Genomic DNA, 1,040,173 nt, shown 5'->3' with positions numbered 1-1,040,173 from the left:
CAGGAGGTGCCCAACTGCTATTGACTGGATGGGTAAATAAATAAAGATGAAGCTGGTGCAAAAATATCCCTAATAAGAAGATGCAAAGATTCATGAGTGTCTAGAAATCTGCCAGTAGTCCCCAGTGAGAAAGGAAGTGGAGGCCCATGAAGGGAAATAACCTGCCCTGTGTGACGCACTACACTAGTTGTTTTTATATACGGTTCCTCAGAGTCCTTGGACACCTTAGAGCTCCACCTCGCTCTTACTCCTTCCCCCTCCTTTTATTGAACACTTAGGTGCTTTCTGAATGCTTTACAGAAATTATCTTAATCCTCGCCACCGACATATTTTACAGACGTACAAACTGAGTCTTAAAGCAGAGAGTAAGTGGCCTGATGTAATGAATAGGAGAAGACCAATTCCAATCAATCTGGAATTGATTCTAGGCCAGAACTGTCCAATAGAACTTCCTGCAATGAGGAAAATATTCTATATCTGTGCTGTACATTATCACAGTCGTTAGCCCTATGTGGCTATTGAATATTTGAAATATGGCTGGTGTGACTGAGAAAATCAATTTTTAATTTCTTTTCATTTTATTTAATTTATACTTAAGTTTGAATAGCCACACATGGCTAATGGCTACCATACTGGTCAACACGGGCTATCTAATTCTGATGTACAATCTCTGCATCATCATTCCATTTTCTAAAGTGGGTTTCTCACATAGCAGTCGTTAAAACAACAATTTGGATACAAAGAGATTATTTAAGAGGTGATCCTAGACAGCAGGAGAAGGATTGAGGAAGTGAGATGGAGAAGGTGAAAACTAATAAAAGACTACATTGATAGGGTGTAGGCACTTGAGGTTTTTTTGTTTGTTTGTTTGTCTTTTGGAAACCTTCGAGAGACTTATGGAAAATGCTATACAATTGTTTCATTGAGGAGCACTGTACTGATCATGTTTATTCACCAATTCTCATGCCTTATTGATTGAAGGATGCTCTTAGGGGCATTCACACCTGCTCTGAACTCCTTCTTCGTCTCCAGCCTGCCTCCCCTATGGGCCCTTTCATGCACCTATACCTAGATAAAGCCTTAGGGCCAAGAGATTCAGGTGCTCGAGGCTGGGTCTATCTTCCTGAGCTGCAAATAACTTCCAGGGTGGATCAAGGGGGATGTGGGGTCAAGGTAGACTATATTGCCTCTCATTTACAACGAACCATATTAGATCATTTTAGTGTTTTATTTGGAATAGGAAGAGAGGCATTTGAGTCTGTTAGAAAAAAAGATTCTGTATTTTGAAAAAAAGTTTTGGAACTGTAGCCCTAAACTATATTCCTACCTGTTTTCCTGACCACCTCAATTACTAACTTGTGTCCTGTTCCATATCATTTCTAGCACAGCATGGATTCTCTAAACATTCCTGCAGTCTGGGCCCTGCAATGTAGCTGTAAAAATGCTGCCCTGGGATTTTCTCAGTGCAGACTTAAGGAGACTCAAGCATTCTAGAAAGTGTTTGTTTGGTTGACTTTTATTGATGTGTATACAAAGATTAGAGACAGCAAGAGAAGAAAATCTGAGAGAACCTATACTTGGTTAAAAAAAAAAAAAGATTTTACAGCAGAAGTAGATAGAAGTGGTGCAAATAATCATTTCTCCTCTTCTGATATCAAGCTTTGTTAAGTTCCTGGAAAAGCAAACGTGATTATGACAGAAGTAAATTGACTGAAAGCCAAGTCAAAGAGGCAGATCAGCTTCTGAAGGAGGTCTGCTCACTTCAGCAAAGAAAGCAGGGCAAAGAATCCTAGCCTTTTCACCTAGTTAGGCCCCTAGTTCCTACAACCATGGGCTGAAATAATGTGGAGAACTCTTGATATTGTGGGCAAAATGAATGTTAGCAGAGTTTCATCAGAGATAATGGCTGGCCATGAGCTAAAGAGAGTTTAGCCACCACAAAGAAGAACCTGCCTGAAGAGATATCTCTAAGCTAAAAGCCTCTGCAAGTTTCTTTTCAAAATTCTACCTTAAAAATTTGAAATAACCTCAGATCAGTTAGCCAAAGAGTTTCCAGAAGAGTGAAGTTCATAATGCCACAAGGAAAAAAACTAGAGGGAGACTAAAGTAAAATTTCATTTTAAAATTTTAATTCATCTAGCTGAGGTTGGAAAGAGTAAAATTTTTACATGAAAATATTAAGTATCTGGAAACTCGTATAAAAAGAAAAATTAAAAAGCACAATGATAGACAAAAAGGATGAGAATAAAAAATTCAGAAAAAAAGATAGAAGTAACCTATAAACAAGAAAAAAATGGCCAACTTCCCTGACTGCATTGAAGAAATGCAAAATAAAATATAATACTGCCTATTAAAGTTGTACATTTTTAAATAAACTAAAATGCCCAATGTGGATACAATTGTGGAGGCAGTGAGCACTCTTCTTCTTGTTGGTAGAAGTGGAAATTGAATTGTTACATCCTTCTGAAGGATAATTTGGCAATCTATTAATATATTCAGATCCTAGAATAGTTTAAAGCCTCTAGTTCAATAATTTATTCTATCTATATATTGTCTGTTTGTATATTTTCTCTTTATATATCTATAATCTGTATCTACATATATATCTAGCCTACTGCCTGTCTTTGTAAAGAAAGTTTTATTGGAACTCAGCCATACCTGTTGGTGCATGTATTGTCTGTGGCTGCTTTCCACCTGCAATGGTAGAATTCAGTAGTCACCCTGGAGACCATACAACTAAAAATATGTAATATGCAGCCCTTTGCAGAAAAAGTTTGCTAAGCCCTGCACCAGAATATAAACTCATTGACATGTAAGCTCAATGAGTGCAAATAATTTGTCTGCTTTGCTTGCTGTTGCATTCCCAATGGCTAGAACAGTGCCTGGCACACAGTAGATGCTCAATAAATATTAGTGAAATCATCAGTTGTTCCTGTTAAAGTATATTCATATTGTTTTTACATTTAGTGGATTTTGGGTTTTACAAATAATGTTGCAGTGAACACAGATCTTTGCTTACTTTTGCAATTGTATCAGACAAAATATTTTTAAAAAATAGTTAACAACTTTAACAACTTGGAAAAATACTGTTGGTATCTCAAATTTTTTAAATAGACTAAAACTTTTACAGATGACTCTAAATTTTGTTTTTAAAACTGTGTGTGTGTGTGTGTGTGTATGTATGTGTGGTAACTATAAATAATTTGAAGGCTAGGAGGTGGGTGGGGTGATTTTCATTTCCTTTCTTTTCTTTTTTTTTGAGACGGAGTCTCGCTCTGTTGCCCAGGCTGGAGTGCAGTGGTGCGATCTCAGCTCACTGCTACATCTGCCTCCCAGGTTCAAACTATTCTCCTGCCTCAGCCTCCTGAGTAGCTGGGATTACAGGTGTATGCCACCACACCCAGCTAAATTTTGTATTTTTAGTAGAGACCAGGTTTCACCATGTTGGTCAGGCTGTTCTTGAACTCCTGACCTTATGATCCACCCGCCTCAACTTCCCAAAGTGCTGGGATTACAGGCGTAAGCCACCACGCCTGGCCCATTCCCTTTACTTTCTAACCTTTCTACAATGAACACAAATTGATAGGAAAAAAAGAAAATCTATTTCTCTAAAATAATTAAAAGATCCTTTTTCTTTTGTGACTTCCATGTCCTTTTTTTTTTTTTTTTTTTAACTGTAATGCTTTTCGTTACTACAAATGAAATCCAAATTCTTCCACTTAATGATTCATTCTATAGAGCCTCTGGTTTAAATACATATTTCTGACTGTCTCTGCAATGACTCTCCTGCACTGATGGTTTATTTACCCAGACTGTGATACTCTTTGTCCTCAGAAAAGGCCATATACATTCTACTTTGGCACAGGTATTCACAGCTTTTGACCTGTCCAGAATGCTGCCCTTTCCACCACCTTCCTGAGCCCACTGCTGCAGTGCTTAGCTCTTTCCAGTAGCCTTCCTCAGTCCTTCTCACAGTCAGATCCTCCGCCTCTAACCTCCTGCAGCATCTAAACCCAGTTGCCTTCAGGAGACAAAGCAATGAAACCTAAATGAATAAAGTAAGCCAAACAAAGGAATAAGGAGTCATGGGAGCCTTGGTAACATGTATGTGTCCTATCTAAAAGCAGTCAAATAAAATAAAAACAGTTTTTTAAAAAGAAGACCAAACAAAGGCAAGGATGTTGACAAAATTTGCCCTGTAGACCATGACGTTATACTGCCTGATCTTATAACCTACTTGAAACTTTGCTTTAAAGCCCGTGGAGTTCAGGAATGCAGAGAGAGCTGGGGGAAAGTAAGAATTAACTGCAGTTCATCATAGCATGGTTCACAATAGCAAAGACATGGAATTAACCTAGGTGTCCATCAATGGTTGATTGGATAAAGAAAATATGGTACAGGTACACTATGGAATACTATGCAGCCATAAAAAAGTATCATTTCCTTTGCAGCAACATGAATACAGCTGGAGACCATTATCCTAAGCAAATTAACACAGGAAAGCCAAATAGCACATGTTCTCGCTTGTAAGTTGGAGTTAAGTATTGAGTACACATGGACATAAAGATGGAAACAAGAGACACTGGGGACTGTCAGAGGGGGGAGAGAGGAAAAGGGACAAGGGCTGAAAAACTGCCTATTGGGTACTATGCTCACTACCTAGGTGATGGGCTCCTTCATACCCCAAACCTCAGCATCACACAATATAACCACAGAACAGACACCTCTGAATGCACTTGCACCCCCTGAATCTAAGATAAGTTCAAGTTATTAAAAAAAAAAAGATGAAGATGGAGATAGGTCGATAATGAGAGAAGAACAAGAGATTCTGGGATTAAAGAGAAAGGTGAGGCTAGGGCTTAAGAATGGAGTAAGGATGTCTGTGGTAGAAGATATACAGTAATTTTTAAAATGAAATTCTAATATTTTATTTTTTAAGATACAATAAAATATCTCTAGTATTACTATGAGTTAATCAAAACAGTCCAATGAAAAGATTGCTTCTTATTTATTTATTTATTTATTTATTTATTTATTTTGAGACAAAGTCTCACTCTGTTGCCCAGGTTGGAGTGCAGTGGCATCAACTCTGCTCACTGTGACCTCCACCTCCCAGTTTCAAGTGATTCTTCTGCCTCAGCCTCCCAAGTAGCTGCAACTACAGGTACTTACCAACACAGCCAGCTAATTTTTGTATTTTTAGTAGAGACAGGGTTTCACCATGTTGGCCAGGCTACTCTCGAACTCCTGACCTCAAGTGATCCACGCACCTCAGCCTCCCAAAGTGCTAGGATTACAGGTGTGAGCCACCAAGCCCAGTCTCTTGCTTTATCTTCTATATCTGCCCCAAACTTCTGCCTGTTATAACAAAAACAATAAATGGCTAAACTGTGTTGGATCTATGTTATGTTCAGGCACTGTGCTAAGCAGTTTTACTAGAAGTGTCTACCTCATTTCGTTCTCCGAATAGCTTTATGAGGTAATGAGGTAAATGCTATTGCACTGTTACAAAATTAGAAGGAAAACGTACAGAGAAGCAAAGTAGTTTACCTTAGATGATATGGCTAAGAGGTTTCAGGACTGACATTTTAACCTAGATTCCAGTCTAGAGTAGTTCCTTTTGTTTTTCCGGGGTACAGCTCTGAGGTAAAAGAAAGGGAAGATTTGGTAGCAAGGGTGTCAATGAGAATTTAATTCCCTCTGCACTATTGTCCTTTTGGGCTGGACCATTCTTTGTTGTGGGGGGCTGTCCTATGCATAGCAGGATATTTAACATCATCCCTGGCCTCTACCGTTATATGCAGTAGCAAATGCCCCCTCCTTTACACTTGTGACAATTCAAAATCTTTCTGGATACTGTAATGCCAATTATCCCCAGGAAGCAGGTGATATGGTTTGGCTGTGTCTTTACCCAAATCTCATCTTGAATTGTAGCTCCCATAATCCCCACTTGTTGTGGGTAGTTACTGAATCATGGGGATGGGTTTTTTCCCATGCTGTTCTCATGATAGTAAGTCTCAGGAGATCTTACAAAGATGGCTTTATAAAGGGCAGTTCCCCTGCACATACTCTTGCCTGCCGCCATGTAAGACATGCCTTTTGCCTTCTGTCATGATTGTGAGGCCTCCACAGCCATGTGGAACTGTGAGACCATTCAACCTTTCTTTATAAATTACCCAGTCTCGGGTATTTCTTCATAGCAGTATGAAAAGGGACTAATACACGAGGGTGGGGAGGAAGAGTAAAATCTCCCCTGGTTGAGGACCAGTATTATAAATATTTGTTCTTAGAGCAGAAATACTGTAACACTTAATGTTACCAATCTCACCTTTTTGACCTTTAATAATCCAAGATATATCTCCTCCCTCCACTAAAAAACCCTAGAAACAACAGAGATTATTGCATGAAATGTTTTATTTTCATATGTCTCATCTTTTAGAGTGGATTAATTTTTTAAAAATATAACAAGAGAGAAGCAAAAAGTTTTAACTCATCAAGCAATCATTAAATGAATTAAAATAGTAATTCCAATGTCATTAGTTTCATTTTAGCCAAGCTGAGGAAGCACTATTCTAATATTCTGCACAAAATAGCAAATTTCAATTTGAAAATTCTCCAAGCCATTAATGGTCCTGCTATCCATCTGATTTAGTAAGGGTTCAGAGGATTTGTGAGCTAAACTTTCTTAGGAAGTCATTTTTATGCTATCAGCATTAGCCTGTGCCATTAAGATTAGCTTTTCCTTGATACAAGGGGTTTTTATGTTATTGTCTGTGTCTTGTGGAAAATAATAATTTTTAATGAAAGAAACCTAAGATTAGCTCCAAATTCCCCCAGTGTGATTTCATCTCATCAGACTGTGCAAGGGGAGAGTTTGGTGTTCCAAAGAAAATCAATTCAAACTACTAAAAACAACTGAAAAGTATGAAAAACATTTTTAAATATTTGAGTATGACTCAAAATACATGCTTTATTTATTGGTCAGTGTGAACAACCCCAGAAGGAAAAAGAGTGCTGTTGTTAAAAGTATCTGGCATCATGGACCCAACCATCACCAGGAGTTTCTCACTTCATCTCTGGTGAGTTTCTCTGTTTAACATTCCTCTTTCGAAGCAGTGTTTTTCTCAAGATGAGGAATCTAGGAGCTCCAGTGTCACATCCATTCTTCCCTTTGACCAAAGAGGAAAGACAGACCCAGCTCAAGTCTCAAAATATCTAAAAGACCCTCATGAGGTCAGCTGGGGTCCTAGATGTATTGCTGGAAATCTCAGTGGCCAAAGAGATGGCTGCTATGCCGTTTGAAGTCAGATTCAGGTACAAGAGGTTTTATTAAGGAAAATTTCTCAGTAGAAAATGGTAAGGGAATAGGAAGGCAGGATAAGGAAGAGAAAATTACTGGTCAAAGCTACAATTTCAGATGAAGCACCAGCCTTGGCCCACAGAGCGCTTAGAGCATTAATTGCATGTCAAAGTTTGTCCCCTCTCACAGCAAGGGAGCTGGGCAAAACATCACTGTGCCTGTCATTGGTTACAGTTTGCCTTGGTCAGCAGGATGTAAACCCTGGTTCTCTATAGGCAAGGCATCCCTGTTAGCTCAAAGGCAATCCTCTGAAGAAGGTTGCAGGTGCAAACTTTGCAGCAAAATGAAGAAGTAGTTGGGGACTGGGCACACAGCATTTGGTAGAGGGGATCTGAAAGGGCCACATGGTGTTCCCTGCACATGCCAGTTCCTAAGTGTCCAAAGTGTTGGGTCTGTATGATTGGCAACCCCAATAAGCACCATGCTTTTGAGCCAGGGAGGAGAGGTTTACCAAAAGAGGGACAATGCTGTTGCTCTTTTGGAGAAGAAAGAAGTGATGGGCAGACAAAATCTGTATAGCTTCAGCTGATTTGGACTTACCAAATTTGACCCCAAGCAAGTTGCATTAAGGTCCAATAAACACACACTTAGAAAAGGACAGTTGCATTTACTGAGCATCTAATACTGTTTTGTCAACAGCTTTATTGTAGTAAAATTTGCATACAATAAATAGCATGCATTTAAAGTGCACAATGTGATCAATTTTGACATATGTATACATCCATGAAGCCGGCACCACAATCAAGATAATGAACATCTCGTTTACCCCAGAAGTTTCCTGTGCCATCTCACTCCTCAGTATTCCTCCATCCTCAGGTAATCTCTCATATGCTTTCTGTCACTATAGATTATTATATATTTTCTAAAATGTTATATAAATAGAATCCTAGAGAATATACTCTCTTTTGTCTGTTGTATTTATTTTGAGATTAATTCATGTTGGTTTCTGCATCAGTCATTCATTCCTTTTTATTGCTGAGTAGCATTCTGTTGTAAAGATGTACCACAATTTGTTTATCTGTTCAGCTGTTGATGGCCTCTAACACTTTTATATATCATGTTACATTTATATGTCATATTCTTTTCACACAACTGTGATGTGAGTCTTATTATGCCCATTTTAGGGAAGATGCATTTAGACTTCAGAGAGGGAAACTAAGTTACCTAATTGCTCAGCTAATAAGAAGCAGAGCTTAGATCTCTGTTTTTTTAACTCAATAGAGCCTATTTTTTTCTTATCTCACCATCTTTCTAAGCACAGATCTGCACACAAAGTTAGACACTCATTAGTTGATTTTTATCTACTCTAATTAGCACAACTTACATATTCAGAAAAGCTTCTCCAATTTTATGCACTTACTTTCAGCTTTGATGCTGTATTTATACCACAGTTGGGAAATAACCTATTTTCTTCTCTCTTTTCTCTTCAAAATAATAAACCAGAAGAATTCAGTATCCAAAATTTGGTCATTTTTACTCTACTATACTGAACGATTAGCCCATTTTACTATCATGCCAAACGGCTCACAATTTAACAAATCAACACTAAGTGTGCTCTATTCAGATGCCTTGAAATTTCAAAGTAAGATGGCAAATGATACTAGGTGAAAAACATTAAGAATTTCAGCAGATTTTGCAGTGATGAAACTTTGTCTTACCTCTTAGAAAATGCCATTGCAACGGTGAAACCCCATCTCTACTGGAAAAAAAAAAAAAATACAAAAAATCAGCCTGGTGTGGTGGCGGGTGCCTGTAGTCCTAGCTACTCAGGAGGCTGAGGCAGGAGAATGGCGTGAACCCGGGAGGCGGAGCTTACAGTGAGCCGAGATTGCGCCACCGCATTCCAGCCTGGGCGACAGAGCAAGACTCTGTCTCAAAAAAAAAAAGAAAGCCATTGCACTGACTTTAGTGCCTTAAACTTCTAAATTGCATTTCGCTTACATGTTTTCACTTGTGTATGTACAGTCTCCCCAATTCAATTGTGAACTCTTTGAGAGCATCTAGCAAGCCAACTCTGTATAAAATCTAGATGTCCAAGTTCAAAGCTCTAATTCCACTCAACTCAGATGGTATACTTTCTAATCCTGTTGGTCTAATGTTTCCAAATGGAAAGAATACAATTAGAAAGATTTTACCTGAGTTATAGAAGCCTCATAAAGCAGTGAGAGCCTAGAAGCTAAGGAGTCATGGGGAAGTTAAATAAAGTCTTAGTCATGAAAATCCTGTTTAAGCTCTGTCTATATCCCCTAAGTGCTTGCCTCTGTAGTCAGCTTACTGAAAACCCTTTAATTCTCTCCACCTAAGGTCATTTCTCTGTCTTTGGAAGCAAGCTTGGCCAGTATGCAGGGCAGGCTAGAAGTGCAGAAAGGTTAATGCTCCAGGAATCAATTCTAAACCAATAACAGAGAGTTGGTAGATAAGTACCCTAGCACCTTTGCTTCTGGGGAGGGGTAATTCTAAAGCTGTTCTACTTTGTTTTGAGCTCCCCCAGTGAGTTGGGTTCTGTTACCCACAGCAGTTACCTGCTCAAGACATCACCCTTTATTATCTTCCTTCTCTGTCTCATGTCTCAGCTTTTCGCCCTCTGTGTCTTGGAATCACTTCTCAAATAAGCTTCTAGCACCAAAATCCCTGTCTCAGAGGCTAATACTGGGGAAAGCCAAAGACAGACGTTAACCACCATGGCACGTCTATAGCATATTGGGTTAAATATTTTATATACATTTATCCATTCAATCCCCATAATGAAGATAAGAGGTGGGTATTTTTATTCTCATTTGATGAATGAAAGAATCGAAGTCTGAAAAATTTACCCATGTTTACACCTTACGTGGCAAAGTCGGGTGCCCCGCACCCCCAAATGAGTGAATCCCAACCCAATGTTTTGTATTTTTGTTTTTTTGGTTTTTTTGAGACAGAGTCTTGCTCTGTCACCCAGGCTGGAGTGCAGTGGTGTGATCTTGGCTAACTACAACCTCTGTCTCCTGGGTTTAAGAGACTCTCATGCCTCAGCCTCCCAAGCAGCTGGGATTACAGGCACCCACCACCACACCCGGCTAATTTTTGTAATTTTAGTAGAGACAGGGTTTCACCATGTTGGCCAGGCTGGTCTCCAACTCCTGACCTCAGGTGATCTGCCCGCCTTGGCCTCCCAAAGTACTGGGTTTACAAGCATGAGTGACCATGCCCTGCCTCAACCCTATGTTTTATACACTATAAAAACTCTCAAGCTAGCTCCCTTGGAATTGTGGAGTACAAAATTAACACAATTTCACCTGTTAGCACTGGAAAATGTCAACATCTTTTTCTTATATTTATGGCAGTGCCCAGGAAAGGACTGGATACATTACAGCTCCCAGTAAAAGCTGGTTAAACTGCAAGGATTTTTTCTTTATTTGTTGTGACTCTTATGAAACCTTGACAAGCAGTTTAGAATGAACATTGGCTCTGCTAGCTGTGTTTGCAGAAGTAATATCAAAATGATATCCTATTCATGTTTCTGCAAGAGTAATGTCTACCATTCATTCTGGCCTCACTGATGGTGTGCTGATAAAATTACTGTAAGTGAACATTCTCATTCTGTGCCTCTCATTATTGAGGAAGGAAACTCAAGGAGTTCCAAATATATTTTATTTTTTTAATATGATAACATGTACACACAATTTTCCTCATTCTTGAATATATGCAATTTATCTATCAGAGTAGGTTTCATTTTTTATGCACTTGCTTTTATTCCTTTCTCATCCATATGTCAGAGAGAAGGGATTTTAATCACTGAAGGAGCATTTGTATAATAAAAGTGATCTCTGCAATTCCTTCAGAGAAGAGCATGAATAAATAATCTGTACATTCTTAATGCATTGCTCCAAATATGAGTTTCAATTTGCACAGAAGTTTCAATAAATTGTTTTGTGTCCCTAAAGGCCTACAGATGCCTCATGGGATACATTGTAAAGGATTCCATTTAGAAAGAATTTTGCTTATAAGTAATATATTCTCTATACTTTTCTTCCCTCTGTTAATGCCTAATGACATTGAATAATATAATCATTCTTTTTTTCTTTTTCTTTTAATAAGTGATAGGTACAACATGAACTTCAGTCTAAAGTTTCTAAATTGTTCAGAATTCATCAACAACTTTTCATTCAAGGATTTCAAAGCACAGCATACAACAAAAATTGAGGTCAAATTGTGATGTGGTTTGGCTCTGTGTTGTCACCCAAATCTCATGTTGAATTGGGATTTTGAGCATTGGAGTTAGGGCCTGGTCAGAGGTGATTGGACCATGGAGGTGGTTACTAATGGCTATGCACCATCCCCCAAGTGCTGTCTTGTGATAGAGTTCTCACATGATCCGGTTGTTTGAAAGTGTGTAGCATCTTCTCCTTCTCTCTCTATCTGTCTCTCTCTCTCTCTCTCTGTCTCCTGCCATCCATAAGAAGACATGCTTGCTTCCCCTTCACCTCTGCAATGATTGTAAATTTCCTTAGGCCTCCCCAGCCATGCCTCCTGTACAGCCTGAGAAACTGTGAGTCAATTAAATCTCTTTTCTTCGTAAATGACCCAGTCTCAGGTAGTTCTTTATAGCAGGGTGAGAATGGACTAACACAAATTGTAACTTGAATTTGTATAATAATTAACTTTGCATTTAACAAGTTATGCACACTACACTAAGTTTTATGTATTTTATCTTTACAATATTCCTATGATGTGGGTACTATACTCATTTTATTGATAAGCAAACTGAGACTGAGAAACGATGCTTTGCAGGAGGTCACACAATTATTACAATGTTTAAATATTAATCACAAATTTTGTCATTTTATACTTTTTAATCAGTACTATATAGACATTCCCCTGCAGGTTAGCCTAAATGTCAAATAATTTCTCTCTAATAGTTGGTACTTGTTCTGAAGGCATTAAATAGCTTGTGATTTACATTATGTTGTTGAAGGCTTTACATAATACTTTGGTTAAATTATTATAAAAGGAATGGCAGTTAACATTGTTGTTACATCTCAATCAATGTTAACCAATTCAACTTAGACAATAACATCAAATTTTTCATGTTTTTGTTGCTTTGGTGGTTTAGAAGATTTCAGAAACTCTTTACATATATATGGCAATGATTCATTTCTGGATTCCTTGTGCTGGTAGTATGGGTGAAACACTGTTTAAAACACAAATTAATTACAATGGGCAGAATAAATAAAGATTCTACCTCTTAAATTTATTTATTTATTTTATTATGATGATGATTTTTTTGAGACTGAGTCTTGCTCTGTTGCCCAGACTGGAGTGCAATGGCGTGATCTCGGCTCACTGCAACTGCCACCTCCTGGGTTCAAGTGATTTTCTGCCTCAGCCTTCTGAGTAGCTGGGACTACAGGTGTGCATCACTACTCCCAGCTGATTTTTTTGTATGTTTAATAGAGACAGGGTTTTGCCGTGTTGGCCAGACTGGTCTCGAACCCCTGACCTCAGGTGATCCACCTGTCTCAGCCTTCCAAAGTGATGGGATTATAGGTATGAGCCACCACACCCAAACTATCTCTTAAATTTAAATAATTGTTTTAGCTTAAGGATGTTATGAAGCTTCAAGTCTGTTATCTAGGAAGCTTGTAACACTCTAACATTAATAGAGTATCATTTTTGTAGTTGTTTATAAAATTTCATGTGAAAAATGGGAGAAGGGAGCCAGCATGTTTTAAAAAATATTTTTGGACCTCTAACCTCTGCCAGGCATATTTGAAGGTGTTAATTACTTTCATTGCATTGTGGTAACAGTTTGAGAAGCAGAGTGCTGATAGTCCACATCCATTTTATCAAGGTTATGCGAGGTCAAGAAATTTGCTCAAGCTGAAGTCACTTGAAAGTGTCAGGGTGGGGATTTTTCTTTTTCCTTTAAATTTTTTTTAAAATTTTTTTCTTTACAATTTTTTTATGTGTGGATATTTTTAGTAGAGATGGGGTTTTGCTATGTTGCCCAGGCTGCTTTTGAACTCCTGAGCTCAAGCAATCCGCCGCAACCTCCCAAAGTGCTAGGATTACAGTTATGAGCTACTGGACCTGGTCCAATGTGGGAATTTTAATCATGGACCATCTAACTTCACAGTGCAGGCCTTTTCTGTTTCAGCATATCCCAAAACATGGATGACACAAACCAGTAATTACAAAGATGATAATCAGTGCTATGTGAAAATTACGTTTTTATATGGGCCAAATGAATTTGGTTAACAATAGGTGGAACAAAGTCAATCATATTTCTTTACTATAGGATTTCTCAGAGCCCATAATATGCTAATTCACAAACTAAATCTGAGTTATGGCAGGCTCCTAAGATTCCAACCCCCCAGCCTACCTGTCCTATCTGATCTTCCTCTGAGTGAGGGTGGGATTTGTGAAACTGATGGGATAGCACTCCTGTGACTAGGCTATATGATGTAGCAAAAGTGAAGGATCACAAATCAGTTGACTTTGCATTAGTCAAAAAAGAGAATCTCCTGTGTGGACCTGACTTAATAAAAGGGACTGGGCTCTTCATGCTGACCTTGAAGAACAGACAGCTAAATGTGACAGCTTATGGAGAGAGTCCACCTCTCTCTGCTGAGGGCCTCAGTTTGACCTCTACCAGGAGCTGAATTCTACCATGTGAGCTTGGAGGAGGACCCCAAATTCCAGAAAAGAACACAGCTAACACCATGATTTCTCACCTGTTAGACTCTGAGCAGAGGACCCAGCCAAGCCAAGCTTGGACTCCTGACCTTGATAAAAAATGGTCGCTGTTTTAAGCTGCTAAGTTTGTGGTGATGTGTTATGCAGCATGGAAAATTCATACAGAGATATAACATTTTGTTTTCAAGAAATCTTTCTTTTTTTCCCCAGAATATCTTATGGGACTGGTTTTCCATAGAATCAACTTTGGGAAATGCTGTGTTTTTTATGGCATTCTTTTCTCCTTCAGAGAAAGACTGATGGTTAGGCACAGCCTCTGTAACCAGGAATGGCTGGAGCTTGTGATTAAGAGGAGAAGGGATGCACGCCCCTTTGGTGAACCTGGCCTCCATGTGGGATGAAGGTTGAAGCTGATGAGTTAGTGAGATGAGGTTGACTTGATGGTTGGTGGTGAGGTGAGGTGAGGTTGAGTGGGATGGTAGTAAAGGTTGAGTTGATGAGTTAGCAATGTTCAGTGAGAATGATGGTTAATTTTATGTGTCCACTTGACTGGGCTATGAGGTGCCCAGATATTTGGTGAAATATTATTTCTTGGTGTATCTGTGAGGGTGTTTCTAGATGAGATTGACATTTGAATTGGTGGACTGAGTAAAGCAAATTGCCTTCATTAGTGTGGGCAGGCTTCACCCAATCTGTTGAGAAGGCCTAATAAAATAAAAAGCTGTGGCAGAAAAAATTCTCTTTCTCTGTCTATTTTCAAACTGGAACATCAGTCTCCTCTTGCTTTGGGTCTTGGGTCTCCAACTTGCCTACTGCAGATCTTTGACTAATCAGTCTCCATAATCATGCAATCCAATTCCTTATAGTAAATCTATATCTATAGTTATATCTCTTATTGGTTCTATTTCTCTGGAGAACCTAGACTAATACAGCTGGGTTCACAGTGACAGAGAGTGGTAGGGACCTGGAGTCATGAGTGGACTACTCAGACAGGTCCTCACATTATGATATTTATCCTGGGGAATTATTACAGCTCCAGGCACTTCCCTTCTCATCCTTACTGATTATAAAATTCACACTATCAATGTCCCAGAATTGATGAACGATTCCTTCCAAAAACACTAAGAGAAAGAAATCAAAGTGCCTACAACTTACAATGATGAACACACGAGTTGGATACACCATCTTTTGAGTGGGTCTTATTGGGCCATCTTCCTCTTAGAAAACATCATATTTGTGATGTTTTAGACATGGGTAGTAAAAGAGAAGGGCATATCCTAGACAACCTCTAGGTTTCTGACATGGTAATAGAATGAATGATTGACAGTGGCCATTCCTGAGAAAGGATCTCAGTTAAGTGGAGAAAGATCATTAGTTAAGTCATGTTGAACTTGAGATGCTTTTGAAACATCCAAAAAAAAAAAAAGGAGCTGTTGAGATCTGCCTGGGCAACAAAGTGAGACCCTGTCTCTACAAAAAATAAAAAAGTTAGCTGAGCCTGCACACCTGTCATCCTAGCTACACTGGAGGCTGAGGCAGAAGGATTAATTGAGCCTAGCAGTTTGAGGATGCAGTGAGCTGTGTTCACACCATGGCACTTTAGCCTGTGTGACAGAACAAGACCCTGTCTCAAAACAACCACCACCACCAAAAAGGAACTGTTAAAATTAAATATGTGGTCTCTCCCAGGCTGAGCATATATATATGTGCTCCATCTGCATAAAGATCGTAATTGAGTCTATGATCATGAATGAGATTATCCAAGGAGGGGGATCGAAAGAGAGGCCCTAAGATTCCTGAGGAATACCTATGGCTAATGGGCTGGTAAAGGAGGATGAGCCTGAAAAGATGACAAGAACCTTTTGTAAAAGCATTAGAAGATAGAATTTGAGTTCCTACTTGAAGGATAATTAAGTTTCTGACTATAGATATCAGTAGGAAGGACATTCAGGGATAGAGGAAAGATAATGAGCTAATCATTCAGGGCAAAGTGAGCAGGGCAGATGAAGGCAAGGGCAAGTTACATAGTTTGATTGTTGAGGCTGAGAGAGAGAGAATTTAAAGGAGATAATTGCCTTATGACAAGCAGTCTGAAATGCCATTGTACAGATTTGTGTTCATGTAGCAAACTTGTGGTTTTGAAACTCAAGAGGTCAGGTGTTAGTGCTCTGCACCTCCTGCCCGCACATCACTGTGGCACCTTTGCTGCTATCTTTTCACGTGTGGCTAACATAGTATTTTGAGACATGAATTTGTTATCTATAGAGTCACAGATATGAATCTATATTATGTTTCCTCTGTGTATTTCCTTCAACTCAAATAGGAATATGCTGTATATACTCATGTCCTGTTTTGTTTTTCCACAGTAAAGGCTGCAGTTTGGAAACTCAAATTACCTGGAAGGATGAGGCAGGAAACATATGTAAACAGGTCAAGTGGACTGGGTGCAAGAGAACCAGGAGATGATGAGGTCTGTAGTGAACTGAAGAGTCACTTTTCTCCTTTAAAGGATTTAAATCTAACTTAAGCAAGAAAACAAAACACTGTGCAAGCCATACAATGCCTGTCTGTGCACTGTAGTCAGCCCCAGGCCACCGGTTTATGACCCCTTGACTAAATTTTGGAGGAATTGGGTGAAGAAGATAATAGAAAAGCAAAAAATCTAAAACTTACAGGTATACATACCGAAATGTGCTAAAGAAGTAAAGGGGAGCCTATGATTTCCTCTCTCCATCCCCTAAGATTAGAAATATCGCTCCAGATTGGGGAGGGGCTGGAGAGACCAAAGGGAAGTTTGGAATCCTGCCCTCAGGGCTGCCTGAGGTAGTAAAGCCTCAGGACAGTGGCTGTCCATGAACAGACACAGCATGGAAGCAGCAGAGACCCTGTGCACTGGAAGAGCCAGGTGGACAGGAAGAGTGTAGGGGTAATCAATGCTAATTCCTTGGTCCCACACATCACTGAGAACCAGGAAAACCCCTCTATTGTTGAGACTTTTGTCTCAACTGAGGATCCCAGCACTATGGCTCAACCCTGGAAATGTGGGAGAAGTCACGAGTTAGACTGAGATTTTCTTCCCCCCCCCCAAAAAAAAAAAAAAAGGAATAATCAGAAATTAAGCTATTATTTTAAAAATACAAATACAGATATATGACAAATTTTACCTACCTGGGTCTAAGGCCCAAGATTCATATTTGTTATGTACATTCTGGAGTTCTACAGAAAAATTATCTGGAAGTAAACTGAATTCACTGCTGTGGGTGACCGATTACCCTGATTTGCCAGGGCTCTCTCAGTCTTTCAAAGCTAAAATGCTAAAGCTGGGGAAATCCCAAGCAAAGCAAGACAAACTGATTCCTCTATCACTGCCAATGAAGCACTAGCACATTCCTGCCCGGAACAAGTGTAGGTTTTTGAAGAGGAGAGTGTTATGATGAGAGCTGTGTTTTGAGATCAATCTACTTGCTGTGTGTATAATGAGTGGGAAGAGAAAAGAGGCCCTGAGACCAGTTCCAGTTGGGCAGTGGCTCTGATGAGAGAGAGACAGGAGTCTGGATTAGGAAAGAGGGTGTCAGAACATAGAGTAGAGGCAAGATTCAGATGATGCTGTAGTGATAAGTGATTATATCACCAAACTGGGGGATGTGGAGTCAGGTTTTGGTGACTAAATAAAACCTTAGCCATGCTAGCTGATTTTCAGGCAGTACCTCCATCAGGCTATGCCAGTAGTTCTCAACCAAGGAGAGACATTTGGCAATGACTAGATGTTGTTGGTTGTCTCAACTGGTGAATGCCACTGGAATCTCATAGGCAGAGGCCAGAGATGTGTATAAACATTGTACAACACACAGGACAGCCCCCACAAGCAAGAATTACCCATCCCTAAGCGTCAACCATGCTAAAGTTGAGAAACTAAGCTATGTGAATCAGTATGAGAAACACATTACTATTATCATATATAACATATATTCTAGGTCTATGTAATGATGCATGCTCTTACAGAAAATATTTGTTACCTTAGACAATAAACTTTTTCAAGTCAGGTGTTTTTGTCTCTGATTTTCCAGAACCTAGTACATAATAGATGCTGAAAAATTGTTCAATGACTCAAGAACAATAGCCATCACTTTTTTGCGCTGTTACCATGTGTCGGGCACTTCTTTATAATAGAACTCAGTGTTCACAACAACCCTCAGTGTTAGGGTTATGATCGCCTCATTTTATGGATACAAGTCTGATGATCAGAGAGGTAAGTCACTTTCTATTAGGTTGACACAAAAGTAATTGCGGTTTTTGCCATTACTTTTGCATCAACCTTATAGTAACAAAAGGAGCCAGTACTGAAACCCTTGCATTTCTGACTCTGATGTTTATTTTGCTAACTACAACACTGAACCAACTCTCTTTTAACCTGGACCCAAATTGTGTTGGCCGTAATCAAATTTCCAATTACCCGAATGCTCTAATAAGGCCTTTATAAGCTTCATAAACTATCCTCTCCTCTTTATTTTTTTGTTTATTGCTACTCTCTAAACTTGCTATTGCCATAGGCACATTGAATTTATAAATGTACCATATTAGTCAGGAACATTCTTTTTTTTATAGCAAAAACATATCTAGATGTAATCCTGGGATTTATGTGTTAATATTACCAGTTGGATAGCATATTTGATATTATTTTAGTAGATAAGAAATCCTTGATGATAACAGTGAGCAAAAATTGCCACTCCTCTTCCCACTAAAAAAAAAAAAAATCTCATTCTATTATTTTGGGGTGAAATGTAACCTAGTGCATTTTCATTTTATTCACTGCTTATATTGTTCTCTCAGTAAATTTATTCAGGAAAAAAAAAGAAAGTTAACTGAGATGGGGAAACTTCAACAGCAATGTACAGTGAGCTCTAAAGAATGTATACTGTTGTTTACTGCTGTTAGGCTGTCTGATGGTTGATTGCTTTCTGAAAGCTCTAAAAACAGGAGATCAATATGCTGCAAAAGTCTGTTTTAGCATTGCAGGAATTTTCACCACACTGTAGTGCTATCAGTAGGTGGCTAGAATAGACCAGTCCTGCAAATAATTCATAAAATCCCCTCCACATTTTTTACCATCTGGTCCCAACTTAACTTTTCCATCTCATCTACTGTCCCCATCTACACTCTTGTCTCATAAGATCAAATATCATTGACTGAATGTGCCCTAAATATCCACCTACCTGGATGATCAGATCTTTTGGTCTAAAGAATTCTACTCTCCTAGGTAAAGACCAGTTAGTTCTTCAAAGCCAAATTCAAATACCACACCAAATATGAGGCCTTTCCTCACCTGGTTCTCCCTAACCAGCAATCATTAACTCACTCACTCAACACATTTTTATTGAGCCCTGTGTTAGGTACCATTGGGAAAGTGACAAATAAAACAGATATGGTTGCAACCGTTCTTGAGCTTATGGCCAACAGCAGCCCAGACACATTAACTACTGCCTTTCCTGGATTCCCACACTGTTGCTTTTTGTCTCTGTTTATGTTCTATTACATCTTTATTATTTTTTATCTTGGGCCTACCCCTGAGCATCATAAACAATTCAGTGTCTTATTAATCTTTGCATTTTCTCAGTCCCATCCAGTGCCTCTCACATGGTAGACACTCAGCAGACTTCTGTGCAGTAGGATTAGATTTTCTATGTGATACCTGAAATAATCCAATAAATCACTTATGTAATTCTATGGTTCAATTTTAATTAATTAATTTATTTTTCTTTTTTTTGAGACATGGTCTTACTCTGTCACTGAGGCTGGAGTTCAGTGGCATAAACCTGGCTCACTGCAGCCTTGACCTCCTGGACTCAAGCAATCCTCTCACCTCAGCCTTCTAAGTGGCTGGGACTACAGGCATGTGCCACCACACCTGACTAATTCTTAAAATTTTGTAGGGAAGAAGTCTCCCTATGTTACCAGGCTTGTCTTGAACTCCTAGGCTCAAGTGATCCTCCCACTTCTGTCTCCAAAAGCACTGGGATTATAGGCGGGAGCCACCATGCCTGGCCAACTTTTATTTTTCTAATACTGGTCTCTCTTTTCTCTTTAACTGTTGCCCTGGATTTAAGTGGAAAACTAAGCAAATAGTTTTGTCTATTCAAGGTCCCTTGGTTTCTTCTGATTTTAAATGCCCCAAAATTTAAACTTGATTTATTTTAGATCTATGCTACTCAATACACGTGGCTATTGAGCACCTGAAATGTGATTAGTCTGAATTGATCTTTGCTATGAATGAAATCCAATGAAATATACACTGGATTTTAAGGATGTAAAATATCTGATTAATACTTTTGTGTTGATTATATATTAAAATGATAGAACTTTGATTATATTGGGTTAAATAAACTATATTATTAAGATTTTTACCTGTTTAATTTTGCATTCTCAAATGTGGTTACCAGAAAGGTTTTAATTGCATGCATGGCTTGCATGATGTTTCTATTGGACAGAGCTACTCTAGACTCTTGTCCTTCCCCTTCTCTGGCTCTTCTTCCCAGAGCAGTTGCCATAAGGGGGCTCCTGTCTTATTCTGGTATTTGGGGTGACAGTTCTTAATGTTGGCTTTGCCTGTAGCTAGCTTGTTTCACCTCTGAGTCCAAAGGTCGTATCTGCTAGGCACATAGGAAGACATAAGGGTCTAGATTCTTGGCTTTGTTTGTTTGTTTTTTGGTCTCCCTCAAGACTATACCTATTAGCAGGGCTTCCCAGTTTCCTTCCTGGAAATATCTGGTTGTGTATCATTTCTGTCTCCATCTATAAAGCAATTGGTCTCAGCTTCTTAGCCCAATCTTCATGGCAGAAGAGCTGCAAATGGGGAAACCAACTTCGTCCCAAGAAGCAAAATACAGTTTGATATTTCAAACTGTCGTTTCCTTCATATATATTGATTGCTTGAGTGAAAAACTTGAAACATTGAGCCATAACTTGAGTTCATCTCATGGGAAATAAAACTTAATTTCTGTCACTGTCTCACTCACTTTCAAGGCCAGAGGAGTTTTCAAAGAGGATGCTGCAATAAGCCTCACAAGAACATAGGCTTTCTTGTAAATCACTCAATGGGTAAATGTTAGTTTTGCAGACCCAGAGTAAGTCCCCAGGTAAACCCAGCCATTTATAATTTCTCCAGGATTTAAAACCTCAAGCTGTGAGAATTCTCAGTTTTCACTTGTGACCGGACAGAATGGAAAGATTCCCTCTATGACTACTTGGTCTATACATTTCATACCAATCTGGGCTCCAGTTTACATCCTAATTTAACGATTCAGTGTGCAAAATTTCCTCTTTTAATACCCCATCCATCACTAGGTTGTAGCTTCAAATAGACCATCGTTATCAAAGCTTCTTGGTGAATCCCTTTGAAAATATTGCTAAGCAAAATCGCCATTCTGTTTTACAACATGTCAAATGATTGTCCATGGATGCTTACTCTGCCCTTTCAATGACTAATCTGTATAATCTGTAGTCCTATTGATGAGCTGTTTTCCTCCTCCCGGGCCCTGCTGTTGTTCGTCCCATTTCCCTCCCTGGTAAATGTGACAGTTGTAGCTGTTGTTATTTTTCTCAAATGAGTTTAAATTGTGAATTACATCAGTTCATCACAGCCAAAGCAAACCTCTTTTTAATTGCAGATCTCAAATGTCCCCCCTCTAAATTAAAACAAAATGCACACAATGCTGCCAACTGTTTTCCCAACTCTTCCAAAATGGAGTATATCCAAAATGCTACTGATGCATTGAGCCACATTAAGACATATAAACATTTAAAATCACTTACAACTTTTTTACTGTTTGGGGAAAATGTCAACATTTTAGTTGTGGGGGTTGCCTGTGAGGATGAATGTGAGTCTGTTGATTTCCATTTGTGCCCCTTTGAAGTAAAAAAGAGTTTTGCCAATTTTCAATAATCCACCAAGGAGATTTCTATGGGTTTGCAGTCAGATATAAGTGGCTGCATTGCTCTGAGAAAGGACTTTGGGGATGTCCATTTTAATAGCTGTGTAACCTTGGGCTTGTCCTTTAACTTCTGTGAACTTTATCATCCTCATTCGTAGACTTTGAATGGCAATATATGCCTTGCAGAATTTGGGGAATAATTACAAATAATGAACGTAAAATGCTTGACTTGAATAGGCGCTCAGCAATGAAGCTGTCATAGAGATCCACAAAGCGACAGCCATCCAAATGTCACACGATAAGCAGGCCCCTGAGTCTTTTGGGTTTCATGAACCCAAATAATTTCACATATTTTTATTTTTAAAATATATTTAGTTTTTAATATTTTTATGGATTCAAAGGGTACTCAAGCAGTTTCCTTTACGTGGGTATATTTGTGCAGTGGCGTAGTCTGGGCTCTTAGTGTACCCATCACCCACATAGTGAACATTGTACCCAATTTCAATTTTTTTAATGGAACTGATATAAAATGGACAAAATTTACTTTTATTTTCTTAAAGCAACAAAGAAGAAAGCAAAGCCAACTAAACTCTCATCATTCTTGCAAAAGAAAGAAATTTAGCAACAACAACACAAAAGGAAGGACAAAATCTAAGAAAATAATATGACTCTTTAAATTAAATAAATGTAGATTCATGACAAAAGTTTTTAATTTTTCATTTCATCATGAATGAAAAAAATTCATCCAAAGCAGGCATTGTTGAGCTGCTGAATACCCAGGAAAGGCTGGAACCCCTTTCTTTGTTCATGTGTTTGTCCAAAGCCTGTGTTTCTCTCCTTTGACTCTTGTTTTCTGAATGACCAACATATTAGAGCCATATCTAATAAGGGAAATGGATGATGGTGAGCTTCTTTTTCCCATGGAGGCTGAATTTAAATTCTTTTCTTTCAGATGCATGCTGCCAGGCTGTGTTGCTTTCTGATCTATTTTCAGTGACTCTTCATCTGACCTGAAAACATGCATGGGTGCTTGTTCACTGATGTTCCCATCTGTACAGATCTGCTCATATTCTCAGATTTAACAAGCCTTATTTTATCACTTTCATTTTCACTTCCTATTCGCAGAATATCACAAGTGAACTCCCTGAAAATTCTATCGTCTTTGGTTTTGTTTACAATTTCTTTAGAAATAATGGTGGCCCCAGATATTTATTTCTCCTCTATGACTTGCAATGATTCATTTCTTAATTTTTAAGGATGTAAATCCTACAAAGTTGGACATTTGGTTCAACATATATATATCAAGAGCCAAAGTATGCATTCTGTAACCATATGCGATTGTGTACCATAAGAGAGGAAGACTTTGAGGAAGAATGTTATATGGTTATAGAATTAGATTTGGAATTTAAAGATAGCCTTATAAACAACAGACCAAGACCTTCCATTTTAGACTGGAAAATTGTCTAAGGAGGAAAAAGACCTGCCAACAGTCATGTAGATATTAGACCCAGGATAGATGATGATGTGGTTTGGCTGTGTCCCTACCCAAACCCATCTTGATTTGTAGTACCCATAATCCCCACATGTCATGGGAGGGACCAGGTGGTGGTAATTGTGTCATGGGGGCTGTTTTCCCCATCCTGTTCTTGTGATAGTGAGTTAGTTAGTGAGTTAGTTCTCATGAGATCTGATGGTTTTATAAGAGGGTTTTCCCCTTTGCTTGGCACTTCTCCTTGCTGCTGCCACATGAAGAAGGACATGTTTGCTTCCCCTTGATTGTAACATATTGTAAGTTTCCTGAGGCTTCCCCAATCATGCTGAACTGTGAGCCAATTAAACCTCTTTCCTTTATAAATTACCCAGTCTGGGCTGTCTTTACTAGGAGCATGAGAATGGACTAACACAGATGACTATAGAACTATATTGTGAAGGATATTGTATTAGTGATTGAGCTGTTACAGAATGTTTCCTATTCTGTAATTACTTAACTAGTAATGTGCTTAGGGTTTTGGGTTATGACTTATCTATGATGTACATGTCATTGTCATGAAATTTAAAGATATGAAATGCTTTTAAACTGAAATAATAATTATAAGATACAGTCAAGAAGAGAAATAGCCACTGAGGCATGAATATTCCATTTGTACCCTGAACCCAATTTCTGGTTAGATTTTAAGCATATTCACTGCATGGGGAGACAGTACCAAGAAATAACTGCTTTAGTGCCAAAAATACTGGAGTTTGAACCCTGGCTCAAAAAAATGACTTTTTGTATGAACTTCAACAATTGCTTAATCTCTTTAAGTTTTAGTTTCTAATTTCTAAAACAGCAATGGTGACCTCAGAATTTTTTTTTTTTACAGAAGCTAGTATTGTGATAATAAACAAGTAGAATGTATTCACTCATTGAAACAAGATTATATCTTGAAGGTTACTGCTCTGAATAATGTTTTCATTAACAAGATATTAACTGAGCTTTTGAAGGTCAAAGTTAGGTGATCATATATGACAAAATTACAGGGAAAATTATGTCAAAAGTTTGAACAAAATGAAATATGTGGTGAAGCCATACAGCATGGTTCATGGCATCATGTATAATGATATATGGTAATAATGGTATGTGACAGGGATCAGCAAACTACGACACAAGGGCCCATTACCAGTTTGTGTAAATAAAGTTTTATCGGAACACTGCTATGCCCATTTATTTACATATTGTCTATAAATATGCTGCTTTTGTGCTACAACACTAGAGTTGAATAGTTGTGACAGAGATTATATGGCCTACAAAGTCTAAAGTACTTACAATCTGAACTTTTACAGAAAATGTTTGACAATGTATGGTATATAATGATGCTGATACTGTGGGTTCTTTTTCTCTCTCACTGAGAAGGCGGCACATAACCAAGCATCCTTTATATTTCCTTAGCATTGACTGCAGTGCCTTGCTCTGCATTCTGCACATGTTAAGCAATCTACACATTCTATGGTGTGCTTTTACTGTCAATTTCCTATAACTTTAATAAAAATAAATTATTACATAGGATAGTGCTATCATTTGAATAATATATTTGTCTCCTCCAAAACTCATGTTGAAATTTAATCCCCAATGTGGTGTCATTGAGAAGTCAGGACTTTAAGAAGGGATTGGGTCATGAAGGTGTTGCCCTAATGAATGGATTTATGCATTCACGAATTCATAGATTCATGTGTTAATGGGTTAGTGTATTATTAAGTGAGTGGGAGTGGTGGCTTTATAAGATGAGGAAGACAGATTTGAGGTAGCACACTCAGCTGCCTCACCATGTGATGCCCTACATTGCCTTGGGACTCTGCAGAGAGCCCCAGCTAGCAAGAAGATACTCATCAGATGCTGTCCCTTGACCCCAGACTTCTCAGCCTCCATATCTGTAAGAAATAAATTCCTTTTCTTTATAAATTTCCTAGGTTTAGGTATACTGTTATAAGTAATAAAAAATGGAGTAAGACAAATAGTTAAGGTGGACAAAGTATCTTCCAACATGGGTGTTGTGAAGAGCTACTTACATTCCTAAAATCTGGTTCATAAAACATTTATCCTAGCACAGACTTTTTGGGTTTAGTTCAGTGATTCTCAAACTTGAACATACATCAGCATTTCCTGCTGGTATGGTAAAAACACATAGTTGGCTCCACTCCTAGATATATGATTCAATAGAGGCAGTGTAGGGCCTGAGAATTTCCATTTGTAACAATTTCCCACTGATGCTGATGCTGGTGGTTCATGAATCACCTTTGGGGACTTCCACATCTGGACTGCATGGATTGATAGAATTGTAACCTCCACAAGAGGTAGACATATGTAATTTATACATTTAAGTATATCCAGCTTCTATCACAGAGCCTGGCCCATGTTCACCCAACTCAATATGTATCTGTCAAATGGATGAATAAAAAGCCACTGCTGGTTGTCTGCCAACCTGGTAGGTGAGAGACTTGGTTTGAAAGCTCTGCCTTTGGTTGTGCCAATGACTGTGAAAAATTATCTAGAAACTTAAGAAAATCTACATGGAACTCCTTGTGGTATGCCCTGAAATACAGACTATAGAGGAAATATTTTAGTGACTCTGCAGGCTACATGGTCTCTGTTGCACCTACTGAATTCTGCCACCATAGCAGGAGAGCCACCATAGACAATATGTAATGAATAGGCATGGTTGTGCTCAAAGCAGGCATTGAGTAAGATTGTTTGCTGCCTTCTCTCTTAAACCATGAATTTTAAATGATTGCATAGTATAGATGGTACATGTATGGACACATGTGCCATCATTGCCCTTTAATAAATTTTATTGTATTATAATATACATGTAGATAATTGTATTTATTGTCTGTCACAGTTTGATGAATTTTGTCAACTGGATATACCTGTGTGACCTGTACCCAGGGTGTAATTGCCTTTTGGTAGATCTGAATTGTTTCTAATTTGGGACTTTTACTAATGATGCTATTAAGAGCATAGTCCCTGATGTACTTTATTTTATTACTACATTTGAACATTGGTTGTATTAGTTTTCTGTTCCTTCTATAATAAATTACCACATACTTGGTGGCTTCAATAAATACAAATTTATTATCTTATAGTTTTGCAAGTCTGAAACCTGGTTTAAATCCAAGGTGTTGGCAGGGCTGTGGTCTTTTCTGGAGGCTCTCAGGGAAAATCTGTTTCCATGCCTTTTCCAGCTTCCAGAGGACAACAACATTCCATGGCTTATGGCTCTTTTTTCCAACTTCAAAGCCAATAACCTTTTATTTCTCTGATCATCCTTCCATAGTCACATCTCTCTGAACCACAGGAAAAATTCCTTGATTTTAAGGACTCATGAGATTGAATTGGACCTATTGGAGAATCCAAGATTTTCTACCTTTGTCAAGATTCTTAATATAATCACATTTGCCTTTTGTCTCGTAATGTATTTACAGGTTCTGAGGACTAAGGTGTGAATATTTGATGGGGAGTTGGATATTAGTCAGCCTAGCACATTGGTTATATGAATTAATCAACAAAGACTACTCTAGTTTGTAGTAAAGCAGAGTTCCAAGATTTTTGCCAAATTTGTTTTTCAAATTTTTAGAACAATAAAAAAATACACAATAGCATAATCAGTTAGCTAACATAGATCATCTGAATAATAGATACTCCTGTAATGAAAATATATATTAAGGTACCATTTACTCTTTCATTATAATGAAACAAAACCCAGCCTACTCAGGTAGAACGTAAGCTGTATGCTATGTAGAGCTCTAACGGAAGACATTCTTTAGATTGCTATCTGTCTGTTGACCAACACATGCTCTGACAATAGCTCCTTTATGTCCTCTCCTTTCACTTGACAAGCTCTTTTGCACTCTTTGCCTTCTCATCACACATCATTTTTCATGTGATTGTTTGTTGAAGACTCATACACAGATGCTCTGTCTGGTCTCTAATGGGGCAAAAACACACAGGACAGAAACACACAGACTGGGTGTGTTTTCTACTCTGAGATCACAAGCCTGAACATTACCATTTTTGAACATCTTCCCAAGGGATAGTACAAAGGGAAAAAGGGCAGAGTTTCTCATGTGTAAGAACTAATTTCAAAAAGTTCCGCAAGGGTCTTTAGAGAGCTGTTCTTTAGAGACTCACTCTCCAACCAAGATCACTCTAAATGGAAAGAGAATGAATGGAAGTGCATTCAGAGAGCGCAGCCTGACCTTCTTGGGTAGTAAGGAGCCTTGTAGGAGGGATGGCTATAGAAGGTTTAGCTGTTCAGTCTAAGACAAAGAAAACCCAAAGTCGGTGAGAGGAAGGGGTTAGAAGAGCTGTCTTTAAACATCTAATGAAGTATAACATAAAAGAGGGCTTATACTGGTTTTGGAGAATGCTAAAGTAGCAATTTTCAAACTTCAGTTGTTCATTTGCATCACTTGGGAAATTTCTGAATGCAGATTCCTAGTCTCCATTTACTGAAGGTTCTGAAAGGGGGTGGGACATAAAGCCAAATTTTGAACAAAGCACCAGAGTTGATACTGATAGAGGTATTTCAAAGATTTTATATATATAAAATATATATATAAATATATATACTCATCAGATATTTATTGAGCATTTTCAATATGACAGGCACTGTTATAAGAGTGAGGATATAGAACTGAATAAGACATACTAGCTTCCTATCCTCAAGTGGCTAATATTCTAGAGGGGGAAGGTGGACAATGAACAAATCCATTAAGAAAATGTATAGTATGTCAGACAGCAATAAGTGATAAAGAAAAAAAAAAGCCAGAAAAGGAGCTAGGAAATACTGGAAAGAGGAGTGAAGTTGATTTTTAAATAGGTGAACTTACATAATTTTTTTTCTTGAGACACTATCACTTTGTCACCCAAGCTGAAGTGCAGTGGTGTGATCTCAGATCATTGCAGCATTGACCTCCTGGGCTCAAGTGGTCCTCCCACCTCAGCCCCCCAAGTAGCTGGGAACAGACGTGTACTACCACGCCAGGCTAAGTTTTGTAGTTTTTGTAGAGACGGGTTCTCACTCTGTTGCCCAGGCTGGTCTTGAACCTGAGCTCAAGTGATCTGCCTGTCTCAACTTCCCAAAGTGCCAGGATTACAGACATGAGCCACCACACACAGTCAATTTTTTTTTTGTTTATTTATTTATTTATTTTAGACAAAATCTTGCTTTGTCACTCTGGCTGGAGTGCAACAGCATGATCATAGCTCTTTGTGGCCTCAAACTCCTGGGCGCAAGGGATTCCCCTGTCTCAGACTCCTGAGAAACTGAGAGTATAGGCACACAGCGCCATGCTGAGCTAATTTTTAATTTTTTGTAGAAACAAGGTCTCACTATGTTGCCCAGGCTGGTCTTGAACTCCTGAACTCAAGCAATGTTCTCACCTCAGCCTCCCAAAGCACTCGGATTATAGTCATAAGCCACTGCACCCAGCTGAGTAATTTAAATTAAGGAACAGAATGAAGGAAGGGAGAGAATAAGATATGTGGTTTCTGGAGGAAGAGTGTTCTATGCAGAGGGAGCAGCAAGTGCAAAACAATTTCAGGAGATGTGTGCATAAGAAGTAGTAAGATACCAGTGTGACCTTGCAAATTGAGCAGGGAGGAGTTAGCTGAGACTATCTGTGAGGTGAGACACTCTGTTTATTCAACAGGGACATGAGAGAGGGCAGACTCCTTTGGAAAAGCAATTGGTACATTTATTCTAAGAAGAAAGAACTTCAAGCCATCTTGGGAAGTCTGCATTCAAGTGCATTGGTACGTCTGTTGTAGGGAGAATTCAAATATCTGGTTGGTTGTTGAACCAAGTCACTGGTTTTCAAACCTAGCTGTGCCTCATAATCCCCTGGGAAGGTAGAGGTGGCCATTTGCTCTAACAGCACTTCGTGTGTGTGTGTGTGTGTGTGTGTGTGTGTGTTTGGCTAATTATCTCTCCATGATTTGAAGTTTTGATGGGACTGATAATTGAAATACCTCTCTTTCCACAGTCAAGAAATAGAGATATAACCCAAGTCAAGTTAGTCACATCCTTTCTATTGGAATTTAATCAATTTAATCTTGACTATAGTGACACATGCATGAATAACAGTAGGGGTCAATTCTTTTTTACTATGACCTGTGGAGAAGCCATCCTTTAAGTTTTGTTTCCCAGACCCTCAGTTCTTATTCTTTCCAAGGTCTGAATTTTCAGCATTTTCTTTCATTCTCTGAGCCACACTATAAACTTCAAAAATATTTATTTTCCCCTTAAAGAGGCTAGAGTTGTTTTTTATTGCTTGCACAACAACAAAAAGACAGCTCTGATACAGAGATTCACAAAAATACATATTTCCAGGTATGACTCTGATTCCATTGAATAAGATATTCAGGGATAAAATTCTAGGATTCAGTATTTTGAAATGCTCTTTAGGTAATGCTGATTCAGTTCTGGTCCTGCAAAATACAGGCTGGAAATCCTGGAGTCCATGCTTCAGACATATCCTTGCCATGAACTGCTGCGCCTCCTGACTGATTTGGAGAAAGACCGTCCAATTCTGATGCTAATTATATTTCTCTCCTTCCCTCCAGTAGTCATTCTCCTCTCAACCAGGTTCATTAACTAGTGAAAACTCAAGCCAAGTGAAAAAATTGTCTGGACCTCTATGTTAAGAGCCATGTGTAGACAAGAGTCAAAGGAAGGAATGTTTGCAGGAGTCCCTGCTTTGCCAGGGTCTGGCTTTGGGAGGTTGGGTAACAAATTCCCGTAACTTCATGTACTTGTAGAGAGCACACTTTCCAATTATGCTTCAGGAAACCCTATGTTTTCTAAGAAAGATACAAGGGGGCTATTATGATATATATGTATATGCTTATTTACTTATTTATTTTCAGTTTGTTCTATGTATTCTGCCTCCCAATGTGAGTCCCACAAAGGCAGTGTTTTAGTCTGTTTCCTTTTGCTTTAACAGAATACCACAGACTGGGTAAATTATAAACAATGGAGGTTTAATTTGGTTCAAGGTTCTTGAGGCTGGGAAGTCCAAAAGCATGGTTCTGGCATCTGATAAGAGTCATCCCATGGTGAAAGGTGGAGTGAGCACACAAAACAGAGAGAGGCACCAGGGGCTGAACTTACTTTAAGAGGTAGGGCCCAAACTCTTATTAAGCCCCACCTCTTATCATTGTTGCATTGGAGATTAGGCTCCTAGAATGTGAATTCTGGGGAGTCACGTTCAAACCGTAGCAGTCAGGGACCTATTCAATTTTGTTTCCCTCTGTGTGCTCAGCTTCTAGAATAGTTTCTAGCTCTTAGGAAGCTTTCATTAAGTAGTTTTAGAGTGAATTAATTTTTAAAACATCAGACCTTTACAGAGATTTTACCAACAGTTCTGTTATTAAATATTATTTTGAAAGCCTCTCAACTATATCAGTATTGTTCAAACTCAATGCTACAGACAAGCTACGTCAGAATTACCCAAGGAACTTAAGATGTAGTTTCCTGAGATGTTCCTGAAGGAGCTGTTACAGTGAGCCAGGGGATTCATATGGTATGTTTATGATTATTACCATTATGATTGATGCTATTGCTGTAGTGATGGCTGCTTTGAATTTGCGAGGTTTAAATGCACTTGACTAGATGATTGCTAAAGTCCCTCCCTGCACTGACATCCTGACAGGATGGTTCTGATGAGAAAAATAAGCTGAGACTTCACCTAAGTGACCCTGAGATTCCTTCCTTTCAAAATTTGGCTGTCTTCACAAGGAATTGCTATATTGCCTCAGAGGATTTTGCTTCCTTGCTTTAGGGATAGGGAAAAGAAATCCCCTGAAATAATTTCAGGGCTTTGGGATTAAAAAAAAAAAAAAGACAAGCAGAAGGGGGCGATTTCACATTCCTCTTGGGACTCTGGGATTTCCCCAGGATAGTAGAAGTTCTCCAGGATAGTAGAAGAATTAATAAATAAGACATTTATTAAAATGTCTTAGGTATGCTTCTCCTTTGTGGCAAGCACTATAGATTAGGCAGCAAAGAAGGTAGACAGATTTTCTGCTCCACAGAGCTTACAGTCTGGTGGAGGAAACAGATATTAGATAAACAATGGCATAAATAGGGATTTAAATTTGTATCAAGACCAATTCCTTATTTGGGAATATAGCAGTTGAACCACTTTATTCTTAGTGGTTCTTGTATGAACTATATTTTAGAATAACCAAAAAGCCCCAGGTGATCAAGGAAAGTTTATTTTTGTATGTGAAAAAATTCTTACCAATAAAGGAGAAAGGAGTGATAGAATCCACAAATCACTATTTTATTTCCCTCAAATAAATAGTGAATGCAGGCTACACTCATCAATGAATGGAGCCATTAAAAGGAAAGTTTGTGGGGAAATTGGCAATGAAGGAATTAGGCTGTTACATTCCTACTGTTACCTAGCATTAATTGTCTCGGTATTCTGGAGGCTAGAAGTCCAGTATCTGGCAGCACTGTGCTCCCTCCAGGGATTTTAGGGGCAAATTCGTTTCTTGCCTCTTCTAGATTCTTGGTTTCTGCCCCAGTGTTTCTTGGCTTGTGGTACATCACTACAATCTCTATCTTCATCTTCATAAGACCTCTGTGTTTCTCTTTCAAACTCCCTCTGTCTCTCTTCTATGAGAATATATATGATTGCACATACAGTCCACCAAGATATCTAGGGGAAATTCCTCTTCTTAAGATGCTTCAGTGAATCACATCTTTTGCCATATAAGGTAATATGCATAGATCTGAGGATTGGGATGTGGACGTATCTTTTTTAGGGCCTCCATTCACTCCACCACGTGTGTCTTCCGGTGGGATGCATTGTGAAGCACATAGCCTCACTTGCCACCTTTCCTTGACAGAAAAGCTTTTCTGTGTTTAACCAAACCCTTGGAGCTTATAATCATTTACAGAAAATATTGGAGATAGAGAAATAAATGAAATAATCCAGGCATAGTGGCTAGCTCCTGTAATCCTAGGGCTCTAGGAGGCCAAAGCAGGAGGATCACTTGAGGCCAGCCTGGGCAAACTAGCAAGACCCAATCTCTAAAAAAATTTAAATTTAAATTTATGAAAGAGTAATAAGTGAAATGACTTTCTAATCAGGTAAACACAAAATGTGGAATGTTCTACAGGACAATGGACTTTTTTTTTTTTTTTTTTTGGTACGAATCAATGGCATGGAACAAGGTAGAAAATGGGTTGTTCTAGATTATAAGATTTAAAGACACAGCAACCAAGTTTTGTTTTGGATCCTATATGAATACTAATTAGAACAAACTAGCTCTAAAAAAGACATCTTTGAATTGATGGAGTAATTTGATTTAGAACTGGGTGTGAGTTGGTACCTAGGAATTGGAATGAATATGATTAGCAGTGACAATAGCATTGTAGTTGTGTCACGTACTTCTTGTGTCCTGTGTCACATCCACTCAGTCCACCTTTTCATCCCACCTGTTGCGACTACCCCTAGTGTTGCATAGGTAAAACCCTGTAGCACCTCCCCTAAACCTCACCACATACCTCTCTTTCTGCTCTGGGTGCCTCTGTTCCCCTGTGGGACACCTGTGGAGACTGTTCTAGGTATTCTGTCTCTTTCTGAAGCATTCCATTGCAAATCTGGGTGTGTAAGAGTTAATGCCCCATTGGGTGATTCCTGACCAATGGGTAGGAGAACCAGTGGATAAATACTTCCCATTGTGTTCACTCAATATGTGATCTAAATTGCATTCTATAGCTCCTCTGAGAGTCCTCAGCAGAACCCAGCCCCATGTGCCCATGAAATTGGTTCTCTGAGAATGTGCCCTTGGGTAGGCTTTACCTCCTTCCCTGTTTCACTCTTCTCAGCCCCACACTCCTTGGGATCACTTCCCAAAATAACAACTTACATGCAAACCCTTGTTTCAGGCTCTACTTTTAGGGGGAACCCAGGCTGAAATAGTGTTTTTTTTTTTTTTTAAAAAAAACATAAAACAAAAAACAACAACAAAAAAACTATCAGGCTGGGTGTGGTGGCTCACTCCTGTAATCCCAGCACTTTGGGAGGCTGAGGCGGGTGGATCACCTGAGGTCAGGAGTTCGAGAAAAGACTGGCCAACATGGTGAAAACTTATCTCTACTAAAAATACAAAAATTAGCCGGGAGTAGTGGCACATGCCTGTAGTCCCAGCTGTTCGGGAGACTGAGACAGGAGAATCTCTTGAACCCAGGAGGTGGAGGTTACAGTGAGCCAGGATTGCACCACTGCACTCCAGCCTGAGTCCAGCCTGGGTGACAGAGTGAGACTCTCAAAAAAATAATAATAATTTTAAAAAATAGCTGATTTTTTTTTTTTTTTTAAATGGAGTCTCACTCTTATTTGCCCAGGCTGGAGTGCAATGGCATGATCTTGGCTCAACACAACCTCTGCCTCCCGGGTTCAAGGGATTCTCCTGCCTCAGCCTCCTGAGTAACTGGGATTACAGACATGCGTCACCATGCCTGGCTAATTTTTGTATTTTTAGTAGAGATGGGGTTTCTCCATGTTGGTCAGGCTGGTCTCAAACTCCTGACGTCAGGTGATTCGCCCGCCTCGGCCTCTCAAAGTGCTGTGTTTACAGGTGTGAGCCACTGTGCCCGGCCAGCTGATTATGTTTAAGGCATGCATATTGAAGTAATTAGACATGAAATGGCATGATGCCTGGGTTAACTTTAAGTATTTCACTAATATCAAAGAAGAAAGAGAAGAAAGAGCTAGATGAAACAAATGTAAATTTATGACGACTGTTGAATCTGAGTGTTGAGTACATGGGAGAATATTGTTGAGTACTTTACGATTTGTTATAACAAAACATTAAAAAGGTTAAAAGTATTACAAGGTCTGTGAAACAGAGGAACACACTACTCTGAAAGTACATGCTAGAGGACCTAGTCTAGGTGGGAGATCAAAAAAGACTTGTCTGATGAAATGGCTTTTAAGCTGTGACTGAAAGGATGAAATGGATTTTTCAGACTCTTTCTCCTAAGGCACTTAAGTTACCTTTGTGAATCCAGCCATAGTTTTAGAATTACTTCTGCACTCTTGCTTAGAACACAGGATCCTAAGCCTGCCACCCAGGACCTTCCAGGGCTGGCTCTCATTTTAGCACTTACTGCTTTTAAATGGCTCATTTCCTCTGTATTGAGTGTCTGCTCCGGGTGGCAAATCATTTTGTGTGAAATATATTCATTCACCTGTATACACCTTACCGTATCTCCAAGTGACTCTTTGAAACCTGACTATTTCTTTTCTTTGTTGTGAACGATAGAGAGGAAATAGGAGGGCTATTTTAGGGTGGTCCAAAGTTGAATGAACTGCCTGGTAAACGTGACTGAATAACTACCTTCCTTGCTATTTGCGACATTGGAATGTTTAGATCTATTTGATGCCAGCAGATTTCAGTGAGGTCGTCCGTGCTGTCATTTTTGTACCGTAAATGAAGCTGTGGGGAGAAACATTTCCCCTATTAGAGCACATTCATCCTCTATGCCCAACAGATGAAAGAGGATTTCATAACTGTATAGCTGATTGGGTTAGGAAAATGCATTTTGCCTATAATTTCAGTAAATAACCTGTCAAGTCAGTCTTTTTAATTTGATTTGCTTTGTAATGCCTTATTTACAGCAGTTTTCTCCACTGATATTGACATTTAATTCCCAATGCTTATTGATACTTACCCTTACTATCATGCAGTATTACCTTGCATGTTTAACTTGCTTTGTGTATCACAAAGAGCTTTCCATATCTCATTTAGCCCTCATAGCAACCTTGTGATGTTTTTTCTTTCTTTCCTTCTCTTTCTTTTCCTCTACTTTTTTCTTTCCTCCCTTCCTCCCATCCATCCTCCTCGCCTCCCACTCGTTCCTCACTGCCTTGCCTTCTCTCCTTTTCCATTCCCTTTTCTTTCTTTCCTTTCATTCCATCATTCATTATTCTTTCTCTGCCTGTCTCCTTCCTTTGCCCCCTCCCTTCCTACCTTTCTTAATTGTAGCAAATATTTTTTAAACGTTAGTTTGCAAGTTTGATAGCTTGATTTCAAATCCCAGTTGTGTCATTCCCTATCTGTATGACCTTAGGTAAGTTACTTGAGCTTTAAGCTTGAATTCACCCATTCATAAAATGAGCATAATAATAATGCACTTTCACAATGCAGTTTAAGTGCTTATTTGTTTACTGGGCTCAGTCTCTGGCAGATGGAAAGCAATCAAAACTGTTTTCTATTGTTGTTATTCCCATTACTTATTACACTGTTCAGATACAGCAATGACGTGACCAATGTAATTAACATGCCCCTGGAGTTTACAATAGGCCTATCAAGATAACTGAGGCATGCAGCCAGTTAGTGGCAGAACAAGGGTTTCAATTTGGACCATGTTGTTTTCAAGGTAAGAGCCTTCTTTGCTACTCTGCTTAATGCTTTAAACAAAAGATTATCAAGAACTCAGGGTTCTTTGTTTTTGTTTTTAGGAAGTAGTCTCAGGATTTGTTGTAATTCTGTGTTATTATTGTACCTATATGTATGTTTATCTAAAAAGAATTCCCTAATTACCAGATATGCAGAACTTGTTACTACACAGGTCAAATTCTTGCCCTTCAGGAGTTTGATACCTAAGAAAGAATTATTGAGTCAGTTATATTTTTGTAATTGAATATAATTTAAACCTGTCTTAGCTATCTGCCTATTGTCTGAACAAAATTTGATTCAAAATAATGTTTTTCCAAGTGTTGCCTATTTAAGATAAGGCCATATTGGAAAAAATCCATAATTTCATGTGATGGCTACTTGCCTGAGTGATAGATGACTGCCTCATGCCTTCAACAGGAAAAGTGGATGAGACTATTTAGAATTAGAGATTAGAGCTGGGCGCGGTGGCTCACGCCTGTAATCCCAGCACTTTGGGAGGCTGAGGCGGGTGGATCACGAGGTCAGGAGATCGAGACCATCCTGGCTAACACATGTGAAACCCCGTCTCTACTAAAAATGCAAAAGATTAGCCTGGCTTGGTGGCGGGCACCTGTAGTCCCAGGTACTCGGGAGGCTGAGGCAGGAGAATGGCCTGAACCCAGGAGGCGGAGCTTGCAGTGAGCTGAAATCGCACCACTGCACTCCAGCTTGGGTGACAGAGCAAGACTCCGTCTCAAAAAAAAAAAAAAAAAAAAAAGAAATAGAATTAGAGAATAACCTGATGATTTCATAAATTATGGCAACCACGTAGCATGATTCTAACCTAAACCTCTTGTTCAGTAGCAGTGCTTCCACTGGCAGCGTCTCATAACCTGTGGGTTGTGGGGTGTGCGTCCCATTGCCATGTTGGCACTGTGGTCACACTGTACAAATGAATATTTATTCATGCCAATCACTATTTGCTTAAAATTTTTATGCACTCACCACATATAACACAGCAGTTAAGAATGGGTAACCTATGACTGCCAAAATCTCTGCTTTACCCTTTGCTAGTTACATGAATTTTCTGAGCCTCAGTTTCTCATCTGTAAAATTAGCCATGGGTAATGGACTTCATGGTGTTATTGCAAAGAATTAATGAGAAGTACACATAAAACATTTTATATAGAGTTTGGTATACAGGAAAAAGTTATTTTTATTCATCTATTTATTAAACATTTTTTGAATACCTCCTCTATACTGAACAAAGGCCAAGTGCTGAAGATGCAAAGGTGGATAATACCCTGTTTAGTTTACCTTCAGAGATCACAAAAGATGGCATAAAAAATATTTTCAGATAGCAAGTCAGGATTATGGAAAAAAAAATGATCAGTGCTCAAAGTTTCCTAATTCACACAGTTGGAGCAATATATGTCAATTACATAGTCTGACAAGGCATTTAATTTTGCCGTATGTATTTCAGTAACTGACTTCAGATCTGACAGTTTCCTTTAAGGTGCGGTGTCTCATGCTTCCATTTATTTCAAAGAATTGTCTTTCAAACAATACTCTGCAAAAGTTGTATATTAGAACATTATCAATTAACCTAATGCAATTAGAGCTCAACGTTGCTGATGTGATCAATGTAAAACCTCTAGCCTTTGAATATAACAGAATAATTTATAGTTAAACTCCACTGGATTTTTCAAATTAGATTCCATGTTATTTTAGCTGAGTAGGAACTTTACAGAGCCTCAAGGCACTCAGAAAATATAAGCAACTGAAAAAAGAAAACAGAGACTGACAGCCTTACCAAAAACCAATCAAATTTGAAATTTAACAGAAACTTGGCAGTCACATATTGTTATGATAGCACTTACTATCAAATCGGTACTGGCCATAAACTGGGTTTGTTAATTATTACAGCCTCTTACTCCTGTGTGGAGGTCAAATGGGGAAGAAAAAAAAGATAGTCATAAACCAAAGACTCAGAAGGGCATATGCCAGCTTCGCTGGAAAATATTTGCTGGCTTCAGGGCATAGCAATGCACATCCTCACAATTAATAGCATCTTTCCCTCATCAGCAATGCCAGTAGAAGAAGCCACGTGTTCTAGTTTCTTTGTTTGCAAATTAGAGAATATTGGAAAATTATCCCGTACTTTAAAGATCAAAACCAAAATGGCCTGACCAATCTGGATTGATGTTTCAGTTTCTTTTTATTTTTCCTTTTCCTTTCTCTAAAAGAAAGGAAAAGGGTCTCACTGTGTCACCCAGGCTGGAGTGCACTGGTGTGTTAATAGCTCACTGCAGCCTCCAACTCCTGGGCACAAATGATCCCCGACTTCAGCCTCTTGAGTAGCTTGGACTACAGGCACATGGTTGACTATTTTTATTTTTTATTTTCTTTGCAGAGATAGGGGTCTTGCTTTGTTGCCAGGCTGGTCTCCAACTCCTGGCCTCCAGCATTTTGGCCTCTCAAAGTGCTGGGATTACAGGTATGGCCTCCATGCCAGGCTTCAGTTTCTTCTAAATGAAAGAAAACATAGTTTAAGTGAACTACAACATGAGAAATTTGAAGTCAATTCATCTGATAAGCCAAGTAATTTACAGAAATGATCCATGAAGACAATGTGCAACAAAAAACAGATGCCAAATTACACTGGATATTTTCTGTTTTCAGGGACAATCGGTGGATCTTTTCCCTAGTGCTGGTTTGCTTGTCGCCTTGCTTCCTAACATCACCTTCGTTGCCCGAATCCTTTCCTCCACCTTAAATTATCCATTTTTATCTTTTATCCAGCTAATCTGAGCAGTGTAGCACCAAGGTACATTTCCAGACTAATTTTCCAGCTATTCCCATTCCACTCATTCTGCTTTCCGGCTTTGTGGGACTTTTACTTCCCCTGATGACCTTTTACTGTGACCATACTTTGACATTGACTATCACTCTCTGCTTTGCTTATTTTTGCTGTGTAATAAAGTCCCACTCATTCTCCTCCGAGACCCATTTCTAACATCCCCTCCTCTATGAGGCCTTGGCTACTGTCTACAGGTTACTTGTCCCTTCACTATTCACATTATCCTACATTTGTTCATATGGTTTTCGTCTGCCCAAGTGGGCTGTGAACTCCATGAGGGACAGAACCTAATCCCATTCACTTTTGTATTTCTGGGACCCAGCAGAGGCCTGGCACAAAGTAGGCAGTTTACAGATATTTGCTGGATGCTGAGCTGCTGTGTATGGTGGTTAGCATCCTACCCAAAGACATCTAGCCAAGGAAAAGGGCACTAAAATCCAGCTTGTGACTGTATGTATCTTGGTCTAGGCCTGTTTCAGCCATAAGGAGGGGCACCTGTTTTGTAATTCCTTTACCCAGGAGGGCCCCTTTTTGCAATTTCTGTAGGGACATAGTATGTGCTAGTAACTGACCTTGTTGAATGGACGTATAAAGAAACAAGTGAATGAAGTTTCCCATAATCCTCTACAGCTATTAATATTACAAAACAAATGAACAAAAAGATGCAAAAGAAGCTTTTTCACAAGACTAAAATGATGTAGTCCAGTTATCAAAACTGATCAAATTTGGCAGGTAACTGCTCACCTTATATGCTATTCAACTTCTGTTTGACTAATTCTGTGAAAAATAAATCCTCACATTTGCATCTTAGGTTAGATAATTCTGTTGTCAGTGGCATCTGAATAGTATTATTTTGAATGCAAGCATTTTTTATGACTATGATTTTTTATATTGGGACTGTCCATCTCTTTCTGTCCTACACATTAGTGGTACCCTTTGGACATTCTGTAGCATTATGTAAGCATCTTTGTGCTCAGTTGTAAAAAAGGATGATCCGAAGGTCTTAATTATATGAGTCATTACAATTTTAAGAAATCAAAATTTCTAGGTGGAAGTCAGGCTGTTTAGTTGATTTAAAAATATTTCTGCTAGAGTAGATTTCTTCTAGCATGTTGAAAATGCTAAATCCCATGTTGTAATACCTCACCAGAAATTATCAGTAGACCAGAAGGTAATGTGGAATATGATCTCATTCATTCATCCATTCATTCACTCATTCATTTACTAAAAGATTACTTACATTTCTCCAGTAATGTAATGCTTAACATATGGTAGACAATGAATATGTGTTGACTTGAATTTATTCATATATGCATTCTTTCATTCTTTTATCAATATTTATTGGGCTGCTACCTAAGGCCAGACATTATGTGATCGATGCAGATACAGTTTCTTGGTCTGTAAAAGCATCACACCAATCTCTGTCTTCATGTCCACATGTTGTTCACCCTGAGTGTGTCTCTGGATCCAAACTGTATCTGAGGTTTCTGTATCTGCATTGATCACCAATATATTTCTAGGACTCAGCATAATGCTTAAAATAATGGATATATTTTATAGTTTCCTCTCTGATTGACAGCAGGCCTTATGAGGCATTTAATGAGTGATTCTCAGTCCTGGCTACACTTTAGAACCACCTAAGATGCCTCTTAAAAATACCCGTACCTGGGCCTTAACCCTAGACCAATTAAATCAACATCAGTGAAGGTGAGACCCAGGCATAGCTACTTTTTAAAGCTCCCCAGCATATTGTGAGCTGCGCCCAACATTGAGAATTACTGAGTGATTCTGTGCACTTTTTCTTATGTCACTGGTACATCACTGCTCTGGGTTGAATTCTGTCCCTCCAAGATTTACAGGGTGAAGTCCGAACCCCCAGCACCTCAGAACGTGATTACCTTGTAGAGGTAATCAAGTTAAAATAGGACATTAGAAGGAGTTCTAATCTAATATGACCTATGCCCTTACAAAAAAGAAGTTCGGATCCAGAGACACACACAGGATGAATGCCATGTGGACACAAAGACAGAGATTGGGGTGATGCTTCCACAGGCCAAGGAATACCAAGGCAAACCCCCAGAAGCCAGGAGAGAGGGATGGAACAGAGTCCTCCTTCGAAGTCTTCAGAAGGAATCAACCCTTGCAGTACATGTGTATTTTGGACTTGTAGCCTGCAGAATGATCAGAAAATAAATTTCCTTATTTCACTTTATTTTTTTGTAGAGACAGGGTTTTAACATGTTGCCTAGGTGGGTCTTGAACTCTTGAGCTCAAACGACCTGCCCGCCTCAGCCTCCCAAAGTACTGGGATAACACTGCACTTGGCCAACTTCTGTTTTTTAGGCGTTCTCCACCTCCGACCATGTGGTACTTTGTAACAGCAGCCCTAGTGAACAGTACAATAAATGCATTTTTTAAAGAGCTAACTTTAAAATGTTCTGCTTCCTTCAGTCCCCATTGCCTTCTCTGGGCCATCTCCCGTCTCTGAGACCAAGCCAGATGCTGTCTCTCTGCTTCTTCCAAGGTAGCCTTATCTTTACTAAGAGTCGGTGTTGAAACACATGACCAGCCCACCTGGAGCTAGAGACTTACAGGCTGACTCTGTGATGAATAATCAATGTGCCATAATTCCACTTGCCAAGCAAAGCTCGGCGTCGACAGTGGCTGCTTCTAGCAGATCGATAAAGTACTTGAAGACACTTGTTTCAGTGGCTCTTTAAATTCTGCATCATCATTTGATTTGCTCCGATAACATTCAAGTCTTGCCTCTTTAAGTTATTGTTTTAGCAAATTCAATTTACAATTACTTTCAATATGAAAAGCTTAAGAGATTCGGTTTAATGCCTTATTAGCTGTAAAATCAACTGCTGTTTCAACTAGGCGGTGTGAGGAGCGGTAAAAAGGCTTCGGTTCTTGGTGAAGCTTTCCCTCTGAGCTTCTGACCAGGGGCAGCTTCTTCAGTTGTGGAGCTATCTTCACAATACTTGCTTTCTAAGCTCCTGGTCATTGGACCCAAATTCAAATTACATTTCCCTCCCGTGTCAGGGATTTCTGGGGTAAAAATAAGTTACTTTGAAGACAGGTTGCTCTCAGCAGTGATGTTTTGCTCATCAAATGTGATCCAGGCAACAGGCACCTTTGAAAGCTCACCATGATGCAGATTTTATTTTTAAATGGAGGGACTAAATGGCCATTACAGAAAGTCAACCTGATTGGAGTGTGGGTTGGGGGGAGAGAGAGTTTGTTACTGTGTTGTTTGAATCATTTATTATAATGTACTTTTGTGTCTCTGGATAACTACATATTAGGAGTGAAGAAAATCCTCACTATATGAAATATAAAAGACCTTCTTACTATGGCATGCAAAGTCCTGTAAGCTCTTTCCAGCACCTGCTGCTTGGACCTCTTCTTCAGTCACGCACCCCTAGTTCATTGTCCTCCTGCTCAAGTCTTTGCTGCCCCCGTGAGAAGAAGCTGATGCCACATCATGGCCTTTGTATCTATCGACAGAATGCTGTTCCCTCACATTTTTCCTGGCTGTCATATCTTCTTCTGATTAAATGTCTCCAAACCAGTAAAGCCTTCTTTAATCATCTTCTCCCTCCCTGCCTCAGTCACCCTCTGTTCCTTTATCTTGTTTTGTTTTTATCACAGCATTCACCTCTTTGTGTATGAAATTATTATTTATTTGTCTATTTTCTAATTGTCAGTCTTGCCCTCTCTGCCCTCAGAAGTGAGAATGGAAACTTTGTGGGAGAAGGGACCTTTGTCAATGTTCACCTCTGTTTTTCCAGTGCCAATTGATGGGCACAAAGTTGACATTGAAAGAATAGTTGTGGGTGAATAAATGACAGAAACAGTGCTTTACTTAGTGCTGCATAACACACTACCTGCAAAGTAATTAGCTAAAAACAAAAACTATACATTTCTGGATTTCCTGGGTGGCAGGCAGTTCTGCTTTCTGACCTGGGTGGGCTCAGCTGGGACAATTAGGGTGCCTGGCTTCTCTAGCTACACATTGTTTCATGCTAGGCTTCTTCAGGCATGGTGGTCTCAGGATTTAAGAACATGAGAGTTGGCTGGATGCGGTGGCTCACGCCTGTAATCCTGGAACTTTGGGAGGCCAAGGCAGGTGGATCACCTGAGGTCAGGAGTTTAAGACCAGCCTACCAACATGGAGTCTTGCCTTTTTAAGTTATTATTTTAGCAAATTCAATTTACAATTACTTTCAACATGAAAAGCTTAAGAGATTCGGTTTAATGCCTTATTAGCTGTAAAATCAACTGCTGTTTCAACTACACAGTCTCTACTAAAAATACAAAATTAGCTGGGCGTGGTGGCACATGCCTGTAATCCCAGCTACTTGGGAGGCTGAGGCAGGAGAATCACTGGAACCCAGGAGGCGGAGGGTGCGGTGAGCCAAGATCATGACATTGCACTCCAGCCTGGGCAACAAGAGAGCAGAAGTTGCCAGCATCTTAAGAAGGCCTAGGTTTTAGGACATACACAAAGTAACTTCTTCTAGATTCTGTTGGTCAAAGGAAGCCATAAGGCCAGACCAAATTCAAGTGAGTAGAGAAATACATTTGGCCTCTTGAGAGTGGCGGCAATGCAGCATGGGACCAAGAACAGGATTCATTAGGGGTTATTATTATTATTATTATGTAGTGATCTGCCCCAAGCCCCAAGTGATATAGTTTTTGTGGGAAAGCTCATTCTGACCTATATATGAATGTCAGGTTTTGGAACATAGGATTCATATCTTATATATTCATATCCCAGACATTTGCATTTGTGCCACCTGTCATAATACCCTGCACACTATAAACAATAAATGCCTCCTTGGTTTTGCTGTTGCTACTGTACTTATATTGCTATATTTAGGATGCATTTTTATGTTTACACACACATCAGTGGATGTGCAGGGATTTTCCAAAGGCCTTAGAAATTTCAAGAAAATGGGAGTGAATCTGTAATAAATTATATTGATTTTATTTCAGACATTTAAATTTGTTTCATCTATTGCTTTTGCTATTGAAGAGTTGATTTCAACAAGGCAGACAGAGAAAAAATAAATTGGTTTTATTGAATTCACAGTGACCTGATTAAAAAAATAGTCATTACAAGAAAAATAATCTTACATCCTATTTTATTACAGATTTTTTCCTTCAAAAATTTATTGGTTTAATATAGTAAGAGAAGAAGACGATGAATTTTATTTAGCATTGTGCAGAATGGTTTGGGGGCAGTTAGAAAACACATTTCTTGAACTATTGCTTATTCAGATGATTGTAAAGATTATTTTGATCAGGAAGGTACCTCTAGCTCTTTGATGCTTTTATACTGAATGAACAACAGTCCAAAGGTCTGTAAGACAAATCACACTGGTACAGATTTAGATCATTATTTCCTGAAAAGAAATGTTGAAATGTTAGTTGCTACTCAAATTCTTTTCTTAAAACAAAATGAAACATTCGAGTTTGACTTAGAAAATTACTAGACTGCAGATGGGAATAGAGGAGAAAGTAAAAATCACCTGATGTCTTTAAACTTCATCTTGAGTGTTTACATTTTGGAAATAGCATTCAATGTTCAATTAAAATTTGAATGTCTCTATTTGTACTCAGGAGATGAGTAGATTTGGATCTGATAACTCCTTCACTATCCGAACTGCTGCTACTACTTACTATCTGAAATCAGCAAACATAGATTTGGGATAACACAGACTCCCTTGTTATCTGAACTTGCTGTGCAAAATCCCAATAACTGAGAACTGATTTGGATAGCGAGAGGTACTTGGATATAGGTTATCTATACTCTTTAATGGCATTGGTAACCCTCTGATCCCATTGTCTATACTGTTCGTAAGTTACTCTTTTCACTTAAAAATATACTGTGAAAGGAAGATTGCAGCTGGGGAGCATAGTTTGTCAATCTCTCTAAATCCGCACATAAAAATAGAGCAACCAGACAGCAAACCCCTCACACAATGTTTAGCACAAAACCACGTCACAAGATCTCTTCACAAACTCCATATCCACTCCATGGGGTGAAATGTGTGTAAACAAATAATAAACATGATGTGATAAATGCTCTGTTCTGAGCTCCCTTGAGATGAGATCAGAGTACAGGGAGTTCCTTAAAGACTTCATGGAGCTTCAAAGAATATTTACAAAGAAAAATGGCATAATAGCAACTTAGGGGGCAACTTTCACACGTAGAGTTCTTCATTTAGTATTCCCCTCATGCTTCTTATATTTAGTTTACTCATTCAAACATTTTTTCCCTTGTCAAACTTGGTTTGCATGGTCAGTATAATACTAGTTGTACATGTCTGGTATAAAGTTTTAAGAGTTGCTTTTTACTTTTGTAAGATCAATTATGAATCTTTCAGGAGAATATGTGATAGTGTAGATATATCAAGGTGGATAGTAAAAACTACTGAATCTAATCCTTTGTTAAAGGTGGATTCATTCTTTGTCTATTCAATGCTGACTTTGCTTTTAAACAATGTTTTTCAACCAAGGGCACCATACCCACAAATAATTGCAAGTTTTAAATATTATTCAATGTTTAGATGCAAAAGGAGACAATGGTTAAACCCATTACTGTTATCCTTTGGCCCTTGATATATTTCATATTATGTTAGATAGAGTTTAAGAGACTACTAACTAGTTACAAAAGCTTGTATTGTTTCTTTATAATACAAGTAAGTCATGTTAATTTCAGAAAAAAAAAATAGAATACATATTAAGAATGGGATAAAAGATGATCCAGGATTCCAGTTTGTTGTTGTTGTTGTTTAGAAACCGCATCTTGCTCTGTTGCCTAGGCAAGAGTGCAGTGGCATCTTCTTAGCTTCCTGCAACCTCGATCTCCTGGGCTCAAGTGAGCCTCTTGCCTCAGTCTCCCAGAGTGTTGGGATTACATGCCTGGCCTCATTTTCCACTTTTTGACAGTGATTGCTATTAATGTTTTAGTATTTATATTCTTCCAGAGTTTTTAATGCAAATACATTGTTTTACCAAAATGAGATGATAATTTATATTGTTTTTTAACCTTTGTCTTTTAAAAATTTCAATAAATAATGCTCTGCAGCTTTGTTTTTCAATGGGTTCATAGTATTTTATTGTATGGATGTACCATAAATAAATTCACTTATTATCTATTATTGTTAAATGCTTTGATTGTTTCCAAAATATCAAAGTTTTTTACTTTCAAGGTTTTAGTGAGCTGAGATTGCACCATTGCTTTGCAGCCTAGATGACAAGAGCAAGAATCTGTCTCACACACACAAAAAAAGTCGTAATAAAAAGCTACACATTTATTTTGGCTAATTTGTCCAATTGCTTAGCTAAGAGTAACTAATAGACATGGAATTTATGGAAAAAAATGTACATTTTAATGTTTTCAATCAGATTACCAAAGTCCCTTCGAAGTGTGCCATTTTATCTCTAACTGGTAGTATATTATGGTGCCCTTTTATTCACACCTTTACAAGTAATGGGCTTTTTCTCGTTGTTATTTTAATTTTCGTTTGTTTAACTATTAGTAAGGTTGAACATTTTTGTGAGTTTATATTTATTACATACTAGTAAACCAAAGGAGGAGTTAATAGTAAATGTGAAGAGCTCAATTAAATTAGGCCATGGAGAGCTTATTGACTGGTCCCTTGCTCAGTGATGTAGCATATAAATAGAAGACTTTTAAAATAAACTTTGGTTTACCTTTGTTGAAATAATATGCTGCTTTGAAAAAGAATTCAGTAGCCCCCATGTACTGAAAAACAAAAAATATATGAGACACGTTGTCAAGTGTCTTAATACTTAACATAAAAAAGTCACAAGGTATGACTTCAAAAGTGCTTTCAAAATTAAATTTGTTTATGTACTTGAAAAGTTAATTTATTATATATTTTATTTTCTTATTGAAGTGAAAAATGTGCAAAAGGTTATCTGTGATGACTCCCTCTCACCTCTACCCCAGTCATTTCGTTCTTTTCCCTGGAGGGTATCAGGTTTTGAGGTTTTAAAAAACATTCTTGTAGTGATACTTCATGCAATTTTTATAAAAATGGATTCATATAATATACAGTGTTCTGGGCCTTGCTTTTTTTTTTCATTTGACAGTATAACTTTCAGACCTTGCCATATCTATACATAAGATTTCCTGACTTGTCTCTTATGGCCCCAGAAAATTCTTTTATATGGATGCAACATTTACTAGTCTCCTGGTAATGGGTATTACAATTTTCTCTGATCTTTTGCTAGTACTAAAAAAGAATGCTGCAATTAACATATATATATATATATATATATATATGCATACATATAAAATTTGAAAATGGATTTTTTTAAATGTCTAAAACCTTTAACAATAAACAAAGAGTACCTCCATGGGAAAGGGGAACTGGGTGTGCCAGGTAAGATTTTACTGTTTATTTCATGCACTGTTTTGATTGTCTAAATTTTTTTTCTTGAGGTTTTAATACTTTGAATTTTTTGAAAATGATTTTTTTTTCTTGAGTTTGAATCTTGCTTTTTTGCCCCGGCTAGAGTGCAGTGGCATGATCCTGGCTCACTGCAACCTCTGCCTCCAGGGTTCAAGCGATTCTCCTGCCTCAGCCTCCTGAGTAACTGGGACTACAGGCATGCACCACCACACCTGGCTAATTTTTGTATTTTTAGTAAAGACGGGGTTCCACCATGTTGACCAGGCTGGTCTCAAACTCCTGACTTTAGGTGATCCATCCGCATCGGCCTCCCAAAGTGCTGGGATTATAGGTGTTAGCCACCACATTCAACCTGAATTTTGAAATTATAAATTAGTACAGCCATTATGGAAAAACAGTATGGAGGTTCCACAAAGAATTAAAAATAGATCTACCATATGATCCAGCAATCTCACTACTTGGTATATATCCAACGGAAATGAAATCAGTCTGTCGAAGAGATATCTGTACTCACATGTTCACTGCAGCACTATTCACAATCACTGAGATATGGAATCACCCAAGTGTTCATCAACAGATGAATGGATAAAGAAAACACATACAAAATGGAACACTATTCAGCCTTAAAAAAGAGGGAAATTCTGTCACTGGTGACAACATGGATGAACCTGGAGGACATCATGTTAGGCAAAATAAGCCAAGCACAGAGAGACAAATACTGCATAATCTCACTCATGTGTGGAATCCAAACAGTTGACCTCACAGAAGGAGAGAGTAAAATAGTAGTTACCAGGGGTCAGGGGGTTGGATGGTGAGATGTTTGTCAAAGGCCACAAAATTTCAATCACAGGAGGAGTGAATTTGAATGATCTATTGTACTGGCTAAAAGAATAGATTTTAAGTGTTCTCACCACAAAGAATGATAAGTATGTGAGGTAATGCACATGTTAATTAGCTCAATTTAGCCATTCCAGAATGTATACATATTTCAAACATCATATTGTACACAAATATATGCAATTTTTGTCAAATAAAAAATTTTTAAAAATCAATAGATTGAAAAATTAGTATTTTAGATTCAGAATTATGATGTGGACAGATAAATACCTTTGGGAAATTGGCACTGGAAAGAATTTTGATGGAATGTTGCCCACTGCTAAAACAAATTTTCCCTCCTCTGGGTGGTGGTGGTGCTGGTGGTGATGCAGATAAGTACAGTAGGTCATTGAGAAAAGAGGAGTTTTTGTCCTTTAGATTCTGAGTCCTAAAAGGAATAAAGCTGAGAACTTGATTCTGTTCTTTTGACTGTCAAATTCCTCAGCTGAAAGCCAAGGTGACTGAAAACTGGCGGGCAAGGGGTTCTGTAGCTGAAGGAATTATTTACATGTAGACATTTAATATCTCTCTAACACACTGTATTGAGGCATATTTGTAAGTCCACAAGTAATCATTTCCTGAGAAACTAAAGATTAATATGTTTAAAATAATTTATCTCATTACATGTTGACATCAGACTTTTTACTGGCTCTTAATATTTCACATTGTAATGCTTGATCAGGTTGAATATTGAACATTAGCAAGTGTAGAAACATTTATGAAAAATGACATAATTTATTTCGTGAAACCAATTCCAAATACATGAAAACATGGGGTTAGAATTAATTCATCAAGAATATCAATAAGCTGATAAAGCAGAGACATTTTCATTTCAATCATAATCTTTAAGCTATATTCACAGAAAAATTACTTATTAAAGCAGCCATATGTGTGATTAATGGGTTGGTAGTGGTACTAATTACTCATTAGAATGCGAGGACTAAAATACCCTAGGACTTGAAAAAATATAATGATTTTTTATTCAAAGGGTTGGCTGGGTCCCAAAGTCTCAATGGATTTGTATTTTGAGCTATAAGAACATGGTTTTGATCTAAAATGAAAGAGAAATTATTTTAGGAAGGTCTTACTTGGTACTAACATAGTGCAACCCTTCTTTTTCATATGCTTATTTAATCAGAAGTTCCCCCTTTGAGATCAATAACCAGGTTGCCATTTGCCCACCTGCGTTTTCAAAGTTAAAACGTTGGAATATGTATGTTTTTCTTTTCTTTTTCTTTTTTTGAGACAGGGTCTCACTTGGTTACCGAGGCTGGAGTGCAGTGGTATGATCATAGCTCATTGCAGCCTCTAACTCCTGGGATCCAGCTATTCTCCTACCTTTGCCTCTGGAGTAGCTAGGACTACAGGTGCCTGCCACCATGCCCCTGTTTTTTCTTCTGAATGCTTGATCATCTACGGACAAACATTTCTCCATTTCCCATGAGTGATTGTATGGGTGCTATTTTACAATGGTGGCCTATGTGACTGTTTAAATAATAACCAAATTTAATAATTCATAAGTTCAATTGAGCATCAAATTAGCAGCATTAATCATTATTAGAATATAAGTAGTGCATGTAAGTATTTCTTACATATTAAAAATATTTTCTCCATCATTACCACTGAACACTGCAGCTTGGAGTGAGGATAGAGATTAGGCAGAAGAAAACCTGCTATTAAGTAAAGATGCATCTTCTGAAACAAATCTTAACAATAAGAAACAATTCAAAGGAAGTTAGATTATTTTATGATTTGGATATTACAATCATGTTAAAATTCCAAGTATCAACTATAATTTTCACATGAATAACACCATTAATTTTTATAAGCTAAAATGACAAAAAAAAAAATCCCCACCCCACAAAATACTTTCATTTTAATTAAGCACCATAGAGATTTGCTGTGAATCACAGTGGTGTTTGCTTTTGACACTGGAGACAGAAAAGAGAGCTCAATGCTTTATTTTTCATAAAAAAGTAAAAAAGTCAAGAAGGATTCTAAATATATCAAAGAATAGCTTACATACATTGAAACACCAAGGTAACATTGTGAGATATGAAAGAGTATTATCTTGTGAGTGGTGAATTTAGAAAAGGTTTTGTCTGTGTAGGAAAAAGAGGGTTTAGCAACTCTGCAACTTCCTTGTTTCATGGGGATAGTAGGGAAGTGTGGCAAAGGCGCCATCACGAACAAGCAAGTAAGAAATAGCAGAATGATATGAAGCAACTATAGGCATTAACTTGCATGCTTTGCTGCCCATAAATCTCATTAAATGTATACTTTTAAATAAGATTATTTAATGTAACAGTTGAATGTGTAGCAAGCCACAGTTCATTCTCTCAAATAGGTTCCTTATAATTTTATTTATCTATTTTATTTTACTTGCCTATTGGAGCAGTTGGACTAAAATAATGTATCATTCTATAGGGACAGTGGGTCAAGATTTCACTAGTAATGGAAAACTGAAACAATCCTTCTTACACAAGATGGTCAACCCAAAAGCCCCACTGAAAAGTCTATTGGTTATACAAAACTAAATTTGTTAAACCTACTGCAGTAACAGAGAACACACCTTACCAAAATCTTGGTAGCATATGAAAATAAGAAATTAGGTGAGGACATGTATAGGTGTTTAGAGTGTGGGCTGTGCAGTTTTAAGGTGAATCTTGCCAAAGAGGACACTGGATGTGTTGGGGCAGAGTCCATGACAGAGGACGTCTGGGCTGGTGGGCGCCGTGAGATGAAAAGTGGGAAAGCAGCCACAGTGAGCAAGATATCAGTCTTGCTAAGTAAACAGTCTTCGTTTATGCTCTTTTCTTCCAGGAGCAAGCCTCTAAGTTATTTTTTTTTCTTAGTATTGTTTAATGTAGGGAAAGTATGTCCCACCCCAGAATTGTTTACCTTGGGGTCAGGAAAGGATGTTGGTCTCAGTGTTCTTTAACACGATGAGAAGGAATTATGTTGATGCCAGTCTGCCTGTAAGGTGCCCCCCAGAGAACTCTGCCTGTTAGTATTCATGTCCTTATGTAATCATCTCCCTTTGAGTGTCGGCTGGGTTTACTGGCTTCTCATGAATAGAATAGGACCAAAAAAAAAAAAAAAAAAAAAAATAGGCTGTAACTTCTGAGATTAGGTTACAAAAAACCATGACTTCGGCTGGGTGCGATGGCTCACTCCTGTAATCCCAGGACTTTGGGAGGCTGAGGTGGGCAGATCACGAGGTCAGGAGACTGAGACCATCCCGGCCAACACGGTGAAACATCATCTTTACTAAAAATACAAAAATTAGCTGGGTGTGGTGGTGGGTGCCTGTAATACCAGCTACTCGGGAGGCTGAGGCAGGAGAATCCCTTGAACCCGGGAGTCGGAGGTTGCAGTGAGCAGAGATCACCCCACTGCACTCCAGCCTGGCAACAAGAGAGACTGTCTGAAAAAAAAAAAAAAGAGCATGACTTCTGCTTTTCTGCTTTTCTGCTTTCTCCCTCTCCCTCATGTTGCTTTTGCTCTGGGGGAAAGAGGCTGTGAGTAGCTCCATGGAGAGGTCCATGTGTCAAGAAACTGTCTCCAGCCAACAGATACCAAGAACAGGAGGTCTGCCAACAACCATGTGAGAGAGCTTGGTCACAGATCTTCTCCAGTCAAGGGATGAGATGATTGAAGCCAGGCAAGAGACTCAGAGAGAGAGACTCAGGTGAACTGTGCCTGAATTCTTGAGCCTTAGAAACTGTGCAATGTCAATCAAGAAAAATGATAAGACAGGTCTCATTCATTTTAGGAGGTTTATTTGCCAAAGTTAAGGACGCACATCCAAGAGACAGGTCTATGCCTTTCTCTGAAGATGATTTTAAGGGCTCAAAATTTAAAGGGGAAAGGGCGGGATATTTCATGTAAGAGAGGGATAAGAAAAAATATGCATTCATGCCTTTGTCTGGCTCAGTGAATCTGCATTTTTTACATAAGATGACATAGACAAATAGGGCAGAGAGGAAATGCAGGGAATCTGCATTTTTACGTAAGATAACATGGACAAAATGGGACAGGGGAACAATCAGATATGCATTTGTGTCAGGTGGACAGGGGAATGACTGCACTTGTAAAGATCAGCTGTCAATTTACACTGGGTGAAATGTGAAATTCACCCACTAGGAAATGTGAAATGCCATGGTGAAATTTTCACAGAAACACTTTGGGGTAAAGATCTTGGAGCTCATGAGGAATTTCCTTGTGGACAAAATCTGGGGGAATTGTGTAACTTTTTTCATCTTGTAGCCATCTTATTTAGGAACCAAAAAATAGTGGGAGACAGGTTTGCATGACCCGGTTCCCAGCTTAACTTTTCCCTTTGGCTTCATGAGTTTCGGGTCCCAAGATTTAATTTCCTTTCACAGCAATGATAGTGTTTGTTATTTTAATTTACTATGTTTCTGGATAATTTGTTATGCAGCAATAGATAACTAATGCATGTCGATGTCATGTTTTCAGGATGCATAAACTTTCTACTGAAATTTTTACTTATTTCAGAATATGCAGATTTATTGTCCAAAATGTTGGTTAATTTACTAATTTTGCATCAAAACTTGAGAGATATGCTTCACATGTTTATTATGAACATTTCTTCATACTGCTGTGTAGAAACTGGCCATATTTGAAGCAGATAGTGACTACTCTATGGAGAGACAGCTGAAGGGTATGATGTGGAATTAATGCTTTCCTGAGGAACACACTGGATTAGGACCTTGGAAAGAGCTACTCTCTAACCTAAGGAGTATTTCTCTGCAGCGTTGTCTCTTTGGCACATGGTAGGCCTGAAGTCTACTTGAGAAGAACAGATATAAACCCAATATCTGTGCCAGATGCAGTTTCCCAGCCTTGGCCTCAAAGGAGGATTTCTGGACTCTCTGTTACAGTGAGTCCTGAATCTCCCTACTGCCTGTAGTTGCTCTTCCTATCACCCAGTATCTTCTGCTTAAGGGAGCAGTTTTCTTCTCCCATCACCAACCCAGGGAAATTCAGTTCTTGGGAGGCAAACACAATTTCAAGACTTTATCATTGTTTAAATTTGAAAGAAAAACATATCAAAGGTGTTCTGATACATTTTAAAAGGGATGTATGGTCACTAATTGGGGCTAGCAAAACTGGAGGGCAAACTCAGAGAAATACAGCTTCCATGCTTGTACAGGCAATTGTGAATGGACGATTGACAACATTGTCCTGGAAAATTTCAAGATATCAAGTTTCTCTGTGCCACTGTCAACAAGCTAATAAATTCAACTGTTTATGGTGGGGATGAGAAAGACACAAGAACAGCCAAAATACTTTTGGGTTCTGCATATTTCCCAGTTGGCTTTGGCCTTAGATTTGGTTTTGCATAGAGCAGAAACTTAATTCTATTTCTTCCATATTCTTCCATATATTCAACTTATTGTGGGCAATACACCTCTACTTTGATTGTCTGCTTTTTGGTCACTGAATTTTATAAGCTCTCCTCCATCACTAGTTTTCTTTTCTGGTCTACCAACTTTTGTGCCCATTAGTTACTCATCTGCTCTTCCCCGCCGCCGCCCCCCGCCCCAGTTTTGCAACATCTCTGAAATTGTTGAACAGGGATAAAGAAATTGGTTGACTATCTATAGATAAATATGCATAGAGCAGGTGCTGTGCAAATAACTTTGCTATGCATTAACTCATCTGCCCTCACCCTAGCCACATCCTTCAGGATAGACTCATCTCACCGTCACCCCTGACAAGCTGTGCGCCTTGGTTTTTCTATTCTCTGAGCCTTGTTTCCCTTATCTGCAGTTTCTTCTGCCAACTTGAAAGCTTAACAAACCCACAATTCACACTGAGAGTCTTTCCAAGTCATTGCTAAAGTCTTTATTTATCAAAGCCAATAGTTTTCCCACCCTGTTTATATTTTCTAACTTTTAATAGTCTTTACTCACAAATGGGTCTCACATCTATTCATGTAGGCTGTTACTAAGTCTGCTGCAAAATTGGCTTCAGAAAACCTTCAAGGGCCCCAAATATCTCCATTCCCATATTGTTCTGTTTGTAGCTGAAGCATCAAAGGCCTCTGTCTGAATCATTAGAAGGCAAAGATAGTGAGCCTTTACTAGCCTACAGCCTGGTGTAGATGACTCTCCCGGGTAATCCAGAAAATCTGTCCAATTTTCTGGGAAGCCGGATTCAAGATGAGGGGATTCAAGGGGGCAGAGTGTACTTAGAACCTTGGATGTGGAATAGGCATAGCATTGTGAATGAAGGTTGGACCCAGGTAAGTCAGAGTTTTAATCAAAAGGCCACACAAGAGTGCAATGGTTCCCAAATGAACTGTACTTTGAAATCACCTGGGAATCTTTTAAACAATACTGAAATTTGCTTCTATTCCAGACATTCTGATTTAATTTTTTGGAGTGTGACCTGGCATAATGATTTTAAAAAATTCATCGGTTCTAATGTGCAGCAAAATTTAAGAACCACTGGAGTAATGGTTAAAGGCTTGCACTTTGAATCTAGACAGATCTTAGTTTCAATCCCAGCTTTACCACTAGACCATATGACTTTGGGCAAGTTATTTGACCACTCTGAGCTCCAGGTCTTTTTGCAAATTAGAGACAATAATAGTACCTGGCACTTAGGGTTACTATTAGTAATACTAAATATATGCTTAGCACAGTGTCTAGCACAGGAAGTACTCAGAAGACACTAGCCAATATTATTTAATACTACTACCACAGTTTCAATGCTAGAAGAAGGCTTGGCAGTGGTTAAAGGGGAGATATACTTAGTAACCAAGACACCATGGAGTGGAGAAAAACATAGCTTCTCACTAGCCCTGCCTCCAGCAATCAGGCAGTGGGAATAATAGAGAAACCTTCTGCGTGTGTGTGTGTGTGTGTGTGTGTGTGTGTGTGTGTGTGTGAGAGACTCCCCTGGGATTCTGCCTTGCAGGATCTCATCAATCAACCCATTTGACTTATTACCATTATGTATAATTTTGAGGTTTGTGTCAAAGGAACAGGTTTGTCGTGGTTGCTCTAATTATGGGGAAATCATGTGTAATACGTATCACACATGAATTTTTATGGCAGGTCTTTTACGAAACAGGCTTAGTTTCTAACAATTTAACAAAGGAAGATGGGGGTGGTCTAAAGCTTAATTGGAACAATTTTAAATGCATGTTGGACTGAAGACTTATGGATTCAGATGTTTCAAATCTGTGTTGAAAACTGCTGAGAATATACTCAGAATCTTCAGGATTTAATTCACACATAGATACATATGTTTTAGATTCACATTATCCTTTATTTTATTTTTAACTAGAGTTAAGCGTAATTTTGCAGATATTCGTATTGTTAGCAGATGGCTGCATTCACACTAATAAACAGCATTTTTCAATTTAATTTTTATTTTGAGATAATTATAATTATCTCAATTATCAAAGATTCATATGCAGTTGGAAGAAATACCATATGCCCTTTACCTAACATATTTCAAAACTATATAGTACAATATCACAACCAGAATGTGGATATTGATACAGTCAAAGACAACATTTCTGTCACTTCAGTGTTCTTCATGTTGGCCTTTTATAGCCATGCCAACCTCCCTTCCACCCCCTCCTTAGCCCTTGGCAAACATTAAATTTTTTGTTTTCCATTTATCTAATTTTGTCATTTTCAGAATATTCTATAATAGTAACTAACCTTTTGTGATTGACTTTTATCATTAAGCATAATTTGGTATCCAGGTAATACTAGCTTCATAAAATGAATTGGGATATATTCTCGCCTCTTCTATTTTCTGGAAGAGATTTTGTGTAAACTAATTGTAAATTCTTCTTTAAACATATGCTAGAATTTTCCAGTGTAATGATCTAGGCCTGGAGATTTCTTTTTCTTGGAGTTTTAAAATTACAATTAAATTTTCATAATAGCTTTATGGCTATTCAAATGATCTACTTCATATTGGATATTGGGTGAATTGTGGAAGTTTATGTTTTTTTAAGGAACTTGTCCATTTTATGTAAACTGTCAAATTTATGTGTGTAGAGTTGTTCATAGAGTTTTCTTATTATGCTTTTGATGTCTGCAGGATCTGTAGTGATATCTCCTATTTTATTCCTGATAATGATAATTGGTGTCTTTTTTCTCTCTCTCTCTCTTTTTGGCCAGTCTTATTAAGGTTTGTCAATCATATCGATCCTTTCAAAGAACCAGCTTTTTGTTTCACTGATTTTCTCCACTGTTGGCCTGTTTTCAATTTCATTAATTGCTGCTTTCATCTTTCTTACTTCTTTCCTCCTGTTTGCTTTGTATTTATTTTGCTCTTTCTTGGTTGTTGAGGTAGGAGCTTAGATTCAGGATTTGAACATTTCCTCTTTCTAATGCTTGCATTTAATGCTTTAAACTTCCCACTCAGTATATCTTTAACTGTGTCCCCACACATTCTGATATGTTGTATTTTCATTTTCATTTAGTTCAATGTAGTTTTTAAATTTCCCTGAGACTTCCTCTTTACACATGGATTATTTAGAAGTATGTTGTTTAGCTTCCAACTGCTTAGGGATTTTCCTGTTATCTTTCTCTTATCAACTTCTAGTTTGATTTCATTGTGGTTGGGAAACATTCTGTATGCTTTCAATTTTTTAAATTTGTTGAAGTTTGTTTATTGACTGAGGATATGGTCCATTTTTGTATATGTTTTATAGACACTTGAAAAGATTATGTATTCTGCTCTTGTTGAGTGGAGTGTTCTGTAAATATTGATTAGATTCTGTTTGTTGATGGTGGTGTTGAGTTCTATATCCTGGCTGATTTTTTACCTATTTGTCCTATCTAACTGTTGAAGAAGAGTATTAAACTTTCTAACAGTAATTGTGGATTTGTCTGTTTGCCCTTTCATTCCTATTAGTTTTTGCATCTCATATTTTGCAATTTTGTTTGGTATATACCTATTTAGGATTGCTATCATTTGGCAGATTGACACTTTTGTCATTATATAATGTCCTTCTCTGTCTTTGGTAATATTTTTTGTGTGCTGATGTCTATGTTATATGATATAATGCAGTGACTTCTGCATTCTTTAAACATTTGAGATATAATTCATATATCATAAAATTCCTTTTTTAAAAGTATGCAGTTCAATAGTTTTAATATATTTACTAAGTTATGCAACAATGACCACTCTCTAATTCCATGATGTTTTCATCACTTCTCTTCAAAATGTCATGTCCACTATTAGTCATTTCCCATTTACCCATTTCTCTAGCCCCTGGCAGCCACTAATTTGTTTTTTTCCTCTGTGGTTTGCTTATTATAGATATTTCATGTAGATGGAATTATACAACAGTATCCTTCTGTGTCTGGTTTCTTTCACTTAGTACAATGTTTTCAAGACTCGTTTATGTAATTTGCATAAATTAATACTTTCTTCCTTGTTATGATTGAATAATATTCCATTGTATGAATACAGCACCTTTTGCTTGTTAATTCACCAGTTGATGAACATTTAGATTGGTTCTACTTTTTAGCTCTTTTTAATAATGTTGTTATGAACATTTGGGTATAGAGATAGGTTTTTAATTCTTTTGGATATATACCCAGGTGTGGAATTGCTGGGTATCTGTTTAATTGCTTGAGAAAGTGTTAAACTTCTTCTTCTTTTTTTTTTTTTTTTTTCAGACAGAGTCTTGCTCTGTCACCCAGACTGGAATGCAGTGGCACAATCTCAGCTCACTTGCACCTCTGCCTCCTGGGTCTTCTGGGTTCAAGCCATTCTCCTGCCTCAGCCTCCCCAGTAGCTGGGATTACAGGCACCCACCACCACGCCCAGCTAATTTTTGTATTTTTCTAATAGGAATGGGGTTTCACCACATTGGTCAGCCTGGTCTCAAACTCCTGACCTTGTGATCCGCCCACCTCAGCCTCCCAAAGTGCTGGGATTATAGGTGTGAGTCACCACGCCTGGCCTAAACTTTTTTTTTAAGTGGTCACACCATTTTACCTTTCAAAGTATTAGGATTCCAATTTCTTCACATCCTGCCAATACTTTTTATTGTCAGTCCTTTTGATTCATGCTTTCCTAGTGGGTATGAAGTGGTACCTTATTGTGGCTTTGATTTTCATTTCTCGAACATCTTTTCATGTACATATTGGCTATTTGTATAAATTTCTATTTAGCGCTTTTTCCCATTTTTAAATTAGTGATGTCTTTATATTATTAATTTATGAGTTGTTTATATACTCTGGATATTAGACCTTTATCAGATGTATGATTTGCAAATATTTTCTTCCATTCTGTGGGTTGTCTTTTCACTTTCTTGGTACTGTCCTTTGGAGTACAATAATTTCCAATTTTTATGTATTCAAACTTACCTAATTTTTTGTTTCATTGCTATCATATCTAAATGTTAAATATTGCCTAATTTAAGGTCATGAAGATTTTCACCTATGTTTTCTTTTAAGAGTTTTATAGTTTTAGCTCTCATGTTTACATCTTGATCCATTTAGAGTTTTCTTTTTTTAATATAAGGTGGAGTTAGTGTCCAACTTCATTTTTGTGAATACATTTCTTTTGATTAATGCTTCCATGATATATCTTTTTCCATATTTTTACTTTAACCTACTTATATTGATATATTTAATGCAAATGTTTTGTAGATAGTATGAATTCTATTCTTTTATTTGCTGTATTTAGGCCGTTTACATTTAATGAAATTGTTGATGTGTTAGGGCTTAAGCCTGCCATTTTATTTTCTGTTTTCCATTTATTCTGTCTGATTTTGCTGTTTTCATTTTGTTTCTCTGGTTTGTTTTTCTTTCTGTCATCCTGTGGGCTGCTTGAACATTTTCTAGATTTCATTTTCTAGAATTTGGTTTAGCTATAGTGTATCTTTTTATTTTTTGAGTCCGAGTCTCACTCTGTCACTCAGGCTGGAGTGGAGTGGCACAACTCAGCTCACCGCAACCTCTGCCTCCTGGGTTCAAGTGATTCTTGAGCCTCAGCCTCCTGAGTAGCTGGGATTACAGGCATGCACCACCACACCCAGCTAATTTTTTTGTATTTTCTGTAGAGACGGGGTTTCACCATGTTGACCAGGCTGGTCTTGAACTCCTGACCTCAAGTGATCCACCCACCTTGGCCTCCCAAAGTGCTGAGATTACAGGCATGAGCCACTGCGCCTGGCCTATCTATAGTGTTTTTGAAGGTATCACTTTGTGTAGTGTTTTATAGCCTACTGATGTCATTTTAGCAGGTTGAATAAATTATAGAAAATTTGTCTTTCTTTATTTTTTATTTCTATTTTTTTAGAGACAGAGTCTTCCTATGTTGCCTAGGCTGATCTCAAACTCCTAGGCTCAAGTGATCCTCCCACGCTGGGCTCCCAAAAGTATTGGGATTAAGGCTTGAGCCACTGCTCCCAGCCAAGTTTCTTTACCCTTTCTTTTTTATAATTGTTTTAAATATTTTCTGTGCACACATTTACTATCACATCAGATAATGTTTTCATTTTTGTTGCACTCATCAAATGTAAATGAGAAAATTGGAGAGGAGAAGGAAAGTCTATTTATTTATCTGTGTTTTTGTTTGCCATACTCTTTCTTCCCGCTTGATATTTTATAGTTCCTGCTTTTGTCATTTCCTTTCTGTTTAGAGGATATCCTTTAATCTTTTTTCCAGGGTAGGAGCGCTAGAGGCAAATTCTTTTAGTTTTCTTTTATCTGAGAAATGTCTTAATTTCTCCTTTATTTATGGAGGACATTTTCTCTGGATATAAAGTCCTGGTTTGGCACTTCTTTTTTTCAACACTTAAAAGATATTGTGAGAATTCCTTTTGGCCTCCATTGTTGCTGATGAGAATGCCACTGTCATTTGGATTGTTTTTGTCTTATAGGTGTCATTTTTTCTTTTTTTTTTTTTTTTTTTTTTTTGCCGCTTTCAAGGTATTTTCTTTGTCTTTTAGTTTTCAGAAGTATGACTATGAAGTTTCTTGGTATTTTAGACTGAATTATTTCCACTACCGCTGCTCCTCCCCATCAAATCCATATATTGAAGCCCAAACCCCCCAATGTGATTGAATTTGGAGATAGGACCTTTAAGGGAGATAATTAAGGCTGCTAAATGAGCTCATAAGAGTGGGGCCCCAATACTGTAGAACCAGTGTCCTTTCAAGAAGGGGAAGAAACACCAGATCGTTCTCCCTTTTTCTCTCTCTGTGGATGTAGAGGAAAGGCCATGTGAGGACACAGTGAGAAGGTAGCCATCTGCAAACCAGGAAGAAAGGCCTCACCAGGAACCTACCCTGCCAGCTCATTGATCGCGGACTTGTGAACCCTGAAAATACGAGACAGCTCTCAGTGAATTTAGAAAATTCATTTTGCCAAGGTCGAGGATGCACACTGGTGACACAGCTCAGGAGGTCCTGGTGACATGTGCCACAGAGGTCAGAGCACCATCTGTTTTTATACATTCTAGGGAGACCTATGACATCAATCAACACAAACAAGATGAGCACTGGGTCAGTCTGGAAAGGCAGGACATCTCGAAGCAAAGGTGGGAAGACTAGAAGTGGGGAGGGGGCTTCCAGGCCATAGGTAGATAAGAGACAAATGGTTGCATTATTTTGAGTTTCTTATTCGCCTCTCCAAAGGAGGCAATTAGATATGCATTTATCTCAGTGAACAGTGGGGTGACTTAGAATAGAAGGGGAGGCAGGTTTGCCCTAAGCAGTTCCCAGCTTGACTTTTCCCTTTGGCTTAGTGATTTTAGGGCCCCAAGATTTATTTTCCTTTCCTTTAGCATCCGGACTGTAAGAAAGTAAGTTTCTGTTGGTTAAGCCATCTAGTCCATGATATTCTGTAATGGCAGCCTGAGTAGACTAATATACTTGGTGTAAATTTTTCTGAGTTTACCTTGTTTGTGGTTTGATGCTCACCTTGATTCTGTAGGTTTACATCTTTTGCCTAATTAGGAAGTTTTTGGTCATTATTTCTTCAGATGCTTTTTCAGCTCTGCCCTCTTTCTCCTCTCCTCTTGGGATGCCAATGACATGAAGGTTGACTCTTTGGTTATAGTCCCATGGCCTCCTGAAGCTCTATTTATTTATTTTTAAAATCTATTTTATTTTATTTAGATTGGGTGATTACTATTGCTTTATCTTCCAGTTGACTGTTCTTTCATCTATCCTACCCATTCTAATTTTGAGCCCATGCATTGAGGTTTTTAAATTTTGGTTAATATATTTTTCAAATCTATAATTTACATATTGTTGTTCTTTGTATTTTCTATTTCTTTGGAGATACCTTCTATTTCTTTGCGGAAATGATGTTTTTTCATTTGTTTTAAGAGTGTTCTTAATTGCTTGTTAAAGCATTTTTGTGGAGGCTGCTTTAAAAGTTTTTGTCAGTTAATTCTAACATCTATGTCAAGTTTCGTGTTGGCAGCTATTCATTTTTTAAATTTGATTTGAGATATTTCACCAGTTCTTCATATGATGTGTGCTTTTTTATTGAAATACGGGCATTTGGGGTTTTATGTTATGAAGACTCTGGATGTTACGTAAACTTTCTGTTTTAGCTGGCTTCCTCTGATGCTAGTGGGCAAAGCGAGAGTTCTAGCTCCCCAGTGGCCTTATAGTATGAAAGGGTGAGGGCCTTTACTGCCCTGTGGGATACAAGTCTTGCCCTCTAGCTCTTCCTTCCTCCACAGCAGAGTGCTTTGTTGTGTTTTGTTAAACAGCCTCTCAGGAGAGAAGCCTGGGCTCCTCAGTCAGCCTTGGTTGCTATGACTCAGGAAGGGGCCACAGTTATTTCTGTGGTATGTGGCTGGAGTAGACCAGTTATTTCCTAAAAGCTTTCCCCTTGCTGGGCAGCCCATTTGCTAGCCTTTAGCTGAAGAGCAGAATTTGTGGGGATACTTTTGTCTGTGCCTATTAGCATTTCTGGATTTCTGGCTTCTTCAGTGGCAAGTTTGAAATATGTGAAGTGAAAAAGCAAAGACCAAAAACCCCAAACCAAACAAACCATGGGAACTTTCCACTATGTTGTTATTTGGGGGTTAAGTTACCTAGCTCATCTGTCTTCTCTCTACCTTTCAGAGTCTCCTAATGTTTGTTTTCTATATAATGCTCAGGGTTTGTAGTTCTACTTAGCAGGTGGAATAGGAAAAAGTATGTCTACATCTTCCCTGATGTGGAAGTCCCCTGAATTCTATCATTTAACTGCTCATGATTTTAAATTTATTCCAATGCGGATTTTGGCTTTTCTAGATTGGACACAAACAGTTTTTTCTTTTTGCATGCACATCACCTGAGCCAAGAGAGCACTCTAGGCCACGTGTCAAATACCCTGTGGCAATAGGTTAACATTGTCAAGTCTCCCTAATGAAGCATGTTGACAAATATGTTATACATACAATTCAGTGCTGACTTTATATTTCTGCATTTATATCTATGCATATTATATAGTTTTATATACTGAGTAGCTTGTTAACATACTACCAGCAACCCATTCCATTTGGAATTAAAACTTTTCTGGGGTTTTTAAAAAACTGTAGAAAAAGCAGAAATTAGCACTCTAAAATTGGTTTATTTTATAGGCAAATGTCAACTAATTACTCCAATAGGTTGAAAATTCTTGCTCATTTTAACTAGGGTTATGTTCATTTTCAGAGGAAAAAATCCCCTTCTGTCAAAACATGTACCCCCTCCCCAACAACCTCCTTGTTATAAAAAATTAAGTGTTGCCTCATCTGGATTTTCCTATCATAGTCTTACAAATGACCAGATTATTAAGCATAGCCTTCCTGGGTATGTTCATGAAAATGAAGATTACAGTTTTAAGTCAATGGGCACCTCCTTTGGAATCTGTCATTGTTTGATGTACAAGCCCCTGCCTGGGGCTGATGATACAGTGGGCAGGCTCTGACAGAGAGTCATCTGACTCAGCATCTCCTTCCAACCACCGCCTTTTCCATTCACTGATATTGCGTCCAGGGCATGCTCAGTTTTCCTGTCTTTCACTGTTCTCAGTTCAGTTACATCTTAGGGAATCCCTTTCTTTTTTTTTTTTTGAGACGGAGTCTCGCTCTGTCGCCCAGGCTGGAGTGCAGTGGCCGGACCTCAGCTCACTGCAAGCTCCGCCTCCCGGGTTCACACCATTCTCCTGCCTCAGCCTCCCGAGTAGCTGGGACTACAGGCGCCCGCCACCTCACCCAGCTAGTTTTTTGTATTTTTTAGTAGAGACGGGGTTTCACCGGGTTAGCCAGGATGGTCTCGATCTCCTGACCTCGTGATCCGCCCGTCTCGGCCTCCCAAAGTGCTGGGATTACAGGCTTGAGCCACAGTGCCTGGCCGGGAATCCCTTTCTTTTTGGGGCTGGTGCCTTTAATTTAATCCCGGTCCGCAACTCTTTCTCTTCCAAATGCTTCAAAAATCTGAGAATCATAGTTACTTCTTATACAAGTATGAGGCAAAGACCTGGAGAAAATCAAAAGTGATTTTGCTAAAATACGTGTATTAATAGTGGAAAGAGAGAATAAGATCTCTGGTTCTCTAACACAAAAAAAAATTATTCCTGTCTTTGTTACATTTCTGTAACTCTCTCTTTCTCTCTTTGTTATATTTCTATAATCTCCCTGGGGGCAAGGAAGGGAAAAATAAAACACCACTAACAATGGGTGATTAATGGCAGGAATAAACCCAAATCAAGACAAAAAAAGCCATACACAGACAAGTGAAGTTTGGTAAATAGCCAGTGTCCTCTAATGTGAATCCTTTTTGACGTTTCTGGAATACAACCCATCTGGTGAATTCACCTGAGAAGAGGAGTTGAGTAGGTTCTCCTTGGTATTCTCATAGAAAAAGGTGAAAACATATACTATTAGTTGATATTCGTTGTAAAACAAATGAAGTCTTTTATTTTGGTTGAAAGTGATGGAAAGACAATAAAAAATCCTGAAATATAAAGGGAAAATTTTTGGCTCATGTATTTACGAAACAAGCTTAAGGCACAGATGGATCCAGGTGTTAAAAAGTTGAAGTCAGGAATTCATTTTTTACGTTGCTTGACTTTGTCATCCTGTGTTGGTTTAATTTCCAAGTAGGCTTGTCTTTAAAAAAATGTAAGCAGCACGAGGTTTGCATCTTACAAAATTAGAGACCCTTGGGGAATTAAGATATTTTTCCCAATAGTTTCACTAAAAGTCATGCACATTGACTGTGACTGGAACTGCTAGTGTTATATGCTCATCTCTTGACCAATCAATGAGGCCAAGAGCTGGAATCCTCTAAATTTCTGACTTCTTGACCTCTGTTATGGAGTCAGTTCTATTTAAATATAAACTGAAAGTAAGAAAGGCATTCCTCTCCTCCCCTGCCCACCAAAATTGAAATGCTATCAGCAGAAGAAGGAGCAAAGGATGCCAGGAGGTTAAATCAACATATATCTACTACCTACAGAGAAGATTGTAATGTGGATACATAACGAAGTCAGGGAGAATTAATCCCATGAACACCAAGGCTATCATTGCTATTGTTGGTTTAGGCATCTCTTCTGAACTAGGGATAGGATTCTCAAGGTTCCAGTTATTCTTAAAATCTGTTTTAGAATCTTTCTAAAAGTATTTATCTATCTTGTCCTTTTCAATTAAAAAGCATGAGTTTTCAAGATGCATTTTAAAAAGAAACTCTTATTCAATATTGTTTCTTCTACTTTGTTTAACCTGTAGCATCAAGGAAATATGAACTCTATTTGTGAATATGCTTTATTCTAGCAAAGTTACAGGCTACACAAGTTTGGGGACTAGACTGGAAACTTAACCACATTTTAAAACTATTTTTTTAATGGAAAAGATTCATGTTCTGCGCAACTTATTTACAAATGAACCATTGGAATACAATTGATTTGCAAGCATATAATTCTAAGAAATCTAGAAGATGTATCAGTGAACTTCAATTTCATGGAATTGTTTTGATTAACTTAGTCTTCCTTCTCTATTCAAGTAACCAGACATCTTCCCAGGGCAAAGTCATAGTTGATATGATTAGATATACAGGGATTGGATCAACCATGTTTATTTCTATAAAAGGATCTAGAGATGAGTGTACCTTAAACAGATCCCATTTCCTTTCCTAGGTGTGCAGAAAAGCAGTGTTTATATTGGTCATTCTTGTCTGCTGCCTTTGGTTTTGTGACTTTCAAGACTGATAGTAGTGTTGTTATAACACAGCTTAATCTTTTGGTAAGAATTCATCCATTTATGTATCCATCCATTTATTCACTGAGCAGACACAGGCACAGGACTCTAAAAGGTGAAGCCAACCGGGTCATTGGGCTTCAAGCCTCAATCTCAAAAGAACCTTGAAGTGTTACATGCAACAATGTTCATGGAAGTAGCAGGAGGCCTCATCGCAAATGTTGAACTTGCCTAGAATTCAAGGGCTGCGAATATAACTACATCAGAGAGTGAAAGAATATCCTCAACCTGAATCTGAAAGCTGCATGATTCCGAGGCAGAGCTCAGAGAGCTTTCTAGGCTTTCGGTGGATGAATATAGAAACAAGGAAAGATCTCAGAATTTCACAATCTAGTGGGGAAGTTGATGTGTAAAAATGTATTATAAAACAAGGCAGAGAGAAACATTTGCTATGCTGGAAGTATAAGCTCTGGACCAAGAAAGGACCTATGAGACACATAACCCTGCATTCTTGACCTTGTCTGTAAGTATGGCAGCATTTGGTTCCTACCACCTCTGCCTTCATCTCTCTGGTGAGTATCTTACTCTTTATAATTGCAAACAAGGAGACTCCCTGGGCCCAGAGATTCAAAAACTTTCTTGGCTCCTAGTACCTGTAGGACAAAAGAAATGCCTAATGATTTTGTTTGTTAAATAGTTAGATCCAAATGGTTTAAAACATATCATGCATTTATGTCCTAACAAGTTGGTAGCTGTTTGAAAAAATACACAAAACTTGAACAACAAAATACACAAAAATTGAACATTTTGTTTATCTAATTCTTAAACATCTATAGTATTTACTGATGATGTGTGTGTCCATTGGATACCACACAACTTCTGAAAGCTTGGCATCATATTAGACATTGCCACCCTTATTTCCCATTCCACATTGATTTTTGTATGGTACTGGCTTTTTATCACAGCATTGGCTGAAAAGCCAGCTTTGCAAATGTATGATGTTATCAGAAGGAGCTGGTGCTCATCTTTAAGCTGTGAACTACCTCCTAGTAATTCACACAATGTCGAAAGATCTTGAGTACTGCTGTACTCTTACAAATTTAAAATACCCTGTCGTACCCCTCTGTTTGCCGTAGCAGCCCAGTGCACTCTGAGAACTCCAGCTTTAGTAATCTTTTCTTTATTCACTTGGGTATGAGAGCCCAACTTCTAGTACTATCGGTAGCCTCAATCCCCAAATTTGAATTAAGATTTGACCAGGGACTGGAGCAATCTGCTGAGTCGAAAACATGAACTTGAAGAGTGACCAATAACTAAATCAGCATTAGTTTTGTTGAACTACATTCATGGGGATGAACTATCAGATCTGAAGAGAATAATATAATACACTCATTCCTTAAATCTACAGTCAACATAGCTCACTGTATTTTTATTCTTAATGATTCAGAAGCCCGACTGAGTTTTGGGGTCCTTCACTGTGAGCATTTTTTAAGACAGGTCTAATGAATTCAGTGAGACCCAGTGTATAGATCTGTCATCAGAATGTTGGTTTTATATTAGCTGTACTACACAATATATTATTTCTTTAATTTGAGTACTGTTGCATTAGTCCAGGGCTACAGACGACTTGGGAATAATTACTTTTTCTGACAGTGGTGAAAGAGAATGAGGCATAGATTTGTGGAAACAGAAAATCCTGGTGAAAACGGAAACACAATAGACTTGCCAAAGTTTTTTTGTTTGTTTGCTTATTTAGTTATTTATTTATTTTTAAGGAGAGGATGTGTATAAAGGAGTTAATGTATTTTAAATATAAAAAAGATATATATTTTTTGAGATACAGTTTCAATCTTTTTTGTCCAGACTGGAGTGCAATGATGCAATCTTGGCTCACTGCAACCTCTGCCTCCCGGGTTCAAGCAATTCTGCCTCAGCCCCACAAGTAGCTGGGATTACAGGTACATTACAGATGGGATTTCATCATGTTGGTCAGGCTGGTCTTGAGCTCCTGATCTCAGGTGATCCACCCACCTCAGCCTCCCAAAGTGTTGGCATTACAGGCGTGAGCCACCGCACCTGGCCTACTTTTCATTTAAGGAAATCTTGTTGCTCTGTGATTCCTCACCCATGAGATCCATAGCATTCATCGATTAGGAATGGACAAATATCATCTAGAAGAAAGAGATCATTGTTGATTGAGTGTTGGGTCTGGGGTGGGGCCCAAGAATTTGCATTCTAACATGTTTTTCGAACATGCTGATTTTTAGAGTACTTTGAAAACAACCTAGAGAGATAATAGTATTGAAAGTCAAGTTTACTGAGATAGAATAAAGATTTATAAATTTTAGAGTTTCCATTCCCATATCAATACCAGAACCTGGAGTTCTAAAACTGGTTTTACCATAAATCGATGTAAGTAGGCATTGCCAGACAGGACAAAAAATCCTGCTGCTATTGGACAGAGGTGGGGAAGGAGACAAAATGACTAAGAAGAGATAGAATGTTCTTACTCTTGGCCAGGCGTGGTGGCTCATGCCTGTAATCCCAGCACTTTGGGTGGCCGAGACAGGCTGATCACTTGAAGCCAGGAGTTTGAGACCAGCCTGGCCAACATGGTGAAACCCTGTCTCTACTAAAAATACAAAAATTAACCAGGCTTGGTGGCATGTGCCTGCAGTCCCAGCTACTGAGGGGACTGAGGCTGGAGAATTGCTTGAACCAGGAGGCGGAGGTTGCAGTGAGCTGAGATTGTGCTATGGCACTCTAGCCTGGGCCACAGAGCGAGACTGTCTAAAAAAAAACCCAAAAACCAAAAAAACCAAAAAAACAAAAAAACAAAGAATGTTCTTACTCCCTTTCCCCTAACACAATCTTAGAGTCTAGTGTAAATCATTGGAAGTAGCAATTAGTGGTTAATTTGGAGAAATCAAGGCCTAGCCAAAGATGGGGCCCATATTCTTGCCTCGGTTGCTTTAGGCCTCTCAGGAAGCTCTGTGCCATCATGAAGTGAGTGCAGAACTCGCCATGGTGGATGGCATCCAGGGGCAAAAAGGGGGTCTGAGACACGACTCTTCTTTTTCTGTATGGCTTGTGCACGATGTTGAATAAATCTAGAAGTTCCTATGAGACTCTGGTGGCTGGGTGAGGGGATGCAAAAGGTAGCCAAGAATAAAGAGTTGGAGAGCACTCCAGGGAGTGGACACAGCACAGTGCACAGATCTGTAGAGCCAGGCAGAATTTGCCACTTTGTAGACACGCAGAGGGTCAGCAGCTCTCAGAAGGAAAGAAGGAAGACTGTCCATAGGGAAGAAGCTGAATTCCCCAGGAGTGGGCTTCGTGTTGCCCACATGGAGAAAACAGACCAACCGCACACACTTGAGCACAGAATCCAGTGCATGAAGGCTGGGAGAGAGGAGCAATAGCACACTGGGAGAGTGCTGGGAGCTTGCAGAGAATGTCAACACCAGAAGCAGACAGCTCTTCCATTCCCTGGGCTCAGAGCCATTCAGGAAAAATGAGGGTAAAACTGGCAGGACTGAGCACCTAATCCCAAAGCTCTTGGTTTACCTGCATGTGACTATTCTAAACTGGGCAAGCAGAAGTGTATCTTTTCACAACAACTTGTCAGTATGGGAGCGCCAAAGAAAAAGGAGGGCAGATAAAGAAAATAACAGTATTCTAGGAGAAGGGGCGGCAGTGCTAGGGATTACATTTTAATCCTATCATGTTATTTCCAGGACAGATACAATTCAGAGGTACCTCAAGATGCTATAAATAATGTGATTTCAAATGTTTGTTTGAAATGTTACACTCTTGTCATCTTCACCTTTTATTTAGTTCCAAAATTTCAATGAATGACCCTGAAGAGCTCTCTATTGATACTTTGGGCCAAGATCTTGATAGACACTGGAATCTTAGGTGGCTTCCACCATGGCTGGGATCTAAGCTGGGGCCTAGGCACTGCTGACCATTAGGTCTTGGGCATTTCTGGAGAATTTCTGGTGAACTGGTGAGGGGGGCTAAGGGAAATCTGCCTGAGGGGTCTAAGGAGCCTCCTGAGGGGGGTTTCATCATACAGAAGGAAAGCAGGCACTCTGCAAATGTTCCTTTCACAAAGCTGTGGTTGTTGAGGGAGCAGAAGGGATGGTGTAGTGAATGATATTCTAATTTATTCCTAGTCTGGCTCTTGGATGTATCTCTTTATTTTCAGGTACAGTCTCAAAAAACTCTTTAAATGCCTTTGTACATTGGGGCCCAAGAGCACTGCTTGCAGACCTTTGTTCTGAGCAGAGGGACAGGTGCTCTTCTTGCTTTGCCACTGAATACCAACAGCTTTGCATTCTTGATGGGTGGGGTGGCCATGGAGAGCATTCAGAGGAGAAATTAGATAGAGTCTGATATCCCAGTTGGCAGGGCAGCATAGCTACAGAGCCTGGTAGATCACAGTTATTTGGGAGCCTATTTGAAATACCCCATAAGGACTTCTAAGGACTTCCAATAAATATGACAGGCCTTCTGTGAAGTACAAATGGCCCTAAATGAATAGGTGAGGGGAAAATGAAAATTTAGTCACCACCCTGAGAATCACTAATTCAAATATTTTATTTAGAAAAATCTTGTTATTTTTTTTTTTTTAATTTTTTATTTTTAAAGGATTTTAACAGTTTAAAGGCTGGAAAACTGCCTTTTTATCAAGGCTAGACTTGCAAGGCTCAGTGCAAAATGAAAACACAGGGTCCATGTTCAGAAACCAAGACTTCCAAGGCAGCAACGGCAGAGCATTAAAGCAAGTGCAGTGTGCTTCTGTGCGCAGGGCCCTGTGTGACTGTGCAGGTTGCACAGTCATGAAGCTGGCCCTAGGATCACTTACCAGCCAGAACAAACAGACAAAAATAAAATATTCTTTATCCATCTCTCACTTTTTCTCCATCTTGCACCTCAAGTTCTAGCCAAATTAACTTTAGATCCTTTGAAAGTGTCTGAAGTTGGGTTCCCTGAAAGGTGTATTTACTTGCAGGTGATTTTTTTGAGGAAGTGCTCCAGGGAGGCCGGTGAGAGCCTGGAAGAAGCAGGACAGGCAGAGGGGGAAGCTGAGCAAATGTGTGGTCTTTCTTTTCTCTCTCTCTCTTTTTTTGTACAATTTAAAAATTTATTTTATTTTGCTATGTTTCCATCTTTCTATGTTTCCCAGACTAGTCTTAAACTCCTGAGCTCAAGCGATCCTCCTGTCTCAGCCTCCCGAGTAGCCCAGCCAACTGTGCTATCTTGATCCCAGGAGAAGTCCCATAAAGGGAAACCTTCAGCTTGAGTCCCCAAGGGAATTTGAGTGTAATTTCATCTCAGAGTTATCCCAAGCTAAAGTAAGGAAGATGGACATTCACATCCAGGGCACTGACTAGTATTGGTTAATAGCTGCCTAGTGCCTCTGGGCAAACCTGCTGGGCTCCTGACTAGCAGCAGGTTCTGGCCATTGAAAGGCAGGAAGTGGTAACTCCCATTTGTCTTTCAGGTCACCCCTTAGTCCCTGCATCTCTGAGAAGCCTTTCTTCCTTGATTCCCAGATGTCCCCAGATGATGCAAGCTTCTTGAAAAAAATGACCTTGTCTTGTTCATTTTTGTGTTTCTAAAACCTAGGAGGCACCTAATGAGTATTTGTGGAATGGATGAAGAAATGAAGGTACCTCATCTAATGAGAGAGCATCAGCCCAACAACTTTTATTCTCTTCTAAAACATCTTGGGCTTGTTAGGGAGACATAGTCTTAAACTTCTCTTTCAGGGTGCTTCAGTGCCCCACGCTATTACTATTAGATTTGTTTCCAATATATTAAAAAGCTGATAAAAATTAATACCTTCAAAACTCAAAGTATAGCCACATAAACAGTTCCATATACATGAGCCGTGAATTCACCAGTGACTTAAAATATCACCATACCGCCAGTGAATCAGCGTTTTATAAGCCATTAAATATCTCTTTTTTATGTGAACAGAAGGTGCATCCAGGACTTTTAATTGTTAAGAATTTTTCTTTTGATTCCCAGTGAGGACAAACGCTATATTCTTTTTGAAATGGGTACAACCCTGTAATGGCATGCTTTCCTATTTGGATATGACAGATATCCTCTCAGGAACTAAACTCATTTCTGCACGACATACTTGAGACTTGGAGAAGTAAACTACAATTTATCTCTTCTAAATCGCACTCCCCAGTTCAGAGCAGGAGGCAGATAACCTCAATGTGAACTTTGCCTATGGATGTTTATCTACAGGCTCCAAGTAATATGGATTTATACTGGTAATATACAGACCATTTGGCAGATAACGTTGAGAGCAAACATTTTATTGCTGATTTCTTGTGAATTATACATGGCTGTGTTTTAATGGATTCTCCTTCCAAACCGCAGACTCACAACATGAGTAGTTATACAGATTTTTATTATGATCTTGAATATTGACTTTTAATTATGCACTGGTTAACAAAACAAATAAGGCTGTCACTTCCATCAAGGGAGCATTAAGGATGGAGGGTATCTTTTGACATCTCTTCTACTTTTCTATCCCAGTGCTACTTGCTTTAACATCACCCATGCCAGGCGTAAAAAGGGAAAAATTTCACATTATTTTCAGAAGACCCTAGAGCAGTTTCTAATTACGTTTATTGCAAAATATACAGGGCTTACAGTAATGATAGCTGAAGGACACCTTAACAACCGTATTCAAGAGTAAGAAGGGATGTTCAAAGAGACATGTGAGACATTATTTCCATCTCAGTAGAAGACGGACTGGAGGCAAAATACATTTATATTGAACCCAAAGAAGGTAGACAATTGAATGAAATTCCTGACCACAAGAATATCAGGGGAAAGAAGTCATTAAAAAGAGCTAAATTCCAAGAGCGAAATTCCGCTGTTTTTGATACCTTTCGGTTCTTAACATGGCCTCATAGAAGACTCAGTAACTCAGTATCTGACAGCAATGGCCCAAGAGTTTTGCAGATCTGAGGTCAGCATCCAGAAACGGTGACCCCTCTAACACCCCTCCCATTCTAAGACTCAGTGATCTCATCCTTGGAGATAATAAGAGGTGATGAGAAACTTCTATGTGAACTGTATATTTTTAGATTCTATTTCTAAGTATGAGGAGGGTTAAAGGCTTTTGAATTTCTTTTCTGACAATTCAGGCAAGAAAATAGGTCAAGAGCTCAGTAAGACCAAGAAGATCAGTGATTTATTTCTGTACGGCAGTTGGTGTTCTTTTTAACCCTTTCTCACAAGAATATCCTGAAATATATCCTGTGAAGAAATGTTAATGTTGAAGATAAACGCAGGATATTGAGGTCTTGGTGAATGTTGGTTGTGTAATAAATCTTAGTAGAAGGTATGAATGGGATCCAGTGACTCTTTGACAATAGTATAGTTGGGATGAAATCAGGTTAATGTATTTTGTTTAGACCTATAGAAAATTTGAGCTGGAAAGGACCTCAGAAATCAAATCTAATTATATTATTATTCATTTAGTTTTCATTGGTGGAGCAACTGAATATTTGCCGTCTGGATAACTGCACAGGTGCTGCAAATTCAATCCAGTATGATGGTGTTTCCATTCCATTACACTCTTCTAGGATGCCAGTTCTCTCTGTAACTTACCTTATAGAAAAAGCTAGAATTTTGTAGTTGTTTATTTCTTATCCCTATAGCAAAAAATGTAGAAAGATGGTTTTTTTTTATCTCAATCTGTGAAAAATGGCAACTACTTTAATGTCTTATACCAGGTTAAAAATTTTCCATCAATTCGGTGCCACCATGGCAGCTTTCTAAACGAAAGAGCAATAAAAGGGTGGTGCTCATTATTCTTAAAAATCATCATTACGGAAAACAATAACTTGGTCAGTACTATGAAACAATATCTTTACAAACTCTAGCCAAGCAACATCATCTATATGAAGATCCACTGGGCTCCTTCCTATTTCATCAATTGACTTCCCTGATTTGTTGGTTGAAATGGAATTAAATCCTGACTATATTGATGAAAATTGGGAAGTTCTTGGAAAATGGTTACTTTGAATGGAGAATGTATGTATTTTGGAATCCAACGTTCAAGTGAGGGTATTCTCCTAACACAGAAGAACTTTAAGGTTGCCTCCACACTTTCAAAGAAATAAATGCCTTCCTAGTAGAATTTCAGCCACCCTAGCCAATTATCAGTAATTATTTCTACCTTGACAACAAAATCAACCTTCAATAAGGAAAAAAATCATGACCACACTGCAATTCGAGGAATCCGTGTGTATTTCAGAGTCTCCAGGAACAATGTGTTGTTAAACAAAATATAAAATGTGCAATAAACTTTAGGTATAAAGGACTTTGTTGGCTATAAAATTTTATTTTACTGCTATCCTCCTATGGCTAAACATGTTGGAGATCAGTAAAGTATTAAAATATTTAAGATGACAATATGAAACCTAATTCTAGAAATACAGCAGTGAGAAGGAATGACAAGGGGCACACACAGAATGCCCATTCTATCAGCTGCATACTTTCCATCGTTTCAGTGTGTACTTAATTTTAGAAGATACAGAGGGTAGAGTGAGCATCCATGGTTGATCATCACCATTACACTCTACACAGAGACACCAGTTGAAACTGACAGTGATACCTTTATGTCAGAATCACAGTGTTGGAGCAAGTCCCACGTGGTCACTTCTTTCTTGTTTAAACACAGTCAGGATGTTGGAGAATTTTCCTGAGGCTCAACTTACTGCTTTCATGAGTCTATGGGAGCTTATAAAAATACACACTGTTTAAATTTTCCTAAATGTGCATGGAGGCAAAGATTTTTATTTTGAAATGGAAAACCTCTTGTTTTCCATTGTTAAGGAGAGCCTTTGTTACAGAAATAAGTCTCCCTGTGGAAATTATAGTTTTCAGGTGAGCTATCCCTACTAATCAGACTCAAGGTTGATTGGGACATTACAAAATTGTATGATTTTTCCTTTGGGATAAAAATTCCTGAATGAGAGAAGCAAAATCCTAAAAATGAGAAGATGATGGTGTTTTCTACTGAACCATTTGCAAAGTAGAATTAGAAAATTCTTTGAATATTCTGCCAGACTTATATGCATGATTAATTAGGATGGCACCACCAAAACCAGCCAGATTCCTTGCTTTTAGAGTATCTGTATTAAATTTGAACCTGATTTTTCAACCTCTAATTTTCCGTTATGTACACATGGTTTATTGTGGTTTTGTTGCTTTTGTTGTTGCTCTGTGTGTAGACACGTGTGTGTGGATATGTGTGTGTGGAGGATGGGTGTCTCCTTATTGTACTCTTAGTTTGTAGCATACTTCCTAGCACATAGTGGGATATTAACTGATATATCTTAAAGAAAGACACTTGAGAACATTTGCTTTTGTCCTGTATTTATGAAAGTAATACTCATTTTAGAAAAATATAAAAGAGGATAGAAAAATAGACAAGGAAACTAAGTTTACCCACAATCTTACCAATCAGAAATAATGTTATTAGTCTTTTGTGTGACTCCAATAATCTATGTGTGTGTGTGTATATATATATACACACACACACACACACAGAGGTATTTCTAGAAACACACACACACACACACACACACACACACACACACACACACCAGATACTCACAATTGGTATCTGTATTAGTTCATTTTCACATTGCTATAATGAACTAACTGAGACTGAGCAATTTATAAAGAAAGGAGGTTTAATTGATTCACAGTTCCACACGGCTGGGGAGGCCTCAGGAAACTTACAATCATGGTGGAAGGCAGAAGGGAAGCAAGGCATATCTTCCATGGCAGCAGAAGAGAGAGTGAGTGAGGGGGGAACTGCCAAACACTTTTAAACCATCAGATCTCATGGGAACTCACTCACTATCATGAGAAAAGCTTGGGGGAAACTGCCTCCATGATCCAACCACTTCCCATTAGGTCCTTTCCTCCACATGTGGGGATTACAATTCAAAATGAGATTTGGGTGGGGACCCAGAGCCAAACTATATTAGTATCAGACCAAATATTCAGCTATGTACTCTTTTTGTCAGTTTTACCTTAATGAGTTGAAAAATATTCTATCAAATGAAAAATTTTTTATAAAGTTTACCATGCCCACTTACGAAAAAACTTTAAAACCACGAGCTTCAAAAACTAGAGTTGAAGAAAGCTCCCCTGTATTTCCTTTACTGGCCAGTAGTGACATTTATTGAACACTCACAAAGTCATAGAAACTCTTCTAAGCACTTACTCATAAAGTCCAGGTTTAATCTCTACAACTTTTGAAGTAGATGCCATTAGGATCTTCCTTTTATGAACTAGAGAGTGTGACAAATTTGCTCAAATTCACATAATGGCAGGTTAGAGAGCTGAATTTTGAACCCAGGTTTGCTGAATCTAGACTCTCAGGTCCAGGTTTGCTGAATCTAGACTTATGAACCTCTGGGCATATTACTGCCTTCCATGGCTATGGTATACATCTGGACAAGTCTTTGGCCCTTTCACCCTTTGATCATTTGGTCCTATTTATCCTATTGGTAAAATATCTCCTGTTCTCCAATCTCCCATCAGTACCTTAACTCACTGGTTCTTAACCAGGGCCAGTTTGCCCTCCTGGGGACATTTGGTGATGCCTAGAGACATTTTTGTTTGTCACAACTTGAAGGCAGATGTTACTAGTATCTACTGGATAGGGACCAAGGATATTGCTAAGTACCCTACAATGTACAGGACAGCCTCTGCAGCAAAGAATTATGCAGCCCAAAATGTCAGTAGCATCAATGTTGAGAACGCTGCCTTAGCTCATTTCCTCAACCTCTTCTGTCTGAACATAAATAGCCTTCTAATCAGTTTCTTTACCTTTCGTTTTATCCTTATCCACACTGCTGCTATGACTAGCTCTTTAAACACAGATAAATCATGCTGTTCTCTTGCTCTGTTTAGCTCTGTCACTCTGGAGGGCTACCTGCGTTCAAATTATGATTCAAACAGTTCTGGATTATATGACTTTGGGCAAGTGATTCACATCACCTGGCTCAATAAAGTTCTTGTGAGGATTTTAACACTTTGTAGCTAGCATAAATTAAGTCTTCAATAAATGTTGTCCACCATTTAAAAAAATCTTCGAAGGCTTTCTACTGCCTACAGAAGGAAGCCTATCTTTGTCAACATGACATTCCTTCACCGTGTTATATCACTCAGAGCCTCTTCTCTGGGATACTGCCCTGGTTGCCCTGTGTCCAGTCCCGCAGGACTACCTGTCACCCTTTAGATTAATGGAGACTTGGGTGTCAGGTGTCTTTGCTCAGACTCGACTGCCAGGTTGAGAAGTCCATCTCCAGCTCCTCTGCTTGGACACACTGTCCTATCCAAGACTTAGGTCAAATGTAACCTTTTCTATTTAGCCTTATCCAATAGCTAGTCAGATTTACTTACTCCTTCCCCTACATTTTCACAACATTTTGGTTATATCATCTCTCTTTCCATCCATCTATTTATCCATCCTTTGATCCTTTCATCCATCCACCCACCCATTCATTGGCTGTAATACATAGTAATTAAGAGGGCAAGCTCTGGAACCAGATTTTCTTAGTTCAAAAATCAGATTCCAAAACAAAACTGAGTAACCTTTATCAAGTTATTTGGCTTTATGAAGCCTTAATTTCCTTGCATCTAAAATAAGTAAATAATATTATACGATTAATAAATCAATTGTGAGGGTTGAACATATGTAAATCATTTACCATATTGTCTGTTATGTACAAACCCTAAATAAATGTTAGCTCTCACCCACCTGTATTTGTTAAATTTCTACTCTGTGATGGGTCCTCTTTACATTATGCCTTGCATTATAATAAGTTGTGCGTGTGCCCAACTCTCTCATTAGGTGATGAGCTTGCAGAGTAAAGGCCCCCTCCCTGCCCCTTAAAAATAATCTCCTCTCCACTTGAACACTTGAAATATAAGTGAAAAAATCATTTCCATCAACATCTAGCTTGTGTTTCATAATGTCCTTGCTGGCCAGTATTTTGCTCTTAAGATGCTATGCATCTACTAACGTGAGAAGTATGGCCAGTCAAAAGGAGACTGCTATTCTCCTGGATTGGTTGCTTCCCACTCCCACCCCTCTCCTCAGCATTTCCAACCCACATTTCAGCTGCCTCTCTGGGAATCATACAATCACAATGAATCTCTTCCTGATTATAACAATGGCCTTCAGCTTCCTCCATTATGCTGGAGCTGAAGAGATGATGTCAGTGACATATTCCTGTAGGAACAGACTGCTTAATTTTCCATGTAGATTTTGAATGCTTTGCGTTTTGTTAAAATCCAGATTACAATCTTCCACTAAGCAAGTGATCCAATTTGATTAATATAATACATTCTCCTTTGTTGCCAAACATTGCCAAGGGCAAGGTATTACTTAGGGAACCACCCCCTCCTCCCAACATACACACATATAAATGAAAAATAAGTAGATCTGCACAATCATTATTGAGCTAAAATAGCACTTAGAAATGTATTTTTATTGTGAAAAATGACCAAATAAGGGTTGCTGACTGTTTGTAGCCCTGTAATGTAAGTCAGATAAATTGGTGCCCAGAAGTCTGACATTTCAAAAGCCTGAGAGTATGTTGCATTTTTTCTGATATGCCATTTTTGTAATTCTCCCAGCTATTTTCCTTTAGCAAGAAGCAATTCTTCTGTGCCCAAGCAGCTCAATTAGAGCATTGTAAAAGTTGTCATAATGACTTTTAACATAAGTGCCCCTGAGCAATAGGGATAATTTTGGAGGGGAGCAAGTTCGGCGGTTACCTTCCTGGTATGGAAAATGGGGATAGCTTGCTTGGAGAAGAAATGCACCTCCGTAACTGAACTCAGTTAACCTGCTCAGAGAACTAAAAACACACTATCTCACCTAGAGTGGTTTTCCTGTTTTGGTCTTTTCAACATCTTTGCACCTTCTGTAGCCAACAGCACTTTCCTTTTCCTCACGGTGCACATATATTAGGTGACTCCACCTCTGTGGTGGTTTATAACAGTACTCCCTAGCCTTTTGGGCACTAGGGACCGGTTCCATGGAAAGCAATATTTCCATAGATGGGCTGGGGGTGGGGGATGGTTTTGGGATGAAACTGTTCCACCTTAGATCATCAAGTATTAGATTATCATAAGAAATGTGCAACCCAGATCCCTTGCATGTGCAGTTCACAATAGGGTTCATGGTTCTATGAAAATCTAATGCGCTGCTGATCTGACAGGAGGTAGAGCTCAGGCGGTAACGCTCACTTGCCTCCTGCTGTGTGGCCCAGTTCCTAATAGGCCACAGATTGGTACTGGTCCATGGCCTGGGGGTTAGGGACCCCTGGTTTAGAATATACCCACAAATTATCCCCTCAGATATGAACTTGCCTTCGTGATTTACTTCTAATAAATAGAATGCAGCAGAAATGACACTGTCTGACATTTGAGCCTAGGTCAGAGGTCAGTGCATTTTTTTCTGCAAAGGCCCACGTTGTAAATATTTTCAGCTTCACAGGCCACACCCACATGGCCTCTGTCACAACTACATAGCTCTGCTATTATAGCATGTAGCAGCCATAGATAATATACAACCTTGGCTATTTTCTGAGGAAAATTTATTTCACCCTGAAGCCACCATGCTAGAGAAGTTATGAGGAAAGAATACATAGAGATGGAAAGAGATGCCCATGAAGCCCCAGCATCCAAGCCATCTTCCCTTGCAGGTATGTGAGGAGGAAGCCTTCAAGATGAGTCCAGCTTAGCCACCATCTGGATGCAACTACACTGTGAGACCCCCAGTGAGAACAGCTTAGCTGGTGCCGTCAACCCCCAGAACTGTGACAGATGATGATGATGACAATAATGATATAATGGCTTTGGGATGGGCACAAGATCTAGACCTCACCTGTCAGTACATTTTAACTCCCTGCCAATACTACTTTGTACAGGAAGGGACATGTGCCTCAGTTTGATCCAATGAGATGCAGTTCCTTGATCTTGAGGAAGAGTGGAGGAACTCTCCTTTTGCTATATTTCTAACCAGACAGCTGAGGCTGCTTGTGGACATTTTGATACCACATGGGAAGAGCCTGTCCAAGAGAATAACCAACAAAGAAGAAAGCAGGGCAGATAAGCAGAGAGCTAGAGAGATAGATTCTGAAGGCATCATTTGGGTATCATGATAGGGTTGTTCCTGAACACTAACCCTGAATATTTCAGTGATAGGAGCCAATTGTTTAAACTTTTCATTATAGTAATATATATATATTCATAAATCATGAGTGTATAGGTTGATGATTTTAACAAGTTGAACACAGCCATGTAGCCAGGACCCAGGTTAAGGGACCAAAGTTTGTCACTCTTCCAACTGCCTATCTCTTGCCTCTTTTCAGCTTTTCTCCAAATATAACAACTAGCTTTGACAGCTTATATTAGTTGTTTTACTTTTTGTGCTTTTTACCAACGTAATCATACAGTATGCACCCTTTTGCATCTGACTTCTTTTTCTCACTTTTATTTTTAGTTGACACATAATAATTGTACATATTTATGGGATACAGAGTAGTATTTTAATACATGTATACAATGTGTAATGATCAAATCAGAGTAATTAGCATATCCATCACCTCAAATGTTTATCATTTTTTTTGTATTGTGAACATTCAAAATCCTCTCTTCTAGCTTTGTGAAAATATATGATAAATTATTGTTAACTGTATTTGCCCTACAGTGCCATGGAACATGAGAACTTATTCCTCCTATTTAGCTGTAATTTTGTATCTTGAGCCAAACTCTCCCTATCCTGCCCTGCCTCCTAGTCACCCCAGCCTCTATAAGCACAATTTTCCTCTCCGTTCAGTTCTTTAACTCCCACATATGTGTGAGAACACATAGTATTTATTTTTTCTGTGATGACTTATTTCACTTAACACAATACCTTCCAGGCTTTTTCATGTTGCCACAAATGACAGGATTTTATTCTTTTTAATGGTTGGATAGATACTATTGTGTATACATACCACTTTTTCTTTATTCATTTGGTGATGAACATTTAGGTTGATCTCATAGCTTGGCTATTGTGAATAGTGTTGCAATAAACATGGGGGTGCACATATATCTTTGTATAAGAATTGCCTTTTCTGTGCATCCTCTTCTGCATTTGCTATTTTTTTTTTTGTTTTTTTGATAATAGCCATTCTGATGGGAGGGAGATAATATCCCATTGTAGCTTTGATTTATACTTTCCTGATAATTGGTGATATTGGGCTTTTTTTTCCATATACTTCTTGGCCATTTGTATATCTTCTTTTGAGAAGTGTTCTTTCAGATCCTTTGCCCACTTTTAAATCAGATCTTCTTTTGTGTGAATTGTTTGGTTACTTGTATATTCTGGATATTAGTTCCTTATCAGATTAATAGTTTGCAAATATTTTTTCTCATTCAACACATCGTCTCTCTATCATGTTGATTGTTTCCTTTGGTGTACAGAAGCTTTTTAGTTTGATATAGTGCCATTTGTCTTTTTTTGTTTCTGTTGCTCGTGCTTTTGAAGTCTTAGCCATAAAATTTTTCCATAGACCAATGTCCTGAAGTGTTTCCCCCATGTTTTCTTTTAGTTGTTTTATAGTTTCAGGTCTTATATTTAAGTATTCAGTTCATTTTGAGTTTTTTTTTTTTTTGTATATGGTGACAGACAGGGGTTGTTTCATTCTTCTACATATGGATATCCAGTTTTTCTACAATCTCTTTTTGAAGAGGTTGTGCTTTCCTTAATATGTGTTCTTGGTGCCTTTGTCAAAAATTAGTTGGCTGTAAACACATGGACTTAATTCTAGATTCTCTGTTATGTTCCACTGGTCTATGTGTCTGTTTTTATACCAATAGTATGCTATTTTGTTTGCTGTAGCTTTGTAGTATATTTTGAAGTCAGGTGGTATGGTACTTTCAGCTTCGTTCTTTTTGCTCAGCATAGCCTTGGCTACTTAAGGTCTTTTGTGGTTTCATACAAATTTTGGAACAGTTTTTAAAAGTTCCTATAAAGAATGCCATTGATATTTTGATATGAATTGCATTGAATCTGTAGATTGCTTTGGGTGTATAATCATTTTAACAATGTTAATTTTTTCGTTCTATGAGCCTGATATGTCTTTCTATTTGTTGTTGTTGTTGTGTTGTCTCTTCAATTTCTTTTATCAGCATTTTGTGGTTTTCACTATAGAGAGCTTTCACCTTCTTGGTTAAATTTATTTCTTGGTATTTTACATATTTTTTGTAGCTATGGAATTGCAGTTTGATTTCTTTTTCAGCTAGTTTATTATTGATGTATAGAAACACTACCGATTTTGTATATGTTGATGTTGTATTCTGCAACTTTACTAGATTTATTTGTCAGTGCTAAGAGTATTTATCTTTAGGTTTTTCCATACACAAGATCATGTACTCTGTGAAGAGGGACAATTTTACTTTCTATTTTCTAATTCGAATGCCCTTTAATTCTTCTCTTGCTAATTACTCTAGCTAGGACTTCCAATACTGTGTTGAGTAGAAGTGGTGAAAGAGGGGATCTTTATCTTTCTCTACCTTTTAGAGCAAAAGCTTTCAGCTTTGCCCCATTCAGTACAATGTTAGTTGTGGGTTTGTCATATATATGGCTGTTTTTGTTTTGAGGTATGTTCCTTCTATATTTAGTTTGTTTAAAGTTTTTTTTTAAAATCATTTTATAAAATTTTTTTTCTGTATTTATTAAGATGATCGTATGATTTTGGGGTTTTATTCTATCGATGTGATGTATTACATTCATTGATTTGCAAATGTTGAAGCAACCTTGCATCCCTGGGATAAATCCCAGTTTAGCATGATGTATTTTGTTTTTTCAATGTATTGTTTGATTCAGTTTGCTAGTATTTTGTTGAGAATTTTTACAGCTTTCTTCTTCAGGGATATTGGTCTGCAGTTTTCTTTTTCTGTTGTGTCTTTGTCTGGTTTTGGTATCAGGGTAATGCTGATCTCATAGAATGTGTTAGGAAGAATTTCCTTCTCTTCAGTTTTTGAAATGGTTTGAGATTTAGTGTGACTTCTTTAGAAGTTTGGAATTTAGCAGCAAAGCTATTCAGACTAGGTTTTCCTTTTTGGGAGACTTTTTATTAACAAGCAATCACATTAATTATTATTGGTCTCTTCAGTTTTTCCTGTGTCTTCCTGATTCAGTCTTGGTAGGTTATATATGTCTGGGAATTTATACATTTCTTGTAGATTTTCCAATTTGTTGGTGTATAGTTGCTCATAATAGTTTCTAATAGTCCTTTGTATTTCTGTGGTATCAGTTGTAATGTCTCTCTCTTTTTTTTTTATTTTATTTATTTGGGTCTCTTCCTTTTCTTAAGTTAGCTAATGGTATGTTGATTTTGTTTATCTTTTCAAAAAAACCCACTTTTTCTTTGTTGGCCTTTTGTATTTTTTTTTTTTTTTTGTCTCAATTTCTTTTAGTTGTGCTATAATCTTTATTAGTTTTTCCTTCTATCAGTTTTGGGTTTGGTTTGTACTTGCTTCTATAGTTCCTTGAAGTGCATAATTAGGTTGTTTATTTGAAATCCTTGTACGTTTTTGATGTAGTCATTTATTGTTAAAAATTTCCCTCTTGGTACTGCTTTTGTTGTATCTCATACGTTTTGGTATGTTTCTATTTTCATTTGTTTCAATAATTTTTTTTATTTCTTTCTTAATTTCTTCATTGACTGAATAATCATTCAGAAACATGTTGTTTAATTTCCATTTACAGTTCTGTAAATGTCGATTAGGTCCATTTTGTCTATAGTGCAGTTTAAGTCCAGTGTTCCTTGTTGAGTTTCTGTCTAGGTGATTTATGCAATACTGAAAGTGAGGTTTTGAAGTTCCCAGCTCTTACTATATTATTAGAGCTAACTTGTTACATACCTGGGTGCTTCTTTGTTGGGTACATATATAATTGTTTTATCTTCTTGCTGAATTTGTCCCTTTATCATTATATAATGAGTTTATTTCTTTTTATGGTTTTTTTTTCACTTAAAGTCTGTTTTGTCTGATATAAGTATAGCTATTTCTGCATGCTTTTGATTTCCATTTGTGTGGAATACCCTTTTATATTCCTTCACTCTAAGTCTATGTGTGTGTTTATGGGTGAAGTACCTTCTCATAGGCAACGTATGGTTAAGTTTTTAAAAACATCCATTCAGTCAGTCTTTATCTTTTAACTGGGAATTCAAATTTTACAATCAAGGTTTTTATTGATGGATGAGAACTTACTCTTGTCATTTTGTTCATTGTTAACTAATTGTTTTATATATCTTTTGTTCCTTTATTTATGTCTTGTGATTTATCTTTGTGATTTAGTGGTTTTCTGTAGTAAAGACATTCTGCAGGTGTGAAGATGGTATTTTACTTTGGGACCTCAATTTTCTGATGGGTCCAAGAAAAGCCATTGACTTTCAATTTGGTTAGCTTTTTATTGTTGTTTTAAGGATGGAAATGATTGGAATGTGACTACCACTTTACATATCAGAACTGAGATGGGAAGCTCATACATTAAATTTTTAGAGGACTCACTTTTTATTCTTTTTAGAATCATTTTTGTGTTTTCCTGATATTAATTTACAAAGTTCTCATTTTTTAGTAAGGACTAGTGACCCTGGAATGATAGTCAAGTCTCTTTTAACTCCATTGTTCTAAATTTCTTTTAAAAATATGTTTTGAAACAGGTTCCTGCTCCATCACCCAGCCTGGAGTGCAGTAACACAATCATAGCTCACTAAGCATTGAACTCTTGGGCTCAACTGATTCTCTTGCCTCAGCCTCCTGAATAGCTGGGACAACAGGCAGGTGCTACCACACCCGGCTAATATTTTTTACTTTTTGTGGAAGTGGAGTCTCACTATGTTACCCACGCTGGCTTCAAACTCCTGAGTTCAAGTGATACTCCTGTCTTAGTCTCTCAAAATACTGGGATTATAGACATGAGCCACCATGACTGGCCCTTTATTCTAAATTCCAATCATTCACGAGTCTGTGAACCTAGTGTACTTTCTGTTATCTTGTTAGGAAAAAATTATAAATCTACATAATTCAATAGCATATACATTATTTGCTTTCCTTTGTAGATTCCAGGGAGCCTACCAACTTACAACACATTAAAAAATCATTTAAAGGCATTAGAAAGGTACTTTTTGGTAGAGCAAAAGTGTAAATGTATGAACAGTTTAAAATACCTTTTTTGGTTGTTGAATGATCTTCACTTTGAATACTGAAAGAGTCTGATTTCATTCTATTGGTTTTTCAATGACAGGTATGTCCTTAAAATTCAACTATTTATTTATTTAGGCTGTCACTAAAGAAAATTGCTGACATGGTAAGAGCCCATGGTATAAGTGCCCAGCCTGAAAATATGTGGAGTATTTAGAGAGAATATCAAAAGAAGATATGTAAGAGAATGTGAATTAAGCCAGCAATTGTGTCTTTGAAAGGAGAGTGTTGATTTGGGGCTTCTGATCTTATGTTACTCCATTTCACTACTGATAGTAAAGATGTTCAAAGGCACCTAAAAGTCTGAACTATTAAGAAGCTATACTACAAAATCAATGTTAGTTTTGTCTCTCTTCCCTTCACAGACAGGCTTTTTTTTTTTTTTTTTTAAATCAATTCCTGTTTGGGGCTAATTGTTTAAAAGCCATGACTTCATTTTCAGGTTACATACATGTCTGTTCCATTCTGAGAATTATATAAAAAAAAAAAAAAAGAAAAGAAAACCAGTCTTTGAATACTATGTTCAATGTACTAAAAGTATCTAGAATACTAAAGTATTTCCAAAGTCAAATCTTTGGTGTGACAGATGTAAAATAACATCTACAAGCTGAAGGGTCTTAGAAAAGCATTCTGCAGCTGCTTCAACAAGAGTACTGGGTGTCATTTATAATTCATGCAAGTATATTGAAGCTTTCTGCTGTCATCCAAGAAAGATGGTTTTCAAAGCTACAGAGTGCAATAATCCAATATTCCTTGTAGAGAGTCCCATATATCTCATATAGATTTTACACTGGAGATCATTTCCATGCTGATGACCTCAAAAATACAATGTGATATTTTCAGAAAACATAGATTTATGCCATGTGCTATTTCTGTGGGCTTGGGGGACAACCATTAGATCATTAAGTTGAAGGTATATTTCTAGTCAACCTTCATCCACATTGCAGTGGTCACTAAAAAGAATGGGTATCTAAATGCTTCAAGAACTTCAGTTTTTGTGTTCAATATATTTTGCAGTGGAAAATAAGTTTGATGATCAGAGTGTATTCCTATAGAAGGCAAAATGACCATGAGAATAATTCAATCATTTCTTCTAAAGTACGGGACTTTGAATATGAGATCAGCTTATATTCAAAATTAAATATTTAAATTTGATTTAAATATTAAATTATTTGCAGGCCAAAAAAGTGAGCTTCCTAAAGTGACACCCAATACTCCTGTTAAAGCTGCTACAGAACACTTTCCTAAGAAAGTCCCTTCAGCTTATAGGTGTTATTTTATATCTGTCACACAAAAGATTTGTCTTTGGAAATACTTTAGTATTCTAAATACTTTTAGTAAATTGAACGTAGTACTCAAAGACTGACTTTCGTTGCCACTATCAGAACAGGTTAATGTCACAGGTCAACCAATAACAGGTAGTTATTACAAGCTCTGATTAACACTGCAGTGCATTTGAAGACTACGTAGTCAAAAAATAATCAAATACATTTTCAATAGACCAATCTGTGCAATATAATCTATCATCAAAATCCAGTTACGAGAAATCCTCCATCCATAGTAATCTTTTGAGTAGCACCTGCCCTTCAATATTGCCCTCCTTTCTTTTCAGCATTTCACCAAATGGTCTGCCGCACTGTGCTGGAATTTCGAACTCCCCAGCATAGTAAACAACATCTTCTCAAGGGTATACAAGCCATTAGATAGAGAAAACACCCATTATAGAGCTGTGAAGCCTTTATGATATAGTGCTATGCTGCAACGAAGTAGACACAAGAGTATTTGTTGAATAATAAAAGGTATCAATGAATGAACAAATAAACTAATGAGCTGATGTGTTGATTAAATGCATTTATTTCTTTCAGATTTACTTTTCCAAACTAAAAAAAATTGTTTTAAACTTTGTTCCAAAATTATATAGTTCTTAAAAAAATAAACTTTTTTAAATTTTTGAATTGCTTTATATTTACAGAAAAGTTGCAAAGATAGGGAAAGTTGTTTCTCCCTATAATTAGCTTCTGACATTAGTATGGTATGTTTGTCACAATTAATGAACCAGTATTGATGATATGTTATTATTAACTAAATTCTATATTTTATTCAGATTTCCTCAGTTTTTACCTAATGCCCTTTCTCTGTTCTAGGATCCCATCCCAGAAACAACATTTCATATTGTTATCATGCTTCCTAAGGTTCCTCTTTGTAGGGACAGTTTCAGGGCCAAAATTTTAAGGGCCTTGAGTGTTTTGAGTGGTACTGGACAGGTGTTTTTTAGGATGTCCCTCTACTAAGCTTTGACTGATGAATTGCTCATGATTGAATTGGGACTATGGATCTTCAGAAGAAAGATCATGGATGTAAAGAGCTCTTTTTATCACATCACATGAAAGATACCATGCCATCAACATGACTTATTACTGATGATGTTGACATTGACCACTTGACTGAGATAGCATTTGTCAGATTTCTCCACTGTAAAGTTACTTTCCCCCACTTTCCATACTATACTCTTTTGTAGGAGGTCACTATGTACAGGCCGTACTTAAAGAGAGCTCCATCTCCTTGAGGGCAGAGTAACTACATTAAATATTTGAAATCTTTCTGCCCAGGAGATTTGTCTATTTTTCCAATTTATTTATTCAATCTATTATTATTATTTTAGATTTGAGACCTTGCTATGTTGCCTAGATGGGTCTCAAACTCCTGGCCTCAAGTAATCCTCCTGTCTCAGCCTTCTGAGCAGGTGGGACTACAGGCGTGCACCACTGCACCTGACAATCATTTATTTATGGCAGTATGAATTCATGGACATTTGTTTTATCCTTAAGTTATAACCCAATATTATATTATTCTGTTGCTAAATTATTTCAGTTTTAGTCATTGAAGGTCTTTTGTCTGACCCCTGTATTGTTTTGATGTACCTCTATCATTGTGGGATTTCTTTTTCCTTTTTTGCAGATATTTCTTTAGTTTCTGGCACTACAAGAGGCTCTAGTTTCATCATATATCCTGCCCCAGCCCAAGATTCAACCATTTCTTCAAGTAGCCCTTGCTCTTTTTTATTGTAGTGTGTAATTAATAATCAAGTTCTTGGCACTAAGTTCTTTAGGAATTTTTTTTAGTTTATATGTTTGTTGATAAGATATTGATAACGATTCCTTTAGTGATTACCAGATATAACTTTTGGCAAATTATCTGAAACATGGAAATAATAGTTTCTACTTCATAGGACTGTTGTACATTTTAAATGGATTCACTAGAATAGTGCATGGAGTAAAAGGAAACAGATAGTAACTCTAAATGGTATTATAACAAATTCATTGGAAATAAATAAACATTATTTTGTTTCCAAAAGTCAATCTGAATTCTCTGGAGGTTTTATTTTTGCTTTGACATGTTTTCATTGCTATATACATAGACTAAGAAGTTAGAGACTCTGATTCTAGACCTAGCTCGGTTGTTAAAAAGAATTCACTCCAATCATCTAATGCCTCCTTTTCTAAAATGGGTATAATACTATTTGCTGATTGTAACCCCACAGGGTTAGTCTACTGGTATAATTGATATAAAATGAAGTTTATACAAATGTGTAGGTGGTGATATTACCTCCATTTTTGTCAGTATCATAGACCTCTGATTCATTCATTGCTCTTTGCAGCTCCACCTTTTTCCCCCTTTTCTTAAAAAGTGTTGACCATACTATCTTGAATCTATCAATTTATTATAAACTTTAATTATGTCAGGTTTTGAAAAACTAGTATTCAAGTTTAGACAATACAATTGCTTTCAAACGCTATTACAACAAATCCACATTGTGCAACTATTTTAGAGACTTAAAATTTAGTTAACATTTTTCTAATTAGTTCAGACAGTAGTAAGCTGGTGAGCCCTCCTGGCTCTTGGTCTTGAGAAATTTTGATTAAACTAAGCATAACTAAGCCTACTGAGTTACCAAGTCATAAAGAAAGTAGAAAGATAGATGTTTGGGATAGTAAGGGATAGCAGGAGAGCATGGCATTTAAAAAATGCCCTAGTATCAAATTATTGTAGCATAGCAGTTGGCTACTGTCCTTAAAAGTAAGGGACATCAACGGTCTAGACAAGATCAAATATCAAAGTCGATGGGCTTTGCAGTCTGACCATCTCGTTTTCCTCTTACCAAGGTAAAGCAAGGTGCTTTGACACACCTGATAGATTACAGACAGTATCAGTATCACTATTTGAGTAATGTTAATCTCCATAGGATGTATCAACCTCCAAAAACATTTAAAAGGTTTATGTAATTGTTTACTATCTGGTTGTTGGGCAGTATGGATAAGAAAAAGGTGAATATTTAGTATTTAACTCTAAATCCTTTGAGCCTCACTTCCTTCAAAATACCTGGTCAGATCATTTGCAAAAATTTACTCAGTTGATTTTAAGACTTAATGACAACATGTTGAGAAGGAGAATTGAACTGGGTTCCCATGCTAAATATGTTTAAAGTCACTTCTCTGATTTATTTTCTTTCTTTCATGGACAGCAAATTCAAACTTAACTATTTGTATGTATCAATGAATACCTTTTGTTATGGGTGTAAGATTTATTTGCAAATCGGCAAAATGGTTAATCAAATATTTTGTGTGCATTATATGATCTCAACCTTTCTGTGTATCTGATTCATAAACAACCAAATATATTAATACTTCTTTTTTTCTTTTTTGAGACAGAGTCTCACTCTATTGCCCAGGCTGGAGTGCACTGGCATGATCTTGGATCACTGCAACCTCTGTCTCCTGAGTTCAAGTGATTCTCGTGCCTCAGCCTCCTGACTAGCTGGGATTACAGGTGTGCACCACCGTACATGGCTAATTTTTGTATTTTTAGTAAAGACGGGGTTTCACCATGTTGGACAGGCAGGTCTTGTGCTCCTGAACTCAGGTGATCCACTTGCCTTGGCCTCAGAGAGTGCTAGGATTACAAGTGTGAGCCCCCGTGGCCAGCCAATAATTCTCAGCAATCCTTAGATGAATGTGGTCTTAACTTTTTTTTTTTTTGAAATATTCGAGATTTATTATGAAGACAGAGCTGATATGCCAGTCGAAGTATTAAAGGTATATATGTAATCCCAGCACTTTGGGAGGCCCAGGTGGGTGGATAACAAGAGATCAGAAGTTTGAGACCAGCCTGACCAACATGGAGAAACCCTATCTCTATTAAAAATACAAAATTAGCCGGGCATGGTGGTGCACACCTGTAATCCCAGCTACTGGGGAGGCTGAGGCAGGAGAATTGCTTGATCCCTAGAGGCAGAGGTTGCAGTGAGCCGAGATCACGCCATTGCACTCCAGCCTGGTAGAGACAAGAGCTAAACTCCTTCTCAAAAAAAAAAAAAAAAAAAAAAAAAAAGTATACAGTGCTGGAGAGACAGCAATCTAGGATGACACAGACTTGCTGCCGAGTCAACTAGACAGGCAGTAGTGCCATTCACTGAAAAGCAGAAGCCAAAGGGAAACTGGAGCCTAATCAAGTATTTTAAACACATCAAGTTTGAAATGCCTATGAAACACCCAAGTGGAAATGCTGAGTAGGCAGCTGGGCTCCAGGTATCAATCTAGTCTGGAAACTGAGTTTGGAAGACCCCAGCAAACATCAAGCTACAATGAGGCTTAGGTCACCTGAAGATTCCCAATTCCATGCAACAGAGGGCCTGAGACTGACATGGCCAACATTTAGACAAGAAGTCTGCCCAGGCTCAATCCAGGTCTCAGGCCAGAACTGTTAGGGCAAGAAGCTCCTGCCACCTAAGAACAGAGCCCAGTCTGGTGGTTGCCATGCTGATTCCCTGAGGAGGCTGCTCAGGAATGAAGGCAACATGGACAAAGGACCCCAGTGAGGGACTGGACCCAGGGATACCAGACTCCTGAATCTTCTGTACTTCCTCTAACACAGGTGGTCAGCACATTCTCTCACTTGTTATCCAATTTTATCAAAAATAGAGATTAGGGCAATGTGACATAACAGCATTAAGCACTAAACTGTTTGACAGGGAGGGATTCCTTTCAAAAGTGAAAACCAGTGTACGAGTATATAGCTTCTCCACTACTCTTTGTTACCAACAGCTACTTAATCTAATCCTAAAGGCTGAGTACAATATTCTTTCTACAATACCTTGAACACTCCAATTTATTGTATATTTTCTAAACATATCTCTCTTTCTCTCTTCTGAAAGAGAGAACACTTCATCAGAAAACAAGTGGGGTCTTGTGCCTATCTGATGGTCTCACACCTTCACAACAGCTCCAAATCCTTGGACCAGACAGGGACAGACCAACCCCAGGGTTCTCCGCTAACAGAAGTCCTGGAAAGGCTCTGCACTCAAAACAAACCCCTACACCACCCCGAGGGAGAGGGATTGTTCCAGGTTGGGGGAGAAGCTAAAAGAAACTGAACCTAAACTCTTCATCATGAGTGTCCAGAGTGGCTTTGGCTCTCCATAAAGGGCGAGGCCTGCAGACCCTTCGGCTGTTGTTTCTGGTGGCTCCATCTACAGGCTACACCTGGGCTGAATAAGCAGCAGCTCTGTGAGCCCACAGGGCCTCACGCCATTCGGCTTCCATGTGAGCCCTGTAGTCTCCAAACAAGGAGGGCATCAGCTGCCTCTTCTGGGGCAGGGACGTTCTTTTGCTGCGCAGGGTTTGGATTTCTCCAATAACCTGCTCTTTCTGTGTCGGGGTAGGTTTTTGCCTCTTGTGGCCCAGTTCCAGTGGCTCCACACATCAAGCCAATTCCTGGGCCAACTGCTGCACCTGGGCCTCAGCACTTAGGGGAACTTCCTCTGGGGCAGGTTTCTCTGAGGCCTTCTCGCCTCCGTTTGCCACAGAGACCGTGTTCCGGGTTTTCTTCTTATTCTTTTGTATTTTTGAGCTGCGCTGCCTTCATCGTCTAACATCTGGAGTAAGTGTTACTGCACGTGGGTTGCCCTGGGCAGAGACAGGCAGTGGGAGGATTCTGGGTGCTGGAAACCGGGCCGGGAAGCTGGTGTCTGCGGGACTCACGGGGAGTACTCAGGCCTGGGAAGGCCGCCGCCTCCCTGGCAAGATGTCCTAGGGCCACCATGTGCCGCAGTGGCCACCAGAACTATGACGGTCTTAGTTGTTAATGCATGTTTATTTTAGATTTGCCATTTCAACTGATTTATTAGTTTCTTTTTTCTCCCAGTCTCCTAGCTACCTTTACAAAATTGAAAATGGAATCCCCTACCAGCATAAATATTAAGGGCGAATTAACTTCAAGACTGTGTAGAGACAGGAAGACTCAGATCCATGTGTACATGTTTTACCTGGGAATGGGGGTGGGTTTCAGAAGAATGGAAAATATAATTTTTTCCCCACTGATTACACTTTCTGTGCTTCATTTTTCAGCTTTCTAATAATAACATAGGGGAAAGGAAGAATTTGAGAGTTTCTCAGAAGGTTAGGCAATTCTTTGAAGAATCTGAGAACATAGAAGTTCCCCTGGCTGCTTTCCATGATTGAAATCAGTGATGCATTGATTTCTTTGTGTGGGCTTTTGAAAGATCATTAGAAACCAACCTGAGGATCATGAGATTCTGGTGGACTCAGGAGCAATGCGTGGCAATACAGTGCATTCTAATGCAACCTACTTTAAAAGGTAAATAGATAAGAGAAAAATAAAGAAGACTGAAAATGCAGAAAATTCAACCATGCAGTCCTTTTCAAATTAAATATCTCTTCTCGTGTAATTCCTCTGTTCTAGCATGCCACTCCATGCTCGTGCTTAACAAAATTATGTTAGGTTGGTGCAAAAGTAATTGCAGTTTTTGCCATTTAAAAATAATTGCAATATTATCTCCTAGAATTTTTATAGTTTCAGGTCTTAGGTTTAAGTCCTTAATCCATCTTGAGCTGATTTTTTGTATAGGGCTGGACGTTGGCTTAGGCAAGGATTTCATGACCAAGAACCTGAAAACAAATGCAATAAAAACTAAGATAAATAGCTGAGACCTAGTTAAACTAAAGAGCTTTGGCATGCCAAAAGGAACAGTCAGCAGAGTAAAGAGACAACCAACAGAGTGGGAGAAAATCTTCCTAATCTATACATCTGACAAAGTACTAATATCTAGAATATACAATGAACTCAAACAAATCAGTAAGAAAAAAAAAATCCCATCAAAAAGTGGCTAAGGATATGAATAGGCAGTTCTCAAAAGAAGATATACGAATGGCCAACAAACATAAGAAAAAATGCTCAATATCACGAATGATCAGGGAAATACAAATCAAAACTACAATGTGATACCACCTCACTCCTGCAAGAATGGCCATAATTTAAAAAAATCAAAGAATGGTAGATGTTAGCATGGATGCGGTGAACAGGGAACACTTCTACACTGCTGGTGGGAATGTAAATTAGTACAGCCACTATAGAAGACAGTGTGGAGATTCCTTAAAGAATTAAAAGTAGAACTACCATTTGCTCCATCAATCCCACTACTGGGTATCTACCCAGAGGAAAAGAAGTCATTATTCAAAAAAGATACTTGCACACACATGTTTATAGTGGCACAATTCAAAATAGCAAAATCGTGGTACCAACCCAAATGCCCATTAGTCAACGAGTGGATAAAGAAACTGTGGTATGTATATATGATGGAATACTATGCAGCCATAAAAAGGAATGAATTAACAGCATTTGCAGTGACCTGAATGAGATTGGAGACTATTATTCTAAGTAAAGTAACTCAGGAATGGAAAACCAAACATCATATGTTCTCACAGATATGTGGGAGCTAAGCTATGAGGACGCAAAGGCATAAGAATGATACAATGGACTTTGGGGACTTGGGGGAAGGGTGGGAGGTGGGCGAGATATAAAAGACTACAAATATGCTGCAGTGTATACTGATCAGGTGATGGGTGCACCAAAATCTCACAAATCATCCCTAAATAACGTACTCATGTAACCAAATACCACCTATACCTCAATAACTTATGGGGAAAAAAAGTAATTGCAAAAACCACAATTATATTTGCATGAACCTAATAGTTAATATTAATAACAAAGGCCTAGTTTGGAGAGTCAGAGGAATTCTTTACCATAATTCAACCAAGACATACAGTATGTGCCTTCTCTTTTGTGGAACAGTGAATATACAGGCTACTGGCCTCTACTGAGTGTTTTGGCCAAACAACATTCTTTTGAAAGTCACAGTTTTAAATGACAGTATGCCAATGAAAATACAAATTAAAAAATATGTTGACATATCTATATTCCCTCCCAAAAGAATACACATTTGGAATAGATAAAGAGCTCTTAAAGTCAATGAGAAAAAGAGCAATAGCCCGGTAGAAAAGTGGGAAGAAGATTTGGACACTTCAGAAAAGAGAATATATTAAAATGGTTAATAAACAGAAATAAAAGGTGCTCAACTTTATAAATCATCTGGGGTATGCAGATTAAAACCACGATGCAATATTACACCACCCCTACCAGAAAAACTAAAATGACTAAGTTGGAAAATACTCAGTGCTGATGAGAAAGTGGGGTAGTTGGAACTCTTATACATCATTCGAGGAACATCCACTTAGGAAAACAACTTGGAAGTGTCTAATAAAGCCCAGTATATGCATCCCCTATAACCCAGAATTTTTACTCTCATGTGTATATCCAACAGAAATGTGGGTGTGTGTTCACCAGAAATCATGTTCAAGAATGTTCATGGTATCACTAGTCGTGAGACAGAAACACTGGAAATGTTCATCAACAATGAGTGGGATAAATAAGTTGTGTTAATATTCACACAATTGAAAATTATACAGCAGAAAGAATAAATAATCTAAATCTACACACAACAGAATGGAGAAATCTCATGAATGGAATGTTAGATCATAGCCTAGATAAACTTACCTGGAGCAGGTGCCACTGAAGCCATAAACTGGTAGGATGAATTGTTGGAGGCTCACTATGGACTAGCTTGAGAGTAAAAATTTTGGGAGGCCCAGTCTGAAGGAGGCCCCTCACACTTTCTTGGATTTTATCTTCAGGAAGCCCACCAGATTTTCATAGTGATGATCTTAGAAAACATCTCTCATATCTTGGTCAATTGGGGGAAAGTACCATTTTGAAATAATCCTAGAGCATTCTCCATAGCCAAGGTTTACTCCTCAAGGGAAACAACTTTATCAGCATCTTATTTGACCATGGAGAAGGGCAGTTAGCCCCCTACATCCCTCTCTAGCCTTCCTGTATTACCTAATGGAAGGAAAAAAAAAAAAAACACTAAGAAACACTTGTGAAGTCCAACTCAGGGACTTGAGCCCACTAAAAGACTGAGATACGCTGACCTCCTCCAAACCTTACCACCACATCAACACAGCTCCAGAATAATCACAATGGGTTAGAATGGAAAGAGCTACAAAACACAGACTCTATTTAAGAAGGAATTCTTAGGGAAATCCAGTGTGGAGAAAACAAGGGCACTGAGGAAACTAAAGTCTCTGCCATCTACAGCTATGGAAAACATGAAGCACAACCCATCAGCTGGACGGATTGACATAAAACCTCATACTAAAGACCTATTTTCCTCAGTTCTCATTATCTGATACATCATGTTTGACTTTTAACAAAAAATCATAAGGCTATACAAAAAGAAAAGGAAAAACACAGTCAGAAGAGACAAAGTATACATCTGAACTACACTTTGATATGAAACATGTTTGCAATAATCAAATAAATAATTAAAAATAACTATGATTAGTTATGTTAAGGACTGTAATAGAAAAAGTATAAGTATGCAAGAGCAGATGAATAATGTAAGCAGAATACTAAAAACTCTAAGAAAGAATCACAAGAAAATGACAGCAAGTAAAAACACTGCAATAGAAATGAAGAACGCTTTTCATAAGCTCATTACTAGACTGAACATAAACAAGAAAAATACAACAATGAATTTAAAGATATATCAAAGGAGACATTGCAAATTGAATTACAAAGACGAAAAGGACTACAACCTCCATTCCAATATCCAAGAACAATTACAAAAATATAACATGTAAAATTGAAGTACTAGAAGAAGAGAGAAAGGAGCAGAGAACTGCAGAGGAAGTATAGTGGTTCCCTCTTATCCATGGGGGATACATTCAAAGACCTCCAGGGGATGCCTGAAAATGCAGATAGTACCAAACCCTACATATACATACTATGTTTTTTCCTACATGCACATATCTATGATAAAGTTTAACTCATAAATTAGACATAAGAAGAGATTAACAATATAATAAAATAGAAAAATTATGACAATACTCAGAACCAAGCACAATAGAAAACTTATGAATTGTTTATTCCTGGAATTTTTCATTAAGTACTTTCAGAACACAGTGACTCATGGGTAAGTGAAAGTGTGGAAAGCAAAACCATGGATAAGGAGGAACTATTGTACTTGAAGTAATCATAGCCAAGAAGTTCCCAAAATTAATGATAGACACCAAACTGCAAACCCAGGAATCTTAGAGAACACCAGCAGGAATAAAAAGCAAAAATCTACACCTAAGCATATCATGGGAGAAAACCCAAGACAAATAATTTTGAAAGAAGCCATGGTGGCAAGGGAGTGAATAAGTGTAGAGGGGCAAGACTAAGAACTATTTTAAACTTTTTTGTCAGAAACCATGCAAGCAAGTAGAGAATGAAGTAAATATTTAAAGAAATAAAAGAAAAACATCCCACTAACCTAGTATTCTATATCCATTGAAATTATCATTTAAAGTGAAAGAGAGGCTGGCCATGGTGGCTCATGCCTGTAATCCCAGCACTTTGCAAAGCCAAGGCAGATGGATTGCTTGAGCTCAGGAGTTTAAGACCAGTCTGGGAAACATGGTGAAACCTCATCGCTTCAAAAAATATAAAAAATTATCTAGGTATGGCACATACCCATAGTTCCAGCTACTCGTGGTGGTGGGAGGGTGTATGGTAGGGGGAAGTGTGGGGTGGAAGGGAACTGAAATGGAATAATCACTTAAGCCCAGAAAGTCAAGGTTGTACTGAGCCTTGATTGTGCCACTGCACTCCAGCCTGGGAGACAGAATGAGACCCTGTCTCAAAAAAAAAAAAAAAAAAAAAAAAGGAAAATTATTAAGGATAAAGATGGGCATTAAATAATGAGAAAGGGGCAATTACTCAAAAAAATAATAATTCTTAACAAGTTTTTCAGGTAACAACACAGCATCTAAATACATGAGACAAAAATTTATAAAATTGCAAGAAGAAATAATAAAATTTAATATTTAATATTATGTTTGGAGATCTCAACATCCCTATATTAATAACAGCTAATTTCAACCAGCAAAAATCAGGAAAATGTTCAACTGAATAGCACTAACAATGAACAGAATCTAACCGTTCAAGTAACAGCAGAATAGTTAATCAAGTAACAGCAGAATACATATTCCTCTCAAGTTTATATGGGACTTTATCCAAAATAGACCACATCCTGGGCTGAAAAACATACCCTCACAAATTTAAAAGAATAGAAGTCTTACTGCATGTATTCTTAGACTATAATGAAATTTAACTAGAAATCAGTACCAGAAAAAAACTCGAAAATCCCCAAATAGTTTGAGATTAAATAACATACTTTTATATAACACATAGGTCAAAGAAGAAGTCTCAAGGGAAATTTAAAAATATTTTGAACTAAACAAAATGAAATGTACATCAAAATTTATGGGATGCTCAAGAAGAATAACTAGTGGATGCTTGGCTTCATACCTAGGTGATGGGTTGATCTGTGCAGCAAACCATCATGGCACACGTTTACCTATGTAACAAATCTGCATATCCTGCACCTGTACCCTTGAACTTAAAATAAAAGGTGATTAAAAAAAAGAGAAAAGATAATTCTTTTCACCCACAGTTTCTTGTCTCCTAATAGTCCTTCTGTTGTATCTTTAAATAAATGTCTCAAACCTTAAGATATTCTTAAAATCTGAGATTGCAGATGTATTTTGCATTACAAGTCCTATTTTTATTTTTTTATATTTTAATGCATGGAATGCTGTAAAAGCAGTGCTTAGAGGTAAATTTATAGCAGCAAATGCATATATTAGAAAAGAAGAAAGATCTAAAATCAATAATAGAAATGTGCCTTAGGAAAGTAAAGAGAGAAGAGCAATTTAAACCTCAAGTAAGCACAAGAAAAGACATAAAACTTTGAGCAGAAATCAGTAAAGTTGAAAACACAAAGTCAACAGAGAAAGTCAATAAACCCAAAAGGCAATGCCTTTAAAACATCAATAAAATTGATAAATCCATAGCCAGGCTAACCAAGTGAAAAAGGGAGAAGACACAAATTACAAATATTGATTCCATAAACATTAAAAAGATAATAAAAATATCACAAACAAATGTATACTGACACATTTGGTAATTTAGATGAAATGGATCAATTCATTGAAAGATATAAACCATCAAAAGTTAGGGAAAAGAAATACGTTACCTAAATAGATCTATATTTACTTAAATAATTGATAAATCATTATTAATCTTTCAAAAAAGAAAGCATCTGACCCAGATTCTTTCACTGATGAATTCCACCAAGCATTTAAGGAAGAAATAATATCAGTTCTCTATAATCACTTTTAGAAAATAGAAGTAAGAGGTATACCTCCTAACTCATTCAAGGAGGCAGGCATTATCTTAATATCAAGACTGGGAAAATATGCTAAAAGAAATGAAAACTACAGCTCAATATATTTTATGAATATAGATGCAAAAATTTTCGATAAAATATTAGCTAATTGAATCCAAAATGCATAAAAATAGTTATACATCACAGTAAGTGGAATTTATTTTAGGCATGCCAGACTGATCTGACATTTAAAAATCAAAATCAATTAATGTGATACACTATATTAACTGGCTAAAGAACTATTTTATTAGTCTGTCAATTGATGCAGAAAAAGCATTTGACAAAATCCAACATCTCCAACATCTATTTATGAGAAAAAGTCTTAGAAAACTAGGAATAAAAAAATCCTCAACTTAATCTGGAACATCTAAAAAATAGGCCTTCATGATATTTTATGGTGAGAAATGGTATACTTTTCTTCTATTATTGGGAACAAGACAAGGTTGTTTCTTTCGTCACTCTTATTCACCATCCTACCTGATGTACTAGTTAGTGCAACAAGGCAAGAAAAAATATATATACAGATTAGAAAGAAAAAAAGAAAACTACCTTTGTTCACAGATGACATAATTATCTATTTAGTAAAACTGAAAGAATTCCTGGAACCAATATGTGATTATAGCAAGGTTGCAGGATGTAAGGTTAATAGAAGTCAATTGTCTTTTCATGTACCACCACTGAACAAGTGAAAATTGAAGTTGAAAACAAAATACAATTTTCACTCCTTCCCCCAGCAAAAATGAAATATCAATAACAAAATATGTGTAGGACATACACCATGTATATGGAAAATGTTAAGTCTGATGAAATAAATAAAAGAAGATCTAAATAAATGGAGATGTACCACTTTCATGGATAGGTGGACTCAATAATGTTGAGATATAAATTCTTCATGAATTGATGTATATATTTAATGCAATTCTAATAAATTCTCAGCAAGTTATTTTGTGGTTATTGACAACTTTATTCTATTTTTTAGCTTCATCTCAAAGGATGATTTTAAAATTTATATGGAAATGCAAGAGACCCAGAATAGTCTACATAATACTGACAAAGAAGGACTAAGTTGGAGAACTGACACTACTCAATTTCAAGTAGTACTATAAAGCTACAGTAATTAAGACAGTGAGGTATTCGTAAAAGAATAGACAAGTGGATTAGTAGAAAAGAGGAGAGAACCCAGACATGGACACTCCCAAATACAGTCAACTGATCCTTGACAGAGCAAAATAAATTCAATTGAGAAAAGACAGTCTTTTCAACAAATAATCATCAAAAAATTGTACACATACATGCAAAAATGAATCCGGACATATACCTTATGCTTTTCACAAAAATTAATTTAAAATGGACCTTATTTCTAAATGTAAAACAAAAACTAGAAAACTTCCATAAGATAACATAGGATAAAATCTAGGTGACATTGGGTTTGATCAAATCATGATCCATCAAAGAAAAAAACTTAAAAAATTGAACTTACTTAAATTTAAAAACTGTTATGTGAAAGATATTGCTAAGTAAATGAGAAGATAAGCCACAGAATGAGAGAAAATATTTTAAACACATATCCAGTAAAGGAGCTAAATCCAAATGACACCAAGGCATTTAAATAATTCTATGTAATGAGCAAAAGATCTGAACATTCAACTCACCAAATAAGATATACAAATGGCATATAAGCATATGAAAAGATGCTCAACATCTTATGTTATTAGAGAATAGTAAATTAAAACAACAATGAGAAACAACTACACCATTAGAATGGCCAAAATCCAAATTACTGACAACAACCAATGCTGTTGAGAATGCAATGCAAGAGAAACTCTCATTCATTCAATTTTCAAATGTGACTCTAAAACGGTGCAGCCACTTTAGAAGATATTTTGTCTGTTTCTTACAAAGCTAAGCATAGCCTTGCATTATAATCTGCAATTGTGTCCCTCTGTATATACCCAATTACACTGAAAAATTATGTCTACAAAAAAATCCTGAACACAAATGTTTATAGCAGGTTTATTGTTACTTGGTAGTTACCAAAATGGAAAACAACCAAGATGTCTTTCAATAGATGAATGAATAAACTACAAGATACCTGTAAAATGGAATATTATTCAGCAGTAAAAAGAAATGAGCTTTCAAATCATGAAAAGACATGGAGGAAACTCAAATGCATACTGTTACATGAAAGCAGCCAGTGTGAAAAGGCTACATGCTGTATGGTTTCAATTAGATGACATTTTGGAAAGAAGCAAAACTATAAAGAAGAAGATCAGTTTTTGCCTGGTGTTCAGGGAAAGGGAAGATTAGGTTAAGCACAGGGCATCTGGGGAGCTGTGAAATGATTCTGTGGAATATCGTAATGGTGGACATTTTGGCAACATTATGCATTTGCCAAAAGTAATAGAAGTTTTTTGACACAAAGAATTACCATAATGCAGGCAAATTTTAGAAAATAATTTAAAAGGTCAAGGGATTCCAGGAGCAATATAGACTTTACAGAAGAAATTCACTGCATTACAAAGTATGAGATAACCTTAGTAAGGTGGAGAGAGAAAAAGGTCTTAACATAAATATCTTTGAAAAGGAATGGAATCTGTCAGACTAAAGGCAAAATGAGCTGCACAAAAGCACTGTACTCTAGCTGATAAAAATTATTTCTCATTGGATTCTGGTTAACAGGTCTTATACTGCGATACATATATACGGGAATTGAACAATTAAGCCTATAAATGGCAAACATGGGGAGTTATATTTCTCACAGTTGGTGTGGAAATCTACAGATCAACTAGGGGAAGAGTCTTGAATAATCCATGTGGTAATCATTATAGTTGTAGACATCAGGGAGAACTCATGTTTAACTTAATATAGATACAGGTGGTTATATATAGAAATATTCAAGGATGTTTATGTAAATACACAAAAGCACAACCATGACACACCCAAAATAAATAACACCCTGGTAACTATGGGCACACTTAATACTCAAATGCTGGAGTGCAATGGCGCGATCTTGGCTCACTGCAACCTCCGCCCCCTGGGTTTAAGCAATTCTCCTGCCTCAGCCACTGGAGTAGCAGTGATTACAGGCACTCACACTTTTTGTATTTTTAGTAGAGATGGGGTTTCACCATGTTGGCCAGGCTTATCTTGAACGCCTGACCTTGCGATCTGCCTGCCTTGGCCTCCCGAGGTGCTGGGATTACAGGTATGAGTCACCAGCCCGGTCCTGTTGATTTTCTTTTCTTTGTAATTATACTTTAAGTTCTGGGATACATGTGCAGAATATGCAGGTTTGTAACGTAGGTGTATACGTGCCATGGTGGTTTGCTGCACCCATCAACCGGTCATCTATATTAGGTATTTCTCCTAATGTTATCTCTCCCCTAGTTCCCTACCTGCCAATGGGCCCTGCCTGTGTCCATGTGTTCTCTTTTTTCAACTCCCATTTATGAGTGAGAACATGCAGTATCTGGATTTCTGTTCCTGTGTTAGTTTGCTGAGAATGATGGTTTCCAGCTTCATCCATGTCCCTGCAAAGGACATGAACTCATCCTTTCTTATGGCTGCATAGTATTCCAAGGTGTATATGTGCCACATTTTCTTTATCCAGTCTATCATTGATGGGCATTTGGGTTGATTCCGAGTCTTTGTTACTGTGAACTGTGCTGCAATAAATATACATGGACGTGTGTCTTTATAGTAGAATGATTTATAATCCTTTGTGTATATACCTAGTGATGGGATTGCTGGGTCAAATGGTATTTCTGGTTCTAGATCCTTGAGGAATTGCCACACTGTCTTCCACAATGGTTGAACTAATTTACACTCCCACCAACAGTGTAAAAGCCTTCCTATTTCTCCACACCCTCTCCAGCATCTGTTGTTTCCTGACTTTTTAATGATTTCCATTTTAATTGGCACGAGATAGTATCTCACTGTGGTTTTGATTTGCATTTCTCTAATGACCAGTGATGATGAACTTTTTTTCATATGTTTGTTGGCCACATAAATGTCTTCTTTTGAGAAGTGTCTGTTTATATCCTTTGCCCACTTTTTGATGGGGTTTTTTTCTTGTAAATTTGTTTAGGTTCTTTTTAGAATCCGGATATTAGCCCTTTGGCAGATGGATACAAAAATTCTCTCCCATTCTGTAGGTTATCTGCTCCCTCTGATGATAGTTTCTTTTGCTGTACAGAAACTCTTTTAGTTTAATTATATCCCATTGGTCAATTTTGACTTTTGTTGCATTGCTTTTGGTGTTTTAGTCATGAAGTCTTTGCCCATGCCTATGTCCTGAATGGTATTGCCTAGGTTTTCTTCTAGGGTTTTTATAGTTTTAGGTCTTACATTTAAGTCTTTAATCAATCTTGAGTTAGTTTTTGCATAAGATCTAAGGAAGGGGTTCAGTATCAGTTTTCTGCATGTAGCTAGCCAGTTTTCCCAACACCATTTATTAAATAGGGAACACTTTCCCCATTGCTTTTATTTGTCAGGTTTGTCAAAGATCAGATGGTTGTAGATGTGTGGTATTATTTCTGAGGCCTCCATTCTGTTCCATTGGTCTATATATCTGTTTTGGTACCAGTACCATGTTGTTATGGTTACTGTAACCTTGTAGAACAGTTTGAAGTCAGGTGGCGTGATGCCTCCAGCTTTGTTCTTTTTGCTTAGGATTGTCTTGGCTATGCAGGCTCGTTTTTGGTTCCACATGAAATTTAAAGTGTTTTTTTTTCTAATTCTGTGAAGAAAGTCAGTGGTAGCTTGATGGGGATAGCATTGAATCTATAAATTATTTTGGGCAGTATGGCCGTTTTGATGATATTGAGTCTTCCTATCTGTGAGCATGAAATATTTTTCCATTTGTTTGTGTCCTCTCTTATTTCCTTGAGCAGTGGTTTGTAGTTCTCCTTGAAGAGGTCCTTCACATCCCTTGTAAGTTGTATTCCCAGTTTTTTATTCTCTTTGAAGCAATTGTGAATGGGAGTTCACTCATGATTTGGCTCTCTGTTTGTCTATTATTGGTGCATAAAAATGCTTGTGATTTTTGCACATTGATTTTGTATCCTGAGACTGTGCTGAAGTTGCTTATGAACTTAGGGAGATTATGGGCAGAGACGATGGGGTTTTCTAAATATACAATCATGTCACCTGCAAACAGAGACAATTTAACTTCCTCTCTTCCTATTTGAAAATCTTTGTTTCTTTCTCTTGCCGGATTACCCTGGATATGGTGAATAGGAGAGGTGAGAAAGGGTGAATAGGAGAGGTGAGAAAGGGCACTCTTTTCCTGTGCCGGTTTTCAAATGAATGCTTCCAGTTCTTGCGCATTCAGTATGATATCGGCTGTGGGTTTGTTATAAATAACTCTTATTATTTTGAGATATGTTCCATCAATACCTAGTTTACTGATAGTTTTTAGCATGAAGGGGTGTTGAATTTTATGAAAGGCCCTTTCTGCATCTATTGAGATAATCATGTGGTTTTTGTCATCAGTTTTGTTTATGTGATGGATTACGTTTATTGATTTGCATATGTTGAACTAGCCTTGCATCCCAGGGGTGAAGCTGACTTGATAGTGGAGTATAAGCTTTCTGATGTGCTGCTGGATTTGGTTTGCCAGTATTTTATTGAGATTTCGCACCGACGTTCAACAGGAATATTGGCCTGAAATTTTCCTTTTTGTTGTGTCTCTTCCAGGTTTTGATATCAGAATGATGCTGGCCTCATAAAATAAGTTAAGGAGGAGTCCCTTTTTTTCTGTTGTTTGGATAGTTTCAGGAGGAATGGTACCAGCTCCTCTTTTTACCTCTGGGAGCATTTGACTGTGAATCCATCTGGTCCTGGGCTTTTTTTGGCTGTTAGGCTATTAATTACTGCCTCAATATCAGAACTTGTTATTGGTCTATTCAGGGGTTTGACTTCTTCCTAGTTTAGTCTTGGAGGGTGTATGTGTCTAGGAATTTATCAATTTCTTCTAGATTTTCTAGTTTATTTGTATAGAGGTATTTATAGTGTTCTCTGATGGGATCAGTGGTCATCTTCCCTTTATCATTATTTTATTGTGTCTATTTGACTCTTCTCTCTTTTCTTCTTTATTAGTCTGGCTAACAGTTTATCTATTTTGTTAATCTTTTAAAAAAACCAGCTCCTGGATGCATCGATTTTTTTGAAGGGTATTTCATGTCCCCATCTCCTTCACTTCTACTCTGATCTTAGTTATTTCTTATCTTCTGCTAGCTATTGAATTTGTTTGCTCTTGCTTCTCTAGTTCTTTTAATTTTGATGTTAGGGTGTCAATTTTAGATCTTTCCTGCTTTCTACTGTGGGCATTTCATGCTATAAATTTCCCCCTAAAAACTGCTTTAGCTATGTCCCAGAGATTCTGCTACATTGTGTCTTTGTTCTCATTGGTTTCAAAGAACTAATTTATTTCTGTCTTAATTTTGTTATTTACCCAGGAGTCATTCAGGAGAAAGTTTTTTCAGTTTCCATGTAGTTGTGCTGTTTTGAGGGAGTTTCTTAATCGTGAATTCTAATTTGATTGCCCTGTGGTTTGAGAGACTGTTATTTCTGTTCTTTTGGATTTTCTGAGGAGTGTTTTATTTCTAATTGTGTGGTCAATTTTAGAATAAGTGAAATGTGGTACTGAGAAGAATGTATATTCTGCTGATTTGGGGTGGAGAGTTCTATAGATGTCTATTAGGTCTCCTTGGTCCAGAACTGAGTTCAAGTCCTGAATATCCTTGTTAATTTTCTGTCTCATTGATCTGTCTAATATTGACATTGGGGTGTTAAAGTCTCCCACTGTTATTGTGTGAGATTCTAAGTCTCTCTGTTGGTCTCTAAGAATTTGCTTTATGAATCTGGGTGCTCTTGTATTGGGTGCATATCCAGCTTTGATCCGTTGCTGGTGATGAGCTGCGTTCCTTTGGAGGGGGAGATGCACTCTGATTTTTTGAATTTTTTGAATTTCCAGATTTTCTGCCCTGCTTTTTCCCCATCTTTGTGGTTTTATCTGACTTTGGTCTTTGATGCTGGTGGTGACATACTGATGGGGTTTTGGTGTGGGTGTCCTTTCTGTTTGTTAGCTTTCCTTCTAACAGTCAGGACCCTCAGCTGTGGGTCTGTTGAAGATTGCTTGAGGTCCACTCCAGATCCTGTTTGCCTGGGTATCAGCAGCGGAGGCTGCAGAAGATAGAATATTGCTGTACAGCGAATGCTGCTGTCTGATTCTTGCTCTGGAAGCTTCGTCTCAGGGGTGTACCCCACCATGTGAGGTGTGAGGTGCCGGTCTGCACCTAGTGGGGGATGTCCCCCAGTTAGGCTACTCAGGGGTCAGGGACCCACTTGAGCAGGCAAACTGTCCGTTCTCAGATCTCAACCTCTGTGCTGGGAGATCCACTGCTCTCTTCAAAGCTGTCAGACAGGGTCATTAACATCTGCAGAAGTGTCTGCTGCTTTTTTTTTTTTTTTTTTTTTTTTTTTTTTTGGCTATGCCCTGTCCCCAGAGGTGGAGTCTACAGAGAAGGGCAGGCCTCCTTGAGCTGCAGTGGGCTCCACCCAGTTTGAGCTTCCTGGAGGCTTTGTTTACCTACTTAAGTCTCAGCAATGGCGGGCGCCCCTCCCCCAGCCTCGCTGCTGCCTTGCAGTTAGATCTCGGACTGCTGCACTAGCAATGAGGGAGGCTCCATGGGCATGGGACCCTCCCGGCCAGGTGTGGGATATAATCTCCTGGTGTGCCATTTGCTAAGACCCTTGGTAAAGCACAGTGTTAGGGTGGGAGTTACCCGATTTTCCAGGTGTTGTGTGTCTCAGTTTCTAAAGGGATTCCCTTCCCCCTTGTGCTTCCCAGGTGAGGCAGTGCCTCACCCTGCTTCAGCTCTCGCTGGTCAGGCTGCACCAGCTGACCAGTACCGATTGCCTGGCACTCCCCAGTGAGCTGAACCCGGTACCTTAGTTGAAAATGCAGAAATCACACATCTTCTGTGTCGCTCGTGCTGGGAGCTGGAGGCTGGAGCTGTTCCTATTCGGCCATCTTGCTCACACCCAAAGTGAGTATTCTTAATCACCTACTTTAAAGATAAGAAAAACAGATAGAAATTAAGCAATGTACATAATTCACTTTTAATGCATTAACAGGTCAGGATTTAAGTTTATAACACCACTTTAAAAACTAATAATTTATTTTATAACAGATTCAGTGTACATGTAATTGTCACTGATTATTATAACCTACAAGGATGGAGAGATGTATAAACTTTGAATAAATTGAGTCCTCTAAACGTCATATATACAAAAAATCCATAGCTGGATTCTCTTGAAAAATTCTACGTCAATCATTTCCAGTCAGGAACGTCTCAATTGGTCCCACAGTTATAACACTGTAGAATTATATAATTGCAAAAAAAATTTGTAAATAAAATCACATTGTGGATGTGCTAACCAGGGCAGTTTATCTTTAAAGGAGCCCTAAAATTAATGATTTTATAAAATAACAACCAAAACCTAATTATACTTCTAAGCTATACCATAATTAATGCTTTTATGTATCAAATTTTCTCAATGATAATACATTACATTTTGTATTAACAAACTTTTATTTTTAAAAGCAATTTTAGATTTATAGGAAAATTGAGCAGCTGGTACTAAAAGTTTTAATAATATCCTCTCTACCCAGTCTTTGCACACTGTTACCCTGATTATTCGTCTTTCACTAGTATGGTACATTTGTCATAATTAATAAAGCAATACTGATACATTGTTATTAACTGATTTCATTCTTTATTCAGATTTCCTGAGTTGTTACCTAATATCCTTTTTTCTGTTCCAGGATTTCATCCAGTATATCATACTAAATTTAGTTGGCCTCTCTATTTAGACTCCTCTTGGAGAGAACATTGTCTTTCTTGCTGTACTTGTTCCAGCTTCAGCTTTTGGGAGCTCTTTCAGTAGACTTCTTTATTCCTTTGACATATTGTTACCAATGTGACTTATTTTTAATGCACTTGTTTACTTTCTGGCCCTACAAGATGCTCCAGGATTATCTTGTATATTTTCTACTCCTGGCTTAGAATCAGCTGTTTCTCCAGGGAGTCTTTGTTCCTTTTATTATAAAATGGTATTTAAAAATCAACATTTGGCTGGGTGCAGTGGCTCATGCTTGTAATCTCAACACTTTGGGAGGCCAAGGCAGGTGGATTACCTGAGGTCAGGAGTTTGAGACCAGCCTAGCCAACATGGTGAAACTCAGTCTCTACTAAAAATACAAAACTTAGCTGGGTGTGGTGGTGGGTGCCTATAATCCCAGCTACTTGGGAAGCTTAGGCAGCAGAATCACTTGAATCTGGGAGGCGGAGGTTGCAGTGAGCCAAGATCATGCCATTGCACTCCAGACATGAGTGAAACCCTGTCTCCAAAAAAAAAAAAAAAAAAAAAGGCCAAGTAGGTGCAGATCTGGTCTATAGCTCCCAGTGAGATCAATGTAGAAGATGGGTGATTTCTACATTTCCAACTGAGGTACCTGTCTCATCTCATCGGGACTGGTTAGACAGTGGGCACAGCCCACAGAGGGCGAGCCAAAGCAGGGTGGGGGGTCACTTCACCCAGGAAGTGCAAGGGGTCAGGGAACTCCCTCCCCTAGCCAAGGGAAGCCATGAGGGAAATGTGCCTTGAGGAACTGTTCACTCCGGCCCAGACACTATGCTTTTCCCACCGTCTTCACAACTCTCAGACCAGGAGATTCCTTCAGGTGCCTACGCCACCAGGGCCCTGGGTTTCAAGCACAAAGCTGGGCGACAGTTTGGGAAGACACCAAGCTAGCTGCAGGAGTTGTTTTTTTTCATACCCCAGTGGTGCCAGGGATACCACTGGGACAGAACTGTTCACTCCCCTGGAAAGGAGGATGAAGCCAGGGAGCCAAGTGGTCTAGCTCAGTGGATCCCACCCTGACAGAATCCAGCAAGCTAAGATTCACTGGCTTGAATTCTCACTGCCAGCACAACAGCCTGAAGTTGCCCTGGGACACTTGAGCTTGGTGGTGGTGGGGGGTTGGGGTATCTGCCATTACTAACGTTTGAGTAATGGAGCTGACAAAAATTTTGAACTGACCAGAGCCCACCACAGCTCGGCAAAGCTGCTGTAGCCAGACTGCCTCTCTAAGTTCCTCCTCTCTGGGCAAAGCCTCCAAGAAATATGAGACTATGTGAAAAGACCAAACCTACATTGGATTGGTGCACCTGAAAGTGATGGGGAGAATGGAACCAAGTTGGAAATCACTCTTCAGGATATCATCCAGGAGAACTTCCCCAACCTAGTAAGGCAGGCCGACATTCAAATTCAGGAAATACAAAGAATGCCACAAAGACACTCCTTGAGAAGAGCAACCCCAAGACACATAATCATCAGATTCACCAAAGTTGAAATGCAGGAAAAAATGATAAGGGCAGCCAGAGAGAAAGGTCGGGTTACCCACAAAGGGACACCCATCAGACTAACAGCAGATCTCTCAGCAGAAACTCTACAAGCCAGAAGAGAGTGGGGGCCAATATTCAACATTCTTAAAGAAAAGAATTTTCAACACAGAATTTCATATCCAGCCAAACTAAGCTTCATCATCGAAGGAGAAATAAAATCCTTTATAGACAAGCAAATGCTTAGAGATTTTGTCACCACCAGGCCTGCCCTACAAGAGATCCGAAAGAAGCACTAAACATGGAAAGGAACAACCAGTACCAGCCATTGCAAAAACATGCCAAAATGTAAAGACCATCAATGCTAGGAAGAAACTGCATCAACTAACAAGCAAAATAACCAGATAATATCACAATGACAGGATCAAGTTCACACATAACGATATTAACCTTAAATGTAAATGGACTAAATGGTCAATTAAAAGACACAGACTGGCAAATTGGATAAAGAGTCAAGACCCATCAGTTTGCTGTATTCAGGAGACCCATCTCACATGCAGAGATACACATAGACTCAAAATAAAGGGATGGAGGAAGATCTACCAAGCAAATGGAGAACAAAAAAAGCAGGGGTTGCAATACTAGTCTCTGATAAAACAGGCTTTAAACCATCAAAGACCAAAAGAGACAAAGAAGGCCATTACATAATGGTAAAGGGATCAATTCAATGGGAAGAGCTAACTATCCTAAATATATATGCACCCAATACAGGAGCACCCAGATTCATAAAGCAAGCCCTTAGAGACTTACAAAGAGACTTAGACTTCCATACAATAATAATGGGAGTCTTCAACACCCCACTGTCAACATTAGACAGATCAATGAGACAGAAAGTTAACAAAGATATCCAGGAATTGAACTCAACTCTGCACCAAGTGGACCTAATAGACATCTACAGAACTCTCCACCACAAATCAACAGAATATACATTTTTCTCAGCACCACGTCACACATTCAAAAATTGACCACATAGTTGGAAGTAAAGCACTCCTCAGCAAATGTAAAAGAACAGACCACAATGCAATCAAACTAGAACTCAGGACTAAGAAACTCAATCAAAACTGCTCAACTACATGGAGAGTGAACAACCTGCTTCTGAATGACTACTGGGTACATAACGAAATGAAGGCAGAAAAAGATGTTCTTTGAAACCAATGAGAACAAAGATACAACATACTAGAATCTCTGGGACACATTTAAAGCAGTGCGTAGAGGGAAATTTATAGCACTAAATGCCCACAAGAGAAAGAAGGAAAGATCTAAAATTGACACTCTAACATCACAAGTAAAAGAACTAGAGAAGCAAGAGCAAACACATTCAAAAGCTAGCAGAAAGCAAGAAATAACTAAGATTAGAGCAGAACTGAAGGAGATAGAGACACAAAAAACCCTCCAAAAAATCAATGAATCCAGGAGTTGGTTTTTTGAAAAGATCAACAAAATTGATAGACCACTAGCAACACTAATAAAGAAGAAAAGAGAGAAGAATCAAATAGATGCAATAAAAAATGATAAAGGGGATATCACCACTGACTCCACAGAAATACAAACTACCATCAGAGAATACTATAAACACCTCTACGCAAATAAACTAGAAAACCTAGAAGAAATGGATAATTTCCTAGACACTTACACTCTCCCAAGACTAAAGCAGGAAGAAGTTGAATCCCTGAATAGACCAATAGTAGGCTCTGAAATTGAGACAATAATTAACAGCCTACTAACCAAAAAAAGTCCAGGACCAGATGGATTCACAGCCAAATTCTACCGGAGGTACAAGGAGGAGCTGGTACCATTCCTTCTGAAATTTTCCAATCAATAGAAAAAAAAGGAATCCTCCCTAACTCATTGTGTGAGGCCAACATCATCCTGATACCAAAGCCTGGCAGAGACAACAAAAAAAGAGAATTTTAATCCAATATCCCTGATGAACATCAATGTGAAAATCCTCAATAAAATACTGGCAAACCGAATCCAGCAGCACATCAAAAAGCTTATCCATCATGATCAAGTGGGCTTCATCCCTGGGATGCAAGGCTGGTTCAACATACACAAATCATTAAACATAATCCAGCATATACACAGAACCAAAGACAAAAACCACATGATTATCTCAATAGATGTAGAAAAGGCCTTTGACAAAATTCAACAACCCTTCCTGCTAAAAACGCTCAATAATTCGATATTGATGGAACGTATCTCAAAATAATAAGAGCTATTTATGACAAACCCACAGCCAATATCATACTGAATGGGCAAAAACTGGAAAAATTCCCTTTGAAAACTGGCACAAGACAGGGATGCCCTTTCTCACCACTCCTATTCAACATAGTGTTGGAAGTTCTAGCTAGGACAATCAGGCAAGAGAAAGAAATCAAGGGTATTTAGTTAGGAAAAGAAGAAGTCAAATTGTCCCTGTTTACAGATGATATGATTGTATATTTAGAAAACCCCATCATCTCAGTCCAAAATCTCCTTAAGCTGACAAGCAACTTCAGCAAAGTCTCAGGATACAAAGTCAATGTGCAAAAACCACAAGCATTTTTATACACCAGTAACAAACAAACAGAGCCAAATCATGAATGAACTTCCATTCACAATTGCTTCAAAGAGAATAAAATACCTAGGAATCCAACTTACAAGGAATGTAAAGGACCTCTTCAAGGAGAACTACAAACCACTGCTCAATGAAATAAAAGAGGACACAAACAAATGGAAGAACATTCCATGCTCATAGATAGGAAGAATCAATATCATGAAAGTGGCCATACTGCCCAAGGTAATCTATAGATTCAATGCCATCCCCATCAAGCTACCAATGACTTTCTTCACACAATTGGAAAAAACTGCTTATATGGAACCCAAAATGACCCCGCATTGCCAAGACGATCCTAAGTCAAAAGAACAAAGCTGGAGGCATCACGCTACCTGACTTCAAACTATACTACAAGGCTACAGTAACCAAAACGCATGGTACTGGTACCAAAACAGACATATAGACCAATGGAACAGAACAGAGTCCTCAGAAATAATACCACACATCTACAGCCATCTGATCTTTGATAAACCTGAAAGAAACAATAAATGGGGAAAGGATTCCCTATTTAATAAATGGTGCTGGGAAAACTGGCTAGCCATAAGTAGAAAGCTGAAACTGGATCCTTTCCTTACTCCTTATACGAAAATTAATTCAAGATGGATTAGAGACTTGAATGTTAGACCTAAAACCATAAAACCCTAGAAGAAAACCTAGGGAATACCATTCAGGACATAGGCATGGGCAAGGACTTCATGTCTAAAACACCAAAAGCAACGGCAACAAAAGCCAAAATTGACAAATGGGATCTAATTAAACTAAAGAGCTTCTGCACAGCAAAAGAAACTACCATCAGAGTGAACAAGCAACCTACAGAATGGGAGAAAAATTTTTGCAATGTACTCATCTGACAAAGGGCTAATATCCAGAACCTACAAAGAACTCAATCAAATTTACAAGAAAAAAACAACCCCATCAAAAACTGGGCAAAGGATATGAATAGACATTTCTCAAAAGAAGACATTCATACAGCCAACAGACACATGAAAAATGCTTATCATCACTGGCCATCAGAGAAATGCAAATCAAAACCACAATGAGATACCATCTCACACCAGTTAGAATGGCAATCATTAAAATGTCAGGAAACAACAGGTGCTGGAGAGGATGTGGAGAAATAGGAACACTTTTACACTGTTGGTGGGATTGTAAACTGGTTCAACCATTGTGGAAAACAGTGTGGTGATTCCTCAAGGATCTAGAACTAGAAATACCATATGACCCAGCCACCCCATTACTGGGTATATTATACCCAAAGGATTACAAATCATGCAGCTATAAAGACACATGCACATATATGTTTATTGCGGCCCTATTCACAATAGCAAAGACTTGGAATCAACCCAAATGTCCATCAGTGACAGACTGGATTAAGAAAATGTGGCACATACACATCATGGAATGCTATGCAGCCATGAAAAAGGATGAGTTCGTGTCCTTTGTGGGGACGTGGATGCAGCTGGAAACCATCATTGTCAGCAAACTATCCCAAGAACAGAAAACCAAACACCGCATGTTCTCACTCATAGGTGGGAACTGAACAATGAGATCACTTGGACTCGGGAAGGGGAACATCACACACCAGGGCCTATTACGGGGAGGGGGGAGGGGGGAGGGATGGCTTTGGGAGTTATACCTGATGTAAATGACGAATTGATGGGTACTGACGAGTTGGATGGGTGCAGCACACCAACATGGCACAAGTATACATATGTAACAAACGTGCACGTTGTGCACATGTACCCTAGAACTTAAAGTATAACATTTAAAAAAAAAAAGTTTAAGGAAAAAAATAAGGTGTAAAAAAATTAGTAAAATGCATTGCTAGCACTCTGTCCTTGTAATAAATATTTAATAAAATAATTTCACTTAAATGAAAAAAAAAGAATACTCATTCTGCTTTTCTTTTAGAGTAAATTAAGACAATCAGTGTAAAACTCTTAGCACCAAGCTTAGCATATTTTAATATTAGCTGTTGAAATTATTATTATCTTGCAATGCCTGAAATTAATGATTTTATAAAATAACAACCAAAACATAAATTAAATCTGTAGGTTGCTTCGGGTGGTATGGCCATTTTAACAACATTATGCCTTCCAATCCATGAACACAGGCTGTTTCCATTTATCTGTGTCTGCTTTAATTTATGTCATCAATGTTTGGTAATTTTCAGGGTACAAGTCCTCGTTAGTTAAGTTTATTCCTAAGGATTTTATCCTTTTTGATGATATTATAAATGAAATTATTTTCTTAATTTCCTTTTGGGATAGTTTATTGTTTGTGTATAGAAATGCAAGATTTTTGTATGTTAATTTTGTATCCTGCAACTTTATTGTTTAATAGTTTATTAGTTCTAATTTTTTTTTTTTTTGGTGGAGACTTTCTATATATAAGATCATGCCATCTGCAAAGAGAAATCATTTACCTCTTTTTTCTGATCCTTTTTCTTTCTTTCATTTTTTCCCCCCCACCTAATTGCTCTAGCTTGGCAAACAAATGGCCAACAGGCATATGAAAAGATTTTCAGCATAACTAATCATCAGTGAAATGCAAATCAAAGCCTCAATGTGATGTTAGGAAGTGTCAAAAACAAACAAACAATAAAACCCAAACCTGAAAGATCACAAGTGTTGGTAAAGATGTAGTGAAATTCGAACCTGTTGGTGGGACTATAAAACTGTGAAGCTGTTATGAAAAACATTATGAAGATTTCTTAAAAAATTAAAAATAGAACTACCATATGATCCCACAATCTCACTTCTGGATGTATATCCAAAGGAAATGGAAACAGTATGTCAAAGAGGTATGTGCACTCCCATGCCTAGTGCAGCATTATTCATAATAGTCAAGGCATGGAAACAACTTAAATGTCCATCAACAGGTAAATGGAAAAGGAAAATATGGTATATATGAAACTTCCCAATGGGTTCACCTTGCCTGCTGCCTAGACAGAGTCAATTTATCAAGACAGGGGAATTGCAATAGAGAAAAAGTAATTCACAAAGAGCTGGCTGTGTGGGAGACTAGAGTTTTATTATTATGCAAATCAGTTTCCAGCATTAGGGGATCACAGTTTTTAAGGACAACTTGGTGGGTGGGGGAAGCCAGTGAACCATCAGTGCTGATTAGTTGATTGATCAGGTCAGAGATGAAATCACAGGGAGTGGAAGCTGTCTTCTTGCACTGAGTCAGTTCTGGAGTGGGGGCCACAAGATCAGATGTGCCAGCTTATCAGTCTGGGTGGTGCCAGCTGATCCATCCAGTGCAGGGTCTGTAAAATATCTCAAGCACTGGTCTTAGGCTTTACACTAGTGATTTTATCCCCAGGAACAATTTCGGGAGGGTCAGAATCTTACAACCTCCAGCTGCATGACTCCTAAACTATACTTTCTAATCCTGTGGCTAATTTGTTAGTCCTACTAAAGCAGTCTAGTTCCCCGGCAAGAAGGAAGTTTGTTTTGGGAAAGGGCCACTATTGCCTTTTTTTTTTTCTTCTTTTTTTTAGATGGACTCTTACTCTTGTTGCCCAGGCTGGAGTGCAATGGCATGATCTTGGCTCACTGCAACCTCTTCCTCCCAGGCTCAAGCGATTCTCCTGCCTCAGCCTCCCGAGTAGCTAGGATTACAGGCGCACACCAACACACCCAGCTAATTTTTGTAGAGACAGGGGTTTCACCATTTTGGCCAGGCTGGTCTTGAACTCCTGACCTCAGGTGATCCACCCGCCTCGGACTCCCAAAGTGCTGGGATTACAGGTGTGAGCCACTGCACCCAACATCACCTTTGTTTTAAACTATAAGTTTCTCCCTAAGTTAGTTCAGCCTATGCCCAGGAACGAACAAGGACAGCTTAGAGGTTAGAAGTAAGATGGAGTTTTTTTGCTTTCTGTTTTGTTTTTTTTTTTTTTTTTAAGATGGAGTCTTGCTCTGTTACCCTGGCTGGAGTGCAGTGGCACAATCTCCGCTCACTGCAAGCACCACCTCCCAGGTTCACGCCATTCTCCTGCCTCAGCCTCCCAAGTAGCTGGGACTACTGGTGCCCGCCACCACACCCAGCTAAGTTTTTTGTATTTTTAGTAGAGACTGGTTAAGTAGAGACTGGGTTTTAGTAGAGACTGGGTTTCACTGATGGTCTCGATCTCCTGACCTTGTGATCCACCTGCCTTGGCCTCCAAAGTGCTGGGATTACAGGCATGAGCCACCGCACCTGGCCCAAGATGGAGTTTGTTAAGTCAGATCTCTTTCACTGTCTCAGTCATAATTTTGCAATGACAGTTAAGACAGTGTGCTAAATGAGATAGGCTAGTCACAGAGGGAAAAATATGGCTTGATTCTACTTATATGAAATTTCTAAAATAGTCAAATGCATAGCAGTGGGGAGTAGAATAGTGGTTGCCAGGGGCTGGGGGAAGGAGAAAATGGGGAGATGCTATTCAACAGGTATAAAGTTTCAGTTATGTAAGATGAATGAGTTCTAGAGATCTGGTGTATGATCCTGTAACTGCAGTTAACAGTATTGTATTGTGTTACAATTTAGTTAAGAAGGTAGACCTTATGTTACGTGTTCTTAGAACAACAATAATAATGATGATGATAATAACCATACTAAGAAATTGGGCACCGGAGGCATAAGCTTCCCATCTGGTTTGAATGAGCCTCCAACTTAAATAGTAACGTGTAATAGATTTAAGAAAAATGGTAATATAAATTAGAATGGTTATTTCCAATGATTTGTGAAGCCCTGTAGAGGAGGTCGTTATTATTATCACTGCCATTATTATGCTGCTAATAAGTATCCTAGTCTTTAACTACTCCATGACCTTGGGCAATTTACTTCATGTTTTGGGAAGAAGTTTTTACCTGTATGATATGATGAGGCTGAAAGAAAAGAGTTTCAGGGTTTTCCCTCCAACACTTATTGTATTTTATTATCTTTTGCAAAAACGTGTGTTTTTTTTTTTTTTTTCCTGTCTGCCCCTTTTTATATCGGTAGAGTCTCCTTTATGAATTTTCATTCCCTATAGTTTTTCTTACTGCCTTAGTCCTTTTCTTCAAACTCAGTGCTATACAAACCAAATTTGCAATAAAGTTATCTCTAAGGACTCTACATAAAACAATATTCAAGAGCTTTAAACTCAGAGTGACATTTAAGGATAGAAACAGCCAGATAAAAAGATAAGTTTCTGATTTACTCTAAAATGAATTCTCTGAATCTGCATTTCTGAAGTCTAGCAGAAATGGTTGCTTCAGTCATTACGCACAGCAAGGTAAAAGCTCCAACGCCAGGAGAATTTAATCCAAGCTTTTCCTTGATTCTGTGAGCTACAGAATTGTGTCTCCTTTCCTGACGATGAACTTTCCTGTGAATTCTCTTTCTTTGTGACTTACATATTCATGGCGACAGCCCTTACCTTCCAGGTTAACTAATGGCAAGAACGTGGTGACAGATTCTACTGCTGGGGAATGTTAGTGGGTTGGGTGGTAAAAGGTCATATTCGATCAATTCAGCAGAGGATCTTGAGCAGCCAGAGTGCTGTTGACACTCAATTACGTTAGAAAAAGAGACATGATCAACATGAGATTAAAATACATTATAAGAAATATATCAAAATGAGAACAATAAAGGGGGAGTCATGAAATCAACAAACAGAAATGATAAGTATCGGTAGTGCTTTAACAGAAATGATGGAGGATTTAAAAAGGCTAGAATATGGCTCTTACTCTTGAGCTTCAGATTTAGCTGAGAAGACAAGCCATCCAAAAAATAATTAAAACAAACAAACAAACAAAAATAAGTAATGTGTGATATGGAGGAGTTTGTAAACTTGGTGAAGAAGTTGTACATTGTGGAAACTGTGGAACTATACATCATGGAAAGTGTGGAATTGTTCATTATGGAAAGAAACTTGGACTTTAAGAAAAATAATTTCATCAAAATTTCTAACTAATATTTCTCATTATTAAACTGCTTTATCCATTCATTCTGATTACTTATTCATTTAGTTTTTTTCAATTGTTACAGAGTACCTTCTATGTGTTAGGCAGTGTTCTTGGTGCTGATGAACAAAATACAAATTTAATGGTGAGACTAAAAAATGAGATAAATAATATGTGGATAATGTGAAGTTCTACAGAAAAAAAAAAATGAGCAGGGAAAGGAACAGGGAGCTTGTGGGAAAGCGACATTCAAGCAAACGGCTAGAGGTGGTGTGGAAGTTAGTCATGTGCATCTCTTAGGGAAAGACAGTCAAGGTAGAGGAAAAAGCCAGTTCAAAGGCACTGAGGCAGGCATCTGGCTGGCATATTCCAACAATACCAAAGAGATCAATGAGGCTGAAGCTGAAGGATAAAGAGAAGGGATAGTAGAAGACACAAGGTTGAAGGTGGAGGACAGTCAGATCATTAAGGACTTGGGAAATGCTGGCAAGAATTTTTACTTCTTTTTTTTTTTTTGAGACGAAATCTTGCTCTGTCGCCCAGGCTGGAGCACAGTGGCTCCATCTCAGCTCACTGCAAGCTCCGCCTCCCAGGTTCATGGCATTCTCCTGCCTCAGCCTCCCAAGTAGCTGGGACTACAGGGGCCTGCCTTGACGCCTGGCTAATTTTTTTTTGTTGTTGTTGTATTTTTAGTAGAGACAGAGTTTCACCGTGTTAGCCAGGATGGTCTCAATCTCCTGACCTCGTCGTGATCCACCCGCCTCGGCCTCCCAAACTGCTGGGATTACAGGCATGAGCCACCGCGCCCAGCCAAGAATTTTTACTTCTATCATGATTGTGTTTATGCTTGGAAGTCATTGAAGGGTTCTTAGGAGAATGTTATGGTCTGACTTATGCTTTAAAGGATCACTGTGGCCCCCTTGTTGAAAATAACACTGTACAGGAGCAGGCAGACTGTAGAAACCATTCGTGAGAATATTAGAATAATCCTGCTAAGAGATTGTGGTAGCAGTGAAATTAATGAAAAAGTGGCTAGATTCTGGGTATATTTTGAAGGCAGAGACAAAATAATTTACTGACAGATTACAAATGTGGTGTCAAAGAAAGAAAAAAAGGATACCAAGGTTTTTGTCGTGTTTGGACATTATTTTGGAGAGCCGAAGTATGAAGACAGTGTAATCAATAAGTATATGTACTTGTCTAAACATTCAGATCTGGAGTTCATATATTAAGTTTTCTTTGGTATGCAGTTTGGAGCCAAGACACACACGACTTCAGGTTATTTACGAACATTCAGTAGTGATCCACGTAGACTTGGTTGGAGTATGGGTGTTCTTCGTTTGCTTTGTTTTGTTTTTACAAGTACTCAAACTTTTATGACAGCTTAGTTGAGGCAGGCTATGCCATTCTGTCTCTCTCTCTCTCATTTTAATTAAACTGCTTTGTTTTAGATAAATGTAGATTTACATGTAGTTTTAAGAAGTAATACAGAGATATCCTGTGTACCTCTTACTCAGTTTCTCTCAATGGTAACATCTTGCAGACTTATAGTATAATATTGCAACCAGAATATTGACATTGATACAATCAAGCTACAAAACAATTCCATAACCACAATGACCTCTAGTTTTAGGTGTCCTTTTATACCTGCATTGGATGCTGGATTTTCTCAACCCCTTTGTTGGACTTGCGACAGGGGTGCCCCTTTACTGGGCTCACCACTCTCAATCCCTTTTAGGAGGGAGCACGTGAGTGAGCAAGTGCAGGATCCAGCCAGCTGCCACTCCAGGCACTGGGAGGAGCAGGCTCTGTTTACTCAGAGCGAGCAAAGCCAGCCACTCTGTACTCTAGCAGAAGCAAATTCCATGTGGGGCCCACAGTGGTGCCCAGGTAGGGGTGCCTGCAACCCCAAAGTCACAGAAGGTGTATTACAATGCTCTTAGCTCTGCTGTCTGCAGATGGTGGTGTGTTATCAGCTCCGTTGACCCCTTGCCTCATCACGTGGGGCAGCTGCCCTCCAGTGGTGAGGGCAAAGGGCCAGTATGACAGTCTTTTTTGACTACCCACATTTAGTGGGTCCTGAGCTCTTGTCCAGCATCCAAGAAGAATGAGATTGTGTGGACACTTGAAGGATGGCGAAGGTGGAGAATTTTGTTTAGCATTGGAAATGGCTCTCAGTGGAGAGGGGAGGTGGAGAGGGGGTGGGATAGTCAGGTAGTCTTCTCCCGAAGTCCAGCCATCTCTTCCCTGAAGTCCGGCTGGTTCTCCTCTGAAGTCCAGCTGTCTCCCAGAAGCCAAGTTGCCTCTCTCCAGTCAAGCCACCTCTATCCTCTTTTGACTGAGTCTGAGGTCTTTATAGGCACAGAATAGAGGGGGAGGTGGGCCGTAGGTAGTTTAGGAAAAGGCAACATTGGATTGGCAAAAAGGCATTATTCAGAAAGAACCAATTGGGAGAGAGTGGGCAAGCAGGAATAGTTCTCACTTTAGGCTGGGGGTTTCAGGCTGTTTGCCTTCAAGGTGGGGTTTCAGTGGGGACTTGCCCCAGTCTACTTAATGACTGTATCACATCTACTTCCCTTTCCCCACTCCCTGTCCTTAACCCTTGACAACTGTAGCCTCTTTTTTTTAAAAAAATTATTATTATAATTTAAGTTCTGGGTTACATGGGCAGACGTGTAGGTTTGTTACATAGGTATACACGTGCCATGGTGGTTTGCTGCACCCATCAACATGTCACCTACATTAGGTATTTCTCCTAATGCTACTGCTCCCCTAGCCCCCCATTTCCCAACAGGCCCTTGTGTGTAATGTTCCCCTCCCTGTGTCCATGTGTTCTCATTTTGCGACTCCCACTTATGAGTGAGAACATGTGGTGTTTGGTTTTCTGTTCTTGTGATAGTTTGCTGAGAATGATGGTTTTCAGCATAATCCATGTCCCTGTAAAGGACATGAACTCATCCGTTTTTATGGCTGCATAGTATTCTATGATGTATATGTGTCACATTTTCTTTATCCAGTCTATCATGGATGGACATTTGGGTTGGTTCCAAGTCTTTGCTGTTGTGAATAGTGCCACAATATGTGTGCATGTGTCTTTATAGTAGAATGATTTATAGTCCTTTGGGTATATATCCAGTAATGGGATTGCTGGGTCAAATGGTATTTCTAGTTGTAGATCCTTGAGGAATTGCCACAGTGTCTTCCACAATGGCTGAACTAATTCCACCAACAGTGTAAAAGCCTTCCTATTTCTCCACATCCTCTCCAGCATCTATTGTTTCCCGACTTCTTAATGATCACTATTCTAACTGGCATGAGATGGTGTCTCATTGTGGTTTTGATTTGCATTTCTCTAATGACTAGTGATGATGAGCTTTTTTCTTCATGTGTTTGTTGGCTGCATAAATGTCTTCTTTTAAGAAGTGTCTGTTTATATTCTTTGCCCACTTTTTGATGGGGTTGTTTGTTTTATTCTTGTAAATTTGTTTAAGTTCCTTGTAGATTCTGGATATTAGCCCTTTGTCAGGTGAATAGATTGCAAAAGTTTTCTCCCATTCTGTAGGTTACCTGTTCACTCTGATAATAGTTTCTTTTGCTATGCAGAAACTCTTTAGTTTAATTAGATCCCATTTGTCAATTTTGGCTTTTGTTGCCATTGCTTTTGGTGTTTTAGACATGAAGTTTTTGCCCATGTCTATGTCCTGAATGGTATTGCCCAGGTTTTCTTCTAGGGTTTTTATGGTTTTATGTCTTATGGTTAAGTCTTTAATCCATCTTCTGTTAATTTTTACATAAGGTGTAAGGAAGGGGTCCAGTTTCAGTTTTCTGCATATGGCTAGCCAGTTTTCCCAACACCATTTATTTATTTATTTATTTAGTTAGTTAGTTAGCTAGTTAGTTAGTTTTTTGAGACGGAGTCTGGCTCTGTTACCCAGGCTAGAGTGCAGTGGCAGGATCTTGGCTCACTGTAAGCTCTGCCTTCTGGGTTTATGCCATTCTCCTGCCTCAGCCTCCTGAGTACCTGGGACTATGAGTAGCTGGGACTACAAGTGCCTGCCACCACGCCTGGCTAATTTTTTGTATTTTTTGGTAGAGGCAGGGTTTCACCGTGTTGACCGGGATGGTCTCGATCTCCTGACCTTGTGATTTGCCTGCCTCAGCCCCCCAAAGTGCTGGGTTTACAGGTGTGAGCCACCATGCCTGGCCCAATACCATTTATTAAATAAGGAATCTTTTTCCCATTGCTTGTTTGTGTCAGGTTTGTCAAAAATCAGATGGTTGTAGATGGGTAGTGTTATTTCAGAGGCCTCTGTTCTGTTTTATTTGTCTATATATATGTTTTGGTACCAGTACCATGCTGTTTTGGTTACTGTAGTCTTGTAGTATAGTTTGAAGTCAGGTAGCATGATGCCTCCAGCTTTGTTTTTTTTGCTTAGGATTGTCTTGGCTATGTGAACTCATTTTTGGTTCCATATAAAGTTCAAAGTGGTTTTTTCTAGTTCTGTAAAGAAAGTTAGTGGTAGCTTAATGGGGATAGCATTGAATCTATAAATTACTTTGGGCAGTATGGCCATTTTGACAATATTGATTCTTTCTATCCATGAGCATGGAATATTTTTCCATTTGTTTGTGTTTTCTCTTATTTCCTTGAGCAGTGGTTTGTAGTTCTCCTTAAAGAGGTCCTTCACATCCCTTGTATATTATATTCCTAGGTATTTTATTCTCTTTGTAGTAATTGTGAATGGGAGTTCACTTATGATTTGGCTCTCTGTCTGCTATTGGTGTATAAAAATGCTTGTGATTTTTGCACACTACTTTTGTATCCTGAGACTTTGCTGGAGTCACTTATCAGCTTAAGGAGATTTTGGGCTGAGATAAAGGGGTTTTCTAAATATACAGTCATGTCATCTGCAAACAAAGACAACTTGACTCCCTCTCTTCCTATTTGAACACCTTTTATGTCTTTCTGTTGACTGATTGCCCTGGCCAGAACTTCCAATACTGTGGTGAATATGAGTGGTGAGAGGGGGCATACTTGTTTTGTGTCTGTTTTCAAAGGGAATGCTTCTAGCTTTTGCCCATTCAGTATGATATTGGCTGTGGATTTGTCCTAAATAGCTCTTATTATTTTGAGATATGTTCCATCGATATCTAGTTTATTGAGAGTTTTTAGCATGAAGGGGTGTTGAATTTTGTCAAAGGCCTTTTTGGCATCTATTGAGATAATCACCTGGTTTTTGTCATCAGTTTTGTTTATGCAATGGATTATGTTTATTGATTTGCATATGTTGAACCAGACTTGTATTCCAGGTATGAAACTGACTTGATTGTGCTGGAAAAGGTTTTTGATGTGCTGCTGGATTCAGTTTGCCAGTATTTTTTGAGGATTTTCGCATGAATGTTCATCAGGGATATTGGCCTGAAATTTTCCTTTTTGTTGTGTCTCTTCCAGGTTTTGGTAACAGAATGATGCTGACCTCATAAAATGCGTTAAGGAGGAGTCCCTCTTTTTCTATTGTTTGGAATAGTTTCAGAAGGAATGGTACCAGCTCCTTTTTGTACCTCTGGTAGAATTCAGCTGTGAATCCATCTGGTCCTGGACTTTTTTTGGTTGGTAGGCTATTAATTACTGCCTCAATTTAAGAACTTTTATTGGTCTATTCAGGGATTCGGCTTCTTCCTGGTTTACTCTTGGGAGGGTGTATGTGTCCAGGAATTTATCCATTTCTTTCAGGTTTTCTAGTTTATTTGTGTAGAGGCATTTTTAGTATACTTTGATGGTAGCTTGTATTTCTGTGAGATTAGTGGTTATATCCCCTTTATCATTTTTTATTGCATCTATTTGATTATTCCCTCTTTTATTCTTTATTATTCTGACTAGCAGTTAATCTATTTTGTTGATGTTTTCAAAAAAACAGCTCTTGGTTTTATTGATTTTTTTGAAGGGAATTTTGTGTCTCTATCGCCTTCAGTTCTGCTCTGATCTTAGTTGTTTCTTGTCTTCTGCTAGCTTTTGAATTTGTTTGCTTTTACTTCTCAAGTTCTTTTATTTTTGATGTTAGGGTGTCAGTTTTAGATCTTTCCTGCTTTCTCTTGTGGGCATTTAGTGCTATAAATTTCCCTCTACACACTGCTTTAAATGTGACCCAGAGATTCCTGTTGTGTCTTCATTCTCGTTGCTTTCAAAGAACAGCTTTATTTCTGCCTTCATTTTGTTATTTACCCAGTCGTTATTCAAGAGCAGGTTGTTCAGTTTTCATGTAGTTGTGCATTTTGAATGAGTTTCTTAATCCTCAATTCTAATTTGATAGCACTTTGGTCTGAGAGCCTATTTGTTATGATTTCCATTCTTTTGCATTTGCTGAGTAGTGTTTTACTTCCAATTATGTGGTCAATTTTAAAATAAGTGTGATGCAATGCTGAAAAGAATGTATATTCTGTTGATTTGGGGTGGAGAGTTCTGTAGCTGTTTATTAGGTCTGCCTGGTCCAGAGCTGAGTTCAAGTCCTGAATGTACTTGTTAATTTTCTTCTTGTTGATCTGTCTAATACTGACAGAGGAGTGTTAAAGTCTCCCACTATTATTGTGTGGGAGTCTAAGTCCCTTTGTTAATCTCTAAAAACTTGGTTTATGAATCTGAGTGCTTCTGTATTGGGTGCGTATATATTTAGGATAGTTAGCTCTTCGCGCTGCATTGATCTCTTTACCATTATGTAATGCCTTTCTTTGTCTCTTTTGATCTTTGTTGATTTAAAGTCTGTTTTACCAGAGATTAGGATTGGAACTCCTGCTGTTTTTTTGCTTTTCTTTTGCTTGATAAATATTTTCCATCCCTTTACTCTGGGCCTATATGTGTGTTTGCTCATGATATGGGTCTCCTGAATACAGCACACTGATGGGTCTTGACTCTATCCAATTTGCTAGTTTGTGTCTTTAAGTTGGGGCATTTAGCCCATTCACATTTAAGGTTAATATTGTTATGCTTGAATTTTATCCTGTCATTATGATCCTAGCTGGCTGTTTTGCCCATTAGTTGATGTAGTTTCTTCATATTTTTGATGTTCTTTAAAATTTGGTATTTTTTTGCAGTGACTGGTACTGATTGTTCCTTTCCATGTTTAGTGCTTCCTTCAGGAGTTCTTGTAAGGCAGGCCTGGTGGTAACAAAATCTCTAAGCATTTGCTTCTCTGTAAAGGGTTTTATTTTTCCTTCACTTATGAAGCTTAGTTTGGGGATATGAAAATCTGGGTTGAAAATTCTTTTCTTTAAGAATGTTGAATATTGGCCCTCACTCTTTTCTGGCTTGTAGAGTTTCTGCCAAGAGATCAGCTGTTAGTCTGATGGGCTTCCCTTTGTGGGTAGCTTGACCTTTCTCTCTGGCTGCCCTTAACAATTTTTCCTTCATTTCAACCTTGGTAAATCTGTCGATTATGTGTCTTGGGGTTGCTCTTCTCAAGGAGTATCTTTGTGGTGTTCTCTATATTTCCTGAATTTGAATGGTGGCCTGTCTTGCTAGGTTGGGGAAGTTCTCCTGGATAATATCCTGAAGAGTGTTTTTGAACTTGGTTCCATTCTTCCCATCACTTTCAGGTACACCAGTCAAATGCAGGTTTGGTCTTTTCACATAGTCCCATATTTCTTGGAGGCTTTGTTCATTCCTTTTTATTCTTCTTTCTCTAATCTTGTCTTCTCACTTTATTTCATGAAGTTGATCTTCAATCACTGATATCCTTTCTTCCACTTGATCAATTCAGCTATTGATACTTGTGTATATTTCACGAAGTTCTCGTGCTGTGTTTTTCAGCTCCTTCAGGTCATTTATGTTCTTCTCTAAACTGATTATTCTAGTTAGCAATTCATCTAACCCTTTTTCAAGGTTCTTAGCCTCTTTGCACTGGGTTAGAACATGCTCCTTTAGTTCATAGGAGTTTGTTATTACCCTCCTTCTTAAGCCTACTTCTGTCAATTCATCAAACTTACTCTGTCCAGTTTTGTTCCCTTGCTGGTGAGGAGTTGTGATCCTTTGGAGGAGAAGAGGCATTCTGGTTTTTGGAATTTTCAGCCTTTTTGTGCTGGTTTCTCCCCATCTTTGTGGATTTATCTACATTTGGTCTTTGATGTTGGTAACCTTCGGATGAGGTTTTTGAGTGGACATGCTATTCCTTTTTGTTTCTTAGTTTTCCTTCTAACAGGCCTCTCTGCTGCAGGTCTACTGGAGTTTGCTGGAGGTCCACTACCAGCCCTGTTTGCCTGGGTATCACCAGCAGATGCTCCAGAACAGCAAAGATTGCTGCCTGTTTTTTCCTCTGTAAACTTTGTCCCAGAGGGTCACCTGCCAGATGCCAGCCAGAGCTCTCCTTTATGAGATGTCTGTCGGCCCCTACTAGGAGGTGTCTCCCAGTCAGGATACATGGGGGGATCCACTTGAGGAGGTAGTCTCACCCTTAGCAGAGCTCGAACACTGTGCTGGGAGGTCTGCTGCTCTCTTCAGAACTATCAGGCAGGGATGTTTAAGTTTGCTGAAGCTGTGCCCACAGCTACCCCTTCCCCACGTGCCCTGTCCCCTACACACTCTATCCCAGGGAGATGGGGATTTTATCTATAAATCCCTGACTGGTACTGCTACCTTTTTTTGTGAGATGCCCTGCCCAGAGAAGAGAAATCTGGCAGTCTGGCCACAGGGGCGTTGCTGAGCTGCAATTGGCTCTGCCCAGTTTGAACTTCCTGGTGGCTTTATTTACACTGTGAGTATAAAACTGCCTGCCCAAGCCTCAGAAATGGTGGACGCTCCTCCCCCAACCAAGCGTGAGGGTCGCAGGTTGAACTCAGACTGCTGCTGTCCTGGTAGCAAGAATTTCAAGCCAGTGGATCTTAGTTTGCTGGGCTCCACGGGTGTGGGACCCACCGAGCCAGACCACTTGGCTCCCTGGCTTCAACACTCCTTTCCGGGGAAGTGAACGGTTGTGTCTCACTGGTGTTCCAGGTGCCACTGGGGTATGGAAAACAAAACAAAACAAAACAAAACAAAACAAAACAAAACAAAAGCTCCCGCAGCTAGCCCGGTGTCTGCTCAAATGGCCGCCCGAGCTCAAATGGCTTGAAACCCAGGGTCCTGGTGGGGTAGGCACCACAGGGAATCTCCTGGTCTGCGAGTTGTGAAGACCCTGAGACAAGAGCAGTATCTGGGCCCAAGTGTGCACAGTTCCTCAGGCTCAGTCCCTCACAGTTTCCCTTGGGCAGGGGAGAAAATTCCCTGACCCCTTGCACTTCTTGGGTGAGGCGACGCCCCATCCTCCTTTGGTTCACCCTCTGTGGGCTGCACCCACTGTCTAGCCAGTCCCAAAGAGATGAACTGGGTACCTCAGTTGGAAATGCAGAAATCACCCACCTTCTGTTTCGATCTCGCTGGGAGCTGCTGACCAGAACTGTTCCTATTCAGCCATCTTGCCTGCAATCCTGCCTCTCTGTTGTTTATATCACACTTAGAACACTATAATTACTTTAAGAAAAAAAATTGGTGACATTGAAATGTGTTTAGAGAAGAATTGTTTAGAATCAGGGAGGAGCACAAAAGCATGACCTATGAAGAAAAATAACCAAGAATACAGTATTTATCACAATAAAAATCAAGCTCAGGGTAAAATATATAGCTCTCTGATTTTGAAGGGCTCCCATGTGTCTGAGGACTTAGAGTTGTTCTGTAAGACCAATAGATATAGTGTTTTTTTTAAAAAAGGGGTTCCATTTCAATTTTAGGAAGAATTTTTCAAATTTAGGAAATATTAATACTTTCAGGAGGTTTTTTTTTTTTGTTTTTTTTTTTGGAGTCTCACTCTGTTGCCCAGCTCACTGCAACCTCTGCCTCCCAGGTTCAAGTGAGTCTCCTGCCTCAGCCTCCTGAGTAGCTGGGATTATGGGATTATGGGGTCACCACACCCAGCCAATAGTTGTATTTTTAGTAGAGACGGGGTTTCACAGTGTTGGCCAGGTTGGTCTCAAACTCCTGACCTCAAGTGATCTACCTGCCTCAAACTCCCAAAGTGCTGTGATTACAGGTGCGAAACACTATGCCTGGCCTTTCTTTCAGAAGGTAAGTTCTCTCTTTGTTGAACTGAAGAGAGTTTAAGCAATCACTATGTAATAATTCAATACTTTTCTAGAGGTTTGAACTTTATAGTTTTTTTCAGTGATAACATAGAAAGTATTTTTTCCTTTTGCTTCTTTCAGTGGTTTTATTGAGTTTATTTTTTAATTGAAAATGAAACTGTGTGATACTGTAGATAAGATGCAGCTATAACAAATAATACAGAAAGCTCCTAGGTACATTTTGCCCAGTTTCTCCGAATGGTGACACTTGTCAAAATTATAAGAACTAGGATATTGACCATGATAAAATTCAGCAATCTTATTCAGATTTTCCAAGTTTTATTTATACTCACATGTATGTATATTTGTATGTATTAAATTTTATACCATTTTATTACATGCAGGTTCTTGTATCCACTGCCACAGTAAAGATACTAACAGTTCCAACACCACAAGGATCCCCTTGTTGCTTTTTTATATCCACACTTACCTCTTGCTTTCCACCCTCCTTCTCCAACCCCTGCTCCTGATCCCCTAACTCCTGCCAACTACTCATCTACTTCCATCTAAATTATTTTTCATATTTCAAAATGTTACATAAATGAAATTAACAGTGCTATGTAGCCTTTTGGGATTAGCTTTTTTCACTCAACATAGTTTTCTGAAATTCATCTAAGTTCTTGCTTGTATCAATAGTTTGTTTCTTTTATTGCTGAGTAGTATTCCATGGAATGTACTTGTCACAGTTTGTTTAATCATTCACGTGTTGAAGAACATCTGGGCTGATTCCAGCTTTTAGTTATTGCAAATAAAACTGCTGTGAATATTTGTGTATGGGTTTTTCATTTTGGCAAACATAAATTTTAATTTCTCTGGGAAGTTTCTCCAGGAGTGCAACTGCTGAGTGTTATTGTGGTTGCATGTTTAGTTTTAGTTTTGTTTTGTTTTTGTTTAAGAAATTGCCAAGCTCTTTTCAGGAATGGCCAGACCAGTTTACATTCCCCGTCTGTCTTTTTAAACATCGTAGTTTATCTTCTGTTTGTGGAATCCTAGCTGGGCTAAGTGAATCCCAGTGTGGGAAGGATTTTAGAAACCTTGCTGAGACACAAAAAATAAAGTATGTTCTTTACTAATTTGAAGAAGAGAAAATCTTGTTTAACTAAACCTGTCTATGTAATAAGGTCATAAAAGAGGCTACACAATAACACAGAGAGGATCGTTCTTTTGGATTTTCAGAGAAGCCTTTGTTAAAATTCCACATGACCCAATGCTACTTAAAACCAAAGTCATGGGAATTGAAGGGGAAATATAAAGAATCAAAAATCTAATTCACAGTGAGTTAAACAGTCTGCTTTGTGCCTGGATTCTTGTGTACTTACAGCTGTCTACAGCATATTCCATCTAGAGTTGCTAGATGCTCTCCTGGAAGGTATTAGCTTTCCCGGACCTGCTTTGATGTCCTAGCAGTACCAACATGGACAGAGTGTCATGGGCTGCAAGGAGATGGGAGAATGCTGACACCTTCTTTACTTCCTGTCAGGACTGTTTGAAATTAAAGATACATTTTAGTTATTGTTTTCATTTTGAGAACAATAAGCTCATATAATTAATTATGATATTTACAGTTGTAGCCACCATTTTGAGTTTCTACTATGTGCCAGGATCTGTGCTAAATTATATACATTATATACAATATACAAGGCTAATTCTCAAAATAAGCCTTCAAAGAAAGTATTTTTTTAAATCTCCAATTTATAAATGAGGGAGCTTAGGTCATCAAGATTAACTACATATATTCATTAGACTACTATGAAACAAATTCAAAAGACTTTATTAATTTCCATGCTAAGGAACTCCAAATGCCCAGCTTCAACTATGACTTCTCTATCTACTGTGATTCATTACTGACTGCTGGGGGCAGGGGAAGAATTAGAAGGATGGGTAGTAGAGGTAGAGTGGCTTAGGGTACACAAATATATGATAATCATACTTATAATCATATTTTGATTATGCCATCATTTATTGAGTTCCTGGTATGTGCTGGGTTTTCTGCTAGTTTTGATATATAAGGTCTTGATTTCAAACAAGAATATTCGTGTGTAAAACGTTCATGTAAATACATGAGGAAATGGGCTTGGAAAGGTGAAATGATTTTTCATAAAGTCACACACCTGGAGAGAAATGATTCTAAGATTCAATCAGTGATCTACCTGACTCTAAAATTCTTGCTCTATCTGTCTGTTTGCCTATCTCTGTTTATGTATATCAATGGGAAACACACACCCACACCCACACCCACACCCATACTTACTCATGCACACACAAATTTGTTATTAGAGAAATTAAGATTCTTGGTGATATGGTTTGGCTCTGTGTTCCCACCCAAATCTCATCTTGCAGCTCCCATAATTCCCACCTGTTGTCAGATGAACCTGGTGGGAGATAATTGAATCATGGAGGCAGGTCTTTTCCGTGTTGTTCTCATGATAGTGAATAAGTCTCACAAGATCTGATGGTTTAAAAATGGTAGTTTCCCTGCACAAGCTCTCTTTGCCTGCTGCCATCCATGTAAGATGTGACTTGCTTCTCCTTGTCTTCCACCATGATTGTGAGGCCATTGCAGCCATGTGGTAATGTAAGTCCATTAAACTGCTTTTTCTTCCCAGTTTTGGGTATGTCTTTATCAGCAGCATGAAAACAAACTAATATCGTAAATTGGTACTAGTAGAGTGGGGTGCTGCTGAAAAGATACCTGAAAATGTGGAAGACATTTTCCCCATTATCTTGGGGATTAACATTGGGCTCCTTATAAATTATGCAAATTTCAGCAGTCAGCTTGAATGTCTCCTTAGAAAATAGGATTTTCTTTTCTATTGCATGGTCATGCTGCAAACTTTCCAAACTCTTACACTCTGCTTCCCTTACATAATTGGATGCCTTTAACAGCACCCAAGTCACCTTTTGAATGCTTTGCTCCTTAGAAATTTCTTCTGCCAGGTACCCTAAATCATCTCTCTCAAGTTCAATGTTCCACGAATCTCTAGGGCAGGGGCAAAATGCCACTAGTCTGTTTGCTAAAACATAACAAGAGTCATCTTTGTTCCATTTCCCCAAAAGTTCCTCACCTCCATCTGAGGCCACCTCAGCCTGGATTTCATTGTCCATATCATTATCAACATTTTGGTCAAAATCATTCAACAAGTTCATAAGGAGTTCCAAAGTTTCTCACATTTTTCTGTCTTCTTTTGAGTCCTCCAAACTGTTCTAACCTCTGCCTGTTACCCAGTTTTTGTGGTTGGTAAGTCTGATGGAAAACTTTGTGTAATTGTCTTCAACAGCTAACAGAATATAGAAGAATAGGACTAGTGCAGTATTATGCTCATTGACCTGGTTTTTTCATATTTATCAATCCCTCCTCAGTCTCAACCATTCCCCTTTCTACTTATTTACTACAAAATTTCTTTGTGACTGGTGGATAAACACTCATTTACTTGTAGCTGGTGGTACATAATTCCCACTATCTATTATATAGGAGCTCCATAGTGTCTCTCATTTTATCTTTTCTTTATAATAGACCCTTATTAAATATTTGAATGATGATGAATGAAATATTAGATTTTTCCCTTCCACACTATTTACCTTCTTGGTATCAATTGCTCTTTAATGTTTTTGCTGTCTCCAATAGCAACTTTCAAGAATATCTGATTTAAAAGGTAATTCCCTGTGCTTAAAATTGAGCATTCTATTTAGTTCAGTTTAACAACGTGGTAATTTAGCCTTTAAGTGGGGAACCTTGATAGGTGCTCAGGGTGAGGAGACGACTAACACATCACCTGATTTTTAAGAAGCTCCCTATTTGCTAGAGGATGCAAATGAGTTACTGATAAGGACAGTTAGAGAAACCTGCACAAGAAATGAAGGAAATTCATCATATCAGATCATCAGAAGAGATGGACAAAGATGGCTTTCCACAGGGGATGATACCTAACCTGGGTTTTGAAAGATGAATAAGAGTTTTCCTTTTAGATAAATTAGCAAGGACTGTCTTAAATAGAAAACATTTTTGTTCACTGAGTTAGCTCTGGAAATTGCAGGAAATGTTATGTGGATTTTGAAGATCTAGGCTCAGAATCAGAACCTGGGTTTTCATGTATTAGAATTGGGAGTTTCACCTCTATAGCATGCCAGGTAGAGAAGTGGTTGGTACAAGTAACAAATTTATAAACAATGGCTGCTTCACCTTTTATTCTAGTTCCTGGATGAACCTGGACAAAAAAATGAACAGAATAGAGATCTTTGTGGAACACATAAATAAAGCTATATTTTAAAATGGTTTGAAATTATGAGTTCAAATCCAAATTTTCTCAACTCAAGGCATTAAGGTGTTTCATCATCTTATTATTATTGCTTCACTGTGGGTAGGATGCATATTAAAAGTGCACAACGTTAAGAAGTTGAAGGACTTAATTTGTCAAAAAGTGTAAAAAGCCCCTCCATCAACTCTAAGGATTATTATATCCTTAGTAGAAGTAATTGCGCATGCCCACACTGATAGTGGAATGCATTTCCTGGAGTGCTGTGTTGAGAAAGATTCTGAGGCAATATCAACATTCAGTAGGGAAAAACCCCATGTTCAATTATTCACATGTGTATATATGTGCATGTGTGTGTGTTGCTGGGGGCAGAGGGGAGTGTGAACCATGTGCTGCATTTCTGCCATCCCTCAATCAGGAAAATAATGAATGGGTGCCCAGAATAATTTGGGAAGCCTGATCACCTTATTTTTAATAATTATACCCCATCCGTACCCACATCGTATTTTCAGCAAATTAACAAAAGATGATTTTGCAGTGTACTTCCTTGTCATAGTATTAACATTCTCACAAGCACAACCATAAAATCAGTTGACATTTACTCTTAATTTACACAGAATAATGGTGTTGGTTAGAGAGTGATTACATATGAAGTTTAATACACAGTTACTTTTTACCTGGCTTTCTATTATCTATCTTTTATATCAGGAAAACAATTTAATTTGGTGAGATATCCATGCAGATAACCACTGTAGCTTGAACTTATACATTGATAACGCCCTACGGGGACGTCTATACAAAGGAGAAGGCACTCAATAAATACACATGAAATGAAAGAATAATTCTGAGTCATATGACAGGGGGAATGCGAAGGAGGCTAAAAATGGGAAAGAATTAAGATAAGATTCTTGAGTTGAATTTATGTGGCATAAACGAAATATGGGATGGTGAAGGGTACTCTACTCTTTTATTGTCACTTCTTGGAGAGGGCCTGTGTAATTCATTTAATGCTTCCCTTCTTGTGACTTATGTCATCCCAGATTCACAGTAATGTAAGTTTACAGCATTCCATATCAACATATACTCTCTCTCCACTGTGTTTGCAACCTTCTCTACTCCTGCTGCTTTCCTAGGGCAGAGGGTTAATTCCCAAAAGGCACCACATAGGGAGATGTTATAAGAGGAATTGTTCCAGATAAACAATGTCGGTCATGCAATCATTCCAATGTGCATTGCTCAGTGAATTTGTGCAAGTCGAACCTCCTCATGGGCATGATACTGGTGGTATCCAGGAAACTAGGGTTTGGCTAAGACTGGAACAGCATAGGTTGAACTTTGCAAAATTAACTGTGTTCATTTTCATTAAAGTGTCTTCCTTATATCCTATTCTAATCAGGAAAATAAATATTTTATTGATTATAGATAAAATTTAGTGAGTGCTCACTCTATTGTCAGATACTATGTAACTTGATCCCATTTAATGCTTCCTAAACCCTGTCAGTTAGTGATATGGCTTGGCTTTTTGTTCCTGCCCAAATCTCATCTCAAATTGTAATCCCCAAGTGTTGAGGAAGGGGCCGGTGGAGGTGATTGGATTATAGGGGCAGTTTCCCTCCTGCTGTTCTCCTGATAGTGTGTAAGTTCTCTTGAGATCTGATGCTTTAAAAGTGTTTGACAGTTACCCGCTTTGTTCTCTCTCTCTCTCTCTCTCTCTCTCTCTCTCTCTCTCTCTCTCTCTCGCCGCATTGTGAAGAAGGTACTTGCTTCTCCTTCACCTTCTGCATGGTTGTAAGTTTCCTTGGGCCTCCCCCGCCATGTGAAACCGCGAGTCAATTAAACCTCTTTTGTTTATAAATTGCCCAGTCTCAGGTACTATCTTTGTAGCAATGTGAAAACAGATAAATACAGTTAACTAACATTATTTTCTCCAGTTTGCATTTTGGAAAATTGAGACTTAGGGGGCATAAGTAGTTAGTCTAAGATTGCATAGCTGAGTGTCATGGCTTAGTTTAAATCAAAGGTTGCCTAATAACCGATGTTTTTATCATGCTAATCACCATACAGCATAGCCTTCTGTGCAGAAACTGTGGTTGACATCTTCCCATTTACCTGACTGATTTAATAGTCCTTCCTAACAGCCAGCTGCCTGGGGAGTTGTGTCAACCCTATAGAGCAAACATTGGGAATTCAGTTTATAACTTGAACAAAATATCTACATGTCAGGGAGAGTCCCAGAGAAATAAGACACTGGTTTATTCCCCTTATCCTCCTTTTTCCAATCTTTTATTCTGGTCTTAAAATTGGTTGGTTGTAACTAATAAATGTTACCAGGTGAATAAATGTTCACCCAAAATACTGTTTTTGACATAAATAATGTAATGTCCAAACGATGCAGAAACTGCCTTAAATAAAACATGTGAATGCTGGGTCTTTCTTGTAATAATTTGAAAAATATCAATAATGTTGTCAGTTTAACAACAAAACATGCTATCTGCCCTTTTCATCTTCCTGGCTATATTAGAAAAAGAAAAATGTGCCCCTTCATCACATAAAAAGTATACTTCTCGCCACAATTGTCTTAAGAGTTGTTCTAGAAGCCCCACATTTAATTTTAAAGTGAGCAAATGCAAACGCATACATTAGTAACAAGAATGTTTACTGGCTTTAGAATTAAATTACATGAACTTGAATCTCAGCTGGGAAACTTTGGGCAACACACTTACTTTTTTTGAACCTCTGTTTTTTCATATGAAGTGGAGATAATTATACGTACTACAAAACGTTGCTGTGAGGATTAAAGGAGATAATGAATGGGTATCAATTTGTTAACCAATGTAAATTTCATAGTGGTGCAAGCAGGAAAGAGCTTTATTTTGTTTTTCCCCCCAATATGATCTTTAATTTCTCGCTCCTTAAGGCTATCTAATTGGAGCCCATGGCTGTTAGGAGCCTTCAGTGATAACAATAATTTCATTCAGATAGTTGTCTTAATTTGGATTTCCCCAGAAATTATCTTGAGAGGAGAATATGGGTGCAGTTAGTCTATCTGGGAAGTGGGTGCAGGTAGTACAAGTGAAGAAAAGAGGAAAACAGGGAAAAATAAAAACCAACAAAAGCTTTAGAGCAGGTCATTACTATGAGTAACTGGGGCTCCATCTCTCTGAAATACCACGTGGAAGATACCTTGGAACATTTTCTCTGGAAGAAGGGGATGTAGGAGTGCCATTGGTTCCCCAAATGGATCCTCTTGTCTGCTCTAGTGCACACATCCCCTCTTACTCCGAGCATTGAATGGCTCACTGCTGCCCCCTGCTCCTTCTCCTGAGAATTGTTTTTAGTTTAACCCACCCTCTCACTCCAGTTGACAAGAGCGGATGAATGACAGAGACACTCAAGGCCAGCCCTTTGCCTCAACAGGGGACGATTCCGATGGGTAATGTAAGCTACAGAGCCCTTTTCTACCCATGAATCTGGCTAGATGGACCTGTGATCTCACACTAGCTTGGCTCTTTTTTCTTCCCTCTTCTGTTTTATTCCCTCCTTTTACAGGTTTCTCCTGAGGCATCTCTATCACTAAAACTCACGCATCTGAATTTCTGTCTCAATCTGTGCTTCTAGGGAACTTGACATAAGTCAGGGTAATTATTTAACTATGCTCATCTCCCACTGCTTGAGGGTTTGGAGGCACTGACCAGCCGCTGCCTTCCTGGCCCACACCATAACTTATTTCTGATGGGGGCTTGTTGTTTCCTTCATGGAGTGATATTGAGTGTGGCCCCATCAGGTTGGTCTGAGACAGGTGAAGATTCTTGGTACACGGGAGACTTGTCATGCTTGCCGTGTAGACGGTTTCCACTGTTGCCGTCTCCTCTCCCTGTTATTGGGGTTAGGTGAAGACTTGGTACATGGGAGACTTGTCATGCTTGCTGTGTAGATGGTCTCCACTGTTGCCCTCTCCTCTCCTCTCCCTGTTATTGGGGTTGGCTGCAACCAGTTTACCATCTTCAGAAGATCCCAGACAGGAAGTAAATAGCAGCTTCTTGTTTTGCATATGCTCCCATAGTTAAGAAATACATGTAAAACTCCTTCGAGAATTTTATCACCGAGTTCTGTGTTGGGGAATGGGGATAGGTTGGGGAGCACTAATATATTTTTCTGTCCACCTGCAAGCAATCTGCCAGGGAATGAAACCTTAATCTGCCCATCTGATAATCAGCCTTCATTCACTTCATGGAAATGCCCTAACTTGGTTTGTGCAATAGCTACTCAGCCAACAATTTCCTGATTCAACAATCTCTCTTAGCTCTAGTCTTCTGCCTACATGAGCTGGATGAGATGATGGGGGTGTGGGTAAAATGACCAATTTGGCCTCCTTCTTTTTTAAATATGAGGTTTTCTATAGGCTTTTGGGACTTTGGGACTTTAGTTGATTTCCAGAACCGACAGAAAGCATTTTAATATTATTTTATAGATGTAAATTAAAACTTAGACACTCACCAAGTTGTAGCTCATAGTTTAATTACATCACTCTCTGGAATGTTTGAAAAGTCATTGTTTCTTAGTGTTTTCTTTAATAAGGTGACTTAGCATATTTAATAAAAAGACCACAGGTGTGAGAAGGAGACCTGGGTCATCATGTTCCTAGCCCTTCCAACAGCCAATACATAGGATAATAAAAGCTGTTCAACATATCCCACAGGTTGTTATAAGTCTGAAATGAAGGAAAACATGCAAAGCATATTTGAAAGCAAAAGATAATGAAATGTCAGTTAATCATTAATAAAGTAACTCAATTTTAAGGGAGCCTATCAAAAGGCAATTTCTCCTTTCCTTCAGAGATGCTCACACTGATTCAACAAGCTGCTGTGACTGAGACCTGACTCATTTTTGGCAAACAGATGCCATGCTAAATGATGACAAAGTGATAAACATATGTAAATATTTCATATGGAAGCAAAGTCAATATGGACAAATGCAAAAGACACAATTCCAATACTGGAATGCCAGGCTATGCATAGTCACACCAAAAAACATCATGGATATTGCTGTTATTTAAAAGCTTACCAGAAACCCCTAAAAGGCATGGGCCAGGCATAATTTTGCCATTCTTCTCTATCTTCACCATGTCATATGCTGTCAACTGGGTGAGGCACAGTATAGAAAAAAGTGCCCTGTGTTCTAATTCCTGCTCCTCCTGACCTTGGATTTGATATTTCCTTCTCCTTGTTCTTTGATGGTCAAGGTGGCATGGTAATGTATGTTTCTGTTCACAGAATAGTTACAGATGATATGAGATAGTATATGTGAAAGTGTTTTGGAAAACATAGTAATTCTGTAGAGGTATAAGGTAATATTAAACAAGTGATAAAAAAGAAAGTTCTAGAACAGAGTGAGAAAATAGCCTGGAGGAAAGAAAGCCAGAAAGTGTCCTATTATATCACACTGTCATAGACTGCCCAAAAGGAGCAAATGTCTCTGTGTGTGTGTGTGTGTGTGTGAGAGAGAGAGAGAGAGAGAGAGAGGAGAGATTGCTGTGCAAGCTAAAGCTTTGAAGATTTTTTTTTTTTTTTTTTAAAGACAGGGTCCCACCCTGTTATCCAGGCTGGAGTGCAGTGGAGCAATCATAGCTCACTACAGCCTTGACCTCCTGAGCTCAAGTGATCCTTCCATTTCAGCCTCCCAAGTAGCTGAGACTACAGGCACCCACCACCATGCCTGGCTAATTTTTATATACTTTTTTCTAAAGATGGGGTCTCACCATGTTGCCAGGCTGGTCTCAAATTCCTGGGCTCAATTGATCCACCTGCCTCAGCCTCCCAAATTGCTGGGATTACAGGTGTGAGCCACTGCGCCCGGGCCCTGAGGACAAATTTTGTATGGCGTGGGCATTCATCTGCCCAGTGCCACCAAGTTTGACAACATCTCACATGTGGAGGAGCCCTTCCAAATAGCCCATGGTCAATACATGAAATCAGTCATTTAAATGTAAACCAATGACAAGTCAAACCATTTCTGAAAAACAAAAATTTATTTATTATGGAAAATTCCAAATGTATACCAAAGAGATAGAAAAGTGACTTCTATACACCCATCACTCAGCTTCAATATTATTACCATTCTAGAAAGACTATTCCTTTAGAAATATATTTTTTGATTTAAAAATTTTTATTTGGAAATAATGTCAAATAAGAGTAGTAAAGATCATTCCTTTAAAAATATATTTTTGATTTTAAAACTTTTATTTGGAAAGAATGTCAAATAAGAGTAGCTTAGATGGAATAATACAGAAAACTGTAACATAAATAGAATAATTTCAAGTAAGAACAAGAATAGCATAAAGAACACCCATAAACCCTTTATCCAGTCACCTATTGTTAATTTCTTATTTTGTTACTATTCCTTTATCATTGGCACATACTTCCCCGCCGTTCCCCCTCCGCCTCATTCTCTGTACATTTCTTTTTCTGAATTTAGGATGATTTGTACCTCTCATAGGCATTTTCTTTTCTTTTTCTTCAGGTTCCATATCTATTCTTTTTTTTTTTTTTCAGGTTACAGATTTATTCTTTTTTTTTTTTTTTTTTTTTTTTTTGAGATGGAGTTTCGCTCTTGTTGCCCAGGCTGGAGTACAATGGTGCAATCTCGGCTCACTGCAACCTCTGCCTCCTGGGTTCAAGCTATTCTTCTACCTATGCCTCTTGAGTAGCTGAGATTACAGGCACCTGCCACTATGCTAGGCTAATTTTTGTATTTTTAGTAGAGACAGGGTTTCACCATGTTGTCCAGGCTGGTCTCGAACTCCTGACCTCAGGAGATCTGCTCACCTCAGCCTCCCAAAGCGCTGGGATTACAGGCTTGAGCCACCATGCCCATCCTGTTTTTGAAAATTTTATTGTATTTTAAGTTCTGAGATATATGTGCAGTACATGCAGGTTTGTTAAATAGGCAAACGTGTGCCATGGTGGTTTGCTGCACCTATTAACCCATCACCTAGGTATCAAGCCCCGTGTGTATTAGCTAGTTGTCTTGATTGAAATAATTTACATTCTCACTAACAGTGTAAAAGCATTCCTACTTCTCCACAGCCTTGTTGTTTCTTGAATTTTTGATAATTGCCATTCTGACTGGTGTGAGATGATATCTCATTGTGGTTTTGATTTGCATTCTCTAATGAAAAGAGATGTTGAGCTTTTTTTCATATATTTCTTGGCCACATAAATGTCTTCTTTTGGTAAGTGTTCATTTTCTTTGCCTACTTTTTAATAGGGTCGTTTGTTTTTTTCTTGTAAATTTGTTTAAGTTTCTTGCAGATTCTGGATATTAGACCTTTGTCAGATGGATAGATTGCAAAATGTTTCTCCCATTCTATAGGTTGTCTTTTCACTTTGATGATAGTTTCTTTCGCTGTGCAGAAGCTCTTTAGTTTAATTAGATTCCATTTGTCAATTTTTGCTTTTGTTGCAATTACTTTTGATGTTTTTGTCATGAAATCTTTTCCTATGCCTATGTCCTGAATGGTGTTACCTACATTTTCTTCTGGGATTTTTATAGTTTTGGATTTTACATCTAAGTTTTTTTTTTTTTTTTTTTTTTTTTTTTTTTTTTTTGAGATGGAGTCTCACTCTGTTGCCCAGGCTGGAGTGCAGTGGTCGGATCTCAGCTCACTGCAAGCTCCGCCTCCCAGGTTCACACCATTCTCCTGCCTCAGCCTCCCGAGTAGCTGGGACTACAGGTGCCCGCCACCTCGCCCGGCTAGTTTTTTGTATTTTTTTAGCAGAGACAGGGTTTCACTGTGCTAGCCAGGATGGTCTCGATCTCCTGACCTCGTGATCCGCCTGTCTCAGCCTCCCAAAGTGCTGGGATTACAGTACATCTAAGTTTTAAATCCATCTTGAATTAATTTTTGTACAAGGTGTAAGGAAGGGGTCAAGTTTCAATTTTCTGCATATGACTAGCCAGTTTTCCCAGCCCTATTTATTAAATAAGGTATGCTTTCCCCATTGCTTGTTTTTGTCAGATTTGTCAAAGATCAGATGGTTGTAGATGTGTGGTCTTATTTCTGAGTTTCTGTTCCATTGGTCTATGTGTCTGTTTTTGCACCAGTACCATGCTGTTTTGGTTACTGTAGCCTTGTAGTATAGTTTAAAGTCAGGTAGTGAGATGTGTCCAGCTTTGTTCTTTTTGCTTAGGATTGTCTTGGCTATATGGGGTTTTCTTTGTATGGTGTGGGCATTTATCTGCCCAGTGCCCTACAAGGAAATTCCATATGAAATTTATAATAGTTTTTTTCCAATTCTGTGAAGAATGTCAATGGTAGTTTGATGGGAATAGCATTAAATCTATAAATTACTTCTGGCAGTATGGCCATTTTCACAATATCAATTTTTCCTATCTATTAGGATGGAATGTTTTTCCATTTGTTTGTGCCCTCTCTTATTTCCTTGGGCAGTGGTTTGTAGTTCTCCTTGAAGAGGTCCTTCACATCCCTTGTTAACTGTATTCCTAGGTATTTTACTCTCTGAGTGATTGTGAATGGGAGTTCATTTATGATTTGGCTCTCTTTGTTGTTGTTGGAAAGGAATGTTGTTGGTGGAAAGGAATGCTTGTGGTTTTCACACGTTGATTTTGTATCCTGAGGCTTTGCTGAAGTTGCTTATCAGTGTAAGGAGTTTCTGGGCTGAGATGATGGGGTTTTCTAAATATAAAATTGTGTTATCTGCAAATAGAGACAATTTGACTTCCTCTCCTCCTATTTGAATACCCTTATCGTTTATTTCTTTCTCTTGTCATGGCCATTTTTAATTTTTCACTGTGTATTTCCTAAGAATAAGGATATGCTCTTACATGACTACAGTACAGTTATCAACATCATAACTTTATATTGGTACAATTTTATTATATGCCAGTTTTATCAGTTGACCCAAAGATTTTTTAAATAGTACTTTTCCTTCTCTATTACAGGATGCAGTCTAGAGTCAGGTATTGCTTTTGGCTGTCATGTCTCTTTACCTCCTTTAATGCAAAATATCCTTTCTTTGTTTCTGTACAACAATGATACTTAAAAATATACTCCTCAATACCCATATGTGTTAATGGAATGATCTTCATTTGGGCTTCATCTAATGTTTCTTCCTGATTAGATTTAGGTTATGCATTCTTGGCCAGAATATTGCATAGGTGATGGCGTGTCCCTCTCGGGGTGCCACATCTGGAGGCAGGACTCCCATCTACTCCTAATTGGTGTTAATTTTGACCATTCGGTTAAGGTGTTGTCTGATTTCTCTACTGTGTAATTAATATTTTTTCCCTTGCAATATTTAATCTGTGGAGAGACACATTAGAGCATGCACATATTTTTCTCCACATCAAATTTTCTCCCTACATTTTTGTATTCATTCATAATTCTTGGCTTATCTAATCTTTATAAACAATGGCTGCAAGTTGCTGATTTTCTATCCCAGTATTCCTTCCACATTTATTAGCCAGCACATGGTATTCTGCCATAAATAAGAGTCCTCTCATCTTCTCTTTTTATTTATTGTTCTATATATTTATTATCAATATGGAATAATACATTTCTTTATTCCCCAATTGGTTTTTAATAGATCAGTTAATTATTGCGGAGTTGAAATTATCCCATATTTGGCTAGTGGGAGCACCTTTAAGCTGGCTTCTGCATCCTTGGGCATTCACCCATCAGTTCTTTGAGCACTTACTTGATAGCATACCAAGATGCTCCAGGCTCATCTTACACCTATTTACCCAAGCCCTGGAATCAGCCACTTCTTCAAGGAGTCCTGGTTCCTTTTAGTGGGGAATGATATTAGATAGCAAGCTCTAGGTACTAGGTGTGCTCATTGTTACTAGGTGTGGCATTTTGACCCTTTCAATGTACAGAACTAGGAAATACATGCTATATACAGAGACATATTTATATATACACACTTGCATATGCATACATATATACTTAAATATGTACACATATTCATGCACATGTACATATATTTACATATCTTTGAAATTTTGAATTCACACCAATACTCACAATTTTCAAACCATCCCTACGTGGCTCTTTCTTGTCTTTCGCCATTTCATATTTCTATGTACCTTCTTTCTCATTGAGAACCCTGGCTCCTAAATTGATTCATTTGCTCAAGCCTCTAATACATCTAAAATAATTTCACAACTTTTCCCACACCATTACCAAAAAAAGCTTATCCAAAGGAGTTCAGGGTTTGTTTACAATTCTTGTTATCACCCTACTCTACTCTGCTGCAAATTGAGGGTGTATGGTTAATTACTTGGATTTTTTTTCCTTTCTTCCTTTATTTCTTTATCTTTTTTCTCTCCCTCCCTTTTTTCCTCCCTCCCTTCCTTCATCTCTTCCTTTCTTTTTATTTTTTATTCCCTTGTTCTTTCTCTCTCTCTTTTCCTCCCTCCATCTCTTCCTCTCTCCTTTCTTTCTGTTCCATTTAAGAGCAATTATAGCATTCCTTTGAAATACGATTGAATTCATGTGGTTCTCTTTACTTTCAGTTTTAGTCCCCTCCTCCTTCCACCCTTATTGATTTAGTTATTTGTATTATATAGAAGATTAAAGGCTTCAGAAAGTCAAAACTATATACAAAAAGGAATATTGTAGGATGTCAGTTCCTTCCTCGTCCCCTCCACTCCTTTGCCGGCCCAACATAAGAATATATATGAATGAAAATGTTGACATTAAACACAGTGATATGGTTGCCTACAGGGGAAGGAGAAGAGAATGAAGTTAAAGGGGAACTTATTGATCAATCAATTGATCAAAATAGGGTTTTACCCCAGGGATCATTGATGGTTATATACAATGAACCAGGGGATATGACTAACTGCACTCTCAAATACTTAAGTATAATTTCCCCCCACCCTGCTCAAAGCCATTAAGACAGACGGCAGAATTACACAATGTATGTTCTGCTGAACATTGGTCCCATGAGCTAAGTGCAGGGAAAAAGCTGTTTCTGGTTAAATAAGTATGGATAACATTATATGTTTGATCTCTTCTTGGAAGTCTTTTTGTCAAGAAACTATGGTTTCCTGACATGGAATTCTTTTTTATTTGTATAAATTTCAAGGGTAACAGTGTAGTTTTGTTATATGTACATGGATATTTTGTGTAGTGGTGAAATTTGAGATTTTAGTGTAACCGTCACCCAAATAACACACATTGTACCCATTAAGTAATTTCTTATGCCTCACTCCCTTCCCACCCACCCACCTACCCTTCCAAGTCTCCAATGTGTGTACACACACCACATATATATATATATATATAAAATTTTTTTTTTTTTTGAGATGCAGTCTCACTCTGTTGCCCAGGTTAGAGTGCAGTGGCACAGTCTGGACTCACTGCAACTTCTGCCTCCTGGGTTCAAGTGATTGTCTTGCCTCAGCCTCCCCAGTAGCTGGGATTACAGGCACCTACCGCCATGCCTGGCTGATCTTTTATTTTTAGCAGAGATGGGCTTTTGCCATGTTGGCCAGGCTGGTATTGAATTCCTGACCTCAGGTGATCTGCCTGCCTCAGCCTCCCAAAGTGCTGGGATTACAGGCATGTGCTACTGTGCCTGGCCACCAGTGTATATTATTCTATTCAATGTCCAAGTGTAGAAATTATTTAGCTCCCCCTTAGAAGTGAGAACATGCAGTATTTGACTTTCTGTTTCTGAGTTTTTTCACTTAAGGCTCCAATTCCATCCATGTTGCTGCAAAAGACATAATTTCATTCTTATTGTGACTGAATAGTATTTCATTGTGTGTCTGTGTATGTGTGTGTATATATATCTAATCATCTGTTGATGGAGCTTAGGTTGATTTCATATCTTTGCTGTTATAAATAGTACCGTGATAAATGTTTGAGTTCAGATATCTTTTTGATGTAATGATTTCTTTTCCTTTGGGCAGAAATCCAGTGGTAGGATTGCTGGACCAAATGGTTGTTCTATTTTTAGTTATTTGAGGAATCTCCATGCTGTTTTTTATAGATTATACTAATTTACATTCCCGCTAACAGTGCATAAGCATTCTACTTGCTCCACATCCTTGCCAACATGTGTCATTTTTGAATTTTTAAATAATAGTTATTCTGACTGGTGTAAGATGATATCTCATTGTAGTTTTAATTAGCATTTTCCTGATGATTAGTGATATTAAGCATTTTTTTCATATGCTCGTTGGCCATTTGTATGTCTACTTTTGGAAAACGTCTGTTCATGTTCTTTGCCTACTTTTTAATGGGGTTATTTGCGGATTTGTTGTTAAGTTGTTTGACTTCCTTGTATATTCTGGATATTAGTCCCCTGTCAGATGCATTGTTTGGAAACATTTTCTCCCATTCTACAAGTTGTCTTTCACTCTGTTGATCATTTATTTTGCTGTGCAGAAGATTTTTAGTTTAATGAAGTCTCATTTGTCCATTTTTGTTTTTGTTGCTTGTGCTTTTGAGGTCATAGTCATTCATTCTTTGCCTATAACAATGTTCATAGAGTTTTTCCTAGATTTTCTTTTAGTACTTTTATAGTTTCAGGCCTCACATATATGTATTTAATCCTTCTAGAGCTGATTTTTGTATGTAGTGAAAAATAGGGGCCCAGTTTTATTCTTCTGCATATGGCAATTCAATTTCCCCAGCACAAGTATTGAAAAGGGCGTCCTTTATCCAGTGTATATTTTTGTCAACTTTATCAAAGATCAGATTACTATAGATATGTGGCATTATTTCTGCACATTTTATTCTGTTCCATTGATCTATGTGTTTGTGTTTACTACAGTACCATGCTGTTTTGTTTGCCATAGCCTTGTTATGCAATTTCAGGTGAATTAATGTGAGGCTTCTAGCTTTGTCCTTTTTACTTAGGAATACTTTTGTTATTCAGGCTATTTTCTTGGTTCCATAATAATTTTAAGATTTTTTTTTTTCTAATTCTGTGAAAAATAACCCTGGTATTTTAATAGGGATCACATCATATCTGTAGAATGCTTTGAATAGCATGGTTATTTTAATAATATTGATTCTCCTAATTCATGAGCATGAGATGTTTTTCCATTTGTTTTTGCAACATCTATAATTTCTTTCATCAGTGTTTTATAGTTTTCCTTGCAAAGACCTTTCAGCTCCTTGGTTAAACATTTTACTAGATATTTTATTTTTTGTAGCTATTATAAATATGATTGACTTCTTGATTCAATCCTCAGATTGATTATTATTGTTGTACAGAAATGCTACTGACTTTGTATATTGATTTTGTATCCTAAAACCTCACTTAATTAACTTAGCAAATCTCAGAGGTTTCTGGAGATGTCCTTAGAATTTCTAGGTACAAGCTCATATTGTCAGTGAACAGAGATAATTTGACTTGCTTTTTTTCAATTTTGATGTCTTTTATTTATTTCTCTTGCCTGTTTTCTCTGACTAGGACACCCAGTACTGTATTAAATTGGAGTGGTAAAAGTGGGTATTCTTGTCTGTTCAACTTTTTAGGGGCATTTTTTTCAACTTTTCCCCATTTAGTATGATATTGGCTATGGGTTTGTCATATATGACTTTTATTATATTGAGGTATGTTTCTTCAATGCCTATGTTGTTGAATAATTTTATCATGAAGCGGTTCTTAATTTTATCAGAAGCTTTTTCTGCAGTTATTGAAATGGTCATATGGTCATTGTCCTTAATTCTGTTTATATGATGAATCACATGTATCGATTTGCATATGTTGAACCATCCTTGCATCCTCGGAATAAAACTCCCTTGATGTTGGTGTATTATCTTCTTCATGTGCTGTTGTATTCAGTTTGCTAGTATTTTGTTGAAGATTTTTGCATTTATGTTTATCAGGGATATTGGTCTCTAGTTGTGTGTTTATGTGTGTGTGTCATTGTCTGGCTTTGGTATCAGGGTAATATTGGCTTGGTAGAATGAGTTAGGGAGGGTTTCTTCCTCCTTGATTTTTTGGAACAGTTTTGAGACGACTGGCATTATTACTGTCTACCTCTTTCCTTAGGTCTAGTAATCTTTGTTTTATAAGTCTGGGTGCGCTACTGTTCTTTGTACATTTGGTAGAATTTGACTATGAATTCATTTGTTCCTGGGATTTTTGTTGTCATTGGGAGATTTTTTTTTTACATTACTGATTCAATCTAATTACTCATTATTGGTCCATTCAGGATTTCTGTTTCTTTCTGCTTTAATCTTGGGAGGTTGTATATTTCCAGGAATTTATTAATTTCCTCTAGGTTATCCAGTTTGTGAGCATATAGTACTTCATCGTAGTTTCTGATGATCTTTTGTATTTCTGTGATGTCATTTGTAATGTCTCCTTATTCATTTTTGACTTTATTCATGTGGATCGCCTTTTGTTAGTCTAGCTAGTAGCTTATCAATTTTATCTTTTCAAATAATTTTTTTTAAATTTTGTTAATCTTTGTATCTTTTTTTGGTCTCAATTTCATTTAGTTCTGTTCTGATCTTTGTTATTTCTTTCTTCGGCCAGCTTTAAGTTTGCTTTGTTCTGTTTTCCTAGTTCTTTGAGGTGCAACATTAGGTTGTTAATTTGTGATTATTTTTATTTGATGTAGGCATTTAACACTATAAACTTCCCTCTTATCACTGCTTTTGCTGTATCCCAGAGGTTTTGGTATTTTGTATTTCCATTTTCACTCATTTCAAAACATGTTTTAATTTTTGTCTTAATTTCATTGTTTACCCAAACATTGTTCAGGAGTTGTTTAATTTTCGTAGTTTACAGAGTTCCACTTGGTATTAATTTCTAGTTTTATTCTGCTGTAGTCTGACAAGATACATGATATAATTTTGATTTAAGAAATGTGTTAAAACTTGACCTGTGGCCTAATGTATGGTCTATCTTGGAAAATGTTCCATGTGCTGATGAAAAGAATATATGTCTTGTAGTGGTTGGGGAGAGTGTTCCGTATTAACTGTTAGGTTTATTTGGTCTACAGCCCAATTTAAGTCTAGTGTTTCTTTCTTGATTTTCTGTCTAAATGATTTGTCTAATACTGTGAGTGAGGTGTTGAAGTCCCTCACTATTAGTATTACTGTCTATCTCTTTCTTCAGGTCTAGTAATCTTTGTTTTATAAGTCTGGGTGCTCTCATGTTGGGTGTATATATATTTAGGATTGTTATATATTCTTGTTTAATTGATTGCTTTATAATGACCTTCTTTATCTTTTCTTTACATTGTTAATTTAATGTTTATATTGTCAGATATGAATATAGCTACTCCTGCTCATTTTAGGACTTTAGGTTTTCATTTATTTGGAATATCTTTTTCCACTCCTTCACCTTCAGTCTATAAATATATTTAGCTATAAGGTGAGTTTCTTGAAAGCAGAATATAGTTCATTCATTAAAAAAAAGTTATTCTGCCAATCCATATCTTTTAAGTGAAGGATTTAATCCATTTACTTTCAAGGTTAATATTGATATGTGAGGTTTTGTTCCTGTCATAATGTTAATTGTTATCTCGTTGTTCTATAAATTCTTTTTTTTTTTTTTTTTTCCTGTTTGTCTTTGTGATTACGTGGAGTGGTGTTGTATTGCCACTTGATTTCTTTCTCTTTCTCCTTTGTGTAATTATTTAATAAGACTTTTAGGCTGCGCGCAGTGGCTCATGCCTGTAATCCCAGCACTTTGGGAGGTCAAGGTGGGTGGATCACATGAGGTCAGGAGTTTGAGACTAGCCTGGCCAACATGGTGAAGCCCTGTCTCTACTAAAAACACACACACATACACACACACACACACATTAGCTGGGTGTGGTGGCAGGTGCCTGTAATCCCAGCTACTCTGGAGGCTGAGGCAGGAGAATCACTTGAACCCGGGAGGCAGAGGTTGCAGTAAGCTGAGATTGCACCATTGCACTCTAGCCTGGGCAACAAGAGTGAAACTCTGTCTCAAAAACAACAACAAAAAAGTATTGATAATTTTATACTTTCCTGTGCTTTTATGATGGCAAATACTGACCTTTTGTTTCCATGTTTTGTACTCCATTGAGCATTTTTTGTAAGACTGGTCTCATGGTAACAAATTTCCTCAACATTTGCTTCTTTGGGAAATATGTTATTTCTCCCTCATTTATGAAGCTTCTTTTTGCAAGACATAAAATTCATGGTTTGAAATTTTTGTTTTTCTTTGAGCACTTTGAAAATAGGGTCCCAATCTCTTCTGGATTGAAAGGTTTTTTTGGGGGGGACGAAGCATCACTCTGTCACTTAGGCTGAATGCAGTGGTATGATCTCGGCTCACTGCAACCTCCGCCTCCTGGGTTCCAGCAATTCTTCTGCCTCAGCCTCCCAAATAGCGGTGCCCGCCACCATGCCTGGTTATTTTTTTTTTCAGTAGAGACAGAGTTTCACCATGTTGGCCAGGTTGGTTTTGAACTTCTGACCTCAAGTGATCCACCTGCCTTGGCCTCCCAAAGTGCTAGGATTACAGGCATGGGCCACCGTTCCTGGACTTTTGAAAGGTTTTTGATGAGAAGTCCACTGTTAGTCTTATGGGGCTTCTTTTATAGCCGACTAGAAAATGTTCTCTTGGTGAATTTAGGATTTTTTCCTTCACGTGAACTTTAGAAAGTGTGATGACTTTTCTAGTGAAGTACATCTTGTAATGTATTTTTCTGGTGTTCTTTGAGCCTTTCATACTAGAATGTCTAAATCTCATGATAGACTAGGGATATTTTTGGCTATTGTATTTTAAAATATGTTTTCTAAACTTTGAACTTTTTCTTCTTCCTTAGGAATACCGGTGATTCATAAGTTTGGTCATTTCATATAGTCCCATGCTTCTTGAAGGCTTTGTTCATTCTTTTTTAAACTCTGTTTTATTTATTCTTGTCTGATTGGATTAATTCAAAAGACGTGTTTCAGATTCTAATATTCTCTCTTACGCTTGGTCTATTCTACTATTGAAGCTTTCAACTGTATTTTGCAGTTCCTTCAGTGATTTTATTTTATTTTTTCCAGAAGTTTTGCTTTTTTAAAAAAGGTATCTATCTCCTTGGTAAATTTCTCATTCATATCCTGAATTGATTTTCTGATTCCTTTGTATTAGTTTTCAGATTTCTCTTGTATCTCATTAAGCATATTTAAAGTGAATATTTTGAATTCATTCTCTGGCATTTTAGAAGTTTCCTTTTAGTTAGGATCCATTGCTAGAGAATGGCTATGTTCCTTTGGGAGTGTCATAACACCTAGGGTTTTCATACTTTCAGAATTATTATGCTGATTTCTTCACATCTGGAGAAACAGTCTCTCCTTATTTTTGAATTTAGCTTTCACTGGGGCAGGACTTTCTTTCCTTGAGGATATGATTATGAGGTATTTTGAGTAGGGCTGTTGACTTTGCTTATGGGTGCATTTGGTAGTGAAGACTATATGATTTCCTTGGTTATGAATTGCCTTAGTGTGGTGGCTTTCTCAAATGCCAGTTGTAGGAGCAGTGTACTGAGTGTGTGAGTGGATTCATGGCATCCTGGGTAGCTGGAGTGGCATAGGCAATGGTGGTAGTAGAGGTCCTAAGAGGCTTGTCTCATTCCTGAGCACTGTGCAGTTGTGTCAGCAGATGTTGTAATGGACTGTGTGGGTTGACCTCTAGGCCAGTAGTTGGCACTTGCTGGTAAAACCCAGCTGTGGTGGTAGCAGTAGGTTTGTGCTTGATCTTTGTAAACTGAGAGAAGTATTCTGTTGTCCCAATTGGTGGATTAGGCCCTAGAGGACTCAAGGCCTAGGTCCTGCCCCTCTGTCTAGGAGTGGGTGGCAAAGGTGGGCAAAGCCAACCAGGAAAGACTTGAGGTCCCTCAAGGTAAGTACCAGCCCTGACAGGGGTGGCAAAGGAGTCTTAGACCAAATATTTGAGTTATGAGTGATCACTGCTGCACTGAAGTCTCTGTACTGGGAGTGAGGGACAGTATCAGTGCCTCTTCCTTAGCAGTCAGGAATGAGGTCTTCTTCCCTTTTATACCCCTGCCCCAGTGTTCAGAATAGTCAGTTAGGTTCGACACTGCAGTTTGCTTTTAGGCTGCAATGTAGCCCAGGACCACAGGAGATGCCACTCCAGCGACTCAACACTAAATCTCTGTGGCAACTGGCAGTGCATGCAGTGTGGAGTCTCCACCCACAGTCCCAAACACTCGGCTTTCAGGCTGTGTTACTCTCTAGGGCAGCAATGTTGCATTTCTTTGCAGAAGGAGGGAAAGACACCACCCTTTGTGCAATCCTGGGCTGAGGCCATCCTGTCAGTGGGGTCATAGTTGTCCCTCAGAGTCCCAGATAGAACACACTCTAGTTCATCCACACCAGCCTCCTTGAGCAGCAGCAGTGGTTGTTCCTGCAGAAGTGTGTGGAGCACATTTACTCTCTTATTGTCTACTCATGAGGCAGAGTGAGCAGAGACTGTCTGGCCAGTGGTGGGGGACTTCACTCTTTATCTGCAAAGCCTGGCATAGAGTTTGTATGACTGTTGAAGGCAGAGTCACTTTTTACTGCCCCAAACAGGGAGCTGTTAGGCTCTCCTGCTCTTTGTGGTGGCAGCACTAGAGGACCTCCTAGTGGGCTACCTAGTTGGGGCAGGGGGCCTTTCCTTTCCTTTAAGTCCAGGCTAAAAGGCTATTCCACCAGTGGAGTGGCAGTCATCACTCACAGACTGAGAGAGGCAGCACTCTGGCTAGTTTGTGCCAACTTACTGTGGTTGTAGCAGTGACTATGCTTGGAGTGTTGTGTGGAGGAGAAACAGGAGTCTCCTTCTCTATGCCTGGGCTGTAGCACAGAGGCTGCTCAGCTGGTCGGAGGGAATTTCACTCTTTGAGAACTGAGCACAGAATTTGTGCTCCTGCTGGAAATGGACTCACTTTCACAGCCCCATGCAGGGAGCTCTTGGGCTCTAGAAAGTCCTTTCGTTTTCTTTATCCCAGGGGCTGCCCTTTTGGTGTGCTGTACTCATCTTTCCCCCCAAGAAGTAGCACTACCTGAGGGCTACACTGCTGGGAATCCTGCAACTCCTTTAGGTCCAGCTAGCAGTGTTGCTAGAGCCCTCCTACTGGGCACTGGGTAATGTCAGAGGGAGCTCCTGGGATATGTAGATACCAGAGTTGAGGTTCCTAGGGCAGGATACAGTACCTGACAGCTGTGCTGTCACAGTGGCATCCTGCTGCAGCCAGTGAGTCTGGGTGTTGGGTGAGTGACCCAGTGTGAGTTTACAGTCTGTTGCAATGCTCTCAAGTATTCTCCAAACTACCACCCATACTAGTGCAGTCATGAGGACAGAGGAGCTCTCCCATAGTTCCAATCCTAGAAGTCTGCAGTAGGGATGAGGGCTACTGAAACACTCGCACTTACCTTTACATACTGAGTCCCTCCAAGCTTCTAGCTGATTATGACTAAGTTGGCTTTTCTCTTCTTCTTTTTCTGTGCTTCAGGTTTTTCCTGTGAGCCCTCCACTGGGTTCTAGTGTTCTCTCTTTGATATTCTATTTGAGGTACGATTATTCATTATTTTTGTTCTTTCTAGGGAGAACTGATGTCCAGCATCTCTAGTCAGTTATCTTAAACCCTCTGACATGGAATTTTTTGAATGAATATTTACTATAAACATCATTTAGAACTAGTTTTCAGGGGGACAAATGTTGGAAATTTTGAGTCCGTTCATGACTCAACCATCATTTATTGAGCACTTACTCTGTTCTGCATGCTGTTTGTGGTGTTGTGCATGGACAGTCAATGACACAAATATGAAGTACTTGTCCTTGTGGAGCACTGAGGTTGGGAAGATGGCGATAAGATAGGCAGAAATATAACAGTTGGGGACATGATGTCCATTATTGCATCCATTCTGGAAAGACGTAAAAAGCCTGATAATCACCTTTCTTCCTTGGGAAGACTGCAAAATGCTGACCCAAAAGGAAAGAAAATGAGGGAATAAATGCTCCAACCAACCTGGGGATTAAGCATCCGGTTGAGAGGGAATACAATGAGGGACTTCAACCTTCTACATCATCTGTATACATTTGAGCATGAGCCAAAAATTAGGGGGTATAAAATTAAAAAGTAAGGGAAAAATTCTTGAGTTTTTAATAACATCCCCATGTTGATAAAATATTTATGAGTTCTCCTTCAATTAATTAGAATAAACTATGTAACACTGCAAGAAACAAATTGAAAATTTAATAAAGTAAGTTCACTTCCAATTTCTTTTGAAGAAAGAAGCTAATTATATTTAGTTCTGTAATTATAACTTTAATTAAAATATAATGCAAAATATTCCATAAAGTGAAAACAGTGCTGAGTAATATAATGGAGCCTTTAAGACAATTTGTTCTTTAGATGAAAATTTATAATTTAAAACAAAGCCTTTAGTGTACCCTTTCCTCCAAATTTCATCCTTTTGGTATGAATTGAATTTAACAACCTTCTTATAAAGACTAATTAATGTTTATTTACCGTTTTAAACCTATTTCCTCCTGTTTGTTGTGTGCTAAAATCTCCTTTTCATTTGTTATAGCTATCTGCCTTTTCGAGTTTGTTTAAAGAGATACTCCTGTTTCTCCTTTGCATATCATAATTTATAGCACATCCCTTTTGAGTTAGAACATGGCTTGAAACTTTCAATGACTTAAAACTTGAAAGCTCAGATGCTCTTAGAAGTGTGTTCGCATATCAGTCCCCTTCACCTGGCTGGCACAGAGATGATTTGATTGCTCCAGGCAAACATCCCGGTGGAAGGAAATTTAGATCTTCTAAAATGAAATTAGGAAGGTCATAAAATGGCCTTCTGGTGATGTTTTTAATAATCATTTGCTCTCAAACACTTCTCAGAGGAATAGAGTTGACTAATAGTTTGCCCAGATGTTAGACTTAAATTCCAAAGTCTACTAGAATGTGGGGCCATTTGCTGTGATGAAAGTCATATCCATTTCTAAAGGCCTTTTAAATTGCTCTTTACTTTTAAAGCTACTCTGCTTTTACCCAAATCACAGAGGTTTATAGAAGGAAAATGCCTAGCTTGACAACTCAGAGTTTTTCTACTCAGCATCTCTTTATACTTTACCATTCGAGGAAAGATTCACTGGCTTTTCATCTGAATCAATTCAAAGTGACTAAAAAATATTTACTGAATGCATACTGTATAGAAGATATTATACTTTCTGTGCAAAAATATCTCCCTGAGTAGTTGTTAAAAATCAGACTTCTACACCATCACTGCCTCCCACTCACATATTCAGATTCAGTTCATCTTGTGTGAGTCCCAGGTGATTTTTATTCAATTAGTTTGAGAGACATTGTACTACTGGGTGTCTACAAGCTTCCAGAGTTGAGTAATATTAATACAAAGAACTTACAACCCTAGTGCCTGATGTTGTTAATTCAATGAGGGAACATACATATTTACAACTCCTTTTGCTTTCTATTGGGGTGGACCTAATCCTGTTCTTTCTGGAGTGAAGAAGATGGTTGGAGTAAGTGAGGAGAGGAAATTGTCTGCTCTTTGGATGTGGAGAATGGAAGTCCTGTTGCCTATGATTTGGGTCTCAGTAAATGTCATGGTGAGGTACAAAGTAATCAAGAAAGGCATTGATTGGGGGTGGCTAGTATGCAAGGAAATGATGTACCCAGAATTAGTGTCTTGCTTGACGCTTTACTTTAGGACCATAACCTTGGGTGCCTATTCCTGAAATACCTAACCACTCAGATTTTCAAACCTCCTGAGTTTTGCAGAAAGGATTGGTGGCTTTTGAAGGGACTTTATGTGCTTCATTTTGATCTATTTTACTGTGTCTAGCTTAGGGTCTGCACATACTGGATGCGCTAATGTTTACTGAATGTTTAATTATCATGGATAAAAATATTTGAAAAAGTAAAATTTGCTCATTCTAATAAGTTAAACCACAGCAGAAACACAAAAAAACTCATCGTCTTTTGTACTGCCCATATCCTTGAGGTAACAAATGTGAACAGGTTGGTATGAATACTTTCATATTTTTGCTGTAGGTAGGTTTTAATATATTTTAAACCAAATGATATCATACTAAACACAATAATCTGCATTTTTTTTTTTTTTTTTTGGTGGTTTTGTGAAAGCATATGCCTCCCTGCAGGAACTGTTTACTGCTAGAGAGCACAGAAACCTAAGGTAGGGTGTTTCACGGGAGGCTAGATCTGTGGCCCTTACAATTCTAGATGCCTAGCGAGAAGATTACAACTCAGTGATTCTCATGGAGGCAGAGCTGGGGGCTATTTTGCCACCCTGCTCCCCAGGGAACATTTGGCAGCACCAGAGGCACTTTGTTGTCACCCGTGGGGGATGCTCCTAGTATTTTGTGGGTAAAGCCCAGGGATTCTGCTCACCCTTCTACCATCTACAAGGGAGCCACTGCCCCTACCCCCACCCCTGCCAACTCCCCACACAGCAAAGAATGAACTAGCTCAAAATGTTAATGGTGCCAGATTGAGAAATGTTAGAATAGAGAACATTGAAGACTCTGTCCCTGAAAAGACAGGGATTTATTTTCACTCTTGTGGGAAATTCTACCAGAAAAGGATACAGAGCTAAATATCTCCCATCAGTACAGAGCTTTTCAGTTTCTTCTTGCATAATCCCTATTTGGTGCTCATAAATTGTGTGACTGAGGGCAAGTATCTCTATAAGCCTCTGTCTCCTCATCAACTAAATGAGCCTCATAATATCTATTATTTACAGGGCAATTCAATAAGAAGATGCACTATCCCTGGCCCATGGGCAGTATTCAATATGTATACGTTGTTACCATTATTTATGATTTGGGTTTCATCAAATACGCAGAAGCCACTCAATGTGTTCCAAGTATAAAGACTTTTAATTTAGAGAAATAGAGACTTAGGCAATTTTGGGGAGGATGTGGTAGCAAAGGTCAATGGTCAGGAGAGATATTTCTAATCATCTCAGTCAGCAGCCTTGAACTCACCGGGTCTAGACACCCATTGAAAGCTGCTGTAACTCTCAAGAGCTCCAGGATGCTGCAGGAATCCCTACTGCGCTGTTCAACCTGCCTTCTAGGGGAGAAAGTCTCCAGCAGACACCTCCCACCACTGCAGGTGTCCACAGCACTGAAGCGGGGGATGCACACAGGTGTCCCTAGAAGCCACTGCCAACCTTTCCTGTGCTGCGATGCCTCTTTATGATAATGGCCTAATTCTCCTTTCTGCTTTCCAAATCTTGTACAAGTACTTCTCTCTGGCAGAATCCAACCTGGAGACGTTCCATGAAGGAAATTCTGGAAATTATGGTTCTGACTTCTTTGCAATGTAGAGGACACCACGGAAGGGGAAGACAAGGATGTTGAGGTGACAACAGACAGTTTGGCATACTTACTGCAATTGCTCTTATTTCTGCAGTTCTCTGAAATAGGCATTATCTTCACTTTTTAGGTGAGGAAATGGTCACTCAGAGAGGTGATTATATTGTTGTGAAGTATAATTTGTGACAGACCTGGATTCTGAATTTAATATTTTCTCCGCTACACCATCATTCTGTAGATGTGGTACAAAAAATTAGCCATGACTTTGGAGTCATTAAAATAATTAAAGGCTTTATTTCTCCAAACATTTTTCTTCTGTAAGTCTAAATTTCTTTATTGTTCATTTTGGTTAAAATATTAAACTCCTCTTTTGAAGTCATAGTAAAGTAATAGGGGTGGCCATAAAAACATTACTGATGATTAACGTCTTAGTCCAAATATCTTCAAATATCCAATATCATCAAATTAGAATATTAAGTCAAAGGAATCCTATTGTCCTCCTGGCTGGTTTCCCTATAAAGCAATGCAATGGAAAGAGAGTGGACTTAGAGTTGGACTTGGGTTTTGTGATTTGCTCTCTGAGTGACTTTGGGCAAGATAGTAGCTTTGCTGAGCTCTGGTATTCTCATAAATAGAAGGGAGATGACATCATTGCCCTCAAAGTTTCAATATGAAGATTTAATAAGATAGTATCAAGAGAGCATGGAGAAGCATCTTATTTCTTTACACACTTGTACTAAAGAATATTTGAAATGCACAACTGTGTTAGGTGCTATGCTAAGCACTAGGAGGATAGATGAGGTCTTAGCCCCTATGGGGCATATAACCTAGTGTCTTTGGGAAGGAGACAATATGAATAAATAAATAAAACTCTAAAGAAGATAGCACATAACCTCACAATTGCAATACAGAAATAAACATGGTGATAGGCTATAGAGTGGGGATGTGGAAGGGTGTTTTGGATGGGTTGATCCATGCTAAGGTGGTAGATATTTGATCTGAGACCTGAAATATTACATTAACTCTTTCTACAAATATTTATTTAAAAATCTATTATGTGCCAGGCACTATTCTAGGCACTGGAGATAAAGCAGGGAACAAGACAGTCTGTGCTTGTAATTTTAGTGAGGAGATACAGATAAACAAATGTATAAGTAAATATAGAGGGTGATCTATTTTATGGAGAAAAGTGAAGCAGGGCATATGGCACTGCTGGGAAAACATTTGGGCTGACATTGAAGGGAGTCACAGACAAGCCATGAAACTATCTAGGGGAAAAGCACTCTAGGCAGTTGGAAAGGCAAATGTAAAGGCCCTGAGGCAGCAGCATGCCTGTTTGAGGAAAGCTAGGATGCCAATGTGAGTGGAGAGAAGGGAATGAGGGAGAGGGTAATGGAAGAGAAGCTCAGAGAGGTAAAAGGGTCTAGGCTATGTAGTCTTTTGTGGTTGATGGTGAAAACATTGGCGTTTTGTTTGAGTAAGATGGATGACAATGCCTGGTGGTAAAAAATAGACTGTAGGGAGCAATGTGGGATCAGGAATGCACATTAAGATGCTAGAGCAATTATACACATGAGACAGGATGGTGCCTTGGACCAGAATGGTAGTAGTGGTGATAGTGGTAACTATTTGGATTCTAGATATGTTTTATTTTATTTTATTTTATTTTATTTTGCTTTGTTTTATTTTTGAGACAGAATCCCACGCTGTCACCCAGTGCCATGGTGTGATCTTAGCTCAATGCAACATCTGGCTTCTGGGTTCAAGCAATTCTCATGCCTCAGCCTCCTGAATATCTGGGATTACAGATGTCTGCTACCACTCCTGGCTAATTTTTGTATTTTTTTAAGTAGAGATGGGGTTTCACCATGTTGGCCAGGCTGGTCTCAAAGTCCTGACCTCAGGTGATCCACCTGCCTCAACCCCTCAAAGTGCTGGGATTACAGGCGTGAGCCACTGTGCCTGGCCTAAATTCTGGATATATTTTAAAAGCAATGTCAAAGGGAGGATATAATCAAAGATTAGATTTTGGGTAAAAAAAAATAAGGAGTCAAGGATGACTCCAAGATTTGGAGCAAGAGTTGTTCAGAAAAGGTAGAGCTGTCATTTATTGAGATGGGGAAGCAGGTTGCAGGGAGGGAATCAGAAGTTCTATTATGGTCTTGTTAAGTTTAAGATGCCAGTTAAACATCCACATGACAAGTGGGAATATGAAGTTTTGGGAAAAATCAGTGGTGGAGATCTAAGTTTGGGGGTTGAAAGCATATAGATGCTTTCTAAACCCATGAAACTAAATGTAATCACTGACTGTAGGTAGAGTAGCTGAAAGGCCCAAGGTCTAATCTCTGGGGTGTGGCAATGTTTACAGGTGGAGAAGAGAAAAGTAGTTAACAGAATGGATACTTTAGGAAAGAAAGAGAAAGCCAAGGAAGGAAGTGATTAAAGAAGGAATGTAGGTCAATTTGTTCAAATGCTGTGAATAACTCAAGTAAAACGAAGACTGAAATCTTGTGGATTTAGCAATGTGAGGTCAATGGTGACTTTGGCCTGAGTGGTTTTGATGTAGTAACATAGATGTAAACTTAATTGGAGAAGGATTAAGAGAGATTATAAGAAAATAAATTAGACTCTTTGAGAATTTTGTTGTAAAGAAGAACAAAGAAATGGGCAATTAAGGGGAGTGTGGGAAAGAGGCGTGCGGTCAAAAGAAGGTAGAATACAAATGGTAGACTCACAAGAACTTCAAAGTACAATGATATATCAGACTTACCTAGAGAGTTTGCTCAAATGAGATTGTTAGGTTCTACTCAAACTTCAAGAGCTCATCACAGTCACCCGTGTATGGGGGGAGGTGTTGCATGTTAAAACCAGACAGCTGGGCCCCCCTCTAGAGTTTCCAGTTCAGTAGGTCACGGGTAGGACTCTAGAATATGCATTTCCATCATGATCTCAGGTGATGCAGATGCTACTGGTACAGGGAACACACTTCGAGTATTACTGCTCACTACACAAATTCCTTTGCTGACCCTTCTATCCAAAGTAACATCCTATCCTCCCATCCTTTTCTTCCACTCTCTCACTATGTGAATCTGCCTTATTTGTTTTTCATTATTTAAATCCCTGTTGGCATAGTTTCTCTAGGAAAGGAGACCTATCTGTCTTGTTTGTTCCCCATGTGTAGCATCATAGTTAGCATACAATGGAAACAAATTTTTAAAAAATGAATTAAATAGAGAAATGAGAAGTTCCAACAATAATAAGCATTGCTTTATACAATCTTTGAGATGCCTAATATTTCCTTGGAACTCTTTATAAAGATAAACAAAAAGCCATGTTTTGCCAAATGGCAAACTAAGAGTTAAATTTCAGCCTATGAGACACCCAGAGGTATCTGAGCTGGTTATTTACATTTCAAAATTCATTGTAACCAGCCTAGTGATCCCTAATGTGGCTGTTATGTGGTGTTTCAAATATGATCACATAACTTTCAAAGAAAATTCTGCTTGGAAAGCCATGAGTTGTTTTGTCATTAATTATTTACGTCTAGGTTCACAACTGTCACCATTTCAGGGACTTCCCTAGTTGAAGAAATAACATTAGAGGCATGCTTTGATCTTCAATGCACTAATTAGCCTATAAGCCAACTCATTTGTAGGTGGCTCAGTCTAACTCATCCAGGTTTTACATGGGGGATATTTAAGGCCCATTTATTTGGAAAAATTTACCTGCCAATCCAAGTCTCTTAAAAATACAGCACAAAACACAACAGGGTTGCCAGGTTTCTGTTACAGTTTTTTCATGAGTGTTAAGTGAAAACATCTCTGTTTGATAGTCATCATTTGGCAATGACCATTTCTTCACTAAGACAACATGAATAAAATATGTTACATTTTGTCATTAGCAGCTCATTCAGGGAAAAGAGAAAAATTGGACACTTAAGAACATTTTACTTTCTGTCATTTCAGACTAAATGACGCTCTTAAATGATGGCTAGTCAAACCTACAGAATCTCTTAGTAACATGAAAATAAGTGTGAAGGGATGCCAAAACCCAAAGGAATCTTAAACTTGCCTTCATCAAGCTTGTCACATCATTGCTACTGGTAGTAAAAGCATTTTTGTTTTACGTTGTAATGTCTAAAGAGAATAATATATTTTTTTTTGCCAGAGTAAAAAGTGATAATGCAACATTCATCATATTTTTTTGATATAAAATGGTCTACAAAGGTTGAAAACTGACATTCGTTATTTTAGAGCTAATTTAAAAGCCTTGTGCATTTACAGAAGTTTTTCTGGTTGCGTTTTATAAAGTTCCAGTGTTCAATAGTCATTCGATTTTCAGAAGCATTTTTTTACATGGATTTCATGGATTTTGTTGGGTCCTTAGAATAAATGCTCAGGTTTTAATGATGGTGGTAGTACCTGACCAATTGATTGGTATATTTATTTTCTTATAGTCACTCAGCTGCTGCTCCTGTTGCATTGCAATGACCAAAGAAACAAATACTTGTCATTTTTCCAGTTCTGTAAGATTTAATCACAGCCCAAACTTTCACTCCTTTCTCTTTTTTTCCCCTCAAGGTCTCCAAAGCACTGATCTAATGAAAGAAAACTCAATCTAGGAGGTGAAAGAGAAACCAAGACTCCAAGACACAGTTGAAATGGATTGCCACATTTATATATATATCGATTTTTACATGACTACATTCAGAAACAAAATACCATCCTCTGTGATTAATTTATACAGTTTCCCTCTCAGTTAAATTAAAAACAAAGTGAATCCACAGCAGCAGATCCCCTTTTAGTTATAGATCTAACCTCTCTCAAGAAGCAAACATGGATTTATATCCCTCATTTGATGGTCAGCTTAGGACAACAACTGAATTCTTGGACACTATTGGGAATCTGCACAGTGAAATACATGTGATTTCTACTGAAAATTCCTATATAAGTCAAACTGCTACATTGGAGAGGTAAGAGATTCTAATTCTGCCATTTAATCATCTTCTGAATATTAGGCTGGGAAAGAGGAAGTATAATATGACTTAAGTTTTTGAGGGGACTGGGGATCTATGTACCTCTCTCCATGATTGTGACTGTGACTTAGCTAGTGCAGTCATGCAGCATGGCACACATATTAGCTGGTAAAATACAAGATAATTAAATAAAGTACATGAAACAATGTACTTTTTTTTTTTTTTTCTGAGATGGAGTCTGGCTCTGTCACCCAGGCTGGAGTGCGGTGGTGTGATCTCGGCTCACTGCAACCTCTGCCTCGGGGCTTCATGCCATTCTCCTGCCTCAGCCTCCCGAGTAGCTGGAACTACAGGTGCGCACCACCACGCCTGGCTAATTTTGTTTTTGTATTTTTAGTAGAGACGGGGTTTCACCGTGTTAGCCAGGATGGTCTCGATCTCCTGACCTCATGATCTGCCCGCCTCAGCCTCCTAAAGTGCGGGAATTACAGGCGTGAGTCACTGTGCCCAGTCGAAACAATGTACTTTATTTAGTGGCTACAGATTCATTTTTATATGTATTAAAATATTGCTAGAACCACAACTCTTTAGTTTCATGCATAAAATTCTCAGGACATTGTGAAAAAAAAAGGGCCTTAATCTGAAACAAAGTTAAAGACAATTTTAGAGAAAATACTACAGTGGGGTATGCAAGATATGCATGAAGAAAGTGAAGGACTGAAGTATGGGAACTACCGCTAGGGTAGAGTTATTTTTCTTCCTTTTAAGACGTTTTGGTGAGCCTTGTCTGTCTTTTCTGAAGTGTTTGGAGAAAAGGCCGGGAGGATAGAGTGGGAGGAAGAGAGAAAATGGACCTGGCCTCTTAGAGAACTATAGTTATTCGAAGTTCACCAAGTAGAAAAAGAGAAAAATTCAAAACTACATTTTGAAAAAACAAATACAAACATTTAGAGAACAATGTCATGAACACCAATATAGCTATCACCCAGATTCAACAATGGATTTTGTTGGGTTCTCAGATCAAGTCATGACCAATCTTGTTTCAATTGCATCCCACCCATTTCTTTTCATCCTCCTAGATTATTTTGAAGCAAATCCCAGGCATCATATCTCATCTATATGTATCTCAGCAGTCATCTTAGAAAGATAAGAACTTTTTTAAAAAACAGAGATTTCCAGTTGCTTATCTGGCAGGTAAGAAACATAGAAGTTGCCACTCTGTCCTAACAAGTACAAAGAAATGAGGTCATCAGACCCATCAGAGAAACGAGGTCACAGGGAAGACTACTGTCCCCAAAATTGGTGAGATTGGGAGCTACAATCCAAGATGAGATTTGGGTGGGAATACAACCAAACCATATCACCATGCTAACATCAATCAAAATAAGTGGAAGTAGCTATACTAATTTCAGACACAGCAGACCTCAGAGCAAGGAAAATTATCAGAAATACAGAGGAGGTGTTACATAATGATAAAAGTGTCAATGCTCCAAGAAGACATAACAGTCTTTAAGGTGTGTATGCCTAATGACAGAGTGTCAAAATACTTGAAACAGAAACTGATAGAATTGCAAGGAGAAACAGGAGAGTCCACCCTTATAATTGGAGACTCCAACACTCCTCTGTTAGATGGGGACAGATCCAAAAGGTGGAGGACATGGTTGAACTCAACAGCACCATCAGTCAACTCGTATTGCGCATATTAGAAAAGAAAAATCTCAAATCAATAATTTAAGCCTTCACCTTAGGAAGATAGAAAAGGAAGACCAAATTAAATCCAAAGTAAGCAGAAGAAAAGAAATAATAAAAGCTAGAATGCACATCAATAAAATTGAAAAACAGAAAGTCAATAAAGAAAATAAATGAAATGAATAACTGATTCTTTGAAAAGATCAATAAAAACTCTAGCTGGGCTAAGAGAGAGAGATGACACAAATTGCTAGTATCATACATTAAAGAGGGGACATTACTACGGAACCCATTGATGTTAAAATGTTGATAAAAGGTTATTATGAACAGTTCTATGCTCACAACTTGATAATCTAGATGAAATGGACCCAATATCTTGAAGAATACAACTTGTCAAATTTTGCACAAAAAGAAAGAGGCTATCATAAGCCAATATCTATTAAAGACATTGAATCAATAACTAATAACCTTTCAAAATAAAAAGCAGCAGACCCAGATGGGTTCACTGCTAAATTATACCAAACATTTAAGGAAAAAAATCATGCCAATTCTCTACAATCTCTTCCAGATGATTAAAACAGTGGGAATAGTTTCTAACTCAGTCTAAGAGGCCAACACTGCTTCAATACAAAAATCAGACAAAGATATTACATGGAAAAACCATATACAGTAATACCTCACACATACATAGGTAGCAAAATATTAGCAAATTCAATCCAACAATGTATAAAAATAATTACGCACCATGATCAAGTGTGGATATCTACAAACTGATTTTAAAGTTTCTACGGAGAGGCAAAATACCCAGAATAGCCAACTCGATATCGAAAGAGAAAAACAAAACTGGAGGTGGTAAAAAAGTGTTGTGGTTGACAGGGGTTAGGTGAGAGGAAAAGACGAATAGACAGAGAGCATAGAGAATGTTTAGGGCAGTTAAATTATTCTGCATGATACTTTAATGTGAATACATGTCACTATACATTTGTCCAAACACACAGAATGTCCAACACTAAGTGATCCCTAATGTAAACTATGGACTTTGGGTGAAAATTGTGTGTCAGAGTAGGTTTGTTGGTTGCATTAAACATATACTCTAACGTGGGATGTAGAGAGCAGGGTATGTTGTGTGTGGGGGGGTGGGATGGGGTGGGTGGGGAGCAGGAAGTAGATAGGAACTCACTGCACTTTCTGCTCAGTCTCACTGTGAACCTAAAACTGCTCAAAAAATAAAATGTATTAACAATAAAAAAGCCAAAGTAGCAGTGTCACTGTTACAACATCAAATATATGAGTAATTCCCAAATACCATAAATATTCACTCAATCTTTAAATTTCCCTGAGTACCTCATGAATTATTTTAGATTTTTACAGTTTGCTTGTATTAAGTTCCAATAAAGGTCCATACATTGCTATTAGTTGATTTGTATTGAGTTGTATTATACCAATATATCCTTGGTGCTTAGTTTTATTTTCTATTTTAGTGAAGATAAAAGGCAATTTTTAATCTATTGGAACCATTTACATTGCAAACTACATTTCTTAATTTATTAAGCTTCAAGCACTCGAATGTCCTCAAGAGTCTGCCAGGTAACATACATACTGGAGAAGTCGGCTAGATGAAGACTGTGACCAACAGGAGGGCTCAGGTTCTTTCTTTAGGTGGCAGCACTTTCTCAGCCCTGGCCACTACTACCCTGTAGAAATTTGTGTAGTAGGGGAGGGAATATGACTAGATTTTTGAGAGAAGCTGGCAATCTCAATTTTCATATCATGTCTCCTGAGTTTTAAAGGTTGTCAAATAATGCAAAATTTTGAAACACCAGTATGCAGGGCAAACAAAACACATCTGCAAATGTATCCAGCTTATGACCTACCAGCACATTATTTTTGCTACAGATAATTAAATGGACTGCTGTCATTTCTATTGCCTTCTATCTTTTCATTCTGGAAGTTGAAGGGAAACATACTCCCCTCCTTATGCCCTTGTCTCCCTCTCAATTCCAGACTGTGACTCATATTTTAGGAAGAGCCGATCTGGCCCAAATGCTTCACTTTACTCATGGGATACTGGGGCTCAGAGAAGACAAGTATGTTGCAAAAAATCAACTGGCCTTGTGGATTGTCTAAATCTTTAATCTAGTTCTGATGCCAGTGCAGGGTACTGTGCACCATAGCCGCTTATTAGTAAAGCAATAGTGCAGCACCATCATGCCACTAAACACGTTTCTGCTCTAGGAGCATAAACTTTCCCACGCCTCGGCATCCCATGACTTGTTTGGTTACTTGGAAGCAGAGAAGGAAGAAGGGAACTAACATTGACCAAGAAACTAGAAAGCTCTGGACCCTGCCCTAGGTGCATTTTGTTATCTTAATAATTAACCATCACACAAAGTCACCAAGATGTGGATACTATTACCTTTTTGAATACATGAAAAAAAGTGAGGTTCAAAGATTTAAGTCACTTTTTCTAGGCCACACAGATATTAAGTAACAGACCCAGGTTTGTGTAACTCTCAATCCTGGGTTCTTTCCATAACTCCATTAACTTCATACTGCCTGTCATTTCCAAGCTCCCAATGACACCCAATGTCATTTTCTTAATTTCTGCAACACTGTAACCTAAGACAGATGGCTTAGGGAGTAGTGCTGCTTTCCTAGAGGACAGCCAAGGACCATAGCAGCATGTTGTCTTGGAGGTTTCTCTCCCATCATCGCTACTATTCTCTTTCCTCCACTTTAAGTCACCTTTCTGGAACTGACTTACCAATCAGGACCAATTTACTTTCTAGGTTAGTGTCCCAGCAGGAAACAGATAAAATATTCAAATGAGATAATTGAGTTAAGTTTTATGAAGGGGACATTACATAGGTATGGGTAGTGTTAAGAGAAACTCACAAACAATGGTGTAGGACTCCATGGCTAGTGACAGCAGGGAACATTTCCTGCTACCAAACAGCAGCCGTAGTCTTGGAAAAAGGCAGCCACTGCAGCCTGACAGCCTGGTCGGGGAGTAACTAGGGATGAAAACTGTGATGCCCCTCCCATATATGAAAGGAAGAAAGAAAAAAAGAAGGTAAGAAAGAAGGAAGGAAGGAAGGAAAGAAATAAAAAAAGAAAAGAAGGAAGGAAAGAAAGAAAGAGAGAAAGGAAAGAAGGAAGGAAGAAAGAGAAAGAAAGAAAGACACGGAGGGAGGGAGGAAGGAAGGAAGGAAGGAAAGAAGGAAAAGACAAAGTAGAAAATGGAACTGGAGGTGCAAACAAATAATATTCTGATTATTTCCTTCACTTTTCTACAAGCTGCTGTCACCTAAGCAGACATGAGCCTTGTTCTGAAGGGCACCTCTGTTAGAAAAGATCAGATGCTTCCCTCTCATTCTGAGCTTCACTGCTGTTTCCCTGGCTGGAATCCCAGCCAGCTTGCATCCAGACACACCTTCGTCTCTGCACTGACATACGTGAGACGCTCTACCATCTGGGTCAGGCAACCAATATTTTCAAGCTCATGCTATAGGATCCTGAGAAGAAAAGCCGCCTTCTTTCCCAAGCACATCTGCACGGTTAACATCTGCATATTTCTGCTCTTTCTAGAGACTTGACCTGTGTTTTTACTTCACTTTCTTGCTTTCTTTGGCCCTGCTCTTTTACTTGAATTCCTAACAATATTACTCTCCCTCTCTACCTCTCTGCATCCAGGACCAGAGTGCCAGCAAATCAAGTTATTTTCATTTTATGAATATGCATATACAAAACCCAAGATATTTTCTGAGAGAAACTTCAAATTTGATCTGCAGGAAATATGCTGTTATTTCTGCCAATGGATAGAAGTATTGCTGAATTAAACCAAAAGCCAGCCGGTTTTGTGCTCTTGGAAAGTGTTTTGCCATTTTTCAGGGAAGAACTTTTTCAGTGTGCTGTTGTTGCTTTTACAAACTATTCTTCGTTTTATCAAACAAATAGAGAAAGTTGGGGTTTTGCCCTCCTTCAAAATACTTAGAGAAGACAATGCACAATCGATTTCACATGATGTAAACCTTAAGTCCCTTGCTTCAGAAGTCTGTTTCCTTCCCAACTACACCAGAATCAGCACTTTCCTTCTCATGTTAGGTCCTCTTTGTGCAATCAGCAAAAATGTAACAATTTAATTTTTTTTTTAGCTCCTCATAGCACTTTTCCCACTTATACTTGCTTGACAACAGCACGTAAAGGGTTGGTTTCCCCCCATTGGCAACACAAAACGTGATACAGACATGAATGATTAAAAAAGACAGAGCAAGAGCAAAGGGCTCATATCTTAGCAATGGTATCATTACAGAAGTTTAATGCTTATACCAGTTGAACTTTCTGGCAAGTTAGACTAACGTTAGAGTAACATTAAGTTAGTCATTAAATACTGTGTATGCTACTTATAAATGCTGATTGGATCCTATTGGTTGATGATGTTGTTGAGTTCTTCTTTACACTTGCTAATTTTTTATCCAATTGTTCTCTCAGTTGTTGAGAGAGGGGTGTTGAAATCACCAACTGTAAATGTGTATATGTCTGTTTTTCTTTTCAACTATGTTGCATTTGGTAGCTTTGTTGTTTGATGCATACACATTTAGGATTGCTATGTCTTCTTGTTTGATTGACCTTTTTAATCATTATATATTTAACTTTTTATTGTATATATTTTATCATTATATACTATATATCTTTTTATCAATAAATATATCATTATAATTATATATTATATATCATTGTATGTCATAATGTATTATTATTATATATTTTATCACTATGTCTTTCTATGTTTCTGGTAATTTTCTCTGCAGTCTACTCTGTTATTAATATTAAGATAGCCACTTTAACTTTGATTTTGCTAATGTTTTGAGGATATAGCTTTTTCTACTGTGTCATTATTTCATCAATTGAAGTGATATATAAAATCCCAGGCTCCTTTTATACCCGTTTAAACTCTTATATTTATTATATATAGTCATGAGCCATATAACAATGTTTTGATCAATGATAGTCCTCATATATGATGATCCCATAAGATTATAATGGAACTTAAAATTTTCTGTCACCTAGTGAGTTTGTAACTGTCATAATGTTGTAGCACAATGTGTTTGTTACTCATATTTTTGTAACGATGCTGGTATAAGCAAACCTATTGTGTTGCCAGTCATATAAAGGTATAGCACATAAAATTGTGTAGTGTATAATGATAGTGGTAATAAGTGTGTACAGTGTTTTTTAAGGTGTACAGTAGCATATGGTAATGTCCTAGGACTTCACATTCACTCACGACTCACTCATTAACTCATCCAGAGCAACCTCCAATCCTTCAAGCTCCATTCATAGTAAATGCCCTATCCAGTGTACCTTTTTTTTTTTTTTTTTTTTTCTTTTTTATGGTTGTTCACACTTGGGTATTTGATGGACTTTTTTTTTTTTTTTTAATTTATTTATTATTATTATACTTTAAGTTGTAGGGTACATGTGCACAACGTGCAGGTTACATATGTATACTTGTGCCATGTTGGTGTGCTGCACCCATCAACTCGTCATTTACATCAGGTATAACTCCCAATGCAATCCCTCCCCCCTCCCCCCTCCCCATGATAGGCCCCGGTGTGTGATGTTCCCCTTCCCGAGTCCAAGTGATCTCATTGTTCAGTTCCCACCTATGAGTGAGAACATGCGGTGTTTGGTTTTCTGTTCTTGTGATAGTTTGCTAAGAATGATGGTTTCCAGCTGCATCCATGTCCCTACAAAGGACACAAACTCATCCTTTTTTATGGCTGCATAGTATTCCATGGTGTATATGTGCCACATTTTCTTAATTCAATCTGTCACTGATGGACATTTGGGTTGATTCCAAGTCTTTGCTATTGTGAATAGTGCTGCAATAAACATACGTGTGCATGTGTCTTTATAGCAGCATAATTTATAATCCTTTGGGTATATACCCAGTAATGGGATGGCTGGGTCATATGGTACATCTAGTTCTAGATCCTTGAGGAATCGCCATACTGTTTTCCATAATGGTTGAACTAGTTTACAATCCCACCAACAGTGTAAAAGTGTTCCTATTTCTCCACATCCTCTCCAGCACCTGTTGTTTCCTGACTTTTTAATGATCGCCATTCTAACTGGTGTGAGATGGTATCTCATTGTGGTTTTGATTTGCATTTCTCTGATGGCCAGTGATGATGAGCATTTTTTCATGTGTCTGTTGGCTGCATGAATGTCTTCTTTTGAGAAATGTCTGTTCATATCCTTTGCCCACTTTTGGATGGGGTTGTTTGTTTTTTTCTTGTAAATTTGTTGGAGTTCTTTGTAGGTTCTGGATATTAGCCCTTTGTCAGATGAGTAGATTGCACAAATTTTCTCCCATTCTGTAGGTTGCCTGCTCACTCTGATGGTAGTTTCTTTTGCTGTGCAGAAGCTCTTTAGTTGAATGAGATCCCATTTGTCAATTTTGGCTTTTGCTGCCATTGCTTTTGGTGTTTTAGACATGAAGTCTTTGCCCATGCCTATGTCCTGAATGGTACTACCTAGGTTTTCCTCTAGGATTTTTATGGTATTAGGTCTAACATTTAAGTCTCTAATCCACCTTGAATTAATTTTCGTATAAGGAGTAAGGAAAGGATCCAGTTTCAGCTTTCTACTTATGGCTAGCCAATTTTCCCAGCACCAGTTATTAAATAGGGAATCCTTTCCCCATTTCTTGTTTCTCTCAGGTTTGTCAAAGATCAGATGGCTGTAGATGTGTGGTATTATTTCTGAGGACTCTGTTCTGTTCCATTGGTCTATATCTCTGTTTTGGTACCAGTACCATGCTGTTTTGGTTACTGTAGCCTTGTAGTATAGTTTGAAGTCAGGTAGCATGATGCCTCCAGCTTTGTTCTTTTGACTTGGAGATGCAGGCTCTTTTTTGGTTCCATATGAACTTTAAAGCAGTTTTTTCCAATTCTGTGAAGAAGCTCATTGGTAGCTTGATGGGGATGGCATTGAATCTATAAATTACCTTGGGCAGTATGGCCATTTTCACAATATTGATTCTTCCTATCCATGAGCATGGTATGTTCTTCCATTTGTTTGTGTCCTCTTTGATTTCACTGAGCAGTGGTTTGTAGTTCTCCTTGAAGAGGTCCTTTACATCCCTTGTAAGTTGGATTCCTAGGTATTTTATTCTCTTTGAAGCAATTGTGAATGGAAGTTCATTCCTGATTTGGCTCTCTGTTTGACTGTCACTGGTGTATAAGAATGCTTGTGATTTTTGCACATTAATTTTGTATCCTGAGACTTTGCTGAAGTTGCTTATCAGCTTAAGGAGATTTTGGGCTGAGACAATGGGGTTTTCTAAATATACAATCATGTCGTCTGCAAACAGGGACAATTTGACTTCTTCTTTTCCTAACTGAATCCCCTTGATTTCTTTCTCTTGCCTGATTGCCCTAGCCAGAACTTCCAACACTATGTTGAATAGGAGTGGTGAGAGAGGGCATCCCTGTCTTGTGCCAGTTTTCAAAGGGAATTTTTCCAGTTTTTGCCCATTCAGTATGATATTGGCTGTGGGTTTGTCATAAATAGCTCTTATGATTTTGAGGTACGTTCCATCAATACCGAATTTATTGAGCGTTTTTAGCATGAAGGGCTGTTGAATTTTGTCAAAAGCCTTTTCTGCATCTATTGAGATAATGATGTGGTTCTTGTCTTTGGTTCTGTTTATATGCTGGATTATGTTTATTGATTTGCGAATGTTGAACCAGCCTTGCATCCCAGGGATGAAGCCCACTTGATCATGGTGGATAAGCTTTTTGATGTGCTGCTGAATCCGGTTTGCCAGTATTTTATTGAGGATTTTTGCATCGATGTTCATCAGGGATATTGGTCTAAAATTCTCTTTTTTTGTTGTGTCTCTGCCAGGCTTTGGTATCAGGATGATGTTGGCCTCATAAAATGAGTTAGGGAGGATTCCCTCTTTTTCTATTGATTGGAATAGTTTCAGAAGGAATGGTACCAACTCCTCCTTGTACCTCTGGTAGAATTCAGCTGTGAATCCATCTGGTCCTGGACTTTTTTTGGTTGGTAGGCTATTAATTATTGCCTCAATTTCAGAGCCTGCTATTGGTCTATTCAGGGATTCAACTTCTTCCTGGTTTAGTCTTGGAAGAGTGTAAGTGTCCAGGAAATTATCCATTTCTTCTAGATTTTCCAGTTTATTTGCATAGAGGTGTTTATAGTATTCTCTGATGGTAGTTTGTATTTCTGTGGGGTCGGTGGTGATATCCCCTTTATCATTTTTAATTGCGTTGATTTGATTCTTCTCTCTTTTCTTCTTTATTAGTCTTGCTAGTGGTCTGTCAATTTTGTTGATCTTTTCAAAAAACCAACTCCTGGATTCATTGATTTTTTGGAGGGTTTTTTTTTTCTCTATCTCCTTCAGTTCTGCTCTGATCTTAGTTATTTCTTGCCTTCTGCTAGCTTTCGAATGTGTTTGCTCTTGCTTCTCTAGTTCTTTTAATTGCAATGTTAGAGTGTCAATTTTAGATCTTTCCTGCTTTCTCTTGTGGGCATTTAGTGCTATAAATTTCCCTCTACACACTGCTTTAAATGTGTCCCAGAGATTCTAGTATGTTGTATCTTTGTTCTCATTGGTTTCAAAGAACATCTTTATTTCTGCCTTCATTTCGTTATGTACCCAGTAGTCATTCAGGAGCAGGTTGTTCAGTTTCCATGTAGTTGAGCGGTTTTGATTGAGTTTCTTAGTCCTGAGTTCTAGTTTGATTGCACTGTGGTCTGAGAGACAGTTTGTTATAATTTCTGTTCTTGTACATTTGCTGAGGAGTGCTTTACTTCCAATTACGTGGTCAATTTTGTAGTAAGTACGATGTGGTGCTGAGAAGAATGTATATTCTGTTGATTTGGGGTGGAGAGTTCTATAGATGTCTATTAGGTCTGCTTGCTGCAGAGATGAGTTCAATTCCTGGATATCCTTGTTAACTTTCTGTCTCGTTGATCTGTCTAATGTTGACAGTGGGGTGTTGAAGTCTCCCATTATTATTGTATGGGAGTCTAAGTCTCTTTGTAAGTCTCTAAGGACTTGCTTTATGAATCTGGGTGCTCCTGTATTGGGTGCATATATATTTAGGATAGTTATCTCTTCCTGTTGAATTGATCCCTTTACCATTATGTAATGGCCTTCTTTGTCTCTTTTGATCTTTGATGGTTTAAAGTCTGTTTTATCAGAGACTAGTATTGCAACCCCCGCTTTTTTTGGTTCTCCATTTGCTTGGTAAATCTTCCTCCATCCCTTTATTTTGAGCCTATGTATGTCTCTGCGTATGAGATGGGTCTCCTGAATACAGCAGACTGATGGGTCTTGACTCTTTATCCAGTTTGCCAGTCTGTGTCTTTTAATTGGAGCATTTAGTCCATTTACATTTAAGGTTAAGATTGTTATGTGTGAACTTGATCCTGCCATTATGATATTAACTGGTTATTTTGCTCGTTAGTTGATGCAGTTTCTTCCTAGCCTTGATGGTCTTTACATTTTGGCATGTTTTTGCAATGGCTGGTACTGGTTGTTCCTTTCCATGTTTAGTGCTTCCTTCAGGGTCTCTTGTAAGGCAGGCCTAGTGGTGACAAAATCTCTAAGCATTTGCTTATCTGTAAAGGATTTTATTTCTCCTTCACTTATGAAACTTAGTTTGGCTGGATATAAAATTCTGGGTTTAAAATTCTTTTCTTTAAGAATGTTGAATATTGGCCCCCACTCTCTTCTGGCTTGAAGAGTTTCTGCCGAGAGATCTGCTGTTAGTCTGATGGGCTTCCCTTTGTGGGTAACCCGACCTTTCTCTCTGGCTGCCCTTAAGATTTTTTCCTTCATTTCAACTTTGGTGAATCTGGCAATTATGTGTCTTGGAGTTGCTCTTCTCAAGGAGTATCTTTGTGGCGTTCTCTGTATTTCCTGGATTTGAATGTTGGCCTGCCCTACTAGGTTGGGGAAGTTCTCCTGGATGATATCCTGAAGAGTGTTTTCCAACTTGGTTCCATTTTCCCCCTCACTTTCAGGCACCCCAATCAGACGTAAATTTGGTCTTTTTACATAATCCCATACTTCTTGCAGGCTTTGTTCATTTCTTTTTCTTCTTTTTTCTTTTGGTTTCTCTTCTCGCTTCATTTCATTCATTTGATCCTCAATCGCTGACATTCTTTCTTCCAGTTGATTGAGTCGGTTACTGAAGCTTGTGCATTTGTCACGTATTTCTCGTGTCATGGTTTTCGTCTCTTTCATTTCGTTTATGAGCTTCTCTGCATTAATTACTCTAGCCATCAATTCTTCCACTTTTTTTTCAAGATTTTTAGTTTCTTTGCGCTGGGTACGTAATTCCTCCTTTAGCTCTGAGAAATTTGATGGACTGAAGCCTTCTTCTCTCATCTCGTCGAAGTCATTCTCCGTCCAGCTTTGATCCGTTGCTGGCGATGAGCTGCGCTCCTTTGCCGGGGGAGATGCGCTCTTATTTTTTGAATTTCCAGCTTTTCTGCCCTGCTTTTTCCCCATCTTTGTGGTTTTATCTGCCTCTGGTCTTTGATGATGGTGATGTACTGATGGGGTTTTGGTGTAGGTGTCCTTCCTGTTTGATAGTTTTCCTTCTAACAGTCAGGACCCTCAGCTGTAGGTCTGTTGGAGATTGCTTGAGGTCCACTCCAGACCCTGTTTGCCTGGGTATCAGCAGCAGAGGCTGCAGAAGATAGAATATTTCTGAACAGCGAGTGTACCTGTCTGATTCTTGCTTTGGAAGCTTCCTCTCAGGGGTGTACTTCACCCTGTGAGGTGTGGGGTGTCAGACTGCCCCTAGTGGGGGATGTCTCCCAGTTAGGCTACTCAGGGGTCAGGGACCCACTTGAGCAGGGAGTCTGTCCCTTCTCAGATCTCAACCTCCGTGTTGGGAGATCCACTGCTCTCTTCAAAGCTCTCAGACAGAGTCGTTTGCGTCTGCAGAGCTTTCTGCTGCATTTGTTATTGTTTACTGTGCCCTGTCCCCAGAGGTGGAGTCTACAGAGACAGGCAGGTTTCCTTGAGCTGCTGTGAGCTCCACCCAGTTCGAGCTTCCCAGCAGCTTTGTTTACCTACTTAAGCCTCAGCAATGGCGGGCGCCCCTCCCCCAGCCTCGCTGCTGCCTTGCCGGTAGATCACAGACTGCTGTGCTAGCAATGAGGGAGGCTCCGTGGGTGTGGGACCCTCCCGGCCAGGTGTGGCATATGATCTCCTGGTGTGCCTGTTTGCTTGAAGCGCAGTATTGGGGTGGGAGTTACCCGATTTTCCAGGTGTTGTGTGTCTCAGTTCCCCTGGCTAGGAAAAGGGATTCCCTTCCCCCTTGTGCTTCCTAGGTGAGACAATGCCTCGCCCTGCTTCAGCTCTCGCTGGTCGGGCTGCAGCAGCTGACCAGCACCAATAGTCCGGCACTCCCCAGTGAGATGAACCCAGTACCTCAGTTGAAAATGCAGAAATCACCAGTCTTCTGTGTCGCTCATGCTGGGAGTTGGAGACTGGAGCTGTTCCTATTCGGCCATCTTGCTCTGCCCCCCTGTATATCTTTAGTTAAATTGATTTGTTGGTACTATTTAAAATGTTATTTTTAAAAAACTTACATATTTAAACTGCTTATCATATGGAAATTCAGTTGGTTTTTCAGTATATTGTTGGTCTTTTCTTTGTAATTTTTAGATTTTTTTTTTCCTGACTTCCACTCAATAACAAGGTATAGAAACCTAATTTTATTTTTTACTCCTAGGTGGTGTAGTTTTATTTCTAGTTTGTCTGCTGAGGGTGTAAATTTTTTAGCCCCAGGTATACGTGTAGTGTCTCCTATTAGATATACTACCCTGAAAGTTTTTTCTCTTGTCTTCATTCCTCATGAGGCCATGAAAAATGAAGCCCAAAGTCATTTGGGCTTAGAAGACGCCCTCAGGGTAAAGGTGAGCTTTGATCCTTCTTTACCTGGGCTCTTGCTCTTCCTTAAGTCCTCTGGAAAATCCTTATATTCTTGCCAGTTTATCAATGCATTAAAATAGATGTTTATTTTTATTTGTATTTGGTTTTAGTCAAGAGGATCAATCAATTAGTTTATATAGTCTACTATGCTGCCAGAAACTGAAATTGTATCTCTCTGTGTGTGTATGTGTATATATATAAAGTATATATGTATGTGTATATATATGCATGTATGTGTATAATACATGTGTGCATACATATGCACACATAAATGCATATATACACACATATACATACATATATACACACACACAGTTTTAAACCCCTTAAAACCCAATATTTATAATAATTCCAAAAAATATAATTTTTTTAAAGGCTGAATTTAAATGACTTGTTTCCATTGAATTATAAATCTCAGCAGCGTTATTGTTGTTATTCAACCTTCTTTACTCATTCATTTTTTCCTTCTCCATTTTTCTTTCTTATTTGGCTATTAAGTCAATAAAGTACTTTAAGACCTATGGTCAACAGAGTTGGCTTATCCTTCTTATTTGGTGGATTGACATTTTAAAACAATCTACCCAGTCTCCTAACACCACGGCCTTTATATTGCACATTCTGTGACAGTGAGAGTTAATGCTAACCTTGCTAGATCTTGCAGAGTCAAGTTGTCTCTGATAAAAACTTTCCTCCCATTTCTGCCAATTAATCAACAAGTGGCTTTTGAGTTTCTACCAAAAATCTGTTACTGTGATAATGGCAAACTTGTTCTGTTAGCCAAGGGGTGTTAAGCCAGATTTTCTCAAGGGTGAGAATCTGACTAAACTGATTTTGTGTGATTACCCTAATTCTGCCCTTTCTTTCACAGATTCCCTGTAGGAATTTCCCAGGGAGACCAAAGGGTATAGTTAATTGCTTTTGGAATATTTTCCTCTGTGGATGGTAAAGCAATACATAGAACATTGAGATAAAAATTTAAGCCCATAAGCAAGTTGTGCCTATTGAGTTCAGGAAAATTCAAAATTAGTAGTTCACTTGGTGTTTTATCATTATAATAAATATGAAAATACTTAAAGCAATATCCCAATTTATAAACTCCTTCTTTATTGATACATAGAACATTGGCCCACAAAATATCACCCGTGCTATATAATCTCACCATTAAAGAACTGTCCTAAATATTTTTCTGTAATTACAAAAAATACAACAAATATCTTTCATGAAATTAATATTTGCCCAAATTGCTACAATACTTCTCTTTTAGTGGTCAATAAAGTTAATTGATATATTTTTCTGTCATCACTGAAAAATATTTATGTTTTTACACAATTGATCCTTATTTGCTGTTGAAAAAAATTGAAATAGAGATAAGGAGACAGACAAAACTCATTCCAATACTCAGAAATAATCACTCAACATTTTTAAAAATGTTTTATTGTAAAATAACTTCATAGTTATAGGAAGGCTGTAAGAATAATACAGAGAACTCCCATATTCCCCTCAATGATTCCATATGTATATATTCAATATTCTACCTGTATATCTATTTACTATTTTTACTTATGTCACCATTTTTATATATTTATTTTATTTTTTATATATACATACAAACTTTTATATACATACATATCATATATATTTATATACACATAAATGATTCAGAAAAATATGTATATACATACACACACACATATATACATTTTTTTCTAAATTATTAATCATTTGAGTGACAGTTGCATCTATCATAATCCTTCACTCTGAAGTGACTCTGAAGTGCTTCAGGGTGTATCTCCTAAGAACAAAGTCATTCCCTTACATAACCACAATTCAATTATCAAATTTGAGAAACTAAACCTTCTTATCATACTCTCATTTAAAATACAGCCGAAATTCAAATATTATCAATTGTTTCAACAACGTTCTTTATAATAATTTTCCATGATCCTGAGTTCAATCACCAATCATATATAAAATGTAGCTGTCATGTTTTGTAGCTTTTTTTCAATCCTCAGCCTTTCTTTATCTTTCATGACATTGACAATTTTGTGGAGAACAAACCAGTTGATTTCTAGAATGCCTTTCAATTGGTTTGATATTTCTTAATTTTGAAGTGGTTTTAAAAAGGTTATATGAACTCACTTTCAGTCCTGCTTTCCTATTCTCTTGAGATGCTAATTTATTCTGACTTTTGGTCCCTATCATTCTTCCAAGATTGCTTTTATTTAGGTCACTAGTGACCTTCATGTCACAAAATTCAATGATCAATTCTCAGTCTTTCATTCAACCTCTTAGCAGAATTTGATAGAGTTTATCTCTTCTGCTTACTTGAGAGTACCATACTGCATATGCATTCCTAGTTCCACCACACCAATTAGTTGCAAAATCATGGAGATTCTATCTACTGTGAACCTCTATCCATTCTCTCTCATCTGTTGCTACTATAACTTCCTGATATGGTTTTTGTGTGTCCCCACCCAAATCTCATCTTGAATTGTAACTCCCACAATTCCTACCAGTGGGAGGTGATTGACTGGCTCCTCTAGTGGGAGGTGATTGAATTATGGGGATGGGTATTTCCTAAGCAGTGTTTGTGACAGTGAATGAACCTCACAAGGTCTGATGGTTTTAGAAACAGGAATTTCCCTACACAAGCTCTCTTTTGTCTGCTGCCATCCATGTGAGATGTGACTTGCTCTGCCTTACCTTCCACCATGATTGTGAGGCCTCCCCAGCCATGTGGAACTGTAAGTCCATTAAACCTCTTTCTTTTGTAAATTGCTCAGTCTTGGGTATGTCTTTATCAGCAGTGTTAAAAATGGACTAATACAGTAAATTGGTACCAGTAAGGTGGGGCATTGCTGAAAAGATGCCCAAAAATGTAAAAGTGACTTTGGAACTTGGTAACAGGCAGAGACTGGAACAGTTTGGAGGGCTCAGAAGAAGACAGGAAAATGTTGGAAAGTTTGGAACTTCCTAGAGACTTGTTGAAAGGATTTGATAAAAATGCTGATAGTAACATGAACAATAAGGTCCAGGTTGAGGTGGTCTCAGATGGGCATAAGAAACTTGTTGGGAACTGGAGCAAAAATGACTCTTGTTATGTTTTAGCAAAGGAACTGGTGGCATTTTGCCGCTGCCCTAAAGATTTGTGGAAATTTGAACTTGAGAGAGATGATTTAGGGTATCTGGCAGAAGAAATTTCTAAGCAGCATAGCATTCAAAATGTGACCTGGGTGCTGTTAAAAGCATTCAGTTTTATAAGGGAAGCAGAGCATATGAGTTTGGAAAATTTGCAGCCTGTCAATGTGACAGAAAAGAAAATCCCATTTTCTGAGGAGAAATTCAAGGGCTGTAGAAATGTGCGTAAGTAACAAGGAGCTAAATGCTAATCCCCAAGACAATGGGTGAAATGTCTCCAGGGCACATCAGAGGTCTTCCTGGCAGCCCCTCCTATCACAGACCCAGAGGCCTAGGAAGAGAACATGGTTTCATGGGCCAGGCCCAGTGCTCCTCTGCTCTGTGCAATCCAGAGACTTGGTGCTTAGTGTCCCAGCAACTCCAGCCATGGCTGAAAGGGGACAAGGTACAGCTTGATCCATGGCTTCACAGGGTGCAAGCCCAAAGCCTTGGCAGCTTCCACATGGTGTTGAGCCTACAGGTACACAGAAGTCAAGAATTGAGGTTTGGGAGCCTCTGCCTAGATTTCAGAGGATGTATGGTAAGCCTGGATGCCCAGGCAGAAGTTTGCTGCAGGGGTGAAGCTGTCGTGGAGAACCTCTGTGGAAGGGAGATGTGGGGTTGGAGCCCCCCCCAGAGTCTCTACTGGGGCACCATGTAGTGGAACTGCAAGAAGAGGGCCACTGTCCTCCAGAACCCAGAATGGTAGATCCACTGACATCTTGCACCTTTTGTCTGGAAAAGCTGCTGGCACTCAACACCAGCCTATGAAAGCAGCCAGGAGGGAGACTGTACCCTGCAAAGCTACAGGGGCAGAGCTTACCAAGACTATGGGAACCCACCTCTTGCATCAGTGTGACCTGGATGCAAGACATGGATTCAAAGGAAATCATTTTGAAGCTTTAAGATTTGACTTCCCTGCTGGATTTTGGACTTGCATGAGTCCTGTAGCCCCTTAGTTTTGGCCAATTTCTCCCATTTGAAACAGCGGTATTTACCCAATGCCTGTACCCCTATTGTATCTAGGATGTAACTCACTTGCTTTTGATTTTACAGGCTCATAGGCAGAAGGGACTTGCCTTATCTCAGATCAGATGTTGGACTGTGGACTTTTTAGTTAATGCTAAAATGAGTTAAAGCTTTGGGGGACTGTTGGGAAAACATGATTGGTTTTGAAATGTGAAGACATGAGATTTTGGAGGGGCCAAGGGAGGAATGATATCGTTTAGCTCTGTCCCCACCCATATCTCATCTTGAATTATAACTTCCACAATTCCCACATGTCTTGGGAGGAACCCAGTGGGAGGTGATTGAATTATGGAGGTGGGTCTTTCCTGAACTGTTCTTGTGATAGTGAGTCTCATGAGACCTGTTGTTTTTAAGAACTGGAGTTTCCCTGCACAAACTCTCTCTTTGCCTGCTGCCTTCCATGTGAGATGTGACTTGCTCCTCCTTGCCTTCTGCCATGATTGTGAGACCTCCAAAGCTACGTAGAACTGTAAGTCCATTAAACCTCTTCCTTTCGTAAATTACCCGGTCTCAGTTATGTCTTTATCAGCAGTGTGAAAATGGACTAATACACCTCCCTAATTTTACATGTGAGTGAATCCTGTTTATATTTTTACCATCTAGCCTTCGGGTCTCTAGAAATCAATTTTTTCTTTGTAATTCAGCTTACAGTCTTCTGTTGAAGTTACCTTTCTGAAACTTGATTGCAAGCAATATAATGAAGTTGTTAGGAGTGTGGGTTCTGGCATAGAAAGACTCGAGTTGGAGTCTTGGCTCTGTAGACCAAAAGACAATGAGTGGGAATGATGATCTACATCCAGGGTTGGCAAATCTGGCTTGCTGCCTGCTGTGTAATAAACTCTGTTGGAATGTAACCACACCCATTTATTTGTGTATTATACATGATTGCTTCCTCCTACAACTGCAGAATTAAGTACAGTCATCTATCACTTAATGGGGGATACCTTCTGAGAAATGCATTGTTAGGCAATTTCATTAATTGTTTGAACATCATAGAGTTTACTTATGTAAACTTAGATGGGATAGCCTACTACATACCTAGACTAGATGGTATCACTTATTGCTCCTAGGCTACAAACCTGTACAACATGTTACTGCCCTGAATACTTTAGGCAATTGTAACACAATGGGAAGTATTTGTGTATCTCAACATAGAAAAAGTACAGTAGAAATATGGTATAAAGGATAATAAATGGTATATTTGCATAAGGCACTTACCATGAATGGAGCTTGCAGGACTGGAAATTGTCACTAAGGAATAGAAGTTTTCCAGGTGATATGAATTTTTCAGCTCCATTATAATATCTGAGACCACCTTTGTGGTCTGTCATTGGCCTAAATGTCATTATGTGGTGCGTGGCTATAGTTGTAACAGGGATGATAGGACCCACAAAGCCTAAATTATTTGCTATCTGGTCCTTACAAAGGAAGTTTGCAAATCTCTGATCTTTATCACAGAAGTGCCAGAATAATTAAATATAATAATACATGAAAAGAAAATACCAATGTACCCGACATTGTAAATGCTTAGTAATTGTGAGTGATTGTCATTATCATCATGAGTTTATAATCTCTACTCACTGACCTCTCTGTTGTCAATTCACCCAATTAATCAGTGATCTTCATTCCTATTATTCAACATAAAGACTCATGCTCATGGTGTAGTGCAAATATGGAGTTGGCATTTCAGTTTTACCTATTTTGTCTTCTACCACAACCCCAGTTGTCTTATAGATAGTTCTTCCTTAATGTCCATTCCTCAAATATCATAGGCCCTGTGATGGTTAATACTGAGTGTCAACTTGATTGGATTGAAGGATACAAAATATTAATCCTGGGTGTGTCTGTGTGGGTGTTGCCAAAAGAGATTAACATTTGAGTCAGTGGGCTGGGGAAGGCAGATCCATCCTTAATCTGGTGGGCACAACCTAATCAACTTCCAGTGAATATAAAGCAAGCAGGAAAGCGTGACAGGAGAGACTGGCCTAGCCTCCCAGCTTAATCTTTCTCCTGTGCTGGATGCTTCCTGCCCTAAACTTCAGACTCCAGGTTCTTCAGTTTTGGAACTCAGACTGGCTCTCGTTGCTCCTCGGCTTACAGGCAGCCTACTGTGGGACCTTGTGATTGTGTAAGTTAATACTTAATAAACTCCCCTTTATATGTATCATATTAGCTCTGTCTCTCTAGAGAAGCTTGACTAATACAGATTTTGGTACCAGAAGTGGGTTTTTTGCATGCCTGGCTCCACGCCAGTGAGCCAGGCTTCTTACACATTTAAAGTTTGAGAATAGGTTGAGATTGATTTGGCCCCAAGACCTCTAATCATTTGCTTTACTGAGTAAAATTGCATGGGGTGAGGGCTATTATGATGGGAAATGCCAAATGGAAGCCATTGGAGCTGTCTTTACCTAGAAAAATAGTAAATCAAAAACAATATCACACCCCTGGAGGGACTGCGGACATTAGTGCCATCATCAAGGACTTGAAAGACTTAGGGGTGGAGATTTCCACCACATTTCCATTCAACTCTCCCATTTGGTCTGTGCAGAGGACAGATGGATCTTGGAGAATGGCAGTGGATTACCATAAGCTTAACCAAGTGGTGACTCCAATTGCAGCTGCTGTACCAGATGTGATTTTTATTGCTTGAGCAAATTAACACACCTCCTGATACCTGGTATGCAGCCATTGACTTGGCAAATGCCTTTTTCTCCATTTCTCTCCATAAGGCCCACCAGAAGCAATTTGTCTTCAGCTGAGAAGGCCAGCAATATACCTTTACTGTCCTACCTCAGGGCTATATCAACTCTCCAGCTTTGTGTCACAATCTTATTCAGAAGGACCTTGATCATTTTTCGCCTCCACAAGATATCACACTGGTCCATTACACTGAGGACATTATACTGACTGGATCCAGTGAGCAGTCTTGGAAACACACTGGACTTATTGGTAAGACATTTGCATGCCAGAGGATGGAGAATAAATCTGACTAAAATTCAGAGAACTTCTATTTCAGTGAAATTTCTAGGGCTCCAGTAGTGTGGGGCCTGTTAAGATATTCCTTCTAAGATGAAGGATAAATTGCCGCCTTTGGCCCCTCCTACAACCAAGAAAGGCACAATGCCTAGTGGGCCTATTTGGATTTTGGAGGCAACACATTCCTCATTTGGGTTTGTTACTCTGGCCCATTTACCAAGTGACCTGAACAGCTGCCAGTTTTGAGTGGGGTCCAGAATAGGAGAGGCTCTGCAACAGGTCCAGGCTGCTGTGTAAGCTGCTCTGCCACTTGGGCCATATGACCCAGTAGATCCAGTGGAGCTTGGGGTGTCAGTGGCAGGTAGGGATGCTGTTTGGAGCCTTTGGCAGGCCCAATAGGTGAATCACAGTGGAGACCTCTAGGATTTTGGAGCAAGGCCCTGCTATCTTCTTCAGATAACTACCATCCTTTCAAGAGACAGCTCTTGGCCTGTTATGGCGCTTTGGTGGAAATTGAACATTTGACCATGGGTCATCAAGTCACCATGTGACTTGAACTGCCTGTCATGAACTGGGTGCTTTCTGACCCATCTAGCCATAAAGTGTCATGGCACAGCAGCAGCATTGCATCATGAAATGGAAGTGGTGTGTGTGTGATCGGGCTCAAGCAGGTCCTGAAGGCACAAGTAAGGTAAGTGAGGAAGTGGCTCAAATGCCCATGGTCTCCACTCCTGCCACCCTGTCTTCTCAACCCCAGCCTGCAGTGATGATGGCCTCATGGAGAGCTCCCTGTGATCAGTTGACAGAGGAAGAGAAGACTAGGGCCTGGCTTACAGATTGTTCTGCATGATATGCAGGCACCACCAGAAACTGGACAGCTACAGCACTCTAGCCCCTTTCTAGGACATCCCTGAAAAACAGCAGTAGAGGGAAATCTTCCCAGTGGGCAGAACTTTGAGAAGTGCACCTTGTTATGCACTTTGCATGGAAGGAGAAATGGCCAGATGTGTGATTATATGCTGATACATGGGCTGTAGCCAATGGTTTGGTTTGATGGTCAGGGACCTGGAAGAAGCATGATTGGAAAACTGGTGACAAATTTGGGGAAAACGTATGTGGATGGACCTCTCTGAGTGGTCAAAAACTGAAGATATTTATATCACATGTGAGTGCTCAGCAATGGGTGACCTTAGCAGAGGAGGAGTTTAATAATCAAGTGGATAGAATGACCCGTTCTGTGGACACCACTCAGCCTCTTTCACCAGCCACTCTTGTCATCGCTCAGTGGGCCTATGAACAAAGTAGCCATGTTGGCAGGGATGAAGGTTACGCATGGGCTCAGCAACATGGACTTCCACTCACCAAGGCTGACCTGGCTACAGCCACTGCTGAGTGCCCAGTTTGCCAGCAGCAGAGACCAACGCTGAGCCCTTGATATGTCACCATTCCTCAGGGTGATCAGACAGCTGTCTGGTAGCAGATTCACTAAACTGAACCTCTTCCATCATGGAAAGGGCTGAAGTTTGTCCTCACTGGAATAGACACTTACTCTGATATGGGTTTGCCTATACTGCACATAATGCTTCTGCCAAGACTACCATCCATGGACTCACAGAATGCCTTATTCACCATCATGGTATTCCATACAGCATTGCCTCTGACCAAGGCACTCACTTTATGGCTAAAGAAGTGCAGCAGTGGGCTCATGCTCATGGAATTCACTGGTCTTACCATGTTCCCCAACATCCTGAAGCAGCTGGATTAATAGAATGGTGGAATGGCCTTTTGAAGTCACAATTACAATGCCAACTAGGTGACAACACTTTGCAAGGATGGGGCAGAGTTCTCCAGAAGGCCATGTATGCTCTGAATCAGTGTCCCACATATGGTACTGTTTCTCTCATAGCCAGGATTCACAAGTCCAGGACTCAAGGGGCGGAAGTAGAAGTGGCACCAGTCACCATCACCCCTAGTGATGCACTAGCAAAATTGTTCTTCCTGTTCCCAAGACATTACGTTCTGCCAGCCTAGAGGTCTTAGTTCCAGAGGGAGGAATGCTGCCACCAGGAGACACAATAACAATTCCATTAAACTGGAAGTTAAGGTTGCCACCTGGACACTTTGGGCTCCTCCTGCCTTTAAGTCAACAGGCTAAGAAGGGAGTTACAGTGTTGGCTGAGGTGATTGACCTGGACTATCAAGATGAAATCAGTTTACTCCACAACGCCGGTAAGGAAGCATAGGCGTGGAATACAGGAGCTACAATAGGGCATCTCTTAGTATTCCCATGCCATGTGATTAAGGTCAACGGGAAACTCCAACAGTCCAATCCAGGCAGGACTACAAATGGCCCAGATCCCTCAGGAATGAAGGTTTGGGTCACTCCACCAGGAAAAAAACAAAACAAAACAAAACAAAAAACAAACAAACAAAAAAACCCCACGACTTACTGAGATGCTTGCTGAAGGCAAAGGAAATACAGAATGGGAAGTAGAAGAAGTCACCAATACCAGCTATGACCATGTGACCAGCTGCAGAAACAAGGACTGTAATTGTCATGAGGATTTCCTCCTTTTGCGAAAAACGTGTTTGTGCATGCATACACTTCTACTAAGAAAGTATCTTCATTTTATTTCCTTTTCCTTTATCATGTGACATAAGATGTACTGACTTCATATCAGCTTTTAAGTATTGTTAACTTTATGTAATAGTATTTGCGTTGGAGATTGTTGCATTTCCCGTTGTTCTAAGGATAGTTGTATTATGCTAGGCATAATTATGTCCTTATTATTGTCTTTATTTGAAGATTATTTATGATCTCAGGAGATGTGTATGGGTTCAAGTTGACAAGGAGTGGACTTGTGATGGTTAATACTGAGTGTCAACTTGATTGGATTGAAGGATACAAAGTACTAATCCTGGGTGTGTCTGTGTGGGTGTTGCCAAAAGAGATTAACATTTGAGTCAGTGGGCTGGGGAAGGTGGATCCACTCTTGATCTGGTGGGCACAATCTAATCAGCTTCCAGTGAATATAAAGCAGGCAGAAAAACGTGAAGAGGAGAGACTGGCCTAGACTCCCAGCCTACATCTTTCTCCTGTGCTGGATGCTTCCTGCCCTCGAGCATTGGACCCCAGGTTCTTCTGTTTCAGGACTCAGACTGGCTCTCCTTTCTCCTCAGCTTGCAGACAGCCTATTGTGGGACGTTGTGATTGTGTAAGCTAATAGTAAACTCCCCTTTCCATATATATCTATATATGGATATATATCTTACATATATTATATATGTTTATATATACACACATATAAATATGTATATGTGTGTATATATATATAAATATATATATATATATCCATCTTAGTTCTGTCCCTCTAGAGAACTCTGACTAATACAGGCCCCAAATTCTTTTTTAAAAACTTTTTCAATTTTGTAACTGATATATAATAGACGTGCATTCTTTTACCTTCTCTTTGAAATGGGCTTTTCCTCCTCAATTGCAAATTTCTGTGAAATTCAGTACTATTGATGCAGTCTTGAAGTGAAGCTTAAAGATGTAGAGAACTTTGTGACTTACAAAACATTAGAAGTATGGGCTTTTTAAGCCAAAAGAGAATCATAAAGTTGAGCTGTCTTGTTTCTTATAAGTCAGGAATTTTCTTTCCTTCATTCAGTGCATCAGTTTGTAGTGAAATTATATTTATTCTTCTTTTTAAGTGTTTATTTGTCACATCCATTTATTCTCATTTCTACTGAACCCTTTCATGCAAACATTCATTTCTTTATCCACTGACTCCATCATTCATTCATTCCACTGATGTTTATCAAGCATCATTAAATGGTATATATTGAGCAAGATACTGAGGATATGGCAGTAAATAAGATTCAGCACCTGCCCTGCAAAGTTATGATAAATATTTATGGAAATCTATGTTCATTAGTAATAACAAAAACTAAATTCTGACTTCAGTGGTCAAGCTTATTGCTTATTCACTTTTTCTCCTCTCTGGCTCTAGAATTAAGCTTTTTGGGGTTGCAGATGCTTTGTGTTAGGATATATTCATCTGTCTCTATTTATATGTGGTCTGTGGGGAAACATCTCTTCTACTTATACCATGATCTTCTCATAGTTCATCTCAGAAATTGGCACTGGGGGTTTGGTTTTAATCTGATGATTTTCAAAAAGCACCTTGCAAATTTCCTGGCATTCTATACAGTTTCTTTGACTAACACTGCAGGATAGAAAAGGAATGGGAGCAAGAAGGTAGGCTAATTCCTTCAACTAGAACAATGTCATATTTATCATGATACATTAATCACTTACAAGACCTTCAAGGACCGAGTTCAGAGGTTTTGAAAAAAGTTTTAAAAAATTAATATCCTATTTATAATAAATATTCACTTTTAATTTTGAATTTCTTCAGATAATTATAGTTCAATATGAAAAATAATAATAAAGATCTTTTATGAACATTTACTATGTGATTTTTAATTCTCCCAACAACAGGAGGTACCGTAATTTTGCCTGCCTGTTCAGGTGAATAAGTTTGGGGTCAGAGAGATTTGAAGTGACTTTTCCTATATCCCCTGGTTTATAGGGCAGAGCTAAGAAACAAAGCCTGACGTGTTTGACTCAGTGCTTTGCCTGTAACCACTCTACTCTTCTGCTTTATGTACTTTGTAGACTGCTCTCCCCCTTTCACCACCCTGCATTATTTCACTCTTTCTTTTGATTTTTTTTTCCAAGTCACATGTGCAATAGTCCCTTGCTTCTTGTTTGCCTTTTTTTGTCTGTGTGTTTGGTTTCTGTTTTCTTAAAAAAACACATTTGCATGCCTCTGATTCCTTCTCCCACCAATCTGTCCCCCACACTTATCAAATTAATCTACCCCAATACCATTCTCTTCATTTCTTTGTCTCATTTAGAATCTTCTAATTATCCCTATTTCCTACAGTGACATTTCCCAAAGCATGTTCTTCAAGATGTTAATATTCTATTTAAATGAAAGAAAAAGGAAGAAAGAAAAAGAAAGGAAGAAAAGAAGAAGGAAGAAAAAGAAGGGAGGGAGAAGAAAGGAAAGAAAAAGAAAAGATAAACTCGTAAGTTTGGAAAGCAGTTTCATTACAGAAAGATTTATCAGACTATTATGTTAATATCCATGTGACACTAAGAAAGAAATCATCTGTTGGAGATAAATATAGAATAGCTTTCTCTAAATCAGAGTGTCTGGGTTTAAGTGACCTTTCCCAATGTTCTATGTTCTTTGTCAAATGACTTCGTCTCTCTGATTTTAGTTCCCTGATCTGCAAAACTAGATAATGATTATGACCTCTGAAATGGCCTGCAACTATCCTCTCACACTGTGTTCACACAGTGTCTCTTCCCCCATGAGAAAGGACTGACTTGTGTAGCCCATAGGATGTTGCAGAGTTGTATTCATAGCTGAGTCATGAAAGACACTGTATCTCCTCCTTGCTCTGTCTTGGATAACTTGCTCTGGAGGAAGCCAACTGCCATGTCATGAGGACCCTCTAAGAGCCCATTAGAATGCCCATGTAGAGAAAAAACCTTCAACCAATAACCAGCACTGACATGACAGCCATGTGAGCAAGCCAACTGGGAAGTGCATCCTAAGGACATAATCAAGCCCTCAGAGGACTTCAGCTAAGGCTGATGACTTGACTGCAACTGAATGAGAGGCATTGAGTCTGAACTCCCAGGCAAGATGCTACCAAACTCTTGACCCATAGAAAAGGTGAGAGAATAAATGTTCATGGTTGTTTTAAGCCAGTTTTAGGGTAATTTGTTACACAACAATAAATAATAAATACAATGATGATGATGTTGGTGATGATAGTATCTACCTACCAAAAATGACAAATGATAATGCAAATAGTAAACTTAGCCATGGTTCAGAGCAAGAGTGAGCATTAAACCAAAGTTCTACATTAATAATAGAGGTAAAAGTCATATGAAGCATATCTTAAATACATGATTTCCTCTTCTTATGGAGCAGTAAGGAAATTGTGCTTTCTGAAATACACTTTGAAGAACCTTCTCTAGAGTCTAAATATTCTAGGTGTTTATATGAGGCATCCCTATCTGGGTCTCATCCATTTCCCCAAATTGTTCTCTAACTCTGCCAAAATAGACCTTGTATTTTGCACATTCTACCTGTAAACTTATTACCCCATTCAGCATCATAAGGCTTGCTCTTCATGTTCCCTTCTTTCCTGTAAGACATGTTTTAAATCCCACCCTCATGAAATTCCACACATAGATGATTTCTGTAGGGCCAAGACTATGTGTGAGGTTCTCAAAGGTGGAATAAAGTATTAATTATTCAAATCATCTTGGTTTGAATAATTAGACGGTGTTACACAATGGCAGGAAGTAGAGAAGTGCAGGAATATACCTCATATAGCCAAACAAAAACAACAAACTTTTAAACTAAAAACAGTGCAAAACCAGCCAGCGCAAACCTTAGATAGTAAATACTGCAAATAATGAAAAATTACCAGTGTAAATAAGTCATGTGTAGATATGAAGAAGGAGTTAAATAAGTACAATAAAAGGAAAAATATGGACTGTGTGGTAGTAGGAAAAAAATCCAAGACACTAAGTGTTAAGCCTCGTGCCAGTTTCTTCTTTTTTGGTAATCTGAAATCTACTTGGTAATTTAGTTGCTTTTCCTCAGAGGAGAAAGAAAGAAGAGAAGAATTTAAATATTAAATACCATTCAATTACACTGAGAAATTGTTTTGAGAAAATGCGTTTTGGAAAAAAGGTTGTATTTTTTTTTTTTTTTTTTTCCTGAATCAACCAGATATCTTTTCTCTCATGGCTGAAGTTTCGTGAAAAACACATCCAGAATCAATGAACTGAAAAGTTATTAAATTTGTTATTTCACATGCATGAGTAATGAAGAAGCCTAAAATGTTGCATAATTAGAGGTAGATAACAATGTAAACATTTATTTCCAATGTAATAATTTGGTATCAAAGAGATAGCCGACTCTTTCACTATTATCAAAGTTAGAGTTGTAGCCAGTCTGTAGTGTAGGAAAAAGGTAAGAGAAAATCATGGAAAGAGGGAGCTGACTGTTGAAAATAGTTTTCTCAAAAGGGCAATGGTGGTAACCATGAAAAAACTTTCAAATGGTATTAATTTGGGACTATTTGCTGAAAATGGTGGAACCACAATTTGGAAGGGCCAGAACCCACCTCCCACACAAACACCTTATACTGAAGTGAGTGAACAAATAACAATTGAGATTTTAAGGTTGCTTCTTATAGCAGCTAACATTTCTTACCCTGACAGAAACTGAGGCCCTGAAAGGTGACTGCATGCGCATGGCTCTTTAGTGAAGAAAAGGATCCAGAGACTTCAACCTTTTCTTCCCCTTATTTTTGAAATCCAATTTGTAAAGGTCTCTGTTTGCAAGTAATCACTTGTTCCTTCTTGTAGCTTACCTCAGGTGAACATAAAAACTTCATCAAATGACCAAGAAATTAAACCAAATCATTATATCATAAAATTAAAGTGGCAACTATTCAGAAACATTTAGAGCAGCTTCATAATACAGCACATCTATTTACCTAAATGAAGTCACATTGCTTTAACTTTCTACTTTTACCGAGTAATTGGTGAGGTCAACCTGACATGATACAAAGGGTTTCACAGTCTCACCAGTAAGAATTCATGTACTTCAGACAATCCTGTCTCTCCTCCCCCACACAATTTGCTCTGCTTGAAATTTAATTTTATGGGAATTTCTTACTTTAACAATCTCACAATGTAGGACATAGTGTCTATAAACACAGTCCTAAATAGAAACCCTAATAAATCACCGTGTTTTGGACAAGAGCCATGTCTACAGTATAAATTGGAATGGAAGATAAATGATTCTGCAGAGGGACATTCACCTAAATAGGTTTATCCTCAGTAAAAATGACAATTCCCTACCTGGGTTGTAGGAATATAATGGAATCTCCAGGGAAGTTGGAAAGTCAAGATGTCAGTAAAGTGAAATCAAGTACTTTCTATTCAATAGCCAAGCCTGGGTTAATTCTGACCAAGCGTCAAGGATACCAACAGCAAAATGACTAAGCAATGGAGATGTTTCTAGCCACATTTTCTTCAGGTGAGGCTAAGATGAGGATAGAAACAGAAATTTGTATCTGGGGAGGGAAAAGTCAAGAGCAAAAGACAAGCAAAAGACAAGAGCAAGGTCATGCTGTCCCATTTAGGAGGGACAAGGGAAGGTGTAGACTCAGCCCAAAAGAGTAACTATGTCAGAGGAGAGAAGAGATGTCTAGAACAGAAGAAGGAGAACATGGGATGTAAAATTTTTTAAACCTGGATTTAAAGTCTAATTCTGCTATGATAGAATAACTCTTAGGAAGTCACCTTTTCTCTCTAAGCCTATTTCTTTATTTGTATTATGGTAATATAGAATTGCATCTGATGGGAGTTTATCTTAGGCAAATTCAAATACAAGCACTCTGTAAGAGGAAAAGAAGTAATTTAATTAGTGCAAGAGTTCTGCTAGCCATAAATGGCAATAGCATGTGTGCCAAAGGTCTGGACTATTGTTCCTGCATCACATGTGCTTCTCACAGTGTATGCTAGACTGTAAGCCTGCTGAGACCAAGAATATAGTCCCTGTGTTTAACGACAGTATATACAACACTTATGATAATGCCTGATATGTAAGAGAGGTCATAAATACTTATGAAAAGAGGTAGGGAAGAAGAACGCTAAGGAAAAAAATGAAGAAATAGCATGCATCTTGCTATACTGAACATGTCTCTATTTTCTTGAACAGCATGAGCCCAAAGAGAAGCCATCCACTTTACCAGGCATGAGTGGAAGAAGCAGCAATAAATTCTAATACTTGCAGGAAAACTGAGTGTGTTGGAGTTTTTGAGAGAAAAAATTCTCACGGGTAATTTTGGCTATATACAAGTTTCTCTTTATGTACTTTAGAACCCCACTGCCAAGTAAGATGCAATTCTACTGTAATAATAATTATAACAATATCTGCATAACCTAACTCACTAGGCTCATATAAAAACCCAATAAGATTAAAATCTAGAATGGCATGCTGCATAATCGTGTTGTAACATGCAAATGCCAGATGTAAATGATTTGTATAATTATCTGACCCCACCTACTAGCATACTGTCCTACTGACTTCTGTTAAAAAACACAATGACAGTGTATAGTTTCTTTAGTTACCTGACAAAAGGAATGTCTGTGGTTGAACTACTGGAGATGGTGATACCCAAAGGTTAGGAAAATTAGCCAAGGGAGGAAATATCTGCTACTCATTCCATCAACTGGATAGCCTTATAGCACTATTGACATCCTCATCTGGGCTCTTTGGGGTTTATCAATAGAGATGTTCATAAACAAAAGCTATTGCTGCCATCATTAAGCTTGTAAGCATCCATTCATTACTAATGTACTTTCTTCATTAAGTTCCTTTAACGTGGCTCTCTCCTTTATCCTCCTTTCTCAGACCTCCCCTTGTAAGTAATGCTTGTTCAGCTTCTTTAATCTTCCAGACCCCTAAATGATGGAATGCCATGAAGCTCAGTTCTCAAACCTGTGAACAAAAACGTATCTGAGACAGGTCTCAATCAATTTTGAAAGTTTACTTTGCCAAGGTTAAGGCCATGCTGCTCATGACAGAGCCTCAGGAGGTCCTGATGACATGCGCCCAAGGTAGTTGGGGTGCAGCTTGATTTTATACATTTCAGGAAGACACGAGACATCAATCAATACATGTAAGATGTACACTGGTTTGGTCTAGAAAGGTGGGACAACTCGAAGTGGGGACTTCTGGATCATAGGGAGATTTAAAGATTTTCTGATTGGTAAATGGTTGAAAGAGTTATTATACAAAGAAAAGAATGTCTGGGTTATGATAAGGAGCTGTGGAGACCAAGATTTAATTATGCAGATGAAGCCTCCAGATAGCAGGCTTTAGAGAGAACAGATTGTAAATGTTTCTTATCAGACTTAGAGTCTGTTCTATCAGTCTTAAGGTTTCTGTTAATGTTCATGGTAATGAAGTATATCTGACCACCTTCTCCGCCACTTCCCATTATAGCCTGAAGTAGTTTTTCAGGTTAACTTTGAAAGCCCTCGACTGAGAGGAGGGGTCCATTCAGATAGTTGGAAGGGCTTAAAATTTTATTTTTTGTTTACAGATCCCTTTGCTTTCTGCATTTATTTTCAAAGTAGTCTTGTCAACCTAGAAAATGGATTTAAATACCATTGTATATGTCATCCCAAATCTATAACACAGCTTACACATGCCTCCTGAATGGTAGATAAAGTATCAAACTACCTCCCGTTTGGAGGTCTAACAGATCACTTGAACTTACCAAGTTCATTACCAAACATATTATTATTCTTCTAATGCCTGCCCAGCCTCTCTCTCAACTCAGAATAAGACTCAAAGTCCCCTATAGGGCATTACATAATGTGATGTCACAGTTATTTCCTGATCTCATTTCATATTGCATTTCCTTTTACTTCGTGTCTCTCACCACAGCCAGTACAATTGTACCTCAGGACCTCTCCACTTGAGTTCTCTCTACCTGGAATCCTCTTCCTCCAAATAACGATGTGGTTTCTTCTTTCACTTCATTCAGGTTTCTGGGAAAAATAATCCCTAATTGAAGAGTTGTATTCTGACCACTTTATTTAATATAGAAATGTTCTCCATGTTAGTTTTGTCACTCTTTATCCAATTTTTCTGCTTTATTTTTCTTTGTTGCACTCATTATTTTCTTGCATATAATTTTTCTTTACCTCCCATACTGGACTATTTAAACTCCGTGTTCATAGAGATTCTGCTTAGTAAAATCTTATACATGCAGTTCTTAGCATAATTTCTGACTCATAGTAGGAGTTCAGGAAATATTTGTGAGGTGAATGAATAAATATTGTTTTAGATTTTCTTTACACATAAAAGTGTCTATTCAAAATTTTTTTCAGATAATGATGTCTTTGTGGTTCTGGCAATCACTCTCTTACTTAGTAATATGCCCTGAACATCTTTCTATAATATATCATCAAATATAGAGCTAAATCATTTTTACTAGTCTCAGAGTATTTCATTGTATGGAGGTGCTGCAATTGATTTATTCAAACTCAACTGATGGACAGTTGGATTGTTTTCCTTTTTTTTTTTTTTTTTTTTTTTTTTTGCTATTTCAAACAATGCTTTAATAAATAAGCTTATACTGAAATCTTTTGTAATGCAATTCATCAAGCAATTATTGAGTATCTGCTATACACAATTCACTGGCCTAGACAATGGGATGGTAAAGTAGAGACAAATGTGATATGGTTCCTGCATTCAGGGAGCTCATGACCTACGCAAGAAGACAGATGATGAAAAATAAGAATGACATATTTTAGGGAATTATAGAGTACAGAATTATAGAGTATGTCAAGGGCAGTAGAGAATATACTAGGGGGATTCAGGGATGGAAACTATCAGGAGATACAAGATTCAGAAAAGCTTTTTGGAAGGTCTGTATGTTTGGACTGGGCTTTGGCAAAGGTTTCAACCAGCGGAGGGTCTGAGGTAAAGAGAGTGTGTTACACATTTAGAGGATTGCCAGAACTATTCTTGGATACTTTAGCTCTTCAGTTTGACTGCAACAGAAGGTGGGTGAGCAACAAGGTCAAAAATGTAGGCTGGGGCAAGAGCACCTACCAGGTCCCAATCATTGTCAAGCCAAAAGATACAGGGATAAAGAATAATGTGGGAATCGATCCACATGATTTACCCATCAGACTTTTCCTTTTTCAGAAGAAAGTTTGGGCACTCCTGGTCTGTGGGTATACAGGCTCATTATTTCCAAATGTTCTGGTATTTGAAGAAAAGCTAGAAATCTGTTTTTTTATTTTTATTTTTATTTTTTATTTTTGAGATAGAGCCTCACTCTGTTGCCCAGGCTGGAGTGCAGTGGCGCGCTCTTGGCTCACTGCAACCTCTGCCTCCCAGGTTCAAGCAATTCTCCTATCTCAGCCTCCCGAGTAGCTGGGACTACAGGCGCCTGCCACTACACCCAGCTAATTTTGGTATTTTCAGTGGAGACGGGGTTTCACCTTGTTGGTCAGGCTGGTCTTGAACGCCTGACCTCAGGTGATCCACCCGCCTCGGACTCCCAGAGTGCTGGAATTACAGGCATGAGCCATCGTACCCAGCTAAAATCTGTGTTTTTAAAATATGAAACCTCCTGGCTTTTAACTGCTAACCACTTACTCTTATTTTTTCAAAACCTCATTTTGTGAACCATAAAACAACAACAATAAAATTTCCAATCGACCCACTGCTAATGGGCTATATGTATCCTGTGAACCATCAATTTGTAAATTCTGCCCTAAGGACCCTGAGGAGACTCTGTCCCCTAATAATGGTGAATTTCATTCTTTTTGGACCTTGAATACGATAGCAGAATTCCATTTCATCATAAACTAAGATGCACATATATAAGCATATATAAATGAAACAAAACTTTTAGGAAACAGTACTTAATCCTAACAATTTACTTAACTAAAAGAAAATCACTATGATTTAGACTAGTTCAGTTTATTCTCTTCTGTTCTTCAAAAAAGAAATCTTTCTTTTAACCTACACAGCGAACTTCAGGACTCACCATGATTGCAAAATTCATTGAAAACATTGTCCTGACTATAATGCTTCTTTTGCCATCTAAACTTATGTTATTTTGTAATACCTTTTAGGAGTTTCTTTCTCAGGTGTTTAGGAATTGGGAATCCAACTAGAACATAAATAGCTTTCAGGCAGGATTTCCTCCTTTCTCTTAGACTCAGAATCACAGCAAATGTAGCAATTATTCAACAACTGGATGTTGGAATTTGGGCCTCTGAGATTCTCCCCAAGTAGATTTTATGGTCTGAGTTTCAGAGACCTTGGGTTTGTAAACTGACTCCTTGACCTAGCTGGAAGAGATGGTCATTGACTTTTACTTAGCAAGCCATTTGTCACTAGTTCATCCAGCTTCCCTCCAAAAATGTGTCCCTGAACCTCAGCTTGAAATTGAAATCCTCTTGATCTTGAGGTCAAATTGGCTCCACTCCTACAGCTCTTATCTCAACCCCAGGCCACGTCCTGGTTGTTGGACTGATTGTGAAGGACGAGTCATAAAGTCCTTCCTATTTTAAGCTTTATATAATCTGAACCCTTTCTGGTTACAAAGAAACACAAATGATTTTAGTTACTGTGGAATTAAATGTAGTCTAGAACGTTCAATATTTGTCAGGTCATGTTGCAAATGAGCTACTGTATTCATAATGGATGTGTCACCATCATAAATATGACAAAAGGACATTTTCAAAAGATGATTATCCATACTGATGGGAGAGAAATATGAGCTCAAGAAATTAACATTCTCATCACTGCCTTGCTTCTCTGCTTTGCATTATTTAAGGATCTCTGGTGACTTGACTGAAGTCCTCCCTGTCCCCTAATGCCCCCTGTGTGCCAAGCTTTTGGAATACAGCCCACCTTGATATCAAAAGAAAGATCCCTGTTAGAGAAGTTGACATTTCCCCCTCTCATCTCGAGGTTAATGGGGAGACCTGTATTCAAAGGCACCTTCGTCTCAGTGGGAACACCTTAAGACATCTTCGGTTTTGATTTACATTGCTTTCAGGTACACGTTGGATAAAAGCAGATGGGAGTGAGAGAAAGAAGCCAGATGCAGAGTAGATCCAAGGGAAGAACTGAAATGCAGAACATGTTACTTCTTTGTTTAGCTACACTGTGTATTAACTAGCCAACACTGTATTGAATACTTGCCATGCACAAGACTAGTTTTGTCCTCTACTCTCTTGATCACTCAGATCTCCTCGAGAGCTTTTTAAAACTACCAATATTCTGGCCTCACCCATAAACACTCTGATCCAATTGGTTGTGAGTGGGGACCCAGCAACATGGAAGTTTTAAACAGCTCTCCAAGAGGTTTCAATTTGCAGCCATGGTTGAGAACCACTGCATTAGATGCTATTCATAAACTTTATATTATTAGCTCATTTAATCCACAGGTCTATAAGGTTACTATTATCATTATCCTCAATTTTCAGGATTTTTACACTACGCAGTAAAATAAAGGTAAAGAGAAGTTAAGTAATATGCCCATGTCATACAGGTTGGTAAGGGGTGGAATGCAAACGTGAATCTAGGTAGTTGGATTTCAGAGTTCTAAGTAAATTTAACGCAAAGATCAAAGGAAGGAGGAACACTTACAGTCAGGCATTTGGGACAAAAGTAGCAAAAGGCTGACTACATAGGTGGATAAGTTATAGCAACGGAATCTCCATTGTATATACCTCCGCCCTAAAGGTATACGGGAAGGAGGGTGCTTAAAGTATCAGCAGGACGGGCTTTAGAGTGTGCAACCTGTGCATGAGCTTAAAAGGGTCCCATACCTTGTTTAACGCTCTGCTGTTCCTGTCTTGAAATTCTTAATAGGTTTGAAATAAGAAGCTCCACATTTTCATTTTGCACTGGACCCCACAAATTATTAATATGTGGGCATTGATACTCAGGCCAGTCCTGAGTGTCAGACTCATGGAAATGAAATTGCAGCCATTTTCTCTAGTTTGAATGCTGTGTGTGATGAGGGAGGTGATTGTCTCCCTGCAGGAGTTTCAGTGGAACAGCAATCCCTGCCATCCCTTCTTTGTGAATACGTAGTTCCTAGAGCTGGAAAAGCAAACATCAAAGTCTCTGACAAAGGGAGAACAGAGCTGTGAATTGCATAGATTTAAATATAGAGTGGGGAGAACCCAAAGAAAAACCAGCAGTGTCCTAAAAGGCCCTCCATGCATTGCTGCACTGAATCTTTACAATTCTAGGAGAAGAGAATGAGTATTTTACACCCTTTTATCGATGACGGAAATGAGATACAGAGAAGGTAAGTAATTTGTTCAAGGTCACAGAGTTGTGGAGGAAAAATTGAGGCTTTCACCTGACCAGTGTGCTTTCCTCCACACTGTGCTAACTCTGAGAACGTAATGGATTTGTTTCTTAGGGGTGCACCTGAGCTTCAGGATATTACATTCCCTAGAGATGCTTTTTACCAAACTTCTCTCTCTTAATTCTTTACATGGAGGGAGTTGAGTATCGTAGGAAACATTAAAAAGAGATCAGGAATTAGAATACCTGGGTTCTTTTCTAATTTCTTTTTTTTTTTTTTTTTTTTTTTTTTTGAGACGGAGTCTGGCTCTGTCACCCAGGCTGGAGTGCAGTGGCCAGATCTCTGCTCACCGCAAGCTCCTCCTCCCGGGTTTACGCCATTCTCCTGCCTCAGCCTCCGGAGTTTCATCCTTGCTGTTTACCAGTCAAACACCAAAAGCAAGTCATTTTATTAACTATTTTATTTTTGTTCCATCATCACCCATTCAACAGTTATTCATGTGGCACCTTCAATACCTTAGGTACTGTTCTTTCTTCAATTTAAAAAGGGTGAGGATTCAGTGAGATGATGTTGTATAAATATGACCTGTTATTACTTGAAGTCTTCTTCTGCCCCTATTTGGCTGTTCCCTAAGTTCCCAAGTGTGACTTGTGATTACATGGTCAGCTATCTCTTATTTATTTATTTATTTTTACCTTTCAGCTTCATACACTTCCTTTAAAACTGAGATCAAATTTATAAACCTGACTCATTATGAGGATGGTGATTCTAAGGGTAGCTGATGTTTTTGGAGCATGTAATATGTGCCAGATGCAGTGACAACAATTATTTGCATCAGTTTATTTAATTTAACCCTTAAGATAGTCCAATGAGATAGGTACAGAAGAGTAAAGCTAGGGAAGGATTAACAAGTTTCTCAATATCACTCAGATGCCAATGTTAGGGCAAGAATTCAAACCATATGTTCCATGGCATTAAGGACCAGGTTCTTAAATCCTATAGTACTGAAACAGTTCTTCAATATTTCTATTTTTATATAGATTATATATACATATTAATATTACATATACATATTAGCATTTCACTTATTATTCAATATTGTTTCGAGTGTTGTTATTGTACACTAATATTGTATGTATGTTTTGTGTTAGCTTCCAAGTGCCTAGAAGAAGCTATATTTTTACACTTAACGTCTCATGTAGCATTTGTAATTGTGTCTTTCATGGTGCAGATATTAAAGCATATTGATTGACTAAAATTCTACCAGAAAATATATAATACCTAATCATTGGGCAAGTAAAAAAATCTATAAAATAGTTTATATAATTTTTTTTATTAGACACCAATTTTTCTTTGCCTGAATTTCTAGAATTTTATTTAGAAAAATGGGTCAGTTAGTAATTTTAACATTCCAAAAAGAGCAGTTAATATTATTTAAGCATTTTTCCATATCACAGTTATTATCCAAGTGCTCTACCTGTCTTAAGCCATTTAATCTTCACTAACGTGGTGGATGTAGTTTGTAATTCACTCGTTCCTTCCCGACTTACTCTGGGCATTTAGATTTCCCCCTTGTGGCAACTGTATTAGCCTGTTTTCACACTGCTGATACAGACATACCTGAGACTGGATAATTTATAAAGGAAAGAGGTTTAATGAACTCACAGTTCTACATGGCCAGGGAGGCCTCACAATCATGGCGGAAAGCGAAAGGTAGGCAAGAGAGAATGAGAACCAAATGAAAGGGGTTTCACCTTATAAAACCATCAGATCTCATGAGACTTATTCACTACCACAATAACAGTATGGGGGAAATAGCTCCCATGATTCAGTTATCTCCCACTGGGTGCCTCCCACAACAAGTGGGAATTGTGGGAGCTACAATTCAAAATGAGATTTGGGTGGGGACACAGCCAAACCATATCAGCAACAAATGCTTCAGAGGAGGGAAGCCTGTCCCCAGCTTCAGGATGGGTCTGATTTGTTTCCTGTCTCCTTGACAGTAACTGGTATAGGAATCGAGGACAACCAACCATTGCTGTACGGAAGAATTGACTCAGGAAAGAGTGTGCATCTCAGTCCAGGAGAAGGAGACAAGACACAATGTTTACAGGGAGCATTTGGAAAAATGAAAGCCACTGGAAAACATGGCTTCTCTCCACCAAGGACATCACCATGGTAGAACTATGGCAGCTTTCTTACTACCAGCTCAAGAATGAAGCTAAGAGAGAAGAGAGACAGCCAAGAGAATCACAAAGAAACTGAGTTCAGGTCTTGATTAGTCTTGCCTATCTCTAGAATTTTCAGATATGTAAGGCAGTAAAAATTTCCTTATTGTTTAAGTTGGTTTGAGATGGGTTTTCTGTTCCTTGCCTCCAAAGCCATCAAACTCTCACATAGATATTGAATATTATGTTATATATTAGAATTAGATATAAATTGAAATATGACAATTACAGAAGTGCTAACATATGACATTTGTACAGTGCTGTACAAGAGTTGCCAAAGCATTATGTGTAACCAGCTCCTGATATCTCAGTTGTAAGCTATGGCTACTAAAAAAGAGAAAACGTTGCCAACCAACATGGACCAGCCCTGCCATTGCCAATAAACAGCCGATTCTCCCCAAACATGAAGGAGATTCATGGGATATGACCGTGAGTGCAAATCTCCTGAACAAATTCCCTGTCCTGCCAGAGTCTCAATGTTGTGTCAAGTACGTAGTCATCTTCCCTACTTGAGCTGGTCTTGACCTTGTGCTTACTTAGGTACATACTTGGATAACTGCTAGATGCAGTTCCCTAGAGGAGTTCCCTGTAAATCTATAACACACCATGTCACTCACAGGAGCACTCTTGTAGCTACAGATTGCTCACAGGGCCAAAGGCAACTTTTGCACGTTTTCAGATTAGTGCTATGCTTTAAATGGCCATGTTGCCCTCGTCTGAGAGATGGCATTCAGTCTGTAAATGGCTAAATGCCCAATCTTTTCCTGATTCCCTCTTTGGAAATGAATCCTTCCTTTCCCCAGTATCCTGTTTTTTGTACTTCCATTGCAGCATTAGCCAGAGTTCATCTTAAATCAGAATTATTTATGCAAATGATCGTCTTCTTAACTAGATTGTGGTCTAGTTGAGAGCTAAAGACAGTGTCTCAATTTCCCTTCTAGTCTTTGGATTATCAAAGAGTGGACCTGCTGGTTGAATGTAACATCAGATAAGAAAGCCCCAGAAGTCTCATGGGGAGCTCAGGGACGATGAGGGCTCATAAACAGATTTTGAGAACCATGCAGTAGAGACAGAGATGATGTTTGAATTTTTACAACATATTTACATGCCAGAGAAATACAAAGCTAGGTGTGCTTCCTTCTCTTGATAAAAGAAATATTGAGTAGCAGATATTTATAATTTTTATTGTATGTATCTAAAAATATTTTGATATTTGAAGAACATAGAAAATAAAGATCCCACAGAGACAGAGCTTATGTAATTACTGTCACTATAGAAGCTGAAAATGCCAGGCACTCACTTATCCTGGCAAGGGCTGTTGTACAGTCAGGACAAGGGCTAATGATAGGCTTGGCAAGTCAGGCACATCCATCCCAGACTTTGGTGACTTAGTTAGGATCTCCCGCTAGCAAACCTTGAAATAAGGTCTTTGGCTCATGTGTTTGTTTTGGAAGTCAACCAGGAAGCTCAAGTGAAGGAATGGGGAAGGTGAAGGAGGGGAGAGAGCAAAGCCTGTTAAAAGGAATGTTAATGAGTGGGTTACTGCTGTAGACAGGTGGGTCTTGATCTTCCTGAGAATCATCAAAAATCTTCTGGAAAGCATGGTAGAAGTGCTGCAGTGAGAAGCGGGGCTATTTATTCACCAACTTCCATTCATCATTGGTTGAGATTTTTCCCAGCACACAGGCTAGTGGAGCTCTTGGGTACATAAAGAAAGTCTTCAGGTGGCAAAGTAGAAAGACAGAGAGGGAAGATGATGGCATGTTGATGGCAGGTCAGCTCAGATCTGTGCTGAGAAGATATGAGGTGGGCGGGGTATTGACAGCAGCTGCCTCATTCTGGGAGCCAGATGCAGAAGAATAAAACTGGGGGAATCTCCTGTGGTGGTGAAACCCTGGTTGAAGCACTCAAGGTCTTGAATCAGCATTGGCTCCCGGGATAGAGTGCTAAAGTGGTGATGATGCACTCCAAGGTTATTTTGTGTAATCTTCACATCTCCACCATATTGGGTGAGGAAAAAAGAGATCCTTAGGGATGAAAAATTAACTTGTGTAAGGTCTAGAACTACTACTGTAGTAAAGATAATCTTTCAAAGAGTGCAAACAGATAACCAACAATGATAATGATTCTTAATATTTAGAGGTAATTAAGACTATAATAATAATAATAATAATAATAATAATAATAATATCATTATGATAGTTCTTTGCCTGTGTAGAGTTTATATCAATGTGCTTTTCCAAACACCTCATTTATTTTGCTTCATTCATGGGGAGACATTTCTATTCTCTTGTATAGATGGGAATACTGAGCTTCCAACATGCAATAACTTGCCAGGAAGCCATGGAATTAACTGCAGTCTAAGCACAATTCTCTTCCCAGAGTGCTTACCTTCCTTCCTCCCTGTAGGCAGCAGAAGACAAATGTACTATGCAAATAGTACAATTCATTTCTTTTGTAGGTGTATGTCTCTCTGTATTCAATTCCCATGAAACCTTTCATGAGGTTAAAGTACCTGTTTGCAGAAGTTTTGGAAAGCCCCACGGTTGCAAAAATAAACACACAAGCTTCATACATATTCTAGTCTCTTTAGTATAGCAAACCGTTGATGTAACCACCTGCTATTCTCTGGGGGAAAAGAAAGATTTAGAGGGAATGTGAAATCTGGAGAAATGGTTCCATTGAGAATTAGCTCTCTTTTAAGAGAAGTCTCAGGCTGTTACAACTGGATATGCATGAGTTTTTATTCAGGGCTTAAAATAGAACAAAATTAGATCTTATGAAAGATTTATGCAGCAGCAATTTGCTCATCTATACATTTGGATTTTGTGTGTATTCTCTCATTTTGGAAAGTGCAGTGGTAAAAGTGAAGGGCAATGACAAAACTTAGATATTTTGACTGTGCACAGTGGTCCCCATCACCTACAGAAATGTGTGGTTCTACCAAGGCAGGCTATGTAAGGCTGGAGGATTGGAAGTGTCACTGTGCAGTCAGTATCTTTTTATCATCAGACTCCAAATGCACTGGGGTGCATGCAGTTTTAAATACACATGAAACCATCTGGTCAATTAAGTCATCACCTTTGTACTTTTGACCAGTTGGCTTTTTTTCCTGATTTTTTAATGATAAAAAATGAACATGAGAAGTAATGAAATGTTAGGTCTAGATCATTAGACTGTCACAGTCAAGATCAAGAAAGAGAATTTCCCTTGGCCTTCTTCCTTGATATAAAAATCAAAAAGTTGTGAACAGAATAGTAAAAAAAATTGTTATTAGTAACTGGTATCAAATAACATATGCATAATTGTTTATTTGGAATCGATATGTATTACAAAGCACCAAGAAATCACTGTGGGCTGGTTAGGGCTGTATCAAGATGAACTTTTATGCACAGTGCCTATAGTAAACAGCACTGGGCTATTCTTTAAGTTAGCTATTCTGGTTATCTGTTGCTACTTCATGAATGAAGCCACACTGGACTAGGGGGCTTAAGAAAATAAGCATTTTATTTATTTCGTCCCAAACTGCATCAGCTGGGGCAGCTTGATGAAGGCTGGAGAATCTGCTTCCAAGATAGCCTCAGCCACATGGCAGGGAAATCAGAGCTGCCTGTTGGCTGGGGTATTGACTGGAGCTCCTGATCTGGGACTTAGTTCACGCAATTAGGTTGGACTTAGCACAGCCTGGCAGTTTTAGGATATTCAGATCTTACATGGTAGCTGGCCTTCCCCAGAGTGCAAAAGCAGAGGCTGCTATACATTCTTAAGACAGGCACATCATCATTTCTGTTACATTCTGTTGGTGATTTGATTTAAGTATGGAGAATAAATCCTCTATTTCTCTGGAAGAATTGTTAAACTTGGGTAAAATTTCTGACATACTATTATCATTTAGCACACACACAGAATCCTTTCTTCTGAGCGGGGAACAAATGCAACCTAGGAATGGAGGAAAATCTCTTTCATTAGAATTCAGACTAAGTATTTCTGGATACACCTCCATCAAACATAGTTATCTTCACCAGCATCATTAAAATTTGATAATTTGTTACAGTACTTAACTCTCTGGAAATATATCAAAGTTCATGTCCCTACCCTTGCTAACAGGACTTTTAAAGGAAACCTTGTGAGTTCATGCCCTAAAATAATATTCCCTGTTGATCAAAGTATCAGGCCTTGCAAATTTCATGATCATTCCCATAATTAAGATTTCTGCCTGATGTTAATTTCCCTAGGGACTGCCCAACTTCTTGGGAGGGATATTTCCTAATTTATGATACCTTGTTAATGAGGGCTTCTGTAGCATCAGGCAAGGTTTCTAAGCCTATAGCCTAAGTCATGACAAAATCGGAGGGTAGCTAACAATTATTGAGCACTTTCTATCTGCTGCATGCTGTGTAAAATGATCATAAACCTGATTTTTTTTCAAAAGAAATTGTAATACAAAATAATGAATCGTATGCATTATCAATGGTCATTTAGCTAGGAAGTGGCAGAGCAGGATTCAAACCTGGGCAGCTTTCATTGCAGAGTCTGTGTACTGACCTCCGGCAGGGCCATCTGCAATGGCGACTCACTGTAGATGGGTGGTTCTCAAAGCATGTTCAGGGACCACCAGCAGCAGCATGGCCTGGGGACTTGTGAGAAATGCAGACTCTTAGCCACTTCTCAGAGTGAGTGAATCAGAAACCTCGGGGACGGGATTTAGCAATGTGTGTTTTCTCCATCGTGGCGATTCTGATACATTCTCAAATTTGAGACTCATGTTTTAAAAATTGTCACTTCAAGAAAATGCTCTATTAATCATAGGACTGACTGATTAAAGCTATCATGCCATGGTCTTCTCAAGGCACCTCAACAAAGGCCAAAGTACTTCACAGAAATGATCCACATTCAACAAATATTCTAGCTGTAGCTTGACTTAATGATCATGTCTTTCGTATTTGGCTTGGAATACAAATTCGCTCTATTTCCCAACTCTCCAGTTGGTTCTATGCTTCAGTTTCCTCATATTAAAATATAGATAATGATGCTTGTTCTCTTCTCTCACAGAAATAGTCTAAGAATTAATGAGCTATATTAAATTCTTTCAGTTCCTGGAAGAAAGGCAGTATATAAACACTATATTAATATTTTAAGCAGGTTAACTTTTTCTAGGTGAATAAAAGCCTTTATTCTTTTGGTCATCAAACATGTTGCTTTTTCTCAAAAGAATTTTTTGATTTTTAAAAAGGTTTTTTCTAAAGATACCAACCAGATTTCTTTCCAAGTACCAAAGGGAAGAGTATCAGGATGAGAAAACATTTTTATGAGAAGAGCTGGAGTTTTAAAATTCCTGGTTTTACTAGTGATAAGAGGCAGCTTGGTGTTGTAGCAAGAACACTGAGTTAAGAATCCAGTAATGTCAAGTTTAAGTTCTCCATGCTACTTTTGTGGTGTGCAAACTAGGGTATCCTCTTCCACTTTTTAGGTCTCAGTTTACTGAACTATAAAAAGTGGCAGTATATCAAAGACTTGGAGTCTAGGCACTGGCGTCAAAAACCTGGGTGTGAATCGTGGCTTGGCCATTCACTAGCTGTGTGACCTAAGATTACTTACTTTCTTTCCTGGATCGCCTGTCTCCTCATATGAATAAGAAGGAGAACAACATAATTCAATAAGGAAATGAAACTAAAGAGCTCAGCTCAGTGCCTGGCACTCAGTAATAAGCCCTGGCTATTATTATCATTAATAAAAAATTTAGGTATAGACTAGATTATCCCCAGAAGGCCTGGCTGCTTTGGAATTTTAGGATCTTCTCTGAAGTTTCTCCCAGAATCTCCAGTTGCTTTCTTCCCTAAGGATTCAACTTTCTTCATTCAACATTCTTCATGTATTTATTGAGTACTTACTATGCACCAGGACCATTAGAAGCAGTATCTCTAGTCAACATAGAGAAAAATACCTGCCCTTGGGGAACTTACATGCAAGGGGGAGCAGGCCTTTCATAAACATACTATTCTAGGTACACAAATACTCAATACATATGGGGCCAATTGAATGGAATTTCTTTTTGTGTTGAAAAATCTTCAACCTAGATATAAAACTATTTTTCTTAGCCTTCATCTATTCAGAGATAAAAACAGAGATAAAAACTTCCCTTTGATGAGTACTTGAGAGCTCTGCTCATATATATATATATATTTCTATTTTTAAAGTGAAGGCTTCCCTCTCAGTGAATGAGTAAAGGAAGGAGGTGGGTGGAGGAGGTGGGCAGGAAGTGGGTGTCCCTTGCTTCATCTTGCCTGAATTGAGGGAAGACTTGACAAATTAGGGTAGATTGGGAGTATGACAGCTTGCTTAACAGGAAGCAGAACATATTTTGAAATCTATCTGTTTAGTTGCCAATCCCTGTTTGTAGGTTAAGAAGAAAGAGGTTTTGACATTTGGGTACCAGTTTGTGCAAGGGAGTCCTCATCTATCCACAAGCTTTAGGAAATCTGAAATGATGTTGTCCCAATTTGTTTGGAGGAGGATGCTGCTAAACCTTTCTGGATTCAGAAAGAAAATCTTCCTCCTAATGCTCTCTCTTCATGATACAGGAAAAGCAGTGCCAGGTCTCGGATGACGTAAACATTTTAAGCAGGAAGGAGTGCACTTCTTTTATTTCCTAACAACATAAATTAAATATCACAGTAGACAACAGGCTGGAAAAAGTTACAGGAACCCAAGGTTCTTTCAGCAGTTTATTAATGCAGTCTGGCCAGAAGGTTCAGAGGGGCAGTGAGATCACCAGCTGGTATGGAGCCCTGAGTGATCCACAGACAGTTGGCTGGGACTCAAAAGACTAATTGTTCTGGTTCTGAATGCTGTCTTTTGTCCAGCCCACTTAGGTCTAGAGATGGTACTTGGAAATACAGGCACAGAGGCAGGACCAAGGAACCTTATCAGCCACTTGCAGCAGCACTGAGCCGTGGTCAGGGCAAGCTGGGAAGCATCAAGATCAGAGGTCAGACCAGGCTGGTGAGAGAAGTGGCCAACATGGTACCAAGGCTAGAATAGAGGCTGTGCCAAACTGCTTGTCCACATGGAAAAATGGCATACAGTTTATAATGAGGCTTGATGGCAGAATAAGCTCAAATCCAGATTGCCAGACTGAGTTGGAGACCAGTTTGGTGTCCAAGGAGACATCAGGGTGTAGCAGATGTATTAGTTTCTGAGAGCTGCTGTAACAAAACTAGGCTTATAACAGAAATGTAATCTCTCATAGTTGTAGAGGCCAGAAGTCCAAAATGAAGGTGTTGGCAGGGTTGCTTCCTTCTGGAGGCTCTGAGAAGAAATCAGTTCATGTATCTCTCCTAGCTTTTGGTGGCTACATTACAGTCCTTCATGTTTCTTGACTTGCAGATGCATTACTCCAGTCTCTGCCTCCCTCTTTACATGGTCATCTCGTCTTGAGTCTCTATGCCTTTTTTCTTCTTACAGGGAAATCTCCTCTGGATTTAGGGACCATGCTAAATTCAGAATGATTTCATCTTAAAATCCTTAATTACATCTGCAAAGACCCTTTTACCAAATAAGGCCACTTTCACAGGTTATGAGGTTTAGGAGTTGGACATATCTTTTGAGGATGCCACTTATCAACCCACTAAGTGGATATACAGATAGAAGTCAGAAAACTTGGGTTTTAATTATAATAATATGACAATAGCTATCCTTCAAGAAAATTTTAAATCAGTTGTCAAGCACTCATTTATGATCAACAAATATTTATTGAATATCTTCTATATACCAGGCAGTATTCTAGGTTCTCAGACTTAAGTAACAAACGCAACTGGCAGAAATTTAAAGGCCACTCTCTATTGGATATAGGTGGAGACAGACAGATAAATAAGTTGAAGCATATGGAATGTCTGATGATGATGAGCACTAGAGAGAAAGTAAATTAGGGAGGAGGATGGGAGTGCCGGGGTACTGGAAGGTGGCAATTTAAAATAAGATGGTCCTGGAAAGCCTTAGTAAGAGCTACCATTTGAATAAAGTATCCAAAGAAGGGATGGATGAGCCCAGTAGATGCCTGGAGAAAAAGTCTCCTGGGTGCAGGGAAGAGCAACTGCAAAGGACCTGAGGCTGGAACAGGCCTGGTTCTTTCGAGAAGTAAAGAGGCCAGCAACGCAGAAGGGAAGCGAGCAAGGGGAAAAAGTGGAAGAAGATGAGGTGGAAGAGATAACAGGGGGCAGATTATGCACACAGGCCTGGCTGTTTCCTGTTGGGACTTTTTGCTCTGAGTGGAATAAGGAGGCAAGTGGTTCTTCATGTATGCTGCAGCTGGAGCAGCTAGAATATGCTGAATGGGAAGCCATAGGCATGACACAACCCAATTCCATGATTGCTGAGTCACTTCTGCAGCTGTATGGAAAATAGACTCATGTGGAGGCCAGGGTAGAGTAGGAAGACCCTAGGGACAATTGCCCTAATGAAGGCGAGGGATGATAGGGGCTTGGACCAGTGGAGATTGGGAGAAGTCATGGGGTTCTTCATGTATGCTGAAGCTGGAGCTACTAGAATATGCTGAGGGTTTAATATGAGGGATGAGAAAAAGGAGTCAAGACTCCCTCCAAGGTATTGGGCCCCCAAACCAGAAACATTTATTGAGATAAGGTGGTGCTAATGACTTCACATGCATTAGACAACCCATTGCTCAGCCCTGTAAGATTGGTAATACTATTATACCCATTTTACAGATAAAGAAACAGTCTTTCAAAATATAAGTAAACTGTCTAAGAGCATGTAGCTATTAAGAGTAAGTACGTGAAATAGGATTTAGGCCCAGTTCTCTCATATTTATAATCTCAGATTCCTAACTCTCAGAGCTCTAGCTTTTTCCTCTGTGTAAAGAATCTTCTTATCTACATTCACAAGATTGTAAGAGTTATGAGAATGAAAGTAAAAATGCTTTATAAATTACAATGTACTATCCAACTACATATCAGTTATCTATTTCAGTGTAACAAAATACTCTAAACTTAGTGATGTAAAATAACAATATATTATTATCTGTTATGGTTCTGGAGGTGGACGGGGCTCCACTTGGTGCTTCTTGATCAAATCTTTCTTGTAGTTTCACTCTCATACTGCTTAGGCTAGAGTCATCTCAAGGTCTCGCTCATGTATCTGGTGGTTGGTGATGGCTTTTGGTTAGGACCTCAGCTGGGATTGTTGGCTGGAACACCTATACATGGCTTCTCCATGTGGTCTGGACTTTCTTAAAGCATGGTGGCCAAGTTCCAAGAGCAAGCATCCCTGAAAAGAAATAATTAGGTAGAAACTCTGCTATCTTTTATGATCTAGCCTTGGAAATCATATAGGATCACTTCTGCCATACATACTACTGATAGAGGCAGTCACAAATTTCCACTGGGTTCATGGGGAAGGGATATAGACAACATATCTTTATACAGGAGTGGCGAAGTCATATATTCACAGCATGTGGGATGGGAGATATTGTTATCACCATCTTTGGAAAATACAATCTACAACAAAGTAGAAGATATTATTGCAAGGGAAGTTTATCAAGGCAAGAAGGCTCGACAAAATGAGACAGATTGCATTCTCAGTGTAAGCCAGGCACAAGCAAACACATAGAGAAATTTAGAGCAGGTAACTAGAAACAGTCTCCCAGGGTAGTAGCAGAGTAAGCAGACAGCATTACACAGCCAGATGATGATGGATATCTGGGCCCAGATCCAGAAAATTCTGCTCATTGTTGCATTTTTTCCCATCTTTTTTTATGATTTGTTCCTGAAACTATGAAAAGAGCTCCAGGTAATACATCTTATAGAAAAAAGGAAAAGCTACAGGGACGCATAACAAAAAGCAATTCCCCATCATTCCACCACACAATCAGAATCCATATTAATGTGCTGGTGTTGGGTATGTTGTCTTCCTGGGTGGAGATCAGTGCAGTGAGTAAGGGCTTTGAGCTTGAAAAATCCCACAAACCTGGTTGAAATCCCAGTTCTGTCTCTTTTAGCTGTATGAGCTCTTGGGCAAATTATATAACCACTCTGTGCCTCAACTTCCCAGTCTGGAAAATTGTGATGATATTAAAATAATCCTATAATGTGGCACAGGGGCTGGAAAATATTAAGTTCTCAATGCACATTAGCTTGTAAAATCACTATTAAATAAATATATATGATTCTTTTCACAAAATGGGATCATTTGCAAAACAGCATGCATGCTGGTATGTACCTGCTTTTTCACGTAACACATTTATCTTGAATACCTTCCTCTATGACTCTGGAAACAAACACTTGTATCATTGTGTTTGGGAGATGCACACCTTTCATTGTGTACATGAACTACAATTTGCCTATTTGTTTAACAGCTTCTAATTGTTGGATATTCAGCTTTTCTTTAAAAAAGTTTTGCCTATTATGTGTAGCCCTGCAATACTCAACTTAAATACTTGTCTACATATTTTCTTATTGCTTGGAATATTTTTTCAATAAACAAATGAATATTGACAAGTTTCTAAAAGTGGATTTACTGGCCCCAAATGTCCAATTCAGTTATTTTAAATTTACTTTTCATTATAAAAATTTCAAGCCCACAGCAATTTAGAAAGGACAGTATAATGAACACAAACATATAGTTAGCAAGTATATTCAGCCTGATTACATTCTGCCATACTTGCTTGGTATATGTTTTTCTTAAGTATTTAAAAATAAAACATATCCATCATGACATTTCACCCACTACTGGAAATATATGTCTTATAAAAATGAGAACTTTTCCTATATAATTATTGTACTTAACAAAATTAAGTGCAATTCCCTAATATCTAATATAGGGTCCATTAAAAAATTTCCAGTTGTCCAAAATGCCGTTTTCAGCTTTTATTTCTTAACATTGAACACCAACTTTTAATTTTTATTTTATTTCTTTTTTTAGTTTTTTTTTATTATTATACTTTAAGTTCTGGGATACATGTGCAGAATGTGCAGGTTTGTTACATAGGCATACATGTGCCATGGTGGCTTGCTGCACCCGTCAACCCATCATCTACGTTAGGTATTTCTCCTAATGCCATCCTTTCCCTAGCCCCCCGCCCCCTGATAAGCCCTGGTGTGTGATATTCCCCTCCCTGTGTCCATGTGTTCTGATTGTTCAACTCCCACTTATGAGTGAGAACATTTTTCAAATTAGGATCCAACCAAGGACCAGTTATTACGTTTGATTGTTGCATCTCTTAAGTGTCTTTCCATCAAGAGCAATCCCCTCCACCTTTGTTCTCCTCTTTAACATTGACTTGTTGAAGAGACCAAGCTGTTGATCGTCTCCTCTTCTCAACATTAAAAACTCCTGTTTCTCAAAGAAAATTCTCAGGTTGCAGGCTTCTTCTGGGATATGTGAGCCCTTCGCCTGCAGGTGTGGGCTGCTCCAAAGTGAGGCTCTCCTCAGCAGATAGATGCCCTTCATTGTCAAGGCTGGCTCTAGCAGGGCACTTGGGAGGCCCCACCCTTTCCACAGGGATGTTGGGGTCCACTGTTCAGTACAGGGTCTCTTCAGAGAAGAAGTAGTTTTGGAAGACTTCATTCTCCTCTATCATCAGATGCAGGTAAAGTCTCTTCTGGGTAGATTTGTGCTCCTGCTGGTGGGGTAGGTGAGAGCAGATCTTTACAGTCAGAGATACGCATTGAAATCCTGGTTCTGCCTGTTACTAGGGTAACTTGTTACCTTGGAAAAACCACTTAAGCTTCCACTGTATTTAGCCCTCTAGTGGAATGCACTGAGTCCTTTGTCATGCACCTGTCTGTTTCATACACTACTGGGTAGCAAATATACTGCCACTGAGAAGTGGGCAGGCCTTCTAACCTCCATAACAGGCCCCTCAAACTTTCATGTACTTCAGGATCACTTTTGGGGTGAGGGATACTTGTAATAACCAGAGATCTCTGAGATTCTGATTCAGTGGACGAGACCCAGGAATCTACTTTTTAAATTTGTTTTAATTTTTTTAAATAAATTTAGAGGGTCCAAGTGTCTTTTCGTTACCTGGATATATTGTATAGTGGTGATGTCTGTACTCATTAATGAATTTCTCCTCTCTCATCCTCCCCACCCTTCGGAGTCTCCAATGTCTATCATTCCACACTCTATGTTCACGTATATACATTATTTATCTCCCACTTACACATAAGAATATGCAGCGTTTGACTTTGTTTCTGATGGTCTCCAGTTCCATTCATCTTGCTGCAAAGGAAAACATGATTTCATTCATTTTTATGGCCCAGTACTATTCCATTGTATATATTTCTTAAGAGGCACCCTAAGGGATTCTGACTTAGGGACCCTAAGGGATTCAGGGTCTATGCTTGAAAAAAGTCTTATCTGGGAACTTCCACTTCCTTGTTAGCAATAGGTAACACTTTATAGCAATTACAATTGTACCAGGCACTCTTCTGACCACACACATTAACTCACTCAACCCTCACAACTACTCTGTGTACTAGATACTCTTTGTACCCATATTTTATACATGAGGAAATCAAGGCTCAGAGAGTTTAAGTTACTTGCCAACGTTGACACTGATAGTGGGTAGCTGAGCCAAGTGCTAGCATTCTGTGATTTTTTTTCTTTTAGAAGTAACAAAATAAATGACCTGGTATTTTAACGTTGAGAGAGATGGCACTATCACAAAAAATAACCATGTGATATTTCTGAGAATGTTTGGGTGATAAGGAGCTCTGAATTCAGGGCTGCCTTCCAGAAAACAAGCTGTCAGCTTTAAGGGTGAGAATTGATAGAGATGCTTCCAGTGAGAAATTTCAGTACCTGAAGATTAGACAATATCATCAGGTTTTGCTATTTTGTTTAACTAATGGAAATGTCAGTCCTTCCCAGTGTTGTTACATTATTCAATTTGGAATAAGAAACACACGATACTGAAGGATGCTTTTAGAAACTAGAGTTGAGTCTTCGGCTATCTTGTTCTGACATCATTCTGGTGAACCAATCCAGTTTCCTTCTATGCTCTGAAAGAGGATGTTGTGGTAGGGTTGCCTGTTAAAATACAGGACGCCCAGATAAATTTGAATTTCAGATAAACAATGAATATTTTAGTATAAATGTGTATACTTATAGATGTATGTATGAATATGTCTCAAATATTGCAAATATTTGTTTGCTAAATATGACAACCCTAGATTGTGGTGCATGGCAATGCTTCTCAAACTTTACTCTGCATGTAAGTCAGCTGCGAATTTTGTTAAAATGCAGACTCTGAGTCAGTCGTTGTTATGTTGAAGCTGCTGTTCTAAAGACCACATCTGAAAGGCAAGCGTGAGCAGGGCTATTTCTTGAGCTTGGCTGGAATAGAAGAACCACCTGTGGTGCCTATTGAAAATACGGATACTTTGCCATAACAAAGTACTGCAGTTTGAATGGCTTAAATAATGGGAATGTATATTCTAACAGTTTTGGAGGCTGGAAGCCCAAGATCAAGGTATCAGCAGGTTGGTTTTCCTGTCAGATTTCCCTCTCTGAGCAGCAGACAGCTGCCCTCTCGCCACCTCTTCACGGGGTTATGTCTCTGTGTCTGTGTGCCCCTGGTGTGTCTATGTGTCCTAATCACCTCTTTTAATAAGAACATCAGTTGTATTGAATTAAAGTATACGCTACTGGTCCCATTTTAAGTTAATTACCTCTCTAAAGTTCCTATCTCCAAATGCGGTCATTTGGTTAGGATTACAATATATGAATTTTGGGGACACACAATTCAGTCTGTAACACCATCTGAGAATCACTGAGACCAGACTTTCTGTGGGAGGGACTTTCAGAGGCTACCAATTTGATCAGCTAGAAGCCCTGGTCGAAGAAGAACATCCCAGGTGAGTTTTATCAGGTCAGGTAAATTTAATAAATCTGGTATAGAATAGTAATTCTTCAACTTGAGTATCAATTGGAATCACCTGAAGAACTTGTTCAACGCCCCGAGATTCTGACTGAAGAGGTTAAGGTGGAGCTCAGATTCGGCTTCTTAAGAAGACACGCTTAAGGACACCACCTTAGACAAATTTTTCAACCTGTCTCACAAGCGGGGGTGGAAGGAACATGTTCATCATGTGGCTGTGGTGTGGATTTCCTGAGATTAGGAGGCAAAAGCTCTTGGGAACTTCAGGGCCCTATATTGATGAAGGTGAGTCATGGTGTTGAATTTTCCACCAGTTATAAAGCATGGGAACCAAAGTCAATATATTTTCATGAGTAGCAAACAGTGTGTACTTTTTTTTTTAATCTTTAACTTTTTTTTTTTGTTTGTTTTTTGAGACAGAGTCTCACTCTGTCGCCCAGGCTGGAGTGCAGTGGCACGGTCTCGGCTCACTGCAAGCTCCGCCTCCCGGGTTCATGCCATTCTCCTGTCTCAGCCTCCCAAGTAGCTGGGACAAAAGGTGCCTGCCACCATGCCCAGCTAATGTTTTGTATTTTTAGTAGAGACGGGGTTTCACCGTGTTAGCCAGGGTGGTCTTGATCTCCTGACCTTGTGATCCACCCGCCTCAGCCTCTCAAAGTGCTGGGATCACAGGCGTGAGTCATCACACCTAGCCTTAATCTTTAACTGTTATTTTTAAGTTCAGGGGTACATGTGCAGGATATGCACGTTTGTTACTTAGGTAAACATGTGCCATGGTGGTTTGCTACACAGATCATTCCATCACCTGGATATTAAGCCCAGCATCCACTAGCTTGTCTTCCTCATCCTCTGCCTCCTCCCACCATCCCCTGACAGGCACCAGTGTGTGTTGTTCCACCCCCCACCCCCCACACCATGTGTCCATGTGTTCCCATTGTTCAGCTCCCACTTATAAGTGAGAACATGTGGCGTTTGATTTTGTGTTCCTCCATTAGTTTGCTGAGGATAACGGCTTCCAGCTCCATCCACATTCTTGCAGAGGACTTGATCTCTTTCCTTTTTATGGCTGCAAGGTATTCCATGGTGTGTATGTACCACATTTTCTTTATTTAGTCTATCATTGATGGGCATTTGGATTGATTCCATGTCTTTGCTAATGTGAATAGTGCTGCAATGAACATACATATGCATGCATCTTTGTAATAGAATGATTTATATTCCTTGCGGTATATACCCAGTGAGATTGCTGGGTCAAATGGTATCTCTGCCTCTAGGTCTTTGAGGAATTGCCACACTGTCTTCCACAATGATTGAACTAATTTATACTCCCAGCAACAGTGTAAAAGTGTTACTTTTTCTCCATAACCTCACCAGCATCTGTTGTTTCTTGACTTTTTAATAATTGCCTTTCTGACTGGCATGAGATGGTATCTCATTGTGGCTTTGGTTTTTAGAACTTTCTTCTTATTCTATTCATGGATGAGTCAGCAAAGTGTCCTTCATTTTTGCCACCATAGTGGTCTTTATTAAAGAACACATTACTAGACCCCATGAGGCCAGTTTTCTAAATGTGATGTGAGTTGAAGATAAAATCCACCTAGTTTGGGAATGGAACAGAGTTGAATGGCCTCCAAATCGTGTGACTAAACTTGCAGTCTCCTGAGAAACTGCTTTCTTGTAACAACTATGCTTCCTGAGACACAAGTTATTTTGATGTTGATCATGTTAATAAACTTGTAAATAAAGTCTTGCAGAAGAAGAAATCAATAGCTTTGCTTACAGGCCTCTAAAGCACTTATGACAGTGACCCTCTCTGGTGAATTAACATTCCAGAACTTCACCAATCCTGGTAAATACAGAGGTCTGAAGAAAATGTGCCTTTCTCTATACTGTAGTTTTATGAGTTTCTTACTAAAAACCAGTACTCTGCCATTTTCTTTCTTTTCTAAAATTGGATGTTAATGACTAGCTGGTAAGCATTTTTAAAGGTCATATTTATAATAATGGGGCTATAAGTTGAGCTTAGTCTTCAGTACAGTGGGTTTAAGAATATCACCGATTGGAGCAAGATGGCCGAATAGGAACAGCTCCAGTCTCCAACTCCCGGCGCAAGCGACACAGAAGACAGGTGATTTCTGCATTTTCAACTGGGTTTATCTCACTAGGGAGTGCCTGACAATCAGTGCTGGTCAGCTGCTGCAGCCCAACCAGCAGAGCTGAAGCAGGCTGAGGCATCACCTCACCTGGGAAGCAAGGGGGAAGGGAATCCCTTTTCCTAGCCAGGGGAACTGAGACACACAACACCTGGAAAATCGGGTAACTCCCACCCCAATACTGCGCCCTACCAAGGATCTTAGCAAAGGGGCACACCAGGAGACTATATCCCACACCTGGCCGGGAAGGTCCCACGCCCACGGAGCCTCCCTCATTGCTAGCACAGCAGTCTGCGATCTCGCAGCAAGGCAGCAGCGAGGCTGGGGAAGGGGCGCCCGCCATTGCTGAGGCTTAAGTAGATAAAGCAGCTGGGAAGCTCGAACTGGGTGGAGCTCACAGCAGCTCAAGGAGTCTTGCCTGTCTCTGTAGACTCCACCTCTGGGGACAGGGCACAGCTAAACAAAAACAACAACAACAACAACAACAACAACAAAAAGCTGCTGAAACCTCTGCAGACGCAAATGACTCTGTCTGACAGATTTGAAGTGAGCAGTGGATCTCCCAAAATGGAGGTTGAGATCTGAGAATGGACGGACTACCTGCTCAAGTGGGTCCCTGACCCCTGAGTAGCCTAACTGGGAGACATCCCCAACTAGGGGCAGACCGACACCCCACACCTCACACGGTGGAGTACACCCCGAGAAGAAGCTTCCATAGCAAGAATCAGACAGGTACACTCGCTGTTCAGCAAGTCTATCTTCTACAGCCTCTGCTGCTGATACCCAGGCAAACAGGGTCTAGAGTGGACCTCAAGCAATCTCCAACAGACCTACAGCTGAGGGTCCTGACTGTTAGAAGGAAAACTAACAAACAGGAAGGACACCCACACCAAAACCCCGTCAGTACGTCACCATCATCAAAGATCAGAGGCAGATAAAACCACAAAGATGGGGAAAAAGCAGGGCAGAAAAGCTGGAAATTCAAAAAGTAAGAGCACATCGCCCCCTGCAAAGGAACACAGCTCATCGCCAGCAACGGATCAAAGCTGGACGGAGAAAGATTTGACGAGATGAGAGAAGAAGGCTCCAGTCCATCAAACTTCTCAGAACTAAAGGAGTAATTACGTACCCAGCGCAAAGAAACTAAAAATCTTGAAAAAAAAGTGGAAGAATTGATAACTAGAATAATTAAGGCAGAGAAGGCCATAAACGAATGGACAGAGATGAAAACCATGACACGAGAAATACGTGACAAATGCAGAAGCTTCAGTAACCGACTCGATCAACTGGAAGACAGAGTATCAGCGACTGAGGATCAAATGAATGAAATGAAGTGAGAAGAGAAACTTAAAGAAAAAAGAAGAAAAAGAAATGAACAAAGCCTGCAAGAAGTATGGAATTATGTAAAAAGACCAAATCTATGTCTGATTGGGGTGCCTGAAAGTGAGGGGGAAAATGGAACCAAGTTGGAAAACACTCTTCAGGATATCATCCAGGAGAACTTCCCCAACCTAGTAGGACAGGCCAACATTCAAATTCAGGAAATACAGAGAACACCACAAAGATACTCCTCGAGCAGAGCAACTCCAAGACACATAATTGCCAGATTCACCAAAGTTGAAATGAAGGAAAAAATCTTAAGGGCAGCCAGAGAGAAAGGTCGGGTTACCCACAAAGGGAAGCCCATCAGACTAACAGCAGATCTCTCGGCAGAAACTCTTCAAGCCAGAAGAGAGTGGGGGCCAATATTCAACATTCTTAAAGGAAAGAATTTTAAACCCAGAATTTCATATCCAGCCAAACTAAGTTTCATCAGTGAAGGAGAAAATCCTTTACAGATAAGCAAATGCTTAGAGATTTTGTCACCACTAGGCCTGCCTTACAAGAGACCCTGAAGGAAGCACTAAACATGGAAAGGAACAACTGGTACCAGCCATTGCAAAAACATGCCAAAATGTAAAGACCATCGAGGCTAGGAAGAAACTGCATCAACTAATGAGAAAAATAACCAGTTAATATCATAATGGCAGGATCAAGTTCACACATAACAATATTAACCTTAAATGTAAATGGACTAAATGCTCCAATTAAAAGACACAGACTGGCAAACTGGATAAAGAGTCAAGACCTATCAGTTTTCTGTATTCAGGAGACCCATCTCACATGCAGAGACATACATAGACTCAAAATAAAGGGATGGAGGAAGATTTACCAAGCAAATGGAGAACAAAAAAAAGCAGGGGTTGCAATACTAGTCTCTGATAAAACAGACTTTAAACCATCAAAGATCAAAAGAGACAAAGAAGGCCATTACATAAGGGTAAAGGGATCAATTCAACAGGAAGAGCTAACTATCCTAAATATATATGCACCCAGTACAGGAACACCCAGATTCATAAAGCAAGTCCTTAAAGACTTACAAAGAGACTTAGACTCCCATACAATAATAATGGGAGACTTCAACACCCCACTGTCAACATTAGACAGATCAACGAGACAGAAAGTTAACAAAGATATCCAGGAATTGAACTCATCTCTGCAGCAAGCAGACCTGATAGACATCTACAGAACTCTCCACCCCAAATCAACAGAATATACATTCTACTCATCATCACATCACACTTATTCCAAAATTGACCACATAATTGGAAGTAAAGCACTCCTTAGCAAATGTACAAGAACAGAAATTATAACAAACTGTCTCTCAGACCACAGTACAATCAAACTAGAACTCAGTACTAAGAAACTCAATCAAAACCGCTCAACTACATAGAAACTGAATAACTTGCTCCTGAATGACTACTGGGTACATAACGAAATGAAGGCAGAAATAAAGATGTTCTTTGAAACCAATGAGAACAAAGATACAATATACCAGAATCTCTGGGACACATTTAAAGCAGTGTGTAGAGGGAAATTTATAGCACTAAATGCACACAAGAGAAAGCTGGAAAGATCTAAAATTGACACTCTAACATCACAATTAAAAGAACTAGAGAAGCAAGAACAAACACATTCAAAAGCTAGCAGAAGGCAAGAAGTAACTAAGATCAGAGCAGAACTGAAGGAGATAGAGACACAAGAAACCCTCCAAAAAATCAATGAATCCAGGAGTTGGTTTTTTGAAAAGATTAACAAAATTGATAGACTGCTAGCAAGACTAATAAAGAAGAAAAGAGAGAAGAATCAAATAGACACAATAAAAAATGATAAAGGGGATATCACCACTGACCCCACAGAAATACAAACTACCATCAGAGAATACTATAAACACCTCTATGCAAATAAACTAGAAAATCTAGAAGAAATGGATAATTTCCTGGACACTTGCACTCTCCCAAGACTAAACCAGGAAGAAGCTGAATTCCTGAATAGACCAATGGCAGGCTCTGAAATTGAGGCAATAATTAATAGCCTACCAACCAAAAAAAGTCCAGGACCCGATGGATTCACAGCTGAATACTACCAGAGGTACAAGGAGGAGCTGGTACCATTCCTTCTGAAACTATTCCAATCAATAGAAAAAAAGGGAATCCTCCCTAACTCATTTTATGAGGCCAACATCATCCTGATACCAAAGCCTGGCAGAGACACCACAAAAAAAGAGAATTTTAGACCAATATCCCTGATGAACATCGATGCAAAAATCCTCAATAAAATACTGGCAAACCGGATCCAGCAGCACATCAAAAAGCTTATCCACCATGATCAAGTGGGCTTCATCCCTGGGATGCAAGGCTGGTTCAACATACGCAAGTCAATAAACGTAATCCAGCATATAAACAGAACCAAAGACAAAAACCACATGATTATCTCAATAGATGCAGAAAAGGCCTTTGACAAAATTCAACAACCCTTCCTGCTAAAAACGCTCAATAAATTTGGTATTGATGGAATGTATCTCAAAATAATAAGAGCTATTTATGACAAACACACAGCCAATATCATACTGAATGGGCAAAAACTGGAAAAATTCCTTTGAAAACTGGCACAAGACAGGGATGCCCTCTCTCACCACTCCTGTTCAACATAGTTTTGGAAGTTCTGGCTAGGGCAATCAGGCAAGAGAAAGAAATCAAGGGTATTCAGTTAGGATAAGAAGAAGTCAAACTGTCCCTGTTTGCAGATGACATGATTGTATATTTAGAAAACCCCATTGTCTCAGCCCAAAATCTCCTTAAGCTGATAAGCAACTTCAGCAAAGTCTCAGGATACAAAATTAATGTGCAAAAATCACAAGCATTCTTATATACCAGTAACAGAGAGCCAAATCATGAATGAACTTCCATTCACAATTGCTTCAAAGAGAATGAAATACCTAGGAATCCAACTTACTAGGGATGTAAAGGACCTCTTCAAGGAGAACTACAAACCACTGCTCAGCGAAATAAAAGAGGACACAAACAAATGCAAGAACATACCATGCTCATGGATAGGAAGAATGAATATCATGAAAATGACCATACTGCCCAAGGTAATTTATAGATTCAATGCCATCCCCATTAAGCTACCAATGACTTTCTTCACACAATTGGAAAAAACTGCTTTAAAGTTCATATGGAACCAAAAAAGAGCCCACATTGCCAAGACAATCCTAAGTCAAAAGAACAAAGCTGGAGGCATCACGCTACCTGACTTCAAACTATACTACAAGGCTACAGTAACCAAAACAGCATGGTACTGGTACCAAAACAGAGATATAGACCAATGGAACACAACAGAGTCCTCAGAAATAATACGACACATCTACAGCCATCTGATCTTTGATAAACCTGGAAGAAACAAGAAATGGGGAAAGGATTCACTATTTAATAAATGGTGCTGGGAAAACTGGCTAGCCATAAGTAGAAAGCTGAAACTGGATCCTTTCCTTACTCCTTATACGAAAATTAATTCAAGATGGATTAGAGACTTGAATGTTAGACCTAAAACCATAAAAACCCTAGAAGAAAACCTAGGGAATACCATTCAGGACATAGGCATGGGCAAGGACTTCATGTCTAAAACACCAAAAGCAACGGCAACTAAAGCCAAAATTGACAAATAGGATCTCATTAAACTAAAGAGCTTCTGCACAGCAAAAGAAACTACCATCAGAGTGAACAGGCAACCTACAGAATGAGAGAAAATTTTTGCAATCTACTCATCTGACAAAGGGCTTATATCCAGAACGTACAAAGAACTCAATCAAATTTACAAGAAAAAAACAACCCCATCGAAAAGTAGGCAAAGGATATGAACAGACAGTTCTCAAAAGAAAACATTCATACAGCCAACAGACACATGAAAAAATGCTCATCATCACTGGCCATCAGAGAAATGCAAATCAAAACCACAATGAGATACCATCTCACACCAGTTAGAATGGCAATCATTAAAAAGTCAGGAAACAACAGGTGCTGGAGAGGATGTGGAGAAATAGGAACACTTTTACACTGTTGGTGGGATTGTAAACTAGTTCAACCATTATGGAAAACAGTATGGTGATTCCTCAAGGATCTAGAACTGGAAGTACCATATGACCCAGTCATCCCATTACTGGGTATATACCCAAAGGATTGTAAATCATGCTGCTATAAAGACACATGCACTCGTATGTTTATTGCGGCACTATTCACCATAGCAAAGTCTTGGAATCAACCCAAATGTCCATCAGTGACAGACTGGATTAAGAAAATGTGGCACATATACACCATGGAATACTATGCAGCCATAAAAAAGGAGGAGTTTGTGTCCTTTGTAGGGACATGGATACAGCTGGAAACCATCATTCTCAGCAAACTATCGCAAGAACAGAAAACCAAACACCGCATGTTCTCACTCATAGGTGGGAACTGAACAATGAGATCACTTGGACTTGGGAAGAGGAACATCACACACCGGGGCCTATCACAGGGAGAGGGGAGGGGGGAGGGATTGCATTGGGAGTTATACCTGATGTAAATGACGAGTTGATGGGTGCTGATGAGTTGATGGGTGTAACACGCCAACATGGCACAAGTATACATGTGTAACAAACCTGCACGTTATCAACATGTACCCTAGAACTTAAAGTATAATAAACAATAAATAAATAAATAAATAAATAAATAAATAAAGGAATATCACCTTTTAATTCAGTGAGAATTAAATGTGTGCCAAGCTGCTACTATATACTTGGTGAAGTATAATAGCTCCATAAATGACATTTTATTTGTATGGTTATATACATGCAAATATGTTGTCTTTTTCTGCATATTTAAACTTCAATGCTGTCTTTTTTTTTCTTTTTCTTCCTTTCTTTGCTCTTCCTAGCCAATTAATCAAATAATGATGTTGATCTTAAAATAGGGTATTTTGACCAGAAACATTATGAGGTGGGCTTTTTTTGTTGTTGTTCAATCTCTGAGTGATAAGGAAACTGAGGCCCAGAGATTAAATAGCTTGATCAAGGTTAATCAACTTAAGACAGAGCTGACTTTGAACACAGGATTCTGATCCCAGCAGAATTGGAGGCCTTCTGTTTTCTCCTCCAGATGTACTCTCACATTTTATTTTTTCCGCCACACTCTATTCTCAGAAGACTGAACACTTGGGTTGCCCTGGAGAACTCCCTTGCTTTCTGGCTTCCTGTTAGGATCAGCCAATGGGGAGCACTGGCAGGACATGGGGCAGGGCTTGGGGGTAGGAAAGGGAGACTGGGGTATTTTATTCCCTTGGGTTCCTTCTCAAGGGATCACTTTGGACTGGCTGTCACCTTAAACAGAAACCACAGCTCCTAAGGCGGCAGCTCTCTCTGTAAGTCTTTCTTTCCAGGTTCTGATACCAGTTCCCTCCCATTGTCCCCTTCCAGCTAAGAAGTGGGAACAGCTCTGTGGGTACTAACATCAGGGTACTGTTACCGCTTTTATAGTTTTCTTGCACCCTCTGTCAACAATTCCCTCATGAAACTCTCCTTATTATTCTATTTGACTGTGCCATTTGTTTCCCACTGGAGCCCTACCTCATGGACTCCACCTTATTCACTTCCTTAACACTTCACTGGACTTGGAGGATATTAAAGGGACTGCCTATGACCAACATTCTGATTCCATCCATAGCTCAGATAAGCATAGACTTCCTTTGTTCACAGAGGGAATTCTTCCATGGCTGCTCTCTCCAAGGCACTAAAGGAGAGATGGAAAACCAGCTGGAGTTCTAACATTTACCTTCTAACAGCTACCTTCTTCATGTGAAATCTTTGAAGAAAGGCTGGCCCAACCCAGATGGCAAAGAGCAGATAAATCGAGGATGATCCTGGGGACTAAAAACTTAAGTGAACTTTGTAATTTTTATCTAAACGATACAATATGATTAAAATATAAAGGAGTTTGCTCCCAAGGAGAAACAAAGGGGCCTTAACTAGGTCCCTGCTTGGCAGCAGAATTTTATGCCTCTCAGTATTTGCATGGTCAATTAATCCCTTAAAGTGATGACTAGTAGGCAATTTATTTGGATGGTACAAGGGGCTAATTGGTAATATTGTTACACAAAATCTTGTGGGCGAAAATTATGCCTGTCTTTTAAAAAATATGCCCTTGGTATTTGAAGGCAGAGCTCTAGTGCCTTGGGCCTCGGAGGAATTCAGACTGCTGATGTCAGAATTAATGAAGAATATGGAAACTTAAGTGTAGGATGGATGGAGTGAAAAATGCTTTAAAGATTAATGACATAGACTAGTGGGAGAGCCATATTTTCTGGTGATCAAAGACTCTGAGGCTTTCATCTGCAAGTGCCTGGGAGAATGTTGAACATCTTGGAATTTGTCATATCGCCTTTGGTTAAATTCAGCCTGCTATTCAGCAAAGTGCTCCAAGAAAAATCCCCCATCCTTCAGGGTCTGATCTGTTCATTCATTCAAGAAATATTTTTTGAGTGCCTACTCTGTGGCAAATATTGATTAAGAAAAAAACACTGAGGTCAGTGATGAACCAAAACACATACATTCCCTTTTCTCATGGAGATTCCAATGTTGTGAAATAGACAAGTTTTCTTAAATAATAGAATATGCATTTGCATTCTTAGGTAATTATAGTTTTTCATAATATTATGTACTAGGATAACAAGAAGTCCTCTAGTTTCAAAATATGTCAAACATTGGAAAAAATATAATAATAAATATTTTATAGCCAGGAGCAATGGTGGGAGCCTGTAGTCCCAGCTACTTGAGAGGCTGAGGTGGGAGGATTGCTGGAGCCCGAAAGGTCAAGGTTGCAGTGAACTATGATCACATCACTGCACTCTAGCCGGGGTGACAGAGCAAGACCCTGTCTCAAAACAAACACGAAACATTTCAAAAGTAGAACTAAATGCCTCCAAAGTCAGAGAAGTCCTCAGTGACCAGAAAAAAAAGGAAAAACAAAAAGAAACCCCTGAAAACCAGAGAGAGGAGTGTGGGCTAAAGTTCAGGTTTCCTTGTCTGTGGAGCGAGAGAGAAAAATCCTCACAGGTTATACATAACAGGGAACAGGTCACTGTGTGTGAGAGTCAACCAACATAGCGGACAGTGTATTTAAACCCTCAAACTAAGGTAATGTTCCAAAAGAAAGCAAAATTGTGTTCTGAGGGCATCAAGCCAGATAATGTGGCCTAAGGTGGGCCATGCCGCTGCTATGGAAGCTTCCCAGAAGACACTATACCTGGAGTGACTGTGAAGACTAGGCCTGGTGCAGTGGCTCATGCCTGTAATCCCAACAGTTTGGGAGGCCAAGTTGGGCAGATCACTTGAGGTCAGGAGTGTGAGACCAGCCTGGCCAATGTGGTGAAACCCTGTCTCTACTAAAAATACAAAAATTAGCCTGGTGTGGTGGTGTTTGCCTGTAATCCCAGCTGCTTGGGAGGCGGAGGCAGGAGAATCGCTTGACCCCAGGAGGCAGAGGTTGCAGTGAGCTGAGATCGCATCACTGCACTCCAGCCTGAGTGAAACAGTGAGACTCTGTCTCAAAAATAAAAAATAAAAATAAAAATAAATAATAAATAAAATAAATTGGATGAGTGTAGTGGCAACCAGGGGTGGGCAGTCTTAGTGGAAGGCTGGTTGTGTGAGTCAGGTCTGGCTTGGAGGGGCCAGGGAGTGTTGAAAGGACTCAAAGGATGCTATGGCTGGAAAGAGAGAGAGAGAAAGGAAAGTGCGCACTATGAGACTGGAAAGCTAAGCTAATAAAGACTCAATCTTAATGGGGGCAGGAATTTCACCTGTATCTGAAAAGCAATGGGCAATTATTAAGCATTGTAAGCAGTGTGGCAACATCAGAATTACTATTTTATAGTCATCCGCTTGCTACTTTTTATTGTAGGGACTACAGCAGGGTATGAATAGAAGATGATCCAGGAGAGAGAACGCCATCATGGAAGGCAGTGGGGGAGATAGCTCCTACAGAAGGATGCAAAACTTTGCTCAGTACTTCAGTTATATTTCTGGTGCTAAAAAGGAGTAGATAGAATACTCCAACATTGGCAAAAAATGTGCACTGTATGTGTGGTTTCTGACTGAAGCATTGAAAAATACAAGATCCTGTAGGAGCTGGATTTAAAAAATAAGATATGAAATCCAGAATACCTAAACAAACCACTATCACCACTACCAAAAATTTGTTTCTAAAAATGAAGAAGAAAAAGTCAGTTGCATTAGATTCTAGAGCAGAAGTGGGTATATAATGTAGCTGGAAATCTACTTCAGGGTTAACACATAGCAAACTTTTTTTCAGATCCTCTATCCTGTCCTATTCTCTCACCATTGCACCTCCATAAGCCATTTTTCCTCTGGTTCAATTTCTTCCCCTAATGCAGGTTCTGCCCCCTCTTTCTTCCATGTCTTCATTTGTCTATTTTTCTTTCTTCCAAATGTTTACATTAATAACAAAAACTGACATCACTTGCTAACAAAACTAACATAAAAGTAAAACCTCATGGCTATGCTAAATAACTCTATTGGTTAGTTCTTACAACAACTTTGTGAGATAGGTACTTAATATCTCATTTGCAGATAGGAGGAGTGGGTTTCAGGTAAGCCAGATGACTTGGTCAAAGGTCACACAGTTAGTGATGACAGAGCCAGGATTTAAACCCAGGCAGCCCATTAAAAAAAAATCAGAATTAGGTCTTGATATGAGCACCCATAGACCGTCATACTTGTGCTTAAACTTTACATTGAATATAAATCACCTACAAAACTTGTTAAAATGCAGATTTTGATTTTGTGGCCCTGGAATGGCACCCAAGTTTTGCATTTTCTACACGCTCTCATGTTGAAATTGTTGGTTCATGGATCCCACTCTGTGTAGCATTAGTGTATGACAGCATTCAGTAAATATTTATTGAATGAAGTAATTCAAATAAAGAAATGCTAGGATGTATATGTCAGTGATTTCTTTCTTTGGATATCTTCTTGTTGCCTTGCACTTATGGCTGTCTGAATAGTAATTATTCGGTTAAATATTGAATGATCACTTACTATGGATGGGGAAGACCCAGTGCGAAAGATGCAGAGATGAATGGATATGACCTCTTTTCTGGGTTGGAAGCCTGAGGTGCCATTTTCAGGTAGGCAAAGACTCTGGCCCAGCACAGGCTCGTGGACAAGTTGCCACGCAGCCTGCTTTCCCTACCACTCGTCTTCATGACATGATCTACCAGGGCCAGTCTCTGTGCTAAGAGTTTTATTAATACACGTATCACTTCATTAGTACATGTATTTATAGTACATGTATTTTATTAATACATGTATCACTTCATTCCATTCAACATCCCTGCACTGTAGGTACTACTGTTTTTCCTCATTTACATATGAGGACACTGTGGCAGAGAGCAGTTAACTAGCTTGCCCAGATACACAAAAAGGCTGACATCTGAATCAAAGAGTTTCTCATTATAGGGCCCAATTTCTTATTTATTTATATACTTGTTTGTTAGTTTATTTGAAAAAATATTTTAATTTTTACAGATTCAGGGGGTACTTGTGCAGGTTATTTTTTTTAAATGGATATGTTGTATAATGGTGAGGTTTGGGCTTCTAGTATTCCCATAACCTGAATGGTGAACATTGTACCCAATAGGTCATTTTTAAGCTGATACTCCCACACACCCTCCCACCATTTGAAGCCTCCATTGTCTATTATTTCCATCTGTATGTCTATGTGTACTCATTGTGAAGCTTTCACTTATAAGTGAGAACATGCAGTATTTGATTTTCTAAATTATTTCACTTAGAAATAACTTAGTTATTTCACTTGAAGGATAATGGCCTTCAGCTTCATCCATGTTGCTGAAAAAGACATGATTTTATTCTTTGGTATGTGGAGTACCATTTCTTAATCATAATGCTCTTCTGCCAATCTGGAATGATGAGATGGAGAATGATGCACAGGTAGAAATAGAAAGTAGTAAGCATACAGAAAGTTGTCTTGTTTGGTCTTTTAAATCTTGAGAAATACAAAAAATGGAAAATATAGAAAAGTATATAACAAATGGTGGGATATTCACATTGATAAAGGCTTTTTGTCAGTCTATTTCATATTTTTTTAATGTAAAATAAACAAAACCTAACAGATAATGTTCACATTCCCTTTATGCCTCCCAATTCATAGTTTCTCTCCTACCCTTCTCAGAGCTGTGCTTGTTTCCTTCCAGGTCATGTTTTTCTATTTCTAGAAAATATTTTTCTGTATTCTTGAAAGTGTTTTTCTATAATATTATATATATGCAACACAACATATATATTGTATTGTTTGAGTGTTAAAAATATCCAGAAGTTATAATATACTATATGTAACAATCTACAACATACATTTTTCACTTGGCCTTATGTTTTCAAAGTCTGTGTTGAATCATATAGGTATAGCTTTTCAATCTTAAATTCTACTACATTCCATCTTATCTCTTCTACTGTCAATGGATATTTAGCTTGATTATAATACAATTTCATGAATGCTGATCTAAACATTCTTGAGCAGTCTTCTGAGACATAAGTGCAAGAGTTTCTAGAGAATCTATAGGTAGAAATGGAATTGTTGAATTTTAAGTTCTTTTAAAAATTATCGATATAGTGACAACTATTTTCAGAATTGATTGCGGCAACTTAATTCCTTCCAGAAATGTATACTGTTATCAACACTTTGTGAAGTCTGATATTTTTCTCCCTATTTGAAGAGTAGAAATTGGTATCCAAATGTTAATTTAACTTGCAGTAGTTTAGTTGCTGATTCAAGTTATGTTTGTTTTTGTTTGTTGGTTTGTTTGTTGGCTGTTGGGTTTCTATTTTGCCTCTTCACATCTTTGGCTCATTTTTTCTACCTAGTTTGTAACAGTCCTTATCTGTTCTTAATACTGTACTTAATACTTAATCCTATTTGCAGTGCATTACAATAGCTATTTATATTCTCTTTGTTATTTGCTTTATACTATCTGTAAGTCAATACTTAACATTTGGAAAAATTATGTTTTTTCTTTTGTGAATTGTACTTGTCACTTATGAAGGGCTTCTTTGGGGAGAGGAAGCATAAAAGAATGGTTAGGAACTTTGTCTCTGTAGCGAGGCTGCCTGAGATAGAAGCTGAGCTGTCTGCTATGCTATCCTATCCTATCCTATCCTATCCTATCCTATCCTATCCTATCCAATCCATCTTATCACATTGCATTGATCTGACCTTCAGTACAATGTTGAACAGTAGAGGTGTTTGGAGGAGGTAGGGTTAGCAGAATTCCTTGTGAAGTAGCAGCATGGTCTTGATTGGGAATTACAGATTTTTTTTTAGGCCTGCCCTGTGTAGCAGACATGAAGATAAGAATAGCTTTTGTTGCTGGTGCTTCATCCTTGCAGGGATTTTAGTCAAATTATCATTTGGAGAGGGTGGTCATACTGTATGTGAGGATAGCAGGCTTAGGTTAGAAATGCTGAAAACTATTTTGGGTCCATCCACCACAAATTTTCTGTTTAACTTCATACGCATTTTAGTTATCATTTTATTTATTGCTATCCCTCACTAGGCTCATGAGGATAATGTCCATGTCAATATTATTGGTTGATAGAGTTCCAAAATTCTAAAATGGTATCTGGCATATTTTAGGTAGATATTTATCGAATGATTGAATTAATGATCTCACTTTGCCTCTTGGTTCAATTATATCTAAAATGAGGTCAGTGGAATTTGCTCCACTCCTCTGAAAGAGTTGACAAGGTTAAATCAGATTATGTGTTTTGAAAAACCACCCAATTTATGATGATCACAGGTCATGTTGGACAGCAGTAATCAAGGAAGCACAAGTAGGTGGCACATTTGTCTGTCTCCTCCACCAGAATGGGGAATCCATGAGAACAGAGATTTTCTATGACTTACTTGTTCCTGTGACCCATGTGTCTGAAATAGTGCCCAGAATTTGGATACTTGTGGATAAATGGAATAGAGTAGAATTTAATCAATATCTTTATTTGACACAGAAAAAATAAAGGCCGAAGTGAAGTTGAATTCAAGAATCTGTTGTAAAAGCATATATATGAGTGAGAGTGTATAGGAGAAGAGTGGAAAAGAAGAAAGCAGAAGAAAAAAATGGATCAGAAAACCATAAGCGAGAGTGAAGGAGACAGTGTCTAGGATTTTAAAAAAACACTAGACTGAAAAGGTCAATTTGATGTTTGGGGTTGTCTTTGAAACTGAATAAGATCGATCCAATGACCAATATGATTGCATAAAACTGGTCATTAAGATGGTAAGGGAACCACAATTTAACTGTAAATGCCTGATTTAGGATTTGTAAGTCAATGAAGAGAGATGAGAGACAAGAGTCTGCAGACCTCTGACCTTATGCATTCTGTGGAAGTGCTTTAAGACTTGGACAGTTGCCTGAGCTCTGAAAACAATAATAATGTATCCTGAAGAACTTTGAATTTATACTTGGGTTTTGTCCATCCTAACATTCTCTGTATTCTCATAAAAGTAGTTTTAGTAGGCATCTGTTGTTTTTTTCTTGTCCTGCATTTATTTTCTTTGTTTTTTGTTTTTTTTTCCTTGCTAACAGCTTCCCAGTTTGTTTTGAGGAATAACTTCCCAGTTTTATTCCTTTGACTTGTGTGATGGTTTACTGCTCTTCCATCTCCAGGAGTGGCCATAGGACCCAGGCCAGAGCAATGAACATAGATCTTGGGCACAATGTTTTGTTCAGTAATGTTCACAAGGCCCAGTATAGGCAAATACATTCAATCTTTGGACTTCTGGTCTAACTGTTGTAAAACAGGAGTCATCTTTCAACTAGGATTACTGCATTGACTGTTAACCAAAGAACAGAACCTGCCCAAGAAAAGTCAACCAAAAAAAAAAAAAAAAAAAAAAAAAAAAAAAAAAAAAGGCTAATAGGGAGTAGGGAGAAGCTAAGTCGTGATGATAATGTTTAGGCACATCTGAATCCATTCTTGCCTAAAGTTCTTCTGCCCAAGCCATTGCAATTGTATCGGCCAGTAAATTCTCTAGTACATTTGATTTGAATGGAGATTCACTTGCAGTCAAAAAGCACATTGATTACTACACTTTGATTTTTTAAAACTTTTCAGTGGAATTGATTCTTGAGAGCACAGCCCTTATACCTAGACTGAAGAAAGTCAGAAGTATATGTCATGCACCAAGTAAAAAATTACTTCTAGATTTTTTTTTTTTTTAATTGAAAACACACTTTTGGAAGCTTCAACTCTTGTCAGTGTTTGCACATCTATAGCAAGGTATGGTTGAATTAGATTACGTACAGGTCAGAAGTGTAAAATTTTAAGATAGCTTTTCTTGCAATGATCCCATGATATTGCCTGGTATTTTCTGGCAATTCTTGATGAGGAGATTAACTCTTGCCAAGTTTGAGAGTACACCCTGCCATTTATCCCACTTTCTTATTTCTTTTCATGTTCATGTTTCTTAATGCCCCAATAACATTAAAAGACACTGCAGCTGTGATAATGATGAAAATAGCTATTATTTTGAATTCTTACAATATTAAGTTCTTGACATGTCGTTTCAGTTAATCTTCCCAAGAACACAGTGAGGCAGGAATTAATATGCAATATATAATCATGGTTTCAGCATGAGGGTCTTGGGATTATTTAGTTTAACCTCACCTCACCTACCCCTCACATATAGATAGGAATCCTCTCCACTCACCCTAATTAGTGTCGAGAGTTTCATTATCATTTTAGGGGCCTGCCCTGAAAGGTTGTGTATTAGTGAGGTGTCACTTGGGCTAATCAGGTGACATCTACCAAGTTGTTTTCCATAAATAGGCATCACTCTTGCAGGGTGTTTGCAGGTGATATACTGCTCTTTTGGCTTTCCAATGAAAATAATTTGGAAGGTTCTTCCTTTTGTGATGGCTAAGCAGGTAGTGATGAGAGTGATCATTTTATATTCCACCTGACCCTTTAGTAGGTGTGAACAGTGCCACTCCAAGTGATCCTTCCAGGAGTTTGCAAGCTGGTTATGCGGGGTAGGATAATCTTTTACCTTTCAAGGCAATTGTCTCTAGGATCAGATTCTACATCTCAGAGCTTTTTTTTTTTTTTTTTTTTTTTTTCTTAAAGTAATTCTTCCACTTTACTTTGGTCTCTATGCTGCCCCTCCCTCACCTCCTTCTCTTTCTTTTTGCAATTATTTTTTCTCTTGTTCTTTCACAGTTGACAGGAAGGATTCATTAAACTCATAATTCAAATTATTAGCAACCAAACATTTTTTTAAATTGCCTTTTTTAAAATTTTGACTTCAGAATCAAAAACCTAAACTTTAAATCATGCCAGGAAGTAAAGGGAAATTCTTAAAATTAATCTTCAGAATTCATAAAGAAAAAAGAAAAAGGAGTTAATCTTCCTTTATAAAACATTGTGAATGTTCATATTCTAAAACCATTTCAATCCTCGTTTTACAGATCAGGAAACCAAGGCTCAGAGAATGAGTAATTAGTAATTAGTAATGAGTCAAAGGTCACAGAGTTAAGAAGCTGTATGTAGAACTTGGAATCAAGCCTAGATGTGACTGAATATAAACCCTTGCTACTATCCATTTAGCCCAAATGTTGTGGGCAAGATCTGGTCCATGATGCACCGTTAGGAAAATGATTTGAGAAAAATGTCGTTAATAATGGCTTTTAGGAAAAAAAAAGGATAAGCCACGATTTGTCAGTTCTTTTCTACAGGTTGTTGTAGGAATGAGCCAACAAACCATTTAGAAGTCCATGTGGATTTCTAAACATATAACCTATAATAGTCCCTGACAGTGAACATTCTTCTGTGAAATTCATAGTTTGTAGACAAACTTCTGGACATTTGTTTTGCTCTGTGTTTAAAAATAACTTTGATATGTTCTATATGTAATTTTACTGATTAAATGTTTACAACTGTACATATTTATAAGCCATTCATAGATTTATTTCTCAATATCTGGTGAGTTATGGTTACATATTTTAAATAATTTTTAACCTTACAAAATGGAAACTGTTCTTTCAGTATAAACAGTTATTAGCTGTTTACATTTCTTTCACATGAACATTTTTGATGTATGAAAAGCGTCTTTTCATCAGTTCTTGATAAAGCCTCCTGCTTCATTTCTTGTGTCAGAATACAGGAAACAAAGAGGTATGTATTTAATATCATGAAAGGATCTGGTCACATCCAAAGTAGAACAATTAATTCTACAAGTTTCAACATGCACAGGATTAACTCATAAACCTGATAATGAAATGCATTTTTCATTGGCAGTTTCCAGTTTCAGTTACTGAACATTGCTTTGCACAAAGTTAGAATCTCAAAATTCAGGGAATGCCTGAAGTCAACTTGTTGCCATATAACTGCACATTTTTCAATCTGTAGTAAATTTTAACTTATAATTTCCTAGTATTTTCTGTGGAAAATTTTCTTTCATGGCTTGAGAATTAAAGTACTAGAGGTATGGATATACAAATGTTTCATACTGAAAGGTGATGTAGACAGCATGTCAGTTACTGCATATCGGACAGAGTCGGACATGTATTTCATTTGCTGGACTCTAGATAATGTTGGAAATGCTTCTTCATGTTCTTTATAGTGACAATGAAGTCATTTTGTTTGTTTGGCTTCAGTTTGCTTTTTTTTTTTTTTTTTTGGCTTTTTTTTTTTTTTTTTTTTTTGGCTTAAAGATTATCGTGAAAGACTCCTTACAATACAATGGTGATATCAAAGTTGGAAGGGAAAGCTAATGTGAAAAATGTCAAAATCCAAATGAAAATCCAACAGGGTGAGCTCAAATGGAGGAGAGAATTCCATTAAGTGTAGTTGTGATAACAATACAAGTTCAGAAGCATAAAGATTCCTAGAATATCAGGTTAATCTGGTTTAAAATCTGCTCAATAAGGGGAAAATAGAGGTCCTAGATGACAAGTGCTGCCTATAGAACATAGCTGCTTAAACAGATGATGTGACCACAGGTGCACGCCTTGAGTCACTACACACAATATTATCAGGTTATATCTAGAACATGGACTCCTTTCTTAAGGACATTAGTGACAGGTGAGAAAAGTCAAAAATTCTGGGATGGCTTTGTCTAAGGAGGATCCGGAGAGACTGTTCAGATGTGGAGTTCGTGTTTTCTCCTCCTGTGGCCTGTTGACACTTCCTCATAAATAGAATAAAATAAATAAATGGAATCCAATGTAATTCTCTCTCCTATTTGTTTTTTGTTATTATTCTCTATATTGATAAAGAGAAGCACCACTGATGGGATTAAAAGAGATGATGTGCCACTTAGCTATGAGTTTGGTCCATAATAAGCTCCCAATATATGGCTTACAGTTATAATGATTACCATATATCTCTTCATTTAATCCTTCTAAGAACTTTACGAGGTAAGTACTACTCTTATCTGCATATTTAGATGAGAAAACTGAGCGTCACAGGAGTTACGTTGTTGAATCAGGGCAACCTTGTGTAAGCTTCAGAGTAGGAGGCAAACTGAGGTCTGTCTGACCTCAGAGAAAGCTTATGCTATTAATCAGTAATCAATAATCCCCACTGCCTCTCAAGAATGAAGTGGGAAGAGGAGGTTATAACCTCCACATCCCTTTTAACTCATTCTAAAAGACTTGCCACTTTACTTTGGGTCTTTAAAGCTTCCAGTACCATTCCTTTGTACTTTGAATGTCTTCTCAACTGCAGAGAAAGAGAGAGAGAGAGAGAGAGAGAGAGAGAGAGAGAGAGAGAGAGAGAAAACTATGTTAGCTATTAAATTGGATACATGGCCATATACTATTTTCTAACCGAACTTTTTAATACTTCAAAGACTTGAAGTACAGTTTAATGGTGTTTTAGCTGTCACTGGAATTAAAAGTCTAGTGCCATTGTGTGCTGAATTTGGTCCCCCCCTTCAGCTGATATTTAGAGAAGTAATTATTCTACTTGAGGCTTGTGGGATGTGTGTACTATGAAACAAACAATAAAGATAGACCTCTTGAGGTCTGCCGTGGATTATTTATTTCCCCCTCATATTCCTCACTGAGAACAATTCGCAGCCTACATTTTTGATCCACTATAACTTTTTCCTTAATAGAAAGGTAAAAACACTTTAGAGCTAACTCTCCCAAATTTATATCATCACTAAATCACATAGTAAACAACAACAAAATCTGGTCCTTAAGGTTGCCAGCACCAGGGAGCAAAAGGAGAGGTGGCTCTTGCCAAGCCTTGATTAAACACACTCAAAGTGGTTGTTCTTCAAAGAGGCTCGTACTATGGACTGAGCAGAATTACAGTTGGCCAGTAAGGAATTCATATATTTCCACGTCCCCTCCTCTGACCATACGAAGCTTAGACAATCTCCCTCTGCTTAAATTTCTCAAGTACTTATTGCTTGTATTTCATCAGTTGAGGTTTGCTGGTTGTTGACTCCATCTTTCAGTTAGGGTAGCATGTTTATTTGTTTTCTCCCTTTCCTCGTGGGTTGCATGGTCATTACATGCTGGGTTGTGTGCAGCAGAATGGGGATGAATAAGACAGACACAGCTCCTTGGCCTTCAGATGTGGACTGGCAAGTTTTCTGTCTTTTTCTTTTTTTAAGAGACAGAGTCTCACTTTCTCACCCAGGATGGAAGGCACTGGCATGATAATAGCTCACTGCAACCTCAAACTCCTGGGCTTAAGTGATCCTCCTGCTTCAGTCTTCTGAGTATCTGGGACTATAGGTGTGCATCACCATGTCTGGCTAATTAAAATTTGTTTTTATAGAGATACAGTCTTGCTATGTTGCTCAGGCTTGTCTTGAACTCCTGGTGTCAAGCAATCCTCTTGCCTTGACCTCCAAAGCACTGGGATTACAGTGTGAGCTACTGCACCTGCCGAGTTTTCTGTTTTCTATATGATTCAACATAGCTTCTGATTCGAGGCACTCAGGAGATGATTAATAAATACTTATTAAGTTAAAATGCCTAAGAATGAGCCAAGAAGGTGATGAAGTCCTGATTTCATCCCACCAAAAACCATGGAAAGCTTTCTGAATCAACCCCACTTGTGGCATGTGGAACATGAATAGCAGCAGTTGTAACCTATTGTAGGTCAGAAATATTTGCTGTGTTCTAGGAGCCCTGGGACAGAAAGGTAAGAAATGGGTGAAGTGAACAGAGTTACAAAAAAGGAAAGAGCTGTGGGACTTACGGGTACTGGAAAGACCATGCTGCATCAAAAAGCGTCCAAGTTCAAATCTCTGGAAATAATCAAATAGAAGCATAAGGAAAGCTCCACAAATCTGTTGCCTGCTAGTTAATGGGCTCTGATATAGAGAAACTGAGGCAAATTCAGAGCATCAGGGATGTCAGGGGTTCAATGATATTTTATGAGATAGTGCTGGATACTTTATCCTATGAAAGAAAGAACTCAAATTAGAAGGTAACATTTTCTTCGGTAATCTAAAAAGACTGACCAGAGAAGAATAAGAACTAGTGTTCGAAGTCAGTATTTGGAATTCACAGGGAGATATATTTTGCTTGAGTTCATTTGCTTGAGAGATTTTGAATGAATTCTGATGAATAATAAGTTCCTCTCACTCAAGGTGTTTAGGCTTAGTTTCGGAAAAATAGAGCCAGCATATCGAAGAGGGATTGGATTTAAGGATGTTCATGGTCTTTTTCCAGTTTTGTTATTTCACAATTACTTGAAGACCCAGGTACAGAGAGATATTATAGATACATGGATGTGTACAATCATCATTTACCAAACAGTTCCTTGCAGATGGAGTAGTAATCAGCCATAGATGGATATTTAGAACAATAAATGTGTCTTCTATTACTAAATAATCACTTTATAATCTAGAGGTTAGAGAAAAAATTGAGGTAATCTGTCTAGTGAATTGGTTATCTATCTTTTGCATAACAAATTACCCAAAATATAGGGGCTGGTATAGTTTGAATATATGTCCCTGCCAAATGTCACATGAATTGTAATCCCCACTGTTGGAGCTGGGGCCTAGTGGGAGATGTTTGGGTTATGAGAGAGGACCCTCATGGCTTGGTGCTGTCCTTGTGATAGTGATTGAGTTCTCACAAGCTGTGGTCAATTAAAAGCGTGGCACCTTCTACCTCCCCTTGCTTCTGCTTTTGGTTTGTGAGGTACCTGCTCCCAATTCACCATCTACTTTGAGTAAAAGCTCCCTGAGGCCTCTCCAGAAGCGGAACAGATGCTGGCACCATGCTTGTACAACCTGCAGAACCATGAGCCAATTAAACCTTTTTTCTTTATATATTATTCAGCTTCAGGTATTTCCTTATAGCAATGTAAGAACAGCCTTATACAGGGACTTAAAACAACAATGTTCATTTATTATCTCATGGCTTTTGTGAGTCGAATCCTAGAGTGGCTTAGCTGGGTAGTTCTGGTGCAGGGTGTTTCAGAAGGTCATGACTAAGATGTCAGCCAGGGCTGCGCTGTTGGTAGGCCTGACTGAGACTGGAGGATCTGCTTCCAATGTGGCTCACCCACATGATGGACAAGTTGGTACTGGCTGCGGATGAGAAGCCTCAGTTCCTCCCAGCATGGTCTTTTATAGAGGGTTGCTTGGGTGTCCTTGTAGTATGGCAGTTGGCTTTCCCCAGAGTGTCTGATTCAAAAGAAAGAAGCCACAACACCTTTTTATTTGACTTCAGAAGTCACACTTCATTTTTGCAATACTCAGTTGGTTTCACAGACCAGCCCTATTCACTATGGGAAGGGAATACACAAGAGAATAAATATGAGGAAGCAAGAATCTCTGAGGACTGCCTTGGACATCGGCCGCCACATCTGATCAGTCCTACCCTTGTAGATTTATTTCTCACATATTCTTCCAAATTTGAAATATCTTGATCAAAGAGAGCTTCAGCATAGTTTTACAGTTCAGTGCATGTTTTTTTTCTCTTGTGCTTTTTAATTTGAACTCATTCTTTATACAGGTATTTTGAAGAACAGCTTGATAACGTTCCATCCTGGATCTCTTAGTGTGCAATTACTCAGAAAACCTTTTATACCTAATTATCAAAGGGCACATGGATTGGGAAGAAAAACTCTCAGACCAGATATTAAGCATTCTAATATTATTGGTCCTTTGAAATTTCTAGCTAAGGGTTAAATGTTCAGTTCTTCCAACTTCTGCCATGTAATTAATATGTGTATAATGCATGGAAATTCATGTTGTCCTTCCTGAGTTGCTGATATTTAATCTACTGCTCAAGCGTTCACCAACTCTACTATTTTCTCAGGAAAAGGGACACAAAAAAGGTTTTATTGAGTCCATTTTATCAGCTTTTTGACGGGTTTACTAAACCCAACAGAGGATTGCTGTGTCAGCGTGTATCACTTTTAAAAAAATGGGCATTTGGATGAGGTATTTTTGTTTTCCTGGTTATATTTTGCAGCACTGTCAGTTGCTGATTTTTTTCCCTTCTACCACAGATTGTTATAGTATTTAACGTTTATGTGTTCTCTCTCAGTACCAACTGGGGCCATGGCCAAAATTCTGATTGGAAGTGGGTGGTAGGGTTGGAAACTATATATATGATGGCTGAACAGCTGAGATAATTTATGTTTTTGAGGCAATAATCATGAATAATGCAAATCTAGCTATTAAAATAGAATGAAGGGATGACATCTTACTGGGTGGGAATTTTAAGGTAAAGCTGTAGTTTTAGAGTTATAATAATGGTACCTATGGCTAGGCGTCAACATTGTTACTCACTGCGCACTCAATTTGAGGCCGAAAATGTAATATCTTTAATTTGACCCCAAGGAACATTTGGCAGGGAATTCATCTAGTGGGGTTTCCTCGGAGAAGTCTCCCCCTCCCTGGCTCCCCTACATTGGATCAGGTGGTCCTCTGAGTGCTCCCACAGCCCTCTGTATGTCTCCATCATTAGCAGTTATTATGACTCATTGACATCTTAACCTATTTCACAAGAATGTTAACTTGATGAGGCAGAGACTACATTTACTTTAGTTACTGTTGAATTCCTAGTACTGTGCATGCTGTAGGTATGTTAGTAGGCTTTCAGCAGCAGCTTTCAGCATTTCAGTAGGGAAATCCAACTGAAACAGGCTTAACCGTGAAAGATAACTAATTGCTCAATATCTGGAAAGTCCCTTTGTACATGGTTTCAGGCAGGACTGGATCTAAATACCCAAAGGTGTATGTTATCTCTGTCTCTTGAAGCTTTTTTCCTTAGTGCTGGTGTTAATTTCAGGGAACTTCTTCCTTTTGGGCCTCAACATGGCCACCAGCAAGCCCCTTTTTGAACCACCAAAAAGGTTGTATAATAACCATTCTCTGGAAAGGAATCTTTGCTTTGCCGAAGCTCCAACCACATTCTGCCAGTGGCCCTTCCAGTGGCTACTACGTTGCTGGTTTTTGCTATGATTGTGGCCTGTTAGTTTTCCTTTTTTTTTTTTTTTGTTTTCCTCTTCTTCAAGTGGTTTCAGTGCAAATCCTAGGCACTCAAGCACTTTACTTCAGTGAGACTATTTGGGGTCACACATTCTCCTGAGCCATTCACTGTCTTTGGAGGACTAGAAATATACTGATTGACATGAGCTGTCTACAAGGGATCTGCCAAAGACGTGGAAACTGAAAGGTTTTGACTAATGACCAGGCTTAGGTAAGAAGAGAGCAGGGGAAGGCATTCTGGCCAGGTAAGCCAAAGGAACAAAGACAAAGAACCATGGCATATGGAGAAGCTGAAGAGGCAAGTAATTGGTGGAAATAGTATTTGAACTCCAGCTTTCCGAATGAGAATCACACTTAACCTGCCATAGTACCACATTGCTCTCTTATAAATGCTATCTTGTGAATGCTATTTTATGCTATTCTTTATACTTTTATATGCTTAAAGCAACTTCAAGCACTGGATAGGGTTAGATATCTCTAAACCGTCTGGAGAAAGCAGAAGGAGTTGATGTTTTTAGCACTCCACATATTGGTTGAGCAGATTTTACCCACCTGGGTGATAAAGTGAGGTATAACCCTAAAGTGGCTAAAGCAACAAAAGAAAGATGCCAAGTGAAGCAGTGTGATTTCTGAAATAGAAGGAAGATATATTAATCTACAAAGACAGCGATTTTCCTGAAATAAGTCTTAAAGCAGAAATTAACTAAGGGTCCTTACACAAAGGATACTGAAACAAAGTAGTATGTTATTGTTTAACCCATAGACATTCAAAGATTTGAATGTTATTGGATCATTGGCTATACATAGTGTCCACAAAGGAGGTAAGTGTCAGACAATTCACATTACACTTTCATTAATTGTGTTTCTTGAAACCTCTCACATCCATATTGCTGATATTCTATCTCTCCTCCCAAAATCACACCCACATAACATTCTTTCATGTTCAAAAGCCAAACATCTGACCCCTCAGACATATGAAACATTACATGATGCCCAATGAGTTTACAAAGAGCACTTTGTCTTGTGTCTTTCCACGTCATCTTCTCTGTTGGAATGTTAAATGCATGCAAAATATACACTAAGTAGTTCAGAACATGATTTATTATTCATTGCCACTAAGACTTACAAAAAGCCTTACTATGTGTCAGGCTGCAATGCCAAGCACTTTTCAAGTGTAATCTAATTTAATTGACCAGTATTTGTATAGATTAATAATGGTGTGCATAGAGTAGAGGTGATTTATTTAGCTCCCTCCTTGGAATTCACATTAAGAGCAAGGTTATTATTTCCTTATCTCCCTCATGAATTAAAATAAGTGTCCAGGACATTGTTGTGTGTGTTCCCTTCCCCAGACCCATATCATTCATGATCTGTCTGTAAACAGTGAACAAAGTGGCTGTGAGTTTCTGTCCCAGCCAGATGTTTCAGGCCATACTCAGAGGCAGACAAATGTGTCCAGTGGAACAGTCACCATTTGTACTAGTGACCTTGTCTCTGGCAGATCAAAGTAGCCTCACTGAGCAGTTAGGAAATGCCTAAACTGTTCTTCAGTTGGGGAAGAGGAAAGGGGTTCTTTCTCAACATAATGATTTAAGAAACCAACCAACAAATTCTGTTCACATTTTAGTTCCAAGATGTGAAAACAAATACTCAAAGTCTCTAAACCAAAATATTTAGGAAATAAAATGGCAAACAAATTCCCTAATGTGACCAAAACCTGGCCAAACTTGGAACACTGAGTTTCCATTTAGTGAATAATTTCTTATACTGAAACACAGGCTCCCATTTCCCAACTGCCTATGAGACCTCAGGACCATAACCATTCCTAAATTGTGTCTTGTTTTCGTGAGTTCATTGCTGTAAGGTGCTATGGCATGAGTTTTGTCTTAATGTTGTCATTGTAGCCTTAGCTGAAATAATTTCCATCATTCTATTTGGTCAGACGTATTTCTGGTTATGCTCTGTAAATGTTAGACCTTTGAGTATAGAGGCATGCTTGGTAATGTTCATCAAACAAAAGAAGTTAAATAAAGCCCAAAGAATTACCAATCTGGGATTCTTACCTAGAAACATAATGATCCACTTCTATGACTGGCGTGCTCCACAGGAAGGGAAAATCACAGAAAATCACTTCTGGCCAGCTGTTGCTTCTGCAGCATCTTGGCTGTCTCTGGCAGGAGGAAATGCTTTTCCTTCCCTCAGGCAGAAAATAATTTGGAATTTGGGGAAGCATTGAAGAAAAGGTCAAGTCTGACTGGAAAGGGCATAGAAAATAACTGGTGATGCTACTTTTGCTCTTAGGTATTACTGGCTTTTTTATTCTAGAAAGCAACTATAAAAAATCTCCAAAGTTTGCACAGAAGCCTTGGTCCTTATTATTCAAAAGCTCACAGTTTAAGCTATGTGCTGGTAGCCTCAAAGGTCTGCAACAGGTAACAGCATTCAAATTTCTCGGGTAAGGTGAAAGAATGTCATAAGTCACTTTGCTAGTGAGTAAACCAAGATAACTGCCCAGCATCAAGATCTCAGTGAGGCTTTGATATCTTTGACTGTTTCCTATATTTAGCAACATCTGTGAATTTATTAAAACAACAACAGCAACTTTGCTTTTTAAAGAAACTGACTACCAAATAAAGGTACATGTGGGTCAAACTTGAAAGTTGGGTTATCGGCGGGGGGGGGGGGGGGAAGACCATATAAGAGAAAATATGTATTTCTTGATGTAATTAAAAAGGAGGAAGTCAACCTATATTCATCAGCTTCAGAATTTGTGATGGTTTCACTCTGTATCTCCTTCTCAATGTCAGGACAAAAATGTCATTTACTGTGTGTGCTTTGGTAGGTGATGGTCTCATTATGTATTTCCTTCTCAGTGTCAGGACACAAATGCCATTTAATGTGTGTGCTTTGGTAGATAGTTTTATTGTAGTGTAAATATCAACATAGTTAATTAAATAATCACCATTTAGAGGGAACAAAATAAATTTAAAAATGACTTACCCTTCAATTATTCTCATCTTCTGAACACTGACCAAACTGGACACTTGCATTTTTACCCAGCCCTGACACATAGTATACATAGTATTTTCTGGGAATAAATTAAGGGAGAGGAAAAAAAACCCAGGGGAGAAAAAGGGAAGAGAAAAAGGGTGGTTCCTGGTAAGACCTCACTTGCAAAGCGGTCTTTATTTGACCCGACTTCCATCTCACCAAATGAAGAAATCTGTTTTCTTAAGGACATTTGTCAAAAACATTTAGAGCCAAATGTTTAACTTTGTGGCTGCCTGATGCAATAGACAACAGTTGGGTCAAATAATAGGCTAAACCAAAAAACTTAAAAGAAAAAGCTGGAGAATGATAGTCTATAAAGGCTTTGGAAAACTCCAACATGTTAGGAATTTAGAAGGCCATGCACATGTATAAAGCTGCACACAGGTCCAGGGCTAGGGCTGTGTGGATACTCCGGAAAGACCTGTGAATGTCCTAATTTCTCACCTTTGGGTGACCTTGAGGTTCTGTGCTAGCAAGAAGTAAAGACTGAGGTGAAATTGTTAACTGACTGGCTGCATGTTCAAGGTATGCCTCAACATACATGCAGAGCCACTCAGCAAAGACTGGAAGAGCTATCGGTTTCATGTGTTTAGGAACACATCTGTTCAATTATTAGCAACCACTAAGCTAATGAGCAACATTTCACTGACCAAGCGAAATGAAGACTACTGCTCTTACAGAATTAGTTCAGAAAAGTTACTACATGAGAACACAAGAACAATCAGCAATAATAAACACTGAGGAAGAGAAATTCTGGCTTTCAGAGTTTCCACATTATATTATGTAAAATGTCCAGCTTCCAACAAAAGTTATGAGAAATGCAAATAAGTAAGTATGGCCTGACCAAGAATAAGCAAATTGATAGAAACTGTCCCTGAGGAAGCCCAAATGTTGGAATAAATAGTCAAAGACTTTAAATTGACTATTTTAAGTATGTCTTAAACATCTAAAAGAAATATGTTTACAGAACTTAAGTGTCAGTGTTGGTGGGACTGTAAACTAGTTCAACCATTGTGGAAGACAATGTGGTGATTCCTCAGGAATCTAGAACTAGAAATACCATTTGACCCAGGCATCCCATTACTGGGGATATACCCAAAGGATTATAAATAATGCTGCTGTAAAGACACATGCACACGTATGTTTATTGCGGCACTATTCACAATAGCAAAGACTTGGAATCAGCCCAAATGTCCAACAATGATAGACTGGATTGAGAAAATGTGACACATATACACCATGGAATACTATGCAGCCATAAAAAAGGATGAGTTTATGTCCTTTGTAGGGTCATGGATGAAGCTGGAAACCATCATTCTGAGCAAACTATCACAAGGACAAAAAACCAAACCCTGCATGTTCTCACTCATAGGTGGGAATTGAACAATGAGAACACCTGGACACAGGAAGGGGAACATCACACACCGGGGCCTGTTGTGGGGTGGGGGGAGGGGGAGGGATAGCATTAGGAGATATACCTAATGTAAATGACGAGTTAATGGGTGCAGCACACCAACATGGCACAAATATACCTATGTAACAAACCTGCACGTTGTGCACATATACCCTAGAACTTAAAGTATAATAAAATAAATAAATAAAAAAAGAAAAAAGATACAGAAACATAGTCTATACAAAATAAGTACTCATTTTTTCTACTTCAAAAATACGAATTCTTTGTAGTTAAATTTGAATGGTATATATAGACATTGATTCATATCTTTTGCAATCCATTCAATAAATTGAGTTATTTCTGTTAAAAAAATAAAACTTAAGTGTCAGAACAATTTTGTACCAGATAGGGACTACCAAGAAAGATATGAAAATTATTTTTTAAAGACTAAATAGAAATTCTGGAGCTGAAAGTATAATAACTGGAATAAAAAATTCACTAGAAGGGCTAAACAGCAAATTTGAACAGTTGAAAGAAAGAATCATTGAACTTGAGGATAAGTAAATGGAGATTATCCAGTCTAAGACACAGAAGGAACAAGGAAGGAAGAAAAATGAACAGAGCTTTAGAGACTTCTGTGGTACACAAGTGTATCATCCTACACATAATGGGAATCCTAGAGGGAGAGAAGAGAGCAAAAGATAGAATATTTAAAGAAATAATGGCTGAAATTTTCAAAATCTGATGAAAAAAATTTCTCTGTATATTTAAGAAGCTCAATGAACTCCATGTAGAATACACTCAAAGAGATTCATACCTAGACAAATCATAAACAAATTGAACAAAGAAATCATCTTGAAAGTAGGAAGAGTGAAGTGACTCATCACTTACGAGGGATCCACAAGTATATTAACTGATTTTTCATCAGAAACCATGAAGGTCAGAGACAATAGGATGATATAGCCAATGTATTCAAAGAAAAAGACTGTAAGCCAATAAATCTATCAAAACTGTTTGCAAAAATAAAAGAGAAATAAAGACATTCCAAGATAAGCAAAAATTGAGAGAATACCATATACAAAAATTAACACAAAGTGGATTAAAGACCCAAATGTAAGAGCTAAAACTATAAAATACTTAGAAGGAAGTACAACAAAGAAAAAAATAGATCAAAGGACACCATCAAGAAAGTAAAAAGATAAGCCCCCAAGTGGAAGAAATAACTTGCAGTAATAGATACACACACACACGTGTCAAATGTATACCCTTGTCAGATATTAATGAGTTATTTTTTTATGTCGTGTGAGGGGGAGTTGAATTTTATTCTTTAGCATGTGGCTATTCAATTGTCCCAGCACCATTTGTTGAAAAGATGTTGATTTGAGGGAAACGATCATTAGTTTAGCAGGTCACTGACATGGAAACATAGTCTTCATGCTTGATATAGTTTGGATATATGTCTCCATCCAAATCTTATATTGAATTGTAATCACCAGTGATGGAGGTGGAGCCTGGTGGGAGATATAGGAATCAAGGGAGTAAATCCCTCAAGAATGGCTTGGGCCACCTCCTTGGTAATAAGTGAGTTCTTGCTCTGAGTTCACATGAGATCTGATCCGTTAAAAGTGTACAGCACCTCCTGCCACCACTGTCTTTTTCTCGTGCTCCTATTTTTGCCATGTGAAGTGCCTGCCCCCGGTTTGCCTTCCACCATAATTGTAAGCTTCCTGAGGCCTCTTTAGAAGCCAAGCAGATGCCAGCACCATGCTTCATATAAAGCTTGCAGAACCGAGAGCCAATTAAACCTCTTTACTTATAAATTACCCTATCTTAGGTGTTTCTTTGTAGCAACGCCAGAATGGCCTAATACAATGCTCAATGCTCCAACTGGGGAATTTCCCAAGCTGCATTTTGCAAATTGGATTCATGTTAAACATATAGCCATGTTTGTTTGACAGGATGAACAGAGAAATAACACGTAGGAATATGGTATTTCTGAAAACTTGCTTTACTCAAGTATCACTGCAGCATTTTTTTCTATAGCCACTTACCAACTCTTCCCTCAACTTTTTCTATTAATTTATCTACAATACATAGCTATTTAGAAATTTTTAAACTCTATTAAACACATCATAAGTGTTATTGGTAAAATCACGAGTTTATTGTGTTTGTAATAGTTCCTCCAACAAATATTGGAATAAATACTCATTAAAGATAAAGATTATCCACTTAATTCTCCCCAATTTTTTTAGGAGCATTAAGGCCTATGAATAACCTATTTGGGGACACACTAGTGTTTGGAAAGAGCCTTCCTTCTGTGGAAAGTTATTTGACCAGAGTTTTAGTTTCCAATATATTGGGTTTGTGATCTTTGGTGAGCAAGGCAGATCTATGGCCTTATATGTAAACAGTGAGCAAGATATATTACCTGCATTACCTATCATTACTAAGTGCCTTCTGGAAGCCAGGATCTTCCTATCAGACATTACCTGGTCAGGTTGTTCATTACCTCCTGTTGTGGGTGGAATTGTGTCTCCTTCAAAATATATTTTAAAATACTGACCCCTGGTATCTGTAAACGTGACCTTATTTGGAAGTAGTCTTCTCAGATGTAGTCAATTTAAGATGACACTGGATTACGGTGTGCCCTAAATCCAACCACTAGTGTCCTTATAAGATGAGGAAGATTTGGACACACAGACGCCCTGGGAGAGTGCCACATGACAATGGAGGAATAGTTTGAGTGAGGTGTCTATAAACCAATGAATACTCAGGATTGCTAGCAACCACCTGAAGCTAGGAGAGGCAATGAAGGATCCTTCCCCAGAGACTTTAGAGGGAATGTGGCCCTGTTGACACATTGATTTCAGACTTTTAGCCACCAGAAGATAAATCTCTGTTGTTTTAAGCCACCCAGTTAGTAGTAATTGGTTGCAGAGCCTAGGGAATGAATACACCTACCTTTTCTCGTCTATGTCAGCTAGATGAGGGCAGGGATCTCTCATTTATTTTGTTCACTGCTGATCCTCAGATCCTAGAACAGTTTCTCACACACTGTAAATGCTTAATTCATATTTTCTGAGTGAATGCATTATTAAGGTCTCTTAACAGTTCTGAGAGTTATACACTTATTGTATTCTGAAGAAACCAAGCCTGGGAGAGTTTGTAAAACATGTTCAAGGTTATACAGAATCCTAGATACATCTAATTTCAAAATCTCTGCTCCTTTCACTGTACTATGCCCACTGCAAAATAAAGAACTGGAACAAAATGATTTCTTGCCCCTTGCAACTGAAAGCAATGGTTCTTTGATAACATACATGCTTTTTTGAGATAGCATATTGAGCCATCACTTCCAGAAGTATTTGTTGAGGTTGTAGCAAGACTGGGACACCCAATAGATCAAAGTAATGATAACTAGTTTTTAGTTTTTATTCAATAAATATTGAGTGAGCACTTACTATGTACCAGGTCCCTTAAGTACTTTAGTCGATGAATCATTTTATATGCCTTTCACAGTAGTCTTACCAAGTGGAAATTATTATTTCCATTTTACACATGAGGAAACTGATGCAAAGAGAAGTTATACAGCCTGCTGAATGTCACAGCTAGGAAGGAGCCAAACCCACATTCAGTCCAGACATTGAAACTACAAATCTCAATTACCTGAAATGCTTGTACCCTCCCTTACATGTTCCATCCTGTCTTTGGGTCCTGGTTCAGCATCTTCCACCCTGGGGAGCCCTCCTTTCGTACAATACACCTTGTGGTATATTCCTCAAGAATTCCATACTCCTGCCCTTCTTTCCAGCTTGCTAGATATCTGATCCACCGCCTGAACTACATTCCTAGCTTCCAAAGCTTACACACAACAGGTATGACATGCCTTAAGTTGGTAATATAAATGGTGCCAAACAAGTTGCTTCATGGATGCCTGAGACAAATTTTCCAGGATGATCGCATTCTGAACTAGTTGAAACGACAATCATGTTGCCATCAATCTTCTTGAAGTTTTTAATCACTTGCACAAGAATCTCTTGGTGACACTTGCTAAAAATATACTTTCCTGGGTTTCACTTGAAACTTACAGATTCAGAACACATCAACGTAGGATCTTCCCAACATCAGCATATATGGTGTTTCCAGGGTTTGCAGTGTCAACTACCCGTTTAATGACTTCACTGGAAACATTTCCCATTGTGTTTCAGGTTTTACCTATATGTCTCAGCCTCTAAGAATATTTCTTTTCACCCGAGACTACAGACCCTCGCCTGTAGTAAGCAAGTGCTCCTCCGTGTTCCCATTGAACACTTTGGTATTTAGCTCCATTATAGTAATTTGCATACTCTAATATACTTGCATCTTTGCTTATAAGTCTCCCTTTCACTTGCCTGTGAGCTCCTTGGGGTCAGAATCTTTCCCAGTCATATCCCATGTGCTTATCATAGTCCCTGACAGGTAGCAGGTGGTCAATAGTAAAATACAGGAATACACACATAAAAAAAGATAGTGGAATTAATGAGCAATTAGGAGCACTTAGTTTCTACTCAAATATCTACCAAGAGCACACAGGGACAGAATGCATCCATTTTATTTAGCGTTAGCATGGAGTTCACATCTTTCCCCCACACCTGGCCATTTTCTCCATTGCAGGATCCGAGTTAGAATGAACAGTTACAGAAAAGCAGAAGGAAATCTTGAGTGCTGATGGGATTGTTGGTCCTACTCATCTAGTTTGAGAAGGATGCAAATGCAGAAAATTTAGATGTTTATGGGACAACAGCCCCAGCCTTCTAAACGTTTCCTGGATACGTTTGGCATGGCTTCTGTTGGAATGCATGAGGAAACCAGGAATGACAACCGCATAATTTTGCAAATCACAGTATTTCAAACAAAGCACACCCTTTTGGCAATCTAGGATAACTACGAATTAAGGGAACCAGTATCTCTCTTGTTTTAAAATCTAGGATGGGGCCAGGAGCGGTGGCTCATGCCTGTAACCCCAGCACTTTGGGAGGCTGAGGAGGGCAGATAACCTGAGGTCGGGAGTTCAAGACAAGCCTGGTCAAAATAGTGAAATCCCATCTCTACTAAAAATACACAAATTAGCCAGGCGTGGTGCTGGGCACCTGTAATCCCAGCTACTCAGGAGACAGAGGCAGAGAATTGCTTGAACCCGGGAGGCGGAGGTTGCAGTGAGCTGAGATCACCACACTCCACTCTAGCCTGGGTGACAGAGTGAAACTCTGTCTCAATAAATAAATAAATAAATAAATAAATAAATAAATAAATAAAATCTAGGATGTTTTGATTTCCTGATAGCATCTAGTAGGTGCTACATTTGTTATGTAGGCACTTAATAAATACTTACGAATTGGACTTAACTAGCTAGCAACCTTCCTACCAATGCAAGCGGTAAAAGGAAAAAATGCCTTTGAAATTTCTTTCCTTTGTGGTCCACATGTTTATGCAAACCTGCCATGTTTATGCAAACAATGTACTGGTGGCTTGTAGAAAGATTTTTAGATTAGGATAGAAAATAGTCTTAGGCTTTGGTCTTGGGTTTGTCCCTAACTAGCCCAGTGGCCTCAGATAAGACACTTCATTTATCCCCTTTTTTAATGTCCTTATTTGCCAGAGGAAGATCATTTTAACCCCCTTGTTAGCTTATATGTTTGATAGAGGGCGTTAAGACAACGTGCTAGTGAGAATTGATCTTGTATGAAATACACAGTCACTTAGTAAATATCAAGAATAAAAAAAATAAGTAAATGCAACAATGAGTATGAAGGAGCTTTAGTGATACAGAACTACACAGGAATATGAAGCCTCCCAAAAGCCCAGAAACTTTCAAAGAAAATTATTTTAGAAGGATTTAGACTTCTTCACATCTAGGCAAGAATCAGTTAATCTGATCATTTGAGGACTGGTCTATGTCAAAATACGTCCTGTTGGAAAATGTCCACAGGCTGGATACATTTTGATAGGAGGAAAAACAGTAAGGACTTGCTATAGGAAGGAATGATTGGATATAGGTCCATGGGTTACCCCAGCTTGGGATCTGAGGCAGCTTAACAATACATGGTGATAGGGAGGGAGAGTAGAGGAAACTAAGCTGAAAATTCAGCCCTTTCTGCTACTGATGAGGTTTTCCTAATTCTATTTTTCCTGTGTGTGTGTGTGTGTGTGTGTGTGTGTGTGTGTGTGTGTGTATAGTTCTTTGTATTTGGCATTGGGGGTAGAAGCAATGGTGTGCTAGTTCATGTTTAACAATCAATTCTTTAGGAAAAACAAAGACAACCTTGATTTGCATCATTAGCTGATTTTTATGATATAAATACACTGCCATGGCTGATTTGAAGCTGTCAGTGCTTTAACAACAGGCTGATAACATTTCTGAAAGTTTGACAGTCATTTTTTTGAGCCAGTGTGAGCCAACTCCAGCAAAACACTGAATGAGTTACCTATGGAGTAATACAAACTGATTATGGGAGGCTTCAAAGAGTAGAGAGAACTGTCTAACAGATCCCCATGTTCCCATTACCTAGCTTCAATAATTATCAAACCAAGTAAAATTCCTTTCTCTGTACCCCTACCTGCTCCTTCCATCCCCAGCCGGATTATTTTGAAGCCTGTATCTCAATATGTGTCTCTAAAAGATAAGGACTCTTTAAAAATATAATACAATTACGGTATCAAAAATATTAACAATTCCTGAAAACCGTAAGTATCTAGTCAGTGTTCAAATTTCTCTGAATACATATATATGTATTATATTTATTTATTTATTCCTTTGAGGAATGCACAGTTGGTTTATTCAAATCAGGAGCCAAGCAAAGTCAATACACTGCCTTTAATTGATATATCTCTTAATTCTCTTTAAATCTGTAAGTTTCTTCTTCCCTTCCCCATCCTTTTATTTTCTTTGCAATTTGTTTGTTGGGAAAATCAGGTCACTCATCTTGTAGTTTTCCCTGAAATTTGCTGATGGCACTTCCGTGGTGTTAATGTGTTCTCCTGTCCCCTGATTTTTTCTATAAAGGGGTAACTAGATCTAAAGGCCTGATCCAATTTAGGTTCTCTCTCTCTGTCTCTCTCGTGTGTGTGTGTGTGTGTGTGTGTGTGTGTGTGTGTGAACAAGGGTCCTTCATAGAGAAGTGTAAAACTTTCTTATTGCCTCATATTAGACACATTGTGCCTGGTTGTTCATCTTTTAGTGATATTAAGATCAATCAGTGGGTTCAGCTTGAAACAGACAACACTCACATTGCCCCCCCCAAAAAAGAAAGAAAAACACCCAAAATCTGAGATAAATATTTTCTTTCTCAGTCTCGAAGATGCCTTTTAACCACAAACACATAAATCAATATATGTGTATAAACAATTACTAAATCAACCCATCTATTTTATTCATGATCACTTCACATTTGAAAGCTCTTCCTGTATTTATTTATTTTTTGAACTGAATTTGGGGCTTTGACTAGGAAGCCATAAATCCAGTTTTTGATGAAATACGACTTCACCACAATGCCAGATTGGAAAGAGTTCCCTGCTAATTTTTCTTCTTCGCATTGCTTTGGTAAGTGGTGAGTATTCAGATTCACTCCGTTCGGGGCTAACGCACCGCTGATTTAGCTTGGACCTTCTCAAAAGTTTTTTCTTTAACGTTTAATTTTTGATGGACAATGTATTACCAGGGACGTTCACATCTGCCAAGTTGTGCAGGCAGGATTTGAAGCGTGCCTAAGGTGTGGGCAGATGAACAAGTTCTATCACCCGGAGTGTGGTGGTTTCCCTAACTCTCCCTAGCCACTAGTTAGGCCTTAATGTACTTAGAAGGTTACTCGTCTAATTTGAACCGTGTGAGACTTTGGCTGGAGGGTAGTTCTGTGTCCCAGTGATAAAAGAACACATAAAACAACCCAGTGCCTGATCATTCTCCCCGGCTGTCAGTGAATCATGTCTAATGGCATCTCCATGCAGTTTGCGCCAATTTGCTTGCAATGGCATCCTTTTCCGTGGGCTTGCTGCTCAGCAGGCCCTGAAGCAATCTATGAATAACTTCCCAACAGATGCTGTTTATGAATTGAAGCAAATGGCTTCCCTGTTTCTCTTTTTTCTCACTTCAATAATTTTCAGTTACATTACGATGAATATTTATAGTCCTGTAGCAGTGCATAAAAATGGAGAACAAGCAGACCTGGGCATTGTTTCATACGTGAGTGCTGTTCTAATGGGTTTTGGCTGACTGGTTTTAATAATGTTCAGTTGATGGACTGGAAGAGGATGCAAATTGTAGATCAGTCATTTTCATTCACTGTTTTAGCAGGATGGGTATTGACGGAGCGCTGGTTGTATTGGTCACATGCCTGTGACACCTTAACTCTCTAAGTCAACTCGTTTCTACGTGTCTGCCTCCTCTTTCTACTTCTTTTGAGTAATTTCAACTAGTTGACTTCCACAGCGACTCTGACACCAATGTAAGAGCTCATTAGGTTTACTTTACCACTCTCTACAGGTATTACCATTTGTGATTCCAACGACCAAATGCAATAGAAGCTGCGGCCCAACCAACATAACATGCTCTGAAATGAAAATGTAAAATCATAAGGGATATGTTGCTTTTGATTTGCCAGCTTATTTTATAGAAAGGTCTTGAGTCCCATTTTACTGTAAATGGCTTTTTCAAATGTTTCATATTTCCATGTTCTCTTAAATATTGCAAAAACGAGAAGACTTACATCTAAACATCGCTCCTAAATTTGATTCCAAGAGAGCTACTCTAACTTCAGTGGCTTATGTTTCAAATAGCTGATATACCTTACTTGCATTTTCTATTTTACAATAATGAGTTAGTTAACTAGCCTATATTTTCCAAACCATTGACTGTGTCATATGGGCCCACATAGAAATAATGGTCTGTTTGGCTATTTGCTTATAAATAAGAGTGTTGAAAATTGTATGTAAATATGTATATGCATGCACAGTGAATATATATATTGAAGCCTCTCAAAATATTCAAATTGCCCCATTTTCCACTCTTGCATTATGAAGTACTCACCAGCTACTCAAATGGAACCATATTTATTATGCAGGCAAACTCACAATATCTTTACCACCTATCATTTGTATGCTGAACACAGAAGGTTGTGCTGTAACACAACAGTAAAAAATAAAAAAGACAATTTGGAGAGAAGGATGTTTCTTGCTCTAACTGCACCAGATGCAAAGAGTGGTTTCCTTTGAAAAGGGGAAGTATAACACAATCCTGAAATATTTGAAGCATTAACAAAAAGTTTAAGAATTTAATATTTGATGTGGAAATATTATTTTTAAAGAAACTAATATGCAGCATAATGTCTCAGAATACTTCAAAATCATGCCCCAAAAATACTAAACTAAGAAACTCTGGGAAGATTTTCAGGCCTGGAACAAAAGGTCTAAAAATAGACCAGGATTTGTACTTTTGCAGAACAATTCACCATAGTACTTTTCTATTTGTCTTAAATAATAGTAAAATATTGTAAAAGTTACAAATGTAATAAGCAGTATGGGAATAAACAGTATGGAAAGTTAATTGTTCCCCTCACTAGGAAAACTACCATTAGCAATGATTTGTATATAATTTGAGATAGTAATATGCATATGGAACATTCATTCACACAGGAATATTTTTTTTCATGTGTCATATTTTCTCTTCCATAAAGGAAAGTGTCTGGATCTTGTGTTCTTTTTGCACTTTTTTTTTTTTTTTTGAGACAGAGTTTCGCTCTTGTCACACAGGCTAGAGTGCAATGGCGCAATCTTGGCTCACTGCAACTCTGCCTCCCAGGTTCAAGCGATTCTCCTGCCTGAGCCTCCCGAGTAGCTGGGATTACAGGTGCCCCCCACTACACCTGGTTACTTTTTGTATTTTTGGTAGAGACGTGGTTTCAACATGTTGGCCAGGCTGGCCTTGAAGTCCTGACCTTAAGACCTCAAGGGAGCTACTCACCTTGTTCTCCTAAAGTTCTGGGATTACAGGTGTGAGCCACCATGACCAGCCGTCTTTCTGTACCTTGTTCTTGATCAATACCTTTCCTGATTTCTAGGTAGACAAGCTTTTTATTGTTTTGTTTTCTTATATATTATTCCTTCACCCTAGAGTTATTTTGAGTTTCATTTTAAGTATCATTTTTAAAGAGCAATGGGGAAAATTGTCACTTGCTGATGGGTTTTTCTGTAGGGGCCACAGTATCAGGGAATGAGTCCACTTCTTAATACAAGGGTGGTGCAAAAACATTATTTAGGTATGCAGAGTTGTGTGTGAGATTTAGGCATCAGGAAGTAATTGTGTTATAAGAAATAGGTGGATAAATAAGAGGATGAGGAAGTACTAGATACAAACATAAGCTTAAGTTGGGGGCTAAGATACTGCCCAGTAGAAAACTGTCAGGAATACTACATCAGAACCGTGCTTCAAGACACGGGGTTTAGGTCACAGAGAAGATGTAGTTTGGCCTGTTGTTTGTTTACTTTGGAGCTAAAACTACCTGAAAAATAAAGGAAGATAAATTGAGACTAGTTCAAAAATCAAGACAATTATCTCAAATAAATTTCTTAAAAGCCCCTTTGTTAATTTCATTTCACAAATCAGGAAACAGACCTATAGTGTTCCAAGGTGACACTATTCTGCTAGGCTTTGAACCTAGGTCCATGTGACACAAAAGGCCATACTCTTGACTGGCATGCTTCATCAGCCTGTCACATGAACCCCCTCGATGCTAAAGGTGGGAAGAGGCTACTGATAAAACATGCCATAGGTAGCATGCACCAGATTAATGAGATGTTCCTGATTCACCTAATCACATCAACTAATTCTCCCCTTTCCCCAACTAAAAGGGCTGGAAGTCACCCCAAATCAGGCAGAAATTGGGGCAGCAAGGATTGTGAAAGTCATTTGCATAGTGCTTATATCTATGGGTGTCCAAAAAATCTAGAAACGGGCAAATATATCACTATTATTATTATAATATCATCAAATAAATCTTTACAGAAAATAAATTATTATCTGCGTTTCCAGACATTGTGGACATCCTGTAGAGACACATTGAAGAAATGGATTTCTTTTATCTTTAAAAGAGTGCTTTGATATATTGAGGTATTAAATATATTATCCTTTGATTCCTTTATCTAAGGCAATTAAATTACACTGTTATGTTTTTCACATGTATTCTTTATTATATTTACTCACCTGTCCTCTGTCATATTTTCCCCAGCCATTCATTTACCCATCCATCTCTTAATGTATTTGAGAAATAATATTTGTCAAGCAATTACTGGCAGGCAGTATAGTAAGGATGAGTCTATACCGGTTCCCCAGTAAAGAAGACGGAGCATGACTGCACCTAAGGGAATACTACTTCTGATGAGGTTTCTAGAAAAGCACAAAGCTTATTATGACACTGTGAGAAACATGCTAGAATGAGCAAGGGTAGTAATAGTAAATGTGTCTGGGTAGGTTGGTTGAGGGAGGTACGGAGGGTTTTAAGTAAACAGAGAGCTACGTGATATGTAAGAATTGGCAGATGCATGCCGAGCATGGTAGCATGCTCCTGTAGCTCTACCTACTTAGGGGGCTGAGACAGGAGAATTGCTTGAGCACAGAAGTTCCAGGCTGCAATACACCTGTAAATAGCCATTGCATTCCAGCTTGGGCAACATAGTGAGACCCCCATCTCTAATACAAAACCAAAAAAAAAAAAAAAATGGAGATGAATTGGCAGATGAAATGCCTGTGAATGATACAAAAATGTTTCTTGCAGGGGTCCAGGATATGTAAAGTCCAAATAGGGGAAAAGATCATGGCCTTGGGAATAAAATGAAAGAAGTTGTATGTCTGTGTTACTAGAGGGCAATGGGTGAGTGGGAAGCATAGGTAGAGGCAGAGACAGAGGAAGGACATCATCAGAGGTGGAGAATGGAGAGGTAAGGAGGGACATTCATGCTTGATTTTATATGGTGGTGAAAGTCATGATATGCATGTTGGATTCCCTTATTCTAAGGGTAATAGGACATCAAAATATATTTCAAGCAGAGTAATGACCCGAGATTTTCATTTTGGAATGAGCACTGTGAATACAGCATGGTAGATACACTGGGAAAACAAGACTGAAGGAGAGAGCCCACTCACAATGCTCCTGTGGCCCAGTTTGGAGGCAGCCTGAGTTGTGGGCATAGAGAGACGTACAGACTAGTGTTCCTAGTCAGAAACCACGCTACTGCTCCCCAACATTTTCCCCAGCCTGATAATTCTGGATGCTTCCCTATATGGAGCTTGTCCCATCAGTTGTACCTTAAGTCCCAAAGCAAACCTAACCTTTCTGTTTTTCCAGTCTTTGCACGCTGTTCTCATCTCTCTTTTTTCTCTTACATATATTCTATGCCAATCTTTCACACACTCAATTTGTGTAAATTTATAAATTTCATGTGAATTTGGGATAATCTCGAAGCACTTGGTTAAGTGTATAGGCTGTGGTATTGTATTCATGTGGGTTTAAGTCCTGGACCTGCTGTTAAATAATCTAAGTAAATTCTGGCAAGTTTCTTAAGTCTTAGTTTCCTTACTTTTAAGATGGGAATAACAACAACAACAACAACAACAACAACAAACAACAATTATACTATGTAACTTCCAGCATTAAAACCAACCACTATCTTACTATAATAATGTTCACGTGGTTTCATTCATGAGAACTTGAGAGGGGCCTAAGATTTATAATAAGCACCTCCAGGAGATTCTAAACCATATGTGGAGAAAAGACATGTTAGTCCATGTTACTTTTTTATTTGGTATAAATATAAATTCAAATATTTTGAGACAATATAAACTAAAAATTCTATTATTGGAAGAATCAGTTAGACTTTGTAAAACATTCATGCAAATTGGCAACTATAGATCCTCAATTATTTTAGGTTACATGTAAACCTTATATTATTTTACTCCCACAACCCAACAACTGAGGTTAGATGTAGTTAAAAATGATCGTTGCTCCCATCATCATAACAGCATGCATTGTTAAAAAGTATATTTTAAACAGCATAGAAACTACTGATAATTTCTCATGGAAATTACTTTTTTGTCCCTGGACAAAGAGTTCAGAGCTAATCAAAAACCAATCTATATAAACTCTAATGTAAACCACAATTAAGGATGACAAATAGGTTCTTGAATGATGTTAAGCAATGCATTTATAATGATAACAATCCAAAGTAAAAACTTAAAAACTAAACCACTAAAGTCTAGAGGATCCATGCTGGTGACTTTTTTTTGTCACTCACTCCAAATCTTTATGTAACCATAAAGTTACCAGCAACTGAGTATAAATGCCTTAAGAGCTGCCAATTCATAGTGTGAGTCCTGTGATATTTTAAAAGGTATTTTAGGTTTTCATGTACCGATGATTCATTTTAGCCAACTCTTGATACTCAGTTGCTGTGTTTGATAAGGTCGCTTGGTTCTGAGATTCCCCTGTGGGATGGGTAGGGAGACCCCTGATGTGCATGACTCTTAGAACTTGGAAGACTGGTAGATGTCTCTAATTCCTTATCAAAAGGGCTGAAGTCAGTACCTGTAAGAACTCAAGGAAAGCAAGAATGTAGATGCTGTCCATTTCAGTGCAAGCATTTATAGGAAAAAACCCAGCCAATAGAGTCTTGAAATAATTTTGGAAAACATATTTAAAACGAGAGCATCATTTGAGAAGCAAATGGGGCTGTCATGCTGTACACCTTTAGGGGGCACCAATTCCATTGTGCACCAACAAACATCACACTGAAAGTAATTATTCTCATAGTATACTATATAGAAAATGAAGGTAAAACACCGGTCTATTCTCATTTTATAGAGCTGTCATGAAGGTCAATTTGTTCATAAAGAAGCTGAGCATTTGGGAGAAATGCATACATTTATTACACATTTGTATTAGGTAGTTTATATTTAAATAGGAACCATGTACTAGAAGTAAAACAACCCCACTTTGGTATTTCTGATTATTGTTTAATATTTTATACTTTTAATGTGCTGTCTGATTAATAAAGTATGGACAAAAGGCACTGCACAAAGTTATAGCTGATATTATTAAATAACACAAACTTAAGCTGACGACTAGAGTTTGCACTACTTACATTTCTATTTCGAGTCACCGGCTGTTTATTTTGTATTTTCCTGTTTGAAGGTGATTTTCAAAGGGATCTCCATGTTGAATGGAGGCACACACACAGAGACAATTGTCTTTAAAATTCAGTCCATATCATATCTGCATATCTGACTTGGACTTTGTCCATATAAATGGCTTTTGGGCTGTGGGCTCTTTGTTTTCAGTAGATGTATAGGGAGATTGAAGACATTTGTGAGTCAGACATCCTAAACACAAGGCATGACTGTGCCAAAACGATAACCACCTGTCAAAATTCACCTTGTTGGGAATGAGGCTAAAAGTACCTATTTCTCTCCACTGCCTAGAGAGTTAAGTTAGAGGATCACTTGATGTGTCTAGTTTTTTGCAGTCTATCCTAAGGTTAAGATTATCTGTTCTTTGCATTACTTAGATTGGCAAAAAGGTCTGGTTAAAACTTGTGATTTAAATTGTGGACTGCCTTGGGTATACTGGTATGCTTTTCATGGACTTAGTAGGAAGGTGTGGAAAAACTTGACGAAATGTACCACCATCTACGATTCTTTGGCTTTCGTTTTTTCTTTTACTGTATATGCAGAAATAATTTGATGTAGTGAACTTGCTAACTAAATTCCATTTTTTTTTTCAGCTATAATCAAGCAGATACTAAGAACCACTTACTAAGGATCTCTGATGAGGAGAGAGTTGTGCCCTAGCAGTTTAAACATATTATCTCATTTATATTATGCAAGAACTTTATAAGACAAGACTAATGTTTTTCCTCTTTTAGAGATAGATAAACTGAGGCTCAGTATGATTAATTTATTCATGGCCAAAAATCTAATATTTAATCCAAGTATGTTGGACCTTTTTATAACCTATGACTCCTTCCTGCCATGCGATTTCATGAATATGGGTACATTTTTACCATCTGTGAAATAAGAGAGTAAGAGTAAATTACTTCCAATGTTTCTTGCAACATTTTATTAATACTATCTTGATATCATTAATCCAATATTTTGTATAGAATATGATTCAGTGTAATAAGCATCTTTTTTGTTTTATCTTTATCCAAGATATGCACTTAATAAATTACTAAGCCCATATTAGAATCTATTATGGAAGAGTTTTTGCCTATCAGTTAAGCTTTCTCATGGTAAAAACCTGAAAACCAGCATTATCGAATGTTTTTATATACGACCTTCCTTTCAGATGTCAAACAAAACAGTCCTTTTGAATATGCAAACAGTATAGGCAGATGCAACTATTATAAGGCTGTGAGTGCTTATATTTTATTCTAGGAATTATCAGGACAGGATTTTATTTTCAAGGTGGTGGCAGTGCATGATTTGTGGTGAACTTTCAGAATCAGCTACAAATTTGTTTTTAAATGACACCTGTTGCATCTTTAGGGCCTACCCTGGGAACACACACACACACACACACACACACCAGAGCCCTTTCTTAACTCAATTAAGAACACCACAAGTGATAACTCCATTTTCCTGTGTTTTCTCCCAGCATGAGATGACTCAGTCAGAAATAGCATGATAATATCGCAGATGTTCCTTTGCTCGGATTGCTGGTTATTGCTTATCTCAATGATATTTTAATACAAACACACAACTGTTCCCCCTGTTTTATGGCTGTCAGAATTTTGCTTCATATTTAACAAATGGAAGTTTATGAGCAGATGTATCATTGACTCAGATTTACTTTTCCCCTCATTAAGTTGCATGGAAAGGCTAAATGCTGAATTGAAGAGGGCATTAGACACATCTGCACTAGTAGACTATTGGAGTCAGATCGTTTATCTGGACTGTCATTGCCCACCAGCTTGATAGACCTGTGAGCTTCATCCTCTGTCGTTAAGACCAAAAGACCAACATTTCATTCTAGGATCCCAGGCAAATATTTCCTCTATTTTTGCCAGTGACATATGTTTAATATCACTACTTTCCCCTGGAAATAACCGAACAGTTTCCTGAACTATCATCATCTTCAAATGATTTTTTTTCTGACCTAGCTCAGTGTACTGAGCAAGGCTGAAGAACCAGGTGCACGTGGCATTGAGTTTTGACTCCCTCTGGATTTAGCTATATAACCTTGGTGGATTCATGTATATTTTGATCTGGTCCCTTTCTGCTCTCCAGCCTCATCTTGAGCTACCATTTAACCTCATCTCAGTAACACTGATCTTTCAGTTTCTTTCTTGAAACAAGTTGCAGGATTTGCCTTTGAGTGGGTGAAACCTCAGAACACTAGAGGGTTGATATACCTGGGCCATTCACCTTGAGTGGCACTCAGCAGTGTGCCAGGGTTGCCTTCCACCTGGTAGAAAGTCAGACTCCAAAACCTTTGAGATGAGGCAGAAGGTTATTTAAAAATGGCTGAGACTAGCAAAGTCTCTTTCTAATGACCTGCTGCAATTCTTACTCCAATAACAGTATGATCAGCAGCTAGGAAACTTTGTGGGAGTAGATTAGCCACCCGAAATTTATAGCTCTGATTGAATGTTCAGGAGTCTGGTTCCAAGCCTAAAATTTAACATGCAAGCTTTCATATCCAGCCATAGGCAATCACATACAAGGTTTTGCCTGAACGTCCTCATGAGGAAGCTGCTCAACCTACACCATACTTGGTGTACAGGCAGTGCACTGAAGTTTTCTGGAGGGAATTACAGTCAAGGGCTCAAGCCCACTGGGCCAGCCATGCTCTTTGGCACAGCTGCTTTCCTTGCCCAGGCAACCTGGCTGATACCTTTTTATCAGGGGCTATGGCTGAGGCACTTTTCTCCACTTTGATTTTGTACCTTTTCTCCTCTCTTACACCTTTTTCCCTCTCTTGTCCCCCTACCCTGCCCCTTACATGAGCTCATAAACAGACGGGTGCTCCTTGGCAATGTGCTGATTCCCCCATCTGCGGTGCATCCACTTGACCCTCGCCCAGCACTGTTCTATGGGGGAAAGTGACACACTGTGGGGCTGGCACCTCTTATGCACTGCTTAATTGCACTGTCAGGGTGAGTGAATAATGGCATGATTGTTCCTGTCAGTTTGGTTCATTGTTCTAATTGACCACTTTGACAACTGATTGCTCCAAAGCTATGCCACTGTGCTTCCTTTTCAGTGTGCTTTTGTAATAATAGTAAGGAAAGCAAAAACTTACTGAACACTGTGTCCTAGGCACTGTTTTAATATTTTGTAAAAATTGACTCAAAAAATTCTAAGATAAGTACGCCATTCTATTCCCATTTTGTAGTTGAGATAACTGAGGCAATGAGAGTTTGTTTAACTTGCTTGATATCACACAGATAATAAGTGGGAAAATGAGGATTGGAACCCTTGCCCACTAGGGTATAGAACTTCTGTTTTACTTCCCTTAAAACACCTTGTTTCCTCTGCTGTGACTTCTGACATATTCTCATCAGCCATTTGACTGTGTCAATATAAAATCAGCACAGTATCATTTTTCTTCTCAGGTCTTTTGCGCATAAAATCCACTCACGCATTTATTTGTCCTGCTACCTTCTATTCATCAGTAAGATTTCAGGTGAAAGGTCATTTTCTCAGAGAAACTTTCCTTAACTTCTCTCTGCATTTATTCTTATGACATCCTATACCTCTTCTTTGAGCGCTTAATCCTGATTGTGATCAAATAATTATCTGTTAAACAGTCTCTCCTACTAATATTCCAGGCAGGTAAAGATGCTGGTTATGTGTCTCCAGTGAAGTGAAATACTCATCACTGAGCTTAATGCAAGAATTGTAGGTGAATAAATCACACTTTTTGGTGTCTAAGTTTCCTCATTCATAGAGAAGGAACAAAAACATGTACCTTACAGAAATTTTGTAAAGATGAGCTATAATAATTCTAATAGCATGTAGCACAAAGCTTAGCATATAGTAATTGTTCAATAAATAATAGTTATTGCTAGATATGGTAGAAACAGTATTATTCTTCACAATATTTTCATCTCCTCCCCTCCCATTTCTCCCTCCATGGGATGATCATACATTTCTGACCCTTTGATGTTAGGCTACATCATGTGACTTGATTTGGCAGGTGAAAAACAAGTAGAAGTGATATGTGTTGTTTTTAAGTAGAAACCTTAAAAGTCATTGAGTCATTGAGTGATTAGTCAGTGCTCCCTTTTCCCTCTACCATGAGACTTTCCCTAGGCCAGCAAATCTCCAGACATGAGCTGCTCTTTCACAGATGAGGCACACATGAGGTGATGTATAGCCCACCTTCAGTTGATGACACGGATGTGAAGTGTGATCCAGAAATAAAACTTAATTGTAGCAAGTCAGTGAGATTTTGAGGCTGTTTTTACCCAATAGTAAAAATGAAACTAAGCTTACTGATATATTAGCCCAATAGGTTAATGTGTATGCAGCAATTCTTTTGGAAGAGTTTTTTTTATTTTATTTTATTTTATTTTTTTTTTTGAGACGGAGTCTCGCTCTGTCGCCCAGGCTGGAGTGCAGTGGCCGGATCTCAGCTCACTGCAAGCTCCACCTCCCAGGTTCATGCCATTCTCCTGCCTCAGCCTCCCCAGCAGCTGGGACCGCAGGCATGTGCCACCACGCCTGGCTAATTTTTTGTATTTTTGGTAGAGACAGGGTTTCACCGTGTTAGCCAGGATGGTCTCTATCTCCTGACCTCATGATCCACCCGCCTCAGCCTCCCAAAGCACTGGGATTATAGGTGTGAGCCACTGCACCTGGTCTTGGAAGAGTAATTTCTATTTTATTTTATTGTGGCAAAAATATGGAATTCATTTTTTAAGGACATTTTCTTTCAGTATCAAGTGTTTTCTTAAACATTTGAGACACACACCTAAATATATATACAAAATAAAAATAATAGCCAGCAATTATCAAGCATTTACTATACATTAAGGATGTTTACAAGTGCTTTGCAAATGGTAAAGTATTTAATCCTCGAAAACCTTGTGAGGTTGGTTCTGCTATGATATCCTTTTCACAAATGTGGAAAATGAGACACAGAGCAACTAAATAAATTTTTCCAAGGCCAGACAAGTAGTAAGTGATAGAACCTGCATTTGAGCCCGGGTATTGAGTTCAGAGCCTGTAATTAACCTGCAATTAACTGCCATGCTTCATTATGTCATATGTAAAATGCTTCATTATGTCATATGTACAAATGTACAGACACAGGTAGAAACACAAATATGCATAAAGTGCTAAGAAGAATATATATTTAAGTACAGTTGGCCCCTGAACAACACAAGTTTGAGCTTCTTGGATCTACTGATGTGCTTTTTTTTTTTAGTACATATCTTAGGAAATGTTTTGGAGCCTTGCAACAATTTGAAAAATCTTGCAGCTGCACCCCATACACTAGAAGGAATAAAAATTAGAAAAAAGTTAAGTGTGACATAAGAGTATAAACTATGTGTAGATACTAGTCTATTTTATTCTTTACTTTCATAAAATATACACAAATCTACTACAAAGAGTTAAAATGTATCAGAACTTACCTACACAAACACAGACTGAACATAGAGCCATTTGCAGTCAAGAGAAATGTAAACAAAGGTAAAGACCTGTGTTAAAGCCTAACTGCAAAAATTAACTGTAGTACATACTGTTCTACTGTAATAATTTCATAGCCACCTCCTGTTGCTATTATAGTGAGCTCAAGTGTTGCGAGTATCCACTTAAAACGCTGTGTGATACTGATCGTCTCTATGTGGGCAGTTCACCTCTCCAGTAAATTGCATATTGCAGTAAAACGTGATCTCTCATAGTTCTCATGTATTTTTCATGGTGTTTAGTGCAATACCATAAGCCTCAAATAACACTATAGAACCCATTCTAGTGATGTTGGAAGTGCTCCCAAAAACAGAAAAAAAAGTCATGACATTACAAGGAAACGTTGAATTGCTTGATATGTACCTGATTGAGGTCTGCAGCTTTGTTTGCCCACCATTTTAGACAGACAATTGACTTTGCAAACAGAAAACATAAACTTATGGTATCAGTAAATACAGTAGAGTGCTGTAAATGTGTTTTCTCATCCTCATAATTTTCTTAATAACTTTTTCTTTTCTCTAGCTTACTTTAAGAATACAGTATAAAATACATATACAAAATATGTATTAATTGACTGTTTACATTATCAGTAAGACTTTTGGTCAACAGTAGGTTATTAGCAGTTAAGTTTTTGGGTAGTCAAAAGTTACACTCAAATTTTCAACTGTGCAAGGAGTCAGCACCCTTAAACCCCATGTTGTTTAAGGATCAACTGTACGTGTTTAGTATCACCATATAGAAAAGGAAAGGATGGGCTGTATTGAGATTCTTCCCAGATCTCAAGTTCTGTCATTTAACTTTATTTTTCTTTTCCCATGAGTATGACTCAGTCAGGAAAAAAATTAGTCCTGCTCATTGAAATCTCCCAATTGCTGCCATATAAGAGAAGGTGGGACCATGGTTCAAATTCACAGGTCCTTGAAAAGCATACCTTTGTGGGTGTTTGCTTTTAAAGGGATTATTCAGCACTCCCCTTCATTTACTGATTTAACAAGGATTCTACAGTATCATAGTAAATGTCTGAACAATCATTCCCAAGTTGGATAGATGGTCCAATCTTAAAGGTTGACCCCCTACTGAAATTTCTGAGTTCTTCATAATAACATAGAAAATGTGTGCTTTTGTTTTGATGAAATTGTCGAAAATAAATATAAACACAGTTTGAATTAATTAGGAGGTGAGTGGAAATTTGATAAAAGCCAAAATGTTCGTGTTGTTGGAAGCAATTAGTTTTGAGTCAGCTAGACCTGGTTTCAAATTCTAGCTCTGCCTCTGTGTGAATGGGAACCATGTTGTTTGTGCTCCCTAAGTTTCAGATTCCTTATCTATAAATTGAAGATAATAAATTCCTAAATCACTGGGTTGCTGTGAAAACTGAATTTAATGTTATCTTCAACTAGCATATAATAAATGCCCTATAAATTAATAAAGTAGCTATTCTTTATAATTAATTATTGATTATAATTAATTACTAATTAAGGAACAAATTCCTTAAAAGAATCATTTTACATTGTAATATACTGGATAGGAACTTATTTACCCAGATATCTCTCAAAGGACTTCCTCATGGATTGATAATAACATGAATGTTACCGCACAAAAACTGGCTCCCTTTTAAAGGTGTTACGTTTGGCAAACTGGAAAAGCTCGGCTTACCCAAACTATGATTCCACACTGTTTCCAAGCAGGGCATAGGTAAATGGATATTTCGAGGAAGAAACTGTTTTAGCACAACAACAAAAACAGGTAAAGCAGAGGCAATAAAATAGAGCAAAACAAATAGATTTTATAAATATAAAGTGAAAACCAAACAACTGTGGCAATTTCAGCTTTCATATGATTTATGTCTTTAATTTGTCTAAATCAGTGACCCATGCAGTATTGGCATAAAAATTTCAAATTCAGCAAAAACCTAAATCACTATAAAGAAACACTGAATTTTTATTAGTTATCCTTCTTTCATTGACTTCTCCCAAACAAAATGAATTCTTCCCTGAGTGAGGCAAAATGAAGTATTATATTTTACTAAGGTATTATTGATCTGCAATTCTTAGGATCCAATGTGTCACAGAAACATAGCAACAGAACTTACCCGTGAAATTGACAGTACAGAATCACTGCCCAAAGGCCTTTTGCCCCTTGCTTCTGTTTAACACTAACACTAGGTATCAGTTAAGATTATTTAGTAGAAACTAACAGAAATGGACTCTGGCTAACTCGGGTAAAAACAAACAGAAAAAACATTCAAAAAGCTTCTTGGGAAGATAAGATATAGCTCAAAGAGTCAAGAGACTAGATAAACATCCAGGATTCAGAAAGGACAGAAATCAGGGCCATCTCCATGTAAAGAAAAGATGTATGGTTTCACACAGGCAGTGATGCCAGGGATGTAGAAGGTATAAATAAACGACCAGTCATTTCAAGTTCTTGCAGATGCAATGAAATAGCTCCGGTGGATTCCAACCTTAAATTACTGCCCTCAAAATTCAAATACTGGGGGAAAATGGTTTGACTGCCCTTCATTGGCCAGAAGAGGGAAAGGCACCTTGATACACAGTGTAACGATGAGGACAGGGTGTTCCCCACATTGAGGAACCCCACCAGTCTCCAGAAATGATCAAAGCCCTGTCAATTAAAATGTTACTTTCAGCCCTGTGATACTCATGTTGGGCTAAACTACAGAGTTGTACGGTAAGAAATCTGTGTTGTTTTAAGCCTGGTAATGTGTTACAGCAACAACAGAACATTAATACGACTACTTTTTAAAGTATAAACATGTCTCAATTATTGCATGTGACATATGATATTTTAAAATATGATAGATGCTATGTACCCTCTTATCCTAAAGTGAGAAACTAAGTCACCAAAGCAGTACATGCTAAGAGATGGCAAAGCTGGTTAGCCAGGTTATGATAATACCCACCTCTGGCAATTAAGGTGGGAGGAAGATATGAGGAAATGCATGGTGTGGTACATCCCTTTGTTTTCACACCTTCCCTTATGGAGGAGGGGAGAGCTGTGTGTGCAACCTAAGCCCAACTTTAAGTGATGCAAGGAAAACACTAGTGGAGATAGATGCCTGTTCATTCTGGTTTAGGCCTATGGTGGTAAAACAAAGAGGACGACGCTATACAGACAGAATATTTTTTCTTTCTTCTCTCTCTCTTCCTCTCCTCATCTTCCTCCCATCCTTTTTCCCTTCTCCCCTCCTTTTCCTCCTTCTCCCACTTATCTTCCTCCTTCTTCTCCTTCTCTTCTTCTTCTTGATGGAGTCTTGTTCTTTTTGCCCGGACTGGAGAGAAGTGATGCAGTCAGCCTCAAATTCCTGGACTTAGGTGATCCTCACACCTCAGCCTCCCAAGTAGCTAGAACTAAAGGCACATGCCACCTCACCTTGCTAAGTTTTAATTTTTTTTTCGTAGAAATGCAGTCTCAGAATTTTGCCCAGGCTGGTCTTAAACTCCTAAGCTCAAGCAATCCCCCACTACCTTGGCCTTCCAAAGTGCTGGGATTATAGGCGTGGGCCACAATGCCTGGCCTCAGGTGCTTCTTGGCTTTACATCCAAATAAGCCCTTTGTAAGTTGAAACTATTCTAAGTTGAAAATGCATTTAATATTCCTAACCTACCAAACATCATAGCTGAGCCTAGACTAAAATGTTCTCAGATCACTTACATTAGCCTATGGTTGAACAAAATCATATAGCACAAAGCCTATTTTATAATAATGTTGATTGCTTCATATAACTTAATGAATATTGTACTCCAAATGAAAATAGAATGGTTTTGTGTGTACTTAAAGTACAGTTACACCATTATAAAGTTGAAAAAACATAGCCAAACCATAGTGAGTTGGAACCATCTGTGCTTATCTCCATATTAAGGAAAGATGTATGGTTTCACAGAGGCAGTGTGAAAGAGTTTCTACCCAGAGAACTTCCACGGGGGGCCACGTGACCCAGGAGAGTGTTGTAGAGTAGGAATTCCAGGGATAAGATTAGACTAGGAAGCATACCAAAGTTATTGCTAGAGTCATAGGAGCTGTGATCGGAACTCCCCCATGGGAGGGTGTCCTAGGAAGCACCATAGAGCCCCCACATGTAGGAATATGCATTTGTATTCCTGCCACCCTCCAGGAGGCTCAACTCCTAAGCCATGACTTCCTCCTGGATTACAGTCTTCAGGCCTCAGAAATGGAGCTGGTAAAGAAGCTGTGTGTATTAATCAGAGTTCTCTAGAGGGACAGGACTAATAGGATAGATGTATATATGAAAGGGAGTTTATTAGGAGAATTGACTCACACAAGCACAAGGTGAAGTCCCACAATAGGCCGTCTACAAGCTGAGGAGCAAGTAAGTCGGTCCAAGTCCCAAAACCACAAAAGTAGGGAAGCCAACAGTGCAGCCTTCAGTCTGTGGCCGAAGGCCCGAGAGCCTCTGGCAAGCCACTGATGTAGGTCCAAAAGTACAAAAGCTGAAGAACTTGGAGTTCGATATTCAAGGACAGGAAGCATCCAATACAGGAGAAAGATGGGAGGCCAGAAGACTCAGCCAGTCTAGCCCTTCTATGCTCCTCGGCCTCTTTTTATCCTAGCCATGCTGGCTACTGATTAGATGGTGCCCACCCACATTGAGGGAGGGTCTGCCTCTCCCAGTCCACTGACTCAAATGTTAATCTCCTTTGGCAACACCCTTACAGACATTCGCAGGAACAATACTTTGCATCTTTCAATCCAATCAAGTTGACACTCATTATTAACCATCACAGTGTGGAAGGATGGGACAGTGGGAAAAGAGAAGCAACCACACCTCCTGCACTCACTAAAAACTTCCCCTCCTGAGGTGAATTTGAACTAGGGAAGGAGAACAATTTAAAATTTGGAGGCATAATATACTTTAAAGTGGACTTTGTAATTACTGAAATGAGATTGTTCTTGTGACTTGAAAGGGACCAGAGAAGCTTTGGGTCTTATCTCACTTTTCACGTAAGAACAGAAAAGAATAACACAAAGTACAGGTTGGAAGAGACGGGGAGGAAGCATACCAACTTTTTTCATGATGTATCTTGTTGAGTCCAGCATTTCTCATGTATTAGCTATAAAAACAACAGAGTGATTTGTAGACTCAAGGAAACAGATCAATAAGTAGAAATATCAAGTAAGAGAATCAACATTGAAAATTTAATTATTGACATAGAAGGGAGACTATACATAATTACAGTGAATCCAGATGAGATTAAAACAGTAAGAATGCTAATAGATAAATAAGACTAAAACAAGCAGCATAAAAATAAGTGGTGTCTCTAAGGTGGATATTACTCCCAAAGCAAAAAATAAAAATAAAAAAGGGTATTCAATGATATAACACAAAATAATTTCCCCAGAATGAAGAGAAAATCACATCTGCAGATCCACGAGCACACATTGATTCAGCACGTCCCATCCTTCAGGTTTCCAGGCAGAAAAAGCAAATTATGTACCTGGGAGAAGAAATCCGGCTGGCCTCAGACTTTTCCATGTTGACATCCAAGGCCAGAAGACAGAAAGCACTGTCTGCAGTGCTTGAGGGAGAGAGATCACCACCCAGTGAGAGATTACCCACAAATGTTGCTTTCATTTCTAATGGTTGCAGAGCAATATTGTCAAACATGAAAGAAATCAGGAAATGTAGAGCCTGTGAGCTCTTGCTGGGGGAAAACTCTCCTGAAAACCAAAGCCAGCCAATGGAGAGACCAATTAGAGAAAGAATTCAGGAATGACAAATCCAGGAACGAGAAACAGTCTGGTGGGGAGCACTGACTGTGTTTAAATATAAATATGATATTTTGGCAGGTGTAGGAAAGTAACTTAGTCAACAGCCATCCTACCCTCCATTTATAGTGCAAGGTTGTGAAAGCAAAACTTCCATTTCCCAGCATCTCTTAATTTAGATTGTGCCAACCAGATGCTCTGTAGACAAAGGTTTTGAATGCGGAAATAAAGTGTAGGCACGCTGTCTTGACTTCTGCGTTTTCTGCTGCAGGCACCCGAGGGGAAGCCTTGAGTTTTCTGTTGCTGTTCTCCAATCATGAATTGTGGTATCAAGTTAGTTATCTTTCCTGCCAAGGTGGATCTAAGAAGCAGGGTGTAGCTCTGAAACCCATAGTTGGATGGCAATGGTTTTCTGATACCTGTGTTAGTCCCTAGAGTTGACCATTCCATTGTCGTTTGCCAAGATGTGGACCTTCTTAATGGTGACAGTGGTAATAAGTCTCATTTTGGACCCATTCTTTCATATTCAAAATGGAGTTTCTCAACCTAAGTATTGTTGACATTTTGGGTCAAATAATTATGTTGTGAGGGCTATCCTGTGCAAAGTAGAATGTGGATCATCTACATGTCAGATGTCTATAGCACCCACCCTCCTCCGGAGTTGTGATAATCAAAAATGTCTTCAGACATTACTCAATGTCCTCTAGGGACCAAATGCCTCCTGTTGAGAACCTCTTCTCTGTAATCATTGAGCTTGCTTCTACAACTCTTCCAATCTTCTTGTTAGGTTTTGTGTTGTGTAAGAAGAGAGGTTTAAAAGAGTTCCACAGAGCAAGAATTTGGAACAAGGATCACAGAGTGGCTTTCTGTCCCTGGACCAGTAGAGTTTTGTTTAAGGAGACTGAGTCTGTATCTGGGTATGTAGCATGAGTAGTGGCTGGACTTCCTGGTGCCCCAAATCTTCACCCTGTGATTCTTTGAGGAATCTCTTCCATCCCCACTGATATTGTGGTATAGGACTTGAACTACTAGAAAACCATCTGGCAGAAGTATATTCTAGGGAGAATTACTCTACCTCACCCAATGTCCTGTACATTATTTGATGATGATGATGATAATGATGATGATGATGACAAGGATTATGAGTGGTAGTACAGTAGTCTACACTTATCCTTGGGGAATTTGTCCCAAGACTCCCAGTGGATGCCTATCACAGATGGTACTGAATCCTAAATATAATCTATTTCTTTTTCCCCTGTACAGACATACTCATGATAAAATTTAATTTACAATAAGATATTAAGAACAATAATAAGAAAATAGAACAATTATAACAATATGCTGTAATAAAAGTTATGTGAATGTAGTCTCTTTCTCTCAAACTTTTCTTTTATTGTACCGTACTTGCCTATTTTTGGACCACGGATGACCCCAGGTAACTGAACCACAGAAAGCAAAAGCTCAGATGAAGAAGGTCCACTGTAGGAGTAGTAGGCACAGTCTTTATCCTATCTTCTAATAAATTATAAAATGACTTTCTTCTTCCACATCCCTCTCTTCTTTTCTCTATTGAATTTTGGGTGGACTCTTTATAGCATCACTTTTTGAATTATAAATTATATGTTCATCTAGAAAAAATCTGAAAAATATAAAGAATACAACAAAAATTACCTGTAATCCCACTGGCCACGGATACCAATTGTTTACATTTTGCTGCATTTCCTTGAAATGTTTTCCTTTATGTTTCTCTATATATATGCATGTCAATGTTTGTAATTATATACTTTTTTAAAAACAAAACTGCCGGGAGGCCGAGACAGGCGGATCACAAGGTCAGGAGATGGAGACCATCCTGGCTAACATGGTGAAACCCCGTCTCTACTAAAAAATCCAAAAAACTAGCCGGGCGAGGTGGCAGGCGCCTGTAGTCCCAGCTACTCGGGAGGCTGAGGCAGGAGAGTAGCCTAAACCCGGGAGGCAGAGCTTGCAGTGAGCTGAGATCCGGCCACTGTACCCCAGCCTGGGCGACAGAGCGAGACTCCGTCTCAAAAACAAAAAAAACAAAAAACAAAAACTGCCATGATAAATATACACATAATTTACATCCTGCTTATTCACATAAAGGTATTTCATGTGATATTCCACATAACATTGTGATGGAAAAATACGAATTTTCTTTCCACTATTCCCTATGTTTTTGCTTTTTAGAGTCAATCTTCTTCCCCTTGTCTTGTGCCATTCATTTATTTAACAGATATTTGTTGAGTCTTTCCAACAGGGCAAATTCTGGCTTAGACACTGAGGATACAAAGCTCAGAAAGAAATATTTTCTGCCCTTGAGGAGCCCTTTCAATTGGAGACATATGAGGAAACAAATCACTTCAATGCCATTTTCTTTGCTGCCACTACCATCCGCTGCTTCCTTGCCATTATTTAAAAATAGGAATTAAGCTCCTGATTTCAGAAAGGACTGATTCAGACAGGAAGTTAGAAATCTCAGGCAGATATGCTGATACAGAGGCACATCTCTAAGTCAGTGAGCTGTTCACATCCATTGGAGGTTAAGGACAAGTGCATCTTAGCAGAAGAAAGCAAGGGTCGGTATCTAATTGGGAGGATAACTGGAAAAGTGATTATAAACACAGCACAATCAGTTATTTGCCCAGCCAGACCCTAGAGAGGATTGGAAGCAAAAAAGTTGTAAGAGAGGACTGGCTAGTGGCACCAGCTGGTGAAACATATTTTCTGCAGAATGATACCTGTTGCTTTAGATTTCAATATCTGCAACATTTCTTAAAAATAGCATCATAGCCAAAGTCATTTGCATCAATCCTCTGCTTCCAAGCAGCCATATCTCTCTTTCAGTCATCATGAACAGAAATGCTTGACTTGTAGTCATCAGATTTGGGAAAGATTTCTGAGAGTCAAAAACCCTGAAGGTCAAGCATGTTGAAATCTTACTGCAGTTCTCTCTATCCAGGGCTTAAATTGGCTAAACAATAGTGCAACGGGCTTTTGCTGCCATATAAGTAATGACATGTTTTTGTTCAGAGATACTTTACAAAGTGTCCTTGACCCATCTTCTATCCATGAGGAAGAACCATATATATGTATATGTGTGTGTATTTGTTTGTAAATGTGTATATATACACACACATTTATATTACATATATACATTTATACTACATATATGTGTGTATATATACATTTATACACACATACATATACATGTGTATGTGCATATATTTGTATGTATATATACACACATATATATGTAGTATAAATTTAGGCAGTACAAGTGCAGTTTTGTTACATGGATATATTGCATAGTAGTGAAGTCTGGGCTTTTATTGTAACCATCACACAGATAGTGTACATTGTACTAATTAAGTGATTTCTCATCCCCTATCCCTCTCCCACCCTCCCACTTTCAGAGTCTCCAGTGATTATTATTCCACACTCTTGATGTATATACTTTAGCTCCCACTTATAAGTCAGAACATGTAGTATTTGACTTTCTGATTCTGAGTTGTTTCACTTAAGATAATGGCCTTCAGTTCCACCTACGTTGTTGCAAGAACCACATATTCTTTAGATGGGTCCGTCACAAGGGGAGAGGTACTAGATCCAGGTTATGTGCCACCTCATGCCTGCTCAATCTGCCTGCACCCTATCACTTGGGGCCTCAACTACCTGCCCAGCATCCTATTGGAATGGCCCAGGGAAGGCTCCTGTTCTCATGTTTCCAAAGTTCCTGTGGACATTCCCTTCCCTAGGGACAAAAGCCTAGGCTTGATTGTACTCACTGTGGCATGGTCCATAGCAGTTCCAGCCCTGGATCTGGACCTACAAGGCTCTGGCTTTCCCAGAACTGCCTAGAAGGACCTTGTACCACGATATGAAAGTGGAGGGAAGATAATAGCCCATGGGGAGAACTTTAATCAGTAAGTGATAGGAGAGGGGAAAGGAGCCACAGATAGTATTACTACCATTCCCCTTGATGGACCGTTCTTCAACATGGCCATTCCACGTGGCTTCTGAGTGACTGAGTGATGGTGTTGTGTTCTACTGGGAAGCCAAGGTCAGCTTGCCGATGCACCACCCTGCTTTGGTTTCCCTTCCTTCCCTAATTCACCTCCTCATTTCTGTTACTCTTCCTACCCCAGGATTAAACTCCCTTAATAAAGTGTGAACACAGTTTTTTCAAAGTGTGTCCAAAGTGTGTGAATCAGGGTTGAATAGTTATAGCTAACTCTTATTTTGAGTTGTAATTAATTTCAAAAACAAATAAGAACTTTGTAGGCTGTTGTGGTCAGTTTAGGCTGTTAAAACAAATTACCATATACTGGGTATGGCTTATAAATGGGAGTGACCTATTTCTCACAGTTATAGAGGCTGAAAGTCCAAGATCAGGGTGCCAGCATGGTCAGGTTCTGGTGAGGGCTTTCCTCTTAATTGTGTCCTCACCCAGCCTTCCTTGATGTATGCATGCAGAGAAGAGAGCAAGAGAGATCTTGTGCCTCTTCCTTTCCTTAAAAGGATAATCCCATCATGGGGCTTCACCCTCAGGATTTTGTCTAAACCTAAATGCTTCTGGAAGATCTACCTCCTAATACCATTACATTGAGGAACAGGGCTTCAATATAGGAATTTGGGAAGTGGGGTGTTACACAAATATTCAGTCCATAGCACAGGCCATCTCCATTAACATTTTTGCAAAAGCAATAAATTTCATCTTACAGTGTAACTCCTAGAACAGTTAATGACTGCAATTTGCCTACAAGGTCATAGTGCCAGTGGGGTGGGAAGGACTGGAATTGAAGACCATCTATCTATCGTTGGAGTCTCTTAGAAAAGTGTGATACAGGGTGCTAGCTTTACGTCAGTGGGTGTAGTTTTTTGGGGGGAAACATAAAAGTTTATGATGAGAGAGCTCAATTCACCGAAACATAAATTCTCTGATGGAAGTGAACTTTGTGTATTCTCAGTCCTTAACATATGTCCCCGCCAAATACATCACTGAAAAAAAATGAAAAGACCAATACATCATCCTGGGCATACCAACCTTCCAAACTGTCGACTGGGTATTTCTATCAAGGTACAACATGTACCTATTCAACAAAATGTTCTGAAATGGAAATGGCACCAAGAGGGGAAAGCCCTCAGGCACAAATTCATCACATATGCTCAATACTCAATGGGATGTTTTCCAATTAAAATAAGACCCCTAAAGCAGAAACTAACATTTTACTAGAGGAAGTAAATTGAGGATATTGGCTGCTGAGAAATTTTGGCAGGGCTTTCTGAGGTATGTGATATCAGTATAACCATATTGCCACATTTTCATTTCTGTTGAAAAACTTAAAATGCCTTTCAGATACAGTAAGTTAAATCTTTAATTCTCATCCCCTGTGGCCACAGGAGCAAACCAGACCTTTTATAGCCAGTCTGCTGCTCTATCTGTTGGGGGCAGAATTTTCAACACTAATAAAATATTTTCTTATTCTCTGATTCAGTCCCAGCCCCAGGATTACTTGCTGTAACTTTTCTTTGGCAGCTCATTTCCTTTGAGGAGTTGTTTGTTATAAAAACCAATGGGAAATGAATAATATATAAATTTTTAAGACTGTCCCTTTTCAGCTCCCTCATTATGGTCCACTGTGTTTTTGGGAGCATATGTATTAGTGGAGTGTTTGCAGTATTCATGACTTGAACTTCTAATTTATGAGCTCTTAAAGGTACACTAATCATCAGCATACTAATTATTAATATTGTGCTCTGAGGACTTTTTTTCTCTAGCTCTTATTGCAGGCAAAAAGAATGCTCTTAAAAGTAATATTTGGCAACTTACAGACAAGCATGGCTAGGTCAGGCTGGAACATGGACCTCTGGCATTGATGTGTGGATAGTAATATCATAAGAAATTATTTATTACATGAAATGCCAACCTTGCCAATTTTTAAATGTTAATGGCCTTATGGTGAAGAAAAAAGGTTTATACTCTCCACCTAGAGATTTCAGAATTTTCTAATCGTGGCATGGGAATGGTTTCATTATCTTATAAGTCATTTTTAGTTCTCTTTTAATTATAGGTGTTTATGAACTTTTATAAATTAAAAATCACAACTTTCTGGAATGTTGTCTATAATAATTGAGTCAAAATGACTGAATTTGATATGCTGGATTTACTGATTTTTGGACAGCAAGGATTTCCCTGTTGGTTCTTGGGGAAAACAAAGAACCAAAATAAATTTTAAGTAGATTATATGGATTTGTCTAAGATAATCTGGAATGTTCAGCTGCATTCATAGGAAATCCTAATTTACTCAATAACTTGAAAATATCATCTTTAGCAAATTAGAACGAATTGCTCAGGGCCTAGCTTTTCCTAAGAGATTTTGCCTAAATGTCCATAAAGGTTTTAGTTCATTGCTTAATTTTTATTTATTGTATGTGAATTGTTTTTAAATGTTCAACTAAAAATATATCTCATATTTGGATAATATTCCTTAAGGGTAGTTTCCATTAATTTATTGCATACTAATTTAATTATTTTAGAGGGCTAGCCTTAAAGTTCTCATTTTAGAATACTGTTAAAACTTGCTCAAATTATTCATAGGATGTTACTATAGTTAACAGGTTATGTGCATGTAATTTGTATGGATGATACCACTAAATCTAGTAGTAATCATTACCTAAACATGTGCTTAATATGAAAAAGCTACATGCTTTTCTTATCTGAAGTTACTTGTGATTTCAGGAGATTTAAGGTAATGTACTGCCTTATTAAAGTTGAGTACAGAGAATAAATAGAAATTCTTGTGACTGTGCATAATGTTCAAGTTAGAATTTTCATTAACCTCTTTGAGAAACACATTTTCAGCAATGATTAAGTTGTAACCTAATAAAAATGCTAAACACAGTTTAGTAATCATAGAAGCTGACTTTCTAACTTCCCACTAGTACAAATAAATGGAACATAGATTTAAAAATCACTCATATTACTATTATCAAAGATAATTTTATCTTTTGTTTATTTATTTCTATTCCGTTATCTACACATAGCCTGTTTGTGTTTTTAATAGTGCAACATTAAAATATATGATGAAATTCTATTTTACATGATACTTATGCTGTAAATTTTTTGTATGTAATTTCAAGTCCTTATTTACATAATAAAATGGCTCTAGAGCGTTACACCATGGACATACAGTAATGGTGATGTAAAGATGCCAGGCAAGTCCTTCTTCAGAAAACAGTGTCAAAAGACCCATATTTGGAATTTGCCACCTGTATGTCTTCTCCAGTGAAACATTTCTTCATATCTTTTGCCCATTTTCTAATTGTTTGTTAAGATTGTTTTGAGAGTCCCTTATATATACTAGCTATGAGTCCTTCAGGGAAATTCAAATTAAAACCACAATCAGATATCACTACACATCTATCAGAGTGGCTAAAGTAAAGAATAATAGCAATGCCAAATGCTGGTGAGAATGTGGAGACAACAATCACTTATGCTAGTGACAGTGAGAAATGATAGTCATTATGGGAAATAGTTTGATAGTTTCTTTCAAAACTAAACATGCAGTTACCATATAACCAAGCAATTGCACTCTTAGGCATTTATGCAGAGAAATGAGAACCCATGTTCACAAAAAATCCTGTACACAAATGTTCATAGCAGCTATTCATAACAGCTTAAAACTGGAAACATCCCAGATAACTTTTAACAGGTGAATGGCAAACTGTAGTGTATTTATTCCATGGAATGCAACTCAATAATAAGAAGAAAATAACGATTGATTTATGTCATAACTTGGATGAATCTCCGAAAAAGTATGCTACGTGAAAAAGGTCAATGTCAGAAGGTTATGTAATATAGAGTTCCATTTATACAACATTTTGAAATGACAAAATTGGTGAAATGGAATACAGATTAGTGGTTTCTAGGGGCTAAGAGAGATGGAGGTGAAGGGAAGTGAATTTGGTCATGAAAGGGATCCTTGGGGTTAAGGAAGTGTTGAGTAGCTTGATTGTGGTGGTAAATATGTGAATCTACCTACACGATAAAATTTTATAGAACTGCATACACAAACACACACACACATGAATACATGTAAATCAGGGAAATAGAAATAAGATCAGTGGATTATATCAGTCAGTGTTAGTATCCTGGTTGTGATATTGTACTGTAGTTTTTCAAAATGTTACAGTTGCAATAAACTAAATAAAGTATAGGTACGATCTCTATTGTCCCTTACAAATTCATAATCATTTAAATTATATTAATAACAAATATTTTAAAAATTGGACTACTATATGTGGCATGACTGGCAAAAATTATACATTTATGGCTTTTGTTCATGATTTCCCCAGTGAACTACCCCAACCAGTCATACCAGTTTGAAGTAGATTATAAAACCAAGAGGACAGAAATATTTGACCTTTGAAAAGGAATTCTGGAAGTGAGAAAGATGCAAAAGTATTGAAGTTCAAAATCTGAGTATAAACTTTCCCCAAGTCTCTGACTGACCCCAGAACTATAAACACCTGCTACTGTATGTATTAGGGGAAACTATTTTCATAGTTTGAATCTAGACCAATCAAATTGCCTACTCAAATGAAAATAATAAAACAAACAAATCAATAATCCTCAGATGTCTCAGAGTCACTACAAGGTATAATCTACAACGTTTAATTTAAAACAAGAAGTTACTAGATATACAAAGAAACATGATGGTGCTTCTTTGCCTGAGTTTGCATGATAGTCAGTGGAAACTGACACTGAATGGGCCTTGATGATATATTGAGCAGGTAAAGATTTCAAAGAGGCAATTTTAAATTCATTCAGATAATTAAAGGATACTATAATATTTATAAATAAACAGATAGGAAATTGTGACAGAGAAATGTAAGCAATAAGAAAAAAAAAAGGGGAAATTCTAGAACTATAAAGTACAATACTAGAAATGAAAAATTCACTATATGGGCTCAAAAACAGACCTTAAATGACAGAATAAAGAATCAGTGAAATTGGCCAGCACAGTAGTTTACATCTGTAATCCTATCACTTTGGGAGGCTGAGGCAGGAAGATTGCTTGAGCCCAAGAGTTTGAGTCCAGCCTGGGCAACAGAGGGAGACCCTGTCTTTACAAAAAACAAAAAATTAGCTGGGCATGGTGGCACGCACTTCTGGCACCAGCTTCTTGGGAGGCTGAGGAGGGAGGATCATTTGAGTCTAAGAGGTCAAGGATACTGTGAGCCATGATTGTGCCACTGCACTGTAGCCTGGGTGACAAAAGGACACCCTGTCTTTAAAAAGAAGAAGAAGAAATTAAAGTTAGATCAGTAGAAATTATCAAATTTGAAAAACATGGAAAAAAACATTTAGCAAAAATGAACAAACCACCAGAAAACTGTGGAACAACATCAAACAGTTCAAAATGTGTGTGAATGGGGTCCCAGAAGGTGAAGAAGGAGAGAAAGAGACAAAAAAAATTTGAGGAAAGAATGGCCCATATCCTCTTAAATTTGCTAAAGAAAGCCCACTAACTTAGTGATTCAAGAAGTTCAATGAAACCCAAATAATATAAAGGCACACACACACACACACACACCGCCAACAATCCAATCTCAGTACACTACAGCAAGACACCTAAAAAGAAAACACAAAAACCTCAGAAAATCTTAAAAGTGGCAAGAGAAAAACAACACATTACATGCAAAAAGTAGAAAGAGAAAAACAACAATATGATCAATTGCTCATTTATCACCAGAAATAATGCACACCAGAAGACGTTGGACTTACATATTCAACATACTAGGTAATTAAAACAAACAAACAAACAAACAAAACACTGGCAGCCAAGAATTCTGTAACTAGTGAGACTATTCTACAAATGTAAAATTGAAATAGAAATTTTTAGGCAAAAACCTAGAAAATCTATAGCTAGCAGACTAGCAGTACCAGAAACACCAAAGGAACTTTGAGTGCAAGGAAAATGACGCCAGATGGTAATGTGAATTTGCAGAAAGAAATAAGAAGCATTGAAAAAACGTGGTGAAATATAAAAGATTATACAAATATTTTATCCTCTCTTTTAAATATTTTTGAAAAGATATTATAGAGTTTATAAAGTACATTGGTATAATATATGTGACAACAATAGCATGGAAGATGGAGGGTAAATGGAACTGTACTGTTTTAAGATTCTACTATTTTAATAAAAAAAAGAACTCAAGGCCACATGTGGTGGCTGACACGTATAATCCTAGCACTTTGGGAGGCCAAGGCAGGCTGACTGCTTGAGCCCAGGAGTTCAAGACCAGTCTGGGCAACATAGCAAGACCCTGTGTCAACGAAAAATAAAAAAAATTAGATGGATGTGGTGATGTGTACCTGTAGTCCCAGGTTTTCAGGAGGCTGAGGTGGGGAGATTATTTGAGCCTAGAGAAATGGGGCTGCAGTGAGGAGTGATTGTGCCACTGTACTCCAGCCTGGGTGACAGAGTGAGACCCTGTCTCAATAATAATAATAATAATAATAATAATAATAATAATAATTCAATATTAAATCTAAGAAAATTATCATGAATTAACAATGCATGTTGTTACCCTTAAGCAAGCACTAAAAACATGCAAAGAAATATAGTTAAAATCTAACAGAGGGTAAAATGACATACTAAATTATTTGTGGAAAACCAAAGAAAAGCTAGGAAAAGAGGAAGAGAGAAATAAAAAAGGATGAGACAAAATAATAGCACAATGGCAGTCTAAAATCCTGTTATATAATAATCACATTAAATATATGGATTAAATATTTTAAATGAAAGAAAAATAATATTGGATTGGATTTTTAAAAACCAAGATCTGTCTATAAAAGTTGTACTTTACAGACACAAATAAACTCTAAGTAAAAGGATAGAAAATGATACACACTATTCAAATAGTAAGTTTAAGAAGAGGGACTGGACGGAAGGACATGGTGACAGAACAATTTGAAGAGCACAGAAGTATGGAAATGTCTTCTGCCCAAAAGGCATGGTCTGAAGGTGGAACTAACTACGCCTGGCAGTCTTTAACCTCAGGATCCTACTGGGGTATCCCTGAGTTCTACTGATACTTCTCTTTTCATGCTTTGAGGGTCAAGAAAACTCTTACACCATCAACAGCATCCTCATGAAGATCCTGCCAAACTTGGTGCAAACAGAGCGGAAACTGACCTTGCAGTGTGTCATAGATGCCAGCACCACCTTGTACATGAAGCCTCAGCACCTGGTGCTCTTTTAGAAGGATGGCTCAACCTTTTTACTTCTCCCTAGCGAACATAAAAGTGTTTTTCATTTCTCAGGAGTGGGTCTATGACTCAGGGAAATAGAAGTACATTGTGGTTCAGAACAACAAGGAGAAAACCACACCAGAGTACCAGATGTTAGTGAAAGGAGTGGTCAGTCCCAGAGCAATGCAAGACAAGAAGGAGATGATAGAAGGCAAAGTCTTGATGGTGAATTGTTCTGTTCCAGAGGTAAAGGCCCAACATACTTCACAACTGAAAAACTTGAACTAGAAACAAAAAGAGTCAAGCAAAAAAGAGAGAAGACTTCTCAGAACCAGAATTTTGTATGCTAGAATTCCCCAGTTGAGAATTAAAGCAAGACCATGCTTTAATATTCCAATGTTAAGCTATGATCATTGCTGGGATCTGGGTGGAGACCGTGTAATCCACCAGAAGTCACCTGGCCACCACGAGAGGTCAGAGTCCTGCTCTCCTTTTCACCATTTTTTCTTTTTTTTTGGCGGTTTTCTGGTTTGGTAGGAAGAGAAAGAGCCCAAAATTGGAAAGGGGCTGGGACTTTCTGGATGGATTTCCAGAAGTTCATACGTATATATATATCCCAAACAAAAGTTTTTATAAGCAATACTTGCCTTTAATGCACATAACACATTTTGATATTTTCTATTCTGTTCTATTGTAGTTTTTTAAAACACTGGCCATGACAGTAAATTGATTCATTGTGTGACTGGCAGTTTGGAAACCCAGTGAGGGTCAGACACCAAGAAGCAGGGTCTGGAGGAGATTGTGAGGGAAGGCAGTCCAGGTCCTCAGCCTTTGCATTTGATGAGAAGCTCTCCACTTTTCTACCTCCACCAGCCCCCATCAACCAAGACATTGGACAAACAGGAAACGAATGAGGTGGCCTGAGAAATGCTCTCAGGAGAGAAAGAGGCTACAAGAGAGGGAAGCCTGAGTGAGTATCCAGGACAGACAGGTACCCAGAAGCTCTCAGTGATCTGTAGGGGTGGGCTAGGACTGGTGAAGCTGAAAGGTTAGGGGAAGGCACACTCTGCCATAAACAACTGCAAACATTCTCAAAGTAGAAAACCTAATTTGTCATAAATGACCCCCTTATTTTGACACCTCTCTTCATCCCTGCCCATTGTTTATGTATATAAAATATACATCCTATTTTAGTGATTATAATTCATGTTTTTGGTAAAATTTTCAGAAAATATGCTACAATATAAAGTATAAAGTGACAATCACTCATGGTACCACTATTGAGAGAAAACATGGTATGGACTTTTTTTAACCTATGCATTCACACCCACACACACACACACACACACACACACACACAGAGTTTTTGTTTTTCTTTATTTTTACAAAAATACTATTATTTTATAACTTTTAAAGACACTTAATATATTATAGACTTTTGTCTAGATTAAGAAATATGGATGTACCTCCTTTTAGTGGCAACTTGGAATTATATTGTAGGGATGTGCCATAATTTATTTACTTGATTTTTAAAAATGAATATTTAAGTATTTTCCCAATTTTTTGCTATTAAAACCATCCTCCAATTCACATGTCTATATTTATATCTTGTACACTTTTGCAAGTATTTTATTATTATTATTATTTATGGAGTTAATTCTTAGCACTCAACTTGTTGATGCAAATGCTTTGTGCATTTTTAATATTGATAGATATTGCCAAATATCTTCTCCAAATAGTTGAATACTGCCATGAAAAGTGATGAATTTATTTTCCCAAATCTTTACCAATATATACTATTATCAATGTTTTATTATTTTTCCCAATCTAATTAAGGCACAATGATATAGCATTAGTATTGTGATTTGTATTTATTTTAGGTTTTAGTGAGGTTAAGTATGTTTCTTACATTTATTGGTCTATGCTATTTTCCCCTATAAACTGCCTGTTCATAAACACTGCCCATTCTTACTATTTTGACTGATTTGCTTGAGCCCTTTGTGAATTAAAGAAATTAACTCTTTGTCAGAGATACATTGAAAAAAAGAAAATATAAACTGGTATATGAATATCACATAAATTATACTTTAAGACAAAGAGTGTTGGTTGAAAGATCTAATGTATAACATGAAGATTATAGTTAATAATAATGCGTTGTGTTCAGGATCTTTGCTAAATAAGAAAATTATAGCTGCTCTTGCTATAGAAAGGAAAAATGGGTAACTATGTGACATGATAGATATGTTCATTTGTTTCTCTATAGTAACTGTTTAACTCTATATATGTATTTTGTAAAATCAGGTTGTATATTTTAAATATGTACAATGACACTTATTTAAAAAGAAAACAAGATTTTTTCAATCTATGAAAACAAGATAAAGTAGTATTAGTAGACAAAGAGGGGTATTTGATTAAAAAAAGGATCAGTACAACAGGAACAATGGTTCTATAAAACCGTTATAGAAGTCTGTGTACACAGTAACAGAGCTCCACGATGCATGAAGCAAAAACTATCAGAATTGAAAATATAATAGACAATTTAACAATTATTAGCAAGTACAGTTAGAAATTTCAAAACTCCTTTCTCAGTAATTAAAACAAATAGGTAAAAAATCAGTAACGATATTAAAAAGAATTTGCATAGGTTGGGTGCAGTGGCTCACACCAGTATTCCCAGCATTTTGGGAGGCCGAGGCAGATGGATCACCTGAGGTCAAGAGTTGGAGACCAGCCTGGCCAACGTGGTGAAACCCCATCTCTACTAAAAATACAAAAATTAGCTGAGCGTGGTGGTGTATGCCTGTAATCCCAGGTACTCGGGAGACTGAGGCAGGAGAATTCCTTGAACCCACGAGGCAGAGGTTGCCGTCAACCGAGATTGTGCCACTGCCCTCCAGCCTAGGTGAAAAAGTGAGACTCCATCTCAAAAAAAAAAAAAAAAAAAAAAAAAAAAAGAAGTTTGAACAATATAAACAAACATGAAGAAACTGGCATTTGTAAAATAGTTTATGCCTAAACGGAATAATATACGTTCTTTTCACAAACACGTGGAGCATTCACTAAGATATAAGATATACCAAATGCAGGGTCATAAAACAAATGTCAACAAATACAAAAATATTTAAATCATACAATGTTTTCCCTATAATAGAATTAAATGATGAACTTATAACTGAAAATTATCTGGAAAATCACCAAAATATTTGGGCGATAAAAAATACAGTTATAAATAACCCATGTTCAAAAAGAAGTTACAAATTTTACTTCTGGGTATATATCCAAAAAAATTGAAAACGGTGACATAAAGAGATGTTTTAATACTCACATTTACAGCAGCATTATTCACAATAGCTAAAAGGTGGTATTAATCTAAATGTCGCTTGATGGATAAATGGATAAACAACATGTGGTACATATGTACAATTAAATATTATTCAGCCTTAAAATTAAGGAATTTCGGACACATGCTGCAACGTGGATACACTGTGAAAACATGATGCTGAGTGTAATAAGCCAGACTGAAAAGGACAAATATTGTATGATTTCATTTATGTGAAATACCTAGAACTGTCAAATTTGTAGAGATAGAAAGTAGAAAGGTAGTTTCCAGGGGTTGAGGAGAAGGAATGAGGAGTTATTGTTTAATGGATAAAGTTTCCGTTTGGGAAGATGACGAAGTTGTTCTAGAGATGGATGGTGGTGACTGCTACACAACAGTGTGAATGTACTTAGTGCTACTAAACTGTACACTTAAAGGGTTAAAATGCTAAATTTTATGTATTCTTTATCATCATATAAATTATTTAAAAACCAGAAAACATTTTAACGGCAAAAATGAAAGGAAAGCATATTAAGTTTTGTGGATTGTGGCTAATCAGCGTTCAGCAGCACTTTTATAGATTTAAATGCTTGTGTTTAAAAGATGAAACATCTCAAATCAAGATCTAAACTTGCACCATAGGAAGCTAGCAAAATCCAGCAAACTAAGTAGAAGAAATGAATTAATACAAATAAGAGCATAAATCAATAAAAGGAAACTTTATGAACAATTTTATGCCAATAAATTTGACACTGTAGATGAAATGGACAAATATCTTGAAAAACAACTCACCAAAATAGCCTTGAGAATAAATGGAGCACTTAGATAACCCTATATTCATTGAAAACATTAAATTTGTAATTTAAAAATGTTCTGAGAAAGAAAATGATAGGATATGGTGTCTTCATTAGTGAAGTCTATCAAATATTTAATGAAGAAAGTATAACAATCTTACAAAAACTGCTTCAGAAAATAGAAGAGGGTTCACTTCCCAACACATTTTATGAGGCCAGTATTACACTGATACCAAAACCAGATTAAGATATTCCCAAAACTGAAAACTACAGACCAATAGCTCTCATGAATATAGATGCAAACATTCTTAATATTAGCAAATCAAATTCAACATTATATAAAAAGAATAGCTCATCATGTACAAGAGGCTTTAATCTCAAGAATTGAAGATTTGCTTAATATTCAAATGTCACTCAATGCAATTAATCATATTAATTGTATAAAGAAGAAAAATTATTTGGCCATCTTGATAGCAGTAGAAAAAATTGTTAAAAATTAACACTTATTCATGATAAAAATTTCAGGAAACTAGCATTTAAAAACACTTTCTCAGCTTGATAAAGGCTTCTATAAAAATTCACAGTAAACATAATACTTAGTAAAAGACTAAATTTGTTATACCAAAAATATGGAATAATGAAGAATGTCTGCTTTCACCATTTCAATTTAGTATTGTTCTGCAGGTCCAAATCAGTCCAATAAGGGAAGAAAAAAGATAAGATTGTACAAAAAGGACAAAAACTATCTTTATTTGCAGATGACATTGTCATATATGTAGAAAATCCTAACGAATATATTTAAAAAGCTATTAGTGCCTTCACAAGGTCTGAGGTCAATATACAAAAAAGGACTGCATTTCTAAGACCAGTAATGAACAACTGGAAAAAGAAATTAAAAGTACAATTGCATTGACAATGGAACCTGCAATAAGTATAGCCCTTAGAAACAAATTTAACAAAGATGTGTGAGACCTGTATACTAATTATTACAAAACAGTGCTGAGATAAAGAAGACCTAAATAAATGGAGACAGATACTATGTTCGCAATCCGAAGACTCCATATTGTTAACATGTCCATTCTCTAATCAACATATAGACCCAATACAATTCCTACAAAAAATCCACATATGGAAATACAAAAGATCTGGAATTGCCAAAATAATTGTGAGAAGGAACAAAGTTGAAGGGCTTAGACTAACTGATTTCAAGACTGACCTAAGTCTACAGTGAACAAAGCAATGTGGTTTTGTTTAAAACAGCAGTCCCCAACATTTTTGGCACCAGGAACCAGTTTCGTCGAAGACAATTTTTCCACAGATGGGTTGAGATGGGATGGGACTTAAGCATATTGCATTTATTGTACATTTTATTTCTATTATTATTACATACTCATCATAATGTAGAATCAGTGGGAGCCCTGAGCTTGTGTTCCTGCAACTGGATGGTCCCATCTAGCAGTGATGGGAGGCAGTGAGAGATCATCAGGCATTAGATTCTCATAAAGAGCATGCAATCTAGATCCCTCTCATGCACAGTTCACAATAGGGTTCATGCTCCCATGAGAATCTAATGCCACCACCCATCTGACAGGACGCAGAGCTCAGCTTTGCTCACTCACCTGTCACTCACCTCCTGCTGAGTGGCCTGATTCCTAACAGGCCACAGACCAGAACTAGTCCATAGGTCAGGGATTGGAGACCCCCAGTTTAAAAGATAGAGAAAGAAATCAGAGGAATAGAATAGATTCCAGAAATAGATCCATACATGGTCAATTGATTTTCAACCAAGACACCACATTAGTTCAATGGGAAAAGGAGTCTTCGTAACACACAGCCCTGATACAGCTGATGCAATAGACAAAATAATGCCTCCACCCCCACCCCAAAGATGTCCAGATTCTAATCCTCAGAACCTGTGAATGTGTTTGGTTACATAGCAAAGAGGAATTAAGTTTGCAAATCAAATTGTTAACTTTAAAATAGGAAGATAAACTGGGTTATCCAGGTGGACTCACTGTAATCACAAGTGTTCTTGAGAGGAGAGAGGCAGAAAGAACCAGAGAGATGGTAGAAGAGAAAAACTAGATCCAATGTTGCAGGCTTTAAAGATGGAGAAAGAGGCCATGAATTACAGAATGTGGGCTGCCTCGGGAAGCTAGAAAGGGCAAATATATGAATTCCCCCCCAGGTCTCCCAGAAAGAGATGTAGCCTTGCTGACAACTTGGACTTCTAACCTATAGAATTGCACAATAATTTATTTGTGTTGTTTTAAAACAGTAAAGTTTGTGTTGATTTTCTATAGCTGCCATAGAAAAGTAATATAATTAAGTATCTGAGGTGAAATACAGAAGCATCTCAACCCTTATTTGTATACAATTTACAAATTAAATGGAAATAAATTGTAAACCTAAATGTAAAACCTAAAACCATAAAACATGTGTATAAAACCAAGAAAAAGAAACATTGTGTTCTTGGTTTAAACAAGGATTTCTTAAGTATTATACAAAAAATATTAACCAGAAAAGAAAACAATTGATAAACTGAACTTTATCAAAGTTAAAAACCATTTGTTTTTGAAAGACTCTTAAGAAAAGGTAATTGACAGATCAGTAAAAAATATTTGTAAAACCATATATCTGTTAAGAACTCGTATCCAGAACTTGTGAAAGACTTTTACAACTCAATAAGAAAACATGTAAAAATTGAGAATGTACAAAAATTTGAACAGACACTTCACCAAGGAAAATATATGATGGCAAATAAGCATATTGTATGTGTTCCATACTCTGGTCATCAGGAAAATGAAAATTAAATTCACAAACAAGCACTGGATATCCACTAAAATGCCTGACATTAAAAAGACTCACCATACTAAGTGTTGGCAAGTATGTAAAGCCAATGGAACTCTCATTCATTGCTGGTGGAAATGAGAAAATGTTACAGTCAGATTGGCAGTTTTTTATAAAGTTTTTGTACTTGTTTTTATGACTCGTCAGTTCCTCTTCTGGCTTATTATCTACCCAAGGAAAATGAACATGCATGGGATTAACTGCGGGGGATTAACTGCTCAACAGTTACTGTCCACCCTAGATTTGTCATGCTGCAGTGAATATTCAAAGCAGCATTATTTGTGAAATCTAAAAACTAGAGTCAGCCAAAATTTTCATCACCTGGTGAATGGATAAAGAAAATGTGGTATATCCAAACAATAAAACACTATTAAACAGCAAAAACAAACAAACCACTTATAAATGCACCAACATAGATGACTCTCAATAGATACTTCATTTTTATACTGAACAATAGAACAGAAATCCAAAAGATTGTGTATTATATGGTTCCATTCATATGAAATTCTAGAAAAGGCAAAACTATAGTGGCAGTAAGCATATTGGTGGTTGGCCAGAGAGAGACGAGAGAATTTACTGCAAAGGGGCAAGAGAAAACTGAGATGAGAGAAATGTCTGTATTATGTGGTGGTAGTTACAAGGCTATATACTTTGGGCAAAACACATCAAGCTGTGCACTTTAAATAGAATTTGCATTTTATTCTATGAAAATTACACTTTAATGAATATCTTAAACCATTAAAATATAATGCCGCTATAACATTTGTCATGTTTACGCTAACAGTAATTAGCATTAATAATGAATAAAATTTACTGAGTTCCTACTAGTGGATGTGTACTTACTGAATTTACATTTTTAAATTATGAAACCCTGTGAGTCTCAGTGTGGAAATAAATAGGAATGCCTGGTCTGGTGGCTCATACCTGTAATCCCAACACTTTAGGACATTGAGGTGAGGGGATTGCTTGAGCCCAGGAGTTCAAGACCAGCCTGGGCAACATAGAGAATCCTCATCTCTACAAAATTTTTTAAAAAAATCAGCAAGGTGTGGAGGCACATTCCTGTAGTCCCAGCTACTTGGGAGGTTGAAGTGGGAGGATGACTTGAACCCAGGAGCTTCAGGCTGCAGTGAGCTATGATCACACCACTGCACTCCAGACTGAGCAATGGAGTGAGACCCTGTCTCAAAAAGAAACAAAAGAAAAAGCAGAATTGGTTATTTGAAATATATCAACTAGTATGGCACAGGAACCAATTAACTGAAAGGGGCATTGGCCAATTAGAAAGGTCTTGGTATAAATAGCTGGTGTAGGTGAATTGGTACACAATTTCACATCACTCCTAGAAATAATAACAATCATGTCTACCTCAATATTGCCATAGAATTAAATGAAAGGAGGCACGTGAAATGCTTAGCACAGTGCTTGACACATAATTATCCCTGAATACAAGGAAGTTGTTACCCTGCATGAAATCTGAGCTTTTTCCATGGGGAAATCATGATAGTAGTAGTCAAATGTTGTTTCTACCTGTCCAACATATCTTCCCCTTTCTTCATGTAAGAAAACATTGTATTTTTCCTTTGGGTAACTTCCATGGTGTCCTGTTAAGCAGTGAATCCCATGCAGGCACTCAGGGAGAGCCCCACAGGTTCTTTGATTTTGTTACTATAATTCATGACTAATTTTATATTTTGTCTCTGATATTCCTATATTAAATAATTAGGTGTCTAAATCTGATTGTTTGCTTGCCTTTGCTGACTCTCATCCATGGTGGTTTGTGGACTTCTACTGGTTGACCTTAATGCTTTGGAAACATAGGGGGTTACACTGGCAATACTTTCCACCATGGGGGATTGCTTTTGCATTTGCTAAGAGCCAGGGGATGTTATTAGCCTGGGACAACTTTAAACCCTTTGGGGGCCACAGGATAAATCTAGGAATCCCAGGTTCTGCTCATCTAGTCATCCTTGACAGTCATGCTCTCCTGAATTCTAGAGACAAACAATATTCAACTGTATGCATACATAACCTCTGACAGTGTATCAGATGTCTCTTATACGGCATTTTATATAACCTCTTTGTGCCGTCTGTTACTCTAGTCACTGATGCAATGATGGCCTCTTCCAAGTTTTGACCAGCTTTGTGCTGGTACAACCTTATGGGTTCTTTGACCTCTAGGCTGCAGTGATTAGGTCAAGAAAGGGGCCTCAATCCAAGTCAGGCCAATTAGAATTTTATCTGAGATTTAGTAGCTCATCAATAAAGGTGCACATTTGAGGTTACTTGTTGCTATCTTTTGAGCCTTCTGGAAACATGGGCCTGAGAATGAAGCCCACATACCATGAGAAGAAGAATTAAAAGCTAAGTAAGGCAGACTCCTGGGGACATTGTTTATGCTTCTGAGTCAGCTGAACTTGTGACCTTCTAGTTTTATGAGTGAGTAAAATATCTCCTCCCACCCCTTTTACCTAAACTAGTTTGATCTGGGTTTTCACCATTTGTAACCAAAAGAATTCACTCTTTCAGACATTGCTTTCACCAAGAATCTTTCTTCATGCACACAATTGTATTAATCTCTTATGGCTTATATTTTCTTATGCATTTGAAATGTTAGTTCTCATGATTCATTAATAATAGTAAATTTTGAATATTGTGTGATAAACCAGATTGAAAAGAAAATGTTCTTAGGCTATTATATACAAGGCTATCCAATATTTCTGGCATTTTGACCCTTTGAGGCAGTTTGCATTTGAACAGGTGATAGGCAATGCATGTATCTTTGGCCAGTCCTTTGAAACAAATCCTAACAACTTTTGGAGAGTTTTAAATATCTACTCAGACTTAGCCACAGCATGTTGATAGTTCTTTATTGGAAGATAAAATAAAAACTTTTGTTTTTCTTATTGTTTTTAAAAATTTTATTTATTTTGGATTCAGGGGGTACATGTGCAGGTTTGTTACATGTATATATTGCTTAATGGTGGGGTTTGGACTTCTAGTGTACCCATCACCCCAAAAGTGATGATTATACTCAATAGATAGATCAAAATATAGCATAGCTGGCATTCATGATATTTACAACATTTCTTTTGTGGATTGTTTTAAAATCCGTATCTGTGAATATCCTGATAATCCTCCCTCTCCCTCTAGAAAACTTTGGCTTTTGAATCTTGGTTCTGCTACTTCTGCTGTAAGACCCTGAGCAACTTTCCAAATAACTCTGGGTGGGTTCCTTGCCTCAAAAATAAGGGTGATGATTGTACCTATTATGCAAAAGATTGTAAGGATTAAGTGAATAAATGAAGTAATGTGTTCAAAGGGCTTAGAACAGTGTCTGAAACCTAGCTAATTCTAGAGAAGCCTTTGCTATTGTTATTATTAAAATCCATTTTTCTTCTTGAAGCTGTGTTTTGATAGGCTGAGGAAGGGTTTGTAAGATATAGGTACAAAAATTTTCTAGTGGCCATTGTCATTAATGACTAGATGAATTAATTAAATGTTAGACCTAAAACCATTAAAAACCCTAGAAGAAAACCTAGGTAATACCATTCAGTACATAAGCATGGGCAAGGACTTCGTGTCTAAAACACCAAAAGCAATGGCAGTGAAAGCCAAAATTGACAAATGGGATCTAATTAAACTAAAGAGCTTCTGAACAGTAAAGGAAACTACCATCAGAGTGAACAGGCAACCTACAGAATGGGAGAAAATTTTTGCAATCTACTCATCTGACAAAGGGCTAATATCCAGAACCTACAAAGAACTCAAACAAATTTACAAGATTAAAACAAACAACCCCATCAAAAAGTGGGCAAAGGATACGAACAGACACTTCTCAAAAGAAGACATTTATACAGCCAACAGACACATGAAAAAATGCTCATCATCACTTGCCATCAGAGAAATTCAAATCAAAACCACAATGAGATACCATCTCATACCAGTTAGAATGGCAAACATTAAAAAGTCAGGAAACAACAGGTGCTAGAGAGGATGTGGAGAAATAGGAACACTTTTACACTGTTGGTGGGATTGTAAACTAGTTCAACCATTGTGGAAAACAGTATGGTGATTCCTCAAGGATCTAGAACTAGAAATACCATTTGACCCCGCCATTCCATTACTGGGTATATACCCAAAGGATTAGAAATCATGCTGCTATAAAGACACATGCACACGTATGTTTATTGCGGCACTATTCACAATAGCAAAGACTTGGAATCAACCCAAATGTCCATCAGTGACAGACTGGATTAAGAAAATGTGTCACATATACACCATGGAATACTATGCAGCCATAAAAAAGGATGAGTTTGTGTCCTTTGTAGGGACATGGATGCAGCTGGAAACCATCATTCTCAGCAAACTATCGCAAGAACAGAAAACCAAACGTCGCATGTTCTTACTCATAGGTGGGAATTGAACAATGAGATCACTTGGACACAGGAAGGGGAACATGACACATTGCACACTGGGGCCTATTGTGGGGAGGGGGTAGGGGAGAAGGATAGCATTAGAAGATATACCTAATGTAAATGATGAGTTAATGGGTTTAGCACACCAACATGGCACATGTGTACATGTGTAACAAACCTGCATGTTGTGCACATGTACCCTAGAACTTAAAGTATAATAATAATAAAAAGGAAAAAAGTAAATAAATTAATTAAATGAAATAGATTAGAAATTTTACTTACATGTATAACAAAGTTATTCATTTCAATGCATTTCCATGCCAAGTGTTTTGCCTAGAGTAGGGACTCAGTATTGGTCAAATGAAATTGATTCCCAGTAGTTTATAATCAAAGCATACACAGTAACTTTGTTTCCTTTATGACAGTGGCAAGTTCACATTGTCACAGGTGACTTGCTTAGCTAACTGTAGTTATGTCATCTGTGGGGAAAACCTTAACAATAACAATAAAAAAACATTTTAGCCATAAAATGAAAGCCTTTCTACAATGGATTGTGGCTTTCTCTGCCATCTTAAGTTGCAGTTTGAACAGAATTTCACGTTCTGTACAAGATGCCTAGGGGTTATCTCTTTCACTATTGTCGAACCATGTGGAAAACAGAGGTATCTTGAGGTGCCTTTGCTGATTCAAGAGGAGTATGCTTTTTGAATACTCGCATACAATGCTGTTATTTTCTGTACTTTGCCTCAATATTAGACAGCACTTCTTGCAGAAAGTGTGCCTTAAGAGCTTTCTTTCTATTTATAATTTATTTGTTAATAATATGTACAGGAAAATGAAATAGCTAACATTGTTAAAAGTAAAAGTAAATAAGTCATCAGTGAGTATACTTTCTTAAGAATAAAATACCTTAGTTGGTGACCTTTATACATTTCGGTGCCTCAGGATTCTGTTGAGGGTCTTATTTAACCCAATCTCTCATCTCAGTTGAATGCCACATATGAGTTTGCTTGAAAAAGTTCCCCATGTGCGTGAATGATCATTACAAAGTGCTCTGATAATTCCATGAGCTCAACTGGTGGTCTTTATTTAATGTTAGTTTTTCTAATGGGTGATTTAGGTAGTATAACTTTTCTTTGATTATGTAACATATTAGTAGGAAAACATTAGGATTTAAGGGTAAAACTTCCTAAATAATATTCTCAATATACCACTTGCATAAGTAGTGGATTTTTCAATATTATAAACATTAAATTTTTGATCAAAATTGTCTAAGTGTTATGGTCTTTGCTAAATATCTGATAGATGCCTAAATTTGCATTTACATCTTGTTAAATGTGTGGAATAGTACATATATAGTGACTTAAAGCCAAATCAGGATTTGGCATAAAAGCCTTACTAGGCCCTTCTGTAAGGGGTAATAAGAGACATTGAGAAAAAAAAAAAATGAATACATCGCTTGTGGTCAACTGTACACTCAGAAATTGAATCTCCCTTACAATGAAGTACAGTAAGTCATTATTTAAAATAACGAATGAGGAAGTTCAGTGTCACTAACAACATAAAGACTTGATACAGAGTTTCCTAATTTCTTTCTCAATATTTGGGTTCTAGACAACAGCTGTGGGGGTTATAGTGGCATTTCCCTAAATGCTAATATGATTTCGGAAGAGACCTCTGCAATACGGAGAAGTCACAACTTTCATCATTAGTTTAAGCTAAGGCATCTTATCTCACTTCCTCTAAGTCACATAATTCTCATTTTATGTTAATAGAAGTTAAACCTAATTATCAAGGGGAGAGTAGATTTCTAAGTTATAGTCTCTTCTTGAAGAGTTGTGAGTGTAACCTCCATTAACACTAGGCCATGTTAAAAAGGCAACTCTTTGAATGTTGGGATAAAAATACATCCCTCTAGTGGAGGGTTATATTTTATCTGTAACTGAGTAATTTGGACTCAAGTGACCTATATTGAGAAATAGATTTAATAGTGAAAACACTGTGGATTGATGGATCCCTGCCAGGCAGGAACTGAAAGTTCAGAGCATTAGCAGTAGCTGGCAGAATATAGGACATGATGTTATTCCCAAAATTATCAGGAAGAGAAAATATAATAGAGAGGAAAAAATAGTGTGAAACGATTTCTACTCCCACCTCCCCGGATGTTCAAGCTAATGTTTCCTTAGATGAAGTTTTTGCATCAGATTTCGCTTTTCAAAAAGTTCAGCCTTTTACAGACTCTCTCTCAGTAAGAAATAAACCGAAAGCTTTTGTTTATTTTTGTAGTGATCACTGTGTCCTCACTATACAATTCTCTGAAGCCCACTTGTTGGTATTCTAAGAAAATTTGCTGCCTCATATGAGATAAAACTAGCATACACGGTAATCTTCCAATATAAAGTTAAGAATGTCTCCTAGTCATCTTGCAAGCTAAGTGTCTCTAATAGCATTGCTTCTCCATGGAAACACTACTTTTGGGAGTAGACTATCTTGGTTCTCTTCCTCTCTCCCTCCCTCCTCCTCCCCCCGCCCTGCCTTTCCCCCCCTCTTCTTCCTCCTTTTCTTCCTTTTCTTCCTCCTTTTCTTCCACCTCCCCCTCCCCTTCTTCCTCCCACATTAGTTCCTGTAACATTGCTGAAAAAAAATCTGTCCCAGATTTTAAGCACTTGGAAATTCTGATGATAGGAAATGTATCCTGAATTTAATCTGATTATTAAAAAAGAACTTTAGGTGTAATTTATTAAAATAACTTGCTACTATGTTATTGACTTTATATCTTCAGAATGTGGCTCAAGTCGTCTACAGTAGGTGGTAAAAATGAAAAGAAAAAAAACCAAAACCAAAACCAAACCAAACCAAACCCAGGCCATATCTCTTCAAAACATAATGCAGACTAGAAACTGTTTCAGAAATTTAGAAACTATATCACTGATTTGTTTTTCTGTACTAGATGCTAAAAAGAATTTAGATGTGTTTGTGGTGCATTATTCTATTTTTAAAGGTGATTTCGTGATGGGCAATCATCTAGCCACAAATGTTCCTCTGAAAGATGCAGAATCCTGAGTTGGATAAACTTGGCTTCTGAGTAAGTGTGGTGGTGTTCTTTCAACACAGTACTTGCAACTGTAAGATCACCGCCTGCATGATCTAATTATTTCTGGGCTTGGGGTCTGTAAACCAGACATTCTGACACTTGGTTGCTACTTTTCTCAGCATCTGATTTTCTTTTAAGGATGTAAATTGATCCCCCACATAAGACAGTCTTAGTCAATACATGACTTCTTATTAAGTGATGACTAATATCATTAAGTCAATAAAATATTTCCATAAAAAAATAATTAAACCCTTATAAGAGCTAGGTCCAAATTGAAGTCCTATTCTCTCAGCCCTTTCAAGTTTTGGGACTGATTTTTTATTTAAATCAGTGATGACTGCAGGCTTAAGCATGTAGGATGGCTTCATTAGATGTTGGTTCAAAGAGAGAGGAAAAAAATGGCATCTAATGATCCCCAATGTCTGGCAATCACACCCTGTCAGTGAAAGGAATACAAAAAATATTGAAAGGTGAATAGAAAAATGTGAAGCTTTTAACAGTCTTCTAGATACTGGAGGACTGGCCATTACTGTCACTCAACAGCACTAACACTCGTATGCCTTGGCCTGGGCTCATCTCATTTCAAGTCTCTCTGCCTTAAAATCTATGCATACCGATAATGAGTTCCAAGACAAATTGTAAAATGCAAAACATCAAGAAGGGGAGCAGGTAAACATACATGCAAATACACATGCATATACAATATATATACAAAACAAATGGAGTGTCCCTGGAAGCACACATAACACACTGGCAATGATGACACTGCCTTTAAAATGAAACAGTGAAAGAAGAGAAACTTAATTTTTCTTTATATATATATTTTTTTGTTTTTTGAAATGGTGTCTTGCTCTGTCACTCGGTCTGGAGTGCAGTGCCACCATCTTGGCTCACTGCAACCTGTGCTTCCCGGGTTCAAGTGATTCTTCTGCCTCAGCCTCCCGAGTAGCTGGGACTACAGGCACGTGCCACCATGCCTGGCTAATTTTTTTGTATTTTTAGTAGAGATGGGGTTTCACCATATTGGCCAGGCTGGTCTCATACTCCTGACCTCATGATCCACCCATCTTCGCTTCCCAAAGTGCTGGGATTACAGGCATGAGCCACTGTGACCAGCCTATATGTTCGTTTTTACCTATTTAAATTTTAAAAAGATTGAAAGTACCTACCCCTGTGTAACTATTAATGATTCTAAGCTGGTATTTAAAGTTGATCTTCTCAGTTAGGTATTTCCTAATTGTGCATCAAGTTTGAAAGAAGATGCATGCCCAACTACATTGGCCAGAATCTCTGATACACATGTTAGTTAAATAATTTATTTATAATGTGACAGTTAGAAAATGACCAGACTATGCTGGTGATTAAGGTCTAAGTCTTTGTTATTGTAGGTCCATGGATACTCTATTATGAAAGAGGTGAATCAGTGGGACACATTTTTTTATACCCAACCCCTAGGTTAGTGCATATATGTGTCTTTGTGGAATATTATGGAATGTCTGAACATATTACATAATGTGTAGGAATACTACAATGTGTCTGAACCACATATTGCAATTAATGCTCTAGGGTTAAATAAAAATTTTGAATGGATTAGAAAATATACAGTCTCTATCAGATAGGTACGGTTGAGTAAAAATTCACCCAAAATATGTTGACTTAAAATAGCAATTGTGTATTTGGCTCATGATTCTGCTGGGCAGTACTAGTGTGTCTTCTCATGTGTCTGTGGTCAGCTGTGAGTGACCACAGTGGAGCTGTAGCCTGGCTTTGGTGGCTTTGCTGATCAATGTGGGTCTGGCAGGTATCTGGGACCTCAACTGGCATAAGTAGGCTAACTGGCCTCTGACCCACGTTGTCTCTCTTCCTCATGCAGTCTAGCCCAAGGTTATGCTCATGACTGAGGCAAAGTCCCCAGAGACAAAGTGAGAATCCACATTGCTTCTGGAGACCCAAATCTGGAACAGGCACTCAGCCCCTTTTGCTGATTTCAGTTGGCCAAACATTCCATAATCAGCCATCATCCAGTGGACTGAGAAAAGCACTTTACCTCTTGATGGAGCGCCATCAAAGCCATATTGCCAGGGGAATGGAAAGGGAGCCATGGTGGCCACATGATCTTGAGTTTTGGGAAAAGGATGCTGAGTGAGGTAAATCATACATATTTTTAAAATTTTTAAAATTTTTCCACACAGTTTGAAAAAGGGTAATTAATTTTAAACTTTGTTTTGGGACTGTGTCATAATTTGATACCTTTTATTTATTTTCACATTCTTCTACCACAATAATAATAACTGTTATTTACTGAGCACTCACGACATGCTGGATACTATGCTGCCCAGGAGGCATTTTAGATACATTTACTTTTTGCCATTACAATGTAAGGTAGATATTCTGATTTTTCAGAAGGGTAAACTAAAAGTTTTATGAATTCAATTATAAGTACACTACATTGGGGTCAGGGATGGGAGAAAGCAAAAGGGAAATTAATTTAAATAATAAGGGCAGTCCAACCAGCCACTCTACCCAGTGAGTGTATGACCTACAGGAACTCTGAGTTGGACTCTGTGACTTTGCTGTTGCCTCAGTTAATTACAGCTCCCAGGTGCTTCTGAGGCTCATGGGATTCTGATATTTTTGTTTCCTCTTATTAATATGGTTGTAAATAAATACCAGCTAGTTCCTTTATCTCATCTTCAATCAGAGAAAAAGTGATCAAATTAGTGTTAAAGCAAAAACCATCTATCTCGTATAGACTGAGTTGTCGTTCAATCTCTGGTATACCACATCACTGGGGAATTTTCAAGAGTAATTTTGGCGCTATGTATTTTTCCTTGAAGAGCTAAGGAAACTTCAGTAGGATACAAATTCAGTTAACTAGGTTGTATTTTCTGGAAGGGGATTTTAATGTTTGTGTAATAAAATGCCTTTCTAAAGTAGGGTATAAAATATTTATTCTGCAATCTTCAGATGTACTAATTTGGTTAAACACATCAGAAAAATAAGTGACATTACTATGATGATGTCTACAGCAATGCCATTTTGTGGCAGAACTAGACTCTGCATTGTGTTTTATGAATGAATCACTAGTTAATTAAAAAATATTCTGCAGGGAAGATGATAGTTTTGTTATTAAGAAATCTTTGCTGTTGATTATTATAAAGTTAATGTGGAAAACAGTATATAAATTGAAGTGAGCAAACCACATTATCTTAAAAGCATTCTGCTTTTATTTTTTACTGTTTAAATTTTATTAAAATATAATTTACATGGAGAAATGTGCACATGAAATTGGCCATTCAACATGTTTTCACAAACTGAAAACAACTGTGTGACTAGCACTCACAAACAAACATCTTAGAAGCCCGCTCATGCTCCCTTCTAGACACAAATCTCCCTACTCCCCAGAGTAACCACTATTTGGGCTTTTTAATTGTATAGATTAATTTTGCCTGTATTGTATTTCATAGAATAGAATCCTATATAGTATGTACTTCCTGTGTGTGTCTGAGGTCTTTCATTTACCATTAAGTTTGAAAGATTGGTCCACCAGACTACATGTCATTGCAGATGGTTCATTTGCATTGCTGATGAGTGAATATACCACCATTAATCCACTAAACTGGGATGAGCATTTGAGTAGTTCCTAGTTTGGGGCTGTATTGCGCCATTTTTGCATTGCTATAAACAGATACCTAAGACTGGGTAATTTATAAAGAAAAGAGGCTTAATTGACTTGTGGTTCTGCAGGCTTTACAAGAGGCATGGTGTTGGCATCTGCCTGGCTTCTGGGGAGGCCTCAGGAAGCTTACAATCATGGTGGAAGACAAAGGGGGAGCAGGCAATCTCACATAGCAGAGCAGGAGCAAGGGAAAAAGAGAGCGTGTGTGTGGAGGGGTGCCACACACTTTTAAATGACCAGATCTCCTGTGAACTCAGAGCAAGAACTCATTTATCACCAAGGGAATAGTCCAAGCCATTCATGAGGGATTTGCCCTCATGATCCAAATGCCTCCCACTACGCCCCACCTCCAACACTGGGGATTATGTTTCATAAATACTTTAATATATCTTTTTATGAACATCTGTCATATTTCTGTTATGAATATATCTAAGAATGGACGTTTGGGTTATGGAGTATGCATGTTTACATCTTTGGTAAGAAACATCACTTCTCAAAAGTGGTTGCCGATTCACTGCCATCGGAAGTATATGAGAGCTCCTAGTACTTGGTATTTTTCTTCTTTTTTATCTTAGCTAGTATGGTTTCCTCTTACTTAAAACACTGTAATGATTAAAGTTTCCTGTACTAAATATATATAATCTCAATGTTTCAGGTTAAAAATTCTGAGAAGATAATTATTAAAAGATACCTCTGATGATTCAAGGGAAGGTATTACTCTTAAAAGGATCACACTAAACTCACCTTCATGAAAACATGACACAGAATCATTAAAATTTAATTTAAAAGTGATGGTAGCTGGTTTGTGTATATCTTTTGGTTTTCTTTATCTCTTCAAACCATTAGTAGTGACTAATCTATACTGTATACTCATTTAAAAACACTCAATGCAAAAGAATCTTTTTCTTTTCCTCTTTGTGTCCAGTGACTTTGGTTTTCTTTCCTACCTATGACCGAGGTCTCAAGTTAGAAAACAGTATTTTCAAAGCAGTCTTGTGCATTACAATCCTGTGACACAATTCTATGCAGAAGAAATGCCTGTGGTTTTATTATCTTAGCATATGCCTCAAAGAAGATGCCCATCTGTACATGCAAGATTCCCTTTTGCATCTGAAAAGATAAAATGTCTCTCAAAATAGTAACTCTCTCAAGGGCATGTAATTTTTGGAGAATTGAAGGTTTCATCAGTATTTTGTTTGGAAGCTATGACTTATAAAGTCAGTAATAGAATTCTTGTGAATTGCTTAACTAAATTAGGAATTTAAAAGTTAAAATTACAGAAACTATAGGGAGGCACTCTTCAAAGTCAATAGTGGTATGACTTTAAAGTCATTATTTCTCAGTTGTAAGTATTGTGCTGCAATACAAAAGGCTTTATCAATCAAGGATATAGTCATTTTCAGATAATGTCAATTATTTTGACTTAACATTAGTGCACAGATTAGCTATTAATTATTTTAGTTATTCATTTAAAATAAACCTTATGAAAAGAGACTTTATATGTAGGTCATGACGGTTCTGAGGTGTATTATTTATTTATTTAGAGACAGAGTCTTGCTCTGACCAGGCTGAAGTGCAGTGGCATGATCTCGGCTCACTGCAACCTCCGCCTCCCAGGTTCAAGTGATTTCCCTGCCTCATCCTCCTGAGTAGCTGGGACTACAGGTGTGTGCCACCACGCCCAACTGATTTTTTTTTTTTTTTTTTTTTTTTGTATTTTAGTGGAGACAGGGTTTCACCATGTTGGCCAGGATGGTCTCAATCTCCTGACCTCGTGATCCACCCACCTTGGCCTCCCAAAGTGCTGGGATTACAGGTGTGAGCCACTGCACCTGGCCATGTATTCTAATCTTATGGGTGAATAGCATCTAATATGAACAGAATATCTTTGAAACTTGTAAGCCAAACTTGCAGCTTTGAGGGAGATAAAGAAACCATTTACCAAACAATATGGAAAACACTAAAATCCCCAAAGAAAGGGAAAATTAAATGTAGCTTTTGCTAGGAATTTACCATATTAATATGTTTAGCATCCTACCTGGCACATAAGTGCCCAATGAATGATAACCAAAAGAAAAAGCAATAATGTTAAGTGCGGCTATTGGCTCTATTTTACAAATAAAGATGTTGAAACTCAAAGGGATTAGAATAAATAATTTGCTCAAATCATACAGCTGATAGGTTTGAGAGGTAGGATTCAAACTTATTAAACAAGACTTGTCAAGTGCTTCCAAGATGGCCGAATAGGAAAAGTTCCCGTCTGCAGCTCCCAGGGAGATCGACACAGAAGATGGGTCATTTCTGCATTTCCAACTGAGGTACCTAGTTCATCTCATTGGGAATGGTTGCACAGTGGGTGCAGCCCACAGAGGGTGAGCTGAAGGAGGGTGGGGTGTCACCTCACTCAGGAGGTGCAAGAGGTCAGGGGATTTCCCTTTCCCAGCCAAGGGAAGCTGTGATAGACTCTACCTGGAGAAACAGTACTCTCCTGACCAAATACTGTGCTTTTCCCATAGTCTTAGCAACCAGCAGACCAGGAGATACCCTCCCTTGCCTGGCTCGGTGGGTCCCATGCCCACAGAGCCTTGCTCACTGCTAGCACAGCAGTGAACAAAGCTTCCAAGAAATATGGGACTATGTGAAAAGACCAAATATAGGTTTGATTGGTGTACCTGAAACCGACAGGAAGAATAGAATAAAGTTAGAAAACACTCTTCAGGATATTATCCAGGAGAACTTCCCTAACCTAGCAAAGCAGGCCAACATTCAAATTCAGGAAATACAGAGAACAACACAAAGATACTCCTCGAGAAGTGTAACCCCAAGAAACGCAATTGTCAGATTCACCAAGGTTGAAATAAAGGAAAAAATGTTATGGGCAGCCAGAGAGAAAGATTGGATTACCCACAAAGGGAAGCCCATCAGATTAACAGTAGATCTCTCAGCAGATACCCTACAAGTCAGAAGAGAGAGGGGGCCAATATTCAACTTTTTTTTTTTTTTTGAGATTTAATTCTTTTTTTTTTTAATTTATTTATTATTATTAAACTTTAAGTTGTAGGGTACATGTGCACAACGTGCAGGCTTGCTACATATGTATACTTGTGCCATGTTGGTGTGCTGCACCCATCAACTCGTCATTTACATCAGGTATAACTCCCAATGCAATCCCTCCCCCCTCCCCCCTCCCCATGATAGGCCCCGGTGTGTGATGTTCCCCTTCCCGAGTCCAAGTGATCTCATTGTTCAGTTCCCGCCTATGAGTGAGAACATGCGGTGTTTGGTTTTCTGTTCTTGTGATAGTTTGCTAAGAATGATGGTTTCCAGCTGCATCCATGTCCCTACAAAGGACACAAACTCATCCTTTTTTATGGCTGCATAGTATTCCATGGTGTATATGTGCCACATTTTCTTAATCCAATCTGTCACTGATGGACATTTGGGTTGATTCCAAGTCTTTGCTATTGTGAATAGTGCTGCATTAAACATACGTGTGCATGTGTCTTTATAGCAGCATAATTTATAATCCTTTGGGTATATACCCAGTAATGGGATGGCTGGGTCATATGGTACATCTAGTTCTAGATCCTTGAGGAATCGCCATACTGTTTTCCATAATGGTTGAACTAGTTTACAATCCCACCAACAGTGTAAAAGTGTTCCTATTTCTCCACATCCTGTACAGCACCTGTTGTTTCCTGACTTTTGAATGATTGCCATTCTAACTGGTGTGAGATGGTATCTCATTGCGGTTTTGATTTGCATTTCTCTGATGGCCAGTGATGATGAGCATTTTTTCATGTGTCTGTTGGCTGTATGAATGTCTTCTTTTGAGAAATGTCTGTTCATATCCTTTGCCCACTTTTTGATGGGGTTGTTTGTTTTTTTCTTGTAAATTTGTTTGAGTTCTTTGTAGGTTCTGGATATTAGCCCTTTGTCAGATGAGTAGATTGCAAAAATTTTCTCCCATTCTGTAGGTTGCCTGTTCACTCTGATGGTAGTTTCTTTTGCTGTGCAGAAGCTCTTTAGTTTAATGAGATCCCATTTGCCAATTTTGGCTTTTGCTGCCGTTGCTTTTGGTGTTTTAGACATGAAGTCTTTGAACATCGCAATTAAAAGAACTAGAGAAGCAAGAGCAAACACATTCGAAAGCTAGCAGAAGGCAAGAAATAACTAAGATCAGAGCAGAACTGAAGGAGATAGAGACACAAAAAACCCTCCAAAAAATCAATGAATCCAGGAGTTGGATTTTGAAAAGATCAACAAAATTGACAGACCACTAGCAAGACTAATAAAGAAGAAAAGAGAGAAGAATCAAATCGACGCAATTAAAAATGATAAAGGGGATATCACCACCGACCCCACAGAAATACAAACTACCATCAGAGAATACTATAAACACCTCTATGCAAATAAACTGGAAAATCTAGAAGAAATGGATAATTTCCTGGACACTTACACTCTTCCAAGACTAAACCAGGAAGAAGTTGAATCCCTGAATAGACCAATAGCAGGCTCTGAAATTGAGGCAATAATTAATAGCCTACCAACCAAAAAAAGTCCAGGACCAGATGGATTCACAGCTGAATTCTACCAGAGGTACAAGGAGGAGCTGGTACCATTCCTTCTGAAACTATTCCAATCAATAGAAAAAGAGGGAATCCTCCCTAACTCATTTTATGAGGCCAACATCATCCTGATACCAAAGCCTGGCAGAGACACAACAAAAAAAGAGAATTTTAGACCAATATCCCTGATGAACATCGATGCAAAAATCCTCAATAAAATACTGGCAAACCGGATTCAGCAGCACATCAAAAAGCTTATCCACCATGATCAAGTGGGCTTCATCCCTGGGATGCAAGGCTGGTTCAACATTCGCAAATCAATAAACATAATCCAGCATATAAACAGAACCAAAGACAAGAACCACATGATTATCTCAATAGATGCAGAAAAGGCTTTTGACAAAATTCAACAGCCCTTCATGCTAAAAACGCTCAATAAATTCGGTATTGATGGAACGTACCTCAAAATAATAAGAGCTATTTATGACAAACCCACAGCCAATATTATACTGAATGGGCAAAAACTGGAAAAATTCCCTTTGAAAACTGGCACAAGACAGGGATGCCCTCTCTCACCACTCCTGTTCAACATAGTGTTGGAAGTTCTGGCTAGGGCAATCAGGCAAGAGAAAGAAATCAAGGGTATTCAGTTAGGATAAGAAGAAGTCAAACTGTCCCTGTTTGCAGATGACATGATTGTATATTTAGAAAACCCCATTGTCTCAGCCCAAAATCTCCTTAAGCTGATAAGCAACTTCAGCAAAGTCTCAGGATACAAAATTAATGTGCAAAAATCACAAGCATTCTTATACACCAGTAACAGTCAAACAGAGAGCCAAATCAGGAATGCACTTCCATTCACAATTGCTTCAAAGAGAATAAAATACCTAGGAATCCAACTTACAAGGGATGTAAAGGACCTCTTCAAGGAGAACTACAAACCACTGCTCAGTGAAATCAAAGAGGACACAAACAAATGGAAGAACATACCATGCTCATGGATAGGAAGAATCAATATCGTGAAAATGGCCATACTGCCCAAGGTAATTTATAGATTCAATGCCATCCCCATCAAGCTACCAATGAGCTTCTTCACAGAATTGGAAAAAACTGCTTTAAAGTTCATATGGAACCAAAAAAGAGCCCGCACCTCCAAGACAATCCTAAGACAAAAGAACAAAGCTGGAGGCATCACGCTACCTGACTTCAAACTATACTACAAGGCTACAGTAATCAACATTCTTAAAGAAAAGAATTTTCAACCGAGAATCTCATATCCAGCCAAACTAAGTTTCATAAGTGAAGGAGAAATAAAATCATGTACAGACAAGCAAATGCTGAGAGATTTTGTCACCACCAGGCCTGCCTTTCAAGAGCTCCTGAAGGAAGCACTAAACATGGGAAGGAACAACCAATACCAGCCACTGCAAAAACATGCCAAATGGTAAAGACCATCGACGTTATGAAGAAATCGCATCAATTAACAGGCAAAATAACCAGCTAACATCATAACGACAGGATGAAATTAAAACACGACAATATTCACCTTACATGTAAATGGGCTAAATGCCCCAATTAAAGGACACAGACAGGCAAATTGGATAAAGAGTCAAGAATAATTGGTGTGCTGTATTGAAAGACCCATCTCACGTGCAAAGATGCACATAGGCTCAAAATAAAGGGATGGAAGAAGATCTACCAAGCAAATGGAAAGCAAAAAGAAATCAGGGGTTGCAATCCTAATCTCAGATAAAATAGACTTTAAACCAACAGGGATCAAAAGAAACAAAGAAGACCACTCCATAATGGTAAAGAGATCAATTCACCAAGAAGAGCTAACTATCCTAAATATATATGCACCCAATGCAGGAGCACCCAGATTCATAAAGCAAGTCCTTAGGGAACTGCAAAGAGACTTAAACTCCCACACAATAATAATGGGAGACTTTAACACCCCCTTGTCAATATTACACAGATCAATGAGACAGAAGGTTAAAAGGATATTCAGGACTTCAACTCAGCTCTGGACCAAACAGACCTAATAGATATCTACAGAATTCTACACCCCAAATCAACAGAATATACGTTCTTCTCAGCACCACATTGCACTTATTCTCAAATTGACCACATAATTGATAGTAAAACACTCCTCAGCAAATGTAAAAGAATAGAAATCACAACAAACTGTGTCTCAGACCATAGTACAATCAAGTTAGAACTCAGGATTAATAAACTCACTCAAAACCACACAACAACATGGAAACTGAACAACCTGCTCCTGAATGACTACTGGGTAAATAACGAAATGAAGGGAGAAATATAGATGTTCTTTGAATCCAATGAGAACAAAGACACAATGTACCAGAATCTCTGGGACACATTGAAAGCAGTGTGTAGAGGGAAACTTACAGAACTAAATGCCCACAAGAGAAAGTAGTGAAGATCTAAAATCGACACCATAACATTACAATTAAAAGAGCTAGAGAAGCAAGAGCAAACAAATTCAAAAGCTAGCAGAAGCCAAGAAATAACCAAGATCAGAGCAGAACTGAAGGAGATAGAGACACAAAAATCCCTTCAAAAAATCAATGAATCCAGGAGCTAGCGTTATGAAAAAATTAAACAAATGGATAGACCATTAGCAAGACTAATAAAGAAGAAAAGAGAAGAATCAAATAGATGCAATAGAAAATGATAAAGGGGATATCAACACCAATCCCACAGAAATACAAACTACTATCAGAGAATACTATAAACACCTCTATGCAAATAAATTAGAAAATCTAGAAGAAATGGATAAATTCCTGGACACATACACCCTCCCAAGACTAAACCAGGAAGAAGTTGAATCTCTGAATAGACCAATAATAGGTTCTGAAATTAAGGCAATAATTAATAAATAGCCTACTAACAAAAAAAGGTCCAGGACTAGACAGATTCACAGCCAAATTCTACCGTAGGTACAAAGAGGAGCTGGTACCATTCCTTCTGAAACTATTTCAATCAATAGAAAAAGAGGGAATCCTCCCTAACTCATTTTATGAGGCTAGCATCATCCTGACACCAAAGGCTGGTAGAGACACAACAATTAAAGAGAATTTTAGGCCAGTATCCCTGCTGAACATCAATGTGAAAATCCTAAATAAAATACTGGCAAACCAAATCCAGCAGGACATCAAAAAGCTTATCCACCACGATCAAGTTGGCTTCATCTCTGGGATGCAAGGTTGGTTCAACATATGCAAATCAATAAATGTAATCCATCACATAAACAGAACCAGTGACAAAAACCACGTGATTATCTCAATAGATGCAGAAAAGGTCTTTGATAAAATTCAGCACCCCTTCATGCTAAAACCTCTCAATAAACTAGGTATTGATGGAATGTATCTCAAAATAATAAGAGCTATTTATGACAAACCCACAGCCAGTAACATACTGAATGGACAAAACCTGGAAGCATTCCCTTTGAAAACTGTCAGAAGACAAGGAAACCCTCTCTAACCACTCCTATTCAACATAGTGTTGGAAGTTCTGGCAAAGACAATCAGGCAAGAAAAAGAAATAGAGGGTATTCAATTAGGAAAAGAGAAAGTCAAATTGTCTCTGTTTGCAGATGACATGATTGTATATTTAGAAAACCCCATTGTCTCAGCCCAAAATCTCCGTAAGCTGATAAGCAAGTTTAGCAAAGTCTCAGGATACAAAATCAATTTGCAAAAATCATAAGCATTCCTATACACCAAGAACAGACAAACAGCCAAATCATGAGTGAACTCCCATTCACAATTACTACAAAGAGAATAAAATACCTAGGAATCCAACTTGCAAGGTATGAGAAGGACCTCTTCAAGGAGAACTGCAAACCCCTACTCAACGAAATAAAAGAGGACACAAACAAATGGAAGAATATTCCATACTCATGAATAGCAAGAATCAATATCATGAAAATGGCCATACTGCCCAAGGTAATTTACAGATTCAATGCCATCTCCATCAAGTTACCAATGACTTTCTTCACAGAATTGGAAAAATTAAAGTTCCTATGGAACCAAAAATAGCCTGCATAGCCAAGACAATCCTAAGCTAAAAGAACAAAGCTGGAAGCATCATGCTACCTGACTTCAAACTACACTACAGGGCTATAGTAACCAAAACAGCATGGTACTGGTACCAAAACAGAGAGATAGACCAATGGAACAGAACAGAGGCCTCAGAAATAATACCACATGTCTACAACTATCTGACCTTTGACAAACCTGACAAAAACAAGCAATGGGTAAAGCATTCCCTATTTAATAAATGGTGCTGGGAAAACTGACTAGCCATATATAGAAAGCTGAAACTGGATTCCTTCTTTACACTGTATACAAAAATTAACTCAAGATGGATTAAAGACTTAAATGTAAGACCCCTAGAAGAAAACCTAGGCAATACCATTCAGGACATAGGCATGGGCAAAGACTTCATGACTAAAACACGAATAGCCATGGCCACAAAAGTCAAAATTGACAAATGGGATTGAATTAAACTAAAGAACTTCTGCACAGCAAAAGAAACTATCATCAGAGTGAACAGGCAACCTACATGATGGGAGAAAATCTTTGCAATCTACCCATCTGACAAAGGGCTAATATCCAGAATCCACAGAGAACTTAAACAAATTTACAAGGATAAAACAAAAAACCCCATCAAAAGTGGTCAACGGATATGAACAGACACTTCTCAAAAGAAGACATGTATGCAGCCAACAGACATATGAAAAAATGCTCATCCTCACTGGTCATCAGAGAAATGCAAATCAAAACCACAATGAAACACCATTTCACACCAGTTAGAATGGTGATCATTAAAAAGTCAGGAAACAACAGATGCAGGAGAGGATGTGGAGAGAGAGAAATGCTTTTACACTGTTGGTGGGAGTGTAAATTAGTTCAACTATTATGGAAGACAGTGTGGCAATTCCTCAAGGCTCTAAAACCAGAAATACCACTTGACCCAGCAATCCCATTACTGGGTATATCCTCAAAGGATTACAAATCATGCTATTATAAAGACACATGCACACATATGTTTATTGTGGTACTATTCACAATAGCAAAGACTTGGAACCAATCCAAATGTCCGTCATGCATAGAATGGATTAAGAGAATGTGACACATATACCCCCTGGAATGCTATGCAGCCATAAAAAAGGATGAGTTCATGTCCTTTGCAGGGACATGGATTAAGCTGGAAACCATTATTCTAAGCCAACTATCACAAGGATGGAAAACCAAACGCTGCATGTTCTCACTCATAGGTGGGAGTTGAACTACGAGAACACATGGAAACAGGGCGGGGAGCATCAAACCCAGAGGCCTGTTGGGGGTTGTGGGGCTGGGGCAGGATAGCATTAGGAGGAATACCTAATGTAAATGACGAGTTGATGGGTGCAGCAAACGAACATGGCATATGTATAGCTATGTAACAAACCTGCACATAGAACTTAATGTATAATTAAAAAAAAAAAGCCAAGACTTATCATCTTTCATCTATCTAAATGATGATGATGAAAAACATTATAATATAGTCAGTATTTGTTTTGTGTGGTAGTGACATACACAAATTTCATTCACCACCAGTTAATTTACTAACACCAGCCCTCCAAAAGCAGTTCAAATTTCAGTTACCACAGAATATTAACTGTAATTGTGTGAATTCCAGTCTTCTCTTACTAGTTCTTCAATCTACAAATCACTACATAAATAACAGATGAGCATCATAACTAGAGACCCATGATGTCATTCCTTTCAAAGCCCGTTGGCAATTGGTCACTGTGCACCTGTTATTTAGATTATGCACAGACAGCAATGCATGTAGTTGTGTTGCCTCTTGTCTGCCAGTGATAGAACCACATGACATTTTACAGAAATGGATAGCTGAATTGAGAAATTGGCCAATAAATATGAAAATGGAGGAAGGAAACAAAAAATGATAATACTGGAACTGAAATGAAAATTGAATGTGGGTGAAATCAGAGAAGAAAGAGCTAACTGTGGGAACATTAACACTACCACCATTTGAGAGATTCTACATATATAGCCAGTGGAACTTAGTGAAGGTGAACTTGTCAATGTAAACGAGAAAAGTGATCAATGTGAAAGTATGAAGATGTCCCAGAGAAAGTGACATTAGGAAAAAAATTTCACATTCAAGAAACTCCTGAAGATATTTCATGACATTGAAATCCTGAAGGATAAAATGTTGGAAGCCAATTGAGATTTAAAATGGAATATGACAATTTGCCAAGGTATAGAAAAGATTCGGCTTGAGTATAGAAGTTCTGTGATGAGAAGAGGAAGGCAAGCACTGGTTAAACTACTCTTGATAAGTTTGTTTGTTTGGTTTTAGAGTTGGGGTCTTGCTCTGTTGCTCAGCCTGGAGTACAGTGGCACAATCATAGCTCATTGAAGCCTTAAACTCCTGGGCTCCAGAGATCCTCCCATGTCAGCCTCCCAAGTAGCTGGGACTACAGGTGTGCGCCACTGCACTTGTATAACTTTTTTTTTTTCTTTTTTTTAGAAATGAGGTCTCCCCGTGTTGCCCAGGATGGTTTTGAACTTCTGGGTTCAAGCAATCCTCTTGTCTCAGTCTCCCAAGTAGTTGGGATTACAGGCACAAACCACCATGCCCAACTTTTTGTTTTCCTTTTAACAGAGAAATAAAATACCTTGTCTTATCTCAGGCTATCATAACAAAATACAATAGACTCGGTGATTTAAACAACAGAAATTTATTTCTCATAGTTCTGGAGTCTGGGAAGTTTAAAATCAAAGGGCTGGCTAAGTAGATTTTATTCCAAGGCTTCTTCTCTCAGTTTATAGGCAGCTGTTATCTCACTGTTACACATGATCTCTTCTTTATGCAAGTGAGGGAAGAGAGAGATCTCTTTCTCTTTCTCTTCTTATAAGGTCACCAATCACGTAAGATAAGATTCACCCTGAGGACATCATCTGACTTTAGTTACCTCCTAAAAGCCCTATTTTCAAATACAGTCACTTTGAGGATTAAAATTTCAACATATGAATTTGAGGAGGGAACACAATTAAGTTCATAGCACACCTTACTTTTCAATGTTTCTAATGTTTAGTGTTCTACTAAATATATGCATTTTACTGTCTTTTAAATTTCTCTATACATTTATAACTGAGAGTAAGTTTTAATGATTTAACAAAAAGTTTTGAAGGTCATAGAATAATTGCCCTTTTTCTATTGGTTATTAAGATCCCTTTGCACAGTTTCAGTTTGTGTGGTCATTTTTATACTCTCAGATTGCCTATCAAAGGAAGGACCACTTGGGCTGAGTGCTGGTGACTTCGCAGTGAGGTGAACATTCTCAAACAAGGCTAGCAGGAGTAGAAATTAATAAATCAAGCTCCTCATTTAGGATAAGTTGACTGAATGTAACAGGGAATGGAAAAAATTACCATTTCTGGCCTAGTAATTTTACTACTTGGATTATGTCACCTGGAACTAGAGACACAGTCAGATATTTATATACCAGGATGTTTATTTTTAGCATCAAAGATTGCAACATTAGCTGAAGAGGTAATGTGGCTTCAGATACAAACTAATAGAAGACAGACATAAGGAAATTTTCTCAAATACAAAACGAAGATTATGAATTCAGAACAAGTTCAAATTGTTCTCAGTATGTGTGGAGATATATATATATATGTTTTGAGACAGAGTTTTGCTCTTGTCACTGATGCTGGAGTGCAATGGTGTGATCTTGGCTCACCGCAACCTTTGCCTCTCGAGTTCAAGTGATTCTCCTGCCTCAGACTTTCGAGTAACTAGGAATACAGGCATCCACCACCATGCCCAGCTAATTTTTGTATTTTTAGTAGAGACAGGGTTTCACCATGTTGACCAGGCTCGTCTCAAACTCCTGACCTGAGGTGATCCACCTGCCTCAGCCTCCCAAAGTGCTGGGATCCCTGGTGTGAGCCACCGCTATGCGAGTTATATGTATTTTTAAACAATGAACACAGTTTCTGAGATCTGACTCTTAGGACTGCCTAGCAGGTTTCTTGACCATGTACAAATCAGATTGTCTTATTCTCCTTCCCATAACTCTCAAAAGCCTTCTTGATCCAATCAGAATGAATCCCAGATTCTCTATAGTGGCTGATAAGGTCTTCTAGGAGTAGACTTTGACCAATCCTTTAACTTCCTTTCCTACTGCATTGATTTTCTTTCTGTTTTTCACCTCAGAAGTTTGTCACCAGTTGTTTCTGCATTTAGAAGACAGCACCCACATTCTCATGGGGTTGACTCCCTTTATACCGCTGGATCTCAGCTCAACTCTCCTGTCTTCCTAAAAGGCTCTTTGAGCTTCTTCTCCTCATCTCCAATCACTGTATCATTTTACTCTGTTTTATTTTCTTCCTAATCTTGTTCTGTTTTAGGATAGGTTGACCAGGAATCAGAGTATGAAACAAAGTTCTGAGTGCAGGAAGCTTACTGGAGAAATGATCCGGGGAGCAGGAGAAATAGATAAGCTTGATGAACAGGGAAATAAAGAAAGCCAATATAAGGATGAGTTATAGGGTTGGCTGCTATTAAGGGACACTCTGGTGCTAGACCCTTTGAAATGCATTTCTGAGGTATTAATCTTGAGGATGGAGAAACATTTATCTGTATGTTTCCAGCCCCCAGGGGTCAGAAGTAGCCCCATGGCATTAACTATCTCACATTTCCAAGAATTAAGCAACTTCTTGTAGGCACCCCGTGGCATAGTGTCTTAGATAAATTTGGGTCAGGAAGCAAGAGGTACATGAGGTGGGGCAAAATTTCACCTTCAAGGAGCTCTTGGGTATATTCTATGACACAGAAAATGAAAAGCATAAAATGTTGGAAATTGATCTGACTTTAAAAAGGCATGAGTCACTGTAAGGTTGTACCACTATGAAGCTCATCAAAACTTGGGAGAGGCCATTATGGTATCAGTGGCTAGAGTGAGAGATGGTACAAAGAAGTTATATAAAGTACTGTAGAAGAGGCATCTGATACATCATCAGAAATTATGTATGCATACGCTTGAGTATTGTCCATCTCTAAATGTCAGGAGAACATGATTATCAAGGATGACTACATGAGCAGAACATTATATTCCTACATTTAGCCTGTGCCCTTAAAGGATCTAAAGTTATTCCTGGCTAATAGCATCTTCTGGCTCTTAGCAAATCCAGAAGCAAATCCCACATGGTGAAAAGTATCCCCAGTATAACCCCCTAGGGTTCCAATTCACTGAGGTCAACCAATAGGAGTCCAAAAACCACCATAGGTGAGAGTGAGCAAAAGCAAGCAAACAATCAGATTTAGACACCTAATTATTTAATATGGGAATATTCGAAACAAAATACAAAATTACTTTATGAAATATTTAAAGAAATAAAAGATGAAATAAAAACAAATGAGCAATAAGGAAGCTATTTAAAATAATCAGGTATTTACCAAATAAAAGTGTATTTTTGCATACAGTATGGCCAATTCTTTGATGTTAGAACTGTGCAAGAAAAGACAAATAAGTGGTTAATGTATGTAAATCAATACAGAAAAAAATTAATTGATTAAAAAATTATTAGGCTGAACAGACCAATAACTAGTAGTGAGATCAAAGTCCTAATAAAATGTCTACCAGTGATGAAAAGTCCAGGACCCAATATCTTCACTGCTAAATTCTACCGAACATTTAAAGAACTAATACCAATCCTACTCAAACTATTCCAGAAAAATGGAGGAGGAGGGAATACTTCCAAGCTCGTTCTGTAAGGCCAGTATTACTCTAATACCAAAACCAGACAAAGACACATCAAAGAAACAAGCAAACAAACATTACAGACCAACATCCCTGATGAATATTGATGCAACAAACCTTAACAAAATATTAGAAAATTAAATTCAACAACACATTAAAAAGGTCATTCATCATGACCAAATGGGATTTATTCCAAGGATGCAAGAATGATTCAATATATGCAGATCAACAGTGTGATACATCGTACTAACAAAATGAAGGAGAAAAACCATGTGATCATTTCAATTGATGGTGAAAAATTTTTTTAAAAATTCGACATCCTCTCATGATAAAAACTTTAAAAATACTGGTTATAGAAGGAATGTACCTCAACATAATAAAAGCCATAGTGACAGACTCGTAGCTAGTATCGTACTGAATGAGGAAAGACTGAAAGCCTTTCCTCTAAAATGGGGAAGATGACAAGCATGTCTATTTTCACCAGTGTTATTCAACATAGTACTGGAAATCCTAGCTAGAGTAATCAGACAGGAGAAAGATATAAAGGGCATTCAAACCCATTTATGCCTCTTGTCCCATTATTGGAACGGTAAACATGTGGGAGTTATTTATATCCTACTGCTTAAGGTCATCACCGAAGTCTGATTTTTCAAATTAAAAAAATTGCAACCTCAGGCAAAAATGGGTTAAAATGGAAGACGTCTAATTATCCTTGTTTGCAGGTTATGATCTTACATTTGGAAAAACCTAAAGACTCCATCAAAAACTGTTAGAACTGATAAACAAATTCAGTAAATTTGTAGCACACAAAATCAACATAAAAAATTAGTAGCATATCTATATGACAATAGTGAACAATCAGAAAAAGAAATCAAGAAAGTAATCCCATTTACAATAGCTACAAGTACAATTAAATACTTAGGAACTAATTTAACCAAGAAAGATCTCTACAATGAAAACTATAAAACATTGATGTCAGAAATTAAAGGCGCAAAAAATGAAAAGATATTCCATGTTCATGGATTGGAAGAATCAATATTGTTAAAGCATCTGTACTACTCAAAGTAATGTACAGATTTGTTGCAAAGACCCAGAATAGCCAAAGCTATCCTAAGTTTTGGCTACAATGAATAAAACTAGAAGAATTACATTATGTGACTTCAAATTATACTACGGATCTATAGTAACAAAAGCAGCATTTTACTGGCTTAGAAACATACACGTAGACCAATGGAAAAGAATAGATAACCCAGAAATAAATCCATACAGTGTACTCATTTTTTACAAAAGTGCCAAGAACATACCTTGGGGGAAAGAACAATTTCTTCAACAAATGGTGCTGAAAAACTGGATATCCAGATTCAGAAGAATAAAACTGACTACTATCTCTCACCATACAGAAAAATAACATAAAAATGAACTAAAGACTTTAATCTAAGACCTCAACCTATGAAACCACTACACAAAAACACTGGGGAAAACTCTTAAGGACATTGGACTGGGCAATGATTTCTTGAGTAATACCCTACAAGTAAAGGCAACCAAAGCAAAAATGGACATATGGGATTACATGAAGTTAAAAAGCTTTTGAACAGCATAGGATGTAATCAACAAAGTGAAGAGCAACCAACAGAATTAGAATCAGAATCTTGCAAACTACCGATTTGACAAGAGACTAATAACCAGAATATATAAGGAGCTCAAACAACTCTATAGGAAAAAAAATTAATGTTCTGATTTAAAAATGGGCAAAAAATCTGACTAGACATTTCTCAAAAGAAGACATACAAATGACAAACAGACACATGAAAAGATGCTAAACATCATCATGAGAGAAATGCAAATTAAAACTACAATGGGATGTTATCTCACCCCAGTTAAAATGGCTTATATCCAAAAGACAGAAAAACAAATGCTGATGAAGATGTGGAGAAAAGGGAGCCCTTGTACACTGTTGGAGGGAATGTAAATTAGTGCAACAACTATGGAGGACAGCTTGGAGTTTCCTCAAAAAACTAAAAAATGCAGCAACTATGTAATCTAGCAATCCCACTGCTAGGTGTATACCCAAAAGAAAGGAAATCGGTATATTGAAAAGATACCTTTACTCTCATTTTTTTTTTTTTTGCAGTATTATTCACAATAGCCAAGATTTGGAAACAACCTAAGTGCCAATGAATAGACAAATGGATAAAGAAAATGTAGTACATATCCATAATGGAGTACTATTCAGCCATAAAAAACAATAAGATAGCCTAGACAATCCTAAGCAAAAAGAACAAAGCTACAGGCATCACTCAACCTGACTTCAAACAATACTACAAGGCTACAGTAACCAAAATAGCATGGTACTGGTACCAGAACAGACATAGAGACCAATGGAACAGAACAGAGACCTCAGAAACAGCATCACATATCTACAACTATCTGATCTTCAACAAGCCTGACAAAAACAAGCAATGGGAAAAAGATTCCCTGTTTAATAAGTGGTGGTGGGAAAACCAGGCAGCCATATGCAGGAACCTGAAAATAGACCCCTTTCTTACACCTTATATAAAAATTAACTCGAGGAATATTAAAGACTTAAATGTAAAACCCAAAACCATAAAAACCTTGAAGAAAACCTAGGCAATACCATTCAGGATACAGGCATGGGCAAAAACTTTATGATGAAAACCCTAAAAGCAATTGCAACAAAAGCCAAAATAGACAAACGAGATCTAATTAAACTAAAGAGCTTCTGCACAGCAAATAAACTAGCATCAGAGTGATCAGGCAACATACAGAATGGGAGAAAATCATTTGCAGTCTACCCATCTGACAAAGGTCTAATATCCAGAATCGACAAGGAACTTAAATTTACAAGAAAAAAGCAACCCCATCAAAAAGAGGGCAAAGGATATGCACAGAAACTTCTCAAAAGAAGACATTTATCCAGCCAACAACCATGAAAAAAAGCTCAACATCACTGATCACCAAAGAAATGCAAATCAAAACCACAATGAGATAACATGTCACATCAGTCAAAATGTGATTATTAAAAAGTCAAACAACAGATGCTGGCGAGGCTGTGGAGAAATAGTAATGCCTTACACTGTTGCTGGGAGTGTAAATTAGTTCAACCATTGTGGAAGACAATGTGGGGATTCCTCAAGGATCTAGAACCAGAAATACCATTTGACCCAGCAATCCCATTACTGGGTATATACCCAAAGGAATATAAATCATTCTACTATGAAGACACATGCATATATATGTTCATTGCAGCACTGTTTACAATAGCAAAGACATGAAACCAACCCAAATGCCCATCAATTATAGACTAGATGAAGAAAATGTGGTACATATACACCATGGAATACTATATAGTCATAAAGAAGAATGATGTCATGTTCTTTGCAGGGACATAGATGAAGCTGGAGGCCATCATCCTCAGCAAACTAACACAGGTACAGAAGACCAAGCACCTCATGTTCTCACTCATAAGTGGGAGCTGAACAAAGAGAACACACGGACACAGGGAGGGGAACAACAAACACCAGGGCCCGTCGGGGGTGGGAAGCAGGGGGAAGTAGAGCATTAGGACAAATAACGAATGCATGCGGGGCTTAAAACCTAGAAGATGGGTTGATAGATGCAGCAAACCACCATGGCACATATGTACCGAAGAAACAAACCTGTATGTTCTGCATACGTATCCAGAACTTAAGGAAAACACAAAAACAATCCGATCCTGTCATTTGCATCAATGTGGATGGGACTGGAGGTCATTATGTTAAATGAAATAGGACAGGCATGGAAAAACAAACTTTGCATTCTCTCACATATTATGGGAGCTGAAACTTAAAACAATTGAACTCATAGAGATAAGGAGTAAAGGGATGATTCCCAGAGCCTGGGAAAGGTAGTGGTGGTGCTTGCTGGGGAGAGTGGGGATGGTTAATGGTTACAAAAACATAGTAGGAAAGAATGAATAAGATCTCATATTTGATAGCACAATAGTGTGACTATAGTCAATAATAATTTAATTATATATTTAAAAATAACTAAAAGAGTATAATAGGATTGTTTATCACACAAAGGATCGATGTTTGAGGTGATGGATACCCCCATTTGCCCTGATGTAATTTTTATGTACTGAAGGACTGTATAAAAATAACTCATGTATACGCTTGCTATGTACCCAAATTTTTTTTTTTTTTTTTAATTTATTTATTATTATTAAACTTCAAGTTGTAGGGTACATGTGCACAACGTGCAGGTTTGCTACATATGTATACTTGTGCCATGTTGGTGTGCTGCACCCATCAACTCGTCATTTACATCAGGTATAACTCCCAATGCAATCCCTCCCCCCTCCCCCCTCCCCATGATAGGCCCCGGTGTGTGATGTTCCCCTTCCCGAGTCCAAGTGATCTCATTGTTCAGTTCCCACCTACGAGTGAGAACATGCGGTGTTTGGTTTTCTGTTCTTGTGATAGTTTGCTAAGAATGATGGTTTCCAGCTGCATCCATGTCCCTACAAAGGACACAAACTCATCCTTTTTTATGGCTGCATAGTATTCCATGGTGTATATGTGCCACATTTTCTTAATCCAATCTGTCACTGATGGACATTTGGGTTGATTCCAAGTCTTTGCTATTGTGAATAGTGCTGCAATAAACATACGTGTGCATGTGTCCTTATAGCAGCATAATTTATAATCCTTTGGGTATATACCCAGTAATGGGATGGCTGGGTCATATGGTACATCTAGTTCTAGATCCTTGAGGAATCGCCACACTGCTTTCCATAATGGTTGAACTAGTTTACAATCCCACCAACAGTGTAAAAGTGTTCCTATTTCTCCACATCCTCTCCAGCACCTGTTGTTTCCTGACTTTTTAATGATCGCCATTCTAACTGGTGTGAGATGGTATCTCATTGTGGTTTTGATTTGCATTTCTCTGATGGCCAGTGATGATGAGCATTTTTTCATGTGTCTGTTGGCTGTATGAATGTCTTCTTTTGAGAAATGTCTGTTCATATCCTTTGCCCACTTTTGGATGGGGTTGTTTGTTTTTTTCTTGTAAATTTGTTTGAGTTCTTTGTAGGTTCTGGATATTAGCCCTTTGTCAGATGAGTAGATTGCAAAAATTTTCTCCCATTCTGTAGGTTGCCTGCTCACTCTGATGGTAGTTTCTTTTGCTGTGCAGAAGCTCTTTAGTTTGATGAGATCCCATTTGTCAATTTTGGCTTTTGTTGCCGTTGCTTTTGGTGTTTTAGACATGAAGTCTTTGCCCATGCCTATGTCCTGAATGGTACTACCTAGGTTTTCCTCTAGGATTTTTATGGTATTAGGTCTAACATTTAAGTCTCTAATCCATCTTGAATTAATTTTCGTATAAGGAGTAAGGAAAGGATCCAGTTTCAGCTTTCTACTTATGGCTAGCCAGTTTTCCCAGCACCATTTATTAAATAGGGAATCCTTTCCCCATTTCTTGTTTCTCTCAGGTTTGTCAAAGATCAGATGGCTGTAGATGTGTGGTATTATTTCTGAGGACTCTGTTCTGTTCCATTGGTCTATATCTCTGTTTTGGTACCAGTACCATGCTGTTTTGGTTACTGTAGCCTTGTAGTATAGTTTGAAGTCAGGTAGCGTGATGCCTCCAGCTTTGTTCTTTTGACTTAGGATTGTCTTGGAGATGCGGGCTCTTTTTTGGTTCCATATGAACTTTAAAGCAGTTTTTTCCAATTCTGTGCAGAAGCTCATTGGTAGCTTGATGGGGATGGCATTGAATCTATAAATTACCTTGGGCAGTATGGCCATTTTTACGATATTGATTCTTCCTATCCATGAGCATGGTATGTTCTTCCATTTGTTTGTGTCCTCTTTGATTTCACTGAGCAGTGGTTTGTAGTTCTCCTTGAAGAGGTCCTTTACATTCCTTGTAAGTTGGATTCCTAGGTATTTTATTCTCTTTGAAGCAATTGTGAATGGAAGTTCATTCCTGATTTGGCTCTCTGTTTGACTGTCACTGGTGTATAAGAATGCTTGCGATTTTTGCACATTAATTTTGTATCCTGAGACTTTGCTGAAGTTGCTGATCAGCTTAAGGAGATTTTGGGCTGAGACAATGGGGTTTTCTAAATATACAATCATGTCGTCTGCAAACAGGGACAATTTGACTTCTTCTTTTCCTAACTGAATCCCCTTGATTTCTTTCTCTTGCCTGATTGCCCTAGCCAGAACTTCCAACACTATGTTGAATAGGAGTGGTGAGAGAGGGCATCCCTGTCTTGTGCCAGTTTTCAAAGGGAATTTTTCCAGTTTTTGCCCATTCAGTATGATATTGGCTGTGGGTTTGTCATAAATAGCTCTTATGATTTTGAGGTACGTTCCATCAATACCGAATTTATTGAGCGTTTTTAGCATGAAGGGCTGTTGAATTTTGTCAAAAGCCTTTTCTGCATCTATTGAGATAATGATGTGGTTCTTGTCTTTGGTTCTGTTTATATGCTGGATTATGTTTATTGATTTGCGAATGTTGAACCAGCCTTGCATCCCAGGGATGAAGCCCACTTGATCATGGTGGATAAGCTTTTTGATGTGCTGCTGAATCCGGTTTGCCAGTATTTTATTGAGGATTTTTGCATCGATGTTCATCAGGGATATTGGTCTAAAATTCTCTTTTTTTGTTGTGTCTCTGCCAGGCTTTGGTATCAGGATGATGTTGGCCTCATAAAATGAGTTAGGGAGGATTCCCTCTTTTTCTATTGATTGGAATAGTTTCAGAAGGAATGGTACCAGCTCCTCCTTGTACCTCTGGTAGAATTCAGCTGTGAATCCATCTGGTCCTGGACTTTTTTTGGTTGGTAGGCTATTAATTATTGCCTCAATTTCAGAGCCTACTATTGGTCTATTCAGGGATTCAACTTCTTCCTGGTTTAGTCTTGGAAGAGTGTAAGTGTCCAGGAAATTATCCATTTCTTCTAGATTTTCCAGTTTATTTGCGTAGAGGTGTTTATAGTATTCTCTGATGGTAGTTTGTATTTCTGTGGGGTCGGTGGTGATATCCCCTTTATCATTTTTAATTGCGTCGATTTGATTCTTCTCTCTTTTCTTCTTTATTAGTCTTGCTAGTGGTCTGTCAATTTTGTTGATCTTTTCAAAAAACCAACTCCTGGATTCATTGATTTTTTGGAGGGTTTTTTGTGTCTCTATCTCCTTCAGTTCTGCTCTGATCTTAGTTATTTCTTGCCTTCTGCTAGCTTTCGAATGTGTTTGCTCTTGCTTCTCTAGTTCTTTTAATTGCGATGTTAGAGTGTCAATTTTAGATCTTTCCTGCTTTCTCTTGTGGGCATTTAGTGCTATAAATTTCCCTCTACACACTGCTTTAAATGTGTCCCAGAGATTCTGGTATGTTGTATCTTTGTTCTCATTGGTTTCAAAGAACATCTTTATTTCTGCCTTCATTTCGTTATGTACCCAGTAGTCATTCAGGAGCAGGTTGTTCAGTTTCCATGTAGTTGAGCGGTTTTGATTGAGTTTCTTAGTCCTGAGTTCTAATTTGATTGCACTGTGGTCTGAGAGACAGTTTGTTATAATTTCTGTTCTTGTACATTTACTGAGGAGTGCTTTACTTCCAATTACGTGGTCAATTTTGGAGTAAGTACGATGTGGTGCTGAGAAGAATGTATATTCTGTTGATTTGGGGTGGAGAGTTCTATAGATGTCTATTAGGTCTGCTTGCTGCAGAGATGAGTTCAATTCCTGGATATCCTTGTTAACTTTCTGTCTCGTTGATCTGTCTAATGTTGACAGTGGAGTGTTGAAGTCTCCCATTATTATTGTATGGGAGTCTAAGTCTCTTTGTAAGTCTCTAAGGACTTGCTTTATGAATCTGGGTGCTCCTGTATTGGGTGCATATATATTTAGGATAGTTAGCTCTTCCTGTTGAATTGATCCCTTTACCATTATGTAATGGCCTTCTTTGTCTCTTTTGATCTTTGATGGTTTAAAGTCTGTTTTATCAGAGACTAGTATTGCAACCCCCGCTTTTTTGTGTTCTCCATTTGCTTGGTAAATCTTCCTCCATCCCTTTATTTTGAGCCTATGTATGTCTCTGCGTGTGAGATGGGTCTCCTGAATACAGCAGACTGATGGTTCTTGACTCTTTATCCAGTTTGCCAGTCTGTGTCTTTTAATTGGAGCATTTAGTCCATTTACATTTAAGGTTAAGATTGTTATGTGTGAACTTGATCCTGCCATTATGATATTAACTGGTTATTTTGCTCGTTAGTTGATGCAGTTTCTTCCTAGCCTTGATGGTCTTTACATTTTGGCATGTTTTTGCAATGGCTGGTACCGGTTGTTCCTTTCCATGTTTAGTGCTTCCTTCAGGGTCTCTTGTAAGGCAGGCCTAGTGGTGACAAAATCTCTAAGCATTTGCTTATCTGTAAAGGATTTTATTTCTCCTTCACTTATGAAACTTAGTTTGGCTGGATATAAAATTCTGGGTTTAAAATTCTTTTCTTTAAGAATGTTGAATATTGGCCCCCACTCTCTTCTGGCTTGAAGAGTTTCTGCCGAGAGATCTGCTGTTAGTCTGATGGGCTTCCCTTTGTGGGTAACCCGACCTTTCTCTCTGGCTGCCCTTAAGATTTTTTCCTTCATTTCAACTTTGGTGAATCTGGCAATTATGTGTCTTGGAGTTGCTCTTCTCGAGGAGTATCTTTGTGGCGTTCTCTGTATTTCCTGGATTTGAATGTTGGCCTGCCCTACTAGGTTGGGGAAGTTCTCCTGGATGATATCCTGAAGAGTGTTTTCCAACTTGGTTTCATTTTCCCCCTCACTTTCAGGCACCCCAATCAGACGTAGATTTGGTCTTTTTACATAATCCCATACTTCTTGCAGGCTTTGTTCATTTCTTTTTCTTCTTTTTTCTTTTGGTTTCTCTTCTCGCTTCATTTCATTCATTTGATCCTCCATCGCTGACATTCTTTCTTCCAGTTGATCGAGACGGTTACTGAAGCTTGTGCATTTGTCACGTATTTCTCGTGCCATGGTTTTCGTCTCTTTCATTTCGTTTGTGAGCTTCTCTGCATTAATTACTCTAGCCATCAATTCTTCCACTTTTTTTTCAAGATTTTTAGTTTCTTTGCGCTGGGTACGTAATTCCTCCTTTAGCTCTGAGAAATTTGATGGACTGAAGCCTTCTTCTCTCATCTCGTCGAAGTCATTCTCCGTCCAGCTTTGATCCGTTGCTGGCGATGAGCTGCGCTCCTTTGCCGGGGGAGATGCGCTCTTATTTTTTGAATTTCCAGCTTTTCTGCCCTGCTTTTTCCCCATCTTTGTGGTTTTATCTGCCTCTGGTCTTTGATGATGGTGATGTACTGATGGGGTTTTGGTGTAGGTGTCCTTCCTGTTTGATAGCTTTCCTTCTAACAGTCAGGATCCTCAGCTGTAGGTTGTAGCTGTAGGAGATTGCTTGAGGTCCACTCCAGACCCTGTTTGCCTGGGTATCAGCAGCAGAGGCTGCAGAAGATAGAATATTTCTGAACAGCGAGTGTACCTGTCTGATTCTTGCTTTGGAATCTTCCTCTCAGGGGTGTACTCCACCCTGTGAGGTGTGGGGTGTCAGACTGCCCCTAGTGGGGGATGTCTCCCAGTTAGGCTACTCAGGGGTCAGGGACCCACTTGAGCAGGGAGTCTGTCCCTTCTCAGATCTCAACCTCCGTGTTGGGAGATCCACTGCTCTCTTCAAAGCTGTCAGACAGAGTCGTTTGCGTCTGCAGAGCTGCTGCGTTTGTTATTATTTACTGTGCCCTGTCCCCAGAGGTGGAGTCTACAGAGACAGGCAGGTTTCCTTGAGCTGCTGTGAGCTCCACCCAGTTCGAGCTTCCCAGCAGCTTTGTTTACCTACTTAAGCCTCAGCAATGGCGGGCGCCCCTCCCCCAGCCTTGCTGCTGCCTTGCCGGTAGATCACAGACTGCTGTGCTAGCAATGAGGGAGGCTCCGTGGGTGTGGGACACTCCCGGCCAGGTGTGGGATATGATCTCCTGGTGTGCCTGTCTGCTTAAAGCGCAGTATTGGGGTGGGAGTTACCCGATTTTCCAGGTGTTGTGTGTCTCAGTTCCCCTGGCTAGGAAAAGGGATTCCCTTCCCCCTTGCGCTTTCCAGGTGAGGCAATGCCTCGCCCTGCTTCAGCTCTCGCTGGTCGGGCTGCAGCAGCTGACCAGCACCGATCTTCTGGCACTCCCCAGTGAGATGAACCCAGTACCTCAGTTGAAAATGCAGAAATCGCCGGTCTTCTGTGTCGCTCGCGCTAGGAGTTGGAGACTGGAGCTGTTCCTATTCGGCCATCTTGCTCCGCCCCCATCCCAAATTTTTTAAATTTAAAATATTCTTAGAGACAAAAATCATTTACTAAAAGTAAATCTCAACTCACTAGAAGATATAATTCTAAATATGTATGTACTTTACAAAATAGTCTCAACATATATAAAGCAAAAATTGCTACAACTACAGAAAGAAACCGACAAATCTAACATCACAGTAGGAGATTTACAGAACTTTATCCTTTACTGAAAGGTCTGTCAGGCATCCATCTCATTAGAATTGTCTGTTTTGTTAATCTTTTTAATAGTGCTGATTCCTTAAAATGGGCTGAGTCTTGCTTTTTAGCCTAGATCATGGTAAGATTTTATGAAAGTTTCACATTGGTTTAAGAAGAATGTGACTTATCAACTTGATAGGCACAAGACATAACTCTAAACATATATGTACTTCATAAAATAGTCTTCTATAGATTCAGGCTTATTAATTATATCATTCAAACCTTGTATAATTTAGCTTTATAAATTTCTTTTTTCAAACCAAGAAAACACCAGATTTAGATGGCTTTATAGGATATTCTACAAAACTTTATGGAACAAATCATTGCAATTTTATAAAAATTATTTCACAAGATACAAAAAAAGGATACTATCACATAATTTCATTCTATGATCCAAAATGGAAACAAGAAGTGATCTTACTCAAAAGACATTACCTCAAATATTAGAAAAATAAAATTCAGCAATCTGTTTTAGAAAAATAAAGTTCAGCAATCTACACAAAGGGTAATGCACCAAAACTAAGCTGAGTTTATCCCAAAAATTCACAAGTGAGTTAAAATTAAAAGTTTATTCATGTAATTTCCACATTAATGTATTTAAAGATTAAAACAACATGCTTTCAACAGATGTCAGACAAGCACTTAACAAATTCCACATTTATTTGTGATGAAACTTTTAGCAAATTATGAATTAAAAGGAAATTTCTTTAATCTATTAAAGAGTACCAAAAAACTCCTACAGTAAACATAATTCTTAATAGTAAAACATTAAAAATGTTATCTTTAAAACTTCAAACAAGGCAAGGATGCTCATTTTTACTACTTCTATCCAACATTATGGTGCAGGTCCCAGCCAGTGCAGCATGGAAAAAAAGAGGAAAAAAATGTAGGAGATGGAAAGGAAAAACATCATACTCTTATCATTTTTTGGCACATGATTATCCATACAAAAAATGGAAAGATCTCTCTCTCTCTATATATACACACATACACACATATATGATATATATATGTATATGTATATGTATATATATAAAATGTACATGTATGTATATGTGTGTATATATAATGTATCTCTATATATACATGTATATATCCATATATATGTCAAAATAATAGAAGGTAGAGAGGTGGATGGATGTAACACTAGCAGTCCAAAATTGCATTTATATACACTAACCAAAAATTTAGGATACATAATTTTAAGAAGGTAATATTATATTAGCAGCAAAGTATGTGTGGTACTTAGGGATAAATTTAGCAGTAAATGTGCAAAATGTGGCGAAATATAGTACTTTATTCTTTATTTAAAAATATAAACAATAAAAATTATTTTATGAATACAAAGGCTTAATATTGTAAAAATATTAATTCTTCCATGTTGATCTAGAGATTAAATTTTAATCACAATCCCAACAGACATTTAAGAAATGATTTGTAAGCTGATTTTATATTTTAGTGGAAGATCAAATGACCAGGAACAATCAAGAGACTCCTGAAAAACCAAAACAAAATAAAGGGAGGAATGTGAAAGGTCTAGCTTTACCACATAAGAACAACTATAATAAAGTTACAATAATTTGCCCAGAATAGTGTGGTAGGCAAATTAGCCATTGAAACAGACTCAAGATCCTAAAAAGAAACCCACTCTAATAAGGCACCTTAATATGTGATGGTTGCTTTGTGAATTAACAAAAGAAAAATGAACATATTGAAAATGGTACTGGAAAAATTTATTACCTGAAAACAAACAAAAGAACAGAACCCAAACAATAAAATCAGTAAAATTAAATCCCTGCCTCACATCCATAAGCAAAGTCAGTATTTGATAAATTGAAAACATTTAAATGTGAAGACAAGTCTTTAAAACTTCAGAAGGTAATCTACAGGGTATCTTCACAGCTTTCAGATGTAAAAAAGTTTTACAACACAAAAATTCCTAACCATCGTATTTGTTTTCTGTGGCTGCTATAACAAATTACCACAAACTACGTGGCTTACAACATAGAAATTTCTTCTCTCACATTTCTGGAGGCTGCAAGTCCAAGGTCATGGTGTCAGCAGGCTCATGCTCTCTCTGAATATCTGGGGAAGTCCTTCCTTGCCTCTGCAACTTCTGGTATTTGCTGGCAGTCCTTAGCATTCCTTGGCTTACAGCTGCACCATTCCAGTGTCTTCTTTCTTTGTCACATGACTGTCTTCCCTGTGTCTCCTCTGTCTCTGTGTCTGAATTTCTCTCTTCTTGTAAGAGAACAACAGTGTTTTGATTTGGGGTCCATCCTAATCCAGGGTGACCTGTATCAACCCTATTCCAAATAAGGTCGCATCCACAGATTCTGGTGGACATGAATTTTGGGGGGACACTATTCAAACTAGTATAACCATTGTATTAGTTTGCTTTTATGCTGCTAATAAAGACATACCCGAGACTGGGAAGAAAAAGAGGTTTAATTGGACTTATAGTTCCACATGGCTGGGGAGGCCTCAGTATCATGGTGGGAGGTAAAAGGCAATTTTTACATGACAGTGGCAAGAGAAAATGAGGAAGATGCAACAGCAGAAACCCCTGATAAAACCATCAGGTCTCATAGACTTATTCACTACCATGAGAACAGTATGGGGGACACAGCCCCCATGACTCAAATTATTTCCCACTGGGTCCCTCCCACAATATGTGGGAATTATGGGAGTACAATTCAAGATGAGATTTGGGTGGGGACACAGAGCCAAACCATATGAACCATTAAGGAAGAGACTGACAAATCCTGTCACTATTTACCATTAAGAGAATAAAAAGATAAGCCATAAACTGAGAGAGAATATTAACAATATATATAATGGAAAAGTTTATGTGAATGTACTGTATAAACAGACACATAACTTATATGACTCAGTAAGGAAGATAATGCAATAGGAAGATTGGCAAGGGTCATCAGCAAGCAGTTCACAGAAGAGAAAACATATATGATGAATTATCTTATGAAAATGTGCTAAACCTTTGTAGTAAGCAGAGAAATGGAAATTAAGATCACAATAAAGTATTTTTTTACTTTCCTTAAATTTATGGGGTCTGACAATATCAAGGATGGCTGAAGATTTAGCATAATGGAAACCCTCATACATCACTAGTGAGATTGTTCATAGAAGCATTATTTTTTAATGGCAAAACATTAAAAGCAAACCAGCATTCATTGGTAAGATAACTGATGTGATATATTTATCAACTGTACTATTTTTACACGTCAATAAAAAATTAACTCTAGTTACAGGTGACAGCACAGTTGAGCAAAACTATTTGGTACAGACGTGTATGATCAATCTATCCTTAACAAAAAGCAAGAGAATGACAAATATAAAATTCAAGATAGTGGTTACCTTCAGGGAGGAGTCATTAAATTGAGCCAGAGAAGGATCATACGAGGATATTGGTAATAGTCTAGTTCTTTGGTGGTAGATTTTTATGTGTTTGTTTTATTAGGCATTACCATGTGGATGTGTGCTATGAATGCTTGTGTATAGCAAATATTCCATGATATAAATAAGAAATATGTTTTAAATGTTATGATATGGGAACCCAGATATATTCAACACTCTGAAACTAACCCCATTTTAATTGCAGTACTGATGAACAAGGATCTAAGTCATCAATAGAATGTATTGACAAAACTTGTACTCAAGTCTGGACTCGAACATTGACTAACTGTGGGATATTGGTAAATTTTCTTAACTTCTCTTTGCTTTGGTTTTCTCATCTATAAAACTAAGATAAAAATGGACCTTGCTTTATAGGGTTGTTATGAAAATCGTATAAAACCATGGGGGTAAAGTTCTTTATAACAATTGCTTGAACATGCAGTAAGCACCTAGTGAATGTGATGTATGTAGATTAGACAGAGGCCTGAAATATACTTATGCAAGTGCTGTCTTGCCCATCTGTCATTGCCCTGAAAAGGCCTTGCTCCCAGGTAGCTGCTGCCCCTTTTGCCTGGGTTCTAGAATGAACACACATGAGCCCAGCCCACACTGAGGATCTAAGTCCAAGTGAGCTTGCAGTTTGAAACAGAGCTGCCTGCCTGAACCCAGCCTTAATTAACAAATCCCCAGCTGATATGCTGGTTGAAGAATTGAAAATAAATAATTGTGTTAAGCCTATGAGTCTTAGAGCGTTTTGTTTATAAAAGTAGTTGACCAATGCATGTGCTGCTATTATTATTTTAATAATTATTATTTATATTAAAGATAACAAAGATAGTTGCCCTTGGGTCTGCAATGTTTATCTCATGCCCACTGGTTGTAACTAAACTGATTGTTTAATGCCTTAAAACATGGAGAACTTTCCATTTCTATCTTGAGCAACTGCCATAAGCATAAATGGCTTACTCACATTAGCTTCATCCCTCCTATATCTCCAGAACACACTGGCTTGTATCAGCTCTGCTTCAGCACACACTGCCATTGTGAAAAAGACCTGAGCACAGAGGAGAGACATGTTATCCCTAGTTTAGTGGAGTCAGTTGTGTAACTGGCTGTTTGACATCAATATTATGAATGCCTCTTTTTGTTGTTAGAATATTGTACAGTCCTTAAACCACTCATGCATCTATTGTCCTATTGATCTGCACTCCAATCTTCCCGATAGCCATGGTCAGGATTATGCTGCCTCCTGTGTAGTAAAAAGCCCTAATCTTTCAGCAGTTAGAGTGACTTGCCTAAGGCCACAAAGCTTGTACAGTACAATAGGACTCAAATCTAGAACTTCTAGTGCCAAGCCCTGGCTTATTTTCACTGCCTCATGGATGCCTCTTAATGCTCACAATTTTCTTGCTCAAGAATAGACAATTTTCAATAGATTGGGTCACCAACACGTTGGGTCAGTCTCTTACATGACCCTGGTGTCACAGGAAGTATGCTACCACATACATAGTGGCATTCTGTCATTCCTATGTCAGACACTGAACTCATACAAATACACAAATTCTAAAACATTGACAGTGGCTTCTGGAACTCTTGGTCTTTGCTGGTTTCTCAAACTGTTTTTGGTTAGAAGATTCAAAGGTGGGGGAGTAGATGGAGTAGGGACAGATCCTTACCTAAGGTACTTGGAAATATCTGAACCCATCAACTATACAGTGCATTAATACAAGATTACAGAATCAAGAAACCAAGTCGTCTTTCCATAGACTTATTTGTAAATTCAGATATCATGTGAAATAAATTGACAAATGAATTTAATGTATTTTCTTTAAAACTTCTGCACAAACAGCAAGAACATAAGGGAAGCTTTCCAAAGTGTTGCCTTGGTGTATGACATTATCAGATGTCCTTGTTTGTGAAATTCTTTTAAATAATGTTGTCTAGATTTTAAATAATACACCTGATTTTCATCAAATAAAGCTCTGAGTTTCTGAACACTTCCTCTTTGGGAGAAAATTGGGTTCAATAATTTAGTATCAGAGTAAAGCTCTGGGTAGTTGACTGTCTGGGTTATAATCTCAATTCCACCACCTACTGGTTGTGTGACTTCAGACAAGATGCTTCAGATTCCTATATCTCAAGTTTCTCATCTATAAATTGAAATAACTAATAAGACTTTTCTCATAGGTTTTTATGACGATTAAACTAGGCAATTCATATACAGTACAGTTGGTACTAGTTGAAGGTCAAATCCTAGCAATTTAGTAGTAATTGTTCCTCAAATTATTAGGAATTAGCCGGATATGATTTTTGGCAGGTGATTTCATTTTTGTCATTGCTTCATCAGAGTGCTACAGTGTGTTTATTGCTTTATTTGAGTATTATATGGTGGCTAAAGAAGTTGTGCTTAAATCAGATTTTTGAGGTTTCAAATTGCATGGGCAAGAAACAGAACATTTCTAGACTCTGGTGTCTTATTTTAAAAAATACTGAAAATAAGAGAATCTGCCCCATAGGATCATTCATAAAATTAAGTGAGAAAATGAATGCAAGCACTTAGAAGAATGCCTTGAACATGCTAATTCCATAGTGACAAAACAACAGCAAGGGAGTTAGAATAAAGACCCAAAGTCTGTTATCTTTGGCTCCATTGGTCTGAAGGTGTTGACTCTGTAAACCTCTAACAAGAACATTTTAAACTCAAGTTGCTGACATCTTTGTGCTGTTAGTTGCCTGTCCCTGGGTTGTCAGTCTCTGGCTTGTGTTGGGTTGCTCCACCTGCCCTTGGCTTTGGGCCTTTTTGTTTGGAGCTGAGCCAGAATCTATATACACACAGTGGGTACCACAGCTCACAGCTGCTGCCAGTGTGTTGCCCGGAACACACTCTCCTTGAGAGAGCTTCTCCAAGTTGTCATCCCAGTAGTGGTTGGAGTGGAAGATGTCCCTTTTTCCAGCATTAGACTACATTTCTGACAATTCCAAAAACCTATTTCTACACAGAAATAGGTGCCAGCCCAGCCAGAATTTATCATCTCCCATCCCTTATCCATTCCTGGAATACTTCTATCTTTCATCCCAGGCTGTAAAATTCCAGGCCTATCCACATTTAAAGGTCTAGTCAGAACATTTCTTACTTCACAGCTAATCAGAAATTCTCTCTTTTATTGAAATCTCTAATCACACTTAAAGAAAGAATAAATCTAAGCTCTCTGTCATGACCTGAAAGTCTTTTGCTACCTCTCTGATTCTATTTCCTTCTTCATTTGTGTGCTTCAGTCACACAAATCCTTTGTATGTTTATGGACTTTCAAGTTCTTTATCAGGTATAGCATTTGCTGTTTTACCGGCTTGGAAAACTTGCTTCCAAAATCGTCACTTGATTGGATGTATTTTTTTCAGTTTTGAATCCTTTCCTCTCCATGAAATAACAACAACAACAACAACAACAACAACAACAGCACAACTCACTTTCCAGTCAATCTTGTACGGTGGTTCTTGACTGGGCATGCTGCCCCCACCCTTGACTGGGGGACATTAGCAATCTCTGGAGACATTCTTAATTTTCACAACTTCTATTCAACATAGTACTGGAAGCACTATCAAGAGCAATTAGACAAGAAAAATAAATGAAGGCTATCTAAATTGGAAAAGAAACAGTAAAATTATCTCTGTTTGCAGATGACATGATCCTATATATAGAAAATCCCAAAGATTCCACCAAAAAACTTCTATATCTAATAAATGAATTCATTAAAGTTGTAACACATAAAATCAACATACAAAAAATCCATGACATTTCTATTCACAAATATCAACCTACCTGAAAAAGAAATCAGGAAACACTCCCATTTATGATATTATCAAAAAAACTTCAAAATAAATTTTACTAAGGAGTTGAAAGACCTATAAACTAAAAACTATAAAACATTGATGTTGTTGTTGTTTTAAATCAACAGTATGTATTCTCTGCTTTACCTTGACTAATAAAGGTAAAGCTTTTGAAAAAGCTTTTAAAAAACTAGTTAGATATTTCTCTCATGAACCTATGACTGACTTTACTCACCAAGAAAGAATGCCAACTACAATTTACTTCTTTAACTGTATGCTTTTCTAAAATTCTTTAAACACTTTCTAGCATATTCTAACATAAAATCATATATTCTTACTTGGAAGAACACTTTGTATTTGCAATAAACCAGTCTAGAATAAATGAATTGTTATTAATCCAACTAATGACAGTAACTAATTAATTCACCTGTTTCTTCTAACAATTTCCTGATAAAATGTTTTCTAATCTATCTATTTTTTTAACACAAATGTTGATGTAATGATTTACTATGATAATATAGTTAACACAACTTTTTCCTTGTACATATGGTTTTTTTTTTTTTTTTATATATAGCTCCTGGAAGTGTAAACCTATGTTCTTCATGCTTATCTCCTTTATCTCTTGACAATTTTTTAGAACCAAAGATCTGGTTTTGGTGACTAAGTGAAATAAAGAGAAACTGTTAAGCAAATTTAATAATGATAATAACAATTATTATTATTATTATTATCATATTTTGAGATGGAGTCTTGCTCTGTCACCCAGGCTGCAGTGCAGTGGTATGATCTCAGCTCACTGCAACCTCTGCCTCCTGGGTTCAGGCAATTCTCCTGTCTCAGCCTCCCAAGTAGCATTTGTGACAACATAAATGAAGGTTAAGTAGACATTAGGTTAAGTGAAATAACCTAGCACAGAAAGACAAATATCACATGATCTCACTTGCATATGGAATCTAAAAAAGTTGAACTCATAGAAGCAGACAGTAGAATGGTGGTTACTAGGTTGGAGGGTGAGGTCAGGGAGATGTTGGTTATAGGATAAAAAGTTCCAGTAACATAGGAGGAGTAAGTTCAAGAGATCTGTTGTATAACATGGTAACTACAGTTAATAGCAATGAATTTCACCTTTGAAAATCACTGAGACAGTAGATTTTGTGTTCTCACCACAAAAAATAAGTATGTGAGGTAATGCTTATGTTAATTAGTGTGATTTAGCCATTCCATAACATATACAAACATTTCAAAACATCATGTTGTACAGAATATACAAGTTTTATTTCTCAATTATAAATTAACTTATTTTATTTTATCTATTTATTTTTTGAAATGGAGTCTTGCTCTGTTGCCTAGGCTAGAGTGCCGTGGTGAGATCTTGGCTCACTTCAACCTCTGCCTCCTGGGTTCAAGTGATTTTTCTGTTTCAGTCTCCCAAGTAGCTGGAACTACAGGCTCATGACACCACATCTGGCTAATTTTTGTATTTTGAGTAGAGATGAGATTTCACCATGTTGGCCAAGCTGGTCTGGAACTTCTGGCCTCAAGTGATCTGCCCACCTCTGCCTCCCAAAGTGCTAGGATTACAGGTGTGAACCACCATGCCCAGACAAGTAATTAATTTTTAAAAAAGAATGTAAAATATCTCATTAATAATTTTTAATATTCATTATACATGGAAATAAAAATATTTTGGATGTAATGTGTTTAATATACCATTATAATTAATTTTACATGTTTTTAAACATTCTTATAATGTGGGCTACTAGAGAATATGGAATAATATATGTGGTTCACATGTATGCTTCACATTCTGTTTTTATTGGACAGCTCTGCCCTAGAGTTTTTAATTGTTCTTGGGCATAGTTCCTGATTTTACTCTTTATTTAATATGTTTCTCCTTCAAAATGATTGAAGCTTTTCTGCCAGCACTTAAGCCTCATTATCGCATAATCATCTGTTTATTTCCTTTATTTGACATTTGACACTTTAATCTAGACCCTGTTATGCTAAACACATAACTTTAAAAAAATTATAAAACCTTTTTAAATATTCAAAATTACTTTCAAGTTAGAATTTCAAGTGTGTTCTTAAGAAAAAGAAAAGGACAAAGTATAAAGGCAGAGGGAGAGGGCATAGCACAAATCAATTTTATCCTGCAGGGAGAGCACTTAAAGTAAAATTTTATTGAATAATTACATTGGGAAATTCTGCTTGAGTTTCCCCATATACTGTGTGCCTATGTGTGTGTATGAGAGTCTTTCAAGGATCAGATGAGTTAAACATAAAACACATAGAACAGTGTTTGCCATAGAATAAACAACAAATATTAGCTTTTATTTTATTATAAAATTGGATTGGAGATACCTCACAGGTCAGTATATTTCCAAATGATCTACGGCACAATAGAACTTAATAGCTAATGTGAGAGTGATTATTAATAAAAGACAGTTGTAACATAGAAATAAATATTTGAAGTGATGCTTGCCCTAAATCCTCTGATGTTTGCCCTAAATCCTCTGAGTTGAATGTTGCACATATGAATGTAAAAAATTATCACATGGACCCCGTAAATAGGTACAAATATGTATCACTAAAAATTAAAATAAAATAATATTCTCCCCATCCCATCAGTCACTCTCCCCTACCTGCCTTATCCACCTTCACAGCACTTTCCCCCACCTGACATGTTTCTACACATTTGTTTGTCATTGGTCTGCCCACCAGAATGTAAGCTGCCTGAGGGCAGGATCTTTGCTGTGCTTCTTGTTGAATCCTCTGAGCCTAGAATAACACCTGATAGAGCAGGTAGTCCCATAGGGGTCTGTTAAATAAACTGTGGACAAATAAAAAATACTTAAAGACAGTTGTAGAAACATATGTCAATGCAATTCTCTCTTTCTATATCCTTTAACCTAACTATCCCTTCACTTTTACAACCATGCACTTTATATTTCTATTGTCCTTAGTATTGTAAATTTGCACCACTAAAGGGGAAATGATACAGTATTATCTAGTCAAATTTCCTTACTTAACAGATGAAAAAGATGCCACCCAAAGAAGTTAAGTAACAGGTCTTGTTCTAAAATAGTTATTTAAGAGATGGAAGAGTGATAGTGGCATTTTATCAAGCAATTGCCATCAGCCAGCACTATATAAAAGCTTTAGACAACTTCTCATTTAGTCCCCATAACAAGTGATTAAAAGAAATACTGCTTCTTCTTGCATGACACGAGTGGGAAAATGGAAGCTGGAAGGGATTGGGTTAGTTGTCTAAAGTTGCACATCAGGCAGGCGAAGAGTTGGGGTGTAAACTGGAGTCCGATTCCAAAGTTGTGGGCTTCACACTGTGTTTTGCTGTTTTTCTTACTAGTTTTGTTTTGTTTTTGAAGCAAAATGATACAATAAGGGAATTACAAACTAACCGTTCAGTGTCTCTTTTGGTTAGTCTTGGATGAATGTGAATTGAAGGCATCTGTCAGATCTAGACTCTCTTTGGAAGCAAATGCCAAGAAGGAAAGGAGGCAGCCCATTTCAGGGTTATAAAGCCCTGGACAGAGACCCCAGGGAAGCCCTTGATGTGTTCAGTTTCGGTGGGAATAAATGTAAAGGATGAGGAATTAGCTGAGATATAATGGACAAAATATATAGACACTCTTCCTTGAGGGACATGTAAATTGATTTAAGGAGCAAACAGGGAGAGTATGTGAAATGGACTGTGAAAATGACTCTGTGCTACTTCTCTATAAGCTCTGAGATATTAGAGCTTACCTTTTCTCTCAAAACAGAATCATCAAGTTATCAAACACATTTAAGAGTCTTTGTTCTGACAGAACCAGTATTAATAAATAAAAATAACTTTAGAATTGGGTAAAAGAAAGTTGAAATTATTTTATTGCTTGCTCATTGAATGAAAAAAAGATTTCTTATTTATTATTAAGTTGTTTTAAAGTTTGTCTTAAGTAATTTACCTTAGGCAGTATGAGATCTATGGGGCTTAATGTTTTGAACAATGAAATTTGATTTGGAAATGATATGAATTCCTTGGATCTTTCTTGCTGGAAAATAAAACACCCACAAGCATATAAGTCACTCAACCCTAAACTGAGAGAGACAGAGGCAAAATGGAAGATGAACGAAGTTTATTCAAACCCAAATATTGTTTCTAAATTACTGGATAATATAGTTCCAGAAAATTCACATGAGAAAAGACCACTCCTGGTAGGAAAGAGTATATTAATTTCCCATTGTTATTATAGCAAATTACCCCAAATTTAGTGATGTAAAAAAAGGACCAGTTCTATTACAGTTCTGTATATCAGAAGTCTCATGGGACTAAAAATCAAGATGCCAGCAGGGCTACATTCCTTCTGGAGGCTTCAGAGGATAATCTATTTCCTTGAGGTTGCCAGCTTCTGGAGGCTGCCTGCATTCCATGTCTTCTGCCCCCTTCCTCCACCTTAATGGCCAGCAGAATAGCATCTTCAAATCTCTCCCTCTAAGTTTCACACTCTCTTCTGCCCCCTTTTCCATTGATCGGAACCTGGAGGCAACCACCCTTCATTGCAAAGTCACAAACTCTTTGTGCTGTCTTCTCTGTGTTCAACTTTTCCCCGTTCTTTTCTTCCCAAGTCCTCTGTCATCAAATCTTGGTAGTCACCGGTCCTGCTTTAGGCTAGCATTGTTCTCATTTCTATAATTTACTGGACTCAATTATCACCTAGGAGGCATTCTTCACCAGGAAACACATTTATCTGAGATAAAGCAAGTTTTGTCATCTGTCCTCTTGAGATTTTGGTTACTTTACAATCTTGCAACAATGCTGCTAGATCCTTCTTCTGCATGATATTTGTGTGTCATCACTGGTATTGTTTCTTCCATCTTCTCCATGAAATTTCTATTATTTAGAATTACCTGGCTTAATTCTAGTTCTCCACTTCCATTTTGCCATGTGTATAGATGCCCACAATGTCTGTGTGTATGCAGATACACATCATATCTTGGATGCATACAGATGTTCACAATATATGGATATGTGTATATACCCATATATATATATGACTATATGTAATTCATGGACATAAATATTTAGCAAGAACATACACACTTAAGAGAAGAATAGTATCCAGTGCTGTATGTTCAGAAAGATTTGAAGATGAATTATATGGAACCAGCTATGATGGAATTATGTAGATAGTTTCCTCAAAAGACATTGGTGAATAGAGGACCATTTTCTGTGTATAAATACTAAACCTTGGTCTCTGGGACCCAGATGCATCTTATTGACAGAAGGTAAATCTTATTACAAAATTGTGGGAATGTTTAATCACCAGTGAGTCAGCTCATAGAAGACCTGCTGTCTTCTATTTAAATGAATCATGACTGGTGAATTAATGGTAGACGCTAGATGTTAATTACCATATATTTTATCACTTAATATAAACCACATTGTGAAAGAAATAAGCCTATCAGCATTATAGTCAGACCGAATAAATGGTAATCTTTCTCATTGAAGTCTGGTAAATAATTTAATAAATCTCCTACTAGAATCCCATGAAATTTCAAATAAACCAGTAGACTTTCAGTTTAGCTGTTTAGTACTCACAATGAATCCTTAATGTCTAACAGCATCTACAGTTTACATTTGCCTGAGGTCTCTAAAACATTATGAGATGAAATAATTTTTTTTTCTGTTCCTTGGTGTATGGCTGTCATAGAATTAAAGTGTTTCATGAATTTCATATTTGAGTGAATGACTTCCATTCTTCAGCCTCTTGTGGGAAAGAAGAAATAGGTAGAGCTTCATTTAATAGTACACTGTCTTGTCTAGATTGAATTTGTTATGAATTGCATGGTTCTCAATTGTACTCTCATGCGTCCTTAAAACAAACCACAGATTCTATGGGACTCATATTTTGTTCTTTGCTGAACACTGAGAGTATATAAATGATGATTTAAGGGCCATGTGACTGAAGTTGGTATAAGGCTACAAACAGTATTTTAATTTTCCTTAGTAACATAACAGAAAGCTTGTTTTGAATATCTTTAAAAGTTTAATAAGAGTTCCTTTCAAGGTACTGTAGAAACAGAGCTCCACAGAAAAATAAGTATGCATCCATTAGCCTTTGCTAAAATGTACCCAGATTTCCAATTACAAAATTCTTGTAAAGTCAATGATTTCCTCCTTTTAGAATCACTTAAAACAAGTGGGAAGAATTATATTGTTATTCAAACAGGGAACATTCATGTATATAGAATGGATTTCTGTCTAAGCTTAGGAGATTGACGAACTTAAAAATGATTCTATTTGAATGCTATGGAAAATTCAACAGGAGTCAAAAGAGCACAGAGGAGGGAGTTAACTGGCTGAGCTCTGTGGATCAATTGATCAAGAACCTTTTCTATGAACTGAGATCACTAGGTTCATTCAGCAAATCTCTACTGAGGTCCTATTAGGGCTTGACTTTGTTCTAGGTACTAAGGATACAAGACTGACCATGTTAGATAATGTCTCTGACTCAGTGGTATTTACTTTCTTCTGTTGGAGAAACAGACAACACTCATAAATAGACACTCATAGATAAATTGATATGTAATATACTGTTAGGTGATTAATTTTAAGTGCTACCAGGAAAAACAAAACAAGGGTAGGGCTGGAAATGATAGGAGTGTGACCTAATTGCCCTGGGTTTAATTTTCCTCACAAGCTTTATTATTTCAATGGGTATGAGAGTTTAAAACAGCTTCCAAAAATAACGTAAGGCACAGAATAACAACATAAATATTAGAGGGAGTTGGGTATAAGGTTAGAAAAACTATTACATTCCAGGGTTAAATTCAATCACAGACATATAGACTTTAAAGTCTGGTACAGTTGCTGGAAACAGGCCACAGACTTGACCCTAAACCTCCTACAAGTCAAAGCAAAAAGGAGTATCCAACTGTTTAAGACTGGCTATGTCTAAAACATGGATACTGTGGAGGTGTTTATGAGAGGAACATTTTGCCCAAATAGAGGCCTAGAATGATTTTCATATATGGAGCAAATAACATGAGATAGAGTGAGTGACTCTCTGATGCCCCTCAAAGAAATCCAGCAGTTCATCACTTAAGAGTAGATCAACAAAAGCAATTAAAGATCTACCATCTCTTCAGAATTGTTTATTTTCTCTTGGTTGGTCTTACTTTTTTGTGTATGCTGTGGGGAGATGTCCTAGACCCCTTTGAGACTTTGATGAAAGCCATGGACCTTATCCCTAGAAAAATCCAATTATATATGTCCACCTATGACTTGACATACTGCATCAGGCGTATCAAGGAGGCTGTGAAGACTAAGCGAAAGTCCTAAGATGTCCATTCCCCTTTACTATACGATAATAAAAATACAGAAACATGTTTTTCACATAATCCTCCCTAAATATCCATGTGACTGTATTATTCTTAAGTAATCAGCTGCAAAGAATTCACTGTTGTAGGCACTAATTATTTTTTAAAAAAGCAAAGTCTTATGTGCAAATATTTTTTGGCCAGTTGTTAACAGAAACTTATGCTTTAAAAACCAAAGCCACCTAAGAAAAATTAAGGGACTAAACAAGACACTAGCGTCTCTGAACGTATGTTAATATGCTGGACAAATCAACTCATATCACATCCAAGTCCATCAGCATTTATGTCTACAATTTCTAGCTGTCTACTTTTCCTTTCTTTTCTACTTTATTTAATACTTTTGTATTAAGTAACATAGAAAAGACTTTTGCAACAGCGTGTATGTCTGTTTCTCAGTATGATTTTATATCTTAGAAAATTAACTTAGTTATCTAACTAATAGAATGAAATTGAAAACAGTTTCACAAAACCTCTTTAGTTGAGCCACAACTGAAATGCAGATCACGGAGACATCTATGAAGAACAGAGAAGAAAGCAGCAATAATCTAGGTAGATAAACATCTTAATTGCCAGGTATCAGTTTTTAACAGTTTGGTTGGCATCATTAAGAGGATTTCATGTTATTTCACCTACCAGGACTCCTTTTACCACACCCACAACATTTACCCACTTGGCCTACCTAAACAAAATTAAATAAATTAGAAGAAAACTGCTCATTGTGACACTTTACCCGTTATTTTTCAGCAGTTCCTTTTCCATTCTTTACTTGTTTCTCCATTCTCTCTACCTTGGTATTCAAAACCTTTATTGGAAGCCAAGAGAGCAAAGGGTATGGGAGTCATTAGTTACCATGAAAGAGAAGTGAGGTCTCTGCACGAGGCACACGCATCTTTGGTGTCCAAGTGGTTCTGAAGTCATGAATTGCAAACACCTACCTCTGTTTCAGAGCCCCGCAGGGTGATACCCAGCAGGAGAGAAAAATTCTCTTTTGAGAAATAATTCCCTTTAATGTGAATTTCTTTTCAGATACACGTTCACAAACACTTGTTTTTTATGAGTGGATCCTGTGACATAGAGTAGGTGTGCTTCTTGAAAGTTCAATAGCCATGAGACCTTTCTAACATGAGTTTTGTTTACCCAGATAATTTAACTAGGTTTTCAGAAAATTTTTTATTTGTGACTTACTGGTGTACTGATCATTGCTTAGGAGAATCATAAAGCCAATATATGGTGAAAGAGGTGCATACATATGCATATATTTAATGTAAAATATTTCTGAAAAGTATGGTGTTATATCCAAATTGTTGTTTAGTTGGCAGCACTAAATGAGATAACTGTATGTGTATTTATGCTGAGAAAGCAAATTTTTCATTGGTAACCTCTCTAATCCTGAAAAAGTACACTTATTTTTTTCTTACTACCTTGAGATTGTTCTCCTTTTATGTGGTCATTATACGTTAAATAAAGGAGTTGATAGAATTGGTGGGGGGTAGGAAGAGAATCATAAACCATAATGAAATAAATATATCCTGATGCTACTGGTCCAGGAATATTCTCGAGGGCTGCTCACGTGTGAAGCAGCTTGTGGCAAATCAATGCCTGAAATTCAAGGTGTCTTCTCTATGACTTGGTTTGAGCATGTATTTGGAACACAGTTAGTGTTTATTCTCTTGGTATAGTAAAGTGTTATGACTTAATCTTCCCAATCATTAGTTTGATTGTCGTAAAATGGGGATAAAAATAGTGCCTGTGGCATTAAGTGGTGGCAAGACCGAATGAAGGATGTACGCAAAACACATGGGGCAGTGTTGCTCAAAGTCAGTGCCCAACAGTGCTGGCTGTCACGATATGGTGATGATAGCTTTTCTCTCTCAGTTGGAAAAGGCATAGATTTCTCTTTGTTCCTAAGTTCTCAAGCTTTGAAGAATAGCATCCTTTCTCAGTGATGACCTTCAATTTTGCATAGATAATTTAGCAGATTTTGTGTGTGTGTGTGTTCTACCTGGATTACACACCAGCTGCTGATGTGATGGAGGGTTCCTATGATGCTGAGGTCATCCCACATCAAATGCCCCCAGTACCTCTCTGCTCTTCTGCCTCAAGACTTCTTCCCAAGCCATGTGTAGTGTTCATATGCAAGGAAGATAATACCCAGGGTAAATCCCAACCACTGGAGGATGAGAGTCTATGGATAAATGTCCCAGTCTCTCTGGCTTTTGAAGGGACCATTCTGAAACATATTCGTTATGGTTCTCAGACATTCCCCAGTGGGAATGAGCCTAGTTGCTTATAGTCATCACCAGTTCAGTGATGCAGCTGTCTTGGCTTTTTCTCCTTCCTTCCTTCTTGCCACCCAGAATTCTCTCTCAGATAAATTACTCTAGACTTTCAGATCTTTGTGAAGCAATCCAGCTTGATATGCAGAACATAACCTCTATTATCACTCAAATCTTCGCAAATATTCTCTCCAAAATTGGTGAAAATTCATCCACACATTTTTCCTGTGATGCAGTAATAGTAGACAAGCTGACAAAAGTCTAATTTTATTTATATAGCAAATCCATAAATCTAAATACTGTTTCTTGAAATTATTTATGGGCCTCTGCATATCAAATATATTGTTAGTAAAACAAAAAGAAAAAGAAAAAAAGCCACTTAGATATCCTGAGGGTGCTTACTACTTAATCCTTTTAGTCTTTCCATGGAAGGAAAAAAATTCTATATATAGTGTCAACTATATCCTCACTTGTCTATTTTTTAGCTTAGGGCATTGGGACAATTCTCGTGATTCTGACCACTTCTGTTCACCATTTCAATGCAAGTGATCAGAAATAAAGAATATCTTGATTTAGAGTCAGAAAGGTCAAATTGCAGTTGTCTAAGGCCCCTCAGGAACCAGTTTGTGTTGTTTTGTTAGCATTTTTATTATAACCAATGCCTGTCTTTCTGTCTGTCTATCTTGGTCTATTATGAACACCTAACTTTTTTCTTGTAGGGGCATGCATAAGGCTAGTATTAGGTTGGTGCAAAAGTTATTGCGGTTTTTGTCATTGACAGTAATGGCAAAAACCGCAATAACTTTTGCACCAACCTAATGTTTTTCAGAGAGAAAATTAATTAAGATGAGGACTCTTGTGACCTGATACTCCCCTTATGGACATTTAGCATGCAACAATATTTCTTTCATCATGCAAACTTATAGCTTTCAGGTTGGATTCAGTTAGAAGACATGTTGCTTTGGTCCACTTAGTGATTAAAATGTTTCACATTAGAATTGCTTGTGATTTAAAGATCCAGATATTTTAGGCCGGGTGTGGTGGCTCACACTTGTAATCCCAGCACTTTGGGAGGCTGAGGCAGGCAGATCATGAGGTCAGGAGTTCGAGACCAGCCAGGCCAACATCGTAAAATCCTGTCTCTACTAAAAATACAAAAATTAGCTGGGTGTGGTGGTACGAGTCTGTATTATGCTGGAAGCTGAGGCAGGAGAATTGCTTGAACCCGGGAGGTGGAGGTTGCAGTGAGCCAAGATTGCACCATTGTACTCTAGCTCTGGACGACAAGTAAGATTCCATTTCAGGAGGAAAAAAAAAAAAAAAAAAAAAAAAAAAAAAATTCCAGGTGTTTTAAATACCAACAACAAAAATGAGTATTTTGAGCTTCTGAAATGGATTGTGTAACAAACCTGGGCCTCTATTCTTGCATTGCATGCATTGCACAGCCTGGAGCTGAGTACCAGTTGCTTTTTATTTGGAAGTTTTCACTACCTGCTCCTAGCTTGCACCTTGTTGGTCCTTGGTTTTGTTTGCTTTGCCTCTTACCTGCTTCACTCATTGATGCTACTAGCCTAGCCTCCAAAGGAACTTGAAGTTTGATCTCAGTTTTAATATCCTAGAAGACATGCATTAAAATAACTTTCCTTTTTTAAAGTCAAAATAAATATAGGGCAAAATAGTACAATTTAAATTAGCTGATTCTTGAATTTACTGGGGCCTTCATGACTTGATCCAAATAAAAGTGAAGGGTCCAAACTTCCTCAGTTTACTGATGTGGAAACTGAGAAACAGAGAAGTTTGTTGTTGTTGTTGTTGTTGTTGTTTTTTCTGAAACACAGTATTTGTACATTGTTATAGGATATATTTGATATGTCCTTACATCCATAGACTGTACAATGATCCAGTCAGGGTATGTAGGGTATTCATCACTTCAAGTATTTATCATTTCTATGTTTTGTGAATGTTTCAAGTATTCTCTTTTAGCTATTTTGAAATGCACAATACTTTGTTGTTAACTATAGTCACCCTGTGCTGCTATCAAACATTAAAAACTACTCCTTCTAACTATATATTTGTACCCATTAATCAATCTTTCTTCTTCACCCCCAACCCATACACCCTACCCAGCCTCTGGTATCTATCATTCTACTTTCTACCTCCATAAGATCAACTTAGAGAAGTTAAGTTTTGCTTACAGTCACATCACTAATGATACAGTATGTCAGCTCTTAAGTGGTCTAAGTAAGACTTGGAAGATACTTCACTTTTTATGTTGAAATAGAAAGGTCCTAAGCTATATCTTTCATGAAGATTTTGGTTATTTAAACAAAATACCCTTTTGTTTTTAACTATGGTATTTGTAAAACCCAAATTATAAAATTCTGAATTCCTTTCAAACAAGCAAGACCTAAAACCATGATGTTTTTGAAGGGATCTGAGTAGATTTTATGAGCATATTGCCAAGATGATAGATTAATGGGAAGGTGGGAGCACACAGAGAATGAAAGGGAAATGTGGTAATAGAAATCAAATGCTTTCAAAAAGCTTGAATGCATTGTTCTCTTCTAAATATCCCTTTTCCTGTCATTATTAATCCTGGTATTTTGCTTTATTCTTCATATTTGGGAATTTCTTCTACTGTGAGATCTGGGTTTTATATAAAAAGATAATATATATTCTGTTTTAGGACATTCTTAAAGATCACCCCGTGAATGATCTGAGAACTTTACCAGAGCATGTGCATTGGAGTCCTCATTAGCTACTCAAACAAAAGGTCTTAAAATTCACGGGATTCTGAGTTGGTGTGAGGGTGGATTGAAAAGACCCTTTTTTTTTTTCCTTCAAAACCAAGCCAGGCAATCAACTCCAGGGGATGCCTACAGGGCCCATTAAAAATTTCAAGATGTGACATGAGCTTGATTGCTAAATTGGCTACACATGGAGGGGAAGCCAGTGGCCCTCAGAAGCAATATAATTCCTATGAAATAAATGTTCCTCTCTAAGCATGCCAAGCTTTCAAGGCACCAGGGAAGTCAAATCTCTTACTTACATTTTTGTTTACTGTGAACAAATGCAACTGCTCCTCCCCACTCCTGAAATTCTCTGGGTCACAGGCAGCGCATACTTGCTCATGTCTACTTTTTAGTAGATGCTTCACATTACGCAGTTTTTGTTACACTAATCTCACAACTGGACTCTGTCTCTGGTCTTCATCCCTTACAGTCCATTCTCAACCCAAATAGTTTCCTGCTGAAGAGGAAGTCACATTGTGTTACTCCTCTGCTCTAACCCTCAAAAAAATTTTAGCCAACTCAAAACAAAGGCCTAAGTCCTTAGGATGGCCTACAGCGGTACTTCCCAAAGTGTGGTCCCTGGATCTGCAAGATTCGTATCCCCTCGGAAGCTGTTAGACATACATCATCTCAGGCCCTGCCCCAGATCTACTGAATCAGAAATACTGAGGGTGAGCTGAGCCCAGAAATCAGTGTTTTAACAAGTTCCCCGCATAATTATGATGCTGAGCTTCAGTTTGAACACTGCTGTGCTAGAAGACCCTTGGTATTTGTGTCACATTTACCCTTTCGCTTCATTGACTGCTATTCTTCTCACACTACCCCAGCCACTCTGACCTCTGTGCTAAGTACATTCCTACCTGAGGGACTTAGGATTTTGTATTCCCTCTCCCCTAGATAGCTACATGCTCTGAAGTCTCTTGTCCCTGAGTAATGATGTCTCTGCTCATACACTTGTTTGTTTGTTCATTCATTTATTCAACATATATTTGCATATCTAAATTTTGGGCTCTGGGCTACAAGCTTGGGATATAAGACTAGGTCTCTGAACTTTGGGAATTTGCACTGTAAAAAGGGGTTAAATATAAGCAATGACCATTGCATCACAGCCATTCTTTTGATCTGGCAAGGACTGCTTGAGTTATTTTTGTATCTACCCCTCACCAACTTCAAGTCTTTTCTCAGATGCCATCCTCAAAGGCGAGGCCTCCTTGCCCAAGCTTCCTAGTGCTGCCGTTACAAGTGCCACCAACCAGGGGGCTTAGGAAACAAGAGATATTTCTTCTCCCACAGTTCTGAAGGCTAGAAAAATCCAGGTGCCAGCAGGGTTGTACTCCCTTTGAGACTCTAGGTAGAATCCTTCCTTGCCTCTTCCTAGCTTCTGGTGACGGCCAGACATCCTTGGTATTCCTTGGCTTGTCTCTGTATCCCTCCAGTCTCTGCCTCTGTTGTCATGGTGCTCTCCCTGAGTGTCTTCGCCCTGTCTTCTTAGAAGGACATCAGTCATTTTGGTTTCAGAGCCCACTCTACTCCAGTATAGCCTTATCATAGCTAGCTACATCTTCAACAAATCTGTTTCCAAATAGGATCACATTTGGAGGCACCGGAAAATAGGACATCAATATATCTCTTCTTAATGGGGGTGCACGTGTAACCTCTAATTCCCACCCTATTTAAATTGCACCTTGCCCTCGGCATGGCATACCCCGCTTCTTCTGTACTCTGTTTCTCTTATTGCTGCTTGTGACCTCCCAACACACTTTATGTTTTACTTCTCTATTTGGCTTCCTGTCTGGCTCCCTCCACTGGTATTTAAGTTTCATTAGAGCAAAGATTCTTGTCCCTTTCATTTTCATACCCACAAAATCCATAGCTTTTAGAATATACCGGGCACACAGTTGTGGCTCCATATATATATATGTTGAATTAATGAAAATGATAGATCACTAACAACATGATTTAGTTGTTCAGAAGTCTGATTAATTTAAAGCACAGAAAACACTCTCTTTTTTAAAGTTTTTTATTTTTCATGCCCAGGAGGCTAAGTACAGAGAGAGTATTATGACAGTGCCACCTGAGAAAAGTTAAATTTATTCTAAAATAAATGGTAAGCTTCTTGGTGGACAGGGCTTTCTATCAGGGAAAGACCCAAGGGAAGTTTTGTTTCTGCGGATATTTCTGGATAACTGAACTGGCACCCAGGAATCAGGAAAGAACTGGTATCAGAAGTATGATTGGTCAAAGCAAGGCAGAGTAAAAGGCTCTCCCATTGCAGTCTCTTGTCCCTGGGTAATGAAGTCTCTGTTCATACACTTCTTCATTTATTCAACAAATATTTGCATATCTAAATGCTGAGCTCTGGGATATAAGCTTGGGATATAAGTCTACGTCTGTAATTTCTCCTGGAATTTCCCTGGTAGAAAGAGATTCAATATAAGTGATGACAGCCACTCTTTCCTTTGGCAAGGACTGCTTGAACTATCTCTGTACCTACCCCAAAGAAAATCAACTATTTTTCACCCAGTCTAGGCACAAAATAATACAGATATTTAGTGGTCAAGTGGGAAGCCACCAAAACAGAGGACTGGGGGCAATTTCAAAGGTAAGTCTGCTATTGATCAGGCTTTGTTACTAGAGTCAGTGCCCAAGCATGCCCCTGAGCAATGGAATTAAATGAAGGTGCTGTTCAGTGAAGGTTAGAATGCAGGGTTTTAATGTTATACCCAAGTTTGCATTTCTGTACTGCTATTTATGAGATATATGACTTTGGAAAAGGTACCTAACCTATCTGAGGCTGTTTTCTCATCTATAAAATGGCATTAATCTTTCAGTATTGTGTGATTAACACAGATAAAAAATATAAGGTTTAGCACAGTGGGAGGTCCATAGTAAGCACTCAGTAAGTTGGTATTCAAGACAAACATAAATCCAGATGGTATGCTTAAGAGTTTGGTGGATCTTGGCTTCTCTTTCAGGGCATCATGGGACATAAAAAAATGGAGTTATGAAAACAATGTGAGCCAGAGTTCTGGAAATGGGAACACCCACACAAATCAAGAGGCAGACAATGGTGTCAGGAACATAGGAAAAATTGCCAACTTCTTGTATATTTACTTTTAGGGAGGTTGCCTACGTTTTATCAGATATGAATCTCGGATGGCAAATTTAAGGCAAGTTTCATAAAACACTTTGGGAAAGTGAACCATAATATTAAAGCATGAGGTTTCATCCCAGTATTGTTAAAATTAGGCAGAATGGCTTGGGAGGCCGTTCTCTTTAGCAGTTCGCTTAACCATGCTGCTTATAAAAGATGGCAGTGAATTGAAACTGAAAGGCAAACTGTGCTCTCACCATCTGTCTTAAAAGAAGTAAGATGTGGTTGTCATTCAGATTGTTTGGAAAGGAAAACCATTTATAAGTTTCTCCAGCCCTGGATTGAGCACTCTGGACAGGGTTGGATCCAAACTATGAAAAAATGCTTCCTAAGGTTATTTCCAAGGCTTCCATTTCAATAGGAATGCTTTGACAATCACACTTAAACCATCCATTGATTTAAATTACTTTATGAGACTGGATTAATTAAAATGCTCAAGATAAGAACCCCCCATCTATCTCCCTTTCCCTATTTATCCTGTTCTTCCCCTATGGATCATCAAAATTTGGATAGCATGTTGAGAGCTACTCAAATGGTCAGGAAATAACAACTGTGATTAACATGGTGGCTTTAGAAAAGTTGCATCTGTAGCGACGATCCGGTTTTACTCTGGGAGAACAATTGAACATGATTAAAAATTCTGCACCTACACAAACAAAGTGTCATTTTCCAGAGCAAAGATGTCCTTGTGCTTTAGAGACTGAGACAAGGCAGGAATGAAGTCTACATCCCCTCCTGCCCCCTTTGCTAGACTCTCCAGCATGCTGTCAAGGTATCAGTTTGCTGGCCCACTTCTGACTAAACAGAAGGATCTTTTCTTACAGGTAAGGTATTTCATATGCATTTTTCCACTCTGGAAACATGAGCGGTGGCCTTTTTAGGTCAGATATATAGGTCTACATTATGGATGGCACACAGTGCCTGCTTTTATAAGCTGATTGCCGATCTGTCCTTGCTTACCCTAGAGCAGAGAAGATGTTCAATCCAAATAAGCATCTTTCAGCTAAATAACCTTTGCTCAGCCTTACTCTCATTAGAACTTTGCCTGTCTACAGCATGGGATGAAACTAGGTTTAATATCTATTCAGTCATTCCTTAAGCATTAGATGTTTACATATCAAGCAATACAGAATAATTCTGCTTTGTTGCTAATACTGGGGGTGGGGGATACTATTTTATGAGGAGAAATAACTTGACTTAGAATATTTCTACCTTTTGTAACAGTGTACTGTATTTTAAGTTCCCATGCATTATTCAAACAAAATGTTTTATAGACTCATCACAGCTGGCAGCTGGAAGTGACTACTGGGCAATCACTCCATACCGTCCTCTTCTTAAAAATGACAAACTTAATTGTCCTACCCATGATTCCTAAGTGGAGAATCATAAGCCACAGAATTAACAAAAATGTTTAATGAGTGGTTCAGTGGGAGAAGAATAGAGGTCTTTAAAGAAGGACTAGGAGAGAATGTCTTTCTATGTGGCACCTGAAAGACAATTTCAAGTCCCCACGAATAAGTAGTAGTATTATCACTTTTACTGTATGTTAGGCACGATGCTGGAAGGTACCTGGGAGAAGAAGATAAACATTTCTGGGAGCTTTGAGGGCATTTTCTATCCTGTGGAATTGAGTACTTCTCATTAGCAAAATTGTAGGCCAAAATTCTTCCTCCCAGTCTTCTCTTTTAGATCCTCCCAGGCCAGTTTTGGAGCACCTCCCCATCCCTACTCCAAGCTGCATTTTGTGGAATCCATTTTTTGCAACAGGCATCATTTACTTCTCCCCATGCCAGCAGCTCCTGGTCACCTGACCTCTATTCCTTGAAAGCAGAGCCTTTCCCCTGTTTGTATTTCTTACTCCTGTTTCTAAATCTGGTCACCATTAACATCTTCATGGAGTTTATCTTATTTGTTGAATGAGCCACCCTTTGTTTTAGTGAATATAATTTGACTGAAAGAATTCCAGTTAAGGTACGTCAAGTAGAAATGTGGTTGCTGATAGGACCCAGAGAAATTTCATAGAAATCAGGGGCAGGAAATACCGTAAGGCCTGGGCCTCGTGGGAGACAGAACTGGAAAATGAGTCTGGATTTAAACAGCTCTGACAGCCTCAACAGACATGGAGTAAACGGGCTTCATTTGAATGCTTTGTCATCATTATGCTTCTGTAGCCTTTTGTGTGTCCTTCATTTTGGGCCCTGCAACCAACCCATCCACTATCTCACAATCCCAAATCCAAATTCCTTGGAAGTAAATCCGTTGGCCTCCCTCATCTTTTCCCATTATTCCCCAGGTCATCAAACAGCTCATTACATGCAGTTGGGTTGAGTTGCATTGAGGGAAGAATAAGAAGGAAGAGTCTCACACAGACACAAACACACATGGACACACATAGACACACACACACACACACACACACACACACACACACACACGGAGCATCCAAGGCTGTGGCCACTGATGGATAGTTTGAGAAAGGGGAGTGGTGTATTCTCTAATATAAGGTCTTAAGATAAGATAAAGGCCCAGGGACCTTTATGGAATAGCTAATATATTACCTCAGCAAAGTAGTGTTTGGAGTAAGGGGCTAAGGTTGATTTTCACTTATATTCAAATCATATTGAAAAATCATTTCCTATTTTTCCCAAGGTCAATTCTGGACAGCAGTTTGCAAGTAGAAGACTTAATACACATATTCTTACATGTGTATGTGTGTGGTGTGTTGAGAGAAAGCATATGGACACTATTGCAGTGGCAACAGAAGACAAAGTAGTATGGACTTTTCATGCTAGAGGAGATTTTAGAGATCTGCCAGCCCAACCCACACATTTTACACATGAAGAAATCCGCACTCATAAAATTTAGATGGCTAACTTAAGAGTGTACAGCTATTAAGTGGCAGAACAGAGATGGATCTCAGATCTCAGAAAGAACAAAGCTCAGATCCTCAATCCAATGAGCTTTACAACACAGCTCTATTATATTTTTGTCTCCAGAAAGAAAGTCTTTATTATTAGGTTGGTGCAAAAGTAATTGCAGTTTTTACCATTAAAATTGCAAAAACTGCAATTATTTTTGCACTGACCTATAACTGAAGCAAGCCCAAATATATATCATGCTTTGTCATTGCATGGTTGGCTTATTACCTTTCAGTTCTCACCTCAAAGGTTAGTACCCCAAAGGGCTCCTTGATCACTACCTATAGTCAGTTCCACTCCTTGTTCCCCAGGTTTTCCACGACATCATTCTTTTCATACATTCAGATCACATGCCCCAATCTTTAATCACCTTGTGCATTTGTGTCCTCGTTTTACTCTTCCAGTAAAATATGAGGCTCCATGAAGGTAAAGATTGTTTCTCCTCTTCACGTCTGCATCCCTAGCTCCTGTAATCATGCCCAGCATATTGTAGGAGCATCTAAATAAATAGTCATGCCTGTGTACATTTAATACATATAAATATCAAGAGAATAAGTGGTTGGAGAGAACACATAAACTCTTCTTGACCACATATACTTCCTAATTACTGACAGCATACAATGTTTAATATCTTTGTGCTATTATATTTCTCTAAAGATCCCCATATATTTTTGTGTACTGTGTCACAATTTCAAGCTAAAACAAAACCTGGATTTCATAGCAAAGGGAACCAGCAACATCTGATTCAGATGTGATTTTACCTGTGTGGGTGTATTCCACATAACTGTGAGTGTGACCATAACAGAGAGTAACTTGGCTTAGAGATGCTGCATCCCAAATATCCTCTTTGTTTGTGACTCTGACTTTGTCCTGTCACTTTGTTTGTGACTTGTGACTTTGTCCTGTGACTCTGACGGTAAGAATTGTTCATTCTTATTTCTGGCTCTTGGCAGCCTACAGATGCTTCCTGTTAGTGCTCCTGGCAGGTTACTGATGGGGTCTGTTGTTTATTGCCCTATCTATCAAGTCCTATTTATTTTTAAAATAAACTTTAAGTATACTGTAAACTCCCTTCACAAACAGATTTTTCCTCCTCTTACACTTGACAAGCCTCTAAAAGGAATAGTAACTCTGTCTCATAAATATTTGAACCTGCACCTTTTAGGAAAGAATTATACTTAAGCTACTGAAGAGCAGGAAAGGGTCTCTGTCTGAAACCTCCCTTCTAACTACTCACTTCTGTCTTCTTCTTTAATCTCTCCCTCACTTTTTTTTTTTTTTTTTTGCATTATCTTATTCCAACTTTTATACTGCTCCCTTATCCCACTGCAGACCCAATTCTCTGGTCAAAACTGCTGTCCATGTCTTTATTAAGTATTGCTTATATAATATAAATGTCTTTATTAGAAATATTAAAGGGTTTACTATTTCCAAGCTCATCAAACCCAAGTGTTTTACATGTCCTGCTTGGTCCTACATCATGTGAATTTACTATTTTATTCAATCAACTAACACAAAGCTGATGAGAAAAGACTGTGACATGGTAAAACAAACAAAAAAATGTCTTGGGGTTTAGATTCATACTGACTTGGGTTCAATTTTAACATGACTACTTATTAGCTGACAGCCTTGAGGAAGTCTCCTAACTTATCTTACTATGTTTTCTCATTAGAAAAGTGAATACTAATGATACTGATTTGAGTAAAGATTCATGGTTGTGATAATTAATTTCAGGTGTCAACTTGGCTGAATTAAGGAATACTTAGGAAACTGGAAAGTATTACTTCTGGTTGTGTCTGTGAGGTTTCCAGAGGAGACTGGTGCATGAATCAGTGGACTGAGTGGGGAAGATCCACCCTCACTGTGGGTGGGCACTATCCAATTGGCTGGGGGCCCAGATAGAACAAAAAAGGAGAGAAAAAGATTTCCTTTTTCTCTCTCCTAGAGCTAGGACATTCTTCTCCTCCTGTCCTTGGACATCAGAACCCCAGGCTCTCCAGCCTTTGGACTTCAGGACTTACAAAAGCAACCTGCTGGGTTCTTAGGCCTTTGGCCTTGTACTGAGACTGACACCATCAGCTTCCCTGATCCTGAGACTTTTGGACTTGGATTGAGCCACGCTACTGGCATCCCAGGATCTCCAGCTTGCAGACAGCCTGTCGTGGGACTTCACAGCTTCCATAATTATGTGAGCCAATTCCCCTAATAAATCTCCTCATATGTCTATGTCTATATCTATACCTATATCTATATCATCTATCATCTATAATCTATCAATATATCTATATCCTATTGGTTCTGTTTCTCTGGAGAACCCTAACTAATGCACTGGCATTCTCTAAATATTTATAGCTCTTCTCTTTCTAAGCACATGGTAGCATTACATTCCACCAGTACTTCTCAGTTTAGGAATGGTTAAATGATTTGTTTTGACTAATGAAATGTGAGTGGAAGGGATGTGTTTCACTTGTGGACAGACATTTTTAGAGATAGTGTGTGATTTACAATGGTCCCTTCCCCCAGTGAGGCAAATGAAAACATATGGAGAAAGCTTTCATTATCCTGGGATCTTGACTGTTTATAATAAGCAAATCCTCCTACTGTTCCCCCCTGGATATGCAGCATGAGCTATGGGGGTTGCTTGTTACTACAGCAAACATTTTTGTATCCTAACTGAAACATCTATTTGGCAAGGTTGTTTGGAGGATGAGTGACAATATACTTAAAGAGGCAACACAGTGCCACTATGCAATCAATCAGTGGTATCTGTCGTCATCAGGAACATTATCATTGTTGTTAGCATTGTTATTTTGTTAGATTTATTTCTATCCTGCATTTCATCCTTATTCCCATTATCTTAATGTACTTTAATATTTACATTTCTTGCCCTTCACTAAATTATAAGATCTTTGAGAAGGGCAACATACTTCATGTGCCCTCAGTCAGGAATAACCCATTGGATACGGTATCCATTCCAACCATTCTACTGTTGTAGCATGAATGCAAGTATACATAATACATAAACAAATGGGCATATTTGTATTCCAGTAAAACTTAATTTATAAAAACAGAAGGCAAACCATAGTCTGTAACCTTCATTTAGACTCTATTCTTATCCCTCTCCCTCCTTCTCTCTCTCCATCTTCAAATCTTCAACCCTAGTTTTCCTCCTTCTCTTGTGAGTGTGATTGTATTCTCTGCTTCCCCAGGTAACCTTTTTCCTCAAAGATAAAAGTAGCCACCAGTAGCCCTGTTATAAAGGAAGAAAATCCCCTCCTCCCCTGTGTTCTTCCTTGGGTAATGTGCCCACACTTGAGCCAATCTCTGCTGACAGAGCATGGGAATTCCTGATTGGTCAGTCTTGAGTTATGTGACCACCGCTTGAGTCATGTGACCACCCGGATGATCAGAGAATGGTCTGTGATTGATTAATCCTTCAGAGCCATCAGGGGTGCAGATGGAAGAAAGTAAGATGCTTAGTAGACACAACAGGGAGCTTCTTACAAGCTCTTTTCTCCTACACATGCAGAGAAATAGGAAAGAACGAAATAGGAAAGAATCTAGTTCACAGGACCATCCTTAACAAATGTGTATTGGGTAGCAGGCTTGATACTTCACAGCCAATTTCCCTGGATATTCTTCAAAGACTTCCTGTGGGATCTGGAAACAAAAGCGTTAGCTTGTATTTCTGATGGATTGGTTCTGAGAGCTAGGGAATACAACAAACTAAGAAGACTCTTAAGTTTCTGGCCAAAGCGCCTGGGTGAGTAGAGGTACCATGTATTTAGATGGTTAGAATTCATCTCCTAAACTGTAAGGGGGAAACAACAATATGGATACTCCCCAGTTGGCTTGTAAGTATTTTCCAGTGATCTGGGAAAACTTACCAAACTTTACAAAAGCTAATAAACAAAGCAATATAATGTTATATGAGTCAAGACTCTCTGGAAACTATCCAAATTCCTCTCTGTAATATGGGGAATGCCTGAAAATTCCTAATATGAAATACCATACTACAGGGGGAAAAATAAAAACCTTATTCTTGCTATTCCTGGCCACATAAGGTCTGTGTAAAGGGCATTACTGGCTACCGTAGATATGTGTTGGGCACTCAAAAACTGAGTCAGTTTAGTATACCAGTACATCTTCTATTTTTACTTTGCTCAGAAAATCTGATGAAATTATACAAACCCCTGAAATCTAATATTTCTATGTGATAAGATTGTGTAAGAGGAGGGGGTGGAAGAGAAGTTTGGAAAATGTGGTGACAGATGGCAAGTGGGCTCAGGCACATAGCGTTCCTATATATAGGGGAGGGGACAATCTGGTTAATCAAGGGGAGGGGGGAGCACTTTCAAATTTAGATTCAAGTATTTTATATATTCAGCAACATCATTTAGTGAAGCAGCCTAGCCTGGTAGAATTTTTAATTTTTTTCTTGGTTGGGGGTGAGCTGTGTGATATGTATTTTTAACAGTTTTCCATATTCTTTCATGATGTCTACATTTAACAATCAAATTGTATCTATAAGTTTTGGGTGTGTCTGTTGAGAGAGGGATGAGAATATATATTTCTAGAGAGAGTTCCTTCCAAGGAAATTTACGACATTTCAAAAATTAGGGCCATTACAAGTAATTTAACACGAATGGAAAATTAAAGTGAATGTTCACAATGAATATGTCTTTATAGTTTAGTAGAATGAGCAGTGAGCTGGCAATGAGGACACTTGAGGTCCGGGCCCAGCTCTAGGTAATACAGTCCCAGGTAGAATGTGTTGCTTTACACAAGGCACTTCAGCTCTTTGAATCTTAGTTTGTTTATTTTTAAACTGAGAGTCTGGATTAAATTATCTATAGGATAATCTTGGTTTTATATTTCCATCGTTATAGGCTGTGTCTTAGTGCTCAGTTAGTTAGGATGCTTTTGATTCCAAGTAACAGAAAGCCCAACTGAAGCTGTTTTAATTCATCACAGGGCAAGCCTAGTGTTGAGTGGACTTTCAGATTGGTTTGATTCAACAAAGGACATTTCCCCAACTTGTTTACTCTTCTTTCCAGGGTGTCAGCCTCATCCTGACGGGTTGGTGGCTCTTCAGGATCTGAAAATATCAGTTAATGACTCCTGGTTAATGTCATGCTTTTTTATACAACTCTGGATGAAAATAGAAAATCACTTCTGAGGCTGTCTTAAACAAGTGAGGAGATGTCTTTTAGAAGATCCCTGAAAGCTTGTCCTTGCATAACTTTGGCCCAAACTGACTTTTGTTCACATCTGTGATCATGTCAAGAGAATGGGGCTACCGTGAACTACAGGAAAGACTTCTGGAACCAGCGATTAGCTTGGCAGGGAGATTGTGGTTACATAAGTGAAAATCAAGAAGGATCATAAGTAATGGAAGCAACCATGAAATCTACCAAACATGGCTTGGAACACTTAAGTTTCATATGATCTACACAGTTAAATACAACTAGAAAAAAAAAAAAACAAATTAATGAAATAGAGGTTTTATATGGTAGCTATTATTGTACCAAGCACATAGTAAGTATTCAATAAAGATGCCTAGCTTGGGCTAAACTTAAATCTGTTAAACACAGAGAACATATCTCTTCGTTGGCAACTAAATAACAAGAAATTGCAGGTATTTTGGGGGTTGCCATAGTGACCAGAGGCCTTCTGCCGTACATTTTTGTTTTAGTGCAGTGGTTTTCAAACTTGGCTGCAAATTGGAACCACCTAGGGAGCTTTGAAAAACACTATTGCTTCAGTCCCATCTCCAGAGTTCCTGATTTGATTGATCTGGGTGGGGGCCTGGGCATTTAGAGTTTTAAAAACTCTCCAGATTATTGTAAGTTACTGCCAAGATTGAGGATTTCTGGCTTAGGGACTCCAAACATGAGCATGCTATGTGCGTTCTCATCCCCTCTTCCCTTGAAGTCCCTTTTATAATTCTCTTTTTCTGTACTCTAAACTTGTAACTGTTACATTCTTCTCCCTGAGCTGGGACTCCCAGAGATACCACATGTTCTCCATTACACTATGGCAAAAACCTGAATGTGAGGGTGGAAACCAAGAGTAGGGAAGGCGTACTGTCAATAGGGTGTGTTAGAAGAAGGGGACAAAGGGTGGAGAAAACAAGAAGTGATGCAAAAAGCATATTCCTCTGGCACTAGGATGAGGTTGGAGATGCACATTTAGGCACTCTCAGACTCAGATTCCCACACAAACACCCATACACATACAGACACATCATCTGAAATTCTTCCCAGCCTCCTCCCTGCTCAGCCCACTGCCAACCGCTTGCTTAGAATCTTGCTGCAAATTCATAAAACACCTAAAACACGAATAAATGAGAAGTGACTGTGTATTCATTCATTCACACATTCATGTATTCATATGTTCTATAAATATTGATTAGGCACCTACTATGTGCCAGGTACATTGCCAGATGGTGAGTGAACAGTGATAAATAAAACAGGAGCTTTTAGCACATTAAAGGCCTTAAATCTGGAAAGGATTTGGAGTGTATAAAGCAGGGCAGTGATTATCTTCTTCACCAGGAATTGAGTTCTAGTCTCTGTACCTCATTTGTTGAGTGAATCCTTGGTAAACGAATGACTGCCCAAATGAATTAGTGAGAAAAGACCAGAGTGACTGGAGCATGGTGCATGTGCAGGTGTTTAGGGAAAAGAGGAATGATGTTAGCGTGGAAATAGGGGTGGACATCAGTTCATGCTGGACGTAGTTTTTTAAAAATCAGACGTTATATTCTGTGCATTGGGAAATAACTGCATATTTTCAAGAAAGGAGTGATACAGTCAGAGAAAGTATTCCTGAAATCAGGGGGGATAAAGAAAGGGCTATTTGGGAAAATAACAGAATGGAAAAATGTTTCTGAAAGAGAGAACAGAATGTGAAAAAGCTTTGAGTCAAGAATGGGATAATATGGCTGGATGTGGTGAGTCACGCCTGTAATCCCAGCACTTTGGGAAGTCAAGGTGGGCAGATCACTTGAGACCAGGAGTTCGAGACCAGCCTGGCCAACATGACGAAACCCCATCTCTACTGAAAATACAAAAATTAGCCAAGTTTGGTGGTGTGTGCCTATAATCCTAGCTATTCAGGAGGCTGAGGGAGGAGAATTCCCTGAACTTGGGCGGTAGAGGTTGCAGTGAGTCGAGGTCACTGAACTTCAGCCTGGCCAACAGAGCAAAACTCGGCCTCAAAAAAAAAAAAAAAAAAAAAAAAAAAGAATGGTATAATATGTTTGAGGAATTGAAAGGCACTATGCTGCTTTGCCTAATTATATGGATATAAAAGATAGTCTAGTGGAGATACAATAACAGAGAAATATGGCACAGAACAATAGATGCTACAGCAAGTGCAGTTGACAGAATCTGTGGGAGTGTAGAGGAGGGGTCTCTAACTTAGACTTGGGAGGCCAAGAGAAACTCCATAGAGAATGACATCAAGAAGCTAATCTGGAAAAGCAAGCCGAGTTAGGAAAAAGGAAGGAGAAGGGAAATGGTAGGTAGAAATGAAAGACAGAGCAAGTATTTTTCAAATAGAAAGAATGTTTCAGTAGAATTCTATACTTTTGCACACTCAAAGGTATAGAGAAGTGAGAAAACATCTTACAATTCTGAGCAAAATCTTAATTACACCAAATAAATCAAATTTAATTTTAAAACTTTATAGAGATTTATAGTGTACCAGATACACTGATCTGCATCTAGCAATGATCCTTCGAAGCAAGTATCAGTGAGGCAACATAGGTGAAGTTACAGAATCCAACAGCTAGTAAGAGGTGGAGCTGAAATAGACTCAAGCAGTTTGACTTCAGAGTTCAGTATCTCATTCCTACTATTAGATTGCCTCTCTGACCACATTAAAAAATAAATAAATAAAAGGAGGAAGACCCAAAGAGGTATAGATTAAAATATATATATGTCTATTTTCCTGTGTTTTCTACTATTTCTGGAAATTGTCTAGTTCACATGATTAAAAACTCAAGCCAGATAAAAGAGAATAATAAGCTATATTAATAGTTAGACAAAAACTTCCATTCTTCAGAAATTTACTTAATGGCAAATCAGATATAAACCTAGCAAGTCAAGAAAAGTTAATAGTACTTAAACCCACACCAGGAAAATAAGATACATGTATGATTACTTTTTTTTTGTAGTTAACCACTGACACTATGTAGGATTCCATAGAAAAAGAAAAGCATTCCTGTTTTTAATATTTGGTTCATGTAGTAAAAAATTTACTGCCACAAAAGTAAAATCAACCACAATTTACAAGCAACAAATAGATGTTGAATATTTCAAGAACCAAAAGTACAGTACTTTAGATTGGTTAAGTGGATTAAGAGCACCATTAAAGGACTGACATGAAAAATGTGATATTTTGAGAAAAAAATAATAAAATATAAAAAATACAATGAAAAATCATAAAACATAATAAAAACATATTGGCAGGTGCGGTGGCTCATGCCTGTAATCCCAGCACTTCGGGAGGCCAACATGGGCAGATCATGAGGTCAGAAGATCGAGACCATCCTGCCCAACATGGTGAAACCCTGTCTCTACTAAAAATACAAAAATTAGCTGGGCATGGTGGTGGGCACCTGTAATCCCAGCTACTCAAGAGGTTGAGGCAGGAGAATCATCTGAACCCAGGAGGCAGAGGTTGCAGTGAGCCGAGATCAGTGCCATTGCACTCCAGCCTGGGTCACAGGGCAAAACTCCATCTCAAAAACAAAAAAACAAAAAAACAAAAAAAACCCCACAAAACCAAAAAACAATATATTAAATTACAATTTAAAAAAACAACACCAAATAGGCATGTTTGAAAAAGTGTTAGAAGTATGTATACTTAAATGTGAATGCTGGTAACATTTGTGTGATTGATTATAGATGACTTTTAAAACTTTTAGTTTAGATCTTCAGTTATCTACCTTTTAACATATGAATACATTATTTTATAAGTAGGAAGAAATTATAAAACATATCAAAGTCCTTTAGTCCTAAAAGTACATATGAAAGCTTTACTAGCCTTAGTCAACATTATAATCATGCCTTCAATATTCATTCTCCTTTTCCCATTATTATCCTAATTCTCCTTTAAGTGCCACCCTCCCCCACTGAATGCATCTCTTTTGGGGGATGCTCTCCAGAGTTAGGGATGTGGCATATACTGTAGCTCTAAGCCCAACAATGTGATCTTTCCCCCTGTTCGAGGTCACTGGCTCAAGGAGGGGCAAGTGACCCAAGTTAAACTAATGAGGCATGACTAGTAGTTTGCTGGAGGAAGCTAGGAATAAGTAGTCCTTGCTCATGTGCGAAAACCCAAAACAATCCTTTCTCTTGTTCCTATGTGGATGAGGAAGCATGTAGCCCAGGCAGTCATTGGCAGCCATGTTTCAGCTGTGACGAGACACCTGCCTTAGAATGAATAGAAATTCTGGAAGGCAGAGAGAGTTTGAAATGAGCTAGTTTTTGATGGCTTAGTGGATTGCTCATCAAACCCACCTGCAAGTGAGTGCCACCTGTGGGCTATCAACCCATAGGAAACTGTATATCTTCTTTATTATTTACTCCAGTTTGAATTTTGTGTGTGCCTGTTTGTTTTTCTGTTAATTGTAACCAAACACATCCTACTTCTTTCTTTCTCTGCTATTCTCATCCTGGAAGGTTACTATCACGTAATTAAAGATCTTTCTTCTAGCTTACTAAAAATTATTGAAAAATCACAGGTTTTATTTTTCTTGGCCTGGCTGGTGTATTCTAGAACTGTGCTCTCCAATGCAGTAGCTATCAACCAAATGTGGCTATTTAAATTTAAAATAGTTAAAATTAAATAGAATTAAAAATTCAGTTTCTTGGTTGCACTTGTGACATTTCAAATGCTTAATAGCTACATGTCAATAGTGGCTACCATATTAGCCAGCAGAAATAGAGAACATCTTCAACATTGCAGAAAGTTCTACTGAATAGTGCTCTCTCTCATTCTCTCTATCCCTCTCTCTGTGAGTGTGTGTGTGTGTGTGTTTGTATGTATGTGTGTGTCTATGTTGGAGGGTGGGGAAGCACACAAAAAAGCGACATTAGATTGGGAAAGTTGTATTCTAATATCATCTATGCTAGCTAATTTACCATGTTCCTTTGAGTAAGCCTCTTCCCCTTTCTTAGGTCTTCATCTTCTAAAAATAACAGGCTAGATAGACAAGGAGATTTTGGGGGTCTCTTCTAGGTCCAATATACTGAAATTCTAAGTGCTTTCTTTTGACTTTTAACATCTGTAGACTTTTTTTATTCTCCAGGGATCAGCTGTGAGATCTACCATCAGATCATATTGGATATCAAATCCTGAGAACCAGGGTGGAAAATTCACAACGATTTCATTTTTTTTTTCCTTCTAGCAAAAAAAAAAAAAAAAAAAAAAAAAAAAAAAAAAAAAAAAAAAAAAAAAAAAAAATCCAACACAAATTTAGTGGCAAGTAGTCATTGTTTTTTTCTTTTTTTTTTTTTTAAATTTATTTATTATTATTAAACTTTAAGTTGTAGGGTACATGTGCACAACGTGCAGGCTTGCTACATATGTATACTTGTGCCATGTTGGTGTGCTGCACCCATCAACTCGTCATTTACATCAGGTATAACTCCCAATGCAATCCCTCCCCCCTCCCCCCTCCCCATGATAGGCCCCGGTGTGTGATGTTCCCCTTCCCGAGTCCAAGTGATCTCATTGTTCAGTTCCCACCTATGAGTGAGAACATGCGGTGTTTGGTTTTCTGTTCTTGTGATAGTTTGCTAAGAATGATGGTTTCCAGCTGCATCCATGTCCCTACAAAGGACACAAACTCATCCTTTTTTATGGCTGCATAGTATTCCATGGTGTATATGTGCCACAAATGTCCATCAGTGACAGATTGGATTAGCCATTGTTTTAAACAGTGTACAGGCCAATTTCCTTTACTTAGTGTCATTGCAACAGAGCAAGGTGGTCACCTTGAATATGGGTCACCACTTCATACATGAATACATTACCTACCAAAAAAACTAGCAAAGGCTATGGGGAGGGTCACAAAATCTACTTATTTCTTTTTTTTCTTTCTTGTCACCCAGGCTGGAGTGCAATGGTGATCTTGGCTCACTGCAACCTCCGCCTCCAGGGTTCAAGCCATTCTCCTGTTTCAGCCTCCTGAGTAGCTGGGATTACAGGTGCCTGCCACCACACCTGGCTAATTTTCGTATTTTTAGTAGAGATGGCGTTTCACCATGTTTGCCAGGCTGGTCTTGCCTGATCTCAGGCCATCCACCTGCCTCAGCCTCCCAAAGTGCTGGGATTATAGGTGTGAGCCACAACGCCTGGTCAAATCTACTTATATCTGTAAAGGCAGTTCATTATGCATGCCATCCTGATGGTGAATTAGTATTTTATTTTTGATTCATTCATTATTATTCATTTATTCATTCAAGCATTTTATTGTCTACTATATGCCAGGCAGTATGTTAGACTCTGAAGATGCAGCAATGACCAGTATGCTTGTCCTCCTTGCCCTTATGGTGATTCTCGTAAGGAGATAAAGCAGGCATTAAACAAATAATTCCAGAAATTGCTATTTATACTGGTATTTAAGATTCTAGACGTGCTGTCCCAAGGGATATAAGGGGACATAGCACAATGACCTGATCTTGTCTGGAGCACTAGAGAAGGTTTTGGAAAGAAAGTTTCTCCATCCTATTCAAGGATCCAAGAGAAGAGTCTACTAGAAGCCAAGAGTTAGAACGTTTGTAAGAGATGAAGCTAGAGAAGTAAGTGGGCCAGTTCATGCAGAGGCTCGTCAACCATGGACATAAGATTTGGACTTTGTTTTAAGTGCAATGGGAAACCATTGAAAGGTTTTTAAGTAGCAGGAGTGACATAATCATCATGTGTCTCAAATATGCTCCCTCCAGATGCAGAGTCGGGGAGACACAGGTGGGAGCTACATACTCCAAGACAAGTATACTTGTTATAGTTCAGGTAAAAGATGATGGTAGCCTGGACGACAGTAGTTGAATGGAGAGGTGCAGACTGGATGGATTTGAGGCATAAACAGGAAGTAGAATTAGTAGGCGGTAGTGACTGATTGGATGCGGAAGTTTATGGGGAGAGACACGTCCAGAAGAGTCATTTCTGGCTCAAACTATTGGGTTGTTGAATGGCGATTGGAATTAAGTAGCTTTGGGGGATCTGATCTTAAATCAGCTATGGATTTGAAAGTTTTATAAACCAAAAAATCATATTATTGTTTTTATTATTGCCAAAGCAATCATTTTCATGACCTTTATGTGCTTCTGATATATGTTCCTTGCAAAAAAAAGGGGACTACTTATTTGCCATAAAAATATATATGTATTGCTTTGGTTAGAGAAAAGGAGGTGAAGCTGATGGGATTTCAACTTTCTCTCTGTCCTAAAAGGAGAATAAAGAATAAAGAAATGAGAATTGTAAGAACAAAAGAAAGGACCTTATTCTTTCTTTTTCTTCTACCTGGAAGACAGACAAGATAAGAAATGAGGAATTATAGTTGATAAAGTAATTGTAGAGCTAGACTGCTGGAGGTGAAAAATGAGACTCCTACATGAAGGTTATCTTTTTTTCCAGCCTAAGAAAAATCTTGTCTTCCATTTTCTTTTTCTTACAGTTACTGAAAATTCTGCCTTACGGATCCAGATCCAAATTGTAGTATTGAATATCACCAGTTTGATAGAAAATGATTTAGCTTCTCTTTCAAACTGTGTGCGTTCCCTGTTGCTACTAAGGATCTTTATTCTTTCTTAAGCAGTAGTTGGGTTTTATTTTGTTGTGTGTGTGTGTGTTTTTTTTGTTACTGCTTTTTGTTTGTTTGTTTGGTGTTTACCTTGTGAATGCTTTGTATTTTTAGGACATAGTTGTGATTACTGATGTGTATAATGCTCTCCTCATGGCTTAGTACAGTGCATGGAACATAAAAATTCAATTAATAAGTGAATTACAAGATAAACTTTTCATCAGTCAGGATAGACTAGATGATGCTACAATAACAAATAACTCCTAAGTTGTAATTGCTTCAACAGAAAACTATTTCTTATTCACTATGTAGATCCATCAAAGATTGGTAGGGGAAGAGGAGGCCTCTGCTCAAGGACTCAGGCTGATAGCACAGCTTGTCCCTGCTTCAAAGGCAAGAAGAGATCTGAGGGTGTCACTTCAGCAATTAAATGCTCTATTGCTTGAGGAAATGCCATCAGTTCTAAAGACACCTCATTGGCTGAACCTTATGGCATACCCAACCCTAAATGGATCAGGAAGTGCAATCCTGCCATGGTCAGAAGATGGAAAGGCTCAACTTCTCTGAAAAATGTGAGAGTAGTTTTGCTTTGAGTTGGGAGAATACACTAAATGGCCTCAAAGATCAATATATGTTGATTCTTACATTATTAGCACAAATGATCATTGGCTGTAATGCAGTGGTCTGCAAGGTATTTGGAAGAAAAGCATGGAACTCTGTTGATATTCTTACTTCATTACATACATTTAGAATGATACTTAAGGCAAGTCTTTATTCCAGTATTTTTTTTCTTAATTTTCAACAATGCCTATCTGAATACCTTGAGTGTAGTCCATTAGGTGGTGGATTAAATTTAATTATGGAAGTAACTATCTTGACCCTTATTTTACTCTCTAGAAATGAAAAACATAATGGTTATAGGTTTTCAAAATGGTAGCCTTTATTAGCAAAGGTGAACTTCCTTTTAATTTTAATTCATTAGCATAGTAAAACCACAACCAACAATAATCATGCGGCAAAGGCTGTCTTGTATACTTCTGTATTTCAAATATCTGGTGTAATATGTACCTCTAAAAAGAATGAATAATTATTTTTTGAGACTATCTTAATGTTAAAGAAATGAGAAAATATAATAGTTACATTTTTGGATTATTTTTTCCATTAAATATTTTATCCCAGTGTTTAGAAATGTACTCTTGGGCTTGAAATCTGCTCTATCACTTACTACCATACAACCTTGTGCACGTTCTTTAACCTTCCTGTCTCCTCTCACATTCCCCAACTGTGAAACAGAGATAATAATAATAATACTTATCTTATGGGGCTGGTAAAAAGAATTAAATTAGACTTTACAAGACATACTATAGAATGTGCTAGCATCTGGTGAAGGTTTGATAAACATTACCTGCCACCACTGCTGTTTGTTTGTTTGTTTGTTTGTTTATCTTGATGCTGTACAATCAGTGTAAACTTTCTGTACATACTCATGAACAACTAGAATGAGGCACAGATGTGAAACATGCAATACCAACTAGAACTTTGGCATTTTTAACTAATTTTTAACTGTGAGATTGATATTTACTACTACTTAGAAATCTGTTTAGATGTAAGATTTAGTGAACAGTTGTTATATTACAAAGAGTTATTATGTGTGTTTTGTGCAATGTGAAAGACCAACTGACAAGATTGACGAGTCTGAAGGATCCCTCACTCTCTCACTGTGTGTAACATGAGAAAATAGAATTGCTTGCAAAGATGTGCAGCAGCATCAGACCTGCTTTATTGTACCTCTGAAAGGCAAAAGAGTATCCTAGGGAATTTCAAAATGTTTCCAAGGAAGGAATATTATGAGAACTACCTTGATTTTGAAAACACCATAAAAGACTAGACAGTATGATCTATAACAGTGAGGATCTCATCAATCATGTTTTCTGCGTTGTTCCCCAGGCACCTAACACATAGTAGGTGCTTTATAAGTGATCTGTGAAATAACTGAGGGTATTTCAGAGAATTATTACCTGTGCAATCTACAAATGAAAACTGGGTCCCCTTGTATGCATCATTGAAGTTTAGGCAAAATTACACTGTATTTCTGAAGAAGAAAGGGTTCAAACCACAGTACGAGAAACAAGACATTGAACTCCTGAGTGTTTTCCCTCCCCACCCCAGCATGTTATTTGAAGGAGAGAAAAATTTTTTAAAAAAGAGCTGTGAGCATATTTCTTCATTTGGTGCTACAAATAACACATTTTTATTTATTAAACATGTTCAAAAAGTTCAGAAGGTTTTTACTGGACTTATGCATATATGCATCTATGTCCTATTCCAGGTAAATTCTAGTCTCCTATTTAACTGCTGAAACAACCAGCAGACTTAAATTAGTATAAACCTGACAATATTTGTGGTTAACTTACTGGTAAAAGGAACATTAAGAGGTAAGAAATGGCTTATATTTCACTTTCCCATTTACTGTTAGAAGTGTAACTCCCACTAATACTATCAGTATTTTGCAGAACGCTTTTTTTCTTGTTTCTCCTTCCCTCTTTACTCTTTTGTTAAATCAATGGTATCAGTAGGACCTCTAACATAATAAATCAGGCAATATAGTGTTAAAGCGCTGCTTGAGTTGTTGAAGAGTTAGTGGGCAGATATTACAATTCACTGTAGCTGTAATAGAGGGTAATGTCACTTTAAGACATGTGATACTTTGGAGCGGAGGGATGTATTGAAACAGACTACTGCTACTTACAGCACCGTATAGCAGCCCTGCTCCTACATTTTGCTGCCTTACTCTGCCCCGAATGCACTGGAGTGGGGATGGTCCATCGACAACTATAAACCGATTCTCATCAGGAAACTGCACATTATCTCCCCATCACTTCAAAGGTCTCGTCAGGCAGAGGTGACGCCAGGAGATGATTTAAAGGTGAAAATGACAAGGTTTCCACCCCTCAAACCTTGGCTCCTTTTCTGACAATACAGTCTGAATGAACCCGATGTCTTTTTTTTCTTTTTCTTTTTTTCTTTTTTTTACTGTGGAAATAGGATCGGAAGAGAGTAACATTTTTTTTTTTTTTTTTAATCCTGATAAAGAAGATTGTTGGGAAGCTCTTTGAAAAAAGATTTCAAATTGTGGCACAGATGGATTTTAAAAAGTGTTAGATCTTTCCAATGAACACTAATAGAGTACTCTGCTTTTGGCTGGATTTTTCAGGTAAGAAGCATCTTTGAGGGTTTAAGATTCAGGAAGCAGATCTGAAGCATATCCAGGCATGTCTAGAGAACTGTGCAAGGCTGAATGCTTTATTTGGGGAAGACACTTAATAACATTGAGACAACCTCTTGGTAAAAGAGCAAACAGTGAGAGTGGCATGCAGGAGGTTTGGAAGTAATGCTGAGAATTAAAGAAAGTTAAATTAAAAAAGAAAATATTGCAAGCATCAAGTCACAGTAATCCTTTTGAGTGGTAGGATCTATATGGGTGAAGAAATGAGCAAGAGAAAGCAGTCATTGAAAAACTATTAAGTTTTGGTTGTGGCAGGATTTTTTTTTCAAGTTTAGGTGAATTTCTAGTACATTTTAACTGCAATTCACAAGCAGTAAATACATTCACAGTCATCTCTGTTTTGTCTTTCTGTAATTTGCAGGGTATTCTGAAAAAGTCCCCAAATACATTCATTTTAGGTTTCACAGGAGGGGTGCTGCTATTCATTTCCACTGAAGAGAATGCATGTATGTTATCCTGATAGTTCTGAAAACAATAAGGCAAAGTATGTTGTATACAAAAGTAAACAGTGGGCAGTGAAACTAATTAGAAAGTGAATGCTCCATCTGAATCACAGACTTAGGCATGAATAGCACCAAGCTGTTGAAAATAATGTTTTCCTACTTTGCCCTTAATTATAGTTGTCACCATTTGTCTATTATAGTCCTAAAATCCTTCCAAGGCTCTATCTGTCTGCTAAAATCCACAAATGAGCCTGCATTATGTGCATATATATGATGTATATTTTTGTTTTCTGAACATCACAGTTTTTAATAAAGAACCAATTTTCATGAATAAAGAAGCCAGGCTGGGAGGTTACTAGCACGTTTTCAATGTATAGTTGAGGTTTTCAAAGGGTATGATTTGACAGTGAAAAGGAAAAGAAAGAAAGAAATCTTCCGAAGTCCTCTCGACCTAACAGAAAAGCATACAGTTAACTGGATTCTTGTGTAGAAAATGCTTCCCTATAACTGGCTGAGTAAGGACGGTGCTTCAAGTTTGATTAATTTGGCAATATGAAATGCAGCATAAGGTGTTGTTTGAAAAATTGGACAATATATAGCGCAGTTGAGCCTTTGTAGTTCCTAAGATCCTCATAGGTGCAGATAAGACTGTCAAAGTTTCAGTGCCCAAGAAAAGGTACACATTCATCCATAAATACATATGCCACCTGTATATACATATTCATCAATGCTGTACAACAAAAGCTACAATGAAATCTTAGGAGGCTAAGCAATATTGTAAATTATGGCTTGCTCTAGGATAGAAGCATAGGTCTTGCATCTGAAACTCATTCTGGCTAAACACAATCCCTTCTGATTCTTTGGTCCAGTCAAAAGGATCGGTTCTATCAGGAGATTACAACATGCCTCTGAGAAATGATTACTTAGTTTAGAAGACAGCATTGCAATTAAAAATTCATGACTGTAGAATTAAAAAAAAAAAAAAGAACCCACTCTTTCCTTCCAGGCTTATGTCAGACTTGCAATGAAGTTAGAATGAACAGGAGGAGTCTGCAGCTTTTCAGTGCCTGAGATAACTATAGTTTAAAGATCATTGTGTAAAATAGGATTTTTAGTCAGCACGCATTGTTTTAAACTGACTAACTGCTAGTCTAAAACTTTATTTTTGCATTTTGGCAATCCTTGGAGTTTTGCAGAATTAAGAAAAAAAATGAATGTATGATCATCTGAAAAGGGCTTTCCCTCAATCCCACTTCATGGCATGACCTCTGCTGGATCATTAGTTCTAGCCAGAGAAGTAGCAAAGGAACATGACGTCTGAGACCTCCCTTCCCTCATCAGTGGGGCTGACTGAGCTGGGGGCTTGAAGCCGCGGGTAACCTTTCCTGTCGAATGTTCTCTTTAGAGAATGGCAATGGTCTCTGCGATGTCCTGGGTCCTGTATTTGTGGATAAGTGCTTGTGCAATGCTACTCTGCCATGGATCCCTTCAGCACACTTTCCAGCAGCATCACCTGCACAGACCAGGTAAGTCAGGAGCTGGATCCACTGCAGCCTCCTCCAGTCTTACCACTGTTTCCTTAACAGATGGTTGAATGCAAGTGACATAAAGTGCTGTAGTGTGGGCAGCTTGCCTTTGAATTCCAAGACATATTGTTGGCTAGATGCTTTGGGGGAAGGGGAGTGTGCCAAAATGTCTTGGGGGTATTCCTATTAATTTCTCAGAAAAGGTGGGTTTTTCTAAGTGTCACCCCACCTGCTTCTACACACCTTGAAAAGTAGAAGTCATCTGTTTTTGGACGCTTTGGCCAATAGCAGAATATTCTGCAAAAGGTGGAATAACTTTCAAGACTTGAGGATTTTACCTACTATAATCTTGGTCTGTATGTGGCTAAGAATTTTGTTGGGGGCATAGTCCCCAAATTAACTTTTGAAGCAAGTTGTCAATGAAAAAGAAATTAAAAAGTAACTTACTATTTCTTGTCTGGTATAATATGCCTCCTTTCCTTTCTCCCTTCACTTTCTGTTCTTCCGGTATGCTCAGTGGCATTTTTCCCTCTCTTTTGGCAGTTTCAGGGATGAGGTCCCTCCCACCTGATTTTTGTTTTGTTTTGTTTTTCCTATATTGAATTTTTAGTTCCGGACGCATTTTGCTTTCTTCCTCTTAATGTTCAGTGTATTTTTCACCCATCCACGGCCTCGCTCCTCAATCTGGATTTTGCTCTCCTTCTTTGCCTCACCAGCTTTCTCATTACAGTCCCTCCCAGCTCGATTGTCCTTACCTTCCCCGGTTCTCGGAAAAATTTCCTTCCATTTTCTGTTCAGCATCAGCCTTCGCATCCTTCTACTACCCACCCCGCCTTCATCCTCCACCCAACCTCCCTCCCTCCCCTCCCTTCCTCTCTCGCGACGGTCAAGTTCGGGCTCTGGGGACCAGTTGCGTGCCCAAGTTTCTGATGCTGAGTTCTGAAGTGCTCCCAGCCCTCCACCCGCCTCTCCAAATCCCATCAATGGCCTCCTCCCATCCGTCGAGCTTCCTCCTGCTGCGTGGTCCAGCGTCTACGCCCTTGCCTTTCCCTGGCTCCTCAGGCGGCCTGGACACCGATTCCAGGCTCTTCTGTACAGTCCTCCAGCAATACCTTCCGGGCCCCGCTTGCTGCCTCTCGGGGCTCAGCTTCCCTGCTGGGGGCAGGCTTGTCAGAGCGCGGATGCAGCCCAGGGTCCTCCCGCGCGCCTGCACCAGGCTTCAGCGAGCGCGCAAGCCTGCTGGGTGTTGGAGTTCGGGCCGCCCCGGGAGAAGGGGTGGGGCTGGCTTGTGCTTGGGGCTGAGGCTGGGGGCTGATTCCGGGCCCCGCCATCCTGTTTCCCCACGCCCTGGTCTGAGAGGGAAGGCGAGGGGGCGCTAGTGCCCCTGCAGGTGGGCGTGGAAACCGCCCTGCTTCAGGACGCGCTTGTATTTCTGCATCCTGTGTCCGGAGCCTGGCGCGGGAACAGTCACTCAAGCCTCAGTGCAACCGAGATGGAGGGAAAACAAAAGTGAATTTGAGATTCCCACATTACCTCCAATCGCTTAATCACAGTCAGTTCTGGCACAAATGTCTTTCACTACATGGTCATAAATAATAAACAATGCGGGACATCTGCACTCGTTGTGATGCTCAACAGTAAGAATTCATGATAAAACAACTATTACGTGTATGTTTTAGGCAGGTCTCTTAGGATTAATTCACACTGTTTAGTTGAATCCTGATGCAAATGGGTGTAATTTCTCCCCCTGTTGCCCAGGAAACAGAAACTCTGAAAGGTTAGGTGGCTTGTCTGAGGCCACACAGGGAATAGCTGTCTTTGGAAGTCAGATCAGTATGATTCACTGCCAGAGCCTGTGTCCCTAGGAGGGGAAAATGCCTCTCAGTGCACCAAGTGACCATGCCAAATAGCTTCTTTGCAGAAGTGTGAGCCCCTTCATATAATTTTTGAAAACTTTCATTATGTCAAAACTTGGTCTCATCTGAACTGCACACCCATTCTGAGAGGTGGCCATGGCAGAACTGGTGAGTGGCACGTGGTTGAGGGGAGAAGGCAGGGCTCAGGGCTGGCCATCCAAGTCTGTCACTTAAGGTTAGTGACATAACCTTGGACAACTGACTTTTCTGCTCTAATTTCCCATTTATAGATGTGGTGGTGGTGGGGGTGAGGTGGGGTGTAAATATAGTAAAAATAACTTCTAATAAGTCTTTTGTAAGCTGTAAAATTCTTCACAAATATTGGAAATTACTGATGTCCCCACTTAATAGACTGTAAACCTGCAAGCCAGGGATGTTTGATGAATGAAGTTTTGCTGTTCACACAGCTAATAATCCACATAGCCAAGGCAACAACTCTTTTTTTCTCTTGCTATTGTTTTGTTAACCATGTGGTACATGGCTAGAATATACCACCAATGCTATGTGTCTTATTTTACTCTATGCATATAATCATGAAATACATACAGTACCATTTGTAACAAGCTTTCACATAGTTGTCTCTGTTAATCAGTGAATATATGGAGTTTTTCTGTGCGGGTTATGTGTAATAATTAAACTTATGTCTTTATAGGGCTTATTATTAAAATATCATATTTTTAAACTGAAAATCACATATTAGGTTCTGGCTGAAATTAAACTCAATATTTGTTTTCTCCATTTTCTTCCTCAGAATTTGTGTATTATCAACCAATGCATAGTTGATCTGTGTGTCAAATACCCTAAGAAACTGCAGCACTGAAACCAATTTTGACCCCAAGTGCTAATACATTTGAGACCCATTTCAGCTTTATTGTTGAAATGAAGAAACTATAAATATCCCTTCCTAGATGCAGAGTGATTAAAATGATATTAAACTTAACATCCAATAGTTCTATATAATACGTTTATTCAACTTTCCTTGGTTTTTGACAATAGCTGCAAAGATTAAGGTGATAGATCTTGGTCATAGTCATATTCTAGATTATTCCAGTCAGATCCTTTAATACAATCTTTTGATTTTAAGAATAAAAATATGCCTTTTTTGGATGAGAGTTGTGACGTTTTGCCTTGTAGGTCTTAAATCTCCAGGGACACTAATGAAATGTGTATGAAAACAAGATAGAAATCAGGGTCAGTTATCTGTGACAATCCACCCCTAAATGAACAAATAAATAAATAAATTGCTGGATAAATGAGCAAAAAGGAAAAACATAATCTCATTTTCTCAAATCGGTTAAAACAAGTGACATGATGAGAAAAAATGAGACACCCGCAGACCCTGAGCTCTGCCACATTTGCCTAAGCTTGAAAAATCACCTCTTTCATAAAGCAAGAGCGGGCAGACTCCACGTGCATACCAAGTATCTGAGAAATGTGGAAAATAACAAATCTTTCACTCAGAGCCTTGAATGGAGGGAGAGTGAAAGCTTTACAGCTGCCTCCTCACCTGATTAGGAATGGCTCCCCCCCCATCCCCACCCTCTGCCACCCAGCCTCTTACAGGCAGTTTGGCTGTTCCCTACATGGTAAGATTGATGGTATTCAGACAGCAAACAGCCAATTTCAGTCTCTCAAGAAATAATCCACTACACTGACAGATGAGTGGAATTTGACATGATGTTCCCCTCGTTCAGATTGCCTCACCTGGATGGCACCAGCCAGCCAGGATCCTTTAGGGGAAATGGTTAGAGATTTGGGCCAATTTCTGCTGTCATAACATGAAATCGAGACCATGTTTTTGTGAGGCCATGAATTTGTGATCTGTCTTCTCAATGCAGTGGGTTTGTACACAAACAGAATGAGAATATGTTAACTAGAAAACTGACTGATTTTAATGTATTCGCCTGCAGTCCCTAAGTACTTCCTATTTTTCATATTTATAGTATTAGGAATGCACCATTTATTTTCAGTTACTCACAAGTTAAGGAAGATTAAAACAGTCAATCACATGAAAGTGAATTTTAAAATTACACTAATGAGTAAAATGTGCTATAGATTAACAGATTTGTAATTTCAATAATTTAATATTTGGCTGGATCAAGTTTTTATTTGGGGAATGATGTAGGAAATTACCCTAACAACTTGAAGAATACTTGTGCTTTTTTTATTTTTCATTATAAAGTTATAGACAGGACATTTCATTTTAAAAAGACACATTGAACAATGAAAACTCAAAAGTGGTGTTCAATTGTTTCAGGTAGTTAAAATAGACACCTCAACTCTTTATAATCACCAGGTTGTTTTGTGTAACAGGTAAAAAAAAGATTGAATGGTTTTTGCTAATTGTAATTTTCTATTTTAGGATGAGTTTTCCCCTTATGGATATATGAATTATGACAGCAATTTTGATAGTTACCTAATTTTGAATGTGTGTGTGTGTGGTGGGGGGAGGTGTCCTTGAAACTTAGTAAAATATAAATCATCTCAAAATAATTTAGCAAGAAAAGATCCTTGGGATTCTTCAGTAATTTTAAATTATATAGATAAATTACACGAGACAAGAAGTTTTAAGTGCCTAATGAATCATTTATTCCTGAGTCACTGCTATTTTATCGACAGGGGTGTATGGAAATGATATATAAAAAGATTACTCTGAATAGAGTTGTCTGTGTAATTTATACTTGACCTGATTTACAGCTATATTAAGCAAACTATGTATGTTAGATATATTCATTTATGCCTTGATTATTGCATACTGAACATCACTATCCATTTTAAAGTATGATATTTTTGTTAAAATATTAAAAAGCATTTTTGTGTGCCTTATGCTTATTTATATCTTACTATTCAATATTACTTTATTGAAAGCTGCTCAAAGAATATGCAGTAGAATACCAGAGTACATTACAATAAAGGGTTGTTTTATAACTGTAATATAAAAGAAATAGTAGCAACAACCATAGTCGCATATTGGCTCTTTAAGAATGTGTACCAGTGCTAGGCTGCTAAGTATAGCGAATTGGCCTAAGGATTGGAGCAGACAGGTTGTTATTTGGTGCAAGCTGGTGCTTAGTGATAATCCATCGATCATCCAATTGATCATATTGACCTCATTGTAGAGTCAGGGTGCAGCTATTGATATTTGATCAGACCCTATAGTATCAAAGCCAAGTAGAGATGCAAATAAATATTTCCTGCTGATCCTATGAACTTATAAGAAAATTATTACAATGCTATAAAAACTCTTACTTATGTGAGCTCAAGCCTGTGGTTTCAACTCCTCATTAGGGAAAATAGATGTTATACTACACTGCAAACAAAAATATTTAGAAATGGCAAAAATGAAGATTAGCCTTTAATTGTAAATTTCTTAAAGTTTACCTAAGAAGACAACTTGAACTCTTAAAAATTCTTTCAATTTTAAACTTTGTGCAAAAGTATCAAAGCTTAACTGGATAAATTGGCATGCTATTTTTGATAACAATTTAGTAACATCTCCCAAAAGGTAAAATGTGCAAATCCTGATACTTCCATTTCCAGGTGCTTATACTAAGAAAATTATTAGACAAATGTGAAAAGATATATGTTAAGCTATAGTTATTGCAACAATGGTTTTAATGGAAAAAACTGGAGAGGAGTTCCATCTCCGTCAAAAGGGGATTGATAAAATAAATCATAGCACACCCACACAATGGGATTTGATGTAGCCATTTCAAGGGATGAGAATATGTCTATCTACCCATGTGGAAAAATGCCCATGATACATTGCAGAGTGAAGAAAACAAGGAATAGAATACTCTGCTTCAAAATAATTTTGGAGAAAAGAATCATATTTGCACATACATAAGAATGTCAAAAAGGATATAAACATCCTTTCTACAGTGGTAGTTAAATCTGGTGAGAGGACTAGAATGACTTCAACTTTTAACTTCCTATAATTTTTTATTTTTTGGATGCATTTTTGGAATGAGCATATATTGCTTTTTATCAAAAAGCTTAAAATATTAGTGATAGAGTTTCAACGGTAAAATTAGAGAGATATCAAACCATGTTTCCAGTTTAAGAAAAAAGAAGGGAGAATAAGCAGAAAAATATCATGAGGCCCTTTTCCTTTTAAGGGTCTTAATCCAGTAAAATGTCTAGGCCAGCATTTCAGAATTATACTTCATGAAACACTGTCTTCTCAAGATACTCCTTGGACAAAAGTGTGGAAATTACTTGCTGAGAGGTACCCACTGTTTGTTTTGTTCTCCTCCTGGAGATTTGCAGTGCTTGTAAGTATATGAAAGTTCTGAAAAGATTTGCAGGTAAGAATCCGATTTTGTTAAAAATTTTCCAGACACTTTTTATTTGGGTAGCATCTACCATGCCTATTCAGATTACATGCATTGAGAAGCATGGGCCAGGATAATTCTGGAATCCTGTGGTATTCATCTTTTTATCTCTCACTTCTACTGAGTTGGCACATAATAAGTTCTCAGAAAATACTTGTTTAATTACTAAGAAAAGGAGGAATGAAGGTTCTGGTGGAATCTTAAACTGTTCCTTAGTTGTTACTACTTGTGTGTGAGTGTTTGTGTGTGTACATACGGATGTATGTGCATTTGTGTATGTGTGTTTATAATTTTGAGATTTCTCAAATGGAGAGTGACATATATTGTCAGTATAACATACATGTATTCTGTATCTTTTTTGTTTGTTTGTTTGTTTGTTTGTGACGGAGTCTCGCTCTGTCGCCCAGGCTGGAGTGCAGTGGCCGGATCTCAGCTCACTGCAAGCTCCGCCTCCCGGGTTTACGCCATTCTCCTGCCTCAGCCTCCCGAGTAGCTGGGACTACAGGCGCCCGCCACCTCGCCTGGCTAGATTTTTGTATTTTTTTTTAGTAGAGACGGGGTTTCACTGTGTTAGCCAGGATGGTCTCGATCTCCTGACCTCGTGATCCGCCCGTCTCCGCCTCCCAAAGTGCTGGGATTACAGGCTTGAGCCACCGCGCCCGACCTCTGTGTGTGTCTTTATGTAGATATTTGACTCTATTCAATTTTGACACCTACTCCATTCAAAATAATTCAAAGACTATACATACAAATGTAGTAAAAAATTAAATCCCTAAGGTTTTCAGTCACAGGTTTGGGGATTTTTCCCCTCTATAAGTTTGGAAAAGATTATAGGAGTTGTCTTGAGGGACTGAAGAGGAGGCTTCACTTGGCAAACAGGGAAAGGACTTTTATTTTCCAAATCTTTTGATATCAAGAGAAAAAGTCACTTTACCTTTGTAGCAGAGAGAAAGTAACACCAGACAAGCAATTTTTCCTTTCTTTGGGAATAAAGAGAAGATGAATTTTGTTTAAAATTTGTATAACTAATTGAATTCCCCGAAGATAATACCTGCAAAGCACTTAGGGAACTCTGTTGGCCCATTATTTCTTTCTCTTTTCCCGACTTCATATAATAAAGGTCCAAAAAAGAAAAGAAAAATGATATTATCGCAGGGTTTCTCCAAGAAGATGGATAGGAATGCTGAGGGATCTGCCTATTCTTAAGCAAATCTTTCTTTCACGCAGGGAAGGAGTCAAACCAAGTTGTTCTCTGAGTTTGCAAGGGAGGAAGACCTCTCACACCTCTCCCACCTCTCACATCTCTCACACCTCTCGCATCCTCACCTCTCACATCCTCACATCCTCACCTCTCACATCCTCACATCTCTCACACCTCTCACATCTCACAGACCTCTCACATCTCTCACACCTCTCACAGGTGTGGCCATTGTTCTACTGATGCAATTACCAGCATTTGCCTTTACTGTGCAGTTACTAGACCTTCTCTTCTAGGCATGCTTTCATATCACACAAGAATAAATCCAAGCTGAATCTGTATACGTCCAAAGGACTTCTCTTATTTTCCACTTTTGTGGATGAAGAATGGACTAATTGTCTCATATGCTTTCAAGTGAATACAGAATGTCAGCTCCTAGATTTAGATGAGCTGCCACACAGGCGAGGGGTAAAGCACCTCATTGTTCCTGAAATTAACAGTATACTGGATTAGGATCAGCAGGTCAGCAGGTCTTATTTCTCACTGAATTAATATTGGGTATGTATTCAATAATTATTTATTGATCAACCTAGCTTTAGCCGAGTGAGAACTTTACATTCTTTAAAATTCAAAAAGTGGTAGAAAAACATCACATTAAGCCTTTTAAAAAATATCACATGGTAATGAGGAAAGAGCTCCAGAGTAGGAGTCAGAGGCTAGAGCTTTTGAGATCTCCTTTAAGTTGTCAAATTGCAAAGTTCCAGATGAGAGGGTGGGAAGGAATTCAACAATTTTCATGTTGTACCTAGTAGCTTCAAGAGGGGGATTCATGTGTTGCATAAACAGTGAAGTATATTCTGCCAAATAAGTTTTAAACTACCCAAGGAACTGGTTTATTAACTTTATCTATTTGACATAGCATGATTCAAAATTACCTTTTCTTATGTAAAAAAGCATTCTTCTAAAACTATTTGAAAACTTTGTGGATGATTATACCTGGGAGGCTAAAACATTGTGTCTGTAAGCTAAATGGTATTACTGGGGCTCTGGTAAACAGAGAGCTTTGATGTAATGAAGATAGTAGTCTATTCAGTAGCCTTATTTGAATCTCAGCTAAAAATCAATTAATTTTCTTTCTGTTTTTTTGTTTTTGTTTTTGTTTCTTGAGACGTAGTTTTGCTCTTGAGTCTCATTTGAATCTCAGCTAAAAATCAATTAATGTCCTTTCTTTCTTTCTTTTTTTTGTTTTTTTAGATTAAGTTTGCTCTTGTTGCCTAGGCTGGAGTGCAACGGTGCGCTCTTGGCTCACTGCAACCTCCGCTTCCCAGGTTCAAGCGATTCTCCTGCCTTAGCCTCCTGAGTAGCTGGGACTACAGGCATATGCCACCACACCCAGTGAATTTGTATATTTTTAGTAGAGACGAGGGTTTCACCATATTGGCCAGGCTGGTCTCCAACCTCTGACCTCAGGTGATCCGCCTGCTTAGGCCTCCCAGCATGCTGGGATTATAGGAGTGAGCCACCGGCCCAGCCTAATTTTCTTTTTGATTATGGTTGGGAAAAAATAGTAATCAGCAAATCTAATAAAACAGAAGCATCAAGCAGCATAGAGGTGCATATGTAAAGCTCTTAATTTAATACTTTATGAAAGTTCTCAAAATCTAGTCTACAGCCCTTTAGTGAGTTATAAATTTATCTTGAAACCCAAGGTTCTCTTTTGGGAAAATGATTTATGGTATCATGTATATTCATTTTGTCTATGAATAAAGGCTACTTATTAGTGAAACAACTGAGTTATCATTTTGCTATAAATTACATTAACTGATGTTTACTGAACTTCCTTAATTCAGTATTTTTAACTGGCTGCCAGCTCTTGGAAACATTGCAAAGTTTCTGTATGCAAAGAATTAGAATTCAGGCAATGTGGAGAAGGATAATTTGTTATCAGTGTATCATGAGTGTTGTCTTGAGTTGTTAGTGATTTTCAATTGCTGTGGTCCTTGTTTTTTAATTATAAATTAGTAGTGGTTTAGTTTCATCATTATTAATTAAGTTTGCTGTGGATTTTTGAGTTAACCCTATAGTCTGTAATGATGGATATTTACATATTTTGGATTTTAGATTTGCTGAAGACTAGACTTTGAGACATGGCTTAATTGTGGTTTAGAAAATATTTTATCTATATTCTTATTGCTAAAACATGTATAGCCATATGCTGCATAATGATGAATGGCTTATACCACAGTGGTCCCGTATTTTTACCATACCATTTCTAGGTTTAGTTAGACACTTTTTAAACTTTTATTTTCGGTTCAGCGATATATATGCAGGTTTGTTATATAGGTAAACTTGTGTCATGGGGGTTTGTTGTATTGATTATTTCATCACCCAGGTACTAGAGGTAGGTTTAAATACACAGATACTTATCGTTGTGCTACAATTTCCTACAATATTCAGTACCATAACATGCTATACAACTTGTAGCTTAGGAGCAATAATCTATATCATATAGCCTGGGTGGATAGTAGTCTCTCTCATCTAGGTCTGTGTAAGTACACTCTGATGTTCACACAATGACAAAATCGCCTAATGATGTATTTCTCAGAACATATCCCTGTTGTTGAGTGATACATAACTGTATTTGTAAATACCTTAAAATTTGCTTGTGTGGTGATGTATGGTGACATTGTTGGTGACATTCACTGCCTATGAACCTCTGCAACCTATTCTCATGACCTGTAACACTTATCTTTTATTTTTTGGTTCATAGGGCATCATTTTATAATATAAGAGCATGTTAGTATGTTTTTCTTATTGTATGAACAGTATGTATGAACAGTAATTAGTGATTCATAAAAATTTCTTTCCAAGTATTTATTACTTAAGTACTTTTCCACTGGGAAGTGAAGACAGGAATTAGATATTTCACCTACTCAGTGTGCTGTGGTCAAGGAAAGTTTGAACACCACTGTTCTATGGAGAAATGGTAACTAGAGGTCAGCCCTTTATAAAAATTGTGACTTTAAAATATGTGGCATAGCAAAAAGTATAACTAAATCAGTAAATCCCCTATTCTGAAATAAAATGATAAGATATAAGACATGAGTACATGTCACTTGGAAGCTTCCCAGATGGGGGTCTTATTAAAATGAATTGGTTTTGTAGCTTTTTACATCTCTTTATCTGATGAACATGCAAGATGCCACCTACTGGACAGGTGCTTGAGAATCTAGGTCACTGGGTGAACATTTGTAGGGCAACATTTTTGACAGCTGCTTGCAGGATTGTTTAGAAGTAAGAGCAAATTTATGGCATGCATGTTGCCAATCTCCAGACTTCTATCTATCACCAGCCTAGGTTAATCAATCACAGTAGTTGTTCTCACAGAGCCTACACGTGATTTTAGAATCTTTTTCAATCTTTCTCCGGGCACTCCCTGTCAATTGATTGACACTGGCATGCAAGTTGAGAGTCATAGACCATCCCCTATGTGGGTTAATTGGCTAACCATCTTCAGAGTATCTCTTCTATCCAAAAAATGTGTGCCATGAAATACTTTTCATTGAAAAAGAAGAAAATGACCTAACTTTATTTAAATCAAATTTAAAGAGCCATACAGGTCCAAGAGCTACTGTTTAAGATAGCGCAGTTTTAGATCGTTCTGTCAACTTCTGGGAGTTGGAAAACTTACTTTGTATTACCTCCAGAAAGTTTTGAGTCCTCGCCTGGTTCTTCTCTAACTCTGTGTCTAAGATGCAAAGCTGCTTGTGTTATGGGTCGTAACTGAATAGGGTACTATGTAATCATAAAGCAGGAAGCAATTCATTCTGAGCAGAGAAGATTTGGGAAGCCCTCATGAAGGAGATGATTTTGTGTTAGACTTTGAAGGTTAGGTAGGAAGTCAGCTAGAAGGAACAGAAGGGTGGTATATTCAACCCAAAGGAACAGAACAAGTAAAGTCTTAGAGACAGGCAAGTGTAAAAGGATGGGGTAGCAGATCTTGATGGCTAGAGGCCCCGCACTAGTTAGAGAAACTTTTGTATCATTCCAATTAAAGAGAAAACAAGATTTTATTTCTTTATTACTTAGTTTTATAATCTCAAGACTGCCTTGTCAGTGTACACTGATGATCACAGATGGAGATGGATGGAAAGAGCCCCAGTGTCACAATGAGAGTCTCTATGGAACACAAGTCAGCCAATTATCAAAGATGTGGCAACCATGTTCTGGCCAGACTCTCTGAGCCCTGTGGGGCCTTTCACACCTTTGAATTATTGTTATCTTTGTGCAATGAAAGACAAGATGAGTCATAACTATTGATTTCAAACATCTGGTTATTATATTAAAGGAAGCTACGTAACTCTAACTCAAACCTAGGATAATAATTATTTTTAACTTACAACAAAATTAATATTTATATCCATATCCAACAAATGGCTTATTGCACCTCCTAGACGTGGAGGACTACAGTTACCTAGTAGTAATAGAAATGACACTTTACTATAGTCCTTGGTTTAACTCTGATTTCCCTAACCACATCACAAGCTATGTGAGGGTAAGGAGCCCAGCAGTCTGACAATGCCTGAAACAGTGTGGCACACAGTGAGGGCCAGATAAATACTTGCTAAATGAAGGAACAATCTTAAGCATTTGATATTTCAGTTAATCCTGACAATATCCTCATGAGGTAGAACATCTTCCCATTTTTCTAATTACAAAAATGTAAAAGAATATGTTAGTGGATTTGTTTAAGTTCACCTAGCTTGGGAGGGCAAGTTGGGAGTTTTGCCAGCTTCTGGCTAATGGCTGGGTTTACTGAGTGCTTTCTGTATACAGGCCCCAATATGGGATGTTTCTTATGATATGACATTTGGTCTGCACCAAAACCCTACGGAGTTGGTACTGTTATTCCCATTTGTACAAAACTTTGCAAAATGTGCATAATAAGTATAAACATAAAAGGAAAACTTAGGTTGAGTATCAACTCTCAGTCAGGTTTCCATTACAAACAAGTACTACTTTTAGGAATATCAGCAATCTACTCTTGGTCAATTGAAATTAAACAACAAATTTCTATGTTGAGGAGCATTGTTCTACATTAGTCAGACATCTGTTTCTTGGGAAGTTAGCTTGTTCTATATCATGTAATAGTTTTGAGTACTGCAGCTAAATAATGCTTGATTCTTCATTTCACTATGCAAACCGGCCTGGCTGAAAGCATGCTTTCTTTCCTTTCTGGATTAACAGTGGCTAATTTTCAAGCATTTTTTACAGGGTTACTTTTTCCCAGTAAATTCTTTTAGACTCCGAAGACACTTTTGTGCCCCAGTCAGGGAAGCAGCGGCATAGGATAAATCTACATTTATTAGACTTGCTCTTAGTGTAGATTTTTTGGTTTACTTAAAATGAAGTTATAAATCATTCACACTGGAAAAGAATGCTCTCCAACTGCAATTTAACTTTTTCATAAGATTGTTTGGCATTTATCATGTTGAGACTTTATAAATTACCTAAAATATTGTATAATGGGTTGACCTTTCTGGTAAGTGATTTGATCATTTGCAGCAGTGTCTTTTTGCTAAAATATAGAATTTGCCGTCTTTCAAATAAAACTTGCTGGACCCATAGCCCAATAACATGTCAGGTAGAAATTGCCTGTATAATCAGACCTGAAATTTCCCTTTCCAATTCTTGTCACCATCAAAAACAAACAACAGCAACAACAACAACAACAACAACAACAAAACAACAACACCCCTCTCTTCCAAAAATAGCCCCTTAGCTAGTGATGGCAAATTCCTGACATTCTTCCTATGATTTTGCTCCAGGAGACATTGCTGATCAATTACTATATGCTTTGTGTCTGAACCCAGATTCAACCTCTGAATCCTTCCAAGCACAGTATAGTTCTGCAGTCACTGAGTAATTAAATGAGACAGGAATGAATTCAGAAGCAACTAGAATAACTCCTCTCAGAAGAATCATCATCCAGCACTACTATATGTCACATAATGGGCTAAGTGCCCTACATGGACTTACTTGTTTTGTTTTGAGATGAAACATGTTGTCTGTTCCTGGGATAGGCTGTTCTTTTACGCAATTCAGTTGTCCCATCAAGATGGGCCATGCAGCATCTACTTACGACTTTGGAAATTGGGCAAAGAGTTGATTTGCTTGCAGGTCTTTTACCTGCCTTCACCCTCTTTTCTACCAGTGACTCTTGGTCTGAGGGATCTGCGGGGATAGGGGAAACTTGGTATACTAGGCCAACCAGGAGTTTACATCCCATCTCTATCATTATTATACTTATTTGCTCTAAGGGTGGGCAAGTCAGTGTAACTTTCCCTGCCTCACCCATAGAGTGAGGATTCCAGTTTATAAATTCCCTACCTTGCAGGCTGAGGTAAGACATAGAGATAATGCGTATTCTGTAAGAAATAGAGACAATGTTTGTTCTACATCTGCCATATAGTAGGTGTTTAGGATATGATATCTTCTTATATTTTATGTAAATATGTGAATGTCAGAGCAAGGATGGAAGAGATAAACTGCCTACTACTAACCTGTATGCTCATAATATTTTATTATATAAAAAGATGCACATAGAAGTTTTACAACTTGGACTTATTTACTCACTTATTATCACACCTGAGTCTTCTGATAATAAAATCCATGTACTCATAGTGGTGTCTGGCCGGGCGCAGTGGCTCACACCTGTGATCCCAGCACTTTGGGAGGCTGAGGAGGGTGGATCACCTGAGGTCAGGAGTCCAGGACCAGCCTGGCCAACATGGTGAAACCCCGTCTCTACTAAAAATACAAAAATCGGCTGGACGTGGTGGTGTGTCTGTAATCCCAGCTACTTGGGAGACTGAGGTAGCAGAATTGCTTGAACCTGGGAGGCGGAGGCTGCAGTGAGCCGAGATTGCGCCACTGCACTCCAGCCTAGGCAACAGAGCGAGACCCTGTCTCAAAAAAAAAAAAAAAAAAAAAAGAAAAAGAAAAAGAAAAAGAAAAAAGAAAAAGCTTAGTGGTGTCTGGTGTCTGTGTGGTATCAACTAATAGGGAAGTTTGACTAATTAATGAAGATACCTGACCAATAACTCATTAAAGGGAAATAATTCAAAAGTTTGCATTGGTGTTTTGTGACCCTCAGACTGGATTATAATCGTGTTATAATTCTATTAAAAGAGCTGCAAGTCAGCTGAAATCTCACAGTGTGTATCCACACTTCTTGGAATATTTTTTTCTTTTCAATATTGTGTTGTTCTTACAATAATCCGTCACCCTTTTATCATAAGTTGCAATCACTAAAGGAAGAAATCCAGGCATATTCTAATAAACATAATGGTACCTAAATGTGCATCCCAAGGTATCATATGTGTGTTTTATCTATACTGCTGTATGTACCCTGTATTTTATACTCTGAATACAAAATGACATCTATGTATATTAAGAATTACCTAACACAGTGACTAATATTTTGAGCTCTAGCACAAAAGAAAAGAAGAAGAAAAAAAGAAGTGTCAATAGTCAGTTTCTTATGTGTTGAGACTCCAGGGAATGTGAGCTAGTGTGAGAGAATAGCCTATATAGTAAAAGCCATGGACTAAAGACATTATAAGATGATGATAAATTTACAATTAGTGTTTCAGGATCTCCTAAGAATTTGTACCCAACAGGCACTAGCTCTCTACTGAAGGGGGCAAAAACCATATAGAAGCCTTACCACGTGCTTTGATCAAACTTTATTATCTCTTTTTTACTGTCCTCATTAACATACTTCAAAAATGCTGTTAAGTATTTCTGGCAAGCTGAGCTTCAGAGTAATTGTACAGTAGTGTAAAGGATTTATTAATTATAGTCTTTTCATGAGTCTATTTATATTCAATTGTGACATTAATAGGTTGCCAAAACAAACTAGATTTAATTGTATTTAATTAAATTGTTGAAAACCAATAAGGGTAGTTTATTATTATTGTAAGCAGAAAATCCTATTGATGTACTAGTTTATGTGAATAAGATCTTGTGTAAAGTTGTTTCTACAGGATATGGTATTATTCATCAACAGAAAACAATATAAAAGTGCTAATTCAGGAAAGTTGTCATCATAATAGAACATTTGGAGGCAGAAGCATCAGATGGTATTTCTAAACTTATATCCACTGTTAGGTAAATGAAGTGGGGTTCCTGACAGGACAGACATTCTTGTCTTTCTACTATGGCCCCTGGGTAGCTCCAAGCCTATCTGTCCATCCTTCTTTCCTTTCTTGGAGGGGCTGTTGGTTGGGGGGGAGGGTCTATTACACGGATCAAAGTTTCAGTGAAAAGCAGTGCTTCAAATATCACCTGAAGAAGTAGGAATGGGTTATGCCAAGAGTAAGGGATGGAATTTGAGTAGCAAAGAATTCTAGGCAAAGAAACTAACATTGCCTTTAGTCAGGAGGCAGAATGTGAGAAAATCAGGATTAGAGAAAATCAGAAGAATATAAGGGAAAATGCATTGGTTTGTCATCCATTAATGCGTGTAAATGCTTTCAAGGTAGGAGAAGACAGAGTGGAAGCTGGCTTTGGAAGAAAAAGATATAACTTTTCTCCTTCAATTGTGTCTAAGATTTATATACATATTAATTTAAGATTTGTATTAAGTGTTTACTATGTTCCTGGCCCTGTGCTAATCATTCTATATTATTTCATTAATCCTTATATTTACCACTGTGAGAAAGTTACTCTTGTTTTTTTATTTTATTTTATTTTATTTTTTTACTTTGTACAGGTGAAGGAAATCAGGCTCAGAGAGGTTAAATAACTTGCTCAAAGTGCACAGCTAGTAAGTGGTAAAGCCAGTATTTGAACTAGGGTAATCTGATTCCAGATCCCATGCTCTTATAGACTACAATACGGAAACTTTCTCTGCTAGTATCATTAGTTTTGGTTGTGATGGACAGTGTTAAGATGGAAGTAAATGTATGCCAGGATATGCCAGGTGATGCTTTGGTAACCAACCAGCCCCATATCTCTATGCATACTTTTTTCTTGCTCATGCCACTGTCTGCCAGGGTTGGCTGGGGGTTGTGCTCTACATTGTCTTCAATCCAGAATTCAGAGCAGCATCTTTTTGAAACAGTGTTGTTCACCATGGCAGAAAAAGGAGTGTTTTGTAGGTTCAACATAAAATAAATGCCTTGACTTGGAAGTGACTTGCATCACAGCTCATTGGCCCAACCTGGTCATATGGCTTAACCCAGTAGCAAGAGGCCATGAAGTACAGTTCTACCATGTTCCCAGAAGGCAGATAGCAAGAGCCATTTGCTGAACAGCATTCATGATATGGCCACAAAATGCCTTAGTGGTTAGAAAATGATATTTTCTTTGTGACAGTACTCTTTCATTCCTATATATCCAAGCTTAGATATCTTAGCTTATTTCAGTATTTGTTGGATACTTAAATATCCAACTGTTGGATCAGTTTACTCAGTCTATAAAGAAGGAAAAAGTGTAGATTTGAGAAGGGAATAATCCAGTGTGTGAATAATAATAATAAAAAAACATGACATCAAGCTTGTTTTGTTTTGTTTCATATAGCCGACTTTTAAATGAAATGTCATATGGCCCAACTCCTCATTTAAGTAAAAACGAAGCAAACCTTTGAGGCTATGGAACTTTCTTTCTTTTTCTCCATCAAGTCTCTTCCTGATAGCAAACACCTAAAGGTCTTGCTTGCTCACTCTCTCCTGCCCTCTCTCCACCTTCTCATTTGTGAATCTAATCTGTGAACTGATTCCCAGTTTTAAGAAGAATTGCCACCTTCGAATAAAAGGTCAAAGCATTCAATACTACACTGTATGGAATGTTGCTGTTTGCTTCAGATGAGATTTTTATAGGGCAAATTCAGTAAGTAGGTGATATTTTTATATTATCCTAAGTATTTTTTATTCCCCTTATTTTTACTTCCAGAACTGTATCTATTTCTAGTTGGTAGGCAGATAAATCAGTTATGGATCAAATGCATACATTTGTCATGGATGAATGCCTATAAATGCCTTGATGATGATAGGAAACGAAACCTTGTAAGGGTGGATGCTGACTTTGGAAGAAAAAAATTAATGAAGCTAGGAAAACAGTGATGGCAGGGGACATTGCAATTTTAGGTGCTAAATGAGTTATTTTCAAACCCTAGGAGTATGGCAATATTATTCCTCTCCCCCTTCCTTTGATTAAACATTCTTGTAGTGCAGAGTGACCCCAGCTGAAGAAAAATTGTATTAGGGAAAGTTAGGCTTCCTAAGAGCTAATTATTTAATAAACAGTTTTTCTTATTAGCTAAAATATTTGCCTTAATGGGCAGAGTACATTGTGAGGCCAAAAGAAGAGAAGGAAAAATGGGAAGGCTAGCCTGGTTTACCAATATTTCTGTGTCACAAATGTCATTACCAAGTGCTGCTTTCCTGTTAATGGTTCAGGAAGATGGCGTTTACATATCAGGTTTAGTTTTGTGAAACTTGGCTTTAATCTCTGACCTTCCATCTCTTGGGGGTAGAATAAGGCTGAGGCAATTATTTTGTCAAGATTTTAAAGGACTCTCTAGACCATTTCCTTAATGCGTGTGTGTACACACACACACACACACACACACACACACACTATTATATGTTGTTAAGGTATTTAAAAATCGTATTTCAGAAATAAAGAGTTGGAAGTCGTCTTAGCAACCACGAAGACTGTGCTTTCCTTGGACACTTCATTTGCCTTAAAACCTCCTCTGCCAAGTGATTGTTGATTCATTGGTTGGATTTTCTGCCATATTGTTTTGGGGCATGCTGAAATTGGGGACGACTCCTTTCTCTGGCCTGGGCAAAATGTTTTTAATTATAAAACATATCTTCCCTTGTCCCCAGACCTCTTCCATCCGTACCTTTCTTCATCGCAGTTAATAGCAACTCCATCTTTTCCATTCCTCACTCACATCAAAAACCTAGGAATTGCCAACTACTGTCTTCAGATTTTACATTCCATTCTTCTCAGATTTTACATTAAATGTATTGGAAAAGCTATCTTTCTCTAACTTCACGATGTATCCAGACTCAAACCACTTCCCACCACCTCTATTGCTGTCACCCAGGGCCCAGTCACAACTTCCTCTAGGTGGATTGTAGGGGAAGCCTAGGGTGGTCTCTTGCTTTCACCTTTACCACAGTCTGTATTCTACAATCTATATTTTTCACACAGCAGGCAGGTGGTCAGGTTAAAAAGTTAGTCAGGTCTTGTCAGTCATCTGTCCCAAACCCACACATAGTGGTTTCGTTATTTCAGGGTAAGAGTCAAAGTCCTTACAAAGGGCCCTAATAATATGCCCTCAACTTTTACCCCCATTAGCTCCACAGCATCTTCTCCTACTTCGCTCTTCTTTGCTCACTCTCCTTTATCCACACTGGGCTCCGTGCTGGCCCTTCAAAGACAGGCACACATCTGTATTCATTGACTCCTGCTCGGCTTGGAATGCTCTTCCCCAGATGTCTACATGATATACATTCTCCCTGCTCCAAGTCTCTGCTCAGATATCACCTCCTCTGTGAGGTCTTCCCTTACCTCTTTATTGATTTTAATTTCACCCTCATCTCAGAACTGCACATCTCCATTCTCCTGTCTTATTTTTGCAGTAGCATTTGCTGCCTTTTAACTTACTATAACTCACTTACTTATCAAACTTGTTGTCTCCCTCCACAAGAATGTAAGCTCCACAAGGGCAGGGATTGTCATCAGTTTTGATCCCTGCTGTGTCAGAGGGCAAAAAGACGGCTCTTAATAAATATTTGCAGAGTAAATGAATGAATAAATAAAAATTTCAGGATCACATGAGATAAAGACCATTCCTTTTATTTCCTATCAAATCTAATGTAAGTATTTGCATAATTCCTCCACAGCCTTCAGCTCTTTACTAAAAATGAAATTCCTCCCTTGATTCAGTGGCCCTGGTCCCCAGAACTGCATGACTCTTTGGTCATGGGAGTGAGGGCAGGGGTTGGCCCACGGGCAAATCCTTGTGAGGATGAGGTGACTGGTCTAGCAGGTGGGGAATGAGAGACCTTTTGCTGCTAAAGCTGATATTATGGGCAATGGAGAAATCCCATCCCCACCGAGAGGGTACATTTTCTCCCAATCGTCTAACAGAAATCCAAATGGCAAGTTACTATGATTTTCAAACACAGAAGAATTTTAAAGAGAGACTTTTCAGATTTAAATGTCCTTTTCTTCTGATGTAATAATAATACCAAAAACTTATGGAGTCTTTATTAAGTACTGTGCCCTACCCTAAGCACTGCACACCCACACCCGCATATATACATCTGTATGTATTATTTAACCCTGACAATAACCTGAGGAGGTAGGAACTTTTATTATCCCAGTTTTTCAGATGAGGAGATAGAAACTCAAAGTAATTTTCCCAATGTCACACACCTAGTAAAGAACAGAGCTAGGATTCAAACCAGGCAGTCTCAGTCTGCAGTCTATGCTCCTAACTACTGTCCTACGTATCTTGTTCTGATGTATGTAACTACTGTTCACTTCTACGTACCTTGTTTCTGAAAAAGAGTGCACAGTTACCTTGGGAAGTTGTATTAATTCATTCTTGCATTGCTATAAAGAAATACCTGAGCCTGGGTAATTTATATAGAAAAGAGATTTAATTGGCTCAAGGTTCTTCAGGTTATCCAGGAAGCACAGTGGTTTCTGCTTCTGGGGAGGCCTCAGGAAGCTTCCAATCGTGGCAGAAGGCAAAGGAGAAGCAGGCACTTCATAGGCTGGAGTAGGAGGAAGAGAGAGAGGGAGAAGGTGGCACACACTTTCAAACAATCAAAAACTGACTATCATGATGATGGTACCAAGCAGGGATGGTTTAAACCATGAGAAACCACCTGCATGATCCAATCACCTCCCACCAGGCCCCACCTGCAACATTGGGAATTACAACTGAACTTGAGATTTAGGTGGGGATACACATCTAAATTATATCAGAGTTCATTCTTAAGAAAAGTAAGCAATATTCTGAGTCTTCATGGTGGGCCCTCTTCTGAGAGTCTTCTCTAAGACATGAGAGCTTTACTACCTTTTGAGGTAGACTGTTTCAATACTGGAGAGTTGAAATTAGACTTATCTCCCAATATTTAGCAGACTCCTGAATATACTGGGGCTAGGGAAGATGTGGATTGTTTCTATTTTTGTGGCAGGTTGCAGAGCCAGCCATCTCTCAGTGAAGAGCCATTTAGTTGTAAACACAGTTCCTATGTTATTCCTGGACTGTCCCTTTTCTAGGCTAATTGTTTGTCATAGAAAATGGCTCAGCTGTGGCCTAAGACATGACTGTCATTTGTGGAACCCAGATATTTATTTGAACAATTCAAGGTCACAATAGGCAGATGTATCAGCCTGCCAACTCGGATTGAGTCTGCCATCAGTGAGAACCCCCAGGTCTCTTTCACACATGTCACCATGAAGTCACATCTCCTTGTCTCTGTTTTCACAGCTTGCTATTTGATCCTAAGTGTGGACTTTAAATTTGTCTCTGTTATTTTCTATCATGTTGGATTTCAATCTTCCTTCCATATTAATGGAAACATTGAAAATGCCAATTCTCTCATCTAATGTATCAACTAGGGTTCTCAGCTTAATGTTTTTGAATGACTAAAGAAACCTACAAGTTAACACTTAATAAATTAATTCCCAAACATGAATTGAGGATTCCATATTCCAGGAATGATGATAGCATGCTATTGTTTCATCACTTTGTGAGCTGAAGAGGGTTTTAGGTTTCTTACATATGTAACCTAAGAGATAGAAATCCCAAGAAAAATATTTGGAAAGATAGACACTCTGGAATAGTTTATTCTACAGCAGTATAGTTCAATAGAAATATGATGGGCTTGGGGAGGCTGAGGCAGGTGGACCACTTGAGGCCAGGAGTTCAAGACCAGCCTGGCCAACATGGTGAAACCCTGTCTCTACAAAAAGTACAAAAATTAGCCAGGCGTGGTGGCACATGCCTGTAATCCCAGCTACCCAGGAGGCTGAGGCAGGAGAATCACTTGAGCCTGAAAGGCGGAGGTTGCAATGAGCCAATATCATTCCACTGCACTCCAGCCTGGATGACAGAGCGAGACTCTGTCTCAAAAAAGAAAAAAAAATAAGTAACCATATATATATATATACCTGCATCTATAATTTAAAATTTTCTAGCTAGACACATAAAGAAGTTGAACAAAAAGATGAAAATAATTTAAATATTATTTTTAGGCCCAAATACTTTATTGGCCTTCTATGACTGCTGTGACAAGTTATCACAAACTGGGTGGCTTAAAGCAATAGAAATTTTTTCTCTCATGGTTCTGGAGAACAGAAGTCCCAGACACCAAATCAAGGTGTCAGCAGGGCTACTCTCTCATGGGAGGCTCTAGAGAAAAATCCCTTCTTTGCTTCTTCCAGATTCTTGTGGATGCTGAATTGTGGCTGCCATATCACTCCAATCTTGGCCTCCATTGCCATCTTACCTGTTCATCTTCTGCCTGTCAAATCTCCCTCAACTTCACTCTTTTTTTTTTTTTTTAATTTTTTCAAGACAGAGTTTCACTCTGTTGCCCAGGTGGGAATGCAGTGACACAATCATGACTCACTGCAGGCTCAAACTCCCCAGGTTCAGGTGACTCTTTCTCCACAGCCTCCTGAGTAGCTGAAACTACAAGAACATGCCATCACACCTGGCTGATGTTTGTATTTTTTGCAGAGATGGGGTTTTTCCATGTTGCCCAAGCTGTTCTTGAACTCTTGGGCTCAAGCTATCCCCTTGCCTTGGTTTCTCAAAATGCTGAGATTAGAGGCGTGAGCCACCGTGACCGGCTAACCTCACGCTTAACAGAAAACTTGTCATTGGATGTAAGGCCACCTGGATAATCCAGGGTAAGCTCCTTCTCTCAAGATTCTCTATCACACTTTTTTTTAACCACATAAGGTAATGTTCACTTGTTTACTATATAAGGTAGTACTCATAAGTTCTAGGGATTAGGACATGAACATATCTTTCTGGAGGCTATCAGCCCACTACAATTATGTCTACATGTAATCAGTATAGAGAATTATTCATGAGATAGTTTACTTTTTTCTGTAACAAGTCTTTGAAATCTGGTGTATGTTTGACACTGACAGCACATCTCAATTCAGATGCTCAATTTTTCTTGAAAATACTTGATCTGCATTTAGATTTTATAAAATCTACAGTTATAAACATTGATTCACATACTTGAGTTGTTTCAACCATGTTGAAAATGTTCTAGCAAGTAAATCAAACATCAGTTTTAAAATTTAAATTAAATAAATTAGTAAAAAATAAAAATTCATTTCTTTTTTTCTTTTTTTTGCTATATATATATATTTATTATACTTTAAGTTCTAGGGTACATGTGCACAATGTGCAGGTTTGTTATATATATATACATGTGCCATGTTGGTATGCTGCACCCATTAACTCATCATTTACATTAGGTATATCTCCTAATGCTATCCCTCCCTCCTACCCCCTCCCCACAATAGGACCCGGTATGTGATGCTCCCCTTCCTGTGTCCAAGTGATCTCATTGTTCAATTCCCACCTATGAGTGAGAACATGCGGTGTTTGGTTTTCTGTTCTTGCAACAGTTTGCTGAGAATGATGGTTTCCAGCTGCATCCATGTCCCTCCAAAGACACAAACTCATCCTTTTTTATGGCTGCATAGTATTCCATGGTGTATATGTGCCACATTTTCTTTACCCAGTCTATCATTGATGATAGACTGATGGACATTTGGGTTGATTCCAAGTCTTTGCTATTGTGAATAGTGCCGCAATAAACATACGTGTGCATGTGTCTTTATAGCAGCATGACTTACAATCCTTTGGATATATCCCCAGTAATGGGATGGCTGGGTCAAATGGTATTTCTAGTTCTAGATCCTTGAGGAACTGCCACTTTTTTTTCCACATTGTTTTCCACAATGGTTGAACTAGTTTACAGTCCCACCAACAGTGTAAAAGTGTTCCTATTTCTCCACATCCTCTCCAGCACCTGTTGTTTCCTGATTTTTTAATGATTGCCATTCTAACTGATGTGAGATGGTATCTCATTGTGGTTTTGATTTGCATTTCTCTCATGGCAAGTGGTGATGAGCATTTTTTAATGTGTCTGTTGGCTGTATTAATGTCTTCTTTTGAGAAGTGTCTATTCATATTCTTTGCCCACTTTTTGATGGGGTTGTTTGTTTTTTTCTTGTAAATTTGTTGGAGTTCTTTGTAGGTTCTGGATATTAGCCCTTTGTCAGATGAGTAGATTGCAAAAACTTTCTCCCATTCTGTAGGTTGCCTTTTCACTCTGAAGGTAGTTTCTTTTGCTGTGCAGAAGCTCTTTAGTTTTATTAGATCCCATTTGTCAATTTTGGCTTTTGTTGCCGTTGCTTTTGGTGTTTTAGACATGAAGTCCTTGTCCATGCCTATGTCCTGAATGGTATTACCTAGGTTTTCTTCTAGGGTTTTTATGGTTTTAGGTCTAACATTTAAGTCTCTAATCCATCTTGAATTAATTTTCGTATAAGGAGTAAGGAAAAGATCCAGTTTCAGCTTTCTACTTATGGCTAGCCAATTTTCCCAGCACCATTTATTAAATAGAGAATCCTTTCCCCATTTCTTGTTTTTGTCAGGTTTATCAAAGATCAGATGGCTGTAGATGTGTGGTATTATTTCTGAGGACTCTGTTGTGTTCCATTGGTCTATATCTCTGTTTTGGTACCAGTACCATGCTGTTTTGGTTACTGTAGCCTTGTAGTATAGTTTGAAGTCAGGTAGCGTGATGCCTCCAGCTTTGTTCTTTTGGCTTAGGATTGTCTTGGCAATGCAGGGTCTTTTTTGGTTCCATATGAACTTTAAAGCAGTTTTTTCCAATTCTGTGAAGAAAGTCATTGGTAGCTTAATGGGGATGGCATTGAATCTATAAATTACCTTGGGCAATATGGCCATTTTCACGATATTGATTCTTCCTATCCATGAGCATGGTATGTTCTTCCATTTGTTTGTGTCCTCTTTTATTTCACTGAACAGTGGTTTGTAGTTCTCCTTGAAGAAGTCCTTTACATCCCTTGTAAGATGGATTCCTAGGTATTTTATTATCTTTTAAGCTATTGTGAATGGGAGTTCATTCATGATTTGGCTCTCTGTTTGTCTGTTACTGATGTATAAGAATGCTTGTGATTTTTGCACATTGATTTTTAGTCTCACTAGCCACAATTCAAGTGAAGCCTGGGACCTCCTTGTACAGTGGCCAGTGGCTACTGTCTTATACTCTGCTGTGATGCAAACATAGAGCCCACTTCAATTATAGCATATGAACTATAATACATAAAGTAGTGGATATACTCTTATGTAATAATGCCTAGACTTTAAGTAGCGTTAAGTTTGGTAATTTATTCTGAAAGTATTTTGAATGCCCTCAGGAGCCAAGACCTGTAAATATGGTAATAAACAAAATCAGCATGGTCTCAACCTCATGGGGTTTTCTGTCTGAATACACGTTAGTTTCCTTACCTTGCGTACGTCCCAGCTGTCAGAAATTGGAATGGGATGATAGTTAAGAAAACCACTGGGAAAATACATCTGAAAATGTTTGGGTAAGAAGCCAGCTTAGTCTGCAGAGATCCTATGATCAGAACCTCAGTAGAACCTGGTCTTCAACCTTCCATCAAGTGTAAGCTGAATTCCCTTCTATTTAACTTTTCTTGAGGATGTTAACTTGATGTTTTGTAAGATGAATAAATTAGAGAATATACTTAAAATATCATGAGAATAAAGATAAATGGAAATAAAATGGATGACATTATTAATAATGGCAAACAGTAATGTCACAAGAGTAAAACACATTATAAAAATGAAACCCGTTCATGTTTTAATTTTTTTTTTTTTTTTTTCACCAGCACACACTTGATGGAGATTTTTTTTTTTTTTTTTTTTTCTACTTTAAGTTCTGGGATCCCTGTGCAGAATGTGCAGGCTTGTTACATAGGTATATACGTGCCATGGTGGCTTGCTGCATCCATCAACCAGTCATCTGCATTAGGTATTTCTCCTAATGCTATCCCTCCCCTAACCTCCCACCAGCCGACAGACCCTGGTGTGTGACGTTCCCCTCCCTGTGTCCATGTGTTCTCATTGTTCAACTCCCACTTACGAGTGAGAACATGCAGTGTTTGGTTTTCTGTTCCTGTGATAGTTTGCTGAGAATGATGGTTTCCAGCTTTATCCATGTCCCTGCAAAGGACATGAACTCATCCATTTTCATGGCTGCATAGTATTCCATGGTGTATATTTGCCACATTTTCTTTACCCAGTCTATCATTGATGAACATTTGGGTTGGTTCCAAGTCTTTGCTATTGTGAACAGTGCTGCAATAAACATATGTGTGTATGTGTCTTTATAGTAGAATGATTTATAATCCTTGGGTATATACTCCACTTGATGGAATTTTAAGCCATCTGTCTATCTCTCATACACTGTATTTTGCCTGAGATTTTTCCCAAATAAGATGCTGTTGGTTTGCTCCTTATAGCAATGTACCCTTAGGAATAGAAAGGATATCCCCATTTTAGTGGTTTTAGAGAGACTACAAATCAGCTCACTAGATTCATTACCAGAAAGAATTGTACCAACAAAAAGGAAATATCATGGATTTTGAGATGATCAAGCTTCTAAAATATGTTGCTACTCTTTTGGCTATTATACATAAATTTCAAGCTTTGGGATTGTTTCCTATGTTAACTTAGAAGTTCTTATTCAGAATCAATTCTCAGCCAATTTTTAGAAAATAAAAGTCCTTGTGGAAGATTAGAGACCTGAACGTTTGAGTCAATAACGTTTTAATACAATCATTATTATAAAAAGATAAATATTCAGTATGGATTGGGGCCTGAATTTATTTGTATTGAGAAATTGATGTTGAATTCATTTCCTTATGGGGCATCTGCTGACTAATCTTATATCCCATCTGGATTCTTATTTCGTTCCACAAACATTTATGTGGGGTGCTATGCTACCACTTACAAGTGCCAAAGGAGAGGATGAATCAAAGGATACTTTATCGCAAAGCACTCGGAAATAGTGGGCAGTGCTTATAAATGAAAAATAATATAAGGCAAGAAGTATATGCTGAGTAAAGGTGTGAGGAAGAGAAAAGAATAATCATTCCAATCTAGAAGGACTGGGAAAGACCTCGTTCGTGGAGGAGTTGGCTGGGTGAAAGATGAAAATCGTCATTTCCATTTGCTGAAATGTTCCTATGTGGCAGGCTTGCCATAAATCCCAAAGCCTAGCAGAGTGGCTGGTAATTAAAAATGATGATTAATACATGAAACAAGCAATTTTAAACATTTTATTAAAAAAATTTGAGCCTCCATTGTGTGAACATCCATCCCAAAATAACCCCGACCTATACTATTTGTCAGACGGTTAGATTTGATGACTTGTATCTTCTATTATTTTTCCCATGGCTTCATTTTCTGTTCAAATCTAGATACTGCTTGAATCATATCCCATTTTTATAAATCAAGCCAGAATCGTTGGGACACGGTTTTTAGTAGTTAATCTCTAAATTATACCGATTTGAATCTTCTTATAAATTTTCCATCTCTAAGCTGCAGTGTTTACCCATTTACTTATTGAGTGCACTGACTTCTAAGTCTTGATATTTTTATATTCTCTGAGATTTCATTGCATTTTTAATCTTAAATCTTAAATATCATGCAGATACCTTCATGTTTTTTTCAGACCATTTTGGTTTTTGGCTGCCTGATCTTTGAGAACAAAGTAACAGCTTCTCTGGTCTGTGTGAGGTTCATTAGTTGAAGCTCTGAAAAGGCATTTTTTTTTTTTTAAACAATGCCTTGAAAGGTAGACAAACATTCTCCCTAGATGAGCAAGTGTACTAAAGTATGGAGAGTAAATGTGAAAGAAATATACTAAAATTATCAAATGTTGGTATGTTTAGTCTACCCTTGTTTTGATCTCAACACTTCTCTCCTCTTTCCCTCTGACTCTCATGCCATACAAATGCTGGGCATCCAGCCCTCACCCAGAGCTCATTTCAACTCACTCACATATCCAAAAGAAACACCATTGTGATGGCAAAAATTTTATAAGAAAAGTAGGCCTTTGTTGACAGACTTTTGTAGAGGTAGTACAAAAAGAACTACATCCTATAACACAGAGTGAGAATTTGCTGAAATTCTCCTGTCCATATCTCAGTCTGTGTCATCTTCCATGTTTTTCCAGACTCCAAACCACCCGTTTTCCACTGCCTGACTCCGCTTTCCTTCCCACTCCTCCTTCTCTCCGGTTCTGCTTTTTCCCTCCCAGACTCCTGTGTCTGTTTCCTTCAGTGGAACCTCAAGCCATTTCTTGTACAGAAATCAGTTCCTCTTGAGCTTTACCCTCATATCATCCTGCCCAGGAAAACAAAAGAATCTTCCTTAGGACCTACAGAGCCAAGAATCTGGGGGAATGTCAAAATGTGTAAACTAATGATTTGCTCTTGTGCTTTTCAGTTCTTTTCAATTCTTTTCAGCACTTGCTTCCTACTCCTGCTCAACTTGTTTCTTCTCTTGTCACCTCCCAATTCCTCATTCTCTTCCTTTTCCTTCCCATGTATGATATCCTTCCATTTCCCCCAATAAGTCAGAAGCAAGAACATTTATATATAAATGGTTGAAGGAAAATATATATACTCAACAGTCACTTAGGAAGGTAATACCTAGTTGTGAAACGCTTTTACAATAATGAAAAAGTGGTCAAATTGCCTTCAATTTTCCACAAAAATAACTAACATCTCTTGTAATTTTCCACGTTTTTCCATTGACCTAGTTACTATTTCATTGTATAAAAGTGAGCACTTGTATTTTTCTGTAACTGAGCTTTCATACTCACTTCCTTTTCTGCCAACTTTCTCAGCTGTTCCGATCTTCACCTTCTGTCTGTCCTCACAGTTGGGGATTATACTTTGACTTTCAACACCTGACATATCTGGAACATTCTACCTCAAAAAGTCATTTATCTTTATATCCTTTGGGAGCATTGGATTATAATGGTTGTACTTTTTCATTTTATTTTGTATGTTTTTTAAAGGCATTCACAATGCAAGCATTTAGCTTCTGACATTGATATTTTCTTTGCATTATGCTAGACATTTATCTTTTAAGCAAGAACATTCTCCATCCAATTTCAGTACCTCCTCTGAGAGCATAGTACTTTTATATGCATGTAAGCCAATATGATATGACAAATACCAGTTTGTGATTTCCTGGATTAAATCATGCTAGATATTTCCTTGTTAAGGAATGGATAGAATGAAAAAATTAGCGTATGAAGTATTTTTTTAAAGCAGACAGTATTTCTTCTTTTCTGTATGAAGAGGAACTGGAATATATGTTTTCCCCATCAAAAAATCTTTATTAGAAGACATCATTATCTGCTTATAAATGCTGGAAATACAGTTTACAGCCTCCCTTGGATTAAATGTGATGAACACATAGACACTATCATTAGATATCCCATATCACCTTTCACTTAGGAGTTTGGTGTACTTTTCAGATCAGTTCATTTGGAAGAAATATGGACAGGTTACAGGATCACTGTGAAATAAATGAGAGCATAATCACTCTGTAAAAAAGCAAAGCTGTATAGACAGGAGCAAAGATCTTCTTTGTGAAATCCCTCTTCACCTTTGACCTACAAACTAGAGACAGTGGTGTCTTCTGCAGGTACAACATTGCCTACTTGCTACCCATAACCACCTCCAGTGTCCATGACCTAATTTATAGATTAAGCCAAAGAAATAGTACCTTGGGCTTGTGAAAGAAAAAATGAGCCATGTGATTTTAGCATGAAAGGAGACTGAGAGCCCCTAGAATGCTTCCTTTACTTGCTATAGGATGCTGTTAACTATGACGATAATATCAAATGTAAACATAACAGCTAACATGAGACACTTATTCTGCACTTGGCACTACTCTAGTCTCCTTGCTTGTATAATTTCAGTTGATCCTCACCATAAACCTATAATGTACTACCATTACTAACCTCATTTTACTTAAGAGGAACCTGCAGCACAGCTCTTCATAACTTGCCCAGTAGTGTCACACATTTAGCAAGTAAGGGAGAGGGATTTGAGCCCAAGCAGTCTGATTTCAGACTCCATGCTCTTCATGTTAGCTTAAATGGACGCTATTGTGACCTAGCTTTCAGCAGGAAGCATAAACCAGTGTCTTTACAAAATGCTGATTTCTGCTTTAGTACTCATCTTCCTCTGAGTGGACAACAAAGAAATTGCTATTACCCTTTCATGTCCTTGCTTGGTGAGAAGGAACACTTTCTGTTCCAGAATGTAGGGATTCTTCTGTCCTTGTTTACCTGACAGTTTGGAGGAGAAAGATACTGGGAACACTATAGATCGGTGGGGAGGGGAAAGACATGAATTCTGAGATGAATTTTGGGCTGGACACCTGTGCTGGCAAATGTGATATTATTTTAGAAAGGGGAAATTTTAAAATTTCACACTCCAAACCAGATGTATTATCTATTGATTATTGGTTACACATTCATCCTTATATAGCGGTGCCCAGTTGGGTGGCATCTAAGGGCTTGCTCATAAATTCTCCTTATTTCTACCTGAACATCATGGCTTTGGGTCACCTGCTCAATATTTACAGATAGGGCTTCTTATCCAGTGGACTTTTACATTCTCCCTACTTTACCGTGACACCACTTTGGCCTTTTTAAAAAAAGTCAATAATTGTAATTTATTTCCCAGATCTTGCCTCATCTCAGATATATTTTTAAGAAACAAAGCAACCCTCTGATTTATGGTCTATAATTAGACTTTCATTTCCAGAGATCTGTGGCCCAGGCCAGCCTATGTTCCTATCAGCTCAATGACTGCTATTTCTCACATGCAATGTTGAGGTATTCCTCACTCAGCACAAACCTATTTGCTAATAGTCATATACTCTGTCTTCTCAAACCCAAGATTCTATGTATATTCCCTCATTCTTTTCCTTATGTTGATTAAATATTTAATGTATTTGGTTAAAAAAAACTCTCTCTATTTTTAGTATACCATTAATACTAATTTATTTTATAACATTATACATAATTATTATCTGTTTAAAATCTCACCTTCTATTTCCAAGTATCTCATCTAAAATATTCTGATTAGAATGGCAAAAATCGAAAAATTCCCAACAAAGCCAAGTGCTAACGAGGATGTGAAACAATTGTATGGGAACAAAAAAATGACATAATCACTTCAGAAAACTGGAAGTTTCTTATGAAATTAAACATACATTTACTTTACGATGCAGCAATCCCATTTCTGAGTATTCGCTTGAAAGAAATGCAACTTATGTTCACACGAAAACCACATGTGGATATCGATAGATGCTCTATTCAATCACTAGGAACTGAAAACACTCCAAACGTCCTATGATGGGTTGGATAGGTAAACAAACCGGTGCAGCCACACAATGGAATAGCAATAAAATGGAACAAACTGCAGAAACATGCAGCAACAGGGCCAAATCTCAATTGCGTTAGTGCTAAGTGAAAGCAGCCAGGCACAAAACCACGTGATTCCACTTATGTGCATTCTGGAAAAGTAGAAAAAGGGATAGAAAACTGATTAATGGTGTCCAGGGGCTGAGGTTGAGGGTAGGCATTGATTACAAAGAGTCAGTGTAAGGAAATTCTGGTGGGAGGGTGGTGGGAATTCTCCACATATTGAGATACTGGTTGCAGTTATATGGCTGTGAATTTGTCAAAACTCATGAAAGAGTTCACCAAAAAGAAAGAATTTTACAGCTCGGTGTGGTGGCTCATGCCAGTAATTCCAGCACTTTGGGAGGCCGAGGTGGGCAGATCACAAGGTCAGGAGTTCTAGACCAGCCTGATCAACATGATGAAACCACATCTCTACTAAAAATACAAAAATTAGCCATGCATGGTAGTGCGCACCTGTAATCCCAGCTACTCAGGAGACTGAGGCAGGAGAATCGCTTGAACCCGGGAGGTGGAGGTTGCAGTGAGCTGAGATCATGCCACTGCACTCCAGCGTGGGTGACAGAGTGAGACTCCATTAAAAAAAAAAAAAAAGGAATTTTACTCTAAGTAAATTTTAAAATAGTGAATAAAATATACAACAAAAAGATCCCTTGGCATCATTTATAAGTTTTGCCTAAAATCGTAGAGCCTGTCACCTCTCTTTATTTTGACCTTCTATCTTTCAAGTTGGGGAAAACGCTCTCTGAGCCCACCAATTCCTAGATGTCAAGTTTGGCTACAGGTGACCTTCAGAGAAGGCTTGGTAAATCCATATGAGGTTAGACTAGTTGCACAATTACTGGTGAAGGTGGGTCCCTTAACTCTCTCCTACTTATCCATCTGCCCTGCCTCCAAATCTTGGCTACCTTCTTTCCAATAAATATTACAGCTTGAAGGCCACTCTGTGAATCCCCAAAGACAGACTGACTTCAAGGGCAATTCCTCTCATTTCCTTGCCAGTGTGGTTCTCAGGAGCCCAGAACAATTAATAATAAAGCCATTTCTTCAAATAAGGAAAACGTAATCTTAGCCATTCTGAGATCAATGGGATTTTGAATACTGTTTTGCCACATTGATATTCATTTGTTTTTTCATTTGTACAATCATTCACTTATTGAGCACTTATCTAACACCTATTAAGTGCTAAGTCCTGCACCAGGAACTAAGTCCTACCCTCTGAAACTCATAGTCTAGTGGAACAGACAAATATGTGATTGTTAGATGTGTCATGATAATTGCAGCGATGACATGGAGCTATGAGGAGACAGTGATTAATTTTTTATTGGGAGAGGTCAGAGAAGAATGTAGAAATGATAGTGGCTGTGGCACATCTTGCAGAATGAGTGCACTTGTTTCCATGCAGAAAAGGGTAGGAGAAGGGTGTTCCAGACAGAAGAAAGAAAAAGTAGAAAGGCAATGGGCATGAACGAGCGCAGTGTGTCCAGAGAAACTTGAGGAGTGTAGAATGGCAGGTGGGTGACCTATGAAGTGGCTTTTGTCTGGAGATGATGCCAAAGAGGCAAGGACCAGATGTGCAGGGCCTTGTATATCATATTGAAGAATTTGTCCTTCTATCTTAGAAGACTGTAATGAAGCATCCCCAAGCCCACAATCTTGCTTCAGGTGGAAAGATTAGAAAGTTACCCCCTTGTTGCTGCTTTTAAAAAATGTCTAGATGTTAATATTTTATGTCTAAACTACAGTTTCCAATTTTTTCCAATGACATTCTTTTACTCAATAAAGTAGGTAGTCCATTTTGGAAGAAATACAGTTCAGTAAAACGACTTTCAGTTTTAGTGGAAAAAAAATCAGCCTATAAATATTTTAATCTTTTCCTCTGGTGTGTGGAAGGGGTCTTTTTCAGTGGTTTCTGCAGGGAAGAGAAACAGTAAGATTTGCATTTTAGAGAGATCACTCTAGAGGCAATGTGGAGAGAGAAGGTCTCTCGCAAGATGCATTCTACTGCTCTGAAGGCCCAATTTAAGCAAATCCTTTTAAAGCATCTTTTGGCCAGACAGGACAACAGGAAGAAAACATATTTTCACGGCATACCATTTTATGCAAGTGGGAATGCAATCCAAAGAAAATTGTGTGCGCACTCTCTCTCTCTCTGAAACAGAGAAATGAAGAAAAGAAAGACAAAGAAAACCACAAGACACCTTTCCATAGATTGCATAAAAGCCTTATGGTATTTGAATTATTGTATTATAAATGATTCTCTGCTGATTGTACCATTAACAGACCACAGATAGAAGCATTAGGAAATCACAGGGCGATGCTGAATTTTGTGTACAGTATGTATAGTTTAATGGACTGTGTTGCTTTGCAGAATTCTTTATCCTATTTTTTCATAATTTTAATGACTCTCATTGTCGTATTTCAGAACAATGAGTCTGAAAAATCTTCCTTATGATTTTTTAGTGAGTCACTTTGGGAAGGTAATGACCAAGAAGAAAGTTGGAAAAATCGAGACAGATCATCAAAACCTATAGAAAGTCAAGATTTTCTGTCCCAGGAATCTTTAGTCAATGCTGGTGGGAAGGTGTAATTTCAGGGTAACCAATCAGGAATTCTGTATCGAGGTCAGTGTAAGAGTTTGTCCAGTGCTTTGTGGAACCTATCTTCTTTCCTGGACAGTAAGCCCTCTGAGGCTAGAACCCACATTCCTCTCTGTTCACAGCTGAATCCACAATACATGGCACAGAGCCCGAACTCTAGCAGGAGCTCAGTGGATGTCAAGTGGATGTATAAATGATGCTTGCGTAGCTGCAGTATTAATCTATAGAACCTAGGGTTTGGGGTAGTCACATTTGCTGAACTATAAGCAGTTTAAAGTAGAAGCTATTGTTTTTAAAAGAAACTTTAAAAAAACTAGGCAGGGGTCAATACTTGTCGGAAAAGCAATGACATTAAAAGTAGGAAGATAAACAACAACCCTAGTTTCTTGGAGATGCTTATCCAAGATGTTTTTGAATTCATTTCACTACAAAGAGATCATTGCTGTTACCATTTCATTATGTAACCTCTCATCTTGTTTACAATGCATTAATCTATGTACACATTTATTTTCATAAAAAGGGATGCTATTGTATGTTCAGTTCAGTAGCCTATTTTTTTCTACTAATCTATCACCCATATCTGCATTTTAACTCATACATAACTTTCACTGTACATGATCCTGCTTCAGTATCTTCCTTCTCTAGTACACTATAAACTCCAAGTGGGCAAGGGCTGTGTCTCTCTTATCCTCTGTTCTATATGCAAGCCCTGCCATATGCTGGTCCCCATATCAGCACTAGTTGATTGATGGCTACTGTTTTGTTTGTATTAATTGCATAATTTCTTATTCTCTGAATATAGCATAATTCATTTGCTTAATCTTCTATTGTTGAAATCCTAGACTTTAAAAAATGTTTTTCTCCAGAGTATTCATAGGTGATTTTACTCATATTAATATTAGCAATTATGTATATTTCTAATTGTTTTAGTAATTATTAGAGAATAATACATGAATATAATCACCATATAAAAGTGAAAACCTTATGGATAAGAGACAAGTACTCTTTAACAATTATCTGTCTGTGCAAGAAGAGTCATAATAATCAGTTTGAGTCTTTTTAGGTCATTTTCTAGGCTTTTATATAATATATATGCACTAAGAAAAGTATATGCTATTGTATATGTGTGTATTTTATACAATTGATAAGATGTCATGCTTATTATTCTGCAAATTTCTCTCCACTCAAAGATTGTGTAGCATTTCATCTTAGGGATCTCCTATGATAGACAATCTCTTATATTTCTTACTATTTTAAACCATGCTTGAATGAACAGCCGCATTACCCCAGATGCAGACCTTGAAACAAGGATTTGAGTCAGGTAGTTTACTTGGAAGTCATTGATGATCTCCAGAGATATAAGTGGGCAAATGAGACAGAGAAGGGAAAGCAGCCAATATGTGTTGCTTTCATAAGTGAGTTGCTGACACAGACAACGGAGACTCAGTTTTGCTGGGGATTTCTAGGGCACTGTGAAGGACATGCCTCAGAGAAGTCCACTGGAGGGGTGAATAAACCAGGGTATTAACCCACCAACTCCAGCTCATTGGCTGGGGACGCTCCCAGGGCTAATCACTCCACACATTTCTGATCTGCCCTGTGGGTGGGCCAAGCACCTCCCTGCATTTATGTTTATAGAAAGTCCTCCAGCGGTCACAGACATGCATAGTAGGAAGCTGCTGGTATGTGGAGCGATGCTTTCTGATAGGATGTGGACAGGACATCGAGGGCATCTGCTACAACGTTGTTTTGTGTTTATGGCTATATTTTAATAAATATTTTTGGGATGATATTCAAATTATTCTTTATTTTATTTATTTATTTATTTTTCTTATAAATGTTTTCTTTCTCATTTTTATCCCTCTAGTAATACAGTAGCTACATTGATAAAAATATATTGTCTGGATTACATGATCATTATACTAAATTGTTTTTCTAGAGAGAGAAACAAAAGCTAAGTTAGAAAATTGCTCAGTGATGAAACAAGACTAATTTCACAGTGTGGCACACAGCCAATATCTTTCAGTGTTTTTTTTTGTTTTTTTTTTTTTGTTTGTTTGTTTTTTTGTTTTTTAAATTTATTTATTATTATTAAACTTCAAGTTGTAGGGTACATGTGCACAACGTGCAGGTTTGCTACATATGTATACTTGTGCCATGTTGGTGTGCTGCACCCATCAACTCGTCATTTACATCAGGTATAACTCCCAATGCAATCCCTCCCCCCTCCCCCCTCCCCATGATAGGCCCCGGTGTGTGATGTTCCCCTTCCCGAGTCCAAGTGATCTCATTGTTCAGTTCCCGCCTATGAGTTTTAACATTTGTAACTGTACCTTACATCTTGGCTTGCTGTGTTTCTTGAGAAAAACACTATTGCAAAGCAATCTTACTCACCGGCTCCATCGTTCAGTCACTCAAAACTGCTCCTATTGGCCGGGCGTGGTGACTCAAGCCTGTAATCCCAGTACTTTGGGACGCCGAGACGGGCGGATCACGAGGTTAGGAGATCGAGACCATCCTGGCTAACACAGTGAAACCCCGTCTCTACTAAAAAATACAAAAAACTAGCCGAGCGAGGTGGCGGGCGCCTGTAATCGCAGCTACTCGGGAGGCTGAGGCAGGAGAATGGCGTAAACCCGGGAGGCGAAGCTTGCAGTGAGCTGAGATCCGGCCACTGCACTCTATCCTGGGCGACAGAGCGAGACTCCGTCTCAAAAAAAAAAAAAAAAAACTGCTCCTATTCCCTTTAAGCCTCCCCTCCTGCTGAGCCAGCTAATCACCTTAACACTCTCTGACTGTCCCATAAACAAATGAAATCTGTCTCTCTGTAACCTTCTCTCAGGGGAGGGTCACTGCTCCTACAGGTGGGGTTCAACTGAGTAGAGTCAAGAAACCTAGTCTCTGATTTAATGACTCTGAAGCTCCAATATAAACTCTGTGTCCAAGAAAGTGCCTATATTAATATCAACTAAAGAGAATGTAATTTTTCCTGGTGCTCTGGTGGTGGGACTAATGATCCACCCTTATTTTGAGAAGATTGTTATGGTTTCCTCTGGTCCAGTGGCTCAGGAAGTGTGGTCATCATACCAGCAGCATCAGCATCACCTGGAACCTGTTAGAAGTACACATTGCTGATTCCTTCCTTCCTCTGCTAGACCTACTAAATCAAATGCTCTGACACTGAGACCTAGCAATATGTTTAAACAAGCCCTTCAGGAGATTTTGATGAGCACCAATGTTTGAGAATCACTGTTCTAGTCTTTTACAATTTACATTTATCCCCATTATTTTGTTCAACCAATTTTTACAAAATAAAAAGTTTTGAGCGAAGTAGTAAATTCCTTTCCATTTCAAAACTTTTTTTCTTTAACACATACATCACCAATGAAAATCCCATTGCTCTCGGTCCCTGCACATTCATGGATTATGCAACTCTGAGATATGTAACATTGTTTTGAAAACTGCATTAAGACAGTGCCTCTTTTCTGCCAAACATCAAAGATTATTGCAAATGTACACATTAATTATCTTATTTGCAAACAATATAGCTAGTAATTATAAAGGCATGTGCCTCGCTGTAAATAAATATATAATCCAAAAACAACAAAAAAATCCCTTTTATTTCAGTTGGTCTTCCTCCACATTGTATGATTGTTTACATTCCTGAAAGACTCTGTGTTGAGATTCTTTTACATAAACATATCCTTCTTGCATGTAAAGTGACCTGATTAAAAATAATGGAACCAACTAATTTTGTTTACCAAACTTCAGTTTTTGTACTCCCCAAGAGTTTATGCGTGGATTAAAGTGAGAGAACACACATATATGCTTTTGAGTTGCAATGGAAACATTCTTACTGAGAACATTATGCCAGTCATATAGATTCTTTCATGCATCTTTGCTCCATCCCTGTGAAGGACAGATTTTTTTTTTCTCCCATTTTCCTAATAGGGATAACTCAAAGTGGAGAGGTTTAGAAACTGAACCTGGGTTGAAAAGGTTTGGAAACTAGCACTTCGCTCACTTTTTTCCATTCAGGTATTGAAAACTCTTTGTTGAGTGTCTACTATGTTAGGTATTGTGCTAGGTGCTGGAGCTGTGTGGAGAAACAGTACAGTCAGTCAGAGCATTCGGTCTAGAATGGGCAAAAGCCGTGTTCTCTAGGACTTTTCCCACTACAAACCAGAGTTTTTTCAATTTCTTCACCTTTGATTCAAATGTATCTCATCTACAGTAAAAGATAAAATTTGAGTTATTCTGGTGAAAGAAGGGCCTAGACAACCCAAGAAGGTATGGGTTGTTGAGCACAATTCTTTGTTTCCTATCTGAGCTCTTGGTTCTTCATATACCATGGCTTGAAAATCATGGACCTAGAGTAGAGACTGCAAACATATCTTACAAAGAGCTTTGGATGGACACCATCAGTGCTGTTATCATGTTGTTCAACAGTTTTGCATTATTTGCCAATAGTTTTAAAATATAAAAAAAATCTAGATTTTCTACTTTAATGGGAAAATTGACAGACTTGGCCACAATGAGCCTTCTCGTTCCCATGACTGACTTCAATTCATCATAGACTCCTCACCCCTCCACTTTCAGTTTTTTCCTACCCTAATTTGCATTACCTGCCTTGAGCCTATAGGGTACTGTATTTATAGACTTTACTTTATATTTGGGAAACTAAACAATATATATTTTCCCCAATGTTTGAGACCATAATAATTCTTTACATTGGTCTAATGATTACATCATTGTGCATTATACCTAGGAGATACTGTTTTCAATTTTGATCAGTGAAAACATTGAACTTTATATATTGCTGGGCGCAGTGGCTCATGCCTGTAATCCCAGCACTTTGGGAGGCCGAGGTGGATGGATCACTTGAGGTCAGGAGTTCAAGACCAGCTTGACCAACATGGTGTAACCCTGTCTCTACTAAATTCAAAAAATTAGCTGGGTGTGGTGGCACATGCCTGTAATCCCAGCTACTTGGGAGGCCAAGGCAGGAGAATCTCTTGAACCTGGGAGATGGAGGTTGCAGTGAGGCAAGATTGTGCCATTGCACTCCACACTGGGCAACAGGAGCGAAACTCCATCTCAAACAAACAAGCAAAAACTTTATATATTATATTTAAATAGAGCACCAGCTATAGCTGTGCATAGTCTATGTGTTTATGCACTAATTTTCATGACATATCTTAGAATGGTACTATTTTTGCTACTGTTTTATAGTTCAGAGGTACAGAGGCTGGTGACTCCAGTTCAATTCCTCAAACTTTCAAGTGCACATTAATTTTCATTTTAATCACCATTTAAATTGTGCCATTCTTTTTTTTTTTTTGAAATAAGGTCTCACTCTGTCACCCAGGCTGGACGGTTCACTGTAACCTCCACCTCACGGGTTCAAGCATTTCTCCCTCAGCCTCCCAAGTAGTTGGGATTACAGATGCCCGCCACCATGCCCGGCTAATTTTTGTATTTTTAGTAGAGATGAGGTTTCGCCATGTTGGCCAGGCTGGTCTTGAACTGACCTCAGGTGATCTGCCCACCTCGGCCTCCCAAAGTGCTGGGATTACAGGTGTGAGCCACCGTGCCCAGCCTATATTGTACCATTCTGAGTTTGTATGTTAACAGAGAGTGCACTGCTTTATGTAAAAAACTGGCAGGTGCTGCCTTTTGCTTCACTCTTTGTTGAGTGATTCTGGTGCTACTTACTTAAAGTGGAAAGTGGTGATACTGGAAGGAGAAAAGGGACTGTTAAAATTGTCTTTGCAATAATTTATTATTTTTGTTCTTTATAAGCCACCTGGGTCCCCTGAACTTCTGAGATTTTCTATAAGGGATGGAAGAAGACTTGTTTTAAAAAATTAATTGAAAGATTAACTTGTTTAAATAATTTCTTTTAAAAGTAAAGAACTATTCAAATAGAATGAGGAATACTGCTCAGTTTCAAATAAATTACTCACAAATTTTTATTTTTCGCTATATACATATATAATGTGTGTTTTCAAGGTAGATGATTAAAAGATCAGCCAGACCAAAACACATAAGCATTTAGTCTATTTCAGAAACTAATTTCACTTAATATATATGAGAATTCTTCGAAGTAGTTCAATTTTGCTTTTGCTACTGAAGAAAAAATCTGAAGCCACACATGAAAAATAAAAAAGTGAGTCCATTATTCATAGAATTTTCTATGAGTTCTTTTTCTCTGGCATCTAAAAGTGAAGCTGGACTTTTGCCTTTTTTTCCCCTCTGAATTCTAAAAGAGGCTAAGGCTGCTTGAAGGATTTAAACATTTTTTCTCTCCTAGATTTCTTTCTTCCCAGGTCATTTTGCAGACAGGCTCTTGGATGCTGCTTGCCAGAGTCAAAACCTGCCTGTGTTGTTGCTGAGGGCATTTATTTTGAAGTAGGCTATTTCTAGGAATGCATGTAGGAGTCTTCGAGAAAAATTCATTTCTGGTTTTTTTTTTTTTTACTTATTTTTTATTATACTTTGATTTCTAGGGTACGTGTGCACAACATGCAGGTTTGTTACATATGTACACATGTTTAAAAGAATAAGGAAAAATTCATTTCTGTTTTCTGACCTAGAATCCTCTGCCCATTATCCCAGTCAACCTTTTCCACTCAGACAAAAAGGCTAGGAAAATCATAGTCCTCAATTTTAGGATTCTACTCTTTGAAGACCCAAGTCTGGTACCAGGTTTCACAAACATATTTTGTCCTTAGGCTTGGATGGGAATACTTTCTGTTACTTCATTCATTTGTTTGTTCCTTCATTCTTTCCTAATTCAACTTCTCTCCTAGTTCAGACTCTTAAAGAATTAGGTACTTCTCCCTTGCAGTACTTACTGCAATTGTAGTGTTACATTTATCTTTAATTCTTCAATTAATATCTTGGTCTTATCTCTGGCACATTAAACTCTGTGATGGTAGTGGCTTTTGTTCTTTTATGGTTTGTCACTGAAACCCTAGTGTCTTACAAAATGATGAGTACATATCTGTTGAGTGAAAATGTGGTGAGCAGCTTGTGTTGCCCATTTTTATGGCTCTTTGTTTTGCTCAGAAAAATATCTGAACTTTCTGCAGTGACCTAAGAGGCCCTGGATAATCCTGCCTCCAGTCACCTCCCTGACTTCACCTCCTGCTGCTCTCCCTCTTGGCTGTTTCACTCCAGCCTGGGCCTGGGTTCTCTCATGGTTTAAGGAAACAGATATATTCTCTTCATTCAAGACACTGAAAACAATTTCTTTGTTTTACATTGATATATTGACATTGCTAGTCAAATAGAAGATGAAAGTAGAGAGAGAAAAAGTGTGCTACTAAAGAATGAACATGGAATTTTATGATTGAACCAGAGTTCAAATTATGGTCCAGCCACTTGGTAGGTGTTAGACCTTGGGCAAGTTTTAAAATTTTTCTGGGTCTCTTCTCCCAGTGTTTAAGATGGGAATGATAATACTATTGCTGCAGAAATTTTGTGAGGATTAGACATAATGTGACAAAATAACTGGTATATAGAAGTTACTTGATAGTAATTATTATCACATATTCATCATAATTGTATGAATTGGCTATTGCTGTGTGGAAAGGTACCCACAGGAACTCAGGACATAAAATAGTAGCATTTTCTTCTTCTGCAGGCCTCTGTGGGTTGACTGGGGGCACCTCAGCTGATCTCAGCTGGCTCACTTATACAACTAGGAGTCTGCTGATCTTGGTTGGGAGTTTCTGCTCTGAGTCATGGGACCAGTCGGCTGAGATCTGCTCCTTGTGTCTCATTCTCTGGCCTAGGTAGAAGGGCATTAGCTATCCAAATGGAGCTCTTCTCATGGCAATGGCAGAGGAGCAATAGGGCAAAAATAATACAAGAGACCTCTTAAGACCTAGGCTTGGAACTGGCACAATGTACCTATCCCTATAATCCATTGGCTAAATAAACTCATATGTGTGAGACCGATATTCAGAGGTGGGGCATTACATTTTCTTTTGTTAGATAAACTACAAAGGTATCTGGCAAAAGATAAGCATACAGAAAAGCTGAAGAACTGGGACCAATAATTTAATCCACCATAGTTAGTATTATAGAAAATTAGATGCATACTCAGGAAATCTGGGTTCTTCTGCCTTTACCACAAATTGTGCAGCCTTGGGAAACTCTTTCTCCAAGTCTTGGTTTCAACATCTGTAGAATGATGAGATTCTGCTACTAGATATATGGTCAATGGACTTGGTCTTGAGACTTGGGTCCTAGTATGGAGTGACAGTGACTGGGAATAGTCACTTTGCATTCTTTAAGGACAAATACAGTACTTGGCCTTATTGAGTATGTCTAGTGTGGGCACTAGGGAAGGGAGTGATGGCACAGATGATGTGTATGTATTATTCTGCAACTAGATGATCTCTTAAGTCCTTTTCCATTCTTTAATCATTCATTTCTTTATATTTCAAGTTTTATTCCATTTTGAAAATTAACAAAGGGAACATTCTTAGGCTGAGGACATTTTGTACCTTAGAAAAGACTTTATTCGTAGGTGACTATAGCTGTAAATAATCTGAAGTAGCATTCTAATGATATTGTCATAAATTAATTACTAAAGTTTTGGGAATTAGCTTAGTGACATGTTTTAATTAATTTGACCCCTGGCAGTATCTTTCCCCTAATAGGTTTATAGCTCCTTTTAGATTTACAGTAATTCCTTCATTTTTCTCTTATCTCCATTATTTATGTAAGCCATATTCCCATTGAGGATACTTACTTTTGCAACCACAGTGTTGGATGGAATATAGTGATTCTGGCAGTGGTTTTCAGGATTTGAAACAAATCAATATTTTTATTTAGTTTCTGTACTACATGAAAATATGGAACACAGGTCTAGATAATTTTTTTGTATTGCTCCCTACATTGATAAGGTTATATTTAGGTGACTCTGATTGTAGGAGTGCAAAATAATTTATCCTTAAAACAAAGACATAGTTAACCAGACTCCTAAATGTATTATTATTTCATTAATTCCAGAAAATACTTAATGTCAATTTTATTAAAATTTTTTCTATGATTAATACACTCTCTCACAATTGTGTTACTAAGTTTGCAATGATACATTTTCAACTTTTTAACAATTGTGCTACTAAGTTTGCAATGATACATTTTCAACTTTTTAAGCAAATAGTTGGCTATAAGAATCTTAGAAATAAATCAGCAAAATTGTCCAGTTAGGGTCCCATTGTCTTATTGTTAAGATCAATGTTGAGTAAGATGATTCTTTGATGATAAATATTGATTGGGTGTTTACTGAGTTCAAGCATCATGATAAGGGTTGTTTATGGATTATCTCATTTAATTCACATAATACTCTATATGGTAGGTATGCCAACTGAATTTATAAGTAGACAGATATTTGGAGAGGTTAAGTAATTTGTTTGGCTAGACAGTCAGCTAGTGATAGAGTTAGGACTTGAACACAGCCTCCAGTCATCGCCAGAGACCTGGCTCTAGATCCTGAACGGTACTGTACATGCTGCTGTACTGTGTCTAAAATAAGGTTAAGCCTGATGATATTGGTTTATCCCTGGCAAATATTATAGTATCACATAAGGCATATTATTTTTTAAAAAACCAAGTATATACCTCTTGCATCAGAAGTTGTTACAAATATGCAAGCACTGTGTTTCATATTTGAATAAAGCTTTTGCTTCATTCATTATCTTAGTGTGATATCTATGAAAAACTGTTTTAATATTGAAAGTAGTTGAGATTTATCTGCTCAATTGTTCTCATCCCCATGAGGGTAGGCAAGCTACGGGTGCTACACACATCTTTATAAAGCATCTACAGTGAGAGCAGTTTTTCTCTCCTTTAGACAAGTCTAGGATCTTATATGGGGGCACTAGCACATCTTTCAGCTTAGGAAACTTTTATGCAGATTCGAAATATCCTTCCTCTGATGTTGACATAGATCCACATACCTGGCCCAAGATATGAAATAATTCTGGAACAACCTTCCAGTTGAAATAAAGTTCACATAAAATATGAGAAAAATGCATAAATTCAAGAAGGGGCTCACCACAAAGGGATGGCATAGCAGCCAACTGTATTTTCACAGAAGGCCCCAAGGGAAAGTTTATTTTACATGGGTAGCAGCCACTTTTAATGAAGATGGGAAGCCCTCATCTCTGAAATGAACCAGAATTAATGGGATCTATTCTTTCTTTTGGAAGCACCACATAATTTCGCTGGATCCAGCTGTCAAGGAGAAACACCCTTCTCTGTTAACAGTTGAGTGGATTGGTTACACTATTTGGCTATAACGAATAGAGACTCAAGTTATTGTAAGTAATGAAGGGTGGGGATATATTGGCAATATTTACATCTGTGGAACCCAGGAGCACAATAACCTGACCTGAAGAAGACACCTGCCAATATAATCACCCAATAGACACAACAACTTTTGCCATTAAAAGTAATGGCAAAAATAAGTTACTTTTGCACCAACCTAATAGGTATGATAGCTGTAGAGACTTCAGAAATGTCAGAAGCTTCTGACTCCGTCGCTCTACTGCAAGAGAGGGAGACTCGATCACTGCAAGGGCCTTCCAGGTTATGCAAATGGATGAAGTTGGCCACATGCTTGTGAGGGATGATGCTTAGAGCTGCAGTAACCATCTTCTAACCAAGAGGAGGAACCCAAGCTTAATTGTGGAGAAATCAACCCAGAGCCCAGATATCATAGAATCATGCAGGTAACAAACCCCAGAACTGCCTGTTTCCTTTCTTCCTGCTTTATGAAATGTAAGTACTGTTAATTGAGTACTCTGTTTCTGACAAGTGGAAACATTCTGATACTCCCTCTGCAAATCATTAATATTAAATAATATAATATCTATGATTATAAGAATGTATTAGGCAAAATAGGTATATGTGGGGTTCATGAATGTTGAAGACGGGCTTATGGCAGGGCTGTCATGCATAGTTGGGGGGATATTTTCAAATTAGAAAAAATTTGTGGGTACATAGTAGGTAAATATATTCATGGGGTACTTGAGATATTTTTACATGGGCATACAATGCATAATAATCACATCAGGATAAATGAGACATCTATCACCACAAACATTTATTCTTTCTTTGTATTATAAATATACGATTATACCCTTTTAGTTATTTTCAAATGTATAATATATTATTGTCAACTGTTCTTATTCTGTTGTATTATCAAATACTATATCTTATTCATTCTCTCTTTTCATAGTTTTGTACTCATCAACTATCCCTAATTTCCCCCTTTCCCCCCCACTAGCCTTCCCAACCTCTGGTAATCATCATTCTACTGTCTCCATTAAATCAATTGTTTTAATTTTTTTAGCTCCCACAAATAAGTGAGAGTATGTGAAGTTTGTCTTTCTTTGCCTGGTTTATTTCACTTAGCATAATACCTCCCATTCCATTGATGTTGTTGCAAATGACAAAGTCTCATTCTTTTTAATGGCTGAATAGTACTCTATTGTGCATATGTACCACATTTTAAAAAATCTATTCATCTCCTGATGTACATTGAGGTTTCTCTCAAATCTTGGCTATTGTGAATAATGGTGCAATTAATATGGATGTGCAGATATACCGATTTCTTTTTAATATACCGATTTCTTTTCTTTTGGGCATATACCTAGCAGTGGGATTGCTGAATCACATAGAAGTTCTATTTTTAGTTTTTTGTGGAACCCCCGAACTGTTCTCCATAGTGATTGTACTAAGTTACATTATAGCTGGGCACATTTTTTACTGCACATTTCTAGGGGGACACCAATCATAGCCTACAATGTATAACTATATGCAGTGGCCCTGGCTTAATTACTCATTTTCTCTAAGACCACTGAAGTTCTTAGAAATTTCCTTTTTTAACAACTCATAGGCTATTAAAAGGAAATGAACTCTAAATCTTTGCCTATGGTGTCTAGAGTGTCTATTGAAGAAAGGCTTTTCTCCTTGGGGAGCAGCTCTTGCTCAGCCACCAGGTGTCTGTGTGACAGGCAGAATGATTTCAGTGCCTCTCATTATATGAGGATTGTGGGCTGCAGATGAGGAATTATGGTAGCTGTCTATCAATCAAGTATATGGGTTTTTTTAATCCCTAAAGAAAAGAGAGCGATTATTTGTTTGTTTTCCAACACTGAAGAGGAGAAGAAATGTGATTTGTGTTGCTGGGCACACATGAATTCTGCATCTCACTAATGGAACCTGGACAGAATTGTACTATTATCAGGCCTGGGGAAATGGTAGCCCTGATAGGTTACTTGGAGTTGGAGGGACTATTTCCCAGTTGAGGCTGGCAGTAGAGCATAAGCAAAGGAAGTATACAGATGTTAATTTCTACAACTAGAGAGAGGAAAGTTTCCTTCTGTCCCTCTCACTTGGCTGGCAGCACAGAAATTGACTGCCATCATACAGAAACTCTGCCCTTTTTAGGAGGGGAGGGGAAGGAGCAGGAAGAGAGCATTTTCTGCATTTTTTTTTCTACCCTTAGATGACTTTCATCCCTCTCTGAATAAATTCCCAAAGATGGTGTTCATTATAGTGTGTTTATCCTGCTTTGTAGAGAAAGGGGAACAGGAATACTCAGATACTCCCATAAATGGCTGTTCTGTGGGAATGGTTTGGTTAAGACTGTGGACTCTGCAGCTAGATGTCCTGGTTCAAATCTCCACTTACCAGTTGTGTGACTTTGGGCAGGTTACATAACCTCTCTGGGCCTTAGTTTTCTTGCCTGTAAAAATGGTGTATCTTAGTTTTAATTCCCTCAGAAACAGACTCTGAAGCAAGAATTCAACTATACGTAGTTCTTTTGGAAGGTGATGCCAGGAAACATAGATTGGGAAGTGAGGAATTACAGTAGGGAAGAAGGAAAAACCAGTGAATGATATATTAGCAAACCAGTGACCACTGAGAGGACGTGGGTACTCAAGAGAGTATAGAAGGGCCCCTGAGTGATGTATCACCCTCAGAGTCTTTGAAGGTTGCATATGGGCCATTTATGCTATGGCACATGCCACTTGTCCTGTGTTTGCATCCAATGTGCTTCTAAGGTGGGGAAATAAAATTCCTCAGTGTGTAGAAGTGAATGCTGAGGGGATTTGGGCTGGGTACCACCATCGTCTGCTATGGCATGTAATGATACTTCACTGAATTATTGGGAAGATTAAATGAGTTTGCTTATAGGAATGTGTAGAAAAGTGCCTGACATATAGTAAGCTCTACGTCTGTGCTGGATGCCATTCCTAGTGTCCTCAGCAGAGCCCTGTGGGTAAGAGCCTGGATCCCAGACAGGGCTGGATTCAAGTTCTGGCTCTGCCACTTACCATTTAAGGGGCCAGATTTTCAGCTTCTAAAGCAGGGGTCAGCCACTGACCAACTTTTCCTGTAAAAGTCCAAGGAATAATTATTTGTCATCTTAGCCAGCCCTGCAGTCTCTGTCGTGACTGCTCAACTTGCCTTTTTAGTGTGAAAGCAAACAAAGACAATATATAAATGAATGGTCATGGCTGTGTTCCAGTAAAACTTGATTTGCTAAAACAGGTGGTGGGCTGGATTTGACCCACCAGCCATTGTTTGGCCCATAAGCCGAAGTATCTTCTCCTACAGCTGCATAGTGTGGGAAAAAACGGTTTACTTCTCAGCATAGATATTAAAAGTATAGTCTATGTCAACCTGTCTGGTATTGTATCTCAGGTTGAAGACTTTCTACATTGCCAACTATATGCACACATTTATTATTGTTAACCATCAGTTTTCTCATCTGTAATACAGGAATGATAAATACACCTGGCTCATAGGGTTGTTAGGGGAGTTGGATTACATGGGCTAATCCATATGCTAGGCTTAGCGCATGTGGATTACAGAAGTGAATAAATGTTTCTATTATATTCATTTCAGTTTCTACTGTTACTGTGCTTTCTTACTGGCAGAATTCACTGCAATTCTATTGGAGAAAAGACAACAGAATAATAGTCTTACTAAGAATCAGATCTGGCACAGATATTTACTAGTTAAAATTGAATAACCTATTAGAACTACATGGATTCGGAGCAGTGGTTATTAACCAGGGGTAATTTTGCCACCTAGGGGATATTTTACAATACCTGGAGATTATTTGGATTGTCCTACTGGGGAAGAGTGGGCTACTGGCATGTCATGGGTAGAGGCCAGTAAAATCTAAAAATCCTATAATATAGGACAGTTCTGTACAATAAAGGCTTACCTGGCTCAAAATAACATTAGTTTGAGGTTAAGAAACCTCATTTAGATTGTATATGTCACCTCTGAACTTTTACCCTCTAACATATGGCACTGTTTATATCATAGTATTTCACATGATTTGTAAATCATCATCATGATTTCTCTGACTCACAGACTTTGAAAAGATGTATGGAAATATTTTGTCAAGATAAGTCAATTTAGGTGTGAAGTGTTATTTTTTTTTAATGACGCTGTCATTTTAAAAATACACCAGGTAGCTAGTTGACAAAACTACATGATTTTCTTCTAAAATAATTTTGAATATTGGAGAGTCCTTTTAAGAATACAAATGATACTCTTTGCATTCTATAATTTCTATGAATATAGGAAAATTTGAGAAGATAGAGGACAGACTCCAGAATTCCTCATCTTTGTTGTAATTTGAGGAAGTCTTTTTTCCATAAATTACTGAGGTGTCTGTCAATGAAAAGTGTGCAAAGCTATTATTTACACCTGTTTAACTCTCAACATTATAACTTCATGATTTTTGAAATGTAATATCCCCTTCAAAATGCTTTCTGTACTGAATTTCACCACACTGGAGTAATTGTTAATAGCTCTTTGCTGTCAAGAAACCACCATGACCTCTTCTTTCTCTTATTTTCTAAGTATTGAGATCTTCTCTCATCTTGACAGATGAATTTGCTAGAGAATTTTTATTAAACAATGGTTTTCAATAGGCCATCTCCATCAAACTATCCCTTCTCAGTGGCACTCTTATTTTTGTTTTGGTACTCAAATTTCACCTAAATATCCCCAGGTTCCTGTAACTACTCTGAGTCCTCCAACGTCCTCACCATGTTTTTAAATCCTCCTCTAGCCCAGGTGGAACTTTGGACTCATTAAACAAGGAAATCCTCTGAGAAGATACACTTCATAAACTAGGACAGAACTCTGGGAACTCTTGATCAGCGCACAACTTACACTCTTACTTGGCATTTCTGAAAGTTTTACACTGTAGCTAGGTTTGTCTCCTGGTTTTACATCCTATTTGAACATCTTCATTCACTTTATTTGTTTATTTATTTGTTCATTTCTTCACTCACCAAACAAATATTTATTGTTTCCCTTATGTACCTGGCACAATATTGAACAAGACAACATCCTCTATCTGACTCACTTATGAATATTGTGTCTAGTGTTAAAGGATAATTTTCAAAAAGGTAAAATCATGACTCCCACAAATAGAACATGAACACATGTCAAAGATTTATGTGACTTACTAATTAATAAGGGGAACAGGAAGAGTTTATAATTGGTTCAAATGAGAACTGGATTTACAAAGATTTATAATCTCTACTGGACAATATTTGTTTTCATCACCACAAGCGGGAATAATTTGCCTTACATTGGACAGGAAATATTTACTTCACCGGCACCATCAGCAATTTAACTTTTTTCTCTTGAAAGACCATCAAAAGTGTGTGTGTACCCCATAAAATCATATTATCCCTAGAGTATCTGTTAAACTTCATCCAGCATTCTATAGCAGTCATTTCTAGTCGATTTCAAAGTCTTGACAACTTTTTTTAACACTAGCACAGACAATTTTCAAATACGAACATTTCAGATACGATCAGTGCAATGGCAGAAATAAAGTAGTGTGTTGGGAAACAGAGTAGCTGGTGGGAGTGGGGACTTCTTTACATGGAGGAGCCAAGGAGAACTCCCCTGATGATTGTTTCAAGTTTTACTCCCCATAGGTTGCCTATTTATATCTTAACAGACGTGATAAAGACCTTAATCTACATGTGACAAGTGTTGGCATTTAAGATATGAGCATAAGCTACCTGTAGAGTCTGCTGGTACTTTTTCTAGTAGGAATGGAAACAAAATCAGATCTACCTACTAGATAGTCTATCTCTTTATATTTCTCCTCCAAAACCTTGGCATCTGTATTTTAATGTATCTATTCACTTTTATGCAGGCTATGAAATCTGCCTCTGCTCTTCATTTTGTAACATTGCATTTCACAGTAATTTATGTGATGTAGAGACAACCAAATGGCAAATCAAGCTTCCAGCAAAGCAAGGCCACAAAAAATGAGAAATCAGTTTCTTAGAAAATAATTTTATATTTTATTTTATTATTACTTTTTAGAGATAGGCTCTCACTCTGTCACCTAGGCTTAAGTGCAGTGATGCAATCATAGCTCACTGCAGCCTTGAACTCCTGGGTTCAAGCCATCCTCCTGCCTCAGCCTCCCAAGTAGCTTGGACTATAAGCATGCACCATCTCACTTGGCTAATTGGTACATTTTTTTTTGTAGAGATGAGGTCTTACTGTGTTACCTAGGCTGATCTTGAACTTCCAGCCTCAAGTGATCCTCCTACCTCGGCTTCTCAAAGCACTGGGATTACAAGCATGAGCCACCATGACTGACCTAGTTTTACATTTTAAAAAGTATCAAAATAGTCATCAGAGAAATCACAAGTTTTCTGGCCTCCCCTTCACAGATATGAAGTTTTGATATGGTTTTAATTTTTATTTGCACTAGCAATTGGCAAACTATGTTGCTATAGTTTGGACGCTTGTCCCGTCCAAATTTCACATTGAAATGTAATCCCCAGTTTTGGGAGATGAGGCCTAGTGGGAGGGGCATGGGTCATGGAGATGGACCTCTCATGAGAAGATGAATGTCTTCCCTTTGGGAGCCAGAGGTCAGGGGAGTAGGGAGGGTAGTGAGTGAGTTCCCACTCTATTAGTTCCCACCATAACTTGCTGTTAAAAAGAGCCTGGCCCCTCCCCTCCTCTCTCCCCATGTGATCTCTTCACTCCAGCTCCCCTTCATCTTCTGTTGTGAGTGGAAGCAGCCTGAGGCCCTTATTAGATGTCCAGTCTTCTAGCCAACAGAACTATGAGCCAAATAAACCTTTTTCTTTATAAATTACCCAGCCTTAGGTATTTCTTTATAGCAATACAAAATAGACTAAGACATGTGGCCTATGGACCAAATCTTGATGTTCTGCTTTTGTGAATAAAGTTTTATTGAGACACAGGTACACTCATTCATTACATATTGTCCATGGCTGCTTTCACACTACAACAGCAGAGATGAATAGTCATAGCACATACTGTACGGCCTGCAAGGCCTAAACTGTTTACTATCTGGCGATTTACAGGCAAAGCTTGGACAACCTCTGAGTCTAATTGATTGGGGTTAATCTTATTAATTCATTTGTTTATTCATCTATTTAACAAACAGTTAATAAGTAGCTACCATTTGCCAGACACTATTTTAAGATCTAAGGTTATAGCACTAGTTACATTATTAGACAAGTTTATGATCCTCAATTTCTTAATCTAGTACTAAGTATGTTTTTCTTTTATTTATTTGCGGTAGACTATCCTCTGAAGTTTTTATAATGAGATATGTACCTCTACGCCTTGGTTTAGGGTCTTCCACCAGCAGATCTTCAGGCAATTATTTTGGTGGAAGCATTTTATTTGGATGGTAAGAAACATGACCAGGAGTGGGGAAGTATGAAAGGAAAGGGAAGGCAGTCAAAAAAGAGTTAATTACCAAGCCACCTGCCATAGTGAGCGAAAGAAACTTAATCCCCTGAAGAAACTCTGGGAAATCTGCAAAGCGCACAACTCAGAACCATCTCACCTAAGGGCTGAGGAGCAAAGGTATTTATAGTCCAACTCTTAAGTGTCATTGGTAGATACTCATGTGTGTGTATGTGTGTGGGGGCCAAGAGGTGGTGTGGTTTAACTCCTTGCTTGCCTTGTATGGTGAGTGCCTCCATATCAATAAACTCCATTACCCAGCACTATATTTTCCTCCCTTCCCCTACCCCAACGGTACAGAACTCTCAGAGTTCACTGCCACACCTGTTTTCCCAGTTTCAGTAGCTACCTGTTAATCAGATCTTGAAACACAGTTATTGAATAATTCTTTACTTCTTGAAGCAGAGTAAGTGCTTCCCTAGTCAAGCCATGTTGGAATGTGGAGACAGATCTTGAGGAAGGCAAGTATCATCTCCCAAGGCCACCTCCTAGGTGAAGCTTCTGCTTGGTCTCCCAGCAAGGAAAGGATGCTATACTCTAAAAATAAGATGTAGATAACTTCTGAAGTCTCAGAGGGTTAAGGAGAACCTGAGAGTTCAAGAGTCTCGAGTGCATTTACCCAGATATCCCTCTCCCTGGACATATCTCAGGGTTTCCCATCTTCTTTATCTATGCTCTGCCTTAGAATGTTGGCTGGGGCTGTTACTTCAACACTCTAGACAGTTCTTTTCTCACATCAGGTCCTAGCCCTGATTTTCAGCCTGATCTTTTCTCTGCCTGCAGAAGATAAGAGTTTCTTTAAATGATGCCAGAGAGGCCTCTGGCTTTCCACACTGTGCCCTGAGTTGGTGTTCAGCTCACGTGAGCCTGTCATTTTCTTCTTTCAGCTCATTGATGGTATTTGGTCCAACTATCTAATTCCACCATCTTTCCAATGACCATTGCCACCCTATCTCTCAAGTGCTAGAGAAACTGCATAAGCTAGTGCATCCTCTTCCAGCTGTGCCCCATCCCAATTCAATCTTACGTAAGAGTCTCAGCAGTTATGATTTCATAGCACGCCGTTCCACTCATGACTAGCAATGGTGATTTTGTTGCCATTTTGCTAGTTTCTAGCTGCAAAGACCAATTCTAAAGATCTGTTTCCTAGGACTACTTTGAGTTCCAACATGAGTTCCCAGATATTAGTAATGAAAGTGCCACATCCTGAAAAGGTGCAAGTTCTAGGCAAATTTGAAGTGCTTTTCCTAGGACTGTGATGGTTTTAAAATTGCAAGTCCCATCTCCCAGGAACACCCTCCATCCTGAGCAAACAAGATGGGTGGTCACCCAAGTTCCAACTGTCTAATTACTCCAGAATTAGATCCTGAGATAGATCCAGGTTTCTTTTGGAGATGCAAAACACTTTAATATAATACAGTGAAGATAAGACAGCCAATCAATCAAAGAAACATTATTAAGCCAGCTATCATAGTGAGCAACCAGAGCTTAATCCCATGGGGGAACTCTGGGAAATAGGGCAAAACACATGTTTCAGAAATTTCCCAATAGAGAAGAAAGTGTGTGGGAGATTTACATGCCAATTTCTGAGACTCATTGGTGAAGGGCTACTCCTAGCGGGTTTTAAATTCCAGGCACTTTCAGCATGCTGGCCACGAATAGGGTGGTTTAATTGTAGTTCCAAGAGAAAAAGCAAATTCTGGCTTAAGTATGCAGACATTGGCAGCAGGAATTTGGTTGGAGACATTGAGGGGTCTGGATGAGATAAGTAGGAAAAATGAGCATTTGTTACTGCTCACCCGTTGCAATACTGAGATCCACTTGTGACCCATGTTAAGTTGACATCATCGTGTTAAGGGAGTGGCTGACTGGTCACGACTTATTATAGGAGTTTTTATGGGAAAAGCTACAATTCTGCCCATCATCTCTTCTCTAACACACATTTTAGGTTCCTCTGCCCTTGGCCAGCAATTCTGTTTCCCCACTGAAGGCAGAGCATCCTCTTCTGAACCGGAATCAACATATATTTCACCCTCTTGAATTGGGAGCCAGGAATAGAAATTTGTAGTTTGTAGATTTGGCAGTGTGATAATTCAAATGGTGTCTAATGGTCCATAGTTAGAGATATTTCAGTTATCTATGTTATGGGGCCGAATCTCACCACTTGAAACAGAACTTCTGTATTCACCCAAGACCAGCTCCCTCTCATCAGTGTTGAAAAGAGGTGATCCTGTGTATTTTCTTCATGCCTCTGTTGCACATCTCATTAATCATTTTACTAAATTAATGAGAAAATATCAATTTCAATGCTTCATTTAAATATGGAACTTCATCTCAGGAAATATGCTGGGGTGGAAGCAATCTGCTTCCTTTCCATTTTTATATATTGGAAACAATTCTTTAATTGTAATTTTATAACTTGGTCATTGCAGTGTGTCATATACAAAATAAGGACTCTCCCTAAAGATGTCCATATCCCAATCCACAGACCCTGTGAATGGGCTACCTTACATAGCAAAAGGGACTTTGCAGGTGTTTTTAAATTAAGGATCTTGGTATGGGAAGATTATCCTGGACTACCTGAGTAGACTCTGTGTAATTACAAGAATTCTTGTAAGTAAAAGATACAGCCTCCAGTGAGAGTCAGAGAAGGAAATGTGACGACAGAAGCAGTGGGTGGAGTGACGCGATGGTTGGCTTTGAAGACAGAGGAGGTGGTCATGAGCCAAGTGATGTGGGTGGCTTCTAGAAGAAGGATAAAGCAAATAACAGATTCTCCCCTAGAACCTTCAGAAGGAGTGCAGCCCTGCTGACACCTTAATTTAAGCCACCTAAAATGCATTTCAGACTCCTTATCTCACTGCAAGATAATACATTTTTGTATTTAAAACCGCTAAGTTCATTGTAGTTTGCTACTGCAGCAATAAGAAACTCATCACAGGTGTAATGGATGACAATCATCTTTGCAGCTAAAGTGGAAGCAGTGATGTCTCTACTTCTGCTGGAACTATATTATAGATGCTAATAATCTAGTTAGTGAAATCAAGTTCCCAGGTCTATCATTTATTCGCTATGTGGCCTTCAGAAAGTTATGCAACAATTTTAAGCCTTGGTTTCCTCATCTGTAAAATAGGGGAAATGAAGATTTGTGTCTTATACTGTTGTTATATGCATTGAGCAAGAAAATGTATACAATGCATTTAAGAGAGTTCCCAGTACATAGTAGCAGCTCAAAAACATTGACTGTTGCAACGTAACAATAATGATCTTCATCTTTTTGATGATCTCTGTTTGCAAGGTGTTCTCACATATAGGTGTTTAAGCTTGAATCAATTCTGTGAGATTGTTTTCTCCTTCTTCTCTCCCTTACCATTTCCCAGATAGACACATAGAGTCCTGGGGAGTAATGAATGTTCACAAGGTCTCTGAGTTATTAATAGACATACTTGAGAGCTCAGGTTTTCACTCCTGAGTCAATGTTGAAAATATAGTAAGTTTCTAAATTCCAGAGGTAAAGAAAAAAATGTTCTTAACCAAAGTGATACACAAAGCCAGACACATTTAGTAATGTCACTCAGAAAACAACTGACTGCTGCTTGTTGAACAGAGTTGTATATTGATACCTGTTTTCAGACTTTTAAAAACTATAGTTTTATTATTTTTAAATGAATAGCCCATAGAAAAAGGCTTGTATAATGTTTTCTATGGCTGCTGTATCTTTGGGTTCGGTCCATAACTATTTACAAAGATGAGCTCTGGTGGCAAGGCAGAAAAATGTTGTAAATTGGGAGGTTTCAGGATCAGAAGCCACCAGTGATTGCTGAAGATGAGACCAAATTGTGGAGATATTTGCTATTATATATAAAATTCCCACATGATAATGAGTAATAAGTTATTGTTTCTATCACTTTCATGGTATAAATAATATCAAGGTGCTTTCTTTACTGCCTCCTCAAACTTTCTTCAGGAGCTGAGAAGACATTTTGGAGAAAATTCACGTGAACAGCCTGAAGAAGAAGACCATACAATTGGAAGACTATGCCTTATATGTCATTTATAATAATAATAGCAATAGCGAATGCTCATTGGGTGCATGGAAAGTGCCAGGCACAGCACTAATCACACACACGCGTGTGCACACACACACACCACAGATGTTATATATATAAAACATTTGTTCCTTATAACAACCCTGGAAGGTAGATTGTATCATTTGAATGCATAGATGAGGAAACTGAGGCAGGAAGGCTAAGTAACCTCCTCAAGGTCACAGAGTTAGTAAATGGCGGAGGTGGGAATTGAGCTCAGGGAGCCTGACCGCAGAGCCTATATTCCACCCACTAATAAGCTACCCTGGAAGGAATAGTACACATCTCTGAGAGAGCAGAACACAGAACAGGTGGGTTTTGAGAGCAAGAGGGGAATGTTGGAGAGGGAGTACAGATGCAGGTAAGGGGCCACAGCAGCACCCTGACCTCTACAGTAAGCAAGGGGCACTCAGTGTGTATCTGCACAATGACAGAGGGGCCTGTGATATAGGGAGCCGATAATGAATAGTCTTTATCTTGTCCACAGTTTAGCCAAGGGCCAGCCCTAGGTAAATGAATTAAAGAATCAGAGAAAATAAGATCTTTTGTAAAAGTGTTCTTGTTTGATTTACTGACTCATTTGGGAATTATTAACCCAAGTGCCAGGGCGGAGTGAACATAATTGTTTTTACTTAGAAGAGCACCTGAGCCTAAATTGCTGGGTGCAAATAAATCTATCCCTGAGAGGCAGCTGGGGAGCCCCCGCAGGCTTGTTCCTGGCCTCCTCCTCTGGGGGCTAGAGGAGTCAGCTAAGCACACGGCTTTCTTTAGGCTGAAGTGAGAATTTACTCCTGAATGCTAAAGGGGCTCGCTCCATGTATAATCAAGGCTCACTGAAGGAGGAAAAAAAAAAAAAAAAACTGGGAAGAAAGAGAAATTTATTTTTGATGCCTCCATACTGTTTTCTGACTTATGTGCCTCATCACCTCAAAAGTCCACCATTGCAACTGTGTGTGTGTGTGTGTGTGTGTGTGTGTGTGTGTGTGTGTGTGTCTTTCAGAATCTCCCTTTTCCCTCTGGGGGTGTCACCTTCCTAAAGTCCAGTGCCCTCACAATTTTTCACAATCCCTGTCTTCCTCAGCCTTCTCCTGTGGCACCACCTCCACACAGCAGCTCCAAATACATGGTTTCCATGGATAGAAACCAGCAAAGGCAGACACTGGCCGTACAAATGACTGATGCAACTTCAAGTTAGCCTGGGGCAGATATTTTTAAAGAACATTGTTTTAGGCCATAACACTTGACCTTGAAGGAGTAAAACTTGGCTGGTAGAATTTCAGGCAGAGAAGCAGACAGGTGCGTGGACTATTCTAGACCAGCAAATGAGATGGTGGGTCCTTCTCCAGAAATCCTTGCATCATGTTTTTACAGTGAGCTGCTTGTTTGCTTATGCATAACATTTCTCTGGTCCCTGTGAATGTGGGGAAACTGGCCTCCATGTCTCTTGGGCCAGTCACTGTTTTGCTGTGGGTCTTTGTCATGGATGTCAGGTACATATGCCTTAGAGAAAAGATAAAAGAGTTGGAGGGGCTGGCTTGAGAGAGGCTGTATAATTTTACTGAGCAATATTTCTTCTTTAAATGGGCTCATGGATAATTCAATTAGCTGGCTTTTGATTACTTTTCTTAGCGGTTAGGCTCTATATAATGAAAATGTGGATTGTTCAAGTCTCACCATCACAAACCAGCTTGTCAGGATGGATGATTCAACAGATCCCACAGTGGGTTTGACATAGGTTCAAGTGTGTACTGACCATATTCCTCTTTAGCGTGTGTGTGCTCTCTTTCTTGCTGGCTCTCTCTGGATCTCTTTCTCAGCTTTGTTTGGAGATGGAGCTAACAGTTGTAGAAAATAAATATCTGCCTAAACTGAGTGGACAGGAGCCAATGAGAATACTGTGAAACTTCCCCGTGGAAAGCTCTGTGACATGGCATATGTGAGTCTGTCTCTCTCGTTGATGCTATATGAAGATGATATATATCAGCTGAAAAGGAGATTTATTAAGTGTCAGGTTGAGAGTTGTGTTTTCATCTTGATTATGGAAATTATATATAATTTTAAAAACAATTATGTTGGTTGATAAATTTCTCTGTTTGTATAGACTTCCCATTTCAGGAATTCTACATGTAATTCGGTCTGTGTGTCCTGAGAGAAGAAGTCCTGAGAAAGGAGACTGAGTACATTCAGCATCATACAATGGCTTCTCCACGAAAACCAGTTAAAAGGCACAGTGGGAATCAGTGCAGGGATGCAAGGTCTGAGTAGGAATGGCACATCCATCCTCAGAATTAGAGAGGGTACAGGCAGGATGAAAATGCACTTATTTATCACATCACTGAAAACCGGGAAGGGGGATTTGCTTGAAGCTTGAAAGTGGTGATTTAAGACCATAATAACAGGTGCAGTTTGCATAGGTCATAAGCACTATTGATCATGTGCAGTGTCTTGAAAGGGAAGTAGATTCCAAAAAAGAGCAGATATGTACATGAAGAATAAAACTGTAGTTGATGATTAAAGGTACATTATGAACATTCAAGAAATATCTCTATTTTTGAGGATGAGGTCATCTTTCTGCACAAAACACCCTGCAGGAAAGGAGGGGGAGGTTGAACCACTGGTGCTGCATGGTTTCTCTCTTTTTGTGTGCCCTGAATATATCACATTTATCCCTCATCAAAGAGAAATTTTCCTTTTTATTGGGAAATGTAGAAATGATACCTCATACGATTTGGTTTTTGTTTCTGAAGACATGGTAGGGGGTTCAATGCTTCCAAAAAACATATACTAGACATAAGTGTGTGGTATTTTATTTTAGATGCTATCAGTTGCTCTTTTGCTACTACATTTCTAACAGCCAAAACCTCTTAGTGACTGTCACTTATTTTTTTCTCTAACAATCTTATTTTTGTGTAGACTAAGTGGTCTCAAACCAAGCTATTTCTGGGGCTAGGGAGGAGGTAGGTAATACAGACTCTCAAGGTGAATCAAGGGCACCATAGTAGGGGATGGTGAGGACTGTAGGAAACTGGAGCTCCTATGCTTTTGTTAAGGGAGACTTCTGCTACTCACTTGCAACCAGTAGGTGCCATATGGGGCTTCAGGCCCAAGACTATGATCCTATGCAAATCTTTTCAAGAGATGCCAGAAACATGGTCAAATAAGCAAAGTTTTTTGTCATTTAAAATAATGCACAGGCTCTGAAAGACTAGTTCATGACTTCTGGAGAATAATGTATTCTTGGGAAAGTGAACACCAAACAAATAAACAGCAAGGACAAAGCATGAACAAAACAAAAAGCAGGTTCTTGACCAAATCAATGAAAATAAAATCAACAAGGAACTGTGACTTCCTATACATATGCCTGACCCTAGGGTTTTTCAATGGAAAAATCTAAACCATAACCTGAAATCCCTGTTCTCTGGTGGCTGCACATCAAGAGTGGAGACAAATATTTCAGTTTGAAGTAGTAGGGGAGGATTCATAGAAGAGGTAATATTTGAATTATGGTTTGAAATTTGGATGTGGCTTGGTTAAGAGATAACCATAATGAAGAAGCAGTCCTCTTGGGTTCAAAGAAGGGAAGAAATGCTCCATGGTAAGGAAAGTTATCAATTCCTTTTCTGGGGAAATAGTAACACCAAAAGCTCTCAAAAGTAATTAGCTACAAACACTAGTTTTTGACAGTCTTCAGTGGCAGTCTTAAGAAGTGTGAACTTTATAATCTAACAGGTGATTGCCAACTCAAATGCCCACAGGAGCAAGACAGGTAACCTAAAAAGAAAAATGATTTTGGAGAAGGGGACACTGTATCCAGATTAAAAAAAACAGGCTCAGCTCCAGTGGATCCTTGCCGTGTAGAAATGCAGCACCAGCATTGCCTACGAGAAGTTTGAAATCTGGGTTTTTATTTGCAAGTTAGAATTTTAAAATGTTGGCAGCAAATTCACATTAAAAAAGAAAAGTGTGAATCAAAGCTTATTTGAAAGCCCATATGTAAAATAAACTCTGGGCTGTGGGTGATGAGGGCTGGGATTACCCAGGCCCCAGCCACTGAGCTACATCTTTTCCCTTCTTGAGCTAATAGTGGGTCGCATCTTAGAGAACATTTTAAATACTACTACTGGTAATAAGAAACCATTAAAGATGCAATAAATTTGGCATGCACCATAATTATACATATATTTTTAAAAAAAGTTTGCGTATGGACAAAAAGTATAAAATGAAAATAGTTTTTGAAAGTAAAAATATTTTTAAAAGGTTACATTTCATAATTATAATGTAAAGTTTAAGTTAGGAAAACATTGATTAAAAATATCCTTCTAGAGTTCTGTGACTTTGTCACCAATAGAAATCTCAGGTATTTTTATACTGTTGAAATACAGATGACTTGAAAATTCAATTAGGATTCTTACTACAGGTATTTTGAAATTGCAGTCATTATTCAGACCTGCAGACCTGCAGTCAGATTACGTTCTTTAATGCATTAATAAAGAAGCATACATCTTATTATATCACACATTTTTAAAATGTTATTTCATTATAATTCGTTTTCTTTTTAATCCTTTACTTTATTTTAAAAGGAATGCATAGGCTTCACCAGGCTACTAAAGGAGTCCATGGCATGAGATAAGTTAGGAAGGCTGTTTGGAACCAGTGTAGCTGTAAATAAAAAGGTTACCTACTCTTGTGATGCCAGAATTGCTTTTCTTTCCGAAGATTTCCTACCTGGGATAAAGGACTTTTTACCTTTCCAATGTGAGTTTCCTGTGGCTTACAGGAATTCTGCAACAGAATAAAAAAATAAACTTAATAAGTTGACAGCTTAAAGAAAGATACATTCAAATATGTAAAAGCAAAATAGGGGAGAACCGGCAGAATGCTGCTGTGTAGCAAACCCTAGTGGAGGGGTAAAAACATGATGAGATGGGAAAGGAAGGTGGCCAACCTGGATGATGTGAAAAACCAGCTGGGAGGACACTTCTCCAAAAAAAGAAATGGGGATAGTTGATGAGGAGTCAGGAGGACTTTCTGGGCTCTTTTAGGAAAAATATCTTCTGAAGCCTATTTTTTTATTACCTGAACAGTGATGAAAGGACAAAGTTTCAGTTTCCTGGGGAAATGCACTGGCTGTGACCAAATTAGTCCAGAATTTGCTATTATTTAAATGCAGTTTCTTGTATTTATTAAAATGAAGTGACTGTCATATTAAAATTGAAAACGAGCAGTTGCACATGCAAATTATTTCTAAAGTTCAACTGCTGCTAAATGAGACGCGGTGCTCCTAAACTTAGAAATGCTTAACATAAATTATGACCTAATTAACATTTGCATGGTAATCCAGACTTCCTACAGCTTATTCTGCTAATTAACACATGACAAATGAGCACACATTAATATTTTATGGTAACATAACTTGTCCAAGAAAGCTTCTTAACTCCTCAGAAAATATTTTGTGTTTTGTGTAATTTTTTTTTTTTTTTTTTGCCGTTTTCTGCTTGAGAAGTATCCTGTTGTGGTTATGCCATTGTATAATTTTAATGATAAAATTGTCCTGTGTTGTAAATTTAATAACATCAGCAAAGATGCAGGCTCTAGGAATCTTTTCTCTTCATTTAAACTCTTTTCTTTATTCTTTCTGGGGAATATCTGCATTTTTGAGAAAAAAAATAAACTAATTGCCCTGATATGTACATCTTAGCTAATTATCACTTTCCATGGTCGGTTGCCTCCCAGAGCTATGGGTTCATGAGTAAATGTAGATCCATCAAGAAGAGCAAAATCATGTATAAGGCTAGATTTTTAGCTTTGCAAGTGGTTTCCTTTTGATTGTGTATTCGGTTTGTATCATCTGTAATCTAAACTGTAACAGCTATCAAATTAGGGAGATTGGAGTACTTCTACCTCTACCACAGACAGAGAGCAACTAACTATGAATGTCTATTGTAACTTTAATTTTTATCGGAGCACAGTTTTTCAGTTTTGATTTGCTCTCCTGGTATATTGTAGGGGTTTTTGTGTCTTTTAATTTGTTTTACTTGGGATTTTCCAAGGATGACTGCAGAATACATTTTTATCTGATCACATAAATCGGAGTCTGTGATCTTTGAGGTCTAGGAGATTTTCTCAACTAGAATGAGAGCATCTTGCTGTGATGGGCAATGTATTGAGTGTTTTGCAAGCGCATTGCAAGGGCACATGGTGAACAACTGAGAGGGTCCCAGTGCCTTCCCCTTTATGTTTAAAGAAATCCTTGAGGTTATTGAGCACTTTCCTGCTGAATGCTTGAATCCTATTCACAGCCTTCCAAACGTATTTCTGTCAATGCCTTTTGACTTAGAACCCACAAGGGAGCCAGTGAAAGTGCTGGAGAGTACAAATTGTGAGTAGAGACCTAGAAGAATTTGTATATGCGTGTATCTACATAGGTAGATATAGAGATGACATATACATATACATATGTGTATATACATAGGTGTGTTTGTGTGTGTGTGTATATATATACACACACACATGTGCCTCTGTCTATTGATCAATGTATCTGTCTCTTTATTTTTATTAGCTAAAAATTGAAAACAACCCGAATGTTCATCGACAGGTGGATAGAGAAATAAATTATGATATATCCATACAATAGGATGCTCAGCAATAAAAACTGATGAACTATTGAAATGTGCAACGACATGGATAAATGTCAAAATCATTATGCCAGACAAAAATGTGTACATACTGTATGGTTTCATTTACATAAATGTGTAGAAAATACAAACAATAATGATAGAAAGCAGATCAGTAGTTACTTGGGAGGGAGTTGGATAGAGATTATAAAGCAGCAGGCAGAAATTCTCTTGATTGTAGTGATGGTTTCACAGGTGTGTGCATATATCAAAATTTATCAAATACATGAAATATTTACATTTTATTTTGTATCAATAAAGCCATATGTGTCATATATGTACGTACACATTTCTGTGTTGGTGAGTGTATTGTTTGTGTGCTCTTTTTTTTTTTTTGCCAACAAAGAATTAGTTCCATGAGAGCAGGTAAGTTTATCTTTGGTCCAGTGCTATAATCCAGCTTCTAGAATGTGCTTGGCACATGGTAGGAGCTTGATAAATATTTAGGAAATAAATAAATGCAAAGAAGTGATATACACCCCTCTGTAGATATATGTAAGCACTGTACTTCTGCTTTTAAATGTGTATCTGTCTAAAGAACATCACCATCTTTTTCTCTGAGTGGTGCAAGAATGGTATATATCTCAGACAGTTCTTGAAAATATAAAATAAATTCAGGTTGCAAAGAACTGAGCAGTACCCAGGTTATACAGAATAACCAGGTAGAAGGAGAATTCAACTGTAGGTTGAGATACGGTAGATTAACCAAATATTTCATGAGAGGAGCTGACCATGAAGATATAATTTCTGATTTTCACAAGATAAAACCTTCAGGTGATTCTGGGAATTATTGTAAGATTATAAAAGGCATCAAGAGGTAACAGAAAGCTGAGGCAGGATCCTGGGAGTAAGATCTGCTGAATTCAGGACAGAGAGGAAGATATACAAAATAGCTGGGAAGAACGCGAGGAGGGAGCTCTGGGTTTTTTGTTTTTTGTTTTTTGGTTTTTTTGAGACGGAGTTCGCTCTGTCGCTCAGGCTGGAGTGCAGTGGCCGGATCTCAGCTCACTGCAAGCTCCGCCTCCCGGGTTTACGCCATTCTCCTGCCTCAGCCTCCCGAGTAGCTGGGACTACAGGCGCCAGCCACCTCACCTGGCTAGTTTTTTGTATTTTTTTTAGTACAGACGGGGTTTCACCATGTTAGCCAGGATGGTCTCGATCTGCCGACCTCGTGATCCGCCCGTCTCGGCCTCCCAAAGTGCTGGGATTACAGACTTGAGCCACCGAGCCCAGCTAGTCTGGGGTTTTTATAAGCTGATGCCTCTATTTCTCTGTCAGGGTGGGAGAGTGACAGATTTCCGTAAGGCACAGGGATTTTTAGGGGCAATTAAATAAAAATAGTCAATGCTGTAAAGTCTTTGACATGGTACCAAGCAAGATGACCAACTCCATGTAGAATAACTCATAGACTTTCTCATTGAATTTGATTTGGGGCAACTGGCATAGAGCCAGGCAGTAGGCTCTAACTGTCTCCATAATATTGACCAGGATTCAAGTTGGAGGTCAATAATGAGATTAGTTTTCCTCAAATTAACCCCAAATCTACTTCCTTGTGACATCTACATTTTGGTCCTTGTTTTGCATTCCATGGCCATCCTAAATATGCCTAACGTAAGGATATGCCTCTTTAATTGTCCCAGAGCATTTTTATGATCTTCTTAATCTTCTCCAGGTTAAACACTCCCATTCCTTCATGATATTTTTCATTAAATATATTCAGAGTTTCTCACCAACTTTTTTGTTATTCATTCCATCATTTATTACTTCCCCAATGGCCACGATAAACCGACTTTCCATTAAAAGTTTAATGTCCTTTTTCCTCCAAGACTGGAGGCTCCATGAGAGTGAGGAATGTGGTTATTGTGTTTATTTAGTACATGGCTTGAGAGGTAATACAAGCACTTAGTTTTAGGACCTAGCATGCTCCTGCACATGGTAGGCATTTACTATTTATTTGTAGAGGGAGTGGTTTTACAGAATTATTTTTACTGTGTTGTTATTGCAAGTTTTGAATTTGCATCCATTTTAACTGTAAATTGCTAAGCATTATGACCATCCAGTAACCAACTTTTCTTCCATCCTTCCATTCTTCCTCTTTCCTTTCTTTTCCTTCCATCCTTCCTTCCTTTCTTCCCTCTTCCCTTCCATCCTTTCTTCCTTTCTTCCCTCTTTCCTTCAATTCAACTAGCATTTACTGATTACCTATTCTTTGCTCAATCTAATGACACAATGTTGAATGAGACCCTGTCCCTACTGTCCAGGAGTAGTAGAAAGACAGATACATAAACAATTATAACAAGAACAATACTTATCCTAATGAAGAAACTAGGAAATGCTTTATAAAAACAAAACAAAACAAAACAAAACAAAAGTAACTGTCGGCCTCCGTAACACTTCTTGTTGCTTCCTTTGACATTTGCCATCCTTGCAATTCTTCACATGGCAGTAATGTCTTCAGTAACTCAAGAAAATAAGTCATAACAGATCACCTGGCTTTGGGCATTGGTGACTAGAGATTAGGAATTAATACATGCTAAGCAAATACTTTTAACTTAATAAAAAGTTTCAAACTGACCATTAGATGAAAGATAAGTTAAACAACTGGTTTCAATAAGTGATACATATAAAAGAAGACATATAGAAAAAGCAAGATTTTGAAGCTATGGGATATTATATTCAAGATGTCATTTTGTCTATCAAGGACTTTAATGCATTCCTCAAGGGGTTAACTTTATTGTAGATCTTCTTTTCCAGAATAAGATACTTACTTCTAGCTCAGATGGATTTTTCTTGTTTATATTAGCTGGCTATTTCTGCTTTTCTGAGACTTGAGACTTCATAGTATGACAGTGCTGATGGTTCTAAGCTTTTAAATCTTTAATCACCCTAATTCCTGTACTTGGGGTCATGTTACTTAAGTAGGCGCCACTATTCTCAGGAATAGAACTGCTAAAATAAAAATATATCTATATCTTTTCTTCTCCGGTGATTTACCTAAGACAAACCCGAAAGAACATGGACCTGGAAAGCACAAACTTTTTATTTCCTTCAAAATTATTCTTTGCCTGATCACAAAAGACCTCATGTGTTATGGTTCTAGCAACATGGTTTATCATCTCTCTTCTTTTCTACTTTTTTTCTTAGTAAATAGAAAATTCATTAGCTCTTGTTTAGTCTTGTTCCTTTGTATCAAACAGTAATAAGGACAGCCATAAAAACAACAGGGGCTAACATTTTGGAGCGCTTATTATGTGAGAATTTGCGGACTAAGTACCATACATGCATTATCTGATTTAATCCCCATATTATTTTACGTGCATAGACGCTAATACAGAGGTTGTCAGTAACACAGGTTCCGGTGCTCTGCCCTTTGAGAGTTTAATTCAAGAGGTCTGGGGGAGGTACAGAACTATGCATTTTTGGAAGGTTTTAAGAAAAGGAGTAACTGCAGTTTTTAATACATTTACTGGAACATTGTAATGAAGGTGTTGCTAAGACTGGACTTTGGAAAATAATGGTTTGTATGTGCCATAATGGATAAATCACTGGGATGGTGTATTAGTCCATTTTTACACTGCTGATAAAGACATACCCGAGACGAGGTGATTTATACAGCAAAAAGGGTTTAAGGAATTTAGAGTTCAATGTGGCTGGGGAGGCCTCACAATCACGGCAGAAGCCAAGGAGAAGCAAGTCACATCTTATGTGGATGATGGCAAGCAAAGAGAGAGCTTGTGCTGGGAAACTCCCCCTTATAGAACCATCAGATTTTGTGAGATTTATTTATTATCATGAGAACAGCATGGGAAAGACCTGCTCCCATGATTCAACCACCTCCCACTGGGTCCCTCCCACAACAGGTGGGACTTGTGAAGATACAGTTCAAGATGACATTTGGGTGGGGTCACAGCCAAACCATATCATTCCACCCCTCACCCCTCCCAAACCTCGTCCTCACATATCAAAACCAGCCATGCCTTCTCAACACTCCCTCACAGTCTTAAATCATTTCGGCATTAACTCAAAAGTCCACAGTCCAAAGTCTCATCTGAGACAAGGCAAGTCCCTTCTGCCTATGAGCCTGTAAAATAAAAAGCAAGTTAGTTACTTCCTAGATACAATGAGGGTATAGGCATTGGGTAAATACAGCCATTCCAAATGGTAGTATTTGGCCAAAACATAGGGGCTACAGGCCCCACGTAAGTCCAAAATATAGCAGGGCAGTCAAATCTTAAAGCTCCATAGCTCCAAAATGATCTCCTTTGAATCCATGTCTCACATCCAGGTCATACTGATGCAAGAGGTGGGTTCCCATGGTCTTGGGCAGCTCCGCCTCTGTGACTTTGCAGGGTACGGTCTCCCTCCTGGTTTCTTTCATGGGCTGACATTGAGTGTCTATGGCTTTTCCAGGCGCAAGGTGCAAGGTGTCAGTGGCTCTACCATTCTGGGGGCTGGGGGATGGTTGCCATCTTCTCACAGCTTCACTAAGCAGTGCCCCAGCAGGGACTCTGTGTGGGGTCTCTGACCCTACATTTCCCTTCCACACTGCCTTAGCAGAGGTTCTCCATGAGGGTCCCGTCCTTACAGAGAACTTCTGCCTGAACATCCAGGCATTTCTATACATCTTCTGAAATCTAGTTGGAGGTTCCCAAGCCTCAATTCTTGATGTCTGTGCAATTGCAGGTTCAACATCACATGGAAGCTGCTAAGACTTGGGGCTTGCACCATCTGAAGCCACAGCCCAAGCTGTACCTTGGCCCATTTTAGCTACAGTTGGAACAGCTGGGACGCAGGGCACCAAGTCCCTAGGCTGCACACAACAGGGGGCCCCCTGGCCAAGCCTAGGAAACCATCTTTTCCACCTAGGACAGTGATGGGAGGGGCTGCCAGGAAGACCTCTGACATGCCCTGGAGACATTTTACCTATTGTCTTGGGGGTTAACATTTGGTTCTTCTTTATTTATGCAAATTTCTGCAGCCAGCTTTAATTTCTCCTCAGAGAATGAGATTTTCTTTTCTATTGCATTGTCAGGCTACACATTTTCTGAACTTTTAGGCTCTGCTTCCCTTATACAACTGAATGCCTTTAACAGCACCCAAGTCACCTCTTGAATGTTTGCTGCTTAGAAATTTCTTCCTTCAGATACCCTAAATCATCTCTCTCAAGTTCAAAGTTCCACAAATCTGTAGGGCATGGGCAAAATGCCACCAGTCTCTTTGCTAAAATGTACCAGGTATCACCTTCTCCAGTTTCCAGCAAGTTCCTCATTTCCATCTGAGAACGCCTTGATCAGGATTTCATTGTCCATATCATTATCAGTATTTTGCTCAAAGCCATTCAACAAGTCTGTAGGGAGTTCCAAACTTCCCCACATTTTCTTGTCTTTTTCTGACCTCTCCAAACTGTTCCAACCTCTGTTTGTTACCCAGTTCCAAATTCACTTCCACATTTTCAGGTATCTTTTCAGCAGTCCCCCATTCTCCTGGTACCAATTTACTGTATTAGTCATTTTTACACTGCTGAGACATGCCTGAGACTGAGTAATTTATACAGGAAAATGGGTTTAATGAACTTAAAGTTCCATGTGGCTGGGGAGGCCTATCAATCAAGGTGGAAGCCAAGGAGGAGGAAGTCATACCTTATGTGAATGGCAGCAGGCAAAGAGAGAGCTTGTGCAGAGAAGCTCCCTCTTACAGATGAGATCTTCTGAGAATTATGCACTATCATGAGAACAGCCTGGGAAAGACCTGCCCCCGTGATTCAACAACCTCCCACCAGGTCCCTCCCAAACACATGGGAATTGTGGGAGAGACAATTCAAGATGAGATTTGGGTGGGGACACAGCCAAAATATATCAGATGGAAATCAAGAGTTCTGGGTCCTCCAGTAACTATGTATCATCAGTGGGGAGAATGGGGTGATGGAGGGAAATCAGGGAAGGCTCACTGGAAGAGGTGTGGTATAGGAGTTTGAAACAGAACTCTGGAGCCAGGGAGCTCCAGCTCTCATGCCAGCTCTGCCACTTGCTAGTTGTGCCACTTAGTATTTATGTGCCTCAGTTTCCCCTCTGTGTTAGGCTGTTCTTGCATTGCTACCAAGAAACACCAGAGGCTGGGTAATTTATAAAGAAAAAAGATTTAATTGGCTCATGGTTCTGCAGACTTTACAGGTATCATGGTGATGGCATCTGCTTGGCTTCTGGGGAGGCCTCAGGAAGATTTTACTAATGGCAGAAGGCAAAGTGAGGAAGAGGCACATCACATGGTGAAATGACCAGATCTTGGGAGAACTCACTCACTGTCACAAAGATAGCACCAAGCCATGAGGGAGCCGCTCTCATGACCCAAACACCTCCCACCAGGCCCCACTTCCAGCATTGGGAATTACAATTAGACAGAAGATTTGGGTAGGGACAAATATCTAAACTATATCACCATCTATAAAATGAGAATAGCAATAGTATTTTATGCATATAGTCACTACAAGAATTAAATAGACCAATGCCTGTAATTTGCTTACAACATTTCAGTAACATTGTTAAGAGTGGTTTAATATTTTCTCTCTTTGTATTTTTGTGGTTGGAGGATATACTTCTTGTTCTGAGGCTTACAGGGTGAGGAAGAGTCAGCCTAGTGAAGGACCAGATGTGGCAATAGCAGGTGGCCTCTGTGGCAGAGCAGATATCATGAGCAACAGCACAGATACAAGAAGCAGCCTTGTGTGGCTTGAGTGTGAAGTATGGGAAGTGAGGCTAGAGAAGTAGGTAGAGGTCAGGTTGTGAAGGTCCTTGAGTTTTATATTGTGAATTTTAAAGTGATGGAGAACCATTCCCAGGAGTTACAGAGGGTGGTGTTTTAGTTGTTTCCAGGGTAGAAATGTGGAAAATGGATTTGGGAAAAAATAAGACCAGAGACAGGGTGACAAGTTAAGCAGACCTGCAGGAGTCCTGTGACAGATGGGGAAGAGAGAGAACAAGGATAGAAAGGTTAGCCAAGAAACATTTAGGAGATAAAATAGGCACGTCCTGATTTTAAAGGGAGAGGTTAGGAAGAAGAGAGGAACGAAGAGCCAGGTTTCTCTTTTGGAATTAGGTGAATGGTGATACCACAGAGATACAGCAGAAAAGGGAGTTTTTACAGATTTAGTGAGTTCGGTTTTGGGCTGTGGAGTTTGTGACACCTGTGGGGTGTCCCCAGAGAGATGCCTACAGGCAGTTGGACATTATGGATCTAAAGTTTAGTGACTGGTTTTGTCTGAAGCTTGAAACACATGATCTAGTATAAACAAAAGCTCTGGTAAACTGAAAAGAACACTACAAACATAAAACATTCAGAGCAGTGTTATTTGGCTCTTGTAGTCATCAGCATTAATTAGTTTGTTAGAATACAAAGGACTCCAATGAAATTTACCTAAAAAGGAACAATGTACTCTTCCCCTGGCTCGTTAGAAGGATTTCTGAAGAGAAAATACTATGTGCAATGACATGCATTTAAATTCCAGGCTTCCAAAGAAAATTTCGAGACAGGCTATCCTCATTCTTGGTTAATTAGAAAATAAATAGATAAACCAGTAGAAGAGACCTCCTTTGGGTAAGCTTTTCTGTTTGTTTTGGGTTTCTTGGAGGATTATTTACACCTAGTGCTTTGTTATAAGAAGATATTTTTATAGACTTACTGAATATTAGAGTTAGAGGCAACCTGATCTTACATGTCAGAAAGAAGAAGTCCCTTAAGGTTGAATGATTTACTCCAGGTTTCATCTTCAACACATGGCAGAGCCAGGCCCTAGCAAAGGTCCACGGGACTAGAGCAGTGGGCTTCTTCAGTGTTCTATGCTGATTCTCATTTTGCAGAATTAACAAATATGTCCCCCACCTCCTAATTCTTTCTTTTTCCTTTTTATCTTGCTAAAGAGAACATAAACAGAAGAATAAATGTAGCACTATGAGAGTGGCCATGTTGTCTGGGGAAACTTGCCTCAGTGGGACATACCCTATTCCTCTCAAACTGTCTAATAAGGTTTAGTTGGAAAATTCTGTTGGGATTAAAATGTTTCCATATTTAAAAGATAAGTATCACATCTCTATGCACAATATTTTTTTTCTCCAATGTATATTAGCTATACTAGTGGTGAGAGTAGCACAGCAGTTTTAGTAGCAGCCACAGCAGTGGTAGGAGTTGCTACAGTAGAAAGGCAGGGGTGGAGGTAGTAACGATGATGGTGATGGTGATGATGATATGTATTTAGTGAGTGCTTAGAGCAGTGGTTCCCAACCTTTTTGGCACTAGGAACGGGTTTTGTGGAAGCCAAATTTCCAAGACCTGGAGTGGGTGGGGGGTATGGTTTCAGGATGATTCAAGCACATTACATTTATTGTGCAATTTATGTCTATTATTACATTATAATGTATAATGAAATAATTATTAACTCACCATAATGTAGAATCAGTGGGACCCCTGAGCTTGTTTTCCTGCAACTAGACAGTCCCATCTGCGGGTGGTGGGAGACAGTGACAGATCATCAGGCATTAGATTCTCATAAGGAGCTTGCAACCTAGATCTCACACATATGCAGTTCACAATAGAGTTCTTGCTCCTATGAGAATCTAATGCCGCCACTGATCTGACAGGAGGTGGAGCTCAAGGCATAATGCGAGTGACAGGGAGCTGCTGTAAATACAGATGAAAATTCACTTGCTTGCCTGCTGCTCACTTCCTACTGTGTGGTCCAGTTCCTAACAGGCAGTGGGCTGGTACTGGTCTGTGGTCTGGCGATTGGGAACCCCTGCTTTAGAGGCTGTATAGAAGCTTAATGGGAAACTTTGATACTCAAGTTCAAATTCCTGAGGTTGTATCCCAGTGGAACTATTTCCTGCTCTATGACCTGGGGCAAATATTAAACTTCTTGAAGTCTCAATTTCCTCATCAATAAAAAGAAGGAAAACAGTAGTGCCTACAGCAAAGGGATATAATGACACTAAAATGAAAAAGAAAAAAGTATATAAGGTTTCCGACAAAACTTGTAACCCTGACTGAGAGAGAGATTTGATTATTTACCTCAGTTTTACATATTAGGAAACAGAGACTCAGGGAGATGAAGTAATCTACAAGTCTATTTTATGGCAGAGCTGAAATTCATGTCAGTTCTATATGACTCTTGAACTTGTCTCATAACCACCATCTACATTTTCTTTGGATAAATTGCTTCAATCTTGAATCCTGAAAATTACTTCTTGAGTCTTGAAAAACAAGCTATTTAGGTCATTTTTGCGTTTGCCATTCCAGGATAGTTGTCAACATATAGAATGTTGCATTTCTGAATTCTCTGAAATTATTGCAACAAGATGTTTCTGTTGTAAATAGTAGTCCTTTGGATCATGCATGATTAACCTTCCCCATGAATCTGGCAGGTGACAAAAGTGTACCTTTGGTTTGCAAGACTGAGGACCAGACAAAGTAGAATCACAGAAGACAGAGCCAGGGTCCGTAGACACTGTTTGTGGAAACGCATTTAAAACTATGACTTTGCCTATTTCTTTTGTATACAATATTGCATTGAGACTGGCCAGAGGTGGTGTCTACTTTGTACAGGTTGCATAGTGATTGCCTGACCTTCTGTACAGATATACTATTGGCACTAAGGATAAAATTAGCTGTCTTTTGCCTTTCCATTGAAGCCTGTGACCTCTGAGACTCTGACTCTTACTCCTAGGCTAATAGACTATTTGTCACCTTCAATGAGTTTCCTTCCTCTTTGTTCCTTTTCTATAAGCTGATTCAGAAACCAACTTGTAGTTTGTGATAAGAATATTGAAAACTTAACTAGGATATTACATTCAACCCCACAAAGAAAGTCTACTTCAGTGGAATTATAATGAATTGATTTCATTTTACATCATTTTAAATCCCAATGACTTTAACAAGGGGGCTGCTGAAAGTAAATGCCACTTTATTACATATCATGAATAAGCAGCAATTAAGATGTTGTCTACGTTAGTCAACATTCTAACTATTAGAATTTCCCAAGTGTCTCAAGTGGGTAGAGAAATGAAGCCAATGTCAACACTACTGGTGATGGACCAAGAACGACTATCTATCTTGCTTTCCTTCTTTCTTTCCTTTTTTTCTTTTTTTTTGACAAAGTTTTGCTCTATCACCCAGGCTGGAGTACAGTGGTGCAATCTCGGCTCACTGCAGTTTTGACCTTCCAGGCTCAGTCCATCCTCCTTCCTCAGCCTCCCTAGTAGCTGGTACTACAGGCACGTGCCACCATGCCTAGCTAAGTTTTGCATTTTTTGTAGAGATGGGGTTTCACCATGTTTCCCAGGCTGGTCTTGAACTCCTGGGCTCAAGCAATACTGCTGCCTCAGTCTCTCAAAGTGCTGGGATTACAGGCCTCTGTGCCTGGCTGATCCACTATCTTTCATAGGAAAAAGAAATCCATCCCAATCATCTAGGAAAAATCTCCGTCAGCATAATTAAGAGAGCATCACAGAAATGTTGTGAGATTTTTGTTTGGTTGTTCCACTGTTATTTAAGCATTTGTGGTGAAAGCTGAATGGAAAAGCAAGGGCCTGAACCCACTGTTTTTACTTGTGGTGTAGTGGTCTTTGGAGATGACAGTCTGATAAAAGAGAATTCTAAAGTAGCCCTCACAGAACCCAATAAGCCATACGGGGTTTTTCCATTGTTCCTACTTCCTAATTAATTTATTCCTCATTTTTTTCCTGAAGCAATTTATAGAAACCTTAAATATAAGAGGCACATCAACATGGGGTTATAAGCCTGAATTTTGCTATCTGATAGCCATGAGGTCAGGTCCTAAAATATAACATTTTCTAGCTTTGTGACATCAAACAAACTACTAATCTCTCAAAGTCTTGTTTCCACATGTGTAAAATGGACCAATGCATAGTACTTAAATTATTTTGGTTGTCTGAGCACTGAAAGAGTTTAAGTTAGTACCAAAGCAACCGCTATGCTGTTGCTGTTGATCATGATGATAACGATGATGATGATGAGTTTAGTTTTATATTTTGTTATAATACTTTGTTTATGTCTGACTGTCATACTATACAGTGAGGTCCTTGAAGGGAGGAATGAATTGTATTTATGTTGTGTCTTTCAGAGACTGACACTGTTTCAGCTACTTTGGAGGCATCTAAAAATGTAAGACTAAATGGAAGGAAATGGAGCTTCAGAGCTATCAAGTCCTGGTTGTCGTTACTAATTATGCTGCTATTTGACATTGAGAAAGTCATTGCCCTTCTTGGTTTATCCACTTCTCCATATCCAAGGAGGAGGTATTCTACCTACCCTTTAGGGATGCTATAAGAATGCATTTAACATTTAATGGCAAATTGCACCTTAATTTGTGAAGGATTAATATTTAATATTAATGAAGTTCACAGTCTTCCATTTCACTCCTTTCTTTGTAGTTGCAAAGTACACACCAGCATAATGGAGCCCGAATGGAAAAATGTGAAGCCTAGGTCTTATGTCATGCACATACCAAATGAGAGAGAGCTTCTAAAATCAGAGAAGAGCTCTATCTAGAAACAAAATACATTCTGGGCAGTAAGGAAATTAATTGAGGCAATCAACTGCACCAAACCTTCAACCCCAACCTATTAACTTCTAAGTAGTTAAATATTTTGGGTGATAATCACTTTTGCTTTTGTTTGAATTATCTGAATTTTAATTGCCTGTTTTCTATAGATTTTATGTGAAAAACATTTCAAGTAAAATAATACATTAAAAGGACCAGAGAGGAACACCACAAAGTGATCATTATGTGTGAGCAGTGAGATTGTAGATGATTTCCTTGTTCTTTCTTATTCCAAACTTGGTTTAATTTAGCTCATTTAGTAGCATGGAAGAGAGTCATTCAGACCAGCACAAGTGCATGGATGTTTATGGTCACTAGGCCATATTGGGCTCTCTTGACAATCTGTGAACAGGCATTCTGACACCATTGTGGCTCATGGGAAATGGAGCTGAATGGGAAGCATCACTGCAGATCTGAGCAGTAGAAGATCCTGTATGCTCTGGCAATTCCCAGCTTCAGCTACTTTCTTGGTCTTGACTTCTTTTGGCATCGTTTCTTGCTGCTGGTCTGTTATCAACTAGCTGACATTCAGCTTTGATATTTTTTTTTCTCTCCCTCAGCTTCTGTTTTTTCATGATCACTGCTTCTTCATAAATTCAGTACATTCACCACGTATCTTGTTAGTGTCCCTCCCGACCTGTGTATTACCACAGGAACCTCTTTTTTCGTTGCATGCATTCAAATTCAGACATCACTGCAAAGACTCTTCTTTCCATATTTTCCTACTTAAATATCAGAGAGTGAAAATCTTAATGGCTCAGTTCCTTTCTCTGTAGGAAATGCTATTCATGCCAGTATACCACGTGGGCTCTTGGCCAGCTAATTGGCTGGGTACCCTCAGTTCTGGAGGTGACCAAACACATGATGTAGTGGGTACACTACATGGCTGTCTAGGCCCATCCCTGAGTAGGGACTATGTCCTGGAAAGTTTCCCTGATTGAGGAATGTGGGTGTGGCGAGCACCTCTTTAGTGGAGTTATTACGTTATTTTTATATGTTTAAAATATATATTTAGCATTGGAAGTAGATTAATAGAAGAATTTTGTTCATATCCAGCTTAGAAAAGATAATAATTTCTCTTTATGTATGTCTTTGTTATATCAATAGCTTTTTTCTGCCACATTTTTATGCTGCTGTGCCTTTGTTTATATTATACCTTGTGCTTGGAAGATCAGTCCAAAAAATTTCTCTGCCAGGATGCTTCCAAAATTCAGGTTTCACCTCTAACTCTTAGTCTTGTCTCCTTTAAAACATTAGTCCCCGGCCAGATATGGTGGCTCACGCCTGTAATCCCAGCAATTTGGGAGGCTGAGGCAGGTGGATCACCTGAAGTCAGGAGTTGGAGACCAGCCTGTTCAACATGGCAAAACCCAATCTCTACTAAAAAATACAAAAATTAGCTGGGTACGGTGGCAGACAGCTGTAATCCCAGCTACTTGGGTGGCTCAGGCAGGAGAATCACTTGAACCTGGGAGGTGGAGGTTACAGTGAGCCAAGATTGCGCCATTGCACTCTAGCCTGGAAGACAGAGCAAGACTCCATCTCAAAAAAAAAAAAAAAAAAAAAAAATTATCCCCCATACTTTAGTGGGAATCAGCTGCCTTCTCTCCTATACTCTTTAACTCTTTGTACTTTTGTTGCAGCACTTTGAAATATCTGTCCTTACGTTAGAGTCACTGCTGTATATACTTGCCTCCCATTGTAATGTGAACTCCAGGCCATAAAAATTTTATCTCGTTATCCATGCATCATTAGTACACTATAAACATATGTGTTCAAATGAAACACTTTGGGGTTACAATATAGGAATGATAAAATGGACTCACAATAGGATTTCTCACCTACTGTGAGTCAGGGACTTTCTCACTTACTCTTTTTATAATTCCTGAGAGTAAGGCATTGCTATCTTTATTTTATAGATAGTGGATAATAAGTCTAAAGTCAGTAACTACTAAAGGGATTCTGTGGTTAAAGAAATCTGGAGACATTCAATTAAAGAAAGTTAACCATTTTCTCTCCAACAGGACTTATCAAGGCCTTAATTGTGAAACACCACCATTAGAAACCTCTAAGCATACATAGTATGCAATATTTCCTAACTTATTTGATCATGATTATGTATTTTGAGGAATAACTTGTAGGGTTAGTGCACAAAGGAGCACATTTTGAGCATGGCAAGGTGAATGATAATGCCTGAATTAGAGTGGGCATTTCAGTGATTCTCCTGGAGATTAAATATGACTGTAATATCAAACATGACAGAGTTTCTTGGTACATTGTCAAGTATGGTTCTTGATGGTTATCATCACTCCTGATCTTCATAAGAGACTGAAGATCAAGCTGCTGCCTTCTGTAGAGCTTTGAAGTGGCTTTTATTTGTTTTTTGATTTTTATCCACTCCAAAGAGTATATCTGCCTATTTCAATAATCCAAGTTCCTGTCACATATTTAGAAATCACTGGAACTACCTCGCCATTCAGAACATAGGGAAAGGATATTCTTTAGCTGAGTGGGTTTTCAATAAACTCCCTCTAAATAAGGACATTAGTATTCTTCTGAAGCATTTCCCCAAATCTCTTTCCACAGTTCATGTAATAAATCTGCAACGCAATATCCAGCCATGCCTGAACAGGTGTACCCAACATGGAAGGTTCTAGCCACAGGTGTGGATTTTTGTTGCAGAAGCTGAGCACTCAGTAATTTTGGTGTTCTAAAAAATCAACATCTGACACTTGATGAACCCGCTATTCTCTCCTCTGCCCTGAAGGAATTGTCTCTGTTTACACAAAGTACAGCTCATTTGTAAATATTAATACTAAAATGGGCAGTTATTAATCAAGCATCTGGAAGTGGACAATTACCTGAGGTTCTGATTTGACTAGTGGTCTATGAGGTAAACCACCTAAGGTCACTTCCTTTCCTTTCTCAAAGTAGTCTAGGGTCACAGACACTTCCAGCATAGTTTCCAGGTTATTGAGGGCATGTAGTCATTGAGTTTATCCAGGAAAGCATCTAATCAGGGTCAGGTGTCAGTAACTGTGTGGAGTCCAGGGTATCTTTGGGGCTTTTTGGAGATGCAAGTGAATTTCTGGGTGATCCTTTACAATTTGCAGAAGTTCTCTTCTTTCTCTTTGCCATCTGATTTCAGCAGTATGTGTATTTTGTACGTCTCAATTGTCTGATTTTTGGAAGCATCTCTGATTGTTGCATGTTAAAGCAGCATTCTTGCTTTTCATTTTCACTTATTCTTATAAAATAAACTTCTTATAGAACTGTATAAAACATTTTGACTATAATTTTTCTTTCTAATTTTAAAATCTATATCTGAATTACTGGGATATTTTAAAAATATCTTTATTCTATAATGAGAATGAGGAGAAAGGAAGATGAAATACCAAAACTTACTTTTAATGTAGCCTAAATGATGATGGCAGCTTTTGCTAATAATAATGATTTTGAAGTTGTCAGACTTGTGGCCACACACTCTATTGTGATGTAAACCCCTACTGTGATATTTTCCCAGACAGTGGACTAGTAGAGAGGCATTCTTTAGGCTAACAGATAACAAAAGGCTTTAGGTAGTATTCTCTTAAATCATTTACAAAAGGAATCTTTCCCCTTGATCAGGACCATTGAGGTTAACATAGAATGTTAGAGCATTATTCTCCTTGAAACATTATCATTTTATCAAAATGAAAAGGGTCTTCAACAAGACACCCCGCAAATCCCAAGACAATAATTACATTCTTGGAACTGGAAATCTTGCATGTTTGCAGACATTTTAGTTTGGCATTTGTGGCTTTTTGCACACTATGAAATATTTATGCGTTGTTCAAATAACCCTGCTTAGTTACCATTGGATACCTACTGTTGTACAGGAATTGCATTTAGAAAGGAATAGAATCTGATTTACAAAATCCATAAAGCTCTCATACTCAGATACTTCAGTAGAAATCCTTTTGAGACAATAGTTGAAAATGCTGGGAAATAGATGTTAATTTGGTTTGGGAGGTTTTTTGTTGTTGGTGATGATGGTTAAAGAAAATAATTACTATCAATATTTTCACTCTCAGTTAGAGGACATGAGGTTGACAGTGAAATTTAACTGACTGTGCCAGGCATTTAAAAAGATAATAATTAATGTTAATACAAGTGATCAATTTTGCTAACACAAAAATATATAAAAATAGATTATTTATAACTACCACCTACAGAAAACATTTTAGAAAATATCCTCCTAGACTTTTTGTCTTTCTTTTCTTCTTTCCTTCCTTTGTTCCTTCCTTCCTTCCCACCCTCCCCCCTCCTTCCTTCCTTCCTTCTTTCCTTCCTTCCTTCTTCCTTCCATTCTTCCTTCTTCCTTCCCTCTCTCCCTCCCACCCTCCTTTCCTTCCTTCTCTTTGTCCATATATCCATCCATCCTTGTATTTAAAACATAGCATTATATTAAACATCAACTTTTCATAACCAACTTTTTAAATGGAGCAACATACTTTGAATGTTTTCCATGCCAATAAATATACATCTACTTCATGAGAATTTTATTTCATTTTGTGAACATCACCTGAATTATATATACAATCTTTTACTATTAGAATTTATATATTTTTAATTTTTTTTCTATTATAGACATTTCTGTATAAACATTATTTACTTATTTATTCATTCAATAAACTTTTATTGAGTTGATACTATGTGCCAGGTTCTGGGACTACAACCATGTTAGACACAGCTCATGTTTTTGTGTTTTTTACTTCTATGATAAATAAATAAAGCAAGATCATTTAAATTTAGTTTGAAGTAACAACATTTATTTTTGCTGAGACAGTCTTTATCATCAGTGAGAAGGTTAATACAGCTGACAATTACTTCCCAAGGCCATTAAAATATTTTACATAAATAATACCATAATGTGGACTTGAAAATAATAATATGTACTCACAAAACATCCATAGCCTGTATTAATTTAGCTGAAAAATAATATAGGAATCATACTGTCTGACTGCCTCCACAGCCACAGGAAGTTGCTGCTATCAGGCAAATGCTCAGAATTTATTTTTTCATAGATTTTGGTTTTATTGATCATTTGTGGTTTTGACACATATAGAAGTTTCTGCTCATAGCAACCAGGAAGGTGGAAACAGTGTGACATCATGTATAAAGCACTGGCTGAGAGCCAGGGATCTTCAGTATGAAACCAAGTTCAGCTAATTATTAGCTACTTGACCTTTGGAGGTCATCAGATATTCCAAAGCTTCAGTTTCCTGCTCTGAAAATGAGAGCACAGAGCTGGATAATTTCTTAGTTTCTGTCAGTCTAGCAGTTTTGAAGCTGTGGGTTTTTCATTGTTTTTTACTGGAAGTTAACACTGAAATCATCAAGGACCCTGTTATGAATATTGATTCCATCTATCAAAGCCAAGCTGAGAGGTAGGGATGACAAAACAACAAATACAATGAGAGCTCTGAGCCAAGGAGTGATTTGATATATAAAATTCTAAAAGATTATCCTCACTATATGTGTTTGAATACACTGTAGAAAGTCAAATGCAGAAGGGGAAAGACCAGCTGGAAGGTTATTACAGTTGACAAGGTGAGAGATTGCAACAGTCTCACTGGAGATGGTGAGAAACAGCCACATTCTGGCTCTATGTGAAGGTAGAGCTGATCGGACATGCTGGTAACTAGGATGTAGGGGGAGAAGGAAGGAGATGTTCAATATAACTCCACAGTTTTTGGCCCAAGCAACTGGATATATGGTGGCTGCCATTCACTGAATGGAGTGTCCTGAGGTTTTCATGAGGATGGGTAGGGGAGGATAGTCAAGATTTTGGTTTTGCAAGTGCTGTGATTGAGGCACCTATTAGACATACAACTGGAGATGTTTGAATGTGAAGCTGGGTATGTGAGCCTGAAACTCAAGAGAAAGTTCAGGGCTAGCAATTTAAATTTGGGAGTTCTCAGTATTGGCTAAGTGATTGTAAGGCAATTAATCTTGACATGCCTGAATTTACTTATTTGTAAAATGGAGGTAATACTTTTTGTGAAGTTTAAATGATATGATATGAATTTTATAAAATTTTCAGCAAACTGGCTGTTACGTAGCAAGTAGATAATAAACATTAGCTGTTCCTCTTCATTACGACGATGGAAGTATAGGTGGACAGATTGGTGATTAATTAGTTAATAAATATGAACACTCTTTAAATCTAATTCAGAGGTTTGGTACATCTTGGAAAAGATAGAAAAGAAGTTTGTTTATCTGGCTTCAGTGTGGGATATAAGAGAGAGTGCAAATACTAGACATTTACTTATATTAGTAGTTAGATGCATGTGGGTTATTAATTACACCTTCCAGGGAAACCCAAGCCATGATTTCCAGGGGCATATTATCATGGTTGACTCTGCCAACTCCAGTTTTTGTGGTTGAAGTGTGGTCCTGACCCCTCTTGCCTAGATGGAAATGTTAACTAGAAAAGCCTGTGTAGTTCCCGAGGCACTCAGAGAGAATCCTTTTTAATAATTCAGCCATCTGTATTTAGCTGGTCCCTCAATGTCTGGGCTAGGTCTTGTTAGGAATAAAGGATAAAATATTAAAGGGACAAATGTAAACAATCCTGGCTTGAATTACAATTTCTAGTTTAAAAATATGTTCATGACTCACGAGCTACTAAATGTGTGATCTCTGAAAATGAAATTGACTGGCTCACCTCCTAAGATTCCCCCTTAAACACGAAGTGAAGATTTCACTATAATGACCAAGACTTTGCAGTTGAGGTTAGCAGCTTGAGCCCTTCTACTCACTAAGAATTCCTTCATTCATTCAATCACCAAAGATGTGAAGAGCAATTAATGTGAGCCAGGCATCCAAATAGCTGAGAATTTCAGTGCTTTTGGAGTTGTGACAGCTGAGTCGTCATTGGTTAATAACCCAAGAGTCTTCTCTCCAACACATAAAACAAACAAATCCCTGCAAGATATGTTTCTGTCTTTTAGAATCAAACATTTATTTTGAGATACTTACAGATTCACATGCAGTTCTACAAAATAATATAGTGAGATTGCGTGTACCCTTTACTCAGTTTCCTCTAATGGTACCATCCTGTAAAACTAGAGTATAATATCATGACCAGGATACTGACAATTCATTTTTACATTAAGATTTGGTATCATTAGAATTATAAATGTCAGATTGGAAACCACAACTTAAAACCACAATACATACAAAGACATCTTAGCCAGTGCTGTTTTTCCTGCTTTGTACCCCATGTTGTTCCCCTCTACCTGTGACCCTGTGGGTCTGGATAGGCATTCTGCATGTCTAGTTGTGTTTCGTGCCTCTCATTGGTGACACTCAGTTCATCAGTGATTCCTTGTTCAGTATCGGCTTCCCTTTGTGACTATAACCTCAGAGGGCAAAAATTATATCTGCCATTTACTACTGTTTTTATGGAATCTGGCAAAGTGTCTGGCACTCAAAGAGGCTGGACGACTTTTACTTGGGTGAGAGAATCAATTAATTTGCCCAGCTGAGAGAAGTGCATTTCTAAAAGACAGGTCAGAGACCACCAGGATGTTAGTGGTAACGCTACTGAAAATCAATGTTAGTAAGACTTTTGCTTCTTTGACTCCAACTCTGTTATCTTCAGAAAGATTCCCAGCTAACAAAACAACTAAATATTTATGTATTCGGACACATGGGAAAAATACTATTTTTTAAAACAATCCAATCTGAGCTAAGTATTAGGGGAGCACTGAAATATCTTGAAATCAAGTCTGATTTCAAGAATAATCTGTTTCAGAATAGCTTTCTTGATGAGGAACACTTTGTTGTTGTCTAATGTTGTTCTAATCAGCTGGACAATCTTAGCTGAATGATTTACCCTATAAAATGACAATGTAAGTTAGTATTTCCCTAAACCTTTCTTTTGATCACCCAGGACACTCTACAGACTTCTCTCTGGGGATAATGGAGTGTTGAAAATTGGGCATTTTAAATAGCTTGGCAGGTTATCTGAAACAAATAGTCTAATAAAGAAGTATGCCCTTATGGCTAGACCTGAGAACAAATGATATGTCTTAAAATTAGTATGTTTGTTGTTTTTTCCATTGAAAATTTGGCTTTGGGAGCACAAAATAGCTGGCTGGCTTTCTATCCATTCTCACTTCTCCAGTGCTTTAAACCATAATATTTAACTTAATTATCAGTATCTGACTTGAGACCTTCCAAGATTCCTCAGTCTGACAGGTGCTTTGTTTCATGGCACTGAAAAGTATATTTTATTGGTATAAAATAATGAGCAAAGTAAACAAGGTGTCTGACTTTATAGAGCTTATTTTCTAATATAAGGAACAGATCAAAATCAAGCAAGCAGTTCAATGAATTATATACTCATTAATTTTGATAAACCACTACAAATGAATAAATGAATGAGCAAACTGAAGATAAGAAAAGCAGCCCTGAGAGGCAGGAGCCAGTCTCACACATGCAGTGTGGTCATGTTGTTCACCTGGCTAACTCAAACGATTTCATAGAACGTCAGCATCACACAAGACCACACTGCAATGCTGGGATCAAGACTAGAACTCTAATCATTTAAGAACAGAGACAAAAGCGTAAACATTTTCCAAACCACAAAAATTGACCAAGTATCTCCTATAACAGTTTGAGTGATTGCTGGTTTCCTTAACAGTTTTCACCTTGTCCTATGTTTTCATCGCCTAGGTAAGAATTATTAAGATACCCAATTGTAGAATTACCCCAGCTTCTAGACAACATCCAATTCAAAACAATGTCCCATTTCCTGAAATTATCTCCCAAATCACATAACATAAGCCCAAATTCTGTAATAAGCCCTCTCCAATACCCAACTCACCTCAGTCCCAATGGCATCAGCTCTTCCTCATTGCAGCAAGTGAATAAACCCAACATTGTTCAAATTAAGGTGTATTTTTATTGGTCTTTGACTTGAGAGCATTAATGAATGAAACACATACCTTTTTTTTTTTTCTGATGCCTAAAGGCTTTATCCCTGATTGAACTGCTGATTCTTGATTTGGGATAAAACCTGACAAAATGTAAATATACCTGAAGAGGAAAATAGTTCAGTCAACAGTGACTTGTTATAGAGAAAAAGTCAGAAAGATCTAGAAGCCTAAGAGGTATTTAGAGAAAAAGGTTCTGAGAAGGTGGAGGTCAGCATGTATTCTTATATGCTTTGGGTGAAGGACGACTTCTTGGGAAGAAGCTATGAAGAACAGATACGAGCATGGGGAGAGATTTCAACTTTTCAAGAAGAGTTTTAGACCAGTGATAAATGGACAAGAAAATAGAAAGGAAAGTGAGTCATGTTCTGCCCATAAATTCCTCCTTCTATCTCAGGTAAATCTTTCATGGGGCTGATTAAGCAGTTTTCATTAAAGAGTTTATAGTTACATTAGCAGGCAAAAGGACACTTCTTTCCAACAAACAGCTCTCAGAAGTCATAAACAGAAACTCCTAGTATCTGGACACCCACCAGAATAGCAATCGCATTCCCCAAATGTACTAAAATAAAATCAGCTGGCTCCATGTGCATACAGAAGAAGGCAGGATAAATCATAATGGCTGAGTTAGTATCCCTTTAACCCAGAGACCAAGATTTACACACTACAACTCCGTTAGCTTTATTGTTTCTGCTGAACAAGGCTGGCTGGGAAAAACTTAATTTTAAGTATTTTATTACCTGCTAGTTTTAAACAGTCTCTTTCAATTTAGCTCAGTTTCTTTTGAATACATAATCAGTCAGATTAATAAATGAAATTCACTTTATGTATGTTTATTTCCTCTCAAAAGTTTTTCCTGTCCTTCCTCAAAATCCAAGATGGTGTTAAACAAAGAAAAAAGCTTTTGTGTACTCTCAGTGATGGAGGAAAGAATGCTGGAGTGAGCGGCTAGCTGGACTGTTATCTGGGCTCTTCTTGGTCTTCACTGAGTTTAATTCTTGTCTGGCCTGGTCACTGAGGCTCTTTCTGTATATGTCTCTCAAATTCACAGCTGATGAATTTATTCTTCCCACCATGGTTTTCCTTCCTACTTCCTCTTTCCTGTCCCATAACTTGCTCTAATTTTGCTACCTTTGAGTCTGAGCCGTGATGATGTTAAACTGATTTCCATCCTCCTTATTTCAGCTCTGAGGAAGACCTTAAAAACTTTCCTAGCAGACCCATGGCAGGCCTTTCTTGACTACTGTATATTGTGCCTAAGAGATCCCAGAAACTTTTATATCTTTCTTATATTATCCCAATCATCCCAATCTATGCAGCACTGTGGTGGGATCTGGGGAGGTAGGTCAGTCTGATGGGTCACTTTCTGTCTGACTATGTGATGTGGCCATTTATGTTCTTCTGCAGCTGCTCCAGGTCAGAAGGTTGCACATTGCTAGTTGCATTCTCCCAGTGCTATAGGTGGAAAGCTGCTTACAGCATCCCATATCAATATATCTTGTTTCTTATTACTCCTCCTGAGGATTGGCTACCAAAGGTGGATAGAGGTTGATGTAAAATAAGAATCCAAGTTTCTTATCAACTAGAGGCATTCTCTGTTTCCCCCTTAGATGGGAACTTACAGTATATTCTATCCTGAGTTCCCTCTACCCATGGCATATAGAAAAACCTCATAGATATAGTCGCCAGGCCTGTCTCTTAGTATGGAAAGGAAATTTTTGCAATTTACATATATTTTTCTCTTTTTGACAATGCCTGACTGTCAAAACTATTTTCATGTTATGGACTCAAAATAAATCTAATTTGACAGCCAACATGAACAAGGATTTTGTTATTGTAGATGATGCCTGTTCTTTCTCTCAGGTGCCCATTAGAGTGGTGCGGAGGTGGATGCTTAGGGTACTGTGATTTAAGATAAATGAAAAATATAAAATATATACCAGTTTAACATTTTCAAAAATGATACCTAACAAAACTCTAATTCTATCCATCATGATTCCATCTTTGGTGGGTTTGTGATTGATGTTATTATTCATCTTCTCTGAGCCAATAGATCTTTCTCTGACATCCTAAGTAATTTGTTTATTTATTGACTTTGTTATTTACTATCTCACTTCCTCAATTAGGAGATAAGATCCACAGGGCAGGGCTCTTAGTCTACTATATTCCCGGAGGTATCTCCAGTTTCTGGAACACAGTAGGGACTTGTAACTATCTGTTAAACGAAGGAATAAAAGAAACAGACTTTCCTATATGCATTTTATGACAGATATTAAGAAAGTCAGATTTTGTATGTAGCTGAGAAAGTGGATTGTTAATAATATTTGCTGAAGAATGCTTAGCAAGTATCAATTAGGTGTTGAGGTTACAGTAGGGAACAGACATACTGAGCCAGTTCTCATGGAAGAATAGAAGGAGAGAGATCAATTCTTCTAATTCTAGCTTTGGCAAGTTATTTCACCCCGTGAGGCTCAGTATTCTCATGTGTAAAATAGAGATATGGCCACCTACCCCATAGTGTTGTACTTATATCACAAGCACTGAGTGGATGTTAGTGTTTTTGCTGCTTCACTATCCCAGGTGTCAACCTATAGGGTGACGTGAAAAGTCAGAGAAGAGAAGGGAGAAAAAAGAAACGCAGACTTGGTCCTCTACTGTAACTAGAAGTTGCTTTGGCTCCTGTTGGTCATTTTTCTCTGATTAACAAGGAGTCATCTTGTAGAATAACTGTTGATAGTTCCAGAGGATTACTCCTATGGCAGACTATACAAGGTCACCCATCATGGAAATGGCCTGTGACCATCTCAGAGGCCCTTAAGTGGCTTGGTTTCAGGCAGGCAGCATTCTGGTTCTTTGTCTTCAAGCCAGACAGATCTGATGGGCTGTTTTCCAAAGTGTGCTTACAGCTCCCTGGACACTCCTGTTCTTCCCACATTTGATATACCTCTTAGGTTCTAACCTCTGCCACTTACAAGTTCTCTTATTTCTGACATCCCACAAGATGCAATCCTTTGATCTTGATATCAGTTGAAGTGGAAATATCTCTGAGTTTCATTTAAGTGGTCTTGTCATTAAAAAAAAAAAAAAGTTTTTATTAATTCAAAGACTGCTATTTGGAAATATTTTTACAATGAGATACCTTTGCTTGGTACTAGTCAAGCCTGTAGGCACTCAGACATAAAAAGCTTTTTATGCTGGTCCTGGAATATTGGTTTTTAATGTTACAGGTTTAATCTCTTATTATTAAAATCAGGACCCACTTTCCATGGTGGTATGTCTTTATGCTGTAGAGATTTCATCCAAAAATTCTCATGATAGCCACCCATAAATTTTAAGGAATATTTAGCTTCCCAAAATATGGGCTGGGAAAATATTTGTAAGACATGGTCCTTACCCCTAATCAGATTATCCGGTGGTGACAGTGATGATGGTGGTGATGAGGGTTATGATAACAAAAGTAACAATGCTACTAAGAGGTAACATTTATTGAGCACTTACTGTATCATCTCAGACACTGTGTTAAGCACTTTCCATGCATTAATTAGTTAATTTTAAAGAAGCATGTTTAACTTTACTTGTTTATTTTTATTGATGCGTAATATTTGTGTATATTCATTGGGTACACGTAGTATTTTGTTACATGCATAGAATGTGTCATGGGATCAAGTCATGGCAGATAGGATATCCGTCACCTCAAGCATTTATCATTTCTATGTGTTGTGAACATTTCAAAACCTCTCTTCTAGCTATTTTGAGATATGCAATACATTGTTTCTAACTGTTCTGTCTAACTGTGTTTGTACCCATTAACCAACTTCTTTTCATTCTCCCCCTACCATCCACACACACTTTCCATTCTACTGTCATTCTACTCTCTACCTCCTTGAGATTCAACTTTTTAGCCCTCACATATGAGTGAGAACATGCAATATTTGTCTTTCTGTGCCTGGCTTGTTTTACTTAACATAATGACCTCCAGTCATTCACATTGCTTCACATGGCAAGGCTTCATTCTTTTTTATGGTCAAATAGTAGTCCATTGTGTGTATGTACCACATTTTCTTTATTCATTCATCCATTTATGGACACTTAGGTTGATTATGTTATCTTTGCTATCCACATATTAATTAATTTAATCCCGGCAAAATTGCCCATGAATGAGTGTTCTCATTTTACAGATCAGGAAGCTGGTGTCAGAGAGGCTAAATGCCTTGCCAAGACAGTAGAGCTGACTTCAGAGAATTTCCTTCATTAAGAATGCTTTGGATACATCATCTTATTTTATTCTTTCAAAAATCTTGTAATGTAGTAGCACTAGCTACATTTTTTCAGCTGGGGAAACTAAGGCTCAGAGAGGTTAGGTAACTTCTCCAAAGTCAGACAGCTTGTATTCACAGTCAAGCTGGGATAAAGGATAACAAAACCTGTACTCTTAAATTACAGGCTAAATTAACTCCTATTATAGAGGCATGATGTCTAACAAGAAAGACACTGCCACTAACACGGAGTTGTGTCTAGATAATACGCAAATACACACACACACCCTGCACCTTAAGAGAATTAGAATCACAAAGCACTTTTATATAGTTTAGAAGTGAGAGTTTGGGAAAGTTATTCTCGGAGGTAATAGTGGAAAGCAATCAGATAGATTGGAGAGTTTTTGAAAACACCTAATTACCATCCAGCAGGTGTATACCCCTAGGCGCCTTCAGCAGGTGAAATGGTATCTGGGGCCTGATTGAATATTTCTTTCACTAGGTGTTCCTTTCTGTTTACATTGTGCTTCTGTGAGCTGAGAGATTTAATAACAGATGCTCTGGGATCATTCTTAAGCAAAAGAATTATCTTTTGTCACTGTAGATGCATTTTTCGACCTTGTGTTCACCGTGAGCATATCATAAGAGAAATGATCGCCTGACACACAAGCAATGGGAAGTGTAACCTGGGGTTGGATTTCACGTGATTGTAATTACAGAATCTCAGCTCCATTAACGTAGATTTTTGCAGAAGACACTTTTTTTCTCATAGTAGTCCTTGTTTGAAATGAACACCTTTCAGCTTCAAGGCCACAACAATTATGTTCAGATTGAAAAGCAGTTAGTTTCTACTTATGTGAGAGTAAACAAAACAAGTTATTGTCTCTGTTTTCCTTCCCCATTTGTGTTTGGTTCCATGTTTGCTGCATGGCACACCAATACTAAACACTTCTCACTTGCCCTAAAGTGAGCATTGGATGAGGTGGCTCCATGTATAATATGGGTTTATATTCTGTTGTCTCAAAGCAGTTATTCAGTGTTTTGAATCCATGTCGATTTAATGATCTTATTCATTCAATAAGATATGAGAGGAAGGAAGGCAAACATGTCCTCTGCCTAAACGTGGCTTATAGTCTGGCAGCGGGCAAGGCAGGATATTTTGTCTATCTTGTTCACTGCTATGCCCAGTGCCTGGGACTTAGTAAGTGCTCAATAAATACTTGTTGAATGAGTGTATGCACAATAAAATAGATTAAGAGCTGTGAAAGAAGGACTACTAGAGGACCGTGGAAATGTACACTACTGGACTGATTTCCCGCAGGGAAGGGAATAAAGAGTTGAGGCAGACGCTCTCAGAAAGAGAATTTCCACAGCATGGCACAACAAAACATGGCCTCCATTGTCAGGTAGATAGGAGTATAGGTCCTACTTCCACATTTGCCAGGTCTGAAAGCATTGACAGTTATTCCTCCCAAGCCTCAGGTTCCTCAAATGTGAAATAGGAAATTACCCATATGATGCTCTTAGTGACCAGCACATGATGGACAGGCAATACCTGTAGCTACTGTTGACTGCAAAGAACCTGTTGTGGTCTCACTGTGCAGAATTATGTTATTCCTTTCAAACGAAACTTTGCAGTAGATTCAGTGTTTTAACAGAATCGTGATGGAAGTCAATACTTGAATGTGTCAAATGGAGGAAAAAAAGCGCAACCTCTCAACTTGAGATATTTTAAGGTGTGACTGTTTTTTAAAATGTTTCTGTTACATGCATCTAAATGACTGATGTCTTCTTAAGAAGACCAGAATGTTCTATTATGCTGTGCCACTGTCTTGTGATTTGGGGGAAGTTGCGAGATCTCCCAGAGGTTCAGTTTCCAAAACTATAAAATAGACAGAATAAAAATAAATGTACAAAGGCATTAACCTCTATACTTAGTGAGTTTTTACTAGGCCTCTGTCTGCCTAGGGTCTTCTTTTTGGATTCATCTATTCACCAAATATTTAGTGGCCTCTGGTGATATGCAATGCATTGTGCCAGTCAAATGATGAGATATCTGCAAGGAGGAGCACAGGGTAGGGTGGTGGGTGGAGATGGACTTGTGCAAATTATACCAATGGAGGGTAGTAAGTGCTATGGTAGAGGGCGATATAAATGCTATGAGCATATTACTAATAGCCAAAGCAAATCTAAGCAAAAAGAACAAGGAAGTATCACATTACCCAACTTCAAACTATACTACAATGTTGCAGTAACTGGTACAACATTGTACTGGTACAAAAACAGATGTATAGACCAATGGAACAGAATGAAGAACACAGAAATGAAGCTGCATGCCTACAACCATCTGATCTTCAACAAAGTAGACAAAAATAAGCACTGGGGAAAATGACTGCCTATTCAATAGATGGTGCTGAGACAGCTGGCTAACCACATGCAGAGGGATAAAACTGGACCCCCACTTCTCACCACATACAAAAATTAACTCAAGACAAATCAAAGACTTAAATTTAGGACCTTAAACTGTAAAAATCCTATAAGAAAACGTAGGGAATAACATTCTGGACATAAACCTTGGGAAAGAATTTATGACTAAGTCCTCAAAAGCAATTGTAGCAATAACAAAAATTGGCAAGTGTGACTCAATTAAACTAAAGAGCTTCTGCTTAGCAAAAGAAACTATCAATGGAGTAAACAGATAACCTACAGAATGGGATAAAGTATTCACAAACTGTGCACCTGATGAAGGGCTAATATCCAGAATCTATTAGGAACTTAAACAATTCAATAAGCAAAAACAAAATGACCCCATTTAAAAGTGGGAAAAGGACATGAACAGACACTTTTCAAAAGAAGACATACAAGTGGTCAACAAATATATGAAAAAAATGCTCAGTATCACTAATCATCAGAGAAATGTGAATCAAAATCACAATAAACTACCATCTCACACCAGTCAGAATGACTATTACTAAAAGGTCAAAAAACAACAGGTGCGTCTATGGAGAAAAGGGAACACTTATACACTCTTGGTGGAAAAATAAATTTGTTCAACCACAGTAGAATGCTGTTTGGCAATTTCTCAAATAACTAAAAACAGAACTACCATTCAACCCAACAATCCCATTACTAGGTATAGACCCAAAGGAAAATAAATTGTTCTATGAAAAAGACACATGAACTTATATGTTCATTGCAGCACTATTCACAATAGCAAAGACATATAATCAACCTAGGTGACCATCAATAATGGATTGGATAAAGAAAATTTGGTACATATGCACAATAGAATACTACACAGCCATAAAAAGAATGAAACCATGCCCTTTGCAGCAACATTGATGCAGCTGGAGGCCATTGTCCCGAGCAAAATTAACACAGAAACAGAAAAGCAAATATCACATATTTTCACTTATAAGTGGGAGCTAAACATTAGGTACACATGGACATAAAGGTGGAAATAATAGACACTGGGGACTACTAGAAAGGGGAGGGAGGGAGAGGGACAAGGGCTGAAAATCTACCTATTGAGTAATATGCTTACTACCTAGATGATGGGATCAATCATACTGAAACCTCAGCATCACTCAATATACCCAGGAAACAAACTTCCACATACAATCCCTGAATATAAAATAAAATTTGAATTAAAGAAAGCAAAAAACCACAAAAGCTATAAACATGCAGAAAGGTCAGGCACAGTGGCTTACACCTATAATCCCAGCCCTTTGGGAGACTGAGGAAGACAGATCACTTGAGGTTAGGAGTTCAAGACCAGCCTGGCCAACATGGTGAAACCCTGTCTCTACTAAAAATACAAAAATTAGCTGGGCATGGTGGCAGGGTCTGTAATGCTGGCTACTCAGGAGGCTGAGACAGGACAATTGCTTGAACTTGAGAGGTGGAGGTTGCAGTGGGCCGAGAGCATTCCAGCCTGGACAACAGAGGGTGTTGGTTTAGCATGGGACTGTCATGGCCACCAGATGGGTCTTTTACTTTCTGAATCTCAATTCCAAATTTAGTGTCTGATACTGCTTGTCAATAGGTCTTTCATGCATATTTAGACTCCACTCAGCTCAATTTCATTCTAAGCATTCTTTTGTCATTTATCATTCAATGATTCCAGCTATCTGTTGACCCAACATAGATCTATTAATCAATAAAGGCATATTTCCTGATGTCTGTTTCAATAATTCAATGAAGGGATTTTTTTTAACATACCTTGTGTTTCAGATACTATACTGTGAAATCAAGAATGAATGAGATTTCATCCCTCTTCTTAAGAATCCTCCATCCTAGGAAATGATGTAGTAAAGATACACATTGTGATAGCACAAGACAAAACATGGTAAAACCATCAGCAGGGAAAAAAGGCAGGAAAACCATATAAGTTGGCATACCTAGCCAGCACCACATGTTTAGTTACCTGTTCATCCACTGTAGCCACTAGAGGTTTAGACACTTATTTTGTTTTGTTTTGGTGGAAGATTGGTTTTATTTAACTTTTAAGTTCAGGAATACATGTGCAGGTTTGTTACATAAGTAAATCTGTGTCATGGGAGTTTGTAGTAGAGAATATTTCATCACCCAGGTATTGAGCCTAGTACCCATTAGTTATTTTTCCCGATCATCTCCCTCTTCCCACCCTCCATCCTCTGATACAGACCCCTATTTTAGATATGGGAAAGAGGAGAGAACAGGCCCTCAAGGTAGGTGTGATTTCCAAGGCTTGAAGGTGTGATTTCAAAGGCTTTGAATGACAAGTCAAAAGGTTAGTCAGTAGGAATAGCCTTCTATGTTTTGAAAAGGAAAGAGGAGAGCACGAGCAGTACTAAAAAGCAGTACTTCCCATGTCTTGTGAGAAGACTGAGGCTGAGAAATGCAATGGAGAACTGAGACCATTGCTAGGTTCTACTGGAGATGGTTTCTCATGGGAAGAATTGGGGAATTTTAGAGTGGAGTCATGTCACGGAGTGCTCTCCAAAAACCGGCAACTTCCTCCTATACCCAAGCAGAAATTATCTTTACTTTTGGACAACTCCTGATGCTTGTGTGACCTGTTACTCCTTAAGCATATTTTCTGAGACCCAGATTAACACAGATCTCAAAGTGGATGGTTCCAGATGGAGAAAATTGCATGAATAATGCTAAGTAGGTCAGATTCTTCAAGGTGGGGTAGGGTCAGACCAATTTTTAAACCAAATGTCTTGTCAAAAATAAAAATGCATTACAGATTTTGTTTCAATTTTTATAAGAATAAAGGTGAAGGTGTTAGAGTAGCTGATACCTTTTTGACATTTTGACTCTAGACGTTATTATGCCTTTAGATTCAGTGGAAATCCTTCCTTTCTTTCCTCTTATGCTAATTCATTTTAGGTAGAAACGTCAAGGTTGGCCTAAGATGTGAGGCTGATGGCATCTCTTAACCGTTTAAAAGGCTGTTAACTCTCCCACTCTGAAAGTTCTAAAACCCCTTTCCAATTCTTTAAATACTCTGCTTAAGATTTAAAAGTCGGCTTTTTTACTACCATTTAATTATCTACTTCTCAGGTAACTGTGATATTACAATTTTGCAACATTCTGTAGCTCTCTGTCCAACCATTCAATTATGTATATAGCAAGATTTTTACCCTACCATAATTAATAGGGGAACCAAGTAGAAACATTAATGTGAGTTAACCATTAAGATGCGTAGAAGGTTGGCTCTCATTATTTTCCCATACTGAATTCCTGGAGTTTTACCCGGGGGTGAGGTTCAGATCAGCACTCCTATAAAAATTTGTTGAACTTGCCGTTGTATATTATGATTATGATAAGTTTATTGATACATTTCTAAGTAGATAGGAAAATAGTGCCTGAACTTGCAGGTTATCTCTACTTATAATTTATTTTTACCCTTGGCCAGGAGGCAAGTTGTATAACCTCTCGGATTCTTAGGTTTCTCTTCAGTTAGTTATGGTCTGTACCACCTTTAGACTAGGCCAACTAGCCCTGGCACAAGGTCTTGGGCTTAAGGGTCCAGCTCTGGCTTTTTTCTGTTTGTGCTCCTATGAACTGAGAATGCTCGCGCCAAGGACTGTGTCTATCCAGAACCAGTGTCCTCCTACCCACGTCAAGTTCTGGGTACTGGAGACCCTAGGATTCTCAGCGTAAGTGGCCCTGAATCTGTTTCCAGATTCTTTCTTCCCTGAGTTTATTCTCTTAAGGTCAGAGAAGAATGCTGGGGGTGTGCATGCATGGAGTGACCAAGGAGTACACATTACCCAAGTTTGGAGATAAAGGACTCTGGTGTCCAAAGTCACGTGTTCTGTTCCCTGCAGTGCAGGCTGGAGCCAGAGGTGAGGATGAGGGGAGGTGGGTTGAGGAGTCTCAATCTGTACTCTTGCTTCGGGCCCTGCAAGTGTTGAGGCAGATTTGGTAAGAACTGTTAATTCCCACCCTTTAGAAGAAGCTGCAGGGGAATTAGCTGCAGGCTGCAGGAAGGGCCGACCCAATATATTTGAGGAGGAAGTGTTGTGTGGTAAGTGTGGCTAAAGGTTTCCTTGTTTTCGAACATGCTTATTAATTATATGTCATGGTAATTCCAGCCTTAGCCATTCATTCCTAAGTTTAGACATTAAATTTTTGTTAAAATGTGAATAATTATTAAAGGGGAAAATACATCTTTATTATTCACCAGTACCAATTAACATATTTGCATGCATTTATTTTATTAGCCACTCACCTAGCATAGCTTAGAGGAAAAGCCACAAGATTAGTATAATTCACTCATGTTGAATTAATAAGTGTCTGGAAGAGTATCAGAATTCCCTGAATCTGCTAAGCTTTTAAGCTTCAGCACTCTAATTGTCATCGCTACCACTACTACCATCACCACCACCACCATCATCATCATCAAAATAATTAAATACCAGCAGCTAATACTCACTGAGCATTTGTTATGTGCCAGGCTCTGTCCTAAACACCTTACATGAATCGTATCCTTCAGTCCTCACTGAACCTATAAAGTGGGTACTTTTATTACCTCATCACACAGATGATAAAAAATGATGCACAGAGAATATAAATGATTTTCTCGAATCTCAGAGCTCCTGCCTATGAAGGTAGCATCAGGATTTGAACCCAGGTCTTCAGACAGCCTCTTCCCATTGATTTAAGTTTCCCACTTTATTTGCTTATGTCTTTCATCAGCCTGATTTACTGACTCATCCTTTATGTGTCTCCAGTGCATCACAGTAATTTAAAGTGTAGTGTTAGATCATCATGTGTATAATAATTAGTCTTTATTGCTCTTATTATAATAACTGTCACACTCTGTACTCATGGCCACTTTATACCAGTCTGATTCTGGTCATTAAGAGACAGAGGGGTTTAAAAAACTCAGATTAATATGGGTCTATTGTGTTTATTTAGCTAACTACTAGGGTGATGAACTTAGATAAAACAATTACAATTGTCTAAGAATTCTTACATCATTCAATTAAGTCTTTATTATCTTTTCAAGTGTATGGTAAGATATAGAAATTTTAAATGTGAAAAATATATGTAAAAATTGTAAAATAAATTAACAGAAAAATTTATTACTATTTATATAAAAAAATTTGATTACTTTTATGGTAGTTAAAAAATATCACATTCCTTGAATATATATAGTCTGCTTTAAATGGAATATATTGTCATTAAATTTTATTTATTTTTAAACAAATTACATTCAAATGAATGTTCTCTTTTTCGAGGGAGAAGAAATAAAGATCTGTATCTCTAAACCAGGAGTTAGCAAACTACAGCCTGGAAGCCAACTCTTGCCCAGAGCCTGCTTTTACAAATAAAATTTTATTGGAAGATGACCAAGCTCATTTGTTTACATGTTGTTTATGGCTGCTTTTGTACTATAATAGCAGAGTTGAATAGTTGTGATAGAGACCTTAGGGCATGCAAAGACTGAAATATTTACTATCTGTCCTTCAGGGGAAAAAATAGTTTGATGACCCCTGCTCTAAACTATGTGTCTGTAGTAGTCCGCTTTTGCATTGCAATAAAAGAATACCTGAGACTGGGTAATTTATAAAGAAAAGAGGTTTATTTTGGGTCACAGTTCTGCAGGCTATACAGGAAGCATGGTGCTGGCATCTGTGTCTGGTTAAGGCCTCAGGAAGATTCCAGTCATGGTGAAGCAAAGGGAGACCTGATGTATTATATGGTGAGAGCAGGAGCAAGAGAGAGCGAGGAGGTGCCACACTCTTTTAAATAACCAGATCTCACGTAAGTCTTCATAGGATGAGAACTTATTAGTGTGAGAACAACACCAAGCCATTTATGAGGGAACTGCCCCCATGGTCCAAATACCTTCCACTAGGCTCCACCTCCAACATTGGGGATCACATTTCAACATGAGATTTGGAGGGGACAAACATTCAAAATATATCAGTGTCAAAACTAAAATATTGGTTGGCACACATTCCAGTAGTACCAGAGTCCCCTAACATTTGAGACTTTGCAAATGGACAAAAACACAGTCATGTCAAAATAATTTTTAGATTCTAAAATGTTCAGCCAGTTAAACAAACATGTTTTATTTTATTGTTACATGAATTTGAAAAATATCACAAAATCAAAGTGAGGTTATCTCAATCCTGTGACTGCTCTTTAAGCAAAAAATATGTTTCTCAAAATTGACTAAATAAAGCAAAAGAGATGAAAAGCAACAAAAACCATAGATGGTATTGTGATAAAACACAGAATTGAGTATTTGCTTCGTTTAATCTAAACCAGAATTAAAATGGGAGAAGATAAACAGAAAAATTTCATCTAAGAAATACATATTTTCTGCTAAGTAAACTTATTAAAAAAATACAATCACACTTTTTCCCCACTAACAGAGGATCATTTGCAGAGGCTTGTCTCTATGTCTCTATTAAGGAGATACAGTGATGTTTTCCTACCTTGATTAGATTATTCAATAATTTCTTTGCAAGAGATTAATTTTCCCTTACATTTCAGCTGCCTCCCTATGTAAACCAGGCCTAATCCACCCAGTATTCACAGGTTAATCCCTTAAAGACTTGTGGACAGGATATGTCAGAAATTGGTGTTGGCTTGAGAGACAGCCTATGGTAGGTAATGCAAGTGTTGCTTGGTAAATTTCATGAACCTAATTCAACCACAGTTTTCAATATCTAATATTTTATTCCCAGGTATGCTTGTTTAAAAGAAATTTTAAAATGCCAAAGGAAAGCCCTTGTATCTAACTTTCACACACAAAAATCACATGGTGATAAACACAGAAGTAGATTTCAAAAATGTTACTGGGACAATTTGGAATTCATATGCAAAAATCAAAAAAAGAAAGAACAAAACCACAAACAAATACTTTAGCCATACTTCACATCATATATAAAGATTAACTTGAAATATATCAAAGACTAAATATAAAATTAAAACTATGAAACGTCTAGGGAAGTGCTATCCGAGTGGAACACTGAACAATGATGGAAGTGATCAGTGGCTGTTCTGTCCAATACAGTAGCCACCATCCAAAGAGGTATTGAGCCCCTGAAATGTGGTTAGTATAGCTGAGGAACTAAAGTTTTAATTTAATTTGATTTGATTTAATTTAAATTTAAGGCACCATATGTGACTGTGGCTCACACCTGTAATCCCAGCACTTGGAGAGGCCGAGGCGGGCAGATCACGAGGTCAGGAGATGGAGACCATCCTGGCTAACACGGTGAAACCCTGTCTCTACTAAAAATACAAAAAATTAGCTGGGCGTGGTTATGGGCACCTGTAGTCCCAGCTACTCTGGAGGCTGAGGCAGGAGAGTGGCGTGAACCCGGAAGGTGGAGCTTGCAGTGAGCTGAGATCGCGCCACTGCTCTCCAGCCTGGGCTACAGAGCAAGATTCTGTCTCAAAAAAAAACAAACAAACAAAAAAAAAAAAACAAAAAAAAACCAAAAAAAACCCAAACAAAAATCAAAAAACAAAAAAACACTGCAAGATATAATATACATCTAAAAGAATGGCTAAAATAAAGGGGAAAACCCCTAAACAACTTTGAATGCTGACTAGTATGTGGAGCAGCTGAAACTCTCATCCATTGCTGGTGGGAATGCAAAGTGTCAAAACACCTTTGAAAAACAGTTTGGCAGTTTCTTACAAAGTAAGAAAAATCAAAGTATAAACATGAATTAAGCTAAATATTTTCTTTGGGACCTGGTTCTACAATATTTTCTTCTAACGTTATCAATTGTCATAATTGTTTGGACATGAAAGATACTTCTGAACTGCCAAGTGAGCTATAGTTGCTATTAGTCCATCAAATGAATTTTAGAGATATGTCATATCTTTTACGAGACTAAAGAGCTTAGAATTCTCCCTCTCAATTAAGTTTCCAGGAGTGGCTGCATTTAGTATGATTTCTGATACTCTGACATAGCACCAATTAACAGAGTCTAGTTTTAAATCCAAATTCAAAGAGCAAATGTCTTTTAGCACATAATTTGATGTCTATTCCAATTTACCACTTGTGTTTTTATTGATTTTACAGAGGCCCTTGGATGGTTCTGCCCTAGTCATTAGGGTACAAATTCTGTTAAATACTTGTTAAGAACTAAATTATCTACTCATGCCAAACCCTGGTGATTCAATGCTATAATATATGGGTGAGGAAGTGCAGAAAATGACGGGCTGATTGGATTTTTTTCTAATCACATTATGTTCTAATATTTCTGACCAGGTTTTTAAATGGATTTTATAAAAATCAGCTTTTATAGGAGTCACCTTTTACCCTTCATTATTGTATAACTTTATGAGAGAGATGTGTCAAATGGTATATAATAGCTTATTATTTTTGTCCTCTAAAGTGTTTATTTCATGTCAAAAAAGTAGAAACTTGTTAGATAAAAGCTGTGAGAGCTGCTTTTGAATGCAACAAACTAATTGAACTGAATTGTATTAAATATTATTTTTTCTAATGCATCAATGGTCCCAAGACAAAAAAAAAGGACAAAAAGTGTTTGTTTACTGAAGTAACTTTTCTCTATGTAATGTCCAGTGTAATAAAGCCAAGATAGGATAGTAGGAAAGATGTTTTATTTGAAGGTGTGTGTGCGTGTGTGTGTGTGTGTGTGTGTGTATGAAGTAACGAATTAAGCATTTTAAGCATTATGATACACTCTAGCCACTGGCTACTTTGCCTACAGTATTAGGCTTGGGATTCCACAACATTTGTTGGTGAGTACCCTGGGATTAAGGTTCCTGGAAATCGTTGCCAAACTAGACATGAACAAATTAATCTAGACAGTATAAAGCTTGACAGGCACATTAGTAATTTTCAACACCTTGAGAATGCTGTCATTGCTGATTAGATGAAGGTAAAAAATATACCTAAATGAAATGTTCAAAACAGAATATGATTTTTTAAATTTCTGAGTAGCTTAATTTGTCTTTTGTTATTATAAAAACACAATATGAAATGAAATACTAAAACAAAACAGAGGTCTAGAAGTAGAAAATATTTACCCAATCCCATTTCACTCTGTAGGGTGACTTAATACATATTAAGTATTTATGTATTTAATATGTAGGGTGTATATATAGAGAGATTTTAAAAATAAAATCTCTGTCATATTGTCATACTCTACACATTTTTTTAATTGCTAATTTATTATTAATTTCTTCCATGAAAATACCTACAGATCTTCCTCAAGGCTGCATGTAATGAAGCTCTAAATGTACTTAGCCAAAGCCCTGTTAATGAATATTTAGAGTGTTAAGTTTTTCTCTATTATGGTGCACATTGTTGACCCGATTATTTGCTTGCTTCTGTGACAGTCCCTTTGGATAGGTTAGAAGCAGATTTTTGAGTTGAAAAGAAAAAAAAAAAAGTTTTCTTGAGAAGGAAAGTGGGTGATATCAAATTGGATATTTGGAGTGAAGGATAGAAAGGAAGAGAATTAGATTGCTATAGGAAGGCTGAATTCATCAGGCCGGGACTAGATTAGTGATTTATGTGTAAGATCCAGTGCTGTGTGTTCTCCATTTCAGCAATGTGGCATCATGGTGCCACATACTTTCATGTGTTATCTCTTTATATTGACTTGATTTTTTAATCAATTATGTCATTTTCAGGTGCACTTCTTTATATTGGAAAAAAATAGATATTTTCAGGTTATCTTTGACTGAAGTTTATTGCATGGAATGAAAAAGAATATCAAAGTGGCAAATGCTATGAATAAAATTAAATAGAGTAATACACAAGAGCATTGGTAAAGGAGGAAGACTTTGCTGAAATGATAAGTGAAGGGCTCTAAGAAGAGGTAATATTCGAGGAAAAACTGCATGACCAAGAGGAGGCTGCTCCTCTTGATTTACTAAGAAAGAGATTTACTAAGAAAATTGTTGTTGTTGTTGTTGTTGCTTTCAGATAAAGGAAACTATGAGTACAAATAAACTAAAGAAGGAACTAATTTGGATTATTCATAGAACAAAAGTTATTCCAGTATATCTAAAGAGAATGGTAGAGGCCAAACCACGGAATGCCTTGAGTACCAGAGTAAGAAGTTGATGTTAGAAAAACAAAGTACTTCAAGTTCAGTTGCAAGCTGTTGGAGACTTTTAAACTGCAGAGCCTCATAATATAATTGATGTGATTATGTGGCTGATTTTAGTTTTATTAATTTTTCTTTTTTTTCTTCAACTTTTATTTTAAGTTCTGGGATACATGTGCAGGATGTGCAGGTTTGCTTCATAGGTAAATGTGTGCCATGGGGGTTTGCTGCACAGATCCACCCATCACCTTGTATTAAGCTCAGCATCCATTAGCTATTCTTTGTGATGATCTCTCCCAACCGCTCCCTCCAACAGGCTCCAGTGGGTGTTGTTCCCCCTACTATGTGTCCATGTGTTCTCATGGTTCAGCTCCCACTTAAGTGAGAACCCATGGTGTTTGTTTTTCTGTTCCTGTTTTAGTTTGATGAGGATAATGGCTTCCAGCTCCTTCCATGTCTCTGCAAAGTACATGATCTCATTCCTTTTTATGGCTGTATAGTATTCCATGGTGTATGTGTACCACATTTTCTTCATCCACTCTATCGTTGATGGGCGTTTGGGTTGATTTTATGTTTTTGCTATTGTGAATAGTGCTTCAGTGAACATACACATCCATGTTTCTTTATAATAGAATGATTTATATTCATTCCTTTGGGTATATACCCAGTATGGGGTTGCTGGGTCAAATGGTATTTTTGCGTCTAGATGTTTGAGAAATCATAGGTGGTTAATTTTAAACATTTGTTTAGTGAATGGATTAAGAAATGCAAGGGTGGAAACCAGGAGGCGAAGTAGGACAATATTTAGGGCACACATTGCAGATTGAGAGCCATCATGTATTAAGGATGTATTCTGGAGGTAGGACAGGAGGACTTGGTGATGAATTGCATGTACAATGTGAAAGAAAGAGATAAACTATGGCTATCTTCCTATCTAAAAGAGGCGGTTATTTGGCATAAAAGTAATTTTGACAGCTCACAGTACTTGGAAAATGAAAAAAACTTGGAGTCCAGAGCCTACCAGCGGTGGGTTCTATTATAAACCCTTTCTGCTTTGATCTGGGATCCTGAAAGGTGGGTGGTGCCCTGGGAGCAAGGATGAACCAAAGGTAAAGCAGACATCACAAAGACTTCACCACAGTAACAGATGTTTGAATGCCCCCCTCCTCCCAAATCTCAGCCCCCAACACTAGAATTAATATGATCCTGAGCTGCTAGGGCATAGCTGCCAAGCTGAAACAAAATGATCATCTTTCCTGTAGAAATATAGGTTATCACTATAGGTCAAATTATTTTTACAAGCAACATTTAAAATAAAATTTCAAAACATAATCAAAAATAACAAGATATAATGTGCTGCTATTTCCTAGGCCACTATTTGGGTAGGTGGAATCTACTACTAGCTAACTTTTCAACTGAAATCATGGAAGCCAGAAGAACAATGAGCTGATATTTTCAGTGTTCCAAAAGAAAGAAAGCTGCCAATCATGAATCTATGCCCAATAAAAATAACTTTCAAAAAGGAGGGCAAAATAAATACATATAGACGAAGAATGAGTGATTTTTGTCAGTAATACCCAAACTAAAAACTAAAGAAAGATCTTACAAACAGAAAAAGAATGTTCCCAGAGGGAAACTTAAACAATTAAGAAGGGATTCAGAGTAAAATGGTAAATCGATTATGAATATAAATGACATAGGCAGAATTAAAATATATAATACTTATAAACATCGGATAAATTGTGCAAAAGTGTTCTAAGTTTCTTGAAATTCTGAGTAAGAGGCTAAAAATAAAAATACTAATCAGCATTAGATTATGCTAAGTTAAGAAATTATGTTTTAATCTTTAGAATAACAAAATAATTTCAAAAAGTGTATTATAGTTCTTAAAAAGAATAGTAGAAATAAATAATCCATGACACACACATGAGAAAGAGAGAGACAGAGAGAAGAAATGTAGGGCAGGACAAATTCTTAGTAGATTGTTTAGAGATTAGTAGTATTCTTAGTAGATCGTCTACAAATACATTAATAATTGCATTAAATGCCCCAATTAAAAGCCGGTTATTTTTCAGAAAGTTATTTCACTAAAAGAATAGGAAAAGATGCTCCATGAAAACACTAACTGTTGGGTAATCAACATCTGTTGCCTATTATCAGGAGTAGAAGTTCAAGCACTTCTGTCCATTGCATCTTGGTATCAGAGTCACCAAGGAAAATAACACAGTGAAGCACTAGATGAAAAAATAAAAAATGCTTTACTCACATGGAGAAGAGACAGAGCAAGACAAGCTTTAACAGTGGGCATCTGTTCCCTGTGGTCAGTGGGCCCCTCCCAAGAAAACTCATAAAAGGTATTACAGGACAGGACAATTATAGGACTGTCTAACTCATGAGTGTTGATGTAGAAATTCTAAACAAATAATTAGCAAATCGAATTCAGCTATGCATCCCGTTGAATGAGCTTATTCAGAAACTCAAAGTTGCTTAACGTTTCTTATTTTTAAGTGTAATGTGCCACATTAATGGAATAAAAGAAGAAAATCATTTCAATTAATGAAGAAAAAGTATTTGATAAAATTATTTCAGAGTTTAAAAGTTCTTACTAATCAACAAGAGAATTTCTTTAATCTAATACATTGTATTGACCAAAACCATAAATAGATATTATATTCAGTGGTTAAATGTTGACCCTCTCCCCATTCCCTTAGAATCTGGGATTAACACAAAGATGCTTGCTATAAACATTATTTTTTAATGTTGTATCCTTGGCCCTAGATAGTTCAGTAATGCAAGAAAAAAATAAGGATTGGCAATGAAGAAATAATACATTCATGGTTGACACATGTTAAAATAAGTAATAGGTGATATTAGCAAGGTTGCTGAATAGGTAAATATAAAAATCAATTAAATTCCTATATGCCAGAAATAAACAGGAAAAAATAAATTTTAAAAATACCATTTATAATATTATCAAAATAATCAAATACAAAGAAAACAATTATAAAAGATATGGAATGTTCCTATCAATAAAATGATAAAACATGACTTAAAGAAATTTAAAAGACCTAAATAAAAATATATATTATATTCATAGACTGGAAGAAATTTAATCCTAAAGCTATCAATTATCCTCAAATTAATTTTTAGATTACTTTTGACACTCAATGTTGGGTGTCAGTATCTTGACAGGTAGTATTTTAGAAATTGGTGAGCTGATTCTAAAATTTATATGGAAATACAAAGCCCTATTAATAATCAAGACACTCTTGAAAATCAACAATAAGCTAAGAGCAATTTTTCGCACCAGATCCCAAGATTTATTTGAACACTACAGTAACTAAGGCAGTGTTTATATTATCGTGAGGATAGGCAAAGATTGCTGTAGAACCGAATGGATTTCTGCAACAAACACGTACATCTAAGAACACTTGATTCAAGAGAAAGGTGGTGCGGCAGAGTAGTAGGAAAGTGATGGTCTTTTCCATAAACGGTGCTAGGAAAATTGGAAATCCATATGGAAAAAGCAAACTTCACACCTGACTCACACTGTATACAAAAATCAAATCCAGATGAATTGAATACTTACATGTGAAAGGTAATATAGTAAATGATTAAAAATAAAATGTAGGAGAATATAAGCTTGGATAGACAAAGATTTTAATAGGACTCATAATACTATTCATTAATATGAATATTGACATACTTAGATACATTAAAACCTCTCTTCATTAAACGATTTCATAACAAAAATAAAGAGGTTCTAACAGCATGGAAGAAGAAATATGAAATGCAAATAACCATCAAAAGATTTGTATAAAGACCCTATACAAGGTTCCTACAAAGTATTAAGAAAAAAAGAAACTCAATAGAAAAGTGGTTTGTAGATTAGTTGCAGTAATGGCCCTGACCATTCATTTCCTCCTTTATCCATACTTTTTGTGACTTTGCAGTAACTCTCATCAAAAGGTAGAGTCCTTTGTGATGCATTTTGGCCAGTAAAATCCTGCAGAAGTGACCATGACGGTTTGGGGTGCAGTTCTTTTTTTTTTTTTTTTGAGACAGAGTCTCACTCTGTCATCCAGGCTGGAGTGCAGTGGCACCATCTCGGCTCACTGCAACCTCTGTCTCCTGGGTTCAAGCAATTCTCCTGTCTCAGCCTCCTGAGTAACTGGAATTACAGGCACCCGCCACCTATGCCCAGTTAACTTTTATATTTTTAGTAGAAAGAAGGTTTCACCATGTTGGCCAGGCTGGTCTGGTATCTCAGATCTCTCTGTGCCCTTAGATCTCTTGGAACCCAGATAGCCTACAGGAGGATGAAGGAGATGTGGCCTTGTCTTCCCCACAGCCCTATCCTAAGCTGGCCAATTGCGAGAATGTGAGTGAGGCCATCCTAGACCATCCAGCCCCCATTCAGCCTGTATACGCCCCACAGAACAGTCACAATTAGCTAAACCTAGCCTGGAGCAGAAGAACTACCAGGAGGCTCAATGGCTCTGAGCTAAATAATGCTTATTGTTTTAAATTACTAAGTTGTAGAATAGTTTGTCACTCAGCAAGAGCTAAATGATAAAAATAGGCAAGGGTCTTAAAATAAGTTAGTTCACAAAAGAGCATATATAGGAGCCAATAAACTTATGAGATGATGCTCAATCTCATTGATCCTTAGGGAAACATAAAACTTCAATGAGATCCCTACCAGAGTAGCTAAAATTAAAGCCTAACAACACCAAGTGCTAAAAAGGATATGAGCAACTTCGATTTTTACATGATGCTTGTAAGAGTGTAAATTGGTATGAAACACTTTGACAAATATTGGCATTAGCTAATACAATTGAAGATACAAACACTTTACAGACTAGTAATTTCATACCTAGCTATGTGCATTTTTATACTAAGAAATATATATGAGTGTTCATATCAGTATTATGTGTAATAGCCCTAAACTTAACACAACTTAAATGTCCACCAATTGTAAAATGGATAGTGATATTCTCATATAATGGAATCCTACACAACAGTGAAAAGCAAAAATTACAGTTAATTTTTCACTCACATGGTGAATATTGGGCAACAGAAGTCAGATTTAAAGAATGCATGCTGTATTATTCCAATTATATAATGCTTAAAAATAAACAAGTCAAATAAACAAGGCAAAATAAACAATAACATAATTTATAGCTCATAGAAGACAAACATGAAGAAAAACAAAGAAGTGATAAGTAAAAAAGTCAGAACCCCTGGTTACAGTTACATTTAGAAGGGGAAGAGGAGATTATAATTGGGAAGGGACAGCCAGGAGCCTTCTGGAACACTGGCAAAGTTTTATTTCTTGACCTGAGTGCCAGTTACATGACAGTTTGCTATACAGTAATGAATTAGTTAGTGCACTTACGTTTTACGCACTTACTGTTAGCGTGGTATATTCCATAGTGAAACTGTTAAAGAGAGAGAGGCATCATGGGAGTTCAAGAGTGGCATTTGTGAATCTGTTGCTTACAACCCAATCAGCCCATTATTGCTTCCCAGATGATACCACTACTATTTTATCTCTGAAGCAAAAAATGGGTTAACCAGATAAGTGTTAAATCCTTCTTTGTCATTTTGGGGTGTTAAGTGTAAAAGTAGAATGCTAGTACAATAGTTCTAGCACACAGACCAAATAATGAGCCTCAGGATTAGTGCGAAATGACTATTCTCATTGTCATTTAATGGAACAGGTTGAGGTTTTGATGTGATTTGAATAGCAACCCATATTAGCTAAGGTGCTCCTTAGAGTGCTTTGTTCCTTGCTCCTTGAACCGTCTCAGTCATGCCGGAGGTGTGTCTCTGTCTCTCAGTTTTGCAGACCAGTCAGCAGAAAACACAGCAGAATGCTAACCAGGAGATGCCTAGACCTTATCGGTTTCTTCCCATGTGCTGCTCCCCATGCTATTTTTTTGTGTGTGATAAGAGGATTGTTTATCTAATTCAAAACCTGCTCAATGTATCTAGGGATGAATCAGAATTGCTTGTAATCCTTGTGTAACACATGTCCTGTTGTCACCACAAAACATTTCTGTAAAAACAAAATTTGGGGATGAACCACCCTCTAGTAATGATATGGAAGACCACCCTCTAATAAAAATATGTCAATCTGAGAAATGCTTAAACACTGACATGATATTTATATTATATACATAAGGCAATTTTATTTGGCTTTCTTATATAAGTGAAGTGTAAGTATCTCAATCAGCCATGCTACTTATAATGCACATATGTTGGCCTTCGTATATCGAAGAAGCTAATTTATTGGTAGATCATTCATTCAACTTCACTATTTCTCTGTTATTCTTTCAATGAAATTAACATTAACAATCTAATTATTCCCAACCGCAGTTATAGAAACAAAGGTTATTTGACCAGAGGTCTCACCTGGAGAACTTTTTAAAAAGTAATGCTCCCCAAGCTCTACCCTAGATTCCGGTCATCAAAATTTGTCAATATCGCATGATACTCTTTTGTTCATTTATTTATCTTTGTCTGCTTGCCCTCTCCTGTCTGTTAGAATATAAGCTTCATGAAAACAAGGACCTCTGGACCTAGTTCACCCTTGTCTTCCAAGGCACAGAACAAAGGTTGGCAACTATGGGCTTTGGACCAAATCCAGCCCACCTGCCTGGGTTTATAAACAAAGTTGTATTGGAACACAGCATTGCCATTGATTTACTTAATATCTATGGCTGCTTTCATGCCACTGTGCAAGTTGAGTAGTTGGTGACAGGGACCATCTGGCCTGCAAAACCTAAAATATTTACTGTCTGCCCCTTTACAGAAACCACGTGCTGATCTCTGATTTAGTAAAATGGCTAGCATAGAGTGGGGCTCTCTACATATGTTGAATGTTGAATGAATGAAATAATCATTTATTAGTGCCTCTCAGCAGTTCTCGTTTGTGCAAATAAGTTTCTTTTTCCATGTGATCCCTAATTAATTGTTTTATTACACTGTGGTCTCTTCATGGAAACTTACTGCCCTCATTGCATTATTAAGTGCCCTTCATTTTCCCTTGGAGCCAGTCTGGGGTTTTGGTTAAGTTAAAGTACAACGAGATATGGGAAGATATGAATCAATTTACACAAAACTTCTCAGGAGCACATTAATAACATACTGTGAGATTTTTTCCCAAGCTCGCTTTCATTCTCAGAGGAGTGGCAACAGTGTATCAGATTACAAGTTAAATGGAAAACCAAGTTAATAAGGATGGGATGTGGTGTATTAGAGTGGCCGGTATAATTTGCTGTAATCCCCAACTGAATTTAATGATAGGTTATCAGCATTCAGGGATGAAGTACACTATCTTTCAATAGACAGCAAAAGCACAGTGAACTATTTCTAGGTTTTTAATCCCGTTAACTCTCTATATAACCTTGGGCAGTGGGTTACTTCTACAAATGAGAGTTTCACAGTTTCTTCTTTAGTAACCAGAAAAATCTGGGTTAGTCGATGTTTATAGTTTCTTATAATTATATTGCTTTATAAATAGGGAACACAATAACAAATAGCCCGAAAGCATAGTGGAATCACAGCTTAATGTAAGTGTTATGTCTTAAAATCTTTCATTAATTTATAATGAAACTTTTCATATAGTCAAAATTACCTTTGATCTTTATGTATGTGGCCAATACATTTTTTTAAATTGTGGTAAAACACACACAGCATACAATTTACTACCGCAGCCATTTTTAAGTGTACAGTTCACTAGTGTTAATTATATTCCCACTGTTGTGTGACCAATCTCCAGAGCTTTTCATCTTGCAGAACTGAAACTCTGTACCAGTGATCCCCAACCCTCTTGGCACCAGGAACTGGTTTTGTGGAAGAAAATTTTTTCATGGACCGAGGGTGGGATGGTTTCAGAATGATTCAAGTGCATTACATTTTTTGTGCACTTTATATTTCTATTATTATTACATTGCAATATATAATGAAATAATTATACAACTCACCATAATGTAGAATCAGTGGGAGCCCTGAGCTTGTTTTCCTGCAACTAGATAGTCCCATCTGAAGGTGATGAGAGACAGTGACAGATCATCAGGCATTAGATTCTCAAGGAGCACACAACCTAGATCCCTCGGATGCGCAGTTCACAATAGGGTTCTTGCTCCCATAAGAATCTAATACTACCACTGATCTGACAGGAGGTAGAGCTCAGGCTGTAATGCGAGCCATGAGGAGCAGCTGTAAATACAATGAAGCTTTGCTTGCTCACCTGCCCCTCACCTCCTGCTGTGTGGCCCAGTTCTTAACAGGGAACTGGACTGGTGCTGGTCTGTGGCCCAGGGGTTAGGGACCCCGGCTCTATACCTTTCAACAACTCTCTGTGTCCCCCTCTCTCCCAGCCCCTGGCAACCACCATGCTACCTTCTGTTTCTATACATTTGACTGCTGTGGACACCTCGAATAACTAGAATCATACAGTATTTGTCTTTTTTGTGACTGGCTTATTTCATGTAGTATAATGTACTCAAGGTTCATCCATGTTGTTACATGTAGCAAGATTTCCTTCCTTTTTAAAGCTGAATGATACACCACTGAGTGTATACAATGCATTTTACTTATCCATTCATCTGTTGATAGACATTTGGGTCCCTTCCACCTTTGCACTATTGTGAATAATGCAGCTATGAACACAGATGTACAAATATCTTTTTGAGACCCTGCTTTAATTCTTTTTGGTATAGAAATGGAATTGACAAATCATATAGTAATTCTATTTTTAATTTTTTGAGGAATCACCATATTGTTTTCCATAGGGACAACATCATTTTTCATTCCCACCAACAGTGTACAAATGACCCAATTTTTCCACATCCTTGTCAAAACTTATTTTCTGATTTTTAGGTTTTTTTTTTTTTTGATAGTAGCCATACATATAAGGTAGTATCTCATTATGATTTTGATTTGCATTTCTGTAATGATTACTAACATTGAGCATCTTTTCATGAGCTTATGGGCCATTTGTATATCTTCTTTGGAGAAACATCTGTTCAAGTCTTTGCCTAATCTTTAATCAAGTTGTTCAGTTTTGTTGTTGCTGTTGTTGAACAGTAGGAGTACTTTATACATTCTGTCTATTAACTCTTTATCAGATACATGATTAGGAAATATTTTCTCCCATTCCATACATTGCCTTTCCACTCTTGATTTTTTTCCTTTGGTGCACATAAGTTTTTAATTTTGATGTAGTCTAATTTATCTACCTTTGCTTTTGTTGCTTGTGCTCTTGGTGTCATATCCAAGAAATCATTGCTAAAATCCAATGTCAAGAAGCTTTCCCCTATTTTTTCTTCTAAGCTTTTAAGTTTAGGTCTTTGATCCACTTTGAATTAATTTTTGTATATGGTATACGGTAAGTGTCCAACTTTGTTTTTTTTTTTTCTTTTTGCATGTGAATATCCAGTTTTGTCAACACTATTTATGCAATAGTTTGTTCTTTTCACATTGAATGATCTTGCACCCTTGTCAAAAATCATTTGAGCAGATATGTGAGGGCTTATTTCTGAGTGCTCTAATTTGTTCTATTGGTCTATATATCCATCTTTATGCCAGTACCACACTGGTTTTATTACAGTAGTTTTATAGTAATTAGTTTGAAACTAAGAAGTGTGGGACCTCCAATCTTTTTCTTCTTTTTCAAGATTGTTTTGGCTATTTGGGTTACCCATACCGTTTTGTATGCCTAGTGTCTTGCAACTCTATAAAGTCAATTTTAGGTATACTCAAGTTTGAGAACTATTGACCTAGGTTAAAGCAAGGGGGAAAAGGAGCATCCATATGCAAATGTCTGCTAGGAATTTTCAGTCCATTCTTCCTTTAAGAGAACTATGAAATCCTTAAAAGTCAGAGTAGGGTAGGATATGGGAGAGCAGTAAAGAATATTCAAGTTGTCCTGCTTACTTGCGAGATTTTGTCATTTGGTTTTCATAGTAAGCCTCTATATTTCATTTTCTTTTTCTTTTCCTTTTTTTTTTTTTTTTTGAGACAGAGTATCATTCTGTTGCCCGGGCTGGATTGCACTGGTGCGATCTCGGCTCACTGCAACCTCTGCCTCCTGGGTTCAAGTGCTTCTCGTGCCTCAGGCTCCCAAGTAGCTGGGATTACAGGTGTACAGCACTGCACCTGGCTAATTTTTACATTTTTAGTAGAAATGGAATTTTGCCATGTTGGCCAGGCTGGTCTCGAACTCCTGATCTCAAGTAATACAACCACCTCAGCCTCCCAAATTGCTGGGATTACAGGTGTAAGCCACCATGCCTGGCCAACCTCTATATTTCTATGTAAATCTCTTTGCCGTAGTGAGAGGGTTAAAAAAATGATACAGCCTCATCTTACCTGAGGTGAGGTTCATCAACTTAAAGAAAAGGGCCACATGAAGAAAAAACACTACCTAACTTCATGTTTGTATGCAACGGATATTTATTATGTGCCTGTTCTTTTATGAAAGTTTATGGAAGGAGCATGTTTTCTCATGAGTCTTTGGGGATCGTTATTAAAAACCTATGGTTGGGGATCTTCTCAGGGGATTTCATCCTCCTAAAAAATAAAAAGGAATCTCTGAAATAGTAAAGGCACTAATATATTTTTCCCAGGTAATTATCACCTTTAGGAATGTAATGATTATTTCCAGTTTTTATGGACACATACCTGAAAGGCTAACTAAAGACCATTTAAGAACTTCATACATGAGTTAGATGGAGGCCTAAATCACAAATTCAAATCCTGTTTGGAATCAATAGTCTCTTCTTTCTTATAGTCGCTTTTTGTCTCAGCTCGTGTCCATTACTGAGTCATCAATATTGGGATGAAAAGCCAAAATATAGATTTCTCCAAGGAAAAGTATATTTTAGTTCTCTTTGTTAATAATATTTCAATGCAGGCTGAAAAATGCTTTATTATAAGGCATCTTATTCTAACTATTGATAGAACACATTTTAATTTAGACTTCTCAAATGTTGTACATTAATATGTGTGTGTGTGTGTGTGTGTGTGTGTGTGTGTACTGTGTATATACTCCTAACCAGAGCTGAGACCTCCTATGAGTTAACTCAAGTCATTCTGGCTCAATAATTTTTAAATGATAGACAGAAAATAAGACAATTTCCCTGTGTTTTTGAAAACCCTGGCAGAACTCATTATTCTGTGTCAGTGGATCTTTCACATATGCTAGCTTATTTTTGGTGTTCCAAGAAATCTGAAGTTCACTAACAAGGTTTTTGAAGAACACTCTTGAACTGAATGTACAGGCTGTAGTTGAATAAGAACAGTGTGTGTTTGGAGTGCAAATGAACCAGCTGGGATACTAAATTCTTATGGTGTCCCTAATTCAATAACATGAGTTTTTCTAATTCTTTTAAAATTAGGTAGTGTTCATGGCTGAATATAAAAGTACTAATATATAAATGTACATAATTTACTATTTTTTTCAACATCATATCTTTTTCATCTAGATCTATCAAAATGTAGCATACACTGCCATTTCTAGCAATTGACAATGAATTCAAAGGTGGGGGGGGTGTCCATCCCTTCCAAAGTTTAAGTCTGGTTCTTATTTACAGTATCTGTAATTTTGCAAGCATCCTAGAATGATTCCTGTAATTTTGCAGGGAGGAGAGAAGATTAATTGCAGGATGTATATAACTATATTGAGGTATTTTGTATTTATTAATAATACCAACTAATGTTTACAGAACACTCAATGTACTCTCAAAACGAAGCACTCTGCTAGGCCCTTAGTTATATTGTTATTTTACATTCACTGCTATCTCATTAGGTGGGTACTCTTTTTAACTCTATTTTACCAAGAAACAAATGGAGGTCTGCCAGTAAGTTGTGGATCTGGGATTCAAACCTCATTTTGTCTAACTCAAGAGTCAAATTTTCATGGTGCTCTTCTCTGTCTAGGTCTCTGATATGACTGTTCTTTATGTTATTTAGTTCTGAAGCTTTCTACATAATTTAACTTTCCTAATGATTTTGAGGATTTCCCATTCCAGCATATGGCCAGCATTTCATGTTCCCATTGGCAATGACACCAGCACTAGGAGAAGTGATCCTTGAAATGTTCAGATTTCATAATGTTTATAAACACACTTGACCAGAAGAATGTTTTGTCTTCTGTGTAATGCCAGTTATCAAAAATTAAATAATCACATGTGTTCTAGAGGAAGTGAAGACTGAAAAAGAATCACAAATGAAGACAATAGAATGAAAAGATTATATGAATCTAGATGTAAATGTGCTACTTAAGCAACTCACATGACAAGAACACTTAATCCTGTATGAGGAGAGAAAATGAGTTAAATATGAATTTAGGACCATGTCCTAATGAAATTCAGGGTCAAGATAAACCTAATAGTTTGTCATTGGCATACTTTACATTTATTTTTTAAAAGGCAAAGCCTGAAAAAAAGCAAGTTGCTTATAATCCCGTAAATAGAACTTGAAATAAATAAGAAATTTATTTTTATATGAAGATTTCAGTTGCTCTTAGCATAACTTGCTTCATGCCATTTGTGTATATGTGTGTGTGTCTATATATTTGTGTATGTGTGTGTGTGTGTATTATACACCAGATTTTTACATTTTCATATGTGCATCTGTATTTTACAGGTATATATAAAATATGTATATGTTTTACACACACACATTTACATATACAAAGTTTTCATGACTCATTAAGGAGAGGTGGCTAACCTACTAGAAAGAGCAGTAAAGAAAAAAACAACCCTTTTCTTCCAAAAATCTGTCTGTAGATTTCTTCCTTCCTCCCTTCCTCCCTCCTTTCTTTCCCTCCCTACCCCAGACATTTCTTGCACAAACATTTCCTCTTGCCTTAGGAAAATGCATGATTTATCTCTTGATGACACTCCATCAAACTTCTCAGGTTTACATCCTTAGATACTAAGATGCATTGTGAGTGCAGAAGAGTGGAGGAGAGTAGAGGCACTCAAAGGGAGAAGCGGCAACAGAAACCCAGAGAGTGGGCTGTTGCCTTTGGCATAGCATTTAAGGTTTACATATTTCCCAAAGTACCTGGGAAGGAGGGATGTTGTCCAACAAAAACACATGGGTGAAGGACACTGAAGAGGAACATGGAGAGAATGGAAAACAGTCATTTTCTCTTGCACAACTTTGCCCCAGTGTAGAGGAGTCCTGCCTGAGATAACATAGAACTTTCCCTACTATATTGCCCAAGAAGACGTAGTGGGTAGACATGTTTGCAGTGATCTCCAGTCTGGTAAGGCTTCTTCACTTGTCTGAAAAGAGATGGTCTGCCCTTGACAGTTTTTATTAAATGGTTGAATCTATTTCTTTTAGCATGATTTTATCGCTTCCCAATTAACACAGTGGTTTGGTCTAAAGTTGCCTTTAGTAACCAACTGGTTTAACATTGTGTCCACTGGAAGTATTTCTAAATCCATGTGGTTGTTCATCTGAAGTTTGGTTTCAGATTGAATAATAAACTGGTTATTTGTCCCGCTACAATAAGCCACTTTTGCTTTCTGTAACCAGATGCTCTAGGAGGATATCTACCTTGATTTTATACTCTGATAATGAATGACACTTTTTTTTCCAAAAAAAAGTTTTCTATTTATTCACTAGAAACTGTAGCTGTCACTGTCCTTCAGTAATCTTGGGTTTTTAAAAAAGCTTCCTTAGGTCAGACCATTGGACTATGTTAAGTGTGAGGGTCTGGAGTCCTTTTAATTGAAGGAGTCCATGAAATTTTTGAAGTGTTTGCTGATTTGATTGTCTGTGTTAGCCTTCATTTATAAAGAGTTTGAGGGTTTTTTAAATTGTTATTTTGAAGTAAGTTAATATTGTCTTCAGCTTAATTAATGAAAATTTTAAATGTGCTGGCTTTAAGCCTTGTCACTCAATGGTTACACGGATTTTATAATTATTGGGGGATGAAACATGACAGAAGCTTCTTCTATTTTCTTTCTGTCTGGTCTCCCTGTTCTTAGCAGTTGATGCAGCTTTTTGTCACTCTATTCTTTCTGAGAAAACTTCCCGGCTAATGTGGGAGTTATCAGATAACTTTACATGGTCTGTCTAGAGATGTCTGTATGTGGCCCATAAGGATGCTCAGTGGGTTGTAATGTCTCTGAGACAGTATATAAAATTTTGTGATATGTGCATTTGTGAGGGAAGCCTACTCATAGCATTTTATTCATTCTTAAATGGAATCATGAACACCTAGGTTAATAGTTTGGACTCTTCCTATGCAAGTGTATGGTAGTGGGGAGAAATAATGATAATAGCCAGTGCTCTACTATGTTAATTCCACAGTGTCTTAAACAGTGTACTATGGAATTTACAAATATTATCTAATTCATTAGGCACTCTTTTGTGCCCATGTTGCAGAGAAGGAAACCAATGCATGGAGAATTTATATGAGTCAGGATTTGAACCAAGTAAATCTAGGTCCGGAGCCTGGGCTCCTAGCCCCTTGAGTGAACAGAGCTACTGAAACCTGCTCATTCACTACCCACCTGTGACACGTCACTGTCCAAAAGGCAGAACTTTTGCTGTCTTAGAGCTTCTGTAAGTATGGGTAAGGGGGTAAAAACAAGGGGAGGCAGGTTAGGGTTGGGGTTTCCTTGGATAAGCTCTGCATTTTCTTTCAGTTTTGGAATAGAAGCAAACCAAATCAGCATCCACTTGGCATTGACTGAGACTCTTGTAATACCTGAATGTGCTCGAAATAGATACGAAAATGATGCATATACTTGAAAGATGGAGGAAATGCTCAGGTTTTCCTTTAGGCCTGCAGAAGTAGAATGTAGTGAGCACAGAATCTGGATTCTGAGTTCATAGGGAATCTTTATCCTGCATCCCACTGTCTGTTTCACCCTGGGTGAATTTCAGCACAGTACTTCTCTGTGCCTTAGTTGCCTTGTCTGTAAAGTTGGACTGATAATAATGGTACTTACGTTACTGGATTATTGTGAGGATGAAAAGGGCTGATATTCATAAAGCACTTGGAATAGAGCCTCGTGTGTAGTAAGAGCTACCTGTGCTGCTATTGTGATTTTTGCTATTATTATTACAAGTGGTACTACTGCTTGTTGTTTTGAAAACTAACATTTAAAACTCTTCAAAAAGCGAAAGTGAGTCTCACCACCAAATCTGTTTATTTGGTTTGTGGCTATGAGATAAAAGATGTTCTAAATACGCTGGAGAGACACAGCCCCTGCCTGGAGCCATTGTAATATCTGAGCTGTGGAAGCCCTTTGTTTTTTAAAGCTCACATATGGAATCCTACCGTGGAGCCAGTCACTGAAAGCACTGGAAGCAGGCTTAAATGCTTGTTAAAAGAATGATTGTGACTGCTTCTGGTGTCCCACATCACATCCCCTCAGCTCACCCCTCATTTTAGCCACTGCTGTGGTGGGCAGTGCTGTGGTAGCTCAGACTCACCTTATACATGTAGTGCCTGCCTCGGGTATACTTCAGTTATCTTTCTGCTTCAAGGCCTTTTCCAACAGTGACTGAGTGTGCTCAGCCTGTGTGTAAGGGAGCCCCAACGCAACCTTCACCGGTGGGGATAAAGACTGGTAGGTAAATCCTGCAGCCCGTCATCCTCTAGGTAGACGATTCTAGAAAGTGTTCTGCGTGCTTCTCAGTGGCTCTGTGGATTCTCAGGAACCCCTGATGCCTGCAACAGAGGCCTTCGAAACACATCCATTAATTGATTTTGAGCCTTAATTGTATCACTCTCTCTGCTCCTTCACTCCTGTCTCCTAGAATCACCTTTCAGGTCCTTGTCTCAGGCTCTGATTTCTGGTGACTGCCCAAAGTAAGACATAAACTGCTCCAAAGCCCTACTGATGAAACCGATGTCTTTGTGCAAATCTACTGTAAATTCCATTTGTCCTGTTCCATGCTGCCTCCCCAGTGCCTACCACAGCGTCTGGCCACCCATAAGCACTGGCAAATGCTAGTTGAATGATGGAGTCCGTGAGTGAATGAATAAACATACTTCCTGGAACTTGATAATGAGAAGACCACTTGGATACTGCTCAATTTTACTTACTAAATGTGGCACCAGAAATGTGGTAAAGGATGTCAAAATCTTCCTTGGAGGGCTCTTATGTCTTGCCAGGTTACATCTATCTTTGGTCCTGACAAGCATTCAGTTTTCCCCCAAAATCTTGAGGAAAAAAAAGTTGGCAAATTTGTTGATTCTCTATCTTTTCAAAAATGTATATATTCCAAGCACATAAATGTTTTATAAGTCAGCTACACTCATTGATCCTGTTATGGGCCCACCCCAGGTTTGGATAATAGATGAGGGTGAACTATTTGGTGTTTACCTTTCAAGAGGGAGCTTATGGAAAGATGCACAGTTAACATTACATCATGGGACAATATTTGGGCACAATAGGGGAAGCTGGTATCAGAGGCACATTATGTTATGTGGACATTCAATTGGCCACACATTTTACTTGCAAACATAATAACACAACAGGCCTCTTAGGCTGAACTGAGAATGTGGGATGCTCTTTCAGTGTGTGGACACATACCTGCTTTCAATACACAAAGGTGGCCTGCATGAACTCTTCAAGGCAATAGGTTCATAATTTCATCTTTTCTAGAGGGAAAGATTTAAGGTTTAGAGCATTTAATCTGCAGAATCTGATGAACTCAAAGTTTCCAGATACTGACTGAGAACAACTGATATTACTACGTAGCCTGAAAAGATAAAATGCATACACTAGAGCTTCACTACAGGAACAATTAATAGAAACTGCAAACTCATGAATAATCTTAGCTGACTTTTGACTCAATCAGAACGCAAGCAAAATTCACCAATCCAAATTATGGAGTTCCTGAGCAGGTCTGCCTCCTCTTGGTCACTGAAAAGGAGGAGGGGGAGGTCTGTCTAGATAAACTTTAAAAAGAGAATGAGCCTTGTTTAATGACTAATAATACAATGTTAAGGTCATTGGCAATGTGTGAGAGACAGAAAATGGACAAAGGGCAGAACATTTTAATTAAACTATCTATAAGAGACTAAAGTGAACAGCACTAATGACTCAACCTTGCTGCCAGTAAAGCTTTTGTCTAATATCTTGCTAGCTTTCAGGCTGTTTTTGGTTATAATGTTGTAATGTTGTTTGGTTATAATGTTGTATAATATATTGAGTAGGTCTTGAAGATTTTGGCTAATGGGTTTGGGTGAAACATGGCACGCCTGTTGCTGCTGTGGACAAAGTGACAGTGATCATGATGGTAGTGGTGGTAGTAGTGGATGATGGTGGAGGTGTTGGTATTGATGGTAGTGATGGTGGTGATCTTGGTGGTGGTTATGATGGTAGTAGTGTAATGATGATAGTGGTGGTGGTGATGATGGTGGTGGTGATGGCAATGATGGTTGTGATGATGGTAGTGCTGGTGATGATGGTGGTGGTGGTGGTGGTGATCATGGTAGTGGTGTGGTAATGGTAGTGGTGGTGATGATGGCGGTGGTGGTGATGCTGATGACAGTGGTGGTGATGGTGGTGATGATGGTGGTGGTAGTGATGGTGGTGGTGGTGATGCTGATGGCAGTGGTGGTGGTGGTGGTGGTGATGAAGGTGCTGGTGGTGATGTTGATGGCAGTGATGATGGTGGTGGTGGTGATGCTGATGGCGGTGGTGGTGATGCTAATGGCAGTGGTGATGGTGGTGGTGGTGATGCTGATGGCAGTGGTGGTGGTGGTGGTGCTGAAGGTGCTGGTGGTGATGTTGATGGCAGTGGTGATGGTGGTGGTGGTGATGCTGATGGCGGTGGTGGTGATGCTAATGGCAGTGGTGATGGTGGTGGTGGTGATGCTGATGGCAGTGGTGGTGGTGGTGGTGCTGAAGGTGCTGGTGGTGATGTTGATGGCAGTGATGATGGTGGTGGTGGTGATGCTAATGGCAGTGGTGATGGTTGTGGTGGTGATGCTAATGGCAGTGGTGATGGTGGTGTTGGTGATGCTGATGGGAGCGGTGGTGGTGGTGGTGATGCTGATGGCACTGTTATGGTGGTGGTGATGATGATGGTATTGGTAATAATAATGATAGCTAGTGTTTTTTATGGTTCAGAACCTCTACTTCTCCTTGAGTCCTCATAACAAGTCACTGATGTAGGGTAGGTATCATTATCATAATTGCTATTCAGGTTTTAAAACTGAAGGAACAAGCTTATAGGGGTCGCACCATTAATGATCAGTGGAGCCAAGACTCAGACTCAGGCAGGATTTCCCCAGAGGCTACACATTTAATTCCATGTAGTCTTTATACTAATCTAACATCTTGCATCCCATTTTAAACTCATCATGATTAGAGACCATCCAAATTCAATTCTAAGCAAGACCCTACATCCCACTGCTAAGGGACTTTACAGTGTAATAAAGAGAAAATTGTGCACAGATCCTGAGGTTAATGGCTACGAGGCAGGACTCCAACCACAACTTTATTAGCAGGCAACAATTTCATTAAGTAGACAAGCAACTCACAAGGGGACTATGAACAAGCTGATGTTGTGTTTTAAAGGTCAAAAACTGGTTTCTTGTAGATTTAACTAAGGCAAGAATAAGGTGTGATTTTAAATCAGAAGCTTGATTTGTAGTTAGAGCAGACTCCCCCACCAAAACATGCATAACTGTTCTACCTGATTGTCTATCAAATTCTTGTGATTGTCCTCCTGCTCTTCTGCCCATCTGATGCAATGTGGATATGCTCTGTGGAGAGGAAATGCTTGGTACTTAGAGCAGGACCCTGGGAATCATTTAGCCATCAGCAACTAAGTCCTTGTCTCTCACTGGGATTCCAATTTTTCTCATATTACTCAGGCTCAGTGAGTTAACTCCAAACTGAGTGCTTCCAGGAAACAAAGAAGAAAGAAAGAAAAGAAAGCCTTTACTCAAAACTGATTTCTAGACCAAGGTAGTTCTCCTAGATGAAATGAAAATATTTAGCTTTTATCCTGTCATTTAAACTGGACTAGACATAAAATTACCTCAGTAGGTAATTTCTCTAAAAGAAAATCCCAACTTCTACAAATGGTATTATACAAAGTGAGTCTAAACATTTCATAGGGGCTCCCCACTTGTCAGGAGTTGCGCTAAGTACTTGACTGGTGTTGTCCCATTTAATACTCATGACAAATCTAAGGGTGAGTGGGGCAGGAGGGGGATTGTTGTCTTCTGTCTGGTTCAGATAAGTTAGCCAGAAATCAGAGAGGTTAAGCAGTTTGCCTAACATCACACAGCTGAGAAGTGGTAAAGCTGGGATGTAAACCTTGTGACTGCCTTGTCTGTTCTCCGCTGCTACTTGCAGTTTGAATTAGAATAGAGGCCACACTAGTTGAAGGACTGCTGCACCTAATCCCAGCATTTAAAAATAGCCATATTGTATAAAGTTTAGAAGTACACTTGTTGGTTACACATCTGTTGGATGAACTACTGCAAGATTCTCAATCTCTTTAAGCTCCAGTGTTCTCATCTGTTAAATGGGGATCATAATTACTACCTCACAGGTTTCTGGTGTAGGTAAGGAAGAAAACACTTCCAAGGTGTCTTACATAAGCATCCCTTTCCATTTTATTCTGAGACCAATGCTTTATATCTTAGACCTAGGCAAGATGCTGGTTCCATAACATGATAATTTTTGTTCAAAGCATGGACTATTTATAAGTTATACATATATATATATACACGTATATATTTTCCTTGATGGGAGATTTTCCATTTTAAAATTCAAAAGGCCTTCTGAAAGATCTCCTGATGTGTCTCAGTAGTAGTCTTTCTCATCTCTGTAATACCGTGTTTGACAAACTGGGTTCCATGGGAATTGGAACCACATGGCCTGAAAGAAAAATGTTCCTCCTTGAAGTAAGTTTGAGAAATACAGCAGACTTGATTTCCTTGTTCCTTTCCTTGTTATTTTCTTATTTGTTGGAGACTCTCATACATGTTAGTTCACTAAAGGCTCTGATAAGTCCTGCAAAATAGAAGCCTATATGTGTCTTTGACTATAAAACACTTATTTTCACATTTCTTTGAGCAAAACTTTATACACAGGTTTTAGTTTGGAAAGTGGCATAAAGTCTTAAAGGCTTTTATTTTAGTTAATATTAATAAGTTAACTTCTCATGACAACCCTGCCAGGAAAACAGGGCAGGCATTGCCCTGGAAGGGAAAGCCCAAAGGGTCTCCGTGAAGGTAAAGAATTAGTGGACGGCATTGCAGCCATTCATTTAAGAAGCTAGGGCTGGAAGAAAACTATCTAAAATCATTTTTTTGAATTAGTTTCTAACATAACCCATTAACTTTTTAATTATTTCATTCCAGGAATTTTAGGCACTATAGCAGTTTGCTGCTGACATTTGGGGCAGTGGAGCCTTTGGGTAAAAGGCAAATGTGGTTCTTTCTCCAAGATACAGCTCTAACCCTTTCATTTATTTCCATTTTTGCTGCTACCACACTCAACCAAACCTCCCAGGCTTCCACAGCAGCCTCCCAATTAGTTTCCTGTTTCTCATCTAATTCCATTGAATACCATTTCTCCACCCAGTAATCAAATTACTCTCCACAGCACAGCACGGTGCTCTCTTTCTTACAACCTTCTAAAAACTTCTCTTTTCTGAGAATAAAATGCCAAGTTTGTGCCACTGCCTACAAAGTCCTTTCTCTCTGGTTCTTTTCCACTTCTCCAACCTTTTTCTCGTCTTACGTTCCCCCTCCTACTACATTCCAATTACATTTCCCTTCCTCAGGCACATCAGACTATTTTCTGCCTCAGGACCTTTGCACTTCTGGATCCATCTGCCTGAAAGGCTCCCTTCTCACCAGCAATTTGTAGGAATGACTCCTTCCCATCCTGGACACCTGTGCTCAAATATTACCTTTCCATCTGACACCTCCCTGTCCTCCCTGGCTAGAGTCTTCTTATCCTTTTCTAGCTCATTGCACTGTCTATTTCCTTGTTGTTTTCTTGTTCATTCATTGATGGGTGTGTCTGTGGTCTGCCTCCCCAATGTGAAAGACAAGCTCCACGAAAACAGGGAGCTTTTTTGACTCCATCATTTCATCCTTAGTAACTGGATAATGCATGGCACATAGTGGGCTCTTATTAAATATTTTACAAAATAAGCACATAAGGAATGAGTGAATTAGTGAGTTATGTTGTCCCAGAGAGACTCCCTGCACCATGTATAACTAGTCATGCACGTGACCTTTGAAACCATAGCTAGCGACGGCTATTTTTTGCACTTATCAGTGACTCTATTATAATTCCTCTCAGAAGATCCCATATTTTTCCACAATCTGGGTAATATGTAATACCCTCTTGTCATAATCATCTCTGAACACACAGACACACACATGCACACACACACACACACACACACACACACACACACAAGAGGAGAGCTGGGCTCTAAGGTGCTGTCAGAGCTGTTTAAGCTGGCCAATTAGCTGGCTTTTGTTCTCCACAGAGGGAGGAAGAGCACCGGTTAATTACCTTCCTGCATCCTTATTTTTATTTTTAGACTCTCCACTGCCATGCTGCAGCCCTTCTTCAATCTGCTACTGTCCTTATTAGTGATGCTTGTGGGTAGATTAAGCAAACTTTTTAGCGGTTACTGTGAGCTCTTACATCCACAAAGAATTAAGTCCAGACCTTAGCTACTGAGCAGGCAGAGTTGGATGCTATGTGAGCCCTGTCACCGGGGGGGCTGGGCTGCATACAGCCATCAGTGTTCAAGTCTCATGCCTTACAATCATTGTAGCATCCTGGCTGGAGTTCAGCTTTTAAAGCCCAAGAGCCTTGCCGGGAATCCTGGCACCGCCACTTAGCAGATGTAGAATGGGGTACATTGCTTAGTTTCTGTGTCTCAGCTTTTTTACCTGTGAAATAGGAATGATCATAGAACCTCCTTATTTTTTTTAACCTTTTATTTTATTGTTATGCTTTAAGATCTGGGATACCTATATAGAATGTGCAGGTTTGTTACATAGGTATACACGTGTCATGGTGGTTTGCTGCACCCATCAACCTTTCATCTACGTTAGGTATTTCTCCTAATGCTATCCCTCCTCTAGCCCCTCACCCCCTGGACAGGCCCAAGTGTGTGACGTTCCCCTCCCTGTGTCCATGTGTTCCCATTGTTCAACTCCCACTTATGAGTGAGAACAAGTGGTGTTTGGTTTTCTGTTCCTGTGTTAGTTTGCCGAGAGTGATGGTTTCTAGTTTCATCCATGTCCCTGCAAAGGACATGAACTCATCCTTTTTATGGTTGCTTAGTGTTCCATGGTGTATATGTGCCACATTTTCTTTATCCAGTACATCATTGATGGACATTTGGGTTGGTTCGAAGTCTTTGCTATTGTGAACAGTGCTGCAATAAACATACGTGTGCATGTGTCTTTATAGTAGAATGATTTATAATCCTTTGGGTATACCCAGTAATGGGATAGCTGGGTCAAATGGTATTTCTGGTTCTAGATCCTTGAGGAATTACCACACTGTCTTCCACAATGGTTGAACTAATTTACACTCCCACCAACAGTGTAAAGCATTCCTATTTCTCCACATCCTCTCCAGCATCTGCTGTTTCCTGACTTCTTAATGATCGCCATTCTAACTGGTGTGAGATGGTATCTCATTTTGGTTTTGACTTTCATTTCTCTAATGACCAGTGATGATGAGCTTTTTTTCATATGTTTATTGGTGGCATAAATGTCTTCTTTTGAGAAGTGTCTGTTCATATCCTTTGCCCACTTTTTGATGGGGTTGTTTGATTTTTTCTTGTAAATTTGTTTAAGTTCTTTGTAGATTCTGGATATTAGCCCTTTGTCTGATGGATAGATTGTAAAACTTTTCACCCATTCTGTAGGTTGCCTGTTCACCCTGATGATAATTTCTTTTACTGTGCAGAAACTCGTTAGTTTAATTACATCCCATTTGCCAATTTTGGCTTTTGTTGATATTGCTTTTGGTGTCTTAGTCATGAAGTCTTTGCCCATGCCTATGTCCTGAATGGTATTGCCTAGGTTTTCTTCTAGGGTTTTTATAGTTTTAGGTCTTATGTTTAAGCCTTTAATCCATCTTGAGTTAATATTTCTACAAGGTTTAAGGAAGGGGTCCATTTTCAGTTTTCTGCATATGGCTAGCCACTTTTCCTAACACCATTTATGAAATAGGGAATCCTTTCCCCATTGCTTCTTTTTGTCAGGTTTGTCAAAGATCAGATGGTTGCAGATGTATGTTGTTATTTCTGAGGCCTCTGTTCTGTTCCCTTGGTCTATATATCTCTTTTGGTACTAGTACCATGCTGTTTTGATTACTGTAGCCTTATAGTATAGTTTGAAGTCAGGTAGCATGATGCCTCCAGCTTTGTTCTTTTTGCTTAGGATTGTCTAGGCTGTATGGGTTCTTTTTTGGCTCCATATGAAATTTAAAGTAGTTTTTTTCTACTTCTGTGAAGAAAGTCAATAGTAGCTTGATGAAGATAGCATTGAATCTGTAAATTACTAAGGGCAGTATGGCCATTTTCACAATATTGATTCTTCTGATCCATGAGCATGGAATGTTTTTCCATTTGTTTGTGTCCTCTCTTATTTCCTCCAGCAGTGGTTTGTAGTTCTCCTTCAAGAAGTCCTTCTCATCCCTTGTAAGTTGGATTTCTAGGTATTTTATTCTCTTTGTAGCAACTGTGAATGGGAGTTCACTCATGATTTGGCTCTCTGCTTGTGGTTTTTGCACATTGATTTTGTATCCAAATCCAAAAGGCAAACAACCAAGCTGCTCTCACTAACAAAAGCTTACTAGATATTAGGAAGCATGGCAGTCAATGGGTGCCAAAGCAGCAGAGGACACAGTCTTTGCCTTCAAAAACCTTAGAAACTTGCTGAGGGGACATAATATCCATATGAGAAAAGGGTAGTTCTAAGTAAAGATACAATTAATTGGACAGAGAGTTAATGAAAGAGGGACTCACAAAAGATGAAGATATTTCTGAGGTCATGATAGTCAGGACTGAACTTTTGAAAAGTGTAGGAGTTGGACTGGACCTCAGAATAGAGATAGGATTCAGCTGAAATGACAAGTGTGATGACAACTGGTAAAAAAAAAAAAAAAAAAAAAAAATGATGGATTGATTGGAGTCCTTGGCTAGAGAAGAAAGCCTTCTAGAATGGCCTGTGCAAAAGGGAAAAGTGAATATGCAAAGTGGGCACAAGAGTGGAAGGGAGATTGGAGATTTGATAGTGAATGGATTCAATGTTCTGAAGGTGAACAAGGACACAGTGAGTGCTGAAGGGAAAGGAGGTTAAATCAGGAGACCAACACTCAAGTCACATTCAAATTCTTAATAGGGTAAGTTTCTAAAAGGACTGCGTGCGTGTGTGTGTGTGTATCATATTATATATATACATGTACATATGGTTGTTTCTTTGCCAACTGTAATTATTTAAAGATCCATTTAGCTCCTTTGTTAACCACTGACATTCAGAGAGACAAATTTAATTCTGGGTTCTTGTTTTCTTCAGGTTGAGGAACAGTTGGTTGTTATTGTCAGTCAGTGTCAGTGGCCTGCTGGAATCTGTCCAGAATACATTTTCTTATAGTTAGAATATGTAAGTTGGGCTTAGCTTTAAAAAAAGGTGACATCCAGAAAGTTAGACTTTGCTCAGTGCTTCTTCTAAAATGTCCACTGTGTCAAGTAAACAAATACCTATTGACTCCATGCTATTTGTCTGGAAAAATTATAGATGCTGGGGAGATATTAAAAGGAAATATAGGCGATAGGGTCTCTAGCCACCAGGAGGTTACTGTCATTGGGAAGAAAAGGACATGAATCAGTTACCTTTTCTTTCTTATTCAAACAAAATGTAAGTTTCTGTTGAAACTAGTTTTGGCTTCATTTAACAGAAACCCCAAATAATACTGGCTTAAATAAAATAGAAGTTAATTTTTCTCTTACGTAACATGATGCGTGAACTTGAAGCACTGTCTTTAGGCATGTGAAATTTCTTAGTACATGATTTCTATCTTCTGGCTTGCTTTGTGATTATGAGTTATTGCTCATTTTTCTGCCATTGGTGGCTGGGGAGGTGGTGTTCCAGATAGGAAGAACAAGGCAGGGGGAGAAGCAAAAAGGTCTCATTTCAGCCAAGTAAGACTCTTTTAAAAAGCTTTGCTGAATGACTTACATTCCACTGGCCACACATACCTGTAAGAGAGCCTGGAAAATGCAGTTTTTTAACTGGGCACATTGCCACCTGTTAGTAAAGAGGAAGGGAAAATCGATTTTGGGTAGTCATTGAACAATATCTGCTGTAATACATATCCAGGGTAGCTAGCTCTGGCCAAACAAAGCCTGTAATTTCTTCTTTGACATTGTCCCAGGACTCAGTGGTAGGGCAGGCACATGCTTTGCATATCTGAGATCCTGCATTTGAATTTGGGAGTTTCCTGATTTCCAGGCAGCATGGAAAAGGAAGCACACACTCTAGAGTCTACAAGACCTAGGTTCAAACCCCCAGGTTGGCTTTAGCAAAATAGAAATAACTTGGCATGTTGCATAACAACTCCAAGCCTCTATTTTCTTGTTTGTAAACTACTGTCTCATAGAGTTGCTTTGAGGGTCAAATGAACACACCTTGCCTTGTGCTTGGAATACAATAGATGCTTAAGAAATATCAGCAGTATTTGTTGTATGCTCAAAGTTGGAAGTTGATCCTTTAAGGATTAAACCATTTTGGCTTTCTGAATAGCAGTTTATTTAAACAGCTGTTACTGAATGACAATAGCTGTTTTTTCATTTCTTTTACTTTATCAAGATTTCCCTTTTTCTTTTACATTTAAACAACTGTAGATATGATGCCAGATGTATGTTTCACACATATTTGGGGGAAGGTGAATCTCATGTGCATATAAATGTATTTCTTTTCATTAAAACCAGGGAAATTTTGCTGAAGTCTAATAAACAAGCCTAAATGTACTTACACACTCTTAAACAGTTCTCAGCCAGCAGAGAAAAACAGATTGAATTTCAGAAAGATGGACTCGCATATTATATTCTCCTGATTTTGACTGATAGCTCATTTCAAGAATGAGGGCAAATAGAATAGTTTTCTTTTTATCAGTCAATTATCAGTCAAAATTCTTCTGATTTTGACTGATAGCCTAGTTTCAAGAATGAGGGCAAACTAAAGCAACACATGATAGACCTATATTTCCTTCACACTGGCAGAGGTCAGGAGTCAGAATTCTATAAATGTAACCCGCTATAAGTAAACCCCAAAACAGAAATGCTATATAGGAGGAGAAAAGGCTTTCAACAAAGCATTGTCGTTAGGGTTCTGTTAAATATGGCACCCTGTGCATGCATTTGAAATATACATTGACTTAAATACAAATAGGTTGCAGCTCTGCTGTAAGGTACAGGTACACCCATAAAAGGACAGAGCCTTTTCTGGAGACCAGCAGAAACGTGGTTGTATTTATATTAGTGGGGACAGAAATTATGATCGCTCTGGGGCTGCTGCAGCCTTTCTGCTGACAAGTTGCATGCCACTTTTCCGTAGTGACTGTTCTTTACCTGGAACAGCTTCTCCATGGCAACCCCTTCACAGGGTGCACTCGTTGCTTCTCTCTTTTTAAAATGAATACATTGGGAAGGAAGTGGAATATGTGTGTTTGAGTTCCTAAATGGAAAGAGGGAGGGAGTAGCAGACACCAGGGAAAGCACAGAGGATTTTTTTTTTCCTTTTTCTTAATTTGCCTCCTACTTCCATGGATACGGATCAAAAAGAAATGATTAAAATTCACTTTGTGCATTGGATTCTCTCTTCCATCAGTGTGCATCTTGGAGAGACATGGTTTGGATCAATTAATCTGTATTGCAGTTGACACTAAGTTGTAGCCCAGTGGTTTGCTGAAATTTCAAAGGATACTTCAGTGTTCTTTTTACCTATTCATTAAGGACCGTCATCAGCCACTCAGACCCAAAGGATTTGGCTGAGGAAAAAATCTCAGAATAGTTTTTCAAGAATATAAGTTTTTAAAAGAGAAGACTAAGAGTACCAGAATGACTTTTCTATTATATCTGGGGAATATTGTTTTCTAAACTCTTTGCTCAAGATCTAGAAATAGGAGTGCTTTATGGGAAAAAAATCTCTCTCCTGTTCTCATGGAATAAGTTAAGAGACTCCTCTGAACAGAAAAACAAAACAAACAAACCTCAAGCATTTAGTCATTTCAAACTATTTCATATAGACGCCCTGATTTTTTTCTTTTTTTCATTCCCAGAGGTTCTATTTTTTGTTGTTCTTTCAATTTTATAATTAAATGAAAGAGCAAGCCTTGACAAGTGTTGTCCTTCCTTCAATGTTTTGGCTTTCTTAAGTAATTTATCCCATCAGATTATATTCAGAAAATGAGAGTTTGATTTTAAGCCAAGAAAGTATGTTCTAAATTGCAACATACCTGTGAGTAGCAGCAGCAGTAAGAAGTGGGACCATGCAATACTGCATGATAGAAAGTTCTAGAAACTTGATAGAAAGTTCTAGAAACTTGATAGGTTCCTGGAGTACAGAAAAAGCAAATGAAACTAAGACTAGTAAATGCATAGATGCAGAGGTTTTCCCACTCTGAAATCTTGCCTCTAGGTTTGAGTGAAGTAGAAACAGATAAAAGGAAAGATAGCTATCACACAAGTCATTGCCTACATGTGGATGTCCTTTGAACCTGTGGTTGTGTTGGTTGGCTGTGGCCAGAAAGTGAAGCATAAACAGTAAATCACAAGAGGCCTGTAAGGAAAAGCCCAAATAGATCATCTTCACATCTGGCTGGCACTGAAACTTGATCTTTTCCCATAAAAACTGTTGAGAGAAAAATAGCAATGTTACACTAGTAGCCCTAAAGCACTAAAGATGTCCAAATCCATGCCTTGCTACTCCAGTTACCTTTATGAAAAGTATATTCTTATAGCCAAATATCTCAGTTCTTTGTTACCACACATGACTAGTCTTAGCTACTATAAAAAAAAAAAAAAAAAGTGGATAACTGGATTCAATGAGTAGACGCTTACCTCCCGAAAATTAGGGCAAAGGATTTGAAAATGTCTAATAGAATATATTTGTATATACCTAAGGTAAGAGAGCAGCCCATTAGGTCTTTTCCTACTTAACAATCATCAAAAGTTACATAGTAGAGACATTTGCTGCTCAGTGAATATCCATGTTTTCCCCCATATTCTTCAGCCTCTTTAGAGTTAAGCAGAGCCATGTGACAAGGAATGGCCAAGAGTAGAATTGATGTGCTATTTGTAGGCTGAAGCATTTAAGAGCTAGTGCAAGATCCCTTCAGATTTTAGGTGCCTCACCATGAGAAACATGTTGACATGGTGGAGCCACAAGGTAAAAATCACCAGGAGCACTTCAGTGAACACAGAGCTCTAGGAAAGTTCCATATTGTACATCAGGTTTTGTGGCTTATGTTTAGTCAAAGTCTGGGATTGTTACCATAGCACAGCTTCTTCTATCCTGACTAGTAAACATGAAATGTTTATTATCAAGGCTGATTTTCTTTAGCCATTCTGTTTAGTTTATATAAAAGGTGGTGGAGCAATTGTTAAAACTATGAGCTTTGGAATGAAGCAGAGATGGATTGGAATCCTAACTCCACCACTTACGAGCTGATGGAACATGAGACGAGATATTTACTATCTCGGCCTCTGTTTCCTCATGTATAAGATGGAAACTCTATCTACATGAGCAGTTTATATAAAATAACTAGTATAAAGCACTTAGCACAGAACTAAGCACATGATGTATATTCAGTAATACTGGAAGTTGCCCTTGTTTTTTGCTACTATTGATAATTGGTTTTTATAACAGTGAGGTTGCCTTTAGTAAGGAACCAAATCATTGCAAGTCTTTTCAGGGTAGAGTTAGGATATGTTTGACATTGCTGGAAGTTGCCAGGACTAGTGAAACTGAGGCTCTGTGGGCCTCTGTCAAAGGGAGAAACTAAGAATGAACCAGCATATTGACAGTTCCTCTGCTTTGTTAATTACTGCCCTTGAGTGTGACCATGTAGAAACAGGCAGATTGTTTTTGTCCTGTGTTTTAGATGTGCATTGATGTGCCTTTGGAATTCTGGAAACTACCAACATATTTTAATTAAGAAAATTCCATTAGGAAATGAATGTCTACTGCATTGTTATATCAGTCATTATATACATAATATTTATTTATGTTAGCACTTGCAAACATTGACATACCAAATATCAGGTCAATTAACTTTAGAAAGTAATTGTGTATTTAAATAGCAATAAGAGGAGAAATACACACCACTGGAAGTTAGAGTTGGGAATAGGTTCTGTAGAGTGAACACTATTTCAATAATATGTGGAAATGAATAATTCCCCACCTAACACCAATGTAATAATGTACTGTAAGCATTGCTTTTCTCTGTATAATTTGCCAAGAATTCAGTGGAAAACAAGTAACATTATGGGGAGATATTGATTCACTTTGAGCACAGTGAGTCTTGTTATAATAATGACAGAGTCTGTGGCCATTTCTTTCCTTGTTCTCTTCTTTAGAAAAGAAGTAAATATGTGGAATTGCTAATTACAATTGGGACACTTAGATTGCTTCCTTTTATAGAATGAACTAGGAGATTTCTTGGGTCTCAGCAATTTTTTCATGACTTGGATACCCTAAGGGCATGAAAAAGTTAAGATCATGTAATTATGCCAACTTTGGTTTTTGCATTTTGATTAAGCCTAGAGTGTGGTATAGGAACCCCAAGCAATCAATAACAAGCCTCATCTTACTTATCTGAACTCATCTCCTGCTCTATTTCAACCCATGTCAATGTGGGAAACTGAGAATATAGTGGTTAAGAGTATAACTTCTTTATTATTGGCTGGCTCTATGGCTTACTAGCTGTATGTGATATTGGGCAATGTCAAAGAACCTGTTTTGCTATCTGCAAAATGGAGATAATAATAGTACCTCATGGAGTGGTTGTTAAGACTAAATGAAATATTGGAGTGAAATTCTACATATGTCAGTAAACAGTAAATGTCACCCAAGTTGGCTTTCCTGTGGTTCATGGTGCTCAGTTTGATTCTTGCATCTCAAACTGCAGTGAAGAATACATACTGGGTGAATTGAGGTGGCCTCAAGTTTAGCCTGTCATATCATCTATTCACAGCCTACGTGGGAGGGTAATTCGGTGACAACAGCACTTGACGTTGGTTATCGAAGTTGATTCAGAAAATACAGCAGGCTTTGGGGCCAATGCCCTTCTTCACTTATTGCATATAAAGGTGATCTGCTCCTAAAACTCTGAAGGAAGAAGCTTGGGCATTTTTCAGAGGTAGCTGAGTATGATGCTGTCTTACTAGAATCTGAAAACAAACCTTCTCTTCTGGAAAGATTAAACTACTGCGTTTTCCAATGAAGAATCATACGTTTTCCTCCTCAGTCATCTTGGATGATATCCTCTACATTTGGACTATACGTTTCTTAAAAGAGGAATTGCATGTATTACCAACTCTTCTCCCACTGCAAACATTTTTTGAGTGCCTATGCTGTATAAGTCCTGGGCTGAACACTTTCCTGCCACTTACTTGACTTGCAACTTTGGTCAAGTTCCTAAACTTCTTGTGCCACCATCTGTAAAATAAAGGTAATGATGATAGTTACCTCTTGGAGTTGGGTATGAGAATTCAGTGCATTAAAGCACATAAAGCACTAAGCCTAGGACACATTGAAAGTGCTCAGTGGCAATAGTCAGTATTAACCTTATCTCTAATTTATAGAAGAGCAAATGGTCTCATGGGAGTTGAATAATTTGCCTAGGGCATTAGAGCCCACTATGCCTACCTTCAAAATCTTGGCATTTAGCCCATTTACTGCCCTACTGCTTCCTATCATTCACTCTGTACAACTGTGAATCCCAGGTGCTCTGTTGTCTTTAAAACCATGTATAATTGGTTAAAGTGACTTCAATGAGCTTAAAAAGAAACATACCAAACCTGAGCTAGAGAAATACATGGCAGAAATGTTCTAGAATGAATACAAATTTCTGCTTGCCTATGAGGTTATCAGACTGAATTTATACTTAAAATATTGTACCTAAGCTAGTCTCCCCTTCTGGCATTAATAACCTCAGCTCCTTGGAGTCTAAGAAAAACTAAAGGGGTGCCATGGGTCAATGGTGAGTAGCAGCTTGTGAGAATCTACTTTTTCTCATGTAGCCAAACTGCTTCACAAGAAATAGACAACATTTACATGACCCCTGTGTCTAAGGTGGACACTTCTTTAATGTGTTGTAAATACCTCACAAGAATCTCCTTGCAGCCCAGCTATACATAATATACTCATAGTTCCAGGCCTTGTTGAACTCAATTCCATAATCATCCTCATCATATCACAGGAGAGAAAGAGGTAGGTAAGCCCTTTATTAAGAGAGAGAACTCAGGTGGTCAGCAAGTGCAGCGGATGTTTCTGTTTTTGCCTAACTGACTTCTGTCTCTCCTTTTATTGATAACTCCTCTGCCCTTGCAATCTACCCGGTTCTGGTGGGATGCCCACTGCCCAACTAGACACATGACCTAGGCCTGACCAAATCGGACTAAATCCTAATACTTATACCAGAGTTATTAGAAAAGATAAGTTTTGGTCTGCTGGCCTTGACAGTGAAAGGATGTAGGCTTGGAGCTCCTCAGGGCCACTGCTTCAGGGAGCCTTGCTGACTGTGAAGCCAGCACCAAAGAAAGCAAGGCCAACCATTGAAAGAGACAGGGTCCTGATCCTTTCTTTTGAACAATTGGATACCACCTGGCTTGAAGCTTTCCACTGCGCTTCTCATCTCTGATGAGGGTTGACAGATGTCTTCCTATTTATTCCTTAAGGCAGTTTTGGTTGACTCTAGTCATCTGCCACTGAAAAGAACCAGTTCAGCAAATTTTATCCCCATTCCAAGACATTTTCCCTCCCAGGTAACTTTAAGCTTCTTGTGAGCACTTGGCATATTGTGAGTCTCCATCAGTAATCTCCGAAGAATCTGAAGTTACCAAAGTCCTTGACTTTTGGCTTCTGCCCTTTTACCTCTAGGTTAGCAGAGTTACCTAGATCCCACATGGCATATTGGGGAAAGATAAAAAAGAATAGTAATTATCTCCAGGGTAGTTTTGTTCCATACATGAGGAAATGCAAATAACTAATGAAAAAATTGCTTTGTTTCTTATTCAAGCTTCTCTAAATATCCAAAGGAAAATGTTAGTATCAATCTCTATTGCATATGGGAAAAGTGAAACTTAGAGAAGTTAAAGTGCCCAAGATCATACAGTTAGTAGCTGGTATAGCTAGGATTCGAAACCATGTCGTCTTATTAGCATGTGATAGAAAGGCAAGCTGGGAACCTGCAACCTTCTGCATTTAAGGACACCTTTAATCCAAACCCCCTGTGCTTTAGTGTGGAGCCCAGAGCTCCTCCCTCAATTCTGTTTCCATGGTGCACTGTGCATGTGCAGTCCTTGAACGTTCTTGCATTTGCTGGGGGTTGGAAGCCTTTCTCCAGATCTCAGCTTCAGATGCTGCCCACCCAGCCATCTGTGGCAACAGATTTGTGTGTTATCAATTAAAGTCTAAAGGAAGTTGGCAAAACCTCCTACTCTAACAGGGTGGGCTAAAGAAGTTCCTGTTAAAACAGAAATGGGTTGTGTCTATGATAGTGGTAGTTGGTAGCTTTCCAAGAGCACTTTAAATACATCCCATGCCTTGAATTGCTCAGCTCTGATTCTCTTTAAGACATTCCTCTCAGAGGCAGCTCATTTCCATGGAGCGGACTGGTGCATAATTAAACAGGGTTGCCCTTCTGGAAAGCAAAGCAACATCCACAATTTGGAGAATCTGCTTCTGTGATTTTCACTTTGCGACTCACTTGGGAAATCATTATTTATTTTTTTTTTAGTGTACAAAATCTTCATATATATAACATGTCATGCCCCATTTGAAGTCACAAAGACTTCTTGATTTCAATTGCTCTGGAAGACTCTTTAAGATGCCTCACCTAGGGAACCCCAAAATATTAAGTACACAAAATGGTCTTTAAGTTCAAGACAGAAAATCTCAAGTACATATTCCTTATTTGTGAAAATCCATCTTGCTATTTTTACATAACTAGATAACTTAAAAGTTTTAGATAGAGAATTATAAAACATATTTTAAATACCTACTATGTGCTATTCCCTGTGGTAGGTCCTAGAAGAATAGAGATTAACCATATATAGTTTCTACCCTCATGGCAGTTACTGTCTAATAGCTAAGTAGGGATTTATGTCAGTCTGGCCACACACACAAAAAATAGGTACTACATTGGCTTATGAAGAAATACAATTCTGAACCATAATAAATTTAGTCCCATTACAGGGTAGGTCCTTGTATACTTAAACATCACATTATCCATCTTTTTACTAACATTCTGACAGCAATATGCAAAGCATGATGGTCTCCCTTCTCTCTTCTGTGAAATTTATCAACTTCAGCATATTTACTTGGGGCCAGATAATTCCTTGTCATGGGGACTGTCCTGTCTGTTGTAGGGTTCTTAGCATTGTACTTGGCCTCAACCTACCAGATGCCAGTTAGGACATCCCCAGTTATGACAACCAGAAAAGTCTTTGGACATGGCCAAGTGTTCCTTGGGTGGGGAACAGCGTGGGAGAAATCAGCCCTGGTTGAGAGTCACTGAGTCAAACCAAGACTAACAGTAGTTGTTTCACAGATTCTCTAAAATAGAATGAATCTTGTTCTAAATTAATGGAGAAAGATGAGTCATTCCTGGAGACAAAGGAATGCACTAAATGACCTCCTAAGATCCCTGCCAATCCTAGAATTCCAGGGTACTTTTTACCCATAACCTAGTTTGGTTCCTCTGTGTCCCTGTTCCTATGGACCCTCCTGACTGTGCCTAACAGGCAGCTGCATCTCCAACATGCCCTTTATGTGAGCAGGAACCCTGGAGGAGTCTTTTTTTTTTTTTAAGTTCTTTTTGTTTTTGAGAAAACTTGGCAGAAACATTCTTTTTGAAAGAGGAAAAACAAACAAACAAACAAACAAAAAAAACAAATTTAAGGGCTGTGGGAAAATAACTTTCTGTGCTCCTAGGTACCAGAACCGACCATTTGTTAGCATCGAGCGTCTGCTAAAGTGTGAAAAATTCTTGGAAGTCATTTTCTAAATTTTGTTATTGTTGTTTTATCCATTTATTTCTATGAGCCCTTTCCTTTGCTGTATGTTGGCTGTCCATGTTGGGCTGGCCGACTGAGGTATGCACTATCTTTTATTTTGAAGAACCTACTATTTATCTGATGGTTGGGAAGGTGGCCGTACTGAAGTATAAGGAGCCCAGCATTTGAAGTTTTTAAGACCCGACTTTTAATCTTATGACCATCACTTCCTGACTTTGAGATCTCAGGACTTCCGTGCTTTACTTTGTCCTTTTATCAGTGGATGGTAAAACTCTCCACTGAATTGCTGTGGGGATAAAACAAGATGGTAGCTATTTGTAGATTTCAAAATTGCTATGAAAATTATTTGTTAATATGATTGGACATTGTAATCATGTGACAAATGCTTGTTTCCCCATTGGCTACTTACGCAGGGTTTATTTAAAATTAGGCAAAACTAAGAATATGTTTCCTAAGAACACATTCTGGTCACACTTTTTATATCAATCTCTCTTCAAATATGATCCCTGAACTCTTCTTTAATTTCTCACTTCAATAATCTGTCTTAAAATTTTTTTAACTTAGTTTTTCTGTAGTAAGAGTGCAGTTTTCAGAGTTCAACTTAGGGTCAAATCCCAACTTCTGCTACTTTTAACTCCATGCTCTTTGACTTTTAACCCAAACACAATGTCTTTTACAAACTTATAAGGATCTCCATATCCTCGTCAAAAAATTGGGGACAATAATAGATCATATCTTAGAGAGTTGTTGTGATGATAATATAAAACAATGACGATAAAGTGGCATCCAGATGCCTAGGCCCTATGAAGTACACAAAAAGTATTAACTTGTACTGATAAACTTGAATTCATTAAAGCTCCTGGACAAAATTGACATAAAAAGCCTTCATCTTTCAAAGGGTATAGCCTCCATTTTGAAACTATTTCTTTGGTTTACACAACCCGGGGGACGTGGTCCACCTCATGTTCTCTGTCATTGCCCTCCCTGTCCCTCAAGTTTGTGCAACGACAACCCTGGATTTTATTACTTTTTTCCATAGAATGTTAAAAATTTTCTACAGAAGGAACCTCTGTTGATACATTGGTAGAAGTTTCCTCAATGTCAGAATGATGGAATTTTGGAAGCTTGAGAAAAACGGGTGTATTAGAGCACTGCTTCTTAAACTTTAACATGCATATGACTGCCCTGGAATCTTGTCAATATGCAGATTCTGGTTGAGTGGGTTTAAGATGGGACCCTGAGGTTCTGCCATTCCTAACAAGCTCCTAGGGGTTCTGTTGAGGCTGGCGTAGGGACCACACTTTGTGTAGCAAGGTGTAGAAGAGGAAGTTTGTCTTTATCTCATCTATCTTTAGATGCAGTCTTTCTCCTTAGGAGGTGCCTGACTCTTGATAAAGCTCAGATCCCATCAAAACATTCCTTCTCCTCTCCCAGCATTCAGAGGCTAGTGTGGAACAAGAATCTCAGGAGATGTTCAACACCCAAAGGACTGTGGAGTAAAAATAAGTTTGCCAAGCACCATAAACCAGAGTTCCCCATCCTGGGGACCCACATGATGCATGGATGTATTAAAGGCTCTGAGAAGTCCTGATATTTTTTAAAGAACATGTTTCTTATGGTTTGCTCTAGAAGTCCCCTTACATAATCTATAAATATCTTAAGAGTAGATCAGGATCTCATGGGTGGAACCCAGATTTCAGTAGTTCTTCAACTCTCGCTGGGCGATCCCAATTTATAACTGAGGTTGAAGTCTGCCAGTGTAAGCATAGGAAATTCTAACAGAACACACTTGGAGAAAATCCTACAGTGAAAATAGCTCATCTAATAACATTGTTTATTAGATGCTAAAGGTGATAATTTCTGAAGTGGTAAGCCTACATTTATACAATAGCTTTCTTATTTGAAAAGACTTAAATGGCTTAAAGCAGGCTGGAAATTTGGAGATACGGGAGCTGATGTTTTTAGTGGAAAGAGAGAACAAGGACCTTTAAATACCCCTTAGGTATATATATACACACATATATATATACACACACACACATACTAGATATGTGTGTATATATGTGTGTGTGTGTGTATTCTATATATAATGATGTGTTGACATCTTAAAAAAAAAAAAGTTTCTAGTTGGGGAGAGACTGCCCCTCCTAGAACTAATCGGTTCTTAGTGGACTCAGCCAGGAGCATACCCTTGATATGAAAACTAAGCAATCCAGAGTCATACCTCCTTAACTTGGCCCATATACCCAGAAGGCAACATTCCTCTGCTTTAACCACTCCAGGGCCAGGTATCAGGCAACTAGGGACCACTCCTATAGTTTAGAGCCAGCCAAAATTATCCAAAATAGTTGATCTTAAATAGTTCACCTGCCCCTGCCTTTCCCAAGAAAACTCCAAAAAAGTCTGCAAAATATCCCTACCTCCCAACTTTCTGCTCCTGCCTCTGCCTCTTGTCCACCCTAGCGTCTCTCCCATGTGGCCCCATGCGACATGCCATGCCTTCAATCTGTAGAGCCTGTTAATATGATAAGCTTGCTTTCCTGAGCCTCTCCTGTCTCCACTAGTGGCCCCACCTGACTGACCGTCACATAAAAGAATATGAAACACTCCTCAAAACTGCCGATGGCATTGAATGCATGTCTCTATCTGTGTCTACCACAGGCTCCAACCAGACACAATTTTCTTGAAACACTTGAAAGATTTGAGGGCAAAACATTTTTTTTTTTTTTTCGTAGCTCTATTGAACATGAATTCCATCCCTGGCTCTTTCATCTGCTTAATGATAGGCTTTGAGCAAAGACCTTGAACTTCTCTAGATGTCCTGATCCTCGTGTACAAAACAGGACTCACACATGCCCTGCCTACCTTTTAGACTTGTTGTGAGCATTAAATGTGGCAGAGAAAACACACTGGGCAAAATGATGTGCCAAACACATATAAAATGTTACAAAGTATCTTTATTGTTGTGAGAGAAAAATGGTGCCTCAATTTCTGAGAAATAAGTCAGTTGTTTGGTGCCTTTGATTATATGCTACAGAAATTTGAGAAAAAGCAGGACTCTGCTTCTGCCAATGTTCTTGTCTTTGACCTCTGCTCAGCGTCTCAGTGTTAATTGGTTCTGTGTGGAAGAGGCAGGAGAAACTTTGTTACCTAGTTTGTCTAATTAATAGCCACAGATCAATTTGCTTGTCATTTTTTCTCTCATAGATTACTTGTTGTTTTTGACTAATGGGTCATATCTGAAGATGGCTACATATTGTGTCACAAATTTATCCTACCACTGGTAAAAATATGACCTTTTGAACTATTTAACATAGCACAGCAGTCTGTATTTTGCAAGAAGCCTTATGTATTTAACCTCCTTCTCTCATATCATTTTGCATGAATGTAACTTGCCTGCAGAGGCCCTTATTAATGGGCAATAAGCTTTGACATGTGTTCGGATCAGTTTGGCTCAGAAAGTTTATTTTAAATTTACTATACATTTTCATTGTCTTGTCTTCCAAAATTTCAGTGGTGGGAATTGTAACAGTTAACACCAGGCCCTTGATCTCATCTGTGCAATGATGGGCACTTGAGAAAGTTGGTTCTGGGAATGTCACACAGATTTCAGAAAAGCGTTTGGCCTATGTCTCTGTAGCTTCTCAGCGCTGTCTCTGTCACATTCCGTCCTGTGTTCAACCTTCCTGCCAACTCCGGCAGCTTTCCAAAGCAGCCTCCTGATTCATCCTCATCAAGCAGTAGAGAAGTCCAGGTGCAACTCTGCTCAGCCTTCTTTCGGGAGGCAGAGCTAAGGGTTCTCCCTCCAAGGCACAGGACATCCCTTTATACAGGGATTTTTTTATCAAGATTAAATTTATTCAAGTACAAGATACTTTGTAAAAATCCAGTCCCCAATAATATCTGCATCACTCTGAAATGGAATATAGAATACCAAAATGATTTTTTTTTCAAAGAAATGATAAGCCTGTCTTGGAATGTATATATAAAAGAAATTTTTAAATACTTAGCAATATTATTTTATTCTGTCTATTTGAGATACAACTGCTGCTGTTATTATGTGTACTACTGACTGTAATAGTGAGTGTGCCTGGAAGTAAGCTAAGCTGTTTGCACGCATTATCTCATTCCATTTCCCTGATGACCATATGTGGTAAGCAACGTTTCTTACCCCCAACTTATGGTTAAGAAAACTGAAGGTTGGAGATATTAATAGTGAAATTTTCACTAAGTGCTTACTTGGTGTGAGCCATTACACTAGTCACTTTACGTGTATGAAGTCAATTAATCTTAATTAACTAAATTAAATGTAAAAACCTTGTGAGTCAGTCACTAAGGCTAGCCCATTTCACAGATAAATAAGTTGAAATGAAGGCATAAGGTCTGTCTTAGTCTGTTTTGTGTTGCTATAAAGCAATACCTGAGACTGTGTAATTTATAAAGAAAAAAAGTTTATTTGGCTCACAGTTCTGCAGAACGTACCAGAAGCATGGCACCAACATCTGCTTCTGATGACGGTCTCAAGGAGCTTCCACTCATGGTTGAAGACAAAGGGGATCCAGTGTGTGGAGATAGAGATCCCATGGCAAGAGAGGAAGCAAGAGAGAGGGGTGTCAGGCTGTAGTTTACAGTCAGCTGTTGTGGGAATGAAGAGAGCAAGAACTCATTCATTACAGCAAGGATGGTACCAAACCTGCCAGGAGGGATTTGTCCCCATGACCAAAACACCTCAGATTAGACCTCACCACCAGCTTTGGGATAAAATTTCAACTTGAGATTTGGGAGGACAAACTTCAAAACTGTAGCACAGTCTTAAGAAACTTACCTCAGGATTCTAGATTTAGGAAGCAATGTCAAAAGAAGACCTAGCATGTGTGTTTCTAAAGGTTGAGTGCAAACTCTTTCTTCTATTGACAAGGAAATAGAAGTTAGAGGCATAGGGGATGGAACTGGGGGCTGGGTTTTCTGCAATACTTTCTTCCTTTATCTTAAGGTCCACCTCCACCTGAAAAGCTGTATTTATTTCATTTGAGATACTGCATAGGTAATGAAGCAAGGTCTCTTGTGCTGAGAGGCAAATACTGTAATCCTCTGCATGACTTGATTCTTTATTTCAGTAATATGAAAATTGTCAAATTATGGATGAATTATGGATGCTACAGATACCTGTAATTTGCTGCTGCAGTTTTGTAAACACATGCAGCTGCCTTTAATTTTGTTTTACCAGTCATGTAATTCATTAACACACACCTGCAGTTTCCTACGATACAAAGACGAATGAAACTGGTTTGCAGTTCCCACTCTTTGTGTTTCCTACACCTCTCTGTTTAATCACCACACTGAGAGGTTAAGTAATTGGTTAAAAATAAATGCATCTCAAGGAGGAGCCTAGTGATTATCCTTGAAGAACATACTCAAATTCCCACCTCAGCCATTGACTGAAATCATTGTTTTATCAGCCAAAACCCAGGGCAGTTTGGAAAATAAGAAATTTGTAGAATTGATTTTTTTTTTTCTTGCAACTGTTATGGCAACAAAGGAAAATCATTAAAAAATGGATTTTGGAGGTAGCTGTTGGAGACTCCTTAACAGGAGAGCCATGACTGGTGCTGGTAGGTTCTTGCTGCTTCACCAAGAGGAATATTAACCAAGGTCTCATCTGAGAAATGAGGTGTTATAAGACAGTCCTGGCAGGAACTGCTTGTTTTAACCTTTCATTTACTTCTTTCTTTCTTTCCCACCTATTGAAATTGATGAGTTAGGTTATTTCTGATTGCTTCCCCTCCTCACTGTCATGTCTGTAAAAATATTTAAAAATGTTTCTTTTCAGGAAAAAAGTCTTCATTTTTGTCAGCTTTTAAAAAACAAGATCTTCAGTAAAACCAAAATAAGAAATAATAGTAATGACTACTTTTGTTGAGCATTAGCCATATGTCTAGCACTTTATTAAGAGTATTGCATAGTCATTTTGTTGAGTCCTCAACACAACCTAACAACATTGGCTTTATTTTCCTCAATTTATACTCTAGAAACCAGAACCTAAAGAAACTAAGTGACTTGCTGACATGGGGCTTCTAATTGTTAAACTGAGGATGGCCGTCCTTCAAAAGTTGTATTTCGTATAACAATGTCACATAGATTCATACGTCATACAACTATCCTCTTTATTCCCTCTACACCTTTTACCATTAACATTCTCCTTTGTATAGCTGTAACTGTTACACAAGCTGCAACATATTTTGTAATACTATGCCAGTTCCATTGCCTTACTCGCTTATGTATTTAGGCTATTGTTATTTAATGTACAAAAATGTTCAGTGTGAAGGCTAAAATTATATTGACAAACTTAATGTCCTAAGTGGCTTTAGGCAAGATTATAAAGTAAGGTAGGCAGCTTTTCTTGGTATTTTCCTGTCCTTTGTATACCAGAACATTTATCAGGCTAAATATCTTAGTTTGCTTTGTGTTGCTATAACAGAATACACCAGACTTAGTAATTCATAAAGAAAAGAAATTTATTGCTCACAGTTCTGGAGGCTGGGAAGTCCAATATCAAGGTTCCAGGCAAGGGAGGACCTTTGTGCTGAGTCATACCATGGTGGAAGTTGGAAGGGCAAGAAAGCATGAGAACTGAGAAAAGGGAACCAAACTCACGATTTTCATCAGAAACTTATTCCAGCAATAACTAACCCACACCTAAGATAAACCCCTTCTGTGATAATGGCATTGATTCATTTATAAGGATAGAGCCCTTATGATGTAATCACCATAATCAATACCGTTGCATTAGGGATTAAGTTTCCATTGCACAAACTTTGGGGAACACATTCAAACTATAGAACTGAGGAATATAGCCTGCTTCCCCTCTTCTACACCAAAACTTATACATTCTATGTCTCATTGCTGCAAAATCTTATATGCTACTGGATTCTAATTAGCAATGATTAGTTTATCTGAGAAGCTCGTTCATGTAAATGAATTACCAATAGGCATCATTCAATGGAGTTTTACTGTAAAATAGACACGATGCTAAATTCTTCATAAACATTATCTTGTAAAGCCCTCTATGGTGGCATTATCTTCATTTATAAAATAGGGAGTTGAGGGACACAAAGATTAAGAAATTTGCCCAAAAGAATAATTTGGTAGTCCTAGAAGCAGGATTTGAAATTAATTTCTGTATGACTCAGAGTCCTGAGTTCTGATCTTTTTGCCACAGCACTGTTTCTGAAAGTGTGTCTACCTGCATCAGAATCATCTAGGCTGTTTGTTGAGAATGCTGGTTTGTGGAACACTCAAAAGACCTGCTAAGTCAGATTCTTTGGGTTCAGAGCTCAGGAATCTGCATTTTTTTTTTTTTTTTTTTTTTTTGCAGTTTTCCCAAACCTCCCAGACATCTATATAATTTTTACTCATGTGAAAAGCTTATAACTTTTTGACACGTTCCATAAGAAGTAAACACAGCGATAGTGCTGTAAAACCCTGGTGCAAGTCAGTGAGCAAGACAATTTTGACAGTCCAAAGTAAAAGATGTCTGAATATACCACAGAAATCAGACCCTAATACTATCAGTTAAATTCAGTCCCACGATATGAAGACTTGATGCTTTTAGAGAAACCCAAATCAAAGTAGCTGAAGCTCAAAAGGTCATTAATTGCTCTTTTAAAATACAGCTCCATCTAGGTGCTCAACTATCATCATCACAGATACTTTCTCTTCTCTTCATATTTTGGCTCACCTCTCCTCTGTGTTGGCTTTATTCTTAAGTAGCACTTCCAGGCTTACATTCTGCCAGGTTTGAATTCCCAATGGAAAGAGTTCATCTTTCAATATAATTCCTTGAAAAGTCCTAGGGTCTTGGGCCTGGGTAACTCCTCTCTAAACGAAGCAGAAGTCAGCAGGGTGGCATGTCTTAGACAAACTTGAATATTTTCCAAAGTCCTGAAACTAGAGGGAGGAGGAAATGGAGAGTGGGACCAGCTGCTTATAAGCCACATGAACAGAAAGTAAAGGACACTTGGTCCCCAAAGCGAAGTTGGGTCTTAATAGTACAAGAAGATGGAATGGATGTTGGGCAAACAAATCAACAAATGCCCTTCTCACCCATGAATGGACAAAATGAGTTAGTTACTCTTTATGCTCATAGTAAAGCTATCATTTTCCCCTAGGTGACAATAGGTAACACGATGTTCTCAACAAATATTTTTAAATGATACCAAATCTAACCTGATCCAGTGCTCGACCAGGTGTGTCTATATATAGATCCAATAGCAAACTATTCACATCAGACCCAATTATTGGAGTTAATAAAATTTATTTCCCAGATGCTTCAAATCACTGAAATGAATACAGTGGTTTATGACATGTCACAGGACACTTTCAAGGACCAGTTAAAAAATGCTGCAGTTCAGAGAGAGCTAGGAGATCATGATTAGTAGCTGAGAAGGTGGTATGTGTGAGAGAGTGGAAAGTATAGGAATTTTGTTGGGAAAGCTGAAAGATGTGAATAGAAATGAGGATGCTTCTGAGTTGTCATTTGCAAAGCTCTCCTGTGGCTTTGAAGGTCTTTGGAATTGAGCTCTGAAAGACTTGTTTATTTTATTTGTTCATGTTTTACTCATTGTAAACCACCAGGAATTAGCATCACTTGTATTTGCAGAGAGAACTTCATGAGTTGGTTAAGATTCTTGTTTCTGATGAATTCATGGTGTTCTCATGGCTAAGAAACAGCCACTCCAACCTTGACATTTTCCTTGAACAAGAGAACCCTGTCATATGACTCCCCTGAATTAGTCATCAGAACAATCCATGGTAGAGAAATACTTGCCTTTTTCATTGCTATTGCCTACATGTTGCTTAGATTGCTGCGTGAAAAGTTCAATTTTTATGATAAGAAAGCTATGCACAAACTTAAGTATGAGTTTCTTTATATTCTGTTCCCCTTCAATCACTTTAATTCTGTTTTCTAACTCCCATGCTTTAGGGTTGATGAAAAATTCTATGTCAGGTCTTTTATTAGTAAGAGTAATTAATGCTAGCCAGGATAATAAACAGCATCTAATTCTTAGTGGTTTAACAGCAAATTAATTTCTTAGTCTCACCATTGTCTGATTGCTTATTTGGCAGGTGACTTTTCATGTGGTGTTCAGGGATCCTGAATCTGTTCATCTCCTTTTGCCAATATTTTCTAAAACATCCTCAGATTACCCTACTTCCTCTGCATCCAGTCAGCTAATAAGCAAAGAGAAAGAGTATGGCACATCACCTGAAGGGTTTTAGAGACCTAGAAATTGTCTACATCACTTTTTCCCATAATCCATTGGCCAGATCTACCTGCAACATCCCACCTTTACTGCAGGGAAAACTGATAAGTGTAATTTCCCAGTGTACCTATGCAGGAAAGTGGGTTTGGTGAGCATTCAGCCACCTCCTGCTACAATTATTACTGGGGCTTCCTTTTGCTTCTAGGTTATAGTAAAATCTAGGGAACTTAGTTGCAAAATGGAACGTCTTTAGCTTATTACATTGCAGCTGGCAATCCTCTTATTCCAAACCCCTGTTTCCTTGAGGCTCATATGTCTCTTCTTTCATCCCACATAGGAATCCAGAGATCAGGTCCACCTTTCTTAGAGAAGCCATATAGCCATCTGCTCAGTGTTCTTGCTAATACTCTAGGCTTTGCCAGGGAACACATGTGTCTTTCCCTGTTCTGGGGGCCCTGCCTTGGGGGTAGTTCTCCTCTCCCTCACCTTGAACTTTCGTCATTCTCACATAACTCCCCCAACCATCTTCAACACACACACATACACACACACACACACACACACACACACACACCACTTCTATTCTCCCCAGTGCCCTTGGGACATTGTTTAACTTCTATTTTCTGCCCCCCACCAAATATACTGGAGGAAGACAGCATAGAAAGGCCTGGCTACCATTCTGGAATGAAGATAGGGGAAAAGACCAAGAGAAAAATACAAATCATAATTTTAAAAATTCGCCATAAATAAAAGTTGAAATGCATTGATTATATTGATTACTTATGTCAGGCCCATGCCTTATCAACAAACCAGTCCTATGAGGTAAGTAACATTTCTTCCGTTTTAAGATGTGGAAACTGAGATTGAATACGTTGTATTACTTATCTCTGGACACACTCCTCATTAGATGGCAATCATGACAAGAACCCATGTACAGCAGACTCCAAGTCCTGGGTCATCAGCCACTATGTCACTCTGCAGTGCCTGGTCAGTGGGGAAGCTGTAACTCTGATAGTCTCAGTAGAAGGCTTGCCAACCCCCAGAACTGTGCAGCATTAGCAGACAGGGATAGCACATTGGCATTTACCAAGCCTTTATCTTATGCCAGATATTGTGTTAGTCAATTTGTAGATTCTGTCTTGCTTACTTTTTCCAGCATTAATATCATCCCTAACTTACAGATGAGGGTATGGAAGTTGAGTGAGGGTATCGCCTGCCCTGTTATTTCAGAGTGGAGCCATGTCTCAAACCCTAATCCCTGTGACTCCTTAATTCACACTCTATTCCACTCTCTTATGCCTCGTAGAAGGCCTGTCACCGTGTGGCCCAAGGGGAAGTGATTATCCCTTGTGATCTATGAGAGTAATAGCCATCCCTTTTAAAAGTTGGGCCACAAGTTGGAAATTAACAAATCATTCCATCCATAAAGGGAAAATGGAAAGGGTTGGATGTGAATATGATACATGAAGATTGAGTATGATCCAAACCTGAAGAAAATACTGATGGAAATCTTATTCATAATAATTTCTCTTCATTTCTTGTAAACCTCCATTATATCCCAGTTTCATGAAATAATTGCAGGGTGTCAAATTTGAACAGCTTAAAGTTATGTAATTAATTGCATTCAGCTTCAGTTACAATTACTAATTGGTCCAAGCCTGCCAGCATAGCACCTGGCAGCAGTCAGGAACACAACTGCAGTGGCAGGCAGGTGGTTGCAATAATTAGGTTATTACTTTTTTTCCCCTTCAAGTACCAGGTGGTCCAACCCCCAGGGTCAGGCAGACTGTATTTGACCCAAGGGTACCATTTCTGACATCTGAGTTCTTTTGAAGAAACTAAGGGAGGTGGCAGAATATACTAGCCCGGAACGTGGTAAAAAAGCACAAGCACCAAACTGGGCTTACTGCAGCAGAATCAGGGAGGAGGATCCGGCATCCCAAATAAGGTCTGGAGAAAGGGACAGACTCTTAAACCAGCAGTCATGGTATTTCTGAGATTTTGGTTTTCAGACTAGCCCTTCTAACTAGATCTCTGGGAAATAAGAAGGAATGAAGATCCAAAAGCAGGCATACAATCTGAATTTGTAAGCAACGTTGCCTGGTAGTCATAAGCATCAGATTTGAAATCAGGTAGATGTTCTTGTTTGTCTGCTTGGTTGTTTTATTTTCTCCTGGGTCTGCTTCTTATTGAGATTTTAGGCAAACTACATGACTTTGCTAGGCCTCAGTTTCCTCATCTGAAAAATAGGAACAGATACTATGGCTGCTGTGCCCACTAAATGAGTAAATGCATAAACATTGCTCAGCACATGTCTGTTCTGCAATAAAATGATCCATTAATGTTAACCTGTTTTATCTATATTGTATCCAGAAGGGAAAACAGTTCAGTGACCTACATTTTGAATTGGGTATTTAACAATATAACTTTCAAATGATGAACAGAATCATTTTCATCTTTGTAATATTAATAACCATAATTTACTGAGTATGGGTTCTGTGCCAGGGAAAATAATAAGTCTTGTACTAGCTTTAATTCATGTCATCTTTCTGTTAACGTTGATATTAATATCCCTATTTTATAGATGAAAAACTGAGGCACGGAGAGGTTATGTTACTTCTCTGAGATTTATATCTATATTTAGCTAGTAAATGAGGAAGATGAGTTAGAACTCAGATATCTTAATTCTGTTGCCATTAACCACTGTGCTTTACTGCCTTTATAAGCCCTGGGGAAAATGTTCTCAGGTTCTTTCTGGCAATATTAATAAACTTTGATGTTTTAATGCCAGATTATCCTAGCCTAGCTCTTGTATTTTAATTCAGATTGACTTAAACAATAAGTGTGATGTAGAAAAACATGTTTGGAGCATATTCAGAAAGGACCTGGGAAAACCATTATTATTATTTGTTACATTTATTTTTTATTTAATTGCATTTCTCTTTTTTTTTTTTTTTTTTTTTTTTTTTTTTTGCTGTCTTTGTGCTTACAACATGCTCTTGAGCATCCTGTAGAAATTCGTGCTGAGGTCAATGTTAAGTGGCAGGTAGGAAACTTTATAGGTCCACGATCTTAAATCAGAAAACATAACGTTGCCAAGAGATATCAAAAATAATTGCAATAAAGATGATCACAGCTCTATCAAGAACATGTGATAAGTAAGCTTGTGCTTTACTGGAAACTCATTTCTCCCAGCTGCTGTAAAGAGGAGGGGAAAAAGTCTTGCCTTGCTTGGATGACACAGAAGCAAACAGAAAAAAAAAATACAGTTTTATTTTTAAATAGTTTTGAGTCTTTTCTGGAGCTGTTTTCTAATCAATAGAAATGACTAAGAAATCTTATGGTCTCATCTCCCAGGTTTTATGTTTCCCATTTATTTAACCAAGATAATAAAAACTCGTATGTGGTCTCTTTAGTCATTTCCAAATAGGGCTGGCTTCTTCTGTTTATCTCCAAATAGCTCTGGCTACAGATTTCATTTCAGAACTGTTGTTAGCATAAGCAACTGCTAGGTGGATAGACAGATATCACCTTTGGTTTTATTATTAACAAAAATAAGTCTTCTTGGTTTGAAGGACTTGAGTTATAATAATGAAAAACTGTGTCTTGTTTTTTGACTTATGAAGAAAAACTGTGAGGTCTGGCCAACTTTCACATCTGAGTCCCTTTACTCTCAATCTATTCCCTCAGTCTTAGATTTAACAAGTTCCAGAGATCAATAGTTTTCTCTTAGAATGAGCGGAAATTAAAATCTATGATGAGGCTTCACCCAACCTCCTTACAAAATCTGCCCCTGGAAAGCAACCCAAATATTGAGGCCCAGTCCAATGGCTCTGCTTGCCTTTTATTTGCCTGACGGTCCCAGATTGAGAGAAAATGGCCTTCAGATGTTGGCAAATCTTTTACACTGGCATTCATATTACTGAAATTTCTCAGCCACATTTCCGATTCAGAAGTGCCTCCCCACTCTGTGATGTGGTCCAGGCAGCTAGCTTCCCAGCAAGCTTTGGGAATCCCTACTTTCTTATTCATAACTCTGCGAGCAATGAATGTGTGCAGCATACAGTATGGTGAAAGGGCATCGCAGGTAGGGGTTGGTTTCAAATTTAACTTGTAAGGTGTAAGTTGTATGACTTGCTCATGAAGCTGATATATCTTTCTCTTTATTGAATCTTGATGACATAGATACTAGATACATTGTAGCCATTTTTCGTGTCAGCTTGGAGATGGCTATGAGGTCTCATCAATCAAAAAGTCCTACCCAGCCAAGTTTTCAGGGTTGGGAAACTTTAGTCTTTGTTCAACTGAATAGAAGGTACAGTCATTGGCTAGAATAGAGGGCCATGCCATGTGCAGAATACATCATTAATCGCTAGTGTTGTACTCTGAGATGAGAAGGCCTCACTTTGTGATGACCTTACAATTTTTTGGATCCTTTGCCATTTGCATATGTCTCCTTTCTTTTACAAATATGTGCCCTCGATTTCATGTAGTTTAATTGAAATAAATGCAAGCTACAGCATCATATATGTATTTTGTGACAGAGGGTATTTTGCATATACTGAAGTAAGGAGAAATTCTTGTAGTTTGGAGAAAATCTGCACCTTGTATCAAAGTTAGACAAAGAAGATGGTGACTGAAGGAAGAAATGAAATCCCAAATGCTGGGGAAGGGCATGGCTTTTGTTCAATCTCCTATTCATTCAGTATGCAATTACTGAATGCCAACCACACTACAAGCATTGTGCAGTTTGCTGGGGGCTGAGATGAGAAGGATATGAACTTTAGTTTCAAAGAGCTCGCAGTCTTGTCTTAAGAAAGAATGGGTTGATAGACAGCAGGAAAGCCATGTGACTGGAAAGAACATGGGAAAGGACTGGATAGAAGATGACAGCACACCACCTGCAGGGGTGAGGAGCCCCATTCTGAGATCAGGAGAGCTGATTCAAATCCCCTCATTGCCTGACTGGCGGTGAAACCCTATGCAAAATGCTTGAGTTGTTTCTTTATTTGAAAATGAGGCCGCTGGACCATGAGCCTATTAAAATTCCCCAAATTGTGCTCCTTGAAAAAATAGTTCTTCATGGTATTAACAGGAGACTTTCAGAGGCAAAACATGCCAGAACATCTGTGGTCAAACAATTTAAGAAATTATTAGCAACACTTTCTGTAATTGAGTATCCTCATTTTTCTAAGAAAAAGAGAATGAATTACTATTTTTTTAATTTTTTTTTTCTTTTCCCTTCTCCATTTCCCCCTGTTCCCCGCTTCCTACTTAGTTTTTTAGAGATGCAAATAATAACCTTTTACCTCCTCTTCACTGGACACTCCCTACAGGGCAAATTCCAGAAAAGAACTCTTAACCACCACGAGGTTGCCTGGAGAGATAATAGTTGATTTACAACCTAAAGTATGCCCACTACAAACTTTCTCCAACCCGGAGAGTTCTTGGCCACCATTAAAACCTATTTATGCCCATGAAGACACCAGCTCAGCTGCTCGGTAGATAAGGCACTGAACTAGCACATGGACCACCCCCACCTGCTCATTTCTATCCCTATATAGTCACCCCTTTTAAAAGCATTCACTTTCTGCTCCAAAAGCCAAACAGTCCTCTTAAGGGAAGAAGGCTGTACTTCTTCCCCTAAGCTAGCTTTGGAATAAAAAGTCACTTTCCTTTATACTAGACCTGGCTCTTGTTAATTGGACTCTGCAAGCATCAGGTGACCAAAACTGTGTTTAGATTACATTTCCTCTAATAGGCAGAGTGAATAAGTGTATAGTAGAAATGGAAAGCTCTTGGGCTCCTGCAAGGTCAGTGGTATGATCTTTACTTTATAGTGAGGGAAATCGTGACTGGAATAAATGAAGTAACTTGCCAGATAACTAAGACAGCTAATTATAGGGCCTCATAGAGCAGGGGTAAGTGTACATTTTTTTTATAAAGGGACCAGTAGTAAATATTTAAGGTTTTGTAGGCCATATATTCTTTGTTCTGTTGCAGCCACTCAACTCTGGCATGTAATATGAAAGAAGCCATAGATGATATTGTAAATGATGGACGTGGCTGTGTTTCAATAAAACTTTATTTGCAAAATCAGGCAGTGACTGGCTTTAGCAAGAGGGCCTTAGTGTGCCAACTTTTACAGTAAAGCATAATGGGCTTTGGAGTCAAACTGCCTAAGATAATATCCCCAGATATGTCTTTTTCTGGCTAATTGACTCTACAGAAGATATTTAATCTCCCTATTCATCAGTTTCACATCTATAATGTGAACATAATAATAGTATTCACCTCAGAATTGTGAGAATTAAATGTAACAATATGTGCAAAACAATTACAATAGCATCTAGCACTTAATCAATTCTTGTTTCATTAGCCATTTTTGGTAATACTCAGTGATTAATCAATTTCCTTACCATCACATAGTCATTAAAAAGTGGGGACAGGATTTCCATTCAGAGGGTCAGGGTCTGGAGCCTGTGCTTTTATCTGAACCCTACCTCCAATGCCCTCTCAGAGCTGGGGGAGAAAGGGTTTAGGTCAGGTCTGGCTAACTCCAGCGCCCATGCTGCCTTGCCACAACTGGCCTTTCTGACCATACACTCAATGGATGATGGCCCACACACTCAATGATCACAGCATGTAGATTTCAGGTGGGTCAAAATGCAAATACCCAGGGTGTTAAGTGTGTGGGTCACTATCCATTTAGTTCCACATCTTAAAAAAAAATCAGGATCTTGCCTTTAATTGCTTTTGTTTGAAACTCTACATAACTATATTTGCTATACATATATGTAATGTTATGATGATACTTTGATGTCAATACAATCTAAGTGTATTTCTCTGGATCTGTTAGGAAGCTAAAAAAGCAATGTTACCTCTATCCCAAGGACATAAATTTTCCCATACAAGGTATAATGCTATGATATGCTGAATGAAAAATTTAGGCTTATGATTAGGGATACTCACTATATGTAAATCTGTACTTAATCCTAAATTTTCTAGTTTGGAATTTCATCTGTGTACTTAACCTCCACTTCTACCACGGGATTTATGTTCTATTTTAAGAGGGTAGAGTGGAGGTTCTCAAAGTGTTCTCCAAACTAGCAGTATCAATATCTCTTGAAAATGATTAGAGATGTTAGACCTTGGGCCCCACCTCAGACCTGCTTAATTAGAAACTCTAGGGCCCAGAATTTGGTGATAGAACCCAGCAATGTACGAGTTGTGTAAATCATTTTATAATATTTCTATCACTGGTATAGCACCTTATATTTTTCCAAAATACTTAAAAATATTCATTTTCAGCTTCAAAATAATCTTTAAGGTAGTCAGAATAGTAGGGGGGAAATAAAAGTTTGCTTATATCATTTTGCTAGTGAGAAAACTAGGCAAGCACAGATCCTGATAGCAAAGCTAAGATTTCAGACTCAAAGCCCATTTTGTTATTATTTTGAGTTCATATTTTTCCTCCTTAAGCTGGGCCTTGTTTACTTATATTTAGTCTTATTGGCATGGAGACTTGATCATTTCTCCCTGATTAGTGTTCCCTGGTACCTTTTGGGTTTTACCTTCAGATTCATAATTATTAATTCTCTAGACTATGGGTCAGCAAAACTGGCCCACCACCAGTTTTCGCAAAATTCTTTTTGAAACACAGTCATGTTCATTTCTTTTTTATTGACTGTGAGTGGCTGCTTTTACACTACAGCAGCCGAGCTGAAGAGTTGCAACAGAGGTTGTAGAGCCTACAGATCAGAAATTCTCTACTCTTTGGCTCTTCAGAGAAAACATTTGCCAAGTGCTGGTCTAGAAGCAATAGATTACTCATATAAAGCCTGAAAATAAAACAGCAGAAGAGGGCCATTCAGTTTCCTAACTTTGACTTCAGGATCGAAGGTCCCTCAACTCTTCTATGCATGTATTTCTCAGTGGTTTGGACCAGTGGTCCTCAACCTTTTTGGCACCAGGGACTGGTTTTGTGGAAGAAAATTTTTCCACAGATGGGGTTGGGAGATGGTTTCAGGATGAAACTGTTCTACTTCAGATCATCAGGCATTAGTTAGATTATCATAAGGAGTGTGCAGCCTTGATTCCTTGCATGCACAGTTCACAATAGGGTTCAGGCTCCTATAAGAATGTAATGTGTGGCTGATCTGACATGAGGTGAAGCTCAGGCAGTCATGCTCACTTGACGGCCACTCACCTCTGTGGACCAGTGCCTGTCTGTGGCCCACGGGTTGGGGACCCCTAGTCTGGACCATTCTGCTCATTAAGACTATAATTTTTCCCATCATAATTGGTAAAACTAAGTTTACTCTCTCTCTCCTTCCCCTATGGCTCAATAGTGTAGAATTTATTTTGACTATTAAATTATCTCAATTAAGTATTTTCTGGGATCCCATTAACTCTGTGTTTGCCAATCTGACACAATAAAATTCTGAAAACACTCCAAGAGAAATATTTGAAGCCCAGACAAGAGGCAGAAAAGGAAATACAATATAATCTTGCCTCTCTGATTATGTTATCTGAAAAACCTAAAGTGCTTTCTAGCGCACTCTATGTCCAGACTCAGAATGAGGAATGACAAAATTTTTAGATAAATTGGTTTGTGAAATATTTATGTGCACTTTAGTGGCATAGACAGGAGGTAATCTGTTTTGTATTGAATCAGCTTGGGACAGAAAAAAAAAAGCACAATGTTAATGAGATTTTTTAAAGCCACTTTTAAATTCATGTTGGCAAAAGACAAATAGTAAAGACTTTTAATTTCTATAAACTTAACGGCTAGAGAACAAATAAAGCTTTATTAACTTAAATAAAAGTAGCTTTTCTTTCAAGTGCATAACAATTTATTTTTTCTTTCTATGTAATCTTCTGAAGGAGTACTTCTGTATGTATTGATCATCATTTTCCAGTGTTAGTTTGATTTTAACTAAGTACTGACAATGGTAAAAAATCATCACAGGGTGACTCCAGCTTAGTACACTGGGTTAAGCCTGTGGTCTGGGAGTTAGCCAACATTATTTCCCTGTAAGCTATGCAATGTCTTTGCTGTATAACCTTTGGCCAATACTTGCACTCTCCATTTCATCCTCCGGTTCTGCCCATATGTAGGCATTAAACTGTCTGATGAAGTTGATGCTGCACTTTGAATCTGTTAATTATTCTAGAAAAGTAGAGTAAAGGCTGAATCAACCCTTAAGTCAAGGCTTAAACCTTTCATTTCATTGATCTTCCCAAACTGGGGTCAGACATGTTTGTGCTCCCATAGTGTTATGATGCTCCCATAGTCTTTTATACTTATTTATCTCTATCATGGCATAATTCACCCTGGAATGAAATTACTAGCTGTTTTGGTTGTATTCCCTTTTAAACTATGACGTTTTTAAGGGTGGAAGCTGGATCTTGGTCATTGGAGTATCTCAAGTACCTGTTTTGCCATCAGTACTAAATAGCTTTCTTATGGATGAACTAATTAAAGAGACTTAATTTTTAACTAATAAACTAGAAGATCTACTAGAAGGATGGGAAGGAGCAGGTAAGTAGACCATGTAACCAGTCAAATTCTGCCAGGGAACTTGCTAAAGAACACAACTCCAGGACAAAAAGAAACTAAATCCCATTTAGACTTTTGCAGTTTAAACTCTTTGGTCTATAAATTGTGTAATCTCTTCAAAATTTTCTGAGCTGATCCTGTATCCCAGTCTTCCCATTTGTGCAAAAATCTTTCTGCTGACCACTGGCAAAATACTTTAGCTTGGATTGCTGAATGCATTTTTTAGCAGATATGCTAATCTCAGGAATGATGCATTTCAGCTCTAGCATCATTAAAATAATATCCCATTGCCATTCTGCAGTTCACTGCTGAGTCAGCACGTTTATTACAATCTCTCTTTTCCCGGGTTCCTAATTTGGCCATAAAAATTCACTCAGGGTAGAAACATCATATAGGTCTTGCCTCTGAATGATATTTTTTCAAACAGAATCTCAAAGTAAGCTGTTTAATGTACGTGAACTATTGTGGAATTCACACACATTCAAGTAGAATTCTGAAAAGGGCCTTTAAGGTATTGTAACTTTTGCTATCACCTGAAATACACTTCATAGTGGTGTCATCAAGCAAGTTTTGAATAAATCCTCTTTTTCCCCCTTGGATAATTGCCCTGGGTATGTCCTCTAGAATATTCCCGGTTTTTGTAAACTCGACAAATTTTCACTTTTGCCGAATCTTTTCTTTTTCATTACATTCTCCCTCCCATTTTTTATGCACTTTTGCTTTTACCCAGCTTTTGCCTCATGATCTCATCTACCACATTTGTTCCTTTTGCAATGGGTGTGTGTGTGTGTAGGAGGTAGTTACATGGGGAAATTAAAATCTAGTTGTTAGGGTCAGCTCTCAAGTTTTCACATATGATTACCCACTTTGTGGATTACCTACCTGCAATTCTACTTTCCCCATCCACTTGGAATGTAACCGAATTGATTCCTTTCTCTCATTCCAATACACATTTAGTGACTGTGTAAACATCTTTGCAGATATATCATTTTAAGAATGTATTTCCCCCACCCCGACTCCCTAAAATATAATTAAAGCCAATTACTTAAATGCTGTTATGTATATCTCTGTATTTTGTAGTCCATGAATCCTCTTCCTTCTATGTTGTGAATAAACAAAGAATAGCTGTTCATACATTAACTCTTTGCACAGTTGTTTAAGAAGGGTAAAGTTCAGGTCATGGGACAGCAACCCAAAAGAGAATCTGACAATAGATGGTAAATCAGAAGTCTATGATGTTTTGTGCATGGAGACTATCAACTATCAACTGTTGGAATTTTAGAATCTCACCTTCTATCTGATGAGTGTCTCTCTGTATCAACACCTCTAACAATGAAAAATGTTAGTAAATTTGCAACAGTCTCTGTGGCATAAGGTAGGAACTCCCAAAACCCTTTCTTTCACCAGCAAAACTGCCTAATAAGCAACTCCCATGCACACAGATTATGTCTCCTCCCAATTCTGTCTGAAGCCCTATATTTAGAGAAAGATTTCTTAGGGTTACACTTTGATTTTAATTTGTCTCAGGAGAAATAATTGTCTAACATAGCTACCCAGCTTTCGAATATGAAGTATATAGAAGCAACTAAAATAATAAGCTTAGATAGTTTAATTCATTCCAGAACATTTGCTACATGCCAGCTATTTTGCTCTACTCTGAAGATATAACAGGCAAAGAAGGTATGGCTTATACTCTCAAATTGCCTAGAGTGTGTTTTGAAAAGCGTAACTAACTAGCATCCTAGAGTAGAATTTAGTATTAAGGTAAAGGCTATTTATTTAACTAATATTTATTCATCAAGTGCTTTCTATGTGCCAGGCACATTTCTAAGGCTGTGGGAATACAGTAATGAACTAAACAGACAAAACCCTGCCCTCTTGTCTAAAAGGAAAGATGGACAATAAATGAGTAGTTAAGCTTAGAAGGCAAGTGACTTCGTTTTGCTCACTGCTATATCCCCAGCATCTACTGCAGTGCCTGGCACATAGTATGCACTCAAATATTTAGGAAAGTGAATCAAATTTAGTACAATATTTCCATATTTTAAATGGTCATGGAGGACTGAGAAGGGAATAGTTTGTTCTGGCTACAAGAGCTAGAGAACTCCAGCTCAACCTTGAACTCTCTATAGGAAATCGAAAAGTGATGTGAGTAGACATTGCAATGCCAGATCGAAGATAGAAAATTCTGAGCAAAGACATGGAGGTATGAAAGAGCATAGCACATTCCCAATACTGAAATTCAGTGTGGCCAGAGCTTGAAGACTGAACAAGTAGGTTGAAGCTTCATTGTTAAGATCTTATTTGTGGGGACAAGATTTTGCTATCCTATGGACAATGGGAATACCTAAAAGTTTTAATCACAGTGGGCCTTAAACCCATCTACATTTCAGGATCCCCCTTTCCTGAGCCACTTTTCTCCCCGTAGTTGTTTGTGTCTTCCTCCTTCCTATTAGTGCGTTCTTTTTCCTCTCACTTGTCAGACAGTCTGTCATCCAATTATATTATCATGTGTTTGAGTCTCTTTCAGATTAGTCCCTTACAATGAGCAGAGTTAAGTCCTCTTTCCCCCTTATTTAGAGAGTAACTAAATCATTTGCCATTTTGACACCCCTAGAAAGGTAAAGCTACCTCTCGGCAACAGCCAACAGGTTGTGTTGCACAGTGGATGAGAAGCCTGCAGCACAATCCGTACTGTAAAGGAAGCCGGCAGAGTCTGACTCTTCATATTAAAAATTAACAGTGTGCAATATACAGCAAAGCCTGCCACACTCCTCCCTTGTGAAGTGCATAATGGGAGAGCACTCCTCCCTGGAGGATGGGAAGGGAACATTTTCGTACAGAGGTGCCAATTTAATCATCAGAAGAAAGTTCTGCGAATCAAATGGAGGGCAGAACTCTCAGGAAGAGGCTGGAGGTTTAATTGCCCATTTGTGAGTCCTGAAATCCCCTTATAGGCTTGTGTAAAGGCCAGGGGAAGTACATCCGCCGTGAAGCCTTACCCAGTAGACATGCAGTAAATATCTTCTGAATGATAAATAAGATCAAGGATGTAAACTGGCCACCTCTGGCAGATGCTTCAGCAGTAAGAATATTCTCAATATTGTAGGTGGAGGCTTTAAGGTTTATGAAGGGTTTTGCAAATGCTGCCTCTTTTCGTCTTTAGCACTATATTCAGCACAAAACAGGAATTTTCACCATTATTCAAATGAGCCTCAGGGAGGTAAAATGAGTCTCCCAAGGTCACTTGGCTGGTTAGTGCTGTGGTTGGGACATAAACTCAGGTCTGCTGAATGAAAATGTGAGATGTTTCCTTTATGCTCTGAAAACATAGCTCCCATACAGTAATACTCCAATTCTCAAAGTTTTGTCAGATGGCTGCTTCAGAATCACTGCATAAGAGTTAAAAATGCAGCCGGGCGCGGTGGCTCACACCTGTAATCCCAACACTTTGGGAGGCCGAGGCGGGTGGATCACGAGGTCAGGAGATGGAGACCATCCTGGCTAATGTGGTGAAACCCCGTCTCTACTAAAAATGCAAAAAAGTAGCCGGGCGTGGTGGTGGGCACCTGGAGTCCCAGCTACTGGAGAGGCTGAGGCAGAAGAATGGCATGGACCTGGGAGGTGGAGCTTGTAGTGAGCTGAGATCTCGCCACTGCACTCCAGCCTGGGCGACAGAGCGAGACTCCGTATCAAAAAAAAAAAAAAAAAAAGTTAAAAATGCAGAGTTGGGGGACTCAATCGATCAACCCTACTAAGTAGTAAAGAATCTGCATTTTTAAGGAATCTGCATTTTTAACAAGGGCACCAGGGACAAACAAGTTTGAGAACCACTGCACCAAGGAACACCTAACATAGGCTGAAATCATTTAATAAAAGTTATAGAAGTCTAAATTACACCCAAGATAGGGTGGAGGCTGCAGTGAGCCAAGATTGCATCACTGTACTCCAGTCTGTGCAACAGAGACATTGTTTCCCTACCCCCAAAATATTAAATAAATAAATAAATAAATAATTCCTAGGACAAAGCTTAAAAACAGGAGAACCCAGGTGTTTTTTTAAGAATCTGTGAAGACAACTTTGCAGGTAAATTTAAAAGTCACTTTCAATGTCATTGTCCTGTGATAATGTCCTCTATTTTTTATTCAGTTTTGACTGCAAAATTTCCCATTTTAGGGGCAACTGATTATTATGAATTTTAAAACTTTGTGTCTATTTATTTGTCCTAATAAACTTCTTTCAGATACAAAAAAAAAAAAAAAAAAAAAAAAAAAAAAGGCTTGATTTCTTTTGCTCAACATCAAATCACAGGAATCACTATCTCTTGTGTTGGGTTCTATTCTTTCTAGCCCAGTGGCAATTGCTGTAATTACAGTGAAACTTGATGAATAAATGTATGTCTATGAATTATAAAAATTTGAATAAATATGTGCTATGAATCAAGTTCAACAGACTTAGTAATGATGTTGCAAATCATTCACTGAAATGTCAGAATGTGTATTTAGTAACCACACGTTAATTCTCCCTTGTATATTTATACATATGCTAGCTTTTAAAGCAAGTATTAGTGGTTGATAGTGATATAACTTTACATTTCTGAAAATAGTCATAATGTAGATCTTAATTAGTTATAAATAATGTCTGTTTAATTCTATTCCAGTCTAGGAGTTGAAATCCAGAAATGACTGTCTTTTCTTTAGATCCTGGTAGCAAATTATACTTGTGATGAATGCATTCTGGTATCAATGGTTTAGCTAAAAATTATTCTTGATTATTTTGGAGTTGTGTTGCTTATCATGAGGTTGTAAGTCTATTTCTAAACAAGGAGTCTAAATTTGCTTTTGACTTCAGCAGTTCAAATGTGCATACTTTCCTTCTTAGCTTAAGAATTTATTGGTACTAAAAAATAGACAATTGCTTTTTGATTTCTTATTTACAACCAGGAGTCCCTCTCAGCCCAAAGTCCCTGTTCTGGAAGCTGAATGGAATTTCTACCTTCTCTGAACTTTTGAAGTGTATTGTCTTTCTTTCATTTATGACACATCAGCTATCTGTAGTAGTATTTTTGTTATTGGAATGCATGCCATTTCCTCTGCAAATACGTTTCTTCTTCTTTAAGGAATGGTCATATTTATAAGTTTTTTTTTTTTATATCCTAAGCAGGGTCTTAGACAAAATAGATACTATAGTAGTTAGCCTCTAGGATGTTCCCAAATGATTTGTCTCCATGTATCTGTGCCCTTCCCACACTGAATCAAGGCTGGTCTTGTATGACTGATTGAATATGCCAAATGTGATGATGTGCACCTTTCAAAGCTAGGTCATAAAAGGCACTGCAGCTTCTTCCTTGCTCTCTTGGATCACTTGCTCCGGAGGATATGCGCCACTGTGTCATGATAACACTCAACCCTTTGATGATACCCATGTTGAGAGGAAGTGAGGCCCTTAAATAAAAACTAGTACCAAACTGCCAGCTCTATGACTGAATCACCTTGGAAGTGAATCTTCTAGACCTAGTCAACATCTGATTACAAATGAGGTAAACCTGAACTGGAGTCTCCTATCCAAACAAATTCTACTTCCTTTCCTACAGAAACCATGCAGCAATAGCTGCTTGATCACGTAGCCCTGAATATCTTATTTAGTAGACAGAACTTTATGTCTAACAAGTGATAATCATTGCTGTAAACTCATAAGTCTTAAGGCAGTTCATTACTCTGCAATAAATAATGAATATAGAATTCTATGGCTAAAGGCAAGATTATAACAAATGAAAGTTCAAAATATTTGATGCACACCAAAGTTCATGACAATGAGTCTGTATCTCACTCTGTGGGTGATGTGAATATTTTTAGCGAAAAGTTACTTTTTAACTAGGCATTACAATAATAGTATATGGGTGAGGAAGAGAAAGGTAACTTTGTTTGTAGCAGATGTTTAAAAGATTGATGGCTGGGTGCCTTCAGTAGCTGGCCAGAAGATTAGATATCCTTGTAATGACAAAGTATGTTACTTACAGAAAAGGTAGAGAGATATTGACAGTTAAGAAAGACCTTTCAAGAAGTCCTTCCAGAATGATAGAATAAGGACTCCCCAAAATCTGCTTCTCCATAAAGGCAATGAAAACACTTGCAAAAGTCCTCAAATGTAACTTTTGTAGAGCTCTGAAAATTAACTAAAGGCTTATAACAGTCTAAGGAGCACTCATTCAGAAAAAAACATGAGTATCAGTAAGAAGAGCAAGATTTATAGAATTTAATGTGCCTTATTTTCATCACCCTGTTCTCAAATCTGCAGCATCCTTGAAAACCAATAGACTCACAACCATAGTACTTGTTAGAAACCAACAGTCTAGCAGCCATTCAAGGGAAAAACAGTTTTGGGGGTCCCCAAAAGACCTCTTCCCAGAAAATTTTTACTATTTTACTTATCCAGTGGCTCCCTATAATTGTCCAATGTCCAGGACTTGTTTTTATACAATCTGACTGAAATTTCTCTGCACAAACAGCCCTATCCCCAGGGTGTTTGTCAAAAATATTCAATTGCAGTTGTTTAATGTTGCAGCTTTCTGAGGCAGCTGTACAAGTGGCACAAACAGGAGGCTGACCAAAAAATTTTAAAAGAAAAACTGGGGTATGAGATATCCATAGAGGCATTTGAAATGCTCCAATATATTTCTGGGAATCCAGAAGGCAACATGCATGTGCAGAGCTGTGCTTATCCCCAGAAATAAACTGAAAATGCCCCAAGGTTTAATCTCTGACTGACATTGAGACTCAGCACAGAGTAGGACGTGAAGGCTAGGGCAGAGCTATAAACTACCAGAGCATTGGAGGCATGCTCATAAACACACAGCCCCTCAACAGAGGCTGGGGTCTTACTGATTCAAGTCATTTAAGGAAATCTTTGTTCAATCACTGCCTGACCACTAAGCCATTTAAGCAGAGACATAGAGACTTCTATGGATACAGGTCTCACACACACACACACACACACACACACACACACACAAATACATACTTTACAGAATTCATCCAGGAAACTCATTAAGCTAACAAACAGCAACAGCCAAAACAAGAACAAATAGCAACAATAAGCCCCGAGGAAGTATGATAGGCGGAATAATGCTCTCCACAAAAGATGCCCATGTGTTAATCTCTAGAACTTATAAATTTATGTTACATGTTACATGGCAAGGAGGAATTCATATTGCTAGCAGCTGAATTTTAAATAACAATATTAGCTTGGATGATTCAGATGGGTGCAATGTAATCACAAGGGTTCTTTAAATGTGGAAGAGGGAGGTAAAAGAGTTAGTATAGGAGTGACACAATGTGAGGAAGACTGAAATACTCATTAATGACTTAGAAGACAGAATGGGCTGTGAGTGAAGGAATATAGACAGTCTCTAGAAGCTGGAAGACAAGAAAATAGATTGTTCTATAAAGCCTCCAGAAAGAAATACAGTCCTTCTGACATGATAATATTAGCCTAGTGAGACACATTTTAGACTTATAACCAGCAGAACTTCAAAATAATAAATCTGTGTTGTTTTAAGTTACTAAATTGTGGTGATTTGTTTCACAGCAATAGAAAAGTAATATGGGGTGAGGGAGGATCTGATTTTCAGAGTGTCCAGATTATATATTTTAAAAGTCCACTAACAAAAAAGAAACATATGGCCAATACACAGGAAAAGAAGCCAATCAATAGAAGCTATCTCTCAGGAAAATGTATATTGGACTTGCTATGCAAAGACTTTAAGCAATTACAAATATGTTTAAGGGACTAAAATTATCTCTAAAGAATTGCAGACAATATGAGAGCAATGTCTTGCCAAACACAAATTGTCAATAAAGAGACACTAAAAAGAGTCAAATACAGATTCTAGAGTTGAAAATTACAAAAACTGCAATGAAAAAAATATCAACGGCTAATCAAGTAGCTACTGGAGGGGACAAAAGAAAAAGATCAACAGAAGAAAAAAATTAACAAACTTAAAGATAGGTCAATTGAGATTGTCCAATTTGAGCAAAATGAAGAAAACAAAATGAGGAAAAATGAACAGAAGTTTAAACCTTAGGATCCCATCAAGTGTAACATTATATAGATGATTGAGTCTAGAAGGAGAGAAGAGGGAGAAAGAGGAAGAAAAAAAATTTGAAGAAATAATGGCCTAAGTCTTCCCAAATTTGATGACAAATAATAATCTACAGATTGAAGCAGTTCAATGAATTCCAACCAAGATAAACTCAATAAAACTGACACCTATATATGTCATAGCCAAACTGTTGAAAAACAAAGAGAATCTTGAAAGCAGCAAAGAAACGTGACTTATCACATGCAAAGGCTCCTCAATAAGACTAACAGATGACTTTTCATCAGAAATTATGGAGGCTAGGCATATAAAAAGATGCTCAATATAATTAATCCTTAGGGAAAGGCAAATCAAAACCACAGTGCAATACTACTTCATACTTCCTAAGAGGCTAAAATAAAAAAGTTACAACTGCTGATAAGGATGTAGAGAAACTGGAACCCTCATACATGCATACATTGCTGGTGGAATTATAAAAAGTTGCAGAAACTTTAGAGAACAGTTAAGTAGTTCCTCAAAATGTTAAACATAGCATTACCACGTGACCCAGCAATTCCACTGCTAGATATATGCCAAAAAGCCTTGAAAATACCCAAACTCATATAAACAAACATTTACAGCAGCATAATTCATAATAGCCCAAAAGTGGAAACAACCCTAGTGTCCATCAGCTGCTGAATCAATAAATAAAATAATTTATATATACAAGAGAATATTACTCAGCTATAAAAAAGAATGACATACTGATACATGCTGCAACATAAATAAGCCTTGGAAACTTTATGTTGAATGAATAAAGGCAGTCACAAAAGGCCGCATAAGAGATGATTTATTTATTAAAAAAATGTTCAGGATTGGTAAATCTATAGAGACATAAATAGATTAGTATTTTCAGGGTCTGATAGTAGGGAGGAATACAGAGTGTCAATTAGTGAATGCTAATTGACAGGGGTTTCTCTTTAGGGTGGTAAAATGTTCCAAAATTACGTATTAGAGATGGCTGCACAACTCTGTGAATATACTCAAAGCCACTGCTCTTTTGCAACACGAGGGTATTATTTTTAGGGAAAATCTGAGGAATTTGTTAAGGAAAAATGGAGGGTTAGTTCAAGAGCTATAGTCCTTGAGCTCAATATAAAAAAGTATCCCATAAACCACAGTATGTGACTAATGATTATATAAAAAAGCTACATTCCATGACTGATGATTCCAATTCCCACTCTGAAAAAAATCAAAGAAAACATGAGATACTGTTATTAAGCTTGGCAGGTTTACTTGAAATATGTACATTATTCAAATGTACTAAGTAGTAAAAACTGCCACAAAAATGTGAAGAGGCCACTTAAGAGCCCTATAGAAATAACTATATATTCTGTCATATTTAATGGATGAATTACAAGTCTAACTTGTCAGAAAACACATACATTTCTGGGTGTGAGCTGCCACTCAAGTATTTGCAAAGTGTCTCTTGAATGATTTGTGTGATTCACAACTTTGACATTATATCTGATGAAATGTCAGTGATACAGCCACACATACACGAATTGGCATTCTAGATTTTAAATATGTAAGGGGATATATATTTATATGAAGGGTCTATTTTAAAAATTTCAAACACTTAAGAAACTTGCAGAATTCAAGACTCACTTTCCTTTGAGTGTACATTTATAGAATGGGGCATGGAGACCGACAAGTTTTCACTCTCATATTGCTTTTTGTCTTCTCAACATTAACTCTGCTATTTCTCAGGATCCTTACAAATAAGCAATGTGGTATATTGTACTAGTTGTTTGCCTTTCTTTATGGTGTTTTTAGAGCCCTTCCCTTCATTTTTAAAGTCATTGATTTTTTTTCAGAAGCTTTTTGGTTTTTGAAACAGCAATAGAACTGCAACTTAAACAATGTTCAAATAACAGGGTTATAGGATATTTAATTTTTTTAAAATTATATTTCTAACTTGCAAGAAAATTCATATTTCGGGATATGACTCTATCACCCAACATATTTTAAAAGTGATTATTGAATGTTATAAAAACAGTGCAATGATAACTAAAACCTCTTGTAGAAGTTTCATTCCAAATAAACAATGACATGGACTAGCAGTTTGTGATGCACAAAAGGCCCCATTCCAGACCTACAGAATCAAAATCTGAATTTTAACTGGATTGTGCTTTATAGGCACATTATACTTTGAAAAGCATTGGTTTGCCTGGAACTGAAAAATGGTGGTTGTTATTTTGATTTGAAAGACAAGTGTAGTCCATTGCAATAAAGGAAATAAGTAAATTGATATGGTTTTGCTGTGTCCTTGCCCAGACCTCATCTTAGATTCCCACATGTTGTAGGGGGACCCAGTGAGAGGTAGCTGAATCATGGGGGCAGGTCTCTTCTGCCCCCAAGAAGACAGAAAAATGTGGGAAAGTTTGGAACTTCTAGAGACTTGTTGAATGACTTTGGCAAAAATGCTGATAGTGACATGAACAATGGAGATGAGGAACTTGTTGGAAACTGGAGCAAAGGTGACATTTGTTATATTTTAGCAGAGACTGGTAGCATTTTGCCCCTGCCATAGACATTTGTGGAACTTTGAACTTAAGAGAGATGATTTAGTGTATCTGGCAGAAGAAATTTCTAAGCAGCAAAGCATTCAAGAGGTGACTTGGATGTTGTTAAAGGCATTCAGTTTTATAAGGGAAGCAGAGCATAAAAGCTAGAAAATTTGTAGCCTGACAGTGGGATAGAAAAGAAAATACCATTTTCTGAGGAGAAATTCAAGCTTGCTGCAGAAATTTGCATAAGTAACAAGGAACCAAATGTTAATGCCTAAGACAATGGGGAAAATCTCCCCAGGGCATGTCAGAGGTCTTCATGGCAGCCCCTCCCATCACAGACCCAGAGGCCTAGGAGGAAAAAGTGAGCCGAGCCCAGGGTTGCCTGTGCTGTGTGCAGCGTAGGGACTTGGTGCCCTGCATCCTAGCTGCTCCAGTCATGGCTGAAAGGGGCCAATGAAGAGCTCAGGTCATGGCTTCAGGGGGTGCAAGCTTCAAGCCTTGGCAGCTTCCCCATGGTGTTGAGCTTGCAAGTGTATAGAAATCAAGAATGAAGGTTTGGGAACCTCTGCCTAGATTTCATAAATGTAGATATATAGAAACAACTGGATGTCCAGGCAGAAGTTTGCTGCAGGGGCAGGGCCCTCATGGAGAACCTCTGCTAGGGCAGTATGGAAGGGAAATGTGGGGTTGGAGCCCCAACACAGTGTCCCTACTGGAGCACTGCCTAGTGGAGGTGTGAGAAGAGGGCCACTGTCCTCTAGACCCCAGAATGGTAGATCCACTGACAGCTTGCACCATGCACCTGGAATAGCCACAGACACTCAATTCTAGCCCATGAAAGCACCCAGGAGGAAGCCTGTACCCTGCACAACCACAAGGGCAGAGCTGTCCAAGACCATAGGAAGCTACCTCTTGCATCAGTGTGACCTGGATGTGAGACCTGAATTCAAAGGAGAGAATTTTGGGGCTTCAAGATTTGTCTGACCTGCTAGATTATGTGCTTGCATTGGGCCTGTAGCCTCTTTGTTTTGGCCAATTTCTCCCATTTGGAATGGCTGTATTTACCCAATGCCTGTTCCCCCACTATATCTAGAAAATAACTCACCTGTTTTTGATTTTACAGGCTCTCAGGTGGAAAGGACTTGCCTTGTCTCAGATGAGACTTCGGTCTGTGGGTTTTTGAGTTCATTCTGAAATGAGTTAAGACTCTGAGGGACTGTTGGGAAGGCATGATTGGTTTTGAAATGTAAGAACATGAGATTTGGGAGGGGCCAGGGGTGGAATGATATGGTTTGGCTATGTCGCCACCCAAGTATCATCTTGAATTTCCACATGTGGTGGGAGTGACCCAGTGGGAGGTAATTGAACCATGGGGGCAGGCCTTTCCCATGTTGTTCTTGTGATAGTGAATATGTTTCACAAAACCTGGTGGTTTTAAAATGGGAGTATCCCTGCACAAGCTTTTTCTTTGCCTATGCCATCAACATAAGATGTGAATTGCTCCTCTTTGCCTTCCGCCATGATTGTGACACCTCCCCAACCATGTGGAACTGTACATTCATTAAACCTCCTTTTCTTCCCAGTCTCAGGTATGTTTTTATAAGCAACATGAAAATGGACTAATGCATAAATATAAATACAGTTTACAGGCAGGGTGCTGTGGCTCATGCCTATAATCCCAGCACTTTGGGAGGTCAAGATGGGAGAATTGCTTGAGGCCAGGAGTTTGAGACAAGTCTGGGCAACATATTGAGACCCCATTTCTACAAAAATTGAAAAACTAGGTGAGCATGGTGGCAGGTCCCTGTGGTCCTAACTATTTGGGAGGCTGAGGCAAGAGGATTGCTTGAGCCCAGGAGTTCCAAGTCACAGTGAGCTATGATCACACCACTGTACTCCAGACTGGGTGACAGTGAGACTCCACCAAATAAATAACAAAGGTTACAGATCATTTAGTCTCCCCTATAATTTTGATAAAGCTTTTTAATTGACAGTATTTGCATTAGTTCAAATACTTCCCATAATGGGAAGTGCTATTACCATTTTGATTTTATACTCATTAAACTTTGCATAATTCATGTTGCATACACATACACATACGTATTTACCACTTCTCCATTCCCACTAAACACTGACCAATGTGTTTGTGCATTTAGACAATGCCCCACCTGGGATACCTAGGCCACATAAAATAGCAAAGAGTTCATTAGAATGGTGTCACCAGCATAGTTATAATTAAGGCTACATCAGCAATTTCGGGGCTTAAAACTCCATTGTAAAGTTGTACTCTGGGATGAAACTCAGCACAAAAGTTCAACCTGGGAGTAGATTGTTTGCTAGTTCTGGGAGGAATGTGGGGGGAAATTGATTTGGTTGTTTATGATTCACTATATTGCTCATCTGGTTCCTGGTGGCATTTGAATTAAGATGTTTTATTGACTGGTGATCATCGAGAACTGGTGTTTGCACCAAAGTCTTCATAGACCTTACTGAAACTGTAAATATTACAGAAACTCAGATGGTGTCAACTGTTTATATTCTATGAATGAGGACAAATATGCATAGGGATGTAATTAAAAGAGAAAAGGAGTAATTCTAATTAGGCAGAATTGGTAACATATTTCATCAAAGTAGGATGCAGAGAATTCCTTAGTTGCCCATATATTTCTGCCAAGTAGACACCAAGGCACGCTCCCTCGAATTTGCTCTGGGATATTTAATTGGTAAATCACCATTAATGATCAGAGAAGTTTAGAACCAGCTCTTTTAGAAAACTGAGATTCACATTTGACTTCTCTTAGATGTAGCTACAGAGCTAGTGGCTAAAGGGAAAACCTCACTAGTGAAAAAAGCCCTGGGATTCTGTGCTTCTTGAGCTTCTTTACCACTACTTTGTTCTTTTGAAGAGAGAAACTTGTCATCCTGAGACTTCTAGCTGTAGTAATCAGGAATGAACTTCTATTATATTCAATTTGTGATTAGATACATTGTCATCTTGGGTACAAGTTAAATGTGGTTTTAAGCAGTTATCTAAAATGTAGTCCCAATCTAAATAATTAGAAACTCCTGATTTTCCACATGGGCTTAACTATTAATGGTGTATATAATAGTTACAAGCTGGAAGTCTTGAGGAAGAGAGAGCCAAGTTCAAATGCTCTTCCTACTCCTTTTATAATCTGTCTTGGCTTTTGGCAAATGACTTAATGCCCATGACCTTCAGTTTCCCCTTCTATACTCTGATGGTAATAATAGTAGATATTTCAGAGGATGGTTATCAAATTAAAAACATAACCCTGCAAAGCACCATACCTGGTACATGGTAGTTATTTATTATGTTAAGTTGTGTAATGGCCTAACCAAAATTTATTTTCAAGTTTTCATCTATTTCTTCTTTCATTCACTCATACAATACATACTTATCAGTTGCTTCCACTGTGCCAGATGTGCTGATTAGATGCTGGAAATAATAATGAGCAGGGTTGGCATAATCCCTTTCTTGTTATTTAATATTATAGTGGAAGGAGCAGACCAAAAAAGTTATCAAAGAAGTAAAATGATCAGATTTTTTTTATAGGTGTTAGGAATGAAGCAAGCAAGGGGTTAAGATGGAAATTAATAATGGAGAGATGAGTATGAGAACTCTTTCAGAGTGTTCAGGGAAGGCATCCAGGAGGCAGTATCTATAAAGCTGTTACCTAACTGACAAACAGGCTGGAAAACAAGCTCAGGAAAGACACTCCAGGCTAGAAGGGCAACAGGTTTATATGCCCTGGGGTGGAAATAGCTTGGCATACACAAGGATCTGAAAGATGGCTACTTGGCTGGACCACAAGGAAGGTAAGGTAGACTAATGAGATTAGCTGGGAAAAGGAAAAATGGACAGAGTAGCACAGGGCTTTGTTACCCATGTAAGGAGTTTAGATTCAATTTAGAGAACAGTGAGATACTTAGAAGAGATGATGTAATAAGGGATACCGTTTGAGGAGGTGCTTCCAGCTGGTCTTGGAGAATGACTTGAAGAAAGTCAATAAGCTTCCTTATGGATCAAAGGAGAAATCCCCAAACACACATGTCTGGGGCTATTTTGTAGCCAGTGCATTCTGTAATAAACCCTGAGATGTTATATGTTTTTACTGTTAACATATCAAGGAGGAGATGAGGTGGTGCTCAGAACACACTAATTTGGTGAATAAGAGCAGCTTTTCATAGTAGAACCACTCAAGACTACATTATTGCTATTTTGAAACACACATCGTCATTCATAATTTAATTACGTTATAACTTACTTCCAGGAAAACTATATTTTATATCACCTCATCTTCCCTGAACAGAACACCACTTTTGATATTTTTAAAATTTAAAATTCTAAGGCATATACTAGATCAGCATATTTCTTTGATTTTTCTCCTCTGTATGTAGAAAATATTTTTAGGCTTTTTACAACCCTATATTACTAAATGACCTTCAGAACTTAATTTGAGTGCATAAGTATCACAGAATGGAAGTGGAATTCTGATCCTCATTAGGATTTTAAAATTTGCATCATGTTGTTCCTGCTCATTTTGTTCATCTTTCAGTTTTTCCTCATTTAACATTGGCCTGCATTTTTAAAGAAAGTGAAGTTGTAAAAATTGAACTAGGGGTTTTCTTTTTCTGTACTCCTTGGGTTTCTAAATTATTAAATAATAATGTAATAACAAGCACTTATCTAGTGATTTATTAAAGAACATCTTGTTTGCAACTGCAGCCCTGGAGAACACTGAAAATGTTTTCTTTGTAAAGTTTCCAAAGTAACATCAGCTAATCTGCCTCTTCTTGATGTAACTGCACAATGCTAGAATTTTTCACTTATTACTTATCAAATAAATGAGTTGGATAATAGACATGTGAAGTAGAAAATAGTTATTTTTTGGATTGTCAAATAAGGCTACTTCGCTTGAATGCATGCTCCTGAAATTTGGGAGGACAGTCTTCCCATCTGTCCTTCATTTACCTGACCCCATTTATTTGTATGTATGCTTGTGTGAATGCAAATAAATTATTAATTATGCTTGAACTGTATAAGCAAGTCAGCTAGTGTACACCAAATTTTGACAGTTGCGTGATTCTTCCCTGCCTATAACACATAATTTTAAAATTTATTATTCTTATTTGAGAGGGAGTCTTACTCTGTCACCCATTCTGGTGTGCAGTGGCGCGATCTGGGCTCACTGCAACCTCCACCTCCCAGTTTCAAATAATTCTCCTGCCTCAGCTTCCCATGTAGCTGGGACTGCAGGCATGCACCACCACACCTGGCTAATTTTTTTTTTGTAGTTTTAGTAGAGACAGGCTTTCACTATGTTGGACAGGCTGGTCTCAAACACCCAACCTCAGGTTATCCACCTGCTTTGGCCTCCCAGAGTGCTAGGATTACAAGTGTGAGCCACCACACCCAGCCTATTTTATTTATATATGTCAGACTCATGTTGAGCTTGATGTTCAGATTGTGAGCTGAAACGGCAGAGGAGCTAGATAAGTAGTAACAAGAGATACAGGATACTGAACAAGAACTGCATCACACCTGTAGGCAATTTTTGTTTGATTAGCCTATATTGTCCCAACATGAGAAGTTCAGATGATTTATCATAGATACTGGGATTTATGGTTTCTTTTGAAAAATCAGCCAGTTGGAAAAAGTCAGTAGGAGCTGAGTAGTGTCTGCCCCTTCTAGAGAAGATACATGCTTCCTAGTTTGCCCCAGTCCCTACCACCCCTTATTTTTCTTGGCAACTGACATGATTCAGTAATTTACAATTCTTCCCTGGCCTCCACAGCCCTTTATGTGTGTGGTCACCAGAATAGAAACATCACCTATGTGGTAGACCCCTGACGATCCTCTCTTCCTAGTTTTCATGCCCTTCTGTATCCCCTCTCTCTGTGTGTGGGCTAGGCCTAGTGACTTTATTCTGGAAAAAAACAACCACAGAATACAGCAAAAACAAAGTGATGTGACTTCTGAGATTGGGCTATAAAAGGTCGTGACTTCCATTTTGCTGGCACTCTCGGTCTTCCCTTCTCTAGGCTAGCTGGCTTTCATGAAACAAGCTGCAATGCTGCATAGATGCACAAAGTACGGACTAGAAGGCCACCTCTGGCCAACAGTCAGCAAAAGCTTGCACCCTTGGTCCAACAAACTACAAGGAACTGAACCCTGCCAACAAGCACATGAGTGAGCAGATCATTCTCTAGTTGAGCTTTGAGATGAGACCACAGTTGTCACTGCTATCTTGATTGCAGCCTGTTGAGAGACTCAGTCAAGTGGGGCTTGCTGGTGGGGACCCAGCCAAATTATGCCCCAACTCCTGATCTATAGAAACTGTGTGTTGTTTTAAGCTGCTAACATTTAGAGTAATTTGTTATGCAACAGTAGATAAATAATATACCTTACTCCAGAGAAAGATGGTGCACTGAATAGAACATACAAAAAAAAAAAAAAAAAAAAGAAAGAAAGAAAAAGAAAAGAAAAAAACTTCCTTAGAATTATGTAAGTCAAGGCAGTAAATGTTTCTGTTCCAATGACTATAGTTTTGGTCTAATAACTGATGTTGGAGGCACTCAGTAACCATGAAGTAAACTCAGGGTAACCAATGGTGAGTTAGCTGTTAGAAACTGTTACACTAATACATTGCTAACAGGGTAATTATTATTTTTTATGCACTGTTCAAATTTATCTCTTAAAAATTCCCTTCAGATGTGGTTCCAAACATTCTGATTATCGAAAGTATGTCTTAGATACAAAAATGTTAGAAACTATTGATCAAGACAAGTTCCCAGAATACTAGACTCCTACCGGAGATGACTGGAAATGGCTTAGACATCTCTTGTGGGCTCTCTTAGCACACATCAAAAGGAGAAGAGTGGAGGTTGCAACTCTTTCATCTGTAAAATAGGGTGAAATCTAAGTTATGAAAGAAGCAGAGCAGAGCTAAAAACATTGTCTTAAAGATCTGGATGTGATTCCTTACTTTTAAACTGTATGATAAATACTGTTTATAGACTGGGGATGGTGGTTCATGCCTGTAATCCCAGCACTTTGGGAGGCTAAGGCGGGAGGATAACTTGAGCTGGGGAGCTTGAGACCAGCCTGGGCAACACAGTGAGACACCATCTCTACACAAAGTAAAAAAACATTAGCTGGGTGGCATGCACTTGCAGTCTTAGCTACTGGTGAGGCTGAGGCAAGAAGATCACCAGCCTGGTGATGTTGACAGAGTGAGACCCTGTCTCAAACATAAATGCATTCATAAACAGACAGACAGACAAACTACGTAACCCTTAGTGGATTTCTCAGTATTACATTACCAGGTGGAAAACTGGATACTATTCATTTCTTTATTCAGCATGCTTTGTAAAAGCTCCAGTTTTGTACTGTGTGTTGTGCTCAGTATGGAGATAAAAATGAACGAGATGTATAGTGTGATGCATGGTGCCGTCAGCTTCTGGGGTGGTGACATTTAAGGTTTAAGTGCTACATACAATGCAGTAGGATTTCATTCAAAACTACTAGTAGCTTAACATCCAAATATCAGAAATGGGAATTAGAAATTATTGTACTAGTTTCTCGCTTCAATTGGTACTTTCGTTATTGATTTATCTGATCCTATAGAATACTGAATTTATCACATTAACATGAACAACATCCAACACCCTTTTAAAGTACTTAAAGTAAAAACAACCTTTGAAAGTACTTATCCACATACACATATTTTAACGTGTTTTAACGTAATGTCTTACAGCCCTTAAGCCATTTCTGTATATAAACCCTGCAGTCTTGTAAATCCTATGTAAAACATATCGCTTTATGCACTATACACACTTATTAGCAATTTCAGCCAATTTAGTTTATTATTTAGTGATAATGTCATATTTTCTGGGTGCTATTTATATTTTATGCATATGGTGGTGATAAGAATAGGTTGGATTACATTGAAAAAATAATAAAAGGAAATGTAATTTGTGTCTAGGTTGAAGAGGTTCATAGATAAAATGTTGAAACAAATCATCAAAGTCATGTATCTTTATTTCAGTTGGTTCAACCAACTCTCCCAAATAATTATCCTATCAGAAAATTCTTGCACTACTCAATACATTTGACCTAAGCAGTATGTGTGTAGTTTTATCATCAATCAATAGTATCACCTGCCCCAGTGCTTTGGGTGAAATGGTGGTTTGAGAGGGCTTTAACTCTTCAAAAAATCCATTGACTGGTCTTGCCCAAGTTCACCTTTTAAAGTTTTCCCAGGACCACTTTTGTGCATCAAGTATGAGAAGTGGAGCAAAGGTTAATGATTCTTAATTGAACTTCATTAAGTGATAATACAAGATCTCGAGCTCCTCATTATGCCCCAGGATTGGACAGCAATGTCATAACATCAGGAAGTAATGAACTAGAAGTCATGCATTGTCATGCATTGGAACACTCTAGCAACTTATTATGTTTCAGATGTATTGTCTTTAGTGAGGTATAAAAGTGAGGTGCATATTAATAGCTTGATGAAGTTCCCATTTAAAGACAAACTATATTTTTGATGTAATAAAGACTTTGATGGAACTATTATGATCAGAAGACTATTGGATCCTATATATTTTTTCTTATTATTTATTAGCTGCCCTCAACTGTGAGAAGGTTATTTGATCATTTCACAGCTTGTGCAGTCTAATTGAAACACATAATTTTGTTCATGCATCACTTTTGAATTTAGGGACTGTTAATTCTTTCATTACCTGTGTGGTGATTTCCAACCCGCTTTGGTAATACAAGGGATTGTGATAGCATATTTGTTCCTAAGCACATTCTATTGAGATCAGAGTCAGTTCTATAGTTCTCATTTTGCTCTGAGATTGGGAAGTGACGCATACAAAACAGTAGTAACTGTAGTTAACATGTCAGGGAAAATGAATGCACAAATGTGTACTATATAATGCCATGTGCTTCAGAGATAACCACAATGAGGGATGTAAGCTAACCTTGGTCTTCTGTAATGCAAAGCTAATATACTCAAAAAGATATTCCCCTTCATTACAATTTAATGTAATTGTTCCTAATCTGTAACCTGAACAAAAAACTTAAATGTCTTGTGCAAACACTAACATTAACTGCTTTTCTCTGGGATATCAATATGACACTTTACATTCATATGCCTCAGAGAGGAACTGGACATCAAAAAGTGCCATACATACCATATTCCCCCTGAAATTTTCTGTGAATTTCCATGAATAAGGAATCAAATGATTAGGTTGATACTAATATTTATAATAATTCAGATGATTGACAGAGGATGGATATGGTGATGAAATAGATCACCTCCACATGTTACATGACAGCAATTTCAAAGCATTCTAAGTCCTACATGAAAACAAATATCAAGTTTGATAAACTTTGCAGGGCTGGAGGCTTAGAAAATTATTAGAGTCTATATTTGGAAACACTGTAGCTAGAAGGCATACCAACATATTTTTTACATTTATGATGATGAGTGCTGTGTGTGTGTAAGAAGAGCAAAAGGAAAGAGGGTTGATTTTTATCCCCTGTAAGATAAAAATTATTATTTTTTGCCCCTGAAAACAGTCTGAAATGCTCCATAGGTGTTTTTTGGCATGTCCTTTCTATCCCTAAAGCAGGACTATTGATTAACTCCAATATATACTGGGAACATGAAAGCCCCCATTTGCTAACAAAAGTAGGTGTTGAACGAATATTAGGTTTGATTAAATAAGCAAATGTTAACCACTCACTCATGTGAAACTTCTCTAGAGAAAGAAAGATATCAGGCCCAAAGAATGTTGACTGCCATATGTATAGACTTAATATTTTTGATAGTGGCCTGTGGACCACCATTTTACTTGTTAAAAATGTTCACTCTTCAACCCAATGTGGTGAAGCAGATTCCTGTGGGCCAAGACATGGGAAAGTGTGTTCTGCAGACACAACCGGGATGTTATTCTACATCCTTCACTTGAACAGTCACTGTTATACATTTAATTTCTCATTTGAAATGCTGTTTTCCTTCATTCAATTTAAATCAATAAATATTTAACCCTGCTATATGTCAGGAACTCTGCCAAGACAGTGTCTAAAAGTTTCTGTTCTCATGAAGCTCCTCAGCTGTCAGGAAAGACAGACATCTGAGCAAGCACTAAGTGGAGATGTGTAGCCAGAGGAACCAGCCCGCATGGGAGACAGCAAGAAGGGCATTCCTGAGGAAGTAACATTTAAAGGGAACCTGGAAGGATGAGTCAGTAAAGTGAGGGTAAGGAGGGACAAAGAAGGGGAAGGACGTTTCCAAATAGAGCAAATCACATTTGGGGAGCCAACATCAATAAAGAAGAATGGACTTGAAACACAGAAGCCTTAATGGCGGGTCAAGAGAGCAGAAGCTTGTGGTATGTAAGGAAGTAGAAGGGACTGGAACCTCAGGGATGCTATAAGCCTGTGTTTTCCAGTCTTTGGTCTTTTCATAACATTTTCATGGTTTGTTCCACCAGAGTACAGCTTGTGCTGTTATTTCCTTAATTTGTTGTATTAAATCTATTCACTTATTGTCTTCAATTAATTTATTTTAAAATAAAACTTTGTATCTCTATGTAAATGCAACCATAGCATCATCTAACCTAAGTAGAAAGTCACTTTGAAAATGAACTGTTGTAGTTGCAGTGGCTCATACATGTAATCCCAGTACTTTGGGAGGCGAAGCCAGATAGCTCACTTGAGCTCAGGAGTTCCAGATCAGCCTGGGCAACCTAAAGAAACTCCATCTCTACAGAAAAAATATAAAAACTAGCCAGGTGTGGTGGTGCCTGCCTTTACTCCCAGCTACTCAGGAGGCTGAAGTGGGAGGATCCCTTGAGCCTAGGAAGTCGAGGCTACAGTGAGCCATGATTGCACCACTGTACTTCAGCCTGGGTAACAGTGAGAGCCTGTCTCAAATAAATTAAATAAATAAATAAATAAATAAATAAATCTGAAACAAAATGAATTTGTTAAATTCTAACTCAATGTTGTTTTCATTAGAAGATGCTGAGCACGAAGACTGTTATTGTCAAAAAGGAAGGTGAGCAGTGATAGGAGGTAAAGTCCTCCAGCCTACTAGCAACATGAGGCTTTCTCCTTGGAAAGAAAGCTGGAAAAAACAACTTTCTCATTGTACAACTCAGAGATGTTTATTGCCTTAGCTCCCCCTTTGGCGTGCTAGCAAATATCATCTTGAGGATCTCTTATAATATATTTCTACTCTTTGGGAATAATTGTTATTAATCATGAGGATTTTGGGTTTTATTGCCAGGGCAATTAGAAACCAGTGGAGAATTTCTAAACAGTTCCTAGTGTGCTTCCCTAACCCTTCCACAGAAGTACCCAGAACAGCCTGAAACCAGAGCAGTAAATTGAAGATGTCTCTGAGTTCCTATGGTTCTCTTTTAAGCATTCCAGTGTGATGTTGTGCTCCAAAGCATCACACAGCCCCTCTCTCATTATAATAATAGACCATTGAGTGAAACCTGTGTTTTACTAAGACGTGAGAACTGAAGTTAGTCTTTTGTTTTTTTCCCCTTTCTTTCACCATTGTATGCCTCATCTCTTGTACTGGGAAAGACACATTGTAGGTGTATGATTAATATATGAGAAGAATGTTTATCCCATCCCCACCTGGAGATAAGATCATTGTTGATTCTTCTGTAGGTATCTCTACCTGTCTACTTATCGTCCTTCATCCATGCACCCAACCTGCCTGGACTTTCCTTCCTCCCACCTCCCTCTCATTAATTCATTCATCAAATATTAGTGTGTGCCTGGCTCTTTAGTAAGTGCTCAGGATGCATTGAATTGCTCCAGGCTGCTGAGGAAGCTCAAGCTTTTGGGATGGCCTTTAATTTCTCACCTTGCTCGGAGATGGTTCCTTCAAGACATACCATGGGCCTAGCCCACATATGATTCTTCTGAAAATCATCTGTCCTTCTTATCTCTGTGGGTAATTAGCAGTTTCTTGAGAATGTGTGAAGTTTGTGGGAAAAAAGCCAGTTTGCTTTTCTTAGATATCCATCCCATCTTTAAGTTTATATTCCTAGTTTTGAGCCAAACTTTCATGGAAATTAGGAGTACCTTGTCAATAATGAAGCCTTGAATTCTGAGTAAATTCATTTTACCTGTCATTATTTGGCGTGGTTAAAAAATAAAACATGAGTATTGTCTTTTATGTGTCTCCTCCACGCAAAATTTGACATCACCTTCTGTTTATAAGCAGCCTCTCATTATCTTTTTGTGTTTAGGGGAGTATAGCATATAAAAAAAAAGAAGTGAACAAATATAATGTATTACTTTATGGATTATCACAAAGTGAACATAAAAAAACAAAGAAATAAAACATTATCAGACTTAAATGGCTTTCTCATGCCCCTTCTAATCACCTTCACCCCTGGCCTAAGGTATGATCCTATTTGACTCTAGAGATTAGCTTTGTCTATTTTTGAACTTTCAGTGGTGATACACTCATTGTGGTTTCACTTGTTCAACAGCAGGTTTGTGAAATTGATTATGTTGGGTGATATAGCTCATCATTGCATGGTATGATTATATGATAAATTTTAGAAATCCTCTGTAATACTGGTTTTCAATTTGGGGTTATTACAAGTAACAATGCCATGAACTTTCTTATAGGTGTTTTGGGAGCACGTGTCATGCATTTCTCTTAAGCACATACCTGGGAGTGGGATTTTGGATCATCATATGCAAAGCAGTGTTTAACTTTAGTAGAAAATGCCAAGCAGTTTTCTAACATGTTACACACTTTATACTTATCCCAGAAGCAATGTATGGTAATCCTTTTGGCCTTAAATTCTTGCCAGTGCTTGGTTCTGTCAGTCCTTTTTAATTTTGGCCATTTTAGTGAGTATTATGGTAGCATTGTGGCTTTAATTTGCATTTTGTTAATTACTAATGAAGTCGAGCAATTGTTTGTGTGATTATTTGCCATTGGGATATTCTATTTTATAAAGTGTCCGTTTACATTTCTTGCCTATTTTTCTATTGGGTTGTCTAGCTTTGTCTTAAAGATTTGTAGAAGTTATTTTATATTCTGAATATAAGACCTTGTTATCTCTGTTCCATATTCTATTCTGTGGATTGCCTATTCATATTCTTGAGGGTGTTTATTTCCTTCCTTGCTTTTGAAATGAACGAAGTTTTTAATTTTAATGTAATTAAATTTCTAAGTGCTATTTGCATTCTGTTTAGGAAATTCTAAATTAGAGAACACTAAATTCCATACTGCCTAATGTTTTTGGACATTGATAGGAATAAGTTTGCAAGGTTGATTCCACCACATCACTTGCTACGTTTGCTATTTTAAATAGTCATTTGGCTTTAATACAGAATTTTTAAATGGATGGTTTTCTCTTTGCATCTATTCTGCATGTCTTAAAGGTTTTTTTCTATTTCTTAGCTATCTTTCTAAATGTTTTGCTGTATATACATTTGAAAGTAGTATCTCCCTAAATTGTATATCTATATGTATATAATTTGTGTGTGTGTATATATATATACACACATTATATATATATATAGAGAGAGAGTACCATCAGAAACTAGCATCTAATTTTATTTTTATGTATCTATAACAATTAGAAACTAATATCTCTTATATTTTTGTTATGTTTACAGAACCAACCTTGGCTTTTGCAATTCAGTCTTTGTGTTTCCGTTAGGCCATTAAGTGTCTTAGGGCAAGAGGAAAGTTGGTTTTTTAAAACTCTGAATTCCATCCTGTTTGCACTAAGGACAAAACCATGGTAGGGAACAATGACTTTTGATGCTGACCAACATTTTATGTGATGCTTCTTTTGATTAATTTTTATCATCCAGAATAGTGATTTTTTTGTTTGTTTGTTTTTGTTTGTTTGTTTGCTTGCTCTTTGGAGCTCTCTGTTTCCTTCATGGATGCAAGGCCAGGTGTGCACTTTGAATGGGGAAGACTCGTGACCATGCTTGTGTCTTCATAGGTCCAGGCTGGTCAGCAGTTTTAGATGATCAGACTTTCCAATTGGAGGTACACTAATGATTATCTTCTTGGGGACTGATTTGCACCAAATAAATTTCTTCGAGTGTGACCCAGAATTTTGGAATGTAAAATCATAGAGTGAAAGTTCTGTGAAGGTGAGGACTAATCTTGTTCATCATTGTATTCCCATGGCTGTGCACATGGTAGATGCTAAGTAGATGTTGACTTATTGAAAGAGGAAGACTGATGTAATGAGTGTGATAACTAGCACTTTCTGTTTCATCCTTGGCTCTTTCCATTCAGTAGACTCACCTACATGCCACTGTTTTCTGGTACAAGAAATCTAGCCCCAGAGAGCAACTTTTGTTAAATGTTGCTTCAGACTGATCTTCACTACCATTCAACCCCGTCCTTGCTCTTATTTCCATTTTTAAAATTTTTGGCTCTGTACTCTCTGCTTAAATATCAGCTCTGGGCTTGGCAAGCCTTTTTTGCTAACTTTTTTGCACATATCAAATATGCCTGCCCTCTCAGAGCTCTGCCCATCATCTTGATTTCATGGTCTCAGTGAGACCTTCCCACTTCCAGCTCTGGTTCTTTCGAAGTTCACACCCTGAGCCAAAGACTGGTACTCTGTCCAGGAAGGGGAGCAAGGTGAGAAATATAGTGGATAAGTTCTCAATTCAGATAAAAATGACCTGAATCAAAGCTTGTCTATTTAATTTGAACTATTTAAAGTCTCTGAGCCTCAGTTTCTTCATTTCTAAAATGAGGATAGTAATTATACCTTCCTCATAGGATGCTTCAAATATAAAATGAGATCATGCAGGAGAAGGGTCTGGCATTACGCCTGGCACAAAAGGAGCTGCCATTAATATTGCTGTTGTCACTGTTGGAATTCTTATTGTCACCACTGGTATTATTAGTCATTGACGTGGGGGAATTTCTCCTAGTGTGTTAGTGAACTTTGAAGACCCAGTTACAGAGATTGCTTGGTAAGGATAAATTAGAACAAAGGAAGCTGGCGAGCCTCATAGATATTTATATCAAGCTACTGTGGCTGAATAAATTGTCTTTCTTCACTTGAGGGAAATTCTGTCAAAAGAACTGCTATCAGTCATGTGAAATCAGCCTGATCTCTTTCTTGAGTGGTGTCAGAAAGAGATACTAACGAATTCTTACATTTTGTCATTCTTTTTTTCCTTCAGGATTCATGTCAGTCACCAAAAGCTTCTTTTATGTCTACATTACCCTGTAGTGAAAGAGATGATTAATTAGATCACAGCTTATCTTGCTTTCATTGCATTACAGCATAGCAGTCCTTCTGATGCTGGGAGCCTGGCTATACTTCTGGATAAGTTTACGATGATAGCCATATGTCACTGGGAACACATTTTTAAGTCTTTCATGAAAATGGTTCCACATACCCATTTGAAGTTGATGTTCGTTGTTCATTTCATTTGTTTTCTGAAGACAAAATATTGAGGTAGGAAAACTACCCTTTTAGAGTCCATCACCTCATTGCTCTGTTTCTCACAGTGTGTTCTTTAGACGACTAACCCCAGGGTCATTTGGAATCCGGGTAAAATGTAAATCCCAGGCAGTTCCTTAGTCTTCTTGTTTTCACTGTGTGTCAGTGGGAACATTTGTGTTTTCAGCAGGTGCCCATGAGATTCTGCTGCACATTAAATTTGAGATCCATAGCCTTAGTTTCTTACTATGGTAAATAAAGGTATGTGTGTTGGGAGGAGTTTGTGAGAACAGAATAGGAAATTCACCATGTGGACTGTTAAGTTTTTTTTTTCTTAATATATCTTTATGAACCATGGAAAGATAAATTTTTCATTTATTCCTAATTAACTATGTATCTTGAGCTTCTCCAAGCAAAATAATGTTAACTTCCAATTAGACTAGAGTATGAATTAAATAAAGAAAGTATCTATCCTGAGGCACAATTTTTACAAATACCTCTCACCCCACATTGACTTCCTAGTCATATTGGACACTGTGTACATTGTACTACTTATGTTTTTAAAAACTTAAGACTCATCTGCATAGCTTATGAAATTCAGATATTTGGATTCAGCTGGCCTTGGTGGGGACTTAAAATAAACCCTACAGGAAATCCCCATGTGAAGAGACGGGAGAAGTGAATGCTGTTTTATGATGAGTCTATTGTGTGTCTATCTTGGTTTTGTTTTGTTTTGTTCCGTCTTTCCATTTTTGAATTCTGTGGTAAACACATTATAATATATATTTTTTCTGTGTGGCATACTTTTTCTTCTGATATTCCTCATATGGAATCCTCAACAACAAGGCAAAAAGTTGAGTGCGTACTCAGAGTAGTATGAATTATTTTATAGCTTAAAGGCATTTCCTACAGAACATGTAGGACTATTCAGCTTGGTGGGATTTATTAAGCCGGTTTAAGCAGTGGAAAAACGTAACTATAGTCAGAATGAAGCTAATTATCTTCACAGGTAAACTGAAGCCGAAACTTGTGGCACACTAACGATGCTAAGCTAAAAGTGTATCCAATTATTTTTGTCTTTCTTTATGTCTCTATTGGTTTGGCTTTAGTACATACCTGTAGGATTGATGAATTGAAATATTTGAGGACATGCTTATGGATAGGTCAAACTGGACTTTGCTCATCAGCTCATCCTAACTCTATAGTTTGCCACAAAACTTTATCACAGCAAAGAGAGTAGAATCAAAGAAAGGGAAAGATGACTTTTTTTTTTAAAAAAAAGGCCACTGCTCATCTTAAGTTTACAATATATTAGGTAAACTTTGTTTCGTATAGATTTTATGCAAATACAAACCCATAAGCCACATGATAATGGGCACCTGATTTTTACTGTGGGTAATTCAGGAGGCCTGATTGATGTAGTCATTATCTAAGATGTGATTTGATAGTGTTTTCGTAAGCTCTTCAATGTCACTCAATCACTTCAACGTCATTCAATCACTGTTGAAGAAATTATTCACTTTCTTTGCTTCAACCATTCTTAGGTGAGTTCTAAGTGTAGGACCTCTTTCTATATTCTTGGTTTATCTGCTTTTGGTTTGGTTTCCCTTTCCTTTCCAAAGTCCTGCCTACGTATATCATCAGCTTTAGTTCCTGAGTGCTTCTTGTCTTTTCAGCTATAAGAGCACTATTCGCTCTAGTCCAACAACTATTTACTGAGTAACTACTATGTACCAGATCCAGATGCTGTAAGGGACTGAGTGATACAGCTTTTGCTCTCATGGAGATTATGACAATTAAAACTAAACAGAAGTGATTAAAATTATAATAAATGAGGTCTTTTCCCCTCTCCTGCCCTGTAATTCTCTCCAAAATGGTGCATTTGGCAAAAGGTTGAAGACTAGGTAACTCCAGGATAAAGTTCTACCTCCTTGACCACCTGGTCTCCATGTTCCATCATGTGGTCATGGCATCTGCCAGTGTGTTACTAATGAAAACTGATAAGAAACTGAATGTGTCTGATGGGAATACTGCAAGTTGCTCATTGGGCACCATTATGATGTGCCTTCATCATCCCATTGAATGGAATCTGAATTTGACAGGAGCATCTCTAGAGAGCTGTATAGTTCACAAACAAAATCTAAAAAGTTAAGAGAAATGGAATGCAGTTTTTCTTGTGCTATACTTATTTTAAATATCAATTTCCTTTCTGTTGAACAATAATCATTTATCCATTGATCTTGAAATATTTCACATCCTGTGATTTGTCTTTATATTAAATCATTACTATTAAAAATTAAATAAAATTTTAATGAATGATTTAGTAGGGAAATAAAAGGGACACTCTAAGCATATAGCAAGGGGTGTTATCTAGTCTAAGGAAGTAAAAGAAGTAGTCTTGGAGGGTGTGATGGATCAGCTGAGACCTGAAACTTGACTAGGACTTTACTCAGGAATGGAGGAGACTATGATATAATTCAGAATAGGGAATGGAGTGTGGAAATGCATCCATAGAAGCACACGAGGGCTGAAAAGGAAAATGTACAAAGTAAAGTTGAGGGCGTCTTGATCTGAGCCCAATGGTAGGCATGGGCAGATATGGTAGTCTCTTTAAACCTTAATAAGATGCTGAGCTCCAAGAGGATGAAAGAATAGCTGAAGTGTTTTAAGTATGAGGAATTAGTCACGGTACTTGCTGTGACTATATATAAGCTCCAAATAAATAAAAAATAAGCTCCAAAGTAAGTTGGGATAGCAGAAAAGTTGAAAAAATCTTAATTATACATACCATGCTGCTAACTGTGGTATTTAGGGAATGGAATCTAGTAGAAGAGGTATTTTATTTTAGGTACTTTTCTACTATTCAAACATGGATTATTTTGTGATAAAAAGGTATTTTAATGCCAAGTTTAAGACATAGTAAAGCATTGCCCCCTAACTTTAAGATTTTTACCAAAAATGTCAAGAAAGGGAAGAAGTTCAGTAGAATTTACAGAAATAATACTTATCTAAAACAACTACCTTTGAAACTTAAAACAGCAAACAACAAGAAAACAGAAAAGTCAGATGTCTCCTTCCAGTGTCTCCCCTTTTCATGTATTGATACTCAATAGTTTCTTGCATTCTGAAAAACAGAGAATTGAACACAGTTTTGTTTAAGGTTGCTGCATTTTTGAGTATCACTTCTATTATCATTTTAAAGAAAACATCTTTCCTTAAGCAAAAATGTTTCTGAAATTATTATGTGAATCAATAGGAAAATACAATTTTTCTTAGAGAAATTCTGTTTATCACGTTTTTCAGGTTTAAAAAGCCAAGCTTTACAGTGGATTGCAAAAAATTGAACAGGTCTCTTCTGTATCTATCATATATGGTAGCTGTGTTAGTCAAGTTTCTGCTGCCCTAATACTGTGTAACAACCCTCAAACTGCAGTTTCTTACAACTGCAAACATTTGTTTGTAGGTTTGTGGGTTTGCAGTTCAGTTGTGGTCTTGCTGACCTTGGCTGAATTTTGCTGAGCTAAGTTATATTTTTAGGCTTTAGGCCTAAAATGTCTAGAAGCCTAAAATTTTTAGGCTTTAGGCTTTGTGTCAGGTTCAAGTCTACTGCATGCGTCTTTGTTCTGAGACTTGGGCTGAAAGACTAATAACTTTCTGGGGCATGTTTTTCCCACAGCAAAGGGCAGAAACTCAACGGGACTAGTGAAATCTTGTAATACTCTTACAATTATGGCTTAGAACTGGAACACAGTCATTTCTACCCACTGATCAAGCAAGCAGAATGGCCAGCCTCAAAGTCAGTGGAGTAGGAATGCATACTGTCCCTCCACTGGGAGGAGTCACTACCAAGCCAAATGACATAGGGCATGTATAGTTCTACCCTGGGGAGAAATTGAGGCATTAAGAGGAGCATTCCTATGTACCTTGGTGGCTGAAGTAACATCAAATGGAAATCTCCATTGTTTTCCCCGCTTAGATTTTTCCAGTGTGCAAGATTGGAGTTCCATAGCCACAGAGAACAAATTAAAAAGATGAGACTAACCAGAGAATTTTCTTTACAAATATGCTGATGACAATTGATTCAACATCAATTGTTGTGCAATCATTATGAAAGATATATTATACTAAAAAAAATTTAACTAAATAATATGGAAGCAATATTTTTGTTGTTGTTGTTGTTGGCAGGGTACATAATATCCATGTAAGAAATAATGTACTTTCAGACTTCCAGCCTCCAGAATTGTGAAATAATCCATTTCTGTTGTTGTAAGCCACACGGTTTGTGGTACTTTGTTATGGCAGCCCTAGCAAACTAATACATTAGCTTTGCAACTTAGGACAAAATACTTCAAAGTATGAAGGCTTAGTTTCCTTATCTTTTAAATGGCAGTGATGTCAGTAGCTGTCTCAGGGTTGGTGTGAGGTTTTGTTGATGAAATGTATAACACAGAGACTGGCATATAGGAAGTGTTCACTACAGGTGAGTGAGCGCCATCATCGTCATTATCAGTACTAACTAGTAATAGTTGTCTTCTCCCACATTTCTCTGGAGTGGTCAGTTTTTAGGTATGCCCATTTAATATCCTATAAACCTGTTTGAAGCGGATCTATCCCTGACATGCCCATCCATGTCTGGGTCCTCACATGCTGCTTCAGTGTTCTCTTCATATCAAGAGACTGAATGTATGCTTGCAGAGGTTGTAACTATAGCCTTAAATAGCCCAGAGCATTTGGAAATGTTCTTTCAAGCCTTACTATAATTTTGGATTTGCCTTGTAATATATGTGCATTTGTTTAAATATAAAAATGGATGTTTAAATTACTACTTAGAATGCTTAATTTCTTTCTAAATCCTCAAAGGATAAGTCTGTGCCCCAGGAAAATACAACATAAGGCTTCTTGTGCCTTTACACCACCCCTAGCCATGGTAGACTGCCACAGGCTTCTGGGATTATTGGCATCCTGGATTAACAATTTGAGTTTGAGGACTTCTTGTATATAGATGCTTATGATCATGTCTTATCTGAAATTCGAGATTATGACCATTCTGTCTCTAAACATCAGTACCTCTAGACCACTGGTTCTAAATCAGGGGTAACTGCCCCACCGAAAGGACATTTGGCAAAGTCCAGAGGCATTTTTAGCTGTCATAACCTGTTTTGCTACTTGGCATCTTGTGGGTAGAGACCAGGGATGCTGTTCAGTATACTACAAGGTCCAGGAAAGACCCCCATAGCAGAAAGTTATTCAGCCCAACTTGTCAACCATGTTAAGGCTGAGAAATCCTGTTTTCAGCCATCCCTAGTATGATCACGCTGTGTTTGAATATATCAGGCCACAGAGATTTCTACTTTTCATTAGGGTTCTTATAATGTTTTCTTTTTTCTTCTGTCTTTCCACACAGATCCATATCACATATGTCTTTGTATTTTCTTTAACTCTCAACACCCACCCTGGAAAGTAGTAGGTGCTTGATAAAATGTTTATGGATGGAATCTACTGCTGTGAAAATGTCTTGGACCCATGTCACTTATAATTTACATATCTAAAAATATTTTCTCTCTTCTTCTGGTCTCAATAGCATCAGAAATGTATAGAATTGTAGAGACAGTTGGGCTTTTAGAAAATGGGCCACAGGTCACAAAGCTGAGGTTTTGAGAAATAATCCTCATCTAAGGACAGGTATAATTAAGTGGATACTGGTCAAGAATCAGGGTCCTGGTTCTGCCCTTCACATCTGTGTATAAGCAGCTCCCATCTGGCCTTGACGTTCTTCTGTTCACATAACTTGTAACTTTCCCCTAAGTCTTCAAAAGTGATAAAATGGCAATAGTATGTTCATACCAATGGACAATTTGCATTTAGTTCATTGTTCTGTGTCTTCAGTCCTCCTGGAAGCATTTTCTAATGGTCTCAGATTTTCTAGATTTTTCTGACCAAATACTGACCAAATCTAGCAATCAATCAATCAATCTATCTATAAATCAGTCAATTTTGGTGATACTTATGTGGGATCTATATTTGTTCTGATTCACCTGCTTTCCAATGTGCATTCAGCATTCTTTTAGTTGAGGAAATGCAGTTCAAATTAGTATAAGAAAAAATAAAGGGAAGTTTATTGCCTAAAATATTTTCAAAGTCCCAGAGTATTGCATATAGGGAGAAAAATGATGTTATCATATTTCTGTCTCTCATTCTCACTCCTGCTCTATTTTTCTGTGTTATATTTCAACCAAGGCTCAAACTGCTGTTGTCAGTGCTCCCTGCCCCTGTCCATCTTACAGACTGGCTCTTTCACTATGCGGCAAGATGACCACCATCCATGCCTGCTGAGTGACCGTGCCCCATAGCTTCTTTAGAACAGTCCTAGGAAGAATTTTAATTGGCCCTGTTTAGCCCATTTATCAACAACTGAACTAATCACTTTGGCCAAAGGAATTGGATTATTTGATCAGAGCCAACCACATCCTTCTGGCCATTGAAAGTGATGATAGTCTCCACCAACTGCATGGCATGGATTTCACAGAGGAAAGAGGTATTTTGTTACCAGGGTAATGTGGGAGAAGACATCCTGGACAAGAAAATATAGTAGAACTCCAATATATTAGATGACCTATCACAGCCTCAACATGTGTCACTTTCTTCTAGAAGGTCTAGAATCATGTTTTAGACATGCTTTAAACCCCAGCAGTAACTGGTAAATATATATAATCACCAACTGAAGTAAATGTGTAATAATTTACTATGTTAAGTATTACCAATACAAGTTTATTTAGAATGATTTGCCTGCTTTCTTAGCCCATAAAGAGAATGTTTATGCTGTGCTAAAATATATATTCCCTGAGTATATTATATTGCTTTTTAAAATAAAATGATGAAATTTAAGAGAAATAAGTGGATATGGTATGGAGTATTTGCCTTTATAAGATCAGGTGTATCTTTTAGAATTACTTGATTTTTACCTGGCAGGTTTAATGACAGTTCAATCAGCAGGACATGCTCCTCTGGGGTTTGGGAAATGCAATGAAAATTCCACCAGGCAACATTCAGAATTCAGGACCACCGTGCCTTTATTCTCCATACCAGTGGCAACATCTAATTATAAAGAAGGAAATGTCAATGCCTTTTTTTTTTTAATTGCTGGCTGGTGGTTTTATTAAATCTAACTTTAGTTGACAGGGACTACTCAAAATTCTCTCCTGCAGAAATGTACAATCAAGCAAAGCATGAATATATCTTTGTCAAAACAGCAAGCAGGAGCCCTTGTTTAAAAACTTAACAAATGTACCTTCAGGCTCTGATGATAAACTTATTTCCAAATTCACTGGTGAGAAAAAGCATTTGGAAAGCTGAAATCTCTAAGGTATATGGTGTTATTTGTCACTCTGCATTTAATTGTTCCTATATATAGGTGGGTTGGAAGTTTCTAAGACTTGAATTATCTGTAGTTAAATGTAATGTAACTCTGGTCCTGCTAGAATGTAAGTTCTGTAGGTGAGATATTTTTGTCTGTTATGTTTACTACTGTACCCTCAGGGCTTACCATGTAAAAGTTGTTCAATAAATACTCATTTAATGAATGAATGAATTGTGATATTAGTCATTAAAAAGGAAAATCTCAATTTCTAAAGTTTTGCCTTTTCCAGAAAGTCTTATAGTTGAAATCATACAATGTGGAGCCTTTTCAGACTGATTTCTTACACTTAATAATATACATTTAAGTTTTATCCATGTCTGTTTAGAGCTTGATGGTTTATTTCTTTTTAGCACGTAATAATATTCCACTGTCTGGGTGTATCTTAGTTTTATCTATTCACCTACTGAACAACATCTTCATTGCTTCCAAATTTTGGTAATATGAATACAAATACTATAAATCTGTGTGCAAGGTTTTGTGTGGACATTAGTTTCAAATCCTTTGGGTAAATATCAGGGAACACAATTGGTGAATCTTATGGTGAGAGTATGTTTAGTTTTGTCAAAAAACACCAAACAGTCTTCAAAAGTGTCTGTACCACTGTGCATTCCACCAGCAGTGATTAAGAGTTCCTGTTGTTCCAAACATCCTCACCCAGCATTGAGTGTTGTCAGTGTTCTGAATTTTGGCCATTCTAATAGGTGTATAGTAACGTCTCATTTTTTAAAATTTTCATTTTTCTGATGACATATGATGTGGAGCATCTTTTCATATGCTTATTTGTAATTTCTATGCCTTCTTTGGTGAGATTTTGTTAAGGTCTTTGGTCCACTTTTTAATCAGGTTGTTGATTTTTTATTGTTTAGTTTTAAGAGTTCGTTTTATATTTTGAGTAACAGTCCTTTATCAGGTATGCCTCTACAAATATTTTCACCCATTCTGTGGTTTGTCTTTTCATTCTGTTGAATGAAAAGACAATTTTAATTTTAATGAAACCCAACTTATCAATTTTTCCTTTTATGGATCATACCTTTGCTGTCATATCTAAAAAAAAATCACCAAACCCAAGGTCATCTATAATTTTTCTTATGTTATCTTCTAGGATTTTCATAGTTTTACATTTTGATTTAGGTCTGTGATCCATTTTGAGCTAATTTTTGTGAAGAGTATAAAGTCTGTGTCTTGATTGATTGATTTTGCACATAAATATCCAGTTGTTTCAACCCTATCTGTTAACAACACTATCTTTCTCTATCGTGTTTCCTTTGGTCATTGTTAAAGATCATTGAGTATATTTATGGATCTATTTCTGGGTTCTCTGTTCTGTCTCAGTGATTTATTTGTCCATTCTTTTCACCAATACCACACTGTGTTGGTTACTATAACTTTATAGTAAGTCTTGAAAGCAGATAGTGTCAGTCTTTCGACTTTATTTTTCTCCTTCAATTTTGTTTTGGCTATTCTGATTCTTTTATCTCTCCATATAAGCTTCAGAATCAATTTGTCAATATCTACAAAACAACTTTCTGGGATTTTGACTGGCATTGCATTGAAATTATAGGTCAAGCTGGGAAGAACTGACATCTTGACAATATTAAATCCTCTTTTCCATGAATATGGAATTTTCTCCATTTTTTTAGTTCTTTAATTTCTTTCAACAGAATTTTATAGTTTTCCTCATATAAAGATATTTTGTTAGATTTACAATAAATATTTCATTTTGGGGGGTGCCAATGTAAATGGTATTGTGTTTTTAATTTCAAATTACATCTGTTTGTTGCTGGTATATAGGAAAATGATTGACTTTTGCATATTAAACTTGTATCCTGTAACCTTTCTATAATCCTTTATTAGTTCCAGGTGTGTTTTTCAGTTAAATCTTTTGGATTTTCTGCATAATAATGCCATTTGAGAACAAAGAGTTTTATTTCTTCCTTCTCAATCAGTATACTTTTTCTTTTCTTGTCTTATTCCATTAGCTAGGACTTCCAGTATGAACATTGAAAAGGAGTGGTGAGAGGCAACACCCTTGCATTGTTTTTGATCTTAGTGAGAAAGCTTCTAGTTTCTCATCACTAAATATAATGTGAGTCGTAGGTGTTTTGTACATTTTAAAATCAAGTTGAAGTACTCCTCAATGTCTAGTTTACTAAGTGTTTAATCATAAATGGGTATTGGATTTTGTCAAATGCTTTTTCTGCAGCTATTCATATGATCATGTGATTTTTATTTAGCTTGTGGATATGATAAATTACATTAATTGATTTTCAAATATTGACTCAGCATTGCAAATCTTGAATAAATCCATATTGATTATAGTGTGTAATTCTTTTTATACATTGAATTTGATTGGATAATTTCTTGTTGAGGATTTTTGCCTCTAAGTTCATGAGAGATATTGGTCTGTTGATTTGTTTTCTGGTAATATCTTTGTCTGGTTTGGTATTTGGGTGGTGCTGGCCTTATTAAATGAGTTAAAAAGTATTTATTCAGCTTCTGTCTTCTAAAAGAGATTGTAAAGAATCAATACAACTTCTTCCTTAAAGGTTTGATAGAATTCACCAGTGAACCCATCTAAGCCTGATGCTTTCTATTAAGGAAGTTATTAATGATTGTGTCAATTGCTTTAATAGATATCAGTCTATTCAGAATGTCTATGTCTTCATGTGTGAATTTTGGCAGAGTGTGTCTTTCAAAGAATTAGTCCATTTCACCTGTTATTAAATTTGTGAGCATTGAGTTATACACAATCTTCCTTTATTATCCTTTCAATGTATGTGGGATCTGTAGCATGCACTAACATTAAAAATGAAAGGATATCATTTTTAATATTAGTAGTTTGTATCCATTCTCTCTCTCTCTCTTCTTTTTTTTTTTTTTTTAATTAGCCTGGCTAAGGATTATCATTTTATTATCTTTTCAAAGAATCAGCTTTTGATCGAATTGATTTTTCTCTATTGATTTCATGTTTTTAATTTTATTGATTTCTGCTTTAATGTTTATTATCTCTTTTCTGTTGTTTACTTGGGTTTAATTTGCTCTCCTTTTTCTCATTTACTAAGGTAGAAGCTTAGATATTTGCTTTTAGTTCTTTTTAAATTTTCTAATATAGTCATTCAATGCTGTAAACTTCTCTTTTATGTCTGCTTTGACTGCATCCCAACAATTTTGATAAGTTGTGTTTTTGTTTTCATTCATTTTATTTAGTTCAAAATATTTTAAAATTTATCTTGAGATTTCTTCTTTGATCCCTGTGTTATTTAGGAATGTATTGTTTAATCTCCAGGTATTTCAGGATTTTCTAGTTATCTTTCTATTACTGAATTTTAGTTTGGTTCCATTGTGATCTGAGAGCAGACTTTTTATAATTTATGTTTTTAAAAATGTGTTACAGTATATTTTATGACCTAGCATGTGGCGTATCTTTGTGAGTGTTTTGTGTGAGTTGGAGAAGAATGTGTGAGCTGCTGTTGTTGGATAAAGAAATCTATAGATGTGAATTTTATCTGGTTCACTTGTGGTGGCGGTGAATTCAACTCTGTCTTTTCTGATTTTCTGCCTGCTGGATCTATTCATTTCTAATATAAGGGTGTTGAAGTCTCCAACTATAATAATGGATTCATCTATTTCTCTTTGCAGTTCTGTCAGTTTTTGCTTAATGTATTTTGATGCTCTGTTATTAGGCGTATAGATAAAGATTATTATGTCCTCTTGGAGAATTGACTTCCTCATCATTGTGCAATGTCCCTCTTTATCCTTGGTAACTTTCATGCATTGTAGTCTGCCCTGTCTGAAATAATATAACCACTATCTTACTTTATTTTATGTTTCTATAACAGAATACCTGAGACTAGGTAATTTATAAAGAAAACAGGTTTATTTAGCTCATGGTTCTATGGGATGGGAAGTACAAGAAGCATAGCAACAGCATCTGCTGGCTTTGGGTGAGGGTTTTCTGTGTGAAGACTTTTTGTGCTGTGCCATAACACCATGGAGAAGTTCAGTGGAGAGGCTGACACATAGGTAGAGGAAAAACCCAACAGGCATCCTGGCTCTGTAAACCTACTCTTATGGGAAATCATCCATTCCTGTGAGAATTAATCCAGTCTCACCAGAATGAGAACTCAATCACTACTGCAAAAACAGTACCAAGTCACCCATGAAAGCAGAGCCCTCATGACCCAAATACTTCCCACTAAGTCCCATCTCCTAACATGACCTCATTGGGGATCAAATTTCAACATAATTTTTGGTGAGGACAAAACAAACTATATCCAGACCACAGCAGTGACATCCACTTTCTTGTAAATAATATTAGCATAGTATATTTTTTTCCATTTATTGTTAATCTGTGTATATCTGTATATTTACAGTTGGTTTCTTGTAGACAACATCTAGTTGGGTCTTGTTTTTTTATCTACTCTGGCAATCCCTGTCTTTTAATTGGTATATTTAGACCATTGTTGCTCAAAGTGATTATTGATATAGTTTCATTCATATCTACCATATTCGTTAGTATTTCTGTTTATTGCTTATGTTCTTTGTTCCTATTTTTTGCCTGTGACTCTTTTTCTGCCTTGTGGTTTTAATTGTACATTTTTTATAATCCAGTTTTCCCTCCTTTCTTTAGCAAACTTTATTAAATACTTATTTTACAACTTACTTAGTGGTTACACTTCTGTTTTCACTTATGTAGTGTTATTCTAGAGTTTGCAATATACATTGACAACTAATCAAGTCAAATTTTAAATAACAATATACTACTTTATGGGTACTGTGAGTAACTTACAATAACAAAACAATACTAATTTCTTCCTCTCATCCCCTGTATCATTTCTCTAGTGAAATTTACTTATATATAACCAAAAATAACTATTATATATCTTATATATGGTAATATGAGCATACATAATTGATATGTAGTTACTATTTTTATTTTGAGCAAACTGTTTTCTGTTAAATCAGTGAAGAATAAAAAAAATTTTATTTTACCCTCACTTATTTTTTCTTCAATGCTTGTCTTTTCTAAATAGATCTTTTTAAATAGAATTTCTGACCCATATTTCTTCTCTCTAAAGAACTTTTAACATTTCTTTAAGGCACCTTTACTGACTAATTCTCTCAGTTTGTGGTTGAAAAAAACTTTATTCCTTCTTCACTTTAAATAATAATTTTGCAGAGTGCAAAAATCTACACTTCTGTTTTTTCTTTCAATCCTTCAGATATTTCATTTTTCTCTCTTTTTTGCTTGTGTAGTTTCTGAAGGGAAGTTGGTATAATTCTTATCTTTGCTCTTCTGCAGGTAAGGTATCTTTTCCTTCTAACTTCTTTCAGGACTTTATCTTTCCTTTTCTGTAGTTTGAAAATGATGTGCCAAGGTGTAGGCATCTTTTTCTTTTCTTTTTAATTCTGCTTGGTGTTTTCTGACCTTCCTGGATCTGTGGTTTGGTGTCTGACATTGATTTGAATGACATTTGCAGTTATTTTCTGTTTGTTAATTCCAGCATTCCTGACATGTCTGTTTCTGATGCTTGCTCTGACTTTTCAAATTACGTGTTTTGTCTTTTAGTATGCCTTGTAATTTTTGCTTGCAAACCAGACATTATGTACTGGGTAAAAGCAACTGCTGTAAAAAGATCTTTAGTAAGGTAGTGGTAAAGTGTGAGAAGAGGGGAAGTGTCCTATAATTGGGTTTCAGGATTTTGGTAAGCCTATGCCTCTGTACTGTGAACTTCATGTTTTTCAGGTTTTCTTCTTCCCCCTTAGGTGGTTAGAGTGAGCTAGAATCGGTATTTCTCTTTTCTCACATGAAAAACTTGAGCTGACTAAAGTTGGGTACTGTCCTTCCCCCATGTCAGTTAGGCTCTGATAAAACCCCAGCAAGTAAGGCTCTAGGTAACGAGTTTCTTCTAGTGGTATGCCTGGTTAAGAACACAGTGCTCTGGTACATTTCAAAATGATTGCTTTTCTCCCTCTCCTGGCTGGAAGCACCAGGAGATTTTTCTCCAGTATTCACTGTGAGAACCTGGTTGAGCTTCTGGAGGTTAAAGTCACAAAAGTGTCAAAGCCCACCCCCCTTGTAGTTTTTAGCTCTCAGACTTGTCTACACCAAGCCTTCAGCAATTCATTGATTGCAGTAAAGGTTTTCCTACCTAGCACTTGTTGCTGGGAGGTTTTTGCCCTGGTATATTGTGATTCTCTGTATCCACCTATCTGTCTTTCCAATTCGGGGAACAGGATTTTGCCTTATGATCTCATCTGTTTTATGGACCTAAAATTAGTTTGTGATTTTTTCCATTCGTTCAGTTTTTTACTTGTTGTTTTGGTGAAGTGGCAACTTCCAAGTTTCTAAGATGTGGAACATGGAAACAGAAGTCTCTTTCCATTTTTCATCTCTAATCTCCTTTGGGCTGGCTTCATTTTTAGGAACTTTTCACCTGGTAACAGAGATGATCATGGGAAAATCCCCACTTACACTGATCTTTTGGTTAACAACCCCAGAAAAATTAGTTTAACCTTCCAACCCCTTTGTCCATAGAATTTCCAAAAGTGATTCTGATTGTCCTTCTTTGATGATGTACTCAGCTGTGGACCAATAGTTGTGTCCTGAGGGAGGGAGGGAAAGGATTTTTTTATAGATAGTTCTGAATCATGTGCCTTTGCAGAGGCCAAGAAGGCATAAGCAGGACTGGCAGCCCATGGGACTCACAAGGAGTGAAGAGGGGGCTAATCCCAAAAGAAAGGACAGATTAAAAGCAACAACCACAAATGTTCAAATATTCACTATATTCTAACAGGCTTCCCATATAGAGCTCTAACTTATTTTGATGGTGAAATTTTTCAACTCCCTTTATGGGGAAACTGAAATTCTCAAGGCTGAAGTGATTTCCTCAAGGTCATCCAGTGAGTTAATCACTAATCTACAAGATAACAAAGATCTACAGATACCTAGTCTACAGCCTGTTCTCACTGTATCATTTGGCCTCCCAGATGTCCTATAAACCCACTTCCTTTTTTTCCCTTTTACTTCAAGCATAACTATTCCCATTTAGTAAATCATATCCTATTATAGAATTATAAAGTAGATTGGCCAATTGCAGATCTGCATACAGTATAAAACTGACCTTGTATGTAATGTGTTGGAATTCCATAACCCAGGTAAGCCCGAGAAAATGAACCATGACTTTTAATAGCACTGCACTGTAAGGATTATGTGAGGAAGGATTTCTTTTAATGTATTCTGTAAGATACAGGTGGTTTTTAGGCATCACACTTTTCCAGAGATGATTTAAATTCATTCAATAACAAGGGTTTGTGCTTTATGAGCTGAAACTCTTAGTTGATAAACCCATTGGAAATCATTACAAGGACTGAGGTCCTGGTTATGTTCATTTCGGAACCCCTCTTAACAGTGTCTGTTGTCTAGCCAGTATGCACTGTGATATTCTAGATCTTGTCCTCACATCTTTATGAAGAAGAAAATGACTATGAGGGGATATGAGGAATGAAAAAGAACACGGGGCCAGGTGTCCATCAGGACTCTGTGACCCTAAGGAAGGCACAAATTCTCTCGGTCTCTCTTCCCACATTGGTGAAATGTGGATATTTAGAGCTCAAAAGCTGAAAGATTCTGACACTATTTGGTAGCTCTGTTACTACAAAGAGACAAAAGTGGACTGAGCTTGACTTTTGACTCCTGAAGACTAGAAAATGTCCCTAGATGATCTTTTCTTCAACTACTACATTTGTTTGCAATTGATATGCATTTCCACAGAAATAGACTATTAATAAAGTACAAATAAGTACAAGTGGTGTCCCAGAAAACCAACATTATCATTCACCAAAGGATGTATGAAGGAAAAAGAACAATTAGTCACAAAATTTGTCTTCTTTACACTAATATGAAAATATATTAGGTAGGAAAATATTAACATAAAAAAGGGAAAAGTTAAATTTTATATGGATTTTCTCTTCAGTTAACTGAGCTTTCAGGAGATGTGCAAAAATATTCAGTGGTTATAATGCATTAGAATTTCTTGCAGTAGAAATGAAAATATAGTCACCATGACACAGTCACCCCCTGATTAAAAATATAACCTAAAATTCCTTTATCATTCCATGTGTCATGTGGAGATTAAAATGATTTTTAAATGTTTTTATTCTTTTTTGTGTGCTTTATTTTTAAAACCCCAGATTTACACATAAAAAACCAGCAGTCTTTGGTGAATGCTAAAGAATTTGGGGGTAGGTTTTAAACTATGTCAATATTATGAAATAGTTTGAAAGAGATACATTATGTATTTATTAAGGGGATAGAATAATGGCTGATTTGAATTTACTTCTATAGCAATGTAGACAACATGATACTTTGTCAGAAAAAAAGAATATGTAGAATAACAACCAATGGCAAACAGATAATAGCATGTTGACAGCCTTAAAATGAGATAGATGTTTTCTTTTTCTCTCTTTAATATGTCTCTGATTTGTCATAAAATACTATAAAATATTGTCAACTACATGGTGATATTGTTATTCATGTTTTATAAAAAATATAATAATTCCCAAATGATATTATTGAGGACTCTTTCAGTTATGGATATAAAAATCAATTTAAACGGCTTAAGTAAAAAAGAGGATTTACTGACACCCGTATGAGGATAAAAAATAATGATGTCATGGCTTCAGGCATAGTTGGATTCATTTATTCAATGTCACCATAAATTACACTTTCTCTCTGAGCTCTGCTCTCATTTGGATTGGTCGTATCTGGCACAATATTTCTGTGTGCGGACAAGAGAGCGACCCCTAGCTTCTGATTCACGTTCTATCATCTTAATTACCTTAAGCCCAAGATAACTTTTTCCCAAGTGGTTCCAAGCAAAGTGCTGCAGTTGTATCTCATTGGACCAACTTGGACTGCATGCCCAGTTTCCCTAGCCCGGAGAAGGAAACATGCTGATTGGCTAGACCTAGTCACACAATCTCTACAGAAGCTAGGAGCTGAGATTAGTCACCCACACGCACAGTGATGAAGAATAGAAATGACTTGACACTCCCCAAAGTGATAAGGTGTTTTTATCAAGAAGGTGGGGTAATTCAACATCAAAAACTTCCAGACATATTATATATGTAGTAAACTAAATGTTTGAAGTCAGAGTTAATAATAATACCAACTTGCCTGGTAGGGACTACCCTGAATGTTATCAAATTGAATGATGAATGGTTTTTAGAAAACAGAATTTTTCAGCCCCATGTTATCATAAAATGGAGATACTGTTCTCTATTGACTAATACGGAGTGACATTTTGGTAACCAAGACCCATAAAGGTACTGTTTTCTGAAATTTTCTTGTTCTTGAAGCAGAGCCTCAAGATGCTACACATTATGGTTTTTAAGTGTTTTCCAGATTAAATCATATCAAAATGTCATAGTTAATTGGTGCTATTTTTATAGACCATCAGAAAAATTCATAAAAGTGAAAAATATGACCACATTTACCTGTGCACTAGAGTATTGTCTAACCACTGGATTGACTATTTTTAAAATTTTGTTAATGAAGTGAGAAACTTCACAGAGTAGACAGTGATCATGAGTGTGTCGTGTCAGTTCTCAGAGCCCCACTTCAGACTTACACAATCTGAAACTCTGAGGGTAGGTCTAGCTTTTGCTGTTTAATCAAGCCTACCACAGGATTTTGATGCATACTAAGATTTAAGAACTACCAATTGAGCATTGACACACCGTTTGTTGTCAACAATTTTATAGCAATAAAAATTTCATTAAAATATCTATTCTGATAGTACTTGCACTAGTAATAGTAGTTGTAGTAATTATTAATGTTTACTAATCCCTTACTGTATGTCAGGCACTGCATATCTCAGTTGATGACCACATCTCTAGAAGTTAGATGCCCTTGTTATTCCCATTTTTCGAAAGATAAAATTGAGAACAAAAACAAAGTGCTTAGTCAAGGCCACACAGTAAATAAAGAATGCTTCCTTTTATTGATCACCAATCTCATTCTATAATTTTGGCACTTGGAAAAGTACCTTACGCGGGTAGCAATGGAGTAACAACAGACTCAGAGACTTTTAGAAATAATAAGCTCCTTCACTGTTTCGCTTTATATTCACTTGAATGTCAACCCTGTCCGTTTATATTTTTCATTGTATGAAAAAAGAGAAGATGGGATTATTTTTTAAAAACCTTACAGTATTTTTCTTGGTAAGATGTAATATTCCAATCACTGCTGTATAAAGGATATGGAAGTTTGGAAGCTATTCCTTCCTTCTGCCTATGATCCATGCACCAGTACAAACCTGGTCATTTTATTTCAATAACATGCAGCATCGGCAGAGTCCATCGTGCATTTACAGCCTTAGAACTCGTCATGTTGATTGGAGCAGTGTTTTAGCCAGGTTCCTATTTCTTTCAGCCAAGTAGTTACAGCAAGCTGTAACTTCATGCAACACGCCTGGGCAGAGCTTTTCCTTTTGGCCCCAAGAAACTTCTGGGATGCATTTTCTGTGTATGTATGTTCCCACCAGATTTAAGAAAAGAAGTGACTCATTTTTCCACCACTGCACTATTGTAGTCTGGCTTATGTCACCAATCAGGACCAGGCTACTCAATCTGGCTTCTTCCATTAAGGGATTGGCTCTAACATAAATCCTTCTGGTGTTTGAACCAAACTCAGATCCGGCAAGGCCTCATTCTCATTTGGGAAAGAAAGCAATGCCAGTTGGCCTGAACAACATTTTAACCTCTATCTTTTCAGGACCCCAGGGATTTCATCTCCCCACAGGAGAAAAAAAAAAAAAAAAAAAGGACCAAGCCAGGCCTTCTGGTTGTTTGCATATGCCTGTAGCTCAGGTTGCCCTGCTGTGCAAAATTTCCTCCAGGTTGTACGCCTGGGTGGTAGGCATGGATCTAAGATGCCCCCAAGGTTCTTACTACCTGGTGTGCTCTGAATAAGTGCCTCCTCTTGAGCGTGTGCAGGCCTGGCCTAATTAGGGGAGCCCTTTAAAAAGCAGGCGTCATGGAAGAGACAAAATGTCTAAGAAATTCCAAGCTGCAGAGATGTCCTCTTTCTTGCCTTGGGGGAACAACTGCCATTTCATGGATGGGGCCACATGGAAAGGGCCTGCAAGTAACCTCTGGGTGCCAAGAGGGATACCCAACCGATGACTAGCAAAGAAATGGGACGATTTTCCATACGACTGCAAGGAAATGAATTCTGCCAGCAACCTGAGGAGTTCAGAAGCACATCTTCACCTAGTCAGTCAAGCCTCCACTTGAGAACAGAGCCAGCTGACAGATTAATTTCAGCCCTGTGAGACCTTGAGCAAAGGACCCAGCTAAAACATAGCAGACTCTTGATACACAGAAACAGTGCAGTGACAAATTTGTGTTGTTTTAAGCCACTAGATCTGTGGTGATTTTTTAATTCAGCAATAGAAAACTAATACAGCCTGGAACATGCCTAACCTTCCATGCAGAATATTACATTATACAGCAGTAATTTCTAAGACTGTTAGATAAAAAATGGATAATGTGGCTCTATAACAAATGGAAAGCAACATAGAAATGTTGTGATTCTCATAGACAATTAAGTTAAGAGGGTAGCATATCATATTATCATTGTCCCTTCTTGCTTCTTAACCAGTTTATTTGCTGTCTCCCACATGCATTATTACATTATATGTGTTCTCAGCAGTTTCAGCCTGTGATTTTCTGGCTTCCAATGTGTTTAGACATTGATTCAAAATTGCAGTCATAGATTTTGATTTTTTAAATTGTTAAAATGCTATCATTCTATCAACAAATGCTATAACATTCCTAAAAATTTTTTCTTTATATTGTTCATGTTTGTTGTTAAGTTGGGGAACTTACTTTTTTCTCATTTTATAATACAAATACAGCTTTAATAAGAGACATAAGACCCACACAATTTATATATACTTTATTGTCTCAGATTGCAAATCAAAAATACATAGTTCAAATCTATAGATGTGGAGCCCATAGTGGCTGAAATTGTGGGCGTATCTTTTAAACTCATCAGCATCACTTTTAATTTTTTTCCAGTTAAACATGGTCTGAAAGTGCCAAACTCCATCACAATTTTTTTCCCTTTTTCTTGGCCCGGGTTTGTAATGAGCTTGTATTTGAGAGAAACAGAAATGGAGAAAATAATTGGAACTGTCTCTCCTGTTACCACCAACTCCTATTTTTGAAGGTTTTTCTATTATTTAACACCTTCCATTTGTTTTACCTTAGAAGTGTTATTCAGTTATCAAAACCCGAAAAAAATGAAATCTAACTTATAAGGCTTCATCATAAATATCATGACTCAAGTCAGGAAAACCAAGCTGTCTTAAGGCCTGGTTTTTAGAGTTTTTCCTCTGAAATGAAAGTTGGACATACAGATGCCTTTGGGAACCATCCTGACAGACCAGGTATTCTTGCCATGGTTATCAGTGTGAATATGCATAAATTAATCTCTTGTGATCAAGGCTTTGCTAGCTGCTCATCCATTAGGTAAAGTCTGGTACGTATAGACTTGGGACTTACTACCAAATGGATCATATCCTCCGGTATTACCTGACCCACTGAATCATCTCAAAGTTCCAATGTTTACCCTTCAGTCTAACATGACGAAGGGAATCTGTTTTGATGTGCAATACACAATGTCTCAACTTCTCAGGGCTGAGAAGGACTATAAATATTCAACAGTTTTTTGCCTAACATGTGTACCCATTCTTCCCAAGCTCTATTCAGTGAGCCACCCCTACTGTTGCTGCTACTACTGATGCAGCTCCTGCTGCTAGTTACCCTTTTTGTAATGTTTACTATCTTCCACACCCTAGGAGACAGTTTGTTGGTTATCTATTGCTGCATAACATATAACCTCCAAAACTGAGCGACTAAAACAAGATTGATGATCTCACACAGTTTCCAGTACTGGCTTTGCTGGGTAGTTCCAGCTGTGGTCATTGTCTCATGAGGTTGTAATTAAAATATTGACTGTGGCTGCAGGCATCTGTAAGCTTTATGGGGCTGGAGGACCCAATGCTAAGACAACCCACACACATAACTTGCAAGCAGATGCTGGCTATTCAAAGGAGACCTTTGTCCCCTATCATTTGGACTTCTCTATGGGGCTGCTAGCCTCCCCCAAGCAAGTGATCCAAGAGAGAACAAGGCAGCCTTAGCTGTGTATTTTATGACCTAGTCTCAAAAATCATGCACCATCATTTCTACAATATCTTATTGACTATACAGATTAGTTTCATTCATTGTGGTTGAAGACTACACAAAGGCATGAATACCAGGTGGCAATAATCACTGGTGCCCATCTTGGAGGCTCCAATATGTAGATATAACATATGATTTATACTTATAAAGTGTATTTTCTATATGCTATTCTCAACTATTAGATCATTTTCCTGGTGCGAAGGATATATTTTAGAGAGAAGATTCTAAACATACTGACTAATGCCTTCATTTTCATAATGATTCCATCTGAATTTGGATATTTGAAAATATTTACTGAGATTCTGCCATCTGCTAATCACCCTTCTGGGTACCAAAAATACTGTGGTGATTGAGATAGACAGAATGACAGCCCTCATGAAGCATATAGTCTAGAGTGGAGAAAAAACTCTGTTTTAGTCCATTTGTGTTGCTATAAAAGAATACTTGAGACTGGGTAATTTATAAAGAAAAGAGGTTTATTTGGTTCACAGTTCTCCAGGCTGCATAAGAAGCATGGTGCTGGCATCTGGTGAAGGCCTCAGGCTGCTTCCACTCATGGCAGAAGGTGAAGGGAGCTGGTGTGTGCAGAGATCCATAAAGAGAGGCAAGGCAAGAGAGAGAGATAAGAACGTCGCCAGGCTCTTTTTAACAACCAGCTGTTATGGGAACTAACAGAGCAAGAACTCTGGTCATTGTTCACAGTGAGGACAGTACCAAGCCATTTATGAGGAATCCACCCTCATGACCAACATCTCCCTTTAGGTGCCACCTTCAACATTGGGAATGACATTTTAGCATTAGGCTCGGAGGGTCAAATATCCAACCTATAGCAAACTCTAATCAAGTCAACAGACTGCCATGAGCTTCATAATAAAGATAAAACCATTGAGACGGAAAAAAAGTGGTAAGTGGAGGTTCCCTAGGATAGGGTACCATAGTGGGCTTTCCTGAAGAGACGGCATTTGACCCAGGAGCAACAGCCTGAGTATGAGCCTATGATATGAAGATGGGGAGCTGCTTGGGGAGGGAGGGGTAAATCAGACCAGGAAAGAGATTAGTCTGTTCAAGAACTGAAAAAAAAAAAAAAAAAAAATTAGTGTGGCTGAAGCAAAGTGGGGAGGAGAAGGGTGAGAGATGAGATTGTAATGAGAGAAAAAGGCCAGATCACATAGTACTCTGTGAGTCACTTCTAAATGTAATGGCAGCCATTGAGAAGTTTTTAGTAGAGAAGCAACATGATATTCTTTGTGTTTTGGGCTACTCAGTCTTGCTACTAGTTAGAAAATAGAGGGTCAGTTTCAGCTGCTATTATCTTTGTTCCCCTTTTTGTCTCCTTACAGGTCCAGATGACTTTGGCTTTCAAATAAGACATCTTCCCCTTGCAATGATCAGTCATTTTTCTTTCCTCCCACTAAACATTATTAAAACCATGAATCACTCACACAATATAAGTGTGTATCCATTCACCTGGTTATTACATCTTCTCAGCTTTTATCCCCTTTCAGAATTGTACTTTACCTGGAATTCCTTTTCTTGGTGTTATCCATACAATATGCCAATCAATTTTTTTGAAGTATGTCTAAATAAGGCCAGCAGAGTGAGAAGTTGAAGCAATGGTGGGTGGGGTTGGAGAAAGGGGATGGTTGCTGTGGAGTTGTTCATCCCTGACCCGTGTGCGATCTTTACTTGGTGCTGCACTGACACACTCAGCTATGTGGTTTAATCACACACTAAGCTTCCAGGTGGGATTCTAGCCCACAGTCCCAGCCAAAGGAGGAAAAGTCATCTTTAGAAACTCTCGGGATATACCACATTCCCTTTCATTAACCCTCCTCTGGGCCTAGCTAACTTAACTTACAAATGGTGGTATTTTTTCAAAAAAATCATTTTAGAGAGAGTAAAAACATAACACACCTAGTGAGGTTATTAGCTCCTCTGCACTTCAACAGAAGTCAGTCCTTGATTCTGTCGGATGGTATAATCCCTTATAACACTTTGTTGCCAGTAAAAAAGAAACCAACTCCAGCTAATGCAAGTGGAAACTGAATTTATTGGATGACTACCAGGAGACTTGAAAAATTGAAGGAAATGTTGGAAAAATAACCTTAAAAGGGAAGAATCAAGCTGTGTCCATAATTTAAGACATAGCACCCAGATCTAGCTCACAGTCTCTTCAAGTTGTCACTTCTGGAATGAATGAATGCCATCGTTATTTTCTTGTTGTCTTTTTTCCCTTTTGCATCCTTCTGGTTAATATTAAAAATCTCAAAAGAGAGCTCATTGATCTAGCTTGGCTCTGTGTAGTTAAGAGAAGTAATATCCCAGGAGGAAATGAGAGTGCTGTTCCCAAAAGTGATACCTTCCCTTTACTTTCATGTATTCTACCCCCAAGCTCCCTATGGAGTCAGGGGGTAGGGCCTGGAGTATATGAAAGATATTAGATCTTCAGAGAAATGTCATCAAGTCTGTGTGGATTCCATAAATTCCACACCCAGCCGGGAAGATGCGTAACTTACGTATTCCGAGTAATTTGATCAGTATATTACAGTAAGTCACATGCCACATCTTTCTGCATAATGACCTCCAGTTTAGTAATTGCACTCACAGTAAAAGTTTGTGATCAGAAGATGTATCCAGCTTAGAACTTCTTGCCATTGGAGTCAGTGGGAAAGTTCTGCTTAAAGCCAGGAGAGCCTTTAGCACCTTCTTCCAATATTGAATCAATTCAACCTTGACTTTCGTAAAAAGTTATTTGATTTTTGCCTGCCTTAACCTCAGATGGTTATTATTATACACAAAAAAGACTATATAAAGAAGAGTTAACTACAAAGTAGGTAATATTGTTCCCAATATTAGCTATGTATATATGTGTCTACTGCAGTATGCCACTGGGCTGTGTCAAAGCTGTTTTTCAGTTGATTTTGAGTATCCTAGTAAAACACATTAGTATTGGTTTCTTAGATTCCTTATTAGAAGGAATAGATCAGCTGGGATATTGGTCTTTTCCTTTTTCCTTGACATACATCAACAACTCTTGACACTCAACATGGTCCAAATGCTTTGTCTGTCCTTTTCATGCTTTCTAGTTACTGTAGAATTCAGGCATTTCCTTAATTTGCCAAGCACACTTGGAACAATATTATTTCCTTATTAAACCAATCAGGAATTGATCTCTGAGTATAGAAGCTGTGATGCTTTGATACTCTCCCGGCCACATGGCATAGATATAGCTTTTAATATCGTCTTCTAAAATTCTCCCATTCAGTTTCTTAGGTACTATAAGGTCTTTCCCTTTGCACAAAATTTGGTGCAATTAAGTTCTGTCCATGTAACTCTGTGATTTTTATTGGTTGGAGGAGCATAGTGCTTCAAGAGCTCAGGTTCCTGGTTCAGAGAGACCAGAGTTCACTCTCATGCCATTTCTTTCTCACTGTGTGACTGAGCAAGTTCCTTAATTTTTCTGGGCTTCTAATCCTGGTTTTCAAATAAATATAATAATAATATATGAGGTTAAGTAGGATATTATGTGCTAAATTCTTGATTCTGTGTCTAACACAAAGAGCTCAAAAAATGTTAAGTTATCATCAGTGACTGCAGTTTGCCCTTTCAAACTGCCTCCTCTTATCTATACTGTATTTGGTTATTTATTACATTCAAAGGAGAATTTATTGTCCCTGTTTTTAAAATAATACATGTTAAAATAATACATGTCAATTTTCTTTTAAGTGGGAAGAAAAGAGAGAACCCAGTAAGTGAGTGGGGAGTTCTCTGCAATCTTAGTCCAAGTGTCTTAATAAGAAAGAAAGTTGCACTTTTGCTTAGAGGTTGTATATACTGTTGCTGATCTGTGAAATGAAGGACACTCAGATTTCTGCATTATTTAATCGTATCAATATAAAGCTCCATAAAACTACTTTAAATTCAATGAAGCATCGTTAGCCCAGTATGACAAGGAGGTTTCACTATGAATTTATGTGGTTATAACTGAAATCAAAGCCTGACATAATGTATACACCTAAGAGGAATAACAAGAACAATAATCATAAATAGATCATACTCACTATACGCCAAACACTTTCCATGCATTATTCTATTTAATCTTCACACTAAGCAGTGTGGTGCTCAAGAAGCATAAAATTGTGGTAAGAGTACAGGGTTTGGAGGTCAGACAATCTAATTTGAAATTTAGGCTATGTGACCTTGGCCCAGTTAATCTTCACATCCCAATTTTGCCATCTGAAAAAATAAAGTATATAACTTCTGAAAAATGGAGAGTTAGAGGAAATCTAGGTAATCTTGCTTGGATTTGGTGACAAGTCTTTAGATATAACACCTAAAGCATGACCCATGAAAGAATATATCAATAAACTAGACTTCATTAAAATTTACAAACTTCTGCTCTGTGAAAGATATTGTTAAGGTAATGAAAAGACAAGCCATCACTGGGGAGAAAATATGTGCAAAATACATTTCTGATAAGGTACAATGAGCCATTAGAATAGCGAAAATCTTAAAAACTGGCAATACCAAATGCTGGCAAAAATGTGGAACAACAGGACCTCATTGTTGATGGAAATAAAGAATGGTATAGCTACTTTAGAAGACAGTTTGGCAGTTTCTTATAAAGCTAAATATAATCTTACCCTATGATGCAGCAATCGCTCTCCTAGCTATTTATCCAACTGATTTGAAAGCCTTTGTCCACACAACAACCCGCACACACAAGTTCATTGTAGCTTTATTCATAAACATCCCAAACTGTAAACAACCAAGATGTCTTTCAATCAGTGAATTGATAAACAAACTGTGGTACATTCATTCAATGGAATATTATTCAGCCAAAAAGATAAATGAGCTATCAAGCCACAGAGAGACATGGAGGAAACTTAAATGCATGTTACTAAGTGAAAGAATCCAGTCTGAAAATGCTACCTACTATATTATTCCAACCACGAAACGTTCTGGAAAAGGCAAAACTTCAGAGAAAGTGAAAACATTAGTGGTTGCCGGAAGTTCAGGAGGAGGCAAGGTTGAATAGTTGAAGCAGAGAAGATTTTTTTAAAGCAGAAAAACTATTTTGTACGATAGTCTAATGTGGACACGTGACAAAACGCATTTCTCAAAACCCATTAAACTTGAATGCACATGCAGTGCACCTTAATGTATACAGATTTTAAAAAGCCATTTTTAAGAACAGAGGAATCCCTGATAAATGCAGAATATGACCAAAAAACCTAACTCTATTAAAATATATAAAACACCTTCACTGAAGGCAGAGGGGGAGAACAATGCTGACTTTAGTAATTTTGGAAATGTGTAGTCCGTAAAACTAAAGGAAAAAGAGACTGTGCATAAGCACTGAGATTGGGTTGATAAAGTTGTATTCCACAGGAGCATGGGTTAAATGTGCATCTATGTGGGATTGTTATACACATATATTTCCTTGACATAGCAGTGAGTGCACTTAGTGCCCAGATCATAGTTTCCAATACCATTATTCAATTAAAAAGACCAGAGATTTTTGGAAAATTTGGATAATTCTAGGAATGGGACAGGAAATATACAAGATGAGCCTGAAGCATCTTGTAGTAACAGCAAGCAAGAAAAGGCTCAAAAAAGACAACACTCCGTAATCGCAGAGTCAAAGGGACATAGGAACCAACTGAAGAGCTCCCAAGAGCCAGCACTGGAGCAAAGAGCAACAAAATGAATTAAGTGATATGGGATGATAAGCCAAAGTACAAAATAAATATCCATTGGCTTTATTGATATAAATGATTGAATAAATAAATGGAGGAGAAAAGACAAATCTACCATGCAGGAGAACTCCAAATAATTTAGACTGAAAATCTACTCTCAAGGAGGGAGAGCACAACTCTGCTTTTTAAGTATGAACTCTGAGTTGTGACTTCTTCCGAAGTGTAAAGGATGGACAAACGGGTGAGGGGAAGAGTGACTTTCCAATAGAGAAACCTGGCAAAAATTACCACAGCCAAGTTAACACAAACAAAAGTAATTGCAGTTTTCACTATTATTTTTAATGTAATTTATTCATTACTTTTAATGGCGAAAACTGCAATTTCTTTTGCATCAACCTAATATTACCTACTCTTGATATAATGAGATAGAAATGATAGTTTATCTCTGTGGTCTTCCTCCTCCAAACCCATGATCTCAGTTATTATGGAAAAAAGTCAGATAAATAGAAATTGAGCAACATTCTATAAATTATCTGACCAGTACTCCTCAAAACTGCCAAGGTCATAAAAAAACAAGAAAAAGTTTGAGAAATTGTCCCAGCCGGGAAGACTAAAGAGACAGATGGCTCAATTATCCTGGATGGATGGGATCCTAGAACAGGGGGAAAAAAGGACATTAAGTTAAAACTAAAGCAATCTGAATAAAGCATGGACTTTATTTAGTTAATAATATATTGAAATTGAATCATTAATTGTAACAAGTGTACCATACTAATACCAATGTAAGACATTAATAATGGAGGAAACTGCTGTGTGGAGATATAGGAACTCTGTACTCTTCATAATTTTGCTATAAATCTGATACTGCTCTAACATATTTTATTAAATTTGAGGGTTGGTATGACAATTAAGATAACGTGTTTTTCAAACCCTTTATGTGTATTGATTTATTTCATTCTTACAAAGACAATCTGAAATAGCACACTTACTATCTCATTTAGTTTTCACAGTAAATTTATTTTTTCTTGCCTAATATGTTAGATTTTATCATCATTATTATTATTGAAGGGTATTTAGATTTGAATAAAACAAAAACCTTTTAAAGGTTTAGGTGAACCTCCAAAATTATATACTAAATGCCATATGCTGTGTGCCTTCCTGGGAAGAGCATCTGAAGCACTTCTCATGTCTTCAGATCTTTATGACAAATGAATCTTTAAACAATATGTTTCCTGGAGATTTAATTGGCATCCCACATGATTTGATGTTTCAATTTTCCAGGATTAATTCAATGTAGAAAATTCCAGCCTCTCAGGTAACAATTACAGAAATTAAATGAAAAGTCCCAAGATTTTCATTTCTATGTATTTAAATAGATGTAGATTCCAGATTATCTTCTCAACATTGACTGGCAAACAGCTTTAAGATATAAATGATGTTCTAAAGTATCCATTTTTATAGCATGTTGTGATGTAATGACATACTTAGAAGGATCAAATGTAATTTCTTAATATATAGGTTAATTAATTACAGCTTTTAAATAATATATGGGTTAATTAATTACAGCTTTTAAAAGAGAGTATATTCTTATTCTTGATAATCCAGATTTCTGGCTTGTGATTGATTACAAGGTCACAGTGTAGGGATGAGGAATTAGTCTATGGGGCGTCAGTCTCACAATGATCACCACTCCATTGTGTCTTTACGTCTCATATATTTATGTTTGTTTGTATTTCATACCTGTTCCTATAGGTATCCAGACTATGAAAGTTAATACCAGTAACTGCTACCTTCAAATACTGGAGGTGCATCCAGACAGAAGAAAGGTAGAGCTTCTTCTCTGGAATGCCAGAGAACAAAACTTGTAAGAAAGATCAAAAGTTACATCGAGTTAAATTTCTGCTTAATTAACCTGAGAAATACATTGACTCATGAGGTGATGAGATCATTCCCTGCTACCACTCATGCAGAGAAGAGTCTGGACTTGGGTTAAGCTGAATAAGCAGCCGCTGAATTTCCATCAGGCTCTGAGAGACTATAGTGTTGTTTCTTCGATAACTTTAGTTTCTTACTGTCTGTGACCATCACAAATGTAACTTCATTTCATCTTAGCTCTTAATGTGAAATCCTTTTGAGTGTCCTTGATATTGCTGAAGGAGTTCTAAATAGTACTACTCCATTCCTAAGCATTCCTTTTTTTTTTTTTTTTTTTTTTTTGAAATTATTTTAAACCAAGATGTTCTCTAAAAGGATTTATAACTTACCATTAGAAATCCTCTTCATTGCTTTTTAGCCTTTTAGGATTTTGTAGGGATTACTAAGGGGATTTCTTTTTATCACTAGGGAAATATGGCTACAGCTATTATATCTTAAAAAAATAAATCTTAGGCATAGCTAGGCAGTGAGAAATGCATTTATATTCCCCTCCAGAACAGTTTCGTTATAACCCAAAGACACTTTTTTAAAGTATTTTAATTTGACAAAAACTATAGCAAAGTAAAACTTAGAGGAGTTAGATCTACCTTTGTATATAGTCTACTAATACAGACATTATTGAATTGAATATCAAAATATAGTTTAGAACTCACAGTGCTTAGGAAGTCATGTTATAGCACTCTGTTACCCTATCTTTTGGCCTTTGCCAACAGCAGTTGTGTATAAACACAGGTGTCTTTATAAACTCTCATTCTAGTTTGGCCTCTACATCCAGGCCCATCCAACTAACTTTCTTGCTGGCTGTTGGCCAGGAATCACTCTCAGCTTCTAGAGGCAGCACTCAAGGGGCCCTCTTTTCTCACATAGGGCTGTTTGCTTTCTTCCAAGCCTTCCAGAGAACATGTCTCTGATGCTTCACCTTTTAAACATTTCACCTGATTGACATTTATCCAGGATAATCTTTCTTTTCATTAACTCAAAGTCAACTGATTAGTAACCTAATCAAGGGAATGATACCTCATCATAATCACTTTTCCTGCCCACACTCAAGGGAAAGAGATTTTACAGGTTGTATACACCCAAGTTCAGAAACCCTGGGACCATCTTAAATTCTGCCTGTCCTGGATAGGTACCAAGTTTGTCTCAGCACTGGTTATATGTTTGCAGATTATAATTTGTTGCCAGAAAAAATAAGAGACCTTATACATATTAGGGCAATAAAAACAATAGCTAGACAATAATCAGTAATCAATACAAAAGAAGGTTTTGTCCTCTCCAATCCTTTGAGATTTTAATATGATAAATCGGTTTATAAGCTTTATAGGTCCCCAATTAATTGTGTAAGTCGAAATATGAACTGTAGAGCATGGATTAGACCTTTGAAACAAAACATTCTTAATTAGAAAAGAATGTCACTTAGCTTCCAAATTCAGCTGGTTCATTAACTCAAGATGTGAAATTTATATGATCACTGGGATAGATGTCCTCAAAGAGTTTTTAATTTTGTAACAAAGATATATAAAGATTGTCTACAAAACAAGGCTGAATGAAGCCAGTTCTAAAGTGAGCTCTTATGGAACTTAAATGAGAAAGTGATTAATTCAAGCTGAATAAAATCTCACAGATAAGGGGGCATTTATGCTGAGCCTGGGATAAAAGCAGGCTCACAACTTTAGCACATATTACAATTTGAGTGTGCTGTTCTTTTAATTTGTCTATAATTAATATGGTCTTATTTCTCCCTAAGATCTTTAGACCCACTCATTAGTGAAGAGAAAAAAAATAAATAAATAACTACCGATGGATGTCCATTCCAATTTACAGCTCTATCCAATCTGCCAGTTCAAACAATTTCTTTAGGAGGAGTTTAGTATCTTGTACAAAATGATCAGTATCTCAGATTTCCATCACCACCTCCAAGATACTCTTCAAAATGCCATCAGGTGTGTGGGTAAAGGAGTATGGCTCTCTCAGTCTCTGTGGAGAAGATGGATTGTGGTCCTTGGGTCACAGGGTTCTTTGGTTCCTCTGTTCACTGAGTAATACTCCTCCATCTTTTTCTTGCTGCGCTGCTGGCTCTAAGGGTCACTCATGGTATTCTTGAGTAGATCTCTTTCAGCATCCCTGGGTGTGTGGAGCTCCCTAGTTGACTCATTCTCAGATTGTCCCCACTGGTACCACAGATACCTCTGAGGATTGGCTGTGATCTCCATCAAGACCTGGCTTAACTGGGTTGCTTTATGCTCCTGGAAACAGAGTGGTCTTACTTCTGTTACAGCACCCCTGTAGAAGCCTCCAACCACATCCTTAGCAGCTTCAAGTCCCATGAGTCACACAAGTGTAGCTCAGGAATGTAAAGCCTCAAGACTTCCCTCTGGCCACTCCTCTGCTTCACTATGGCCTCCCACTGGTGCAGGAAGTGGCCTGTAAACCATCTTGGTCCAGTAACAAATACTGTCTTGTTGACCTCAGTATTACTGTTGCTCATCTAATTAACTTTACTTACTGGACCTCAACCTAGGATAAAGAAAACTGGGACTCAATTTTGTTCTTCTTTCCTTCTCTTTTCTCCTTCCCATTATTTCTTAGGGTCTAATAAAAGGGGGAATGGGTTTGCCCCATTCCTCCTCTTATCTGAATCTTCCTTGTATAAAATTCTGTGATAAGAGGGTAGATTGGCTCTTGATATATTAAAAGAGAAATACAACAACTTTAGATAATATTTTCTTAAGAAAATAGCCTGGCTAGTAAGGTGCTTGTTTTGCAACAATGTCATTTTTTTTATGTGTCAAAAGCAAAAAGTTACCTTTCTCCCAATATTGTTTCTGTTCCTAAATTCCTAATATTCCTCCTCTTTCACCCTCAAACAGATGGACACACTAGAACAACTGGGGTAAAATTCTAAAAAGTCAGAAAGTGAAAAGAGAAAAAGCATATTTATGTTTCAAAAATTATTTCAAACAAGGTTCAATAGTATTGCAACTAGCAGGGTATCTAGGTAGAGAGAATAGAATGAGCAAATGTTCAGAGATTCTCAATGAATATGGTCTATAATAAATATGATTTGATTGTGCTATTTGATTATTTTAATCCCTTCAGAGACACCACTAACAATCACATTTTGCAATATCATTTGAACACAAAAATTGGATACTTATTTGTGAAATAGAATGAAAATCCATGGTGTATTTGTTGAACACTGAAATATAATAGGGAATGACACCCGGAAGGTGTTTTGGGGTCAACTGTGAAGAGCTTACTCCCTCAAGATGAATGACTGTTAGATCTGAGCAGACCAAAAATCCTCTAACTTTTTCATTTTATTGTATTTTCATAATTCTATTGAGGATGAGAGGAGTGGAAGAGAAAGCCTGACTTATTTATGTTCGTGATTCTGATTTACAAGTTAAAAGTTAACACATGCAATGCCACCCATTTTTAGAAGAAGAAAATCAAGCCTAAAAAACAGCTGACGTAGTTTGTCTTGCCCTTTAGCGCAAACTTCATCTGATGTCATTACTGTTAGGTTATTGTTCCTTTCACAAGATGAATTTTATGCCATACAGGAAAGCAATATATTGTCCTTCCTATTTCCTCCTCTGATATATCTTTATTTGCAGAGGTAAAAGTAAGGAAATAAGAATTGGTCTTTTACCTGCTTGTCTCTGACATTTTCTGAGCTGTATGAAGAGTGAGGCCATTTTTCTTCATATATCCACCTCCTCTTGCCTTCAGGGTTACTAGCTTAGTTATGTTTCTACTTGGCAGGTATTCAATATCTATTTGATCAATAAATTTGGTTGAATTAACTTCTCAAGTTTATTTGTGCAGGATCTTTATTCCATCTCGATGTGGCAGGTTAAACATATTTTCTAATGGAGGATCATTGAGCATACTTCTTAATATGTCTGTTTTTGGGGAGGGTGGAGAGTATTTTATTATTATTATTTTATTTATTTATTTGTTTGTTTGTTTGTTTGTTTGTTGATTTAGAGATGGAGTCTCACTCTGTCGCCAGGCTGGAATGCAGTGGTATGATCTTGGCTCATAGCTTCAAGTGATTCTCCTGTCTCAACCTCCCAAGTAGCTGGGATTACAGGTGCCTGCCACCATACCCAGTTAATTTTTGTATTTTTAGTAGAGACGGAATTTCACCATCTTGGCCAGGCTGGTCTCAAACTCCTGACTTCAAGCGATCCACCCACCTTAACCTCCCATAGTGCTAGTGCTGGGATTACAGACAAGAGCCACCATGCCTGGCCAGTATTGCTTTTTACAATATCACTTTCTATTGAGTATTCTTCATTATGGAATTTTTTTCCACAAATATGACAATGCTTTGAGGCTTGATTTCTTTTTTGGAAGAAAGCAAGTCTTTCAGAGCCAAGTTTGGTGACTTAGGTAGGTATTCAGAATGGGTGAAAATCTTTCCTGTCAAAATAATCAGTGTGATTCCTTGAGGGCCTATTAAATGATTATTCAGGCACTTCCAACATACTTAAGGTTGAGATTGCTTATTAAGCCTCTCAACATTTCCACTTATACTTGAAAGGAAATCTCTGCCAATAAGCAAGCTGGAGTTGTCATTCAAAATCATCTTTCAATAAATGAGCACTTACTATGTTTCAGATTCTATGTTAAATACTTTATATACACTGTGTTATTCAATAGTATCATTGAATATTTACAACCAACATAACTAAGTCATACAAATAAAACTAACTTAAAACAATTTCTAATTTTTTTCAGAGTATGTGTATACATATATATGTATGTATGTGTCTACATCTATATGCACATAAGCCTGTTAGGCCCTTTTAATTTTATCATCACCATGTCCTTCTAAGAAAAATGTAAGCCTTCCCAGAATTTTACCTACAGAGATGCATAGTATGCAACTGTGGGAAACCGCCCACAGCCTTGGAAGTCAAACACTTAGCAACTCAAGGGATTATTCCCCATGCTCATTGTTGGCATAAGGAAATTTAGAAAAGTGGCAGGGTCTTTTCAGTAATGGCTATGTATCCAGGGCCATGATGAATGCTAATCAGGGCAAAAGTAATTTATGGCACACCTGAAGTTATTAGCAATCTTGGGCTGAAATCTGTGATTGATCAATGCCTTCTGGGTATCACCATGCTTTTTTTTTTAACTTTCACAGTTAAAATTGAATGCAATGCTATACAGCCATGTTTATGTGAATATTTCAACATCCAATATATGAATTTGACTAAACCTTAATCCAGAATTTTTGTTTGTCTAGAATGCAATTAATGATAATAAAATTTATTGAACCCAGATTTTACAGCCAACAACCATGCGAGTAGTGGGAAACTGCTAGTATTTGGTGGGGGTGGGTTATTTCTTCCTCCCCCTGACTGATGTTTTCTGGTTTGCTTCTCTCAGTCAACATAAAATGTAAAATATTTTAGAAAGATTTAAATGCATGTATGAATTACCTTTGGTAAATAAAGGTAAATGTAGGCAAATTTGAGACATCCTTATAAGAAAGAATTAAGACTAAGAGGAGCACCGACATGCCCTTCAAGCAGGTGTCTTCCACCCCAGAACTCTGACCTTCCCCCTCCACACACCTGCTGATTTAGCTTTTCTTCAAGGATAAGGGATTACACTGATGTCCGCCCTGTGGGGCCCAGGCTCGGACAGAGGAAAACACAGTCAATTAATAAATTTTAATTCTCTGTTTGTAAAATTTTTGCAACCTATGCCGAAGGACTGCTAATCTCATCTTGGTCTCTGTGGCAAACTTTTTGGCTTTCTAGAAATCCGGAAATTACAGGCGTTTTAACCTGGAGATGTGTATTTGTTTCCTGAAAGCTTTCTAGCCTGTAGCCGTTCATTTGAGGGACCGTACATAGTTGGTAGCAAAGGTCACTGAACAGAGAGGCTAGTGACCATAGTCACCTTCCTGGCTGAGGCTCATAGGCTCTCATTTATGGCAGTTCTTTTCATTGCTCTGGGCCTCAGTTTCCACATCTTTTAAATTAGACATTTACACCAAACAACGTCTGAAAGACTTTTAGCTCATATAAATAGTCAATAAGAGCAAAAGGAGATTCTAGACTTTCAGTCAGGGAGGAGGTTACAAGCCAGGAGGTGTGAGCCTGTGATTGCTGATTGCCTCCCTTACTGTTTGACTTTTCCAAAACCTTTGGCTTGTGGCATCTTTTTTTTTTTTTTTTTTTTTTTTTTTTGAGACGGAATCTCGCTGTCTTACCTAGGTTGGAGTACAGTGGCAGGATCTCAGATCACTGCAGTCCCCGCCTCCTGGATTCAAGCAATTCTCCTGCCTCAGCCTCCCGAGTAGCTGGGACAACAGGTGCATACCACTACGCATGACTAATTTTTGTATCTTTAGTAGAGACGGGGTTTCACCATGTTGGCCAGGCTGGTCTTGAGCTCCTGACCTCGTAATCCACCCTCCTCGGCCTCTCAAAGTGCTGGGATTACAGGCATGAGCCACCACACCTGGCTGGTTTGTGGCATTTTATTACATGTTTCAGTGTTCGTTTATTTTCCTGGGTTTAAGCCCAGTGTACTCTCATGTCAAGAGGAGACATGAACGGGAAGTTTTCAACAACCTGCATCGTCTATTCGGGATCTTGTGCCCATTTATTCATAACAACTTTTATAGGGTCGCGTATTTAAAATAAATTTACCCACACCAAAGAAATCCATAGAGAGTAACAGTCAAAATAAATTACCTAATCATCCCTGCCTGTGGTGGAAATATGGTGCCACAGAAGGAGGGCCAGCTGGCAACCTTGGAGAGGTCATGTCTCCTCTCATCTTGTCTGCCCTCTCTACTGCAAGGTGTGGATACTGATAATGATAGGAAATATGTATTTCCTGAGCACTTACTATGTGCCAGGCCCTGAATCAGGTATCCAACATGCAGAGGAGGTAGCCAGAGTGGAGTCAGACTCCTTAGCTTCAAGTCCTCTCTCTATTATTTACTTATTATGAAATGTCAGGCAAGGTATTTCACTTCTCTAAGCTTGAATTTCCACATCTTAAATTCTTTGTCTTTATTCTTACTTGGAAAATTGTATAATCTTGAGCATATTTTCTGAAGTCTCTGAGCCTCAGATAACCTATCTGTGAAAATGAAGCAATAACAATATCTCTATCTCAGGTTTGCTGTGAACATCAAAAAAAAAAAAATCCATATGAAAACACTTTGAAAACCATCAATATGGAGAGATAAGATTTGGTTATACATAAATTTATAGCCTGTAGTTGAGACATGATGTTAAAGAGTCGTATTTCACAAAACAGAATATTCCTGCCGCATGTAGTCATTAGCAGAATTGAAATTTAGGTTCCGTTTTCAGAGTTCAGTTTACTTGTTCAAAGAAAGACTGACTGATTGATGGAAAAGTGTTGTGACTTTCTCAGTCTCAAGGGTCTGCCTTTCCCACTGTTCCTTAGAGCTTCTTGATCAGACAATTAAAAACAAGGGGTCAGGGTATAGCTGAAAATAAAATGATTTTGTGCCATATGCCAATACTATTCACTCATGGGCAGGCTGATGTGCTCCAAAGTGTCTGACATGCTTTCATGCCTATTAACAGAGGGAGAGAAACAACCATATCATCACAATCATAGGTTTTCCACCAATATGCTTCATGTTCAAATGAATGACTCTCATGCTTCTTAGGGACATCATTTTATATGCATATGTGAATTATCAATTCAAAATATTTACTTGCCCTCCTCCCCACTCCACTCCCACATACTCCCATGTCTGTCATGCCATTTGGTGAAGTTCCAATATAGGAGATACAAGCGGTTAACGAAAATAAAACTTGAGATAAATTCTCCTTGGCCTCAAGGACCTAATCCGAATGGGGAGAGGCAGCCTCATCATTGCTTGCCCTCCTCTTCTTCATATTAATGTTCATTGTGTAACACATTTTACAAGGTACTTTCATGTATATTATACTACTTAAGACTCTTACTCTCAACCGCCCTGAGATGTAGGCAGAACATGAATTATTAGCTTTCTTTTGAAGTCAGACAAACGAAAGCTCAGAAGTGATTTGGCTCAAGCCAGAGAACCAATAGTTCTCAGAGTCTGGTCACTTCCCAGCTGAGCCCCCATCCTGATGCCAGTGCTTTTTCTCCCTACCACATCTCCCTAGCACAAGCTTGGGAAAACAAATCTTACAAAAGGTAGCAACCACCAATGAGCACCACGAGGAAGCTGACTAGCAGTTCAGAGGAGTAAAGAGTACACAGCCTTGGCCGACGGATTGTGGGGCACGCACATAAGAGAAGTTGATGTGGCCTCTGTCCTCTAGAGAACATTTGCTATTATAAGGGAGCCCAGATGCACACAAATGAAACAATGAACTGCTGAAAGTCCAGAGTCAAGTCATTGTTACTAGGGTGGATTGATTAGTCCTTAAACATCTCAAAATGTCTGCTTTTTTGTTTTTTGTTTTTTAACACAAGGCAAATATTTCTAGCACATGCAAATATTCACATAAAAATTTGTATTTCTTTAATGTAGATTAGCTTGTATCCTAGCAATCTCTGTTTAGGTTTCCTCTAACAGGAATAGAACTAAAAATTAATCATGTCATTAGATAATCTCAGAGTACATCCAGTAATTTCCCTTCCTGCTAAAAAGCAATGAAATTATGGTTTGGGCTGTGTTAAGAACATTACATGAAAAATGAGGAAAGGGAATCAAGACAGATTAGAACATAATTATGGGGGCTGGAATTCAGCCAGGCCCTTCAAAGCCTTGCCAAGTTGGTGACATCCTGTTTCCATCCTCTAGGTGAACTTGGAAGATGAGTACTTCAAACTCAAAATGCAACTTTCCATGTAGCAAGGCTCCATACAGGCATAGTGGGGAAATACTGAATCACAAAAGACCACAAAGGAGACATTAAGTGAAAGGCTGAATAGAAGATGGAAAATATAATGCTGACCACTTATATATTATAGAATAGAGTGTTGGCTTTTTTCTCCCAACTTTGGTCAGGGATATTAACTTTCTCTATACAGATCTGGCTTGAATCCATGGTGATTTCCCAAACAGGGTGTGAATTTACCACGCAATATTGGGAGCATCTGGGGCCTTTCTTTTTATTAAAATGATTTTTTTGTCCCACCACAGATGCTCCATGGAGCAAGGTCTGTACGTTATAAGTAAAAAGTGATTCCCCAGAAGGATATCTTTTATCACTGGCTGTAACTTGGAGTGGAGCATATACTGTATTTTGGAAACTGCCTTGTGGAGAAAACAGCCAAGGGTGCAGCTTGGAGACAGGTTGACAAGTGCATAAGTAGCTTGTAGCTGAGCCCTCAGGATGGAAAGATAGAACACAGGCTATTTCAGCAGATGCATTTGAGGTTTGCTCATCTGTGAAAACTGGGAGAATAAAAGTACTTACTCACTGAGTTATCATGAAGAGTATACAAGATAATGGATAGAAAGCATCATTACATCACCTGGCATATTGTAAACCCTCTATAAGTACTGTTCTTTTCCCTAATTTTTACATTTTTATTTATTAATTTGTTTTAGAGGTGGGGTCTGGCTATGCTGCCCAGGCTGGAGTGAAGTGGCTTTTATAGGCACAATTAAAGCTCATTGTAGCCTCGAATTCCTGGCCTCAAGCTATCCTCCCATCTCAGTTTCCCAAGTAGCTAGGACTACAAGTGCATGCCACTATACCTGGCAGACCTCTACAAATATCAACTGCTATGTCAGCCATGATAATCAGGCTCAAAAATATTTCTGCAGAAAGTACATTATTACTGAATATTTTCTGTTCTAGCAGTACCATCTGGCTGTGTACTTTTACTTGTTTCATTTACTCCTGCTTGATTGCTTAGTGATTGATTTGTTTACTTGTCCATCTCTCCTACTATACTATGAATATTTCAAGAACCAAGTTTATTACCTGTTGTCTCTGTAGTCCTGGTGCCTAGCACAGAGCTTAGAATGTACTAGTTCTCAATATACACATGTTTAATGGACTTAAAAGCAACAATTCTTTGCCTGTTAGTAAAACTAACTTTGGAAACTATGCCAAGACTGGAATAAAACCACATCTCATCTGGTGTTGAACTTGCAAGTGAAACAGATGAGAATGGCACCCTCCCTCCACCTATATTGAGCCCTTGTTCAAATACTTAAGGTTAAGTGAAGGCTGGAGGAAGAAATTTGGGAGAAAGTAGAAGAAAAAAGGGACACTGGGGGAGAAATTTAAAGAGCAAAGAATGCTCTTGAAGAATTCATTCTGCCCAAGATGGTTTTCCACTCACTTCTCTGATTCCCTGGCCACCCACTATCTGCCCCCTCTAAATATGGCATCTGGCTCGACTTTTAAAAAGCAGGAGGCTTCATTTTTATCAAATTCAAGAAATCTTGGCTATGGACTTGTGATTTTTGAACCAGATAGGCACAATAGTCTTAGCAGCATTTTGGGTTGGAGTAGATTTGGAAGTCACAGTGAGTATTTCCTCACTGATTTTCTTCATTGGCAGTCAAGCAGATAACTAAGATCTGCTATTGCTGTCTCATGTTTTTACAATGTTCAAAAATAAGAATTTTACCTCTGTGAAATAAACATATATAAGAAATCCTTATATACTAGGTGAAAAAAGAGAAATTCTTCAAAGATATCTTATTCTAAAACAGAAAAAATACCTACTGCTTTACAGTCTAAAATGTCATTGCTCAACCATTTTCACTGGTTTGTGGTTGAGATGGGATTTTAAAAATCCCAACTTAATCCAAGTAGTAGCACAAGGCACTGTTTTGTTTTGGGGTGGGCCTTTTTTTTTTTTGCCAAATGATGCAAAGTACTTTTCTAATGTAGAAATGAGAAATGTGGAAACATAGGCTGGAACTATAGCATGGCCAAGATGATTATAACATAGTTGACATTTTCTTCACATGGTTAATCATTACTTTTTGGTAGGTGGGAAGAAGAAATTAGACTAATTAAATTGTGATCATTGTCATACGAACAGCTCTCAATGTGCATTCATTAGAATGAAATATAGTTGTCAATTCTTTGATGTCAGACCTGTTTCAGATTCCAGTTTTTCTACTTACATGTGTATTTTAACCCCTTTAAGGCTCAGTTTCTTTATCTATATAATGGAGATATATATAATGCTTGGCCCAAACAGCCGTTTATGACAAGTACATGTGATGATGTATGTAAAATCCTTAGAATAGCACAGGACCTATGGTGATGGCTTAATAACTAACTATTTTTTTAATTTTTAGTTTTACTTTTATGGATACATAAGAGTTGTACATGTTTATGGGGTACATGTGATATTTTAGCACAAACATGGAATAAGTAATGATCCAATCAGTATAATTGGAATATCCATCACCTCAAACATTTATGATTTCTTTGTGTTAGGAACATTCCAATTCTAGTCTTCTAGTTATTTTTAAATATACAATAAATTATTGTTAACTATAGTCACTCTATGTGCTACCAAACACTAGATCTTATTCCATCTAACTATATTTTCGTACCCATAACAAACCTCTCTTCATCCCCCTGCCACCCCACCATGAACCTTCCCTGACTCTGGTAACCATCATTCTACTCTGCATCTCCATGTGATCATTTTTTTTTTTTTTTTTGCTCCCACATGTAAGTGAGAATGTACCATGTTTGTCTTTCTGTGCTTGGCTTATTTCACTTAACACAACATCCTCCAGTTCCATCCATGTTGTTGCAAAAGACAGGATTTCATTCTTTTTCATGGCTGAATAGTATTTCATTGTGTATATGTACCACATTTTCTTTATTCATTAATCTATCGATGGGCACTTAGGTTGATTCCATATCTTGACTCTTGTGAATAGTTCTGCAGTAAACATGTGGGTGCAGATATCTCTTCAATATAGTGATTTTCCTTCTTTTGGATATACACCGAGGAATGCTATTGCTGAATCATATAGTACTTCTACTTTCAAATTTTTGAGGACCCTCCATACTGTTCTCCATAGTGATTATACGAATTTGCATTCCCACCAACAGTGTATGAGGGTTCCTCTTTCTCCACATCCTTGCCAGCATCTGTTATTTATTGTCTTTTCAATAAAAGCCACCTTAACTGGGGTGAGACAATATCCCATTGTGGTTTTCATTTGCATTTCTCTGATATTAGTGATGTTGAATATTCTTATATACCTGTTGACAATTTGTATGTCTTCTTTTGATAAATAAGTGTTCAGATCTTTTGCCCATTTTTCAAACAGATAAATAACTATTTAATTATCATTCATTCATCATTTACTGAGTGCCCTCTTTAATCACTAGTCATATTTAGTGTATTTTTATCAAAGACAATGAGGGTTTTTGTATGTTTACATTTTTTGTTTATTTAAATGCATGTGTATGTTCCTGTATTTACACAGGATGTACAAAGTGAAAGGTCCATCCTTTCCACCAAGCATAGAGATACAAATTTTTGTACACATGTATTTTTTCTGACATTTTGTTATAAACATTTCAATACTCAAGGTAGAAAATTGAACAATGAACACTCATTACCAACACATAGCTTACACAATTAACCTTTCATTATATTTGCTTTAGCATATAGCTGTCAATCTACCCATGCTTTAATCTATTTGATTTTTGCTAACAGCTTTATTGAGATATAATTTATATACCATAAAATCCACTTGTCTTAAAGGTAAAATCTAATGACTTAAGAAATTTACAGAGGGTGCAGACATGTCCACACTCAGCTTTAGAGCATTTCCATCATCCCAGAAAGGTTCCTCGTGCCCTTTTACAATAACTGTCTCTTCTTACCCTTAGCCCAAGTAACTACTAATCTATTTTCTGTCTCTACAGACTGGAAAAGCCATACATTTTTTTTCCTTTTATTTTTAGTTGTGACACTTATTAATTATACATATTTATAGGATACAGAGTGATTTTTTGATGCAAGTGTACAGTATGCAGTGATAAATCAGGGTAATTTGCATATCTATCACCTCAGACATTTATCATTTCTTTGTGTTGGGAACATTCAAACTCTCTTCTAGATACTTGAAAATAAACAGTAAATAATTATTATCTAAGGTCACCCTACACTGCTCTAGGACACTAGAAGTTATTCCTCCTATCTACTGTCATTTTGTACCTGTTAATCAACCGCTCCCTATCCTCCTCTCCCTGCTACACTCAGGAGCCTCTAATAACCACAATTCTACTCTCTACTTTTATGTGCTCAACTTTTTTAGTTCCCCCATATGAGTGAGAACATGAGGTATTTATCTTTCTGTGCCTGACATATTTCACTTAACATAATGTCCTCCAGGCTCATATTGCCGCATATGACAGGATTTTATTCTGTTTTATGTCTGAAGAGTATTCCATTATGTATCACATTTTCTTTATCCATTCATCTATTGACAAACACTTTGGTTGCTTCTGTATTTTGGCTATTGTGAATAGTGCTGAAATAAACATGGGGGTGCAGCTATTCAGTACACTGATTTTCTTTCCTTTGCATAAGTAACACAGTAGCAAGATTGCTGGATAATATGGTAATTTTATTTGTAGTGTTTTTTTTTTTCTTTCTCTTTTTTTTAGTGGCTTTGTCACCCAGGCTGGAATACAGTGGTACAGCCATAACTCACTGTAGTCTCAAACTCCTGGATTCAAGTGGTCCTCCCACCTCAGCCTCCTAAATAGCTGGGACTACAGGCACGCACTACCACACCTGGCTAATTTTTATTATTATTATTTGTAAAAATGAGGTCTCATTATGTTTCTCAGTCTGGTCTTGAACTCCTGGGCTTGAGTGATCCTCTCTCTTCGGCCCCTCAAAATGCTGGGATTACAGACATAAGCCACTGCACCTGGCCTATTTTTAGTTTTTTGAGGAATCTCCATGCTGCTTTCCATAATGGCTGTACTAATTTACATTCCCACTAACAATGTATCAGTTCCCTTTTCTCTGCATCCTTGCCAGCATTTGTTAATTTTTGCCTTTTTGATAGTAGCTATTCTAACTGGGATAAGATGGTATCTCATTGTGGTTTTGATTTGCATTTCCCTGATAATTAGTGATGTTGAGCATTTTTTCATTTTTTCCCTAGCCTTTTGTATATCTTTTTTTTTTTTTTTGAGAAACTTCTATTCAGATACTTTGTCCATTTTTTAATGAGGTTATTTGAGTTAATTTTATTTATTTATTTATTTATTTATTTATTTATTTATTTGCTGTTGTGTCCCTTGTATATTTTGGATATTAGTTCCTTATTAGATAAATAGTTTGCAAACATTTTATCCCATTCTACAGCTTCTCTCTTTACTCTGTTGATTGTTTCATTTATTGTGCAAAAGCTTTTTAGTATAATGTAGTTTTCCAGTACCATTTATTGAAGAGAATGTTCCTTCCTCAATGTATGTTCTTGGTGCTTTTGTCAAAAATCAGTTGAAGTAAATACATGGATTTATTTCTGGGTTTTGTATTCTATTTCATTGGCCTATGTGTCCGTTTTTATACTAATGCCATGCTGTCTGGGTTACTACAGCTTTGAAGTCAGGTGGTGTGATACTTCCAGTTTTGTCCTTTTTGCTCAGTGTTGCTCTGGCTATTCAGGGTATTTCATGGTTTTTTACAAAATTTAAGATCGTTTTTTCTATTTTTGTGAAGAATGTTACTAGCATTTTGCAAGAATTGCATTGAATCTGTAGACTGAAAAAGCCATACATTTCTCAGCAGCATAATAATAATTCGTGAGTCCTTTTATACTGGAACTTCCAGGATTACAAAGGTCTTGAAACTGTCTATACCAGATGGACCTTATTATTTTTAATGAAGCAAAGGTTATAGGGCATACATACATCTTCCTGTATCTTTTTTGTCTTTAGTCTCACTCTAATTTTTAACGCCTAGAGCACTAAATAAATTCCCATTTTACTGACAAGAAAAAATGAGGGAAATATGAGGAAGAAGAAAAGACTGAAACTGGCAGAAAAGCAATGGTAACGGTGGAATTCAAGCCAGGAGGTCCCTGCTGTTCATCACTGCTCACTGCTGAATCTGGCTTTGCTGAATATCACTGTACCTCCACAAAACATAACAGGATGGAAGAATACATACAGATTATCCAGCAGCTGATATTTCTGTGGGTTATCAGCTGGGGTGGTGATTGCTTGAACAGATTCCCCACTATGGCATTTGAGAGTGAAATCAAAGAACAGCAGTGGCAGGTGTTTGGAAACTGCATTTGGAATTGGCCTCCTACAGAAAGAAGCTAGATACTGACTTCGTGGGTGATGAGAGAAGTCGACGGCATTCTCAGAGGGAAGTTGCTTCTATGGCAGCTTTCCAAGCACACAGATTTAGGTTTCTTTCACATTAAATCCCTGAAGATATATATAGGGGTTGGGGAGCGGGGAGCAACAGGAATGCCACCTTCATATGTTGAGTATCTCCTCTTTTGGAGATAAAACTGTCAATGCTAACCCAAAGGAGAGTATTTAGGATTCATCAACTCTGAGTGCAATGAAAGTATAAAAAAGCACCAGTTCTTCCAACACGCTGTGCAGCCACAGTTCCCATTTTTCTATTTCCAAAAAGATTGGTTTCTGTCGCATTCCCAAGTGACACTGTTTGACTTTTCACCTGGCTCACCAAAGCTCTGCTTGGCCTTTCAAGATAGAGTCAACACTGCCCACATTTTCACTCACTGGTTAGTTTCTCCCACATTTTATTCTCGGCCTTGGGAAGCAAAGAAACCAACAAAAAAAAACCAATGTCATTGGTGTTTGCTGTAAACATACTTAGATTTCCTCTGATTATGAAATCACTGAAAATCACATAAACGCAAAGTGGCAGAGCAGGTGACTTTTGATTCAAGCAATGTAGTTTGATGTCTATTTGACGCAATTTTCTGTGAATCCTTGGCAGTGTACATGCTCAGTAGAGATCCTTGAATGAATTAGTGAGGAGCACAGATGAACTCTATTGTATGTAATAAACACTTGAATCATTCCTGCCCCCTGCCCCCATCTTGTATGCACACACATTTATATACACGTTTGCTGGAGTTCTGAAGGTGTTGCTCTTAGAGGCCAATATGCATTTTCACCTCAGTTCAAGGTGAAGGGGCTATTTGCTGCTCTGTGAGGGCCTTAACTATTTTATTTCCTCACATATGGCAACTTTGTGGAGAGACTTTGAGTTCAGTGAATTAAGTAGAAATCTTATTTTATTCTAATTGATGAATTTTTTTGAGTTAAACACTTCCACTCACCGTATCTTACCACATCTCACACATTAGTTATGAAATCCGTCTTTGAGATTATGACTAAATGAACTGGTGCTCTTCAGGAGGAATAACTTTGCCTCTATTATATTGATAGCAGCTTTGACACCTACCAGTTATAAAATTCTGGGCATGTTATTTAATTTTTTTTCAGCACCAGCTGTCTCATATGCAAATAACATAGAATGATTCTAAGAAATAGGTGGTATTGTGGGGATTAAATATTGCATTCTAGGTTCATACTTCGCTAAAATAACAGCTTCTGGGAATGCAGAACTTTTGTATGTATCGGCTCAATTTCTATTTCCAGTTTTCCCATAGAGTAGCTCATTTTTTCTCTGGAGGGGTCATTATGATCTGGTTGGTGCTTATCCTACCCCATGCTCTGTAGATCAAGCATGGCTGGCCAATCAAAGTGTTTTGTGACCCCTAGTAGTCCAGTGAGACTCAGACCTGGAACCTTGGTACATATACTGGTAAAAAGAAGCTGTCTTTTTGCTGGACTTAAGAGGGGCTGAGTGTAAACCTGGTGCTTCAAAGAACCACTTCACACATGGAAACTTCTTGAGAGTGAAAATAAAGTAGAAAAGAGTAGAACTGAGATATGGGAAAGAGAAAGATGAAATCTTCCTCACATCGGTTGAGTATCTACATGGCCATCTCTGAAATTAGCTCCATTCTAGGACTTTTTCACCAAGAGGTGCTCTAAATATTCCTTATTTGTTTAAGCTGATTTGAGTTAACTTTTGGCATCTGCAACTGGAAGTTGCAATTAACATGTTTCTCATCAATATAATTATTGAGAGTAAAACCACCACAACACTACCTACCTGTGCCAGTCTACCTTGTTATACAAAGTTGATGCTCAATAAAGGCGCAACACCTAAAGGCTCATAGTTAAGTAGGACAGAACCAAGGGAAAGGGCCACTCATAATAAAGGTAGACATTCTGAGACACTTCATTATTCACCCCCCTCTAATTCCCCCGGGCATACTAGGTAATATTCTAAACCTTTTGTTTAAAAACTCAAAAATTATGTTGGTTATAGCTGGATTTCAAAAATTTATACTTTAACAAATAAGTTTCCACAAGCCAGTCCATTCAAAATGAATGTATAAATTACTATCATTAGTGAAATTAAGAGAAATGACATTCTCATATATGCCAAAATACTTGGCTAAAGCCAGTTAAACTCCTTCTCTTTCATTATTTTGTAATGTACTCTGTGACAGAGTTATTCTAACAAGATGCACTGAAAGGAGGTACTAATCGACTGAACCTACTCAGGAGGCAGATATTCGCTAACCAACTGCATGATAGGAAAAAAAAATTTAAAGCTTGAGGTTGTTGAAAAACTCTGTTAACCCAAATATTCCAATTGTAGTCTTTCATATTCACAGTGTGCTAATGTTATTCATGGGAAAATGTATTTCTTAAAGTGGGCTTTAATTGTTCTTGAAACTAAGCGTCCATTAGAATGTCCCTGCCTGGTTACATAAAACAGCTACATGGAAGGAAGTCATCACTGAAACTGCTTCCTCCAATTTCCCAGCTGAGTTATGTTGGCAGGAGTAGCACCTTCTCATGAGATCACGATCATGGAATACTTAGTGGAGAATTATTGACAGCACATCAATAAGAGCTCATAAAACACGTGCTGGAATTAATGGGGCTTCAACAAAGATCTCAGACATGAATAGGCTGTTCTAATGAAAATTAGATTATGTTTGCTGAACACTAAGACATTGAATAATATCTCAACATATGTAATGTTATAAGACAAGATACACAAGATACATCATTGTCTTAATCTGTTCAGGCTGCTATAACTAAATACCATAAACTGGGTGGCTTATAAACAACAGAAATGTATTTCTCAAGGTTCTGGGGACTGGCAAGTCCATGGTCAAGGCTCTGGTAGTTTCAATTTCTGGTGAGGGCCTGCCTTCTGGTTTGTAAATGGTGTCTTCTCAATGTGATCCCAATGGTGGAAGGAACAAAGCAACTCTCTGGGGCCTCTTCCATAAAGACCCTAGTCCCATTTGTGAGGGCAGAGCTCTCATCACCTAATCACCTCCCCAAGGTTTCACCTCTTAATATCATCACCTTGGAAGTTAGGATTTCAACATACGAATTTGGAGGGGGGTGCTTGGGAGGACACAAACATTCAGACCATAGCAATAACATGCACTGCTGATCCTAAGTAGATAGTTGACTTGGTTGGTTTTAAATACTATGCACACATCAGGTACAAATGGATAACAAGGCATGTATGTATGAATTCATGTTTTCATGAATTTAACTCCTGACATCCTGAGGGGGTGACACAACTTGGAGGCAGAGTATCTCAAAGTAACCAACATATAATAGGGTTCTGATTTTTTTTTTTTTACCTATATATGTTTTGCCTTAAAATTTTATTGGTTTTTGTTCAATGACAGATTTATTCCTTACTTATTGCTAAAAAGTCAAAGTGTATTCAAAGATGTTGAACTGGTCAGAGTCCAATCAGAAATGAACAATCACATAGTAATTGGGATAGAAAGTTGAATATAAAGATTATGAACTGTAATAGGATATTAGAGTATCAAGAGATTGACTGACTGCCAAGAATTAAAGAGAACTTTACAAAACATCATCATAGCAGATATAAAGAGGCATCACTGAAACTGGGGTGTTAATTTGATCAGATCTGTCTGCCCTCCTTGCTTTTGCTCATTTGCTTTTTGTTATTTTTTTTTTCCTTTTTCCATGAAGGTGAAGGCCAGGGTAGCTGAAGGCCTCACCACTAAATGCTGAAACCTAACCTTCATTGGTCACCGTATGGATAACATTCATAGGTCACCATGGTAACGTTCGCTTTAGGTGCTTTTTCAGGAACTTGGGTCAGCTTCTGTCTGGTTCACACCCATTGAGACACAGCCCTTCAAATGGGCCTGTACAAGTGCCCAAGAGGTGGTCTTTTGACATTAGAGGGCTGGTAACACCACTACCATTAGGGCTGAGATAGGTGACCCCAGGAAGAACCTTCCTCCCTCAGGCTGACACCTGGACCTTGTGAGATTTCTCAGACCTTCTTGATTTTACCAGTTAATTTTCCTTATTGGTTACATGAACTGAATAAAGAAATTCAGGATTTTCTCCGAAGAATTGGCAATGCGATGCTAGATGTAAGATCTGGAAGAAGCAGTTTACAGGTTTCCTCCAGCTAAATTGTGCAGAAACGAAATTTTAATTTTCCATGCATAGTATATTATATGACCTATATAGTCAGCTAATTTTGAAAATTGTATTTCATGATGATGACAACTTGGTAGAGGATTAAATGAGACTGTTTAATCAAAAGCTGGCAAAAAGTGGCTAAATACCAAAAGAAAGGGCGGAATTGTTTTGTTAATCCTTTCCTTCGCCAAATTGATGGCTGATGATTAAATATTTTGTAATATCTTAACAGAAACATGGACATTTCAGATAATCATAATATTTAAACTCACTATTTTGCCTAGTTCTCTTCTCTCCATAGCCTCAATCAATGCATACTTAATTATATGAGACCATTTACACCGAATGAAAATGTTACCTTATTAATGAGTATTTAAACCCATAGTTTAAGGTTATTTTGATTTAGATCAATATTTAGGTTTGAAACTTGTAGAAACTAATGATCTATGGAATTCTTTGGGGGTGAAGGCTTTAAAACATATCCCACTTTTTTGATTTATGGATTTACTTAGGCTAATTTCTAAGCAGGTTTTCCTAGGTGGAAATACTTTAGTGAAATACTGCTCTTTGAATATTAAATTTTTACTGGAGAGTAATTTTGAGAAGCACAGATTTGAATCATGGTAGAGATGTGTGTATTTATACTTTTTAGACAAAAATTAACTTTTATGTATACCTCAATCAAATAGTAAGGAATCTTCTTAGTTTTCTCTCTCTTACTTTTACCTCCCTTTTCATTTGTCAAGAATTTAGTATTAATACGTGTATTATGGAAGAAAGAACTAAGAATTATGACTGCATTGACTTGAGATCATGTTACGAAGTTCATCAATACATTATTAGAACTCAGGAGTGCTGAATTTAAATGCAGAAACTTATTTACAATTAATGTGCCTGAGTTTCTATTTATCAATCCTTTGTGTTGAACTTCCACTTTATGGTAAAAAAGATACAATTCTTTCTTCCTGAATATTTGGTAGAGGATATTTTTTCCCAATATTTCACCTTTTATCCAGGAGAAGTACCTGAAATTCTGTGTGAACGACACCCCTATGGTGACCCAGCCCCAAACAAAAACAGTCACCATGATGATGATATTACTAGCATTTAAAGAAGGGTCTGTGCTTATTGGATAGCTCTCAAGTCACACATATATGATTTTAAGTAGTGCTTCGTTTAACTTCTAATCTCTCGAAGGCTTAGTTGCCAAAACAATTAGCAGGTTTAGTCAGGGAGAAGGAAGCAGTCCATCTGCTTCTTTTGTGCCATGGAGAGCAAACAGCCAACTGATCGACTGAATCCCTCAGACAATTAGTCAGAACCATTTGCAGCCCCCATGTTCCTGTAACAACCTTGTTGACACATTTATAGATGAGAAGACAGATGGTTTCACTACAGATGAATTTGCCTTTTAAATATATAATAGCACCTTATAAATAAATGGTGTTTATAAGTGATGGTGTGAAAGGCTTTCTTATACATTCTGAAATCTGATGTTCACAGGAGCTCTTTTGTGAAATAGGTGGTTTTACACATAAGACAATAGAGTATTACAGAGGTAAAATGATTACCCAAGTTTATATATGAGCTGGGATTAGAACCACCAGTCTTTTGACACCAATCCAGTGTTTTCTCTACTATCCTTTTACAAATGATGAAGAGAATGGGATGCTCTTGGATGTTTTATGGCAAATGATCTCGGAATACTCATATCTTCTTCCCAACTATACCATTCCACTTTATGGTGTCCCCTTAGGAGACCAGTGAACAAGGGAAGTTGTTTAAGAAAGCACAATAACATTGCATGTGTAACTAAGAATGTACAGAATAGCAGGTCAGAACTCTTGTAAATTGGGGGCAAAGAATGTCATCTAGCCAAATCAAGACTCTTCCATCTCTGTTGAATACAAAGGCAAATCTCAAACTGTTGTCATTGGTTAACTCCATAGGAGCACAAAGGAGGACAAAGAAGAGAGTACCAGAAGATGTATGATTTAGAACATAGCATAACCCTTCCTTTTTTAAAATCACTCCAGCTACATAGAGAGAAGGAGCACCATGCTCACCCTTGCATCATGTTTATATGACCTTTGACTACACAGTGACCCTGCCCACTAGTAAACAGGAACCATTCTGTGACATAGACCTAGTATGTCATAGTATCTGAACTGTTAAGTGTATATCACTCTCCTTCGGAAAGACACAGAGTAGACAGAGAGGAAGGAGAGAAAAATCTTGCTTCCTTCCCCTCCTTTAGAGGTCAGCATGCCCTGTGAAGCTCTGTAATTTTTACAAGGTCTTTTCAGAAGAACTCATGTATATTCCTTTACTGATTTGCACTGTCAGGGAATAAAGCAGACATACCTCCTTTTATCAGTCTAGGCTTTGCTGCACAGAGACAGAAAGCAACTTAACCATGGACACAGAATGGCAAGTAGTGTTAAGTAATTTTGTTTTGGCCACACCTATTTCTGCCAAAGAAAGTTTTGAGATGATAAAATCAGCTCTAGTGCGAATATTTTCATGTTTTTCCTTGATTGAGATACAGGAAAAATACCACCATAGATATAAATCATCACAGCATATTTTGGGCTCACCTATTTAAACTAAAGAATGAATTTTTCATGTCTTCACAGTGGTTAGGTCAGTTATCTGCAGTTAAAAGAAAAAAATTAGGGTTGCAAAATAGTACTTATATTTTTCGTAAAATTGCAAATAAGAATAATTATTTCATACTAAAAGTTTTGGTACTTGATCCTATTGGAAGGAGTATAAAATGAATAAAGTCTGTCTCTATTGCAGATTCAAACAGAAGGAAAATAATGTAGCAGTTGCTTGGTGATGTTCTTTTTACTTTTCCAGATACCCTGAGATTAGCCCAATTACCTTCTAGGGATGTTTTTGGACTAACAATACTATTTCCACAGGAGACTCAACATATAATGGAAAAAACTGTTGAGAAGGCCAACTCTTCATGACTTTTAAAGAATTGTGTTTTCAGCTTACAAATAAATCAGTGCAAAGAGAAATAGTACTTTAGAGTGAAACACAGAACACAAATCCTGAACTCCAGCTAAGTGTGCTTTTCCTAGGCGGTGTTAAGTCACTTCCCATGGTGCCTTGGGAGCAACATTGTTGCCTTTTAATTTCCTTTGAACTGGATCATTAGTTTTCCTTATGACTTTCTTAAGACAAATGACCCAACTTTTCCTCCTCTTTTCCAGGCAATGGATAGATGGCTATGAATGGGCAGAGGAAAGGGTGTGTGGCAGGCACACTAGCATCCCATTTAATTTAATGCTTCATTCAAAGTTTTATTTTTCATCCCCCATGGAACCAAAAACCCAAAAAGTCCATTTCACTTTGGAGCCAAAGCCAAAAGAACTAACAGAAAGCGTAGGGTGTGAGAAAGACATAAAATCTGTAATTGGAAAATCCTGAAGTTTTGCAAATTATCTGAATAGTACCACATAAAAATTTAATTCCAGAGATTTTGTTTTGCCCTTCTGTCATGTTAATTTTGTTTTGTAAACTATTAACCCTCGACTTTGGCCTGACCAACATCTTGCCCTGCCTAGGTCTGCAGTAATATAACCTAAAATCAGGTTTGTATACTAACAAGCTCTATAGATACTCTACACAGCTTCAGATGGGAGCTGGTAAGGGCCTTTTGTTTAAATGAATGAGCTTAGGAGAATCTTCTGCAAAGGTTTAGTCCCTTCTCCTGCCCTGCTTGTGGCATTATCCTAAGTCCATCTATGACTCTGTGTTTAGAATGTTTCTAATGAACCCTTCCAGTCTAGTACATACACGAGAACTAATAAAGTACTCACTGATCCTTTTAAAAGTGTGCTCTGTTTGAATAAATATTCTTAGACTCTTCTTTGCACAGTCTAAACAATTCTTCTTTTCTTAAATATTAAAACTGTGACATATAAAGCAACCATGCTAAATGGTTACAAGTTCTAAATTAGCAGTGTCTAAATTAATGAGGTTTTCCTGTATATTAAAGTATAATACATCTCTAGCATCTGTGCCTGATGAATTTTTGTTCCTAGCAATTAGATGTTATTTAATTATAGTTAGAGTCTTTAAAATCACCTAGTTTAATTGCCATATTAAAAACTATTTTGAGAGTTGATTTGCCTAACATCACAAATTTAGTTTGGGAACTGAAAATGCCATTTATTTGTCCTACTTAAGTGTTATTGGTAAGAATTAAGTGCAGGCACATATTGTTACATAAACTGTCATTTTGATGTAGACTACATAGCATATCTCTGTGTATGTTGTATGTAACACTTAGCATATGGTGACTCTTAAGTAATGATGTGAGATGTGTGTGTGTGTGCATTGGAAAAAGTGTGATGAAATAAACTACATTTTTTATCTCCTATTTCCTAGGAACCTTTTTAAGTTGATATTTATTCTCTTGAACAGAGAGCAGAAAAAAGATCAGCTTATCCCTGATGGATTGTATGATTTTATGATTATTAGTCTTCCCTGGATTTTGGCTGAAAACTAGATCTGGGGGTGGGGTGGTGATTGGCACTGGATCATATATCTTAATCATACCAGTGAGCTTTATCTTTCTTTAATGATCTTTTTTTTTTCTTTTTTTTTTTTTTTGAGACAGGGTCTTGCTCTGTCACCTAGGCTGTAATAATCTCCTTAACTTTTTATTTTTAAATAATTATAGATTCGTATGAAATTACAAAGAAAATGTACCAGGATGTCTCACGTACTCTTTGCACAGCCTCCTCCAATGTTAATTAACATCATGCATAATACCAGTATAATATCAAGGAATACCAGGAAACTGACTTTGGTAAAATCTACAGAGCTTATTCAGTTTTCACCAGTTATACTTGTACTCATTTGCATGTGTGTGTGTGTACATCTATGCTCACATGCATGCCTTCATTAACCATCCTCCAGAATTACGATATTTAATGTAACATTGCCATGGGGCTTCCTTAAGCTACTCCTTCATAGCCATACCTATACCTCCTCACCTCTGCCCCACCCATCACAACTACTAATCTCTTCTCTGTCTCTATATCTCAAATACTATATAAATGAAATCATATCGTATATACCCTTTTGAGATTGACTTTTTTCATGCAGCATAATTTCCTTGAGGTTCATCCAAATTGTGTGTATCAACAGTTCGTTTCTTTTTATGGCTGAGTAATATTTCAGAGTTATGGATGGACCACAATTTGATTAGTCATTCACCCATTGAAGGACATTTGAGAATTTTCCTGTTATTGACCATTATAAATAAAGAGGCCATGGACATTCCAAGGAAAGCAAGTTTTAACTTCTCTGAGAGAAATACCACAGTGTGCAATTTCTGGGTGGTATGGTAAGTCCATTTTTAGTTACTAAAGGAGCTGTCAAACTATTTTCTAGAGTAACTGTGCCATATTACAGTTCTAGCAGTTGTGTATGAGCAATCCAGCTTTTCTGCATCCTCACCAGCATTTGGTGTGATCACTCTTTTTCAGTTTGGTCATTCTGATATATGTGTAGTGAAATCTCATTGTGGTTTTAATTTGCATTTTCCTAATGTCTACTGGTGTTGAACATCTTTTCATATGCTTGGTTGCCACAGAAATACCCTCTTCAGTGAAATGCCCATGTCTTTTACCTATTTTATAATTAGGTTAGGTTTTGAGAGATCTTTTTTCCAGGCGCAAGTCTATTGTCACATATGTAATTTGCAAATATTTTCTTCCAAACTCTAGTTTCCCCTTTCATCCCCTTCATGGGGTCTTTTGCAGATCAAAAGTTTCTAATTTTGATGAGGTTCAATTTATGAAATTTTCCTTTTATTGATTGTTGTTTTGATGTCTAAGCACTCTTTGCCTAGTCCTAGATTTAGAAGATCTCCTATTTTTTTCTAGAGATTTTAGTATTTTATCTTTTAGATTTATGACTATGATCCATTTTAGTTAATTTTCCTATAAAGTGTGAGATTTATGTTTATGCTTATTTCTTTTGCTTGTGGATATCCAATTGCTCTAGCACCATTTGTTGAAAAGATTATGTCTCCCCTATTGAATCAAAGAATGATTATTTTATTTTATTTTTTGTAGAGATAGGGTCTTGCTATATTGCCCAGGCTGGTCTCAAACTCCTGTCCTCAAGAAACACCCACCTTGGTCTCCTAAAGCATTGGTATTATAGATGTGAGTCACTCTCCCTAGCCAGCATGATTTATTTAAAGGTACAGAGTCCTTAAATAAACCACATGTCCTACGTAAAAATAATTAGAAATGTTTGAGCATATACCCTGTGCCAGGCATATTTCTAAGCACATTCCCTGCATTATTAACTATTTATTATTTGAAAAAAAAAAAAAGCATGCAGGATATTGTTGTTATCAACATTTTAGAAATATGGAAGCTAAGTTTTGGAAAAATTAAGTGATTTGTCCAAAGTCATGAAGACAGTGTGACACAAAGTAGAATCCATGTCTGTCTGACTTGAAAGTCTATGATATGCTTAGGAATAAAATGTTTTCTTGCCAAAGGAAGCTCAGAATTAAGGCTTTTCATCTATCAAGACTTTATTATGTTGTACAGTCAGGACCGATGACCTCTTTAGAAGACCCTTAAAAATACGTTTTTCTATCTCAAGAACTCAGCTGGAGGTTTGGAGACTGGTTATGAAATTTGACCAGGCATTTGACATATTATCTATGTCGTCTTTAAAAAATAAAACGGTAGTCTTCATCCTGGATCAGTTTTTGCCCATACACTTTGTCATGCCAGTAGTTACAGCCTGAGCATCTAGAACAGTTTTGCTCCCTTTTACTTGGTTTGTATTTAACAGAACTTCTTCCAAAGCTGTGTTGATTTTTAGCAAAGGTCATGCAGCTAAGGATGACTTTCTTTATTTATTGAGTCTCTAATTCTTTTTAAAAATCTTGATAGGCTATTTTCCCGGACATTAACCTGTAGTAATGATTTCTTTGTGATTTACATGTTACACCCTCAATTAAATATATTTATAATGTTCTACTTTTCATTTCATGGAGGCTTGCATAGATATGGATACTAAGACAAAGTGAACAGGAGGGTCACCTGATACCATACGTTCCTCGGAAGGGGATTGATAGCAGAGTTTTACTGTAGTTCCATTTTCTTTCATAAACATTTGATACTTTGGTCACCTTTAGCAAATAGAAAATCTCATGGATAGAGCAAATATCAGAAGATGAATTGCCTTGCTTCCTCTACTGATTACTTGCTAAATGACCTTGAGGAGCTTCTAATTCTAAACCTGCCCATCCTGCAAGTACAGATCACAAAGGAAATAAATGTTTTGCTCTTGAGGATTAGCTTTTATTGCTTTCTTGTTTTGTGAAATGTATAAGCTGGTCTTTTGGAAGCAAGAGGAAATATGTTAGTATTTTACAAGAGTCATAAGAGAGGGCTCATCTAGGACAGCCAGGTTAATAAAGCGGATGTGGTATAAGACACAGGCATGGGTAATAAAGTGACTCAAAACAGTCTCCAATAATGTAAGCTCCCTGAGGACAGGGATCTGTGTGTTTCGTTCCCTGTTCTATCTTTAGAGTCAACGACGATGTCTGGTACCATCCTCTGTCTGCTATTTCCACGCCTTTTTCCACATCTCCATGTGGAGCTTGTAAGGTAATGAAATCAGCCACGTGAGCCTTGGAACCGTTGGCATCTATTGCCTTCATTGTGCCCAAACAAACCTCCCAGGGGTCCCAACCATCCTGAGGAAACACACCTGAACCAAGAATAAAGAGTCTCTAATAATCTTATTCAATCTGCTTTCCGTCTGTTGGTCTCAATATTCTTTCTATAAATTGAGAAGGTGGTCAGGCGCAGTGGCTCACGCCTGTAATCCCAGCACTTTGGGAGGCCGAGGCGGGTGGATCACGAGGTCAGGAGATTGAGACCATCCTGGCTAATATGGTGAAACCCCGTCTCTACTAAAAGTACAAAAAAAAAAAAAAAAAAAAAAAAAAAAAAATTAGCCGGGCGTGGTGGCGGGCGCCTGTAGTTCCAGCTACTCAGGAGGCTGAGGCAGGAGAATGGCGTGACCTGGGAGGCGGAGCTTGCAGTGAGCCGAGATCGCGCCACTGCACTCCAGCCTGGGTGATAGGGCGAGACTCCGTCTCAAAAAAAGAAAAAAAAAAATTGAGAAGGTAACTACAGACCTCACTGGTCTATTGTTAATATAGAATGAGATGATACAGTGAAAGAACTCTCCAAATGACAAAGCACTATCTCCATCTAAGAATATCGATTCTGTTGCATCAAGTGAAGTAGTTCCACAGCTGTTTCTGCTCAGACTGGTTCAAATCTTGGCTATTCTACGAGGATTTAAGACATTTTGAAAATGGGCAAAGCCTCATTTTTCCTATAGGTCAAAAGGAGATTAGGGGAAATCTGAGGATTCAGAAGCATGATAAATGTTAGAACATGGAATCAGGGTGCTTTGACTCTTGGTGCCTTAATTTCTCTGTCAGTTATATGTCATATGATAAAATGACTCTTACCTCACTGGCTTGATGTGAGAAATAAATGACTACATATAATGATCAGCACCATGCCTGGCACATAGTGAATATCGATATATTATTAATAATACCTCCACCTACTCTATATACTGACTCTCTGTCCTCCCTCTCTTCCTCCTTCCCTGGATCTTGAAAGATGAGTGTGATTAGAAACAAAATTTTGTTGTGATAAAGTCCACCTAAATGTTCCTTCAGATACTAATTGAATCTCTTTCTTTCATATGCATTCTTTGGACAAAAGTCTCTTCCTTTTTGCTAGGAAGTTTCTCATTTCTTCTCCTCCTGCTTTAGAGAAAAAAAAAAAAAAAAAGCATGTGCAAGAATTATTTTTTCTTCTCCCCAGATGTCACCAGAACTAAAACCTGTCCTAGTTCCAGCTCTGGTGAACTCCAGCACACCTGCTCAAGTGGACAGCATTAGGAACCTTGTCAGTTTTGCAGTGCTTTTTGCCTGAAGCCACCTCAGGTCCCTCATGCTGCAGGTATGCTGAGGGGCCTGGAGGTGCCAGGCTATTTCACATCCATGCACACTGAAGTCCGGGTGCTGCAGAGCTGCACGGGTGGTCGTACTTTACTCTCTTCCCTCTCCCCCACTGTGTCATTTTTATTTGTACTTTATACATCCTTTCCACTTTTGCAAGTTCGTTTTAGCCACAGTCTGAATGCAGTCATGTATGGGGTAAAGGAATATCATATGTATATGTTTTTAAAAACAGCAACACAATTCATGACTCTGTTGCAGAATGTGAAGGAGCAAGTCTCTCTGGCTAATTGAATCAAGCTCTGGTGGGTATCTTGCGCTCTGAGCTCTCCTGAAGTTGGGCACTGAGCCTGAATCAATTGGTCCGATCTCCCTTTCTCTTTGTATAGAAATTAGTAGAAATTCTGTCTGTGTTAATAATGTAGGATAACTTTGAAAGGTACCATAAATTTCCAGGTTACATTTTATATTCCTCATAAAGTAAAGATAATTTGAATATTGAGCCACTGTTGGCTAAAAGGCAGACTTAGGTATGACCTCACTTGGAGTACTTAGTTGCAGACTGTTAGGGGAAAATTCTCACATTAAGGCTTAGACTTTGAGAATAGGGTGAATGTGAGCCTTCTGTACATAACCGACTTTCAACATATGCTCATTAAAAACAAAAAAGCATAATGATGATCAATCACTAAAAATATTCATCATGTTAATTTCTCATAACCCTTATGCAGTGACAATATTGCATAAATATTTGTTTGTAATGTGTAAGGTCGGGGCTTCTTATTTTATAAATGCAAGAAATCCCCAGTTTGGTTAATATAAAACCTCAATAAGAGCCAGTAAGTAGAAACACTTGATAAAGCTATATAATTGTAGATGATTAGTGGGGAGAAGACTTCAATTTGCCTTAGCCTTGATGTTTACAGAAATAAAAATATTGAGAAAAGATTAAGGAGGAAATAAACCATTTGGAGGTAAAAAAGTTCATAAAGTGACAGAAACCAGACTTCAAAGTAAACATCTTATTACAGTTGACTTGCTTGGTCGGAAGACAATGTAGGGTAAATGCACCTAACAGTAGTAACTTAAGCATATCCTGAGAATGACCCTGTATGGCAGATGCACCTGAATGTGTGTTCAGAGCTGGGGAGTCCAGGAATGGCCAACCAGGAGATGCACCCCTTATCTATGATAAACATCTGAGTCCTGAGTTTTGCGGGGTGGTTGAGGGGCGGGCAGGGGACAGGGTATAGATGAAGTTTGCCAGGTGGAGGTCGTTATGGGGGGGTGTTAAGTAAAAATGCTGTATAAACTGCATGATGTTTGCAGGTGGTTGTAGTTTTCCTGTCCAGCCTACAGCCACTGGACTGTAGGAAGGTGAATATGTTGTCCAGCCCTTCGCCATGGGATCATTTCTGTAATTAAGGTTGTTCTCCTGTTCAGCCCTCTGCCACTGGACTCTGTCACTGGTATAGAAGCCCCTAATAAAACCCCAGATCTTATTTGCTGGCTCTGGGTCTCTTCCTCAGCCTCTTGAACCTGGTGCCTTCCCTACTGAAGGTAATAGGAGCTCAGCACAACACATCACCCACACACAGGCCACCTGCCTTCAGAAACCCAATTCAAATGGTCTTAAGCACCAAAAGAAACAGAATCGCTCAGGTGACTAAAATAACCCAGGAAATAATCAGATAGAGGAATGTGGATGTTATCCCCAGGACTTGATCTCCCCCAGTCCCTGACTCTGCCTTTCCCATGTTGCCCCCACTACCAGGCAGACCCTTTCTACCATGTCAAGATCTCTTTGGGAATTCCAGGCTTCAACTCCACTAGTTCAGCAGTTCCACTTGGGAGAGAATGTGTTCCCCAGCTGCTTTAGTCACAGCTCTGACAACTCAGTCTCAGTACCTGGTTTGAGTCATAAGGCATCACTGACAAAATCACAACTGTCAGGGCTTGAGATGTGTCATTTGTCCTATGTATCAAATGGCATAAGAAGAGTGGTGTTTCCCCAGAGGAAACTGAGATTCTGTTATCAGTAAAAGGGCTGCTCAGGAGGCAAAAACAACTTGGGTACCTTCCACCACCCATCTACCAGCGCTGGATTTCAAAGGCATGGGACAGCAGAAAGTCAGGACTAAGATCAAGTAGCACGGAGAAAGAAGGAGAAACCTGAAAAGGGAAAATCAAAAAGCCCTTCTGAGGTCCGTTTCGCCCACTCAGTCATAAAAAAGCAGAATTAAATTAAGGCTGCTAAAAGTAGAAAAGGCACACCATTGACCCTGTATGAAGCCCTGACAAGCAGATTTGTTGGGTTTTTTGTGAGTACCCTCCAGAGCCAGATGTGGAGTGTCTCCTCTCGGGTAGACCACTTTAGTGTGATTCATATGTTTCAATCACACAGCCTCTGAAGGCCACGTATCTAGAATAGCACCAAACAATGAAAGATGGCTCTAGAAACATTTATTATTCCTTCAGCTTTTTCTATCTCCCAAATGTATGTTGAGACTAATTTATTGATATTAAGTCATACAATAAATTCATTCTGGGAGGAAAAGCATTTCCAGCGAGTGACCATACACTCTCATCACCTACAGCTTTGTCCCCGCCTCATCATCCAGTGTGATGATTTTAATCCAGACTTCTCCACGTACTAACTGTGGAACCCTGGGCAAAACTGGCTCTCAGTTTGCTTATCTGTCCAAAGGGGACAATAATAATATGCCTGCAGAGGTACACATGGCTGTTATTGTTTATGCATTCTGGCTTCATTTGGAGCAGTCACAGAACTGATCTTATAGGGTAAGGTTATAGTATGAGTTTATCATATAAGACACACTTGCTTATAGTAGTCCAAGAAAGTGCAATATACCAATGCTTAATATTAGGAGTTTAGAATCTAAACTAGGAATCACATTACTCCTGGCTCAGCCTGGCCCCTTGAACTAACCTCCACTGCATATTTTGTCCCCATGGTGTCCCCACAGCATCTCTCCAGGCTTCCTAGGAATAATCCACAATACTCCCTATTCTCAAGAGACTAGCTCTTTTCCCAAAACCTTGATGTACTCAGTCAGCTAAGAGGTACTTTGCATGCTTTAAAATTCCCACCTATTATTTACTTTTTTAGGTGACCAGTCTCTAAGGCAGAACAAAAATTACTTGAGTGGGGATTTAGACAGGGATTCTGAGAAAAAAAAAAATAGCTAAATTGGGCAAGCCTAAATGATCTCTTAGTCATTTGTTGTTTTGTTTTAGCAATTTCCTTCTTCCCTGGAGCCTGACCCTGGAGGACAAGGATCTAATTCCAAGTCAATGACTATTCCTAAAGGATATTATTACTTACAAAATCCGAAAAGGAATCCTATTTCTCTTATTATGGTAATGTAATAGTAATTTTAAAAATAACTACAATACATATGATAGAAATGGCATTTGCTTTCTTTCAACTTTTCATTGCTTTTAGTTTCATACCATACCATTCCCAAATCTCCAACTTACCACAAGCAACGATAAATGGCAGCTTGTAGATTATTGTTAAGCAAGAAAAATAAAACAAAATAAATTATTAGTCTATAACACACCATTGTGGCTAATCTACTTCTCACTGGGTAACATTCAGAAGTCTCCTCAAGAACTCAGACAATAGACCCTTGAGAGTATGAGTGGTGACAATGGATACAGACTGAGCCACCCAGAAGCCTGTTCATAGTCTCAGATTCTAAATTCTAGGGCTCAACTCCAGTTCCCTGCCCACAGTTTGGCATTTCCTATCCTTTTTAGCTACTTAAAAAAAAGTTTGCTATGGCTGTATGCTAAGTACTAAGACACATATTCTCATTTTATCTACATGCCACTTCTCTGTTAGGAGTTACAATATTCCCTTCTTTTGTCACTTTCATTTCATTCATTCATTGCATGCCCACTCTAGCCTAAGTGCTATGGATATAGCAATGAAGAAAACAAAGGTTTGCATTTCAGTGGAGGAGAAAGACAATATGTAGAAGGAGAAAGTGAAGGAAAAGAAGGGGAGAAGGAGGAGGAGACATCAGGGAGATGATATTTAAGCAGAGACCTAAAAGAAGGGATGTTATGAGCTCAGGGGGAAAGCATTTCAGGTGGAAGAACTATCATGTGCACAGGTCCTGAGGCAGAAACGGTGCTTGTGAAGAACACAGCATGGCCTCTGCGAGTGAAATATGCTGAGAGGGGTTGGAGGAATGTGAGCTGACAGAGAGTGCCAAAGCCTTGGAGGGCAGGAAAAAACACTGGGTTTCTTTCTTTTGATCAACCATATGTAGGTGCTAGCGAAGGAATGATGTGATTTACCTGTGAGGAAACTGAAGCTAAAGGAATGTTAACTAACTCATCCATGTCACACATGTGGGAAGCCCTATCATCGGGACTCACACTGCGGTCTATGAGTTCCCAAGGCTCAGTCATTTATAATCACAGCCCAGCTTCTAAGTCACTCAACAGATAATTCCATGTATATGTGCTCTGTCATTGGCTTTATAAAGGCAATGAGATGTCTTTGAGATCTCTTCACTCATAATCTCAGTTGGCTTGTTTATCATCTTCTTCCTTGATCTAAATGTCAGCAAATCTCCCTCTCCAGTCACAGGTCCAATTAATTATCTCTTATGAAATTTACCAGATGTAACCCTTCTTTTCCATTGTTCCTGCTGCTATTCAGGTTTCAAGTCTTGTCTGCTCCCACTTCCCAGGATTCCTGAACCCTCAACGATCCAGTACTAGCCTACATGTTCAATCTCATTCCTTCTTATTCTCTCATGTCTCAAACTGGTCACCTTCAGACTATATTTTGACTACATGCTATTCTTTAAAAAATTTACTTCAAATTATGTTTCTGATATCTCTTTAAAAATTGAATCTGACAGTACAGGGTCCATGGTCCCACAAAGCTAAAGTTGAGTAGTGGCTGCCCATTTTGGATGGGGCAAGAACTCTCCAGTTCCCCACAGTCTCCACTACTCTCTATAATCAGACATCTTCAGGCATCTGTCTTATCTTTACAGCCATTGGCACAGTTAGGAATAGTGGCTATAAGTACTCTCTGGAGCCAAACTGCCTGGGTACCAATTCTGGCTCTACCACATACTAAACTTATGTTATTGCCCAGCTACTTAAAATTTCTGTGGCTGCCCTGTGAAATGTAGGTAATATGGTTTGGCTGTGTCGCCACCCAAATCTCATCTTGAATTGTAGCTCTCATAATTCCATGTGTTGTGGGAGGGACCCAGTTGGAGGAGTTGCAGGGGAGTTCCCCTGCACAAGCTCTGTTGCCAGCCATCATTCAAGATGTGTCTTTGCTCTTTCTTCACCTTCCACCATGATTGGGAGGCCTCCCCAGCCATGTGGAACTGTGAGTCCATTAAACCTCTTTCCTTTATAAACTACCCACTCTTGGATATGTCTTTATTAGGAGTGTGAGAACAGATTAATACAGTAAGTAATTATGATAACTACCTCATATTTCTGGTATGATGGTTAAATGCACTAATACTTGAAAAGTATTTAGAAAAAATAGCTGGACATAGAAAGCACTCAATAAAGGTTACATTTTGAGGTTGCTGTTTATAATTCCCACTGTATACTAGGTAAGTTGGTATACTTGTCAAAATGAACGTGCCCTTTACAGTCCCATCTCCTTGACCTTGTGTACTTTAATCTTGCTTCCCAGATGGTTTTCCCAAATAGTCCAGTCTTCTATGATCACAGAATCTTATCCATCTCTTAAGTAAGACCTACTTCAAATCTCACCCATTTGTGAAACCATCACTGGCCACTCTGTCTAAACATTGTTTCTCACTTCTTCCCATTTCTGTAGTTCTGATTTTGTGCACTACTTACTGCATGCTCATCTACCCCTTTGCATTGCTGTTGAACTATCTTGTGTTAATATTTTCTCTCTCCAACCAGACTGAAGAACCCTAATGGTGATGCATGGCAGGTGATGATTGGGTTATGTTTCAACTTTCTGGCCAATAGTAGGCGGTAATGCTCGATTATACAATGATTATTTTCTGAATTCTCATGGGGAGGATTTTATCATGACATTTTTCTTGGTCAATGATACTAAATTAGAAGGTCAGATGTTTGTCTAATGAGCACAATATTGAAACAGGTAGTATGTTTTAAATAACAAGATTCTGGAGTTGAAACAGGTTTTGTGACCCTTCTAATACAGGTTAATGCAGAATGAAGGTCATTATTGTGTGACATTAGTTTCAGATTGAAGGTCATTATCATGTGGCAACTGGGTTTTGATTCATTGTTTTCCTACTTTATAGAAAATGCAAACATAATTGGTAAATCTGTAAAAATAGCTGGAGCATCAGTTTCTTTGGGATTCTGAAAGTTATGCAGGGAACTCTGTGTATCTATCTGTCTGTCTCCCTATCTATCTATCTATCTATCTATCTATCTATCTATCTATCTATCTAATCTGTCTATCCATTGAGAAATGAGTATAGTTCCTACTGGGCATTGGTCTTCAACATGGATAAAACACATAACTTGATAATTCAATATTAGAATATGAGACAAAGACAGTGAAATAATTACTGAGAAAAATACGAAAATCAATCACATCAAAATTGAACCACCTAAGATGATTGTTAGTGGAAGTAATTCGATGTGCTTTTTCATTAATGTCAGCTAATGCCTACCTAAAATTTAGTGAAATCTCAGAAGACTTTTTTAAACCTGGAAGGAAGATACTTGTACCATCATTTGCATTAATCGCTGAAATGAAATACTTATGTATGGCTTCCATGGTGGGGAGGGGACTATAATTACTGAGGTCACTTTATAAATAATACTACTGGAATCTATTCATATGGGAACCAAAGAGATGCTGTGATACCAAGTTATTTCCTCTGTGGAAATAAAGATAAAGGTAAGGTAAAGGAAAGGTAAAGATATATAGGAATATTACAAATGATCCCAGGATTTAGCAGTAGATCTACCACAATTAAGTCTCAGTTCTCTGAAAGTGACCTTCTGGGATATTCATGTCTGACTCTAGTATACTAAGGGCCATTCTATTATATAGGCAGAAGACAGCAATGAGATTGTTTGATTGGTTAGAGAATGCTAAATTAATCCTGCCAGCAGTAAGCTAAACCCACAGTGCCAGCCTACACAGTACAATAAATAGAAAAGGTAATTTGACACTCTGCCCAAAACACTAGCCTTGGAAGTAGCAGCCACTTGGCCTCATTGAAAAGGTAGGGAGAAAATGAATTTTGTAATGAATTACTTGTCACTCAAAAAATATTTGGTTTACAACAGGAAATAAAAATCATTCTGAAGAGTGGCTATTTTGCCTAAAAGGAAGCAATAAATCAAATAAGTGCTAGTGAAACAGATGAAGAGTATTCATTCATCTTTAGGTCATCTACTGACCCAAACAATAAGATTAAAGTGGAATGATTCAATCTGAGAAATGTGAATGGATAGAGAAGGAATAAAGAATACTCTTTAGTTCTCAAATGACTTTTAATTAAATATTATTCTTTCTCTTTTATTAGGTTTGGCTTACAAATCTATATTCTGTAAATCTTGTTTGTGTTCAATTTAGAAAAACATTCATTTACATGTATTGGTTTGATTCTGATTGCAGTAATCATTAAGTCTGGATAATGAAAAATATTCACCAACTCTTCAGTGTACCAAGGAAGTATTGAGAATTGACAACTTGTTTTAAGGTCTTAGTGTACAATCAGTAATCACCACTATTAAATGTGACATTTATTGTGACAAGACCTATATATCCCGCTTTTTTTCCAGAGTTTGAAGCAAAATATTGTCTCTGTGTCCATTCAGGTGATACCAGGGTCAATAGCCACAGCACAGACGATCACTAATAGAAAACCAAAGCCCATTCTTGAGACATTTATAGGTTTTTTTTTTTTTATTTGTTTGCCTGTTTGTTTTGTGAAGGATAATGATTTATTTTTTAAGGGACCCTAGGCTTCTTAGGATTTTCTCTCTTCTGAAGATATTGACTAAAGTGTCCAAAGTGGGAATGGTTGGAAATGGGCTAATAGGAAGTGAAAGACTAGTCCATTTCTCTGGCTAATAGGCAGGTAAGTCTGTAATACACTGATATTTCAGTTTTAACAAACACTTTTAATTAACAGAAGAGGGGCTAATGAATCAATTAACTGATAATTTGTGAATGAATTAATTTGTTAATGAATCTGTTTACTAATAACTGTTTCCTTTCAGAATGCTAACTCTGTTAGAGTCCATACTATTTATCAAAGCCAGAAAAGCACATTAAAATACTTTCCAAATATTAGATTCTAACATCAGATCAGATAGCTACTCCAAGCACCTTTAGACTGAGGCATTATAATATCCCTTTTAGGTGTGAGTAGAATAAAGGAATTTTTATTCTCACTTGATATTGGATGACTCTGGAAGGAGGTCCTAGTGCCTACTTACTGAAGAGTTTCCACAGTTTCTAAATACACTTCCTCACCTCAAAAAGTCTTCCTTTAGCCACAGGGGAAAGGCTGCTTTTTCAATACGAGGGGTTCTCTCAAACCAGGACTTCCTTAGCTCTGAGGTGTGTCATAGTGGTCAGAGCAGGTAGACTAGCTGGGAGACCAAGACCTTGAGTAGGCTAGGCTACCTAACATGTTTTGCCTTGGTTACCACATCTGTAAAGTGGGGATAATAATAGCACCTATCTCCGTGCATTGTAGTACAAAGTCACATTTTTAACAGTGCTTGATCCATGGCATTACTCTCAGGTGTCCACCATAAGAGATAAAGGTGTCATTGAAAGAATTCCATGTGTAAAATTATTTTGGGGTTTCTTAAATTCACATAATCTTGTACATAGTTTAATGTACATGGCCTTAGCATTGTGTAGAATGTTATTTGGACACTCTGGAAGAGGAGGACAGCAAATTTGATTCTAGGGTTAAAGACTGGAGCGTTAATTATAATATAAATCAATTTAGGTGATTGGGAGAAGACTGGAGGAAATTTGATATATGTTTATGTGTTATCAAGTGATTATCAAGTGTTATCAAGTGATTGCATATGCTTTTCTCTCTCTGCTGCCACCATCTGCCCCCAAAACCTTTGTACAAGCCACAGTAGTCACATCCCTGGGACATCTTTGTGCCCTCTCCAGTCTGTTTTCCACCTGGCAACCAATATCATTTCTTATGATTCTCTACTACCTCATGTCATTCCTGCACTTGGCATCACTCATTGGTTGGACTTTAGATAAACAGAAAGCATCAAGCTCTTGCCTCCTTTCCAGCTTCATCTCATATCTTTCCTCACTCATAAAGCTCTGCTTATGCCAGCCTTCTCTCTGGCCCTTGACTATATGGAGTTCTTTCCAGCCTCAGGGTATTTGCAACCTGCTGTTCTGCTACACGGGACATCTGCCATTCACACTTTCTATCTCTCACTCCTGCTCATCCTTTAGATCTCAGCTAAACATAACTTTCTTGGATGGCACTCCTTTAAAGCCCAGCCACCCGACCCCAGAATTTAAATTAGCTTCTCCCCATCCTTAATCTAATTTCCAACATGGCATACTGAACTTTTCCTTTGTATAACTTATTATAATTTGTGGTGTCATGTTTTCTATATGTTTGTTGAACCTCTGTCTTCCCCAATAGACAGTTAACTTCATAAAGCCATGGATGGTGTCCATCTTTTTTTTTAAGTACTGTACTCTGCCTCAGACAAGATGTGGTTGGTGCTCAATTAATAGTTGTTGAATCAATGATTACATCAACAAATTAACACTTAGTATGTGATAAGCCCTGGGCTAAGTGTATAATACCCATGATTTTATTTAATCCTTACAATAACCTTTTGGGTTAATTATCATTAATGTCATTCACAAATGAGGAAATAATATTTCTTCATGCAGTGAACTTAGAAGGGACTGTTACACCCTCTAAAAAGCAGCCAATCTTCCCCTAGGTATGAGCTAGACTCAGTGACTTGCTTCCAATGAACAGAGTATGGAAACTGATAAAATGGTAAAAATAGTAACTTCACTGTGGATAAACTTGGAAGACATTACCTTAACCAAGTGACCAAGGTTAATATATCCAATGACAAGTTATCATGTACCCCCTGATATTATGTGATAAGAAAGGCATTTCACCTCTGTGATTTTATTCTCCAAAATTCATAACCCCAGCCTAATTATAAGGAAACATCAGAAAAATTCAATTTTATGGACATTTGATAAAATATCTCTTCCAAACTCTCAAGCTCATGAAACACAAGGAAAGAAAGATATCATAGATCAGGAGGAGGTTAAGGAGATATGTGTGCTGAATGCAACGTGTGATCCTGGAACAGAAAAAGGACTAAAGTGAAAAAACCGGTGAAATACAAATAAAGTTTAGTTAATAGTAATGTGCCAATGTTAATTTCTTAGTTTCGACAAATGTACTATGGTTATATGAGGTGTTCATATTAGGAGAAGTTGGGTAAAAGGTATGGAAGAGCTCTCTGTAGGATCTCTGCAACTTTCTGTAAATCCAAAATATTTCAAAACATTTTCCTTTCAATGGTTACATTGGTTTGGAAACCAGGGCTGACCTTTAGTCAGCATACACTGGTGGTTTATGGCTGACATGATTCAAGTTGATGTAATGTGTTGACTTCATTTGGTCAGGACTTGAGCATGGCCAGTTGTTGGCTGTATTGAGAATTACTAACTATGCTCCCTTTTTACAAAATTATGATTAACTTTCTATTCACTCAAAAGTATTTTCTAATTATTTTCTCAGAAGAGTGAGAAACTGTGTGTGACTTTAAGTCATTCTGCTTAACTGTGTGGTTACCATGGTAAATCTAAGTGTTCAGAGAATAATTTCAAATCAAAACTCCGGATAATGCCAATGCCACAGCACAAGAAAGACCAACTGTCAATGGTGTGGCTTCTCAGAGCCACATAACAAATATACCAATTTATGCCTAATATTGGAAACCTTCTAGTCCAACCTCACTGGGGACTTGTTGGAGTATCAGAAGAAGTTGCATATGTTTTTCCAGGTTCACTTACTTCCTTGGGAAGTCGCATACCTGAACTCTATCAGAAATATGCTAGGGCATTTTTTTTTTTTAATGATACTTTAAGCTCTAGGGTACATGTGCACAATGTGCAGGTTTGTTACATATGTATACATGTGCCATGTTAGTGTGCTGCACCTATTAACTCGTCATTTACATTAGGTATATCTCCTAATGCTATCCTTCCCCCTTCCCCCCACCCCAAAACAGGCCCCGGTGTGTGATGTTCCCCTTCCTGTGTCCAAGTGTTCTCATTGTTCAATTCCCACCTGAAAGTGAGAACATGCGGTGTTTGGTTTTTTGTCTTTGCAATAGTTTGCTGAGAATAATGGTTTCCAGCTGCATCCATGTCCCTACAAAGGACATGAACTCATCCTTTTTATGGCTGCATAGTATTCCATGGTGTATATGTGCCACATTTTTAAATCCAGTTTATCATCGATGGACATTTGCGCTGGTTCCAAGTCTTTGCTATTGTGAATAGTGCTGCAGTAAACATACGTGTGCATGTGTCTTTATAGCAGCATGATTTATAATCCTTTGGGTATATACCCAGTAATGGGATGTCTGGGTCAAAGGTATTTCTAGTTCTAGATCCTTGAGGAATGGCCACACTGTCTTCCACAATGGTTGAACTAGTTTACAGTCCCACCAACAGTGTAAAAGTGTTCCTATTTCTCCACATCCTCTTCAGCACCTGTTGTTTCCTGACTTTTTAATGATTGCCATTCTAACTGGTGTGAGATGGTACCTCATTGTGGTTTTGATTTTCATTTCTCTGATGGCGAGTGATGATGAGCATTTTTTCATGTGTCTGTTGGCTGCATAAATGTCTTATTTTGAGAAATATCTGTTCATATCCTTTGCCCACATTTTGATGGGGTTGATTGTTTTCTTCTTGTAAATTTGTTTGAGTTTTTTGTAGGTTCTGGATATTAGCCCTTTGTCAGATGGGTAGATTGCAAAAATTTTCTCCGATTCTGTAGGTTGCCTGTTCACTCTGATGGTAGTTTCTTTTGCTGTGCAGAAGCTCTTTAGTTTAATTAGATCCCATTGGTCAATTTTGGCTTTTGTTACCATTGCTTTTGGTATTTTAGACATGAAGTCTTTGCCCATGTCTATGTCCTGAATGGTATTGCCTAGGTTTTCTTCCAGGGTTTTTGTGGTTTTAGGTTTAACATTTAAGTTTTTAATCCATCTTGAATTAATTTTTGTATAAGGTGTAAGGAAGAGATCCAGTTTCAGCTTTCTACATATGGCTAGCCAGTTTTCCCAGCACCATTTATTTTATTTTATTTTATTTTTTCTATTTTTTAAAATTATACTTTAAGTTCTAGGGTACATGTGCATAATGTGCAGGTTTGTTACATATGTATACTTGTGCCATGTTGGTGTGCTGCACCCTTCAACTCGTCAGCACCCATCAACTCGTCATTTACATCAGATATAATTCCCAATGCAATCCCTTCCCCCTCCCTCATCCCCATAATAGGCCCCAGTGTGTGATGTTCCCCTTCCTGAGTCCAGGTGATCTCATTGTTCAGTTCTCACCTATGAGTGAGAACATGCGGTGTTTGGTTTTCTGTTCTTGCGATAGTTTGCTGAGAATGATGGTTTCCAGCTGCATCCATGTCCCTACAAAGGACACAAACTCATCCATTTTATGACTGCATAGTATTCCATGGTGTATATGTGCCACATTTTCCTAATCCAGTCTGTCACTGATGGACATTTGGGTTGATTCCAAGTCTTTGCTATTGTGAATAGCGCCGCAATGAACATACGTATCCATCTGTCTTTATAGCAGCATGATTTATAATCCTTTGGGTATATACCCAGTGATGGGATGGCTGGGTCATATGGTACTTCTAGTTCTAGATCCTTGAGGAATTGCCATACTATTTTCCATAATGGTTGAACTAGTTTACAATCCCACCAACAGCGTAAAAGTGTTCCTATTTCTCCACATCCTCTCCAGCACCTGTTGTTTCCTGACATTTTAATGATTGCCATTCTAACTGGTGTGAGATGGTATCTCATTGTGGTTTTGATTTGCATTTCTCTGATGGCCAGTGATGACAAGCATTTTTTCTTGTGTCTGTTGGCTGTATGCATGTCTTCTTTTGAGAAATGTCTGTTCATATCCCTTGCCCACTTTTTGATGGGGTTGTTTGTTTTTTTCTTGTAAATTTGTTTGAGTTCTTTGTAGGTTCTGGATATTAGCCCTTTGTCAGATGAGTAGATTGCAAAAATTTTCTCCCATTCTGTAGGTTGCCTGTTCACTCTGATGGAAGTTTCTTTTGCTGTGCAGAAGCTCTTTAGTTTAATTAGATCCCATTGGTCAATTTTGGCTTTTGTTGCTGTTGCTTTTGGTGTTTTACACATGAAGTCCTTGCCCATGCCTATGTCCTGAATGGTATTACCTAGGTTTTCTTCTAGGGTTTTTATGGTATTAGGTCTAACATTTAAGTCTCTAATCCATCTTGAATTAATTTTCGTATAAGCACCATTTATTAAATAGGGAATCCTTTCCCCATTTCTTGTTTTTGTCAGGTTTGTCAAAGATCAGATGGTTGTAGATGTGTGGTATTATTTCTGCAGGCTCTGTTCTGTTCAATTGGTCTATATCTCTGTTTTGATACCAGTACCACGCTGTTTTGGTTACCTTAGCCTTGTAGTATAGTTTGAAGTCAGGTAGCATGATGCCTCCAGCTTTGTTCTTTTTGCTTAGGATTTTTTTGGCAATGTGGGCTGTTTTTAGGTTCCATATCCACTTTAAAGTAGTTTTTTCCAAATCTATGAAGAAAGTCATTGGTAGTTTAATGGGGATGGCATTGAATCTATAAATTATCTTGGGCAGTATGGCCATTTTCGTGATACTGATTCTTCTTATCCGTGATCATGGAATCTTCTTCCATTTGTTTGTGTCCTCTCTTATTTCATTGAGCAGTGGTTTGTAGTTCTCCTTGAAAAGGTCCTTCACATCCCTTGTAAGTTGGAATCCTAGGTATTTTATTCTCTTTGAAGCAATTGTGAATGGGAGTTTACTCATGATTTGGCTCTCTGTTTGTTTGTTATTGGTGTATAAGAATGCTTGTGATTTTTGCACATTGATTTTGTATCCTGAGACTTTGCTGAAGTTGCTTATCAGCTTAAGGACATTTTGGACTGAGACCATGGGGTTTTCTAAATATACAATCATGTCATCTGCAAACAGGGACAATTTGACTTCCTCTTTTCCTAATTGAATACTCTTTATTTCCTTCTCCTGCCTGATTGCCCTGTCCAGAACTTCCAACACTATGTTGAATAGGAGTGGTGAGAGAGGACATCCCTATCTTGTGTCAGTTTTCAGAGGGAATGCTTTCTGTTTTTGCCCATTCAGTATGATATTGGCGGTGGGTTTGTTCTCTTCTGCACCTTCTGTCAGGAATAGCCAACAAGTGCCATTTTCAAGTTGCTACAGATCTCACCTCTGGACCCTTGGAAATCTCAGGCTCTGATGGGTTGTAATCAAGAGTGCCCACACAGTAACTTAGAATCTGACCAGGGTGCCAGGACTCACATCTAGCTCTTCTCCAAAGCATGTGTGGGCATGGATTCTCAAATCATCAGGGGATGTTGATAAACTACAGATGCTGACTCAGTGAGTGTGGGGTGAGGCCTGACACTCTTAATTTCCAAAAGTTCCCAGGTGCCACTGTAAGTCTCTGGGACTGCATTTTATGACATCCTAACCAAATTATGCCATTAGGGATTTAACTGCATATTCCAGAGCTTTACTTTCCTTTTCAACTTAACCTCTGTAGTTCAACAATTTAACACTTGTGGAACTCCACAAGTTAGGATACAAAATGACCAAGAAAAGGGATTTAATTTTAATTGAGATGTCCCTTCACAAGAAGTTGATAGAAAAAGTGAATTTATATCACCTACCTGCTAAAAGACTGACTTTTATAAGATGACTTATTTCTTTATGTAGAATCATTTGTGATCTATGTTGAGCAAGTCTGAGAAATTCTCTCTGCTCAATCTCCAAGTGAACTAAGGGCTTTGTCAGCTTGACCAAAAAACCATCCAATTTAGGGACTGTTTCCATCTGCTAGATAATCCTCTCAGAGTTTGTATTCTTACTTTTTCCTCCCATTATGATTCACTAACCAGTGACTACCCAAACCCTAAGTCCTAGGTTTAGGATTTTTTTTAAATTTAAATTTTCAGCTTTTGTTTTAGATATGGGGGGTATATATATATGGGATTGTTACATGGGTATATCGAACCCAGCCAGGTAGTGAGCATAGTATCCAATAGGCAGTTTTTCAACCCATGCCACATCCTTCCTTCCCCCATTAGTTGTCCACAGTATCTATTGTTCCCATGTTTATGTCCATGTATGCTCAGCATTTAGCTTCGACTTATAAGTGAGAATATGTATTGTTTGGCATTCTGTTCCTGTGTTAATTTGCTTGGAATAATGGCCTCCAGCTCCATCATGTTGCTGCAAAAGTCATGATTTCATTCTTTTTTATGGCTGTGTAATATTCCGTGGTATATATGTACCACATTTTCTTTATGCAATTCACCATTGATGGGCACGTAGGTTGATTCCATATCTTTGCTATTGTGAATATCATGGTGATGAATATATGAGTGTGTGTGTCTTTTTAGCATAGTGATCTACATTCTTTTGTGTATATATCCAGTAATGGGATTGCTGGGTCAAACAGTAGCTGTGAACACATTTGGAACTGTGGTTAGGCCAGATGTCATTGTTCAAATGATGTTAGACATTAAATGTTGTATGCATTTTAAATCTTCAGATCTCATAAAGTTTTAATACTTTCTGTAGTTTTATTGAAAACACTGACATTGTTTATTCAAGTCATGGATTGTTATATCCATGTGGAAGGACAGTCACCCCTGATAGAACACAGCATTTTCTGTTAGTCAGCATAATACAGGTTTTTAGAGTATTACTCATGGGGTTGGAAGTTTGATTTTATTCAGAAGTATTTTTTAAGAGATGATGTCTTACTATAATGCCCAGGCTGGACTCAAACTCTTAGTCTCAATTCAGAGATTCTAATATCCATCACATAGAGTTTTGACCCCTGAAAATAGGTAAAAGTATATTTCTATGGTATAAACCAATATATTATACCATGGAATTTCACTGTGATTTGCTAATACCTGACATACAATGTGCTGTTTAGTTTCTTTAATAGAGACGAGTCTCATCCTTGTATTTTGTCATTTTTTTGTGGAACATATACAAAAATTCAAATTTTTCATATTCAAAATTTGACTATAATCTCACTTAGGCAGAAGAGATACTTCAACAACAACAACAACACACACACACATTTTGTAAGGGGATACTGAGGCCCAGGGACTTACTCCTAGTCATGAAGTTACTGGCATTTGACTCTGGAAGGGATGACAGAGATTTCGTCTTATGACCTCGCTTTACAGAACAAGTAATGAAGCTGAGAGAGGCTGGGCCACTTGCTCAAACAGTTACAGCAAGTGAGTGGTGGGGTGGTCAGGACTCAAAGTCACGTACCTTGCCTCTCAATCCAGGATACCATCCCCTGCCATTCTCTGTTCCAGGCCAGCACAGCACTGGGCACGCAGCATCCTTCGTCCATGGTCTAGGTCTTTTTATCCACTATAAACCTATGTTTCATGTATCCAAGCACACAAGGTGATTTTGGGAATACCATGTTAAGACAAACGATTTCAAAATTCTTCATTTATTTTAATGCATGTCAATATCTGTGTATCTTCTATTTACAAATGAGAATGATTTGCCAAATAACAGCTACATAGAATTTTATTTTATTTTTTTAATATAATCATTTGGTTCAAGATAAAGTAGATTTAAGACTGGGCACAGTGGCTCATGCCTGTAATCCCAGCACTTTAGGAGGCCGAGGTGGGCGGATTACTTGAGATCAGGAGTTTGAGACCAGCCTGGCCAACATAGTGAAACCCCATCTCTACTAAAAACACAAAAAATTAGCCAGGCATGGTGGTAGGCACCTGTAATCCCAGCGATTCGGGAGGCTGAGGCTCAAGAATCACTTGAACCCAGGAGGGCAAAGTTTACAGTAAGCCAAGATCACACCACTGCACTCCAGACTGGGTGACAAAGCGAGACTCTGACTCAAAAAATAAAAAAACAAAGTAGATTGAAAAATAAACCATAGTTCAGGTCATTTGTGGAGATGGCACATATTGGGCACATAGATTATTGAAGTTTGGAAACTGTCAACATACGTCCCTAATATCTTTTACCTTTTCATCACCATTTATGTGTCTGCAAGATTTACCTGGCTGTGGTTCTCTTACAGTCACTCTAGCCAAGGAAATGGAAGCAACTGTGTGAAAACTACGCCAGTTAACTTATAAAAGTTCAATGACAGAGGATGGGTAGGTACTAGAACACAATGTTTCAGTGTTATCATTTTAAAGTAAATCTTAGAATTCCTATTAGTATAGAAGTAAACTAGCATTACCTATTATGAGCTTAACACAGTCAATGAAAGTCTTTATAGAAATTATACCTCACAGAGGGGCCGGGCGCGGTGGCTCAAGCCTGTAATCCCAGCACTTTGGGAGGCCGAGACGGGCGGATCACGAGGTCAGGAGATTGAGACCATCCTGGCTAACACAGTGAAACCCCGTCTCTACTAAAAAAAAATACAAAAAACTAGCCGGGTGAGGTGGCGGGCACCTATAGTCCCAGTTACTCGGGAGGCTGAGGCAGGAGGATGGCGTAAACCCGGGAGGTGGAACTTGCAGTGAGCTGAGATCCGGCCACTGCACTCCAGCCTAGGCGACAGAGCGAGACTCCATCTCGGGAAAAAAAAAAAAAAAAAAAGAAATTATACCTCACAGAGGAAAAGTTTTGACAAAAATCTGCTTAAATTGCTTAAAACCTGTTTTAGTGATAGATAATTGTTTATTTCAAGATCTTCACAATTTGAGCAATTTAGTGCTGCATCTGAGAAGACAGAGATGGTCAGTTTTTAAAAAAAATTTGCATAAAAAGACGTTAAGATTTTATTGATAACTATTAAGATCTGCTATAATAATATGTCTCTCCATATAGAATTCTCATATTTATGTGAAAATGTATGCAAAAATTATGGCTTTTAATATATGAAATTTAGAAACTCATACACAACTTTGCTGGCAAAACTAGATATGTGTTCAATTTAGTATCATTTCCATAATCCCAATTTTTATCTTCACCTCATCATGATTCTGTTAAACTTGGAAGCTCTTTTTAAAATAATTTCATCCAAAACCTTTTCTGAGGCTCTGATCACTTAGCTCTTGATCTCCTGTTTAATTTCCCTCAGCCATTACCAGGTGTTGATTTCATTTTCTTTGTCTTCCTTGCTAGGAAGTCTAACCACAGCATTCTTGCTGTGTATTCCAAAGGGGCCTGGCCTGGCTGCTTTCCACATCAACCTAATTTGTGAGGTCCTTTTATGTGAAAACGACTCTCCATCATCAGGGTCACCTCATTCATTCATTAAAGGTAATTTAGCGCACTCACCCGGCATCCTACCAAGACCAGCTTTTTGACTTTTGTCATGGTTTATCCACGTCACACTTGACATTCCTGGTGGGAATTTCTATGAATTCTGAAGCCTCAGAAAGATGTTCTGATCTGTCCCACCAGGCGAAGCAACTTTTCCAAGGCACACAGTGATATGAGGCCTGAACTAACTGCGTTCACCTCCAGGCCTGAGAAAGATGACGAGAACCAGAAAAGCATGGCCTTACAGCTGGTTGAAAGGAGACCTTCTTGCTGAGTCTCATTACAGAACTGGCCTAAGACACTCAGATCCCTTCATTGCCCTGGCTGTGAACTGTTGCGTCCTGCAGAAGCTGAGTCAGCTTTCTACATCTGGGCTGCAGGTGTAACTCCGACATGGCTAATTAAAATGCCAGGCCTTAGTGGTATAGGGCTGTTTCTCTGGGACACTTCACAGCTCTAGCATGTCACCCTAAAAGGTTCAGGCCTGAAAGTAAAAGTTCTGAATATTAAGAAGAAAAAAATTGTATAGTCACTGAAATGCTAATGTCTTGAGTTTCTAAATTGAACGGCACTGTTAGATTAGGCTCTATCGACATCGTCAGCAAGTTCTTATTCTCCTTGCCTGTGCCAGGCTGCTGCACGTTAGGACATAAAAGGTTTCCTTCATAGGCAAAAGAAAGCACCCGTGATAAGGATACTATTAAGGAAAAGTGATCAGTGTTCAGGCTGAGTTGAGATGGGAGTGGAATGTCATCTTTCTCATGTCGTGCACTTTAATTTACAGCCAGGATGGTCATTTAAGCTTTTACGCACTGTAATAAAGGTGTCCCAGCAGTTGGTAGAGAGTGAAGCTTAAAAGAATGAGATTGAGATATAAAATATCTTTAATTGAAGAGATCTGTATCACAAGGGTTGTGAAGTTGAAGGTTTTATAAGAAACATAACTGCTGTCTTTACCCAGAAGAGTAGATATAAACAGCCCGGTCCTAAGTAAATCTCTGACACCCCTTCACTACCATTCCGCATGATACTGACATTTGGTTTGTTTTTTATGGTTTATAAGAGTTTTCACAAAGAGAAACTCATTTCATCTTTATACTTCTCTGGAGGATACAGTATTTTTATTCTCCCTTTACCAAGACTTGTTGCACATTTGAAATTCTGCACTTCTAGAACGTAGGGCTGCAAACTATTTGATGTGGATTTGGGAGAATGGGACATTCCAGGAGACACAGAGTAAAGGATCTAGGTGAGAACAGAGAAAGACACAGTTCCCAGATGCTTGGCACATAGCGAGGATGGGAAAAGGAAGGCCAAAGAATCTGGCAGCTCTGGCTCAGCAGTTAACCTGTCTTCTGTGTTCCACCTCTCCAGAGGATGCTGCCCAACTCTCAGGGATAAGGATGTGGTTTTAATTGGCTTGTTATCATAATTTGAAGCTACGTGTCCTGCCTGACTAATCTTTAATGAGGCACATCCACTCTTGGGCTCAGTCAAGCAAAAGAACCTTCTGTGAATTAATAGACTCCAGTTTCTCCTATGAATATTGCCAAAGGTACAGGGGGCTTTGGGTGCCACTAAAAACAGATTTCCCATTGATAGTCTTCCTGCATGCAAATAATCCTCCTCCCCAGGGGAATCATTAACAAGAGAAAACTGAGTTTCTCCTCACAACAAGTCAAGTTTATTCCGACTCATTTGTGTAAACTGTTCTATAGGAACACGCAGAGAAGACTTGCTGTGTTAATTAGCCTCATCTAATCATTCCACACTGTGGACATATATCAAAACATCACATTGTACCCCCAAAATACAATCATTATTTGCCAATTTTAAAACATTTGTAAAAACTTACTGAACCCATACTTGTATGCTAAGCCCTTAACATGTATCATTTTACTCAAACAAAATAGTTCTGTATAGAGTCTGTGGTTGTCACGTCATTATCATTTCAGACAAGGAGACCAAACTCCAGAAGTTTTAGAAACTCATATAAGTTATATGGAAAATGAGTTTTGAAGCCAAAATGTGAGGTGCAGCTGTGGGAAACCAAGCCCGTGTACCTAGTGATCCCAAGAATTATCCCACCCTATAGATGGAAGTGCTTTTGATTGGTGCCTTGATTCAAGTAAATTTGTGCAGAGAATTTTTGGAGACTTTCCTTCATACAAAGATAACTGATTATGTTGAGATTTCTCTATTGAGTCTTGAAAGTTTTGTTCTATCCTGCACAGGTTATTTGAAGGATTCTTTTTTTTTAAATATTTAAGATATATTAAGATATATGCCTTATATGACTCTATGCATGTTGTAACTTTTCAGTTCTTCTTTTTCTTTTCCTCTAAGTACATTTTCTATGACTCCTCTTATTTCTTCAAATAAGTAGTCCACAATGGGAAGACTAGTTGCACACGATAAATCTCTGCTAGACAATTGTCAGATAATTTTAAGGCTGCTAGATGCTACTATAAATACGAACTGGCAAAGATAACTTAGTTCTGGAGTTTTTCTTAGTCATGAACTCATTAGAAGAGCTAGTCTCTTGCTATTGGCAGCCCAGAGAATGCATTTTCCTTGTTCTTTGTGTTGAAAATTTCTGACTTCGTTTCAAAGAGGTGTTAAGAGGTGAGGCATGTTTTCAGAATCATACTGTTAGTCTCTTTTATAACACCAGCTTCCAAAAATAAAGTTCTAAGGTATTTGACTGCCATTCTGAGTCCTCCTTATTCTGAAAGGATGACCAAAGTTTTGGCTCTGAGAGACAATATTCTAAAAAAGGATAGCTACTTCAGGATATAAGAAAATAAGAGGAGAGAGAGCACCATTTCAGTTTAAAGGAGGAAAGACATATTTTAAGATATTGCTGAAACTTTGACATTTTGAGTTTTAGCAGATTCAAACAGGAGACCAAAAACGTGTGGCCCCTATGACTCAACTCATTGTGGGTGTGGAGACGTGGAGGGGGGTGGCCAGGCAGTTCAACTGTCAGCTAAATATTAGAGTCCTTGAGATATTTTCTTCCTGTGATATTTGACCTCTTTTTGATGGGTATTATCATCATTTTTTCTTCCCACTGGGAGAAAATATGGTGAAGGAAATGAAAGGTGAAAGGGATAGCAAAGAAAAGAATGGATGAATAGTGGGTAGAGACCAGGCACCCTGACACAGGGGAAACAGGGTCAAACAAAGCCCTTTGGTTGTCTTCCAGGAACCTAAAAATATCCACCTCTTGCCTGATTGACATTTCCACTCTGCTTGCCTTATGCATGTGTTGTAGGGGCTGCTAATGTTGCTTAACTCACATGCTCCCTGCACTTTTCTGCTGTTAGAAAGAAACCAGTCAGTTGGGTAATCATGATAATTAAAAAAGATGTAAACTTTCAGAGCGGCTGACACTAACTCATTACACTAAGCTGTCTTGCCTGACTGAACTAACATTAATTCCAATACCCCATTACATTCTGGCATGTAAGAATTTCTAACTAATGTGGATATTTCTTCCCTTCATTTCCTTACCCAACTGTTCCCTACCTTCTTTCATTCCTCCCTTCTTTCCTTCCCTTCTCTCTCATCTCTAACATAGTCCCATTGATGCTGATGCTGCCTGTCCAAAGAACACAGTTTTGCTGAACTGTTTCAGACTAATCTTTCCCAAATTGTAATGTGCATATGCATTATTTGAGGGTCTTATTAAAGATGCAGCTTCTGGCTGGGTGCATTAGCTCACTTCTGTAATCTCAGTGCTTTGGGAGGCCACGGCAGGAGGATTGCTTGAGGCCAGGAGTTTGCGACCAGTCTGAGCAACAGAGTGAGACTCTGTCTTTACAAATTTTTTTTTTTTTTTAACTAGCTAGGCATGGTGGCACATGTCTGTGGTCCCAGCTACTCCAGAAGCTAAGGTGGGAGGATCCCTTGAGCCAGGAGTTCAGGTTATAATGATGAGGTTACAATGAGCTATGATTGTACCACTGTACTCGACAGTGTGAGACTGGGGGACAGTGTGAGACCCCCAACTCTGAAAAAAGAAAAAACATGAATTCTGATTCCATAGGTCTGAGGTGAGACCTGAGATTTTGCCTTTCTGTGAGTGTTCCAGGTAAGGCTGATGCTGCTGACACCAGGGCAACACTTTGAGAAGTTTCAAGACAATGGTCCACACATTTCCAGTGGGATTAGAGATAATGAATTTTGGCCAGGAGTGACAGCTCATGCCTATAATCCCAGCACTTTGGGAGGCCAAGATGCGGGGATCAGCAGAGGTCAGGAGTTTGAGACCAGCCTGAGCAAAATAGAAAGACCCTATTTAATTTTTTAAGAGAATTAAAAACAAGTAAAATTTTTTAAAAAAGAGAGAACCAGTTTTAATGCACAGCAACCAACCAATTTGAAGGATTCTTTTTTTTAATATTTAAGGGAAGGAAAAGATACAAGCCTTATATGACTCTATGCATGTTGTAACTTTTCAGTTCTACCTTTTCCTTTCCTCTGAGTACATTTTCTGTGGTCGAATTGGTTACTCAGAAGTGCATTTGGCGAAACAATTTCTGTGCCTACCTTGGAAAGTCTCCGTGCCCCTTCCTTCAGGCTAAAAGGCATGCTGCAGGAAACCATATCCAAATGTATTCTTCCCTTTCTTTGTGCCAAGGAGTTGGAGTTTCTTAGAACTCTAGATTTCGGTGGAAGTAAATTTCAATATCTGCTTCATCACTATCTGTACAAGTTCTGCATGCTAACTGATTGTGCCACTGTAGCTCCAGCTTCATCACTTTCTTAATCCCACTAAGCCCCTGTTTCGAATGAGGTTGAAAGTGATGGGTACCCAATGGGGTTGTGGAGGGGCTTCTATGACAGGTTATCAGAACATGGGGGTTTATAAATGTTAGCTTCTAATATTTTGAGATGACTCTTGTTGCACTTGGTGTGTTTGTGTCCAGAAGAAGACAGAGCATCCTCAAACCTCTTATGTTGCCTACACTTGAAGTTAGAAAATATTTGGTTTTATGTGGACCAAAAAAAAGACCGTTCTCATGTACAATGTAAAGACTCATTGGTGTTTTTATGCAGCATCGATTCCCCTGTCAGGGCAATCATATGGGATTTGCTTATTGTTATGTATAAAGAATTTATGAAGAGGACCAGGTTGTCTGTGGACCCAGGATGAAAGTATAACCCGGGTCTACCAAAAGCCTCTTCCAAACTCAAGTATCCTTCCTTTTGGCCGGAGGTACCCTCATTAATTACAGCTGATCCTGTGGATGAAGGAACAAGAGGGAAAGTCAAATATAACTTCATTTCCTAGAGGGTGTGCCTGACTAGCCCACTGGCAGCTATGGGATGTATTATGGATTAAACAGTAGAGAAAAGTCAAGCCTCAATTTAAAATTTATTAATGAAGCACATGGGGGCATTTAGCATATATGAGCTTTTGTTTTTTAAGAAAGCTCACAGAGTGATGAAAAGATAACATTTTCTGTTTCTATTGAAGACTTCTTAAAAACATTGATTTTCAGTCCATGTTAATCAAGAGTCTTCATTGAAAATGATAGAAACCCAATCTAAACTGCTTAAGCCGAGAAAAATAGGTAAAATGTATTGGGTTAACTAACTGAAGTTCACAAAGTTGTAGCTGATTTGGGACATGACAGGAGGCAAGCGGTCAAACAGTATCAAATTCTACCCCACCCTGCCCCTTTGCCCTTCCTCTCTCGGTGCTGCTTTCTCCTGGATTGATTTTAAATTCAGAAAACATATCTTCATGAGGGGGCAAGGATGACCATTAGCCACTCCTCCAGGCCTATTTTCTGCCAGGTCATTCATTCCAACAAAACAAACAACTCCTGCTTCAGCCAGACCCACAGAAGCCCTAGGATCACATTTCATAGGTCTGGATTTGCCTTACTCACACTCCATAACCAATCATATGATCTGGGGATGGAATTGTCTACCTCTAATTGACCAGGCCTGGTCCACATCAGCCACACTCAACCTATATAACTCAGAATGCAATAAGGATGATTTCCCTAGTAAAACTAGGGTATTATTCCAAGAAGAAGAAAGAAGGAATGTTGGATGGGAAAAACAGCGATTTCTAAGAACCCAAAGGGAGTAAAATGACACATTCCTTAAAGAAACCTGGACAACAGATAGAGAGCCCCAGGTTTTGCAACAAAGTTATGATATTGAGGAACATTTTCTGATGTTTGTCACAATCACAAATGAGGTGTTTTTGCCAAATACCCTACAATTTCCACAGAGTTAATATTTCAGAGGATGGGAGTTGGGGAAACATTTAGATCAAATCCACCTGTATTTCATCTCCCTGCTTCCATATTAGATTTTTCTCTCCCTGTCTCTTTCTCTCTCTCTCTCTCTCTCTCTCTCTCTCTCTCTCTCTCACACACACACACACACACACACACACACTCTTAAATATATACAATGAGTTTATTCACCTCAGAAGCAGGGATGTGATACCAGCTGGAGGGTTTCACTAACATGATTGAAATATGGTTAAGTGATTTTCAAGTGTACAGTGATTTGCACTGTGTAACTATAAATAGATGCTCGGGGGAAATTCTCTTTCCCCAATCCTATTGACTTACGACAATGTATGTGGAGATCCAAGCTCTGAGCAGAGTGAAATATGACTTTGTATTGCAGTTGCTTTCTGCCAAAGATAAAAATCACTTTACATAAAAAGAGCCTATTCCCACCAGGTGAAAAACTGCTCTTTTGTAATAAAACACAATGCTCTGGAAAACCACGTTAGCTTCTGTGTGCTGTTGGAGCTCCACTTAGGGAGGCAGAGTAGTAGCAAGAGCTTAAAATGTGGCAGTCCATGTGCCCTCAGGTTATTCTCTTGCTTGGCCTTTTCTTACCTTGGTGACGTTACCTGCTTAGCTTGTCAAACCCAAGTTTCCTTGTTTCTTCAATGATTTGGCATATTTACCTAAATCATATGGGGTTAAGAGGATGAAATAAGATAAAACATGTAACATGGGGCCTGGCATATCATAAAATCACTAAAGAATTGGTAATGGGTGAGTATGTGATTATTAGTATAATGGGATGCAGTAAATGGAATATAATGATTCAATGCAAGTTAGGCCAAACAGTACTTTTATCCTATTTTTGAGAAACTGGACTTTTTAAAAAGAAAGGTATTAGGAATACCATCAGGTTTTGTGACACTAGTGGTAGTTCATCTGCCTGGGCTGTAGTTTCCTCATCTATGAAACAAAAGATTCAAATAGGATCTAAAATTCTCAGGAAAACATTCCTGTGGATTTAGTTTTCATACGTTGTAAGGACATCCTAAATGGTTTCAAACCAAAGCTAGCCTTTAAGTCAGGTCAAGCAATGAAGAGGTAGTGGCAGAAACTACTAAAACATTAAAATTGCATTTCTCTTAATACCTGTATCTTCATATAGCTAGAAACTGAGTTGGGCTGTCAAAATTTGAATTCAAATCCCATTCTTTCTTTTTTGTTTTATTCTACATGAATGAACTGAGGGCCTGGCCTGGCCTGTTCTATCCCTATCTTATGCTATCCATGGGACTTGTATTTTAATTGGGGGGTGGGGGGAATAAAAATATGTAACCCAAAATGAATAACTACAAATTATGCCACAGTCTATGAAAAAAAGAAAGCAAGCAAGGAAACAGATATTACTGTGACTCGTGCCAGCCTCATTTTCATGTAGAAAGGACTCTAAAAGGAGGTGATAAGCTAAGATATAGAGTAAAAACCTTCAACCATGCAAAGGGGAAGAAGGAAACCACTCCAAACAGAAGGGAAAGCAAGTGGAAAGGCCCTGGGGTAAGATGTAATTGCAGACTAAATGATAAGCATGGCTAAAGTTTAGTACATCAGGGACAGTGGTAAAAGTTGTGGTTGGAGAAAGGAAGAGGCCAGATCACACATGGCCTTGTAATGTGTTGTCAGAGTTTGCATTATCCTCTTTGTATCTTGCAAAGGACTACAGTAATAGAAATTATGATTTAAAACTACTCTTGCTTCGGTAAATAAACAAGAGAATGTAAGAATGGAAGCTAGAAGATCAGTTAGGAATTTCAAAGAGAAATCCAGGGTAGAGACAATGGTGAGCTAAACTAGGTGGTAATAGTATAATGCACAGGAAGAAATATTCCAGTCTTATCCCTGGCTGTGTGACTGACACTAAATTTCTTTATAAATCCCTAGGACTCAATTTCACTGTCCATAACATGAGCAAGTACAACACAACCTCTAAGGGACTAGTATGTCAATATTTTATTCTAATTTCTAAAAATCTCTAAGCCAGAGCAACTCTTAAGTTAAATTCACATGGCTTTGATGCACTGATTTGCTCTTACCAGCTTTCTTGCCAGGCCCTAAGGTAGAGATGTGAGGTAACCTGCCAAGAAATAAGAAATGAGTACAAGTCTTATTAAGAACTGTGGGAGTTGGCTGGCCTTGAAATGGCATTATCTCTTCTGTTTTACACTTAGGGTGGTTTCAAAACAGTCTATTCAGTTGCGTACATGAATTTCCAATTCCAAATTCAAACTACAAGTTTCATAAACCCAGATTCTGAATGTTACGTTTCATTTTATGGTGTTTAGGATGATGGTTTTCATGAAGAAGGGCAAAAGATTAAAAAGAGCTATGATGAAAGTTTTATTAAATGAGGAATTCGAAAGAGAAAACTCTCCAAACCTCCTCCAACATTTTTCTATCTAGTGTTCAGAGAAAAATGGTAAATTAATAGAAGAGCAAAACAGTGTGGGATGCCAATACATTCAAGAAAAGCCAAAGTTCATTTCTGCCTGCAGATTCAAACACTGCTGGCAGATCAATGTGAGCTTCACAGTGTGGTTTGCAAAATCGTTCTGCAGCTAATATTCTCAAGGACAAGACACAGCCTGCTTTGACTACTCTTCAGAGTTAGCCCGAATTGCTGTGGGAAGCGATATTTTCCACTGGGAGGACTTTGGAGCCTAGATAGTTACAGCACCCATAAATCAAATCATCAAGATTTCACAAAAGTAGTGAGGAATTTTGGTGTTTGCTTTTTTCCCCTCCCCCACATATAACTGTGTGGTGGGGTCTGGGGGCAGTCTAGCTTGTGTATCATTAGCCATACTCAAAAGTCTAATGTGTGCTTCTGCTTTAATTTAATGAGATACGACTGCTTGTGCATTTTCTCTCTCTCTGTTTCTGTTTCTCTCTTGTTTAGCTGCTTTCTCTAGAAATGATTCCATTACCAAAGGACATTATTTTTGTCATTTTGTCGTTGTTGCAAAATTAACGTAGACCATATACAATTTGCAAAAGCAGAAGCATGGTCTGGGTGGGACTATGAAGTTAATATTCCTTGAGATAGGCAGGCAAAAAAGATATAAGTTATATGTTGTATTAAATTTTATTTTTAAAAATTAGTTTTAAGTTTGCAGGATAAAGTTAATTGAGATATATATATATATGTATATATAAAATATGTATTTGCTGAGCACATCTAAGGAAGAAATTATGGCAGGTACTGGGGTGATAGCAGTGAACTAGAAGACAAGAGTCCTTCCTTTATAGGTCTAGGACTAAAAGAGAAGGCAAGCAAAATAAGCAAATAATTAAAATGTAGTAAGTAATGTTGGGGAGAAATATGGAGGGCAATCTTTGTGGGGGAGTGGAAGGCGTCATATTTAAAGGTAACTGGCAAGGGGTAGGAAGATAGGAGAGATGTCCAAAGGCTTCAAAAGAATGTGTTCTGTTGAAGGTGCAGAGCAAAACCAGTGTGACTGGAAAGGAGAAAGAAGGAAAAAGGGCTTCAAGCAAGATCGTCTGCATTGTCAGACTTCAGATCATCCAAGGCCTTGTAAGATTAGGGGACTTTTTTTTATATAAGTCATAAAAAATCACTGTGGGGGAAACAAACACTAAACAGGTATGCAAGATAATTTCAGATAAAGTATATGAAGCAAAACAATGGGATAGAGAAAGTTTAGAGGAGACAGTGATCAGGAATATCCTCTATGAGGAGGTGACATTTGAACGGAGACCTGAATGGGACAAAAGGGCTAGTGGAGAAGAAATCTAAAGAAAGAGCATTTCAAGCATTAGAGCAAATAGGGAAGAAGCCAGGAAGCAGGACGGTGCTGTTTGTTTAATACACAGAAAGAAATAAATGGTTAACTGGAATTTGGACTTGGGACTTGAGTTCAAATTGAAAGTTAATTATGCTGCCCCCAAATGTGACTACCTAACTGAGTCTGCTGTTTGCTGAGGATTAGGGGCCTTTTCTGTTTCACTAGATGGTAAGTACCTGAGTATAGAGACCAGGACTTCCCACTTATTTCTGCAAACTTAGTATCTGGGCCCCATCTAGTACCTGTTAGACTCTCAGTAAATATTCATTGAATGAAGACATCTCTACAATACGGTGACTGTATATCTACTGTTAAAATTCTAAGACTAGAAAAAAAACAATTTAAGTGTTAAAATTCAGTCAGCCAATTGGTAATTTAATAACCCAATTTTTAAAAAACAAACCCAGAAGGCAAAGTAGTCAAACCATTTCTAAGAGTAGCTACAGACTGAATAACAAGAAAGGAAAAAATTGTCTAAAGCAAGACTTCTCAACGTCAATGCTATTAACATTTGGAGCTGAATAACTCTTGGTCATGGGAGCTGTCCTGAGCATTGTTTAGTGGTATTGTTAGTCGCTACTCACTAGTTACTGGTAGCAGCCCCCTGTTGCCACAATCCAAAATGTCTGCAGACATTGCCAGATGGCCCTATTGAGAACACTGGTATAAAAGTATTAATGCCATGCCACTTTCTAAAATGTTGCAGAAGTTGTTGTGCCGCCCAGTGGGTTTTCAGTTGTTTGTGTGCAAAGTTCAGTTGATTTGTGTGCAAGAAGTATGATAAATATGTCCCCTGAGTTGAAATACTGTATATCACACATGCATTCTTAACAGAAAACAAAGATGCTTAATATTTTATTATTTCTTATGGTTTGTGATCAGACATCCATCAATGTAAAAGAAACCAGTTTCTTCTAAGTTTTACTTTATAAATATGTAATATAATTGTAGAGTAAACCTCCTTTATCATCCTGATAGAGGATCAGACTAATGTCTGTCTTGAGTTTTACCAGGATTTTATTCTATTTTTAAAATAGTTTGTGGAGGGAGGGAGGAGGGAAAGGTTTGATATGCAATATGCTAAAATCTGTAGAATAACACAGTTCCACTTCATCAAGCTGTACTATATAGCTAGCTTTCCTATACAGTTTAAATAATTTTAAAAATGACTTTTTTCTGATTTTAAATATTCAAAGAATATAGGCAAGTATACAAGAGGAAATTAAAATCATCTATAATCCCACAACTGAGAGATAAGTATATACATTATTCTTTCGTGGATTTATTTATTCCTTCATGAAATTATGTGCCAGGCACTGTGCTAAGGCTGGAAATACATGAGAACAAGATGTATAAGTTACCTCCTTATGTATACCTATTTGCATATATATTAGTGCATATATTAGAATGTATATTCCACCTCTATTCATACCAGATTCATACCAGGACGCCTAGATAGTTAAGTAATGCTTTGGCTGGCAATTGTTTGGCTGTCAGTGAAGAAACCTGAAAAACATTAACTTAAACTTTAAAGATATTATCTCCTTTGCATAAGAAATTTGAAAGAGAGTCAACCAGGGCTGATGCTCTGAATTTATACTTCCATCGAGTACTCAGGATCCTTCTGGCTTTCTGTTGTGCCACTTCTAAGCATAGAACCATTGGTTTCAAGCTTGCAAAACAGCTTCTCCTTCTTAAGGTATTTGTCCAGGTTCCAGATTGGAAAAGGGGAAAAGGCAAATGGAAAAAAAAGGCAGGTGCTCCCTGAATCTGAGCCCATAAAAGAGCTTTCTCCAAACTTAAGAGTTTTCCCAATAACATCCATTTATATGTTACTGTTTGGAACTATTTTACATGGACCCCAAGATGCAAAAGATAGAAAAAATAGTACAAACTTACATTAAGTTAAAAGTGATGGATAGCCTCCGAAAAACAGACATAATCCTTGCCTCCTTCTCTAAGATAACAACTAAAAGTTTAGTATTAGACTTCTAGATTCTTGTCTAAGTGTGCAGAAATACACACAAAAGCATTAAGGTCGTCTTTCCATCCCAATTAAAAGGGGACGATAGACATTTTCCTCTACTCAACAATATATCATGACAACTTTTCAGGTCAGCACATTTAGGCATAAGTCATTTAGAAATAATTGTACAATAGTCCATGCTATGAGTAAATCACAACTACGAAACTGTCCCATCATAATAGATACATAGATTCTCTCAAAATTCTTGTTATTACAAATAAAGCCCAGTACATCTTTATACAGTATCCTTACACAAATGAGTGACTTTTTCTGTAGATAGGCTAGAAATAGAATTGCCAGGTCAATATGTGTGAAGCATGTTTAAACATTCTAATGGGTACTCTCAATTGCCTTTCAAAAAGGCCGTAATTATTTACAGTCTCACCAACAGTAGCTGCAAGTTTCTTTTTCTCTTCATTCACACCGACAATGGATATTATCAGTCTTAAAAGACTCATAATGTTTCCTAACTTCTCAGGCTATAATAATATGTCTCCAGATGGATTTATTTCCAAACTATTTATATAAAGAATTTCATGTACACTCAAAAGCAGAACAAATAATACAAACTAAGAATCCCATTACCAGTCGCCCAGCTTCAATAATTACCAATATATTGCCACACTTGCTTTATCCACACAGAATTTAATCATTTTTCTATTTTTGCTACCATCCCTTTTTTTTTTTTGGAGGGAGGCAGGTTGTTGTTCATCTTTTACTTCTTATTCTAGTAAGAATTTTGATTTCCTCGTACGTCCTATGTATTTGTCTTAAAGCTCACAGCCATGCATCAAGTTTTCTGTTTAGGGCAGAGGTGATGCCATCACTTTCCCCCTTCTGCACCTGGGTAGATAATATTAATTGATCAATATATCTTTTTGCTGTAAGCCCAGGTGTCCCTCGCACCTTTTCTTAGCACAGTGCTTTATACTTATGGTTCTCAAACTTCAGCATACCTAAGAATCACCTGGAGAGCTTGTTAAAATACACATTCCCACACCAACCACCCCCATAGATTCTCATTCAGTAGGTCTGGGATGGGAACTAAGATTCTACATTTCTAACAAGTTGCCAGATGACACAGATTCTGCCTATCCACACATCATAGTTTGTTAGCATTGTTCTAGACCAGTGCTTCCAAATTTTAATGTATATATGAATCACTGGAGATTGTGTTCCAATGCAGAGTTTCATTCAGTAGGTCTGCTTCTGGCCCTGATATTTATCTTCTCTAATAAGTTCCAGATGATACTCCTGGATCATAGACTAAATCTGAGTATCAGATCCTCAGTAGTCACTACTATGCAGAGTTGGCTTGTGAAGTGAAATTAATCAGCCATGTCTGACCTAGAACTAAGGCCTTCCTTGATCTCAAAGTTTCCTAAATATCATCACATAGACTAGAACCAGGTTAGCTAAAAACTATTCAACTGAGAAACTTTTCTTAAAATTTAGATTTCAAGTCTGTACAATGAGAAATTGTCCTTCATGAGAAATTTGGGGAGGAGTCGAGGAATCTATTCTTTATACAGTTCTTTTGCCAACCTTGGAGCCCAGGTAAGTGTGGTAGCCACTACTTTATGCTTCTTGGATGATGCACAGGTGTTCATTCTTGGATTCATCTGATCCCTCCCCTAATTATTCATCTTATCAAGATACAAATGTTGGCACTGACTTTTTACATGACTACATTAGATGCTATGGGTCATACGGAGAAGAATTAGGCATAGATTCTACTTCTCTAGACCTGATAATCTGGTGACACAGATTGACATAATAATACATAGTCACTACTATAGGAAGTCAGAGCAGAAAAACTGTTTCCTCTCCTTCTCGGTATCCTCCTTCCTGAAACTTATATTAAAAACATTTGCTTAGGAGGAAATTTCCCATTTCAAATAGAAATCTCATAAAAACATAGAAATGCCAAGGAGATAGTTTTCCATGTAATATTAAGTCATAATATGGGCTTTGCTCTTCGGTTGTGTTCCCAGTTAGTAGCTGGGTTTTAAGTATAACACAACATGTGCATTACACAGTACAGATAACAGTGAGGAAACGAATGCCACCTACAGAACCATCACTTTTTTCATTTCTTGACTTTGGAGAAATTTCAATTTGTAGCCTTAATGATATACAACTGTAGATTTTTCCATTTTAAGTAATGTGCTGATTGAAGTCTTGCATAGTGTTCTTATTTTCTCAAATTCTCATCCCACAGAAAATTCCCAAATTCTTGTATTCCCAAATTATCATTTATATACAGAATGTAAAATTTCTAATAAAGCTATTAGTGTAGGTCATATATTTACTGTCTGCTGAATGGGGCTATTCACTGTCATTAAGATTCTGAAAGAAGCACTTGAGAAAACAGAATAATGGAGAAGAAGAAGAGCTGTAATCAAGCATAAAAGGACTTTTAAAAAGGGGAACTGAGACATCTTTCAGCAGTGAGCTTTATAACACTGATATTGGACTGAGACTATAATTGTCCATCACTCTTTTCAATGGTCAATACTCTGCTCACCACAACTCATTCTTTCAATACCATTGATCCCTTTAACAACCCTGGCTGGCAATCTCTCTTTGTAAGTTATAAAGTTAGTGGCATTCATTCTGCCCTGTTCGGTGGTTCATTGTTAGGCAGTCTCAACATTCTATGTCTTGTTGGTGCAGTCTGGTAAGTGAATTAGGAAACTTTTCAGATGGTAAAGACCACCTTTTAGGCAGGATATCATATGGTTAAATGGAAGCATGGTATAAACCAGTGGTTTTGCATCATTACAAAACAATCCTACCTCCACTTTTAAAGGAATTGACCATGCATTGAGCGGACTTTTGGTTTTTTTTCCCCTTTCTGCACAGTAGGATGATTAGAAATATTTTGATTTGAAGGAGAAGCCAAATTATATCACTCTCATGGATCTAAAAATTTGGGTCATGGGACTTCAGGGATTGGAGAGAACTGTAAAGATGGAGATGCAATTTGCTTAGGTTGTGCCAGAATAGGAATCAAATGACAATAATAAAACTGCATTTACTCTCAGGATAATAACCAATTTCTTCAGATAAGTTCAGATCTTGGTTCTTCTCAACTTTGTGTTCTTAGGCAATTAGCTTATCCTCTCTGACACCTAATCTCCTTACTTTTTAATGATTATAACAACAGTATCTATTTTAAAAAGTGTTTTAGATAATTAAATGAGATGATATTTGATAAATATATATATTATAATGTTCTTTATGGTGGTATGCAACTTATTTCTTATTCCTATAGAATATTCTTATGGAATAAGAAATCCATTAAATTTCTAATAAAATATTTTACAATAAGTTGTTTAAATTTTTTATTTACATTGTTCCTTTTGATTCTTCCAGCAGCCCTGTGTGATAGGCATGATAAATCTTTTAACTGAGGTTTTATAGATAAGCAAATTAAGTCTCAAAAGGTTAAAGGAAGAATGGATATAAACTGGCAGCTTCATACATTACAAAACGACTTAAAATTCCACAAAAAGAAAACACTATACCGTGTTTCTCTTGAGATTATCTTTATACCATGTTAATATTTTATTTTTAGTGTTTTAAAACCCAGGAGTGCTGAAAACATGGTAGGATATCAAGCTCTAGAAGTAGTTATTTAAGATATTTTGATTTTGCTGGGCACCAGTTTCCACATTAACTATATATATATATATATATATATATATAGAGAGAGAGAGAGAGAGAGAGAGAGAGAGAGAGAGAGAGATGGAGTCTTGCTCTGTTGCCCAGGCTGGAGTGCAGTGGTGTGATCTTGGCTCACTGCAACCTCCACTTCCTGGGTTCAAGTGATTCTCCTGCTTCAGTCTCCTGAGTAGCAGGCACACCCCACCATGCTCAGCTGATTTTTGTATTTTTAGTAGAGACAGATATCAGGCTGGTCTCGAACTCCTGACCTTAAGTAATCCACCTGCCTTGGCCTCCCAAAGTGCTGGGATTCCAGGCATGAGCCACCGTGGCTGGTCCTATGGGAAGCTTTTACATTGCTTGGGATACTTAAAAGAGTGGATGCAGTTGTGGCACCATTATTCACTTCTTTGACTTCCTTATAATAAAGGATTGATATTATTTCTGATCCACAGAAGAGAGTGGAATCATTGTTTTAGTCTATTCTCAGGTTGCTAATAAAGACTTACCTGAGACTAGGTAATTTATAAAGGAAAGAAGTTTAATTGACTCATAGTTCAACATGGCTGGGGAGGCCTCAGGAAACTTACAATCATGGTGGAAGCGGAAGCAAACATGTCCTTCTTCACAAGGTGGCAGCAAGAGGAAGTGCTGAGCAAAAGGGGGAAAGGCCCCTTATAAAACCATCAGATCTCATGAGAATTCACTCACTATCACAAGAACAGCAGCATGGAGGTAACCGCCGCCATGATTCAATTACCTTCCATCAGGTCCCTCCCACGACACATGGGGATTATGGGAACTATAAATCAAGATGAGATTTGGGTGGGGACACAGCCCAACCATCTCGATCACTTTGCTCTCTTCTCATTCTTGATAATGGTGATCATGGACAGGTATTGCACACTTACCATGGATCAGGCACTGTTCTGAGTACTTTGTGCATTCGTGTGCATAATTCTCCCAATGACCTTGTGGAGTTGTGACAGTAAATGTGTCACAAAAAATCATCTCTAAGTAATAGTTAAAACACAGTCATTTGTGTATGACTTACTTCTTAATACAAAATTAAGAGCTTTCAAGGTTCTCCAGGCAATGTCATTTTAACTACCTTGCATTCTGATGCATTCCCTTGAATGCGAGACAAAGAAGCACAGTTGGAGCAAACTCATGGAGTCCACACCTGGGAACAACCCAGGGAGTGTGTTCTGCTCCCTGAAGAACATCGTCTGTTATGAGTATCATAGCAAAATCAAGGCTGGGAATGGCTATCCTAAAGCGTCTTGTCTGTGAAGTGGGAAATTACTGGCTTTCATTCTCTAGTGAATCAAGCCTGATGTATGCAGTAATTTTATGGGTAAGTCCCCCAACCTTTTATTTCAATGAGATGATCTGAAGTATATCAAATTCCAGGTCAATTGATTCCAGATCTGTTATTGCTAAACTGTTGGTCAGTTGATCCATGAAAGGGGCCTTGGAGCTTGTAATCAGATGAGCTGATATTACTTTCTGGTCCTGAATTATACTAGGGTTTTGGGCACATATCTTAAATTTCTCTGAAACTCAGTTTTATTTATAATACGATAGGAATCCAAAGGAATCCTATTGCGTAATATTTTACTTTATGGCTGATTTTGGAAGGTAACCTTCCTCATTGAAGCTGTGAATCTACTATATTTTTAAACTCTCAGAACAATAAAGACATGTAATGTGCTTTATGATAATAGAGAATTAATACTTAAAAAGTAAACCCTGCACACAAGCAGGAATGCTTGAGGTCATGCTGCTATACTTCCTCACCCTAGAGGTTTGATAACTATCTTAAAATGCAGAGGGGACAAGAGCCCTGAATCTGCACATGACTGTTTTTCTTATAGTCTAACTAGCTGGTTCTCAAGCTTTAGTATGCACATGTATTACTGTTTTGGATAATACACACCAGGTCAGGTATGTCCTAGTTTGAGGGCAATTAAAAATATTTATAAAGTAATTTATGCATAATTTTTATACCTCTAAATCTAATATATTCCTCATCATTCTTGTAAGATAAAACACCATGGCATTACTACATTCCTGGGTGCATCCTGGCCCTGAGCATTTGTAGTGAACACTCCTAAATGCCTCTCAGCATAAATTTTTTTTCAATAAAATGGAGTAATATAACCCACCTTGAAGTATTTTTGTGAGGACCTAATTAGATTCAAAATTATATCTACACAAAAGGTCTTAGCATTTGCCTGGCATATTATAAGTATCTAGCAAACGTTACTTCCCTTCCTAGCTCATCCTACCCCACAACACATCCCACAGCACAAAGCAGGGATGGGTAATCATTCCTGGCTTTAAGAGCATGTGGCTGTTTTTATCAGCCCTCAACTTCCTTTTATACATTGCATAGCTGCATAATTGGCAAAATTTTCATTGATCAGTTGAATCCTCCTGGATAAATGGTTGTGCAGTATTGCACATCCCGTCAAGTTAAGTAAATGCCATAAGTAAAAGGATACATCAACTTTAACCAGAAGACAGGACCTGATATTTCCTGCAATGCAGAATGTCTGTTGCTCTTTATGATGTTATCTGCAACTGACCAGGTTGTCATTAGGCTTTTGATATTGAATCTGCATCAGTGACCACCTTGGCCAAATAATTTTGAAAGAGCGAAGAATTAAACGAGATTGGAATCTTTCTGTGTTTTTCATCCCTACTATCCTTAATTGAACTTCTATTGATGTCAGAAGGTATCACTTTAAATAGCAGGCTCCTACTAATGTTTCAATGCTTCTGAAATTGTTGGGTTATTCTGAATTTTCTTGCATGGATTTGGGAATTAAAAAATACATTTGCTATCACTGCAAATCCATCAGAATGGCCAAAATATAAAAGAATGATAATATTAAGTGTTGATGAGAATGTGGAACCAATTGAACTCTTGTACATCTTTGGTGAGAATGTCAAACGTTACAATGTTAAAAAAAACTTTTTGGCAATTTGTAATAAACCATATGTCTCTCCTCTGACCCAGAAATTCTTTCACTAAGCATGTGTCTTCAAAAAGATTGCCCAGTCATGCTTTTAGCAACTTTCTTCACAGTAGCCAAAATTGGAAACTACCTAAGTGTCCATCAATAGGAGAATGGATAGAAATGAACTGTGCTATGTTCATACAATACAAAATTGCTCAGAAATAAAAAAGAGAAGGTCAGGCATGGTGATTCACACCTGTAAATTCACATTTTGGGAAGCTAAGGCAAGAGGATCATTTGAGGACAAGAGTTCAAGACCATCCTGGGCGACATAGTGAGAACCCCATCTCTATCAAAAAAAAAAAATTTGTTTTAAATTAGCATATGCCTATAGTATGCTACTGCAGTCCTAGCTACTGGGGAGGCTGAAGTAGGAGGATTGCTGAAGCCCAGTTTGAGATCAGCCTGGAAAACATAGTGAGACCCTGTCTCTACAATTTTTGTTTTATTTAGCCAGCCAACTTGGCACATGCTTGTAATCCTAGCTAGCTACTAGGGAGGCTGAGGTAGGAGGATCATTTGAGCCCAGGAGTTAGAGGCTGCAGTAAGCCATGACTGTGCCACTGCACTCCAGCCTGGGTGATAGAGCCAGATCCTGCACGTAAAAAACAAACAAACAAATTGCAAATACATTCAACATCATGGATGAAACTCAAAACACTATATTGAGTGAAAGAAGCAAGGCAAAAAGAGTTATACTATATAAGTCCATTAACATGAATTGCAAGAATAGGCAAAACCAATCTATGTTGGTAGAAGTCAGAATAGAACTTACCTCTGAGAGTACCTGATGACTTGTAGGGACATAAAGGAATTTTCTGGGAGGATTAAAGTGTTGTAAATATTGATCTGGATGGTGCTTATACATAGATATGTAAAAATTCATGAAGACATAGTTTTAAGATTTGTAGATGTTACTATATGTGCATGTATGCCTCAAAAATGTCAAACAACATATATATATAGCAACATATATACATATATAGCAACACACACACACATATATATAGTGCTAGAGGAGATTTATTAATATAAGGTAAGATGTACCACAGGAAATTAATGACTTTATATAAAAAAACTTCTGAATACCCAGTTTCTTCAGCAAATATGTGGCATGAGAAAGGGGAGTAAGAAGTAACTGTTACAGATTAAAAATGATTTGAGACATATCAATCACATGCAATTTATGTGGATTTTGTTTGGGTCCTGATATTTTTTTAACATGAAAAGATTTTTGAGTGTGATCATGCAATTGTCACTAAGGGTGAAATGATAAAAGTAATGAGATTTGCATTAAATATTTCAACCAACAACGTGAGAACAAAGAGATGAAGCAAGAATAGCCAATCATTGAATATATGGCCCAGATTTATGAATTAGGAGACTGAAACATGCAGTAGACCAGGCCGGGTGCGGTGGCTCATGCCCATAATCCCAGCACTTTGGGAGGCTGAGGCAGGCAGATCACAAGGTCAAGAGATCGAGACCATCCTGGCCAACATGGTGAAACCCCATCTCTACTAAAAATACAAAAATTAGCTGGGCGTGGTGGCACGCACCTGTAGTCCCAGCTACTCAGGAGGCTGAGGCAGGAGAATTGCTTGAACCCAGGAGGCAGATGCTGCAGTGGGCCAAGATTTGCACCACTACACTCCAGCCTGGTGACAGAGTAAGACTCCATCTAAAAATAATAATAATAAAAAATTTTTAAAAATTTAAATTAAAAATATTTTTTAAAAATAGACCAGTACTAGGTGAGCTGAGGGGTGAGTTAATGAGTCTGTATTTGTCCATTGGGCTATCCAAGAGAAAACTGTTGACTGTGTGAGACAGGAGCTCCTCACTGAAGTCTGGCCTGGAGAGAAAGATGTCAGGCTGTCTCTGAAGTTGTAGCTCAGAGTTTGAAAGAAATCAGATCAGGAAAATATTTGGAATGGGCAAAAGAGCTAGCAGAAACTGAAGACCCTCAACACTCAGAGAGTGCACAAAGGAACTGGAGATCCCAGAGGATGCAAAGAAGGATTAATAAGGAAGAACTGGGAGGAGGAAAAACACCCAAGAAAGTTAGGAACTGCAAAAACCAGCTCTTGAATTTCATTCAGCAAGTATTTTCTGAGTACCTGCTATGTAGGCACTGGAATTGAGTTATGGAGAGGTCATTGCTGACATCTTCCCGGGGCTGACCCAGAGAATATAAGGGGACAAGCACAAGGTTGTAGTAATAGAGAATAATCAAGATACAGAGTATTCACTCTAACTAGAAGGGTAAGAGAGAAAATCCGTACGAGAAATTTGAGAGAAAAACTCTCTATTATTTGTGCTGGTATAACAAAAAGAGACCACCTCAATAGGAGAGCCAGGCCCTCTGACATCAAGCTCTTAACAGGGCCATCCTTGGTGCTGTACAATTGGAACAGAGGCTCATCGCACTTCCAGCAAGGGAAACACAGCAGTTGTGGGGCCCCCGTAGTCAGCCACAGTACAAAGAAAAGTGCCAGAGAACAGTCAGTTCTCAGGCCTAGAATTAAAAGGGATCAGCTTTCATATTTCCTGGGGCTCTGCATGTCCAAGTGGAGACCCTATTTGCCAAGTCTCAGCCCTCAGTTAATTTACTTTCCTTTTATTTTTCCTTACTCCTGAATTGAATTATCACCTTCCTGAAAAGCTGTGTGTGTAATGGAAAAGCTGACACAAGCCAAAGTAGAATATAGCAGCCCAAATGTGACTCCCATTATCGCCCTATTACATGAGGAACAGGCTGCTCTTTGCCCTTCATTCATCTCCTGCTAACTATGAAAACCTAATCCAGTCGCTTTGTTTTAATGGCAGCTGTTCTGCTCTGACCTTTGCTGCTCCCCCACCCTCCTCCTTGAGAGAACAGATGAATTCCATTTGGGGTTGAAGTTATTGTGCATGAAAATCACCGTAAGGGGCAATGATATTTTTTTCTTTGCCTTCACAGGACAGGGAGCATTAAGCACTGCTCTCTGTCCCTTGAAGTCCAGAAGTGTGCATCTGGTACTCTGCAAGAACAATCTCACCTCATTCTTCAGTCCTTCGGACCTCAGTTTTCCATCATTTCTCCCCCCAGTGGCTTTAAAGGTACCTCCTGTTGCTTCCGTATGCATTTTAAGTGTTTAAAAATACATCCGAGGAAATTATTTTAACAGTGGATGTTTCCTGACTTGCATTGCACACTATATAAACTTCCAATTAGGGCTATTTATCCCTCCCTCTGTGATACCCCAAAGCAAGGCCCATTTGTGAAATCTAATTATACTCCTTATTTGCCTGGATTGAAGGACATTTTTAGATCTTTCAACAGGCCTACTTCTCAGGTCTGGAGGATTTTGCTTTTTGTTTTTGGTAAGGGGTGCTTCTTTGAAAAATTTTTTCTGAGTACCCTAAACTGATTAGATCCATTTTGTTTAATTTTTCTTAAATATCGATTTTCACAGGCCACTGTCCAGGAGCCATGGTAGACTCCTATTAGAGAAGCCCTTTCCTTGAGTTCGGAAGCCTCCTTTGCTCTCAATTCTCATTACTTTGCTCTCTGGTCATGAGTGATCTCCCCTTTCCTTTCATGGCTGAGAGTTCACGGCAGTTTCTAATCCAGAATTAGCAGAAGTAGAAAAATCTGCACCTTGCGGTAATAACTCTCACGCATATGCTGCTGCTCACTCCGCAGTGCAAAACAGAGCCTGGTTCCAGGCCCACGTGGATCCCTGACATTGCCATAGGCGCAAAAAGAACATTTAGTTTTTTAAGCAGCTTTGCTAAGGTAAAGCTATCCTTGGGCTTGTATTTGTGTTGAATTCCAAGAAGTCAGTGAAAGCAGAAATGAGCCAAATAAAATGCAGAATGACTCTGGAAAAATTCCATTTCATTGGCTCAGCTTCCTGGAGAACTTGCCCATGGAAGATTATGTCGCCATTTGCACCGAGTTGGTGCAGCTGTTTGTCAAGCAAGGCTAGATTCCCTTTATTTGTATTCTTACCTCGCCCACCTTTTTAATGATGTCTATCCTCTATTTCTCATCCAGACATTTTTGCCTATCTGCTTTCAATGCTAATGTCTCTCTGTCCTGTTTTCAAATTAAATATCACACTTACAATATTAATATCCCTTGTTCTTTGATTCTTTGTTTATTCATCTTATGCAAAACGTAACAGTGAGAACTCCATCTGTATTAAATGCTACTGTATGGGCAGATTCAATGACTTATTAATGACTGTTTCATGATATGGGAGAGCTAGGGCTTTATATAATCATGCAATTCTTATTCTAAAATGCTCTGCTAGTACTACCCTGTAGGGGGAAAAAATGAAATATGCCTATCTTTTCAAAGATAAAAATGACTAGCTTTGTGAAGATCACTGTAGAAATAACTAAGTATTGAAACTAGGCCAAGTTACTTCATTCTCCAAGGAGGTTAGCTCATGTCTTGAAGTATTTGGGTACATACATTTTTGTCACATTTGTTGAAGTGAGAACCACATATCATAAATGTACAGCTCAATGAATTTTCACAAAGTATGGGACCACTGCCTGGTGAAGAAATAGTATCTTTTTAAGGTGCCTGTTCATGTCTCTAACCCATATTTATTGGTTTCTGCTTTTTAATACATAGGTATTGTTTATATACAGTATTTTCAAATGTTGCATATGAATTTTCTGTTCATTGTTTGTATTAATAAAAGCCCACTATACAGGTTGCATTTTCAATCTTTTAATGGTGTCTTTGTGACTATAAGCGCTCCATTTTAATGTGGTCCAACTTATGAATCTTTCCACTATGGTTCATGTTTTTTTGTGTCCTATTTTAAAATCTCTCTTTATCCCAAGGTCATAAAGATAGTCCCCATTATTATTTTGTAGAAGCATTACTACATTCATAATTAGAGCTACATCTGCCCAAAAACATATTTTGGCGTTAGTGTAAGAGTCACAGGAAGACACTGGAATATTCTTAGGAGACGCTTGATATGGACTAGCTGCTATTTTATAAAGACCTTCCTCTCTGACTGCTTTGTGGACCAAAGTTGAAGCAGGAGGAACATTTAGAATGTTCTGCTGCAGTAGTCCTTGTGAGAAATGATTATGGCTAGGATTTGAGTGAAGATGGCAATGAGTAGCTGGATGTCAGCTATGTTTTAGAAATTGAACCTTCAAATTTTGCAAATGAATACAATGAGGAATGAGGGAAGAAGAGAAATTAAGGGTGTCTCCCTGGTTCTAATTTCAGCAACTGGTTGAGTAATGGTACTGTTAATTAAGATTGAGCAGACGAGAGATTTGTGGAGCAAACTGAATAATTCTGTTTTGCTCAGGTTAATTTGAGATGAATCATTTAAGTGGAAATGAATGAATGAATGAATGAGTAAACCAATGGATTTGTGTAATAAATAAGGAAGTAAGTGGTAGAACTAGGCACCCAGGTGTCTTGACTCTTATGCTTAAAATTAAGGTTTTTATCCATTATACCAATATACCAGAGAATATTCTGTTGAACTCTAGTTTCAAAGTATTATGGAAAAATAAAGATTCCATGGTCAAATAATTTGGCATATTTGATGTAAGAACTCTCTTGATAATTTACTGTATATATTACTTATGTTTCTGAGAAATTCTGCAGGAAAAAAATTACTCTTTAGTTTTAATTAACCCCGTATTTCTCAAATTTGTTTTTCCGTAAAAGTGTTCTTACAGGAAGACCTGCAAACATCACATAATACTAGTAGTAATGTTCTATGGAATAATCTTTAGGAGAAACTGTTATTCAATCTACTACCATATTAACATGTAAGAAAAAACTCTTAAAATACACAAGCAGTAATCATTATTCTTGTTCACGTCTGTCTATTTCTGTAATCTTATATGAGTAGTGAATGTCTTTTAACTACCCTTTCTCAAGGGCAATTCCCCCATGTCATAATAATTGAAAATTAAGAAGTTACAGAGTCGTAATTAAATTGTCCCCTTTGAACCTTTGTTGACTGAAGCTGCATATTAACCACATCCCATTCAGACCAGGAGTAACAAGAAATATTCTGAACACCAACTGCTACAAGATAACATAACAAGCTTTGACAGCTTCCTAATTACCTTACTATCCTGTAGTTAAAAACCCTTTAATACTATAGCAAATCTCTTCTCTTCACATAAGTCAAAAAATATATCTAATTTTCTCCTTAATTGATATCTATATTGCTGCTTTAAAAAGAATGCACTCCTCCAATATGTTTAACTATTAATTTATAACATTTGATCTGAATGTGTGAAATAATTTTAAAAAGAAATTACTCGTTATCAACTGTGAATAGATAAATCTGAAAGCCTCAGCTCAAAATGAATTTAATCCTATTTAAAAAGAAAAAAAATCTGCTTTTTTCCTCAAGATCTAACTTTCTATTTAATAACTATAAATTCTTGCATGTTTTATTTCACCCTGCTAAGCTTTATTTTTTTTTTCATCTGTAGAATGGGGGAAAATAACAGCCTTAGTGTCGCTGTGAACATCAAGTAAAAATGATGCATGTAAAAGGATTAGAACAGGATCTGACCCATAGAAAATATTCAAGAAATGTTGGTTCTATCCACCTCAATTATGAAGATTTTTGGATCTGACAACAATATGATCTCAACATATAGGTGTTGAATTGAAATAACTTCAGCTCACATTTAAGTTTCCCTTATTACGTTAATAGAAAAAGAGATATTTAGAGCTAGAGTCTTGGACTATAAGATGTTGTCTAGGCCCAGGCACAATTGGCAATGCAACTATGAACAATTGATGGAGCTAGAAGGCACTTTTGAAAATAATGTTATAGCGTTTATGTATTTTTTTGCATGCCTAGTGTTTTGCTAAACTCTTTACAGGAATGATCTCAGTTAACTCCCAAAACAAGGTGGGTAGTATTGCAGATTCCATTTACAACAATATGTTAGACCTAGGCTTACCCAAAACCAAAGACCTATTAAGTGGTGGAGGGAGATTTTGACCGAAGACTGTCTACCTGCAGAACTTATACTCTTAACTACTCTACGTACTACTGTTGACAGAATCCTGTGAAAACAAGTTATTGTATAAAAAAAGGGAGTGGAGACCAAAAAACGATCCACACGTTAAGGTAGTGCAGAATCAATATAACATAGAATGTTCATTCCCCACAAAAAAAATCTGAATCATGTTAAAAAATTTTTCAAAGTATTTTGAACCAAAATATTATTTATGTCCCCAAAACCACAAATCATACTAGACTGAATACTCCTTTCCAAATAAATGCATGTTTATTTAGAGAATCCTGGGTCACCTGCCATACGGGGGATAACGGAAATGAAATGCGTTGTCCTGTCTTTAAAATCTAATCATCTAGTGGGAGATAATACAGTACAAGCTATCTGATATTTTCTCTATAAGTATCTGGGAGGTGGCTGCAACAATTAGAGAATTTTGTACCAATGGAGTAAAAAATATATAACCACAGTTTTAGTAAATACGGTTTCAGTTTTCACTCATGTAATTTACTCTCTAATCACCATCTTCCCTCCTAGCCAAAAATCAACCTAGACATAAACTATTCTTTTCCCCTCATATATTACATTAGATGTTATCTACTCTATACAATTAAGGCTATTTAGAACATTTAGTTTACCTCTGTATATATAATTCTTAGTAGTTGTGTGTTATCTACCTAGAGATTTAAGGAAGGGCAAGGCATCTGTCTTCTTTTCCTCTTTTCCCAAACCGTCTTCTTCACACCTTTTCTTCTTAGTCTTCTTTTGCTTATTTACCATACATACTCCCCTTGCTTGGGCCTGACAAATCAAGGCTGCAGAGAGCTGTGATTGCACCACAGCACTCCCGCCTAAGCAACAGAGTGAGACGCTGTCTCAAAAAAAATAAAATAAAAAATAAAATAAAATAAAAATTCCCATTTACATGTGCTTTAGGGTTCATGTAAGTGTTTTCATAATCGTTTGCCTCTTTCCTTTCTTTTTCTTTTTAAAAGACAAAGCCTCACTATGTCGCCCAGGCTACAGTGCAATGGCACAATCACAGCTCACCACAGCCTCAAATTCCTGGGCTCAAGTGATCCTCCTGCCTCAGCCTCCCAAGTAGCTGGGACTTCTGGTGCTATGCCTCCACACCTGGCTAATTGGTTTTTTGTTTGTTTTAACATTTTGGTAGAGACAGGGTCTCGCTATGTTGCCCAGGCTTGTCTAGAAATTCTGGCCTCCAGGGATCCTCCTGCCTTGTCCTCCCAAAGTGCTGGGATTACAGGTGCGAGCCACTGTTTCTAGACTCTTTTCATTTTGATCCTGTGAGAGCTACTAGAAAAACAAAAACAAAAACAAAAAAGACAATCACTTCCTTATTGTTATCCACAGTTTAGATTAAGAGGCATTTCATTGATTGCTTCACTACTATTCTCTCATGAATTCTCAAAAGCTACATATTCAATCCTGTACCTTTTTTAGACCACTAGTATAAAAGGATGACTTTCTTTTAAAAAAATGCTTTAAGTTTGTACTAACAGCTACAACCTTCTAGCTGAAAAGTTCACTGGGAGATTTACCTCTGTAAACCAAAGGTGCTTAACCCTTCACAGTTGATGAGATTCTTTAATAGTATAATGAAAGTATAGATCCTCTCCCCAGGGAAAAATAATCATATGCTGGCAGCATGTTGAAAGAGCATCAGGATCTTCACATACTTTCTGACATTCACCCATGGACCTCAGATTAAGAATCCCTCTAGATGGTGGGTTGATAGGTGCAGCAAACCACCATGGCACATGTATACCTACGTAATAAAACTGCACATTCTGGACATATATCCCGGAACTCAAAGTAAAATAAAAATAGAAAAAAAAATCCCTGTTGTAGACCAACCCCATCAATTATCTTGGAGACTGACTTAAGTGTAATGGTTAATTAAGAGTGTGTACTCAGGATCAAATAGACAACTCAAATCCTATTGTCACTTCGTTCTAGATATGTGATCATAGGCAAAGTGTGTAACCAGTCCTGTGATTAATAGCAGTATCTGCATCCTTGGGTCTCTGTAAGAATTAATGAGATATTGCATAGATCAGGACTTAGCATGGTTCCTGGCACATGTGCTTGATCAGTGTAAGCTATTGTTCTCTTCATAAAGCATTTGTATTTAATATCTTAGGTTTCTCAGCAGAAACGGAAGTCAGGGCAAAGAAATTGGTCTTTGGAGACCTTTGGGGGAAATTGAAGAGCGATTTCCAGGTCGAGAACTGTGGTGAGAAAGGCCCTTTTGATTTCATTTTGAGGCCCACTGAGGGACTGCTCCCTCTAGCCCTCTTACGAACGAGGTCAGGAGAAAAGAGAACCTTGTCAAAAAACACAAAGAAGCAGAACTTGATCAAAGCGCAGAGAATCTCTCTGCAAAGCTATTGATTAAGATTTAGGATTTTTTGTTCATTTGCTGTGAAATGCACTCAGAGGAACGTTACTAAAACATACTCTCAGCAGTTAAAATTGCCTCTGATTTTATGCTTTCTTGAGACCTTCTTTATTTTAGGAAATATTTTATAATATTCTTAACTGTCAAATTATGCAATAAACAACAAGAATTCAAAATTTAATTTTCTATGCACAATTAAGTCAAGGAATCGAAAGGAACAGTGTAATTCCGAACAACATTGCCCAATATAAGTAAAATGTAAGCCGCATATATTGCTTTAAATTTTCTTGTAGCCACATTTTAACAAGTAAAAAAAAAGTGAAATTACTTGCAATAATATATTTTATCTAACCAAATATATCCCCAATATCATCTTAACTTGTAATTGGTATAAAACTTTATTAAAGGGATATTTTGTATTTTTAATTTTATACCAACTCTTCAAATCCAATGTATCTATGACACTTTCAATGTATCTATATTCTGACAATAAACTTTCAACAGTAAAAGTAAAATGCAGTTCTGCCAAAACAATTAAGTCACATTTAGAGAAAAAATGTTTTATACTATTTCCATTTGTCAATTTACATTTAAATAAGATTAAAAATGCTGCTCCTGGGCCAGGCTTGGTGGTTCACATCTATAATCTCAGCACTTTGGGATGCTGAGATGGGCAGATGATTTGAGCCCAGGAGTTTGAGACCAGCCTGGGCAGCATGGTGAAAGCCCATCTCTACAAAAAAGATTAGCTGGTCATGGTGGCATGCACCTGTGGTCTCAGCTACTTGGGAGGCTAAGGTGGGTGGATTGTTTGAGCCTGGGAGGTTGAGGCTGCAGTGAGCCATGATCGCACCACTTCACTCTAGCCTGGGTGACAGAGAGATCCTGTCTCAATTAAAAAAAAAGAAAAAATTTAATGCTTGAATCCCACAGCCACATTTCACGTGTACAGTAGCCACGAATGGCTAATGATTATATTAGGCAGCACCGGTTCACAGGGAAGAATCTGAATTTAGAGTCAGAAGCTCTAGGTTTGAACTTGCTTCTCCTATTTGCTCTCTGTCTTTGCACAACTCTTTATGTTCTCTAAGCCTCAGTTTTGTCCCGTTCAGTCAACCCCCTGAGCCCATATATTTGCTGTGACAGTTGAATGAGATAATGTAGAGGGAAAGGTCCCAGTGAACTGTAAAATGCAATGTAAATATAAGGTATTTTAAATGTAATAATATGTACAGAGTTAATTATTTAGGGATTTTGAATCAGATTCCACGACATTTGTGGAGGCAGAAGGAAATCATCTCCTTTAAGTATTGCCAATGATGATTATAAATCCTAAAGTTAGGATGTAGTGGGTTGGTAGCTTTTTAAAGCAATTCTTTTTCATACTTTGTTAGGAAAATCAGTGCTTTTATCTTGACTGTAAGTTCTAAGACCCATTTTTTCAGTTAAAAAAAGACTTTTTAAATCTTTTTAAAAAGTTTAATTGACAACACAGTCTAATGCTCTGTGTGTGTGTGTGTATGTGTGTGTGTGTGTTTGGAAAGAAACACACAAAATTGTCAAGCCTGTTTACCCCTACATAGAAAGAAGGAAAGGAGAGAGACTTGTTTTCTTTCATTGACTTCCCTGGTGTTTCAGTTTTGTTTTATTTTCTTTTTTGGAACAGGGTCTTTCTCTGTCACCCAGGCTGGAGTGCAGTGATGTCATCATTACTCACTGCAGCCTCAATCTAGGCACAAACAATCCTTCTGCCTCAGCCTCCTGAGTAACCAGAATTACAAGCATGTGCCAGTATGTCTGGCTAATTTTCTTTTTTGTAGAGACAGGGTCTTGCTGTGTTGCCCAGGCTAGTCTCTAACTCCTGGCCTCAAGTGATCCTCTCTCCTTCACCTCCTGTATTCCTGGCATTATAAGTATGAGCCTCCAAGCCCAGCTATGTTTCAGTTTTGAACAGAGAAGATCTGTATTATTTTTGAAATAAAAATCAGTATAGATGAAAACAAAACCATGTTATATAAGATAAGGAGCTTTGATTCTCCATCGACAACAGATAAAGTTAATCTTCTTTGGAAAATGAGCACCATTATTGCACATGAGAATTAATAGAGATAAACCAATAAATCACAGCTACTTCTCATCAGGGATCCTTGCTCTAGAGAATCGTCCATGTGAGCTACAACTTTACCAAAGTCAACACCAGCAATCTGGACCACCTACCCTCATGACTTTTTGTTTGGGTTCATATTTGACATCCATGTTCATTGTTTTTATCTATAGCCTTTTAAAACACGTGACTTGTCTCTCTACATGGTAACCTGTTGAATTTCAGTTTTAGCCTCTCTGGAGAATTACTGCCTGTTTGGTTGAGTTGTTCCCAAGAGCTGCCTAAATGAATTTCTGTCACATATCCCTTGAAATCTCTATTTAGACCACATAATCCTAAACATACCCTTGGAATATGATACAAATTCATCTAGATGTTTTCATGGTAAGCAGCCACAGAACGATAGAATCAACTTAATATATTCAGATTATCCTTTAAAATAATACAAGGTATCAAGTGATTTTTAGGGGCTCAAAAAGATACTTACTCAAAGAAAAGAAAAGAAAAGATAATATCTCTGCATAGACTCTTAACAAACTAGCTTTTAGGTCTCTATTGAACTGACTTGCCTCTATGGATACACTTCCTGTTTCAACATACAGGTTGCCCACCTGTGTGCCTCTATATTAATATACATAATAATTATAGAAAGCGTACCATGTGCAGACACTGTGCTAGGTGCTTGGGATACAATGGTGAAAAGATGCAGACATGGCTGCTACCCTTAGGGAGCTTGTTATCACTGGGAAGACCTGTTCATCAAATAACCTTTTGGGAAAATGGTTAATGGAAATTAACAGTAGTAAATGGAAAATTTTACTACTGGAATGGAAAATTTAACAGTAGCAAATAGCACATAAAGTTTGGAAAAATGATGATATTGGAGTGTTTGGGGTAAGTGGCCAAATTGGAGATATCACAAAGGCTTCTATAATTGAACTGAAACCCAAAATATGAAAGAGTGTTAACCAGCCCATAGGAGAGAAGGGTGGACCTTGCAGGTAGATGGAACAGCATGTTCTGACACCCTGAGGTAGAAGGTAAATTAGGACATTCAAGGAGGTCAGAGCAAGCCCATACAGCTAGAGGTTAGAAAGTAAGCTGGTATATAACACAGGATGACACTGAAGGGATAGCAGGGTATCAGACGTTGCAAAACACAGTAGACCCTGTCACCAATGGTGATCTTTATTTTAAGTGAAACCAAAGTAAGTACCCATTTGATTAGGGTATTTCTCTTCATTGACTAAGGTTGTAGGGACTACTTAAAGCATTAAAGCATCACTAGACTATCTTTAATCTTGCATACAAGTCAACAACATGGAACCTTCCTAAGTCTTCAGAATAGTCACTCTGGGTCTTCACCCTGAGCCCCTGGGAAGATTTACAACAAATCTGTTGACTGAGACACCACCGCTACCTCCAACCCCAATTCCTAGAGATTCTGATTCCATAGATCTAGGGTGGGACATAGCCATCTTTATCTTTTAAACATTCGGCTAGTGATTCTAATGGGCAATAACGTCTGGGAACTATTGCATTCAAAATTCAGTTTTGTGTATTCCTCTTTTAATGATAGATATTATCAACCTCAGTGAAATAGATAATATCACTGGTCATTTTTGAAAATTATTTAATGAAGAGGAAAGTTTACAGCAAGATCTTCCTCTCCTGATATCAGTAGGATTTCTGATCATTCAATTTTTTTACATTTTTGGGGTCTTCTGAATTAAGAATATTTCTATATGTTCATATTCCTTCTTTTGCTTTCTTCCTTGTGAAATTTTGATTCTTTGTAAGTTAATATTCTATTTATTTTGAACTTAATTAGATCAATTATTACAACAAGCTCAGTAAGTCTAGCATTTTCCAATAGTGCTATATTTATCTTGTTTTTCACTCAATAAGAACTTACTGTGATTCTAATGCTTTCTTGCAATCAATATAATTTATACTTTCTGAACACTTCAGAGGTAATATAAAAGTGTTTCCCTCTCAGACAAAATTGTTTCATTGGACTTGGAGATGTTTTCCCTGTCCATTAGTTGTTTTTCCTCCATTAGTTGGAGGAAATGTCTGTGCTTCCTTTCATCTTCCCCAGTGAACCTGTGCCCTCAGTCCCTGATGAACACAGGGCAAGCTAATGACACCCTATCGTGGTAGCAGCCAGAGGTGGACACAACTTCTAGTGGAGCCACTTAGATATTTCTTGCAGGAGTTTGAACTAGGGATCCAACATATTGAATTAGTTGATTTGGACTACGTAAGTGAGGGTCCATGTGGGGGCTGAAGGGACTGTAAATAACCATGGACAAGTGAATGTGTGTGTCATGCTGAGAAGCCATTTGGGGAGGGGACATCAAAAGAATGAAATGAAAGGGACAGAAAAGGGAAGACATTGAAAGGGCTTGCAGCAGCGATCAAAAAATCTTGTAGCTGAGGGAGTGGAACAGATAAAAGGAGGGACAAAAACACTTATATGGTTTAGCTGTGTCCTTACCCAAAATCTCATCTTGAATCATAATCCTCATAATCTCCATGTGTCAAGGGAGAGACCAGGTGGAGGGAATTGAATCATGGGGGTGTTTTCCCTGGTGCTGGTCTTGTGATAGTGAGTTCTCACAAGATCTGATGGCTTTATAAAGGTTTGGTAGTTTCTCCTGTATTCGTTCTCCTTCCTGCCACTTTGTGAAGAAGGTCCCTTGCTTCCCCTTTGCCTTCTGCCATGATTGTAAGTTTCCTGAAGCCTCCCCAGCCATGCTGAACTGTGAGTCAATTAAAGTTCTTTCCTTTATAAATTACCCAGTCTCAAGTAGTTCTTATAGCAGAGTGACAATGGACTAATACAATAAATTGGTACCTAGGTAGTGGGGCACTGTTAGAAAGATACCTGAAAATGTGGATGTGACTTTGGAACTGGGTAACAATGAGAGAGGTTGGAATAGTTTAGAGGGCTCAAAAGACAGGAAGATGTGGGAAGGTTTGGAACTTCCTAGAGACTTGTTGAATGGTTTTGACCAAAATGCTGATGGTGATATAAGCAATGAAGTCCAGGCTGAGGTGGTCTCAGATGGAGATGAGGAACTTCTTGGGAAATGGAGCAAAGTTCCACATGTCCAGGATGGCACTTCCCACTCAGAGAATGCCTTTGGTCTCTCCCGCTAGAATTTATTATGACCTCTTCATACTGAGAATTTCCAAAAGACAGCTAAGCTACTCTGACAAATAAACAAGATAAATAGCTCTTGCTATGTTTTAGCAAAGAGACGGGCAGCATTTTGCCCCTGCTCTAGAGATCTGTGAACTTTGAACTTGAGAGAGATGACTTAAGGTATCTAGCAGAAGAAATTTCTAAGCAGCCAACAGTTCAAGAAGTGACTTAGGTGCTCAGTTTTACATATCCACAAAGAGAGGGTTTGGAATTGGAACTAACATTTAAAAGGGAGGCAGAACATAAAAGTTTGGAAAATTTGCAATCTGACAATGCAATAGAAAGGAAAAACCCTTTTTCTGAGGAGAAATTCAAGCTGACTGTAGAAATTTGCATAAGTAACCAGGAGTCAAATGTTAATCACCAAAACAATGGAGAAAATGTCTCCAGGCCATGTCAGCGGTCTTCATGGATGTCCCTCCCATTACAGGCCCAGAGGCCTAGGAGGGAAAAATACTTTTGTGGACCAGGTCTAGGGCTTTGCTGCATTGTGCAGTCTTGGGACTTGGTGCCCTGCATCCCAGCTGTGGCTAAAAGGGGCCAATATACAGCTCAGGCCACTGCTTCTGAGGGTACAAGTCATAAGCCTTGGTGGCTTACATGTGTTGTTGGGCTTGTAGATGCACAAAAGTCAAGACTTGAGGTTTGGAAACCTCTGCCCAGATTTCAGAAGATGTATGGAACTGCCTAAATGTCCAGGGGAAGTTTGCTGCAGGGGCAGAACCCTTATAGAGAACCTCTGCTAAGGCAGTGTGGACGGGAAATGTGGGATGGGAGCCCCTGCTTGGAGTCCCTACTGGGGCACTGTTTAGTGGAGCTAAGGGAAGAGGGCCACCATCCTCTAGAACCCAGAATGATAGATTCACTGATAGCTTACACCATGCACCTGGGAAAGCCATAGGTACTGAATGCTAGCCCATGAAAGCAGCTGGGAGGGGGACTTTACCTTACAAAGCCACAGGGACAGAGCTGCCTGAGGCTGTAGGAGCCCACCTCTTGTATAAGCATGACCTGGATGTGAGAGATGGAGTCAAAGGAGATCATTTTGGACCTTTAATATTTAATGACTACCCAGGTGGATTTCAGACTGGCATGGAACCTGTAGCCCCTTTGTTTTGGCTAATTTCTCACATTAGCCAAATGTGAGAAAAACTGGAACAAGAACATTTACCCAATGCCTCTACCCCCATTGTATCTTGGCAGGAACTAAACGGCTTTTGATTTTACAGGTTCCTAGGTGGAAGGAAGACTTGCTTTGTCTCAGATGAGGCTTTGGACTTGGACTTTTGGGTTAATGCTGGAATGAAGTAAGACTTTGGGGGACTGTTGGGAAGGCATGATTGGTTTTGAAATGTGAGGACATGAGATCTGAGAGGGGCCAGGGGCAGAATTCTATGGTTTGGCTGTGTCCCCAACCCAAGATCTCATCTTGAATTGTAATCCCCATAATCCCCACGTGTCAAGGGAGAGGACAGGTAGAGGTAATTGAATCATGCCTGCAGTTTCCCCTATGCTGTTCTTGAGATTGTGAGTTCTCATAAGATCTGACGGTTTTTAAGAGTTTTCTGGTTCCTCCTGCATTCATTTCCCTTCCTGCCATCTTGTGAAAAGGGTGCCTTGCTTGCCCTTCCACCATGATTGTAAGTTTCTTGAGGTCTCCCCAGCCATGCTGAATTGTGAGTCAGTGAAACCTCTTTCCTTTATAAATTACCCAGTCTCAGGTAGTTCTTTATAGCAATATGAGAACAGACAAATACAATAGGTCTATAGAATTTTATCACATGTACAGATTCATGCAACCACTAAACAAAATGTTTAGCACCTTTTCTAAAGGTAATACATTTGCATGGTTTTAAAAAAACAATATTTAAAAAATATTTAATGAAACATGAAAAAGATGGAATTTTTAAGTCAAAGAGAAGAGCATCTGAACTATTTAAGACAATGGGGTCATAACTGAGTTAAAAACTAGCATTGGAGACTCAGCCAATACTCTAAAAACTGTCAGAAGTCTATCAGATGACTGACAACTGGTGCTTATGTGGGAAAGCAAGAAAGAACATCATTTAACTGTCTAGACCAAGTTGAAAGATTGTGTTTCAGAACGATAGCATTGATTGAATGTACGTATTTTGGAAATCTATTTTGTTTTGGTAAATTTATTCAGTTTTATGTTCTTAGTTTATATTTGTATTCTTAGTTCATTGGAAGATTTGTTCAGCTTTTTATTCTTAGTTCATTTTATCCTAGTTCTTTTTCTATTAATTACTCATTTTTATATCATGTTATTTTATCTTCTGATAAAATGATGAAATATTTTATAAATATTTGATAAAATAATCACTACAGAAGATCAGGTGTTTTCTTTTGCCCTCATTTAGGAAGAGAGAAATAGTTGTAGTTGTAATTTGGAAGGCCAAAGTAGTAATTACATTACAAAGTAATAATTACATTAAATCTTAATTCATTAAATAAAACTACTAGAGATAGAGAGGTGTTTCTTTCCAGGCCAGTCCAGTGACCTCTAACTGCTTTAGAAACTCCAAGAATTCCCGAGAAAGGCAGTTAAATTCAGTGACTATTTACTGACCATCTCTTATGTATTAAACACCATACACGTGTCCAGAATGGCACTTCACACTCAGAGAATGCTTTTGGTCTCTCCCATTAGAATTTATTATGATCTCTTCATACAGAGCATTTCCAAAAGACAGCTAAGCTACTCTGAAAAATAAACAGTTCATATGCTAATAACTGGTAATGGCAATGTACTCTCCCAGCTACTTATCCGTTGCCCTTTTCTTTCCTTGTTAATCTTTCTTTTTTTAATTTTGAATCTTTGTTCTGTTATTCATAAAAGTTCCAAGTGAACAGAGTCCTTGTTTTTCCCATTGTTGTATCCTCAGCATCTAGGACTATGTCTAGTGTAGAAGGTGCTAACTAAACACCTGTGGATGACTGGGAAACAGGAAGCAGTCTCTCCTACAGGAAAGACCACCTGGCCAGAAGTATGGGAGACCAGAATGTTCATCCCCACTTGGACATTTGCTAACTATACAAACCAGCAAGGAAATCATTTTCCCTAAGCCTCAGTTTATGCATTGATAAAATAGAGCTAATTATAAAATGAAGTTCAAAATAAGGGCTCTAGTGCCAAAATACCCAGGTTCTGTGCAAGTTTTACTACTAATTGTCCCTGTGTGACCTTAGCCAAACTACTTAAACTTCTGCATCTCAGTTTTCTCATTTTTTAAACGGGAAAAATACTAGTAATCTACCTCATAGGATTGTTGTGATGACTACATGTTTTTTTCAAAGAAGTATATGTCAAGGTGCTTGGTACATAAAAAATGCTCAATAAACATGACCCACTTCTATTATCAGCATTATTGTGAGAAATCAATGAGATGTCATGAATGAAAGTACTTTTACTGTATAAAAAGCTACACAGATAAATATTTCTAGATTTCCATGTTATCCTGTCAAGGACAAACGTTTGTCTTCTAGCAGGAGGCTTCTAGAACCACATTGCTTTTAACCGAATTTATAGATATATAAAGATCCTTCCAAATGATGACATACTGATAAAGAGAGATTTTACAAAGGGGGAACTTTTGGTTGACCCTAACATAACACTTCAAAAATTAGCCATTTACTCTGCCTAAAGAGGAAACAAAACAATGACTTTTGGTCCAATTGTCCTCATTGTAAAAATTCTTTTGAAAGATTAAAAGTATGTCACAAAGAGACAGATTTCTTAAAAGAAGCCACTGGTTTGCTGACATGTATTTGAAAAGCAGTCAGGAAACCACAGCCCTCTCCCTTATTAAAAAAAAAATTAAGAGAAAAATAAAAGCTTTTTATTTACTTGTGTTATGCTGGAAATATACTCACTAGAATTTCAAATATTAGTACTGCACCCACCATACAGTGCTTGCTTAACAAAGGTGGACATTACATTCGTGGAAATTGAAGTGTATAGGAGTAGTTTTACCCACAAAGAGTAAGGCAGGGCTATTTGAAAATGATAGAAATCTGAAATTGGATATTTAAATGTGGGAAAATGAAGGTGTCTAAAAGCTTGTGAAAGTATTCTAAACATATTTTCATCCTATTCATATTAAAATAGAAAATACACAATAGCTGTGTGATTTAAATGATATATGCCTGATATGAAAAAATGTAAAGGAGAAGGTTGCATACAGAAGAAACCATCCAAAATTCAAAATACTACAGGGTTTTATTTGTTAAAGCCCAGGTTAATACAAGCAAATTTGTAAGCACAGTGAGAAACCTTCTTTGTAAAATTTTCTTTATATTTGAACCTAGCAAAAGGTCTTTCTGGCTATCATATTACCTTTCTAGTATGGCTATATTTTTCAGTATGGAAAATTTTTCTAAATAATCTAAATGAGGGGTGTGATTTGAATCTGTATCATGTTCTGTGCCCACCTCCCACCTTGAGATATTGAGATGCTCATAAAATTTGCAGATGTTATTTTATTCCCAGGAGTTGTACTAATAAGTGATAACCATTCCTATGGTACCCAGGAAGTGAGATAAATTCTTTACCATTGTTCCAGGCTATTATTTTCAAACAGTCACTGAAATATAATAAAAAAATACTTAATTACTTAGAGAAGTTAAAGAACGATTTGGCAAGGTCAGAGTTTTAAAATGGAGAAATAAGCAAATTCTTCTTGATGCTAGTTAATTATTTGGTCAGTTGGTAAGAGGAAGTAACAGTGAAGTTATCAAGGAAAATGTTGTCCAAAGAAGGTTTATATAGTTGTTTAGTTGGGTGTTTTCAGTTTTCGTTTGTGTTTTAGTGGGTCAGGCAAAAAGTCACCCCAATAGACCCCATAGTAGCTATTTTTTATCAGGATAGCTCCATTTTACCTCTCCTGCAAACTGTAGTAAAAATAGAATATGAAATAATGTATTATTTCCCTAGGATGGCCAAAACTAAGTACCACAGATTGGGTGGCTTAACACAATAAAAATCTACTCTCTTTAAGTTCTAGAAGCTGGAAATCTAAAATCAATGGGTCTGCAGTGTCTCTGGGTAGCATCCTTCCCTGTCTCTTTCTAGCCTCACCAATCCTCATTATTCCTTGGCTTTCTGGCGCATAACTCTAGTTTCTGACTCTGTTGTCACATGGTGTTTTTCCCATGTATTTTTTTCCTGATGTTTTCTTCTTATAAAGCCACCAGTCATATTGGATTACAGCTCACCCTAATGACCTCATCTTAATATGATTATATCTTTAATAAAACTATTTCATATATAGATGTGTGTATATATATATATATGTGTGTGTGTATACACACACACACACACACACACTAGGGGTTAGGACTTCAATTTATCTTTGGGGAGACACAATTCAACCTATAAAGACTTAGGGTAAGGGAGAATTCCTTGAAATGTAATTTTCTAGAGTAGTAATCACTTTAGATCTCTTTAGATCTCTGAGAATTGTAGGGATACACTAATAAATTTCATAGCTAGAGTAAATAATTAAAAGATTCTCCAGTGGGGTGGGGGTGAGGGGATGGAAAGAAAGTGCCTTATACCTCTAGTGAGTTTTCAAGTATCACCAAGGGAAAAGGATATGTAATACGAATATTGAGAGCCATCAGTGAGGTTGTTAAGGACAAAAACTTAAGAGCCAAAAAGCTAGTTCACACCCTGCTCCACCACTTCCTAGCTGTGTGAACTATGGCACATTATGTGGTGATTCCACACCTCATTTTCTTCATGTAAAATGGAAATAATAATACTACAAGGCAGCTGTAAGTATTACATGAGCAAATACAGCACCTAGAATAATACCTTGTGTGGTGAGGCATAGATTTAAAATGTTTGAAAACAATGAATTGGAATAAGTTACTAATGAAAACCCTTTGGTGATTGAAAACAGAGAGGAGGAAAAAATACAAAACCATGACTTCATGCAAGGGCTAGATATTTGAAAATGTTGTTGCAGAGAAAATACAAACAAGGGAGCTTCAGATTCCAAAACGAAGACCAGGTGTTAGGAGAATACTAGAGTTGGTTAAATGCTACCTGATAATTGTCTAGTGTGTGACCTTCATGGTCTTTACCCAGGTAGTTGTATTTCTTTTAACTTTTATTACAGTATAGCTTTGTATCTCCTCTTTACTGGGTGGGATGTTTTTGCAGTGGGATAAGTGTGTAAGGGGAAATAACACGTCTCTCTTTGGGTTTGACCTTGCAAAAATTTAATTAAGTGACAGTAATTATCAGGTTGTTATTAACTTTGAAACATCTAAGGCTTGCATGCTACCCTAGAGGGTTTGCCTGAGTTTAGTTTTCACATATTCAGAAATATTCTTTTTAAACTCAAATATACAGTTGTGTTTGTGTTTGTGTGTATGTGTTTAAATTTACATGCTGTCAAAAATAGATTTTGACTGAACAGTTTCAATTTGGTCTTATACAAATCTGTTGAGTGTCCCCTCCCCCTCCACCCCCTGGACGGATATAGATCTCAGAGGAGCTAAAGCTTGTCTCTGGAACTACATTATGTAAAAATCTGTCCCAACCACAGAGTCATTTGTCTCTGGGTCTTTGGACTGAGTTGTGGTCTCCTGTGGGTAAGCCACCTAGGTTGCTATCCTTGGTGCTGAATCTCCCCTACACAGGAGCATGGGTGAATCTTTCTCTAGAGTGTCCACATTCCTGTAATAGCCTCATCCCATGCTTCCCCCGAGACCAATTATAGCTTAATTCTCATATTTCTGATGATTTTCTGACAAATACCTACATTTCTTTTCTATAAACTTTTACTAACATTTCAAAACATTAAAACCTGTCGTGGTTTTGAACATGATCTTTGGCTCCAGCAAGGACTAGTCAAATATCAGATCCACCATATGACTCGGGAAATCCATGTAGCTACTATTAGCTTCTGTTTCTTCATCAATAAGGTGTGAATAATGATAGTATTATTGGGATAATATGTGTTAAGAATTTAATACATTGCCCTAGCACATAGCAGTGTGCCTAATCACCATCACTAAATTTAGCTATTATTTCTCATTCCACATTTTCTAAGACCAAAGTCCATTTTATAATACAATGATGAAAAACATTACTTAGAATGTTTATTTGTACCTCATTTTTCAAAAGTTGGGAATTCTTTGGTTAGCTTAAATAAGAATCATTTGCTCAACCTTGGGATTCAAAATGAGAAAGAGATAGTTCAAATATATTTGTTGTAGCATCCCATTGCCAGTCTAGAGTGGTCTTATAGGTAAAGTAATCACCAAGTATATAAATCAGACTAACTCCAAATTCTACACATCCAGCAATCTGATATTTGGATCAGTAGCATCTACATTCATCAGTAACACTTAGCTACTTAACTACATACATAAGTAATACGACATGTTATTTTTTCAAACTTACTGGATATATGGCTTTGTCCAGTTCTTATTTGTGATTTTATTGGAGATTTGCCTCTACTTTTTTTCTGAAACAATATTTGTATTTTATCTCTACTATGTGATTGTTACTTTCATTTAGCTGCACAGGGCAAGGCACTTGAAAAAACTGGAGATTTAAAGTACTCCAGACTCCTTTCTTGATTTAGCATATTAGTTTTATCTGGAGAGTTTAAGTATTCATGAGAAGGTGGGTTCCAAGAACTAGAAAGACATAATGAGGTGTGAGCTCCATGTGAGAAGGTGAGCTGAGGTCAGGGTTAGTTATATGTAAAGATGCATAAGAAGTGGCTAATCAGCATGCAAGAGGCTCACAATTGCCCTTGTTACCTCATTGGTTTCTAATATGACTGTTTTAGCCTTCTTGAGTGTTCTAAAATTATTATATATTTTAAAGAAAAAAACGCTCATTTTTACTATTGCCAAGTGTTGAATGAATATGTGTAATCACTCCCCAGAATGCCAAGCATAGTAAAAATTGGGTGACATAATGAAAATATTACTTCCTAATTTGAAAAGGAGCCTCAAAATGATGGAGCATTCACGTGCTAAAAACCTGTGATTTATAAACAATAATATTATATGAATTCAGAGGCCCCCCGAAGGCTTTATACCGAAGGTAATTGTCTCATATACACTGCTTGACATCCAAAATTTCACTTTATCTGTTGCATTCTGTTTTCATTAAAATGCTATCACCCCTGGAATGGTCATACTCTAAGCTATTGCTCTTTTATTTTAGTTTTATGAAAAAGAGTTATTTGTATTCATGTTATAATAAATTAGAAATACTTTTGCTACTACTGTTGCTTCTCTATACTCCCTCCTACCTGTCTTAGTGAATTTGCTATCTCCTGTACAGATCTATTACCCAGAATAGATGACTTAGTAAGTTGATGCCTTTATAACAAACAATTCAGAGGGACAAAAGTTTCTCACAAGTACCACATACATGCTAGCCAACTGCACCACTGAAGCCACAAAGAAAAGGCTTCTTATTTACTAGTTTGTTCATGTAAAACTACATGATGCACTTTATAGTCAACAATAGTGAGGTTGTTTTCATCATCCTCCTCCTTTACACTGGCATGGAAAATTTGTCATTCTCATCAAATGATTTCATCAGGAAGATAATGCTCATTTATTTTGATCATATGCTTATCAATGACACAGAGAAAGAGATGCTATTACAAAGTAGTGAATAGCTTGTCCCATCTCATACACGCAAACACACACACTCACTCACTCACTCACCTAAAAGTAGCAGGTGGTTGGAAAGCTTTGATTTCACTGGAATAGTATCTTAATTTAATATTTTAGCCTATGCAGCTTGAATGATCTTCTTCCTTCCTACTGCTTCAATCTTTATCACCTTGCTTCTCCAGTATGTTACTGTTATACAAGTTGCTTCACATCCCTAGAAGCCAAGCTGGTTCCTGCTTCAGAACCTTTACCTTTGATCTGGAATGCTCTCATCACAGATCTGCACATTGCTAATTCTTCCTCATCACTTATATCTGAACTCAAAAGTCTTCCTAATTCAAGGTTTACCTCACCCCTGGTACTCTGAATCCCACAACCTTGAAAGCTCTGTAAAAGTGAATAATTTGTCTATTCTCTTTACCACTGGATCCTTAGTCTAGAACATACGAAGCATACAATAGGTGTCCAAGGCATATTTTCTGAATACAATAATGAATTATAAAATACAAAAGTGAAATAATAATCAATTATAATATGCCCAAAGATATCTAGTACCTTGAAGGGAAAAGGAAGACATAAGCTATAATAATTATTGTCACTTAGTATAACACCTACAATAACCAAGGTATTATACCTCTTACCTCATTTAATACTCACACAAACTTTGTGCCACAGCACTAATAAATAGCCAAGAGAAAATTTAACCCATGTCTATCCTATAACAAAACCATGTAATTCGCCATTGGGCATAAATATAGGAAGAAGCCCAGAATATTTACACTGAGAGACCCAAATACAGATTTACCTGACTAGCACTTTTCTATCTGGATGCTGGAAATAGCTATTCATGAATGAATAATTTTCTCAGGATTTGTATCATTTAGGATTTTGTTGACAGTGGCAGAAACTGCCACCTAAACTATTTGATCTAAAATATAAGTAAATGTATTGCCCCACAGAGTTGAACAGATGGGAGTGATGGCTTCAAAGGGGTCTCAACGTAGTCCTCAAATCATGTCACCAGAACCTAGGTTCTCTCTTGCATTTTTGCATACTCCACTTGCATTTGCATACTCCACTTCCTTGGTGTTAATATGGCAGGATAGTAGCTGTAGCAGCTCCAGGGATTATATATTCTTTTATGTCAGTGGGAAGGAGGAAATTTGCTTCCCCAATAGTAAAGACTACTGCCAGCCCACATGGCACTTTTGTGCAAATTAGAAAAAGGTAACTATTTCTTGAGGAAATTTCCAAAGTTAGTTTATGATTAATTTATCAATACCAAAACAGAGATATGGACCAATGGAACAGAACAGAGTCCTCAGAAATAATACCACACATCTACAGCCATCTGATCTTTGACAAACCTGAGAGAAACAAGAAATGGGGAAAGGATTCCCTATTTAATAAATGGTGCTGGGAAAATTGGCTAGCCATAAGTAGAAAGCTGAAACTAGATCCTTTCCTTACTCCTTATACGAAAATTAATTCAAGATGGATTAGAGACTTAAATGTTAGACCTAATACCATAAAAATCCTAGAGGAAAACCTAGGTAGTACCATTCAGGACATAGGCATGGGCAAAGACTTCATGTCTAAAACACCAAAAGCAACGGCAGCAAAAGCCAAAATTGACAAATGGGATCTAATTAAACTAAAGAGCTTCTGCACAGCAAAAGAAACTACCATCAGAGTGAACAGGCAACCTACAGAATCGGAGAAAATTTTTGCAATCTACTCATCTGACAAAGGGCTGATATCCAGAACCTACAAAGAACTCAAACAAATTTACAAGAAAAAAACAAACAACCCCATCAAAAAGTGGGCAAAGGATATGAGCAGACATTTCTCAAAAGAAGACATTCATACAGCCAACAGACACATGAAAAAATGCTCATCATCACTGGTCATCAGAGAAATGCAAATCAAAACCACAATGAGATACCATCTCACACCAGTTAGAATGGCGATCATTAAAAAGTCAGGAAACAACAGGTGCTGGAGAGGATGTGGAGAAATAGGAACACTTTTACACTGTTGGTGGGATTGTAAACTAGTTCAACCATTATGGAAAACAGTATGGCGATTCCTCAGGGATCTAGAACTAGATGTACCATATGACCCAGCCATCCCATTACTGGGTATATACCCAAAGGATTATAAATCATGCTGCTCTAAAGACACATGCACACGTATGTTTATCACGGCACTATTCACAATAGCAAAGACTTGGAATCAACCCAAATGTCCATCAGTGACAGACTGGATTAAGAAAATGTGGCACATATACACCATGGAATACTATGCAGCCATAAAAAAGGATGAGTTTGTGTCCTTTGTAGGGACATGGATGCAGCTGGAAACCATCATTCTCAGCAAACTATCACAAGAACAGAAAACCAAACACTGCATGTTCTCACTCATAGGTGGGAACTGAACAATGAGATCACTTGGACTTGGGAAGGGGAACATCACACACTGGGGCCTATCATGGGGAGGGGGGAGGGGAGAGGGATTGCATTGGGAGTTATACCTGATGTAAATGACGAGTTGATGGGTGCTGACGAGTTGATGGGTGCAGCACACCAACATGGCACAAGTATACATATGTAACAAACCTGCACATTATGCACATGTACCCTAGAACTCAAAGTATAATAATAATAATAAATTATCAATAATTATTGAAACACATAAGCTACTCTACAAAATTATATAAATCATACTGTTAGAAGTAATATAGTAGAATATGTAAATTTTTAAGATTCAAGTACACTCATATATTAGATGTTATGTAAACATTTCTTGTCTTTTTTTCAGGAAAACAAATTATGATACTTTCAAAGCTTACTTGTACCAATAATCAAACCATAGACTTCACTATTTTTTCTAGTAGGAATGGAGATCTTAAGTAGCTGTTGTTTAATTTTGAGAAGCAAAGGTCTTGGCTTCTCAATTACCAGTATCAACTAAGTCAAGTATACCCCAAATATTTTTAAATAAAAGTGTTTGGAATTTTTTTCTGGTGAATTATAGCCATGAATATTTCAGTACTTCAACAAGAGATGTTCTAAATGTAAGAAAACTATGTATAAGTTTTAGTTCCTCATGTTCTTGATGTTCCCCCAGTATCACACGACTATATTCCTTGGTAAATTTCCAATTTATAGTTTATATTGTTGAAATAGTTCATATTTGTAGTTCATATTCATATTCATTATAACTTTTCAAATTATATTTCATCTAAACACTATCATAAACTTGAATCTTAAAGGTGATATATGTTAATGATAAATATGTGAAGAAATAAATTTATTTTAAAATTTAGTTCTGGATAATTTCTATGATCAATATACTCATGCTGTTTATATTTGAAATGAGTCTAATCCTTTCTATTCTGGAGAAGCCAATGTCAATGCTAAAAGATAGTGAGGTTTATTTAGCTTCAGTTGTATGGTTTTTAAAACATCGCTTCATTTTTATTAAGAGAATTTATTTTTTCAGTGCTGTCAAGTGTTTATGTATGCTAAATTTTGTTTGCTCATTATATTAGTCCATTTTCATGCTGCTGATAAAGACATACCCGAGACTGGGCAATTTAAAAAGAAAGAGGTTTAATTGGACTTACAGTTCCACATGGCTGAGGAGGCCTCACAATCACGGTGGAAGGCAAGGAGGATCAAATAACATCTTACATGGATGGTGGCAGGCAAAAAGAGAGCTTGTGCAGGGAGACTCCCATTTTTAAAACCATCAGATCTCATGAGATCCATTCACTATCAAGAGAACAGCACAGGAAAGACCCACTCCTCACTGCCATGATTCAATCATGTCCCACTGGGTCCCTCCCATAAAACATGGGAATTATGGGAGCTACAAGATGAGATTTGTATGGTGACACAGAGCCAAACCATATCATTCTGCCCCTGGCTGCTCCCAAATTTCATATCTTCACATTTCAAAACAATCGTGCCTTCCCAGCAGTCTCCCAAAGTCTCGGTTCATTTCAGCATTAACTCAAAAGTCCATAGTCCAAAGTCTTATCTGAAACAAGGCAACTCTCTTCCACCTATGAACCTGTAAAATCAAAAACAAGATAGTTACTATCTAGATACAATGAGGGTACAGGCATTGGATAAATACAACCATTCCAAATGGGAGAAATTGGCCAAAACAAATGGGCTATAGGACCCATGCAAGTCCAAAATCCAGCAGGGCAGTCAAATATTAAAGCTCCAAATGATCTCCTTTGACTCCATGTCTCACATCCAGGTCACACTGACGCAAGAGGTGGGTTCCCATGATCTTGGACAGCTCCACCCCTGTGGCTTCACAGGATATAGCCTCCCTCCTGGCTGCTTTCAGGGACTGGTATTGAGTGGCTGTGGCTCTTTCAGGTGCAAGGTGCAAGCTGTTGGTGGATCTACCATTCTGGGGTCTGGAGGATGGTGGTCCTCTTCTCACAGCTCCACTAGGAGTGCCCCAGTAGGGACTCTGTGTGAGGCTGTGACCCTACATTTCCCTTCCACACTACCTAGCAGAGGTTCTCTATGAGGGGCCTGCCCCTGCAGTAAACTTTTGCCTAGGCATCCAGGCATTTCCATATATCTGAAATCTAGATAGATAGCTGCAAAGCCAAGGCTTGCAGCTTCCATTCTCTGAAGCCACAGCCTGAGCTCTACATTGGCCCCTTTCAGCCATGGCTAGAGCAGCTGTGATGCAGGGCATCAAGTCCCTAGGCTGCACACAGCAGGGGGATCCTGGGCGCAGCCCACTGAAACCACTTTTTCCTCCTGGGCTTTCGGGTCTCTGATAGGAGGGGCTGCCCTGGAGACATTTTTCTCATTGTCTTAAGGATTAACATTCAGCTCCTCATTACTTATGCAAAATTCTCCAGCAGGCTTGGATTTCTCCTCAGAAAATGGGATTTTCTTTTCTATCACATTGTCAGACTGTAAATTTTCTGAACTTTTATGGTTTGCTTCCCTTATAAAACTAAATGCCTGTAATGGCACCCAAGTCACCTCTTGAATGCTTTGCTGCTTAGAAATTTTTTCCATCAGATACCCTAAATCATCTCTTTCAAGTTCAAAGTTCTACAGATCTCTAGGGCAGCGACAAAATGCTACCAGTTTCTTTGTTAAAACATAGCAAGAGTCATCTTTACTTCAGTTCCCAACAAGTTCTTTATCTCCATCTGATACCACTTCAGTCTGCACTTTATTGTCCTTATCACTATCAGCATTTTGGGCAAAGCCATTCAGCAAGTCTCTAGGAAGTTCCAAAGTTTCCCACATTTTCCCGTCTTATTCTGAGACCTCCAAACTGTTGCAACCTCTGCCTGTTACCCATTTCCAAAGTTGCTTCCACATTTTCAGGTATCTTTTCATCAGCACCCCAATCATGGTACCAATTTATTGTATTAGTGCATTTTCATGCTGCTGATAAAGACATACCTGAGACTATGCAATTTACATAAGAAAGAGTTTTAATTGGACTTACAGTTCCACATGGCTATGGAAGCCTCACAATTATGGTGGAATACAAAAAGGAGCAAGTCACATCTTACATGGATGGCAGCAGGCAAAAAAGAGAGCTTATGCAGGGAGACTCCAATTTTTAAAATCTTCAGATCTCGTGAGACCCATACACTATCATGAGAACAGAATGGGAAAGACCTGATCCCATGATGCAATCATTTCCCACTGGGTCCCTCCCATAACACATGTGAAATCTGGGAGCTACAAGATGAGATTTGGGTGGGGACACAGAGCCAAACCATATTTCTCATCATGTTGTTTATAATATTAATGTTGCTTAAAACATCATACCAAATTAACAGTAAACAATTACATTTGAAAGCAAATAGTTTTGAAAGTGTAGCATTGTCTTGCATTCTAAAACTTATCTATTTAAACTCCTTGCTTCAAATCATAGGCTATTTTTTTGTCATGCTAGATGCTAGATAGGTATGTTCTTGATTCTTAAACTTGTCTATCCCATGTCCAAGCATAATGATCTGCATATAACTTGTAGAAGAACACTCTTTACATTCATTTGTTTGAAAATTGTCCAAATGTGCTGATTTTCTTAGAACAAGACGTTTTAGCATCATCTGTCTCCCCAAAATTGTTCAAATAAATATGGAAACCATGTATGCTGGAGTTGACAAAGTCCTGATAAAATAAGAAAAAAGTCAAAATATTGAAGATGTATCAATATGAATTGTATCCCCTCAGATGTATTGTCCTTCTGCAGTGTATGCCTGGACAATGGTATGCACCTCTTCTGAAAAGAGTACAGAAAAGAAAAACCCTAATCCTCACTCTCTTTGGCCCTAACTGGATGGACTTGTGTTGTTTGCCTAAATCAATCACTATGACTGGAACTTGAATTATTTTGATAGCCCTTGCCTCACTCTCAGGCCCTGGTGTTAAAGTCGATTTCCATAGAAGCTAGAAGTGGAGAAATGTGTATTTTAATTTTATTTTAAGAAGTGTGTATGAATATTAGCCTGCAGATATCAAATATCCCTTACATTTTTTATTATAAAATAAGTAGAACTGTAAAAAGGAATCCTTTTTTTTCAGTATTATTCTAAGCAACAATTTTCACTTCATTATTCTGCCTAAAGGTAAATATCTAAGTACACCCTTGAATAGGATTAAGATGGCTCCCATCATTCTTGTTTATTTGACTAGGCTTTAGGATTTTGTTCAGTTAGTGTTTGGCTGTTGTTTTACCTATGGTAGTCTATGAAAAATCTTTAGGAGGAAACTACCCTTTGTATTGAACACCTGGTCCAATTAGGTAGCAAGAGTTGACCTGTGAATTAGTAGGCAAGTGTACTTTTTCAAAAATAAAGTTCAAATAGGAACACCTGCTCCTGTCCATAGGGTTAATCGTACGTTCAGAACTGAGCTTTATTTGGAGACTTATTCATAAAGGGAATTAATATCTGCCACTTTGCTACAGAGTTACTGCAAAGTCAAGCCACCAACACATAATCATTCCTGTCACTTCCTCTGTTCCCTACACACAGATTCTCCTGCTGTGTTCCACAGATTGTTGTCAAAGATACATCATTAGATAAGATAAAAATGATTGACAAATTTTTCTTCTGATGGGATTGCTTTTTGATAAAGTGTTACTATATAGTACACGTATTTTTGTCTGCACATACATAAGATCACATTTTGTGATGACTACTAGTCAATGAATAAGTTGCCTTTTCACTGATACTAGTGCTTCATTTGTAAGTGCATTTAGCAAGTGCTTTTATATTTGTTTTTTTTATTTATTTTTTTAAATTTATTTATTGTTATTATACTTTAAGTTGTAGGGTACATGTGCATAACGTGCAGGTTTGTTACATATGTATACTATTGCCATGTTGGTGTGCTGCACCCATCAACTTGTCATTTACATCAGGTATAACTCCCAATGCAATCCAAGCAAGTGCTTTTATATTTGAAACCTTAAACATTCTTTTAAAATATATAACCTGTGATGAGAGATGCTCAGCCCAGCTTCCCCATCTTAATGAAACAGGAGGAGCTTCAGGACTAAAAAGATCACAAATTCTGTTTAAAGGAATGTTCAGGTCCATAGTTTGAGAAAGTTAGCTAAAGATTGACTTACCATAGTTATTCTTAGGTCACAAGATATTTGTACAGATATTGATAAAATCATCAATTAGACACAAAATAAAGACTTTCTTCTCTGTTAAAGAGAACTTCAATAAGTAAAGGTTCATGGAATATTCTCCTGTGGAAATCATAAAGAAACAGAGGCCCCAACCATTTGTCTAAAAAAGGTTAGCTCTTTTCTTCCTGGAAGAGAGAATGCCAATTCACATGCCCTTTTCCAGTCCCACTGAGCAATTAGATTTTATGCTTTCTGACTGGATATGGACAAAAAAGGAAAGTTAAAGAATTTTCCAATTAAATCAATTCTATAGAAAACTTGTCCGAGATGTGCTTAGTTACCAAGTACATGCTTGATTCTGTCATGTTCAGTTGTTGGTGTGGAAGGACCTCATGTCCTCTCAGCTTGCTTTGGGAATGGCCATTCTACTTCCATTAAGTTATGCATGGAAAGTGTTAATGGCTTTGCTGGGGCAGAGAAATAGTTTTGGAATTGAGCTAATGGTGAATTTCCCCACCTTCACACCCTAATAATTCTCCTAAAGATATATTACTCAGTTCACTTTATTCCTCCTGTGCCATATGTGCCTAGCTTTAAAAATCAAAAATGTCACTAAACTTCCTTATATAGCTCTTCATACAGACTTTTGACTATCCTAGAATCTGACAAATCAAATCATTTTAATGAAGCACAGCAAACATCTCATGTTGAAACAGCTGTAAGCACAATATGCAAATTGTGTTTACTAGTAGCTTATGCTCCAGAGAAATAATCTTTATATGACTGCTTTATTATTTACAGTAGTTTTGAAATTTAATTTTTGTCAACATTGACAGATGCCTTCCATGTTAATACTTGGGCTGCTATATATGGAAAAGGCTAAACATATGCAGAGATCTCATGTTTGTGAGCTGATAATGTGGTTGACAAATGGGTTTAACAATATCCAGTCATTTCTGAGCAGTTGATGAAATTCACCTGAGGTCTATGAAGAGGAAGGTCAGAGGAATATGAATGAAGAAAGAAGAAAGCAATGGCTCTGGAGGGCCCTGCATATAATGAAAGCATGACAGAGGGTGATTAATTATATTTCAGAGCTAGATAATTCCCAGAGAATATGTGTGCACGATAAAAAGTTTCTAACCTTTCCAGTTGTAATTAAATGAGGGATTCACTAGCCTAAGCTGAGTAAAGACTGTTTTGTTCCATAACTGTATGAATGTACATAATGAAACGGTTTGTTTCAAATGTTCATTTCTCACTGCCTGAGTTTTGAAGTTGACAAAACTGAATAATACCCAGGGGGTGAGGAGGAGGTTCACCCCACTGGGGAGGACTCCTTCCCTTAGAAATGAACAAACTGGTTAAATAAATTTAGAGTGACTTGGAAAATTTACCTGTCCTAAAATACCTCAGGATGTACCCTCAGGTAAAAAAGGAAATAGAAGTAATTCTTACCCAATACAGTTCCATGTAGCTTTAGATTTAAATCTTCTGCAGAATAATGTGTTTGTAATGTTGTTTGGACTTTTCATAATGTTCTGCCTTTTAGGTGCTAACTTGCAGTGGTCTGGGCTTTTTCTCTCTTTTTTCTTGGCATCTCTTTTCAGACAAAGAGAAGTAATGGGTCCAGAAAACATAATACTTACAGTTTTTATGAGGTGGTTTGAGTGAATACTGAATTCATTAAATTCCCATTTTTATAACAAATATTTATTGACCACTTTGTGCATGCCTGATGCCATACTAGGTACCAGGGGATTCATGCCTACAACAGTGTCTGGCACATAGTAGGTCTCAATAAATAGGTGTTGAATGAGTTGGTGAAGTTAAACTATGTGTCAATATTTGAATTCAGTGGATTTGGTTACTTTCTGGTCTACTTTACTAAGATATGGAGAAAAAGTAGAGACAGCATAATGAATGAATGTTTCTAAAGTGTTTTGATTAATGACAAAAATAGCCTAATGCCTCCATTATTTCTGACTCTCTTTATTTCAATGCAATGAATTGCATTCATTCATTTTTCTGATAGCAGTGTATGAGTGACTTAGAACCAACTTAATATTTTAAATAGCTGGTACAGATAACACAAAAAGTAAGTCAAACTAAACACATATTAATTAAGGACTCAACAATTTGGCAATGAGTTGTGGAAGGGAATGGAAATTGAGTATTAGGAAAAATAGTTCCAATGTATCATTTAAAAGATTGTTGTTTTCTGGATATAATGATGGATATTATGTGTTTATATGTCCTGCCTTTCAGACCAAATTTCCGAAGATTTAACAGATTCCCCTTTCTTCAAGAGAAAGGTCATCAATTGGTGGCTTAGTGAGAACGATTAGACTATGCTGCATTAACAAACAACTCCTATCTCAGTCATTTGCCACAACCAAGTTGCCACAACCATCTTACTTAGGCTATATGTCAGTTGTAGCTTTTCTCCATGTTGCCTTCCTTCCTAAATCTAAGGCTAAAGAACCAACTTTCATATAGAACATTTCCAGCCACTGCAACAGAAGGTAAAGAGACCTGGTAAGGTATGTGCTGGCTCTTAAAATGCCTATCAGAAAGTGACACACAACACTTCCACTCACATTCCATTGGTCAAAGAAAGTCATATGGACACTCCTGAGATCACCAACGAGAGGACGTATAGTCCTGCCATTGGGAGGGTACCCAGGGATGGAAACTAAAAGACTGGATAAGCTAGCAAATCGTGCTATCATAATTGATTTTGCTAATTTCCCACCAGTGTATAGGAAATGCCTTTAAAAAGAGTCGTGACAGAATCTCAGGGATGGAAGGCAGGACGGTCATGATGAAATCATTGAAAACTCCCTGCTGGCTTAAGTGTGCTTTGTTTTGCTCACTGTCGGGTCCCCTGTACCTAGCATGGTCCCTGGAATATGCCAGACGCTCAATCATTATTGATTATAGGACCACCTACATAATTCATGGGCCCAGCACAAAATGAAAATGGGGAGCTCTTATTCAAAAAATAGGGGGGAAGTATCATTAAAGTTACTAAAATTAAAACTTCATTCTTTCTTCTGTAGTCTCTCTCTCTTCTGGATATGTTGTGGGTTTTATATTTGCTGTTTTTATTTATTATTTAATGTTGTACTTGTCCAGGTTTTAGAGACACTTGCTGATGAGTACAGACGTGAACAAGTGCCTGGGAGCCTGTAAATTATCCTTCCCACAGGACTCAAATCAAAAGGTTTGCAATGTGTTTGGTACCAGAATCAGGGGTGACCAAGTCACCTGCCAAACTCACTGTGGTGCTGCCAGCTGGAAACAGGGATGACCCTGGCTGTGCCCCACCCCAAAACAATGTACGTACACACTCCCATCCCAAACCCTTCCTGTGCTCTGATCCCCAGAGGGTAGCAGCAGTCACTGAGCAGGAACAGAGAGGAAGAGACTAATGTGGCACCAGTGAGTTGGAGGAGGCACTAGCTGCTGGGTGAAGCAGAGATGGGGAGGCTGACAGGGATCCAGGGAACCATGTGTGTGGAAGCAGATGGCCAAGGACCCATCCCAGATAGGTTTTATTCAAGGCATCATGGCAGATTTGTAGCCTATGAAAATCTGCAGGAGATATGAGACAAGACCATGTGTGAGCCAAGGTTCTAAGCCCTTGAAACATGCTCCATTGTCTCATCAAACTTCACTTGCAAAACACAAACTATGATAAAACCCTAATAATTTCAACATGATGACTACCGAACATTGAACACTAAGCCTGGGCTCCTTTGCAATTGCATTGGTCACATGCACCTGAAGCCACCTTGAGTTGAGAATATAGATGAATGAAATATTCATTCTAATAGAATTCTAATGTTATGTTAGTTTTATAGTACATGTGTTGCCAACCAGTTTGTCAGTAAGATAGAAATTTAAATACATGCACAGACACTCACACACTGAGACTTATTTAGCTCTCTGGTGATGAGACCACCAATACCAAGGCAAATTGTGTCCTTCTAATGGTGACACACTTCGGCTCAAGGGATTGGATGCGCTGTGTGCTTCTCCCTCTCCTGGTTATCAAGGATGGCCTCTTTGATGATTGAGTTTTATGGAAAGAATTTGAATATCCTTGAAGTCATTATATGTAGAAATTGGAAGGCCCTAAATCTAAAGGAGAGTAATATGTTAGACAGACATTTATTCATAGAATCATAGATCCTTCAGGTATAAGGGATATTTAAAGTCACCAAGCTTGAATGTCTTTCTGCTGAGGAATGGAAACCCACAGAAATGACAAAGCTTAGGTTGCACTGCAGTGCATTCCTACAGTCTTGACCAGAATTCAGCTCTCCTGGCCATCCATCCAATCTTAAATTGTTTTGATTTCTTATTATGGTTTTCTTCTTTGAGTGTTTAATTTACTTTGTTTCCAGTCTTTATCACAGGTGATAGAAGAGGATAAATCTCTTTCTTAAACTGTTTGAGAAAGTTGTGTTACATGAAAACATGAAACTAGTTCTTTCCTTATGATTACTTAAAAGATTTTAAAGTAATCTGTTCTAAGTAGGCTTATTTACCTAAAAAATAATTGAACTTAAACCCTCTGAATGATATCCTTTTCAGTAAGAATACACTGTGTAATATACCTACTAATAAAAGAAATGGATCCCAATAGTTAAATTCATAACTAGAAACAGAATTCATAACACTAATAAATGTCCATTTTTTTAAAAATTACCTTAATGCAGATATCTCACAAGACAGCATTTTATTTAGAAATGATTCTTTCTCCTCCTGCTCTACTGTCCTCAGCAAATATATTCATTTCACAATGTACTTGAGGTATCTTGGGTCCTATTTGGCATATTAAGACTATAATTTGGTTCACCTTAAGGACATAAAAGAGATAGTTATAAAAATATTTAATCCCACAAAGAGATTTGATCCTTGGATATTACTTCTACACTAGTAGAATACAGTTCAGTGTGTGTGGTGTTTAAAGCTAAAATCTGAATTACTTCAATAAAAATAGAGAACAGTCACAACCAAGGATAATGTAAGTAAGAAATGTAAATCTCTAGAACAGCAATTCTCAACCAGGGGCTATTTTCCCCCCTTCCTTCATCATTCCCCCACCCCAGGGACTTTTAACAATTGCAGAGACATGTTTTTCATGACTGATGCTTGGTGGGGGATGGCAGGGAAGAGACTTAGTGGTATCTAGTGGGTAGAAGCCAGGGATGCATCCTACATTATACAGAGCAATCTTCATCCCCAACAAATAATTATTGGGTCCAAAATATCAATACTGCAAAGCTGAGAAACCCTGCCTCAATGGCTTATTGCTCAAGTTTTGTCCAGGGTTGTCACATGGATATGCATTGCTGTTGTGTGCCATTGTTACCACTTAGGTCTTTGATGAAGTTAAATTCATTCTTGGCTTTGTCCCTTAGGTAAAAATCACTTTTTCATATCCCCATCCCAAAATAAATTCATCATGCTCAAAATGGATTGAGAAATATCTTTTTTTTCTTTCAAGTTTAAAAGACATGGGCCGGGCGCGGTGGCTCATGCCTGTAATCCCAGCACTTTGGGAGGCCGAGACGGGTGGATCATGAGGTCAGGAGATCGAGACCATCCTGGCTAACATGGTGAAACCCCGCCTCTACTAAAAATACAAAAATTAGCCAGGCGTGGTGGCGGGTGCCTGTAGTCCCAGCTACTCGGGAGGCTGAGGCAGGAGAATGGCGTGAACCCGGGAGGTGGAGCTTGCAGTGAGTGGAGATCGTGCCACTGTACTTCAGCCTGGGCGACAGAGAGACTCCATCTCAAAAAAAAAAAAAAGTTTAAAAGACATGTTTTCATATTAGAAGCATTAAATTCTTTACTCCAGTTTAGTATTCCAAAGATGGGGAAAACTAAGCCATGGTTTGAATCTACTTTATCCTACTGAGCTATTTAAATTATTCATTATCATAAAAATAATTAGTTATTTTCATAGTAACACTAGAATGCTTGATAGCTTTGATAAAGCAAGTGATGAGAATACTAGTAAAACAGTGTTACTTCTAAAATGATAATTTTACCTGAGTATTTTATGTACAGTTTGAGTAAATATACAGTGTGTACATATATATATATATATATATATATATATATATAAAAAATTTACATTTAACCTTAAGTTTCACCATTTGAGGTGAGGGTAGAATATACTACTTATCAAGCCCTTTTTCTTTTTCCAGTAAAACCCAAGTCAATTGAGAGATGATTTATGTTTTAAAAATGAAGATTAAAATAACATTTTGGCTTTGTTACTGGTAAAGCAGTTTGAGAACAAGGCTTTGGTTTGTGGCCACAGCCTAGCTTCTTTGTATCTTCCTCTCCAAGTTGAATGGATGCAGGGGTGCGTCCTGAGTCATCACGCTTTCAAATACACTCATCATCCTTGCCCTGCTCTGCTCTGGGCAATGAGAGGCTGTCCACTGCAGACTGCACTTCCCAGGCTATTGTGCCAGCTGGGTCTAGCCAATGGGCTGTACTGATGGGAAATGGGAAGCTGCTGGGAAAGGAGAAGCAGGAGTGTTTTTCCCTCTCTGCTCTGCCATGTTGTCGGCAGCAAGCCTATCTCCTCCTTGGTTCCAGATCCTGGCAGAAAGGCCTATCATGACTCCACCTTCTACTGTTGGACTCTGGTACTTAGTTCCAGTAAACTTACCTACCTGGGCTCTCCCTCTGACCCAGGGTCAGAGGTGGCTCCCTGTTACTGCTAATACCCATCCCTTTTTTGGCTTCAAAGCTCTTCTGTCACCTCTGCAGCCGGTTTTCTGATGAAAACCATGTTCTAAAGATTCTTCTTACTCTCACCTCAAACTCTAGATTGTGCCACAAGGCAGGAACTTGAGAAAGCATGCACCCTGAGAACAGGCTGTACTCCAGAGGGAGCCGAAGCAGTGCTCCTGCTTACCTCCTTCTCACTGGGTCTGCACTCAGATAGGCTCCCTCTTCCCAATGGGACAAAGTGAGAAGGTGCTAAGGAGGCGCTGGGCAAAGTCTAGCCCTAATATCTCCTCCAGCAGAACAGAGTAAAGTTTCCACTTTTCTTCTACATTGGGGGCCACACAGATTATATTACAGAATGGACTTCAAGGCTGGACTGTCAGGGTTGAAATCTCTGATCTACCTCTTGCCAACTATGTTATGTCAAGTCAATTAATCTCTCTTTACTTGAGTATCTTTTTCTCTTGAATAGGAGATAAATATGGCCTGCTTCCTGGAATTATTGTGATGTGGATGTAGTCTAATATACAAAAGCAAGGAGAATATTGCCTGGCACATGGGAAACCCTCCGTAACAATAGCTGCTATTATTATTACCCCTCTTGGTCATGCCCATAAAATGGGGATAATCATAGCTCCTAATTCAATAGCTTAGTCGTAAGATTTAATAAGCCTGTATGCCATAGTAAAGGCTCAATAAATTAGCTGTTAGTATTGCCATCTCCTCTGGAGTGTCTTTAATTAATATTTCCTTTGATGTTGGAGAGAAAGAGGGAAGTAAGTTAATAAATAAATGAAATTGTAAATATGTAAGAACCAAATACTCAAGACCTTTCTTTTTCAGCTTTGACTTTTCTAAGTGTCATTAGGTGAAAATGGCATATAATAATAAAACAAGTCTGAAACTTAAAATGCTAGGACTTTTCAAGAAGCTGCATGCTGGGTGCTTGCTAAGTATTTGGCTAACAGGAAGCCGTCACTGATCTCCCATCCTCTTTTCCTGACCACATCCCTCCTCTCCCTACCTTCATCCATCCCCATCATCTCCTCCCACCTTGCTCTCTAAGTTTTATTAGCTCTGCCAGCCCACTTCAGTCTCCATCTGGACTTTGAAGCAATGAAAACCACAGGAGGACAATAGTCTGCCATTTTAAAGGAAACAGTCAACTGAAATCTCCAAGGTTCCCTGAAAAGGCCCAAAATATGAATAATCACTTCCTTCTCTCTTCCATTAATATCATTCATAAAAGATGTATTTCTACTTTAAAAGAAGTTCCCATGCATTTCAGCTCTATCCATTCCCAAAGACAAAGAGTTTTTTTTTTCCCACAGCTGCATGTACACTAAGATTATGCCAAAACCTTACCGTGCAATTTATAAATACAAAAGAATTTTACATACTTAAATTTTAAACCGAACTAAGCCTAATGGCAGAGGAGGCTAATTTTCTAATTTCCTGGGCCTGGGGCCATAAGCTAAAATTACATATACAAGTACAAATTTTCTCTAATCTTGTATTATAGATATCTTTAAAGAAAGCATACATATTTTGCTTCAAGCTCCATAATTATTTTGACATAAAAATAGTATTTTAACATACTCATTAAATTATTTAAAGCTCAATCCTTAAGTAAAATTAATGCTTCTCTAAGATTTGCTGGGTTTGTGCCCTCGACTTTTTATTCCTCTTAAAATCATCATATACCTTTAGGAAGACACATCTTCACCTAAGGAAGCCAGAGACTCAATTATGTCAGTTAATTCTCACAATCCTAAGACGTCAGTGCAGTTGTATCCACTTTATTAGGAGACCAAATTTTGGAGAAGTTACATGTCTTGCCCAACCAAGTTCAGACAAGTGTTAAAAGTCTTTCCCTGTGGCCAGGCACAGTGGCTCATGCCTGTAATCCCAGCACTTTGGGAGGCCAAGGTGGGAAGATGGCCTGAGCTCAGGAGTTGGCTGCTACAAGGTCCCTTAAAGATGGTAATAGTCAGGGGCCAGGCACTCATGCCTGTAATCCCAGCACTTTGGGAGGCTGAGGCAGGTGGATCACTTGAGCTCAGGAATTCAAGACCAGCCTGGCCAACAGGGTGAAACCCCATTTCTACTAAAAATACAAAAATTAGCCAGGCATGGTGGTGTATGCCTGTAATCCCAGCTACTCGGGAGGCTGAGATAGGAGAATCTCTTGAACCTTGGAGGCAGAGGTTGCAGTGAGCAAAGATCACACCACTGCACTCCAGCCTGGGGGACAGAGCAAGACTCTGTCTCAAAAAGAAAAGAAAAGAAAAACAAGTCTTTCTCTGAGTACCAGGACACTCCCACTACAGCACACAGTATCACTATGCCAAGGAAAATCAGGACCAGTTGTGGTCAATAAGCCATGGCTTATCTTAAAAGATGTTTTGAAAAATAAATTTTACATAAAATCCTAATGTGATTTTGCCATATATCATCTCACCTTACACACTGGTTTCAGTATGACCAGGGCTATCTGCCCTAGACCCAGGCAAACTAAACATATTCCAGGGAGAACATTACCTCCTCCAGCTGAAATGAATCAGGATTTATGCAACCACCTGTACAATACATTAGCTGCCACCTGCAGACCTACCCAGCTGTGTAAAATTCACTGAAATGAATGGATTCACGTAACCAGAACTAGGGAACAGGTTGAAGAGTCAAGAAAGAGGAGCCAACGCAAATGTAAAGGAAGGCTGAAGGGGAATTAGAAACCAAACCAAACCAAATAAAACATTGAGTTTTGTGAGGAAAGGAAGCAACAGCATCTGAGTTAACTACAGGTCAGTGACTGACAATTCTCTGCCCAAAAGGTTTTGAGTGGACTGTCCTTGTATGTGTAACTCTGTAATTTCAGCCATCAAAATTATGATTTTTCAAGGCTAAAATGTGTATGGTAGTTTTAAACTGAAAGGGAAGGAGGACAAATAGCCAACAGTCAGATAGTGAACCGAATGATACAAATATTGTTTATTCCTTTAACCTGTGGGATTCATTAGAATTCATTTCTTGAAAAATAATTCTCTGAAGCAGCATGACATGAGGCAGTGTTACCAAATGCTAGCAACTGACAGATTTGCTATGAAACATATGAAACTTTAGCCTTGGAACCCTCACTTGCACAAGCGTTTTATGTTGTGTTCCAGGGTTTTATGTTGTGTTGGGAGGGCAAGCCAGAGAGCAATCAGGAATAGTCTATGCGTCTCTGGTAAAGCGCCTAAAGAAATATCAGAAGAAGGGCAGCTATGTCTCCAAGACTCCAGGAATTATTGCATTTCTTTCTTCATTCTCCATAAATACCAATTTTCCCACTTTATTTTGTACTTTTCTTGAAGAGCCTCCACCATCTCCAAATTGTAGTATATGCTTTCGATTTTCAATTTTCCAAAGCCCAGATTTCTTCCTGGCAGTGCTAGGCCATGACAAAGGTTTTGCTAGACCAAAATGAATTAAGAAAATTAGGGACAAAATAGACATTTTTTTTCATAGAGCTAAATTAATATTCACTGCAGTTTGTGGATTGTGTTTGTTTATATATTTTTCTATGCCTTGTTGATAAATATAGCCTTGTTAATAAATATACTTTCTTTTAACAACAGTGGTCATAGATGTTAGATGCTAATTTTAAATATTTATATATACACATCTTCTCATAAAACAAAATATGTTTGAAAATTCTATGTCACTACAGCCAAAAAGCACCAAAGTATACTAGGAATACACTTGTAGTCAATAAATGTTGAATTTCTTGCTTGTAACAGAGAGGGAGGGAGCACACCTTGGAAGTGCAAAGAGTCACAGAAGGCATGTAGGGAAGGATTTGTTGTGGGATTTGGCTTGTGACATAATTTGGAGAGGTTTCATGGTTTTGCCCTGAATACCAAAATATTCGGTTGGTGCAAAAGTGATTGCATTTGTTGACACTATAAAACACAAAGGTCACATAATTAATATTTGGGAGGCTAAGAATTAAACCTAAATCATGTGCCCATCCCCCACTAAAATGGCAAAACTGCAATTACTTTTGCACCAACTTGTAGAAATAATTCTAGACTGGGTATCTTATTTTTATAAGTAGGTGGGAGAAATGAAATGGAGCTAAAGCAGTAATTAACAAAGAAATAACAGTCACTCTTTAGGCAAGAAAGGGATGGTTTGGTCCCTTTTGTAGTTTAGCTCGTGTCTGTGTTATGGTCTATGCTCAGACGTGGTTAGAAAGTTATCTCATTTTGTCAGTCTTTATCACAGTCACAGAGTGACCTTGTCTAATGTGGGTGGGTATTCTATGAAATTGTTTGTATTCAGCAGAAGGGCATCATGGTCTACTGCCAGATCTGCTCCAAGCTGACACTAGTCAAGAGTGTGTCTGTCCTGCTCTTTAACTTTATTCACAAAAATCCCAGAAGTTTGGAAATCATTGCAATAGAAGAAGTGGTCTGAACTAAAGTGTCTGTTTGTCCCTTACTAGATGTGTGACCCTAGAATAATTATTTAACAGTACCAAGACATCAGTGTCATCATTTGTAGTAGAAGATTAAGTTGAACACATATCTTTCCCTGTACAGCAATGTGGTTAGGAGCCTGAGTTAAAAGCCACAAGATCTGGGTTTAATTAGCCTCCCAAATACTAATTATGTGACTTTTGTGCTAGTTATTCAATCTTTTTCTCATCTGCAAACTAAGGGTGATAATAGTATCTACATTTCAGACTGTTGTGATGATTCAATTAGGCAACATATGTGGAGATTTTAGAGCAGTGCCTGGCATGAGATAAATGCTCAGTGCATGTTTGTGTCTACTATCATGATAGTGATTATGTTTATCACTCTATTAATTATGCAACTATTTTAGTCTGTGTTCTGGCTATGTTACATAGGCATATCAATTAACCTCTTTTTACTTAGGTCTCATTTTCTATAAAATCAAGAGTAAACTTTGGAACAAACTAGAAAATTCCCCTCTAGGAGCTGAAATGGCTGTGGGTTTTGAGGTAAACCAGTTAGGATTTTAAGACCCACAGTTGTGTTAATCATAATAGCCAGCATGTATTCAATTCTCCATAAGCTTATTCAGTTCCCATAATTCTATAAGAATCCCAGAGGCTCTTCTAAGCCCCCTTTTTAAGTGAGAAAGCTAGGATTTGAGCGAGGTTAGATAATCTGCCCAATGTCGCTTATCTTGCTAGTGATAAATCAGATACTCGAACCCAGATCCCAAATTCTCAATCACTCCTTTGTGATTGAGAAGCTGTTACACAAAGGGCTCATTACAGGGCAGCAGATGTAAACACTTTTGGATCTTAGCTATTTATAAACAGACTTGAAATAGAATGTCTGAGAATTCAAACAAATGGCAATTTAAAGAAAATGTTAGGACTTCATGGCATTCACTGTGCTCCTAAGTCCCAAATGTTTCCCTAAAGCTATGTATTTTCTTATTTTTACTTGACAAACAAGGAAGTAACATTGTCAGACTGATAGAAAATGCTGGATTTCCTTTTTACTGATACTATTATTGAACAAAACCAATTTTTGAAGTGTTCCTTGTGTCACATATTTGAAACTCAAATGTGTCTTCAGTTGTTTTAAATGCCTGTTTACTGTTGCCTGTGGTTTGTGTCATTGACAATTATCTTTGGAAATTAAGTCTGGAGAGGGAGGAACTGTGACAGAATAAGCACCATTGGGAAATTGCTGGGTTCACTGGTCATATCTGTGCCTCACTGGTATTTCCCATTTAAGATATCATATATTCACGTCAGTCTTGGCCATGTTGACCTGGAACTTTGCTTGCAATTCACACCTTCTGCTGTCCTGCAAAACCCTGCATTGTCCATGCTGCTTGTTAGCCACTGTGTTATCAGAATCTATGTGGCCATTTCATTATCAGAACTTGATATTTGAAAGAATATATACATTTTTCACCATAAAGTAAAAAGGATGATCATGGCAGAAGGAAAGAAAATCAGAATTTGAAAATTTCTTATTATCAGGTAGACACAATATCACACTTATCTCTCAGAATTATCTAATTTCATCCTTACGGCTCTGAGAAATAAGAATTATTATCTCCTCTGAAAAAGATAAATAGGGACTGAGAGATGTCATGTGACAAACCCAAAACCACAAAACAGAGCTTGGACATCTTTAAATAGAGAGTTCCAAATTCTTGATTATAGATTAGATTGCTGAAATGGTTTGGCTGTGTCCCCACCCAAATCTCATTTTGAATTGTAGCTCCCATAATTCCTGCTTGTTGTGGGAGGGACCCAGTGGGAAGTAATTAAATCATGGGGGTGGTTCTTTCCTGTGCTGTTCTAGTGATAGTGAATAAGTCTTACAAGATGTGATGGTTTTATAAAGGAGAGTTCCCCTGCACAAGCTCTCATGCCTGCCACCATATAAGACATGTCTTGCTTCCCCTTCACCTTCCATCATGATTGTGAGGCCTCCGCAGCCATGTGGAACTGTGAGTTCATTAAACCTCTTTCCTTTATAAATTATCAGTCTCAGGTATGTCTTTATTAGCAGCATGAGAACAGAATAATACAAAATTTCTCTCTTTCTCAGATGTATTTGGATATTAACAGGGAGACTATTTCAGAAATTTGAGGCCTAACACTTACAGTTTTAGCAGACTTTAGTAAAAAATGTACTTATAAGAAATACATTTTTATAAAAACTTGGAAGAAAAATGGTTGTATAACTGAGGAGATGCAACGTGAGTGAAGTATGGGTTTTGATGTTAGACCAATCTGGGTTCAAGCACTAGATCACCACTTGCTAGCAGCATGAAACTGGTCAAAATATGAAACATCTCTCAGCTTCAATTCTTTTATCAGTAAAATTGAGCTAGCAATACTAACTTCGTAGGCTTGTTGAGAAGATTAGATGGGTTAATTCATATAAATCCTTGGCTCAGTGCTGGGCACAAAGTGAGTACTCAATAAATGGCATTAGTTGGGGTATTAGTACTGCCCAGGGCACAGTTCAGTATCATTTATTCATAATTAACTAACATGCATAAAAATCTTCAACATCTCATGAATGCTAAGAGTTGTTTTTATTAATGAAGGCTTTTCAAATGGATTATATCATTTAAAGCAAGACATAGAGCTGCCTTACTTTACTATCAGTCTCCATAAGGAAAAAGATATGGACGCAGGTGGTCTACAAACCAGACACTCTCCAAATCCTTGAATTCTTACTGTAGCTTTTTATAATATGGAGAAATTTTTAATGGAGGCATCTGGGTACTAAGACTACTAATTGATTACATGCGTGCTAACTTTTTTTTAATATAGTACCTTCAAGGGCCTATGCCCTGTTCAGCTTGGTTAACGTTGGCCTATGAATCTGTCGGTATAAAAACATGTTACATTTTGACACTGGCTAGGATCGCGTTTTTCTCATTTTGCAAAACTGGAAAGCCAGCCTCAAATTTTATATTTTCTATATGCCTGGTTTTCATGAATCAGCTGGTTGGTGATCAGCTGGGATTTTGTGTTGCTCTCACAAATACATTCCCCAGTGCCTGGCTTGGGCTGTGTGGAGTGTTGAAATTACCAATTTCATAAAATTGCTTTTGATGTTGGGTAAGATGCTGTTTTTATTGAACACAGCAATTGCCATCCCAGTTTCAGAAGGACAGTCTCTTCTTCTTGATGATCCTGTTTAGTTTCAGATTTGTGTTTGGGGAAAGTAGTTATTACACAGCTTTGAAGCCCCTTCAGCTAAAATTGCTGGGGAAAGTGTCTGCTGGGCTGGGAAGCTAGTCTAAGCATTTCAGCTGTTTTCTGAGAGATGTTAACAAACATTTCAACCTTGGTGGATTATCACAATTTGTCTACAGCATTTTCCAGGGACTTGCATAAAACAGCAGACTAATATGAGGCATAGATGTGTTACCTATTCATTTTTATTATGCAGTTTCCTTTGGAATTCTCTTTGCCTGAGTATCAACTCATAAGTGACACTGATTTCTGTATACTCTTTGTTTTTTTATTCTTTTTAAAAAATAAACTCTTTATGTATAATGAATGTGTATATGGCCTTGCCTCTCTGAAGAGCAGAAACAGATGAAGTTGAACTAGAAATTAGAGCTTAATGATAGGGAACAATGACATGGAAGCTAAGAAGAAAGATGACTAGTGGTAAACCAAGAGGACTGATTTTTTTAAAATGTTATGAAATAAAATCAAATAGGAAGGCAAAAACAAAATGGCAGCATGGTTCCAAGTCATGTACAAAATTGAAAAAAAAAGTAACCCCATGACGTTACTAAGCACTGTGATTCTATCTGTGCCCTTACCTCTCCCGAGCCTCCTTAGAGAAGTAAATAGTCTTGCTTCTGGCCACTTTTTTTTTTTTTTTTGGAGACAGAGTCTCACTCTGTCACCCAGGCTGGAGTGCAGTAGCATGATCTTGGCTCACTGCAACCTCTGCCTCCCGGGTTCAAGGGATTCTTTTGCCTCAGCCTCCTTAGTAACTGGGATTACAGGTACGCACCACCATGCCTGGCTCCTTTTGTTTGTTTGTTTTGTTTTGGTATTTTTAGTAGAGATGGGGTTTCACCATGTTGGTCAGGCTGGTCTCGAACTCCTGACCTCCTGATCCACCTGCTTTGGCCTCCCAAAATGCTGGGATTACAGACGTGAGCCACCACGCTCAGCCGCTTGTGACCACTCTTAATGTGTGATCATAAAATGATACATTTTGGTGCCTATGTTTCCAAAGACTGCCCCTCCAGGATGATCTGTGCCAGCATATCTATCCAGTGCCAGTTCTGTCATGGGTTAAGTCTGTACTCCATGTGGTGATGGTTATTGACATGTTAGAGATTGGCTTCAAAGTTTAGAGGCTATAGTTCTTGACTATCAGAGCCTTTTTGCTCTACTCAAACGAAACTCTTGTGAATTTGTTGTTTTGCTTTGTTTTAATGCCCACAGTCTCATTTGTTGACCATTGGCTTTCTACAGGCTCCAGGAACACATCTTCAATACTAGCTGCTGGTTAACCTTATACTTTGAAAGAGTTTTACTTGTATAAAGTTGGAAACAGGAGAGACAGAGGCAGCCTGTGGCTGTATATGAATAATCTCTGACCTATCAAGTTTATGAAGAAAATTATGTGCTGAGAGATAGAGAAATGGCAGGGTCCTCAGGTCTTATTAATTTAGAATTGTATAAAAAGTTAATTCACCTGGTTCTGGGCTAAATTTTGCATTAGTCTTGGTTTTTTACGTTAAAAGTGACCAAACCCCAAGTCAAGCTGGCAAAATAACTATGTAAGTACATATATACATGCACACATGAACTGAAGTGCTCTTTTGCATCTAATTGCAGGGATAGCTGGGTCCAGGGGCTCAGAGAATGTTAATAGATATATGACTGTGTATCAATAACACTTATATACGTGTGTTGACCTCATTCTTACAGAAACTGGCTTTCTCCATATGTCATGGACTACAGGTTACATCCTCATAGTTTAGATGCAAAGAAGCCTTTCTCTTCCAGGGTTGTTATAAGAACCCTCACTTCAGATTCTGGTTCAGTTTGGGTTGCATGCCCTTTCCTGAAACCTTCAATCTAGCCATGTGATTGAGTCCTCTATTAACCAAGCTGGTCCAGGTGTGTATTTCTGCAACTGGAGAGTAAGGCTGGCTTCATCAAACCACATAAATGGATTACTTACTGTGTGGATTATTTCAATAATAAAGCAACATAAGGGGATCTGGAGAGCTATACCAGGTCCCCTTCATATGTTTTTACTTTGTCATAAGTCTTATTTTGCTTTGAAGTGCACATAATAGAAATGACGATTTATTGAGCTCTTGCTGTGCTTTATGTGTGTTATCGCGCTTAATCCCCAAAACAACCCTGGGATGCAAGGTATGTTATCAGTATTCACAGTTTACAAGGGAGGAAATCAAAGCTTAGAGAAATTAAGTTGCCTTAGGTCACATAACTAGTAGGTGGTAGAACTGGGATTGAAATCAGATATAATAAACTACTAAGCTTCATGACTCTGTTTTGTTCATTTATTTGGTTTCTATAATTTTGGAAATGTTTAGCTCTGAGATATTTAACTGAAAGACTGCCTTAATAGTCTTAGTCTATCTGGCTGTGACATTTTCTATTCTCAATAAATATTTGTATTGCCCTTACTAGATTTAAATATCTTGAAGACAGAGAATTTCATCTGTGTCTTTCTCATAGTTTAAAAATAGTTCCATACCCAGAAGAATTGAAAATAGGTGTTCAAACAAAAATTTTTACAGAATGTTCACAACAGCACAATTCACAATAGCCAAAAGGTAAAAAACAAAAAAAAAAAAGTCTATCAGCTGATGAAATATAACAAAATGTGGTATATCCATGCAATGAAATATTATTCAATCTTAAAAGTATTGAGTACTAATACATGCTATAACATGGAAGAACCTAAAATGCATGATGCTAACTGAAAGAAGCTAAACACAAAGGTCTCATATTGTATGATTCCATTTGTATTGAATATCTTGAAAGAGCAAATCTATTGAAGCAGGAAGTAGATTAATGTTTGCCAGGGTTATAGGGAGACAGGAATGGAGAGTAACTGCTTGGAGGGTACAAGTTTTCCTTTTGGGCTGAAGAAAATGTTCTCAAACTAGATAGTGGTGATGGTTTTGCAACACTGTGAATGTACTAAATGCAACTAAATTTCACTTTAAATGATGAATTTTATGTTGTATAGTTCAGGCACATAGTAGGTACTTGAAAAATATTTTAAAAATAATGAATGCTAGTAAGATAACAGACTTTTAAAAAAATAAATAGTTGATAACTAGGACTATACCATTACAAAAATATTTATTGTAATGGTTTGAAGCCAAAATCATGCATCTTTTAGGAGGTTATTACAAAATTTGTGTGATTTGCATAGAATCACCAAAAGACTCTGAAAGCTAAAGCAATCTTGAGCAAGAAAAACAGATATCAAACTTCCTGATTTCAAATTATATTACAGAGCTACAGGTGTAAAACAGATACACAGACCAATGGAACAGAACAGAAAGCACAGAAGTAAACCCATTCATATATGGTAAACTAATCGTCAATAAAGGCACTAAGAATGAACCATGGGTCTTTTCAATAAATGGTGTTATCAAACTACATATTCACATACAAAAAGAAAAAAAAAGGAAATTGGTTCTGTACATAGAAATCAATTCCAAATGGATTAAAGATCTAAATGTAAGATCTGAAACCATGAAACTCCTAGAAGAAAATATAGTAGAAAATCTTTACAGCATTTGTTTTGACAATAATTTTTTGGCCAAAAGCACATGCAAAAATAAATAAATAAATAAATAAATAAATAAATAAATAAATAAATAAATAGATTACATCAAACTAAAAAGTTATTGCACAGCAAACAGTCAACAAAATGAAAAGGCAACCTCCAGAATGAGAGAAAATATTTGCAAACCATGTATTTGACAAGGAGTTAATATTCAAAATATAAGAAACTCATGCAATTCAACAGCAACAACAACAAAAACTTTTTAAATAAAAATCGGGCAAAGGACCTGAATAGATATTGTCCTAAGGAAGACATGCATTTAAATGGAGGAGACCAACAGATATGGGGAAAGGTACTCAACATCACTCACCATGGATATAAATCAAAATCACTGTGATATCACCTTACACCTCCTAGAATGGCTGTTATCAAAAAGTCAAAAGGTAACAAGTGTTGATGAGAATATAGAGAAAAGGAAACTCTTGAACAGTGTTTATGGGAATGTAAATTGGTAGAGTCATTATGGAAAGCAGTATGGAAGTTCAAGAAATTAAAAATAGAACACACAACCAATAACCATATGAAGACATGTTCAACATTGCTAATCATTTAGACAAATGCAAATCAAAACCACAATGAAATAGCATCTCACACCATCAAAATGGCTATTCCTAAAAAGTCAAAAAATAACAGATGCTGGTGAGGTTGTGGAGAAAAGAGAATGCTTATACACTGCTAGTAGAAATATAAACTGGTTTAGCCACTGTGGAAAGCAGTTTGGCAATTTCTGAAAGAACTTAAAACAGAATTACCATTAGACTCAGCAATGCTATTCTTAGATGTATACTTAAAGGAATATAAATCATTCTGTCATAAAAACACATACATGTGTATGTTTATCACATAACTATTAATAGCAAAATCATGGAATCAACCTAAATGACCATCAGTAAACTTGATAAAGAAAATGTAAGTATACACTGTGAAATACTACTGCACATAATGAGATCATATCCTTTCAGCAATGTGAATGAAGTTAGAGACCTTTATCTTAAGCAAACTAACACAGAGGCAGAAAACCAAATACTGCATGTTCTCACTTATAAGTGGGAGCTAAACACTGAGTACATATGAACAGAAAGAAGGGAACATCAGACAAGGGGACCTACTTGAGTCTAGAGGGTGGGAGGAAAGTGATCAAAAAACTATTGGGTACTACGCTTACTACATGAGTGATGAAATAATCTGTACACCAAACCCCCGCGACACAAAATCTACCTATATAGCAAACCTGCACATGTACCCCTGAACCTAAAATAAAAATATTTTAAAAAATAGAACTAACACGTGATCTAACAATCCCATTTGTGGGTGGGCAACCAAAGGAAATGAAATCAGTACGTGGAAGAGATATCTGCACTCCCATGTTCACTGGCAGCGTTATTCACAGTAGCCAAGATATAGAATCACCCCAAGTGTTCATTGCTGAATGAATGAAGAAATGGCATATTATTCAGCCTTACAAAAGAAGGAAATTCTGCCATCGATTACAACATGGATGAACCTGGAGGATGTTATTGTAATGAAATAAGCCAGCCACAGCAAGACAAGTATAATGTGACTTCACTTACATATGGAATATAAAGAAGACAAACTCATAGAAACAAGTGAGACTGTGGTTACCAGGATTTCAGGAAGTGGGAGAAATGGGGAGATCTCGGTCTAAGGGTACAAAATTTTCAGTTATGAGATGAATAAGTTCAGGAGGCTTAATGTGCAACATGGAAACTATAGTTAATATACCATATATTTGAAATTTGCCAAGAGAGTAGATGGTAAGCTTATGATACACACAAAATAATGCTATGAGACGATGAACGGCTTGATTGTGGTAATGATTTTACTATGCGTTTATACATAGAAAAAAATGGTATGGGTAGGGCCATTTATATATGTGTTTTCCTTTCTTCATTCTTCAAGATAGGAACAGAGAACATTCATACTATTAGGCATAGTTCAAAGCAGTGCTGAGATATTATATTTCTTTTGTTGTTGTTGCTACATTTGTCAATTTGTGAAACAACTTTTGAACATGTTGAAGAAAATCCTAGGGGTTTATGTTCATTAGAGGAAGCTAGATCTTTCAAATATATCTACATTGGACAGTTACTTAAACATTGGATAAGTCAGGATAGACTCTCAATGTGTCTCAATCTTTATACAAATCACTTGGTGATCTTGTTAATATGCAGCCTCTGACTCACTAGTTCTGAGATGTGGCCTAAGATTCTGCATTTTTAACAATCTCTGAACTGATACCCGTACTGCTTGATCATGTACCACACTTTGATTTTTGCTGTGGTAGGAAATTCACCCTGAAATCCCAGTGTTTTGACATTCATGCTATATGTCTCACTCATGTTACATGTCTGAGGCAAGTCAATGAGATACATTGATATGGGTTCCTCAGGGACCCATGTCAATGAGATATATTGATATGGATTCCTCAGGGACCCATATCAGTGAAGGGTCTATCATCTTTCTGTTTGTTGTATCTTCTGAGGGATAGGAAGTGAGAGGGTTGGAAAACAGAGCGCCAGCAATTACATACTTTGACTCCAAGGTGTCACATGTCACTTACATCACATTTCATTAGCCAATAGTAGTGACAAGAGCATACGTAACTTAAAGGGAATAAAGAAATGTAATTTTTTTGTATATTCTGAGGCAGAGCAGAACCACAGATTAGTAAACCTTAGTAACTTGTCAAGGTCATTGTGCCTGGGGTTTTGTCATGTGACCATGTTGAGTATTCACAAGCTTCATGAGAAATGTGTTTGCATTATGGCTTTTGTTACATGCCTTTTATTTATAAGAGCGTTTGGTATGATTTTTCTTTCTCCTCATAGGTTAAGCTAATAATTCTTTTAGACTGATAGAATTTGCAGCTAAAAGGAATTATGGATGTTATCACCAACGCTTTTTTTAATAAATGGAGAGTCAGAGACATAAAAAATGATAAGCACTTTGCTTTCCAGGAACAAGACTATTAGGTCTATTATTTAGTTATTTGGGCTTGAACTCTGAGTTTTTCTATGGTACCACTGCCCATTTTTTCCTTCTGGGAAATAGCAATGAATGAGTTATCCACACAGAGATCAACTTTTCCATACTCATGAGTATACACATGATCTTACATAGAACTTTGTACCCCTTTAAGCTTTAAAATAGTTGGATTAAAATGGGTTTCAGATGCTGAATAACTCAAATTTCTAGGCCATTCCAATGGTTATGGGAACAGTGGGATCAATTTTTTATTTTTAATTGGAGGATATCCTATAAAATATAAGGCATGTTTTTATTTATTTATTTATTTGTTTTTGAGACAGAGTCTTGCTCTCTCACCTAGGCTGGAGTGCAGTGGCATGATCTCCGCTCACTACAAGCTCCACCTCCCAGGTTCACTCCATTCTCCTGCCTCAGCCTCCCGAATAGCTGAGACTACAGGCACCTGCCACCTTGCCCGGCTAATTTTTTGTGTTTTTAGTAGAGATGGGGTTTCACTGTGTTAACCAGGATGGTCTCAATCTCCTCACCTCATGATTCCCCCATGTCGACCTCCCAAAGTGCTGGGATTATAGGCATGAGTCACTGCATCCAGCCTAAGGCATGTTTTTATACACATACACATAATGGTATCAGACACATATAATCATATTCCAACTTTGGTAGGTTGAGTCCACTTATAAGAATTTTCATTAATTATAAAAATTGCTGGATAAATATTGGATGATATCAATAGCTAGAATGAACACCCAGTTGCCACTGAATGATGTGCTCAAGTAAAAATGCCCTTAGAAAAGAAGAAAATCTCACAATATTACTGGTGACATAGAAGATTTACTTATGTCAGATGAGTAGATTGCAAAAATTTTCTCCCATTCTGTAGGTTGCCTATTCACTCTGATGGTAGTTTCTTTTGCTGTGCAGAAACTCTTTAGTTTAATTGATCCCATTTGTCAATTTTGGCTTTTGTTTCCATTGCTTTTGGTGTTTTAGACATGAAGTCCTTTCCCATGCCTATGTCCTGAATGGTATTACCTAGGTTTTCTTCTAGGGTTTTTATGGTATTAGGTCTAACATTTAAGTCTTTAATCCATCTTGAATTAATTTTTGTATAAGGAGTAAGGAAAGGGCTAATATCCAGAATCTACAAAGAACTCAAACAAATTTATAAGAAAAAAACAAACAACCCCATCAAAAAATGGGCAAGGGATATGAACAGACATTTCTCAAAAGAAGACATGCATACAGCCAACAGACACATGAAAAAATGCTCGTCATCACTGGCCATCAGAGAAATGCAAATCAAAACCACAATGAGATACCATCTCACACCAGTTAGAATGGCAATCATTAAAAAGTCAGGAAACAACAGGTGCTGGAGAGGATGTGGAGAGATAGGAACACTTTTACACTGTTGGTGGGATTGCAAAGTAGTTCAACCATTATGGAAAACAGTATGGCGATTCCTCAACGATCTAGAACTAGAAGTACCATATGATCCAGTCATCCCATTACTGGGTATATACCCAAAGGATTATAAATCATGCTGCTCTAAAGACACATGCATACGTATGTTCATTGCAGCACTATTCACAATAGCAAAGACTTGGAATCAACCCAAATGTCCATCAGTGACAGACTGGATTAAGAAAATGTGGCACATATACACCATGGAATACTATGTGGCAATAAAAAAGATGAGTTTGTGTCCTTTGTAGGGACATGGATGCAGCTGGAAACCATCATTCTCAGCAAACTATCACAAGAACAGAAAACCAAACACCGCATGTTCTCACTCATAGGTGGGAACTGAACAATGAGATCACTTGGACTCGGGAAGGGGAACGTCACACACCGGGGCCTATTATGGATTGGGGGGGAGGGATTGCATTGGGAGTTATACCTGATGTAAATGACGAGTTGATGGGTGCTGATGAGTTGATGGGTGCAGCACACCAACATGGCACAAGTATACATATGTAACAAACCTGCACATCAAGCACATGTACCCTAGAACTTAAAGTATAATAATAATAAAAAAGAACGTAGTATCTACTTTGTCTAGTTGTTGTGGGGATTAGAAGCAATATATGTAAGGCACCTAGCAGAGGGGTCCTTTCATTGCATGCATTCCTTAAATGCTGACTATGATTATTATAAAGCCATGGGAACTGGGTTTCTGTATCTGAAAACCTTAATTCTGACATCCTTTCCTCAGTGACTTTGGTCTCTCATTTTCATGCTTTTGGGATCCTCCTAACTGACTTTTCTGGCACTATTCACCTCTGATGTGCTTTTATCATGAAAGAGCTAAGCTCAAAAATTAATCTTATTTTTAAAGAAAATCCAGAAAATGATTATCTATGTGAAATTTCCTCTTTTCCACCACCAAATTGGCGATAAAACACATCTTTGGCCAAGAATCAAAGTTTGGGACTTTCTATTAAGCGTAGTTTAATATTCCTCAAAGTATGATCCTCAAACTATCTGCTTGAAAGGTATGAGGATGAAAAGGATAGTTACAATCATCACTGTAGACTATTAAATCAGAATACCTGGGGTCTGGGCAGGATACACATTTAAAACAAGCCTTCCAGGTGATTCTATGTCCTTTAATGTTTGTTTGTTTGTTTGTTTATTGAAATGGAGTTTTGATCTGTCACTAGGCTGCAGTGCTGTGGCAGGATCTCGGCTCACTGCAACCTCTGCTTCCTGGGTTCAAGCAATTCTCCTGCATCAGCCTCCCAAATAGCTGGGATTACAGGCAGGCACCAACACGCCTAGCTAATTTTTGTATTTTTAGTAGAGACGGGTTTTCACCATGTTGTCCAGGCTGATCTCAAACTCCTGACCTCAGGAAATCTGCCCACCTTGGCCTCCCAAAGTGCTAGGATTACAGGCATGAACCACCGTGCCCGGCCTAATGTTTGACAATTTAGATTAGTTGAAATATTATGCTCTTTTCCAGGCTTATTTGGATATAGTTGGTTTATTAGTCTGTTCTCACACTTCTTTACAGCAAGAACTACCTGAGACTGGATAATGTGTTTCAAAAAAGAGGTGTAATTGGCTCTCAGTTCCATAGGTTGCACAGGAAGCATGGCTGGGGCAGCCTCAGAAAACTTACAATCAGGGTGAAGGCAAAGGGGAAGCAGGCAAATCCTGTACTGCTGGAGCAGGAGGAAGAGGGAGAAGGCAGGTGGCAGGGGGAGGGTGCCACACATTTAAACAATCAGATCTCATGAGAGCTCACTTACTGTCATGGGTACAGCAAGGAGGAAATCCACCCCCATGATCCAGTCAACACTAGGGATTACAACTGGATGTGAGATTTGGGCAAGGACACAAATCCAAACCATATCAACTGGTATACAAAAAAGTTGCTTTGGTATACAAAACTACACATAATTGATGCATACAATTTGGTGAGTTTGGACATAAGTATATACTCATGTTATCACCAAAATTCAGGTCATAAGCATACCCATCACCTCCAAAAGCTTCCTGTGTCCCTGTGTTATTCTTTTTGTTTTTTGTTTTGTGTGTATTTATGGTAAGAACACTTACTAGAAGATCTATCCTCTTAAATGTTTAAGTACTGCATTTCTTAAAGTAATCATGAAACGGTATCAGGAAGACACAGAGATGGGACACATTGCAGCTTCTGAGGGGAATCCTAGGTATGTGAAGTGAGGTACACATCCACCTAAACTTCACATTCTTTTCTATTTGCCTATCTTCTCTCTTCCACCTGAGAAAAGAGCAGTATGGCATGCCTGAGACATTGAGTCCCCAGCCAATTTAATTAATTCACTGAAGACCACATGGTTGAATTTTCTGATCACTTAGTGGGTTTCTGTCAAATTAGATTAGCTGGTGTTCAAATGCAAGGCTTAAGGGTTCTTTGGCTTGGAGTTCATTTAAAGATGTGGGTATTTGTTTTTGCAGTACACGCTTATGTTGAAAACTCTTCTCCCTGGTGAACTCTGGACTACCTGCTATGGATCTTTCATGCCTGTTGTTAACAACACTTGGATGAGGCCATGCTTTAATTTTTACTTATGTAATGGAACTCATCCATCAAATTTTACAGAGCCTTTTGATATGGTCAGTGCTTATCGGTGTTCAAAAAAAAAAAAAAAAAAAAAATCCCTGTTCCAAACCTGTGTTTAATTCCAAAGCAATTGCCTTTGGCTGTGTTCTACAGTCAGTACTGAATATGTTGCCTTGCAGGTGGTTTTGTTTTATTAGTGATTTCTGAGTTTAAAACAAAAATATGCTTTGTTTCTCTTCTAGATTTCAGTTAGTATTCATACTTCTGTTAACAGTGAATGTTACATAAATGCTATCTAATAAAAATAACACAGGTATCAGTTTTTGAGCTTTCATTATGTGCCATATTCTATGTTGAGCCCTTTATAATGGAGCATTTTGTGTTGAGAATTCTCTGTTCATCCTCACCAGAAACTTGTGAACATTGTTATTCTCTTTTTATAGATGGCAAAACTGAGGTTAGAGGCGTTTGAAGCTATTGAGCCAGGATTCAAAACTTTGCTTTCTTATTCTAAACCTATACAAGGTTGATTTACATAAGTTATCATGAAGAAAGTTTGTAATAATTTCCACTTTAAGCTAACATCTGCTAACTGTACTAATCAGCTATTGCTACCATACTGCTGTATAACATGTTAAACTAAAACTCAATGCCTTGAGACATTTGTTGTTTGCTTATGGGTTGGTGAGTTGTCTGAAGCTAGATCTAAGCAAGACTTGGATTCAGGCTGTAGACTGGATTCAAGTATGGGCCAAGTTTTTCCTTCTGAGGCTCAAGCTAAAGGGCAGCATCTTCCTAGGGCATAGTCTTCTCACAATCAATAACAAGAAGACAAGAGAAACATGCAATACCTCTCAAGAATGTGGACTAAAACAGGCATACTATCAATTTCACCTACCTTAAATTAGCTAAAGCAAGTCACATGGCCAAAACCAACATCAATGTGATGAGAAGTATGGAAATTAGTGTGAATGCTGAGAGCAGGATAGGTATGTAAAGAACTGCAGCAGTGCTTACACCTACCATAGTCACCCTTCCTTTTCTTCTCATAGTCACTGAAATGTCATTGGATTCTGAGCATAGCATTAAAAGAACTGAAGTTTTCTACAAATTAAAACAAGATTTTATTTTTATGTCTCATTAAAGTTATAATTTCATTACATTTTTGCCATGTTAAACTTAATCGTAAAGATACAGAGACTTGTATGATTAGAGACACGGGCTCAGTATAGATTGTGATTACTGTTTATAAATGATTATGGCAGTATGGATAGTAATAGCCAACCCAATTAGAGAAAGACAAATTTAAGCTTCATTTATTTTTTGAAGACATTATATTATTATATACTATATGAGAAACAGAAGCAATATGTGTACTGAAAAAGTTTATTAAAAGCTCTTTCAATGCTTTATTTGGTAGAGCTGTGACTTACAATCCTTTTGTTCTAAATATAACCGCATTTTTGCAATGTGTACAACTCTTCTTAAACATTGCCAGTGTTTTTGAATATGTTGTTGCCACTTTTGTTCTTAATGTAGATTTTTGAGGAAAGAAAACATCACTAAGATATTGCAATCGTTTTTCCCCACCGGTTTGCAAACTGTAACTATGCCAGCCTCTAATCGGTGGTATGCTGGTAAACCATCTCTAAAAGAGAGGGGTGGCGGGGCTATGATTTGTACTGTTCACCAATTTGTAAGGCGTAAATATTCCCACCATGGCTGCTTTGGATTTGCCTACAGCTTAACAATCAGCTCACAAAATTCAGCTATGAGACATCTCCCACAACCATCTTCTGATATGAATACTATTTGTTCCACTAAAGAGTTTCTTATCCTTTTTATTTTCTTCTAATTATTTTTTCATACTGCCTGAGTTTGTTCTCATACATGATCAAAACAATAAATGAGACTTAAGTGCTTCTCAAAAACCAGTATGAAAATACGGTGCTTTAAGCTTTGAAAGCAAGCCACTGTGTTTTTGATATACATGCAAATTGAGTATTCTACTGTAGAAGACAGCATGGAATCCTAAAAGATCACAGCCTATCATTTGTTACATGTTCCTCGTGGTATAAGAAAGGAAACTAAGGTTCTCTTTGAATTTAAATAGCCGTGGTTTCAGTGGACTGAAAGGGATTTCCTTCCCTGTCTTCTGATTCCATCTGAAATAAGCTACATGAAATCCAGATAACTAACCTTTGTTGTTGCATTGGAGAACGTATTTAACAGAATATATGTCAATGCCTTCTTAACTTTTTTCATGTGAATGAAATGAATTTAAATGTAGAAAGCATTTAAATGGTGGAAATGGTCTCTCCTTTGCCAAGTATTATGCGTAAGAATGAGACTGGGTAAAGTTTCCTTTAAGTAGACTCAGTATCCCACTCTCCTCCTTAGCAACTGACCCCTCCCCCTAGAGTTGAGTGATGGGCACATATTCTGTGTATTTTCCTCTCCCGTTTTTTTTTTTTTCCTGTGGATATTTCTTTGAACGGGAACACTCAATCATTTCTACCTTAGGCACATTAGATCACTGGAAGGATTTCCAGGAGTAAGTACACATCCATTCTTTTCTCTAATTAATTCAAGAACTGCACATTGATAGGGTGAGATGCCCTGTCTTAAATATTGGGATGGATACAAAACTAAATTTGATTTTTTTTTAAGTTACAATTTAATGAGAAAGACAGGAAATCTGACCTGTATTCACATTTCCTTAATCTCAGGAAAAAAATAAAGGGCAAATTGAGATGTGTGCTATGAATTCAGATAAAAGAAAACAGACTTACAGTAGAGACATTGAGAGTCAGGGAAGCCTTCCTGGAAGAGGTAGCATTAAATAATGGGTAAGATGTTGATGTATAAAAGTTAGGAAAGAGTGAGGTAGTTTTCCAGAATAAGAGAGTAACCACCTAATGAGTTCACCTTGCCCACAACCTAGACAGAGCCGACTTATCAAGACAGGAGAACTGCAATGGAGAAAGAATAATTCACACAGAGCTGGCTGTGTGGGAGATCATAGTTTTATTATTACTCAAATCAGTCTCTCCGAGCATTCCAGGATTGGAGTTTTTAAGGATAATTTGGCGGTTAGGGGCTCAAGAAGTGGGGAGTACTGATTGGTCGGGTTGGAGATGGTATCAAAGGGGGTCGAAATAAATTTTTCTTGCTGTAAAATCGAAGTAAATTATTCTTTTCGTAGGTGGGATTGCAGAACTAGTTAAGCCAGACAACCTGTCTGGGTGGTGTCAGCTGATGCACCCAGTGCAGGGGCTGCAAAATATCTCAAACACTGATCTTAGGTTTTTCAATAGTGATGTTATTCCCAGGAGAAATTTGGGGAGGTTCAAACTCTTGCAGCCAGAGGCTGCATGGCTCCTAAACCATAATTTCTAATTTTTTAGTTAATTCGTTAGTTGTACAAAGGCAGACTGGTCCCCAGGAAAGAAGGGTGTTTTTTTCTGGGGGGGAAGGGCCTATTACCAATTTTGTTGTTTCAGAATTTTCAGAGTTCAACTATAAACTACATTCCTTCTCAAGGATAGTTCAGCCTCTGTCTAGAAATGAACAAAGACAGCTCAAAAGTTAGAAGAAAATGGAGTTTGTTAGGTCTGACCTCTTTCACTGTCATAATTTCCTGAGTTATAATTTTTGCAAAGTTGGTTTCAGGAGGAGTCACAGAAGTAAAGATTAGAGATAGAGGACCAGAGAGTATAAACAAGAAATCTCAGTTATTCAGTTTGACTGGAGTTTGATAGGGAAAACGGGGAGACGTAGAATGGAAGTTTAGCCTAAAAAGGCCCTGAGTACCAAGATGGTTTTAGAAATAGTGGCATTTTCAGTTGGTGGTCGAATGAAGGCACATTTGAAGAATGGGATCTTGCTGAAGAAATTGCATCATCAAATGGTTACCATCTTCCCCTTAAAGCTAGTTGAGCTATGAATGGATGGAAGGCTTCCACCCTTTTGACCAATTCCGAAAGCTGGGTGACCTCCCTAGAAATGATCACTGGATCTGGCAAAAGTAAGATAAAGGGAATAACCCCACAAAACAAATGCTACCTGTCCTCCAAAGCCTCCATAATGTATCAGCCCCATGTGAGATTCAAACCAGTTTGGAAGTAAATGTAAGAAGGTACTAGAAAACCTAAGATTTGTCATCTTGATGCAGAACAACAAAGTGGTTGTCCAGTTGGCTTTTGTTTCTCTTGTCTCATATAGCTTAAAACTGATGAGCTTCTGGAGAGTTTCTTTAATCAGTTCTGAAAGGCTGTGAACTTGTTTATTCCCATATCAGTGCAGAAGATGGAGTCAGCTAAATTTAGCTTAAACATTAAGTACCATTCAAATACTTTTTTCTCTTAACTATACAAATCCTGCAGAAAATAAGATTTTCATGTCTTAATTGTGATACCAAAAGTGTCTTTTATTCTCAGCATGCTTGAGATAGCAAAGTAATTTTCAAGCTGAATGTGATTGTCTCAGACAGTCATGATTCAAATATTTAATCTAAAGAGAAAATTCCCAGAGTGCCTCTCTCATCATTTCTCAGTTCTATGGAGAATAAAAGCCTCAACTTTATACGATCAGATATTATTTCCATTATTGGTATTGTGCTGTAGGCAAATATCCTTCAAGAGGCAAAGTCTACATCCCTTGTGCTTAGCGAGTTGGGTGTCACAAAAGTCCAATCTGGCCTTTACAATATGAGCTGCTGCTACCTTGTAATCTGTGGAGAATTTAATAACAATAATTTTACTTTATACAGCACAGCCTTTAAGATTTAATAGTAGATTCTTCACACACACACAGTATATTTTTCTCTTTCAAGGTCTTTTCTTATTCAGAGATCAAATTTCCTGTAGGTTTAGTTGCTTTAACAAAGTACTGTCAGGTTGCACTGTGTAGGGGTGGGTGAGGATCTATAGATTGATTACCTGGGGAATTGGATGAAAGCAACTTACTTAGCAACCCACTGGTATCATTTCAAGTTTTCTCATTATCCATTAAGAAGCAAATGTCATAGGTTAATTGTCTTGTCTAAATTGCTGGCATTTTAACATATCCCAAATAATGTTATATCTCAAGCAGTTTTTCTCCAAGTATAAGTCTTCAGACTACCCACGTGTAAATCTCCTGGTGAGATTAAAAATGCAGATTTCTGAGGTACCCCCAATCTTACTGAGTCAGAATTTCTGGGGATAGGACCAGAAATTTACATTTTTAAAAAGAGAATAATATGTGATTCTTATGTACACTAAAGGTTGAGACATACTGGTCTCTGTGCTTTCAAGTTTCACTATTTAATTTTATTCTTACAAATGTTATGTATAATAGTAGTCTCTTCAGACTTGTAGGTAAAGATAATAAAGTAGAGATTGGCTTAAGTATGGGGTTCTCAAATTCCATGCTGAGGCACCCCTGGATACTACAGTGATCTCACAGAGCTTTGCAGGATATTTTAAATTTTCTAGGAAACTACAGTGATACTTGACATCTGTTGGGCAACTACGAGTTCAAAGCATTTCAGGTTCAAACTATATCTCTACTGCACTTGTTGCCACATATATTTTTTATGTTGTCATGTTTGTGTAGCCGGGTTTGTAGCAGTTGCTGTGAACAAAAGCTTGCCCCATATGAAAATCAATATAGAACAAGAAAAAAGAATGCTGCTGTCCAATCTGATTCTGACATTTTAAGAAGTGTGCAGCAATATTATTATTATTAATTTTTGAGACGGAGTTTCAATCTTGTTGCCCAGGCCAGAGTGCAATGTCACGATCTTGGCTCACTGCAACCTCCACCTCCCGGGTTCAAGCGATTTTTCTGCCTCAGCCTCTCGAGTAGCTGGGATTACAGGCATGCGCCACCACGCCCGGCTAATTTTGTATTTTTCGTCGAGACAGGGTTTCTCCATGTTGATCAGGCTGGTCTCGAACTCCTGACCTCAGGTGATCTGCCCGCCTGGGTCTCCCAAAGTGCTGGGATTACAGGCATGGGCCACATAAGATTTTATTATATTTTTATACTATTTGATATATTCACATACAATGTGACATTTTATAATATCTCAAATCATGCATATTTTTTCAAACAGATATTAAAACATCAGAAGATAAACATCTGCTAAGGTGTTTGAACTACTTAATAAATGGAAATATTAAGTGTTTTGGGAGCCTACTGTACACAGTGAAATACTACTGGGACACTAAAGTACCACAGGACCTTACTAAAGTTTGGGAACCTCTGGTATAAGTCATGACTTTGTGGAAGTAAATTATGAACCCAAGTCTACATGGCTCTAAATGCTATGTATGTTGAATGATGCTTCTTAGATCATAATCCCATCAAGGAATTCCAGAGTACAGATGTGTGTGAGGACAGGCTTGGGTGTGAAAAGCTTTTCAGGACTGCATCATTAACATAGGAGTTCACTGTTCTCATTCCTCTGACTGTCAGATTGGACTGACTATCAAGTAACCCCGATTCTAGCCCTGACTTTGCCCCCTAGCTCTACATCTTCGGCTAGGTTACTTCTTTGTGTTTTAGGGTTTTAGCTGGGCTTGGCTACCTAGCAAGGAAGAGATAAGGAAGAAGGTAGTTATAAATATCTACACAGTCTTTAGCTGCCAGGCACTGTGCTAAGTGTTTTGTGTCATTGTTTTTATTCTCAAATATCCTTGAGTTATTTTATTAGGTTCTGTTATTATTTCTGTTTAATAGATAAGCAAACTGAGAAATAGGTGACGCTCTCTACCAGTCAAGTAGCAGCTAACACAGGTTATCCAACACTGGAAATTATGCTCTTAATCACTGACTGCAAAAGTTATAAATAAATTTATTTAAGTTCCTTTACAGTCTTCAAAATAGCTATAATTTAGGTAACAGAGTGAGGCCCTATCTCAAAAAAAAAATAAAAAAAATTCAGTGAAATCTAGTGCCTCATTCATATTTAGATCTCAGATCTCAGGAGATTGGTATCATATGGAGTGTAATAAATGTCCACCTTCACAGTCTACATCTTGAAAGAGATCACCATTTTGAACCAGACCAGCTGTTAACCTCTGGAGACACCCTACTTCCTGCCAAATTCCCACAGATCAGTCGTCAAGGCAGGAGGTCACAATGAATTGGAATGAAAGTGAGCAACCAGGGCCAGATCTAATCCTTACCTCGTTCAGGCAGAGAGGCCTAGAAGACGAAATCAGAATCAAGGACCAGTGAGTGGTTGCTGTGTATTTCTCATCTGCTTGTAGCTCTCATCCCTGCAGCCCTTCCTTCCATAACAGAATGCAATTTCCAAAGAAAACCAATGAATATAGAAATAGAGCTGCTCTTTTACACAGGAAAATCCTCTGACTTAAGGAAAATAGAAAAGGGGATTAACAGCACTCAGGGTGTAAGAAGTCAGGGGAAAACGTGAGAAATCAGCAATCCGTTGATATGAACAGTAGAGTGACATTTAAGCTGGCCAAGGAGACCCAGGAGATCATGTTCAAGCATTTCTTTAAGGCAGAGAGATACCATCTCATTCAAGTCTTTGCTGTTGCCTGGGAAGCACTTTTACAGCTAGAAATGATAATAAATAAAAAGGCCTTTGCAAGAAGTGTTGTGTTTACAACCTGTAATGTTGGAGTTTGTTTTTTAAATGAAGATTTTGGAAAACCAGAGGTATCCCATTCAGAATTTATACCATATTTTTTGAGATGGGGATAGGAAAGGGTAGATCAAAAGATATGCTGGGGATACTTGGTAATGAGATGCACATTCTCTTCTTAAGAGATAAAGATAGAAAAGATTGGCTGGAGAGAGAAGCTTGTTAACTTACATGCCTGCCTCTGCCAGCCAACTAACAGTCTGCTTAGAATTTTTCCAGAAGGAATGGCTGGCTGCTTGGCAGCTGTTCTTTTTACACTGTTCCTTGGGACCTCACTAGCTGCACGTGGATCAGATTTGTCTAATTCAGAAGCCAAAATATTTAGAAGTACTAGAGGGATGGGCAGCCTACTCGGATGGAATTAAGTTTTGTGTGTGTGTGTGTGTGTTGTTTTTGTTTGTTTTTGAAACAGGGTTTTATTTTGTTACCCAGGCTGTAGTGCAGTGGCATGATCATGGCTCACTGCAGCCTCAACCTCCTAAGCTCAGGTGCTCCTCCCACCTCAGCCTCTCTTGAGTAGTTGGGACTACCAGTGTGCACCACCACGCCTAGCTAATTTTTGTATTTTTGTAGAGATAGGGTTTCACCATGTTGCCCAGGCTTGTCTCGAACTCCTAGGCTCAAGCCATCCACCCACCTCAGCCTCTCAAAGTGCTGAGATTACAGGCAATCTGTGTTAATATTCAGCAGCAGATGCTGCTTATCTGGCATTCTTCTTCTCTGGGCCCCCAAATTTTGACCACCATAGTCATAAAGGTCTCTACCAGCTCAAACATTTTAAAGCAACAGTATTTGGGAGTGTTCTTTAACTCATGGCCTTTATGGTGACAACAGAAGCATTGATTGAGAATGACTGATTGAGAATGAATCTGACCACTGCTATACACAGAACTTGCTATAGATTAATTCCTTTAAGTGCCAAAGCAGACTTCAGAGGCTTCAAGCCACAAAGTAATTTTCACAAGTTTAAATTTTCTGTCTAGAGTTGTTCCATATTCTTCAATAATGAGATATACCGGTGCTTCCTAACTTCTTTTTCTGATACAAGATGCAAGAAAAAAAAATGTTTTAGCAAGCTGGGGTGTATTTTACAAGCAAATAGCAGAGGCTAGAGGACTGATAGAATCAGTATCATGACATATAACCTAAGTGATGCAAATGCCCAAGATCCTAAGATCTTTCTATGAGGGAACTAGTTCTATCCCTTATCTCAGAAGGTTCTTTGCATTGGTTCAGCCTGTTTTCTCCACTGTGATCCCATATATAGGATCTTACTTTCATCTTATGTCACCTACTCTGGGATGACCAGTTCTTGAATCATAGCCATTGTTATACATCATTTTCATCTGGAATGCTCTCACTGCTTATACTTTTGCAGAAAGTGTGATTTTTGCTGTTGAGTCTCTGAAAGATTTTGCTTCCCTTTAACATACTCTGCAAATACTAGTTGTCTGCTTTACCAGTTCACAGGGATGCCTTGAATGATGCTACAATACCTCTCTCCTCTCTCTTGCTATCCTCTCCCTTGCTTTCTCATTCTGGATCTACCAAGACTGAGTATTCTCCAGGGCAAAGGCAAGAGTTTTAAATTGTGTTACTGTTTGCAGGAAACGTCACTTTCTTCTCAGCCAAGCTGGAAATGGTTCTCCTGTAGTGCAGCACCATAACACTTTCTGTATAACACTTAGCATTTCTTTAGGACAGGGCTTGGCAAACTTATTTATTTCATAATGGATCAGACAGTACATATTTTAGGTTCTGCAGGTCATATGGTTTCTGTTGCAACTGTGCAACTCTGTCATTGCAACATGAAAGCAGCCATGGGCAGTATAAAAATGAATGACCGTGGTTGTGTTCCAAAAGAACTTTATTTACAGTAACAGATATTAGACTGTATTTGGCCCATAGGGCCACTCTGATTCCAGCTCAGAAATCACTAGCTTTGCCTTTACTTTTATAAAAAGTAGAGGCAAGAGGTTACTTTTTAATCACATCATATATTCTAGCAACAGTCAACTATGATATGCCTTTTGAAAGGGTACATTTTGGGGTCTTTATTTTTATCCTTTTCTGCAACTTGTTCATGATAACATTTCCAAGCCAAGCCACTTTTCTCCTATTGGGTCTTTTCTCCTATTGGATTCTTTATCTTTCTCCATTTGAAATTCTTGGCTGCAAGGGTTTCAGGTGGGGAATAGTGTGGCATTATTGAAAGGCAACCAAAATCAGAAGACTTAGTACTAGTCCTGATGCTGCCATTTACTAATTCCCTGATGTTGATTCCTCAGAGCCTTTTCACACCTTATCTGTAAAGCGGACACTCCTCAGGGGGTTATTGGAAAGGTAAAAGTGCTACCAGCAGGAGCTTTTGACTTAGACCCCTACCTCTTGCTAGCTGTGTTATCTAGAGCAAGTTACTTAACTGCTCTATACCTCAGTGACATTGCATGTAAGATGAAATGAGACCTTGTACAAATTAAATGACATAATGTATGTAAAGTGCTCACTGCAGAGCTTTGCACACAGTAAGTCTATACTAACTAGTATTTGCATTCTTTATGTATCATTACACTTATTTATCACTATACTTATGGACTGCTTCATAAATTCCAAGCCAGAATACACATTCAGATACAATACCTAAATTAACCTTATCTTCTTCCGTCAAATATATTTGGCCACTTAAATAACAGATTATTTCATCTTACTCATGTGCTTTCTTGAACTAGAAATTTAAGTAATAAAAAATCATTGCAAGCTACCTGAGACCTATTTTTCTAATTTTGTTCCTGTAGATACATTTGAGAGGTTAGAGGAGGGAACATTTAGGCTGTAAGATCCAATTCAGGCATCCTGTTTCTCTCTGAGCTATTAATTAAATTTGACTCCTGAAACACCAATAAATTGCAAAGGGCTTCCAACTTGCTCTGGTTCTGTAATATTTCAATCAAAGTTTCTTTATGATACTTGTTTTCTTCCCACTCTCCTCCACCCCAGGAACATCTGAAAGCAATTTTAAAAACTCAACATGCAATGTAAGAATGAATTACTGCAATCCCTAAATAATCAAATAGATCACATTACTTCATGAAAAGTAGCATGGTTGAAAAACTGCAGTAGGAATATCAAGGATTCATATTAAAGAGGGGGTTAGGGCGAAAGCAAAAGGAATGACTTTTAATAATTTTAAAACATGGTTGGTACAAGGTCTAGAAGCTTTTTGCTTCTGAAACAAACTGGATTTCTTATGCTAAAACCTTATTACAAAGCTGATGCCAATCTGCTGCTTGTTTCCTTATAGGAGACTGATTTTTTTTCCCCCTTTCTGGAAATTTCTCCTGAATCATTCCCTATAGATTCAGAAAATTCTGCTATTTTCTAAGACTTTCATAAAATTTGAGATCAATTCTCCCACAGACTCTGTTATCTTTGACTATCTCTGTTTTCAAGTTTTGGGGGATTTTGGCTTGGAGTGTTTAAATCAGCATTTACCATCTTCAAATTCAAAGTCATCCGTGCCTACTTTTTCTTTGTTTTCACAAGCAAAATGCTTTCTAATTGCTAAAAATTTGTACCAGAAATCACAGCACATAAATCCCATTTTTCTGGACATGATATTCTCTTACGAAAAGGTGTTACAGAAATAAAGATCCCTTGGAGAGTACAGCAAAGCTAATAAAGGCCGATAAAGTCCTACCGCACCCTTATAGACAAGAGGAAGAGTTAACAGTAACAGATGTTTAGTTCTTCAGCATGTGTGTTTTATTTGCACTTTCAACTGGCATTTTAAAATTTCATAGGAAAAAAAGTCTAGATAAGCAAGCAGCAAATTGTATCTGTAAAGAGCCAGATAGTAAAAATTTTAGGCTTTGAGGGTTACAGGTCTCTACCACAAACACTTAACTCTGCCATTGTGGGGAGAAAGCAACCAAAAGCAATATGCAAATGAAAGGGGGTGGGTGCATTTCAATAAAACTTTACTTGTAAAAACAGGTAGGGGTTGGGTTTGGCCATTAGGTCTTAGATTATGAACATCTGATCTAGACTATCACCTTCTCTAGTGGGGATGGGGAAGGGAGCCCAGAAGATCAACATCTCTGGGTCCATATTCACCGTAATAGCCTTGAGTCAATTAACAACTGTTCCTTTTTCACACATAAGAACTGTATGGTTTGCCACAGTCCCCACTACTCCCTATGAACTCCCAACCCAGTTTACTTGAGTCATTAGCAGTATTTATCTGGCCTCTGTACAATTTAGACTCTATAACTCTGAATTTAAGGGTTGCAAACTGAACAATACATACGTATAGTTATTGGTGTAAGTAGCAAATATTATCTTAAAAACTCTGCTGGGCCAAAGTGTGGATGACAAGACTGCAATAAGAAAGAAATTGGTATGTACTCAGTGCCTCAATTGGCTTTGTTTGATGAAGCACTGCTTTAAGAGGCTGTGGATACAATCCCTGCTCTAGAAGACCTGAGAGTTTAATGTTCTGCACAAATTCAAAAAAACAAAATGTTGAATATGTGTTATATACGATGAGAGATAAATGCTGTTCTTATTTAATTATGTTATGCCAGTGTCTTATACACGCTGTTCTTATTTAAATATCTTATACCAAGTAACAGAGCAGAGCTTCTCAAAGGCTGGTCCTTGGGCTATTTGCAGTAGAATTATGACGGATGGGAGGGATACATGCTTATAATTAGATTAGAACTACAGATACCTAAGCCTACCACAGATTTCCTGAATTAGCCATCTAGGATCTGCATTTTTTAAAAGTCCCAAGGTATTTCTTATACACTGTAAAATTGCAGAACTGCTCCTATAAAACAAGGACGGGTATTGTACTTCTTGTTTGTTTATTAGATGTAATTTAAATTCCTTTTTAACAGAAAAGCAGCAGGATACATCTTCAGGACAGAGCCAATTACATGTACGAACATTTATTCCAGACACAATTAAGCACTGATGAAGAGATTGTTTATCTGTGTCAGAAAGAGCTCCATGCTGGGTCTCCTAATAAGTAGTCGTGTGACCGTGGACCAGCCACTTAACTGCTCTGGTGTCCATATTCTAATCTGAGGGCAGAAATGAGGGCATTGCTAAAAGACCAAGACCCTTGTAGCTGGAAAACTGACATTGAAATTCTATTTAAGAATTCCTATGCTGAAACTTACGGTACTGTCATACTTTATTAGTGAGATGGAAGGAAAGTATTCCCTCCTAATAGGTGGCTTACCTGTATTCCAGTAGAGTGGGGCTTCCCAGCTTTGGATGCTCATTGGCATCATACAGGGAGCTTTTTAAATTCCTGATGTTCAGGCCATGCTCCAGATCAACTAAATCCAAATTTCTGGTGCTAGCACCCAGGCATCAGCATTGTTAAAATTCCTTGGGTGTTTCTAATGTGCCACCCAGGTAAGAACAGCAGCACTAGAGAAATGGTAGCCAAAGTTACTTAATTAAAAGAGTAACCTGGATTGTTGAAAGTGCAAGGTGTCAGTCCCTGTCCTGAACAATTCAATTCATTGAGCCTAGGATAGGTTCTGGAAATCTGTGTTTTTGATAAGCAACCAAGATGATTGTTGGGATCAGATAAATTGTGGTAAATACCACACCAGAGAATTTTTTAGTGTATTAAGCAGATTCAGTGTAGTATAGGGGTTTTTCTTCAACCCCCCTAGGTTTGTAGTTAAAATGGACACCTGTTACAAAAGATAGATTAACAAGAGATAAATAAAAGTTTATTAACATGTATTTTATACATATACATGGGGGACACTCAGATGGAGTAGTTCTCTAAGAATGACTTTGAAGTCCAGCTTATATAGCATCTTCCAAAAGGAACTATACGTTTTTAGAGAGGTAACAAGACAAAGGAAAAGAACTTTGAGTCTCCAGGGGTGGCAATTTAAGGGGGAAGACAAATAACTGGAAGAGAAAGGCTAGTTATAGTAGAAAAGCTTGTTAATGTGGATTCCTCTGATATCATCTTCAGGTTGATGAAGGTGTAAAGCTGTCTTCAGTGGTCAACCTTTGTTCTCCCAGCAGAGAGGGAGAAGTTTACCTTTGTGTTTGCAAAGCTCTGTCTTGTTTTTAGGCAAGTAGAGTGAGGTCAGAGAGCTATCCTACGTCTGCTTCATCTTAATGGTCTTCAGCTCAACAGTCCTATTTTGGATTCCTATTTGGGGGCAGCATGTTCTATTCTTCCACATTGGAAAGCAGGACTATTAAGAGCATTAAGGAATAGAGATGTATAATAGAAATAAGAATAGACAATTATGAGAGAAACCAGGAAAGTGAGGGTCTGAAGGAGGTGGGAGATCTGAGAAAAATCACTAACCACCCTCTTGAGCACTTGTAGGTAAACAAGTAGGAGCTTGCATAGGAATATGATATCAGGGAGGAAATACAGTTTCTCCTCAAGTAATCAATTTGTAGGTGGGACAGATCCCTGTAATAAAAGACAGATTAACAAGAGAAAACAAGCAGGTTTATTAACGCATGCAGTACACATCATGCAGGGAAACCTCAGTGAAAGGTAATTGAAGGCAATGCCTTAGAACTCTAGCTCCTATAGCATCTTCAACAAAATAACAATAAATTGTAGAGAAGTGACAAGGCAAAGAAAGTAGTTTTAGGCTTCCAGAGGTGAAAAACTATGGGATGGTAAATATATAGAAGTGAACTAATGGAGTAAGATTTGTTTGTAGATTCCTCTGGTGCCATATCTGAGCTGGTAAGAGTTTTCTCCAATAAAGGAGAATTTATATTCCATCTGTCTGTAGAAAAGAAGGGAGGACAGAAAGCATTCTTCCTTTATTTGCTGCTGCCTAACTGTCTTAAGCTCAACAATATTTATGTCAAAGAGACCTATTTGGCATGACGTATTCTGGTTTCTGTCAGTAGGAAGGCAGATGCCACAGTCACAGTGGGATGGCAGAAGAAAACTGACAGAAGTGCATGGAAGGCTGTTGTACCACTGTCAGTGATAGGCCTGGGGACATTGGTGATTAGAGAATCAGAAGTTGGGAAGAAGACCTGGAAGCAAAGCAAGGGAAAGTGAGGATGACCTAGAGCCCACATCTGTCAGTTACCTCCTCTACCTATGACGACCTTCACAGGATATAGGGCTGCTTTCGGAGACTACTATTCTGAGCAAATCTAAAACAGAATTAAAAAGCGAAGAAGCCAAATTGACCCAGTATTAAACTACCATGCCAGGAAAATGACTTTCTTGTTCCCCTAAAATTGTACCTTTTAACAAATGAGATGACTCCCTTATCTGTCCTTAAATTGTGCTCACTGGAGAAAAAAGCACACTTCACAGATTTATTGCTCTCTACTGGGCTGGAATTAAGTCATTTTATCCCCAACTCTGATTTTTCATTCAGTTGTCTCCCATCAGCTTTGTGCAATTCATCCAAGCACCAAGCACTAGTAGTCTTTGGTCTATCTTTGGACAAACAAGGAGTCCGTAGCTTTTGTTTCTTTGGTTGTCTCTGTTCCTAGAAGTCACATTGTGAAGATAGACTTGATTGTGTCTTTCTTTCTTAAGTAAAGCCTGATATAGCCTGTAAGCCATTTATAGGTGATTCTCACCTTATCGGTTATGCTCAGCTGCACAAGGACATCATGTGATTATTGTGGTATGAGCGCTGTAGTAGTAATTTTTATTTGGTGGGTTTGAAAAGTTTTTGATGCTTTAACGGACCGGGTATTTCTGATCTAGGTTTGTGGATAAGTACATTGTTTTGTATTCATAGACACTATTTGCTGTATAATCTGGCCATTCGTGCAACAATGGCTACAGGGAAGTAGGGAACAATAGAAGGAAAACTCTAAATATTCAGATAAAGGCAGGAAAGAGAAAAATTGAGCCTAAGGCAGAGAGCAGAGGAAGGAGGTCAGTAGGGAAGGAAGAGGAAGCATTCTTGTCAAAGGTCACACAGCATTTCAGTCTCCTAACGTTTTAACACTTGTGATGAACTCCGCAAGCAAAATCCACCAGGCTTGCTTTATTCCACATATGGACTAAAAAAGAATAAGCTCTCTTATAATTCCAGAATTAACCCTGGCCTGAGCAGTACAAAATGCGGTTTTCAGACAAAAATGCTGCAACTAATTCGTACAACTTTAAGCAAAGTGTTTTTGATCTCTGGGTCTCAGCTTTCTCACCATTAAATGTGGTGCTTGGACTGGATTAGAGATTACATATTAGCAGCCAGTGGACTATATGTATATACACTAACTGACACTCAAGTTTTGACTATAGGGGTTTTCATTTGTTTGTTGAAAACAAACAAACAAAAAAACTAGACTCCACATTTTATTTGAATTTCATTTATTTTTCTAAAGTTTTTTTTTTTTTTTTCTATCCCAAGATTTAATCTAGGATACCACAATGTTTTTAGTACAGGGTGATTTCTTTTAATGAAATTGTCAATATTCAAAATGTGAAATATTTCACATAACAGATGTGGATTTCACACTTCCCCTGAAAGCTCAGGTGATCTGATGTGGATTTCACACTTCCCTTGACAGCTCGGAGAACAAAATCCCTGTGTTTCCATCTAGCAGTGATAAGCTGAAGCTGAGATGCTACTGCTTTTTTAGGCATGATATGTGCCTCCATTTTCCCCAATCTCCCCTACTCTCTATTGCCTCCCAGACAATGAGACCAAGTGACAGCTTCCATTACCATCACTTGTTACCTCCTCTTGCTATATAGTGAAGAGAATATGAAACATCTAGAAAAAGAAATTGAGCAAGAACAAATTTGAGGAAATTAAAATACACTTAAATAACTGCCTTAGTTCATTCATGCTACTGTAACAAAACACTTTAGACTAGGTAATTAATAACAAATGAATTTATTTCTCACAGTACTGGAGGCTAGAAAGTCCAAGATCAAGGCACCAAGAGATTTAGTCTCTGTTGAGGACTGTTCTCTGCTTCTAAGACGGTACCTTGTGGCTGTGTCCTCCAGAGGGGATGAATGCTGTGTCTTCACATGATGAAAGGGATGGAAGGGACAAATTTGTCCCCTCAAGCCCTTTTATAAGCCAGACATCCATTCATGAAGCCAGAGCCTTTATGCCTAATTGCCTCATAAAGGCCTCACCTCTCAATACTGTTGTAGGGGAATTAAGTTTCAACGTGAGCTTTGGAGGGGACATAAACATTCAAATCATTACAAGCAATCCTCTTCACTCATTTATATGGTCGTTCAGATCCCTGTGGAAATGTTGGTGTGAAATCCCTGGACAAGAGCACCTTTTCAATTTTTTCATTGTGGGCATATGGGAAGTGGTGTTTGGTAGTCAGATCAGAGTTCTGCAAAAAACTGTGAGGGTCTTGCAGAGGGGGTCTATCATGCTCTCTTCTTCAACACTCTCTTACTGAGGGTAAGGGTTTTGAGCCCCAGACTCTCAGTCAACATAGTCCTACTTTTGGGCTCTTCTAGTTCCTTTAACTCTGGACTTGGGAAGCCAGGTTGCAGCACAATTAAGAATATGGACTTTGCATTGGGAGTTATACCTGATGTAAATGACGAGTTGATAGGTGCTGATGAGTTGATGGGCACAGCACACCAACATGGCACAAGTATACATATGTAACAAACCTGCACGTTATGCACATGTACCCTAGAACTTAAAGTATAATTAAAAAAAAAATTCAAAAAAAAAAAAAAGAATATGGACTTTGAATTCAAACTACCCCATTTCAAATGGTAGTTTCACCACTTCTGAGGCATATGACTTTTTGTTCAGTCACTTAACCTCCGTTTATCTCAGTTCCCTTTTCATAAAATTGAGCTAATAAATAGAACCGAGCCAGTAGGGTTGTTATGATAGCTAAATGTCCTAATATGTGTAAAGGTCTGAGGGCAATACCTGGCATGTAGTGAGTGCTTAGTGCATCGTAATGATTATTATTTCCACCATTATAGCATCACCCCAGTGTTTTCAATCACCATAGTAGCCTTATAAAAATCCCCCAATCCCAGACTGTTTCATAATTGGGAACATGGTAAAGAGCACTAGGGGATACCATTTTGTGAAACTGATTGACCATACTTTATGTAGCTCCAGGGAAAAATACAGACAGGCCAAGTAAGTAAAAGTTAGAGGGAAACAGATGTTAGTTCAACATAAAGAAGGCTTTTCTTACGTTCAAAGCTAGAAAGCAATGAAGTCACTGCTTGTAAGGTGATAAGCAACCTGTCACTCATGGTGTTCAGGCAAAGACTGAATGATTGTAGCTAGGCAAGTTGTAGGGCAAACTGGTAGTCACAAGCTACATGTGACTATTTACATTTGTTATTTAAAATTAAATAATTAAGTTCAAATCCTGGCTAAAGGAAATAAATATTTTAAAAATTAAAATGAAATGAAATTAGAAATTCAGCTCCTCAATTACAGTAGCTATACTTCAAGTGCTAATAGCAATAGCCACAAGTGGCTAGCGGCTCCTTTATTAGACAACACAAATGTAGAATATTTCCATCTTCATAGAAAGCTCTGTTGAACACCACCATTATAGAGGGATGTCCTGCACTAGATTTCTGAATCCAGTACTTGGGTTGGAATAAAAAAACAAATTGATATACTGGGTGATAGAGCACTTACCTGCAGACTCCATGATTTCAGGCTTATGCATGGCCCCCGGAAAAGCACTGTTCCTGAGCTTCCGTTTCCTCATATATATTATGTGATTAATACTTGTCCCTAAGGGTGGTTATGCGTATAAAGGGATAAAACTCAAGCTCAGCATGTGGCACAAGGCAGTGTGCATGGATGCTTGGGTTCTTTCTTTCTGTGAAAGGAAAGGAAACATGTAGAGTCATCAATCTTAGGTACAGTAAAACAGTCATTTTGTGCAGCCTCCCAGAGAGCAAGATCTTTCCAAAATCAATAGCTACCATAGCTACCATCAGTGAGCACTTAACCATGTACTGGGCTCTAAGCTAAACTTACATGCAGTATCTCATTTAATTCCTGCCACCATCCTGTGAGGTGGCTTCTCACACCAAGGGTACTAAAACTTAGAGAGATTATATGATTTCCCAAGATTATAAAAGGCTGCATACAGAATTCAAATGGAGCTTCTTTTGACTCACGATGATTGCTACTTATAAAAATTGAAATATATGGAATATTTCATATTCACACACACACACACACACACATACATATATTGTGCTAAACACATTAAGGCATCATCTCATTTAATCCTTACAGCTACTATGTAGGTGAAGAATTTTTGAAAATTTAAATGCTTTGCTTAACAATTCCTACCCAGGAACTAGCACAGCTAGTATCTGGATGCAAGTCTCTCTAGTACCAGGTGTTTTACAGCTGTGTTCCCAGGCTAGCATCCTTGTTCAGAAAACAGGTGAACAAAACCTTTAAGGGTTGATGTCACTATGGCCTTTGTCATGCAGAGATAAAGATGCCATATATGTGTCTTCTCTTGCCAATCACACTGTTAACTCCTTGAGACAAGAGTTGTATCTCCAACATTTATTTCTTCTGAGTCTCCTAGAACTGCACAGACTGCATAGGATTCAATGACTATTTGCTTAATTAGAATAGAGGTAAATCTTCTCAAAACACAGATTGACAGGCATGTTTCTTATTTAGCAACTTACTTGAGTGAAACCTTGTCCATCTTCATGAAGAAAAACAAGTGTTCATTATGTATACGTTTGTTATCACTTTAATCATTGATAGATGCCTGCAGTTAAGGTGGAAGGGTCTGTTCTCAGAAAAAATAACTAGGATTAATAGCAAGGCAAAAAGCACTTGATGTCAAATCTCTCAGAAAACCAAATAATTTGTTTGGTTTAATTTGTTGGTTTTGGCTGCTGTTTAATTCCTTAAGAAGCTAGGGTCATAGTTGTGTACTTTCAGGCCATTTCCACCCCTTCTATTGTGAAGATGGAGCTCCCCACACTAGTCAGTGTAGTGCTTCTCTGCCTAGCTAGCCAAGGAGAAAACTCCAATTAGCTGACAATTGGTTAAAGTGTTGCTGAAACTAGACACAGAGGGAGAAAATGGCTCTTGCTAACTGTATTCTTTCCAAGCATTCTGATTCTTGTTATATTGGGCAAAAGGCAGCCTGAGGGTGGACTGACAGGGCATTTTTATATCCCTTTTAGAGATGTAAGTGTTCCTGAACTTGGAGATTCCCAATTACACCTGTTCAAGTTCCCAAGGAATTATGAAGAAGATGGTCTGTGTTAATTTAGATTTGGGATCTTGGAAATTAGTGAAATAATTTTTCTTTAAAAGGTGATAGAATAATATCAGATTACATAAACCTTCAGATGTTACACAAAATGTTTAAATATACTTTACATGTTGATTCATGTGCCTTCTTGCTATTCTTACAGAAGTATTATGTATTTATTAAATGGACTATTTATCAGCAGATTGTTTTGGTAGTATTTTCAGGGAACCAACATTCAACAAGGCTGTTTATTGTTATTATAGCAATAAAGCTAAAAGTCAAATTCTGCTCCCAGAATTACTGGTAACAACTAGGTGTATGTATTTTCAGACATTTTTCTATGCTTATATGAACTGTCTGTATACATACTTTTGAATTATTTTTATTTAAAACACCGAATCGTTCTAGTTCTATTGATTTTTATTATTTTTATATCCTGGAGATCTTCCATGTCATCTTATTGAGCTAATAATACTTACAATTATACCTAGTTGTATTATTGATGGCATACCATATGTCAGACTCTGTACTAAGATATTTACATCTCATTAACATTTCAACAAATCTGAGGCATTATATCAGTTCTATCACTGTTTTCATCTAACAGGCAGGGAAACTGAAGCTTGAGAAGTCAAGCAACTTGCCCAAGAAAAACTAGTTACTGGTGGACTCTCTCAGACACTGTATAATATGATTTCCCTTTTTAAATGATTACATATTATTCCATCATCTGCATGTCTCATTATCCCCACCTCCCAGGTGGACTGATTGCCTTTCCCCTATACTGCAAATCTATGGTCTACTCTCCTTCCCCATCCCTGCAGCCGCTCACAGCCCTCAGATGGAGTTATTGCTGGTGAATAAATGTTACCCTTCCTTTAAAATAAAACTTGCAGCCTTCAGAATTACAGAGCCTATGGCATGTATTAGTGATACCATGCTGATTCTTAGGTAAACATGTAGCATAATGGAGAAGATAATAATCCTTCTATGACCATTTTTATAAACCGTTGTCACCAATTGAGTGATCTGAATTGATTTTCTGTTTCCAGACCTCAATCTACCTAAGAAGTTTAATCCCACCTAAAGCAATAATCATCCGACATGTAGAAGTAATCAGGTATCATCTTCTGTCAAGGCTGTGGCCAATCCACCACTTTTTGTACCTGGGTCTCACCACTATAACAAAATGTCTTTTCCTTGCATGAATCTGTTTGACATCATAAGTTTTGGACCCAGTGCACTGTTGCCTACTCTTGGGCCAGATGTCATATTATTTATGCTACCCTTCTCCATGGAGAAATCTCCCTTTTTATTGTTCACATATCATATTGCAAACATGTAAAGTTTTTCCCATATGCTCTATGGCAAAAGGTCAATATTCTTAAAATCACGTTAATCAAAAATTGCAGAACAGACTTGAGTAATACTTGGATTGGCCACTGTGATAGGCAGAATAATGATCCCGCCAATGATGCCCCCACAATCCCTAGCACCTATGAATATGTTACCCTACAAGGCAAAAGGAAAATTAAGGTGGCAGATAGAATTAAGGCTGCTAATTAGTTGATTTTAAAATAGGGAGATTATCCTGAATTATCTGGTTTGGCCTAATACAAATACAAAGGGAGACAGAAGAAAAGAATGCAGAGATATGCTGTGAGAAGAACTCAATCTGTCATTACTGGATTTGAAGATCAAGGAAGGGAGGCCATTCGCCGTGGAATGTGGGCAGTCTCTAAAAGCCAGAAAACTCAAAGGAAATGAATTCTCCACTAGAGCTTCCAGGAATGATCACAGCCCTGCTGACACCTTGAGTTTAACCCAGTGAGACCCATGTTAAACTTCTGAACTACAGAGCTGTAAAATAATAAATTTGTGTTGTTTCAGGCCACTAAGATTGTGGTAAGTTGTTACAACAGTAATAGGAAACCAAGCCACCAAATGCCCCTTCATGAAGCTAAAGTTTATTTCAGTGTCAAAACAGAGGGCTTTTTCCATCAGAGGGACCACTTTTCTAGTTTTATAAGGAACCATTTTGTAGAACCTATTAGTGAGGACCTTGATATGAGACACACTGAATAAAACATGTATAAATTGAACACAAAAATACAAGTCTGCTCCCTTATAAGATCTTAAATGAAGTGGGGTCATAGGCTCACCATTCTGGTAACATATGTTTTTTAGACCTGCACTTACATTTATCAGGATCAATCAGTGGCTCTCCATTATTTGCAGCTATGATTGATGTATGGTACAGATTTTCCCTCTTGAATAATAAGAGTACATAACCAACTTTGATGGCACTTTAATTCCATGCCTCCTCATGCTAAATGTCATGGTGATTTGGCAGAGAATGTTTACTCCACAGATCCTCATAGAGGTGTGTGACATCTAGAGAATACTTTGACTGCACCACTATTAGCAGCCCTTTTGAGCAACCGTTTGAGCACATGCAAGACTTTTATGAGTAACAGTTTAACCATTTAGTAGAATATAGGTGCTTATCTCTGTAGGCTGTTTGCCTAGTTACAGCCATAATATAACATGTTATACATTGTGGTATTCTGGTACATATGTTGGCATAACTAAATTTTCATCATAGAGCAGGATGCCAAATTCACTTTTCACCCAATATTTATGGAGAAAGGAATGATGAGTAGAAGGAAAAGGGCACAAACTACAGTAGCAGCTACTTGGTGGTTATGTCATTTAGTATGGTTGTTGGGTTTTCTTAAATCACAAATCTGCTCACTCAGCAGATTAAAAATTTCAAGTTGGTACCATTAATATTGCCACAGTTAGTCATTTGAAATACTGTTTGTACATGTAAGTATGACATACATTTCTGTTTAAACTCACAGCTGGGCCTCCTATGAAGATACAACAATGCTAAAATCACTGATTCATATGGAAATGCTCACATTTTATGCAGAAACAAAATCACTGTACTATACATTAGCATTTTGACAACATAATGCAACCATGAAAAAAGTTTATGGTACTCTAATGAAAACTAGAAGTTATTAATATCAGTTATTATCCATTGAATATTAAAAAGCTGGTGAGAGGCTTTTAAATCACTAAGTTTAATGTTCATAAGAAATACATGTTATGATTTCAGTCTTCTGTTATGATGATGGATAAAAGCGTGGTATAGTTTTATGCTAAAGAAATAATAAGGCAAAATGCAAGTTTGCTGAAAACTCTAATTACTGTCATCTAAAGGATGACCTCACAATGGCCCTCAAGTATTAAAATAATTATTGTATAGGTGGGAAGTCAGAATCCATTGGCTGTATCACTAAGTGTTGAGCAAGAAAAAAACAGCATTATAAAAAAGAATGAAATTGTGTCATGCAGCAACATGGATGGAACTGGAAGTTTTTATGTTAAGTGAAAAACCAGACACAGAGATAGATGCCATATGTTCTCACTCACAGGTAGGAGCTAAAAAAATTGATCTCGTGGAGATAGACAATAGAATGATAGATATCAGAGGCTGGGAAAGGTGTGTGGGTGAGTAGAGGCACAGAAGAAGGGAGAATGGTTAGTGGGTACAAACAGAGTTAGACAAAAAAGCCCCAATGTTCGATAGCAGAGCAGGGTGACTATAGTTAGCAACAATGCTTTGCAGATTTCAAAGTAGCTACAAGAGAGGACTTGAAATGTTATGGGCACATAGAGATGGTAAATACTCAAGGTGATGGCTAACCCCATATTCCCGATTTGATCATTACACATTGTAGTCATGTAACAAATACATGTCCCCCCAAGTGTGTAAAATATTTTGTATCAATAAAAAAATTAAAATGAAAAAATTAAAAAACAAGATTAAACTGTAACCCAACAAAACTGGGTAAGACATGAGAAAGAAAGCAAAGGAGAGAACCAACATTTCATGATCATGTATTATTTGTAACCTTTTGTGTTAGGTGATTTTGTACATTATTTAATTTACTTGTGACACAAAAATCTGTGAGATGTATCTTATGCCCATTTTACAGGTGGCGCTAAATCTCTTGAGAAGGTAATGAATTTACTTGAGCTTACAGAGGCAGTGAGTTGCAGAGTTGTGTAAATTCAAAATCAATGATCCTTTACCTAACATGGTGTCACTCATCTACTAACCATTCCAACCAGTCCCCAACTTAGCACTAAATGATTTCGAAAATGAAAATGGCTATCTAATAGAGGGAGAAAATGTCTTTTACTTCTTTCAATGGAGAATCAAGCTATAAGGTTGGGTTGGGTTTTGTTGGTATGGAGTTTATGAACTGAATTTAACACGTACCTATTAGACACCTTCTCAATGTCCAAACTGTGCCGTGCTGGTTTCTGAGGAGAATGGAAACATGTTTTGTGCTACAGGCCTAGAGGGACTACCAGGTGTATTGGGCACAAGCCATAATTGGAGTCTATACTAAATGCTGTGAGAGTTAAAAGGAGATGTCGTTATTAACTTTGCTCCTAGAGACTTGCAAAGCATTACCAGAGAGGTGGCATTTTGGCTGGGCTTTGAATGATAAGCATTCTCACGGACTAGAGAGGGAGAAATGGTATCTTAGACTCAGCAAACAGCATTGGCAAAAACCACAGAGAATCAAGCTATAATGTTGGGTTTGGTTTTATTGGTATGGGGTTTATGGACTTGATTTAATACATATCTGTTGGACACCTTCTCAATGTACAAGTATCTGAGTTGGTTTGTGTTTGGTTTGTTTGCCAAAAATAATTAAATAATGAGAGGTTAGTTTCCTTACAGGAATGGAGTGGAAATGCAGTTCGATCCTTCCTGCAGTGAATGTAAAGTCCTAAGGAGTTTCTAAGAAGGGGCTACATAACAGCAAGCTGTCTGAGGGTTTTGGAAGGCAGAACCAAAAATCAGGGAGACAAGTGGTTGGTGGATGATGTCACTTACCAGGAAAGAGATGATACAGTAGGGTCTACAAATGTGTGTAGTTCCAAACACATTTTACTCTGAAATTAAATGTGGGGCATGTCTTAGTAGATAATGAGTAATAGAACGAGAATATACACAGTTTTAACGCACCTTAATCCCAAATTAGTTTTCTTCTCTCTTTTTTTTTTTTTTTTTTAAACGATGTAAGCCCTGTCTTGCGGGCTTTTTTTGATAATACAGTTTAACTGTTCTGACTTTAAAATTGGTTGAATCAAACTTTTCTCTAGTTTGGACGATATTGCCAATTATCTAATGGGGAATTCCTGATGTTACTCTTTCCACTAGTTTATGATTTCCACATCCCAGTTCTTTTTAAAGAAGTAAATCATGACGCTTTGGCTCATTTTCTTGCCTGGAATAACCAATGAAATATCCCAATATATCCAAAAAGAAAGGCAAGTTACAGCTTCTTTCTTTATGAGTACACAAACTCAAGACACAGGCAGCCTTGCGGGATTTCTCAAGGTTACAACGTTGCCAACATAAGTTTTTACCCATTTCCCTACTCTACAGTGTCTCAGGGGTCACATTGTCTCTGTCTTGTTCAACATGCCATGAAAAACTGTTTCCAGCTGATAGATTTGGTGGCTTGAAAGCAGGAGCTACTAGAGGTTAGGAATGTCAGAAATGAAGATTGCAGAGTGTGTTTGAGAGTAATTGCTCACAGGAAAAAAAGCTGAGAAATTTACCCTCTGGGGCTGGGAGGAGTGACAACAGAAAGTGAAATCAGAGTTAAGTGTAACTGGAGGCCTTGTTGCTGTCTCCCACCTCAGCTTTAAGTCAGCACTTAGGACAGAAGGATCTAGCTCTAAGAATATCCTGTAATATTTGTTTAATATACAGATCCCTGGACTTCAATAAAGACTTGCTGAGCTAGGGCTTCCCAGGGAGAGGCCAGGTAACTGGGTACTTAACAGGCACTTTTGGTGATTCCTAGAAGGAAACTTCAGAACACTATGATTCATGGCAATTATTATTTACACTCCATAGCTTGGATACCAAGTTTGAATTGGGAGGCACGTCTCCAAAATTTCAAAAAAGAAGTTAAAAAAATGATAAAGAAGAGCACCGTAAAGAGAGATTTGGTACAGAGACTTAATTAAAAAGGATAAAGACAGTAAAGAGAAGGATGCATTTCAAGGAAGACATTTCTAGAGAAATGTATTTATCTTATAAATTTACAGATATCTAAGTTTAAAACGTATAAACATAAAAAGTTTCTAGGGAAACTGAGATATATATCTAAGAAAAGCAAAGACTATATATTCTTCAATTCTGTTTTTTTCACTATAAATTTGGGGTGAAGTTAACTGAAATAATTAACATAACTAACATTGAAATACTCCTTCATATGTGCCAGGCAGAATTCTAAGAACTTTCCATATGTTAACTCTTCTTTTAACTTCTGAATCTTTCCAACAACCCTATGATATGAATATTATTTTTATCCTCATTTTATAAATGAAGAAACTGAGGCACAAAGAAGTTGAGTTCCTTATCAAAGGTCACACAGTCAGGAAGTGGCAAGGCAGGGATTTGAACCTAAACATCTGTCTGCAGAATCTCCACTGCATCCTTTTTTTAAAGTGATGAATGGCTTGTCTGTAAGGGACCTTATGCCTTTGACCTTGATCATGAAGCTGAAAGACTCTTTTATTGGAGGGAGGCACAGTTTGTTATAATAATCGGAGTTGTGTTTGTTGTAGCAGCTCATATACACTAAGCAAGCAATGTGATTAGCACTTCGTATGCCTTGTATAATGAATTACCCAGTAAGTATGCTGAGGTCCATTTTGCAGATGGGAAAACTGAGCTTCTTACCTAAGATCCTAAATAATTTTTATAAGATACACAGATAGTAAATGATAGATCTAGATCTTGAACATTGGTCTCTCAGACTGTAAAATCCATTTTCTGGCCACTCTACCTGCTGCTGCTTATGGAATCAGTATTGGTACTCAGAGAAGTTGAAACCTGAAAGTTATATGTGACTTCTAACACAAGGACCACAGCTAAAGATATTTATAGAACTTCCAAATTACAGAGGAAGGCAAGAAATATGATTTGGATGTTCCAACACTAGAATGGACGAGATATTTTGTCAATGAGAAGGATGAGGAGGTAAGGAGGGAGAAGGGATGTTGACCCAAAAAATCAAGGATGTGAGTTACCACATAGGACACTTCAAATAAAGATGGGTGTATTAGTCCATTTTCATGCTGCTGATAAAGCCATACCTGAGACTGGGTAATTGATAAAGAAAGAGAAGTTTAACAGACTCACAGTTCTGTGTGGCTGGGGAGGCCTCACAATCATGGTGGAAGGTGAAAGGCACATCTTACATGGTGGCAGACAAGAGAGAATGAGTGCCAAGTGAAAGGGGTTTCCCCGTATAAAACCATCAGATCAGTCAGGTGCAGTGGCTCATGCCTGTAATCCCAGCACTTTCGGAGGCCGAGATGGGTGGATCACAAGGTCAGGAGTTCGAGACCAGCCGGCCAACATAGTGAAACCCTGTCTCTACTAAAAATACAAAAATTAGCTGGGCATGGTGGCATGTGCCTGTTGTCCCAGCTACTCGGGAGGCTGAGGCGGGAGAATCATTTGAACCCAGGAGGCAGAAGTTGCAGCAAGCCGAGATTGTGCCCTGCACTCCAGCCTGGGCAACAGAGTGAGACTCCATCTCAAAAAAAAAAAAAAAAAAAAAAAAAGGATCAGATCTATCTTGTGAGATTTATTCACTACCATGCAAACCATATAGGTGAAACTGCCCCCATGATTCAGTTATCTCCCATGGGATCCCTCCCACAACACATGGAAATTATGGGAGCTACAATTTAAGATGAGATTTGGGTGGGGACACAGCCCAACAATATCAATGGGTGAGTGTCCTTTCCAGTTTCCCTCTTGTCTGTAGCTGAGTCCAACAGAGAATTGTCACAGGACGAGTGTGAAGGAAAACAGCTTGAAATCTTAACTTTCAGAAAGAACAGAGGGCACAAGGATTCTTGTGTAAAGCAGCAATTCATAGTCCTCCTTTAACATCCTTACACCAAGTCCTTGTTTTCAAACCATTACACAATGTAGTGTTGATTCTTCTTAAGCATACATGTCGACAATGGAGAAATGGACTTCACTGGATGGAAATGTAAAAAACCATGAAGAAGTGTAATGTAGTGGATACAAACATATATAATACCTTTCCTTACAGGCAGGCAATATGTGGCAGGGCTTCAAAACAGAGGTTTCAAGACCAGACAGTTCAAATACAGCTTTGGACTTGGGGCAGGTTATTTTACTTGTCTAAGCACAAATTTTCTCTTCTATATACCAAAAGGAATGATTTTACTTATCTAGCTTTTGTGGGTTTTAAAGGAATTAAATGATGTATCCAGTGAAGTGCCTGATTGAATAGTATATGCTCAATAACCAGAGCTCACGTTTATTATTAGAAGCAAGATTTAGAATGAAAAACCAGGAATCATATCTGTCTATCTAGCGCCTGATCATGTTCAAATGTGTTTATATTCTGACCTGTCAATTCTGACACTCTGGACATTGACCCCAACTCAAAGTGTCTAGAACTCACTGTCCTTACTCCCCAGTTCTAAGTTAACCTTAGTTTCCTTACCGCTTAAGCAGGAATAGTGATATTATTTAAGATGATTATAAGGTGCTACATTCCCTTGTGGGGTGGTTGTGAGAAGGTGGTAAGTTACCTCATGCAAAGCACTTTAGATGGTGCCAGCACATAAATGATGAGGTTGCCTATTTTTAAGACCCACCCGAAGCTTTAAGTGGGATGTTTCTGGCACAGAAGTCTCTTCAAGTGTAATGTAATCTAGGTCCCTCATGGGAAATCAGAATTCTTGTAAATGACAGTGTCATTCTTCAGTAATCTCAACCTGTTTACCAGCTTCCTGCTTAACATGGTAAAGTTGCCTTATAAAAATGTGCAAGATCTCTTTAGGCTTTAATAATCTTGCAGTGGTGAGATTTAATGGGACAAAAGGAAACAAAAGTTAGGTCAAACGCACTTTCAAGTTGTTTAGTAACAACTTTCAGTGTCCGTCAGTGGTCATATGCCATGATTTTCCTCCACTGGGAGGCAAAGGTTAAACATGTCAAGAACCACACAAGTCACTTGTAAGCAAAGAGGTAGGGCTGGAAAAGCTGTGATAATCAAAGGGATGTTCCTAATATGTGATGAAACTCATGTTGTGTGGTTCAGTGGTACACAACCTCAGACACATTAGAATCACCTGAAAAGATTTTGAAAATCTAGTCCAGCCATACCCCAGACAAAATAAAAGGCTCTCTGCGGTAGGACCCACGCATCTGCTCACTTGTGTTGCCTGTTTGTGTGTGTTTGTTTTAAAGCTCCCTTGGTGATTCTAATGTTAAGCCAAGATTGAAAAGTGGAATATAAAAGTTCTAATAAGGCAGGTTCTAGGAAGGAGACAAAAAAATAAAGGACAACTGCTTGGGTGAAGGGAGTGGTTCTATTGTTTGTAAAACTAATGTTCCACACTAATGGCTCACTTAGCTGCTGCCCATATCTAGTGGTGAAACAAATTAACTCAAATGCAAACAGTTGATTTATGTGTACACTTTCCCATACATTTATTTGAATCCCCAGTGATACTCTAAAAGCTAATTACCATGAAAAATAAGCCATTCTACGTGTAAATATACATGCAATTCTGCCAGTTAATTGCCTGGAATTTCATTTTGTCCACATTCCCAAGTGAAAAACCTCAGGATTTTTTTGTTCTCAAGTAACAGACAACTCGTATAATCTTTAAAAGTGTGCTCCACCTCACCATTGTCTCTTATAATCTCTTAATCAAATTAAATTTATGAGATGAAATAAACCCAAAAAATTAATGTTAGATTAATATATGTTTTCTCTGGTTAGTTTTTCAACAAGGGAGGTGCTGAGCAGTGTGGAATTTGATCCAATAGAGAGAATAGACGTTTCTCAGTGCCTGGTGGGAGGTCACCTTTGGGGCCAGAATTTTAGTGACTTTATCACTAGATCGCAAAATCATTTCTGATGGGCCTTGAAGCCCTGTGGTCCGTATAGATAACATAGTCTAAGTAAAAAGAAATCCCATCTCACAGAACATCATAAGGACAGCAGGGATGTCAGACTGTCCACTAACCAGAGACCATCTTGAGATTTTTTTTTTAATGTTTTCTTTAATAGAAAAAGAAAACCATGATGATTCTACTTATCTCCCCTATTCCCTCTTTCATTTCCTTAATATCATTTTGTATTGACTTATTTGCACAGGTATATGTGGGAAGGGGAACACAAAATAAAAATCCATTTTATCCGTGCCACCAAAATCTCCACCAACTTACTCTATCTAAACCCAAGGGAAAGTGAGGGGCAACACATTTGTGGAGTAGTTACTATTTAGAAGCAAGACAGCATCACACAAGAATGTATTCTGAATTCATTGCTTATACCACTACTTCTCTCCTGCTGTTTTCTCTGTGAATTAACTTGATAGTAGGTCCTGGACTAGTGGGTGGTGGGAGAATTATGAAAGCACCTGATGAACATAAAATTTATTATGTAGAGTATATAAAAATATATGTAAATCACTATTTTATTGCTTGATATACCTTATGATATTGTCAAAATAGATGGCCTATGTTTTGTTATAGCAGGAACTTCACTTCTTTAAAACAGGTTTTATAATATCAATCTTTCATGCCTAGTTAGAAGAGAGATGTTCTAGAACATTTGTCTAGCACACACTTATGTTGGTGCAGGCACACACACACACACAATAAATCTAATGTGTCCTGTATATAAATTGTTTTATAATGAAAGGCTAACAAAGGCCACCAAACATTGTAATAGTTAAGATGAGCTTTTGACAAATCCTTGGATCAGAATATCTTTTATAGCTCATATGAAGAAAAAGGTGATGCATTGGCTGGCATTATATATCAATACATTATTGCTGAAGTTCAAAAAATTTGCTAAAGTGAATTTTCAATTTATTCTTTGCAAAGAAAACAGGCCTACAATAAGGATATATGTATTTAAACAAATGATTGAAGTTAGCAAAATATTTATGAGGTCTACATCTTAAAGTTGGTGCTATCAACCCTGTCACCTCATCGGTTATTGGCCAATAGTAGTCACAGTTCAAAGATGATATTGTCCTATCTAGTTTCTGAATGATTGTTTTCCTTTAGCCAATTCCATTTTATAGCCCTTGTTCAATTTAAATCCTCCATTTCTTAGGGATTTGCCATCACTCACTCTCACATTGTTTTCAATTTCAATATAAATTGATGCTGCCTCTTGTGTTGTTTCTCCAAATACTCTTCTTGTTAAACAAGATCTCCTGTTTTTAGAATGGTGTGCACATTTGCACATTCTTATTAGAAAAAAACCAGGTTCCCTCCCAAAATATTTGCAAGTGCCACACCTTCAAAAGACAAGACAGTTCCTCCATTCAGACATTATAAAAGAAAACAAGACCACCTATGTGCCTTTAAGACACTCAGGAAACTGAATGCCTAAATATATATTTGTTTTAAAATATAGATGATTGATAATTTTTTAAAAAATGTTTTGGAACCTAAAGTTAACCAGAGTGAAATAACTCAACGTTTACGGCAAAAACTCAAAATGAATTGTTAACTTCTTAAGAAATGTTACAAGTAGGATGATGGAGTTCCTTTTTAAAGTGTGTGGGAAATTGAAAACCTTGTGAGAATTAGAAGTTATCTTCATGAAACCACACATAAGAGCCACAAAAGTACTCCTAGACAATCGGAGAATGACTGTTCTCTTTGTTAAAACTCCTCCGGTGTTTTGTGTTTCGCTGGGTTTTTTTTTAATTGTCTGGACTCATAATCCCTGAATAAGCTGGGGAGTGTCAGGAAATAATCTATCATCTTAACTAACTATGATCATGTGGTTGAATCAGTTTGAGAAGATGCTTTGCAGTATAATCTTCTAGAGCATTGCTTTGCCTTTTTCTACCTTTAACTGTTTTTGATTTGCTTCTAACTATAAAATTGAACTACTATAGTAATCTAGAAATCACTGAACAAAATGCACAACAGGCCAAACAAGTCAGAAATACTTTATTTTTCTTATTGACTCTTCTGTTAAAAAAAGATTGTAATATTTTTCCCCTCTCCCCATTGATGCAATGTAAATAAGCATGGGTTCACTCTTATTATAAAGAAAACTTCTCTGAGCCTCTGTTTTTTCTTTGGTAAACTGCAGATGATTTTTATTTCTTTTTTAATTTTACTTCAAGTTCTGGGATACATGTGCAGAACATGCAGGTTTGTTACATAGATAAACATGTGCCATGGTGGTTTGCTGCACCCATCAACCTGTCATCTAGGTTTTAAGCCCTGCATGTATTAGGTATTTGTCCTAATGCTCTCCCTCCCCTTGCCCCCAACACCCCAACAGGCCCCAGTGTGTGATGTTCCTCTCCCTGTGTCCATGTGTTCTTATTTTTTAACTCCCACTTATGAGCAAGAATATGAGGTGTTTAGTATTCTGTTTCTGTGTCAGTTTGCTGAGAATGATGGTTTTCCGTTTCATCCATGTCCCTGCAAAGGACATGATCTCATTGTTTTTTATGGCTGCATAGTATTCCATGGTGTATATGTGCCACATTTTCTTTTTCCAGTCTAGCATTGATGGGCATTTGGGTTGGTTCCAAGACTTTGCTATTGTAAATAGTGCTGCAATAAATGGGTTTTTGTGAAGTTAAAATGCTTGAAATCACCTAAGCTAGATATTGCAACCTCAAATGCACACGGGATGCATAAAATTTTAAAATAAACAAAAGTGGCCCAGTTGGAGACAGAGAAGAGTATTAGAGAGTGTGGAGAACTGGTGAGCACACACTGTTTTTAATTGGGAATGGTGCTACTGGTCAGTGTCAGTACCAGCGCATTGTTCCCATGGGGACATTGTGATCCAATGTTGCTCAACCTGATGTTTTTCAGAGAAACTAGAAATCTATATTCTTATTTTGGGACTAATTTACACTTCTGAAAATCTCTATGTAGGCTAGTATCTAATGGGCCAACACTTTGTAGGCAGTTTGAGATCTGCCGTCTAACACATAGAAAGTATTTGATAAGAGTGCCTCCTTATTTCTCCCACTTTTATCCAAATTTTTGGATAAATGTTTAAGTTATTTAAGATGCCCCACAGGTTGAAAATAAGCAAACAAAGAATCTTAGACATTAGTAGTTATTTGTTGGGTTTTGAAATACAATAAAGACAGTGATGACTATTTTTTTGGTCTGGCCAAAGCCCCAGGAATCTCTGAAGAACATAGACTTACAGTATTTGGACTTCTCTGGCCCTTGATGGCAGTATGATGGTTTAGTGACAGCTGAAAGTGTACATGCAAGTAAAGACAAGGCTGTTGTGGACATGGATCCAGACTTTAATGGAGAATAATCAATCCCAGAAACTGACAGTATGGAAGCCCAAACTCTGAGTTAATGAGCACTTTGATGAAGAGAGCCAGGTGGGTTTGAAGATGGACTACCAATCTTTGGTGTTCCTCTGGGCTTGTGATCAAAATGCTGTTTTTACTAATTGCTAATCACATGACAAATAGCCTAGTATGCAACCAGCAGGTGATATGAAACTGCAGGTGAAGAAATTTCAGAGCATAATGCAGTATAGCCTTGTTTTCAGGAAGAGGCCAAAACTGAGCTGGAAAAACACAATTTGGGAAATAAACTGCAAAGACCCACATGCAAGAAAGTTTGAATTAATAAAATGAAATAGCAGAATCAATCAGATGGAAAACAATACATTCAGTACTAAAAAAAAAATAAAGAAAAAAATCAGCCATTGGGGAAAAAAAAGTGAAAGCCACTAAAGAATAGCCCCAATAAGAAGCTAAGCCAAAGAATCTGCTGGAAAATACAAAACATATTTGAAGAACTGTCAAGGTTTATAAAGGAAGCCAGTGTACAAGGCCCCCAATCTGTCCTCAGGCAAACTTTTTACTGGAGATGGAAATGGATTCATTTGACCTCAATCTCAGTGGGGAAAAAAACTGTTCCCGCAATATGTAAAGTTCACAGTCAATATATCTTTCACTTTTAAATTGCAAGTTTTTACAACCATTTGTTGAGTACCAGGATGTTGCCTACAACAAAGGTTCACGTCATAGCCTTGCAAATGGTGGCCAGCAGACAATTATCCACGTGCTTAAATCCTCATACAGGTTGTGGAAGCATGAGCATGAGGACGAAAAGGTGTTTACAAACATTGCATTTAAAATAATAGTAAACAGGAAGGCCACTGCCTGCTCAGACAGGAACATGTAGGGTTCCTTTACCATGATGAGGTCTCCAAAGACCAAGAAATTTGATCATCCATTGCATTTGCTCTAGTGCTCACTGAATTGTAAGCACCATGAAGACATAGATATCGCTTTTTTCCCACTGGTGCAATTCCAGCCCCTAACGCAGTGCCTGGCACATAGTAGGCACAGATAAAATATTTGTGGGAGGAGTGAATACATAAATAAGTTAATAAGGGAATTAAATCCAACAAGTTGATTTGGCCTCATAATGGTAACTACTATGTAATGAACACCTACTAAGTGCCCAGCTTTTATGTTAGTTCTTATTTTTTAATTCTATAAGAGAAGAAGAACATATATTTTTATTTTACAGAGGAAAAAACTGAGGTTCAGAAAGCATGAGTAACTAAATTAAAGTCACATGACTAGTAAGTGGCAAAAGTGACATTTGAATATGTGGTTAGTTAACCCTACAAACATGCTCTTTCATTACGCCATTCTGTTTAGCTTCATCCACATCAACTCAGGGAGAGGGACTCAAGCTGCTCAAGGAAACATAAGACTAGAATCCAGGTTATCTGCTCTACCCGCGTTGCCCTTTCTAAGGTACCCCATGCCCTCTTTCTGCTTTGTTTTCCTCATTGAAGCCCTTGGCAAACAATACCTTTTGAGCATGTTTCACACAGCAGACAACAGCACGCTCTACAGTGTAATAAATGTTGATGTCAGAGCTACCATAAGAGACACAAGTCATTTCGTTTTACATCAAGATATGAGTCACCATCTGGAAGACCAGATATGCCAATCTTAATTTGAGACCAGATTTTCAAATCTAACTCCAATGTGAGGGAAATGCTTATCAGTATTCAAACTGAACACTTGGGTCACTCTGCCTAGCAAACATTCATTTTGTTAGGACTCCCTTTCAGGAGTAAAACTGAATGCATTCTGCAAACAGCTGGAGCTCATTTCTGTATTAGTTCAGACTCTTGTTTGACAGGAATAGAAACTCACTTGGGCAAGAATACAACACAAGGAGGAAATTTATTATAAGGAAATACAATGTCTCCCGGAACCTGAGGGCAGGAATGCATCTGAGACTCAGAAATAGACCAAAGATGGTGTCACTCTCCTCTTTGCATCTCTACCCTGCAAATTAGCTTTCTCTGCTTCTCATCCCACATGGTGAAACGTAGCCACCCACAACTCCAGTGATTAAATGCTGCTATTTAAGAGACCAGTCAGATGCATACGAGAATTCTAAATCCACTTTGGTGCAACTTGAGTCAGTTTCCCAGTCATGGCCAATCCACTGAGGTTTGGTAGGCAGGGGTCATATTTTATAAACATGATCATACTTTATATACACCGTAACCATATGGATGGAGCAGAGCTGTAAAGGGCTTGTCTCTGTAAAGAAGAAAGGAGTGAGGGGGAGTGAGTTCTGAGCAAGTTAAGCACTCTCAATTGCCTTCTGTACTGTTATCTATATATACTGATACAAATAAAAATAACCCTTCTGTGTACAATCAAATGCAAAGGTGGAATTTAAAGTGAGAGTTCACTGATTATAAAGGTTTTAACAGATTAATATTTATGACAATAAATTGGCTCTTTGAGTACTCTACAATTCAGCATGCCTTGATGCACAAAAATGACTTTTAAAACTCCTGTAACCATTCCATCATCTACAACCCCATCCCATGTATTTCTAAAACCCACAATGCTATGCCAGCATCATGTTAAGCATTCAACTTATGATTTGGTATTGATGAAAGTCGCTTACTTCCAGGTCTCCTTGTTGTTAAGTTACTTATTATGCTTTCTTGTGAGATAAATGTCCCCATCCCTGCTAAGAACTCCAGCTCAGCCTTTTCATATTATCTCAATGATCTCAGATACTCTGTCTCTATACATTCTTTATGGATTGCATTACTTTCAACACCTCTTATCTCTCTGCCTGCAAAATCATCCTCCAGTGCAAAAGTAAAAGAAGAGCATTATCTCCAACCACCTTTCTCTCTTGGCGAAGGCTTCGTCAACTCTCCATAGGCTAATCACATTTCAGAATAATTGTATTTGGGGATGAATTTATCTGGTGCTGATCTTATCAAAACCAAATCTTTGTATAAGAAGATCCTCTTTTGGCATGATTGTGCCAGATTTTTTTGTGTGTTCCCACCTGAACTGTAATTCTCCCAAACATAAATAGCCTTCTAGCCTCATTTTTCTCTCTGCTTTTGGATCGGTGCTTGTCATCAAAGGCAAGAGCTTGCTTTTGTTAGGAGCAGGACTGTTTTCTATTGTGTATCCCACTCCAGACAGTGGTGTTATCATTTGACAATATCTCTCAGGACTTTCTATTACCATGCAACTAAGTTTTAAATCTATTGTGCTTCAAACATAGTTGATTAAAATCTTTAAGTGCTGGTTTATCCAACAAAGCATATTTGGAGTCATTCAGAAAGTACATATTGGCATACTTACTCCACACAAGTCAGTGGGCAAAAAAGAATGGAGATGAATCAGATGTTGTCCCTGACCTTAAGGAAGTCGTGATCTATACATTTTGTATATAAATAAGCCCAATCAACTTTCATGCCTTGGAAAAGTCAATATCAGATTAACTTATAGATGATTCCCAAGGACTACTATGAATCATTCTTCTCTTTGTTCAATTCAATTCATTAAAACAGATATGAAGTCTGCTTTTTCATGCTTAACAACCTTAATTAACAGTAATAACTAATACGTTTTGAAAGTTCTCTGTGTATCAGGCTCAGTGCTAAGTAGTTTACATATACAAGTGATTCACATATGCAGCCAAGTTTGAGACCATTGCTATAGCCTATTTTTTGTATATGCATATATAAATATCCCACAGAGGCTTGTAATGTACAATGGAGGGGAAAGAAAACCTCTGATTTTAGCTATACTCCAGTCAAAAGTGAAATAATCTCTAAAAAAGCAGCCAAAGTATTTACATATTTTTAAAGACTTCCAAAGGCACAGCCAGGGGGTTTTTGAGAACCACTCTCCTAATTAAATGATGTTTTTCATTGACCATCTACTCTGTTTTAAACTTTATCTTTTGTTTGTCTTTGCACTCGTATTTGTCATATCAGCCCATCTCCAAGGGTCTGCAAAACTGATCAGCATATAGGCCTTTTGAACTCCAGGTCCTCAACCTGAATCAATTTTATGACATTCCTGAACTGAAAAGGGACATTTCATTGCCATGTTTAAGTGGTTCAATGTTTAATCTTGGAATTGAGTAATTTGGGATTCTATCCTAGTTCTTTTTTTTTTTTTTAGCTTTTATTTTAAGTTCAGGGGTCCGTGTGCAGGTTCGTTACATAGGGAAACTTGTGTCATGGGGGTTTTCTACAGATTATTTCATCATCCAGTTATGAAGCCCAGTACCCATTGGTTAGTTTTCCTGATCTTCTCCCTCCTCCCACCCTCTACCCTCAAGTAGGCCCCAGTGTGTATTGCTCCCCTCTATGTGTCCATGTGTTCTCATCATTTAGATCCCACTTGTAAGTGAGAACATTCAGTATTTGGTTTTCTGTTCCTACATTAGTTTGCTAAGAATAACGGCCTCCGACTCCATCCATGTCACTACAAAGGACAGGATCTCATTCTTTTTTATAGCTGCATAGTATTCCATGGGGTATATGTACCACATTTTCTTCATCCAGTCTACCATTGAAAGGCATTGAAGTTGATTCCATGTCTTTACTATTGGGAATAGTACTGCAACGAACATATTTGTGCATGTGTCTTTATGACAGAATGATCTATATTCCTTTGGGTATTACCCAGTTATACAGTTTGGCTCTGTGCCCCCACCCAAATCTCATATCTAATTGTAATTCCCACATGTTGAGGGAAGGAGGTGATTTGATCATGGGGAAGGTTTTCCCCCATGCTGTTCTCATGGTAGTGAGTGAGTTCTCTTGAGATCTGATGGTTTTATAAGTGTTTGATAGTTGGTCCTTCACATGCTCCTCTCTCTTCTGCCACCTTGTGAAAATGGTCCTTGGTTCCCCTTTGCCTTCCACCATGATTGAAAGTTTCCTGAGGTTTCCACAGTCATATGGAACTGTGAGTCAATTAAACCTCTTTTCTCGCCAAATTACCCAGTCTCAGGTATTTCTTTACGGCAGTGTGAAAATGGACTAATACAGTAAAGTTGTACCACAGAGAGTTGGATGCTGCTATAAAGATACTTGAAAATATGGAAGCAACTTTGGAACTGGGTAATGGGCAAAGGTTGGAACAGTTTGGAGGACTCAGAAGAAGACAAGAAGATGTGGGAAGTTTGAAACTTCCTGGAGACTTGTTGAATGGTTTTGGCCAAAATGCTGATAGTTATGTGGACAGTGAAGTCCAGACTGAAGTGGTCTCAGATGGAGATGAGGAACTTATTGGGAACTGGAGCAAAGGTCACTCTTGCTATGCTTTAGCAAAAAGACTGGCAGCATTCTGCCCTGCCTTAGAGATCTGTGGCAATTTTAACTTGAGAGAGATGATCTGAAATTGGAATTTATGTTTAAAAAGAAAGCAGAGCATAAAAGTTTGGAAAATTTGCAGCCTGATGATGCAACAGAAAAGAAAAGTCCCATTTTCTTGATAGAAATTGAAGCTGGCTGCAGAAATTTGCATATGTAATAAGGATTTAATTGTTAATCCCCAACACAATGGGAAAAATGTCTCCAGGGCATGTCAGAGATCTTAGCAGCAAGCCCTCCCATCATGGGCCTGGCAGCCTAAAAGTAACAAGTGACCTGGAGGCCTAGGAGAAAAAAATGGTTTCATGGTTTGGGTCCAGAGTCCTGTTGCTGTGTGCAGCATCAGGATTTGGTGCCCTGCATCCCAGCTACTCCAACTCCAGTCATGGCTAAAAGGAGCCAAGGTACCACTCAGCCTGTTGCTTCAGAGGATGCAAGCCCCAACCTTTGGCAGCCTCCACGTGATGATGTGCCTGTGGGTGCACAGAAGAATTGAGGTTTGGGATCCTCTGCCTAGATTTCACAGGATATATGAAAATGCCTGGATGCCCAGGCGGAAGTCTGCTTCAGGGGCAGGGCCCTTATGGAGATCCTCTGCTAGAATAGTGTGGAAGGGAAATATGGAGTGTGAGCCCCCACACAGAGTCCCCACTGGGGCACTGCCTAGGGAGCTGTGAGAAGAGGACCACCATCCTCTAGACCCCAGAATTGTAGACCCACTGACAGCTTTCACCATGTGCCTGGAAAAGCTGCAGGCACTCAATGCCAGCCCGTGAAAAAGCTACCCATGGCTGTGTGAGCTCACATCTTGCATCAACATGCCAAGAACATGAACCATGGAGTCAAAGGAGATGATTTTGGAGCTTTAAGATTTATTGACTACCCTGCTAGATTTCAGACTTTCATGGGGCCTGTACCCCCTTTGTTTTGGCCAATTTCTCCCACTTGGAACAGGAGCATTTACCAAATGCCGGTAACCACATTGTATCTAGGAAGTACCTAACCTGCTTTTGATTTTATAGGCTCTTTGGACTGTGAATCTTTGAATTAATGCAGGAACGAGTTAAGACTTTGAGTACTGTTGGGAAGGCACGATTGGTTTTGAAATGTGAAAAGACCTGAGATTTTGGAGGGGCTAAGGGCAGAAAGGTATGGTTTGGCTCTGTGTCCCCACACAAATCTCACCTCAAATTGTAATCCCCATATGTTGAGGGAGGGAGGTGATTGGATCATGGGAAAGGTTTTCTCCATGCTGTTCCCATGATAGTGAGTTCTCATGAGATCTGATTGTTTTGTAAGCATTTGACAGTTCCTCTTTGACACATTCCTCTCTCTCCTGCCACCATGTAAAGAAGGTCCTTGCTTCCCCTTTGCCTTCTACCATGTTTGTAAGTTTCCTAAGACCTCCCCAGCCATGTGGAATTGTGAGTCAATTAAGCCTCTTTCCTTTCTAAATTACCCAGTCTCAGGTATTTCTTTATAGCAGTGTGAAAACAGACTAACACACCCAGTAAAGGGATTGCTGGGTCAAATGGTATTTCTGTTTTTAGGTCTTTGAGGAATCACCACATTGTCTTCCACCATGGCTGAACAAATTTACACTCCCACCAACAGTGTATAAGCATTCCTTTTTCTTCACAACCTTGCCAGCATCTGTTATTTTTTGACTTTTCAGTAATACCCATTCTGACTGGTGTGAGATGGTATCTCATGGTTTTGATTTGCCTTTCTCTAATGATCATTGATGTTGAGCTTCTTTTCATATGATTGTTGGCCACATGTGTGTCTTCTTTTGAAAAATGTCTGTTAATACCCTTTAATGGGGTTGTTTTATTCTTATAAATTTGTTTAAGTTCCTTATAGATGCTGGATATTAGACCATTGTCAGATGCATAGTTTGCAAATATTTTTTCCTATTCTATAGGTTGCCTATTTATTCTGTTGATAGTATCCTTTGCTGTGCAGAAGCTCTTTAGTTTAATTAAATCTCTTTCATCAACTTTTGCTTTTGTTGCAATTGCTTTTGGCATCTACATCATGAAATTTTTGCCTGTTCCTATGTCAAGAATGGTATTGCCAAGTTGTCTTCCAGGGTTTTTTTGAGGTTTGGGTTTTACACTTAAGACTTTAATCTTAAATGTAGATTGTCTTCCAGGGTTTTTACAGTTTGGGTTTTTGCATTTAAATTTTTAATCCATTTTAAGTTGATTTTTGTATATAGTGTCAGGAACATGTCCAGTATCAATCTTCTGCACATGGTTAGCCAATTATCCCAGCACTATATATTAAATAGGGAATCCTTTCCCTATTGCTTGTTTTTGTCAGCTTTGTCAAAGATCAGATTATCATAGTTATGTGGCCTTATTTCTGGGTTCTCTATTCTGTTCCATTTGTCTATGTCTCCATTTTTGTACTAGTACTATGCTGTTTTGCAGCCCCATATTATAGTTTGAAGTCAGGTAGCGTGATGCCTCCAGCTTTGTTCTTTTTGCTTAGGATTGCATTTTGAGCTTTTTTATGGTTTCATATGAATTTTAAAATACTTTTTTCTAGTTCTGTGAAGAATGTCATTGGTAGTTTGAATAGAAATAGCATTGAATCTACAAATTGCTTTGGACAGTATAGCCATTTTAATGATATTGAGTCTTCCTATACAAGAGTATGGAATGTCTTCCATTTGTTTGTATCATCTCTGATCTTGTTGAACAATGTTTTATAGTTATTTTTGTAAAGATCTGTCACCTCTCTGGTTAACTATATTCCTAGTTATTTTATGTTGTGGCAGTTGTGAATGTGATTGTGTTCCTGGTTTGGCTTTCAGCTTGACTGTTGTTGATGTGGGGGCACTAGTGATTTTTGTACATTGAGTTTGTATCCTGAGACTTAGTCAAACTTGTTTATTAGCTTAAGGAGCCTTTGGCTGAGACTATAGGGTTTTCTAGATATAGGATCATGTCGTCGGCAAAGAGAGATAGTTTGACTTACTCTCTTTATTTCTTTCTGTTGTCTGATTTCACCAGCCAGGACTTCCAACGCTATATTGAATAGGAGTGGTGAGAGAAGGTATCCTTGTCTTGTGCCAGTTTTGGGAGGCAATATTTCCAGCTTTTGCCCATTCAGTATGATGTTGGCTGTGGGTTCGTCATAGATGGCTCTTATTATTTTGAGGTATGTTCCTTCAATACCTCATTTATTGAGAGCTTTCAACATGAAGCGATATTGAATTTTATCAAAAGCCTTTTCTGCATCTATTGAGATAATGTGGTTTTTGTCTTTCGTTTTGTTTATGTGATGAATCACATTTATTGTTTTGTGTCTGTTGAACAAACCTTGCATTCCAAGGGTGGATGGAGCCTACTTGATCGTGGTATAGAAGCTTTTATGATGTGCTGCGGGATTCAGTTTGCTGGTATTTTGTTAAGGATTTTTGCATTGATGTTCATCAAGGATATTGGCCTGAAGTTTTTTTTTGTTGTTGTATCTCTGCCGGGTTTTGGCATCAGAATGATGCTTACCACATAGAATGAGATAGGGAGGAGTCCCTCTTCAATTTTTGAAATAGTTTCATCAGGAATGGTATCAGCTCTTCTCTTTATGTCTGGTAGAATTCAGCTGTGAAACCATCTGGTCCTGGGCTGTTTTTGGGGGTAGGCCATTAATTACTGATTTAATTTCAGAGCTCATTATTGGTCTATTCAGGGATTCAGCTTCTTCCTGGTTCAGTCTTGGGAGGATGTATGTGTCCAGGAATTTATCCATTTCTTCTAGATTTTCTAGTTTATGTGCAGAGAGGTGTTCATAATATTTTCTGATGGTCAGTTGTATTTCTCTGGGGTCAGTGGTAATACATTCCCTTTTTCATTTCTGATTCTATTTATTTGGATCCTCTCTCTTTTCTTCTTTATTAGTCTAGCTAGTGATAGAGCTATTTTATTAATTTTCTCAAAAAAATGCCTCCTGTATTCATTGATATTTTAAATGGCTTTCATATGCCAGTCTTCTTCAGTTCAGCTCTAATTTCAGTTATTTGTTATCTTCTGCTAGCTTTGGGATTGGTTTGCTCATGGTTCTCTACTTTTTGTTGTGGTGTTAGGTTGTTAACTTGAGATCTTTCTTTTTGATGTGGACTTTAAGTGCTATAAATCCCTCTTAACACTGCCTTAGCTGTGTCCCAGAGATTCTTGCATGCTGTATCTTCGTTCTCATTGTTTTAAAAAACTTGATTTCTGTCTTAATTTCATTATTTAACTGAAAGCCATTCAGAGCAGGTTATTCAATTTAGATGTACTTGTATGGTTTTGAGTTAATTTCTTTGTCTTGATTTCTAATTTGTGCTATGGTCAGAAAGATTGTTTATTGTAGTTTCAGTTCTTTTGCATTTGCTGAAAGGTGTTTTACTTACAATTATGTGATTGATTTTAGAGTAAGTACCATGTGACAATGAGAAGAATGTATATTCTGTTCTTTTGGGGTGGAGAATTCTGTAGATGTTTATCAGTTCCGCTTGGTACAGTGCTGAGTTCAAGTCATGAATAACTTTGTGAATTTTCTACTTCAATAATCTATCTAATGTTGTAATGTTGTCAGTGGGGTGTTAAAATCTCTCACTATTATTGTGTGGGAGTCTAAGTCTCTTCTAAGGTGTTCAAGAACTTTATGAATCTGGGTGCTTCTGCATTGAGTGCATATATATTTAGGATACTTAGGTCTTGTTGAATTCAGCGCTTTACCATTATGTAATGCCCTTCTTTGTCTTTTTTCATCTTTGTTGGTTTAAAGTCTGTTTTGTCTAAAACAAGGATTGCAATCATTGCTTTTTTGTTTTTCACTGGCTTGTTGGATTATTCTGTGTCCCTTTACTTTGAACCTATATATATCCTGGTTCTATAATTACTAACTGTGGGACCTTGGATAAGATGGTTGCCCTTTCTTAACCTCACATTCCTCCTCTGTTAAATGGAGGTAATAATAGAGCCTACCTCATTGGGTTTTTTCCCTCTGAGGATTAAATGAGATAATGTAGCATCCAGACCATTACAAGGAAGATAGAAAGAACTGTTCTCAAGTTGTTTCCCATAGGTGGAATAAACTTTTACTTATTTTGAAAACTTTTCCAATGACTGTGTAAACAACATGGTGTTTCCCCAGCATAAATCCTGATCAAAGACTAAAGTACTCGCTAAACCAGGTTATTAGTACATAATAGTCAGTGTCAGAGTAAGTGGCTAAGAAAACAAGACTTCAAAACCTGAAAACCTAGATTTGAATCCTTACTTTTCACCGTATTATCTGTGGGATTTTGAGAGGCCACTTAAAGACTCTGGGCCTGTTTTATCTTTTCTTAAAAGGATACACTATTCATTTCTACCTTGAAAGTTGTTATAAAGACTGAATAAATCCACATGAAGTACTTAGTGCAATATGTGGCACGTTGTAGGTAATCTCAAGTATTTGCTGTGACTAGATTTATTCATAATATTATTGTTAAGCATGCCTAGAAACCATTACAAACTACAGCCTGTAGGCCAAACTCAACTTGCCTCCTTGTTTTTTAAGTAGTTTCCTACTGGAACACAGTTACACTTACTCATTTACAAATTATTTGTCGTTGCTTTTCAATTTTTTTAAATTGAAATACAATTGTACATATTTATGGGGTATATAGTAATATTTCGATACATATAGCATACAATGATCAGATCAGGGTAACTCGTATATCCATCATCTTGAACATTTATTATTTCTTAGTATTGGGAACATTGAGTATCCTTTTCCTAGTTATCTGAAACTGTGTAATATATTAGTGTTAACTCTGGCCATCCTACAGTGCTAAAATGTGGCTGCTTTTGTGTTACAAGTAGCCACAGAGTTCACATGGCCCCCAGAGCCTAATACTTTCACTATCTGGCCCTGCACAGAAAAACTTTGCTGACTTGCTATAAACAAGACAGTGTGCCAAATTTATTCTCCACACCATGAATAATATTTTTTCGGTAACACCAGACAGATACTGTTGTTATCCTTACTTTTTATATGAGGAAAGAAAGACTCAGATTTACTACTTAAAATGTCCACAGTCACACAACTAACAAATGACACAGCTGGAATTTGAAGCACTTTTATATGACACTACAATCCACAATCGTAATTATATCACATTTTTTAAATTAGATTAGGTTGTTCTCTGGTGATGTGTGGTGACTGAGGTGGTTACAAGTTTTTTTTGTTTGTTTGTTTTTGTTTTTAATTGTCTCTACTATCCTGTGTAGATGGCACAGAGAGCACATATTTGAAAAATCCACATATGGGTCAATCAATTCCATTTTACAAGTGTTGAGAACTCATCTAGGGTGCTATGCACATGATCTAGCCTGACAATCCTAGAGGAGACTGGCCTAGCTACAGATAGGGTTTTCTACTACCATCTTTGTTGACAACTATCCTTCCCTTCCCTGGAGGGAACTGTTTGCCTTCACCAAGAGTGCTGACTCCAGAAGGCCAGCTGTGTAGCTGATGAATTAGTTTTGTAGACTATTGCTTTCTTTTCTGTTGGCCTCTTGGGTGTCTGCTCTGTAGCTAGTAGGTGTAAAGTTTATAGAGATGTGTGTAGCTGCAGCTTTTCCTGCCAGAAGCTTATTTTGTTTGAGACAATACCATTTCCCTTTGATTCATTTTTGAAATATATTATATGCATAAGAATTAGGTCCTAGAAACAATTTCCCATGAGATCAATTTGCAAGACTCTTTAGTTTAGAAAGAAAGATTATTCTCTTGTGTGTATTGGTTTGATATGGAAATGCATATACTTGCCCTACATCTAGATTGCTAGCGTGCTCAGAATTCTCTTTGTAAAGTTCAAAATTAAATCCATATACTCTGTGCCTAATTTTTTTTTTTTTTTTTTTTTTTTTTTTTTTTTTTTTTTTTTTTTTTTTTGGTGTCTGCATAGAGACACTTTCTTATGGATGAAGCCCTTAAGCACAAGAAGAGTGTGATGGAATGAATCTCAAAATCTACAGCTTCAAAAATCTGTCTTTGTTGTTGGCTGAAAGCAGGACTAAAAATTCTGGTGACTATAAATCCAGACATTGTACTTTCAGTGATAATTAGGTTTCTCACAGATCTGACTTTCTCTATGCTAAACTCAAAATGGCAGTCTATAGCTCAGTTTGCAAAAGGGGACTATTTTAAGACACTAAGGAAGAGATTATTGGAGTTCTCCAGTTACACATAAGCCTCTCCTTAAGGTCACTGGTTAAACGTAACGTTCACGGAGCCTAGGGTATTTATTTATTAATTTAATAAATTAGGGTATTTATTTATTTTTTACATTAAATAGTGCCACTGAGGCAATTTTTATGCATGCTATTCTGTGCCATGGAAATGTTTTATCTCAACAGAGAATTGTGGTATGAGTTTACTCCATGTTCAACCTTCAACAAGCATTTACTAATAAACAACTCTGAGCCAGGCATTATGATGGGTGCTGGCAAAATAAAAGCATGATAGTGCATTAGATTGATTTATTTTCCCAGATTTTCTATTTCCTTTAGTGAGTCATTTTTCTGCTCTCACTCAGGACATAACTTGAAAGCAGTTCTCTGCTGTAATCAAGGATTCCCTGTATGAGGTCCATCAGTAGTACACACAGGCTCTAACAGGGATACAAAAAACTTTTTTCCCCCCTTCATGGAGGAGGAACTCATGGTTACTTTCTAAGACCACAACCTTGGAAGGTTATTTATAATATACACTTCATTCAGCTCTAGGTTTTTATGAAAAACAATTATTATTGTGTTTAACAAAAGTATCTAAACCATTTCTGACTATATCCTGAAAACTAATACCTGAGATTCAAAGTGGAATTTCCCTATTCCATTAAAATAACTCATGTTACCTTATGAATGAATGTTAAGCCTGAATTCCATAATAGGCACATTTTATATAGTTTGAAAAGGCATATTCAGTATTTCAATATGTCATTTTTAGAAACCACAGTAAAATTCCTCTTGTTTTAACTCACATTAGAAAAAGTTAGGGTCAGAGAAATCTTGGCAGCTGGAGATATGCAGAAAAATAACAATTTTTACTAGAGGGTTTTAGGGGACATGGCATTGATTGAACACATTAGAATCACTAGCTATGAACTATATGTTTATAAAAAGGTAGTATAGGTTTAAAGAAAAAAATGATTGGATTCATTATTAATAAAGCTCCAAAGCACATTAGCAAATTTAGTGACCATATTACACAGAGGCCTCAATGTGCATTCACTGTCAATTTAAGCCTTTCTATTTTTTTAAACATTATTGCTCTAAGCCTCTTTTTTATCTGTATCTATGCATTTTTTCTCTAATATAGCATAGCTAACATTTGTCTCTGTAATTTTCCATTTTTGCTATATTCAGTTCATTTTGCCACCTATGAATTTTTTTTTGTCTAACCACCAGCCTCCTTTTTATTTGCTTTTCCCAACAAATTCCCACATCTACAGAGTTAGATGGCGTGCTAACAGGATCTGTGTTTTGTCAGACCCTTTCGTCCTGTATTCCAAAACTCTGAAACTGACAACTCTACTGAAATGAATCCTTCTTAATAAAGACACTCTTCTTTTTAAAGAATGTATGGCCATCTGATTTCTTTTGAATGTAAACTTCAGGGTCAGAATGGACCTTTCGGATGGTGTTTTTAAACATTAATAATTAGTTTCTATCATAATAGAATAGAGATCTCCATGTTATTAGCCATTAATACTTCAGCTTTACTTTGAAATCTGTTTCTTACAAAATTAGGTTGTAATTTTCACTTAATTTATACTTTTTGAGTGATTTTTTTTTTTTTTTTTTTTTTTTTTTTTACTATGAAAGTAAGAAAAGTACCTCTGACCATGGGTTAAAGGTCAAATTACTATTTAATTAAAATAAAACTGTGGGTTTGCTAAGCAGCACATTGTCCACATTTGTAAAGAGAGTTCTGTATTTTTGAAGTTCATCCATGTAGGTTGATATTTTGAGAAACATGCCTAGACAGTCTTTATTCTGCATTTGGGGGGCTTTGTATCTGTAAGAACATGACATGCTTTGCCTTGATTTATAAATGACCGCATGTCAACTTAAATATAATATGTATTTAGCAGGGCTTTCTAGGCTCACATTTTTTACCAGAGGAAACTCTGGCCATACACAAAATGCTTTCATCAGCCTGGCCTCTTTGTGACTAAAAATACTGTATTCATTTCTTATATTATCTTTAATCACTGTCCCATTTTTTCTATTATGAATAAGGCATTTAATATCTTTGTATGTATAACTTTGTAAACTTTTGCAAGAATATCAATAGAAGAGATTTTAAGAATTGATACTACTGGGTCAAAGGGTATGTCCATTGAAATATTGGTAAATACTGCCAAATTATTTTCTTTTAAAAAGTATCTATTGGTGAATTCCCGGGCAAGATGGCTGAATAGGAACAGCTCCTGTCTGCAGCTCCCAGCGACACCAACAGAGAAGTCAGGTGATTTGTGTATTTCGAACTGTGGTACCCGACTCATCTCATTGGGACTGGTTAGACAGTGGGCGCAAACCACGGAGGGTGAGCAGAAACTGGGTGGGGTGTCGCCTCACCCAAGAAGTGTAAGGGATCAAGAAACTCCCTCCCCTAGCCGAGGAAAGCAATGAGGGGCTGTACTGTGAGGGATGGTGCTATCTGGCCCAGACACTATGCTTTTCCCATGGTCTTTGCAACCTGCAGACCAGATTTGCTCAGGTGCCTATACCACCAGGGCCCTGGGTTGCAAGAACAAAACTGGGTAGCCATATGGGCAGACACTGAGCTAGCTGCAGGACTTTTTCTTGTACCCCAGTGGTGCCTGGAATGTCAGTGAGACAGAACCATTCACTCCTCTAGAAAAAGGGGTGAAGCAAGGGAGGCGAGTGGTCTTGTTCAGCAGACCCCATCCCCATGGAGCTCAGCAAGCTAAGGTCCACTGGCTTGAAATTCTCATGGCCAGCACAGCAGTCTGAAGTCAACCGGGTACGCTCAAGCTTGGTGAGGGAAGGGGAGTCCCCTGTTACTGAGGCTTGAGTAGAGGGTTTTCCCTTCACAATGTAAACAAAGCCTCTGGGAAGTTCGGACTGGGCAGAGCTCATCACAGAACCATGAAACCACTGTAGCCAGACTGCCTCTCTAGATTCCTCATCTCTGGGCAGGGCATCTCTGAAAGAAAGGCAGAAGCCCCAGTCAGGGGCTTATAGATAAAACTCCCATCTCCCTGGAACAGAACACCTGTGGGAAGGGGCGGCTGTGGGCACAGCTTCAGCAGACTTAAACGTTTCCTGCTTGCCAGCTCTGAAGAGAGTAGCAGATCTCTCAGCACAGCACTTGAGCTCTGCTAAGGGACAGACTGCCTCCTCAAGTGGGTTCCTGACCCCCGTGCCTTATGTTGGAGAGACACCTCCCAGCAGGGTTTGACAGATACCTCATACAGGAGAGGCAGCTGGCATCTGGTAGGTGCCTCTCTGGGACAAAGTTTCCAGAAAAAGGAGCAGGCAGCAATCTTTGCTGTTTTGCAACTCCGCTGGTGATACTTAGAGAAACAGGGTCTGGAGTGGACCTCCAGCAAACTCCAGCAGACCTGCAGAAGAGGGACCTGACTGTTAGAAGAAAAACTAGCAAACAGAAAGCAATAGCATCAACATTGCAAAACAGACGGCCATGCAAAAACCTCATCTGAAGGTCACCAAAATCAAAGACCAAAGGTCAATAAATCCATGAAGAAGAGGAAAAAACAGCAAAAAAGGCTGAAAATTCCAAAAACCAGAATGCCTCTTTTCCTCCAAAGGATCACAACTCCTGGCCAGCAAGGGAACAAAACTGGACCAAGAATGGGTTTGATGAATTGACAGAGGTAGGCTTCAGAAGGTGGGTAATAACAAAATCCTCTGAGCTAAAGAAACATGTTGTAACTCAATATAAGGAAGCTAAGAACCTTGATAAAAGGTTACAGGAGCTGCTAACTAGAATAACCAGTTTAGAAAAGAACATAAATGACCTGATGGAGCTGAAAAACACAGCATGAGAACTTCGTGAAGTGTATACAAGTATCAATAGCCAAATTGATCAAGTGGAAGAAAGGATATCAGAGACTGAAGATCAACTTAATGAAATAAAACATGAAGACAAGATTAGAGAAAAAAAAAGAATGAAAATGAATGAACAAAGCCTCCAAGAAACATAGGACCATGTGAAAAGATCAAACCTATGTTTGGTGTACCTGAAAGTGATGGGGAGAATGGAACCAAGTTGGAAAATACTCTTCAGAATATTATCCAGGAGAACTTCCCCAACCTAGCAAGACAGGCCAACATTCAAATTTAGGAAATACAGAGAACACCACAAAGATAATCCTCAAAAAGAACAATCACAAGACACATAATCATCAGATTCACCATGGTTGAAATGAAGGAAAAAATGTTAAGGACAGCCAGAGAGAAAGGTCAGGTTACCCACAAAGGGAAGCCCATCAGACTAACAATGGATCTCTCTGCAGAAACTCTATCAGCCAGAAGAGAGTGGGGTCCAATATTCAACATTCTTGAAGAAAATAATTTTCAACTCAGAATTTCATATCCAGCCAAACCAAGCTTCATAAGTGAAGAAGAAATAAAATCCTTTACAGACAAGCAAATGCTGAGGGATTTCATCACCACAGGCCTGCCATACAAGAACTCCTGAGGAAGCACTAAATATGGAAAGGAAAAATCAGTACCAGCCACTGCAAAAACACAGCACAATGTAAAGACCATCAACACTATGAAGAAACTGCATCAACTAATGGGCAAAATAACCAGGTAGACTCATAATGACAGGATCAAATTCACACTTAGCAATATTAACCTTAAATGTAAATGGTCTAAATGCCCCAATTAAAAGACATAGACTGACAGATTAGATAAAGAGTCAAAACCCATCAGTGTGCTGTATTCAGGAGACCCATCTCATGTGCATAGACACACATAGGCTCAAAATAGAGGGAGGGAGGAATATTTACGAAGCAAATGGAAAGAAAAAAAAAAAAAAAAGTAGGGATTGCAATCCTAGTCTCTGATAAAGCAGACTTTAAATCAACATAGATCAAAAAAGACAAAGAAGGATATTACGTCATGGTAAAGGATTAATGCAACAAGAAGAGCTAACTATCCTAAATATATATGCACCCAATATAGGAGCACCCAGATTCATAAAGCAAGTCCTTAGAGACCTACAAAGAGACTTAGACTCCCATACAATAATAGAGAGAGACTTTAATACCCCACTGTCAATATTAGACAGATCAACAAGACAGAAAATTAACAAGGATATTCAGGACTTGAACTCAGCTCTGGACCAAGCAGAACTAATAGACATCTACAGAACTCTCCACCCCAAATCAACAGAATATACATTCTTCTCAGCACCACATTGCACTTATTCTAAAATTGGCCACATACCTGGAAATAAAACACTCCTCAGCAAATGCAAAAGAACGGAAATCGTAACAAACAAGTCTCTCAGACCACAGTGCAATCAAATTAGAACTCACGATTAAGAAACTCACTCAAAACCGCACAACTACATGGAAACTGAACAACCTGCTTCTGAATGATTACTGAGTAAATAATGAAACGAAGGTAGAAATAAGTAAGTTCTTTGAAACCAATGAAAACAAAGACACAACGTACCAGAATGTCTGGGACACAACTGAAGCAGTGTGTTTAGAGGGAAATTTATAGCACTAAATGCCCACATGAGAAAGCGGAAAAGATCTAAAATCAACACCCTAACATCACAATTAAAAGAACTAGAGAAGCAAGAGCAAACAAATTCACAAGCTGTCAGAAGACAAAAAATAACTAAGATCAGAACAGAACTGAAGGAGATAGAGAGATGAAAAACCCTGCAAAAAATCAATAAATCCAGGAGCTGGTTTTTGAAAAGATTAACAAAATAGACCACTAGCCAGACTAATAAAGAAGAAAAGAGAGAAGAATCAAATAGACACACACACACACACACACAGAAAAAAAAAGATAAAGGGGATATCACCACTGATCCCACAGAAATACAAACTACCATCAGAGAATACTACAAACAACTCTATGCAAATAAACTGGAAAATCTAGAAGAAATGGATAAATTCCTGGACACGTACACCCTCCCGAGACTAAATCAGGAAAAAGTCAAATCCCTGAATAGACCAATAGCAAGTTATCAAATACAGGCAGTAATTAATAGCTTACCAACGGAAAAAAAAAAAAAAAAAAAAAAAGTCAGGATTAGATTGATTCATAGCCAAATTCTACCAGACATACAAAGAGGAGCTCGTACCATTCCTTCAAAAACTGTTTCAAACAACAGAAAAAGAGGTACTCCTCTCTAACTCATTTTATGAGGTGAGCATCATCCTGATACCAAAACCTGGCAGAGACATAACTAAAAAGAGAAAATTTCAGAGCAATATCCATGATGAACATTGATGTGAAAATCCTAAATAAAATACTGACAAACCGAATCCATCAGCACATTAAAATCATCCAGCACGATCAAGTCAGCTTCATCCCAGGGATGCAAGGCTGGTTCAACATATGCAAATCAATAAATGTAATCCATCACAGAAACAAAACCAATGACAAAAATCACATAATTATCTCAATAGATGCAAAAAAGGTCTTTGATAAAATTCAATACCCCTTCATGTTAAAAACACTCAATAAACTAGGTATTGATGGAATGTATCTCAAAATAATAAGAGCTATTTATGACAAACCCACAGCCAATATCATACTGAATGGGCAAAAGCTGGAAGCATTCCCTTTGAAAACTGGCACAAGACAAGGATGCCCTCTCTCACCACTCCTATTCAACATAGTATTGGAAGTTCTAGCCAGGGAAATCAGTCAAGAGAAAGAAATAAAAGGTAATCAAATAGGAAGAGAGAAATTCAAATTATCTGTTTGCAGATGGCATGATTGTATATTTAGAAAACGCCATCATCTCAGCCCAAAAACTCCTTAAGCTGATAAACAACTTCAGCAAAGTCTCAGGATACATAATCAATGTGGAAAAATCACAAACATTCCTGTACGCCAATAATAGACAAACAGAGAGCCAAATCATGAGTAAACTCCCATTCACAATTGCTGCAAAGAGAATAAAATACCTAGGAATACAACTTACAAGGTGTGTGAAGGGCTTCTTCAGGGAGAACTACAAACCACTGCTCAAGGAAATGAGAAGACACAAACAAATGGAAAAACAGTCCATGCTCATGGATAAGAAGAATCAATATCATGAAAATTGTCATGCTCCCTAAAGTAATTTATGGATTCAATGCTATCCATATCAAACTATCACTGACTTACTTTACAGAATAAGAAAAAAAAACTACTTTAAATTTCATATGGAACCAAAAAAGAGCCCATATAACCAAGACAATCCCAAGCAAAAAGAACAAAATTGGAGGCGGCATGCTACCTGACTTCAAACTATACTACAAGGGTACAGTAATGAAAATAGCATGGTACTGGTACCAAAACAGATATATAGACCAATGGAACAGAGCAGAGGCATCAGAAATAACACCACTCATCTACAAGTATCTGATCTTCCACAAACATGACAAAAACAAGCAATGGGGAAAAGATTCCCTATTTAATAAATGGAGTTGGGAAAAGTGGCTAGCCATATGCAGAAAACTGAAACTGGACCCCTTCCTTACACTTTATACAAATAGTAACTCAAGGTAGATTAAATATGTAGATGTAAGCCCTAAAACCATAAAAACCCCAGAAGAAAACCTAGGCAAATACCATTAAGGATATAGGCATGGGCAAAGACTTCATGACTAAAACACCAAAAGCAATTGAAACAAAAGCCAAAATTGACAAATGGGATCTAATTAAACTAAAGCGCTCTGCCCAGCAAAAGAAACTATCATCTGAGTGTATAGGCAACCTACAGAATGGGAGAAAATTTTTGCAGTATATTCATCTGACAAAGGGCTAATATCCAGAATCTACAAGGAGCTTAAATTTACAAGAAAAAAACGGCCCCATCAAAAATGGCCAAAGGACATGAACAGACACTTTTCAAAAGAACACATTTATGTGGTCAACAAACATATGAAAAAAAAACCTCATCATCACTGGTCATTAGAGAAATGCAAATTAAAAGCACAATGAGATACCATCTCAACCAGTTAGAATGGTGATTATTAAAAAGTCAGGAAACAACAGATGCTGGAGAGGATGTGGAGAAATAGGAACACTTTTACACGGTTGGCGGAAGTGTAAATTCGTTCAACCATTGTGAAAGATGGTGTGGCAATTCCTCAAGGATCTAGAGCTAGAAATACCATTTGACCCAGCAATCCCATTATTGGGTATATGCCCAAAGGATTATAAATCATTCTACTATAAAGACACATGCACACATATGTTTATTGCAGCACTGTTCACAAGAGTAAAGACTTGCAAACAACCCAAATGTCCATCAATGATAGACTTGATAAAGAAAATGTGGCACATATACACCATGGAATACTATGCAGCCATAAAAAAGAATGAGTTTATGTCCTTTGCAGGGACATGGATGAAGCTGGAAACCATAATTCTCAGCAAACTAACACAGGAACAGAAAACCAAACACCGTATGTTCTCACTCATAAGTGGGAGCTGTACAATTAGAACGTATGGGCTCAGGGAGGGGAATATCACACACTGGGGCCTGTTGAAGGGTGGTGGGCAAGATAGGGATAGCATTAGGAGAAATACCTAATGTAGATAACAGGTTGATGGGTGCAGCAAACCACCACAGCACATGTATACCTATGTAACAAACTTGCACATGTATTCCAGAACTTAAAGTATAATAACTATAATAATAATAAAATATCTATGGACATTCTCCCCAATTGTACTTGAGAGTGTCTGTGTCTGCATACCTTCGCCAACTTTGATATTAGCATTCTTTATAATTTTTGCCAAACTGTGGGAAAATATTTGTAGATTTACTTTATATTTCCTTATTATTTTGTGAGGACTTTTGATTTTGGTCATTCAGTTTTTGTTTATTTTAGAGCAAAAACCCTGTGGAGATGAGGATTTTAGAAATCAGAATTCTAGTGTTTGCTTCATTTTAAGAGAAATTTTTAAAATTGAAATGTAATATATGTTGAGAAAAACAGACAAGTCATGAGTGAACAGCTCAGTGGATTTCCATTAACTGAACTCACCCATGATACCACAACTCACATAAAGAGCTAGAATGTTACCAGCAATCCAGAAGTATCCCTGGTGTCCCTTCTCTGTCTCTGCTACCTTTCCCAAGGTAGCTACTGTCCTAGCTTCCTAACTTCTAGCACTACAGGTTACTCTTGTCTTTAAAAACAAAACGAAAAAGAACGTTTTATTTAAATGGACTTCTATACTATATCCTTTTTGGTGTCTGGCTGCTTTCATTGACTGTGTTGCATGTAGCAGTAGATTCTTCCTTCTTACTGCTGTACAGTACTCTACTGTAGAAACATACCACAATTTAGTTTTGCTATTGATAAACATCAGAGTTACTTCCAATTTGGGATTATAATCAACAAAACTGCTGTGGACATTTCTGCATACTTCTTTGATGGATGTGTTTGTTATTCTTGGACATAGGCCTAGTAGAAGGATAATGTAAAATTTATCCATACATGAAGTTATCCTAACTGTCCTTAAAAGTTTAAACAATTCTATTAAAATGCTGCTTTCATAATGTTATTTTACCTGTTAAAATCTTTTAAGAGCTACTCAGTGTCTTCTGAATAAAATAAGAAAATTTTAAAATGGATTTTAAGGTCCAGTGTGAATTTACAACTGGTCATCTTTCACCCTCTCCTTTGCAATTATCTCCAATGGCATCTTCCTTCATTTTGACCCCAGCACTCCAATCTCCAGTCATACTTTGTTGTTTGCCATATTGTTTGGAGGAAAAATCTTAGTATTAACCAAGAAAGACTTGAGCAAAACTATGGAGAATAAAAAGGAGAAAGGTGCTGTTTCTCTAAGACTGTTCTCATGAGGATCTTCCATTTTCTTTCTTTTCTTTTTTTTTTTTAATTTATCATTTTACTTTAAGTTCCTAGTATATGTGCAGAACTTGCAGGTTTGTTACACAGGGTGCCATGGTGGGTTGTTGCACCCATCAACCAGTCATCTAGGTTTTAAGTCCCGCGTGCATTAGGTATTTGTCCTAATGCTCTCCCTCCCCTTGCCCGCTACCCGCCAACAGGCTCCGGCATGTGATGTTCCCCTCCCTGTGTCCATGTGTTCTCATTGTTCAACTCCCACTTATGAGTGAGAACATGCAGTGTTTGGTTTTCTGTTCCTGTGTTAGTTTGCTGAGAATTATGGTTTCCAGCTTCATCCATGTCCCTGTAAAGGACAGGAACTCATTCTTTTTTAATGGCTGAATGGTATTCCATGGTGTATATGTGCCACATTTTCTTTATCAAGTCTATCATTGATGGACATTTGGATTGTTTGCAAGGCTTTGCTATTGTGAACAGTGATACCATAAACATATGTGTGCATATGTCTTTATAATAGAATGAGTTATAATCCTTTGGGTATATACCCAGTAATGGGATTGCTGGGTCAAATGGTATTTCTGGCTCTAGATCCTTGAGGAATTGCCACACTGTCTTCCCCAATGGTTGAACTAATTTATACTCCCACCAACAGTGTAAAGGGTTCCTATTTCTCCACATCCTCTCCAGCATCTGTTGTTTCCTGATGATAATTTATTTTACTGTGCTGAAGCTCTTCAGTTTAATTAGATCAATTTGTCAATTTTGGCTTTTGTTACAATTGCTTTCGGTGTTTTAGCCATGAAATATTTTCCATGCCTATGTCCTGAATGGTATCAATATCATGAAAATGGCCATACTTTCCAAAGTAATTTGCAAATTTAGTGTTATTCCCATCAAGATACCATTGACTTTCTCCACAGAACTAGAAAAAGCTACTTTATATTTTATATGGAATCAAAAAAAGAGCCCATATAGCCAAGACAATCCTAAACAAAAGAACAAAGCTGGAGGCATCACAATACCTGACTTCAAACTATACTACAAGGCTATAACAACCAAAACAGCATGGTACTGGTACCAAAACAAATACAGAGACCAATGGAACAGAACAAAGGCATCAGAAATAACACCTACATCTACAACTATCTGATCTTCCACAAACCTGACAAAAACAAGCAATGGGAAAAGGATTCCCTATTTAATAAATGGTGCTGGGAAAACTGGCTAGCCATATGCAGAGAACTGAAACTGGACCTTTTCCTTACACCTTATACAAAAATTAACTCAAGATAGATTAAAGACTTAAATGAAAGACCTAAAACCATAAAAACCCTAGAACTATCTGATCTTCCACAAACCTGACAAAAACAAGCAATGGGAAAAGGATTCCCTATTTAATAAATGGTGCTGGGAAAACTGGCTAGCCGTATGCAGAGAACTGAAACTGGACCTTTTCCTTACACCTTATACAAAAATTAACTCAAGATAGATTAAAGACTTAAATGAAAGACCTAAAACCATAAAAACCCTAGAAGGATCTTCCATTTTCACAAATGCTGTCTGGAGCTAGCATCCCTACAAATGTCTTTCCTGTATTATTGACTGCAGTAGAAATAGAGTATAAAGCATCTGGGCCTCCCCAGTTGCGTCAGATCCAATGTCAATCCCATTAACCTGAATATAGTTTACTGTGAAGAAGAAAACTTTAACCTTAGGTTGAAATTTATGTATTTTTTGTCTAACTGTTCCTTGATGTTATTTCATTATGAACATTAACTTATGTAAGTGTTTGTTCAGGGAACTGAAACTTCAGTAACTATATTCTGCTCTTCAGATTATCAGTCATAAAATGTCTGCTGGCAAATAGACATCTAATCAAAGAAGAATGTTCATTTTCTTCCAGACTTCTCACTGCAGAGTCACTCATTCTTTATTTACAACTTATCTAAAGGAATAAGTTTATATTCCAAAAATTGCATTCTTTTAAGTAAAGTAGAAAAATTTCTCTCTCATTTAGTCTAACCAACTTAACATCCAAATTACTCTATTTCCACACATCGCTTCTACATTGATCAAATGACAATTAATCATTATTTTTTGGCCATAAGAATGTTAAGTTCTAATTTACATAACTTTAGAGTTGAACTAGCTTATTCATGACAGTCAATATAATTAAAATATCAAAAGTGATAATAACTATGCAGTTTTACAATCCAAGTCCGGCTATACCGAGCAGTTCATATTACTCCATTTCTTTTTCACAATTATCTTATGAAGAAGGTGTTCATTTTACAAAGCTCAGAGAGATTAAGAAATGTATCCATTTTACATGGTTTATAAGCAGGAGGGTTGGGATTTGAACCCCTGTTTGGGAGATTACTGAGCCCAGGAGATTTCACTGTAGTATTAATATTTTGCCAATTATTTCATTTCTCTGTTGTTTGGGATTTCTTTACAACAGAGGCTCAACCATCCAGTTGACTAAGAATCAGTTCAATTGACTGTTAATCAATTGCTAGGAGTCAATAATGGGGAGTTATTTGGACTTCACCTTCAGTAGAAGTCTCAGAAAATCTGTATCTAACTGATTCTCTTTCCCAATTGCTCTCAGTAAATTTAAAGATATTCAACAATTCTTGCAGGCCCATAATTCATGTTAGGATAATAAAATTCCAACAATTTCATAATAATGGATATATATTAATAATAGTAACAAAAATGACTGCCCACTTTGAGTGGTTACTGTGTTCTAGGCACTGTGCTAAATGCTTTATGCACATTTTTCTTATTCAGTCCTCATAACTACTCAATGAGGTACATTGTTGGAACACTAAAACTTAATTCTGTATGAAGCAAATAAGAGGAGGACCATCTATTGACATGCAGAAACAAAAATTAGAGAGTTAGAGCTGGCAGCATTGGATCTAGTGCTCAAAGGTGTCACAAGGGCTAGGTTCATCTCTATCGCCTCTTTGCACTGGTCTGAATGTCAGCTCAATCTCAACTCACACAGGATCTCTCCAAAGGTGAGCTCACATTTTCAAGTTCAACAGAAATAAAGCTACTTCTTACCCAATGTTTCCACATAGCCCAGGTCTAGTCTGACTTAACCAACTTGGATGACAAGCCCATCCTTAAGCCACTCACTGTGGCTGGGAAAAGACCGCGCTGTTTGGCCAGGTCACAATCCCACTCCTGGAGCCCTTGTTCACTTGCACTGCATCGACTGAAAATGGGGTAGGGGTGGTCACTCTACAAAGGAAACCAGGTGCGCTGTTACCAAAAGAGGGAATGAGGCATAGGCAAGCAATAACAGTGGATTTCAACTACATATAGTAGTAGTCATTATTATTCCCATTTTACAGATAAGTAAATTAAGGTTCAAGAAGTTTCATTTGTTGAGATTCACCAGTTATAAAATACAATGACAACATTCCAGCCAGTGACACCCAGAGTAATTACAAAATTATAGTGCATTCCAGCAACGAAGTCTATACATACAACGAAGATTCTCAAGGGAGCTTTATTGCTTATGCTGCTTATTCCAGCCCTGATAAGGAACCATCAGCATTTGAACCCCAGTAATCCTCCCAACTACAAGGAGAACAGAGTCGTATTCAGGCTGAGTGAAGTAGAAACTGCTAAATTCTATTCCTCTCTAACCAATCAGATTCTTTAAGAGGCAAATCTGTTTTTATATTTGTGTAAATCTTATACATACTGTTGATTCACAGAAGATGTTATTGGTAATGATTCAAATATCAAACTTAGTGGACATTTATACAGGAAATTACCTAATTATTTCCTAACTGTATACTTGAGGAGAAAATACACTAGGTGGTAATGAGACAACAGACAAGAGAAGCAGTGACTATGTCAGGAATGTGCAATCTTCCTAGATGGCCTCAGTGGACTTTCATTTTTATACCATTGACGAGAAATATGTCAGGTGTTCATCCACAGCTGTGAATGGGACAGAAAAATATTTTTGAATGTGTGGGCAAATTACTGTTCTAGCCATACAGAAAAAGGAGAGAATAAATATTGTGTTGGCAGCAGTGATTTCCACAGCCAGGCATTGTGCTGGACACTTGGGATAACCCAATCAGTGAAAGCAGGCATGACCACCAACTCGTGGAGTTTGCACTTCTTGGCAGAGGCAGACAATGTATTTCACAAACATATATAAAATTGCAATTGTGAATGTGCTGAAGTGGAAGAAGTCATGAATCCAGGATGATAAAGAGGGAAGTGTCACAGACCCAATCAGGAGGTTAAGGAGGGCTTCCTTGAGGAGGTGACACTAGAACTAGGGCAGTGCCTCAGTCAACTTTGGCATTTACAGAGTTCTGCATGTAACAAATCCACAAGAGATAACTAAATAGAGTTTTCCTGATACTTTGAATACAACTGTACCTCATGGCTCTTTGTATTGTGAATCACAGAAAATCTCATTCAAACTCAATCAAGAAAAAAAGGCATTTACTGGCTACAGTTCAGCACCCCACTTCCGGCACAGTGGCATCAAATAATACTAACATAGTGTCAGGAGGTGCTCCACCTCTCTACTTAGTGTTCCTCTGGGTTGACTCCATTCTCCTGCAGGCTTTTCCATCATGGTGCTTAGATAGTGGCAAGTTCCAGACTTACATCTTTTCATCAGTAATGCTTAGAGGAAAACACTCTACTTCCCCAAGAATAAATGTTCTGCATTTGGATTTCTTTGTGTATAGCTTGGACCAGGTACCAGCCCTTGTTAACAACCACCTGGTCACCAGAGATGTCATTATCTTCACTACCAGTCTTCGGTCTTGTGTCTTCTCTTGTAGCAGGGCGTGAAATCAGCACCTCCCAAACTCCATGAACTGAAAATGGGGAAGAGAGGTCACTGACTTTCCTAGAAGAAGGAAGAAGCAGTCATCAGTAGAAGTAGGACTGTTTGCTGGGCAGACAGAAAGAACAAGTGTCTGCTACAGAGTAGAAATAACTAATAACATTAATGACTGCTACAGCTAGCAATAGCAATAATACTAAGAACAAACACTTATTTGACAAGTGTTTCTTATTATAATTTCCACATAAAAACTAATTCCACATTCTTGGCATATCAAGAATTTAGCCAGCCTGCTTTGCAATAGCTACATAACCCAGAAGACAAAACTAGCTCTGCAGTTTGAAATTAGTGAGCACGAGATTTCCAGAGAGCAGGATTTCCATATAACTAACTCCCTTCCCTCCACCCCGAAGCTCACCCTGAATGCACAGGTGCTCATTCATTCATGCAAACTTGTCTCTGTTAGTGCTGACATGCCTGGAGAGGGTCTATTAAGGGAAGCTCATTTCAAGCACAGATGGTCCCAGGTAGCTTAGCCTCTGCCTGGTGGCCAGACTAAGTGAATTCAGATGGTCTTAGACTTCTGATCACATCCATGCAGCCAGAGAGGAAAAGAAAAACTTATTTATCATCTTGATAAACAGTCTCTTTCAATGTCTGCAGATGCTGTATGTAACTCGGTAGAGTCAAATACTATTAAATTGTCATCACTGTCAAAAAGAGGAGTAATAAGTTTTTCTACTTGAGTCATAGTTAATGACATCTACAATGTGTAACACAAATCAAGATTTCTGTTTGCCTTCTTTTCTCCTAAATGTGTGTTTTCTGGTCTCTCTGGCTATGGATGTGAGGCACAGCCCTCAAAATATAAATAAATATATACTTTGTTATTACCTCTCAGCTAAACCAATAAAATATCCAGATGACAAGGGCCAGACTCTTGGCTTGGATGAGGTATGTATGCACAGGCAAAAGATAAGCAAAAGTACCTCCTTCTAGTTCTGCATGGAAGACATGGATTTGAAAGACTGTATTTCACTGAGTGAAAGTCTTGGAAATGGCTCCACCCAACAGTTATTAGTAAACATATTTGCAGAGGCTACTTAAATACTGTTAAGGGTGGAAGGCATCTCTTTTGCTGTCATGATCTTAAAGAATAATAGTCATGTGTCCCTTAACAATATTTCAGTTAACAACAGACCTATAAGATAACACAGTAGAGTACCATATTTTTACTGTATGTTTTCTATGTCTAGATAGATTTAGATACACAAATACTTATTATGTCATAGCCGCCTATAGTACAATAGCATGCTGTACTGGTTTGTAGCCTAGGAATAATAGGCTATACTATCTAGCCTAGATTTGTAGTAGGCTATACCATCTAGGTTTGTGTAAGTGCCCTCTACGAATTAGCACAAAGATGAAATCACTTAATGACATATTAGAACTTATCCTTGTCATTAAGTGAGGCATGACTGTGTAGTAGACTGTACAGTGGGTTTGTTAAGCTTCAGCAACAACCTCAACATCTCACGGGCTTCAAACGGCAAAAGTTTATTGCTTGATCATACAACGCACCCATTGTGATTCATCAGTGTGGCTGTGTTTGCAGGAGTTACTCAGGGACTAGAACTTCTGTTGCAAGCACCGTCTAAAATAGGGGTTGGCAAACTGGCCTGTAGGCCAAATCTGGTGCATCATCTGATTTTTATGATCCACAAGCTAAAAATGATCTTTACCTTTTAAATGGCTAGAAATTGTGACACATAAAAAATACACAAATTCAAGTTTCAGTTTCCATAAATATTATTGGCATACAGCTACACTAATTTGTTTATATATCATTTGAGGCTGCATTTGTGATATAACAGCAAAGTTTGGTAGTTGTTCCAGAGACCAGATGGCCCACAAAGCTGAAAATGTTTATAATCTGGATGTTTATAGAAAAACTTTGCTGATCCTTGATCTAAAATACCACTGGCTGCCACACCAGCAGGAAGAGAGCCCTGGAAGGCCTTGCACAGACAATTAAAAGCTCAGCTTGGTAGTGATGTGTCAAGTCCATTAATACCCAGTTGACTAAAAACAGTCAATGCCTCCTCCTCCCACAAGGTGGTCAGTAACTACCATAAGCCCAGGAGGAGGAGACAGTCATTGGCATCCCTAATGGCTGCCCCAGCTAACACTAATAATAGTAACAGCATCAGAGCAAACGTGTTGCTCCTGTACTCCCACACTCTTCCAAGTGCTTTCCCTGTGTTTACTCATTCATCCTCACAACAACCTCATGATGAAAGTATTATACTACTATTTTCCCCATGTTACAGATGAGGAGACTAAGAATAGAAAGCTTGTATGATTTCCCTGAGATAAATCCAGCTAATAAAGGGTGGAAGCAGTTAAAACCCAGTCAATGACCCCAAAATTCAATCTCAAACACCATGCTCTCAACCATCCTACCACTCACAGACCTGCTGAGATTTAAAAGAATGCCATTCATTGACACTGTAGAGACAACTTCTTCACAAAATCCTCAATTATGGAATATTTTAGACATGAGCAAAACTCTAATTTTAGTGTCTGTATAACAGATTTCCAAAACATTTAACAGTTTATTTAGGAGGTGGTTAGTAAGTGGCCCATAGATGAAAGTAAAATCTAATATCTATGGATTTGTGTGCAGTTCTCCTATAGGACCAAGAAAAAGAAAGGGCTGGATGTGGTGACTCATGCCTGTAATCCCAGCACTTTGGGAGGCCAAGGTAGGCAGATCATGAGGTCAGGAGTTCGAGACCAGCCTGGTTAACATAGTGAAATCCTGTCTCTACTAAAAAATACAGAAAACTTAGCCAGGCGTGGTGGCAAGTGCCTGTAATCCCAGCTACTGGGGAGACTGAGGAAGGAGGGTCACTTGAACCCATGAGGCAGAGGTTGCAGTGAGTTGAGATTGTGCCACTGTACTCCAGCCCAGGCAACACTGCGAGACTCTGTTTCAAAAAGAAAAAAAAGGGGGTGATTTGCAGTTTGAGATCAGTTTATGGCTCAGCAAGAGGGCCCACTGACAGGCATCTGGCCCTAAAGTGGACAGTATTTAACGGCCACTTCTTCCTTGAGTATCTCAAATTTTGTCTTGATCTTCTCATCTTCACTTCTCAGCCAACTCAAAAATGTTGTTCCATGGCATTTCTTTCATTTAGCTGGAGAAAAGAAATATCATAAAATAGTTATGGTTTAGAAGTGATGGATTTGGAGTCTTCATATTGCAGTGTCTGCTTTATTTTGTTGACTGTACCTTTATATCTTCATAAAGGAGTTTGTGTATAATCACCACCCATGTTCCTTTTAACATCCATTACACTTATCTGTGAACAATAATGGAAGTGTCTCATTTTAAGAGAATAAAAAGAAGTTAATGGTTATTGTTGGGCTTCTTTCTCAGCATGTACTCCTGCTTGTATATCATTAAATAAGTTATAAAGAAGCATAGAACAAAAATGAATAAGGAGGTAGGAGTAGACAAAGTGAGGCCAGGCGTAGTGGCTCAAACCTGTAATTCCAGCATTTTGGGAGGCTGAGGTGGGAGGATCACTTGAGAACGGAAGGATTGCTTGAAACTAGGAGATCGAGACCAGCATGGTTTATAACCTAGGAGTAATACATAGGGAGTACAAAGGGTGACGCCCATCTCTACAAAAATACAAATCAAAACATTAGCCAAACATAGTGGCATGTGCTTGCAGTTTCAGCTACTCAGGAGGCTGAGGTGGGAGGATCAGTTGAGCCTGGGAGGTCAAGGCTATAGTGAGCTGTGATCATGTCACTTTATTCCAACCTAGGCAATGGAGTAAGACCATATCTCAAAAAAAAAAAAAAAAAAAAAAAAGACTAGACAAAGTGAGTATGCAATGGAAAGAGCACATTAGGCCACTTGCCATTGCAGGAACAGCTCAGAAATTTAGGGTCTTTGGAACCTGGAACCTAAAAGGCAAATGACTCCATTTTCCAACCTTTCAGAATTCTACCCTTTCATCCTCCTCCAGTGTTATCTTTGAAATTGGGTTTCAATTTTTATATTAATAACAAGGAGAATGGCAGCCCTTATTTATAATATACCTACTACGTGCTGCTCGATTTCTTAATTACTTTTCATATACAATCTCTAATGCTCACAGTATCCATTAAATTTAGGCATTTTGCTTAGAGGGACAAGGGCTTAGAGGTTACAACTTGTTCCAATTCATCCGGCTAGTAACCAAAGTGATGTTAATTATTCAAAATTATATTAAATATTAGTATATTCAGTCTTTTATGTCAGTGTGTTACATAATTTCAGAAAAAATAGTATAGCCAGAGGAGTTATTCATATAAAATAGCATGGCCTATGTCTGTTCTAGAAATTGTTTCCATGTCATTCTCAGCCTTAAAGGATAGCAATGGTGAAGGAAAGCCTGATCAACTATTGCCTAGCTGGGCCAATGGTCTCGGTTTAAGAATAGGGTCGAGGGAGATCCAAAGGGGATTTAAGTCAAGAATATTGCACCCTAAAACGAACGTAGATATAGCTGTTTTTCTAAGCCCTATTTCATTTCAATTCTTGTCCCAGTCATAGTAGAATACAACTTATTCATTTTAGATGTTGGCTCAGGGAAGCTGTGATTCAGTTTCCAGAGACTTATATTGACATTCAGGGTGAACGCCCCACTTTGAGGTAGAAACTTCCCCTTCAATTGTTTCATTTCTGAGATTGCATTAATTTGGAATGATTGAAGGAAAGTCTACATCAAGCAAGCAAACTTGAGGACAGAGAATAGAAAAATGAAGATATATCCTCAGGCTTATTTTAACAAAAATTTGAAGGCAGATCTGAGAGTAGCCCTAAGGCAGTCTGATGTCCACTCCATTGCAAGGGTTCCCTTTCCTCATGCTCTCTGATGCATCCTTGTTGGGAAAGAGTAAAAGTTCCACAATATGTAAAGAGCAGTAAGGAATCAAGTGTGTTCTTGTAACCTCATTGGTTCACCTTTGGGTAAAATATACTTCCATGGGGGTAGACTAGTTACTAAAAATTATTTCTGCAGTAGAATTTCAACATATCCAACGTATAAGCCATTTTCTTCTTTTTAAAAAATGAAGAAATCTAGTGGATGGGTGTTGAGTTGATTGTGGTATTACCTTACTTTTAGCAATTTTATTTTGGGGAGATAATGTTGCCTAAATGTAGTTTCTCTGTGATTAGCTTGGAATGAGAGTAGAAAGATAAGAGTGAGGAGTAGTCCATATTGGTGGAAAAAGGGAAAAAATAAGAGTTATATTTTTCCCACCAACAATTATGACCTGGTCAAAGATGATAACTTCAATAGTATTAGTAATATCAGAGTACATTTTCATGCCTACTCTGAACCAGGTATTATTATAATCACTTTGCCTGTATTTATTTAATTCTTATACCTGTTAAGTATAAGAATTATTGCAACTATTGCAATCCAGGGCATTCACCCTGGATGTCAATGTTAGTCTCCGGAAACCGAATCACAGCATCAATGCCCTTCAGGTTCACTGAGCTAACATCTAAAATAAATAAGTTGTATTCTACTGTGATTAGGACAAGAATTGAAATGAAATAAGGCTTAGAAAAATAGCTATAATGTGTCTACTGTTCACTATAGGATGCAGTATTCTTGACCTAAATCCCCTTTGGATCTCCCTCAACCCTATTCTTAAACCAAGACCATTGACTCAGCTAGGCAATAGTGTAGTTCTTAAAACAACCCTGTAAAGATGATGCTGTCATCCACATTCTACAGATGAGAACCTTGAACTATGGAATGAAAAATAATAGGAAGCAGCAGACCCAGGACTTGTCTCTGCAGCCTGGCTCTGGAATCTGTGATCCTATCCATTATGCTACCCTGCCTCAAACATTGTTGTCCTGCCCAGAATTTCTTCCGTTTTCCTACCTTTTTCCTCTACATACCTGAGGACCTTGGGAGAGAATGGATGGGAATTTGTTTAATCTCAAGCATAAACAAATCAAGCAGCTATTTTGCCCTCTTCAACCAAAACATACTTAAAGATCCATTAGTGTCTCTCTTGTCAATGATTTACAGACAAAGACACTCAGAGCTTCCTTCCAGTCCACTGGGTCAATAAAGCACTTTAAACATAGTCTTAAATATGCATTTCTGACACCCACTACAATGAATTCCAAAAAAGCTATTTATAAAACCTTGATCAAGAAGTCCTGTAAAAGTGACTCTGAAAAAAAATTTTTGATTTTTCTTACATATTACAGCTTTTAAAGAAAGGAACCATTTGTAATAAAGTGGAAATGCAAGGATTCTAATAATCATGTCAGTCTTAACATTTCTTAAATATGGTTTATTCATTTTCTCCAAAAGTTGCCTTTGGCTATAAGCATATATCCTGGCCTATTAATGAGAACTGAAGTTTCCTCACAGTTACTTTTAATTGCTATTTCATTTTAAAGCTATTTCACTTAGAGTGAAAAGCTTTTCCTTTGTATGTTTTGACACCATCCCAAACCAAAATCCCAAGTTGATTTCTCTAGAAGGTATATTGGAAGTTCTCATCTTTGGAAAAGCTACACTTATTCAAATTCATCTTTGTGAAAATATCCACATAATGGATGTTCAGAAAAAGTTCCCAAAAGAGGATTAATTTATATATTCTATCTTTCTTCTTCTACCTTTTCCTTCTATTTTTCTTTTCTTTCCCTTTACATTCCATCTATTCTTCCCTCCCTCTCTTTCCTTCCTTCCTTCCTTCCTTTCATCATTCAGTCATTTAATAATTTAGTAAATGTGTGACTGCCCACTATTATTCCAGGCACAAGAGATAAAGAATTAAACAAGATGTGGTCCTCCTGCCAGCATAGAGTGCCCAGGTAAACAGGCTAGACAACAAGCCCGTAATTCCAGTTAGGAGTCATGCTGAAAAAGAAAAGTTCAGCTTGCTAAGAGAACATATAATGGGGGTCAAAAGTGAGTCTCTGAGGAAAAGGTTCATTCAACAACTATATACAGACCAAACAAGTGCCAGATTTCAAGCTTAGTACTGGGGTAGTGGTAAAACAGAAAAAAAAAAAAAAAATTGTCCTTCCTCTTTATAGGAAAAGCAATACATTATTTTTAAAAAATCAAAATCATGCACACTGTAAATATTATTGTACAAGAATTATGTAGGAGATATAGGATCATACACAGGAGAATATAACTCAGAGTATGGTTCAGGAAGACCACCACAGCAATACCCACATACATGCACATGTACAAGGCTTAGGTTTACATTCCCTGTCTTTTTATTTTTAAAGCAATTCTCTCTATTCCAATTTACACTACCCACTTAGCATCGTTTCTTCTTTCCCAGAAACCCTGCTGTTGTGATAATTTTAAATTGTTTGGCTATGCTTTGTCTTGGACATGAAACCACTGATAGATATGGTTTGGCACTATGTCCCCACCCAAATCACATCTCGAATTGTAATCCCACATGTCGAGAGAGGGAGCTGGCTGGAGGTGACTGGATCATGAGGGTGGTTTCCCCCATGCTGTTCTCATGATGGTGGGGGAGTTTTCATAAAATCTGATGATTTTAAAAGTGGCCGTTTCCCCAGCATTCTCTCTCCTGCCACATTTTTAGAAGGTACTTGCTTTCCCTTCACACTCTACCATGATTATAAGTTTCCTGAGGCCTCCCAAGTCATGCAGAACTGTGAGTCAGTTAAACCTCTTTTATTGGTAAATTACCCAGTCACAGGTAGTATCTTTACAGCAGTGTGAAAACAGACTAATACAATCACCAACAGCAAAAGATACTACTGAATGTCCAATTCCCTGGCAGATGAAAAAGATCGGACATTTGCAAATTCCCATAGGTGTCCATTCTAAAAACTTGACCCAGTGTGTAGCCCAGAGTGATCCAGCTGGTTGGTATGAGCTATTTCTATTAAATATCCAATCTGGGGGCAAACCCTGGCTTATGATGCCAGTTGTCAAGCTTTTACTCATCTGCCTGCCAGTCATTCCTAACCTCTTCTTCCCTTTCCATCATGACACATAATTGTCACCAGTGGCGACTCCTTTTAAAAGAAACATTATCCTTAGCAATTTATCTTCCTTGTTTCCTCACTTGTACAGGTCAAGACAATGATGCATTGAGCTGGGGAGGAGGGATCATTGCTAGGAGCATATTGGACTCGGCATTTTTTTAACTTCTCCAGCTCAGAGTTGCTGCTGCCAGAAATAATCTTGAAATGCTATCTTTTTCTCTTTTTTGGATATTAGAAACTTTCTTTTCCTGTTAAAAATGGTTTGATAATGTATTCAGGGCTCTGATAAACCCAAGAGAAGAGAGCAGATGGGAAACTAGAGAGATGCCCCATGGAGCTTTTTTTTTTGCAGGAGACCTTCCCGTTAATACCTGGGTCAACATGAGCAAAAGGAATGAGAAGAAAGACCACTGTTTTTGAAGATTTGTGGCAGAAAAAGAACTGGAAAGCAGAGTACATTTAACACATCCAACTTTTTCAGATCAGTGTGCATTAGCCAGATAATTACAGCATTTACCTCCTAATTGGAAAGAACAATGGGATCCCTTAAAATGCTAGATTTAGGAGTTTGAAATAGTTTTATAGATATTTTAGATATGTGTTTTCTGCAGATTAACTGATAACAGAAACAATAATCTGGAAAATCTGAGTAGTACAATTAACCTCCATACTAGCCTGTTCTTTATTCTACATCCTCTGCCATTAGATGATAGGTTACTTCATCTGTCTTATTTTTTAGATCTACAGATCCTGGGTGAAATCCAAAAAAGAGGCTATTTTCCATAAGCAAAAAAAAAAAAAAAAAAGAAGGAAGCTGCATTTTCTAAGGAAGCACTTAGATGACTTAGCTTTGAGAAACCATAGATCATCTTGAAATCATTTTGACTTGGATTGAGATGAAATTTAGAAATGGATAGGCATTGACACCAAGGAAAAGTCTGAAAGACATTTCAATGACAAATATCAGTTTGAAATGACCTTGGCAGTTAAGTTTGAAAGGATAGTTCACAAGGTAAACCTTAAAATGCAGATACATTGGATTAAAATGGACATTTTCTAATTTCCAGAAAGGGTATGACAAACTTAACTCTTCCCTTTCATTGGGAGCAACTCTGGGGAACATTTTGGTTTCCTTTCTCCTTTTCCAAGAAGCCAGCTGATGGGGGTAATAGAGAAGTAGAACCTTTTTGTCTGAGGGAGTCTTGAAAAATTTTATCTCTGTGGTTATAATAGGAATTTTATGTCCTTTTATATCCTTATAGAATTTGATCACCTTCTCACTGTATCATAGGTGGACCCAAGTAAAGGTGGGCTCTTGATATAGCCAAGAAGTGAAAAACACATAGGAATGGGGGAAGGTGTGTATTTTACAAGCTTACTATACTCTGTATATATACTCTGCTATACCAAAGTCATACACCCTTCTCGGCTAGGTTCCATATTATTTGATCATTCAGAAATCCATGACAGATTTGTTATTCATTTTTCATTTTGTTCATTCATCTACCCATCTGAATGTAATGTGGTGTCTTTGATGGGACCCTGAAACAGGAAAGTATATTCTGTAAAAGCTAAAAGAATCTGTGAATAAAGCCTAGCCTTTAGTTAATAATGTATCAATCAAATATTTGTCATTTAATAATAATAATCCTTTAGATAGCTGATAATCACCTAAGTATGATTGATTTCACTTTTTCATTAGCAGAAGAATCTCTGTGAAGAATAGATTATTATATTGAATTTTAAAAATAGCTTATCTCCTTTCTTAGAGTGGAGGTAACTGAGCCCCCTTGGATAATCCATAAAGCCCCACAAAATGTATCTTCAGAGCAAAGTTATGTAAGTGTGAATTTTCCTGCCAAAGAGCTAATGTTTTTAGTTTTTTAATACAAGTCCAGACTTCCATGGGCAGGATAGCTTGAAAGATTAAATTGCTCCATTTGACTGTGGCTAGATCTGTCACAACACAAACTTTGGGAATGAGATTTAGGTATGATGGGCCAATCAGATCTTCCAACTGTTGGGGTCCTGCGGGATTCCACTGTGTCCACCAAGACCTAGTTCTGGGCTCTGCGCCAGTGTACCTGAGCAGCATGTGTAATTGAGGCCATAGTTCAACTTGTTAAAACCGACAAGCCTGTTATTTAGAGCAACACCTTCCTGGCCTCCTGTGTGCAAAGCCACCATCTGTGCATCTAAGGAAGATATGCCCTGGGGTCATTGACTTTATATACAAGTCTTTAATGAAAATGGAGCATTCGTCATTTCCCAGTTACCAAGCTTTTCTCCCTTTTTCAAGGAAATGACATCATGTATGTGAGGGTGGGACAGGGGAAACAGCACTGTATATGGGATGAGGGTCTGGGTTCTGGTCTCAATGCTATTGGCTCCTTGCTAGGTAAAACATGGGCAAGTTTCTTTTTCTTTTTGCATTTTAAATTTGTTTGGATATTCTTTTTTATTATTATTATACTTTAAGTTCTAGGGTACATGTGCACAACGTGTAGGTTTGTAACATATGTATACATGTGCCATATTGGTGTGCTGTACCCGTTAACTCATCATTTACATTAGGTATATCTCCTAATGCTATACCTCCCCCTTCCCCCCACCCCGTGACAGGCCCTGGTGTGTGATGTTCCCCATCCTGTGTCCAGGTGTTCTCATTGTTCAATTCCCACCTATGAGTGGGAACATGCGGTGTTTGGTTTTCCGTCCTTGTGATACTTTGCTCAGAATGATGGTTTCCAGCTGCATCCATGTCCCTACAAAGTACATAAACTCATACTTCTTTATGGCTGCATAGTATTCCATGGTGTACATGTGCCACATTTTCTTAATCCAGTCTATCATTGATGGAAATTTTTGGTTCCAAGTCTTTGCTATTGTTAATAGTGCTGCAATAAACATACATGTGCATGTATCTTTATAGCAGCATGATTTGTAATCCTTTGGTTATATGCCGAGTAATGGGATGGCTAGGTCAAATGGTATTTCTAGTTCTAGATCCTTGAGGAATGGCCACACTGTCTTCCACAATGGTTGAACTAGTTTACAGTCCCACCAACAGTGTAAAAGCATTTCTATTTCTCCACATCCTCTCCAGCCTCTGTTGTTTCCTGACTTTTTAACGAGCACCATTCTAACTGGTATGAGATAGTATCTCACTGTGGTTTTGATTTGCATTTCTCTGATGACCAGTGATGATTAGCATTTTTTCGTGTGTCTGTTGGCTGCATAAATGTCTTCTTTTGAGAAGTGTCTGTTCATATCCTTTGCCCACTTTTTGATGGGTTTGATTTTTTCTTGTAAATTTGTTTAAGTTCTTTGTAGATTCTGGATATTAGCCCTTTGTCAGATGGGTAGATTGTAAAAATTTTCTCCCATTCTGTAGGTTGAAACATGGGCAAGTTTCTAAGTCACTCTTGGTCACAGTTGCTTCTCCTGTAAAATAAAGATTTGTGATGTGTTTATTATGGTATCGGGCACATAGGAAAAACTCAATAAATGATTAATTTCTTTAATACTATTATTATTACCATTGGTTGCATGGCTATATTTCTTGCTCTAAGTCTGCATCATCTCTAGACAATTGAAATAATAATAGTTCTACCTCCATCTTTGAACTGTTTTGAAAATTAAATAAAATATGTGTTAAAAACACATTTTAAACCTTGATAATAATATTCCACACATTGTTGAATACATAAAACAATAAGAATCCGTGTTCTGGAGGAGTTTGATTTCCAATGGGACACATGGACAATAATGTCATGAGAAAATTATATACTGTGTTTGAAAGTTACAGGTGTTGGGGGCAGAGGAGTGAGGGGACATAAAACAAGGGAGCTCATGAGTACTGGCTAAGGGGAGTATGATTTATTTTGAGTAGACAAGTGTCAAGTGTGCCTTTTATTAAGTGACATTTGAGCAATGATGGAGTCGGGAGTGGGTGAGCCAGAGATCTGTTGGGAGTGTGTCTCAGGTGATACAGTGACCCCTAGGGGTACGTGCCTAGGGTGCTCATGCAGTAACTGTCAAAACAGTGTCCATGGAGGAAAGGGAAGGAGAGAGAGAGTCATAACAAATCGGCCGGGAGTGGTGGCTCATGCCTATAATCCCAGCACTTTGGGAGGCCGATCACCTGATGTCGGGATCACCTGATGTTGGTGTATCACCTGATGTCGGGAGTTCAAGACCATCCTGACCAAAATGGAGAAACCCTGTCTCTACTAAAAATACAAAAAAATTAGCTGGGCATGGTGGTGCATGTCTGTAACCCCAGCTACTCAGGAGGCTGAGGCAGGAGAATCACTTGCACCTGGGAGGCAGAGGTTGCAGTGAGCCGAGATTGTGTCATTGCACTCCGGCCTGGGCAACAGGAGGGAAACGCCATCTCAAAACAAACAAACAAAACAAATAAGGTCAAAGTCACAACTGGGGAAGGAGGGGTGGCTCGGATATTTAACCTTGATAACCTTTTTAAGCTAAGTGTCAAACTTTTTCTTGGAAGTTTTTCAACCACAAGGAACAACCACTTGTGAAAAGATACAAAAAGCATGAGTTTTGGGATCTAGTAGACTGGGGTCACACTTATGTGATTCTGGGCAAGTTATTCAACCCCTCTGAGCCTCAGCTTCTCATGTGTAAAGTGGGGACAATACCTTGTAACATTGCTGGAATGTGTATAATTAATACAGCATCCAGCATCCAAATCAGAGCTCCAGAAATGGCAGCGAGCTCGAAGAGTGGCAGAGAAGCATTCCTTTTTCTCATTGACAGCAGTGCCATGAGGGACAGGCTTTGGACCTTCAGTGCCCACCTTGTTGTCAGTATTATTTAACTTAGTGCAGTAACTCAGGCAATCTGGCATGTCTGTCATCGTGTCCGTTGACTTGACTGTAAATCATATGAGATTCAAAATACAACCTGAGAGCTTTCATGTGCCTTGTGCCATTTTCAGTCATAAATATTGCTCCACTCTTGTATTAGAGCCAAGAGGTGATGTTAAAATTAGTGGCATTTTTGTGTTGAACTAGCTATTACTGACTTGACCGAGGGTATTCGTAGCTGACAATTATAAGCTAAAGTGACATGATTGCAGGTGTCTGAGTTAAAGAGTGTAATATATGATTAGCCCTATTCCATTAACTCGAATCCCAGTGTTGTGCATGTGGAGATAGTAAGGCACTCTTCCATGAGCAAGTTGCAGCCTTCTTTCTTCTACTCAGTGTTTTGCTAGAGCCATTTATTTCTTCTCCTTTGCTACCTTGTACTTCTCCAACTCCTCCTGTACACAGCTTACCAAGGTGGTTGCCCTAGAGAAATACCTGTACCACACCAGTCCTTTGTTCCAAAAATTCCCATTCATTGCTGTGAGGAAACAAGCAATGACCTTGACCCCAATCAAGCTTACAGTTTGGCTAGGGCACAGACATGAACAACTACACACAGGAAATGTGTAGGGTGCTAATAAAATGAACAATGGTGGAAGTGGGGAACATTCTTTAAGGAACTGACCTTTGAGTTGAGCTCTAAGGAGAGTTAACTGGCAAAATCATTTGTGTCGGAGTGAGGAGGTTGGAGGGATGGGAGGTAGGAGTGAGTATTCCGGGAGAAACCATATTTTCAATCCCTCTAAGACAGAAAGTGTGTTACTTATATCTTTGTTGGCACCAAAGATAAAAATTTATATCTTTGTTGGCACCAAAGATATAAATTTATACCTTTGTTGGCACCTACAAAGATATGAATAATATCCAGTCACTCTGGTGTTCTTATTATAGGAAGCATATACAGACTCTTTACCATGTGTCAGGCTCAGCACTAACCCCTTTACATGTGTTCTCTCTGTTTTTACTCACACAACCCTGTGATACAGGTGTTACTATTATTCCCATTTTACAGGTGAGGAAACTAAGGCATTCAGTAAGTGACAGAGCTGAGATTCAAACTAAAAGAGGCTGATGTGAAAGCCTGAACTCTTCCCTCCCATGGAGAGAAACATAATTAGTCTACTCAAAATCAGAGACTCTTGTGTTTCTTTTTTTTTGTACATGCTTTATTGAATAAGCTACAGATACAACCCCAGACAGATAAAATATTTAGCAGAATTGTTGATTTTCTTGAAGAGAAGTTTTCTAATTCAATATAAGCTTAAACTTTGATTAGCATTGACAGCCTGTTTCTTTCAGTATTTTGAAAGATTCTGGCTACAGTTGTTTTATTTATTTATTTTATTTATTTATTTTTTTTACAATTTAAATAGATTTTATTTTTTAAGAGCTGTTTCAGTTTCACAGCAAAATTGAGCAGAAAGTACTGAGAGTTTCCACATGCACCTGCCCCCACACAGGCATGGCTTCCCCTGCTATCAACATCCCACACCAGGGTGGTACATTTTTTACAATCGATGAACCTACATTAACAAGTTGTTATCACTGAAAGTCCAGAGTTTACATTAGTGTTCATTCCTGGCATTGTACATTCTATGGGTTTGACAAATGGTGTGTATCTACCATGACTCTTGTGTTTCTTTCATGTTAGGCCAGGGTTTCTCGACATCTTCACAATATTGATCTTTTAGGCCAGATCATTGTTTCTATGGGAGGCCATCCTGGGCATTGTGGGATGTTTAACATAGCCCTGCTTCCTTCCTGAAAGATACAAGTAACAGTGTGCTCCAACCAGTGATGACAATCAGAAATATCTCCAAACTGGCCAGCTATTATTAGCGAGGAGGGAGCAGCATCACACCTCGCCACCACTGCACTGAGAATCACTGCATTACACAGTTCTCAGAGGACAGGATGAAAGGATGAAGCTGTCTCTTAAGTCTTCTCTCCTTCCTTTCTCCCTCCTTTTCTCTTTTACAATGTTTTCGAAGTGTCCATATGTATCCTCTGCGTACAGGGGATGTATTATCATCCATATAGTTTATCACACAGTAATTTGTATATAGAGGTTGCTTAACAAATGCTTGGTGAATTTTTGCCAACTGCATCCTAAATGCCAAGAATCCTAAGTGGACCGGGTCTATTCTGAACTCCAAACTTGATGTTGAGAAAGTTGACTCCTGCTTTCTGGTCACTTGGCGTATCTTTTGTGTGTCCCTAGAGATCTGGCTTAGCTGATTTCCTGTAGGCCAGAAAGACCCACTTGGATGCTTATCAACCTTTACACGGAGCCGGCAGTTCACCTGCTAAGAACCTAGTGGAGGGTGACACACATTAGTTTGCCAATAAATTCTGATGAATGCATGGATGAACTGTTACAATTAAGTCAAGCTATATGACCAGGCCTGCAGTTTGAGACATTGTTTAAAGCACCTACCCATTTTCTCCAGCAATTCTTTCTTTCATTTGTGGATGAAGTCTAGATTTGGGAAATATATCCCGAATAGATTTTCTATTTAGCCCCCTTGAAGTAGTCAGGCAATGGAAGGGAGAACTGATTTCTGGGCAGTTTTTCTGGCACTGTAGCTTCTGTATCACTGGAGTGTCAGTTGTTGTCAATAGAGAGAGCTCAGAGAATCTTAAATCTGATGATAACACAAAAGATGGCTCCCAAAATATGCATTTAAATCAGGCAGCATCTTTATTGGGTGTGTTAGTTCCAGGCATTCATTGCTTTACTGCCTCTCAATACCTACAGCCCAGAATTGCCACATCTTGAGGGCTATCCGTTGGTATTCTTTGTTGCTTCGGAAGTACAGCACTGTCCTCTCTGTGATTACATATAGTAGAAGAGAGTCCTTTTGTAATTATATTTCATGGAAACTGTTTCTATAATTTCAATTACTTTCCTCAACCCCTCTACATGTACTCCCAGCGGCTCAAATAGTCGCTGAGTTATTTCTAATCAGTGTCCCTGTTCTTTCTCTCTTGCCAGAAGGAGGGACGTGTGAAGTGATAGCAGCACACCGATGTTGTAACAAGAATCGCATTGAGGAGAGGTCACAAACAGTAAAGTGTTCCTGTCTACCTGGAAAAGTGGCTGGAACAACAAGAAACCGGCCTTCCTGCGTCGACGGTAGGTACCTGGCTTTACCTCTTGAAAAGTTCATATGGCATTCACTGTACCTAATGTAATTTCTCATTTTATCTGCTATGGTTCCAGATAATGAAGAAGGTGCATCCAAAGTGTTAAAAAGTTATACAATTGCCAGCCTCAGCAGAGTTTGAATTCTTTTGTCTCTGGTGCTATGATTTCAATGTTTTTTCCCCAAAAAAATCCCTGTTGAAATTTGCTTGCCATTGCAGCATTGAGAGGTGGGGCCTTCGGGAGGTGATTGGGCTGTGAGGAACTGTATTAGTCCATTCTCACACTGCTATAAGGAAATACCTGAGACTGGGTAATTTATAAAGAAAAGTGGCTTATTTGGCTCATGGCTCCACAGGCTGTACAGGAAGCATGGCTACGGAGGCCCCAGGAAACTTTCAATCATGGCAGAAAGTGAAGCAGAAGCAAGCAGGTCTTACATGGCCAGGAAAGGAGGAAGAGAGCAAAGGAGGAGGTACTACACAATTCTAAACAACAAGATTTTGTGAGAACTCACTCACTATCATAAGAACAGCAAGGGGGAAGTCTGCCTCCATGAGCCAGTCACCTCTCACCAGGCCCCTGTTCCAACACTGGAGATTATAATTTGACATGAGATTTGGACAGGAACATAAATCCAAATCATATCAGGGAGCCTGCCCTTAGGGGTAGAACTAATGCTAATATAAAAGGGTAAGTGTATACTTCTCTTGCACACTTGCCTTTCTGCCTTTCATCATGTGATGATGCTGCAAGAAGACCCTTACCTGATGCCTTGATCTTGTACTTCCTAGCCTTTGGTACTGTGAGCTGATAAATTTCTATTCATTATAAAGTACTCAGTCTGAGATATTCCATTATAGCAGCACAAAATGAACTAAACTTCTGGGTTCTGGGGTTTCAAATAGCTTTATTTTGAAATTTTTTTAGAGCAAATTAGGATAAAGGAATTTTTTTTAGGTCAAGAAACTTGAAGGTCCAGCTCATTTGGGAAATGATTTTGGACTGAGGCTATAGAGAATGATGATGGTGATAATGATAATAAATACAGCAACACCTAACAGTCATTGAACACATATTTAATGAGCACTTACTATATGCCAGGTACCACTCTGGGTGCTCCAGAAAAATTGATGAATAAATAGAATTGTCCTGAGTCCTCAGTATGGGTCAAACTCTGTGCTAAACACTTCTCATGCATTATTTTATTTAATCCTTCCAACAATTCGACAAAGCAGTATATTTTTTCTTTATTGTGATATAACAGATCCCAAAACTTAACAGCTTAAGACAGAAAATATTATGTCGTAGTTTCTGTGGGTCACGAATTAAACTTATGAGGTTCTGGCTTAGAGCATCTCATGTGGTTGCAGTCAAGATCTGAAGGTTTGACTGATATGGCAGAATGGTTTTAAGAAGGCTTGTTCACATGGCTATTGGGAGGTGGTCTTGGTTCCTTGCCTTGTGAACACCTTCTCATAAAAAGCTTGGTGTAAAAAGCTTGAAGTAGCTGGCTTCCCTCAGAATGAGTAATCCAAGAAAACAATACAGAAGCCTTTATACGTCACCTCAGAAGTTACACTTTGTTATTTCCACAATATCCTACAGGTTATACCCACCAGCCCCTATTCATTGTGGTGGTAGACTACAAGGGCTGGAAGACCAGCAGGCAGGGATCATTGGGGGGCACCATGGAAACTGATTAGCATAAGGAGATACATTTTTCTCTACCATTTTCAACATGTAGAAACCGAGGCTTGGAAGGGTTGAATAGTGTTCCATTCATCCCATGGTTGATAACCCATGGCTCGAATGACTCTTCAGCCCAGCATAATGGACTCTAATACCAAATTTAGACCACCACCTTTAAGACTATTTTATATGTTACTGCCAAACAATGAGTCCAGGGTGCAAAGGGACTATAAATCTCTCCTCCCATCTTTGTGTTTCATAATTTAGAGCTGGGTGTGCATTGATTTTCAAATCCTTTATTTAAGAAATCAGGAGGAGGACTCAAAGAAATGAGTCACTTGCTTAGTTCACATAACAGGACATTGAACCTGAATCCCTTGGCTTGGTGTTCATTGTTCTTCCTCTAGATATACATAAGGAAGGACACTTTCTAGATCGATTCATGTTATGTATTTTCATTATGGATCAGTAGGTGGTTAGAAAGAGAAACACACTCAAGCTAGGCTAAGTAAAGAGGAAGTATTTTAAGGAAATAAAGGAATCTCGGTGAACCAATTATAGGAAATTCAGCCAAACCTCTTGGAATTTGTAAGTTCTTCAGGCAGCTGTCATCTCATTTTCTTTGTTCATGGAACATACTGTCTCTGATCTCTGTTTGCCTAATTCTCTCCTGTGTAGACTGTCTCTTTTCAAGATTTTTATTTTTACCTTCTCATAAATTAGAGAATGATATAAGGCTTTTACTTCCATGGTACTGACTCTAATCTCTCTTAGCATGATTGTATTGCTTCAGGGCACATATACATTTGACTCAGTTTCTGTGTCTTAATACATTGTCTGAGAAGACAAGATGTGATTGGCTCAAGTTAGGCCAATGCGTCAACCTTTGCCCAACTAGTCACAGTCAGAGGAGCAAGCTTATGTGGCATATACAGCTGTCAATTATATGCCATGGGAAGGTCAAGCTATTTTATTTTTATTTTTTAGAGACAGGGTCTTGCTCTGTCACCCAGGTGGTATGCCATGGCACCATCATGGCTTACTGCAGCCTCAAACTCCCAGGCTCAAGCAAACATTCTCCCTCAGCCTAAGTTTTCTTTTATTTTCTGTAGAGACGAGGTCGTGCTATGTAGCCTAGGCTTGTCTCGAACTCCAGGGCTCAAACAACCCTCCCGCCTAGGCCTACCAAAGTGCTAAGATTACAGGGATGAGCCACCACGCCCAGTCAGGTCAAACTGTTTTTTAAAGGATGTAGAAAAGTCAAGTTTGGGGATATACTGGGGCTAGCTTTCAACTGGGGCAATTTCTCCCAGGGATCATTTGATAATGTCTGGAGATATTTAGGTCTACACATTTGTCACAATAAGGGAGCTGCTACTGATATCTAGTGGGTAGAGGCCATGAATCCTATTGAACATCCTGCAATATGCAGGACAACCCCTGCTCCCCTGAATCCCCACAATGAAGAATTCTCCAGCTCAAAATGTCAATGATACTGAGGTTGAAAAACTAGCACTATGATTATTTACTTATTCTACACTACAGTCAACACAGTGAACACCTCTAATGCAGGGAAGGCAGGCAGTTAGATGAGTAAAGCTATTTCCCTCTCTCTTAAAGAAGAAACTCTTGGCCTAGAAGCCAATAAGCATTATAAAATAAAACCATGATGGTTTCTCATGTTCTTTGCCAAAGAAAGCCTTGAAGCCGTTAACTATAAATCTTCGTTTTGTTTCCAGTTCATTTTTATCTCTAATGATCTAGAAATAGAATTGCCTTTAGGATTTGGATATAAAACACAACATGCAATGCATTGCTTATGCTGACAGAGGGGGAAATGGTATCTAGCCCTAAGATTTGTGAGAAGTTAAGCCACATAACAGTAATATTTTTATCTCAGGAAAACTTTGTTCGACTTTGGAAAATCTGAACTCTTTGGTGTGGTTGGTTCAAACGAAAGGGCTATCCTTTCTGTCTTCCAGGCAAAACTCAATAAAGTATTGAGTGTTCTTTATTCTCATGTTTATTGCTTATATTTTTGGTAACATTCTACTCCAAAATCCTTCAATCCATTGGCATGTATGGACAAGTCTATTGTGTTGCTGTGATCAAAATTGTTTTGGTGGCCTAGATCTCTGAATGAAAATTAAATATAAAGTATGAATATAAATTAAAATTTCAGTGTAGTTATTAACATCATGGACTGAGAAATTTGATATACCTGGATGGAATCACAGCTGTAACTATTACTGGTAGAATGACATTTTTGATGGAATGACATTTGCTTTCTAACCTCAGCTTCCTCATCTGTATTTTTGATAGAATGATTAATTTGCTTCCTAAACTCAGTTTGTTCATCTGTAAAACAGGGATTATAGGCATTTCTACTTTTTAAGATTGTTCTGGGGATTAAGGAAATCTTCTATATAATGTTTTTTGCACAATGTCTGACTCCTGTCAAAGGCTCACTAAATGATAATATCTGTTTTCTATCTGACTAGTAAATGTGGATAATCCTTAGAGAGAAACTTTTTATATGAGTTTTGTTCCATATTAATTGAATACGGTGGAATTTTAGCCATCATCTTTTCTTGGAAATGCTTCAAACTAATTATCATGGATATTACTAATACTGGTAAGTCATCTTCAGGAATGCATGTTTATAATAGGAATTTTGAAAACTTCAGAGATACATTCATGCACTAAAATCACCCATGATATCATTGCCCAGGGATTATTACTACATAGTAAGATAACATATGTCCTTCCAGTCTTACCCCGCTATAAAAGAACAAACTCACATTGTAGGTATTTTATTGAACTAAAATGCTGTAGCAAAGTTTTATGGATGGCTTGTTTCACTTAATATATGATGACCATTTCCCAAGTGAATACATATTCTTCAAAAAATTATTTTTAATAGCTATATGGGTTTTTCAGAGGTGGATACACCATTTATTTAACTATCCTCTCCGCTTTATGGCATTTGCAGTGTTTCTTGCATTCCCAATCTCAGTTGCCTTAGACAGACATCAACTTCTCTGCATGACAGCAGTTGATAATTTATACACCACGTTTGTCCTAAACATATTCTGACTTATGCAGTGAATCTCCCATGGTAAATGTTCCAATTGCTCTTATTTGTCTTCCTCTGAAATTGCAGGTCAGTTGCTTTTCACAGTGTTTTCAAAAACAAGAGAACAGATATCATTTTAAAAGAAGCATATATTAGATTGCTTTAAGATTGAGAATCTGAGAGCAGATTATTGAAAATAGAACAGAAAATTTGGGGTAAAACCTTAGCAACTTATTCAAAAGTATAATATAGATTTGGAGAAAATTTTAAGTGGTGTTCTTTTGTTTCAAAAATGATATTCTATTTTCTAATAATTGAAAACACCAAAATACACACTTGCCAAATTAAGTTATGAAGTAGTCATTTATAAATACTTATAAAAGCATTATATCCTTGAACTTGTGCTTAGCACTATTCTGAAGGAAGGTAAGTCATTATACCCTAATTATTACTTAATTAATCTATAACCCAAAATGGAAGTAGGTAGCATGCTACTCAATATCTCTAATTGAGAACAACTAAAAATATTACCTACAGCCTTTCGTTAATTTCCAAGTACTTCTCAGGGACTAAAAGTTAAAATCAAATAAAGATTCATAAACAAGAGGATGATGATTCAAAACACACCTATTTATTTGAGAACAATTTTTCTAAACAAATGATATAAAACAAAAATAAATTTCTGGAGGGCTTATTAAGTTATGTTCTATGATTCTAATTAATCTATAATGGGCATGAAAATAGTATTGATCTCAAAGTTGTAAAAATAATGGAATATAATTAATACCAGTAATAATAAAAACAATAGCTACCATTTTTTAAGGCTTACTATGTGCCACTCTCCCAACTACTCTAAGTCTATACACTTATTTAATTCTAACTCTAATCCTATAAGGTGTGTCCTCCTATTATTTCCATTTTATTCTCCAGGAAACTGAGGACCAGAGAGATTTGGTGACTGGCTCAAAAATCACACAGCCAGTCATGGCAGAGCCAGAGGGTCAGCCAGGGCTGTCTACAGGGCTCACCATTCATCAGGCATAGGCAAACCCTTAACTAACATGAACACATGTTGTATTCCAAGGGCATTCTTAAAAGATGCCAAATATCTGGGTGAGAGGGAAGTAAGCCCAACCATGTGGATAATTACAGAAACACCCAGTTCATTGGGCAATACCTGCCCCTTTTCTTTCTACGTCATAAAGATGATTACGCTTTCTTAGGTCATTGTTGTGGAGCAATTAGAAGCAGTTCTTTCAGTGCTTTTATTTTTATAGAATGATTGAATCTTCATTGTTTAAGCAAGTGGGAGTGGTGAAATTTTTGTGCAGTTTTCTCTATTTGGGATTTTATTTTCATGTAATTTTTATCTGTTTCTGATGTGGACAAATATGGGGAGGTGCATTTAACTAGTTGTTAGTAGGGAGGTCCTTTAAGGCATTGTGGATTTTAGCATCACTGTAATTAAGAAAAAGTCTCCGTGATAAGTTCATAAGTCTTTCTTCTCCTTCCATGTAAATTATGACCGTTTCAATGACTGATTACTAGCAACATTCACCTGGTATTCTTGTCTTCTTATACTGGATCACCAGCAAAAGGCCAGGTTACATCAGAGAACTTCCTTTCACAGCAGTGAAAACCCAAGTTTAAAACAAAACAAAACAAAAAAATCTTTAGTTAATACAATGAAAAAGTCGTTCCTGCTATTTCTGTGAAGAAACAAAACTTACAACGTAACAGGACATTTTGCTCCTGGCTCATCATACTTAGTCCCCAAGATAAGAGCAAATGAGACAGAGAAGAGATACATAAAGACTTAGACCCAGGAAGACAGACTGACAAGAAGGAGGCAAGACAGACCAGACAGTGAGAGCAACAAACATACAAAGCATATGAGAAAGAGTCAGAGATTAAGGGTAGTAAAAGAGAGAAGTTCATAAATAAATGCTTAGAAGGAACGTTAATACATCTATCCATAAAATGGCTTGATTCATTTTTCCTGAGAACTGTTTGTATTCAGTCTTACAGTTTATAACTATTTTTTAACAAAATAAAATTTATTTGAGAGATGTAACTTTAATTTTTTTTTCAAGTGGCATTATTCTAGAACAAGAACTTCTGCAAAAGTTCCTTCTGGTGATTGCTCCTTGGGAAAAGACATGATACAATTTTCTTGACCACGTAACATCATATTTCCTAGAGACAGCCATGGTAGAGAAAAAGGTTTGAGAATTGAAGGAAGTTTGAAATTCAGCAACAGTTTTTCATAGAATAACATGAGATATATGTGAGAAGGATTATGTATGGTAGCCTCTGCTTAGCCTTCCAAAACATGATAGTGTATTAAAGGCTCTGAGAAGTTCTGCAGACAAGTAACTTATTAAACTTGAACACAGTATTTCCCAAACTTTTAGAACCTTTTTAACTGTAACTTTTTTTTATCTCCTCTAGTCCTCAGAGTTCCATGCAATAAACTTGGGGCTATGATGCTGTGGAGTCTGTGTACAGTGATTTGTTTCTCAGGATTATCTTTCAAGTCTTCTGAGTTAATGGATAGTGTGATGCCTGTAGATAGCTCAGTGTGTTTCCTAAGACTGGCTGGCCAGACAGTACACAACTGATCCTATACTGATGTGATTTATAGTATCTCAGTGACATGTTGGGCTCAACTGCAGCTTGGAAATCATCTAGAGAGCTTCCAGAGCAAGCATAGTATGAAAAAGCTTAAGCCCCTATTCACAATGTGAATATTCACAATATTCACAAATATTAAATGTTTTAGGGGACAGAGAAGATGACCTATTTTGGTTCTGCCATTTGTTACTTGTCATCCACACACAATGAAATACTGAGATAATGAATTGCTGTGGTGGATCATGGATGCATGCCACAAAGGCTGGCTGTGGTCCCTTCATAACTGTCTCTGTTTGAAACTTGCTTTGTTCTTTTTAAATACACCCAAGCTTGTTTAGTAGATGGAATGCTGAACACATATGACTTTATCAGAAGACATTTATAAAGGGAAATTTCATTGTTCTTATTAGAAGAGGACCTTGGCATAGCATCTTTAGTGAAGTGATGGCATTTTCAGGCATACTTTCTGAATCGTATGTAAATCCTCTTTGAAATAGCATTTAGTCCCCAACTTGGCACCTAAGCATGTACAGGTGTGTGAGGGATCCAAGTCTGCATCCATAAGAGGAAGAAGAGGATGAATGTACAAGAACTGTCAAAGCTTTTTATAGTGCCTAATAAAAGATAGGTGTCTACATTTGTTCCTCCTAACAAAGACAACTGGAATTCAGTCATCATATGTATCTGTCCAAGAGCAGATGTTGTCATCTTTCTGTTTGTTTGTTTTCTGGTTTAGAGCAGCAATTGCCAGTTGCCAGCCCACTGACAAAAACCATTCTCAGACCTGTTCCTGAAGTTGGCAGACTATTGAAAAAATTGACTTTGCATGCCTTTAAATGGTACACTCCAGTTTCCTACAAGGCTCACTATTTCTTATTATTGCACTGGGCTCTGACAGGTTGATTTCCTGCCTGATCCTTAAAGACAATGGAATGTGTGGTAACTAACTCATACAGTCATTTCCCCACTAATTTCAAGTGAATAAACTAACTTTAAGTAAGTTTTTTTCCTAAAAAATTAATTTTGTAGAAAAATATACCCTTTAATCAAAGTAATATATATAATTTGTTGTGAATATAAATGTATGCATATATTCCATAATAGAAATATATATCAAAACATCACATCATACCCCATAATTATTTGTCAATTAAAAATTTTTACAAAAGAAATGTATGTGTATAAACCTAACAAAGAAAGAATACAAATTAAAGTAATTCTTCATTTTTTTTTTCTTTCTCACTAATCCTCTCACATCATAATTGCCAGAGGAAATGATCCTTGTCATATTTCTACATATCCTTACAGAAAATATTTTGGTACACGCAGACCTACAGATAGAGGCATGTAAAACTTTATAAATACAAATGATATTATATTGTATAGACTGACCTAAACCTAAATTTTTTAGCACAAAGAAATATCTTAAGTAGTTCACTGAAAGAAATAAAAATGGCTGGTAAACATGGAAAAAATGCTTACCATCAGTCAGATGAAGAAATGTAAATTAAACACTGAACTACAGTGTTTCATCAATCAAATAGGCAGAGATAAAACGTTTGGTAATACCCAGACTTAAGGAAGAGAGAGAGAAAAATTACATTTAAATCATACTCGGTGATAAATGACTTACAAACTCAATTAGTTAGCCACTCTTCTCTTTGAGATTCACCAAAAAAGAAGATGATAAATAGGAAATTTTGTGATTAGACTGGCTGTTTGGGGAACATAATACAAATTATGTGCAGTATAATTGCAATGACTTTAGCAACATCTCTTGGATGTTTAATTCTCTGCATTTTCTCAACAGGATCAGATTCATGACTGTGGATATCATCTAAGAAATATTTCAAGAATTTTGATGTTATTTTAATGTGAAAACTATATATAAAATTATATTTAGTGCATATCCTAGACTTAATGTAGAAGTCTCATTGTAAAGACCATCAATATAGCCACTAGAGAGAAGCAAAATTCTGTGCATAAACATCTGTCATGGAGTGTATGTCGTGTGTGCATGAGAGAGAGAGAGGTCATGGCACAGCACACCTGAAATCTTTGTCAGTTACCTAGCTGCCATAAACTTGTTTATACATAACCTCAAATTCACAAAGAAATTTCTCCAAAGTAGCCGCCAAGTCATTGGTTTTCCCAGAGAGTTCAGGTGTTTTCAAATACCTGGTCTTCTCTGTTATGATAGCACTTTTCATTCTTTCTTTTTCCAGAAAGCAGGAAAAATGTTGTTCTAAATATAAGGAGTCAGCTCCACCTCCCTTTAACTGGGCTGCAGCCTAGATAAGGCAGGATTCTAGGGTCCTGTGTTATTAATGGGCTGTCCACATGAATAACAAGCAAATCTTGTGAATTATTTCACACTTCTAGGAAAATCTATAGCCCTGTCCTTCTGCAACAACACCGGAAGCTGCCAAGGATACTGGTACATTTCTATGCGGAAGAATCTGATAACTTTATATAAGGAAGTAGTAAAACTTGTATCCCCTTCTGGGACTTGCATATAAACTTATACAGATGAGTCATATTTTTAAAAATTAATGATATATATGTTCCTCCATCCTCTGAAGCTCCCTGAATTTCTGAAAACCTACCACCTCCCTCCCATACAAGTTCAAACAACAAGATATGAATTACCCATTGATACAGTTTGGCTGTGTCCCCACCCAAATCTCATCTTGAATTGTAGCTCCCATAATCCCCATGTGTCATGGGAGGGACCCAGTGGGAGGTAATTGAATAATGGGGACGCGTTTTCCCATGCTGTTCTTGTAATAGTGAATAAGTCTCATGAGATCTGATGGTTTTATAAAAGGCAATTCCCCTGCACATGTTCTCTTGCCACCACTGTGTAATTTGTGCTGTTGCTCCTTCTTTGCCTTCTGCCATGATTATGAGGCCTTCCCAGCCATGTGGAACTATGATAGTCCATTAAACCTCTTTCCTTTATACATTACCCAGTCTTGGCTATTTCTTTATAGCAGTATGAAAATGGACTAATGCACCCACTAACCAGAGAAGAGAGGCCCAAACATGTGGAATTTAAATTTAAAACCTATTAAGGTACTCAGATTTAGAATTGAAGAATGAGTTTTTTCGTGTTCCCCAGACTGTTGAGAGCAGAGGGAGAGGAGGAAGGAAGGACCACATGGGTAGCGGGATGTGGCCCACTAGAATAACGGCCATCTGTGACTAGTACCAGAGAGATGTGACTTTACCTAAAGATCCATATCTCCAACCTCCAGCCAAAAGAAGACTGTACATGACAGCTCAATACACTTTGTTCAAGCCATTTTACTAGCTGCCTTCAAGTGAAGACCATCATTAAGAGCAGCTAGATATTGCACATTTATTTTCCAACAAAAGTCATAAACCACAGGTATCCTTAGACCTCCTTAGCCTCCTACCCTGCATAGGTGACCCCCAGGAAATGAGAGGAGAAACCTGGGTTCCTAGATGGGTGGAGTAGTCATGGGAAGGAAATCTTATGCACCAACTATGTAAGAACGGATGAATTTGAGATCATCAATTGACCTAGGACATTGGTGGAACACGCTTACCTTCCCCATTTCACCTGTTTCACTTATGAAATGAAAAGCAAGTCCAATAATATCTGATATTACTTGGTATTTTCATTATTGCATCATTTTAAAAATTGAGGGTACAATGTAATGGACTATCAATTAATATTACTTAGGCTCATAAAATGATTGGGCAGTTAACTAGCCACTCATTCAAAGGAAGGTCAGATCCTTTAAATTTAGAATGACCTGCACATGCTAACTTAGAAGTTGTCATTCCTGGTCTCCTTTGGTGCCTACACACTAATTTTGTTTTATACTGAATGCCTCTTCTCATCAATGCTCTCTCGGGTGCAAGAAACCTAAACCTTCTCAATAGTGGTTCAAGTAAAAAGGGAAGTTATTTTGAGAATATACATGGGGTCATGGAATTCAAGGGCAGAGATTGCTCCACAGCATGCCTCGAGGCACCTGAAACTGACATACTGATTTCAGGAGGCAGCCTATCTGTGTTCCCCATAGCTCTATCTCATGGGAGATGTTGCCTTTCATCATGGGCTCATTCTGGATATCTGCCTTGTTCTCTTTTCTTTACAAACCAGGGAGGTTAAGTCCATCCATGTCAGCTGGCAATGATCTTCTCAACTAAATGGGACACTACTTAGAGTAGTAGCCTGAAACTGGTAATTTTACTGGTTTATAGTTACTGAGTTCGTACTATATGCTAGACCCTGTATATTGAATTTATTACTTATATCATCCTCATGAAAGCCTTATAAGATAGGTACTACTATTCCCCCTTTACAAGGGAGGAACCTGATGCCTTAGAGAAGTTAGATTATTTCTTCTGGGACATGATAGGGATAGATATGGGACCCCATGTGGGAACTTCTGGAAATAATGGGCAGAAAACAGGATCAGAAGCAAAGGTAGGAAAGATTCAGAGTACCAGTTCACTTCTTATACTTGCTCCCTAGGAGAACAATAACACCATTCAGTCACACTAGCCTCCTGATTAAGCTCTTCCTCCAACATACAAACCATCAGCATTCATGTTCCCTGTATTTAAACATTCCAAATCCATCCATTTCTCCTCATTTCCTAATTTCAAGACTGCCATTATCTAGACTCATATCTCAACCCTAGTTAATCCCTCTGATTAAAATGCACCCTCAATACCCCTTCTTCACACCATCTGATTCTTCATTACTCAACTTAGATCACCAATTCCAGAGGTCCTTCCTGAAGACACTATGCCTAAAGTTAATAATGCCCACCTCTAGGTCCTTGGAACAGCCTGTATAACGTTTCTCATAACTCACTGCAATGTACTATAGTCTTTGTTGACTTGTGATCTCCTCTGCTAGAGAGACTTATTAACTCATTCATTCATTCAGCAATTATTTTTGGAGCATTGACTATGTGCCAGGAATTATGCCAATGCTTAATCACATAATGCTGAACAAAGACAGCCCCTTACTCTCATGGAACCTACAGTACAGCAGGAGAGACAGACCATAATTTAATCATGCCTAAACACATACAAGTAAACCACACATTCAGAAGAATAAGAATTCTGTCCTTGGAGAGGATGCAACAACAAGGAATGTAATGGAGATTGGGGGGCTAAGAAGACTTCCATGAAGACGTGACAGGAAGCCTGAAATGTGAGGTTACAGCTCAAGCTAGTGGGTGAGCAGCATTGCAGGCATAGAAGACAGCATGCAGAAAAGCCACAGGTTTTGATCAAAACATTGAGAGAAAACCATGGTGGTGGAAACCCATAGGACAATACAATTGCAAGAGACAGAAGGCTGAAAAGCTAGATAGGGCCAAACAAGAAGTAACAATAAATAGTGTAGTAATTAAACTGTGTGTCTCTATTACCTAACATAGTTCTCAAAACTGAGTCATGCTAATCATGTACTTAGATGGGGCAATAAAGGAATCTGTGGTGGGAAATTGTGTAAATCAGTCAACTTAGAATTTTGTGAGTGAGGAGACAGCGTTGAAAGTCCTCTATGGAGACAAAAATCTCCTCTGAAGTGTCTGACAACAGATTTCAAAACCTCTATATTAACACTTCAGACAATGCCAAAGCAAAGCAAGCCAAATTGTCTTTTTGATATCACCAGCCTCCATACATGCTGTTACCCACACAGGGTTGCTGTCACCTGAATGTCTCACTCACTCTCTACTCCCGACCACTCACACTGCTACAAAGAGTCCTCACAACTCCACACACACAGCAAACAAACAAAACCTTCAGATGGAAATTTTAAATCATTGCTCTCTTCAATTCTGCTTACTGTCTTAAGCAGTCTTGAGATACTGTGTTAACTAGGAGATTCTTTATACAGGAGAAGGGCATCTGGGTAAAGGGCTTCTTGTTTAGGGTTTATTTTAACATGGTAGATAACTACAGGCTCATGTCAATTTATTTTTCTCCTGATTGGCACTTAAGTTATTCAACTCCGATTTATTTCTTTATGGATTGACAACACCATGTTCTATGTAGCTCCCTCCTAACCCCCAACAAAAGCCTCTATAACACCTATACCAAAGGATGCCTGACCAACCTTCCATGAAATCTGGGGTAATATAGTGCTGTAAAATTCAAATGCAGGTGTTATAAGTCTATTTTGTGAAGAAAGAGATGATGGAGAAATGGCTGTCTCTCACATTACCAAGTCCTGCTCCCTTTAAAATCTTCAAGCACATAAGTTTGAGAAACAATATAATAAAACCACATTTGCACTATAGAAATTATCTATTGCTCTCAGCAGCCCTTATGCAAGAATTATAATAATAACTACAGGGACTGAGAGTTGTTGAGGACTGATACCGTGTCAGGTATCCTACTGAAAATCTTACCAACATTATGATACCTAATCTTTATAATAACTCATGAGATGGGTACTATTATTATTATCGCCATTTTAATGATAAGGAAATGGGCTCAAGATAAGAAGGGGCTTGCCCAGGGTCACATAGCTACCAGGTTGAAGAGTCAAAATTCAACCCCAGCAATCTGATAGTATTACTTATGAAAGACATTAAGATTGCATTCATTCTCAAACAGACAAATGGAAATTTGTTATGGCAATTTAAAATCACTGTGACTTGGAACACACAGACACCTAAATTTCAACCCTAATTCTGCCACTGATTAGTCACATGTCCTTAAACATATTATCCTCTTGGAATCACAGTCTCTCTTTCTGTAAAAAGGAAATGAAAATAATATAGCATCAAAGAGTTGAAGGGAATACTAAACAAGAAAATTCATATAAACCACAAATGTGTAATCCAATCTCCATGCATATTGTGAGCCCTCAATTATATTAGCAATAATGCACTCAGAAAATATCTTAAATTTGTTTTTTCATTAATGAGTGCATTTCTACAGCTTAAGATAAGAAACCATGAGTTAGAACTGCAATTTTGATTGTAATGCCTGTACTTGTGTACCTCTTCCTCATTTGATTACCTTCAACCATAAAACAAGACTTTCAAACCTCCAGAAATGTGTGCAGAGAAACAAAAGGAAGCTGGTCATGACATAGAAGTCTGTATCCCATCAGACATGAAGAGAGGAGACAAGTTGAATGTGACATGCTGTGTTTTTATTCAGAAGTGAAGATATTGAGGACATCTTCTAATCCCAGTCCAAGTAAGAGAAGACACTCATTTCCCAAGCTCCCATTGGTCATCACAGCATCTCTGGAAATGAAATATCTCATATGCATGATGGAATTCAAAAAGGAACTAGGAGTGTGCATTTCACTGAAGATGGGGCACATTAGGTACAGATTGACTTACCCCTGACTTTGGTCTTCTCTAAGCCCTCACACAAGAGCTGCCTTTCTCTTCTCACTATAGAGACCCCCTAGGTTACTTCATTCATTCTCATGGCTTCAGAGACCCAAATAGCTTCCAAGTCTATGCAGCTAGCCTAATCCATTCTTCCGAACTCTAGGTCATTTTGTTCCTGTAGTTATTAGACATCTCCATTTGGATTTCTCAAAGACACCTCAAATTCAATATGCTCAAAATGGAGCACACATTTCCACCAGTCTGCTTACTTGAGCATGGTTTCAGCATCACTCAATAGCATTTACTCTTTATTCAAACTCAATTCATCACTCAGTTGCATTTACTCTTTATTCAAACCAGCCTCTTGGGAAACATTTTTGTCTTTCTTCACTTCCTCATGGCCCATGTCCATTTTGTCATCAGACCTCCTTAATTCCTCTGCCTAATTCTCTTTCATCTTTTCCCTTCTTTTCATCTCAATTTCTATCCAATAACCAAGCTCAAGCCATTGTCACCTTTTCACCTTGATTACTGAAGGATCTTCATTCTTATTGCCTAAAGTCTTTATCATACACAGCCTCCAAACACTAATCTAAGTCCTCCTGAGGTAGGCTACTATATATCTTGTTCTTCCCTTTTTGGAACACAATTTCCCACTTTAAGTTACATTTTAATACTCTCTTTATTTCTTTACAACAAATGCTGCATGAAGGCAACGTTCATGAAGGTCTTGTTCACAGCTGCATGCCAATGCCCAGCACAATGCCTGGTACAGATGCTCAAATAATTCATGTCTTTTGTACTTCTGTAGTGGGACAAGAGCAAATCAAAGATGGATTTATATTCCAGTTCCAGCTCTACTATGATCCTAAGTTTAAGTTCCCAAATCTGAAAACAGGAATTACAAGAACTTAACTTCACAATGTAATGGTGAGAATTATTTAAGAAATGCATGTAGAGCACTTGGCACAGAATTAGTTCTCAATAAGTATTAGTTCTAACAATTGAAAGGATTGATGTGAGATACAGATTTGGTGGGCCATCTCTCAGACTCTTCACTGTTAAATGGAGAAATGAAGACAGCATAGGAACAATTCCCAGATGTACACTTGAGTGCTGTTTATGTCTAAAGGAGACTCTTTTGTCCTGAGTGTATCACAGACCCAATTGAACTATCTGTACTCTAAGTTTTCTGCAAAAGGATATCAGAGAAGAGTTGAAGTCCTTGTACTTGGTGGAATCAGTCAAAAACCCGATGTTTTTAATGTTATAGAAGCTACAATAATCTCTATCAACAAAACTGAATTGGCAATGAACTCTTCTAAGCGTTTGTATCATCTGAAATAAATAAACTTAAGTTTTTGTGTTGTTTTCCTTTTGAGTTGCTGGTGTTATGTGAAGTGGTAACTTGGGATTGGTGTGGACCAAGTTAGTTTTTGCAGCAATTGAAGGACTGTTCAAGGAAGGCTCCACCGTTTCCTCTGTACTTCTGTCTAAATACAGCCTCTTCTAGCAATGAGCTTGTTACAAGCAATAGAAGAAAATGTAAATATTTTCTTGGCTGCTTTTTACAATAAACTGAATATAAACAGATTCAACCACAGAACTTTGTCAGATTCCATACCTAAGATGTCTGTTTTACAGTATATTCAAGAGCTTTGGCACCTTCTTTGCGTTCATGTGCTATGAATTTTTCTCTTCTATTTTGATACAAAAAAAGATCTCAAGCAGGCATTTGTTCTATCTATGACTTTTTCTAATGTTCCAGGAGGGAACAAAACACATGTTAGGATGAATTTACGCAGAACTTTTGACCACGGGTAGAATTACTCAATATACTAAATGATTATTCAGATGGGAAAGCACTACAAATGGCTTTGCCAGTCTGCTGACTGACTGACAGAATTTTGGTATACATTTCAGAGTTAACACGATTTGTCTAAAACTTGTCATTTTTGAGGACTTCATTTTGCATTGTCTGTAGAATTCAAGAGAAATATGTCTAATACTACCTCCTGTCTAAACCAAAAATGATACATGAAAGGCCCAAGAAAATACCAAATCAGAAGATTCATTCTGCAAATACTAACCCTCTTTAATACTGAGCATCAGATAGAGTGACCAATAGGACATGATTTCTGCTTCAATGATTATAAAGTTCAGGGAAAATGATAAGTAAACTGAGGATTGCAAAGTTGTGTGATGTATGCTGTGACAGAGATGAACCCAGAGTGCTCTGAGAGCAGAGGTTAAGGTGTTAAATGATGGAATGGGGAGGGTGATCTAGATGGCTTCTCATCAGAGCTAACATCCAGTCTGGGACTCTAAGTGACTAGGTAAAAGGATGGGATCGAATGTCCATGACAGAAAATGGCATGTACAAAAGCCCAGCATCAACAAGAAGGATCCTGATGAATCCAAGGAGCTACAAGAAGTTCAATGTGCCTGGATAGAAAAGGGTGGGGGATGGGTCTGGAAATCTCATTAGGAACGAGCTCATGCAGCAGCCTGGTAGCCATGGTGGACATTGAAGCTGCCCAAAAGCAATGGAATCAGGCACTAAAGGGTTTTATGTCAATTAATGATATGGTTAGATTTGTGTTTGGACGTATCACTACATAGCACAGGAATTAAATTGTTTCTAGTATAATTGCTATTCATTGTACTTAGAACCCAGATTTCTAACCAATACAGAGATAAATCCAAGAAATGTCAGAAAGGATACAGGTCCATTCTGATGTTTAGGTCAGTGCTCTGATATTTAGGATAACAAAGTTACATCACAGTTTTGCTGGCAAAAAAATAGAGTGGAGATTATGAAAGAAGTAGTATCTCCCATAGGAAATCTTGACATCTTAGCCAAATGACTGTGAATGCATGCTTTTGGTTTTGCATCAAGGATCATTATGGCAAGGGGAGTGTTCATTCTACTTACAGAGAAAATGTAAGAAGGACTGAGATTAACATATCTTAACCATGTAAAAAGGAAGCCCTTCATATCAGGGAAATTGAAGAGTAAGATTAACCTCCTGCCAGGCTACATGTTAGAATCACCTAGGGAGGTTCTTTAAAATATCATTGGCTTGGACACCCCCCTAGATATTTTTACTTGATTGAGCTGAAGCAGGGCCTGGGCATTTGCATATTTAAAAGCTCCATGAGGGATACTAAGGGATAACCAGAGTTGAGAACCAAAGCTGTAGTGGTTAAGAGCATGGGCTGGGAAATAAGGCAGAGTGGATTGAAATTCTGGCTCTTGTTGAAAACACAATTATTTCTGTTCTTTTAATTTCTAATTTATAAACATTCCATATGGCATTAAAGGTGACTTATATGGATATTTCCAAAACAGTCAGATAAAGTGTAATATAGACATGAAAGGAATTCCACTCTTATCCCCTGCCCTTAGTTTCTTCATTTGTAAAGTGGGCATAATGGTATCTACCTTATATGATCTATCCTAGCTTTGAACATGTTAATAAGTAAAAAGATTTGTAAATACCTGGCATGTAAATGTTTGATAGATGTAAGCTATTGTTCTTAACTCAGGTGAAGTTAATAGGAGAAACAGGACAGAGAGGAGAGAAATCACAAAGCATGTTTCAAAGACACCAATTAGTTTGGCTGAGGCCTCAGGGAGTAATAGGTAAAAAATTTACAAAGTCAAGTTGGGGCCAAATTGCTTTCTTGAGCTCCAGGCTAATGTTGAAATTTGAGCAAGTGTTCATTAATTGGTCATCTAATAATGTAGTCCCCAAGCAGGTGAGACCAGCAGGTGTATATTGTACAAAATAGAATAAATTTAAGGATTGCTCAGAGTCCATTCCAAAACTTGGGCTCTGATTTGAATTTAACCCAAATGTGGAACCAACAGATGTCTCTGTGGAAAGTTGTGATTAAATCAGTGTAGAGCTTCACAAATGAACAGCGAGTCACTGGATATGAATAACCCCTGGCACTCAGGAAGGCAGATGCCTTTCCTGGTGACACCTTGGCTCTTGTTAGCAGATACAGCTCCACTTCTGTTGTCCAGATTTTGCCCATTTTATTAGAAAACTCTCAATAGTGCTGAAAACTGTTTCTGTTCTTTCCCTTTTTATTTATAAATATTTTATAAAAGAGCAAATGTAACTTACATGGATGAATCCCACACAGCAATGTAAACATAAAATATAATATAGACATGAAAGAAGTAAGAAGACAGGGGAAATGAGGGTAAGAAGTTTAAGAGAAAGCTGAGAGGGAACTGAGAGAAGGTCACGCAAGCCTATAAATATGCCAGCAATGTGTCGCAAATTTGGCTGTAAGCCTTCTAACAGGCAATGCAAAGAGGGAAACAAGATTGGTTACAAGATTTAGAATGTTCCCAGTTTAATCCAGACTGTTGCTTAGGAGAGAAACAGCTATTCTTGGCAAAATGTTAAAGAGAAATATGTCCAGGTCTACATAAAGAAAATATTGTTTGAAACAGTTGTGTTAGTCTATTTTCTGTTGCTTGTAACAGAATATCTGTATCTGGTTAATTTATAAATAAAGTTATTTCTTACAGTTCTGGAGGCTAAGAAGCCTAAGGCCAAGGGGCTACATCTTCTTCCTCGGAGGGCCTTCTTCCTAGGAGTGACTCTATAAAGTCTGAAGGCAACACGGCATCACATGGCAAGGGGACAGAATGTGCTACTCAATTCTCTCTTTCTCTTCTTATAAAGCCACCAGTTTCACTCTCATGAAAACTCATGAATCCATTAAGGAACTCATTCACTAAGGAATGAATTAATTCATAAGGGCAGAGTCCTTATGACCCAATCACCTCTAAAGGCCCCACCTCTTAAAGGCTCCACCTCTCAATATTGCCATACTGGGGATTAAGTTTTAACGTAAGTTTTGGAGGGTACAAATTTTCAAACCATAGCATTCCACCCCTGGCCTCCCGAAACTTATATCCTTCTCACATACAAATATATTCATTTCAACTCCATAGCCCTAAAGTCCCAACTTGTTCTAGCACCCACTCAAAAGTCCATCTACTATTTTGTGAAATCAAAACAAGGCATCTACTTCCAAGACACTTGGTGGGAGAGACATAGGGTACACATTACCATTCCAAAATGGAGAAATAGGCTAGAAGAAAGGAGTAACAGGCCCCAAGCAAGTCCAAAACCCAAGAGCAGACATTAAGTAGTAAGACTCCAGAGTAGCAGTGTGCAGTGACTCATGCCTATAATACCAGCACTTTGGGAGATAGAGCTGGGCAGATTGATTGAGCCCAGGTGTTTAAGACCAGCCTGAGCAATATGGCAAAACCCTGTCTCTACTAAAAATACAAAAATTCATTGGGTCTGGTGGCACATGCCAATAGCCCCAACTACTTGGGAGGCTAAGGTGGGAGGAGCGCTTGAGCCTAGTGGGAGGTTACAGTGAGCCAGGATTGTATCACTGTGCTCCAGTCCAGGAAACAGAATGAGACCTTGTCTCAGAAAAAAAAAAAGACTCCAGAATAACAGAATACTCTCCTCTGGCTCCATGTCTGCATCCTCTGCACAACAGTTGTGGTTGGGCCCCCGAGACCTCGGGCAGTCCCACCCCTGCGGCTTGGCTGGACTCAGTCTACCCACTCGCTTAGGGCAGCATTGAACACTGTTAGCTCTACAGTTATGGGACCTTGGTGTTAGTCCCACTCTCATGACTCCATTAGGCATTGTTCTGGTGGGGACCCTCTGGAGTACCTTTGACCCACCTTTCCACTCAGCATTGCTCTAGAGGAAGTTCTTTGTGGTGGCTCCACCCCAGTGATAAGTCTCTGCCTTGCCCTCTGGTCGTCTGACACATTCTTTGAAATCTAGGTGAAGGCTGCCATGCTTCCATAGCTCTTGCCTTCTGCATGCCTGCAGAATTAGCACCACTTTGATGCCACCAAGTCTTATGGCTTGTATCTTCTGGGGAGTGGGTTTCATCTCAATTGAGGCCACTTGAGCCACAGCTAGGGAGGCCACAAATTGCTGTACCAGGGTTCTGGGAGCAAAGTGCTATGGCATCCCTGAGCAGCAAGCCCATTTAGAGAGTATCAGGCCTGTTCCCTGAAATCATTCTTCCTTCTTAGCCCCCTGGGCCTGTGATGGGAGCAGCAGCCTCAAAGATCTATAAAATGCCTTTGGGATCTTTCTTCCATTGTCCTGTAGAATAATACTTGGCTCCCTTCTATCCATGCTAATCTCTTTAGCAAATAGTTACTGGGCTACCTCACTGGTTTTTCTCTCCTGAACATGCTTTGTCACTTTTTACATGGCCAGGCTGAGAGTTTTCCAAATCTTTCTACTCTTCTTTCCTTTTAATTATAAATTCTGTCTTCAAATTATTCTTTTCCTCCCAAATCTCAGGGTAAGGGGACAAAAGTAACCATGAAGCTTCTATATTTCACATAGAAATTTCTTCTGCCATATATCCTAGTATATCGCTCTTGAGTTTGGCCGTCTACAAAGCTGTATTAGTCAGGGTTCTCTAGAGGGACAGAAGTAATAGAATAGTTATCGAGATATAAATATAGATAAAGGGGAGTTTATCAAGGAGTATTAATTCACACAATCACAAGGCCTCACAACAGGCCATCTGCAGGCTGAGGAGCTAGGAAGCCAGTCTGAGTCCCAAAGTTGAAGAACTTGGAATCTTATGTTTGAGGGCAGGGAGTATCCAGCATGGGAGAAAGATGTAGGCTGGAAGGCTAAATCAGTCTAGTCTTCTCAGGTTCTTCTGCCTGCTTTTATCCTGGCTGTGCTGGCAGCTGATTACATTGCACACACCCAGATTAAGGGTGGGTCTGCCTTTCCCAGCCCACTGACTCAAATGTTAATCTCCTTTGGCAACACCCTCATAGACATACCTGGGATCAATACTTTGCATCCTTCAATCCAATCAAGTTGACTCTCAATATTATCCATCACAAGTCCACTCCTTGTCAACTTGAATGCATACACAACTACGGAGATCATACATAATCTTCAAATAAAGACAGTAATATGATCATAATTATGACTAACATAATACAACTGCCTTTGAACAACTGGAAATGTACCAATCCCCAACTCAAATGCTATTACGTAAAGTTAACAACACTTAAATTCTGATATGAAATTGATATGGTTTGGCTGTGTCCCCCCATCCAAATCTCATCTTGAGCTTTAACTCCCACAATTCCTACATGGCATGGGAGGAACTAGATGGGAAGTGATTGAGTTATGGGGGCAGATCTTTCCTGTACTGTTCTCATGATAGTGAATGAGTCTCACAAGATCTGTTGGTTTTAAAAACAGGAGTTTCCCTGCACAAGCTCTCTTCTCTTGTCTGCCACCATGTGAAACATGCCTTTCACCTTCCACCATGATTGTGAGGCCTCCCCAGCCACACGGAACTCTAAGTCCAATAAACCTCTTTCTTTCGTAAATTGCCCAATCTTGGACATGTCTTTATCAGCAGCATGAAAATGGACTAATACAGAAGTCAATAAATCTTAGGTCACATGATAAAGGAAAAAGGAAACAAAATGAAGAATTTTTTTAGCACAAGTGTATACATGCACAAACATGTTTTTAACAAAAGGAGGAGGAAATATGACAATTACGGCCCTCATTTCTGCAACTGGTCACATGGTCGTAGCTGGTTTTAATGACTAGCTTCTTCTACTACCCATTCTGTTTTCCCTTTGCCTTCAGCAAACACCTCAGGTCATGAATTTTTCCTGGTAGAGTGACCCAAACCTTCATTCCTGAAGGGTCTGGGCCATTTGTAGTCCTGCCTGGATTAGCTCTTGTAGTTTCCCATTGACCTGAGTCACAGGGAATGGTAATATTAAAATCTCTTGTATTCCACATATACTATTCCTTACCTCCATTGTGGAGTAGTAGACTGATTTCACCTTGATAATCCAGGTCAATCACCCCAGCCAACACCGTAACTCCCTTCTTAGCCTATTGACTTAAAGGTAGGAGGAGTCCAAAGTGTCCAGGTCGCAATCTTAACTTCCAGTTTAATGGAATCATTGTTGTGTCTCCTGGAGGCAACGTTCCTCCCTCTGGAACTACATCTGACTAAAATTAAGGGATCTTCTACCTCAGTAAAATTTCTAGGAGTCCAGTGGCATGGAGTCTGTTAAGATACTCTTTCTAAGGTAAAGAATAAGTTGCTGCATTTGGCCACTCCTACAACCAAGAAAGAGACACAAGGCCTAGTGGGCCTATTTGGATTTTGGAGGAATGATATTCTTCATTTGGGTGTGTTACTCTAGCCCATTTATCTTGTGACCTGAAAGACTGCCAGTTTTGAGCACGGTCCAGAATAAGAGAAAGCTCTGCAACAGGTCCAGGGTGCTATGTAAGCTTCTCTGCCACTTGGGCTATATGACCCAGCAGATTCAATGGTGCTTGAGGTGTCAGTGGCAGATAGTGATGCTGTTTGGAGCCTCTGGCAAGCCCCCATAGGTGAATCACAGCAGAGGCCTCTAAGACTTTAGAGTAAAGCCCTGCCATCTTCTGCAGATTACTGCTCTCCTTTTGAGAGACAGCTCTTGGCCTGTTACTGTGCTTTGGTGGAAACTGAACTTTTAACTATGGGTCGTCAGCTCACCATGCAGTCTGAACTGCCTATCATGAACTGGGTGCTTTCTGACCCATCTAGCCATAAAGTGGGTCATGCACAGCAGCACTCCATCATCAAATAGAACTGTTATATACGTGATTGGGCTCAAGAAGACCCTGAAGGCACAAGTAAGTTACATCAGTAAGTGTCTCAGATGCCCATGGTCTGCACCTCTGCCACTCTGCCTTTTCTCCCCCAGCCTGCACTGACGGCCTCATGAGGAGTTCCCTATGATCAGTTGACAGAGGAAGAGAAGATTAGGGCCTGGTTCACAGATGGTTCTGCATGATATGCAGACACCACCTAACAGTAGACAGCTGCAGTACTACAGCCACTTTCTAGGACATCCCTGAAGGACAGCAGTGAAGCGATATCTTCCCAGTAGGCAGAACTTTGAGCAGTGTACCTGGTTGTGCAGTTTACATGGAAGGATAAATGGCCAGATGTGTGATTATATACTGATACATGGGCTGTAGCCTTGTCTTCCTGTTTTCTAAAGCCTCACCAGAATCCTGCTCCTCCAAATTCTTCCAGCCTCTGCCCATTATGCAGTTCCAAAGCTGCTTCCACATTTTCAGGTATTCATGATCACCACCACCCTACTCCTTATATCAATTTTTTAAATTAGTCCATTTTCTGTTGCTTATAACAGAATCCCTGAAACTGAGTAATTTATAAAGGAAAGGAATTTATTTCTTGCAGTTGTGGACACCTAGGAGCTAGCTGCATCTGGAGAGGGCTTTCTTGCTGGTGGGGACACCAGAATCCCAGCGTGGCAAAGGATATTACATGACAAAGGGGCTAAGCTAATGTGCTTGCTCAGGTCTCTCTTCCTCTTCTTAGAAGGCCATCCATTCCCCTCCCATCATGACTCATTTATCCATGAGGAGATTAATTCATTCATAAGGGCAGAGCCCTCATGGGACTTAGTCATCTCTTGGAGTCCCCACCTCTCAATACTGTTAAGTTTCAGCCTGAGTTTTGGAGGAGCTATTCAAACTATGGTGGTACCAATATTCTTATCACATTTCAATATCCCAGTAGAGTATGTGACATGTAGTGGCTGCTAGTGAGTGAATGAAGGAAAAAGAAAGAGGAAGACAGAGGGAGGCAGGGAGGAAGGGAAGGAGGAGAAATCTGTACTCTAAATCTACAAAATTTATGGGATGCTTTGTTGACAACGAGGTAGTATACACAAAATGGCTCAGTGTAGCCATCAGCACTCAACTAGTCTGACTGAAACTAGAAATGGATTTTAGCATCTACAGAAAAGAATAGATTAAATATCTCACAGGCCATCTTTACTATAAACTGTTTCTCTCCATCAGATAGCTGATAAGGATTGAGGGTCAGTAATTTCATGTTATAGTCCTATATACCTCCACGTTCTTGATTAATGCAATAGATATTTAATTCTCATTCACATAAAAACTGATTCAGGTGTACCTGAATGGCAGGTAGCTCTCCTCCATGTAGTGATTCAGGAAGCCTCAATCCTTATGTATTGTGGCTCTGTTATGTGTGATTGCTAAAGGCATCCACATCAAGTGGCGGAGACTGGAGAAGGCCTATCTACTTCTTAATTACCTTGACTCAGAAATGACTCAGATTACATACACTCAAATTGCATTGGTGAGGGGTTCTGCCTTATTGCAAGGGGCTTGAAAATTACAGTCCTGGGTAAGACAGCCTCTTCCTGGTAATATCCTTCCTCTAAGAAGCACAAGCACAGAACCCTGGAAGGCAGTTACCTATTGCCCTCACTATGCTTATGTCTGGCCACCAAATATCTGTACCTACTTTTCCCAAAGAGAGACAGCCCTAAGTTCTACCCTGCAAGCATCTAGCTCATAGTCTAGGACCTCCAGGTCATGAATAGTTTCTCCCTCAGGCTGTATTAGTTTGTTTTCACGCTGCTGATAAAGACATACCCGAAACTGGGCAATTTACAAGAAAAAAAAATGAAGTTTATTGGACTTACAGTACCATGTGGCTGGGGAAGCCTCACAATCATGATGGAAGGTGAAAGGCATGTCTCACATGGTGGCAGACAAGAGGAGAGAGCTTGTGCAGGGACTCTCTTTTTGAAAACAATCAGATCGCGTGAGGCTCATTCACTGTCACAAGAACAGTGCAGGAAAGACTGACCCCATAATTCAATCACCTTTCACCAGGTTTCTCCCATGATATGTGGAAATTGTGGGAGTTACATATCAAGATGAGATTTGGGTGGGGACACAGCCAAACCATATCAAGGTCTAAATGGAATTCCTCCTCATAGTCTGGCCTTCCTATAAACCACAACATGAATCATCTGTCCCTCACCAAATCCCAAATACAAAACATATAGGTGTTGTGTCAGGAGCAGAATAACTGCAATGTTAAAACTCCCTTTCAAAGAAGGGAAGAAAGGAAAAGAAACAGTGATCACCATTTCCTAACAAAGTGAGATCCTGCCAGGCAGCATTGTAAAGATCCCCACATGGGAGGAGCCCTTGGTCCATTTCCTCCATGGCCCTGGCTCTGCACCCCTACAGGTTTTCTTTTTCATCATCCTCTATGGCCTCATCTGAAAGGAATGTCAGGCAGTGTGCCCACCTTGGAGCTCCTTCACTCTCACAGCCTACTTCTTCATACAAATTTGGAAGTCCAAGGGTTGCTGTAGCCTCAAACAGTGAAATATGTTTTTTTAAAAAATCTGAGCTAGTTGTCTTTTGGGTAAAATAGTTCTTTCAAGTACTCAGAAAGTCCCTAGTCTTTCTTTCTCCCATAACTTATACCTACCAGTTATTATAGCCAATGTCATTCCCTAGAAAGAGTTCTGAAGTCTTCTTTCTTTTCTCTGTCACTCTTGTGTGACAAGCATTATTTTCTCATATATCGTTGGCCAGGTGAAGTCACAATACCCCACCTAACTGAAGGGAGCCTGGGAATTGTAGCCCTTGGCTGAGCTTTCCAGTAACAATGCTACACCATGTAAGGAAGTACAAATCTTGAGTGAAGAGTTAATCATTGTACTATAACTCCCTAAGAATATTTGGAGGAATATGTGTATTCTGTATGTGTGTAATACAAAATGCTGCTGCTAGCTCTTCTTTTAAATACAGTGGCTCTCAGGGCCAATTGTGGTGGCTTATGTCTGTAATCTCAGCAGTTTGGGAGGCCAAGTCAGGAGTATAACTTAATGCCAGGAGTTTGAGACCAGCGTGGGCAACATAGCGAGACCTTGTCTCTACAAAAAAATATATACATACCTACATACATACATACATACATACATACATACAGTGGATCTGGATTTAAATCCCACCTTCTCCATTTATAACCTGTGATCTCAAGCACTACTCTATTCCTTCTGAACACCACATTTTGTTATCTACAAAATATTGGTAGCTGTCCTTATATCACAGGGTTGTTTAATTAAATTATATAGTTATCTAACTGATCAATTATGGCCAAGTAATTCAAAAGGAATATGAATGATTATCTTGAGACTAGAGCCCATATTTGTGTTCAGTTTTTGTCATAACCCAAAGATAATTAGACAAAACTTAGACATGCTGATATTTACATCTCTAAGACATTTCATACTTTATAAACCTTGCATTTTGAGCATTTTATTTTCTTTGCTGCAAAATTAGCTGGTTTACTGTGACATCTACTTAGCAGATTATGTATAGTACTTTTTCTATTTCTGCCATTTTTATTTTTGCATTTTTGGAAAGTGATAACAACCACTCCAATTTAGTTGCAAGAAAGCCTTCTGATTGCACAGTGTTTGATCCAAATTTGTGTAGTGGTAGGATGTGCACTTGTGTAGAATTTAGCACTGAAGGATTATCTACTTTATGAGAATATTGTTTTAATTAGTCGACAAATGAATAAATGATTTATGCAATGAAGTATGGGCAAACTAATTTTCTCTGAAGAATTCTCCATAGATATTTATATTGAACAAATGTATAAATACTGATGTAGTTGCAGACACTGAAATTAACATTCAGCATGAAAAGTTTTTGGAATGAATTCCAGCTATAAACTGACTAGGAGGGAATTTTTCTATTTGGATAAGATGTAAGACCTCTTGGCCTAAATCGGTGGCTCTCCGATATTAGCATGCATCAGAATCACCTGGAGGGTTTGTTTAAACAGATGATTGGGGGCCTCGTCTTCAAAGTTTCTTCAGAGTTCTAGGGCAGGGACCAAAAATTCGCATTTCTAAACAATTTCCAAATGCTGCTGCTGTTCTTGAGAACATATTCTGAGAACCACAGCCTAAAGCAGAAGTTGGAGAACTACATCTTGCATACCCAATCTGGCCTACCTTTTGTTTTTTGCTGTTGTTCTTGTTTCTTTGTTTTGATTTGTTTTCTCAAGAGATGGGATTTCACTCTTTGCCCAGGCTGGAATGCAGTGGTACAGTCACAGCTCACTGAAGCCTCAAACTCCAGGGCACAAGCAATTCTCCCTCTTCAGTCTCCAAAGTAGCTGGAACCACAGACACATACCACTATACCCAGCTAATTTTTCTTTTTAATTTTTTTGTAGTGATGGGGTCTTGCTGTGTCGCTCAGGCTGTTCTCGAACTTCTGGCCTCAAGACATCCTCCCACCTCAGCCTTCCAAAGTGTCCTGATTACAGGCATGAGCCTCCATGTCTGGCCTATTTTTATGCATAAAGTTTTACTGTAATACAGCCTTCCTTATTTATGCATTATCTATAGCTGCTTTCACACTATGACAGCAGGAATAAATAGTCATAATAGAGACCATATGGCCTGCAAAGTCAAAAATACTTAATATCTGTTCCTTTACAGAAAAAGTTTGCTGATCCCTAGCTAAAGAATAGGGAGGTGAGTATGGAAGAAGACAGCAAGAGTCCTGGCCCCCTCCCTTCTATCTGAGCCTCACATAAATTCTCTTCATTACCTTGAGTTAGACGTTAGCAGGAGTTTGCCAGCAACATATTCAATTATAAGGACAAATCATTTATATATGCCTGTCATTAAAAAATAAAAATTAAAGATAATCGAATTACCCACTTCAGTACCCAGTTTATTCTAGATGGATAGAAGACTTATGTCTAAAAAGAATCACAAAATCAGCTTTCATCTAAAACTTATGGCTTCTAGAAAAGACATAGAGGTTAACTTTCCCTTTTGAGGTTGCAAAGAAGCTCCATCAATATGATGAATGGTTCACTGCATGTCCAGTTAATTAGACACACACTCTCATCTGCGTCGGAAGCACAGAAACCAAAACAAAGTGTCTATGGCATAGAACCATATAATCTGAATACAATCACTACTTAATGAGGTCATCTTTAGTGGAATGAAGTAGTCAGAAGGGAGAGATCTGCATCAATCCGGTGACTTCTTGGCTTTGATCACTGTGCTTTACCTTAGGGGCACTAATGATCCATCCATTGCATTTCTGAGTTTTCCAACAGTGAAAGTTGGAGAATCAGATTCTCTTTCATAATGTTGGGTCAGTTGCTGTCACCATTTGGAAAATATATTTTTAAAGGATATGAACAGTGTTGGAATGAGCCCCCTTATTTTAAAAGTGGGCAAAGAAAAGTGAGCTAGCATTTGTGAAATATCCATACATGTGCCATGTATTATTGTAGGCATTTATGTTTATCAGCTCCAACACACACAATGGCAGCCTCCTAAGATTAGCAGTAAGATTATTCTATTTTATGGAGAGGAAAACTGAGATGTAGAAAGCTAAAAGAACTTTCTCGAGGTCATCTCACTATGGAGTGCTAGAACCAGGATTGACTGACTGTCTAAAAACCAAACTGTTGGCTATTCCATTCTGTCCACTGCAGTTCCCTCCCCTAAATTTGCTACATTTGATTGCTCAATTCATCCACTATGCATCACTTGCTCAGGATCCACTTATTCCCCCAATGAGCCTCTTGTCTGCTCTACAGAAATTGTCCTTGCTTCAGGACCATTGCTCCTAAACTCTCCAGTTTCTGATCTGATCATTAACAAGCCAAAGGTTTATTCCAAAGTTCTAGACAACAGTTAGATGGGTGTGGATGGTAGTTGAAAATTTAAAAAAATATACATATGCGTAGAGTAGTGTAACTAAAAACCATAGAGAAACAAACCCAGACTCATGAAATGAATAATGCCAAGGCTGGCAAATAATTTTCATCTTTTGAGTGAACTGTGATCAGTTGTTAGTAGCTGCTGCAAGCCTGTGTGCGGTGAGAACATTCTGAAGCGATGTTCTGCCTAGGAAAGCTATATTCTGTTCATAGAAAAGAATGCTGTAAGCAGTAAATAAAAGAATCAACATGTACAGCACGACTTGCCAGATATGGATCTAAACACTTTATTAAGTTGGTTAATCCTGCAATAATCCTATAAGATAGGTACAAAGGAGAGAACTAAAGCACCAAGGTTAAATAATTTACCCACACCACACATTCAGTATTAAGTGGCAGAGCTGAGAAGTGAGCTCAGGAATTCTGCTGCAGTTGGTGGAGGGTGTGAGCAATTCTGCCAGAGAATAGTAGGTTGTGTGAGAGACATTTGCATCCCTGGAGTCATCTCCTAGTAAAAGGACGAAATGAGGAGGAAGTCTCAGGGCTTCTTAATCTGTTTTGTACCATGGAGCCCTTAACAGTGTTATAAGATCCACAGACACCTTCTGAGGATAATGTTTTTAAATACCTAAAGCAAAAATATATATGGCAACTAATAAAATCAATTATATTGAAATCTAATTTTCAAAATATTTTTAGATGTAAATTTGAGAGAGAGTAATATGCATGCTTCTTTATTAATGCAGTAAATAACAAGATCCATCAGTGAGTCTAATAGAAACCAGAGTTTTAAAATAATGAAGAGCATAAACCTTTCAATGATTCTATTAATACGACTGTACTGTTAAATAAAAATCTCTGTGATTTCTATTTGTGACAAAGTCACAAGTACTGCTAATTCAAGGGTAGTTTGTTGCATTCTTTTATAGCTAAAGGAGATGCTAAATTGCAGTTAAAGGTTAATGAAAGAGGTGATTTTTGTTTTTTCCTGTTTAAGGCCACAGACCCTGTGGGTCTATCCACTGAAACTTCAGAGTACATTGAATACTTCAACTGCTAATGTTGTAAGAGGAAAACTGGATATGAAAGGCAGTAGAAAGAAATTTAATAACTTCTCTGTAATTGTGTAACCTGAATAAGTCGGCTAACATCTCTGAGTTTTCATTTTCTCACTGTAAAATGGGACTAAACCTCTCTTATTAGACTGATGTAGAGAAGAAAAAAAAATAACCTAGTTGGAATGACATTGTGGGCTATAAAACACTTTGTTAATTCTAAGGGATCTTAATAGCTGTTAGACAAGCAGCCACAAGGTAGTATCAGAATTTGAGCTGCCTATTACTCAGTTTTCATTAGCACTGTTTAAAAAAACACAACTTCATTGGCTGCCTACTGTGTGTCCATGCTAGGTTTATTTCCATGCTAAGGTACAAATATAACCTTTAAGGAGATTGGAGTCTACTGTGGGAAAAACAGACACATCTCCACAAAATAGTGAAGTACAGTGAGAGAGAAATGTGCAGAAAAGATGCAGGGAAGGCTTCCTGCAGGAGGCGGTGTACCAGGCCTTGAGGGTTGAGTAGGAATTAGGCAAAGAAAGAAGTATTGATGTTACAGCTACAGGGAACAGCATCATACATAGAACAGAAGTAAGATATGAGCTTTGTATGCAGAAAATGAGACTCATTTCATCATTTCCAAAATATGAAGTACCAAAGATAAAAGGGGAGAGGTAAGGGCGAGAATAGGGAAGGTCCTACCTGCTATGTTAGAGAACGTAGGCAGTATTTTATAGAGGGTGGGAGACTCTAATGTCTTCTAAGTAGGTGATTTATGTGATCAAACTTATGTTTTAGAAAGAAATTGCAAATTGGTGATGTTCTAGAAAAATCTAAATTACATATGTGTTGGGCCAATATATTGAATTTCTTCTTCCTATATTTAAAAATAATACTACCCTCTCTCCAAAAAAACAGAAAGATCTATTATTTCTGAGTCCGTATTGTACATGGCATCTGAGTAATGATGTCTCATTTGGAGCAGACATGGGCTCTCCAGGTATCTATAATCTCCCCACTTCCTGTTTCCTTGCCAACGCTGAGCCCAATGAGTGTGGCCATTTATCGTCAAGCTTAAAGCACATTTTTCTTATGGTGAAGATATATTTCTTTGTATTCATGTCTACGTGAGTACAAAGTACTTTTGGTAAAAGTGGGAAAGTGAATGAACAGAAGGTCCACATGCTTCAAGAAAAACGAAAGAGATGATATTTCCTTCCTTACTCTAGCCTGCTCTTCTCACTCACGGGACCTGCCTGGAGCTGGACATTGTGTTTGCAGCCCCTTTTGCCAGGCACAGCACAGACTGTCAGACTCATGGAAAATGGGTTTTGTGGGGCAGAACTGGAGGCAGGTAGAACAGTTAGATGATTGTCATGGTCCACACAAGGAATGATAAGAGTGGGAGTTAAAATTGTAGTCCTGAGGCTGGAAAGGAGGCATGCAGTCAAACAATCCATTGGAGACAATGTAACCATGGGATTCATGATTCATTAGCTTTGAGGACAATAGAGGAAAACAGTGATTTACCTAGTTTATAGTTTGTACTTTGAGGCTGTTTATGATTCATTCAACTAAAGAGTAGGAAAGGAAAGGCAGATTTAGGGTGAGGAGGATGGAATCTGTTGTGGACATGTTGAGTTGGAGATAAAGCTGGGACATATAGTAGCAATGTTTAACAGAAAATTGGATATATGAGCCTGAAAGCAAAGAGGTCTTTGTTACAAGTTTGAATTTAACTAGTGAACCACAGTCTGTTGGTAACTGAAGCCATGAAAGTGAGTTCCATTACTCAAGGAGAGCTTGAGGCTCAAGAATGGCTCATGGGCAGGTGCCCAGGCAACAGTGTATTTTAAGGATCAGATCCCATAAAAAGGACCCCCCAAACACCACTGCTCAAGAGTAAAAACAATCCAGATATGAAGGTGTTATGGAGACCAAGGAAGTAGATTTTTCAGAAGTATTAAATGCAATAAAAGATGAAAAGGGGGTCCCAACATTTTGGAAATTTGAAATGTATAGTTTCTCTTAGTTAATTTCAGTAGAGTTAAAAGGACAACACCAGATCGTAATTACATATAACACTTACTACATGACTCTAATGTAGTCATGCCTGCAGTCATGTAGTAAGTGTTATGTAATTATGATCTGGTATTGTCCTTATATCTCTACTGCAACTAAACTCCCTTTACATTGCTCATTTGAAACTACAATCTTATGAGATTAGCACCTTGGTTATCCCCATTTTACAATGAGTAAACTGAATGAAAATGAAGTTACATTACTTTCCTGAAGAAACACAGCAAATAAGTGATGCAGCCAAAGTTTCAAATTTGGGCAGTTTAGCTCTAGAGTCCAGGCTCTTGACTTCATTACTATGAAACTATCTTTTCATATTGCAGTGAGTAACAAATAGGATAGCCCAGTTTATGCCCATTGTCCCAATATCCAGGCTATGAAGCAGTCACTTTCCAGATTTAGATGAAAAATTACATCTGGCCACCCTACTCATGCAATGAATGGACAATAGGAAAATAAATATTTTAAGCCTAGACAGTTCTTTTTACCATAGTGTCTCATAATTTGTAAGTCCTCAATAAATGTTTGTTAAATGAATGCATCAGAAATGTTGATTATGAGAGCAGTTGACTGATATCCAGAGGGTAAAGGCTAGAGCATATTAATCAGACTAAAGGGAGGTTGTCAGTAGAGGAGGAACGTGAAGGAATGCAAGACAAAGTAAATGACTGATTTAGTGATGTCTCGAAAGAGGGAGAAAGAGATGGTGCTGAAGACACTCCTGCATCACAAAGAAAAAAAAAGGCTATTAGGCATTTTCCTTGAAGTCATATCCACACATCCCTGTCATCTTCCCCTTCCATCTGTATATTCAAAAATATTCTGAGCACAAAAGAGGTTGATTTTGGGGGAAAAAAAAAGAAAAGAAGTATAGTGGTGAAAACGGAAGTGGGATTTATACAGGTATAATGACATGAGAAGACACTGGACAGAAAGTCAACAAGACAAAACTGACAGATGAGACTCTCTCCACACCATAGGGATCAGAGCCATCTGTTAAGAATGAAAGAGTTGTGTGGGCTGGAGAGGAGAGGTGGTGATATGAAATTGGCCATTCCAAAATGAGACAGGGAGTTGGCTGATAATAAAAGGATTAAAGGTCAGTTCTGATGGCCTAACTTAAGTGGGAGACCATACATTTAATGTGACAAGCAAGTTTTGTGCTGTTCTGCATGGAGGTTTTCCTGGACACTGTGATGATAGGATGGAACTGTGAAGGAATCTGGATGGATTTCTGAGGGAGTTGTTCAGATGATCACCCAGGATAGAAAGAGAGGCCAAGAGAGGGGAGGATGGCTGGGAGAAAATAAAAGGACCAAGGGCCTGAATGTTTCCATGATAGTGAAGAGTAAGGATGGGTAGAAGGAGAGCCTGAGAAGGCCTGAAGGACATGTGGTTGTGATCTAAAAGGAGAATTCAGTTTTAAGGAGCACGTTGCTTTCTTATGCACTGTACTTTCATTAGAACATGTTGGCTGGGTGCCATGGCTCACGTCTGTAATCCCAGCACTTTGGGAGTCCGAGGTGGGTGGATCACCTGAGATCAGGAGTTCAAGACCAGCCTGACCAACATGGTGAAACCCCATCTCTACTAAAAATACAATTAGCTGGGCATGGTGGCAGGCGCCTGTAGTCTCAGCTACTTAGGAGGCTGAGGCAGAAGAATTGCTCAAACCCAGGAGGAGGAGATTGCAGTGAGCAGAGATCATGCCACTATACTCCAGCCTGGGCAACAGAGCAAACTCTGTCTCAAAAAAATAAAAAAAAAAAAAATAACAAACAAAAAAAAAGGTAAGAATATGTCTACTACTATCCTTAATCAGCCAGGGAAGATATGTTCAACATCAGATTTTATTCAGCCCCAAAGAATACAACTTTGCCCCCAGAAAATGCCCTATATTGAGTCAAGCAGCCATGTGAGTTTGAATTCTACACCAAAATGAAGACTTGGAATCATGTGCCCCAGTCAAAGAGGACGTCTTTGTTTTCTATCAGGGAGACATCCAGGGCATGTGTGAAATTGATTGTAAATCATTTGTGTTGTTTTCTAGATATTGAACATGGCCATTTAACATATTTAATGTGTTTCTGACATTTACAAAGTGTCTAGCAAGCTTTGGACAATCATTATTTAAGGCATTTTTACTGAAAGTACTCCTGAGTAGTTCCTAAACACTGCATTCTTTTTCAATCGATTCTGAATATCCCTGAAGAGGGAATTGTAAATGTTGAAAACTGTAGTTGTCAATCATGGGCTCATCTACTCGCCTCTTTGAATGATAATATAAATTCATTTGAAACGCTACAGTGTTTCTAGATACTTGGGGCTTTTTTCCTTGCTGCTATAGAATTGCTTTATTTCAGTAAGATTCAAAAAATGAATTAATCTCCAGAGACATAAGCACTTACTAACCTTGAGAGTTACCCAACTCCAGATTTTTGAATTCTTTTTAAGAATGATGGGGTTTGAATAGGTCAGAGGTAGTGCCCCAAACCCTCTGTCTTGACAAGAGAGCCATTGCAGACTCCTTTCACCCTTGTTTAATTTGTGCTGGGGACTGACAGGTCGTATATTAGGATGTGAAAATGTCTGCAATCAGAAAATACAGCATGTTTCCAAAATGACAGAAATGGTGCATGTTCTAAATCCAACTCTTCTTCAAGTCACTTTTCATTCCTGTTCTGATCAAAATGCAAACTGTAACCCTATCCTTGGTAAGTCTGGAGGCTTCTGGATGCCCCAAATGAGGAGGATGGCATATATATGGGCTTGAACCTCCAGGTGAGTGGAGGTGTACAGTGGTTTTGTAGATGGAAAATGCAAATACAAATCTCTTTGTTCTTAATTATATTTGATACATTCTCTGCATAGAATATCAATTCTATCTAATGAGAAAATGTACAGCTAGTCCATTTGGCAATGGGCAACAGATTCTGTGTAAGCATCTGGCATAGCAATAATTTGACAAATAGCAATATGCCAAAATTGTGTTAGATAATTTTTGAGGAACTATTTGTCAGGCTGAATACTCATTATTCCTGGGATGTTATTCATCAACCCCATGATTTAAATGACAATTAGCTACAAGGTTTACATTGCAGTTGAGCTGTTCATATTTCCCATAATCCTCTGCATGCATATTCTTTATTGATAAAGATGCAGCAACTTCTAGGGCCTCTCACCTTGACACTCTGCTGGAAATCTGAACTTCATTCTCAGGTGCATCTGAGTAAATAAAGCCTTAAGGAGAAGGGCTGAAATGAGAAATTAATTCTTTGCACATCCTGTGGAAGTTGAAGCAGGTTAACAGATGTTCTGTACCAATGGGGCACCTACAGCAACTTGTAAATTTATAGCACTGACTGCAAATTGTGTTGTTAAATGAAGATTCTGCAACTTCAAAATACAAGAACCTACTGTAATTGACACAAGAATTATAAAAGAACAGTGACAGCTTTTCCAGGCTCTCCAGCATTATTTCTATAAGAAATACAGGATCATCATATGTACTAAGTCGTTTAAATATTCTTCCCTGTCTGAATTCTTCTTCCTTTCACCACATCTATTCAGTTGCTTCTACTGAACTTGATTTTACTAGCATTGTGAGCCCGATTGACCCCACCCTATTCCCCAGCCTATCAAATCCCACTTGGCCTCAATGTCCTTCCTTCCCACTCTCAGATTTTAGGGTCAGCTCTCTCAAACAGCCTTGTACAAGAACTGTGAATTTGGAAGCCCATATCTATATCTCTCCACTGTATCCTGTTTGATATAGCCCCCAGCTCTGGATTAGTAGAGGAATCCCTTACCTCTAAGCCCATCCCTGAGCTTCTAAGAAGGGTTGGAAATCTTGAGCCATTTGGACACTATGTAAGGACCAGTTCTTCCATCCTCATCTGAGCTCTTAGTGACAAGTTTTTGTTATTGTTGTCGCTGGTCCATAACAGCTGCTATTTCAGTTCTTCCTTTCCCTCCTTGAGCCTCCACACCCATGCTTATTCTTCTACTCTTCATTATAATTTGCATAAGAATTACCAAAAGTGTTTACTTAAAATGCTGTGTCCCTAAGGCCAACCCCAGCTATTCTGATTCAGTAGGCTAGGGTGGCATCAAAGAATCTGCATTTTTTGTTTGTTTTTATTTTTTAATTGACAAATAAATGTATATAGTTGACTCTTGACTGACACAGGGTTAGGAGCACCAACCCCCTAGACAGTCAAAAATCCATCTATAACTTTTGACTCCCCCAAAACTTAACAATTAATAGCCCACTGTTGACTGGAAGCCTCATTGATAACATAAACCGTCGATAACATGTATTTTGTATATTATATATATTACACACTGTATTCTTACAATCAAGTAAGCTAGAGAAAAGAAAATATTAAGAAAGTCATAAGAAAGAGAAAATATATTTATTATTCATTAAGTGGGAATGGATCATCATAAAAGTCTTCGTTCTCCTCATCTTCATATTGACTACGCTGAGGAGGAGGAGGAAGATGAAGGCTTGGTCTTGCCGTCTCATGGGTAGAAAAGGCAGAAGCAGGTAGAGGAGGTGGAATGGGGAAGCAGGAGAGGCATGCACACTTAAAGTAACTTTACAGAAATGCATCATATTTGTCTGAGGATTTTGCTTTTTCATTTCTCTAAAAATGTTTCTATATAGAACCAATTCTCCTCCCACCATTTGCTTTAGTTTTGGTACCCATGCTATAAAATAAGTCAAAGCAGTCTTCAATAATTGGAATGCTTCTGCCAGACTGTTCAAGGTCAATTTGTTTTCTGACACTGCTTCTCCATCTTCTTCCTCATCATCAGATTTCGATGCATTCATCTCCATCAGTTTGTCTTCTATTCATTCCTCTGGTCTGGTGTGCATTAGCTCTTGAGTTTCTTCAAGATCCATATCTTAAAACCCTTCATCCCCCCAATTTTTTTTTTTTTTTTTTTTTGGCCATATACATGATCATTTTCAAGATTTTCTTGATTGGTCCTGTCATGAATTCATGCACAACATCTGGATACATTATACATTCTCCAGCAGGAATTTATTGTTCCAGGATTGATGGCTTCAACAGCTTTTTGTGTAACACCAATGGCATCTTCAATGGTGTAATCCTTCCAGACTTTCATTATGTCCTCTCTCAGGGTTCTCCTACATAGCACTGACAAACTTTTTATAGAGTGTCATGTTTAGGGAGCCTTAAAGGTCCTATGACTCCCTGATATAGAGGTTGAATTAAATACATGGTGTTTGGGAGCAAGTAGATTACTTAATGCCTTCAGTGCTGAACTAATAATGGGGTTCTGGTAGCCAGGAGCATTGTCCAATATTAGAAGTACTTTAAAAGGCAATTATTTACTAGCAAGGTACTGCCTGACTTCAGGGACAAAGCATCAATGGAACCAATTCAGATAAAAAGGATTCTTGTTGTGCAGGCCTTCTCATACAACCAAAAGACTGGAAATTGGTGTTTATCTTTTGCCGTCAAGGCTCAGGGGTTAGCAACTTTATATATAAGGGCAATCTTGATATAAACCCAACTGCATTTGCACAAAACAATAGAGTTAGCTTTCTGGCTTAAATCCTGATGCTCGCTTCTATTCCTTACCAATAAATGTCCTTTGTGGCATTTCTTTCCCCTGGAATAGGACACTTTCATCTTCATTTAAAGTCTCTTCAAGCAGATGCTCTTCCTCCTCAAAAATTTGTTTAACGGTATCTGAAGGGCTGGGAGTGGTGGCTCACGCCTGTAATCCCAGCACTTTTGGGAGGCTGAGGCAGGCAGATCATGAGGTCAGGAGATCGAGACCATCCTGGCTAACATGGTGAAACCCTGTCTCTACTAAAAAAAAAAAAAAAAATTAGCCGGGTGTGGTGGTGGGCACTCGAGCCTGGGTGACAGAGCAAGACTCCGTCAAAAAAAAACCCAGCATCTGAGAATTGGTCTGCTGCCTCTTGGTTAACAGAAGTTGCTTCTCCTGTTATCTTGGCATCTTTTAAGCCAAACCTCTTTCTAAAACTATTAAACCATCCTTTGCTGCCATTAATTTCTCCAGGTTTAGATCTTTCACCTTCCTTTTGTTTTAAGCTGTCAGGTAATGACTTCCGTTTTTCTCAAATCACATTAGAGTCTATGGGTATGCCTTTCTTACCGCAATCTTGCACCTACATAAAAGCTTAATTTCAATATGATATAAAAAGGTATTCTGCAAAACATGCAAGTTTTTGTGCCTACTGGTGTAGTTGCAGCTACAGCTTCCCACTTTTTTTTTTCCTTTTTTTTACAATGTTCCTTAAGCCAGATTCATTTATCTTAAAATGATAGGCAACTGCAGCTGCAGACCTCAATCAAGCAATTCAACTTTTTCTTGTAATGTCATGAATTTTCTCTGTTTCCTAGAAACACTTCAACCATCACTAGTGGCGCCTCATATGGGTCCCATGGTGTTATCCAAGGTTTATGATACTGCACTAAGCATGATGAAAAATTCAGAAGAACTGTGAGAGATCACTTTTTACTGCAGTATGCAATTTACTGGAGAGAGGTACTGTTCACTCAGAGATAATTAGAGTCATGTGGCATTTTAAGTAGGTACTTATAATGCTTCAACTCACTGCAATAGCAGCTGGAGGGGGCTACAAAATTATATAGTAGTATACTATGTGCTACAGTTAATTTTATGCAGTTAGGATTAATAGTGCATGTTTATCTTGGTTTACATTCTCTCAACTGTGAATGGCTCCATGTATGGCCTGTAAGTGTGTGTGTGTGTGTGTGTGTGTGTGTGTGTAAATTTTAATAAATTTTAACTTTTTGTAATAGATTTATGTATATGTTATGGTTGTAAATGATGAAATGGACTACTATCTAAATATATGTTATGCATTCATGACATACCTAACTTTCTTAATGTTTTTGCTGTTTCTAGGCTACATAGTTCATCTGCTAGTTTTTTCAAATTGTCACATATCTCAAAAAATTTTCTGAATACATTTATTTTTAAAAACCTAAGTAAGTGGACCTGCACTGTTCAAATTCATGTTGCTCAAGGGCCAAATGTATATGAAGTACAATATATTGTTTTAAAAAACATAAACATTGTGAGTGTCTAATTGAGCTAATATATGTATTATATATCTTTGTGGTGAGAATACCTAAAATTTACTCTCTTACCAATTTTAAAAAATATAATACATTATCATTAACTGTAGTCACCATGTTATTTGATAGATCTCTTCAATTTCTAACTGAAATTTTGTATCCTTTGATCAGCATTTTCCCAGTTCCTTCCTTCCCCAAGCTCCTGGTAACTACCATTCTACTTTCTGCTTCTATGTGTTCAGATTTTTTAGAGTCCACACATAAATAAGATCCAAGAATCTGCATTTTAGCAAATATCTTGTGATTCTGATGACATTGTCTCATGGACCATGCTTTGAAATACTTTGAAATAGTTTACCCTATACTCATGGGTAAACTCATGGGATGAATCGATTAAACATTTTAATTATCTGGTGATATGGTCTGGATTTATGGCCCCACCCAAATCTCATGTTGAATTATAGCCCCCAGTGTTGAGGAGTGGCTTGGTGGGGAGTCATTGGATCATGGAGGTGGATTTTCCCTTTGCTGCTCTCATGATGGTAAGTGAGTTCTCATGAGACCTGGTTGTTTAAAAGTGTGTAGCACCTCCCCCTTCTCTCTATCTTTCTCCTTCTTCAGCCATGTAGGACATGCCTGCTTCCTCTTTACCTTCCACCATGATTGATATTTTTCTGAGGTCTCCACAGCCATGCTTCCTGTACCGTCTGTGGAGCTATATACCAGTTAAACCTCTTTATAAATTACCCAGTCTCAGGTAGTTTTTTATATCATGCAAGAACTAACTAATACATCTGGTCTTATTCTACTACACAAGCATTTTATGAATTAGTACATGGACATTTGATAAGCCAGAATTACAGCTTGTTTTTTATGAGGACCATATACCTGTTCATTGTTTCATAATTTCTAAGAGGACTCAGGAAAGTTAAGTGATCTATCCAAAGTCATCAACTCAGAATCCAGTACTAGGACACGGGAATCTGATTCTAAGTTTATTATTCACCCCACTTTTCCCAAAGTGGCTCTATAGATTCTCAAAAGGAAATAAATAACATATTGGCAACTACTGTTATGACATTTCCGGGTGTCTTATGTACAAACATTCCATATGAAGGTCACTTTGAACTGCTCAGGAAACAATCTTTCGTGGTTGGAGTAGAGACATTTTTAAACAGTGCTTTCCACTTTTTTTTTTTTCTTAACTGTATCACTACTTCTATAAAACGGGCAAACCTGAATGTAAATCCAGTTATACTTAGTAATATCTGGGGCAGGTTCCCTGGGAAACAGACCCTAAAACAGATTTACTTTCAGGAAGTTTATTGCATAATGTCTTCAGGATCAGCATCTGTGGGAGAGGCAGGGCTAGGAAGCAGCAATCAGCAGAAAAAGGAATTGAGTTGTGGTACAGTCACCACAAAGCCTTAGCCTTGTTCTCACAGTGAGAGTTCTTCAGAGTTCTTCTCCCTTAGGCAAAGAAGCAGCCATTCTATCCCCACATTTGCCTGTCATTGAGTGCAGGGTGCTCCCTGGGAGGGGGGTACCATTTGGGGCAAGGAAGTGCTCATCAGCTGAGGGCAATTTCCCTTGCAGGAGCTGAGGGAATGATTGTCTTGTCCTGAGAGGGGAGCAGGGAGGATCAGGTGGCACCCCACAACATCCATTACAAGTAATAAGTTCCTTAACCTGTAGGACAATAAGCAATAACACTATTTTTAAAAATAGTAGACAGGTTTTATAACATTAGGAGCCTTGAAGTTATTGGAAAAATTCTTCCCCTACTTTGATCTTGAGTTCAGAAGCTGTATCTTAAAAATAAATAAAAACTCTTAAGTAGTGACTAATTTCAAAGAAATGATACTTTTGTTCTGTTTTTTAATGCACTAGGAGAAATAAGCAATGATTCAGACTAAACTGTTCATTTTGTAAAATACAAGTTCTGAGAATTGAATAAATATAACTAAATCCTAACTGTGAGGACAAAATAAATGAAACTAATACTGGTTTTATGGGAGCCGAATGAAAGTATTTGCTGTTGATAGAAAGTATTATCTCATCTTTGAAATGAGTGATAAAATCAATACAAAGAGAGCTCATTGCCACCTTTTTCCTAATTCCCTATTTACCCATATAAGACTTTCATTTTAAGATGTCCCAGTCAAATACTCATGAATATCATCCCCAGTGAAATAAAAGAAATAAAAGAAATTGATAAACAAAGGTAAACTTCTCATGTGTAATCAGAGATACCTGAAGCTCTAAAACTATAATAAAGATGTCATGCTTTTTCCCCTTAAACTTGGGTTATGCTTTTAATATTAGTTTGTTCAGATTCACAAAGTAATTAACCACTGCTTTGCTTAGGTAGATCACGAGGGAAACATGTGTTAAGGCCCTTTATTGAGGCTTGAGAGATGGACAACTGCACATCATCTCTGAAAGAATTACTTTATGGTTGTTCCTTCAATCTCCCAGTATGGCTAAGAAACAGCTTTTCTTGGTCTCAGAAGGAAAAAAAAATTAAAAACGAGGCTTTTAAAAAAATGCCTCCTCTCCCAACAGCAAAAATTTAGCTGAAAATTCACTATAGGTGGCATTAGTGAAGTTAAAAAAGGGATGGGACAAAATATATCCATCCTTTCAAATCTCAGAATTCCAGATTTGGAAGGAAACTTTAGAGCATCCTGTTCCATCCAAAACCATCTGATACATCCAGGTCCTCTCTTCTTACCTTGTGGAAGATGTCAATACAAGGATGGCAGGAAATTGTTTTTTTTTCTTCAGCATCCACTACCTAGGGTCTGGTTCCTTCTGAATAAAGGATTTTTATTTTTTTAATACTGCCACTCAGGTCCAGGGAAGAGACAGACTTTTAGCATAATATGGTATAGGGTACATGCCAGGAGGAACATAACTATCCTAATAAAAGCAATTGAACTATATTTTTAAGTATTGAATTCAGAGGTAAGATCTCTGGGAGCACATCCTCCTCCTCTTCTCTGTGTCATAGATTCAGGGCATCTCTCGCTCCTTCCAAAGGGTGGAACCCAGAGAAACAGAGAGTGAATATTCACCCACATAGATGCCAGGGATGAGAAGAGGCAGTACCTGGAGTGGCTCGTTAACACACAGGTTACCTCCTGCCTCCCATCAGCAAAGGTTCTGATTACATAGACCTGGGCTAGGGTCCAATAATTTGCATTTCAAACAAGTTCCCAGGTGATGTTGATGCTGCTAGTCTGGGGATCACACTTCGGGAACCCCATTAGACTAGAACTTTTCCTTCAAATTTAAAAAAATATATTTAAGAAAAGAAATATATCTTAAAATGAAATCTTCTTCCAGAAACAGATAAAGAAGATCAGCTCTTAGAGCCCAAGATAGGGCAGGTAAGAGTCCAAATAACCAGGTGTGGTGGTTTATCCCTGTAATCCCAGCGTTTTGGGAAGCTGAGGTGGGTGGATCACCTGATGTCAGGAGTTTGAGACCAGCTTGACCAACATACTTAAACCTCAACTCTACTGAATATACAAAAATTAGCTGGGCGTTGTGGTGCATGTTTGTAATCCCAGCTACTTGGGGGACTGAGGCATGAAAATCACTTGAACCCAGGAAATGTAGGTTGCAAAGAGCCAAGATCACACCACGGCACTCCAGCCTTGGTGAAAGAGTGAGACTATGCCAAAAAAAAAAAAAAAAAAAAAAAAAAAAATCTGGCCAGGATACCCTGAAGGAACCCAGGCCAATGAAAGCTGCATATATATATATATATATATCCATCCCATCTAGAGATTTTTAGCTAGTTGGACCTGGCTATGTGATCCAATTCTTTTTCCCCTACCAGCATCCAATCTGTTCTCAGCCGCTCTGGCTGTTCTCACTGAATCTTAGTAGAGGTGACAATTGAAGAGGGACTTAAGTTTTCAATTAGTGTACCACCCTTGCCATATTTCTATGTTCCTTTCACAAGAAAACTCTAATGTTAGGTAGAACCCAAGCCTACCACAACACATCACCATGATGTCAGTAAGAATGAAAAACTGTCTCAGTTATGTTCATCTGTCCTCAAGCAGAAGACAGTTGCCTGTGGTCCCAGTTGTCTTTCCTATAGAAGGCAACTCTGGCTGCTCTGTCCTAGGACTCAGGACAAGAGCATAGACCTGTTCATCTCCACTGATTTTCTGGTACTCCGCCCTGTGACTTACACCCAGTTTTCTGGTAGCACTTTTGGCTGTTAATATATAATGGGTTAAATACCTTTGGAGAAAAGAAGCAGTCACTCCTAGAGCTGTTGTCTGGATTGGAACAAAGATGTTTATTTAGCAAAAGTGGGGGGAAAATCAAACTGTGCAGCAATAATGCAGTTAGTAATTGTGAGGCATTGATAAGAACAGAATACATTTTCACTGTTAAAAGTTACACTTTGGAAAATGCTGGAGAATTCTCAGCACAATGGTAGATAAAATAGAGAAAAAAGCTTAGAAGATTTTTGGGTTTCTATTTGTATTTTGCTGTGTTTTGAGTATTCCTAAATACATATCTACACTTATTTTTTTCAAAATGGATAATTAAAAAGAAATAAATTTTGGCAAACATAATAGATACCTGATATGGTTTATCTGTGTCCCCACCCAAATGTCATAGCTCCCATAATTCCTATGTGGTATGGGATGGACCTGGTGAGAGGTAATTGAATCTTGGGGGCAAGTCTTTCCTTTGCTGTTCTCGTGATAGTAAGTCTCACAAGATCTGATGGTTTCATAAAGGGGTGTTCATCTGCACATGCCCTCTTGCCTGCCACCATGTAAGACGTGCATTTGCTCCTCACTCACCTTTTGCCATGATTGTGAGGTCTCACTAGCCATATGGAACTGTGAGTCAATTAAACCTCTTTCCTCTATAAATTATTGGGTGTGTCTGTCTTAGCAGTGTGAAAAAAGACTAATACAGTAACTGATTCCAGATAAATTCTATAGAAAATAAGATGTTCTAGTTCCTTGTCACTACTGTATATCTGATTACTACTAGTTTTGTCTTAAGTCATATCATCAGGATAGTTCCTTGTCACCGAGTAAATTGATAATTCTAGGCTTACTTAATATGCTGTTTTATGTTACATGGAATCATCTCCTTTGATAGTAACCAGGCATTTTCCAGATTAAATTATGACATATATCAGAGATTTCATTGACTGACAAGCAAAATGAAATTCCATGGAATATATATATTTTAGTTGTCATTGGTAGGAAAAGCTTCCTTTTTCTTATGAGTGTGGTATGTACACCATTTAGTGAATTCCAAAATTGGCAACTAGTAAGGTAAACAAAACAACTCTCAAGGCTTGTTATTTTCAATTTAAGTGGCCTCTTTAAAAATGTAGATTAGGCAAATCCTATAGGCAAATGTTGTCACTCTCTACAGGGACCTTGTGTGATCCCTGGTTCTTAGTTATTTGGTTGCTTGTGATTATTATAATTTAGCTGAAAGGGCATCATAGAGTTTTCTAGCACATGGGTCAGCAGGGCATAGATTTCTATCCAAGTCGACGCATTGATAGAGTCAGCCAGTAATTTAACAGCAGCAGAACACCATTAAATTTTAAACTTAATTGCCTTCTCCTCCTAATCTCTATGGATATAATCAATAGATGCCAGAAAAAAGTTGAAGGAGTTATTTAGCGAGCATCTATTTCCTGAAGCATAGTGGAAAAACCACTGTTTCATTTCAGAACTGATTTAAACAACTTGCAACTCAAATGCTGTCACTTATAAGGTTTTTATCAAAAGGTTTTATTTTATTCAGTTTTTTGATTAGTCCTTTTTTTTTTTGGCAAGCATATTGGAATTATCATTGTGTAATCAGTTTGATTTTCTCTCAGGATCTGCCCCCACCTATCCTTGCCTGTTGAATTGTGTAACTTCTCTACTCCATCTTTGTTACTTATAAACTCCCTTTCCATGTCCACAATGAATCTTGATCCATGTGCTGTATTCCAGATTTTCGTAGAAAAGCTCCATGTAAATAGTGAGCATGTCCACATACCCAAGAAGAAGCTTTACCAGTTGATGTTGGGTGTCATGTTGGGTGAAGTCAAAATCTGATGACAGTTTTTAGTTTTTTTATAAATTTGGAAAGAGGATGGTATTCCATTTTTAGTCTCCTTGTTCCATATCTGCTGAATTATGGACCATAGCATTCACAGGCAATTGCATAGCCTCCTGAACAGCCATCTTGAGTAAAATGGAGACTATAATAAAAAAAAAATTAAGTCAGGTTTAGACAAAGTCAGTGAGCTACATGGGTTAAAACACTACTACTTATTAAATGAATGGATAGTTTTTTTACATTATTTTCAAAATAACTGTTTTATAGGACCCTTTATAGATTTGAGGCAACATACTCTTGATGAGGTAGGATGTTATTTCATTTTTATAGACAAAGGAACATTGATTTTATTCCATTGTCTTTAGCCAAGCAGGGAAGAATACTTCCAGCATACCCCAACTTTCTGTTCATCTGCTGAGCACCTACCATGTACCAGAGACTGGTCTATTTGCTGGAGCTTTGTAGACAAAGAAAACAGACAAACCCTGGCTCTCATTTAGCATGCAGTCTAGTGGGGATAGAACAGTGAATGAAAATGCAAAAAGAATATAAATGCATTCCTAAGATAATTTCAAATAATGAAATTACAATGGGGAAAACAAAACCAGGTAAAGAGAGAGCTAGGACGGAGGGAGCTCCTTTAGATTGAATGGCCAGAGAAGGTCTCTCAGAGAAGGTACTTGGAACGGACAAGGAGGATTCCATCTGGTAAAGTTTTGTGGGGAGCGATGAAAGCAGGTTCAGAATCTCCAAGGTTGGAATGAGTCCATAACTCTTGGAAAACTATCAGAAGCCCCTTCTGGTTGGAGAAGTGAAAGGAGACAGTAGCATGAGATGTAGAACTGAGGAAAGCCAGGGTCACATAGTGCAGGGTCTTGTAGAGGACAGTCAGAGGTGTGGATGTTTTCATCCAGGCAATGGCACATTTTTGGTGGGTTTTAAGCAATGGTAGTGACATTATATGATTTGTTTAAAAAGTAAAGTAGCCGATGCTTGCTGTTTGAGAATAAACTGAAGGTAGGAGGGTGGATGAAATGCAGGGTAGTAGTAAGATATCCTTCCTCTCTACCCTTTCATTTTGTAGTTCCATGTGTTTAGAATAAGCATGGCACTGCATGACTTGCTAAGTACCAAAGGAGAGAAGAAATCAGAGATACTTTAACTGCTGAGATGGATACTGTTTCCCCCTTCTTCCTTAATCTATAGAATTCTGATTTTATTTAGGCAGCAGCATACTTAGAGAAGGACAGTCCATTCTCTAGCCTGGGAGATGAGTCATGATGTCCTAAACTGTACATAATAATTCCAATCCCATTTGCTAGTGATTGGTTTAGGGGTGGGCATGTGGCTTTATTCTAGATACTAAAGAAGAAATTTCCTTGCTGGGTGGATGGGAGGGGAGAGGAGCAGAGATCAGTGATAAAGATCAGTAAATGTTATTGCCTCTTGATAAAAGTAGAGATAACAGAGATCCTCTTTCCTCTTTGTGCCTTGAGTACTACTGGGAACAACTAGCTTTGCAGGAGATACCTTGTAACCATATAGTGACCAAACTCAACATGCTAAAGACCACAGATTAGAAAGACAGAAAGAATCTGAGTCTATTGAGCATCAAAACTATATAACCATCTATGACTAGACAGTTCTAGGTGTCTTAAGTGTATAAGCCATTATTAATTTGGATGTTCCATTACTTGCAACCAAATGCATTCTAATTAATACATCTGTGTGTAAATTTGCTAGGTCCTGTCCAGTTCTTCATAATTGAAAAGCGAGAGAAGCAATGAAATCCAAAATAGCTGTGAGTGAAATAACTTAGAAATCTATTTCTGAAGTTAAAGTCTAGATGCAGATATTTTGGAACTAGAACAGTGGGTCTTCTATCTTGCAGTTCTACTGGTGAAATCTACTCCAAAGTTAACTCATGGGACAAGGTGGCCACTTCGTCTCTAGCCACCAGGTCCATATTCTAACCATCAGGAAAGAGAAAAGATGGAGAAGGATATGGCCTTTCAAAGACAACCATTCCACTTATATCCATTTACTCTTAGACACATGAACATTCCTAACTGAAAAATACTGTCTTTTTGCTAGGAAATTATGTATACAACAAAAACTTGGGGAATAAGTTACCAAAAGAAGATAATATACTAGGCAGGGGAGTAAGGAGTGAGATAGGGAGGGAATTGCAGGCAGCCTGTCTTCCACAGACAACTGTAACAAAAGACCATCGAATATCAGCCTATTGAGAACTGACTGTATTGTATAATTATTATGGTAGACATTATCATTTGTTGAGTGTGTCAGGCTTTGTATTTGAACTTGTTGCTAAATATTGCACTTATCTTTCTACTTCTGGGCACATGGTAGGCTTACATATTCCTGGCACTCTTGAGGTTGGGCTGGGTATGAGTGGAAGTGGCATACTTCACTTCTCGGCAAAACATTATTGATTAATTTGTGACCATACAGAGAGTTTCTCCTCTGCCACAGTAGCTGGCAATGTTGCAGATAGTGGCTGATCTGTTGCTCTAATTCCCAGAGTATCAACAAAAATGAGATGGAGCAGAACTCCCAGCTAATCTACAGTGGGCATGGAAGTGAGAAATAAACCTTTGTTTTAAGCCTTGTTGAGGTCAGAAGATTGTTTATTCTGATGGTGTGACTCAGCCTGTCTTGACTGATACAATACATGTATTTTCTCCTTAAATTATAGCAGTACTAAAATGTAAATGTTGCCATCTCCACTTTTCAAAAGTTCAGAGAAGGTTAATGAGCTGCCAAAGCCCATACCCCTTGAAGCACTGAGTCCTGTATGAACATCCCTTGAAACACTGGGTCCCAGTATAAAATCTTGAGCCCTCCCAGTTATCCACACTCCCATCCTAATGTTGAACTGCTTATATCCTAATGATAAACACTGTTTTCAAGTCTTCTCAGACCCTAATAGCCCCTGATTTCAACATTTTTATTTTAACATTAGCTCATTGACCAGGGGGCAGTCACACTAAGACTATGGCTATAGGTAGATGATGTTAAAGAAAAAATTATTCAACGACACTTGTCAAATACGGTAAGGAAGATTTTATTCAAGGGGGGCCATGATGATAGATGTGAAGACCACTGCAATGGGGTCTTGGACTCAACTTCAAATACAGCATGGGAATTTACAACCAAGGAGCAGTGTGAGGTCAGCGGATAGAAAATTACCAAGAGGAAACATCGGGGTAAGGGGAGATTCTGGATAAACTGGTTTAACAGAATTCTTGCTGAAGGCAGACCAAGGTCCTCAGGCATAACATAGAAGATGCTGGAGGATGAGGAACCTGGTTTCAAGGGTGAGCAAATTTCAAGGGTAGGGGGTTCTGGTTAAACCGATTTAGCAGAATTCTTGCTAAAACTGGAAAAGGCAGAGACAAACATGGAAATCCAAAAGTCAGGCCCAGTTGAAAAAAGAGTTCAGGGGAGCCTGAGTAGAGTTTGATCAATGACAGAATCTTTGTCAGTGAATGTTGCAGAAACTAGATAAAGTTGTGAACATTATAGTAAACATTTAATAGGCTGCCTCTGTCTTTTAAAAGTAAAAATAACCATGTACTTTATTGTGATGTCAGGATATGATTATCTAGTCCTTCTTAAATTCTCTTAACTTTTCTTCCAGTGCCACAAACCACATGCACGTTAACAGGGCCCTGATACATATGAAAACAAAAACAAAACAGAAAACCAAGAGATAGTGAAAGATTTTGACCTTTTTGACTATTTTAAAGATATACATCTAACAAATTTAGCCTTCTCATTTCAAAATGAAAGTAACACAGTATAATTGTGTTATTCACACCATAATATTAGAAGGTAAAAAAATGTTAATTGATGGTACCTAGACTTGAGAGGTGGTGCTCTGGAAATGGCATAGAGGTTGAAATATGTATGAAGAACATACTTTTCTTTCAATCCTATGTGTGCCTCTGAGACTGTGTGTACAAAATCTTATTTGACAGTATCACCAAAAGTTGTCATTGAAGTTCTTTGTATTTGTGAGATGTGAACTGAATTATTCTCCTGGTGCATCAGTGACAGGCTTTGCTTCCTGCATTTACTCTTTTCCCTAGCAGAGCACCCCACTACTAGAGTAGGCTGGGCCAAGAAAGGAAGGCAGAGATGAAACCCAAATCGGTCACACTAACCACTTGTTACCCCTTCCTATCAAGAGTATAGCCCAAGAGGGCTCTGAAACGATTGGATAGAATGAAGTTTTGAGATTATCAGTGGATTTCAATTACAGTATTTGTGCTCTCTGAGACCCCCATTACTATCAGTAGTTGAGAGTTGGAAATATTGTTGAGATTTTTGAGATTTATGGGACTCCTTCACTGGGTAGCTACATCCAACTTGGAGCCCACATTATCAGCACTTTTCTATTATCTGCAAATCTAGTTTCTAAGGAGGACATGTGTTTGCTGTCTGCATGACTTTAGAAACTGCCAGCTCATCAAAAGCTACATCATTTTTAGTAAGAAATAAATTCCACGAGGTGTCAGATTATTCCCTGTCAAAGTGGTTGGTTCATTGGAAAGTCCAGAAGAAAATAAAGAAAAGGAAATGAGTAATACATCTCAATGGTTCAACCTGAAGCGCCTTTCCAAGCAATTGTTAAGATCAGCGCTGGCAAAGGCTTAAAAGGTCAGAGAGAAGAATGCATTTGGAGTATTTTTAGGGTTTTTAAAATACCATGAAAATAATGAAAATTAATATTTATAACATTTTATAAATATAAGGGTTTATAAAATAATGTTTAATAAAATATTAAAATACTAGTATCCTAGTAGTATAGGATGTTGAAAGAAGAAATTTGACAAGGAACACTCAGGAGACTTCATTGCTGTCCAGTGGGAAGGAAGCATGTGAAAAGTATAATTCATCTCCCATTTGTTGCTCACTTTCAAGACTGGCTGTCTTATTTTCTCTTTTGAAAAGTCAGAGAGGTATTCTTTGAGACATCGGAAGCTCCACTGGCCTACTGGGCCAGACCACTGGCTTTGACGTTAGAAAACTTGTATTCAAATTCTGATTCTGGTATGTATTAATTACGCAATCTTGTACCAGTGATGGGCTATCTAAGCTTCAGTTTTCTTATCTGCAAAATGGAGATAACAATCGAATCTATAGGGACACTAAAGGATTGAACTTTAAAAGCACATCTACAGCTCCACTCAAGAATGTGATGGAACTAATTGTTCAGTATCTTGACAATGGTGGTGATACAGTTTGGCTGTGTCTCCATCCAAATCTAACCTTGAATTATAATCATCCCTGTGTGTCAAGGGCAGGGCCAGGTTAAGATAATTGAATCACGGGGACAGTTTCTCCCAAACTGTTCTCATAGTAGTGGATAAGTCTCACAAAATATGATGGTTTCACAAAGGGGAGTTTTCCTGCACAAGCTCTCTTGCCTGCTGCCATACAAGACATGACTTTGATCCTCATTCACCTTCTGCCGTGATTGTGAGGCCTCCCCAGTCATGTGAAACTGTGAGTCAATTAAACCTCTTTTCATTATAAATTACCCAGTCTCGGGTATGTCTTTATTAACAGCATGAGAACAGACTAATACAGTAAACTGGTACTAGTAGAGTGGGGTACTGCTGTAAAGATACCCAAAAATGTGGAAGCTACTTTGGAACTGGGTAACAGGCAGAGGTTGGAACAGTTTACAGGGCTCAAAAGAAGACAGAAAAATGTGGGAAAGTTTGGAACTTCCTAGAGACTTGTTGAATGGCTTTGCCTAAAATGCTGATAATGATACGGTCAATAAAGTTCAAGAGATGAGGAACTTGTTGGGAACTGGAGCAAAGGTGACTCTTGCTATGTTTTAGCAAAGACACTGGTGGCATTTTGCCTCTGCCCTAGAGATTTGTGGAACTTTGAACTTGAGGGAGTTAATTTAGGGCATCTGGAAAAATAAATTTATAAGCAACAATGCATTCAAGAGGTGACTTAGGTGCTATTAAAAGCATTCAGTTTTAAAAGGGAAACAGAGCATAAAAGTTCAGAAAATTTGCAACCTGATGATTCAATAGAAAAGAAAAGCCCATTTTCTGAGGAGAAATTCAAGCTGGCTGTGGAAATTTGCATAAGCAATGAGGAGTCAAATGTTAATCACCAAGACAAAGGGCAAAATGTCTCCAGGTCATGTCTAAGACCATCAGCATCACCTACCATCACAGGCCCGGAGGTCTAGGAGGGAAAAATGTTTCCTGGGCTGGATCCAGGGCTCCCCATGGTGTCCCATCTCAGGACTTGGTGCCCTGCATCCAAGACTCTCCAGCCATGGCTAAAAGGGGTCAATGTACAGCTCAGGCCATGGCCTCAGAGGGTGCAAGTCCTAAGCCTTCGCCACTTCCATGTGGTATTGAGTCTGCAGGTGCACAGAAGTCAAGAATTGAGATTTGGGGACCTCCACCTACATTTCAGAGGAGGTATGAAAATGTCTGGATGCCCAGGCAGAAGTTTGCTGCAGAGGCAAGGGCCTTGTGGAGAACCTCTGCTAGGGCAGTGCAGAAGGGAAGTGTGAGGTATGATCTCTCACACAGAGTCCCCACTGGGGTGCTGCCTAGTGGGACTGTGAGAAGAGGGCCACCATCCTTCAGACCACTGACGGCTTGTACCATGCACCTAGAAAAGCCCCAGACACTCAACATCAGTCTGTGAAAGCATCCAGAAGGAGAGCTGCACCCTGAAAAACCACAGGAGTGGAGATGTCCCAGGCCATGGGAGCCCACTTCTTGTATCAGCATGCCCTGGATGTGAGAACTGGGAGTCCGATGTTCAAGGGCAGGAAGCATCCAGTATGAGAGAAAGATGGAGACCAGAAGACTTAGCCAGTCCAGTCTTTTCATGACTCTCTGCCTGCTTTTATCCTAGTCATACTGGCCACTGATTAGATGGTGCCCACCCAGACTGAAGGTGGATCTGTGCCTCCCAGTTCACTGACACAAATGTTAATCTCCTTTGGCAACACCCTCACAGACATACCAAGGAACAATACTTTGCATCCTTCAATCCTATCAAGTTGACACTCAATATTAACCATCACAATATATACAAAGCACTGATACTTGGGACTGTTGAGGACAAAAACTCTGGAGCCCTATCTGAGTGTACCCCCATTGTATCTAGGGATTAACTAACTTGCTTTTGATTTTACAGCCTCATAGGTGGAAGCAACTTGCCTAGTCTCAGATGAGACTTTGCACTGTGAGCTTTTGAGTTAATGCTGAAATGAGTTAAGACTTTAGGGGATTGTTGAGAAGCCGTGATTGGTTTTGAAATGCGAGGACATGAGATTTGCGGGGGGACCAGAGACAGAATGATATGGTTTGGCTGTGTCCCCACCCAAATCTCATCTTGAATTGTAATAATCCCCTCATGTCAAGGTCGGGGTCAGGTATAGATAATTGAATCATGGGGTTGGTTTCCACCATACTTTTCTCGTAATACTGAATAAGTCTCACAAGATCTGATGGTTTTATAAATAGGAGTTTCCCCATACAAGATCTCTTGCCTGCCACCATATAAGAAGTCACTTTGCTCCCCATTAGCCTTCAGCCATGATTGTCAAGCCTCCCCAGCCATGTGGAACTGTGAGTCAATTAAACCTCTTTCCTTTATAAATTACCTAGTCCCATGTATTCTTATTAACAGCATGAGAACGGACTAATACAGGTGGTATACACACAGCCTTCTACATGTGACAAAATTGTTTAGAACTAAATACACACACACACACACAAATACAGGTAAAATGGGGGAAATTCAAACAAGATAAGTAGATTGTATCAATATCTATATATCTATATATCGATATTGTATCAATATCTATATATAACTACATATTGTGGATATTGTATCAATATCTATACATATACTGGTTTTGATATTATAATTTAGCAAAATGTTATTATGGAAAGAAACTGGATAAAGGGTATATAGGAAGTCTCTCTATTATTTTTTACAATTGCATGTAAATACGTAATTATCTCAGTTAAAAAAATAAAATGCCTATAAATCAGTTAGCTCAATGTCTGGAATATATATGCCTAATAAGTGATAGCAGCTTTTTGGAGAAGTGCCTACTTGTCTAATAAGTTACTTTGACTAGTGAAGAATAAGGAACGGCATATCATTCAAGCTTTGAACAGAGAAGAATAAGGAACGGCATATCATTCAAGCTTTGAACAGAAATATAGAAGGCACTCTAGACATTTTGATTAGCTAAATATTTTAACACAGGAATGACAGGCTTACATGACTGGCATGAGGGCTGAGGTGGGAGGAGTGAGGAAATTTTTAGGAGATTACTTTCAAGAAATCTCGAAGTAATTGCCAACAAGTTGGAGTCAATGATCCCAGCTGCTTTCAAGATCAAAGTGATTGATTTTCAGAGGAAACCACAAATCATGAGGGAAAGCACTGCCCATTACCTCAGCTACTTAGGAATCTTCAGTAGCTCAGGGAAACTGTTGACCTGAACTGCCTGCTTAAAACTTCCCCCAGAGAATAATGGCGTGTATTTCCCTGCCACCTTCCAAACTTCACTCAGGTGCCTCTCACTGACTGTAGTTAGGAAATCGATGAGGAATAGGATTCTAGGATATACCGTGGTAAGCTGCTTCCCATTGACCTAGAGGAAATGGAGAAGGGTATGATGATTGATTAGTGATGATTATGATGTGAATTGATGAAAGACAATCCAGGACAGACAGAAAATGAAGAATATTTTGCCAGGCTTCTAGTTGTATAACTTGCTACATGGGATTCTTAACTTTCCAGTCTATTTTTATGCTTATAGCACTCATTGCCAGACACCAAAAATCTAGTGGTCTTACTACGGGTAGCATTGTTTCCATCCTGAAACTTGCTGCCAGATAGCAGCAGCTTTGTTGTTTGGTTTGCATCCTTCTCAACCGGAATTGCTCAAAGGTAGAATGATTACCTGAGACACCAAGCCTCAGGTCTCTGCAGTCACCTGCCTTCATAGGCCCAGTGCAGGCAAGTAATGTCATGCAAAGGAAGAATTTTTCCAAGTCTTGATCGCTTGGCTTTCCAGTGTGCTATGTGTTCAGAAAAGACTCCAGAGAGACCTTTCCTACTTAAGGTAGCATGCTCATTTCCCATCTCTAGTTACTCCATCAACTAGTTTTGTTGTTGTATATAATCTCTAAGAGGGATATAACCTTTTCTAACTTGTTCTACACTATATCCCCAGGGCCTAACAGTGCCTGAAACATGGAAAGTGCTAGATAAACATTTGTTGAGTGAAGAAAGTTTTCAAGGAGATAAAGGTCAACATGATCAAAGTGAATTAGCTCAGAGGCTAGTATTAAGTGTGTATCTGCAAGAAAATGTATCACTCCAAGTAAATAAAATGCCAAGCTATCCTACTTCTTGACTACAGTTTAGCTATCAAATATTTTCCTAGACACTTTACAGAACTGTTGTCTAATGCCATAATGCTAGTATGTTATTATTGGTCCCATATATAGACAATGAAACAAAAACTGAGTAAATCAAAGTTACTAAGATTACTCAGGATATAAGTCTGTATGTTTCCAGAGCCTTTACTTTCACCACTATACCAGGCTTCTTCAATTCTCTAAGGGGAGTAGCAACAGGGGTTGAAATAGGAATGAAACACTTGTCCTTTCTTCCATTCGAGAATCTGAAGTTTTGCCTAGAGGCTGATTTCCACACCTGTGCCCCATTACTAAGAACTATGGTGAGTTGGCTCTACCATCCATAGAAGCAAGCCAGAGCTATTCAGCTGTCAGAATTTGATTCAAAAGCTTTGGAAGTTGTCTGACAGAATCTAGCAGAGTCAAACTCAGTAAGGTTTGAACTCAGTGTGCAGACTTGGTCTCTAGTTACCTGAAATAGTTCAATGCAGTGGTTGCCAAAAGAACCGAGTTTACTTGGGAGTATAGCAGGTGCTGCATCTTGGTTTTATAAATCCTTGGAAATTATCTAACTATATTCCCAAACATTTCTATTACTTCTCAAGGAAAGCAAATTCAAACAGGGGTCATACCTGAAAAGGCATACAAGAGATTAACACAAAGTGAGCCACATAAATCATCACTAAGATATAGTTTCTAATAGAGGGAGAAATATAGCACAAGAGAGAAGCAATGAAAATGGCAAAGGTAACTTTGACTACCAGGACAACGTCCTTGTTTATCACATTAGTATGGCTTTGTTTTTTTCAGTGTGGCTGCGTTTTTCCTATTTTATATTACAAAAGTGGAGAGATCCTCACAGCTGAGATGAGATGTGCTAAACTGATTAGCTAAGGTCCTACTTCTTTATCAAAGAAGCTCTGGTTCTTTGAGTACATCATTGATGATAAAATTGAAAATCTCTCTTGCTCAGGGTCAGATGTGAAAAGATTCCCAGTTCCAACCTCCAGAGCCACCTTTTAAATGATGGCTTCTCATTTTAAAGGGCCTGACCTTAAGCTGTTAAGTTTGAGATAGCCACAGTCTTCAGAAACCTGCAGCCATTCAACACAGTGAGAAAAGTGCTCGGGACCTGTCCTGTTTTGCACAAAGGTTATGAAAGGGAAGCATGGAACTCCACTAGTCTTTAAAAATGCAGCGATGACATTGGGGATTTTGAGGTGATACAAACATGTGAAGAATTCCAGTTTAACCACCTTAAATTTTACATCTGTTTCTACATATCTGAAAGTCTAGGGTAATAATGAATAGTATCACATGATTAAAGAGGTCTAATAATTGTCATTTTTCAAGTTGACTTAAGGTGGCTTCATAGATATCTATTGCTTATTCAATAGTTGTGGCTAAAAGATATATTGTGACCTGGGGCCACACCTAAATTAACCCTGAGGATTATTTTCTAATACCCGTCCTTTTACCTTCATAGGATTTGTTACCAGTATCCAAGATTTTTTTAAAGGAATATAGAACCCATTTGTAACCAGAAAATTTTTATGCCAATATTAGTTATAACTATTAGTATTTTATACCAATATTATAGTTATTAGTAATAGGATTAAATGAGTACATTCAACTGTAATGGCTAATTTTTATTATTTTGATCAATATATAACATAAATACTAAAAGGCTGCTGGAATTTACACAAGGTAAATACACTCATGTATCCAGCACTCAGATGAAGAAACTGAACCTCATCAACATCTCAGAGACCCCCTTAGGTCTCCTTTCAACTACTGCATTCCCCCAAGGGTATCTGTTCAAACTTCAACTGCTGCATTCCCCCAACGGTATCTATCCTGACTTCTAACACCATATATTAGTTTTGATTCTGTTTGAACTATAAATTATACAACATGATTATATATTTTATATATATATAGTATATATTTTATATATTTTAGCATCATTTGTTTATGAGATTTATCCATATTGTTGTATATAATAGTTATTTCTTTTCATTCTCATTACTATATAATGCCACAGAATAAATGTACATTTTTAAAATCTACTCTACTTTTGACGGGCATTCAAATAGATTCCAGCTTGGGACTATTATAAATAGGGCTTTTTTAAAAAATTCTTTTTTGAGATGGAGTTTTGCTCTTTTCACCCAGGCTGGAGTGCAGTGGTGCAATCTCGGCTAACTGCAACCTCCACCTCCCGGGTTCAAGTGAGATTCTCTTGCCTCAGCCTCCCAAGTAGCGGGGATTATAGGCATGTGCCACCATGCCTGGCTAATTATTTTTTTATTTGTAGTAGAGACCAGGTTTCATCATGTTGGCCAGGCTGGTATCAACCTCCTGTCCTCAGGTGATCTGCCCAAACTTAGTCTCCCAAAGTGCTGGGATTACAGGCATAAACATTCTTTTATAGATATTCTTTATATATCTTTTTGGCAACATATATAAATATTTCTGTTGGATATAAGCCTAAGAGTGAAATTTCTGAAAAAAATATATTTTTTCAGCTTTAGAAGATACAGCCAGTTTTTCAAAGAGGTTCTACCAATACTTGGTATTATCAAGTTTAGGCTTTGAAAAATATATATTATTGGATATATAGAGGTAACTCATAGTCGTTTTAACTTGAGTTTTATAATTTGAGTTTAGAATGAGGTGCATGGATCATCAGTAACTTGGAAATAGTTCCACTGATGGCTTGGAAATCATTCACCTATTCATGAGAGATTTGGATCTTGTTCTTTGTCCAGCAGAGAAGAGGAAAGTGTTTTAAATTGTGGGGTGAAATTTAGAGCAAAGAGGACTATTAGAGATCAATACTGAAGTTGGTCCTTGGAGGTATGGGCAGACATATTCCTTGTGACTCCTGAGTTCTCATAGGTAACAGCAGCAGCATTTGCTGTCTCATTAGGTATTCTCAATTTTGCCACTCTCTTTGTTTAACAAATTGGAACACAGTATGGCAAGTTGACAGAGAGTTGAGAAGAATTCTCAGTGATGCTTACAATGTGCTCAAGGCACCTGTGCATATTTATGTGGTCTGCTCATGGTCCTCGGCAAGAAGGCAAGAAAGTCAGCAGGCCCTTTCTAAATGAGAGATCTGGAAGACTTTCAGCAATCTGTTTGAGATAAAACATCTAACAGCATCTCTGACATAAAGTGGAAATAAGAAAAAAAAAAGTAAAAATTACTTTCAGTAAGGCTTGGAGTCTGCAAAATATGGGACCCTTTCTCAATGAATATTTATTCACCTTCCATAAGAAGCTAAAAGCTGAAATAGTGACTCTTCCCTTACATGCTAGAATCAGTTTTGTGCCATGGTAGTTTATTAGCTATAAAATATGATGAATAATAAGTTTTTGTAGATTGAGCCTATCAATTCTAAGACCTATCAATTCTAAGACATTATTGCAAGTGGTCCTCAACTTCTGTTCCACTTTGAAACAACTAGCAATTTATAAAATTTAACACAAGAACAACCTGAACTATAACATGTAAGTGTACAAGAAATCAAAAAATGTTATTTAAATGAATAAACAATTATTTGAAAAAGGTATGTGTTGTATATGGAAATACCCAATTCTATATTTCTATATTATTAAAGACTCCAAAAATAAAATCAATTTTATCAAGTATTGAAATATCTTTTAGTAGTCACATATACACTTTTATGTTGTATATGTGTGTACATATATACATAAAAGTATATATCTATAGGCCAGGCGCAGTGGCTCATACCTGTAATAACAGCACTTTGGGAGGCCAAGGCAAGTGAATCACGAGGTCAAGAGATCAAGACCATCCTGACCAACATGGTGAAACCCCATCTTTACTAAAAATACAAAAATCAGCTGGGCATGGTGATGTGCGCCTGTAGTCCCAGCCACTCAGGAGGCTGAGGCAGGAGAATCGCTTGAACCCAGGAGGTGGAGGTTGCAGTAAGCCGAGATTGTGCCCTACACTCTAGCCTCCATCTCAAATATATATATATATATATACACACACACATATATATATATATATATTCTTATGAGTGAGAAAAAAGAAAGTGAGTGAGGCTCACTCTCAAAAATATATATATACACATATATATATACACACACACACACACACACACCCTATAAATTGTAGCTCCATGCACACATATACACTAATATATTGGCTGTACATATGTGTGAATACACATATTTCCACTCTGTATAAATGACAACTTTAGACATTGTGTATATCTTGCTTCTTCTCACGTCTTAAATCTTACAGCTCTTTCAATGTCCTAAATACAAAACTTCCAGAAATCAATGTCAGCACGTCTCTCTTATTTTATGAAATGGCTGCATGAGTTTCCATTATAGTCATCTACCATGATTCAGTTGAACAGTCTCTTCTTGATGGACCTTTTTTTTTTTTTTTTTGCTGTTGTCTTCCTATTAAAGCAATGCTGGGATAAACACAGTACTTGATATATTTATATAACATGAGACTATCTTTGTAGGATAGATTCTGGAAAATGTACATGCTCAATCAGAAGGACTATGTGAATTTTGAAGGTATTTCCAACATTTTTCTCACTCTTTTCTCTGCAGGTGGCTGTGATATCAGCTTCATTCACATCACAGGGACTAAGAAGAAGGGAGGCATAGTTAAATCAGAACAAGGAGTATAGGCCAGAAAAATATACGTACATGCCCACATACACATTATACTCATACATAGGCACGCGCGTGCACACACACACACACACACCACCACCACCACATTAGGGAGGAGCCCTCATTTTCAGCTGTGACATTAACTAACATGGTTTGAGACAAGTCTTTCACTTCTCTAAGCTTGGATTCTCTCATTTGCACAGTGAAATACATGACCTAAATCAGTGGCTCTCAAAGTGTGGTTCCCATGCAAATAGCATCAGTAAGACATGGAAACTTTTTAGAAATAGAAATTATTGGGGTTGGCTGGGTGCAGCAGCTCACACCTGTAATCCTACCACTTTGGGAGGCCAAGGCAGGTGGATCACAAGGTCAGGAGATCGAGACTATCCTGGCTAACACAGTGAAACCCCGTCTCTACTAAAAATAAAAAATAAAAAATAAAAAATAAATTAGCCAGGTGTGGTGGCACTCACCTGTAATCCCAGCTACTTGGGAGGCTGGGGCAGGAGAATCGCTTGAACCCGGGAGGCGGAGGTTGCAGTGAGCCAAGATCGTGCCACTGCACTCCAGGCTGGGTGACAGAGCGAGACTTGGTCTCAAAAAAAATTAAAAAAAAGAAAAAGAAATGTAAATTCTTGGGTTCTACTCAGAACCAACTGAATCAGAAAGCCTGTGAGTGGGGTACAGTAACCTGTGTTATAACAGTGCCTTCCAGGTCATTCTGAAGTTTATTAAGATTAGAGAACTACTGACCTAAATGATCTGTAATATCCCTTCTAGTATTTTATGAACCTGTCAAATCCTCAGAACCCTAGGTGTCTCTTTCCTTCTTTTCAGATTATAAACTCTTTGAGACCAAAGAGTAGGCCAGAAATCCAGTTAATTGTCAGTAGCTATTGTTTCATACAGCAAATAATGAGGGCGTAAGTGCTGTGGGAATCCCTGTAAGTTTGGTCACCTATGAACTGATATGGTTTGGCTGTGTCTCCACCCAAGTCTCATCTTGAAGTGTAGCTCCCATAATGTTGTGAGAGGGACCCAGTGAGAGATAAAAGAATCATAGGGGCAGTTTCCCCCATACTGTTCTCATGGTAGCTAATAAGTATCATGAGATATGATGCTTTTATAAGGGGCAACCCCTTTCGTTTGGTTCTCTCGTTCTCTCTTCCCTGCTGTCATGTAAGATGTGACTTGCTCCTCCTTGCCTTCTGCCATGATTGTGAGGCTTTCCCAGCCATGTGAAACTGTGAATCCATTAAACCTCTTTTCTTTATAAATTACTCAGACTCAGGTATGTCTATATCAGCATTGTGAAAACAAACTGATACATAAACTACCATGTTTTTGAACATACGTGGTTGACTTTCAGTATCTCTCTGACTGCTGGATTTGAGACTTGATTCTGTGACAACAAAGCTATGAGCTCTTTATTCAACTCTTGACTGTTCTCTAACTTCTGATGTTGTGTGGCACCATCAGGGAGATCGATTGAGACCTTACTATGACAATGGACGGGGGTCTATAACCAGTGAGTGTTTTAATCTATTAAGTGTCTGAAGAGTATTACGACAAACAAGTGGTGTCTTGCTTAAACTGCTAAAACTAATATAGACCTTCAATCTCAAAGTCACTCATCTTGGGATCTAAAAGAGTGTTAGAAGAAATGGATGATGTTACATACCTCTTTTGCCTTTCATGACAACACACCCTTTAGAGGCAGAATTTCATTCAGAACTAAATTCTACCCTAACTCACTACATATCCTGTAACAGCCTGCTTAACATTACTGAAACTCTTTCTTTATCTCTAAAATTAGACTATTACCGTACCTCCTGGGGTATTGAGAGACTCTAATTTGTTAATTTATATAAAGCAGATTATGCAGTTCCTAGCATATAGGCAAATATCGATATATGGTAGCTTTTTTAATTGGTCTAAGTTTTTGATCAATAATTTAGAGATTTGTCTCTAAATCACTGATTCAGAGAGAGGATTTCTTAATATCAAGTTCCTTCATTATTTTCCTACTGCCATGGCCCAGCATCTTTGACTCATTCCTCTTCATTTCATGCTGAAACACAGTAATGGTCTTCTAGTTGCAATCTTCTTAAATTCACCCTGCTAGAGTAATTCTCCTAAGACACAACTTTTACACAGATTATGTTACTCAAGAAAAGAGATCCAGCATACATTCTTTTTTTTTTTTTTTTAAATCAGAGTCTTGCTCTGTCGCCCAGGCTAGAATGCAATGGCATGACCTTGGCTCACTGCAAGCTCTGCTTCCCAGGTTCAGGGCATTCTCCTGCCTCAGCCTCCCAAGTAACAGGGACTACAGGTGCCCGCCACCACGCCCAGCTAATTTTTTGTATTTTTAGTAGAGATGTGGTTTCACCGTGTTAGCCAGGATGGTCTCGATCTCCTGACCTCGTGATCCACCTGCCTCGGCCTCCCAAAGTGCTGGGATTACAGGCATGACATTGTTAAACATTCATTCTGCACTTACTGGGCTCCTCCTGTATATCAGGCACTGTATTTGGATATTGTAGACACCAAAAAGAAAAGAAGCTGGAAGCCTCTGCAAAAGAGAGGCAAGTTAACCAATTATTACCACATAGGGTTGGCAGTGCTGACACAGAGGGAAGACCAGGGAGATGAGAATGGGTGCAGAAATCACCTAGAAAAGTGACAAAGTTGTCAGTGAAAACTTACAAAAGAGGATAACATTTCCACTAGGTCTTAAAGGATGAGGTAGCAGGTATCCATGAGTTTTGCCACACAGCTTTCGTTTCCTACTTCTCCTGGTTTAAAAGCCCTGATTTTCCTCAAAAAGATTAATTCCTCTACTCTCTGCCTTTTGGTAGAACTGTCTACGGGCTTCACCCAGCAGGCTGACATTAACATAGTTCTGAGCCAATTTAAACAACACATTCTTGTAGCCAGGGTGATGGATTCAGGCCTTTCAGAGCTCCTGGAAGCCTTCTTGCCACCACAAGTAGAAAATCTGCCTGAGATTTGAGCTAACGTTAGGGGAAGAACAGAGCAATGGAGAGAAAGAAACTAGATGCTGTTGACATAGTTTAAGCCTCTGGTCCTGGAAATGCCTAAAGTTAGTCCTGTCACTGTACTGTTTAATTCATGGAGCCACTAAATTCAACTTCTTTCTTAAGCCAGTCGAGGTCAGTTCTATTGTTTCTTGCAATCAACATAAGTATTTGCTAGACATAGGGAAGACAGATATTCCCAACCAGGGAATCAGCAAATAAAAAGGCATGCCCTTGAAATAAAAAGGTGTGTCCAGGCCTCAGCAAGTGGTCTAGCTCAGCTACGCCACAGAATGGGAGTGAGGAACTAACTCAGTACACACTGGAGGCAGAGAATGCCCAACTCGTAAGGATCTTGCATAACTTTAAAAAATAGATACATACGTCAGGGGTCAACAAACAATTTCTGTAAAGAACAGACATTTCTGGCTTTGTCGACCAAAAGTCTACACATGGTCTTTTTCAAAGCTATTCTACTGTACTCTTGTAGCAGGGAATTAATCATAGACAATATGTACCCAGATCTATCAAATGTTTCATGGATTACAAAGCCCATTTATATCTTGTTCATTAATCCATTCAGCAAATATTTACTGAACACTTACTATGTGCTCAGTTGTAGCCTCTGATTGAGAAGGTATATTTAGCTCACCCACTATCCTGCTTTAGAGAGATTTTTGTCCCTATTGGCATGGATAGAATGGGAGAAGAAGACAAAATACAAATGAGCAGCAAGATAATTTCAGAGAATGCTAGTTGTTATAGAGAAGAGTAGACAGGAAGATGTGGTTGGAAGAGTTAGGGGTTTACTTTACCTAGGGTGGTTTGAAAAATACCTCCCTGAAACAGACTCTGTGGGGCTGATATAGGTAAACGTGTGGAAGAGAAGCCTTCGGAGCAGAGGGAACAGCAAGAGCTAAGACTTTAAGAGGACAGTGCCTTTCACGTGTTTGAAAAACAGGCAAAAGACCAATGTCACTGGATCCTGAAGTTTATAGAGGGAAACAATAGGAGGTTGGGGCCAAGTCACTTACCGCTCTTTAGACTGAGGTATGAAGCCTGATTTTATGCCTTGGGAAGTCACCGTAGGATTTTAAGCTAGGAAGAAACACAATCTGATACATACATTTTACAATAACACTGTCCAATGAAAATACAATGTGAATCACACATGTGACTCTACATTTTCTAGTAGCCACATTAAAAAGTAAAAAGACACAAGTAAACTTAATTTTGATACTGCTTTACTCCAAATGCATCCAAATTCTTGTCATTTCAACATGTAATCAATATAAAAATTATTAATGAGCTATTTTACATTCTTTCTTCTTTGTACTAAATCTTAAAATTCACTGTATATTTTAGACTTATAGCACATCTCATTTGGAACCAGCCACCTTTCCAGGGCTCAGAAGGCACTCTGCCTAGTGGCTACCATGTTGAACAGCATAGTTTTAGAAAGATCACTGTGACTACTGAGCAGGGAATGGAATATCTAGAGCAAGAGTGGAAGCAAGGGAAACATGCTTAGTTGGCTATTGCAGTGGTCTAGGTGAGAAGGGATGAGCCAGGATAAGAGTAGCAGAGAGGAATTAGTTTGGGATGTGTCACAGAGGTAAGATGCAATACCCTGGATTGGTGGGTGAGGTGAAAAAAGGAACGGAAGATGATTTCTGGAGGTTGGCATAAGCAACTAGGTTGTTGGTTCTATTTTCTGAATGTTCAAAGCCTAGGAGAGAAAGAAGCTGGGCAGAAGCAGAATGAGGAGTTTGGATTTAGATATATCAAGTTCAAGATGCCTATTAAGCAACCAGGAAAGCAATTAAACAGAGTGATTCTGTCCCAAGGATCCATCATTAATCTTAGAGGCAGAAGTACTTTCTCATATTTCAAAATCTTTGAAAAAGCAAGTTTTAATCTTCATACACTTGGCCCACATTCTCCCCTTCTACTTACTCCTCTCCCTTTTTCTAAAGAGATTGATTTCACTTTGCATGAGATGTTACAGTATTTTCAGTTTAAATAGAAACTTCAAATAAATTGGATTTAAAATCTTCTCAGGGAAAAAGGAAACAATTTGCTTGCTGGGGTTTAATTTCAAGGCAAGAATCATAATCAAGTCTATTTTAACCCATCCTTTGATTACCTTCCATGGCAACACATGCTCTTGCAAAGATAGGAAGATTGTTGGAATTTTAAGGAGGTAGATGTGGCTGTATCTACACACAAAGTAGCAATGAAAAGGTTCATGGGTTGCAGTCTCCAGCCTCTGGGGCCTCTAATCCACCCAGAACAAATAACTGTCTTTTCTCTTAATAACTTCCACAGCTACAGGCTACAAAATCTCTCTTGGTGGTCAACTCCACTACCTTATCACACACGAGGGTAAATGTTGTCAACTGCCGGCTGGCTTTGCCAGATGTCTAACTGATTCCAGTTATTTGTTTTCAAAACAACCCACTTGTTTGTGCTAAGTTGTTCTACCCCAACCCACACTACATGTGTTAACAGTGGCCTAAATAAATCTGTGTTTGGTCGTACTTTGCCACTGGCTTACTTAGAGAATTAGGAAAAGTCCATCAATTTTTTGCCTCTACTGACAAAGTCAGAATTTAGATGAGTGTACCTGATGAAATTGTTCTGAGCCACTCTTTATGCAATATTGAAACCCAAGTTTTACTCACCATATTTACTGGAAAGCATCTAAGATATTTCAATTCTTCTCTTTCCTTTGACATTCCAATAAATGTAAGCAAATTGTAGTTACTATAAAAGGCTTTGCATATACCTGATAAAGAATTCTACATTCAGTCAATTAAATTCAAATGCCCAGTTATTTATACCAATAGATGATGCAGACCCTCTCACTGGCTACTTGCCTGATGGTAGTTCACCACTGATTTGCACCTTGAACTATAATTTCTAGGAAACTTTAAATACTAAAATATACATTTTGCTATAGTAAAAAGCCAGTAAGCATTTAAGAGGAAAGTTTGTGATCATTGACTATCTCTCTAGTCACTGCTTTTAAACGTTTAATCTATAATTCACTGAAGGTCAGTAAAATGGAGACCTTTCCTTCACTGATAATTTTCTTTATTTTTTAAAATGAGTTCTCACTGTCACCTAGGCTGGAGTGCAGTGGCGTGATCATGGCTCACTGTAGCTTCGACCTCCTAGGCTCAAGCAGCTCCTGAGTGAGTAGCCATCATTCCTGGCTAATTTTTTTTTTTGTATTTTATTTTATTTTGGTAGGGATAGGGTCTCACTAAGTTGCCCAGGCTGATCTCAAACTTCTGGGCTCAAGCCATCCTCGGCCCCCCAAAGTGCTGAGATTACTGATGTGGGCCACCATGCCTGACCCAATAAATTCTTATTAAACAGATTTCAGCAGCCTAAACAACTAGTTACTACATAAAAAAAGAAAGCCATACAAGATTGATTTTGCTTTGCCTGCACCATAGTGACAAACTAAAGAACTGGCGAGACAAGGTGATTATGTTTTGTTTGCCTACATCATGCTTTTTAGAACTCTGGATTTGAAAGCTGTCAGATAAGGCATGCAGTCTCCAGTTTTTCACATATCTGGCCACTCCCTGTGGTCTGAAACATGACCATGTTCACAAATTCAGGCCGTCTACCTGGACCCTGGTCATTCCCATTTGCAGCACCTGATCTGTACCATGCCTCCAACATGAGAAAAGCTTAGACTTAGAACACAAACAGAAATAGGTTCAAATCTCAGCCTTACCAGTTGGTAATCTGTGATTTGTGCAAAGTTTCTTGATCTAAGACTGTTTCCTCATCTATAAAATGATGAGAACTCATCTTTCTAATAGGGTAGTTGTAAGAGATGATGCATTGTAATCACCAATACGAGACACATAGCAAAGCATATCATAATGATGACCTCTGGGTATGTGAAATGAACTCTTGTGTGATGATGTCAATGTAGCATTAATTATCATTAAAAAGGTAAGCATTCGGTTAATTACCCAGATGTCTTGATATCTGGACACTTACACAACTGAGCTACCCACTTCTTATTTAATGGCTTAGCATTTTATCCTAATCAGAGCTTTCTACAGCATTTCTGGGGCAGTTTGGTTTCACCCTATGTGTTATTGGCATACTCATCTTTAAAACAATTTAAAATCATTTAATGTGTGAGTTTATTGTGACGTTTCATTGCCAGTAAGTTTTGACAACAAAATAAAGATAAAATGAAATAAAATACCAGAAGTAAGACTAATTTATATCCTTTGAGATCCAATTAATCCGAGCCAGATCATTCTTAAACTTAGGAAAAGATGGGAAATGTTATGATGGTCCAGAGAGCATTTGAAACGTCAGAATTTAATTGCAAATAAGAGAGAATGTAAATTGTCTAGAAATGTGACTTAATGCAAAATACTATAATGTCAGGGAAGGTTTTTGGAAACTTGATGGTACTTGATAGCAAAATTCGGATGGTTCTAATTACAGTCAGAAACCAGCATGATCTTTTTTATAGCATACTGTAAATTTCTTTTATTATTTAAAAGCTCTGGATTTGACAAAAGAAAAAAATAGCCACATTCATCATCTTTTAATTTTTCACAGCAAGTTAATTATGTTTTATGATTCATAAGTCATCGCATGTTTGTAAAGATGGAAGTGTGTGTTTATTTCTACAAACGTTAAAATTTCTGTGAGTGTTGGCCGGGCGCGGAGGCTCACACCTGTAATCCCAGCACTTTGGGAGGCCAAGGCAGGCGGATCACGAGGTCAGGAGATCAAGACCATCCTGGCTAACATGGTGAAATTCCATCTCTACTAAAAATACAAAAAAAAAAAAAAAAAAAAATTAACCAGGCGTGGTGGCGGGCACCTGTAGTCCCAGCTACTTGGGAGGCTGAGGCCAGAGAATGGCGTGAACCTGGGAGGTGGAGCTTGCAGTAAGCCGAGATCGTACCACTGCACTCCAGCCTCTGGAACAGAGCAAGACTCTGTCTCAAAAAAAAAAAAGAAAAAAAAGTTCTGCAACTGTTAAACTGTTCTCTGTACCAAAAAAATGTGAAATGATCAATTATAAATTCATCATATTAAAACATTTAGAGTGTTGCAGATGTTTCTGCTTGTTCTTTTTATTGGCATGTATTGGAGGGTTTCACAGAAAGAAGCCGCTATGTGGTCTGGTCTGGCATCTACAGGCTGCAGTAAGTAGCACAAATTTCTTCTTTACAGATGCCCCCACATAGCAATAAACACAGTGTCCAATAGAGCCAGATATAACCATATTTCAGCACCTGCTAGTATGTGTATGTATTAGCCAAGGTTCTCTAGAAGGACAAAACCAATAGGATAGATGTATATATAAAGGGGAGTTTATTAAGGAATATTGACTCACACAATCACAAGGTGATGTCCCACAATAGGCCATCTGCAAGCTGAGGAGCAAGGAAGCCAGTCGGAGTCCGAAAGCTGAAGAACTTGGAGTCTGATGTTCAAGGGCAGGAAGCATCCAGCACGGGAGAAAGATGTAGGCCAGAAAATTAGGCCAGTCTAGTATTTTCATGTTCTTCTGTCTGCTTTTGTTCTGGCCATGCTGGCGCTGTTTAGATGGTGCCCACTCAGATTGAGGGTGGGTCTGCCTTTAGTCCACGGACTCAAATGTTAATCTTCTTTTGCAACATCCTCACAGAAACAATATTTTGCATCCTTCAATACCATCAAGTTGACACTCAATATTAACCATCACAGCATACAAAAAGCACCAAGACCTGGAACTGTTAAGGACAAAAACTCTGGAGTCCTATCTGGGTTCAAATCCAGGATCTGCTTTTGATCTTGAGAAAATTCCTCAAATTCCCTAGGCTTCAATTTTTCCATCTGCATAATGGCAATAAGATACCTGCACCACACGGTTTTGTAAATATTAAATGAGATGATAAATAGATTATTAGTGTAGAGCCTGCAATATGATGAGTGCTCAATATATGGCATTGTTGTCTCATTTTTATTAGTAGTGGCATTAAAGCTGTTGGTATTGATTGATTGTGTTATTTTGGGAAAGCTGTTTAATTTTTCTGTGTCTCATTTTCCTCATCTTTAAAATGGAATCACCTCATAGGGTTATTATGAGGATGAAGTGAACATGTGGCTCTGTTATAACTGGCATCACCGACAGAACCAACATTTATTATGCACTTATAGATTTGACAGGCTCTGAGCTAAGTGCTTTATTTTCAGAATCTCATTTAATCCTGACAACTTTCATATTATTATCCTCATTTGGAACATAAGACAACTGAGAATAAGAAAAATGGAGCTAACGTCACAAGTCACATAGCTAGTAAGGCAGAAGAGTTGCAGTTTTTAACTCATGCATATCCAACTCAAAGGCTTTGCTTTTCATCGTTTTGTCATAATACCAGGATTTGCAGACTCAGATTGCTTTGCACCTAGGAAGGTAAATGTAAAGAATGAAAATGGGAACTATAGCAACTTAGGAGAAGCTTGCCTCATGCAAAAGGGGTAGTGAATACCTATCGTCACCATGAAGGAATGAGGAACCAGTGCTACCAGTTCTATGATCTACCAATAAAAGTTTGAAAGCCATATTTTGATATAAAATCTTTTCATCATTAAATGTTTATAGCTAATTCAGTTTAATTTTTAAGCACTGTGATGGCCAAATAAAATATATTTTTAGGCCAAACTCTATTTGCAAGTTGATTTTCAATGTCTACTCTACATTGTTCTCTAGAAAAGCATTTCCCATAGTGTGGTCCGTAGACCCCTGGTGTTCTTCTGTGACTCATTTAAGGTTGTGTTCAAAATTATTTTCAGAAAATAATAAAACATTCTTTTTCACTGTGTTGACATTTGCATTAATGCTACAAAAGCAATGATAAGTAGTACTGCTATTTCCTTAGCACAAAATCAAGGTAGTGGCACCAAATATACTAGTAGCCATTATTTTATTTGCTGCCATATGCACATGGTAAAATAAAAGAATGGCCATTTTCTTAAAAATGTTATTAAGAAACCAGTAAAAAGTTATTAACTTTATTTAATCTAAACTCTTGAGCACATGTAATATTTCATGTGACAAAATGGAGAGTACATATATTGTGATTGTGAATCAAATGGCAGGCTGGATGAGCCACCTTTTTCACTTAAATGAAAAATTGACAAACTATGGTTATTCAGATTTGGTATTTTGCAACCCTTTTGTAAAACAAAATAAACAGTGAGACTATCACTTCCAAGGAAAATAACTAACAGTATTTGTTGCCAATGATATAGCTCAAGCTTTCAAGTGAAAAATTAAAATTTTGGGAAACTTTAGCTTGACAGATTTCCAATACTTATGGACTTTTCTGATGTTATTGGTAGTGATATTTAAAAACCACTACTTTTATAAGACAGTGAAATATTTCAACATTTCAAAAGTCTGCTTAATTCAGTAAACCAATATTTTCCAGTGAATAGTTCATGATATTACAAAATCTTGCATGGATATAAGACCATTCAGAGTGGAAGATAGACCAGTGGATTTTCAGGTAACCATCGATAAGGTTTCAGAGAAATATTGCAACTAAATTTTAAGAAACTACTATGTTTTGAGCTTTTAATACCAAAGAAAAATAACCATGATTATCTTAAAGTACTGTTATAATCCTATAATATTATCATATAATATAACTTCTCCCCCTTTTCCAGCTGCATATCTATGTAGGGGCAAATTTTCTTTATATGCTTCAAGCAAGACAACATATCATAATAGTTTGGATATAGAAGCATATAGTAAAACTAAAATTTTCTTCTATTAAGTGAGACATTAAAGAGATTTAATAAGTCACTCTTCTTGCTAATTTTTTTGTTTTGGAAAATATAGTTATTTTTCTTTAAAATATGCCATTTATGTTAATATGTGAGGTTTACTGTTAAATAAATTTTAAAATATTTTTAATTTTTCACGTTTAATTTCTAATGCAGTAAATATCAACAGATATCAATAGATGAACAAAGTTATTTAGAATCCTCTAAAATTTTTTCTTTCTTTTTTTTTTTTGTTTGAGACAGGGTCTTACTCTGTCAACCCAGGCTGGAGTGCACTAGTACAATCAAAGATCACTACAGCCTGACCTCCCAGGCTCAAGCAATCCTCCCATCTTAGCCTCCTGAGTTGCTGGAACTATGGCAGTACACTGCTACACCCAGCTAAGTTGTACTTTTTATAGAGATGAGATTTTACCCTCTTGCCCAGGCTGGTCTTAAACTCCTGGGCTCAAGTGATCCTCCCGCCTCGGCCTTCTAAAGTGCTAGGATTACAGGCATGACCCACTGCAGCTGGCCTCCTCCACAATTTTTAAGAGTAGAAAGGGATCCTGAGACCAAATGGTATGATAACCACTACTCTGGAATAGTGCTACCCAACGTCATGTTTATGGATAGGCACTGTCAGCACGACATGGGAAATAGTTAAAAATATAATTTCTCAGGCCCTACTCTAGACCTACCAAATCAGAATCTCTGCCTGTGTGTCCCAGAAATCTGCATCTTAACAAAACTTCCAGATAATTCTGAAGCCCACCAAAGATAGAGGAGCTCTGTTTTACATCAAACTGTATCGATCACCTACCTCAATAGTAAAAAACATTTAAGAATATGCCCTCAATTTATGTGTACTTATTTACTTAGTCTACATACAAGCAGTTCTGTACTTATATATTATGATCAGTACATAAAAAATTAAAACATGCACCAAAAAAATAGAAATTAGCAGATAAGAGATTTGCTGTTGTATACAATGCACCTCTATATGGAGACTGGTCCATGTGGGTCCCTGGTTATAATTGCATTGCTCCATAAAAGGATTAAAAACTTTGTAGAAACTCCCTTTCCCACTGTGATTAAGTCTTGATAAATTAAGAAGTATTGCCTTCTTATGGACCCATTCTATTTCAACCAGTGGCCTGTTTTTTTTTTTTTTTTTTTTTTTTTTTTTTTTTTTTTTTTTTTGGCATCAAGTCCTTTCCAAAATACTCAGTGGAGGCTTCTATATCACTGAGACTTTCTTTTATAAAAGTTAAGGCAGCAAAGCCTAGGGAAGCCAGACTTCAGAGAGAATTTCTGAGTGAGCTGCTTCTCTGATATTCTCCATTCCTTCATTTCTCCCTGAATTCATCTGATCTGTCCGTGAGTGAAAGAAGAAACCAATGAATGAATCAGAAAGGAGTGCTTGCCCAACTTCTCTGTTGTTTCATTGTAGTCTTTGATTCATGACTTTATGGATGAGTTTTTAATGCTAAAGTTTCAAGATAACTATCTTCGGAGTTTGATAGTTTGCCTGTGATGTTTCTATATTTATTTTGTAGAAAAAACAGAAGATCACGGATAGCAAGGTTTTGTAGTTTTTTTCTTCTTCTTGGAAGGAAAAGCTTTAAAAAATACTGTGGGAAGACATTTTCTCCTTCAAAATCTCTGTGAGTTCAGCATTAAAGGAGAAAGCACTTGATTAAGCCATGTAAAAGGTCTATTTCCTACATTAGTCTGATCAGAAGGATGAGCTGGGGCAGTTTTTGAATATACAGATTTCTTGGCTCCATCCAAGATGTACTAAATATAATCTTTAGGGAAAAGAACCAGAAAATTCTTTTTTCTTATTTTTGATTGTAAAATGCACATACCATAAAACTTACCATCTTAGCCATTTTTAAGTGTATAGTTTAATAGTGTTAAGTACATTCATATTGTTGTGGAAATAGTCTCCAGAACTCCTCTCATCTTGCAATATTAAATCTCCTTACTTATTAAACAACAGCTCCCGTTTTCTCCATCTTCCTCTTCTCAGCAAACCACCATTTTACTTCTGTCTCCATGAACTTTACTACTGAAGGTAGTCAAATATAAGCAGAATCATACTGTATTTATCTTTGTATGTCTGGCTTATTTCATTTAGCATAAAGTCCTCAAGGTACATCTATGTGGTGGCATGGGTTGGAATTTCCTTTTTAAAGCTAAATAATATTTTATTGTATGTATACGCTACATTTTCTTTTTCCATTCATTGTTGATGGACACTTGGGTTGCTACTACCTTGTGGCTACTGTAAATAATGCTGCTATGAACATGGGTATACAAATATCTCTTAGGATCCCTGATTTAAATTTGTTTGGATGTATTCCCAGAATTGAAATTGCTGGATCATACAGTAATTTTATTTTTAATTCTTTGAGGAACCTCCATAACTGTTTTTCACAGCAGGTGTCCTATTTTACATTCCCACCAACAGTGAACAAGGGTTTTAATTTCTAGACATCCTCACCAACAATTGTTATTAATTTTTTATAGTAGTCACCTTAATGGATGTAAGAGGAAATTTGTTTTTTTTTTAAACAAATAACTTAGGTGATTTCTATGATCAAGCAAATTTTAGACAATGAATGATCAGAAAATTTAAAAAGAAATTGAAGGCTGATGAAGCATTACTTTTATAAGTTCATGATATTTTCCTGCCCCATTCCCTGTAGGCCTCATACACAGCGGGGTGAGACAGCATCTGGAATTTGTATTGACTCTTTCCCAGAAGTGCCAAATGGTGTGTTGGTTTGGAGCTTCCACTTTGGAATCAGATAACCAGGATTTTATTCAGTCTCTGATCTGACTTGCTGTGCTTGCTGTATAATCATGGTCTTAACCTTTCTAAGTTTGGGTTTCTTGAAAATTAGGGCTGATGATATCAATTTCCCAGGGTTGTTTATAAGGGTTAAACATAACATCACACCTGAAGTTTGTTTATTTAATTTTTTTTTAGACAGAGTCTCGCTCTGTCACCCAGGCTGGAGTGCAGTGGCACAATCTCGGCTCACTGCAACCTCCACCTCCTGTACTCAAGAGATTCTCCTGCCTCAGCCTCCCGAGTAGCTGGGATTATGGTGCACGTCACCACACCTGGATAGTTGGTATAAGTTTTAGACCTGTCACTTACAACCTTGGTGATCAGGATCTTAACATTGATAAGCCCATTTTCTTCTCTGTAAAGTGGAGATCGTAACAAGAACTGTCTGGATCCTAGTCTGCTGGTTGATATCCAGTATCATTCTCCTCTTTTTTTCTGTGTAGGATAACCCAGATGTTATGCTGAGTATCAAATTTCACAACTGGAAAATATATATCCCAGTCTCCCTCACAGGCAGGTGTGGCCTGAAAGTTCTAGATCTTAATAAGTCTCCCAGAGAACTTTCCTCCTGCCTATCATTTGCTGCTAAAAATACAGATGTGAAGACTCCAATAGTCATCTTGGATCATGCAGTACTCTTGAAAATGGAAGTCACACACGATGAATTAATTCCTAATGATACCTCACAAGTTCTGGGCTGATTACTTTTCATTGTTTTGTTTTCAAGAAAACAACTGTTTTTAAGCCCCTGTTATTTCTGCACTAACAGCTTAATGCAATTCCTAAGTGACACACTACCTCATAGGGTTATTATAAGGATAAGATTAGATAAAACATACAATGCACTTAAAATAGTGCCTAGCACGAAGAACGTGTTTGAAAAATGATCAATTTTGTTTAAACTTGGCTTGGATTCCATAGGATTTTAACAAAAAGATCAGGCTGAAAGTCTAGATTCTTCTCTATACTGTGAACAACATGGTTATCAATGAAATTAAGAGACAACTACAGTGAAAAAAAAAGAAAAGAAAAGAAAAGAAGCTCTGTTAACTGACCTCTAACCAATACAACAGGTTAACTGATGTTCTCCATTCTATATATAAAAATCCCAGTGGATACCCACAACACAGGCTTCAGGCTTGTAGGACACTTTCTAGTTCATCAGAGCACTTTTGTTCTCAGCAATTGAGCGTATACTTAGCAACATTTAGTGTTTCCAAACCTATTTGTGCCTGTGGCACTTACTATTGAAATACATAATTTAATTAAATATTATATAAACTAATGGAATACGAGTTGGAGAAGAAAAAGAGCTAAATCTGGAGGTTAGATAAAAAGAGATACTTCTTTTCTCTGTTTTGCAGGTTGGCAAAATCATTTAAAAACAATTGGAAGTGTATGTTCTGCATTAAGTTGTCATTTTACTTAAAAACTAGGCATCAAAGATGATATGTAATAAATTTAGTTATGCAAGAATGACTGCTTGGGACTTCAGTATATGAATTCTTAATCCAAGGAAAGTCCTTGGCTTTACATTTAAAAATTGGCAAATAAGTGTACATTTCATTGATTTTAGTTAGACTGAAATGTATACGAGGTGCATGGATCAACTTGTCATTTATTGCTTTCACCGAGTTTTCCAACTAACCGAACAACTACCTTTCTGGATCATTTTGAATGATCCACAGTCCACACTGCTGCAGGCATGGCCCGAGGACAGGTATCTAAAGCAACTCAGGTTTGATTGTGAGGGTGCAGAAAGACACATGCTCTCCAGGCTCACATGTGGATCAAGAAAGAAAGGAAACTGAAGAAGGAATTTACATCAAAGCAAGTTAGGCAATGCCAAACAAACTTCCTTCACAGGCTTAAAAGGAAAAGTGATCTGTGCAGATAGTGATTTAAGAAGTCCTTTGAAGTGCTTCTGTTTATTCTGCAAGATTTTCCCACTTGCCTCTTGAAATAACAATGATAGTGAACCTTCTTTCCCTGAAGCAAAGAAAAAAAAAGACAAACAACAGACCTTCACAAATCAAATATCACTGTGTCTGTGGTTTGGCTAAAGGATACCAAAAGTTGATCCCCAGTGAGACATACAAGGAGGGTAGCAATGCCTACCCTTTTACCCAGAAAGATCAGCGTTAACAACAATCAGTTGTAAATATGAATAAATTAAGAAAAGAGCCAGGATGTTGTGGTAGATCGTTGCCAAGATGGCCTTTATCAATACCTCCCAGAAGACGCTGTTTCTGATATTGAGTGGTTGAGTTTAATTCTTCTCCCCTTCAACCTGGGCTGTCCCGTGTGCTTCCTTGACCGATAAAATGTTAGAGAAGTCTGAACTTCCAGGACTAGGTCATAGGAAATCTTACAGCTTCCTTAGTATCTTGCAATGGTCCCTATGGGCTGTTTCTTGTCAAAAGCTAGTCTCAGTGCTCTGAGAAGCCCAAGCTACCTGGAGAGGTTATGTGTAGGTTCTCCAGTTAACAAATTTAATGGGCTCCCAGTCAACAGCAGCGTCAACTGCCAGTCCTACAAGTAAGCCATCTTGGATGTGTCCATCCAGCCAAGTTGAACCTTTAGATGACCAAAGTACCCAATTAACATTTCAGTACAGCTTCGTGAGAGATTCCAAGCAAGAGCTACACACTTAGCCCACTCAACCCATGAAATCGAGATACCATGTTGTTTAGAGCCGCCTAATTTTGAGTAAAAGATAACTGGAACAGATGTTGTCAAACATAATGCTTAAGAATATGGGCCCTCAGTGTCAAGACTGGGTTGATGTGAGTCCTGGCTCTGCCCTTATTATCCATGTAAATTTAGTTCCTTAAACCTTCTGTGTCATTTTCTTCTCTATGGTGGGGGCGATACCATTACCTGTCTCATGGGGTGATCCTTAGGACTACATATGATTATACTGAATATAAATAATATAGCATACAGTAAGATTCTATCACCACAATACCATCATCATTACTATTACCATCAATACTACTACTACTGTTGTTGTCACTTCTTGTTAGCTTTTAGTAGAGAGAGAGACTTCTGAATTGACTTCACGAAAAAGTCCAGTGGAAAAACGAAAATGGCCACTTGGTACAGTGCTTAGAATGATGCCTAGCACATTGTAAGTGTTTGGCATGTATTAGACATGATTATAATACCACCTTTTTTCTGATTGTCAATGTCCTTGGGTAAACCATTTCAGTACTCTACCAGCTAATCGTGCTTTCAAGGTATGTTCTAGATGGTTTATCATCTCTAAGGCTGTGATTCCAAGAATTAACACAACTTTAATTCTTTGATATATGTCCACCCATTCATTAATGCATTCTGGTTAATAGGCCACTGGAGTTTCAGCAACATGGCAGACATTATGATAGATACTAGCCGTATGGCAAGGTTGGTAGGAAGATATTTAAAAAGTAGTTGTTAGAAGAGCAAGACACAGCTATGACTGTGCACATGAGAATAATCTAATGTGGTCTGAGATTGAGAGGTATCAAGAAACTCTTTCCTAGCCACGCTAAGACCTAACGGAAGGATGAGTAGAAATGTGTCAGTTGGGAGGGTGGAAGGGTAGGAGGTTGGTAGTGTGCCTGACAGAAGAATGAGCCTGAGCAAATGTCCTAAGCTAGGAAACAGCCTGATTCCTTCCAGAAAACAAAAGCAGACAGTGTGCTGAATGGGAAATGAGCTTGCAAAGAGCCTGAAATGACAAGTGTAGTACTCACAAAGGACCTTCCACAATCAGAGGAGGATCCTGACTTCATCCTATTTGGACATGTAATAAAGCCTTTGCAGTAGGGGAATTACACAGGCAGAAGGGGTTTTTGTTTGTTTGTTCATTTGTTTTTTAAGACAGCTTTGACTGCTGCGCATAGAAATAGCTGTAGCCCAGGAGGAAGAGGATAATAGCTTGCCCTTGGGAGTGATGGCATAGCTAGAGAAAAATGCTCAGGAGTCATTGCTACAGGAAAAGTATCTCCACCTGGTAACCCATTAATTGAACTTTTTCCAAAGGATCCACTTGGATCTGATGCTACTGTGGGAAGAATAGGTGACTTCAATTACCAACCCCTTGCTTCATACTAAGTACATTCTTTACCAACATAGCGTGAGGCACTTGGTATTGTCAAATAGTTAAGAGATTCCAGATCAGAGTTTGATCCTGGCTCGGCAATTACTGGTTGTTGTACACTTTTTGCTTCTGTTTCCTCATCTGTCAAATGGGCATAAGGATAGTGTCTACCTCATGAGGTTGCAATGAGGATGAAAAATATGAAAAGTATTTATAATAGCACCTGGAATGGAGAAAGTCTTCAATAATTATTATATTATTTTGTAATCATTTAATCCACACATATGTATTGAGCCAGGCACTGGGGATGCAAAGATGAATTAGTCAATGTTCCCACTCTCAAAGATACATCTTGGAGGCTGGGTTATAAATCACAGAGATTAAACGTATGCTGGGGGCTGAGAACAATGCCACAGCCATGCAAAATATGAACACCAAATTAGAAAAGCATATTGTGGCTAAGTGGGTCTAAGTAGCTGCATTTCCCTAAAGCAGAAAAATTTATTATTTTAAGGAAAAAAGACCAAGTCTGACCTTCACTGAAAACATGGTAATTACAGAGCCCAAGATGTCACTGGAAATGCAAGACAGCTTGAGGGTACAAAGGCAGTTTTCCTTGAAGGCTGATTCAAGTAGAGGATTAGAAAAAGCCTATTTGGGATTATAAAAATTCCTCCCAAAGCTGTTTAGTGGCTTTTTTTTTTTTTTCTTTTTTTTCTGAGAGAGAGAGAGAGAAAACTATTTTAGTGACCACCATGTAGAAAGAAACATTTGAAGTAATTCTTGTGTATAGAGAGGGTTGGCTGCCAGCATGATTGACTAAAACGGTCTTCAGGGACTTTCATGAGTAAAGGAGATATTTTTTTAACACTTACGGGGAAATGGAGCCTTGAAAGCCTGTCTCCGGCAAAAGGGATTTTTGACATGTATAGGTTGGGGCCTAGAAGTAAATTTTCTCTCACCTACTTTTGCAACAGTCTTTTCCCTTTATCCTGGTAGAAGCTAAAGTAGTCAGCTTCTTGTCATTAAAATGGAACTAGAGAAATCATCGAAGAGATACGTTTTTCTCCTTACTCTCGTAAAGCAGCCTAGTTATTAAAATAGCTTCTGAGATCTGTGCAGAATTTTCATTTATACTAAACAACTCATTTTGTTTGTCAGGGACAAACTAATATGAATAACAAATATCTAGGGTAGAATGTTTCACAGAAACTCTTTATATGTTAATTTAAAAGAAAAAAAAACTGCTTACTGCTTATTGATGCATTCAAATCACTCTTAAATCTGCCATTACCAAAATGGCAGACTGAACCGAACCTTGAATTCTTAGTAGAGAGGGTATTTTTGCTTTTTGTTTTTGTTTATTGTTTGGAGCTAGCTTGCTTGTTTGTTTTCCTTCTTTCTTTCCATCTTCCTTTCTTTTTTTTTTTTTTTTGAGAAGACATGCTACAAACTAAAATTTCAGAATTCACATTTTAAATGTAGATCATAAATATCTTCAACTTAATCATGAAAAGGTAAACTAAAATACACTTTATTTTATGTATTTATTTATCTTATGGGCGAGGGTCAGACTGTGAGCCAGTGTGCAGTGAGTGAACCCCACCAAAAACACATTTTAAAGTTCTAGTAGAACTAAGGTATTATTTGGTGAAACCCCATTATTTTCATAGTAGTGGAAATAAACATATGAATAATGGAGGTGATTTTTCTAGTATCTCACAGGTAGTTATTAGAAGCAAAGGGCAGGAAAATGTATGTCTGTCAAGATTCTCTTGGTTATAAGTGACAAAAAAACCAATTCAAACTGGATTTTTTTTTCCTCTTTTCCTTTTTTTTTTTTTTTTTAAGAAGCAGGAAGGGATTGTAGTCTTATATCCAAGTAAAATCCAGGGATAAAACTTATTAATGAAGGAAGCAGACTGCAAGGACACAATAATAAACTACAGGTTTTCTTAAGGCATAACCTCAAATGATGCCATCTGTGCTCAGTTTCCATCCCATTCCATCCCATTCCATCCCATCTTTTGGTTGTGCCGTCTACTATGTTGGCTTCCCTCCTAGACTCTTTGACATGGCTCTAAGCAGCTCCAAACTCACATTTTTTCTGGGTTTGTGTGCCAGTGGAGGAAATGTATCTCTTTAGGTAAGTCATGGGATCAGCTTGGTTTGGGTTAATGGGCTTGGCTTAAGTCATGTTGTGTTCTACACCAGCGCTTCTCAAACTCTCCATCATAAAAGACCTTTTAACTCTTTTTTAAAAATACCCAATCTGTCATGGGCCAATACTTTTGTAAAACACAATAAAAACGAATTAGCATGAAAATAAAATGAAAGGACATAAAGTATAAGCCCAAATTATTTGTTATTTGACTTCTCAGACATAAAGTTGCCCTGCTCAATTATTATAAAAGTTTCTTAATTTATGTACTTGTTACAGACCAGCAATAACAAACAGACAATCACCCTTTGAGGAGCAGTACTCTAAACTAGGAGTCATCAAGCAACAATCTACTAAGTCTGGTCCACCACTAGTTTTTAATAAAGTTTTATTGTAACATAGTGACACCCATTTGGTTATATATTGTCTACACTGCTTTTGTGGTGTCATGACAGAATCGAGTAGCTGTGACAACGAGCATGCGACCTACAAGACTGGAATATTTATTATCTGGTCTTTTATGGAAAAAAATGTTTGCCAATTTCTACCCTAAGCAATCACTGTGACCACAAGATAATGATTTATGATTGATCAAGATGAAGGCACACCCCCACTTCAGAAACTCATGAACAGAGAGTAGAAACTAGATGATTCTCCAAAGGAAATTGAGATTCAGTTATCAAAAGAGGGGGGAAATGGGTTGGGCATGGTGGCTCACACCTGTAATCCCAGCACTTTGGGAGGCTGAGGGGGTGGATCACTTGAGGCCAGGAGTTCAAGACCAACCTGGCCAACATGGTGAAATGTACTCTCTACTTAAAATAATAAAAAAAAAAGGTAGGTATGGTGGCAAGCACCTGTAGTCCCAGCTACTTGGGAGGCTGAGGCATGAGAATCACTTGAATCCAGGAGGAAGAGGTTTCAGTGAGGTGAAATCATGCCACTGCACTCCAGCCTAGTGCTGAGCGAGACCCTGTCTCAAAAAAAAAAAAAAAAAAAAAAAAAGAAGGGGGGGAAATATTTTAGGGAGCTAAAAATCTATAAATACCTAGTTCCAAACTTAGATCTTTTACTCTTAATTCTCTCATCTTTTGCTGACTCTATTTAAAATTGAATTACTGTATAAAAAGAATACTGCAAAGTCAAAACATGCCTTGAGTGAATGCAGGTCATAACCAAGACTTGATAGAATTTGTCATCTCAAATCCTTTGAGGAAAAAAGAGCCATGAAATATGCAAAGGAACAAATAAATAATTTGAAAATATTATTAAAATAAGATAATTGATAATACCTACCATGAGAGTGTATGAGATAATCATACTTATAAAATACTTAACTCTCCTTTCCAGAAATGGAAATGAAAACTATTTGGAAATTATGTTTGTTTACCAAACATTTAATCAATATATACCATGAATATCTAAACACTGTGCTAACTACAGGAACTACAAGAGTGATTAGAGTAGGCAGGTGATTTGCAGAGAGTTAGAAGGATAGACAAAACTGTAGTCAGTGGATAATTTACAAACTGCCAGTTATAATTAGGCTATTATTTGACCATAGCCAAAAGGAGAAGAAATAGAAATTTGTAATGGGGGAATGAATCTCTTTTAGCAAGAAAAGTATCTAGGAGAAAGTGATATTGGAGCCATGTCCCATAAGAGGAGAAGCAACCAGCCAACAGAAGTGTAGTTTGGACACAGCGTAGGTATGTGTAGTGTGGACATGCATAGGAAAAGCAGGTGCTGAGGCTCTGTGGCAGGAAAATCTTGATCTCCTCCAGGAAAGAAAATCAAAGTAAGCTAGAAGAAAAATAATCCAAAACTATTTGGGAGGTTAGAAACCCAATTATTCAGGCTGGGTCTTAGTACATGGAAATTCTTTACTGATTTGGCAAAGTGAGAAAACCTTGAAGGACTCTAAGCAAGTGGAGAACGTAGTTTGATTTACTTTTTACAACACTGTTTTTGCTCTCTTATATTAAATGAGTAATAATCATGATATAATGGTTGCTTCATAGCAAGGGCATCGTTCTAAGCAATTTAAACATATTCAGTTACTTAATCTTCATAGCAACCCTATTATTAATTCTATTTTACAGATAAGGTTTATAATTACTGTTTTTATTGCTTGCTAGGAAAAATAAATTTGAGCCTTCTTCTGCTTTAGAACACACAGAAAAAAAAAAAAAAAAACTTTCACCAAACACAGAATAGTTGTTTATGAAACCTCGGCTACCATGCCCAAATATACTATTTGGGGCATTAATATCCTAACTGTTTCAGACCACTGATGGATTACTAAAGATTGACTAACTGGGTAGAAACTGATTATGTTTCTGGAAACATAGAGGAGTGTAGACAGTCATAGTAATAATCACAGACAATAGACACCATGTCATTACTATCAATATAGCAGATTATGAGAAACTCAAGTTATTTCAGAGAAGACCCAGGTTATTTTTTCTACTTGCCTCTCCCTCCCTGATTCTCCCCAGCGCCATGTACTTTGATCTGCCACATTCACCTTCACCCTCCCAAGTGAAACAGCTCCTTCTTAATACTCCAAAACACAGTGTGCAAAGAGCTATGGCATCATTTAAAACAGTTTGGCCAGGTCTGAAGTTTTCCCCAACAAAAGACACAAAACCAAGCATTTATTGTAAGATTCGAAAGTATTGAAGACATGTATTCAGACCAACACTGTTACACAAATGTTCACAGCAGCACTATTCGTAATACCCAAAGGGTGGAAAGAGCCCAAATGTCCATCAGTGGGTGAATAGGTAAACAAATGTGATCTATCCATACAAGGGAATATTATTCAGCTGTAAAAAGGAATGATGTATAGCCCAAATATCCCTAATCCAAAAATCCATAATCCAACCTGCTCTGAAGTTTGAAATGTTTTGAGTGCCAGCATGACAGCACAAGTGGAAAGTTCCATACTTGATCTCAAGTGACAGGTCAAGTGAGTCAAAATGCAGATGAAAAACACACATAGTTTATTCAGTGTCCCCAAGGGAAAAATAAAATTACCTTCAGGCTGTGTGTAAGTTGCACATAAAACATGCATAAATTTTGTGTTTGGATTTAGGTCCCATCCCCACAGTATCTCATTATGTATGTGCAAGTATTACAAAACCCAAAAAACTTGAAATCTGTAACACTTCTGGTCACAAGCATTTCAAATAAGGAATATGTAGCCTGCACTAAAATGAATGAACTTGAAAAACCTGCTATGTGAATGAAGCCAGGTGCAAACGACCACATAGTGTGTGATTCCACTAATATGAAGTGTCCAGAATAGGTAAATCCATAGAGATAGAAAGCAAACTAGAGCTCACTAGGGGCTGAGGAGAGGAAAATGATGATGCTTAATTGGAAGAGGGTTTCCTTTTGGTATCCTAAAAATGTTCTGGAATTAACTTGTGGCAATGATTTGACATTGTGAATACACTCAAAGCCACTGATTTGTACACTTTAAAATGCTTGTAGTCATGAGTTTTAGTTATGTGAATTTTACCAAATTGTTTTTTGAAAAATCGTTCCTAGCAGGGAGGCCTTTCTGATGAAAACCTAGTAAGTTCTCCATTTCTCTAGGAAAGGGCATCATTTTCTAATAATATTTTCGAAAGAGAGTTAATGGAACAGCATTCATAGATTTATTTTTATATTTGAACAAAATGCTTAATGCTAAGAGAATGATTAAGTAACAAGATGATAATTATAATGACAATTACCTTGATCATCATCATCATCATCATTATATTATCATAATCATATAATTTGGATAAACTTGGGAAACACAGAAATAAGTAATCCAATGTTCACAAATTGAATTTTAGTGCATACCTAAGTGACTGCTTTTTTGGAGGATTATATATTTTTAAACCATAATTTTGTGGTGAAGGGACAAGAAAAAGGTTAATAACCACCTTTTAGTGTCTTATGTATAACCAAATATAAAGCAAAGGGTAAATATGTCCAGACTTGGAGTTTGTATGTTCCCTCAGTCTGTTGTAAACATTATTCCATAAGGATCTTTCTTTCCCATAAAACCTAACCCTTCTTGCCCTGCTCTCCGAGTTGAGCCACAGAGAAACTGCTTGCTAGACTTTCGTGTTGAAAGCCAGCAGGGCCCCTTAGCTGCCATCCTAACATGAATTGCTCCAAGCACAAATTGTTCCCAGAGTAAGCAGTATGCATTTGCCTGCCACTGCACCATGAGGGGTCTCCCTAGACTCTGGCATGCATTCCTGGAGCATCTTAACTAGGGCTGATACGAGGATCCAAGCATGACAGCCACATTTTTCCTGCATGGTCTGCCACTGGGGCTTTAAATTGATTCGATTAGTTTCACCTAGTCCACACAGGCGCACAATCGCACAATCATAAGAGATCTGCAGCTATCCCTGTCATGTCACTGTGTATCAAGTGTCCTCATATCTGACTCAGCCCCTTACTATAGAAAAGGAATCCTTTACCAAATCAAAATTGTACCTCCTCTTTTTCTTATCCCCTCACCACAGATTTACCATCCAACTTCTTAACAGTTAAGCTAACGAGCTTTAAAATGTTCCTGATCTGCAGCAACAAAAACATCAATGGTCAGTAAAAGTAAAAGTCTCTTCAGAAGCAGTGGGGCCAGATGTCAACCTGTGCTATGATACACAGGTGTACCATGACCCTTTCAAAGGGATCAAAGTATGATCAAGAATGCAAGTTATTCCTGCTAAAAGTGAGGAGGACATCTACTCAAAAACAAGTTTATAAGAAAAGTTTGTCAGATCGTAACATTTGTGGGCATGTGGAATGGTAAGAACAGAGTGTGTCTTGTTGCGGGTAGGGGGTGAGAAGTATGGCAGCCTATTAAGCAGACATCAAAGATCAAAGCATGTTTGCTGAAACGTGCAAGAGCTACCTCCTGAGTATGTAAAACTGCAGCCGGGACAGTAAATGGTTCTGCTCAAATAGGGACAAGGTTTTGGAGGATAACCAAGTGGATAATAATAAGTAACTGTGGAGAGAGAAACATTTTACACTTTTCAAGTGTTCCACCAAACACAAAAAGTTACAAACTACTGTCCTGAGAATAGTCACATATGATGCAAGCTGTATTCTTCTGAAGTCTTTAGCTTTTCTCTTTTAACAGTTTCTCTCACACTTATTGACATTCTGAGCATGGTTGTAACCTTATAATCACATTATGCAAGCTTAAGGGTCACATTTTAAATTCATCTCTGTCGCTTTATATTACTTTTCTATTTCTGCAAGGAAAATTACACAAATCTAGCACTTAAAACAACCCACATTAGTAACTCAAAATGTTTGTGTGTCAGAAGTTCAGGAATGCCCTAGCTGAGTCCTCCTCTCGGTGTCTTACCAGGGTGCAATCAGTGCTGGCTGGGCTGTGTTCTCATCTGGAGGCTTAACTATGGAAGATTCCATTTTCAAGCTCCTTCAGGCTGTTGGCAGAAATTATTTCCTTGCAGATGTATGACTGGGGGCCCAGCTTATTCCTGACTGCCAGAGGGAGCCTGCTCAAGGTCCTTGAAGCTACTTGCAGTTCTCTGCCACATGACCCCTCCCACAGGCAGATTGCAACATGGTGGTTTGCTTCTTCAAGACCAAAAAGAGAATCTCTTTAGTCTACCAAGAAGGAGTCTTATACAATAAAACATTATCGTGGGAGTGGCATTCCCATCATCAGTGCCACATTCTATTTCTTTTTCTTTAATTATTATTATATTTTAAGTTCTGGGATACTTGTACAGAACATGCAGATTTGTTACATAGGTATAGACGTGCCATGGTGGTTTGCTGCACCCATCAACCCATCATCTACATCAAATACATTAGATATTTCTCCTAATGTTCTCCCTCCCCTACCTCCCCACCTCCCAACAGGCCCCAGTGCATGATGTTCCCCACTCTGTGTCCATGTGTTCTCATTGTTCAACTTCCACTTATGAGTGAGAACCTGCGGTGTTTGGTTTTCTGTTCTTGTGTTAGTTAGCTGAGAATGATGGTTTCCAGCTTCATCCATGTTCCTGCAAAGGACATTAACTCATCCTTTTTTATGACTGCATAATATTCTATAGTGTATATGTGCCACATTTTCTTAATCCAGTCTATCATTGATGGACATTTGGGTTGGTTCCAAGTCTTTGCTATTGCGAACAGAGTGGCATTCCCATCACCAGTGCTGCATTCTATTTCTTAAAACTGACTCACAGGTCCTGCCCACACTCAAGCAGAGATGACCCAAGGGGATATAAATCATTAGGGGTCACCTTAGGGTGTGCTCTCACACACACACGTACACACAGAGCAAATATGCTTTATCAGTTTACACTCCAGGTTTGTTACCAGGATCTGAAAGCTGGTGGAAACACTGTGTGGGCATAATCAGAACAACGCTGTGCTCCACTGGTATGCATTTGTTATGGTCTGATTGGTCGAAATATTAGTCATTGAAGCCTCATAACTCAAGGTGAAATAACTGATATAGCATTGAGAAAATGTTAAATATATTTTAACAGTTTTCATAGAAGGCATTTTCTGGTTACTCTACTTAGGACCTAACAATGACCATTTCAACAAATTTGTCAGATGAAATGTTCCCCAAAATGTCCTCCTTTTCAAAATGACTAAAATATACCCTTTCATTTCATTTAAATTATTCTCAAAGGCAGCCACAGTGCAAATGAATCAGAAATATGTATTCTATGGTAATAGAATATTCTACATTATTTTTCTGGGCTGGAATGGTGTTTATTATGGCCTCATGCAAGGCCTGTGATGCAGGAAAGGTCTTCAATATTTTAAGTTCTGGGCCATGCATAACAAATTCATAGCTTTCCTGCTGCTGTTCTGTCCTTCTCACCAGGGCAGACATTGATAATCAATCACAGTACTCACAGTACTCTTGCTTGTGAAGTCTAGACACAGCTTCAGAACCTTAAGCACCGTGCCTTAGGCAGCCACTAGCAATGACTGGATTAGAACTTGAATTAAAGCCTGTTGACCAGCCCTTGGATAGCCAATTAACTTATCTTACCATACAGCCACCACTGGGCCCCAAAACTAAACTAAAGATGAAATTATCTGCTCAAAAGCAAATAGAAAACATAGGCTAATGGAGAACCATGATGAGACAGGATAGGGAAAGAGATCCCTACTACTGAGACAAAAATTTTAAAAGGTTATATTAAAATATGTTTCTTAAATTATATAACATGATTACCAGGTTGTCAGATCAGGGCAAGAACAGTTGATTAAAACTGGGGGCTAGAATTCTTTACCCCTTCTCCCCTTTGAAGTACCCTGTACCTATACTTAAGCTGTGTTTGCAATGAGGAAACAGGTATTACTCTATTAAATGATTATAGAGCTCACAAGATTTTTAGACTCTAAACTTGTCATATTTTCAATAAGACTTTGTCTTGGGAAGCATCGCAGTGTGATAAAGACATCTTAGATTCTTAGCATATCTCACTGTATGATTTTAGGTACACCTCTTATCCAACCCAGACCCATTTCTCCACATGCAAAATGGCAATGAAGATAAAAAACAAAAAACTCACAACCCCTATTGTGTTTGGGATGATGGTGATGGTGGTGATATATAACCTAAGTAATGAAAAAGTGCTTTGACCTCACAAGAAACATGATGTCACGTTATTACAAAGTAGTATTTATTTAGATGTCACTTCTCCTTTGCAAGATATACCAAAAAATCTAAACACATGTGTATTTGCCAGCCCATGCTGCCATAACAAAATAACCATAGACTGGGTAGCTTAAACACAAATTATTTTGTCACAGTTCCGGAGGTTAGAAGTCCAAGTTAAGATTCCAGCCCATTCCATTTCTGATGAGGGCTCTCTTCTTGGCTTGCAGATGTCCATCTTCTCACTGTGGCTTCACATGGCCTTTCCTTGGTGTATGCAGTAAGGTGGAGGTGGAGCTTTCTGGTGTGTTTTCTTATAAGGACACTTATCCTGTCAGATCGGAGCCCAACCCATATGATCTTTTATTTAACCTTAATTACTTGCTTACTCCAAATGCTGCCACATTGGTGATTAGGGCTTTGACATATGAAATTCAAGGGGACATAAACATGCAGTCCATAACTACCTGAAAAAAAATCTTAGTGTTCAGAAAGACATCTTAGGTTTGCCTTAAAACTTTTACAACAGTTATTGAACTTTCGCTGGGTGTCAAACTCTTCATTACCTTATTTATTCTTCATAGCAACTCTATGTTGTGGATACTGTTAGTTTTCCTACTTTCTAGATGTTTAGGAAGGTCAGGCATCTTGTCCAGTGATCACACAACTCATGAAGTAACCATTAACTCATTCAACAAAGGTTTTTGGCTCCTTCTCTGTGCTAAAAACAATCCTAGCTATCTGAGATGCATGCATAAATAAGGCAGGAAAAGATCTTCATCCTTGAGAAACTTACATTCTTATGGGGGAAATCAGACAAAAATAACACCAGTAGATATAATATATACAAAATCAGGAAATTATAGGTGCGTGAAAAAATAGTAGATTAAGGTAGATTCATAGTGTTGGAAGAAGTAGAGACAAGTAACAACATTAAATAAAGTGGTATAGATAGAGTTCATTGGGCAAGTAAGAGTTGAATGATCACTAGAAGAAGATGAGAAGGTTGGCCAAGTAAATTCATGAGGGAAGAGAATTGAGACAACAGAAGGAAGAAGAGCAGAGGCCCAAAGATAGCATCACGGTATCGGTGTGTTTGAGAAACAGCAATGAGGCCAAGAGTCAAATTCTGGTCTAACCCAAGAGCCCAACTTGGTAATTGCTGTCACATAGGCCTCCAAGTGTTGATGCACCATTGTCAATCTCTATGTATAAGGAAGGAAAATTAATGTTCATTGAGCACTTGGTAAGTGTCAGGCACAGTGCTAGGTACTTTATATGTATTATTGATTGTCACAAATTACCAAAGTTGCATGGGGAAATTCTGTGTGGGTTGGTCCCATGGGAAAAGAAAGAATATATCAAGTTAATTAATGAAATGTCATCAGCACGTGTGGCCTCATTGGAGTTCATTTCATGTACATCCTACCCTGTGTCAAGGTAGAGAAAAAAGCAGCTGTGGAGTTTATTGAAGGACACTGACAAGATTTCCCTCATGGTCTTATCTGTGTCTATCTCCTTTGCAGACCTGTCTTCTGAAATGTAAAATTCCACTCTTCCACTAGGTTAGGCCATTATCAAGACAAAAGGAATTCTTAATTTTATAGGAACAACAACAAAAAAGATTCAAAATACTACCTGAATTTTCATGTAAATCAATGTGAAAATAGATATGCTTATGGGCAAGGACTAGTAGAAGCCATGAAACAAATAGAAAACTTTTTTAAAAATCATGGTTATAATCCCAATTGTTTTTAAAACCCAAAGCCTCTTGAAAGGGTAACATATCCTCTCATTACCAGCTAAGGAAAGGTAATTTATTAGTTTGATCCTTTTCAGATATCAGAACTTCCTCTGTTTGGAGAGAATTACACCAGAAGGGCAAAGGAAAGTCCCCAGAACAGACATTGCCAGGGAACAGAGGATGGGAAATGCCCCACAGGGAAATAGGTTCCTGAAAGGCAGAATGAAAAGGGGCTGAAGGGAACTGGACCCATTTTGCTGAGGCAACTGCCTCCAGAGTGGGCTATTACAACTAGTTTATGCCCTCCCTGGACTCAAGCTAAGAAAAACTCATGTTATATGTAACTTCCCAACTTTGAGTCCCCATTGTCTCAGGATAAAGTTCAATGTCATTATGATGGCTTATCAGATCCTTAATGGTCTGTCCCCATCTCCTTGCTCCATGCTTCCTCTTGGGTTCAGGCATTTGCAAAGTCTCATCCCTCTGCCTGCAATGCTCTTTCCCGTTCTGCTTTGCATCGCTGTCCACTAATATAAAACTTCCTTAATCAGTCTCCTAGGCAGAGTCCGTTACCCCTCACCTCTGCTACCTTAGTATCCATTGCTGTCTTTGCAATAGAACATATTATACTCAACCATAATTGCCTGTTAACTTGACTGTCTCCCCATTAGAGCAGCTCAAGGGAAGGGAATGGACAGTGCCTTGGCCATCATTGTATGTCCATTGCTTAAAGGACAGAAAGTGGACATTTCAGAGGTGAGGAATCAGGCCCAATCATACCATCTTGAACTACAGGAAGCACAATATTAACTCTCCCATCTCCTGAAGAGTAGCCTGCATCCCTGTTAAACCAGGGAGCCACTGTGCATGGTTGACTGGGTACAGTATCACATTTCCCAGTTGCATGTTTCAGGCAAAAGCCTGTGCTGTAAGCCTTGGCTGCCTATGTAGCCAACTGTCCACACGATATTGCTAAATAGGTTATATTGCATCTAAAACTTAGAATTTACATACGTTTTGGGATAAACTGAGACTCTAAAAAGTTGAGTGAGTCAAACGGGTGACACAGTTAATTAACAACAGAGGGCAGATGTGCACTGGAGAATTTTGACTCCCTATTCGATTTCTTCCCACTGTATCATTTTGCATAGTAAAGGGTAAAATGAACAAAACAAAAATAAAAATGCAAGAAGGTGACAGGTTTATTGGGTTCTGCAAAAAAATGTAACAGGAAGACACAGGCAAGTTAATTTTCTTCTTTGGCTACCAGGTAAATGTAAGTTAGAAATGTGTCCTCTGATATAAACCAGTTCATTACATTCCTAAAGATTTTACACCTTTTGGTTTCTGTCTGTTCTTGCTTATTCAAAAGCACAGGAGGAAGGTCAGATATCTATTGTATTGATTTTCCAGGTATGTATTAAGAAGACTCAAATGCAAATGCTCCTCTCAACTGCGATAGCTATTTTCTTGTCCCTGAAAGGGGAAAAAACTCATTAGAACTTTTGCAATCATATTTTATTTGCTTTGCCCTTTCAAGATTACACCCATGCTGTTTTTTAAACAAACACATAGTATAAATATCTGGGTAGCAATAAATATGGAAATAAGGCTCAGCCTTGGTGTGATGAATTTAAACATGAAGTAATAGGTATGAAAACAAATGTACAAATAATACAATTAGTAGATGTAGTTGTCATAAATGTTATTAACTTAATTATTTTCATAGCTTCAGTAAATTTCTAATCATATATTTCTACTAGCAGACAAGTTGAAATAACTTATTTCCTCTAGATCTTGGTTAGAAATACACTGGAGAAGATAACTATTTTTCTTACATCAAAATGATAAAAACCTAAACTATATTGAATTGAGACAATCTGGTGTGAACTGGGTAAATACCATGAGGTTTACATGCCTTAAAATGATTCTAAGGTGTATCTTACTTTAAATAACTGCATATTAAAAGCAATTTGGTTGAAAAGTATTTTAAAATTTTAACATAATATAATTAAATATAGATTAATAGTCACCAGGCTTATGATAGTTGAACGTTTTCCTGGTAGTCTTAGTTACCACAGATAAACTTAATTTCCTGATTGTAAATCTCTTTATAACAACTGTCAACATCATTTACTTATTCAAACTAAAATCAAACATGTTATTTTAAAATTATAGTAGATAAATATAAGTAATACACAATATTTAATTAAACACTTGTTGCATGCCTGGAATTGTTCTGCATTCTATCACCAATAACATAGATAGCATACATATGACAAGTCCTCTTCTGAGGTCTTTCTACATTAACTCATTTCACATATCATTACCTCAACAACCCTATGAGGTAAGAAAATTATGATTATCCCTATCTAATAAAAAGGGTACCAAGGTTTACAGAAGTTAAATCACTTGATCAAGTTCCCTTAAACCTAGATCTCACCGACTCCAGAGCTGAAGTTCTTAACCACTTCACTTGCTTGAGTGCTTCACGTGATGCACAGAGGACTTTATCAAAAACTGGACTCGTCGATTTACTTACTAAGTTCAATCTGGGTCTTTCACCATTTAGTGGACTTTTATATTTGTTTCCCACAATATAGAACTGAGATGCTTCCAAAATATTACTCTAAAAAAATAGTATGCATTGGCCGGGCGCGGTGGCTCAAGCCTGTAATCCCAGCACTTTGGGAGGCCGAGTCGGGCGGATCACGAGGTCAGGAGATCGAGACCATCCTGGCTAACACGGTGAAACCCCGTCTCTACTAAAAAATACAAAAAACTAGCCGGGCGAGGTGGCGGGTGCCTGTAGTCCCAGCTACTCGGGAGGCTGAGGCAGGAGAATGGCGTAAACCCGGGAGGTGGAGCTTGCAGTGAGCTGAGATCCGGCCACTGCACTCCAGCCTGGGCGACAGAGTGAGACTCCATCTCAAAAAAAAAAAAAAAAAAAAAATAGTTTGCATTAACTTAAAAGTAGTGACTATTTTTTCAACACAAAGAATAATGAGCCTTTTAAAATAATGTACTTTTTAGAAAAATTAGATGCTGGTATTATTAGCTGTCTGCAATTTTCTCTACCTGCCACAAAAAGTACAGATACACTTCTGTTACCATCTTGCATATGTACTAATTAAAGTTCATGCAATGGCCTGTGGAAGGTCCAGGGCCAGGAAAATTAGCTAATAATTTTTGGTTTATTCTGTGCTCTAGATACAATATTAGAGCACGTTATCTTATTTAATCAGTACAACATTGCTATTAGGTGGGTTTTATTCCTTCATTTTATGAGAAAAGAGGTTAAAAGAGTTCTGCGTGGTTTTGTTTGTTTGTTTGTTTGTTTGTTTATGTCCAGGACCTTCTAACTAGTAAGTGACTAAAAGTAGGAGTTAAGTAAACAACAAAAAAAAAGCTGTTTCTTCCAGTGTCAGAACTCATGATCTTGATTATGTTGTTACATAAACTATTAATTTAAACGTTGAGAAATTCCTCTTTAGAAAAAAATTCACTTTTGGAGAACTTTGTCCATCTCTACCTTTGTACATTTTTCAAAGCACCAGTGTTCTCTCAGGCAATTTCAACAACTGTGCAAAGTGGGTGGTTTCAAATGTCATGGATGGAGGCCCACGTTGTGTGTGGCAGACTCACTTTACAGATGAGAATCTGAGGCTCAGTAACATGACGTGATTATCTGGAGTTCTCACCAATATCGATGGCAAACATGGTATCAATGCCCAGGTTTTTTTTATGATTTCATTCCACTTTTCATCCACAGGTGCCTCCAGAGTGGTGAACATAAGACATGAAAGGAAGTGAAAGTCAGATCTTCTGACTCTTTTCGGAGTGGTGGGAGTGAAGGAGTAGTGGTTTGTGCCAAGTGATGGCCAACAGATGCCACGCAGATAGAATGATCTGGTACACCAGATCACTGCTGTCCAATAGTACTTTCTATAGAGATGGAAATATTCCATCCTATACCATTCAGTATGGTAGCCACTAGCCATATGTGGCTGTTTTGCACTTGAAATGTAGCTGATATGACTGAGAAGGAACTTTAATTTTATTTAGTTTTAATTAATTTAAATTTAAATATCTGCAGGTGGCCAGTAGTTATCTTATTTGACAGTAATAGTGTTAGCTTTTTTCGCCTCAACCTCAGAAGTCACGTCCATCTTTTCTGTGGATGTAGACCACCGCCTATTTCATAAAGCCTGATGCATCCAAATAAGTCCCTCCAAACTGCAAGCCCTAACATGGTTTTACTTGGCTATTTCCTATTGCCTCAAGAAACACTAACTCATTTAATTTAAAAAACAAAGAAGACTATAAAGCAGGACAGGCATTATTTCCATTTTACAGATAAAGAAAGTAAAACTCAGGTCATCAGAGTAACTTGCCCACTGAGACATAAGCTGATAGTTTTGACTACTATACTATTCTGCTTATTTGTTTTTTCCCGAGTAGCTTTTGATCAAACTAGACAGTTTTTCTTTCTGTTTAGGAATTGTCTTAGTTTTTCAGATTGCTATAACAAAATACCAAATAGGGTGACTTATAAACAATGTCTATTTCTCACAGTTGTAGAAGCTGGAAAGTTACAGATCGAGGTGCTTAGGAGATTCAGTGTCTGGTGAGGGCCACTTCCCCACAGATGGCTGTCTTCTCTAACTTTACATGGCAAAAGGGATGAGGAATCTCTCTGGGATCTCTTTTATAAGAGCGCTAATCCCATTTGTGAGGAATCCATCCTTATGTCAAAAGGCCCACCTGCTAACACTGTCACTCTGAAGGTTAGGAATTCAACGTATGAATTCTGCGGGGACATAAACATCAGTCAATTGCAGAAGTATATTCGGAAAGATTAAAATGGCCTTTGAACTGAAAGCCCTTCTATACAGATATGGCAAAATATTTTTAAATGTGGTCCTTAAGTTTATCTTGTTCTTTTTCCATACCTCCAACTTTGAAACAGTGACTTTGACGTGAATTACAAATATGCGTAGGTATATAAATATATATGTGTAGAGAGCCTTCATTTCATTGTTTGCAACCATTTACTTCTCATTCTACTTTTCTCCCCAGTAAGGCTTTTCTTGGTTTAAACGCTTTCAGGGGCAAAAAACATCATTCAACTGATTTAAACGGAAAGTTTTCTGGCCATTAAATATAAGGTCTAGGAAATAGCTGACTTTGGACATCACGACCTCTCTCTCCATTTTTCTATTCTGTTTTCTTCTACATTGGGTTCCATCTCAAACAAGCTGTGCCTCAGTAGTAATAAAAATGCTACCAACAGGCCTAGTTTTATATCACACCAGGGTACTACCCAGCAATGGAAAAAAAAAACAAAAAACAAAAAACAAAAAACTCTTTTTTCCCAATATCATTAGAAAAAATCCTGGAACTGAAAATTATTGGTTGGCTTAGGTCACAAGCCTATTTCTGAATCAGTCACTGTAGCCAAAAAGATTGTTCCAGTTTTTAGTTGTATATGACAGCCCCAAAATTAGTAGTTTGAAACAATAGCCATTGTATTACATCTCATGTTTTTATTGGTAGCAATTTGGATAAGGTTTGGCAGGGTGATTCTTCAGAATAAACATGAGATGTAATAAAATGGCTATTGTTTCAAACTACTCATGGACAGAGGTCCATGGTGTTCAGCTGGTGACTGGATTGGTTGCGAAAGTTCAAAATGGCTCATTTACCTTGGCTTGAAGGCGACAGCTGGAAGGTTGGGATCAGCTGGGATGATCAACTGTAGCATCTGCATGTGTACTTCCCAGTATGGTAGTCTCGGGGCTGTTGGATTTTTTATAGGCTGGCTCAGGACTCCCAGAAAAAGCATAGGTGGAAGCTGCAAGACATTTTATGACTTACCTTAAGAAATCCTAGAATGTTACTTGGGTTACATTCTTTTGTTCAAGCAAGTAACTAGAGTCAGCCCAGGTTCAGCAGGAGAGGTATCATACTTCTCAAGGAGAGGCATAGCTATTTGTTTTTTCCAACAGTGTTTAAGCTACAAAGAGATAGAGTGATCTGAATGGCCACATGACCTGGTCATGTGGCCTGTCATGTGGCCACCTCTGTTTCCAGGGAGTATAGCTAGCTCCACCTGCAGCATCTGACTAACATTGTAGGGAGAGTAGCTCCCCAAAGGAAAATTATTGTTCCCAGAAGAGAAGGGAGCAGATGCTAGGTATGTAGAAATAAGAGCTATGTGACAAATTGATGTTGACATCATCAAGCCTTGTATAATAATTCTAGCAGGCATTATGAAATCAAAAGAGATATCAAAATGTGGGGTCCATAAAAGCCTGAACCTTAAACCTTGCCATTCACTAGTTTGGGCTAATTAAAATCTGAACCTTCCCCTCCTTATCTGTAAAATGTGGATAATAATGATCTTCTTCCCACGATTGCTGCAAGCATTAGATGGAGTGCTATACACTTAGGGTTTACTCAACAATTATCCCCGTTTTTTCCTAATGAAACCTCTTAAACTGTGAACACAAGCTCCTCTTGAAATTAGCATCCCCTCTTAGAGCCACCTGAAGCATAGTAGCCTAAGAAGTTTCAAATGTGTAGAAACCAAGCATTATTTGCAGGCTGCACTGGCCCTTACTTCCCAAATGCAATTTACATTTTCACTTTGATCAGTAAAAGCAGGTATATTGGTCTCTGTTGACATGAGAGAGTACCTCTATGCATCTTTGCAGTGACATACTTTCCTATTTCATCTTTGTAATTCATTTCTCTCACAATCCAAAGCAGTCAAGGTCATTGGTCCTTTAAGAATATTGGAGGTTGCTCAACCCATCTTGATAATGAAATTTGAGGCTGAATTTAGCTTTTTCTCTTTTATTGGTCATCACTGATAAAACTTGATTGCTTAATATTTTTTCCTGAGCGTTCAGGTGCTGAAAACTGTGTTCCAAATTCAGTGATTAACTGCGTCTTTAGATACTAGACTGATGACTTCTCAGTCTGGTGCTTTTCATCAGGGGGACAGTGTAGAAACTGAGCTGTCCTCCAAGAAATGTTAGCCTTGGTTTGTACATTTTTTAATGTGAATACCAACTGAAAAAGTTAGGCTACATATGTTGCCGTTCCTTCATATTTTATAGTTTCCTTTGTGTATATTTTCAATTAATGTGCTTAGTTCTTGAACTGGATCTAAATACAAGTGATCTTGGATTGAAAGCTATCAGGATAGTGAGTGGTATTAAGGAGAGCACTGGTTCTTTCTCCTGCTGCTAGAAGAGGCAATAAAAGAACAGAAGAGGGAGGGAATGTTTCATTGTGTTCAGTGTGTAGGGGCCGTACCACTGCTAAATAAAATCATTTGAGATAATAGTACAGGTGACACTAAATAGCAATTAAGGTACAGAGTAAATAAATTGCTCCCTTTTTCTCTTCTTCTTCTTCTTTTGAGATGGAGTCTTGCTCTGTCACCCAGGCTGGAGTGTAATGGTGCCATCTCAGCTCACTGCAACCTCCACCTCCTGGGTTCAAACCATTCTCCTGCCTCAACCTCCCAGATAGCTGGGACTACAGGCATGTGCCACCACGCCCGGCTAATCTTTGTATTTTTAGTAGAGATAGGGTTTCACCATATTGGTCAGACTGGTCTCAAACTCCCAACCTCAAGTGATCCAAGGGTCTCGGCCTCCCAAACTGTTGGAATTACATATATGAGCCACTGTGCCTGGTCAGTTGTTCCCTTTTCCATTTCCTTCTATCCTTTTGCTACATTGAAGGAGAAAATCTCAATTTAGTATTATCATGTCTTTAATATCTCCCTAGAATTTGTTCATCTCCAACTTTTTAAAATAAACTGAGGATTTCACCTTAGGAAGACGACAATGTCTAACATTGTACAATCAGTAACCTTTTTATTGTTGTATTTATTTTTATATTGACCTCAGAGCATGTAATACCAGTTTTCCAGTTATAGTAAGGTACAAATGTTTCCTTTTTACATAAATTCGTTGAAGAAAAAGAATCGGTTCCTAAAAGTGACACCCTTTGTTTTAAAACTCAGATGGAGCTCTTTGTTTTAGTCATGGTCTTATGTGGTGCCTTTTGCCCTGGCTGCTTGTTTATAAACCAAGACTACCCAGTTTGTTTTGTGACCTGGGTGCAGGGAAAGCTGTGCAAATGTGTAGTCAAGTTGTCTGTAATAAGATGAGCGATACAAATGCTGAACAAGCCTCCTCCGGGCAGCGTCTGATAGAGATCTGTACTGAAGAATATATTTGATGAGGACAGACTGCTTAATCCTGTCAAATGAACTAATTCATTTCCAGTTCCATCTATGAAATGGTACTTCGCAAAAGCAGAACTATGGCCCAGGAGGAGACATTCATCTGACAGAGAAACAGTATTGCTGAGATGAGATAGAACTTGCTCTGGATCAAAAGTGATCATTTCTATTATCCTCATGGTATCTTCGATTTGTCACAGCAATTGTATTTGTATAAAGCCTAGTTAATTAAGACTGTGGAGTGTGATCAAATTTAAGCAGCACAATTCCTAAAATATACCTAGCCTTATTTTCTGCTCCCACTTGCTGATACATACACATACATACATACACACACACACACACACACACATACACACACACACTTTTGCTCCAGAAATGCTGATATGATAGTTACCAGAATACAATATTCTAGCTCATACCTCTGGGTCGTGCACAAGCATTACTTCCACTGAGATTCCCCTTCTCTACTGCCTTTGCAAATTCCTACTGATCCTTTAGCACTCATTGCAGACATTCCTTTTTCAACCTCCTCTCAGCTCTGGATTAGATCCTGCATCTTACTAGTTGTGTGAGTGTGGGCATGTTTTGTGCCTCCTATTGATTGGTTTCCTCCTCTCTAAAATGAGATAAAAGTAGTGGCCACATCCCAAATTATTATGAAGATTAAATTATGGAATAAATACAATGTATTTAGCACAGTGCCTGATCCACAGTCAATTCTCCCTAAATGTTTATGATTTCAAAGTATGATTTATTTTGTCATTGCCCTGACTACATTGATTGCAATTAAATAGTGTCTTTTATTAAGCTGATAGTTTTCTTAAGGGTATGCACTAAAATTTATTGAATTTGTCCTCAGCCTCAACATATATTTATGTTTAATTGAACTGCATTGAATTGCATCTGAATGAGGGCAACTGATGGTTACTGATTACTACTTACTGATGATTACTTTTATAATAACAATAACAGCACCCAATTTATTGAGCACTTACTTTGTACCAGGCATTCAGGGAATCAAAATTCCCAAAGCAACTCATTGGCTGGTTTCATTTACATCTGAACCAATCACTGAGATAAGGGGAAAGGAACATGCAGAGGGGTTAAGACAAGGTCCCATGACCACATGGTTACAGAGAGTGAGTGAAGATTGTTTCCCCAAAGGTAAACCCAAGTACCACAACCAGAGGGAAAAAATCGGGATTACTGCTGGGGAGACCAAAATGTCAGAGGAGTACAAGACTGGTTTCAGAGTAATTTTTATTTGTCCATAAAGCCTGCCTCTTGGATCATTCCAGGGCAACAACTTAGCAGTTAATTTAAGTGATAAGATTAAATTTTATTTTAAATATCAGTGATCCTTCCTCCGTTCTCAAATAGAATGAGTTGATACATGAGTTTATGTATATCAAGTTGGTTGAGCTTGTTGGTCTAAAATACAATATATAAAAGGCTAATTAGAATATTGCTACTGTGATCTGAATGTGTGTGTCTCCCCCACCCTCAATTAATATGTTAAAACCTAATCACCAATGTGATGATATTAGAAGACAGGGGCCTCAACTGAGTGGAATCCTCATGAATGAAATTAATGTCCCTATGAAAGAGACTTCAGTGAGCTACTTTGTCTCTTTCTGCCATGTAAGGATACAATGAGAAGACATCATCTATAAACAAGGAAGCAGGCCCTCACAAGACAAATAATTGGCCATTGCCTTGATCTTGGACTTCCCAGCCTCCAGAATTGTGAAAAATAAATTTCTGTCCTATATAAGGTACCCAGTTTATATTATTTTGTTATAATAGCCCAAACGGACAAAGCCAATTGCTAATGATTACCTTATAGTTTTGTATCAACTACATTGCCTAGTATGATACATTTCATAAATAAATTCATGTATATGTGCTATAGGCTACCTTAGCTAGTTCAGGCTGCTATAACAAAGTACTATCGATTAGGTGGGCATATAAACAACAGAAACTTATGTCTGACAATTCTGGAGGCTAGAAGTCTGAGACCAGGTTGCCAGCATGGCCAGGTTCTGGTGAGGGCCCCCTTCTGGGTGGTATACTGTTGACTTCTAATTGTATCCTCACGTGGCAGAAAGCAGAGTGAGGTTTCTGGGGAACCCTTTTATATGGGCACTAATTCCATCCATGAGGGCTCCACTTTCATGACCAAATTACCTCCCAAACACCCTATCTCCTAACGTCATCATGTTGTAAGTTAGGATTTCAACATAGGATTTTGGGAAGACACAAACATTTAGTTCATAACACGAGCTTATATATTACCTTTCTGAATTGAGGGGGAATGTTATTCAAGAAGAGTTTCATGATGAGATGAATTGAAAGGAAGTAATTTCGGTGTATTCCTTCTTGTAGAAAGGGGATCGTATGACCAACAAAATCCTAAAATACAAAACAGTTTGCCTATACTCAGAATGTTGCACTGGTGATTGTTTTTTCTTTGGGAAAAGTTGTCGTCTCAGAAAGTAAAATGAAAATAGTTTTTGAGCTTGGCATTTGGGCTAGAGCCAACTTGAAAATTCAGAGCATGAGAAAAAATTTTTTTCTTTAGATCTGTCTTCTCCACAAATCATATTCGCGAAGATTTTCAGACTCTGTCCCTGTGGCTCAGGCTCGGGTAGAGATAGATTTCAGCCTGCCACAGGTGGGACAGAAAATGATTTTAAAAGAATAATAAATAAATATTAGAAGCCTTTTTTTTTAGTTGCTATTTTTTTCCCTTTTTCTTTTGATGACTGATGTTCAGTTTTCTCCCAATTTCTTTCTTGTGCTACAGCAAGCCTCGAAAAATACTTCACTATGAGAGCAATTTCTATATGCTCTCATCTTCTTGCAGAAATCATGTCAGAAACATCCAAATGAATCTTAATAGTGAGTAAAATTGAATTTGGCTTCTCTATTCCATAACCGTATTACTCCATTGTGAGCAGATCTGGATTATAATTAAGAAAACCCAACATTACCACTGACACGTAAGTATGCTAGGAAAATGACTAATTTACATAGATCTATGCCAGTTCTGTAACTTCTGCATCTGGTATGCTGTGAGGGACAGAGTGATTGTGCATGTAAAGTGGAAAGACACATAATAAGGACAGAAATCTACTCTCAGGATTATCTATTAGTCAACTAAAATTTTTAATATTAATGCAAAATCTCATTCTTCAGTAATTGTTAATATTCCATACTAAATGGCTAGAAAATAGCAGTAATCTGGCTTTGGTGCAGTCGAACACCTGGATTCATTCAATCATTTAGTTATTCCACAAATATTTATTGAGCACCTTCAGTGTAACATAGGATTGTGTTAGGTGGCAAGTAGCAGAATGCCCAACTGAAGCAGTTTGGACAATAAGAATTGATTTTTCCTGCATACAGAAAGTATAGAGGTATTGGTTGTTGAACTAAGTGCCAGCATTGCAGCAATTTTCCTGAACTGTCTTTTATGATGGCTATGGTAGCTGCAGCTGTCATATACGCATTCGAGACTGTGTAAGTAGGTGACTTACAGACCAGGTAAGCAGTGACTTTGTCTTTTCAACAGGAAATCAAGATTTTTCCAGAGTGCCCTCCACAGCAGACCTTTGCTTGCTCTCATAGACCAGAATCTTATCATATGCCCAACCTCAGCTACCAGGAAAGCTAGTAAAGCAATTATTTTTAAGTTCCACTGCTGGAGTAGGAAGTATCAAGGGAGAAGGAGTTGGGAATGGCTTTTCTGTGCCAATTTACAGTGCTGGTCACAATTTCTATGTGCCAAGCACTCTGCTTGGTACATTAAACATACAACTGGAAATACACAATCACTGGCCTCAAGAAGTGTACAGCTTAGTGGAGACATAGGTGAAGAAACACTTAAAATACATGAGGAAATAGGAGCACAATACAATAGAAGCCTAAAACAAGGAAGACTTAAGTTTGGTTGAGTGTGGAATTGATAAAGAAATTTTTACAGTATCAAAGAATAACTTAGAGACAGTTATTTGGCATGTGGTTTAGTTATTTCTCATACAAATGATGTTCTTGTATTTGAGAGAGTCAGTGGTAGACTAAATCAAGTAACAATGACACAGAACTCGTAAGGGATAGGAAAGGAAAAAACCTATAGACAGTGTGGGAAAAGTGAAATTTGTTTGCATATGTTGTGGTGAAAACAGAGAAGTGAGTCTGGACTCTTACTGTCTTTTTTTTTTTTTCTTTTTGGAGACAGGGTCTCACTCTGTTACGTAGGCCGGAGTGCAGTGGCATGATCATGACTCACTGCAGCCTTAAACTCCTAGGCTCCAATGATCCTCCTGCCTCAGCTTCCTGAGTAGCAACTACAGGAGCACACCACCAAGCCCAGCTAATTTTTTATTTTCTATTTTTCATAGATGGGGTCTTGCTTTGTCGCTCAGGGTGGTCTCCAACTCCTGGTTTCAAGCAATCCTCCCATCTCAGCTTCCCAAAGTACTTGGATTCCAGGTGTGAGCCACCAAAATATCAAAAACTTTTCAGTTATTTATAGATTTTTCTAGAATATCCTGAGATTGTAGCTGTGGATTGAACATGATAGGCTGATTTTGTGTAATGTCTTTCAGTGTCTTTCCATCTAACTTGGCGAGATCTGACATGAATCATTTCCTCGCTACAAATTCTCAATGAGAACACACATTTGGAATGAAGATTGTAAGAAGTCAAAAGTCTCTACTTAATGGGCCAGTGGAAAGAGAGCACTTCCATCGGTGTTAGCAACATGTAAATGTGCAGAGAAATGACACGGAAAGGTTCAGGGAACTAGATGGTCATTCTGATTTACTGAAGCAGAAAAAGAAAGGCTTTCAGGTCTTTTTCTAGTCAATTGGACTGGTGCTTCAGAGGCAGCACCTAAGTCAGGATCTGAGTACATAAAAGGCACTTGAGGCCAGGTACAGAGGCTCACACCTGTAATCCCAGCACTTTGGGAGGCCTAGGTGGGCAGATCACTTGAGACCAGGGGTTCAAGACCAGCCTGGCCAACATGGTGAAACCCAGTCTCTACTAAAAATACAAAAATTAGTCAGGCATGGCGGTATGTACCTGTAATCCCAGTTACTCTGGAGGCTGAGGCATGAGAACTGCTTGAACTCAGGAGGTGGAGTTTGCTGTGAGCCGAGATCATACCACTGTACTCCAGCCTGGGCAACTTTGGGAAACTGAGGCAGGTAAGTCACTTGAGGTCAGGAATTCAAGACCAGCCTGGCCAATGTGGTGAAACCCCATATCTACTAAAAATACAAAAATTGGCCAGATGTGGTGGCACACACCTGTGATCTCAGCTACTCAGGAGGCTGAGGCAGGAGAATCACTCGAACCTGGGAGGCGGAGGTTGCAGTGAGCCATTATCATGCCATTGCACTCCAGCCTGGGCAATAAGAGTGAGACTCTATCTCAAAAAAAAAAAAAAAAAGCACTTGAAAGAAGTGTGTGTGTGTCTATGGGATGAGTGAATGGAAGGCCTGGGATGATAGGGAGTGGCAGGGACTATGGCAAACTGGAGAACATGAGCCCTAACCAAAGGAGAAAACACTGCTCAGTTGTTTTTATAAACATGCAGACCAGTGTTGCTAGTCTTTCTATTTTTCCCAGAAACCTAACATTTGAACTTTAATGTAAAATCTCCTAATTTGAATATGGGTGATTAATTTAAATTATTAAAAGTACTGTGTAGGGAGAAAAAAAGAATCCAGATCAATTTCAGCACATAAACTGCCAATTTTTGAGCTTTGTGTTAAATAAATGTTTTGTAATTTCTTAGGATCAGTTTGACTGGAGAACAGGACAGCTCCTTTAATCAGGAAAGTGAGTAGCCAGTGGTCAAGAAGCCATGAAAAAATGCCCTGTCATCAGTTGCTAGATTCTTACATCAGTGCATTTGGAAGCAAAAACTCATAAATATAATATCTGAATTTGATTGAAATAAAATATCCCCCAAAATATAAATACTAAAGTAACACTCTTAATTATTCAGTATACTAGATAATTTTCATATTCCTAGTGTTTTGCTATTTAAGTGTATTATGGATAAGATTGTTTTTATTTTTCTTTTCAAAGGCTTAGGTTTTCTTTGCATATACTCTTGCTTCCCAGTAAATCCAAGTGGGAAATGCATTAATAGATTAGAGTTTGTTGTTTTGGATTTAGGTGCAGAATACCCAACATTTTATGTCATTTTTTCCCAGACCTCTGTCAGTCTCATACCATCTTCCTATTTCTTGCTATACCAGTACATTGTCTTTATCATTACTTGCTTGATGCTTTTCTTTAAATTTACCTAAATGTATTCATCTTAAAAATATATTTTCTGACTACTTTCCCATTGTCTTTTGTTGTATAACAAATCTCCACACACTGAATGACTTAAAGGAACAAAAATGTACCATTTCTCACAATTCTGTGTTGCCTGGGTGGTTTCTTCTGGTCTGGGCTGGCTCCATTGGACCTGGAGTCAGGATGGCCTCTGTCACATGTCTGATGATTGGCAGGCTGATGATGCCAGGAGGACCTCAGCTGGGGTAGCTATTCTCTGTTCCACATGACTTTTCAGGATGGTCATGACAGAGTTCTATAGAGCAGCAAGCCCCAACACAAGCACCTTCAAATCTCTTCTTGTCTCTTGCTTGCTAACCTTCTATTGGATGAAAAAATCATATAACCAAACCCAGATAGAAGGGCTGGGAAAATAGACTCTACTTCTTAATGGAAGGAGAGGCTACATCAGTGCACAGAGGGGTTATAGAAGAGGAAGCATTTGTAATTGTTCTTACAATCAGAAAATGGAAAATCAGTATCACCTGACATAAAGAGGCAGTACATTTAGAAAATAAAATCAAAATTAATCAGCATTATTAAACCACTATTGCTAGAAAAGTAAGGTTTTAAGCTACCACAAGATTCCCCACCTCCCAGGATCCTGAGCCCTTAGATTAGGAAGTACTTTTCTATGTTTCTAGGTTTTACTGTTAAATTTTGGGTATGTGTTCTACTCCACTTTCAGTTTAGCTAAACAGATAGCCGTAAATACAGTCAGAAGTATAGGGGATTTGTGGCTCAAGGCAGTAGAACTAAAATGTTGAACTTTTTGCAGACAGTTCCATCTGAAACATTGCTGCATGTATATTCCTGGTCTCCTTTAAGTGCTTTTTTAGCTTTCTTAATGCCATCACTGACATGAACAAAATGAATTTTGAAGTGTCAGTATGGAAATTTTTTTTCCCCATTGTTTGTTGGCAGTTGGCAGATTCATTCTGGTTTAGTGGGTTTGATATTAGTGAAATTACATATTTCAAACTAAGAACCCTTATATCATCCTTCATTTTCCCATCTGCTTTAAAACTCATAGGTGAAAGCTCTGCTATGCTTTTATGTAGTTCAGCCTGCCTATTTTAAGTAGTGCTGAGCATAGAGTAGATGGTCTATAAATATTTTTCTGATAAGTAAAGCTAAACTCTTCCAAACAGTCCAGACAATTCCACAAAAATAACCATGCCAGTTGTGCGGTATTGTATAAGAAAACAAAATAAAGCAGTTGATTGTTGTTTTCCGCTTTTTAAGAGGTGAGTGATCAAAGGCATATTCCAGAGATATTGGGAAGTTCTTGCCAAATGACTGAAATAATCAACTATCAAATTATTTTGCCACTTCAAATATAGACACGCATCAAATTAGTTTCGAGAGTGCTCTATGATCAAGGTTTCCATATTTCATCTTCACATGAGAGTTAAGTTACATTTTTTGAGGTTAATTACAGCAAACCTGAAGGTATCAGTCTCCCCTAGAGACTGCAAGAGCACAACGGTATTATATCATGTTATTCTCTCTCTCTCTCTCTTTTTTTTTTTAATTAAACACCTGTATTAACACATTCTCAAGTGTCTGTGAGCCAGGCATATAAAGTGCTGAGAACCACAGGATTTTCATCCAGACTTCAGTCCTCCCGAGTTTTCCATGTTCTCAGTTGTGATTCACTCAGCCACCTATGACATCTTAATAAAATAAGAGAAACAATGTATCTCATTCATTTCCCTAGGATTTGGCTTCTAAGGCAATAGGTGAGTTCAGGGTTAGAGACACTTCTCTCCTAGTTGGTATCAATTTGTATAGATCTGAAGTGGCCTAAGAGGTTTTGCATGCCCTGTTCTTTCTCCCTTGTCTAAAGTTTCCATCAATGCCAAGAGCATCTCCCTGGGAGTTTGAACTTCCCTTTAATCTAATCCATTTAGAAAATGACTCACAATTCATTGAATAAAGTAGAGAAAATTGATACCTTTTCATTAGTCTGACAAAGTCTTTTTCATTGCTGGCATCTAAAATGTGTTTTCTATTTTAATTTTATTTATATCAATCTTCTCTAGTGGGAGTAAGATTAAAATGAAAGACCTTACAATCAGTGTACAACTTTCCCATTACTGCCAAAATTGTGAGCACCAGTTTTGCAAATGAACTTAATGCCAGGAATTTTCTGAGCATAATTTAGTATTTGGGATCAACTGCATAGTGGAATCAACCAAAAGTGGTATTTTAATACCTCAATAACTATAAAAATGATTACTTTACATATAAAAAAGGAAAGAGTACTTAACTGACGTTATTTGATTATGGTAAACTTGTGGCAATTCTAGCAAAAACTATGTTATAAAGCCTAACGGTACTCTCATAAAGTACTTTTTTAAATTGGACAAATGTTTGCATATAAACATATTCCTTCAAGGAGCCATTTCTAAAGTTTTAAGAAAAACACCAAAATGTAAAAGTATGCCTCTGCCAAATGGAATCATGAGTGATAATTATTTTTTAATTATCTGTATGTTTTAAATGTTAGAAAATAATATGTATTACTTTCAGAATTAGAGGAAAAAATAAAGATTTTTTAAATCAGCAAAATAAGAAACATCAAAAACATTTGTTCTTCAAAATTGCAAATTACTATCTACTATAAATAAACTTTAAGGTCACTCTTAAATAATTCGAAGGTAGAATGTTAAATTATAAGATACAAGGTATATACAGTAAGAAATGTATTTAATAAGCATGATTCCTTGTGTTCCTTGCTGACCATTTATTAAACATTATTTTTCTACACAAATGCACAGTCACGTAAAGCTGATTTCTAAAATAAAACCGTCTATTTAGTGAAAGCGAGACCACCATTTGGGGTTTGATTTACTAATAGAATCAAGGATAAAGTCATCACAAATTAAAAGCATAGAATAAGCCAGGGATTCCAGGACTGGTATTCAGCCTAAGACAAAGTATTATTAGTGGCAGGAATTAGGAGAGCTCCCTTGAGTTGCAAAAGGTGTCTGAAAATTCCCTGTCACCAGAGCGTACAGCTTTTTCCAAACTAGGATCTGTACCCCTGTGTTCCAATAAGACAGCTTAGAGTAGCCCGTAACAAGTAAAAGATTTCTAACTGTTTTGTGTTTTATTTTAAAATTCATGTCAAGTTAGCCTTTTATATCACAATATATATGCTTACTTATCTTAATACAAAAACAATTTTGTTAATTACTTAATGGTTAAATTACTTCGTCAACGAGGAGTCTTCTTATGGTCACACTCTTAGAATCTAAATTATATCCACTTGTTATTTTCTCTGATAGCACGTTGTATCTTTTGATGCATCACAACTTGTCAATATATATTGTCTGGTCTGTATATTCAGGGCAGAGTTCCAACAAGGGACTGTATGCTGCTTTAGAGTGAGAACTGTGTGTCTTTATTTTATGTCCAGCACTGCAGTAAATGATCAGCTTTTGAATGAATAAAAGATAACTTTTGTCTCAAATACCTTTAAAAAAAGTCTACCGACTGAAGGAAATTATACCACATTTAACTTGTGACCTTCAATCTTGCCCATTTCACAATCCATATCCTCCCCTCTACCCTCACCAAGATAAGATTGTCTGTTCAAAAAGCACTAGAATAGAATTTGTAGAGGGAATGCAGTCCTAATCAATCTTACCTTCAGCCCTTAACTTCATGTATGTCTTTGAAATATACTGTAGATCCTCTAAAGAAATACATTTTGACCTATAAAAAATGATCATATGTATTTCAGAATTAGTATAATCTTGCATTAAAGATAAGGCATTAACCCTGTATGAAGGTGATGGAATGGAGGCATACAAAGCTGGATAATGAACATGTGGATTAACAATGTTAATAACTGCCACATGCTGAATATAAAGTTTATTAGGCATTATGGTAAGTGTCTTATCTAAAATTCACAATAACCAGTTGTGACTTTTGACTTTAAAAATCACAATAACAAGTTGTGACTTTTCACTTCTTCTACAACTGAGAAAATCTTGAACTAAGCAATTTTCCAAAGTCATACTACTACAAAGTGGTAGAACTAAAATTCAAACCCAGGTCCCCCTATCACATATCCAAGAACTTAGAGTCTTAACCAATACATAATGTCTCCAAATTGGATCCTATCCTTAAATGTACACTCATAGAAAAGCAGAAGTTTGAAATAACTGCAGGGAAGGTTATCCAATGCCTTTAATTTCCTGTTTTCTTTGATAAAGACAATAACACACAGGGAGTCACTGCAGGTCTTTTGAAGAAAAGAGTTGTAACAGCTGTTCCAACAACCTGTGCAAAAAGGGAGGCTGGAGAGCTATCCCATCCCTCCAGTGGAGTTCTAGCCATTGCTTTAAATTGCATGACAGGTTGCACAAAAATAAGGCTGGAAATTTGTCTTGATTGATGTACTTATAACCTACTTCTGGGAACATGAATGCAATCATATGTTCAACCATTTAATTTATGCTTAAACTCTCATAAGTCATAGAAGCAAGCTGAGAGTTTGGCATAATATCGAAGAATAATGTTTTACTCTAACTTAATGAAGAATTGCCTTTTTGGTTTGGCATGATTTTATTCTTTAGAGTAATAAAATTGATAATGCCAATGAACATAATGATAGCTAATATGTATTGAACATTTACTGAACGCTCAGTACTCTGCTAAGTGCTTTGAATGCACTTTCTCATGTAATCCTTACAACCCTTTGATATAGGCACTACTTTTTTTCTCTTTTTGTTTCATTTTCTTTATTCACTCATAAGTTGGAAATCCGTCTTGAGCTACCCCATGCCATTCAAAGATTAGTAGAGTATTAATCCTACCATTAAGGAGTTCACTACCTAGTACAAGTAGGCAAGCAGATGAGTCCAGTGTGATCGGAGTGAAAGCTAAGATGACTGAGTTACCGGCTAACGTGGTTCTCTGTTATTCCTAACATTGCCTTCAGCCCTGCCCTTCTTCACAATTCTAGTGTAAGCATCTAAAATCAAGAGTTTATTTTCTCTTTGAGTTTAGTGACACTTAACTAGCATTTCATCTGCTGCTTCTCCCATCTGACACACTACACCAATGCATCTTCCCCTACCAACCCTTTAATCATGTCTTTCCTTTGCTCATGGAATCTAGATTCACCATTCTCTTTAAATATATATATATATATATTTAAAGTACTCTCTCTCTATATATATAGCACAAGCTGCTCCCTTTCAAGAACTTCCATAGTCTTATTAAGCCTTTGTCTTAGTCTGCTTATGTTAGTATAAAAGAATACTTCAGGCTGGGTAATTTATAAATAAAAAATATTTATTTGGCTCACAGTTCTGCCGGCTGGAAGACTGGGCATCTGGTGGAAGCTTCAGGCTGCCGCCAGTCACGGCAGAAGGTGAAGGGGAGCTGTATGTGCAGAGAACACACAGCAGAGAGGAAGCAAGGGAGAGAGGAGAGGTGCCAGGCTCTCTTGGGAACTAAGAGGGTGAGAATTCACTCACCCTCCCCTGCAGGGGAATTGACCTATTCATGAGGCATCCACCCCATAACTCAAATGACTCCCATTAGGCCCCTCCCATTAGGCCCCATTTCTAACATTGGCGATCAAATTTCTGTATGAACCCTGGAGAAAACAAACATCCAAACTACAACAGGTTTTCTCCTTTCATTCCCCAACCTGAACCTGCTCTGTTAACACAACATATTTACCAGGGAAGGAGCACTTTGCTCATTTGTACCTCTTTCCTGTAATTTATGACAAAATGCCAATAACCTGTATTGAGAAACTCTGATCTAAACTGTGAGATTTGAGGACAGGACTATGTCATGTTCTTTATTTTATCACTCTTGGTAAAGCAGGTAATGTTTTGATAAACATTTGCTGAATTTCATTATATACTGAAACAATAGAAAGGGACTGCAGTTCTTAGTCAATGTAATGTTTGTTTATTGTTTTTATTAAGCCCATTGCTTATTAGTATCTTGCTATAGTTCCATGGCAAAATGCCTCATGAGTGAACAACAACCATAGTGAAAAGCAGATTTCTGCTCTGTTTAGGATTCATACTGAAATAAAGGATTGATTCTCCTTTTACAGCCTCTCTTTTGCTCTACAGCAGTATGACCTAGTATAAGGGAAAAATCAAGACTAATGATTAAAGAAGCTTTAGTGATTTTAAGAATCTCTCAAAGAAAGATGAACATTCTGGAAAGAGTCAAAGATCACATATTTTCCTAAGCATGGCAAATTCACAGAGCAAATCCTAGAACCCCACGGTTAAAAGGGACCTTAAAAATCTTTCATAATCACTTCAGATAAGAGAAGTTGGTTTTGGTGGCTGATATTTAATTAACTCAATTCTAGAGGATAAAAAGTCCTTGGAGCAGTTATGCATCTACCTCACAAGTTTCTCATGCCTTCGAAAAGTGTTCACTTCTGGGAATTTCTATTAAAATGCTATAACTAGTGAAATCAAGTAATGCATAGCTCAGATCAAAAACAAAAAACAAGTGTGATAAGTTGGCTGTTGCTTGAATTTTTTTTTAAGCTAACTTGATTTTAGTGTAGCAGGATGAGCCCCAGACAAAACTCCTCAGACACCGAGTTAAAGAAGGAAGAGGTTTATTCGGCTGGGGGCATCAGCAAGACTCCTGTCTCAAGTGCTGAGCTCCCTGAGTGGGCAATTCCTGTCCCTTTTAAGGGCTCACAACTCTAAGGGGGTACATGTGAGAGGGTCATGATTGATTGAGCAAGCAGGGGATACGTGACTGGGGCTGCACGCACCAGTAATTAGATCAGAATAACACAAGATAGGGATTTTCACAGTGTATTTCTATACAATATCTGTAATCTATAGATAACATAACCAGTTAGGTCAGGGGTCAATCTTTAACTACCAGGCCCAGGGTGTGGCGCTGGGCTGTCTGCCTGTGGATTTCATTTCTGCCTTTTAGTTTTTACTTCTTCTTTCTTTGGAGGCAGAAATTGGGCATAAGATGATATGAGGGGTGGTCTCCTCCCTTATTCCCCCCTTTTGAGACTCTCACTCATTTTATTAGTGGGAGTTCTCACTTTCATTTTCACTACCCATGTCTTCTTGCAAGACAGATCGATAGTGATTCATATAGTACACTTGTGCTGAAGCATTTTGGTGAACTAAGGTAGCGATGAAGTTTTATCATTTGAAGAAGTACAGGTAGCAAACAAGGAAGCAGTAAGCAGGTTCCAATTACTATTGTAACTCTTATTATAAGAGTTTTAAATTCTCCTAGCACTGGGAACCATTTTCCAAACATGGCCCCAGGATCAAATCCATGCCACACTTGCACGGGCACATGTGCTGGTTTTGTCATCTCTCTAACTATGTCTTCAACTACTTGCCCTTGATTATATGTAGGCAGCAATTAGCAGGGTTAAATTTCCTACAGACCCCTCCTTCAGCTGCTAGCAAGTAGTCGAGAGCTAATCTATTTTCATAGATAGCAGTTCTCATCTGAGTTTCCGGCCCGGCCAGAATAGTCAAGGCTCTGCTGGTGTTATTAGTGATTATTTTTAAGACAACTTGTAACCATATGATTCGGTTGATCATGTAAATGGGGGTCTGGTATCCCCACGAGCCATCTTGTGACTAGGTAGCAGGCCTATAATAGTGTATGATTCTCTCAGGGGGCCATTTATCATTTTTTCAATTTCTTATAGCTATGCTTCTCTTTTCACAGGAAGCATAGACAGGAAAGCCCAGGAGTTTTCCTGTTTTTATGGGCAGTAGGAAGAAAGATTGTTTAATAGTGCCAATAACAAAACTACCTGCCCACTGGTCAGCTAATTTGGCATGAGCTCTATGCCCACATATCCAGCATAATCCAGTAGGGGCTGTCCAGTCCGGGTGGGACTCTGGGTGGGTCCACATGGTTTGCAACTTTGGGAATTTACTAAATGGTTTTCTCTCTGTGTGATTTGAACTCCACCAAGTGACTGGTTTTGTGGTACCATTGTACAGTTTCTGTCTCAGACAACTAAGTCATCCTACGGGGTGAGTGAATTCTTTTCCTTCTCTAGCTATGCAATATTGTCCAATAATTGAGGCTTTTAGGACCAGAAATTATCAGGGTGATTCTTTTGATCCAGGAATTCATCAGGAACTGGGTCTATAGGTACTAATCCTCGGGCTTCCTATGGCCATTGATCTCTTATTACATTTCCTCCACATACATAACATGAAGTGACATTGAGAGACTGTGCTACATGCTTGGCTAATTGCAAAAACAAATTTCTTGTTTTTCCTGGAATTTCTGGTACTGGCACATTTAGATCATCATAGAAAGTTTGAAACACTGGCTCAGGAGAGCATTTGTAAACTTCTCCTTGAACCAAGATATTTACTCAAGGACCATGTCTGGCCCCATTGATTCCTAAGGTCACACGCTCTTCTTTTTTCCAGCAAGGATCAAGGGGATTGGTTATTACTAGCTCTAAGGGGTTACATTGACCCTTAGTACAGGAAGGGCCATTTTTTCTTTTCTGAAGGTGGACTGGATCCTTTCCATATTTTTTTTTTTTAATCCAAGTGGCCTAAATGACACAAGACCAGTATTTACATTTATTTCCACACAGTCCTAATTTATGACAGATGTACTTATTTTCTGCCATATACCCTCTTTTCTAATTAAGAGAACCACATCTCATTCCTAACTTATTGCTGTTAATTACAGCACAGGCATCAAATTTTAAGGTGACTTGTTTGGGCACCCTTTTTATTTCTGTTTTGGCTAACACTTTATTCGTATTGTTTATGAGCCCCTACCAGTCTTCAGTTCTTAATCTTATTTTTAAAACTGTGGTCATGGGAGGCTCAGATGGGTCATAACACACATCAGGTTGGTCATTTCCTGGGCTACATACCTTGTATAAAATAACATTATACAAACAGATTCTTTTTAGAGTTCCAGTACACCTAAAATAACCATAAAATAATAGGACCTTAGCAACCTTTTGTCCTACCTCAGTGACTTCATGTATACACTGGGAACAGCCCTCAGTCTGAGGAAGGTCAGTTGAAGTCCTTACTGTATGAGTCGAAATTTTAAGGAAAATGAGTCCCGCGATGTGTTTCCTCATGCTTTGGCCATGCGTGGACAGTCAGCTTCCGGGTGTGACTGGAGCAGGGCTTGTCGTCTTCTTCAGAGTCACTTTGCAGGGGTTGGCGAAGCTGCTCGCATCTATGTACCGCTTACAGTCTACTGATGTTTAAGGATGGTCTTGGAGGTTGGGCCTGCTAGAATAAACTGAGTCCAACACCTCTACACAGTTATGTTCAACTGGGCTCTCTGATACTGGGAGCAAGGTGGTGGGGTTATGGGTGTTGCAAACTTCAATGGTTATGTGGGGATTTTCACACAGCAAGTTTTGGTACTTGGTTAATCTAGCATTTTTTAACCAATGATGTCCTTTGGTATTTATTAAAGTTACCACAGCATGGGGGGCCTTTATATTCAGGTTTTCCTAAGGGTTAGTTTATCTGCTTCTTGTGCTAATAGGGCCTTTGCTGCGAGGGCCCTTAGACCTGGGGCCAGTCTTTGGAAACCCTGTCTAGTTGTTTTGAGAGATAGGCCACTGGCCCTGGCCAGGTTCCCGTAGTCTGGGTTAAAACTCCAACTGCCATTTTTTTCTCTTTCTGACACATAGAGTGTAAAGAGTTTTGTCAGGTCAGGTAGCCTCAGGGCTGGGGCCGACATGAGTTTTTCTTTTAACTCATGAAAAGCTCATTGCTGTTGGTTGTAATAGATGTAGTTTATTTAATCTACATTTTTATTTACTGTCACTCACCAAAATATTGACTTAAATCCTGCAGCTATTTGATTTCCAGCTTTAAGTTGATCTGGTATTCCTCATGGGACTCCAATTGCATCTAAATAGACATGAGAGTCGAAAGACCCATAAGGGGCTTCTCTCGTTTTATAATGTCTTATTATTTTTTTTCCTTCTGGTTGATGAAATGCCAGGGTGAGAGGGATAGCCAATTGGACTAAAGTATAAGTGCCACTCCAGTTATTTGGCAGAGTGCCCAGTAAAGGTCCACCACAATATCACCACACATCCACTCAGGGATGAACAAGGGCTGACTGATTGATAAGCTCTTGAAAATTTTTAAGCTCATCGCATCCCTTCAGGTCTCCAAGGAATGCTAAGTTTCCTCCCTGTTGTGAGAGACACGAAGTGAACTTAGTGTTGGGAGATGGAAGCTGGATGGCCCTCAGGGGCTGAACCATGGGGTGCCAGACTTTGGGATATAGCTGAGATAGAGCTTGGCATGACTTATTAGTCCAGGCTGTAGAATCCTGGAAAAGAGCTACCATGCAGCCTATACCTGGTCGACTGGAGGACCACCTTAGTGGAAGAGGGACAATCTGGGCCTCTGGCCTGCCATGTGCACAAGCATAACAATTGCTTCTTTTTTTAATGTGCAGATGGAATATTCAATCCATTTTAACCAGGCATTTGCATCTTGGTATCTTGTCTTAATTGCTAAAGTTTAAGTTTTTCACTTGTATGATCCTCTAGTAAAATGAATGTATGGTTTTAGGGAAATTACAAAAACTGGTTGGGGCAGTCCATCCTTGCTCTTTAGTGGTCCACAGAATGTTGGACCAACTATGGCATGAAAGCTCTACATTGAGGGGCAACACTCCTGGTTGGCACTGAGGTCTTTATCGAAATCTCTCCAGATTAAATGGTCCTAGTTTACTAATGCCTAGTCTGAGGAGAGTCAGGAGGGACAGAAGTACTTTTCTGAAGTAGAAAGCTGTCTTTGACTTGGCAAGTCCTCACAGGGGATAACAAGGCAAGCATTAAATGCAATAGTTTGAGGTGAAATTGACTTGGTTATATTAATAACTAGATGGCCAGCAATAGAATGAGGAAAGAAGAAAGAGTAATAGAATAGATTAAAAGAGTTAAATTTTTCTTAGCTTTAGTTTGGTAGGGTTTTCCCCTGGGACTATGGCCCACGACTCTGGAGGGGGTGGCGCTTTCTTGACTCGGGTGTGATGAGTCCATCCTTTTTTCGCTGTATGAACTGGGTCTTGGTGGTTAGCAGCACAAGGTAGGGGCCTTCCCAGGCTGGCTCGAGTTTTTCTTCTTTCCACCTTTCTATGAGAATGTGATCTTTAGGCTGGTGCTGGTTTACCAGAAATTCCAGGGGTGGTATATGTGCTAAAAGACTTTGTTATTTATTTATTTATTTATTTATTTATTTATTTATTTATTTATTTATTTTGCAAGAAAGGAAAGTGGAAGATAAACCGAGTATATAATTTTTAAGAAATTGACCTTTTGTTTTAAATGTGGGGACCTTGGCAGTGGACTTTATAGTCCTTAGTGCCTTTTTACTGAGAAATTTCCTTTAGTATCTATTTTTATTAGTTTTTAAACCAAAGAAAGCCAAATACCATTTTACATTTAACAGTGCTTCTCGTATGATTTTTATACCAGATAAGCTAAATGTTATCTTTATATTAGTATGTTATTAATGTTAAACCTAATTTTAATAAAACTTTGTTGACGTATTTATTTAATTTTTAATGTTTGACCATAAGGTAAGATTTTATAGACTCTTTCTAACCTTTTATAATTTTTGCTAAAGTGCAGGTTGGTGCTTTAAGTAAAACCTGTTATTCTTTTACTTTAATGTCCAGTTCACAGAATAACTGGATGATACTTCTTTAACTTTAGCTAATATGTTTACACACAGAATGTTCTTTACAATTAACGTTTTAAAACTTGCTTAAACTTTCAAAACAATACTAATTTTTTTAACTTTTTAATGTAGGTAAAAATGTACATTCTTATGCCTCCTTATAATCCTTTTACCAAAGGTATATTTTACTTTTCTTATATACCTTGCATATAACCTGTTTTTTTTTTTTTTTTTTTCAGTAATTTTACATTCAGGAGGCCTAGTTACTTTTAAATTATACAACATTTTTTGCATACATTCTTTTTTTAACATACTTTTTTTATAACATTTTTTTCATGACTTTTATAGGTAATTTTTCGACATGCCTTAACTTTCTGACTTATTACAAACATTTCTTTATTTAAACAACCAGTTAATTTATTTCAGGACAAGAATTTACCATATAACACTCTTTTTATATAAACTTCACTGCCCCCCCCTTTTCCCCCCCCCCCCTTTTTTTTTTTGTTTTTTGAAGATGATAACCATTCTTTTCCAAAGTGAACCTTTTTTTATGTCTCTGGACTAGACTGTCTAAGGCCACAAGAATAGAAGTTACTGTAATACATGTTACACTGTTAACTTTTAGCAAACTTTACTTTTGTTGAAAACCTTGTAGGTTTGGGATTTTAATTATCCTTTGCTGTTAATAAGACCTTGTTTTGTCCAAGTTAGAATTGGCACAATGGCTTTCAAAGGAATAGGGTACACTTTTTTTTTCTTCTTAACTACTTGTATATCTCTCTCTTTCTTTCTTTCTCTCTTTGAATTTGTCTCTCTTTGACTTTCCTTTTGCCTCTCTCTCTTCCTCTTTCTGCCTCTCTCTCTCTCTCTCTCCTTGGCTCCCTCTTTGTCTCTTCCTCTCCGTCTCTTCCTCTCTCTCTTTGCCTCTTTTCCTCTCTGTCTCTTTCCTTTCTCTCTCTCTACTGGTCTTTCCTTGCCTCTGCCAGCTGCTTATGCTGCTGTTCTCTCAACCACGGTGTGTTGGGGGTGGGAGTCTAAAACCAGCTGTAACCAAGTGTCTATGTACACGAACTGATCTGGGTGCCCTGGCTTACATGTTACCTTGTGTCATACCTTTGAAACAAGGGATCTGTCCAGGCTTCCTTCTAATGGCCAACCTACTTCTAATGCTGGCCAGTCTATCTTACACAAAGTTTTAAGTTTTCCTGGTGTCATAGTACTCCATAGTCTCCCTTAAATTCTTTTTTGAAATTTTTCAACATAGTTCCTAGTAGGGTGGGCTTATTTGTGCCTGACCTATGCTTCTTCAAGACAAAACACCACGCTCACACCACACGCACACCACAAAACAAAGAACAGACAAAAAGGGCACACACAGACTTTTGCAGTTTGCACCAAACCAAAATCAAAACCAAAATCAGAGTATCTAGAAATCCAAGCCAGGTCAAAACCAAAACCAAAGCATCAAGCAATCCAACTCAAGTCAAAAATGAAAACCAAAGTGCCAGTACAGGCACACTGTGGGTGATCAGGCCACGCTTCCACTCAAATGGAGTGGGCAAGTTCCCAAGACCAGTCCTGTCAAGCAATTCAAACCAAATCAAAACCAAAACCAAAACCAAAGTGCCAATAAAGGTACACCATGGGTGATCAGGCCATGCTTCCACTCAGAGTGGACAAGTTTCAAAGACTAGTCTTACCAAGTTTTAGATGTCCAGATTCCAAGTGCCCGTTCGTTCCCGGAGTTCAACCACTGCGTTGATCCTCCACAGAGGCCTGCCACACACTGCTCTGGTGAGGCGTCCCACCGGGGCAAATGCTTACCGGGGAGCACTCTCTGGATCTGGATCTGCATTGCTTGGGCTAGTCGGAGTCCCCCACAGGGGTGTTCCAAAGGGCAGGCTTAAGCTGCCTAAGGAGCTGCCTCGACCATCTGCCATTCACCTCGTTTCCCAGTCAGGAAACCAAGAAATGTAGCAGGACAAGCTGCAGACAGAACTCCTCAGACACTGAGTTAAAGAAGGAAGAGGTTTATTCGGCCAGGGGCATTGGCAAGACTCCTGTCTCAAGTGCCAAGCTCCCTGAGTGGGCAATTCCTGTCCCTTTTAAGGGCTCACAACTCTAAGGCGGTGTGTGCGAGAGGGTCATGATTGATTGAGCAAGCACGGGGTATGTGACTGGGGTCTGCATGCACTGGTAATTTGATTGAAACAAAACAAGATAGGGATTTTCACAGTGTATTTCTATACAATTTCCGTAATCTATAGATAACATAACCAATTAGGTTGGGGTCGATCTTTAACTACCAGGCCCAGGGTGTGGCACCGGGCTGTCTGCCTATGGATTTCATTTCTGCCTTTTAGGTTTTACTTCTTCTTTCTTTGGAGGCAGAAATTGGGCATAAGATGATATGAGGGGTGGTCTCCTCCCTTATTACAAGAAACTAAATATTTTTGTTTTCTGAAAGTATTTGTGTTTGATATGAAATTTATTTTCGGTAGTAATACAACACAGAGAATTCATGGACTCAAAAGTCAATTTTTTTTTTTTAAATTCTATGAATGCTGAATACAAAGCTAGAAGGCACTGAGTGAGCATTATAATGATCAACAACAACAACAACAAAAAAACAACGTGGATTTTATGGTGAAGCAAGCCTGAGTTTTAGTGTTAATTCCTGCACTTCCTACCTGTGTAAGCTTGGGAAAGTTACTTAATCTCTCCGAGCTTCAGTTTCCTCACTTTTAAAATGGGTTAATGATAATACCTACTTTATAGGGTTAACAGCAGCAAATCCATATGGGTCTGCAGCAACCTCAGATTCTGCCTCCTCAGAAGAAAGAACTTGACCGAATGACTTAAAGCAGAGGGAGAGACCAAGGCAAGTTTCAGAGCACAGGTGAAAGTTTATTTAAAAGTTTAGAGAAGGAATGAAAGCAAGTAAAGTACACTTGAAAGAGGGACAAGCAGGTGACTTGAGAGATCCAAGCACACAGTTTGACCTTTGACTTGGAGTTTTATAAGTTGGCTTACTTCTGGGGTTTGTGTCCCATCTCCCCTGATTCTTCCTTTAGGGGAGCTGTCCACATGTGTAGTGACCCGCCAGCACTTGGGAAGTTGTGAACATGCTCATTTGAGGCATTTTTCCCTTAACAGTTGAGTGTTCCTGGAGGAAGGTCTGTTAAACTCCATCATTTTGCTTCTTAGTGTACATGCTTGAGCCCACTCATCCAACTCCCGAGATCTTACGGGGAAGTTGCTGATGACCAGCTTCAGGTGTTTTCTATCTGTTGGGTGACTGCCTTTCCCTGGCACTGGCTGTGACCAATTATTATTTTAGAGAGACAGTTTAACAACCACCTGACCGTCACCTGATGGTTGCCAGGCATTCCTGGTGGGGGGTCATTTCCTGCCCTGCTCATGTCAACCTAACTACCTACTTTAACAGAGTTACTGCAAAGACTGAGGTAACACATTTAAAATAGCTAACAGAGAAACACATCGGAGCGCTCGATAAATGTTAATTAATCTTTTTATTATTGCATTGACCATCTTAATTCAAAATATTTAAGAATTATTTATCTTTATATTTTTCTTAGGTAGGGGTGAGAATTTTCTTCTCTCTGAAGGTTCAAATCTGTCTGTTGAAATGAAAGGACAATAGATCCACAGAGGAGAAAGTATGCAAGTGTGTTAATATGTACGTAGACATGGGAGTACCACAAATGTGAGGCCCCAGAAGAGCTGGATGACTGAAGTTTTTATACCACCCTGAGGTTACGGAAAGAATAGGGGCTTGGGTCTTCTCAGGAGGAGGAAGGGGAGGTGGCATCACTGGTTATGGAAGAATGGCAGGGGCAAAACCTGGCAAATAAAGGCTGCCTTCTTATGCAGATAAAAGCCCCTCAGGCGTCTTGGAGCACTCTCAGAAGAAAGAAATGGTAGCCTATGGTAATGGTTTCTCTGTCAGACTTTAAAAGTGTCAGACTTTGAGTCTTTCTTTTGCAGGGGTGGGCAGTGCTCAGGGAAAGCCCATTTCCATCAACTCTTTACTTCACTAATGTAGATTTCTTGTTTAGATGCAAATCGTCCCCACAAAAGACAGCATTTCAGAGCTATTTCTGTGTCTACCCTCTGAATAGCCATCTGAAAATATGCCAAAGAAGTAGTTGCAGGGGGTGCATATTTGGGTTCCCATCACTTATCCTAAGTATCTCCATGAGACAAACTAGCATTGATATTAGCTCGTTTAATTAAATCTAGTAGATCAATTCTCTTTCAAATAACCTGAAGGTTTCTAGGTAGCTTTCAGTTTGGGTGAAGAGGAGGCAATTTTGAAATTCTCTCGTTGTAAATTTTTTAAAAAATATATTACAGAAAAAAATGAGTTTATGAGAAAATTATGATTGGAGAATGTAGCTTTGTAAACCAGAATAATAATAATAAAAATCTGGGATAGGTCTCAATCAATTTGGAGGTTTATTTTGCCAATGATGAGAATACACCTGGGAAAAAGGGACACCAGTCACTGCAGGACTGTGGCCTGTACTTTTTCCAAAGAGGGTTTTGAGGGCTTCAGTATTTAAAGGGGAAAAGTGGGCCAGGTGGTAAGGAGAACAAAAAAAAAAAAAAAAAACAGAGGGAAGGTATGTAGTAAGGTGAGCGGTCATATCCTTATGAGGCTATATTAGTCCGTTTTCATGCTGCTGAAAAAGACATACATAAGACTGGGTAATTTATAAAGAAAAAGAGGTTTAATGGACTCACAGTTCCATGTGGCTGGAGAGGCCTCACCATCATGGCAGAAGTGAAAAGCACATCTTATATGGTGCTAGACAAGAAAGAATGAGAATCAAGCAAAAGGGGAAACCCCTTATAAAACCATGAGCTCTCAGGAGACTTACTTCCATGAGAACAGTATGGGGGAAACCACCCCCATGATTCAATTATCTCTCACAGGGTCCCTCCCATAACACATGGGAATTATGGGAGCTGTGATTCCAGATGAGATTTGGGTGGGGACACAGCTAAACCACATCAGATGCTTTAATGAGTGATCACTAAATCTACATGTTGCATGTGAAAGGAGTAGGCAGAGGAATGGGCAAGTATGGATTTGTCTTGTGTGTTCAGTAAATCTGCATTTTACATGAGATAAAGTAAACATAGAGTAGAGGAAGAAGTGTAATATGCATGTGTCTTGGGATGGAGAGAGGGACGATTTCTACTCCTGTCTTTGTCTTTTACCTGTGAAGATAAGAGACTATGGAGAGAGACATGTGGCCTTCTCTTGCAGCTATCTGTTTAGAAGCAAAAGGAAGGATTTGTGTGTGTGTGACTCAGTTTGCAAGCTTAACTTTTCCCTTTGGCATAGTGAGTTTATTTTATTTTCCTTTCAAACCTTGACCTGGAATGTAAAAGGATATATATGAAGATGGCCGTGTAATGTGTCGATCAGAAACAAAATTGTTCTAATAACATCTTCAGAAAAGCAACACCACGAAGAAAACTAAAATATTTTACCCCCATATATACGTCTTTGACATATTTTAAGATGGCTGTTCAGAGGGCTTATAGACAGAAGTAGCTCTGCAAATCTGTCTCTAGTGGGGAGGATTTGCATCTGTAGAGGAAAAAAAGTGAAGTAGACAACAGATGCAAACAGCTTTTCTCTGAAGCCCCCACCTTGTCAGTATTTAGAAAAGACTGACAGTCTGACACCCTGCTGTTCTCTTTGAGGGCTGCTACCTGAGAAGTTTCATCTGCATAACAGGACCACCTTTGCTAGCCAAATTTCTCTTTGCCTTCTTCCATAACCTGCTCCAAGCCCTTATTCTTTCTGTAAGCTCAAGATGGCATAAAAACATCAATCATCTTGCCTTTCTTTGGATTTTTATATTTGGAATGACTCTTTTGCACCTGTGTGCACATAATTTGTATGCCTTTTTCCCTGTTAATCTGTTTATTTTTATTTTGTTTTATATACTCAAATTAGCAACTCTGCAGGTTTAAACTTCTCTACAACTGGAAGAATGAATTGGATTCTAATAAGCCAAAGGGTAGAGCAAATCATCCAACTCTATTTAGAAGAGGCAACTCCAATGTGAATTTTTAGATATTATAACAGGTCTGAGGACATTTTTCTTCTTAGAAAGCCTTTTACCCCATGAGCCAGTGGATTTTTACAACCTTGAATTAAAGGTGATGCATGGATTTGGAGATGTATTTTTTCCCTAATGTCTACATTTTCATTTAGGAGATATTAATGCTTAAGACAAAAGGAAACTGCTTTGTTAGCTTGCAACAAAGTAGATCAGCTCCAAGAGGGCACAGAGCAGCCTGAAGGAGGAGGAATAGGGCTTAGAAGGAGGCAAAAAAAAAAAAAGAAAGAAAGAAAGAAAAAAGAAAAATGCGAAAAGCTGACCTCACTGGTGGATATGCATTATTCGCATGACTGTGAAAAAAGGGTGACAAAATGCTAAGGTGAAGGACTGTTGGGAAAGGCAGTTTCTTCTCATGCTAAGACCAAAGGGTTTCCATTCTTGATGGTTTAGATTCAGGGCAACAGTATTGAAATATTAGGTGGGCTTTAAGTGGATACGCATCAGAAATGGTAGTAAATGTGACTGGACTGTTTCTGATTACGTGCTCACCCAAAGGAAACTTCAGATTATAGGTTTTCAATAAACACTGGCAAACCTTGATTTGTATCTTATGTATGTAACTGGAGATTTTACAATTTATTCTTGTTCCCTTCCCTAGCAGCAAGAAAAAAAGTGTATGTTTTTCTTGCTGCTATAACATGTGCTTCGCTTATGTAATATTGTCATCTCTTCATTCACATAAATAAAGTACTTTTACCCATGACAAGAATCTTCCTTTACTCCACGCCCAGATACAGATCACTGCCATCAAAAACAAAACAAAACAAAACAAAAACCTTTAAACTCTCAATCATTCTATACCCTGTGGAGGATTTGTGTCTTCTGTTAGAACTCTATGTTTTACCACAATATTACATTGTCTTACGTATGAATAGAGCTATTTAGAAGATTTTACCACCTATGCTTACTGGCCATATCCAATGGAATTGCATCATATGTAATTTGGTCTGGTTCACATTTAAAGTAAAAATTAAATATGGCAAAATTACCCTTGAGAAATTTCTTAAATTGACAATATAATAGAGTAGACATGTGCGTATAGAATCCTACTGTCACCTTAAGGGAAGAGCCTGAAGCACAAAATGTAATTTGAAGAGTTTATTTGAGCCAAAATTAGGATAGCTGCCTGGAAGACTCAGACCCAAGTAACCTTGGATGTGAGATCCACTGGCCATAGTTAAAAGCAAGTTTTTAAAGGGGAAAAAAGGGGGATTGGGGCAAAGTTTTTATTAGGAATTCTCATTGGTTTATAGAAATAACATTAATTAGTGATTGGATATCCATTGCTAAGCTATAGGGCATGGGATATGGTGTCCACTGAGGCATTATTAGGTTAATGCATAGCTATTTGCAGCAATTGCAAGCTATCTCCTTAGATGATTGCGTGTCTCTAAAGAGAGAAAGCAGGGTGTGATTGCTATCTCATTTTATACCTCCCTGGGCCTAATAATTTGAAAAGGCTCACACTCCTCACATAAAAGTTCTTTTCTTTCTTCACTACATAATAATTTTATTCAAAGTAAAGATTGAGGAACACTGAATTCTAAAGAAGGGGAAGTCCGAAGTAAGAAAAGCATAGAAGGAAAGCCTAAGTGCAAAGAGATGTCTGGATGTTTAAACCATTCTGCTTTTAAGTCAGCAATCTCATCCTCTAGCGAACAGTGGATAGAGAGAGAATTTTTTTTTTTTTTTTTTTTTTTGAGACGGGGTCTCGCTCTGCCCCCCAGGCTGGAGTGCAGTGGTACAATCTTGGCTCACTGCAAGCTCTGCCTCCCAGGTTCACGCTATTCTCCTGCCTTAGCTTCCCAAGTAGCTGGGATTACAGGCACCCACCACCACTCCCGGCCATTTTGTTGTTGTTGTTGTTGTATTTTTAGTAGAGACGGGGTTTCACCATGTTAGCCAGGATGGTCTCGATCTCCTGACCTCGTGATCCACCCGCTTCGGCTTCCCCAAGTACTGATTACAGACGTGAGCCACCGCGCCCTGCCAAGAGAGAAAATTTTAATGTGCTCCTGCTTTGCTGTGGGGTTTACTCCATCCCGTTTTAATGTTAATCCTCTGTGATGTTATCATATTTCATTTGGCTTCTTTGTTGTTATGAGACTTAAACATCATGGTAGAGAGCATCTTTGGAACATGGGGGATGGAGGGGAGTGAGTAAAGAATCAGGGTTCTGGTCCAGTGTAAAAACAGCCAACCAGAAAACATCGTGAGACAAACACCTGGCTGACATTTTGAGGATTCTGCATGGGAAAAGCTCAGGTGGAGTTGGGAAGAGCTAACACAGGGAGGAGCTACAGAAATGACTGGTGCTTGTGTAGAAATCGTTTTTCAGTCAAGGCGTTAAGGGAAATGTAGAGTTTCTTGATTTGCGTTGAGTGAATCTAGTCACTGGTTCTATAAAATTTTGTTATCAGAAAACCTGTGCTGTAAATATTTAATACATACACTAAATTCATTGCCAGCTTCCAATTGTAGTCATTCTTTATATCGTCCTGAAAATTAGGGCAGTTTTATCAGAGGCTCAACTTTTCATAGTTCCTCCCACAAAAGGTAACCACAACCCATATCAACTATACTCTCAATGGTAAGGAAATATTTTCATCTAATATTACTCTTGACTTTTATTTTGCAACTTTTCTTTTGTACTTTCAGTCAATTCATTTTTTCTTTTGCCAGGCCTTTGAAATTCTTCAAGGCCCTAGGCTAAGGGATAAACCCTAATGCTTGGTGGATAAATTGGCCTTTCTGAGAAGAATTCCTCAGTCATTCTGAAGAATATTGAGGCATTTTGTCCCCTTCGTTGAATAGAAATAGTGCAAGTTCTATGCTCTACAAAAGCTAACAGCACAAAAGTTCCTCAAGACCCAAAAATTAAGTGTAGGGTCTTCATCTTCTGAAATTTTGATGAAAAATCAAAAGGCACGAGGGCAAAAGGCAGATTAATAAAAGAAAAGACATACAAATTTATCAATATGTACATAAGGGAGAATCACAGTGATTACACTAACCCCCTAATGGCATATAAAACCGTATATACTATCTTGAAGTTACATGAAGAATGGGGACTCAGTGCATGGCCCAAAAGAGGTTATGATGGTAAATCAGGTTATATGGCAAGACAGGTTAGGGAAGGGAGAAAAAAGGAGGCCTGGTTAGCAATGTTGGTCTCACAGGTAGCAGCCCTCAGAGAAAATAGATGGTACATATTTATTTTAGGCCTTTAAAAGTTTCAGACTCTCAGTTAATTTTTCCTAGACTGGACAATGGGGGCTTCAGAGAAAACCTGGTTGTATCAGTGCAGATTTTCTGTATAGATACAAATCTCTCCCTTGAAAGAAAACTTTGCTGGGCTACTTCTGTTTGCTGGCTCTCTGAACAGCCATCTCATACTATGTCAAAGAAGTATATTTTGGGGTAAAATATTTTTATTTCCTTCATGAGTCTTCCTCTTCCATATGCTTTCATCATTAAAAAAAAAAAAAGATTTTTTTAATTGCCTGTGGGTTTTTCCTGTCCATGCACAGACAAAATCTAATTCACTGAGACCATGATATTGCAGTAAAAAGTTTAATTAAGGCAAGGCTGGTCACATGGGAAACCTGGAGTTTTCACTCAAATTAGTCTCCCCAGAGTCTTGGAAGTTAGGATTTTTCAAGGGTAGCAAGGGGCTAGGGAATGGGGAATGTTGATTGTTTGGGGATGAAATCATACAAGTCTGGCAAATGGTCCTCATGTGCTAAGTCAGCCTCCAGGTGGGGGCCACAGGACTGGTTGAGTCCTGAGTGCATGGGTCTCAGTGGAGTCAGTTGGTTGCTAGAATGCAAAAGTCTGAAAAACATCTCAAACAGTCAATTTTCAGTTCTACAATAGTGATGTTATCTACAGGAGTAATTGGAAAATTACAAATCTCGCAGCCTCCCGAACAATAGCTGATTGTCATTTAACTACTTCTATATCTTAAGAGAATTCAGGCCTCTCTCATAGTCCTAACTTTGTGGCCTTTCATTAGTTTTACAAAGGTAGTTTACTTTTGGGAAGGGTTATTATTATCCTTGCTTTAAGTTTAAACCAAATTCCTCCCAAAATTAGCTTGGCCTATGCCCAGAAATGACCAAAGATAGCTTCAATGTTAGAAGCATGATGGAGTCAGCTATGTTAGGTTTCTCCTACTGTCATAATTTTGAAAAGGCAATCTCAATCCCTAACAAGACACTCCTTGATGAAACCAGACCACATAATTACATTTGCATTATAAGACATAGAGATTAAAATCTTATTTTTCTTAATAGAATTTTCTTAACTAGTCATGGAGGATTAAAGAGGACTTAGTGTGCTTCCAAGAACGTGGAAATCTGCAGAGGGACACAACGTCAGCGTTCAGGTTGTTTGGATAAGTTTCAAACACAGTTGTTTCCTGTTTTTGCACAGCCTCCATAGTGATTGGGAAATGGTGGTGTGAGATGGAGCCTTGCCTAGAAGGAGAAGAATGTAAGACACTCCCTGACAATTCTGGATGGATGTGCGCAACAGGCAACAAAATTAAGACCACGAGAGTAAGTGCACTTATTTCAAAAGTGTTTTGCATGTTACAGACTGTACTATCTGAGTTTGGGCTGAGCAAACAGCATCCACAGAAGCTTTGCACAGGAGAGAAGAACGATTCTCCTGTGACAGAAAGCCTTCTTAACTATGCAGATCGCTGTCCATCAATGAATGAGGCATTAGAGATTGAACTTGACTTTTCCACACTGAGCAGTTTAGTGTTTCTGTCACAGACTCATAAATTAAGTTGGGTTTCCAGCCAGAGGGGAGAGGACTCATGAGATAATTATTCAGATAACTCATCCAACATCTATAGTGCTCAGAATGATAATCAAATAAAGTTCCTCCCTAATTCATCCAGATGATTTGCTGAAAGGGACTGCGTTTAAGTACACCTACAGAAGCCATTTTCTAATAGTTCTTTAAAAGAGTTCTGTGATGATCTTTCAGAGAACTGAAAAGGGTTTTGGGGCATGAATAAATCATTCTTTGATTTCTCTGGTTAAATCAGGAGTGATCTTCTAAACAAATAACAACCTTCAGGGTGGGGTAATCCAACCCATCAGAATTGGTGCCCTGATGCTGGAGCACAGCCCAGCTAGCCAGATATTAACCCTGTAGTTACTGGACAACCCTGGAATCCTAAAGGGGACAGGTATGGGAGATGCTCTGGATGCTTAAGACAGTAATTATATATCCACTAATAAAAAAGTATGTCAACCTGACAAGTGTGGTCATATGTATGTGTACCAATTGAGTATCAGCCCTGTTTCTCTCTCTCTCTCTCTTTCTCTCTCTCTCTTTGTGTGTGTGTGTATGTGTGTGTGTGTGTGCATGCCTGTGTGTGTTTTAATTTACAGGAGTTTTTTTTGAGAGAGGGGGCTCTCATTCTGTTGCCCAGGCTGGAGTGAAGTGGTGTGATTATAGCTCACTGCAGCATCTAACTCCTAGCCTCAAGCAGTCCTCCTGCTTCAGCTTCCCAAAGTGCTGGGATTACAGGCATGATCCACCACACCCAGCCTATGGAGTATTTTTTAAAGCAAGCTCCATTGGTTACAAATCCTAGTATGCTGAACTTTTACTCTACCAAAGGTCTGATGTATTTGAAAGGATGTCTCTGTTTCCTACCCCTTATTATTAATCTTGACTTACTCTTCCTTCTCAGCATCACCTTTTCAATAAATAAAGTTGGTTCTTGCATCTTTATAATGCAGAAGACAAAACTAATGCTACATAATACTATATAAAACTTATTTTTCACATATAAAATAGGTGAAAACATTTTGTGTATCAAATGTCCTTGCCTATTTTGACCACACTGACCAGTAGTAAATGGCCATATATTTCCGGCTTGCTACCAGGAGGGACCTCTGAACCATTCTAGCTTGCTAACATGCATCTGTCTGTGCCTGAGTAGCTTAATGTGGATTATTCTGTTTCATTTTAATGAAACACCTACAAAAGACATTATTCAGAAATGAGCCTGGTTCATGCAACTTATCCACAGAAACCATTTTAATTAACTAGTGGAAGGTGGGATATTAGGTTTCCCTTTGGTTACCTTTTGCCTAAAAATGATTTTTTCCAAATAATTTGAAGTTGCCCTCACAAATTGGTTTGTTTTAAGCTATTCTGAATGATGGCCAGTATGACTGGAATCTAACCACCTTTGTTTTAAGCACATTGCTGATATATTTCCTGCCAAATCTCTTTATTCTAAATAACTGAATGCCCTTTATTGAAGGCAAGTCTTGCTCTCATGGTGTCTCCAGATGTGAAACACAGTAAAGAAAAATAATTCAAGTCAGGATTTAAGTATGTGAAATTCCAAGAATACCAACTAGGAGACTTTTTGGAAGACAGAATATAAACAAAACAAAACGAAAATAGAAACAGAAATTGTTAATGCTACTTTCTTGAGACCAATGTAACTTTCTTTTATTTGGCCTCTGTAGAGTACATTTTAAAACCATCAGGCATATTGCAGATGCACCCTAGACATTTTCCGATAACACAGGAGTATTGTGCAGGATCCGATCACAGTAACAGAGACTGGAGCACACCATTTGCTACCTCCCTGGGTAGGCTGAATTCAACCCAAGCAGTTGAATGGATGAGATAAATAAATTACCATTGCAGTTGGTTTGAAAGCAGAGGATGTACCTGTTCTGACGTGTACATCCATTTCAAGCAAGGAAATAGGAGACTACTCTACAGCCATGTGAGCTGCACACCAGTCAGCTGAGAATTCTCAAGTCTGTCCTTAGAAAAGGAAAAAGAGGACACGGGAAAAGCTGTACTTTTTTTTTTTTTTTTTTTTTTGAGACGGAGTCTTGCTCAGTCGCCCGATCTCCGCTCACTGCAAGCTCCGCCTCCCGGGTTCAGGCCATTCTCCTGCCTCAGCCTCCCGAGTAGCTGGGACTACAGGCGCCCGCCACTACGCCTGGCTAAGTTTTTTGTATTTTTAGTAGAGACGGGGTTTCACCGGGTTAGCCAGGATAGTCTCGATCTCCTGACCTCGTGATCTGCCCGTCTCGGCCTCCCAAAGTGCTGGGATTACAGGCGTGAGCCACCGCGCCCGGCCAAAGCTGTACTTTTTAAACCTTCAGAGGACTCAAATGCTCTTACTGACATACATCCTCCTCCCTCCTTCTCAAGAAATTCACAGTGAAATAAGCACTTTTAAACACAAAGGGCACCAATGAAGTCCAGATAATGTATATAGGAACCATCTATTCTGTGTAAATGGTGTGTCAACGCCAGTCCTTAGATCATGTGCTCTGAAAACACATTTTATATTAACTTTTCTTCTATACCTTATGTATTCTTCTCCATCAGAGCACAAATATGCTTACTCACTTCAAATATTGGTTCTAACAATTTGACTTTAAAAATTGTTTAATTCACAGATGTACTTTAATTATTATGAGTCACATGTTCTCATTGTTCTGCTCTTATCAACAAGGTAAAAAGAAAACTACCTCTTTTGTTCTTTACTGTGTAAGACTAATTCAAAGAGAGTTCACTCAGGATAAAAAAAAAAGTTGGAGAAACACACTCAGATTAATAGCAACTGAGAGTTTCCTTCATACTATTATTTTAAAAGTAACTTCAATATAAAGATAATCACGAGAAAGCTTCCTGAGACTTCATTCTCTTTCCTACAAAAGACTGTTCCAAACTTTCATCTTTTGCAGGTTACTTCCAAAATAATCATCCTGAACAAAATTATCTTTGAAATGTGGATAAATAATGTTTCAAAGTATGATCTAATTTAAAACTTTATGGTGTTCATTTATTAAGGAAGGTGAAGAGTAGAAATGCGGTGGTTCATCTTAACTACCAGATACCCCAGAACGTCTGGACTAGCCCAGATAACAGGCCACAGTCTAAAGAAAAACCTCAGGAACAATGGATATGAGTGACATTATTACCACAGAAGGAAGGAGAAAATACAGGTGGAATTAGGCAAAGCCTTTTCTTTCAGGAGATTTGGAATAACTTTTTAAGAGAGGAAGACTCCTGGATGCCACCCTATAGAAAAGAAGCATTCACCTTGAGAGGTTTTCCAAGACCCAGCCTGGAGTAGAATAAATCTGGCAACACACACACTTCTGGGGAGAATCTCAGTCCATCTGGGTGAAGTTTCATGGCCAAATTATTCCCCTGTGTCTGCTTGATCATTGTCTCAATTGCTTTATTAAATCGCTTTGTTGGTACTTAGGAGCAAGACTAACCAACCAAAATATTGACTAGAGATTTTGTTCTTGCAGTTTTAGATACCTATTTATTTATGTCTTTTCTTTAAATTACATCAAATACATAAGTTTGAAAGTTGGGGAGGCTCTATCTCATGTATTCAGATACATGTCTATACCTTGTATATTCAGGAACAATGACTTAATTTAGAAAGACAGACTTCCCCTTTAGAGATGTAAAAATGAAAAGTATCTGAGACAGATCTTATTAAATTTAGAAAGTTTATTTGGCCAAGGTTATGAATGCATGACCTAGAGGTAGGTCTGTGCCTTTCTCCAAAGATGATTTTGAGGGTTTCAATATTTAAAGGGAAAAGGGTGGATATTGAGGAAAGAAGCAAATTTTTAAAGGTGTGGTTAGATAAGAGACAAATGGTTACATTCTTTTGGTCTTTGACCAGCCTTTCACCAAATACACCATTTACATGTGGGTAGAGGGTAGAGGAAGAGCCACCTAGGCCTTCATCTAGCTCAGTTAATCTGTATTTTTACATCAGAGGATACAATCAGATATACATTTGTCTCAGATGAGCAGAGAATGACTTAGAGTTCTGTCCTTTGTCCTGCACCTGAGGAAATAAACTATCAATTTACATTGCCAGGGTAAAATTCAACAAAGATTTTAGGGTAAAGATCTGGGACCCATAAGGAATTTCCTTGTGGTAAAATTGTGAGTGAGGTATGTGGCTTTTGAAAAATCTTTCTAGCTATATCATTTATGACTAAAACGAGAGGCAGGTTTGCCTGATATCATTCCCAGCTTGAATTTCCCTTTGGCTTAGTGATTTTGGAGTCCCTAGATTTACTTGCCTTTCAAAGACAAAATAAGTTGTTTGACAATGATGGAATAATGTCAGCTAAAAACTGAATGTCAGTTATTTGGAGGCAGGAAGAGGAAGAGAATGAAATGAGGAGAAAACCAGTTACTGGAAAAGACAAATTAACAGGTTAAAATAGCAGAACGTAATCTGGTGTAATATCTTGGGAAGTAGCAAACCACACTGGATTTGCTTCATTCCAGTATGTGAATGTCTCTCAGACAAGTGAGAAAATCAACAGTTAGTACACAATGTAAAGTCAAGTTTTATTTCCTAAAAGGAGGAGGTAGAAGACCCCAGATTGCACACTTAACCACTATAACCATCTTGTCAAATCGGTGTTTTCTGTAACTGGCCCAACACAAATCCACCTGCCTAACTCTAAAATCCTTAAATGGACTTCTACTTCTAGCCTCAGAACACTCAACTTCTAAAACTATAAAGAAGTAAGAGATAATAAAGAAAAATGCCATATTTCCTAGAATTCTAGAGTAGAGGCATCAACTCTAATAGAATTGTTATTTATGCTTGAAATTAGTGGTTCTCTGTACATGTGTCCTTTTGAATATTTGAACCTTTGGTACCCTATTCAAGTGGATTAAAAGACATCTACAGCAACAGAAATGTAATCTTGATTGCCCTTGAACATTGTGTCATTGAGTGCAACAGTTTCTCACCTTGCACAGGAACAGATTCTCATCTGTGTGTTCCTACACAGACGTGGTCTAACCTTGGCAATGACCTCACCTCATGCCAGCCCTCTACATCTTACAACAGGCCAGCTTCACAAGACCGTGGATTAACTTACTCAGTTCAGATTCTCATCAGATAGACACAGGACTGATTACATAACATGCAAGGCCAGGTGCAAAATGAAAGTGCAGGGCCCTTGTTTAAAAAGTATTAATAATCTCAAGATGGCAACAGAAGAACATTAAACCAAGCAGGAGGCTCTTTCCAGGATAGGGCCTTGTGCAACTTCATAGGTCGCATGCCTAGGAAACCAGTCCTCGATAGGCATTGTTCCAAGAGTCTCACTCCTTAGGAGTGACATCATCAATTTATTGCATTGATAAAAATATGGTGGCCTATCAATATGATCACCATTTGAAAATGACTGCTCTAAACCCTAAGATTTTTGACTTCAGATCATCTAAAAAAAGTAACATCCTGAAGATCCAAGGTGTCCTCATTTTCTGCGTAATCACATTTCTTTGTGCCTTCATTTTGCGCTGTTCTCCCTGAAATGTCTGTCTTTCTTTGGTTTCAGATTCACCCAAGAACCTAACAGAAGCATTTGTGGTAGTAAAGGAAAACCAACCCTCTGGAAAATACATTTTGAGAATCTCAAACATCTCACATATATACAAGCCAAATGGATTTCTTACTTGCACTTTGACTGGCTACCAGATAATCACAGTGCATTTACTGTGTGTAACAAAATATCCTACAGTGAGAAGATGCAGCATTTTGGCAACACCATGGAAAGTGGTCTTGAAAAAGGGTTTTCTCAGTGAAATTTTTGGGGATCATGAAGAACGATCAACTGTCTTCTAATTTGAATCTATAGTTACTTTGTACCATTTGAAATATATGTATATATATATATATAATATTTTGAAATATTATCTATTCTCTTCAAGAAATGAACAGTACCACAGTTTGAGACGACTGGTGTACCCCTTTGAGTTTTGGATGTTTTGTCTGTTTTGCTTTGTTTTGGTAGTCATTTCTTTTTCTAACGGCAAGGAAGGTATGTGCCCTTTTGAGAATTCAAGATGGCACTGACACGAGAAGGCCAGCTACAGGTGGACTCCTGGAATTTGAGGCATCATAATGATACTGAATCAAGAACTTCCTTCTGCTTCTACCAGATGGCCCAAGGAAGCACATTGTCCTGTTTTATTACTTTCTACCCTGTGCAATATTAGCATGCAAGCTTGGCTTACATAATCATACTTTATATTCAATTGATATATAATAACCGTTCTAACCTCTTCCAGGAAAATATTTTTAGAACTACTAGCTTTTCCACATATAAGAAAATGAGGATTCTTAAGGGAGCCACTCCACCATGCTATTAAGACTCTGGCAGAGTTATGGGTAGGATATGGATCCCTACATGAATAAGTCCTGTAAATACAATGTCTTCAGGCTTTGTATAGCTGTCCTAGACTGCAGAAATGTCCTCTGATTAAATCCAAAGTCTGGCATCGTTAACTACATAGTGCTGTAGCAACAAGTCTTACCATGGCATCTCTTTCTATGTTTGGTTTGCTTTTTCCAAGAGTATTCAGATCTCCTCTTGTGAGATAGGAAAGCTATGAAAGCAATTAGGTTTCAGGATGATCTATGTGACCAAATGTTGGACAGCCCTATTAAAGTGGTAAATAACTTCTTTCTAAACCTACCTGTCTTCTTTATTTTGCCATTTATTTTTACCGAATCAAACTTAACCAAATCCAGAGAATGCCCTGCTCAGAGACTCATAGTCAGCCAGAACTTTTCCCATAAGGTCTTTGTTTCCATTGTGGCTACTATTTCCTTTGTTAATATTTTGAAAATCAGAAATCCATTACTATAACTGCAGTGTCCTCAGTCAGCAAGCCGAAATGTCAGATCCCATTATTGGGCTTTCGTAGTGGTTACTGGAATAATAGATATGGGGCTAACCCCACCAAAAAATGAATGACCTTTTTCTTTTCTTGAGAGTTACTCAGCTAATGCTTATAAGAAGTAAATATCTACTTAAGTTCTAGTTTTCCTGGAGATAGCATAATCATACACTCTGTTCCAGTCATCTTGTAAGTGTATCAATTTTTATGCAAAATACATTCTCTGGAATGAATGTTGTTATGGCTTCTTATTAGGTCAGTACCACATTGGGTCCCATAGTTTCAACTTTTAAATTTAAATCTCAGGTCAAATTCAGAGGCTCCCCTATCTCTATCAAGATAGCCTGAAGTCTGATTGAACACACAAACACTCTAACCAGATAAACTGATTCTGCATCTTGAAGGCTTATAAAAGCATCAAGACAGAAATAGAATCCTGAGTGCAAAATCTAGGCTTCTCAAACACTTTCACAAAATATTTGCCAGAAGGTAGCACAAAGTTCACACCAGAAAATCAGAATATTTTGAATTTATGATCCAGATGCAAAATGTGAAGGAAAAATTTTCTATAATCAAATATATTTGGGCAAGTTTTTAAAACAAAATAGAGATATTTACTGGGGGAGTTGTCAGAGACTTTAATAAACCAAAGGGCACTGTGTGTCTTTAAAAAAGACTAGAAGAGGGGAAATCAAGTAGGAAACCTCTAGCTGGTCACATGGCTAATGGAGCACACATGCCCTGCATAATGAAAAACTGTAAGAAATTACTTCTATGTGAGGCTATAATCACTGCAGTGTTACATCTTCAGTTTTTCAAAAGAACCAGAAATCTAGATTTTACATAAAAGTTTCTATCATGCCTAAAGTGAGATGAACTAATTTGATTTTTTAAGTGCTGCCAGCGTTAGTATTGCTCCAAATTCTCTGAACATGTGGACTTTACTATTAGTGTTCCCTAGGATACTCTTTTAAAAGCATTGATACTAAATGAAAATCCAATGAGAAGAAAGAAGGCTATTCTCTTTTGTATAGCCTCACACATGCAGACACTTCTCATAACTCACAAGATGTCTTGGTCACAGCTTTTCCTTTTCTGTAACCAGAGCCTTTAAGTCAGTGAAGGAGCTGGTCTAGAGGTCCACATCTGTTCATTCATTTCCCATCAGTCAATTCATGCAATAGTCTTTATTGAAAAGACCTGAAGAAAAAAATCACAACAGAATCAGGAAACCATCCAATAAGACAGTGCAAATATTTGTAAATGTCGTCAAATTCAATTTGGATTTATCCAAGTCCCTTACACAAATGTGTGAACCACCAAATTGTGTTTAAATTTAGCTTGCTCTAGTTTGGGGAATTCAGTAACTACCATCTGCCTATTGAATCTGCACATTTATGGTGTAAAAACTTATATCACGTATTTCTGGTAATAAAGAGCTCAGTGTGGTATGACTAATATTGATTTTGAGCTTGCGCATCCAGGACGATGAATAATGTTATAACATAATTAGAGTAAATGCAAAGAGTTTTATCCAGAGCCCTTCTCTTAGTAAAAAAGTGAAAATGTAGCTTATTTCATAAAATGAATATTTTCAAATAATGTAAATCTTGTTTGTTGACATTTTAGGGTGATTCGATTAATCTATTAATGGACTAGGCAAGCACATTGAGAAGTTTACTGCTTGGCTTTTTTCCATTATAGAATGATGAAGAATGTTTTCACCAAGACACAATTCAACATGTTTTTTCGATCAAATTGGGTATAACTTTCACAAAGCAATACAGTGGTTTTATAGTACAATATATTATGCCAGCTTGCCATTGTCACTGATACAGTAAGTTATGGAAGATATAAAGATTGTTTATATGAGGAGATCCACCACATTCTTCACCTGCACAAGGTACCCACTGCTTCCCTGGGAGGTTAAATATCATGTCATAATGCGACTTTTTCTTTTAATTAAGCTTGACAGCCCCATTTCAAAAGCTATTAGAGTTTGCTTGACAAAGAAGTGTGTCATGTCTTTTTGTGAGCTGTCTACCTTCTAAATGAAAGACTGCGTGTTTAGTGAATTGTAGGGCTCGAGCCATCTCCAGCTAGTTTACAAATACAAGAAAACATGATAAAAGGCACTACTCTGGAATGTAAGAACTCAGGACTTGTGGGGGCAGTAATGGAATCTAATTTCATACTACCCATGGGAATAATACAAAAGTGATGAACTAGAATCAGGTTCACACTTTAAATTAAAGAGGAGGCCATTAATTGTACATACTCACCTCTTAATATATCCCCTATTAAAGGTTTAGAGATTTGAGGTTGAATATGTCAGGATTCTTTTTCCTTGTAAAAGAGCTCAGGGCATATCAATGGATGTCATGACATGCTCACACCATTGGTCCACAAGTGGCTCTCATTTGTTTATTTACTTAGGTAGTTTGCTTCATTTTCAAAAAGTTTAAGCGCTCATTCTGGTATCTAGTTACATCATTAAAAGAAATAATAACTGATTAAGAAATATGAAAGCCAGGATCCCAGTCCTAACTGACTTTGATAGACCAGGCAATGTTTATCTAGCCCTGATTCCCACCTGCTTATAGAAGCTATAATCCAAGAATAGACTGACATGCTATGAAGAAAACTTGCAGCCAGATTTTCCATAAGACAGTGTATTGCAGCCATTAGGCCATGGCACATGGATATATGGCCATAGATCATGGAATGGTTTGGAAATGGCTTCTTCAGAAAGACTGTGAATAATTTTTTTTGTTTGTTTTTTTTTTTGAGACGGAGTCTCGCTCTGTCACCAGGCTGAAGTGCAGTGGCGCCATCTCAGCTCACTGCACCCTCTGCCTCCTGGGTTCAAGCCATTCTCCTGCCTCAACCTCCTGAGTAGCTGGGACTACAGGTGCGTGCCACCACGCCCAGCTAATTTTTGTACTTTTACTAGAGACGGGGTTTCACCATATTAGCCAGGATGATCTCCATCTCTTGACCTCATAACCTGCCCGCCTTGGCCTCCCAAAGTGCTGGGATTACATGCATGAGCCACCACGTCCGGCTGACTGTGAATAAATTTTTAAAGGCATTATAATTGGTTCAAGGGTAGTTCTCAAACATGGCATAAAAGGCACATAAGCCTACAGAAGCTAGCCAGGTAACAAAAGTTAGTTAAGCAGGGCCACCTACAGTGCCTAACATACCATGATGAAGGTAGAAACCCTGACACATTGCAGGGCACTTAGTAGCCAGAATTTGATCTCAGTTTATTGTTGCCATGCATGGCACCATGCTTAATGCTGCTCATTAAGGAACCATATGTCCATATTCTTCTGACTTATTTTTAGGACTATCCAGAAATTCAGATGCTGGTATATGAGTGTGGACAAAAACAAACTCAAAATATTTTTCCTCTGCTCCCACACCATACGACAATCAACACAGAAGACTTCTGTGACCAGATGTGTGGGGGTTTTTCCCTGCACACCAAGCAAGCAATTCTGCAGTGAATACCAGCTGAATGTCCTCTAATTCAATTCCATTCTAACACTATCTACCTGGAGATAACGTCACAACCCACAAGTTGAAGGCTCAGTCCCACAAGACTGGCCTCCATTTCTGATGTCAATCATGGCCCCAGGTTGTTTTACCTGTGCTTCTGACTGACTGGCTACAAACTGAGGATCCCACAACACCCTCCTTGGGTTCTATTAATTTGCTAAAGCGACTGATGGAATGCAGGGAAACACTTACTTATATTTACCAATTAATTATAAAGGATAGTACAGAAGATATAGATAAAAAGGCAGTATGAAGTATAGGAAGGGGTATTGAGCTTCCATGCCCTCCCTGAGCACACTACCCTCCAGGACCTCCATGTGTTCAGCTGTCCAGGATCTCTCCAAACCCGGTCCTTCTGAGTTTTTATGGAGGCTTCTTTACAAAGGCATGATTGACAAGTCATTGGCCATTGGTAATCAGGTCAACCTTCAGCTCCTGTCCCCTCCCTAGATGTTTTGGGTGGGGCTGAAGTCCCAACCCTCTAATCCTGCCTTGGATCTAATCCTTTAGTATAGATGGTCCTTCCAGAGACCAGCCCCTATCCTAAAGCTAACTAGAAGCAGCCAGCCATCATCAGTTAGCTCGTTAGCATATTAAAAGACATTACTTGGAAATTCTAAGGAGTTTAAGTGTTGTATGCCAGGGAACCATGTTGAAAACCAAAAATATATTTCACAATATCACAATTTGAAGTGTCCAAATCTCACATATTTATAACCCATTGAAATTTTGTTAAATCTGGCCCAAAATTATATTATTCTCATATATTTGCATTTTCCTGTGATTCCTCTGGTGGTAGAAAAAGTGGCAGAAAAAGCTAGTTTGCAGGCAATTACACATAACCTACAGCCTGTCTTACCTATGCCACCGAGGATGCTATGGGCACATCAGTTGTCGTCTACTGGGTGAAATGTCAAGGTTGCAAAAAGGAGCCAACCTCTCTGCTAGAATGGAGTAAAATTATTGCATTTCCATGGGCTCCAACTTTGGGGTAATCAACCTAGTGCAGGAGCAAACACTGGGGACCAAAAGGAAGCAGTATAAGATTGGCAGAGCCTACCAGCTAGCGCAAAATGTCCCGGGATGCTTGTATATCTACTCAATGCTAGGTACTGACTGCCCAGTTAAAGTGGCCTCCCCCTCTGATTCTATGTTGAGTCACATAAAATCATTTCATGACTCCTGCTGCTGTCTACATTCATACCTGGACTCCATGTGAGTTCTTGCTGTGTTTGGATCCTAATCTGACGCCTCCCAAGATGACTATACTGAGAAGTGTTCAGGGTTTCCACCCCCCACCGCTCATCTCACCACTATCACATTTTCTCCTCTCTTCTCCCCTTTACATCTCATGCCTAAAAGGCACTGTGTACATTGAAAATAACTCCTCAAAGGTTCAAGTCCTTGCTTTCCATTTAAAAATTCAACCCAGAAAAGCTTGCAACCTCTCTCCCAGAGTTTTTGCATGTAAAATGGAAATCATTATACAAAACGTAAAGGTTATAGGAGGATTAGAGAAGTGGAGGAAGTGGGAATGTTACACAAATATAAAGCAGTAGATAAGCAATTATTATTCCCAGATAATTGTTACTGTATTATTCTCAAATTACTAAGGCCTCACCTAGGTGCTCCCTGTGTCTCTGCTATCTCCACTCAAGACAGACAAACTTAACAAAAATAACCAAAATTTTATTTCATATTCCTTTTCTAGAAAGCTGGAAGACTAGACAGATGCTTGCTCAACTTTGTAGAATTCTCCATCTGCTAGACAGTGTTTTCAAGCCACTGGAAAATGCCGGTATAACCCACACTTGAGTGATGCCATTGACACAAGCAAGTAATAGCATGTTGGAGAATGCACCCTGCTGGTCTCCAGAGTGTTAATTCAGAAGCTGAGTTGCTAATGACTTGAGCCATCTAGTGTATAAGACCATGATCAGCAACTACACACAATGCCATGGCCAGGCCACTCTTTCCCTCACACTCAGCCTTTTTGTCATTCAGGCTAACTGTCCAAGCTGATTCACACATAACCCTGCATACTGCATACTGCAGAGGTGTGGCCTTTCATGCCCTCTCTTACACCCACCTCACTGGTAAAGACTTTTTTTGTTCATTAATTCACTTATTCATTCAACAAACAAATATCTGTTGAGTTCTTACTATGTGTCAGGTACAATACTAGATATTGGGGGTGACTTCAGAGCTTACATTGTTCTAGGGGAAACAGACAAAAACAAAGGTAAAGAAATAATTAAAAATCATGATACAAAAGAAATTCAAAACAAGCCAAGAAAGCAAACAATGGGAGGGAAATGGTAACTTTAGGTGAGATGACCATGGAACATCTCTCGGAGGAGGTGGCATTTAGCTGAGAACTAGAGGATAGCAAGAGACAGCCACGCAGAGAGCTGAGGGGGAGTGGGAGTGAACCAGTGGGGGTCTTACAAGTGGCCAATCAGTATGTGCCACTGCCCTAGCCAAAGAAGAACTCCGTGTGTTTGCGAAACTTACAGAAGTCTCCTTCAGTTTGATTTGAAAGCAGAGTAATCGAGAGCAAAGTGGCATGAGATTGCAGAAGTAACCTTGAAGTCAGATTATGGGGCCATGTAGGGCATGATAAAGAGTGTGGGTTTTATCTGAATTGTAGCAGGAGACCATGAAAAAGGATTTTAAGCCAAGAGTGACACAATCTGATTTATACTTACAGCAGATGCTATTGGTGTCTATCCATATTCTCTCCTTGTTCCCTTATACGTGTGGGGCAAACCAGACTTGTCAGGGAATTAGGAGAGCAACCATTGACAAATAAGACTGATATATAAATTCCTAGCTTCCTTGCTCCCAGATGGGCAACCCTGAGGTATGTTCTGCATCAAGGCTACGCAGTGGAACTTTCTGCAATGTGAAGATATTCTATACCTGAGCTATCCATTGGCACGTGAAACTATTGAGCACTTGAAATGTGGCAGTTGCAATGCAGAAAATGATTTTTAGTTTTACTTAATTTTAAATGTCTAATTAACCTAAAATGATATTTAGAAAGCCACAGTCAGTCAGTGGCTATCATATTGTACAGCACAGTTCTCTTCAGCATTTAAGAATTCCCAAGCAAGACTGAGTCCAAGTCGCCCAAAGCCACAGCCTGTCTATAAACACACACTTTATTGGCTTCCCTTAATTTCCTGTCTTATTTCCTTACTCCCTTATCAGTGCTTCCTGTCTTCGTCTTTCAAATAAAATCCTAAGGCAACTTTTAAGATGACAACTCTGGTTTCAAAATGGAGAACAGATTGAAGGGCACCCAAGTAAACTGAGGGGACTAGTAAGGATGTTTTTGTGGTATCTAGTAATGCACATGGAAAACTTAGGACAGAGCAGTGATAATCCTGTTCTTTTCACGGAGGAGCTGATGACTTAGATTCAAGCCTCAGCTATATCAATCAATTGCCATTCAGTGGACCGAATTATCTAAGGCCATCTTGATAAACAAGCATAAGACTATGCTGAGTCGGCCGAGCGCCTGTCATCCCAGCACTTTGGGAGGCTGAGGCGGGCAGATGACGAGGTCAGGAGGTCGAGGCCATCCTGGGTAACACGGTGAAACCCTGTCTCTACTATAAATACATACATAAAAAATTAGCTAGGCGTGGTGGCGGGCGCCTATAGTCCCAGCTACTAAGAGAGGCTGAGGCAGGAGAACGGCGTGAACCTGGGAAGCGGAGCTTGCAGCGAGCCGAGATCACACCACTGCACTCCAGCCTGGGCGACAGAGCGAGACTCCGTCTCAAAAAAGAAGAAGAAGAAGAAGAAGAAGAAGAAAAAAAAGACTATGCTGAGTCTTTTAATGGTTATTCGTAGAGAGAAAGCTTTAGTTTCATCTGATTCGGTCTACTCCCATGAGACCTAGCCTCATTGTCAGTGAACAAAGTTCAAATTGAATTATGAATGAGAAGGTTTCAAATTTGTCTCTTAATCCCAATATCTTCTTTTACTGAATGTTAAAGAAAGCATAGCATCCTAGTAAATGCATTAGGTTAAGAGTCCTAATTTTTAGTCCTAACTCAGGGAGTCACTTAAATTTCTCAAATCAGTTCTTAGAACTGGCATCCTATGCAGGCAAGAGCAAATGAGAACAATAAGGAAATATGGTAAGCTAGCTAAAGAAAGAGTCTAGAATTTTAAAAGACATTGGCAAAAGATTTAGCAAAAGCAAACCATCAAGAAAGACTATATATAAGAATGACAGAAACCTGGAAGAACATAGTAAGTAAAGTTAAATTCCCCCAGTGACTTCTGGCTTCCCAAAAATGCTAAGAGCTACCTAAAGAGCTTTTTGTAGTTAAGTTCAAAGCAAGAAAAAAAAAGAAGGGACAAACCTACTGCCTGAATCCAATAATGTGTAGGTGATAGAGAATTCAGATTTTTCTCAAGCAACTATGTTGTTTCTGCTAAAATGCCTAGAAGAAATAGTGTTAAGAGAAAAATAAACCCAAGATAGGGGAAGAGATTTGTAAGACAACATCTTGCTCTCCTCAATGATTGAATTACCCAGGATGCATGACAGAGGGAAAGGGAAAGCCCTGATTTGTACCATTTATTGATTTCTGTGGTGTAAATCCTCGCACTACTGCTGATTTCAAGATACCAGTGTGGAGTCGGGAAGAGATGTACACAACCGGCTCTCACAAGCCAGTAAAAGCCAGGTCCTGTATATCACTCCCTGCATAAGAACTACATTCCTAAAACCAGATGGAAAAAAAAGAGCTATCGAAGTACTGCCACACCAATGCCAAGGAATTTTGAGGCACCAAGGAGAGGTGTCAGAAGTTAGAATCAGTTAAGTATAGTTACAATTATATTAAAAAATAAGTAGATTCTGAAAACTGTAGACTAGTGACCCTGAGGTATATTCTAGAGTGTATCTTTAAGGGAATTTTTATGAATAATTAGGGAAACAGTAATCACTAAAGGCCAGCTTGAGTTCACTGAGAAAAAAATCATACCAGACACCTTTTCCCAATGGAAAGCCTCATTGCTTAGTCTGAGGGATGAAGTTTTTAAATGATGGACATAATACATCTAGAATTTAGGAAAGTTCAAGTCCAGACCAGAGATTGGCAAACTGGCTCTTACACTAAATCTGGCCTGCTGACTTTTTAAAAATAAAGTTTTATTCTAACACAACCATTTGTTACATACTGGTATAGCTGCTTTTGCACAACAACAGTAGTTGAATGGCTGCAACAGGGACTTTAAGGCTCTGAAAGCATAAAATATTTACTACCTGATCCATTATAAAAAAGTTTGCTGACACCCGGCCTATTATGGAGAAGGGTGGATGTTAGTAAAACATTGTGTATGTTCATAATCTTAATGAATAGCCATATTTAAATGTTTTTAATTCATGGACTAATCACATGCTGGAGAAAGATTTCTAGTAGCAGAATCCTGGGTTCTGTCCTGATTATGTCTTATGCAACGTTTTTTATCAACTATGTGAAAGAGAGCATTGGCGTGGCATGTAGACCAATTTTGCAGGTGATCTACATTCAAAATGGCCGTTGACTACCTTGCATGGTTGAAGCAAGTTCAAGTAAATTAGACAAGCAGACAAAAGCAGCTGTGATGATTAGAAACAGTCTAAGAACACAGTGTTCAGATTCATGGAAAAACAATAAGTGGATCAAGAATGAGAGCTGCATTTAAGTAATTAAAGTTTTATCATTTAGAAAAGGAATTTAATTAATTTTTAAAGAGTACATGGAATTTATAGCCAAACACATTTCAGTTTAATATAAGAATGAACCACCCAGCAGACTTTCTTTGGTAGGTGGTGAGTTTCTTGTTATTGATGGTGTTCAAACATAGACTGGAACAACCGTTAGGAATGCTGTAGAAGGATTCATGCCTGTACAATCTTTTCTTTCCCAGAATTTGTGGTTCTCTGAGCTTGTTTCATTATCTGTATAATGAAAATGAAATTAGAGATACTGTCTAATGCCAGATTCTTTTGATACAATGAATTCTAGATTCAGAAGAGCAGCTCATACCGTCTATAAGGAGATTGCTTTGTTCAGAGATACAGATATCCCTTAACTGTCTAACAGCATTGCTTACTGGTAAAAACAGGGTGTTTTTTTTTCTTGTTTTCTTTTCTTTCCTTTTTTTTTTAACCAATTTCAATGGCATTTGTTTCTTCAGAGTAAGTAAGTCACTCTTGAGGCAAGCCAGCTCCATCAGTTACATCAATAGTAGTAGGATGATAATGGAAATTACTTGGAGTCAAAGGAATTTTATAGTAAACCAATGGCCTCTTTTATGGAGACTGGCAGAATGACTTCAGAGGTGTTCAATCAGATATAACTATAACGGCAAAGATGAACCTGCCAAGAGTTTGATAACAGGGAAGCAGACCAAATACAAACAGGTGAGACGTAAATTGGCCAAAATTACAAAATGGTTGAAGGCATGAATTGGTTCAAAAATGTAAAATTAAATAAGTAACTTAATGTTTTAGTCAGAGATCTTGCCACTACCTTTACAGATAATGCTTTATCAGATTTATAGATATCATCTAATTATGTACTAGATTTATAAAGCAATAACGTATGAGTTATGGGATATGCAAGTAATGAAAATTCATCTAGACAGAAATCTCTCAACTCTATTTTGCATTCCAGCTTTAACATGCTATTTAAAATCTCAACAATCTTTTCAGCAATGTCTAAAAAGAAGACCACCAGACATTTTTTTTTTCTCATTACAAGTTTTGTGTTTCTTACATCAGGGAAAATTATTAAATGGGAATAGTCATCACTAACTCAAAGGTGCAATGGCCATTGTTAATTAGTTTGTCATTGTGGCAAATTTGCAGAGTTCAACAGCAATATGCAAATCACTTGTCTCAAATACCCTAAGGAGCTAAACAATACCTGTGTGCATACAAATGCCACCAAAGGAATGTGTAGCCTATGTCAGAGAGACAGTTCTTGCAAAGATAATCTCACCACAGTCTTGCCCTAATACAGTGATTGTCAACCTTACAAGATCGAGGACTATCTTTTGATAACAAGTATTTTCTGATATCAACTTACTTTCTTGAAATGAAATTAATGAATAGTATAATATCCCTATATACGTAATTCAGAAAAATCAATGTAATTCTCAAATGTGATATAAAGGAGAAATATAAGAAAATCTGTTTAAAAATGTTCGTTTAAATTTGTAAATAGTCTGGCACATAATGCCAGAAGACAGAATGAAATAGAGTTGTGCACATATTTATAATGAGTAAGTATTAGATTTAAGGGAAGTAAATTTACCCAGATACAGTTGAGACAATATGTTTTATATTTTAAAATACAAACTAAGTAAAAATATGTGTGCACATGGGTATAGATGTGTAGATATAAACTCAAGAATACAACATTGTAAATAAAAACAAGTTGTTTTATTGATGATTCAAATCCACAAGCCAGGCTACTGTTGCTAACATGATTTTTCTAAAATGATAACTGATTCTTAGTAAAATTTAGAACAAAAGAGTACAATCTTTCCCCCATTTACATGGTAGTTGCATTCCTGGGTAATGCCAATACAAGCATCCGTCAATTGACAAATAGATAAAATACAATAGGGCATTTTCATAGAATAAAATATTACTCAAGCATAAAAAGGGATGAAATATTGATAACATGTTACAATATGGATGAATCTTGAAAACCTTATGCTAAGTGAAAGAAGCTAGACTCAAAAGGTCACATATTATTATTCCATTTATGTGAAATGTCCAGAATAGGTAAATCTATAGATACAGAAGTAATTTAATTTCTGAGGACTAGAAAGAAAGGGGACATGAGGGAGTGACTGCTAATTGGAGATTAAAATGTTCTGGAATTAGATACTGGTAATGGTTGTACAATCTTGTGAATATACTGAAAACCACCAAATTACAGACCACTTAAAAAGAGTAAATTTTATGGAATGTTAATTATGTCTGAAGTTTTAAAAATTAGTTTTCGTAAACTGAGTTCATTTCTGGGCTTATATCATTATGAGCAGGTTTTTCACTTACACTGATGTTCAATGAGACATTAACAATTCAGTGGGACAATTCTTCCTTGAGCAGAAATACTTCAGGACATATAGCATTTCTCCCAGCCTACCACATAGTAGCAGCACCCCACAACTGTTGTAACAACCAAGAAATCACTGCACACATTTCCATGTGGCCCTCAAAGGTATGCAAATATAACCAAAATGTATAAATAGTTTGCAGTGCAATTCCCTGGATTTCTAAATTGACAAATAGCCACGACTTTTCACCCCTTAGAGACCACTTCAAGGACTGTTCTAGTTGTGTGATGTGGTCCCCTCACCTGTCTATCTGTCATATTTCATCCCAACTTTTAAGATAGCAGTGTGGCATGTTTTCTTGTGCAGTAATCTATGCAATATTTGCAGGACTCTGGGTTATTTTCCTAAGTAAATATGACTAGGATGTGCAGTATTTTTGAGAATTTGCAGTATCCCTCAAGGTTCAAAAATATGTTTCTCAAAGAGGAAAAGTTCAGCAATGTGCTTCAAGGTAGAGGATAAAAATACAAAAAAGATTCCATGTTAGATGTTTTCCTGTTTCTCAAATATTTAATTTTTTATTTTTCATTTAAAACAGTAGGTAAGGGCCGGGCACGGTGGTTCATGCCTGTAATCCCAGCACTTTGGGAGGCCAAGTCAGATGGATCACCTGACGTCAGGAGTTCAAGACCAGCCTGGTCAACATGGTGAAACCCTGTCTCTACTAAAAATACAAAAATTAGCCAGGCGTGGTGGCACCTGTAATCCCAGCTACTCTGGAGGCTGAGGCAGGAGAATTGCTTGAACCCGGGAAGCGGAGGTTGCTGTAAGCCAGATGGCTCCATTGCACTCCAGCCTGGGCAACAAGAGCGAAACTTTGTCTCAAACAAACCAACAAACAACAGCTAAGAGGGTCTCAAGGCTTGGGAAGGGCTTCAAATGCAAAACCTAGCAGCAGAGTGCTTGCAGAATTATACAAGCACCATGGGCTACTGGTGTCACCAAAAACATCAAACAACCTTTCTAGCTTTTATTTTCAGTAATTGGCCCCTTCCAAGTACTGAAGACTTAAAACAAGGATCTAAGTTAGTGATTCCGAAACCAAGTTTTGACATACACAGGGATGTCTCTAATGGTTTCAAGGAGAATCTAAAATTCTTAAAATACTTCATTTTTTTTTTTTCAAAATAAAATATCCCCCCAGAGTATCCTAGAAGACATGGGTAATGCAGCGCAGACTTTCACAGAGGTGATATCCTAGCCTGCTCTTCACTGGCTGATATCACTGTAAGAATGCCTTCTGTAACCTCCTGCAAATCACTTTTACTTGTGGGATGGGATTTTAATGAAACAATCATTCAGTTTAAACATTGACCATAGTCCCAAAAAGAGAGGAAAGGAATGTATTTTATTCAAAAATGTCATTCTTTATTCTAAACATCAAGTGAAGATTTTAAAATCCCGTAGTAGGATTAGAGACATGTCTTGTATTTTTCTATGAAAATTCCATGTGACCTCTTAACAGAAGCACTATGAATTCTACAACTGGAAATAAAAACCCCTTTTTGTTGAATATTTTAATCTGAACGTACAATTAATTATCTCTTTGAATAAAATGAAGTCTAGCCTTCAAGATGACTACTCAAGCTTTTCACACTGGTTTAAGCTTGTATCTAAAAATAAGAATAGATTCAGATCAGATCGAGGACACTATTAAAGAAACTCAAGATAGGCTAAAAGTCTATTTTGGGGATAGTCTTTCAGTGAGGATAAAATTGGTGGCCATTATGTTGGTTTTTATAACTTCTGAGCTTTTTAACAGATTTTAATGACATTTGAAATGCGTGTGTGTGAGTGAGAGAGAGAGAGACTGGATATTACTGAGGCAGCTTTGAAGTTCTATGGGTTTCAAAGTTGACTGATCCTAACATAATTTAAGCATCTGTAGAAAAGTGACTCATTTAGGCCTTCACTCTGCCCTATCTGCTCTTAGAACTGCCAGCTCCCGGGCCAAAGCCCCTGAACATGCAGGAGGATCCCTAGGTTCATTACCATTGTTTCATGCTGGAACTCTTTTCCTTCATGTTTTTTTAACTTGTAATTATGGAAAATTTCAAACATAGAAGTAGACAGAATGACAATGTCATGAAAAGAGACAACCAAACATGTGCCTCTTGATGGAAATACACATCTCCACCTATAAAGTCTTGCCTAAAAAAATCAAAGAACAGATACAATACAATGTAAATCTGATCAAGCCTTTAGGTCTAACTACTAACTTATAGAAAATTCAAGAGACAGAGGAACATTTTAGACAACACCACCCAGATGCTATCAACAAAAAGCAGTCTTTGGGAAAACTTTACAGAACAGAGAAAATCCAAATCTTCAAACATAAAAGTAGATAGAATTGTATAATAACTCTTCTGTACTCATCACTCAGTTTCAACAAGTGCTAGTACGTGGCCCATCTAGTTTCATCCGTATACCCACCCACTTCCCAACCCCAGATTATTTTAAAGCAAATCATATTGTGCCCAGAATTGGTGCATTCTTGGTCTCGCTGACTTCAAGAATGAAGCTGTGGACCCTCGTGGTCCAAACCTTAAAGATGGTGCGTCCTGAGTTTGTTCCTTCTGATGTTCAGATGTGTCTGGAGTTTCTTCCTTCTGGTGGGTTCGTGGTGTTGCTGACTTCAGGAGTGAAGTTGCAGACCTTCCCGGTGAGCGTTACAGCTCTCAAAGGCAGCATATCTGGGGTTGTTCATTCCTTCTGGTGGGTTCGTGGTCTCACTGGCCTCAGGAGTGAAGCTGCAAACCTTCGTGGTGAGTGTTACAGCTCATAAAGGTAGCACGGACCCAAAGAGTGAGCAGCAGCAAGACTTATTGCCAACATTGAAAGAACAAACCTTCCACAGCGTGAAAGCGGTTACTGCAGCTGGTGTGGGTCCCCTGCTTTTATTTTCTTATCTGGCCCCACCCACATCCTGCTGGTTGGTCTATTTTACAGAGAGCTGATTGGTCCTATTTGCAAAGAGCTGATTGGTTTGTTTTACAGAGAGCTGATTGGTCCGTTTTGACAGAGCGCTGACTGGTGTGTTTATAATACTTTAGATAGACACAAAAGTTCTCCAAGTCCCCAACCAACCCAGAAGCCCAGCTAGCTTCACCTCTTATTAGCATTCACTGCAGGACTTTGCAGCACCTAGCCAGGGCACTCCGGCAGCCCAGAGGGAGCTCATGGCCTGATCAAGCCCAGCAGGCACCAGCCAGCCACACCCGAGTACCGGCCCGCAGAGCCTGCGCCCACCCAGAACCCGTGCGGGCCCAGCAGCCCCAGCTCCCACCCGCGCCTGTCCCTCCACACCTCCCCGTGAGCAGAGGGAGCCGGCTCCGGCCTTGGCCAGCCCCCGAGAGGGGCCCCCACAGCACACCAGTGGGCTGAAGAGCTCTTTGAGTGCAGCCAGAGTGGACGCCAAGCCCAAGGAGTCGCTGAGAGCAAGCGAGGGCTCCTAGCACATTGTCATCTCTCAATATCTTCTGTAAATATATCACACTGTATCAGTAAAAAATAAGGCATTTTCCTCAAACTTGACCATAATACAATTATTAAAACAAACAATTAACAATACTTTATTAATACTATCAACTACCAAGTCAGTGATTTTTCCCATGTTCGTCTTACAATTTTTCAGTAAATTGCTTGAGTCCAAGTAAATTCCATATATTACAATTGGTTGAGATGTCACTTAATGTCCATTTTAACTTATATGTTTCCTTTCTGCCTTTCTTTTTTTCTTCTTTGAAAAAATTTTTAAGAAGTGAATTGTCTCTGTTCTGTGAATTTTTCCCAAAGTCTGCATTTTGTTGATAACATCTCCATGGTGTTGTTTAAAATGTTCTTCTGTCTCTTGAATTTTCTATAAATTAGTAGTTAGATCTAAAGGCTTCATCAGATTTACATTGTATTTTATGTTCTTTGTTTTTTCCGGCAAGACTTTATAGGTGGAGATGTATATTTCCTTCTCGAGACACGTAATGTCTGGTTGTCTCTTTTCATGACATTATCAGCTATTGATGACAACTTCTCAGATACACTAGTATTCTACCAGTTACAAAGGATGGTATTTTAAATTTTATCATTCTTCCTTCGTTTGTTAGCAGCTGAATACTTCTCTAAAGAGAAATTTTCTCACATCATTATCCAGAGGTATAGATTTTATAAGAAGGCATGATAAATGCTTGCTTCTGTTGGTTTTTCAACTTTCAAAATACTGAATTCTTTCACCAGCAACCTTCAAAGAATCTAATGAGGCCAGGCCTGGTGGCTCACACCTGTAATCCCAGCACTTTGGGAGGCTAAGGTGGGTGGATCACAAGGTCAGGAGATCGAGACCATCCTGGCTAACACGGTGAAACCCTGTCTCTACCAAAAATACAAAAAATTAGCGGGGGGTGGTGGCGGGCACCTGTAGTCCCAGCTACTTGGGAGGCTGAGGCAGGAGAATGACGTGAACCCAGGAGACGGAACTTGCAGTGAGCCCAGATGGTGCCACTGCACTCCAGCCTAGGGGACAAAGCAAGACTCTGTCTCAAAAAAATAAAAAATAAAAATAGAAATAAAAAATAAAAAGCAGCTAATGAATTTTTTAGTATGATAATGACTTTATGGAAGTAAACTTATTTGATGTGTTTCTCTCCTTTGCACGTATTATCCTTACTGATGCTCGAATTGCCCCATCTTCAGTCAACTGAAACTTACTGAGGTCTTGCCAAGGACTTTTAAAAGAAAACTACAAAAAAAATTCCGGTAGAAATTTCAAGGTCTTCCTGAGCAGCACATTAAAAACTCCCTTCCTTTGTAGAGTCCTTTATAGAGTACAAATGCTCTATCATTTTATTTGGTCATCTCCAAAGTAAAAATAACACTGGCGGTCAGCTCTCAGGCGATAGATGGTGGTGTCCACATTGTGCAGAAGAGTACACAGAGCCCAGATAATTGAAGCCACTCTGCCTGTGTCACCAGGGCTACTTGATAGTAAAGCTGTGGTGAGATATCAGGTCCAATTTCAGGGCTCTTAACATTGTAACTTAATAAAGCTAAGCCACATTTTCCTCATGCTTATTATTTTTTATTGTTCCTTTATACTTATTATGGAGAACAATCTTAGGCACTTGCTAGGTACTTGACAAAGCAAATGTGGAATGACAAGAACATTGATACCCCTTCCTGTAGAACATTTTCATGTTACAGGCTACCATGGTGAATTATATATTATGTTATATTTTCTCCTGTTTGGCACCCAGTACATAAAGCTCAACAAAAAGTCCATTCTCCAGGATGGAGAAAGATTAAGAAAGTGTTGCAAGTCAGCATTTTACAGAGAGAAAATTTTATTTTAACAAACTCTAGTCAGTTGGTTGAGCAAATGTAGGGAGAAGGTGAAAGAAAAGAGTTTTTAAATGATTTTTTTTCAGACAATCTTTTTCTGAAAAAGAATAGGAACTTTGATATGTGTCTTACCACTGTTGTACGTTTTGCTCTAAGCCAATAAACTGGATATTTTTCCTGCTGGCTGCAGACATAAAATGAGCATAATATCTTAAGCATATTTCAAGTAGATTAGCTGCAATTGTAATGTTGAAAACGGTCAAATGCTCTGAAACCATTAGCTTCTTTCCTCCATTACACTGCAGGGCTTAGTGGGGTTGGGAGTAAGTGGGAATTTGCTGAAGAGTCAAGCAGTGATTTTGTTCTCCAAGCAAGGTAACATTTACATAATAAGGTGAAATAAAATGTTTCTCCTAATGACTGTTTAAAGAAACAATTGACTAAAAAAACAAATAAGCGTGATTCAAATTAACATCAAGGCAAAAGTATTTTAGCAAAAGAATAACAGATGCCAATAACCTCTTTCCACATTTGTTTCCTCTTACTAAAGCTGTTCCCTTCTAATAGAAAGGGGCCTCTGGTTTGCTTAATATGCTATAAGAAATTAAGTGGATACCACAACAATGTGAAACATCTTAATGAAAAGCTAAAATTGAAATCAGCCACGTTGTAACAGATATCTTGATGCACAAATGTCTTACACCAAAAGTCTAGATCACAGGTTAGAACGTATTTTCAGCAAAGGAATAGATAGTAATTATTTTAGACTTTGCAGGAAACTACTGAACTCTGCCATCAACATGTGAAAGAGCCATATACAATATACAAACAAATGGACAGGGCTGTATTCTGATACAACTTAATTATAAAACTGTTTACAAAAACAAGCAGCAAGGCAGATTTGGTGTAGGAGCCATGGTTTGCAGACCTCTGATATGGATGATAGCACAATAGCTTACTTTCATCTGAGAATTTGGCACTTAGTTGTAGGGTGAGAGTAAAGGTGCAGACTATAGAATATTTTTTTTAAAGAACTGGGCTACCTAAGGGGCCACAGCTCAAATTTCTAAAGGTTGAAGAATTTCAATTCCATGAGAAATGTAGGTACATATGAGGCATTTGGAAGGGGTGGAACTGTAGCTAAGCAGAAAGAACCAAGTGTCAAAGAATCCTGTTACTGAGGTGTACCTGATTGTCACCACGTGGAAATGTACAAGATCACCATCTCCACTAATTTTTCTATGAAATCTCCCTATTTTTAAATGCTGGAAAATAATGGAAAATTTTTAAGACATTGTACAGATAAACTGAATCAAATCTCAGGATATCCAAAGAAGTACCAAGGAGGCACATAGTAGGTTCTCAGTATGTTGGTGTTGGAAAGGAATATGGGTGGGAAGGAAGAAGAAAGGGAGGGAATGCAGCAGAGAAGGAAAAAAAGGAAAAAGAAAAAAGAAAAGGAGACAGACAAAACCATTCCCTAAACACCAGTTTTTAAACTCTGGGCAAGAGATTACACACTAGTCATTCATACTTGGTAATAGCTCTAGCCTGATGACATGGTACGTGTTAGAAGAGAGGAGATGTTTTATATTTGTTTAACCAAAGTGCTGTTTTCAACTGAATAGAAATGAAATAAATTAAAGTCCAAGATGGTGAAAGAAGAAATCTCCATTTTTGTTCACTGCCCTCACTGTGAGACACAGGACAAGTGTTCATCTTTAGCCTCAGCACGTCTATATTAATATTCTTTTGCATGAGATCAGCTGGGGAGCTTTGTAAAAATTCCAGAGTCCCAAACCCCAGAGATTCTGACTTAATGGATACAGACAGTGGCCCAGACTTCAATATTTCTTTTTAAAGTATCATATGTTATTCTAGAGCACAGCCAGACCAGAGAACCACTATTCTAAACTAAGCATACATAGTGTTAGGATTTGGATTTAGAAGAGTAGACGACACAGAATTGCTTCAGATTGCCGTTAAGTGACATAGCCAGTAAGGATATGTTTTGGAATTGAATCATCCAGGAAGTTCAACAGTCAACACAAGGATGCTCCCTCACCTTTCCCCAAAGGATTACCTGACCCATGTCTCAGATCAGAGGTTGGCAACTGCCTGCTTTTGTATGGCCTCTGAGGTAAGAATATTTTTTATATGTTTAAATGATTGGGAAACATTTTTAAAAGAATACAGTTAGTGACATGTCAAAATTCTATAACATTGTAATTTCAGTGTCTATACATAAAGTTTTACTGGAACACTGCCAAGTGCACTCATTTATGTTTTATCTATGGTTGCCTTCACTCTACAGTGGCAGAGTTGAATAATTACAACAGGGACTGTGAGTGCCACAAAGCCCTGAATATTTACTATCTGTTTTTTTACAGAAAAGGTTTGCCAACCCATGTTTTAGAGGGAAGACTAACAAATATAACAAACAACTTCGATGTCTCAGTGGGTTAACCCAACAAAAGTTTATTTCCCCCCACCATGTAACACTAACACAGGCTCCTTCCATCTGTTTCCAAAATTCTTAACCTCTTTCTGCCTTGGATACTGGGCAGTCTGGTGTAGTCTGTCAACACTTTTCCACAGTAGTAGTTTTAAAATGCATAAAATAAAATTCATGGGATTTAAAGAAAATTACATTAAAACTCAGTGATCAAACTGTTTAAAAACAAATTTAATATGTAGTACTATACATGCTTCATTATTAAAGTATTAAATAACAAAATCTAGCAGCAAGTTTAATAACTCATACTTTTTAAGGAGTCTTGAAGGTAAAAATACTTTGAAATATCTGCAACAACTATAATGTGATATGAAAAATCTGTAATTTCTCTAGGTAACAAAGTCATAGGTACTTGTAATAGCATGGTGGTGATTTGCCTACATTCATACTAGAAGGAAGTGCTAAATTCAAGTTACAGTTTCCTGAAAATACAAACGTAGACTTTTCTAACCAAGTTAGAAAATGGTTGAACTCCTTGAATTTTATCCATAGACTAAGGGGTCCTTGGATTCCAAGCTAAAAATACCTGAGAGGTTCCTACATTTCAGGGCCTATGAAACCTTCCATAGAGCCTCTGCTTCCTAACAGCAAGCAAAGAAGAGAGAACAAGCTCAGAGGACCACGCGAGAGATGTTAAAGGACAGGCTTGGAAGTGGTATAAAATACAACTGCCCACAATCCATTAAGCAGAACTCTGGCTTATGGCCCCACCTAACTGTAGGGAAAACTGGGGGAAAAAAAAAAAAAAAAAAAAAAAAAAAAAAAAAAAAAAAAAAAGTCCAATTGTACACCTAGGAAGGAAAAGAGATGGTTTGCTGAATGCCCATTCAGTGCCCACCATAACCTCCTCTCCAGGGTACTCCTCTCCAGAAAGCTATTGGAAGCCATATAAGTTGGCTCAAGTTGCCAATAAGAACATCAAAGCCTAAGTAGCTTTAACAACAGACATTTATTTCGTCACAGTTCCAGAGGCTGGGAAGTCCAAGATCAAGGTGCTGGCCAATTTGTTATCTCTCAAGGGCTTTCTTCCTGGCTGGTCGATGGCTGCTTTATCACTCTGTCCTCATATGGCAGAGAAAGAACACACACAGTCACCCTGGGGGCTAGGTCTTCAACATACGAATTTGGGAGAAATACAATTCAATCCATGGCAGACGCCATGTTGAGTTCTTCTTTAATAATTAAAGAAGGGAAGATGTTTTGTTCAGAGTCTTCCTAGTTGCTTGATCCCATTATGGTAAACAGCTCACATTTTTCCATTTTCATGTTTTATCCTGAAGCAACAGAGCATTACATTAATTGACTTGTCTTATTAATTCAATAATCTGCTTCCAGGATGAAATGCTTAGCTATGCTTGTTTGTTTTGGGCCCTTTTTTGGTTATTGGGTGAAAGCTTCGAGGCTTAAACTGCTCTGACGTTTTTCACAATCACTGAAAAATTTTATGCACTGGTGAAGATTCACCACATTTGGAATGACTTCAAACTGCTAGTTTCTCATTATATTATAATTTAATTCCCACTTTTTAGTATGATAAGGAAATATTGAGTGGTTCACATATTGTAGTAGGATATTTGCTTATAGTTAGAGCTGTGTTTTAGCATTTATTGTGAATGGCATTCAATGCAGTTAAATGTGATAGCCTTAAATAAAGCCAAAATAAACAAACACGTGACAATAACAACTCTAGCTGAAAACAGAGAAATGTGGGCTTCGCATACTTTTTTCAAATTTATTTTTTAATTGACATAAAAATTATATATACTTATCATGTACAACATGAGATATTGGAGTATATACACATTGTGGAATTGCTAAATCTAGCTAATTAACAAACCAAGTACTTCCTATCATTATTTTTGTGGTGAGAATGCTTAAAGTCCACTTTCTTAGCACTTTTCAAGAATACAATATATTGTCATTAACTATAGTCACCAGACTATACAAAAGATCTCCGAACTTATTCCTCCCATCTAGCTGTAAGTATATAGCTATTGACCAACATTTCCCTACCTCACTTCCTCCTAACCACCCCAGCCTCTGGTAGACACCATTCTACTCTCTACTTCTATGAGATCAATTATTTCAGGTTCTGCTTATGAATGAAATCATGTAGTATTTATCCTTCTGTACCTGCTTTAATTCACTTAACACTGTGTGCTCCAGGTTCATCCATATTGCCACAAATGATAGAATTGCCTTCTCTTTAAATGGCTGAATAGTACTCCATTATGTATATATACAACTTATTTTATTTAACCGTTTGTCTGTTATCGGACACTTAAGTTGATTCCATATTTTGTGCTGCAGTAAACATGGGAGTTCAGCTATCTCTTCAACATACTGATTTCATATCCTTTGGATACATACCCAGTAGTGGGATTGCTGGATCACACAGTAATTCTATTTTTAATTTTTTGAGGAACCTCTATACTGTTTTCCATAATGGCGGTACATTCTCACCAATAGTGCACAAGTGTTCCCTTTTTTCCACATCCTTGTCAACACTAGTTATCTTCTATCTTTTTTATAATAGCCATTTTTCAGGAGTGAGGGAATATCTCACTTTTGTTTTGATTTGCATTTCCCTGGTGATGGCTGTTGTGGATAATTTTTTCATAAAGCTGTTGGCCATTTGTATGTCTTCTTTTGAGAAATGTCTATTCTTTTTTTTCCTCCTTTTTGAATCAGGATTTTTTCTTGCTATTGAGTTGTTTGAGTTCCTTTTAGATTCTGGATATTATTAACTCCTTAGCGGATCTCTTCAACATACTGCAGAAACACAACAAAGGATTTTTAATTTTTTATGTTAATTTTTATGTGTTTTTAATTTTTCTAATTTTTAATGTAATCCTATTTGTCTAATTTTGCTTTTGTTGCCTGTGATTTTTAGGTCATAACCAGAAAATAATTGCCCACATCACAAATGTCATGTAGCTTTTATCCTATGTTTTATTTGAGTAGTTTCATAGATTCAGGACTTAAATTGAAATCTTTAATCCATTTTGAATTGATTTTTGTATATGGCAAGAAATAAAGGTTTAATTTCATTCTTCTCCATGTAGATATCCAGTTTTTCCAACACAATTTACTGACATGACTGTCTCTTCACCATGATGTGTTCTTGGCACTTTGTCAAAAATCTGCTGGCTGTGAATGTATTAGTTTATTTCTGGGCTCACTATTCTGTTCTACTTGCCTATGTGTCTGTTTTTATGCAAGTGCCATGTTGTTTTGATTACTATAGGTTTGCAGTATATCAGGTAGTGTAATGTCTCCAGCTTTGTTCTTTTTGCTCAAGATTGCTTTTGCTATTCAGGGTCTTTTCTTGTTGTTGTTCCATATAAATTTTAGAATCGTTTTTTGCATTTCTGTGAAGAATGTCTTGGTATTTTAATAGGAATGGCATTAAATCTGTACATCACTTTGGATAGTATAGGCATTTTAACAATGTTAATTCATGCAATCTAAGCATGGGATATCTTTCTGTTTATTTGTATCTTTAATTTCTTTCATCAATATTTTATAATTTTCAGTATAGAGTTCTTTCTCCTCTGATAATTTATTCCTAAGAATTTTAATTTTTGTAACTATTATAAACGTTTTCTTGACTTTTTTTTTTTTTTTTTTGACGGTGTCTTACTTTGTAACCCAGGCTGGAGGGCAGTAGCACAATCATAGTTCACTGCTGCCTTGCACTTTGAAGCTCAAGGGATCCTCCTATATCAGCCTACCAAGTAACTGAGACTACGGGTGCACACCACCATGCTTGGCTAATTATTTTTAAATTTTTTTTGTAGATACAGGCAGGGCCTCACTATCTTGCCCAGTTTGGTCTCGCACTCCTGAGCTCAAGTGATCCTCCCACCTCGGTCTTTCAAAGCACTGGGATTACAGGCATGAGCCACCATGCCTGACCTTGACTTCTTTTTTAGAGAGTTCACTGTTAGTGTATAGAAATGTTGATTTGTGTATGTTAACTTTGTATCCTGCAACTTCACTGAATTTGTTTTTTAGTTCTCACAGCTTTTTGATGGAATCTGTTGAGTTTTCTATGTATAGATCAAGTCATCTCCAAATATGGACAATTTAACTTCCTCCCTTCCAATTTGGATGCCTTTTATTTCTTTCCTTTTCTTAATTGCTTTAGCTAAAACTTCCAGTATTATCATGAATACAAGTGGCAAGAGTGGTCATCCTTGTCTTATTTCAGACTTTAGAGGAAAACTTTCAACTTTTCCTTGTTCTGCATAATGTTGGCCATGAGTTTGTCATATATGGCCTTTATTTGTGTTAAGACACATTCTTTCTATACTTAATTTGTTGAGAGTTTCTATAATGGAGAAATGTTACATTTTGTGAAATCATTTTTTATACCTATTGAAATGATCATATGATTTTTGTTCTGCATTCTTTTAATGTGATGTATCATGTTTATAGATTTGTGTATGTTGAACCACCCTTGCATCCTTGAAAGGAAACTCACTTCATCATGGGGAATGATCTTTTCAATGAACTATTGAATTCTGTTCGCTGGTATTTTGTTTAGGATTTTTACATCTATGTTCATTAGGGATATTAGACTATTGTTGTAGTTGTTGTAGTTGTTGTGTCTTAGTCTGGTTTTGGTATCAGGGTAGTGATGACCTTGCAGAATGAGTTTGGTAGTATTCCTACCTCTTTAATTTTTTGAAGAGTTTTCTAAGAATTGGTACTACTTCTTTAAATGTTTGATGTAAATAAGCAGTGAAGCCATCAAGTCTTGGGCTTTTTTTGTTGGGAGACTTTTTATTACTGATTCAATGTCCTTACTATTTACTGGTCTGTTCAGATTGTCTGTTTATTCATAATTCAATCTTTGTATATCGTACATGTCAGAAATTTATCTATTTCTTCTAGATTATCCAATTTTTGGCATATAATTGTTCATAATAGTCTCTTATCCTTTGTATTTCTGTGGTATCAATTATAATGTCTCCTTTTTATCTATTTGATTTATTTGAGTCTTTTTTCTTCGTCTAGCCAAAGTGTTGTCAATTTTGTGTAGTTTTTCAAAACACCAACTGTTTGTTTCGTTGATATTTTCTATTGTTTTTCTAGTCTCTTCAGTTTACTTCTACTCTGTTCTTTATTATTTCTTTCCTTCTAGTAATTTGGGTTTTGGTTTGTTTTTGCTTTTCTTGTTCCTTGAGGGTTATCATTAGGTTGTTTATTTAAGATCGTTCTACTTTTTTGATGTAGGCGTTTATTGCTGTAAACTTTCCTCTTAGAACTGCTTTTGCTGTATCCCATTGGTTTTGGTATGTTATATTTCCATTTTCATTTGTTTCAAGAAATTTTTTTAAATTTTTAATTGCCGCATTTGTTGTTCAGTAGCATGTTGTTTAATTTCCATGTATGTGTGAATTATTTAAACTCCTTCTTTTGTTGATTTCTAGTTCTGTTCCATTGTGGTCAAAAAATATACTTGATAGTAATATGATTTCAATCTTTTTAGGTTTATTATGGTCTGTTTTGTGGCCTAATATATGATCTGTCTTGGAGAATGTTCCATGTGTAGTTGAAAAGAATGTGTATTGTGCTGCTGTTAGATAGAGTGTTCTGTACATGTCTGTTAAGTTCATTTGGTCTAGACTGTAATTTAAGTCCAATGTCTTCTTGTTGATTTTCTGTCTGGGTGATCTGTCATTGATGAAAATGAGGTGTTGAAATGCCCTGGTATTACTGTACGGGAGTCTACCTCTTCCTTCAGATCTATTAATATTTGCATCTTCTATTTCAGTACTCTAACGTTGGATGCTTATATATTTATAATTGTTATATCTTCTTGTTAAATTGACCCTTTTATCATTATGTGATGACCTTCTTTGTCTCTCATTATAGTTTTTGGCTTAAGGTCTATTTTATATCCAATTTAAGTATAACTATTCCTCCTCTCTTTTGGTTTCCATTTACATGGAGTATCTTTTTCTATCCCTTTACTTTTAGTCTGTGTGTGTCTTTCCTTATGTAGGCAGCAGATACTTGAGTCTGGTTTTGTAAAATTTATGCAGCCATGCTTTGTCTTTTAATTAGATAATTTAATCCATTTATATTCAAGGTAGTTATTTGTAGGTAAGGACTTAGCATTGCCATTTTGTTCATTGTTTTCTAGTTGTTTTGCAGATACTTTCCACCTTTTTTCCTTTCTTTGTAGTTCAGTGATTTTCTGTAGTAGTATGTTTTGATACCTTGCTTTCTATTTTTTGCATATCTGTTATAGGATTTTGCTTTGTGATTATCATGAGTCTTACAAAAATGTCTTTTAACAGATTGTTTTAAGCTGAAAACAACTTAATTTTAATTGCAAAAAAACCCCTCGGGGGTAAGATTGCCAACTAGACGCGGCCAGAGGGATCCTCTGCCACTGAAGGACTGGGACAGCAGGAGGAATGGCACACTCTTAGCACGTTTCAGAGGGAAGGCATTGAGACTGGACAGAGGGAAGACACAGATGCTGGGCTGAAGGGGGACAAAGCTGGAAACCATACATGAAGCTACTGTCCCTCTAGGCTCATTCCTGGCCACCAGTAACTCCTGGGGGAGGGGTGAGTTGAACAGGCAAGAAGCAACCCACTCTCACCACAGGCCTCTGGAATACAGGTGGGAGGAGACCCTATGACCACCACAGACACTTGAGTTGGCAGGGAGACCTGCTTAGAGAAGTTGTAGGAGCAGAACTCCAACCAGAGTGGAGCCCAGTGGGTTTGGTGCAGGAGCATCTATAGTGGAGCACAGCCAGGAATGGCTACCACACTAGGCTTAACCTGCTCCCCTAAGACACTTTGACCCTAGGGGGAACTGTCAGACCTGAACTCTGCAGGATGGTCTTGCCTTAGAGATGGGGCCACTCCAATCCAAGCAACCCTCAGTTTACTGGCCTCTCCCAGGGCCCCAGCCTGGCCACTCTTTCTTGCAGTACAGTCTCGGTTGTCCAGGAAATACCTCCTAGGGGCCCACATTATAGCTCTTGTGCTGGTAGATCATACCTGACAACAAAGAGCTGCAGCAGAGTGGCCCCTACAGACACACACAAGCCTGCCCATGCCCTTCCCCAACTGCAGCCTCCCTCATGCTGCATTGCCTGCATGCACTCACCCACAGCCATACCCCAGATTTCTTTGATGGTGAGTGTGTGCACAGGCAGACCTTGGCACACTCCCATCGGCCACACATCGCCATTGCTATTAGAGTGTTGGTGCCCAGAGCCCACCAGCCCCACACACACCAGCACCCCATACCTGCCAGCACCCAAGCCCACAGTGACACTACTGCCCGCCCAAAATTAGTCACAGAGAACAGTGGACCCACCCCTATCCTGAGCAGTCACTGCCATCTGCATAAATGCACACAGAGGACACACACAGTCCTGCATCCACCAGCACCCCACCACTGTGTTCACATCACCATCAGCATGAACACATAGACACCATTGGGTCCCCCTGTCACCCCACGCTGTACTGCCATCACCACTGCTGTGAATGCCTGCATGGAGGCCAGCAGCCCACCACTTGCTAGCACTCTGCCACAGCTGACAATTGTGCACCCTGCCATGCTGCCACTGCCACTGATGCTGACACATACAAATGAGGATGGATCCCACAGCCACCACACTGTGTAACACATTGGCTGGCACCACCCATTGGAATATTGTGACTGGCAGGCTGGGAGGACCTCAGCCCTTCCAGTGCAACAGGTTCGTAACCTCAAGGAACCAGAGAATAAAGCTGGGGCCCAATACCAGTCCCCTTGAGTTACAACATGCATTCCAGCAGTCCTAAGCTGAGCTTTGGTCCCCTAAAATCTTCCAGAAATGAAGCCAGTCAATTGAAACTACCTTATACCACAATCAAACCTCCAAGGTCACCAAATAGAATAAAAGAAAAATAACCTATCCAAGGGACAGCAACTTCAAAGTTTGAAGGAACATCAGCCCACAGAGATGAGAAAGAACCAGGATAAGAACTCTGCCAACTGAAAAAGCCAGAGTGCCTTCTTTCCTCCAAATGACCATATAGTTCTCCAGCAAGTGTTCTTAACCAGGCTGAGATGTCTAAAATCACGGAAATAGAATTCAGAATATGGATAGGAAGGAAGATTATTGAAGTTCAGGAGAACATCGAAACTCAATCCAAGGAAACTAAGAAACACAATAAAGTAATACAGGAGCTGACAGACAAAATAGCCAGTATAGAAAACAATTTAACCAACCTGATAGAGCTGCAAAACACACTACAAGAATTTTATAATGCAGTTTCAAGTATTAATAGAAAAACCGACCAAGTTGAGGAAAGACTCTCAGAGCTTGAAGACTACTTGTATGAAATAAGACATTACACAAGAATAAAGAATAAAAGAAATAAAAGAATGATTAAAATCTCCAAAAAATATGAGATTATTTAAGAGACCAAATCTATGACACACTGGTATCCCTGAAAGAGATAGGGAGAATGGAAGCAATGTGGAAAATGTATTTCAGGATATCATCCATGAGAACTTCAACCTAGCTAAGAGGCCAACATTCAAATTCAGGAAATGCGGAGAACATCTACACGATAATTCACAAGAAGATCACCTCAAGACACATAATCTTCAGATTCTCCAAGGTTGAAATGAAGGAAAAAATGTTAAAGGCAGCTAGAGAAAAAGGACAGGTCACCCACAAAGGGAAGCTCAACAGACTAAAAGTGGGCCTCCCAGCAGAAACCCTACAAGCCAGAAGAGATTGGGGGCCTATATTCAACCTTCTTAAAGAAAAGAAATTCCAGCCAAGAATTTCATATCCAGCCAAACTAAGCTTCATAAGTGAAGGAGAAATAAGACCCTTTTCAGAAAAACAAATGCTGAGGGAATTTGTTACCAATAGACCTGCCTTATAAGAGCTCCTGAAAGAAGCACTACATATATAAAGGAAATACCATTAGCAGCCACTACGAAAACACACTGAAGTACACAGACCAATGACACTATAAAGTAATCACACAAGCAAGTCTACATAATAACCAGCTAACAACATGACAACAGGATCAATTCCACACATATCAATACTAACCTTGAATCTAAATGAGCTAAATGCCCTCAATTAAGAGGCACAGAGTGGCAAGTTGGATAAAGAAGCACAACCCATTGGTAGGCTCTTTTCAAGAGGCCCATCTTACATGCAGTGACATACATAGCCTCAAAATAAAGGGGTAAAGAAAAATGTATCAAGAAAATGGAAAACAGAAAAAAACAGGAGTTGTAATCCTAGTTTTTGATGAAACAGACCTTAAACCAACAAAGGTCAAAAAAGACAAAGAAGTACATTACATAATGATAGTTCAATTCAACAAGAAGATCGAACTATCCTAAATATATATGCACCCAACACAGGACCACTTAGATTCATAAACAAGTTTTTAGCAACATTCAAAGAGACTTAGACTCTTAGGAAACTTCAGTACCCCACTGGCACTATTAAATACATCATCGGTGCAGAACATTAACAAGATATTTAGGACCTGAACTCAGCACTGGACCAAGTGAATATGATAGACATCTACAGAACACTCCACTAGAAAAACAACAGAATATATATTCTTCTCATCGCCACATGGCACATAATCTAAAATCAACCACACAATTGGACATTAAAAACATCTTCAGCAGACACAAAATAAATGAAATCATGCCAACCATTCTCTCAGACCACAGTGCAATAAAATTAGAAGTCAAGACTAAGAAAATAACTCAAAACCATACAATTATATGCAAATTAAACAACCTGCTCCTGAATAGCTTTTGGGTAGATAATGAAATTAAGGCAGAAATCAATTTCTTCGAAACTAGTAAGAGCAAAGATCTAAAATATCAGAATCTCTGGAACACAGCTAACAAAATGTTAAAGTGGGCATTTACAGTACTAATTTGTCCACATTGGGCGGATCATGAGATCAGGAGTTCAAGACCAGCCTGGCCAACATGGTGAAACCCCGTCTCTACTAAAAATACAAAGATTAGCTGGACATAATGGTGCATTCCTGTAATCCCAGCTACTCAGGAGGCTGAGGCAGGAGAATTGCTTGAACAGAACCTGGGAGGTGGAGGTTGCAGTGAGCCGAAATCGTGCCATGCACTCCAGCCTGGGCTACAGAGTGAGACTCTGTTTAAAAAAAAAAAAAAAAAGAAAAAGAAAGACAAAAAACAGAAAGACCTCAAAATAACAACCTAATATTACAACAAAAAGAACTAGTGATGCAAGAACCATCTAACCCCAAAGCTAGCAGGAGACAAGAAATAACAAAAATCAGAGCTGAACTGAAAGAGACTGAGACCTATGAAAACCATTCAAAAGATCAACAAATTCAGGAGCTGGCTTTTTGAAAAAAAAAATAATAAAATAGACCACTAGCTAGACTAACAAAGGAGAAAAGAAAGAAGATTCAAATTAACACAATTATAACTGGTAAAGGGAATGTTATCCCTGACCCCACAGAAATACAAATAACCATCAGAAGCTACTATGAACACCTCTGTGAACACAAACTAGAAAATCTATAAGAAATGGATAAATTCCTGGACACATACACCTTCCCAAGACTAACCCAGGAAGAAATTGAATCTGTTAATAGACCAATAATGACACGCAAAATTGAATCAGTCTACCAACCAAAAAATGCCCAGGATGAATTCACAGCCAAATTCTACCAGATGTACAAAGAAGGACTTGGTACCATTCCTGCTGAAACTAAACAAAATTGAGGAAGGACTCCTCCCTAACTCTTTTTATGAGGCCAGCATCATCCTGATATCAAAACCTGGCAGAGACACAACAACAAAAAGAAAACTTCAGGCCAATATCCCTGATGAACATTGATGCAAAAACATGCAACAGTATACTGCCAAACTGAATCCAGCAGCACATCAAAAAGATAATCCAATATGATCAAGTAGGCTTAATTCCTGAGATGTAAGTTTGGTTCAACATATGTAAATCATAAATGTGATGCATCATATAGACAGAACTAAAGACAAAAATCACATGATTATCTTAATAGGTGAAGAAATGGCTTTTGATAAAATTCAACATCCCTTCATGCTAAAAACTCTCAATAAACTAGGTATTGATGAAACATACCTCAAAATAATGAAATCCATCTATTACAAACCTACAGTCAACATCATACTGAATGGGCAAAAGCTGCAATCATTTCCCTTGAAAACTAGCACAAGACAAGGGTGCCCACTCCCACCACTCCTATTCAACATAGTATTGGAAGTTCTGGCCAGGGCAATCAGGAAAAAGAAAGAAATAAAGGCATCCAATAGTAAGAGAGGGGGTTGAACTATTTCTGTTTGCAGACAGCATGATTTTATATCTAGAAAAACCCACAGCTTCAATCCAAAAGCTCCTTCTGCTAATAAGCAACTTCAAAAGTTTCAGGATACAAAATCAACATAAAAAAACACTAGCATTCCTGTACCCCAACAACAGCCAAGCTGAGAGCCAAATCAGGAATTCAATCCCATTCATAATTGCCACAAAAAGAATAAAATGCCTAGGAATACAGCTAACCAGGGAGGTGAAAGACCTCTAAAGTGAGAATTTCAAAACACTGCTCAAAGAAATCAGAGATGACACAAACAAATTTAAAAAAATCCCTGCTTATGGATAGGAAGAATCAATATCATTAAAATGGTCATACTGCCCAAAGCAAGGCTATTCCTATCAAACTACTAATGACATTTTTCACAGAAGTAGGAAAATATTTAAAATTTATATGGAACCTGAACAGAGCCCAAATAGCCAAGGCAATCCTAAGCAAAAGGAAAAGAGATAGAGGCATCATGTTATTGTACTTCAAACTATACTACAGAACTACTGTAACTGAAACAGCATGGTAAATGGACAACAGAAACAGATACATAGACCAATGGAACAGAACAGAACAGAGAACCTGGAAATAAGGACACACACCTACAATTATTTGATCTTCAACAAAGCTAACAAAAATAAGCAATGAGGAAAGGAGTTCCTATTCAATAAATGGTGCTGGGATAACTGGCTACCCATATGGAGAAGATTAAAACTGGACTATTTCCTTTCACCATATATAGAAATTAACTCAAGATGGATTAAAGACTAATGTAAAACCCAAAACTATAAAAACCCAGAAGAAAATCTAGGCAATACTATTCAGGACGTAGACATGAGCAAAGATTTCATGATGAAAACATCAAAAACAATAGCATCAAAAACAAAAATTGACAAATGGGATCCAATTAAACTAAACAGCTCTGCACAGCAAAAGAAACTATCATCAGAATGAACAGAAAATCTACAGAATGGGAAAACATTTTGCAGTCTATTCATCTGACAAATTCAATATCCAGAATTGACAAGAAACTTAAACAAATTTATAAGAATAAAACAACCCATTAAAAAGTGGCCAAAGGACATGAACAACCACTTATCAAAAGAAGACATGCATATAGCCAACAAGCATATGAAAAAAGGAAAGCTCAGTATCACTGATCATTAGAGAAATGCAAATCAAAACCACAATGAAATACTATCTCACATCAGTCAGAATGGCTATTGTTAAAAAGTCAAAAAATAACAGATGCTGGCAAGGTTGCAGAGAAAAAGAAATGCTTATACACTGTTGGTGGGAGTGTAAATTAGTTCAACCATTGTAAAAAGCAATATGGCAGTTCCTCACAGTGCTAAAAACAGAACTACAATTTGACCCAGAAATCCCACTACTAGGTATATACCTAAAAGAATGTAAATCATTCTATCATAAAGATGCACGCAAGTGTATGTTCACTGCAGCACTATTCACAATAGCAAGGACATGGAATCAACCTAAATGCCCATCAATGGTAGACTGAATATATAAAATGTGGTATATGTACACCATAGAATACTATGCAGCTATAAAAAAATGAGATCATGTCTTTTACAGGAACATGCTTGGAGCTGGATACCATTATCCTCAGCAAACTAATGCAGGAATGGAAAACCAAATACTACATGTTCTCACTTATAAGTGTGAGCTAAATAATGAGAACACATGGACACAAGAAGGGAACAGCAGGCACTGGGGCCTACTTGAGGGTGAAGGGTGGAAGGATGGAGAGGATCAGAAAAAGTAACCATTGAATACTGGACTTAGTATCAAGGTAATAAAATAATCTGTACAACAAACTCCCATGGCATAAGTTTATCTATATAACAAACCTATACATGTACCCCTAAACCTAAAATAAAAGATTTTTTTAAGCCCAATTATCTAAAAGAAACCCTCTCCCTTTTTTACTCTCCCCCTATATTTTGAATTTTTTATGTCACAATTTACATATTTTAATATTACATATCTCTGAAATTATTGTAGTTATCATTTTAATAGTTTCCTCTTTTAACCTTCATACTAGAGATATAATTAAATTACAGCTCACCATTATAATATTAGTGTATTCTAAATTTGACTGTGTAGTTTTGCCAGTCAGTTTTATACTTTCAGATGTTTTTATATTAATAGTGTCCTTTCCTTACAGCTCAAAGAACTTCTTTTGGCATTTCTTGTAAGACCGGTCTGGTGGTAGTGAACTCCCTCAGGTTTTGTTTGTCTGGGAAAATCTTCATCTCCCCTTCATTTCTGGAGGATAGCTTTGTGGGATACAGCATCCTTGCTTGGCATTTATTTCTCTTTAACACTTTGAATATATCATCCCACTGGCCTGTAAGGTTTCTGCTAAATAGTCTCTGGCTAGACATATTGGATGTCCCTTGTATGTTATTTTCTTCATTTATCTTCCTGCTTTCAGGCTCCTCTTTTGGTCTTTAAGCTTTGATGGTTTGATTATAACATGCCATGGGGTACCATATGCCTTGGGGTAGGAGTAGTCTTGTTTATTTGAATCAGGTTTTTGACCTTTCTTTACCTGAACATTTATTTTTCTCCAGGTTTGAAGGTTTTCTGCTATTATTTCTTTAAATAAATTTTCCACCCCCTTTGTCTTTCTCTATTCCCTTTTTAACTCAAAATAACTCAGACATTTGCTCTTTTGATGCTGCACATAAATCCTGTAAGCTTTCTTTATTCCCTTTCATTCATTTTTCTTTTTTCTCCTTTAACTATGTATTTTCAACAACCTGTCTACAAGTTCACAGATCCTTCTGCTTAATTAATTCTGCTCTAGATGCTCTCTATTGCATTTTTCATTTTGTTTATTGTATCTTTAAGCTCCACAATTTCAGTTTAGTTATTTATTTTTATTATTTCAGTCTCTCTGTTAAATTGTTCAGTGTCGTCATTTACTGTTTTCCTAATTTTGTTTAATTGTTTATCTGTAGTTTATTGAAGTTTGCTGGACTTCATTAAAATAGTATTTTTAATCTATGTCAGGTGGTTCATACATCTCCATCTTTTTGGGATTGGTCACAGGAACTTTATTTTGTCACTTTGATATTGATCTTTATTTTGTTTTGTTTTTTCATGTTTCTCTGATTGTTCTTGATTCTTGTGGCCATGCATAGGTGTCTGCACATTGAAGAAGTATTTATTTCTGTCTTCACAGTTTGGTTTTGTCTGGGAATGTCCTTCACAGAATGCCTGTGATTGCAGAGATTCTGGGTAGGCCTCTAGCATGTTTGCTAAGTCTGTGATGACTGCAACTGTTCCAGTGCTAGGGAGTACCCTAAGCCCAGGACTGCCGTGGTTGGCACAGTGCTGAGTTGGAATTATCTGGCTACTGAGGCTGGCATAGCATGGGACACAGCCAAAGTCCACAGCTGCTGAGGCCTGCCTGCTGCCGAAGTCTTTCTGAGATCCAAGGCCATCATAGTCAGTCAGCTGTGGTACAGTCCAGAGACTGAATCCATTTCAAAGGGACTATGGGTTCCCACCTGACACCGGGGCTCGGTCCATGGGTATGACTGCATTTAGGGACGATGAGGGTCTGCCTGTGCTTTATTTTTCTGTGGTAGTCTCAGTGTTGGGGACCAAGGCAAAGTTCGATGCTTACTTTCCTCTCTTTCTCCTAAGGGAGTGGTATCTCTCTGTGTGCTGTGCTGCCTGGGATTGGGAAACAGATGACACAGGTAATATAAAACTTTCCTTCCACCCTCTTCAGTGTGTCTTTTCTTATTACTATGCTGTAGCCATATAGCTCTTGTACAGATATTTTTGTGTGTGGATAGTTGTTTAAGTGGATGCTTCTGCAGGACAATAATTGCTGGAGAGTTCTATTCTGCCATCCTGCTCTGTCCTTTCAAATACTTCTTTGAAAATCAGATTAGGTAATAAATTTAGTAGAAAGTGAAATCTTCTACATACATGGGGCAGAGAGGGAGAAGAATCTAATTGTTTAAGAGAATGAAATCTTACAAGAATTAAAATAAATTTCAATAGTAACTTTTAAAGGACTTCTCAGACTTAAATTGTTGCTTTACTTTTCCCCAAAACCCTTTGGTATAGCACCAGAACAGAATGTACAGATGGGTGCCTAATGTGTGTTTTTAATGAGATTTATATTAATGATGATAAATATGCTATTTTGTGAAAACGCATGGGATAGGTACTAAAGCGTGGCAAGGGGTGTTTTAAACAATTGTTAGCAATTTAAATAGTAATCTCAAGGACAATTTAAGATTTATGTTTTTATTATTGTGTGAAAAGGATTTAAAGGCAAAAGTGAAGACAGTGTCATCTCTCTACAAGGACACAGATGTGCGTGTGTTTTCTTTTGCTTTTTTGTAAAGAAGCCATGGATTTTTGCAAACTCCAAAAAGGTTTAAAATGCTTATTCTACAAAAAAGTTTGACATATTGAGCCTGAAAAGTAGCTCATTCCTAGACAAGTGGGTTTAATATGAATAAATATTTGTGACTCAATGCTCACTTAAGCTTGTAACAAAATGTGGAAGTAACTAAACATTATTGCAAGTTTTGCTGTGATGTATTACAGTAGAGCCTCATGCAAGCCAAGATTAGTACATTAGGTAAAATAATTTAAATTCCATGAAATTGATTTGATTAACAAGTTTTTCAGTACTAATATTATGAAAATTGATAATAATGAAAAATATGAAGTCAGTACCTTGGACTTTGAATCTTACAGGACATGCCTTAGGGCTTGTTCTGTTAGCTGTAGAACTTCACCAACTACTTAATTGCCTCTACACAAAACATAGCAAAAGAATTGGAAACATGTGAGTCCATGTATTCATTCATTCATTTGAACATTCAGTTATTCATTTATTTAAAATCCATTCATGGCTGGGTACAATGGCTCAGGCATGTAATCCCAGCACTTTGGGAGGCTGAGGCGGGCAGATCACAGTCAGGAGATTGAGACCATCCTTGATAATACGGTGAAACCCTCTCTCTACTGAAAATACAAAAAAATTAGCTGGGTACGGGGACGGGTGCCTGTAATCCCAGCTACTCAGGAGGTCGAGGCAGGAGAATCATTTGAAAACGAGAGGCGGAGGTTGCAGTGAACTGAGATCATGCCACTGCACTCCAGTCTGGGCAACATGGCGAGACTTCTGTCCCAATTAAAAAAAAAAAAAAATCCATTCATTCAACAAATATTTCTTGAATACCTCCTATATATCAGGGATTTTTTTCCCCAATTTGTTTATTTTTTTCCTAATTTCTTTTTTTATTATTATACTTTAAGTTCTAGGGTACATGTGTACAACCTGCAGGTTTGTTACATAGGTATACATAATGCCATGTTGGTTTGCTGCACCCACTAACTCATCATTTACATTAGGTATTTCTCTTAATGCTAGCCCCCATCCCATGACATGCCCCTGTGTATGATATTCCTCGCCCTGTGTCCAAGTGTTCTCATTGTTCAGTTCCCACCTATGAGTGAGAACATGTGGTGTTTGGTTTTCTGTCCTTGTGATAGTTTGCTGAGAATGATGGTTTCCAGCTTCATCCATGTCCCTGAAAATGACATGCATTCATCGTTTTTAATGGCTGCACAGTATTCCAAGGTGTATATGTGCCACATTTTCTTAATCCAGTCTATCATTGATGAGTATTTGGGTTAGTTCCAAGTCTTTGCTATTGTGAATAGTGCCACAATAAACATACATGTGCATGTGTCTTTATAGTAGCATGATTTATAACCCTTTGGATATATACCCAGTAATGGGATGGCTGGGTCAAATGATATTTCTCGTTCTAGATCCTTGAGGGGTCACCACACTGTCTTCCACAATGGTTGAACTAATTTACACTTCCACCAACAGTGTAAAAGCATTTCTATTTCTTCATATCTTCTCCAGCATCTGTTGTTTTCTGACTTTTTAATGATCACCATTCTTTTTTTTTTTTTTTTTTTTTTTTTTGAGGCGGAGTGTAGCTCTGTCGCCCAGGCTGGAGTGCAGTGGCCGGATCTCAGCTCACTGCAAGCTCCGCCTCCCGGGTTCACGCCATTCTCCGGCCTCAGCCTCCCGAGTAGCTGGGACTACAGGCGCCCGCCACCTCGCCCGGCTAGTTTTTTTGTATTTTTTAGTAGAGACGGGGTTTCACCGTGTTAACCAGGATGGTCTCGATCTCTTGACCTCGTGATCCGCCCGTCTCGGCCTCCCAAAGTGCTGGGATTACAGGCTTGAGCCACCGCGCCCGGCCTATGATCACCATTCTAACTGGTGTGAGATGGTATCTCATTGTGGTTTTGATTTGCATTTCTTTGATGACCCATGATGATGAGAATTTTTTTCCTTCATTTTATATCTGTTGGCTGCATAAATGTCTTCTTTTGAGAAGTGTCTGTTCATATCCTTTGCCCACTTTTTGATGGGTTTGATTTTTTCTTGTAAATTCGTTTAAGTTCTTTGTAGATTCTGGATATTAGTCCTTTGTCAGATGGGTAGATTGGAAAAATCTCCGATTCTGTAGGTTGCCTGTTCACTCTGATGATAGTTTCTTTTGCTGTGCAGAAGCTCTTTAGTTTAATTAGATCCAATTGTCTGTTTTGGCTTTTGTTGCCATTGCTTTTCATGTTGTAGTCATGAAATATTTGCCCATACCTATGTCCTGAATGGTATTGCCTAAGTTTTCTTCTAGGGTTTTTAGGGTTGTAGGTCTTACATTTAAGTCTTTAATGCATCTTGAATTAATTTTTGTATAAGGTGTAAGGAATGGATATAGTTTCAGCTTTCTACATATGGCTAGCCAGTTTTTCCAGTACCATTTGTTAAATAGGAAATTATTTCCCCATTTCTTGTTTTATTTTCAGGTTTGTCAAAGATCAGATGGTTGTAGATGTGTGGCATTATTTCTGAGGCCTCTGTTCTGTTCCATTGGTCTGTATATCTGTTTTGGTACCAGTACCATGCTCTTTCGGTTACCTTGTAGTATAGTTTGAAGTCAGGTAGCATGATGCCTCCAGCTTTGTTCTTTTGACTTAGGATTATCTTGGCAAGGCGGGGTCTTTTTTGTTTCCATATGAACTTTAAAGCAGTTTTTTCCAATTCTGTGAAGAAAGTCATTGGTAGCTTAATGGGGATGGCATTGAATCTATAGATTACCTTGGGCAGTATGGCCATTTTCACGATATTGATTCTTCCTATCCATGAGCATGGAATGTTCTTCCATTTGTTTGTGTCGTCTTTTATTTCATTGAGCTGTGGTTTGCAGTTCTCCTTGAAGAGGTCCTTCACATGCCTTGTTAGTTGGATTCCTAGGTGTTTTATTCTCTTTGTAGCAATTGTGAATGAGAATTCACTCAAGATTTGGCTCTCTGTTTGTCTGTTATTGGTGTTTAGGAATGTTTGTGATTTTTGCACATTGATTTAGTATCCTGAGACTTGGCTGAAGTTACTTATCAGCTTAAGGAGATTTTGGGCTGAGACGATGGGGTTTTCTGAACAGACAATCATGTCAACTGCAGAGACAATTTGACTTCCTATTTTCCTAATTGAATACCCTTTATTTCTTTCCCTTACCTTATTGCCCTGGCCAGAACTTCCAACACCATGTTGAATAGGAGTGGAAAGAGAGGGCATCCCTGTCTTGTACCGGTTTTCAAAGGGAATGCTTCCAGTTTTTGCCCATTCAGTATAAATATTGGCTGTGGGTTTGTCATAAATAACTCTTACTATTTTGAGATATGTTCCATCAATACTTAGTTTATTGAGAGTTTTTAGCATGAAGGGCTGTTGAATTTTGTCGAAGGCCTTTTCTGCATCTATTGAGATAATCATGTGGTTTTTGTCATTGATTCTGTTTCTGTGATGGATTATGTTGATTTGCATATGTTGAACCAGCCTTGCATCCCAGGGATGAAGACAACTTGATTGTGGTGGATAAGTTTCTTCATGTGCTGCTGGATTCAGTTTGCCAGTATTTTATTAAGGAATTTTGCATGAATGTTCATCAGGGATATTGGCCTGAAGTTTTCTTTTTATGTTGTGTCTCTGCCAGGTTTTGGTATCAGGATGATGCTGGTCTCATAAAATGAGTTAGGGAGGATTCCCTCTTTTTCTTTTGATTGGAATAGTTTCAGAAGGAATGGGACCAGCTCTTCTTTGTACCTCTGGTAGAATTCTGCTGTGAATCTGTCTAGTCCTGGGCTTTTCTTGGTTGGTAGGCTATTAATTATTGCCTCAATTTCAGAGCCTGTTATTGGTCTATTCAGAGATCAACTTCTTTATGATTTAGTTTTGGGGGGGTATATGTGTCCAGGAATTTATCCATTTCTTCTAGATTTTCTAGTTTATTTGTGTAGAGGTGTTTATAATATTCTCTGATGGTAGTTTGTATTTCTGTGAGATAAGTTGTGATATCCCATTTATCATTTTTATTGCATCTATTTGATTCTTCTCTCTTTTCTTCTTTATTAGTCTTGTTAGCAGTCTATTTGGTTGATCTTTTCAAAAAACCAGCTCCTGGATTCATTGATTTTTTTTGAAGGGTTTTTTGTGTCTCTATCTCCTTTCATTCTGCTCTGATCATAGTTATTTCTTGCCTTCTGCTAGCTTTTGAATTTGTTTGCTCTTGCTTCTCTAGTTGTTTTAATTGTGATGTTAGGTGTCAATTTTAGATCCTTCCTGCTTTCTCTTGTGGTCATTTAGTGCTATAAATTTCCCTCTACACATTGCTTTAAATGTGTCCCGGAGATTCTACTATGTTGTGTCTTTGTTCTCATTGGTTTCAAAGAACATCTTTATTTCTTCCTTCATTTTGGTATTTACCCAGTAGTCATTCAGGAGCATGTTGTTTAGTTTCCATGCAGTTGTGTGGTTTTTAGTGAGTTACTTAATCCTGAGTTCTAATTTGATTGCACTGTTGTCTGAGAAACAGTTTGTTGTGATTTCTGGTCTTTTACATTTGCTGAGGAGTGCTTTACTTCCAATTATGTGGTCCATTTTAGAATAAGTGTGATGTGGTGCTGAGAAGAATGTATATTCTGTTGATTTGGGGTAGAGAGGTCTGTAGATGTCTATTAGGTCCACTTGGTGCAGTGCTGAGTTCAAGTTCTGGGTATCCTTGTTAACCTTCTGTCTCGTTGATCTGTCTAATACTGACATTTGGGTGTTAAAGTCCCCCATTATTATTGTGTGGGAGTCTAAATCTCTTTGTAGGTCTCTAAGGGCTTGCTTTATGAGTCTGGTTGCTCCTGTATTGGGTGTATATATATTTAGGATAGTTAGCTCTTCTTGTTTAATTGATTCCTTTACCATTATGTAATGACCTTCTTTGTCTCTTTTGATCTTTGTTGGTTTAAAGTCTGTTTTATCAGAGCCTAGGATTGCAACTCCTGTTTTTTGGGGTTTTTTTGTTTTTGTTTTTTGTTTTTGCTTTCCATTTGTTTGATAGATCTTCCTCCATCCCTTTATTTTGAGCCTATATGTGTCTCTGCCCATGAGATGGGTCTCCTGAATATAGCACGCTGATGGGTCTTGACTTTTTATCGAATTTGCCAGTCTGTGTCCTGGCATTATGATGTTCACTAGTTATTTTGCCCCTTAATTGATGCAGTTTCTTCCTAGCATCAGTGGTCTTTACAATTTGGTATATTTTTGCAGTGGCTGGTACTGGTTGTCCCTCTCAATGTTTAGTGCTTCCTTCAGGAGCTCTTGTAAGGCAGGCCTGGTGATGATAAAATCTCTCAGCATTTGCTTGTCTGTAAAGGATTTTATTTCTTCTTCACTTATGAAGCTTAGTTTGGCTGGATATGAAATTCTGGGTTGAAAATTTTTTTGCTTTAAGAATGTCGAATATTGACCCCCACTATCTTCTGGATTGCAGGGTTTCTGCTGAGACATCTGCTGTTAGTCTGATGGGCTTCCCTTTGTAGGTAAACTGACCTTTCTTTCTGGCTGCTGTTAACATTTTTTCCTTCATTTCAACCTTGTTGAATCTGACAATTATTTGTCTTGGGGTTGCTCTTCTCAAGGAGTGTCTTTGTGGTGTTCTCTGTATTTCCTGATTTTGAATGTTGGCCTGCCTCACTAGGTTGGGGAAGTTCTCCTGGATAGTATCCTGAAGAGTGTTTTCCAACTTGGTTCCATTCTTCCCGTCACTTTAAGGTACACCAATCAAACATAGATTTGGTCTTTTCACATAGTCCCATATTTCTTGGATGTTTTGTTGGTTTCTTTTTACTCTTTTTTCTCTAATCTTGTCTTCTCACTTTATTTCACTAATTTGATCTTCAATCGCTGATATCTTTTCTTCCACTTGATCGAATCACCTATTGATGCTTGTACATGCATCACAAAGTTCGAGAATGCCATGGTTTTCAGCTTCATTGGGTCATTTAAGGTCTTCTCCACACTGTTTATTCTAGTTAGTCATTCATCTAATCTTTTTTCAAGGTTTTTAGCTTCCTTGTGATGGGTTAGAACATGCTCCTTTAGCTCAGAGAAGTTTATTATTACCGACCTTCTGAAGCTTACTTCTGTCAACTAATCAAAGTCATTCTCTGTCCAGTTTTGTTCTGTTGCTTGTGAGGAGCTGTGATCCTTTGGAGGAGAAGAGGTGCTCTGCTTTTTACAATTTTCAGCTTTTCTGCTCTGGTTTCTCCCCATCGTTATGGTTTCTCCCCATCTTTGTAGTTTTATTTACTTTTGATCTTGATATTGGTGACCTATAGATGAGGTTTTGATGTGGACATCCTTTTTGTTGATGTTGAAGCTATTCCTTTCTGTTTGTTAGTTTTTCTTCTAATAGTCAGGTCCCTCAGTTGCAGGTCTGTTGGTGTTTGCTGGAGGTCCACTCCAGACCCCATTTGCCTGCGTATCACCAGTGGAGGCTGCAGAACAGCAAATATTGCAGAACAGCAAATATTGCTGCCTAATCCTTCCTCTGGAAGCTTTGTCTCAGAGGGGCATCTGCCTGTATGAGGTGTCTATTGGCCCCTACTATGAGATGTCTCCCAGTTAGGCTACACAGGGGTCAGGGACCTACTTGGGGAGGTATTCTGTCCATTCTCAGAGCTTAAACACAATGCTGGGAGAATTACTGCTCTTTTCTGAGCTGTCAGACAGGGACATTTAAGTCTGCAGAAGTTGTCTGCTGCCTTTTGTTCAGCTAAGCCCTGCCCACAGAGGTGGAGTCTACAGAGGCAGTAGACCTTGCTGAGCTGTGGTGGGCTCCACCCAGTTTGAGTTTCCTGGCTGCTTTGTTTACCTACTTAATCCTCAGCAATGGCAGACACCCCTCCCCCCACCAGGCTGCAGCCTTGCAGGTGGGTTGCAGACTGCTGCACTAGCAGTGAGCAATGCTCACTAGCTCAGGACCTGCCGAACTAGGCACGGGAGAGAATCTCCTGGTCTGCTGGTTGCTAAGACCATGGGAAAAGCACAGTATTTGGGCAGAGGGTACTGATTTTCTAGGTACAGTCTGTCACGGCTTCCCTTTGCTAGGAAAGGGAAATTCCCCAACCTCTTATGCTTCCCAGGTAAGGTGATGCCCCGCCCTGCTTCAGCTCACCCTCCGTGGGCTGCATCCACTGCCCAAACAGTCCCAGTGAGATGAACCAGGTACCTCAGTTGGAAATATAGAAATCACCCATCTTCTGCTTCAATCATGCTAGGAGCTACAGACCACAGCTGTTACTATTTGGCCATATGGGAAGAACAACAACAAAAAACTCCTAATTTCTTTTTAGCCATAAATTTAAGGAATACACATCCTGAAAATGTAATTCAAACCTCATCAATCATTTTGAAATTCAAAATAATTCAATAATTTTAAAAAATTTAAAATAGTTTTAAAGCATCTAAAGACAAAATCTAGTCTTCCTCATTCTACCCAATGTCACTGCCTTTACCATAACTAAAAAAAAAATCTGGATCTGGAGTCAATAACCTGAAGGACCAAAGACTGGATTTTGTTTTTGCACATTATGTAAAATCAATTTTTCTTTTTACATTTAAAAGGGTTGTTTAAAAAGAAGAAAAATAAAAATATTCAACCGAGACCAATATGTGGCCTACAAAGCCTAAAATATTTATAGTCCAGCCCTTTACAGAAAACAATTTTGACCACTGGTATAGATTTCTAGACCCTTTTCTAAGTATGCATCTATATACACACACACACACATATAAATCTATAGTTTGTTTTTTGATTTGTTTGTAGATATACAATTTTATTTGTTCACTGTTCTGTGAGGTGCTTTACTTAATAGTATATTTGTGTATATGTATATAGCATATTTGTAGATTGTTTCATGTCAGTTTGTTTTTTTTTTTTTTTTTTTTTTTTTTTTGAGACAGAGTCTCACTCTGTCACCAGGCTGGAGTGCAGTGGCACAATCTTGGCTCACTGCGACCTCTGACTCCCTCATTCAGGCAGTTCTCCTGCCTCAGCCTCCTGAGTAGCTGGGATTACAGGTGAACGCCACAACGTCCAGCTAATTTTTGTATTTTTAGCAGAGGTGGAGGTTTCACCATGTTGGCCAGGCTGGTTTTGATATCCTGATCTCGTGATCTCCCACCTCAGCCTCCCAAAGTGCTGGGATTACAGGCATGAGCCTCCGTGCCCGGCCTCATGTATTTTTATGTCAGCTGCTTATTTTTTACCTCCTAAGTAGCAGTTTATACATATTTTATGTTTCCTGCCTCTATAAAGCCATTGCCCCTCCCCACTTTGAGGCAACATCTTCTCTGAAAAATCTTCCACACACATTTTTGGTTTAGTTCTCAGCTGTGTGCCTCTGTCTTCCATTTAAAATATTCATCCATTCATTTATTGTTTCTACAAATATTTATTGGCACATACTATGTGCCAGGTACTCTTCTAGACCTTGAGGATTCAGTGGTTTTTAAAAAAAGACCAAAATTCCTGCCCTTGTAGAGTTTACTTTCTAGTAGGAGAAACAGATGATAAATCGGATTATTAATAATACATGAAATGTAACTGGAGGCAAAGAAAGGCAATAGGAAGTGACAGGTGATAAGGGTTGAAATTTTAGGTCAGGTGTTTTACATAGCCTCAGTGAGAAAGCGACTTCTGAGAAAAGATCCTGAAGAAATGAGGGTGCTAGCCATGAGAATATCTGAGGGAGAACACTATGGACATGTGCAAAGGCCCTGAGGTAAATGCTTGCCTGGTGAACCTGAGGAAGACAAAAGATAGCAGGAAGATCAATATGGCAGAAGCAGAGTGAATCAGGGAAAGGGTAGTGGGAAGGGAAGTTAGAAAGGGAAGGAGGACCCATAGTTTATGGGACCAGTAGGTTACATTAAGGACTTTGGTTTTTACTCCAAGTAAGGAATAAGAACCATGGGAGGATATTGAATAGAAGAGTGACGTGATCTGATTTCCTTTCAATAAAATCACTCTGGCTGCTTTGTTGAAAATAGATCAAAGGAGGAGAAGAACAGAAGTAGATGCAGCTAGACATGTTAGGAAGGTGTGATGGCAATCCAGGTGAGACATGATGGTGGCCCAGAAGAGAGGGATGGACATAGAGGGAATAAGAAATGGACACTATATTAAGTGCACAAGAGAGGAAAGCCACTCTTGAGATTGAGGCATACTGATCAATAGGTAACTCCCTCTTGTTTCAAAAATGATGAAAATGTGTTACAAGTAGAACCTTCAGATCTCCGGGAAAGGCCGAGGTCAGCCTAGCAAATAAATCTTAGTGTCTGAGATCACATCTTACATGGAACAAACACCCTTAAGGTAAGCATTTATTTGTTATTTTAAGATCAAGGCTATATTCTCATGAAGTGTCACCTTAGAAGTTTAGTTGTAGGTCTCACTGTAAAACCAATCAAGCTGGGAGAAGAAAATTACATTTCTCTTTTCAACTGCTCCAAGAAAGAGTCCAATCATACCTGCGGTTTTGTTTTGTTTTGTTTTGTTTTTTGGTTTTGGGGGTTTTTTTATTATTATTATACTTTAAATTCTAGGGTACCTGTCAACCCAAATGTCCATCAGTGACAGACTGGATTAAGAAAATGTGGCATATATACTTGCATTTTCAAACAGAAAAATAGAGAGTCTGAGTCTAGGCCAAAGAACAAAGATGTTTCCAGGGAGCAGGGATTTTTGGCAGCAGACGTGAAGTGAGTGAGAACACACCCTAAGGAAATAGCCAGCTGTGGTCATACCAGGCTCTTGGCCAATCCCCTTGGGGCTGATTTTCAGCAGGCTGGGACAACTCTACTGGTCACTCAGGAGTCTTCCTGATTTCCTGCAGCTCTCAATGGATTCCATATATCAGTATCACTCTGCTTCTCAAATGAGGAAAGCATTGTTCTTTTCTTTATCCCTGCAAATCCCAGAAAATTGAGGTGAGGTCTAGAGAGTTGAAATGCCTTCTCAGAGGCATAGTACCAGGTATTAGTTCTAACTCAAGAGTTTCAGGGACAGTGAGACAGGGGACGGAAAGAAAGAGGAGACAGTCTGAAACCCAGGTGGTCCTATGACTTCGTGAAAGCTTTCCCAACCTTTACATCATAATTATGTTGGATATGCAAACTGGGATTCGCATATACTAAGGTTTGCAAAATCATTATTTCTTTAATGAGACATACAGTGAGTTTGGAAGATGTCAGGACAATGTTGTTCAATTCCTGGCTCTAAAGAAAAGAAGAAGCCCAAGATATGTTTCAACCTTTGGGAGAAAAAAACTATACTACTAATACTGTTATATTGATTGGGTTCTCTTGATGACAAATGGCAGGAAAATGACACAAACTGACTCAAAATAGAACGTATTGACTAATCTAGCTGTAAAATCTAAAAATGGGTCCATGGCATAATCAAGACATTTATACGCTGGGCATAGCAGATTCCTGGGGGCTTAGATGATAGTGGTTGCCTTTCTTTCTCTAATTTTCAGTTCTACTTCCAGTATGTGTTGGACTCATTTTATTCTCCTGTCATGTAATTGGAAAGATGACAACCAGAAGTCCCATGTATGCATCATTTTTCTTATAATTTGTTATCCACACCTAAGAGGATACATCTCCATAGTTCCAGTAGAAATGTCCAAGGAGAACTTTGGCTTATCTGGGTTAAATATCTATTGCTACACCAGTCACTGCAGCCAGAGGGTTGGGGTATGTTAGCCAGAACTGGATTACATGCTCACCCTTGGGCTCAGGGAGCAAGGGCAGCCACCCACAAAACAATACAGAAACTGGAAGGGATAATTCTCCAAAGAAAATAGAATGGAGGAGATAAAAATACATGTCTGCTGTAATCATATTTCTTGTTTCTAGGAGGAACATATCTTCTTAGAATACCCACATTTTTGTGTTTCCAAACAATGTATGTGTACGTATTAGTAGCATCACTTTCAAGCTAATATTTTAAACTTCTTATTGAAGTGTAATATGCATACATACACACAGATAACTCCACATTTATCAGTGTACAGCTTGATGAATTATGTGGTAGTATTACATTTCTTCTCATAAGGTTGAGAAATGTTTCCTATGTTCAAAAACAGCTATACAGGTTAGCCTAAAGGAGACAATAGTTTGGTGGAAATGTATTGATGAAATATTCAAGAAGGTAGATTTGAGGAGCAGGGCAATGGGAACTAAATGTCTGCAGCTCATGGACTATCAAAGCTTAAAAGCAAGCTAACCCTGTAACTTACCAAGCATGGTTTTCCACCAGTTGTGTTTGGCTTTGGGTCTAGCTCATGTATGACAGTCCTGGTCACCAAGTATTTATTGAGATGAACCATTGGCTTAATAAGAGAAAAGCTCCAGGCAACTGGTTATCTACAGGTGTATGGGGAAATGCTACCAAGAAACTAAGTCCCTGTTCTGGTGTGGCCAGCTTATATATCCATCATATAGTAGTACCTACATACCTGTGGTTTTGCTTTCTATGATCTAAAAATATTAAATGAAAATTTCCAGAAATAATTCATATGTTTTCAATCAGGCACCACTCTGAGTAGCATGATGAAATCTCATTGTCTCACTCTGTCCTTCCTGGGACATGAGTTCCCCTTTGTCCAGTTTCTCCATACTACATTCCAACCTGCCCATTAGTCTTTGACATTATTCACTCCCAACATCCATAAATTCACATCATCATGTCTCAGTGATCCAGGATCACCCAAAACAGATGATCCTCCTTCTGACATACCATCAGAAGGTCAATAGTAGCCTAACACTCCATCACAATGCCTGTGTCATTCACCTCACTTCATCTCATCACATAGGCATTGTGTCATCTCACATCATCACAAGAAGGGTGACTACAGTACAACAAGATATTTTAGGAGAGAGACCACATTCACATAGCTTTTATTGCAGGATATTGTTATAATTGTTCTATTTTATTATTACTTATTGTTGTTAATCTCTTAGTGGGCCTAATTTTTAAATTAAATTTTATCATAGGTATGTATGTATAGGAAAAAATACAGTATATCTGGGTTTTATATGATATATGATTCCAGGAATCCACTAGGGATATTGAAATGTATCCCCAGCAGGTTAAGGGGGATTACTATACATATATTATTACGTGGCTTCATCCAGCTCTTTTACTATTAACTAGGGGCTTAGCAGCCCTTTCTTACTGTTAGTCTAAGATTAATCTCCCACCTCAATGTGGTGGGTATCTGACTTTTGCCCCTCTGTCTACTCACCACCCATCTCTGCCTCAAGACTGACTTGTGTGTATGACATCATCAGGTTTCCTTACTTTCTGACTGTCATTTGGGTTCAGCCAATGGAGAGCATGTGTAGGAAATTAGAAGGAGGGAGACAAGGGAAGTCAAAGTATTAACTTCCCAGGTCCCTCCTGTAGGGCTGCCTTGAGATATAATGGATCAAATGCTGTCTATTAGCTAACTCTTGACTAGAGAAGCTAATATTTCCCAGCTCTCAAAGTCCATAATTCCATATTTCTCCTTTTTTCCCCTATTTACTTTTTTTTCATCTTATCCTACCTGTTTCAGTTTTAGGCACCACGAGTGTCTTCCCTTGCTTTTGAAGTCACCCCTCAATTTTTTTAGGTCTCATGTTATCAACCTCAGATTCCTTTTTATTTTTATTTTAAGTTCTGGGGTACATGTGCAGGATGTGCAGGTTTGTTACATAGGTAAACATATGTCATGGTGGTTTGCTGCACCTGTCAACCCATCACCTAGGTATTAAGCCCAGCATGCGTTATCTATTTTTCCTAATTCTCTCCCTCCCCCAACCTTAATCCCTGACAGGCCCCAGTATGTAATCAACCTCAGATTCTACAATGTCTTTTCTTGTTCTGATATCTGGGATGTGGATACTTTTTATGTTCAAGGGTATATAACTGAAGGTGTGCTAATCTCCTTAATAATCTCTTATAAAGGATGTTTCATATGATTATCACAACATGAGGTCTTCCTTCAATCTCCTATCTCCTCCACTCCACATAAAGAAAAGTACCAGAATTGATATCACAACGTCTTCTGCACCCAGCAAGGCATGTGTTATCCCTGATGCCATTTTAGAAAGCAAAAGATTATTATGTTTATTTCTGATACCAAGACAAACAAATCTTTGACATCAGCAACAGTTATGATAGGGTTCATTTCTACCCAACACACTTAATTGGCTGTATTTTTAGAATGCCAACATCAGCAGTGCTTCACTGCCTCATCAATGGCTATTATTTCATCTGGTGAATGGAGAGGAGGGCATAAATTCATAGCAGTAAGGACATTCGGTGGTTACATAGTCTCTAGCATACGTGATGGCTAGATTGAAGAATGAACTTGCATAGAAACTATTATACTGGAAACTTGCTCTGGTACAGTTCAAGAAGAAATAACATTAATAGATAGAGTGAGAGTACTTTATGGAGCCCTAATTTAGTCTGTAAGGATCCAAGGACCTCATTAGTATATGACTTCACTTATGAAATTGCTTGGAAGAGAAAGAAGTGAAAAATTGCACGGTAGGTAAAACAATAACCCCTGGCATCAGAAAGACTTGGACTTGAATCCTCTCTCTGCTCCTTGCTAGTTATTTGACCTTGGGCTAGCCACTTAACCTTTTTAAGTACACATTCTCTTCTGTCTCTTGGGTCTAATAATATACCAAGGTATAAGATTCTTGGGGTCATTAAATTAGATAACCTTTGAAAGGCAGTTATTACAGTGCCAGACACAAACTAAGCACTCAAGAAATACTTGCATTTTGTTTCTGAAGCTAGGGTCTGAAATATATGTCTGCGATAATGGTATTTCTTAATTCTAGGAGGAACATATCTTCTTAGAATACCCATATTTTTGTGTTTCCAAACAATGTAAGTGTACATATTGGTAGCATCACTTTCAAGCTAATATTTTAAACTTCTTATTGAAGTGTAATATGTATACATACACACAGATAACTGCACATTTATCAGTGTACAGATTGATGAATTATGTGGTAGTATTACATTTCTTCTCGTAGGGTTGAAAAGTGTTTCCTATGTTCAAAAACAGCTATATAGGCTAGCATAAAGGAGATAGTAGTTTGGTGGAAATGTATTGTTTCTGAAGATAGGGTCCTATGTTATTTCTGAAGATAGGGTCTTGCTCCATTGCTCAGGTTGGAGTGCAGTGGCATGATCATAGCTCATTGCAACCTTGAAACCCCAGGCTCCAGTGATCCTTCTGCCTCAGCCTCCCATGTAGCTAGGACGAAAGGCAGGAACCACTGCACCTAGTCCAATACGTGAATTTTGATGATGGAATTTTGATGATAATGATCATTTGCAAGACCAAAGGGTATTTTACATTATTTCCCTCAAACAAGTCTTCTCCATCCCTAGACTCTTTATGAACAAAAGAGCCATATCACTAAATACCCAAGTTCATCGTGGCTGTCACTCTTTTAAAGTTTGCTCCTGCCTTTCTAGTCAACAGAGTAGAGTTTAAACTCGTTAAGATACTAAATAAGGCATTCACAACTACTTGTTCCAGTCTTACCTCTTCAGCCTCATATCTGACTTCTTTGCATCCTCCATGTCTCAGTGCCACCAGAGCAAAATTTTCACTGTGCGCCACCTGGTCATAATATGCCTTGCATATACTCTTCCCTTTGCCTGGAATGTTCCTGTGGAGCCCTCAAGGCTTTGCCTAAGGGTCACTTTATTAGCTTGTATTTATTAAGTGCATGTTGTATGCCCAGCATTGTGATGATCAACACTCTATGATATAGTAGTATTATTCAGCACAAGAAGGAATCTAAAGCTTGGCAAAAATAGAGCTCAACAAATGATACACATGCAAGGATTTATGTCCAAGAAGTGACAGAGAAATCAAGGTGCTCTGGCTCCAAAGTTGCTGTATTCATTTCCTATCAAGCTGTGACAAATCATCACAAATGTAGTACCTTAAAACAACACAAACCTATTATCTTACAGTTCTAAAAGTCAGAAGCCCAAAATGAATTATACTGGGCTATAATCAAGGTGCTGGCAGGGCTGCCTTCCTTCTGGAGTTCTAGAGGATAATCAGTTTTCTTGACTTTTCCAGCTCCTAGAGGCTGCCCACATTCCTTCATTCATGGCCCTTTCCTCTCCTTCCAAAGCTAGCAGCATTGCATCTCAAATGTTTCTTTTTCTTTCTCTCTTTGCTTCTCCCACCCATCTTTCTTTCCCTTCCTTTCTCTTCCTCTCTATGACTTTGCTTCCATCATGACATCTCCTTCTCTGACTTTGACCTTCTTGCTTCCATCTTATAAGGATGCGTGTTATTACCTTGGGCATGCCTGGATAATTCAAGATAATCCCAGTGTTCTTAATGTATTTATATCTGCAAAGTCCTTTTCACCATGTAAGGTAACATATTCACAAATTCCTGGGATTGGGACACAGATCTCTTTGAGGAGCCTGCTACAGTAATTCTCTTAACTTCTATATTATTTTGTCAACTTTCTCTGGGAAAGTTGCCTTCTCTAACTTTTCCATGAAAATTTCCACAGACAAGTAGTTACCCATTTCTTTGGATTCCTCCCATAGCTCTTTATTAATATTTCTTTTGTAGTCACCATATTGTACTGAAATCAATATTTCTGGTTCTCCCCAATTGAATGGGAGCTCCTCTGGGGCAAAACTCTTCAGCACCCAGCCTAGAACAGGAATTCATAGGGAGCATTTACCGAAAACTGGGTAGACAGGTGGATGGATGGAAGGATGAAATGTGTAAAAATCATGGTCATCCCTATCCTAAGATGATGACCTTAATAGCCATTTTAAACAAATACATTGATTTAGCCAAAGGGTGTTACCAAAGTTTATACATGTCAGGAGTGAACACTGTTCTGCAAGAAGTGAGCGTGCCTCTTCCTGTTGATGCTTGATTTCTTAATTCAGGCAAGACTCAGATGCTATCTGCCTACTAACTGCTGGGCCCCAGGGTCATAAAGATAAATTACAGTCTTACCACTGAGTAACTGACATTTTTAAGGGCAGACATATATGAACTCAACAATTACACAATAATAATATATGCTACTGTCACATCTGGGAAAACCATTTGTCAGGTCTTCTTGGAAACCACACAGACTCTTTGCAAAACCGTGCTTCTGTTAAACAGAGAGAGAGAGGAAAGAGTGGGGCAGGGAAGGGAGGGAGAGAGAGAAACCTATGTTGTTAGTTTTTCTGAGGAGGCAGAGTCTCTTGATAATTAAGAACACTCATTAGAAAGCCAGAGACTTGGGATGCAGCCCCATCTCTACCATACAGAGGTCATATGGTCTTGTTTAAAAGACCTAACTCAATCATCTCAAACTCTTCCCCAGGGATTGTGAGCTCACCTATCCTATAGAGATTTGTGAGATTTAGATGAGAAAATGTTTTAAAAGAGCACAGTGTAACAACTAGCATATTCTTTGCATCCAAGAAATGCTAACTATAATTATTATTTGTGACAACTATTTGCCTTTTTGGATGTCAGCAACAACCCATTACTTAATGTGACAGAATAATATTTCAAAGTGTTAACTGAAGTACTACTGACTACCTCCCAGTGTAGCTGCTGACCATCCATCTTTGACACCCAAATGGATGAACACCTACTGCAGGAGAGACAGTCCACAGCTGAGGAAAAATGTGACACCCTTAGCCTCCAAATGGACAAACAAGTAAAAAAAAAAAAAATGTTTTCTTCCTGCCCCAAGACTCTACAAAAGATTCTCTGAGCTGCAGATGGACAAAAGAATTTAGATTTGAAGAGAAAAGACACAGTACCAGGGTGACTTATTCTATCATCTCTGCCTGGAATAAATCCTATGATGGAGAGGGAAAAATGCCTCACAATGACTTTTAACTTGGGAACCTGATAATAGAGAGGATTGGCCCTCTGTCTATTCTGTTTCAAACTCTGGTCATTGGTAGTCATATAGAGCTGGGAGTGAGGGGTTAGGGAATAGTAATTCTGCATCTCCTGTGGTCCTCCTAAAGATGAGGGACAACAATCAACCCTATAGGAAAGACCGGGAAGGAATGAAGTTGTGCTGAAAAATCTAAATAAGCCTGGATAAAGGACCTGGAGGATAGAGAATAACCTGAGGACCTGATGATCAAAGCTAGGGCAAAATCTTGAACATCTCAGAGGGCCGAGCAGCTAAAAGTCAATGGACATAATCCATGAAGGTCAAGTGCCAGCATAGAAAGGGTAGCACACTCAAGACTCACACAAGACAAATTACATATTTAAAAACTCTAGCAAGGGACCAAGATCTGGATTTGGCTCCCCAGTGGCATCGCAGAAATTGTCTTAGTCCTGAGGCATTTAAGATCAGGACTGAATTAGAGGGAAGAAGAAAAATCTCAAGATGGCTTGTGCAATCTTCTGAATGGTAATGAGTTTAAACCCAGAAGTAACTTCATGAAAATCTCTAGACTGGACTGAAAAAATATCCTCAAAAAACTGAATTAATTCTTCTCTCAGAGGGGACCAATGAGTCAAAAAATCAAAGAGTTTTGAAGAAGTAGAGTTAATTTTTGCACAACTGAGATTGTCACTTAAGGTTCATAACCCATCAACATTTGCCTTTCTCATTCTCTCCAGCTGAATATGGGCAATTTCACTGAATTACACTTGTGACAACTGTGTTTAGATGAGCTTGAGTTGCATATTTTATTCAGTATATTCCATTAGCGGGGCCATGGGTACTGAGTTACTGAAAAGATTAGCTTAGGGTTGTATGACTTAATATGTAGTTCTTGCTTAGGGAAGTATGACAAGTTGAATCTGCTAAATTAATTGCCATTTGCTCAGGTGATACCCCTCAGATGGGGGTAGCTATGAAGGAACAGAAAAGGAGAAAGAGGAGTTGAGAATAACAATTCTTCATGTGCTGGCTTGGGATCTAGGAGACAGCTTCTGGAAATAAAAGCGGTTAGTGTCAAACAAGAGTTGGCAAAGTTTGTCTATAAAGGACCAGATAGTAAATATTTTAGGCATTGTGAGCCGTAAGGTCTTTGTTGCAACTACTTTACTTCATTGTTAGAGCATGAAAATGGCCATATACAATACATAAAGGAGCATGGCCATGTTCCAATAAAAATTTTTTTACAGAAAACAGTCAGCAGCTGGATTTGGCCAATGGGGCCATAGTTTCCCAACCTCTGGTCTAGCTCATCTACACTAAAGAAGATCTGTCTGTTCATTAGACATAACACCTGGTGCACAGAATTTGGGTATGCAGATATACCTTCCTGATGACAATGTGGCAGAGATGGGTAATGGTGGCATTGTTGGTTTTGTTTCCCAGGCTACTTGGGATCTATTTCTCTTGACATCCTTTGGTTCACACGCTTTTTCTTGAGCTGGAATCTGGGCCCTATGGGAAGAGAGTGTGATCTAAATCTAACCAATGGTGACACTAATCCCCCTAGCCACAGTGACTGGTGCAGAGATAGGAAGTGGTCCCAACTTGTCCAGTCAGGATAAAGTGTGCATCATGTTCAATCAGGAAGAATCTCCCAGCAGTAGACCCAGAGACAAAGATTTCAATATAAATGTGGTTTATTTGAGAAGTGATCCCAGGAAATGAGGTAGAGAAGGAAGAAGAAAGGCCAGCAATAAAGCATGTGTTACCATCAAGTAAGTTACAACTGAGGGGATTGTAGCTTAATCCTTCTGGGAAATTCTGGGAGCCCATGTAGAACAGGAGCCTCAGAGTTAGCCTGACACAAGAGTGGAAACTAACTCTTGTCAGTCATTGGTAGAGGGCTGCTCCTAAGGGTGTTAATTCCCTGATACTTCTGGTCTGCCCTGAGCATTAGCAGAGTAAATGTTTTAGCCACTGAAGGATGACTTCAGGCAAATAGATACAGATGCTACGTTTTGAGAGTCAGGGCCCACTGCACTAAAAAAGAGTTCAAAAGGGGATGTGGGTGGGATAGCTATAGTATTTGCTACACCAAATTTGGTTAGTCTACCTATTGGAGCTCTGAAGAAACTAGGGGCTTATTTGACTCAGGTTGAACCTCTGAATCATACTGTGTCTGAAGTAATCCCATAGACATTTTAGTTATATGTGCTAACAAATTTTCTTTTTGTTTAAACCAGTTTGAGTCAAGTTTCTTACCCTACAGATATACAAAGACTAAATAAGGCACATAGGAAACTGGAATTTATTTTCTACTGGTATTGATTCATCACACAATCTGATAACTATTTTAAAACACATACAATTTCTGTATGTATATAGGAGCTCATATATGAAATGTATTTGATCTACATCTTACATCTATATCATCCATATCTATGTCTACACCTATATCTGTATATAAGCATGTGGAAAGAAGTACAAAAATATGTTTGTTCTTAATCGTGCACAGATAGTTAAATAAGAATATAAAGGAGGATCTCAGGAAAAGGTAATCAGATCCCCACAATCTTTCCATTCATCCACAACATGCAAGCCATGAAGATCTGCTTTGGTGAAGCAAAGCAATTGTGCATTGCCTGGCAGACTCTCAGGAGCTGTTTAATAAAAAAAGACAAATGTCTGTTTCTCATGAGAACTTATTTTTGTCCACAACCTCTGTGCTTGAGGTTTATCTCTTTTTTCATTCTTCCCACTCTTATTTGCTGAAAGGAATTAAAGGATTAGAGTTGAGATGGTCTGGACAAATAGAAGGGGATCAGAAGATAATAAGACCAGGAAAATCAAATGTAGTCATTTCAGAGAAAGTCAAAGAGTCAAGGGAGTGAGCAAAGGGTGGCACATGCTTATAAGAATGGGAGAGGTGTCAAAAAAAAAAAAAAAAAAACATTAAAAGAAAAAATTTCAATGCCTAAAGCATATGTTCCCCCTTTTTTTGTCCTCTGAGGAAATAAAACATATTTCTATTATAGTTTTGTTCAGAAGGCTATTTCAATCAATCAATCAATGCCATTCTATGCTGATACATGCTTACATGGGCTAGATAAGCATATGAAACCCTTGCGAATCTTAGATCCATGTAGTTCAGTCTATGGCATCTTATTAAAGAGGCACAGTTCAACAGTCTAGAAATAAATTAAGATGAATTCCTTGCATTCGTTCAACACTTCCGTTGAACATTTTCTATGCCAGCCACTATTCTAGGCACTAGTGATTCAATAATGAACAAATGAAACAAAAGCACAACCTCGCAGAGTTTACATTGAGTGGGGAAGCACAGATGATAAACAGGATAAATAAAGTGTATGATAACTAAGATAGTGATAGCTGATATGGAGGAAAACATCAGGAAAGAATACTTGGGAGGGGGAGCATCTCCGAGATGGTGACCTTTGATAAAGAAAACTTGAAGGAGGTAAGGGACTGAGTCGTGCAGATATCTGAGGGCAGAATATATTAGACAGAGAGGGAACAGAAAGTGCAAAAACCCTAAGGTGGGAGGGTGCTAGGCCTGGAGGGTGCATAGAACTGCAAAAAGGCTGGTATGAGTCTCAAGCAGGGATCAGCAAACATTTTCTCTAGAGGACCAGATAGTAAAAGATTTTTGACTTTGAGGGCCATATAGTCTCCATCACAACCACTCAGCTCTACCAGTGGGGTATGAAAGCAGCTGGACAATACGTAAATGAATGGGCAAGACTGCTCCAATCAAACTTTATTTACAAAATCAGACTGTATGCCTATGGGCCATAGTTTGTAGACTCCTGGACTAAAGGAATGAACAGGGAATAATAAGGCCTAAAGATGCAGGGCGTTATACATCATTGTAACCACCTTAGTTTTGTTTTGTTTTGAAGACAGGGTCTCGCTCTGTCACCCAGACTGGAATGCAATGGCACAATAACAGCTCACTACAGCCACAACCTCCCAGGTTCAAGTGATCCTCCCACCTCAGCCTTCTGAGTAACTGGGTCCACAGGTAGATGCTACCACAACCAGCTTTTTTTTTTTTTTTCTGCAAAGTTAGAGTCTCACTTTGTTGCCAGGCTACTTCCGAACTCCTGGGCTCAAGCAATCCTCCAGCCTTGGATGCCCAAAGTGCTGAGATAACAGGCAAGAGCCACCATACCCAATGACCGTAGATTTTTAATTTGTGTATTACTCCGGGTTCTCCAGAGAAACACAACCAGAAGGGTGTGTGTGTGTGTGTGTGTGTGTGTGTGTGTGTAAAATGAGAAATTGGCTCACGTGATTTAGGCCGACAAGTCCAGAAATCTGCAGTCAGTAAGCTAGAGAACCAGAAGAGTTCACCATGTAGTTCTAGTCCAAGTCCTGAGAACCAGAAAAGCTCCACTCCAAAAGCCAAAAGCCAAGAACAGCTGATGTTTCAGTTTAAGTCTTAAGCCAGGAAAACACTAATGTCCTAACTCAAAAGTAGTCAGATAGGAGGAATTATCTCTTCTTTCTGGGAGGGTTAGCCTTCTTGGCCTATTCAGGCCTTCAAAACTGATTGAACAAGGCCCACCCACATTAGCAAGGGCAATCTACTTTACTCAGTCTACTGATTTAAAGGTTAAACCTAGCCAATGTCCTCACAGACATATCCAGTGTAGTATTTGACCAAATATCTAGGTGCCCCATGGGCCAGTCAAGGTAATACGTAATTATTTTTTAATCAACAAGTAAACATTGTTTATATTTGTGGTGTACAGCCTAAGGTTTTGATATATGTATACATTGTTGAATGGTTAAATCAAGCTATTTAACATATGCATTCCCTCACATACTTATTTTTGGTGATAGGTATGTGGTTGTAAGTATGTAAATTGGCAGTGAGAAAACTTAACATCTACTCTCTTAGCAATTTTCAAGTATACAATACATTGTTATTAACTATCATCACCATGATGTACAATAGATCTCTTGAACTTATTCCTTCTAACCGAAACTTTGTGTCCTTTGGTCAACATCTCTCCAATTTCCCCACCTCCTAGCCACTGATGACCACCATTGTATTCTGTTTCAATGAGTGTGACTTTTCTAGATTCCACATAAAACTGAGGTAATGGGTATTTGTCTTCTTGTGCCTGGCTTATTTCACTTAACATAATGTCTTCCAGGTTCATCCATGCTGTCTCAGATGACAGGATTTCCTTCTTGTTGAAGGCTGAATAACTAGTCTGTTGTATGTGTGTGCCACAGTTGTTTATCCATTCATCCGTTGATGGACAGTTGATTTCCTATTGTGTTAGGTCATTTTTGCATTGTTAAAAAGAAATATCTGAGGCTGGGTAATTTATCAAGAAAAAGGCTCACAGTTTTGTAGGCTGTACAAACATAGCAACAACATCTGCTCGGCTTTTGACAAGGGTCTCATGAAGTTTACAATCCTGGCAGAAGGTGAAGTGGGAGCATGCACATCACACGGCAAAAGACAGAGCAAGAGAGAAGGAGGAGGTCCTAGACTTTCAAACAGCCACCTCTCATGTGAACTAACTGAGCAAGAGCTCACTTACTGCCAAGGCGATGGTGCTAAATCATTCATGAGAGAACTGCCCCATGATCCAATCACCTCCCATTAAGCCTCATCTTCAACATTGAAAATCACATTTCAACATGAGATTTGGGGGGGATAAACATCCAACAATATCACCTACCTTGGCTATTGTGAATAATACTGCAGTGACCATTGGAGTTCAGATATCAACTTGACACACTGATTTCATATACTTTGGATATATTCCCAGTAGTAGTATTGCTGGATTATATGATAGTTCTATTTTTAATTTTCGAGGATCTTCCATATGGTTTTCCATAATAGCTGCAAGAATTTACATTCACACTAACAGTGTACAAAGTTTCCCTTTTCTCCCCAACCTCACCAACACTTGTCATTGTTCATCTTTTTTTATAATAGCTATTCTAACAAGTATGAGTTGACATCTCATTGTTTTAATTTGCATTTCTCTAATGATTAGTGATATTGAGCATTTTTTAAATATACCTGTTGGCCATTTGAATGTCTTTTGAGAAACGTCTATTCAGATCCTTCACCCATTGTTTAATTGGCTGATTTGTTTTCTTACTATTGAGTTGTTTGAGTTCCTTATATAATTTGGATATCATCAAACTTGAAGGAGTCATGCCTACAAGGATGATGGTCATCTGAATGAAACCTGCTACTCCAGGGCCTTGGACTCTCATAATAACTGTAGCAGTATTAGAGTAGCATGTGGTGAGAGAGAATCCCAAGAGTGGAATAGAGGCTAGGAATCAAAATAAGCCTGGAAAGGGCCAGGATGGCTGAATAGAAACAGCCACAGTCAGAGGCTCCCAACAAGAAGAATGAAAACAGCAAGTGAATCCTGCATTAGCAACTGAAGTATCCAGGTTCTCACTGGGACTGACTAGGCGGTTGGCATGACCCACGGAGATCGAGGCAAAACAAGGTGCAGCGAAGGCCACCTGGGAGCCACATGGCACAAGAACTCCCACCCCCACCCAAGGGAGGTGGTGAGTGATTGTGCTACCTCAACCAGGAAACCGTGCTTTTTCCACAGATCTGTGCAACCCATGGATCAGATCCCCTCATGAGTCCACACCACTGCGGTCTTGGGTCCCAAGCACAGAGCTATGCAGATTCTCAGTGACCGCTTGACTGGAGACTGCCTAAGACTACCAAGTTCCTGGGGGGAGAGGTGGCCACCATCACTGCAGCTCCAGTAACCGATTTTCCCCTGCTGGTGCTGGAGAGACTAAGCAGTTTGGACCCAAGAGGAACTTCCCACAGCACAGCACAGTGGCTGTGGCAGATTGTGGCCAGACTGCCTCTTTAAGCTGGACCTGGACCCATCCCTCCTCACTGGGTGGGGTCTCCCTGTGGTAATTTCAGCAAGTCCAGCCAGGAGTTTACAGACAGAACTCTGTTCTCCCTGGGACAGAGTCATTGGAGGCAGGGCAGCTGCAGTCTTCATGGATCAGTGGACTTAGTCTTTCCCTCTGATGGCTCTGAGGAATCTGGGAATTCTGAACCAGTGGGATTATCCCCAGCCCAGTGCTCCCCCTACACAAAGGGGCAGCAAGAGTGCTTCATTAAGCAGGTCCCTGACCCCACGCATCCTGACTGGGTGAGACTCCCCAACAGGGGTCACCAGAAAACCTACAAGCCAGAAGAGATTAAGGGTCAATATTCAACATTCTTAAAGAAAAGAATTTCCAATCCAGAATTTTGTATCTGGCCAAAATAAGCTTCATAGGCAAAAGAGAAATAAAATTCTTTTCAGATAACCAAATGCTGAGGGAATTCATCACCACCAGGCCTGCCTTGCAAAAGATCCCAAAGTAAGCACTAAATACGAAAAGGAAAAACCATTACCAGTCACTACAAAAACACACTGAAGTTCAAAGACTGATGACACTGAAGCAACTACATCAAGTCAACAAAATAATCAGCTAAACTCATGATGACAGGATCAAATTCATATGTAACAATATTTACCTTAAATGTAAATGAGCTAAATGCCCCCAATTAAAAGACACAGAATGGCAAGCTGGATAAAGAATCAAGACCCATTGGTGTGCTGTATTCAAAAAACCCATCTCATATGCAAATACACACATAGGCTCAAAATAAAGGGATGGAAGAAAATTTACCAAGCAAATGGAAAGCAGAAAAAAGCAGGGGTTGTAATCCTAGTTTCTGACAAACAGATTTTAAAGCAACAAAGATTTTTAAAAAGACAAGGAAGGGCATTATATAATGATAAAGGAGTTCATTCAAAAAGAAGAGCTAACTATACTAAATATATATGCACCCAATAGAGGAGCACCCAGATTCATAAAACAAGTTCTTAGAGACCTAAAAAGAGACTTACACTCCTACACAATAATAGTGGGAGACTCTAACACCCCACTGTCAATATTAAACGGATCATTGAGACAGAAAATTAGCAAGGATATTCAGGACTTGAACTCAGCTCTAGATCAAGTGGACCTGATAGATATCTACAGAGTTCTTGACCCAAAAACAATAGAATATACATTCTTCTCAGCAACGCACAGCACTTACTCTAAAATAGATCACATAATTGGATGTAAAACACTCCTGAACAATTGCAAAAAAAAAAAAAAAAAAAAAAAAAAAAAAACCCTGAAATCATAACAAACAGTCTCACAAACAACAATGCAATCAAATTAGAACTCAAGATCAAAAAACTCACTCAAAACCACACAACTACATGGAAATTGAACAACCTGCTCCTGAATGACTCCTGGGTAAATAATAAAATTAAGGCAGAAATCAAGTTCTTTGAAACCAGTGAGAACAAAGAGACAACAACAGAGACACAACAAACCCTTCAAAAAATCAATAAATCCAGGATCCCTTTTTTTGAAAGTATTTATAAAATATAGACCACTAGCTAGGCTAATAAAGAAAAGAGAGAAGAATCAAATAGACACAATAAGGAATGATAAAGGGGTTATCACCACTGATAACACAGAAATACAAACAACCATGAGAGAATACTATAAACACCTCTACACAAGTAAACTAGAAAATCTAGAAGAAATGGATAAATTCTTGGACACATACACCCTCCCAAGACTGAATCGGGAAGAAGCTGAATCCCTGAATAGAACAATAAAACAAGTTCTGAAATTGAGGCGGTAATAAATAGGCCTAACACCCAAGAAAAATCCAGGACCAGAGAGATTTTCAGCTGAATTCTACCAGAGATATTAAAAGGAGCTGGTAACATTTCTTCTGGAACTATTCCAAACAATTAAAAAGGAGAGACTCCTCCCTAACTCATTTTATGAAGCCAGCATCATCCTGATACCAAAACCTAACAGAGCTACAAAAAAATGAATAAATAAATAAATAAATAAATAAATAAATAAATAAAATAAAATAAAAAAGAGAGAGAGAGAAGAAAACTGCAGGCCAATATCCCTGATGAACACTGATGCAAAAGTTCTCAGTAAAATATTGGCAAACCAAATCCAGCAGCACATCAAAAAGTTTATCCACCATGATCAACTCAACTTTATTCCCAGGATGCAAGGCTGGTTCAACATATGCAAATCTAGAAACATATTCATACAAATAGAGCTAAAGACAAAAACCACTTGATTATCTCAACAGATGCAGAGAAGGCCTTTGATAAAATTCAACATCCTTTCATGTTAAAAACTCTCAATAAACTAAGTATTGATGGAACATACCTTAAAATAATGAGTAATTTTTGGCATACCCACAACCAATATCATACTGAATGGGCAAAAAATAGAAGCATTCCCCTTGAAAACTGGCACAAGACAAGGATGCCCTCTCTCACCATTCCCATTCAATGTAGTAGTATTGTAAGTTTATTTTATTTTATTTTATTTTTCTAGATGAAGTCTTCCTGTCACTCAGGCTGGAGTGCAATGTGCAATCTATACTTATTGCAACCTCCACCTCCTGGGTTCAAGCAATTCTCCTACCTCAGCCTCCCAAGTAGCTGGGATTACAGGTGCACACCACCATTCCCGGCTAATTTTTTGTATTTTTAGTAGAGATGGAATTTCACCATGTTGGCCAGGCTGGTCTCAAACTCCTGACCTCATGATCCACCCACCTTGGCCTCCCAAAGTGCTGAGATTACAGTGTCCAGGGTCATCAGGCAAGAGAAAAAAATAAAGGGTATTCAAATAGGAAGAGAGAAAGTCAAACTGCCTCTATCTGCTGATGACATAATCCTTTAGAAGACTCCATCATCTCAGCCCAAAAGCTTCTTAAGCTGATAAGCAAATTCAACAAAGTCTCAGGATACAAAATCAATCTGCAAAAATCACAAGCACTCCCATACACCAACAACAGACAAGCAGAGAGCTAAATCATAAATGAACTCCCATTCACAATTGCTATAAGGAGAATAAAATTGGAATACAGCTAACAAGAGAATTGAAGGGCCTCTTCAAGGAGAACTACAAACCACTGCTCAAGGAAATCAGAGAGGACACAAACAAATGGAAAAACATTCCATGATCATGGATAGGAAGAAACAATATAGTAAAAATGGCCATACTGACCAAAGTAATTTACAGATTCAACATTATTCCCATTAAACTACCATTCACATTCTTTACATAATTAGAAATACTACTTTAAAATTCATATGGAACCAAAAAAGAGGCCCATAAAAAGGAACAACGGTGAAAGCATCACGCTACTCAACTTCAAACTATACTACAAGGCTACAGTAACCAAAACAGCATGGTACTGACACAAAACAGCATGGTACTGAACATGGTTCTGTTCCATAGACCAATGGAACAGAACAGAGAAATCAGAAATAAGACTGCACATCTACAACCATTTGATATTTTACAAACCTGACAAAAGCAAGCAATGGGGAAAGGATTCCCTATTTAATAAATGGTGCTGGGAAAACTGGCTAGCCATAGACAGCAAATTGAAAGTGGACCTCTTCCTTACACCTCTTACAAAAATTAACTCAAGATGGATTAAAGATTTAAATGTAAAACCCAAAACTTTGAAAACCCTAGAAGAAAATCCAGGCAATACCTTTTAGGACATGGGCACAGGCAAAGGTTTCCTGACGAAAATGTCAAAAGCAATTGTAACAAAAGCAAAAATTGACAAATGCGATCTAATTAATCTAAAGAGCTTCTGCACAACAAAAGAAAGTATTAGAGTAAACAGATAACCTACAAAATTGGAGAAAATTTTTGCAATCTATCCATCTAACAAAAGTCTAGTATCCAGAATCTACAAAGAACTTAAACAAATTTACAAAAAAAAAAAAAAAAATCCCATTAGTGGTAAAAGGACATAAATGGCCACTCATCAAAAGAAGACATTTATGTGGCCAAGAAACATATGAAAAAATCTTAACATCACTGATCATTAGAGAAATGCAAATCAAAACCACAATGAGATACCATCTCACACCAGTCAGAATGGTGATTATTAAAAAGTCAAGAAACAACAGATGCTGGCCAAGTCTGTGGAGAAATAGGAATGTTTTGACACTGTTGGTGGGAATGTGAATTAGTTCAACCATTGTGGAAGACATTGTGGGGATTCCTCAAAGACCTAGAACCAGAAATACCATTTGATCCAGAATATTATTCTGCTCTCACACTGCTGATAAAGACTGGGTAATATATGAATGAAAGAGGTTTAATTGACTCACAGTTTCACATGGCTGGGGAGGCCTCACAATCATGGTGGAAAGCAAGGAGCAACGAAGTCATGTCTTACATGGATGGTGGCAGTCAAGAGAGTTTGTGTAGGGGAACTCCCCCTTATAAAACCATCAGATCTCATGAAACTTATTCACTCTCATGAAAACAGCATGAGAAAGACCAGGCCCCATGATTCAATTACCTCCCACAAGGTCCCTCCCACAACATGTAGGAATTGTGGGAGCTACAATTCAAGATGAGATTCGTGTGGGGACAAAACCAAACTATAAAATTCTGCCCACCCCCAATCTCATGTCCTCACATTTCAAAACCAATCATGCCTTCCCAAGAATCCCCCAAATGCTTAACTCATTTCAACATTTACTCAAAAGTCCATAGTCCAAAGTCTCATCTGAGACAAGTCAAGTCCCTTCCACCTATGAGCCTGTAAAATCAAAATCCAGTTAGTTACTTCCTAGATACAGGGGGTGCAGGCATTGGGTAAACACAAACATTCCAAATGGGAGAAATTCACCAAAACAAAGGGACTACAGGCCCTGTGTAAATCCAAAATCCAGCGGGACAGTCAAATCTTAAAGTTCCATAATAATCTCCTTTGATTGCATGTCTCACATCCAGGTCATGATGATGCAAGAGGTGTGTTCCCATGGTCTTAGGCAGCTTGCTTCTGTGGCTTTGCAGGGTACAGCCTCCTTTCCAGCTGCTTTCATGAGCTGGCATTGAGTGTCTGTAGCTTTTCCAGGTGCATGGTGCAAGTTGTTGGTGGAATTACCATTCTGGGGTCTGGAGGGTGGTGGCTCTCTTCTCACAGCTCCACTAGACAGTGCTCCAGTGGGGACTCTGTGTGGGGACTTCAACCTAACATATCCCTTCTGCACTGCCCTAGCAGAGTTTCTCCATGAGAGTTCTGTCCCTGCAGCAAACTTCTTCCTGGCCATCCAGGCATTCCCATACATCCTCTGAAATCAAGGTGGAGGTTCCCAAATCTCAATTCTTGAGTTCTGTGCACCCGCAGGCTCAACACCATGTGGAAGCTGCTAAGGCTTGGGGCTTGCACCCTCTGAAGCAGCAGCCCAAGCTGTACTTTGGCCCCTTTTAGACACGGCTAGAGCAGCTGGGATGCAGGGCACCAAGTCCCTAGGCTGCACACAGCACGTGGGCCTTGGGCCCAGCCCACAAAACCACTTTTTCCTCCTAGGTCTCTAGGCCTGTAAGGGAGGGGCTACTGTAAAGATCTTTGACATGCCCTAGAGACATTTTCCCCATTGTTTTGGTGATTAACATTTGACTCCCCATTACTTATGCAGATTTCTGTAGCTGGTTTAAATTTCTCCTCAGAAAATGGGTTTTTCCTTTTCTGTCACATTATCAGGCTGCAAATTTTCCAAACGTTTGTGCTGTTTCCCTTTTAAAACTGAATGCTTTTAACAGCACCCAAGTCACCTCTTGAATGCTTTGCTGCTTAGAAATTTCTTCTACCAGGTACCATAAATCATCTCCCTCAAGTTCAAAGTTTCACAGGTCTCTAGGGCAGGGGCAAAATGCCACCAGTCTCTTTGCTGAAACATAATAAGAGTCAGTCATTGTTACTCCAGTTCCCAACAAGTTCCTCATCTCCATCTGAGATTACCTCAGCCTGGATTTCATTGTCCATGTCATTATCAGCATTTTGGTCAAAGCCATTCAACAAGTCCCTAGGAAGTTCCAAACTTTCCCACATTTTTCTGTCATCTTCTGAGCCTTCCAAAGTGTTCCAATGTCTGCCTGCTGTCCAGTTCCAAAGTCACTTCCACATTTTTGGGTATCTTTACAGCAGAACCCCACTCTACCAGTAACAATTTACTGTATTCATCTGTTCTCACACTGCTAATAAAGATATACCTGACACTGGGTAGTTTATAAAGGAAAGAGGTTTAACTGACTCACAGTCCCACATGGCTGGGGAGGCCTCACAATCATGGTGGAAGGCAAGAAGGAGCAAAGTCACATCTTACATGGATGACAGTAGTCAAGAGAGCTTGTGTAGGGGAACTCCCCCGTATAAAACCGTCAGATCTCATGAGACTTATTTACTCCCATGAGAACAGCACAGGAAAGACCTGCCTCCATGACTCAGTTACCTCCTACTAGGTGCTTCCCATAACACATGGGATTGTGAAAACTACAATTCAAGATGAGATTTGTGTGGGGACACAGCCAAAACATATCACCCAGCAATCCCATTACTAGATATATACCCAAGGGAATATAAATCATTCCATTCTAAAGATACATGCACGTGTATGTTCATTGCAGCACTATTCACAATAGCAAAGACATGGAATCAACCCAAATGCCCATCAATGATAGACTGGATTAAGAAAATGTGGCACATATACAACATGGAATGCTATGCAGTGATGAAAAGGAATGAGATCATGTCCATTGCAGGGACATGGATGAAGCTGGAAGTCAGTATCTTCAGCAAACCAGCACAGGAACAGAAAACCAAACACCACATGTTCTCACTTATAATTGGAAGCTGAGCAATGAGAACACATGGACACAGGGAGGGGAACAACTCACACTGGGGCCTGTCAGGGTTCAGGGACAGAGGGAAGGAGAGCATCAGGATAAATATTTAATGCATACTGGGCTTAATAAGTAGGTGATGGGTTGATAGGTGCTGCAAACCATCATGGCACATCATGGCACATGTTTACCTATATAGCGAACCTGCACATCCTGCATATGTATCCTGGAACTTAAAATAAAAATAAATGTATAGATACAGATATATTAATCCCTTATCAGATGTATATTTTACAAATATATGCTTCCCAATCCACAGGTTGTCTCTTCACTGTTTCCTTTGCTGTGCAGCTTTTTAGTCTAATGTAATCCCATTTGTCTATCTTGACACATAGAATTAAGCATCACATTTTGCACAGGATTGGGAGCTGTGAAAGGATTGAAAGATTTTGAGCAGTGAAATGACATAATCTGCTTTACCTGTTAACTATACCACCGTGTCATGAGTGCTAAGGCAGAGGCAGAAAAACCAGAAAGTACCTATTTCAATATTGCAGGCAAAAGATAATGGTGATTTCAGCAAGGTAATAGCAATGAGAGTGATGAGAAATGATCAGATTCTGCTTGTTTATTTGACAATAGCAACTGACTGAATTTTCTGATTATGTGGATATGACTGTGGGAGAAAAATTCCAGTTAAGTGGACTCTAACATTTTGTGCTGAGCAACTTAAAGGATCAAGTTGCCTCCAGCTGAGATAGGAAAGATGTTGAGTAAAACTGATTTGGGCAAAGTTGAGGAATTCAGTCTTGGGTGGATTGTGTTAAAATGCTATCCAAGTGGAAATGTAGAGCAGGCAGTTGCATATATTTGTCTGAAACTCGAAGGGAGTGGTCTATTCTTTACCTAAATTCATAAGATAATTCAAGAGATACAACTCAAAACTTTCAACATTTACTGTATTTCTGTTGCTCTTCTCTACACCGGCACCTTGCTGGTGCTCTTTCTTGCCATGACCCATCCCCTTTTTATTCTCTGCACACCAATCCTCCCTCTTCTCCATGTCTTCACTGTGGAGACCAACTGAACCTCTCACCTAGTCTCTGTTCCCCACCTGTGACCCCCCTGGGTCTGCCCTTCTTTGCCCTTTGCCGGATCTGCACCCCTGGGCCCACTGGCCGAGTGAGAGCAAGCAGTGGATTACTAGGAGACAGGAGGAGAAGAGAATTGGGGCAGGAAATTATGCATTCTCTTGGGATCCTCTGAGGCTGGGTGAAACCTAGAGACTTGTTATGGTAAATAATAGCCATAATAGTAATGCATGTATGCATGTATGTCGATTGGGGGGCTAAAATTCATATTTCAATGCCTAGTGAAGAGAATCCTAGAATTTTAGAATTTTAACAACTCTGAAAGTTTAAAGATCATCTTGTCCCACCCTATCACTTAAATAATAAAAAAGAAAACAAGATCAATAGCAGTGAACTAATTTGTCTGAGCTTCACTTTTTTCCAGCAATTTCAGGATTCTCTGTTAATCAACATATCAGTGTCATGGGGTATATAGAGATATGTCTAATCAGAGTAATTTGTGGAACATCTATGATATGTAGCACTATAAAAAGTGCTTTATATTCACTATTTCACTGAATCCTCAACTCTATGAGGTAGCCAAAATTGGTCTACTTTTATGAATGAGTATCCAGGGGGCTCAGAGAGATTAAGTGAGTGGCCCTGGGTCACACAGCTAGGCAATGACTGAGCCAGGATTAAAAATTATCTAAATCCAATGCCCTTCCCTGTACATGGCTACCTCTCTCTAATGAACCGTTATGTGTGTTGAAGTGAGGGTCAGGGTTCAGGAAGATCTACATTAGGTGGTAATTCATTCTCCGAATCTGTTTTGGTTTTGGTCTGCTAAGAACATGCTTGGATATCACAAACATTGAACTGGCATACTTCATAAGCACTGACTTTCTCTGAATGACCTGGCTTTGTCTTCATTCATAGGCTGGTTATTTCATTTCCTTTGTGCAAAAATGTGTGTGTTCTATAGTCCCAAGTGGGAGCAGTGGTGGAAGATGGATAAAATACCCATCCTATCTCAAAACAAGAGAGAAAAAAAGCACACATGGGAAAGAACATGCAGACTCTACTAACATGCCAAAACTATTACAACACAAAAATCAATTACAAACAGAAATTTGACATGAGCAAGTATCAGGAACTTGTGACAACCATACGAATCAGTCATTGTTGCCTAGTGTAAGATAAACTAACTATGCTTAATCAAGAGAAGACACAAATGACAGATCTGCTTCTCTTACCAGTTACTGTGTTATATTTTCCAGGCATATAATTTATTTAAACTGAATTCTAAAATATCCTTCTACAGAGGATTGTGAGAGGAGTTTTACCTTCATACCAAGGATGATTTGCTAGAAGGAAAATAGGGATTGGTAATGGAGCTACCCAGGGACACAGACTTTTATTTTTAATTTAGCAGATGCTAGATTCATGTGTTCACTCATTGCTCCTTCTGTCTTGTGCACTGTACTTATAAAAAAAAAAAAAACAACAAAAAAAAACACCCTCCCTCTTATTGGCAAATATACTTCCTTCTTCAAGGCAAGCAGAAAAGCAAGGAAAATGCATGCATGCAAAAAAAAGAAAAGAATCTTTGAATCCGTTAGCCTGGTGTTTTCATTTTGGTTGGAATATTGTGTGGCATTCATTGGTTGTGCCCTCACCTTTGCTACATTTTCACTTAGAAACTTTGAATAAAGAATAAGCAGTAAATGGCCAGGCGCAGTGGCTCACGCCTGTAATCCCAGCACTTTGGGAGGCCGAGGTGGGCAGATCACAAGGTCAAGAGATCGAGACCATTCTGGCTAGCATGGTGAAACCCTGTCTCTACTAAAAATACAAAAACATTAGCCAGGCGTGGTGGCGGGTGCCTGTAGTTCTAGCTACTCGGGAGGCCGAGGCAAGAGAATTGGTGTGAACCCGGGAGGCGGAGTGTGCAGTGAGCCGAGATCTCGCCACCGCACTCCAGCCTGGGTGACAGAGCTAGACTCCATCTCAAAAAAAAAAAAAAAAAGTAAAAGAATAGGCAGTAATTATCAACATGGTATATTTCAACTTCTAAGTGATAATAGAGTGACATTTCACAACTTTTGCACTGTTGACATTTTCCACGGGATAATTCTTCATTGCTGGGGCTGTTCTGTGTATTGCAAGATGTTTTGCAGCATCCCTGGTCTCTACCCACTAGATGCCAGGAGCACCCTCCCCTAGTCATAACAAGCAACAATATTTCCAGGGAAAGAGCTAATTCTATGGCTGGGGAAGGAATATGCAAAATGAGCCTAGTGCATCTTGTGGTATTGGAAAGAAAGGAAGTTATCAAAACACGCACACAAACACACACTCAGTGGTAGGCCTACGTCAAAGGCACACAGGAGCCAACTGAAAGCATTCCCAGTGGCCAAACCTAACATAATTTGAGCAATAAAATTAATAAGATAGGATTGAATTATAATCCAAAGTATAAAATAAATATTCATGAGGATATAAATAAATGAGTAATTAATTAAATAGGGACAATAGACAAATCTCCTGTGCAGATAAATTCCAAATAATATATGTAGATATTCAGCCTTCAAGGAGATGGTGTGGAATTCTCTACTCTTTAAGTGTGGGCTGTGCATAGTGACTTCCATCCAAAGAGTACAGTATAGAAAGGAATCAAAAGAGGAACTTCCTATGGAGAAACCTGACAAACATAATCTCAGCCTCAGGATCGAGGTCAACATCAACAGTGATAGGTCATATTCGACAATATGTACCCTTGAAATGATGGTATGAGAATGGCACCTTATCTCTGTGGTCTTTTTTCCAAGACCCATAGCCATTGTCTAATTACAAGAAAAGCATCAGGCAAATCCAAATCAAGGGACGTTCTCCAAAATATTTGACTAGTACTCCTCAAAACTGCCAAGGTCATCAAAAAAACAAACAAACAAACAAAGGAAAGGCCAGGTGTGGTGGTTCACACCTATAATCCCAGCACTTTGGAAGGCCAAGGCAGGTGAATCCCTTGAGGTCAGGAGTTCGAGACCAGCCTGACCAACATGGTGAAATCCCGTCTCTACAAAAATACAAAAATTAGCCAGGCGCTTTGGCCTGTGCCTATAATCCCAGCTACTCGGGAGGCTGAGACATGAGAATCACTTGAACACAGCAGGCAGAGGTTGCAGTGAGCCGAGATCCTGTCACTGCACTCCAGCCTGGGCAACAGAGCTAGATTCTGTTTCAAAAACAAAAAACAAAAATGAACACGGAAATTCTGAGAAACTGTCATGGCTAAGAGGAGCCTATGGAGACAGATGAACCTTGTGTATGTCCTGCATGGGATCCTAGAAAAGGGACATCAAGTAAAAGCTAAAGAAATTTGAATAAAGGAGGAAATGTATTTAAGAATCGTGTATGGATATTAGTTCATTGTTACCAATGTACCGTACTAATTCTTCCCATGAGAGAGGTTAAAATAGGGCAAGCACAGAGTGAGATATATGGGAACTGTCTGTAGTATCTTCACAGTTTCTCTGTAAATCTAAAACGATTCTAAAATAAAAAGCTAATTTAAAAATTGTCTCCAGATACCGCCAAATGTCCCCTGGGAAGCAAAATCACCCCAAGTTGGAAACGACTGCTGTAAAATATTTGGGTTCAAGTCTCACTTCTACCGATTTTTCCTGTGTGGCCTATGACAAATTCCATAATATCTCCGAGCCTCTGGAAAATGGAGAGAATAATAATGCCTGCCACAGAGGATTGGTGTGAGGACTCAGTGAGGTAATGTAAAATGCAGACTGGCACTTAAAAAGCACTCGATAAATGGCAGCCATGGTAACTCTATCCACGGTAATTATTAGTATTAATTCACTTTGTATGAATGATGCGCTGCTGACACATTCTCAGTTGTTCCTATCCTGTCAGGCCCCAGAAAAATATATATATATATTTCCCAGGCACTTTGAGTTTAGACAAATGTCTTTTCTTACCTTGAAGAACAGAATGTGCCTTTCAGAAAATGACAAACTCTCCTGGAACCTGTGGCCTTTCCAGGAAAAGCCCAAACAATGATCGACGGTGGCATTTACTGCACTGAGATGAGACAGCCAAGCCGGCCTACATCAGATTTACTCTGGTTAGGCTCATTGATTGAATCCCATGGTGATCAAGGCAGTGCGATGGCAGAAGTGGAAGATGAAGCCATCTGTCTGGGTAGGAAACAAGGGTCAGGGAAGTGACCAGAGTGGGCTCTGTTCCATGAGGAGTCAGCTGAGGATGCTGGATCATTTGTAGTGAATCACACCTTGGAAAAGTTTCCAAACTATCATTTGTCTGTTCAATATTGGGGCTTTTTAGTCAATTAACCCCCTACTTTACAGCAGCCAGGCCTCACAGCTGGCTAGATATAAAGACCTCTGCTGTTAGGGAGTTAGGGCTAAAGGAAAATGCAAAATGCCACCATACAATTATATATTACACATACTTTTTTTTAAATTGAGAGATAATATTGTAAGTTTTTGGAGGTTTTGTTTTGTTTTGTTTGAGCCATGAGAACACCAACCAGGGACAAAATGGATACCTTATCCCAGGGATTCCCCAACTCCCAGGCCATGGGCAGTCACAACCTTAAGTCACAAACCTTACTGTGAACTGTGCATGTGAGGGATCTAGACTGTGCACTCCTTATGAGAATCTAACTAATGCCTGATGACCTGATGTGGCACAGTTTCATCCTGAAACCACCATCACATCCCCTCCCCTCCCCTTCCATGGAAAAAATTGTCTTGCCCAAAGCCAGTCCCTATTCTCAAAATGGTTGGGGACTGCTGCCTTATCCCCTTGGAACAAAAGTCAGGAGAAAAGTAGAATCTGTTGTATAATACCCCTGCACTCAGTTACTGAAGACTAATTTGAAGGGCCAAGTGTTGAGAACAGTTCATTCCAAGCAGTCTTTGTGGGAGGGGTTGCTGAAAAGCAGCTGAACTCCAAGAGAGCATTTGGGTGGAATGTAGACCCTGAACCCCAAGACAGACAGATTTATAAGGCTTCGGGGGATCAGCTATGTGCTGCTGTATTAATCTCTGGCTTCTTAGACCTTGACCTTTCCCCTTGTACCTTGACCTCTGAAGTCCTAACTTGATCTTACTTTTCTTGGCTTCATTCAAGAAATAATTATTAAGTGCGTAGTACGTGTCTAGGCAGTAGGGATACAGCGGTGAAACAAGCCAGCTGGCCTTCTAAAGGTAGGAAACAAAGAAACAAACAAACAAATGAATAAATAAGATAGCCTCAGTGATGAACACTGTAAAGAAAATCAGTTAGAGTCAGGGAACAGAAAGTAACTAGATTTGAGGTCAACTCTACACAAAGGGGAGATGGTGAAGAAAGCATCTCTGAGGAGATGGCACTGGAGATGATAAAGGTAGAGATGGAGCCAAACATGCAAGAATCTGTAGAAAGTATCATCCAGGCAGTGACAACAGCCAGTGCAGAGTTCCTGAACTGGGAATTTTCTTGATGACTTCTTGCTGTTGACTTTTGTGTGCCTTATCCAGATCATTTTCTTTCTACTTAAGGAAGTATTTTAAACTCTAACTGCACGGACCATTCATTCATCAGTTTATGCATTCATGTACTCATTTATTAAGCACCTACCTCCTCCTAGGCACTAGGAATAAAATAGTGAAATAGTAGGTGCTTAATACAGGTCTGAGTCTCATCCTCTTGGAATTTAGAGTACAGAGATGATCCCTAAAGAATTCCAGTGCTTGATGCACCAAATGGCAGGATCTCAGAAGGAGGTCTTGGAGCCCCTACTTTGGGCAGCTTATCCATTCAGGGAAGATGGAATCCCAAAGCTTGATTGCAGATAGATGCTGGGAAACAGCTGGCAATTTAGTGGCAGAAAGAACTTGGTTTCAAATCCTTATTCTGCTACTGACCAGCTGTGGGACTTTGCCAAAATCACTTAGCCTTTCTGAGCCTCAGTCTTTTCATCTCTAAAATGCCTTATGTTATGAGACTTGGCTGTAAAATCTAGCACAGGGCCCAGCACATTTCAGGCTCTCCATAAATGTTTAAGATGACATTTGCCCCATTTTTGCTGGTTTTTCGAGTTGTTTTCCTGAGAGACCAAAGCTATGTGAACTATATCAGGAAGAAATAGAGGTTTTTAGTTAACCTAGTTTAATCTGATTTCTGCAAAGAGACTATATATACCTTAAAATCCAAACGGAATATTTTGTCCAAAGTTACCCATCCTACTTTCTATATTAATATATTCATTCTCAACAGAGCTTGAAGTTGAGCCCGCTTCCCAAGACCTGGATTCTCCAGTTGCCTCTGTAATAGTGTTAAATAATTGTGTAATATTTATTTGGGTGGGGTATAAGAAACTGCTGCTAGTCTTCTCACACCTTAGATGGGGAATGCAATGGACTGTCAAAATAAAATTCATGCAAATATCCTAGAAATGCCATTTCTTACCCTTTGGCAGTAACCAGCTCATCTAGGAAAATGGAATTGATCAGTGTTGAATTATGTCATACTTGCTATGCTCTATAAAATATGGAAACCAGAAGCTACTGTGTAATGTCACCCCACAGCATTAAACCACTTCTCAGAGCAGTTCAGCTGTAATTATAAAAGGAAACAGATGCTGCCAGTTCTCATCTCTCACAATTCCCACATCTGTCAAGGCCCTCCTCGGGTTAGAGCAGGGAGATCCTCAGGGGAGAATTGGCCACTGGATTTCTCAATCACCTCCTGGAATTAGGATCAGTGGTAGAAACAGAGAGGTGTTTTATGAAGGTCAATTTCTAGTTACCTCGCGCACCAGCCCTTAACCGGCAGCAGGGAGCAACACTTCTGATTTGTACCAAGGCCCCTGGAGTTACTCAACTGTATTAAACTATTAGGAGGAAGAATGAAAATCGAAATAGATCACATCCATTTGAGGTGGGCTGCTCAAAATGCGTTCACTGGGAGTGTTAAATTCAATATAGATGACAAGGTCGGATGAGATCCACTGCCTCATCCCAAGCAGTTTAACGTTCAGGTGCTCACCACAGGATATTACTGCACACTTCATTAGATTATACTTTTAACCTGAAACAATAACTGTTAAATTCCAAACTACATTTTAGTCTTGGAGATCATTCCTCAGAGGTACCTTAACCTTGGGACAGGTAGCTGAATGGGAATCGATTTGTCATCTTCTAAAACTTGCTAGAGCTAAGAGTTCACAAATTGACACTCACACAGCATATTCTGAATTCGATAGTGGTTTAAACTTAGCTACAGACTTGTACAATTCTGTGTCTGGCCAAAATTGCTGCAGCCCTTTAAAATATTACTTTGGAATCACATGCACAAATAGGCTATTGCTCTCACTGTGGAAGGTTGTTTACATTAAAATTATGGCTGCCTTGTGACCCTGTGGCCAAATTTGGCGTTGGCTAACTTTGGCCAAAATTCATTTTTACCTGCACCATTTTGAGGTCATGAAGTTTAATCTGACCAGTGAGAATATGACCACAAATTCTCAACCAGTTCGATTCTGTGTTTCACCTTCATCTTTTTGCTGCTTTGTTCGTACAGGCTGGGGGTTATGTTCCATGATCAATCTTGTGCTTTCCTAAAGTGACAACATCTTACCCAGACATTATTTTTTAACCTCCCTATCCTTCAAGGTATCATCTATCTTACAGACAAATGAAATGTTTTCATGATGACAAGTAGCACTCAGTCTTTGCTTCAAAGGATGAATTTGTTCATTCATTTAGTAAGTATCAGTTGAGTGTCTACTATGTGTCAAGTATTATTTTAGGGACTGGGGCTACTGTGATAATCCTGAGGGATTATCTTTAGATCTCACCTTTAGAGTTCTAGATAATCTTTAGAATTCACCTGCTACTGGAGCTCAGACACAAGAAACAAGTAAACAAAAACACCTAATTTCAGAGAGTGAATACAGCAGTGAAGGAAGTATGGAAATAGGGCATACAATTAGACAGGGTAACCACTGAATATCTTTCCAAGAGGTGATATTTGTACAGAGATCTGAAAAGACTTGGGGGAAGAATATTCCGGACAGATGGAACAGCAAATGTAAGCCTCTGAAGCAGAAATAAATGTGGTTGGTTGGAAAAACAGGGAGTCCAGCGTAAAAAAATGAGGACTAAGGAGTAGACAGGGCAAGATTCTGTGGGACATTCTTGGTCGGTCCAGGTCAGGAGTTAGGGTTTTATTTTCTGAGTGATGGGAAATTATCACAAGGCTTTAGTAGAAGGATATGACCTGGTTTAACTTTCTTAAAGGTTATATTTTGGCTAATCTGTAGTGAATAGATCTATAACTTTTTGTCTAAAATATCACTTTAGAGAATTGAATTATGGTGATTAGATAGTTCTCAGTCTAAATCTCAGCTCTACCATTTAGTAGCTCACCCTGGGCAAGTTATTTAATTTCTTTTTTTTTTTTTTTTTTTTTTTTTGAGACGGAGTCTCGCTCTGTCGCCCGGGCTGGAGTGCAGTGGCCGGATCTCAGCTCACTGCAAGGTCCGCCTCCCGGGTTCACGCCATTCTCCTGCCTCAGCCTCCCGAGTAGCTGGGACTACAGGCGCCGCCACCTCGCCCGGCTAGTTTTTTGTATTTTTAGTAGAGACGGGGTTTCACCGTGTTAGCCAGGATGGTTTTGATCTCCTGACCTCGTGATCCGCCCGTCTCGGCCTCCCAAAGTGCTGGGATTACAGGCTTGAGCCACCGCGCCCGGCTAATTTCTAGCTTTATAACTCACAGTGGCCAAATGGGCATGAAAATACCTGCCTCCTTAAATCAGGTCATATACATGTGTGACACATAGTAAATCCACAATATATGGTAAGGTTATTCATTGACTCATTCTTCTTTTTTTTTTCACATGTTTGTCTATTCAACAGATGTGTATTCAACCATTGGTGTTCTGTCCCTTCAAAGTCCAGCATGCAGCAGTTTTTTCGTCGTCTTTTGTTAGCTGCATATTATTTTTTATTATTTTAGAGCATTTTATGTGTTATCATCACTCCCCCAATCTGGCTCCATTGTCTGGAGAAACACCCAGGGTCCTTGGTCTCATCCCAAGAAAATTAGCAACATGGACACAAGTGGAGTGGTTTAAGGAGTGGAAAGTTTAATAGGAAAGAAAGAAGAAAACAGCTCCCCCATATAGAGGGAGGAGGTCTCCGAATGGAAAACCCCGCATGCGGTGGAAATCAGTAGGTTCTGTTGGGAGGCTAGAGGACATGGTGTCTGATTTGCATAGGGCCCAGAGGATTGGTTTGACCAGGCGTGTCATTCACGTAGCCTGCGAACAAACTGGCTCTCCCACCCTAGCCTTTTAACATGCAAATGCAGCCACCTGGCTGGCCGCCATGTTGTCCTGCACACTTGGCCTCTACCTGGGTGGTGGCCACTATGTTGTCCGCTAGTGGCAACAAAGAAAAAGTGGTGGGAACCCCCATATTGGGTGGGCCGGGTTTTAGCCGCCAGTATTTGCATATCAACGCTTGCAGGTCTAGTTTTTCAAGCCCCTTTCTGTTAGAAAAGAAATGTTTTGGAGGGTGCTTTTTATTAAAAGAAAAAGCTTTAGAGAGGACAATTTTACCTGCTCTATCCATCTAAAATTTTTTATTAACTCCTGTAATGCCCCCAAAACATTTTATTCTATTTATTTATTTATTTATTTATTTATTTTGAGATGGAGTCATACTCTGTTGCCCAGGCTGGAGTGCAATGGCTCAATCTCGGCTCACTGTCACCTCCACCTCCCAGGTTCATGGGATCCTTCTACCTCTGCCTCCCAAGTAGCTGGGAGTACAGGCACCCATGCCCAGCTAATTTTTATATTTTTAGTAGACACGAGGTTTCGCCATATTGGCCAGGCTGGTCTTGAACTCCTGACCTCAGGTGATCTGCCCACATGGGCCTCCCAAAGTGCTAGGATTACAGGCATGAGCCACCGCGCCCTGACCCCACAACTTTTTAATATGAGGATGTTCCCAGTTTGCTATTTCTCAGATATTTTTGTGCTTCCTTGAATCCCTAAACCCTCCTGAGAACCTAGAATGAGCACATAATCCTAGATTCTCATTCATTTGATAAATACTGACCTTATCTCCCCACAGCATGTGAAGGATAAGGTTTTATGATGCTAAATTAGTTGTTCTCAACATCTAAGATACCAGAAATGTTGACCATACATTAAAGCAATGAAGAGATTGAAAACAATAAACAAGCCTAATTTTACAAGAGGATAATGCTTCACAGTGTCTACCAAAATAATCATAGTTTTAAACTCTGTTGATTGTTCTTCAACCAAATGCAGACCTTTTTAGAAAAGTTTACTTCCCTGACTAAACTCTCTAATACTCATAAGGTAAAGTTCTTAAATAGTCCACAAAACATAGGCTTTTTTCCTTGATGATGACTTGATACCATGATTAGCCTCTTCTCCCTGTCAGCACGTTTTCTTTGCTCTGCAGGGTTTCATGAGCTTCACTCAGCAGAACCTGATACCTGACAGAAATCGTCATAATAATATGTACCCTCAGTTGTAACAAAAAAAAATTGTACACATCAATCAATATTTAAATACATTCGAAGGATACACAGCACACCAGTAAAACTGAGACATCCCTTTTGAGAAACTAAAGTAAGGAGTGTCACCAGACACCTGATATTTATTTCAAACAGCAATAATTGCTCCTGGAATAGTACCACATAGACTGTGATATTGTTACTGCACAAAATCCCCAGCCTAGCATTTGGTCAAAATTTTGCAGAGTCAAAAGACACTCTGATATTTCCTGAGAACTGTCTATGTCCTAACTAATTGTGTCCAGACAGGTTTGTGACTTACAGAAAGATCTCCCAAAATGAGACTTCTTGCAAATTTGAACTAACGAACACATTCTAGAGCTGTAATGGCAGCTCAGAACCTGACAAAATAAAGTATGAAGTTGAGAAGTCCTATGAACAGTACTTCCAGATGCCACTGTTCTTCCAGTGAAATCCCTGACAGCACGTTCGGCAAATGTTCCCTAAAGTGACCATGAGGCCAACATGTAAAATAGCAATGCAGTGCAGAAATGGGAAGCTGCTGATATCTAGCAGTCAGGCTGAACTGAGACCCTGTTCAGTTTTTTTGATATCCATTTTGCTCTCTTCTCAGAAAATATCACTTGAAAGTACCATTCACATATTCCTTCTTCGGTCTTCTTGAGGAGACTTATATGGCATGTTCAGGGACATTCTCCTTTGTCCATCTATTGGTTAAACTTTCTAAGAGTTTTTCTAATATTTGTAGAAAAAAAAGCATTTGTTGAGAAATTATAGCCAGTGCTTCCCCCTGAATTCTCTTATTTGTTCTCAACGACTCTGTGAAGTAAATACCATTATTTTAATTTAAAAAATGTTTCATTTGTTCAATAATAAATTAACGTTAACTTCTTGTAACTTTTTTCCTTTATTTTTCTTTTTTTTTTTTTAATTATACTTAAAGTTCTAGGGTACATATGCACAACGTGCGGGTTTGTTACATATGTATACATGTGCCACGTTGGTGTGCCACACCCATTAACTCGTCATTTACATTCATTTACATTAGGTATATCTCCTAATGCTATCCCTCTCCCCTTTCCCTATCCCATGACAGGCCCCAGTGTGTGATGTTCCCCACCCTGTGTCCAAGTGTTCTCATTGTTCAATTCCCACCTATGAGTGAGAACATGCAGTGTTTGGTTTTCTATCCTTGCGATAGTTTGCTCAGAATGATGGTTTCCAGCTTCATCCATGTCCCTACAAAGGACATGAACTCATCCTTTTTTATGACTGCATAGTATTCCATGGTGTATATGTGCCACGTTTTCTTAATCCAGTCTATCATTGATGGACATTTGGGTTGGTTCCAAGTCTTTGCTGTTGTGTATAGTGCTGCAATAAACATACATGTGCATGTGTCTTTATAGCAGCATGGTTTATAATCCATTGGGTACATACCCAGTAATGGGATGGCTGGGTCAAATGGTGTTTCTAGTTCTAGATCCTTGAGGAATCGCCACACTGTCTTCCACAATGGTTGAACTAGTTTACAGTCCCACCAACAGTGCAAAAGTATTCCTACTTCTCCACATCCTCTCCAGCATCTCTTGTTTCCTGACTTTTTAATGATTGCCATTCTAACTGGTGTAAGATGGTATCTCATTGCGGTTTTGATTTGCATTTCTTTGATGACCCATGATGATGAGCAGTTTTTTCCTTCATTTTGTGTCTGTTGGCTCCATAAATGTCTTCTTTTGAGAAGTGTCTGTTCATATCTTTTGCCCACTTATTGATGGGGTTGTTTGATTTAAAGTTTTTGACTGTTTTGTAATAACATTTAGCTTAATACACAAAAAATTGCATAGTTGTATGAAAATGTCTTCTTTCTTTATATTTTTCTATTTTTAGTTTTTCAAATTTTTTTAAATTAAATTTTTTTATTACCATAGGTTTTTGGGAAACAGGTGGTATTTGGTTACTTGAATAAGTTCTTTCTTTTTTTTTCTTTTTTTTTTTTTTTTTTTGAGACAGTCTTGCTCTGTCACCCAGGCTGAAGTGCAGTGGCATAATCTCAGTTCACTGCAACCTCTGCCTCGTGGGTTCAAGCAATTCTCATGCTTCAGCCTCTCAAGTAGCTGGAACTGTGGGAATGCACCACCATGCCTGGCTAATTTTTTGTATTTTTAGTAGGGACAGGGTTTCACCATGTTGCCAGGCTGGTCTTGAACGCCTGACCCCAAGTGATCTGCCTGCCTTGACCTCCCAAAGTGATGGGATTACAGGTGTGAGCCACCATGCCCGGCCACATGAATAAGTTCTTTAGTGGTGATTTATGAAATTTTGGTGCACCCATCACCCAAGCAGTATATGCCGTATCCAATTTGTAGTATTTTATCCCTCACCGTCCCCACCCTTTCCTGTGAGTCCCCAGAGTTCATTGTATTATTCTTATGCCTTTACATCCTCATAGCTTAGCTCCCACTTATGAGTGAGAACACACAATGTTTAGTGTTCCATTCCTGAGTTACTTCACTTATGATAATGGTCTCCAATTCCATCCAGGTTGCTGTGAATACCATTATTTCATTTCTTTTTGTGGCTAATATTCCATGGTGTGTGTGTATACATATAAACACACACACACACACGTATACATATTTGTGTATGTATGTATATATACGTGTGTGTATATATATAAGTACATACCTATAAAAGTATATATTTTGTTTATCCATTCATTGATTAATGGGCTTTTGGGCTATTTCAGTTTCTTTTTCTATTGGTTGATTAATGGACATTTGGGCTAGTTCCATATTTTGCAGTTGTGAATTGTGCTGCTATAAACATGCATATGCAAGTGCCTTTTGCGTATAATGGCTTACTCTCCTCTGGGTAGATACCCAGTAGTGAGACTGCTGAATCAAATAGATGGCAGTACTATTTTTAGTTCTTTAAGGAATCCCCACACTGCTTTCCATAATAGTTGTACTAATTTACATTCCTACGAGTAGTGTAAAAGTGTTCCCTTTTCACTGTATCCACACCAACATCTATTTTTTTAAATTTTTTTATTATGGCCATTCTTGCAGGAGTAAGGTGGTATCACATTGTGGCTTTGATTTCCATTTCCCTGATCATTAGTGATGTTGAGCATTTTTTTCATATGTTTCTTGGCTATTTGTATATCTTCATTTAGAATTGTCTATTCATAGCCTTAGACCACTTTTTTTATGGGATTGTTTTTTTCTTGCTGATTTGTTTGAGTTCCTTGTAGATTCTGTGTATTAGTCCTCTGTCAGATGTACAGATTGCAAATATTTTCTCCTACTATGTAGGTTGTCTGTTTACTCATCTGATTATTTCTGTTGCTATTTCTGTTGCTGTGCAGAAGCTTTTTTCTTTAATTAGGTGCCATCTATTTATCTTTGTTTTCATTGCATTTTCCTTTTGGGTTCTTGGTCATGAAATCTTTGTGTAGGTCTGTCTAGAAGGATTTTTCTGATTTTATCTTCTAGAATTTTTACGCTTTCAGGTATTAGATTTAAGTCCTTAATCCATCTTGAGTTGCTTTTCGTATAAGGTTACAGATGGGGATCCGGTTTCATTTTCCTATATGTGGCTTGCCAATTATGCTAGCACCATTTGTAGAATAGGGTATTCTTTCCCTACTTTTGTTTTTGTTTGCTTTGTCAAAGATCAGTTGACTTTATTTCTGTGTTCTCTATTCTGTTCCATTGTTCTATGTGCCTATTTCTATGCCAGTGCCATGCTGTTATGGTGACCATGAGTTTATAGTATAGTTTGAAGTCAAGTAATGTAATGCCTCTAGATTTGTTCTTTTTGCTTAGCCTTGCTTTGGCTATGCAGGCTCTTTTCTGGTTACATATGACTTTTAGGATTGTATTTTTTAGTTCTATGAATAATGATGTTGGCACTTTGATGGGAATTGCATTGAATTTGTAGATTGCTTTTGTCAATATGGTCATTTTCACAATATTGATTCTAGCCATCCATGAGCATGGAATGTGCTTCCATTTGTTTGTGTCATCTATGTTTTCTTTCAGTAGTGTTTTGTAGTTTTCCTTGTAGAGGTCTTTCACCTTCTTGGTTAGGTGTATTTCTAAGTTTTTTGTTTGTTTGTTTGTTGTTGGTTTTGGTGGTTTTTTGTTTTGTTTGTTTGTTTGTTTGTTTACAGCTATTGTAAAAGGAATTGAGTTCTTAATTTGATTCTCAGTTTGGCCACTGTTGGTGTATAGCAGAGCTACTGATTTGTGTAGATTAATTTTGTATTCTGAAATTTTGCTGAATTTATTAATCAGTTCTAGGAGCTTTTTGGAGGAGTCTTTAGAGTTTTCTAGGTGTACAATCATACCATCAGTAAACAGCAACAGTTTGACTTCTTCTATACCAGTTTGGATGCACTTTATTTTTTTCTCTTGTCTGATTGCTCTAGCTAGGACTTCCAGTACTATGTTCAATAGAAGTGGTAAGAGTGGGCATTCTTGTCTTGTTCCAGTTCTTAGGGGGAATGCTTTCAACTTTTCCCCATTCAGTATTATATTGGCTGTGGGTTTGTCATAGATGGCATTTATTACATCAAGGTGTGTCCCTTTTATGCCAATTTTGCTGAGGTTGTTAACCATAAATAGCTGAATTTTGTCAAATGCTTTTTCTGCATCTGTTGAGATGATCATGTGATTTTTATTTTTAATTCTGTTTATGTGGTCTATCACATTTATTGACTTGTGTATGTTAAACCATTGCTGCATCCCTGGTATAAAATCCACTTGATCATGGTGGATTATCTTTTTGATATGCTGTTGGATTCAATTTGCTAGTATTTTGTTGAGGATTTTTGCATCTATATTCACCAGGGATATTGGTCTGCAGTTTTCTTTTTTTATTATGTTCTTTCCTGGTTTGGGGATTAGGGTGATACTGACTTCATAGAATAATTTGGGGAGAATTTTCTCTTTTTCTATCTTGGGGAATAGTGTCAACAGTATTGCTACCAATTCTTCTTTCTATGTCTGATAGAATTCAGCTGTGAATCCATCTGATCCTGGATTTTTTTTTTTGCAGGGGAGGGGGTTGGCAAATTTTTTTATTACCATTTCAATCTTGCTGCACATTATTTGTCTGTTCAAAGTTTCTATTTCTTCCTGGTTTAATCTAAGAGGGGTGTATATTTCCAGGAATTTATCCATCTCCTCTAGGTTTTCTAGTTTGTGCATGCAAAGGTGTTCATAGTAGACTTGAATGGTCTTTTGTATTTCTGTGGTATCAGTTGTAATATCTCCTGTTTTGCTTATATTTGGGCTTATTTGGATCTTCTCTCTTCTTTTCTTGGATAATCTTGCTAATGGTCTATCAATTTTGTTTACTTTTTCAGAGAAAACGGTTTTTGTTTCATTTATTCTTTGTACTTTTTTTGTTTCAATTTCATTTAATTCGGCTCTGATCTTTGTTACTTCTTTTCTTCTGCTGGGTTTGGGTGTGGTTTGTTTTTGTTTCTCTAGTTCCTTGAGGTTTGACTTCAGGTTGTCTATGCTCTTTCAGACTTTTTTATGTAGGCATTTAAGGCTATGAACTTTCCTCTTAACACCGCCTTTGCTGTATCCCAGAGGTTTTGATAAGTTGTGTCACTGTTATTGTTCAGTTCAAAGAATTTTTTAATTCCCAATAATCATTCAGGAGCATGTTATTTAATTTCCATTTATTTGTATAGTTTTGAGGGTTCCTTTTGGAGTTGATGCCAAATTTTATTCTACTGTGGTCTGAGAGAGTACTTGATATAATTTCAGTTTCCTTAAATGTATTGAGACTTGTTTTGTGGCCTACCATATGGTCTATCTTGGAGAAAGTTCCATGTGCTGATGAAGAGAGTTTATATTCTTCAGTTGTTGGGTAGAATGTTCTGTAAATATCTGTTAAGTCCAGTTGTTGTATGGTATAGTTTAAATCTATTGTTTTTCTGTTGAGTTTTTGTCTTTATGACCTGTCTAGTGTTGTCAGTGGAATATTGGAGTTTCCCACTAATATTGTGTTGACATCTATCCCATTTCTTAAGTCTAATAGTAACTGTTTTATAAATCTGGGAGCTCTGATGTTAGGTGTATATATATTTAGTATTGTGATATTTTCCTGTTGGACTAGTCCTTTTATCATTATATAATGTCCCTCTTTGTCTTTTTTAACTGATGTTGCTTTAAAGTTTGTTTTGTCTTATATAAGAATAGCGATTTCTGCCTGCTTTTTGGTGTCCATTTGCATGGAATATCTTTTTCCACCCTTTAAGTTTATGTGAGTCCTTATGTGTTAGGTGATTCTTTTGAAGACAGCAGATACTTAGTTGGTGAATTTTTATCCATTCTGCCATTCTGTATCTTTTAAGTGGAACTTTTAGTTTATTTATATTCAATGTTAGTATTGAGATGTGAGGTACTATTATATTCATTATGCTACTTGTTGCCTGAATACCTTGAGGATCTTTTTTTTTTTTTTTTTTTTTTTTTTGCATTTTTCTTTTATAGGTCCTGTGAGATTTATGCTTTAAAGAGGTTCTATTTTGGTGTATTTCAAGGATTTTTTTCAAGATTTAGAGCTTCTTTTAGCAGTTCTCGTAGTGCTGGCATGGTCCTGGCGAATTCTCTCAGCATTTGTTTATCTGAAAAATACTGTATCTTTCCTTCATTTAGGAAGCTTAGTTTCACTGGATACAAAATTCTTGGCTGATAATTGTTTTGTTTAAGGAGGCTGAGATAGGACCCCAATGCTTTCTAACTTGTAGGGTTTCTGCTGAGAAATCTGCTGTTAATCTTATAGGTTTTCCTTTATAGGTTACCTGGTGCTTTTGCCTCATAGCTCTTTAGATTCTGTCCTTTGTTTTGACTTTAGATAACCTGATGACTATGTGCCTAGGCGATGATCTTTTTGTGATAAATTTCTGAGGTGTTCTTTGAGCTTATTTTATTTGGATGTCTACATTTCTAGCAAGGCTGGGGACATTTTCCTTGATTATTCCCTCAAATATGTTTTTCAGTAAATACCATTTTTAAACCAGTTTTATCAATATGGAAACTGAGACATAGAGAGGTTAAGCAACTTACCTCAAGTTATAAGCGCTCTGTTTTGGAGCTAGGAATTCAGTCACAGAAATGAAGAAGTGTTAAGTTTTTCACATACTGATGGGTAACCTTTATTCTGCATTTGCCTATGTGTCATGTGTTGGCTCTAGAGAAATCAACTGTGGCCACCAGAGCCCAGATCTGGCAACAAAAGTAAAACTTAATAGAAAAAAACATCAAGTCACTGCCTTGGGAAAGGATGCTTATTTAGCAGCCTGGAAAAGAACTTAACTTGCTAAACAGAGTTTTGTCCTTTTGTCCTCTAAAACTCTCCCATGGTGTATCTGGACTTCCTCCCCAGAGTAGCATAAACTATTGATTCCAATTTCCTTAGCCCTCTGCAGTGGAATTATATGTACACACCTCTTCTACAGCCTTCTGGTGGTTGTGATGTATTTTTTCCAGCCCTTGACTGTGTGTTTGGACACACAACCTGTTTTAACAGTGGGTTGTTAGTGAACATGATATGAGTATACAGTTGAATTGTGCTTTCAGGGTTGGGCTTGCCCTCTTGCATCAAAAGGGCATGCTCAAGGTAGCTTCTGACCTTTCAGCTTGAACAACAGAATGTTCTGAGCCCAACAAAAAGGCTAGAGCCAAGCCCAGCTGACCCACAGGTAGAAGCAGAGCTTCTCAGGTGATCACAGACTACATCAGTGAAGTCACTGACCCAAGTGCATGATAACAAGTGGTTGTTATTTGAGGCCACTAAGCTTAGGGGTAATTTGTTACATAGCATTATTGTGGCTATTGCTAACCAATGCACTGTGACAAACACAAACTAGAGGTTCTTTTTCAGTTTCTGTGTAAACTCTTTGGTTGTATCTCAGTACTCTCCTCCTGAACTCACTTGGTCACCTAACATAGTATCAACAGTTCCTCTACTTGCCAGCAAAATTTCAAGTCCTGGACTGTTTAGCTCAATGATTCTTAGTGCAGACCCTTCATTTGGTTGGAAGACAAAAAACAGGTGTTAGAGTCAGTGTGTAAGGTAAAAGTTATGACTGATCAAAAACACCCTTGAAGAGCTTGCAAATTATCCCCAAAATTCAGAGTCATGATTTTGTGTTTACAGCTTTGCAAATGTATACTTATCCCAGTTTAAGAAACCCCAAAGGACGAAACAAAAGCAGGGTCTCTATGCAGATACCTGGACTTTCAAACTCTTCTGCATTTAACATAATTAGAAAATCCCTAGCAGTGAGTCAGACATATGTGAAAGCTCTAAACATTCTCCATGTGCTCAGAGTTTGTACCATTTTTCTGTTAAGACCTCTAACCTTAACCTGTTTGAGGATTTGATAGAGTAGGATCTGACTGCAGAGAACAGGTCTGGGAAAAGCTTAGGTCTAAATTCAGTTTGTAGATTAAATGTGTTCATGGCCATCTTCACCATAATTAATTTTTTTAAAACTCTTTTTCAATAGTTGTAGGGGTACAAGTGGTTTTTGGTTAAATTTTAGCCTAAAATTTGCATGTACCCATCACTTGACTAGATACATTGTACCCAGTATGTAGTTTTATTATCCTTCACTCCTCTCCCACCCTCCCATCTTCTGAATCTCCAAAGTCCATTATATCACTCTGTATGCCTTTGCATACCCACAGCTTAGCTCCCACTTGTAAGTGAGAACATGCAGTATTTACTTTTCCACTCCTGAGTTATTTCACTTAGAAGAATGGCCTCTAGCTCCATCCAAATTGCTGCTAAAGACTTTATTTTATTCTTCATTATGGCTGAGGAGTATTCCATGGTATGTGTGTATATATGAGTACATTATATATATATGTATTGTGTATATATAATATATGTGTGTATTATATATATACCTAATATTGTCTTTATCCACTCATCAATACTTTACCTGTTAAGCCCAGAACAACTTCAAATAATAAGCCAAATAATTCTCCTTTATATTTCCGATACTCCTACATTGTCCTCAGTGCTCCATCTCAGATACTATGCTGTGGGCTAGGAAGGTAGACACATGAAAGATATATCATGAGAGACTTAAACTTTGCCTCAGCCTACAGAATAACCATACCAAGAAATTATATCCTCTAGTCTGCGGAAGGACAACTAAAATAAATAAATTAGTTAAAAAACAACCTGTCCCTAGCAAGTATCTGTGGGAGGGAAATTAGGTCCCATATGATCTTATGCCATCACAGTATTATGCTTTCACCTTCTGTGGCAGATGCACAACGAATTAAATTTCTCTTAAAGCCATATTTATTCCATTTTAAAAAGCTGAATTTTCACTGAGGTTATGTTCTTACTACTTTTTTGGTGTTAAAACTAGAAGACAAATGAAGGCAGGTGTGTGTGTGTGTGTGTATGTGTGCGCACACATGTGTGTGTGCTTCGTGTGCAAGTGTGATGGAGTTTTTATGACATATTGTGACATGTAGAAAGTCGAATGTCTAAATTCTATCTTCATCATTTACTAGTTCACGAAACTCAAACACCATGAGAGATGTCATGAGAGATTTAACTTAGAGAGTTAAATTGCCTACAGCAAATTGGTTAGCCAATGGAACTCAAAAAATTTCCAGTGGGAAACCCTGTCCCCAGAATGGAGGGGTAAACTTTCCAAATGAAATGATAATTTCTCACATTTACAACCCTGTCATCTACTTCAAACTTTTTCACAAGCTGGGAGAACGGCAGGGTAGAAGTTATCAGAATTTTGTAGTTGATGGATTAAGTCTCAGAGTGGTTAAGTCTCACCTCAGTGCCAGAATTAGAATGTGAAACCAGGTCTTCTACTCCAGGTTCAAGTCTCTTTCTACTAGAGTGTTATGATATCTACTTTAGCAAACTGCTAAGGCTGACCTTCTTTGTTGACCAAGAAGATTGCTTTAATGATACAAGTTTCTCCTGCCCTAAAAAAACACTCTGTAGTCTGAGATGCAACTAATTAAAATTCCACTATTAGGCTTTTTAGAATATCATCTCTGCCTTCTAGAATTCTGCCTTTTGAAGCATAGATCCATAGCCACTTCCTCCATGAAGTCTTTTCTGAGTCCATCTCTTGCACCCAAAGAGATATAATTTATTTGTGCTCTGAATGCCCCATTGGGCTTGGTGTTTCATCTTGTGGCATATAAGTGCCGGGTCCCTATGCACCTACTACTAGTTTGCAAACATCCCACGATGCTCTCTACTTTTAGTACCATTCCTCTTTCCTTTTGCCAACACATCACAATTCAGATTCGTTTTAGCTTTAAACAAGAAAAAAAATCCAAGCTCCCTTACTCTCTTAGCAAAACATGGTCACTCCATTTGCCCTGAGCAAGCTCCATCTACCCTCACGTAAGTCCTGGAAATCAGGGAGGACAGAAAAATAAGGCCACCATGAAAACGTTATTGAGATCCTTCTTGACACCCTATAGCTTGATGAAATGAAAAGACTGTAGACTGAGATGGACCTGGGTTTGAATCTCAGTCCCTCATCATTCTAGTTAAGTAAATTTGGCCAAATCACTGACCTTCTCTTTACCTCCATTTCCTCATCTGTGCAAGAGTCAATATATATGATGGACCTTTTATGCCTGACACATTGGGAGGCACTCTATTAAATGGTAGTTGCCTTATTGTTACTGGTATTGCTGTTACTTTTGCTGATATTATTCCTAACATTCTTACTGGCTCATATTCCCCCTGAGGAAACATTAGCTCTTGTCCAGAATGCCCTTTGTACTCATAGCCATCTTTGTCTCCTCTACTTTTCAGATCACTCCATGGGGCCACCAGCAGGTTTCCTCATGCAATATATAAATAGCAAATATTGGAACCAGAGTATTAATTTAGCCTAGACTTTGTTCCAGCCTTCCCACTGGCCTGCCTTGTAGATGGATGAACTGGAGCAGAAATAAGGAGGCAGTGTTCGTTCTTCGTATCACACACCTAAGGGAATATTTTTTTTAGTCTTCTGAGAACATTAAATTCTACCTCAAGCTCAAAGTAACTCTCAATGAGAGAAATCATTCATGGGGAACAGGGGAAGTCTGCTGAACTTCAAAGCCAAACTGAACCGCAGCTGGTACCCCCTGCAACTCTTAAGAATAGGAAAGCAGCAGTGGAAAAACTAGAATGGAGTACTGTGGGGTGAGGGCGAGGATGAACAACCACTCTGGCATTTAAATAACACTGACAGCTTAAACTCAAGCCATCATTTCAAGAAATTCCAACAAAAGGTGAAATAGTTTAAAGTGTAAAAAGTTGACTCTTCTGCAGAGGCAACTTTTTATACTTTACTTGCCATTCTCATATGAAACCTGCAAGTCCATATTAAGAAACCGTTGCCTGGAAATTGTAAGTGTTAAAGACGATCGATAAAGTTACCTTACAGGGAAGTCTGAGCTAAAGCTGGCTTTTTAATTTTATTTTATTTCTCCTGTCTATCTTGTAGGCGTGTTAAGAATGGATTGATGGCTCATAAATGTAGCTGATTATTTGGCTGGTTATGTAGCAGTTGTTATTTTGGACTCCTTCTGAGTTTCTGGCTTTCTGGTGGGAAGTTTAATAGCTCATTAAATGGTATACCCTCTCATTTTTATCCAGCCTGACTTTCTGCTGTTTTAATATGTGCCAAGGAATTTGAAGATGTACCCTCATTTGAACAAATAATGCTGGATAAAGAGCCATGCTCAGCCCAGAACACAGTAAAGTTTTTAATAACGTAAATTTGAGTTCATAGTGAGTATTGAAACAGAGCTATATAGTTTCCAAACTTACATCAGATCTCATTTAATCTTCACAAGGTAGAAAAGTATTCATTCATTACAAAATACTTCCTACAAAGTGCCAGGCGTTGTGTTCAATGTTGGGTCTGCAATTCTAGATAGCATCAATTTCCCTATTTTTAAATGAGGAACCTAGTTTCAGCAAGATCAAGTGACTCGGCCAAGGTCACAGGAGTGAGCAGAAGACCCAGTTCCTCTGATTCAAATCCCATGTTCATCTCAAAATAAACACATAGCTGAAAGGAGCTTTAGAGACCGTATCAATGTTTTTACTTTATATATGAGAAAAATAAGCATTCGGCCCAAGTTTACACATGTGTACTATATATACACGTGTACACATAGTGAAATGGGAATGGGAACTCGAGTCCCACAAGACTTAGTGTATTGTCTTACACAAAAGGATACTTTAAGATTAACTTATTGTATATTTTTAGGTCATCTCTGAAATCCTCTTCTCTGAAGTACATGCTCCAAAATTTCTTCTTCAAGTACATCCCCTCAGGGCACCTTAGAATATAAGAGAAACATACTGACTAAATTTGTCTCCATGTTGACCTCAGGCACTTTAGTCAGTGTTGAAACTTCTTTTTATTTTTTTAAGATAAGTCTTTATTTGCTGGTTTTGAGAAAGAAAAAAAAAAGCTGGCTAAGTTGGTTGCTTTTTGGTGATCAATGAGACCAAACTCCATATCCCTGTCCAACTCTCAATTCCTCCTTGGTTCAACCTTGGCTGTGGCTGTGGCCACAGTAGGAGCAGCAGTGATAGTGGAGGTCACAGGGGCAGCAGCCACAAGGCAGATGGATCAGCCAAGAAGGTCTTTGTACCCATTGACGATAAAATGGGGTACTGATGCAACAGCTGGGTAACCAATCTGCAAACACAGGCACCATGCAGACACCCTGGAAGTGAGGATGCAGAGTGTCCCCTGTGATGTCAAGCACTTCAGAGATGTAGATGCTACCATTGTCAGACACTTGCTTGATGATCCACCCAAGGAATAGCAAGAGATGTTCAGCAGTATGACTTCACTGGCTCCCACTTTGTCTCCAGTCTCAATGAGCTGCATATCCCTTAGGATTTCAACGATGCCCCTGGAGATTTTAATGGTGATGTATAATGCCTGGAAGAAGGAAGTCTTCTCTGACCCCAGCATGGTGTTCTGGGCACAGAGGCTTCACATGGGGCAATGGCACCAGCATTGGTGGTAGCTGGCACCTTACTGGCCAGCAATTTGTCCCTGAACTCAGAACATAATGAACATGACCCAACTGACAGCTCCAACTGGTCCATCAGCTAAGATTTTTGCCTCTCTCCTGTCTGCAGCCATAGTCAACTTCTCAAAATGCAAATTGTGTTCATGGTTTCTCACTGCATTTAGAAGAAAATGCTGAGTCTGGTCCTGCAGGGTGCTTCAACGTGAACTTCTTTGCCTGCTTGTCCAGCCTCATCTTGTTCCTCTCTCTCTCTCCCACGTGACCATCTGGCCATACTGGTCTGCTTTTAGTTCTGGAATGTATCAAGTTCTTTCCTGCCTTAGCACATGCTGTGCTTTCCTTTGTACTGGTCTTCCCATCTCTTTACTTAGCAAACTCCTCCTTATCTTTCAGGGTCTCAGGAGAAATGTCCCTTCCTCAGAGAGGCTCTCTCTAATTCTATTCTCAGCCAGGTTTCTCTTTTTTCTTCCTTACAGCCCATCTACATTTCAGGACAGTTATATAAATTTGTCGTCACATATTTATTTGTGTAATTGGCTATTTAATGAGCTCCAATGGAAGAAGGGACTATGTCTATTGTATTCACCACTTTGCCTGGAACATGGTAGTGGCTTAAAAAATATTTATTGGATATATACCTTAATGGCATCTAGTGAGTCCTTTAAAAATCTAGTCACTAACGTGTCTGTTCTGGCCTATGTTTAGATCTCTGGGAAGCCAATGCTTGTCTTGTTTATCTTTGCTATTCCCACAATACCTCATGTGGTCCCTAACAAAACGCAAATGTTTAGTAGTGTTTTTAGAAGAATCATCCCATGAAGGAATACAATTCAATATTATTGCTGATCCCAAGGAACAGATCATCAACAGAGGCTGTAAGCATCCTCAATCCAACAAGAAAAGCTCTCTACCTTCCTGCCCGCCTGCCTTGTTAAACAGGCTAACGTGCCTTTACAGCTTTGTTGAGTTTCCACTTGTTTAAAGCTGTGTTGGTGAATGTTATTTTATTGCAGGTATCATTAGTTTGAAAAAGCTCTTACTAGCCCCTTCACAGAAGTCTTGAAAAATATCAGCAGCCTAACTGATGATGCCATCCATAGAGACTGGATAGAAAAAGACATTTAAATTAAACATAAATCAAGGAGGAAAAGGTAATAAAAGTGACCTTCTGGCCACCAGTAATCATCCTTCTGGCCACTAGTCTTTAGCTTCGCACTGCAGTTCTAAAATCTAGAAATATAAATGAATTATTGGTAGGAAGAGTGGTAATATCCTGAAGGAATTGGTATCGTTTTTGTACCGGGGATCCTACCTGCTTTCCCAATTATCCCTCTGCAAAAAGAGCTTGAGGAAGTAGTGCATACAATGGATAGAAGCTGAAGGAATCAAAATACCAATGGACTTTTAGGTAGATTTGTGACTGCTACACTACTGGAGGATGGCACTCTCTGGCAAGCTGAGCTGAAGTGTCCTCCCATAGGTCTGTCTTTGGGTGTAGGCCATAGACCAGCAACATCTGTATCACCTGAGAACTTGTTAGAAATGCAGAATCTGTGGCTTCCAAACCTACGGAGTCAGAATCTCTATTTTAACAAAACCCCTCAGTGATTGTATGCACATTTATTTTGGGAGCAAGATAAAGAAAAGAGAGGAGCAGAATGAGAGGTACAGTCAACTGTTACATCTAATGAATCCTATGCACCACCCTCTGCCTCCTAGTCAGTATCCTTTAAAAAGAGACGATGATAATGGCAGAACTTTAAGGTATTTTATCTTCCCATGTGGTTTACCCCATGTCATGAGAGTCAAACGAAGTCCCAGGTCCTGACTGACTCAGAGAGGAAGACTTTCCAAAGAATTTCATAAACTCCAAAGTGATAACAAGTAACAAGCTTGCTCTCACTAATTTCAGCCAAAAGCTGTAAACACCCACATTCCTAAGACCGAATGGCTGGAGATAGAGAACTGAAAAAGTTTAACTTTTAATATGTCAAAAGATATAAGAATAAACTCTTTGGTAACCTATAATAAAAACAACAATATAAATTCCTAGACAAGAAAAAAGTTTATTTTATCTGTACCTATAGCCTTGCTTACAGTGGTCTGGAACTGGGTTTCTGGGATGAAGATATGAATGACAGAGAAAATAAAACTTAGTTATCTGGGAGGAAAAGAAAAACAAGAAAATTCACCTTGCCATTGTCCGACTATTACATGGAATCTAGTTTTGAAGACTTGAGATGAATATGAGGGAAAGAACTGTAGATTTTGAATCTGTTTTATTTTATTCATTCAAAGTCTATTTTAACATTGACCTTCGAGAGTTTCAATGCTATACCTCAATACCATATGTATAACCTCTTAATTCGCAGTGACCACATACAATAGTAAATTTTCTGTAAAGTATTCCAGAATCTGACCAATAATATTAGTATTCCCTTTTTCTTGGGAAGAGTAACAGAGTGATAAAGAGAGGTGACAATTTCTGTATGAAATGCAGCCTCATGCAGGCAGGCTTAAAAGGGAAAATGAGTCTCAAAGGGCATTGCAGAGAGGCATGTGTGCATGGAAAAGAAGAATTACGTGTGAGACTGAGGCTCTAGGAGAGTATCTGTTGACTTCAGACCTCTGAGAAATTTTTCAGAGTCCTCAGAACAGCTTTAACTCTGTTCCCCAAGCAGAGGAGAAAATAGCGTCTTTTAAATATATTTTCATAAAGTAGCATCCATAATTATAATTATTATTATTATTATTACTACTGCTATTATTTGTATGTGTGTGTGAGACACAGTCTTGCTCTGTCACCAGGCTGGAATGCAATGGCACAATCTCAGCTCACCACAACTTCTGCTTCCCAGGTTCAAGTGATTCTCCTGCCTCAGTCTCCCAAGTATCTGGGACTACAGGTGCATGCCACCATGCCAGCTAATTTTTGTATTTTTAGTAGAGATGGGGTTTCACCATGTTGGCCAGGATTGTCTTGATCTCCTGACCTCATGATCCAACTGCCTCAGTCTTCCAAAGTGCTGGGATTACAGGCGTGAGCCACTGCACCCAGCCTCTTTATTATTTTTAAATGTATTTTTTCTCCCACTACAGTGAGGAGCTACCCAGTAGAGATTCCCACCAACACGCACACACACACACACACACACACACACACAAAGAATCCTTCCACATACATAAATTTCCATTGTCCTAATTAGCATAGTTTCATCTTCTATTAAGGTTTTTGAGGCAGTATCTTAAACGCTGACTTGGAGCCTTAAGGAGTAGTGCAAACATTGAACATGGAGTTGTTTTTCCTCAAATTCAACTGTGAAATATTTAAGTCTTAAAAAAAAAAGAAAAAAAAAGAACTTTTGTGAATTTTAATCTCATGGTATTGCTAGCATATGGGCAACTTCAGAAATAAGACAATGACTTGTTTCAAAAGAAATCTGATTTTTGATAGACTTAAATATCCTCTGCCCACACCATCCCAGTTGTCTGCTGGGCTGATTGGTCAGTCCATACTGGGTTTATGGGATTAAGATTGTTTAAACAAAAGCTGTGTGGCTTTTTTTTTTATTTTTTAAAAAAATGTTTTTAAGCTATGCTTATATAGTGATCAGACATATGTGTCCATATATGATTTTAAGAATTACCCTCCAAAGTAGGCAGAGAAAATACAATTGATTTTGTTTACAGATGAGGAAATTGAGGCTCAGTGGAGTTAAGTGATGTGCCCAGAGTAGTATATCAGGAACTATAATCCAGGCCTCCTGACTCTTACACCTATTATTCAGTTTTATAATACAAAATTGGCTCATCTGCTTCTAGGAAAACAGCATTTCTCTGAATTCCGTATCATGTATCGATGTTCCATTGTCCTGATGAATAGCCTCTAACTTTGCTCTGTCAATACTAATCTCCTTCTTTTACTATAAGCAGTTAAAAGTAGCCATGCAGCAGCCTGAATGTTTTCCTGCCTATATATTTCTTCCACCAAATATTCTTATTCCTCATTCTTAAATTCTGCCTTCCATAAAGCCCTAGGGCACGGACACAATGTAGCTAAGTTCTTTACAACAGAATAACAAGGATGGCCTTTAGTCCAGTTTCCAATGTCTTGATCTTCATTTCCATCTAAGAACTCATCAAAATGGCCTTTACTGTTCGTATTTCTATCAACATTCTGGTCACACAAATTAAGTAATCTCTAAGAAGTTTCAGACTTTTCCTAGTCTATCCTTCTGAGTCCTCACCAGAATCACTCTGAACATTCTGTTTATGAAAATTCAGGCTTTTTCTAGCTTGTTCTTCCAAAGTCTTTCAGCCTCTACCAATTACCTAGTTCTCAAGCTACTTCTACATTTTCAAGTATCTGCTATACCAACAACCATACTTCTTAGTAACAATTTTCTGTCTTAGTCATTTTCTGTTGCTATAACAGAATACCTGAGACTGGGTAATTTATAATGAACAGAAATTTATTTGACTTATGATTCTGGAGACTGGGAAATCCAAAATCATGACACTAGCATCTGTGAGGGCCTTCTTGCTGTGTCCTAACATGGCATAGGGCATCACATGGTGAGAAAGCAAGTGAGTGCAGGTCAGTTTAAGTGACCTCTTTTTATAAAGTCAACAGTCCTATCATGAGGGCTCTAACCTAAAGACTTTGTCTAGTCCTAATTACCTCTCAAAGACTCCACAACCAATCAACATATGAGTGTGGGGATTATGTTTTCTTTTTTCTTTTCTTTTTTTTTTTTTTTTTAATTGCAGAATTTCACGGATCTCGGCTCACTGCAACCTCTGCCTCCCAGGTTCAAGCGATTCTCCTTCCTCAGTAGCTGGGATTCTCCTTCCTCCTGAGTAGATGGGATTACAGGTCCCCACCACCATGCTCAGCTAATTTTTTGTATTTTTAGTAGAGATAGGGTTTTGCCATGTTGGGCAGGCTGGTCTTGAACTCCTGACCTCAGGTGATCTGCCTGCCTCGGCCTTCCAAACTGCTGAGATTACAGGCGTGAGCCACCATGCCCAGCCAGGATTATGTTTTCAACACATGAAATTTGAGGTACACATTTAAACCATAGCACCCTCATTTAAATTATTTCAGAATTATTTGGTTTACAGTATATTTGAGTTATCTTTAGCCACCCATTTGATTTACCAGATTTAAACATTCTCTAATCCAAATATTCATAAAAGCCTATTTAAGGGACATATGGATATGTACATATCTCAGCCCCTTCTCTCCCCTCTTATCATGACCCCAAGATAGAACACATTCAAGATAGACAAGGCTCTCACTCTAGAGTTCCTTCCCCTGGGGAGTGGTTTGACTTATGGAAAATGCTACATTTATGGCACTTTCTGAACCATTGACTTGGTTCCCTATATTTTCCATCCAAGGGAAAGCCAAAGGTGTATCATTGGTTCTTAGGGCCCTACTCTAATGGCTGGTTGTAAAGCCAGAGATGCAGCCACAATCTATTCCAGGGCTCAGAATTTACTATATTTTCCATCCAAGGGAAAGCCAAAGGTGTATCATTGGTTCTTAGGGCACTACTCTAATGGCTGGTTGTAAAGCCAGAGATGCAGCCACAATCTATTCCAGGGCTCAGAATTTAAGGTATCTCTCCCGACTTCTCTCCATTGGAAAAGAACTAGCTTTTCATAAGTCCCTGCCCCAAAGCATTTTATCAGAATCTGAAGGGTTTATCTTTCACTGGATTTTTTTCCAGCCAGCAGATAATATTAATGCATCAATTCTTTCATCTTAATTAAGAAGACACATTTAATAAATCACAATGATCATCTGGTTCTTTTCTATTGACCAAAACAAAGTTGCAGACTGGTATGTAATATAGAGCTAAGACACAATTGCTACCTCTATATTGCACATTAGCACTATTTTGATTTATTATTCCAGCTGTCAAAGATAATCACAAACAACTTAAACAATTACCTCCTACAAATCTTCCACCTATCTGAAGACTAGCATTCCTTTCAGGTTAATTTTCTTTTTTGTAAGTTAGAGATTTTTTTAAAATTATGTTGACTACAGATAAAAGCAATATATTATATTTTTAATTTTTTTTCCATTCCGACTTTTGAAAGTCTCTGCTTTGGGGCAGAGACTATGTGGTTTTCTAGGTATAAAATCATATTGTTCATGAAGAGATGTAATTTGACTTCCTTTCTTCCTATTTTGATGCCTTTTATTTCTTTCTCTTGCCTGATTACTCTGGCTAGGATTTCCAGTACTGCGTTGAATAGGAGTGGTGAGAACAGGCATCCTTGTCTTGTTACAGTTCTCAAGGAGAATGCTTCTAGTTTTTGCCCATTCAGTATGCTCTTGACTGTGGATTTATAATAGAAGACTCATTATTTTGAAGTAGTTTCCTTCGATGCCTAATTTGTTGAGGATTTTTAACAAGAAAGGATGTTTAATTTTATCAAAAAGCCCTTCTTGTGTCTATTGAGATGATCATATGATTTTGTTCTTAGTTCTGTTTATGTGATGAATCACATTTGTTGATTTACACATGCTGAGCCAACCTTGCTTCCCAGTAATAAAACCTACTTGATTGTGTTTGATTAGCTTTTTGATGTGCTGCTGGATTCGGTTTGCTAGTGTTGTGTTGAGGATTTTTGAATCCATGTTCATGAGGGATATTGACCTGATGTTTTCTATTTTTGTTATGTCCCTGCCAGGTTTTGGTATCAGAATGATGCTGGCCTCATAGAATAGAATGAGTTAGAGTGGAGTTCCTCTTTCTCAATTTGTTGGAATAGTTTTAATAGGATTTGTACCAGCTCTTCTTCATACATCTAGTATAATTCAGCAGTGAATCTGTCTGGTCCAGGGCTTTTCCTGGTTGGAAGGCTTTTTATTACTAATTCAATTTCAGAACTCATTATTGATCTCTTCACGCTTTTCAAGTTCTTCCTGATTCAATCTTGGGAGGTTGTATGTTTCCAGGAATTTACCCATCTCTTGTAGGTTTTCTAGTTTGTCGGCCTAGAGGTGTTCGTAGTAGTCTCTTAGTAGTTTTAGTATTTCTGTGAGGTCAGTAGTAATGTCCCCTTTGTCATTTCTAATTGTGTTTATTTGGATCATCTCTCTTTTCTTCATTAGTCTAGCTAGCAGCCTATTAGTCCTCTTCTTTCAAAAAACAAACTCTTGGTTTCATTGGTCATTGGTGTCATTTTTTGGCATCTCAATTTCATTCAGTTCAGCTTTGATTTTGCTTATTTCTTCTGCTGTCTTTGGGGTTGGTTGGCTCTTGTTTTTCCTGTTCTTCAAGGTGTGCTATTAGGTTGTTAATTTGAGATCTTTCTAATTTTTGATGTGAGCATTTAATGCTATAAACTTTCCTCTTGAGATTAGTTTACATATGTCTCAGAGATTCTGGTATATTATAGCTTTGTTCTCATTAGTTTCAAATAATTTTTTGATTTCCCCCCTAATTTCATTGTTTACACAAAAGTCATTCAGGAGCAGACTGTTTAATTTCCATGTAATTGTATGGTTTTGAGAGATCATCTTAGTATTAATTTCTGTTTTTATTGTGCTGTGGTCCAAGAACATGTTTGTTATGATTTAGGGTATTTTTTAATTTGTTGAGAATTGTTTTATGGGTGAGTGTCTGGTTGATTTTAGAGTGCATGCCACATGCAGAAGAGAAGAACATATATTGTACAGATGTCTTTTATACCCATTTGGTCAAGTGTCGAGTTTAAGTCCCAAATATATTTATTAGTTTTCTGTTTCTGTGATCTAATACTGTCATTGCAATGTTGAAGTCTCCCACTATTATTGTGTGGTTGTCTAAGTCACCTCATAGGTATGTAAGAACTTGTTTTATGAATCTAGGTGATCCAGTGTCTGATTGTATTGTGAAATTCTTATAGTGAGTTATTTAGCTCTATCAAATCAGTTTTGTTGAGCTCTTGTATCATTTTATTGGATTCCTTAGATTCCTTGGATTGGGTTTCAACTTTCTCCTGAATCTCAATGATCTTTGTTACTATCCAGATACTGAATTCTGTGTCTGTCATTTCAGCCATTTCAGCCTGATTAAGAACCATTGCTGAAGAGCTAGTGTGATTGTTTGGAGGTAAGATACTCTGGCTTTCTGAGTTGCCAGAGTTCTTGAGCTGGTTCTTTCTCATCTGTGTGGGTTGATGTTCCTTTAATATCTGATGTTGCTGTCCTTTGGATGGGGTTTTTTTGCTTTTATATTCTTCAGTGCCCTTGAGGGTTTGACCCAGTTGACTGACTTTGTTCCTGGATTATTTAAGGGGGCCAAGACTCAGCTTAGCACTCCTAGGCTGTGTGCTCTAACCCTGGAGGGCTGGGACCAAGCCTACAGCTTTATTCTATGGCCCCTTGAGGTTAAGCACCTGCTGTGTTATAGGGGCTGAGGTGTTCCCACTCCACTGGCAACAATGATCTGGCAAAAGCACTTCATTGGGGTGGTAGCAGCAGGGTCCATGCTCAAGTGCATGTATGCCGGCAGTAGTGAGGTGGTAGAGACCACATACATGTGCTCACTCCAGTAGCATTGATGTGGTGGTGTCTGTGTGCATATGCTGGTGGTTACAGTGGTGTGGGAGGGTGTGCACACACCAGAAGATGTGGGGTAATGGCATCCATATGCACACATGTACTGTATACCTGCACTGGCAGGGGCAGAACAGCAGTGGCGAGGTTCACATGTGCACTGGTGGCAATAGCGTGGTGAGGTCCACACGTGCTGGCAAAGCAGTGGGAGGAGGCTGTGGGCAAGTGCACATCCTCCGGGACCCATCTACTGAAACTCTCTGACAGTTAGACGGGGACAACCAGCAAAGAATCTGTGGTGGTGGCTGCCAGAAAGTGCATCCAAGGCTGTGCTGCAAGCAGATACAGCCAGGAAGGGACCACAGGAGACGCCTACAAACAGGGGGCTGCTCAGATCAGACTGGTCCTGTCCCACAGGCAAGACCACCCTGCCTTGTCTAGGTCCAAGAGTCAACAAAAGCCAAAGCCACCTAGGGGAGCATGGCAAGCCTTGGGGTATGAACATCCCTGGCCATGCTCCACTGTAGCCATTCCCATGCCAAACCCTCTGGACTCCACACAGGCTAGAGTTCTGTGCTTGCCACCTCTCCAAGCAGCTGTGCCTGTCAGCTCAAATGTTCATGGGGGTCATAGGCTCTCCTGCAGCTAGGATTCTGAAGGTCCATGGTGAGAGTAGACCATTCTTTGCCCATTTAACTCAGTCCTTCCCCAGGAGCCACTGACGGCCAAGAATAAGTCCTGGTGCTCAGCAGCCCTGTGTAGGGTTCCTACCTTACTCCCCCTGCAACTCACGGTTTGCATCCTCCCTCCATCTATTCTCACTGCCTTCCTTCCGAAGGTCTGCTCAGAGTGTGCCAGTCTTCTCTATCCGGTCTTTTGGTGGGAGATGTTCTTCCTGCCTGCATATAGTTGGCCATCTTGGCTCTTCTCCTAAAATTTATAAGAGAGTGGATTTTAAGTGTTATGGCCTAAAAACAGGAGGCATAGCATGCCAGACAGGGCATGTAAGGAAACCTCAGGAAGCCTCAGTGTGGTCAGAAGACAGAGCAGCAGAAACAAGGGCCCTTTCAGGTAAATTTTAAAGGACAGTTCTGGTACTAAGGTGCAGCAACAGCATTCATTACCAAAATGCATTTTTTTTTATTCATGGAATCACTCAATGCATGGCACAAACTGCCATTTTTTCACTCATTTAACAAATCTTTACTGTGTGACTACTCTGTGCCAGGCACTGTTTTAAGATAGATAGATAGCTTTTATATATATATATATACACACTCTTCCTTTGGAAGAGTTTATAGTCTAGCTAAAGAGAGAGATAAATATATCAATATTCGTTGTTAAATTGAAGTAGGAATAAATGGCTAAATAAAGCAGTGATTGAAACCAGGAAGTGTTGGGGAGTGAGGCTGGGAATTGCAATTTTATATATGATGGTCATGGGAGGCCAAATGCAGAAGGAAATGGTGTGAGCAAAGACTGAAAAGACATGCAGATATGTAGGGAAAGAGCAATCCAGGCAGAGAAGTTAGGAAGTGAAAAGTTCCTGAAGCTAGAGAATGCTTGGTGAGTTTTACAAACAAGGAGAGGATGATGAAGTGACTGGGGAAGAACTGGTGTGTTGTAGAACAGTAGTGGACAGATGAGGTCAGAGTGGAGCTCAGGATCATACCATGCAAAGTTCTGACAGGCATCAAAAAGACTTTGAGTTTGTGTCTGGATGAGATGTGAACCACTAAAAGGTTTCAGTGGAGGAATTACACGGTCTGTCTTAATTTTAAGAGAATCACTCTTGCTCCCATGTGTTCAATGTAACAAACACTTATTGAGCATATAGTTAGCATCAGGCTTGATGCCAGGAATTGGGGACACAAAGTTAAACAAAATTTGGCTTCTTCTTTCAGTTCATGGAATCTGCTGCAGCTATTTATACAGGTTGCTGTGAAAATGAGTTCAATGTCTTATTTAATTCAGTACATGGGCAACGACCACAGGTTGTGAGTGAGTGAGGCTGTAATTTTATTCCACTGCTGAATACCTCAACCATTCCCATATATTGCCTTCTGTTTGCTTGGTGCCAAACCCATTTTTCACAGGCTCATCCATTACTTTCCCTAATCTGACTAATAATTTCTTTCTTATGGCTGAACCAAGGCTAGTATATATATGCAGGTTAAAGTGTTTTGTATCAAAATGTATTTCCTCAGAAAAAAAGCCAAGTTCTGTCTGTAAAGAGAAATGCAAATTATCCAAAGGAGTCTTATGATCATTTGCAACCATGGGTTGCTTTATTGAGGAGCATGCAAGTAAGGAATGCTAAAGTCATTTCCACTTCCCTTCCCCACTCTCTCCAAGTTGGCAATTACATCACTATAGGTGAATCCTGAAGCAGAATGAATGTTCTCAGGCCAATTTGGGGGTAAATTATCTGGTGAAAGAAACCAAAACCAGCCTCCCCTAATAACTTCCATAATACAAAGTCACTTCTTACTGTTATTGTGTCTGTGACAAAATTCCCTTTTGCCAAGAGGGGACTAAGTGGGCATGCTCTTCATTCCTTGGGTATTAGTCACCTTTTGCTGTACAGCAAGCTATCACTAAGTCTCAGAAGCACACAGTAATCAGCAATTATCTCTGTTCAAGTTGGGCAGTTGAGCAGGTGTCTCTGCTTCAGGCTGTGGGTTGTGCTCAAATCTTCTGAGGCCCAGACTGAAGAACTGGAGCATGTTCCTCTCACTGTAGACATTAGACACTCCCAGTATAGTGAGTTGAATGATGTCCCCACACCCTACAAAATGATATGTCCGTGTTCTAACCCTTTGATATGGTTTGGCTGTGTCCCCACCCAAATCTCATCTTGAATTTTAGCTCCCACAATTTCCAAGTGTGGTAGGAGGGACCTGGTGGGAGGTAACTGAATCACAGGGGTGGGTCTTTCCTGTGCTATTCTTGTGATAGTGAATAAGTCTCATGAAATCTGATGGTTTTATAAAAAGGAGTTCCCCTGCACAAGCTCTCTCTTTTCTGCCACCATGTAAGATGTGACTTGCTCCTCCTTGCCTTCCATCATGATTGTGAGGCCTTCCCAGATATGTGGAACCATGAGACAATTAACCCTTTTTTCTTTGTAAATTATCCACTCTTGGGTATGTCTTTATCAATAGTGTGAATATAGACTAATACACCTTTTGAACCTGTAAATGTGATCTTATTTAGGAAAAAAGTCTTCTATAGGTTGAATGTTTGTTTCCCCCCAAATTCATGTTTAAGCCCTAACCCTCAATATGGTAGTATTTGGAGGTAAGGCCTTTGGGAGGTAATTAGGTTTAGATGAGGGTGGAGTTTAAATGATGGTATTGGTGTCCTTTTAAGAAGAGAGAGAGACATGAGCTCTCTCTCTCTCTCTCTCTTTCTCTCTCTCTGTCTCTCTCTCTCTCTCTCTATCTCTCTCTGTCTCTCTCTCTCTCTCTCTCTTCACTATGTGAGGCCATGGCAAGAAGGTGGCCATCTGCAAACCAGGAAGAGGGTCTTCACCAGACATGGCATCTGCTGGCACCTTGATCTTGAACTTTTCAGCCCCCGGAAGTGTGAAAAGTAAATATCTGTTGTTTAAGTCACCAAGTCTATAGTATTTCATTATAGCAGCCCAAGCTAACTAAGACACTGTCTTTGTAACTGTAATTAAGTCCAGGATCTTAAGATGAGATAATCATTTGCAATCTATGTGGGTCCTAGATCCAATGACCAAGTAAGTGTTGTTATAAGATACAGAAGAGAAGATGGTACAAGGAGGTTGTGGAAAGATAAAGACAGAGATTAGAATTAGGCAAATTCAAGCCAAGGAACACACTTTGCAGGGAGAACAACTTTGTTGACCTCTTGATTTTGGACTTCTGGCCTCCAGAACAGTGAAAGAATTTCAGTTATTTTATACCATCAAATTTACAGTAATTTGTTACAGCAACCACAGAAAACCAATACACAGAGGGATGAATAGAAACATATGAAGATCATACAACATAAGCTTGGAATCCAGACACTGTCCCTTCTACTTACCTTCCATTAGCCAAAGCCTATCACCAGGAAAAGCCCAGTTCCCATGAAGCTGGGATGTACACTACTCCTATGGAGGTCAGGGAGGAGTGAAAGCAAGTGATTTTTTGCTGAATAATAATCTACCACACTTTGTTTTGTTTCTTTGGTAGCATTTGTTCACTAGGTCTTCCTTCCAAATCTAGGATTCCAGAAGACAACTCAGAACTTACCTGGGGATTTCTGGACATAGAAACAAGTGTTCTAAGATAAAAGGATTATGGATGAAACATAGGAAGTTCAGTGGATATGAGCCAAGTTTCCAAACAGGAAATGGTAAGGATGTCTAAGCCTCAACTAGCCTCCTATCACTGCACAGGTCTCCAACACTTCAGATACAAAAGATACACCATGCAAATACATCTCTCCTAAAGCATTGGCCCTGAATGCTATGCTCTTTGATCCTGGTGAGCTGAGCTGAAAGTTGCTGAGAAGACTGTTTTCTAACCTCTTTCCTTTTGACTCATCTTTTTTAGAATGGGCCTTGGACCACCTATATTGGAATTACTTATGGTGTGATATGGTTTGGCTGTGTCCCCACCCAAATCTCATCTTTTTTTGTAACTCCCATAATTCCCACATGTTGTTGGAGGGACCTGGTGGGAGATAATTGAATCTGGGGTAGTTTCTCTCATGCTGTTCTCATGGTAGTGAATAAGTCTCATGAGAGCTGATGGTTTTATAAGGGGAAACCCCTTTCACTTGGCCCTCTTTCTCTCTTATCTGCTGCCACATAAGATGTGCCTTGGCCGGGTGAAGTGGCTCATACCTGTAATCCCAGCACTTTGGGAGGCCAAGGCAGGCGGATTACAAGGTCAAGAGATCGAGACCATCCTGGCTAACATGGTGAAACCCCATCTCTACTAAAAATACAAAAAAAAAAAAAAAAAATTAGCCGGGCATGGTGGCAGGCCCCTGTAGTCCCAGCTACTCGGCAGGCTGAGGCAGGAGAATGGCGTCAACCCAGGAGGCGGAGCTAGCAGTGAGACGAGATCACACCACTGCACTCCAGCCTGGGCGACAGAGGGAGACTCCATCTCAAAAAAAAAAAAAAGTGCTTCTTGCCTTCTGCCATGATTGTGAGGCCTCTCCAGGCATGTGGAACTGTGAGTCCATTAAACCTTTTTCTTTATAAATTACCCAGTCTCAAGCACGTCTTTATCAGTATCATGAAAATGGACTAATACAGGGTGCTTCTTACAAATGCAGGTTTTTCGATCTACTGCTCACCCCCTGAGTCAGAATCTCTGGCACACATCTTAACACACATCTCAAGAGAATTTTGATGCACACTAAAATGTAAACATCACTGTTGTTTCTCAAACTTTTATACTATCTTGTACCTATCACCACCACCCATTAGCAAATGTAAGTGATCCTGTACTCTCTGGGAATATGGGATCATCATCCTAAGTCTCTGTGGTAGGAAATTTCCTTTAACTCTAGTGTTTTCTCTCTCAAGTTCATGAATATTTAACCTTCTATTCTACAATGTGTTTGCTCCATTGAAAACAAATACTTTCCCCTAGACTTTTGGTTAAATTGAGGCTTAACAGTTCTGCTGAGCCAGCAGGTCTGTGCATTGCTCACCATGCCATCCATTCTTCACAGCTCACCATGCCATTCTTCACATTCTTTTTTTTTTTTTTTTTTTTTTTTTTTGAGATGGAGTCTCGCTCTGTTGCTCAGGCTGGAGTGCAGTGGTGTGATCTCCACTCGCTGCAAACTCCGCCACCTCCCGAGTTCACGCCATTCTCCTGCCTCAGCCTCCGGAGAAGCTGGGACTACAGGTGCCCACCACCATGCCCAGCTAATTTTTTTGTATTTTTAGTAGAGACGGGGTTTCACTGTGTTCACCAGGATGGCCTCAATCTCCTGACCTCGTGATCCGCCTGCCTCGGCCATTCTTCACATTCTATGTCTTCACCCTGATACTGGATCACTCTGGTGTTGAGGAGCAGACACATCAGGAGGAGTTCTACAGATTCTCTTTTCCAGAAAAATCTAGATATGCTCACACAAAAAGTACTTGGTATTTACTTTTGGGGGCCTCACAACCCCTGTGAAGCATTTTGAGGTCTCCTAGGCGAGGAAGCCTTAGTCTAAAGTTTACAGCAGTATAACTAGATGATTCGTTTCTATAATGAAAACAATAATAAAGTGACAACTAACATTTACTGAGCACTTACCACATGCCAGGCACTGGGCTAAACTTCTTACCTGCTTTATCTCATTTCACCCTTGTACTGCCCTGAGGAGTAGGTAGCGTTATTAACTCCATTTTATAGTTGGGAAACACAGGCCTTTGAGAGGCCATATAGCTAGCTCCAGTTCAATAACCTCTTTCTTGCAGGCCACATGCTGATTTTGCTCAGACCTCCCAGAGTTCCCCTTACTGAAGACTAAAGTAAAATCACCTGGCCTATTATCAAACCATAGCGATCACCTTAACTTTTCCCCTGACAGAAGGGGACTCCGGAGAAATAATCAGTAGCCTTGAATAATCTTTAGTTTGACCCATGGGCATCTCGTGGCCATGTCTTACGTGTACATTGCTTCTCTGTTCATTTTCCTGCACACCATTTACCTGTTCATTATTTCAACACAAAATTGAGTCTCCAGTGTCCAGTGGGGTGACCACCAGTATACAATACATTCATGGTGATAAGAGCAATGAGGAAAATTAGGCAAGTTTAGGAAAAAGAGTGTTGAGGTTGGCAGTAACATTTTAAATAAGATAAGTGCAATGGTTTGGATATTTGACTCTCCAAACCTAATGTTGAAATTTGATCCCCAATATCAGAAGAGGGGCTTAATGGGAGGTGTTTGGGTCATGGGGTGAAGCCCTCATGAAGAGATGAATATCCTCCTTGGCGGGGTAGGGAGGGGATGAGTGAGTTCTCACTCTGTTAGTTCCTGCAAGAGCTGGTTGTGAACGTTTTGCCCGTTTGCCCTGAGAATACTTGCAGGTAGTGCTTGCAGCTGCCGCATTTACCCCAAAGTAACTTTGCCACAAAATATTTCACATTTGTTATTTATGTTCACGTCACTTTAGTAAATAGACTTTAGAAACAAAAGACATCATTCTATTTATAGCATTCTGTTTTCAGTAGTGGTACTTCCATTTTACAAAATACAGTAATTCTCAATGGCTGAAAATGTCAAATCCTAGAAAACATAGCATGCCAATGATGTTAACATCATTCTTGAACAGTTGTTGGCTGAAAATTCATTGCATGGATCCAACGTTTCTGAAATAGACAATTCTGATGATTCAGATGATCCCGATATTAGTTATTACATGTAACTCCAAGAACAGTTTCTATATTTTATTTTCACATTGAAAATCGGTCAGATTTACTTCAGCCTCAAAGAGTGTGTTTATGTAAAATTAAATGAGTGCTGGCAATGAGCTGCATATATAACAGGAAAAGGGTTAAAAAGAGCCTGGAGCCTCCCTGCTTGCTCTCTTGCCTCCTCTCTCGACCTGTGATCTCTGCACACGGTGGCTCCCCTTTCTCTGAAACTCCCACCAGGAGCTGATGCTAGTGCCATGCTTCTTGTACAGCCTGCAGAACCATGACCCAAATAAACCTCTTTTCTTTGTAAATTACCAAGCCTTAGGTATTCCTTTATAGCAACACTAAATGGACTGAGACAATAAAGAAGGTCCCTTTGATAAAGTGACACTTAAGCAGAGACCTGAAGGAAGTCAGGAGAGAACCATGAGGATAACCAGGAACAAGGTTTTCAGCCAGAGGGAAGAGCAAGTACAAGGCAAGGGCAAAGAGTTCAGTGTGGGGGTCCCACATGAAGTGATTAGTGAGGGGGAGATTTGGCAGATGGGATCTGAGAACATGGGGAAGGTGGGGGCAGTTTGCATAGGTCCTTATGGCAAGGACTCTAGATTTCATTAGAACCATTGGAGGGCAAAAGCAGGAGAGAGACATGATAAAACTCATCTTTGTCAAGAATCACTGAGATGATGCATGCAGGACACACCATGGTGAGTACAAGTGAAAGCAAGGGAAAAAGTAAGAACAAGAGTTTAAACTTTTTGTGTTCCTTTGTCATCTAACCCCTCCTCAGGAAAATGTTTTCAAGTATAGAAAAAATACACAAGATTGTGAAGGAAACGGTTATACAAAATGCAGTTAGCAAAATGTTGAAAGAAAACTGCCATTTAGGAAAATATATGTCTCTTCATGAATTTATTAAATTACAGTATCTAGTGGTAAATCCACCATAATTTCTAAAACATCATGAGCGCAATTATGTTTCAAGATACTTTCAATATCTGTAATGTGCAGTGGCGCAATCTCCACTCACTGCAAGCTCCGCCTCCTGGGTTCACGCCATTCTCCTGCCTCAGCCTCCCGAGTAGCTGGGACTACAGGTGCCCGCCACCATGCCCGGCTAAATTTTGTATTTTTAGTAGAGATGGGGTTTCACCATGTTAGCCAGGATGGTCTTGATCTCCTGACCTTGTGATCTGCCCATGTTGGCCTCCCAAAGTGTTGGAATTATAGGCGTGAGCCACCGTGCCCAGCCAATGTATAATTTTTTAATGATTTTTAATGGTAACAAGTCACAGATTCTACTTATAGCTCTGTGGTTTGCTACAGATAGACATATTTGGAGAAAATGCTCAATTGTAGTTAAAAGCTGGTGAAAATGAAGTGTTTTTTCCAGCCAAGTTCCAAGGACCCCCTGAATTTATGCATGGACCCAGGTCATAGACCCCTGAATTAGAATGCCATGCAATATTCCAGGTAGATGTTTCATGACTTAGATTATGGTAGGCTTAATGAGATTTAGGGAGCGGTGAGTGAAATCCAATTCATTCTAATGTACAGTGGCTACTTTTTCAAAAATGAAATTCCCAAGGCATGGATTCTCTGTCAAATTCTATTTAATCCTGAAGAACCTTATGTAATATAATTATATATTATATTATATGTAGCATATATTATATGTAATATAATGATATATAGTATATATTATATGTAATATAACATATATAATTATATAATTGATATATAAAATATAATTTTATATATATGTATATTTAGCAGTGGTCTTGTGACTTAATTGAAAGCTAGGTAGCATTTTGTTTTTCTACCACTATCCCCACGATACCTGGAACAGTTGTTATACTGTTTTAAAGTAGAATTTAGACCCTGCTTCCAGTCCTAGCTATGTAACTTTTGAAAACTTGTTTGCCTTTCCTATAAAATGGGGGTAGTAAAATGCATTCTCCAAGACTACCAGTGCATAAATAACTAACAAAATTTAATTATGATTTGGCCAAGAAGGTTCAGCAGCAGAGTGCTATAATAGTGATGCAGTTGATTAGTGATGTCTGTTACGGCCATGAGCAACACATATTCCCCATCCTTAAGTTGGACAATTTAGTCTGTTTGGATAGAGGGATGTTAGGAAATGCTGTCTTGAGAGGACTTGCGGAGTAGGTCTGACTCCGACGGGACAAAGGCCCCCATAAATGTGAAAAAGATAGTGTGAAAGTGAGCTGATAAAACCATTAGCTTGCCCAGAACTTTATTCATATGTTAATCTTGCCTTAAATCTTACATAAAAACATATTGTATCATTATTCTTAACACTAAGCCATCTTGGCTTTATGTTGAGAGAATGTATGCTTATTCCCATTCCCTTACCTCCAAATTTTTGTCCCTGGAGATTAAATGTAACTGGGGAAAGGGCAATTTTCTTTGCTGTCTACTGGGCCATTGGTGATTTTTGTTATAAAATATCATTCTCTCTACCAAGTTTCTACTTGTTACAATTTTAAATGGGCAAGGGATCCATGCTCAGGAGGGAAAAAAAAAAAAAAAAGCCAGGATCTATTGGAAAGCTTGACATACCCTTAACAATAGCACTGCTACCAGATATTAGTACTGTAGTCTATAAATAATTCATTGATCACATGGCTTTGAACAGTTCCATCAAACTCCACTAGAAGAGGTGGCAAATTATTCTTCAACACAATCATTTCTTTTCATCTGTGAAAAATAGTATGCATTAATACCATGGCAAATAAGGACTGAAACTCCAGCCAGGCAATCTGTTAGAAGAATTTTGTTGATCAAAATCTCTGGCATACTTTGTGCAATTGCCTCTCTTGTGCCACCACTGCATGGAGTCACTGTCCCTGTTAATTTTATTAATTTGTAGGTTTGGCAGTCAACCTCAGAAGTGGTTCTAAAATTCTACCTCAGGCTCAGCGAAATGTTTTGGCAAAAACCTAACAAAAGCATAGTTGGAATCAGAGTGTATAGAGAGTCAGCTGTTAGCTGTATGAGATAAAAAGTTATTTTATCATGTTTGGTTTGGTGTATAAGTATGTCTTTTCAGCTGATCACTATAGAAGTAAAAATTTAATTAGAGATTAGATAAATAGATGGATGGATAGTGAGATAGATGTATGATAGATATTGGATAGAGAAGTGAAGCTTGGAAAGAGAAAATGTTCTATTTATCTTTGAGTAACTAACATGAAAATGCAGCATACAAAATATCTCTAAATATATCTTAGTCTATTGGTCTCACTTTCCATATAAATGTGATGAGTGAAGTTAGAGCAGAGTTCAGGAAGATGAGATGAACAAAAAGGATTTCCTTCTGAGTCTTATCCAAACAACTACACGGTTAGACACTAAATCAATGGTAGCACTTTGTATAGGCTGAAGGTTGCCAACTTAGCATGATGGGAATGAACTAAAAGAAGCTGAAAAGTAACTGGAACTAAGAATTCACCACTCTCTCTCCTAAGTGTGTGCCTGTACACAATTCTACTACATTTTCAAGTCAGCTTCCTTTGAGGCAAAAGCCAGTGTGTCTCTTTGCTGCATCTATTACAAGAATGAAAACCATTCTCAGCAATCTGACTGCGGACATTCCAGAAAACATGGACATCACTCTGAAGGGAAGCACAGTTACTATGAAGGACTTCAGAGAAACCCTGCAGAGGGACTTCAATCACATCAGTGTAGAACTCCATCTCCTCAGAAAGCAAAAGAATAAGCTCCAGGTTGGCAAATAGTGGGGAAATAGAAAGGAACTGACTACCATTTGCACTATTTGTAGTCAGGTACAAAACATGATCAAGGGTGTTATACTGGACATTCGTTAAAAGATGATGTCTGTGTATACTCACTCCCCCATCAATGTTGTTATCCAGGAGAATGGGTCTCTTGTTGAAATCCAAAATTTCTTGGGTGAAAAATACATCTGCAGGGTCTGGATGAGGCCAAGTGTTGCTTGTTCAGTACCTCAAGCTCAGAGTTAATCCTTTTTTTTTGAGATGGAGTCTTGCTCTGTCGACCAGGCTGGAGTGCAGTGGTGCGATCTCAGCTCACTGCAAGCTCCACCTCCCGGCTTCACGCCATTCTCCTGCCTCAGTTTCCCAAGTAGCTGGGACTACAGGTGCCTACCACCACGCCAGGCCAATTTTTTTTATTTTTAGTAGAGACGGGGTTTCACCATGTTACCAGGATGGTCTCGATCTCCTGACCTCGTGATCCACCCGCCTCAGCCTCCCAAAGTGCTGGGATTACAGGCATGAGCCACCGCACCCGGCCAGGTGAGTTAATCGTTGAAGGAAACATTTATCTTGTTTCAAATTCAACTGCTTTGATTGAACAAATCACAACAGTTAAAAAGGATATCAGAAAATTTGGGGATGATATCTATGTCACTGAAAACAGAACAGTTTTGCAGGCTGGTGAATAAGATCTAAGAGTCGTCCAGCTACAGAAACAAGATAGCGGATAATTCCTAAGACCTATTTGCAATATTTTAATGATGCAATAAAAGACCTCTATTGATTTTGGGAGTTGGGGGCAGGGAAAACCAGTATGAATCCCTTGTCTTCCAGGATCCTAATTATGTTGGATGCAGTATCATATTGCACCTGGACCACCAGACTTAAATGAGAAGGATCCAGGCTATGATCTTGAGTCAGCTATTGTGTAACCTCAAATGAGTCACTCTACCTCTCTTGGCATCCATTGTGTATCCTGAAAATGAGGCAGTTGGATCAGAGAATCTACTGGGTGCATTTTAGCTCTGAGAATGGGGTGATATACAAAGAGGAGAAGAGCATGGATTTTCATCAAGCCCTCAACTTAAATAGCTTTGTCTAGGAAGTTCTTAGCTTCTTTAAGCCTCAGTTTTCTTATCTGAAAAACTGAGTTAATTATAGTGTCTAACTTGCAAGGAGATAATTTGGGTAGATCACTTAAATATATCCTAAAAGTTAATATATATCCAATAAATAATAGCTGATATTCTTTGTGTTGCTATTGTTGTTTTGCAGTAATGGCTATGGTTTTCAATGTTTTAAGCCAAAAGATGTTTTGGGGAGAATTTAAGTAGCAGGCCAGTTGCATAGAAAGAAGGCTACGTATTGGTGAACTGAAGTCATGCCACACGGTTGTGTACATGACCTTGGGCCAACTCTATAAATCATGGACTATAGGTAGACCTTATTACTTATTCCTCTTTGTGGTAGTACTTTTTACGTTTTTAGTAATGGAAGGCAGAGTGATGTTGGAAAAAGAGCAGGAATTAAACATTTTTTTAAAAATCTTATCTTTAGTGACAGAAAGATTTATAAATCACCTAAAAGGTTTTCATTTGTTGAACTTCTTAAAAATGAAAATTACTAATCAGGAACATGTCTACTCTACATGTTCACTTCTCAAATCTATATTCATCCATTTCTGAACTCTTGAAAAATTTTGGGGTAGCAGAATGAGATGGCAGAAGTATCCAAAAATTCCATTGAAATGAGAACATACTATGTGTGGGCTTCAGAGACCTGTGCTAAAGGAAACGTACCCTCAGGCAATCTCATTATTTTTTCTGATTTGAGACAACAACCTGAATGTCATGGATGAGGAAACCAACCTCAGAAAGAGGGGGCAGGCCAAATTTTCTAAAAATAGGTTATAAATATGAAATGGGTTTCATGAGGCCATGAGTTATGGAATACTAAAGTTCGTACCTGGAATTAAAGGTCTGACAGTTTTTCTGTGGGGCACTTGTGTGTTCAAGAGGTGCTTTATATAGAAAATGAATGAGATGAGACAGGGAATGCAGGATTTTATCAAGATGTGTTGCTTTGCAGAAAAGTGGTTTAGTTGTTTGGGCCTATGAGAAATTGTTGTCAGTATACAGGGTAAGGTTTACTTCAACCACTGTGACAGATCAATCAATCTGGTTTTTATGTAGCCTTAAACAACATATGTGCCTGAATATGAGGTGAGGTGTTTTCTCCAAAGCTCACCATTCAGAAAATAGGGAATCATCTTACATACAAGTCTTTACAAAATTTTTCAATTACATTATTGTGAAAAACCAAATGTAATTTAGGGAAGACCTCACCTGAAGGATACTCAGTCAATTCTAGTTTAAGATACTTCTAGAGAGAGGCTCCTAAACATAATTAATTTCTTACATTTATTTTTTGCTTTTCTTTATACACAGATTGAGTATTTATTTCTGGAGAGATGACCCTCACAATTACAAAAGTTCAGTGTTATAAACGGGTCTTTTAAAAATCTCTTTGAAATAAAACAAAGTAGGCAGTGGCATTGGAGAAATCATAAATGTAATCATTGCAGATTTGGGTAGCGGGGGGAATGTCCTAATGTTACATAATAAATACTGTAGCTTGTAGGATAAAATATCCAAAACAAGCAAAATACCTGGATTCCCAAAGGACTGCATGTTAAACTAAAGACACAATGCTCTGGAGATGGTATGTTCTAGAAAAGTGTTAGGTGACCCAAAGTCGTTCTAATGATGACAAAGATACAGAGAATAACTCAGTGGAATGGTCTGGATAAAAGCCTAATTAGAGTGCTTTCCAGATAGATGGGAAGTAAAGAAGTGGAAAAATAGAATACGAGGAATTCTTCAGTTTTGCTATAAAGGAGGAGGGGAGTGAAATATAGGGTTGTAGCTTGAAGACTGTAGCTTTGAGGGAAAACATTTCAGAGAAGGAAATAATTTTAGAATGATTATAAACTGATTTTTATGATCCTGTAAAGAGTGAAAAAACAATGACACAAAAAAGAAAAGTGGAAGATTACAGAAGGAAAGTCCTAGGGAGGGTGAGAGGGAACACCCTCCACAGCATAGGTGGAGGGGCAGATATGAGAAGGGGCCATGTATTCCATGTGCCAGGTGGGAAGGAAAATCAATGGACACAGATGCAGGTGGGTGGTTGATTTGGTGGTGAAAATAGGAGGGAATTGTTTTCTGACGGCTCCACTATTTTTGATCAAATAAGAAGCGAGTCATCTTCTGAGAGTGGGAAAACAGATCTTGACCTTCTAACACCAAAAGCACCATCGTTTACTCCTCTGCAGTCATCCACCCACTCCATTCTCTGAATGTGTGGATTTTTAAATGCTTGCAATTGGGTATTTCCCACTTTCCTTCCCTTTGCCAATAGTTGCATCCCGCTGGTTCTGTGTCTAAGTCTCCCTGATTTCTTCTGGGTTGTTCATTTGTTTAAACAAGCTCATCATCTCAGCAACGTGGCATGCCTCACAACCACACCATTTCTTCATGCCCAAATCAGCTTTCCTTCAATTCTCACAGCCCATTGATTTAGCTCCTTTTTCCACTCGCTGGTGTGGGTTTTTCTTCTTCTGCTTTTGTCAGACTGTATTTGTCACTAACCAATGTGTGCCTTCCTGTTCAAATCCTGAGTCCTGCAGGAAAAAAAAAAAAAAAAAAAAAAAAAAAAGGTGATTCCAAGTGAGACTATTTAGTTAGAAAAATAATTTGTTCAGCTCTTTGAATATGTCTGCCACCACTGGAGGACACTAATAATTGTTTCAGTTAATGTTTCCAGGGATCCTAAACTGCTTGAATCCTGAAATTATACTCTAAGCAGTAGAATGTGTGGCCAGTGACAGGTCAGCAGTCCTCTTCCATTGAACATTCATCCCATGAATTCTCTGCACACACGAAAAATAGATTCACCATCATGATGGGAAATCTTAAAGATCCCCAGGGCTCCTTATATAACAGGACAGCCCAGGCTCTGGACTCAACTGTCTAGCTTTGAATCTTGGCTCCACTTTTATCTGCCCATTGTGCAAGTATTTCACCATTCTGTGCCTCAGTTTTATTATCTCTAAAATGAGGAGAGTAATATTCTCCAGCTTCACAGAGTTGTTGTGATAATCAACTGCATTAATGTGCCTAATGTCTTCAACATACTTTCTGGAAAGAAGGGAAGTGTTTAGTCAGCTGTAGCTGCTGATCTTAAGTCAAAAGCCCTTAGAAATTTTTATAGAGATAAAATACTTAACTTTATTCAAGTTAAACTTATTCAGTCATAAAATCATTTATTACCTAGTACATATTAATTCTTAATATAGTTGTTCCACAGTATCCACTTGATATAGTTTGGCTCTGTGTCCCCACCCAAATCTCATCTTGAATTGTAATCCCCATAATCTGCACATGTCAAGGGAGAGGCGTGGTAGGAAGTGATTGGATAATGGGGGTGGTTTCCCCCATGCTGTTCTCGTGATAGTGAGTTCTCACGAAGTCTGATTTGTAAGTGTTTGATGGTTCCTCCTTCACACTCCACTTTCTCTAACCTACCACCATGTAAGATGTGCCTGCTTCCCCTTCTGCCATGATTGGAAGTTTCCTGAGGCCTCCCCAACCATGTGGAACTATGAGTCAATTAAATCTCCTTTCTTTACGAATCACCCAGTCTCGGGCAGTTCTTTATAGCAGTGTGAAAATGGACTAATACACCACTGCTGGTATAGTTTCCTAGGGCTACTATTAAAAAAAAAGTACCACAAACTGTCAAAACAATGAAAATCTAGCCTCTTATAGTTCTGGAAGCTGGAAGTTTAAAATCAAGGTGTTGGCCAGGTGCAGCGGCTCACACCTGTCATCCCAGCACTTTGGGAAGCCAAGGCATGCAGATCACTTGAGCTGAGGAGTTCAAGACCAGCCTGGGGTACATGGAGAAACCCTATCTCTACAAAAAATACAAAGATTAGCCAAATGGGGTGGCATCTGCCTGTGGTCCCAGCTACTCAGGGGAGGCAGGAAGATCATCTGAGCCCAGGGGGACGAGGTTGCAATGAGTTGTAATCACTCCACCACACTCCAGCCTGGCAACAGAGCAAGACCCCATCTTACAAAAAAAAAAAATAAGATAATGGCAGGTCTCTCTCTCTCTAAAGGCTCTAGAAGTGGAGGATCCTTCTTGCCTCTTTCTGCTCTGTTGTAGTTTCCAGCAATCTTTGGTGTTCCTTTGATTTGCAGCTGCAAATTTGCATCACTCCAATCACTGCCTTCGTCTTCAAATGGCTTCTTCCCCGTGTCTCCTTTGGTCTTCAGCTCTTTCTCACCATATAGAGATACCAGTTGTTGTATTTAGGACACGCCCTAATCCAATATGATCTCATTTCAGCCTGCTTACATCTGCAAAGACCGTATTTCCAAATAAGGTTGATATGGTTTGGATCTGTGTCCCCACCCAAATCTCATGTTTACTTGTGATCCCAGTGTTGGTGGTGGTCATGGTAGGAGGTGATTGGATCATGGGGGCAGAGTTCTCATGAATGGTTTAGCACCAGCCTCCCTTGGTACTGTATAGTGAGTGAGTTATCACAAGATCTGGTTATTTAAAAGTGTGTAGCACCTACCGCCTCTCTCTTCCTCCTGCTCTGGCCATATGAAATGCTGGCTTCTCCTTCACTTTCTGCCATGATTGTATGTTTCCTGCAGACTCTCCAGAAGCTGAGCAAATGCTGCCATGCTTCCTGTACAGCCTGCAGAACCGTGGGCCAAGCAAACCTTTTTTCTTTATAAATTACCTGGTCTTAGGTATTTATAGCAATTTGACAATGGACTAATACAGTCGTATTCACAAGTACCAAGGATTAGGATTGGAATATATCTTTTTTGGGGACACAATTCAACCCACAACAATACATATGAAACAAACACTGGGCCAGGTGTGGTGGCTCACGCCTGTAATCGCAGAACTTTGGAAAGCTGAGGCAGGCGGATCACTTAAGGTCAGGAGTTTGAGACCAGCCTGGCCAACATGGTGAAACCCCGTCTCTACTAAAAGTACAAAAATTAGCCAGGCATGGTGGCAGGTGCCTACAGCTCCAGCTACTCAGGAGGCTGAGACAGGAGAATCACTTGAACCTGGGAGGCAGAGGTTGTAGTTAGCTGGGATCACACCACTGCACTCCAGCCTGGGCAGCAGAGCAAGACTTCATCTCAAGAAAAAACACACACACACACACAAATAAAAAAAAAAGAAAAGAAAAAAAACACCTCCAATCATACTTTATTTGTCCCAAATCACTTCCTCCCCATTAACTATAATCTACTGTAGTATTATTTGTCTGACCTGGTGACTAATGCCTTTTGTGAACTATCTGAATAGGTCTGGGATGGGATAAGCATAAAAATGGAAAGAAAGTTTTTAGAAACTTCCATTGCAATTTGAAATTGCCATAATATCCAAGCATGTATTCCATTGACTCACCTTGTTTAAAAGGAAAAGACTAGTTCAGATGTTGTCTAACTCATCCGATGAGTCACATGTGGCATGGGTTGCATACGGGTCATACCATAGATTGGAAAGTTTTAAAACTTTGGTCACCATGCATCATCTGAGATGCACTAATGTGGATGACCAGCTGTGAATGGTCAAAAATGGAGAAACAGTTTGCCACCTCCCATTTTATCGATAGTTATCTACATAAACCCCATTCACTGCTCCAATCTTTGGGTCCTGAGCAAGGAAGTGTTATTACTTCTGTTAAATAATTGTTCTAGCTAACATAAAAATTCTCCCATTGCCTTTTGAAGAACACAGTCTAGATATTCAGTAAAACATTTCAGGGAACAGGATTTGTTCATTGTTTGCAAACAACTTTGCAATTCTGTGGTCATTGACTGCTTTGTTTCAAGAGACAAGCCATATCAATTAGTATTTTAAATGCCTTTGGTTACATAAAAGAAGTTGTTCTTCTGAAAGAGAAAAATGGAGTTCATTATGTTTCTTTGTTATTTCTGCCTACTGAATACATTTGCTATTGATGACACTGTGTACTTTCCTGAGCTTCCCACTTAAACCTCCAAATTTTTGTGCATCCCAGAAAAGATATTAACTATTCATAAAAATTGTTGCTTTGGAAAATTTCTTTTTACAAAGGAAAAAAAAAAACACTGTTAACTCATAGTCAGTTATTAGTCTAAGAAACAAAAGCAATATCAAATTCTAATGCAAGCTTGCTTTTTTTGGATTGGTTGTATGTTGGACTCAAGTTTGTATAACAATTGTTTCGGTTTCTTTTGTCATTTTGTTTTGGTTTTAGTTTTTAATTTTGTTTGACTTTTTAACAAAAGTAATGTTTTTTGAGTATACATGAACCCAAAAAAGGGATCAGTAGACACAGGGGCCTATTTGAGGGTGGAGGGTGAAAGCGGAGTAAGGATTGGAAAACTACCTTTGCCATCCAGGTACTGATGACACCAAACCCCAGTGACACGCAATTTACCCATGTAACAAATCTGCATATGTAACCCCTTGAACCTAAAAGTTGGAAAGGAAGAAAAAATCATGTTTTGACTAAACATTAGCTAAAAACAAATCTACATGTCAAACTCTACAAAAGGATATATCATAAAAGGCATTTCTCTTCACACGCTAGTACCCTAACTCACCTTCTCTGCTATCAGTTTCATAAGTGTCCTTTCAGAAAGACTCTCAGCATATACATGTGTATGTGTGCATAAGTATATATACATATCCATAAAACCTGAACAATCTAAACATCCTGTGCCTGCCATTCCCGACCTAGCTAAGAGTTCACCTTGGAACTAGTTTCATACCATGTGGTGGCAATCTTCCAAGATGGCCCCCAGCCATCTGGCTGACTTCTTCCTGGTATTCATGCACCTATGCAGTCCCCTGCACATTAATAGGGCTGCTCAGCACACCAATAGAATACTGTAGGAGTGACAGTGTGATTGCCAAGGTGAAGTCACAAAAGGCACTGTGGCTTCCTCCTTCCTCTTCCTCAGATCACTCACAAGATCAACTGCCATGTTTTAAGACACTTAAGTAGCTCTATGGAAAGGCAAGGAACTGGGGCCTCCTATCAATGACTATGTGAGGGAGTCGTTTTGGAAATTCATCTTCCAGCTCCAATAAGGTTTTCAGACTACTGCAGCCCCAACCAACATCTTATCTACAGCATTATGAGAGACCTCAATCAAGATCCAGTCAGCTGACGTGCTCCCAATTCCTGACCAGCAAAAGAGATAGTAAATGTTAGTTGCTGTAAGCTACTAAGTTTGGGGGTGTAATTTTAGATAACCAATATATGTATACAATCATATGTTATCTGTATTTTTTATTGCCAAGGCTAAGATGCTGTAGCAAAGAACAATCTGAAAATTTACTGATTTAAGTAAGATTGTTTCTTTACCATAAAACAGTTTAGAGATGTGAGGTTCAGGATGGCAGGGAAGCTCTGCTCCATACAATCTTTCAGGGACCCAGTTTTTCTCCCATCTTGTTGTTCACTATCCCTAAGGTATTGTCATCATCTGTAAGATCAAAGCTGGGTTGCTATCCTGTCTGTATTCCAGCTCACAGAAAGGAAAAAACAAGGAAATTCAAGGCAAGAAATTTTCTTATGAAGAAAGTAAAATGAAAAATGCATCCATTACATTTAGGGAAACATTAATCACATCACCACCTGATATGGTTTGGCTGTGTCCCCACCCAAATCTCACCTGGAATGGTAATAATCCCCTTATGTCAAGGGCAGGGCAAGGTATTAGATAATGGGATCATAAGGGCGATTTCTCCCATACTGTTCTTGTGGTATTGAATGATTCTCATGAAATCTGATGGTTTTATAAAGAGGAGTTCTCCTGTATACTCTCTCTTGCCTGCCGCCATGTAAGAGGTGACTTTGCTCTTCATTCATTTTCCACTATGATTTGCCTCCCCAGCCACGTGGAACTGTGAACGCATTAAACCTCTTTCCTTTATAAATTACCCAGTCTCAGGTATGTCTTTATTAGCAGCGTGAGAATGGACTCATACAACATCCTAGCAGCATAGACAGCTGGAAAATAATTTATCTAACTGGCCAGCCATAAAAAGGGGAAAATAAATTTTATGAGGACCACCATTTTTCCCCATAACTTTGTAAGTGTTTTGTTTCAATGTATATACTTTATTTAGCCAATCACTAAATGATGGCTACCAGATATAGGGCTCCTTAAGCCATGGTAACAAATTACTCTGAGAAGGAATGAGAAGAAGAAAAGTCAACCTCCACACCAGCAGCTGTGGGAAATCTACACAAAATGCTTACCATATACCATTCAGATGCTCATGGTTTTGGAGGTGAGAGAGAAAATGTCCCACATCTGGGCACAAAAATTGGATCCTATGACAGGAATGTAACGTGTAAAAATCAAAGTGACATGTGCCACAATTTCTCCATGAATATCCTTTGCACTCAAAATCTGTTGGGTGTAAACTCTAGAGCCTATCTGAGTTTGGTTCTTTAAGTGTGGCCCTTGGACCGTCACCATCAGCATCACCTGGGATCCTGGAACTACAAATTCTTAGGCCCCATCCCAGACCTACATGATTAGAGACCCTGGGGTTGGGGCCCAGCCTTGTGCTTCTTAACAAACTCTCCAGGGGAATTTATTGCTTGCCAAAGTCTGAGAACCACCACTCTGAAGACTGAAAGCAGCATATGCCACTTACTAGCTGTGTAACTTTCAACAAGTAACCTAAATTCTTTGCCTTAATTTCTTCATCTGGGAAACAGGGAAAGTCATACTATTTGTTAGATGAGCAAGTGCTAAAATGTGTTAAGTGCCCTTGAAAGTGCCTGGCATATGGTGAGCACTCAAAAAAAAATCCCAGATAAGTGTTGCTATTGTTGTTATCTTTATCTTCCTGACATGATTTCACCAGTTTGTGGTCTAATATGAGTTTATGTCTTGGATATGCAAATGAATAATTGCGACACACAGTGGTTCCTACTGAGAGAATGCCTTCCTTCTCCTCCCCTGAGGTTGTTCCTCCTACTAATCACATTAAAGCCCCAAGAATGCTTCCTAAGTTCTGTTGGTCAATGACACCAGCAGCCGCCAGACTGATGAGTGCTTTACATATCAAAATGTATGACAAGCCCACAAGAATATTAACCAGAAACACAAGTCCAGCCCAAATGGCCAAACATTCCAAGTACTTTTTTATTTTGAGTTTTTGTTTGTATCCAACAGCATGTTAGGTGCTGGGGGATCAGGTATGTAACAAGAATTCCCAGCATCAGCCAGGGTCAGCCCAAGAGACTGGGACACTGGGCAAGTTAGGGGGCAGAAGTGCTTTGACCCTCTGTTAGAGGGCACCAGTCCTGGCTGGCAAATCTTCAAGCACCCAGCACCAGAGTGTGTATGTGTGTGTGTGTATCCCACTCTCACATCACCTTCATTTCATTTGCTCCCATTTCACCCACACACAGTGATATACCTCAGCTATTTGTTTCCTGACCCTGAGGACTTTTATAGTAAAGGCTTTTCACCTGTTTAACTCAGGTGCTCTCCAAATGGAGCAACAATCAGCCCTTTCTGACTTGAGCTGTTCCCACCAGGGCCTCCTCCCCGAGGGGCTGACCTCAGGTGCAATGTATATAGAAAGCAAACTGCCATCCTTCCTTTTACCGAGAGAAGGTAGGAAGTATTTTTGTCTGTCTACAGGGAAGTATTTTTTCTCCTTGCTGTGACAGTGAATTGGAGATTTGTGGACACTCCTGTGCTGCATGGTAAGGATGCCTGTTGCCTAAATAATTACCTGGAATTCAGCAATGAGTTCCCTTTATACCCAGCCTCCATTTTTAAGACTCTGAGATTTTTTTTTGCATAAAGATTGGTTGCACTGCCAGGTTTTTTTTAAGTATCTATTTTTCATAGTGCTCTGTAGCCATGCAAGCAGGAAGAGAGAAAATGTACCTTGAGCATATGATATTCACTTAATAAGTGAGAAAAATGGAGCAGGACCTCACTGGAGCACAGCTAGGATTCTGAGAGGAGTCGGACATGTCTCCTGGAAGAATTCCTCTCCTGAAATAACTGTTCAGGTAAAAGCCAGCTCTGGCCACAGCACTGGCTGTAACAAGGCATCTCATCATCATGTTACAAAACTGGGAGACTATGTTGTTTCTCTCTCCGATATCTATTTAATCCCACCCAAAATCAGGTTTCTGATTTCTCTTTGTGGAATTCATCCCTCAGTCCTTCTTAGCCATGTATTTTAACCTCATGTCTTTATTTCCAGAGTTTCTGATTGACTTAAGCCATTCCTCCCCAGGCCTTGGGTCACAGAAGAGCACCTGACCAATCAGAATCAATAAGATACTGAAAACAGCCTAGCAGAAAAGCTGTGTTCCCGGGAAAAGAGGGACCCTTGCTTTCTCAACCCCTAAAACCAGGTTTTTGATGAGATGAGAAAACCAAGTGCCTTCCTGTAGGTCTCCTGACTGGTTAAAACATTTCTGGTCTGGTTCTTTCTCCCATTCTTGGCTGCCCATGAGGCTGAGTGATTAGACCAGCAGGTGATAGAGGTGGGCAAACCTGGGTTTGAACCCTAACTCTACTACACTCTAGCTGTAAGACACAGGGCATGTCATTTCAAGCTTGTGTGCCTCAGTTTCCTCATTTGTAAAATGGTGAAACAGCACTACTAACTTTAAGTGGCTGATGTAAGAATTCCAGTGAAAATGTGTATGGAAAGAATGAAGTGCTTAGTAAATGCTCAATACATTGTATACTAAGAATATTATCAAATTCATCACATCATTACCCCTGCACTACTGCCTGTAAAATGCAATCTACACAAAGCAGATTGCATTGAGCATGTTATTTAGGAGAAGCAGTACCTCAGTTATGCACTGAATCCAGCCTGCTTATTTCCAAGGACCCTCTGAATTACCTTGGCCTCACACCTGAACTAGAGCATCTTATTATAGGGTCAGCATTATAAGGTAATCTCACACTTCAGCTTCCTATGAGAAGCTGTGTTTGTCAGCCACATCCTCCCTGTTAAGGCATTCTTTCTTCTTAAGGGGGTGATACTGCTGTTGCTAAGTTGTTTTAATCACCATCAGAACAATTAAAATGTTTAGTCATTCTTACTAAAGAACAGCTCTTCTAGAATCAGTGGGTGTCTCATTCATTTCCAACCATGCTTAATTTTTGGCTGTTCCCACTTAGCCATTTAATAAAAAAAGTGTGACTTCCTACCTTCTCTCAGGCATCCGGGTGGGTGTTATGCTACTTTAGAAGGAGAACCACCATACAAAGTCCAGCAATATTTTTGCAGTCTGATTTATCTGGCCTTGCTCTAGATAATGTAACTGGTCTTTCAGCAAGGGCATGACTTGAGTGACACACCAGTGCCACTTTTGTGATAGATGTTCAATGGAGTAGATTGTGGCAGGCCAGGTCTCACTAACGCAGGCCTCCATAACGGTTTCAGAACTGACTGAGTGGTTAAGTTCAATATTGAAAGCCAGTGCCCTTATACAAAGGCTGGAATGTAACAAAAGCCCACCAAGAGTTTTGTCTAGGCCTTTCCTGGGCCTTAAAGCATGACAAAATAACGAAGGAATTCTTAACAGAAACCATTTAGGATTAAACAAGTTTTATTGTGGGTCTGAAGAAACTCCCCAGGCATCCACAAACAAGTTTATTGGGGGTCTAAAGGAACTCCCCAAACCTCTGTAATTTAGCGGGAGACAAGATAAGGATAATCACCCCAGCACCTGGACCCATTTAGAGTCAGTCAATTTACTGAGGCTGCAGAGGAAGGTCTTCAGGACTTAGACCTTAGTTATAGATTAAAAGAAGTTAACCACTTATGTCTTTAGATAAATGCACACTTACATGTAGACGTATAGCTTAGAAGGTATATAAGCTCTGGAAAACTTTGTAATCTTGAGTTGGTCTGGTGATAATTTCCAGGCCTTCTCCCTGTAACTGGTTACAGAAATAAAAACTTTCTTCCCAGTTCATCTGCATCTTGTTACTGGGCCACAAGAAAGCAACCCAACCCTCAGTTTGGTCCAGGAACAGAATCTTATAGCCAAATGATATAAAATGGCTCTTGGGTTCAAACCCCAGCTTTGCCATTTAATACCGATGTGATTTGTGCAAGATATTTAGCCCTTAAGCTCTTTCCAAGCCCGTGAAGGAGGTGAAAGAGCCATAAAAGATAAATGTGCAACCTGTCTGAAACTTAATACTTATGCTTGGGAGCAGCACATCTGGTAACCTGGGCACTGGGAGAGGGTGATGATTATGATCAGCACTCATCAGCCAGCCACTCATCACCCACCCACTAATCAGTCACCCATCTACCCACTGTGCCTGTATAAAAGCCCTTATATGTTTTTTTCCTGTCCTTTACTGCTTCAGTGTATCCATATATAAAATGGAGTAATAGAATCAACACATAGAATTATTATAATTATTAAATGAGTTAATGTTTATGAAACCCTTAAATATGAATGATAATGAATAGTATTTGCCGTTTACTAAGAACATACTTTTTGCCAGACTTTATGCTAAGCACTTTACGTATAACAGCTAAATTTATTCCAACCATAAATCTGTGAAGTACAGTAGTATGATAATAATATTGCTAATATTAATGATGGCAATAATATACACAACAGGCAGTATACTAAGCATTCTGTCAAATCTCACAACATCTCTATTAGGGAGGTTCTATGATAATCCCCATTTTGCAGATGGATAAACTGAGGCACAACAAGTTAAGTCTCCTGCAAAAGCAAGTAAGTGACAGAGCTGGGATTCATATTGAGTCCTCCCTGATACCATGTCCCAACCTCTCAATTGCCCACCAACTCAAAATCACATAAAACAAAGATGTCAGTGTTCAAATTTTCTAGAAGCATAGGATAGATAAAAAACATTGATATCATTTCTTCCTCTCAGAAATATGGTTCCAAATGGGAGCTATATAAATGGAGAGTTTTAAAAGCTCACAATTGGCTGGATGGCCAGCCTTATGTGCTCTATGAAAATGAGGGATTATATCCAAAGTGAAAAATGGCTGGAATAGTAATAGGTTTTAAAAACTATAGAGTCAGCATCTTGCAGAAGATACTCAACTGGGTAATTTTTTTTTAAATGGAGACTTTTATAACATCCAATTATATGACAAGTGAGTTACATTTAAAGGTATTGAAAAAAAAATCATTCCAAATAGGAACTGAAGAGTGTTATCAACTTTAATTGGTCCTCATATTAAGCTCTTTCCAAACCCATGAGGGAGGTGAAGGAGCTATAAAGGATAAGCATGCATCCCGTCTGAAACTTGGTACTTCCAATTGGGAGCAGCATGTTTGGTAACCAGGTCGCTGGAGGAGGGTGATGATCATGGCCACCATTCATCAGCCACACACATCTACTGCACCTGTGTAAAGCCCTCGTATTTTTTTCTGGTTCTTAGTAAAGTGGTTTGGTGGGACCCTTATTAATCCCATTTTACAAATGAGGAAACTGAACTGAGGAGATAGTAGGCAATTTGTCCAAGGTTCCTATTTCTTAGGAAGGGGGCTAAACTGGGGTTCATACTGAGGCCTGTGTACCGGAGAGCCAATGGGCTTTTCGTTGTGTCATTTGACACTCAAAAATACAAATGAAAAAATATTGGTCAGTTATAAAGAAATAACTTTGATTTTCTTTGTACAATGTCACATATAGGTAGAGATGTAAATTTTTTTAGAGGTGGGAACAAATTGAAGTCTTGCTATTATGGAAATACTTATAAAAGGTAGATTATGGCAAATCCGTCCTAGGTACTAAGTCAAAGTGTTTGCATATTTATCTTTATATGGTAGTGTTTTATGCCAGCGTGGTACAGAGTACATGCTCCATAGATGTTCACTCAATTTGCTTGAATTTTGTTCTTCTAGTTCCCAAATCACTTAGATGGGGCCAAATGCATTTTAAGTTCATTGAACCCTGGTGGAGTGTTTGGTAGTTTTTGGTACCTACTTTCACCCTCTAAAAAACAATGGTAACCAGGTAGGTGCTCAAATAATGCAATAAACACAGCCCCAACAGAGAATCTGTTATAGTGACCTTCAAGTTCAGCATCAGCATTTTGGGGGACTGTTAAGAACAGAGTTGGACATTGACAAGGATCTAGAACAAAATGGTAGCTGAATTTCCTAGAAATTTTGACTGAGCGGGATTGAGGAAATACAGATTACGGATTCATATTCTTAAAGCAAGACCCCATTGAGTTCTATACAGAAAGAAAAAATAATGAAAGCCCCCCAAAATAGCTCAACTCTCCAGTCTTCTTGGAATCTTGAGATTATTATAATTGTTGTATTCACCTTTACATGGAATTAGCTTAGAAGCTTGACCAAGTGGCTAGGAGCTTTTTAAAGAGAACTATCTTTCTTTAAGATTGGGGATGTTATTTTATTTTGATTTTCCAGAGCTGATTTTTATTTTTCTTTGGTTACAGGGTTCTAGTAATATGAAGGAGTTTGGGGAGAAAGTGTCTCAGAAAACAGGGATAGGCTATAGATTTTTCTAGTAAGGAAACGGCACTCTGGTAGGGAAAATAATGGTTACCCAAAGATGTTCATGTTCTGACCCCTGAAACCTGTAAATGTGTTATCTTTAGATGGCAAAGGGGATTTTGCAAGTACGATTCTGTTAAGCACATCCTGGATTATTTGGGTGAGCCCAGTGTTATCACAAGGATCCTTGTAAGAGAGAGGTAGTCATGTTCTAGAGCCGCAGTCTTAAACCTTTTTGGCACCAGGGACCAGTTTCACGGAAGGCAATTTTTCCATGGGCCTGGGGAGGGGGATGGTTTGGGGATGATTCAAGCACATTACATGTATTGTGCACTTTATTTCTATTATTATTAAACTGCAATATATAACGAAATAATTATACAATTAACCATAATGTAGAATCAGTGGGAGCCCTGAGTTTGTTTTCCTGCAACTAGACGGTCCCATCTATGGGTGATGGGAGACAGTGACAGATCATCAGGCATGAGATTCTCATAAGGAGCACACAACCTAGATCTGTCACATGCACAGTTCACAATAGGGTTCGTGCTCCTATGAGAATCTAATGCCGCCACTGGTGTGACAGGAGGCGGAGCTCAGGCAGTAATGCAAGCAATGGGGAGTGACTGTAAATACAAATGACGCTTCATTCCCTTACCCACTCCTCACCTCCTGCTGTGTAGCCTGGTTCCTAACAAACCATGAACCAGTACCAGTCCATGGCCTGGGGGTTGGGGACTCCCGTTCTAGAGAGTCGGAGAAGGAGATGTGATGGAAACAGAGGTGAGTGATGAAATTGCTCCTCTGAAAAAATGGAAGAGACCTACAAGCCAAGAAATGCAGGCAACTAGATGCCTCAGCTTTCTAGAAACTGAGAATGGGGGGTAACAGATGTTCCCCTAGAGTCTAGAGAAGGAATGTAGTGACACTTCTCACCTCTGGAAATGTAAGATAATAAATTTGTATTGTTTAAGCCATCTAGTGTGTGGTCATTTGTCATAGCAGCAATAGGAAACTAACACAAGGACTAAGTTCCTCAGCAGCAGCTTCTGCCAAAGAGAGAAATATTTCTTATATGAGTCCAGGAAAATATTCTACCTGCTTAGAAGTCTGAGTATTACCTTTGGCTACTTTTGATTTACTTTAAGGTCTTTCAGCCTCAGCACTATTAACATTTTGGGTCAGATAATTCTTTATCGTAGGGCTGTTCTGTGCATTGTAGATATTCAGCAGCACCTCTGATCTCTGCCCAGTAGATGCCAGGAGCCCCTCCCCCACCCCTAATCTCCAGACATTGCAAAATGTCCCCTGTTTGAAGGAAGGGCGGCAAAATTGCTCCCAGGCTGAGAACCATTGCTCCAGTATGATCATATCCTCCTTGGTTATAAAATTTCTGATGACAGTGAGCAGGCCATCTTTCTCCCATGATCCTAATTCATAAATTAGTCAAATCCTGAGACACACAAAATATGCTTTAGTCAGTGTCATTTTGCTGCTCAATTATGAGGCAAAAAATCCTTGCCTCCAGACTAGATGGAATAATCTCATGGTGTTTACCAAGAGATCAGACAGGATTTATTTCTGGATGAAACTCAACTGATAACCCAAGGCAAGTTATTAATCTGCTCAGCCCAGCCAGCTAGCACCTCATGCCTGTTACTCTCAGTAGATACCAAATAAAACATTATATCAAATTGAGTGGGATAGCTTCTTGCCCCCCTTCCTTATTTGGATAATTTAACTGGGATTTCTATTCATAATTATTACTGGATCAAAAATCACAATATGTATTGGAATGAAATGCAGTGAAGCATGGGTAGAAGGGAAGGACGAGTTCTGTGCCTTCCCTGGTTCCAAGAGACGGGTGTTATTGGGCATGGGAGCAAAAGCAGCCTCTATACGCCAAGTTTTTCCTTCTCTGAGTTAACGTGCCAGCCAAAGGATGCCTAAATTCAAAAGAATGAGAAAGAGAGAGAAATTCAAGCTCATTTTCCAAAAGAAACTCTTATTTTGGCATGAACAGGTTTGGCAGAGAGAGACATCGCAGGCAGGAAGGCAGGCAGAACTAGGAAAAGGATAAGAGAAAAAATGACCATGAGTTAAGTTTATCTAGGATGGAAGGCTAGGATGATGTTATGGACTGAATGTTTGTATGCCCCCAAATTCATATCTTGCTACCCTAACTCCCAGTGTGTTATTTGGAGGTGGGACTTTGAGAGGTAATTAAGTTTAAATGAGATCATGAGGGCAGGTCTTCCATGATGGGATTAGTGTTCTTGTAAAAGAAGGAACAGACCAGACAGAGCTTACTCACTCTCTGCCATTCAAAGACATAGTAATGAAGGTGGCCGTCTGCAAACCAGGAAGAGGGCCCTCACCTAGACCCCAGCCATGCTGGCACCTTGACCTTGGACTTCCCAGCCTCCAGAACTGTGAGACATAAATGTGTGTGGCCTAAAGCCACCCAGTCTGTGATATGCTCTTATAGCAGCACAAACTAACAGATGAGCAACCAAACCACAGAAATGATATATCAAAAGGTAGGAAGATACTAACACATTTGAGCATCAGGGAGTGATCTCCCTTATCAGCACCACAAACACAAGACTTCTAGCTTACTAATCAATTTTTTGAGTTATATAAACATGAAAATAATGTGCTAGGTTGAAGACAGGAGCTAGATTCTTACTAGCTATGTAACCACAGACAGGTTTCTTTGTTTTATTTTTTGTTTGTTTCTATATTAAAATGGTAATCACACCTGCCTTGAAATAATATAAGAAGAGAATAAACCATACATACATGACATATGTGAAAGTACTAGGTATAAAGGGAAGTCAGTTCCCCTCCTATTCTCAAGTCCTCTCCCATCTAATCTCATCCTGGTCAGTTTAAAATAAGTCAAATCTGAACGTGTCAGGTTTAACTAGCCTGTGAGTGTGAATGAAGACATGTGAACATTTATGCCTCATCTAGATAAATCACCAGCCCTTACATACTCAAGTATGAAGACTAGTCCTTGCAGGGGTCTCCTTGTGGTAAACATCTGCAAACACTGGTTTTGTAAACCCACCTTCCAGCCCTCATTCTTCTAGTAAGAGCATCTTGGTTCTCCTTTGGGAAATCACCTCTTTTCTATGCTCAGTCTATGAGTTCCAGTGGGGGCCAGTGATACCCCATCTCGTACATACACACACACCTGACTCCAGGAGAGAATACTTCCTTGGGTCTGGCCAATGAATTTCTTAACCAATACCCACCCCAGACCAAAGCGAATCCATCTCAGAAATCTCAGAAGTAGTTAGAACTACTGGGGAGGGAGAAGTTCACTTTCTGCTGGGATTTGTGGTTGCAATGTAGTATAATTCCAGAGCTCTCAGGGACCACCAGGATGAGAAGGCCTGTATGAAACTAAAAGTCACTGCAGAAGAAACCAGAGGTAAGAGATGGAGAGAGAATGAGTACAACGATTCCCCTGTATTCAGCTATTCCTGAAGCTAGTAGATCCCTTGACTTCTTAGGGATGTGAGTCATAAATCCCTTTATATTTAAGCCAGAATAATGAGGTGTCTCTTACTCCCTACAGAGAGACTCCTGATAAGTATACCCTCCCTTAAGTCTTTCTGAAAATTGCCTTGAGGTGAAATTACCTGTGTGTATGAATTAGATTTCCCAGCCAGAGAGTCTGTAGCTGCTGTCAAATGCCATCTGAACCATCCCAGGACTAATATGTTGGGTAGGTTTACAGAAGTCCAAGCTGCCACCACCATTTGCATACACCTAGGAGTCTGACCACAACCATTGTCTTGGAGCTAACTATAAAGTTGTTTCACTGTCAGCCAAACAATAAACAATGCCTCAGTCCTCCTGAAATTATTAGAACTAAGCCATCCCTTCATAATAGACAGGGATAATCCTTCCCCATTTCTTGTGATACTGAGTGAGGAATTCAGGGAGAATCTAATTTTATCCAGCTACAAAATTTCCAGCTGTTACTTGCTGCTTGAAGTCCCCCAAACATGAAACATACAGGGCTAACTCACTCTCTCCCTTTACCCTAGCCATGTTCTCTTCCAAAAGGCTCAACCAGCACTTTCACTAAAATAGCACTGGACAAATTTTTTCTAATCAGAGAAGTAAAAGAGGTAACAGTAGGCAGGAAGAGAAAGCAAGGGAGATCAAAGTATAAGTGTAGCGTCCGAATGATTTGCTGTCATGATTTGTGGCAACACAGCATTTAGAAAGGAATGTCACTAATGAGAGGTTTCATTTTATTTACAAATTTTTTCCTGATGTGAAAAACTGTGACTTTATTTTGCTAGTTAACTGCAAAATAAACTTTGGAAAACATATTCATAGGAATAATGAATCACTTGGATACGCTAACTTAACCCATGGCATCGAGATCAGTGCAGATATTTAGGAATGAGCAATGTATTTGGATATACAATTGATACACCAATCTTGCCTTTCTGTATGTCTACTTTTCTGTGAGAAGATCTCCTTCTCTATGAATTACATGAGGTAACTCATATTGTGCCATTTTGGCAATATGTCTTACTTAGGTATATCTTTTGTTACTCTCTCTACATTTCAATTAAAAAATATGCCATGAGTGTGTAACTATTATTTGAAAATGTCTACAATGAAGAAGGAAATAATTTAAAGATGGGTAAGACCAAGATGCGTGTAATATTGTAAAACATATTTAGTCTTTGTCCCCATCTCCCGGCATACAACTCCTAAAATTTTTGGAGTCCTCAAACTGATGTGTTTTTTCGTATGCTAATGTGTTGACTGATGGGTTGCAGCCCCTAGGTAGCTTTAGGATGGGAGCTGGTCACCGAAAGACCAAGGCAAGATAAAGGGGAAGAAAACGGGTCCCAAAGGTTAAGGTGATCACCAACGGGCAATGGTTTCATCAATGATGCCTATGTAATGAAGCCTCCATGAAAGCCCAAAAGGACTAAGTTCAGAGAGCTTCTGGATGGCTTAACACATGGAGGCTGCTTGAGGGTGGTGAGCCCAGGGAGGACCTGAAAGCTCGGCACCTCTTCCCTCATATACACTCCTCATCTGTATCCTTTGTAATACCCTTTATAATAAACCAGTAAGTTTAACTGTTTCCCCGAATTCTGTGAGCTGCTCTAGGAAATTAATTAAGCCCAAGGAAAAACCCTTGATTTATAGCCAGTTGGTCAGAAGCACAGATTAAACAACTTGGAGCTTGTGATTGTCATCAGAAGAAGTGCGGGGCAGTCTTGGGGACTAAGTCCTCAACTTGTGATATTCTGACACTATCTACCTGGAGATAGTGTCAGAATTGAACTGAATTAGAGAACACCCAGCTAGCATCTGCTGCAAAATTGCTTGCTTGTTTGCTTGGTGTGTAGGGGAAAAAAAAAAAAAAAAAACCCACACCTCTGGTCACAGAAGTGTCCTGTGTTGATTGTTGAGAGAATAGGAAAAGCACTTTGGTTTGGTTTTTATTCCAATATTCTCAATGCCTTAATAATTTTCTGCTTAAATAATTCCAGCAACATTATTACTCTGTCACTATTAAAGTTGTAGGAGCTCAGAGAGCTTGAAATGCTACTTTTGAAATAAAAACATAAAGTGGATTAGATAATGAGCTGTATTCTTTCTTAACACCACCTAGTCTTGAAATTAATAACCTGTTAAGGAATCTGCCAAGGGTCTAGAAACTATAGACTTCACCGGATCCTTTTTTTCTAAATCACTTGCTGTTTTTCCCAAGGCTTCCTCCAAAGGATTCAAAGCTATCTCTGTTCCTTCCTCCAAGCTAAATAAAAATGTAGGACTGAGACAGTCCTGCCCTATCAGCCTATGTCTCTTGAAATGTACATGTACCAAGTTCAAGAAAAAACAACCAATGGCAACCATAAACCAACTAGAATGTCCCTGTGCCCCATTTTCAAATCCTAAGAGAATGTGATGGCCAGTGTTGAGCCAGGGGTCTACCTCTGGTCCAATTAGCTGAGCCAAAACAGTGACACTATGGATGAAAAACATTGTCGTTAATAGCCACAGGGTTATTTTAGAGGTAACTCAGATTCACAGATGGCAGCTTATAAAAAAAAAAAAAAACATATCTGTGATTCCACATTCAAACCAAAGCGCACCCCCCACCTTCTTTCTCTGCTATGCTCCATTGCCATCATTAGCTAATTATAGCCACAGAGCCTACCCCTCTGAATCCTTGCCTGGAGAAAGCTTGTTTCCCTTTAAATGGAGCTCAGCTAACAGTTGCTTGTTCTCATGTAAATTTCATACAAACAGGCCCTGAAACTTAAAAGGATATCTTTAAACCCCATTAAATAACACAGTTCCTTAGCAGGAATTTATCTTGGGAAGGGATGTCTTCTATTCTAATACCATGTTGTGACAAGCATGACAGACCTGATGGGGATCTCTTCTGACTCATGACATTGCATAAATTGGGTTAGTTGGAATGTGTGACTGCGTTCTAAGAAAAGCTTCTCGGGGCCTCAGCCCTATTATTTTTGTTAATAGCTCTGAATTATGACTATCTCCTCCCAGGAATGATAAACCCCATTTCCACTTTGGGTGCACCATGGAATGTATGTAATACATGATTCCTTACCAGCAAAGCCAAGTGGCCTGCACACATTAAAAACTGATTTACGGATGTACTTCTTCCTCTCCTTCTCTTCCTCCACTAGGCCAGAGTTGGCCTGCCTCACCACCAGAACTTCAGTTTCTCCCAAATGTGATAAGGACCCTGCTGTTTTCAATTTAACTTTTACCAAAGGGAGGAACCCTAGGACGGATTCTGATCCCCACTGTATTCCTCAAACTCAATTCACAGGCAACATTTCTTTAGGGGCAATGGTTTAACTTGCATGTTTTCATCATTATTGCTTATTATCAGATGTAAAAAATTGGCTCTTTGAGACCATTTTGTGCATACTACAAATTCTTAGCTATAAGGCAAATCCAGCTCCTTGTGTTATATTCAAGGAAATTTGAAACAGGACATAGTTTGTTGGAAGTTTTACAATTCACTCAAACAGACTTAAGGAAATAAGAAGAATTTGTTGACTTCTGTGAATGAAAATTCCAGCTCCTCCCTCCCACCTGCCCCCATGCAAAGTTAGATCTAAAGATTTGAACATCACTGGGACTCAGTTTCTCTCTACCACTTGGTTCTGTTTTCCTTAGTGTTGGCTTCACTCTCAGGCAGCTTCCCATAGCCAGTAAAGATGCCTGGCAGCTATAGGTTCACATTTTCCAAACATTAAGCTGGCAGAAAGGAAGATCTTCTTCTCCAGTAGATGCAATAAAATCCCGTAATTTCTACAGGTTTTGTTTCAGTCACTGGGGTGAAAAGACCAAGGCACTCTGATTGGCCAAACCTAGCTCATAGGTCTGTCCTTAGAGCCAGAAGGTGAGGTCAACCTACCTGAACTACAGTGTGCGATGCAAGAGATAAGGTCTCCTCCAAAGGAAAATCAAGATGCTGTCATAAAAATAAAGGGCAGCATGAACAGCAAAGCCCATTTGCAATATGTGTTGGTCTGCTTAAGCTTCCATAACAAAATACTACAGACTGGTGGCTTAAGCAATGGAAATTTACTTTCCCACAGTTTGAGGCAAGAAGATCAAGGTAATAAGGGGCTTGGTTCCTAGGGAGGTCTCTGTTCCTGGTTTGCAGATGGCTCCCTTCTCATTGTGTCCTCACATGGCCTCTTTCCTGTGTGCACACACTCTTGAGGTCTCTTCTTTTTTCTTATAAGGAAAACAGTCCTATCAGCTAGGACCCCAGCCTTATGACCTCATTTAACTTTAATTACCTCCTGCAAGGCCCTATCTTCAAATACAGTCATGTTACAGGTTACAGCTTCAACTTATGCACCTTAGGGGACAAAATTAAGGTCCTAAAGAGAACGAATAAGTGATATAACAATTAATGTCATAAAATTAAATAGAATAAATAAGTGATATAATCCTGATAACATAATTAAAAGCAGGGCTGAGGCTGAAAATCTCATCATAACTCCTAAAACAATGTTCTCTTTGCTCTGTAAATCTTTGACAAGTTTCTTGTTTGGAGCTAGGGATCAGAAGCTGTCCAGGACAGAAAATGAGCCTAGTCCAAGGTTCTGAACTTCACCACTATTGGCATTTAGGGCCAGACAAATCTCTATTCTTGGGAGATGTGCCGTGCATTGTAGGTTGTTTGGCAGTGTCCTACCCACCAGATGCCAGCAGCACACCCTTTCCACCCCCACTCTCCCCAAGTGTGAACAACCAAAAATGTCTCCAGACATTGCCAAATGTCACCCGGGGAGCAAAATAGCCCTAGCTTCAAAACCATTGGCCTAGTTATTTGAGAGTCTTATCTGTTACTGGTTTACTACAAAATAGCCATTCAGTATTCTGTCACTCTGATTCCTACTACAAGGAATCCTTGTGCACAATAATAAACTAGATTCTCAGGGCCCAGTTCCAGAGACTATAATTAAGTAGTCACATGTGAAGCCAAAAATATGCATTTTTATAAGTCTTTTGAAACCAAGCTTCATAAAGTACTATTGGTCGTTTTATCACTAGTTCCTTCATTCAAGACATGATTTACTGAGTGTGTACTGTGCCAAGAGTGGTCCTCAAAGCTGGTACACAAAATCATATCCTTCAAAGAGCTCTCACACTGGACAGACAAGAAACGTAATAAATAAGTAACAAATAAGTGACAAGCCTAATTGGAATAAGGGAGTGACAAGAGCTGGGATAAAGTAAATTTGTAAATGGAGTAGACAGAGTTTACCTCAATGATGGAGTCACATATAAGCAGACACCTGGAGGATTTGAGGGAGTGTGCCATGCATGTAACAGAGAGAAAATAGCCCATGAAAAGGCCCTGAGATGGATGTGCACCTGAATTATTCAAGCAGTAGCAAGAAGATGATGTGACTGAGTGAGGTAGAGTGAGCAAGAGGAAGAGGAAGATGAGTTGAGAGCTGGGAGGTAATGAGGGCCATGTC

General features: G+C 38.2%; 1 protein-coding gene and 3 pseudogenes across 2 annotated transcripts; 2 read left to right on the top strand and 2 right to left on the bottom strand.

The window, feature by feature from the left end:
* Positions 1–90,761: 90,761 nt before the first annotated feature.
* Positions 90,762–92,212, bottom strand: LOC103227865 (UPF0488 protein C8orf33 homolog pseudogene; annotated as a pseudogene).
* Positions 92,213–362,303: 270,091 nt separating this feature from the next.
* Positions 362,304–904,736, top strand: TAFA1 (TAFA chemokine like family member 1). 2 transcript variants are annotated; one of them, XM_007984924.3, is made up of 5 exons: positions 362,304–363,114; positions 365,035–365,155; positions 771,288–771,425; positions 897,641–897,765; positions 903,601–904,736. In XM_007984924.3, exons 2-5 carry the CDS (start codon positions 365,038–365,040, stop codon positions 903,616–903,618), a joined length of 399 nt encoding a protein of 132 aa, XP_007983115.1. In that variant the 5' UTR covers positions 362,304–363,114; positions 365,035–365,037; the 3' UTR covers positions 903,619–904,736. The 2 variants fall into 2 exon arrangements, with proteins under 2 accessions (XP_007983115.1, XP_007983113.1); XM_007984922.3 differs by having other exon boundaries at positions 362,312–363,114; positions 771,285–771,425.
* A 90,563-nt stretch (positions 904,737–995,299) lies between these two features.
* Positions 995,300–995,894, bottom strand: LOC140709753 (large ribosomal subunit protein uL10-like; annotated as a pseudogene).
* A 19,451-nt stretch (positions 995,895–1,015,345) lies between these two features.
* On the top strand, positions 1,015,346–1,016,340 carry LOC119625690 (large ribosomal subunit protein uL6-like; annotated as a pseudogene).
* Positions 1,016,341–1,040,173: the final 23,833 nt, after the last annotated feature.

Source organism: Chlorocebus sabaeus, chromosome 22 (assembly GCF_047675955.1).
Source record: "Chlorocebus sabaeus isolate Y175 chromosome 22, mChlSab1.0.hap1, whole genome shotgun sequence".
Lineage (NCBI taxonomy): Eukaryota > Metazoa > Chordata > Mammalia > Primates > Cercopithecidae > Chlorocebus > Chlorocebus sabaeus.
Note: the sequence above shows the minus strand (reverse complement) of the source record. Positions and strands in the feature narration are given on the sequence as shown.

What these genes read in the sequence shown, in the direction of transcription:
- TAFA1 (XM_007984922.3), top strand. Translation starts at nt 365,038, where the DNA reads ATGGCAATGGTCTCTGCGATGTCCTGGGTCCTGTATTTGTGGATAAGT. An exon ending in GCATCACCTGCACAGACCAG is followed by an intron (nt 365,156 to 771,284) that starts GTAAGTCAGGAG and finishes CTCTCTTGCCAG; the next exon opens with AAGGAGGGACGTGTGAAGTG. An exon ending in CCGGCCTTCCTGCGTCGACG is followed by an intron (nt 771,426 to 897,640) that starts GTAGGTACCTGG and finishes GTTTTTGCACAG; the next exon opens with CCTCCATAGTGATTGGGAAA.